General features: G+C 40.8%; 5 protein-coding genes and 1 long non-coding RNA gene across 21 annotated transcripts; 2 read left to right on the forward strand and 4 right to left on the reverse strand.

The window, feature by feature from the left end:
* Window positions 1–3193: 3193 nt before the first annotated feature.
* Window positions 3194–49382, reverse strand: LOC126176971 (uncharacterized). Of its 2 annotated transcripts, none has more exons than XM_049924189.1 (3): window positions 49307–49382; window positions 12012–12101; window positions 3194–6588 (listed from the first exon to the last, which is right to left on the reverse strand). In XM_049924189.1, the coding sequence occupies exons 1-3, from the start codon at window positions 49332–49334 to the stop codon at window positions 6122–6124; spliced, it is 585 nt and encodes a 194-aa protein (XP_049780146.1). In that variant the 5' UTR covers window positions 49335–49382; the 3' UTR covers window positions 3194–6121. The 2 variants fall into 2 exon arrangements, with proteins under 2 accessions (XP_049780146.1, XP_049780145.1); XM_049924188.1 differs by lacking the exon at window positions 49307–49382 and adding an exon at window positions 49070–49286.
* Window positions 49383–152956: 103574 nt separating this feature from the next.
* LOC126176086 (zinc finger protein 64-like) lies at window positions 152957–196223 on the reverse strand (the record flags this gene model as incomplete). Its single annotated transcript, XM_049923223.1, has 6 exons — window positions 152957–153378; window positions 187009–187182; window positions 188018–188025; window positions 190787–190895; window positions 191939–192115; window positions 196031–196223. Coding segments are annotated over 6 exons (969 nt in total), but the record flags the coding sequence as incomplete, so codon positions are not given.
* Window positions 196224–209832: 13609 nt separating this feature from the next.
* LOC126176969 (longitudinals lacking protein-like) lies at window positions 209833–526405 on the reverse strand. 15 transcript variants are annotated; one of them, XR_007535722.1, is made up of 9 exons: window positions 526273–526405; window positions 525706–525892; window positions 524691–525615; window positions 524418–524513; window positions 309851–309976; window positions 308813–308980; window positions 302071–302152; window positions 301798–301970; window positions 298725–298844 (listed from the first exon to the last, which is right to left on the reverse strand). XR_007535722.1 is itself a non-coding variant. In XM_049924184.1 (7 exons), the coding sequence occupies exons 2-6, from the start codon at window positions 525877–525879 to the stop codon at window positions 289817–289819; spliced, it is 1476 nt and encodes a 491-aa protein (XP_049780141.1). In that variant the 5' UTR covers window positions 525880–525892; window positions 526273–526405; the 3' UTR covers window positions 286041–286163; window positions 289813–289816. The 15 variants fall into 15 exon arrangements, 12 of the variants coding, with proteins under 12 accessions (XP_049780135.1, XP_049780140.1, XP_049780138.1 ...); XM_049924184.1 differs by lacking the exons at window positions 301798–301970; window positions 302071–302152; window positions 308813–308980; window positions 309851–309976 and adding exons at window positions 286041–286163; window positions 289813–289974 and having other exon boundaries at window positions 298722–298844; XR_007535723.1 differs by lacking the exons at window positions 301798–301970; window positions 302071–302152.
* Window positions 333325–374873, forward strand: LOC126176972 (uncharacterized). Its single transcript, XR_007535724.1, has 3 exons — window positions 333325–333472; window positions 362088–362281; window positions 373920–374873. It is a non-coding gene; the product is annotated as an uncharacterized LOC126176972 (long non-coding RNA).
* Window positions 526406–526616: 211 nt separating the features above from the next.
* Window positions 526617–794085, forward strand: LOC126176968 (protein bric-a-brac 1-like). The gene is made up of 10 exons (XM_049924174.1): window positions 526617–526735; window positions 617465–617622; window positions 643570–643734; window positions 669719–670240; window positions 693226–693433; window positions 740102–740214; window positions 740335–740422; window positions 769997–770062; window positions 778126–778410; window positions 792789–794085. The coding sequence occupies exons 2-10, from the start codon at window positions 617485–617487 to the stop codon at window positions 793556–793558; spliced, it is 2355 nt and encodes a 784-aa protein (XP_049780131.1). The 5' UTR covers window positions 526617–526735; window positions 617465–617484; the 3' UTR covers window positions 793559–794085.
* Window positions 794086–942815: 148730 nt separating this feature from the next.
* LOC126176087 (frizzled-5) lies at window positions 942816–988128 on the reverse strand. Its single transcript, XM_049923224.1, has 6 exons — window positions 987805–988128; window positions 982615–982986; window positions 964791–964943; window positions 956364–956668; window positions 949487–949730; window positions 942816–943412 (listed from the first exon to the last, which is right to left on the reverse strand). Exons 1-6 carry the CDS (start codon window positions 988126–988128, stop codon window positions 942816–942818), a joined length of 1995 nt encoding a protein of 664 aa, XP_049779181.1.
* Window positions 988129–1153433: the final 165305 nt, after the last annotated feature.

Here is a 1153433-nt window from a genome sequence, read left to right on the forward strand (position 1 = left end):
ATTCAGGGGTTACAAAGAGGAGGAAAGATTTATGACTTTATAGCACTGGAAATAGAGAAGAAGTGGTGGAGTTTCATTACTTGAAATACATAGTTTATTCTTGGTGAACTGCTTTGCATTCAGTATTTCACTTAACACAACTTTTCTTAAACTAAACATACATACAAAATTGAATTCATTCAGGGGTTACTAAGAGGAGGAAAGATTTATGACTTTATAGCACTGGAAATACAGAAGAAGTGGTGGAGTTTCATTACTTGAAATACATAGTTTATTCTTGGTGAACTGCTTTGCATTCAGTATTTCACTTAACACAACTTTTCTTAAACCAAACATACATACAAAATTGAATGTGGAATGTTCTTAGATTTCATTACTTAAAAAAAAATCATATATTTTTAACTAAATTGTGATGTGACTTACCAAATGAAAGTGCTGGCAGGTCGACAGACACACAAACGAACACAAACATACACACAAAATTCAAGCTTTCGCAACAAACTGTTGCCTCATCAGGAAAGAGGGAAGGAGAGGGAAAGACGAAAGGATGTGGGTTTTAAGGGAGAGGGTAAGGAGTCATTCCAGTCCTGGGAGCGGAAAGACTTACCTTAGGGGGAAAAAAGGACGGGTACACACTCGCACACACACACATATCCATCCACATCCTTTTTTCCCCCTAAGGTAAGTCTTTCCGCTCCCGGAACTGGAATGACTCCTTACCCTCTCCCTTAAAACCCACATCCTTTCGTCTTTCCCTCTCCTTCCCTCTTTCCTGATAAGGCAACAGTTTGTTGCGAAAGCTTGAATTTTGTGTGTATGTTTGTGTTCGTTTGTGTGTCTGTCGACCTGCCAGCACTTTCATTTGGTAAGTCACATCATCTTTGTTTTTAGGTATATTTTTCCTTCGTGGAATGTTTCCTTCTATTATAACTAAATTGTGATACATATATGACAGTTATGACTCATACCACTGGATATACAACTGCAAAATACAAACCTCAGTTTTTATCATCTCTAATCTCTGAAACTAATGGACGCTTAAAGTAATAAATAATAACAACGACAACTGTGATTTCAAATACTGTTTTCAGGTTATGCTGGGATAGGTTGTAGACAATGGTCAGGAGGAAGTTAAAGAGAGAGAGAGGGGGGAAATAAAAACAGAATTATGTAAGCTAAAGCTTATTTTTATGTCACTTTATTAAACTCTAATGTGTGTGCCATTAATATAAAAGTGGCATGCCCAAAACAAATGTTTTAAGCATACAATGTAGACTGTTACTACGAATCATTTCCAATACGAATTCCCTTCACTAAAGCAGTCAATATTCTCTCTTCACAACTATCCAATTTACATTCTTATGCTTAATTATTGAAAAAACACTGTGTACATAACTCACTGCACACCGTTTTCTTTATCCACCTCTGACAGGCATTTGACATTTCTGAGAACACTTGGGGATATACATTAACAAATCTCTTTTCATTTCATTAACATCTCAGATGAAATGTTTCCATTATTACAATACTAGGGACAATTTTAATTATTTTGTGTAGTTCATATCATGAATAACATTATGTATGAAACAAGGAATGAGCAGCAACAACAACAACAACAATAAAATGAGACTAAAATATCCTGCCACTTGAATATATTTCATTGGAGTGATGGATTTTGAACACAAAGATAATTTACAAGTTTTTGAATCCAAACGACACACAACCTAATAAAAGTCCAGTAAATTTCTATCTAAATCTCGAATATGACACCATAACACTCCATTTTGGAATCTTAACTTATTTTGTGTGTGCTGTGTGTTATGACTAGGGGCTTAAAGGTTCTCTGTTAGACAGCTAGTATGCATTAGAATTTCAAATAAGCCTCAATTTAATATTTGCCTCTTCAATCAAAATAAAAACGGCAATGCTTGTTATTTGAATAGCACATTCATTGCTGTTCCACACATTATTTGAGATGTTATTACCACTGGCAATACTGAAAAAACAAGGCAATGAAACACTACACTTAATCAGCTGTTGTATAAACAAGATGTGCATGAATGTCATACAGTTATCAGTGGTGAGTAAACAGAGGGTACGTGTGTTTATTTTTTAAATGATTTTTTAATTTTTCTATCCAGAATATGAGTTTTTTAATCCATTCTTGCTACACAATCCATTGTACGCTGCATGGAAGAGAGTATTTACTACCATTACTTATCGTCCCCCTCCTCCCGTTTGTTCCTAGAATTACTACTGGTATGCTTTCACATTTCTCCTAATCTCTCTTAACCTACTCTCATGAACAGATGCATAGAAACAGAGGCAAAAGTATTGTCACACTGTGAAACTCAAATAGTGGTTCTCCAAATTTACTCAATACTGTTTCCTAATAATAACACTACCTTCGCTCCAACAGTTCCCATTTAACTTCCTTAAGCTTCTCTGTTACTCTCTCCTAAGAACCATACCAACTTATTATGATTTTAACACTGCACTCAAAATTCCTTCATACTCCGCTACTAGGTCTACTTCTAAAGATTCCAAACGTGGTTACCCAAACAGGTACACAACGAACTTTTCCAGAATACTCATAACAAATCTAAGTCATCTTTCCTACAACTGCTTTCATATGTCCATACTGTTTAATGTCATTTTATTCTCCTTCTCAACATATGAGAGAGAGACAGAGAAGGAGAGAGAGAGAGAGAGATATCAAAGAAGTTAATTAGTGCAACAAATCTTCCCATTTCATAATTCAGTTGCTGGTTTACCATATAATCAGTTTACAACACCTTTCAAACATAAATATTTTAAGCTAAGATTTGTCTTGCGTATGTTACATCAGATATTCAGCTGGCTGCACTCTAAATACACACATTTTCCACGGCACCCTACCATTTCACCTAATCTATTCTGTGTATTGCTAGATGTCTTTGGAGATTGCTTTTATGTTTCGTCTGATAGCTACAATTAGGACAATGGAACTGTGGATCTTTCCCACATTCTAACTTCAAATGTCGTAACAATGTACCTCTGGAGCAATAACCTTTCAGGCAATTAGGGCATTTAAATTTCTTTCGTTCCTCGCTATTAATACTGACCACTGACACAATTTCGCCAAATTTTTGTGGGCTGGGGGGACACGTCCAGCCTTCGTAGTAGGAACTCCATAATCTTTCACTGTCTGAAACAAAACGTATATATCAGTTGCAGTGAAAGGTAATAATGTTGCAGCAGTTTGTGAAATGTGACATGCTTAAAGACTTATGAAACCCACAAACATGCATAGTAAATACAAGCAACATTCAACAACAACTGAATACTCATATAAATGTTGTACATAAAAGTATCTATTACTGCAAATACACTAAAATGAAAACATTTAAAATGAAAACCGGACTGCTATTTAACACTAGTACACAACTGAAATACGCATCACAGACACATAAAGGTACTTAATACAGACAGTCAGTATGCAAGATTAGAATGAAACTTTTGTTCCACAATACAAAGTGCTGTAATAAAAATATTTCCAATGTACTTTACAACTGTTTGCCAGGATGGTAATCAAATCCACAACTTCGTCTTAGCAAATGAAAAGCAAAAGCTGTAATTTCAAGTACCTAACAAGTACACAGTTTTAATCTGTCAGTTAGCATAGTACTGATGAATAACTATGATGACTGTTTTACTATAACAATTACAGCTGTTTTGTCATTTTAATACACAAGAGCTATCTATCCTGATCATGTTCCAACAGTGGAGAAAACAAACACTGAAGAGCAGTAATATCCAGCTGATAGCCACAGTGAGACTTCGACAGTCAGGCATCATTTTGGAAGTTTTGTGTTGAATATCACATTGCTAAAGTTTCATGATTAAACTAAATAGCACTTGTTCATCAAATAATTAAAACACACACACACACACACACACACACACACACACACACACACACACACACACACACACAGCTGGGATGAAGTAGCTGATTCTATAGCAATACAGTTGCTAATAAACAAAAAATGTATTCAGTTCAAATGTTTTGGATAATTTCGAAGCAGATACCCTCAGCTACATATTTAATATTTTTCACAAAACTTTTACATTAAATGGAAGGAAGAATATTCAAATAGTTGCCTTTAGTGGATGATAATACACTGAGACACAGGATTTTTTTTAAGTACTGATAAAATTGACAAAGATTTATCTACATAAAATGTTGCTGAATACACAAATACTCCACCACAAAAACTGACAGAAATGCTAGTGGTATATGCTGTTCAAAAACATGTAATGAAAAATTTGTGTGTCTATTCATACACATACAAATGTGTATTTAATGTTTTTAAAATCTTCTATAAGGTAAGGCAAAAGAGAAGAATGAGTGGTTTGCAGAATTAAGCCAAGAAGTTGACATGAATAGGTTTTTTGTGCCATTTATGCACAACAGATGCACTTATTTATGATTTATATTTACAGCCTAAGTATTCTAGGGAACAACATAAAAATAGCATTGGTTAACATGCAGCAGAACATTTTAAACCACATTTCCCTATCAAAACAATGGTACAACAGACAGACGTGCCTAGAGAAAATTGCAAATAAACAAACACAATACTAATGGCCTAAAAGTCATTGAAAAATTAGTTCAAAATATCCATACACACATTTACTTTTATTTATGATAGTCTACGAGAAAACAAATGCCCATGGAAAAAGAGGACAAAATGTTTGAAAGAAAGAAAAAGTATTTATGATAATACTTAAAAACTGTGAAAGAAGCAGCAGATACTGGGTAACCAAGTTACTAAACTTGCAACTGAAAAACAAACAAAAATGTATATTTTACCCCACTTAAGTCTCGAATTACCTGAACATCTAACTCAAAATAAGAATATATTGATGAATGTTGCCGACTGCTTTCTCTTGCTGACAGAAAGCTGTTTAAAAGAGTATACTGTTAAATTGAGAAATGTAAAAAAGAATGTACATACATACATAAAATTCAATGGGAGCATCAAGCCAGCATACCAATGTCTCAAGACATTAGTCAGGCCAAAATTGAAAAATTAGACCTTGATTCTTTGAAAGTTTCAATTTTTATATACCATCAATGTTCCAAACACCATGATGCCAAGATAATAGTATTATACTGGTAGACAGCTGGACATATAAAGATATTACAGAAATTCACAAAAAAGAGAGATTTGAGTAAGAGACTAGTGCTTGCGAACAGATACAAATCTTCCAAGGGAAAAAAGAATTGTAATTTGAGATGCTTACTGCATGTATGTTAGGGATGCTGCACTTTATTATGAAATATCATTTACAAATACTGCAATTCATCATAACATAAAAATGGTAATAGTTATAATTATAGGTATAAATATATGACTGCAATATGTGCTTGTACAAATAATTATAGGTATAAACATAAGACTGTCATAAATGCTTGCACAAGTAAAAGAAATACAATGAAGCACAAACACGAAAAAAAATTTAAATGGGTATAAATGTAGGTATAAATACATGACTGCAATATGTGCTATATGAAAGCTACAGCCATCTGGTAACACTTTATGACAGGCTTCCTTTAATCTCAGTCAAAGTGTGTATTCAAGACCAATCACCTACCAATCATACTCCTTCCTTACACCATTCATGAATGGCTTCCTAGCACAAATGTTTGCAGACTGAAAAAATGATGTCATTTCCCTCAGGTGAGTACTAGTTCACTCTTATAATGTCACATGCCATTCTTCCATTGTTGGAAATTTGACACTCACTAAAAGTACAACAACAGTTTTAATGTTGGCAAATGTCTAAATTTCACCCCCATTTTTTTAAGCTCTGACTTTCCAAAGTTGAACTATGCTTTCACATAGCAGGCACTTTGTACATGGACAAATGCACTTAGATTGTTGACAAAACAAATTAACAATTTTTAGATCTGTGTGTATTTCATGTAAAGGTGAAGATAAAGACAAACTCATATGAAAAAAAAGTAAAGCTGTCTGGATGGTTCCTGTAGTGTTTCTTACACATCACCTACCTTCACTGACTGATTTATGTGTAATAACCTGAAATTCTGAATAACTCCTTCTATACATGTGACCTACATTTTCTCCTGCCTGTGCCTACTTTCTATATGACTCAACAAACTGCTTTTATGTTTTGTTTCGTGTGGGCAATATGGGCAATGAAATTGAGGATTTTTCCCACATTCTAACCTTACATGTCTGGCCAAGGATGATTTGTAACGATACACATTGCCACAAGTTGGACAAGGGAATGATGGAGGAAAATCCTGGAATGTAAATAGCTGTAAATTAGCAGGTTGTTGATTTGTTGCGCTATTGAAGTTGTTGCTGAATACAGGTTCTTTATTACTGATGTCATCAGACTGCTGAAATGCTGTATTTCCTGTTGGTTTTGCCAAATTTGAATTCATCCCACTGTATAAATTTGTCTCCAAGTTCTGAAAGTCATTTTCTGTCAAGCACTTTGTAGCAGATTCTGAAGACAATCGAAGGAATGAGTGGGAGGAACGATCTTGCTGAAGCCACTTGCTTGATTCTTTAGCTGAAAAAGAATTCAACCTATTATAATCACATCATAAAAAATACTCTTCTAGTGCAGTTCTTAAACTGTATATACGTAAACTTTTTTAAATCTCAAGTTTGATGCCTGAAATAGATTTCAAACTTAATACTAATCCATGTCAACTGTGCCCTCTGTTGTTTCAAAAGACAACAGCCTCAAGCATAACCAAAATGAAAATAGTGCTGCAGCAGAAGAAATCATATTTGTCCATGTTTGACAAAAAAGTCAACATTCAGCTCTCTGCACTAGGACAACACAGAATCAATTGTTCTTATTACTTTACTTTAGTTTTGTATAATTCAGACAATACTCAGTATTAATAGTAATGGTGTATCATCTTAAGTTTGTCACACAAAATATGTAACCAACTCAGGTATGTTATAGAAAAATTTCACAATTTTTCACAGTAATCACTGGATGGAAATAACTGCAGTTCTGTGCCATTTTTATTAGATAAAAATTCTACAAACTGCCTTGATGCATTTGATAATAAAATGCATATATCACCTAATCACTAACAACAGAATTTGTTGCAGTTAAAGATTTCATGGAAATGTAAATATGAATACTTACATAACTTCAAATCAATACTCTCTCTCCATTTATTCCTGAATTTTCTTAGAATAAAGTGAGTACCTGAAAAATGTAAATCACCTTCCTAGTTTGCACAGTTGTTCCTTAAATATGCCAAGGTGGTCGTCTGTCTCTCTGTATATGTAACACTTAATATATGATAATAAACAAACAGTAAAGATCAGTGAATTGTGCAGCAAAAAAATCATGTGATTAATTAACAACTCCGAGAAATTTTAGGTTGCTTGAATTCTTTCTCAGCAAGTCTGAAAATCTGGTAACAAATTCTGATGGAAAGACGAATTTTTTTTTTTTTTTTTCAGTATCTACTCTCAGTTGAAAACAATCTTGGTTTGGTATGCATTACATTTAGAAGTATCACTGCAATGAGCTACACACAAAAACGTCAGTTTATGTTATGCGCAACCACTCTGCATTGTCTTAAGGATATGTCTTCCAAGGTACTGCAATGTCAGGAATAATAATATTGTATGCAATAGATATATACGCTCCAGGAGGTCTCTATAAACACTTCTGGAATATACATTCCTAGATTAAGAGAATTTGGGGAAAATATTATTAACTTATAATTTACACAACTACAATACAAAGCACAAGCCTAATTGTAGCATGGACCATGCAGCTCTGTTTCCAGGTTACAATGCAAAAGTCTATCATACACAACAGATATAAAGCTACAAAAATTGGTAATCTTCGTAATTTTCAAAGTATACTTAAGTTTACCTTATTAGCCATTGCTTGTTTCGATCATGTGGTTATCTTGCTTTGGAGTTTGTGATGTCTGTTAGTAATAAAAAGGTAATAATACACAGATAATCACCATCATCTGGTATCATTCTACTCATGTTAATCTTAAGCAGACAGTACCAGAAGAGAGGTACTTAATATTATCCTTGTGATAGTAGCACATATTTTTTTCTTCTAAGAAGTGCCCACTAGTTCAAAGTGTATTTGCTTTTCAAGTATGAATAAAGTATTTCAGAGTATATTAGTGTTAGTTAACTGTTAATACAGCTTTCAAAATAAGTTAGTAATAACTACTTTTCATTGTTAGCATACATTAGGATTTGTTCCACAGGTCCAGACACCCATCTTTCGTGACTGGATTTATCAAGGACATTTCAAGTGGGATTTGCATAACCTGAATAGTTGTACAGCATCTATTTCATTTCTTTTGAACATGAAGCAGTTGAACACTGCATTAGCAGATGTACATTTAAAGCTTTCCCTCGTTAATAGAACATGCAAAGTTCAGTAGCAACCATACTTCGCATTTTTTTTTTTCATTTATTCACTGATTGTTTTTCACATATCCAATCAAGAAGAAGAACCATTTGGAAAAGTGGAATGAGTTCAGCTGTTCAAATTTAAATCTGTACACCCAACCAGTTATCCAAAACTACATCATTACACTGTATTAAAGACATGGCCGTACACTACTACCATGGTTTACAATGTTGAAGGTTAGCTGGAAAGTATCTACTTTGGAAATGCTGTTTCTGCCTCAGTGTTGTTTAACAACTGCTATTTATCTCCCACTACTAGCTTAAGCACTACACTATCATATTCTACATGTGTAACAAAAAGGCATTTTACACTGAATATTGCTACTCATCATACAGTTAATAGGAGGTTTCAATTCTCGGATCTATGAGACGATAATCGGGTAATTTGTAGGAGGGTTGGTAGCTAAAATATATTTTTCTTTTGAATTTGTAGGTGTTATGCACTTAAACTTATGTGCACTTGAAAAGTGTCATAACTGACCAATTGTGTGATATAACTGTTTCTTTCAAATAAAGTAACAGCTTATGCAGGAAAATGGTTTCATTCAATAACTTCATGATGACTGTGGATCCGAGTGCAAACTAAGCTGCTGATGTGTACAGCACCAAGCATACAGCACAGATGTATTCTTTATATAGAAGAATTGTAACTTCAAATTGCACATGTAATTTTATTTATATTACTGTTTTCTCAGTAAGCTCACATCCATGACTTGGAGATGTTCCTCTTTATCATGATTAATAGTACCATATTTCAATGTAATGTATGTGCTGTTAAAGAATAAAGGAAGTTGTACACTCTGCGACGTCTTTATAAAAGTAGATTCATGAAGTTACAACTGGAAGGCATAAAATTAGTAGTTCAACTATACATTCTATAGGACTTACCAGATATACACTGTTTTAGTCACAGATACAAGTACCTACCCACAGCCCATATTAGTAACCAATAAATGTTTTTTTAAGATAGGCAAATCACAATAAACCAGATACAGATAGTGATGCAATGAATTAAATGCATAAAATGAAGTTAACATTTTATTTGCCTTCTAAATTAAGCAAGCCTTTATTAGTAACAGAAAAGATCTAACCTGGCACACTAGCTGTGGCATAATACACCATGCTCAGCTGTTTAACAGGCCAATTAATATGTGTTTACAAACTAAACCTTCCGTAATTTGTATCTCATGTCCTATGTTGTTCGTTCTTACTTACTAAGATCAGAAGTAGTTACTTCATATCTTACAGTACAATATTTACAGAGCAAAAACATGGACCCAACAATAAATGTATGGAAGCAGTTTATGCTAAAAACAGGTAAAACCTTAGAACCTTCCCGAAAAGTAAGATTCTCTAAAGTAAGTTGTTCCAATACAGCTCCAAGGGGCAAGGGTGCAGGGGAGTGCCCTTCAGTTCGCTCGCGGGCAAGTTCAGCTAGTAATGGCTACCTGGTAAGTAGCCTTACTGCATGCACTCTGTGCATGTGCGCTTCACTCAGCAACTACTGTCCGTGCACATGAGGCCAGAGTAGCATGGAGCATACACTACCATCTGGCTGAATAGCTGTTAGCACTAATCACCGCAGACTGGGAGCCCCAGCTGCCTGCAGACAGGCACTTCACTTTGAACAGTCTACGCTAAAGTATGTAGCAGAAATAAATGATCAGAGTCTGTCCTGGATATTATTCTGCTGAGTTCATGGGAAACAATGTGGGTTTTTTTCTTTTTTTACATAGAAACAATAATAAGGAAAATTCTGCTCTGTGTTTATTAGGCAATTAAATTATCTGACCAACAAGAGGAAAATACTAAGACAAAGGAAAGCAAAAATAGGAATTACATAATACATGTATTGGTCAGCTTGCTGCTGTCCATACAGCTACAAAAACACCACATGGTAAACAATAAAAATAGTTATTGTAAGAATAAATGACTTCACTGTATGCTAACAGTACAAGTACGTATAGCCGTGATAACACACACACACTCTCTCTCTCTCTCTCTCTCTCTCTCTCTCTCTCTCTCTCTCTCTCTGTGTGTGTGTGTGTGTGTGTGTGTGTGTGTGTGTGTGTGTGTGTGTGTGTGTGTGTGTGTGTTGGGGCAAGGCGGGTGTGGGGGGGGGGGGGGGGGGCGGTCGGCGGCAAAGAAACAGGGGCAGCAAAATGACAAGCAAAAGCAGATCTCAAAATCATATGCATGGAGTGTAAATAAGCAACATTATTTGCCTGTTAATACACATATTAAATTCAATCAACATCACACCTCTAAAAGTTACAAAAATTTTCAAGCACCTAAGTCATCTGTTAGCATTTTATTACAAACAACCAAAAGTGATGAAGGGTAACTTTTGACATCACTAGAAAATGCAATATAGACATTGGGAACAGAAAATTTATACATGATAACCCCCTTTTATTTTGCTAAATTTCAGTTCACAAGTTACAATCATCACTAATACCAAATCAACAGGCAACAGATGTATCTGCTGTGTGCTAAATGACAACAAAATAAAGGATCTTGTATGAACATACAGAACATCAAAATTGAGGAAGATAGTTTCAAGTTATAGAATGTAAAAACAACAATAATATGTTAGGCACATCATTTGAAATAGCTATGTCTAGGCACTCTCATCAAATGTTATAGCTTAGAGACTAGTGAGAAATTTTGACACAGCATACAACTACTTTCCGAAGCTCACATAAATATCAAACAGTAATGAAAAGCAATTGCCATAACTTCTGAAGTATGTATAGTTGCGTCTGGAATTTTCAACAAGCTGATTTATTAGTTTACAACAAGGTCAAAAAATTACTAATAAGTGTAACGTTGTGAAAATAAAGCTTAATAAATAATTAAATCAAAGAATTAGATGAAGTATACATAAGAGACAGGGGACTATCGATATTTTACATTTTACACACAAAATAAAATATCTGATTCATGACAATATAATCTTCACATTCAATTACAATATTACTACGGAAACAATGATCTCAAACCTTCTCTGTAATATTTGTTCACACACCATTTCAATCTCAAACCTTCTCTGTAATATTTGTTCACACACCATTTCAATAACATCCAATCTTTTGAAACACGAACAGCAGCAAATAATTATGTTCCTTTTGATTTTGCAGACAAAAAATTCATGACAGAAATATTCTCATATTGTTGCTAGGATGAATTCTTTTTTACAAATATATTAACAATGTCAAAAGCATGTCTAGCGGCAATCTTCTGGTGCTAAGAAATTTCCATCAGCATTTCGTGCTGGTACAGGAATGCGATGTACCAGTTTAATATGACTCACCAGAGTGTCATTACGATTTGTCTTTTTTGGACAAAAGGGACACTGAAACTGAGGTTCCTTGCCACATTCTAGCCTTATATGCCGAAGTAAATTTGTTCGCCATTTGTACAGTTTTCCACAACGCGTGCATGGAAATGGATCAGGTTGGGATGGCAACAGGGAACTTACAGGTTGGAAATCTTTCTTAAGTGTGAGTGTTGTTGAATAACCTGATAATAATTCTGCTTCTCTCCCATGAGGATGTTGATGAAACTGCTTGGTCGGAGGTGGATATGTTGACCACTGCCAGTCCTTATCATCTGCAACACCACAAAATGAAATGGTGTTATACATTTCACTAACTGAAGGAACTGGGAAACGAGGGACAAATTTATAAATGAATATGTGTCGGCATTCATGATATGACACTCCAAAACTTCATAAAAATTATCTTACAGTCTTTACCATCATTGCAGAAGAAATAAATTAGGGTCACAATATGTATAGTGTAAAACCCACTTCCTTTTATTGTGTTGTTATTCTGTTATCCATACTGCAGTTGGTATTGGCTCAGCCAACATCATGGAGGCACTAATTTTGTGATTTATGTAGTCTTATAGACTAGTTTTTTAGTCAACAATACTTCATTCAGACCTTAAAAAGTGGTCATTTTAGGTTTTTATTTAACAATACAACAAAATATCTGAAGTGCACAAAAAGTTACATAAATTTAGTTCTTTTCTTGTATGACATAGGTGATGATACACTAATCAACCTGCAAAAACAAAAACCAATCCAATATTCATTATAACGACAAACACACCACAGAGAAATATATCATTTACCTTCCATTAATGAGAAAAACACTCACAACATCACACCACAGAAAAGAAGCCTATATTTTGCACAATAGTAAGTTTTATGCTCTCTCTCTCTCTCTCTCTCTCTCTCTCTCTCTCTCTCGGTATCATCCTTATTGTGTATATGCATATATGTGTATAGCATTCCAAGAACCCTTTCAAATCTATGAAATATTTATTCATGAAACAAACTAATAAAATGGGAAATTTACAATTACTTTTCAGCAACTTTTCTGCTGCATATGACAGAAATTCAAATACAAGTACAATAGCATCACTATATAATAATATTATTGAAAACAGATTAATTCAGCAAAAAAAAGTAATCAATTTGCTACAGGCAACACATACGTATAAATAAAAGCTCTGTGTCTTAGCTTTACAGCTGCAGTCTCTTCCTACGCAAGACTGTGAAAGACAAGTCAGCCTATTCATAAGCACAGATAAACAAAAACACCATAAACTCATAAAGACTGAAATAGTATGAGCAAAATAGCAGAGATGACATCAGTATAATGATAGAAGGATCATAAAGGAAATAAACAAGAGATCAATGGATAAGAGTGTTATTTAAAACAAACGGTTAAGAAGAAAACTACTCTTAAAACATATAACAACAGAAATAGCAATATGAAGACAAGGTAAAAGAATTATTAGAGAGATAAGGTCCTTTGAGGTCAGCAGCTTGAGCAAACAGTGTCTACATTTTTGCCTTTTCTGTGACATGTTTTGAAATGTTATATCATTAGTGAGTTATTTCTGTAGAAGGTGTGTTATTTACAAAGATTCATACACTTATGGATACCGTATTTATAGCATTTGTACTGACAACTATGTGAAGAGGACAGACTGCTACTGACCACATAGATGTGGTATTGAGCGGCACACAGGCACACTGAACAAAAACTGCTAGATAATAATAGCTATCAAACTAAGTCATTCATCAGATATAGACAAAACACATACACATACACATACACATACACATACACATACACATTCACACATGCATAACTCATACATGAAAGATAGTAAGTTTTCATTCTCTTCTGCTATTCGGTGAGTGATCCCCTTTGGCCACATGAGTGTGAAAACTTGGGAATGACAAACTTCACTTGCTCACAAATATGCCGGGAAAGTGATTCTAATGGCTAAAAAAAAATGAGTGCCGTCAAACGGGGTGACTTCGGACACCGGGGCAAATTCGGACAATATGGCTTATTTGCTCTTTGCCACTGCATAGAAACAAAGAGTTATTTTAACGTCCGTGCGCCAGATATTTTAAGCACAAGATTGCATTTATCGCTTTCCACAACTTTTATTTTGCATCAGTTGTTTCCCTAGGTGAATAATTGATGAACAGTCTCAGTGTTAAAAATCCATGCATTATCGTAAAGTGGAAACTTTCTATTGTTGCGCTGAGCGGGAAGATATTGTAACCGTAATTATCGACGTGCTCAGTAGCTAACAGTATTGAGACAATTTCTGCACAAGTTTGTCGAGTTTCTTGTGCACGGTTATAAAATAATGATGGTTTTTGTAAAACTGTGTACTGTGTGAATTGATTTCGGACAATGTCAAAAACGTATAAGAGCAGGAGAGGTGCTACAGTACAGTGTAATTATGACCTGAAACTTTTAGATAAAGCTGTGATATTCAGAGTGGTAAATTATCATACAGAAAAGCACGTGATTTGAATGGTATACCTAAACCAACCCTACAAAATAAAGTGGAGGAAGCACATCCGAAAAAAATGGGAGGACAGCCAGTACTAAATAAAGAAGAAGAAGAAATGTTGAAGCAAAGTATCTTGAGGGCTGCACATTGGGGATTTCCCTTCACTAAACTGGATATTAGATATTTAGTTAAAGGCTACCTTGATAAATCTGGCCAAAAAGAGAAGAAATTTTGTAATAATTTGCCAGGAGAAGAATGGGTGCATTTATTCCTCAAATGACAGTAAGAAGATCTTTCCATTCACTTAAGTGAAAATATTAAACAAGCTCGTGCAGAAGTGAACAAAGAAACTGTTAAGATTTGTTTCTCCAATATCAAGGCAAAGCTGGAAAATCTCCCACCTAGCAACATGACCGACTATGGTGAAACCAACATGTCAGATGATCCAGGCAAGCAGCAGATAATTACAAAACAAGGGAGTAAGCATTCTGAAAAAATGATGGACTCATCAAAATCTAGTGTCTCAATAATGATAGCACCTAGTGCTGATGGTAAACGGCTTCCTCTGTACATCCTTTACAAATCAGACCATTTGTGGGACACATGGGAAGAAGGTGGACCACAAGGAACCTGTTTCAGTGAACAAAAGTGGATGGTTTGACCTGCCAGTATTTGAAGACTTGTTCTTTACAATCACTTTGCCCTATTTGAAGAGGCAAAACGGGCCAACAGTCATGATTGGAGACAACTTATCCAGTCATGTGTCTTTACGTGTTATTGAAGAGTGTGAGCGGAATAATATTTCATTCATTCTACTTCAGCCCCAATAGTACGCACCTCCTCCAACCGCTCAATGTAAGCTTCTTCAGGCCAATGAAAGCAGCTTGGCGAGCTGTATTAACTGATTGGAAAAAACACACTTGTGGGACCATTTCCAAGGATGCCTTCACATCTTTTCTGAAGCAGACACTGACTAAGATTTCAGCAAACTCCAAGGAAAACATAAAGGGTGAATTTCACGCCCTTTTGATCTAGATCATGTCTTATGAAAATTGCCTGATAATGAGGAGAGCCAGCATAGCAATGCAGACGCATGGTCTTCCACTTTTGAAGAAATGCTCCAAGAAATTCGTTATCTTCCAAATAAGCTCGGTAGCTCCCGCCGCCACTGCCGCAAACTAGACATTCAAACTGGAAAATCAATCACTGGCCGAGATTTTCAAGGAAACGAAAACAGTGGTGAAACAAGTGACAGTGCTTCTAGCAGTAGTGAAAGTGAAAATGACACATCATCCAACAAAGTTTTACTGCTGAAAGAAGAGGCTTTTCTTCTTGCAGAGTACAAATATAAATGTGGAAACAAGGCAGTATGTTGGAGTGGCCACAAATGTTGGTGCTAGGGAAGTAAGTGTGAAATTCTTGCACCCACACGAGAACAGTAAAAACATATTTGTGTTTCCTAATGTCTCCGATGAAGACACAACATAAAAATTACAAATTTCGAGAATACTTCCCACACCAGTTGTGAAAAGAGGAATGTTCATTTTTTGAGAAGATGCACTTTAGACTCAAAGACAATCATTTATTTAAAGTGTTTGCAACTTAATTTAGAATGATGAATGAGAAAATTATTTTGACCTTTTAGTTAAATTACTTTGATTGCTTCTGTCTGTTTCTAATATTTCAGTTAAGAGCTGCAAAAATTTTTTATTTAAAGTCTTGCAAAATAAAAACTTATCTGTAATATATAAAATTCATTACATCATTCCATATCACTTATTCGTAACAAAGGGCTACCTTAAAATGTTTAAAATGTCACCAAAATCAAATAAAAAGCATGTAGAATTTAAAAAAAAAAAGGCAGTAACTGTCCAAATTCACCCTCTATATATTGTAACTTCGGACAGAGATTTAAAAATCACGTGTCCGAAATCATCCCAATCCATGGGGTGACTTCGGACACTTATTTACGGTAACTGCCTCAGATAAATACACCTACACATACACGTTCTGGTTTTGGGATATTTTATTCATTACACATATACCCTACCACTTCCATAACAATCAATTTAATCTAACAAAAGTTACAATCAAAATAATGACAAAACCGTCCGAAATCTCCCCATTTGATGGTAGTACATATTGTTTATACAACAAATCCACCTCCCACAATATGGCTGGTAGCTCTACTAATTAAAGGGACCAAACTAGGAGGTCATCAGTACCTCTCTCCTGGAACAGGCCAGTCACCAAAAAGTCAACAAAACAAAGTCAGCAGGTAAGTAAATCTGCTTAAAGGAAGTCCCTCTAAAAAGAAATCACCTTCACAGGAGATCTGGTATCCAAGTAGAGAACAAATTAGCATATTTCATCAAAATATAAGAGGTATTAGAAACAAAGTTAGTAAACTGCTGATAGATGTTGACTCTGACATGGGTATTGGTATATCGGAGCACCACTTAAATTATTTGACAATTCAGAGACTTCCTTTACTTGGATACAGATAAGCTGGCTGTTTTTCAAGAAGGTTTTTGTGGAATCAGGGAGTGGCCATGCACGTAAAAAACAGTATTCCATTTGAGTCCGTAGACATATCACGGCACTGCACTGAACAGATATTTGAACGTCGTGCAGGGGCACTTAATTTTAGTGAAACTAAACTTGTAGTAGTTGTTTACGGGTCTCCTAATGCTGACTTCAGAGCATTTCTGCTCAAGCTAGAGAGGGTTCTTGGTTCACTTTATAGGAAGTACCAAAAGTTAGTTACATGTGGTGACTTTAATATTAATTCTGTATATGACTGTGCAAGAAAAAGGATGTTGTTAGATCTTTTAAAATCATGTGTTCTGATGCAGACTGTGTTTTTTCCAACCAAGGGACAGGGGAACAGAAGCATAGCCACAGGCAATATTTTTATTCATTCTTCATTACTAGATGGGCATTCTGTTAGTAAGAGGGTGAATGTGGCCTTTCAGATCATGATGCACAAATTTTAACATTAAAAGGTTTTTGTACTAAAAAAAAAAAGTCACATATAATTACAAACTATATAGGAAAGCTAATCCAATGGCAACAGAGAGTTTTTTAAACCTTGTTAAGGAACACGATTTGCAAGATGTTTATAGTGGTCACAACATAGGTGACAAATATAAAGCTTTCCTTAACACATTTCTCATGCTCTTTGAGAGTTGCATTCCATTAGAATGTTCTAAACATGGTACTAGCAGTAAAAGGCAACCTGGGTGGCTGACTAGTGGGACAAGGATATAACATAGAACAAAGCGGGAATTACATCAAAATGTTAGAAGTAATCACAATCAAGCTACAGTAGCCCATTACAAACAGTATTGTAAGGTGCTTAAAAATGTTATTAGGAAGGCAAAGAATATGTTGTGCAGTAATAGAACTAATTCACATGATAAAATTAAAACCATTGTGAAGGAAGTGTCTGGTAAGCAGCATAAGGTCAACGATATAAAGTCAGTTCATAGTAGTAAAAATATATATCTGTTATTGGTAAGTCACACATATGACAGTATTTAAATAACAGTCATTTTCTGAGCATTGCTGGTGAATTAAATAATAACTTAGTTTCTACAGGGTATCATATAACTCCATTGGAAAATGCCTTTCCAAGATTGGTGTCTGAAATACTCCTCAGTGATACAGACATGGGCAAGATTGAGTCAATAATTAAATCACTGAAGACAAAAGACTCTCATGGATATGATGGAGTGCCTAGCAGAATATTAAAGTACTGTGCTGCACATGTTAGCCCTGTACTTAGCCATATTTGTAATTTTTCCTTTAAGAATGGTCAGTTTCCTAAATGATTGAAGTGCTCAGTAGTAAAGCCACTTTATAAATTGGGAGAAAGGGATATGTAGACAATTTTAGACCTATTTCTAAGCCATCAGTGTTTGCTAAAGTTATTGAAAAGGCTGTGTATGTAAGGATAATTGCTCATTTTATATCACATAATTTGCTATCAAATGTACAGTTTGGTTTTAGAGGTGGTTTAACAACTGAAAATGCTATATTCTTTTTTCTCTGTGAGGTACTGAATATATTAAACGAAAGGTTTCGAATGCTAGGCATATTTTTTTGCTTTAACTGAGGCATTTGGTTGTGTTGATCACAAAATACTGCTCCAGAAGTTGGACCATTATGGAATATGGGGAGCAGCTCACAACTGGTTCACCTCTTTAACAACAGACAGCAAAAGGTCATTATTCACAGTGTTGAGAATGGCACTGATGTGGGGTCTGAAGGGGTATGGTCAAATGTAGGGTGCCCCAGGGATCAGTGCTGGGGTCACTCCTGTTCCTTTTTATTTATGTAAATGATATGCCTTCTAGTATTAAAGGTAATCCTAAAATACTTCTGCTTGCTGATGACACCAGCTTGGTAGTAAAGGATGTTGTGTGCAACAATGGCTCAGTTTCAAACAGTGCAGTTAATGACAGAAGTTCATGGCTTGTAGAAAATAAAGTAATGCTAAATCACAGTAAGACTCAGTTTTTACAGTTTCTAACACACAGGTCAATAATGCCTGACATTTTAATTTTACAAAATGGGCATATGATTAGTGAAACGGAACAGTTCAAATTTCTAGGTATTCAGATAGATAGTAAACTGCCGTGGAAAGCTCATGTTCAGGATCTTGTTCAAGATCTTAATGCTGCCATTCTTACTATTCAAACAGTATCTGAAGTAAGTGATCATTTGATACGAAAATTAGTCTACTTATTTTCATTCACTATTGTCTCATGGTATTATATTTTGGGGTAATTCTTTCCATTCTCAAAGGATATTTTTGGCTTAGAAACTGGCAGTTCTGGCAATAAGTGGTGCAAGTTTGTGAACGTCTTGTCGACCCCTGTTCACTAGTCTGGGTATTCTGACATTGGCCTCTCAACATATACATTCTTTACTATCATTTGTTATTAACAATATCAACTTATTCCCAAGAATTAGCAGTTTTCACTCAGTTAATACTAGGCAGAAACCCAGTCTGCATTTGGATCGCAATTCCTTAACTCTTGTGCAGAAAGGTGTGCACTATACTGCTGCATCCATTTTCAATAAGCAACCACAAGAACTCAAAAATCTTAGCAGTAACCATGCACTTTCAAATCGAAACTGAAGAATTTCCCCATGGGTCAGTCCTATTCTGTTGAGGAGTTCCTTGAAAAATTAAGCTGATTCCTCTGTTATATTGTTGATTGTGTTTTCATAAATTTATGGCTTGACTCTTTTGGGGTTCATAAACATTTTATTTTTATTACTTTTATGTTGTAATTTCATGTACTGACACATTCCATGTCCTCAGAGGTTTACTCCTCAATTTGGTCCTACAGAACTAGACATATAAATAAAAATAAACAAATAAATGCACAGCAAAGAAGAGCCTAGTGTGCGAAACCCAAGGAAAGAAAACCCCAAGGTCTACTGAAGAGAACCAAGAGAAAGGAAGAAGAAAACAGAGGAAAGGAAGAAAGGCAGATGAGGTGCCCCAACCAGGGAGAAGCTGGAGGCCCCAAAAGACAGAAAGTGCAATGAGGCACATGCCCGTTGCCACTTACCACAGGCACCCTACCCAACAATACCCAGAAGAGACAAGTGACATGGACACAGGGTGAAATAAGCACAAGAAAACAAAGGAAGAACACCATATCAAGCAGGACACACGAGAAGGGGAAAGACGAACAAAAGAGCCAGCAGAGTGTGGGCTGGGGTGGAGCACCAAGTCCAAACAGCCGCTGCCCATTTGAGGCAGAGGAGACAACAAGGCATCCCGCCAAATGCTCAATGGGCTCTGCCAAACCCTCAATGGACTGAAAAATCAGGAAAATTAAGAGACCACTGTAGGGCAGCTACATTAGTACAGCCCAGCAAAATGTGGACCACTGTCAAATAGGCACCACAACAACATTGGGGCAGATTCTAACTACGGAGATGACCATGAGTCAGCCAAGTATGGCCAATGCAGAGCCAGCAAAGGATGATGGAGTCCTTGCAAGAGACCCACATGGAGGACCTCCCAAATTAGTTGTCATCTTTAACACCCATAGTATGTTTGGAAAAGGCAGAGTATGCCATGCCCTGCTTCAAATCCTTAGGGCTTGACAGTTTAATACCGATCGAAGGTCCAGTTCCGGAATACCCATCTCAAGAGGTGGCTTGCCAGTGGCCAATTTCGCCAGCCAGACAGTGACTTCATTCCCTGGGATCCCGATGTGACCCAGAGCCCAGACAAAGACCACCAGGCATCCACAACATTTAAGGGCACAAGGGAATCCTGGATAGTCAGGACCCAGGGATGGCGAAGGTAACATTGGTCAAGAACTTGTAAACTGACCAAAGATTCACAACAGATGAGGAAGGACTATCCAGTTCACAAATGGATATGCTCAAGAACACGAGAGATGGCTACTCCACAGTGAAAATGCTAGAGCCATCCAGTGAGGTGCAAGAGTTCATTACATCCTACTTGAACATCAGCAAAGTAAGCATGACCAGTAACCATCGAGCCATTATGATCTGTATAGACTACTTCTGAATCCCGAAATGTGATAAGAATGGAGAAGAATTGTCGGCAGAGTGTCTCAGGATAAGCTATCTTTCAGACCTTGTAATAGGTCAAGACAGAGTTGTGGACTGGAGATGCACCATGGAAGTGTACATGAGTGGACCTGGAAAACAGGTGGAAGAGAGGAAAGCTGGAGTTCCCAGATGTGGATGACGATCTTAATGCCAGATCTGGGTCGCTATTGTGGGAGGCGGATCTCTGTATTTGGAAAGAGGAGACAGCAGTTTGGTTGCTCCAGGAAGCAGTGGATGCTTAACACATAAATGATCAACAGTTGTTGGTGCAGAACTCGCAATGTTGGAACCCCCAAATATGCTACAAGACTTATTATGGGGATTGTCTGAAAGGCACCAGTTGCCAGTCATGCCCCAAAATGGTGTATAGGGTCCAGCATCTGCAACACAGAAGATGATGCTCAGCCATATGTGGCACTCCAGTGATCTATGTAGACAGGACTGCAACAATGCTTTGTAGAAATTTAGCAGAGTAGAGTGGTCCGCACCCAGTTGGGGTTGATGAGGCATCAAAAAGCACAGAGTTGTGATCAACGTGTCTGCTTTAGCTGACGAAGATGTGGAAGCCATGTCAATTGGGTATCAAAGACCAGTCCCAAAAAATGATGAGAGTCCACCACACTGAGGGACTGGCCATCAAGGTACAGATCCATATGGGGATGGAATGTATGGTGACAACACAAATGTGTAACGCAGGTCTTGGCAGCTGAAAAATGGAGGCCATGAGTGAGAGCCCAAGATTGCGCTTGGTGTATAGATCCCTGCAGTTGGCATTCAGCAATGCCCATTGCATACAGACAAAAATTAATGCAAAAATCATCAGCGTACAAAGAGGGTGACACCACAGGCCCTGCAGCTGCCACCAGACCATTGACAGCCACTACAGAGAGAGGAACACTCAACACAGAACCCTGCAGAACTCCGTTCTCCTGCAGGTGGGAGGTGCTATGGGAGGCACCAACTTGTGACTGAAAAGTGCGACATGAAAGAAAATTCTGGATTAAAATTGGGAGTGGGCCATGGAGGCCCCACTCATGTAAGGTGGCAAGGATGTGGTGGTGCCATGTGGTACCATAAGCTTTATGCAGATCACAGAAGACTGCAACAAGGTGTTGACACGATGCAAAAGTCATTGGGATAGCAGGCTCCAGATGGACTAAATTATCTGCAGTACGACGACCTCAGCAAAAACCACCCTGGGTCAAATCCAAAAGGCCCAGAGATTCTAGGACCCAATACAGCATTTAACTCTCCATACGTTCAAGTAACTTGCAGAGGACATGGGTTAAGCTGACTGAACAATAGTTGTCCACTTGAAGAGACAGTTTAGGCTACCAAGTTTCAAAACTGGAATAATGACACTTTCTCGCCACTGAGACGGCTACTCCTCTGACTTCAAAGAAAGTTAAAAAGAACAAGTATATAACACTGGCTAGCAACTGATAAGTGTTGAAAAATTTGGTTTCACCTGGTCGGGTCCACAAGCCATGTCAAGGCAGAGAGCAACAACACTGGTGAATTTCCACTTACTAAATGAGGCATTATAAGGCTGGTGGTGAGGAACAAAAGATAAAGGGAATCATTCCAGGCAGTGTTTCAGAAGATGGAATGCAGGTGGATAGTGGACTGATGCTGAGGACTGGGCGAAATCCGGCAAAATGCTGTGATAGCTGGTGACAATAACACTATTCACGGAAATTCCTGGGAAATCCGGTAGAGAGATGGTGGCCAAAATGCACCTGATCATTGCCCATACCTGTGAAGAGGGAGTGTAAGGCCCTATGGCAGCAACAATCGTTCCCAACAAATCCGTTCCTGGTGTTTAAGAATATGACAGCTCAGGCACAGCTGTTTAAAGACCAAGAGGTGGTCAACAGAAAGATGCCATTTGTAACGTTGGAAGCCACAATGGCGGTCATTAATAACTGCAGTAGTTTTTGTGAACCAAGGGGCAGTCTTCCGGGGAGAACCCAAAGAGGAAGGAGTCACTGAAGCAGCTGACAAAAGGATTCCATACGGAATCATCAGTGCTGCTGTGTGGTAGAGTGAATGGGATGGCAGTCGGCGGAAAGGTATCCCAATCCGCATTAGTAAAGACCCACTTGAGAGGGAGTGCAGGCGAGTGATGGTAATGAAAAGGTAAGTCGATTGGAAAAGGATCACTGTCGCACAAATCGTCAAAAAACACCCACTAAATGAAAGGGAGAAATCCGGGGCTACAGATGGAAATATCAACAGCTGAGAAAGTGCCATGTGCCACACTAAAGTATGTGGGGGCTCCCATATTGAGGAGGCAGAGATCAAGCCCTGTCGGAAGGTCTTCAACAATCCTGCCCCAGTCAGTGGTTGCAATACTACCCCACAGAGGGCTATGGATGTTAAAATTCCCACGGAGAAGGAAAGGGGGAGGGAGCTGTTGAAGGAGGTCAAGAAGAGCAAGCAGTGTAGGAGGCTGGTCTGGAGGGAGATTAAGACTGCATATTGTTACAGCAGAGTCTAAATGGGGCCTAATGGCCACTGCTTACAGCACAGTATGAAGAGGAACCCAGGAACTAACAATGTCCATGTGGACCAATATACAGACACAGCCAGAGGCTCGCAAAGGGCTGACCCATTTCCAGCAGAAGGCTGAGAAAATACGACAAGTCAGTGAATGAGCATCCCAAAACAAATTCCTGCAATAAAACACAAGCTACAGGGTAGAGAGAAAGAAGATACTGCAATTCCAGAAGGTGGTGACAGCAACCATTAGAGTTCCATGGAAGCAGAGTAGTACAAGAGTCCAGATGGATGCCGAATGGGCTAGAATCATCAGTGTGACAACTCAGTGTAAGGATGCAGTGACATCCAATCCAGGAATGACATCAATGGGATGTCAGAGTGGGAGAGGGCGGGGGAGCCTTACCTGAGATCTGCACTTCTTCCTCTACTTCAGAGTGCAAGAGAAGAGGTGAAGGTGTGGTCAGGAAGAGAGTAAGTCACAGCTAATATCAGGATCCAAAAGAGAACAAGCAGCCTTGAGGCCCGCAGAGTTGGGTCTCACGTCCGACTCAAAAGTAACAGGCTCCTTGTTTTGGAGATGCCAGAGAGGGGGATTCCTACAGGGAGTCCCAGCCCAAGCAGTTGCCAGATAAGTTTTCTTCTCCACCCGAGGAGAAGGAGCGGTTCTATGAAGGGAGGGAATGGGAACCGTCTGGGAGGAGGAAATGGAAGGGAGGCAGGATGGAAGTAAGGAGGACTGAGGAAACAGAAAGGATGCAACATCAGCAAAGGAAGACGTTAAAGATACCTGGTGGAGACGATCAAATCTCTGTCAGGCCTCAGAGTAAGATAGACATTCAAGAGTTTTGAATTCCTGAATCTTCCTATCCTTTCCTTTTTATACATCTGGCAATCCGGATAGTGTGGAGAGTGTGGGCCAGAACAATTCATCCAGTTGGATGGTGGGTGCAAGGACTTCACACATGGAGAGGGTGGCAATAGTCACCGCAAGCAGGATTTGCTGTACATCGTGGTGACATATGACCAAATCACAGACATTGGAAACAGTGCATTGGAGGTGGGATACAGGGTTTCACATTACAACGGTAAACCATAAATCTGACTTTTCCCGAAAGTGTAACCCCATCAAAAGCCACGATAAAAGCACTGGTATCAACACGACTGTCCTTAGGAGCTCCATGGACTCGTCAGATTCAAGTTCCTCATCAGATTTAAGAACGAATTATGTGTGGAAAATAATGCCCTTTGTCACATTTAAGGACTGGTGGCGAGTAATGCTCACTGGAATGTGTCCTACACACTCACAAGCACAAAGGGAAGTGACTGACTGGCAAAAGTAGCTTTAGTCAGTATGGAACCAGTTGGCTTCTTACTGAATCAACTTCACCAAACTTCAACATGTTTTACAAAAAAAGGAGTGGTTTGGTAGCAACGAAAGTCTCCCCTTGCCTTGAACAAACCAAGTAATGGGGGAACAGTCTTGCCCCAAGTTAGTGGTCCTGGCCCTCTTCTCAGGGGTTGGCCAGGGAAGGGAAGGCCAGCGAAGAAAAAGTAGGAGCAAGGAGAGAGCCATTCCTGTCTGAGGAGATGGTTGCGAAAGAGCAACCACAATTGAGTTGAGCATGCTTCATGTGCAGAGCGTCTGCCATGGTAGCACCCACTCTGATCAGGGGATCATGCTGTGGGTGCCATACAGTTGTGGCCAGTGCCACCAGGCAAAGCAGTTGTTGCCAGGAGTTATGATACCCCAACAAGAAGAGCAATCTTTCCTAGGCATACACATGCTGTGACAGCTCAGGTACCAGAAGTGTGATCCCCATGCTGTCAGGGGGCTCAGCCAGACGGGCATATAACAGCTCCAGCACACGAACTGGCTACAAGTGCTCATCACCTAGCAGGGGAGGAGAAGGGGGCTATGGCAGGGAAAGGGGGGGGGGGGGACAAGGAGAAGAAGGAAGGGAGCCCATGCCAGAGATTATAGGAATGGAGTTCTTCCACAAATGGCTCATAACACTATGGAAACACAATTTAGAAAGGGAGGTCAAACCCAAAAGGGGACCAGGTAAAAAAAGGAGGTGGGACTGAGGTGGGCAGGGTAAGTGGAAACATGACACACAAAATTGAAAAGGAATAGCTGAACCAAGGACATAGGTGGGTTCTCATAAAGGGAAACATCGAGGGAGAAAGGTGGAGGGGGAGGGGCAGAATGCAGACAGGAGAGGAACTAGGATTGGAAGGTGTGGGTATAGGGAAAGGAGAGCAGTCGAGGAGAGAAGAAAGACTGCAATAGCTGGAGGCCCCATGCACGCATCATATGTACCCACCAAAGAGCTGTGGGGCCGCTAGGGTATCACACTCTGATTTGCAGACATTATTTCAGATTTTTGCTGCAGCAAAGACTTCAATTACCACCACCAGGAAGTGTACAGAATTTTCTTGGCAAAGAACAGGCATTCACCCCTCACACACATTACACTAATGCAAATTATGTTGAATATGCTGACATGTCAAAATATTTATGTCCACACACTACAGTAAGAGAAAAAGGATTTTCTTGAATTCATAATGGAAAAATTTAAGAAATAAGAATATACTTTATGCATTCTACAAACAGATTCTTGATGAGATTGCTGAGGACAGCAACTGAATGGATGGAAATTGAATGCCTTTGACTGGTATTATCAGCTTTCTAGTCACTACCAACTTAAGTAACAATTAACACTGTGTTTAACACATCTATGTCTCTGAAGCAGAAGTGACACACAGAGTTAACATCTGCTGAAATGTTATATAGAACTGAGCTTGAAATCGCTTTTTTTAGACACAGGCATGCTAAATACATAGTGTTTCGCTAACTAAAATCAGTAGTGTCCAGAAAGCAATTAATGCTCACGAATTTCATTCAATTTCTGTCAATCTGACCCATCAGTCATATTGCTACATACAAAATACTAGAAAATTTAAAGTAAATTGGTTAGAAAAATCTAAACCTGTACCTTTGTTTTACTCCTCTGCATAACCATCATTCAAATTTAAGCATATCTCTCCACAAGTTGTCAAACTCCATATGCAGAAAATTCTGTCCCTTGACATTGCAGTCAGATCGTAACAGTCTCTTAAGGTTCTTCATCGAAGTAAATTTGCTGGCAGTCAAGAACCTTTAATGTGCTTGAAGATGTGGAAATCACTTTGAGCCAAGTGTGGGTTGTCAGGTAGATGTTCACAAAATGTCAGATTTGAACTGATGTAACAATTCTAGTGTTTGCACACAGAATTTGACCAAGCAGTCTTGCAAAACATGATATTGCACATCTAGAGACTGTGACTGTTGGTAGGCTTAAGTTACTCTTTCCAGTTTTCTTTTGTTTCACAGTAAGCTTCTGAATTGATCATCAGTCCATGTTTCATAAAATCCGTAAACAAGATTCAATTAGAGTCCCAAAAATGGGGCATCCATAATCTTTCAAGCTGATAGAGTTCGGTGTGTTTTCTTTGGTTTCTTGGCAGAATGTCGATACACTACTGACTTCTGCTTTGTCTCAGTGTCTTGTGATTGGTCAAGTTCATGTATGGTAGGCTTTCTCTCCACACACCATAACACATGAGAAAGTCCAGAAAAGCAGACATCTATTGAGTTTTGTGGTTCTCAAAAAAGAGTTTTCGAACCCAACAAGCACAGAACTTAAGGTACCGTAATTTTTTGGCCACAATCCCATGCAAAACACTCCAAGAAATCTGTGGAAAATTGTCCAACAGTTGAAATATTGCGTAATTTTAATCTTCACAATCTTTCTGTCAATTTTCTGCACCAGTTCTTTGATGATTACTGATGGATGAGCACTTCTGTCATCATCATGAACATTCGTCCCTCCACTCTTAAATAACAAATATCAATGCATAATACCTACACTTATTTGGTCTATACAGAGCATAAAGTATGTGATGAATATCAAGAATTTAGAAATTGTTTGCCACTAGAACCCTTATTACAGAACGGCTGTCACGTTTGGAGGGATTTTCAGTTGCAACACTAATTTTGAAAGGCTATTTGAAAATAAAGATTTTTTCTGGGACATTGTTTTGTACTCCATAGCACATTGCGCAGTATTTGGTAGGGACTTATAATAGTGCACCTTTCATATTTTGCACTTTTCCTACTACAACTGCAGATTGTGTGATGGAAAACGAGAGTAAATTTCTTCTAGTTCTACCATCATGACGATTACAGAAGATGTAAGTGAGTGAAAGAAATTTATTCCTTTACTTGCCTAGCTATAGGGTCTCAGAATTTTAAGAGTTAAACCTTTTCTTCAATCATAATGACTTACCTGCAGTATCTCTCATAGAGCATTTCTTTGAAGCTTAAATGTTCACAGAACAATAACATGACATATCATGTTATTCAGCTTTGAATTCAACTATACTCCTCCATTAATTTTACAAGTTTACCAAGCTGATGAACATTATACAAAAATCAAGAGGATAAAGGTACTGTCAGCAACCTCCTCTGTCTGTGAAATACACTCCTTCAGACTCTTCCAATGAATTTCAGTCTAAAGTCTGCCTTCTATGCTGACAAAGGAATCGCCCTTTTTTCACCTTAGACTGATCCAGAAAAAACAATACCGGTTGTGACTGGTTCCGGTGATTGATTAGAGATGATGTAATAAGACATGCAATCACCCCTTCTGAAATGCGCTTTCCAGGAGAGTACTAAAGTTCCCATATAATAAGCACTGACTTTTCTGAAATATGTAATGCATCATAAACTCAGGGCATTTTTTCAGAGAGATTGAAACATTCAATTGTTAATCCACTTAGTAAGAAAACTGATAGGGGAGATGTCAATAGCTACCAACCTGTTCCAGTACTGATGCCATTTTCCAAACTTACTGAGAAGACCATGTATTCCAGAACATTATCACACAAACAACAATAATATCCTAGTATATCATAGTTTGGATTTCAGAATATTTACTCAGTGCCATTTACATATTCACTCACTAAATTTTACAAGCACTAAGTAACAAAATATCATCAGCTGGTATTTTCTGTGATCTTTCAAGACATTCAAATGTGTGAATTCCAATCTTCTCCTGGATAAACCGAGGTTTTGTGGAACTGATGGTACAGCAAACCACTGGATAAGACATGTCTTATATAACTAAAAGAATGCAGAAACTTATACTTAATAATTCAACCAATGTAAGTAAAGGAGATAGTTATTACTGGGGAGAAATCATTTATGGGGCTCCACAAAGTTCAACCTCAAGTCCACTATTGTTTCTCACACCATGTCAATGACTTTCTGTCTAACATAAAACAAGCAGAATTGGTTCTTTTTGAAGATGACATTAGTACTTCAATCAATCCAATTGCACATGCAGCAATAGAAGAAATGATAAATGATGTTCTTAAAAGTATTACTGGGTAGTTTTCTGCAAATGATCTCACTCTCAATTTCAAAAATATGATAGAACAAATTCAGTTCAGCCCATCCTTATGCACAACACCAATGATGGGTTTAACACATGATGAGGCAATAATAATTAGCGTGGAAACTTCAAACATTTTAGGTGTACATATTGATGACAATTTAACCCCCCCCCCAAAAAAAAAAACACATTTTTAACTCCTAAAACAACTTAGTTCATTGCTCAAAAAAATGCAGTATATATTTATTTCCTCATGAGGTTTGTTGCAAATAATCCCACGCTCTTTAAAAGGAACAACGATGTATATAATTAAACACCAGAAGAAAAACATGATGTTCATTAACTCCACATTGTTGTCTTCAGCAAAAAAAGGATTGCACAATGCTGCCACCAAAATTTTTGCACAGGTGTAGGTGTAGGTGTGTAGGTGTGTGTGTGTGTGTGTGTGTGTGTGTGTGTGTGTGTGTGTGTGTGTGTGTTTGATGATGATGATGATGATGATGGGTTTGTGGGGTGCTCAACTGCACGGTTGTCAGGGCCCGTACAAAGTCTCATTTTTACACAGTCCAATTTTTTTTACACAGTCCAATCTAGCCACTGTCACAAAAGATGATGATGATGATGAAATGATGAGGACAACACACTCAGTCCCCAGGCAGAGGAACCCCCCAACCCGTGTGTGTGTGTGTGTGTGTGTGTGTGTGTGTAACTCATCAAAGGATTTGTCCGAAAGCCAGAAAAGTTTTCAGTCTTTTTTGTGTAGCTGTTGACATCTCAATACTTCCACTATTTCATAACTAATTCACATCTGCTTTGTCCTCCCCATATTCTTCATCCCTATCTTTCCCTATGTTTTCCTCTTCACCTTTCTTACAAGCATGGTGGTGTGTTACTTCTGTGATGCCCTGCAACATGAGTAGTGGCCACTTAGACTGTATCACATGCTATCTTATGAACTACCTGTCAGCTGGATTATAGTTCAACGTTATCTAAGCAACAAATTACTACAGTGCATCTCCATTTCGCCCCACCTCTCCTTACACATTACTTCCATCTGGTATTTTTTTCCATGTGCAATGATGGCTTACGTGTGATTAAATTTCCTCAAATTACATAACTATCTGACAGCCCTAAGCACATCACCTTCCACCCTCTGCACTGATTATCCACAGTTCCCTTTACAAGTGTCTAATGCTTTCATTCATCTACTTCCTTTGTGTTTTTCATGTTTTCCTAGCGATATCCCATTCCAAATTGACTACTGCTCTATCTATCCATGTTAGCTTATTATCCATACTCTTAGCTAAAAACCAGTCCCAAATCCAGTTCCTTAAATGTTTTCTAACCATAAGTTTCCTTCTTTGGAACCCATCTCTCCTTTGACAGTGTCTTTTATACTGCTCGATTCCACCAGTCCCTATTCCTCACAAACCTGGTACTACAGAAACAAATCATGCTGCAGGCATCCCACTACCATTACCACCACCTCCTCAAGTTACTGCTACTGTGGCAAAGTGATGTTACCATGCAGTCCCAACTACCTATAACACACATATCCCAAACTGAAAACCTTGCCCTCCAACACATGGAAAAGCTTTCCAGACACAAACTGCATAAATTATCAAACTTGTTGACATCCTGTACTCCTGCCCCAGAGCACCACATCTGCAGCTCATGGTCTAGTTGCTAGCATTGCTGCCCGGGTTCGATTCCCAGGGGTTGGCGATTTTCTCTGCCCGAGGACTGGGTGTCCGTGTTATCGCCATCATCGTCATCATCATCATCATCATCATCATCATCATCATCATCCGTGACTGTGGCTGGATTGGACTGTGTAAAAATTGGTACTTTGTATGGGCGCTGATGACCGTGCAGCTGAGCACTCCACAAACCAGACATTGTCGTCATCCAGAGCACCGCTATCCATCAACAGCTATCTTAGCGTACCCCCCCCCCCCCTTTTCCATTTTCCATCAACCCCTTGTAGCATCCAGACCATGCCTTGCAATCTTCCTCAATCTGCCACATCCTCCCAAACTTCCTCCTAATTTTCCACGAAACTTAGAACCTAAACAAACCCAAAACACAGTTCTCCACCTATCCACCAAAAACTTCAATCCCACAGAAGTTTCAGGTTCAGTTCTACCCAAAAGCATCATCTTCAATCCCACACTTAATTTCAAACATACTGGATTCATCAGAGATTAATCCCCCCCCCCCCCCCCCCCCCCCGTCCCTACAGTTGGGTTGTTTTGGGGGAAGAGACCAAACTGCGAGGTCGTAGGTCTCATCGGATTAGGTAGGGAAGGACGGGGAAGGAAGTCGGCCGTGCCCTTTCAAAGGAACCATCCCGTCATTTGCCTGGAGTGATTTAGGGAAATCACAGAAAAACTAAATCAGGATGGCCGGATGCGGGATTGAAACATTGTCCTCCCGAATGCGAGTCCAGTGTGCTAACTACTGTGCCACCTCACTTGGTGGTCCCTACAGTGCAAATACTTCCTTAGTACCAATCCCTCCAAACAATGCCAACCTAACCCTCACACTAAATCTTGCCTCTTAGATCATTCCACTATCCAACTATGGCTCTCTCCCTCTCCCATCTAACCTGCCCCTGGTCACCTTCCAGGAATTTCTTGCCTCCAACTTGGCCTCAGCACCCTTTCCCAGATCCCTTTCCTAGAATACAAACCTCTCAACAGACGAAAGAACAGTATTTCGTAATCCCAAGATAGACACTCATTTAATTGTCCTTTGTGCAGAAAAGAATTGCACCACTGGGGTGATGGCTCACAGCAACTAACAGGAGGCTTCGAACAACTACCTACTCCACTTACATTCCTACTCAAATCCTTAAGCCCATTCCAGAATCTTTCCGATGAATCCAACTCCCACCTCACACCAATGAACCCCCGCACACCGATCTTCTACACGATTCCCAAAATCCACAAACCCATGAAGGCTGGAAGCTCCATTGTACCTGGTTACTGTTTTCCTACTGAAAGAATCTCTGCTCTTGTTGACCAATACCTCCAACCAATTTCCCATATCCTAGCCTCTCATATATGTGAGGGAGGACCAAATGTAAATGGGATTCTTGTTCTCGAACATCAACAGCTGGTAGGACTGGCCCCGCACGTCTGCTATGCTTAGGTGGGACTGTTAGAAATGAGGAGAGCATGCTGTTAGATATTTCCTGCTGTTTCGTCAGTAACGCTCATGATGTCTGAGCAACAGGCGCACCCCTGCATTGCACAACGCATATTTATCAAATTTCTTGCTTGTAAAGGAGTTACAGCACCGGAAATTTGCCGAAGATTGACTGCACAGTTCAGTGATGAAACATTATCAATGATGCATGTGTTTGCTTGGATAAAAAGTTCAAAGAAGGACAAAACATTTGAAACATCAGAAACACGACTGCCATACTCGGACTAGCATTACAGACATAAACATTTGTGAGGTTAAAGACATTACTGATGACGATTGACGGGCAAGAGTATCAGAAATTGCACAAAAAGTCAGAATCAGTTATGGGAGCTGTCAAGCAATCATCACAAACAACCTACCATTCCGTAAAGTATGTTCCAGATAGGTCCATAAACTTTTCACCGAAAATCTGAAGTTGAGACATCTGGAGGTCTGTCAGAGGCTTACAGCAAGATTTGCGGAAGAAGATGATGCATTTTTGAGTCGGATAGTCACCTGCGACGAAACACACGTTCACCACTACACTCCAGAATCCAAATAGCCAGTAAGGAGTGACGGAGGAAAGGAGGCAGCACCAGTGAAAGCCAAGATTCAACTGTCAGCTGGCAAGGTTCTTTCAATCATTTTTTTCAATCAGCGAGGCATTTTGCTAATCAATTTTTTGCATGAGCTACGCACAAGCAATGCTGTTTACTACTGCGCACTGTTGAAAAAGGCAAGAGTTGCATATCGCCACAAAAGACAAGACCAATCGATTCGACAGGTCATCCTCCTCCACGACAATGAGTGACCCCATACTGCAGCTCTAACTGTCTCCAAGCTACACTGGACTACACTCGATCATCCTCCTTACAGCCCGGACTTATTACCCTGCAATTTCCATTTATTTGGACTGCTTAAAGAAGCTCTAGGAGGGCGACGATTTGAAGATGAAGAGACTGTGGAATACTTTGTGTGCAACTGGCTAGTGGCACGACAAAGTTCTTTTTATGATGAGGGCATCAAAAAGCTGCCCATATGCTGGGACAAATGCATTTCCAAGCAGGAGACTATGTGGAAAAATAAATTATAATTGCTTTGAGTTTTTCAATAAATGAATTTAAATAAAAAATAAAATTCTGTTTATATTTGATCTGCTCTTGTACAAACCACTTCCCTTGCTGACTCTTGACCATCCCCATCCCATTACCACCTGAATCCCTATTCGTCCATTTAGGCCACCTCCCAACACGCAAACATGCTTCATGACCATAGCCTTGCTGTTATCAAACACTACCTCTCCCAACAGCCTCCCACTACCTCATTCCTTAATTCACCTTCTCAATTACATCCTCACGCACAAGAAAATATATAAACAGAAATGTGGCACAGTTATGGGCACCTGCATGGCACCCTCCTATTCCAACCTGTTAACTAATCATACACAGGAACCTTCCCAGCCTCTTGAAACCCGAAAGCCCTTCTCTGGTTCAGGTTCACTGATGATACTTTTATGATCTGGACCCAGGGCTTTCTTCATTCTTCCACAATCTCCACACATTCTTTCCTATCTGCTGCACCAGGGGTCCTTCTCAGACAAATGTGCCACCCCCCTGGCCACTGAACTCCACCTCATGACGACTTCATCCATATCTCTGTCCATATCAAGCCCACAGTATCTGCATTTCAAGGCATTTACCCCTTCCACACCTATTTAGCCCAGCCAACTGTGGACGGTATATCTGCAGTGACAAGGATCCCTTTGCCCAGTATGCTGAAGGTCTCACAAAGGCCTCCACAGAGAGGTACTAGCCCCCAAACCTTCTCTGTAAACAAATTTCCTGTGCCATAACCTCACGCAACCATAATATTCCCACCATCCTCAACAACCAGCTAAAAATAAGTGCACTTCTCATCACACAATATCATCGCATATGGGAGCAACTGAACCACTTGCTTAACCAGAGCTTCAACTATCTGTCTGCATGCCCGGAAACAAGGGACATCCTACCCTCAAAACTTCCAAACCCTCCTAAAACGATATCCCACCAACCACCAAATTTGCAGAACATCCTGATCCATTCCTCTGCCACTCCAAACCACTTGCCACAGAAGTCATATCCTTGTGGACAATCCAGGTGCAAGACCTACCCGATTTGCCCACCCAGCAGATGCCACTCTAGTACTATCATAGGCTTATCCTATTCCCTCATATGCAGGGCCACCTGTGAAAGCAACCATCCATATCCCAGCCCTAAGGTAATTCCTGCACATAATTTTATCTGGGCACGACCACCAATCCACAGTACACCAGAATGAATGGCCACTGCCAAACTGTGGCCAGGTGGTACAACACACCGCTGAACACAGCACACTTGAGTTCAATGGCCATTTCACAACCTGTGCCATCTGCATCCTTCTCTCTAACACCAACTTTCCTGATCTTACAGCTGCGAGTTATCCTTACAGCACGTCTTTGCTCCAGTAATCCTTCTTGCCTCAATCTCCGTTAATGCACTGCACACACACCCTGTCCAACAGCTTCCCTTTCCTCTGTCCTGATCCCCTTCCCAATCCACATCATCATGCACTGGACAAACTCATCGGTTCTGGTGTCCATTTGATGCATTCTTAGCTTGTGCTCCTCCCTCACCCTTTCCCCTGCAATACACCTGCTGCCTCCCTCTGAGCTCCAATGATGCCCTCTCCATCCCCTCCTTTGGCCTCTTTCTCCCTCCACCCATTCCTTCACCAGATTCCACATGCTGAACTACAATCCCAGTACTGTGGGTTAATCTGGTACAACATAGCAGCACAGAAAGGATTCTAGCAAAGTTTTCCTTCTTTTTTGTGTGCCAGCTGACAACTCAATGTTTCTACTATTTAAGCAGTGGGCTCCTTTGCTCCTGAATTAATTACAGTCATCAATTTCTACTTCCCTGATACCCATCTGGATCTTCCAACCATCTATGACAGTGTCTAGTAACTGACATTCCAACTTACAGATTCAGAGAAACCAAATTTGATATTAGTCAACAACGTCAGATGTTTCCAAGGTAGAATGGAGTCCAGCGAACTACACAAGGCCCACTAAGGAGTTACCTGAATACAGAAATAGCAACAATGATATGAGCACCACCAAAGAGATGCCATAACAGAAGGATAGCTATGATCAAACAGATGATGATCAATACAAAACAAAACTAGATGCCACAAAAAAGATGTTTGTATAGGGGTAGAACAAATCCTCCATGCCAAAGCACTGTAGAATGCCACTAGAGGAGTCAAAACAAAATGACGCAATCCACACATAACACTGAATATTGTCTGGTTATTTGTTTTCTCCATTTAGATGTAAACAACACTGCAACACCTCATGTTGAGTTGATGGCAACTACGCATCGTCATATGATACAATGATTAAGTAGTTCAGATACTTCCAGTGCAGTCAAACAAGTGTGAATGATGAAGAATGAGGTGGCAGACCATCTCTCTGTGAAGAATCAGTAATCACAATGACTGTCAGACCCTAGTGCTCAAAGGCCACCACATCAGAATTGAAGCAATAGTGGTAAAAGTGAAAAGCAGTCACGGGCTAGTTTTCAACATATTATAGAACATTTTTAAGACAGCAAAGGTGGTCACGTACTGGGTTCTGTGACTGCTCACATCTTTCCAAAGAGCCTGTGGAATAGAGGCAGCTATGTCAGGTCAATCTAGATAACTTTTTATCTGCAAAATCACGATGACAACAAGGGAACAAAGTAACCACTGGAAGCATGTGGATTCATCACAGCCAAAAAAGCAAAGATTCAGCCATCACTGGAAAAGGTGATTAAGAGTGCTTTTAACCCAAAAGAGGCAAACTGCCACAAATGCGTACTATGAAAATCTCCTGACAAGATTATGGACGAAATGTCGAAGGGACGGTGTATGATCCATGATAATGTCTCATTACATTCTGCAGAGGGCTAAAGAATTTGCAACTATTCTCCTAACATGATACCGAGTGTCTTCTTCCTGTTTCTTTAGTTGAAGAAACTATTGTGTAGCAGGCATTTCCAGAATGATGAGAATGTGATTTTCGAGGTGGAATGATTCCTGAAAATCCAAAATTAAAATGCAGACTTCTACAATGTCCATTAAGTCACTCATCACAGGGAAAGTGTGTTGCACTGATGGTGAATGTACAGAAAAGTATTGCTACTACTGCTACTACTACTACTACCACCACCACCACAACCACCACCACCACCACCACGTTTCATGGGTGCAGTTCTTATATTTTCTTTTTTCTTGAGGTAACAGTTAACACTTTATCACTAGCCCTCGTACATTGAAGTCTGTGGTGTTCTCAAAATTAAATTCCTTAAAGGAACTTGTTTACTTTTTCTGCTTCCATTATTTGATGCTAGATAGGAAAATGCAAATTGATTCAGGTAGAATAAATATTTCTGGTCTACAAGTTGGTCATAATTCACAAAGCTAATGTAGCCACTATTTAATAATGTGGGGATTCTCACAATAACAGAACAGGAGATCTACTTATGACATCTGTGACTGCCATTATGAACTTGGATAAAAGGAACAGCAGCACCCAATCTGGAAAACCAAAACTGGAATATTCTAGTATAATGAGTACATGCTTAACTGCCATTAAGTAAGTGTGCAGCACTCTACAGGACACACTTTCAACAAACTCCCACAATAAATTAATGTTTTTAATGAGAAAAAGCAAGATTTAAAATGCAATTTGAAACCTCTTCCTATCAACTACGGTGACATGCTGTCAACACACTGAATTCGCACTTGGGAGGATGGAGGTTCTGTCCAGCCAGCTAGATCCCAGTTTCCTGTGGTACTCCAAAATCACGTAAGGCAAATGCCATGACAGTCTTCTCGAAAAGGACAAAACTGATTTACTTTCCAATCCTACTCCAACTCAAGTTTGTGCTCCATCTCATGGCTTCACTGTCAACAGAACATCAAACCCTAATCTTCCATTTTTTCTTTCCCTGGAAAACTTCTATTGTTACAGAATACTTTAGGTCTACTTAATTGCAGGAATGTATCTGCAATGAAAATGTAATTCACTGGAATGGAATGAATACCTAAAAATACTGTTGATATTGGAGTAATTTACGCTGTTACAATTTCAAGCCACTAAAATGGACTGGGATGCATGAAAACTGGTCATGTATAGAGGATAACCCTACATCTACATATATACCTCACAAGCCATTGCACAGTGTACAGCAGAGGGCACTTTGTTCCAATGTCAGTGAGTTCTATTCTTAATCCACTCACATATTGAGTGGCAGAATTTCTTCTATCTTATTCTCATGGTTCAAATGCAAGATGGCAGTAGCAGTTGCACACAGTCTCTTTTGAATACCAGTTCTATGATGTTACCGGATATCGTTTTGCAAAAACAATATTGTCTTGCTTCCAAATATTCCCATTCAAGTTCAGTGAGCATATCTGAATCACAACACTAAAGTCTCGATCGGGGACAGCGCCAGTCACAGTGGTTTTTCACTATTGCTTTGAGACTAGCAATGTGTCAGGTTCACGTAGCCAGTGGGACACAATTTCAAGTAATTAATGAGAGGCAAGAAAAGAGGCTGTATATTTAAGAGACGAAATTGAAAAAATTCTCGTCTTCATTGTTGATTCGTGGATACTTACTCTGAATGAAGGTTGTGATGATAAGACTGTTCTGTGGCATAACCTGAGGTATAAGTTAGGCTGAAAGGTGATAATTTCATTGCATATTTGTGTAACCAACAAATGTGTCACATAAAGAGAAGCCATGTCTCAAAATAAATAGCACCTAGAATGATAAGAGAAAGTGAAAATACTCCATTGCCTCAAGTTTCAGAAGCTTTTCTGTATATAAGAAGCGTAAAAGACAGGACCCGCAAAATTACAGACCAATATCCTTGACATTGGTATGGCGCAGAATTCTAGAAAATTTTCTGAATTAAGCTATAAAAAGTTTCCTAAAGACCGAAAAGCCTATGTCCATGAATCAGCATGGTTACAGAAAGCATCACTCGTGTGAAACTCAGCTTGCCCTTTTCTCACAAGATATACTACAAGCTGTGGATGAAGGGCAATGCGCAGACCCATATTTCTAGATTTCCGGAATGCATTTGACATGGTGCCCCACTGCAGGTTCTTAAAGAAGGTATGAGCATATGGAAATCACAGACATGTGAGTGGCTCAAAGACTTCTTCAGATATAGAATCCAGTATGTTGTCCTCAGCGCCGAGCGTTATTCAGGGATAAGGATATCGTCAAGTGCATCCCGAGATGTATGACAGGACTGCTATTATTCGCTATATACATAAATGATCTGGCAGACAGTAATTGCAGCTTGATTGCTGATGATGCTGCAGTGTATAGGTAGGTGTCAAACTTGAGTGACTGCAGGAGGATATAACTTGACTTAGACAAAACTTCTAGCTGGTGTGATGAATGGCACGTGGCTCTAAATGTAGGAATATGTAATCTCATGCAGATGAGTAGGAAAACTAAACCTGTAATGTTCGGAATAGTCGACTTCAGTTTACTGGGAGAATTTTAGGACAGTTTGGTTCAACTGTAAAGGAGACCACATATAGGACGCTAGTGCGACCTGTTCTTCAGTACCACTTAAGTATTTGCGATCTGCACCAGATCAGATTAAAGGAAGACATCGAAGCAATTCAGAGGTGGGCTTGCTAGATTTGTTACTAGAAGGCTCAAACAACATACAAGTGCTACGAAAGATGCTTCGGGAGCTCAAACAGGAATCCCTAGAGGGAAGACAATGTTCTTTTCAAGAAACACTATTCACAAAACTTAGAGAATCAGCATTTGAAGTTGACTGCAGAACGATCCTACTGCCACCAATATAATTTTTGTGTAAGGAGCACAAAGGTAAGATACGAGAAATTAGCATTCATATGGAGATGTACAGACAGTATTTTTCCTCACTCTATTTGCGAGTGGAACAGGAAAGGAAATGATTAGTAGCAGTACAGGGTACCCTCTGACATGCACGGTATGGTGGCTTGCAGAATACGTATGTAGATGTAAAACATGTAACGTCTTGCTACAAAACATGTCACTGCTCTTAATGGCTGTGTGGAGCCAGCAGCTGCCAACACCTTCTTTTGTTCGCGTCATACCTCAAGGCAAGCACCTGTAATGACTAAAACCAGAAATTAACAATATAGGAAAAGACAGATTGCTACTTAACATAACGAAGACACATCAAGTTGCAGACAGGCACAATTAAAAGACACTTACATATAGCTTTTGGCACAGCATTCATCAGTAAAAAGAGAGACACACAAGCAACCACACCTCACAGATACGTGACCACCAACTGCAGCATCTCGGGGCAGAATGCCATGGATGCTAGAGTTGGTGGTCATGTGTAAATAAGGTGTGCTTGTGTGTGTGTGTGTGTGTGTGTGTGTGTGTGTGTGTGTGTGTGTGTCTCTCTCTCTCTCTCTCTCTCTCTCTCTCTCTCTCTCTCTCTCTCTCGCTTTAACTGATGAAGACTGGCCAAAAGCTACATGTAAGTGTCTTTTAATTGTGCCTGTCTGCTACTTGAGTGTCTTCTTTATGGTAAGTAGCAATCTGTCTTTTCCTAGATTGTTAATATACCTATCTGGTCTTTCCATTGTTTGAAAACCAGTAATTACTAGTGTTAAATCACAAATATGACTGAAATTAAAATCTGTTATAATTTTTCAACAGCTATTGCAATTGTCCCAGGCACATTATGTCTGCTCTTACATACACTGGTTCCACACATCAGCACATCCCAACAACAATCCAGTAGGTTTCAGGTCTAATACAGTGTGACTGCATTGAGCCTACACCTCATGCCTTCAGGTGCAATTTGCATTAAGAATTACATTGCATTAGTTTGGTGACCCAGATCTAACAGTTGTCCTCCTGGGATCTCAATCACTACCAAAATCAAGCTTCCATGACACAGTATCTTTAAACTGTCTCTGCACTGTACAACTTGATACTGTCTTCCTTGAGTGCACAACACCTACCTCATTTTTCTTTCACTCATTACTGACAGTCTGTACAGAAACGTCACATAGTTCACACTGAATATCAACCACAGTATGCATATCCAAATGAGACACTGAATTGAATGAACAACAAGTCTGTGTCACCAGTCACTGTATGTTTACATCCACAGCAGGTTTTGAAAGTTTAAACCTTCATCATTATGGTGGATCTGTGTTAGTACGACGGGTGTGTTGTGTTATGACTTGTAAATCCACTTGATGATGGAGGTTTAAACCTTCAAAACATGGTGTAGATACAAGCAAACCGAGACTGGTAACAGCAAACATGTTGTTTCATTCGAAATCAATAACAGTCATGGTAAAGCCTAACATAATATGTTCAAATTTAAAGAGACATTCAATCATCAACTGTAATCCCCATTGGCAAGATTGTTTATCTTCATAGCCATTTTACCCACTATCACACAAAAGTGAGGAAACTTTACTGCAAAGTATCTCTACATGCTAATGAACAAGTTGGTCACTGCTGAGATTTACATTTCTTGTGCATTTTGGAATCTTAAGCTCTCTAAGAGGTAAAAGAAAAGTAGAATTAAGCAAAACACAGTAAACATTAAAAGATACAGATCCACTACAGAGCTGTACAGTAGTATTTTCTACAAGAAAAATTTAAACTCCTTGGCAAAACAGAAGAGACACCTCTGTTTCAAGCTTATACAATATGGTAACCATGATGTCACTCATTACACAGAAGGGGGAACAAAATAATATGAAACATATTTAATTTCAGAAATAACATGAAACTAAAGGTACAACTGTGAAAATTTGGACATTTGGGCAGGAACAAACTAAATATATAACAATTCTAATAATGAAGACATACCAAAAAATTTATTAATGCAAAAATAAAACAAATGAAATCCTCAGCAATCACGAAAACCACAATTCAAAAAGCTTGAATAAGAACTGGTATCGGAAATTTCATTCAACCTATACAGTTCAAGCGATGTCCACAATACCATGAAACCACACATAAATCCAAAACTTTGTACCAGAATTTTCACTTAACTTATACACCTCAAATTAAATCTATGATACCAAAAAGCCACACACAACTTGTCACATTGAGCAAGGTATGTAACACTTCACTTGACCTACATAGCTGAAACTAAGTCCACAGGACCACAAAACCAAAACTCATGAATATAACTAATATTAAAAACCTAACTTCACCAGTGTAGGTAAAACCTTCACAACTGCCACCAATCACAATTCAGCATAATTACCAACAACACAATGAAAAAATTCACAAAAAATCAGATTAACACCAAATCTTGATGTATAAGAAACATACAATTATGAGTATGAACACACATCCATACATATATAATAAAAAAATAAAAACATACTTACCAAACAAAATAAGCCAACAAATAAATCTAGTAAACTAGCAATTGCAAAAATGTTGATGACGCAATCTCGTGAATGGCCAGCCTAGAGTTTTCAAACCAAAGCCCCTCTAGATACTCTATTCAGCAGACATCACCACATATACTTGTTCATGGTCCAAGGTGAGCAACTTTGATCAATGTGATGCCTTCTCCACGAAAGCAACACTTCACATACTTGGCAATTAAACCAAATAACTGTAGCAATTTAATCACAGTCAAAATGTTGTCTGTCATTGCGGCATACATCGACCTACTCATGAACTTCATTGTTGCATCTATAACTAAAAAAAAAATAAAACATAAAAGTAAATCTCCAACCATAAACAGCAGACTGCACTAATAATTCCATATCCAAAAATGAATCTATTGCCCATAACTGCCAACATTAAAATAACTCACTAACAAACTGCCACAAACTCTTCCAATGTACAGTACAAGGGAAAACCGGCCTAAGTTATAAATTTCACTTTTTTATTTACTTGGTGACTGGTTCCCAGCTGGAGCCCATTTCCAAATCATCCAGATGGTAAAAATGGTATTTCAGAAATACAAGAATCATATCAAAAATATATACATATCATGGAAGGCAAATGAACAGTTGCAGTGTATACACATAACTGTGCTTGATGTGCTGAAACTGTTCATTTGTATTCTACAATATTTTTATATGATTCTTGTATTTTCGGAAATACCATCTTTTTATCTGAATGATTTGAAAATGGGTCCCTGCCCAAAACTGGTCAACAAATAAATAAATAAAGAAGTGAAATCTGTAACTTTCATCTATATCTAAATCAATACTCTGCAATTCACCTTACATTGTGTGGCTGAGGGTACCTCGTACCATAACTTGGAAACAGAAAGAAGAAAAAACAACTGTGAATATGGTTCTGTATGAGCCCTAATTTCTTGTACCTTTCCTTTGCAATGCTTACACTAAATGTATCTTGGTGGCAGTAGGAATGTTCTGCGGTCAGCTTCAAATGCTGGTTCTCTAAATTTTCTCAACAGTGTGAATGTCGCCTTCCCTCTAGGATTCCCACCTGTGTTACTGAAGCTCCTCTGTAACACTTGTGTGTTGTTCAAAACTATCAGTAACAAACCTAGTGGCCCACCTCTGAATTGCTTCAATGTCTTCCTTTAATTCGGCCTGGTATGGATCCCAAACACTCAAGCACTACGCCATGTACGAATACATCACACTAGCGTCCTTTACAAATGAACCACACTTTCCTAGAATTCTCCCAAAAAACTGAAGACAACCATTCGTATTGCCTACCACAAGCCTCACATGCTCATTCAATTTCATATCGCTTTGCAACATAATGCTCAGATATTTAAATGATGTGACTGTATCAAGCAGGACACTACTAATGCTGTATCTGAAGATTACAGTTTGCTTTACCTACTCTTTCACATTAACTTATGTTTGTCTACATTTAGAGCTAGGTGGCATACTTCACACTAACTAGAAATCTTGTCTAAGTTACCTCGTATCCTCCCACAGTCTCTCAACTTGACACTTTATCATACACCACAGCATCACCAGCAAAGAACCACAGATTGCTGTCCACCCTGTCCACCAAATCACAACATATACAGTGAATAATAGTGGTCCCATCACATCAAACCTCCCTGGGGTACTCCTGATGATATCATTGTGCCTGATAAACACTAGCCGCCGAGAACAAGTTACTGGATTCTATAACTTAGGAAGTCCTGGAGTCACTCACATATCTGTAAACCTATTCCATACACTCATACCCTCTTTATAAGCTTGCAATAGGGCACCGTGTCAGACACTTCCTGGAAATCTAGATATATGGAGTCTCGCTATTGCCTTTCATCCATAGTTTCCAGTGTATCATGCGAGAAAAGGGCAAGCTGAGTTTCACATGTGGATCTCTCTGAAACCATGCTGATTTGTGGTCATAAGCTTTCAGTTCCAAGAAAATTCATTATATTGAAACAGAGAATATGTTCAAAGATTATGCAGCAAATCAATGTTACAGCATAGTCCATATCAATTCAGGCAGGCTGGGAAAAAATCTACCTTCATAGTCCTGGATGTTATTGAATGTTAAAATGAAGGACTAAGTAAGGAGCATGTATTTTTTTTGTTTTCTCCAAAAAAATTTCTGCTCTGAGAAACAGCCCTCTAAAGATAACACTGTGCATACCATTATGACATGTAAAACCTATTTTATTACCACGTTATCACATAACAGGCTAATAAAAATCTAGAATTATTTAACATAGTTTTAGTTTTGAAAGATGAGTAAGAGACTCGAAAAGTATTTTAAATGGTTCGAAAATGTATGTGAAAGGTCCAAAGACTTAAAGGTTTCAATTTATATAACTCCTGTGCATTCTGTTTTGTACTGAAATTAGCCAATCAATGAACTAAAAATGTGTTCCACTGCTTCAGTATCTTTCTTTGATATAGAGAGATGCCTTCCTGTTGAACCAATAGGAACTGGAGCACTAACAATCTTCAAAACATTGTGAATAGGAAGTGAGCACTGGTGGCACTGTTACTGTCCTTCTGCTGGAAACCTATACCCTGCAGCTGGTCCATGTGATACCATAAAGTTCACTACTGTTTCGTTTAACTCATAATTGATGTCAATAATCTCTGCAATCCACCAGTCACGGTCATACACATATGCCACAAACATCCCCCTTCTCTGGTTGTGAATCTGAATATTATCCTGCTGTTTCTGAGGTGTCGGCCAAACAAATGATATTTCTTCTTTCTTGCTCTTTAAAGTGCGTGCAATATGAGTTCACCCATCACTTTTAGTGCAAAAATATGTCTTCTGCATTCCTTTCACAGGAGTAGTTTGTTTGGATCATTCTTCTTTTTTCTGCTCACAGAATTCTACGATTTCCTCAATGGACAAAAGAATGAGGGATGCGGATGTGGAAGATTTCACGACTCTCATAAAATCCTCAGCGTTCTTAATCACAGCTGTATTTGGTCTGGAAAGATTGTGTGTTGTAGCATGGTGCTTCAGCAGGCCTCCTACACCATCACAAGGTCCCTTCCTTGACCAATAGCACCGTATACCCAGTCAGTTGGCACAAGTGACTTACTCAATTCAAACAGCTGGTAATGATTTTTAAAATGACTACGACACCATCAGAAGTACTGATGATCTTCCCTGCCCCTGTTTGCAGTTGAATAATTTTGGGCATTGCTAGCAAAGAATGTGCTGTCATCACTTATAACGGCAACACTTGTGGTCTTGTTTTGAAAATATGTCACTCCTGTAAAAATTAAAACCTGATCATTACTCCAATGACACCCTTGTACTTCTTACGGGTGAATTACAGACATGTTCTTACCAAAATCACAGTGAAACACTAGTTCTTCAGCCTGTAGACTCCCTTTCACTTCAGCAATGTGCTGCTGTTGCAAAGTTCTTCAGATGCTGGTGTGTTACTGCTTTCGCTGACCATTTACGAAGTTCATCAATGAATCTGACAAAGGCAATATTTTTCGTAATTAGTTTATTTTCCTCCCGTGTCGCATATGTAATTTCTGCAGAGTTATCTGCTACTTCTTCCAGGCCAAGTGTCTGTTAAGACAGTCCTCCCTTTCCAGAGCAGTCACCACATCCTAGAAACAAACAAGTCTCTCGCTTTATCTCAAACTAGTAATGACTTCACATGCTCAGTCCAGGTGCCATATCTCATATTCTCCAGTAATTTCTTCTGAGTTACCACACTAAGTTCAAATTTTGCGCAGTGCACATATAAACAGGCATCTCTAGGTGGGTGTGGAACTATCCACTTAGGTCAAAGTGCGTAAAATTTTGATCTTCCAATATGTGAAGTCGTATAGTCACTCTTATAAATTGCAAAAGTTTCTTTAATACTGCGAGTCATGTACCTCTTCACTTTCACATGTTTTTGATCTTCAGCTGTTACAGTTATGATGTCTTTTTTGTTGGCACTCTGGCGAGAATAGTCCCACTTATCTTCCAGATAAAATGACTGCACTATTTGAACTTGAGCTGCTTCTACAGGATGAACATAATAGGAATCTGGTCTTCCAAAGACTCCTTCTACAGACCTCACATTTCTTGATTTGTCTACCATGAACTTTGATACTGATGGAACATGGTTCAAATTGTTTTCTTTGAAAATGCCTCTGGGATAACAATTAAATCTTGCGCCTTTTCACTGTAGGATGCACAATATTTAACAGCTGAATTGATATTCGTGAAAAATTCCTGGCAAGAGATGCAAGGGTGCTTTGGTTAATTTTCTTCTGAAGATGGAATTTCTAGCCTACTTTGAAGAGTGTGGTCAGTTTTGCTGTAGTGTATTCATCCATACTTTTAGTAATTTCTCTGTACTTTCTTGATGCATATAGCTCATGACTCGACTTCACTGACCACGGTTTCTCAACAGGACTAACAGCTAATTCTGACTCGACTGATGCAAGGTATTTAATTCTACCTCTACTGATGCAAAATCTGCATCATTTGCACCATGGGAGGCTTCACCTTCTTCAGATACTATCATTGTTGTTATTCTGTCAAAACATTTAGAACACGAAAAGTCGTCACTGGAAAAATCTTCGCTTGGAAACTGTCGTCATATGAGAACACTTATTTCCAACCTGTATAGAGTCTGTATTTTTGTTTGTCTTATATATCACTTTTTTTATGGATATGCAAATAGTCAGCACACTTCACTCTCCTGTGGCCCCAATCAGAAGGCATTTCAAACAGTCCTTTTCACAAAACACACTGCAACTGCGTCAACAGGCAAATTCCTCATAAAAACGCAGAACTCATTGGATGGTCTGAAATTTCTTAGAAGCCTCTTCAGTAAACAAATTTGCACTGAACAACTACCATATAGAAACCTGCAATGAACAAGCATGACAAAGAAACAGACAAGAAACTACAAGAAAGTGTAAGAAATATCTGCAACAATGAAAGTGAAAAGAAATAACTGCAACAAAGACAGTAATAAGAAGTAACTGCAACAAAGACAATAGAAATAAACTTTGTAACAACGAAATTAGTAAGAAACAACTTCAGTTAAGACATACATTACCCATGAAAGTTAAAAAATATTTTTTAAAATAAAAACTGTCCAAATTAAAAAGTGGAAGCTCTCCTTTACATAGAATGTAGTACTACATGGTACTAATCAACAGAAAAAAATTCTTACTTTTCTGGATTGGCATTTTTGAAAAAAGGTTTTTTTCTGTAAATTATAAAAAAAACAAAAGGTAACAATAAAAGCACTTTGACTGATATGTCCAAATGGAGGATACCATTGTAATCATAAATCAGTTATCTTTTAAAATAAAAAACTCTAACAAAGTATCTAGAACTGTTACAGAGATACAGCATTTAAATTTTTTTTCCAAAATTCACAGCTTCAAAATTGTGTTCGCAGTGTCATCTTTGGAGGTCTGTATCTCAGGACACGAATTTTTTTGGAGAAAACAAAAAAATACACATTTCCTATTTAATCCTGAATTTTAACATATGCTAAATTCAATAACATCCGAATCTATGAAGGTAGCCCCCCTGCCTGAAGTGATATGGATTATACCTTAGGGATATTGATTTGTATTTTTGTGGTGCCATTCCTCTGCCCTTCTTATACACAGGAGTCACCCGCGGTTTTTTCCAGTCATTTGGGACCTTGCAGGGGGGGCGAAACATTCTCGACTAATGCAAGCTAAGTAAGGGGCCAATGCTGTAGAGTACTCTTCAAAACACCTAATTGGGATTTCATCCAGCAAGGCGACTTAATATGTTTTCAACTCCTTCAGCTGTTTCTCTACGCCGCAGATGTCGTTTATAAGGGAGTCAGTCTGATGGTCAAGCAATGGTATGTTTGTACTATTCTCCTGAACAAATGATTATTTGAACGTGAAATTTATAACTTTGGCTTTCATTTTGCTATCTCCAACTGCAGCACTAGACTGTGCAACAAGTGACTGGATGGAAGCCTTAGACCCACTAAGAGATTTTACATAGGACCAGAATTTTGCTCAGGTTCTCTGCTAGATCTTCTGCTAAGGTATGACAGCGGTATCAGTTGTATGCTTCGCGCATCGACCTTTTCACAGACACATGAATATCTACAAACTTTTGCTTGTTGCCATTTGTGCATTCTCGTTTGGACCAAGAGTGCAACAGCCTCTGCTTCCTCAGCAGTTTCTGTATCTCATTATTAAACAGCGATGAGTTTTTCCATCCTTAATCCACTTACTAGGCATGTAATTCTCCAGGCCATGATTTACAACCTGACTATACTTTGCCCATTGTAGTGGAACTAAGAGATGTCAGTTCACTGTCTAAGTGAGATACTAATAACTGATTATCTGCCCCTTCTTTTCATAATACAACCATAATGTCATCCTTATTGTTTACTTTGACTTGGTCTCACTGTAAAATGTATGTGATTCCAATAAAAGTTTTAATAGACAAATGAAGTGTCAAGTATACAATATATGTAACAAATAAATGAAAAGCATCTAAAAATTCTACATCCTATTATGAGTAGGTCTGTTGACAAACTAGTTAGATTTTACAAAGGAACAGCAAAATAAATTTGCTATTGATTTCCTATCCTCAAAAAAATGTAAAAAATGATCACAGTTTTGATCCATATTATTAGCTCTGCTCTCGGTCAGTAATACACTGGTCTCTCCTAATTTCGAAATATATATATATGTAACAGTTGTCAAAAATTAAAGTCCAACAAATTCAAACTAGTTAGGTTCCCTGGCTTTATTATTGGTGCCATGATAACAGCACAAGTCTTGGTTGGGTACCATGACCTTCACTTGGAATATAAATGACAAGCTGTTATTGCTTCTTGTGAGAGTGGATTATAAATTACTTTTCGACATTAATGGTTAAAAAAAAAAAAAAAAAAAAACCGATGCAAATGGAAAAATCAAAACGTAACCAGTTGTGCAACATCCAAGTCGAAGAAAAAACACTAAACGATAAGCAACGTAAAATTTCTGTTTAATTCCAATCACTGACGAGTTCTTCACCCTTTCTCAATGCACTGATTCAAGATACTTAAGCGCACAAAAAAAATATTTATATGTATAGGCCTATGTTAGACGTCTCGAGATTGTTTTCTTTTCAGTATCTTCGGAGAACTCAATAGTTTTAATACGCAGCTAGCACAGATACCCAAATTCCATTTTGCCTTTTTGCTCAGTAATTAGTCTTTAGGCAATCACTCCTCATACCATATAAATAGGCCTATTCTTGATTGAAAGCTAAAGAGTATGGGAAACATAGGCTGTTTGTCCCTTCCCACGTTATAAATTTTCTCTGGGCTCAGGAAGCTACGCAAGAGACTCACTAGCATACCATTAATGAGAATTATCAACTTACGAAACACAAACGAATTTCATAAAAACTTAACGTGAACGAGCTGGGTGTATATAGGTAGATAACGTCATACAGAATACCGGGACAAAGTTAGATCTTCGCACCTATAGTCTATCACTGCTTGATTAACTTAATACCTGACAGTACCGACAGAACACAACACAAAAGCTGATGTGCTGCTACAATCCTATCGTGGTTCCGTTTTGTTCCAATGTGACTCATGAATATTACTTAATGCTCTGTAATTGGGTTTCATATTTTTAAAAAAATCATCAAAATTTCACAATTACGATTCCACCAATCACTTAAATTACAACGAAAACATAGAACCCGCATTTCCACACACTTTCAAAAACAAACAACTTCATATTTACATTTACACACTCGCCAACTTAACACCATCTGCGCAAATTCAGCACACTTCCGAACGATAGGTATCTCTGCCACGAATGATCTCTCGATGTTTAACTCTGTAGTATGCTCATGGGAATATGATCGCTCGTGGCGGAAGTATACAAAAATGGATTTCGCGGTGTGAGAAGTGATGAAAGTGTTTCACAAGTTTTCAAGGATGTGCATCGAATATTGAATGGACCTGGACCGTCTCACTGCCGCAAGAGTATCGTTTCTGATAACAGTTACTGTGGTGAGTTTGACTTAAGGTGCCATACGTCTTTTTCTGCAAGAGAAGTACAACGCTTATGAAAGAATTCAATCGTCGGAATAGAAAGTTTGCGATTAGAGAGCGCAACCTTTGAAAAATATGGACTTAAATTGAAAATGAAAATAATTTCAGGTTTTGTAAAGCTCCACATGTTATTAAAGAGAACGTCTACAAATGAGACTGCTTACAAAACACTCGTGCATACCGTTGCAGAATGAAAAGCCCAAGGAAGCTGCCAGACACAAGGAAAGCCTCCTAACAAAGTTTCGAAAAGCAGGTTTAAGTGAATAACCGAGAGATATTCCCACAGGGACCGCGAAGAGGAGGTCAAAAGCTCAAAACGCTTACCTATAGGTTGACAACCCTCCACATTGAGAAAGATGGACTGGTTCTACCAGTGCCCTCCGGCAAAGACAAAATAGTTGTGTCGGTAAACAGTTAAAGTAAAGCAGAAAACAGTTCTAAAAATTAATACTAAGACAGAATTCCGTGATGCGAGTGCTAGGGCGTCAGTAAGAACGAGTTAAGCATGAGCACGTTCAATTTCACGAAAAAGATGGCTGGGCAGAGACAAGGAAGGGTGGCAGGAACGCCATTGTTAGGACTTGGAATTCTAGGGGAAAACGGGAAGGATGGGTGTCAGCGTCGCTATCCCAAACCTTGTAAATAAGCTTTCCGTTTTATTCAAACAGAACCAGAGACTGTGAAGTAATGTGTACATAGGTTGTAATTTGGACAGAGACAATGATAGAGGCATAGACGGACGCAGTTCACTTACTAAAGCTTATTCTTCTCAACAACAGGGATCGTGTCGGTCATGGTAAGTCAGCTGCTGTACCTTTCTTTTGTAGTCAAGCAGAAGTAGACGATAGCATATTGGTTAACATCGCTACTAACGTAAATTGCGGGACTTTTATGGAGCGAGACTGTGTAGTTCCATATTGTCCCTTTGGAAAAGATTCTGTGATTGTATAAGAAAGACCTGTTTGGCGAAAAGACCATTAGCCTCAATGGCACAAATGGGATTATACTAATTGTGAACAATTCATTACAAATTGGAACAGGAATGGATGTTGCACCAGTGCGGTAAGCGTCACACACATGGGCATAACCACACATCTGCCATCATAACGGATTCAGAGTCATGCAGCACGAAAGTGGTGATTTCTGGGAAACTTTGTAAAAAGGTTTTATAGAGGTCAACGCACCTCAAGAATTTACTTCATTTTTACCAGAACTTTGTCATTTTCTTTAGCAATGGCAAACTTTCACTTCCATGCATCAGTTTTACACTTTTGTAGAGAGGCAGAATTAACGTGATGATGAACAATGCATGAGTAGCTGTACTGCAGGCAAGGTTGTTTAAAGGTCGTGAAAATGTGGAGGCTGACTGTACTGCTAATGCCATAGATAGGACCTGCCACACAAGCCTCAAAGCTATTGCTTACTATACCAAATCAGTCAAAGTGGTCTAGGTATACTGTCACGTAGGGATTGTCATTCATTGCTTGCCCTAATAAAAAACTAATGTTAGGTTTTATTTTGTTTTTGCCGACAGGTAGGAGTAGGGTGTTCTCCTTAAGAGAGCAGGACATGATGCAATGTTACAAATATGGTGCCTTAGATGTCTGGATAACGTGAAAACAGGAACATTAGAAATGAGTAATTAGTCATCAGAAAAGAAGAAACGTGTAACATAATTGTTTGATGGTAGTTTGGCATTAGGTAAAAGGAGAATATTAAAAGTGTCTAGTGACCAGTAATAGAGTGCAGCAGCGGAGTGGCAAGTTAGGGTAGCATACGCATGTGTTGTTGGAAGCTGTGGCAGTTGAAAGGCTTATGTAGTAGCTGATATGGGTGTATGCTTTGCATAAAAAGTTGTGAAGGGTGCAGATGTTGCAGCCGGTGGAAGTTGGCAATATGCGCCAAAGAGCCACATGAAGAGGACAACAAGAGCTGGAGACATGTGCCAAAGCGTTGCACAAAGCAGATGACGAGAGCTGAACGGAGAAGAATGGTCATGGAAGTAGCAAAGTAGTCATCTAGGCAGACACACACAGCAGCAGCAACAGCAGAAGACGGTGCATCGAAGAAGTCATCAAAAACAAAACCACAAAGCTTTTTACTCATTGTTGAGCAGCTTTGTAAGATTAAAAAGTAGAATGCCAGGGCAGGATAAAGCTAGCATTGAGGGGGAGGTGAAGGACGATTGTAAGGAGGTGGGAGGTGATTGAGATGGAGGGCGCTAAGTAGTGCTAAGTGTTTCAGTACAGACATCCATTAAACAAGACTTTTAACCGCTGATGAAAGCAAAGTAGAGTAGTGGGGAGTTAATGGAACAGAAAGAAGGCTTGAAAATAAATTTGAGTGATACAAGACCTACAGGGGCTGAAGCAAGAGGTCCTGGGTTCGAGTCCCGGTTGGAGCACACGTTTTCAACTGTCCCCATTGATATTTATCAACGCTTGTAGACAACTAAAGGCCTGAATTTCGTTGTAATTTCTTTCTTGGGAAGAATGTTTTGATGACTGACATCACCCATCTGTTACTGATCACATGACCGCCAAGCTCAATTCTTCCTAATATACGACCATGCACAGGTCTCCATATTTTGTTTCATCATGGTTTTTGTGGCTGGTATCAGTTCTTTGTCATTTTTATTGTTTGTTATAAACTGTTTCGTTTTGTTATTTCTTCTGTTGCAATTTAAAATTTCATAATAAATGATGAAAGATTAATTGAAGCAGTGAGGCAGCAGTCTGAACTGTACAATGTTAGTGTCTAAATTACTTGCCCTCTACTACATTTATAAAGCAGTATTGTATACATACTAATACGATACTTAATATTTTACAATTAAAAGTGTTGCAATGTGGCTGCAATTTGAAGAGATAAAAGTACTGGGTAGAATCAGACCGATAAGTAAGTGGAATTTACTTGTATGTTGGCAGGGATTTATAATGTCTCACAAAGAAATGGACCTTCAGACACTGCAACATTGGAAAATGCTTTTCTATGAAATATGCACCAAGCAATGTATTAGGGTTGTTTGTTTAAATATGTGTTTGTGGCAGGCTTATTTTTTGTTAAGTACTTCCTGTGACTATGTATGAAAGAGTTTTGCAAGTGTCAGTGGTCAATGTGTAAGTGGTTTCACTAGCTAATCCCAGTACAAGAAAGACATTGGAAGTATTTGAAACCAGATACAAGGTTTAAAGAAAACCGATAAATCTTGAAGGGAAAGGTTTGAGGGAGCTGTGGCTATTGCACGACAATTTGCACTGGACACAACTGGACCTTAAAGAAACCAGTTTTTCACAGGAAGTGATAGCAGTTCCTTTGGGTAATTCTGGGTGCATATAGACGTAGCAAAGGAAACAAACTGGTGCTTTGACTTTGTAAAACACTAATAAAATGCAGATTCCTCTTCCTTGAGCTCCTTGTATAGTAAGCGAAATTCCATTTCTGTACTATGTAACAGCATTTTTCGTATCTACACTCTTTTTTACGTTGTTTTGCACATCTGTGATCCTTACACAGCGCCGACTCCATGGGGCCTGAGGGGGCCCAAGCCCCATCAAAAGTTCGTTTGAGGGGGGAGTATTTAAGAAAATTATTAGTTATATTATGCTTTGTAAAATCACAAAATTATGTTGGAATTTTTTATTTACCTTGTTTGACGATAGTTACCTTTTAAAATACATTCAATAACGACTTAAAACAAGTAATTATTACAGTAGTAAGCAGGTTAATTAAAATGAGTGGTGTGAATCATGACAGTGCCATGGTGCTGTCGGCACAGTCAGAATTTGTTCCTATGCATGAACCTTGAGGTAAAGTCTGGCGCCGGTGGGCCAGTGCTGTGGCCGTGGTGACATCAAAAGGAGTGGAGCAGAAGTGCCTGGAACCTCAACCTCGTCTCGCCTTGACGCTTTGAGACACTACAACGACATGCTATCTAAAGCCCACCCTGCTGTCACAGTCGTTCAGTATGGATACTTTCATTCATTGCACACTGCAGATGTGTTTAGTGTTCTGACTTTAGTGTCTAGTGGACTATTTTATACGACTATATTTTATTCGTTTACTTTAGTGTCTTAGTGTATTGTGAATTAAGTTTGCAATGGATAAATCTGTTACCAAAAAGGCACACTTGGAAGTTGATGATACTGCAAGTCAACACCAACAATTATTGTGTCACCAATTGCTTCATTGTCTTAAGGTGAAAACCATTCGCAGCCGAAACCTGGACAATTCACTAAGGGAAGATTGTTTCAGAAGTCTTCGTTGATCAAATATACATGGCTAGAATATGAAGCATCTACCGAAAAAGTTTTTTGCGAAACTTGCAAAGAATCAGATGCTAAGTATGAGATAAACAAAGTATTACTTAAGTAATGTGACTAACAAACTGTTGCGCATATAAAGAACCATACATGTGGATAACGAATTTAGATCTACTATGCGAACTATAGCCTCATGAACAAATGTACCATGCGTCCTTATATTTCTCATGAGTATAAGGGTAACTAATACAAGGATTGCTACATCACTAACCACCAGTAACAAAACAGGTGCTCAAAAGTCAAACGCAAAACAACATGAGCAGCATACTCAAAATATGTAAAACCAACTCTACACAGCGAAAACCATTTACCATCTAATAACCACTCTTTTGAATAAGAATGGCTCAGTTTAGGTGCCAAAATTGGCAGTTGCATCAGATTTGACAAAATACATATTTTCTTTAAAAGTTAATACATATAAGGAGATACAAAACCATTTATAAAATCAAAAGTTAAAATTGTAGAATAAATAGACGTCACTTGATGTAATGTGACATAAATAATCATCAGGAAGAGAACAACACAACATACTCTACTATATCATACGGTAGTTATGTGAACAAATATGAACGATCACAGATCATCTGCTCAATGCAGCAAACTTACATTCTAATGGCCTAAAATATTCGTTGAAAGAACTATTAGCAATGTAAGTTTGCCCGAAAAATATAAAGGCCGCCATATATCGAGTAAGGCGATACTGATAACGACATGTCAACCATTAGAAAACGGAAAAACAGTAACGACATAATCTGTTAATCTACTCCTTCAGCCAACTAGATCGAACCACTGTGGCCATCTACAGGGAAAAAGCATAGTTATTGATGAGCACACATCATTATCCCCGTTGGTTGGCAGTGATATGGCAATCCTTGTATCGGTTACCACCGCACTCATGAGAAATATAAGGGGGCATGTTACATTTGTTCATGAGGCTATAGTTCCCATAATAGATCTAAAGTCGTTATCCATATATGTGGTTCTTTATATGCACAACACTTTGTTAATCGCATTGTTTAAGTACTGCGATTGTTTATCTTGTAAGGGAATCCAACAAAAGGATGAGGCTTTTCAGAAGCATATGCTATAAGAGCTTCAATGACCAAACTGGTCTACGATCCCTTAGCCAGACTCGATGACCTATGTGAGCTTCTAGTATCTTGAGAAAGTTGAAAAACTTTGAAGAACTTCTAGAGTTTTTTGAAACATTTTCTGCAGAGGACAGAACAGAGGCAGGTTACAAATGTGCAGGTTACCTTGAGTCAATGTTACAATACAAGGCTTATTTCTTTTTACGTCTTTATTGCCATGCAATGAAACCAGTAGGGGATGTCAGTGAAAAAATTAAATGACCTCATCTAAGTGTTGCTGATCTGGAAAAAATATATGAGGGCTTGATTTGTATATTGAATGGATGGTTTGATAGTTTTGAATACTTTTGGGAATTGTGAAAAAAAAAAAAACTTCACAAGTTGATGATCCTTCGCTTCCTTGGAATCAAAGTATACCAAAGAAGTATGAAAGAAACAAAGCCAGCTCACCGCACAATTTCAAAACCCCAAAGGAATACTACAAAGCTATTTACAGTGAAGTTTGTGAAACAGAGCAATCCTGCATTACTGGACTAACACAGGTCATTGCATTTGAACAAGAGTCCTTGCTTTTAGTAGATTAGATTAGATTAGATTTACTTTCATTCCAATTGATCCGTAGTGAGGAGGTCCTCCAGGATGTGGAACATGTCAGAAAACAACAATACATGACAAATATTTACAACTAAAACAGATAAGCTAATGTACCATTCCACAGGTCCCAAGTGGAATGATCGTCATTTTTTAATGAACACTAAGAGTCATTTTACAAATACTAATGCACTGAATTTAAAATAAAAAAGTTTTTTATTTATTTATAAGGTAATAAACATGTAATACAACTACTGTAATACTTATTTACAATGAACACATTACTGCACTGAAATGGTGCAGAAGTTAGATTATACTAACACACTTACGCACACACACACACACACACACACACACACACACACACACACACACACACACACACACACACACAAATTTTCAGTGAACACATTACTGCACTGAAATTGTGCAGAAGTTATGTTGTACTTATATACAAATCAGTTGGTTTTACTAAGAAATTCATCAATGGAGTAGAAGGAGTTGGCCACCAATAAATCTTTTAGGCTTCTCTTAAACTGAATTTCATTGGTTGTTAAGCTTTTTATGGCTGCTGGCAAGTTATTGAAAATGTGTGTTCCTGAATCATGCACACCTTTTTGTACAAGACTAAGTGACTTTAAATCCTTGTGAAGATTATTCTTATTTCTTGTATAAGCGGAGATGAAACAAATTTGGAAAAATCAACTGAGTTTTCCAAAAATGACATAGATATTGAGAGACTATGGTTACACTTGAATATGTTAGCCGATATCGCTAATAAAAAGAACTGGTCTTAAAAATATGAGTGATGTAAGAAAGTACATTACACAAGACCCTACAGTTGGAGAAATGTTATGTGAAGTAATGAGGTGCATGAAGCTTCTTTAAGTAGTTCCAATCATGACAGCAACAGCAGAACAGTCATTTAGTGCCGCCCTTAGACATCTGATATCACATCTCCAATCAACAATGGGACAGAATCGATTGAACAACTTGGCTGTTCTTCATGCCCACCGAGATGTTTTGGATGAATTGCATATCCAACCAGTCATCAATGACTTCATTTTCAGTAAAACAGATGGTCGACATATGCACCTTTCTAGGTGACATTTAGAGCAATATTAAAAATCTTTATAAAATAGAGAAATAAATACATACATAATGTTAAATTTTCAGTTTCGAAATATTAGTACTAGTTTAGTATTTGTATTTCTTTATTGGTCCTGTAAATTGTGTTTAGGTACATATTTTACACAAACGATGTAGGACAAAAGAGGTTGGTACAGTATATACAACATCATACACATTGTTATTTTGAAAGAATCAATAATTCAAAATTATTCAATACATGTTGAATATTGATGACAAATTTAATATAATGAAATAAAATGATAGCCTTATTAAGAATATTTGAGCAGTTACACTACACTTTTCTGATGCTCTAAAAACTCGGAAACAGAATAGAAGCAGTGGTCAAGCAAGTACTCTTTCAGTTTCACTTTAAACTTTTGTAAATTTTGAATCTGTTTCATATAGGGTGGCATATGATTGTACAGCATTATGCTAGTATGATACACTCCAAATTTGTTTCTTCTCCGCTTACTAAAAGCAAGGACTCTTGTTCAAATGCAATGACCTGTGTTAGTCCAGTAATGCAGGATTGCTCTGTTTCACAAACTTCACTGTAAATAGCTTTGTAGTATTCCTTTGGGGTTTTGAAATTGTGAAGTGACTGAATACTGCCATGGCACATTGTGATCACGGATGCACGGCTTGTATTTTGTGCAAGGATTCTTACTGCGTATGTAAGTGTGTTTAGCTTTTTATTTACATGGTTAAGATGTGTCTCTCATTTTAGGTTTTGCTGAATATGTATGCCTAAAAATTTTGTGTCGCTCACAGATGAGACAGTTTTTCCATCAATTTTAAAAATTGATCTTGCAGGATGTAGTTTCTGTGAATTGTGGAAATTGACTGTCACTGTTTTTTCATTATTTATTATTAGCTTGTTTGTTCTGAACAATTGTGTCAAATTTTGTATTATACCTGTAGCTGTTTTTTTGTAGGCTTTCTTCATCACATGATTTGATTAGGATATTTGTGTCATCTGCAAAAAGTACTGTTGTCCCTTTAGTTATTTTTTCTGACAAATCATTAACATAAAGAATGAAAAGAATTGGTCCAAGGACTGACCCTTGAGGAACTCCATATGTAATGTTTTGTGTCTTACTGTAAAAATTACAAATTTTTTGTGTTTTTATGTCTTTGTATTTTATTTGAGTGATCATGAAGGTAGGAATGTATCCACTTGTTTGACAGGCATCGTATTCCATAATTACCTAGCTTCTGCAATAGAGTGTTATGATCAATTATATCAAAGGCTTTACTAAGGTCAAGAAATACGCCAGACCCATGTTGCTTATTATCTACTGCAGTTAGAATTTCATTTAAGAAGGTATAAATAGCTGACTGTGTTGATCTGCCAGTTCTGAATCCGTGTTGTGCATCACTTATTATGTTTTCTTTATTTAGAACGGATGTCAGCCTTTTAAAAAGTAGTTTTTCAAGAATTTTACCAAAGCCCGACAATACTGATACAGGTCTATAGTTTGCAGCTTCATATTTGTCCCCTTTCTTGTACAGTGGTGTCACTTTAGCCATTTTCAGATTTTTCGGGAATATACCACTCATGAATTCAAAATATCCGTTAATGGTTCTACGATAGACGTTACACTTGCTTTGATGATAATATCTGGTATTTCATCAGTACCTACTCAATACTTATTGGGTAACCTTTTTATAATGACAGATAATTCCTCAGGTGTTGTTGGAGACATGAATAGGGTTCTTGTAAGAATTTTTGTATCTGACTGGAGTGTACTGCTGTCTGGTTGTGAGTTGAAATGATTGGTAATCAGGTGGTGTGGTACATTAGAAAAGTAGTTGTTAAATTTATTAGCCTCTACTGTGGGGTTGATTATTTTATTGTTGTTTTCATAAAGTTCTATATTTTTGTGGGCTGATGATGTAGTACCTGTTTCTCTTTTTATGATACTCCAGGTTGCTTTAGTCTTATTCCTGGAATTTTTATTTGTTTGTCACTTTCCATTCTCTTTGCTTTTGTTATAACTTGTCTAAGTATTTGTTTATATTGTTTAAAGTAGTTGATAAATACATGATTTGTGGTTTACTTTGAGTTTTCTTATAAGTTCCTTTTATTCTGGCATGATATTTATATTCCTGTTGTGATCCATTAATTTGGTTTGTGCACAAAATTTATAAGTGACGTTTGTTTAGGAAAGGCTATTTCAAAAAATGTATGTGGCCATAAATTTATCAAACTTGTCATCTGGGTTGTTTGAACTGTAAACATCAGTCCAGATTTCTCTTCTCAAGAGAGAACAAACGTAATCTATGTTTTCATTATTAAATTTCCTCACAATAGCTCTAGTTTTCTGGGCTTTCGCGTTTCCTGGAATAGTGATTGTTAGTATTTGGGCATTCTGATGACTAAACCCAGTGTTTGTAGTCTGTGTGTTGTAGATATATTTATCTGTATTTACAGTTTATTGGAAAGAGACTGAATATCGTGATGGAAAAATTGAAAGTATGAAGCAGGGCCTATGTTGTGTCTTGCTTGACCACTTACCTCTTTTTTACATCTAGTATTGTTAGCTGTAAAAAATCCTCCTGGATTTGAGGTGTGGGTGGTGTCTTCTTGCTAGCTGGTTCCCTGGATTCAGTAATCTATGTTTTCATTATTAAATTTCCTCACAATAGCTCTAGTTTTCTGGGCTTTCGCGTTTCCTGGAATAGTGATTGTTAGTATTTGGGCATTCTGATGACTAAACCCAGTGTTTGTAGTCTGTGTGTTGTAGATATATTTATCTGTATTTACAAACACTTGATCTATGATTTTTGCAGAAGTAGTGGTTATACAAGTTGGGTTGGTTATAGTTGGTTTTAGGTTAAAGGACTTCAGTAAGTCTTTGATTTCATCTTCACATTTGCTGGGTTTGGAGAAATTAACATTGAAATCTCCACATATGATAAATTTTTTTTGAGGGTGTTGAAGTCCTCTAACAGCTCTTCGATATGATTATAAAAAACTTTTTATCGCCATCTGGTGACCTATATACACATATGATTACAGAATTGCTAGTTGGCAGTTCTACTATTGAGAGTTCTATGTCTCTTTCTTTAGATAAGCTGTCAAATTTGGTTATGTTAGTGAAGGCTACATCTTCTCGGACATATGTGCAGCTACCGCCATGCCTGAGTACTTCTCTACAAAATGTGGCAGCTAATTTAAACTGCGGTAGGTGTGCTAGTTCTATCATGTCTTTGTTTAGCCAGTGCTCAGTAAAGGGTAAAACGGAAATATCACTCATATCATTTAACAAGATTTGTATTTCATTCAGTTTATTGGAAAGAGACTGAATATCGTGATGGAAAAATTTAAAGTATGAAGCAGGGCCTATGTTGTGTCTTGCTTGACCACTTACCTCTTTTTTACACCTAGTATTGTTAGCTGTAAAAAATCCTCCTGGTATGAGGTGTGGGTGGTGTCTTCTTGCTAGCTGGTTCCCTGGATTCTGGGCCCTGCCTTTCATGTGCTGTGGTCCCTCTAGTGGTATCCACTTGTCAAGTAGCATTTGTTTCATTTTAGGCACTTGTATTGCACTGGTTTTCACATTGTATTTATTTTGGTGAAACACTGATTTCTTCAGGTAGACTGGTCGATTCAGAGATATATGCATATGGTTTGTACCATTGTTAATTTTAAATAACAAAGACAGTCTATTGCATACTTGCTCCTTCCCCTGTCTGTGGAATCCGTGAAGTGTGAATTTATCACGAGACAGTCTTTCCATTTCAAAGTTTATGGATATTCTACTTTTGTTGCAAGATTTTGAACAGTTCACTGTTTGCACTAAATGATGATTAACCATGTCAATTTTTTCGTTTATATATTCTTTGTCGAATCTTTGGGGAATTGGATACAAAATGATATTTGTCTTGTTACTGAGTTGGAGAACACCTGGTAACACGTTATCAATGCTTTCCACAATGTTGTTGTAGGAGCCTTCAGTATCATTCGACACAGCCATTAAGATAAGAGTATCACTCGCGTTTAAGTCTTGTGCTAATTTGTCAATTCGATTAAAAACTTCACAGAGAGGAGCATTTGGTTTAATAAAACTTTGAATGTCATTTTGTGTCTAGTTTTGTCTCCAGAATGTTTCTGCAGTACCTGCCTTGGTTGTCACTCACTATTAAAACTTTCGGATTCCGTACGGCATTCCTTAACTCGTAACTTTGTTTCATATGTTCAGGTGCTTTATCTTCTGGAACACTATTTGCAGTTACACTTTCACATTGCATTGGCTCTTTACCAGCTGACATCAGAACATTTTCTTTATCTGAAGGTGCACTTACTTGTTTAGTCGCAGTTTTTCTGGATACCGTTGGCGTTGCAGATACATCATAAAACGAGTGCATTTTAAGTTGCGACTTTATAAATTGTGTGTGTTGGACGCACTTTTTACGGTGCACCACTTTTCACTGCTTACATATCTGTTTAGTTCTAACTCGCCGATTTTCGCTAACAGAACGTTTCTATCCTCTTGCAACACTTAAATTATTTCGTCTTTCGCTGGTGAGTCCGTTACGAGTTTGTGATCGCCATGCTGCACCAAAACACAGTTCTTCGTTTTTTATCGTGTAAACATACCTTTACAGTTATTTACTTTTACAGCGCACGAGTAGCACAGATTGTCCTTATAGCCACCATTTTTTTACACATTTCTCATACAATAGTCTCGTATTTATATCAGTTTTCGTGAGCTTTGAATATGTTACACTTCTACTCTACGCCATCTTGAATAAATGCTGTATTAGGTAATACTATATTGCTATAGTACAGTTTAGTTATTTTCAAATACTTAAATATTTTTTGGGTGTAAGACCTAATTAAAACCCGCTATTTACATACTTTTTGACTAAAAGTATTAGGCATACTGTATTACCTTTATTAACAGTATTAAAGCATTACCTTTGAGATATTGCTTTTATTTAATGAACCTGAGCCTTATTCAAAGTAAGCTTAAATCATAGAACACCAGTATAGTAGAAGTGCAAAAACCACGTTATTATACGGAAACACAGAGCGACACCAGCGCTACTTGTGGCCTGGCTGTGAACTACAATACGAAAAAATATGGCGCAAAAATCTTTTATGTTTATTTCTAAATACGCGAATTGGATGACAATATTTTTCGTTTAATCTTTGAATGTGGGCCGCATAGTGCAGTAATTAAGGTTTTTGAGATCTTGCAAAGTAATATATAAAAGAAATCTCAATCAAAAACAAACATTAGCTACTCGTAGCTGCAGTTTACATTGTGAAAATTTTCGTAAATTACGACGTCACCTTTTGACTATGAAATTCTTTTGTAAAACTCAATATTGCGATTTTGGCCGTGTGGCCATTATGATGTGGAAATAAACGAGCTTTAGCACATGTCAGACTAAAAAATCATCTGACATTGCATGCATATATAAATAATTTTCACGTTTCCACATATCATAAAGCACATTAAGTCCACTCGCATGTGGAATAGTAGGTTACAGAAATAAATAACTACACAGCTAATGGATAACCAAGAGTTCATTTACAAAAAAATCTGTGCTACAAACCAAGGATGTACTGTAAAGTGTACAAAATCCGATTTATTATTTTTTCTGTCGATTGTTATTTATGGATATTCAGTCATCTGAAATTGAACTTCTGCACAGTTCAAATAAATTTATGAAACACACAAAATACTACTTTACATCAACTGAAAAACAAATTGGGAGCAGAGCATGTAGACACTCCACGAATGTAGCCGAAATGTTTTTGCCAATGAGACATACAAAGAAAATGAACTGCAACACATAACATTTTTTTTTCTTTTTTCCCCAACTTGGCTGTTAGTTTGGCAACACCCATCATGTTTAAATATTGAAAGAAGACGCTAGTACAACATTTATTTTTAACATTTTTATTTATTTACTTCCTCTTTGAAAACTTTGTTTGGTACACTACTGAAAATTAACACAAATTCCCCTTGACAGCACTTTATTCATTATACTTTTAGAATCCAATCATCACATCTAGAAAGTGTTAAGTGATGTTCCTGCTGAATTACCAGATTTTGTCATAACAAATCAAAGGCACGATTTTGATACAAGAACATGTAATTCTCTGCTTTTAACACAACATTTGTATATGTATAAGGAGCTTACTCTCATTGTACACATAATAAACAAAGTACAAAGTCTTTTAACATGATTTGAACTTCTTTTTAAGTTGTTGCATACACAATTTCCTCTTGTTTGTAAATTTCTTTTCTTTCACATACTTGTATATTATAAATGGAATACTTGTCTTCAGAAGTCTCTCTTCAATGTCAAGTTTATTTCAAATTGTTGAATGAGACAGAACAATTTTTTTTTAAATTATCATGTAGTCTTTATGTGTGACCATGACTATTTAGATACTCATACAGCTGATCATGGAGTGCCCTTAGGAAAATCATGACTCTTTCACTTGCATATTTCAAATGAGAATGGTCCTCACTATTCTCTTTAAATGAGGTAAAAAATTATTTTCAGTCACAACAGAGGAGTAGAGACTGGTATTACATGTTTCACAATCACCTGGTACATCTATGGCATTTAGTACATAGCCTGCTACATAGGCTAAGGATTGTTGATCTTCTACAGACTCTATGATACCATCTGAGTAAGAATGAATTTTCTCAGGTGTATCAGTGTCATTCATCTCACATTCACTTAAATGTTCACTCCTATCACTAGCTGCCAAAAAGTGACACAAACTGCTCAAGGGAGTGTAATCATCATTTTCACAGTTACTTACACTCATGGCTTTGAAAGGCAAAGTCATATGATTGACAACACAAGTCTTCAGAGCTTGTACAAACTGAAAACAAGTTTAGTTTGTATTAGCAATACCATATTGTCTTATACAACAAAACAAACTTTCTAAAGCATCTTGATTGAACGCCTTTAAATTTAAGTACTTAAAGTCAACCACCTTCAAGGTCTTCCACAAGAAAATAATAGACTGTAATGTAATCTGCCAACCTTTTATGAAGCTAAACATATTAGTCTTGTTTCTTCCCATTTTTAAATCTATTATTTGCCAACTGCCTATTTCCCTCAATATGCTATACCACATTTCTAAATGTGGCGAATTTTCTGATAAAGCACACCTAAATTGTTTTCCATCCCTGGGATATTGCTCATTACTGTTGAGTGAATCAAAGAGATTATCTACCTTTTCCACAAACTCAGCTGTGTGTATAGCTTCAGATGGTAATGTGTGAGTAGAAACATATGTTTCAATTGCAGCTGCAACAGTATGGCTCATTTGTGCAGCAGCAACTTTTACCTTCATTTTGACATGGGAATCAGAAAAGTTAAAGTGTTGTGCTTTTAATTTGGGTAGAGTTTTGAACTTTCTTTTTATCCAAAAAGAACACTGTACTGATGTACTCAAACTTTGCTGCTTTGTGAGGTTCAAATTGAATTTTATTATCTATCAAAGCATTTCTAGTGTTTTTGAGCAGATGTGGTACATCATAAATGGTAACAATTGGTTGATTATTGACAACAAAATGAAATGTACTGGGCGTCAACAAATTTGCTTCACACAGTTGTTTAAGTGCCTTTTGGTTTGTTGCATTCTGGTCACATACAGTACAAACCACTTTGAACCCAATATTCTGTAGTCAACCAATGCTTGACTAGCAGCTACAGGTGAACGTCCTAAATGACCCAAGTCCTGATACCCATAGGTTAGCTGTTTGTGTGCATCATAGTACATACCGTCATCCACAGACATTTCATCAAAAAGGAGAGCACAATACTTGTCATTTTCATGCATATTACTTACTTCCCTTGCTAAAAAGTTTAATAAAGCTGGATTAAGTCCTGTATCAAATGGTATGTGGGAAAGCACTCCCTTGAGCAGCCTGACAGATGGAAGGGAGAAGTATGTGGCCAAATACAACCGGGGACTACGCTTATAAATAGATAAAGCAAATGCCTTATCTTGTATAGACCACCATACTGCTGTGGGCTGCATATTGGCATTTCTTAACTGACTATTAATAAAAGTTTTAGTCACATCATTCAACTCTTCTTCAATTAACTGAAATTTCCTGTCATCATACAACTCTTTTAGAATTTTCAATTTATTCCTCTCATTCTGTAGCTGTTTTTTTCAATTTACACACTCTGGAAACTATAATTCTATGCAGTTTATACATTTTGTGTTTTCTTGGAGTTAAATCACGTTTATAAACGCCAGATCCCATTACATCTGGACTACTTTCAACATTATAAACAGGTGAGGATAAAAAGCTGTACTCGCCATCATCTGTGCTCTGTAAAGGGGGACTGATTCGTTGTATTACTGTAGATTTTGCATTGTGACCTGTCTCGTGCACAGTTATATTTGCACCCGATGTAGTGAAACCACCGCCACCGCCGCCACCACCACCACCACCACCACCACCACCACCACCACCACCACCAGTGTAACACAGATGGGTGGGGGGAGGGTGATACAACATCAATTTCATGTGCTTTGGTATAACACCAGGATTTAGCCTGTGTCTAATAAAGTTCACAAAATCTGCTTCATAAAAATGATCCTCACACACATAATAATAACTACAGTAGACACCTTCATCTATATTACAGATCAATTTCCACTTCTTTAAAGTCTCACTTTTTGATGCAGCTGGAAATTTATAGAAATGTTTATTCTTGTGTTTGGAATTTGTTTTTACATAATAACTACTCCTGCATCCGGGAAACTTGCCCGAGTATTTCAATTTCAATCTCAAACTGGATTCTTCTCTTCCTGTATGATCCATCCTTATGTGTCTGAAATGTTATTCAAACCAAGAATTAGGAACGAGAAAAAAGATCAGGTATGGTTTACATTGATTAGGCCCTAATGTTAAAGAAAACTCAATGTGAAATTAATTTCACTATCAAAAATCATATTAACTTATGTCTAAATGCAGCTGTCCTGTACTGAAGTATTGGTAACTGTTATCATGGCTTGTAATCTGATGTGGTATTGCTACAAAATAGTGAAAAAACGAAACAAATTCTCATTTCTACTACGGATATGCACATCACTCTATATATAACTGCGTGAGCGTAGTTGCACTATATTCTATATTCAACATTACTTCGTTAAACAGTGCTATCAGGCAGTAGAAACACTGCTTATTGTACCATTCCAGTATCTTTCAGCGTCTAGATACCACGGTAGATACGAAATTCAACTGTACATTATCAGTAACAGTTACAGCTGTAATCTGTATTACATTGTGTTGAGCATTAAAGTGCGAGAAGATTTCTACTGCATTGGATATTGCCACAATAATACGTGTAAATGTCCAACTGCTTGAAGAACCTGCTTTGTGTGACTTCCAAACAAATGTCTTATTATGTGAGAACACAACCTTTGTCGATACAACAGCAACAAACACTTTTTACCTGGATAGTGTGTTATGTACTGTACAGAATATTTACTGTCGAAAACGGAAATAGAACACACTCCAGGCATTACGAATCAATTGTAACACGTCCAATATTTGGTATGTAGTAAACGGCACAATAAATGATACTTATTATGTCACTAAGAGTATTTCGTGGCAAAAAGGAAGATGAATCAAAGCCAGAATTATATTCCATTACAGGATTCGGAAAGTTGAATACCAACTATGTCAAAAGCTGCTAGCATGGGATTCTCTATGAAATACAAGGAAATATGAACAGAAATAAGAAATATACTTACCCTTTAAGTAAACTAAGCAACGGAAATTGTATTTCTTTGCAGGAACAAATATACAAGAGTCCACAGAACGTAATGTGATGATACAACCTCATGTTCTATATGAAACAAAAGTAAATACTGAATCATCACACCATCAAATATTACGAATGCATCCAAAAATTAAGGAGAATAATAGCAACATATACTGCAATTTAAACGAAAAATCACAATCACGTTGCTACGATACCAAAACAATTATGGAAGACTACGTCATCCAATACGAACATGAGACTATAAATTGCTAAACTTGCAGCGCTCCAAGTGGCCTGGGACCAAACCAACGTCGTGTTACCGGAAATCCCTATATGAGTTTCAATCCCCTGGCTTAAATTAGCTGTTAATCAAAGTGCTATTACTGTGCGACAGAAATATTTTAGGTGTTATTCTTTTAATAATAATTTGGGATTTATATAATTTCAGTCTTTTCAGAGCTATATTCAGTGCTGTGTAATAGTCTACAAGCAAGATTATTACTGTAAATTAAATTAGCTGTTTACGAAAATTCCATGCATGTATTTGTTTTGTTTCTTTTTTCAAAGCCAAAATTTGTGTCAGGCTTGTTGAGTTTCCCAGAGTGTCGAGTTATCGAGAGTCCAGTTTTTGGTGTTCTAACATTGATCATCTGACTCTAAAATGCTTTAAAAAACTTTAAAACTCACTATTTTTCATCTAAAATTTAGAAAATTTCCCAGGGCACTACCCCCAGTATGGTCCCCCCATATATTTTTTATAAGTCGGCGCCCCTGGTTCGTTGTCTAATATTTAAGGTATCCCTGCAAGCTGCTAACCATTTGAGTCCAGTAAGTGCCATTTTCGTACAAATGTGGACTCTAGCACCCATGTATGTGAGCTACTACATTGCGTAAGTGCACTTCACATGTAAAAACAGTTAAAAATCACCCTGTCAAGCTCGAAGTTCCTGCTACAACATGGTTGAGCGCAGCCATGCGAGTTGAGATTATGTGACTTTAATTGGCATGCTGTGATGTGATGGACAGTGTGAATACATCTTAATATGATGGTGCCTTGACATGACAGTGCCATGATAACCAATGTGAATTAGCCTTTAGTTGCGTGACCAGCACCTGCCAAACAGAGAAAGCTGCAGAGCAGCAGACCAGAGTATGTTGGGCGCGACTGGGGCAACGGGAAACAACACACAAAACGCTGGAGGCAAGAGGAGCTACAGCACATTTGTCTAAAGAGAGAATGAGGCACAAGGGCTATAATAATCGTAAAATCTCATTATTCAATGAGTGCAGAAAGTATGGCATTCAAAAGTAAATGTGGAACCCGGCAGGACAGATAGTAGTTGTAATATCATAACAGGGAAACTGAATTGAGCAGAAGTTAAGAAAAGCACAAAAGAGGAGAGAGTGAAAGCGACATTATTTTTGAGTTCAGTTTTGTGGGAATACTGAACATGAGTGACCCTTCAGATTAAACAGTGGTGAAGTTGAGTTCCCCGATTCTCTTGCTGAAAGGGCAGAAGCCTAGCACACTTATAAACTGTTGCTTCATAACAGTTTGCTCGAAAGTTTTTGATGTTTGCCTCTAAGTAAAATGAAATCCTTGAATGTCAGAGCTGTCCCAGAATATGATTAGCAAGTAATAATTATGGATTTGTTACCAGAGGATGAATCCATACACGTTGCAGAAATTGTTTAAATGCACCAATTAGTGTCAAAACTTTTACACTGAATAAAGAAAGCTATTGTTCTGCATAATTGGCTGCTGCATGTGATATTGGACTGTGTAGCTGCCATCTTCTCAGCTGCGATGCATGACCTTGGCTTTGGCATAGATCGTAATTGTTAGACTTTGCGGAAGTTATCAGTGAACACAAAATATCCTCCCTATCATTCAGTGGAGTATTCGCATTGAGCAGTTAGTGATATTATGATCTCCGTTCTTTATAAACTGAATTGCGTGCCTAATAAACGGGCTGTTGTTAAACAATTAAAGCAATCAACTACTAATTCCAAAGTAACTGGCAGATGCAGGGGCTCAATCATAAAATTCATTCCCAATTACAAGAACACTACTTAGCCATAGTACAGCATACTTTCAGTATCATTTTGATACTGTGAATACACCCATCCAGCTTAAGTTGCACATGCAGGGGAAGACAAGAGTGTGCTTTCCTTTATAAGCCTCACTCAAAGATATATTGTGTCAAGGTTCTTCCAGTCCCCAAACTCTGAAGGTTTCTGGACTGGCATCTTGGGGGGGGGGGGGGGGAAGAGGAATTCTGTAAATTTAAATTCAAAATAAAAAACCTCTAACAAAAAATATAGAACTGTTACAGAGATACAGCATTTAAAATTTTTTTTACGAATGTTCAAAATGGTGTTGGCAGTGTCATCTTTGGAGACCTGTATCTTGGAGCAGGAATTTTTTGGAGAAAACAAAACAATAAGTGTTTCTTACTTACTCCTGAATTTTAACATATGCTAAATTCAATAATATCTGAGACCATGAAGGTAATCCCCCTGCCTAAAGTGACATGGGTTATGCCTAATGTACTATTCCTAATTTTTAGAATACAAGTCCCATTTCAAAATTGTAAAAGGAATACTCATTTAGTCTCATGGTACATATGTATCTAATTCTAAAGCACAAACCTATTAAAGAACATAACTATATAGTGTATCATAGATTCTTAACTCAGTCAACAGATAAGACAGAACTCTAGAAATAACATCATCTTACACACTAAATCCATGACAATGAAAAAAGAATAAACTATCAAAAATCAGATGCTTAGGGCCATGCCTATGTCCTTTCAGTTCAGTGATATGTAAGCCAAACAACTTCTTAGATTTAGGGTGCACAAGCCTGCATGCATTAGTATGTGGAGTTTTATGAATTTCGAATGGTCCTATATAAATATTGAAAAATTCCTTTATCTCAAATGTCAACACTTTACATTTCTCTTTGGGTTTTGCCAACACAAGATCCCCTACTTCAAACTTCAAAAATCTCCCTTTACCATCATGTGTCTGCTTTCTCCTAGCCCCCTGTTTTTTCATCATCTCCCTAATACATTATTCCCTCTCTTGTGGTGACAGAATTTTAAATTGTGGAAACTCAACAATTTCAGAACCAAGGTTAGATGGTCTGCAATTAAACATCACTTCAAATAGTGAAAAACCTGTTGAACAATTTTGTAAGCTGTTCATTATATTCTAAAAATCACTGTCATAATCTACCCTACTGGTATGATTCTTACTACAATAAGTTCTAAACAGTATTCCAATCTCTCTCATATATCTTTCTGCAGGGTTACTCGAAGGATGGTACACCAAAGTCAGAATATGCCTTATTTTTGTGTTATCAACAAAATCTTTTCAAGCTTGTGATGTAAACTGAGAACCATTATCAGATAAAATTGTTTAGGGAATAGCCATCTGATGAAAATATGTGTTTTTGAACTTAGAGACGATTTGCTTACTGGTAGCATTCTTATGAGGAAACAGCTTTATGAACTTTCGAAAATACATCAGTCACCACAAAAACATAACAAAATCCATTCTTAGAATTAAGCAACATGAGGTCTATATTACTATTAGGCAGTATGTTTTGCATTTGACCTCTACTTGTTTGGTTACTTACCTTCACTCTTCGACATCTGTCGCACCCGGCAATCTTCTTCTTGACTCTTCTTCCTATGTTGCAAAATTGATGTTTTCCTAAATCTTTTATGTGCATTTGGTTGTTCCACAATGACCAAAACTCTCATGTGTATAAGTAATTAAAGTATCAATACATTGTTCTGGCCAGTCTCCAATCCTCCGAGTCATATTATGTTTCCTGAATAAAATACCCTTGTGTACCTTGTAATGCTGTTCCATTTTTTCTCCTCCTTTCTTAGCCAACATTCTCTTAACCAATTTCCAGTTTTGATCATGATTTTGATACCCGTGGACGTCTTTGCAAATTTTCAAGATCTGTTTTTACCCTTTCACATGTTTCAAGTACATAATTTTAAACTCTTTCTCTCCTTTTCGAAATTTTGTTAGATAAGCATCTGATTTCTTAACTGAACTGGTGTAAAAACAAGGCCCAATGGGTAATTCTGTTATGGCACAGCTTAAACACCTGAAAATAAGCTAATGCTTTGTGATCAGTGTAGATGATGACTTTGTGACCTAGTAATTAATTTTTAAATTTGTTGAATACCCAATGTACAGCCAAAGTTCTTTTTCAGTTACAGTTACAGGGAGGGGGGGGCTCTGTGGCAGAACTGCCAGAAAATATTAATACCTTTGCTTTTTTGTACTTCGTTTTACTTGCTTTGGTTGTTGACTAGTTGGTGTGAGACATTCGTCATGACTATTACCGTGATTGTCGAAAACTATTTCTGTGTCATAAGTATAACACACGCCATAGTTGTAATTCTTTATGTTTTACTGACAATGCGTATCACACTGAAAAATTCCTGTAAATTTTCCACAGTAAAATTCTAGGAAGGGAATAATGAGGAAAAGGTTTCTATCTATATGAAATGAGGTGCTACCAAGTGTAACCATGTAAGCAACTTGCGTAGACATGCCACCTTTGCTGCGCTGAACAAAACAGCTCACTATGTAAAATTTTACATAACCTGGGCCCAACTGTTATTTCATTTCAAAATTTCTCCTCAATTTTTGCCTTTTTGCTATACTTACTCCCCATTGTGATTCATGCAAACAGAAAATACAGACAATTAGTTCTTATGACTAATAACAATTTCTTACTATAACAATAGTTAGCAAACCCTACTTACAACTGGTGTCCTGAAGTTGCAGCACTTAGGCCATCAGCTCTATTATAATAAAAAAATAATAATTTAAAAAATTAAAGGAAAGAATGAAAGAAATTGATTGGTAATTGTCTTTTCACTTGCAATGAAAAGAAAATATTAGTACAATTGCATTATTATGAAATGTTCTGCATGTATGAAATTGTGTTATTGTTCATTCACTTTACCTTGCATCATTTATTTTTCTGTGTCCATCACTATGCATATTTTAATTGTATTTCTCATCTTCTGAAAGCTTCTCTTTCTGTTAATTTTATTAAAATGTGACTGCAAACTTCTTTTCCTCAATTTCAATTGTAGATGCAGGCAGCCGATTACAGGGAACACTAGTGCCTCTTATGATGATATAAAATCTGAAGGAATTCTTCTTATCCTGGTTCTGTTTCATTTTAATAAAAATACTTAATACTGTTATTAAGTCTTCTCTTATTCAGAAACACGATAAAAAAAACTCGTAGCTTGTCATACTCCAAGCAGCACAGTGTAACAAAACTTCTACATACGAAAGAGTGAAACAAAATCATGTACAAAAAGTGAATGATGTTTTATGGTCATTTGTCTGCACTTTACTGTGCATTCATAACTAATGTCTTTTCTGATGCTTATAGTCAGTCTTTGATCATATCATTACCGCTGTTTCATTTTTTAAAATAAATTTTAACTTTAACATATCCAGGTGGTCTTTTACCAAGTACCTACATAATAGCCCCCACACTGCACGTTGATATGGTATGGAGACATACAGTGTTTTTGTACGTGCATAACTTTCATCTATATCTGCCGATAGGGGTCAAATCCCCTTTTTATTGTCAGCTTCTCTTTTATTTACTGGAGTGGATATGTCAGCTTATCCTACATATGTTAGAATTCTACAAACGATTATATACATAATGTGATAGTTCACTACATATTTGAATTTAGCATGCTGACAATGTTCAGTTTGCTTTGGCTTCATTGCTGGGTTTTGGGCCTGTGCACTGGCATGTTTGGCGGCTAAGCATGAGCTGCTAATGGCCAACATGGTAGTTGCTACCATCATACATGCTTGCACTCATTTCTTAATATTAATTTCACATTGAGTGTCACACTTTCGCCTGAGTATTACATATTAAAGGATTGCCATGTTGTTTGTCTTCATTCTGAGTGCAGTGTGTGTGTGCTTGTTGTTCAAAATCTGACTTTGTGGCAGAAGATCTTAATTCTTATGCCTGGGTTTGTTTAATGGCTTGTCAGTAACAAGGTCATTAGAAATGGAGCACAAACTTGGATTAGGGAACAACAGAGAAGGAAGGTGGCCTTGCTCTTAAAAGAATGATCTTGGCATTTGTGTTAAGTGATTTAGGGAAATCACAGAAAACTTAAATCTGGGTGGCCGGATATGCATTTGAACAATCATCTTATCAAATGTGAGTCCAGTGTGCTAACCATTGTGCTAGCCCACTCGGTGTGTATTTGCAGGTATGAAGCTGCCACCACCCATCACAAATTATGGGCAACCTTTGAACATTGGTGCATGGGGTACACATTGTGTGTGATAGCAATAGCCTTGCAAAAGAGCTGGAATACCTTCAGTCTGTGTTCAAAGATAATGATTACTCCTCTCATCAGATCAGCACAACGTTAAGGAGGAAAAAGCGTGACCACCCACAAGATCAAGAGGAGAAAGAGCGGTACAAGTCTAGGGTGTTCCACCCATACTTTGGCAATATTTTGTCAAAATCAAGCACAATCTTAAGGAAACAATAAGTCAAAGTAATCTTCCACTTATCTACAAAGACTTGTACTCTTCTCAGTCCAGCAAAGAACAATCTGGAACTGAGGAGAACTGCAGCCTACAGAATACCTTGTGAGTGTGGCAATGTCTACATTGGTCAGGCAACATGCATGGTGCATGAAAGCTGAGTTGAACATGACTGCCACACTAGCTTTTTGCATCCCAGTACATCAGCCATAGATGAGCATTGCATCTACTTAGGACATTTCATGGATTATTCTGCCTTGTAAATCTGGCATTGATGAGAGCCTTCTGGGATTTAGTTATTAAGGAATCGGTGAAATACATTTGGTGGAAGATCATATTATTTATCATGGTGGCTTTCATTTTTATAATGTGTAGGACCAGTGGTTTCCTTTACATCTTCAGAAAGAAAAGCAATTTATGGCTAATGACATGTCTAATGACTAGTAATTTTATTAATGTGACATCCAGATTTTAATTCCATGAGCCCACATTCCCCCTCCCTCCATGAACCATGGACCTTGCCATCAGTTCATTGGCTCGTGTGCCTCAGTGATGCAGATAGCCATACCATAGGTACAACCGCAATGGAGGGGTATCCGTTGAGACGCCAGACAAGTCTGTGGTTCCTGAAGAGGGCCAGCAGCCTTTTCAACACTTGCAGGGGCAACAGTCTGGATGACTGACTGATCTGGCCTTGTAACATCAACCAAAACAGCCTGGCTGTACTGGTTGGTAACAGCTGAAAGCTGGGGAAAATTTCAGCCATAATTTTTCCCGAGGACATGCAGCTGAACTGTATGGTTACATAATAGTAGTGTCCTCTTTGGTAAAATATTCCAGAGGTGAAATAATCTCCCGTTTGTATCTCCAGGCTGTGTCTACTTAGGAGGTTGTCATCATCAGGAGAAACAAAACTGGCATTCTACGGATTGGAGTGTCGATGTTAGGTCTCTTAATCAGGCAGGTAAGGTAGAAAATTTAAAAAGGAAGATGGATTGTTTGAAGTTAGATATAGTGGGAGTTAGTGAAGTTTGGTGGCAGGAGGAACAGGACTTGTGGTCAGGTGAATACCGAGTTATAAATTCATAATCAAATCAGGGTAATGCAGGAGTAGGTTTAATAATGAACAAGAAAATGGGAATGCAGGGCAGCTACCACGAACAGCATAATGAACGAATTGTCATAGCCAAGACAGACAGAAAGGCCATGCCTACCACAGTAGTAAAGTTTACATTCCAACTAGCTCTGCAGATCATGAGGAGATTGAAGAAATCTATGATGAGATAAAATAAATAGTTCAGATAATTAAAGGAGACTAAAATTTAATCATGATGGTGGACTGGAATTTAATAGCAGGAAAAGAAAGAGAAGGAAAAATAGTAGGTGAACATGGATTGTGGCAAAGGAATGAAAGAGGAAGCTGCAGGGTAAAATTTTGTACAGAGCATAATTTAATCATTGCTAACACTTGGTTTAAGAATCATAAAAGAAGACTATATGTGGAAGTGACATGGAGACTCTGAAACGTTTCTTGCTGATTATATAACGATAAGACAGAGATTCCAGTACAACATTTTAAATTGTAAGACATTTCCAGGGACAGCTGTGGACTCTGACCACAATTTATTGGTTATGAACAGTAGATTAAGACTGAAGAAATTGGAAAAAGGTAGGAAAATAAGGAGATTGCATCTGCATAAGTTGAAAGACCCAGAGGTTATTGAGACCTTCAGAGGGAGCATTGTACAATGGTTGACTATAACAATGGAAAGGGCTACAGTAGAAGATGAATGGGTAGCTTTAAGAGATGAAATGATGAAGGCAGTAGAGGATCAACTAGGGGAAAAAGACAAGGCCTAGGAGGAATCCTCGGATAACACAAGAGATATCGGATTTAAACAATTAAAGGAGAAAATTTAAAAATGCGGCAAATGAAGCATGTGAAAGGGAATATGAAAGGCTAAAAAATCATGTTGTCAGGAAGTGCCAGACTGTTAAGCAGAAATGGCTAGAGGACAAATGTAAGAATTTAGAAGCATATATCACTAGGGGAAAGGTAGATACCACCTACAGGAAAATTAAAGAGGCCTTTGGGGAGAAGAGAGGCAGTTGTATGAATATCAAGAGCTCAGACCGTAAACCAATCCTAAGCGAAGAAGGGAAAGCTGAAAGATGGAAGGAGTATATAGAAGATTATACATCGGAGATGAACTTGAAAGAAGTATTATGGAAAGGGAAGAGGGTATGGATGAAGATGAGATGGGAGATATGATATGGTGAGAAAAAGTTGACAAAGCTCTGAAAGATCTTAGTCAAAACAAGGCCCTGGGAACAGACAATATTCTGTCAGAACTGTCTCAGTTTTTGGCATATGTCAAAGAAAAACATATGTATGTTGAAATTGTCTGTGATCTGTCCATGTGACTGGAGAGCCAGCCACGACAAAACTTTTCCATTTGGTGCAAAAGATGTATGAGACATATGAAATACCCTCAGACTTTGAGAATAATGTAGTAATTCCAATTACAAAGAAAGCAGTTGCTAACAGGTGTGAAAATTACTGAACAATTAGTTTAATAAGTCACGGCTGCAAAATACTAACATGAATTCTTAACAGAAGAATGGAAAAACTGGTGGAAGGAGATCTCAGGGAAGATCAGTTTGGATTCTGTCAGAGACAGCAAAGGACTTTTAAGAGTGGCTGACTGGAATGGATAGTGTCTTGAAAGGAGGATATAAGATGAACATCAACAAAAGCAATACAAGGATAATGAAATGTAGTCAAATTAAATCAGGTAATGCTAAGGGAATCAGATTAGGAAATGAGATGTGAAAGTAGTGAATGATTTTGCTATTTGGGTAGCAAAATAACTGATGATGTCTAAAGTCGAGAGGATTTTAAATGGATATTGGCAATGGCAAGAAAATAATTTCTGAAGAAAAGAAATTTGTGAACATCAAGTATTGATTTAAGTGTTAGGAAGTCTCTTCTGGAGGTATTTATCTGGAGTGTAGCCATGTATGGAAGTGAAACATGGACGATAAGCAGTTTAAGTACAAAGAGAATAGAAGCTTTTGAAATGTAGTCCTTCAGAAGAATGCTGAAGATTAGATGGTAGATCATGTAACTAATGAAGAGGTACTGAATAGAATTTGGGAGCAAGTAATTTGTGGCAAAATGTGACCAAAAGAATGTATTGGTTGATAGGACACATTCTGAGACATCAAGGGATCACCAATTTAGTACTGGAGGGAAAAGGGGTGGTAAAAATCATGGAGGGAGACCAAGAGATGAATACAGTAAGCAGATTCAGAAGGACATCAGTTGTAGTAGTTATTAGAAGATGAAGGTGTTTATACAAGATAGAGTAGTGTGGAGAGATGCATCAAACCAGTCTTCAGCCTGAAGACCACAAAAGCAACAACAAGCTCACATTCTGGCAGTATCACCAATATATGTATGCCTGTGTGCCATAGGTGGATCAGTATTTGGAGACAGTGAGAAACTCAACATAGCGCATACAACGGCTGGCTTTGTTCATGCTTTTCAGTGCCAATTGTTGGTATAAAGCTTGCAATGCAAACTAGCAATGTCCAGTGCAAAACACTTACCTGAAGACGGCTGACTGGGTGTCATCCAAAACATTGCAAGAAGTTGATACCATCTGGCTGCAGTTCTGAAGCTTCATGGAATATAACATTAACTGCTTTTGCTTCCATCTGCTTTCTTAGTACAAGCATTTCTTGACACAGAAAACCCAATCATTGAGATAGTAAACTTTGGCTTACATGAGAACTGAGAAAAACTGAAGGTGCTTACATTTCCTTACAATCTATTGATATTATAGTTAGAAGATCAAGTGATGTATAAAAGGAAGAATAGAATGACACACCTTGAGGCATTAATCACCACATAATGTATTAACTAAAGAGCAGTGAAACACCTATGTTCACATCTACATCTATACTCTGTGAATCACTGTGAAGTGCACGACAGAACGTATATCCCACTGTAGCAGTTATTAGGGCTCTTTCTCATTCTGTTCACATAAATAGTAGGGAAGAATGATTGTGTAAATGCCTCTGTGCATGCTGTAATTACATTAACATTGTCCCAACAAACCCAGTGGGAGCTATATGCAGGTGGTTGTAGTATCTTCCTAGAGTTATAATTTAAAGCTGTTTCTGGGAACTTTTTTAGTAGATTTTCTTGGGATATTTGCCATATTTTGCCAAGAGTCTGCCATTTCTGTTCTTTCAACATATTTGTGACACTCTTCTGGGGGTCAAATAAACCTGTGACCATTTGTGCTGCCTTATTATGTATACAGACAATATCCCCTGCTAGTCTTCTTTCGTATGGGTCCCAAATATTTAAGCAATATTCTATAATGGGTCACGAGTGATTCATAAACAATCTCTTTTGTGGGCTGCTTGCATTTCCCTGATGTTCTACCAATAAACGAAAGTTTGCTACCTGCTTTGCCCTTAGCTGAGCCTATGTGATTGTTCCATTTCATTTCCCTACTAAGTGTTACACTCTGGTATTTGTATGAGCTTACTGATTCCAACTGTTAAGTTACTGCCATTATATTTATAGCATACTATGTTTATTTGTTTTGTGAAGTGCACAATTTTACATTTCTGAGCATTCAAAGCAAGTTGCCAATCTTTGCACCACTTTGAAGTCTTATCAAGATTTCCATGAATATTTGTGAAGCTTTATTCAGATTGTACTTCATTGTGGGTAACTGCATCAAATACAAAAAGCTGAGGTTACTATTAATATTGTCTGCAATGTTAGTAATATAGAAATGAACAGTGAGGGACCCAACACATTCCCCTGGAGAATACCCAAAGTACTTCTACATCTGTTGATGGATCTCCATCCAAGATAACATGCTGCATCCTTCCTTCCAAATTATCCTCAGTCCTGCAACAAATTTTGGATGAGATCCCATTCAATCATACTTTTGATAAGAAACATAGGTGTGCTACTGACTCAAATGCATTTTGGATATTGAGAAATATTGCATCTACGTGACTGGCTTGATCCATGGCTTTCAGGACATAATGTCAGAAAAGGCTGAGTTGGGTTTCACATGATTTATGCGCCTTGTAGAACAAGGAGCAAAAAGAGGCACACAATGATGTCACTGAAAAAAACAAATGATGCACAGTAATTATAACTGTCTCAATTTTTGGCATATGTCAAAGGAAAACATATGCATGTTGAAATTGCCTGAGATCTGTCCATGTGAAATAGTCATTGAAGTTGTATGTAGAGAAAACTTGAACGTAAGATACAGAAAATTAATGATACACTGTTTACATCATTTTATTAATGAAAAGTGTAGTTATGAGCTCCCTTACAGCCCTCAACCATCTACAGATGGTGACAAAGACACACGGCGAGGTGTAGTGGCACAGCATAGCAGGTCCACAACATCAGAGAAACTACGATAAGGTGCCTGTCGAGTTTAAATAACATAAAGTACGAGGGTGACACATCAACTGAAAAGTGTGGACTTATTTACAATCTATAATCAGAGGCCCCTCTATATCATTTCATTTGGAACCCAATGTGAAGGATGCCGATAAGAGAGATTTTGAGTTATAAAAAGGAGTTTTCAGGAAATAACATAACTTAAAATGCAGGATGGAATGTAACAAATTACAAAAAGGATAATTGCTACTCACCATATAGTGGAGATGCCAAGTTGCAGATAGGTGCAACAAGAAGACTGTCAGGAAATGAGCTTCCGAATGACAAGGCCTGGTGGTAATAGTAAGGAGGGGGCTGGGGTGTGGAGGGGGATGGATAGCAGGATAGGGGTGCAGGACAGTAAAGTGCTGTTTGAAGGAGCATACTGGGATGAGATAGAGAGGGTGCAGTCAGGAGAATAGGCAGGGCAGGGGGGATAGCGGAAAAGGAGAGAAGGAGAAAGATTTTGGTTGCGTTGGTGGAATACATGGCTATGTAGTACGGAATGGGAACAGGGAAGGGGCCAGATGGGTAAGGACAATGGCTGACTAACAAAGATTGAGGCCAGGAGGTTTACTGGAATGTAGGATGTGTTGCAGGGAGAGTTCCCACTTGTGCAATTCAGAAAAGCTGATATTGTTATGAATGATCCAGATGCCACAGGCATCATTGAAATAAAGAATGTTGTTTGGTCCACATGCTCAGCAATGGGGTGGTCCAGTTATTTCTTGGTCACAGTTTGTCAGTGACTATTCATGTAGACAGCTTAGCTTGTAGATCACATGACTGGATTCATAGGTAGCCCTGCCTTTGATGGGATAGGTGATACTTGTGACTGGACTGGAGTGGGTGGTGGTGGGAGGATGTGTGGAACAGGTCTTGCATGTAGGTCTGTTGCAGGGATATAACCTACCACCCTCTCTCCATCTCGTCCCTGTACACTCCCACAAGCAGCATTTTACTGTCTCCCACTTCTACCTTGTTATCCCACCCCCTCCCCATCCAGATCCCTCCTTACCACCACCACCACCATGTTGCCTCTCCCATCATGTGGTGCTGCTCTCAGTGTGGCCTCAGCAGCCAAGTCGTGTGTGTGTGTGTGTGTGTTGTCAATTTCCAACAAAAGCCTTGTTGGCTGAAAACTTACTTTCTGACAGGCTTTTTGTTGTGCCTATCGGTAAGTCAGCATCTCTGCTATACTATGAGTAGCAACTATCCTTTTAACAATATTTTCATGAAATAAAATAGAAATGTACAATGTTGCCTAGGGCAGATGAAGAACAAAATGAAGAAGATACAGGCAAAGACAAGCTCTAGTGTCCCCCAACATAACTACTAAATTTACCATGAAGTTAATCATGATTTAATAAATATGAAACAAGTATGACTTAGCACAACAGAAGTCATAAATGAGATTAGTTGAACATAGCAACCAGATCACCAACGACAAATATTTGCATGCTGAAATAACTATTGACAGGAGAGTGAAGAAACAGTACATCTACAAAATGGAAGATTTCAACATGCTGGTTCCTTGCTTACATGAGTAGCAGCGATCTACAAGAGCATCTCTAGGGCAGCCGATCCACACAGTGGCTGATTAGCTGACTACATGACTGACCACTGCACAGGAGCTAGTTGAGCATCGAGTTACCCCAACACAATGCAGCTGCAGCGTACAGTGTGCCCTATTAAATGAGCTGTTGTCAGCCCCAATTTTGTGTGTGTGTGTGTGTGTGTGTGTGTGTGTGTGTGTGTGTGTGTGTGTGTGTGTCTGTGTTGGGTAGGGGGGAGTTGATCTGATTCTGAAGTGTGGATATGTTTTACTGATTCCTTGCTTTCATTGTTTGTAAGAGAAGACATTACTTTATGCTGTTCACCACACAAAAAATGGCTAATGGAATGTCAAAAACTTTGAAAAAACTTAAAGAATAGAAAAGACAAGGGGAGGAATTAAAAAGTAGTAATGAAATTGTTGTGACTCGCCGATTATTCAAAGTGCCGCCACACAATTACGCACGTCCTCTACGTGCGGCGCTGTCTGCCAGCCAGGCAGCAGCTGCGCCACCTAAGCGGCCAGCCGAGCAGCGGCCGCTAGACTGAGACTCAGTGTTTAATCGAATGCCGACTTGTACACAGGTCAACTTACTCAGTGACTTATATGTGTGTTGTGTTGTCCGAAAAATGTGTTAAATTTGAAGATATAAAAATTGGCGACGAGGTAGTGGATTTTTCCTTTTCACCATTGACTCACTGGGTTCCATGGCCACTGTCGAGCAACTATTGCAAAATCTCCTTGAACAGCAAACGCTTCTAACAGCGGCAATTCGCGATTTCGTCGCGGCGTCAAATGCGGGGTGTTTCTCGTCGTTGGCTGTACCTCCTTTTCCACCTTACGACGAGACGGCGGAAGACTGGTCTGATTATGAAAAACGTCTTCGACAGCACTTCTTGGCATTTCATGTCACGGACGAACAACCATGTAAGTCTCTGTTCCTTTCCTGGATTTCACCTCAAATGTATCGGTTGTTGTCGCAATTGGCTCCTTTGAAGGATCCTGCGTCTTTGTCCTTTGCTGAAATGTGCTCCCTTCTGTCTGTCTATTTTCAAAAGCAAACGCATGTGGTAGCCTCTCGTGTTGCCTTTTATCGTTGTCAAAAACAACCAAATCAGTCGAAAGTGTCAATTTGTTACTGACGTTCACAAAGAATCCTATGCCGATTCCATGGTACGGGATGTTATTATCCAGTCAGCGCCCGACAAAGAAGTTCGGCAACGTGCCCTTCAGTTGGCGAATCCGACTCCCGATGAAGTTCTCTCCATTGCGCAGTCTTTTGAAATTTCTCACGCCACTGGGGCGCAAATAGAGGCGTGGGGTGACGTCGGAGAAATACAACCTCTGTGCGCTGTTGACGACGCGTGCGGCGCGTCCCCGCCGGCCGACGTGGCCGCAGTACGCTCCTACGCGCAGCCGCGGCCTAGCCGTAAACAACCCACTAAGAAACTGCAGCAAAACCCCCGGCAACTTCCTTCATGTCCGCGGTGTTTTACGAAACATTCACGCGAGGATTGTCCCCAACGTTGGGCTGTGTGTCACAATTGCAAAAAGAAAGGTCATGTGTCTTCCGTTTGTAAATCCGACCGCATACATGATGTTCATGGACATGACGCTGATTCTGATTCTGTGTTGTCTGTCAATTGCACTTCTTCCCTTTCAGGGAAATTATTCCTCACTGTCCAAATCCTTGGTTGAGATGTTCGCATGCAAGTGGATACCGGTTCTGCTGCCACTATAATTAATTCTCAGACGTATCTTCAGCTGGGTTCTCCACTCCTGTCCCCTGTCACTCGGCAATTACGGACGTACAATAAACAGAAGATTTCTCTCTTGGGATAGTTTAATGCTGAGGTATCTTACAAATCCGTCGTTCGCACTGTTCCCATATTTGTGGTCGACCAGAGCACCGCAGAAAATCTTTTTGGTTTTGATGCCTTTCGCGTTTTTGGGTTCTCCATAGATGACTCTGTCAATATTGTCTCTGATGCTATTCCTTATGCTCAGCTGGATTCCTTGTCGACGACGTTTTCGTCCCTTTTTTCTCCTGGGTTAGGCCGTGCAAACGACTTTGAAGCTCATATCTTGCTCAAACCCACTGCTCGGCCTAAGTTTTTTCGGGCTCGGCCCATTCCTGTGGCCCTTCGTGATCGGGTAAAACGGGAGTTGGATCGTCTCACTGCTTCAGGGGTCTTGCTTCCTGTCACTTCCAGTGAGTGGTTCTCTCCTGTCGTTGTAGTTGCTAAGCCCAATGGTGATATTCGTCTCTGTGGCGATTTCAAAGCCACTGTAAATGCTCAATGCCTCATCGACACTTACCCTATGCCCCGTCACTGGAGGACAGTATTTTTCTAAAATTGACCTGTCGGAAGCTTATCATCAACTTCCTCTCGACGCTACTTCCCGGCAGTTTCTGGTCCTTAACACGCCTTTCGGCCTCTATCAATACCAACGCTTGCCATTCGGGGTTGCTAGTGCCCCTGCTCTTTTTCAGCGATTCTTGAAACAATTATTGCTCCCTGCCCCGGGGTGTATCAATTACATGGACGACATTGTTGTTACTGGCTCCACCACTGAAGAACATCTTCAAAATCTCCGCACACTTTTTAATGTCTTACAGACTGCCAGTCTTAAGTGTAATCTTCAGAAATCACAATTCTTTCAGGCATCTATCACGTACTTGGGGTTTCAACTCTCTCGGGATGGTATTCGTCCGCTTCAACACACTGTTGCTGTGATCGATGCCCTTCCTCGCCCTACATCTGTTAAGGAACTGCAGGCTTTCTTGGGGAAAATAGCATACTATCACAAGTTTTTACCGTCTGCGGCGTTGGTGGCTCAGCCGTTGCATCGCCTGTTGCATAAAAACGTGCCTTTTCACTGGTCCGCGTCATGTGACGCAGCTTTCCGGAAATTAAAGACTATGCTGAAACAGGCCCCATGCCTGGCTACTTATCGACCTGGCCAACATCTTGTTCTTGCCACAGACGCCTCTCAATACGGGGTCCGTGCGGTCCTTGCGCACCGTTTTTCTGACGGTTCGGAACAACCCATCGCTTATGCCTCCAAAACGCTCACAGATGCCCAACAAAAGTATTCTGAAATTGAGAAAGAAGCTTTGGCCATTATTTATGCTTTTCATAAGTTTGGTGTTTTTCTCTATGGCTCAAAATTTCATCTTGTTACGGATCACAAACCGCTTGTTTCCTTGTTTCATCCATCAACATCACTTCCCGACAAGGCTGCACACCGCCTCCAGCGTTGGGCTCTTTACTTGTCCCGTTTCAATTATGAGATTCATTTCCGGCCAACAGCTCAACATGCGAATGCTGATGCTTTGTCTCGCCTTCCCATGGGTCCTGATCAGGCATTCGATAGGGACGAACTTTTGTGTTTCCACCTGGATGTTGCCGAGCAGCGGGTTGTGGACGGGTTCCCCATCACTGGGGACAGGCTGGCGGCTGCTACGGGTTCTGACCCTACCCTCTCCCGGGTTTTACGCTGTATTCAGAAGGGTTGGCCAGATCGCCCGTCCGCTAAGACTTCTGATCCGTTGCGGAACTACTACACTTTGTGCTACCGCCTCACGGCTAGGGATGGTGTTATCCTCCTCTCCACTGACAATGCTTCGCCGCGTGTTGTGGTACCTGCGTCTTTGCGTGCTTCAGTCTTGCGCCTCCTTCACCAGGGGCACTGGGGTGTGTCTCGCACAAAATCTCTGGCACGCCGTCATGTGTACTGGCCTGGCATCGACTCTGACATCGCACACATGGTCGCTGCCTGCGGCCCTTGTGCGTCACAGGCCGCTGCACCGAAGTCATCTTTGTCACCGTGGCCTTCGCCTGAGAAGCCCTGGGAGCGCATTCATGCTGACTTTGCGGGACCCTTTATAGGTACTTATTGGCTCCTCGTAATTGACGCCTATTCTAACTTTCCTTTCATTGTCCGTTGCACGTCACCTACCACCGCGGCAACCACCAGTGCTCTCGCCCGCATTTTTTCTTTGGAAGGCCTCCCCTCTACTCTTGTTACTGATAATGGTCCACAATTTGCCTCTTCCAACTTTGCGGATTTTTGTGCTCGTCACGGCGTTACGCATGTCACGGTCCCGCCGTTCCATCCACAATCCAACAGTGAGGCTGAACGACTGGTCCGCACATTTAAGGCTCAGATGCGGAAACTTCTGACTTCTTCTGCTGCTGATGACGTGCTTCTCCTGTTTCTGGCGTCTTACCGTTTCACCCCCATGGGCGATCACAGCCCGACTGAGCTCTTACATGGCCGACAGCCCCGCACGCTACTTCATCTTCTGCGGCCTCCCACCTCGCGGCCGCGGGTGCCTTCACTTGGCCGGTTCACCGCCGACGACCTCGTCTGGGTACGGGGATATGGCAGGTGGCCAAAATGGAGCCTGGGCCGCATCTTACGACACCGTGGCAGACGCCTGTATGAAATCCAGACGGACGCGGGTGTTGCAGTGCGTCATTCGGACCAGCTTCGGCCTCGGGTGCCAGCAACACCTGTTCCGAATGCCGCCACACCACCTTTGGCTCTACCTGATGCTCGGGATCTTGGCATCTCTCAATACTCACAACGCAGTCCTCTCACCGTCATCGCGATGCCAGCACCAGAACGGACGCCACCAGGAGACGTGCCCATGCAGGAACCGGAGGACCGTCCTCTGTCAGAGTACATCTACTGGCCTCCTCCTCCAACAGACGCCGACACATCGCCCATGTCTCCTGTCATATCAACTGGACTTGCCGCAACGGGCAGATTGGTGCAGGGGGCCCCAGCAGATTCGACCCCTACGTCTCCTGTCATCTCGACCCGTTATCATCGGGGTCACTTCCGTCCATACGGGAAGCCTCCTCCTCGAGACTTTACGGCGAGTCAAACAACGCCTATGGACGTTAGCCATCTCCAGGACACCTCCATCAAGACCAGTGCAACAATTTCAAAGGGGGGAAAAGTGTTGTGACTCGCCGATTATTCAAAGTGCCGCCGCGCAATTACGCACGTCCTCTACGTGCGGCGCTGTCTGCCAGCCAGGCAGCAGCTGTGCCACCTAAGCGGCCAGCCGAGCAGTGGCCGCTAGACTGAGACTCAGTGTTTAATCGAATGCCGACTTGTACACAGGTCAACTTACTCAGTGACTTATATGTGTGTTGTGTTGTCCGAAAAATGTGTTAAATTTGAAGATATAAAAGAAATAACCTAAGACAGATTTAAACTCTAACAGTAATACATAAGGTATTAAGATTTCTAGTACAGAAGCTATCTCAGCAAAGTTACCTAAGGATTTATAGTTGTAAATAAATAAGCAGTGAGCCCTAGTAAGAAACAAATTGACTGTACAACTTTAAGAGATAGATGGTAAAATCAAAAATATAGAGGAAGTAGTCACTCAGGAACCCAAATATATAAATAGCCACATCTCAGAGACATGAAACTCAGTAGGTGCATTAGAACTAGGTAGAGAAGTGGTTAACATTATTAGTGACATGAATGTTTTGACTGGTTTGGAAAAATGACTACAGGTATTTGTAAAAGTAATAGTACAAGAAAAGTAGATTCTGCTAGTACTACACTTAATTTGATGAGTGGTTAGTATAAAGCCAAAAGGAGTTTAAGAAATTGTGGGAGGAAAATGGAAAGGACACATTGTGAACTTAGCAAGAGCTCGTTTACAGGTAACACTGGGATAGCAAGCGACTGGTTAGTAGGTTTTCAATTAGGCACCTATTTGTAAGAGTATACTCCAGATCATTAGCTAAGAAATCAGAGGACTCTACAAAAATATATTTTGTGCTCAGTTGTCTACTGGGTGATGCCACAAAATGGGGAATTGCCAGTTCAGAAGAATTCACATCTTGGGATGATTTCAAGAAAAAAATCACAGGAAAATATTGGTCACCTAGTACCCTAGACAAATTAACACTAAAGCACTAGTTCCACAGCACTATGCTAGCCCTTGGCGTATTTGTAAGAAGTTCACTGAATGGCATTTAACTAGATTAAATATTTAGATAACATGATAGGAGAATCATGCCCAGTGAAGATTTTGTTTGCAGATTACCCCATTATGCACAAAAGGAAATTTGGTAGACAGGATGGACAACAGTTAGTTATTTATTGACTTGCATGGAAGGGTTCAATACATTAAATAAAGAATGTGATGCAGATGTCCATATAAAGAACTAGATCAATCCTAATACAGAAAACAAAAGTTTTTCCAACAACTTTGCCTGAAAGTGGGAAACTAATTTATGCTATACAAGCAACAGAGCTAACAATCAAAATCATTCATGAGAGCATGGAATGAATAACACACAGTCACAACTATCGGTATCAAATGTAAACGACAGAGAATATAATAATGAAATACCTAAGAGGATATCTTGGACCAATAATGGAGTACTACTGAGGAATTATCCTATCAGGGTAGCAGAAAAAGTGGAATGCCCTGGACCCGAGGCCAGAATCCAAACTATGAAACTACAGCATTATGCCCAAATATAGAGAAGTCCATAGCCTTTACCCTAAAATGCCTACCTGAAAGTGGTTACCAGATGAAAATGAGGAAATTGAAGAAAACCAAGAATAGCTGGAGAACCATGTGGAAAGAAAGAATATACATTTATATAGATTGAGGCAGTGAGATTTCATTGATCTCACAGAAATTTCTACAATAAGAAGTAAAGTACTTTGTCTTCTACTACCTTTATTGGTGTATATATGGTAGGTATTAATGGAAGTGAAAGTACTGTAATTAAACAAGAAATGCATATACCTGTAAGTACAAAAAAGTTCGAATTTATGTAGACGTTATTGAAAGTACAAAATGCTAATTTACGAGCACTGTTTGGTGTATGACGTCTGTTCAAAAAATTCTGAAACATTCGTAATTTCTCAACAATGGTGGGTTGGAGCAAAATGCACTCCAGACCTGTCCCCCATGGACTTCTTTTTATTTCCAAAGTTGAAAATCCTGTTGAAAGGATGAAGATTTGCAGCAATAGATGACGTAAAAGAAAATTCACAGATGGCACTTCATGCGATCCAGCAAGAGGCATACCAAGGCTGTTTCCAGAAGTGGAAACAGCATTGGGAGCAGTGTATCAATTGTGGAGAATAGTATTTCAAAGGAGACCATGTAAATAAGTAAAAGGTAAGCATAGAAAAATTTTGTGGACAAAGTTCCGGAGTTTTTAGAACAGGTCTCATACATTGGTTATCGAAATATAAAGTAATTTTATAAGAAGCTGATTATGTACAGAAATCACAGAATCTCCTTTGCGCCACTAATTTTGTCATATATCCTTTCAATCCCATGGTAAGATTTCTTGCAGATATCAAGAAAGCTTTTAAAGAAATATATGTTTTGTTTAGACCATTTTGTAAAAATTGTATTGCCAATGAACATGAGAACCCCAAGATTCAAAGGTATAGTGAAACTCCGTAAGCCTCATGCCCCTTTAAGGTCAATTATTAATGGTAATGTCTCCCCAGATTATCGTCTAGCCAAGGAACTGAAAATCATTCATAGTAAACTGTATCATTTTTACGCTGATTATGCTATCAAAAATAGGTATGATCTCATTAAAAACCTTGATAAGGTAAAGATCATGAGTACAGTAACTTAGCAAGCTTGGATATTACAAGCATGTATGCAAATATCCCTATTAAAGAAGTGATGCCTATCATCAAGTCCAACCTACAACAACATTCCTACTTAGACCCACAAATGATTAACAAATTATTGACTATGTTTCGAATAATGCTGAGTTATAATTATTTCTCCTTTAATAACATAATATCTCAACATTGACAAGCTAGCCAAGGAGTCCACTCTTGCAAGCATAATTGCTAACATTTACATTAACTATATTGAACATCAATTTTTTCAACCCATTAGACTTGGCCACTGTTTCTATGTTTCGATACAGTGTATCGATACTTGGAACTGTTTCAGTGTTTCGGAACGGCTATGGTTCACTGTTTCGAAACAGTGGTGTTTCATTCCGCCCCTGTCTCGGATCTCGAGCCAGACACAGAAACTGTATCGTTGTTTCAAAATAAGACTGTTTCAGTCCACCTGCGCCTGGAACGGACTAATTGTATCGAAACAGTGATGTTTCGTTCCGCTCTGTGTCGGACGAGATTCGGGCTCGGCACAGGTACTGAAACACAACATAGCACTTCATGAAACACTTTCAAGAGTGTCGAAATCTTTTGACAAGCAATAGCATGAAGCTAAAGCTTCGTTTCTAGCTGACTGTCCTATTCCAAAATGGAGTAACATCTGCTTTATAAACACTAACCAAACAATAAAACAACGCATACTATTCGCATTCAAAATAATAAATATGTGAAAATCATTCAGTTAAATTAAATTTTTTTTATAACATACGCTTCTCTGTTCATGTACAGTAATCATATTAAGAAACGCAAGTAAGACTACAACATTTTAGATAAAAAAAGGCGTAGAGTGACAGTTATTAGACATGTACATAAATTTGATGTAGGTATAATTGCAAGCAATCTGTTTGACATATCACTGATAGTGTAATGGTGAACGGGAAGCATCGTAAATTTATAGTAACGGTTCGAAACACCTTGAAACACAAAATTTTTTTCTGTTATATTTTGTTATTTATTCGAATTATTTGGCGTTATTTGTGAGTCTATAGTCACTGTGTCTATTATCCACAATGATTCCCTTTGTGTGCATGCAAATTAGCAGGATGGGTATATTAGCCATACTATTGGAATGTGGGAATCCCAGTAGCATATCTGTTGTTTCTGCAGTTTGCTCCCACCTCCAGTTCCGTTCATGGTGGTTCTTCTGTCTTCAGCTAAGGCTTCCCTCAGCCAATTGAAAAGTATGAAAGTCACATGACACAAAAGCAGCGCATTTGCTGCAGGAAATACGAAACTGCCAAGACGCCTAAGTGATAGTTTCATACTTTCTGCGATATGATTAGCGCTCTCGCACCTCATTTGTGTTTATATGGACATACTTATACAGTAGACATTCAAGATGATAAAATGTGTAGGTTTATTAGATTACAAAACATAAACTGTTTCACTGTTTCGAAACACCGTATCGAAACATGACATTGTACTGTTTCATTTGTTTCGAAACATTTACGTGTTTCAGTTTGCCCATCTCTACAACCCATCCTCACCACCTTCAAAGAATATTTTGTTATAAAAGATATGTCGATGACATTATACTCATTTCTAATGGAACTGATGCCCAATTACTGCTCTTTTAGCAGGATTTTAATAAAATGCATCCTAACCTTCAGTACACTTTGGAGCACGACAGTGGTTTCACATTTCCATTTCTGGGTCTGGAAACAATCTTGCAATAAAGTTCACTTTAATATTTTCAGGGTGGAAACAATGACTAAATGTACATTCAGTGCACTTCAAATCACCCAAAACTGCATAAAATGGCTGCTCTCGGTGTAAGGCTTCATTGTGCTAATCATATCCCACAGTTGAATTTGGCACAAGATGGCGTCGCGTGTAGAAGTGAGTATAAATAGTTCCACGGTAAACGGCTACATATCGAGTATAAATTGTATAAAGTGCAATAACTACATCGCGAAAGGTATCAAGTTATGTACAGTGTCGCAAAAATGGATTCATACAAAGTGTTTCGCGGGAACGGAAGAATGGGACGCGAAATGTGACTGTGGCATGGAATGCTGCGATCTACTAACAGTAGCTTTGTCAAGATACGATAACTGCATAGAAGAAAGTGTTACTACATCGCTTCAGCAAGACCTTGTGCTTGCAAATCGTTACGTAAATAAGTTAGAGGAACTGATAAAGCAGCGGAATTATGACGATTTAAAAAACGAGTGTAATGAAAACATACCGGCAATTTTCGTTTCAAACAAAACTTCTGCTAGTAGTAAACGAAATCTTTCTGGCGGTATGACATCGTCAGTAAATAGAGTGCAAAGAAAAACGGGTAATAAAGACACGACAGGACGAAATGTGAACTCAAAAAATAAGACACGTGAAAGTGAATCTAGATCATCTGTGTGTTCTAACGAGAGAAATGTTTCTCCAAAGTGTACTATAAAAACGACGGAACGAGGGCACCTGGAGAACAACAAATATCAAGTCTGTGTATTAGGTGATAGTCATGCAAAGGGTGTGGCACAAATAATAAATGATCGGCAGTCGCAATTCAGAGTAACAGCCATTGTCAAACCTGGTGCTCCCCTTAATGAAATAGTAAATAATTGTGAAAACTTAGTTAAGACTGGAACATGCTGTGTGCTAATAGGTGGAGCAAATGACATATACAAAAATGAAAGCCACCTAGCGACAAGGGCACTTCAAACAACTCTAAAAAAGCTGTCAGATCTAAATTTAAAGGTTCTCGTTGTAAGTGTGCCACATAGACATGATCTAATCGAGGAATCATATGTAAACAAAGAAATAAAGTCAACAAATAATAAATTCAGGAAGATCTGCTGTGCTTTTAAGTGTGCAACTTTTGTTGATGCGAACAGCTCAGTGAGAAATCATTTCACGAGGCATGGACAGCACAGGAACTATTATGGAAAAAAGATGATGGGTGAAAAGATAGTAGAAGAAATAAGCCGCATAACAGTAGAAAAGTTCCCTAAAATCCCACTCCAAATGAGGACAGAAGCAGAAGAAATGAAAACCTTAACAAGAGCAACATTTGCTGAAGCACTAAAAACATCATCATCTGCTATTGTAAATATTAAAATGTCATCAGCTGCCACAGCTAGTATAAACAATCAATCAGCATCATCAACTTCAAGTAGGAAAAGCAACAGAAACAAGAAACCTGTGGTACAACAGGATTTTTGGTATCCAGCCATAATGAAAACTCCAAGATAACAGTGTTAAACGAAAGGAGAAATACCACCAGTGCTCACTCCCCTGTTCTGAAGATTATGACTCTAAATGTGCAGTGCCTCAAGAACAAATATTGTGAACTTGAAATAGCAGTAAGTAACACCCAACCTGATGTCTTGTGTATTACAGAACATTGGTGTAAGGACCAAGAAATTAGCAGTATTCACATTAATCCATTTAAACTGGCAAATAATTATAGAAGGAAAATTGCAAAAAGTGGTGGAGTCGGTATTTACCTTAGACAAGAGTTAGAATTTAAAAAGAGATGTGAAGCAGAGAACTTAAGTATTGAAAAGTTTTTTGAAGCAGGTGCTGTCCAGCTATATGGCCTGATGAAAAAAGTCATAGTCATAACAGTGTATAGGTCACCATGTGGAAACATAGAAGTCTTTTTTGATAAATTAGAATTGTTGCTAAATACTATTTACAAAAAAGAAACTGTGATTATTCTTTGTGGTGATTTCAATATTAATCTTCTAGTTGAAAGTCAACAAAAAAGGCAATTTTTGGACATATTAAAGAGTTTCAACATGTCACCACACATAAACAATTCAACTAGAATAACAAACACCTGCAATAGCCTCATAAATAACATTTTCTCAAATATGTCAGAAACTGACATAGAGTTAACAAACATAGTTTTAGGATTGTCTGACCACAATGCTCTCACCATTGAAATCCCTTTAAGGTCAAAGGAAGATAAAGGTGTAAATAATATTTACAAAAGAAACTTCTCTGTGGACAGCTGTCATCAGTTCATAAGTATCTTAGAAAATGAAAATTGGTTAGATGTTTTGAAACAGTCAAGTACAGATGAGGCATATAGTGTATTTGCATCGATTTATATGATGAACTTTGAGATGTGTTTTCCAAAGAAACTGACCAGAGTCAAGTCTATTGGATACATAAAGTCAAGTTCTTGGATGACTCTTGGAATTAAGAAATCATGTGAAAACATGAAAAAACTGAATTCAGAGTTGAGGGAATGTACAAATATTGATTTTATAGAATATGTAAAGAGGTATAGGAAAATATACCACAGAGTAATTGCAAATGCAAAGTTATTAAGTAATAATATGGAAATAAAACAGTCCAGAAATAAAACTAAAATAGCATGGGAAATTGTGAGAAAAGAAACCGGGGTACCTACCAGAGACAAGGAAATTATTCTAAAAGATGAGGAGAATAAAATGGTACATAAATATGCCATGCCTAATTATATAAATAATTACTTTTTAAATGTACTCCAGACATTAAGCAGGAATCTTGGGGAGCAGATTAAGATGGAAGCACCCAAGGCAGCCAGCAGTATGATGGCAGTTCCAACGAACGAAAAAGAAGTTTTAAAAGTGATTAAAAGTCTTAAGTCCAAGATGTCAGCTGGAGTAGATGAGGTGCCAATAATATTAGTAAAGAAAACAGCTAATCAGATAATGAAACCATTGACGCACATAGCAAACTTGTCAATGGCTGAGGGCATGTTTCCACAAAAACTGAAAATTTCTAAAGTCATTCCCCTGTTGAAAAAGGGTGATAAACTTAAAATAGAAAACTACAGACCTATCTCACTCCTTCCAACTTTCTCTAAAGTTTTAGAGATACTAATGAAATATAGAGTCACACATTATCTTAATATGCACAATCTGATAAACAGTAATCAGCATGGATTTCAAGCTGGGAGAAGTACCGAAACAGCTGTACTAGAATACACAAAAGAAATAATCACTAAATTGGAAGAGGGAAATAGTGTAGTTGGGATAAATCTAGATTTGTCAAAAGCCTTTGACACTGTTGACCACAGCATACTTTTGAAAAAGCTTGAAGCTATAGGTATCAGAGGACCGGTAAAAAAGTGGTTTGAGTCTTATCTGGAAAAGAGGATGCAGGTGGTTGAAATTACAGCACCCAATATTAATCAAAAAATTAAACTAAGATCAGATCCAAGGGAGGTCACAGTAGGAGTACCTCAAGGAAGTGTATTAGGCCCCTTGCTGTTCCTCATTTACATTAATGATATTCAGGTGTCAGAGAGAAAAGCTAGAATCATGTTATTTGCTGATGATACTAGTTTACTAGTTAGTGATATGAAGCAGTCATTGCACAGTACTGTGGACCATGTCCTACAAGATATACAAAAATGGTTTAGTGCTAACAAGCTAACACTGAATGCAAAAAAAACTAATTATGTGCAATATGGAAAAATAAGTGAACAGGACGACCTAAATCCCACCATGGAGGGCAAACAACTTGAAAGAGTACAGTGTGCAAAATTCCTGGGTATGCACATTGATGAGAAGATTAATTGGAAGGACCATGTGGTGAACTTAGCACTAAAACTAAATTCAGCATGTTTTGTGCTTAGAATAATTTCAAGAGTTTGTAGTAACGACTGTACCAGATTAGTATATTTTGGCTATTTTCAGTCCATTGCATCCTATGGGATAGTATTCTGGGGAAAAACAAATTGTCGTCTAAATGAGATTTTCAAATTGCAAAAACGTGCTATTCGGATAATGACCCACAGCCCACCTCAAAAACATTGTAGGCCCCTTTTTAAAGCATTGAAAATTTTAACAATTCCATCATTATACATTCTGAAATGTCTGTTGGTGATCAAAAGAAATCAGGACAAAATGAAAACCAATACAGACTTCCATAATTACAATACACGGCAATGTAAAGATCTCCACATACAAGCTGTAACAAGGACCCGAAGCCAGAAACATGTATGTAATCAAGGCATAAAACTTTTTAATGCACTACCAAAACATATCAAAGAGCTGGAAAATGAGGATAAATGTAAAACTGTTCTAAAGAACAACATGCTTGACAAATGCTATTACAGCATAAGTGAATATCTCTGCGCAACTGTATAAAATATATGTTTAAGTTAATGTGACAAATGAAATTACATCAGTGCATAATAAATTATGTTATAAAAACACTTATTAGTTGTATATTGTATTAAACATAAGATAGATTAGTATGAATTCAGCACAGATACAAATTTTGTAAAGATATTATATAGTTGTTAAAATGTACCCTGACAAATCCTATATCACAAATGTGGTCATTGGGATGATAATAAATAAATAAATAAAATCTAATGGTTATCAACCAAATATTATTGATTCATTCATCCAAAAAAAGCAACTGAAAGTCCTTCCTAACAACAGTTACCAAATTACTTTATCACCTCTTAGTGCAGACATGCTTGTAAAAATTCACTGCAGAGTCCTGTATCTAGGTACCATATCATATAGAATCAGTAAATAGCTTAGGAAAGCAGGGATGACATCTGCTTTTTACATCCTCACTAAAGTTAGACTCTAACTGCAACATCACAAAGCCATAGAGTGCAGTTACTACAGCCAATCATGTATCCATCTGATTTATTGCAAGGACTGCCAGTCTGTCTCTATAGGCCAGACTGGCCATTCCTTTAACATATCTTTCAGAGAGTGTCAAGACCTTAGCAACTAAAATTCAGCTTTGACCAGTCAATTAAAAAATAATTTTCACTCTGTTTCAGACATAAATATGGATTTTAGCATCCCACACATTCACCATAAAGACTGTGTCCTAAGTATTCTCAAGGCAACTGAAATACCCTTGAAAGAACAAACTCACTTAAACACATGGCCCTGCTGAACAATTTATCTGTTTTGAAACAGTGTCCAGCTTCACCTCTTCTGCTTTCTGGCTTCAGATAATTATTTAATTATGCTTGGTTGCAGTCTTATTGCATCTCAACAATGTTTTTCACTATATGACATGTTCTTGGTAAGTAGGAAGGTTTTTGGAATTGTTCATTGTGTTTTTATTTATGGATGTGAAAAAAGTATGTTTTCCTTATTATGACTTATTTTATCTAATCTTTTAGCCTGTTTTATTACACACTTTATGCAATCATTCACATTACTTTTAGTATACTGTTTCAATTTTGAATTTTTTTAAATGGTCAATTTGATGTTTGCTTTACCATACCTTTTTACAGTTTATGCACCTTCAGCAACAGTTACATCTCTCATACCATACTTCCCAGCTTGTATTTAAGACAGTCATTTTCATGTGAGTGGCTAGGCTAGTCACTCTCGTGGCACTTCTTAGTCATACTGGGAAATGGCTATCGCATCACCCCATCAATTTGGTAGCTTACCCATTTACTTCCCTTTTCCATGTGCACCACTCTGTGCCCTGCTCTTGCTTGTGCTGGTAACCTCTGCTCTACCCTGTCCCATGACAATCAGAGCTGATTTAGTAGCTTGTCTGTTCACTTCCCTTCTCTGCATGTGCCACTCCATGCACTGCTCCTGCTTGTGGTGGATGCCCCTGCTCTAAACAGTCCTGTGGTGCTCAGTGTCACAACATGCAACATAAGTTTCAACCTGTTATTCTGCATTATGCCCTTCTATCAATACAGGCTCTGTTTCCATTCTATATTCTCCAGCTACTATTGTTCTGCGATGCTTCTTATGTTTTTCACCACAGCTAGAGCAATCACAGGCAGAATTTTAGCTAAGATAGTTCTTATTAGTATCCACTGCCTTATGCTTACAATCATTTGAAAAAAAAAAAAATTCTCTAGCATTATGTCTTGCTTGTTTCAGTAATATTACACCTGATGACGAGCATCTGTTAGTCTGGAACCAGTTGTGATATTCAAAAAATAAAAGCCTTTTACAACTGAAGCAGTTTAGCTCCATATTTACTGCAGAATTATTGGTTTGCAAATTTGATGACTGCTGGACTATAATACAGTTTAAGATGAATCCAGCAATGGATAGACAAGATGTATTGGTGAATAATGTACATTTAATTCCAAATGTGAAGTTAATAAGTAGATAATGACCTGCAGTTGATATGCAAACTGATAACAATCAAATATCTCCCCTTAGAGAAGGAGCAGGAAAAGGAATTTTAAATGTTCTGTGGAAATATAGGTCAATGGTCTCTGATAAATTGGGAGTAATAGGTGATTACATTTGCAAATTTAAAATAAAAGATGAGAGCCCTTTCTTTTGCAAACCCTATCCTGTACCTTAATGTTTCTGATCTGCAGTACCAGAAGATATACATAAAATAACAGAAAACAAAGTAATTGAACAGAGCATAAGTGTCATGTCCATTATAATTATCCGGGCTGTTACGCCGTGGTCGGTTGATGAATTCTGTGGTGATTCCCAACGTTTCGTCTCCGACTGCGAGAGACATCTTCAAGGGGGTCCGTAGCTCGATGGAAGGTCCAACACACACACTGGCTCGCTACTGACTGCCGCTAAATTCCGTGTCCGCGCGCCCCCGTGCCGTGGCGTGACGTCACGTGTTTTGAAAACGTCAGTGCAATTGGCCGCTGTTCGTCGCCATCGATCGCCGTTGCCATCACCCAGTAGTGGGCGGGTGGTACACATCTTCTTTAACACCGGGATCCATATACCATTTAATTTGATGCCCTCCTCCTTTCGGTTGAAATTATTTGGGTGTTTAGCGATTTCGATTGCCTCCCTGTAGAGCCTTTCGTAATATCCGCTCGTGGCCGCTAGTACTTGCATCTCCTCGAAACGAATATTGTGGTTCCCTGACTGGAAAGCATGCTCCGCAACAGCTGATCGTTCCGTTTCTCCTCTTCTACAATTTCCCTTGTGCTCTTCCAAACGTTTAGAAACAGTTCTTTTAGTGGTACCCACATAAACATCACCACAGCTGCATGGGATCCTATACACTCCAGATTTTTCCAATGGTTTGCGAGCGTCCTTGGCAGGCCTAAGGTATTCCTGTATCTTCCTGGTGGGTTTGTAAATTATGGTAATATTCCACTTCGTCAAGATCCTCCCTATTCTTTCCGTTACATTTTTAACAAACACCAGGAAAACCTTAGATTTTGCAGTAGCCTGTACGTCAGTATGATTTCTGCGTGGCTGCCTCAACTCACATTTTATTTCAGTGGACGAATATCCGTTCTTCGTTAGTGCATTGTGGAAATGTTCCATCTCAGCGTCGAGCAACTCAGCTTCACAAATATTTCTAGCTCTGTCCGCTAACGTCTTGATAACACCCCGCTTCTGTTGTGAGTGGTGGTTCGAATCCCGGTGCAAATAACGGTCCGTGTGCGTGGGTTTGCGGTACACTGAGTGGCCCAAACTACCATTTTCGTTTCTAAACACAAGCACATTGAGGAAATGTAGTTTGCCGTCTACCTCCTCCTCCATTGTAAACTGATTTCTTCAGTTTATACTGTTCGGATGTTCGTGGAACCGGCTTAGTTCCTCCCTACCATGTCTCCACAACACAAACATGTCATCCACGTATCGGAACCATACATTTGGTTTCTTGCTGGCAGTACCTAAGGCCTGTTCTTCGAATTTCTCCATAAAGAAGTTTGCAATTACGGGACGTAGGGGGCTTCCCATAGCCACGCCATCCGTTTGCTCATAAAACTGTTCATTCCACTTGAAGTATGTGGTCGTCAAACAACACTTAAACAGTTCTAAAATATCGGCAGGAAAAATTCGATCCAGCTGTTCCAATACATCATTAAGTGGAACCATGGTAAACAGCGATACCACATCGAAGCTGACCAATATGTCCTCCGGCTGGACCACTATGCCATTCAATCTGCTGATGAAATGTGTCGAATTCTTTATATAAGAGTCCGAACGGCCCACATGTGGTTTTAACAGTGTAGTCAAAAACTTGGCTAACGAGTAGGTGGGCTTACCAATGGCACTTAGTATCGGTCTTAACGGCACATTTTCTTTATGAATTTTGGGCAATCCATAAAGCCTCGGTTGTAGCGCAACCGAATTGCAGAGACCTTTCTGTACACTCTCTTCAATGGAGGACTTTTTTATTAACTGCAACACAGTTCTGAGAACGTTGTTAGTGGGGACCTTATTCAGCTTCCTATATGCTTGCGGATCCAGTAGATCCGTAATTTTTCTCTGATAGTCGGCCACATCCATAACCACCGTTGCGCTTCCTTTGTCAGCTGGGAGAACCAAAATACTATCATCATCATTCAGGAGTTTTAAAGCTCTTCTCTCACCCACAGTTATATTACTTTTCGGCGGTTTTGCATTGGCTAATATTCTCACTGTTTCTATACGGATTTCTTCAGCTGTTACAGAATCTACACTGCGAATTCCTGCTTCTACATTGGCTATAATTTCTTCTGTGGGCACAAAACGCAGACTAACAGCAAAATTTCCTCCCTTGACAAGCACAGATGTCTCATCGTCAGATAACGAACGTTTGGAAAAATTGATAACGGTCCGGGAAATGTCTAAATGCCGAACAGTCTGATTAGGTAGCAAATTATCAAACTTCTTCTTCTGTCTGCTAGACGTCATCAACATACGCTTCCCCATGGTATCATGCAGTAGTCTATCAATTTTATCCCAGTCACCGCTGCACAGTTTATTACTGATTGTAATATGGAGAGACATTAACTTACAGTTTGTCCTTGCCAAGTCCCGTCGGGTCTTCTGAATGCGCTCTCGTAGTAAGGCCTCCTCAGTCCGTTTGAAAATGCGTTGTGCCTTTCCCGAATAGAACAGTCACTTTATCTTCAGAAACTTCGGTATAAATCTAAGGTTTTCCTGCCATTTGTTAAAAATGTAACGGAAAGAATAGGGAGGATCTTGACGAAGCGGAATATTACCGTAATTTACAAGCCCACCAGGAAGATACAGGAATACCTTAGGCCTGCCAAGGACGCTCGCAAACCATTGGAAAAATCTGGAGTGTATAGGATCCCATGCAGCTGTGGTGATGTTTATGTGGGTACCACTAAAAGAACTGTTTCTAAACGTTTGGAAGAGCACAAGGGAAATTGTAGAAGAGGAGAAACGGAACGATCAGCTGTTGCGGAGCATGCTTTCCAGCCAGGGAACCACAATATTCGTTTTGAGGAGACGCAAGTACTAGCGGCCACGAGCGGATATTACGAAAGGCTCTACAGGGAGGCAATCGAAATCGCTAAACACCCAAATAATTTCAACCGAAAGGAGGAGGGCGTCAAATTAAATGGTATATGGATGCTGGTGTTAAAGAAGATGTGTACCACTTGTCCACTACTGGGTGATGGCAACGGTGATCGACGGTGACGGACAGCGGCCAATTGCACTGACGTTTTCAAAACACGTGACGTCACGCCGCGGCGCGGGGGCGCGTGGACACGGAATTTAGCGGCAGTCAGTAGCGAGCCAGTGTATGTGTTGGACCTTCCATCGAGCTACGGACCCTCTTGAAGATGTCTCCCGCAGTCGGAGACGAAACGTTGGGAATCACCACAGAATTCATCAACTGACCACGGCATAACAGCCTGGATAATTATAATGGACATGATATTTCTGGCCGTGAAAGTCTACATTTTAGTAAGAGCATAAGTGTCTAAGACAATCTGTTGCTACAGGCAGGGTGTGCTGGGTCTTACGCATACATTCTCTGATTAAGTATATAGACACTGAAAGATATAGACTTACATGCATAAATGAATTGCTCATTTCTTCAACCAAGACAAATATTTCAGTTAAAGAGATTTGATACCTGTACACTGGCAAGTAAAATTACATAAAAATTCAAAACGTTATAAAGCTTTATAGTTTCATGGAAATTCACATCAGTTCTGGGTGTTACCTTTTTATTGGCACCTTAGATGAAACTGGGGAAAGAACTGTTATAGCAGCAGATTATCTACATCGATGACATCTTATTAGTATTCAAAATGTGGGAAGAGCATTGTAACTAATTAACAAAAACTCTGCAGAAATTTTATGAAAAAGTTATTACTATTAAATTACCAGAATCTCATTTTAGCAGGGAAAAACTGAAGTTCATGGGATATCTGTTTGTCGTAAATGGCATTGAACTGGATCCTGAAAGGATAAGGGCCATAAAGAACTGCTCAGAATGTAAAATAATTATGCTCATTCCTCTGACTAGCTGGATTTTATCCTTGATACGTGCAAGGTCAAGTAATGAATGATCCTTGATTGTTATCATTATTCAAACAAAGAGCTATATTAACAATATAGGAAAAGATAGATTGCTATTTACCATAAAGAAGAGAAAAACATCACTTTTGCAAGTGGAAGCTGTAACAAACATGAATTAAATTACACAGCTACAGAGAAGGAGTTAATAGCTATTGTTTGGAGGATACAAAAATTCCAACTGTTAACTTGGGGATCAAAAATAATTATTTACACTGACCATCAAACATTAGCATTTTTAATGGAAAATAGGCTATTGCATAACCATCTAATGGGGTTAGCCTTGTTTTCTACAAGAGTTCCAAACAGAAATAAATTACATAAAAGTTTCTCAGAATCTAGTTTCTCATGCACTGTCAAGATTATGTTTGAATATGAGTGAAATGAAACATAGTGAAGGGCCTGGTGTCATTTTTGGGATTAACTTTTTAACCTTAAGTTACATCAGTAAGAGAAGAGGACCATTGCCTTAAGAACAAAGCGGGGAGTAAAACAGGTGACTATTTTAGTTCCAGATTTCTGCAACACACATGCAAGGATGTTATCAGATGAGCAGGAACAGTGGACCATTGTTGATGATATTTTGTAGATAACAAGGCATCTAGTTGTAAGGCATTTCTAAGAACATAGAAGAAAGTATAATATGGACATTTCGACATTTGCAAATGCATTATTCACATGAATAAATTTTATTACTTTAGGAACGTAAGTAGAAAAGTAATTAAGTTAATGTGATCTTGTGCAGTATGTAAGAAGGTTAAGAATTATCATAGCTAAGTACAAAATAAGTTATATCCCACAGTACCCAAAAGATTACATGATTTAACTGCTGCTAGTATTTATAGAGAGTTACCTACACATAGGGGAGGAGTAACATACATTCTTCTACTAATAGAATGTTGGTCAAAACACATAAAACTTTACCCCATTAAACAAGCCAGCACACATACAGTAATAAACTGTATCAGAGACTACTTTAAAGATGTGGGTAAGCCTCATAGCATTCTTCACACTTTAAAAGTAATAATATGAGGTAATTTTTACCATGGTAAGATGTAAAACATGTAGCTATTTCGAAATATCATCCACAATCAAATCCTTGTAATGCATGATGAAAGAAATTAGATGTCTACATAGAACATATTTTCCTAACAACCATGCAACATGGGTTTATTTGACTCCTGAGTTCCAGATATTAAATGAATTACCTCATATGTCTACAGGACTATCACCAGTAGAAATTATGGAGGAAACTTTTATTGACAAACCACTGTTAAAGCCATTTAAAGGCTACCCTAAATGCATTTTAAACAGTATCTGGTAAAAGAAGTCTATTAAAATAAGCAAACAATAGATTAATAAAGCCAATGGAAAGGCAATATACCACCACTATGGGTTAATGATCTGGTATTAGGTAAGGATTTCCATCCTAGTTATAATTTAAAGACAGAAATCAATAAATTTTTCAAAAATATCATGGACTATTTAAAATAGTGGCTATTCCACACCCAGTAACATTGTTTCTCGTATACCTCAAAATGGCAAGAAAAATGACTATGTAACACTGATATAATAAAGAATTTAAATCCCCATGAGGATTTTCATACTTTGCAAATTTGGTAGAGTAATGTCTGTCGGTAGTTCAAGTTAGTTGTTTCATTACTTCAAATTTAGTTATTTCTTTCTCTTCATTTATCCTATTGTTTGCATTCTAGATCTCTCTCTTACTGTGTTGTGTTATAACATCAAAGTAAAAAGGAAAGCCTGGTATCTGAGTGACCCAGCTTAGTACTCAATGACCAGATATAGTTGCCTTACTCACCACTTATAACTGCAGATACTACTCATAAGTGCATCCAGGCCATGTTGTACATTATCCCTCTTACTCAACTGCCCCATTTTCCTTTATTACAGTTACTATAATTCCTCCTGTTGAGTTAAAATAAATACTTTTTATAATCACAGCTGCTTTATTTACCTGCCTAATCTCACTTGTATATCTTATCTTTTTGTAATTTAGGACCTATTAAAGACAAGATTATTTTGTTCAACCACACCAAAGTTTATTATATAATTTATTTCTTCAATGAACAGCTAACATAACTCTGAAGTTTGGAGGGTAGGAGATGAGGTACTGGTGGAAGTGAAGGGATGCTGGACTTAGTGGTCATGTATGCATGAGGTGTGCTTGCTTGTGTGTGTGTGAATGGTGTGTGTTTCTCTTTTGCTAATGAAGGCTGTGGCCAAAAGCTTTGTGTAAGTGTTTTAATTATGCATGTCTGCAACTTAATATGTCGTCTTTACTGTAAGTAGCAATATATTTTTCCTACATTATTTTCAAAATAAGTTTTCATGGAATCTATCTTTTTATTAGTTTCATTCAGTTTCAAACCCAACTCACTAATATCATTCTTAAATTCCTTTTTGATGTCCTTCACAGACTGTACAAAAACTAATCTCCCATGCCGTAACTTTCCAGTCTTTCACCACCTCCCAAAGTCCCACACTCCGGCCCCAGACGAGCATTCCCCTCATAACTCAGTACAACCCAGGACTGGAGCAACTGGATTACATTCTCCACCAGGTTTTCGACTACCTCTCATCGTGACCTGAAATGAGAAATGTCCTGCACCCCTTGCACAGTGGTACTCTGCTGTACACTGAACCTACGCCATATACTCATCTATCTTTACACAACCCCTGCTCCCAACCCATTACCTCATGGCTCGTACCCCTATAATAGACCTAGATGCAAGACCTGTCCCATACGTCCTCCCATTACCACCTACTACAGTCCGGTCACAAACATCACCTATCCCATCAAAGGCAGGGCTACCTGTGAAACCAGTCATGTGATCTACAAGCTAAGCTGCAACCACTGTGCTGCATTCTATGTGGTCATGACAACCAACAAGTTGCCTATCCGCATGAATGCCCACTGACAAACTGTGGCCAAGAAACAAGTGGACCACCCTGTTGTGAGCATGCTGCCAAACATGGCAGCCTTCATTTCAGTGACTGCTTCACAGTCTGTGCCTTATGGATCCTTCACACCAACACCAGCTTTTCTGAACTGTACAGGTGGGAACTTTAACTGCAATACATCCTATGTTCCCATAACCCTCCTGGCCTCAACCTTCATTAGTCACTGTCCTCACCCATCCAGCCCCTTCACTGTTCCCATTCCAGCACTACGCAGCCACCATTCCACTATCACACCCAGTCTTTTCGCTCCTCTCCTTTTCCACTACTTCCCCACATCTCCCCTGCCTTCCGTCTAACCTGCAGCACTTTGCTGCCTGCCACCCCTACCACACTATCCCTCCCCTTCCCTGCCCCAGCCTCCTCCTTACCCCACCCAGTCGCTGCTCCCATCATGCACTGGTACTGCTGCTCACAGTGTGGTTTCAGTTTCCTGAGACTGCAGTCGTGTGTGTGAGTTGTGTGTGTGTGTGTGTGTGTGTGTGTGTGTGTGTGTGTGTGTTTGTGTATGTGTCATCTACCGTTGATGAAGGTCTTATTGGCTGAAAGCTTTATTTGTGACACAGCCTATCAGCGACTCAGTATCTGTGCTATACGGTGAGTAGTGTCTTTCCTTTTCATAATATTTTTGATGTCACTACTATATTTGTCTTTCTTTGCATTTAGGCTGTCCACGAATGTGTCTAATATTGACCTAATGCCTTCAGTCCCATATGTTTCTTGCACACATTGCTTTACATTGCAAAATTCATTATTTGACATTAACTTGTCCAATCAAATCAGAATTATGCTATTCCTCCTTCACATTACAATAATCATTGGGAGAAGTTTTTGACATTTTGTGTAGAACTTGACAGGCATTTACTTCATCATACAAAGTTGGGTTTAGCCCTGATCTCACCCCACTGTTATCACAAAGTTCACTATGAATTCCTGCATTCTGTTTCTATACAAACCTTAGCTCTTCTTCCCGATCATCAGACATACTATTGTCATTAGTTTTACTTTTGATTTTTACCACCTGTCCCTCACAGTTTACAGACACGTTGCCTTTTCTTCCTTCATCATTCATTTTGGTGAACAGTTAATTATATCCAATAACAAGAACACTTTACCTTTAAATTATCCCGGTGGCAGTTGCTGCTGACCACACTTAGCTTATTGCCCTTCCTTGTAGCTCTTAGATCAGGTCATTTGTGCTTCTGTACCAGGCTGATTTGCGTACTGCTGGATTCCAAAGCTAGCTTACCTCATTGCCTGCTGCTCGGTCTAGAATGTCATCTATCTCCACATAATTGATTTGCTGAAGTCATCTCCACATGGAAGCATCTGTTTATTGTTGGTTGCACAGTGTCTTAATTAATTTTGGTTCCTGTCAGACACATCAATCTAAATCTAAATCTAAAAAAGACTATGTATGCAGTGTTTAAAAACAAGGAAAAGGCTGTAGACATGGATTTAGAGGTTGATGGAACAAGGCTGGAAGAAGTAGAATCTGCTAGATTCTTAGGTATTCTTGTGGATAATGACCTGAAATGGAAAAAACATATTAATAATGTCTGTAAGAAACTGAGCTCTGTCATATTCTTAATGATGCAGCTATCACAGTATTCAGACAAGAACCTTCTGTGTACAGTGTATCATGGACTTTTCGAACCATACTTACAGTATGGAGTGACTGTGTGGGGAAACTCAAACAAACAAGAGACAAAACGAGTGTTCACATTACACACACACACACACACACACACACACACACACACACACACACACACAAAAAAAAAAAAAAAAAAAAAAAGCAATTAGGACCATTTTAAGAAGAAAGACCTCTGAAACATGCAGAAACTGTTTCAAGAATTTAGGTATCTTAACTTTTTCATCGTTGTATATATACAAAACAATAATGTACATCACAAAAGGTAATGAGGACTGGATTACAAATGCTAGTGTGCACACCCACAATACAAGAAAGAAGAATGAAGTACGGAGCATACCCCACCGACTGACAATGCTAGACTACTCTGGTATCAGACTACTAAGAAGTCTGCCCAAAAACCTGCAAGATAGTGTACTTCATAATGACTTTCCAAAGAAACTTAAAGACTATCTCATTGAAAAAGAGTTTTACAGTGTTGCAGAATACTTATGCCATTAAATTTGTATATATTGTTACTCATTATCAGTGATGTAAAAATGTAAGCTAAAGGTGTAGAAAAATAAGTGATAAAGAATGTTAATACTTTTACATGTCCTATAGTACACGTACATTTACTGTACACAATGTAATCTAACAGGATCAAATAAAATTCAATTCAATTCAATCAAACACACAGTCCTCTTCACATTATTGTTTATTTGTGCCACAGTAACTGTTTTTACTGTTCACTACCACTGTTCAGTTTGGATCTTAAGTTCACAAACTATCAGTTTATAATTTTTGCCACACATCATTGTCTTTAACCTCAAGCATTATTTAACACAATACTCCCACTGCATTATGCTCCAAAAACTGTGGTACCAAATTGTAAGGACACCAAGCTGATTTTCATAGTCTCTTCCATCAACTTTTTGGTAGCACATCAGTCTGTAGTCATGAAGCTAAAAATCTTAATGAGTATGGGATGGCATTTGCCCAAAAATGTACACAATACCACAATTTTGGTTGTACTTTTCACACAATCACAATTTTGGTTGTACTTTTCACACATTTATTATCCTGTGGCTCTATTGCTTAGACAATGATCAGTTTTTCAATTCTGTGAGATTATTAGTGTATACAGTCATGTTGGTGCCCACAAGCAACTAAGAATGCAGTGGCAGAATTACTCAGAGTACTTGTAAAGTTATTGAAGCATAAGTTAATAAAGCACTGTCCAATAACCAGTGGTAGTTGGAATATATCACTAAAAAATATTTTAAATGTGGTACACAAAACGGTTCATATTTACACTTCATGCCATTGTTCTCAGACTGATCAGGTAGACATACATTAAGTTCAGTGCTTAATGAAAGTTGTCATTCTCAATAATCACTTGTTCAAAAGACAATGACAGTACAGACCTCCTACCAACTTTTACACAGTTCAGTCAAAACATTATCAAACTTGAATCAAGAAAGCACTCAAGCCCTTTAGACTTTGAAATTACTGTATTTTTGTACATGTCAATATGGGTATTTTCAAGGACTAACTAGTCTTAGTTAATGCATGAGCAAACATCAGAAGCAGACTCAATATGGGTGTTACATGTTAGTTAACTTGAACAGGACTGTGTGCAGACTGTTGATCTTGAGTGATGTCTGACTGTTTTCAGACTGTCTATAAACGATTTGTTATTTCTGCAACTACAAAGTCATTTGAAAAGTTTCTAGATAAGATTTTGCTAGTCTGGTTGGACTATAAGTATTGATAAATGTTTGTTTTGTTAAAATGTGTTGGTCTAGAAATTTAGAAAAAGTTTGTAGAATCATTTTAGGCATCAGCACTAGAACACCTGAGTTATGAGTACAAACATTGTATTGAAAATTATGTTAAGGTATTCAAAATCTTGGATAATGACTCAGTTAATGAAGTATGTCATCTTGTGCATCAAATTCAGATGGACAAGAGTATAATATCAAAGGTCAGAATGTACTAAGGAAAGAGGAAAAAATCTGCCATGGAAAATGTAGCTACTTCTGAAACTGAATACTGATTATCTCATAAATTAATTAGTTTCACAAAATTTAAAATATGTTATTTGAAATTTAAACTGCCAGTCTTTATAACTAATGGTGTCATAACACCCAGAAATACATATTGGCTCAGGAGGTTTTTCCTATTAAGTACGATGGTGGAATTTTAAATTAGGTATAACTTTTAATTACCTAACTTCCCAGTAAAATTAAGAGCAGTGTTAGGGTCAGCACATTAAAATTGTTACCTTTTCAGCCAACTACAGTATATATCTCTGTCCACTAAAAAGATTCAACAAAGTAGTTATGCAATAACTTTTTATTTTTAAGCTTTAACACTGCAAACTGAAAAATCTAAGTCAATACAAAGAATAGTAATAAAAGTCAAAGAGTAAAAAAGATTGTCCATGTGCTCATCATTACAGAATAATTCTGTGCTTCACTGTATTATTTACAGATGTTCTTTTGGTGACACTCACACAATTGCCCCCCCTCCCATCTCTTCTGCCAGTAGAGCAGAGCTCCAGGAATGTAGGGGGTATTTACACTGAAGGTGTTGCTTGAACTCCATCAGCCACCAGTGCTTGTACCATTTCCCCTTGTAGCACTGAGACAGTATCTTCCATGTCTAGTAGTGCGGAAGGTGACACTTTGTGTTTAGCATGTATGTCCTCTTCAGTTGGTAACACATGCTCAGGTTTGACCCATTCCAACAGAACAACAATACTACTTAGCTCTTCCCATTTTGGTCTATATGCATGCATTTACACTGGGCCACATGAATATGTCCATCACCAGTTTGACACCGGCGTTTATTCCCAAGTGAGCCAGCCCATGGATGCTGTCAAATAATTGCCATTGCAATTTCTCAGGTACAGAAGGTCTCAGTTTTACTCTGTGATGTGTTGCACCAAACTTGGAAATGTTCACTAGCAGGTTGTATTTCCTGCAGATATAACCCACATTAACTATCACAACAGAATTCAGAGATTGATTCCAAACATACAGGAAATCTGGCACTACATTCTCAGATACTTTTATATGCTGCAGGTCATAAGTTCGGTGATGAATTCAAGTTGTCTAAATTGTCATGGTGAGCATTCATCCTTGTTCCTACTGAAGGCAAAAGTAATTGGCTTGTGATCTGTGGTTTTCACATATGGCCAGAAATGTCTGACAGCTTTGTAAATTACCAGCAATTCCATATTGTAAGCACTCCATTTAACTTGTGATGACATAAGCTTATGGGAGAAGAAGACCAGGGGATGCCAGTGGCCTTTGACATGCTGGCTTAGACTGCAGCAATGACTTGCTGGCTAGCATCCACAACAACTGCCAGTTGTAAGTGAGCAACCAGATATGCCAACATGCTTTGATCTTATCGAATGCCATCAGTATCTCTGGTGCCCACAGCAAATGTTGTTTGCCCACTGTATCCTTGCTGGCTAGTGCTGACGTGAAAGGTGCCTGTATAGCCACTGTATTAGGCAGATACTGTCTATAGTAATTCACTGTTCCAAGGAACTGGTGCAGCATGTGAAAATCGATGTGGCAAGCCATCTATTTGGAAAGAGCAACTTTATCCTGTAGTGGGCTGCTGTCACTGAGTAGCCCACCTGACATCGTCAAAATAAACAGTTCGATTCATTGACTGAAATCACGTATGCATCAATGTCAAGGTAAACATTCTTTAGATGCAGTTTGTGATATTTATCAGATGCCAAAAAGAACAGAATGTCATTGAGGTATGTGAAGCAGTACGGTAAATTGTTTAGTACTTTGTTGACAATTCACTGCCAAGTTTGTTCCTCATTTTTCAAACCAAATGCCATATAGAGGTATTCAAATAAGCCAAATGGTGTCATCACAGCCGTCTTTGGTATATCTGCAGGTGTGACCAGCATCCGGTGATATGTATTCCGGCAATTGATGACACTAATAATGGTGTTGCCTGCCAGTGTTTGTATAAAATTGGTTAACAATTGGGAATGGTACAGGTATTGAATGCCTGGTAGTCTCCACATGGTCTCCATCTCCTGTCTTTCTTCTTTACTAGATGGAGTGGTGATGACCATGGGCTGTCAGATCTACAGATGATTCCTGAGCACTATAGTTTTCCGAATTCTGTCTTTGCAATAGCGAAATGATCAGGAGGTAACCAGTGCAGGCACTGAGACACTGGTTGACCAGGCATAGTCCAGATGTGATGGACCATGTTGTGCTTAACTGCCTGCACACATGGCAAGGATTTGCAGTATGCTACATGTGGTGTCACCCCCTGTCTGTCATTGAACATAGGCAGAGAACCTCTTCCTAGGGTGCCTGTAATGCACTGTGTACCCCACAGATGCTCAATGAGCCAATAGCTACTTCAAATACATAAAGAAACAACAAATCTGCACTCAATATTGCATCTGACACATCAACAATCATGAAAGTCCATGGTAAACATTCTTTTAAACTGAGTTCTATGTCTATCTGGGATTTTCCGTAAGTCATTATTGAAGTCTGATTTGCTGCTGTGAGCTTTGATTGAGATGGAGGAAGTTTCACGTTTCACCTTCAACAGGCAATGCACTGATGCCGGAACTTAAGTCGATTAGATAAGTGCGAGCGGATTTAACGTCTGTGACTTAAAGTCGATGGGACAGCAAGGGTAAAGTAGAAAGGTTACCCACCAGTAGTTGCCTGTGATCACTCTCACCTTACAGTGGTAGGCACTGGTGCTCAAACTCATGACTGGCAGTGCCTATCGCTGGCCACTGTCACCAATTGTATGAGTGCAGAATGATTTGCATGGCATCATCTTGTCTCTGATGCAATGGTGATACCAGGAGATAAGCTCCTTAAACACGCTGCCATCTTCCTTGCTCTTATTCTATGTACCTGCCTTGCCTCCAAGCAATGTTGATATCTGTTGATGTAAGCTGTCAATGTGATTTTGTAGCTCGCCCAGTTTTTGAGTAACATCCGGTTGTTGGCGTCATCATTCTGCTGCGGCTTCTTCAAGGTCTGTACTGTTATGTTTGATCATCACAGATGATGTATGCCCTGAATCTAACAAGGCATAGACATTGTTGGCTACTGAGAGCAATGATGAAATATCACACGTGTCAGAAAACGCCACAGCCATTCTAACTGTCTCTGGCCACATGCCATACACATTGCAGTGTTGTATCTGGCAACTCGGTGTCATCAACTAAGCTTTACAGCTGCTGCCAAAATTCTGAAGGTGACTTAACTCCTCTGTTTTCACTATGCAGTGCTTGCTGGATACATTGTTCCACTGACTGATGTAGCCGCTCAAGAAGTAACTGTTTAAAATGTGTATACTTCTGCATGGCAGTTGGGCAGCATATTATACCTGTGCTGATTGTTGATGTTTTATTGCCAGGCACACTAATGGTGGTCATAAATTTGATATCTTTATTTACAGTTCCATAGCACTAGAAAGTCAGATTGAGCATTGCAAGCCATAATTCAGGTTTATCAGGAATGGACGTATTTTCAGCTTCCTACTGTTATTTACTGAATGGTCATGCCTTGATGCAATAGAAAAGTTCAGTGCAGCATTTTCTTGGTTTTCAATGTCACATTGAAAATTTCGATGTGCTTCAACAAAGTGTCATGCCGATCTGTAGTACAATGTGTGTGGGGTGGACACACTGACTCTGCAGTAGGTGATACTGTTCGGTGCTATGTTTGTTCATCTACATATTCAATGAAGTAGTTAGGCAATATCTTTTTATTTTTAAGTGTAGACACCATGAAGTGAATAGAAAGACTAGTCATAAAAATAAAAGAGTAAAGAAGATTGTCAGTGTGCTCAACACCACAGAATAATGCTGCACTTTACTGTACATTCACAGATGTTCTTCTGGCATCATAAGATATGGAATGGCCCCAGCTTGCTGTATCTCAGATGCCATGTTCTGATCTAACTGACACTTCCAATGATGGGATGTTATATGTCTGCAGACTCTGTCGGTCAGTGAAGGAGTCTGTGCGTACTATTATTAAAGTCAACTATGCCTATATGTGAGATATGTAGAGTGAAATTAAACTTTGTCACCTATGGACTGGTATACTTATTCAGCCAAGTAAACTAACTAATTACTGTAGTAGTTTCTACCACTGTCTTTTAGTATTGCCAAATCTGTGGTACTATACAGCAGCTGCAATGTATCTGCTTAACCTGCATGCACAGTGAATTTGTTGTTCGAATTTTTTAATCTCCTTGTGGCTCAGGAGAGTTACTTATTTTACAGTTTCTGTACTGATTTTTTGTTTCATGCTGCAGTATACTCATGCATGTGTAATGAATAATTGTGGTCATAGACTGGTGAGTCACAAAAATAAATTTCAATTTAGGACAAATGTTGATGCAATGAGACACTGCACATGTAGATTTCTTAGAGAGAACTTCTGCTGTTCAGAATACTTGCATTCTATGACATGACTAGTGAATGTGTAAGAATAATTTTTGCATTTTTTATGACTTCTTATTGATTTATATAACAATCAATTCTGAGCAAAGCATCAGTCCAATCTCTAAATCTTGTGAGTTATCAGGTATTTATACAGAAGGGAGCCAGTAAAGCATTTAAGTGTTTAGATGGGAAGAATATCAAGTATGTTATGCCCCCACTACTGTTTCTATATCATTTAATGACTTTGTGCTGTACACTACCTCATTGCAAGATATAGCTCTTTTTTCTTTTTCTTTTTTAGATGTTGTTACACCATATTCAGAGAGTATATGTTCAAGAAAATCTTAGCATACAAAAAATATAGACTTCCTTATTATTGGACTTACATTGCTATATTAAGTGATTGTTTTGAGACAAAGAAAAGTGATCTCCCACTAATTCTCAAGCAGCAGGTGAAAAATGAACCACTCCTTTTTCTGATGTAAGTGAACTCACCAGTTTCATTAGAGATTTATATGTTTCTTGCAGCTTTATGTCAGGAAACAGTGTGAAACCTTTTAGATACTCTAACACATTTAATAAATTATGTATTAAGTCATAACTACCTTATGGCGCACAAATGAAAAAACTGTTATAGAAGTATTAAATGAATATGAGGCATATTTCACATACTTACATGAAATAAATCTGATGAACAGCAGTTATGAAAACATTCTAGGACTTTTTACCATTAAAATAAAGACAATAGTATTTTATAATTTACTAAAATATTTGTTTCATTCTTAGTAAGATTAACTGAAAGTTATGAATAGTGCTGTTGGCCTGATGAATTAGATTCAGAAAAATAAAGATTAAAAATATCCAATAATACTTTAATTAAAAAGAGTAGCAGTTACTATTTGCTTAAAAAGGTGGATCTTAAAGATATAAAAATGGAAAATGAAAACAATGACTCTCCTGCTTCCAAACAGATATTTCGTCCTTGTATTATTTATTAACAGCTGGCAAAATAGGGGAGGCATTAAGATTAAGAGAGTAAGAAGGAGAGGGAAATGTCACTCAGAACACAAAACTGAGAGGGAAGTTACACAGAAGCAGCCAGACATAACAATATCTTTTCAGTTACCACTTTTGTCTTTGTGGGTACTTTTTTGTGAGTGACTTCTACCTTGCACCACTAATTTTATCTTTCTTGTTTCATCTGTATTTCCAGGAGGTCACAAGGAAGATACCTAAAACTGTAGAATTTAAAATTTGTCTGTCTGCTTTTTGTGTTTTTGTCAGCTGTACTGCAATTGTTTCAGTCTAACAGCCATTGAACATTTGCTTCTTGTTTATCTAGCTGCATTACTGATGAACCAAATTATCATATTAAACACTCTAATTGTATATTTCCACTTGAATATTACAGTTACTTCTATATTTAAACATGAGAATATTTTCATACTGTCTCATCAGATTTACTTCAAACCCTTCTCTACGAACCTTTGGAAATCATTAGTTCTCAAAAATATTTGTATTGAGTTGGAGACTTATGCTGAGATAAATATAAATACTACATCCAAAATTGCTCCAATATTGGCCAGTGTCAGCCACAGAAACTAACTGTACCTTCCCATTGCAGTGGGTCAAAACCCAGCTGGGATCAGTGGACTTCTGTGGATTTAAGAACCCATAGCTTACTCCTCTGAACTAGGATAATATTATTCTATTGATCCTAATAATAAAGCTGTGTGTGTCTCTGTTAGCCCAGCAAAGAGCTTCAGATCTGGATCGCATGTTACCATGGTAAAAGTAACAGAAAGTACATTATTTAAGGCAGCTGATACTTAAATAGATCTTCTTTTGTATCAATGTATCTCCAGACTTGCTCCAGGATGAAGTTTCCGAATATGTCTTCTTAGACTACTGTCTTGTGTTGTCTTTTGAGGACAGTAAGGACACTGAAATTGTGGTCCACGCCCACATTCAACCCTAAGGTGAGAAGTCAGTGAACTTTTGTATCGATATGATCTACCACAGTGAGGGCATGTGAAACGGGGTGGGTTTTCTGAAGTAGTAGCTTCTGAATCAAAATTCCTAAGTGCTTCTGTACAGAAAGTATTCAGGGCAAAACTGCTCCATTTGTTTGCTGCATCTGAAACAATAAATAACAATTCTGTCACACTTCTATTGGAATCAACATGTAGGAGACATTTATAGTAAATACAGAATCTTGTTAATGAACCATCAGACAACACACTGAAATGCCTATGGATTATCTATTGCAGTGAATGAAACTTTTTTTAAACCCCTTTAAGACACAGTTTTGTCAAAGAGCTTGCTTTTTTTATTTGAATTATGTAGAAAGCACATTAAATCACTGTTATCTATTGTTTTCTCTGAAATGATGGAAGGAAAGAAGAGAATGGCAAATACTATTAAGATGCAGTATAATAGAAAAATTCAAATTCCTGGATTATTTAACTCCTTAGTTACTGAAAGGTCCTGTGTTATGTCATTTTGTGCCAAAAACATATCAATTTCTAAGTTAGTAAATGAAACTCTTTCTTTTCCCTTGCATTTATCCTGTATTGTATGCAGATTCAGGATTTGGCAAATTTATTTCCATTATTTAACAGAGCAGCTGGATGCCCTTTCTGACAAAGTAAATAAGTGAAGGAAGTCATGTGCACTAAATTTTGTTCTGTATGACTGTATTTTAAGTGTTTGTGAAACTTTCCCTCTGAGGCAGAATTTGGGGAGCAGGCACAGGAAGCCACCTTAAAACTACACTCAGTCATTAATCTGTTGCCTGGATACAACATGGGCCTGTCTCACCTCCCTGTCTCACAAGATAGCACACTGTGCATTATGTTATATGGGTGAGCCAGTTAGTTCATTCAATTATGTTGTGAAATAAAAATAAATAAAATTCTTGGTATTAATGTTATGAACAATGACAGTTTCATAAACTCTTCTCCAGCACATGAAATATTACTCTATCATGGTATGAGGTTGTAGCAAAGTGGGTCTTACTCAAGCATAATAGTGTGTGGCTAGGCATTCATATAACACAGACTTTGAATTTAATATTTGATAAGTAAGTAATATTTGATTAGTAAGTAATTTGATAAGTAAGTAATATTTGATAAGTAAGTATATATAAGTAAGTATATCCCCCCCCCCCCATGAACCATGGACCTTGCCGTTGGTGGGGAGGCTTGCGTGCCTCAGCGATACAGATAGCCGTACCGTAGGTACAACCACAACGGAGGGGTATCTGTTGAGAGGCCAGACAAACATGTGGTTCCTGAAGAGGGGCAGCAGCCTTTTCAGTAGTTGCAGGGGCAACAGTCTGGATGATTGACTGATCTGGCCTTGTAACAATAACCAAAACGGCCTTGCTGTGCTGGTACTGTGAACGGCTGAAAGCAAGGGGAAACTACAGCCGTAATTTTTCCCAAGGGCATGCAGCTTTACTGTATGATTAAATGATGATGGCGTCTTCTTGGGTAAAATATTCTGGAGGTAAATACTGGAACACGTGAGGCAATACTGACATTACGACTTATCTTAGAAGCTGCATTAAGGAAAGGCAAACCTACGTTTCTAGCATTTGTAGACTTAGAGAAAGCTTTTGACAATGTTGACTGGAATACTCTCTTTCAAATTCTAAAGGTGGCAGGGGTAAAATACAGGGAGCGAAAGGCTATTTACAATTTGTACAGAAACCAGATGGCAGTTATAAGAGTCGAGGGGCATGAGAGGGAAGCAGCGGTTGGGAAGGAGTGAGACAGGGTTGTAGCCTCTCCCCAATGTTATTCAATCTGTATATTGAGCAAGCAGTAAAGGGAACAAAAGAAAAATTTGGAGTAGGTATTAAAATCCATGGAGAAGAAATAAAAACTTTGAGGTTTGCCGATGACATTGTAATTCTGTCAGAGACAGCAAAGGACTTGGAAGAGCAGTTGAACGGAATGGATGGTGTCTTGAAGGGAGGATATAAGATGAACATCAACAAAAGCAAAACGAGGATAATGGAATGTAGTCGAATTAAGTCGGGTGATGCTGAGGGTATTAGATTAGGAAATGAGACACTTAAAGTAGTAAAGGAGTTTTGCTATTTGGGGAGCAAAATAACTGATGATGGTCGAAGTAGAGAGGATATAAGATGTAGACTGGCAATGGCAAGGAAAGCGTTTCTGAAGAAGAGAAATTTGTTAACATCGAGTATAGATTTAAGTGTCAGGAAGTCATTTCTGAAAGTATTTGTATGGAGTGTAGCCATGTATGGAAGTGAAACATGGACAGTAAATAGTTTGGACAAGAAGAGAATAGAAGCTTTCGAAATGTGGTGCTACAGAAGAATGCTGAAGATCAGATGGGTAGATTACATAACTAATGAGGAAGTATTGAATAGGAGTGGGGAGAAGAGAAGTTTGTGGCACAACTTGACCAGAAGAAGGGATCGGTTGGTAGGACATGTTCTGAGGCATCAAGGGATCACCAATTTAGTATTGGAAGGCAGCGTGGAGGGTAAAAATCGTAGGGGGAGACCAAGAGATGAATACACTAAGCAGATTCAGAAGGATGTAGGTTGCAGTAGGTACTGGGAGATGAAGAAGCTTGCACAGGATAGAGTAGCATGGAGAGCTGCATCAAACCAGTCTCAGGACTGAAGACAACAACAACAACAACAACAACAACAACAAGTAAGTATATAGAAATATTCTTGCTACATCATTCATTTATAGAAATCTAACCCCTCAGTATACTAGATAATCGGTAGAATGTCTCATTCTTTGTATAAACTCCTAATTTTATATTTAAAAGTAAACTGTAGTTTTTACAGTGCATAGAAGTGATAGCATCATATTTCCACTCCCACATTTCTCTGTTCAAAAACTAATTTTTTTATCCTTATTTTCTTTAATTGAATCTGGATCCTGAATAAACTCCTTTTATAGATGATACAAGCATTATACTCAAGCCAATAACAGAAGCATGAACAGGGAAAATGGAAATTGATGCCTTTGTTACAATTATTAACAGATTTTGCACAGTAAGATTAGCTTTTGCACTGTCAAAAATACTCCGTCTCATATTAATGTAGTTAACAAAAAAAGTTAATAAACAATGTAGAAAATTCTAAGTTATTGGATGTGCAAATTGATGAAAATTTGAACTGGAAAAACTATATAGCAGATCTCCTTAATCTGCTTAATAAACTTCTCTGCATTAAGATGACATGTTGAGTTGAAGACAGGCATAATGAAAAGACTGTTACACATTAAATTTGAACTGGAAAAACTATATAGCAGATCTCCTTAAGCTGTTTAATAAACTTCTCTCCATTAAGATGACATGTTGAGTTGAAGACAGGCATAATGAAAAGACTGTTACACATTAAGCCAATAACAGAAGCACGAACAAGGAAAATGGAAATTGATACCTTTGTTACAATTATTAACAGATTTTGCACAGTAAGATTAGCTTTTGCACTGTCAAAAATACTCCCTCTCATATTAATGTAGTTAACAAAAAAAGATAATATTTATTTATTTATTTATATACTTGTTCCATAGATCTGTACATGTGAGCAAGTCACTCAGATGTGGAACATGTCAATGTACATAGTAAAATACATAGAATAAAGACATTGTTATAGTATTAATAACAGTGCACAAAAGTCATACTTATTAGCTTAAAACTAGTCAACATAAATGTGAAGATAGCAGTTTCATATTTAGGGCATTATTGCATCTATTTTAACCTTGAACAGTAATCAAAACTTCCCACTTTGGGTTTAAAAGTGACCCAAAAATGGAAGTGAGAAAAACAGGAATTTTTACATTAGGGCATTATTACATTAGTTTAACAGTAAACAGTGTCAAAAAATTTAAAAACATATTTCCAGTCTGGGTTTTACTTATTTCTCTGAAAGAATTCCTCTAGTGAATAAAGTGAGGTCTCAAGTAAATAATTTTTCAAGCTACGTTTAAATACTGATGTACTACTCCTTATACTTTTGATGCTGTTGGGTAGGGAATTGAAAATTTTTGTTCCAGTGTACTTTACCCCTTTCTGAATAAGTGTCAAGTTCTTTAACTCACAGTGGAAATCCTCTTTTCTTCTGGTGTTATGTTCATGATGTAGGCAATTCGTTTCATACAGAGTGGGGTTATTTATTATGAAGCACATCAGTGAATATATGGACTGAGATGTTGCTGTCAGTATTTCAAGTCATTTAAAAAGATTTCGACATGAGGTTCGTGGGGGTACACCACAAATGATTCTTATTGCTCTTTTTTGTGCTGTGAGGATTTTCTTTGCGGCAGGTGTATTGCCCCAGAAGATGATGCCATAACTCATGACTGAATGAAAATAGCCAAAGTAAGCTGACTTTGAGATGGTAATGTCATTGAAGCGTGACAAAATTCGTAAGGCAAATGTTGCCGACGTCAGCCGTTTTAGTGTTTGTAGAACGTGATGTTCCCAGTTCAGCCTACTGTCCACGTATACACCTAGGAATTTTGATAAGTACACTTGCTTTATCATCTGATCATTCTGTGTGATAACTATTTCTTTTGGGTTTTTGTGGGTTGTCTGGAACTGGATAAATTTTTTTTTTTTTTTTTTTTTTTTTTTTTCAGCTTTATTGAAAGGGAGTTAATACTAAACCAACCCAGAACTTCTTTAAGGATATCATTGACCCTGGATTCTAAATCAGTAGTTGACACATTATCCACCACAATGCTCGTATCATCAGCGAACATTGTAAATTTACACTGCTTATTGATGGGTAAAGGCAGGTCATTAACATATATGAGGAACAGCAAGGGCCCAAGCACTGATCCCTGTGGCACTCCTTGCTGCACAATCCCCCACTCAGAGTCCACTATATATTGTGATACACTATATGAAACATCTAGAATAATCTTCTGCTTCCTATTTTCGAGGTACGATTTTAACCAGTTCCCTACAGGTCCTGTAATTCCATAATGACAGGCCTTCTTGAAGAGTATCTGGTGATCTACACAGTCGAACACCTTTGATAGGTCGCATAAGACACCAATTGGCAGCCTCTTGCTGTTTATAGACTCTAGAACATCATTTGTGAATGAGAAAATTGCGTTATCAATTGAAACTCCCTTTTGAAAACCAAACTGCTGACTGTTAATGATGTTCAGGTCACCAAGGTGTGCCACAATCCTGTTGTACAGAGCTTTTTCTAGGACTTTTGAAAATGGTGTTAATAGAGAGATAGGGCGATAGTTTGACACATTTGTAGCATCCCCTGCTTTGTACAGGGGCCTGACAACAGAGTATTTCATTCTGTCTGGAAACACTCCTTGTTGCATGGATGTGTTGCAGATGTGAGACAAAACTTCGGTCACTTCACTACAGCAAGCCTTCAACAGCTTGCTTGAAATATCGTCGATACCAGCAGAATGTTTATTTTTCAAAGACTGTATGATTTTTTTTTGATTTCATTGGCAGTAATGGGAAGCACACTTATTTGACTGAAAGATTCTGGAAAATTATTTTTCATTATACAGGCAGCTTTATCTACAGAACCATGGCAACCTATCTGTGTTGGGACAGTTAAAAAATGTTAGTTAAAGATTTCAGCAATTTCCTCGCTATTAGTTATCTCTGAGTTGTCAACAGTTAAAACAATATTTTTGTCTTTGGTGTAGTTTACAGTCCCTGTTTCTCCCTTTATCACATTCCAGATTGTTTTAATTTTATTTTCAGAATTAGTAATTTCAGATGCTATACACATACTTTTAGAGTTTTTAATTACTTTGGCAAGAATTTTACAGTAGAGTTTATAATGTTTTAGCTGAGCAGGGTTGTTAGAAGTCTTTGATGCTATGTAGAGTTGTCTTTTTCTCTGACAGGAAGCTATGATGCCCTTAGTGAGCCATGGTTTTTTTGCAGACCTAGTAGGTTGGACTCTGTATGACTTTTTTGGAAATACACTTTCAAAGGTACCTGCTATCTCATTTGTGAATACATTGTATTTTGAATTAGCAGTTTCTGCTAGATAAACAGGTGTCCAGTCAGTATGCTGAAGACATGATCTGAACGTTTGAATAGCTTCCTCACTTATTTTCCTTACTGTTTTCCATCTAAGTGAGGTGTCACTCAGAGGAATTCCCAAGCTGTTGAAAGTAACTCGTTGTCCGTCATGGTCAGACAGACCATTTATAACTATTTCAATATTAATATGGTTGACTTTACTCTGATCAACAAAAACGTTATCAATGAGAGTACTGGAAGAGGTTGTGGTTCTGGTGGACGAGCTAACCACGGGAACAAGGTTGTACGTGCACATGAGATTTTCAAACTCCACCTTGCAGGGAGAATTAACCAAGAAATCTATGTTAAAATCCCCAACAACTACCATGCCCCTATTTTTTCTACTTAAGTACAACAAAAGAGTATCTAATTGTTTAACAAACACTTTAAAATTACCAGATGGTGCCCTGTAAACTGCCACAACTGTTAATCTGGAGACAGTGTCTGGCACCTCTATAGCACATACTTCAAAATGTAGCTCAAAGCAGAATCTTTGTACATCTATTGCCGTGAACAAGACATTGTTTTTTACATATACAGCTACTCCATAAACAATGTAGAAAGTTCTAAGTTCTTGGACGTGCAAATTGATGAAAATTTGAACTGGAAGAACTATATAGCAGATCTCCTTAAGCTGTTTAATAAACTTCTCTCCATTAAGATGACATGTTGAGTTGAAGACAGGCATAATGAAAAGACTGTTACACATTAAGTTTTAGGACACAGCCTTCATCAGAAAATAAAACCTCACATGCATTCATGTAAGCAAGCAGACCTCACACACACAACCACTATTTCTGTCTGCTCAAGCCAGACTGAAACAAATGCACTGAACAGGAGCAACAATTTGTAGTGGAATGGGGAAGGGGAATGGGTAGCAGGGTATGAGTGGGGGAAGAGGAAACAATGTTGCCTGGCAGAGTATGCAGCGACTGGAGGTGGCAGACAAGGCCCCTTGGTGCAGCATAGGGAGGCTGTGTAGGGGGAGGGAATGGAAAAAAAAGTAATGGAAAGGAGAGGAGCAAGGAAGGGGTAAATATCAGTGGGTGCATTGGCAGAGAGCAGTGAACAACAAGCTAGAGGATTTGAGTTTGAAGGAGGTGATAGGACAGAGGGAGTGGAAACTGTTGGGTGGAGTATGTGGGGATAGTAGATTACTGTAGGCTAAGGCCGGGAGGATTTCAGGAGTGGAGAATGTGTTGTAAGGATAACCCCCATCTCTGTGGTTAATAAAAGCTGATGGTAGAGGGGAGGATCCAGGTGACCCAGGTTGTGAAGCAAATATTAAAGTGAAACATGTCTGCCACCTTTAATCACTGAAACACCATGACAGGCAGCACTGTTTCCTTTTCCCCACCTGTACTCTGCTGTCCCTCCTCCTCCCCCATTCCACTACTGACTGGTGCCCCCACTCACAGTGTTTGTTTCAGTCTGGCATGAGAAGCCAGAGATATCAGCCATGTTTTTGTGAGGTGTGCTTGCTTGTGTGGATGCATATGTTTTTTTCTCTTCTGATGCAGGCTTTGGCCAAAAGCTTAATGTGTAACAGTTCGTTTGCTGTGCCTGTCTGCAACTCAACATGTCAACATGTCACCTTTATGGATATTAGCAATCTGTACTTTCCGCTATTGTTGATATTCCAACCTGGACTTTGCATTGTTTCTTTAAGCAATTGGAAATACTAATCACAACCCCACAGTACATTTATTTGCCAATGAAATTGTGTGTCAAAAATCCATTAACATTTGAGAATAATAGCAGTATACACAGCAATAGAAGAGAAAAATGATCTGAACTTCCCTCTAATGAATCTAATTTTGGCAAAGAAAGGATTCAAATAGAAGACTACACAATTTTTTGAGAATTTTTCCATGGAAATAAAATATCTGACAGACAACAGAAATGTTGTCAAAGAACATCCTTGCCTCTGTACTTCTGTTCGACTGACATCTCTGCCCAAACTCTTTGCATTTACATATGTCTGTCTGTGTCTGTATATGTGCGGATGGATATGTGTGTGTGTGCGAGTGTATACCTGTCCTTTTTTCCCCCTAAGGTAAGTCTTTCTGCTCCCGGGATTGGAATGACTCCTTACCCTCTCCCTTAAAACCCACATCCTTTTGTCTTTCCCTCTCCTTCCCTCTTTCCTGATGAAGCAACCTTGGGTTGCAAAAGCTTACATTAGGGATACATAAGAAGGAAGTATGAGGGAAGTGTGAGTAATTAAGGAGAGCATAAGCCAAGCAGGAATTAATGGGCATAAACCAAGGAGGAGCTAATTGTGATAATTTTTCAGGAATGTCAGTTGAACATTTGTTCTGATGATTTGTAGGATAGAGGACAAGTATGGCATAAGTAAATGAATGATATACAGAATAGTGTATACAAATGTGATGTCTACTGGAAGCTTAGAAGTGGAAGAGTAGTGGAGGACTCTAGGGGATTAAGTGAAGTATTAGGAAGTGAGTGTTAAGTATGAAATAGATTTTATTTTCCAGAGGATATTTAATTATAGTGTACATAAAGGTGTATACTTGGGAAATGAACCATGAGTCCTACTCAGGAAGGATAAAGGGGGGGGGGGCACACCCAGCATTTATTTGGATACAAAGGGCAGATAGGCAGACCTGAGAAAGGCTGTCCTACACTGTGCAGACAGAAGCACCAAGAAGGGGATTGACCTGTACCATAGGAAAATAGGAATTAAGAGGGGCATACCTACCGAAACAGAAGGAGGAAGTGCGCTCACAGGGTCAACCTGTACATAAGGTATAGGACATTATCATGGCAGAAATCACACATTTTGTAGAAATTACTCCCATAAATTTGAATTTTACATTCCACTAGCATTATTATGTTTTATGTTTATGAGTGTCGGAGAGAACAATTTCATTTGCCCAGAGTTCCTCCAGACTATAAGCTCTGTAGGTAATGAAACTATTACGTACTAAAGAAAAAATAGTACAGAGAATTAGAATGAAAAAAGGAATAATTAAGTGTCTATGACATCTGGAGTTAGTGATTGGAAATCAAGAATGTTGTCCGCATGATTCCTAGATATAAAAGTACATTAGGTGAAATGCTCAGATAGTTATTATCAAAATGAAAAAAGAAGAGCTTGTTTTTAAGTATGCAATTACTAAAAGAAATATAATGTATTCTGATTAAAATGTAAATTAGCATTATGTGAGATATTAAAGTACATAATGAATATGTATAAAATTAGCATGTTCGAGCTAAGGGGAGGGATATGTAGTAACTCGAGAATTTTGGTGTAAATTCTAGAGACACTCAGCCTTCCACCTTCTTGAACACCCAATATTTTAAAAGTAAGTAAGGGAACAGAAAGGTATCTACTTCACTGCTGGTTTCTGTGGGCATGTTCAAAGTTTGTAATAAGACAATAATCGGGGCAGTTAAACAATGCCAACAAGTGTTTGCCGCAAGAGCCAAAGAAGCTTTGCGAAAGGACACAGAGTAATTAAACGCTATTCTTTGCTGTGTTAGTGAATGTGGTTTAAAAAAAAAAAAAAAAGAAAAACGAACATTTGACTATAGTATTTTAACTTACTTCATGTCTTAGCTCTGAACATAGCAAGACGCATGGAACGTCTATAAATAATTTGGTTGTTAAAACCAGGCAATTGTTATTATATTTAATTGTATCTAATGGGTATCAGTGTAGTTGACTTGCAAGAGTTTGTATGCTTATATGAAACTTGTGGAAAGGAAAATACACCTGAGCTGAACTGAAAGTATGAGAGTACCGAGTTATTTCAAGTGAGAGAGAGAGAAATTTTTTGGCTTGTCTAACCAGCATTATTTCTTCGGAGAAGAAGTTATGGAGCTCAGCGTAGTTGCATGTCCAAAGAAGAGGATTGGCTAAGCATTTCAAGTTGGTCAGCTGTAGTATGAGAAGTGTGGAGTTCGCAATCCAGTTTTGCACCACTTCTCTTGTTGTTAGAAACTGTAGAAATCATATGGTTGTGAGACAAACAACTTGTCAAGCCATGTTCAGAATGCCTTTTTATCTGGAAAGGAACTTCCTTGAAGGTTGTTCAATGGAGAGTGAAGGTGAAAATATGATGATGCAAGATCAGGTGAACAAAGTGGGTGCAGAATGACTTTCTAACCCAACTCCTGTATAGTGTTTTTAGTCAGTCTAGAAGAATGTGCATTGGCGTTAGCATGGAGTAGCATCACTTCACACAGTCATTGCTCTTGCATTGCCTCTACAAGACATCTCAGTTGTTGACAATAAATGTCAGCGGTGATAGTAACACCTAGTGGAAGCAATTCGTAGTACACAACACCATCACTGTTCCACCAGATGCATAACATTATCTTTCGTTTGGACACAACCATTCCCTTCTTTTATGTATGCTAGCATAAAGACACCATTTATCATCACCAGTAATGACACAGGATAGGAAAGGTTGGTGTTGTTCAACAGCCAATTGATGACAAGCAAGCATAGGTGCTCATATGGCCACCTACTGATATTTGTGATTTTGGCTTACAGCATGCGGCACCCATACACCATATTTATGAGCCCTCCCCATTGCATGCAAATTTCACACAATGGGGAATGATCACAGTTCATCACATTTGCCAGTTCTCACTTACACTGACATGAATCATTATGTATTAACATGTTTAAACAATCTTCATCAAACCCTGAAAGTCTTCCTGAAAGTGAAGAGTTACTAATGTCAAAATTATCCTCCTTAAAATTTCATTGCCATGCTCAGTCCAGTGGCATTATCCCCATACACAGCACAAATGTTTCTGGCTGCCTCTGCTGCTGTTACTGCTCTCCTGAAGTCAAACAGAAGAAAATGTTGGAAATGTTCCAATTTCTGCATTTGGAATTCAATTTTTTAGCATCCATCTCCACTCACTTTATCCAAATGACAAAATGACAAAATTTAAACTCAAATAGCAACATGAACAACAAACAAAACATAACAATTGATAAATAAACACAAAGGAACCAGAATACCAACACTCAAAACAAAAACGCTACCAATTTATGCACCAACCTAATATTAGTCTGAGAATCAGCATCTCAGCTACTTGGTGAGTAGCAACTTTCCTTCTCATAATATTGTTGCATTCCATCCTGGATTTTCCATTGTTTTAGTTTTAATATGGTTAGTTATGCAGATATTCTAAAGGTGTGTTCTGTAAGTGGACTTTTAAAAAATTGTAGCTTGTCATGTTTGACACTTTTTCAAAGAAATATACACACTTTTTCATGAACATACACATTTCTCGATGAACAGTGGATTTTCCCCCAGAAATATCATATAAATGTAAACCACTATCTTGACCCCTACCAAAGAATGGCAGTTATGTACAAACTGTAAGAAAAACAACATAGTTACATTGAGCATTATTAGTCATCATCCTACTAACAAATATTTGCAGTCTTCAAAACAGATAATTATATAATACATAAAATAAAGGAAAGGCAACCACTAGCCTATAGCATAGAATGACACAACAGAAAACAATATTTCCACTAGCTTTAGAACTCTTGTTCTTTCTCCGGTAGAAGTACACATGGCTGCAGGTGTGTACATTCAGGTGGCTGTGTGCATGTAGGCTACTTCAGCTAAAAAAACTAATGTAAATACTGTGTTTTGTTGAGTGTTTTTATGCACCACAGACCAGTCAGCTATAGGCGAGTGGTTACCTTTCCTTTATTTTATGTATTATTCCATCCAGCAAATTCCATAGGTATTATAGATAATTATATAAATTACTGATGAGCTAAACTGATACTTACACATGGTTTAGGTTTACTGCAATGTTTTACATGAAATGTGTTCATGAAAACTGTACCCCTTTGACATTCTTGCAGAAGATAGATGGACTAAACTGATACTTACAAATAGTTTAGGTTTACTGCAATGTTTTACATGAAATGTGTTAATGATAACTGTACCCCTTTGACTTTCTTGCAGAGGATCAAATGCACTTTTGATTTTAATACACCTCACTGTGGTCTGAAATATCTTTTTAGCTGTTCCTTCACTGTGTCATTATTATCTAATCCAAATGAGATGTGGATGTAGGCATCATTGCAAGTTTCATTGAAATTCCTCTGATACGTGGAAACATAAGTTGTAAACATACATGCTGAAATATGAGTTGGTTAAACCATTGTTCAGAAAGGTATTGACAAAGATATATGAAAATACAGCTCTATAACTATTCCACCGGCCTTTTCTTATGGGTTTTAAAAGATTGCAGAAAACATTTCTATAAATTATAAAACCAGATAGGCTTCTAACAAAGAAAAAAAAGGCATTATGAAAGCCATTAGAAAATCTACATAAAAAATAAGCTCTGCATAAGATAACAGTAAAAGGACCACACAAATATTCTGTGATCTGACAAAAGGATTCAGTTCAGAGAATCATTCCTTACTTCTTCCCAGATTACAGATGTATGGAGTCAGGGAGAGTGCTTTACAGTGGTTCACTTCAAACTTAACAGACAGGGAACAAAAAATAATTGTAATATCAAATTCTGGCAATTATTTCTCTGGAAAACTGTTTCCTGAGGGATCCCACAGGGTTTGATATAGGGTTTCTATGTTCTATTCTATATGGATGATCTACACCTATTATTGATGCTCATTCAGTTTTATTTGTGGATGATAGGTAAACTGAAATTGAATACAAAGTGCCAGAAAAAAATCCAGAGAGTGGCAAAATACTTTAGAGAGGCACTAAAAAAAGTCTCAAAAAAACCAGATAATAGAATCTCAAACTAAATCAATAGAACTTTATTGTTGTTGTTGTGGTCTTCAGTCCTGAGACTGGTTTGATGAAGCTCTCCATGCTACTCTATCCTGTGCAAGCTCCTTCATCTCCCAGTACCTAATGCAACCTACATCCTTCTGAATCTGATTAGTGTATCGATCTCTTGGTCTCCCTCTACGATTTTTACCCTCCACGCTGCCCTCCAATGCTAAATTTGTGATCCGTTCATGCCTCAGAACATGTCCTACCTACCAATCCCTTCTTCTAGTCAAGTTGTGCCACAAACTTCTCTTCTCTCCAATCCTATTCAATACCTCCTCATTAGTTACGTGATCTACTCACCTAATCTTCAACATTCTTCTGTAGCACCACATTTCAAAAGCTTCTATTCTCTTCTTGTCCAAACTATTTATCATCTATGTTTCACTTCCATACACGGCTACACTCCATGCAAATACTTTCAGAAACGACTTCCTCACACTTAAATCTATATTCGATGTTAACAAATTTCTCTTCTTCAGAAATGCTTTCCTTGCCATTGCCACTCTACATTTGATATCCTCTCTACTTCGACCATCATCAGTTATTTTGCTCCCCAAATAGCAAAACTCCTTTACTACTTTAAGTGTCTCATTTCCTAATCTAATTCCCTCAGCATCATCCAACTTAATTTGACTACATTCCATTATCCTCATTTTCCTTTTGTTGATGTTCATCTTATATCCTACTTTCAAGACACTGTCCATTCCATTCAACTGCTCTTCCAAGTCCTTTGCCGTATCTGACAGAATTACAATGTCATCGGTGAACCTCAAAGTTTTTATTTCTTCTCCTTGGATTTTAATACCTACTCCAAATTTTTTTTTGTTTCCTTTACTGCTTGCTCAGTATACAGATTGAGTAACATCGGGGAGAGGCTACAACCCTGTCTCACTCCCTTCCCAACCACTGCTTCCCTTTCATGCTCCTCAACTCTTATAACTGCCATCTGGTTTCTGTACAAATTGTAAATAGCCTTTCGCTCCCTGTATTTTACCCCTGCCACCTTTAAAATTTGAAAGAGAGTATTCCAGTCAACATTGTCAAAAGCTTTCTCTAAGTCTACAAATGCTAGAAACATAGGTTTGCCTTTCCTTAATCTTTCTTCTAAGATAAGTCGTAGGGTCAGTATTGCCTCACGTGTTCCAACATTTCTATGGAATCCAAACTGATCTTCCCCGAGGTCAGCTTCTACCAGTTTTTCCATTCATCTGTAAAGAATTCGCGTTAGTATTTTGCAGCTGTGACTTATTAAACTGATAGTTTGGTAATTTTCACATCTGTCAACACCTGCTTTCTTTGGGACTGGAATTATTATATTCTTCTTGAAGTCTGACGGTATTTTGCCTGTCTCATACATCTTGCTCACCAGATGGTAGAGTTTTGTCAGGACTGGCTCTCCCAAGGCCGTCAATAGTTCTAATGGAATGTTGTCTACTCCCGGGGCCTTGTTTCGACTCAGGTCTTTCAGTGCTTTGTCAAACTCTTCACGTGGTATCGTATCTCCCATTTCATTTTCATCTACATCCTCTTCCATTTCCATAATATTGTCCTCAAGTACATCGCCCTTGTATAGACCCTCTATATACTCCTTCCACCTTTCTGCTTTCCCTTCTTTGCTTAGAACTGGGTTTCCATCTGAGCTCTTGATATTCATACAAGTGGCTCTCTTTTCTCCAAAGGTCTCTTTAATTTTTCTGTAGGCAGTATCTATCTTACTCCTAGTGAGATAAGCCTCTACATCCTTACATTTGTCCTCTAGCCATCCCTGCTTAGCCATTTTGCACTTCCTGTTGATCTCATTTTTGAGACGTTTGTATTCCTTTTTGCCCCCTTCATTTACTGCAATTATATATTTTCTCCTTTCATCAATTAAATTCAATATTTCTTCTGTTACCCAAGGATTTCTACTAGCCCTCGTCTTTTTACCTACTTGATCCTCTGCTGCCTTCACTACTTCATCCCTCAAAGCTACCCATTCTCCTTCTACTGTATTTCTTTGCCCCATTCCTGTCAATTGTTCCCTTATGCTCTCCCTGAAACTCTGTACACCCTCTGGTTTAGTCAGTTTATCAAGGTACCATCTCCTTAAATTCCCACCTTTTTGCAGTTTCTTCAGTTTCAATCTGCAGTTCATAACCAATAGATTGTGGTCAGAATCCACATCTGCCCCTGGAAATGTCTTACAATTTAAAACCTGGTTCCTAAATCTCTGTCTTACCATTATATAATCTATCTGATATCTTTTAGTATCTCCAGGATTCTTCCATGTACACAACCTTCTTTTATGGTTCTTGAACCAAGTGTTAGCTATGATTAAGTTATGCTCTGTGCAAAATTCTACCAGACGGCTTCCTCTTTCAGCTCTTACCCCCAATCCATATTTACCTACTATGTTTCCTTCTCTCCCTTTTCTTACTCTCGAATTACAGTCACCCATGACTATTAAATTTTGGTATCCCTTCACTACCTGAATAATTTCTTTTATCTCATCATACATTTCATCAATTTCTCCATCATCTGCAGAGCTAGTTGGCACATAAACTTGTACTACTGTAGTAGGCATGGGCTTCGTGTCTATCTTGGCCACAATAATGTGTTCACTATGCTGTTTGTAGTAGCTTACCCGCACTCCTATTTTTTATTCATTATTAAACCTACTCCTGCATTACCCCTATTTGATTTTGTATTTATAACCCTGTATTCACCTGACCAGAAGTCTTGTTCCTCTTGCCACCGAGCTTCACTAATTCCCACTATATCTAACTTTAACCTATCCATTTACCTTTTTAAATTTTCTAACCTACCTGCCCAATTAAGGGATCTGACATTCCACACTCCGACCTGTAGAACGCCAGTTTTCTTTCTCCTGATAACGACGTCCTCTTGAGTAGTCCCCGCCCGGAGATCCGAATGGGGGACTATTTTACCTCCAGAATATTTTACCCAAGAGGACGCCATCATCATTTAACCCTACAGTAAAGCTGCTTGCCCTCGGGAAAAATTACGGCTGTAGTTTCCCCTTGCTTTCAGCCGTTCGCAGTACCAGCACAGCAAGGGCATTTTGGTTAGTGTTACAAGGCCAGATCAGTCAATCATCCAGACTGTTGCCCCTGCAACTACTGAAAGGGCTGCTGCCCCTCTTCAAGAACCATACGTTTGTCTGGCCTCTCAACAGATACCCCTCCATTGTGGTTGCACCTACGGTACGGCTATCTGTATCATTGAGGCACGCAAGCCTCCCCACCAACCGCAAGGTCCTAGGTTCATGGGAGGGGGGGGGGGGGGGAATAGAACTTAACAACATAAAAATAGAACTTAACAACATAAAAATAACTAGCAATGATCAGGAGATGACAGAAGCAAACATTGAAAACATGTTAGACCTAAATATTCACAAAAATTTTATTGGAAGATACACATAAACTTAACAGCTTAACATTTGCAACGGGTATCCTGCAAATGCTACAAACATGGATACCAAGAAAATAGTGTACCATATTTACTTTCAATCAGTTATTTGTTGTGGCAGAAGCTTCTTGCAAAATTTAACAAAAGCTACAAGACAACCAACACTGCTGAAGAAAATACATAGGAACAAGTATATCATTTTGTCATTTTGACCATGGTTAAGAAATTGAAAAAAATGTTTTTCCCCTTTACATTTGAGGGAGAAGTTCGGGTTGGTTACACCAAACAACACCCATTTAGCAGTAGTTCATTTATTCACCTAAACAATTGCAAGGCTCACAAAGAACTGACCATGGCAGAACTGCTCAAAGACAACGCACAGAGTCCAAAGGTGAAGCTCAGAGTCCAAAGACGAAGGCATTTAATGCTGGTGGTGACCTCATCGGCGCCACATAGCAGTACAGAGTACTCTTGAGTGGCCGTGGAGGGGGGTGGGGGGGGGGGGGTGACTAAGGCATTGGCAGGGTTGGTCTGCAGGAGCCGGATCATGGTCAGCTCAACAGCGTCATCGGGGAGCTGTGTGGGTAGATGTCATGAAGGAAGGCTCGGCCACCAAACCTGGAAGTCGTTGAAGCGAGCTGGGCATTGTACTGGGTGTGCTGGTCATTCGGCAACAGGTAACCTAGCGGTTTGCAGGTGGAACGGAGCAACTACGACAATGTCTCCAATGGGCGTGGCAAACACACGAAGCATGTCCAGGTCGACGTTGGGCGGGAGGAGAACACATTTCAGCAGGTGGCAGGGAATGGTTTAGGTTGTGTCATGAGCACTGGATGAAGAGGAACACACGACGAACAGTGTATAATCGTGCAGTATTATTGAGATGTCGTGGATTATGTCCAGGGGGACAGGAACAAACACCTCGAGCAAAGGCACGTTCAAGATGGGGGGGCAAGAGAAACCTCGACAGGGCGAAGCAGGCGACGGAGGAAAGGTCGAAGGGACCAGCGAAGGGACCAGCGAAGGGACCAGCAATGAGAGTGTGATTGTAAGTAAGCTCGATGTGGGGAGCATGTGGTCACTCAATGGAGTGCGTGAGACCGGAGTAGAGGGCGAGGTCAGAGGAGAGCTCGACGATTGGAACTGGAAGTCACTCAACGGAGTGTGTGAGGCCCGTGAAGAGGGCGAGGTCGGAGGAGAGCTCGACGATTGGAGCTGGAAGTCACTCAATCAAGTGTGTAAGACCAATGTGGAGGGAGTGGTCAGAGCAACGTGAGTCACAACAGTGAGTGGCATGGTCGTGGCCTGAAGGGGGGGTAGAAGAAGGCTCGACATGAGCAGGCTTAAGTCTGGTGAGAGAGACTGTAACAGCTGAATCTTTCATCTGGATGTCATAGGTGCTGGCTGAGCGCCAGAGAACTCGGTATGGGCTGGTATATAGAGGTTGGAGGGGAGCACGGACAGTGTCATCTCAGAGCATGACGTACTTGCAATTGTCCAGAGATTTCAGCACGTGAACCTTAGGACGGGAATGGCTGGCAGGCGGAGAGATATGGAGGTTGATGAAGTGGCATCTGACGCGGTCAACAAAGGAAGGTAAGTCAGACTGAGGGAGAGAAGCAGAAGAGCTCAGAAGTTCGCCAGGGAGAACAATGTTCTGGCCATATACAAACTCAGCTATTGTGCCTTTGAGGTCTTCCTTATGGATCATATGAATGCCGAGTAGCACAAGTGGAAGGGCCTCTGTCCATAGAGAGCCATGGCATCGTAGAGCCGCCTCAAGAGTGTGGTGCCAGCGCTCCACTAGCATGTTACTTTGCAGATGATATGCTGTGGTATGGATACACTGGAAGCCGCAAATGTTACAAATCCCGTTGAACAGGGCCAACTCAAATTGTTGCCCTGGTCAGTCATGATGATAGCTGGGCATCCGAAACGTGATACCCATGACTCAACTAAAGCTCGAGCACCAGTTTCTGCCATAATATTGGGGAGGGGGACAGCCTCGACCCAGCAAGTTGTTCGGTCAATAGATGGGAGAACATAACAAAAGCCATTAGAGGGGGAGTGAGGGCCGACAATGTCAATGTGAATATGCTGGAAACGCCCAGGAGGGATCAAAAAGGAGCCGAGGGGTGGGTGAAGTGTGCTTGTGTACTTTGCAGTGTTGGCACATGGGTGCAGGAGCGTCCCCATTGCTGGCAGTCCTGGTTGACATTTCTCCGCACAAAGCCCTCCGCTACAAGGCGGGCGGAGGCACGAACACCAGGGTGGGCTTAATTATGCAATGCATTGAAGAGAGCTCGACAGCGCATGGTTGGGATGAGGGGGTGTAACGTGCCCATACTGTCATCGCACCAGATCTCACCAAAAATGCCAGGGAAGGTGGTGCGGATGAAGTGTAGTGAAGAAGTAGAGTCTGAAATCAGGTTTTGTGTTTCCTCGTCGGCGGGTTGGAGGTTAGGCAGTTCAGAGAGGTCTAACAGAGAATGGATGGCATGGACTCGTGAAAGGAGTCAGCATCCTTTATGTGTCTGACATCGGTGGTGAACTGAGATATGAAGTCCATGTATCTGAAGCGGCGAGGAGGCGGGTCATCTGGCGGGTTTGTATTGGCCGCAGCCAGGGGTTTGTGGTTGGTTAAAACATAGAAAGGGCATCCCTCAACGTCATTCTTAAAATGCTTGATTGCTTCATAGACTGTGAGCAACTCCCTGCCAAATGCGGAATATTTCCGTTGTGCATTGGTGAGCTTGCACGAGAAGAACTGCAGAGGTGAAGTTTGGCCGTCGACTGTCTGGCTAAGGACAGTGCCGATGACAGTATCACTCGCATCTGTGGTGATGAAAAGCTGCGCATTGGGATGAGGATGCACGATGGTGCAGGCGTGGGCAAGAAGATTTTTGAGGGCAGTGAAAGAGGCAGTCATAGCAGGGATCCATGGAACGGGCCGATATCCAGAAGTGTTGGTACCAACCAAGGTGTCTATCAGTGGAGCCTGAATCTCCGCAGCCCAAGGTAGATGTCAGCAATAATAATTAACTATCCCCAGAAAGTGCCAGAGCTCTTTGAATGACGAATGTCTGGGTAGATTTAGTATTGTTTGTACTTCCTCAGGGAGCGGTGAAATGCCATCGGCAGAGACCCGAAAACCGAGAAAAGGGACAGCGGGTTTATGTAGCTGCAATTTGTCCTGGTTGCTCTTGATGCCTGCTGCTACGAGAGTGTTCTTAACAGTTTGCACATGTCGAATGTTGTCCTCGATGGAGGAGCTGAACACAAGAATGTCATCAAGATATGCAAAGCAGAATTTTAGGCTTTTAAGCTTCCGAAATGTGGTGCTACAGAAGAATGCTGAAGATTAGATGGGTACATCACATAAATAATGAGGAAGTATTGAATAGGATTGGGGAGAAGAGACGTTTGTGGCACAACTCGACCAGAAGAAGGGATCGATTGGTAGGACATGTTGTGAGGCATCAAGGAATCACCAATTTAGTATTGGAGGGCAGCGTGGAGGGTAAAAATCGTAGAGGGAGACCAAGAGATGAATACACTAAGCAGATTCAGAAGGATGTAGGTTGCATTAGGTACTGGGAGATGAAGAAGCTTGCACAGGATAGAGTAGCATGGAGAGCTGCATCAAACCAGTCTCAGGACTGAAGACCACAACAACAACAACAATTTTAGGTGAATAGCACTTAGTTGATGAAGCGTTGCAAGGTCTGGGTTGCGTTTTTCAGACCAAAGGGCATGATTCGAAACTGAAATAACCTGACTGGGGTGGTAATTGCTGTCTTCTCGATATCTTCAGGTACCGTGGGGATCTGGTGGTAGGCCCATTTGCAATCAATGACAGAGAACATGGTCACACCTGCGAAGGAACGGGTAAAGTCGGTAATGTTGGGTATGGGGTAGGTGTCCATTTGTGTTCGTGCATTTAGTCGATGGTAGTCTCCGCACATGCACCACGACCCATCTTTCTTGGGTGTCATATGTATGGGTGTAGACCAGCTACTGGCAGAGGATTCAATGATGCCAGAGCTTAGTAGTTCTGAAATCTGATTTTTAAGGTCAGAGAGGCACTCAGGACAAAGTCAACACGATTCACTGGAGATTGGGGGACCTGGCATGAGGCGAAGCTTGTGAACCATGCTGTTGGTGATGACAGAAATGTTTCCGGCGGTGCGGGAGGCAGTTTGTTTACAGTGTGTGGTGGACGGGTCAGGCGAGGTGTGGTCGTGGTGTTCGGAGCCACTCGGCGGATCCGACGGAAGCCGAGGCGGCAAAGTGTCCCAGGAGTCAACCCGACAAGATGGCCGCCAGCCTGAAGCAGTTGCACTGTGATCGGGTGAGCTCAGTAGAATTCGTGAGCCGTTAGTGAGTCCATTGTCCGAGGGTGCGGCCTGTGGCAGTACGGTTGCGGGTGAAACGCTTGGCACGATTGCACTGTTTGTGTTGTAAGTGGCAGCTATATGGCGGCGCGCAGGAGCCGAAGTTGCATAGTTTGAGGTGCTGTCCGCGAGTGGCAGGGTAGGAGCCGTCAGTTCAGGAACACATGACGCTCGTCGCACATGCACACTTGTGTCCGGCTGAGTATCAAACACTCCCATGTTAGGAGGATGTGGCCCTGTGGAACTGTCAGTACATGTTGTGGCAGTCTTGATAGCACTGGTATTAGGGGTAGTGGCAGGTAAACACATGTAAGCTCAATTGCTAGTTGCTTGACGTGAAGCGCTTTCCATATTGCTGCCTCAGTTGAGCATGCAAGCTGATGTAGAACTGTCTCTTTGGCTAGAGTGTACCAGGTAGACGAGTCTGAGGCATTGACCAGGTCAGCAGTCAAGTCCTCCTGGTTGTGCAGGTGGGTGATGAGGCACAGAAACCTGGTTGACTCGTCTAGTTGGTAATGGTCAAACCCTTCGTCGACAATTTTGAACCAGGATGTAGCTCTGTCTGGATTAAGCGGTGGCAGCATCGGTAAGCGTTGTAGAATGTTCGGAAGAACAAGTTGAGTTGAGTTCATCGTGGCACTGCCTGAATCGAGCTGTTGTTGCTGTAGTATTCGAAGAGAGTGTACCTCCAGGGGATGTGGCAATAACGGCTGTTCGGGTGGCAGCGTGAAGGTGACACATTGTGGTTGAGCGCGATCTGTCGCGACATGGAAGGCCGACGCGGATGAGGCACCGAGATGTGCTGAGAATGGTAGCGGAAGCTCAACTGGAGCCGGTGCGGGGGCGACAGGTGAGAAAACGTTCAAAGTTTGAGAATGCATGTTAGTCTGCGGAAAGCTTGATGTATGATCAGAGCCGGGGCCACCTGTGTTGCAGGGAGTCTGCGGAGGTGCGGGCTGTCCAGAAGCACAGTGTGGGAAATGATGTCGAACATGGGACGGCGTGTGTGAATGTTCACTGTTCATAGTCACTCCACTCAAAATGGTGTGCAGATAAGGTGAATGTCGCGGCACGAAACACTGAGGCATAGTGGTGGGATGGAGGTGGGGGTCAGGCACAGATAACTAGTAATTGTTCCTGTTGCAGGACGAGGTATCGAAGTAGGAAGGAATGTGCTGATGCTGAACTGAGGCAGGTGCAGGTGTGGTCAGATGCTGAGGAGGTTGACCTGTGGATGAAGCAGTTCCGGCCACGTGGCAGGTATCCGCGTGGTACTGCACGGATTTCGGCGTGGCAAATTGTTGTCCTGGTGGTAGTAGGTTGTCCGCCGAAGCATTTGCAGAAATCGACATTGGTCCCGCACTGCACGGAGATCCGTAAGAGGTAACTGCACAGTCTATGAGAATCGGCACATCTAGTGGGAAGAAAGACGTTTGATAGCCGAAGTCATGCGCACTCCTAACCTCACTTATTGTTGCAGGCTTGAAACCGTCCAGCGAAATCGGCGGAATCATCGAGTGAGAGGCATCATGTTGCAGTCCTGGTGGGTGTACATCACCCACAACATGATGCATGTTGATCACAAAATCCCGTATTAGGCGTTGGGCTGAAGTCATTGTTCGAATGCTGTGTCAATGTAATACACGCGAAGATAACTGATGCGGAGGTTGCGGAAACAGTAAAACGGTGAAAACGAAAGACATTACAACTCAGGGTCAACAATGAGGGATAAGTTTGGGTAGGTTACACTAAACAACACCTATTCAGCAGTAGTTCATTTATTCACCTAAATACATGCAAGGTTCACAAAGAACTGATCATGGCGGAACAGCCCAAAGACAATGCTGAGTCCAAAGACGATGCTCAGAGTCCAAAGACGAATGCATATCAATGCTGGTGTTGACCTCATCGGCGCCACACACTTATGAGACCTAGAAATTCTTATACAAAATTTAACATACCGCTTAAACCTTCCATTACCAGCACAAATACAGCATGACACAGAGCAAATTGTAAGCTTCCTACACAAATTTTAAAACTTTGTGTCCAAACATCAATGTATAATTTGAAGTAATCATTAAGGCACAAACATATTTAGAAAGAAGCTTGGATCACTAAAGCAGACCATTCTTTAACCTTCCAGTGCAAAAGTGTTATTATTTGCTGAAGAATTTGTGTATGATATTTTCATTTCAAACAAGAAAATTGTATATTTTTCTGTAAACTATGAAAAATAGTGTGTGTTATATGGCCAGTGCACATTAATATGTGGCAAATAATGTAAATTATTGTATAACTTTTTAAAAAAATATAAACTGATGGAAAATTCAGGATAAAATAATGACAATATTATGAAAAGAATAGATTGATACTCAATATAAAATGGAAATGTTCAGTTGCAGACAGGCACAACAAAAAGACTGCTAAAAAGTCTTTTTGTTGTGCCTGTCTGCAACTCAACATTTCCACTACACAATGAGTAGCAATCTATCCTTTTCATGACATGTTTATTAAAACTATATTTCAAAGTACGACTTAACATATTAGATGTAGAACAAATCAAATGATCTGAAGATGCTTTTTTATGAGTTGAATACTACACTGAACATTGATGCTGTAAACATCTGCCATCATTAAATTTTGTTATTTTAGTTATTAAAAAGCTGCTGTAAAAGTGATAGTTACTTAAAAGATATGTTTTAGTGCAGCAGTGGAAGCTTTAGTATACCAATTTTTACTTTAATTATCAAATATTGTCAATAGTCAGAGTTCCAAGAACAACAAAGCTAAGCATTTACTGCAGTATTGTCATTCTAAAGTGTCATTTGTATAATACAGTGGTAGCTTTTCATCGATCCAGATAATAGAACAAACAAAGTACATTGCTACATTTTCCTACAAAGTTTGTTTACTTTTTGTCTGTGTAGCAACCTGATCTAAATACATGCTATAGTGGCAGTGGCATACAGGGAACATCATCTTCTGTGGAAAATATTTAGTAATGTAATGTTTATCTAATTCAGTAATGTTCTTATATTACCTGCACAAGATTCTTCCATAAATGACATGGCAGTGTCACATGTTAGTAGTCTGTTACAAGATGAAACTGCACAAGGCATGAATCTGGATGTTGCTGTAGCTTGGTCAGACATGTAGGTCATGGGTTGGGGTGTCACTGAGGTGAAATTGGTGGGGAACTGAATGGGGAATTCAATGAGGCTGTTCCATGGAACTGTAGGCTCTGCAGAAAGAGACAAGAGGATCACTAAACAGGAGGTTAAGACTTGTGCCCTTCAGGCTGAATTAGATTACACAAAATTTGAACTAGAGTGGTTGAAGGTAGTAAAAGATTGTGGGAACTGGGTAAAGGCTAAAAGTGATGCCTGAAAGGGGAACAGCTCTTCAGCTTTTTTGTCTACATTTGAGCTCATGGTATAAAATGAATTTGACTTTTTACCTGAAGTAAAGAACCTCATCCAGCTGTAGGTCACAGTATGGTGCAGCAGACTTCTATCAAAGAAACAAAGACTAGGTCTGTACCAACAGAGAGAAGGAAGAAATGAGTCTTCTTGCTAGACAGTAGTCATGCCAGGGGTGTAGGTCAGATGGTACAGGTCATGTTAGGAACAGGGCACCAGGTCACAAGTATTGTGAAGCTGGCCTTAGCCAGATGACCGAGGATGAAGGGAATATGTCCAAAGATTCTGACAAAGAGGATCAGTTTATTATATAGGAAGTGGAACAGGGAACAGCTTGGCTGAAGACGGAAATTACAGCCTTAGATGTGACCTGGATGAAATAAGAATACTAACTACACCCACCTAATAGTGTGTTTTTGGAGGTCCTACAGAACCTGACCAGCTCTGGGTGAACACTGCTGTGGGCTCAGTGAACACTTGTGTATAACATGTTGTTTGTGACTGAAATGAAATGTCATATAAGTGCAGTGCTTGTTGGTACAAATACCAATTTGAGTCTTGGTGCAGCATGCAGTTTTAACCTACAAGTAAGTTTCATATCAGCACAAACTCCGCTGCAGAGTGAAAATTTCATTCAAATCAACATCATATAGTTAGGACACCAGTGCTAATCAAGTCTCAGATGGAACTGAACTTTTGTAAATGTTGAACTACTAATTCAAGAGGAGATATTGTAATTATGTGCATCAAGTGATGCTTTAATATTCAAAGAAAGTTGTAAATATTTGATACACTTCCATGGCAATGGATTGTGTATGGTAAAGTATACATTTTTATCATTCTTCCAAGAAAGTGAACCAATGTTTCATACATTGTAGTTCCAATCAGCCATCTCTCAGAGCAGTCAGTGAACCCACAGCTTCATCAGGTCATAAAAGTAGGCATAACACATGGAGAGGAAATAATAAATAGGGTGGAAACTTCAAAATTCTTGGGTGTCCACATTGACAAGAATTTAAAATGGAAAAAGCAGGTTTTGAAACTCCTAAAACAACTTAGTTCAGCCACATTTTCACTTGGAATCCATTCAAATCTTGGAGACAAAAATTAGTAAGTTGACATCATACAGTGTCACATAGAATAATGTTCTGGGGTAACTCATATTTAAGAAAGAAATTCTTCATTGTTCATTGTTCAAAAATGTGCTGTAAGAATGACATGTAGTGCTCATCAATGATCATCTTGTACACATCTGTTTAAGGAGGCGGACATTCTGACTACTGCTTCACGGTATATTTATCCTCCCATGAATGGCTTTTTTCTTTAATAATCCACTGCATTTTAAAAGGAACAAGGGTCAAGGATGTACATAATTACAATTCCGGAATGGAAAATGACATTAATTACTCCATTGTCTTTAGCGCATAAAGAGTGTAAAGGGACACTCTTCCTCTAGCATTACTTTTCCTCAACAGAAGTAATCAGTGCCAGGAATATTCAAATTTTGAATAGGTTAATATCATCTCAGCTGCTTTTCTAAAGGAATTTCATGTAAATTTGCACACAATGAATTATATTTCGAACTAAAGTCTGTAAAAAGAAATTACTTTATTTTCTTTATTACAGTTGATATGTACTATCTCTGAATTTACAGTTGAAATTATTTTCTTTTAGAAACATTTGAAATTACAAAATGTTTGGCAAACTTAAAATTTCTATTATTAATTACAAAATTTGGTACTATTTTATGCTTATTTCTGGATTCATTTATAAAATGATAATATAAATTAATAGAAATTCATTTGTAAACCCTTTGGAATATTGATATCACTGCCGAGTGAGTAGTAGTGGGCATGCCTCTGATGTGATTGGATGTGTTTTTGTGATGTGGAATAAAAATGTAATTTTAGTTTTTGTTAATGTGAAAATTCAAAGGACAGTGTGATACAGAAAAACTGAAAGAATAAAGTATAGTGTAGAAAACAAAAAAGCTGAACAGACTTACTTCAGAACTTATTATGTCAATGGAAATGATGAAACCTTTAATGTTAAAAATTTCAGCTTCAAGAAACAGCCCCTAAATGTGAAGAACTGGAGCCAACAACAAGAAAAGAAGATAACTAAAGTGTTTATATTAAATCTTACTCCTCTCGAAGCTAATTCAAAGAGTTAACCATAAAGACAGTGACAATCAACAAATGATGTGAAGGAAGGTTAGATTACAAGGGGTGCACAATCCTGCAACCAAAAGTTTTCATGTCTTACACAGTGATAGAAAATGCCTGACAGACATCAAAGTAAATCTGAAAATAAATGAAAATATTTCTCTTCGACAAATCCTTCCAATTCCAAGGAAGAACTTCTGTTGTTCTAATTTGTAAAAGGTTGCAGGTACAAATTACTAACTCACACTTGTCTTTCTGTCTTGGTCTTCTTCTTCTTTTTTCATGTATAGAGAAAAACTTATAAATGATCCAAATGTTGGAATTTTTTCAAAACAATTTGTGATGAAAATATAAAATGACTTGTTCCGTGTCATTATGATCTATCATGCAAATGATCCAAAGAACATGAAACTAACTAACAGCAAAAACAACAATTATTGACAAAATTATTTAATGGGATAGATAAAAAATCTACTCAGCAAGTGGCAGCAGAATGCACACATAAAAAACGCTTGTAATTGGCAAGCTTTCAGCCCTGTCAGTGGCTCCTTCTTCAGGCACAAGGGTTGAAAGGGAAGGAAAAGGGGTGAAGAAAAAGGACTGGAGAGGTCTAGGAAAAGGGGTAGTGTCTGGGAAAGACACCTAGAACCATGGACGAGGGGAGACTTACCATAGGGGATGAGAAGGAAAGACTCCTTCTCTCCTCTTTCAGGGGACTTACTGTAGAGGATGAGAAGAAAAGACTCCTTCTCTCCTCTTTCCTTCACATCTCATGCGGTAAGTCTCCCCTGACCTGTGGTTCTGGGTGACTTTACCAAAATCTACCCCTTTTCCTAAACCTCTCCAGTCCTTTTCCTTCACCCCTCTTCCTTCCCCTTCAACCCTTCTCCCTGAAGAAGAAGCCACTGATTCCAAATCTTGCAAATTACAACCCTTTTATGCATGTGTTGGTAAGCAGATTTTTTTTCTATCCTATTAAATAACTAACAGGGTGAAAAATGGGAAGAAATTTACTAAAGACACAAAGAGGTTGAGAAACTAATCCTTTCCTAAGAATATTCTTCCCACTCTATGAAGTCAGTTATTCTTTAAAATCGGCCAGAGACATTTAAAGTGGAAACCGTGATAAACAGTGGGTAGCATCTGAATCAAAATATAATGTAATAGGAAGAGAGAGAGCTTAATTTAAAGTAAAGGACTAGCTATAATCAACATATAAAAATACACAACAAACAATACTGCAAGGTTCAAACCCTTGGTTACTAAATAAATGAATTCTTCCTGACGGTAGCTGAAAACACAGGTTAAAAAAAAAAAAAAAAAAAAAAAAAAAAAAAAAAAAAAAAAAAAAAAAAAAAAAAAAAACATCTAATGCAGTTCCATAATCTTACATCTTACTTGGAGATGTTATTCATACTCCAAAGCCAGACATCACTTTTGCCAACTCATATGTTAGACAGATCACAAAAATCAATTGTGACTAAAAAAAGTAGTAATTATACTGATTATAATGGTATCTCAGTGACAGTACCAACATCTTGTGATAACTTGAAAGGGCCATCCTTGAGTTGCCTCTGTAATTGGTTGATGGGTCAAGATGTATTTCTTGAAAGACTGAAGTATGCAGTTGTAACACCAATACACAAAAATGGAAGTAAGCAACTGATGTCTAATTAATGACTGATCTCTCTTCTTCCTGTGTCATCAAACATTTTGGAGAATTAATATGGGAATTATTCTAGCTTTTGTGACTGCAGAAGAGAGGCCTCTAAAACTAAAAGACAACATTTATGCCTCCAGCAGAATGCTGAACATACTTTCTGAGAATAACATTTAACAATAATTTAGTTTGGCTTCCATGAATGTTTCCCTGTTGAAAAGGCAATATATGATCTCATGCACCCAATTCTAGTAGAATTAAACAATAATAATTACTGTGTTGACATTTTATGACATCTTGCAAAGACCTTTGATTGTGTTGATCATAAAATTCTTCAAGGGAAATTAAAATGTGATTAGTATGGCATTACAGGACCTTCAATTGCCTGGACTGAGTTATACCACAAGAATAGAAAACAGAGGACCACAACAGTATATGATACAAGATGACTAAGATTAAATTCAGTGTTGAGAAACATGGTGTACCTCAAGTTTTTGTGCCTGGTCCACTTCTGTTGTTGATCTACCTGGGATATTGGTGGACTCTTCAAAAACTGTAATGTTTACTGATGACCCACGTATATTGATAAAGGATCCAAACACTTGAGTAACAGACACTGCCAAGAAAATAATGGAACAGACTTTCAGTTGGTTTCATAGCCAACAGCTAAACTATTAATCTTACAGAACTCATATTATAAAGTTTCAGACAAATAAAAATGTCTTACAGTTACCAGGGGTAGAGATTAATGGATGTACACTGGATGGGGCTCCATGTGTGAAGTTCAGGGGTGTTTGGGTGGAGAATAAGCTGAAATGGCACCGTCGTGTGGATAAGCTAACCAAAAATCTGAGTCCTGCCTGCTTTCACCCAAAAATCTCTCTCACTGTGTTGGCCTGCAGACAGGATTGCTACCATATTTTTCATTCTTTCATGACTATCAGTTTCAGACCTGACACAAAATGCTGATTTAGTGTCAGGAGAATATGCTATTCCCATTCAGGCAGTTGCATATATATTCATTTATTCACTACATTCTGTAGGTCCGGTTGTGGAAGAGAACCTTCATGGATGTCAAACAAGTGAAACTATAAACTAAGAAAGTGACACAAATGTTTGAAATTCTATTAATAACTGTTGAACTCCTCCTAGCTGTTTGTGCAAACTAAAGCTACATTTATCTTTGTAAAACTAGCAGCAGAGCTACTAGAATGAAAAAAGCTGTTACCCTGTCAGTTATGATAGACTGAACAGCCATGAACTTGCAGGATTATACTTGCTTTGCAATCTAATAGTTATGTGCAATAACTATGCCTTCCATGTTCTTGTGGTTTGTGTGAAGTGAGTTTTTCTTATTTGCTCATACAGAGTTGAGAATGAGCTTAGCACATAACACTCTTAAGTTTTGTAGTTGATCACAGTAAATGATAACAGCCAGACAGTTGCAGGATAAAGATTTATTAAAATCCTTGACCACGGTTTCAATATATCTAAATAGACCTTCATCAGAAGTAAAATACACCTGAACAGGAAGACACCTTCATTAGCAAAAAATTTAATAAATCTTTATCCTGCAACTGTTTGGCTGTTATCATTTACTGTGAAGAATTCCAACAGTTTCTGTTTCAGCCATGTTTAAAATCTTGAGATTTTATAGTTGACATGTTTGTATAATCAGTAAACACTGTCAAGTTACTTTTTTTACACACAGGTGAAGGAATGCCACTGAAATATTATATATACAGTGGCAAAAGGTCAGATCACTGTTGGACTCCCATTCAGAGGATACTGTATTACATGATATGCTGTCTGAGACATATTGATCTGTCCTTTGATTTCTGTCTTTAACATGTGATTTCAAACCATTTAATTTGATTAATGATGTATATATAAAATAGCATTATACATCTGCAAGGTATCTTCATTACCAGGGTACAAATTACACATGAATAGGACTGCACTTGGTTCACAGTTAACATATTAAGCCTTTATCTCATAAAGACTCATATTCTATAATTTCAAACAACTAAAATGCTCTACTAGTACCGTAAGTAGACATTAATCATCATAAACTGAATGAAATACTGGGAGTTAAATTCCTTGGGATATAGCTAGATAATAAGTTAATAACGGGTCAGTCCACAGAGGAACTAATAAAAAAAACTCAGTTCAGCATGTTTTGTAATCAAAAGCGTCTCCCATTGTTTTAACATAAAGACAATACATTCACTGCCTATAGTGTTAGGAATTCATCTTCTTAGACAAAGTATCTAAACCAAATAAACTAATTATTCAGCAGAAATGAGTACTAAGAATATTGTGTAAAGTAAATAATTCCTCACTGCATTGTGATAGACCAAGATTCACCAGTTAAAATATATGATACACCTTTCTACTGAACAACATAGTACACAAATATCCTGTTAACCAGTAGAGGTGACACATTGCAAGATGCAGTTAATGAAACTACTTGTCATTTAGAATCGTAGTTTGAAGAAAATAGACTACTCATAAATACTAAAAAAACTGTAAGTATGAACTTCTGTATGAGACAAAATCTAACCCCCTTCAATGCAGTTATAGTTATCGGCAAAGATGACATTACGTACAAGCAGGACACCAAATTTCTTGGACTTACCATTAGTAACACACTAAATTGGAAACCACATATTGAGGCATTGTCACAAAAGCTCAGTAAAACCTGCTATCTATTACGATCATTAAAAGACACAGCTAGTGTAGATACCTTGAGGCTGGTGTACCGTGCCCTGTTTGAGTCTGTCTTGAGCTATGGCCTAATCTTCTGGAGAAAGAGCTCTGATTCTCTCACAGTTTTCAAGCTACAAAAACAAGTAGTAAGAATAATGAATTGCAAAAAAAAGAACTGAACACTGTAAACCACTATTTCAACAGCTAAAAATCCTGCCACTGTCATGCCTCTATATATTGGAACTAGCTTGTTTTACAGTACAGCACTTGGACGCCCTCGACAGAAATGCAGACCGCCACATGCATTACACCAGAAATAAAACACAGTTACAAATTATAGCCCACAACACAAAATTATATGCGAATGGGGTTAAATGTATGGGCATTAAAATATACAACCACCTCCCAACAGACATAAAAATAAGCAAACACCCAAAAATTATGAGATCTAAATTAAAGGAATTGCTACTAAATCACTGTTTCTATTCCTGTTATAACGTCAAGTTTAACACATATATTTCAGAACAACACAACACATGTAAGTCACAGAGTAAGTTGACAAGCAAGACATGTGTACAAGTTAGCATTCGAATGAGCACTGAGTCCCAGTCTAGCGGCTGCGGCTCGGCTGGCTGCTTAGTTGGCGCAGCTGCTGCATGGCTGGCAGACAGCGCTGCACGTAGAGGATGCGTGTAATTGCGCGGCAGCACTTTGAATGATCGGTGAGTCACAACACTTTTCTCCACTTTGAAATTGTTGCACTGGTCTTGATGGAGGTGTCCTGGAGATGGCTAACGTCCATAGACGTTGTTTGACTTGCCGTAAAGTCTCGAGGAGGAGGCTTCCCGTACGGATGGAAGTGTCCGCGATGATAACGGGTCGAGATGACAGGAGATGTAGGGGTCGAATCTGCTGGGGCCCCATGCACCAATCTGCCCATTGCAGCAAGTCCAGTTGATATGACAGGAGACATAGGCGATGTGTCGGCGTCCGTTGGAGGAGGAGGCGAGTAGATTAGATCTGACAGAGGATGGTCATCCGGTTTCTGCATGGGCACGTCTCCTGGTGGCGTCCGTTCTTGTGCTGGCATCGCGATGACGGTGAGAGGGCTGCGTTGTAAGTATTGAGAGATGCCAAGACCCCGAGCGTCAGGTAGAGCCAAAGGTGGTGTAGCGGCATTTGGAACAGGTGTTGCTGGCACACGAGGCCGCGAAGCTGGTCCGAATGACGCACTGCAACACCCGTGTCCGTCTGGATTTCATACAGGCGTCTGCCACGGTGTCTTAAGATGCGACCCAGGCTCCATTTTGGCTGTCTGCCATATCCCCGTACCCAGACGAGGTCATCGGTGGTGAACCGGCCAAGTGAAGGCACCCGCGGCCGTAATGTGGAAGGCCGCAGAAGATGAAGTAGCGTGCGGGGCTGTCGGCCATGTAAGAGCTCAGCCAGGCTGTGGTCGCCCATGGGGGTGAAATGGTAAGACGCCAGAAACTGGAGAAGCCCATCATCAGCAGCAGAAGAAGTCAGAAGTTTCCGCATCTGAGCCTTAAATGTGTGGACCAGTCGTTCAGCCTCACTGTTGGATTGTGGATGGAACGGCGGGGCCGTGACATGCATAACGCCGTGACGAGCACAAAAATCCGCAAATTCGGAAGAGGCAAATTGCGGACCATTATCAGTAACAAGAGTAGAGGGGAGGCCTTCCAAAGAAAAAATGCGGGTGAGAGCACTGGTGGTTGCCACAGTGGTAGGCGACGTGCAACGGACAATGAAAGGAAAGTTAGAGTTGGCGTCAATTACGAGGAGCCAATAAGTACCTAAAAAGGGTCCCGCAAAGTCAGCATGAATGTGCTCCCTGGGCTTCTCAGGCGAAGGCCACGGTGACAAAGATGACTTCGGGGCAGTGGCCTGTGATGCACAAGGGCCGCAGACAGCGACCATGTGTGCTATTTCAGAGTAGATACCAGTCCAGTACACATGACGGCGCGCCAGAGATTTTGTGCGAGACACACCCCAGTGCCATTAGTGAAGGCGGCGCAAGACCGAAGCACGCAAAGACGCAGGTACCACAACACGCGGCAAAGCATTGTCAGTGGAGAGGAGGATAACACCATCCCTAGCCGTGAGGCAGTAGCGCAAAGCATAGTAGTTCCGCAACGGATCAGAAGTCTTAGCGGACAGGCGATCTGGCCAACCCTTCTGAATACAGCGTAAAACCCAGGAGAGGGTAGGGTCAGAACCTGTAGCAGCCGCCAGCCTGTCCCCAGTGATGGGGAACCCGTCCACAACCCGCTGCTCGGCAACATCCAGGTGGAAACACAAAAGTTCGTCCCTATCGAATGCCTGATCAGGACCCATGGGAAGGCGAGACAAAGCATCAGCATTTGCATGTTGAGCCGTTGGCCGGAAATGAATCTCATAATTGAAATGAGACAAGTAAAGAGCTCAATGCTGGAGGCGGTGTGCAGCCTTGTCGGGAAGTGACGTTGATGGATGAAACAAGGAAACAAGTGGTTTGTGATCCGTAACAAGGTGAAATTTTGAGCCATAGAGAAAAACACCAAACTTATAAGAGCATAAATGATGGCCAAAGCTTCTTTCTCAATTTGAGAATACTTTTGTTGGGCATCTGTGAGCATTTTGGAGGCATAAGCAATGGGTTGTTCCGAACCGTCAGAAAAACGGTGCGCAAGGACTGCACCGACCTCGTATTGAGAGGCGTCTGTGGCAAGAACAAGATGTTGGCCAGGTTGATAAATAGCCAGGCATGGGGCCTGTTTCAGCATAGTCTTCAATTTCTGGAAAGCTGCTTCGCATGACGCGTACCAGTGAAAAGGCACATTTTTATGCAACAGGCGATGCAACGGCTGAGCCACCGAAGCCGCAGACGGTAAAAACTTGTGACAGTATGCTATTTTCCCCAAGAAGGCCTGCAGTTCCTTAACAGATGTAGGGTGAGGAAGGGCATCGATCGCAGCGACTGTTTGGTGAAACGGACGAATACCATCCCGAGAGAGTTGAAACCCCAAGTACGTGATAGATGCCTGAAAAAATTGTGATTTCTGAAGATTACACTTAAGACCGGTAGTCTGTAAGACATGAAAAAGTGTGCGGAGATTTTGAAGATGTTCTTCAGTGGTGGAGCCAGTGACAACAATGTCGTCCATGTAATTGATACACCCAGGGACAGGGAGCAATAATTGTTCCAAGAATCGCTGAAAGAGAGCAGGGGTGCTAGCAACCCCGAATGGCAAGCATTGGTATTGATAGAGGCCGAAAGGTGTGTTAAGGACCAGAAACTGCTGGGAAGATGCATCGAGAGGAAGTTGATGATAAGCTTCTGACAGGTCAATTTTAGAAAAATACTGGCCTCCAGCAAGTTTAGTGAACAGTTCTTCAGGACGGGGCATAGGGTAAGTGTCAATGAGGCATTGAGTATTTACAGTGGCTTTGAAATCACCACAGAGATGAATATCATCATTTGGCTTAGCAACGACAATGACAGGAGAGGACCACTCACTGGAAGTGACAGGAAGCAAGACCCCTGAAGTAGTGAGACGATCCAACTTCTGTTTTACCCGATCACGAAGGGCCACAGGAATGGGCCGAGCCCAAAAAAACTTAGGCCGAGCAGTGGGTTTGAGCGTGATATGAGCTTCAAAGTCGTTTGCACCACCTCACCCAGGAGAAAAAAGGGATGAAAATGTCATTGACAAGGAATCCAGTTGAGCATAAGGAATAGCATCAGAGACAATATTGACAGAGTCATCTATGGAGAACCCAAAAACGCGAAAGGCATCAAAACCAAAAAGATTTTCTGTGTTGCTCTGGTTGACCACAAATATGGGAACAGTGCGAACGACGGATTTGTAAGATACCTCACCATTAAACTGTCCCAAGAGAGAAATCTTCTGTTTCTTGTACGTCCGTAATTGCCGAGTGACAGGTGACAGGAGTGGAGAACCCAATTGAAGATACGTCTGAGAATTAATTGTAGTGGCAGCAGAACCGGTATCCACTTGCATGCGAACATCTCGACCAAGGATTTGGACAGTGAGGAATAACTTCCCTAAAAGGGAAGAAGTGCAATTGACAGACAACACAGAATCAGAATCAGCGTCATGTTCATGAACATCATGTATGCGGTCGGATTTGCAAACGGAAGACACATGACCTTTCTTTTTGCAATTGTGACACACAGCCCAACATTGGGGACAATCCTCGCGTGAATGTTTCGTAAAACACCGCGGACATGGAGGAAGTTGCCGGGGGTTTTGCTGCAGTTTCTTAGTGGGTTGTTTACGGCTAGGCTGAGGCTGCACGTGGGAGCGCACTGCGGCCACGTCGGCCGGCAGGGACGCGCCGCACACGTCGTCAACAGCGCACAGAGGTTGTATTTCCCCGACATCACCCCACGTCTCTATTTGCGCCCCAGTGGTGCGAGAAATTTCAAAAGACTGTGCAATGGAGAGAACTTCATCTAGAGTCAGATTTTCCAACTGAAGGGCACGTTGCCGAACTTCTATGTCGGGCGCCGACCGGATAATAGCATCCTGTATCATGGAATCAGCATAGGATTCTTTGTGAACGTCAGTAACACTTTCGACTGAGGCCGTGAAGTTCAGCAGCCCAAGCATGATAGGATTGATGTGGCTGTTTTTGACAACGATAAAAGGCAACATGAGGGGCTACCACATGTGTTTGCTTTTGAAAATAGACAGACAGAAGTGAGCACATTTCCGCAAAGGACAAAGACGCAGGATCCTTCAAAGGAGCAAATTGCGACAACAACTGATACATTTGAGGTGAAATCCAGGAAAGGAACAGAGACTTACATGGTTGTTTGTCCGTGACATGAAATGCCAAGAAGTGCTGTCGAAGACATTTTTCATAATCAGACCAGTCTTCTGCCATCTTGTCGTAAGGAGGGAAAGGAGGTATAGCCAACGACGAGAAATGCCCCGCATTTGACGCCGCGACGAAATCGCGAATCGCCGCTGTTAGAAGCGTTTTCTGTTCAAGGAGATTTTGCAATAATTGCTCGACAGTAGCCATGGAACCCTGTGGGTCAACGGTGAAAAGGAAAAGTCCACTACCTCGTCGCCAATTGTTATAACATCAAGTTTAACACATATATTTCAGAATGACACAACACATATAAGTCACAGAGTAAGTTGACAAGCAAGACATGTGTACAAGTTGGCATTCGAATGAGCACTGAGTCCCAGTCTAGCGGCCGCTGCTCGGCTGGCTGCTTAGGTGGCGCAGCTGCTGCATGGCTGACAGACAGCGCCGCACGTAGAGGACACGCGTAATTGCGCGGCGGCACTTTGAATGATCGGCGAGTCACAACAATTCCGTACATGAATTTCTTGAAACAAAATTTTAATTACTTGCAATAAGCTATTTATTCAGTTGTAGATGTTTCTACTTAGTAAGATAATTTAAGTATTGCATCTTATTTATATTCTGTCTGTATCTCAGATAGGCCTATGTATTCTGCTATGTGAACTATGTACCACAATATTTTAATACTTGTAATAAGCTGTCTATTCACTTGTAGATATTTCCACTTAGTAAGATAATTTAACTATTGTTTGTTACTCATGTTCTGTCTGTATCTCATATATGTATTCTGCTATGTGAACTATGTACCACAATATTTCAATTACTTGTAATAAGCTGTATATTCACTGGTAGATATTTCTACGTAGTAAGATAATTTAATTATTGTTTGTTACTCCTATTCTGTCTGTATCTCTTATATGTATTCTGCTATGTGCAGTATGCACCATTGTCATCTCTCATCACACACCACCTTTTTTATATTTTGTCAATATATCGTGTATGTATTCTGCTATGTGAGTTATGTACCACTACTGTCATCTCTCATCATATATCATCTTAACATAATTTTTCAAATTGGCTTGTCCTATATCATGATGTGCTTTGCTGTACAAATTGTATGATCTACAGGACCAATAATAAATCAAATCAAATCAAATCACAATGAATGTTTATTGCATAGTTACATATTTATGTTCATGAGTTAACTTTCAACATTACAGTCACAATTATGTAAGAAGAGTTAAAGTAATACATAATACTGTGAGGTTCCTTAGTGAGTACACTCATACTTTCTCATTAGTTGTAGTATTGTCTTCTGTTTAACAGATGTTAATAGTCTCACTATTTTCCTAAGAAAATTTCATTAAAAAATTACTACAGAGAGAACTGAAGTGTGTGAGAACAAATCTTAACAATTAGGTAATGGGCCAGAATTGTCAACCACAGATGACTGGTAGCCAGCAGCAGTGTTAGCAGAGCAATATGACAACTGTGCACTGGACACAAGGTGTAACCATTTTTCTACAGACCTTGAGTGTGATCAAACTCATTCTCTAATTGGTTATTGCTGTGGTAAGTGTCCTGTAAACAACTAGCTACCAGGCACTTTGTCATTCTAATCATTAAAATTATTTGAACAAACTTGTTTTCATTGCAAACTATGAAAAACTGAAATTGTAACAATATCCAAATAATAATGCATTGTCATTAATGCATATAAGGGTTGGTGTTAGGCCAAAGCAAAAGAGAGAGTGCAGTTATGGGTTGTAAGTTGTTGTAATGCAGCAATTGTCATCACCAGTATATGAGAGGTTGGAAGTCAAAATCGTTAATAAAAGAAAAAAATTATGTAAGATGGATGTCAGAATGTATTTGAAAGGTGTACAACATGTTCCACATCGTATACATAATCAACAAATAGAAAATCTAGGACTTCTGCTGTCGAACGGAATGAAGAATTACCACAATCAACAATTACCAGCAGAATTTATTCTTTAAAGTTAAAGTTCTTAAAACATTACAAAAATCTCATTCAATTGCTTGGAAGAACTGCATTTGAGTGCTAAAAATATTTTAAATTAATTTTTTCATAAATATATTGGAAGCAGGTGTGTTACAGCATTGTAAATAATATACTCATTTCAGAATACTTATTATTCCTTATTGTGATTTGCTGGTTATAATAAGAATCAATTTCAGCTGCACTGTACCTACACAGCCACAATAAAATACACAACAGTACTTTGCATGTAAACTTTGATTACTTGCTTAATGTTCGAAGTGGAGTTATATAATTTGGTGCAAATGTAGGCTATTCAACAAGTTCCCATCTAACATCAAGCAAGAAACTGGGAACCCCCAAAAAACCACACCAAAATTAAAATTATAAATCACTAGCCAATACAGACTACATGTTCCATACATTCCGAACAGCCACCATGTCATCTGCCAGCATTGTCATTTGGGTGTGGTGTGGAGGGACATGTGGTCCACACTACCAACTATTGTCAAATTTCCAGATGTTGGAGCAGGTACTTCTCATTCAGCAGCTCCTTAATTCACCTAGTGAGTGCTTGCAGCTCCAGATGCCCCACCAAGGAAAAATCCCTGGTAGTGCTGTGAACCGAATCCAGGGCCTCCAAGTGACAGTCAGAAAAGCTGACTGCCCTGCCATTGAAGTGGATCGAATCATCAGCAACTCTTTCTACAAATCATCTGACTACACTAGATTAAAATAAATGGAAATTCTTGTTAGCTACATGCCACATAAAAGCAATTATTCAGAATATTTGGCCAGAAAGAATATTATGTAAAGCAACTAACCACACGTTTCTGCAGTCTTCTTTGAGCTCTTACACTGGCTTGTGGGCTACACAAATTATCTATTTATATAGTTTCAAGAAATTATTGTTCCTGTTGTGGTAAGTAGCAGTACTTGTTGTGAAGTTAAATGACTAGTATTAGTGTACTGTAACAGATATACATAACTGCTACTGATTTTCTTTGAAAAATTCCAGGGTGTTCTTTTAAATGCCAATCTACCAATGAGAGATAAGCAGCATTTATTTAATATAGCTGAGAAAGCAGAAATATTTTACTAGCTAATTTAGTAAGTTATATTTGGATGGCAAAAGCACGATTAGTATTAAGCTACACAGTGACAGTTTCTTGTGAATACAGAGCGAAAACTAAGTTTCTAGGAGTTTTTTCTCTAATATCTGTGTATAAGTTGACTCAATCTACAACTCTGAAGGCTCATGTTCTCTATCCATTACACATAACACAGTTACTTAATTAATTTGAAATGAAGTCATATTGACTTCTTTAGAAGTTTGGTAAGCTATATTTCTGCAATATAATTAATTAATCATTTATCATTATGATTAGCATAGTACCTATATGCAGTTATGTTTGAAGAGTTCAACAGTCATTTAATAATTGTTATTAAACATTATCAGTGTCTCAAGGAAGTAATCATTACAGATCAGTAATAGTTCTCATTATAATCAGATTCATACATCCTGCATTAATACTTGGTACAAGTAAACAACAGTTACATTATTTCTCATTCTTATTCTCAAAATTCATCTGTATAACTATGTACAATTCTATCCCTATTATGTTCCTTTTAACAGAACTTGCTAAGGGCTCTTTATTGGAATTAATGCATTAATAGTACTACATTTATTTTAATGAAAAGGAATGAAAAACAATATCCAGTTAACAACAGAAATTTAAAAAACATATGGTAATTTAAAAAAAGAGAAATGAGATGGAGAAGAAGAATCTGCTTACCAGTCCTTGAAAAAAGTATAAACTGGAGTATGGCAACAGCCAGATAAATTAAAAATAAATGCTGAAGTCTAGTCTTCAAAACTTTCAAATAGTTTTTCACCAGGAAAAATGTAGGAAAAAGGGAAAAGAGAGAGCAAGGTGCCACGTAGGTAAAGGAAGACCATTCAAATAACATGTGGCCATCTCCAGAAAACAAAGTTTAAATCATATAGGAAGGATGGAGCCTACTACAGCATTTGTGTAGCTTGTAAAATCCTTCAAGAATTCTCACTATCACATTATGATTGTAAACAGCTATGTATTTTTTTCTATAACTCAATGCTATCAGTTTAAAAATATACAGAAAATTCAGTATGAAAGTTAAAGACTTCTAGTTTTCTTTAAATTGGTTTTAATTTTAAGTAGTATGAGTAGACACAATAAAAGAAAGCATCATGTTCCACTTATATACTTACTTGGAGACAATCTCACATATAAGGAAGGGGAAACTTGAATGAATGTCAAACTTCATTTTTTTTCAAATAATTTAATATTGTTAAATTCATACTCATTTACAATGTCTGTGAAGTGAAGAATAACATAAATTGTACATTTTTTATTTTAATGAAGCTTACTTTGACTCAGTGTCTAATTACTGTACTTTTTATCTTCAAATGTCCATGCTTTTTAAACATTGAAAAATTCAGGAGAAGCTTGTATGTTTGCCTGAGTATCTGAATGTTTTCTTTTAATATGGGTCAGAAGATTGCCTTTCTGTGTCAAACGATATGGACAGTAGGGACACTGAAACTGTGGCTCCTTACCACATTCATGGCGAAAGTGGCGGATCATATTTGACTTGTATTTGTACATCTTCCTACAAGATGGACAATGAAACACTTCTTGATGATTTGACTGATTATCACTGTTCTGAAGAAGCTGCTGAAGAATGTCTCCTGACTCACTGTTGGTTAAAAATGACCAACTGGCTGATTCTGAAAAAGTGAACATGAATAATCTCTCATCATTGTTATTTTCCGCTGGCAAATAATGATTATTTTTTTCTTAACATACAATGGAGTTTGCAAAAAATATAATTATACATTTCATTATACAGCAGGAAAAAATAGCAAGAGTATAACTATTAATCACAATTTCATCTCCATTCAGAAAGCCCAAAATAACAGAAAATCTGCTTTTCCTTCATAACCATTGTGATCATTAACAACCAAGAAAAAGTCAGTTCACAAATATAGATACGTTATCAATCTTTTGCAGAATACAACAATCCAATGTGATGATAAAATGTTATGGATGGGTTATTAGCCCAATATAGAATCAAATGGTGAACTGGTGTATAAAATAGTAAGAAATGTGAGGTTTCACTTTTACTGTCTTTCCATTGCAGATAATGTAAACATTTAAATTTCTTAATGCCTTCATGAAATTCTTATTAATGAATCTGTCAATAGTTGCAGTACATATGTTTGTTGACTAGTTTCAAACCATGTGGTTCATTTTCAAGCCTGGCCTACTGAGGCTACAAAATAACAGTACATTGTTGTCAGTGAACAGTGAATAGAAAAATGGAGTTACAAAAAAAAGTTCAAATTAACACAAATTAATTACTTGAATTTAAATGTACCTGCACTGAGAGTGCCTGATCTCAATAACAAACCTAAAAATCGAAATACATACTTCATAAAATGTTTGCAGAATTACTATCACAGTCCACATGTGCCTCTTAGCAAGTCAAAATCAAACTGGAGGTCAACATAGCCAACAGCACCAGGAAGCCTTAGACATCAATAATGGCTTGGCTCTTGTACAAGCACATGACCACAGCCAATGGGAGCATTGTGTTTTAAATATGAATGCATTTAAGCATGTTTATTAATCTTGACATCAGTGTAGTAATGATAATAACAAATGGACAAGTATTACACAAATATGAATTATAATGTGGTGCATAAACATTATGTATCTGAATATAAGAGAAGTGTTTCACGTTTAGGTGCACATCCGTGGCCAGTGGCCACATCAAAGTAAAATAAAGAGCATCACAGTGTCATTATTAACCAGTCTCAAATAATATAAAGTGTCATAAAAATAAATAAATAAACTATCACATTTTTCATCCAGTACAAATTTTGCATCGTACATACAGAGAGTTGTCTTCCAAAAGTCTAGAACATAAATAATTTACATATGTGAACCATGGACCTTTCCATTGGTTGGGTTGCTTGTATGCCTCAGTGATGCGGATAGGCTGTACTGTAGGTGCAACCACAACAGATGAGTATCTCTTGAGAGGCCAGAAAACATATGGTTCCTGTTCCTGTGGAAGCAACAGTCTGGATGGCTGACTTAACTGGCCTTGTAAAATCAACCAAAAGAGCCTTGCTGTGCTGGTACTATGAATGGCTGAAAGCAAGGGAAAACAACAGCTGTAGTTTTTCCTGAGGGCATGCAGCTCTACTGTATGGTTAAAAGATGAAGGCATCATCTTAGGTAAAATATTCTGGAGGTAAAATAGTCCCCCATTCGGATCTCCAGGTGGGGATTACTCAGGAGAATGTGATCATCAAGAGAAACAAAACTGACATTCTACAGTTTGGAGCATTGAATGTTACATCCCTTAATCAGGCAGATAGGTCAGAAAATTTAAAAAGGGAAATGGGTAGATTCAAGTTAGATATAGTAGCAGTTAGTGAAGTTCAGTGGCAGCAGGAACAGGACTTCTGTTCACATGAATACAGTGTTATAAACACAAAATCAAATAGAGGTAACAGTTTAATAATGGATAAGAAAATCAGAAAGCTACTATGAACAGCATAGTGAACTTATAGACAAGAACCCCACACCTACCACAATCGTGCAAGATTATGTTCAACTAGCTCCACAGATGACGAAGAGATTAAAGAAATGTATGAATGATGGGAGACAGCAATTTGATAGTAGGAAAAGGAAGACAAGGAAAAATAGTGGATGAATGGGGTTGGGGAAAAGGAATGAAAGGGAAGCCACCTGGCACAATTTTTCACAGATCATAATTTAATCATCACTAAAACTTGGTTTAAGAATCATGAAAAAAGGCTGTAGAGGCACTGGAAGGTTTCAAATTGATTATATAATGGTAAGGCAGAGATTTTGAAACCAAATCTTAAATTGTTAAACACTCCCAGGGGCAGATGTGGACCCTGATCACAATTTGTTGGTTATGAAATGTAGATTAAAAAGGAAGAAATTGCAAAAAGGTACAAAATTAAGAAGATGGGACCTGGATAAGTTGAAAGAACTAGCATTGTTGAGAGTTTCAGATGGAGCATTAGGCAGCAGTTGAATAGAACAGGAGTAAGGAATACAGTAGAAGATTAATGGGCAGCTGTAAGAGACAAAATAGTAAAGGTAGCAGATGATCAAATAGGTAAAAAGTTAAGGCTTCATAGAAATCCTTGGATAATACAGGAGATATTGAACTTAATTGATGAAAGGATAAAACACAAAAATGCAGCAAATGAAGCAGACAACAGGGCATACAAATGTATTATAAAATGAGACTGACAGGAAGCGATCTTACAAATATAATACAATTGTCTTTTTGAGACTGACATGAACGGTCCTTCTCATCCCGTCCAGTAAGTCTCCTCTGACCCGGGGTTCTGAGTGACTTTTCCAAACTCTATCCCTTTTTCTAAACCTCTTCAGTTATTTTCCTTCACCCTCTTCCTTCCCCTTCAACCCTTCTGCCAGAAAAATGAGCCACTTGCTCCAAAACTTGCATATGTAAAACCTTTTTTTACGTGTGTAATTTCCTGCAGCCGCTAGTTGAGTAGATTTTTTTATCCATCCAATTAAAATTAATTATATGTTTCATTGAGCATCTCTATATAAATAGCCATCTTCAAGAGACTGTGGGTTCAGTCCTTTCAATATCTTTCTGATGCTCTCTCATGGGTCAAACAAACCTGCAACATCCATAGTGCCCCTCTTGTGTACATTAGTCCTATTTTGTGTGGGTCCCACACACTTCAGAAGTAATGTAGGATGGGTCCCGTGAGTGATTTATAAGCATTCTCCTTGTAGACATATTGCATTTTCATAATATTATACCAATTAACCAAAGTCTGCTATCTGCTTCACACATGACTAAGCTTATGTGATCATTCCGTTTCATATCCCTGTTAACTGTTACACCCATGTATTTGGAATCATTCACCAATTCCAACTGTGACTCACTGATATTTTAATGATGGGTTACAAAATTTTTTGAAGTACACAATTCAACATTTCTGAACATTTAACGCAAGTTGCCAATTTTTGCACAACTTTGAAACTTTATCAAGCTTTGAGTGAAAATCTGTTCAGCCTCTTTCAGGCAGTACATAACTGTAGATAACTGTATCATCTACATAAGTCTGAGGTTATTATTAACATTGTCACCAAGGTCATTAATATACAACATGAACAACAAGGGTGCCAACACATGTTGTCCCTAGGACACACTTGAAGTTACTTCTACATCTGTTGATGACACTCCATCCAAGATACCTTACTGCGTCCTCCCCACCAAAAAATTCTCAATCAAGTTATAAAAGCCCCATATAATTGATTATTCACTTAAGTGAGGTTCTGAGGGGAATGCTTGCTGGGAATCAAGAAATACTGCAGATACCCGATTGTCTTAATCCATGATTCTCAGTATGCTGTGTGTGAAAAACATGAGTTAGAGGGGTTAACTCACTCACATTTTCAATACAGAGTATGATAGGGATTCCATTGGGCCTTGGGCCATGGGATTATGTTCAGTTTTAACAGTTTCAGGTGTTCCTCAATGCCACTGACACAAATATCTATTTCTCTTATCTTTCTAGTGGTATGAGAATTAAATTGTGGCAATAATCCTGGGTTTTACTTTGTAAAGAAATACAGTTGCTGTGTAGTCTGTGAGTGAGTGGACACTAACTTTGGTGCCACTTACAGCCTCTTATACAACTAGAGTTTCTTTGGTTTTTGTGGAAGATCTTTAAAAAATTTTTGTTATGGTACTCACTAGAGGCTTCATGCAGTGTTCTCTTGACAGCCAAACACATTTCTTTCAGCATCACTCTATTATTATTTTTGGGATCAGCTGGTGAACTACACAGCTTATTAAAGCATCAGCATACATTGGTGATGTGTCAAGAGGAAAGCAAAATGCATGTCCAGGTTTTTGTCTACTTTTATAGTTTACTCTTTCAGCTATTCTTCCTAGGATGCACAGGATGTATGCATACTGCATGTAGATGCAGGAGGAACTCACTGCAGTCCACAAACAGTTGAATGCACTTCTGGCTATGGTTAGTCACCTTCAGGCTGCTGCCTTGGGGTGTTGGAGAATTTGACACTTCACATGGGACACCTCAGGTGTTGCTTGTTTCACCCATGGACTCTGCTGCCAAGGTACCTCCTAGTGTACCCGATCCAGTAGATCAGCCGCCTGTTTTCCCCTATTTGTCCTGTGAGTGAACAACTGCCTATTCCCTCAGCAGGATCTGAGCAGGCACATGTGAGCAGGGGTTTTCTAGTTATTGGGACCTTCAATTTTAGTTGCATTATGGAGCCTCTTAGGGAAATAGTATTCAGGGCTGGAAAGAAAGCCAGTATGTACTCGGAATGTCTGATGGGGCCTCATCTGAGATGTGGAGGAGGTTTTGCCTGTGGCTATCAAGTGTGCAGGGTGCAATTGTCAGCAAGTTGTGGCTCACTTTGACACCAATGATGCCTGACACATCGGTCCCGAGGGCCATCCTCAGTTAATACATGTGGCTAGCAGAAGTTAGGAAGGCTGCTGGCCTCACACATGAGGTGCAAGCAGAGCCTGAAATTTGCAGCACTGTCCTTACAGGTGATTAGAGTCCTTTTGTTTGGAACCAAGCGGAGAGTCTCAACCAAAGGCTTCGTCAACTCTGTGATGGGATGGGATACAGATTTCTGGGGAATTGTAGGCCTCTCCTTAATAGGTCAGGGTTGCACTACACAAAGGAAGCAACTACTTGGGTAGCAGAGTACTTGTGGAGAGCGCATGGAATTTTTTTAGGCTTGGTGGTAGCTTGAGGTACTCTGAGGAACACTGACCAGATGACAGACAGATGGCAAAATCAGACCTTACTCAGAGTAAAGAGACTTTGATTGTCAAAATTTTATCAGGTAATTATCAAAGTATTCATAACAAAGTTCCCAGATTTACTGAAGTCCACAAAAGTTCTCGTACTTGGATGGCTGAAACCTGAAGTAGGCAGCTCTGATATATTTAGTGAATCATGAAACATATATCAGAAAGGCAGATTAGATGCCATATGAGGGGGAGTGTTCATTGCAGTTAACAAAAGTGAAGTTATCTGGTCATGTATAACAGGTCTAGGTGAAGTCAAGGTAATTGTTGGATGTTTTTACCAGCCATCTGATTCTGTTGTGACAGTTTTAGAGTTATTCAAATGAAGACTACTGCCAGTAGCGTGTAAATACCCAGATCATGCAACACTAGTTGGAGGCAACTTTAACCTACAAAATATAGACTGGGGCATCCGTAGATTCATTCCAGTGGGTACAGACAGACAGTCTTGCAAAGTACCATTGAACACATTTTCCAGAAAGTTTCTTATCGACAGCAGCAGTATAAAGACAGGGATTAGTAATCGTGATGTCATTATAGTGACTATGGTCACTGAAGATAATAACTCAGTCATGAAAGGTAGGAGAATTTTTCCACTAGATGGATCACATAAGCAGTTGTTAGCCTCTCACTTATACAATGAATTGACGTTAGACAAAGAACTGATATCATTTACTTCAAGTATGATGGGCAAAGTAGAATTATTAGTGAATTTTAAACAGGTCATACATCATACTCTGGAGAAGTATGTGCCTAATAAGTGGAATAAGGACAGAAAAGACCCACCATGGCTTAACAATGAAATGGTGGGAAGGCAAAGGGTGTTGCACTTTCAGTTCAAAAGAGAATGTGCAAATAATGACAAGCAAGTAGAGATTTATGTGTCTGTTAAAAGATCTATGTGTGAAGCAAACAACATCTACAACTGTCACACCTTAGCAAAAGATCTGGCTCTGATCCCTGAAAATTCTGATTCTAAGTAAAATCGCTAGGCGGGTATAAGGCTTCCATCCAGCCACTCACTGACCACTCTGGTATGGCAGTAGAAGATAGCAAAACAAAAACCAGAGTTTTAAATTTTGAATTTAAGATATCATTCGTGCAGGAAAATCATACAAACACACTGTAGATTGACCATTGCACAGGCTTCTTTATGGACAACATAGTAAAAGGCATCCCTCGTATAGAGTAACAATTGAAAGAACTGAAAACAAATAAATCAAAGGTCAGGATGGAATCCCAATTCAGTTTTACAAACAGTACTATATAGTACTGGCCCTTCATAGCCCATTTATCACAAACCTTGCACCCAGCACAAAGTTCCAAGCATCTGGAAAAAAACCACAGGTGACTCATGTACATAAGAAGAGTAAAAGAACAGACCCACAAAATTACAGACCAATATCCTTAACACTGATTTGCTGCAAAATTACTGAACATGTTTTCAGTTTGAATACAATAAGCTGCTTTTCATGAATCAACACAGTATTAGGAAGAACTGCTCATGCAAAAACAAAGCTTACCATTGCCTGACAACATGCACTCTGTGAACTATGGATGACGAGCAACAGGCAGGTTACCTATTTCTAGGTTTTCGAAAAGGATTTGACATGGTGCCCCACTGCAAGCTGTTAACAAAGATATGAGTGTATGGAATAGGTTCCCAGATATGTGAATGGCTTGAAAACTTCTTAAGTAGCAGGACGTAGAATGTTGTCCTTTATGGTAGGTGTTGACCAGAGACAAGGGCTTCATGAGGAATGGCCCAGGGGAGTGCTATTATTTTCTATATTTATAAAAGAACTGGCAGACAGGGAGGGCAGCAATCTGAGGATGGCTGCTGATGATGCTGTGGCATACAGAAAGGTGTCATTGTTGAGTGACTATAGGAGGATAAAAGATGACTCAGGCAAAATTTCTAATTGAAGCAATGAATGGTGACAAGCTATGTAGAAAAATGTAAGTTAATACAGACAAGCAGGCAAAACAAACTCATAATGTTGGAATACAGTATAAGTAGTATCCTGCTTGACATAACTATGATTTTTAAATATCTGTGCATAGTTTTGCACAATGATATGAAATGGAATGAGCATGTGAGGATTGTGGTGGGGAAGACAAATGGTTGACTTTCGTTTGTTGGGAGAATTTTGGCAAAGTGTGGTTCATCTATGCTAGACATTGCAGATAGAACACTAGTGTGAGCTATTCATGAATACTGTTTGAGTGTTTGGTATCTGCATCAGGTTGGTTAAAGCAGAAATCAAAACAATGCAGGGACAGGGTGTTGGATTTGTTACTGGAAGGTTCAAGCAAAACGCAAGTATTACAGAGATGCTTCAGGAACTGAAATGGGATTCCCTGGAGGCAAGGTGACATTCTTTTCAAGAAAAACTATTGACAAGATTTAGAGACTTCGCATCTGAAACTGATTGCAGAACAATTCTACTACCGCCAGCATACATTTCGTGTAAGGGCCATAAAGATAAGATATGATAATTAGGGCTTACTGGAGGCATTTAGGTAATTATTTTTCCCTTGTTCTATTTGCAAGTGGAACAGGAAAGGAAATGACTAGCAGTGGCTTGGGGTACAGTGGCTTGCAGAGTGTGTATGCAGTTGTAGATAATGAAACTACAAAACTGTTTTAGGCATTTTTCATTTTATTTTAATATCTTACAAGGTTCCACGAAATAAGGGTCTTTTCTGTGATCATTACAGACTGTTTTTACACATACAGTTGGAAGGTCTTAACTACATACTTCCTAAACAGAAAATGGTCTGTTAATATAACAGTCAGGTGCAGCTACTTACTTATGTACATGTTTACATCATACAAGACATGAAAGTGTACATAATGTTCTATTTTATCTAGAAATGTTGCTATATATTACAGTGTACAATGAGGAGAATACATAACTTCATTATAAAACTTGTAACTACCACTATAGATTTTTCTTTTTATAATATTAAGTTAAATGAACAGTCATCACAAAATCAAATAGTTGAATATTTTACGTGATTCATCATGTGCATTCATTCATATTTTACATGAATTTTTAATACACCTTTGTTTTTGTGAGTATATTTTAAAGGTATCTTGTATAATATATTCCTGTACTAATACATCAGTCTCTGAGACAAAAATACGTATATTTCTGACCAGCAGTACTGGACAAGAGTTATAGTTATTGAACTATCCACATGTGTGCATATGCCTCTGGTAGTTTACAGTACAAAAGCTATTTCACAAATTCAAAATTTGAAGAGGTGACAAATTTTGAACTATGGAAATGTAATTATATGTGCCATATGTCATGGAACTTATGTTTAAATGGTTTTATTTTGTATAGTAATACAATCAACTGTACCTACAAAATATCTTAAAGCTATTAGAGTATTTATGTAACAAAATTGGAAATTAAATATCAAAATGAACATGTTAAAAGTGGCCATATGTACTGAATTCATTTTGTAAGCAGTATGGAAAACAGACACAGAAGATGCTTCAGCTTGCCTCAAACGTAATGTCAAGAATTACTTCACTATTTATAATGTTACTTAGGTCCTATCTTGAAGGAGACTTTTCAGGGATGTGGAACAAATCAAGGAACATATTAACAAAGAGGAACATTTGTTAGTAACAAACTGACAGTGAACTGTCAATAAAGAGAAATACCATATTTGCACTTAACCATGTTAACATGAACATAGTAAAAATAGCAGCGAAGATGTAACTTTGAAAAAGAGTTATCGCTCCCCCCGTTAAGTTAAGCTTTTGCAGTTTATCTTCTACAGTTAGTACAATATTTATATGATGAAATGAATATTTGTTGATGTATGATAGTTGCTGTAAGAATGGAGACTTGCTTCCCTGAACATTATTATGTGTCATGCAGCTAATAATAAACGTCAGTCATTGAATCTAAATAATTAGACATTTTACAGATGTTCTAATAAGGTGTACATTTAACTTATTTTGGATTTAAAACTCTCCTAATTTAAGGCTGATGGTAGCTTGCTGAATATATTTGTACTACAATATAGAGCACTATCCTCAATATTAGACAAGAGAACAAAGATTGCATGAAAATTAATATTGTGTCCTATATTATGGTTTTCTAATTCACAATTCAATTTTAATTAATTCTTAATATTAGCAACAAATGATGTAAATTGGTAATTGTATTAGGAAGTTAGTGTTAGATTTCTAAAATGTATGAAGATACCAGTTATCTTGTTCATACAATATTCTTACTATTCACCTCTCATGTCTAGCTACTTTTTCTTTAACTGCATTGGCTAGTAAGACAATTCTATAAAATAACAGGGAATTAAATTATCCAAAAATAAGCTAGTACTCTTTTCTTCAAATCACAAAATGACTCACCTTCTGAATTAGTTCAAAGATGTTCCGAAAGAATTGGAGATATTTTATTAGCTGCAGCTCAAAAAAATTTTGCAAATTGTGCTTTATTTAGTTCATAATTTATAGGCCCATTTCCTTCCTTCCCATTTCCTTAACATTTTTTGAGAAGGTGGCATATAACAGAACTCTGAGACAGTTTTCTGACAGTAACCTTTTACAACTGTTCAATTTGGCTTCTGTAAAGAATTGTCTGAAGAAGAAAGGAAGGAAGATTGTGTTTAACATGTCATCAACATCAAGGTCATTAGAGACAGAGCACAAGCTTGTATTGTGTCAAGGATGGGGAGGGAAATACATCATGTGCTTTCTAAAGAACCATTCTGGCATTTGCTTGGAGTGGTTTAGGGAAATCAAGGAAAATCTAAACCTGAATGGCCAGCTGTGGGTTTGAACAATCATCCTCCGAATGCAAGTCCAGGATGCTAACCACTGTGCCACTCACTTGGTAGGATTGCCTACAGGGAGAGCAACATAGGATCTCATAAACTTGGTTCTTGTAGAACTAAACAATGAAAACCACCCTATGTTAATTTTCTGCAAATATGCCAAATGCTTTAATTAAGTAGATACTAGAACTTTATTTGGAAACTAAAATGTGGGATCACTCTTACGTTGGTTAATTCATATCTGAACAACAGAATAAACAGGATATGACTAACAAACATATTTGACATAGCAAGATAGTTCTAACCCAACTGTTATGTTTTTCACCCCATAGTAATTTTTTTTCCTTTTTCCAGTTTTCTGCTATATTTTCAACATTGTCATATAAATAATATGTGACATATGTACTGATATTCCAAAAGTGTGATTAAGCTTCCCCCACTTCAATTTATTGTTCAGATATTCCTTTTGGCTAGGTTGATTCCATGAGTAACATTAGTTGGTCTGCACTATAATTTGACATGTTGGAAACTTTGTAAACTAATTGGCACATTCTACCTAATGACACATACCACTGTAATGTTAAGTATTCCAATTTTCATGTAACATACTTTATTTTGCCCAAAACTAATTAACCTCCAAAATAATTAGATCTGAAGTTACAATCTAGTACCATTTTTCACCACAGATTTTGTCATAACTACTGTTATATTCTGAACGTTGACCACCTACTTTTGCTGCTTAGATTTTCTGGAAAATATGACAGATTCCACTGATTACTTAACTTACTAATTAATACTTTCAAGTTATTTACTACATTTTTCAATATGGCAAGAGGATCCACATCACAGAAAAATGATAGCATCCATGTACTTTTCTACATTTCTAACCAGCAACATTTTCTGTAAGTCATAATCCTATTGGAGCTTGCAGTCCCCCCAAAGCAATAAAATCTAACCTAGCCAGATTTAAAAGTTTTATGTAGTTTACAAAATATCAGTTTATTCTTACACTAGTCTTTATAAGGCCACCTTGGGCCCAAAACTGGCGGTCTTAGTCAGCTTCTAGACATAAAATGTATGTCAAAATACATGGAGAACTCCACATCTTGTGTCAGCTTGTATAAGCAATATTATTTTAAAAAACTGTGTTTGTATGCTGAACTGGAGTATGGGACCTCATCACCATCACTGAAAAACTGTGCTTCAGCTGCATGCTAATAGATTTATTGAGGTATGCCACACTGACAATTAATTATTGTGAGCTGTAGGCTAGCCTGACATGGTTATTTATTACTTTTTTATATCCAACAAACTGGCCATTTTATCAATGAAAACAACTAAAAGTGAATAAATGTGCAAGTTAGTGTAAATAAAATTGTTGAGTCAGTAAGATTTTTGCAGTTCTATTTTAGCTACAGACTGGAGATTGCTGCAGGAGAGGTAATAAGAGGAGACAAACTACATTAGATTAGTGACATCACAAATACTCCAAGAATAAAACTCAAAACAGGTTTCTGAGTGACCTTCCCTTCCTTTACAAAGTTCCTCAACTTATGCCACTTTCTTCCTTGAGGTAGCACTCGGATACTTTCTTGTACTTTTACTTGTATCAGTCATGAGTGCTACGAATTTTTCCTGTTGAGGGGTAAGTACTGGGTAGCCATTAGGTAACAAACAGACATAGCCAGGGTCAAGAGAAACAGTATGAGTAGAGTAGACTTTAAGTTGAGCAATATCTTTTAAATATCCATAGTCTACAAATGCACCATTTTGAGCCAATTTGCATAAAATAACAGTTGAAATGTGAGGAATGTGTAGAAGATTGCCTGGTAATGAACATGTCTCATGTGTCTAGTGGCATAGTTGCTGCTGTGGTTATTGTGCTCTATTGCACTTGTTTCCATGAGTTGTACTGCATCGCAGTCACCACAAACAGGTACACAAACAACACGTTGGTCAACATTCATACAGGGCTTATGGAAAGAGGGATGAAGTACTGTGGGTGTGAGAATAGGGCATACTGAACATGTCCAAAATAGAAGCCTTGTGGACTGTCACTTGATAGAAATGGAAATGCTTGCACCCAAAAAAGTCCTTCTGAGACAATGCCTATAAATAGTAACACAACAATATTCACAAATATGATTTTACTCTTTGGCTTGTTTGGAATCTTGCAAAGAAAAATAATTTAAATCCTTACCATACACAAAAGATCCAAGCTTGGAAAGTAGAATATTATCCAACATGAGCAAATTTTTGTGTGTGGGTGGGAAGGCAGTACTAGCATCCAAAAATGTGAATTTTCCCTAATTCTTCCTGTTTATGGGCAAGGCAAACAGTAATTACTTAATGTCCACAACTGTAACCAGTAGGCATATGAAAATACCGATTATATTCAGGAATGTTTTCAGTGAATTATCATTGACAGACTGACTGTGTGAGGATTTCACTTTGTTGCTCACTTTGTTGATGATTACTTTTCTCCTTGTTGATGGTGGAGTGTTTCATCATTAGTATTATTTGGTGATTGTTTGGATGAATTTCATTACATACTAATGATTCATTATATCCTTTGTCAAAAGGTATTATTGAATTATACCAATAAAATCATGCCATGAGAATTGAATAAAACTTTAACTTCCATGAATGCTTCAGTTCTGGATGACATTCACTATTTGAGAATTACTGTTCAATATTCTTCCAATACATGTGTAAAATTCAGCAGGCTGATTGGCTTTCTTTCAAATATTCCCTTCAACCTAGTGTTTGTGGCTGACCAGTTTAACATCTGACACACAGGTGCACGCTCAAAAACAAGCAACAGCAAAACTCTTTTGTTGAGTCCAGAGGTGCTTAAACATGTGTAGTTGCTCCTCAAGGGAGTTGTATTTGTCTCATACTGACTGAGATGCAGCAACAGTGACTCACAACTGGATCTTCCATTCTGCTTCCTTGATTAAATGAACACATTTACTTCCAATCTTTGCAGGTGAAACTGCTCACAGTGTTGGAAGACACTGCTCTTCACACATCCCAAAGGATGTTATTCCAAAAGAATGGTGGTCTGCCACATTACTCCAGCAGTCAGGTGACATTTAAGTAAAGTGTTCAGCTGCAGGTGGGTTGGGCATGGTGGTTTCTGAGAGTGATCCCCAGATCATCTGATTTCAACTGACACCCATGGAGGGCTGGCTGCAAGAATCTTTGTGGATGCAGCTACACACATTAAAAAAATTTTTGCATCACCTTGGTTCCATGAGTTCCAGAACCAGTATAGAAAATTGGAATAGAGACCAACATAAACATCATTGCCGCCCTTTTCATTGCTAATGAAAACCACGCATTGCATGTTGTACCACCATACAGTGAGACCTTCAGAGGTGGTGGTCCAGACTGCTGTACACACCGGTACCTCTAATACCTAGTAGCATGTCCTCTTGCATTGATGCATGCCTGTATTCATCCTGACATACTACCCGCAAGTTCATCAAGGCACTGTTGGTCCAGATTGTCCCACTCCTCAACAGCAATTCACTGCAGATCCCTCAAAGTGGTTGGTGGGTCACGTCATCCATAAACAGCATTTTTCAATCAAACCCAGGCGTGTTCGATATGTTTCATGTCTGGAGAACATGCTGGCCACTCTAGACGAGTGATGTCATTATCCTGAAGGAAGTCATTCACAAGATGTGCATGATGGGGGTGTGAACTGTCATCCATATAGATGAATGCCTCACCAATATGCTGATGATATGGCTGCACTATCAGTCGGGGGATGGCATTCATGTATCATACAGCTGTTACGACGCCTTCCATGACCACCAGTGGAGAACATTGGACCCACATAATGCCACCCCAAAACAGCAGGGAACCTCCACCTTGCTGCACTCACTGGACAGTATGTCTAAGGCATTCAGCCTAATCAGGTTGCCTCCAAACACGTCTCCAACGATTGTATGGTTGAAGGCATACGCGCACTCATCAGTGAAGAGAATGTGATGCCAATCCTGAGTGGTCCATTCGGCATGTTGTTGGGCCCATCTGTACCACATTGCATGGTGTCGTGGTTGCAAAGATGGACCTCACCATGGACATCGGGACTGAAGTTGTGCATCATGCAACCTATTGCGTACAATTTGAGTCATAACATGACATCCTGTGGCTGCACGAACAGTATTATTCAACATGGTGGCATTTCTGTCAGTGTCCCTCTGAGCCATAATCCATAGGTAGCAGTCATCCACTGCAGTAGTAGCCCTTGGGCAGCCCGAGCGAGGCATGTCATCGACAGTTCCTGTCTCTCTCTATCTCCTTCATGTCTGCACAGCATCACTTTGGTTCACTCCGAGACACCTGGACACTGTCCTTGTTGAGAGCACTTCCTGGCACAAAGTAACAGTGGTGGACATGATCAAACCGTGGTATTGACCGTTTAGCCACGGTTGAACTACATACAATATGAGCTGTGTACTTCCTTCCTGGTGGAATGACTGGAACTGATTGGCGGTCGGACACCCTCCATCTAATAGGTGCTGCTCATGCATGGTTGTTTACATCTTTGGACAGGTTTAGTGACACCTCTGAACATCAGGGAACCAGGGTGATGCAAAACGTTTTTTGATGTGTGTGTTATTCACAACATGAGGGTAGTTTTCGACAGGGTGTACCAACTGTTTATTTCACTATGCAAAATTATTTAGCAATGCCGGAGGCTGGAATTTTTGACATTTACTGTAAAAAATGTGAAAAAAATAGTTTAAAATTAAATTTCTCTTCTCTTTTTCACCATTGTCTTAGTTCAAAATTTTTGTTCTACTGTACTTGTTAGAATAAAAATTCATTCATGCCTTCCATACATTAGCAAAAATGAAATCATGTAGACTTTAGATTTCATTACTAATAATACTGTATTATACCTTACAGTACCACATGTGTACTATGTTACTGCATGGTGGCTTATTATCTTAACATATTAATAACATTAGGTACTTGTAGCATAGTTGTTTTCATATTTAAGTTTTACTCAGTAGATAGAAATTTTTTCTGTCTAACAGAGACAACCATGCACAGGAATTCAAATTTTGCCTAACTTTGATTGATCACCAGAAATGATTATTGTTGGCTAATTTAATTATTAAATGCTGTCTTTAGCATATCAGGTAATAACTGGGATAAGTTAGTTTGTTGCACACACTTCTGCATGTTCATCACTGATTGGCTGCAATTTTACAGCCATAGCTCCACAATGGTGCATCTTCAAAGTCTGAGTATTTGAGTTTTGCCCAATGCAATAACCCTTACGCTACTCCGCCATTATTATCAAGCTGTTTCTCTCCCCCCTATACATATATAATCTTCTGGGTCAATATACAAATAGTCCGAAAAGGACTTACTATAGAGAAGTGTGAAGTAAGAATATAGTTTATTACTGATAACCAGACATATCATTGGGGACCTTTGGATTCTTACACCTACATGTCAGTACACTGACTCCCTAATGTCATTTGTAATTACTAATAACAATAAATTTAGGATGAACTAAGGATGTTTCAGCTCAAATACTAGAAATAAAGTAATTTCCATGTACTCTTGTATCTGTGTCTTATATTTTAGTGCAAGGGTCTTAAACAGGTTTCCACCAAACTTAGTAAAGGAAATTGGAATTCCACACCTATGAACAACAAAGTAAAACAGTTCCATCTTAGCCACTCCACGTACACTGAAGCACCAAAGAAACTATTATAGGCAAGCGTATTCAAACAAAAAGATATGTAAACAAGCTGAATACAGCACTGTGGTTGGCAATCCCTATATCAGACTACAAAATTTGATATCTGGAGCAGATGTTAGATCAGTTATTGCTGCTACAATGGCAGGTTATCAAGATTTAAGTTAGTTTAAATGTGGTGTTATGGTCGGCGCACATGTGATGGGACACAGCATCTCAGTGATGAATTGTGGATTTTCCCGTACAGCCATTTAATGAGTGTATTGTGAATATCAGGAATCTAGTAAAACATCAAATCTCCAACTTTGATGTGGCTGGAAAAAGATCCTGCAAGAAAAGGATTAACAACAACTGAAGAGAATTGTTCAACATGACAGAAGTGCAACCCTTCCACAAATTGCTGCAGATTTCAAGGCTGGGCCATTACCAAGTATCAGCGTGTGAACCATTCAACAAAACATAATCAATATGAGCATTTGGGGCTGAAGGCCCACTCATGTACACTTGATGACTGCACGACACAAAGCTTTAAGCCTCGTCTGGGCCCATCAACGTCAACGTTGGATTATTGATGACTGGAAACATGTTGTCTGGTTGGACAAGTCTCATCTCAAAGTGTATCAATTGGATGGACTTGTACAGTTATGGGGACAACCTCATGAATCCACGGACCCTGCATGTCAGCACCCTGTTCAAGCTGGTAGAGGCTCTGTAATGGTGTGAGGTGTGTGCAGTTGGAGTGATATAGGACCCTGATACATCTAGATATGGCTCTGACAGGGAACACATACATAAGCATCCTGTCTGATCACCTGCATCCATTCATATCCATTGTGCATTCAGACGAACTTGTGCAATTCGAGCAGGACAATGCAACACTCTACACATCCACAATTGCTACAGAGTGGCTCCAGGAACACTCTTCTGAGTTTAAACACTTCTGCTGGCCAACAAACTCCCCAGACATGAACATTATTGAGCATATCTGGGATGCCTTGCAATGTGCTGTTCAGAAGGGATCTCCTACCCCTCGTACTCTAATGGATTTGTGGACAGTCCTGCAGGATTCATGGTGTCAGTTCCCTCCATCACTACTTCAGACATTAGTTGAGTCCATACCATGTCAAGTTGTGGCATTTCTGCATGGTCACGGGGGCCCTACACAATATTAGGCACTTCAGTGTATAATTTAATCAGATGTTAAGACTTGGGATGTTAATTCCAGACAACCTTAATGTTCATATTAAATATATTTTAACTTCCCAGTATTTTTTGAAATTGGTAAATGTATATAAATGATTTGTATGAAATAGTAGATAAAAAAAGCAGCTAACCAATCACTGAGGAAGAGGTGTATTTTTTACCTGAAGTAAAGGCTTTTATACTGATAAAGAGTGTCATCAGTATGAAGTTTAGTACTAGTTAGAATATCTTTATTTAAATTGTAGGCTTTTTGATAAAGTGCCCATCTAATCAGGCTCAACTTTCACCCGTGAGCTGTCTTTGGGAATGTGGTACTTACAAGGAGTAGACAAAATATGGAAACACAGTGAGAAATGCGAGCTCGAACAAAAATGCAAATGCTAGCCAAGCCTGCAGGTTACACTACCGGAGTCAACCACGAACGGAACCTGCACAATATCCTCAATATGTTGCAAATGTTTCTCGTGCTCAGGACAGTTTTCTGCATAGTTGTGAGGGTGTTACGTCAGAGCTCAGTGCATTCAGATTGTTGTTGGTGCTCATATGGATGGGTCTTCTCCAAGAAAGGTAGCCAGAGTGTTTGGTGTTTCAAGAGGAAGTGCATCAAAGATTTCTACCACATTCAGGGAAATTGGAAAAACATAATCTACTAAGTCACAATGAACAGACAAATGTGTGTGTCGAGTGATCATCATGGATGGTCACTGAGGAGGACTGTGATAAGAAAATAAAAAGAGGACAACAGGTGCAGAAGTCACATCAGAATTGAATGTAGCATCTGTGAAACGTGTCAGCACCAAAACTTCACAAAGAGAGCTCCATAAGCAGGGAATTGGAAGATGATCTGAATTCCAAAACCAGCCACCAGTGATTCAAATTCCCATAGCAGGAAAATGTGGTGCCAAAGCCATAAAACCTGAAGTATGGAGCAATGGAAGAAAGTCATTTGATCAGATGAGTCTTCTTTCACACTGTTTCCAACTTCTAGGGTCCGAATGAAACATTTTGGGGGTTCAGTGATGATTTGGGTAGCCATATTGTGGTAGCCCATGGGCCCCGTCATTACTCAGCAACTGCATTATTCCAAAGAATTAGGTGATCACGTTGGCTGATAAGATCCATCTCATGGTACAATATCTTTAATGCCACGTTCCAAAATGTCAGGGCCCTTGTTCACACAGCCTGCATCATCCAGGACTAGTTTTGGGATCGTGAGCATCAACTGTCACATCTCCCATGGCTGCCACAGTCACCATATCTCAATACTGTTGAGCTTTTCTGGTCTACTTTGGAGCGATGGGTGTGCGTTACACTGCTACCCGAACATGTCTTAATTTTTCAGTAAGAATGGTATAAGATTCCCTCAAAAACCATACAGGACTGCATTTACCATTTCCAAGATGGCAGGGAGCCAGTTTGAATGCCAAAGATTTTCCTGCATCCTTTTAGGATTGGGTTTTTGGTGTTTCCATAGTTTTGTCCATTCACTGTATAGGACAGGGTACCAACATATTATATTGCTGATATAAGACAACATTTAATGCAGCAATTGGGACCAAGAGGGACAAGTCAAGCAGGACCTTTAGCTTGACCTCCAAGATACTCTAACCTCAATTTTTCTGTCTAGGATCATTTCAAAAGTAAAAATTTCAAGAACTAAAGCAAAAAATCATGCCATCTTGTCAAGAATTATCAGACTGTCCATGGGTATTTGAAAGAAACAGTAACCCACTGCAGAAATGAGTGCAGTATTGCCTACAAAATTGAGGATGATACATGCAGCATCTCCTTTACCGGATATGGTGTACAATAAACTGGAACTTGTAGTATGCTAAAGTAGTATTGCATTTCTTGTTAAGGTAGGTCATGGTTATAATTTAAACCCAATTAGATGGGGACATAATTGAAAAGTTTACATTTCATACACATTTGTACTGACTTTCATACACATTTGTACTGACTAAGACAGTATTTTGTACTGAAATCAGCAGTGGCTCGTAACAACAAATTTGCAATCATCTTGTAAATGGCTGGTTTGTGGCCAAATGTTTACTGGCACATTTTTGCTTGTATTATAATATTCTTTCAGCTGTTGCAAATCAAGGATGGAATAAAAACAGTATTATGAAAATGACAGTTTGCTACCCACTATATGGAGGAGACGTTGAGTAACAGACGGGCACAACAAAAAGACTGCTATACATTTTAGATGTTGACCAAAAGGCCTTCTTCTGAAACAGAAAACAGGCCTTCTTCTAAAACAGAAGACACATTCATACAAGCACATGTCACACACTCATGACCACTGTCTCTGGTGTTGAGTGGTACTTAAGTAAATAAATTAGTGAAATCAAAGTGAAGTAGAAAATAGAATTTAAATGAAAAACTTGGTTTAGTTTAGAGAGTTACATACTGGCAAACAGCGGGCAGAACAGCAGAACAGAAGAGACAATGATGGTGAAGTCAGCAAGTTCCACATAAGCGGGCGTTGTCGATTCAGCCGTCAGGGCATCGCCCGGCCGGCTCACGTGTTTCTCAGTTGTCGCATGTGAGCAAAGGCCCTCGCCTACATCCCAAGAGCCAATGACTGACATTAAGAAGATTCTTCGAGAAGCTTTTCAACGTGACAGAACAGGCAATGACCGGCTCACGTGTTTCTCAGTCGTCACATGTGATCAAAGGCCCTCGCCTACAGTCCAAGGATAATGACCGATGTTAAGAAGATTCTTCGAGAAGCTTCTCAACGTGACAGAAGAGGCAATGACCATGAAGTTGTTCACCTCCAGTAAACTGAAGTGAATAAATATGCAAGATGCAGTGGGCCCGAGAGACGAGAGACAAAGAAGACAAAGAAGTGAAGACGCGTAGCAGTAGTTTTCAGTCAGTTTCGGTGCTGAAGACCGTCATGCAAGAAGAGACTGCATCATGCACAGACGCACCAAGTCCGCCGCTTTAATGGAATAGCAAGCAGCAGCCGCGGCGCCAGAAGACAGATGTTAAAAGGTATTTGAAGTCTGATTTTTACATACCTGGGTGACTCGTGAGGATGGGAAGGAGACGGCCTCACATCAGGAGTCACCTGTGAGCTGGGATGAAGATCTGACAGCCGAAGACTGGCAAGCGGGAGTCCGTTGTTCGAGTCTGGGACACTGGCCTTCCCCCGCTGCGCCGCTCCGCTGGCCAACGCACAACTCCCGCGGCCGTTTAGAGAAGAGAAACACTGGGACGCCACAACCAAGGTATCACTATCAGATGCATGACTTCGCTCGCAATAATTAAACGGGCCACCTTGTGCTGCGTGTCTCCAGTCAGCTGGGCGAGACGGCTACACAAGATACACACCGCTACACGTAATCAGACGACGCCGCCGCTGCCGCAGCAGAAGGCTTCGCAAATGACACAGCTGCCGCTCTCCGAGCCACTACAATCCAGCAAGAAAACCATTGTACGAAACTTGCAATAAAAGTTATCTTAGGTAAAAATGCTGTTTCATTCTACCTCATACCCGAGCCAAGGAAGAACCCACCCCGCCCACATGTTGTCAAGAGAGAAAAATTAATTTATCTAGTATTTTCACCCTGACATAATGCTTTAGAATGCTCAAGCTGACAATTGACTTGCATCAAAAGAGAAAATCCAGTTACATTTAGTTTCACAACTGTTACATTTGGTGTCAGAGAAAAAACCCTTGGCTCAATATGAAGTGTGAATGACAGTCACTAAAGGTCCACAGTTAGTATCATTTAATGTGTGAAAGAATAGGGGTTTGCATAGCAGTCGTAATATTTTCTTTATTTAGAAGTTTGTTCTCTCTCATAATTTTAAGAGTTTGTCGAAAATATTTAAACATCTTTTTCATTCAGTGTAGTAAGATTGTGTAACTAATAGTTTGTAAAATGATGACACAAAATCGTACAAAGTCAGAGTCAGCACCACAAGCGGTTTCTACTGATGAAGCTATTCAGAGCTTAGTTAATCAAATAGCACAGCTTAAAAATGATAACAATGCATTATTTAAACAGTTGAGTGAGGGTAGGCAAACCAGTTCAATCCCTCCCACCCTAGATTCCTCAGCAGCAGCCTTGGTAACTCCTTTTTCAGGTAAACCTGGCAAAGACATAACAGCCTTTTTTGATGATTTAGTAGCAGCTGCAAAGTTAGGATCATGGTCAGATGAACAGCTCTTACAAATGGCAAAGTTAAGATTGCTAGGAGAGGCTAAAGCACACATATTATACCATGAAGAATTACGGAATGCTCCAACATTTGAGGAATTGAAGAAAGGATTGCTTAAACGTTTTCAAAAACAAAACAGCTGTAGATTTTATAGGGAAAAATTAAACACTATCACTCAGAGTCAAAATGAGTCGTCAGAAAGCTATGTAGATAGGATCAGAAAAGTTAATATTAACACCTATCAGTTGACAACTAGTGATGAAATAAATAAAGTTATTTTACAAGAGGCAGAAAATAGAGCTCTGGATATATTTTTACGTGGGTTGCCTGCTGAAATGTCCCGTCGTGTCAGGGCAGAGTTTCCTAAAAATTTAGCAGAAGCTGTATCTGTGGCGATGGCACTCGAAGAAATAGACATTGCCACCAGATACAAGGAGAAGCGAAATGTATTTTCAGCAGGAGTACGATGTTTTAGGTGCGATCGACAGGGACATATAGCAAAAAACTGCAGACAACCTAAATGCACTAATTGTCAAAGAATAGGTCACACATTCAAGGAATGCAGTTCTAAGAAAGTTTTTGGAAATAGAAATCAGTTAAACTCAAACGGGAATGTCGGAGCCACCGCCAGGCGTTCCCAATAAAATTTCATGCCATTAAGGCGAATGTGAAGCTGGAATGCTGGTTATCTGCTACCATACAGGATAAAGAGGCAAGGATACTGGTGGATACAGGCGCAAACGTATCAATAGTGAGTAATGAATGTATTGGAGAAAAGAAATATGACCCTCCAAGGTATAGATTGAGTGGAGTAGGAGGAGGTATAGTGAAGTCATTGGGATGTACATCACTGATTTTCTATATTCACGGTGTACAATTTCAAGAAGATGTAGAAGTGGTAACAAAGGTAACTGACGGGTACGACGCAATCCTAGGGTTGGATTTCCTGAATAAACATCACGCTAAAATCGACCTCAGACAGCAAACTGTAGAACTTAGTGGAATAGTGTTTCAGCTAGGTGACATCGCTGCAAAGGGCCCACTGCTGCAAGATTTCCCCAACCGGAAGGCGAAATCAACTACATTGCGTGCAACGTCCTTGAAGGTTGATTCGCGGGATCAGATACCATCTGGCTCAGGAAAACTTTTCTGGATGACCATTGACCCCGAGGTACCTACAGATACAATATGTCTAATAGAGCCACTAAAGGAAAATGAGGAATTAGATGTATCACATTGTTTTGTACGTAGGAGTGTTGTACGGGTTCAAGACGTTGAGGGAGAAAGAAAAGTACCAGTACATATTGACAATTTCAGAGTGGAGAACAAAGAGCTGCATAAGGGAATATTAGTAGCTACAGTCAGGACTTTTGAAGAAGAAGATTTCATTTGCTCAGATATTACTGATGGTCAGAAACCAGACGCCTATAAAACTGCATTATGTCAGAAGATTGAGCATTTGAAAGGAAATGACAGAGACACGATAGAAGCAGTTTTAGTTGAGTTCCAAGATTTATTTAATGCAGAAGATCCATTGCCAGCAACAGACATCACACAGCATAGGATCCCAACAGGAAATAGCCCCCCAGTTTATAGGAAGCCTTATAGAGTTGCGCATCACTTACAGCCAGTACTGGATGAATTTATAGAACAGCATCTAAAAGATGGAATTATAGAATATTCTGATTCGCCTTATAATTCAAATATCGTAATTATTCCAAAGAAGTCTCCCAACGGTACGAAACGATATAGATTTTGTTGTGACTACAGACACCTTAACAAACAAACTATCTCAGATGTTTATCCTCTTCCAAACATTACAGATATCATTGACAGTTTGGGTAACAGTAAATACTTTTCAACAATCGATTTACATAGCGGATATCATCAATTGGAAGTTGCACCTGAAGATAGGCATAAAACAGCATTTTCTACCCCTGGAGGCCACTGGCAATTTAAAAGAATGCCTTTCGGTTTGAAAAATGCACCAGCAACTTTCCAAAGACTACTCGATGGAGTATTGCGAGGACTCAAAACTCAGCAATGTTGTGTATATCTGGATGATATTATTGTATTCTCCAAAGACATTAATGAACATGCTGTGCATCTGCGTAACGTTTTTCAGAGACTTAGAAAAGCTAAATTAAAATTAAATATGGAAAAATGTAGTTTTGCATTGACAGAGGTTACATACCTAGGGCATGTCATTAGTGAAAAAGGAATTCAAACAAATCCTCGATTAATTTCGGCAGTTAAGGACTTCCCAACTCCACAACGCATTAAGGAAGTACAAAGTTTCATTGGTCTCGCATCGTATTACCGAAAATATGTTCAAAATTTTGCTGAAATTGCCCGACCCTTAACCCAATTATTGAAAAAGGGTGCAAATTTTCATTGGTCTGAACATTGTGAATCAGCATTTCAAACCCTTAAAGATAAGTTAACACACAGTCCAGTATAAGCCTACCCAGATTATAATAAAGAATTTATTTTATCCTGTGACGCAAGTGGTCATTCAGTAGGAGTTGTTTTGAGTCAGAATATTAATGGCGCGGAACACCCCATAGCTTACGCTTCGAGACAACTAACAATGGCAGAAAGAAATTATTCCACAACGGAGAAAGAATTGTCAAGTGTTATTTATGGCATCAAATACTTTAAATGCTACTTGTATGGTAGGAAATTCATGGTTATTACAGACCACGCAGCTTTAAAATGGTTGCTTGGGTTAAAGGATCCATCTAGTCATCTCACCCATTGGACCCTATGTCTTTCTGAAATGGATTTCCAAGTTATCCATAAATCAGGCAAAAAACACACGAATGCAGATTGCGTAAGTCAGAAAATAGCACTTTTGGAAGCAACAGGCCGAGATACTGAGGACTGGAGAAAGGCACAAGATGAGGATACAGAATGCAAAAAATACGCAAATCAAATACAATTTTGCTTTGAAGATGGTGTATTATGCCGTAAAACAAAACTTGGACCATTAATGTTTGTTCCCCAACACCTTAGACAAGAAATAATGGCAGAGGCACACAACCATATCCTCGCAGGACACGGTGGACAGAGGACAACCGAAAGATGTGTAGCAGAGCGATTTTGGTGGCAAACCAGAAAGCAGGATGTGGCGCAGTACGTTCGCAATTGCATTGTGTGCGCACAATGAGCTGAACTTTCTCAATCAAAAATACCCTTACAGAGGCTCCCCGAGGCTTCATGTCCATTTCAAATCTGTGGACTGGATCTCTACGGGCCATATCATAAAACACCTGCTGGTAATAAGTATGTTCTTACAAATATAGATCACTTTTCACGCTATCTAGCTATGGTGAGTCTCCCAGATCAGCAAGCAAATACAGTTGCCCAAGCTTTAGTTAACAATTGGATACTTAAATTTGGCGTACCTGAAGCTATTATCACAGATCAGGGATCTAATTTTATGTCTGAATTAATGAAACAGCTATGCCACTTACTAAAAATACGTAAATTATGCACAACCCCATTATACCCTCAATGCAACAGACGCACAGAAAGAGTTCATCGGACAATTGGCAAGATGCTTAGTTATTATATTAACGAACAACATTCTAATTGGGATACGTATTTACCAATAATCGTGTCGGTATACAACGCCAAAACGCATGAAGCAACTGGCATGTCACCTTATGAAGTGGTCTATGGGAGAAAAATGCCGTCCCCTTTTGATGTAATAAGGAAGAAAAACGGAAAAGTCAGAGAAACAGTACAAGATTTCTGTTGAATGATGAAGGATGTGTGGAAAAAGGTTCAGAAATCTAATACAAAGGCTTTGGAACGACAGGCAAGATTAGGTAATGTCCAAGCTAAAAATCCAAATTAGAAAATCGGTCAGTGGGTGATGCTGTCAACCCCATACATTGCGAAAAGAAAAATGAAAAAATTTGTAACAAACTACAGAGGTCCTTATCAAATTATTGAGATCACGTCACCAGTCAACATTAAACTGCAACTGCCCACCCAAACTACCATTGTGCATGCAAGTCGTTTAAAACCTTTTAAGGGCACTCCAGATGTAATTCCTTCAACAATAGTGTCTGCTTTTCCGAAGGGTGGAGGAAGTTCCCAAAAAGGAAAAAGAGTGGCCACGCCAGCACAACATACAGACATGGCACCATACAATCTTCGACCAAGGGTGCGAATGTCCTAGTTGAATCTTAGTAGACTGTGGATAATATACAAATGTAAATAATTAATAAATGATAATGTTTTTTTTTTTTTTTTTAAAGTTGAAAGTACAAACACGTAGATCTTGTAGTTAACAATGTATTCCTTCTTTTCTTTGTTTTTGTTTTTACTAGCATTTCCTACACAAAACCTATCCTACCTCAATGACTCCCTTGACAGTTCCCTTCTGAAGTCATTGGATATGTTCATAAACTCACAGCAAGGCAAAATTGATGCCAATGTTATGGTGCAACATGACTTAAAATTAAAACACAGAACTAAAATTATAATGCTAGGAACGGGTATATCTGGAACCTTTGTGTTGGTGTTTCTGCTTTGTACAGTTTTCTTTTATTTAAGACGAAAATATAAGTCAAATAATAATAGACCACTTCATCAAATCCCTGTTTACTGGATACCACACTCTTAACTGGTGTGCTTCAGCGGTTACTTTTGAGCATTAGTGTATTAATGTTGTTTATGGTACTTCAGTCTTTACTAAACAGTCTTATGTTAAAGTAAACAATACTGTAGAATAGATATTCTTGCATTAATATAGGGTAGATTAAACAGGTGTTGCTATGTAACTTTCTAAGTGAATAATCTATTTTTGTTTATTCATTGTCATCAAGATTTGTTACACTTATTATGACCATTTATGTGTGAACTATGTGATTCATGAGCATACAGCGCTTTTGTAAAGTGATAAAGTATTTTCAACATACTTAATGTGAAAAGTGTGTAATCTTCTAAGTCGAGAGTTTTCATTGCTTGTGTTAGTGCTTTTGCCGTGTGAAAATTGGAGGAATGTTGAGTGGTAAATTCGCGGGTGAATTTCTCCGAAGGGTGTAGGAATGTTGAGTGGTACTTAAGTAAATAAATTAGTGAAATCAAAGTGAAGTAGAAATTAGAATATAAATGAAAAACTTGGTTTAGTCTCGAGAGTTACATACTGGCAAACAGCGGGCAGAACAGCAGAACAGAAGAGACAATGACGGTGAAGTCAGCAAGTTACACATAAGCGGGCGCTGTCGATTCAGCCGTCAGGGCATCGCCCGACTGGCTCACATGTTTCTTAGTTGACACATGTGATCAAAGGCCCTCGCCTACATTCCAAGAGCCAATGACCGACATTAAGAAGATTCTTCGAGAAGCTTCTCAACGTGACAGAAGAGGCAATGACCATGAAGTCGTTCACCTCCAGTAAACTGAAGTGAATAAATACGTGAGACGCAGTGGGCCCGAGAGACGAGAGACAAAGAAGACAAAGAAGTGAAGAAGCGTAGCAGTAGTTTTCAGTCAGTTTCGGTGCTGAAGACCGGCATGCAAGAAGAGACTGCATCATGCACAGACGCATCTAGTCCGCCGCTGTAATGGAATAGCAAGCAGCAGCCGCGGCGCCAGAAGACAGATGTTAAAAGGTATTTGAAGTCGGATTTTTACATGCCCGGGTGACGTGTGAGGATGGGAAGGAGACAGCCTCACAACAGCAGTCACCTGTGAGCTGGGATGAAGATCTGACAGCCAAAGACTGGCAAGTGGGAGTCCGTTGTTCGAGTCCGGGACACTGGCCTTCCCCCGCCGCACCGCTCCGCTGGCCGACGCACAACTCACATGGGGTCGCTTAGAGAAGAGAAACACTGGGACGCCACATCCAAGATATCACCATCCGATGCACGACTTCGCTCGCAATAATTAAACGGGCCACCTCGCGCTGCGCGTCTCCAGCCAGCTTGGTGAGACGGCGACACGAGATACACACCGCTACGTGTAATCAGACGCCGCCACTGCCGCAGCAGAAGGCTTCGCAAACGACACAGCTGCCGCTCTCCAAGCCAGTACAATCCAGTAAGAAAACCGTTGTACAAAACTTGTAATAAAAGTTATCTTATGTAAAAATGCTGTTTCATTCTACCTCATACCCGAGCCAAGGAAGAACCCACTCTGCCTACATGTTGTTAAGAGAGAAAAATTAATTTATCTAGTATTTTCACCCTGACATAATGCTTTAGAATGCTCATCCTGACTATTGACTTGCATCAAAAGAGAAAATCCAGTTACATTTAGTATCACAACTGTTACACTGGCCATTGTGTTTGGATTATGAGGAAGGCCTCTTGGCTGAAAGCTGTAATGTATAGCAGTTGTTTAGTTGTGCCTGTCTGCCACTCAACATCTCCTCGGTATGGTGAGAAGCAATCTATCCTTTCCATAATACTGATGTTATTCTTTCAGTCATGTCAGTTTTTGCTGTTAATTATGACACACACAGCGCATGTTTCAAAAAATAATATAGAAGTAGTTTCCATAATTAGTTATGTGAATAGCTGAGCTCCTACATGTAAATGGTTTTAGCGTAATTTATGGAAGCAGACTACAATGGCTGCTTCTGTCTTTAAACAAATAACTTGACTTACTCTGTGAAGGCTTTTCAATACAATAGATGGTATGGAACACAACATGTAAGTGAATGATTTAAGAACAATAATTACTATTTTCATCTGATACCAACAGGTAAATTCTGCTTGCTTGAATTTTCATTATAAGAAGCTATCTGAAATTAAGAGTCAAACTATTTGCTGTGATCTTACAAATAATCTGGGCTGCTTCTGACATGGTCCAATTTGGGCCCTTGAATAGAAGAATAAAATCTTTTGTCAACTGTATACAGCTACCGGAATACTTGGTTCAAGCAAAGTTTCGAGACTGACTTAAATACGATATTCCATAACAATAATTATCTATAATAGTTTTAAGAAGCAAATCCATTGTAACTCCAACTGCATTTCAGTTCATTCAGTTGTTTAATTTAAAATCTGATAATGTGGTTTTGAAGAGAAAGCTGATTCATCATGATGAGCATAACTTGTCAAATGGCTTTTGCTATGGCTCTCATAGTTTTTATTCTCATAAGGGATTCTCTTCAGAGAAAGACATAAATGGTAGTACAACCAAAGTACTAGAAGACATAAATGAAAATTTTATGGCATTATGCTCTTAATAGGAAACAGAAGCCATACTGACAAGCTACACAATAGGAATAAAACTAAATTTGGAATATGAGAACAGAAAATTTGATGCGCCACAACACTCCACATCAGGACCTCAATTACTCATACTATACATCAATGACTTTCCCATAACTTTGAAGTGTTGTTGAAAAACTATAGTCTGTGATGACGACAATAGAATATTGTAATAATAAAAAGCCCAAACCTGAACATACCTGACACAGGTGGCAGGACAACAGGACTTCATTTGGTTCACAGCAAAAAGTGGAGTCAACACACTGATAAACTAAAAAGATGTTCAGCAGCAAGTATATTGCATTTTGAAACATATCTCACAGTGCTGACACAAAGAAAAATATGCCATCTTCTTTTGCATGCTATCACTTTCCTTTTTCTTATAGAATTATCATCTAAAAGTACATTAAATAAAGTACATATTCAGCATAATAGACAGAAGGAGAATTTGTAAAGTAACTAACATCGTGAACAAGCCTTTATTAAACTCTCAGAATTCTTACACTAATTTCCTAGGACTTTTGTTGCTTGATGGTATTTATTTGTAATAATAAACATCAGTTTCAGATGAACCATGATCTGACCAGCTACAATGTAGACACAAAAGCAATTTTTCATGTATATTTTATCTCCTTAACTGGGGGCTGGAGTGGTGTCCAGCATTCTTGTGTTCAGCTTCAATAAACTCTCATCAGATACAAAGAAAGAAATTACAAAACCAAATGAACTGGCAAGAAATTTAAAAACATTTCTTATTTGGCAATCCCTTAAATTATCTATCTAGATTCAAGGACTGAATATTCCTTTTACTTGCACAACAAACTGCAATGTTCATTTTAAACAGGCATCTATTGTTACATCATATAGGTAACTGTAGTTATTTGATAAAGATAAGCATGTCCTTGAAAATATTAAGCCAGCAGAAAGAAAGAAATTGCAGCTATTTAATTAAGGGAACAGCAGACTGTTTTATAGAAACAGCTTTCTTACTTATTTTACTTTTTCAAATTTAGCTTCAGTGAGTACAAAAAGTCGACAGGAGTTCAACAGTATGTATTATTACAGAAAATATTTAATGAGCTTTTATGGGCAAGTTAATTATAATCCTGTTTTTGTTACCATGCATTTATTATATATACATTGTACTTAAGTTTGATTTAATGTAACAGTAAATGCAGCTAGAGCACATATGTAACATCTGTCTTAGTGTGTCTTCCTATAAAACTGTATGCTGCACCCCATACTCAGCTGAAAATTATCAGCTTGAGTCCATGGGAAAAGAATAAATGGATAAATTAAATTGAAGAAAGGCACAATAAAAGCACTGTTGGAAAGTAAGCTTTTGGCCAACAAGGCCTTTGTCAAAAGGAGACAACATACAGACACATACAAACTCATTCAAACACAACTAACACAGAATGAGATTTTCACTCTGCAGCAGAGTGTGCACTGATATGAAACTTCCTGGCAGATTAAAACTGTGTGCCCGACCGAGACTCGAACTCGGGACCTTTGCCTTTCGCGGGCAAGTGCTCTACCATCTGAGCTACCGAAGCACGACTCACACCCAGTACTCACAGCTTTACTTCTGCCAGTATCTCGTCTCCTACCTTCCAAACTTTACAGAAGCTCTCCTGCGAACCTTGCAGAACTAGCACTCCTGAAAGAAAGGATATAGCGGAGACATGGCTTAGCCACAGCCTGGGGGATGTTTCCAGAATGAGATTTTCACTCTGCAGCAGAGTGTGCGCTGATATGAAACTTCCTGGAAGATTAAAACTGTGTGCCCGACCGAGACTCGAACTCGGGACCTTTGCCTTTCGCGGGCAAGTGCTCTACCAAGCACTTGCCTGCGAAAGGCAAAGGCCCCGAGTTCAAGTCTCGGTCGGGCACACAATTTTAATCTGCCAGGAAGTTTCACAACTAACACACATACTATGACAGTCTCTGGCAGCTAGAGCCAGACTGCAAACAGCAGGGCATTACGGGAGAGGCAACTGGATGGCAGTAAGGAGGAGGCTGGGGTGGGGAGGAGGAGGGACAGTGGGAGAGGGGACACGGATGGTAAAATGCTGCTGGGAGAATGCAGGAACAAGGTGGAGAGTGGGGCACCTAGGTGCAGTTGGGAGGCGGGGGAGGGGGGATAATAGGAAAGGAGAGAAGTAAAAAAAACTGGGTGTGTTGGTGGAATAGAGGGCTCTGGAAGGCTCTGTAGTGCCGAAGTGGGAACAGGGAAGGGGCTGGATGTGTAAGGACAATGACTAACACTACCTCTCATTGTGCATTGAAACAAGAAATGTCCTACCCATTATCCTTCCCACTCCTCCCACAGTGGTATTCTGCTGCTCACCGAACCTACACAATATCCTTGTCCATCCCTACACAATCTCTGCTCCCAGCCCCTTGCCTCATGGCTCATATCCCTGTAATACAACTAGATGCAAGTCCTGTATCATACATTCTCCCACCAACACCCACTCCATTCCTATCACAAATGTCACCTATCCCCTCAAAAGCAGGGCTACCTGTGGATCCAGTTATGTGATCTACAAGCTAAGCTGCAACCACTGTGCTGCATTTTACATGGGCTTGAGAGACAATAAGCTGACTGTCTGCATGAATGGCTACTGACAAATTGTGGCCAGGGAACAACTGTACCACCCTGCTGCTGAGCATGCCACCCAACACAATGTCCTTCATTTCAATGACTGCTTTACAGCCTGTGCCATCTGGATCCTTCTCACCAACACCAGCATTTCTGAATTCTGTAGGTGGGAACTCTCCCTGCAATATATCCTATGTTCCTGTAATCCTCCTGGCCTTAACCTACATCCAGCCCCTGCCCTGTTCTTATTCCAGCACTACACAGCCCTCTATTCCACCAACACACTTGGTCTTTTTACTTCTCTACTTTTCAGCTTTCCCCCTTCTCTCCCCCTCCCTTTATCTAACCCCCAACTGTACCTTGCAGTCCCACTCTCCACTTTGTGACTGCACACTCCTGGCAGCACTTTACCGTCCCCAGCTCCTACTCTGATATCCCTCCCCCTTGCCACCACAGCCTCCTCCTTACCCTCACCCAGTTGCCACTCCCACAATGCCCTGCTGTTTGCATTCTCGCTATAGCTGCCAGAAACTGCGGTCATTTGTGCATTAGTTGCATGTGCATGAGTTTGCTCATGTGTGTATGTTGTCTACTTTTGACAAAGGCCTTATGGGCTGAAAGCTAGCTTTCTGACAGTCTTTTTGCTGTGCCTTTCCGCAACTCAGTATCTCTGCTGTATGGTGAGAAGCAATTATCCTTTTCATATATTGTTACATCCCATCCTGGGTTTCTCATTGTTTGTAATAGTTTGTGGAATATAGGACACATCAAAGACAGAAAACATTGATTATCAGTTATTTCCTAAAGAGCAACCAGTTTGATTAGACTTTCTAACACCATTGATTATAAAGAAGAATATATGGTGTAATTACTTGGTCACATACTAGTTTTGTTGTATGAATTCATATTTCAGTGTCACAAGCTGATTCTTGGACTTTAATTTCTGTACAAATTTTCTCAGTTCATCTTCTGTGACTGGTTCAGAAACATAATTTTCTTGATATCTTAGTAACCCTCTTCTTTGAACTATTTCTTTCCAATGTTAAGTGCTCTACTGTGTTTATATAACTATTACTGAGTATGTTTGCTATTTCTCTTCCATCCATAACCACTGCATTGTTTATTTTCATTGACCTGATCTATGTTTCCCTGTTTGATATATCTTTTTCCTTTCTTTCAGAATTAATTACATTTGAATCTTCCTTTATCTTGTTTTCTGTGTTCATTATAGTGCTGTTAATTTAATTTTGCATTTGCATCTCTTATTATTGTACTGTACCATACAGCTTTTGTGATATTTTATAGTTCTCAGCTATGCCCATTCATTATTCTAACATTTCAATGGTAGTCCACTGTATTTGGTCCTACAGCTTTTCTTGTGTGCTTCTTTAGAAGAATGCTTTCATTAAAATGACATTTAATTCTTGTAGTAAATGCATCATACTTTTAATTTACATGCCGCACAAACAAACAAAAAGGAGCAGATTATTTTAAAGTAACCAATTTCCGATAATTGTGTATGAGCTTTATTTATAGTTCAGATATAAGTTGTATTCAATGGCTAACCTTTGCTTTTATATACTCTTAGTGGTAGTGATAGTCTATGTTAATGTGCAATAAACTTTGTCCTACGACCCTGAATATGTCTTCAGGAAAGGGCCTACAGGACACAATTTATGAAAAATTTAATAAATCTATTAATTTTTGTTAACTGTCATCCACAGTTCTACAGTATTTCAGAAAGTACAACATACTACACCTGGAATGTTACTGAATTTATTTATTTACAATCATGACTTCATCATTTTTGTACTTCCCATGTGACAACTTACTATGAAGTGCATCTTTGGCAGTCAATAGCTGTTATGAGGATGTCATCCTCATATCAATGATATTTACATATTTCACAACATATTAATAAGAAAAAAAACAAGATATCTTGGGAGATTGTAGTGCTTCATATAATAAATAATGTAATATTCTTACTACATATGTTGAGTGTCTGATAAGCTAGTTTTAAGGGTTGAAGTGCCCTTTCAGATTCATGAGGAGTCCCACTGTTCATGGTATACAGGTCCTCTCTGTTACAAATGAAAATACTTGTTGTTATGATTAAAAGCAATATGATCATGGCAAAAATAAGATACTAGTAGGAAGAACATGCCATATATTTAATTCAACAGAGAAAGAGTCAGCACTTTTAAAGTGGCAAATATGCTGTTACTTTTAATTTTTTAAGTTTAGCATGAGGAAGCGCAAATAGTTTACAGTAGTTTAACAACAGATAATTATTAATATAGTCTCTAACAGCTGCTTCTGTTTTTAATGTACATATGGAACTTAATCAGTGAATGGATGAATGACTGAATAGAAACACAACAGTGAAATTGCATACTGTTATGTAATTGTTAGAGTTCAAATAAATTATGAGAATGCAAATGGATCTTTGGGTCTGACACTTTACATAACTGGCACCTTCCGTTTTGCTGCCTGATTCAAGGTCACGGCAACTGCTCTACTTTGGTTTACAAAGATTCATCACAGTGAATATGACAGTTCACTGATTGTGAAACATCTGAAATTATGGAATGATATTTAAAACTGTGATTTGTCAGTTATGTGTGGTGTGCTTTCTTCTAATATGAACATAAAGACTGCTTCTCTGTGTCAAACGATATGGGCAATAGGGACACTGGAACTGTGGTTCCTTACCACATTCATGGCGAAAATGACGAATCATATTTGATTTATATTTGTAAATTTTGTCACAAGCTGGACACTGGAACTCATCTTGGTTAAGTGGCTTTTCTGCACTGTGTTGAATAAATTGCTCAGTGTCTTCCAGAGGATAACTGTCAGCAAATGATGTCCACTCAGATGAGTTATCTGGAAAAGCAAAGTGAAAAATACTGCTCTCATCCTCAAATACTCATATCATATCACTCTTAAATAAAAGTCTGCTATAATTACATTTCAACAATTATTACTGCAACAGTATTATGGATTCTATGGCAGCTTCAAGGAACTGGTGACTACTGGCACACATGGCATAGTAACAGATTAAGAACCCAGTGATTGAAAAATGAAAACAAACCTCAACAATTCTAGATACACTCTTATGCTAACTGAAGAACACAAGAGATTCAGTGCAAAAGAAGGAATAGCATTTTATGTGGAATGAGGAGCAAATGAGATTAATGAACAGCTCTTTGACTGCTGTGCCACAATACTGGAACAAGAAACACACAAGTTAGTAATTCTGTCTTAAGTTTCATAAAACAGCCAGTGACAGTTTTAATAAGGTCATGCACACCCAACCAAAGAATCATTGTTTTCTGTCAGACAGTATCGATCAAGAGCACCAAAAGATGTTGATGTCCAATTTCAGATTATTTGCCATAGTAAAATTCTCTATAACAGTTGAAGGACAGGACTGACAGTCACTGACAGTTTGTGTTTAGACCCAACAACCTGCAACGATTCAAGTGTAAAGCCAACAGTCAATGGTTTATCTGAACACGATGGTCAAATGTTGATGATGGAATATTCTGACCAGCTAGGTACAGATTATAGAACAAAAGTATTGTATTGAAGAATCATAAATGATGGTTTTGTCACAGCATTTAGAGATAAATTATAGGAAGTATACTTGGAAGAAATTTATAAAGCAGACAGTGTAAATGAAAAATTTCACTCTTTCTTAAATGTATTCTTACAGTACTTTGAGTACTGGAAAAGCAAAGTGAAAAATACTGCTCTCATCCTCAAATACTCATATCATATCACTCTTAAATAAAAGTCTGCTATAATTACATTTCAACAATTATTACTGCAACAGTATTATGGATTCTATGGCAGCTTCAAGGAACTGGTGACTACTGGCACACATGGCATAGTAACAGATTAAGAACCCAGTGATTGAAAAATGAAAACAAACCTCAACAATTCTAGATACACTCTTATGCTAACTGAAGAACACAAGAGATTCAGTGCAAAAGAAGGAATAGCATTTTATGTGGAATGAGGAGCAAATGAGATTAATGAACAGCTCTTTGACTGCTGTGCCACAATACTGGAACAAGAAACACACAAGTTAGTAATTCTGTCTTAAGTTTCATAAAACAGCCAGTGACAGTTTTAATAAGGTCATGCACACCCAACCAAAGAATCATTGTTTTCTGTCAGACAGTATCGATCAAGAGCACCAAAAGATGTTGATGTCCAATTTCAGATTATTTGCCATAGTAAAATTCTCTATAACAGTTGAAGGACAGGACTGACAGTCACTGACAGTTTGTGTTTAGACCCAACAACCTGCAACGATTCAAGTGTAAAGCCAACAGTCAATGGTTTATCTGAACACGATGGTCAAATGTTGATGATGGAATATTCTGACCAGCTAGGTACAGATTATAGAACAAAAGTATTGTATTGAAGAATCATAAATGATGGTTTTGTCACAGCATTTAGAGATAAATTATAGGAAGTATACTTGGAAGAAATTTATAAAGCAGACAGTGTAAATGAAAAATTTCACTCTTTCTTAAATGTATTCTTACAGTACTTTGAGTCATGTTTTCATCTAAAACATACAAAAGTAAAACAAACAGCATCAAGGATTATGGATGGGTAGCTCCTGGGAGTAAAATACATTGTGCTAGGAAAGAAAGAGCTTCACCTAATTTCGAGGACAAGCTGCAGCCCCAAGTTTAAACTACATTACCGCTAGTATTGTAAAATCAATCAAACTGCTATTAAAAAGTGATATACATGCACTAAGTGCCAAAAAATAAAACATTCTAACAATAAGGTAAAATATTTTAGAATAAAATCAAACAAAAAAATCCCATCAAAAATAGTCATCAATATTAAACTTGAGTTCCCAGATCATTAACAAGTAATAATTCCACTGGTTATAGTAGTGTTTCTAGCAGAACATTGAAAGTTATGCTGAATTGATAGGATTATCCTTTAGCATTCTTTGAAATCAGTCAATGACTTGGGGCATTTTTTCTGACACACTTAATTATGCTGTAGTAGCACTTGTATATAAAACCAGAGAGATACACAAACCACTGTTAATTACAAACCTATTTCATCTTCCAATCTTTCCAAAACTGGCCTGTGATAAAATACTGACTTGTTTGATTGAACAGAACTTGTTAATTATCTCTCACTTTGGATTTTGTAAAGCATTGTTCTTGGTGAGAACAATAGGCTACAAGACTGCCTAAAGAAAATTCCAGCTAAAAAAGAAAAATTATCCTGTTGGTATACTTTGTGACCTTGCCAAAGCCTTTGGTTGTGTGAATGATAAAATTCTACATCGCTAACTGTACAGTGTCTCATATTCATGGACCTAGTATGGATGAAATCTTACCATCAACAGAAGAAACAAGGGATCTCACTGACAGACTATGTTACAGGCATGAAACTAACCTGAACTGGGAAGAATATGGGGTCCCAGAGTAACTGGTACAGGGCTCACTCTTATTCTTAGGCTACATAAATGAAGTTACAATGACTTTAAAGGCTGGTTGAAAAACTGCAATTGTTTCTGAATACACAATCTTGGTAATCATGAGTTAACATGGTACTGGAGAATCCTGAGTGGAATACAAACAATGGAAAGGGTAATGGTAACCACTCACCTTGTATGTGAGGTAGTAAGTGTTTCATACACATTTTAACAAAGATGAAAATATTGAGAATTTTTTGAATCATGCCCTTCTTCAGAACTAATTACAAATTGACTATAAAGTCCAACTACCTAATGTATTTACAGTGTCTATTACTAAAGGACAATGTAGCCATGGTTTTGGAAGTACTTGATGGTATTATCCTTCTTACAGTTGTAGCAAGAGTTTATCATATATGGGATGGGGTTACAGTATAGTAGCTGTGAAAAACGCCATAAGATTTGCCTAGGTAGCTCAGACGGTAAGGAGATTACATTTGAAAGACACATGTCTAGGTTGAAGTCTGAGGTTAACGGAAATGTCCAATTCCACCCATCTGCTTTGACCAATGACGTCACCAATATGGAGGAAACAACCATTCACAACAACTCTCATATTGTGACTATGACATCATTACATAAACGTGACAACAAACACAAAAATAGATCGAAAAACCATCACATTCATATTCCTCCAAAAATATAATGAAACTAATGGGACAAGCTAGGGAAACTGGGGGTTTATGGGTGGGGAAAACTAAAAATAAACAGACACCTCTAAACCAAATGACAAAAATGATAAAATAAAATGACAACATCATTCCCAAAATCAACTAAAAACAATATCCACTGGAATCGAACACTTCCCTTGACCTATACAGGTCAACAGAAATTACCGATACCAAATCATGAAACTCAAAACTACAACCATGTCCACAATCACCACTACTCAAAAACTACATCAAACCAACAAAATTGGAATCTTACATTCAAATTTGAAGAGGTGTTTCCAAAAGCACAAAGAGTTATTACAGAACAAAACAAATTATGACTGGATGACCAATTGGATAAGGAAGTCCTCCATAAACCTTAAATACCTCAACAGCATAAAAAACAAACAAAATTATCCTGCATTTAGAAACTGTCACCACACATACAAAAAGATATACAGAAAAGTGTTACTAACAGAAAAAAGTTCCAAAATGATTAAAAGGCAGGAAATAAAACCAAAGCAACCTGGAAAATAAGGGAGGCTAGTGTATACGCAATTTCAGCCTCATGGTACCATAGTACATGATCTCGAAAATCTAGCAAACTTTACACATCAGTGCATCAGCAATATAGACACCTACTGCAACAATAGTTTTATAAAGCCCAGCCTATACAAACACTGTACAGTATACTAAACGCAGTGATGCTGCAACCCTGTGGAAGAACTCAGCAGTGTCGTGCGCAACCTATAAATTAAAACCTTAGCAGATATAGATGAAGTACCTGTGTGCTTGCTGAAGGACTTTGTGGATTCCTTAGTGCGTGTCATAAATGAATCCTTCATTGTTGCAGGTCACTTCCCACTGACACTAAAGAATGCAAAAATCCTGTCTCTACATAAGAAAGATGACCCAGAAACCATAGAAAACTATAGACCCATCTCTTTACTCTTATCATTTTCAACATTAATAGAAATCAAATAAAAATAGACTCATGGGGCACATAACGAAGTTCAATATTCTGTGTAAGTATCAGTTTGGTTTCAGATCTGGTAAAAACACAGCATCAGTTATCTCTCAATTTATAAATGTTGTTCTGGAAACAGTAGAGAAATGAGATCATATAACACGTATCTTCCTCGTCTTTACCAAAGCTTCTGATGCTCACAATTCTGCTAAGTAAACTGGAGGCACTAGGAATAAAGGGGGTAGCAAATAAGCAATTTCATTCATACCTGAAAAACAGAGCACAATGGATGGAGATCACTCAAACTAACTCCAGTCATACCTTAAAACAATTTTCTCCACCAGAATACATAAATATTGGAATCCCCCAAGGAATGTGCTAATACTTTTCTTGATATATACCATAAATTTTCACCAACATGCCAAAAATAGTGAAACAGTATCGTTTACTGATGACACTAACATACCAGTCAGTGATGAGTGATGAGTTACCAAGTGTACTATATACAAAAACCAAATAAACACCCAGGCACATATGCATGTGGATATAAAACAACAAATGAACCAACCGTAAGGGTAAAAAAAAGAGTATTGGTTTCCACATAAGCAGAAAACCCAACCATAACTTTACAAGTTAAAGATGAGCTCATGGAATGTGTATCATGAACAAAGTTCTGCTGAAACCCTATTGAAAACTGAAGTGTGCTGAATAATACACAGTTTTCTGTACAATCCCTAATGAAGTCTTATCTAAGGGCACATAATTTTTCCACCTAATAGTCGCTGAATGAATCTTGCAGTTTCTTCTGAATGAGTTAATATTATTAACAACAAATCCCGTGATGGAATATATAAGGGTCAGTAAATGAAAATGAGACAGATGGAAAGAAACCTAAGTAAACTGCTCACTGTTTCAAAAGTAGTCAACATACTTGTTGACACATTTATCCCACTGTGAGGCAAAACAGTCAATGCTATTGTGGAAAAATGTTTGTGAAAGCCTGAAAAACTATGACTGTAGCTGGGTGTGCATCTCTTCGTCCGAAGAACATAAATTGATGGCCACAAATGTCTTTCTTCTGGGCTTATTTACCCACATGTTGCCAAAGTTGTTTCAACTACACTGCAGAAGTTTTGCTGGGAAGCCATTACACATCCTCCATACAGTCCTGATCTCTCCCCAAGCAATTTCCACTTTTTGGATCCCTGGAGAAAGACATTTGTGCCTGTAGATTTGCTGCAGATGAAGGTGTGCATGCCTAGGTACAATCGTGGTTCCACAGGCAACTGCAAACATTTTTCCATGAAGGTTTCAACTGTCTTGTCTCATGGTGGGATAAATGCATTAACAATTATGGCAACTACTCTTGACATAATAAACAGTTTACTTAGGTTTTTCCCTCTGTCTCATTTTCAGGTGAATGCCCCTTATATGTACAAGGATGGCAAAGTTAGACACCTGTGACAGTGGCCAACACAAAGTTCATGAACTGCAAACATAGATCAGTTGGACAGTCCATTTCTGGGCTAAGAATATTATTGATGAGTTGCTCCAAAATATGACAAGACAGGAAAGGAAGGAATATTAGGGATTAATGTCCCATTGACAATGAGGGTATTAGAGATAGAGCACAAGCTCAGATTGTTTCAAGGATGGGGAAAGAATCATCCTGGGATATGCCTGGAGTGATTTAGGGAACTCACAGAAAACCTAAATCAGGATGGCTGCACGCAAATTTGAACCATCATCCTTCTGATGGCTTGTCACTGCACCACCTCACTCAGTGACAACACTGGAGATAATAGAGTGAAAGTAAACAAAATAAACAAGATTTTTTTGTTTCAGTGTCAGAGACAGGAGAGATATTTGTCATACTGAAGATAGTAGCATTCATTTTCTGCACAAGTATTTGACAGTGGTGATTCCAATAATGTCTTCCATCCACCCTAAGTACTAAGAATTTATAATGGTTGAATTCACTGACTGTTCAACCACCACCAGACAATGGAATTTTCCTTTTACAGAGTTTTATGCCAAAAAGTATATGCACTGCATTTTTATACAATCAAGAATTAATCTGTTCTCTGAAAGCCATGTCATAATGTTACTAACTACCCTATTAGCTACATGATGTATATTATGTTCAATTTCTTTCACAATAATACTTGTGTCATCTGCAAAGAGAACAATTTCTGCGTCATTCGTCATGTTAAGTGGCAGACCATTGACACACTCTAAGAAGAGGGAAAAAATGGACCCAAAACAGAAATCTGTGACACTCTTCACTTTACATGAGCCCAGTCTCTTCTCTGTTTGTTTCTCTTTTCTCTTTGTTGACACTGGAGGATAACCTTTTGCTTCCTACTTCCCAGATGTGAAGTGGAACCAATGTTTCAACTTAGGCAAAAGTATTGTATGGTATACAATCAAATTGTTTTTGTTAAATTAAAGAAATGCTTACCATCTTAATTTATCATTTAGACCTGTTAGTGTCTCACAAACAAGAGAAGAACTAGCATTTTCTGTAGATACTACATTCCTGAAGCCAAACTGAGAATCAACAGCAAATTGTGTTCTGCAATGAGCCTCTACTCTCCTACTCATTGCTTTCTCAAAAAGTTTTGAAGGCACTGGCACCAAAGAAATTGGCCAGTGTTTGTATATGTTACCTCTTGATTCATTTTACAAAGTGGTGTCACAAATCAGTGTTTCTGTCTATCAAGAAACTTATAACACCTGAAACACACATTGCACAGGTGACTGAGTATGGAGCTATTGTTTGGTGCACTGATCTTCATCATACCTATGGGAGTCTTCATTCTTTAATGGTGTAATAATTGATTCAATTTTGTTTTCCTTGTTTCCTGTAGCTGTATGATGTAGTTGTTCGGAACAGCAAGTTTCAAGAGTTCTACATATTTACCTGTATCATTAAAATTTTGATTAAATATGCTGACTATTGACAACAAGTGATTTTACACAACTACAGTGTGTCACTAACAGTTTAATTCTTACACAGGATGGATGTAAATTGTTGTGCATTCACATTCTACCCTGACACCTCATTCACAACTGACCAAATAGTTTCATTATTGTTCTGTGAGATTCCTAGTCTCTTGGCGTAATGCAATGTTATAGCCTATCAGATGACATTCCTCAGCACTTTACTTCTGTTATCAGGCTCCGACTGTCTTTCATGTTATGATATACTTCCCATTTCCTTCTACATGATATTATAATGCCATTAATTATCAAAATTGGTTACTTACTGCATATGTGCCTGCACCTTTTTAATGGGAAAGAGCTATTTCCTTCCTCCTCCTCAGTGCAATCTTCCACTCCCAGTTCACTCCTCCACTTTATTGTGTGACATACAACTCTCTCTGCCTGTACCTGGGTGAATCCACCAGTGCTTAAATCCACATCCCATGGCATTTTCTCCCTCTGCCCCCAGCCTCCTTGCCCCCTTCAGCTGTCAGCCACCATTCCCACCACCAAGCCATCGCCCAACTCATTTTTCCTCTCTTCCAATCAATTCGATACAACCCCTCACATAGTTATGTTGGAGTGCCTGTATAATGCAGCTGACTGGGACAGTGCAGCCATGTTTGTGTTCTGCATTACTTAGCTCTGAAGAAGGATGTTGTCCAAAAGCTTAGAAAACTTTACAGTCTTGTTTATGTGCTTATTGACAGCTCAGTGCCTCAACTTTACAGTGAGTTGTTACCTTTACAACATGCCTCAATTTTACAGTGAGTTCCTACCTTTATTATATCCATTATCTATGCAAAAGAATGAAATGTCCAGTAGACAATAACAACAATAGGGAAAGGATAGGTTGCTAATCACCACATAGAGGAGGCCCTGAGTTGCAGCCAGGCACAATGATAAAGAGAGCTAAAATAATTACGCTTTCGGACAAAGTTCTTCTCCCAAAATAGAAAACACACACCCATTTACTCAAGTGCAACTCACACACACATGGCCACAATCTTCAGGTGCCCCATCACTTTTGGAAGAAGAACTTTGTCTGAAAACTTAATTATCTTAGCAGTATTTTTCACCGTGCCTCTCTGTGACTCAGCACATTCTCTATGTGGCAACTAGCAATTTATTCTCTCCATTTTATCATTATCTATTTACATTAGTTAAGCTATATTTATGTCTCTACTAGCAAGGAACAACTGTCTGAAATAAAGTATGGCTGATACCATCTGTTATTAATGTGTCATACTGTTTACATTTTCATGTAGAACTGAACTGAACTCTATTGTTTTGTTTCATTTACTTGTTGCTCTTATACATTAGGAGTGAACACACACACACACACACACACACACACACACACACACACAGAGAGAGAGAGAGAGAGAGAGAGAGAGAGAGAGAGCTCTTGGTTTCACTCTGTGTAAGAAATTAAGTCACTTGGATGATCTCAAATTCATATCTGTATATTTGCAGCAGTTCACAATATGGAAGCTCAAGTTCTTAAGGTAAAGTTACTAATAAATGGCTGACTCCATAGTTATATTACAGCACTTGTATCAGCAACAACAATTTCCCATTATCCTGCAATTATTTAAAAATATGGAATGTTGCCGTCATGTCTCTGAATGATATGTTGTCTTAAGCTGCTTTGCTGTGTGGTTCTTTGAGGGCAGTATGGACACTGGAATTGAGGAGGTTGGCTATACTCATTTCTCAGGTGTTGCTTCAAATTACACAGCTTCTTGTACACTTTCAGGCAATCTGGACACTGGTAACTTAATACAAAATTGCTGTTTTTTGTTGTTTATTCATTTCTGCAATAAAATCAGTCAAACATTGGTAACAGTTTATGAACAAACTCACAGACAGAATTCATGCAACATTATTTCACTAAAAAGAAGATATATATGATGAGAAATAGAAATAAATATTAATAAATCTTAGTACTAAATGCACTAAAAACAGAATCTAAAAAAGGGTCTAAAATCATTGTATTGAGTAACCTACCAGTAATATATGTAGCAAATTAAAATTAGTAAATATTAAGAGGGCAGCAAATGTGACAGTCTCACATTTTAAAGGGAAGTACATTTAAATAGAACACAAACAAAAATTCCTGACATTTCATTGCCAACTGCGGGCAACATCTTCTGATGTGAGTCAACAATTGGCTTCCAGGCGGTGGAGGTCCCATTTATATAGATCATGTAGATGGCGCCACCATACATCATGTGGGGCTGACTGTAAGTCTATCTCTGACTATTGTCATTATTCTCAATTGAAGGTAATCGATTGTCACATCATTGGTGCAAAGTCAACCATCATATCTTGCCTAACTTTAAACCTTTCTGTTTGGTATTAAAATTATTGTGGTGTTTCTGAATCTATATAGCTTCCCTATACATACTTGCATAATAATGTGATGTCCTGGCTAGCATGCCTGTATCACTAAATTTTGTTTCATGATCACCGTCTTTAAAAACATGTTCCACTACAGCTGATTTGTTGGTATGTCCTAGTCGACAGTTCATTTTGGTTCAGTTAAGAGGGTACTGACACTTCTTTTCGTTGTTCCAATATAAACTTTCCCACAGCTACACAGAATTTTATACACCAGGAGTTGCTAAGGGGCATCGTGTGTCTTTCGCTGATCTTAAATACTCACTAACCTTCTTAGTGTGTCTAAAGATTGTGTCAACTTGAAACTTGGCCAGAACTTTCCCAATAATGTTTGTAATATTGCGGATGAATGGAAGAAAAGCTTTTCCAGCTGACGGTTGTTATTACTGAATGTGGTCAGACACTTTTCTTCTGGGATTAAGTGCTCAATCTATCTCATTGTCAGTATATCCATTTTTGTTAAAAGCAATTCGCAAATGATTTAGTTCATCTTGCAAATAAACTGGCTCACAGGACTTATTAGCTCTGTCCACCAACGTTTTAATGACACCTCTCTTCTGCTTGGGATGATGGTTCAAATCCTTTTGAATGTAACGGTCAGTGTTTGTATCTTTTCTATGCACTTTATGCCTTAAATTCCTATCTGCCCATTTGATTACTGATACATCCAGAATATTTAGTTGTCCATTGCTCTCTTTCTCCATAGTAAATTGTATCTTTGGATGAATATATTTAGGTGCACCAAGAAACCATACTATTCCTCTTCACCATGATTCCATGCCACAAAAGTGTCATCCACATACCGATACCACTTAAAAGGTCTTTTACTGGCAGACTGGAGTGCCTGCTGCTCAAAAAATTCCATGAATAGATTAGCAACAGCTGGACTCAGAGGGCTGCCCATGGTAACTCCTTCCGTTAGCTCGTAAAACTCATTATCATACTGAAAACCAGTCGTGGACAGACAATGTGGAAACAGAGCTACTATATCAGTGGGAAGCATATCAGCTATGTATGAAAGAGCTTTGTCAACAGGAACTATGGTAAACAGGGATACCACATCAAAACTTACAAGGATATCACACGGGCTGACAGTAATGTCCTTCAACTTTTCAATAAAGTGCACAGAATTTTTAATGTGATTATCAGTTTTACTAATATGCAGTTGTAGCAAGAAGGTGAGATGTCTAGTCAATGTTTGAGTATTCTGCCAATCTTTGCTGATATGTTCCTGACATATGCTATGATCGCTGTCGCAACCGGTTTGTCTTTGTCCTCAGAAGGCTGTGGTCTCAGCTTCTTCGGTCTTAAGGCCCATTTCATCTGCCGGTTTTTGTAACTGTTCATGCAGAACACAGCCTGCAAGTGTTGCAATTCAGCTGCTAGGCTGTCGCAGTCCGAGATTTTGCGTACTCTGTGCACCAGTGTGCTTAGAACATCCTCTCGCTGTGAAGGGGCATGACAGCTGGAGGCATACACGTACAAATCTGTATGTGTCAGCTTACTGTAGATGCTGTGTCCTAGTGTGCCATCTGGTCTTCGCTTGACGAGCACATCCAGAAATGGAAGCTGGTTGTTTTCTTCTACCTCCATCATGAACTTGATATTTTGGTGCAACAAGTTCAGATGCTGCAGAAAGTCTTGGAGGCGTTGTCGTCCATGCGGCCAGATTATGAATGTATCGTCTACAAGAAGGCTTGTCTTCTTCTTCAAAAGCCTCCATAAACATATTGGTCACTACTGTTGATAGCGGACAGCTCATCGCTAACCCATTAGTTTGTTCGTAGTAGTTCCGATCGAACAGAAAGTATGTGACATAAGTACGAATTCGAAAACTTTTGTTACTGTTGGTCCGAATTTTTCTCCTTTGAGGCTTAGGGAGTCTCTTAGAGGTACCCTAGTAAACAGTGATACCACATCCAAGCTCACCATGATGTCTTCTTGGCCCAATCGGAAGTTCTGGAGCTGCTGGACAAAATGCGCGGAGTTTCTGATGTGGTGCTGACATTTGCCCACAAGGGGACTCAGCATTGACATCAGATGTTTTGCTAATTCATATGTTGGTGCTCCAATGTTGCTAAAATTGGGCGGAGAGGCAATCCATTCTTATGGACTTTAGGTAGTCCGTAAAGTCTAGGGGCTGCAGATGCTTGTGGACGAAGTTTCTTCATCGTCTTCTTATCTTCAAAGGTATGCTGGAGAAGCTCAATAGTCTTCCTTTTCACTCTATTGGTAGGATCGTCTTTGATTCTCCAGTAGGTTTTGTCTTCTAATAGGTCGTACAATTTTTGTTTGTATACATTACATGGTAGTAGGACTGTGCAATTTCCTTTATCTGCTGAGAGGACCACAGTCTCAGCATCTTCTCGGAGCCACTTCAGTGCTTTCCTCTCTTCCTTGTAGATGTTTGGCTTCAGTGGAGCCACCCTGGTGAGTACACAGCATGTTTCTGATCGTATTTCTTCTGCAGCATCACTTGGAAGTGCAAGAGCGGCCTGTTCCACCGCGCTGATGTATTGTCCTGTTGGTAATGTTGTCGGTGTTGGTGTGAAATTCAGCCCCTTTTTAGTATGTATAAGGTAGCATTGTCAATTACTTTCACTGGCTTGATTTGCTGCTATTATGTGCATTGTGTCCTGGCAAACCTGGAGTGATTTAATTGATGACATCTTTGACAGTCACAAGTCACGCATCCATGTGGTGCCTCAGCATATTGCTGCTTTTGGTCAGTCATGCATAATGTACAGACAGAAAATCTGAACCATCCAATTCTGTTCCTGCTCTCAAACCATGCCATACTTGGTCAGTGCTTACATACCACTGGTTATCCTTACCTTATTATTGAGCTGCTATGTTTCAACTATACGCATATCCCACACAATCTGAGTCTAATCTAAAAGTTTTTCTAACCTGTTACCTAAACTTTAACTACTTACAGTTCTCATTTTACTTTCTAAAAGTGAAACTTACAGTTACTTCAGTCTATTCTTAAGTCCTCTCAGCACACACAGTTCCCCACATCTAAACCAAGCACAGTTCCAACAGTGGTTCGTGTAATGACCTTTCTGATGGTAAATCCAACACGCTATTGGATGTGACTTAGTGCTTGAGGCAGAGTGCCCAGGTAAATTACACTTGGTCCATATTACTGAAATTAATGTTTTGAACCTCGGTCCCTTACTGAACACTACAGTGGTATCTAACACAGACAGAAACCAAAGGCTGTACATAATCCCGAGAGTGAAAATAAAAAGGTTGGGTTACTACTTACACCTCATGCTGTCCCTGTTGAATCACTGTTTCTAGTCTTCTGCCATCAGCATGCTGTATCTTTTGTTGGTTATTGTTATTCCATTAGTCTCCCAAATATTTCAGTTCCGACAGCAAATATGCAGGTTGCAGTGTAGAAGAAGGCCAGCCAGCAGTGTCTTCTACTTCTATGGTAGGCCACAGAATTCTGGGTGGTGCAGCAAATGCATTGCATGGATTCAAAGTCCAGACCAATAATGAAGAGTAGATGTGGGTGGCTGGCGCAGTGTTGGCTTCCAGGGCTGGGCAGACGTGCAGAGGTCCTTTGTTCGTGACTGGTGACTGCAGAGTTTATGGTGAAGACTCCCACTGACACAGCAAGCATTGTGCATGGCCCTGCCATGCTGAACATGATGTACTTAACCAGATCAGCAATTACATGCTTGTTCTTGGTGTTGAATTTGCAGAAGTGCAGTGTTTGTGGGCCACTGTGGAATAGGGCAATGACTGGTCTCTGGCATAACAGACAGAAGTCAGTAAAGCCATAGAGGCTTCTAAGGAGCTGGACCAAGGCCAGTCTTGCTGCTGCTGAGGGGTGCTAATAAAACATGGATGATGGCCGGCTGCTGCCGATGTCTGTGGCTTGGTTTTGGCACTGGTGATCTGACAACACAGAAGCTGATCATGCAGTTCAATGAACAGCGTGTGCCGTCTGGCTTCTGGGCTTTGACTTCTGCTTCAAATTCTACTGAAATTTGTCCCATTACAGTTACATTCTCATATGAAAGTATATATTTGTGTTGTAGGGCTTCTTCCATAAGTAGAGGATTAGATACACATGGTTAAGGAAAGAGGGTAAAATGTTCTGTGAAACAATCTGTGTAAAAGTAAGAAACAAAAAAGATAAAAGGAATATTTAACATGCCTTCGAATGACACTCATAATCATACAGCAATTTCAAAAATCATAAGATTCTTAGTTAAACATTGAATTTTAAATTCTCAGTTGGCACCTCATTTGCTTTACATGATTTTGATGCTGTACATCATTCCAAGGTACATCAAATGTTTCTATACTCTATTATAGTTCTTACTTTTAAACAAATCATTTAAGCTTTTTGTATTTCAATTTTTTATTTTCAAGTTTTGTTCAGAAAGCATGAATTATAATGTATTTTAATAATAATTGGTATTCTGTTATTAAGTAGCAATATGTACTTGAAGATAAAGCAGAGAAGTTTCAGTTTATCCAGTAATTTGGTACTGATTTTAGTTTTTCGACATGAAAGAAAGAATTCCACAATTTTAACACCAATGTAACTTTTTCTGCACAGAATAGCTGGGCCCTGAAGAAGTGAACATTTTGACACTTCATCTACACCCCCTCCCCCCTCCACCCCGCCCAAAAAAATTCAAACAAAAATCCATTGTGAAATTTATAGAGACACTTGTTTCTAATTCTCTCAAACATATGACCAAAAAGTAAACAACTGAATTTTAGCTACCAAAATAATGGGACAATCCAAGATCATCAAATTATTTGCACAATTATAATACTTACATGCCTCAGCAATACAGTACACTCTGTAGGTGCAACCACATCAGAGGGATATGTGCTGAGAGGCCAGACAAACATATGGTTCTGGAAGAGGGGTAGCATCCTTTTCAGTAGTTTCAGGGGCAACAATCTGGGTGATTGCCTGATCTAGCCTTGTAACATCTATCAAAACAGCCTTACTGTGCTGATACTGTGAACAGCTGAAAGCAAGGGAAACTACAGCTGTAATTTTTCCTGAGAGCATGCAGCTCTACTGTATGGTTAAATGCTGATGGCATCTTCTTGGGTGAAGTATTCCAAAGGTAAAATAGTCTCCCATTCAGATTTCTGGGTAGGAACTACTGAGGAGGATATCACCATCAGGATAAACAAAACTAGTGTTCTACAGAACAGAGCATGGAATGTTGGATCACTTGATCAGGAAGTTTGGTTAGAAAATTTAAAAAGGGAATGGATAGATTGAAGTTAGATATAGTGAGAATTAATGAAGTTCGGTGGCAGCAGGAACAGAAATTCTGGTCAGGTTAATACAGAGTAATAAATACAAAATCAAATAGGGATAATGCAGGAGTAGGTTTAATAATGAATAAGAAAATAAGAAAGCAGGTAAGCTACTATGAACAGCATAGTGAATACAATATTGTAGCCAAGATAGACATGAAGCCCACTACCTAGCACAGTAGTACAACAGTATGTGTCAACTAGCTCTGCAGATGATGAAGAGATTGAAGAAATGTATGATGAGCTAAAGGAAACTATTCAGATAGTTTAGAGAAGCAAAAATTTAATTTTGATGGGGGGCTGAAATTTGGAAGTACAAGAAGGAAGAGAAGGAAAAATTTTAAGTAAATATGGACAGGGGAAATGGAATGAAAGAGAAAGCCACCTGGTACAATTTTACACAGAGCATAATTTAATCATCACTAACACTTGGTTTAAGAATCATGAAAAAGGTTTATATATGCAGAAGAGACCTGGAGACACTGGAAGGTTTCAGATTGGTTATATAATGATGAGACAGAGATTGCAGAACCAGATTTTCAATTGTAAGAGATTTCCAGGGGCAGATATGGACTCTGATGACAATTTATTGGTCATGAACTCTAGCTTAAAACTGAAACAATTGCATTCCATTGGCACTGGATATTGGTGCAGCGGTGGAGCATTTCAAGGTCTGATGAATCCTGATAGCTTCTTCATCATGCAGACAGGATGGAGCGAATCTATCATCTTCCAGGGTACAGCTCCTTGACATCACTACTGCAGGATGGAGACAAGCTTGTGGCAGCTCTTTTATGTTCTGGGGAACATTCATGTGGGCTTCCATGGATCCAGTGGAGCTTGTGCAAGGCACCATGACAGCCAAAAAGTATCATACACTGGTTGCAGACCATGTACACCCCTTCATGGCACTGTCATTTTTCAACAGGGCAATGCGCCATTCACAAGGCCAGGAGTGTGACACAGTGGTTTGACGCACGCAGTGGTGAATTCCAATTGATAGGCTGGCCCCCTAACTTGCCAGATCTGAACCCAATCAAACACATCTGGGATGTGACTGAACGTGGTATCAGAGCTTACGGCCTCCCTCCCCAGAATTTATGGGCATTAGGTGACTTGTTTGTGCAGATGTGATGCCCACTCCTTCCAGTAACCTACCAAGTCCTCACTGTTTCCATGCCATGATGCATCACTGCCGTTATCCATGCCAAACGTGGACGTACCAGCTGTTAAGTAGTGGTCATAATGTTCTGGCTGATCAGTGTAAGGTACTGGGAGATGAAGAGGCTTGCACAGGATAGAGAAGCATGGAGAGCTGCATCAAACCAGTCTTTGGACTGAAGACCACAACAACAAAAGCACTTGCATAGTACAGAAATCATTCTTAACATTTTTATGCAAATTTTGAAAAAAGTCTTACCTCATTATTTTAGGCTGAGATGGGCATTGACTTATATCCATGGGGCAAGTTAAAAATTTGTACCAGACCAGGATTCAAACCCAGGTCTCCTGCTTACTAGGCAGATGTGCTGATCACTATGCTATTCGGGCATAGTGGCCACCACACCTGCATGGACTACACATAGTACACCTCCTGTCAGACCCAAATTCTCAACTTCTACCACATATTAATGTAGTGAGCCTTCTCATTAGCCTCATTATTTGTGGCATCTTTCTGATCCCCATTAGAGCTCAAGTTCAGTGTGCATTTTGACTGAAAGGATCACTGGCTGTAATCGGTAGTGTGCAGTATAAGTTGAGACTTTTGGTCTGAAGGGAGGCATGCTAGGGTTGCAAGGACATCACACACATCCATGCCTGAGGCAGGATTCGAACCTGCGACCGTAGCAGTCCCGCGGTTCTGGACTGCAGCGCCTAGAACCGCACAGCCACTGCGGCCAGCGGGCTCACAATGCTACTCTATCCTGTGCAAGCTTCTTCATCTCCTAGTACCTACTGCAACTTACATCCTTCTGAATCTGTTTAGTGTATTCGTCTCTTGGTCTCCCTCTACGATTTTCACCCTCCACACTGCCCTCCAATACTAAATTGGTGATCCCTTGATGCCTCAGCATATGTAATACCAAGCAATTCCTTCTCCTAGTCAAGTTGTGCCTCAAATTTCTCCTCTCCACAATTATATTCAATACCTCCTCATTAGTTAAGTGATCTACCCATCTAATCTTCAGCATTCTTCTGAAGCACCACATTTTGAAAGCTTTTATTCTCTTCTTTTCTAATTATCGTCCATGTTTCACTTCCATACATGGCTACACTCAATATAAATACTTTCAGAAATGACTTCCTGAGACTTAAATCTATACTTGATGTTAACAAATTTCTCTTCTTCAGAAATGCTTCCCTTACCATTGCTAGTCTACATTTTATATCCTCTCTATTTCAACCATCATCAGTTATTTTGCTCCCCAAATAGGAAAACTCGTTTACTACTTTAATTGTCTCATTTCCTAATCTAATTCCCTCAGCTTCACCCAGTTTAATTCAACTACATTCCATTATCGTTGTTTTGCTTTACTTGATGTTCATCTTATATCCTCCTTTCAAGACACTATCCATTCCATTCAATTGCTCTTCCAAGTCCTTTGCTGTCTCTGACAGAATTACAATGCCATCAGTAAACCTCAAAGTTTTTATTTCTTCTCCATGGATTTTAATTCCAACTCCGAATTTTTCTTTTGTTTCTTTACTGCTTGCTCAATACACAGATTGAATAACATCAGGAAGAGGCTACAACCCTGTCTCACTCCCTTCCCAACCACTGCTTCCCTTTCATGCCCCTTAACTCTTATAACTGCCATCTGGTTTCTGTACAAATCGTAAATAGCCTTTTGCTCCCAGTATTTGACCCCTGCCATCTTCAGAATTTCAAAGAGAGTATTCCAGTCAACATTGTCAAAAAATTTCTCTAAGTCTGCAAATGCTAGAAATGTAGGTTTACCTTTCCTTAATCTATTTTCTAAGATAAGTCGTAGGGGCAGTATTGCCTCACGTGTTCCATCATTTCTACGGAATTCATATTGATCTACCCCAAGGTTGGCTTCTACCAGTTTTTCCATTCGTCTATAAAGAATTCGTGTTAGTATTTTGCAGCCATGGCTTGTTAAACTGATAGTTCAGTGATTTTCACATCTGTCAACACCTGTCTTCTTTGGGATTGGAATTATGATATTCTTTTTGAAGTCTGAGCATATTTCACCTGTCCCATCCATCTTGCTCACCAGATGGTAGAGTTTTGTCAGGGCTGGGTCTCCCAAGGCTATCAGTAATTCTAATAGAATGTTGTCTACTTTCGGGGCCTTGTGTCAACTTAGGACTTTCAGTGCTCTGTCAAACTCTTCATGCAGTATCATATCTCCCATTTCATCTTCATCTACATACTCTTCCATTTCCACAATATTGTCCTCAAGAACATCACCCTTGTATAGACCCTCTATATACTCCTTCCACCTTTCTGCTTTCCCTTCTTTGCTTAGAACTGGGTTTCCGGCTGAGCTCTTGATATTCATGCAAGTGGTTCTCTATTCTCCAAAGGTCTCTTTTAATTTTCCTGTAGGCAGTATATATCTTACCCATAATGATATGTGTCTCTACATCCTTACATTTGTCCTCTAGCCATCACTGCTAAGCCATTTTGCACTTCCTATCGATCTCATTTTTGAGACATTTGTATTCCTTTTGCCTGCTTCATTTATTGCATTTTTGTATTTTCTCCTTTTATCAATTAAATTCAATATCTCTTCTGTTACCCAAGGATTTCTATTAGCCCTCGTCTTTTTACCTACTTGATCCTCTGCTGCCTTCACTATTTCATCCCTCAAAGCTACTCATTCTTCTTTTACTGTATATCTTTCCCCCATTCTTGTCAATGATTCGCTAATGCTTTCCCTGAAACTCCCTGAAACTCTCTGAAACCTCTGGTTCTGTCAGTTTATCCAGGTCCCATCTCCTTAAATTCCCACCTTTTCGCAGTTTCTTCAGGTGTAATCTACAGTTCATAACCAATAGATTGTGGTCAGAGTCCACATCTGCCCCTGGAAATGTCTTACAATTTAAAACCTGGTTCCTAAATCTCTGTCTTACCATTATATAATCTATCTGACACCTTTCAGTATCTCCAGGCTTCTTCCATGTACACAACCTTCTTTCATGATTCTTGAACCAAGTGTTAGCTATGATTAAGTTATGCTCTGTGCAAAAATTCTACCACATGGCTTCCTCTTTCATTCCTTACCACCATTCCATGTTCACGTACTACATTTCTTTCTTTTCCTTTTCCTACTATCAAATTCCAGTCACCCATGACTATTAAATTTTCGTCTCCCTTCACTATCTGAATAATTTCTTTTATCTCATACATTTCATCAATCTCCTCATCACCTGCAGAGCTAGTTGGCATATAAACTTGTACTACTGTGGTAGGCATGAGCTTCATACCTATCTTGGCCACAATAATGGTTCACTGTGCTGTTTGTGGTAGATTACCCGCATTCCTATTTTTTTTATTCGTTATTAAACCTACTCCTGCATTACCTCTATTTGATTTTGTATTTATAACCCTGTATTCACCTGACCAGAAGTCTGGTTCCTCCTGCCACTGAACTTCACTAATTCCCACTATATCTAACATTAACCTACCCATTTACCTTTTTAAATTTTCTAACCTACCTGCCCAATTAAGGGATTTGACATTCCATGCTCCGACCCGTAGAACGCCAGTTTTCTTTCTCCTTTTAACAATGTCTTCCTGAGTAGTCCCCGCCCGGAAATCCAAATGGGGGACTATGTTACCTCCAGAATATTTTATCCAAGAGTACGCCATCATCATTTAACCATACAGTATAGCTGCATGCCCTCGGGAAAAATTACGGCTGTAGTTTCCCCTTGCTTTCAGTCGTTCATTTCAAATAATGGATTTAAATTTGGTCACAGCTGCAGAAGTTTAAAGAAAATAAATAAATACTAGTATTTACACAAGATCATGTAAACTAAATTTTGAAAACACATATTTCCTAAACATCCAGTTGCAGCTATAAATTTGCTTTGTTCAGCTGAGCTTTGTCATAAAGATTAGAAGTTCATTATTTTTCTCTTCCAGGCTACCACACTACTGATCAGTTTTGTAGAAATAACAAAAGGGGAAGTGACTGCTTTTCCAGAAACAGTGTATAATGTAACCCCACATTAAAGCCAAACAAATGAATTACAAAAAACATGTTGAACATATTGCAGTAGATCGAAATTCTTAAGCTTGGAAGCTATATACATCTACATGAAAGTAATAAGACACAAAATGCAACTTCCTACAAAAAATACTTCACTGAATATAAAATACAGTATGACCCATTTCCAGATTGCAAAAAGTCTAAGTTCTTGTCTATGTCAAAGAGAATACCCATATACATAAAACTATGGCTAGAGTCCATACTTATGAAACCAGGGACAAAAACTAGATAAATGTCCACTGGATTAGACTATTCAAGACCAAAAACAATTGTGCACACACTGACAAGGTGTTTCTGAACAAAGTACCATAAAGTGTCAAGGAAATGCCACACAACAATTTTAGAATGGTGATGGAATCATGGCTAAAAAGAAAGGCCATCTACAGTGTTGTAATAGTGTAAATGATTTAATAATTTAATTATAATGTGAAGTAAATGCTGTAAAATATAAACTGTGTAATATTCAAGAGTAAACTGACATTTATGAAAGTTAAATGTGTAACATTGTATTCTGTTGTCTTTAAGGAAGTAACTTGTGCTTGTTATGCCTCATGTTGTCTTCACACAAATAAAAGGATTTGATTTTGATATAGTTGCTAACATTGCTACAACACTACAGTTAAAATACCCCAATATTTGCTGTATAGAAATCTTAATATAGATGTCTTAAAAGAATCTGCCATTTGTCAAAAAATACTAAAGGTGTTAAAATGTCATAGCATGAAAAGCATGATCCTACAATAACAATGACCATTTGTATGTCTTCAATACCAACGTGCCATCAGTTTGCAGATTAAATAACAATATTTCTTCTTTAGGGTCAACAGCGTAATATATGTCTGATAATGACATGATTGTTTGAGTACATACACCAAATAGCTGCTCACAATAAGTAATCTTTATTCATGACAGACTGGACAGACTGTTTTGGCTTAGTTGCCATTTTCAAGTATGTCTAGATTGATGTGATGTCCATATTGCATCGATAGTGGACTGTTTTGTAATTAAGGTTGTAAATGGTGTCAAGATAATGAAATTTAATGTTAGTTACAACGTGACAGCAGTCTGACAGTTACACTCTAACTGAATCTGTCAAACTCTAATGCTATATCAGATCATAACTGACATTGTAAATGGATGGGCCACATGTAAAGAATAAGCAAGCAGAACTGTTATGTTCATGACCAGAGGGAACAACATGCTACAAATTAAACCACCCAGATAGCAAGGAACAATTCAATGTTTATTATGTCAACCAAACAGAATGCAAGAAAACATTTTCTTGGAGCATAAATCCACACTACTTGGTTCAGAATGAAAGCCTTCTTTACTATTCATTATTAATAATGAAGAGAGAGTCCATAGTACCTTTCTCAAAATTTTTATAATGATTGAAAAAAAGAGAACATAATTGGTGATACTTGTTGCTCCATATGTTTCTTATCATAACCAAACAAATATTAGTCTCTTCTATACCACCATATTCACAATACAAATATTATTCAAAAATCATTTTGCTTAAAACCGTTAATAAGTTTAACAGTTTGCACCATCTCAAAATGTGGAAAATAATTTTCTTATGGGAGAACTAGCAGCCCCATTGATATCGCAACTGGGCCTGCGTACAGTAATATGACAATAATATGTTATAGGTTAACAACAGACTCAGAAAATGTCAATAGATGTAGTAATTGTAGGAAAAAAGGGGGACAGATTAGGGTTCAACATTCCAATGTCAATTTGTTGTGAGACAGCCTTGTACTAACATAGTTCAAGCATAGAGGAATAAGGGATAGAAAGGGTGCACAGTTTGATGTAGAGACTCATCAAAAACAAGGAAGTTTCCCACTATTTCAGACAAATCATCATTCATCACTACTTTACATACAGGGTAATAACAGCAGCAGCAGCAAACAAAAACAACATATATCCTATGATGTTCACAGTAGTTCGAAATTTATAACAGGCAATCCAGTTATATTCATTCCTTGTATGCAAAATGAAACCTTTTTCTACTTGTGTGTTGAATGCAGAAGGTACGTACATCTTTCTTTTCAAATTTTATCAGAATGTTATCATAATTTATTAATCAGTTACAAATTATCCCTTTTTGTTATCGCTATAACACAAAAATAAAAAAGTGCAGCTGAAACAACTTTCTCATAAATTATTATTAAGACATTTAGATTATCTAATTAGATGGCATGATGCACTTTTCATCATAACTATGAGTTTAAAATAGAAAAATACAGTATATTCAGCTTCTCTTCAAAGTTTATTAGAATATTTACAGAGATTTTTTATAGCCAGGCAGCACAAAATACAGTTTCTAATGCAATCAGTGCTCGAATAGAGCCCTTTCGCATTATGTCCATATTCCACCTTATGATAATATGGATTAAAATATGATCTGTGAAGGTGGAAGTAATAGACTCTGAAGATGACTACAATCTCCTAGCTTTTGTTGTTTTGTTTCACTTTTTCAGGGTTCTGAGCAGACAGACATATGAACTGAGTTACATGAAACCCATATGCTTGTGTTTGATATGTTTTTGCAGATTTCCTTTGAGTTTTGATCGTTGAGGACAGTAAGGACACTTGAATCTGGCTTCTTTCCCACATTCATATTTCACATGGTTGTAAAGTGAGTTTTTCCTCTGGTACACCTTACCACATTCATTACATTCAAATCTTCCATCTGTGTAGTTCCATGCATTTTGATTTAGAGGAAAGTGTTGTTGAGAGCTGTGACATGTTTGCATCTGATTTATACGCATTTCTTGTATTCCTCTGTATCCTGTGAAAAAAGGAAATACAGGATACATAACTTTCAAGGATTGTAAAATACACAGTTATGAAGAAGAAGGCTAGAGCAACACATTATTTTATTATTACTCTTTGCCAAAATATACAAGGAGTTAATTTAGCTAGTGAGATCATCCTTGACAGGCAACAAAAATAAAACTCTTTAATTTTTGCATACCATGGAAGGAGTAAGCATGAAAGTTTGCCTCCGTTTATGGGTAATGATTATCCATGTAGTGTTTACTTTTTAACATGAGAGGGTGTTATCAAACTATGAGTCCAGGTGGTGACAATATAGGTATTTGATTATTAAATTTTTGGTTTGGTGGTTGATCACAGGTATTTCACTAGGAAAATATTATTGTTTGTTGAACCACAGAAAGAAGTGACAAAAGTTATTAAACAGGTAAACACATAACTCACAGTTTTCAGAGTATTGATGTTATAGGTCACATAAAATAACATGGCCATGTCTGCACAGAGAGCGCAGTAGGGGAGGGGACAATGGTAGTGGTGGGGGTTTCCCTGTGAATGGCCTTGCGCAGTAGGGGAGATGCAGTTAGGATAGCTACGCCTTTGCTCATAGCATATCCTGCATAACTACACCTGTCTACCCTACAGCCGTCTAGCCTGCAAATGATCACATTAAAGGTTAAATCAATATTACCAATATTTATTTATTTGTTTATTTATTTATTATTCATAATTACAGCCTATTTTCTAAAAAGCTAAAATAGGCCATACAGATCACATTTCCATGTATAGTTATAAGTTACGTATTAAAGATTTATTTCTGATACTTACAACCAATAATTCAACAAATACAAAATATCAAAATATCATTATCAAGCACAATAGTGGAGCTACTGGGAAATTTAAAAACTGATTTCTTTTCCAGCCACCTGATACAAAAATGACAGTAATTCAGTTGAACTGCAATATTGCTTTATGCCTACATTTGAAGTGAATAGTACTGTAATGCTTCAGATAATTATCATGAAGAAGTCACAGCAATTGTCTCTTTGTACCAATCTGCTGTTTTACTCCTTGACTTGAATGTTAAAAGTCCATTTGGAACATAATCAGATATTCCTCCTGTAGTGGAATAATTTACTTAATCTCAAGACACAAATAAATTTCTTGTATTCTGCACAATTATATGGTGACATGATGTATGATTTTTACCTGTGTGTACTACAGCAAGGAGTTGTCCTTTTGAAAGTGGTGCTTTTACTCCTTCTAATATGAGAACTAGAATATACCTTTCATTGATAGATATGATGAACCTTCCTCTTAATGGAAATTTCTCAGCATTTTTTCAGAAAGTCAGTATGTTTACTTTGTGCTTTTAAATGTTCAACTAGCACCTTGGTGTTTCTGATTACTTCTACACCTGGTAAATGAAATATACAAACATTTAAACATAGAAATAAGTTGGGAACAATAAAACAGAAATTGAAATAACTGTAGCCTAATTTGTGTAGTAAGGATCATATTGATGAAACGCCTCCATTAAATGCAGTTTTTTCCATCTTAATGGAAGTAGTGACTTTAATGTTGGGCACTGTTTATGTGCCATGGGGAAATTGTGTATTAGTCTCCTGACAACTTGTTCATCAAAATTATCTAAAGGTAAAGTTTTCTTTCCATCTTCTGTGCCTTTCTTGGAACAGAGAAACCTTTGGAACTAACTATAGCTATGTTTCTCACCTCATTTTTTATTCTCTTTATTGTGCATTGAGAAACACCAGTGCCAACCCTCACTAGCACACATTTTAATGGGATTTTTACTCCCTCATTGGGCTCTTCCAACATAAATTTTATGACACTGCACACAGTCTCCCATGGATGATATGAAGCAGTACCTCTGCAGCTGCTGTGCATGGGGACTGTGGTGCCATGCTTTGTAGAACAGAGATGACAATGAGAATGCTTGAATTCCTCATTTGTGTGGCCATATTGTCTGTAATTGTTTTACAAGGGTATTTTTGTTCTGTCGTTGCAACTACAAAAATGCATGATTTTCTTTTCATCAGATGTGTTTTGCTATATTAAGGTAAAGCATTCTCAGTGATCTGTAATTAAGTTATTTACATTTTGATTTGCTTTAAGATCAAAACACAGTTAGTTCAATCCGTATTGTCCTACATCATTAAAAATCTGTTATGTGTTAGACCTTAAGACTTTGGTGGTCTCATGTATGCAGACTGAACACACACACACACACACACACACACACACACACACACACACACACACACAATAATTTTTAATGCACAGTATTCACAATATCGTTTAGTGGTTTCCTAAATTTGAATACAGAATAGCTGCTTATGGTGTTATATATATATCTAAAAAGAAAGATGATGAGACTTACCAAACAAAAGCGCTGGCAGGTCGATAGACACACAAACAAACACACATACACACAAAATTCAAGCTTTCACAACAAACGGTTGCTTCATCAGGAAAGAAGGAAGGAGAGGGAAAGACGAAAGGATGTGGGTTTTAAGGGAGAGGGTAAGGAGTCATTCCAATCCCGGGAGTGGAAAGACTTACCTTAGGGGGAAAAAAGGACAGGTATACACTCACACACACACACACACACACACACACACACACACACACACACACACACATATCCATCCGCATATACACAGACACAAGCAGATATTTGTAAAGGCAAAGAGTTTGGGCAGAGATGTCAGTCGAGGCGGAAGTACAGAGGCAAAGATGATGTTGAAAGACAAGTGAGGTATGAGCGGCGGCAGATTGAAATTAGAAATTAGCGGAGATTGAGGCCTGGCGGATAGCGAGAAGAGAGGATATGCTGAAGGGCAAGTTCCCATCTCCGGAGTTCTGACAGGTTGGTGTTAGTGGGAAGTATCCAGATAACCCGGACGGTGTAACACTGTGCCAAAATGTGCTGGCCGTGAACTAAGGCATGTTCAGCCACAGGGTGATCCTCATTACCAACAAACACTGTCTGCCTGTGTCCATTCATGTGAATGGACAGTTTGTTGCTGGTCATTCCCACATAGAAGGCTTCACAGTGTAGGCAGGTCTGTTGGTAAATCACGTGGGTGCTTTCACACGTGGCTCTGCCTTTGATTGTGTACACCTTCCGGGTTACAGGACTGGAGTAGGTGGTGGTGGGAGGGTGCATGGGACAGGTTTTACACCGGGGGTGGTTACAAGGGTAGGAGCCAGAGGGTAGGGAAGGTGGTTTGGGGATTTCATAGGGATGAACTAAGAGGTTACGAAGGTTAGGTGGACGGCGGAAAGACACTCTAGGTGGAGTGGGGAGGATTTCATGAAGGATGGATCTCATTTCAGGGCAGGATTTGAGGAAGTCGTATCCCTGCTGGAGAGCCACATTCAGAATCTGATCTAGTCCCGGAAAGTATCCTGTCACAAGTGGGGCACTTTTGGGGTTCTTCTGTGGAAGGTTCCGGGTTTGAGGAGATGAGGAAGTGGCTCTGGTTATTTGCTGGTAAGTCTCATGAGGAAGTGGCTCTGGTTATTTGCTGGTAAGTCTCATCATCTTTGTGGGAAAAAAATGTATCTAAAAACAAAGATGATGTGACTTACCAAACAAAAGTGCTGGCACGTCGATAGACACACAAACAAACAAAAACATACACACAAAATTCTAGCTTTCGCAACCAACGGTTGCCTCGTCAGGAAAGAGGGAAGGAGAGGGAAAGACGAAAGGATTTGGTTTTTAAGGGAGAGGGTAAGGAGTCATTCCAATCCCGGGAGCGGAAAGACTTACCTTATGGGGAAAAAAGGACGGATATACACTCGCACACACACACATATCCATCCACACATATACAGACACAAGCAGACATATATCCATGAATATGCATGAATCACTTTTTTATTATTGTAACATTTATGGGAGCAAAGGTTTATCAGTCTGATACAGGTTAAGAAAGTCTGTATAATTTGAAATACTTAAAAAAAAAAAAAAAAAAGTCTCACATCACTTACTTTTCTTCCCTCACAGTTGTGGTTTAACTGCAGTTTTTAAACATTGATAATTTATAAGGACTAGTACTCAAATTATTAACACACTATGAAATATTAAGCATTTTAAAATTTCAGACATAAAATGCTCAATAAAATTAAATTCCAATGTTAAATTAAAAGCACAGAACTCCATGCGATTTTGCAAAATGCTCTGAGATTTCCCTGACTTTTCCAGGTAAAATGTAATTCCCTGAGAATTCAGGTTTTCCAGAAAAATTGACATCCTGTTATTATAACCCATGTGTCATTTCAGACCATGTTCTCCCATACCTCATTTAAATTGAGGTAATATTTCAGGAAAAAAGAAAAAAAAAACTATATGTCTATATGTCTGCTTCTGTCTGTATATGTGTGGATGGATATGTATGTGTGCTAGTGTATACCCGTCCTTTTTTCCCCCTAAGGTAAGTCTTTCTGCTCCCGGGACTGGAATGACTCCTTACATCATCTTTGTTTTTAGGTATATTTTTCCTTCGTGGAATGTTTCCTTCTATTATAACCGTATCATTAATTTGAACCCAACAATTACGTTTGTTATTGTCGCCTTTGCATTTCGAAATCTTTCCTGTCGTCTTATTCCTCTTTTTTCTCTTTATTTTCTCTTTCTGTTTTTTACCAGTAGTTTCACTTTGTATTCACCTTCCCTTTTTACCGTAATCTACTATACAATTTTATCCCGCCTATATATGCTCAACAATACGTAACCCACTTCCAATCCATAACCAAAAAAATTTTATTTTCCGCTTTCAACACTACCGCTGCTATAAAATCCACCGTTTCTAGTTCAATAACAGCTGCTTTCACGTATTAAACAACCATTTTGGCTAGTTCTAATAACTTCAACTTTATTTTCACTTCCGTTTTTCGCACATCACTGATCATTTTAGCTGCTCCCCACAGGTTTTAATGTCATTATCTCTGCAATTGTTAGCCCCATTTTCGTAATCTTTCACCACAACACCACTCCTTTAATAGGATCAACTTAACCAACACTTTTTCGCCTTTTTTCATACCAGATCTCCAATTGCTTTCTAGTTCACCTTTATCTCTCCCCATATATTTCTATCTTTCTTTTTCATTTCAACCTCATGTTAAACTTTCCACCTTCTAATACCATGTCACCCTCACAACATCCCCACAATGACCCCATTAAGTTTTATTTACATTCCCTCCGCAAACATGCCTTCACCCTAGCCAGATTATGCTCACATATTTTATTTTCTCAGGCTTGTCTGACATTTGGCATAACCCCCAAAGGCCTCACACTTAAAGTTCCCATCTCTGGCTGCAACCCTTCTTTCCATCAGTCCCTATACCAGTTCCAAACTGAACAATCCATTGCCCTCACCCACCTAATCCTTCACCTACACATCAACTCAGCCAATGAACACACCCGTCAACTCCTATCCTTAATAAAAGTCCTCAATCTTTCCTCTCCCACATCCACACCGGCTAGGTCTTTAAATATGTCTGCTTGTGTCTGTATATGTGTGGATGGATATGTGTGTGTGTGCGCGAGTGTATACCCGTCCTTTTTTCCCCCTAAGGTAAGTCTTTCCGCTCCCGGGACTGGAATGACTCCTTACCCTCTCCCTTAAAACCCACATCCTTTCGTCTTTCCCTCTCCTTCCCTCTTTCCTGATGAGGCAACAGTTTGTTGCAAAAGCTTGAATTTTGTGTGTATGTTTGTGTTCGTTTGTGTGTCTGTCGACCTGCCAGCACTTTCATTTGGTAAGTCACATCATCTTTGTTTTTAGGTATATTTTTCCTTCGTGGAATGTTTCCTTCTATTATAACCGTATATATATATATATATATATATATATATAAAAAATCAATGATTGTTGCTTGTATATGCAGACAAAATAAACCCTAAACACTCATTATGTGACTGCTGACTGCGCAAATAGGTTTTTTAAGTAAACTGAGAAAAGAGAAAAAAACAACTGCATGCATGAATATGGTAACTTAATTTATAAATTTATTATTTTAGAACAGCAGTAATCACTTCAACCTTTCCATAAGTCAAATTTTCATGCTACAAGACAGTGAATTCTGTTCATTTCATAGATGCTTCAGAAAAATTATTAAAAAGGCAGCATTACTTTTATTCATGTAAGATGTGTATCTACATTTTCTACTGTTGATATTTCAATTACATCACATATGTCCACAAAATATAAAACAAAGATCAACAATAATGTAACAAAGGTTAACTTTGTGTCACTTTTTTTTTTAATTAGAATAAATAATACACCAGAAGGCTATGACATACAAAGAAACATTTAAATAAACAGGAAAAATCTGTTGGAAAACTTCTATAAAACTATTTTGAGGATAGAAGTATGTGCTACATGAAACAATGTATTAAAGCTAATTAGTAGTTATGAAATTATTTGTTTCTTCTAATTTCTGCAGATCATTTCTGTTTTCTTTTGCAGACTTCCTCAACCTATTTGATTTCGTTAACACAGTCATATAGTGTTGTTTCTCTGCCTAGTCAGCACATTCATCTGCATATTTTGTAATCTCACTATGCACTAGATGTTTTCCTTTCTTTTTAAATTCATTTTCATCAAGTTCACTTATCTCGGTCTTCCTTTTTGTTTAGTGTTTTCTGTGTTTTTTACATCTTAAGATATCAATTATGATGTCTTCCCATCGAAAAAGAGTTGCATGAATTTTTATTGATAACAGTTTTTCTTTCATCTCCAACTAAGGCATTTATATGATCACAAATGAATCTCAAAGCTACGTATGATTCTTCTTTAAGATTTCTGACTTCTGTTCATTTTGTTAGTACTAAAACCTCTTCACACAGTTGCTTGGTCATGCTTCATAAAATAAGCTTCTGGGTATATGGCCAAACTTTTATAAGTTTTGTTTTTAAATGAGAGGGAAAGAAATTGACCGACCATGAAAGTTCCTTATCATAATTCTGTGTTTTCACAAACAGTTTCATTGGCAAAATTGACAAAATCTGCCTGAATGTCATCATGTTCAGCAGTTTTCACAATATTTACATCTCATAGGCCACTTAGAAGACAGTTCACCTTCCTCATACAATTTTGTTTCTCTTCAACTTAATGTATTGGTATCACATATGACAAATTTCTGACAGTGCAGAAAACTGCTGGTGATTTTGTAATTATAACTCATACCACTTTAATTAGCACCAATTTTACATCCATAAAAAGTCAGTACTCCTCCATTGGAAACCTTTTTAGAAGAATACAGTTCCTTAATCTCTTTTTCACCAACCAAACCAAGGTCAACTTTTTTGTAAGAATGTGGTTCTTAGGGTTCTGGAATTCAACTTTTATTAAGACAACTATAAATTATTCAACAATTTTGATTTCAAAATTCTTCACATTGTTGCATGAATCACTTTTTTAATATTGTAACATTTATGGGAGCAAAGGTTTATCAGTCTGATACAGGTTAAGAAAGTCTGTATAATTTGAAATACTTTAAAAAAAAAAAAAAGTCTCACATCACTTACTTTTCTTCCCTCACAGTTGTGGTTTAACTGCACTTTTTAAACATTGATAATTTATAAGGACTAGTACTCAAATTATTAACACACTATGAAATATTAAGCATTTTAAAATTTCAGACATAAAATGCTCAATAAAATTAAATTCCAATGTTAAATTAAAAGCACAGAACTCCATGCGATTTCGCAAAATGCTCTGAGATTTCCCTCACTTTTCCAGGTAAAATGTAATTCCCTGAGAATTCAGGTTTTCCAGAAAAATTGACATCCTGTTTTTATAACCCATGTGTCATTTCAGACCATGTTCTCCCATACCTCATTTAAATTGAGGTAATATTCCAGGAAAAAAGGGAAAAAAACTATCCTGGAACATTAGCAGATAATCTGTCAAATACTTGTCATTCCATATGAATACACCCATTTCTTAAAAAAGTTGGTACACCATACAAATGAATATTTCTTTAAAAAGTTTTTGAATGTGCTGAGTAACAGTCATGCAATATTTTTTGAAAGAATAAACCACCATTTGATAGTGCATTAGCGTATTTATCTTTTGTTCTATCTAGATTTCTGCTCTTTTCCCATTGTAGAGTACAATGATAAAAGTTCTTAAACCATCACAAGTCATATCTGTTTAAGGACTTTTTGCATTGTACTCAACAAAAAAACATATTTCTTTCACAGATTATCATCAAAAATATATATCATCAGAATGTATTTGTATTTATTTGAATTTATTTGTATAAAATATTCAAGGGTTGGGAGTAAAAAAATAAAATAAAATATATAAGATTCCAGTTTTTGAAAGTATAATGTAACTGGATGGACAAAAAAAATCTACTCACCAAGTGATGGCAGGAGAACATACACTTATAAAGGTTGAAGATATTTGCCAGTAGCTCTAAGGAAAAGGGATAAAGATACAGGAGTGGCGAGGTTTAGGAAATGGGGAGGATTTGGAAAAGTTTCTCAGCACCCCAGGTCAGGATAGACCTGTCAGACTGCACTGTTCATGCCTCAAAAATTCTCTAACCTATGGCTCCTACCCCTGTGACCATCCCCACTGTAAAACTTGCCCTATGCACCCTCTTGCCATCACCTTTACCAGCCCTGTAGAAGGGAGAGCCACCTGAGAAACCACACGTCATGTGCCAGCTGTTATGTAAACACTGTTCAGCCCTTTACAATGGAATAACTACACCAAGTTATCAGTCAGGATGCATGGACATAGACAGAGGGTGTATGCTGGCAACACACGATATTCAGATGCAGAGTATGTACACAGTCACAACCTCAGTGCCTGTTTCACACACATGCCATCTGGATTCTTTACCCAGATATTGGCTTCTCAGAAGTCCACAAGTGGGAACTGGGGTTACAACATGTCCTCAGTTCCACCACCCACTTGGCCTTAATTTACATTAATTTTTTCAGTCTTAGCATTTCCTCTCAGTAACTACTCCTTTATTCACTCTCTTTTAGTTTTCATATATTTTGTTTTCAGATCTGTCTATTTTTCCCCACCCCCCATACCTCCACCACCTAAAATGCACTTAGCTTTCTGCTTTTATTAACTCTTGCACAATGTTTTGTTAGTAATCTCTGTCCTGCTTATTACTATATCTTCCCCCTCAAGGCTTTCAGGTTTTCAAATCTCATCCAGTGCAGTCCCCTGCAATCAGTCTTCCCTTCTCATTCTGTCCAGTACATCTTCCCTGACCCAGGGTTTTGGGTGACTTATCCAAACTCTGCCCATTTACCAAACGTCTCCTGCCCTTTTTCTTTATCCCTGTGTCTTCTCCTTTAGCCCTTCTGCCAGAAGGAGCCACTGACTCATAACGCTTGCAAATTTTCTTAAACTTTATATGTGTGAGTGTTTTCATGCTGCCACTAGGTGAGTAGATTTTTCATCTAACTATTTACATTATATTTTCAAAAATGAAAATAAAATTCCAGGATTTTTTAAACATGAGCCAACATAAAAATTAAAAGTTAATTAATATTACAAGAGTAGTGGTCTGCAAGAGGTCACATAATAAGCTTAAAATAATGCAATCATCCAATTTTCCTTGGTGTCGCTATTCAGTAGCTTGGATGCTTTGGTGCTGTGCTGCTTTTACAGGCATGAAGACAGCATGCTAGCAGGTACAGCAGGTCTAACATTGTGCTAATGATTAAAGATTAACACTGACATACTAGCACATACTCTTAATGCAGCAACCAAGGGTAGTGCCACAGCTTCACTCTTGCTTATACATACTATAATTGCCATAACAAACAATTGGCCCTGAAAAGGAAATGGTTAGCAACCGAATGATGTAGAAGTGAGTAGTAAATAAGATGTACTTTTTTCTGGAGAAATGCAGTCATCCACTTAAATTCACCGAAACATCATATAAAAATTTGTTAACTTCAGATGTGTTCAGAACATCAGTTACAAGAGCACACAGATGGCGCTGATCACAGGCATCTGCCTTGCCAGTGTGGCTTTAGGAGACAGCTGCTAATCATGCATGTAAAAATTATTATGATTGTATTTATGAGGGCAGACTAGTTAATACTAGTCAGAATTCATTGGAGAAGGGAGACAGAAGAATGGGGGAAGCATTAAATAAAGGTTAGCAACTTAACAAGATTGTGTGGTGTTTATTAACCCATTAGCACTATGCATTTGTTACATGTTTTTAAAATCGTTGTTTTCATGACAGCAATGAAGCGAGAGTTTTGGCAGCACTTGCTTCCATTTCATGCAACTGTAAAGATCACTACAATGCAGTAGTCTTAACAATACATTTAAAAGTTGTGACATTGCAGTGTTGGAATTCATCATTTGCTGAATGAAGAAAAAATGGAGTATAATTTTAGGTAAGTATGTTTTACACACTGATATATGGAATATGATTTTGTTTTTTAGTATGATTATGCTTTACGTACTCAAATATATATTGTTTGAAAGTTGTTGCTTGATGTGAAATAAATTATGTTGAATTAGGCTGTTTGAACTTTGTGCAGCCATATGGCAATTATAAGTGCTTTTAACAAGTAAAATGATGAATTTTCCCTTTTTTGCTTTAGAAGAGATTTATCATTTACTGAGACGCTGGAGATTCATTATAATAATGATATTGAGGGTGATGGGTTTGTTGAGCTGCCAGATCCAAATGTGGACACTGATGAAAACTTAGAAAATGATGATGTTGGTGGGTAAGTAGGCCTATCACTGGTTTGTTATGAATTGTCTTTTTAGTAATACTGATTGCTCTATAATTTTTATTCCATTCTGTATTGTTACAGATTAGCAGACAACCTCTTCTTGGTTATGAGCTAATGCTGAAATAAGACTGCAAATAACAAAAGGATTGATTAAGTTTATCCATTACAGACATTTTGGAACCCGTGACGGTCAATTGAAAGTAAATACATAAAACTGCAACCAGTCACTCTCTTTAATAGTTATTTATTATTACATGAACCAGTTTTTGAACCTTTTCAGGTATATCTCCAGATGGTTTTCTGGGTGTTAATCACTATTTCTAGCATAACGCTGGGTGCTGGCTTGTGACAGTATGGGCGGCTTTTTTTTCCGTTAGTGTCCATTAGTTGCTTCCATTTTGATGGCCACTTGGTACATCACTTCATACACTTCTACATGATCTGTATTCATTTACACTGTGATAGCAAAACTTTGCCAGCATCCACCATTATTTTAGCAAAGAATAATCAAAAATAGTCAATAAAATGCAAAACCATAAGAGCATGTTTACACAGTATCAAGCAAAATAACAACTAGATAAGACAGTATGAAGAAACAAAACAAAAGAAGAAAGAGAGAGATGACTTCATGTAATCTGAAGAGGGGTGCAGTGAGGAAGAGAAGGTTAAAGTGAGGATATTAAAGAACATGTGAGAATAAGGGTTCATTCATACTAAAACTGAGAATCTGATGAAAAACTGAAATTGCAGGCAGAATGAAACATGAAAAGAATGAGCAATCTTCATGATAATTGATGAGTTAAAGCATGGCAGGAAATGCAGTCTGGAACTTGTTGGATTGCACTGTAGACCCATGAAATACGCAATCAATATCCAAAGTGATTCCCTGGGAAAGTGGGGTACTATGGCAAACAAAAATTCAAGAGCAAGACTCAGGGAATGTGCTGTATGAGTGGCAATGTCAGATTGCCAATGTTAAATTCCTACAGATCTATTTTTGCAATGATGAACAACTCAGAGTGGACCAGCAATGCACCATCACCTAGGATCTACAATAAGTCCAGTAATTACAAAAACCACTCCACAATCACAATCAATTGGTCATTGTTTTCAAGAGTGCAATAAATGATCTCAGAAAACTATAAGACTGTCATTCAAGCCTACAAAAGACCAAGACTTGAGCTTGAATGAATATTAAATGCACATCAAAGTCATAGAGGTAATCACTGACAGCAAATATTGACAGCATGGAATCATTATTCAATAGCTAAAGAATACATTGCAACATATTGCTGAAAAACATCTCAATTATGACTTGCAACTGTACCTAGAAATATTTTGGAAAGATAAAGATAGTAGCTTAGCTCTTCAACATCTAACAAATCAATCCAAGTACAAATCCTGTAACCAATAAAAAATTATCACTCATGCAATTGAATTATGGTTCATTTGTCAGCAATTATTACAGCAGCAACTCGTCACTGATATTTATATTGTAGTGTAGCAACTCTAACTGCTATTAGTATTATATAATGCAGTAAGAAATCATGCCTCCATTAAGGTGAAGTGACTCAGTTAGCAATACTGTAGCACTGAAACTTAGTCTTTTTTTTTCCTTTCATACCAAACAAGAGTTGCACTGCACATAGTGGGTTGAGTTACAGAGGAGTACATTCAGCCTTCACAAATACAGTTCTCAGGTTTGCTGACAGATCGTATTGTGTAAATTTCACAATATTTCATTGATGCAACTGCTTGACATCTTCAGGTGGTGGTAGGTGCTGCTGTTACGACTGCAAGACATTACTGATGATAATCGCATAGCAGTGTCACAATTTATCAAGCCAGGAGCAAGCAGTATGAACGCAGGGGAAGATGCTCACAGTTGGATGAAAGCGGCACTCCCAGTGCCCCTGCTGGGAGCTGCAGAAAGGTCTTTGGCGTGTGCACTACAGGCAATGACTGTGCTGCCAGATGCTCCTGTGGTTAAAAGCTGAATTAAATCTCAGCAGTACATTGCATTGAATCATGAATTGGAAGTTCTCACTTTCCCTGTTTTGATTTAATGGCAGCCAATGCCAGATTCCAGGGAGTGCTTAATTGAAAACCTGCATCTCTGTTGATAAGATTGTCTGCCATATGGATATGTATGGCCTCCTTAATAACACAGTCCTACATATTTCATGCTGTCAGAATAGTAGTGTGTCCCATATAGCAAGTTCAATCCAAGTTAAATTGATATAGAGGGTACCATTCTTCTGTCTCCCATCTTCAATGAATTCTGACTAGTATTAACTAGTCTGCCCTCATAAATACAATCATAATAATTTTTACATGCATGATTAGCAGCTGTCTCCTAAAGTCACACTGGCAAGGCAGATGCCTGTGATCAGTGCCGTCTGTGTGCTCTTGTAACTGATGTTCTGAACACATCTGAAGTTAACAAATTTTTATATGATGTTTCGGTGAATTTGAGTGGATGACTGCATTTCTCCAGAAAAAAGTACATCTTATTTACTACTCACTTCTACATCATTCGGTTGCTAACCATTTCCTTTTCAGGGCCAATAGTTTGTTATGGCAATTATAGTATGTATAAGCAAGAGTGAAGCTGTGGCACTACCCTTGGTTGCTGCATTATGAGTATGTGCTAGTATGTCAGTGTTAATCTTTAATCATTAGCACAATGGTAGACCTGCTGAACCTGCTAGCATGCTGTCTTCATGCCTGTAAAAGCAGCACAGCGCCAAAGCATCCAAGCTACTGAATAGCGACACCAAGGAAAATTGGATGATTTGTTCCAGTCAAGTTAGTAGTATTTAGGAATATAAGAATAAGAGTAATGGAAAATCCAGGACGGAATCCAAGAGAAGCAGTGGGGTTTCAGTTGCTTAAGACCGCAGTCATGTGTAAGAGATCTGTGTGTGTGTGTGTGTGTGTGTGTGTGTGTGTGTGGGTGGGTGGGTGGGTGGGTGGGTGGGTGGGTGCGCGCACGTGCCTGTGTCTATTGTTGATGAAGGCCAGGGAAAAAGCTTTAATTGTGAAAGTCTTTTTGTTGTGCCTATCTGCGACTCAGCATCTCTGCTATATGGTGAGTAGCAACTTCCTTCTCATAATACTGGAATATTAGAATAGTTATTTAAAACTCTGCAACATTCCACAGTGTTGCTGTACTTCTTTGGTCACTGAATTATGATTAGAGATGGTGAATATAATCACATCTTCAAATGCTGGCGATTATTTCAGCAATTCATTATCCATATGCCAAAACTGTGACAATGATTGCTATCTATTGAGCATAATTGATAAAAATTGCATTTAGATGAATATGTCCATTTGACAGCCTGGAAAGGAGGAATTCTTGGTCAGAAATGAGGAAGGACTACAAAATTGACAAGTAACCATTGACTGTAATGCCATTGTTACCTAAATTTCTTATAAAAAAATCAATCAAGTTTGTCAACGGCATTGTTAAAAATCAAACATTCAGTGCCAATATGTCAATGAAAATAATCAATTTTTAAAAGTATAATGTAATTGTAAGGATTAAAACCCTTTTCACCAATAAACAGCAGGAGATACCACATACAAAAGTTACAGAAACGTGCAAGTTTTTTGAGCCAGTGGCTCTTTATTCTTGCAGAATGGTGGAACAGGAAGGAAGAGGAATGAAGGAAAAGTGCTGGTGAGGTTGAGGAAATGGGGAGAGTTACAGAAAAGTAGTCCAGAACTGTGGGGCAGGGGCGACATACCAGACAGGATGAGAAGCAAAGACTGATTGTTGCGGACAAGATTTGAAAACCTGAGAGCTTAGAGATGAGATGTATGATAAGAGTAGTAAGTAAGACAGACATTACTGACAAAACATCATGCAAGAACTAATAAGGGTGGAAAGCTATGTCGTAGATAGGTGTGTGGGGGACGGGGTGGAGGAGGGGAAGGGTCAGAAAACAAAAGATATAGAAAACAAAAAGGGAGCAAAGAAAATGAATAGCTAGTGAAAAGAAATACTGACACCAAAGGAAATTATGTAAATTTAGGCTAGATGCGTTGCAAGAACCAAGGAAATGTTTTAAAGCCAGTTCCCAGGAGGGTGAATCCAATTGGCACATGTGGTGAAACAGGCAACGAGGTCATGACCACCATATTGTAGAGCATGCTCTGCAACAGGATATTGTGTCTTGCCAGTATACACTCTATGTTTATGCCCTTTTACCCTAACTGATAACTTGATAGTAGAAATACCAATTCAGAAGGTCAAATAATGTTTACATACCAGCTGGTATGGCATGTTGTCTCACAGATGGCTCTCCCCTCATATATGTGTTTGACATTTACGGAGCTGGTGTATGCAGTGGTAATAGGGTGCATAGCATAGGGTGCACCGTGGACAGTCACAGAGATAAGGCTAAATGGATAAGGAAATGGGTGCAGAAGAAGCATAATGTCTGAGCAGGGTACTGTGGAGATAGGGTGGACGGAGGAGAGATGGGGAATGGGGGACAGGGGAGGGGTGCAGAGGGGGAGGGGCAATGAAAAGCTGTTCAGCTATTCTAGGTGTGGTGGGCAAAATGTCAGACAGAATGGACCTAATCTCAGGGCTTGCTTTTAGGAAGTCCAGCCTTGTTGAATGAGTTGATTAATACATACAAGACAGGGTAGTACTGAGTGACAAGAGGTATACTCCTAAGTTGTTCTTCGGGGGATCAGCAGCAGCAGTACTGCATGTAACAGCCTGAGAAGTCTCCTTTTGAATTAGGTTGGTGGGATTATTATGTCCAGTGAAGGCTGAGGTAAGAATGGTGGTGTATTGCTGTAAAGAGTTTGGTTCTGAAAAATATGTTTGCCTCAAATGCTAAGGCTGTATGGGAGGGAGTGTTTGGTGTGGAGAAGATGCCAGCTATCAAAATGTAAGTTTCGTTTACAGGTTTAGTGCAGATTTTTTGTAATTTAACCCAACCTGGGAAAACCAAATCCAAAAAATTATGGGAATATAATTAACTTAAAATATGTTGCATTGTTACATACTTAGACTTACACAAATTAAAATAGTAATCACATTTATTAAAGGCAAATATTTATCTCACAAGGATTTATTTCATTAATATTGGGTTTTAACTTACCTTTCAACATAAGAAACACAGCTATATAACATTTACACTTGCAGAAAAAAAAATTTAACTTAATGAAGAATTGTAATAAGTGTAAAGTACAATTTACTAATTTTTTGATGAATGAAAAAATTTATAGTTTCCACAAATTTCTTGGTCTTTGTTCTCCTAAATTACTTATTAATTCTGAACAAACAAACCCACAGGTGGAAAAAATTCTGTCAATGGATGCAGTGCTGGCAGGGATGGAAAAGTGGTACTAATGAAGTAGTTGTAAGAATGTTTTTTTTTGTGAATAATAAATTTAAAATGAATTATTTAATTGTCAATATGAAAGAAAAATAAAAAACCCATAAAAACCAAACTTCACACACTGGACTGGTTTTTAAAGAATACTTGAGTTTTTCTCACCCCCTGTTTAATGAGAACTGAAATGGGTAGCTGAAGAGAGGATTAGGTCAACATCAGGGAGTGGAATGGGGTTTGGAATATGATCATGTGAATTTTCATTGGTTGAATGTATTTAGAGATTACAAAAATTTTAACAGGTCAGCCTCACCATACTATATGACAAAGATATCAATGTACCTAAACCAAACCAGAGGCATATGGATCCCAGAAAAGCCACCTCCAAGCAGCCCACAAAAAGGTTGGCATAGGAAGAAGCCATCCTCATTTCAATGGGTGTGCCTCTGACCTGCTAGTATGTGCCCCTGAGAGGCAAAATAGGTATTAGTAAATGTAAAGTTGATTAAGGTGAGCAGGAAAGATGTTACAGGTTTGGGCACTCATTGAGATAGAGCTCAGCAGCAGACAGGCCAAGTACAGGGTGATCAGTTCTTAATGCATCTGCCTGGGGCAGCCACCCGGCAGTGGCAGTGATGGGGGTTATATTTCCCCACTGCTGCAAGTCCTTTGTTTGAAGAGGTAGCACATGTTCATTAGGCAATGCAATACATTGTATTAAATGAAAGTGTTTCAAGTGAAATGGTGAATAAAAGTATTCTATTTGTGAATTAAAAGTGTTCTATTTGTCAATGAATATTCTTGTATGATTCATATGTGTGTACAGAATCAGTGCATTCAGTAAGGAGAATAATTCACTAGGAATTTCGTCATGTTCAAGTTCCTAATCAGAGTATGATTCACCAACTGGTAAATAAATTCCTCATAACAGGAACCGTTCTTGACAGGAAACATAAGGCAACCACATACAGTACTCAGAGAAGAACCTCTGGACAATGTTGGAGAAGGAGGAAGAGGAGATTGTCTTTTAGCGTCTCATCAACAGTGAGGTTATTAGACATTAGACGAATTAGGGAAGGATGGAGAAGGAAAGCAGCCATGCCCTTTCAAAGGAACCATTCTGGCATTTGTCTTAAGTGATAACACTGGGCATATGCTCTGGAAAAGTCTCCTAAAAATCAGTTTGACATCTGTCTCAGCAGAAAGTATACATGTAGTCTCAAATCGCTCTGTAATTTGTGATCATATTTCATCAGTGGAGTGTACCCTATGCCATAAAATTGTGTTAAATGGATTAAGAATTTGTGTGTTCAATCATAAGTGGTGTCACACACATTGTTTCTCATGATCGGAAGTTCTAAATAAGTGCGACTGTGGTATGGAATGCAAGGGTGGGACAATGCCAGTGAAATGCACAGTGCAGGTTTGCAAGTGAATGTAGAGAATGAACTTAGGAAAGAACTTGATTATACTATAAAATACATTAAAACACTTGAAAACTTGGTAGAAAGTATGAGAAATTCCTCAAAATCCTGCCTTCAAGACTTCTCAAATACCAGTCAAATAAGCAGCACACGACCAAAAACAAAAACAGAACTTACTTCAAAACTAAGAAATAGGTTTAGTGTGGTTGAAAATAACACAGATGAGAAAGAACAATCAAATTGTACTATGATCCACATGGACAGTTTCAATGATCAATGCTTAATTGCACTTACAAAGCAAAACAAATAGCCCTACTATTTGTAAACAAAACAAAAAACACACATTAAAAATAGACATGAAATTCTTATTCTAGCAGACAGCCATGGAAGAGGTATAGCCAAAATTATGAGTTCTGACAAATCAGGATTCAAGGTAACAGGCATAATCAAACCAGGAGTGCCACTATGTGAAGTTTTAAATAGCTGTAAGTAATCTGTGATGAATGGCAGCACATGTGTAATAATTGGAGGTGCCAGCGATATATACCATGATGAAACTAAATGTGCTACAACAGTTTTATAGCAAGTAATTTGTAAAATGCCTGAAGTGAAATTTTTTGTTGCCAGTATCCCTTGTAGGTATGATCTCATGGAAAACTCTTGTGTGAATACTGAAATTATCACAGCCAACAGACCTTTAGCCAGGATATGTCGAGGTTATCCTAATGCTACATATGTTAGGATAAATAGTGATTGCAGAGAACATTTTACAGAGCATGGATTTCACAGAAACACGAAAGGGAAAGAAGCCATGAGTGCTGAAAAATCAATTGATACTAAAGAGTCAAAAGTAGTACGAGACACTATCGCACTGTCTGAAAACAACCTTATTACAGTATCAACATTAGTGGAAATAGGAAGAGGTGATGTCCCACAATCATTGGTAACAACAGAAGATTCTTTGGCATTAGAAGAAGTAAAACAATCTGAAGTGTCATCCAGTACATCAGCCAACTCATCAGTGGTGTCAAAATCATCAAAAACAGCTGAACCCCTTATCATCAGCAGGTTCGAAAACAATCGCAGCATCTGTGACTAGTCCGGCAATCAAAGAACAGAGGCAAGACCAGTGGTACAAAATGCCACTCAGACATCATCAACAGAAGAAAAATCAACACCATCAAAGCATCATTTATCAGCTTCATATGCAGCTTCAACATCCACAGTAACATCAGCACCAACCATAGTCCCAGTTTTAAATGAAGCTTCAGTCTCAGCAAAAATTCCAGTATCAACTAGAACATCAGTTACAAAAACGGATTCAGCATCAAAACTGGCAGCATCTCCAACATCCACAGAACATCCGCTCCAAAAACACCTCCAGCATCCACTGAACAGCAGCTACAACAACAGATACAACAAGTATGGTGGCACCTCCAAAGGTAAGAAATACAAGGAGCAGGAAATGTGTAATTCTTAAGGGTTTTTGGTACCCAGCCTCAACAAGGAATAGCTGGTAACTTTGGGAAGCATAAGTACGAACTCTCCTCTCAAGCTAATTTTAATAATTTAAAATAATGAGCCTTAATATACAATGCATTAAAAATAAAATATTAGAACTTGAGAGTGCAGCCAGTGAAGTTAGTATAGATTGTATTTGTATTCAAGAACATTGGTGCATGAGTTATGAACTAGAAAATATTTGCATTCCCCCAAACAAATTAGTAAGTCATTATTGCATGAAGGAAAGAAGACATGGCAGTGTTTGCAGTTATGTAAAACCTGGAGTAAAGATTAAAAATATGGCTGTAACTGAATTTTTGAGCAAAAAAAAACATTTTGAGGCTGCAGCAAAACAGCTGAATATGTAAAAGAGTAAATTAATAATAATGTCAGTGTACAGATCACCATGTGGTGATCCTGAAATTTATAGAAATATATTACATCATAAAAAATCAACAATAATTATAAGTGGAGATTTTAATGTCATCTTATTGACTGAAGGTGCATCCAGAGATCAGTTCCTGAATGTTTTACAGAGCTTCAACTTGCATCCGCATTTAACTAACCCTACAAGAGTAGCAAACTCTTCAAAAGGTCTCATAGATAATGTTTTCACAAATATAGATTCCATAGATATAGATGTAATGAATGTTGACCTAGGAATACCTGATCACAATGCACTCATACTTAAATTTCCAATAGCACCTGTAACCAAAAATAGTTCATATCAAATGTACAAAAGAACTTTCTCCACAAATAGTTGCAGTCACTTCATAAACATGCCATTTAACCAACCATGGGCAGAAGTACTGTTCGAAACTAGCACAAATGCTGCATATAATGTTTTTTCTTCCCTGTTTATGTTGAATTTTGAAATGTGTTTTCCTAAAAAAACTTGTCAAAACAAACTCATATGGGCATTTACATGCTAACTCCTGGGTCACAACAGGTATTAGAAATTCCTCTAGGACCATGAAAATGCTTAACTATAAACTGAAAAGACGTACTGACCCCAAGTTTAAAGGACATGTAAGAAACTACAAAAAAATATATATAAAGGTAATTACAAAAGCAAAATTATTAAGTAATGATAAATTAATAAGAAAATCGAGTAATAAATCAAGAACTACTTGGAAAATTGTGAAAAGGGAAGTAGGTAAGGCCCCCTGAGATCAGGAAATAGTACTCAAAAACATTGAAAAATATTGAATTAAAAGATGAAACTCTGGCAAATTACATAAATAATTACTTTTTAAGTGTACCTGTGTCATTAAGTAAAAACTTTACTAAATATGAGAAATTAAGAACCCCAAAAGTAGACAGTAGTATGTTGTTAACTCTCACAAATGATAATGAAATATTAAAGGTGATAAAGAGTCTAAAATCAAAAATGTCTGCAGGTGTGGATGAAGTGCCTGTGTCAATAATAAAGTTGCCCAATAAATTATAAAGCCCCTGGTATATTGCCAATTTGTCTTTCAGTGAAGGTGTGTCTCCTCAGAGGTTGAAAATCTCTAAGGTTAGACCTCTGTTTAAAAAAAGAGATCCACACAAATTAGAAAATTATAGACCAATATCCCTTCTCCAATCATTTCCCAAAATTATAGAGAAATTAATGAAAACCAGACTCATAAATTACTTAGATGCTTACAAACTTCTGAACTGCAATTGACATGGCTTTGGCTCGGGCCACAGCACAGGACCATGTATATCTGAAGAGATTGTCAGGAATCTCGACACTAAAAAATGCGTAGTGGGGATTAACTTAGATCTATCTAAATCTTTTGATGCAGGAAATCAACAAATTCTGTTAAACAAGATGGAGGCAATAGGTGTAAGGGGAGTTGTAAGGCAATGGTTTGAATCTTACCTTCAAGATACAACTCAGGTGGTAGAAATCATCAAGAACATAAAAATCAGAAAATCAAGTGTATTTCAGATGCAAAGAAATTGGAAATAGGAGTCCCACAGGGCTGTGTTCTTGGTCCCTTATTATTCTCAATTTATATGAATGATATAAAAAATTCAAATATTTCTACCAAAATAATGTTGTTCACAGATGACATGAGCATAATTATAAGTGATGATAAAAAATCATTAAACATCACAACTGATATAGTCCTGAAATATATACAACAATGGTTTAATGCTAATGAGTTAACACTTAATAAGTATGCCAAAGCAACCCAAGAAATGGACCTCCAGTTAAAACTAATTGATAAGCTGATAGAGAGTGCACAATCCACAGAGTTTTTGAGCATGCACATTGATCAAAACTTAAGCTGGAAAGACCATCTAAAGTATTTATCCCACAGGCTCAATTTGACATGTTTTCAATTGAGGATATTATCTAGAGTATGCAGCACAGACTGTACTAGACTAGTCTGTTTTTCTTACTTTCAGTCCATCATGTCTTATGGCATAATGTCCTGCGGTAAAACTAAATCAAGCTCAATAGATATCTTCAAATTTCAGAAAAGAGCTATACATATCATAACACATAATTCTCCAAGAACTCATTGTAGGCCCCTTTTCAAACAACTACAAATACTCACAATACCATCACTGTATATATTTAAAAGTATTCTGTGTACAAGAGCATATATGAAAAATCTATGTACAAATGAGGAGTGCCACAATTATACACTATTGGACATTAAAAATGCTACACCAAGACGAAATGCAGATGATAAATGAGTATTCATTAGGAAATATATATTATACTAGAACTGACATGTGATTACATTTTCATGCAATTTGGGTGCATAGATCCTGAGAAATCTGTACCCAGAACAACCACCTCTGTCCGTAATAACAGCCTTGATATGCCTGGGCATTGAGTCAAACAGAGCTTGAATGGCGTGTACAGGTACAGCTGCCCATGCAGCTTCAACACGATACTACAGTTCATCAACAGTAGTGACTGGCGTATTGTAACAAGCCAGTTGCTCGGCCACTACTGACCAGATGTTTTCAATTGGTGAGAGATCTGGAGAATGTGCTGGCCAGGGCAGCAGTCGAACATTTCCTGTATCCAGAAAGGCCCATACAGGACCTGAAACATGCGGTTGTGTATTGTCCTGCTGAAATGTAGGGCTTCGCAGGAATCAAATGAAGGCTAGAGCCACGGGTCGTAGCACATCTGAAATGTAATGTCTACTGTTCAAAGTGCCGTCAATGCAAACAAGAGGTGACTGAGATGTGTAACCAATGGCACCCCATACCATCACGCCGGGTGATATGCCAGCATGGCGATGACGAATACACGCTTCCAATGTGCATTCACCACAATGTCTCCAAACATGGATGCGACCATCATGATGCTGTAAACAGAACCTGGATTTGGCCGAAAAAATGACGTTTTGCCATTCGTGCACCCAGGTTCGTCATTGAGTACACCATCGCAGGTGCTCCTGTCTGTGATGCAGCGGCAAGGGCAACCGCAGACATGGTCTCCGAGCTGATAGTGCATACTGCAGCAAATGTCAGCGAACTGTTTGTGCAGATGGTTATTGTCTTGCAAATGTCCCCATCTGTTGATTCAGGGATCAAGACATGGCTGCATGATCCATTACAGCCATGAAGATAAGGTGCCTGCCATCTCGACTGCTAGTAATACGAGGCTGTTGGTATCCAGCACGGCATTCCATATTACCCTCCTGAACCCACCAATTCCATATTCTGCTAATAGTCAATGGATCTCGACCAACACGAGCAGCAATGTCGTGATATGATAAACTGCAATCACGACAGGCTACAATCCGACCTTTATCAAAGTCAGAAACGTGATTGTACGCATTTCTCCTCCTTACACGAGGCATCACAACAACGTTTGACCAGGCAACGCCGGTCAACTGCTGTTTGTGTATGAGAAATCAGTTGGAAACTTTCCTCATGTCAGCACGTTGTAGGCGTCGCCACCGGTGCCAACCTTGAGTGAATGCTCTGAAAAGCAATCATTTGCATATTACAGCATCTTCTTGCTGTCGGTTAAATTTTGTGTTTGTAGCACATCATCTTTGTGGTGTAGCAATTTTAATGGCCAGTAGTGTAATACAAGAAGTCGTAAGAATGTATATGTAGAAAGAGTAAGGACAACACAAACCCAAAAGCATGTAAGTTATTTTGGAATAAAACTTTACAATGCTTTGCCAGTGTACATGAAGGAAATAATATATGAAGGAAAATTTAAGACTGAGTTTAAAAATTACCTTTCTATGACATAGATGAGTACTTCGATTGTGTGTAAAATTATTGCCAAACATTTTAATTTATATGTCTAAATTTTTATTTTTAAAGATGCCTGGAAAGTGATATTCCATTATTATGTTTGTAGTACTTGTACTTGTATGATAAGTTTGTCGTGACAATTCCTACATCATGCAAATGATTTACAGGAAGATAATAAAATGAAGTGAAATAGGGATTTCCAGTGACTCTGTTCAAACAACTATAAAGTAAGGTTACATCCCTATAAAATAACTGTAGTGCAAGAACTTAAACTGTGTGACACTCCAAGACGGTTACATTTTTGTGAATGGACCCTGAATAGGAGGCATTGACCCTTGACTAACTTTCTTTTTGGAAAAGTGATGGTTCCATCTAAGTGGATACATTAATTCACAAAGTAACTGTTATTGGAATTCTGAAAGGCCTAACGTAATAAATGAGGCATCCCTGTAGGCTCAAAAAATAGGAGTGTTGTGTACTATTAGCGCTGACATAATAATTCACACTATTTTTTTCCAGGAAACAATTAACAGTCAGAGACATGTGGAAAACATTTTGCAGCTATTTTTTGTCCAATTAACTGAGAGAGAATGTAATTTTGTGACTTTTCTGAGGGGCTCTGTGATGGCACATACAGCCAATCTCTCATTACAGAAAATTCATTATGTATTTACAAAGATACAGTTATCACTAACAACATATGGGGTCCTCATTACCCCAACTAAATCCCCTGCAATTTTTACCTCTGTGAGGTGGGGGAGGGGGGGGGCGTCACATTAAAAGAGAAAGTGTATAAATCAAATCCACACACTTTAGATGACCTTAAAACTAACATTCATAAAGAAATAGCTGCCATTTCTCAGAGGGAACTACAGAGTGTACTGAGTAATTTTCTACCCAGATCTCTTGTAAATAAAGTGCGCCCATCTAAGATCATGGAAATCAGTATGGCATGAGAAAAGATGTTGGTTATGGCAATAATATGTGTAACAGATGAAATGCTTGAAAACAGACAAACAAGATAACACAATACAATGACAAACACAGACATGGGGGTTATATATGAAGAAATGACAGCCTCAAGAGCTAATATAGGCCTGCCAATAAAAATAATCAATTTTTGAAAATATTATATAATTGGATAGATAAAAAAAATCTTATCACCAAGTGGTGTCAGGAGAAAACATGTATAAAAGTTATGGAAATGTGCAAGCTTTCGGAGTCAGTGACTCTTTCTGCTAGTGCAACTGTTGAAGGGAAAGGAAGAAGAATGAAGAAACAGACTAGTTAGGCTTACAAAGTGGGCAGAGTTATGGAACAGTCTGCCCAGAACCACCAGTCAGTGGACACTTACCACATGGGATGACAAGGAAACACTGATTGTTGAGGACTGAATCGGATGAGATTTGAGAGCCTGTGATGTTCAAGGTGGAAGATAGAGTGATAGGCAAGACAGCTTATTAAAGAAAGTGTGCAAGAGTTAATAAGAGAGGAAAAGTGACTAAAAATCAAAAGTGTGTCTGGCATTTGAATGAAATCGGAAAGCAATCACGTAATGTTGCTTGTTTGTGTGGTGCGGTGTCTGTCATGACTGACAAATTTACGTAAGCATAGTTAAGCATTTGATCAATGTTAAATGTTTGTGACAACCAAGACTATAAATATGATTGCTGTTTGTTTCAATTTAAGTTGTGGTCTTGGGTTCCTTCCTAACCTTAGCCTCAAAAATTGTAACACATTCCAAACAATCATTCAAGTTAATTACTTTAAAGAGGTCTGCTTCAGTTGCACTATTAATTGATTCAATCCACGAACAGTTTTTGGGTGTTAAAATCATGTCTCCACATGTATAAACAACTGTAACATACAGAAGGGTAAGAGGGAGGAAACATATGAGGTGTGATCAGAAAGTAACGGATTTATATTAATTTCGAGGGGTGTATACGTCCAATTTTCATATTTTTTTATCTTGTTGGTATACATCTTCCTGATGTATGTTTGCACTTTCAGCTGTTTTTAATATTTAGTTTATTGTTGACAGTCAAAAAGACTGTATGTGTTCTGGAGTGCTCGGAGAATATTCACTTTAGAAAAAGATTGATCAAAGAATCTGCAATAAATTTTGCTTAAAAAATGGAATAAAGTTCAGCACTGCAATCAGAATGTTGACTGTTGCTTTTGGTGAATCTACTATGAGTAAGACAAGTGTTTACAAGAGGTACTCCTATAAATGTGTGGGGACACAAGCTCTATGGACTTCCATCCCCATGAATGTCACTGCGAAAACATTATCTCTGGACCTTGGGCAGTGTGTTCTGAGACGCCAAGTGTTTAAGTCATATCTGTCCGTATAATGTGTATAAACAAATATTGTGTATGTGAATCAGTAACGTTGACAGTCATTAAACATCATGAACATTGTGTTCATTATCCAAATTCTACAAACGTTTCAAAGCTGATCGAGAAGACGAAGACGACAACCACTTTAGATGCCCCAGCACATCAATTACTGATGACAATCTAGAAGAAGTAAAGAAAATTGAACTGGAAAATCGCCGAATCACCATCAGAGAGGTTGCTGATTATATTAGCATATTGTGTGGCTTATGCTATGCAATTTTTTGTGATGTTTTCTTTCAAAACTATTTAATTTTGACCAAAAATCAATGTTGCATAGACATCACTCAGGAATTGCTGAATGAAGTTGACAATGATCAAGAACTTCTAACAAAAGTCGTAAGAGATGACAAAATATGGATATACGAGTACAACCAAAGCCTGAAGAGAGCGGAAAAAAAAGAAAAAGAAAAAGAAGAAGAAGGAGGAGAAGAAGAAGAAGTGACAAGTTCAATCAGATGTGAAGTTCTTCTCACTGTTTTCTTCTATTACAATGGGATACTACATAACGAGTTTCTGCCTTATGGTCACACGGGCAATAAAGAATACTATCTGTTAGCTATGCACTGCTTGTGCAATATTGCAAAGCAATCTGAAAAAAATAACCAGAACAGTGGCAAAACTGCTCATGGAAGTTGCATCATGATTATTCTTCTGCTCACACCTCAATGGTTGTTCACGATTTTTTGGCAAAAAACAATATCCTTATGTTGCCTCAGGCAATTTATTCACCAGAAATCACCCCCTGTGACTTATTTCTTTTCCTGGTTGAAGAGAATTATGAAAGGATGTTGTTTTGCCACCACTGATGAGATAAAAACATAATCACTAAAGGAGCTGAACACTAAAATGAAAAGTGAGTTGCAGATGTGCTTCCAAGACTGGAAAAAGCACTGGCACAAGTGTATTACATCTTAGGAGGAGTACTTTAAAGGTGACAAAGTTGATGTTGATGTATAAATAAAAATTTTTTTAAGAAAAATAAACATTTCCATTACTTACTGATCGCATCTGATATTTGGAAAAATCAGAAGAGCAGACTAATGAAACAAGGTGACTCACTTATTGTATCATACTTAACATACAGTCAGGCCAGACAGTGCAAGGGCTCAAAGTCACTGCATTTTAGGTGAAACTAAAAAAAGGAGCGAGGGCCCAACAATCACATGTACCTATCATTTAATGTCCATTCAGTGGGATGAAAGAAAAAGGAACAAAAACTAAATATTGTACCCACACTGTACACTGTCATGCAGTTGTATGCTTTGGATGCAAACCAGAAATGAGCACTGGGTCATACCAGAGGCCTAGAAGTGCAGAGTGACACAGGTCCATGTAGTGCACCAGGAAATAACTTAAGTCATTATTATGTAGAAGGTGGTAAATCAGGACCGGTTGGTTCGGGCACTTGCAATACTTCATTTAAAGGGATAATAAAGGAAACAGGCCATCAACCTAGACAACTCATAGACATGTAAAACTATAAGACTTTAAAGGCAACAAGACATTGGTGCTTAGACAAAATGAATAAATCCCCTGTTTATTCATTTTATTATTACCGTTTTCTCATCACGAATGAATCAGTGAGCACGAGACAGACTACAGCAGACTCTCACACACCATCGGAGCAATCTGCAACAGCTTCATCAGCACTTGTAAATGTCAGTTAACTGCATTGCTCTTGTGGTGCCTGTGCAGCTGCCACGTGTGTCTTCCCTGTGACACCTAAACCCTGTGTCCAGTTCAAACAACTCGCTATCAGTAACAATTTTGTAGTAAGAGTACAGTTCTGTGCCGGGTCCACCAATCTAACACAAAGCACACAGACTGGGTCCGGAGAGACTATGCGCAGCTATGTCGGTTATTGAGGAGTATTGCAAGCTGGAATTCTTGACAGTTCAATAGTCCCTGGGCCTCACTCATTAACATCAGATCCAAGAAGGACAGTACTTTTAGACCATGCGGCAACCACCGAGTGCTAAACTCCTACACGATACTGCATAGTAATCTTTTCCCAGATATTCAGGACTTCACACATTATTTGGCAGGTGCCTCTGTTTTCATTGTATTGCATTGTAAGAAAACATATTTACAGACCCCTTTGATCACTGATGACATTCCAAAGAAAGCTATCATCACCCCTTTCAGACTGTACGAATATCTTTACTTGCCACATGGCCTTGAAAATGCAGAACAAACATGGCAAAGATTTATAGACTGTGATCTTTTTGAATTCCCCCTCTGCTATGCTTTCTTGAATGATATTTTAGTTTTTTCTTCTTCCTGAGACAGACAAAAAGAGCATCTCAAATTAGTTTTTGATACTTTACACAAACATATTAAATTTCTGTCGAGACAGTCTCAAGTTACCTTGCTCAGTCATTCGATATCCATGACAGTACTCGTTCCTCACCTCAATGTGCCGAATTCATTCACCATCTGCCACGAACACAGATCTTTCACGAGTTATGCCGATTCCTTGGCAAGATAAATTTTTATTGTAAAAAAATTGCCTAATGCAGCTGCTATACAGGCACATTAAAAGACAAGCACACCTCACACAAGAAGACTACTCGCTGGACTCCACAGATGCAACAAGCATTTGACGAAATTGAAGATGACCTTTCCCATGCTATAGCCATGGCTCACACACTAGTCATTACCATCACTGACACGAGTGATTTTGTGACTGACACTGTCCTCTGACAGTCAATAACAGGTATGCCACAACCACTCTGTTTCTTTTTCAGAAAACTGACGGCCTTACTATGTAAGTGGCAGCATACAACAGAACTGTTGGCAGTGTACAGAGCAATATAGTACTTTAGAGATGACATTAAAGACAGACCTTTGAAAGTTTATACTGATCACTGAACTCCTTTGCATTCTATTAGAAATTCCGTGAAAGATTGTCGTGCTCAGCACTTCCGCCATTTCGTCACACGACTCACAAGAGATGTCCGACATCGGCATGTTTGTGGACGGTGTTGTAGCTGATTTCCTTTCGTGGATAAATGCTGTTCAGTTTCAATAGATACTGATGGTGCTAAACTTGCAAGCACAATTCGAGGACCTGCAGTTACAGGTGGTGGTGGTGATTAGTGTTTAACGTCCCGTCGATGACGAGGTCATTAGAGACGGAGTGCAAGCTCGGGTTACGGAAGGATGTGGAAGGAAATCGGCCGTGCCCTTTCAAAGGAACCATCATGGCATTTGCCTGAAACGATTTAGGGAAATCACAGAAAACCTAAATCAGGATGGCCGGAGACGGGATTGAACCGTCGTCCTCCCGAATGCGAGTCCAGTGTGCTAACCACTGCGCCACCTCGCTCGGTGCAGTTACAGGAGCTTCTGCACAGCAACACAGCAGGACTGCTTGTCAAAATCTGCAATGCCTCTGGATCTTTAAAACAAGTACTGTGTGATGTCTCCCAAAATCATATTTGTTCACTGGTACCACATACCACGAGACAAACCATTTTTTTTATAAACTGTTTGGACTCACACATCTATTGATACACCTAATAACGAAGCTTGTCACTGACTGCTTCATCTGGCCAAATGTCAAGAAAGACTGTAAATATTGGAGATAAGCTTGTGCTACAGACCAGTATTCCAAAATAGGATGGTATGCACAAACACAACTCAGCCGTAAGTCTGTTCCTAAGGCCATTTTCAGCACATCCATTTAGATCTTGTTGGGGCCCTTCCTGATTCAATTGGGTATTGATAAATTCTTCCAGAGATTAAAAGAGTAACATTCTGTGTTGAGGCTACACTAATTCTGGACATCACTGCTGAAACAACTGCAAAAACATTTATCAGCCAAAGGATTTCTTGTTTTGGTTGTCCTGTCACAATAATAACAGACCAAGGAAGACAATTTGAGTCAGAAGTTTTTACTGAACTCTGTAACACATGGAGTGTCCAGCACTTTCAAACAACAGTTTACTACCCGCAAATTAATGGTCTCATAGAATGCTGGCACTGCACAAGAAAACTCCTCTCAGGTGCAATGGAGGGGAATGGACAGACACCTTCTCATGTATTCTTCTACGTGTGTGCATAGCTCGTAAAGATCTCCATGCACCTCTCACAGGACTCCTTTACAGAGAAACCCTCACCTTTCACAGAACTGCCACAATTGCCTAGATACAAAGAATTGATGCAGCCTGTCAGCAAAATTAAGCGACATATTGCACATCTAAAGAGGTCACCACCACAAGCACATGGACACCATAAAGTCTTTGTCCATGAAGCTCTGCAGGGCTGGGATCATATAATTGTGTGCAAAGTTAGTGTCCAAACGGCAATCCACCCATGCAACTCAGGATCTCATAAAGTAATTAGACAGGGCGACAATACTTACGAAATTTTGCTGTGTGGTAAACTGACAATACTTTTGATATTTTGCTGCATGGTAAACTAACCACATTCTAAAGGTGGCAGGGGTAAAATACAGGAAGTGAAAGGCTATTTACAATTTGTACAGAAACCAGATGGCAGTTATAAGAGTTGAGGGGCATGAAAGGGAGGCAGTGGTTGGGAAGGGAGTAAGACAGGGTTGTAGCCTCTCCCCGATGTTATTCAATCTGTATATTGAGCAAGCAGTAAAGGAAACAAAAGAAAAATTAGGAGTAGGTATTAAAATCCATGGAAAAGAAATAAAAACTTTGAGATTCGCCGATGACATTGTAATTCTATCAGAGACAGCAAAGGACTTGGAAGAGCAGTTGAACGGAATGGACAGTGTCTTGAAAGGATGATATAAGATGAACATCAACAAAAGCAAAATGAGGATAATGGAATGTGGTCAAATTAAGTTGGTTGATGCTGTGGGAATTAGATTAGGAAATGAGACACTTAAATTAGTAAACGAGTTTTGCTATTTGGGGAGCAAAATAACTGATGATGGTCAAAGTAGATAAGATATAAAATGTAGACTGGCAATGGCAAGGAAAGCGTTTCTGAAGAAGAGAAATTTGTTAACATCGAGTATAGATTTAAGTGTCAGGAAGTCGTTTCTGAAAGTATTTGTATGGAGTGTAGCCATGTATGGAAGTGAAACATGGACGATAAATGGTTTGGACAAGAAGAGAATAGAAGCTTTCAAAATGTGTGCTACAGAAGAATGCTGAATATTAGATGGGTAGATCACATAACTAATGATGAAGCATTGAATAGAATTGCGGAGAAGAGGAGTATGTGGCACAACTTGAAAAAAAGAAGGGACTGGTTAGTAGGACATGTTCTGAGGCATCAGGGGATCACAAATTTAGCATTGGAGGACAGCATGGAGGGTAAAAATCGTAGAGGGAGACCAAGAGATGAATACACTAAGCAGATTCAGAAGGATGTGGGTTGCAGTAAGTACTGGGAGGTGAAGAAGCTTGCACAGGATAGGGTAGAATGGAGAGCTGCATCAAACCAGTCTCAGGACCGAAGACCATAACAACAACAAACTAACCACTGTTATGGTCAACAGACTTAAACTGGTGTGGACCCTGCGTGATGCCACAGACTCGCCTAACTACATCTACATCTACATCTACATAGATACTCCACAAGCCACCTTACAGAACCTGGCAGTGACATGGTATCAGCAATCACACAGACAATGTTCTGCATGTTAACCTAGATGACAACATAATTATAGTGTGAATTCTGACCTGAGGATATTTCAGTCAAACTAATTGAAGAGCTTCTCCTCTCAGAAGGATAACAAAATGAGCAACATATCCATGATGACACATCACCAGTAACATTCTCGTGGCAATGCCACCCCTCATCAGAGGTCAATCATGATCCCAGCAACACGTCCATGATGGCACACTACCAGAGACATTCTCCTGACAATACCACCTCACACTGGAGGCCAATCTGGATTCCATCACTTCCTCATTTTCTGCAGATGGGTTTCTCATAGTCACAGCTGCTAAAAGACATCTCGGCCCCAATTTCTGTCAACAGAGCAAACATCCAGTGCATTGACCCCAATGACCCCATCACCGCAGCCTCCACCACTTGCTAACATCACTCTCCACTTTTGGTTTGGACAAACTTATTGGTTACCACCTTATCTCACTAGGGATGGGAAAAACCGATTAGTTAAAACTGATACCAGTATTTAAGTTCCGAATAACTATTATTTTTTGGTATTTCTTTGGTCTTGGTGAAAACTAATAACCAAGTAAAAAAAAAAAAACTGAAATATCAATTAGCCTTATCAGAAATGGTAAAATTTTTCTTTTTTAAATAAACATTTTTTCCAAAAGGAGTAATTTTTATAAGTAAAATTTGTGTTGGTTTCAAATATGGCATTATTATTGAAAATGGGAAAAGAAATCAGTGCTATTTTAACAACAATGCTGACAGAAACAAGCAACAAACACGTGGCATTAGAACCGTTACAGCACAGCTGAGACGATAATGTCCATGCTGCTGCATGTCATGAATTAAGGTATGTGTATATGTGCACTGAGCAAGATTTGCCTCTGCCCAAACCATACAGTAGTTTCTCACTGTCGTCACCAGTCATCCATTGTCTTGCTGAATGGCACCAATGCTAGTCTGGAAATATTTTTATCATGTGGCATAGCAATGAGGCGCAATGCTTTGTTTGCTTTAAAAGCTTGAAGATTTGTCTGCCATTTCTATGAAATGATGAAAGAAGAAGGAAATTATGATAGAGTAATAAATTTTAAACTTAACAACAGTTCATCATAGTATAAAATAAAAATAGAAAATAACTGATTTGCTCCCTGTGTCTATATAATCTGCCTTTATCTGCTTGTAGCCCTTGAAAAATGGGCTAATTAACATGAAAAACCGAGTTCTTCATCTTCAATTTTCATCCTTTAACAATGACTATTCATAACGCTCAAATAGTGGTATTATCCCCAATTACAAGAAGATTTTTGAGCAGAATTTCAATAAGTTAGAATCAATAGGTGAATCCAGTGATTGATTGTTGAATGGTATTCAACCACTTGTCCCATTTTGAGAAAAAGCACCGAATGGTGGTGGAACCACATTTTCTTTTATTTGCCTGTTTAATTTAATATTTTGATTCTAAGTATCTTGAAACTGAGAGAGTCAAAGTTCTTCAGTCTTTGATTTTTACATTTATTAAAAGAAACAACAGAAAAAAACTGAAAACTGGTTATGTCAGAAGCTAGTTATTTTGAGCAGTTTTAACAATCAGGTTAAACTGACATAGAAAACAACTGATATAACCAAAAATGGTTGTTTCAGCAATAACCACCATAACTTCAGTCATGGAATACAAACAATACAGTCAGTATTAATAATCACTCTATGCACAGAGGAAACATTGGGCAATGAAGAGACTTCATCTTAATTTAATTTATTCTATCCTTTCATTCCATCTACACGTACATCTATATCGACACAGATACTCCACAAGCCTCTGTACAATGCATGGCAGAGGGTAACCTGTACCCTACTGGACATTTCCTTTGCTGTTCCATTTGCAAATAGAGTGAGGGAAAATGTGCCTCTGTATGAGCCCTAATTTGTCGTATCTGATCTTCATGGTCCTTATGCATAATGCATTTTGGTGGCAGTATCATCATTTGGCAGTCAGCTTCAAGGCTGATCCTCTAAATTTTCTCAATTTTGTTCTTCAAAAAGAACATCTCCTTCCCTCCAGGGATTCCCATTTGAATTCCAGAAGTGTCCCCATAACACATATGTGTTGTTCAGACATACTGGTAACAAATGTAGCAGCCCATCTCTGAACTACTTCAACATCCTCCTTCAATCAGACGTAGTACAGATCCCAAACACTCAAGTAGTGTTCAAGAACAGGTTGCACCAGCATCCTGTATGCAGTCTCCTGTAACAGATGAACTACACTTTCCTAAAATTTTCCCAACAAAATGAATTCAACTATTAGCCTTTCTTATCACAGCCCTCACATGCCCATTCCATTTCATATCACTTAGCAGTGTTACACCCAGATATTTAAATGATATGACTGCATCAAGCAGCACACTACTAATGCTGTATCCAAACATTACAGGTTTGTTTTACTTACTCAAATGCATTAACTTATATTTTCCCACATTTAGAGCTAGCTGCCATTCATCACACAAACTAGAAATGTTGTCTAAGTAATCTTGTATCTTACTACAGTCACTCAACTTTGACACCTTACTGTACACCACAGAATTGTCAGCAGATGACCGCAGATTGCTGCCCACCCTGTCTGCCAAATCATTTATGTATATGAAGAACAACAATGGTCCCATCACACTTTCCTCAGGCACTTCTGACGAAACCCTCGTTTCTGATGAACACTTGCCATCAAGGACAACATACCCGGTTCTACCACTTAATAAGTTTTCAAGCTACTCACATATCTGTTAATTTATTCCATGTGCTCATACCTTCTTTAACAGTCTCCAATGGGGCACCATGTCAAATGCTTTTCAGAAATCTGGAAATATGGAATCTACCTGTTGCCCTTCATCCATTGTTCACAGTATATTATGTGAGAAAAGGGCAAGCTGAGTTTCGCACATGTGATGCTGTCTAAACCGTGCTGACCCTTTGACATAAGGTCCTCAGTCTCAAAAAATTTATTATATTCAAACTGAGAAGATGTTCAAGGATTCTGTATCAAACCAAAGGTAGGGATTTTGGTCTGTAATTTTGTGGGTCTGGTCTTTTACCCTTCTTATACACATGAGTCACATGTATTTGTTTCCAGTCTTTGTGCTGGATGAGAGACCCATGATCTACATCTACATTAGCATAACACACACCTTAAGAGTAGGAATCGTTATTGTAGCAGTTTCACAAGAAAAGTAAGTAAAAAACCACCATCTTCATCTATACCTACATACATACTCCGCAATCCACCATACGGTGCGTGGCAGAAGGTACCTCGTACCACAACTAGCATCTTCTCTCCCTGTTCCACTCCCAAACAGAACGAGGGAAAAATGACTGCCTATATGCCTCCGTATGAGACCTAATCTCTCATATCTTATCTTTGTAGTCTTTCTGTGAAATATAAGTTGGCAGCAGTAAAATTGTACTACAGTCAGCCTCAAATGCTGGTTCTCTAAATTTCCTCAGTAGCGATTCACGAAAAGAACGCCTCCTTTCCTCCAGAGACTCCCGCCTGAGTTCCTGAAGCATTTCCGTAACACTCGCATGATGATCAAACCTACCAGTAACAAATCTAGCAGCTCGCCTCTGAATTGCTTTTATGTCCTCCCTCAATCTGACCTGATAGGGATCCCAAACGCTCAAGCAGAACTCAAGGATAGGTTGTTTTAGTGTTTTATAAGTGGTCTCCTTTACAGATGAACCACATCTTCCCAAAATTCTACCAATGAACCGAAGACAACTGTCCACTTTCTCCACAACTGCCATTACATGCTTGTCCCACTTCATGTTGCTCTGCAGTGTTACGCCCAAATATTTAATCAACATGACTGTGTCAAGCGCTACACTACCAATGGAGTGTTCAAACATTACAGGATTCTTTTTCCTATTCATCTGCATTAATTTACATTTATCTATATTTAGAGTTAGCTGCCATTCTTTACACCAATTACAAATCCTGTCCAAGTCATCTCTTATCCTCCTACAGTCACTCAATGACGAAACTTCCCGTACACCACAGCCCGATCAGCAAACAGCCGCACATTGCTATCCACCCTATCCAAAAGATCATTTATGTAGATAGATAACAACAGCGGACCTACGACACTTTCATGGGACACTCCAGATGATACCCTCACCTCCGACGAACACTCACCATCAAGGACAATGTACTGGGTTCTATTACTTAAGATGACTTCGAGCCACTCACGTATTTGGGAACCAATCCCATATGCTCGTACTTTAGTTAGGAGTCTGCAGTGGGGCACCGAGTCAAACGCTTTCTGGAATTCAAGGAATATGGCATCCGTCTGATACCCTTCATCCATGGTTCACAAGATATCATGCATTTTGTAGGAGTGATGCTTTCTAAAGCCGTACTGATGCATGGACAGCAACTTCTCTGTCTCAAGGAAATTCACTATATTCAAATTGAGAATATGTTCAAGAATCCTGCAACAAGCCAATGTTAAGGATATTGGTCTGTAATTTTGAGGACCCGTACTTCTACCCTTCTTATATACACGCGTCACCTGCGCTTTTTTCCAGTCATTCGAGACTTTACATTGGGCAAGAGATTCACGATAAATGCAAGCTAAGTAAGGAGCCAATGCAGTAGAGTACTCTCTGTAAAACCAAATTGGAATCCCATCAGGACCTGGCAATTTATTTATTTTCAACACATTCAGCTGCTTCACAACCCCAGGGATGTCTATCACTATGTCCTCCATACAGGAATCTGTATGAGACTCAAATGGTGGTATGTTTGTGCAATCCTCCTGCGTGAAAGATTTCTCAAATGCTAAATTTAAAATTTCAGCTTTCGTTTTGCTGTCTTCCATTGCCAGGCCAGACTGATCAGTGAGTGGCTAGATGGAAGCTTTCGACCCGCTTACCGATTTTACGTAAGATCAGAATTTCCTTGGGTTTCCAGCAAGGTCTTTTGCTAAGGTGTGACGGTGGTAGTGGTTGTATGCTTCACTCTTTTTACAGCAGCATGAATCTCTATTGACTTTTGCCTGTCCTCATTCTCCCGATCTTTCTTGTACCACGAGTGCAACCGTCTTCACTTCCTGAGCATTCTCCGAATTGCGCTATTAAACCATGGTAGGTCTTTTCCATCCGTAACCCACTTTTTCAGCACAAATACAAGCTAGGTTAGGGGCCAATGCCTTATTGTACTCTTCCTGCATCTTTGCTGTGGCACAAGTACAGGGTTATAATATTTGATAATACACTTGTCTAGGGCTTGATTACCCGTAATCTTTGACCTTAAAAACCCACAAACATAATTCTCTTTCTCTTAACCTCTCTTCCTTCAGATACACACAGGACTCCTCCTCTTAAGCTGTAGTGTAAGTAAATTATCTTCTCCAATTTCTGAAGTCATCCAACATCTTTATCAGCTCTCATCCTGAGAATGGAACCTACACTGCTAATCTGTAGTGGTTTCCGTTGTCACTGCTTTCACAGACTCCAATCAAAAACTCCATTCCGTTCAGCCTTGCATTTGGCAGCCATGGAACTGCATCCACTATATACACTGATGGATCCTCCTTTTCATTTCTTTCAATAATATCAACAAATAAATCAGTGACAACAACCAGTCAATCACTAGTACTCTCCTTTACCACCTTAATCTCGAGAACTCCAGTCATACGCCTTGCCAAGGCTTCAGATATCTCTAGTTGCATTCCTATAAGAATACTATGCTAACCAAAATACTGCACTTATAAGCCCCAGCCACTCCACCAGTGACATTCCTTCAGCTACCCAGTCTATTGCACTTTGTGGTTCCTATTTATGCTAAACCTTCTTCTGATTCTACAGCCTGATGGTGCTTCCCTCCTGGTGACTCAGATGAAAGCTCTGTCCCATATACTAGCCCACCACCTCTTCATTGGATAATTTTTAATTTGCTCACAAGTATGGCTGTTGCTGAGGTGGTTATCATCACAGATATACATTACATCCCTAGCATTATTACACAATAATCTGCTAGAAAACTATCCTACTAGTGTTAATTATTGGAGTCTTGCTACTATTAGACCAAGTATTTAAATTTAGCAATGCTTTCTGGGAATGACTGAGGCTATTCCTACTAAATAGTTCCACTCCTTCACTCATCCACCACCATAAGAATATTTATCTTCATTATTGTTCCATTGTTACACACTAATTTTCAGATGGGTCACAGACATTTTCTATGCAATCAGACATAAGATCATAGATGAAAGTGGATATATCTGTTATCAGATGCACTGCACCTACTGACTGACATTTCACATACTTTCATAAATACAGAACTATCTGTACAAACAAATAAATACCAAACTATCTGTATGAACAGTCTCCACCAAACTGTGATGAATCACAAACTCAACCACACAGCTGCTGAACATGATGTACACCAATTGCATGAATAAGTGGCTCTATACCTAGGCCATCTGGATTCAACTCCTCCTCCTGCTCCTATTATTTTGTGCAAATGGAAATTGTCCCTCCAGCTCATCTTCTATACCCACAGTAACCCTCACCAAAACCTCTGTTAGTCTCCATTCTTTGTCATCCCTGCCCCACTTCTCACCTATTCCCCTATCTTCATTTTTCTCCACAGCTTACTTCTGCTGCGACGGTATTATTCTCTATTTTCTCTCTTTTCTCTCTTGTTTTAACACTTTCAATCTATTGACTGGTACCAGTAATAATAAACATTTTTGCTACAGGCTCTGGGACCTATCTGTTTCCCTCCCTCATTTTTCCCAAAACTTACCTATTTCTTCTGTGACCCAAATATATGATAACAATCATATGAAAAGGATAGATGCTACTCACAATATAGCAGATATGCTGAGTCACAGATAGACACAACAAAAAGACTGTCACAAGTAAAGCTTTTGGCCTGTAAGGTGTTCATCAAAAATAGACAACACACACACACACACACACACACACACACACACACAAACACACGCACGCACGCACGCAAATGCAACTCACACACACAACAGCAGTCTCAGGCAACTGTAGGCACACTGTGAGCACCAGCACCGGTGCATGATGGGAGTTGTGACTGGGTGGGGGAACGAGGAGTCTGGGGTGGGGAGGGGGAGGGACAGTGGGGTATGAATGGTGAACAGTTGGACAGTGAAATGCTGCAGGTTAGACGGTGGGCAGGGGAGAGGTGGGGAAGGGAAGGGGCCTGCAGTTGCCTGAGATGGCAGTCATGTTTGTGTGTGTGTGTGTGTGTGTGTGTGTGTGTGTGTGTTCTATTTTCGACGAAGGCCTTACTGACCAAAAGCTTTATTTGTGACAAGTCTTTTTGTTGTGCCTATCTGTGACTCAGCATCTCTGCTATATTGTGAGTAGCAACTTTCCTTTTCATAATATTGTTACATTCCATCCTGCATTTTCCAAATGTATCATACCTTTATAACTTCCCCACTGCCTCACTCCTTTCTCTTGCTCCTTTTCCCTTCCATCTGCCTTCACAACCCCACATAATAATTTTCACCTCCATTGTACATTATGTTCATTAATTCATTCATTCTGTGTGTGTGTGTGTGTGTGTGTGTGTGTGTGTGTGTGTGTGTGTGTCAGAGAGAGAGAGAGAGAGAGAGAGAGAGAGAGAGAGAGAGAATGGACGGCTGTTTGTAATAAAGCTGCAAGAATAGTTGAAGCTTGACAACGAGTGATAGTGATGCTGTTGAATGTTTCACTGTATTTATGGGTCACGCTATATTCATCTGTAGTTGACTAGTTACCGGTCTTTATTTTTTGTTTACAAACCAAAATATAATGAGTACAAAACAACATGGATATGCATGTGTGTACTTCCATGACTTCAGGTATGGATAGGATGGCCAGCCAATCAGGAAATATTTAGGATTTTTTCTCAAACATTTTATTTCACACTTCGTCTTTCGACAAGTCCTTCAAATACTCCCCTGGCCCTAGTTTCTGCTGTGCCTATATGTCTGAGAACTGCTGAGCCAGCATCACACAACATTTTCTTTCGGTTGTTGGAATCAATGCCACAGCAACCTTTCTGGTGTCTTGCTGAATAAGCAAGCATACCCCTGGTGGTTTCATGGTGATTCCTGGTCACACCATTGTGAACAGGCTGCACCATTGTGAACCACTGCATCTCTCTCTTGTGTTCCAGCTTTCAGACAGACTTGACTGCTCCATGCCATCTGTCTCTAGTTCTACCTCCTCCATAACCAGAGACCAGCAGCACTTGACATAAACTGCCTTCACCTCCTTTTCCTATTCTGTTTGGTTTTGTCCCAAACACCTATAGGCTGGCAATAATACTACTGATAGCCTTGGGAGAGCCAGCCATGACAAAAATCTTCCACCTGGTATGCAAGATGTTTGTGACAGTCAAAATATCCTAAGACTTCACGGATAAGGTAGTAAATCAAATTCCAAAGAAATCAGTTGCTGACAGGTGTGAAAACCTCCAAACTATCAGTTTAATAAGTCATGATTGCAAAATATTAACACGAATTCTTTACAGAAGAATGGAGAAACTTTTGGAAGCTGACTTTGGGGAAAATCAGTTTGGATTCTAGAGAAATGTAGGGACACGTGAGGCAATACTGATCCTATGACCTAACATAGAAGATAGATGAAGTAAAGACAAACCTATGTTTAGAGCATTTGTAGACTTAGAAAAAGCTGTTGACAATGTTAGGTAGATAACTCTCTTTGAGATTTTGGAGGTAGCATGGGTAAAATAAAGGGAACAAAAGGCTTTACAACTTTCACAGGAGCCAGACAGCAGATGCATGAGTCAAGGGGTATGAAAGGGAAGCAGTGGCTAAGACGGGAGTGAGACAGAGTTATTCAATCTGTGCATTGAACAAACAGTTAAAGAAATCAAAGACAAATTTGGATTACAAATTCAAGTTCAGGGAGAAGAAATAAGGACTTTGTGGTTTGCCAATGACATCGTAATTCTGTCAGAGACAGCATAGGACTTAGAGGAGTAGTTGAATGGAATGAACAATGTCTTGACAGGAAAATATTTGATGAACATCAACAAAAGCAAAACAAGGCTAATGGATAGTTGAATTAAATCAGGGGATGCTGAGAGAATTAGATTAGGAAAGGAGGCACTTAAAGTAGTGGATAAGTTTTGCTATTAGGGCAACAAAGTAACTGATGATGGCTGAAGTAGAGAGGACATAAAATGTAGATTGGCAGTGAGACATCAAGGGAATGAATTTAGTATCAGACGAAAGTGGGCAAGGGGGGGGGGGGGGGGGGGGGAGGAGGGGGAGGGGATAAAAATCATACAGGGAGACCAAGATGTGAATACAGTAAGCAGATTCAGAAGAATGTAGGTTGTAGTAGTTATTTGGAGATTAAGAGGCCCACACAGGATAGAGCAGCATGGAGAGCAAGATCAAACCAGTCTTCGGCCTGAAGGCCACAACAAAAACAACAGAGGCGTCAATAGTCATGTCAGACACAAGTGTAAATGAGACAAAGAGAGTGGACAACAAAGTGGTAAAAAATCATAGATAGGAAGACCAAATACATAGATACAATGAAAAGGCAAGGAAAGAAATAAGATAAGAAAGAAGAGCAAGCCAGGAAAAATTACTAGTATTACATGGTGATTAGCTCAAATTAAGAACATGTAGATTGTTCTCACATGTGAAGTCACAGAAATCTGGAATTGGAAACACAATACATGTCAAAAATGTGTGACAAGGTTGTGATTATTGTGCTGCAGAATATGTTCTGCTACAAGGTACTTTGTGTTCGCAATACATAGGGACAATCGTGTATGTCCACTCATTTTTATTGGCAAATTTGTGGCTGAAATGCTAAGAGAAAAGGATGAATAGTGGTTGCACATAAGTTGGTATGTGACATGAGTTGTATCTCATCAGTTTCTCCCAGCATTAAGGTTGAGAAAATTATTGTTGAGCCTTTGGCTGGATCTTTGTGTTCTATGAACATAATGTTTTGCTAGTTGACCATGCCGCCATCATCAGTTGGACTGATGGACTGATGGCTGTCAGGTGAATGCAGGACATTTTTCTCCATGTTCCACATGACTTCCACAGCTTGCATTACCCTGTCCTTGACCTCCATATCCAAATGGTGTGCATTACTGAAGACTGCTGCACAAACACCATCTGCATTCTTATTACTGTAGCTAAGTAAATATGTAGCCATAGAACACTGTTTGTCAGAGCTACACAACATAAACTAAAATTGTACAAAAGCTTTCATTCTGACTTCCAACTCTTAACTATATGGGATGTTTCCAGTATCAAAGTGTAGCTGGAATTCAAACAACAGATAATCCACGATGGAATAACGATACTACTATAAACAGGTAGAGATCTTCAGTTGCAGACAGGAACAAACAAAAAGACAGTTAAACAAGGAAGCTTTTGGCCAAAAGGCCTTGCAAATTAGATAATGTACACAAACACACTCATGCAAATGCAACTCACATATACACATGACCACTGTAACTTTTTCATCATCATCCCTACCAATCAGACTCAATCAAAGACTAATATTGAACACTGTCTGACTCTTGTCACTTCTCTATCCAAATGTGATCCACCCCCACTGCCCCCAAAGTACCCCTGTTAACTTTCTAAAATTTCTTAACCTTGAACCCTGCCTCACCATCATTCCCCAAATACCTCAAAATGCAAGCTAACCTTACATCTGCAGAAATAACTGTAATCCACCTCCTAAATATTGATGCCAACCATATAATCCTGTCTGCTGGCAAAGGCTCCACTACTGTTGTTTGAACCACAAGGATTACTTGCCAGCTGTCAGATTCATCCCTGTACAAATCCTGCCACAGTGAACCCACTCCAGAAATCCAGCAGAATATCCAGTCTCTCCTCAAATCCTTAGGCCCATCTCAGAACCTGTCCTCAGAGGATGTCTCTCTGTTCACTCCTACCACTACTCACACTCCTTACTTCCACACGCTTCATAAAGTTCACGTCCACCTCGATAGCTTAATGGTCTGCTTGATGGACTGCCATCCTAAGGGGCCCGGGTTCGATTCCTGGCTGGGTCAGGGATTTTCTCCACTCAGGGACTGGGTGTTGTGTTGCCTACATCATCATTTCATACCCATCTGGCATGCAGGTCACCTAATGTGGCATCGAATGTAATAAGACCTGCACCACGGCAACGGGACCTGCCCTGTAAGGGGCCTCCTGGCCAATGACGACAATTGCTCATTTCCATTCCCATAAAGTCCATAAATCCAACCACCCAGGATGCCCCATTGTGGCTGGTTATTGTGCCCCCACTGATAGAGTCTCTGCTCTCATAGGCCAATACCTTCAGCCTATTACCTGCAACCTACCTTCCTGTATAAAAGATACATAACATTTCCTCCATTGACTCTATGTAGTTCCTATTCCTTTCCAGCATGGTGCCCCTGCTCATCACCAATGATGCTGCCTTGCTTTACTCTAATGTCCCTAATGCCGGTGGCCCTGCTGAACACTAGCTTTCCCAATTCCCAACAGATTCCAAACCTAATGCCTCCTTTCTGCTCACCCTGACCGACTACATCCTCCCACACAATTATTTCTCCTTTGAAGGCATCACATACAAACAAATCCAGGATAAGCCAATGGGCAATTACATAATACCATCCTATGCCAACCTAATCTTCAGCTGCCTAGTGGAATCCTTTCTAACCACCCAGAATCCTAAACCCCTCGCTTGGTTCACATTCATTTATGTGACATCTTCGTGATATGCATCAAGGGTGAGGACACCCTGTCCACACTCCTCCAGAAACTCAACACCTTCTCCATCATTTGCTTCATCTGGTCCTCCACAACCCAGAGGCCACCTTCCTTGATGCTGACCACCTCAAAGATGGCTACATCAGTACATCTGTGCTTATAAAACCTGCTGACAACCAGCAGTACAACCACTTCAACAGCTACCACCCATTCCATTCCAAGAGGTCCCTTCCATACAGCATAACCAGCCATGGCTGTTACATCTGTACTTAATGAGCAGTCCCTGTCAAAATATACCAAGGGTGTCATTGAGGCATTCACAGACAGTAATTACCCTCCCAACCTTGTACAGAAACAGATTTCCCATGTCTAGATCTACAGTCACCCACCATCTCCGAAAGTGCCACCATCCGGCCACAGAGGAGCATTCATCTCATGTTTCAGTACCATCCAGGACTGGAGCAACTGAATCATATTCTTCAACAGGGTTACAACTACCTCTTGTGATGTCTTTAAATGAGGAAGGTCCTGCCCACTATCCTTCACACTCCTCCCACAGTGGTATTCTGCTGCCCACCATACCTACACAATATCCTCATCCATCTTTACGCAACCTCTGCTCCCAACCCCTTACCTGATGACTCATATCCCTGTGATAGACCTAGATGCATGACCTGTCTCCTTATATGCTTCCTACCCTACAATCCCTCCCCCTCCCCACCACAGACTCCTCCTTACCCACACCCAGTCGTCACTCCCATCTTGCACTAGTGCAGCTGCTCGCAGTATGGCTACAGTTGCCTGGGACTGCAGTTGTATGTGTGAGTTGCATTTGTGTGTGTGTGTGTGTGTGTGTGTGTGTGTGTGTGTGTGTGTGTGTGTGTGTGTGTGTCATCTATTTTTGATAAAGGCCTTACTGACCAGAAGGTTTATTTGTGACAGTCTTTTTGTTGTGTCTATCTCCAACTCAGCATCTCTGCTATATTGTGAGTAGCAACTTTCCTTTTCATAATATTGTTACAAAAGGAGGTCAACATTTACTAAATCCCTCAGCCACAGGAACTTTTAGCATGGTTAACAGAAAGGGCAGAGTTTTTCAAGGATTGATTTGAAGAACACATACTTGCAATTACATATAGATGCTGACACATATAGAATCCTGGTATTAAATATGTCTTTTGGAAAGTATCAATACAAAAGGTTGTCTTTTGGGGTTGCCTCAGCACCAGGAGTTTTCCATAGGTACGTAGGACAACTAACACATGGTATTCTGAAGTGAGTAATTGATATTGTTAACATTTGGCTGCTGGGTACTACTAGGGAAGACCACATGTAGAACTTATAAACATTATTTCAGTGGCTGCTGGAAAATGGATTCCATTGTAAAATGGATAAATGTAAATTCTTTTGCATTGTCTGTGCAGTATTTAGGGCATATGTCAAGCAGTAGAGGGATCACACTGACAGCAGAACATGTTGATGCAACTGAGAGGCTGCCAGACTCATAAAACATATAGGAATTGCAGTATTTTCTGGGGGAAGTGAACTACTATGTGAATTCAATCCCCATTTAGCTTACCTCACACATTCATTGAACCATTAGAGGAAGGTAGACATTACATTTATTTGGTCTCCAAAGTACAGTTGAAAACAGACCCAACATTTAGCAGCATTCACACCCGGCAAGCTCCTGACCTTGTAAACAGATGTGTCACATTACAGGATTGGTGCCATCCTCTCGCATAAAAATACCAGTGGTGCAGAGCAACCAATCAGTTTTGCATCTAAGATGTTCACACAGGCACAACAAAATTATTCACAAATTGAGGAGAAAGTTTTGACCACTGTACACAGCATTAAAAAGTTCCATGTTTTCCTATATAGGAATAAGTTCCAGTTACTTACAGATCACAAACTCCTTGGCTCTTGTTTGGTCCACATTCTCATGCTTTGTTATACTTACCCATCAACTCGAATATTGAGTTTGGCCTTCTGAAAGGAGTGTGTTTTGCCATAAACAGGACTATGCGCCACACCTTGCAAGATTTCCCAACCATTATTGTCTATAGAGGAAACTGAAAGTTGCATTTTTGCTTTACTTCACTCCACAGCCACATCCTCCAGTTGCTACATACATCCCTCTGGAATATGTCAAGGATGAGAGCTTTAGCTTGGTATCACATTAAATGGTCTGAGATAGATGGCACAATAGAGCTACCACTGCATATATATCAGGCCTGGGCTCACAACCAAGCATCCCCAGCAAAACTGTTTTCCTCATGAGCCCAGATGCAGCAACCTTAGGAGAGGGTGCACATTGACTTTGTTGTCCCTTTCCAACATGCACTGTGGTTGCTCTCTAGTTTTCCATATGTTGTGCGAGTCACTTGTATGACTACACATGTTATGATTAGAACATTTGTTACCATTTTTCCTATAGCTAGAGCCCCCCCCCCCCCACACACACACACCTTTTCATCTGACAATGGACCTTAGAGTTTGAGACACACTGTCAATGCAATGGAATAAAGCACCTGATCATTGCCCCTTTCTACCCAGCATCAAACTTGAAAGTGGACCATCTATGAGTCCAACACTTTCAACAGACAGAGCCCAGCTGAGGTACTCCACAGGTGCAAGCTGCGCACACTCATAGGCTGCTGCAACCTGCCCCGCAGACTGAAAGCCCAAATTACACACCCCGCTATCAGCAGTGTGCCACCGTGGGGGCTCCCACATTCAGTCAGAAGCAAGGTCGAACACTAGGCATCATTCTCAGCCACACTGATCACCAAAGGTACCATGTTGCATCTGACTTGGAGCAGTCATCCCATCATTGATAACCAGTTGTGGCTGCTGCAACTGTACTTGGGCTCATTCACTACCTATTTTACACGTGGGTCATCTGCAAAGTGGGTTGGTAGTGAATGGTTGCATTTGCACCCATAATACTAAGTCATATTTTGGCTAGCCTTTTAACAGTAGTAAGTGTCTGATTTTTAGACAGAGTGGAGGATTGTACAGCTTTCTAGTCACCAAAATTGGTATCTGCAGGCAGTAGCATGCTTGCTCTATGTTATTCTCTCAGTTTGTTACTCAGGTTTTGTTCATACAATGTTGGTGATTCTTTTAACTTCCCATTTGACTTCCTCTCAATTTGTCCTTTTGGATTTGTGTACAGCTAGCTGTTGTCCACTCAGTCTTCTTCGACCACTTAACAGTGTTTCAGAGAAAATGTGTAGCGGCCTTCCCCCAACTGAGGAGTGTGTTAACAAAAGTTAGCAATAAAATTTACTGACCAGTTAGGTATGGATCATAAAAGGAAAGTTAGTAATACAGAATCATAAACAATAATTCAATCAGGGCATTTGGACAGAAATTACAGGAGGGATTCAGGGAAGAAATTTATAAAGCAAATTCTGTTAATGGAAAATTTTAATTTTTTAAAACATGTTCCTACAGCCTTTTAAGTCTCGTTTTCCCCTTAAACAAATAAGGGCAAAGTTAACAAAAGCAAAGATAATGGTTAGAAAACTCCTGGCATTAAAGCATTTTGTGTTAAGGAGATAGATGTCTGTGTAATTGTGAGAACAAACAGTAATCAAGATTTTAAACTCCATTACCATCAATACTGTAGAATCCTCCTCTCTGTCAAAGAATCATACACTCAAAGAATAAGGCAAAAACTATTTGGAACATTATTCAACAAGAAACAGACAAAACTAAATCTATGCCCCCCCCCCAGCGTCCAACCCCTTGCCACAGGGATCATATCCTTATGGTGGATGGAGGTGCAAGACCTGCACAATTCATACATGGAACTTCCTACTCCAGTCCTGTCATAGGCTTATAAGATTCTGATAAATTAAGTGATATTCGGTATAGTTATAATTTACACTGTCTAGATCACTTTTCACCAACTTAGATAACTGCAGAGTTGATACAAAAAGCCTTCCACCTCTCTGATCATTTATAACAGACAATGGAAATAATTGAATATTCATGATTCAAAAAGTACATATGAGATGATGAAAATTAGGTGTGTAAATGAAAAATCTTTAGAGAAGTTGAGACTCCACATTGCAGTCTGAAAGATGGAATGATGTACATTGTGCAGAGAAGGTTGCAGACAAATTGAATAACTTTTAAAACACTTCCTTTGCCAATTTCATTGTAACATGGCCACATACTTTGAAAAAGAAATATGCTCAAAACTGTGTAACACTATCTTTAGAAGCGAAACAACTGAAGAAGAAAATGTTTATTATTTGGAAAATATATAAAGAGTTTCCAGAGCTGTCAGGTAGGGATAACTACCAAACATGTCAAAAAGCCCATAAACAGTCACTGAATTTATACACAAAGGGAATTATACAACAAAAAATAGCAAACTCAAATGGCATAAGCAAATCAGTTTGAAACTGTGTAAATGAGAGACTCAGCAGAAAACCAAAGTCAAATGTCAGTAATATCCAACTGATGAGTAATAGTGTAACAGTTTTTATATGACCAGTAATGTTTTTAAGATCCACTTTATTAATTCAGGTAGCAGAATTGTGAACTATGGTGCTGATAACTACAGAACCCCTTACCAGGTACAAAAATCAATGTACAGGTATGAAACAGATGCAATGGAAATACAGAGAATAATTTAAAAAATGCAAAACAAAGTCCCTCCTGGACAGGATGAATTTTCCTCTGCAAAGATCAATACATTTACTCATTCCTGTTCTAGTCCATCTTTTCAGTGAATGTTTGACGCAAGGTGTGTTTCCATCTGAATTAAAATGTACAACAGTTAAGCCATTGCACAAAAAAGAAAGTAGCACCAACAAAGTCAAAAACTACCAACCAATCAGCTTAATGGGAGTCCAAACCAAAGTGTCAGAAAAGATTATTGCACTAAGATGAGAAAATTTTCTTGTCAGAAAAAGTATTACGAGAAACCCAACATGGTTTTAAGAAATGTTACTCAACAGTATCTGCCATATATGACCTAGTATTTACAATATTTATGAAGTTAGATGAGAAAGAAATGGTGCCACATTTATTCCTAGATCTACTGTGTGCATTTGACACAGTATATCATGAGCTGCTACTTGATAAGCTGGAAACTAACAGTATCAAAAGGAATAGCCAAAAGTATCTTACAGCCATGCCTACAAGACAGATATCAGGTCATACAAGTTTCACACAAAGTGGGCAACATCATTAACAATTACAGCTCCAGTTCAGCTATAGCAAAGCGTGGTGTGCTCCAAGGATCAGTTCTGGGGTCTTTATTGTTCATATTATGTATTGATGATCTGCACACAGATCACAACAGCAAGGTATTAAACTATGCAGCTAACACAACAGTAGCTACCAGGAGACCCACAATGAGCGATCTGGTGCAAAATTTTTATGATGTCTTACTTGGATTGAAGAATAACTTCCAAAACAATCACTTAAGTTTAGATATCAGTAGAATAAGTCTAATGGACTTTCAAGTACACCAACAACCTGACCTAGTTAAATGGTGTGTTGGGTCTGATGATGGTTGTTGTTGTTGTGGTCTTCAGTCCTGAGACTGGTTTGATGCAGCTCTCCATGCTACTCTATCCTGTGCAAGCTGCTTCATCTCCCAGTATCTACTGCAACCTACATCCTTCTGAATCTGCTTAGTGTATTCATCTCTTGGTCTCCCTCTACGATTTTTACCCTCCACACTGCCCTCCAATGCTAAATTTGTGATCCCTTGATGCCTCAAAACATGTCCTACCAACCGATCCCTTCTTCTAGTCAAGTTGTGCCACAAACTTCTCTTCTCCCCAATCCTATTCAATACCTCCTCATTAGTTACGTGATCTACCCACCTTATCTTCAGCATTCTTCTGTAGCACCACATTTCGAAAGCTTCTATTCTCTTCTTGTCCAAACTAGTTATCGTCCATGTTTCACTTCCATACATGGCTACACTCCATACAAATACTTTCAGAAACGACTTCCTGACACTTAAATCTATACTCGATGTTAACAAATTCCTCTTCTTGAGAAACGCTTTCCTTGCCATTGCCAGTCTACATTTTATATCCTCTCTACTTCGACCATCATTGGTTATTTTACTCCCTAAATAGCAAAACTCCTTTACTACTTTAAGTGTCTCATTTCCTAATCTAATTCCCTCAGCATCACCCGACTTAATTTGACTACATTCCATTATCCTCGTTTTGCTTTTGTTGATGTTCATCTTATATCCTCTTTTCAAGACACTGTCCATTCCGTTCAACTGCTCTTCCAAGTCCTTTGCTGTCTCTGACAGAATTACAATGTCATCGGCGAACCTCAAAGTTTTTACTTCTTCTCCATGAATTTTAATACCTACTCCGAATTTTTCTTTTGTTTCCTTTACTGCTTGCTCAATATACAGATTGAATAACATTGGGGAGAGGCTACAACCCCGTCTTACTCCTTTCCCAACCACTGCTTCCCTTTCATGCCCCTCGACTCTTATAACTGCCATCTGGTTTCTGTACAAACTGTAAATAGCCTTTCGCTCCCTTTATTTTACCCCTGCCACCTTCAGAATTTGAAAGAGAGTATTCCAGTTAACATTGTCAAAAGCTTTCTCTAAGTCTACAAATGCAAGAAACGTAGGTTTGCCTTTTCTTAATCTTTCTTCTAAGATAAGTCGTAAGGTCAGTATCGCCTCACGTGTTCCAACATTTCTACATCTACATCTACATCCATACTCCGCAAGCCACCTGACGGTGTGTGGCGGAGGGTACCTTGAGTACCTCTATCGGTTCTCCCTTCTATTCCAGTCTCGTATTGTTCGTGGAAAGAAGGATTGTCGGTATGCCTCTGTGTGGGCTCTAATCTCTCTGATTTTATCCTCATGGTCTCTTCGCGAGATATACGTAGGAGGGAGCAATATACTGCTTGACTCTTCGGTGAAGGTATGTTCTCGAAACTTTGACAAAAGCCCGTACCGAGCTACTGAGCGTCTCTCCTGCAGAGTCTTCCACTGGAGTTTATCTATCATCTCCGTAACGCTTTCGCGATTACTAAATGATCCTGTAACGAAGCGCGCTGCTCTCCGTTGGATCTTCTCTATGTCTTGTATCAACCCTATCTGGTACGGATCCCACACTGCTGAGCAGTATTCAAGCAGTGGGCGAACAAGCGTACTGTAACCTACTTCCTTTGTTTTCGGATTGCATTTGCTTAGGATTCTTCCAATGAATCTCAGTCTGGCATCTGCTTTACCGACAATCAACATTATATGATCATTCCATTTTAAATCACTCCTAATGCGTACTCCCACGTAATTTATGGTATTAACTGCTTCCAGTTGCTGACCTGCTATTTTGTAGCTAAATGATAAAGGATCTATCTTTCTGTGTATTCGCAGCACATTACACTTGTCTACATTGAGATTCAGTTGCCATTCCCTGCACCATGCGTCAATTCGCTGCAGATCCTCCTGCATTTCAGTACAATTTTCCATTGTTACAACCTCTCGATACACCACAGCATCATCTGCAAAAAGCCTCAGTGAACTTCCAATGTCATCCACCAGGTCATTTATGTATATTGTGAATAGCAACGGTCCTATGACACTCCCCTGCGGCACACCTGAAATTACTCTTACTTCGGAAGACTTCTCTCCATTGAGAATAACATGCTGCGTCCTGTTATCTAGGAACTCCTCAATCCAATCACACAATTGATCTGATAGTCCATATGCTCTTACTTTGTTCAATAAACGACTTTGGGGAATCCAAACTGATCTTCCCCGAGGTCGGCTTCTACCAGTTTTTCCATTCGTCTGTAAAGAATTCGCGTTAGTATTTTGCAGCTGTGACTTATTAAACTGATAGTTCGGTAATTTTCACATCTGTCAAAACCTGCTTTCTTTGGGATTGGAATTATTATATTCTTCCTGACGTCTGAGGGTATTTCGCCTGTCTCATACATCGTGCTCACCAGATGGTAGAGTTTTGTCATGACTGGCTCTCCCGAGGCCATCAGTAGTTCAAATGGAATGTTGTCTACTCCCAGGGCCTTGTTTCGACTCAGGTCTTTCAGTGCTCTGTCAAACTCTTCACGCAGTATCTTATCTCCCATTTCATCTTCATCTACATCCTCTTCCATATTATTGTCCTCAAGTACATCGCCCTTGTATAAACCCTCTATATACTCCTTCCACCTTTCTGCCTTCCCTTCTTTGCTTAGAACTGGGTTGCCATCTGAGCTCTTGATATTCATACAAGTGGTTCTCTTCTCTCCAAAGGTCTCTTTAATTTTCCTGTAGGCAGTATCTATCTTACCCCTAGTGAGATAACCCTCTACACCCTTACATTTGTCCTCTAGCCATCCCTGCTTAGCCATTTTGCACTTCCTGTCGATATCATTTTTGAGACATTTGTATTCCTTTTTGCCTGCTTCATTTACTGCATTTTTGTATTTTCTCCTTTCATCAATTAAATTCAATATTTCTTCTGTTACCCAAGGATTTCTATTAGCCCTCGTCTTTTTACCTACTTGATCCTCTGCTGCCTTCACTACTTCATCCCTCAGAGCTACCCATTCTTCTTCTACTGTATTTCTTTCCCCCATTCCTGTCAATTGTTCCCTTATGCTCTCCCTGAAACTCTGTACAACCTCTGGTTCTTTCAGTTTATCCAGGTCCCATCTCCTTAAATTCCCACCTTTTTGCAGTTTCTTCAGTTTCAATCTGCAGTTCATAACCAATAGATTGTGGTCAGAATCCACATCTGCCCCATGAAATGTCTTACAATTTAAAACCTGGTTCCTAAATCTCTGTCTTACCATTATATAATCTATCTGATACCTACTAGTATCTCCAGGATTCTTCCAGGTATACAACCTTCTTTTATGATTCTTGAACCAAGTGTTGGCTATGATTAAGTTATGCTCTGTGCAAAATTCTACAAGGCGGCTTCCTCTTTCATTCCTTCCCCCCAATCCATATTCACCTACTATGTTTCCTTCTCTCCCTTTTCCTACTGACGAATTCCAGTCACCCATGACTATTAAATTTTCGTCTCCTTTCACTACCTGAATAATTTCTTTTATCTCGTCATACATTTCATCTATTTCTTCATCATCTGCAGAGGTAGTTGGCATATAAACTTGTACTACTGTAGTAGGCATGGGCTTTGTGTCTATCTTGGCCACAATAATGCGTTCACTATGCTGTTTGTAGTAGCTAACCCGCACTCCTATTTTTTTATTCCTTATTAAACCTACTCCTGCATTACCCCTATTTGATTTTGTATTTATAACGCTGTAATCACCTGACCAAAAGTCTTGTTCCTCCTGCCACCGAACTTCACTAATTCCCACTATATCTAACTTTAACCTGTCCATTTCCCTTTTTAAATTTTCTAACCTACCTGCCCGATTAAGGGATCTGACATTCCACGCTCCGATCCGTAGAACGCCAGTTTTCTTTCTCCTGATAACGACATCCTCCTGAGTAGTCCCCGCCCGGAGATCCGAATGGGGGACTATTTTACCTCCGGAATATTTTACCCAAGAGGACGCCATCATCATTTAATCATACAGTAGAGCTGCATGTCCTCGGGAAAAATTACGGCTGTAGTTTCCCCTTGCTTTCAGCCGTTCGCAGTACCAGCACAGCAAGGCCGTTTTGGTTAATGTTACAAGGCCAGCTCAGTCAATCATCCAGACTGTTGCCCCTGCAACTACTGAAAAGGCTGCTGCCCCTCTTCAGGAACCACATGTTTGTCTGGCCTCTCAACAGATACCCCTCCGTTGTGGTTGCACCTACGGTACGGCCATCTGTGTCACTGAGGCACGCAAGCCTCCCCACCAGCGGCAAGGTCCATGGTTCATGGGAGGTACAGAAATGAAATTGATGATCAAACGGCTTTCCTTGAAATATATATGTTAAAAATATAAAACTGTTAATCTAATTTTAAAATACAAGCCATATAATAGTCTAAGTGTTACCACACAGTGAGGAGGAAACATGTATAGAATCCCTAATACATAGGGATCCAATTTTATAACATACTTCAAAAGCTCAGGTGCTTTGAAATGGCCTTGAAGGAGTTTCTCACCAATACATCTTTTTATAGTACTAAGGAATGACTATCAGAGAGTAGTGCCAGCAATCAAGTTATACACTTTTTTATCCTTGCTGTTTGAAACTATAAGAAGATAAACAATAGCTATATAGTAAAACTGAGGAAAGGGGAGTTTTCTGACTAATTTACTCATTGTCAGTTAGATTTCGATGCCATAACTGTGGAAAGCATCAAATAGTATAGTGACAGTTTATGGTTAATACAGCATGTGGACTAAATTTCTATGATGCCTTTGTCTTCTTTAATATATATACTTTGACTTGTTCCATATCCCTGAAGATTCTCCTCCTTGATGGGACCTACGAAACATGATGAAGGAATCAATGAAATAATGTTGTTTTAGGGGAAAACATGATACAAAGTTCTGTTGGAATTTCTATAAAAAAAGAGGTAATTTTTCCATCTACACTGCCTGCTTGATAAATTTACCTCCCAGTTTATTTTCATAATTTCTCTCTAAACCCCATAGTGGAATCATTTTTATGTCTCTAAGATTTGTCACGCACATTTCCTCTGATGTTTTGGTAGATATTTGGAATTTTATTTTTGCGTTTTAGCTGGAATTAGCCCATACAGTTACTGCTTGTTGCACCTTTCATGCAATGCGTAGTGTCAACAGAAAGCGTCAATTTGTTTCCCATGGAAAACAAAATTATTTTTAAATTGAAATTTTACTTGTGCATTTGATAGAGTGTTCACAAATTAATCTAGTGCAAATTGTTTTACTGATATGTATTAACAGGAACAATAGAACCTGAAGAATAAACAACAATCCTGTAGCAACTCAGTAGCACTGCATGTTTGGCAGCAGCAGTCAGTGTGGGCCAAGACAGTACTGTCACTGCTGGATACTGGCTATTCTTTGAGTTTTACTGTTACTGTTAATACATATCAATTTAACAAATATCACTCAAGACTGATCTGGGACTGCTCAATCAAATGGATGCACAAAATTCCACTTTAAAAATCATTTTCTTTGTAACAGAAAATAAGCCGAATCTTTCTGTTGACAATTGAAAGAAATGATGAGCACTATTTGTCTGGGCTGACTCCAGCCACAAAGTACTGAAAAGAAATTGCAAATATCTGCTGAAACACCAGAGACAATGTGCCTGAGAACTCTTAGGAGACATACCTCTTACAACTGTTAACACTTGATTATCATCGTCATAGAAGCCAATGGACATTGGCTTTATAGCTAAACCAATGCAGGTTGTTGAGCCTACAAGTACATTGTCATTGGTTGTAGCACTGTATCACTTAATACCTGCAAAGAATTTTACTATGACAAATAATCCAAAATTGGCCTAGGGAACACATCAGAAATCACTGGAAAATGATGGATACTGCTTTGGTCAGGCTGGATGATCCTAGCAATTAGCTGTAGAAGTAGCCTCTTAGCAGAAGAATTCAGATGAAAACCACTCTGTATACAAAGAGCCCAAAGGAGCAGTGATGCATCAGCCAATTCCTTGTAAGAATGTCTCTTTCCCCAGAGCAAATTACCAAGTTCTGTTGCAACATGTTCCACAGCCAAGTTCTTCCATAGCTTACCACACCACTGATAGAGTGACATGATTTTTAAATTAGTGTAAGGAATCTTTTCAGCAATGTGACTGGGATCATTCTCCATTGCATGAATAAAGTTAATGTCCAAAGGGTTGCATACAACTCCAACAATACTACATATTCTTATTTTCCAACAACTTTCCTCAAATTCCATACATTACAGGTGACATCACTGAGCCCTTCACTTGGGTTAAAAATACAAGTTACCTGGTAATTATCTTTCAAAGAATTCCTTGCCAGTTCTGGCATTTCTCCTCCTCCCCCCCCCCCCCCCCCCTCCCGTAACATCATAACAACCCAGCAATAAAACATTCTTAAGACTTTTCATCATAGAATCTTCTTGCACCTTATGCTCTGTTGTCAGACAGCTTCTGAATATCTTGTGTTGTCTGAATGCTTTGTCCATAATCTCTTGAGTACAGAAGCTACTGGGGGCAGATAATCTGAAGCTCTCAGACTTGCAGCATCTCCTGGATCTTTTCACTGTTTTGCATTGTTTGACAGTAATCATGACTTTTAGCCCAGCGCTAAAAGTATTATAGCAGACTGCTACTCACAAACCTTTTCATGTACTTCTGCCACAACAACTCAAAGTTCTCTCATAAACTGCTATCTCTTTCTTTTTTCCCATGCTGTGTAGGGGTAGTGGCAATCATTGTACCTCCAGGAATGACTAGCATCAATTCCACGTGAACACACCATCGACACAATGGCTGCCATTCTGATGACTTAGTTGCAATTTGTACACATGTCCATTTTGAAATTTGAGTTTTGCTTACAGCATTCAGTTAAAGAGCTCTGATCAGTGAGAGATAACCCTGAACACTAACAAAAACTAAATTGAGATTTTGATAAAATAGTTCATAAATAAGGATTCACAGCTACCGCACAATCAAGATAAATCGTTACAACTTCTTGTTTAGATGAAACTTAAGTAACTGTTTTGAGACCAACTAAGTTACACAAAACTTCAATATTTTAAACATAGCTGCACAACAGCAACGGTTTCACATAATAAAATTATAAACAGCCGACAAGTTGCAATGGATAAAGAAATTCTTTACCTGGTTTTGACAAATACAAATTTGTCTTCTTAAGGAGATAACCGAAGGGCAATGAACATCATAGTTTACATTGGAAAAGTATGAAACTTATAAGCTAACAATAAATTTTAAGATAAATTAGAGAACTCTTGCATTACAGAAGTATGATAACGACGACTGGTATTTACAATTTTACATTAGTAAGGACTAATGTACCATCACTGTTTTTACAATTGTCGGCATAGATCCATGTGTCAAAAATAAAATAAAGCCCTAGAATTAGGGTTTGTCATGAAACTTGCCTCCAGAAGCCTTAGTCCCACAGAAATATCAGTCCTTTCCAAAGGCCTCACCTTTTGCCCCACTCCCAAATTCAACCATGCAGAACTAGTTAAAGACCTTCTCTCCTTTTCCCGGTCTCTACAGTGGAAACACTTTTTCGCCACCAACCTGACCAATCAGATTCAACTAAAGACCAATATTGAACCTTGTCTAACTCAGTTCACTCCTCCATCCAACCGTGATCCACTCCCACTGCCTCCAAACCACACCTTGTTAACTTTCCAGAATTTCTTATCCTCGAACCTTGCCTCACCATCATTCCCCAAATCCCTCAACAAGCATACTAACCTTACATCCACAGAAAGAACCACAGTCCACCATCTAAAAACTGATCCCAATCTTATAATCCTACCTGCAGACAAAGGCTCCACCACCGCTGTTTTGAATCGCAAGGATTACATGGCAGAAGGACTCTGTCAGCTGTCAGATACTCCCACCTAAAAACCATGCCACAGTGATCCCATTCCAGCAATACGGCAGCATCTCCAGTCACTACCCAAATCGTTAGGCCCATCCCAGAACCTCTCCCCGGAGTCCATCTCTCTACTTACCCCTACCACTCCCCACACTCCCACCTTCTACATGCTTCCTAAAGTCCATAAACCCAACCACCCAGGATGCCCCATTGTGGCCGCTTACTGTGCGCCCACTGAGAGAATCTCTGCTCTTGTAGACCAACACCTTCAACCTATTACCCAGAACCTATCCTCCTATATAAAAGATACCGACCATTTCCTCGATCGACTCTCCACATTTCCTGTCCCTTTACCACACGGTGCCCAACTCATCACTATTGATGCCACCTTCCTGCACACTAACATTCCTAATGCCCATGGCCTTACTGCTATCTAACACTAGCTTTCCAGACAGCCTATGGATTCCAAACCAACAACCTCCTTCCTAATTCCCATGACCAACTATATCCTCACCCACAATTACTTCTCCTCTGAAAGAATTACCCACAAACAAATCCGCGGTACGGCTATGGGCACCATCCCACGCTGACCTATTCATGGGCCATCTAGAAGAATCCTTCCTAAAAACCCAGAATTCTAAACCCCCTCACCTGGTTCAGATTCATTGATGACATCTTTGCTATCTGGATTGAAGGTGAGGACACCTTATTCACATTCCTCCAGAACCTAAACAACTTCTCCCCCATTAACTTCACCTAGTCCAACTCAACCCAACAAGCCACCTTCATAGATGTTGACCTCCACCTCAGAGATGGCTACATTAGTACCTCCATCCATATCAAACCTACTAACCACCAGCAATACCTCCACTTTGACAGCTGCCACCCATTCCATACCAAGAAGTCCCTTTCGTGCAGCCTAGCTACCCATGGCTGTCGCATCTGCAGTGACAAGCAGTTCTTCTCTAAATATACAGAGGGTCTCACTGAAGCTTTCACTGATCATAATTATCCTCTCATCCTTGTACAAAAACAAATCTCCCATGCCTTACCTTTCCAGACTCCCACCACCTCCCAAAGTCCCACAGTCTGGCCACAGAGGAGCATTCCCCTCATAACTCAGTACCGTCCAGGACTGGAGCAACTGAATTACATTCTCTGCCAGGGTTTCGATTATCTCTGGTCGTGCCCTGAAATGAGAAATGTCCTACCCACTATCCTTCCCACCCCTCCTACCACAGTATTCCGCCGTCCACCGAACCTACACAATATACTCGTCCATCCTTACACAACCCCTGCTCCCAATCCCTTACCTCATGGCTCATACCCCTGTAATAGACCTAGATGCAAGACCTGTCCCATACATCCTCCTACCACCACCTACTCCAGTCCAGTAACTAACATCACCTATCACATCAAAGGCAGGGTTACCTGTGAAACCAGTTTTGTAATTTACAAGCTAAGCTGCAACTACTGTGATACATTCTATGTAGGAATGACAACCAACAAGCTGTCTGGCCACATAAATGGCCACTGACCAACTGTGGCCAAAAAACAAGTGGACCACCCTGTTGCTGAACACGCTGCCAAACATGATACCCCTCATCTCAATGACTACTTCACAGTCTGTGCCATATGGATCCTTCCCACCAACACCAGCTTTTCTGAATTGCGCATATGGGAACTTTCCCTGTACTACATCCTATGTTCCCGTAACCCTTCTGGCCTCAACCTTCGTTAGTCACTGTCCTCACCCATCCAGCCCCCTCCCTGTTCCCATTCCAGCACTACATTGTCCCATCCATTTTCTGAGTTTTGCTGTAAGTAAAAGTATGTATGGACAAATATCACCAGTGGTCTGCAGTTGAAGAACAGCCCCCTGATGTTGCTAGTAGTAGTGGTGGTAGTTGTTGTTGTTGTTGTTGTGGTCTTCAGTCCTGAGACTGGTTTGATGCAGCTCTTCATGTTACTCTATCCTGTGCAAGCTTCTTCATCTCCCAGTACCTACTGCAACCTACATCCTTCTGAATCTGCTTAGTGTATTCATCTCTTGGTCTCCCTCTACGATTTTTACCCTCCACACTGCCCTCCAATACTAAATTGGTGATCCCTTGATGCCTCAGAACATGTCCTACCAACTGATCCCTTCTTCTGGTCAAGTTGTGCCACAAACTTCTCTTCTCCTCAATCCTATTCAATACTTCCTCATTAGTTATGTGATCTACCCATCTAATCTTCAGCATTCTTCTGTAGCACCACATTTCAAAAGCTTCTATTCTCTTCTTGTCCAAACTATTTATTGTCCATGTTTCACTTCCATACATGGCTACACTCCATACAAATACTTTCAGAAATGACTTCCTGTCACTTAAATCTATACTCGATGTTAACAAATTTCTCTTCTTCAGAAACGATTTCCTTTGACAGTATACATTTTATATCCTCTCTACTTCGACCATCATCAGTTATTTTGCTCCCCAAATAGCAAAACTCGTTTACTACTTTAAGTGTCTCATTTCCTAATCTAATTCCCTCAGCATCACCCGACTTAATTCGACTACATTCTATTATCCTCGTTTTGCTTTTGTTGATGTTCATCTTATATCCTCCTTTCAAGACGATATCCATTCCATTCAACTGCTCTTCCAAGTCCTTTGCTGTCTCTGACAGAATTACGTCATCGGCGAACCTCAAAGTTTTTATTTCTTCTCCATGGATTTTAATAACTACTCCGAATTTTTCTTTTGTTTCCTTTACCGCTTGCTTCAATATACAGATTGAATAACATCGGGGAGAGGCTACAACCCTGTCTTACTCTCTTCCCAACAACTGCTTCCCTTTCATGTCCCTCGACTCTTATGCCATCTGGTTTCTGTACAAATTGTAAATAGCCTTTCGCTCCCTGTGTTTTACCCCTGCCACCTTTAGAATTTGAAAGAATATTCCAGTCAACATTGTCAAAAACTTTCTCTAAGTCTACAAATGCTAGAAACGTAGGTTTGCCTTTCCTTAATCTTTCTTTTAAGATAAGTCGTAAGGTCAGTATTGCCTCACGTGTTCCAGTATTTCTACAGAATCCAAACTGATCTTCCCTGAGGTCGGCTTCTACTAGTTTTTCCATTCGTCTGTAAAGAATTCATGTTAGTATTTTGCAGCTGTGGCTTATTAAACTGATGTTCGGTTTATTCATCTGTAGATCTCTTTTTACAAGGATATAGGACACGTCGAAGTATTTACAAGTTTAGACAAATTTAAAATAAGGTAATTTGTACACACATATATTTACAGACTTCTAGTTAGAGGCAATCATTAGATTTACTCCTGGTATACAATACTTTTTTTTACAAATAACTTATTAAATAATGTAATGCCACACTGTTCACTCATATTTCACTATCGGTCACTGCACACACTATACACACATTGTTTCATTGTTTTGTAACACCACACACACACACACACACACACACACACACACACACACACACACACACTGGTGAGTGAGATGTTGAGCTCAGAAAGAGGATGAGGTGTTAGTATTGTGCTATGCATAGCTTGGGGATAAGTATTACTAGAAAGGAAAAAAAGAAGGAAAAAACATAAAGTGAAGATGTTACGTGGAATGTTGGATATTTTACAATCATTATTATTATTATTATTATTATTATTATTATTTGTATAACATTTTTTATCAAACCCTAATCTGTTTTATCTGAATAATCCTTCAATGTATAAAATGTGTTGCATAACAGGTACTTTTTAGCTGCCTTTTTAAATAACTGTATTTTTACAACTTCTTTAACCTCTTTTGGTAATTTATTGTACAGTTTTATTGCTTGGTAGGAAATGCTGTTTTGAGTTTTATGTTCATTTTTTCTTGGTAAATGTAAGTTGAGTCAAGCTCTTGTTGCATGGTCATGGACAGGGTTGTTTCTGCAGTAATTATGAATGTTATTTTTTATGTTTACAACTGATGGGTAAATGTATTCACATGGAGCAGTTAAAACCCTGAGTGTTTCGAACAGATCTTTACAATGAGATCGAGTAGTATTTTTGGTTATTATTCTTATGGCTCTTTCCTGGAGTTTGAAAATTGTGTTCATATTTTGTGTGTTTGTTCCCAGAAAAAGAATGCCATAGCTAAGAATTGAGTGTACATATGAATAATATGTAACTAAAAGCCACTGCATGTTACACACTGATGGTAGGATTCTAAGGGCATGATATGCTGATGACATTCTGTTTGCAAGTATCTTTGTGTGTTCATGCCACTTCAACTTTGAATCAATATTCATTCCTAGAAATTTTGCATTTGTTACACAGTCGATAGAGGTGCCATCTACATTTAATTTGTCATTTTTCCTCTTCAAACTGAAATTAGTTTTCTTTATGTTCAATGTCACTTTATTGCTTATTGACCAATCATAAACTTCCTTGAGAGTTTCATTTGCTTTCTCTGCAAGGAGTCTCTTGTTTTCTCAATAACTGTAATACTGCTGTTATCAGCGAAGAGAATTTTTTCACCATGAGTAACACTACTGGGAAAGTCATTGATGTGTATCAGGAATAGTATTGGTTCTAATGTGCTGCCTTGCATAACCCCTTTATTACTGTATTTTGGTTCTGATAAGTGTTTTACTAAATGTTTAGATCTATTTGAAGTATGTGTTATCTCCACTCTTTGTACCGTATCTGCTAGGTATGATTGAAACCAATCATTAGCTACCCCTCTTATTCCTCATGCTTCTAATTTATTTGATAGAATCTTGTGGTCAACAGTATCAAACACCTTAGAAAGATCCAAAAATATGCCTGTGACACACTCATCTTTATCAAGAGCATAGAGTACAACTTTTGTGAATTCTACTACGGCTGACTCCGTATTTTTGCCACTTCAGAAACCAAACTGTGATTCACTTAAAAGATCTTATTTATTCAGGTGTTCCATAAATCTGTCTTTCATACTTGCTTCTATTATTTCTGCGAATGCTGACGGCAGGTTAAATGGGCCAGTAATTTTCTGTGTCTTCTGCATTACCTTTCTTAAGCAAAGGTACAACTCTTGTCTGTTTTAACTGCTCTGGAAATGTCCCTGATGTGAAGGATTCATTTATTATATTTGTTAAGGAGCTTGTATAATCCCTATGCAACATTTCAGTACATACATTGGTACTTCATCTAAACCTATTGAGTTTTTATTTTTTAGTTTTTGAACAGTTTTATTGACTTCATTCTCTATGGTCGGAAGTAACATCATTGTACTTAGTGCAACATTATTTACAGGTGTTATATTGAAAAATGCTCATTTACATAGTTTGCTAAGTGTTGTGGATCATTTATTACCTTATACCCCTCCCTTAGCAGTATGTTATTCTGCATTTGTGTGCCTCTCCCTCTTACCTTTTTTATAACATCCCAGACTGCTTTGCTTTTGTTCTCTGCATTATATATTATTTTGTCATTAAATGACACCCTCCTACAGATGCTTTTGTACCTATGATAGAAATTTAAGAATTCTGGATCATTATGAATCTTTTTCATGGAACTGAGGTGTTTAAATGTTTGGGAGGACTTCTTAATACCTGCTTTTATCCATCTGTTTTTGTGAGATGATGATACAGACATGCATACTTTGGAAAATGCCCTTTACCAAAGTTCAATTTAAATGATGTAGAGAATTTCATATTCACATTGGTTTCCTTACACACTTCATCCCAGCTTTGTTTTTCTAGTTCTTTTGAAAAATCTTTTATTTTGATTTCTGATAGATGTCATTTGTAGCCTTGTAGCTTAGGGAATGTCTCAATGCCTGATTTTACTGTTGTTATTTGACAGAGTGTAGTGATTCAAGAATTTCAGCGTCAGTTCTAGAACCACTCAGCCTTCTACCATCTCGAACACACTATATTTTAGATATGAGTGTGAGAGATCAGAATCCTACCTACTGTGCATCATGTATCTGTGTGTGCAGTTTTAAATTCAATTGCTGGAAGAATGTAGAAGCAGCGGTCGAACAGCACCGACAAGTACCTGTTGGGTAGTCCATGGATGTTTAGTGAGTGTGTATGAAAGGACCATGGAGTATTTATGTAACTATGTGAAAATAGTGTCAGTGGCTATTGTTAGTGAAAAAAGAACTCTTAAGAAACTCTTATTCCACCCTTGCTAGAGGCAAGACATTTTTTATGAATCCTGTGATAGAGTTGTGGTTATTAAGCCAACTCATTTGTAAATATGATTAATTTTGATTCTGATGTGAGATGATATGAGTGACATATGAGAAGTTTATGTGAGAAATGAGAATTTTGTTCTGTATGAAGTTCTAATATATCGTTAGTTGATGAAAAGTAACCTTCAAGTACCTACTTATTTCGTGAGTAAAGAGGGAGTCTTAGAGGTTCCTTTAACTAGCATCATCCTTCAGAGAAGAAGTTTATAGAGATTCCAGCAGCCACCTTACCAGTGATGAAGATTGACTGTGCACTCCCAAGTAAGTCAACTTGTATAAAGGAGGTTTGGAAGGTAGCATACATACACTTCACACACTCTTCTGTTGACCAAACCGTTAGAATGTGGTGACCGGTGTGGAAGGACCGAAAAAAAAGGAATTTCGAGATGAAAATGAGAGAAAAAGCTGTCAAGTGTTGCCATAGCAACCAAGCATAACAAGACAAGGGAACCATTTTAAGAAACTAGATCCTGCCCACATATCTGATGGAGAGAATTTGTGAATGCAAAAAAAGGAGAAGATGTGAGAGAGTCACAACATTAAAAACTGAAGAGAAAATCTCGATGTATTAGACCAAGAAGAGATACGCCTAGAACGATTCAACTAAGATGGTCCAGTGTGCGGAGTGTACAGCCCTCATACATATTGCGGTGATGCAGACGTGAAAACTAACTTCAGATGCCGCCGGCACCATTTGCTGTTCACCGGTGCTGGCCTGCTCACCAACGTGTCACAAATTCTACGCCACATGAGCGTAAAACAGAACTTTATTGTTTTAGTACAAAGTGGTACAAACTGTTGAGTGAACTTTAATAGTGCAGTTATTATACTTAAAGTTAATTTTTAAATGCTCACAAGGTCTAAAGCTTGTAAAAGTATGGATAACATACAGCAAGTTGGGGAAACTTCAGAACCAACCATGGCTATGAAAGTTACCGAAGAAGTTTCTGACTGGTCTGAATTAGTAAATCTAATTAAAGCTCAGAGTATACAATTAAAAGCGACTCTAAGTGAAGAAATAGGCTCAGTAAACTTTTGATTAGATGCCCAGAGTGAAGCTTTAAGTACCCAATTAATTGCTCAATTGAAGGTTCAGAGTGAAACTTCATGTTTGTTAAATGCCAAGGTCGATTCACAAAGTAAAGAATTTAGTAATCTATGCAAAGGCATGGGTGTTATGAAGACTGAATTCAGTGCATTACATAATAAAGTGGATAATTTAAAAATAGATTTAAATACTTAATTGACTAGTTCCTTGACCAGTCATGTAAATCAAATGTTTACTGACCTTAGAAACAAAATGACGATTTCCTAGCTCTAACAAAAAAGATGGAATTTAACATTGAAGACAGATGTAATACTACAGAATCCGAAATCAATGAAATGTTAGGATCCTTTGAAAATGTATGTAATATTAAGCTTAATGCTGGAAAGCAGGGATAGAATACTTTAAAAGAGAATGCCGATAAGCATAAAGAATTAATGCTTGTCATTCAATCGCAAATTACAGGTGTAAGTACACGAGTGGAGAATGTAGAGAAAAGCTTTCAAGAGAATATAGCAAACTCTGATATCATAAATATAAGTAGTTTGGAGGAACAATTTAAAGGGATTATAGATCGAAAAGTCACTGAGAGAATAACATCTGCGAACATGTCGCCTATTGTTTCTTCTGAACTTTTAGATACCAGGAAGGGGATACATGACCTGTGGAGGGAAGTCAGACTTATTAAGGACAAAGTGGAAAAATGGGTAACTTCACCCAATGTTGTGTTAACTAGTGAAGTAGTTACTGATCTGCAATGGGGAGAGAATTCAGGGTTATCGAGACAATTCCCTAAATTCAAGCCCGATGAAGATGTCGATCCAACGCATTTCTTGACAATGTTTAACCAAGCTCTGCAGAAAAATTGGGAAGATTCTAAAAAGATTGAATTTACTGTGGGTTACCTTTTAGGGGAAGCCTGCAGAATGGGGGACTGTAAATATTGAGAACTTTTCTTCTTGGGCAGATTTCCAAATGAAATTTAAAGAGAAGTACTGATCTGCAAGTGCCCAGGAAAAGTTAATATCAGATCCATGGGACCTGGGTGGAGTCATATATCCCCCAGGGACATTAACATTCTGTGTTAACAGGTAGAGTGATGACCGTCGGATCCCGAGTTGTTGTCAGTGTTTCTTCCAAAATAGTTTTCCTGCATTGAATTCCTTCAAAATCTTAAACTATTCTGTCATCTATTCCTAAAATCTATCCTATAATTTTAGTACTTAGAAAACTGCACATGACAATCAAGTAGAAAACTATCCAGGTGAATCATAGAATAAGAAGGAAAGAGGTATCGACACGAAAATAAAAGGAATGAAATATTATATGTGTGGAAAATATAATATGATGTGACTAACTAAATAACTATTGTACAATAGTGTATAAATGTTCTATTTTGTATAGAATATTTTATACCTTTTATGAAATGTGATGTAGATGGGAGGGTTTGTATCAATTTTGAAAGGGGTGGTTAACATAGATAAAAGCATGGTTTATGAGAACACATAAATCATGACTAACACAAAACATACATCACACCATTCAAACAACCCTCACAAACAAATGTGCCTGATTCTTCATCACTTACCATTTCCATGGGGTTGCTAAGATTTCCTTTGGGGACCTCAAGGGTGAAGGTGGGAATGTACGTTCTGCAGGAGACGATTTAACACCAAACCTCCTCCAGTGTCTCACTCAAGTACCTGCGAGGTAGAGATCCTGGGGAATGGGGGTGGGAAGGGTTTCCTGTCTTTGGGGCTATCTTCTTTCTCTTCTTCAATCTTAGCAACCATATCTATTTTTTTTTCTTTCTTACTTATCATTTGAAGACCTATCTATTTTTCCCTTTTTCCATATTCACTAACTTCTATTGCTGAAGTCCTTCCTGGTTTCTGTGGTTTCAATAACCTACATCTTATCTTTAGATAAGAAGGCCGAAGAATCAGACTACATGAACACACACCCACATACACAAAAGAATACCCTTATGCACAAACATTGAAATGACAGACTAAAAACCTGTTGCGATATGAGAACCGCTAGGTGTTGTAGGGGAAAGAATGTGTGTGTGTGTGTATATACAAAAAGAAAGATGATGAGACTTACCAAACAAAAGCGCTGGCAGGTCGATAGACACACAAACATACACACAAAATCTAGCTTTCGCAACCAACGGTTGCCTCGTCAGGAAAGAGGGAAGGAGAAGGAAAGACAAAAGGATATGGGTTTTAGGGGAGAGGGTAAGGAGTCATTCCAATCCCGGGAGCGGAAAGACTTACCTTAGGGGGAAAAAAGGACAGGTATACACTCGCGCACACACACACATATCAATCCATACATACAAGACACAAGCAGACATTTGTAAAGGCAAAGAGTTTGAGCAGAGATGTCAGTCGGGACGGAAGTATAGAGGCAAAGATGATGTTGAAAGACAGGTGAGGTATGAGCGGCGGCAGATTGAAATTAGGAATTAGCGGAGATTGAGGCCTGGCGGATAGCGAGAAGAGAGGATATGCTGAAGGGCAAGTTCCCATCTCCGGAGTTCTGACAGGTTGGTGTTAGTGGGAAGTATCCAGATAACCCGGACGGTGTAACACTGTGCCAAGATGTGCTGGCCGTGCACCAAGGCATGTTTAGCCACAGGGTGATCCTCATTACCAACAAACACTGTCTGCCTGTGTCCATTCATGCGAATGGACAGTTTGTTGCTGGTCATTCCCACATAGAACGCTTCACAGTGTAGGCAGGTCAGTTGGTAAATCACGTGGGTGCTTTCACACGTGGCTCTGCCTTTGATCGTGTACACCTTCCGGGTTACAGGACTGGAATAGGTGGTGGTGGGAGGGTGCATGGGACAGGTTTTACACCGGGGACGGTTACAGGGGTAGGAGACAGAGGGTAGGGAGGGTGGTTTGGGGATTTCATAGGGATGAACTAAGAGGTTACGAAGGTTGGGTGGACGGCAGAAAGACACTCTTGGTGGAGTGGGGAGGATTTCATGAAGGATGGATCTCATTTCAGGGCAGGATTTGAGGAAGTCGTATCCCTGCTGGAGAGCCACATTCAGAATCTGATCCAGTCCCGGAAAGTATCCTGTCACAAGTGGGGCACTTTTGGGGTTGTTCTGTGGAGGGTTCCGGGTTTGAGGAGATGAGGAAGTGGCTCTGGTTATTTGCTTCTGTACAAGGTCGGGAGGGTAGTTACGGGATGCAAAAGCTGTTTTCAGGTTGTTGGTGTAATGGTTCAAGGATTCCGGACTGGAGCAGATTCGTTTGCCACGAAGACCTAGGCTGTAGGGAAGGGACCGTTTGATGTGGAATGGGTGGCAGCTGTCATAATGGAGGTACTGTTGCTTGTTGGTGGGTTTGATGTGGACGGACGTGTGAAGCTGGCCATTGGACAGGTGGAGGTCAACGTCAAGGAAAGTGGCATGGGATTTAGAGTAGGACCAGGTGAATCCGATGGAACCAAAGGAGTTGAGGTTGGAGAGGAAATTCTGGAGTTTTTCTTCACTGTGAGACCAGATCATGGAAATGTCATCAATAAATCTGTACCAAACTTTGGGTTGGCAGGCCTGGGTAACCAAGAAGGCTTCCTCTAAGCGACCCATGAATAGGTTGGCGTATGAGGGGGCCATCCTGGTACCCATGGCTGTTCCCTTTAATTGTTGGTATGTCTGGCCTTCAAAAGTGAAGAAGTTGTGGGTCAGGATGAAGCTGGCTAAGGTAATGAGGAAAGAGGTTTTAGGTAGGGCGGCAGGTGATCGGCGTGAAAGGAAGTGCTCCATCGCAGCGAGGCCCTGGACATGCGGAATATTTGTGTATAAGGAAGTGGCATCAATGGTTACAAGGATGGTTTCCGGGGGTAACAGACTGGGTAGGGATTCCAGGCATTCGAGAAAGTGGTTGGTGTCTTTGATGAAGGATGGGAGACTGCATGTAATGGGTTGAAGGTGTTGATCTACGTAGGCAGAGATGCGTTCTGTGGGGGCTTGGTAACCAGCTACAATGGGACGGCCGGGATGATTGGGTTTGTGAATTTTGGGAAGAAGGTAGAAGGTAGGGGTGCGGGGTGTTGGTGGGGTCAGGAGGTTGATGGAGTCAGGTGAAAGGTTTTGTAGGGGGCCTAAGGTTCTGAGGATTCCTTGAAGCTCCGCCTGGACATCAGGAATGGGATTACCATGGCAAACTTTGTAAGTGGTGTTGTCTGAAAGCTGACGCAGTCCCTCAGCCACATACTCCCGACGATCAAGTACCACAGTCGTGGAACCCTTGTCCGCCGGAAGAATGACGATGGATTGGTCAGCCTTCAGATCACGCATAGCTTGGGCTTCAGCAGTGGTGATGTTGGGAGTAGGATTGAGGTTTTTTAAGAAGGATTGAGAGGCAAGGCTGGAAGTCAGAAATTCCTGGAAGGTTTGGAGAGAGTGATTTTGAGGAAGAGGAGGTGGGTCCCGCTGTGACGGAGGACGGAACTGTTCCAGGCATGGTTCAATTTGGATAGTATCTTGGGGAGTTGGATCATCGTACGCCAACCTATTCATGGGTCGCTTAGAGGAAGCCTTCTTGGTTACCCAGGCCTGCCAACCCAAAGTTTGGTACAGATTTATTGATGACATTTTCATGATCTGGTCTCACAGTGAAGAAGAACTCCAGAATTTCCTCTCCAACCTCAACTCCTTTGGTTCCATCGGATTCACCTGGTCCTACTCTAAATCCCATGCCACTTTCCTTGACGTTGACCTCCACCTGTCCAATGGCCAGCTTCACACGTCCGTCCACATCAAACCCACCAACAAGCAACAGTACCTCCATTATGACAGCTGCCACCCATTCCACATCAAACGGTCCCTTCCCTACAGCCTAGGTCTTCGTGGCAAACGAATCTGCTCCAGTCCGGAATCCTTGAACCATTACACCAACAACCTGAAAACAGCTTTTGCATCCCGTAACTACCCTCCTGACCTGGTACAGAAGCAAATAACCAGAGCCACTTCCTCATCTCCTCAAACCCGGAACCCTCCACAGAACAACCCCAAAAGTGCCCCACTTGTGACAGGATACTTTCCGGGACTGGATCAGATTCTGAATGTGGCTCTCCAGCAGGGATACGACTTCCTCAAATCCTGCCCTGAAATGAGATCCATCCTTCATGAAATCCTCCCCACTCCACCAAGAGTGTCTTTCCGCCGTCCACCCAACCTTCGTAACCTCTTAGTTCATCCCTATGAAATCCCCAAACCACCCTCCCTACCCTCTGTCTCCTACCCCTGTAACCGTCCCCGGTGTAAAACCTGTCCCATGCACCCTCCCACCACCACCTATTCCAGTCCTGTAACCCGGAAGGTGTACACGATCAAAGGCAGAGCCACGTGTGAAAGCACCCACGTGATTTACCAACTGACCTGCCTACACTGTGAAGCGTTCTATGTGGGAATGACCAGCAACAAACTGTCCATTCGCATGAATGGACACAGGCAGACAGTGTTTGTTGGTAATGAGGATCACCCTGTGGCTAAACATGCCTTGGTGCACGGCCAGCACATCTTGGCACAGTGTTACACCGTCCGGGTTATCTGGATACTTCCCACTAACACCAACCTGTCAGAACTCCGGAGATGGGAACTTGCCCTTCAGCATATCCTCTCTTCTCGCTATCCGCCAGGCCTCAATCTCCGCTAATTCCTAATTTCAATCTGCCGCCGCTCATACCTCACCTGTCTTTCAACATCATCTTTGCCTCTATACTTCCGTCCCGACTGACATCTCTGCTCAAACTCTTTGCCTTTACAAATGTCTGCTTGTGTCTTGTATGTATGGATTGATATGTGTGTGTGTGCGCGAGTGTATACCTGTCCTTTTTTCCCCCTAAGGTAAGTCTTTCCGCTCCCGGGATTGGAATGACTCCTTACCCTCTCCCCTAAAACCCATATCCTTTTGTCTTTCCTTCTCCTTCCCTCTTTCCTGACGAGGCAACCGTTGGTTGCGAAAGCTAGATTTTGTGTGTATGTTTGTGTTTGTTTGTGTGTCTATCGACCTGCCAGCGCTTTTGTTTGGTAAGTCTCATCATCTTTCTTTTTAAATATATTTTTCCCACGTGGAATGTTTCCCTCTATTATATATATATATTTAAAAAGAAAGATGATGAGACTTACCAAACAAAAGCGCTGGCAGGTCGATAGACACACAAACAAACACAAACATATATAAAACTATGATGGTTCTATATATATGAAGAGGTGTAAATTAAGAAAGTATAGTGGCAATCAACTCATATGCAAAGAGAGACAAAAGCATGTGAGTTAGTGGAATAGCTATAAAGCAATAGTGAGCAGGGGATAGACAAGGAAGAGGCATGAGCAAAGAAAGAGAATGTAAGCTAGAGTGGAATTAATTGTGATAGTCATTTAAGAAAACTCAGTGAAATTTATACTCTGAGGAATTGATGGATTGTAGGATAGTGGGACTTAAATAGTGTATGGAGACATATTATCTACGGAGAGTACAGAATTTGAGAAGTAGAGGAGGGCTCTAGGGAGTAAATGATGCAGTAAAAAGTGAATGTGAAGTGTAGAATAGATTTGTAGCTTTACCAGGGAATACTTAATTATAATATACATAGAAATGTATACTAGGGTAATGAACCATGAGGCCTACTCAGAAAGGATAAGGGGGGGGGGGGGGGGGGGGGTGTACCCGGCATTTACGAAGTATATAGGGCAGGCATACCTACATGACGGAGATAGGACGGCCTGTGGCCTAAAAGATAGGAATGTTTTATAAGGGGGCGTGCCTACCAAAATGGAAAGAGGAAGTGCTCTCATAGTGTCAACCCACAAGCAAGGTATAGGTACTGATCCTAGGAGAAGGGGACAGTATTGTGACAAAAGTCACAAAATTTTATAGGGATTATTCTGGAAAGTTTGAATTCTATGGCCGGCCAGAGTGGCCATGCAGTTCTAGGCGCTACAGTCTGGAGTCGAGCGACCGCTATGGTCGCAGGTTCGAATCCTGCCTCGGGCATGGAAGTGTGTGATGTCCTTAGGTTAGTTAGGTTTAATTACTTCTAAGTTCTAGGCGACTGATGACCTCAGAAGTTAAGTCGCATAGTGCTCAGAGCCATTTGAACCATTTTTTGAATTCTATGCACAACTAGCATTATTATGTTTCATATAAAGAAATGAGTGTCAAAAGAACACTTTCATTTCACCCAGAGTTCCTCCAAACTATATGCCACAAGTTACAAACTAATACAAAGAATGAGAACAGAAAATAGAATACTCAAGTTGCATTTGGAGTCTTAGAAGTTCCTTTAACTCATTTACAGCTACATCACATTTTGAATTGTCCATATTTGTGGCCACATGGTCAATTACTGATTCAGTCATTGTAGTAACCCTTGTTGCACTACTGACCAATAGGGACATGCCAAAACTTTGAAGATATTTATGAAGATGCTGCTGGATTCATTTATGATATTAGTGTTGATGTTAATATCCCCGCACAGAATTATGTTGACCTTTGTACTTGTGTCCACTTTACCACTGGGAGATCTATACACACACAAAATGATTAACTTTTTGGTGATATCAAGCCCTGTTAATTCAATAGCTGATATTTCAAAGTGTTTGTCTTCACTTACTGTATTGAGGTCATGTCTTGATTTGAACTGTGTTCATTTTCTGATATAAATGCAAGATCCTCCACCCCTTGAAGCAGTTCTGCAGTAACAGTTTGCCTTTTCATACAATTATAATACTACATGTTGGATTTCTGTGTCTCTACACCAGTGCTCAGTACCACAAATGACTGTGGAGTTCAAAGTTTGGAGCTCAACTTCTAATAGTTGTATTTTATTTTTTATTGATTGCATGTAGTGAAGGAGGACTGTTGAGTCTGTGAAATTCCCTATGTTACTATTTCCAATGGTTTGTTTTTCTTTGTGACACCTGGTTTGTGTGATATTTGAAGTGTTAAAATCTGTCTTGTGAGTGATTGTTTCAGTATTTTTTAAACTGCTGGAGATACTCTTTAGGCAGGGGAACCAGTTGTCTGGATTTATCCTAAAAAAGACCCACTTTTCCTACCTATGACAACAGGTATTTGACCATGTGTGGCCTGAGATCCACCCCCTATACTTTCATGAATCTTCCCTTCCCAATGTTGTTTAGGTGCAGGCCATGCCTAGCGGAACCCCATCTGTTGATAGTCCTGACAGGTGCTAGAGAAACATGAGCAAAGTTGGCTGTCCTCAGAGCCATCCCTAACCCCACATTGATTCACCTCATAGCTCCATCAAAGTGTGGTCGATCATGATGCTGGAACAGCTCAACGAAGTGTACACTGGTGCCACGAGTCAGGGAAGCTATCTTGTCCAAGTCACCACCTAAGTCATACGCCCCATCCCTGTCCAAACTGTTTCCTGCCCCACCCACTACCACTACATGGTCCTCTTTTGTAAAGCCCATACATAAAGACCCTAGGTCCTCTAAAACATGACTTAGCCCTGCATTTGGCTTGAAGATAATGGTGGCCTGGTACGCTGCCCCTAAACTTTCCTGTAACCAAGGGCCGAAACCTCACCCATGGCTATTGTCTAGCAGCAGCACTTTCATCTTCCTAACACTTTGTACATTTCTAGGCTTCTTGGCCTTGGTTGAAGTGTGCTGTACATTTCTAGGCTTCTTGGCCTTGGTTGAAGTGTGATGCACATTTCCTGCTCCTTGTTCTATCTGAGGCTCTTCTCCACTTAACTCTGGCAGGGGTCAACAGAGGCATCTGATCCCACCTGTTGGCTTTGACCCATGACATAAGGGTGTTGTCGTGTGTGATGTCATGACGGCACGGAGTTTAGTTTATGAGTGTGTTGTATTCGTATATGTTGTCTTTTTGCAGTTGGTGGTGTCCTCTGGCGGTGTGCGTATGGTCTGCATGTTACGTGGTGTATTGGATTCATTTGGGTATTGGTGCTTGCAGTGTGCACTTATCGGTCGTGACTGTTATAGAAGAATGGAAATTAATTTCAGTGAGTTAAGAATTAAGTTTCCATTGTGTTTATGTTATTGCAGTATCATCTGATGTTATTGGTTTGCTGTTTGTAGCATTTTAAGTTGTTTGATTCAATTTGTGGCTTTTTTTGTTAGGTATGGGTATGACTTCTAAGTTTAATAGTGCATGTCTGCAAGCTGAAATGGGGGATGACATGTTGTCCATCATTAAGTGTGTGTGTGTGTGTGTGTGTGTGTGTGTGTGTGTGTGTGTGTGTGTGTGTGTGTGTGTGTGTGTTGGGGTGGGGTGGCTGAGCTAGTGTGTAGCACCAGAACCTTTTTGTGGCAAGTAGACATTTTTTTGGGTCTCCTGTTTGTGTGTTATGATGTTCGGTGGGGGTTTTTATGTGTTATTGGGTCGGTGTTATTTACTGGATGTGTTGGTGGTTGATGTTATGGTATCATTACTTGTGGTTGATTTATGTATCTTAGAGGAAGTATTCTATTTCAATTTTCTTTTGTATCCTCAGTTGCATTTGAGCTAGATAAGTCATGGGAAGTGACCAATTTCAATTTGTCATCATAGCTGTGTGTTGATATCATGAGCAGCTGTTGACCTATATAGGTCAAGGAAAGTGTTCAATTCCAATGTGTCACTGTAGCTGTGTGTGTTTTGGTATTGTGAGCTGCTGTTGACCTATATATGTCAAGGGAAGTGTCCAATTCCAATGTGTTGTAGCTGCGTGTGTGTGTTTTAGTATCGTGAGCTGCTGTTGAGCTATATAGGTCAAAGGAAGTGTCCAAATCCAATTTTTGTTGTTTTAGGTGTTGGTTTTGTGGTATCAATAGTTACGGTGGATTATAATTTTTGGAGTAGTTGGTTTTTATTTTGTGGGATCGACAATTGCAGTTGAGTTATGTAGGTGCAGGGAAGTGACCGATTTCCTGTTGATATTGTAAGTGTAGCAGAATTTGGGGGATTTTGTGGTGTTTTTATGTCGCCATGCTTTGTGATTTGGGATCATGGTGTGTGTGTGTGTGTGTGTGTGTGTGTGTGGTGTGTGTGGTGTGTTTTTATGTCTTTATATTTGGTTTGGTCCCCACCCAAAAATCCCCAAATTTCCCATGCTGGCCCCATTAGTTTGATTATATTTTTGGAGGGTACATGTTTGTTGGTTTTATATGTATTTTTGAGTTTGTTGTCATGTTTATGTAATGACGTCATAGGTGCCATATTGGAGACATTGAGAACGATTTTTTCCGCCATATTGGTAACATCATGGGTCAAAGCAGACAGGTGTAATCAGATGCTTCTGTAATCCTCTCTGCAGTTCTTTTTGGTGTTGTTGATAAAACTATCAGATCGCGTTCTCTTTCTCCCTATCCTCCTACCAGCTGCCAGTACCCAATCACCCTCCTCCTCCCTATCTACCTGGGTCCTTATGAGTTCCTTCCTTACTTCCTTCAACTGTGCCTGAAGGGCACAGACTTTTCTTTCCTGTTCCCCAATCAAAATGTTCCTACTGCATACTCTGCAGTTGCAGGAGAGAGCCTCTTCTGTTATCCCAACATTCTCCCCACTGAATCTCCCCCCCCCCCCCCCCCCACCCCCCCCCCCAGTGAAAATATTTCCTACAAGACTGGCAACAAATCCTTCTACTCACTATCCTATAACAGCTCCCACATTTCTCCCTCATGGTCAGTTTCGAAAGAATAATTAAGGTTGGCTGTGTGTCAACAAAAAATGACAAAAAGGTCTTGTGTGTGGTGGTTGTAGTTTTTGTACTGACAGAAGATTGAATTTGTAATTACTTTGCTTTTAGAGAATTTACATTATCAGGCTTGTTTGGTCTGCCATTTGTGATACGTGTTTCAATTTGCAAAATTTTAAGGATGAGAAAAGTTGTTCACGTAAATATGTAAAACCAAACATGAACATAATAGTTGCCACTTTTGCATATAGTTGAGGAAATCTACACTGTGGAAGGTAAGAATAAAACTGAATGACGTCAGTTCCTATTCTAAATGCCTCCTTAATAAAATAATTATATTGCAGATCTATTAATTTCTGCTTGCACCTCTGCAGACACAGTTCTGATGTCAACATGTGTGGTTGACATGAAGATGTCAAAGTCAGTTCAAGTGACCTGAAATTCTCAAATCTTTTCATGAATACTACATAAAAAAATATCAAGAGAATGGAAAGAGGAAACATCATTGAAATCAGATTCCAGTGAATCCCATCAAATCTTGACATTGTCTGTGATTCAGTATTGCAGATTGCATGAAATTTACAGTACTAAGAACATTCATAATCTTGTCAAACCTGCACAGCCTTGGCATAAAGTTTAATTTTAGTGCATTTACATCTTTAACAATATTAGCCTGTCTCAACAATTTAGCCCAAAACAGCTATGTTGTTTTTGTTTTTAGCAAAGTCTCAGTAAATGTGAGACATTAGTAGTTTTGTGTAACCCCATTGTTCTCAAAAGAATCAAATGAATTTAATATAAACAACAAGTTGTATTAATACTGTTGCCCCAATTGTGTGTGTGTGTGTGTGTGTGTGTAGTAAAAAAGGGTGATGACAAGTTTCACATTGACATTTATTAACATATCTTACTACACATGGTACAATTTTCACTTTCACTACTTCATCTTACAAAGAAAACAAAACACAATTTTTTCCAAATTTTATCAGAATATTGTTGCTCACAATCAAACACCATATGATAAATTTTCTTGGATGCAATCAGTGGCATGGTAGATCATTTTGTTCCTACATTTGTACCCAATCTCACAGCAATATGGATTAGAATAATAACTGTCCAGATAGTTGTAGGTTGCTCTGAACATGAATGCTCTCTTACTTCTGTAGTTGTATTTTACTGTATCAGCCTCACATCATAAAAAATGAATTACAAGATGTCCCTATGTTGGTATTTGATATGTCTTTGGAAATTTGCTTTACGTTTTGACCCGGTATGAGCAATAAGGACATTGGAATCTGGCCTCTTTCCCACACTCATTTTTCACATGACTGTAAAGTCCACTTTTCCGCTTGTACTTCTTACCACATTCATTACATTCAAAGCTTGCATCTGTGCTGTTCCATGTTTTGGAAGTGAGATGATACAGTTGTGAACTCTGCAATACTGATATCTGGCCCACATGTATTCCATCAGTTCTCATGTAACCTGTGAAAAAAAGTAAATATGGAGTATATGACTTCAATTGAGTTCTTAAAAACATATTAACTTTGTTAGTCATAAAAAGCCTACAAAATGCAACATTTATATAAAAATTAGTATCCAAAATACACAAAAAATGGATAATATCCAGATCAACACATTGCTTAATAAGACAATTTTGTAACAGACCATAAAAAGACAATAGTATAAAAATAAAGCATTTTGTTAAATGGAGTTTACATCAAAGGAACATTCTATTTCACATTATTTTGATACATCACTGTCATTATTTCATTAAAAGAAAACAGCTAACACATACAAATACATATCTGAACTAGTTTATTTTCTAATAACTTGTTTTAGTTAATGATCTGATGTGATCTGTGGATCACATTCACAGCAAATATTATCATAAGAAATGTGTCAATTCAACAACCATTACAAACATTTCTAATATATAATGAATTCTTTACTAAAAATAAGATTTTAACTACAAACATGGCAATATCCAGCATGTAGTCATATATATATATATATATATATATATATATATATATATATATATATATATATATATATATATAATAGAGGGAAACATTCCACGTGGGAAAAATATATTTAAAAAGAAAGATGATGAGACTTACCCAACAAAAGCGCTGGCAGGTCGATAGACACACAAATAAACACAAACATACACACAAAACTCTGTTTTCGCAACCAACGGTTGCCTCGTCAGGAAAGAGGGAAGGAGAAGGAAAGACAAAAGGATTGGGTTTTAAGGGAGAGGGTAAGGAGTCATTCCAATCCCGGGAGCGGAAAGACTTACCTTAGGGGGAAAAAAGGACAGGTTTACACTCGCACACACACACATATCCATCCACACATACACAGACACAAGCAGACATTTTCATTAAACATTATAAACTACATGTATTCATGGGGAATGTTAATAACGTTCGCTTTTGTTGGGTAAGTCTCATCATCTTTCTTTTTATATATATATATATATATATATATATAATATATATATATATATATATATATATATGACTACATGCTGGATATTGCCATGTTTGTAGTTAAAATCTTATTTTTAGTAAAGAATTCCTTTATAGTAAAGAATGAGTTACCAAGGAGCAACTTTAAGCCTCATCTGAAAACACTTATCTTGTCTATCAGACATTTATCTGCTTAGGTAGGTTGTATGACATCTGCCTTTATGTCATTCATCATTTTCTGTCCATAAAATGAAGAAAATAATTTGGGTATACACAAAGTGAAGAACATCTTAAAAACAGTATTAGCAATAATGATCATTAAACATTATAAACTACATGTATTCATGTGGAATGTTAATAACGTATTAAGCTTAAAAAGAATGTTACCACTTTGAGACTAGTCTGTTACTTAAGAGGTTATATCAAATACCTGTCATGTATCTCCTATCTATACCTTAATGTCTAGAGGGCCATACAGATATGTATCAAAGAATAATGGTAACTTACATGCTGTTAGAATAGTGGCCTGTTCATAATGAACATAACCACTTGTTACATAGTCACTATAAGTTTCAATCTTTCAAACTACGTCAGTGATTGCCAATATGTGGGTAATTACCACATGGAGGAGAATACAAAATTTTAAATACCAAACGTATCACTTAATTAAACTAATTTAGTTAATAAGCCATCTCTACAATCATTATATCATTAGACTTTAACTTTTATTGCACAAGTCAACAAGGATTACCAGAAATTTTCAAATCATGTCACCCAATGTGGAAGAAGCCACAGCTTGTGTAACAAATCCAGAAACAATGTTATCTGAAATTTGTACACATTCAGAGATGACCATGACAAGTAGAGTCATTTGACTGAATTACAACCTCGCCTGTTGTTCACCGTTTTGTTTGTTGTTGTTTGTTCATTCATAAAGACAAAAATAACAGATAAAGTATTTACTTTCAAAGTGACATATCTTGTGAATTTATTTGGAGAAATCAAACTTACATTATCTTGCAAGGAAAGTTGGTGAATATTTTAATAGACAGGAAAAGACTGACAGTTTTCACTGCAAGTTGTAGATTTGTCAATATTGATTTGAAATATATGATGTTTTAATGTTCACAGTACTAATAACAATACTCGATGCATGTAATAAAAAATGCTCAATCATAGATAAAATAATTTAGCACTTACAATTAACAATATGCTCTATGGATATCGAGTACCTCTTGTAATACCCTGAAATGGGAACAATCCACCCTATTATTCACTCCATTCCTCCCACAGTGGTATTCTGCTGCCCACAAAACCTGTATAATATCTCTGTCTTTCCCTGTTCCATCCCTGTAATAGACCTAGATGCAAGACCTGTCTCATAATCCTCCAAAATCCACCTACTCCATCCCTGTCACAGGCATCTTCCAACCTAACGAAGGTATTAACAAACATGAAAGCAGTCATGTGGTCTACCAACTTAGCCGCAACCACTATATGGCATTCTAATGGGCCTGACCACTAACAAGCTGTCTGTCGACATGAATAGCCATCACCAAACTGTGGCCAAGACACAACAGGACTACCCAGTAGCTGAATATTCCACCCAACAAGATGTGCTTGACTCAAATACTGCTTCACAGATTATGCCATCAAAGTTCTTTCCAAAAACATATTTTTTCACATGAATTCTCACTTGAAATCTCTCCTTACAACATATCCTTTGTTTCCGTAACATCCCCTGGTGTCAACCTCCACTAGTCTGTCCTCCACCTGTATCTAACCCCTTCTCTGATACCACTCCAATCTCGCATACATGCCTTCTATCCATCTGCACATTCCTTTCCCCTTCTCTGCTTCCCTCTTCTCGCCTTCTGCACCGAAAGCACTGTCTCCCCATGTTGCACCTAGCAGCATACCTGTCGCTACCATGTCTTTGCACATACCCACAGGTGGCATTAAAGCATCTCCCCCCCTCCCCCCTACTCTGCTCTCCCCCCTACTCTGCTATCCTTCCTCTTCACTGCACCATGCCTCTTCTGCACTCTTACTACTCATACCAGCTTATATTGCTGATTTGTTTACATCTGACAAAGTAGTTAACCTAATAGCTGATAATATCAAGCAGTCTTCTTTCAGTGTACCTATTTGCTACTCAATGCATCCTCTGTGTGATGAATAGCATTCCATCCTATTTCATATTTTGTATTCCACCCTGGATTTTCCACTATTTTATTAAAAACTGGTCTTAGACATGAGAAACACCAACCTCTCTCATTGCCTTATTATTACTTTGTTTAACTGAACACCTACCAAAACAAGTGAGTTTTATTTGGATGAATGTTAATTAAATATCTGTGATCTTTTATTATTTCAAAAATAGGATTTAATACTTTTACTCTAAGGTTTACTTACAAACTGAAGTTTCTTGGAGTAAAACCTGAAACTTCCTTCCTTCAGAGTCAAATAATTTGTATGAGGAACAAGTAGTTGGCAATCTTTTTCATTTTATTTTGCAACTGTAGGAATTGAAGATCCTTTCAGTAGAGGACAGTTAACCTACTCTGAATATAAGGTGAGAAGAAAATGTATACATCGAATTTATTATTATGCTGTCTTTGGCTATTCTGAAACCAAGATAAGGAGTTTTGACATACCTGGTCATACATCTGCTTGAAGTTTCCCAGTGGCAGCGATCACAGTGAACAATTGGCTGTAAATGTGGTCACCAACACATCCCTGGACATACCCATAGGCAGCAATAAAGCATCTTCCCCCCAGTACTCTGCTATCCTTCCCCCTCACTGCACCAGCACAACCTATATCCAATAACATGGATGAGACACACACATTTGGTCTCTCATCTTTTACTTCCATAAATGCTAGATCCCCCTCACAGAATTAGTGTTACGGCCAGTCCATGTCTTAATTAGAGAATTAAGTCTCATTTACCTAGTTGCACATGTTGCACCTTCTAACTGTACAACAATGGGCACTCTGACAAACACCACGTGTGGCACTTTTATACACTCATGCTCATAAATTAAAGATAATTGCAGAATGTGGTGCCACACAATGTGGCACTACACAAAACTAGCACTAATAGCATAGGCACATAGGGAACACACGACACAGATCTGTAAGTCCATGGTATTGGTGATAAGTTGAGCATACTGTCCCAAAACACACGTGCTGCTAAATGCCACTGTTTCGTGTGCATGTACCCCGACATCAATATGCGATATGATCAACATGCACTTATACACAGGCCGCACAATGGGTTGGCATACTCTGGATCAGGTTGTCAAGCAGCTGCTGGGGTTTACCCTCCCATTCTTGTACTAGTGCCTGTCGGAGCTCCTGAAGTGTCGTAGGGGTTTGAAGATGTGCAGCAATATGTCGACCGAGAGCATCCCAGACATGCTTGATGGGTTTAGGTCTGGAGAACAGGCAGGCCACTCCATTCATCTGATATCTTCTGTTTCAAGGCACTCCTCCATGATGGCAATTCAGTGTGGCTGTGGGTTATCTTCCATCAGGAGGAAGGTGGGACCCACTGCACCACTGAAAAGTTGGACGTACTGGTGCAAAATGATGTCCTGATACACCTGACCTGTTACAGTTCCTCTGTCAAAGACATACAGGGGTATACGTACATCAATCATAGTCCCACCCCACACCATCAAACCACGACCTCCATACAGGCCCCTTTCAAGGACATTAAGGGGGTGGTATATGGTTCCTGGTTAACGCCAGATGATAACCTGGTGAGAATCACTGTTCAGACTATACCTAGAGTCGCCCGTGAACATAACCTGGGACCACTGTTCCAATGAGCATGTACTGTGTTCTTGACAGCAGGCTTTATGGGCTCTCCCGTGACCAAGGGTGAGTGGAATGCACCTTGCAGGACTCCAGGCGAACAAACCATTTCTGTTCAGTCAACTGTAGACTGTGTTTCTGGAGACAACTATTCCAGCGGCTGCAGTAAGGTCCCGAGCAAGGCTACCTGCAGTACTCCATGGCTGTTGCGGGCACTGATGGTGAGATGTCGGTCTTCTTGTGGCGTTGTACACTGAACGTCCCATACTGTATTCCTGTACACGTTTCCTCATTTTCCGTCTGCTGGAACCGTTGCCATAATCTTGAGATCACACTCTGTGGCACATTGAGGGCCTGTGCTATGACCTGCTGGGTTTGACCAGCCTCCAGTCGCCCTAGTATTCCACCCCTCGTAACGTCATCAATGTGTGTTCTTTGAGCTATTTTCAACACACAGTCACCATTAGAATGACTAAAAACATCTGTACACTTACTTGCTGCACCGTACTCTGACATGCACCAACACACCTCTGCGTATGTGGACTGCTGTCAGCACCACTGTGCGACAACTGCAGGTCAAATGCACCGCATGGTCGTACCCCAAGGTTATTTAACCCACGAACCACTCACCATGTATCAGCATTATCCTTAATTTATGAGCATGAGTGTATTAAAGTTAATCAGTAACCATTGTTAACTGTCCTCCTCCATTGTCCACCTTCTTATTCACAACGACACAGCATCGCACCATTACATTAATGCTGTTTTGACTGACATTGCTTCCACACTCAAAATTTCAGAATGGACTGACTTAAAAATGGCTTCAGACTCAGTGCTTTTATATCTTTTCAAAAATGTCTCTTTACAAGTTTACATCTCAAATTAATTGAATAGTGTAGGAAAACTGGTTTTCATCTGAACTTTACAATACAATAAGAGTTTTGATTGAAATAAGCCTTCTAGATGACAAAAGTTGCAAAAATAGCTAAATAAACAATACCATTCATAAAAGCATTAATTGCCTAGAAACTAATTAAGTGCTGATGTTCCTACCATATTTTGGACATTAGCTATATGAATACTTTACAGATTTCTATTTTTGGGTTATTTTCCTAACTTTATCAGCAATATAATAATTACATCTGTTTACATGTCAAATCTGTGGCTGGAATAGAAAAAAAAATATGGTTAGTTAACTGAATTGAGCCTTAGCAAAACTAGTTACTTTAAATGGTTCAAATTAATTAGGAAATTATCATGACTAATGTAATTTCGCCAAGTTGGGCCTGGTCTTATACTTGGAATTACAGAATGACAGTTAATATTATGGCACATCCCTCACAACGCTAATGCTGATTAAAGTCTATGTTGATGTTATTACTATTATCATGCTGCCTTTACATGGTTGTGTGAATTAAAGAGTTTTATTATAATCAGCAAATTACATTAAGGTTTAAATGTACTTAAAGCGAGCATGAAAATTTCAATCTCTCTGAATGGGCCTTTGTGATATAAGCTGATATCTTTACATAGCATTCTTATGTCTCATTTTTCTCTGAATGAATTGCCCCAGCAAATTTTTCTGTGAGAGAAGACTGACTAAATGTATGGAATGGAAGTTAAGGTTCTGCCTTCAAGCCAGAACAATGAGAGATACTTTTAAAAATAGAATATCAAGAAGTGATTTTCTTGTTTATATATCTGTGAACTAACTTTAAAAAACAAGTGTGGTGGAGGTATTGGATAGTAAATACATGGGCAAACAAGAATTGGACCACAGAAGCTGAGTTGACCATTATTTGCTCCTCTTAAGAATGTACAAACACACACAGCTGCACCATCCCACTGCTGCTGAATGAAAATGAGAAGTGGTGTTCAGTAGAGCAGATGAAAAGCACAAGGAAGAAGGGAATAGATGAGTAAGGTGAAGGAAAAGAAGGGGCCTTCCCAAGATGGAAAGACACAAGGCAAGTAGATATAAGTACAGCACCAGTCACGGTGTTTTGTTTAGTATATTATCACTACAGGAGTTCCTCGGAGAAATTTAGAGCACACACTGCAATGCACTTTTGATTTCTAGAAAGTTCACTTTTCATGTAAGGTATGTTTTTCAATAAAAATAAAAGTATTGACATTAACATTTTAACTCCTTAAGTTTCAAGCTATTTTTCTAGATTTTTATAAACATTTATCAGTGAGAAACATAATCAGGCAGTGGAATGGACAGTAATAGCTCGGTGCAAGGTCCGGCTATATCATGCCTAGCACATTTACTACCACCCAAAGGATCTCATTAACTCTTAAGATTACACAGCAGAATAACACTGTGCAGTGCCATGTAGGTGCAACACTTCAGAATGTTGCTTATTCTGTATGGTGTGCCAAAACTTCCCTGAGGCATTGCAGCATGTAGATTAATTTACTGTTGCCTTTTATGGCATCAGACACTCATCTGTATAATATTTTCATTGGACATTTATTGAATATTGACAACACATTAATGCCACTTGTTTGTACATTATAGAGTAACTGTAGATTGTTTTTAGTAATCTCACCAAATGTGCAAATAAATGATTGATATGGGCAATTAGGCAATGGCGCACACATCCTGTGGCAGGAATGTGGCCCTTATCGCAGATCAGTATCATGAGTATCAGAAGGGGCTGAATAAAATGCCAACTGTCAGTTGCCACTGCCTCAGTTCACCGTTATTCAACCATCTCTACAAGTGGACTCTGCAGTGCTAGTAGTTTAGAATGTGTGTTATTACAATAGTTCCTGAAATTGTGATTTCCACAATTTCTTGCCTCTACAGGACTTTACTTATGAAGTTTGTGTTACCTAGCTATTCTCACTGGGGTCTAATCCTATTGTGGAGTGATCTATGAAAAGTTACCCATGCATTACCATGGACACCAGAATTCTCCAGCTTGGGCAGCAACAGCATGACAACTTGATCAAGCACCAATGTGCACAGGAAAAACTGCAGCAACAGCTAAACCAGCAACAACAGCATCAAGAATTATTCAACTGGTTGTCTAGTTCAATACAACAGTGGCTAAAACAGCAACAATAGCAGTAGCAGCAGAAGCATCACAGGAGCTGCCAACCATCCCAGCATTTCAGCTACTTAACGAGGCTCATGAAGACTGGAAAGTATTTCAAATATGCATTGCACTCCATTTTGAGGCAAGTGATATCCAATGTTCAGATCACCAATGGGCCTTTCTGCTATTTATGAGTCCTCAGTATATTCATCGATTCAAAAGTTAGCTCCATTATTCAATCCATTTGCATTCCTATTCTCTGATATATTATCTATATTGTCCAGACATTTCTCTGAGCAAATGAATATGGTACTGGCATGCTAAAATTGTTGCAACATTGCAAGTCAGTTTATGCCAGTTATATTGCTTAGATTGTGGAACTGTAGGAGTTGAGTCGAAAATGTAACTTCACAAGTGAGTGTGGTAAAACATACATGTAAAATTAAAATCGTGACATAGTGATTCGCTTAGCCTCAGATAAGGAGTCTTGCAAACAATGACAATTGGGCCTCTAGCTGGATGAAGTGCTGAGAATTTCACATGCATTTGATTTATCATAAGTGGTGCAACAAAATTTTTTGCAGACTTTTGACATTTCACATGTGGCTCATAGCCGTTGAATATAATACTTACTACCCTAATCATTTATCAGGAGATAGTCAAAATATGTTAATACAGTGCAGTAAATGGGAACATCTAATATTTACAGAATCAAAAAACTGTCAGAATGAAACACTGTTATGCACTGTTAATAAATTTATCATACACAAAATACCTAATCTTGACTGTTGTGACCAAGTTTTGTCAAAACTGAAATCTAACATATCACTTAAAGCTGGCTTAACAGTCTATGTTAAGATATTTATCTATGGAATAGAAGGAGATGCCTATCAAAAATTCTTTCAAACTCTGTTTAAACCGTGCTTTATCTGAAACCAAGTTTTTAATGGTTGCTGGCAATTTATTGAAAATGTGTGTTCCTGAATATTGGACCACTTTTTGGACCAAGGTAAGTGATTTTAGGTATTAATGTAGATTGTTCTTATTCCTAGTATTGATAATATGTATGGAGCCAGCTCAGTTGTCATTTAAGTTTTATTATAACATGCCACAGGAGAATACTCATAATGTTCCACATACTGATGGTCACAGTAGCATTCTGTGGTAGCTTACACACTTGCCTATTTTGACAGCTGAGCTTTGCTTACACTATTCGATGAAAGAACATTTCTCAATGAAAGATAACACATACATTTTGAATTTTTGATCAATTACTTTGTAAATGAAAGCTATTTAGTGACAGTTGCATAATAAAATTTAAATGTAACTTGTAAGTTTAAATACTGTACATAATGAAATTTACTTAAGAGAAAAAATCTAAATCATTCATGAAACTTCCTGGCAGATTAAAACTGTGTGCAAGACCAAGACCCGAACTTGGCACATTGGCCTTTCGCGCGCAAGTGCTGTACCAACTGAGCTACACAAGCATGACTCGTGGCCCATCCTCACAACTTTACTCCTGCCAGTACTTTGTCTCCCAAAGTTGTGAGGACAGGTCTGACACACAGTTTTAATCTGCCATGAAGTATCATATCAGTGCACACTCCACTGCAGAGTGAAAATTTCATTCTGGAAACATTCATAAAAGATTATGTTCACATGATTTCTAAGTGCAATTTATTGATCATAAGTGTCAGTTGATGAAGACTACACAATAGACGACAACATTTACTACCACAGAAATAGCTGTTGGTTTAGTTCACAGCCATTACACAATCAAAATAAATCAGAACAACTTCTTAGTATAAATACAGTAAAGAACATCTTCATAGAATGTAAGTAATTTAAACAGAAGTGTTGAATGATATACACACACAAAAGAGAAAGAAAATTTTGCTAGTTATCAGAAGAAATCTTTTGATGAGCTAGAGTACAAATACATGTACAAAGAAAACTGTGCACCACAATGTGCCAGTTGGACATACAATGATAGAATTGCAGTTTGGCAGGTAGACTGTGATGAGGGTTGTGTCAGATAGAGTTGGTAGAGGGAGAAAGAGGCAGGAATCAGGAGGGATTGGGGATCAGTAGCTAACAGCTCAGAGGGAGGCAGGAGCTGTGTGGCTAGGAATGCAGGAGGAATAGTGCCAGATGTATGGACTACCCCTGCAATACATGGGTGCTGGAGCAGGTTAGGTGCGGGGCACGAATAGGATAACATTGAGGCACAGATTGTGTGGGTGTGATAGGACAATGGAAGGGGAAAGTGTTGGGCTGAGAATGTGAGAACAGTGGATTAGTCGAGATTGAGACAGGAGGATTGTTGGAATAAAGGACGTGCTGCAGGAACAACACTCACTTATGTTAAGAAAAGACTGTCAGTTAGACTGTATTAAACTGTTTTAAGGGCACAGAAGTTACACAAGAATATTTCTGGCACACATATACTGATACTTCCCTAAAAACTAAAAGCTAGCATTTTGTACTAATTTATGTGAGATACACTGAGTTGATAAAAGTCATGGAATCCATCCTAACATCATGTTGCACTCCCATTTGTCCAGCTTAGTGCAGCAGCTTAATGTGGCACAGACTCAACAAGTCTTTGGAAGTCACCTGCAGAAATATCGAGCCATGCTGCCTCTGTAGCCATCCGTAACTGTGAAAGTGTTGCCAGTGCAGCATTTTGTGCATGAATTGACCTCACAATTATGTTCCATAAATGTTCAATAGGATTCATGTCACACAATTTGGGTGCCAAGAACATATGCTTCAACTGTCCAGAATATTCTCCAAATCAGTCGTGAACAATTGTGGCCCGGTGGCATGGTGCATTGTCATCCATAAAAATTCCCCAAGTTGTTTGGGAACAAGTCTATGAGTGGCTGCAAATGGTCTGCAAGAGTTTCATTTGGATCAGAGGACCCAGTCCATTCTGTACAAGCATGGCCCACACCATTATGGAGCCACCACCAGCTTGCACAGTGCCTTCTTGCCAACTTGGGTTCACAGATTCATGAGGTCTATGCCACACTTGTACCATACCATCAGCTCTCAACAACTCAAATTGGGACTCATATGACCAGACCGTGGTTTTCCAGTCATCTAGCATCCAACCAATATGGTCACAAGTCCAGAAGAGCTGCTGCAGGTGATGTCATCCTGTTACCAAGGGCACTAGTGTCAGTTGTCTGCAACCGTAGCCCATTACTGCTAAATTTCACTGCACTGTCCTAATGGATATGTTCATCCTATGCACCACATTGATTTCTTAGGTTATTTCACACAGTGTTGTTTGTCTGTTAGCACTGACAACTACAAACAAACACCACTGCTCTCTGTCGTTAAGCAAAGGCCGTCAGCCGCTGTGTTGTTTGTGGTGACAGGTAATGCCTGAAATTCTCAGCACACTCTAGACACTGCGGACCTTGAATATTGAATTCCTTAACAATTTCCAAAAGGAATCTCCGATGTAGTCTGTCATGCAACTTTAATTATGTGAGAAATCTTTTGACATGAATCACCTATCTACAAATGATAACTCTGCTACTCCACTGCCCTTTTATACTTTGTGTACTTGATACTACCGCCATCTGCATATGTGCATATTGCTATCCCATGACTTGTCACTTGACTGTATTCCTGCACTAAAACAGGTATCATCTTCCACGTAAAGAAAATTTACTTCTTCTCAAAATGTAAGTTGATTGTCATTTATGCATATCAGAAGCAAAAGAGGATCAAGAATATAACAAGGTGTCACACCACATTTGATCAGTTCACTTTCTGATCATGACTGATCACATTGCTACATTGTTTCCTGTCATGGAGGTAAAAACCATGAATCTGCATACATGACACATATTCCTTTTCAGAGTATTTATTAGGATCTCAAATAATTTGTTAATCAGAAGACATAATTCCTTATTTCATTATCACTATAACAACAAAATAAGAAATGATGGTGTCATTGGTTTCTTATATATTTTATTAATGTTTCAGAACTGCTTACTTCCATCTAGATAACATATACACACAGTTGTCACCTTCACTACTCCATGTTAAAAAGAAGGCAAAAGACACAGCTTTATCTTCACATTCTATTAGAATAGTGTAGCTCATAATCAGACAATTACTAAAAAAATTACTTGGATGCAATCAGTGGTATGATAGATTATTTTCACTATCACCAATGTATTTGTCCTGAAGGATCCTCAACTGTGTTGAGATTTACAATTTTTTTTTTTAATTTTGTTGTCTCAGTTGTGCATTTATTTTTATGAAATTACTACTTTTAATCAGAGTTTGTCACTTTTAGAGCTATGTAGGTGCATGTGGACCTGTTGTTAACTATTTGGAACTATAGACCAGAATTTGTAGATATTTTGTTTAAACTTCTATGCCCAATCTTTTAGCAATCTGGATTAAAATACAATCTGTCCAAATGGATTTAAGGTGCTCTTAGGAAGGAATGCTCTCCCTCAGTTCTGTAGTTGCAGATATTTTACTGTATTAGGCTTCAATACAAGAAAAATATGACATAAGAAGTGCATATGTCAGTATTTGATATGTCTTTGGAAATTTCCTCTATGTTTTGATGAGAAGGAGTAATTAGGACATTGGAATCATGATTCTTTCCTACACTATTTTTTCCACATGACAGTAAATCCTGCTTTTCTGCTGATACATCTTACCATACACATTAAATTCAAAACTGGCATTTTTTGTTGTTCTGTGATGTGGAGCTGAGACAAAGTAGGCAGTCATGTTACAATGTTGGTATCTGACTACATGTATTCCTTCAATTTCCATGAAACCTATGAAAACAAAAAGAAATACAGATATGTCACTTCAGTGATGTCCTTAAAAACACAGATTTGCTAAGTCATAAGACACATAAGAAAATTTGTATAACAATTAGTACCCAAAATTTACACTAATAGCTAGAAACTTCCACAGATGACCCTTATCATAGACACTTTGATTAGTAAGACAATTTTTGACCAGGCCATTCAAAAATAACTGTAGGAAATTTAAGTGTTTTGTTAACTGAGTTTACTTCAAAAGAACAATTGTTTCACATTAATGTGATTAGAAATAAATAAATATCATTATTTCAACACAAAAAAGCAGCATTTGTGAAATTGTCATTTTTGTATTCATTTAGCATCATGTGCTCAAGGCCAAATTTCAAGGTAAATGCAGTCATACTGAGGGCGAAATCACCGCAATAAAAATACAGCGAGAAGAACAGAAGATACAGCATCAAAAATCTGCAGATGAAGGTTCTCATTTGGTCAGAATCAAGAAATTGATACCATAAGCAGAAATACACAGGTGATGTAATTAATGGATCTGAACTAGAAGAAAGTGAAGAAATTTTGAAACCAGTCAAATTAGTGAAAAAATAACGAGAATTTAGCCACAATAATCCCAGTTACAAAAATGACACATGGTGTACAAGTTTACTGGAAAGAGCTTGAAATAAAGTTTAATAATATTAGTGAACTGCCTCAACAATACAGCAAAGTGTTAAGATGAAATTCTGAAAAATGAGACTCATACAGCATTCAGCGAATGGAGCAGTAAATTTATTTTTACCACATCTGTACTTATCACAGATCACAGTTTAAATTTGAAATTTTATAAATTCAAACCACTTCATGACATATATCCAGTGGTTATCACCAAACAATTTCAAAATCTTTATCCTAAAACCTGTCCATAAAGAAAGAAAACTTCCTGGCAGATTAAAACTGTGTGCTGGACCGATACTCAAACTCATGACTGCCTTTCGCGGGCAGGTGCTCTACAAACTGGGCTACCCAAGCACGACTCATGCCCCATCCTCACAGCTTTACTTCCACCTGTACCTCGTCTCCTACTTTCCAAACTTTACAGAAGCTCTCCTGCAGACCATGCAGCACTAGCACTCCTGAAAGAAAGGATTTTATGGTACAAAAAAGGTAAAACAGATATAGAAGCATAAATTCAATTATTACTTCTTCAGTGTCAGTAAAAACAACAACTATTAACAAACTAAAAGATCATTGCTCACAAATGATAAAAATAGAGATTTCAGTCCTGGTCCAAAACACGGTCTGAATCTATCAGTAATTTTCACAACAGTAGACACCACAGAAGAGTACATGCCCCCTGTAGAAACAATGCCTAAGCTGTGGATTCCTTTTAGGTATGTTAGTCCATGCAATTAGGCATGAGAGTTTCTCTGAAGGTTGAATCGTAGTAGAGAGATACCAACAATATGGAAAGTTCTACTAGAAAAATTAAAATAATATGACGTTACAAGGAGCTCCTTTGATATCTGGACTCATATCCCAACAAGAGAAATCAAAAGGTCACATTAAGAAATAGTACCAAAAAAATATAACCAAACTCATAATGGGAGAACAATAAATATGGTGTCCCAGGAAGGTCTATATTTTGCTGACTTTTATTTTCATACACTTAAATTGAATTAAGTTACTCTTAGAAAAACATTGATGCTTTTTGATGACAAACATACTTGTACAAGTCAAAACACATCGATATCAGACATATCCAGAGGAACAGTGGAATTAGCTTACAACTGATTCTCAGCAAATAGGTTAACTTTCTCTCTTACAACACCTCATATTACGCAAAGGGGGCCTAGAAGTCACTGAAGATGATGACCACCCTGGATGCCCTAGCACATCAATTACTGATGACAATGCGGAATAAGTAAAGAAAATGGTTCTGGAAAAATCACCAAATTACCGTCAGAGAGGTTTCTGATGATGTTGGCATATCCTTTAGCTCATGCTCATTGGGCATGAAACATGTAGCAGCAAAGTTTCTGTTGGCATTATTGAATTTTGACCAAAAATGACATCACTAGACATCACTCAGAATCTGCTGAATAAAGCCGACAACAATCCAGAACTTCTAACAAAGGTTGAAACAGGTGATGGGCCATGGTTAGATGAGTATGACATTGAAACCCAGGCCTAATCATCCCAATGGAAACAGCCTGAAAAGCCAAAACTGAAAAAAAAATTGGTAAGTTCAATCACATGTGAAGTTCTTCTTACTGTTTTCTTCTATTACAGTGGGATGGTGCCTCAAGAATTGTTGCCTCATGGTCACATGGTCAATAAGGAATACTATATGGAAGTTATTATTCACCATTTGCTGGAAGTAACCTGACGAAAATGACCAGAATTGTGGTAAAACCATTCAAGTAAACTGCATCACGAAAATGCTCTCACTCACACGTCAATGCTTGGGATTATTTGGCAAAAAATAAAATTTTTATGTTGCCTCAGTCACCATATTCACCACACATGGCCCCCTGCAACTTCTTTCTGTTCCCAAGGATGAAGAGAACCACTGGGAAATAAAAACAGAATTTCTGAAGGATCTGAAACCTTAATAAAAAATGAGTTCTAGAAGTGCTTCCAAGAGTGGAAAAATCACTAGTACAAGTGTATTATATCTGAATGGGATTACTTTGAAGGGGACATAGTTGATGTTGATGATGAATAAATAAAGATGCTTTAAGAAAAATATCCTGTTACTTTTTTATCACACCCCCAAAATGTGTCAGCACTAGTAATAATTGGTTATAAGTATACTTCTGTGAGTGCTTCTACTAGTTAATGTACACTTTGATTTGTTTACATCCCTGAAGCCTTTCCTTCAAGAATGGAGTCATGAAATACAATGAAAGAATAAATGAATGTGGGTAGGTTGTGGGTCTTACCTGGATTGTTTATTCAGTAACATTACCTGTGAAGAGCAAGGATCCAGGTTCATGTCACAGGTTCAGCATGGTTTTTATCATCAGGAATTTTTGAAGTGATAATTTTTGCACAAGGCATTCATTAGAACAGAAACCTGTAGATTTCCACACCGTGGTACATCATCTCACATCTGTTCACATACCGTATCTTTAATTAGACCTAGACACCATGAAATTCATTGCCACCAATAACAAATATACTCTACTTGTGGGTGATCATGTTGTGCATAAAAAAAATTAAGATACTGTACTCCACTAACAATTCATTGCGAAGTTAGCAGAAAATTGCTGTACAATCCCATTAGTATCCCAGAAGATCGACAAAACATCACAATCCTGCAACTGTAAAACATCATATTATATTATAAATACTACAGCTTTGTATGATTTTAACAGTCAAGACAAAAGAAGATTTGTAGATAACAGTAGAGTATAAATATATTTCAGCTGTCATTATTCATTAGTTTGGTACCAGTCAACCTTGCGGAGCCATATCAAACTGATCAGTGAAAATGAACATAGCAAGAGGTTGAAAAGGACCAATTTTCCATTTGCTGTGCCCATATTAACAGATGTGACATACCAGATACACTAGGCACTACCAATCATCCACTTAGCAAACAAAGGGAGAAAACTGATTCTCTTGGAGACAAACATCTGGTACATAGTGTTGTGACAGTGCCACGACATTTAACAGTGCCGCCACAACAGTACGCGCGAACGGCAATAGAGGCGCTTCGCAACTCGGCTGAGTGCGGGAGCGCCACCTAGCTACGAACTGCGCCGGCCGCATGTCACGGCACAGCAGTCGAATAAGAGATACTGAGTTGATATCATGTAACGAGCTATTGTTTCTAAGTGAGTGTGTTTGAATATGCACGCAATTATTGGTGATTAAAGGTTATAACACTTTTTGGCGACGAGGTCAGATATTTTCACTGCGTTGTGGATTTGTGTGTTCGTGACGGGGCAGACACGGAACAGCTTATGCAAGTGCTCATTGAACAACAAACACAGTTGACGGCTGCTATTCAGGCGTTGTCGACGTCGCTTACTCATCGTCTGTCTTCCTCTTCTCCGCCTCCATTCCCTCCTTACGACGAGGCCGCTGAAGACTGGGAGGATTATGAGAAGCGTTTGCAGCAACACTTCTTGGCTTTCAGCGTTGTCGACGCTCCTATGTGTAAGTCGTTATTTCTATCTTGGATTTCCCCATGGCTCTCTCAGCTGCTATCTCAGTTAGACCCTCTGCGGGAACCTGCCTCTCTGTCCTTCCAAGAAATGTGTGACTTATTGTCTAACTATTACCAAAAAAACACCCACGTCGTTGCCGCCCGCGTGGCATTCTACCGGTGTTGTAAACAGCCCCATCAATCTTACCGGACTTGGGCGGCGAAACTACACGGTCTGAGTAGGAAATGTCAGTTCGTCACGGACACTCATCATGAGTCTTATGCTGATTCAATGGTTAGGGATGCTAGTCTACGGCTTGCTCGTGATAAAGAAGTTCGGCAACGTGCCCTACAACTGCCAAACCCGTCGTTGTCGGAAGTTCTAAGCATCGCTCAATCCTTTGAAGTGTCTCACGCTGCTGGCGCACAAATAGACGCATGGTGTGATGTAGGCGCTGTACAGTCAACTTTCGACACGGACAATTTGCCTGTTTCACAGGAGAACGAAGATGTGGCGGCGGTTCACTCGCGTAAACAACGTTGGGCCGCAACGCTCGCAGCGACAACAGCAACCACAGAAGCAGGTTCGCTCCGCACTTCCTTCTCGTCCATGTTGTTTCGTACAGCATGACAGGGCTGCGTGTCCAAAACGTTGGGCCATGTGTAATTCATGTAGGAAAAAAGGCCACATTGCTTCTGTGTGTCAGTCCCCTAAAGTTCCTGTCGACGAGGACGAGGCATCGGACATGGATGTTAACTGTGTGCTTTCTCAAACAAATAAGTTATTTGTTACTCTTCGTGTTCTGGATAAAGACATTAGCATGCAAGTGGACACTGGCTCTGCAGTAACTCTCATTAATTCTCGCACGTATTTGGAGTTGGGCTCCCCTCCCTTGTCTCCAGTTACGCGAAATATGAGAACTTATAATAAACAGAAAATTCCTATCATTGGCCAGTTTGATGCTTCCACTGCCTACATGTCTGTTGTTAGGCCCCTCATGTTTTATGTGGTGGATCATGCAGGCACAGAAAACCTGTTCGGTTATGATGCTTTCCAGTTGTTCGGGTTATCCGTTGATGATGATGTGCACCTCATATCTGAGGATATTCCGTATCAACAGCAGGATGGATTGTGTTCTGAATTTTCATCCATGTTCTCTGCTGGTCTGGGTCGTGCCAAGGATTTTGAAGCCCACATTACTCTTAAACCTACAGCTCACCCTAAGTTTTTCCGGGCACGCCCTATTCCGGTGGCGTTGCGTGCACCTGTCAAGGCTGAGATAGACAGGTTAACAGCTTCAGGGATTCTCCTTCCTATTACCTCCAGCGAATGGGCATCGCCAATTGTGGTGGTTTCTAAACCAAATGGGAGTCTGCGATTGTGTGGTGATTTTAAAGCCACTGTCAACACTCAGAACCTCATTGACACTTATCCTCTTCCCCGTCCTGAGGAGTTATTTACCAAGCTCGCTGGGGGCCAGTTCATTTCCAAACTTGACTTATCGGAGGCGTACCATCAGTTGCCGTTGGATGCTTCTTCCAAGGAATTTCTTGTCATCAACACTCCTTGTGGGTTGTATCAGTACCAGCGGTTACCATTTGGCGTCGCTAGTGCGCCGGCCATTTTTCAGCGGTTTTTGGAACAGCTCACGTCTTCCATTCCTGGCTGCATCAACTATCTGGACGACATTGTTGTCACGAGGGCCTCCACTGAGGAGCACCTTTGTAATTTGCGTTCACTGTTTCGGATTTTGCATTCGGCTGGGTTGAGGTGCAATCTGGACAAGTCACAGTTCTTCCAACCCTCCCTTAAGTATCTTGGTTTCCACTTGTCCCATGAGGGTATACGTCCTCTATGTCAGCACGTTGCAGCCATTAATGCTCTACCCCGGCCGTCTACGGTCAAAGAACTTCAGGCGTTTCTAGGCAAGATTGCTTATTATCACAAATTCATTCCATCCGCAGTGGCGGTAGCTCATCCCCTGCATCAGCTGTTACGAAAAAACGTCCCTTTCTGTTGGTCTGACGAGTGTGAGCAGGCTTTTGCCCGCCTGAAGGCTCATTTGCAGTCGGCGCCTTGTCTTGCCACATTCCATCCGGGTCAGCACTTGGTTCTGGCGACTGACGCGTCACAGTATGGCCTAGGGGCTGTTGTCGCCCATCGGTATGAGGATGGGTCAGAACGACCCATCGCCTATGCTTCCAAGACCCTCAACGATACGCAACGGCGTTACTCTCAAATCAAAAAGGAGGCACTCGCTATTATTTATGCTCTAAAAAAGTTCAGCGTTTTTTGTATGGTTCTAAGTTTCACCTCATCACCGACCACAAGCCACTGGTCTCTCTGTTCAGCCCATCGGCGTCGCTTCCGGATAAGGCAGCTCACCGCCTGCAACGTTGGGCCTTATACTTGTCTTGTTTTCACTATGAGATTCACTATCGCCCCACGGCGAAGCACGCTAACGCTGACGCATTGTCGCGATTGCCGATGGGCCCCCGACTCTGTTTTCGATCGTGATGAACTACTCTGTTTCCACATTGATGAGGAAGAACAACGTGCGGTCGAGGGTTTTCCACTTACAGGTTCGCAGGTCGCGTCGGCTACTGCGCGGGACCCGGTCCTGCATCAGGTGATCGGTTTTGTTCAACAGGGTTGGCCGGACAGGACCCAGGGCCGGGCATCGCATCCCCTTCGCAACTACCATGCCTTGTGCCTTCGTCTGTCTGTTCATGATGGTGTTCTTCTTCTTGTTGTTCTTCTGGCCACGGATGGTGCATCTCCATGGGTCATGGTGCCAGCCTCTCTTTGCAAAGATGTTCTCAAACTGTTGCATGAAGGCCATTGGGGTATTTCTCGGACTAAGTCCCTGGCCCGCAGGCACGTTTATTGGCCCGGTATTGATTCGGACATCGCCCACATGGTTGCTGTGCGTGGTCAGTGTGCTCAACAACTGGCTGCACCTCGTACAATGCCCTCTCCATGGCATGATCCGGCGCAGCCATGGGAACGGGTGCACGCTGACTTTGCCGGCCCCTTCCTCGGTACTTATTGGCTACTGTTGATTGATGCCTTCTTGAAGTTTCTGTTTGTTGTTTGATGTCCGTCGCACACCACTGTGGCGACAACACTGGTTTTGTCCAAAATCTTTGCGCTAGAAGGTCTTCCATCCACGATCGTCACAGACAATGGCCCTCAGTTCTCTTCGCAGGCCTTCCGTGATTTTTGTACTGGACAAGGGATTCATCATGTTACAGCACCGCCCTTCAATCCGCAATCGAATGGGGAGGTCGAGCGCCTTGTCCGGACTTTCAAAAGCCAGATGAAAAAATTCCTTAGTGATTTTTCCATCGATGACACTGCTGCAATTTCTGAGTTCTTATTGCTTCACGCCTCTGGGTGATCGCAGCCCTGCTGAATGCTTGTATGGCCGCCAACCGCGCACTCTACTGCACCTGCTTCAGCCTGTCAGGCCTTGTGCTGTGTCCCTTAGTGCGGGAAAATACTCGGTGGGCACCGACGTGTGGGCACGAGGGTATGGATCTCGCCCTAAATGGATTCCAGGGATGGTCAAGGCTCTTCGCAGTCGCCAGCTTTGTGAAATACGTACAGACGACGGCATGGTTGTTCGCCATTACGACCAGATGCGCCCACGAGTGGTGGCCACGCCGGTGCCACCGCCCCTTCCTTCGCCTCCACCAGCCCGAGAAGCCAGTCCTGTCGCTGCTGCCGATCTACCGTAAGTGTTGATGCAGCCGCTGTTGCTACCATTTCCGAGTACGCCGGAACTGACCCCAGTCGCGACGCCGCCTTCTCCGGGACCCATCTCGCTGGAGCACACCCCCAGGTCCACGACACCTATGGATGCTGCTCCGGAGTTTTCACCCATCATCTCATCCAGGAGGCACGTTCCACGCACGCGCTTCCATCCTGGACATTTTCGACCATACTCTCTTGTCTCTCTGAGGGATTTTCTCGGGGCCTCACAAAAGGCCATGGATGTCTCCGCACTGTCCATGTCTCCAAGGAAGTGAGTTTTTTTTTTCAAGGGGGGAAAAGTGTTGTTACAGTGCCACGACATTTAACAGTGCCGCCACGACAGTACACGCAAACGGCAATAGAGGCGCTCCGCAACTCAGCTGAGTGCGGGAGCGCCACCTAGCTACGAACGGCGCCGGCCGCATGTCACGGCACGGCAGTCGAATAAGAGATACTGAGTTGTTATCATGTAACCAGCTATTGTTTCTAAGTGAGTGTGTTTGAATATCCACGCAATTATTGGTGATTAAAGGTTATAACACTGTCCCAGTTCTCACTTTATTTTTATTTTTATTTATCATTAGTTTTTAATATATTGTGCTACATCAAGACTGCACTGTCAAAGACAATTTTTACTCTGCAAGTTTTGAAACAAACATTTCATACATGATTTCTTCCCAGTTTTATTCAACAGTTTTCTAAAGTCTCACAAAACAATAGTAAAAAATCTAATGATGGCCTTGAAAGCTGAAAACTTGTTCACAGAATAAATAAACATATAGGGCATCAACAGTTTGTTTTCTTTGTACATGTGAAATTGTATTTATACTGAGTGTAGCATGGGACAAAACTGAAACATGGATGCTAAGCAATTCAAAAAAGATGAAAATATATGGTTATAAAATGTGATCTTACATGAGAATACTGATCAGATGGCTAGAATGAGTAATCAATGAGGAGGCACTGAATTTATTTGGAAAAATAAGAAATTTATTGCCCAACTTGACAAAAGAGGGGATCACATCCAGAGGTATGAAGGAATCATCAGTTTGATAGTGGAGGGGAGAGTGGGAGATAAAAATTGTAGAGGGAGACCAACAGATCAACAAAATAATCCATTAACATAATAAAAAATCTATTCACCATCACCTTGATATTTTTATTGTACTTATAATGATAAATATATCATGGCAGGTTAAGGAAAACTGCCTCAACTACCACAAAAAGAAAATTCAATGGAATGAAATACGCATTGTAACATTTATAACTTTCTGATTACTACCAACACACTGTTGCCACATTTGTCGTAACTATCATTTCTCCTGTATATATAAACTCGTTTCACTTCCAAGTCACTTACACTTAGAGAACCATGGAATATTTACCCAATGAATAAAATAAATAAGTATTTCATTTTTAATAAGTGTTGCACTTTATCTCACTCATTTACACATGATTTCAAACTTTAAATAACACTTATGCACTGATTTGATTTCGTGTCCCATAGGTCCAATTGCATCGGGTCCACAAGGATGTGGAATGAGTCAGTTTTTTAGAAATACAATGTGATAATCTTATAGTATATACAGACATTTGAGTACATAATTATATAAATATATATATTATATAAATATATGTCTGCTTGTGCCTGTATATGTGTGGATGGATGTGTGTGTGTGTGTGTGTGTGTGTGTGTGTGTGTGTGTGTGTGTGCGCGCGCGCGTATACGCGTTTTTTTTCCCCCTAAGGTAAGTCTTTCCGCTCCCGGGATTGGAATGACTCCTTACCCTCTCCCTTAAAACCCAAATCCTTTCGTCTTTCCCTCTCCTTCCCTCTTTCCTGACGAGGCAACCGTTGGTTGCGAAAGCTAGAATTTTGTGTGTATGTTTGTGTTTGTGTGTGTGTGTGTGTGTGTGTGTGTATCGACGTGCCAGCGCTTTCATTTGGTAAGTCAAATCATCTTTGTTTTTAGATATAATTATATAAAAATTTATACAGTAAATTCTCTATACTCACTTCTGTAATTTTAACATTGCTAATCAATAAAACAATTTAGAATTTTACGTTACTTACCTAATTTTGCTGCTGTAATTAAAATATATTAGTTACTTCATCTTCATCCAAGTTGTAACAGAAAACGACAACATGTTTTTCACAAAGCGTACTAAAGTTTTACAGAAAAAGCAAAGTAAGTTGCACTAGATAGGACTTCACTGTGTAGTCAACGCAAAGAGCGGCCATCTGCAAATATAAATCAACATTTGTATGATGATAGTAATTTAGGATACAGAAGAAATTAACAAAGGACACAAACAATGGATGAAGCATATCCTGGGGACAACACCATTCATGTGTGTGGTGAAAAAGGGCAACATATAAATGAACATTTTTGATTTCATGTGCCAGCAGGAAAAACAGCATCATAGATAATTACCAAACACCATTACTCCATGTATTGGGTAATATAACAGAAGCTACAAATATGTAAAATGCGTTTTACTCATCTGTCAGCTGATCTGCACAGATACGTCTTTAAAGAAAAATTTGCAACACCATTTTCCTTCTAGTAAGATAATAAATGATAACATCACAATAAATAATTTTAAAAAGCAACAAAACACAGCAATTTCTTACAATATTTATTAGGATGTTGATATAAACAACTTTTAGTCAGGTAGCATATGAATACATTTTTTGTCTCCACTGTAATGTTAAAATAAAAAAATCTACACAAGACACACTACACAACTTGCTCACATTCATGAAACCTTTAATGCATAAGTCACTGTGGTACTTCCATTCAATGTTAAATCAATACTCCATCTAATGAAAATTTAGGTAAGGAGAAAATTTACCCAATTGACATAAGACACACTGAAAATAAGGAGCACTATCACATTATTGAAGTTACATTTCACTTTCTCATAGCTCAAGACAGACAAATTTATGAAGAGAGTTGTGAGAGATTCATATGTTGAAGTCTTATGTGTCTCTGGAAATTTCCTTTCAGTTTTGTGCGATGGGGACAATAAGGACATTGGAAAGTAGGTTCTTTCCCACACTCATATTTCACATGGTTGTAGAGGGACTTTTTCTGCTGGTACAACTTACCACATTCACTACACTCAAATCTTCGGTCTGCATAGATCCATCTTTTTGGATTGACAGGAAATAGTAGTTGTGAACTGTGGGATGTTTGTACCATATTTTCAGTTAGTCCATCAGTTCCTCTGTATTCTGTGAAAACAAATGGGTGTGCTGTACATAACTTAAACCAACTAATTTATCATACAGAGCACTACAGAGAACCAACATTTTAATATTAATCAGTGTTCACAATATAGGTGACAGGATACAGATGTCCACATATTCTTTTGCAAGGTTTTACTAGAACCTCTGAAGTAATGCTTGATATGCCATAAAAATATGATTGCAAGAAATTAATTTCTTTGTGGGTATTTGTTGGCATCAGAGGATCTCTTACTTCATCTTATAATGATAATTACATTAGCATAATTGTTTTACCACAAAGGCAGCAGGGTGAGTAAAGATAATCATTTGCACATTGGATGGGTATCTAAAAATAATACTGAAAAATCGACATTACCAAAATGGCTGACCTCAGGCATGGTTACTCAATTCCAGTTCTAGGTTGCCTATCTTAAGGCTTCTAGAGCCAATAAAAATTTGATTTTCATTATTTTATATAATTACTGACAGAATTTAAACATTTTAAATGCTGTCAAATCTATTCATTAGGAGGTATAATCTTATGTTTAATGTTTAACATAGAAGACAAGCATTACAGTTAGAAACTGGGTATATGTCATGAGTCAGCACAGCTCACGACAAGCAAATTACCCAGACTGTATTCATCCAATGCATGAGAACAAGAACGTTTAGCAACCTCCATCAAACTTTAAAAATAACTTAAAAACACCACAAAACTTTTTCTTGCTGATAACCCTCCTGTCCATATCCCCATAAAATGATGAAATGGAAAAGTTTATTGTTTACTAGCTTTGCTTTTTGTGCAATAAAACTTCAGCATCAGGTATAACATCTTACTTTATTACTTCCTTACTACTAACTCTATTTGCAACACATTTAATAGGTAGTATCTACATATAGCATTGAATGTAACTGCAACATTGTACCTTCGTACAACAGATAATTCAGGACACATGCTGTCGCAAACACTGAGATGCATCAGAAACTAGCTTTTGTTTAAAACAGAGCACAAATTACCCAGACTATACTCATTCAGTGTTTGATGATGAGAGCACTTACTGACTTCTCGAGAACTTTATACATAATTTCAAACATTTTTCTGAAGTTTCTCTTGCTTTCATGCATAACGTCAAATATTTAATACATTAATTCACTTGTAAAGTTGTAAATCAATCAGAAGGTTGAAGCTGTTTTACACACAGGAATTCATTTCTTTAAAGAAATGGGTTTTACTGACAGTTTATAATTTTTCCCAGCACTGCACTACGATTGAGGTGACAGGTTATAATGGGTGAAATGAGGGATTTGGAAAATTAAGAGCTGAAGAGAAGGGAAATATGGGAGATGCAAGGCTAGGGAAGGGAATGTTGAATGACAGCAAAAGCAGAAGAATGGGGATTAGGGATATTGCACCCCTGGAAGGTGGTGCAATGTTGGAGCATGGGCCAAGGTGATGAGGGCAGCGGGGGAGGGTGGGGTAAAAACCACTGAATGTGATGATGTCCTCTGCATCAAGGACGTCAAATTTGCTTTTGTCCTTAGTGTTGGTCTATTATCATAGGATATATTTCAATGGGAGCACAGACCAACAGTTGGTCATGCCCACATAATGAAAAAAGTGGTAATTAGAGCAGAATGAGTATATTAGGTGGCTTTTTTCACTAATGGCCTTGCTTCCGATTAGGTAGGATACATCTGACAGGACTGAAATAGGGTGTGCTGAGTGAGTTTATGGGGCAGGTTTATGTGTGTGTCTTTCACACTGATATGACCGATGGACCAACAAGTTGGAAGGGAAAGTGGACTGAGATTGAGCAGGAAACTGTGTGTCTAGAGGACATCAGACTACCAATTAGAAATAAACAAAAACAACTGAGGTGGTGTAGAAAGAATCAAAGCTATCAAAGTGGAGGCATTATTAGTTACTGCTGGGTTTAAAGGAGATGAAAGTTTTTGTGGCACTATCACAGAGGTGGAGGTCAGTACTCAGGGAGGTGAAAAAAAAATGGAGTTAAAGAACTAAGGCTGTATAAGAATAATGATGAAATATCTTGACTCTGGATCCAGCTCCCAGTGATAATGCTACACCTGAAAAATATTAGTGGTTGAGAACTGCCAATGAATGCCTTAAACAGAATGATATGAGGGTTACACGTGACTGTGACTTAGATCTGTTTGAATACTTTCCCTCATAGGAGAAGTGAGGCAGTTTTAAATGGTTTTATTTAATCGTATGGCTAGGGCCCCCCATCGGGCAGGCTGTTCGCCGGGTGCTGGTCTTTCAATTTGACACCACTTCGGTGACCTGCAGGATGAGGATGGTAGGATGATGATGACGGCGCAACACCCAATCACTGGGTGGAGGAAATTCCCCGACTGAGCCAGGAATCAAACCCGGGCCCAGAGGTTTGACAATCCATCACGCTGACCATTCAGCTACTGGGGACGGGCAGTTTTAAATGGTGGCATAGCCTTTAAAATGAGAAATGTTGGTGTATGGGAGTTGCATGAAAGGTAACAAGTGAGAATTTCAGTGATGATGGGACAGGAGCTGTGGAGAGGCAATGGATGAAATGGTGTTTTGGTGCAGTAAGTTGGGATGTAGGCTTATGGGCTGAATGTGTTAGTCAATGTGGTAAGAAACGTTCTAATGGGAGTACACTGACCAGTCAAAGTGAGGCATACAGGGCAATACAATTTATGGATTTCAGTAAGAGAAAGTCAAATTTACAGGAGTGAGGAAGGAAACAAGATTCTGGAATGAGTAAAGGGCTCTCAAGAAGCATCAGAGGTCTTCCTGGAGTTTTTGAATCAGATCCTTGCAGCAAGGCTTGTAGAAGGAAATATAACAACAATTAACATAAATTCCATCCAAAGGCCATGTTGGGGCCTGTTGGTACCAACCGACTGCTGTTTCATCCTCTGCCCATGGTGTCATTGGATACAATATGAAGGGACGTGAGATCAGCACACTGCTCTCCTGGCCAATGTTAGTTTTCGTGATCTGGAGTCACCACTTCTCAATCAAGTAGCTCCTCAGTTGGCTTCAAAAGGCTAAGTGCACCTTGTATCAATCCTCCCAACAAGGAAACATCCCTGGCAGTACCAGGGTACCAGGATTCAAATCCAGGTCTTGCACATGGCAGTCAGCTTTGCTGATCACTCAGCTATGGAGGTGGACATAACAATAGTAGGTATATATAAAAAGAAAGATGATGAGACTTACCCAACAAAAGCGCTGGCAGGTCGATAGACACACAAACAAACACAAACAAACATACACACAAAATTCAAGCTTTCGCAACAAGCTGTTGCCTCATCAGGAAAGAGGGAAGGAGAGGGAAAGACGAAAGGATGTGGGTTTTAAGGGAGAGTGTAAGGAGTCATTCCAGTCCCGGGAGCGGAAAGACTTACCTTAGGGGGAAAAAAGGAAAGAGGGAGTATGTTTGTGTGTCTATCGACCTGCCAGCGCTTTTGTTTGGTAAGTTTCATCATCTTTCTTTATATATATATATATATATATATATATATATATATATATATATATATATATATATATATATATATATATATATATATATATATATAGGCTAAACAGATTAAGATCCATTTTCATATTACAAGATCATTTCTGAACTGGTTCTGTTTTGGATTGAGAAGAAGCAGGAGTGAGTTACAATATGTTTGTGACTGGTCTACAACAGTGTTTGTTCAATTCCTAAGAATCTTGCCTAAACAAAAGCTAATAGATGGCATGTAACTTCAAATGGGATTCTTAAAAACACAGTTATCATTTGAAAGTGTACTAAAAAGTAAAATTTTAATAAAAATCAATGTCCACAATACATCAAAAAAAGATAAATATCCATGTCTGTTTATGCAAGAGGTCACTTTGGTTAATAGGATAATTCTTGACAGTCATTGAACAACAACTGCAGGAATATTACACAACTGAGTCTATATTAGAGGGAACAGTTTGCTTTGTTTTATAGTAATTATTACATGATTTTCATTGTATCATCACAAAACTGTGAATACTGACAAACATATATCTGACCTTCTCAAAATTTTAATTTGTCTACAGGCAATGAATTACAGCCAGTGATTTTATGTCACCTTTCCTCATAGTCTGGAAGCAATAACAGCATGGATTACACAAAAGGTCTGCTGCTTGTAAAACATAAATAAACAGCTATTACTGGATATTATATGTGTTGTTGACAGCAGCATGATTAAATATGAAATTGATGTTTATTCACTGTGGAACAGAGCAACAGGAAAACTAAGAATGAAATTCCAGCAATAGTCTTAGGCATCCTGTTGAAGCTCTTTATTGTTTTCATCTTGATTACATTCCTGTAAGTTTCCTGCCCTTACTAAAGCAAAGTTACTTTTGTTAAACTCTTTTTCACCCTATTTCATATGGCAGGGGAATCCCTGTATCTGAAAGCTAATGACTCTCTCAGTTGTTGTATTTACTTGTTAATTTGCTGTCTTTTGGTAAGTAAACTTGTTTAGCATATGGGAATAACTTATTATGGTAGTTCTTCCCCCCCCCCCCCCCTTACTATTGCCATCCCCTTCACCACACATTCCACTGTAAGTGAAGGGAGAGTCAAAAAATTCATGTAATTTCAGGTGATTGTATAGTTATACTTTTTGCAACAGAAACAGCTTCTTAATTCCTTCCTTCCTGGTCCCCTTTATCCAGTTGATAAAGGGTCGGGACTGATATGGCACTTCTCCAATTTTGCAGAAAACCACTACACCCACATATCAGCTACTATTATAAAGGACATCGCAAAAGTATTGCCCCTATTTTTTTGTGGTGGCTTTGGTTATCCGTGCCAGAGGTCATTAGTGTAGTGCTAATACTTGAATCTTCCTCTTTCATTTGCAGGTGGTTCCGTTGTTCTGCTGTAGTTGCCTCCAGTAGAGGAGTGTTCCAAAATGGAGTCTCAGGTGGCCACGTGTATAAAACAGCAATGTGTGATTGAATTCCTCACTGCTGAAGAAATTGTGCTGAATGAAACCCATTGACACTTGCTAAAGGTGTATGGAGACAATATAATAGACGTGAGCAATGTGAGGCAATGGGTACAGCATTTTCAAGGTGGTGAAAAGGCTGTGCATGAAAAGCCATGGCCCGATCGACCCTGCACAGCTGTCATCCCTCGCAATGAAGATGTCTTGATTAATTCATCTGAGCTGATAATGACCAGAGAATTGAATGCAAAGCTGAATGTCAGCTGGAATGCCTTAGAAAATGTTGGAACATCTTGGTTATCACAAAGTCTGTGTGAGGTGGGTCCCACAGTTGCTTACAGAAGAACAAAAATCTCATTGAATGGAAATTTGTTGGGACCTACATGACGAATATGAAGCTGAACGTGACTATTTTGTGGATAGTATCATCACTGGAGATTAGAAGTGGTGTCACCACTATAAGCCCGAATCTAAAAGGCAGTCCATGGAATCACAACATGCAAATTCTCCGTCAAAGAAGAAATTCAAGACACAGCCATCTTCAGGCAATGTGATGTGCACAATCTTTTGGGATAGCCAGGTTATGGTTCTTTCGGATATCCTGGAGACTGGAGAAACTGTCAATTCAGTATGCTACAAGATGACACTAACTAAGCTAAAAGCCTGAATTTTAAGGGTAAGGCTAGAGAAGAAGACCAACTTCCACATGCAATACAATAACGACCCGCATTAGTTTTGCGACCACGCAACTCATTGCAAAATGTGGCTAGACCGTCTTACTACATCCACTGTACTTCCATCTCTTAGGGCCTCTGCAAGATGGACTACGTGGCGAACATTTTCAGGACTCAGATGGTTCAAATGGTTCAAATGGCTCTGAGCACTATGGGACTTAACATCTATGGTCATCAGTCCCCTAGAACTTAGAACTACTTAAACCTAACTAACCTAAGGACAGCACACAACACCCAGCCATCACGAGGCAGAGAAAATCCCTGACCCCGCCGGGAATCGAACCCGGGCACCCGGGCGTGGGAAGCGAGAACGCTACCGCACGACCACGAGATGCGGGCAGGACTCAGATGCTGTTGTCAAAGCTGTAAGGAAGTGGTGAGCTTCAGCTGGTCACAATTTTTACAAGTGTGGCATACAGGCTCTGGTTCATTACTGGCAAAAGTTCATAAGGAATGGTGGTGAGTATGTGGAAAAATGGCAGTCTGTAGCTAAAATATTGCTCTGTTTAGCTACGTTGTTGTGATTTATGTATCCCTTAAAGTTTCCATGAATAAAAATAGGAGGCACTGATTTCAGAATGACCTTCATACAATGCAGCCACCCATCCCCAAAGCATTTTAAGACTACCCCCACCCCTCCACTCCTCCTCCTGGGATGAATCTGTGTACCCCTAGTGTAATTCATTGGCTAAATGTGACATTTTTCAAAGTGTATGTATTTTGTGTATCTGAGGCAGAACATGGGGATCAGCCCAGCACATACCACCTAAAAACAACATCCAGACCAGTTATCACACTGGCCCTCATCGTTAATCACCATGCAGATTTAATTCAGGTCTAGTGCCTCCTCATGTCCGAGAAGCAGATGCTTTTAACGCGCTCAGTTGTGCAGGCAGTCTACTTGTTTAATTACTGGATAAAAATAACAGATGCCGCAGCATCAGAAGACATACAATAGCTTTCACCAATTCTTCATATTTCATTTAAGTTGATGTCAGAAGAAAAGTGAACAAGAAGTAACTAAAGGAATAACTGTAAGCATAATTTTTGGTTTAAATACTGCTATCAGTTTCCATCTTTACTGATTGATGATAACATTGTCTCATCTAGATTATCTCCAAATTAAGATTGATGAGTACTGAGGCAGAGCAGCTGCAGTTGCATGCATATTGGAGATGATTATATGAGGCATTCAGAAAACAAAAATTCAGAAATTAACAAAATGTACTACTGTATACACAAATTCTCCAATATTATATTTTATCAGAACAGTGGTTAAGCAAGGATATAGTTCACCATTGCTTCATCAGATGGCAACAGTTTGTATGGTCACTTAATCTGTTACATGTTTGGAAAAACAAATGACACACATTACAGCTACAAGAAAGTGTAGTGTAAGGGCTATCCTTCATTTGCTTAAATTATATTTATTTATTGTGGAATACAGTGAGGGATTTGTGGTGTTGAATCATTTTGTAAGCATATGTCATTCCTTTGACATTAAGTGCTTGCACTAGTTAATTTCACATGCACATTGCTGCCATAATGTTAGCTTTGTCACTGACAATGTGGCAGCAGTCTGGTCAGAGTTTGTCAGCAAATCTGTCATGTGGAAGGACAGCCACAGAACACAAGTGCTATAGCATTGTTTCTATGTGGAAAGTATTTTTAATGTGATATTAATAGCATAAAAATGTGTGGCTCTAATACGATTAGGTGAACAGAAAGTGGTTATAGAAGAAAAACATCACATGATACCCCCATCTCAATTATAGCATGATCTCTGAAAAGATTTTTGTGCAATATGAGAGGGCAAAGAAAAAATATGTATTCCACCATGTCAGGACTGAATTAAATACTGTACAAGTACAGTAAGCACCAAATGAACTTTGCATAACTGCTGTGGAATATTTAGAACTTTTAGCTCCAAAAATGGTCTGCCAATAATCTGTTCCAGCCTCTAATAAATCAGAGCATATAGAAAAAAAACCTGTTTAAAATGTAACTGGGTAATTTGGATGCATCATTTTCAGAATATATGCAAGTGTTTTTGTAACTTATGGAACACTATTTAGCATGCCCTTCGCGTGTGTAGTGTACTGAAATTGCAGGTACTGTATGAAAGTGGCATGACATATAGCTGAATGGTGAATCAATGCGCAGGTCACTGACTCACCCCACTGAAACTGTGTGGGTCCATGCACTTTATGTGTAATGCAATACACTAGGTTGAGGCTGCACTATCCATCTACCAAAGAACAGTTTAATGTAACACCAATTGTTCAACCGGGAGTGAAGTATATCCAAGGAACAAAGATAAAAATAAATTGCATTTTTAAAATCTGCATAACTGCAGCCCTGTAGTGCTTATGTACTATTATGACTTTATGACTAATCATATTATTATATTGGAATAATTAGAAAAAAAGACATAGTAATTCATACTAACAGTATTATAAGAATAATATTTCAGTATGAAAACAGTTATCAGCTATTTTTTAAAACCAAATGGCAGGATTAAATCATGAACCAGATACTGAAACATCTAACATAGAACATTTAGAAGAGAATGAAGGAAAATGACAACATGCAATTATACACAGATTTTTTTAAATTAATTTTCAAACTCTAGGTTTCAATTATCTCATATTCAGTCTGAGTGAGGTAGCATGATAATGAAGTAGCAGCTGTTGCATGGTCCAGTCAGGAGCATGTGGAGGAGGAGAAGAAAGTTAACAATCATGGAGATGGCACATCAGTAGTTTGTACGATTCAGCCACAAAAGCAGAGAAGAGGGTGATAAAGGCACAGCATGACAAGGAGGAGGGCAAAGGACATGATGAGCTTAAAAAGTAATGTCAATAGAGACATCTGAATTAGCAGAATGGAATACACAATCAGAAAAGGGAAGTTGAAAACAGTCAAGGAATTTTTCTACAGGGAGTATTCATGGAGAAGTAAACATTATTTAAGACTATCAGGAAACCAGTGCAAGATGCCCTTTGATTCCTTCTGGCTTAGCTGTTCACTACAAAATAAGTATGTTTTAGGTACTGTACAGTCATTTAACAACCAAAGAAAACAAAATAGAAATGATAAATTGTGATCATTTCAATACATTTTATGTGCGGAAAATAATATGCAATATACACAGATTTTTTTTCAAATAAATTATGAAACTCTGGTGTTCAACTATGTGGAATCCAGTTTGAATGATGCAGCAGATGACATCTGCCTCTCAAGCCTGCCCCACTGTTTGGTTGTGCTAACAAGGCTAAGTAAATTCACATTGTCTTCTCCAACTGCTTGCTTACATTTGCCTACAGATGCAATAACACATGTTCCCATAGGCTATCTACCTGTACACCTACCATGCTGTGCATATCACAGGATTTTTGCTTACAAAAGAAAAGTTCATATAAGAACTATGACAACTAAAATTAATTATTTCAAGCTTAATATTATGGAGACGATAGACTGCTATCCATCACCACACACAGGAGATACTGAATTGCATGACAGGCACAACAAAAATGCTGCTAAACATGTGAGTTTTTAGCCAAAAGGCATCCTTCTAAAGTCTCACACACACACACACACACACACACACACACACACACACATTCATGCAAGCACAACTCACAAATACATGACCCTGCCTCTGGCCACCAAGGCTGGACTGCGAGCACCTGCACATCATCGGAGTAGTGGGGATAAGGATAGTGGTGGGCCAGGGAGGAGGAGGAATAGCAGGGTGGGGGCGAAGGAGAGAAGAGTGCTCTTGTGGGAGCATATAGAGATGTGGTGGTGACAGGGTAGTGCAGCTAGGTGCAGTCGGGAGATTACACAGTGGGGGAGGGGGTGGAGTGGAGGGGGGGAGTGGCAAAGGAGAGAAGTAGAGGAGGGGATGAAGACTGTGGGTGCACTGATGGAATAGAAAAGTGTGTAGTGCTGGACTGGGTACAGGGAAGGGGGAAAGGGGATAGATAGGTGAAAGACCGGGACTAATGAAGATTCATTAGCAGTCTTTTTTTTTTTTGTGGCTGTCTGCAACTCTCATTATTCCATTATGGATTTTCCATTGTTTTATTTCATATTTAAATATTTATATTTGATGTATTTAAATTGTTATTGAAGGTTTTAACATAAAACTTTACAAATTCAGTTCTATTAAGTTTTATTAAATATGTGCCAGTGAATGGCTCTCACAAAGACATAAGCTGTTTGATTTTTAGCCGTAGTATCTTCGTGCTTCTTTATCATGCATAGACTTGGCAGAAAGCTGTGAGGAATGGTGATCAAGCAACTCTATGAGACTGCTGAAAGTAGATGTGTTGTTCCAGTTATTAGTTCAAATTTCTTCACTGTAATGTGTGAAAAGTTTCAGAATACAAACATTTAAATGTTGAGATGCTTTATTTCATTTTGTAACCTAAAATTTAGCAGATATTCACAATCCTTACATCAGTTAATTTTCTATGTAGTAGCCCAGTCTGTGGAAATTTAAATGCCTCTAAAGAAGACAAAGAAAACAACATGAAGACAATCAGCTGAGTAAAAATTTTATATCTTAGTAACTGGATATGTCATTTAATGCATTTCCCTTCAAAGTAATGACTAATGTCCAGACTGAGGACATGTCATTGAATATGCAGCATTAAAGAGGTGTATTACAAGTTGGACTGTCTCTTTACTGCAACTGAGAACCTTGCAGTTGTTTAAGATGACCTGATGTCTAGGGCTCCCTCTTCTGTGTCTTGAAAATAAAGTCTAATGCTACATATTCCATGGACAGTGATTGTGTAATGACTAGTTGACTTTTTGTGAATTCGTGTGGAAGATTCCTCCATATTGGAGTGGTTTGTGTATGTAAGAATATGTCAGCTGAAGGATCATGCACAGAGAGTGAGACAGAACAAACTGAAATAATTTTTGACGGAGAACATTAAGAACGGATTCATAACAAAGGACTTTGCCAATGAGATCAAATTTTAATGGCAACCTGGATTAATAAAAGTTACTGATGACAAATCCTAGTAAAATACACCTGATCCTAACCAAGACAGTCACATAAACAGCAAACATGGGAGAAAAACACTAATTAGTGTGCAATAATACTGAAATCCACTGCTTGAAAAAGACTGAAGCACCAAGAAGGTGAGGAGTGAACAAAATAAAACTTCATAGGTTGAGAGAGAACCATACTTTATGGAGTATAAGATGCATTTTTTTCTTTGAAAAATTGCCTCCAAATTCAGATGCATCTTATACTCCTACCAGTCTTAAAAATGGCCATATTTTCAATGCTGCAGGAAACCTATCCCTATCTGTTAAAATTTGACTCAACTGGCAGCAGCAGTGCACCAATGTGATGAACATGAGTTGTGGGGATTCACAAACTTGCTAACACCATCTCTCTTCCGCTCTGCCATCACAAACCCAGAACACTGTCTAGCGTATGTGTCTTTGCAGTCTACAGTGCCAGTGAACTTGAACTGAAGGTGATTATGTTATTGGTAACAGTACAGAATTTTTGTTAGCAGCTAGTTTCATAATGAAAAAAATAAAAACGGTTCATATGACACGGGCTATAAATGGAAAGTAATAGCATATGCAGAAGAACATGGAAACAGAGCAACTGAATGATATTTCGACCGTCCACCAACAGAAAAAACCATTCACAATTGGTGGGCTAGTCAAGAAGAACTGAAAAGAATCAAGAAGATTAAATGTGCAAATAGAGGATTGAATGCAAAATGAGCAAAACTAGAAGATGACCTACTGAAATTGATTCAAGTACACCATCAAAATGGCATTGGAACTAATACAAAAATGACTAATACATGCCTGTAAACTAGGGCTACAGTGGAACTTAATAGACTTTAAGGGTGGAGTTAGTTGGTGCTACAGTTTTATGAAGTGTCATGGACTTGGCATGAAAACCAAAACCAAAATATCTCAGGAAATTCTGCAAGAGTATGAGAGAAAATATGATCTTTCCTTCACTTTATTATTCAACATCGAGCAAAAACTAGTATGGGACTAACCCAAACTACTATACTGGATGGAATAATGACAATATTATGAAAAGGGTAGACTGCTAACACACACACACACACACACACGCGCACACACACAAGCACACACACAAGCACACACACAAGCACACACACAAGCACACACACAAGCACACACACAAGCACACACACAAGCACACACACAAGCACACACACAAGCACACACACAAGCACACACACAAGCACACACACAAGCACACACACAAGCACACAAGCACACACAACCACTGTTTCTTGCTGCCAAGGCCATGAGGGGAGCAGATGAGGGTCAGGAGGAATCTCAGGCAGGGCGAGAGAGGGATGGCAGGGTAGTAGTGGTAAACAGTAAAGTGCTACTTGTGGGAGCACACAGGGATGAAGTGGAAAGAGGGTAGGGTAGCTAGATGCAGTCAGGTGGTCAGATGTAGGGCGAGGGGTAGAAGAGAAGTAAAAAGACTGTGGGTGTGTTGGTGGAATAGAAGGGCTGTGTAGTGCTGGAGTGGGATCAGGTAAGGAGACACATGGGTGATGGACAAAGATCAACAAAGGCTGAGGCCAGGAGGGTTACAGGAATGTAGGATGTGTTGCAAGGAGAGTTTCCATCTGCACAATTCTGGTGTTGGTATGAAGGATCCAGATCACACAGGGTGTGAAGCAGTCATGAAAATGAAGAACGTTGTGTGGGGCAGCACTCAGCAACTTGCTGGTCTGTTTCTTAGCACAGTTTGTCAGTTGCAATTCATGCAGACAGACAGTTTGTTGGTTTCCATGTCCACATAGAATGCAGCACAGTGGTTGCAGCTTAGCTTGCAGATTACATGGTTAGTTTCACAGGTAGCCCTGCCTTTGATGGGATGGTGATGTTAGTGACTGGACTAGAGTAGGTAGTGGTGGTGGTGGTGGTGGTGGTGGTGGTGGTGGGAGGATATATGGGGCAGGTCTTGCATATAGGTATTTCAGGGATATAAGTCATGTGGCAAGGGGCTAGGAGTAGAGGTTGTGTAGGGATGGACAAGGCTATTGTGTTGGTTTGGTGGGCGATAGAATACTGCTCATTTCACAGCACAATGAGAGGTAGCCGAAACCCTGGTGGAGAGTGTGGTTCAGTTGCTCCAGTCCTGGGTGGTACTGAGTCATGAAAGGCATGCTCCTCTATGGCTAGACGGTGGGACTTTGGGAGGTGGTGGGTGATTGGATAGATAAGGCAAGGGAGATCTGATTCTGTACAAGTTTGGGAGGATAATTTCAGTCTGTGAAGGCCTCAGTGAAACCCTTGTTATATTTCGACAGGGGCTGCTCATCACTACAGATGTGATGGCCATGGGTGGCTAGGCAGTATGCAAGGGATTTTTTGGTATGGAATGGGTGGCAGTTGTCAAGTGGAGGTATTGCTAGTGGTTGGTAAGACTGATATGGACAGAGGTACTTATGTGGCCAGCTTTAAGGTGCAGATCAACATCAAGGAAGGTGGCTTTTTGGGTTGAGGAGGAGCAGATGAGTGAACAGGGGAGAATGTGTTGAGTGTCTGGAGGAATGTGGATGGGATGTCCTCACCCTAAGTCCAGATCACATAGATGTCATCAATGAATCTGATTCACCACCACATTAAGATTCCATCGTATCAACACTGGTTCAGGGGTGGGAACCCCTTCCCTATGAGGACCCTCTGACAGAGTGGACCCAGCCATCTGACTTATTGCTGCAAACAATTCTCCTATTGCAATTTATGGAACTGACATTTGAACTATAAACCTGGGCGTACATCACACATTCCCATGGCACTTTTTGGACACAGACATCAGAACCTGTTTTGGTGACAGGCTTTTCACCATTTCCATTTCTCTACAGGCCTGACGTGTGAAACTTACACAGCACAGCAGCCAAGCAACTGAGAATCTGTGACCAGTGTTTTCAGTGCCCCAGTACAATACACATTGACAGATACTGACTCGCAGGTGTCGAATACTGTTGTCTACGATAACCATTTACTAATTTTCTGCAAATGTCAAACAATGACATTAGAGTTACAACAGATGATGTGGTACTATGAAAAAAAATCAGAAAAGAGACTATCAGCCAACACATGGATAAACACAAACTGCGTGTTAAATTTTTTTCAACTGCAGACAAGCTCAGTGCCACATGCTCTTATCAGCAACACTTGAGCAGTTACAGTCTTCCTGAAACACCATTGTGAATGAGACAGTGAGTGCTGAGACTACCAACAGTGGACACATACACACGTCTCCAGTACAGATTGCACAGGTCAGTATAGTGAATTTACTCACAGTGCCCAAACACTTTCCCATGCGTGAGACCCCCCCCCCCCCCCCCTGCTCCTTAGGACTCGTGTGACATCCCAACAGAGTGCTATCTGATAGGGTGCTGTACATAAGATCAGCACTACACCTAGCCCCCAGCCCTCAATGTACCATACAGATATACTCCATGCAGAAAAGTCAGCTATAAAGAAAGCACTTCAAGCAGGGATCATCAGATAGTCTGGGAGCCCTTGGGCCTCACCCATCCATCCTATCCCCAAAACAGATTGTACATATCAATTATGTGGCTATTCAGATACATACTTGTACAATCGTCGATAACTACCTGAGCCCAAATGTTTAAAACTTCACCAAAATATTACCAGCTACTTCTGTGTTCAGTTAAATTGTAGGAAAGCTTACTTGCAAATCCCTATTGACAAGTAGGATATACCCAACACAGCAATTATCATCCTGTTTGTGCTTCATAAATTTCTGTTCATGTCCTGCAGCCTGAAAAATGCAGGGAAAACTTGACAGAATTTCATACACAATATTTTCTTCAATTTTCCTTTCTGCTATGCACATCTAAATGATATTTCAGTCTTTTCCCTTTCCCCTTGCCGACACGAGAAACATCTCATAATCATTTTCAAAGCACTGATACATTTCAGCATCATGATCAATGACGACAAATGCCAACTGTGAAAATCCAAAGTACCTTCCATGAGCATTCTGTTAGCAATGACATCTGACCAACAGTGCAATGTATGGAACTCATCCATCAGCTGCTACAGACCCAGAACCACCAGGAATTATGCTGATTTTTTGGTGTCGTGGACTTTTGCCAACCGCACTTACACATGTCGCTGCCATTCAGGCTCCACAGATGAATGCACTTGCAAGAAAGCAAGCATACAACAAAAGAAATCTTGTGATAATCCTGCATATGCAACAAGCATCTGATGATACTGAAGATAGCCTATCTCTTGCTACTAATTGTGTATACCTGTTGCCAACCACTCCATTTTTAATCGCATCTGACGCGAGTGATACGGTGACTTCAGCAGACTATAGCAGGAGTAGAGCAATTGTTGCATTTCGTTTTCACAGAACTATCTGAGTCCCAGTATAAGTGGTCAGCATATGACTGGGAGTTGTTGGCAGTATATGCAGTGGTGTGTCATTACGAAGACAACATAGACAGCAGACATTTTACTATTTATACCGATCGCTAGCCATTGGCAGATTTCATTATAGCCCATCGAAAGACTGCTGCCCTTGCCGTTTACAACACCTGGATTAATCACACAGTTTATAACTGACTATGTGGACTGTCACACCCAGCAATGGAATATTATCAGAGGAGGGGAAACGTATGGCAGAAGAAAAAAATTGTGTGAAAATTGATCAATAGATGGTGCTGTATGTGTCAGAATACTTAAATGAAAACACCTGTCATGTGTTCGACCCATTGAAGTTGGTATAAACATGCCGGGTACATTGCATTTCCTCCTTTCAAGTCTGTGACATTCGCCATGACTGACTCAATGCGGGATCGTGCTCTGCTTTTAAAGAAAGAAAGATGTTGTGTTCAGTGTTCCGACTACAAACTTAGCTGCATTGAAGGCATGCATTACACAACACATTCTGAATGTGACCCCAGAAACACTTCAGTCGGTTGTGGAACACGCTGTTTCTCAATTTCAACTTGTTGCAGAAAATGGTGGACAACATACTGAACACGTTTTGTGTCAGTCACACGGAAATTAATAATCCGATCTTATTTTTATTGATGCTTTTCATAAGGTTTTAGGCCTCAGAACAATTAAAAACCAATTTTTCCCATTGGATGTGATATGACCTTGCTGTGGTGGATGGGCTTATGTAACTAACAGTATCACACCTGTACACCCACACAAACTGAGAGGAACAGTTTGTTTAATATCAAAGCAATTGGTTGGTGGAGCACTGGCACCACACACTAAAAACAGCACTCACATGTCATGTTGGTGATTGGACAGAATCCTTGTTGTGGGTGTTTTATATGTGAGTTCTGTGTATAAAGCTGACCTCCACATTACATTAGCAGAAATCTTACATGGTGATCCATTCACCCTACAAGTTTACTTTGTCTTACCAACAGGTAACTACCTACTCCTATCTGGCAAGTTAAACAGCACACTGCATGCCTCAGAATACCACCTCTGCAGGCATGTGGCTTGAATATCCAGCTCTAAAAGACAATGACTGTCATTTTGTGGAATGATTCTATTTTCCCTGTCTTGCAGCGCCATATTCAGGGTCCCACAGAGTGAGAAAGTGCAGTGCTAACACCTTTGACATTCTCCTCCAGGGGAAACTGACCTCTGTTATAGTGAAGTGTCTTAAACCTCCATGGATTATGCAAGATACCAGCAGCATGACTAACGAAGGTACAACACAAACAAATTGAAATTATCATGCTACTCGAGAGCACGCCTGTGCATTTGACATGTCAAACAGCAACAGCACTTTGCTAGTGAAACTCGGCAAACGAAAGACATCACTGAGAAACTGGTCAAGAACTCCATTGTCATTGAAGGACAGCACAGAGAATGGTAGGTTAAGGATGGGTTCCTCCCCAGGCAATTCATTCACAGCTACAAACCAAACTAACCCATGATGTCGAACCAACCATGATCAGATCACGATTACCAGCTGACGGAGCCTTACCATCATAGCCACTAAAAAGCAGCATCCACTCCCACACAGCCAAATGAAGGATAAGGCAACCCCAACTATGACCCCGCCAATTCCACAGCCTACTCCCCTGCCTCCCCCACCTCCACTCCAATACAGACCGTCACACTACACCAATACAGACCGTCACACTACAGTAGACCACACTGACTCTCACCCCACCCTAGTCTCTACCCCAAGTGTTGAAAGAGAGGTAAGGATAACAACACACACTATCTTTCACCCTCTCATGAAGAAACAGTCCAGCCATGCCCTGTGTAACAGACACCCACAGCACAGCTTGTCCATACAGCTGCACAAAACCTTGGCAATCTTCCCCCCTCTCCGTGCACCACAGTCATGCCTTAGTTAATGTACTACAAGTATTCCTAACTGGATACAATACATAGTGATACAGGCCAGTTCAAGGGAGTGATGTGCATCTCTACATTGTTCTCTTATCGATGAATGTTGCTCAGAGCAAAAATAGAGTAAATACACAGAAGTGGCAAAGCAACTGGCATAGGCATGTGTATTCAAATACAGAGTATGTAAACAGGCAGCAAACGGCACTGCAGTCAGCAATGCATATATAAGACAACAAGTGTCTGACGCAATTGTTAGATCAGTTACTGCTGCTACAATATCAGGTTACCAAAATTTAAGTGAGTTTGTATGTGGTGTTATAGTCAGCACATGAGTGATGGGACACAGCGTCTCTGGGATAGTGATGAACTGAGGATTTTCCTGTATGACCATTTCATGTGTGTACCATGAATATCAGGACTCTGGCAAAAAATTTCTGACATCACTGCACCCAGAAAAAGATCCTGCAGGAACAGGACAAACCAGTACTGAAGAGAATCGTTCAACATGACAAAAGTGCAACCCTCCCACAAATTGATGCAGATTTCAATGCTGGGGCATCAACAAGCGTCAGTGTGCAAACAATTCAACAAAACATCATTGAGATGGGCTTTCAGAGCTGAAGGCCCATTCGACTACCCTCGATGACCGCACGACCCGAAGCTTTACGCCTCACCTGGACCCATCAACACTGACACTGGACAGTTGATGACTAAGCCTGTTGCCTGGTCAGACGAGTCTCACTTCAAATTGTATTGAGCAGAAAGATGTGTACAGGTATGGGGACAACTTCATGAATCCATGGACCCTGGATTTAGCAGGGGACTCTTCAAGCTGGTAATGGTGTGGGCATGTGTAGTTAGAGTGATACAAGACTCCTGATGTGTCTAGATATGACTGACAGGTGGCACATACATAAGCATACTGTCTAATCACCTGCATCCAATCATGTCCATTGTGCATTCCAATGGATTGAGCAGTTTCAGCAGGGCAAAATGACACCCCACATGTCCAGAATTGGTAGAGTGGCTCCAGGAACACACTTCTGAGTTTAAACACAGCTGGTCACCGAACTCCCCATACATGAACATTATTCAGCATATCTGAGGTGCCTTGCAACACACTGTTCAGAAGAGATCTCCACCCCCTTGTCCTCTTATGGATTTGTGGACAGCCCTGCAGGATTCATGGTGTCAGTTCCCTCCAGCAGTACTTCAGACATTAGTCGAGTCCATTACACATTGTGTTGCAGCACTTCTGTGCGCTCGCAAGGACCCTACACAATATTAGGCACATGTACCAAATATTTTTGGCTCTTCAGTGTATAATTCCCAGCAACTGATCGCCTTTCAATTTTTTTATGCATACAAAGCTACTTATTTGGGAATGAGCCATGTCTTCAGCATGGTACAGTGTTCACTGTGATTTAAAGAGGCACACTGAGAAAAGAATGCCCACTCAGGCACAGTAGTAGTGTCTGTTTTAAGTATGATATGACACTCTTGAAGAGCACTGACATCCCCAGAGCGTATACACACTAATATCAAGAAGCTAGGTATGAAGAAAAGGGGCTAGTTTACGAGACATTGGCACTACTTTTGAGAGAGAATATATATATATATATAATAGAAGGAAACATTCCACGAAGGAAAAATATGTCTAAAAACAAAGATGATGTGACTTACCAAATGAAAGTGCTGGCAGGTCGACAGACACACAAACGAACACAATAAGAATTCTAATACTCATGTAACATATTTTATTTCTGGCAAAGATTTGTTTGGAGTTAATAACACAGAAAAAAAAACATTTTTCGTAGATCACCTGTTTATTACTGTAGGTATTCAGTGTATGTGTACTTATATTTTTATGGTGCCTTAAAGGACGGGAAATAAGTACACAAAGTTAAGTTTTTTGCCACATTCCTATCAAAGACTTTTCTGACCAAAATGGTAAGCTAGGAATTTTTTGTGTTATATTAACATAACTGTATGTTAACTAGAGAAAGACTGATGTTCCACATGTGTGTTTAAACAAACATTTTGTGCATTATATTTCCAACAGTCAAAGTTTTACACCTGTGTATGAGATGGGAGGATGATCATCATTCTGTGCCATCTGGAATTAATCATGGTAGCATAAAAATAACTGATAAAGGTAAAGACCAACACTGATTTACATTTACTGTTAACATTCTCATTTACAGTAACCTGAATCTCTATCACTACTGTGAACATGCTGCATTAGTTTAATTATTTAGTTATGCAAAAGTATTGCTTGTCTCCTTTTGCAGTACAAGGAAATGATCAAAAATACAGGCTGTTTTTAGGCTGATATTAAGACATAACCCTATAATGAGCAAGGCAGGGAAAATAAACTTGTTATACAGACTGTAGTCTTCTGGCTTTGTTCAGTATTTCATTCTCCATTTTTTCTTTTCCTTTCTGTAACAGTCTGGGCACTCTCCTTTTTCGTAAATACGGAAGCGTCCGATCCCGCCCGTCTGCTTTGACCCATGACGTCACAAATATGGCGGAAACAAAAACAAAAACTTTCCACAAGAAGCCTCATGACACTAACGGGACAAGCGGGGGAAATGGGGTGTTTTGGGTGGGGGGGGGGGGGGGGGGGGGGGCAAACTAAATATAAACAAATTTAGACGCCTTGCGTAGCTACAACGTGTAAGTGAAGACAGCCATGCATGAATACCCACCCACCTCCCCAGGGGTCGTAACCCCTGCCCCATAGAAGATAAAGATGCTTCAGTAGCTGATTAGTGCTTTTTGTCTTTTTTTTTTAATCTCACGGGATAGAACGAACAGATCAGAAAGATAAATTCAATAAACTAAAACAGAAATTGGAGGAAACATAATTAAAATAAGTAATAAGCGTTTTTAAATTTTAAAAAAAATCTCACGAGATAGAACGAACAGATCAGAAAAGTAAACAAAATAAGATAAAACAGAACTGGAGACAGCCACACTCAAACCAAACTCCGCGCCGTCATGACGTCACACACGACAACACCCTTACGTCACGAGTCAAAGCCGACGCGTGGGATCGGACGCTTCGTTCGACCCCCTTTTTTCTTGCCATTAAGACATTAATGGCATGAAAATTATTCTGTCTTTGTACACTTATGCTTCCTTACATTCCAAGAATTAACAGCTCATAACAGCTTCCACAGCACAGTTTAACAATCAATCAAATGAAATATAAGCAAATGGAAAGGAAATGTAAATGGTGACTTTCAGTTATGTAAATGTCTTTATAACTGAATGCTGGTTGCAGTAAAACCTGAATAACACAATTACTCATTGGTAAATACAGCATTCAGGCAAACTCCTACGACTTTTATCACATTTATTTATTACATACTTTCAATCATTCATGGTGTTCTACAAATCCCATCAAAAAGCATCATATTAGGCATGTGGAATGGGCCAAGTGGTATTTTAGTAAAAGATGAGCAACTGGAAGAAACTTAACCACTACAAATAAATTATCAGTATACTACTTATCATTAACGATACTGATTCTAAGCTAAATGGAATCTGACAAATTGCTATCATATGATATCGGGCAATTCTTATTAATGTTTAAAAACCTCCAAAGTGACATACCTGACAGTGAGACAAGTAGTGTAATGTAAGACATCAGGCCATAAATGTCAGGAAATACCCCAAAAGTGGATGTTAAAAAATGTGGCAGCATCACATGAGGTATGTCAGCACATGTGCAACAAGTGGGCTAGTCGACCTTACCATCGTCAGTAGTGGCAGTGCCACACATTGCTCCACGAGCCTGTGAGACCAGCAAATAAAATAATAAATCTTACCTCAAAGTAAACACACAACTGTCTAACACAATGCCAAAAAACTCACTGCCTGCCACATGCAGGACTCAAACCTTGAGCCCCAAGTGCTAAAGTCACAGAAGCACGACCAGAGCCACCCTGAAGTGAGTACTTGACTTTGGTTGGGATGATCTAGTGCAGGGCTTCACAACATACGTGCTCGCGGAGCAAGCTGTGAGCAGCAAGGCGCGAGCACGCTACCCCCACTACCCGACCAGAGCGGAGAGTGGGGAGAGTCACGTGGGGCACACAACAGCTGCCGCCAGTCAATGTAAATCCGCGGCCACCTGTAGGGATATTACTCACGAATTATCTGCGACAAATGAAACAAATAAAGGAGAATGTACACGTGCCACATAATTTTATTAGCTTAGTGTATGCCTCTACATTCGTATTAATTTGTGAACTGTTACACAATAAAAGGTGTCATTGAAGTGTGAGATTCTCGGTTATCTTGTACTTTTTGCCCTTTACAATTGCGCCTATGTTCGGAGTAATTGTTCTTGTGCATTGTAGGTGCAGCGTGCAGTTTAAATTTCGATCAGACAATGCGTTTCTCAGGCGCGTCTTGTTACATTTCATTGCAGAGAACAGTTGTTCATAAACATACGTGGAACCGAACATTGATATTATTGTAGCCGCCAGTTTGTGCAAACGAGGAAATCTATCCTGAGGGAAGTGTCTGTAGAATTCCAAAATGTTTTTCTTGTTCTGAAATTTGTCTCTGTATTCTCAGTCACACTGCAGGTCAATAATTTCTAGTTGCAGCTCAGGACAAATCTCTTCAATATTCGCTGAATATGGAGAGGAGAACAGATCAAAATCACTGTCTAGTGCTGTCAGATCTTGAAAGCGTTGATCAAATTCTTCCTTAAGGGCAACTAAACTATGTGAATAACGTTCACAGTCTTTGTGAACATCTTGCATGGATGATAATTTAGGAAAATGAGCTAGATTTCCTGTTTCCAGCTGACTCACCCAAAGTGTCAATTTCATTTTAAAAGCTCGTATTCGATCTATGAAATAGGTAATTAGAAGATCTTTACCTTGTAGTGAAATGTTCAAAGCATTCAGATGGCTAGTTAAATCTGCTAAGAACGCGAGATCACATTTCCATGAAGGCTCTTTCCGTTCAGGAACACACATGTTATTTATTTCCATGAACATAAATATCTCATCTAATAGGCAAAAAAAAAAATCGATTTAATAATTCGCTACGACTAAGCCAGCGGACCTCGCTGTTATAAGGCAGGCTACCATACTGGCTTTCTACATCCTCAAAAAAGCTTTTAAATTGCCTGTGTTGTAACCCATGCTTCCTTATATAATTGGTTGTACGAACAACACTTATCACATTTTTTAGAGTGATACTCTTTGCACATAAGTTTTTCTGGTGGATCACACAGTGAACGCCCCGTATTTCATTCGGCACGGTCAGTTTTTGCATTTCCTCCTTCAACAGCGCAACGAAACCTGATTTTTTCCCTGTCATCGCTAAACTAAAGAATTCCACGACAATCCTATATTTTCAACACTACTTAAAATATCACCTCCGGTTGTAGTATTCTTCATGGCTACTACATCGAGGAGCTCCTCCCTCACCTGAAGACCTCTGTTAACACCTCTAATAAATATGGCAAGCTGCGCTGTTCCATTGATATCAACACTTTCGTCCAGAGCTAGAGAATACGCCATAAAATCTTTACAGATATTTGCAAGCTGGCTCTGGACGTCGTCTGCCATGTCCTGCATGCGACGCATAATGGTCATGTTAGATAATGGCACAATCCGAAACTGTTCTACTTGAGATGGACACAAATGTTCCGCTGCAACTACCAAACATTCTTTTATTAAATCGCCATCAGTGAAGGGGCGCAGGGATTTTGCTAAAAGCAAAGCATTTTTGTAACTCACTCTGAGAACTGCCTCAGTTGATTTTTCTTCGTCGTCCAAATATTCTTCGGATAGCTTCCTTTTAAGTTTAATAACTTCCTGTGCACGGTCTGGTCCATCACATTTTCAACTTCCGTAGTCTTTCGCGTGGTACGATATATAATGTCGCTGCAAAATAAATTTCCTAAAAGAATTCAGCGTTTTGTGACATACTAAACATTTTGCAACACCATATTTTTCTGTAAACAGATACAGTTCCTCCCAATGGGGGTTGAACTGTGAAAGCATGGTTGGGGTTACACAACGGCGACTTGACATGATTCTTAACCAGCGAAGTGACTGTTAGATCTGATCGCAATACTTTAAACGTTACACAGTCGGCGCGAATTCAATAGGCACGCTGCGGCCCTATTCAAACGTGCGCGCGCATTTCCCCTCCCTCCCTGCTCCGCGACCTTGCACCTGCTCGCGAGCACGTGCCTGGGCAGACGCGAGTACTCGCGTTCAAAACCGGCCAGTTGTTAAGCCATGATCTAGTGCAAGAGATTGATACACTCCACTGCTGCATGTGCAGCAAGGTACATCAACTGCTGACATCACACATTCAACATTTGTCACCCACTTTTGGGGTATTTCCCGACATTTATTTTATATTAAATTACTTGTCTCGAAGTCATCTAAGCCGCTTCAGGGGTTCTTAAACATTAATAAGAATCACTCTGTATATGCAGCTTGCTATTTATTTCCTATGGCCAGCTTAATATTTTTGTGAGTACAATGGTACTATAACAACACGTCAGTTTACAATATAATACTACTCGTCATATGGTTTTACAATGAACACTGCTACTTGCCACAGAGCTGATAGGAATTTTTAATCATTACATGTACACAATGAGATAATTTGTATGGCTGGTTAAAGTTGTATGTTTTCATTTTCTTTTCAAAAGGTAGAGAGTCATCGTTTCTTGCTTTATATTAGATAGCAGCTTGTTAAAGACCTCTGCACCAAAGCACACACCTCAGCTGTCAACACCTGACAAGGAAGCAAAGTTGACATGAAAATATTTTTTCATCTTCTATTATGTGTATGCTGATTCTGGTTGATCTGAAAATGATATCAATTATCAGTGGCAAAGACTGTTAAGGAGTAAATGTGTTGGGAAGTGAGTATAAGAATTCAAAGATCCTTAAAGAGGCTCCTGGAAGATGTACTGTTATCAACTTTACAGAATATTCTTACCACTCACTTGTGGTGAAGATTAGCTTTACTTACTTTGGGTGCATTATCCATGAAGACAACCCCTTAAGAGAATGGGGGGTAGAAAATACATAAAAGCCAACATTCGTGTGTTTAGGTCAAAACAATGAAAGATACTTCTTAGAGCAAAACATATTAAACTGAGTTCCTTGATTAGTTTGTCTATTTCTGGCTGGCCAGTTACTCTCCACAGAATTTTATACACTGTGTTTCAGTCAGTTTATGGCCATTTAAGCCTATTTCCAGTGTTAGCAGGCAATGTCTTTGTGAGATTGTGATTCCAGTTGTGTGTTCTGAATGTGTTATATACCTGTGCCTACAGATATGTGTCACAACAGTTTAGACATACCTTAAAAGAGCTGAGATATTAATGTAGGGCTAGAGATGGCATGATGACAGCTGACTTTGTGTGTGTTGTCTGGTGCTAATCAGGACTTTCAGTAGATGTGATTTCATTAGGCATAGCCTTCCACTTAATAAGACTGGGAATGGGAGACTGGCACAGCTTATTCATGAAAGTACAGGAAGTGGCTCTCAGGTCATGCATGGTCTTTTAGGATAAATCCAGATGACATATTCTGCTGTCTGAAGAGCCTCTCTAACAGTATAAAAAATTCTGAAGTAATGACTTATGACATACATTCTAAAACACCAAATGACACATGATATTACATATGATGAAGAACAGAAAATATTGGAAAAATTAAGATGGAACATTTCACACAGTTTACAATCCTACATCAAAACATACAATCAAGAAAAAATAATATACAGGAATTTGAAGTTGAGTTCCAGTCTTTAAACAGCGCATTACTTTGTGTCACTGAGCAGTGGTGTAGAGGCACAAAGATCCAATTAACTTTCTGTAAAATGACAGACTGTGTGACACGACTTACTATGTTTGAGCATGGATAATTGGTTTTGATGACAAGCACTAACCAGGCATTGGGGAGGACGAGGTCGCATGCCAGCATGCTGTGCTGTACAGCTGAGTGGCAGTGACTGCACACTCATGCTCTTGTCAGATTGAAACTAGCAGTGTGATGTCATTTCCACCACTAGTCCACACAAATGGCTTATTTTATAATGTTTGTGTTTGTACACCTGCAGCACAAACTTTGATGGATACAGAGAAGCTGCTAGTATGCAGATGTAATTTTTAATAAGTATAAGTCAGAATATGCAACACCTAGATGATTTATCCATTTTAAATTCAACAAATATTTAATAACTTTTATAATATTTATGATACAAAAGAGATCAAGAACTCAGATTGTGGCTCCCAGTAATGTGCCTCAGTTGAACTATTCACTTGTATCACATCATAATTTATTAGGTCTGAGACTGTTTTTACATGAACTTTGATTAAAAGTCTACATATAATTTAATACAAGACACATACACAGTCAGCACAATTGTATGCACTGGCAGACATATTTACACACCACCTCCAACATTGAGTTCATAAGATTTATAATTTTTATTGGGGTCTGTAATTTTAATTATTTAAATATTTGCCTAGTTTTGCCCACAACTTAAAAACTGTTATACCTAACCATTTTTTTCTGATAATTTCAATGGAAAGAGGAGGAAAATCTAATAAGAAAGTTGTGCCATAACCATATTTATTGTAATAGTTGAATTGATGCCACAGAAATTATGAACTGATTTTTAATGTTATGAGTCAGGCTGGGGAAAGTACAAAGTCATTAAGTGATGTACATGCATGGCATTTCATGGCAGGGGGGGGGGGGGGGGGGGAGCTTTAACACTTTAAAAGGGCTGCCACCATCTCGCTGACACATACAGTTTGGTATGAGTTTGAAGTGGCAAGATCTACATTGGTCTGAGCTGTGATCTAGCAACACATATTTTTGGTGATAGATATTTTTCACGTCATCAGTCACAACACTCAGAAATATTGGGTTGGTTTGCAGCATTTTTGTTTTTCATGTTGGTATTCTGGTTGATATGGGTTTATTTATTGTTTGTCATTTTTCTTTGCAGTTCACTGTTACTCTTTAAGTACACATACAACCATTTTGTCATTTGGGCATAGTGAGTGGAGCTGTGGATGCTAGCGAAGTGGAGAAATCAGAACATTTAAGACACTTTCTTCTGTTTGAGTTCAATAAAGGGGTGACCAGCAGCAGAGGCTGCAAGAAACATTTGCACTGTGTAAAGGAATAATGCTATTGGATGGAGCACAGTAAGAAAATGTTTTTCTCATTTTGAGGAGGCATGTTTTTACATTAGTGACTCTCCATATTCAGGAAGAACTTTAGGGTTTGATGAAGGTAGTTTAAATGCATTAATCCACAATAATCCATATCAGTGTACTTGAGAATTGGCAAATGTGATGAATTGTGATCATTCCAGCATTATGCAAAATTTTCATGCAGTGGGGAAGGTTCAATAATCAGGTGTATGGGTACCACATGCTCTAAGCCAAAATCACAAAAATCAGTGGGTGGCCATATGTGCATCTACGCTTGCTCATCATCAATTGGCTCATGAATAACACCAGGCATTCCTACCCAGTATCATTATTGGTGATGAGAAATGGTATGTTTATGTTGATGTAAGGAAAAGAAAGGAATGTTTGTGCCCTGTACAAAGACCCCGTGCTGCCAGGCTGACAAAAAATACCATAGAAGAGTTGGGTTGGGAGGACATTCCACGCCGACCTCATTCTCCTGATCTTGCGCTCTCAGATTTTCACCTTTTCTGCTAACAAACACCCTTCAATGAATCTTCTTGCCAGGTGAAATTGTACTCCAAACATTGTTCAATGAGTTATTAGCCTCAAAACCACTTGATTTCTACCGTCAGAGAATCAAGAAGTTGCTCCAGCACTGGCACACTTTTCTAAACAGTGAATGAGAAATATATTATTGGTGGCTAAAGTTTCTGTTGTGTGTGTCTGTTGTGTTTATAGACTTATAGAAAAACACTACAAACTTCTGCACCAACCCAATGTATTTAACACTAGTTTGCTGGACTTATAGAGAGTTTTTCTGTCGTAGTCATGTCTCTGATTTATTTCTGCCAGCAGTTCAGCAGAACTTGTATTTTTGCATGTGAAGGTTGATGTAGACTCTGAATTTTTGCACTGAATATGTACTGTAACTCAGTTTTCCGATGAGTATTTTGAATATTTTCTGCTACTAATCAATATTTAGCTTAATGCTTTGTGTGTCATTTAAGACTCTTATTATATGTGAGTTAGTAAGGAGTTTATCTTCTGTTAATTTGAGGTATGAGCCAGTATGTGTTTTCCAGCTATTTTTATTTATTAATTTTATATAGCATGTTCACTCAGCCCTATATTAGGGGCTTGAGCTATTTTCAAATCACTTAAATGAGTAGTTGCTTACACCAGCCAATGAACTAATGTGTGAATGTTACAGGCAGTAAACCTCTTTTAGTTAATCTAAAAACCGTTGCGTTGGGGTATGTTATTTAAAATTGATCACATCTACGCTCAACCTAGGAGTTATTTGTCTGTCTGATTAATACATCTAAGGCAAATTTATTACTTTATTTTATTTTAAAAGCACACAATTACTAAGTGTAGACTATAAATTATCCCCAGAATTAAACAGCAAGAAGCCATTATTGTCACAACTGTTACTGTAGGACTACTTTGAAAGTTGGAGAACCATCCATTTACATCAGAAAATGAATACAGTTTCAATCAAGTCAAGGCCTGAGAACAGTAAGTGAAGACTAACACTTTGAAATATCATCTATTGAATTAGCAGGGCTTGAAATCACCAAGAAATTAATCATTTTGAGTGTGTATTGATCACCCATTGGTAACATGCATGCTGTTTTCAAAAACTTAACAGTTCTACAAAAAGCCTCAAGTACAAAAGTTGACACAATTTTGCATGGAGATAAACATAAATAAAACATATCATAAATGAAACTAGGAGCACCCTCAAAAATTTCTTGTTCAGCATATGGGGTGTCTTGGTGTACATACTGAAACTGCAGAAATGGTGTTGAAGAAAATATCAGTACCAGTTGCACTTTTCTTTTTATTTTAAACCGTGACCAGATTTAGCACCCACAGCCATTATCTAGGGATGTATACATAGCATCAAACAACAAAGTACAACAGAATTAGTCAAATTGTGAAGCATGCAGCAATAAGCATCATCGACAATAAATCAAATACATAAATGTTCAAAACAACTCTCCATAGACTTCAAAAAGAAACAAATTAAAGAGTAATGTATTGTGAACTCATCTGTTATTAAAATGGATACATGTTATTACACTGAATAATGTTGAAAACCAGCTTGTCAACAAACATAATAAAAACACCATAATAACTAGATGTTACATGAGTCACAGACAGGCACAACAAAAAGATTCCTATACATTTAAAGATTTGGCCAAAAATTCCTTCTTATGAAACAAAAAACACACGTCCATTGTTAGATGTTGTATGAAATTGGTTACAATCTAGGAAACTGGCATATGTCACATGATCTTACATGCGAGGCATCCTATGAGGACACAGGATCACTGCTAACATGTGTCAGGAGGTGGCACCTAAATAGGTGAGAGGAAAGTTGCAAATGATGTCTTTAGGGGTCGGCCAGGAAAGGAGGCAGATGCAGGTGAGCAGTTAAAAACTGATAAAAATGCTTTAAAAGTTAAATAAAATACAAAACAAATTGGAATTCAAATGACCAACAAGGATGCATAAAAAACATAAAAAGTATAATCACAAAAAGAGAAAGCACAATATAGGACACTGAGAGACCCTATGATGAATGAAAGGTCAATTTGGAAACCAACAACAGAAAACAAAACGAAGAAGCAAAAGATATCTCTGCATGCAAAAATGATGTTAATACAACCTGTAACCACGAGGAACTAAACATAGTCTGCTGTTTACAATAAATTGCCTGCTGTACTGTGTAATGAGACATAACAGAACTAAAATTAATTACATTATAATACATCAAATACATTCTGAAAGGCATCCAGGACAACAATGTTTTTAAGGCTTTTTTCTTCATTAAGAATATCAATCTTATTTTGGTGCATGTGGCTATAGATTTCAGTTTCCTCAAAACAATGTGCAGGGAAACTTTCTCCCCCCCCACCCATCACCACACAATTTGCCGGTTTCAATGAGGCTATGGAAAGGCAGGAAAATTACCTGGGCCAGTTCTTGGTGAATCCTTCTTTAGCTGAAGTCACTAAGGTTGCTGAATTACATGAACTTATGGCAGCGGCAAGAGAGATTCTTTCCAAAAAGAGATGGTGGCAAAGTTAGACTGTGTGGTAAACAGCTTCCAGTGTACCAGGAGGTGAGCTGGGTGGCCTTGCCTTCCGCTGAGCTCAGTTGCTATTTACAGTTTGATACTGCTTTGAACTTAACATTCTGGTACACATTCTTGGTGTTTGTTCAATGCTCTGCTCATGACAACTTTAGCTTTATTCAAGGATCCCATATTTGCATCAGGTGTGGACTCTTTAGAGGTGGTGAGTTCTTACCCTATTGTTTCTGCGGTGTTGGCTTTGTCTTAAGTTCCTGCTTTATGGAGTCTATATTTATGGAACAGTGGCAGCAACAGCTGTCACTACAACAACAACAGTTTGTGGCTCTACAACAGCAGCAGCTACAACAGCAACAGCTTGGATCTCAGCAGTCTGCATCTCAGCAACAACAACCACATCAAATGGAGGACACAGCTGCCCCATCACTGATGTTCACTTCCTTTGACAAGGCTTCAGAGAGCTGAGATGTCTGCCTCTGACATTTTGACTTGTTTTGTCCTACATCTACATCTACATTTATACTCCGCAAGCCACCCAACGGTGTGTGGCGGAGGGCACTTTACGTGCCACTGTCATTATCTCCCTTTCCTGTTCCAGTCGCGTATGGTTCGCGGGAAGAACGACTGTCTGAAAGCCTCTGTGCGCGCTCTAATCTCTCTAATTTTACATTCGTGATCTCCTCGGGAGGTATAAGTAGGGGGAAGCAATATATTCGATACCTCATCCAGAAACGCACCCTCTCGAAACCTGGCGAGCAAGCTACACCGCGATGCAGAGCGCCTCTCTTGCAGAGTCTGCCACTTGAGTTTGTTAAACATCTCCGTAACGCTATCACGGTTACCAAATAACCCTGTGACGAAACGCGCCGCTCTTCTTGTATTATATTTCCAGAGAGTGGAAACATAATTTACTTCTTTTCTAGTAGTCATTTATACAAAGTGTTGTGGAAATTGCAGCCTTTTGGTGATCTCTGTGCTCTGTTAACCAAATACTACAGTCAGCAGAGGCACTTCTTGCTGCTAAGCTTTAGATTAATCAGTGTCATGAACAGTGCGGAGGACAATTGTATGCCACCTGGGCAGCTGACTTGCAGGTTCTCACATACAAGTATAGTCTCACATGTGTGCGTGTGGCAGTGGGCATACCAGATGCTGATGCCCACATTATGCTGTGGTATGCTGGGCTTGAGGTAAGGGTGGTCAATTGGATGTTGTGTATCAACAAGTAGCCCAATGGATGCATACTCCACTGCAGCAGGAGGACAACAAGGCCATCCACCTCATCACGGATTTGGCACTGGCAGTTTCCCTGCCATCACGAAAACTTACCTTGGACTTGACACTACTCATCCAGTGCACATGATTCCGCTGTACATGGGTGCTGCTGTGTCCTTAATCAATGTGGTCGGGTACTGACAGCTTGGTTTGTTATGCTGCAACAGGCCCAGTGCTGAGATCTGTCTTACTGCCATAGAGTCATTCCTCTTCTCAGTGAATTTTTTCTGGTAGCTAATTACAAAAACACTGAATGAGTACTACTCTTTTAGTACTATGCTCCCTGACTACTACCAACATTTTTGTCTTAGACACCTTTACAATTTTTGTGTTCACAGTGGAGGAACAAGTTAATTTATTGTCTACCATTGTGCCTTTTTTTATCTTGATGCACTGCACATGGCATGTAGGGAAATACTGGAACAAACACTCGGGTGTGCAAATTTCTTTATGGCTCACACTCGTATTTCTCCGAAGCCATTTCTGATGCCTGAACTTTGCAGAGCCCACCCACTACTGGTTCATGAGGCTGTTCAGGTGGAAATCACATGGCTTCAGGATCAATATGTCATTGCCCCAGTTTCCACCAGTCAATGGGCAATTCCTGTACTGGCCATTAAAAAACTGAATGGGACCATTATGCATCTGTGGTGATTTTAAGTCCACTGTTAATTATTAGTCTAACATTGATATACATTCACTGCCCCATCCAGAGAAGCTGTTGTCTAAGCTAGCTGAGGGGAAACATTTTTCAAAAATTGATTTACAGGATGCTTACCTACAACTGCCACTTGATGAGTCTTCAGGTCAGTTGCTGGTTTTAAATACACCATTCAGGTTAATCTGGTATAATCACTTATTATTTGGGGTTTCAGGTGCATCCGCCATTTTCAAAAGTACAGGGTGTTTACAAATCAGTTGCACAAATGTAACCTTTAATTGTGGAAATGGTAAATAACTTACAGAAATGTTTGATACAACATTGAATGCAGTATATCTTCAAGTTTTACTTACAAATGTTCAACGTGGCTACCTTTTGTAACATGACAAATGTCCCGTATTTAATCAGTTTTCTGCCAATCTTGGAGTATGGTGACAACTGCTTGTATCATCTGTTGTTGCAGCTCATTGATATTTCCTGGAAGTGGAGGAACACTCTGTCTTTAATGTAACCCATCCACACAAATCCATAAGGTTGATCAGGTGATCACAGCGCCCAGGATGATGTTCCAACATGCCCCGCTCGAATCAACACGTCCCTACAGAGATATGTGACAACTTCATGATGATAATCTGGTTATTGAAAAAACAAATTCTGTGTCCATACACTGTTGTAACTGAGGCACTGGATATCGTTCAAGCATATCCATCTATGATATGCCAGTTACAGTTGACTCAGCAAGAAAGAAAGGACAATAAATCTTGTTAAATCTGGTTTCTGCTCAGCCCATATCTGAACATTATGCTAATTCCCTTTGATGCTTTGTTACTGAACACAATTATATTAAGAAATAATCTTCAGCCTCTGCACCATTATACCACTCCATAATGACTGTCGGAATAACTCATTTGTGCTTTCCACCTAGTGTGTTCTGAGGCATCAAGGGATCACCAATTTAGTATTGGAGGGCAGCGTGGAGGGTAAAAATCGTAGATGGAGACCAAGAGATGAATACACTGAGAAGATTCAGAAGGATGTAGGTTGCAGTAGGTACTGGGAGATGAAGAAGCTTGCACAGGATAGAGTAGCATGGAGGGCTGCACTAAACCAGTCTCAGGACTGAAGACCACAACAACAAAACAACACCTAGTGGGAACATTGGGAACTAACAGTGTTCTTTAGGAATAAAACTTGGAAGATAACTACATTCAGTGCTGTAGCAAACATTTCTGTAAGTTGTTTATGCTTTTTACAGTTAAAGGTTACTGTTGTAAAACTAACGTATGAACACAATATTATGAAAATGATAGGCTACTACTCACCATGTGTGGAGATGTTGATTCACAGATAGTCACAACAAAAAGACTGCTGAGTGAATAAGCTTTTGGCCAAAAGGCTTTCTTCTGAATTAGACAACATACACACACATAAATGCAAATGCAACTCACACATACATGACAACTGTCTCTGGCTGATGAGACCAGACTGTGAGCAGTTCCTCATTTCAGGCCAGGATATGAAGTAGTCAAAAACCTGGCAGATACCACACCTACAACCTCTTTCTTGGTAACCATGACCAACTACAACTGGTACAGCTGTCTAATATCATGTAGAGTCCCTGTGAGCATGCAGAAGTGCCACAGCACAATGTGGCATGGACTCGACTAATGTCTAAAATAATGCTGGAGGAAACTGACACCATGTTTCCTGCAGGGCTGTCCACAAATCTCTAAGAGGACAAGGGGGTGGAGAGCTCTTCTGAACTGCGCATCGCAAGGCATCCCAGATATGTTCAATAATGTTCATGTATGGGGAGTTTGGTGGCCAGCAGAAGTGTTTAAACTCAGAAGAGTGTTCCTGGAGTCACTCTGTAGCAATTATGGACATGTGGGGTGTCGGATTGTTCAGCTGGAATCGCCCAAGTCTGTCGGAATGCACAATGGACATGAATGGATGCAGCTGATCAGACTGGATGCTGAAGTATGTGTAACTTGTCACAGTCATATTTAGACATATCAGGGGTGCCATATCAATCCAACTGCACATGCCCCACATCATTACAGAGCCGCCTCCAGCTTGAACAGCCCCCTGCTGATATGCAGGGTCCATGGATTCATGAGGTTGTCTCCATACCCGTACACATCCTTCCACTTGATACAATTTGAAACAAGACTTGTCCAACCAGGCAACTACTTTCCAGTCATCAAAAGTCCAATGTTATTGTTGACAGGTCCAGGAAAGTCATGAAGCTGTGTGTAGTGCAGTCATCAAGGGTATACGAGTGGGTCTTCGGCTCCGAAAGCCCATATTAATGATGTTTTGTTGAATGGTTCACATGCTGACTCTTGGTGATGGCCCAGTATTGAAATCTGCAGCAATTTGTGAAAGGGTTGCAATTCTGTCATGTTGAATGATTCTCTTCAGTAATCATTTGTCCTGTTCTTGCAGGATCTTTTTTTGGTCACAGTGATGTTGGAGACTTGATATTTTACTGGATTCCTCATATTCACGGTAGACTCGTGAAATGGTCATACAGGAAAATCCCCACTTCATTGCTACCTCGGAGATGCTGTGTCCCATCATTCATGCACCAACTGTAACACCATGTGAAACTCACTTAAATCTTGATAACATGCCATTGTAGCAGCAGTAATCGATCTAACAACTGCAGCAGACACTTGTTGTTTTATATAGGCATTGCCGACCCCAGTGCCATACTCTGCCTGTTGACATATCTCTGTATTTGAATACACATACCAATACCAGTTTGTCTGGTGCTTCAGTGTGTATCCTTACCCACAATTACTTCTCCTTTGAAGGCAACACCTGTAAACAAATCTGGGGTACAGTAATGGGCACCCGCATGCCCTCATCCCATGCCATCCTATTCATAGACCATCTAAAGGAATCCTTCCTAACCACCCAGAGCCCAAACTGCTCATCTGGTTCAGGTTCATTGATAACATCTACGTGCTCTCAACTGGTGGTGAGGATGATCTGGATCAATGGTGGTGACACGCTATCCACATTCTTCTAGAACCTCAACACTTTATCCCCTTTTCACTTTACATGTACTGCATCAACCCAACAAGCCATCTTTCTCACTGTTGACTTCCAGCTCACCTCAAAGAGGGCTACATCAGTTCCTCTGTCCATGCCAAACTTACCAACCACCAGCAATTCCTCCACTTCAAAACCTGCCATCCATTCCATACCAATAAGTCCCTTACGTACAGTCTAGCCACCTGTGGCCATCGCAACTGTAGTTACATGCAGTTCCTCTTCAATGATCAAAGCTCCTCCCCCTCCTTCCCCAATCATGTACAGAAACAGATCTCTCGTACCTTATCTCTCCAGTCACCCACCACCTTCCAAAATTCCACAGAGGAGCATTCCTCTTGTAACCCAATACCACCAAGGACTGGAGCAACTGAACCACATACTCATTGTGCCCAGAAATGAGGAATGTCCTACCCACTATCCTTCCCACCTCTCTCACAGTGGTATTCTGCCGCCCATCAAACATATACAGTATCTTCGTCCATCCCTACTCAGCCCCTGTAATAGACCTAAATTCAAAACCTGTCCCATATATCCATCCACCACCACCTGCTCCAGTCAGTCACAAGCATCATCTATCCCACTGAAGGTAGGACTGCTTGTGAAACTGGGCATGTGATCTACAAGCCAAGTTGCAGCCATGTGTTGTGTTCTATGTGTACATGATAGCCAACAAGCTGTATGTCCGCGTTAATGGCTACAACAAATTGTGGCCAAGAAACAGCTGGATCATGCAGTCACTGAGCATGTTGCCCAACAAAACATTCTTCATTTCAATGACTGATTCACAGCTTGTGCCATCTGGATCCTTTGTACCAACACCAGATTTTCTGAATTGCACAAGCAGGAACTCTCCCTGCAATAAGTCCTACATTCCTGTAACCCTCCAGGCCTCAACCTGTGTTAATCACTGTCCTTCACCAACCCATCCTCTTCCCTGTTCCCACTCCAGCACCACACAGCCTTCTATTCCACTAGCGCACCCACAGTCTACTTCTCTCCTTCTCCACTCTCACTTTCCCTCCCGCAGTCCCCGCCCTCCATCTAACCTCCCCACTACATCTAGCTGCGATACCCTCTCCCCACCTCATAGCTGTACACTTACAGAAAGTACCACCTTACTGTCCCCCACACATACTCTGCTGTCCATCCTCCTCCGTGCTGCAGTCTCTTCCGTACCTACACCACCACGATTGCTTCATGCACTGTTGCTCACAGTCTCACCTCAGCAACCAAAAACAGTGATCATGTATATGTGAGTTGTGTTAGCATGAATGTGTGTGTTTATGTTGTCTAATCCAGAAGAAGGCCTTTTGGCCGAAAGCTTACTTGTTTAGCAGTATTTTTGTTGTACCTGGTTGCGACTCAACATCTCCACTATATGGTGAGTAGCAATCTATCCTTTTCATAATGTTGTCATTATTCTGTCCTTAATTTTCCATTGTTTAATTTATAATGCCCTATAATTAGAACAGATGATTCAAGCTATTCTGTACTGTGTTAATTATCTAACCAATATTATTGTTATGGGCCCAATTCATGCATAACATTATAAGAATTTTTGAATCCCCCTTCAAATGGCTCAAGGAGAATGGTTTACACTGTCAGCTCCTAGTAACCATAAATAGTTGCCAATGTTCCTGGCTAACATCACATACTATGCCAAGTTCATTCCATAAGTTGTACAGGTGCACACCCTTTAAATCAGCGGTGCATGAAAGGTGTTAAACTTGTGTGGTCAGCCTCCTGCCAATAGGCTTTTTGATGCCTTAAGGATGGTCTTAAGGCAGCTCCATGTCTGATCCCAGGGCTGATGCTAGTGACAGAAGTGTCCAAGTAAGGCATTGCAGCAGTTCTGTCTCACAAACTATTAGATGGTTCAGAGTACCCAACCGCCTTCACCTGTAAAACATTAAACTCTGCACCTCTCAACTACTCCCAAATTGGCAAAGAAGCTTCAGAAATTACTTATTTTGTTAAAAGTTTTATGCATATCTGTATCATTGCAAATTTCACCTCTTGACTGATGACAAATCCTTAATTTCCTTGAGGGGGCACCAGTCAAAGCTCCTAGATAAAACTGCAGCATCAGCAGTGCCGGGCATTGCTTTTAAGCATGTATCATTAATAGAACCATAATTGTCCTGCAACCTAACGTATCATGCAGGTAACCTGTCCTGCCTCTCTCTCTGGGCTCCAATGCAGAATTTTACCACCATGAAATTGCTTGTTGGATCAACAAAATAAACAACCATGGATGAATTCCCACTGGTGGCACACATGGTCACCTTGGCAGCTTCCTGTGACCTATCTTGCACAAGGTTTTGTAAGCAGTCCAAAGGGAGTAGCTGGAGCATGTTTCTCTCAGGCCAACATGTTTTTTTTTTTTAAATTACTTCAAGCTGCATACCAGCTCACTGTCTCTCAGGGTGTCTAGACTTTGGCTGTGGAGGACTCCTTCATGCATCCTATTAGAGGATGACATGCATGAAGGCACTGGTCCGGCAGCTGTCCCAGCATTGTTGCCACTCCTGCCACGCCTTCTTCCTCAATCAGGCATCCCCAGCAGAATGTTTTTCGCCGTGGCCCCACTGTGACCACCCATGGGAGAATGTTCACAATGGTTTTGCTGGGCCATTTCAGGAAGCTATATGCTTGTTGTTTGTGGATGCCTTTTCCCAATTTCCATATGTGGTGCACATGTTGTACACTACATCCTCACTACCATCAGTGCCCTTGAGAAGATTTTCACCACTGAGGGGGACCCCCAGAGCCTGGTGTCAGAAGAGGCCCCAAACTCAGTAAAATTTTAAATAATGGCGTAAATGGTTGGTGTTCTGGGGTCAATATTTTTCTGCGGCTAGCTCTCATTGTTATGCTTTGAAAGAGAGTCTAACACTCCGTGACTTAACAAATTCATTGCACATTCTCAAACGTAACATAAATCACTTTGTGTAAAAGGAAAGTTACTGTGAAAGTAAAGCTTCTGAAACCACCACTCACAATATTTTCCCATTGCCTGTTAGAAATATAAACAGCTGTGATGTCACGCTCATCCAAACAAGGCTCATGAGTAAGACGCATCAAAAGTAGTTTGGTGTTACAAAGTATTGCATAATCTCTGACACTTTTGCTGTCAGCAGATGCTTGTGTGTGCACTGTGTTTTGTTGTAAATGGTGCATTGCCTTTGCAACTAAAGTATTGTTTTGGTGTTATTCATTTGTTTATGTTTTATTGCTGCAGTGTTTGTCTACAATAGTGGAATAAACTATAATTTTCTGTTAGAGTATCAGTTCTCGCCAGTCAAAGTTACAAAAATTGAACTGAAAACAAACAATGAAAAATTCCCAGAATTATACAAAATTCTCAAGTTTTTTCCAGATGAAAAAATTCCCAATTTTTTTTCTGCTTGTCCCGGGGCATATACATCCTGTTGTAGCTTCATGCTACTTGTGTAGCTGGAAAAGGAGATTTTGAATGTCACATTACATTAGTCAGTTCTGTCTTCCGTTGGTCACCATGTAAGCAGCAAGTAACTGAAAAGAATGGTGTTATTGCTTCTCCCGCCAGTTGGCAATTATGTTCCAGTTATGTTCTGTCATTAACTGGCCATTCACAAGCAGATTTTACCAATGGGCCATGGATATTTCTGATGAATTCTGGAACACCTGCGTTCAACACCTGTGCATTAGTGGAGGTTTTTCTTCCAAAAAATAAATGAGCGCACCGTGTACAAGTCACCAGTGACTATCACAGTTTTCTTCCTGCTATCACCCATACTAACTTCCTGCTGATAATGTGAATGAGTTTCAAAATCCAAACGTGTTTAAAATGACCCCTAGAAAGTCACACTTTTGGTGAGACATGTTTGCAGTTACTGAACTCTGCTGCTTGTGGCCTCTCACCTGTTGAAGATGCATTGCAGTCCTGGGTCCTCAGGTATTCATGAAAATCCACTGATTTGTGTCACACACAAAAAGACCTGGCCTCTGGGCTGATCTGAGAGACTGGATCTGATCATTAGGGGAAAACAACAGGCCTGTGATTGGCAGGCAAGATCTGATAAAAATACCAGAAGAACTGAGTAGCATTTCTGGCCCACTGCAGAAATCCATTCGTGTGGCCAGCCATATACTTCCTGCAAGCAGAAAGAGTCAGTGCTGCCGAAATTCGTCATCAGTTTGTCATATACAAGAGAATGTGAGGGAGAGGTGCAGAAAATTCAAGACTGGTCACATAGATATGCGTGATGAAAGTGGTTAAGGAAAACATTCACATGTGACTGATGAACTTCTGCAACATGTTGATGAATTTCTGCATATGAAATGTCACTTCACAACTTCTGAAGATGGGCTTCAGATTTGAAGAACAACCCTCTTTAACATTGTCACTGAGAGGTTAGAGTAACATATGTTTTGTGCACTGTTTGTTGTGCAAATCATCCATGGATCATGAAACTATTCAACCAATGTTCACATAGGTGAAAGAACTGGTTTGGATTACTACAGGTATTAAAGTGTCTTCAGAAAGAAAAAGAAAACTGTATGAGACAGGTTTAACTACTGAAGATCCAGAAGTAGTTTTACGCTATAAAAATTATTGTAACACACTGAGAAAAGTTGTAAGGAAATCAAGAAATATGTATCTTGAAGAAGAAATTAACAACTCTGGCAATAAAATCAAATCAATATGGAACGTTGTTTGAAAGGAGACAGGAAAAGAAACCAATGGGGCAAGTAGTATTACTATTAAAGAGAATGAGACCATCCTAACCAACAGTAAACAAGTAGCTAATGTATTTAACAACCATATCTTAAGTGTAGGAGAAAAAATTGGTGAGAATAGTTCAAAAGAAAAAAGCCAGGCAGTACATAGAAGAGTCAGTTTTGAAAAATTTTAGTCAGATTTTCACCTAACAACCAATTGTGAAATAAGTAAAATTATTAAATCTTTGAAAAATAAATGTTCTGTTGGAGTAGATGACATCTCTAATAAGATATTAAAACAATGTGGAGCAATTACAGCTGATGTTCTGGTGTACATATAGATGATAATCTTAATTGGAAAATTCATATTTTGGATCTTATAAAGCAACTAGGTTCAGCAACTTCTGCAACAAGAATAATTGCCAATTTCGAGGATATAGAAATTAGTAATCTAACATACTTTGCATACTTTTACTCTCTGATGTCATACAGAATAATATTTTGGGGTAACTCAACATTTAGACAAAAAGTATCCACTGCACAAAAGAAAGTCGTTGCAATAAAGTGTGGGGTTCATAGTCACACATCTTGTAGGCATCTTTTTAAAAGATTGGGAATTCTTACAACAGCCTCACAGTACATTTACTCAATAATGAAGTTTGTTCTCAACAACATGGACCAGTTTCAAAACAACAGTGACATTCATGATTATAATACCAGAAAAAAGAAAGAGTTATCCTACTCTTTACTCAACCTATCTTTGCCACAGAAAGGGGTAAAATACGCTTCTATAAAAATTTTTGACAAATTACCAGATGAAATAAAATGTCTGACAGACAGCAGTAACTAATTGAAATCATATCTCCTTGACAACCCATTCTATACCATAAATGAATTCTTTGCACTTCACACGTTCCACATAATAACAGCTACCGTGCCGTGCAATTGATCAATGGAACAGGCAACCAACTAACTAACTAACTAACTAACTTTGGCCTTGACATTCCCTTCATCACTATATGAAGAGGGGGAGAAGTTTCTGAACAGAATTATGATGAAAACAGTCGATGCACATTCATTCTCTAAATAAACCCGAGAAATTCCACAAGACATTGTAAAACTGCAAGCTCATGATTACAGTCTTTTGGGATTGCAAAGGAATTTTGCAGCACATTTCACGAGAGTTAATACATGACAATGCTGTGACATCAACAGTATTTATTGTGAAACACTTATAATACTCTGAAGGTCATTCCAAAATAAATAGTACAGGACCAATACAAAAGGAATCATTCTCATTCACAATAATGTGTGTCCACATAGTGAAAATCAACTGAAGCAAAATCTCAGACTTTCTGCCTGGGACATTTTTCAGTATTCTCCCTATATGAAACTTAAGTTCCTCCCAATGTATAAAATGTTCAATTAATTTATGGAAATGCAGGCAGATGATGTCTTTGATACCACTGATATTTCAGCCGGTGATATCCTATCATTTTAAAGGCACAAATGCAATGACACACTGCTGTGAAAGGAAATATAAACCTTCAGTATGCACGGCTATGCTGGTGAAGAATCAAAAAATGGCACATGCGGAAAGACAAACAACTAGCATCACTTCACAACCAAAGATGACCAACATCAGATGATATCAATAGTAAAATCTAGTTACCACTGGGTGAGAAAGTAGCTTAACTTGTTCCTCTGGCATTTGGCCATGGAGAGAGCAGGATTCCAAGAAGAGTTTAAGCAAAAGCGTCAATCTCTGTTTTCAAGGTCCCTAAGCTAATTTAATCTCATCTGCCTCCTTAACAATACTGTTGCAATAACAGGAAATGTACACCATGATCTGTGTGTTGTTATACTCCACAGGATGACATGTGCTGTGCCAATATTCTGAAGAGCAGATTTGCTTGGCAATTTTAGGCCCGTGTGACACTTATGCTCTACATTCTTATTTCAATATGTGTTAACTTCCACTTGATCTTTTTCAATGACTTATGAGCAAGAGATGGAATTGAGATGAGGAACTCTCTGTCACTTATTACTGTTAACCTTTTTATGGATGATTTTGAGAAATATGCCTTGGTCTTAGCTGTATTGAAACTCACATGCTTCTTTAGATATGTAGGTGATATTTTTGTTGTTTTTCCGCATGACAGTGAAACTTTGCAGTGCTTTTTAGAATATCTGAATTCCAGTCACCTGAATATTTTCTGCACTAGGGAGGTAATATTTATAGGGAGCCAACACTCACCAATTTGTATCTTTGCGTGATAGTTGTCACCATCTGGCTCAGCACAAAGGGATACTTAAATCTTAAAAGTTTTTCAGCTGATTTAGCCCACCTCATAGTTACTTTTTGCCAGAATTGTTATAGTGAAAGACAGATCAGTTGTGCATTGTCCTATTGACCAACTGTGACTTTGGCAAGTGATGAAAACAATAAGATCCACACCTTTTTTGCCTTATGCATGTAGCATTACCAACAGGACTGGTTGTATTTTGCAGAAACATGCTCTAAAGTGTGTTTTTTATCACCATCTAAATTAAAGACTTTGGCAAGTGATGAAAACAATAAGATCCACACCTTTTTTGCCTTATGCATGTAGCATTACCAACAGGACTGGTTATATTTTGCAGAAACATGCTCTAAAGTGTGTTTTTTATCACCATCTAAATTAAGGCACTTTTAAAGTCGAGCTGCAACCTCTCTGACTAATAATAAAAACAACCCAAATACAAACCTCCTATGAGAAAACACAGTATATGGAAAACAAACCTGTAGATAATTTCCCCATTACTACCCAATACGGGAAAGTGGCACAAGTTGCCCACTTCAGATATCTGGGAAAGATAATCCAACTGTCAGGACTGAAACCAATATAGATAGAATCTCCAGATTACAAAAAGCGTATAAGCTCACTTGGAGTCACTATAATAAGATGTGAAACTAAGGCATTATAACACAATAGTCCTACCAGAAGCACTTTATGCTGCAGAAACTACAGTGATTCATGGTCATATGAAGATCAGAGAGATTGAAAAGCAGGAAAGAAGAATTCTGAGGAAAATATATGGACCAGTGTTTTGGGAAGGAATCTGGATGAAGAGGCCAACTAGAGAGATTTACAAAGACATAGAAACAATAACAGACACCATTACAAAGAGGAGGATGAAATTTTATGGACATAGCAAGATGAATAAAAGCAGGCTCACAAGGCAAATCTTCGAGATAGTAAACAACACAAAGTGGATCACTGAAACAGAACAAGACATTAAAGAATTGGGGATCACACAAGACAACATAAACAATAGAGAACAGTTTAGAAACATCATGAAGAAACACACATTTAAACAAGAACACACAGAGAACAGAATGGGAAAAAGATGGTTGGAGGAACACAAGAGAGAACACAGTGAACATATGAAGAGAATTTGGGAAGAACGAAGAAAGAAGAAGAAATCATGACCACTCAAATTCAATTGCTGTCTTAAAAGGGAATAATAATAATAATCCAGATTCGATCTGAGGCCCTGCTTAAGTTTTGAATAAAGATTGTCGGTGGTGGTTGTTGAAAGCTTCCAGTACAAGGAGTCACTCTAGTTCTGTCAATGGCCTTGTCAAAGGGGACAAAGGATTGGAGAGAGTTTCAGGGCAACATCTTGAGATTGGGGTAGGAAACTACTCCTGAAAGAATGAAGAATCAGCAGTGATCAACAGCATAAGGATGCAGAAGGCAATGGAAACCACTGCATTAGAGGCAAATAATTTGTTTCCACAGGACCTAGGGGGCCTTTCTTTGAAAAAGTGTCATGATGATTGCTGTTTTACACTCATTTCAGTTCACGCACTTCATTCTTGTTCTTTCATTCTTTTTGTTCACTCTTGGTTCTTGTACATACTCCATAGTACCTGTTATTCTCTTCAGCTTACTGCTATTTTTCTCAGAATTTTGAACATTCTACACCATTTTACATTGTCAAACACTTTCTAGAGCAACAAACCCTAAGAAAACATTTGGATTTTTCTGAAGTCTTGCTTCCATTATCAATCTCAATGCTAGAATTGACTCTCTGGTGTATATCCTTTTCAAAGGCCAAAACTAATCATCATCAAACAGATCCTCAATATTCTTTTCTATCATTGTGTGTATTATTATTGTCAGCAACTTGGATGCATAAGCTGTTAAGCTGATTGTGTGATAGTTCTCACACTCGTCTGTCTTTGCTCTCTTCAGGATTGTGGATGATAGTCTTCCAAATGTGTGGTGGCTTGTCTCCAGGTTTATAGATTCTACACACCAACTTGAATAATCATTTAGTTGTCACTTCCCCCCAATGGTTTCAGAAATTTTGATGGAATGTCATCTGTGCCTTCTGCCATCCTTTCCAGAGATCTGTTAAACGCTCACTCTAATATGGACTCACTATGTCTTTTATACTGACTCCCATTTCTTCTTCCATCCTATCCACAGACAAGTTGTTGTTGAGGTGGGTTTACAGTTGATTCTGGTGGGAACTAGTGTATCACTGAACTGTTTACAGGAACTCATTCTTTGCCATACCTTGTAAGGTAACAGGGGATAATATGGAACTCTTTCAAGTAGTTTAAAATTTAAAGCACGGCAGCAGAGATAATATGCTGGGCAAAAATAGACCGGAAAATATTTGTTTGTGTTTTGATGGACGTTGTAGTTCTGTTGGATAGTGTTTTGGTTTTCTTTTAATTGCAACGAATTATATAAGTGTGGTGATAATTTGTAAAATTATATAATGTATTTAGATTTAAGTATTTAAATATTATAAAATACTGTAAACGAATTGTGGCCATGTTTAGCAGTTATTTTGACTACTGTGGTGTCATGTGACCCGACTCAGGACTGTGGATGTGAGCGGGAAAATCGAGGTCTTTTGTGGTTGGCCGTTGTGGTGGAGAGTTGGGAGCGGCAAAGTGCCGTGAGTGCAAGCATGGACGCCAGGGTATGCGAAGGAACAAAGTGAAAGTGTGTGGGTGTGAGACAAACAGTGTACGAATTGCACCAATTATTATTTGTGAACTTAAAAATGCATGGCCACAACGTTAAAGCATTTCTTTTGAATAAATAAGTTTCAATCTGAACGTGTATAGTTCAATTCACTGCTCTTCAAAAGCAAGCCAATATCAGACTCAATAATAGGGGCGCAAATGCAACCGTTTACTACCAACCCCCTTTACAGATGAGCCACGTGAAAAAAATAGGTAGTAAACGAGCCCGAGTTCAGTTGCAACCTTCTTAATTATCCTGTTCAAAATTCTGACATTCCATACTCCACCTCGAAATAATTGGTACAACAGGATGTACCCTCTGCCAAGAACTTTATGGTGGTTTGCAAATCCCCTGTCTGGGATCTGTGCCAGATAGGGTTGATAGAAAAGACAGAGAAGGTCCAATGGAGAGCAGTGCACTTTGTTACAGGATCATTTAGTAATTGCGAAAGCATTACAGAGATGATAGATAAACTCCAGTGGAAGACCCTGCAAGAGAGATGCTCAGTAGCCCGGTATGGGCTTTTGTTGAAGTTTCGAGAACATGGCTTCACCGAGGAATCAAGCAGTATATTGCTCACTCTTACGTATATCTCGTGAAGAGACCATGAGGATAAAATCAGAGAGATTAGAGCCCACACAGAAGCATACCAACAATCTTTCTTTCCATGAACAATATGAGACTGGAATAGAAGGGAGAACCGATAGAGGTACTCAAGACACCCTCCACCACACACCATCAGGTGGCTTGCGGAGTATCGATGTAGATGTAAAATGCAGTCTTTTGTCCCTACTGTTCAATCTACACATTAAAGAAACAATAATGGAAATAAAAAAGTGACAAGAATGGCATTAAAATACAGAGTGAAATGATACCAATGATAATATTTGCTGATGATATTGCTGTTATTATTGAAAGTGAAAAAGAATTACAGGACCTGATGAGTGAAATGAACAGATTAATGAGTACAGACTATGGATTGGGAGCAAACCAAACAAAGCTAAAAGTAAAGGGTGTCCAACATTAGACAATGTTAAGGAATATGCTACCTTGGAGGCAAAATAATGTGCGACAGCTGAAGGAAGGAGAACAAAAGAGGCAGACTAGCACAGGCAAAGAGAGTGTTCCTGGCCAAAATAAGCCTAAAGTTAGCAAATATAGGCCTTAATTTGAGGAAGAAATTTCTGTGAAGGTATGTTTGGAACACAGGACTGTATGTAGTGAGTCATGAACTGTGAGAAAATTGGGAAAGAAGAGGATTGAAGTGTTTGACATATGGTGCTACAGAGAGACATTGAAAATTAGGTGCACCAATAAGATCAAAAATGGGGTGGTTCTCCATCCATGAGTGAGGAGAGGAACATGTGGAAAACATTGACAAGAAGAAGGGACAGGTTGATAGGATGTGTGTTAAGACATCAAAGAATAGGTTGGCACAAGAGAGAAACTTGTGGCTGGCTGCATCACAACAGTTAGAAGATTAATGACTCAAGTAAAAGATGGGACTGTAAAGGAGGACATTGGTGCATGTATGATCAGTGACTACCATATTCCATGCAGTTGTGGCATGTAATACAGTGGTCAGACCATCATGATCATGGAGGAATGGTGTATACAGCATAAGCAGAACACATACTTACAACAGCTGAGCAAATCTGCCACTGCAGAAGGTTGCCCCAGTACTGATGATCCTACGGAGTATAACAAGTCACAGATTCTCACATGAACTTCCAGCTATTGTGACAGTGTTATTAAGGATCAGTTGAGATTAAATTAGCTGATGACCTTATAAAAATGGTGTTATTGCTTAAATTCTGTTTGGAATCATACTCTCTCCCTGGTCAAACAAGAGAGGGAGAGTTAATGCAACTTTCTCTCTTTGGCTGTGTGTGTGTGTGTATATATGTGAGTGTGTTGTCTTTCTACATATGTCTTATTACAGTTCTTGGTCAATATGGCTCTGCCAATCAAGGTTCTAAGTTGCCTTGAAAATGATGGGATGGTCACATGTCAGAATACTGGTAGTTGCCAAAGATGTCACCTGGTTGCATTCCCTTACGTTGTTCTGACATTCTTCTTATGGTCTGTACTTGGCACTAAGCAACATTCATCTCCTCCCCAAAATGAAAGATTGGCTGGCTACTCAGCACTTAACAAGAGATAATGAAATTAATGACACTGTCAACAATTCGCTGAGACACCAGACAACACTGTTCTTTGATGAAGGGATAGAGAAGCTGGTGTTACATTATAAAAAATGTCAGAAAATGGGTGGAGACTCTGTGGAGCAGTAATGTCAACATGCAAGTACAAATTGTATACAAATGAATTATTATCTTTTCTTTTTTAAAACATCAATTGCACTCATTTGTATGGAAAAAAGAAGCACACTGTAAATTATTCTCATGTAGCTGTGAAAGGTCACACTGTCAATACTGATTTTTGCTCAAGAAAACTTTCTTAATGTTGGTGATGTTCTCATATAATCAGCATACCAAGTTATTAAAACTGTCATTATTTCACAAGCAAATTTTTCTGCTACCACACTCTAGGCAAACTCACTTCTCTTGAAATTAAAAAGCAGCACTCGTTTACATGTTGACTGGTGGCTAAGTGATTATTTGCCAGTGTACAAAACTAAAGGTACAGGGTTCGATTCTCAGACAGTTCTTGGGCTTTTTGAGTCACTAATTTCTTCTCTCACTTCTAACATTGATTTGCATATGGGGAAAATCCCAAGTAGCACCATGTTCCAAGGACTCATATACTGTTAGTATGTTTGCAACTGGTTGGATAAGTCAGTTGAAATACTGGAAGAAAACGAGGGTCTACCACCCTTAATTGGATTATGCTTTGGAAAGCACTGCCTTGCTCAGACCAGTCTTTGGTTTGGCAATAGCTCTTTTAGTCTTGTCTGTGTAGTTACTCATAAGGGTACATCACAAAATTTGTTGGATTAGAATGCTAAGTGTAAAATCCAATAATTTCATCCAATTATACCAGTTTAGCATGAGGTGTCTGGTAATAACACAAAGATGTTCTGGCGAACAGTTGTGTGCATGTAACAGTTAAACCGATTAGAAACCTAAGAAAGATAGTAAACATAAAAACCTACTAAAGGGGCCACAAACATAACATTGCTTTTCAGTGATAAATGATTCCTGATTCATAATACCCTACATATGGTGGCATAGCAAAGCACTATACTCACGTGGAAGTTCTGTATTATATGCATTTGCACTATTAAGTGCACATGTTTATTCAGTTGTTTTATGGATGAATTACACTCCTCTATTAGCCCTATAATTTTTTCCAGTTGACTCACAAGTATACATTCAAAATTTAAAGACTACCTGCAACTGAATGGACCAAAGTATTCCGACATCATGAAAACATGTAGTATTTTATTTATTTAGTAATATATGTTCTTCTTGAATCTGTTTTCTGAATATAGCATCATCCACATGAACAAAAAAATTCCTAGGAAATTGAAGGTCTACATACACAGAAATAACTTTTTCTGGATGATAATTTAGGTCAATCAGTTATGAATGATTCACACACTTTATTTTAATTTTATTTAATTTACATAATTTCCACACTGATATCAGCTCCAGGAGCCAGATTTCCAATTCTTAGATATGTCATTAAACTGTTGAATTATGTCGTGAATGCTTCAATCAATAAAAAACAAAATTTGAAAGAAGAAAACAAGCTACCTCTTGCATTTTCATTTTTAGAAATTGTGCATTTCCAATTTCCATTATATCTTACACAACACTGCTAAGAGTTTTTTTGTGATATCTAGGTTACAAAGGGGCAGCTAAAGGCGAAATATTTTATTTTCCTGTAGAAATTTGCATCCTTAATAACTGTGCATCTTCCTTTTAGCTATCTTCTTCATGATTTAGATACTCAACATATTTCTATATATGCTATGCCTGTTTTTCAAAACACTATTGATACTCATAAGATCTTCTAAGATCCAAGCATTACAGTATACTTCCTAACCTGGTGAATATAATGTTTCCATTAATTTATTTTGCTTCATGGCAGATTTGTATAGCAATAACAGGGCACTAACACTTTTTCATGATATAGTTCCATACTGTTTCTGTTCTCCTTTCTTCTCGCTGCTCATCTGTCTCTACTAACACTTTACGTACAGGGTGTATTCTCGTGTATTTGAAGTCTTTTTTTTTGGCTCAGAGGAAAACAATATGAGTGTAACATCTACAATTTAAATTCCCAATATTTAGTTTCTGCATTAAGTGATTTTTGCTGCTGAATGTCACTGTAACAGAATTTTATTTAGAAGAGTTACTTTGAAAAAAAGTTAAAATTATGATTTCAGCTTTTATGCTTCATGTAAAAATATACCTCAATGAATATTGTACATGCCGTGTTTCAGTACTTATTACTGAGTAAATCAGTGACACCTTTCTTAATGGTTCATGTGCAGGTATCACATGATACTTGTATGGGCCACTTAATAACACATAAAATGAAAATGGAAATTGAAATATCTTGTAATGAAAAGTGAGAGAAAAGAAACTTCAGACAAATCTTCTGATTTTTTCTGAAGATAATTTTCATCAGTCCATAAATTACATTATTTCTGCATGCTTGATTTTCATATGTTTTAACAAATTTCCCTTTAATTTTGAACGGTGTGGGCAGTAAGGACAGTGAAAGCTGGGTTCTTTCCCACACTCAAGTTTCACGTGGTTGTAAAGTGAGTTTCTCCACTGGTACATCTTTCCACATCCATTACATTTAAATTTTCCATCCACATAATTCCACATTTTTGAATTTAAAGGAACAGATTTTTGTGAAATATGACACAGCTTTAACTGGTTAATATACATTTCACTATTTCTTCTGTACCCTGTGAAAACAAAAAAAATAAATGGACGGTACATTATCTCAAAGACAGAATGCTGAAAATATGTTATGTAACAAATAGTACATAAGTGTAGAACTTTCAAACTAATTAAACTACAAATTAGACAAAACAATGTAAAATGCTGTAATTCAGTAATCATTTCACTTGAGACAAATATGTTTACAATTATACTGAAATAAAGAGTAAAATTTCTTCAAAAGAGAAGTCATTTGAAATGAGTGCCTAATTTCATGCTGTGACTACTGATCCATTCTAAAAACAACTGACATTTCAATAATGATCTAAATCAATTTTTCTAACAAATATTCATGTTTCATGATTCAGTTATGAGTAACCTGTTGTGGTATTGTAGCTTGATGAAATTCTGATTATTTCTACATATCCAAAATATATTGCTTAACAATGGATAGTGGAGAGTACTTCATATCAATTTTTGTTACTGCTTTTCCTGTTCCATTCATGAGATGTGCAAATAACCTACAACTCCATATTCACCCTAATTTCTTACACAATGTCTTTACGTAAGATACATCTCAAATAGATTGTTTTTATCCATCAATATCTACTTATGTTCATTGAGCTTTTCCACGTCACCTGTTAGACAAGCTGATTACAATCACAGCAATGTAGCTTTGAATTCTTAGTCTCTTCCTTCAAGGTACCTTTTGAGTAGTATGCAAAAATAACTAACATGAGAGAAGTTTGTATGGAACCCTTGGTGGACGAATCCTACTTGCATTATCCATATTTTTTATTAACGAGGTGCGACAAGTAATGAGACTGATTTTCTTTGCAAGATGTGGCAAACCCTGCAGGCTTGCGTAGGCACATTATCTTTGACCTTAGTCTATAAACTGCTTATAGTCCAAGCAGCACATCGATGCAACTGTTCAGTCGTGAGTTGTGCTGTAATAAGTTAACAAATGTTTGTGTCTATCGTCACGGAAATGGAACTGCATAATATTGCGCAACGGTATGCCGTTTCATTTTGCATTAAATTGGGTGAAAGCGCAATGACAACTGCTTCAGAAGGCTTTTGGAGAGGAGGTTATGTCAAGACCTCAAGTTTTTCGTTGGCACAAAATGTTTAGTGAAGGCAGAACGAATGTTGAAGATGAAGATCGTAGTGGACAACCATCAACATCACGGACGGATGTCATCTTGGCCAGGGTGCATGAACTCGTACGATCTGATCGAAGATTATCCATGAAAATGATTGCAGAAGAACTGAACATCAATTAAGAAATGGTTCATCTAATAATGACTGAAGATCTTGGTATGAGAAAGATTTGTGCAAAAATTGTCCCCAAAAATCTCACACCACAACAACAAGAAACATGGAAAAATGTGGTTGCCGATCTGTTAGAGCAAATGGAAATCAATCCAGAATTGTCAAGCCATGTTATCGCTGGTGATGAAAGTCCCCCGCACTTCCACTCTGCCACCCCCACCCAGTACAATCCAAAGACAAAATGCCAAAGTTCACAATAGTCTCTAAGGGATCACCCAGACCAAAAAAAAGCTTGAATGTCAAAGTCATAAATGAAATGCATGCTTGTGTGCTTCTTTGATTCCAAGGGAATTGTTCATAAAGAGTGGGTGCTCCTGGACAAACAGTTAACCAATATTATTACAAAGAAATTTTAGAAAGACTTCGTAAAATAGTTCTTCGTGTCCGTGCCAACATTGCTGATAATTGGATTCTGCATCATCTACATCTACATCTACATCCATACTCCACAAGCCACCTGACGGTGTGTGGCGGAGGGTACCTTGAGTACCTCTATCGGTTCTCCCTTCTATTCCAGTCTCGTATTGTTCGTGGAAAGAAGGATTGTCGGTATGCCTCTGTGTGGGCTCTAATCTCTCTGATTTTATCCTCATGGTCTCTTCGCGAAATATACGTAGGAGGGAGCAATATACTGCTTGACTCTTCGGTGAAGGTATGTTCTCGAAACTTTGACAAAAGCCCGTACCGAGCTACTGAGCGTCTCTCCTGCAGAGTCTTCCACTGGAGTTTATCTATCATCTCCGTAACGCTTTCGCGATTACTAAATGATCCTGTAACGAAGCGCGCTGCTCTCCGTTGGATCTTCTCTATGTCTTGTATCAACCCTATCTGGTACGGATCCCACACTGCTGAGCAGTATTCAAGCAGTGGGCGAACAAGCGTACTGTAACCTACTTCCTTTGTTTTCGGATTGCATTTCCTTAGGATTCTTCCAATGAATCTCAGTCTGGCATCTGCTTTACCGACAATCAACATTATATGATCATTCCATTTTAAATCACTCCTAATGCGTACTCCCAGATAATTTATGGTATTAACTGCTTCCAGTTGCTGACCTGCTATTTTGTAGCTAAATGATAAAGGATCTATCTGTCTGTGTATTCGCAGCACATTACACTTGTCTACATTGAGATTCAGTTGCCATTCCCTGCACCATGCGTCAATTCGCTGCAGATCCTCCTGCATTTCAGTACAATTTTCCATTGTTACAACCTCTCGATACACCACAGCATCATCTGCAAAAAGCCTCAGTGAACTTCCGATGTCATCCACCAGGTCATTTATGTATATTGTGAATAGCAACGGTCCTATGACAATCCCCTGCGGCACACCTGAAATTACTCTTACTTCGGAAGACTTCTCTCCATTGAGAACAACATGCTGCGTCCTGTTATCTAGGAACTCCGCAATCCAATCACACAATTGGTCTGATAGTCCATATGCTCTTACTTTGTTCAATAAACGACTGTGGGGAACTGTATCGAACGCCTTGCGGAAGTCAAGAAACACGGCATCTACCTGTGAACCCGTGTCTATGGCCCTCTGAGTCTCGTGGACGAATAGCGCGAGCTGGGTTTCACATGACCGTCTTTTTCGAAACCCATGCTGATTCCTACAGAGTAGATCATGATAATGCTCCATCCCATACTGCTCTGTTAGTATAGCAATTTTTAACCTCAAAACAAATTTCAGTACTACCACAGCCACCTTATTCACCAGGTATAGCTCCATGCGACTTTTTTCTATTTCCAAGAGTCAAAACAGCGGTCGAGGGGCACCATTTTCAAACAACACAAGATATCCGAAAAGCTAAGATGAGGGTCTTGGAAAATATTACAGAAGATGAGTTCCAGAAATGTTACCATCAATGGCAGAAGCACTGGGAAAAGTGTGTGCAATCAGAAGGGAACTACTCTGAAGGAGACAACACTAAACTTGACTAAAATGGTAAGCAACATTTTTTTTCCCATCAGCCTCAGTACTTTATTGTTGCATTTATGACTCATTTAAATAATTTCCTTATTACTTTTAGTTTCACATCTTCGTTCCCCTCCCTATCCTTTTTCTCATTTTTCCCCCAATGTCTTTTTCTCCCACTTCTTAACTGAGCTTACTCAGGTAGTAACTGGAAGAAGGTAGCTGCTAATTTATCATCACTGAAGTGTATGCCACTGAGAACCAGGAAAATGGAGGAAATGTTTAAAATCATATCTGAGATGAGTGCTATTTTGGAACAATTGGTATACTATAATGCAAAGTACAAATGAAGTTATATGCCGGAGGTGTTAAGCTAGATGCAAATAAAGCAGAACTGAATGTGAGTATTGAAACTGAGAGTATTAGAAAAGTAAAGTAAAAGTAAACCTGATAATCATGCCATGAAGACCACTTGATAGTCTACCTACTCCCATGTCATCCTCAGTCATTCATTATTAGATGCAGTATGGAGGGTCATGAGGTCAGTGTACCATGCTCCAGGCTGTTGTCAACATTCCAACCTTGGAGTCACTACCTCTCAATCAGGTAGCTCCTCAACTGACATGATGAGGCTAAGGGTACCCCAGTCCAGTCCTCTCACCATGGAAAAATCCTTGGCAGTACTGGGAGTCAAACCCAGGTTCCCTGCACACAGGTCTGTCACATTGACCACTCTGCTATGGAGGCAGATATTGAAAGTGTTAGGTTTGAGAAAGCTTTGGGTGACAGTAAAGAACAAACAATCACTGAACTGATCATCATCATCAGTGTTCTGCCTAAAGGCAGGTTTTCACACAGTAGTTCTCCAGGCTGTCCGGTCTTCTGTCATCCTCTTCAGGTCTGCATAATTTCCTCTTCCCTTTATGTCATCTATCATCTTGTATCTCCTTCTTCCTCTCAGTCTTCTCCCACAAACATGGCATGTCTCTCCATGTGAACTGAACTGAATGATAAACTATAAATCACTAGTACTGGTTTAAGAACTAAGACAGATAAACAGTTTCAAAGGCTCGAAGAACATCAGTGTCTGCTTTGGTGGAGGAGTTACTTTCTGATGTAATTAAACAAAGTGACTTAGTGAGAAATTAAATCACTTAATGGTTTCTAAATATAAATAAGGATTCAAAGTAGATTAAAAATTTAATGGAACTGTGATTTACTTTGGTTCATTGACAAATATCAGACAAAAAAGTAAGGTTAAATGATTTACAACAATAAATGAAAAGCACCAGTTTGCTTTTGTTCTGCAATATTACTTTTATGTAATATTGTTGAACAAAAATGTCTGAAGATGGTCTTGTAAGCCGAAAACCGGTTAGCAATAAATGTAATATTGTAGAACAAAAGCAAACTGGTGCTTTTCATTTATTATTATAATGTTGTTCTACCAAGAACCGACAGAAGATTCTGTTAAAATGATTTACAACAAGGTAAAGATTCTGATGTGTCTGCCTTTGGAAGAATATATTAGTGACTTAATTGAGCAGGAAAAGATTGAATCATCTGACAGTACACCTCATTCCACAGCAGAGACAGATAGAGCTGACGGTGAATTTCAAAATCATTTGTTAACATTCATCAAAGTTCTTCAAACATTAAACAAAGAATGAGGGGCCTAGACCCATGGTGAAAACTGTCAATCAGGTAATAATGATGATGGAACTATTATCCATCTATGTTCCAAAAAAAAGTGATAGTAAATGTTGTAAACTAATGAAGCAAAATAACAATAAGAGAAATAATAAATGGAGTAACCAGACTCAGACATTTAATGACCAGTATAAATAATGTCTATCCTAATGTGAAAACTGATGTGTACTTTTACACCAGTTGTCATGAAACAACACACATTCTCGGACAGGGCACAGGCTAGAGAACATAAAAATGGAACATGGGCCCTCATATAGGGGAGACAGTAATCATCACATGGTTGATAACTACTTGTGAGTGATTACCTGAAGATGAGGAAGTAAACTGTTAGAATGAATGAGGTAAACTAATAACAGTGGGTGATATTTCTGGGAAGGAAGTTCATGTTCACTTAGATTCTGTGAGTGAAATTAAAGATATTGAATTGCCAATAGTTCAGGGAGAAAAGTATTTTTTCTCCATAATATCAGTAATTTGAGTGTTTACAAGTAATACACTGAAGAGTCAAAGAAAGTGATACACCTACCTAATATCATGTAGGGCTCCCAAGAGAATGCAGAAGTGCCACAACACAACATGGCATGGACTCAACTAATGTCTGAAGTAGTGCTGGTGGGAACTGATATCATGAATCTTGCACGGCCATCTGTAAATCCATAAGAGTACGAGGAGGTGGAGATCTCTTCTGAACAGCATATTGAAATACATCCCACATACGCTCAATAATGTTCATTTCTGGGGAGTTTGGTAGCCATCAGAAGTGTTTTGAGTCAGAAGAATGTTCCTGAAGCCACTCTGTAGCAAATCCAGATGTGTGGGGTGTCGCATTGTCCTGCTGGAATTACCCAAGTCTGTTGGAATGCACAATGGATATGAATGAATGGAGGTGATTAGACAGTACGCTTATGTATGTGTCACCTGTCAGAGCCATATCTAAAAATATCAGGGGTCTATATCACCCCAATTGCACATTCCCCACTCCATTACAGAGTCTTCACCAGTGTGAACTGTCCCCAGCTGACATGCAAGGTTCATGGATTCACGAGGTTGCTCCATACTCGTACATGTCCATTCACTCAATACAATTTGAAATGAGACTCGTCTGACCAGGCAACATGATTCCAATCATCAGCAGTCCACTGTCAGGGCTGACAGGCACAGGTGATGTATAAAGCTTTGTGTCATGCAATCATCAAGTGTACACATGTGGTCCTATATTACAATACATACTCCATCCAAACAGGCCTTGGAGGGCCCAATAGTGCCAAACAATAGCTGTGTCATCCTGAGATGAGAAGTGTCACTGGATGTGGATATGGAGGGGCATGTGGACAGTACTTTGCTCTCCCAGTTGTTGCCAGTTTTTGTCATTGGAGCAGCTACTTCTCAGTCAAGTAGCTCCTCAATTGGCCTCACAAGGGTTGAGTGCAGCTCACTTGCCAAGAGCACTTGGCAGACTCGGAGGGTGACCCATGCAAGTGCTAGCCACACTCGACAGCTCTTAGCTTCAGTGATCTGATGGGAGCCAGTGATTACAATACCTGTAAGAGGTTATTTTCTCTTGGAGGTGCTCATCTCTTAATACAGTGGATGGGCATCTACTTGGTCTGAAAGAATGGAAGGAAGGACAAAACTATAAATGTATTTGCAAGATGGCATCATCTGTGGTCTTCTGACCTTGAAAGGCAGAGATTTGGGCTCAAATGTAGTTACACTGCAAAGTTTTAACTTGCACACATAATCATCGCAGCATATATTCTACACAGAGTAAGAGAATTTGTTTTCAAGGACACGAGATTTCCCAAAAGCCATCTGTCATATGAGAATCAAAACAAAGGAATTTTAGGAATCTGATTATGGTGAAATTTCATCTACATAAGCTATAGCATGCAACACAAAGAATTTAGATGATGGATGAATATTGTTGATGTTATGTATTTAGTCTGTAAGAAAACTGATTGCTGCATATGGTCCCATTTATCCTTGTGTTACCTTCATCAGCACCCGTACTGAACCAAAGTCTGTCACTTGGTTCACGTATGACTAAGCCTGTATGATCATTTCAGCTCATATCCATACAAACTATTATAATCAGGTATTTGTATGAGTTTAGTGATTCCAATTTGGCTCACTGATATTGTGGTCACAGGACACTACATTTTTGTTTTGTTTCATGGAGTGAGCAGTTTTATATTTCTGAACATTTAAAGCTAGTTGCTAATCTTTGCATTAGTTTGAAATCTTTTCAAGATCTGACAATATTTGCGCAGTTTTCTTCCAGCCAATACTTCATTATAGATAATTATGTTTCATTATGCATAACTGAATCATTTGTGAAATGTCTGTGGTCACTGTTAAAATTATCTGCCAGGTCATTAATACACAACATGAATGGTAAGGGGCCCAACACACTTCCCTGAGGCACACCAGGAGTCACTTCTAAATCTGTCAGTAACTCTCCATCCAAGATAACACACCATGTTCATGTTATCAAGGAATTTTCAATCATTTTTCAAATTTCCCTTGATACCTCATAAGATCATACTTTCATTGATAAACTTCTCTGTGGTAATGAGCCAAATGTTTTTCAAAAATCAAGAAATACAGGCAAAGTTTAGTACAGATCCATGTGTCTTTGAAAAGATCTATGAGTGGAGCATACAACTATCACCACCATACCTTAGCAAAAGATCTGGCTGAGAAACTGAGGAAATTCTGGTCCTATATAAAATCTCTAAGCAGGTCTAAGGATTCCATCTGGCCACTCATTGAGCAGTCTAGTGTGGCTGATGGAGGTACCAAAATGAAAGCCAAAGTTTGAAAGTCTGTGTTTAAGAAATCGTTCACCAGGAGAATCATACAAACATACCATCATTTGACTATCATGCAGAGTCCTGTATGGACAACACAGTAATAAGCATCCCTGGTGTAGAGAAACAACTGAAAGAACTGAAAACAAATAAGTCACCAGGTCCAGATGAAATCCCAGTTTGGTTTTACAAAGAGTGCTCTAAGGCATTGCTCCCTTACTTAGCTTGCAATTGCCACAAATCTCTCGCACAATGTCCCAAGCGAGTGGAAAAAAAAAAAAAAAAATGCAACTGACTCCTGTAAATAAAAATGGTAAAATAATAGACCTACAAAATTTCAGACCAATAGCCTCAACATTGATTTTCTGTAGGATTCTACAACATGTTCTGAATTTGGATAGAATAAATTTCCCAGAGACTGAAAATTTTATGTCCATGAACTAGTATGGTTTTAGAAAGCATTACTCATGTGAAGCTCAGTTTGCCCTTTTCTCACATGATATACTGCAAACTATGCATGAGGGGCAATCACTTGACATGGTTACCCCACTGCAGACTGTTAACACAGGTACCAGCATATGGAACAGGTTCTCAGATATGTGAGTGGTTCAAAGACTTATTAAGCAAATGTAACCCAGTATGTGGCCCTTGGCATGATTGTTCATCAGAGACAAGGGTATCATCAGCAATGCCTCAGGGAAGTGTAATAGAATCATTATTATTGTCTATATACATAAATGATCTGGCAGAGAGGGTGGGCAGCAATCTGAGTTTGTTTGCTGATGATGCTGTGATGTATTGAAAGTGTAAAAGATGAGTGACCACAGGATGTTACAAGTTGACTTAGACTAAATTCAAAGTGGTGTGGTGAGTGGCAGCTGGCTCTAAATGTAGAGAAACGTAAGTTAACGCAGATGAGTAGGGAAAACAAACCTGTAATATTTGGGCACAGCATTAGTAGTGTCCTGTTTGAAACAGTCTCATCATTTAAATATCTGAGTGTAACACTGAAAAGCGATATGAAATGGTATGAGCATGTTAGGATTGTGGTACAGAAGGTAAATGCTCAATATCATTGTATTGGGAGAATTTTAGGAAAGTGTGGTTCATCTGTAAAATACATCACATATAGGTCATTAATGTGGCCTGTTCATGAGGACTGCTTTGTGGGTTTGGAAACCATACCTGGTCATATTAAAGGAAGACATCAAAGAAATTTGGAGGTGGGCCCCTAGATTTGTTACCGGCAGGTTTGAAGAACATGCAAGTGTTACGGAGATCCTTCAGGAACTCAACTATGAATCCTTGGAGGGCCATGGGTTTTTTCTGAAGAGCACTAGCGAAAAAATTTAGAGAACTGGCATCTGAAGCTGACTGCAGGACAATTCTACTGCAGCCTGCTAACAAACATTTTGTGTAAAGACCACAAAGAAGAGATACAAGAAATATGGGCTCATACGGAGGCATATGGACAGTTACTTTTCCATCTCTATATCTGTGATTGGAACAGGAAAAAAAGACTGCAAATAGTGGTACAGGATAGCTTCCACCACACACAGTATGGTGGCTTGCAGATGTGTCCGACTGCCTTGACCCATGGCTTTCAGGATGCCATGCAAGAAAAGTGCCAGTTGAGTTTCACACAGCCAATGTTTTCAAACTATATGATGGTTGCACCAGAGGAAGTCTTTCTGTAAGACATACCTCATTACATATGAGGTCATAATATGTTCTAAGTTTCTACAACAAGTGGATGCCAACAATATTGAACAGAAGTTCGGTGGAGTACTTCTGCTACCCTTATTGTAGATGAGTGTGATCTGTGCTTTCTTCAATTACTGGTTCAATGGAGAGAGGGTATATTATGGTTAAAAGAAGGGCAACCTCAGACACAATTTCTTTATATAATTCAGTAGGGGTTCTTTTGTGGCTAAGAGACTTGTTTATTTTTAGCAGTTTCATATGTTTCTTAACATCACTGACACTACTACCTATATCACTTATCTTTGCAGTAGTGTGAGGCTTAAACAGGGGCAGTGCACCTGGATTGTCCTTTGCAAAAGGAACATATGAAAAGAGATTTCAGTATTCCTGTTTTTGGTTTGATATCCTTGGTTTCAGTTTGTGTGTGTTTCATTTGTATCTGGACACTAACTTTATACACCAATTGAAATTACTTTGTGACTGATAGATTGTAGTCGCAGAGGAGAGGAGGAGTGGAGGGGTGTGGCAGTGCAGCCAGCCATACTTCATGAGGCGCTGCATGTATCTACAAAACACGCAACACAGGGAGCACGTGGCACTCAGGGAAGAACTATGATTGGCTGCTGGCTCCTACCACTCGACACTCTGAAAAATCAATCACAAAGTATTTTAATTTGGGTATAGTGGCAGTATCAGCCTTTACATGTGACCTACTTTTTTTGAAAGAAATTTCCACTATCTGAATGTTAGTTTTTCATTTATTGTGTACAATAAATGAACAATTATTGTACACATCCATTGTACACAACAAATGAACAATTAACAGTCAAATGGTGGAAATTTTTTTCAAAACATTCTATATGACTGTTGTCCCCCACAAATGAAATATAATTTTTGGGGGTTTGTGAGAGATCTTTGAATAATATTCTATTGCAGCAGACTTTTTAGGGTTTCTTACATTGCTCTTTTACAGTCACAAGTGTTTAACTTAGCATTTTTTATATCTTTAGCCATACACTTTTTTTTCACCTATTGTTTTCCTTCAGAAATTCCACTGTGATACTGAATACCACACAAAGTCCCTATTATCACAGACTGTTGTGCTGGATTACTATGGCAGTACTTGCTCAACTATATTTCTGAACTTGAGCCACAGTTCCTCTATAAGCTCCTGATCAAGAGGAATATCTTGAGTGCCTCCTTTAGATATGACACTACTGTCTTTTTACCTATTTTGCTGTGCAAGTAAATCTATCCACTTGTTTTAGCTTACCTTTGTACTTTGGTAATCATTGTTGCTACAACTGCTTCACAGTCACTGGTACCAGTTTCAGGGCAGACAGTTCTGTTTATAGCCATTAGATCTTATACATTTTTATCATGAGTGGGTTTCTGAATTATCTGTTCTAGGTCATTTTTAGAGAAGAAATTTAGTATTATTTCACAGAATACCTTGTTATGCCAACCATTTAAAAAGCTGTAGCTATTCCTGTTGATTGTTGGATGATTTAAGTCTCCTACAATGACTACAGTATGACTGGGGATCATACATACAAGTTGAGGTTTTCTCTTGTCCAAACAATCCGCAATGTGGCTTAAATTTCTATCTCAGTGGCTTTGAATTTAATGCAGTAGATATACCACTTCCTTTTTCCATTAGCCTCACCTTTCAATATACACTTTAATTTACCCCAAAAATCTCTCCCCTGTCAATTTTGGGTTTTAGCCACTTGTCTGTACCTAGTATTATGTAACTTCCACTGCTTTTCAGAAGGGCTTCAAACTCTGGCACTTTTTTACGAACTTTTTGGCACTTGACAACTCTGACTTTATGTCTCGTCTGGGGGGACTTCTGCAACAATCATCACCTGGACTAGTTGAAGGGTTGCCAATTTCCAGATCTCTCTCTCAAACACACACACACACACACACACACACAAAGAGAGAGAGAGAGAGAGAGAGAGAGAGAGAGAGAGAGTTGGCTACCTGGGTAGTGGCCCCCTATGTTCCTTACTAAAGAGTCTATGAAGTCTCCAGTTCAGATGCACAAGCAGCTTTGGGTATAATGCTGCAGATTGTAACCTTTATTGGAATTATGTGAGCAAGTCTGGTCTTCTAAACTTTCTTTGCCAGTTGCAGAATTGTCCAAGAATAATTTCAGACAAGCATTATTTGCTCCAATTTGCAACATATTCTGCAGTTGGCTGCACATTGTTTCCTCAATGGCTCCTGGAATATGTGTGTCTTTCACACTGATATGACCGATGGACCAACAAGTTGGAAGGGAAAGTGGACTGAGACTGAGCAGGAAACTATGTGTGTCTAGAGGACATCAGACTACCAATTAGGAATAAACAAAAACAATTCTGAGGTGGTGTAGAAAGAATCAAAGCTATCAAAGTGGAGGCATTATTAGTTACTGCTGGGTTTAAAGGAGATGAAAGTTTTTGTGGCACTATCACAGAGGTGGAGGTCAGTACTCAGGGAGGTGAAAAAAAATGGAGTTAAAGAACTAAGGCTGTAGAAGAATAATGATGAAATATCTTGACTCTGGATCCAGCTCCCAGTGATAATGCTAAACCTGAAAAATATTAGTGGTTGAGAATTGCCAATGAATGCCTTAAACAGAATGATATGACGGTTGCACGTGACTGTGACATAGATCTGTTTGAATACTTTCCCTCACAGGAGAAGTGAGGCACTTTTAAATGGTTTTATTTAATCGTATGGCTAGGGACCTAAAACTGACAAACCAAAGACACAGCTATGTTCATACAGATCCACCTCTCTACTCAATGTGTTAGGGAAAACTTCCAGGGGAATAATAACTGAGAGGTTCAAGAACTATACAGAGAACAAATGGCTTTTGAAACTGGTTAATGAAGGCACACAGGGCTTCAAAAATGAGCGAGGCATGTTCACAGTGTTCCTGGACATAGACTGTGCATTTGACAAACCATGGCATAAAGGACTCCTCTTCAAACTAAGTTGATTGGGATTATCTACAAAATAGATTAGGCTCCTAAAAACCTACCTCTCAAAGAGGACTTGTAAAGTACATGTATATCCCCAGAAACCTCTGAGCCTTCACCCCACAGGCAGGTATCCCACAAGGAGGCGTCCTAACCCTATTGCTGTACACGGTGTGCACTGCTCACATACCAACTGCAGCAACAACAGATGAAACAGTTGCAGAGTGCAACTGCACTGCACTTGGGACAACAACTATACAGCAAAAATAGGCAATATAAAATTGAAGAATCAGACGAAGCGCCGTAAAGATCTGAACAATGGCCTTTGAAAACAAAAATTTGACTAGGAAAAGATCAGAAAATGATATAGATATACAGCTGTCCCTCTGAAACACACCACTGACACTTGTCGGCATTGCAGTGTACCTTGGTGTGTTCCTATAACTACTATGAGAGTTGGAACAGACATGTCACATGTTTATTAGACAAGACAAGAGAATGCAAAAATCTAATACATGAAGTATAGGGACACTACGGTTGTTGTATTGCAACAGCAATATACGTCTACGGAACTATCATAGGACTGATACAGTCCTCTCTGGGGGGTGGGGGATTGTCTGTACAATACACAACAATGACTACTCTTTAGTATAGTAAGACTAGTAAGACTGCCACACACACACACAGAGAGAGAGAGAGAGAGAGAGAGAGAGAGAGAACATGTGCCCTGTCAGACTTCTGTTCCAGCAAAAATCATCCATACCTATAAATCTAAACAATTCTACCACTGTCATACCAACAGTAACAAAAAGATTTCACCTGATTATAACACAGTCATTCTCTCTCTCTCTCTCTCTCTCTCTCTCTCTCTCTCTCTCTCTCTCTCTGTGTGTGTGTGTGTGTGTGTGTGTGTGTGTGTGTGAGAGCACACACATGCTTCTCTCAAATGATCAACTCTAACTGTAGAACACTTTCTACCCATAAATCTTTTTCCTTGTACTTATTGTATCTGTTCTACATAGCTGTTTTTGTACACACCCAATTGTTTACATATAGCATAATGATAATAATCTTTTAAATTATATTAATTAGTAATGAATACTTAATTGCATTGTCAATTGTAATAATAGCTCTTAATAATCTGACCTTAATCTATTTTTGTTAAAATGTACTTTTACTATATTAAAAGATTGTAGTGTATCTTATCAGAGAGATTTTATAAGCAATTTAATAAAAACATATTAAAATTGTAATAAATATTAACCCAAGGCTTAAATAGCAAAGCACACCCTAGAATAGCCAGCAACATGCCTTTACTTGAGGACTCTAACTGCCATGACTGTTTACTGTGTGCATAGTGGCAAAAATTATGAAGCTGTGGTATCCACTACTGCTAAGCTAAATGGCACTTTATTAATGCATGCTTATCACTAAATAGTGTTTGAACTTTATTGTACTTAATCTATAGCCATCTCATATTAAATACTGTTTTCGCTCACATGAATTTCCCCCAAGTACTATTACTGTTTGGTTCATGGATGAACAGAAAATTGTCATTTGTTGTTACAGATGTTAATTGCATTCAATAAACGTTGACGGCCATAAGTGAGGGCTACCACATTTTTTTTCATTTCTCTCAGCTTCACAAGATTTCTAATGCAGGATGCAATAGGGCATAAACTATTTTGTGAGTTGTTACCATTGTTTGACCCTAAATTCTAATTACACATGATAATGGCAGAATTCTTAGAATAATATGTTTATTTATTTTATGATTCATACAATCTTAAACTATATGTAAGCTAGAGAAGCTAGCTTGTTTCTAAAATCTGGATGAGGTCCTGTAGAATACTACAGTCAGTAACATAATCAGTATTAGTGTATGTCATACAAATTGTCGATATTTTCTTATCTTTAAATTTGTACCATTTCTACAAATGCAAAAGCTGTAAACTATAGCCATGAAGATACCACAAAAACTGTAAATATTACTCTGTTTATTTTTAAATTAATAAGAGTAACTGTTATTAATTCATAAGAAAAGTGTCATGATTTAATGTAATTTTGTTTCATTAAAAAAAAAAGAAAGAAAGAAAAGAATAATCTGGATGTATAAATTTGCTCACAGTCTTATGTATGTAAAGTTATTTATGTTGTAGTACTAATGCTATTCATGATCATCACACATAATTTCACAAGAAATTGAATTTTCCAATATCAATTTGTAACTACGTACAAAAAGACGAATGGAGCAATACAAAAATCAACCAATGAGTGATCAAGAAAGGGACTGTTGTTACTGTGCTGCACTCTTTGAACTAATTTTTCTTTTAATATGTTAATGTTTTTGTTTCAGATGCACACATAGATCACTTATTTCAGTTACCTTTCACACACTCACATTATTGTTATTATCTTTTGTTTGCTTGAGCCAGAGTTTGTTAAGAGAAAACTAAACTTCTTCCATTTCAGATTGGGAAAATGTGCTCTACTTGCTACAGATCTTATGCCAGAACATGTTATAGGTGGGCTCAGTTTCACAGAAAAAAGGGCAATGAAAATGTGCAGCTTTGTAATGAATACCAAAATCTGAAAATATAGTCATTAAGGAAATGAAGTGACATGTTACAGGTCATTTGTGTCAGGACTAATACACAGTGAATTTCATAAGCAGTAAGCTGAAATTAAAAAAAAAAAAGATTTAACAGTGACTTTTTTCCAGTACATGTAATTTATCCTGAAGCTGTATTTAAATTTCTTGATCATTATAACATTTATATATTACTTACATTTAGTTGTTTACCATACATAATTATATTTATCACTGGGCAGTTTTATCACAGTGTTCATAAACTATTATGTTGGCTTACTTTACATGCACTTTTTCACTGATGAAGAAAATTCTCAAGAACATATCATTTGAGTATATTGCCATGTATCTTGTTCAAAAAAGGCCGTTTACAATCACGTTGTAAATTTAATTGCTACTCACTTATTTCCTGAAAATGCATATAGGGTAAAATCACAAAGCAGAAATAATTCTACACATTTTTATTTCCTTCTGATTACAGTTCCTACTACACTGACCACTAGAAAACAAATCAAAGTTTCATGATTCTATCTGATATATACATTATCAGTTATGTTGTACAGAATATTGTTTGGTGCACGAACTGCTATAAAATTTTATTACAACTGTTATTCATATTTGTATTCAAGTATGATTACAGTTCAATGCTCTTTCAAAATTAAATATATAGTGGTGATTCTTTGTACTATTGTTATATCCACAAATAATGGATTGTGTTGAACAATTGACTAATGATGTAGTAATACTTAAAATTTCTTTCTGCTACATTGCAGAATCTTGGAACTTATTTTACAATTTTTTCACCCTTCTTTTTTTTAAAAAAAAAAAAAAAGAGAGAGAGAGAGAGAGAGAGAAGAAGAAAGGACTTGAATTTTTGATAACCAAAAATTAAATACAGGGGAAGGGAAAAAAAGCTTTTTTTAAAAAAAAAAAAAAAAAAAGAGAGAGAGAGAGAAGAAGAAGAAAGGACTTGAATTTTTGATAACCAAAAATTAAATACAGGGGAAGGGAAAAAAAGCTATCAGTACAGTTAATAGTGTGATTAGGTTTATCAGTGATGATGTGGTGAAATAATCAAGCACTTATTATGTTAAAGGAGAAATAAAATTGTAAACAATGACAACAAAAATGCATGTGTACAAATTTAATGTGGAGTCAAGTGGTATAGATTACTAAACCGTTAATAGTAATGGTGCATAAACATATAATTATACTTTTATATAGTGATTCACCAGCTGAACTAAATTAGTAAAATGCAAATTTGAGGAAGTAATGCATGTTTGTACAGCACACATCACAAAAGCCAATTTTACTTAAATGTACTGGGAGTTACAATTCTATATTTTTTTGTGTTTTTTTCCTTGCTGTGTTGACTGTTTACATGATAATAAGTGTTTCATAAGTTGGTTATTATTGCAGAAATATTGCTGGCATTGTATACAAGGAACTTTAGCATTTAATGAAGTACACGTACTATGCACATAATCAAATTTGTGAAAAACTGTAGCTGATTTCTTTTTATGTTGCGTGTGAGATGCATCATTAGGCTGTGTGTTACGTACTCTTTTTTTCTTCTTCTGGCAGTGACTGTTACCTTGTACATTTTGTCTTCCTTGGGAGTGATGCTTTGAAGAACTTCTGGATGGATTTTTAGAGGTGGTACTTTTTCTTAGAAGTGATACTTTTTTACTAGTTATTTGATCACCACTCTTACAAGCAGAATAATTATACAGTTGTTTGGAGACATTATGATAGTTGCTATCAGGTTCACTGTGAAGAGAAGTTTCAACTAAATGGAAAGAGTGCACCTGTTGGCTGTCACTCCCAAGATCAGTATTCCAGTCCAAGTACTGAGTGCTGCACACATTTCTTACCAACAATTCACGTTCGTCATGGATAGAGCTGTACATCTTATTTTCACCATTAATGAAATGTTCAGCACTGAAGTATGGTTCTCCTTTGCAAAGTACAAGTACTGGAGATGGAGGTACAGGTGTTTTCCCACTTTCTTCTAAAGTATTTTGAAGTATATTGTAACCTGAAAAAAGAAACCATTATAGTAAATGAACATCTCCTGCTGTTATGTGTTTGAGTATATGTGGGTAACATGTAAATACTGAACAAACTTTTACATCAACTTATTTTTTAATACTAGGCTACTAGAAATATTCAGTAGCCAAGAGAAAATCCTAAAGTTCGAGTTTCAGTTCTCAGTTGGTAATAGGATATTTTTATGTCACTATTATTAATGTGAAAATGCCAAGCTGTACAATGGTTGAGAGACAGCATTAAACAGTAGGTCCTACTGTAATTGGCTGGTTAATTATTTTCAAAGGTTGTAATAAGGCAAGAGGGATACCACTTCCAATAGAACCATGCTTAGTAAAACAATGTGGTTTTGAAACCAACCTTAATGTTGGGAAAAGCTGTACGGTATCACATGGAATTTCAATGTCATAATGAAATGTCTGTGAAGTTTGTGATTCAGAATATTTAAAAGGATACACATATCCAGTAACAATAATGGTGATTACTTTTGTATGCACACAAAGCCCACTTTCATATTCTTCACCTTTAAAATCCAATCAATGCTTTGTCATATCATTATTCCACTTGTAAGACTATGTTTACAGAACACTTTTTGAAAATAATGCTCATTAGTTACTGAAAATGGTAAAAAGATATTCAAATACCAAAAGAAACTGATTCATATGTTGCTGCTTACTCTCAGTACAATGGTATTTTAACTACATGTTAGTTTCCTGCTGTACTCTATTCCCAGGCACTAAAATACTATGTTCTCATTATAGACAGGACTTATAGAGATTTCCGGACCAAGAAATAGGTCAGCTGAATTGGGTCATTAAACTTCATCTGATAATATCTTCAGAAAATGTAACAGAGAAGATATAGACAGGTATCATGACAAAGAGCACTTAGAAACTTGCAAGAGAATAATAAGCTTTCATGTACTCATGACAACATAGCCCAAAAGCATCTCTAAAATTGTTTCTATATTTCAAACAGTTTGTGTGTCAGTAATCATCTAGCACTTAGCAAGATCAGAATAACAACACATTTAATCTGTTACTAAGCACCCTGCTAGTCTTACAAAACGGACATGTTTAGTTAATTTGATGGTATTGTGCAGCATTCAACTTTAAAATCATACATGAGTGTGCTAATCACATGCCTGCAGGCTTGACACAGGTATTTGATTAACTCAGATGAAACATTAGCTCACCTCAAATGTGTAATATGAGGTCTGTTCAAAAAATTACAGAACTTTGTCCACAAAATTTATCTATGCTTACCTTTTACTTATAGTTTATGGTCTCCTTCAAAATACTCTCCTCCACAAGTGATACACCACTTCCAATGCTGTTTTCACTCCCAGAAGCAGTCTTGGTATGTCTCTTGCTGGATCACGCGCAGCACCATTCAAGAATTTTCTTTTATCTTGTCTATCATTGCAGATCTTCACCCTTTCAATTGAGTTTTCAACTTTGGAAAAAAAAAACAATTGCAAGGGACAGGAGAGTATGGAGGATGAGGTAGTATAGTGATTTTGTTTTTTGTGGAATAGTCGCACACCAACAGGGATGAATGTACAAATGTGTTATCGTGATGCGAGAGACATGAACTGTCTTGCCACATTTCAGGCCATTTCCTTCTCAGATTTTCTTGCATGCATTGCAAAACATCCCAATAGTACCATCGATTAGCAGTTTGCCCTGTGGCATGAATTCATGAGGAACTAATCCTTCAAAGTCAAAGAAAACTATCAGCATGGTATTTGACCTGACATGATCCATTATGAAGATTCAACCTTGGTCTTAACGTCATAACCATAGACCCACATCTCATCACTAGTTATGATTCTCTTCAGGGACATCTCGTTCTCATTTGCATGATCCAAGAGCTTTTCACAGATTGCGAGATGAAGGTCTTTCTGGCCTTGGCTCAGGAGCCGTGGAATGAACTCGGCAGTAACATAATGCATTCCAAGATGCGGTGTCAGGATGTCTTAACATGATCCAACTGAAATGTTACATTCTTTTGAAATCTCTCAGTCAGTCAATCTTCGATTGGCATGCATAATTTCATTGACATTCCTGACAAGAGCATCGCTGGCAGACATTGAAGGGCATCCTGAACGAGGGTAATCTTTAACTTCCGTCTGGCCATTTTTAAACTGTGTGAACCATTTGTAACATCAAGTATGGATTAAGAACTCATCACTATAGGCTTCCTGTATCATTTGCTCTGTATCTATAAAGGTTGTCTTGAGTTTCACGCAAAATTTAATGCAGACGCGTTGCTCCTCTAACACTGCCACCTCGAAATTCTCATCGTGCGACACAACTTTCTACTCAATACAGCACTGAACAATAACTAACAGACATACAACAATGAAACTTCTGGCAGTTACACCTTAAACACAGGCGTGTGCAGGGGTGCCAAATTCATTTTGCTCTAATGCATCATTGGCCTAAAATTACAAAATTTCCAGAAGTTTTTGAATATACCTCATATGTTATGGTTTTGTGTGTGTGTGTGGGTGTGTTTCTGTGTGTAACAGTGCAGTGTTCATGAAAATATGTAATGGAATGGTTCAAATGGCTCTGAGCACTATGGGACTTAATTTCTGTGGTCATCAGCCCCCTAGAACTTAGAACTACTTAAACCTAACTAACCTAAGGACATCACACACATCCATGACCGAGGCAGGATTAGAACCTGCGACCGTAGCGGTCGCACGGTTCCAAACTGTAGCACCTAGAACCGCTTGGCCACTGCGGCCGGCTATGTAATGGAATCTAGCAAATAACAACACTGCAGCACGAATGTTATCACAACCAGGAAAAAACTGACAAGATGGAAGAGAATTCTACTGTTGTTTGAGCAGTTTCAAGACTAACCCAAGACAACCTTTCGGGGAATCATGCATGGCAGTTTTCTATTTAGTTTAAGGTGTTGATTGTAATGTACACTGCAGGCCATTTAAATGGCATCTCTCTGAAGGAGGCATGCAATGGATTGATATACTTGGTTATGCAAAAGTAGAAGTAATGGCATCTACATTCTGTAAGCAAGTTCAAATTATGCACCAGGTTTCTCATTCAGCATTCAAACTTAAAATTTGTTTGTTGTTGAGGAGATAGTGTTATGCTCTATATGAGGAGAAGAAATGTCTGCTGGCACCTGTCAGAATTTGACAGCAGCAGCTCGTAGTCCATTGAGGTGGCAATTTAATGTTCCACAGAGCAAGACAAATATCCACACAGACAGGGCAGCAATGTGTGGGGCACCATGGACTGACAGCAAGATGATCACAGTTGCAGCTTGCCTCAGTGTGGCAGTACGGAGTTGATGAAGAACTCAGTTTGATAACTAATAATATTTAATAGCATTTTTCCAATATGCCTGTCTGTCACTCAGTGTCTCCTCTATATGTTGAGCAGCAATCCATTCTTCTCATATTGTCATCAGTGTTCTGTGTAAGTTATACACGTGTTCTGTAATGTCAGGTGAAACGAACAGCTGAATAACCTAAGTGTAGTTGCACTCTCACTTCAAAGTAGCTTTTTTTTTTATGATAACGTAATCCAGAAGTAATTTTGTACTTAACAATGTGAGTGGATCAGCACTATTTTCGTTCGATGGTATAAATTCCAAGTGGTGTGCTGTACAGTAACAAATGTGAACTTTCAGAATCCTAAAGTGATAATTTGCATAATATTTGAACGAGTATTCAGAACTATTAAACATAGTTCCTTGTGGTTCTTTCAGTGTCAGGTCTGCGCTAAAACCTTAAACAAGCTACTAGAGAGAGAAAGAGTGCTATAAATTTGTAAGTGTAAAAGGTTGAACTGTGCTTATTTTTGTTCTTTCCTTTCTGAAACTGTATAATACCATGGACTTGGTATAATGTGTGTGTAGAAAGTGACAATATGGAACACGTGTTTTCTGCCAAGACTTTTCTTCATTTATTAGTTCCAGCCAGATATGGTAAAATTAACTCACTTCAACAGTATAATAACCCTAAATATATCTGTGCACCCTGTTGACACACGCAGTGCAGCTAATTTTTTACAGCTTTTCTTAGCTGAGGGACATTGCACGTTGCTCTAAGACAGGCCATCTTCTGCAGAACTCACTAAGGAAAGTACTTTCTACGTTAGTAGCAAGGCAGAATGTAAATCATGCTGCCACAGCTGACTGTGAGACATGGACTTTTAAGTGTGAAACCCCTACACAAATTGCAAGTTGCTCAGTGAGCAGTAGACAGGTGCATGATGGGAATTATTAAAAGAGGAAGGAAAACAGACAGATCGTTAAGGATAAAGAGTTGAATGGAACATGTGTAATTATGACTGCAATGAAAGTGGGCAGGGCCTGTGGCCACCAAGGATGTTCTATTCTAGATTCCAAGAGCTGAGAACAAATCAAGGTGACAGCCTAACAGGAGGTGAGTTGGCAGTAGAAAAAATCAAGGTGCATATAACTGAAGAGGGTACTGTACGGAAAAGTCTGAAGGAGGACTTTATCTAGCAGTGGATGTCAAATATTACTGATTATTAAGCAATAATGTTCAGAACAACAGAAAAGGACACAGCACAACAGTGACTGGTAATTTATTTCTAAATCCAACAATCTTTTCTGAAACAGATTTGAGTCCCTTAATAAATTATTTATCCAATTACAATAGTCAATTTGTAACAATAAACAAAGTCCTCAATCCTGTTTAGCTAAGAAAGGAAATTACAGTTTCAGCAAATCATATATGCTAAATCAGTTACATTTCTCAGAGAGAACTTACAGGATGAATAGTGGGAAGAAATTTACAAAAGATCCACACTAATTAAGAAATTTATCTTTCCTAAAAATATTCTTATGACACTATGAATCCAGTTTTCCGTTGCAACAGATTTGTGAAGTTTACAATGGAAACCCAGAAAATGCTCCATGAAGACAGCTTTACTGAATGCAGAGGACTAGCTCTAAGTACAACTTAATGCTGTGACACAAGCAGTATTGCCAAATTCAGAACAGTGTCATAAAAATGCAGTACGCATAAAAAAATTCAAAATTGCAAGATCACAAGCAAAGCAAAGAGAATTTGTGACATCATTAAGTATAAAACAAATAAAGTCAGTAAGGCAAATGATATTCAACACCCTGACAATAGCAGCAACGAGACATATGACTTTAAATCCAAATCATTAGTGGCAGATAGACCACTGCTAAATATTATTAGCTATCAGACTAAGTCTTCATCAGACATAGACAAAACAAAACACACATATTCAATAATGAATAGCTTAGACACCTTTAGCCATTGTTGTCTCCAGGTGCTAGGTCCAACCGAGATCTTTGATGGGGTGGGCAGTGGGGGAATGGAAAAGGTTTAGGGCAGGGAGGGGTAGCAGGGGTGGGAGAAGATGCTAGTGCTGCTGGAAGAAGCATGCAGGGATCTGGCGGGGACAAGATAGTGGGATGACAGCTGCAGTGTCAGGATGCTGTTCTTAAGAAGAGGGTGGGGGGAGGGGGGGGCGAAGGGGAACAGAGAGAAATAGAGAAGGGGTAATCCCAAAAGTAAGGTCTCCTATTTTTTTAAACTACAGAACTCTGTTTGTGTGGCAGCTGGTCACACTGTTATGAAGAGGGCTTCATGCACTGTGTGTAAACGTGTGCACGCCGCACTGAGGCACTCAGTCTTGGCTTGGCAGCCGTTGAGAATGGAGCTCCTGTTGGATGTTACCGCCAAGTGCAAATTGCGCACAGTTATTCGGTTTTTGAATGCAAAGGGCACTGCGCCAATCGAAATCCATCACCAATTGACAGAAGTGTATGGTGAGTTGTGCATGGATGTCAAAAATGTTTGTAAGTGGTGTAGAGAGTTTGCAGCTGGTCGGACTGAAATTCACAATGAACAAAGGAACGGGAGACCATCAATTTCTGAGGAGACAGTGTTGAAGGTTGAGCAAAGCATGTGTGAAGATCGGCAGATTACCCTGGATGATCTCTGAACGTTGGTTCCTGAGGTTTCCTGAACCACCACTCACAGAATGTTAACGGAAACATTGAACTACCAGAAGGTGTGTGCAAGATGGGTGCCATGAATGCTGACTGAGGACCACATGCGGCAACGAGTTGATGCTTCCAGCGCATTTCTTCACTGCCTTGCAGCCAAACAGGATAACTTTCTGGACTCAATTGTCACAGGTGACGAAACCTGGGCATACCACTTTACATCTGAGACCAAGCAACAATCCCGCCAAATCCATGGAAATTCAAACACACACAGTCTGCCAGTAAGGTCATGACAACCATTTTTTGGGATCAGAAAGGGTATTGTTGGTCAACTTTATGCCCACTGGGACCACAATTAACACTGACAGGTACTGTGAAACTCTGAAAAAACTCAAGCGGGCAATTCAGAAACAGTGAAGAGGAATGTTGGGCAAGGGCGTACATATTCTCCATGACAATGCTCGCCCACACATCGCTCAGCAAACTGTTGCTCTCCTGCAACGTTTCAGTGGAACATAATCGCCCACCCATCCTACGGTCCTGACTTGGTGCCCAGTGACTATCACCTGTTCCCTAGGTTAAAAGAACATTTGGCCGGAAAGTGATTCAGCTCTGACAACGAGGTGAAAGAAGAGGTTCATAACCTTCTGAACAACTTGGCAGTGAGCTGGTATGACATGGGCATACAAAAACTGCCACAGCGTCTACAAAAATGCATCAACAGAAATGGCAATTATGTCAAAAAATAGCTAAATGTTCGTGCTGTAAACTGATGTAAACCATTGTAGAACTAAACACGTCTATGTACTTATAAAAAAAAATAGGAGACCTTACTTTTGGGGTTACCCTTGTAGAGATGAAGTGGTAGCAAGGAAGAGAATAGACAGGCGGAGGACAGAGATCGATGAAGTTTGATACCAGGGGGGTTATGGGAACAAAGGGTATGCCGCAGGGAGAATACCCACCTGTGCAGTTCCAAAAAGCTAGTGTTTGCAGGAAGACTCCAGACGGCACAAGCTGTGAGGAAGTCCTCAAAGTTAAGCACATTGTGTTAGGCAGCGTGCTTATTAGCAACTGGTTGGTCCAGCTGTCTCCTGCCCACAGTTTGGCAGTGGCCATTCATTTGGACCGACAGCTTGTTAATGGTCATGCCAACACAGAATGCAGCACAGTGGTTGTTGCTAAGTTGGCAGATTACATGGTTTGATGGGCTGGGCACAGCCACCTCCTATCCTCCCAGCTCCCACTCCAGCTCCGCACATGCCTTCTTCACACCAGTGCATCAGCACATCTGTAGTCATTTCCTTTTCTCTTCTTCCCTCTCTCCTCAACCATGACCTGCTGCTGCTGCTGCACCTACTAGTTCACTTTTCTGTCCCAGTCATGTCCCTGCATGCCTCTACAGGCAGTACTAGTATTTTGCCACTCTCCCCCTCCTCACACCATAACTCTCTTGTACCTTCACGTTCTACACGAGCAAGGATTGCTGCTTACCTCAGTCCCTGGGGATGACACTAGCAAGTCTGTGAGTGATGTAAGTGTGAACGTTTGTGTATTTTCTTTTGTCTATATTTGGTGAAGAACTCAGTTTGGTGGCTAATAATATTTAACAGCATTTTTTCAATATGCCTGTCTGTCACTCAGTGCCTCCTCTATGTGTCGAGCAGCCATCCATTCTTCTCATATTGTCATTGGTGTTCTCTGTAAGTTATACACATGCTCTGTAATACTGTCATGTGGAAGAAGGTGTAATTAGACGAATGACGAACACTAACTATATATACAGTTACAGAACATTCCACTACAATGATTCTTGACATTTGTGGATACTTCTCAAATGTACTCGAACTAAATATAGAAATTAAAATTTTACAGTTCAGGTAAGTTTTGAACTCACGACCCTCCATGCAAAAGTCTAGTATCATAACCACTACACCATGGTGACTGTGCCACTCAGCTTCTTGTGCAACATTGCTCCCTCGTTAAGAGAACAGCATCTCGGTGTTATGTCCTCCTAGTCCGGGAACGAGTCATTGGTCCTGCATACTCTGATTCCCGATGACTGATGTTCGCCCTGGCGGTGATCTGCTTAGAACTTCCTTTGCTGCTGTGCTCTTCGTCACCTTTCCACTTGTTGCCTGTCATTGGAGCTTTGAATTTACCCTGGGTTGCAGGATCCTTATAAGGCTTCATTCAAAGGACGTCGACCGTATCTCTGATCTTTCATTGTCTTGTGTCGGGGTCAAAATCTTCAACTTCATAAGTAACATCAGACACTTATTTTACAACCTTATAAGGTTCAAAGTATCACCTGAGGAGCTTCTCAGAGAGACCAAACTTCCGAACAGGAGTGAAGATCCAGACGAGGTTCCCAGGATGGTAGACAACAGGGCGGTCCCTTACGTCATACCTTCGGTGGTCACTTACTTGAGCCTGCAGCATGCGGAGTCAAGCTAACTGCCGAGCTTCCTCAGCTCTGGTTAACACCTGGCTGATGTAGTCATCGTCCACATCATCAGGATGCAACGGAAACACAGTGTCCATCATCGTAGTTGCCTCACACCCATGCACCAGGAAAAATGGCGTAAATCCTGTGGTGTCTTGTTTGGCAGTGTTGTAGGCAAACATCACAAATGGTAGCACCTTATCCCAGTTGCTCTGCTCAACACTGACGAACATTGATAGTATGTCAGCCAAGGTCTTATTAAGGCGTTCAGTAAGCCCGTTAGTTTGTGGATGGTAGGTAGTCGTCATGTGATGAGTAATGTTGCACCGATGGTTTATCTCTGTCACAAGATCTGATTGAAAAACTTTCCCTTGATCCGTAATTAACAACCTTGGGGCACTGTGTTTTAATACAATGTCTTCCACGATGAATTTGGCTACCTCGAATACTTTCGCTATTTTCACGGCTTTTGTAATGGCATAGTGAGTCAGATAATAAATGCAAACAATAATCCATCTATTGCTACTAGAAGACTTTGGAAATCATCCGAGGAGGTCAATCCCAACACGCTGGAAAGGCATTTCGACTGGTGGAATTGATATGAGTCGGTCAGGTGGTTTCTGAGGAACTGCCTTTCTCCTCCGGCACTCTCGACAGTGCGACACATAGTGACGGACACTTCTAAATAAAACTGACCAAAAAAATCTCTTGCGGAGTCTATCGTATGTCTTAATAAATCCTAAATGTTGGGCCTCAGGTATGACATGGAATTTCTGTAGAACATCTAAGCGCATGTGTTTAGGAATCACTGGTAGCCACCTCTTTCCAAACAGATCAAAGTTTTTCTTGCAATGTAATCCATTAACTACCTTAAATTGTCAATTCACAACCTCTGACCAATTTAAGGCAAGCATAATTTGAGATATCTTGGCGTCCTCCTTCTGCTCAGCAGAGAGATCCTGGAGTGCAGTGAGACCGTCACTATCTTCATCAAAGTCTTGATGGTCTTGCACAGGTTTTCTTGAGAGGAAGTTGGTATGTTGGTGTTTTCTTCCTCTTTTGTACACTATGGTAGTGTTATACTTTTGAAGACATAGTGACCACCTGGCAAATCGTCCTGTTGGATCCTTAAGACCTGTCAACCAACAAAGTGAATGACGGTCTGTAACAACTGTGCATGGCCTTCCATAGAGATACTGTCGAAATTTGCACACAGCCCAGATCACAGCAAGACTTTCTCTTTCTGTAGTTGAGTAGTTTCTCTCAGATTTTGTAAGTGTCCTAGAAGCATAGGCTATAACCTTCTCTTTTCCATCGGAAATTTGAGCTAGAACAGCACTGATCCCTTACCCGCTGGCATCTGTGTGTAGTTTGGTAGGTGCTCTCTCATCATACAGACCAAGTAGAGGGTCAGTCGTCCGAGCTTTTCGCAGCACATTGAAAAAATCTTGTTGAACACCACACCAGATAAATTTAGATCAGCTTTTAACAACTCTTAGAGTGGCCTGGCTTTGATACAAAAGTCTTTGACAAAACAACGGTAATAAGAACATAATCAGAGGAAGCTTGCCACAACTCTAATACTTTTAGGTATAGGAAATTCCGTTATAGATCTCAATTTTTCTGGGTCTGGCCACAGACCGTCGTTTGACTTAAGGTGTCAAAGTATTTTAATGTCTTTTGCTCCAAAGAGACACTTTCTTGGATTAAGTTTCAGTCTGCCTTGTTGGAGACACTTAAGAATGGCCCTCAGTCGTTTTACATGTTCATCAAATACCTCTGAGAACACTATAATGTCATCTAAATATCAATGACACATACCCACTTCAGGTGCCTTAGAAGATTATCCATCATCTGTTCAAGAGTTGCTGGTGCATTACACAACCCAAACGGCATTACCGCAAACTCATACAGGCCCTCAGGGGTGATGAATACAGTTTTCTCATGATCAGCCTCAAATACTTCGATTTGCCAGTATCCCGAGTACATGTCCATGTTTGAGAAAAAATTAGCCCCCTTCAGACAATCTAGTGTATCATCAATTCGTGGAAGAGGGTAAACGTCCTTTTTAGTTATCTTGCAATCAACACAAAAGCGCCCGTTGCCATCCTTCTTCCTGACTATAACCACTGGTGACAACCATGAGCTCTGCGAAGGCTGAATGATGTCATTCTTCATCATTTTCTCTACCTCATCATGAATTATTCGATGTTCCATTGCTGACACACAGTATGCTCTCTGGCTTATTGGTTGATCGTCTCCAGTGCTAATCTGATGCTTCACTGTCAATTTGTCTAAGTTGCTCTTCACCTGTGGATTGAAGCATTCAGAGAACTCTTAAAGAATGGCAAGTAGCTTCTTCTGTTGTCTCTTAGTGAGATATGCTGATAGTCGAATTAGAAGATCTTGAATTGTAGTGGTAGCACTACTTTCACCCACAGACAGCATGGGAGATTTCTATGTTGCTCAGCTGTTATTCAATTACCAGCTCAGCGTTTGCTATGCACATGCTGTCTTGGAAGGCTCTGCGGTTCTCAGTAACAGTTAACAATCCACAATTCTCTCAATCAGTTCTTAAACGAGACGAAAGAGGCTGGGATGACAAAGTTATTCTTCAGTGGTATGCTTCTCTTACATTCCACTACAAGATCCGTGGGTTGATGTATGGCACGACATGTGACAATAACCTTTCTAGCACTGACAGCAGGAAAGATCACTTCATCCATCACACATCGTCTCCACACACTCGGATGCGCATCTTCCTGTCCACAGTATCTCAGCTCGTCTAGCATAATCTTCGAGCGACCACAATCCATAATTGCCTGAGAACCTTTCAAAAAGTCCCATCCGACAATGACATCATGACTACACTCTTGTAAGACGATGCATTCAAATGGTTGTGTATGGCCTCTTATACCCATACAAATGGTACATCTTCCTGTAGGTTTTACATATTTCCAATTAGCCACCTTCAGCAGAGATGTTTTGTTGTCAACGAATACGGTTTTCTGCAACAGCCAACAGTACTTCTCCAAAATGACTGAATATGATGCTACAGAGTCCACAAGAACTTGGGCTGGTCGGCCATTCATGAGGATATCAACATAGTTTCCTATCATTTTTGTAGTGATCGACAGTGGGGGATTTTTCTCTTTGGTGGCCCTTTAGTTTTTCAGGTTGCAGTGGCTAGGTGATCGGCTGGAGCTTCTAAACGGCGATGGAGACCTTGATTGGCATGTTGGGGAGCATCCTCTCCACCAGCTAGCTTGCGGCGATGGTGACCTACGTCGTCCTGCATCCACATCTTCTTGTTCATCTTCGTTACCCCAAAGTTGGCGTCGGCTAAGATCAGTCTGCTGTCTTCTGGCATGGGTGTCATCAAATATCCACTGCCTTTCTCGAAAATAGTGCACCACATGTCCTGGTTGTCTCCAGTGGAAACATACTGGTTGGTTATCCTGGGTCCTCCAGATTTCAGTCTTCCTTAGTGTTCAAACAGGTTCCTCATGCGGCATTGTAGGAACGTAACTTCACCTGGGTCTCAACTTTTTCACCGTTTTAAAGGGAAATGAAGGACAAGAGATTGGGTTCAATGTCTGTTCCACTTCCACCCTTATGACCTCTCGACCTGTCTTGGTTTTTAGTTCGCCATGCAATCCAAGTGCCTTCTGAACTTCCTCTCTCACTATCTGATTAAGAACATTTGTGAAATCAGTTCTTTCCTCCATCACAGACATCCATACGACATTTGGAAGCTGTTCAAACTTCTTGCATGTAATTCTTTTTTGCTGCATTGTCTCCATATACTGATACTATTTTATGAAGTCGTCTGCTGTCGAAACCTCCTTCAGCAGTAGGGCTTGATACATGTCCTCAGGAACACCCTTCATGAGATGTGCAATCTTATCTTCCTCCTTCATTCCAGGATCAACTATTTTACATAGCTACAAGATGTCTTGAATGTAGGATGCTGTAGTTTCTCCTGGACGCTGTGCCCTGCACTTTAATTTATCTTCAGCCTAGCACTTCTGTCATTGTGTGTCACCGAAATACTTGTGCAGTTCCACCTGGAATACTTCCCAGCTTGTGAACTTCTCCTCACTGTTCTCATACCGTTACTTGACAGTGCCCTCCAAATAGAAAAATACGTTAGCCAAACATACGATGTCATCCCATTTATTAAATTTGGTTATACGCTCATATACCTTCAGCCACTTGTGTGGATCTTGGCCATTGTCACCAGGGAACCTGAAAGGATGTCTCAAGTGGTGGCACACAGTTGCTGTCATTGTAATGTCCTCTTCTTCTTCTGTCTCTGATAGATTGTGATCTGTTGAATATGGCTCGAACTTGGGTTCCTTGCCACATAAACGGCGGCTCTGTCGTGACCTGATGGGAGCCACTGTGTCGTCGACAATGAGCGGTGCCTCCACCAGAATAATGTTACGTAGAAGAAGGTGTAATTAGATGAATGATGAACACTAATTTCACTTAAGGAAGGTTTATTCAGCACTTGCACACACTAGAGTGTAGAGTGAACTGCCTTCGGCCAGAACACATGGTAGATATACAGTTACAGAACATTCAAGTACAACGATTCTTGACATTTGTGGATACTTCTAGAATGTACTTGAGCCAAATATAGAAATTAAAATTTTACAGTTCAGGTGAGTTTTGAACTCATGATCCTCCATGCAACAGTCTAGTATCATAACAACTACCCCATGGTGACTGTGATACTCAGCTTCTTCTGTGACAATATCAGGTGAAACCAACCTCTGAATAGCATAAGTGTAGTTGTATTCTTCCTTCAAAGTAGCTGTTTTTTATGACAACGTCATCCAGAAGTAATTTCTGTACTTAACAATGTGAGTAGATCAGCACTAGTTTGTTATTTGTGTATTTAGAGAAACAATATGTAAATGAATCAATGAATTCAAAAGGGACTGATGTCATTTCAAACAAAATATTGGAAAATGCAATATCTATTTCTGCATTTATTCCACAACTCAATGTATTTCATGAAAGGTACTGGTGTCAGTATAATTTACAATCCTTCATATTATGTTTGTGGATACAATGCACAAAAAAATCTGTCCATATGCTTCTTTATACATTGTATCCTCTGTTTACTTCATTATTATGTGACGTGTGTATACCAGGGTAATATGTCTTTACAATTTCTGTGAATATGAGTTCTCAAAATTTGAATGCAGTTCTTTACATACTGCCTTTGTTATTGAGTTTTCTTGTGCAAGTGTCTCTACAATATTCATGTGTTGACCAAGAAAATCTGTCACATAATTCACTGTTTCAAGCCATTCAATAGTTTGACCACTGGGAGGGTCACAAGATTAGGCTTTAAGGTGCTGTCGACAATTTCATTAAAAAGATAGAGAAAAAGCTTGTTCTGGGGGAAATCAGCCATGTCCTATCAAAGGAACCACGCCACAATTTGTCTTCAGTGATTTACAGAAAACAAGAAGGCCATGAGGATTATGGGATCAAAGGACATGTTGCAAGAACAACTCCCAGCTATAAAATTCAGAGTATCTGGTTTTGGGGGCACGGATCCAGATGACATGGGCTGTGCTCAGCAGCATGGTCTGCCACTGAGTGGTGTAATGGGACACCCTTTTTTTAACATAACCTTTTTCTTATAGAAATAACATATACCATTTATACTATTGATTCTCGTACAGGTGAACATTATCTCAGTTGTATAACTAAAAGAATTTCATATGATTTTCTATATATGGTTCAACTAAAATGTATAAAAATAAATTAATTTGTTATGCTCTGTATGTACAGTTAAAATTATTCTTCTTGCAGAAATATCTGAAGTTACGAAATATCTGGCATACTTAAAATTCATATTATTAATTGCATAATCTGATGCTGACTATTAAATTAATTTCTGGATCCATTTATAAAATAATGTTTTAACTTGGTGATGATTCTTTTGCTTTGTAAACTCTTTGGAATATTGTGAGACATGTTTTTGATTGTGTCACTAATAATTTAACTTGTGGTGTGATACAAATAGAAATTGTAAAGTCAGTGTTATACTGAAAAATGTGACAAAGAATAAAATTCAAGAATAATACAGGTAAATCTATCAGTTATTTAGTCATCAGGAACCCTCAATGTTATAAACCAAAAATTCAGCCACAAGAACGTACCGCTAGACGCAATAACTGCAGCCAACAATAAGAAGAGAAAATGAAGATAAGTAAAAAGGTCTCCTTTTGAATATCTTAGGCCTCTTGAAGCTTTCAAAACTTGTGCAAAGACAGAGAATTTTAATAGTGATGTGTAAGATGGTAATATTACAGTGGTCAACTTTTCTCTTCACCACAGTTTGGTGGTGTTCACTCATTTGGGTGGGCAGCTGGTTGGCAATCACGCCCATACAAAATTCTGTGCAGAAATTACAGCAGAGTTGGAATATGACATGTTTGCTTCCAAAGTGGTCCTGCTTCTGATAGAATTGGATATGCCTGTAATGGTAGTGGAGTAGGTTGTTCTGGGTGCATGTATTGGCACATATATGGCAGGTGGTTGACAGTGGATGTGATGGACTAGGACATTACGTAGATAGAGTGGGTGTTGGAATATCCCTTTAGAAGTGGTGGGTAGGATTCCCTCATTTCAGGGCACAATGGTAAATAGCTGAAGCCCTGAACTGGACATGAATTATGGCTGTCTCGAAAAGTTCCTAGGTGGTCCCTAAGTCAGTTGGCACTCATTGATGTCACTGTGCAGTGTGTTCAACAGCCCTTGCCTGAGTCAAGAATGAGTTAACTGGTGCCACATTTCTGTCCTGTGCACTTTCTGTCTTTCTTTCCAGCCATTCAGCTGCCCTCCCACTTCCTTTCTCCCCTCATCCAATTCACTCGATGCAACCCCTCCTCATTCCATTCAAGCAGCAGCACTGGTACAGTGTAACCAGTAAGAACAATGTAGCCATACAGTGGTAGGTGTGTGTGTGTGTGTGTGTGTGTGTGTGTGTGCGCGCGCGCGCGCGCACGAACGCGTGCGTGTATGCACATGCATGTGTACATGTGTGTTGGGTGTGCACGCATGTCTTCTACAGCTCTGGAAAAGGATTCCGCCTAAATCTAGTGAAGTTCTCAGTCTTCTTTATGTGCCTTTGACAACACAGCACCTCTACAATTTGGTGATGTTCTACCTTTACTGCTTAAATTATTTACATTCCACTAAGACTTTCCATTACCATATTTCATAATTGTAAGACTTAGCAGAAGAACGTGTCACCTCAAAGAAAACAAAGAATGTTGACACACTTAGGCCACAGGGAACCAAGCAGAAAGGACACATTTAAAAAGAGCAAATAGGAGGTTCATACACTGTGCAAAATGTGTTTCTAGAAATGGAGCAGCTACCCTTCTGGATTACTTCACTGTTGTTTTTCAGAATCTAGGTTATATGACGCAAAGGGTACGAGTCAAGATACAAATGCAGAGTTCATTCTTTGATTCCTGCAGTATTATGATTTTATTTATTTTCTTTGTGTGTAATGTGGTTTTCATCTTGAAAAGTTATTTTCCTAAGTACCAAATAACCAATTTCTATATTGTTTGGAGTACACACCCCAATCTGGGTGGAAAAGCTGCTTCACTAATCAGAGGTAGATAAGACTGCACAACCTCCAACAGGACCCTGCCTGGTGAAATTCTGTAGTGTTAAACCATCCATTGTAGGAGTAGCTACAACTGCAATGACAAGCCCTAGAGGTACCACAGAGATGGCATGCCTCGGTCACTAATTTGCTAGCTTAATCCATTGAGAAGAATGATACGTAAGTGGAGCAGACCCTATGCCCAGCCAGTGATCCAATTCTGGAGAGGATCCAGCTGTAGCATGTGACTTGTGCCAGGATACAGTTGTTTCCATATGAAGTTCTGCCTAGGAATCTACCATACCATTCCCACCACAAAGTAACAAATGTGGAAAGTCACACTGAGAGGGTTAGAAGAGGTTATTCTATTATTCATGCTTAGACTTCCTTGACTATCAGGGGAGCTAATTTTATAAACTACAAACAGGTTAAGCTCTTCCCACAGATGTCTCCTGATACAATGAAGGGCCATTTGTGTTAAGTGGGAGAGCTCAATCTCAGTGTACAGCTCTCATAAGTTCTGGTAGAGGCCAAGACACCTCATGGATTTCCTTGATCTGGATGAATGTCAATGTGCTTTCACCTCTTAGGATGGGATTCAGGAAAACCACTTTCTCCTTCACCTCACAATTCCTGATGTAATGTTGTCCAGTCAGTGATTCTGTATGGCAACTCTGGACACATCATAGGTCTCTGATTTAATGTATCCTAATATTCTGGGACCAGTAAAGACAGTTCCAGATGAGTATGTTCACAATCACATTAGTTGAGAAGTCAGGAAGGTTAGCGTTTCTTGTCCCATTGGTGATGAGGTCACTAAAGACAAAGCACTAACTAAGACTGGGGAAGGAAGTCAGCCATATCCTTTTTCAAAGGAACTATCTTGACCTTTGCCTTAAGTGATTTTGCAAAGCCACAGAAAAATAAACTGTGGATGGCTGGATGGTGATTTGAAGCTGTGATCCGCCCAAAAAAAGCCTGCTGTATTACAAGCAGCACCATCCTGTTTGTTTCAGTTGGAAAGTCATCAAATGTTGGGCTGTTGTCATGTGGAGTTCCAGTGTCATCTCCTAAATCCAATAGCATCGACACAGAGATAATCACGATATACGCTAAGCTTCCATCTCACATAGCTGTGTAAGTAATTAGAAGAAGGATTAATGTAAGTTCTTTCTTTGATGACATCTGTTTGTTCATTGCCAGCCATATCTACAGGAGACTGTTGGCACTGCTGTTCCAGCCACTGACCACGTGGGACTGAGTCTCAATTCACAGGAGTGTCTCATTCTACATGGTCAAAACAGATAAGTCAATTTTCCACACAAGCAGTACCAGCATGCAAGCACAAAGTGTAAAAGAGATGCAGCCGAAGTTTCCTGCAGGCATTATCAGCTTGGTCAATTTCAAATGTAATGACTAGAGATCACCAGCCATATCATCCACAAACTACAACAGTGATTGTTCACACTGAAGCATGTAAACTTTTCTTGACTGTAACACAGCTTCATTCTGTTGCAATCCTGTGTGGGAGCACTCAAAACTTTAAAATGATGAGGCCCACTGTCTGTGCATAGTTTTGAATCCCTGACAATATCCTCCTGAATTACTTCTATGTGGCAGTATTCAAAAGATGACTGGTCATACTTTCTGTTTTCCTTTGACACATTCAAAGCACAGACTACCAAGAGCAATATTCCCTGCATAGGTCTGTTGATAGCAAGTTAATTATCTTATCTGTTTGATTACCTAACCACAACAACAGAGTGACCAAGACAAGCAATTTATTGTCAGTACATAAGATGAGGATGATGATTGTTTTGGTTTCATAGCACTCAACAAAATTGTTACGAGTGCTCCTGTAGAATATGAACTAAATGCTTAGTGAGAATAGTCTTTCCTAGTAAACAATCTTCTTAGAAAAATGGCCCATGGAGATATATTAGAGATTTGAAAGACTCACCAGCAGTGGCAACAACAATGGCAGCAGTTTTAATTACAAAATGTTTTAAAGTGAGCATTAAAAATTAAGCATGAGATCAAGCATGACTACATGCAGAATAGGTGGTATATGTGGCTGGCTGACCACTCATAAAAACAGTGGCCAGTCATTACGAGAACAAGCAAAAGTTAAAATTGCTTAAAGAAAAACCTCAGTTTTAGTTTAAGAAATATGCAGCACACACTTCACTGCAGAGTGAAAATATAGTCCCAGAATACACTGTGTTAATAATAATAATAATAATAATAATAATCCATATTTTGAAAGGTGGTAGTAAGAACCAAAACAAGAAACAAATGTCCATTAAATAGGGGCCCTAAAATGCATACTGTAACCCATTCGATTTATCTGTCCACTGTAGTGGACAATATTATTTTCAGTCAATCTACACATTCTAAAACCTTCATAAGGCACTGCACATAGTGTACTTTTTATTGGACATTCTCTTCTATGAGTCTGCATTCCAGCGCCATTTGTTGACCAATGCTTGAACTTCCAAGGCATGCATGAAGTGTAACTTACAGTATTGTATACAATTTTTTTCTAAATGTTCAATGAATTGCTGGTATTTTTTCCTGTTGAAAGAGCTTTTCATAAAGTCAAAATTGCATGCAACCATAAGTTAGTGGAATTACAGTTGCCATGGCAAAGTTTCAAAAATTGTCTGCGACAGTGAACAAAGTGTCTACAGTACTCTCATCTTTGGTTTCCTACAACAATTCAACTTGGTTCTAAATGATTGCTCTCATTTTCATCATAGTTTGTTGTTAGTAATTACTTGGAATTATTTCAACAATGATCAGGAATTATAAAGAAAAACTCAGTATGGAAGAGATTTTAGAAGTTCTGGAAAATAGCTATATATCTGATTCTGAACTTTCCCTGACAATGGATTATTTCAAGGAGGAAGATTTAGATGAATATAATCATGATGGTGAGCCTGATTCTTGATATACTTTACAAGAATCACAAGTCTTGGAGAGAAGGACTCTGTTGAACAAACATGTATGCCTGGTGATGGATTTTCAAGAAAATATTTGAATGGACAAAAGTTCACATATAAGATGGACATTTCAAGGAATTCTGTTGTACGTCTCACCACAAATTCATTTTTCTCAGCCAACTGTAAAGAGCATGTAACAGTAGTCAGGCCCCCAACACCTACTATGATAATTGTTTTACTAAAAGATTTACCACTTACAACAGTAGAAAGTACAAAGTTGTATGGATTTCAGAATAATACTACAAATTTTACACCAAGAAATGTAGGAGAAATGATATGTTACATTGGGGTTTCGTTTGCTAATTGGAAACTTGAACTAGACACAAACACGATTAAATTAGAATACAAAGTTTTGTGTACATGTTATATCAGAAGCTATGACAATGAATAAGGTTTTCAAATTGAGACAAAATATTCATTTTGTAGATACTAATAATAAAGATCCCGAGAATTCAGATAATTTCTGGGAAGTCTGTCCTTTGTTTGATGCAGTCAAATAGAGGTGTCAAACTCGTCAAATGGAACCTCAACTGTGTGCGGATGAACAGGTGATCCCTTTAAAAGTTAGAAGATCAGTGTCAAACCATCCATACTAATTAAGCCAAAAAGGTGGGGATTCAAAGTGTCTGTGTTGTGTGTGGAAAGTGACATCAATATCCTCCTGATTTTTCAAGGAGTTTCTTCAACTATACAAGAAGAGTAAATGCAGTTTGGTCTAGGTGCAAATACTGTCATGTGACTAACCGAGCGAATCAGTGTTCCATTTCCACAGTAACACTTTGATAATTATTTCAGCACATACTGGCTATTCCAGTCGTATTATTGGAACTATTTGGGTAAATTGATTTCAGAAAAAAGAGTTATGCAGGAGGTTGTCAGGAATATTGGTGCTATAATTCTCCCAAAGTCTGACAACAGCTGTGACTTTAGGCTCTAATTTCAAAGGCACTGGAACTTAAAAGGCTTTGGAACCAAGGATACATGTCAATGTTGGGATAAGAATAATAAACTGAATATTGATGTTCCAAGATTGAGGATGTGGAACCGTACAACACGGCCACTGGTAGTGTTGACAAGTGTGACCTTTTCATTTCAATTTATAAAAAACTAATTCCATCACATAGGTGGACACAGCACATGTTTACTCATGCCAGTGATATGGCTGTAACCAATTCATGGCTGGAGTATCGGCATGTGGCAAAATATCTTGGGTTTCCTGAAAAGGAAACTTTGGATATATTCAGTTTTCATCAGTATATTGCAGAATTGTGGATTACGGCATGAAAGCAAACTATTAACAAGAGAGGCCGAATTTCAAATGAAATCTTGATTGGATAGCTAAAACACAGATACAGTGTCCCAAATGCAAGCTTCATCTTTGTATAGCAAGAAGGCACAACTGCTTTCTACAATTCAATACAAAATAAACTTTGCATGAAAATACAGTGTCACTAGCATCATTTCACTTTTGCAAAGCTTTTTCTAATAAATTTTCACAGCTACTTTACTAGCATATTTAAATGTTCCATTCCTTTAGAACAGATGTCACAATTACTTTAGAGAATAAAAATACACAATAAAAAATTCCAAAAAAATATGAAAAATTTACGTGGGTAATCTATAACTTCGATTAGAATAGTCCAATTTTTGTTTCTGCTACATGAAACAGTTCCTATAAGTAAGTTCTACTTGGATACCAGATTACAAAATTTTCATCCCCAAAATGGAAAAAAAGACTGAAAGGATTAAGAGCTATGAGCACTTGTTGATCTTCACCACTACAAAACCCATCTCTTGTATTGCAAGCTCTTTGCTATTACAAATGACCTATAGAATGCAGTAAACAAATAGGACACATTCTTCTGTTATGGTCCATGGATACAGCACGCAGTAAACATCTGTTAGTGTTATTACTGTAAATGTTTTTTACAGTTCTGCATAACTGATTTACATAAATTAGTGATAATGGGAACAGTTTCTATTTTGTTAAGTTTTTGAAATGTTTAAAGCTCTAGTCTTAATTTTTCACTTACCAGGATAATGGAAACGTATTATTCCACATGGGAAATGATGGACACAATCTTTGTTTGCTTCCACATGCCAGACCATCACAGAAGATCATATCTGCCATTTTCTGTGTGGAATAAAATGTTTCCACTAAGCTGGTAAGCACAAAGATAAAACTACAATGTAAAAGCATTTTCCAACCTTTTCAAAACATAATCTGGTTCCATTAGAACTAATGTATGTGCTGCACTTACCTAGAACTGTGAAAACAGTTTACAGTAAGAACACTAACAGATGTTTACTGCATTCTATATCCATGGACAATAACAGAGGAATGTGTCCCCCTTTTTTTACTATATTCCATAGGTCATTAATAATAGCAAAGAGCTTGAAGTAGAAGAGATGTGTTTAAGAGTACTGAAGGTGTGTATGTCCTCACAGCTCTTAAGGTATGCATTTTAAAGCCCAGATTAAGTGGGCAATATTTTTCTCGTTTTTGTCCATACTACAATCTTTCAAAATATGGAATACTTTTTTACACCCTGTATATTACAGAGAGCTTTGAGAGATAAATAGTGAAGGCAGCAGAGGATCAAGTAGGTTAAAGGAGGAAGCCTAGTAGAAATCCTAGGGTAACAGAAGGGATATTGAATTTAATTGCTGAAAGGAGAAAATATAAAAATGCAGTAAATGAAGCAGGCAAAAAGGAATACAAACGTCTCAAGAATGTGACTGACAGGAAGTGCAAAATGGCTAAGCAGGAATAGCTGTAGGATAGATGTAAGGATGTATAGGCATATATCACTAAAGGTAAGATAGATACTGCCTACAGGAAAATTAAAGAGACCTTTGGAGAAAAGAAAACCACTTGTATGAATATCAAGAGCTCAGATGGAAAACCAGTTCTAAGCAAAGAAGGGAAAGCAGAAAGGTCGAAGGAGTATATAGAGGGTCTATACAAGGGCGATGTACTTGAGGACAATGTAATGGAAACAGAAGATGATGTAAATGAAGATGAAATGAGAGATATGATACTGCATGAAGAGTTTGACAGAGCACTGAAAGACCTAAGTTGAAACAAGGCCCCGGGCATAGACAATATTCCATTAGAACTACTGACAGATTTGGGAGAGCCAGCTCTGACAAAAACTCTACCATCTGGTGAGCAAGATGTATGAGAGAAGCGAAATACCCTCAGGCTTCAAGAAGAATATAATAATTCAAATCCCAAAGAAAGCAGGTGTTGGCAGATGTGAAAATTACTGAACTATCAGTTTAATAAGTAACAGCTGCAAAATACTAATGCGAATTCTTTACAGACGAATGGAAAAACGGGTAGAAGCCAACCTTGGGGAAGATCAGTTTGGATTCCGTAGAAAGGAGTCTGGACAACAGACTTTGTTACCATTTCTCTCATAATCTTTGAGGAATGTTAGAGCTGTAGCCAGTCTTTGTTATTTGTTGCCTTCTGTCTGGATTTTGGGAAACCACTTAGCATAAAATTCGTGGTAACCAAGCTACACTGCCACAATTTCATGTACCAAACTTCATGAACTTTGGGGGAAATGTCGCAAAAGTTTTATAATCATGAAGATTTTCATGAATTTTGTTGTTGATTCATGAATTCTGTTGTTGATTTTTATGGCCAGTTCATCCATGACAAAGCTAGGTCTACATCTGTGGTCCTCATTGTGAACGTTGATACAGCCATTTTTAGAATAAATGCACCACTGCTTCAGCTTTCACTCATTATTCCTTTTCTGTACACATCACAAAAGTTGTGATAAATTTCAATTGGTTTGCTGTTTCTTGCCAACACAATTCACAAGTGTCAGAATTTTCTATTGCATTGCACATTTTAACATGAAACAGAAAGCAAAGTAGTAGAGACACAGACCACATGCTGCCATTGCTGGATGCGTATTGTGTAAGAAATTTATGGTACCAAGATAGCAGCTGTAGCCCTGCCCACTGAATGGCAGACCAAAATGTCTGTTACTTTCTCTCTTATAAATATATGACACAATTGCCGACCGGGATAGAGGTTTTCATCTATGTTCTATGTAGGACACTGCATTAGCACTTATCCCTCAAAATTTCCTAACTGAGAGCAAACAGAACGACCAGGCGGCATTAGAACTTGCTGATCACTACAGTGAAAGCTTTGAAAATAATTTTTACAAATTTTCTGACCATGCAATAACAATACAGGCAATTTAATTGTCATATTGACACCCTTTACCTCATTTAGAAAAGAAATTAGCAGTGTGCTGAGAACTATTATAAAAATGTTGATAAGTTCATTGAGGAATTCTGTAACAAGGTCATTGAGTGAAACAAACCATTCTGTAGGAGCACAATGAAGCAAGGAATCTCTGCTCCTTGTTAGACTTACATTCACTGACACAGCAGCAAACAATATGCTATTTCGCATGACACAAACAGTTCAATCTTGCTACACAAAAAGCATCACCACAGGCTGGAACACGTTCTTGTGGATGCAGGGCGTTGACTGCTCACTCAGTAATCTCTTGGCTGAGTAAGAGTGGCCTAGTATCAATAAAAGATCATATCCAATGGGAACCTAATAATTTACCTGAAGAAGATGAATAAGAAATTTTGAGACGAACTTGTTACTTGTTTGGTAACCCAAGAAGATTTCATCTGTGAGATTGGTGTACGTGTCCAGCAGCAACTACACAATCACCATTCTGACACTTTACTCCCCAACAATTACCCCACAGATCTTATTCACAAACAAATATTTGGGCAGTATCACCCTCTGACTAATACATCTCCCACGTACAAAAAAGCTCAGAAACAACCTGCTTGTCATCCAGCAGCACAAAGGCTGTGACTTTCATGGATTAGTCCTTGCAAAGCAATTCTCTCTCACCAAAACACTCCCGACACCACCTACTGTCACCTTCAGTCGCTTTCCTAATCTCCTCAACATCATAGTAAAACCGTATGACATTCTTAACCCTTACTCTTACATCAACTTTTCTATCCCTGGAAATGTCCCACTGTGAAATCTATACCACGCATCCACCCACTGCCACATGTTCCATTCCCACTACTAGTAAATCCCACAATATCAAAGGTAAAGAAACTTGCAAAACCACACATGTTCTTTACCAACTAATTTTTGTCCACTGTACAGAATTTTATGTAACAATGGCGACCACTAAACTGGCTGAATAGAGACAGAAGAACTGCTACCTTGGGGTATGCAGCACCCAACTGCTGAACATGGTCTACAGCATGACTCAAGGGAGTGTATGCTATACCACAAAGGCAATTCGAATCCTCCGATCAGACACAAGATTCCCTGAACTCCTGAAAAGGGAGCTTGACCTCCAACACATCCTAACACCTGCCTGAACTCACTCTCAGTTAATTCATCGCTCCCACTCTTTTTCATTATATTTTTAGGGTTCTGTACCTCATTCAGCAAAAACAGAACCCTTAGAGGATCGATTAGTTGCCTGACTGTCTATTGGTATGTCTGACTGTGAAGAATCCTTTTTCTCAGGAAAGGATAGATGAAGAAAGTTGAAATTTATGTCATATACTAAGGTCTATTGTCCCTTGGAAATGTTGAAACATTAGGCTTCTGTATCACTCCAGTCAAAAGACACAGCTATTTATGTCACATATTTTGATATCTTGCCAGTATCAATATTGGGTCACAGGCAACAATCATTGAAATACTCGATTCCTAGAAAGGGCACATCATGCATGTATGTGTGCACGCTCTACCTCTACTCCAAAAGCTAGCATGTTTTCTTTCTTTTTTGTGTTTGCCTGCTGATGACTCAATGCTTCTGTTTTTCAGTGAGTGGTCTCCTTTCCTCCAAGGTATTTACATTCTGCCAGAACTTTCCTACAAAATAATCATATTGTGCATGATTTAGAAGTGTGATTCAATAAAATCCAGAAACTGATTTCATTCTGCAAAATCAATCACATGAGAATAGCACTGTGTGTTTACTAAAACACATTAATGAAACATACCGGACATTTGAATATTTATTTGAGAATAATGACACCAAAAATGTAGCATATCTAAAATTTGCATTGTTGTATACAAACTGAAAATGTACATAGAAATCTCTTTGTGTCCTTTTTAAGTTGATACAAGTATGAGAAGCAAGCTTTGTTTAAAACTCATAGGCATTAAATACCTAGTCACAAGTGGAAACATATATTAATTTTTAGGTGCATTTTCCAAGTATCATTTTCAAAAACAGTCAGCAGAGTTTGAAGTACTGTTTTATCACTCTAATATTTATTTTCATGGTGTAGTGTAGACCGGATGAAAAAGATACACAGCAAGTATGAAGAACGAAGTATCAACATTTTAGTCTCTTTCATTGTTTGAAAGAGTAATATGAAATGGGGTTCAGATCCCTTTTACTTAAAAATCTTGTCAAATGAAAACACAGTAATATGCATTACTATTGATCAAAAGATTAAACCAACAGTGAACAGCCACTTTACACCAAGAAATCATTAGTTACAGTTTAAATAAATACAAACAGTCTATAAACTGGCAAGTTGCAGATGTTCATATCACTATCGTTACTGTTACTGTGCAGTCAGAGTTCCTCCCAATAAACAAACAAATAATAAACAATTTATAGTATAAAATTTCACATTTGTTGCAAATTGTGTCAGTGATAGTAATACATTTGGTTTTGAAGGAATATTTTATACTACTTACTGCACAAATGAACACAATGCTGAAAATTGCATTCATCTATCTCACGGTACATGTACAGTGGTATCCTAGACACATTTCTGGCTGACAGACCAACTGATGATGCATCTGAGTATACCTTACAAACTAGTTCAGAACTCCAATTGCCAGGACTTCCCTCCCACATTGCTTAAACCAATAACTCAGATTCTGTTAACAGCTGCTTTATAGTTCAGGAATATGAAAATCTGTATTTAACATTACAACTCATGATGACAAGAAGCAAGGTCAATATAACCCAGAGGTGAGAAGTTGATAATACATTTGGATTGCCTCCAAAAATTTTTGCCTAACAAAAGTGACATTGTCTTTACAGTGTTTGGCCCACAATGTAGTAAGGTCTGCCGTTCTGGATCATGCAGTTTCCTCACAGAAAGTGGGCTAATTATCACATGAGCTAGTGAAACCAAGTTACAGAAACTGCTGAATGATATGCTGGAGCATGCCCTTCTGAGCTTTTCAAATGAATCAGGGAGAAGTAGCCAAGGAAAGATGTGTTTGAAATATGCCACCACAGCCATGCAACTGCTCATTGGACAGTTAAGAAACATGTATTTTATACATTTTGGCATTACTTAATGACATACACCACGTCATAAGTAACTTCTTTCTCTTATCAAAAGCAAAAGGAACCATGTGAAGAATTCTAAGTGGCTGTATCTCTTTACATAGTATTCACCAGTCTTCTCCAGAAAGAATATTTGACAGTTTTCACTGAATTGTTTGAGAGGAAGCTCTGGTACACACAACTTAGAAAAGAATAACTTTGAAAAGATAGTTCATTTTTAAGAAAGGCAACAATATACATTCCCCAAACTTTATGAATGAATCCTACAGATCATTATGGCATCATTTCTTGTTCACGTAAATTTAATTATCAAAACATATCTAAAAATATAATTATATGAATATAATAGAGGGAAACATTCCACGTGGGAAAAATATATCTAAAAACAAAGATGCTGTAACTTACCAAACAAAAGCATTGGTATGTTGATAGAGACAATAAACACACAAACACGCACACAAATATCAAGCTTTCGCAACCCACGGTTGCTTCATCAGGAAAGAGGGAAGGAGAGGGAAACACGGAAGTATGTGGGTTTTAAGGGAGAGGGTAAGGAGTCATACCAATCCCGGGAGCGGAAAGACTTACCTTAGGGGGAAAAAAGGACAGGTATACACTCGCACACACACACATATCCATCCACACATATACAGACACAGGCAGACTCATGTAAATGCAAAGAGGTTGGGCAGTGATGTCAGTCGAGGCGGAAGTACAGAGGCAAAGATGTTGTTGAATGACAAGTGAGGTATGAACGGCGGCAACTAGAAATTAGCGTTACCCACCAGGCCTCAACCTCCGCTAATTTCTAGTTGCCACTGCTTGTACCCCTCCTTTCCCTCTTTCCTGATGAAGCAACCTTGGGTTGTGAAAGCTTGATATTTGTGTGCGTGTTTGTGTGTTTATTGTCTCTATCAACATACCAATGCTTTCGTTTGGTAAGTTACAGCACCTTTGTTTTTAGATATATTTTTCCCACATGGAATGTTTCCCTCTATTATATTCATATAATTATTAAAACAGTTGGTTTAGGTTTTAGTGAACTGCCAAGAGCAAAATGTAACCTCTTTTTAATTTTACAAGTACTAGAAATTAAATTGCTTGCAGTGTGGAGGCACTGGCCAGGCTGGTCTTGGGAAATATGAACTACTAGCATTATTTTACACATGAAGCTAATTTCTGCAGAAAAGACTCTAAGTTATATGAAGTCTTTTTCATACATTTCTCAGAATGTTTACATTGCTCAGCTGAAAGCATAATGTCCAAAGGCACAACTATATCAAGTGCACTGATTGGCAAGATATCAAAACAACAGCCCCATTCAAAAATTGGTAAGTCTTTGTAAAATTGTGTTACAGGAGCCAACATAGTTACACAAAGAAAATGAAAGCTCAAATAAGATCTTCCATCTCCAAATACTTCTTTTATTTAATATCAACATGTTTCAGTTTATCACAATTATTATTGGTGAATGTGAGGGTACAAATGACAGTTCAATTTACTGCAACTACAGTAATTTCAAATAAAAATTTATTTAGAAAAACAATTGCAATAATCACATTAAATTTAAAGGAAAATTTCAATTATATTTATGAGTGACAAACAAGATAGGAACACATTTTTGTGAAATATTTCGGTTTCTAGTTAGATACTACAAAGACATTGTCAAGAAACAAAACAAAGATCAATTCACAAGTTAAATACACAGTTTTAGAATAATCACACATTAGTGTAATCATTCTTAAGGATTGTATTGTTTCCCCAAGCAGTTATCAAAGAATTAATTAATAACAGAACACAATACATTGCAAGTCGGAGTAGTACCATTCAGAGGCATCTCACTCTGCATGGCATACATCTTCATCTTTCAGTTACAGGAGAGCATTTTTAATCCAGTGGCAGACAGAGCACATGAAAACAATATGAACCATCCAAGAGGATTTAATCAATAATGAATAATTTGGATGACTCCTGTCATACATTATAAGTACATGAGGTACTACTTCCCTGAAAGCCAGGTGTTGCATTGATAGGTGAAAAGATAGTGAATGCAATAAATTCTATTGATGAAAAGGTCTCATGTTTCTAATCAGGTGGCAGTGTTAAAATAATGCAACATTTCGAAGAGTGTTATATAAAGTGACTTTGCCATAAGAAGATTAGTACTGTATGAATACGAGCTGCAGCACTTTAACATTTCATTTGGCTCGAAACCCATGAGTTTTCATCACTAGCATACACCAGGCATGTCTACATTCTCATAATAAATTCTGGGACAGTTTTGTGTCATATGTTAGCATGGATGCTTCCAAGTACTTTGGCACCTGTCATAAGTAATGTATTTGGTGCCCCCACTATCCCTTTGCAAACAAACCCCCTGTCATTCAATCTTAGCCTCACACCATAAAAATAATTATATATTGTAATATAATGTAGTTTAAATAATTCATAGCTGATGGTACAGGCAGAGGACTTGGGTTAAGTTCCCAGTACCACTAGAGATTTTTTTCTCGGTGGAAGGACTGGAATGGAGTGCCTAATTGAGGAGCATCTTGAATGAAAAACAGTTGCTTTAAGGTTTGGAGAGGTAACAATGGCTAAGAGAACATTCTCCTAACCTTACACACCTTCCATGCTGCATTCAAATGGAGGATGACACAGTGGCTGATAGGCACTGAACTGCTTATCAGAGCCAGAATGCTAAGTCAGTATGGACCCATAATCCAACAATTATAATCTTTGAGAAGCTTGTTTAGTAACAGTTTGTGAGACTTCAATGTAGAAAAAGGCTGATGTGTGTCACTGCTGAGCAGGTTGCTCATTTCTTGGCTGTGCAGTCTCCAGAGTGATTCTTCTGTAACACAGTAGTCAGGAGATGAAATGGCTAACAGTGTTAATCAAGAGAAAAATGAAATTTGTTGAACTTCCGTACTTTTACCCAATATTTGGTACCCTTCCAAATTTTGGCACATCAGGTGGCTGTCTAGTTTTGCCACAAAGAAGGACCAGTTGTACAGATGAGGACAGAGGCCATGGAGGGTGGAAGTTAGGCAGAGAATAGGAGGAGGCAGAAGAATGAGAAGGGCTGGGAGGAGGAGAAGAAAAGCTGAAAGCAGGAATCAAAGGCAACAAGAGGAGTGAAAGAGGGGTAGAGGATAAAGATATAGAGGCAGAGGGGAAAGCTAGTCGAAGAGGAAAGAAATGGAGGGGAAAGCTAGGAGAAAAGTAAAGAAATAAGTGGAGGAAAGTAGGAAAATAGAAAAACAAAAAGGCAGAGGAGAAAAGGGGATGGGCTGAAGAAGTTAAGGCAGAGTAGGAAAATAGGGGGGAGTAGGAGGGGATGGGGCAGAGTAGGAAAGTGTGGAAAAGGGGGGAGGGAGGGGGAGAGTAGGAAAGAATGGGGCAGAATAGGAATGGAGGGTGAAAAGAAGGATAGAACAGGGCAAAGAATAAAAGTAGTGGGAAGAGAAGGATGAATGTGAGTCTCAAGTTTTGGGGTAACGTCGCAACACACAACTTAAGGAAGTAAACAACTTCAGGTTGTAGTTGGGGAGTCAATTTAAACCAAGTGGAATTAGAAAAGAAAGAAAGATATGGATACTGGTGCAATGACGTTCAGCACACACAGAAGATAGGAGCAATGCACAATTGCAGTTATGAAGGGCCTTGGAAGAATTAAGAAGTGGAGTTTGTCAGTTAGTTCTCCTTTTTCCCACTTTCCCACTTTTATGTGATAGAAAGAAACAATTCTATCACTGTTAACATTTATCACATATGATAAAGCAGCACAGATTGCATCACTTTTGATTAGGTAATTGCACCTACCTTCCATAAGGGGCAGATAACACAAGTGATATTAATAGAAATATGTATATGGAAGGTAATTAAGCATTAATAAGCTCTCAGCAGCAACTACTGAGCTTTTCAGCTTATGGTACACATCTTCACATGCAATTTCCATTTCTGAATACAAGAAAGTAGAACAGAACAACATTTTTGAACAGCCAAAATAATAATTTGTCATTGGACTTGAGACAGAGTATTCTTCTTCTTTTGCAGACATCTTTTGTTTTGAAACCATATTGATACAACTTTCACACTTAAACCTGTCATTTCAGCAATACGTAATTTCTCTTGTGAATTAGGCCGTGGATTATTACTGAAGCTATTCCATAGAACAGCAAGTTGTTGCTCTTTCAATGTTGTTCTTACTCTGCACTTAAGCCTCTGAGAGGACACATCAGAAGAATTCCTCGCTTCTACATTAAATTCGTCCCTCTGAGCAGTAGTATCCTTTCCTAAGGGGAAAGAAGTAAAAACGACATCAGTAACAGGAAGCCATTTATTGTAAAATCTTGTGAATGTCACTTAGTAATATGAACTATTTATGGAAGACTGTCTCTCCATACGTGTGATTGTGAGGCACTTTGCTAACTGTAACTCATTATGGCAACAATGACATCAGTAAAGTCAATGACCATAAATTCATCTCATAAGCTACTCAAAGTGATGATTTAAAATGACACCCAGAGGAATACTGTCAATAACCAATACTGAATTATTCGCAGTTATATGTATACTTAACTTCTTAAATTTATGTAACAGATATCCCTATATATTATCATTTTTCATTTGGTCATTGGTGCTTTCTGTCAAGAGTTACAATTAATGTTTCAGCTTCCAAACCTTTCCTTCGCCCTTTACACACTGAATAGTCCAGGAAGATTAAATTAAATCAACAAGCAGCTGAATACCTGCCTCTTGATTAAACAATGGAAAATCCAGGATGGAATGTAATAATACCAGAGAAGGAAAGTTGCTACTCACCATATAGTGGAAATGCTGAGTTGCGATATGCACAGCAAAAAGATTCAAACAATTATAGCTTTTGGCTGTTAAGGCCTTTGTCAGCAGTAAACACACATACACACACATTCACACAAATGCAACTTGTACACACGTCTGCAGTCTCAGAGAACTGAAACCACACCGTGAGCAGCAGCACCAGGGAGTGGTGGCTGGGTGGGGGTAAGGAGGAGTCTGGGGTGGGGAGGGGGAGGGATAGTATGGTGGAGTGGCAGACAGTGAAGTGTTGCAGTTTAGATGGAGGGCAGGAGAGAAGGTGTGAAGGGGGGAGGGGGTAAGTAGCGGAAAGGAGAGAAATTAAAATAAATGAAAAGACTGGGTGTGGCGGTGAAATCACGGCTGTGTAGTACTGGAATGGGAACAGGTAGGTGGCTGGATGGGTGGGGACAGTGACTAATGAAGGTTGAAGCCAGAAGGGTTACGGGAACATAGGATCTAGTTCAGGGAAAGTTCCCACCTGCGCAATTCAGAAAAGCTGGTGTTGGTGGGAAGCATCCATATGGCACAGACTGTGAAGCAGTCAATGAGATGAAGGGTATCATGTTTAGCAATGTGTTCAGCAACAGGGTGGTCCACTTGTTTTTTTGGCCACAGTTTGTCGGTGGCCATTCATGCAGACAGACAGCTTGTTGGTTGTCATGCCTACATAGAATGCAGCACAGTGGTTGCAGCTTAGCTTGTAGATCACATGACTGGTTTCACAGGTAGCCCTGCCTTTGATGTGATAGGTAATGTTAGTGACCGGACTGGAGTAGGTGGTGGTAGGAGGATGTATGGTACAGGTCTTGCATCTAGGTCTATTACAGGGGTATGAGCCATGAGATAAGGGATTGGGAGCAGGGGTTGTGTAAAGATGGACGAGTATATTGTGTAGGTTCGGTGGACGGCGGAATACCATGGTAGGAGGGGTGGAAAGGATAGTGGGCAGGACGTTTCTCATTTCAGGGCACGACGAGAGGTAATCGAAACCTTGGCGGAGAATGTAAATCAGCTGCCCCAGTCCTACAGTGGAAACACTTTTTTGCCACAAACCCAACCAATCAGACTCAACCAAAGACCGATACTGAACCTCGCCTAACTCAGTACACTCCTCCATCCAACCATGATCCACACCCACTGCCTCCAAACCACCCAGTTAGCTTTCCAGAATTTCTTAACTTCGAACCTTGCCTCACCATCATTCCCCAAATCCCTCAACATGCAAACTAACCCTATATCTGCAGAAAGAACTGCAGTCCACCATCTAAAAACTGATCCTGACCTTATAATACCACCTGCAGACAAAGGCTCCACCACCGTTGTTTTGAACCACAGGGATTATGTGGAAGAAGAACTCTGTCAGCTCTCAGATACTTCCACCTACAAACCATGCCACAATGATCCCATTCCAGTAATCCAGCAGGATCTCCAGTGACTGATCAAATACTTAGGCCCATCACAGAACCTCTCCACAGAGTCCATTTCTCTACTTACCCCTACCACTCCCCACACTCCCACCTTCTACATGTTTCCTAAAGTCCATAAGCCCAACCACCCAGGACGCCCCATTGTGGCCGGTTACTGTGCCCCCACTGATAGAACCTCTGCTCTCGTAGACCAACACCTTCAACTTATTACCCGGAACCTATCCTCCTATATAAAAGATAGCAACCATTTCCTCAACCGAATCTCCACAGTTCCTCTCCCTTTACCACACGACGCCCTGCTCGTCACTATTGATGCCACCTCCCTGTACACTAACATTCCTAATGCCCATGGCCTTACTGCTATTGAACACTACCTTTCCAGACACCCTATGGATTCCAAACCAACAACCTCCTTCCTATTCTCCATGACCAACTATTTCCTCATCCACAATTACTTCTCCTTTGAAGACATTACCTACAAACAAATCTGCGGTATGGCTATGGATGGCTGCATGGCACCATCCTGTGCTAACCTACTCATGGGCCATCTAGAGGAATCCTTCCTAAAAACCCATAATCCTAAACCCCTCATCTGGCTCAGATTAATTGATGACAACTTTGCTGTCTGGATTGAAGGTGAGGACACCTTATTCACTTTCCTCCAGAACCTCAAACAACTTCTCCCCCATTTGCTTCACCTGTTCCTACTCAACCCAACAAGCCACCACCTTGAATGTTGACCTCCACCTCAGAGATGGCTACATCAGTACCTCAATCCATATCAAACCTACTAACCACCAGAAATATCTCCACTTCGACAGGTGCCACCCATTCCATACCAAGAAGTTCCTTCCTTACAGCTTGGCCAACCGTGATTGTCACATCTGCAGTGACGAGCAGTCCCTCTCAAAATATACCGAGAGTCTCACTGAAGCCTTCACTGACCATAATTATCCTCCCATTCTTGTACAATAACAAATCTCCCATGCCTTATCTTTCGAGTCTTCCACTACATCCTGAAGTCCCACAGTCCGGCTACAGAGGAGCATTCCCCTCGTAAATCAGTACCATCTGGGACTGGAGCAACTGAATTACATTCTCTGCCAAGGTTTCAATTACCTCTCATCGTGCCCTGAAATGAGAAATGTCCTACGCACTATCCTTCCCACCCCTCCTACCACAGTATTCCGCCGTCCACCGAACCTACACAGTATACTCGTCCATCCTTACACAACCCCTGCTCCCAATCCCTTACCTCATGGCTCATACCCCTGTAATAGACCTAGATGCAAGACCTGTACCATACATCCTCCTACCACCACCTACTCCAGTCCGGTCACTAACAATACCTATCACATCAAAGGCAGGGCTACCTGTGAAACCAGTCGTGTGATCTACAAGCTAAGCTGCAACCGCTGTGCTGCATTCTATGTAGGCATGACAACCAACAAGCTGTCTGTCCGCATGAACGGCCACCGGCGGACTGTGGCCAAAAAACAAGTGGACCACCCTGTTGCTGGACACATTGCTAAACATGATATCCTTCATCTCAATGACTGCTTCACAGTCTGTGCCATATAGATCCTTACCACCAACACTCGCTTTTCTGAATTGCGCAAGTGGGAACTTTCCTTGCAATACATCCTATGTTCCCGTAACCCTCCTGGCCTCAACCTTCATTAGTCACTGTCCTCACCCGTCCAGCCCCCTCCTTGTTCCCATTCCAGCACTACACAGCCGTCATTTTACCGCCACACCCAGTTTTTTCATTTATTTTTATTTCTCTTCTTTCCGCTACTTACCCCCTCCCCCCTCCACACCTTCTCTCCTGCCCTCTGTCTAAACTGCAATACTTCACTGTCCTCCACTCCCACCATACTATCCCTCCCATCCCCACCCCAGCCTCCTCCTTACCCCCACCGTCGCCACTCCCATCATGCACTGGTGCTGCTGCTCGCAGTGTGGTTTCAGTCCTCTGAGACTGCAGATGTGTGTGCAAGTTGCATTTGTGTGAGTGTTTGTGTGCATGTGTGTATGTGTGTCTACTGCTGACAAAGGCCTTAATGGCCGAAAGCTATCGAGACTCAGCATCTCTGCTATATGGTGAGTAGAAACTTTCCTTCTCTGGTATTATTGCCTCTTGATTAACTGTCACTCAAGGAAACATACACACCAACAGACATATCAGGTATTTGATAAGAAATTACACTTCTGTTATGCAGATTTTCAAACTAGTTATACATCTTTCCATGCGATACATTTTTCTCTGTTGACAGTCAAAATCAGATAATTTATATATGAATGACCTTAAAAATTCCAACTGCTGCAAAACTTGGCTGTAAAGCTAATCTAATATGCATAACATTGTTTCTCATTACATATCTCAGAACAGATCCTGAAAATGCTTACTTACATTCAGTATACTCAACTCGCTACAACAAACTTAAAAACTGAAATTGAAATCAAATGAAAGCATTTTTACTTCTTGGACACAATAAAGAAACACAAATGCTGGCTTTTGGCTTGATCCAACTTAGAGGAGATATACTAGGACAAGATGAAAAGGAAATCAACAATGAAATATTCAAACAAAAGATATACAAAAAATCAGGAGTTAGAACTAGCAGACACATAAGAGATAAGGGTAAATCAAATGAGACTGAAGTATGTATAACACACAAAAGTTGTTAGCAACAATAAAAAAATGAAATGGGAAAGCAGGAAAAGTACACAAAAGTGAAAGAATGATAACTGTGTAAAGGAGATGGAATGAGTGCAAAATAAATGAGAGCGAGAGAGAAAAAGAGAGAGAGAGAGAGAAATGGGGAAAAAAGGCAAAAAGCAGGGAGAGCAAAAGACAGCAGACAATAAGAGATTAAATTAATAATTTTGATACATTGTTATTGAGGAATACGGACACTCATTTTTGCTTCGCTCCATTTGTGAGTGGAACACGAAAGGGAATGGCTCGCAGTGATAAAAGGTACTCTCCACCATTTACTGTATGGTGGCTTGCAGAGCATGTATGTTGAGTGTCACTCCAAAAGAAATGCACACTATTTTTTTTTTAAATCCATCTTTTATTCTACATGCTTGAAAGTTTTACAGTGTGTAGATACATCCTTCAGGAACAATATTTTCATTTTTCCACATAATTTCCATCCCTCTCAACTGCCTTACGCTATCTTGGAACCAGTGCCTGTATACCCGCACAGTAAAATTCTGGACCAACCTATTGGAGCCACTGTTTGGCAGCGTACACAAGGGAGTCATCATCTTCAAACCTTTTTCCACGAAGAGAGTCTTTCAGTTTCCCAAAGAGATGATAGTCTCATGGAGCCAGGTCAGGACTGTAAGGCAGGTGTTTCAGTGTTGTCCATATGAGTTTTGTGATCACTTCCATGGTTTTTTGACTGACATGTGGCCATGCATTGTCGTGCAACAGCAAAACATCCTGCTTTTGCCGATGTGGTTGAACACAACTCAGTCGAGCTTGAAGTGTCTCCAGTGTCGTCACATATGCATCAGAATTTATGGTGGTTCCACTTGGCATGATGTCCACAAGCAAGAGTCCTTCAGAATCGAAAAACACCGTAGCCATAACTTTTCCAGCAGAAGGTGTGGTTTTGAATTTTTTTTCTTTCTTGAGTAAATTTGCATTATGTCACTCCACTGATTGCATCTTCGTCTCTGGTGTAAAATGATGGAGCCATGTTTCATCACCTGTCACAATTCTTCCAAGAAATTCATCTCCACCATTCTCGTAGTGTTCCAAAAGTTCGCTGCACACCGTTTTTCTTGTTTCTTTGTGAGCCACTGTCAACATCCTGGGAACCCACCTGGCACAAACCTTTTTTAACTCCAACACTTTCTGTATTCTGCAAACACTTCCTTCCCCTATCCCAACGTAGCGTGAAAATTCGTTCACTGTGATGCGTCTGTCAGCAGTCACTAATTCGTTAACTCTGCACATTGTCTGTAGTGTGTGCAGTATGAGACCTGCCACTGTGAGGACAATCCTCAATATTGCTATGCCCGCTTTCGTCAAGTAACCTGCTTTCCCACCGACTAACTATACTACAACCAACATCAGCATCTCCATACACCTTTTTCAACCTCTAGTGGATGTTTCCCACTGTCTCGTTTTCACAGCACATGAATTCTATGACGGCACGTTGCTTCTGATGAACGTCAAGTGTAGCAGCCAGCTTGGAGACATGCTGTGATGGTGCCACTCACGGGAACAAGTTGAACTAAGTTTGAAAACAAGCAGGAAGGATGTATCTACATACTGTAAAACTTTCACACATGCAGAATGAAAACTGTATTTTTACAAAAATAGTGTGCATTTCTTTTGGAGTGACCCTCGTATATGTAAAAAGAGTAAATAATAACATGATGCTGAGGGAAAGTGTATCACGATAGGTAGTCACATGGACTGTGACAATTGAAAGGCTTGAGGAAGGCCACAGAATCTATCCAGGATGTTACCGTATTATGAAAAGGATAGATTGCTACTACCATGTAAAGGCGATTATGAGCCGCAGACAGCCACAATGAGAAGACTGCTTAACAAGTAAGATTTCAGCCAAAAGGCCTTCCTCTGAAGTAGACAACAGACACACATGACCACTGTCTCTGGCCTCTGAGACCAGACTGCAAGCAACTGTGCATGATGGGAGAAGCAATCTGGGTGGTGGGGGTATGGAGGAGGCTGGGATGGGGAAGGGAGGGATAGCAGAGCAGGGCTAGAGACAGTCAAGTGTCGCTTGTGGAAGAATACAGGGACATGGTGCAGTGTGTGTAGGGCAGCTAGGTATAGTTGAGAGGTTAGATGGTGTGCAAGGGCAGGGAGGGGTGAGGGGTGGAGGGTTGATGACGAGAGAAGTAAAAACACCCTGGGTTTGTTGGTGGACTAAAAGGCTGTATAGTGCTTGAATGTGAAAAGGGTTGGTGGCCAGGGGTTTATGAGAACATATGATATATTGCACAGAGAGTTCCCAACTACATAATTTAGAAAAGCTGGTGCTGGTAGGAAGGATCCAGATGGCACATACATGTGAAGAACATTTGTTGGGCAGCATGCTCAGCAACTTGGTGGTCCAGCTGTTTCTTGGCCACAGTTTGTCAATGGCCATTCAGGTAGAGAGACAGCTTGTTGGTTGCCATACCTACATAGAAGGCAGTACAGTCGTTACAGGTTAGCATTTAGATCACATCACTGCTTTAACAGGTAGCCTTGTCTTTGATTGGGTACAAGACGCCAGTGACAGGACTGGAGTAGGTGGGGGTGGGAGGATATGTGGGACAGGTCTTGTATCTAGGTCTATTATAAGACTGTGAACCATGAGGCAAGGGGTTGGGAGCAGGGGTGGAGTAAGGATGGACAAGATTACTCTGTAGGTGCAATGGGTGGTGGGATACCACTGTGGGAGGGGTAGGAAGGATAATTGGTAGGGCATTCCTCATCTCAGGGCACAACAAGAGGTAGTAGAAACCCTGGCAGAGAAAGTGATTCAGTTGCTCCAGTCTTTGGTGGTACTGAGTCACATGAGGAATTCTCCTTTGCAGCTGGATGGTGGGACTTTTGGAAGTGGTGGTTGACTCAAGAAATAAGGCATGGGAGATTAGTTTCTGTATCTACATCTACATCTACATCTACATCCATAGTCCGCAAGCCACCTGACGGTGTGTGGCGGAGGGTACCTTGAGTACCTCTATCGGTTCTCCCTTCTATTCCAGTCTCGTATTGTTCGTGGAAAGAAGGATTGTCGGTATGCCTCTGTGTGGGCTCTAATCTCTCTGATTTTATCCTCATGGTCTCTTCGCGAGATATACGTAGGAGGGAGCAATATACTGCTTGACTCTTCGGTGAAGGTATGTTCTCGAAACTTTGACAAAAGCCCGTACCAAGCTACTGAGCATCTCTCCTGCAGAGTCTTCCACTGGAGTTTATCTATCATCTCCGTAATGCTTTCGCGATTACTAAATGATCCTGTAACGAAGCGCGCTGCTCTCCTTTGGATCTTCTCTATATCTTCTATCAACCCTATCCGGTACGGATCCCACACTGCTGAGCAGTATTCAAGCAGTGGGCGCACAAGTGTACTGTAACCTACTTCCTTTGTTTTCGGATTGCATTTCCTTAGGATTCTTCCAATGAATCTCAGTCTGGCATGTGCTTTACCGACGATCAACATTATATGATCATTCCATTTTAAATCACTCCTAATGCGTACTCCCAGATAATTTATGGTATTAACTGCTTCCAGTTGCTGACCTGCTATTTTGTAGCTAAATGATAAAGGATCTATCTTTCTGTGTATTCTCAGCACATTACACTTGTCTACATTGAGATTCAATTGCCATTCCCTGCACCATGCGTCAATTCGCTGCAGATCCTCCTGCATTTCAGTACAATTTTCCATTGTTACAACCTCTCGATACACCACAGCATCATCTGCAAAAAGCCTCAGTGAACTTCCAATGTCATCCACCAGGTCATTTATGTATATTGTGAATAGCAACGGTCCTATGACACTCCCCTGCGGCACACCTGAAACCACTCTTACTTTGGAAGACTTCTCTCCATTGAGAATGGCATGCTGCGTCCTGTTATCTAGGAACTCCTCAATCCAATCACACAATTGGTCTGATAGTCCATATGCTCTTACTTTGTTCATTAAACGACTGTGGGGAACTGTATCGAACGCCTTGCGGAAGTCAAGAAACACGGCATCTACCTGTGAACCCGTGTCTATGGCCCTCTGAGTCTCGTGGACGAATAGTGCGAGCTGAGTTTCACATGACCGTCTTTTTCGAAACCCATGCTGATTCCTACAGAGTAGATTTCTAGTCTCCAGAAAAGTCATTATACTCGAACACAATACGTGTTCCAAAATTCTACAACTGATCGACGTTAGAGATATAGGTCTATAGTTCTGCACATCTGTTCGACATCCCTTCTTGAAAACGGGGATGACCTTTGCCCTTTTCCAATCCTTTGGAACGCTATGCTCTTCTAGAGACCTACGGTACACCGCTGCAAGAAGGGGGGCAAGTTCCTTCGCGTACTCTGTGTAAAATTGAACTGGTATCCCATCAGGTCCAGAGGCCTTTCCTCTTTTGAGCGATTTTAATTGTTTCTCTATCCCTCTGTCGTCTATTTCGATATCTACCATTTTGTCATCTGTGCGACAATCTAGAGAAGGAACTACAGTGCAATCTTCCTCTGTGAAACAACTTTGGAAAAAGACATTTAGTATTTCGGCCTTTAGTCTGTCATCCTCTGTTTCAGTACCATTTTGGTCACAGAGTGTCTGGACATTTTGTTTTGATCCACCTACCGCTTTGACATAAGACCAAAATTTCTTAGGATTTTCTGCCAAGTCAGTACATAGAAATTTACTTTCGAATTCATTGAACGCCTCTCGCATAGCCCTCCTCACACTACATTTCGCTTCGCGTAATTTTTGTTTGTCTGCAAGGCTTTGGCTATGTTTATGTTTGCTGTGAAGTTCCCTTTGCTTCTGCAGCAGTTTTCTAACTCGGTTGTTGTACCACGGTGGCTCTTTTCCATCTCTTACGATATTGCTTGGCACGTACTCATCTAACGCATAATGTACGACGGTTTTGAACTTTGTCCACTGATCCTCAACACTATCTGTACTTGAGACAAAACTTTTGTGTTGAGCCAACAGGTACTCTGAAATCTGCTTTTTGTCACTTTTTCTAAACAGAAAAATCTTCCTACCCTTTTTAATATTCCTATTTATGGCTGAAATCATCAATGCCGTAACCGCTTTATGATCGCTGATTCCCTGTTCTGCGTTAACTTTTTCAAATAGTTCGGGTCTGTTTGTCACCAGAAGGTCTAATATGTTATCGCCACGAGTCGGTTCTCTGTTTAACTGCTCAGGGTAGTTTTCAGATAAAGCACTTAAAAAAAATTTCACTGGATTCTTTGTCCCTGCCACCCGTTATGAACGTCTGAGTCTCCCAGTCTATATCCGGCAAATTAAAATCTCCACCCAGAACTATAACATGGTGGGGAAATCTACTCGAAATACTTTCCAAATTATCCTTCAGGTGCTCAGCCACAACAGCTGCTGAGCCAGGGGGCCTACAGAGACATCCAATTACCATGTCTGAGCCTGCTTTAACCGTGACCTTCACCCAAATCATTTCACATTTCGGATCTCCGTCAATTTCCTTCGATACTATTGCACTTCTTATCGCTATAAACACGCCTCCCCCTTCACTGTCCAGCCTGTCTCTGCGGTATACATTCCAATCTGAGTTTAGGATTTCATTACTGTTTACATCTGGTTTCAGCCAACTTTCTGTCCCTAGTACTATATGGGCGTTGTGACCGTTTATTAATGAGAGCAGTTCTGGGACCTTTCTGTAGACGCTCCTGCAGTTTACTATTAGCACATTAATATTGTTATTCCCTGTTGCATTTTGCCTACTCCTACCTTGCCGCATCTCAGGAGGCGTCTTGTCGGGCCTAGGGAGGGGATTCTCTAACCTAAAAAACCCCCATGTGCACTCCACACGTACTCCGCTACCCTTGTAGCCGCTTCCGGCGTGTAGTGCACGCCTGACCTATTCAGGGGGACCCTCCATTTCTCCACCCGATAGCGGAGGTCGAGAAATTTGCACCCCAGATCTCCGCAGAATCGTCTGAGCCTCTGGTTTAAGCCTTCCACTCGGCTCCAAACCAGAGGACCGTGATCGGTTCTGGGAACGATGCTACAAATAGTTAGCTCTGATTTCACCCCGCGAGCGAGGCTTTCCGCCTTCACCAATTCCGCCAACCGCCTGTACGAACTGAGGATGACCTCTGAGCCCAGACGGCAGGAGTCATTGGTGCCGACATGAACAACAATTTGCAGTCGGGTGCACCCAGTGCTCTCTATCGCCGCCGGTAGGGCCTCCTCCACAACTCGGATGAGACCCCCCGGCAAGCAGACAGAGTGAACTCTGGCCTTCTTTCCCAACCTTCCCGCTATTTCCCTAAGGGGCTCCATCACCCGCCTAACATTGGAGCTCCCAATAACTAATAAACCCCTCCCCCCGTGTGCCTGCTCGGACCTTGCTGAAGGAGCAGCCACTTGTCCACCCACAGGCAAAGCGGGCGATGCCACACGGCCAGCCTCCACATTGTATAAGGTTGAAGGGGTAATTTTGTTCTGTGAATGCCTCTGTGAGACCCTTGGTATATTTCAAGAGGACTGTTCATCACTATAGATGCAACAGATACAGGTGGCTAGGTTGTAGGGGAGGAACTTATTGGTAAGGAATGTGTGGCAGCTGTCAAAATGGAGGTATTGCTGGTGGTTGGTAGATCTGATATGGACAGAGGTACCGATTTAGCCATTTTTGAGGTGGAGATCAACATCGAGGAGGGTGGCTTGTTTGTTTAAGAAGGACCAGGTGAAGGTGTTGAGATTCTGGAGGAATGTGGATAGCATTTCCTCACTATTGATCCAGATCAGGAAGATGTTATCAGTGAATCTGAACCATGTGAGGGGTTTAGATTCCTGGTGGTTAGGAAGGATTCCTCTAGACATCCATGAATAGGTTGGCATAGGATGGTGACATGTGGGTGCCCACTGCTGTACCATGGATTTGTTTTTAGGTGGTGCTTTAAAAGGTGCAGTAATTTTGGTTGAGGATATAGTTGGTCATGGTGACCATGAAAGAAGCTGTAGGTCTGGAACCTGTCAGGCACTGGAATATGTACTGTTCAATAGTGGCAAGATCATGGGCATTATGGATATTACTGTAAAAGGAACAGGCATCATAGGTAACAAATAGAACACTACGAGGTAAAGCTACAGGAGCTGTGTAGATTCAGTGGAGGAAATTGTTGGTGTCTTCTATGTAGGAGGGTATTGTAGTTAATAGGCTGATGGTGTTGGTCTATGAGAGCAGCCCACCGTCTGGCCACAAAGGAGCACTCCCCTCAAAAGTCAGTAAAACTCATGACTCAATCAACTGAAACACATTCTCTGCCAGGGTTTCCAGAACATCCTCATCCATCCTTATGCCACCCCTGCTACCAACCCCTTGCCTCATGGCTTACATCCCTGTAACAGACCTAGACCCAAGACCCATCCCATATATCCTCCCACCATCACCTCCATCTACTCCAGTCCTGTCACAAGCATCACCTAGCCCATCAAAGGCAGGGCTACCTGTGAAAGCAGTGGTGTGAGCTACATGCTAAGCTGCAAACTCTGTGCTGCCTGTCTGTATGAATGGCCATCTATAAACTGTGGCCAAGAAACAGCTCAACCACCCAGTTGCTGAGCATGCTGCCCACCACACCGTTCTCTATTTCAGTGACTGCTTCACAGGCTGCATCATCTGTATGCTTCCCACCAACACCAGCTTTTCTGAACTGCACAGTTAGGAACTCACCCTGCAATCTATCCTATGCTCCTAGAACTCTCCTGGCCTCAACCTTCATTACTCACAGTCCATCACTCACCTATACCCTTTCCTCACTACACAATTCCACCAATGCACCCACATTCTTTTTATTCCTCTCCTTTTCTGACACCCTGCCCCACACCTATCCTACGTCTGCAACTAGCTACCCTATTCTCTCTTCACCTTTACCATCCCCTTGCCCTCCCCTAATCATCCCAGCCCCCACAACTCAGATTGCTTCTCCTATTATGTGCTGTTTCTCACAGTCTGCGGTCATGTGTGTGTGTGTGTGTGTGTGTGTGTGTGTGTGTGTGTGTGTGTGTGTGATGTTTGCAGGAATGTGTGTTTACTTTGTCTACTTCAGAAGAAGGCCTTTTGGCTGAAAACTTACTTGTTTACCAATGTGGCTGTCTGTGACTCAATATCTCCACTATATGGTGTGTAACAATCCATCTTTTTCATAATATTGTCATTATTTCAGCCTGGATGTTCCTTTCTGAATGTTAAAGAGGTTGAAAGAGTGATTCAAGTTGCTCTAAGTGGTGCAGAAGAGTATATTATTTTTTCCTACAATATTTTAATAGCTTGTTGTAGCATATGCACAAGATTCAATTCTCTGCACAGCGAATATTAACACCAAGTTGGTAGTAACCATCACAACATTCATGAATCTCGTGCATTTGAGGCATTAGACATTGAAGGACTACATCTGTTAATCTGCACAAGATTGATTTTGTTAGAAGTTGGATCAGCCTGACATAGGTGTGATAAGTGCTAAAAGCAAGATAATTTTTTTTTTTTAAATTAATCAACTTATTCACAGAATAGTTGCAAAATGTATGTGGTATATTGCGCAGTTTATAATATTTATACAACACAATGTTATAAAAGTTACTCAGAAGGAAAACCAGTTAAAATTCTAAAATTTAAATGAGGCAAAACGTTAAGCAAGCCACCAGCAATTAGTCGGGAGGTAATTTAAATGTGGATGGCACTTTCAGCAATCACATAAAGACAACAAAAAGAGTTATTAAAATTACGAATAAAGGTGTACACTCAAACAATGTCATATACAAATAAGCTATGTATGACACAAGGATAAATCACACCACCACTGTCATTGTACATGAAAAGGTCCCTGCTAGTGTGTGGGCACACCAACTTTGTCATCAGCATGAGGGCACCTCTGCAGCATGCACAGTAGTGTGTGTTCATATGCCTTCCTCATGCAGTCCAGACCACCTCTGGAAATTCACTTCTAGTATCCCTGGTATATTTCTCATTGATTCAATGATGACACATGCTATGATAACAGGCTTTGCAGAGACAATATACAGGGTGGTCAGAAACAGTCTGAAAAGCTTGTACGGGTGCTGTAGGGTAAGTTGTGCTGAGAAATAACTGTTAAGAAAAAATTTGATATCTTGCCTCATTTTTGAGTTAACTAACATTGAAGTTAGGCAATCAGGCCATTGCATGTGCAAATTTACACAGCCTACCAGATGCAATTAGTGTCAGTTGTTCTCATAGTGTAGATGATAGCGTCCCTTGTTTGGTTGTAAAATAGCAAACAAAGAACATGTCTGGTGACACCATCTCTCGTGGGCTGCTCGATTCTTTGAACGCAATGGCCTCATTGACTAACTTCAATGCTGTAACTCTTCAGGCTTTCCCGGCGATCTAATGACATCTTGGGTTGTCGGGTGTTCTGCCAGATATCAGCGTCTTGCACGATATTTCGGTCACGTAGCTCGAGACCTTCATCAGGTGCGACCTGAGTCTCAGGTCAACTTCAATGCTAATTAAATAGGAAAAAGTGCTATGTATCAAATTTTTTTCTTAACAATTATTTCTCAGCACAACCTACCCTGCAACAACCTTACAGGCTTTCCAGATTGTTTATAACTACACTACATACAAGATGTAGATGATGAAAGCATAACCAAAGTACTTCAAGTACTTCAGCTCAAGTAATGGAAAATAATTTCATCTCAAACATCAATTAGTTCACAATGGATCACATCAATAACAACCAGAGTTAATATCATCAGCTTACCAGTCACAGTCCTTCTGTAACAAATTTGCTGGGACTACAGCTGTGACAGGAAATTGAGAATGATTAAAACCCTGTAACAACACAGTATCCAAGATAATGTTGTTCGTACTAGAACACTGCATCAGAATCTGTGCCATTTTTATTTACCAGACTTCTTACTTGAGACTGCCATTGAATATCATGTGTTAAGTTCTGCATCTACATCTACATACATACTCCACAAGCCACCAAGTGGTGTGTGGCAGAGGGCACTATTCATACCAAAGTAATACCCCCCCCTCCCCGTTCCACTTGCGGATCGCGCGAGGGAAAAACGACCGCCTGAATGCCTCAGTACGAGATCTAATTTCCCTTATCTTTCAATGGTGATCTCTGTGTGATTTGAAAGTTGGTGGTAATAATATATGCCCTACATCCTCAGCAAAGATCTGATTTTGGAATTTAGTGAGCAGCCCCTTCCGTTTAGCGCGTCATCTATCTGCAAGTATGTCCCACTTCAAATTTTCTATGAGATTTGTAATGCTCTTGTGATGGCTAAATGGACCAGTCATGAATCTTGCTGCTCTTCTTTGGACCTTCTCAATCTCTTGAATCAGACCAACTGGTAAGGGTCCCATACAGATGAACAATAGTCTAAGACTGGACAAACTAAAGTATTGTAAGCAATTTCTTTTGTCGAAGGACTACATTACTTCAGGATTCTACCAATAAACCGCAATCTAGAGTTCACCTGACCTATTACTTGGGTAATCTGATCATTTCATTTGACATCATTTCGAATAGTCGCATCCAGATACTTGACGGATGCTACCGCTTCAAAAGACTGGGCATTTATTTTATACTCGTACATTAACGGGGATTTTTGCTTTGTTATACACAATACGTTACACTTACTAATATTGAGAGATAACTGCCAGTCATTACACCACACATTTATTTTCTGCAAATCGTCATTGATTTGTTCACAACTTTCATGTGATACTACTTTCCTGTAGACTGCCATGGGTCACACCTGATGTTACACTTGTTTCTGTTCAAGTCTCCCCATTCAGGATGACATATGGCTGTCTGACTGTTAGAAAACTTTCTATCCAACTGCATATGTCATAGGATAAACCGTAAACGTGCACTTTTTGGAGCAAGTGACAGTGCGGAACTGAGTTGAATGCCTTTCGAAAGTCGATGAATATGGCATCAACCTGAGAGCCAGTATCTAGAGCCTGTTGTGTATCATGCACAAAGAGGGCCAGCTGTGTCTCGCATGGCCACTGCTTCCTGAAACCATGCTGGTTTCAGCAGATGAGCTGATAGATGATGGATAAGAATGGTGCTATATTTGTAGCATAGTCTACATAAAATCTTATGAGGATACTATCTGGGCCAGATGCCTTCCTGGCATCTAAGAATATTAACTGTTATACAATCTCAGATACGCTAAACACTATGTCAGCCATCCTTGTGTTTGTTCAATAATTGAAAGGGGTAATGGTGCTGGAGTCCTCTACCATAAACAAGTTCCTACATTGATTGCTAAATGATGAAATCTCAAAGGCAAAATAAATTATTATATGGAAATGAGTTATGATGGAAGAAGTAGCATGTGCAATGTTACATCTAATGAGTTAAATCTGTGAGAGTATTGATGGTGCACATGCATAACTCAGATGATGATATGCCTTCATAGATGAGCCCACAACACCAATGCAACACAAACTCCAACTCTGCTTAACAGAGCAATGGCCACTTTATTATCTCCACCAGCAGACATCATGATGGAAGCAGATGAGTTGGTGTGGATAGTGCAGGGGGATAGTGTGGAAACCTGCCATGGAGGGCACCCACATTACACGTGGTTTGGGCACACCTGCTGGCGGAAGACCTTTACCTGTAATCAGCAGCAGGATGAGCAGGCTAGGGCTTACTTGGAGTTCAACCACTGTGGACCTCATCTTGCCTGTTGTGACAAGTGTTTAGCCATCAGGTGTCCACACCAGATGGTGCTGGGTTCTTTCCGTGATTGCCTATGTGGGTTCATACTCTCTGCTTCCCGTAGACTGATTCCTGTGGTGAGTTTGTTTCCCTCTCATGTGGTTTTGCTCCTCAGCTATCATCACTGAACCACTGTCAGCCCATGAAGCATCTGTGCTGACCGTGCAGTGAAGCAGCATTTTCACCTGCTTCATACCTGTGTTAATAGTAAAATGCCAATGTCTTTCCCCTTTTCCTTGTGTTCATTTGGGCCACCATGGACAAAGCATTTCTGCAATGCTGGCACGGTCAGTTGTGCCTAACAGAATAAGAAGAAGAAGAAGAAGAAGCAGCGACAGGTGTACATGCAGGTGCTGATTAACCAGAATGCGAACTTGCTTTGTGCCCTTGCCTTTCTGTTGAGGAGCAGGCACCCACAGTTCTGTTTTCTGTGCCACTTCTACCACCTATAAAGCTGTTTGCCAGTTTTCATGAGTTGACTGAAAGGTGGGAAAATTAACTGAGCCAATTCTTGCTGCACTTCCAGCTAAGACGTATTGTTGACCCAGTTGATAAGGTTGCCTTGCTGTCCAGAAGCACAGGTTTACACGAAGTTGTCCAAAATCTGAAGCCCTCCACTGCGTACGGGAAACTTCCCATTGATAAGCTTTGTCATTTACCTGTGCTGTATTGTGGACATCAAACCCATGTGGTGGCAGCACAGTTACAGTTTAACCAGCACCATAAGTGCCCAGCGCAGTCGTGTGTGGCCTGGATCACCGATTTGCAGAGACTCCAAGCAAGTGTAGTTTTGGGTGTCCCCAATATGCTACCTCTTATGCAGACTCACTAATTTGAGAAGTGATTGTCAGGTTATCTCCTGATCGTGAGGTTCAGAGTACAGCACTGACCTTGCCTGACCCATCTTTACCCAATGTTTCCCAACTCGCAGAACTGCATGACTGTACAGCAGTTGCCCAACTTGCAGAATTTCATGACTGTACAGCAGTGGGCATCCTTTCTGATAATTGGCAGGCGGCTCAATTGGGTTTGCATGGTAAACAGCCCCCAGTGTCCCAAGGGATACCCCTGCTGGTCTTGCCTCAGGCTAAGTCACCATGTGTTGCTGCCGTTAATGATGCCTGTGCAGTGGCATTGCAGTGCTGCCCATCCTTGCCTGTGCTTAGCTCAGCAGGTTCGCACATCATAATTCCTGCCAGTGATGTTTCTTGGGTCCTCAGTGTCATTCTCCTTCCATTCGTTGGGTAAGACAGCAGTCCTCCCTGATTGTCATTTGCTGCACGTTCGAGGTGACTGCCCGCATGTGGAGGTTACGTCTAAGGTATGGTGGTGATATGACATTTTGCAATTGTTTGTGACAGTTGATGGGCCATAACTCAGTTGTCAGACGTTCTGATGTTTCTACTTGACTCTGGCACTGCCACCAATGTCCCACACATGTAACTCTGGCATATTTTGCTGATGTTGGTAATGGATGTGTGGCCAGTTTAATTTCAGGTAGACACAGTAGCAACATTCAGCATATTAACATAAATATGCACAGGATCTTGGGGTGCCTCCAGTTGCAACACCTCCTCCATCCGGTTGTGTCTTATAGTACACAGGGAATTCCTTTGCAGGGGCAATTCTCCATCTCCACGCATTACAAGAGTGTGAAACAGCAACTCATCTTTTTAGTGGTCAATTCACCACTGGCACAGAATATCTTTGGGCTCAATGCATTTTCTATTTTTTGCTTCCAGATCACTGACAAAGTGCATTTAGTGTCAGTCCATTCCTTTTCACAATTCTGACTTGTTATTGTTGTCCTATAGCCCACTGCTTGAAATACCTTGGGCTGACCAGGACATTTCGAGGCACGTTTCTCTTAAGCGATTGGCAGTACATAAATTTTGTCACCCTCGTCCCATTCCCTTCACTATGCACATCAAGGTAATGGTTGAGTTCCAGCATTGGCAGGGTCAGTGTGTCATTTCTCCTATTTCGTTGAGTCAGTGGGCCACCCCTCTGATGGGGATTTATAAGCTCGATGGCACCATGCACCTTTGCAGTGATTTTAAGCAGATGGTCAATGTGCAATGTGTGTGGCAGGCAGAGTTTTTGGCAATGTTGTCGGAAGGTCAGTATTTTTCCCACATTAACTTGTGTGGTGCTCACCTGCAGCTGACATTGGATGCAGTTTCTGATTTTCCTGGTCCTCAATATCCCCTTTGGGCTTTATCAGTTTAGCTGCTTGCCTTTTAGAATCTCATCTGCACTGGGAATTTACCAACAGTACAGGTTGTACATAAAGTCTGGCAACACTTTCAATTGTTTATTGCACAAGAATGAAACAGTGTACATATATCATACATGTGTCATTATGAAGAGAAACCTGAAAGCTTTTTTTTATGTATACCGCCACAACGTAGTTTGGTAATTTTCCAATAGTCAGTGCTAGTCGCAAACATGGCTGTGCTACAGAAGGGGACAGCTGTTTCATGAAATGGCCTGCCCGATCACCAGATCTCACTCCGTGTGACTTTTTCTGTGGGAACACATTAAAGATCTGGTATATGTACCGCCTCTACCACATGATGTAGCAGAACTCCGGTAGAGATTATGGGAAGCGACCGCCACAGTTGACGATGCCATGCTGGGACAGGTATGGCAAGAATTCAATCATCCTACTGACGTCTGCCCGGTCACTCATGGTTCACGTATTGAATGTTCGTAAAAAAAAACTTTCAGAGTTTCTCTTCAAAATGCAATATGTATGATATCTGTACAATGTTTAGTTCTTGTGCAATATATAATGGAAAGTGTTCCCGGACTTTATGTACACCCTGTATTTGTAGCAGATGATTCAGGGCATTCCATGTTGCATCAAATACCTTGATGACATTCAGGTAATGGGCCATACTCAGAAGGAGCATTTACGAAACCAGTCAGTTTTTCAATGCCTCCTGGAGAATGCCCTCTGCTGCAAGCTGCAGAAGTTCAGTTTTCTCTGCATGAAGGCACATTTGTTGGTTTATGTACTTAGTAAAAATCACCCTGGTCCTCACTGATGATTACATCAAGGCCATTGTCAACCTACAGCCCAAGAACCTGAAGGAGCTCCAGCCTTTTTTAGCGCAAGATTTCGTATTATGCTCCAATCAATCCCCAGGCTACGCACTTCTGCCACCTCTTAACTGGCTACACCAGAAGACCATTAAGTTTTTCTCGTCTGCCGATTGTCAACAGGATTTTCAGTCTCTCAAGTAGCATTTGTGCTCTAACTTCTGTCTGTCTTCCTTTATGCTGGGTAAACCTTTAACTCTGGGCTCTGACATGTCCCAGTACGGCATTGGTGCCATCCTGTCCCAGTGGAATCCGAACGGCATCAAACAGCCCATTGCTTACATATCAAAGATGCATATCTCCTCGTTACCAACCCCAAGCCATTGGTTCCCTTATTTTGCCCTTGTTCCAAGCTGCTGGATAGCCTTGCCCACTGGTTGCAGTAGTGGACCCACTTGCAACTATTTTTATAATATTTATTACTGCTCCATTACCCAGCATGCCAATGCTGGTGCGCTATTGCACTACCGGTGGGGTCTGATTCAGAGTTTGATCGGCAGGAGGCTCTTTTCTGTTTGTGCTGGGTGATGTCTTGCAGCAAGCCCGGTTGGACTTTCCATTGACGCATGTGAAATCATGATCGCTATAGCTGCTGACCTTCCAGCACATCTCTTCAGGTGTAGAGCAGGCGTGGTGTATGTTTTTCCTTCTATGTGATCGGCTTAACATTGTACAGAGGGATCTCTTACGCTTGCCACAGAGTAACAATGCTGTCATGAAGTAGTTCCCACAGCATTTCATCCTTGTATACTCCAGATGCTGCATGCATCGTGCAATATCAAACATCTGGTGCATTCTTGCATGGCTTGTGAAAATAATCAGGCTGCATTGCTGTGTCAATTCTCTCCTTGGCCAGTCCAAGATCACCCTTGGGGCAGGGTGCACTTTGATTTTTCCAACCCCTTTATGGGCACATGTGGTTGTTCGTGGTCAAGGTATTATCCCATTTTCCCATACTTTGTCAAGTTGTCCTCCATGTTGTTGACTGCCACGGTTCAGGCGTCGTCGGTTATTTTTGCCACTGAGGGATTTCGCAGGATATTGGTATCTGACAACAGCTGCCACTATGTATTATGGGAGTTTGAGGACTTTTGTGTTTGCAGTGGTATGCAGCATCTGACTACCGCTCTGTGTCGCCTGGCTTCTAACTCAGAGTTGGAGCACTTCATGCATACATTTAAGACCTAAATGAAGATATCCAGGTGACAATGCATTGTTGAGAAATTCCAGGAAACAGGTGCCACCCGGCAGAATGTTTGCAAGGGCACCAGCTGCAGGGTGCCCTGGATTTGTTGCACGAGTCACAAACTACTGCACTGCGGAGTGCCCATCTCCCCGGGCTACATCTTAGGGCCAGTCTTTCTGCCAGCATCAGGGTGTCATGGTGAGTACAAGAGTCAGCCGTTGCTTGTGATGGACGTTGGTAGGAAGCAGCTGACCTGTAACGCAAATCAGCCATTGCTGGTCTGCCCTGGGCAGCAGGTTGGGTCATGATGTTGTTGCAGGTAATGGCTCCCAACTGCAACAGCATGTTTCCCCACTGCCATCCCTTCCTGTGCTCCACTGCCCTCCTGTCATCTGGAGCAGCAGCATCCCCAGTGAGGCCCATACTAACCCTGTCAATGGGCAGCTCAATGGATTTTGATCCACCCACCCTGCACCAACGGAGGTGGTATCACCTGTACTGTTGCCGGTGGACACCCACTGTTGCAACCTCTGTGCGTTTCTGCCATTCCCATGTATCTATCACCAGGCACATTGCCTTCTTTGGTGGTTGATTCAATTTCAGGTTCTCCTGAGGCCTCTCCAGTTCTGCGCCAGAGATTGCAACCCAAGTTTGGTCCTTTTTAGCCCTGTGTGGCCTTTTTTTTTGGGATGTGGGGGGCAGGGGGTAATTTAGTAACCCCACCTGTGGACATCACATTGGAGGCAGACAGGCTGTTGGTGAGGGTAGTGGAATGGAATAGTGTGGAGGATACACACAGCTCGTGCCATGGATAGACCCGCAGAAGGAGGTGTTTATCTGCGGGCAGCAGTCGGCCAGGTGGGCCAGTGCTTACTTGGAGTTTAGTCACTGCAGACTTTAAGTAGCATATAGAGACGTGTGTTGTGCCAAGTGCTTTACGGTTAGCAGTGTGCACCAACCATGTGACGTCTTTCTGTGGGTTCGGAGTCTCTGCTTCCCATACATCGAATCACTAGGTGAGTTTGTTTCCTCTCATGGGGTTCCGTTACCCAACTGTTATGGGGCCACTGTCGGCTCATGAAGTATCCATACCGATTGTGCAGTGAAGTAGCATCATCGCACCTGTGCAAATACTAAAGCTACTTATATCTTCAGGGATTTTCAAACCTACACAGAGACAATACTATCTGTAAGAGCTGGGATTCATCTGAATCCAAGCCAAATATAACATTGCAGATACCCTAAGTTTGTTTCAGAACTGTCACTTATCTCAAAGCTAATACATCAAAGGAGCAACATCTTCACTATTTGTAATGCAAATTGATGGAGCTGTCAGCATGGCTTCTTGTTTCCTATTTAGTTAAATATGAAGTACATACATTATTACTTGCACCTTAAATGACATAAAAAATACTGTGAGTAACTTGAATTCTTCCTCAAAGGAAACTTGGTTTACAGTATTGTATAGTTTCCTTCATCTCACCCAATTTCAACTTAAAAACTAATTAATCTTCTTGCCTACTTCCATTCAATTTTTATCGTAACTCAGTACTGCAGCATCTTTCAACTGCACATTTATTTATTTACTAAATTTCCATTTGATCTTTCTTATGCATTTAACAGCTATTCTTTTTTTTCCCCTTTGATTGTTATCTGCTTCACAGGTTTCTTCATTTATCCCATATTTACCTGATCTTTGCCTCTAATTTCAGTCTGTCCTTTCATTATTACTGACTTCTTTACCACTCTCTTTCTACAACTACTACCTTTTTGGTTTTCATGTGATATCAGAATTTTAGTTTTGAGCACTGTTCCCCCTGATGTGTTTTCACTGATCAGGGATGTTGGGTACCTTTTACTACTTAACTGCTACAACAGACTTGTTCCTAAAACTCTTCCCGCTATTTTACTGTATGAAATACACTGATGCCAAAAATCTAACATTCGTGCCACCTTTAATTTGTGTGTATATTCACATTTACTGTATATGTTTAAACCAGTTTCTACCATTACTGCATTATTCCATTATGAAACTCCATTTTATGATGATTAAAAATAGTGGTCTCATACTCACCCATTATCTGCAATGAAAACATGTGTAGTCTTTATAAAACATTCATACTTTAATTGAAATTACTGCTTGCAACAAATACTCAAAACTCTTAAGAACTACAATACTAGCATTTAGTACTTAAAAAATGCAATTATTTTAAACTGAGGGCTACAAGGTCCCCTGAATATTTTGTTGTGTATGGGACAAAAAAGGTCGAAGTCCAAACAGTAAAATGTCCAGTGCTTACTTTGATATGGGGCTTCTTGATGGCTCTGATTACTGAAGTCTGGTGACAAATATGAAAATGAATCTATATCACCTTCACAAACAGAGTGAGAAGCTGGAAATTCACGCACAGTATCCGAGAAAGGCAATCTGCGTGAAGCCAAAACTGAAGGAAAGTCATTTAAATCTTGTGTTATGCCTGAAAACATCACATAAACATAGAAATTAGAATTAAAAACATGCAGTACATTTCAGACATCTATTTTACATAACTGATTCTCGGTAACTATATACACTTCACTGCGCACAAGATGACCACAAAAATAAATCAAAGCTAGATGCAATGTTGTCAGTGTGGCATAGGGATCAGGGGGTGGGGGGGGCCTCATTCACTACATAGAGAGAACAAACAACATTTCAACATTTTGATCAATGTAAAACAATGAGCTCAGGCAGAAAAAAACAATACAAAATGTGGATCACTAGATTAGTAATACTATCAATGCTCATAGTCTCCAGATCAGGTTAAATAACAAAACAATTCTCAACATCCACACAACTTTAACATAAGATTCCAGCAAGCCTTTGCTGTACGCCTGTCTGAGTCTGTAGTGTATTAAAAAAAAAAAAAAAAAAAAAAAAAAAAATATATATATATATATATATATATATATATATATATATATATATATATATATATATATATATATATATATAATAATTTGCTTCCATAATACTGCACATTTTTGTACATGAGTGATATTTATTTCATTTCTCACAGCGATAGCCAAGTATTTTATTTTTATGTTTCACACAATTTAGATGGTAAAACAGGTATATTCACATGTACAGCACACTTCAGATCAGTTTAATAACACATACACAATACATCATGGTGGCCAGGAATTTCTTCTCCCAAGAAGCCAACAACTTTATAACCTGCCTCATTTATAATAAATAGCTATTAAAATGATACATAATCTTACAACAAACAAATGTGCATGCATAATAATTTAATTATTTTGGACAAGCCATTATACTGTTATCATAGGTTTCACAGTGGTGGAATATCTTTTCCTCTCTGAAACCTCATCCACTAGACCTTCATTCACATCTAGTAAGCTATAAAGACAAATATGCAATTTCATGGCATGCCCAGAGTATCTTAAATAAATAATGCTGACGTACTATTTCAGGTAAGTGGAGGAATTCTACTGCTGTGTCTCTATTCTAGACACTGCTGTCCAATTCACTGGCTTTGTTGAAGGCTAGATATATGAGGAAGGAGCTACTCTGTCCTTCCCAAATGATTCACAATTAGTCCTAAATTTAATACATTTCAATGAATTTATGTTAAAATGTGCTTTAAATGTAGGCACATTCTGCAACAAAACTATTATTGAGCTGCAGTTGCATGATTATTATCACTTTCACAAATTCACTTATAATAAATAGCTATTAAAATGATACATAATCTCACCACAAACAAATGTGCATGCATAATAATTTAATTATGTTGGACAAGCTATTATACTGTTATCATAGGTTTCACAGTGGTAGAATATCTTTTCCTCTCTGAAACCTCATCCACTAGACCTTCATTCACATCTAGTAAGCTATAAAGACAAATATGCAATTTCATGGCATGCCCAGAGTATCTTAAATAAATAATGCTGACGTACTATTTCAGGTAAGTGGAGGAATTCTACTGCTGTGTCTCTATTCTAGACACTGCTGTTCAATTCACTGGCTTTGTTGAAGGCTAGATATATGAGGAAGGAGCTACTCTGTCCTTCCCAAATGATTCGCAATTAGTCCTAAATTTAATACATTTCAATGAATTTATATTAAAATGTGCTTTAAATGTAGGCACATTCTGCAACAAAACTATTATTGAGCTGCAGTTGCATGATTATTATCACTTTCACAATTTCACTTATAATAAATAGCTATTAAAATGATACATAATCTTACAACAAACAAATGTGCATACATAATAATTTAATTATTTCGAACAAGCTATTATACCATTATCATAGGTTTCACAGTGGTAGAATATCTTTTCCTCTCTGAAACCTCATCCACTAGACCTTCATTCACATCTAGTAAGCTATAAAGACAAATACGCAATTTATGGCATGCCCAGAGTATCTTAAATAAATAATGCTGAGGTGCTATTTCAGGTAAGTGGAGAAATTCTACTGTTGTGTCGCTATTTTAGAGACTGCTGTTCAATTCACTGGCTTTGTTGAAGGCTAGATATATGAGGGAGGAGCTGCTCTGTCCTTCCCAAATGATTAGCAATTAGTCCTAAATTTAATACATTTCAATGAATTTACATTAAAATGTGCTTTAGGAAGTGCACATTCTGCAACAACACTATTACTGAGCCACAGTTGCAGGATTATTATCACTTTCACAAAAAACTTGTTTGTACTTGGACTGTTATTCTCCTACACATATACACAGCACTGATGATATATCATTCTCTCATATCCATCTTCTCTGACTCACAAGTAAACTTATTCAAGGGATACACTTCGGGTTTGAATATATTGTAGTGTAAAGGAAAATAAGAGATACATATATTTTTATATGAGTCCATAAGGCCATTAAGGAGGTGAAACAATCCCCTTGAAAAAATTGGTTCAATATTTATGAATGAATATCATTGAAACAGTAACAGATATAAAATAAAAACTTCAAATAAAAGTCCCATGGTTAAAATATGTCAAAATTGTGAACCTAGATTTGTATAGAAAAAGCAATTTTGTCACCAAAAATAACCTTCTCCACCCCCTACTATACTGTTTCTAATAGCAAAATGCATAGCATCATCAATTCTAAATTCAATCATATATGATGAAGTAGTGTTCCAAAGGTGTATTTGTCAGAAATAAGCTAGAAATACCTTTATAACGCTGTATCCGTAACTGGTATGTGCTTGCTTCGATACTAATTATCAGTTTGGGTTGTTTGATATGGCTTCCTCAGATAAATATTCACTAAATGTATATCCCACATATATTGTTCTGTATACATATTTTCCATTTTTGGGGGGGGGGGGGGGGGGTCATGTTGGTACTTTGGTTATATTTGTAGTTCACCATTGCTATTTCAGTTTACATATTGTCATTTGGAGATAGTGAATGGAACTGTGGACACTAGAAAATGGAATGCAAAGTGGAGAAATTAGAACATATTATTCTGTCTGAGTTCAATAGAGGGGTGACAGTAGTTGATACAGCCACAAACATTTGTGCCGTGAATGAAGATGAAATGAAATGATCATATGGTATTTATTTTCTGGGATATCCCCTTCGAGGTTCAGCCACCGTATTGCAAGTCTTTTTTAGTTCTCGCCACATTAAACTTGAATGTCAATGATGATGAAAATGATGATGAAGCACACACAACACCCAGTCCCCTGTCAGGAATCAAACCCAGGTGCCCTTGCGTGGAAAGCAGTAACTCTACCGCTGCGCTACGGAGGCAGACTGAATGAGGATAATGCCACTGGACAGAGCATGGCAAGAAAATAGCTCTCTCATTTTAAGGAGGATTGTTTCACCATTAGTGACCCTCCTCTTTCAGGAAGACCTCTGGAGTTCAACGAAGATCATTTAAAGGCATTAATCCATGACAATACACATCCATGTACTCAAGAACTGGCAAATGTGATGAACTATGATAATTCCACCACCGTGTCAGATCTGCCTACAATAGGGATGTTTTCAAAATCAGGTGTATGGGTACCACATGCTCTTAAGCCAAAATCACAAAAATCAGCAGGTGGCCACAAATGCATCTCTGCCTGCTCATCATCAATTGGCTCTTGAACGACACCAACCATTTCTAACCTGTATCGTTACTGGTGAGGAGAAGTGGTGTATTTATGCTAACATAAGGAAAAGAAAGGATTTATTGAGCATAAATGAAGCAGCAACTACCTGTGCAAAGACTTGTGTGCATCCAAAAAAGATAATGTTATGCATCTGGTGGAACAGCAATGATATGTTGAACTATGAGTTGCTTCCCCAAAGTGTAGCCTTCACTGCTTTTTATTTTATTTTATTTTATTTTTTGTTGTGGTTTTTATGGTCATAAGCACTCATTCTGTGGCTTAGGGAAGGATAAAAAACTGAATGCGAAATCAGCAGCAATGGGAGAAATACTCAAGGAGGAGGGAAACTAAAAATGGAAGGAAACATTAGTAAACTACTATTGAAGGGGGATTGTATTCCCCAAAAAAAGAACTTCAAATGACCGATGTCATCTCACTGACACTGATAAACTCAAAGACACGATCTGATTAGTGCTGGTCATCTGCTGCACGGGAAGATATATCAGGTGGCACCTGTAAATGGGTGCATAGCGGATTAAAATAGGGGCACTGAAGTAAAAGGTGTGTAGCTGTCCATGGCTGAGAGCAGTGAGGACAAAGCAGGGGAGGATCGCAACTTAAAAGATGTCGATGGTTAAAAAGACAAAGCCCTATCCGGAGACTAGTTAAAATTACCTCCTCTCAATGTCGAGGCCGGGAAAAAGATGTCCAAGCAAAGGGAAGAGGTTTTATGTCCCGTAATTTATTATTGGGAAATGTAGACCAATGTGTGTGCCATAAAAGAGTAACAAGATGACATAAAATGCTGTGAAGATCAGCAAAGGGAACCATACGAACAGCGGGCCGAGGAAGAGAGACTGCAACCTTGGCCGCTATATCAGCTGCCTCGTTTCCGCGGATATCAACGTGCCCTGGGATCCAGTGGAATGCCACAGAGACTCCCCCCAAGTGGAGCTAGTGGAGGCTGTCCTGAATCCAGTGGACCAGAGGGTGGGCGGGACAAAGAGCTTGGAGGCTGAGAAGAGAGCTGAGCAAATCTGAGCATGTAATATACTGTAGCCGCTTATGGCGATGGATGTATTGGACAGCCTGGAGAACAGCATAAAGTTCTGTAGTCAAAACCGAACACTGGTTGGGAAGCCGAAATCTATTAGGGGTGTTGTCAACAATATAGGCAATCCCAACACCAAATGTGTTCTTTGAGCCATAAGTGTAAATAGATGTGGCATCCTCCATTTGTGCGCATAGAGCAGCAAATGCGCATAGAGCAGCAAATGCCTCAATGATAAACTATAGGGGGGTACTATTCATGTGAAGCTGACAAAGGGCACAGGGAAGGCAGGTCCAGGGACAAAGCCAAGGTGGCGCTGTACCCCCAAATGTCAAGAAAGTTTTAGGAAAGTGGAAGGAAAGAGAATGTAACACTTAAAGGAAGCAGACTCCCAGTGTTAGTTGAGACAAAGGGCAGCCTGCATACCCTGAATCCAAGGATGTGTCGAAAACAAGGGCATGGGTCGGATAGGCAGGCATGGAAGACAGATGACTAGCGTAATGACTCAATAGGACAGCTCACTGATTGGAGAGCAGAGGATCAGCAGTCTCAGCGTAAGGCTCTCCATGGGGCTGGTATAAAAAGCTCCAGATGCTAAACAGAATCCATGGAGATGGACAGAGTTGAGACGCCAAAGAACAGACGGCCATGCAGAGGAGTAAACTACACTTCCATAGTCCAATTTCGAGTGCACTAAGATGCGATATAGGCGGAGGAGGACCACTCGGCCCACTCCCCAGGAGGGACCACTCAGAACATGGAGGGTGTTGAGGGATCCCATACAGCAAGCCGAAAGATATGAAACATGGGAAGACCAGCACAGTTTTCTGTCAAACATAAGTCCCGAGAATTGGGCGACGTCGGCAAACGGAAGGTCAGCAGGGCCTAGATGTAGGGAAGGCAGAGGAAACTCCATGCAACAGCAAAAATTTACACAGACAGTCTTACTGGGAGAAAATCTGAACCCGGTTTCGATGCTTCATGAGTGGAGGCGATCGAGGCATCCTTGAAGATGTCGTTCAAGAAGGTTGGTCCGTTGAGAGCTGTGAGATTTTAGAATCTATGCCTCCCTGGTATGTGAATATCTTTTGTGTTGCTATGGGCATCTATGGGTGCTATAATTTATTTTATTCCATGTATTGAGCTTTATGTGTGTAATTCATGTAGCTTGCTTAATGTATTAATAAATTGTTCCAATCAGAAACCACCCGTAAATTACTCTGCTGACAGGTTATGGGCCCAGAATTATAAATTACATTACATTACGTTACATTTTTATGGGTCCTTTTGATCATTTGTTGTACAAGGTATAAAATATGATATTGGACAAGTCATCGTAATTTACAGTACATGCTTTTAAATCATACAAGAATATTTACATTGATTTAGGCTTAATATTATCACAACTGAAGGTTCAGTTTCCATACATTATATTTAACCTTGGCAATAAATTTTGATATTTCAAGATATTCATCTATACTACAATAACATTTTTGCAATAAATATTTATGGACAGCAGTTTTAAATTTGGAAGTGTCTTTTTTTTTATTTTAATGTTTGTAGGTAGCTTATTGTATAGTCTGTTTCCTGTTTGCAGTGGTCCATTCTGTTTTAGTGTTGTGTGTGCATGTTGAACATGTATGTCCTGCTTTCTCCTTGTGTTGTACAGGTGGATACTCTGGTTGGTTGACACAAGATTGTTACTATTTTCTAAGATTTTCCTTACAAATACGATTACATGTGAAATGTACAGACATGGTAGTGGAAGGATATGTAGTTTCTTGAATAAGGGCTTGCATGAGCTTCTTGATGCAGCATTTTCTATTGCTCTTACAATTCTCTTTTGGCAGATAAAACAACTTTTGTTAGGAGATGTGTTTCCCCAAAAGATTATGCCATATCGCAGTAAGAATTCTGCCTGGGCAAAGTATACATCTTTTAGTGTCTCTTTCAATGTGCAATCAGAAAGAATTTTGATAGTATAGCAAATGCTATTTAATTTATTTGTAATGTATTTTGCATGTTGGACCCACCTTAGATCTTCTTGGATCCATATCCCATGAAATTTTGTAGAGCTTACATTTTCGAGGGTTCTAGTAAACAACTCTATGTCTGATGCTAGTGGACATTTATTTTGCACTGTGTGTATATGCACTCTAACTGTTTTTCCTGTGTTTATTACTAAGTTGGTACAATTTTTAATCTCATGTAGTATATAATAATATTCTAAATAAATTACAAGATCACCGGCTCAGGAAAAGTAGCAGCAGTGCGCAGTAATTTGGAACGACGTAATCGCTAAAATCATGGTGTCAGTAAATACCAATTCATTACCTACGATCGAAAAACTGATGGGAAGAGAAAACCACAGTACCTGTCAGTTTGCTATGTGAACATACTTATAACACGAACAACTGTGGGGTTGCATCAGTGGCGAAGTACAGGATGTAACTATAGTTTGTACAGCAAGAGCCAAAATTATACTCTCCGTCCATCCGTCAATATATGTTAACTTGCAAGATACATCTACAGCAAAAGAAGCGTGCAACAAGCTAAAGCAAGTCTATGAAGATTCTGGTCTCGTCAGAAGGATAGGGTTATTAAAAATGCTACTGTCAACTAGACTGGAGAATTGTTCGTCAGTAGAAGAATATCTGTCAAAGATAATTTCCACATCACAAAAATTAAATGGCTTGAATTTTGAAGTTAAAGAAGAATGGATTGGGTGTATTCTGCTTGCAGGATTACTAGATGAATATAAGCCTATGGTTATGAGCATAGAAAATTCAAACGTGCCGATCACAGGAGACTCCATAAAAAATAAAGTACTGCAAGAAATAAATGATGAAGCTTGTAATAAACAATTGATTAGCGATCTGCTCTGTGAGACAACAAGAAAAAGAGCAATGTAATATTTAAAAAAAAGTCCCAGGTGCTAAAACTGCAACAAGTATGGGCACCTGGCTTTAAACTGTCACACCAAGAAGAAAAATGATGAAAAGACTTTGGCCAATACAGCCAGCTACCAGACGTTTTTCACAACAGCAGCTGCAGGTAAAAATACATGGACAGAATGGTATGTACAGTCAGGCGCATCAGGGCACATGTCTGAATATCACTGTAATGAATGTAGAGTTGAAGCATTGACAGGTTCACAAGTTTTAATAGCAAATAATGAAAACTTACCCGTAAAAGGTATAGGCTCTTCATTTGTAGATGTTCTCACTGGTAACAAGAAAGCTAGAATATAAGTAGAGGATATTCTGTATGTGCCTCAGCTAAGCACAAATCTAGTAAAATAGTAGAAAAAGGTCATTTGATTTTATTTGACAAACAAGGTTGTTGTATTTATGACGGATGCAAAAAATATGGTTGCTAGCGTGTCATTAGCAAATGGAATGTACTGACTAGACCAACCATATGATCAAAATTTTGAAGCAAAATCCATATTGCAGGCAAAGAGTGCACTTTGTAATGGCCTGGATAGTGTAATTCCATATAAGGTAACAATAAATACTGCCTGTGCAATTTGTTTAGAGGGAAAAAAAACAAGACTTCCTTTTTCACGATCTAGCTCATGAGCCACAGAAATTCTCAAGCTAGTTCACTCAGATTTGTGTGGGCCAATGCAAACTAGATCAATTGGAGGAGCCAAATAGTTCCTTACTCTAAATGATGATTATTCCAGGAAAGTATCTGTATATTTTCTCAGAAACAAACATCAAGTAGCACAACTGATATGAGACTTCAAAAATCTAGTAGAAAGGCAAACTGGAAAAAGGATATGCACTCTACATGCCAATAATGGCACAGAATATGTTAATGATAATCTGATAACATTTTTCAGAAAGGAAGGAATCCAACATCAGACTACAGCACCGTATACACCAGAACAGAACGGAGTGGCTGAGCATTACAACCGTACAATAGTAGAAAAAGCAAGATGCCTACTCTTTGAAGCAAATTTGCCAAATAAATTCTGGACAGAAGCAGTCTCCACTGCTGTTTATTTAATTAACAGGTCCCCAAATCATTCCCTGAAGAACAAGACCCCAGAGGAAGCTTGGGCAAACAAGAAGCCGAATCTTAAGCATCTTAGAATATTTGGAAGTAAGACACATGCTCACATTCCAAGAGCCAACAGAAGAAAATGGGACAAAAAAAGTGTTGAGGGTATTTTGCTAGGATACTGCGAAGATTCAAAAGCATACAGACTTTTTGAACCTAACTGTCAGAGAATCATAAAAATGAGAGATGTGATTTTTGATGAAGATACTTCGAAACAGTGTACAGAGGGAACTGAGTCAAAGGAACCAAGTCGACTGTTTCTCCCACTGACAGAGAAGAAGCAAGATGAAGTAACTACAACTGAATTAGAAGAAACTGAACCTGAACCTGAGAGTGTACACCAAGTAGTAGTTCAATGAATACTACCAGCAATTATGACACAAGTCCAGACGATACAATTAATGATAATGAGAAACTGCAGCAAATACGAAGGTCATAGAGAATTCCAAAGCCAAAGAAACTGCATGACTTTGTAACTTATCAGTCTAAGCAGTCGACTGTCTCTGATCCTTCGGCATTAGAAGAAGCGATGATGTCAGACAATACTGAAAACTGGCTGAAGACAATACAACACGAGTTAAAATCTCACAAAGAGAACCACACGTGGGAGTCTGCTGATTTACCTTCAGATAAAAAGCCATTAAAAGCAAAATGGGTATTTAAAAGAAAGAAAGATATGAAATGTCTCATTGTATGCTATAAAGCACAGCTAGTGATAAAAGGTTGTGCTCAGAAGCAAGGCCTGGGCTATGATAAAACATATGCGCCAGTCATAAGATATAACTCGTTAAGGTATTTATTTGCTATGGCTGCTAAATATGATCTTGACATTGATTGCTTAGATGCTGTCACAGCTTTCTTGCAAGGTGTCTTACATGAGGAGATTTATGTGAAAGTTCCAGAAGTAGATCTAGTTACAAAGACAGTGGAAGATAATGGTGTAAAAAGACTGAAAAAGGCAGTATACGGATTGAAACAAGGTGGTCGCTGCTGGAACTTGAAATTAGATGGTAGACTATTGAATCTAAACTTCAAAAGGTCAATAGCTGATCCTTGTGTCTATTATAGAAATTAAGTTTCAGACCTTTTAACAGTTGCTGTTTATGAGGCCGATATGCTCATTTTTAGTAACAATTCACAAGACAGAGATGCTTTTAAAAACAAACTCAGAGAAAAATTTAAGCTGAAAGATCCTGGTGAAGTTACAACCTGTTTAGGCATTTGAATTACTAGAAACCGCAAAGAAAGCTTTTTGTGGATGGATCAGACACACTATGTGGAACAAATTCTCAACAGATTTAATATGAAAGAGTGTAAACTAATATGTACACCAATGGACAGTTATCAGATGCTCACTCATGATATGTGTCCGAAAACAGAACAAGAGCAAGAATCTATGAAGAACATACCCTATTGTAAAGCAATAGGTAGTTTAATGTATGTTCAATTAGGAACAAGTCCGGACCTAGCCTTTCCAATTGTTAGCCATTTTTGTAATAATCCAGGCATATCGCACTGGCACGAAGTCAAAAGAATCTTCAGATATCTAAAATGTACTAAGGATATGAAACTGTTGTTTTCTAAATCAGAGGACTGCCACATAGTAGGTTACTGTGATGCAGATTGGGCTGGAGATTCTGAAGACAGAAAGTCAATGATTGGATATTTCTTTAAATCTCAAGGAGCAGTGATATCTTGGCAGTGTAAGAAACAGCCAACAATGGCCTTATCTACAACTGAGGCAGAATATATAGTTCTGACCTCAGAATGTCAGGAGGCTCTATGGCTTCAAAGGCTATGCAATGAAATATCACCAAACCCCAAAAACAGCCTGTCAAACTATTATGTGACAACAAGGCAGCAATTGACCAGTCTAAGACTAGTGGCTATAAGAGTCGAACCAAACATACAGATACAAGACACCACTTCATAAGTGAAAAATAGAGTCAGCACAAATTACTGTGGAGCTCATACTTCCAACCAAATGCTGGCAGATATGACGACAAAATCTCTGACGAAAGTACGCCATCATCTACTACTGCAAGATTTTGGACTAAGAAAGTAGTATTTTGTTTTGTGTGTGTGTGTGTGTGTGTGTGTGTGTGTGTGTGTGTGTGTGTGTGTGTGTGAGTGTCTTTGTTGCAGACATAATTCTAGTGGGGACGTGAGATTTTAGAATATATGCCTCCCTGGTGTGTGAATACCTTTTGTGGTGCTATGGTCAACTACGGATGCTATGATTTATTTTATTCTGTGTATTGAGTTTTATGTGTGTAATTCATGCAGCTTGCTTAATGTATTAACAAATTCTTCCAGTCAGAAACCACCTGTAAATTACTCTGCTAACAAGAGCTGCAGTAGATAGTAAAATCATCAACAAAGAGGGTGCCAGAGACATCAGGAAGGAGAAAATCCATAATTGGATTTATGGCGATAGTAAACAGTACAACACTCAGCACAGCGCCCTGAGGCACCCCATTTTCTTCGGAGAAAGTACAGGAGAGAGTGGGGTGCACCCACACCTTAAAGGTGTGCTCTGTCATAACATCACGAATAAAAAGGGGTAGCTGACCTCGAAAGGCCCAAGACAACAGTGCATGGAGGATGCCTGTCCTCCAACTGGTATCATATGCTCTCTCCATATAAAAAAATATCGCTACTGTTTGGTGTTTCCTGAGAAAATTGTTCACGATATAAGTGGAGAGAGCAACAAGATGGTCAACTGCAGAATGATGCTTTCAGAAACTGCATTGGGCAGGTGTTAAAAGGTTTTGGGACTCCAGCCACCAGCCTAAACGGCAATTCACTATATGCTCTAAAACCTTACACACACTATTAGTGAGAGGTATGGGGCAATAGCTAGAGGGGAGATGTTTGTCTTTTCCAGGTTTCAGAACAGGAAAGACAATAGCTTCCCGTCATCTTCTGGGAAAAGTACTGTCATTCCAAATTTGATTATAAAGGTGAAGGACTGTTATAGCTTTTGTGATTTTGACATGAGAAAGCAAGAGGCTGTACTTCCACTGCTCATTTCTTCAGGAGAAGGCTGGCGGGTAATTTGAAGCTCAAAATCTCAGCAAAGTGTTGTCTCAATGAGTTAGAAATTGTGACTGGGTCCACTAAGATATCAGGCACGACAGTGAGCCCAGAGATCGGGGAGAAACTAGACATGCAGGATAACTGTCGAATTTGACTCCAAACTACAGATGAGGGAGTGAAGGTGTTAAAGGAGCTTGTAAAGAAGTCCCAGCTTGCCTTCTTGCTATCGCGGATGATGCGACGACATCGTGGACGTAATTGCTTATAGCAGATATAATTGGCCAATGTAGGATGGTGGCAGAAAAAGTGAACAGCACGTCTCTGCTCACGTATTACGTCTTCGCATGTCTCATTCCACCAAGGAACTGGGGGGGGGGGGGGGGGGGCACCAGGGCAAAGGGGAGGTATGACGTATTGAATGTTCCATGGCTGTACTTCTGGAACATGGGTGACCTGATTGTCAATGCTAGGAAAATGATGGTCATGTTGCTAGAGAGGAGAAAATCGTCCAATCAGCTTGGGAAAATTTCCAGTGTCTGGGGTGCATAGATGGCAGATATGGCTGTAATCGAAGGATACATATAAATGGTCATTCAAGTGTGTATCAGCAAGAGTGAACCATTCAAAGCGCTGAGCTAGCTGAACAGTACCAACCGAAAGGTCCAAATGAGAGAAGTTTGATGTGGAGGCAGACAAGAATGTAGGTACCTCAGTGTTGAGGCAAACAAGATCCACTTGGTGGAAGAGGTCAATCAATAGGGAGCCTCGTGGACAAGGATGTGGAGATCTCCAAAGCGGGTGGTGGGCATTGAAGTCCCCAATCAGCAAATAGGAGTGCGGGAGCTGACCAAGGAGATGAAGGGGATCAGCTGTTGCCACTGGTGTGGACGATGGAATGTATATGGTACAAAGGGAGAAGGTGTATCCAGAAATGGAAAGACATACAGCGACAGCTTGGAAGGAACTGTTAAAGGGGATTGGGTATTAATGGACAGTATCATGGAGAAGAATCATAAGTCCCCCATGTGACAAAGTACCATCAACAGAGGGGAGATCAAACTGGACCGATTGGAAATGAGGGAAGACAAAGTGATCATGGGGATATAGCTTTGTTTCCTGAAGGCAGAAGACAAATGGGAGTAGGATCATAAGAGGATCGACAATTCATTCCAATTGGAGCGAATTCTGTGGATATTCCAGTGGATAACTGTCATAGGGTGGACAGAAAAGGGAAAAATCTCACCACGGTTGCCGCCATCACAACGACCGCTGAGAGCCGGAGGCCAATGGTGTGGAATGACATTCAGCCAAAAGCAGAATATCCTGATCCGTAGGTTGTTCAGGGGCAGCTCCTGTCGCCAGTGATCGACTGGTGAATCGGCCGCCAGCAGCGCATCTCAGTGACACGGCAGAGGATGGCTACTGCTGGGTGGTGCTGTAGATGAGACATGCCTTGGCGGAAGAAGGAGAGGAACTTTGTTTCTTTTGAGTCTTCTTGGAAGCAGTACTGTGAGAGGAGGGAGGAATCAACGGATGGGAGGTCAGGATACGTAAAAAATCTCCGTTGAGTGAGCTCTTTTTTGGAGGACCAGGCATCCAATTTTGGGGCCCGTGATTTAGCTTGAGCTGATAAAGAGTGGGTGAACTTGAGAGTGAGCAGGTGATAGTTGGGAGGACAAACGGGCAATCTTTGGGCTGGCCGGTCTGATGACCGTAGAAATAAAGGTGAGATCGCAAGTCTGTGTGGCTACCTCCTTAGTAGGCCGAGGAGATGCAATGTAAGGACAGTGCTATATTTACCTGTTAGGAACACAGTGGGCTTTCTAATGGCGAGTAACTTACGAGCTGCAAATGTGGACACCTTTTCCTTCACTCGGATTTCCTGAATAACTCGTTCATCTTTGAAAATAGGGCTATCTCTAGAAGAAGCAGCATGGTCGCCCACACAGTTGATGCAACAAGGGCATGGAGGAGGACAATCACCCTCATGGGCATCCCTGCCCCATGTAACGCATTTGGCCACATTGGAATGTGTTTTTCTGGTATGATTAAACTGCTGACACTGATAGCAATGCATAGGGCTGGGGCTGATAAGGGCGAACTGAAATGATCTCATATCCTGCTTTAATGTTCGAAGGAAGTTGAACTCTGTAAAACATCAAGAAGAGAGTACGGGTCGGTACCAAGTCCTTGTCAACCCTTTTCATGACTCGATGTACGGCCATTACGCCCTGGTCAGACAGGTAGTGCTGAATGTCCTTGTTGGATAATCCATTGAGTGTGTGTGTATAAACCACACCGCGTGATGAATTTGAAGTACGGTGCGCCTTCACCCGGACAGGGACGGTGTGTAGCAGTGTAGTTTGCAGCAATTTTTGCACCTGTAGGGCACTGACTATTTCTAACAACTCGTTGCCATTTCATAATTGGGAACAAGACTTTACAGTATCTGCAATTGCATCGATGCCTTTCTGAATAATCAAACGGTTGACTGTGGAGAAGTCTTGACCTTCGTCAGACTGAGAAACAATTAGGAACTTTGGCACTGATGGAAGAACTGTCCATGGTTGAGACTCATCCAGCTTTCTCTTGTGGGCAGAAGTTGCAGAAGTAGATGAAACCATTGCGAAAGTATCCCCCATGATTACTGGCACCTCCAATGGCGCACTCCTTCCTTGTGGGGGCCCTCTCTGAGGGCACTCCCGCCTTAGATGATTGTCCACACCTCAGGTCGCACCTCCTGAGAAATGGATGGAGGGACCAATTGGCACATTCGGAAGGTACCAGCTCGGGTAATCACCCTCTACCTGAGCTGGGGAATTACGCGTTGGCTCACCACCGGCTATGCGAGGGTCGTCCTTCAGACACAAAGAGGGAGGAAAGAAAGAGAAGGGAGAAACAAAGAACAGGAAAGAAGAGAGGTCTCCAACAATGCTGCAGAGAAGACGGTAAAGAGAAGAAGCAAGGAAAAGAGAAGGACAAAGAGAGGACAGAGACTTTCCAGCAGAGAGAACAAAGAAGAGAAACAATGTCTTGCAGTTAAAAGCCTCTGTCTCCGGACATAGGCATGAAACATACTCCCAAAGAGAGGGAGAAGGGGAAGGGAAGAGGCAGGAGGAGGGAGTGAGGAAGGATGGGGGACAGGGAGGGATGTAGAAAACGAAGTTATGCAGCCTGGAAAGGAAAGAGAGTGGCAGTAGCTCGGGGTCCCATGTTCGCCACGCACATATCCACAAAACCATCACTGCTGACATTTATTGTCAACAACTGAAATGTCTTGGAGATGCAGTCCACAAAGAAAGACCTAGAAATCTGCATGAAATGGTGCTACCCCACGATGATCTCCACCCGCATTATGCTAGACTGACAAAAAAACCATTCAGGAGTTGTGTTGGTTAAGTCATTTCACACTACCCTTATTCACCTGATACTGCACCCTCAGATTTTAATCGTTTCTGCTCTCTATCAAACAATCTTCAATGAACTTCCTTTTCAGATTAAAATGTACTCCGAACATTGCTCGACGAGTTCTTCGTCTCAAAACCACGTCATTTCCACATTCGTGGAATCGGCAAGTTACCCCAGCATTGGCAGACAGTTGTAAATAGTGAGGGAGAATACATTACTGATGACTTAAGTCAGTGTTGTGTTTATTAAACTCATGGAAAAATGCTACAAACTTATACACAAACCTAATACATTTGATGTTTTATGTATTTTTTCCATGTTTTAATCCTTTCAGGTTTCATTATGTTATATTTGAAATTGTTTGTACATTATTGAAAATCTGTACAATAACGAGGAAGTATAGAATTGTTCGGGTCAAAAAGATGTTGAATGTAAGACAGCGGAGGAACAATTCTGTGCTCCCTCATTATTGTACAGACTGAGAATAATTAACAAACAGTTTCAAATATAATATAATTAAATCTGAAAAGGTTGCAACTTGAAAACAAACAAAATACACCAAAACACAACTACAACACAAGATACTTTATAGTTAATAAAATTAAAATATAAATTTCGAATATATTTATCTGGGAAAGACATACTAAACAAGCCAACACGACAATTGACATTGAAGCAGACACATAACATTTGCATTTACAACAATATTTCTAGCTTATTTCTGACAAATTTATCTTTGGAATACCACTTCATATGATTTAATTCGGTATTAATGATGTTATAAGTTTGGCTATTTAATGCTGAAATAAAAAACAAAAAAAAAACAAAGTAGTTTTGTGTGTGTGTGTGTGTATGTGGAGGAGAGGGGGGGGGGGGGGGAGATTTATATGGGGAAAAAAAAACTTTTTAGACAAATCTGGGTGCACCGGTTTTACGTATATTAAAAGCCATGGAACTTTTATTTGGAGAGAGAGAGAGAGAGAGAGAGAGAGAGAGAGAGAGCGAGTGCTCTCTCTCTCTCTCTCTCTCTCTCTCTCTCTCTCTCTCTACTTACTTACCAAACGAGAAAGCGCTGGTAGATAGACACAATAAAAAACACACACACAAATTTCAAGCTTACGCAACCTACGGTTGCTTCATCAGGAAATAGGGAAGGAGAGGGAAAGACGGAAGGATGTGGGTTTTAAGGGAGAGGGTAAGGAGTCATTCCAATCCCGGGAGTGGAAAGACGTACCTCAGGGGGAAAAAACGACAGGTATACACTCGCACACACACACATATCTATCCACACATATGCAGACACAGGCAGACATATGTAACTGCAAAGAGGTTGGGCAGAGATGTCGGTCAAGGCGGAAGTACAGAGGCAAAAATGTTGTTGAATGACAGGTGAGGTACGAGCAGCGGCAACTTGAAATTAGTGGAGGTTGAGGCCTGGTGGGTAACGGGAAGAGAGAATATATTGAAGGGCAAGTTCCCATCTCCAGAGTTGTGATAGGTTGGTGTCAGTGGGAAGTATCCAGATATTAATAACCTGAAAACAGCTTTCATACTAAAATATAGACTTTCACGGCCGGAAATATCATATCCATTATAATTATCCGAGCTGTTATGCCGTGGTCGGTTGTCGCTACTGACTGCGAGCCAGTGGGTGTGTTAGACCTTCCATCGATCTACGGACCCCCTTGAAGATGTCTCCCGCAGTCGGAGACGAAACGTTGGGAATTGAGACAAAATTCATCAACCAACCACGGCAGAACAGCCCGGATAATTATAATGGACAAAACAGCTTACGCATCCCGCAACTACCCTCCCGATCTGGTACAGAAGCAAACAGCTTGAGCCACTTCCTCATCCCTTCAAACCCAGAATCTCCAACAGAAGAACCCCAAAAGTGCCCCACTTGTGACAGGATACTTTCCGGGACTGGATCAGACTCTGAATGTGGCTCTCCAGCAGGGATACGACTTCCTCAAATCCTTTATTAAGTCCTCCCCACTCCACCAAGAGCGTCTTTCCACCGTCCATCTAACCTTCGTAACCTCTTGGTTCATCCCTATGAAATCCCCAAACCACCTTCCCTACCCTCTGGCTCCTACCCTTGTAACTGCCCCCGGTGTAAGACCTGTCCCATGCATCCTCCCACCACCACCCACTCCAGTCCTGTAACCCGGAAGGTGTACACAATCAAAGGCAAAGCCACATGTGAAAGCACCCACGTGATTTACCAACTGACATGCCTACACTGTGAAGCCTTCTATGTGGGAATGACCAGCAACAAACTGTCCATTCGCATGAACGGACACAGGCAGACAGTGTTTGTTGGAAATGAGGATCACCCTGTGGCTAAACATGCCTTAGTGCACGGCCAGCACATCTGGGCACAGTGTTACACCGTCCGGGTTATCTGGATACTTTCCACTTACACCAACCTATCAGAACTCTGGAGATGGGAACTTGCCCTTCAATATATTCTCTCTTCCCGTGACCCACAGGCCTCAACCTCCGCTAATTTCAAGTTGCTGCCGCTCGTACCTCACCTGTCATTCAACATCATCTTTTCCTCTGTACTTCCGCCTCGACTGACATCTCTGCCCAACCTCTTTGCATTTACATATGTCTGTCTGTGTCTGTATATGTGCGGATGGATATATATGTGTGTGTGTGTGTGTGTGTGTGTGTGTGTGTGTGTGTGTGTGTGTGTGCGTGTGCGTGTGTGTGTGTGCGTGTGTGCGCGCGCGCGAGTGTAAACCTGTAGGTTTTTCCCCCTAAGGTAAGTCTTTCCGCTCCCGGAATTGGAATGACTCCTTACCCTCTCCCTTAAAACCCACATCCTTTCGTCTTTCCCTCTCCTTCCCTCTTTCCTGATGAAGCAACCTTGGGTTGTGAAAGCTTGAAATTTGTGTGTGTGTTTGTGTGTTTTTTATTGTCTCTATCAACATACCAACGCTTTCGTTTGGTAAGTTACAGAATCTTTGTTCTCATTCAGAAATATTAAACTCTATTTTTTCACCCTCTTAACAGCCATATGGGCACTAATAAAAAAAAAGTGTTTCTCTTATTCTTATTTTGCTGTACACTACTACATATTCAAAGCCAATCAAAATTGAAGTGTATTTCTTGTGTAGATTTACTTGTCAGACAGTGGCAATGGCTCTAGAGAAACAAGTGTTGTTGTTGTTGTGGTCTTCAGTGCTGAGACTGGTTTAATGCAGCTCTCAGTAAACCTGCATGCCCTTGGAAAAAATTACGGCTGTAGTTTCCCCTTGCTTTCAGCCGTTCGCAGCACCAGCACAGCAAGGCCATTTTGCTTAGTGTTACAAGGCCAGATCAGTCAATCATCCAGACTGTTGCCCCTGCAACTACTGAAAAGGCTGTTGCCCCTCTTCAGGAACCACACGTTTGTCTGGCCTCTCAACAGATACCCCTCCATTGTGGTTGCACCTACAGTACGGCTAAGTGTATCGCTGAGGCCCGCAAGCCTCCCGACCAACAGCAAGGTCCATGGTTCACGGGGGGAGGGGTGGTGGTGGCAGGAGAAACAAGTGAACAACCACAAATCGCACTGTATGATTCAAATTATTTACATATCCTGTGAGGCCAGTTTATACTACTGTACTCCACAGAAACTGGCATGAGTTTTCATTATGTACAACAATAGTGTCATGATCTCAATAATGACTGCATGTTGTACAGATGTACCAATCCAAAATGAACCATCTAGTTGTTAGGATGTCACATAATAGGTTGCCATATAAAATGCTCCAATATCAAAGATGCAGGCTAGGTTTAGAAAGACCATATTATAGATGAACTGAACAGTTTGTGCTGTCACAGATGGGAAGTACTTCATGCTACTAATGAGTGATGGTGATAACGATAGTGTCTGCATACCAGTTAAATGCTACCTTCCAACCACCTAAACTGGAATCATTATTTGTATGTGCTACTTGCTCTTTTACTAATGTAAGACCTTAGGAATTTTACAGTGTGATTTATTAGTACCAAGACAGGTCTTTTCTCTTCTATCAACCTATCTTCATCACAATTACTACCAAATGCCAATAGTCTTTCATAATTTCAGATTTCTCCTTCATGTTTCCTTTGAGCATATGCTTCTGGCATCCAGTTTCCTGTTCTGTAAGATCTACTTTATTAGAACCGCAGAGGCTCTATATATGTGCTGCAGTCTCAGTATCATTTTCACTATTCCTTCATCCACTGTTCATTAATCTCTTCTCAACCTATAACACATCTCACCACAAAGCCAATTTATTGTCATGCCACAGTACGCTCACTTTTCAAAAAAGATGAGGCTAAGATAAAGCAACATAATTAATAAGTGATTCATATTCAGTCTTCATCACTACATTTGAAAATTGGTCTTTGTTAAATAAACTTCTTTCCTCAGTTGTCATAACACTTCCAGTTGCCTCTTATAGAATCTAGAAGAGTATTTAAATGCCCCATGAATAGCACCCCCCCATGAACCATGGACCTTGCCGTTGGTGGGGAGGCTTGCGTGCCTCAGCGATACAGATAGCCGTACCGTAGGTACAACCACAACGGAGGGGTATCTGTTGAGAGGCCAGACAAACGTGTGGTTCCTGAAGAGGGGCAGCAGCCTTTTCAGTAGTTGCAAGGGCAACAGTCTGGATGATTGACTGACCTGGCCTTGTAACAATAACCAAAACGGCCTTGCTGTGCTGGTACTGCAAACGGCTGAAAGCAAGGGGAAACTACGGCCGTAATTTTTCCCGAGGGCATGCAGCTTTACTGTATGATTAAATGATGATGGCGTCCTCTTGGGTAAAATATTCCGGAGGTAAAATAGTCCCCCATTCGGATCTCCGGGCGGGGACTACTCAAGAGGATGTCGTTATCAGGAGAAAGAAAACTGGCGTTCTACGGATCGGAGCGTGGAATGTCAGATCCCTTAATCGGGCAGGTAGGTTAGAAAATTTAAAAAGGGAAATGGATAGGTTAAAGTTAGATATAGTGGGAATTAGTGAAGTTCGGTGGCAGGAGGAACAAGACTTTTGGTCAGGTGACTACAGGGTTATAAACACAAAGTCAAATAGGGGTCATGCAGGAGTAGGTTTAATAATGAATAGGAAAATAGGAATGCGGGTAAGCTACTACAAACAGCATAGTGAACGCATTATTGTGGCCAAGATAGATACGAAGCCCACACCTACTACAGTAGTACAAGTTTATATGCCAACTAGCTCTGCAGATGACGAAGAAATTGAAGAAATGTATGATGAAATAAAAGAAATTATTCAGATAGTGAAGGGAGACGAAAATTTAATAGTCATGGGTGACTGGAATTCGAGTGTAGGAAAAGGGAGAGAAGGAAATGTAGTAGGTGAATATGGATTGGGGCTAAGAAATGAAAGAGGAAGCCGCCTGGTAGAATTTTGCACAGAGCACAACTTAATCATAGCTAACACTTGGTTTAAGAATCATGATAGAAGGTTGTATACATGGAAGAACCATGGAGATACTAAAAGGTATCAGATAGATTATATAATGGTAAGACAGAGATTTAGGAACCAGGTTTTAAATTGTAAGACATTTCCAGGGGCAGATGTGGACTCTGACCACAATCTATTGGTTATGACCTGTAGATTAAAACTGAAGAAACTGCAAAAAGGTGGGAATTTAAGGAGATGGGACCTGGATAAACTGAAAGAACCAGAGGTTGTACAGAGTTTCAGGGAGAGCATAAGGGAACAATTGACAGGAATGGGGGAAAGAAATACAGTAGAAGGAGAATGGGTAGCTTTGAGGGATGAAGTAGTGAAGGCAGCAGAGGATCAAGTAGGTAAAAAGACAAGGGCTAGTAGAAATCCTTGGGTAACAGAAGAAATATTGAATTTAATTGACAAAAGGAGAAAATATAAAAATTCAGTAAATGAAGCAGGCAAAAAGGAATACAAACGTCTAAAAAATGAGATCGACAGGAAGTGCAAAATGGCTAAGCAGGGATGGCTAGAGGACAAATGTAGGGATGTAGAGGCTTATCTCACTAGGGGTAAGATAGATACTGCCTACAGGAAAATTAAAGAGACCTTTGGAGATAAGAGAACCACTTGTATGAACATCAAGAGCTCAGACGGAAACCCAGTTCTAAGCAAAGAAGGGAAAGCAGAAAGGTGGAAGGAGTATATAGAGGGTCTATACAAGGGTGATGCACTTGAGGACAATATTATGGAAATGGAAGAGGATGTAGATGAAGATGAAATGGGAGATACGATACTGCGTGAAGAGTTTGACAGAGCACTGAAAGACCTGAGTCGAAACAAGGCCCCCGGAGTAGACAACATTCCATTGGAACTACTGACGGCCTTGGGAGAGCCAGTCCTGACAAAACTCTACCATCTGGTGAGCAAGATGTATGAAACAGGCGAAATACCCTCAGACTTCAAGAAGAATATAATAATTTCAATCCCAAAGAAAGCAGGTGTTGACAGATGTGAAAATTATCGAACAATCAGTTTAATAAGCCACAGCTGCAAAATACTAACACGAATTCTTTACAGACGAATGGAAAAACTAGTAGAAACTGATCTTGGGGAAGATCAGTTTGGATTCCGTAGAAATACTGGAACACGTGAAGCAATACTGACCTTACGACTTATCTTAGAAGAAAGATTAAGGAAAGGCAAACCTACGTTTCTAGCATTTGTAGACTTAGAGAAAGCTTTTGACAATGTTGACTGGAATACTCTCTTTCAAATTCTAAAGGTGGCAGGGGTAAAATACAGGGAGCGAAAGGCTATTTACAATTTGTACAGAAACCAGATGGCAGTTATAAGAGTCGAGGGACATGAAAGGGAAGCAGTGGTTGGGAAGGGAGTAAGACAGGGTTGTAGCCTCTCCCCGATGTTATTCAATCTGTATATTGAGCAAGCAGTAAGGGAAACAAAAGAAAAATTCGGAGTAGGTATTAAAATCCAGGGAGAAGAAATAAAAACATTGAGGTTTGCCGATGACATTGTAATTCTGTCAGAGACAGCAAAGGACTTGGAAGAGCAGTTGAACGGAATGGATGGTGTCTTGAAGGGAGGATATAAGATGAACATCAACAAAAGCAAAACGAGGATAATGGAATGTAGTCGAATTAAGTCGGGTGATGTTGAGGGTATTAGATTAGGAAATGAGACACTTAAAGTAGTAAAGAAATTTTGCTATTTGGGGAGCAAAATAACTGATGATGGTCGAAGTAGAGAGGATATAAAATGTAGACTAGCAATGGCAAGGAAAGCGTTTCTGAAGAAGAGAAATTTGTTAACATCGAGTATAGATTTAAGTGTCAGGAAGTCATTTCTGAAAGTATTTGTATGGAGTGTAGCCATGTATGGAAGTGAAACATGGACGGTAAATAGTTTGGACAAGAAGAGAATAGAAGCTTTCAAAATGTGGTGCTACAGAAGAATGCTGAAGATTAGATGGGTAGATCACATAACTAATAAGGAAGTATTGAATAGGATTGGGGAGAAGAGAAGTTTGTGGCACAACTTGACCAGAAGAAGGGATCGGTTGGTAGGACATGTTCTGAGGCATCAAGGGATCACCAATTTAGTATTGGAGGGCAGCGTGGAGGGTAAAAATCGTAGGGGGAGACCAAGAGATGAATACACTAAGCAGATTCAGAAGGATGTAGGTTGCAGTAGGTACTGGGAGATGAAGAAGCTTGCACAGGATAGAGTAGCATGGAGAGCTGCATCAAACCAGTCTCAGGACTGAAGACCACAACAACAACACATGAATAGCACTGTTTGTCCAGGAAAAGGAGAAAGGAGCCTAAGCTAAATAATGCAAAGAGAGACAAGGGACCAACTGAATGAAGTGGTGCAGTTGTTAAGACAGTGACCTCTCATTCAGGAGTACGGAGTTCATTCTAACAAGCCATCCTGATTCAGGTTTTCCTAAATCATTTCCAGCAAATGCCAGGATGGTTGCTTCATTAAGGTCATGGCCAAACACATGCCCTGCCCTTACATAAGGATACTCATATATTCTTTGTGTACGAATATTCTGAGCTATTTACTTTCATTGCAACATCATGATAAAGCCTCTTTCATTGTGAGATGATCCCTGAGAGATAGAAAAATCAAAAAACATTAAATAAAATAAATAAATAAAATAGTGATGTGAAAGAGACAATGTTGGGTTGCGAATCTGTGTCCTAGAGATTGTTATGAATGTTTTTGTGTAAAGACAAATTATTGTCTATAAGAACTATTTCTGCTTAATTTTTATGTATTTTATCCTGGAGTCCCAGACTCCAGACTGCACTGGAGGACTGACACTGGGAGTTGACCAATAAATCATGCTTGAATGGCTCAGTAGGCAGAGTGATGCAATGATTTAAGTTCTAGTCCCTTATATGGTGTTTGCCTACTGCGGTCAGCCAACACCAGGAAACACAATGTACAGTGCGTCGCAGTTTCAAACATTTTGGCACTGATCTCAGGCATGAGGGTTTGATTTACAATTATAATGAAAATCATTCATACTCATAACAGAATAATGAGCTGTCTATTCAAGAACATAATTTCTCATGTCAGCTGAAATAAACATTTCATAAAAACTAAATTGATATGATAGATCTTGCAGCCACAGGTACCAAACATAATTGTGCTCTGTCATACCAAATTTAAGTACAAGAGTTTGTTTTTACATTGATTTTTCTTCAAACACACTGTTCCTCATCTTTGTACTGCAATTTCTACTTTAAATATAACTGTACAGATGAATAATACATTAAATCACCAGTGTAGCTCATTATTCTGTTATGAGTATAAATGATTTTCATTACAATTGTAAATCAAAACCTCATGCCTGAGATCAGTGTCAAAATGTTTGAAACTGCAATGCACTTCTATATTTTTGTAGTAACCAAGTAATACACAAAACCCATACAAGTAACACAAATATGCTTTTATTTATAAACCTCTGAACAATAGCGGAAATGAGAATCTCTTGACTCCACATATAACAAGACAAAAGAATCACACAGAACGAACGACGTAAGCAATACACTGAACAGCTTATGTGAGCAGCACACACTAAAAGAACATGGTGACAGTGAGACAGCACTGGTCTGCATGTACGTAGTACCAAGTCACCGGTAGACAGTGCACCAGACACCGTCCCAAGTGCACGCTTCCTACAGGTCGCCTCTAGTGGCCGGCTTGCACCAATACAATTGGTGGTCGATTTAAGTACTGTGTGCAGTGACACTACACCTAGTGCACTCACACTGAAATGCACTAGTAGTAGGATACAACACGCCTCTCCCTCGTGTGAAGAGTGCACCCATGAGATGGAGGAGATGCCAGCAGCCTGATATGAGGCACATCTGATGGATCCAGAGCAGTGGCATCTGGTGTTGATGGCAGGGCTGGGAGAATGTGCTGGGTGGGCACCGGAACACAGGGCTGCAAAGCACAGAGAGGCAGGCATGCCACAGGGCTCTGGGCCTCCACACCGCCCGACAACTACCATTGCTATCTCTGCATTATCAGCAGCAGGCAAGTCCCAGGGCAGAGAAGAAGGGGCCGGACTCGCCAGTGGAGGTGGATAATGTGGCGATGGCGAGGGTGCCAGTGGAGACTGCTGGATCAGAACAGCAGGCTGTGGCAATGGATCTGAAGCTAGAGATGGACCAGTGTCCAGCGCCGAGAAGCTGAAACCCTTCTGTGCCGCAAGTGGAGAAGGCAGCTGATGGGAGGAGGGTGCCACTGTGGCAGGTGAGGCACAGACTACAGAATGTGAAGGAATTTGCACGGCTGATAGCCGTGACACAACTCTGCCGGGCTTGACTCCGCCGTAGGTATGACGTGATAGTTGTTCAGAAAATGGGGAAGGACTTCATCTGGTGAAGAATCCACAACAAACTTTTTCTTTTGGGACTTGAATGTGCATGCTACTCGTTTTGCTTTGCCATTTGATTGAGGGCAGAATGGTGGAGCCATAATATGACAAGAACAAAACAACTGAAAGGTGTGAGAAAAGAACTGGGGGCCATTATTGGAAACTATGGTACAAGGCAACCCCTCAACAGAAAAATCCCTCAAATGTGTAAAAATTATGAACTCCATATCAATGCACACTGGAGAATGTAAAGAAACCAGCAAATGCATCCACAACTAAGAGCCAATAGGAATTTGAGAAGGGACCCACAAAGTCTACAAGAGTTCAGTCCCGTGGCTGGCATGAAGCAGGGCAGGGGGACAGAGAGTCCTGGGGACTGCCTGTCGTCAGGCACATTGCTCGCAAGTTGTGACAAAATGGGCAGTTTTGCCTTCAATCCTTGACCAGAAAATGTGTCTCCTAGCTTACACTTTAGTGCATGAAAGCCCCTAATGGTCTGGTGGAGAAAGCATAGAACATCACACCATAACACAGCAGGAATGACTGCTCGGAGAGACAAGTGTTCGGTCGACAACAGCAAAACACCATCAAAAACAGAGAGGCGATACTACTGCAAGGAAAAATAATTTGCACAGGGGGTTTGAAACCTAACCGAGCTGTTCATCTGGCCAACCCTGATGAACAAACCAAACCACCAGCAGAGAATGGGTCGGCAGCAACAACAGCTGCTATGCACGAGCTCGTAATTGGGAAACCCTTGACCGTGGCCTGCGTTTCAATATTACAATGTGAGCGAAGCAGTTCTTTACAATCAAAGTTGGATCATGATCCACAGAAAGGCGGGACAAGGCATCTGCATTTATATGTTAAGACATAGGCTGAAAATGGATTTTGTACCTGTAGTGAGACAAGAACTGGGACCAGCATAGGAGGCACTGTGATGCCTTGTCAGGCAAGAAAGTGTGAGGGTTAAACAAGGAAACCAAGGGTTTGTGGTCAGTAATATGGTGAAACTTGGAGCCATGCAAAGGAACATGAAATTTCCAGAAAGCATAGACCACAGCAAGAGTGTGCTACGACTGCGCCAAGGACATATTGTGAGACGTCAGTCACCAAAACTATGTGCTGGTCCGCAGAGAACATTGTTAAACAAGGGGCTGGGAGTAATTTGGATTTCAATGATTTCAACATTTGAAAAGCACGTTCACAATGCAGGCTCCAAAAAAAAGTACATTCTTGCTCATCAAGGGATGCAATGGGTGAGCCAATGTGGCTGCCCCCAGCAGAGTTTATGGTAGTAGGCTATTTTTCCTAGGAGGGCCTGAAGCTCCTTCATGGATGAGAAGCGAGGCATAGATGTATCAGTGGAAATGTGGTCTGGCAGAGGGCAAACCTTATCTTGCGAGTCCTCGAACCCCAAAGAAACAATAGAAGATTGAGAAAACTGAGATTTCGCAAGGTTACACCATACAGTTGTAGAATGTAAGACAGAAAACAAAGCATGCAAATTTTTCAAGTGATTGGCTGTGGAGGAGCCTGTAACAACAATATCTTCCAGATAATTAGTGCAATCTGAGACAGGCATAATCAATTGCTTTAAAAATTATTGGAAAATAGTGGGGTGCCAGCCACACCAAAAGGGAGACACAAATATTGATAGAGACCAAAAGGAGTATTCAAAACAAGAACTTGCTGAGACTCTTCGTCCACAGGAACCTACAGGTACAATTCACACAAATCAATTTTAGAAAAATACTGGCCACCCGATATTTTTGCCAACAGTGCCTCCTGGCATGGGAGAGATAACGAATCCACGATCAATTGTGCATTGACATTAGCACTGAAGCCACCACAGAGACAAAGTTTCAGGTAAAGGAAAGTAAAAAATAAAAATAAAAAAGTAAATAAAAGTAAAAACAATGGCTTTTAACTCAGCCAGTGGCAGTCCAAAGCCTGCGTCAAAAATGAGGATGGGAAGCCACTAAAGTAAACTGTACTGAACATGATGAGCTGAAAAAGAAAACAGCGAGTATGAAGAAGGTAGACATTTACTATCTGATTTCTTACTGTGGAGAATGACTTTAGGCTTTAATCACAAACGAAGCCTCGGGCCTATTGCAACATGAGTTATCCAGATAAATTCATATTTAACTCTTAGTCCAGATATATGACACAATTTGGTTTTTAAATTTCCGTAATAATTTTTTATTTAAAATAGTATCAAGAATTAGCTGAGATTTGGGCGTTTTTGCTACACACTACTCACTTTAGAATTATATATCTTGAAACACACTTGTTTGATGTTAATGAAATTTAAGACAAATACATCAAGCTCCAAGTCTCAAGTTACAGGATTTACTATCAAAAAAAGTTCCCATCAATTTTCTAAACCAACTATTTTTCAGCCCATAATAAACATATAACTGAAAGTGTTGGTTAGTTTCAAAGCTCTCTTTCCAGGTTATCAGAAACTATAACAACTGTGACCATACAGGGTATACTGTTTATAGGAAGAACACTGCTGAATAGTGGTTCTGTACACAGCAGAATGTGCGGGAAGCCTGTAGTGGCCATAGCCTACACCGACCACAGGGCTGAGTCCTCCGCCCACCAGCCAGGCACACACTGTTTCCGCCCGTCAGCCGGCCGGGCAGCCAGGACGCTTGGCCCTTGTAGCCACGAAAGGGATAAAGGCACTCAAAACAGATTGCAAATCTGAAACAGAATATTTTCTACCATTCAATATTGACAAGGAAATGATTTCCACAAAATAAATCAAATCAGGGAGAGCTCTAGGCTTCAACGGCATTCGCAGAGAATTCCTTTTGTATTGTGGCAAATGTGTGAAAACCTGACTGGCTGAATTCTTCACAAATATTATGCAAATGGGAAACATACTGTGCGAAATGGAATACGCAAAAGCCACAGCCATGCTGAAACCAGTAAACCAAATGACAAGACAGAAAGTCAGTGACACATAGCCTTACTTAGTATGCTGTATAAGATACTGTAAAGAATGGTGTACAATAGACTATTTTGTAAGAACTTTGGAAATATATTGGTTGAACAGGCAGGAATCAAATGAATTGCTGTTGTGCAGATGAAGTCCTCTCCCTGACAACCTTCATAGAAGCTGGTTTCCAAAATCAAGGAGGCAATAGTCATATTCATTGACATGATGGCTGCATATGATACTATCTGGAGGCAAGGTGTTATACTGAAACTCCTACAAGCCATTGCAAGCCTACAAATTGGTAATCTCATTAATTAAATGCTCAGTAACCAACATTTCCAACTACTACTGGGCAAAAAGATGAGTTCCCAGATGAAGCTAAACAATGGGCTGCCACAAAGATCTGCTCTGAGCCCTCTTCTGTTCAGTATGCACAAATAAGAAATGCCTGAAACCACATCAAGAAAGTTTGGGTTTGCTGATGACTGGCCACTCTCAATGAGATTGTGAAGTTATCAAGTCTGTATTGGCCGATGATTTATCACCTATTGGTGAATACTTCTGTAAATGGTGGTTGCAGCCAGGTGTCCTTAAAACAGATGTTTTAATGTTTCACCTCAACAACAAGTTGGCCAACAAAGAGATCACAGTCTACTTTAAAGGTAGGCTACTCAGACATAACAAAACCTGGAATATATCGGGTCATGTTCGATAGAATGCTCAGTTACAATCAACATCTGTTAAGAATAGCTGCAAAAATCAGAACTCAACATAAAATTCTGCAGAAACTATGTGGCACATCATTGGTATTGTCTGTATCAACATTCTGTACTTCAGTTCTGGGATTGCTTTTCAGCCACATACCACTTACATCCCTGCAGCAGGAAAGTGTACATGTACAAGAGTACAAAAAGTTACAGAAAAATTCTCAACTCCCTGTTCATTCAGACATTCCAACCATTAGCAAAGAAAATTGCCACCCAACCCTGAACACCTCAAAGATGTTAGGTGACAACAGCTGCTGCAGACCTACATGGCAGATTAATGCCACTACAGAACAACTAAAGGTGCCGTGCTCATCAACCATGCCAACTGGCTTTGGATAAATTACTAAACAAGATCTAGTTGGTTCTTAACTGAATAGGAACCAACACTGGAAGTCCGACTCCCTGTACAAGTGGAAGAAAATAACTTCTGCAAGTTGTGACTGTAGCACTGAAAAGCAGACTGTTTGCCACATAATTCAAGAATGTCCCCTGAGAGCTTTTCCTAGTAATACCACAAGATTTCCTTGTGGTGAAAGAGGCATCATTAAACAGTCTACTTCTGGGCCTTTAACTTGAGACACCTGTAAATATTTTTGTTATGTAGCCATACACTTATTCCAGGAACAGGTTCAGGATTCATATGTAGCAGCACAATCTAACACTAAGTATCTAGGTGTAAACAATAACCAGGCTGCCCCATGTGGCATGAAAGCCCAGCACTTGTCTGCGAGGCATACGCAGCCGGTAGGTCATTCCACTGCAATTGCACCCTGTTCCATGGCTTCCACACACCCTCTCTCACTGATAGAACAACTTAAATACAACCATTCAGGTGAAAGATGTATCAATTATTAATGTGTGCAATAAAATGCATTCATTGGCACCTAAATACATTTGAACGGTACTTTGGTGCTGGGAACTTAACTCTTTTTTTGTTTTTAATGTCTTACACTGTTGCATTTACCACCAGACACATTGTTTTGTTGCTTATTAACAGAACATTGTACACCGCATCAAAGTTTTGAGACAAGGATTCAAGACCTGAGTAGCTTATAAAGTGGACTGAAATTATTTATCGCTCAATTTTCAGTTGCACTGTACACTGTACATTTGGATGAACAGTTAGTGACTGATTTACAAGTATGGTAATTATAATCACATGATGTTGTTAACAACAGTATTGTAAAGATTTTCTGAAAGTGCATATAAATGCAGCTGCCATCTAGAGAGAGAGAGAGTTTGTATGTGTGTGTGTGTGTGTGTGTGTGTGTGTGTGTGTGTGTGTGTGTGTGTGAACAGATAGATAAATTCTGCCATGAAAAGTATAAAATCTGTAGAAAAGTTCCACTTTCATTATTAAACAATAACCTATAAATAAAAGTAAGTCTCATGTTTCATTGATGTATTAAACTTTTTACTTAGGTTGAATTTTTTCTGTCAAAAACGTGTTCTTGCAATCATATTTGTTATCTCAAAGTAAGTGTGATCTGCCCGTCTGCCCCTGTATGCAGGTGCCTGGTTTCCACGAGTTGTTATTCAAACTGGAATTATATATCTTAGATAGATACTTAACTTACTAGTACTATCTTTAAAAACTAGCAGCCAAACTTATAAGCCATAAAAACTTCTGGTAAGAATCTGCAAATGTGAGTATGCTATGAACAACAGCTTCAGCATGAACTCCAGATGTTTCAAAAGGAATATAGGGGTTTTAAGGATTTGTAGCATTTATTATTACATTCACCTTACAATTATAAATAATACATCAAATGACAGGGCAACTCAAACAATTCTGTTTGCGTACCTGGGTTCATGTGCATGTGCACGTGCATGCACTCTTTCCTATGTCTTCCACCACAAAGTGGGAGTATCAAAGATGGCAACCGGTGAACAAAAAGATTTTTGTGTTTTACAGTTTGCAAGGACTGAATTTGTTGTTACAGTGAAATGTGTGTACCGTATTAAGTTCCATTGCAATCATTCAAGTGATAATATCATCTGTAGATGGTACAGTCAGTTTGAAGGCACTGGCTGTCTTTGCAAAGGGAAGAGTATGGGACAACCAAGAGTTAGTGAAGAAGGTGTTGAATGAATGAGAGAGTCTTTCGTGCATAAACCTAAGAAGTCAGTTCGGTATGCTAGTTGTGAATTAGCAACTTCAGTGACATCTGTGTGGAGTATTTTAAGAGACAACTACAATTATGTCCTTGTCATTTGTAATTGTTACTAACTCTAAAACCTACAGAATATGATTTACATGGCAGTTTTGCAAACAAAATGTTGGTACACGATGATGAAGATTTTCTGGAGCATGTTGTCTTCAGGGATAAGTAGACATTTCAGTACAAGGAAATGTGAACACACATAATGTGGGGGTCAGCATATTCCCATGAGATGGCACAGTTGTGAGACTCCCCTAAATTGAATGTTTTTTGTGCCATATCCTGGAGGAAAGTTTGTGGGCCTTCCTTTAGCAGTGAAGCAACTATAGCTGGTTTTTATTATCTTGATGCGTAAGAACTAGGGCTCTTTCTTCAACCGCAAAAAGCCAAACCACAGAACTTCATTAAGGGTGGAAAAAGAGGGTGTGCTGCATCAGCGGAATAACTCAGTATGTGATTGGTTGCACAACATTGTAACCAACCACTGGATTGGCCACAAAGGGCCACATGACAGAGTTGTTTCACATGGCCATCACTCACCTGCTCTGACATTATGTGATTTATACCTTTGGGGATTCATAAAGGATCGTGTGTATGTGCTTCTACTATCAACAGATCTACCCAACTTATGAAACAGGAATGTAGGAGTCGCAAAAGTTACTGCAGGCATACTGATAAAGGTTTAGAAAAAACTAGCCTATTAACTTGGTGAGTACGTGATGAATGGTGTTCACATCGAATATTGTAAGAAAAACTGTTTGACTTGCTCTTTCATTTGATATCATCATCATCATCATCATCATCATCAGGATTTCCTTCCACTGAGCCGGGTAGGAACTTGGTGAACAATATGCCTCCATTGGTTTCTGTCCTGGTATAGCTTTTCCCTCTCCACTACATCCCATGTTACTCCTCTCCTCTTTAAGATCTTCCTTAACCTGGTCTGTCCATCTCTTTCTAGGCAGCCCAATTGGTCTTCTTCCTGGTACCTCCATCTCCAAATACTGGCATGGAGTTCAAGTTGGGTGCATTCGCTTCACATGACCAAACTGCTTCAATCTCAAAGCAATCATCTTGTCCTCTGTAGTCAATGTCACCTGCAGGTCTCTCATTACATAATCATTCCTGACTCTGTCTCTCCTAGTTTTTTGCAGAGCTGACCTAAGGAACTTCATTTCACGTGCTTGTATTTGACTCTCTTCTCTCTTATTTATGACACAGGCCTCTAGACTATACATCACAACTGGCAGGAGATAAGTTTTATACATGGTCTGTTTGTTGCTCTGAGGGACTTCCTTATCCCAGATTAGATCCCGTACTTGATGGAAGAAGCTAGATCCTTTCGTTATTCTGTTTAAGGCTTCTAGTTTGGAACTTCCATTGTGTGATATGATACTACCCAGATAATTGAAGCATTTCACACATTCAACCTTCTCCCCCTCCAGTATGATGTGACAAGGTGTGGGCGTCCTGCTCATCTTCATTGCCACTGTCTTGTTCCTACTCAAAGTTAACTTCAATCTTTTAAATTTTGTGTTCCAGTAATCTAGTCTCCTCTGAACCTCCATTTCCATTTCTCCCCAAATAGAAATGTCATCAGCAAAAACAAAAGCACTGAGATCTTCATTTTCTTCTTCCTTGATTTCTTTCATGATTGTGTCCATAAGTGTAATGAAGAGTAAACTGGAGAGCGAACTGCCTTGCTGAACACTTCTCTCTGTCTTAAACCATTTTTATCTTCCACCTCCTACTTGTACACTGCTCTCACAACCATCAAACAACATCTGGACTTTTTTAACTAATGAATCAGGAACATTATGTTTTCTCAAGCATTCCCATATTTTATCCCTTGGTACAATGTCATATGCTCTTTCCAAATCCACGAATACTGCTATCAAGTCCTTTAGTTTTTCCCAATATTTCTTCATTAACTGACGGAGGGAGAAAATGAGATCTATTGTTCCCCTGTTACTTCTGAACCCACACTGTTGTTCCTCTAATTGGTGATCTAGAATTTTCTGCAATCTCTTTTCTATGACCTTTTTGATTATCTTAAGGCAGTGTGATTCCTTGGTAGTTGGTGCATTTCTTTCTACTACTTTTCTTGAACAATGATGTTATGATTCCTTTTTTCCATTCATCCGGCACTTTGTTTTCTTTCCATATCACCCCAGCATCCAGTGTAACCATTGTATTCCACGGATTCCTGCGGCTTAAATCATATCCGCTGTCAGCTTATCTACTCCAGCCACCTTCCCACTTTTCATCTGTTTCAAGGAATTCTCAGTTTCTAAACAAGAGACTGGATCCTACTCCTCCTTTAATTCAATGACTTTGGTGTCACTTTCTCATGCACCTTCCCCATTCAGTAAGATTTCAAAATAATTCTTCATCTCTTCTCTGATACCTTCCATGTTCCTGATATCATCCCCCCTTCATTTGATGTATTATTTATAATTGTAAGTTGTATGTAATAAATGCTACAAAGCCTTAAAACCCCAACTTTTATTTGAGGGAAATACCCAGTATATTCACCAGCTGAATATTGCTTCCTGGTACGGCCAAATAAGTCATACACTACAAGGTTGATGTTTAATGCACCACATAAAAAGAATCATATTGACTACATTGTTCATCTGCAATGAGCAACATTCAATTTCCTCACAACAGAGGGAAAAGTGCCATTGCATGATTATGGTCTAGGATCAGAAGACAGTAAAAGTGCTACTACGTGGCTGTAATCTCTAAAGCTGCATGGAAGGCAGCATGAGATTTATCTGATGCATCTGAGGAGCATACAGGGACCAACAGTCTCAAATGCATGTACGACCTTAACACTATGCAATCATTATGCAAAACTAACTTGCTTCAATACCTCTCACTTCACATAGGAAAAACTTAACAGGTTACGATTAGTCTTGGAGGAGGTGTTGCTGCCTTACAGTATTGGGAGCTGATTCTCTTGTGATTATGGTGCTAAAATGCAAACCATTGTGCACATCATAAAAGACTGCCACCAATGAGCATTCACTGATTTGTTGGAAGACCTAAGTTAAAAAGTATCCGCTGAGGTACTTGGCTGACCTGAAGCACTCCATCTTTACTTTATTTAATTTTTTATGATGTAAATATATTTGTGTATACAAACTTCGTTGGAAACAAATGTTAATGTAGAATAATACACTAAATATAGATCTGCAAATATCATACATGAAACTGAAGTTAATAAGCATCCTCTATGAAGATGTCCAGTGGTAACAGAATTTCGGATTCTGGCTCCTGGTGGTACTAATAGCAAGAAATCATTATGTCATAGTTCAGCTATGTCTCACAAAGTGGTCTCTCAACTATTTATCATTACAGTAGTCACTGTGTACTTGCAACCTCACCCTACAACCCCCAAGATGGTTTTCTATACAAATATTCATGTACGTGAATAGTCATCCGACTTTAGGAATTGTGCATCAGCAATTAAGTAAATATTATATAATCCTGGTCGTTTTCTTTTGATTCAAATTACAGTGTCCAGCTAGACTTAACCGTGCAGTATCCATTTTGGTCACACTCTGTCTGGTGGAAAGTAATCAAGTCCTTCCAACTGAGAAATGTCAGCAAGGAAAATGGGACGATGTTGTGAGAAATTAATAACAGAAGAAAGTATAATATGACAGTAAACTGAACAGTAACCAGTGCTCATGGGAGGGTGGTGGAGGTGGGAGGGGGTTTGGGGGGGGGGGGGGGGGGGGACATGTGGCCTTCCAAGAACAGTTTACATGCCGTATAGTACATCTATGAATTGGTTCCCTGTCTAGCTGTGCTTTATACAAAACTAACTTAGTTCAACACTCTCACTTCGCATATACAAAACTTAACATGACATGAATAGTCTTGGATTAAGTGTTTCTGTCATTCAGTATAGGGAACTGATTCTCCTGTGATTATGGTGCTGAAATGCAAACCATTATGGGCATCATAAAAGATTGCCCTCAATGAGCATTTGCATAGAAATGGCTAACCTGGTTCATGACCCAGTTGAAGATTACAATGTAAAGGCTTCCTGGGGAAACAAAAATTTTAATTTCAATGTCCCATATAATTACTGACTGAATTTAAAATGCTGTCATAACCTACTCATTAAGGGTTTAGCACAAGAAGTCAAGTACTAATGTCAGAAACTGTGTATGTGTCTTGAGGCAGTGTATCTCAAAGGGCACAAATTACCCACCCTATAGTCATTCAGTATTTGAGAACCAGGACATTCAGCAAATAACAACAAATTTACACATTATTTCACCCTACACAAAACTTTTGCTCACTGACACCCCATGCAAATGCTGAAAGGAAAATACTTTATAACCTATTACATTATCATTGTTCATGCAGTAAGACTTCAGCGTCAGGCATGATGTTTCAATTATTTTTTCCTTGCTACTAACATTATTCACAGACAGCATCTACATATACCACTGAATGTACATCCTTTGACATTAAACTTGGCTGGCCACCGCAGGATCTAAGCCCTCACTAATTGTGGCCGGCCAAAGCTGCGTCCACCTAAACTGCACAAACTGGCAACACTGCAGACTGCAGCAGTCATCTGTTTGAGTTGTTACATCTATACCTGTGGTCTAGTGATAAACAGCATGTCATCTGAATGCAATGGCTCACATTTAAAAACCACTATCTGCCTAAAATTTCATATCACCATCTGTCTGAATGCTGAGATCTTTAGTGTAATGGTAGCACAGCTACAATGTATTTCACTTTCTGACACATCAATAAGAACAAATCCATCTGATAACATTTTTGTGATTGATTACTTGGCACACTGTATGCTCTAAATGCTGCATGCCTCAGAGCTGCCTGGTATACATTTGCTGGTGCCTGGCAGCGGCTGCCAGGAAGTGCAGTGCTACCTCGCATTTTGTCAAAAGCATCAGCTACCATTCATTGCTTTGGAGATATGAAATGCTTTACTGTTGTTGAGCGATGAGTGATACTAAACAAAAAATGTCTATGACATGCATTTCATACTCCATAGCAACACAGGTAGATGAGACATTTTTATATCATGAGTATTGTACTACACGGATAGGCAAGACATGAGTATGGCTAAAAACTAATTATAACTTATGATCCAATCTGGCTACACTGCTTAATGATATTCTTAATATTTTATATCTTATTTCTTACCTTCTAGACGCAAATTTTCGGGCAATTTTTATGCCTTAAATTCATATGCTTTTGTCCAGCCACAGTCAGTAACTGCAGAGTAATGAGTTTCACTGCCATGGTTAGATTTCTTACATTACATGTATGTGATAAACTGAGTCTATACCTTGTAGTGCATGCTCTACAGCAACAGAGGCACACCGCACATTTTGTGGGATTCATGGGGATATTGACACTGCTTTAAAGCGATATTTAAGGCATTAAGTTAGATTGAAACCAACAAAATTGTGTGTGTGTGTGTGTGTTTGTGTGTGTGTGTGTTTAACCTACCTAGAACAGAAGAAAGTTGCTAACATTGGTGGCAGCAAATATCTTAAGGAGTGCTTAATTGTGATGTCGCAGATTTAGCACAATGGAACTATACTCACTTCATAAATGGCTCAAATGGCTCTGAGCACTATGCGACTTAACTTCTAAGGTCATCAGTCGCCTAGAACTTAGAACTAATTAAACCTAACTAACCTAAGGACATCTCACACATCCATGCCCAAGGCAGGATTTGAACCTGCGACCGTAGCGGTCACACGGTTCCAGACTGAAGTGCCTTTAACTGCACGGCCACACCGGCTGGCTCACTTCATAAATATTACAGTCACTGACATATTGTTCCTGTGTGGCAAACAAAACCTGAATTTGTATGGCTGATGGTCGAGTCGAAGCTCTTCAGACACATTTGTATAGTGGAGATGCTAATTTTCACAGAGCAGACATCTATGACCATTAACACAGCCTACGAAGTTGATCTTGTGACAAGATTTAATGTGCAAAGGTTTTCTTCAGTCTTTGTTAAAGAACTTCTTCTAGCAATTTGCAGATGCATTAAATAAAACAGAAAATAATAACCTAGAGTGCACTGGCCTCCACCGTGATTAGAAGGAAAACTCCCACTGCCACTGCATCACAAGATAGATGTAGGAGAATTGAACTAATAAGATGGTCCTTGGAGCTTCATAACGCAATGCTAAAGATAAGACCAGCTGTTAACTTACAAGATGTTCGGCATTCCTAGAGTCCAAAAATTAAATTTTCTTTCTCATTGACCTATCTTATATGAGGTTTATACAGCATAAGTCATCAAAATGGAAAGGTAATTGTAGGTGAATTTAGTGGATTGATTCACAACTACATGTGGAAGTAAGGGCACAATCACAGGGTTTTCAAATATCTGCAACAATGTTGCCAATTCATAGCTGTGTTGGGAACAGTTGTGCAGTGAAATGTTTGTCCTGTGCTCAGAGGGGAGGCGTGAGCACATTTGATTTTTATGCAGGGTTATGCTCTGATACTTTTTAATGTAATGAATTCTGCATGCCAAAGCATCCAACATTTCATTCTTCCAGACTCACGATCATGTGTGTTGGTACCAAATAGGGATACAAAAGCTCTTGTGAGTGAACCATGGCAAACCAGAGATGAATGAAGTTTACTGCATTAACAAGAACGTTGAAAATTAAAAACAAAAATAGGCTTATCTTATGTTCAGTTGGAGCACAGTATATGTTTCCTTTGCATTTTGTTACTGAATTCTGTTATGGCTATTTCTGGAGGAGAAAAAAGAAAATGAAGCAACATACATGAGTAGCCCAACAAGATCTGAACCAGCAAGTACCCTCACCTTAGATCATGAGATGAGCATGGTGTTATTGAGCAAACATGACAATGCTACATTTATTTCTCTAACATTGCTCTGGTGGCAGTTAATGCAGACAGTTCACACCATGAAATACAAAACCAGTTGAAATTTAAGCATAAATTAGCTTCCTATGGTAACAGATGCTGATCTATGGGACAGCTTCAAATTGACAGTAGATTACACCACTGAAAAACACAAAAGAGTTGCACACTTAAAGTGAAAACTTATTTTATCAAAACTAAAAATGCGTGCAAAACAACCTTCTCCAAAATGTGAAATGGGCTATACCTATGAACAGTCCCGTGTCACACACAAGCAGAATATAAGGAACACCTACAAAATGTGGAGGTATTATGGATAGTAGACCAAAGCATCGATGTCACTGAATAATAAATCAAATTGTGGATTCACAAGGAAAAATCGAACATATGACTGTTGTTGTTTGTTGTGGTCTTCAGTCCTGAGACTGGTTTGATGCAGCTCTCCTTGCTACTCTATCCTGTGCAAGCTTCTTCATCTCCCAGTACTTACTGCAACCTGAATCTGCTTAGTGTATTCATATCTTGGTCTCCCTCTACGATTTTTACCCTCCACGCTGCCCTCCAATGCTAAATTTGTGATCCCTTGATGCCTCAGAACATGTCCTACCAACCGGTCCGTTCTTCTTGTCAATTTGTGCCACAAACTCCTCTTCACCCCAATTCTATTCAATACCTCCTCATTAGTTATGTGATCTACCCATCTAATCTTCAGCATTCTTCTATAGCACCACATTTCGAAAGCTTCTACTCTCTTCTTGTCCAAACTATTTATCGTCCATGTTTCACTTCCATACATGGCCACACTCCATACAAATACTTTCAGAAACGACTTCCTGACACTTAAACCTATACTCTTAACAAATTTCTCTTCTTCAGAAATGCTTTCCTCGCCATTGCCAGTCTACATTTTGTATCATCTCTACTTCAACCATCATTGGTTATTTTGCTCCCCAAATAGCAAAACTCCTTTACTACTTTAAGTGTCTCATTTCCTAATCTAATTCCCTCAGCATCACCTGATTTAATTCAACTACATTCCATTATCCTCGATTTGCTTTTGTTGATGTTCATCTTATACCCTCCTTTCAAGACACTATCCATTCCGTTCAACTGCTCTTCCAAGACCTTTGCTGTCTCTAACAGAATTTCAATGTCAGCGGAGAACCTCAAAGTTTTTATTTCTTCTCCATGGATCTTAATACCTACTCCAAACTTTTCTTTTGTTTCCTTTACTGCTTGCTCAATATACAGATTGAATAGCATCGGGGGAGAGGCTACAACCCTGTCTCACTCCATTCCCAACCACTGCTTCCCTTTCATGTCCCTCGACTCTTATAACCGCCATCTGCTTTCTGTACAGATTGTAAATAGCCTTTCGCTCCCTATATTTTACCACTGCCACCTTCAGAATTTGAAAGAGTGTGTTCCAGTCAACATTGTCATAAACTTTCTCTAAGTCTACAAATGCTAGAAATGTAGGTTTGCCTTTCCTTAATCTTTCTTCTAAGATAAGTCGTAGAGTCAGTATTGCCTCACGTGTTCCAATATTTCTACAGAATCCAAACTGATCTTCCCCGAGGTCGGCTTCTACCAGTTTTTCCATTCGTCTCTAAAGAATTCGCGTTAGTAGATTGCAGCTGTGACTTATTAAACTAATAGTTCGGTAATTTTCACATCAGTCAACGCCTGCTTTCTTTGGGATTCGAATTATTATATTCTTCTTGAAATCTGAGGGTATTTCGCCTGTCTCATTTATCTTGCTCACCAGATGGTGGAGTTTTTCCGTGACTGGCTCTCCCAAGGCCGTCAGTAGTTCTAATGGCGTGTTGTCCACTCCCGGGGCCTTGTTTCGACTCAGGTCTTTCAGTGCTCTGTCAAACTCTTCACGCACTATCGTATCTCCCATTTTATCTTCATCTACATCCTCTTCCATTTCCGTAATATTGTCCTCAAGTACCTCGCCCTTGTATAGACCCTCTATATACTCCTTACACCTTTCTGCTTTCCCTTCTTTGCTTAGAACTCAGTTTTCATCTGAGCTCTTGATATTCATACAAGTGGCTCTCTTTTCTCCAAAGGTCTCTTTAATTTTCCTGTAGGTAGTATCTATCTTACCCCTAGTGAGATAAGCCTCTACATCCTTACATTTGTCCTCTAGCCATCCCTGCACAGCCATTTTGCACTTCCTGTCGATCTCATTTTTGAGACGTTTGTATTCCTTTTTGCCCGCTTCATTTACTGCATTTTTATATTTACTCCTATCATCAATTAAATTCAATATTTCTTCTGTTAACCAAGGATTTCTACTAGCCCTCGTCTTTTTACCTACTTGATCCTCTGCTGCCTACACTACTTCAACCCTCAGAGCTACCCATTCTTCTTCTACTCTATTTCTTTCCCCCATTCCTGTCAATTGTTCGCAAATGCTCTCCCTGAAACTCTATACAACCTCTGGTTTAGTCAGTTTATCCAGGTCCCATCTCCTTAAATTCCCACCTTTTTGCAGATTTAATCTACAGTTCATAACCAATAGATTGTGGTCAGAGTCCACATCTGCCCCTGGAAATGTCTTACAATTTAAAATCAGGTTCCTAAATCTCTGTCTTACCATTATATAATCTATCTGATACCTTCTAGTATCTCCAGGATTCTTCCATGTATACAACCTTCTTTCATGATTCCTGAACCAAATGTTAGCTATGATTATGTTATGCTCTGTGCAAAATTCTACCAGGCGGCTTCCTCTTTCATTTCTTACCCCCAATCCATATTCACCTACTATGTTTCCTTCTCTCCCTTTTCCTACTACTGAATTCCAGTCACCCATGACTATTTAATTTTCGTCACCCTTCACTACCTGAATAATTTCTTTTATCTCATCGTACATTTCATCAATTTCTTCATCATCTGCAGAGCTAGTTGGCATATAAACTTGTACTACTGTAGTAGGCGTGGGCTTCGTGTCTATCTTGGCCACAATAATGTGTTCACTATGCTGTTTGTAGTAGCTTACCCACACTCCTATTTTTTTTATTCATTATTAAACCTACTCATGCATTACCCCTATTTGATTTTGTATTTAAAACCCTGTATTCACCTGACCAGAAGTCTTGTTCCTCCTGCCACCGAACTTAATTAATTCCCACTATATCTAACTTTAACCTATCCATTTCCCTTTTTAAATTTTCTAACCTACCTGCCCGATTAAGGGATCTGACATTCCACACTCCGATCCGTAGAACGCCAGTTTTCGTTTTCCTGATAACTGAACTGACTACTGAACCAAAAACTAAATATGCATTCATTCCTTCTGTGATTTATTCCATTTTCTTTGATACTGAGATGAATGAATTACATGTTTATGTCACTGACAATTGCTTCAAATCTGATCAGAGACTTTCTCATGTTTTTTTGGTGGTGTAACATGGTAAATCCCCCCCCATGAATCATGGACCTTGCCTTTGGTGGGGAGGCTTGCGTGCCTCAGCGATACAGATAGCCGTACCGTAGGTACAACCACAACGGAGGGGTATCTGTTGAGAGGCCAGACAAACGTGTGGTTCCTGAAGAGGAGCAGCAGCCTTTTCAGTAGTTGCAGGGGCAACAGTCTGGGTGATTGACTGATCTGGCCTTGTAACAATAACCAAAACGGCCTTGCTGTGCTGGTACTGCAAACGGCTGAAAGCAAGGGGAAACTACGGCCGTAATTTTTCCCGAGGGCATGCAGCTTTACTGTATGATTAAATGATGATGGCGTCTTCTTGGGTAAAATATTCCGGAGGTAAAATAGTCCCCTATTCGGATCTCCGGGCGGGGACTACTCAGGAGGATGTCGTTATCAGGAGAAAGAAAACTGGCGTTCTACGGATCGGAGCGTGGAATGTCAGATCCCTTAATCGGGCAGGTAGGTTAGAAAATTTAAAAAGGGAAATGGATAGGTTAAAGTTAGATATAGTGGGAATTAGTGAAGTTCGGTGGCAGGAGGAACAAGACTTCTGGTCAGGTGACTAGAGGGTTATAAACACAAAGTCAAATAGGGGTAATGCAGGAGTAGGTTTAATAATGAATAGAAAAATAGGAATGCGGGTAAGCTACTACAAACAGCATAGTGAACGCAGTATTGTGGCCAAGATAGATACGAAGCCCACACCTACTACAGTTGTACAAGTTTATATGCCAACTAGCTCTGCAGATGACGAAGAAATTGAAGAAATGTATGATGAAATAAAAGAAATTATTCAGATAGTGAAGGGAGACGAAAATTTAATAGTCATGGGTGACTGGAATTCGAGTGTAGGAAAAAGGAGAGAAGGAAACATAGTAGGTGAATATGGATTGGGGCTAAGAAATGAAAGAGGAAGCCGCCTGGTAGAATTTTGCACAGAGCACAACTTAATCATAGCTAACATTTGGTTTAAGAATCATGATAGAAGGTTGTATACATGGAAGAACCCTGGAGATACTAAAAGATATCAGATAGATTATATAATGGTAAGGGGCAGATGTGGACTCTGACCACAATCTATTGGTTATGACCCGTAGATTAAAACTGAAGAAACTGCAAAAAGGTGGGAATTTAAGGAGATGGGACCTGGATAAACTGAAAGAACCAGAGGTTGTACAGAGTTTCAGGGAGAGCATAAGGGAACAATTGACAGGAATGGGGGAAAGAAATACAGTAGAAGAAGAATGGGTAGCTTTGAGGGATGAAGTAGTGAAGGCAGCAGAGGATCAAGTAGGTAAAAAGACGAGGGCTAGTAGAAATCCTTGGGTAACAGAAGAAATATTGAATTTAATTGATGAAAGGAGAAAATATAAAAATGCAATAAATGAAGCAGGCAAAAAGGAATACAAACGTCTCAAAAATGAGATCGACACGAAGTGCAGAATGGCTAAGCAGGGATGGCTAGAGGACAAATGTAGGGATGTAGAGGCTTATCTCACTAGGGGTAAGATAGATACTGCCTACAGGAAAATTAAAGAGACCTTTGGAGATAAGAGAACCACTTGTATGAACATCAAGAGCTCAGATGGAAACCCAGTTCTAAGCAAAGAAGGGAAAGCAGAAAGGTGGAAGGAGTATATAGAGGGTCTATACAAGGCCGATGTACTTGAGGACAATATTATGGAAATGGAAGAGGATGTAGATGAAGATGAAATGGGAGATACGATACTGCGTGAAGAGTTTGACAGAGCACTGAAAGACCTGAGTCGAAACAAGGCCCCCCGGAGTAGACAACATTCCAGTAGAACTACTGACGGCCTTGGGAGAGCCAGTCCTGACAAAACTCTACCATCTGCTGAGCAAGATGTATGAAACAGGCGAAATACCCTCAGACTTCAAGAAGAATGTAATAATTCCAATCCCAAAGAAAGCAGGTGTTGACAGATGTGAAAATTACCGAACAATCAGTTTAATAAGCCACAGATGCAAAATACTAACACGAATTCTTTACAGGCGAATGGAAAATCTAGTAGAAGCTGACCTCGGGGAAGATCAGTTTGGATTCCGTAGAAATACTGGAACATGTGAGGCAATACTGACCTTACGACTTATCTTAGAAGAAAGATTAAGGAAAGGCAAACCTACGTTTCTAGCATTTGTAGACTTAGAGAAAGTTTTGACAATGTTGACTGGAATACTCTCTTTCAAATTCTAAAGGTGGCAGGGGTAAAATACAGGGAGCGAAAGGCTATTTACAATTTGTACAGAAACCAGATGGCAGTTATAAGAGTCGAGGGGCACGAGAGGGAAGCAGTGGTTGGGAAGGGAGTGAGACAGGGTTGTAGCCTCTCCCCAATGTTATTCAATCTGTATATTGAGCAAGCAGTAAAGGAAACAAAAGAAAAATTTGGAGTAGGTATTAAAATCCATGGAGAACTTTGAGGTTCGCCGATGACATTGTAATTCTGTCAGAGACAGCAAAGGACTTGGAAGAGCAGTTGAACGGAATGGATGGTGTCTTGAAGGGTGGATATAAGATGAACATCAACAAAAGCAAAACGAGGATAATGGAATGTAGTCGAATTAAGTCGGGTGATGTTGAGGGTATTAGATTAGGAAATGAGACACTTAAAGTAGTAAAGGAGTTTTGCTATTTGGGGAGCAAAATCACTGATGATGGTCGAAGTAGAGAGGATATAAAATGTAGACTGGCAATGGCAAGGAAAGCGTTTCTGAAGAAGAGAAATTTGTTAACATCAAGTATAGATTTAAGTGTCAGGAAGTCATTTCTGAAAGTATTTGTATGGAGTGTAGCCATGTATGGAAGTGAAACATGGACGGTAAATAGTTTGGACAAGAAGAGAATAGAAGCTTTTGAAATGTGGTGCTACAGAAGAATGCTGAAGATTAGATGGGTAGATCACATAACTAATGAGGAAGTATTGAATATGTTTGGGGAGAAGAGAAGTTTGTGGCACAACTTGACCAGAAGAAGGGATCGGTTGATAGGACATGTTCTGAGGCATCAAGGGATCACCAATTTAGTATTGGAAGGCAGCGTGGAGGGTAAAAATCGCAGGGGGAGACCAAGAGATGAATACACTAAGCAGATTCAGAAGGATGTAGGTTGCAGTAGGTACTGGGAGATGAAGAAGCTTGCACAGGATAGAGTAGCATGGAGAGCTGCATCAAACCAGTCTCAGGACTGAAGACAACAACAACAACATGGTAAATGTGATGCAAACAACTATGTTTAGCTCTGTGAGGTTGCCAGAAGACATATGACAGTGGTGTTAAGATCGTCACTTGGCTTAAGATGATAACAAAGTTTGTGAAATTGATTGGCGACTCCATGTTGTCTTGTGCACTACGACCAGATAACAGGTATACTTGAAAAAAAGAGACAGCATTGGTCGTATATTTTTTACTATCGCAAAATCGATTTTCTGTCACTGAGTGACCATCTTCAGTGCTATATTGTATAACTTAAATTAGGGTGCACTGTTGTCACTAAGCTTACGGCAATCACATAGCTATACTTGAAAAAAAGAGACAGCATTGGTCGTATATTTTTTACTATCGCAAAATCGATTTTCTGTCACTGAGTGACCATCTTCAGTGCTATATTGTATAACTTAAATGTGATTGCCGTAAGCTTAGTGACAACAGTGCACCCTAATTTAAGTTATACAATATAGCACTGAAGATGGTCACTCAGTGACAGAAAATCGATTTTGCGATAGTAAAAAATATACGACCAATGCTGTCTCTTTTTTTCAAGTAAAGTTCGTGAAAGTTAGTGGTTCAATTAAAGTAGTACCAAAAGGAGGTGATAAGATACAGCTTTTGCAGAAAAATTCCAGCTGATCTCGAAACAGCTACCATCACAGACAGGGAGTATTTTAGAGCTACGCAGACGAGGTATTGCTGCAGTGACCACTCTCTCATTGTCAAAATCGTAGCTGAGGTAGGCAGCTCACAACACGAAAAATGAGAGCAGGGGTAGTTTACACACGAAATGACCGATTTTGAATAAAAAAAGTTTACTTTACTAACTCAGTGTCATATCTTAAGTGACAATTACTCAGAATACTTCTTCAAGACAAGTAAACTTGGTATGATCAATCAGCTCCACTCTCACAAAATCTCTGTTATGACAACAGAGTTGCCAAAAATGGCTATGGCGTTGCACAGTCTTGACTACATTACTGGCAAGAATAAAAGGTTTTCTGAACTGAAATTGTGCAAAATCAGATCCTGGGATCCAGTCTAGCATGAGGCACTGTGCTCCACAAATTTCAGGTACTCTTTACTTTCAAATTCCTGTATACAGCAATTAGTAATTTAAACAATTTGTTGGTATACAACAGTGACGGGTTTTCTAAGTTAAGTTCTGATAGTCAAATGAATTAACACTTTCCAAAATCAATGAGGCAGGCGACAGGGAGAGAAGTTTGGAATTCATTCAGTATGTCATGAAAAGATGGGTGCTATTAAGGTTAGTAAGAAACTCAAAGTGACTTACATCTACATCTACATTTATACTCAGCAAGCCACCCAACGGTGTGTGGTGGAGGGCACCTTACAAGCCACTGTCATTACCTCCATTTCCTGTTGCAGTCGCGTATGGTTCGCGGGAAGAACGACTGCCGGAAAGCCTCCGTGTGCTTGAATCTCTCTAATTTTACATTCGTGATCTCCTCGGAAGGTATAAGTAGGGGGAAGCAATACATTCGATACCTCATCCAGAAACGGACCCTCTCGAAACCTGGACAGCAAGAGCGCCTTCTTGCAGAGTCTGCCACTTGAGTTTGCTAAACATCTCCGTAACGCTATCACGCTTACCAAATAACCCTGTGACGAAACGCGCTGCTCTTCTTTGGATCTTATCTATCTCCTCTGTCAACCCGACCTGATATGGATCCCACACTGATGAGCAATACTCAAGTATAGGTCAAATGAGTGTCTTGTAAGCCACCTCCTTTGTTGATGGACTACATTTTCTAAGGACTCTCCCAATGAATCTCAACCTGGCACCCGCCTTACCAACAACTAATTTATATGGTCATTCCACTTCTGTCTTGTAAGCCACCTCCTTTGTTGATAGACTACATTTTCTAAGGACTCTCCCAATGAATCTCAACCTGGCACCCGCCTTACCAACAACTAATTTATATGGTCATTCCACTTCAAATTGTTCCGTACACATACTCCCAGATATTTTACAGAAGTAACTGCTACCAGTGTTTGTTCTGTTATCATATAATCATACAATAAAGGATCCTTCTTTCTATATATTTGCAATACATTACATTTGTCTATGTTAAGGGACATTTGCCACTCCCTGCACCAAGTGCCTATCCACTGCAGATCTTCCTGCATTTCGCTGCAATTTTCTAATGCTGCAACTTCTCTGTATACTACAGCATCATCCGCGAAAAGCCGCATGGAACTTCCGACACTATCTACTAGGTCATTTATATATATTGTGAAAAGCAATGGTCCCATAACACTCCCCTGTGGCATGCCAGAGGTTACTTTAACGTCTGTAGACATCTCTCCATTGAGAACAACATGCTAAAAATTCTTCAATCCAGTCACACAGCTGGTCTGACGTTCCGTAGGCTCTTACTTTGTTTATCAGGTGACAGTGCGGAACTGTATCGAACGCCTTCCGGAAGTCAAGGAAAATGGCATCCACCTGGGAGCCTGTATCTAATATTTTCTGGGTCTCATGAACAAATAAAGTGAGTTGTCTCTCACACGATCGCTGTTTCCGGAATCCATGTTGATTCCTACAGAGTAGATTCTGGGTTTCCAGCAATGACATGATAGGCAATCAAAAAACATGTTCTAAAATTCTACAACAGATCGATGTCAGAGATATAGTTTTGCACATCTGCTCGATATCCCTTCTTGAAAACTGGAACTACCTATGCACTTTTCCAATCATTTGGATCTTCTGTTCCTCTAGAGACTTGTGGTACATGGCTATTAGAAGGGGGCAAGTTCTTTCGCGTACTCTATGTAGAATCGAATTGGTATCCCATCAGCTCCAGTGGACTTTCCTCTGTTGAGTGATTTCAGTTGCTTTTCTATTCCTTGGACACTTATTTCGATGTCAGCCATTTTTTCGTTTGTGCGGGGATTTAGAGAAGGAACTGCAGTGCGGTCTTCCTCTGTGAAACAGCTTTGGAAAAAGGTGTTTAGTACTTCAGCTTTACGCGTGTCATCCTCTGTTTCAATGCCATTATCATCCCAAAGTGTCTGGATACGCTGTTTCGATCCACTTACTGATTTTAACTTACCAACATATTTTATATGTTACACTTCAGTAGTAATTCCCATGTGAATATGCCAATTATTTTTTCTAACAGTGCCTTTAGGAGCAATCAGGTAGTAAACTGGTAGAAAATTATACCAACTTCAGGACAGTGCATCAACCCTGCCTACACTCAAGATGGTAAAAATGCTGCTCTTATTGTTATTATTATTTTCTTTCTTTTGGTCTGAAGTATAATGGAAATTGAAAAGCTCTTTCAAAAAAGATTCTATTCGCATTTATTGGCAAAGATTCCTGAACAACCATGCTGTAAAAATTAATTGTAGATGATGATTATCACCCTTTTGATGTATACATGTAAATAGAAGAGCAATAAACTGTAGCTGAATTAAGTCAGTTGAGGCAGAGTCAGTTTTTCTATGTAGGCAGCAAGGCACCTGATGGTGGCAGAAGTACAACAGATATAATATACAGACTGGCAAAAGCAAGAACAGCTTTTGTCAAAAAATACACATGCTAACATGAAAGATAAATGTGAATATTAGGAAGTATCAACAACAATCAACAAAATTCAATTTTAAAAATTATTTTACTGTAGTTGTATTGCACTCCAGCACAGCTTGGTAGTATATACTACTGAAAATACTTAGCGATTGCTAAGTGTGTTCGAAGATATTTCCAGGTTCTTACACATCAGTACCTCTTTGCAAATTATGTTGTTAATATACCTAAAAAACAACAAACAAATCTTTGGTGGGCATATGCTAGGATTAATGGTGTAGGTTGTTGACACAGCCTGTAAACATTATCCCTTTATAAAAATGACCCATGAACAGAGTCACAGAAATGGAAAAAATGCTCATTGGGATGTTATTCAGTTGTCTATTCTACTTAAACAGCTGGCTACAGCACGTATCGGAAATCCTGAGAGCACAGTATCTAGTTCTAGGTTAGACACCTTTGCTGTCTGTTGATACAGCACAATATGCGAGGACAGAAGGTGCTACCAATACATTTTCTATAAAGATGAAATCAAAAAACTATGCAAACAGTGTCAGACTGTTTTAGAAAACATGTAGATTATATTGTTGCTGATTTATTTGTCCCTTGTTTGTTTGTCTGCTGTGTTTAATATACTAAAGAAAAGATGTTATTTAGTATGCAATGTACTACAACACATGAATTACATACCACTTATCAACATATAGTTGCAAAAAAGATCTGTAAAAAAAAAAATTAAACAAGGTATCCCAAATTATACAAATTAAGCAGGTAAGATGCCATTTCATATTCAAAATGGTCTGTGTCTTTGTTCAGTCCACTATCATATTGAAGTAGCATTACAGGACTACGACAAAAGTATGCAAACATAGCAGTTGTGATAAATACGTAACAAAATCCAGTTAACAAATTATTCAGTGCTACAATGAAGTCAATACAAATTACAGAACTGAAAAATCAGGCACTAACAAAGTTTCTGACCTTCAGATCCACAAGGTATAGAATCAAGGCAGTGACAAAACTTATGGGGGGAAAGTTCTCTTAAAACTTCTTTACTGATTGTCAAACTTCCTGCTAGTAGCTCTTTCACAGAAGAGCTAAAAATCTTTTTGTCTCCAGTGAGATTAGAACTGAAAACTAATGCATTCTTCCATTTGAAAAAGTGAACAATTTACCGTTAAGCTAGAATACATCTCTGTATAACACTGTTCCCTTGTCTTCGCAGCAAAGAAAGAGAATTCGCAATGTTAATTTGAAGTAAGCTACGGTTTTCGTCGGAACGAGCTTTCTGGACTCGAAACCATAAATTTGCTACCTCTTATTTCATCCCTCAAGAGAGAAGAGTCAGAATATTTAATCTAAATGGCGTGAAATTATAAAATGAATTTGCCATGATAATTCTGAACCAGCCAGCAAGTAAATTGAGGGTCACATAGTTGCCAAACATATTTTCTAATGTTGCCAATTTTTCAATAGACTAGCAATGGCTAGAATACAGCTGCTCAGCCTTTTTGAATCTTGAGCTGGCTGGAATTGGGGAAGCTTGTCTTTTGAAGATGTAGTGTCGCTGTCTGCCAAAGCAATGACTGGAAGCAGAAATATATGATATAGGCTATGAGTTTTATTTACATTTCTGTCAACTATGATCTGGGTCTAAACCATAGTTATGAATAATATCCAGATGCACCAACTACATGTCCAACAGCATAAATAAAGAGCAGGGAGAAATATTTCGGCAGTTCTCCTCTTCTGTAGCTGTCACAGGTTATTTTCCGCCTTACGCAAACTGAAAAACTAAAAATCTCATGCACTGGAAGCGATTCAGATTTTCAGCATCACCAAACACTACTAATATTAAGAGTATATAACATTCATTTTAATACTATACACTTGAAAGTTTTCCTTCAGGATGCTTGCATTAGCACCATCTCTCATACAAAATAACACAAATAAAAGGCAGAATAACTCTATTTGTGGATGTTCACGTTTGGCGATCAAATGTCATATGCTGCAAATAACGTATAGTTTCAAATCAAAAAAGCAAACCTGCAAGGGCATTTTTCACAATGACTGAAAAATAGGTCTCAAAAGCAGTGAAGATAATTAAACAACTGAACTGTTGCAATCTCACCTTGATTCCAGATTCCAATAACATGAATGCACAAGTTGTGTTACGGATGTGAAACAAGGAACAAAAAGTGCAAAAATTAATGTGTCACATAAGTCATTCTTAAGCAAAACTGACATTCATTCCACAAAAACCAAAGGGATGAAAAGTGGCATCTTCTTGTAATGATTACATTATAACTGCTGGTGATGTTTCATCCATAATGGTGAAGAGTGCTTGATGAATTACCTTCTCAGTTTTCAGACATACTTAAGACAGAAAGAAACCAAAGTGATAAAAATAGGATATCGTAACTGAGTGTGGGATATAACATCTAAGCAGTGTGCTACAATTGGTGCATTTTGCTTTTAGATTATTTCTCATTTGCTTCACACTAACAAGCCTTCTAGTCTATCACAACATTCATACCTGAATTATCGAGATGTAACTGTTAAAACAGTATGCTATTCTAAATATGACAGCACTTGTACCTGGTTCTGACTCCGTAATTTCATTTCATCTTGGAGACTATTGGAGAGGCTTAATAATGCTCTAAAAATATTCACTGCACACACCAACCTGTCTTCTGGGGCAACTGCTCATGAGCCCTTGGTAACTAGAAAGTTCAGGGTCACATAAATATGACAAAACCAGAAGGACAAATAGGCATTGAGACTAGACATGTCACTCTTTACATCACTGTGGAATAACTTAAAAAATTAAGCATTGGTAAGGCAATGCATTTAGATGAAATGAGGCTGATGCAATAAATTCAACATTTTGAGCTGACACAAAATTCATGAAAGCACATGTTCAATGTTTCATGCCTCATGTTCAAATCCAACCTTATGATATTATTATTTTTTCATTTTGTTGTCTTGGAAGTATGTGACCTCAATATTTATGACACATCAGAAAAATACAATGGGCTTATTTACAAAATGTGTTAGCATTAAAAATATTATTAAAATTACATTTTACCATAACAAATCTTATATAATGGTATGTAACTAACAGTAATCGAAAATGAAAAACATAAATTTTAGTATATCAATTTTTCGTTTGATTTTTTCTTTTACACTTCAAGAAAATCTGTCACAAAAACATTCAAAGCATAAAAAATTGAAACACTACCAGCATTGTGTGTGAAAAAACATATTCCTTTGCATCCTAAATACCTGTTGATAATGTTGTGGCAAACCAAGTCTATCAAACCAGTTTCTCGAAACCTGGAGCTTGTAACTGATTACGGATCCAGCCGTATATTATATTAATTTGACCGCTTATTCTTGTGTGACAAGAAAAAGGCACTTTTGTAACAGGCACATGTAATTTTTCACTTGTCAGTAAAAGTAGGGTTGAAAGAATAGCGACAGAAAAATACAATGGGCTTATTTACAAAATGTGTTAGCATTAAAAATATTATTAAAATTACATTTTACCATAACAAATCTTATATAATGGTATGTAACTAACAGTAATCGAAAATGAAAAACATAAATTTTAGTATATCAATTTTTCGTTTGATTTTTTCTTTTACACTTCAAGAAAATCTGTCACAAAAACATTCAAAGCATAAAAAATTGAAACACTACCAGCATTGTGTGTGAAAAAACATATTCCTTTGCATCCTAAATACCTGTTGATAATGTTGTGGCAAACCAAGTCTATCAAACCAGTTTCTCGAAACCTGGAGCTTGTAACTGATTACGGATCCAGCCGTATATTATATTAATTTGACCGCTTATTCTTGTGTGACAAGAAAAAGGCACTTTTGTAACAGGCACATGTAATTTTTCACTTGTCAGTAAAAGTAGGGTTGAAAGAATAGCGACTGCATAAAGCTGGGCAGCTTTGCACACCTCACAAGTCAATACTGTACAGAAAAGACTCTACTTTCAGGTTTCTGAACCTCAAACGGTAAACATGGAACCCATTATAGGAACATTCTGTTGTCCGTCTGATCGTTAAAACCCCTTTTTAAGGAATGTGTGGAGGTAACGAGTTTAAATTTATGTAAGGTACTAAGGTCCACATTCCCTTGTCAATGTAAATTTAAGCTTCTAAGCCAACGCAGTCAAAACATTCAGCGATATGCGTCAAATATTTTGATACTCTCAAACTTATTCATCAAAGTTATAGATGAATTATCCTCACATATGGAAAGAATAGTTGCTACTCACCCATATAGCGAGTATGCTGCGTCACAGACAGGCACAACAAAAAGATTGCCAGAAAGCGCGCTTTTGATCAACAAGGCCTTCGTTGAAAGTAGACGCCAATATGGTTTCAGCTACTAGAGACTGTTGTCATTTGTGTGCAAGTTGCATTTGCATGAATGTGGTTCTGTGCACTGTCCATTTTCGATGAAGGCTTTGGTGGCTGGAAGCTCACTTTCCAACAATCTTTTTGTTGTGCCTGTCTGCAACTCAGCATTTCTGCTATGTGGTGAGTAGCAACTATTCTTTTCACAATACTGTTACATTCCATCCTGGATTTTATCTACATATATGTCAGACATGGTGGTCTAGCAGTAAATGTGTTCCTGCAAAATGAGAGATAATGGGACTGAATCTTAGTGAGACCATGGATTTTCCAGTTGTTTTAACCTAGCCTTCTCCTCTCAATGGTGTGAGGGGTTGCCAAAACAATATGTGGTTCAGATTCCATGTTAAACTGCTGGTTCCCTATGGTAGGTAAACGGACATGCAAGTCGTCAAAGTGGCGTCCAATATAAAGACTGCACCGTCACATGAAATTGTTGTTGTTATTATTATCATTGACTTGTACCAGGCTATTGAGACACACAAAATTGTTGTTGTTGCTGTTTTTATCATCACCATCATCATCATCGCCTCGAAACGATAACATTCACTTGCCACAGACGTAACACATTCTGTTTGAGATCCATACTTACAACTAAATGAGGACTGACTTCATGCAGTGGGACTTTGAAGTTGAAAGAATGTAACTGTTTTCAGTAATTCATTAACATTAGCGTGTCATTGGTGGTGGATATTTGGTGACATGACGCAACTGAATGCTGTGTTTCCCCTTTACTAAATTCACCAGGTGTTTCACGCTTCGAATTCAAAACTCTCTGACAAATGCTCTTGCAGCCATTGCCCACTGCTGCACTGTTCACGTGGTTAAATCATATCCACTGTTTCTAGCCTCTGTAAAATGTCTGAATAGACAAAGTCAATCATTTTATATTTATGTTGAGTCGATCCTCTGCTTGTCACTTGAGTGCCCCACTGAATAGCTGTTTTATACTTGTGAGCGGTTAAATCATATCCACTGTTTCTAGCCTCTGTAAAATGTCTGAATAGACAAAGTCGATCATTTTATATTTATATTGAGTCGATCCTCTGCTTGTCACTTGAGTGCCCCACTGAATAGCTGTTTTATACTTGTGAGCTAGTGCACTCAACACTTTTCAGAAACTGTAAACAACAGTTTATGTTTGTCTCCAAGAATTCAAAGGAAAAGTTGGCCCTCCAGTCCCACAAGACGTAAACCAGCCGATGGAGCAGCATCATAATATGTAAACAACAGCCACAAAATCTGAAAAGCTCACAAAAGGTACCTCTCATCAGTTTTGGACAAAGTTTTGTGACCTTACATAAAATGGGAGCTGTTCTGTACATTACTGACTTGTGGGACAGGCAAAGCTATACCTCCTTTCACGATGGCCCTGTTGTCGATGAAACTAGAATATCTAAGAGTTCATTAAAAGGAATCCTACCAAACTGTATGCCTTCTGTCACCCTTACGAAGTATACTTTTACTGACAGGTGAAAAATTAAATTCCCCTACTACTGTCCTATTCCTTTCACACAACAAACGGAAATCACAAATACAAGCTATGAATCTGTAATCAATTGCAGGCAACAGCTTTCGAGAAATACTTTTATGTGCTTTGTATACCGTGGCATTAATGCCAGATCATGAGGCATGTTGAATGTTAACAAAGTTGCTTTTCTTAATGATATTCACATTAAAGAACATTGTAGCATACGGTGATCAGCCAGAACATTCACGACAACCTACCTAATAGCCGGTATGTACACCTTTGGTACGGATAACGACAGCAATATGTCATGGTATGGAAGTAATGAGGCCTTGGTAGGTCGCTGGAGGGAGCTTTCATCACATCTGCACACACAAGTCACCTACTTCACGTAAATTCCAGGGAGAGGGGGGGGGGGGCGATGAATGCTGACACCACGTTCAATCATATCTCAGTTATGTTTGATCGGGTTAAGCTCTGGCAAGTTGGGGGGCCAGCACATCAATTGGAACTCACTACTGTGTTCCTCGAACCACTCCATCACACCCCTGGCCTTGTGATATGGCGCACTATCTTGTTGAAAAATGCCACTGCCGTCGGGAAACATGATCGTCAAGATGGGATGTATGAGATCTGCGAACAGTGTACGACACTCCTTGGCTGCCATGGTGCCTTGGATGAGCTCCACTGGATGCATGGATGCCGATGTGAATGTCCCCCGGAGCACAATATAGCCGCCGCCAGCTTGTCTCTGTCCCGCAATACAGGTATCAAGGAGCTGTTCCCCTGGAAGATTGCGGATTCAAGTCCTAGTATTGGCATGATGAAGAAGGTATCAGGGTTCATTAGACCATGCAACACTGTGCTACTGTGCAAGTGTCAAGTGCCAATAGTCATGTGTCCATTTCAGCCGTAGTTGCCGATGTTGTGGTGTTAACATTGGAACATGCATGGGTCATCGGCTGCAGAGGTCCATAGTTAAGAGTGTTCGGTTCTCTGTGTGTTCAGACACACTTGTACTCTGCCCACCAATAAGGCCTGCTGTTAGTTCCGCCACAGGTCACCGTACTCTGCCCACCAACAAGGCCTGCTGTTAGTTCCACCACAGGTCACCACCAGTCCTGTTTTACCAGTCTGCCCAGATTACAACATCCGACATCTGCAATGAGGGGTGTCTACCCAACCCCATGACGTCTGGACGTGACATTGGTTTTGCCGCATTTTGAAGGCACTCGGCACAGCACTCCTCAAACACGCAACAAGTTGTGCAACTTCTGAGGTGCTTGTGCCAAGACTCCGGGCCACCAGTCTGCCCTTGGTCACACTTGGATAGATTGCATGTCTTCCCCATTCTACACACGGACAGCACGCTCACTGATATTACATGCACCGTGCATGTGTCCCATAGCAGTCATTCCTTACCAGGCGATGTTGCTATCGTCTGGACAGGTTTATACTGATAGTATGTCAGTGGTCATGATGATCTGGCTGATCAGAGTATGTGCCTTCATACACTGCTGTCAGCGTTTTGAGTGTTTATGCATGAACAATTTAATGATAGGAATCACCCTGTGGAATACATCAAAACTTGATGTAATAAAATTTATATGTTTCCATTTTCAATTACTCAACTGATAGCTAAATAACACACAACAATCCAGAAGATAGATTGCTACTTACTGTGAAGATGACACATTACGTTGCAGACTGGCGCAATTAAAAGACACTTACACATAACGTTTTGGCCACAGCCTTCATCAAAAAAAGAAAGATAAACACACACTACTCATTAACACAAGCAAGCACACCTCATGCACATATGATTGCCAAGTCCGGCAGCTCGGACCAGGACATGCAAGATTTGTGATGCTAAAGATAATTTTAATAATACTTGAGATGCTTATTTATTTTGTTAATAATTTCATTATATCTCTCAATGTCATTAATATCACATACTTCCACGACAACAAAATGAAAAACATAACATAAAATTGCATCTGAAATCAGGCCGCAAAAATTTGAATCTGTGGCAGGAGCCACTATGATACCAACTCAGTTGTTATTACAATATGTACATGATCTGATACAGTAGCATCAAAACCTTGACTGTTACTTTCTCAGAAATTATTGAGTGTTGAAACCCAAGACACAATAAATGTCAATCTGTTTCCATCCTCTTTCACGAAGTGAAGTTTACATTGAGTATGAGAGCAGCCTTTTGCGGCTCCTCCCTGTAAGAATAGTTTCAGGAAACTGCTCATGTAACACAACACACAGACAGGAACATGCAGAGTTCTTGCAGCACTTCCACACCAGAAACATAGCTTGGCCAAATCCCGTGGGTCTCAAACTTCAGTCTTCAGAAATTAATATATTACCGAAATTACTCACCACATCCTGCATCCCTCATGACTACTATGACATCATTAGTCTTGATAAGGAAAGATTAAGCCTTACTGATCCTGTGGAAACTGATAAGTTTCATTTCTTGCAATTTGCAGACTTTTATTTTCTCGACTTGACTCTTTGCCTGCCATTATATCACCGCTGACTTTTATGATGAAATTGTTTGACACCAGTTGGGGGATGCATCGCAGCAGGATTACAATGATGAAAGTATTGGGTGGCTGATACTCCTCACTGTGAGCGTGATTTACCAAAGTGCCTAAATTCATTCCCTTACCAAAACTTAATTTTTTCAAGTTATTAAACAATGATGTAAAGAATGAGGTGTCTAGTATCCATGCCTATTTGTCCTGTTTTTATCCTGTTTACAACCATCAACTTTTCAGTTATGCGAGAGCTCATGAGCACTTGGCTCAGAAAATGAGTTGGTGTGTACAGTCAATATTTTTAAAGCATTATTAAGAATCTCCTATACTGTCCAAGGTGAAATGAAACTATAGGTAGCATTGTCCAACAGTAAGATCCAGCCACAAGTGTTGTAATATTTGAAATAGCATACTGTTTTGACAGTTACACATAGATAATTCATGTATGAATGTTTTGATAGACTAGAGGACTTGTTATTGTGAAACAACCAAGAAATAAACTAAAAGCAAAATGCGCCAGTTGCGGCACACTGCTTAGATGTTCCATCCCACGCTCACTTACAGTATCCTATTTTTGTCACTTTGGTTTCTCTCTGTCTTAAGTAGCTGTCTAAAAGCTGGAAGGGTAATACATCAAGCACTCTTCACCATTACAGACAAAACATAACCAGCAGTTATAATGTAATCATTACAAGAAGATGGCACTTTTCATCCCTTTGGTTTTTATGGAATGAATATCAGTTTTGCTTAAGAATGACTTATTTGACACATTAATTTTGGCACTTTTTGTTCCTTGTTTCACATTCTTGTCACAACTTGTGCATTCATGTTATTGGACTCTGGAATCAAGCTGAGATTGTAACAGTTCACTTGTTTAATTATCTTCGCTGCTTTGGAGACCTATTTTTCAGTCATTGTGAAAAATGCCTTTGCAGGTTTGCTTTTGCGATTTGAAACTATACGTTATTTGCAGCATATGAAATTTGATCACCAAACTTGAACATCCACAAAAAAAGAGTTATGTTGTCTTTTTATTTGTGTTATTTTGCACGAAAGGTGGTGCCAATGCAAGCATCCTGAAGGAAAACTGTTTTCACGTGTATAATGTTAAAATGAACGTTATTTACTCATAACATTAATAGTGTTTGGTCATGCTGAAAATCTGAATCGCTTCCAGTGCATAAGATTTTTTTCAGTTTGCTTAAGATGGGGGAGAGGGGGGGGCAGCTACAGAAGAAAAGAACTGCCCAAATATTTCTCCATTTCTCCCTGCTCTTTATTTATACTGTTGGAGATGTAGTTCATGCATCTGGATATTATTCATAACTATGGTTTAGACCCAGATCATATTTGACGGGAATGTGAATAAAACTTATTGTTGGCCTATACCAGTTATTTCTGCTCCCAGTCATTGCAGTGACAGCCTGCAACACTTCTTCAAAATACAAGCTTCCCAAAGTCCAACCAGTTCAAGATTCACAACGGCTGAGCAGTCATATTCTACTCATCACTAGTCTAAGGCAGAATTGCCAACATTTTAGGGAATCAAAAATAGCTCTGAACACTATGGGAATTAACTGCTGAGGTCATAAGTCCCCTAGAACTTAGAACCACTTAAACCTAACTAACCTAAGGACATCACACACATCCATTTTTGAAGCCGGATTCAAACCTGCAACCATAGTGGTCGCGCGGTTCCAGACTGTAGCGCCTAGAACCGCTCGGCTGTTTTTGGGAATATGTTGGCAACTGTGGCTATCAATTTACTTGCTTGTTGATTCTGAATTATCCTAGTAAATTCAGTTGATAATTTCATGTCACTTACAGTAAATATTCTGAATATTCTCATTTGAGGAATGAGATAAGAGATAGCAAATTTATGGTTTAGAGTTGAGAAAGTTAGTTCCAACAAAAATTGCAGCTTATTTCATCATTAGCATTGCGAATTCTCTTTCTTTGCTAGGACAACAAGATAACATTATTATATGCACATGTATGCTAGTGTAGCTGTAAACTGTTCACACTTCAGGTGAAAGAGGGCATTAGTTTTCACTTATAATCATGCTGGAGACAAAGATTTTTACTCTTCTGTGGGGGCAAATAAAAGGGAATTGCTGCTAAAGGCACTATTAGGGAGATGGCTTATGAACTTAATTTAAGTTTCTATGCAGTTCAGTCAATTTTAACTAAAGATCTGAACATGCATCAAGTGTCCACAAAATTAAGTGTTGTCAAGTGACCAGAGACAACACCGATTTGAAGTTTGCCAAGAACTGATTAAGCAGACTAAAAATGACCCAGATTTGTTAAATAGGATAATTACAGGTGACAAATTGTGGGTATATGGATATGATCCTGAAACCAAAATGCAGTCTTCACAGTGGAAGACTCCAGGTTCACCACGACCGAAAAAAGCATGGCAAAGTTGGTTGAAGGTGAAGACAATGTTGGTTTTGTTTTGTCCCCCCCCCCCCCTCCCCCCTTCCACCCTACTAGTATTGGCATCATGAATTTACCCATGGAGGACAGACAATTGACCAGAAATACTACGAATGTGTCCTTCAGTGTTTGCGAGAAAAGGTGTAGAAGAAAAGGCCTGCATTGTGGAAAGACAGGAGTTGGGTGCTACACCATGACAATGCTCCAGCTCATCATGCCTTCTCCATCATCGCATTTTTAACCAAATTCAAAATTCCTGTGCTTCCAAAACCATCATATTCCCCTGATTTGACCCCTGCGGACTTCTACCTGTTTTCTCAACTGAAATTTTACTGAAAGGGAAGAGACTTGACTCGATTGAAGACATCCAGGCAAATACGGAGAGCGTCCTTAACACACTTCAGGAAAAAAAATTCCAGGAAAGTTTCCAGAAGTGCAAACACCGCTGGAGTCAGTGTGTTCAGTCAGAAGGGGACTATTTTGAAGGAGATGCTTCACAGTAGCATGTAAGTACCCCCATTGTACAATTACAAGCCCATTCTTAAAACTTTCCAATCACACCTCATAATCCAGAAGGTCCTTTACTGTTGTATACCATCAAATTGTTTGAATTGCTAGTTGCTCTATAAAGAAATTCGAAAGTTAAAAATATCTTAAATACATGAAGTACAGTGTCTCATGTTAGACAGGATGTCAGGATAAGATCTTGCAAGATTCCTGTTAGGAAAATTTGTTATTCTGCCATTAGCACAGTGAAGACTTTGCAACGCCTCAGTCATTGTTTGGCAACCCTGCTGTCATAACAGTGTTCGCGGTTGAGAAACTGATTGATCTTACCAAATTCGCTTGACTTTTTCATATCTTGATAAAATATTTTGAATAACAGCCACTAAAGTATCACGCTGGGTTAGTAAACTTTTATGATTCAAAAGAGGTTATTTCATACATTAACTACCCCTCCTCTCATCTTTCACATTGTAAACTATCTACTTCAGCTATGGTTATGGCAATTAGAGAATGTACACTGCAACAAAGTCTTGTCTGCATAGCTGTAAAGTACTCCCTTTCTGAAATAGTAGCTGTTTCAAAATCAGTACGAGCTTTTGTGCACAAACTGTATCTTATCACCTCCTTTCAGTACTACTTTGATTGAGCTGCTAACTGTCACAAGCTAAGTGATGATCTTAACACTCCATGTCATATGTCTCCTGACAATCTCACAGGAGTAACCATCGTTGTCTGAATCATAAATACCACATTAAAGCACCAACAAAACAAAAGAACCTTCCCAATCAGATTTTAAGCAGCTGTCTGTGACATGAACATGTACTTTCTTCATCTCTGTATCAAACAAAATGGGATATATCATGGAAGCAATGAACAAGATTATTAGTATGCTTTACTTATGGTAGATCTGGAGGTGAGGATTGTATGAGACTGCACAATTGCACATTTGCCTGTTTTGTTTCAAGTTGAGTGGATTTATTACTCTGTGGCACAGACGCATAGTTTACTATCCATAATATCACCAAATTTTGTAGGTATTCCAGATATCCTAGTTGCATACGACACTAGACTGGACATGGACGTAGTCCATTTGATTTGGAGAAATTAAATTTTGCACATATTTTTCATTTTGTTAAAATACATTTTGTTAAAACAAGTTTTTGTTAAAATAAGTTTTTGTTAAAATAAGTTTTCACCACAAGCCGAAGAGGATAAGCGAGCAACTCATTTGTATTTTTAGATGCTGTAATCTACAGTCAGTTGAAAGCTGCCTCTTAGATTGGCGACTGGTAGTGCAACTCCACTGAGGGCCGGCTGGAGCAAGCTGTGGATACCAGTGAGAACATTATGAGCTGCCCATGAAGTTCTTCCTATTGCTAATGCAGTTGAAACTTGGCAATATTGCTGACAATGTTTGGCCCCTCCTGGTCATTCATCTTGCTAGATTTTCTTAACACTCCTTTTATATTCATATAATAACCTGAATAGTCATCACGTTTATAAGAGAGCATGATCTTTTTTTTTTTACCCTAGGAAGGTAATTCCATGGGTAAATTTCAACAGGTTTGGTATTTCATTGTAAACTGTCTGCATTAACTACCAGCAGAGCAATGAAAGAGAGCTAAATGAAGCATTGTCATATTTGCTCAGTAGCACCATGCTCATCTCATGATCTAAGGCAAGGATACTTGCTGGTTCAAATCTCGTTGGACTACTGATCTGTACCACTTCGGTTTTTTTTTTTTTTTCTTTTTTCTCTGAAAGGAGCCAGAACAGAGTTCAGTAACAAAATGCTACGAAAACATTTGCATTGCTCCAACTGAACATCAGCCTATTTTTATTTTTAATTTTCAACATTCTTCTTAACCCCACAGCAGGTGCACTGTTGTAAGAAGTACATCAGCAGCAGTTTTTATGCACAATCGATGCCTTAACCTTGAGCTATTGTGCCACCGATGCAATGTATTCTAGTGTTGATGTTTTCTCTACAATGTTACAGTGGCCAGATACTTCGGTTAGCTTTCCTAATTTGTTTTCTGTATTGTAAGCAAGCAGGTGTCAAATGTTGTAAAAAGTACGAGGGTGGTTTGAAAAGTTCTCGGAATCACGAGAGGTCAGCGCTAGCGCAACAAGTTGTTCATGTGATATTCATTGGACTGTTGCCTGTAAACACATGCCGCATCAGTGATCTTAGAAGAGATCTGTGGCGGTGACATGGCTCTGCTGTTATTCCTGCACAGTGACTTGTGAAGATGGAAAGAATCGAGATTCGAGCAGTGATCAAGTACTTCGTAAAGAAAGGTATGAAAGCAAAGGACATTCATGTCAATTTCCAGAATACAGTGGCGAACAGACTCTGCTCCTTCATATTCAACTGTTACCAAGTGGATAAATGAATTTAAATTTGGTCGAGAGAGCTTGGATGATAATCCACGCAGTAGTCGGTCAAGATGTCACTACTCTAGAAATCATTGCAAAAGTGCACAAAATGGTCATGGAGGATCGCCGATTGAAAGTGCGTGAAATTGCTCATGCTTGCCAGATGTCATCTGAAAGGGTATATCACTTTTAAATGAAGAATTAGGAATTAAAAAATTATCTGCAAGATGGGTTGCATGACTCACAATGCACACCCGCACACATGTGCCGTCGCCATGGCAAAATTACGCAAACTAAGGTATGAATTTTTGCCACACCCATTTTATTCACCTGATATGGCTCCATCAGACTTCCATCTCTTCCAAAAACTGAAAATTTTTCTTGGTGGATGAAGATTCACTTCAAACGAAGAACTGATAGCCAGAGTTGACAACTATTTTGGAGGAAACTAATTTTCGAGAAGGGATCAAGTCACTGGAACTTCGCTGGACCAAGTGCATTAATCTACACGGAGACTACATTGAAAAATAAAAAAAAATTCAGTGATGTAAGTATATTTTTTCTATTCAGTTCTGATAACTTTTCAAACCACCCTCGTACAATTTTTATTTTGTATACTTGCACATTAGACATTAATTTCATTATACTGACATGTGAATTTATTTATTCATTTCATTTCTTTTTATGTTTTGTTTCAGTTCAAAGAGTGTATCAGATGAGGAAATTCACAAACTACTCAAAGAAAGTGATGATGGCTATCCAGATTTTTGAGAATAGGAGGAAAGTGAAGTGGATCTGAATGATGTAACCAATGAATATGAGTGCCACAGTACTGAATGTGAACCTGAAGGTGAGGATGGTGATGAACTCAGTAGAGATGGCAGATATGCAGGAGTTCTTTATTGAAAAAGACATAGTTCTGCATGGGTGTATATTAAAGTGAGTGTGCTAAAATGTCAAAAAGCAACAGAAAGTACAGTGGGCAAATTCTACAAGGTCCAAAGAGAAATGTGATGCATATACCTGATAAGTTAGTGATTTTTTTAAAACAACATTATTGGTGAAATCATAAATTATACAAATACATATACAGTGAGAGAGACATCTATTCTCGTGCAAACGAGATGATAATCATGTCGTTTTTGGAAACCCAGAACCTACTATGTAGGAATCAACATGGATTCCGGAAACAGCGATCGTGTGAGACCCAACTCGCTTTATTTGTTCATGAGACCCAGAAAATATTAGATACAGGCTCCCAGGTAGATGCTATTTTTCTTGACTTCCGGAAGGCGTTCGATACAGTTCCGCACTGTCGCCTGATAAACAAAATAAGAGCCTACGGAATATCAGACCAGCTGTGTGGCTGGATTGAAGAGTTTTTAGCAAATAGAACACAGCATGTTGTTATCAATGGAGAGACGTCTACAGACGTTAAAGTAACCTCTGGCGTGCCACAGGGGAGTGTTATGGGACCATTGCTTTTCACAATATATATAAATGACCTAGTAGACAGTGTCGGAAGTTCCATGCGGCTTTTCGCGGATGATGCTGTAGTATACAGAGAAGTTGCAGCATTAGAAAATTGTAGCGAAATGCAGGAAGATCTGCAGCGGATAGGCACTTGGTGCAGGGAGTGGTAACTGACCCTTAACATAGACAAATGTAATGTATTGCGAATACATAGAAAGAAGGATCCTTTATTGTATGATTATATGATAGCGGAAAAAACACTGGTAGCAGTTACTTCTGTAAAATATCTGGGAGTATGCGTGCGGAACGATTTGAAGTGGAATGATCATATAAAATTAATTGTTGGTAAGGCGGATACCAGGTTGAGATTCATTGGGAGAGTCCTTAGGAAATGTAGTCCATCAACAAAGGAGGTGGCTTACAAAACACTCGTTCGACCTATACTTGAGTATTGCTCATCAGTGTGGGATCCGCACCAGATCGGGTTGACGGAGGAGATAGAGAAGATCCAAAGAAGAGCGGCGCATTTCGTCAAAGGGTTATTTGGTAACCGTGACAGCGTTACGGAGATGTTTAACAAACTCAAGTAGCAGACTCTGCAAGAGAGGCGCTCTGCATCGTGGTGTACCTTGCTCGTCAGGTTTCGAGAGGGTGCGTTTCTGGATGAGGTATCGAATATATTGCTTCCCCCTACTTATACCTTCCGAGGAGATCACGAATGTAAAATTAGAGAGATTCGAGCGTGCACGGAGGCTTTCAGACAGTCGTTCTTCCTGCGAACCATACGCGACTGGAACAGGAAAGGGAGGTAATGACAGTGGCACGTAAAGTGCTCTCCGCCACACACTGTTGGGTGGCTTGCGGAGTATAAATGTAGATGTAGATAAACATCACATCGGGGCACACAGTAATGGCTGTGTTTGAGAGTGTTATTTTTTTATTGGAAAAAAGACAACTGCTTTTGTTCTTTGGGGCCTGCAGTGCAAAATATGTCTTTTAATGACATGATTATTTATGAATAATATCTAGCTACACTGTTATGTAAGTTGTTTATATTTTATCTCATTCACAATGAGCTCATTATGGCAAATTGTCATCGTTGGTGCTTTGTAAATACATACATAAGCGATGGTCTTAATATAATGGTTTTGTAACTATGATTTGAAAATTTATAATATATCATTAGGTGTTTTATCTTACACGTAACATCGTTGCTGTCATGTCCTGTCTGTTTTGGAATTATTACTTGCACCCAGGTGTAGAGTGGAGATGTATATCAGAGGTTATTTGTTTTCCAAATATGCATCTTCCCTGATGGTCGGATGACAGTGGGTCAGCAACATTACATGTTTACATAGTTACCATTTTAAATAAGTGATCATGAAGTTCGGTTGTTTATTGTTATTATTGGTGTTTTGCCCTTAAAGAGCGCAGTTGGACTAAACTACATGACCAATTCCTTTTGCTGCCCAAACTTCCCTCATTCGCTCGCTGTGTTTCTGTTTCCGGTCCTCTGTCTGTGCTTCTTGTCGGCTTTGTGTCTTCGGCTTAATATTGATTGCCTTTTTGGTTGCCCATATTTCTTTCATCTTTCGGCTGTGATCTTGCTTGCATTCTTTGGTCCATTTTATGCCTGTACGTTTGTCACAGTATATCTCATGTAGTTCTTAATGAAGTTTCTGAATTTTATTCTGTTGTTTATTGTGTCTTCTGTTATGCTGAGTTGATTCAGGTTGTTTTTTACCTCCACAACTCATTTGTTGTTTCTAGTCGTTACCCAGTCAAACATCTGTCTGGTCAGTCTGTGTGATGGCATTCTCTATAGGTGTCCATAGAATTGTAGTCTGTTTTTTCTAATCTTTTTTGTGATTGTCTCCGTATGTTTGTGTAGTTCCTCTTTAGGTTTCTTGATCCATATTCCATTGTTGTTAGTTGCGCCAAATATTTTCCTAAGTATTTTCCGTTCTGCTTTTTCTAGTTATCTGATACGTGTATGCCCTAGGATTAGTGTGGTCTCTGCTGCATATAGTGCCTCAGGGAGCACCACCGCCGTGTTGTAGTGGCGTAATTTGGCTTTTGGTGAGATAGACTTCTTATTGTAATGATTCCACACTACCTGTATGCCTTGCCCAGCTTAGTTTTTCTTTCTTCGTTTGAGTCTCTGTAATGTCCGCTCATTTGCAGTGTTTCACTGAGGTATTTGAAGTTTGCCGTTTTGTAAATCGTGCCGTACTTTGTGTTCAGAGATGAGAGTTTCTTTGTGCTCATAAACTGTGTCTTTTCATAAGAGATCTGTAGTCCAGTTTTGGATGGGATTTTGTGTAGTTTTTCAACAGTGTCTTTTGTTTCGTTTATACCTTTCATGACAATCACTAAATTGTCTGCAAAAGCCAGGCATTTAACCTTGGTTTCCTAAGGTTATTCATTGTTGTAATGTTTCCCATTCTTTCATTACCTTATCTAACACTAGATTGAAAAGGAGAGGTGAGAGGCCATCACCTTGTCGGACACCTGTGCCAATTTCAAAGAGCTCTGATAGTTCCCCACAGAACTTTAATTTGGAGGTCATGTTGGTCAAGGCTTGTTCTATGATAATTCGTGTTTTGTTGTCTACTTTTTTGTTTCTAATTATGTTTTTGCCTAAGTTAAGTTTTACTTTCATTTTCCTTTTTTAATTTTTCATAACTGTTGTTGTCTATGATTTATGTTGGTGTTCTGTTACTATGGATATGTGTTGTTTAGAATCACTGATATTATTATTTTACCCGTTTTCCCGATTTATAATGTGAATAAAGTTTTCTATAAACTTTTTGCGCTTTAGGTTGGTTTGTTCGTTCAGTAATTATGAAATGCGATGTCCATCGAAAATTCTAATAGGAACTTTACAACTGACAATTGGTATACAAGCTACCTCCTTTCTGAATATCTGCTGCAGAAGAAAATCACTTGCATTACTACAATGAGGAAGAATGTATCTGAAATTCCTCGGAATTTCTCCCAAACAAAACAGGAGACTCTGGGAGTACAATGTGTGGATTTCAGCAGGGTAAGACCTCATAAAAACTGTGCTATCCTACTTTCATCTACTATGCATGTCACTGCAACAGTTGATAAAGAAATACACAAACCTGAAGTCATTTTATTATTTTTTAAACATTGCTGGAATGAATTCATACCCACTGTTTTCCTTCACATAGACACAGTCAACTTCATGCAGATGTGCCGATCTCAAGAAGCAAGCAGAACAGCAACTCATATCTAGAGCTCAACTCAAATCATTACCAGCTGATCTCACCATATTTTTTACGCAGTTTCATGCTGAAGCATCGACTTCAAAAGATAAGCAACCTGAACCCTCAGCAAAGAAAGGCGTGGCTTGTATCAATTGCGGACATAAAAAAATTAATCCATATCCACTAAATGTCGCAGATGTAATAATCTTGCTTGTAAACAGCACCGTAAGAAACAAACAGTCTATGAAAGGTGTTCTGACAATAAACAGTTGTCAGAATACTGGGCTTAATTGTTATTAAAATAACTAAAAGAGTGAAAGCTTTCGTTACAAATGTTGAAGATAGTGAATGTAACATGCTTTCTTCAATCAATACAATACTTAGTTCAGCATATGTTTATTACTACTGACAAATGTCCATGTTGTAAATTAGGCAACAAGCACTTGCTTGTGTGACAACAATAGGCGCACCTACCAGAGGGTTAATGCAACAAATTTCATCCGTCATTGGCTTGTCACTGTCATTGTTATTCATTCATTCATGAGAACTTTTCTATCCCTATCTGGTATAACTGCACATGACCAATGAACCAAGAAGAATGGAATGTTGGATGTTTTGACAAGCATAATTCGCAACGTTAAAAAAGTATCAGAAGATAATGCTGCATAAAAACCAAATGCAGTCGTGCCTCCCCTCTGAGTGCCCGTATATGACAAGCACGCCAAACATTTCGCTACATAGCTGTCCCTTTAACAACCCTGAGATTGTGCACTTACTTCCGCATGTGGTCCTGAATCATTCCACTAAATTCACTTGGAATTCCCTTTTCATTCTGATGACTTATGCTATAAAATCCTCATGTAAGGCGAGACACACAGACAGTTCATTTTGATGACTTATGCTTAAAATCCTCATGTAAGGTGAGACACACAGAGAGAAAATTTAAGTTTTGGACTCCAGGGATGCCATACTTCACATAAGCAACAGCTGTTCTTACAGGTAATGTTGCATTATAAGTCTCAATGACTTGATATTGCAATGAGAGAGACCTGAACCCAGGAGCATCTTGTTAGCTCAGTTCTCCTGCATACGTCTTGTGATCCCAAGACAGTGGGAGTACTTGTTCTAATCGTGGTAGAGACCAGTGAACTCTAGGTTATTATTTTCCATTTTATTTAATGCAGCTACAAATTGTTAGAAGAAATTCTTTAACAAAGTCTGAAAGAAAACTTTGCATATTAAGTTTTCTAGCAAGTTCGACTCAGTAGGCTGTGTTAATGGTCATAGATGTCTGCTCTGTGAAAATTAGTGTCTTCACTATACGAATGCATCTGAAGAACTTAAGACTCAACCATCAACCACATAAATTCAAGTTTCGTAGGTCAGGGTAATAGTTATAAAGTGAATACAGTTACCTTGTGCTAAATCTGTGAAATATCAATTAGGCGCCTATCTAGACGTTTGCTGCCACCAATGTTAGGAACTACCTTCCACTCTGGGTAGCTTCAAAAATATGCAATTTTGTTGGTTTAAATCTAATTGAATGACTTAAATATCACTTTAGATCAGCATCAACTTCACCTTGAATCCGTTCACGGACCTCAAAATGCGCAGCGTACCTGCATTGCAATAGAGCATTCACTGCAAGGTATTCATTCAGTTTATCGCATACATTTAGCGTTATAAATCAAACCATGGCAGTAAAAAACATTACATCACTGTGACTGACTGTGCCTGGAAGAAAACATACAAATTTGAATTTCTAGCCCAAAAATTGCATGAGAATTACTTCAAAAAGAGCAATAAACGAGGTATAAAGAATTAAGAATAACGTTAAACAACATGGTAACGTAGACAGATTATAAAATTAATTTTATAGTAAGGTAGTCCGATTATGAAATTAATTTTGAGCCATACTCATGCCTTGCATATAAGTGTAGTACAGTAATCATCATATAAAAATGGGTCATCTGCCCCATTGCTATCGAGGTTTAAACGCACAGACATTTTTTGAGGAATGTTACTCAACAACAGGAAAGAATTTTCTATTCTCCAAAGCTATGAGAAGTAGATTTTTAAAATAAGTGCAAATTATCCAGACTATACTGATTCCATTTTGGTTTTGACTTTTTCATTAACCTACGAGTGAATAATCTGAAACCAACAAAACCAATGTAAATAGCATTTGCATCTTCAGCCATAAAGGTTGATTAACATAAAATATTTAACTCATTTGTACAGTAATTGACATTTGAAGCTGTTTTATATGTGGGTTCAATACTTTAAAGAATCAGGGTGTAGGGAGGTTACAGGGTAGCTCCTAACCTCTGTTTTCCGTTTATTGTTAACAGACCTAGTGGAAAATAACACTGCAGAGTATGGCCATGCAAATTAACTAACGGGTATGTTTGAACACTCCTTATCACTGATTTAAGAGTTGGCCTGAGGGAGGGTTGGTATAATTTTATGCAACAGTCTGTAACTGCTCTTTATGATACACTGAGGTAGACTAAACAGGGATTCATCTGATAGTTCTTCAGTTCACAGACAGATTAACGTAACAACACCGCAATGATTTCTCTGTGACCAACACGCTCTGACAGTATCACACTCTGAACAACTCAAGGGCAATTTACTGTGACACTTATTGCGAGCATTTGAATTTTTAGAAACAGAATTGAATATGTTTGTAGGTACGCCAGAGAGTAAATAAAGAGAATCTTTATTAGTTGCAGAAGCAAGAAAGGGTATGTGTCACTGATTATTATAGCAGCTCTAACATCAGCTCTCACACCACTAAGCTGGAGACACTAACAACAGTGCAGAAAAAGTTTAAAACACAAAGACCAGTAAGTTTCTCAGGTCAGGAATTTCCGTTTCAGCACATACACGGTCTGTTCAAAAAATTCTGGAACATTTGTGATTTCACACCAATGGTGTGTTGGGGCAAAATACGGTTGACATTCCTGCACAGGCCTGTGTTTAATGAGCAGCTGCTGACATTTTCATTGTTGTATGTCTGTTAGTTATTGTACAGTGCTGTACTGAGTAAAAGATTGTGTCACACAGTGTGAATTTGAGAAACAATGCATCTGCATTAAATTTTGTGTGAAACTCAAGAAAATCTTTACAGAGACACATCAATTGATGCACGAACCCTGCGGTGATGAGTGCTTAAGCTGTACTCGCTGTTACGAATGATTCACACAGTTTAAAAATGGCATACAAAAAGTACATGGCTTGCCATTAAAGTTCCAACAACCGAGAAGGACTGCAAATAAAATTTTACTTTTTGTGCATATACAGCACAACTGGGAGAATATTTATGAATTTATTTTTCATCAGTCTTCTTACTGGTTTGATGTCGCCCACCACAAAATCCTTTTCTTTTGCTAACCTCATCAACTCAGAAAAGCACTTGTACCCTATGATCACAATTATTTGCTGAGTGTATTGTGATCTCCACCTTCCTCCATAGTTTTTACCCTCTATTCAGAACCTCCCCCCCCCCCCCCCCCCAATTCCTCATCTTGTCATTCCACCTAATTTTCGACATCTTTTTTATCCATCTAATTTTCAATATTCTTTTGTAGCACAATATTTTAAATTCTTCAGTTCTTTTTGACCAGTCCATGATTTACTACCATACAATGCTCTGCTCCAGATGTACATTCTCATAAACTTCTTCCTCAAATACGGCCAATGTTATTTACTTATACCTAAAAACAAAGATGATGTGACTTACCAAATGAAAGTGCTGGCAGGTCGACAGACACACAAACGAACACAAACATACACACAAAATTCAAGCTTTCGCAACAAACTGTTGCCTCATCAGGAAAGAGGGAAGGAGAGGGAAAGACGAAAGGATGTGGGTTTTAAGGGAGAGGGCAAGGAGTCATTCCAGTCCCGGGAGCGGAAAGACTTACCTTATGGGGAAAAAAAGGACGGGTATACACTCGCACACACACACATATCCATCCACACATATACAGACACAAGCAGACATATTTAAAGACTTTAATATTTTTCCTACGTGGAATGTTTCCTTCTATTATAACAATGTTATTTACTACTAGACTTCTCTGTCTGTGCTATAGCTGGAGCCGTGAACCATAGCGGCCAAATTTAGGCTGCTTCTGCACACTTGACATCAAACATTCTCCAACAGCTAGTCAGCATTCGGTAGTGTTCTGAGTGCTCTACTTTGAATGTTGTAGATAGTGCGAGCATTATATGTGATCACAGCGAGTTATTTACTGAATTTTTATTCCATTTGTTGCAAGCTGTCATAGCTAATAATGGTGGCAAGCAAGAAATTCAATGTAAGTAAGTGAGACATAATTTGCAGGATAAATGCTTTCTTCGAGTGTGTACCACACACGTAATTTGAAAATGAAATGTTGCAAACCCATCCATGCCTTGACCTACACAGGCGGGCAGCATTCATGAACTGGACTTTAGTATGCAAGAACATGTAATTAAATTAAATGATTTGGGGTTATATGAGGATAAAATTTAGTGTAGACAGCTGCCACCTCTGCCAGCATGACGGCTCTAACCTGGCTGGGCACTGAGTAAAACTGAGCTTCAATGACAGATACAGGTACACAATTCCATGCTGCTTCAATTCCATGCCAGAGTTAATCAAATATGGTGGCTGGTGAATGTTGGCGTGCCAGTATTACTGCAAATACATGACCAAATGCTTTCAATGGGGTGAGAGGTTTGGAGAATTGGAGAATGTGCTGGCCAGGGCAACCAACACACTCTGTATGAGGTAGGTTTGGACAGAATGGATATAAGGTCTTGTTGCACCATAATTTCAAGGAGACCTAGAAGATAGGACACAGCTGCCATCTTCTCACAAACAAACATTCTGATTTGGTTTCTGAATGAGGGGGGGGGGGGGGGGGGGGGGACTATGTAATCTTACCACATACAAAGTCTGTTCAAAAAATTCTGGAACATTCAAACATTCAAAATTTCACGCCAATGGTATGTTGAAACAAACTGTGATTGGCATCCTTGCATGTGCCTGTGTTTAATGTGTAGCTGTTGCAACTTTCACTATTGTATGTCTGTTAGTTACTGCTCAGGGCTGTATTGAGTAAAATGCTGTATTGCGCAGTTTCAAGAAATAATACATCTGCATTAAATTTTGTATGAAACTCAAGAAAACCTATACAGACATATACCAAGGATCTACAGTTATGATGTTGAGACCACGGTTCAATCTTCATAGTGGGTCTGGAAAAGTACAAAGCTCGTCAGGCCAAATGTCAAAACCCATGCTGATAATTTCCTTTGACTTTGAAGGATTAGTTAATCATCAGTTCATGATACAGGGACCAACTGTTAATTGATGGTGCTATTGGAACATTTTGTGATGCCCGAGTGAAAATGTAAAAAGGAAACAGCTTGAAATGTGGCGAGACAATTTATGGCTCTTGCGTCACAATAACATACTCACAAATTCGTCCCTGTTGGTGCATGGCTATTGCACAAAAAACGAAATCACTGCGCTGCCTCATCCTCCAGACTTGGTCTCTGGAAACTGTTTTTAATTCTCAAAGTTGAAACCTCCATTGAAAGGATGAATATCTGCGATGAGTGACGAAATAAAAGAAAATTCATTGACAGCACTTTGTGTGATCCAGCAAGAGGTGTAACAACACTGCTTCTGGAAGTGGAAATGGTGTTTGGGGCAGTGTATCAATTGTGGAGGACAGTACTCCGAAGTAGAACATGCACAATAAGTAAATGGTAAATGCAGAAAAATTCCAATGAAAATCATTGTTACAAATCTGACCTTTCTTTCTCCTTCCCCTTTTATTTCCAACAAGGCAGTCTTTTACAGTTAACTCTGTTCAAAGTGAACCCTCTTTGAACTGCATGCAATGATGTTAGTGTTACTTTCCTGTTTGAATGTACTGGCATTCTGCGCTGGGCAATGATTAAAAGTAAAAAATGTACCTGGTTTATGTCCCTTCTAGGTACCTCTGGCTTCTTCAGAACAGTTTCCAGCCAGGATACTGCCAAAATGATCAACACAGAGACATAGAAAGAAATAAGATGATACACTGTAATTTCTGGATTTTGTGTAACACTGTCATTTGAAACGATTTTAAAGTTTGGAAGACCCTAAGTCAATTAAAAATTGACTTAATGCACTCAGAAATTGTGAGTATGCACAAATTCAACACAAAAGCTGCTTCCTTTTGTAGGTTAAAATACTTATGAATACACAATTAACAAAAGTGGCCTCTCAGTATTCTGTTTGCTATAAAGACATCATATCACATTAAGCCAGTTACAGCCACTTAGGTGCTGTTCTGTATTTAGTTTGTAATAAGAACCAAAATAATGTTATCCATTAACTCCTGGTATCACATTACACAAATATGTGGTGTCTATGTTTGAAATATTTTAAAAAAGTAAGAAAAAGGAATCTGTAAACAAAAAGAGAAATACTTGAAATAAATATGACATAAATACAAAATTCCCAGTAAACGGTCCAGATTTTTGGACACAACAAAAAAAGTGTGGAAATGAAGTTATTTAGTGCAACAGGAAAACAAAGGTAAGTAATTTGCTGATGCCTTGAACTGTTGCTAGTTCGCTGATGCCTTAAACTGTTGCACTGTGAACAATGGCTAAAAAGTAAATTGTGAAAATTAAAAGTGACTTCAGTTTTATGCACCCAAGAGTGATGATTCTAGTAGACACAAACACACACCACCACAACCACACATTTTGAAATGACAGGAAGCTTCTGTGAACTTCCGGATGACGATCAGCACACACACTTCTGAGTGAGAATTAACAGAAACCCAAAGTACTGTCAGATGTCCACACAGATCACAGACAGTCAAGAATAATAAAGAATGACAACTGTCGAAAATGGAGGGAGCAATTTATAACGTCCCTAACTTTTATATGAAATTAACCCCAAAGTAATATAACTATGCTAGACACTTCTGGATAATATATTGATAATCATACACAGATCATAATGTGTAAGTAGTATAAACAGTCGTGAAACAAGGGCACCACTCTCTTTTCTTTCTTCCTCTGTTCTTTTCTTTTTGCCATTATGCTCGTCTCTCTTGGTTAGCTTGATTCATGTTACGCAATTAATTCTGTGGATTCAATGAAATGGTCACAGGAGATCTTTCTTGGACTTTTACTTAATTATTTACAACTGGAACTGTTATTAGAAATCGGAATATCAAGTGTGCGCATTTGAATATCATGCATTCCATGTAGATGACCTATTGCTTTAAATATTAGGCTGTAAGGAATAGTGTAAGCTGACTTGTATTTCTTTAAAATATACTGTTCAAAAGTTTAACCATATTTCATTTATAAACCTGTTCTTCCTTTACAGATCCATAATTTTATGTGTTTTCTTAAATATGAAAGCATTTCTTTTGGTTATTATAGATTACATGTGCCACTTCATGTGCTGTAATCTTTTGTTTGTGAAATAATATAGAACCTACAATCATTTTAATATTTAGAAGTCTGATAATCAGTTTAATACTAACTTCTGCAAGGAAACACATTTACATTCATGGTCAGTAACAAATTTTACCAAGAGATTTGCAAAGCTTTTGGCCGTTACTAATTTCAGAAGAAATTGCATTAACTCTTGTAAAAGTTCTGAATTACATCAGCCATTTAATGAAAGAGGCCCCAGTTCCTTTTAACGTTGCTGCCATTGCTTTTCATTTTAATATAAAAATAGTTCACCATCTGAATTGCCTTTCATATTAATTGCAAATAAAATAATTAAATCCCAATTGAATGGCGGTGACATTAAAGATTGCAAGATGTTTTTGTATTCTTCATTAAACAGCAACAATAACAAATTAGTTACATGCTACAACCTAAAGACCATGTGATACTGAGGACACACTTGATCCGAAGAAGAGCTCTTAAAAATGCATTCCAAGCAAAACTGTAGTAACAGATGTTGTGTAGAATAAAATTATTCTGAGATGGAAGGTCCACCTTTCCTACTTACAACAATATAAACATATCATAGCTGTTCTCAAAAGGAACAACACTGCGTTTCTTGCATGGCATGGTCCCAGTGGAGATGGTATTATGGTGTTCTTTTCAACGAACTAAATTACTAAGCTACTTATAGGGGGCTGCAGTATAATAAAAATGAGACCCCGGGGATTAAAGAAGCTGTAAGTAAGAACAAAAATATTCTGGGACTGACTCAATATTGAACCCTCGACGTTAGGCTCGCATAAACAAATAGAAGGTGAAAGCTATGTTGATAGTGTTTTTCAACGGCAGAGGCGTGGTTCACCATGAGTTTGTGCCCCCAAGTCAAAATATCAACAGTGCTTTTTATTGCGAAGGGTCCATTGTGTGAGGTCAGCCATTGCAAATGATTGGAAGCAGCATCATGACAATGTGCCGAGTCACACCTGCTTGATGGTGGCCAGTTATCTGGAAAGGGATTCCAATGATTCCTCAGCCTCCCCCCCCCCCCCCCCCCCAGTCAAGATGTGGCTCCTCCCAACTTTATTTTTGTTCCTCAAGCTAAAAAATTCCCTGAAAGGACACCATCATGGGACCCTGGAGGAGGTCCAAGCCGCCACGATGAGGGCTTTGAAGGACATCCCAGACTCAGTGATTGCGACAGCATTTGAAGTATGCAAATATGCAGTGGGTTTTTGACGCAAGGGTCATACACTGAAGAGTACTTAGTGGTTGTAGCGATATCTATGTTAAATTGTGATTCACAAGCTCAGTCTCGTTACTTTTTATACAAATGCTGTAAACAGACAAATCCTTATAACCAAGAAAAGAAAGTCAACATTTTATACTGTTGAGTAAATATGCAGCCAAAAACACTACCACACATGTGATCTTCACCATTTCATGAACAGCACCTAGTCTCCAATGACAGGGTGCACCTATCTTGACACGTTGGCAAACTATGGAGTCCCACAGATGCCTTCTCTGCCCAATTTTCCAGTAGGGTTGTGCCCCCCCCCCCCCCCAAAACCTTTCCCCCTTATCCACCCTGGATTTGTTACCACATACCACTGGATTCCTACCTGGGGTTTATAAAGCCCACTGAACAAGTTTGGGCTGTCGTACATTTGACACAATGTATCTTCGCTGCAGTAGAAACCGTGACACCTGTGAAGCTTATGAACTTGGGGCAAGAAATTAAGCACCATACTGGTAACTCTCAAGCTACAAACTATGTTCACACTGATCTGTAATTATGCGCATAAAAATGTCCTGTGTAGAATGTTGGAGAAATGAAGTTATAAGGCTTAACAAACAGTAAAAAATAACTTTTTGTAAACCTCTAGTGTGGAAACCCTGTATTTGATGATTCTCTTGATGAACCATCTCAAATTGTACCATCATGGAACAGCAGCTAATTTGAAATCTAGCAGAAACATGCAATGACCAACAGTGACATTTCCATATGCTTTAGAACAGTTTTCAAAACTGTTCCAAGAACCATGTGTTCAGCAGGAAATGAATAAGTGCTCCGCAAAAATCTTAATAACATGGATTGTTTCAGTTTTTTATGATGTTATAATTTCTCTGTTATTTGTTTCAATTTAAAATTGAAATAAGTGAATGAAACAACTTTTTCTTTTTTTAATTTTATAACCTTAAAAATAAAAAAGTGTTCCTTCAAAGTACTAGGGTTCCTAAAGTGTTCTGTCAGAGGAAAAGTTTGGCAGCTCCTGCTTTAGAAGCATGTACCTTAAAGAACTGTCACAAAAGTTGAATTAGTAGACTCACTGTTGTCAAAAGTGGAATACATAGCATTTTTGTAAATCAACAATTAGCCATAACTTGACAGTATTAGGGCTAATATAAACCAACATTATGCTTATTGGTAATTCTTGCTGTTACCAGCAATCAAAAATGCTGTTAGTTCAAGTGGTGAAGGCAGTAAAAACTGCTGAAATGGGCAAATTCATCTTCACTCTCAGTTTTCGTGAAAGAGAAAATACTGAGGGAGGGGATGTCAGGAACTCCTTACTGCTCTGCCTCCTGTCGTCAGCAGGTAACACTACTTCGTCAGATAAGTGTGGTCTATCAACACTTTTATTTTACAGTAATTATGACCTCAGAATTAACCAACACACACTTTCTTCCAATTACCCCTTTACATTGTAAAAATTTCTTCAGCTTCACTTGATTTGACCATTTCACATTGTGGCTCTTGAAAACAACAATAAATACCACTGTTGGACTAATGCAGATACACAAAACACTGTCATCAAAAAGCACTCAACCCAAAACTTAATTTGGTGGTAGGCAACTGGTCCTTTTCTCAAAGGACATGAATGATGAGTGAATGTGATTCTGTTACTTACTACTCAATCAGATGACGAAACTGCTGCGTAGCTCATTTCCAAGTAAATCAATGTGCATGACAAATAATTTGACAGTAACATCCCAGAATAAACTATTAGGTTTAGCCTCCCATCAACAATAATATCCGTGACTGAACAAGCACAGGTCAGAAGCTCACAACTTTCTTATCAAAGGAACCCTACCAGTGTTTGGAACAACAGATTAAGGGCAACTTTTAGTGCAAATGTATGGTGAATAATAGTGCCCTTTAGGAAAATGGCAGCAAAGAACCAAGTGCACTTAGATTGTATGCCTGGGGGCCTCATTCAACATATTGAAGAAGCAATATGCCCACCATAGACAGAACAAGATGATACAATGAACTACAGGTTGTGGACCGTGTTGGAATAAATAATACCTGTCATCTGGGCTCCAAGGTCCCACCTGGGTCATTCCAGCAATTGGCAGCGAAGGTTGAGAAGACCAGCCCTGCACATGGAATTTTGACAAATGCTCACAATCTGCAGCACTGTCCACAGAACAGATTACGGCCACCAGGTTCTGAGCCAAGTGGAAGGACAAACAAGGTCTTCAAAGGCTCTAAGACAAGTTAGGCTGCAAGATTTCCCAAACTTGTGAAACAGGGTTGAGAACTGTTGGGTCTCCATAAAGGTGTCAAGTGTGCACCAATCAAGAGGCTGCTACCCAGATAGCTGTGTGGGACACACACAAAGGTTTTTAAAGTTTAGGCACTTTCCAACATGTAGGACAACAGGAAGTACTTAGGTAAGATCTAAAAGAATGCCTGCCCCCCTCCCCAAAGGTGAGAGTATTAAAATCCTTAACTGTAGAAGTATTCATCTGAAAACCAATTACCTTCTCAATACTATGTGCAGGTGGAAACCATAAACTAATAAGCAGAGGTTCTTGGTGAAAAAGTTAAGGTTCTATCGAAAAGATAGGCTAATGGGGAATGGAGATATATTTTTGCAATTAAGAGAAATTAAATCAAAATTTAGATAGAGACTGACTGGGCAAGATTTAATATCAATGGTGGGCGTAAAATTGTAATAAACACACAATTACACAACAGACACACTTGCCCTCTTTCAGGATGTTCACATGGAAACTGTATCAGTGACTATGACATGGTTGGCAACAAAGAAAGGTATATTTATGATCAGTAAAGTAGTAGACGAAAAAGCTGTAGTGCCATCTCGATGAACTTAAAACTTTCAGAACAGAGCAGGAGCATTTAAAGGAACTACAGTTCAAGTTTCAAAGACTAGTTGATCAATGAATGATTATGTACCCAGCACAACAGTTCATAACGGAAGAAACCAGCCACGGTATACAGTCAAACGCAAATGTACTTCCAAAGAAACAGAGAAGTGCAAAAAATAAGCAAAATAAATCATAGGACTATAGATAGAAAGATGCTAAATGAAAGGTGTTTGGTTCTCAAGAGGGCAACATGTAAAGCCTTAGCAGAATACTGTCAAAATGATCTTTCACAAAACCCCAATAAATTCTGGTCATATGTACAGGCTATTAGTGGCACTGAAGTCAGTATCCAGACATTGACAAATAAGACAGAAACTGAAATTCAGGACAACAAAGCAATTCCACTTTCACATATTCTTCTACAAAGGAATACCCACAAGAATTGCACCAATTAAATCCTTGTACCACTAAAAGATGAATGAAATAAATATGAGTGTCTGTCGTGTTGAAAAATAGCCCACATTGTTATAATTGAACACAAGAGTTTGCAGTCGAACTAGCCCCTCTTTCAACTAGGAAAAGCATGCCCAATACACTAGACTCTCGCTAATCCAGCCATCCCTGGCGCATATGGGTGCAGGATTAGCGGAAGTGCCGGATTATTGAGTTTCTGAAATTTATTTTGAAAACATAGGGGATATTGTGTACTGTACTTTATTTAACCGAAGAATACAATTTTAAAACAGAGGAGATATTTTATTAAATCCAAAAATACATTAATTTCCAAAGAAAACTTAGTCCTTGAATGTATACTGTACGTAATTATACAGCCGTACCACTCACCATGAAACACGTCCCTATTTTTTAACTGTCGCAATGATGATACACGAGAGTGGCATGCTTTATCACACAACTGCTTTACAAGTATTACATTGGTACTGCATTTATCTGGTTGTTGCATAATGTACTCCAGGAAGAACTTGGCAGCTGCAGCACCGGCAGTGTGAGAAATCTTCATGTTCTCTCCTGTGTTCTCTTCATCACTTTGAGCATTACCTCTTGCACGCTTTTGCTTATTTCTTCATCAGTTTAAGTTTGGTCAACTTCTCCTCCTGGAAGGTTGGGGAACTTGTCACTGGACAAAGTAAATGATAATTCCAAATTGACTGGCTCATTGCGGTCACTCACTACTGGATCCAACTCTGCATCAATGGATGGCTACAATTTTCTCTTCATTAGGGTAGTGCTCTCCAATTTAGCCAATGCTTCGGCTCCTTGGAAAACATCACATACATTAATTGCTTTCCACCCCCTTCAGCGTAGTATTATAAATTCATTTTCACTTTCATTCAGCAAGGAAACAAGAAGTGAATGTCGATATGACATTTGATTCCAAATTGCCTGGTCCATGCTCTGAATTAGATCTTACACACTGCATGGTAGAAAGATTGCTTGTATACCATCAGACTTTAGAGAAACATCTGAAGGATGACAGGGAGCACTGTCAATTATAAAGATAGCGTCCAGTGGAAGCTTTTTCTTCTTTAGCTCTTTTCTCGCTGCCAGTAAAAAATTTTGTCTGTCCATCCACACTTTCATCTGAATGCAATATGGCACTTGTTGAGTATTTACGTCAGTGTGCCGCGAACAATGTGGATATTGGGATCTTCCAACCATATGCGGTAGTTCCTGACTCCCATTTGCATTACAACACACCATTAATGTTACATGCTGTTCCTGTCGGTTGTAACCACAAGCTTCCTTCTTGTTCTTGGCAGCTAATGTTTTTGAAGGAAGCATCTTGTAAAAAGAGTCCTGTTTTATCAGCATTATACAAGGAATCGGCAGTTAAATCTTCTTCCTCTATTGTCTTCCGTATCTTGCTTACGAACTCATCAGCTTCCTTACTGTTAGCTGAGCGACTTTCCTGAGTAACTGTCAGCTGCCGAATGCCTTTAATTTTTTCTAAGTTTTATAGCCAACCCTCACTTGCTGCAAACAAGTTACTACAGCCAACTTGTTTGTTAAATGCAGCTGCTTTTTCCTTTATAATCAGACCACTGATGGAATTCCTGTACTGTGTTATAGTATGAACCATTTATAAACAGCTACGTCCCGTTCTTCATTCTCATAACCTTCCGTTTTCCCAACTCACCATCCATTTGTGGTGAGTACTGTCGAATTTCATAATCTTTCTTGATGATGTCATAAATAGTTAGTTGCTCGTCCAACATTGAACTCGGCAGCAACAGCTTTCTGCGAAGAATCTCAATTTAACTTACCTAAAATTTCAAATTTCTGTTTGAGGTTTAGCATAACGGGTTTCCTTTTAGAAGAGAATTACAAGCAGTAAAGAAAGCTACAATTTCAAGTACAGTATATAAACCATTGTTTAACTGAGCATTGCTGTGCACTATAATTCACTGTGCACATTTTTGGGTATGTGCCAGATTACTAGCGTAGTTGGAATAAAGCACAGGTCACACCCATTTAACAAGACTAGTAGTACAAGCGACCCACAAAATAACCAGCCAATATTGTCGACACTAATTCGTTGCAGAATCTCTGCTGATTTCACCTCAGCTCAGAACATGTTCTATATATAACGGAAAGACCTCCATGCCAGCACAAATTCTGTAAACATGTCTTCTTCAGTCCAGAGACTGGGTTGATGCAGCTCTCCATGCTACTCTATCCTGTGCAAGCCTCAATCTCCTTATAAAGCTGCTTAGTGTATTCATCTCTTGGTATGCCTCCACAATTTTTACCTCCACATTTCTCTCCAATACAAAATCGGTGATCCCTTGATACCTCAGAACACGTCCTACCAACTGATCCCTTCTTCTAGCCTTTCACAAAAAACTTCCTGCCTAGTCTATACACAAGATTAACAAAATAATTTCACTTCTTCAGAAACATTTTCCTTGCTGTAGCCAGTCTAAATACTATATCCTCCCTACTTCAACAATAATCAGTTATTTTGCTTCCCAAATAGCAAAACTACTCCACTACTTTAAGTGCCTTCATTATCTAATCAAATTCCTCAGCATCATCTGATTTAATTGGTCTACATTAAATTATCAGTTTACTTTCGTTGATGATCATTTTATATCCTTTCCAGACACTGTCCATTTCCTTCAGCTGCTCTCCCATGTCCTTTGCTGCCTGACCAAATTACGCCGTCATTGGCAAACTTCAAAGTTTTTATTTCATCTCCATGGATTTTAATTCCTAGTCCAAAATTTTTGTTTTGTTTCCTTTACTGCTTGCTCAATATACACATTGAACAACTGGGATAGGCTTGAAGGCTGTCTCACTCCCTTCCCAACCATTGCTTTCCTTTTAAGCCCATTGATTCATAACTGCCATCTGGTTTCTGTACAAATTGTAAATAGCCTTTCACTCCCTGTATTTAACCCCTGCCACCTTCAGAATTTGAAATTATTCCAGTCAACATTGTCAAAGCCTTCTCTTAAGTCTAAAATGCTAGAATCATAGGTTTGCCTTTCCGTAATTCATCTTCAAAAAAAAGTCACAGGCATTGCCTCACATGTTCCAACATTTCAATGGAATCCGAACTGATCTGCCCCATCAGCTTCTACCAGTTTTACCATTCATCTGTAAAGAATACGTGCCAGTATCCATGACTTATTAAACTAATGATTTGGTAATTTCGCACCTGTAAACAACTGCTTTCTTTGGGATTGGAATTACTACATTCTTCTTCAAGTCTGAGGGTATTTCGTCTGACTCTTACATCTTGCTCACCAGACAGTTTTGTCATGCCTCTCTCTCCCAAGGCTATCAATAGTTCTAGTGGAATGTTGTTACCCCCAGGGCCCATTTTCGACTTGGGTCTTTCAGTACTCTGTCAAATTCTTCACACAGTATTGTATCTCCCATTTCATCTAGTCCTCTTCCATTTCCCTAATATTGCCCTCAAGTACATTGCCCTTGTATAGACCCTCTATATACTCCTACTTACAAATCACTTATTGTAACCCCATTCTGCTCAAGTGGGTGGGACCCTTACCAAATAGGGTATTGACAGTGATACTGAAGAAACTTAAATCGGCAGCCTGAGTTGGATGTAAACTACCCCGAGAAAGCCAACTTACATAGCTTCAAGAACCACCACCTAATATCTACTAAGACAACACTAAAAACCCCCTATGTATTATTCACATGATGATTCCGAGAGATTTATTACAGCACACAGTAAAGTATTCAATCATCCTTCCCACACGCCGTACGTGAATGGAACACGAAGAAACCCTAATCCCAGCTTCAATGGGATGTGCTGAACACACCACATTCGACAGAGTATATATGCCGATATCAACATGGGCTGTTGAAGATCTGAACAGCAATCACTATGAAAACAACCAAACCACCTTGCTCTTTGACCACTCAAGAATCAAATACACAATCTAAAACACTCGTAACTGCTTAACGTGTATGTCAATACCCATGAACACACATTTTATTCTGAAAATGTCTTGACAACTGTGATAATTTTAATTCAAATTTATGTAGTGTGCAGTCATAGGTAATAAAGTTTAAGAATCTAGTAGAATGAACACCGTTTCAATGACCCCAACGACTTTATAAATACTGTTTCTTCTTCAGGTGATGTGCCAAATCAAATTCCAGTATGTCTTCTATATGAAGAAATGTTACATTCTTCACTGAAAATGCTTACTTACCTTCTAAAAACGCCACCAGCAAATCATAACAGCCACATACACTCAAAAGTATTGTTTTCGCTGGAGACACTAAGACGTTTTGATAGAACAGTAAGAAAATGAATTTTTCCTTTTTCTGGAATCTGCTTCAAACTTGATGTAGTTCTTTTTAACTCCTGCCGTGACTTATAATAGAAATGCAGTACTGTGCAGTTCATTGAATTTTAGTCTACGCATTCATTGCAAGGGTAAGTACTTACATTTCATATTTCACCACTTTAATAGTTTAAAAATACAGGAACTTAGTGCCGAACATATTTACATGCACAAAATTTTTCAGTGTAACTGTTCTGCCTCTCCACTGCTATCACTTCAAATAGGAAACTTACTCAAATGATTGCATGTACACTGAAATATTTCCTTAGGAAGGTAGTGATAAAATGTTTTTAACCTTACATCTGGAGGAAACAGCAGATATCTGCAATTAACCACACAAAAACCACGAAATACATCCGTGTAACTAAGATTGTAAGAAAAATTTTACATGTTCTGAAATCATTTTTTATGAAATTGGATCAATTGTAACAAGTACCTTGTGCCGCAAGCTTCAACAGTGTTAACATAAAAAAATATATATCCCAATGTCTACCTCTGCATATTTCCAATATAGTCCTGGAAGTAATACTTCCATGTACATTTTAAAACAGCTTGGTACTCAAGAATTAAAGGAAGTTTACAGAGGTGACAAGTTGTGTGTGTGTGTGTGTGTGTGTTTTTGTGTTAGAGAGAGAGAGAGAGAGAGAGAGAGAGAGAGAGAGAGAGAGAGAGAGAGAAAATGATTATCGACCTGAAAAACAAACTCTTTAAAGCAATATGCAACAAAATGACAAGTTCCATTGCCATGAACTTTATTAAAAATACCATTTTCAGTATTATCAGTTAACACTGTACGATTGCAATAACAGCATGAATTACCAACAGTGTGTCCACTAATGAAGTACAGCCTTCCCTTTTAAGATTTAACACCCAATCTAAATGATCCCTTTAAAATGATCAACTTCTACCTCATTAAGTTTTGAACATTGCTCACCTGTGTGGGAATAACTCACCTTAACAGATGATGCATATTCCACAACTGAATGGTGGTTGTTTGACTGCTTACCTCAGTGTGCATCAATAATGGACAGTCAAATGGAAATGAGAGATCGAAAAAGAAAGTAAATGGTTCAGTACCTCAAAAGTAATTGCTGCAATTAAAAAAAATTTGTCCCAGAGAGTCAAAACAGTCAATGCCTTCATGAAAAAATCTTTGCAGCTGCCCACAAAGCCACAATTATACTCTGGTGTGCACCTCTTGATCCAAAGTTGACAGTCACAAATTGTCTTTCTTCAAGGCTCCAAAAATATGGGAACTGCATGAGGAAAAATTGGAGTTGCAAGAATCTAAACCATCTTGGCAAAATGTGGGCAAGGCATTATCCCACAACAGAAATGATTCTGTCTGGTCACTTTGATTGCAGGCTACTTTTTGCAAAGTGTCCACATAGACATTTAGGCAACCACACAACATTTCCCCCAAAGGCTATGGCAGTGTTCTCTCTCAGTGCAATAAATACAGCCAATAGTTATAGAGATTATTTGTGAAATAGTAAACAACTTTGCTTTTTCTCATCCGTCTCATTTACATTAGACTGTCCTGAATAAATTTGCTGCAGCTTCATTGTAGCACATTACAGCTACTTCCTGGACAAACAAAAGCTCACTAACATTCCTAAAAATTATGTATAATCTTATGACCAACTTCATCTCGCCTTGGTGCAATCAAAACATTCTGGTAATCCTCACAGAAAGAAACCACAAACATCAGTTCTAATTGGTTACTTCCTTTACACATGCTTTAACTTGCACAAATGTTTAGCCTTACATGAGTGCTTGTGGCACCTTGTCAAAGAGTCTATTGAGAATACTGCAATCAAGGAAAATTACCAAAGAATCCAATGCAGTGTAAATCGTCAGCAGCACTTCCTCCAATTACACACACACACACACACAAAACCCCGTCCCTTCAGAAAAACTATGTGCCACCCCAAGATTACTAAACTGTCAGAAATGATCGAGGAACACTGCACTGACATGCAGGTGCCTGTCTGGCCATACAGGCAACTAGTATCAAGTCATGCTGAGCACATCGTTAAGACTTGAAGTAAGATGATATCATTTTACATCAATCTCAGAGTAGACAATGACAGTAGTTATGGATTGCAATGCTATATGGAAGGGCCTAAGCAGCAACCTTTCACTAGTACAATCAACAAGATGCAATGCATGCAATTCAGTTTCTGACAATACTGATAATAGCTTGTACTTCACTTCTCTCTTTTGAGCACTTTTTACCACCAACCATCAATATTTAATAAGTATTTACAGTGACGAGGCACAACCTCTGTCCAGAAAATTCTCTAGTATCACACTGCTGACAGACAGTTTTGAGTAGCAATAATATTTGTGTGTGTTGTATTTCAACTGCACACTGAGTGAAGGTGTAGTGCACATGATCTAAACCACAAAATGGATCAGTGAACATGTATGCTGCTCGGTTTCAAACTTGAACTGTAACTGCATGCACCCTGGACAGCATACAGAAAGTGAAGAAACTGTCAAAGAATCATGTGAAAGTGCAAATGATAAGAGGAATTGACTGAGATGACCCACTTCATAGTTACCCACATACATGCAAACTTTGCCCAATTTGTCCCCCACTCTTTGATCCTAGAATAAATGCAAGTTCAAATTGACACCTGTGGAGACCGCCTTTGCACGGAAGATTTAATGATGGCCCTATCAACAATTCCTCCACAAGGGCACCACAGTAAATGCTGCAACAGATCAACAAATCTGTTGCAACAGATCAAGCACACACACCTCCAGTACACCACAGAAGGTGACTCAACTCTGCTCCACAACAATGCTTAACACACTGTCTTTCCAGAGCACAACTCCTGGCCAACAGATGAGTTGTGTCAGTCAATCAACCCACTTTCCAGCCTTTTTGTTGTTCCTAAAATTTAAATAAGGTCTCTCATAGCTGTTCCCAGAAGTGCATCACCAACAATGGGGATTACTTTAAACTGTTGCTCCAGCAAGTCAACAAGTCATTCGTAATACACACACATTCACCAAGCTTTCAAGACAAATTATATCCACTTCAACCCATTAAAAAACTTTTTACTTTTACACATTACCATCTATTATTGTGGAGCTTTGATAAATGTAAAATTAACTAATCCTTTATCAATGGTACCAGCAACATTTCGTACACAGAACCACATAGACTAACAATCAATATCTGCCTGCCATGTGATGGAAGTAACTGGCAACTTTCTGATTAATGAAGTAGCTGGACAGCAGCATTCGAAGTGCAGTTTTGCAAATGATGGGATTTACGTCATTCCGCTATAAAACATATGTTATGCAAGTAAATAAGGAAAGAACAGAAGCCACAAGGTACTGTGTACACCACTAAGATGTGTTAAATTACATATATGCTCATGGTGAAATACAAAGAACATGCCCTATTCTTTGTCTGGCAGCACTGCAGCAACAACACATATCTGAACATTTCTCATACCTCGTCTTTGATTAAGAGCCAAAGATGTGCCAAGACAATTAGTTTTAATATCAAAAGCTAACACTGCCAATGACAAGAATAAATGCAATAATTCAATTTACCCTGTTACCCCTAAAAACTGCCTGCAGTCTTAGAACTTGCAGTAAGTATTATATAAATGAAAAATTTTATTTACATAATTTATTAAGAAAAATAGCTAATACCATTCTTTCCAATTTGGTTGCAAGAAAAAATTTCCAAAATAAATTTTCTCCTTCTTCCAAGAAACTACAATATAACCTATGCAAATAATTGTTTTGAACACTCCTTGAAAAGTTTTTAGCATCTGCCCATCAGTAGTGTCACGTGTCTTACGAAAGTTTACACTGCCAGCATCTATTAGATGACCTTTCACATTGTTAGTGTGACTATATATTTTGTGTGAGCAGTCATATAGCATGTGTGTAAATCCCAATACAGGTAAGGATAGGTATGATGAATCATTGATCTTGGATGATTAAGTTGCATCGTTAACCTTTGATGGTGAACATGAGTTAATGATCACAGGAACAACTATGGAACCTTTATTCGATGCTGCCTTGTACAAATATAGCAACAAAGAACAAACAATGTAATAGAAAAATAAGATATTATTTCTCTCTCGGTAAAGTACAAAGTTTCCATTTATTTCAATGTTAAAGTTATCTTCATTCACAGATGGCACTAAGTCACAGAAGTGTTCACAGTTTCAAGTCCTTCACAACACACACTACCTACACCACCCTATGTGTACATCCTCTATGAAATGCAGCAAACAAACTTCTCTACATGCTGACATGAGCTGGAAATCTGAAAAGAAGACATGAACCAAATTAAAGAGAAATCTGATGCAAAGTCAATATTTATAACCACACCTGTAATGGAATGGCACCTTATTAAATTCATGAGAATTATTTTGGTGTATGTAATGTGTTGCCAAGTGTCTCAAATGGATCAGTGACCCACAGAAATAGAAGTTTTCATAACTATAACTCCCAACAGAAAACAAATTGTTAATCTATATTTACAAGACAAACTTTAGCAAAGAGGTGGCAGTAAGACCAGAACACAGACCCTCTAAAATTTACAACAATAAGTGTTCAAAGTTGCAGTATGGGAAGTATACTTTACAACAGCAGGCACATTTATTACTTTGGAATCAGGGTTGGGGGAGAGAAAAAGACCCCAATAATAAACCAGAATACACTAACAATAGAAATGATCTGCAACTGGAGAATAAACACCAGTATGAATCTCTTTTTAAAGTGTAATTTGAATTAAAGATTGCAAGAGGAGAGTTCTGAACTGCTATTTTCCAGTACATTACCATGCATTTATACCACACCAATGCACAGTGTGCACATATTTCCTGTAACATTCACTTGCCAGGTGAATTAAATCAATTATCTCTGTGCTGTTGCTGCAGTTCTGACAACAGAAGAAATATGAGCTGTGCTTTGGTGTTTTGCACTGAGCAAATCCACAGTGATATTTTAACAATACCTTCCCCAAGATGGAAATAATACAGTAACAGAAAAAAACTAAGTCAATGGACTTGAGTAAGTGGAGAGTCATGTTTCAGTTGCAGCATGTAACACCAATTTTAGTCTACATCATACCAAGAAAAAGAACTAAACTTCTTTACGGTCACTTTTACAAATATGTAAAGAATAAAAATTCACAACATTACTATATGTGTAAGCGTTTCTGTGTGTGGTAATAGTATACTGCAAAAGAAGATAACACCTCTTTGGCCACAAATATCATGTACAAAATGAACAACAAATCTTAATTACTTCGACTCGCATTTCATCAGTAAATGGCGATACAGTATGAAAGGAACTGGTATAAATATGAAGTAGCTCATATCAGAGATGAGAGCTTACTATGAAGTGGGACAGCAAAATTAGGCTACATCTGTCAATGAACAGCTGAAATGAGACTACCCTCTATTCAACAAATCTGTGCAAGTTTAGGACTCCACATGATGTTATGCTTTGATAACTATCTTAACCAGGATAATTAACTACACAATAAGAGCATTTACAGTGAAAGTCACAGCATTTTAAGTTATAAAGGGAACAGCGAACAACATTTTACCATAGTCGCCCTATCATACAGTACAGGAATTTGAAAACTTCACTCAAATTTCATAGCATACACTATCCCTCAATTCAACAACTGGTTTACTTGGGGGCTCAGATAATTGGTTAATATTTAGTCACTACATAAAACTGAGGCATTTGTAATAAACTCCTATTTGTGGAATTTGTTTGAAAAGGTTAACATCGAAAAATCATTAGCTGTACTACATACCTCTAGTCCACAGAGAATAGGCAGTCTGCTTAGGAAATATTCTCTCCAACTTGAAGGCACACGTTGAAAAGAGACAACACCAAATGCCGCACCTACAAAATTGTTATCGGAAAAAACAAATTCATTAGTACCATTTAAATTCCAGCAACACATTTCAGAGGAGAGAGGGAGAGAGAGAGAGAGAGAGAGAGAGAGAGAGAGAGAGAGAGAGAGAGAGAGAGAGAGAGAGAGATAGAGAGATATTTTTTTTTGGGGGGGGGGGGGGGGCACATGACTAAGTGCCAATTCTTATTTTTGTTCCTCTGAATTGCGTTGCAAATAAATTATTTCAAAATTCAAACAGTATTAATTATTTAAGCAACTAGATTGTATTTACTTACTTTCAATAGCTGAAGTGAAGTTTGATGTGGCAATGGCAGCAGTTCAGTTCACACCCAATCAGCAACTGGCTCTCCATGAATGCAGCAGATTAGTGCAGTGATTTCTCAAAATATACCTGTGCACACTGCTTCAAATCTCCCCTGTTGTTCCAATGTAGTACATGACAAGATATCAGTATGTGACTTTGTCACATTTTAGGCATTCAATGTGCCCTTTAAAAACCTAGATTTATGAAGGATATGCCTATAATGTGATGATGCTATCTGTAAAGCAAGCACAACACACACACACACATTTCATGTACTTCCTCCACAACATACTTATGCCTGTAAACAATGTGTGAAATTCATAAGTCATCAAAACACTTAGGCGTCCAGGTATGGCTTAATCACATCCAGTTGGTGTTTGATGTAATTTCCTTGATATGAAATGACAATATTTAACCTGTGAATTTGAAAATTTTGAATTTCAGGATGTGTTATCAAGCTAATGTGAGGCACAGAGTTAGACTAATGTTCATCTTCACTGGCACCTGTAGCACCAGCTGCACAATAGGTAGGCCTCCACCTCTATAATGGATCAGAGTACATGGTACAAGCATTATTTGTGTAGGACCCCTGGAATACTTCCAACCAGAATTCCAACTTACATACAAAAGATCAGTTTAAATGAATCTTCAACAACTGTAAAATATTTTCTTACCAATGAAAGCTTAGAAAGTTTACTGCACCATAAAACTTTATAAGTAAATTAGTGGTTATGTGACAGGATAATGCAGACCTTCAAAATTCATGTTACCATTTGCTGCAATCATTCGTATGTGAAGTGTCATTAAAAATCACTTGCGATTGTAAGCTAATAGAGAGCCCATCCAGCCAGCTTCAACTGGTAAGTGACCTGCTTTACGTTGGTGTGCACGAAGAACATCACTCCGACTAAATCGTTTCATACAAACTGCACAACAAAATTGCTTCTCCACTCCACACTCATACCGCATGTGTCGATCAAGTGTGTAGGTGACCGAGTACTTTCGGTCGCAACGCGGACAACTCAACATGCTAGAACAACCTATGTCTGAGGACAGTGTAGTCAACCGGCTGGAGAAGGTGGCCAGTCTGCGATACAGTGGCCAGACCTCTGGAACAACAATAAACATCCCTATGTCACTACCTGCTATCCAAACTAAATATAGGCATATGGGGAAAATCTTCCATACAACTTAAGCCCAATACCACAAGTACCAGTAAGAACAGAAACTATAAAATATCAAATCATGTATATCAGAATTCATTCAGCTAGTAATTTGGTACACATTTCAAGCACACATTTTCCTAAATTACCATGAAACTTAGTGATTCGCTATTAACTATAATTATATGCCATATCGTAAAGTTCGATTAAACTAAATTTTCTTCACTCTACATGCTCTTACATATGATACTTACATCTGTCCCATCATAAGTTTTTACGCATAAAATAAAACTGTTTATTAAGATATACTGAACCAGTCACACGTCTTAGGCAAAATTCACTTGAGGAAACCAACCACATAATGTAATTATAACCAACCACATTATAATAGTCCTTATAGTAGTCATTTCAGGCGCTAGTTCCTTATTAGCAATAATTCTGAGTGTGTATGTGTGTGTGCGCGCGCACAGTGTGTGTGTGTGTTTGTGAGCAGTGAACAATCTTAATCTATGATACCAATTTAAAAATAAGTTAAACTACAAACATATCAAAGTCACATTTTAACAGTGAAAATACCTGAAAACACAGCAACAGTTGTACATTACCTGTGAAGTATTCCCATGTCAACATTTCAGATAGCCACAATGATAATACGTCAAAAAAACTTCCACCAGCACTGTGCCCACACACAGCACCTCAACACCATAAATGCACCTCGACAGCAACATATTTCTGACATCTGTAATTACTTCAATCTTCATCTCCAACAGTAGTTGACAGTTTGAACAGCCAGACTCGGGTGACAAACCTCTGGAGTGCATTGTTCCTGGTGCCATTATAATCGTCTCCTCAAGCAGTGGGGAGAAAGTAAACTAAATACAATTTCAACCATTCCTGAACACATCAAACCCAATACTTACGAAAGGCCCTGTAATAAACACTACACTAGGTATATGTTAAGAAATTTGCTGAAGATGGGAAGAAACAGGTAAATATTTACATCAAGTGTTTAAATTAATGTAAAATAATTATTTCTTACCAATCTGTTCAGCTTCAAACCTAAATTCATTCAAATATAACTGGGTGCATTAACAGAAGGAAACTAGACATATGCCCAAAATACACTCACAGGTCCCATCAACGTCCCAGAGAGGCACAACCACATCCAATACATGTTAATCAAACTCAAATTAAACCAATAGAATTTTTTATGACCTGTCGTTAGATGCTTCCATCAACTTACCATGGACTTACCATGTCTACAGTCTTGCCCCCTCTCAAAATCAACATGAGTTTTAGTACCAAAGATGTGGCACACTCGTACAATCCAAATTGCAACATCAACTGCTCAGGAAACATTACAGAACCACAAACAAGCTCAGCTTTGCATTCTGAAAGCTGTATTATCATCACAACTGATAAAGGTTTGTCTGCCACAGACATTTTCAGCTACTACACAAGGAAAGAAGAGACATGACATCTAATCACTATTAAAATTTTAAAAGTGCCATATAAAAATGATACTGACCATCATAAGCTATGCATCCATCTTCATAAATGTCAGTTGCATGGAATTGGACTGCAATTCGGTCAACCATAGCCTGAATACACACTGTTGGACCATCCACCGTCAGCTGCTTCATCATGTTCACTGTTCCAGTACAGCAACAGGTAATCTTCTTAAGCAGAGTTGGAAAGTTGTCTTCTTGCCAAATTCTTGTGATGATGATGTTGTGAGAGCTTCATAATATATCGCAACTGCTAGTATTAAAATAACCAGCAATCGATGCTAAGTTCTCTTCAGAAATTAGCGCACGCGAAACGTTTTCGTTTGACGCTCAGGCTGGGTGAAACCACCCACCGCGGTGTTAAATAAGATCGCATTCCATTAATTACGCAAAAAAAAGATATTTACTCTGCACAGCAGTCAAAACAAGCAGTATCCACTTAGTCGCAGGTCCCACAAATACCACTCACCTGTGTGCTGAAATCCAACTTCATGTTAGGGTAATAATGTGCAAAGGCTTCTGCTGCACTTTCCAGCAAACATTCAGCACTCACCTAATTCCTCAAAGGCACGTACGTAATTCTAGGGATGTCATTAGTGTTGAAAATACACTTTCAAACAATGCACCATATCAAGTACGGAAGGCTTTCTTTCAAAACTGTGAAATAAGTTTGAGAGCTGCATCAGGCAAAATACACTGTGTGTAACTGTGTTAACCCAGTGTTTTCTTATCCGCAAATGGTGGAAATTTTTTACCAACAATCTTAAAAGCTTCCAGGAAATGACTTGCCTGCAAATCTTACATTCATACAACTAAAGAATACTAATAACATGTATTTCATATCAGCACCCTCAGAACACTCCTATCAAACCGTTCCATGTAAGACAGCAACGTTAGATGAATATGCAACTAACAGTAATTTAAGAAAAATTAAAATTTACTTACTCTCTGAAACTTCGTTCTGCAATCAAGGCCTCCTATCAGGATTTGTGGTCATCTTCACTTCATGGGATGTGCAACCACACTGCTTTTGGCATCGCCCAGATCTTGATGACTTCTATCCACACTGTTGATCTTGAAGTCTTCCATGCTGCAGCATATCTTGATGTCTTCTCCCTCAAATGATGGTCATGTGACATCTTGTAGGCTTGTAAAATTTTCGTAATGAGCACCGCTTGACTGCTTCTTCTAGCGTATGATCAATAAAGACGATGCGCACATAGAACAAGTTTCCGAAATTTCATAATCGCAAAAAAGTTTTGACATGATGTTCCGAACGAACTGGAAAGTTTTGACGTTCTGCGGCACTTTGAATGAAACCCAATGCTCGAGGTGAAAACGCTGTTCAGGTACAGTATACAGACATCTATATACACAAATAGGGACTTTATATGGTGTCATCAGCCACTTCCACACAAAGTATGGGCATATGCAACTACGGGTACCATTTGCTGAATTCCAACTTCTGTGTTTTGTCTTAATTCTATAAAATGCTTATAAAATAATAAAAATCATATTGGAAGAGAGCACTGTTTAATGCCTCTCATTTGTAAGGCAATGCATGTATATGATTTAATAATTTACTCCAGACCTGGGCTACCTGTTCTTGCCTTATTCTCAAACAAAACCTTAGCACTTAATCTTTAAAGATTACCCTGTTGTTAATAATAATACATGCACAGGATGATTAACAGTACATATTATCCTAACAATGCGACATTCTTCATGAGTAAGTTGTAACATGATTGACAATAAATATTAAAACACTTACTCATGAAGCATGGCAACAAAAGAAAATTAAGAGGACATGCCAGCTCCTGAATGCCAATTATTAAGTACCAAGCACAGCAGTAGACCCAAGCAGCACAACACTGAAATCCTCTATAAAGAAACTTTACAGTTTATTCCTTTCACTAAAACCATGTCTACCCTTAATTTTAAGTTGTAAAAGTTTTAAGACTTAAGTATGATGTATAACTATCCCTTAAATTTACACTTTGCTCCCACAGATTTCATGTTTTATGCATGTCACTCAAATTTTATAAATGCCATTAGTTCAGAAGCAGATACTACCCAACACCTAGACAGAGAGAACACTAATAACATAATGAAAACTTTATACTGTAAGTACTGCACCTCCAAAGAACCCAACATGTGCCTACTGTCCACTCATAACTTTTAAGAACCTCAATAGCCCATTTAAACCTATGTATGAAGTGATTATAGACACTTATGGAGCCAATAAATATCTTCAGTTGTCAGATCCTTCCTGCAATAGACAACTAATTCGCTGGTACACTTTCTTGACAGTACATAATTTATTTGCTGGCACATCCTCCCAATTAAATGAACGCATATTTCTCCGCAAAGTAACAAGTCGGCCAGAATAGACGATTTTCGATCAGTGTAGTACAAAATAGCTACACTTTAAATCACAATGTTCCGACTTTGCGTAGAAATATGCTAATAATTAGTAAAACTTTTCTCTTACCTTGAGAATCCCTATGAGCACCAACCGCTTCCTGCGCAGCCATGAAGACTTCATCCGTAGATCTGTCAGTTGCAGTTACATGCCACGGTGCAAAGCCTGCAGATACACACCCATCATTTCATATCTTTGCGTATAATTTTAATGACTGACAATGTCGAAAATTTTTATTGACTGCTAGGAAAAAATGAGCTATCATCTACCAAGCATTAACTCAAGCTAAACGTTCGAAATCTGAAGATCAAGATGTACACATAATATACTGTCGACACTAACCTGTTCCTTGACTGCTGGAACCCTCCCCACCATGCGAAGGACCCGCTCTAGGCTGATCCATATCGTCCATGTCATCATCTAAAGTCAAGTCCTCCACACTGTCATCGTTCACTTCCTCCAGGTACTCTGACTTTGGTTCTAATAGAGGTTCAGTCTGTGGCTCTACTTTATGCACAACAGGTTCAGGTTCAATTGGCATTGTCTGTGGGGAGGCTACAGCACCTTGCACTGAGGCCAAAGGTTTGCTCATAATCTCAGAGTCACTGTTTTTCTCCTCAGTTGTATGACTTAACTGGGTATCTAACGACGGTTTGGGAATTGGCGTTGACGTAACCGGCGTTATGGTGGCGGGTATACTTGGAGCAGGAGGTACCTGCGATTGGGGTGGAAGTTCACACGAGCTACTTGTTTCGTGATTGTCAGTTGATGGTAAAACACCAGGTGCCCCTAAACTGTTCTCATCACAACTTGATCGGCGTCTATGCTTCTTCCGTTTACGTGAGACGGGCGAAATGCTGCCCTCCCTCGTCGTGGCCATCTTCTGCAACGGCATCGGCGGTGGGGCATCCTCGGGTAAATCAATAACTTGCGGAACTTGTGATGGCTGCGCCGTTCGTCGATGCTCGATAGTGAGACCCGACGACGAATGCTGTAGAATAGGTGGAGTTCTTGCTGGTGTGGGAGGAGGTGGAACCGATTCTTTTCTCCTCTTAGGTTCCACTTCCCTCTCTGTACCTCCGCCACCGCTATCCGATAAACCCTTTATCTGCAGGGATTCGGCGGCTTTCAATAAAGCTCCTAATTGATCTTGAGAAATATTCACTTCACCCCGATACATATAATCCATCATAGCTTTCAATTCTTGGAATTTCACATCTTTAAGAATAACGATCGGGTGTTTCTCATAATGCTGACTCAGCAGGAGCTGTAATGGAGGAAACAACGAGTTAGAAACACATCGAATTTCTTAAATTAGTTACTAAAATGTATACTAATGTATTCGCACCACACTTACCTCAAAGTAAGGACTACACGCGGAAAGAACTACTTTATGCGCTTTCAAGTATTGGCCTTCAGCTGCCAAAGTGCAGTCAACCAAAGTTCCACTCTCCAGTAAAGTATCAAAAACAGCAACCAAAGTGCTTTGATGATTATTCCACCTCAAACAAAACTGCTGTTCGGATCCCATATCGATTCAGTTCCTGGAAAAGAATTTAAAGATGACTGCAATTGGATTAATAACGCATCTTGCCGCACTGCATTGACTGACCCTACACTAGGGTGGGGGCGACGCCACTGCACAATGGCCGCTTCACCGCACAAACTAGACAAGATGGCTGATTCAGTACCATTCAATACAAAAAGACCTAGTTTTAGAACACGTACACTAAATTATACCAGTTTGTCACTCGACAAACACAAAAAAATAAATTATAAACATTGTACATAAACCAGTTACAAACTTAGTATACAGTTCCTCAGTAGTCAGTACAAAGGGTGGTGAGATCACATCAAAATTAAATTAGACCGTATATTTATCCACATGCGATAAAATAAATATGTTCTGTAACTGTATTATTACCTCTTCTGGCGCTACTTTTTAAAAAATACGGAACTTTGCACAAAAATAACAAAATACTTCAGCAGCTACCCGATCACTCTGCCAGCACCGCCAACAGCATAAAACCTTCTACCTGCTAACGTCTGTAGCGACTGCTGCACACTGCTGACGGTGGGAAAAGGTGGAAGCGTCCAGAACGGAAATCTGCGCAGATACGAAACTACGCACTCTGCGCATCTTTGTGTATGCGGCGTTGGCGGTTATCGGCTATCATTCCGTAACAGTTTTCGTTCCCCCTACGTCCACCTTTTACATGAACCGGGAGGAGAAAAGGGTGCAAGGAGAACGGTGAAAAGTCCAAAGAGAGATCTGAGAGGAAGAAGTGGGTTCACAACAAAATAGCTTAAAAATTGTCTACTTTGTTTTCTGCCTTACTGTTGGCTGCAGAAATTTAACTATTACTTCATTCGATCATATTTAGCAGGTAAGGACACAAAATAGTGGTATTATGAAGTATGAAATATGTTTACTGTTTTAATCATCGCCGAAGCGTTGCGGTTTTAGGAAAGTGCGTTAGTCGAGTTAGTTCGTATTTTATTGCCTTTAGTGCTTAGGATATACAACCAAAACTGAAATTCTGTAGTAAATTTCAGGTAATTAGACCTGTAATTTGAAGTCTTGAAAAAATTGACAGATTTGCGCCATAGTGCGGTGCAGTACAGCTGTGAGCTACCGAGAGCACTGATAAAAAGATTTGACCACTGCATAGTTTTTCCTGTCTGTTATCCGCTGTCCGCTTTTTGGCATGCTTCCCTTCCACTGTTTATTTGAGAATGCGCATACTTTCCAGAGGACAGTGGATGGTGTAGGTGGCATACGTAGATCGATTCGAGGCGCGCATTTTCTTGCAGTTGAGCTGTGCAGTACTAGTTGCGATATGCCCAAGCCGCAAAGACGCACGCCCATGTATTGTAGATAAGGATTGTGGCTGTCTCTTATTGGCTTGGGGTGAAAGTGGCAACATGATTAACTACAGGATTTTATTTTTCCGATGTAAAACCAGCGCAAGGAATATTTATTTTCGAAAGAATTTTATGGAATCCACACACCTGTACAGGGGTGTACATAATTTTTCTTCCTGTCCTTCTATTCCCTACCTCATATCACGGGAGATTTGGTTTGATTTTACTTGTAGTACTCAAGGGACATACAAAAGAATAATTCACTGTTCGTGTAAGAAAACTGACATAATAAACTCCGACGTTGCACCTACTCCTACCATATATTAAAATAAAATACATTTCCCAGAACTATTTATCAAGAAACTTCCTTAAACACGCTAAGCTTTCGAGCTAATAATGTCTGTTCCATTATTACATTCGACATTCAACACTTGCAATGAAGAGGGTCTGGAAAATCAGCAATTATTATAACTCATTTCGGGTCAAAGAAAACTACATGGAGGGAGATGCTTAATTTACTCATTTATGGGCAGCAAGTTACCATTTTATGAATAATACAACATACTGTTTCCAGTATTTTGTACACACATTTCACAAACATGTCGTAATCCAGTTAAAGCGTGATTAAACTGCCATTGGATGTGTACACAAAGTCAATAATTTCCTGTAAACATTCAGCAAAGGGAATTAAGATTGGACGGCCCAACGGTGTCTGTGACACTTTAAATTTGAGATTTCTCCCCGTCTGACTACTTCTATTGTCAATAAAAGTCCATAACGCCATTTGCTATCATAATAAACTTCTTTCCGTGGTGCAAATTATGGCCGTCTTAAAAACAGCCAGTGCTGCGAGAACAACTTTTTCAGACTACAATCAATCTTCTTTGATTATACCAATCATCCAGCTTCTCAGAACAATATCCGACCACGACATATCAGTTATGGCCCGTTTAATAAGAATCACACTTTATTGATTGCAAGCCAAAATTATTAAAATTTAGCTGTGTTGATTTTTGTTTCCCCGTGAATCGTATTTTTATTTTTTTTATTTGCAAAAAGAAAATTGTTTTCGATTTCAGTTCTTGTTTAGCGAAGCGAAATGTACGTGATATTTATTGCAAAAACCGAGACACGTATCTGAGAACGGGTACGGTAATAACATTTCTTTGTTATGCGCATTTAAATTTAAATTGTTAATTATTTTCATATGATGTCTTTACCATATCGTTAGACACCTGCCTCTTTCAGGTCAATTCTTAAAGCGTGAATGTGGCACTACCATAAATTTTAAAGGGCAGATCAGTCCAACTAGATTAAATTACAGGGACAATGAAGATCTGAAATGTGCTTTGAATCGCCAAACCACTTTGCTTACGATTTTGTGTTGCAAGGGTTCTAACAAATTAAGACACCCCGATGCGTTAACAGAACAACTCGGGTTGTGTATTTCCCGTTCAGCCCTACCCAGGCCTGCCCAGTTCATACATGCAAAACCTGGAACTTTAAAAATAAGATAAAGCCTACACATTTATTTAACTTTATGTAGCGAGTTCAGCTTAAATACAACCATAACGATTAATAGGTATATGTTCCCGTTACGCAACAAATAAATACTCTCAAGACCGTATCTTAAAAAAGTTGTGTTCAGTAAATAAAGCTGATCGTCACAATATGATTGTACCTAAATATGGTTATGCCCAGGTGGTCTTGAGCAGTATTTTCTGTATCACTCAATTTTTGATACATCCCACACTCTACTAGTGAACTGAATATAGGCCTATGACATATTTACTGTGAGGAGAGGGAAGAGAGCATTAGTAAATGTCATAGTAAAACACAATGTACAGATACAAAATCTATAATAGCATGAATTTAATTTGCAAATTATAGGCATGACTTGCAGTTGCTAAATGATACACGAAGTATATATAAATATTGCTTTTAGTAAGAACTTTTATTTTGATATTTTATGATGTGATTAATGTAACTATTGTATGAAACACATTCCTTGTATATTCAAGGAGATATGATAGTAATTTTCTTATGTGTTATCAACTGGCACATTTATCTTGTCACAATTCCCTAGTGCTGCAAAGAAGAAAGTAATTCCCAGTGTGAAGATTGGGCAAACTCATTATTTTAACGAAATTGTGGTTTACATGGCTTAATGGTCTAAAATTATATAAAGGGCAGCATTTTTCTGTATGTATTTTGATGGTGCCCTAATTTCTTCAGAAGCTAAATCCACACGTAAGCAACAAATGGAAGTTTCCATAATATGTACGACTCACTGTTGACCTGTTTGTTGTCTGGCTTAGCACAGTTAATTAAATGTTCCATGGGACATTTTGCATGATAGCTCATAATGAAGTGGAACATGTCATTTTACATTCACATCAGATAATTTGTACATTCAGTTACATTCTGAACTTCAAGCTTTACCTCTTTTCACAAAAAGAAAATAGGAAAGATATAGAGGTGTCAGTTTGTAATCCCTACTCACCACCTTATACACATTACAGTAACATAAATTTTACTCTGGAATAGGGGGAGTTGTCAAGGTGAAACTTCCTCAGTTTGTTTTCAGATTTTACTTTACTGTCTGTTGGGCATTTTATACTACTGGGTAAGTGATCAAAGACTTTTGTTGCAGCATTCTGCACCCCTTTTTGTGCTAAATTCAACCTTCGTGTGGAGTAGTGAATGTCTTTTTTCCTTCTGGTATTTTATTTTTTACAGTGTTGTGCCTTTTGAACTGTAGTGGATTATTTACAACAGACTTCATGAGGGAATAAGTATACTGTGAAGTGGTAGTCAAAATGCTCAATTCAATAAATAGATGTCTACAAGATGTTTGTGTTTTAGCACTTCATATTATTCTTACGGCACTTTTTTGTGCAATGGAGACATTCTTTCTTAAAGACGAGTTACCCCACAACATTATTCCATATGACATTGCAGAATGAAAATATGTTAACTTACTGATTTGTCTTTTGACAAGATTTCCAATAATTTTAAATGCAAATGTGGCTGAATTAATTTGTATCAGGAGTTGTGAAATGTACTATTTCTAATTTAACTTCTCATCCTAAGGATAGCTAAGAGTTTTGAAGTTTCCACCATAATTATTATTTCGTCGTCATGTGCTATACTTATCATTGATGTATTATCCCTAGATGTCCAAAGCTGAGTATGTTGTGTCTTTTTTCAAATTTATGGTGAGACTGTTTACAGAAAACCAGTCAGTGATACTGTTGAGAACTTTGTTTACGGGAGATTCCGTGCTGACTCATATTACATTCGGGAATCGGTGTTAGCTTATGTCGTCTTTTTATCAGTCTATAAACTTAGACGTTGACACACTTCTAAGTTGTTGTTGTTGTTGTCTTCAGTACAGAGACTGGTTTGATGCAGCTCTCCATGCTACTCAATCCTGTGAAAGCTTCTTCATATCCCAGTACCTACTGCAACCTACATCCTTCTGAAACTTCCTGGCAGATTAAAACTGTGTGCCCGACCGAGACTCGAACTCGGGACCTTTGCCTTTCGCGGGCAAGTGCTCTACCAACTGAGCTACCGAAGCACGACTCACACCCGGTACTCACAGCTTTACTTCTGCCAGTACCTCGTCTCCTACCTTCCAAACTTTACAGAAGCTCTCCTGCGAAACTTGCAGAACTAGCACTCCTGAAAGAAAGGATATTGCGGAGACATGGCTTAGCCACAGCCTGGGGGATGTTTCCAGAATTCTGGAAACATCCCCCAGGCTGTGGCTAAGCCATGTCTCCGCAATATCCTTTCTTTCAGGAGTGCTAGTTCTGCAAGTTTCGCAGGAGAGCTTCTGTAAAGTTTGGAAGGTAGGAGACGAGGTACTGGCAGAAGTAAAGCTGTGAGTACCGGGTGTGAGTCGTGCTTCGGTAGCTCAGTTGGTAGAGCACTTGCCCGCGAAAGGCAAAGGTCCCGAGTTCGAGTCTCGGTCGGGCACACAGTTTTAATCTGCCAGGAAGTTTCATATCAGCGCACACTCCGCTGCAGAGTGAAAATCTCATTCTGGAAACATCCCCCAGGCTGTGGCTAAGCCATGTCTCCGCAATATCCTTTCTTTCAGGAGTGCTAGTTCTGCAAGTTTCGCAGGAGAGCTTCTGTAAAGTTTGGAAGGTAGGAGACGAGGTACTGGCAGAAGTAAAGCTGTGAGTACCGGGTGTGAGTCGTGCTTCGGTAGCTCAGTTGGTAGAGCACTTGCCCGCGAAAGGCAAAGGTCCCGAGTTCGAGTCTCGGTCGGGCACACAGTTTTAATCTGCCAGGAAGTTTCATATCAGCGCACACTCCGCTGCAGAGTGAAAATCTCATTCTGGATACATCCTTCTGAATCTGCTTAGTGTATTCATCTCTTGGTCTCCCTTTGCGATTTTTACCCTCCATGTTGCCCTCCAATACTAAACTGGTGATCCCTTGATGCCTCAGAATATGCCCTACCAACCAATCCATTCTTCTAGTCAACTTGTGCCACAAATTTCTATTCTCTCCAATTCTATTAAATACCTCCTCATTACTTATGTGATCTACCCATCTAATCTTCAGCATTCTTCTGTAGCACCACATTTCGAAAGCTTCTGTTCTCTTCTTGTCTAAACTATTTATCATCCACATTTCACTTCCATACAGGGGTGATGCTGAGGGAATTGGATTAGGAAATGAGACGCTTAAAGTAGCAAATGAGTTTTGCTATTTGGGGAGCAAAATAACTGATGATGGTCGAAGTAGAGAGGATATCAAATGTAGACTGGCAATGGCAAGGAAAGCGTTGCTGAAGAAGAGAAATTTGTTAACATAGAGTATAGATTTAAATGTCAGGAAGTCGTTTCTGAAAGTATTTGTATGGAGTGTAGCCATGTATGGAAGTGAAACATGGACGATAACTAGTTTGGACAAGAAGAGAATAGAAGCTTTTGAAATGTGGTGCTACAGAAGAATGCTGAAGATTAGATGGGTAGATCATATAACTAATGAGGAGGTATTGAATAGGATTGGGGAGAAGAGAAGTTTGTGGCACAACTTGACCAGAAGAAGGGATCGGTTGATAGGACATGTTCTGAGGCTTCAAGGGATCACCAATTTAGTATTGGAGGGTAAAAATCGTAGAGGGAGATCAAGAGATGAGTACACTACGCAGATTCAGAAGGATGTAGGTTGAAGTAGTTACTGGGAGATGAAGAAGCTTGCACACGATAGAGTAGCATGGAGAGTTGCATCAAACCAGTCTCAGGACTGAAGACCACAACAACAACAACAAAACCATGGCTATACTCCATACAAAAATACTTTCAGAAACAACTTCCTGACACTTACATCTATACTAGATTTTAACAAATTTCTCTTCTTCAGAAATGCTTTCCTTGCCATTGCCAGTCTAAATTTTATATCCTCTCTACTTTAACCATCATCAGTTATTTTTCTCCCCAAACAGCAATACTCATTTACTACTTTAAGCGTCTTATTTCCTAATCTAATTCCCGCAACATCACCCGATTTAATTCGACTACATTTCATTATTCTCGTGCATATATATATATATATATATATATATATATATATATATATATATATATATATATATATATATATAAAAAGAATTACAATGTCATTGGCGAAGCTCAAAGGTTTTTATTTCTTCTCCATGCATTTTAATTCCTACTCCGAATTTTGCTTTTGATTCCTTTACTGCTTGCTCAATATACAGATTGAATAACATCGGGGATAGGCTACAACCCTGTCTCACTCCCTTCCCAACCATTACTTCCCTTTCATGTCCCTCGACTCTTATAACTGCCATCTGGTTTCTGTACAAATTGTAAATAGCCTTTGGCTCCCTGTATTTATCCCCTTCCACCTTCAGAATTTGAAAGAGAGATTCCAGTCAACATTGTGAAAAGCTTTCTCTAAGTCTACAAATGTAAGAAACGTAGGATGGTCTTTCCTTAATCTATTTTCTAAGATAAGTCGTAAGGTCAGTACTGCCTCACGTATTCCAGTATTTCTACGAAATCCAAACTGATCTTCCCCGAGGTTGGCTTCTACCAGTTTTTCCACTCGTCTGTAAAGAATTCGCGTTAGTATTTGCATCCGTGACTTATTAAACTGACTGTTCGGTAATTTTCACATCTGTCAGCCCCTGCTTTCTTTGGGATTGGAATTATTATATTCTTCTTTAAGTCTGAGGGTATTTCGCCTGTCTCGTACATCTTGCTCACCAGATGGTAGAGTTTTGTCAGGACTGGCTCTCCCAAGGCTGTCAGTAGTTCTAATGGAATGTTGATTACTCTCGGGGCCTTGTTTTGACTTAGGTCTTTCAGTGCTCTGTCGAACTCTTCACACAGTATCATATCTCCCATTTCATTTTCGTCTACATTGTCATCAATTTCTATAATATTGTTCTTAAGAACACCACCATTGTATAGACCCTGTATATACTCCTTCCACCTTTCTACTTTCCCTTCTTTGCTTAGAACTGGGTTTCCATCTGAGCTCTTGATATTCATACTAGTGGTTCTCTTTTCTCCAAAGGTCTCTTTAATTTTCCTGTAGGCAGTATCTATCTTACCCCTCGTGAGGTAAGCCTCTACATCCTTACATTTGTCCTCTAGCCATCACTGCTTAGCCATTTTGCACTTCCTGTCTATCTCATTTTTGAGACGTTTGTATTCCTTTTTGCCTGCTTCATTTACTGTATTTTTGTATTTTCTCCTTTCATCAATTAAATTCAACATTTCTTCTGTTACCCAAGGATTTCTACTAGCCCTCGTCTTTTTACCTACTTGATCCTCTGCTACCTTCACTATTTCGTCTCTCAAAGGTACCCATTCTTCTTCTACTGTATTTCTTTCCCCCATTCTTGTCAATCATTCCCTAATGCTCGCCCTGAAACTCTCTACAACCTCTGGTTCTTTCAGTTTATCCAGGTTCCATCTCCTCAAATTTGCACCTCTTTTCAGTTTCTTCAGTTTTAATCTACAGTTCTTAACCAATAGATTTTGATCAGAGTCCACATCTGCCCCTGGAAATGCCTTAAAATTTAAAACTTGGTTTGTCTTACCATTATATAATCTATCTGAAACCTGTCAGTATCTCCAGGCTTGTTCCATGTATACAACCTTCTTTTATGATTCTTGAACCAACTGTTAGCTATGATTAAGTTATGCTCAGTGCAAAATTCTACCTGGCGGCTTCATCTTTCATTTCTCCCCCCCCCCCCCCCCTCTCCCTTTACCTACTATCGAATTCCAGTCACCCATGACTATTAAATTTTCATCTCCCTTCACTGCCTGCATAATTTCTTTTATCTCATCATACATTTAATCAATCTCTTCGTCATCTGCGGAGCTAGTTGGCATATGAAATTGTACTACTGTGGTGGGTGTGGGCTTCGTATCTATCTTGGCCACAATAATGCGTTCACTATGCTCTTTGTAGTAGCTTACCCGCATTCCTATTTTCCTATTCATTATTAAACCTACTCCTGCATTACCCCTATTTGATTTTGTATTTATAACCCTGTATTCACCTGACCAGAAGTCTTGTTCCTCCTGCCAGCGAACTTTACTTATTCCCTCTATATCTAACTTTAACATATGCATTTCCCTCTTTAAATTTTCTAACCTGCCTAACCTATTAATGGATCTGACATTCCACACTCCGATCTGTTGAATGTTAGTTTTCTTTCTCCTGATAACGACAACCCCCTGAGTAGACCCCGCTCAGAGAGCCAAATGGGGGACTATTTTACCTCCAGAATATTTTACCCAAGAGGACACCATCATCATTTACCCATACAGTAAAGCTGCATGCCCTCAGGAAAAATTACGGCTGTTGTTTCCCCTTGCTTTCAGCCGTTCGCAGTACCAGCACGGCAAGGCCGTTTTGGTTATTGTTACAAGGCCAGGTCAGTCAATCATCCAGACTGTTGCCCCTGCAACTACTGAAAAGGCTGCTCCCCTTCTTCAGGAACCACATGTTTGTCTGGCCTCTCAACAGATACCCCTCCGTTGTGGTTGCACCTACGATACGGCTATCTGTATCGTTGAGGCACGCCAGCCTCCCCACCAACGGCAAGATCTGTGGTTCATGGGGGGAGGTCTAAGTATTTATACCATGTAAAATATTGTAAAAAACGCGTGACTCAATGTTATGTGACTTATGTTGCTTGCTACTTATTGTTGGTAAAACTTTTTCCTGTGAACAGATAAATGAAAATACTATGTTATTTGCAAAATTGGATAAACGTAATGTTAACATTTCACTTTTTAAACATTATGAAAAATTATAAGAGAATGACATCTGTGAAAATAAACTGTAAATTCAATTAAAAGTTGGAGAACTGAAAATTTCCTCTCGCATTGATAACATCAGATGGATTAATTTTTTCATAATGTTGTCCTGTGTGTACAGAATTTCATCACATTTTGCAGGCCATTTCCCAGTAGTGAGCACTTTGCTCCATTGTGTTAAGTAGGTGAGAATTTCCAAAAACTGCATGTACTGTTCCAGCATAGAATTTACCATCATACTACACTTTGTGCCCATCTTCATTTTTCACACTATCCATAGTTTCTTCAGTATGATGATTTGCAATAGGGGAATTCTTTGTAGACAGCAAATGTGTTTATAGTACTCCTTTCTTGTAGTGAAAGCAGTGAATGCTTTTTTTATGATTGGTACTGATGAAGTTGAAGAAAGTATTTGAGCCAGATTAAGTTTCACATTGATTCCTTGAATTTTATCAGTAGACATATGAAAATCCTACATAGTTGTGGTTCTTGCAGCTGGCTAAGAAAAAGTTGATGCATCACCTACCATGAGTGTTCCACTCTCGCTGTTTCACAACTGCACCAATTTCATCTATGGCTCCTTTACCATGGGATGTAGCAAAAAAGTTTAAATAATTTCCACAGTGTGGAACAGTTTAAGTTGAGGTACAGCAGCAGTAATGTATTTGTTTGTAAATTGTGATGCAGCTTCATCTGACCAAATTGAAACTACCTTCACGTTTTCAGGTAGTTGACAGTACCTTGCTAATGTATGCAATCACATTATCCTTGGAATGGTTTGTCTGAAACAACAGTTGGATGATGAGAACCTCAATGCCACAATGACACAGTGAAAATACTAACTTGTGCTTGTTCCCACTGTGCTCTTTGCACTTAGTCTTGATAAACACAAGTGTAATTTTCAGCAAAATCAATATGCAGTGATGAAAACGTCTTAGAATCTTCGCTCAGAACCATTTCTTTTTTATGATAATAAAATGCAGACAGAGCTCTCTTTGTGCATCAATGAAGAACAAACTGAGGACTTACGGAAATGATGTATTTCACTATATCAGCTGTAGAGCCTTCTTGTTTGACTTCTGCAATAGCCACCAGAAAGATCGCGGGAGGTGCACATCGGCACGGCGCGTCACGAACGGTAGTTGCCGCAAGTAGAGTCCCGTCCACCAGAGGGCACGCGAGAATTCGGCCGCAACCTCTGCCAGCGGAACAACAACTCAGGCAGCACGGGCAGTGCCCAGTCAGTTCACATCGGGCCTGCCTAGCACACAGTTTCCCGGTCTACGCTAAGTGAAGTGCGACGGAAAACGTGAACCGTGTTACTACACAATTGGCGACGAGTAGGGTCGTTCTTTCGCGTGTTGCGTCGTTGTTCCGGTTTCGCAGCTTATCCACGGCATGGAGGATTTAGTGTGGGTTTTGGTTGAGCAGCAAACGGAGCTCATGGCAACCATGAAACAAGTGCTTCCGGCGTTGCTCTCCACGCAGTCTGCTCCAGCGCCGTTCCCTCCTCCCTTTCCCCAGTATGACGAGACGGCGGAGGATTGGGACGCATATGAACATCGCCTTCGGCAGCATTTCCAGGCGTTTCATGTTGCCGATGCGGAGGTATGTCGTGCTCTTTTCTTGTCTTGGATATCTCCCTCGCTGTATCAAGTTTCGCGGCAGCTAGCGCCGTTGCAGGAACCCTCGTCCTTGTCTTTTGACGCATTGTGTTCATTGCTGTCTTCATATTATCGCCGCCGCACGCATGTTGTGGCGGCTAGGGTCGAGTTCTATCTATGGAAGAAACAGCCCCATCAGTCTTACCGGGCGTGGGCGCTACCCTGCACGGTCTTAGTCGCAAGTGTCGCTTTGTCACGGAGCAGTCGCGAGAGTCGTATGCCCACATTATGGTGCGCGACGTCATTGTTCGTTCGGCCCCTGATAGGGAGGTCCGGCAACGGGCCCTGCAGTTAGATCCTTCCCTCGAGGAAGTCCTGCCCATTGCTCAATCGTATGAAGTCTCTCACGCCGCAGGTCAACAGCTGGAAGCGTGGTGCGACGTCGCGGCGGTTCAGGGCGGCGCGGCTGCGTCCACTGCGTCCGGGGTGGACGACGTGCGAGCGGTACAATCCGGCCGTTACGGCCGCTCCCGCACGGCGCGTAAACAGAGTTCCGGCCGCCGGCCCCTGTTACCGTCCTGTGCGTCGTGCTATATACATCATGATCGGTCAGAGTGCCCCCAGCGTTGGGCCGCTTGTCGCAAATGTAATAAAAAGACACATTGCTAAAGTTTGCCGCTCAGCCTCAAAAGAATCGAAGGAAGCAGGTACAGAGGACATGGATGTTGACATTCAGGAAGTTTCATCGGGGCATCGGCGCACAACCTCTTCATCGAGGTGTCGGTTCGGTCGCGCCGAATAAACTGCAAGTAGATACGGGCGCGGCAGTTTCTTTGTTGAATGCACAAACTTACTCCGACCTTGGGTCGCCCCCGTTGGCGCCAGTTTACCGGCGTCTACGCGGGTGTGGTAAACAGTTCAGTCCCCTACTGGATCAATTCACTACCGACGTGACCTACAAATCAGTCACTCGGCCTATTACTTTTATTGTTGTCAGTGATGCGAGCTCCGCTAACCTTTTTGGCTTGGATGCCTTTCAAGCTTTTGGTTTTTCTATCGCTGACGCCATACAGTTGGTCTCCAAAGACGTTCCCTATCAGTCATTGGAATCTTTGCTCACTGACTTTCCGGATATCTTTGAGGAAGGCCTGGGGCGTGTTTCAGATTTTGAAGCTCACTTAACGTTGAAGGCGTCGGCTTGCCCGCGTTTTCTATGCGTGAGGCAGATCCCCTTGGCTCTCCGCCCTCAGGTAAAAGAAGAGCTAGACCGGCTGACAGCCCTAGGGGTCATTCTTCCCATTTCTTCTAGTGAGTGGGCTTTGCCCCTCGTTATTGTCAGGAAACCCTTAGGAAAATTACGTCTTTGTGGCAATTTCAAGGCCACCATTAATTCCCAATTGGTGGTGGACACCTATCCTTTGCCTCGTGCTGATGACTTGTTCTCCGCCGTGGCGGGAGGCCAATATTTTTTGAAAATCGATCTTTTGGAGGCTTATCATCAGATACCACTTGATGAGGACTCCAAACGGCTGGTGGTCGTCAACACCCCGTTTGGCCTTTACCAATACCAGCGGTTGGCCTTCGGAATATCCAGTGGCCCGGCGATATTCCAGCGTTATCTTGAGCACGTCACATCGACAATCCCTCATTGTATTAATTACCTGGGTGACATAACTGTCACAGGCCGCAGCACAAAGGAACACTTGCACAACCTTCACACCCTCTTTCTCAAATTCAGGTCCGTGGGCTTGTGTTGCAACCTGCTTAAGTCAAACTTCTTCCAACCATCCATTGAGTATGTGGGCTACACCATCTCTCAGCATGGCGTCCAGCCGCTAGGAAGTTTGGTCCAAGGTATTGTCGACTTTCCTTGGCCCGCTTCGCTGAAGGAGTTACAAGCTTTTTTAGGCAAGATTGCCTATTACCACCGGTTCATTCCCAGGGCTTCCACCATAGCCCGCCCCCTGTACTGCCTTCTGTGCAAGGGTGTTCCTTTTGATTGGTTGCCTGCATGCGAGCGAGCGTTCACCTCGTTGAAGGGCCTCCTCATGTCAGCGCCTTCTTTAGCTACTTTTGACCCCCATAAGCCGTTGGTCCTGGCTGCAGATGCTTCGCAGTATGGGGTGGGGGCGGTCCTGGCCCATCGCAATGCGGATGGTTCCTAGCAACCACTGGCGTTTGCGTCTAAAACTCTTAGTCCCGCGCAGGCCCATTACTCCCAGTTGGAAAAGAGGCTTTGGCCATTGTCTACGCTGTTACCAAGTTTCATCCTTTCTTGTATGGCACGAAGTTTCAGTTAATCACTGACCATAAGCCGTTAATATCGTTATTTGGCCCCGCCTCTCATATTCTGGATAGGGCGGCCCACAGACTACAGTGCTGGGCCTTGTTCCTCTCTAAGTACCATTATCACATTCATTTTCGCCCTGCCGGACAGCATGCCACCGCAGACGCTCTTTCCCGTCTTCCGGTGGGCCCGGATCCTAAGTTCAATCGAGAGGAGATTGTGTTTTCATTTGGATGTGGCGTCCCACCAAGCGGTTGATGGCTTCCCGATCACTAGTTCGAGTCGCCAGGGAAATGGCAGCTGACCAGGTTCTCCCGCAAGTAGTTCACCTCATTCTGCAGGGGTGGTCATCCCATTCTCCATGCTGGGCCTCGGACCCTATCCTAATTATTTTGTTCTAAGAGACCGCCTCTCTGTCTTGGAAGGAGTTCCCCTTTTGGCTACTGATGATACAGCTCCTCACGTGGTTGTTCCTGCAAGTTTGCGAAGGGAAGTCCTCACGTTATTACATGAGGGGCACTGGAGTGTTTCCCGTACTAAAACCTGGGCTTGCAGACACGTGTACTGGCCCGGTATTGACTGGCTGCCTTTTCCCAGTGTGCGAGCCAACAAGCATCTCCCAGGTCAGCATTCTCTTCATGGCCACCTGCAACCCAGGCATGGGAACGTGTCCACATCGATTTTGCGGGCCCGTTTCTCAATGGCTTTTGGCTCATTGTCATTGATGCTTATTCCAGATTTCCATATGTGGTTTGCTGCTCCTCAACCACTTCAGAAGTTGCAATCCAAGCACTAGCAAAAATCTTTTCTGTGGAAGGTCTGCCAGTCACCCTGGTCTCGGACAATGGACTTCAGTTTATTTCGCAGACCTTCCAGGATTTTTGTAGGCACTTCGGTATTCGGCACGTTTGCTCTCTCCCCCTTTCATCCACAATCGAATGGGGAAGCAGAGCGCATGGTGCGCACATTTAAGACGCAGATGAAAAAGTACGTGCACGAATTTCCTGCGGAGGAGGTGTTGACGTTTTTTCTGACGGCATACCGGACCACACCAATGGGAGAACGCAGTCCTGCAGAGCTCCTCCATGGGCGCCAACCTAGGACTCTGCTGCACCTCCTCCGGCCCGGTCCTCGCCAGTCTTCGCAAAACGGACTACCTGGCTTTCCACCGGATATGTCGGTCTGGGCATGTGGGTTTGGTCGCAATCCACGTTGGATAACGGTGGTGGTCCTGCGCCGGAATGGCCGCCGGCTCTATACCTTGCAGACGTGGGACCGGGAGATACGTCGTCACCAAAATCAGCTACGTCCACATTTGGGCACGCACCCTCCAACCCCTCTGGCACCGGCTTCCCCATTCCCGGCACCCATGTTGGTTTCTCAGGGGACACTACCACCGCCGCACTGAGATGGCTCTCAGCCTTGGCAGCCTCCAGTCGCTCCAGCACCGGCATTGCCATCTTTAGCGATGCCCCAGCGAGAGCCAGCCCCCCTCGCAGGCCCGGTTTCTCAGGAGGCTGGTTCACCTGTGGTCGTCCCTTCCCCATCGTCCCCACCACTGGGTCTTGCCCCTCCCGGAGTTCGACGACCTGTCTCCCGTTCTGTCCCGGGCTCCGGTGGTGGGACGACGGGGGCCTCTTCGTGTGGGTCACTTCCAGCCGTATTCGAAGGTTCCGGTTTGAGGGTTGGTAGATCCCCTCGACTCCAGCCTTCCGATGGACGTGGAAGTCATTGCTCCTGCACAACGCTCCACCTTCCGATGCAGTGGATCACAGTGGCTTAACCCCCCCCCCCCCCACGAAGCAGGAGGAAGAGTGCAGTGCAGTAGCCACCAGAAAGATCGCGGGAGGCACACATTGGCACAGCGCGTCACGGACGGTAGTTGCCGCAAGTCGAGTCCCGTCCACCAGAGGGCACGCGAGAATTCGGCCGCAACCTCTGCCAGCGGAACATCGGGCCTGCCTAGCACGCAGTTTCCCGGTCTACGCTAAGTGAAGTGCGATGGGAAACGTGAACCGTGTGTACTACAACTTTTAATAATTTTAGAGCTGTTTTCTTCCATCTTTCAAATGTACCATAATAAATTCACAATTTTCAGCTCGGTGATTATATAGGCTTCATCGGAATCTCTACCATTTCGACGTGCGTTACATTCATTCTGCCAACAAAGCTTACTGGCTGGCTTTCATATGATGGTTGATACAAATTCGTTGCTGTAAGGTGGAATATTATCACGTTTCTTATAAAGGCTGCTGATAGCATTTATGAAATTTTTGTTATATTTCACAAACATATGTTATGAGGTAAATTGCTGCTTAATTGAACATGTAGTGATAGTACATTTTATAATTTGAACTTCAGGGTGTTCCTGCTTGAATGCCTCATACGTTTCCATGATGGACATGACTGAGTGATGAATATGAACTGTCTTTTTCTCATTATTTTGTCTAATCACTGTTGTCCTTCCTGCCTGGTGACTGGCGACTAACATCACAACTGTAGAACCCCCAGGGGGCTCGCCACTCTTTGGCGGGTTTTTGCTTTGCTACCATGGGGCCCCAGCCTTTGCAGCACTTTTTCCCTTCTGTGCTGTCTGTCTATCCTCTTACTATTCTTTTTCCCCTCTATTGGGAAACATGTCTGAGGTATTATTGGGAATGTTCTGCATTCTGTCGCTGACCTGTGAACAGTCTCAACTTTCTTTTTGGCTCCCTTTTCATTTCTTTCTTTCCCTTCTCCTCTCATTCCTCTACTTCGGCATTTGAGGATCCTCTTTTTTTTTCTTTTTCTTCCTCCCTGTGCGCAGCCGAAGGGCAGCCCACGCATCTGACGTGTAAAAGGTGACTGTAACGTAATTCTCAGCCCCAGGTTGACAGGTAGGGTTCACACGTACCCCCTGGTACAGGCCAGGCCCAGGGAGGGCTGATTGACTGAGCTGTAATTTTCCCAAACTGCCGATTGGTCCATCTGTCAGATGTTCAGGAGGTATGACCTGTGGTGTGAACAATCACCCACGGCAGGTGCACTCCCTCATGAAAGGGGCTCCTAGTGGGAAGGGGCGTGCCATTGACGGTGCTGGCAATCATGGGGGATTTCCTTGCGATGAGTCAATCATCATCTCCATCGTCATCGACAATATGTAAACATATGAGGATACTGATTCAGAGACCCTTCCCGCTGCACCGCGTTTCCTTGTGGTATCACATGCTGAAGACGATCAGTCCTCCGCCACGGTCAATCAGTTTATTATTCAGAAAGGTATTGGTGCCATTGCTGGCCCTGTGAAATCCTGCTCTCGTTTACAGAATGGCACTTTGCTTTTGGAGATGGCTTCTGATTCTCAAGCACAATTACTTGCTGTCTCGCTTCTCCATGGCTACCCTGTTCGTGTCGAGGCACATAAAGCTTTGAATTCTTCCCGTAGTGTAATGTACGCCAGGCTGCATGACAATATCACTGAGGCTGAAATACACTCTTACCTCTCTTATCATGGTGTCATTGCTGTCCATCGTGTAATGAAAAAGGTCGATTTCTCCTTGGTACCCACCCGCACTCTTTTCCTCTCCTTTGATAGGGTGGTACTGCCGTCCAAGATTAAAGCTGGCTGTGAAATCATCACAGTCCGGCCATACATTCCAAATCTGATGCGCTGCTACCAGTGTCATCGGTTCAATCACACTAGAACGTCTTATCGATACCCAGCCAAATGCATAACCTGTGGCAGGGATGCACAAGACAGTGAATGCTCACTTCCTTCTCCCCGCTGTATCAACTGCAATGGTGGCCACATCGCCTACTCCAGGAATTTTGCTGCATATCTAGATGAGCGGGCTGTACAAGAGATTTTGGTAAAGGAAAAAGTGCCTTACCCAGTAGCTCTCAACTTACTGTCTTGTCACAAACCCTGTGTTCTCCTGTCTGGCACCTATAGTTCAGCTCTTGTTAACCCCCCGCTCCATGAAGGACATGGCCATGCAGACAGGCGACCTCAAATTTGGCTGTAGGGTTGTGAAGTTGCCCAGTGTCAAGATAGCATCGCCATCCCCTGTCCCACTGTGCAACAAACTGTCACTCTTGCATGAAGGGGCGAAGCTACCCACTACACAACCGGAAGGCAGGAAAGGACAGGAGGAGTACTCCCGAGAAGACGTCCCTCCAGCCAAACAACATCCAAGTCTTCCTCTAATCAGAAGGGCTTGAAGAAGTCCACTAAAGACAAAGGGTCTTCTCCTTCACCAACTCGAAGATCCTGTTCAGCAGTGTCGCCACATGATCACTTAGCACGTCTGGCCTCTGTCTCAACGCTCTGCATCTGTGGACTCCACAGACCGACCTCACAAGCACACCGATGCTTCTGCAGACCCCTTGGAGCAGGATCCTCCTGCTTCTGTGCCCTGTAGTAGCGACTCTCCACCGGCTGTCCCTCGCTGGCCACCGAGTTGACACTCCATCTCCGACTCCTCACGACTGTCCTCCAATGGAACGTTTGCAGCCTTCGGTCCCACAGAGGATTTACGGCTGCTTCTAGCATCACAGCATCCCCTTGTACTCTACCTTCAGGAAATGAAATTGCGCCCTCAAGACCACTTTGGGCTTTCACATTACTTACCGATTCGTTTTAACCTACCCCTGAGGTCGGCATCCCATCTCATGGGAGTGTCATGCTGCTCATACAAGATGACCATGACCATTTATGTACTTCCTTCCTTCGATGTCACCAGGGCAGACTTCCTTCAGCTTATTGGGCAGCTACCTCCCCTGTTTTTGCTACTTGGTGACTTCAGTGCACATCATCCCATTTGGGGTTCTCGCAGGACCTGTCAGAGAGGTGCCCTCTTGGCTGACCTTCTTAACCAACTCAACCTCTTCTGCCTTAACACTGGAGCACCCACTTCTCTTTCTGACTCCTCGCACACTTATTCCCATATGGACCTATCTTTTTGCATTGCCCAGCTTGCCTATAGTCTTGAGTGGTCTGTTAGTTCTTTCTGACGCCTACTCGAGTGACCATTTCCCGTATACTCTCCATCTGCTGACTCCTACCCCATCCACATGCATGCCTAAATGGCATCTTTCTAAGGCTGACTGGCAGCTTTACTCCTCCCTGGTGAACTCCGCAGAACAAGATTTCCTCAGTTGTGATGACCAGGTGGACTATCTCACCAACATTATCCTTACTGCTGCAGAACATTCCATTCCTCGCACTTCCTCTTTGCCACGTCGTGTCCCAGTCCCTTGGTGGACTGCGGCATTCCACGATGCAATTCGCGCACGGACGCACTTCCTCTTTGCCACGTCGTGTCCCAGTCCCTTGGTGGACTGCGGCATTCCACGATGCAATTCGCGCACGGACGCACTTCCTCTTTGCCACGTCGTGTCCCAGTCCCTTGGTGGACTGCGGCATTCCACGATGCAATTCGCGCACGGAGACATACTCTCCTCGTTTTTGACCGCCACCCTATGCTGGTAAACTGCATTCGTTATAAACAGATGCATGCAAAGTGTTGAGTTCTTTGGGATAGCAAAAGAGCTAGTTTGATTTCTTTCACCCCTGCTTTCAACAGTTCCACACCTTCCTCTGTCATGTGGGCCAGTCTCCGACAGCTCTCTGGAACCAAGTTCCATTCCCCCATTTCCAGCCTGACAGTAGGTGCCGATGTCATCATGTATCCTGTAGCTATCTCCAACACCTTGGGCCGCCATTTTGCGGAAGTTTTGAGCTCTACCCAATACCACCCTCCCTTCACCCATCGGAAAAGAGTGGAGGAGGCTCGGATGTACCCTTCTCTTCTCCGAATCGTGAGTGCTAAGATGCTGCCTTCACTATGAGTGAGCTAGATCATGCTCTCAGTTCATCCCGGTCCTCCACCCCAGGGCCAGATGCTGCTCGCACCTCTCTCTTGCGGGCAAGCACTTTCTACTTAACACATAATATCGCATCTGGGTTGAGGGCTCATTTCCTGGACGCTGGCGTCCATACCTAAGCCCGGAAAGGATAAAAACCTTCCTTCTAGCTACCGCCCCATCTCTCTTACCAGCTACGTCTGCAATGCAATGAAACATATGATTCATGCCCAGCTGAAGTGGTGGCTCGAGTCTCGCCATTTACTCACAAATGCACAGCGTGGATTTAGAGTTTGGCATTTTGCAGTTGATCATCTCGTTGCTTTGTCCACCCATATGATTGGTTTTCTGTGGAAATCCAAAACTGAGGCTGTGTTTTTCGATTTGGAGAAGGCTTACGACACCTGCTGGAGAACTGGTATTGCCAGCCGCAGTGGCTGAGGGTTCTAGGCACTTCAGTCTGGAACTGCGCGATCACTACAGTCGCAGGTTCGAATCCTGTCTTGGGCATGGATGTGTGTGATGTCCTTAAGTTAATTAGGTTTAAGTAGTTCTAAGTCTAGGGGACTGATGACCTCAGATGTTAAGTCCCATAGTGCTCAGAGCCATTTGAACTGGTATCCTCTGGACTCTTTACACGTGGGGCTTCTGTGGGCCCCTACCCTGTTTTCTTCAGGCATTTTTACAAGACAGAGTTCTCAAGGTGCATGTGGGTTCTGCCTTGTCGGACATCTTTACTCAGGAAAATGTTGCACCTCAGGGTTCCATCCTGAACGTCATCCTCTTTGCTATTGTCATTAACCCTATAATGGCCTGTCTCCTGCCGGGCATCTCCGGCCCCCCTTTTGTCGATGATTTTGCCGTATATTGCAGTTCTCCACGGACCTGTCTCACTGAGCGGTGTCTTCAGTGCTGTCTTGATCTTCTTCACCCCTGAAGCATCGCCAATGGCTTTCGCTTTTCTACTGACAAAACTGTTTGTATGAATTTCTATAAGCGCAAATGGTTTCTCCGACCATCTCTACATCTTGGGCCTGTTGCCCTTCCATTGATTGACACTACAAAATTCTTGGGGCTCGTGCTCGACAGGAAACTCTCTTGGTCCTCCCATGTATCTTACCTGGCAGCCCACTGTACGCAGTCCCTCAGTGTCCTTCATCTCCTCAATGGTACTTCTTGGGGTGGTGATCGAACCACCCTACTCAGTTTGTACCGGTCCCTTGTTCATTCGAAACTCGACTACGGGTGCTTTGTTTATGCATCTGCACGCCCATCCTTTTTATGCTGCCTCAACACTATCCATCATCATGCCATCCGTTTGGCCACAGGCACCTTTTACCCTCAGCCGATTGAGAGTCTGTATGCTGAAGCTGCTGAACTACCACTGTCCTACCGTCATGACTTTCTCCTCAGCAGGTATGCATGCCGTTTGTCTGCCATGCGTGGCCACCCCTCCTATGCCTCCTCCTTTGATGATTCCTTAGATTGTCAGTACGGGGCTTGTCCCTCTTCTCTGTTACCTCCTGGAGTCAGCTTTCGCCACATGCTACGGTGGCTTTAACTTCACGCTACCTGCAACTGTACCAGTGGGTGTGAACCCTTCACCACCTTGGCTTCACGAAGTGGCCGATGTTAACCTTGGCCTTCATTTGCTTCCTAAGGACACTACTGCAGCCTCCATTTACCGCCTTCAGTTTCATGACCTTCGCATGGAACTTAGCGATAGTAACTTTTTATACACTGATGGCTCTCGGACTGACCATGGGGTCGGGTGTGCCTTCGCCATTGCACCCGTGTCTTTCGATATCGGCCACCGGCACACTCCTCGGTATTCACAGCCAAGCTTTTCGCTGCGTATCAGGCCACGGAGTACATCCGGCAACACAGCCTTCCCAATTGTGCCTCTGCTCAGACTCACTCAGTGCCCCCCGAAGTCTCTGTGTGCTGTACACTGCTCATCCCTTAGTGCAGCGGGTCCAGGAAAACTGTCACTTGCTCACTCTTGGTGGAGCCAATGTCATGTCGGTCTGCCAGGAAACGAGGCTGCTGACGCTGCTGCCAAGGCTGCATTCCTCTTAATATAAAGTTAATTACACGTAAGCAGCTCACGTTACATGGAAGTTCATGCTGTTCTATTATATTATTTATCCTAATCTATAATTTACCTACTTCAATTTTATACTGATGCAACACATTAGGGTCTGTAACTGTAGTATAAATAATGATATACTAATCAAACAGTGGAAAATACAGGATGGAATGTAACATATTATAGAAGTAAAGTTGCTACTCATTATATAGTGGAGATGCCGAGTCACAGATGGGCATAACAAAAAGTGTCTCCCAATTAAAGCTTTCAGCCATTGGTGTTCATCAACACCACTCACGCACACAACTGCAGTCTCAGGCAACTGAAACTACATTTCGAGCAGCACCACCATTGCATGATGGGAGTGGTGGCTGGGTGGGGGTGAGGAGGAGGCTGGGGAGGGGAGGGAAGAGGGAGGGATAGTATGGTGGGTGTGGCTGTGGGTTAGGCAGAGGAGAGGGGGGAGGTAGGGAAGTAGTGGTAGAGGAGAGAAATAAAAAGACTGGGTGTGGTGGTAGAATGACAATTGTGTTGGCCTGGAATGGGAACAGGGAAGGAGCTGGATGGGTGGGGACAGTGACTAACAAAGGTTAAGGCCAGGAGGGTTATGGGAATGTTGGATGTATTGCAGGGAAAGTTCCCACCTGTGCAATTCAGAAAAGCTGGTGTTGGTGGGAAGGATCCATGTGGCACAGGCTGTGAAGCAGTCATTGAAATGAAGGATATCATGTTTGGCAGTGTGTTCAACAAAAGGGTGGTCCACTTGTTTCTTGGTCATAGTTTGTTGTTGACCATTCATGCAGACAGACAGCATGTTGGTTGTCATGCCTACATAGAATGCAGCACAGTGGTTGCAGCTTAGCTTGTAGACCACATGACTGGTTTCACAGGTAGCCCTGCTTTTGATGAGATAAGTGATGTTAGTGAATGGACTGGAGTAGGTGGTGGTGGTGGATGTGTGGGATATGTCTTGCATCTAGGTATATTACAGGCGTATGAGACATGAGGTAAGGGATTGTGAGCATGGGTTGTGTAAGGATGGACGTATATATTGTGTAGGTTTGGTGGACAGCAGAATACCACTGTGGGAGGGCTGAGAAGGATAGTGGGCAGGACATTTGTCATTTCAGGGCATGAAGAGAGATAATCGAAATCCTGGTGGAGAATGTAATTCAGTTGCTCCAGTCCTGGGTGGTACTGAGTTACAAGGGGAATGTTCCTCTGTGGCCAGACGGTGGGACTGTGGGAGGTGGTGGGAGACTGGAAAGATAAGGGCTGGGAGATTGGTTTCTGTTGTGCCTATCTGCAACTCAGCACCTCCAGTATATTTTGAGTAGCAACTTTCCTTCTTATAATGATATATTAATTTTTACCTGCCAATTAGTTGAAATGAAATGAAGGTCCAAAATATCCAATAATTCACTCTCTCGTCACCCGAAAAATGTGGCCATTACGAAATGGCTACAAATTACGGAGGGACAGCAATAATTGTTCTTGTACAATAAGAAGTCAAGCCTTTTCGAAGTACCAAATTTTAAACTTTTAAAAATCATGTATGTATCCTACTTCACGTGGCGTAGCCCTTACCGTGTCTTCTGCTTCCATAGCACACTTTTGAATGCATTTAATCAAGAGCTTACGTATGATGGGGTCCTCCAATTATAAATCCATCTCTCTTCTTCTTGTGTTCTCAGAATTTTTGAAAAGTATCTCATAACAGAATATTAAAGCACTTTCTGATTATAACTTTTCAGCAGTTGTGCATTTTTTAACATCCAATATGTTGATAACACAAACTCAGTATGGTAAAAATAGACTAAATTGTGTCAGCACATTCTGCAACCCCACAAAGGCCTTAGACTGTGTAGGTCATAGAACTTTACTTGGGAAAGTAAAACATAAAGCATTCCCATTACACTGGTGAACTAATAACTTAATGATAAAAAAAGAAACCAACACTTAAAAAATGATACCTCAGGAATAAACCTTGTTTCAGAATGGGCAAACATCAAATGCAGTGTCACACGGAGATCCTGATGATAGAAATGCACTGATAAATAACGCTACACATACATACTAGACGCATCCAAAATTATAATGGAACCCCAGAAGTAGATATTGATGGGCTCTCACCAATTAAGGCTTAGTGTGTGAAGTTTGCAGCACCTATATTAATAAAAGCCTCATTTGCACTTGGAAAAGCTTCCTTGTTGTATTGACTTACATATTTGATTACTAGCATAATTCGCCAATATATTCTACATCATAATCATATAAGTTGTTATACTGTAAGGCAGAAGATATATTTGTTTCACAGAAGCATTCACTAAGGATAATGTTAATTTTATGACTAAATATTGTGCAGAAGCCACTTCAGGGTCTTTGAGATTCTTACAAATGCACGCCTATACATTTATTTCCTAATGACACTGGTGGTTACTGAGTGAATCTGTGCTGAACTGTGAAATTTGGAAACACAGTTATAGAAGGGAAAATAATTTCTGTGTAGATTAGCTATCCCTATCTTGCATTCACATTGGAGTTTTTATGTTCTGATGAAAAGTCTGTAACAGGTTCCCTATAGATATCGGACAAAAAATTCGATATTTCCCCCAGTTCCCACCTATTGGTGTCATTGGTGTAAATACACTGAAATAAGAGGAAATTACTTTATTAGCATATTGTAAATAAATACTATGTAAAAGCATGCATGCAGTCTACAGGTACCCCAACAATGAAAAACAGGCACATACTGTTGTGACAGTGCGGCGCACATCCACCTATTGCGAGCGTCAGCAGCACACTGAGAATACCTACAATGACCAGCCTGAAGTGCGCCAACAATGGAAATTATAAAACAAAAAATGTAGCGGGGTCTTCAGAGACTCCACTCGTGGAGTTAAATGTTAACTATCACAACTAATTTTTAATCTCCTTCAACTGTCTGAATCATTCCCATTATATCATTATACATTCCTTCAGTCCCTTCTTTGTCTATCGAGCTGTTGACTTATAAACTTATACTACTTGATTGGTGCTGGGGTCATGTCTGTCTTGGCTATGATAATGTGTTCATTACGCTGTTCAAAGTAACAAACCTGCATTCCTCATTTCTTTTTCATCATTAGGAGTACTCCTGCTTTACCACATCTGATTTTTGTGTTGATAACCCTGTAGTGACCTAACTACAAGTCCTGTTCTTCCTGCTACTGACCTTAACACATTCTCACTGTATTTAACTAGAACCTACTCATTTCCCTTTTTAAATTCTCTGTTGTAGCTACCTGACTAAGGAATCTAACATTGCGTGCTGCATCCTGCATAATGTCAGCCTTGTTTTTCCTGAGGCTAACATCTCCTGAGTGGTCCCCACATGGAGATCTGAATTGTTGTTGTTGTTGTTGTTGTTGTTGTTGTGGTCTTCAGTCCTGAGACTGGTTTGATGCAGCTCTCCATGCTACTCTATCCTGTGCAAGGTTCATCATCTCCCAGTACCTACTGCAACCTACATCCTTCTGAATCTGCGTAGTGTATTCATCTCTTGGTCTTCCTCTAAGATTTTTACCCTCCACGCTGCCCTCCAATACTAAATTGGTGATCCCTTGATGCCTCAGAACATGTCCTACCAACCGATCCCGTCTTCTAGTCAAGTTGTGCCACAAACTTCTCTTCTCCCCAATTCTATCCAATACCTCCTCATTAGTTACATGATCTACCCAACTAATCTTCAGCATTCTTCTGTAACACCACATTTCGAAAGCTTCTATTCTCTTCTTGTCCAAACTAGTTATCGTCCATGTTTCACTTCCATACATGGCTATGCTCCATACAAATACTATCAGAAATGACTTCCTGACACTTAAATCTATACTTGATGTTAACAAATTTCTCTTCTTCAGAAATGCTTTCCTTGCCACTGCCAGTCTACATTTTATATCCTCTCTACTTCGACCATCATCAGTTATTTTGCTCCCCAAATAGCAAAACTCCTTTACTACTTTAACTGTCTCATTTCCTAATCTAATTCCCTCAGCATCACCCGGCTTAATTCGACTACATTCCATTATCCTTGTTTTGCTTTTGTTGATGTTCATCTTATATCCTCTTTTCAAGACACTGTCCATTCCATCAACTGCTCTTCCAAGTCCTTTGCTGTCTCTGACAGAATTACAATGTCATCGGCGAACCTCAAAGTTTTTACTTCTTCTCCATGGATTTTAATACCTACTCCGAATTTTTCTTTTGTTTCCTTTACTGCTTGCTCAATATACAGATTGAATAACATTGGGGAGAGGCTACAACCCTGTCTCACTCCCTTCCCAACCACTGCTTCCCTTTCATGCCCCTCGACTGTTATAACTGCCATTTGGTTTCTGTACAAATTGTAAATAGCCTTTCGCTCCCTGTATTTTACCCCCGCCACCTTTAGAATTTGAAAGAGAGTATTCCAGTCAACATTGTCAAAAGCTTTCTCTAAGTCTACAAATGCTAGAAACGTAGGTTTGCCTTTCCTTAATCTAGCTTCTAAGATAAGTCGTAGGGTCAGTATTGCCTCACGTGTTCCAACATTTCTATGGAATCCAAACTGATCATCCCCGAGGTCAGCTTCTACCAGTTTTTCCATTCGTCTGTAGAGAATACGCGTTAGTATTTTGCATCCGTGACTTATTAAACTGCTTGTTCGCTAATTTTCACATCTGTCAACAGCTGCTTTCTTTGGGATGGGAATTATTATATTCTTCTTGAAGTCTGAGGGTATTTCACCTGTCTCATACATCTTACTCACCAGATGGTAGAGTTTTGTCAAGACTGGCTCTCCCAAGGCGGTCAGTTGTTCTAATGGCGTGTTGTCTACTCCCGGGGCCTTGTTTTGACTCAGGTCTTTCAGTGCTCTGTCAAACTCTTCACACAGTATCGTATCTCCCATTTCATCTTCATCTACATCCTCTTCCATTTCCATAATATTGTCCTCAAGTACATTGCCCTTGTATAGGCCCTCTATATACTCCCTCCACCTTTCTGCTTTCCCTTCTTTGCTTAGAACTCGGTTTCCATCTGAGCTCTTGATATTCATAAAAGTGGTACTCCGTTCTCCAATGGTCTCTTTAATTTTCCTGTAGGCAGTATCTATCTTACCCCTAGTGAGATAACCCTCTACACCCTTACATTTGTCCTCTAGCCATCCCTGCACAGCCATTTTGCACTTCCTGTCGATCTCATTTTTGAGACGTTTGTATTCCTTTTTGCCTACTTCATTTACTGCATTTTTATATTTTCTCCTTTCATCAATTAAATTCAGTATTTCTTCTGTTACTCAAGGATTTCTACTAGCCCTCGTCTTTTTACCTACTAGGTCCTCTGCTGCCTTCACTACTTCATCCCTCAAAGCTACCCATTTTTTCTTCTACTGTATTTCTTTCCCCCATTCCTGTCAATTGTTCCCTTATGCTCTCCCTGAAACTCTGCACAACCTCTGGTTCTTTCAGTTTATCCAGGTCCCATCTCCTTAAATTCCCACATTTTTGCAGTTTCTTCAGTTTTAATCTACAGTTCATAAACAATAGATTGTGGTCAGAATTCACATCTGCCCCTGGAAATGTCTTACAATTTAAAACCTGGTTCTTAAATCTCTGTCTTACCATTATGTAATCTCTCTGAAACCTGTCAGTATCTCCAGGCTTCTTCCATGTATACAACCTTCTTCTATTATTCCTGAACCAAGTGTTAGCTATGATTAAGTTGTGCTCTGTGCAAAATTGTATCAGGTGGCTTACTCTTTCATTTCTTGGCCCCAATCCATATTCACCTACTATGTTTCCTTCTCTCCCTTTTCTTACTACCGAATTCCAGTCCCCCATGACTATTAAATTTTCGTCTCCCTTCACTATCTGAATAATTTCTTTTATTTCATCATACATTTCTTCAATTACTTCATCGTCTGCAGAGCTAGTTGGCATATAAACTTGTACTACTGTAGTAGGTGTGGGCTTCGTGTCTATCTTGGCCACAATGTGTTCACTATGCTGTTTGTAATTGTCTTACCCGCACTCCTATTTTTTTTATTCATTATTAAACAGACTCCTGCATTACCCCTATTTGATTTTGAATTATCGCCAAAAAAGTTTAGCCAAGAGGATTCCATTGTAGTTAAACCTTTTAGTAGATTTGATTGCCGTCGGGCAAAGATCCAATCGGTAGTTTCCAATTGCTTTAAGCTGTTTGCAGCAAAACCATTTTAGCTGATGTTTTTAAAAAAAAAAAACTGCCCCTTTCCAGGAACTGGAATATTATAGAAACACGTATAACTACAGGAAAAATAGATGCTGTCTGTAGGAAAATTAATAGACCTTCGGAAAAAAGTGAAGTAAATGTATGGATATCAAGTGCTCAGAAGGCAAGTCAGCACTACACAAAGAAGAGAAAGCTGAAATGTGGAAGGAATATGTACATGGCCTATATAAGGGGAACAAACCTAACAACAATAGTATAGAAAGAGAAGGTGAAGACAAGATGGGAAATATGATACTCCAAGTAGAATTGGCAGAGCAGTGAAAGAACAAAGCGTAAAACAAGACCACTGAGATTAGACAACTTTCCCACAAATACTGAGTTGCTTGGGAGAGTCAGCCTTGGCAAAGTTATTCCACTTGGTGGACAAGAAATCAGAGGCATACAAAATACCCTCTAGACTTCAGGAAGAATAAATGGTTGCAAAATATTGTAAGACTTATTTACAAAAGAATGGAAAAAAAACTGGTAGAGGTTGACATTGGGGAAGATCAGTTAAGAGTTTTGGTGGAATACAGACAGTACTTACCCTATCCTACTTATGTTAGAAGATACGTTGAACAGAGACAAAGGTATGTTTATACCATTTGTAGATTTAGAGAAAGCTTTTGACTATGGGGACTAAACTACAGTATGTAAAATTTTGAAGATAGGTGGGATGAGATACAGAGACCAAAAGGTTATTTGCAACTTGTACAGAAGTGACTACAGAATGAGTCAAAGAATCTGAAAGAAAGACTATAGTTGAGAAGAGAGTGTGACAGTGCTGTAGCCTATCCCTGATTTTTTTTTCAATCTGTACATTGGGCATGCTGCGAAGGAAACCAAGGAGAAACTATGCAGATTTCAAGTGTCATAATTCTGTGCGACATGACGAAGCACTTGGAAGCAGTTGATAGGAAATATTCTGAGACGTCATCGAATTTTCAGCTTGTTAATGCACAAAATGTGAGGCATAAAAACTTTTTTATCCTATGATATTCTTTGATGCTACAGCATTATCGTCTACCACCTATCTTCTGCTTAAGTGTATCTCCACCAATTTCGAAAGCCTGTAGTATCTTTCTGGCCTTGTTTGTGAGTTATTTAGTTACATGTACCATAGATCATTTGAAGATGTACTGCAAGTGAATGTTACATATTATTCTTTATGCTTGCTTTTTTATAATTAATACTTTCTGTCTAAGTGGCGAGTTACCACAGGAAATGATTTCTTAAGACATTTTTAAATGAAAATGCGGAATATATTAGAAGGTTGATTGGTTTGTTTCCAAGAGTAGCATTTATCTGAAAAGCAAAAGTAGCTAAGCTTAATTGTGTGACCAGCTCTGTAATATGCCTCTTGCAGTTTGTTTTCAACAATATGTGCACCAAGAATGTGAATCTTTCTGCCCCATTTACAGACTCCTGTTCATGTGCTACATCAGTTGTTGGTATGACTAATTGTTGTACAGAATTGAGTATAGAGTGTTTTATTACAATTAAGGGAGAATCTGTTTACAGGGAACTATTTAAGAACATCATTAAGAAACTTTTTTGTGGCTCGAACAAATCTCCAGGGCACGACGGAATCCGTCAGATTTTATACTAAATTTGTTCTGATTTAGCCTCTTCTATTATCGGACGTAGATCCCTCGAACGAAAAACTTTGCCCAATTCTTGGAAAAGAGCTTGGGTCACACCTGTCTACAAAATGGGTAGTAGAAGTAAGCCACTAAACAACAGTCCAATATCTTTGACATTGATTTGTTGTAGAATCGTAGAACATATTCTGAGCTCAAACATAATGAGATATCTTGAACGAAATGACCTCCATAATGCTAATCGGCTTGCATTCTGAAAACATCAAATCGTATGGAATCCAACTCACATGTTTCTCACATGAGATACTGAAAGTTTTTGATTAAGGCAGTCAGGTAGATGCAGTATTTATTGATTTCCGAAAAGCATTTGACTCAGTACCACACCTAAGCATATTGACAAAAGTATGATCATATAGGGTACAAACGAAATTCGTGACTGACAAAAACAATATTTACTGGCAAAAGATGACTAAATATTGCACGACTACGTAGTGCATGAATGAGTGTACTAGTCTGATTTATTTTGTGCATAACTATGATTAATAGAGAAAAACTTAAATTTTGTGTGTGTTAAAAGGCGGAAGGAACAAGGTAGAATGGCATACTATCCCACATAACACCAAATGAAATGCAATGAAACAGTTTCCTTTTGGATATGATTTGATTCCAGTGTTTCAATGTACAATCACAGAAGAACTGGGTTACTGATGCTCCACATCTGAATTGGCAGCAGAGACTTACTCTGGACTGGTATGGTTCTGTGGAAGCGACGGGTATCAATGAAATTCGTGACTGGATTGAAGACTGTTTGATAGGGAGGATGCAGCATGTTACTTTGGATGGAGAGTCATCAGATATAGAAACGACTTCAGTTGTGCCCCAGGGAAGTGTATTCTGACTCCTGCTGTTCATGTTGTATATTAATGGCCTTGCAGAAGGATAAGATTAGAATAATTACTGCAGGCATGAAGGATTCAATCATTCTTCCCATATTCCATTCATGAATATTAAGGGAAACACTAATAACTGGTACAGTGGGATGTACCGTCAGCCGTGCCCCTCACAGTGGTTTGCAGAGTAACAGTGTAGATGTATATGACATTTATTGTAACACTGGTATCATCTCCAAAAAGTACCAGTTCTTCAAGTATTTTAGTAGTTACTTTTGTCCCCCGTGGGTCTAAATCGTAAAAGATGTACAGTGAGTCATTTTATATTCGTATCACATATTATTGTGTAAATATGGCTATGTGCTGATTGAAGAAAGTGCGGGGGGGGGGGGGGGGGGGGAGATTTTACAGAGAAAAGAAATATTTTAATATTCAATATGATAATGCTTGATACTATTTTATTCTATTGGGTAGATACATGAGTGTTCAGTGAAAGATACTAGTAGCATGACCCATAATTGAATGGATCTATGGTTTTGATCTTAATCTCTACTTTGTACAAATTGTTAAGATTGAATTAATATTAGCAATTGGGATTCCAGCTAGGTTGACCCGAAAGGTCACACCTTTCTGATGAGTCACCTAATTAGAAACCCCAAGAACGTCATACTGGTTAAATTTGTCAGTTAAACACAGCAAACATTTTAGCATGGTCACATATGACAGAGTACATAATTAAATGAATATAATAGAGAGAAACATTCCACGTGGAAAAAATATATCTAAAAAGAAAGATGATGAGACTTACCAAACAAAAGCGCTGGCAGGTCGTTAGACACACACACAAACATACACACAAAATTCAAGCTTTAGCAACAAACGGTTGCTTCGTCAGGAAAGAGGGAAGGAGAGGGAAAGACGAAAGGATGTGGGTTTTAAGGGAGAGGGTAAGGAGTCATTCCAATCCCGGGAGCGGAAAGGCTTACCTTAGGGGGGAAAAAAGGACAGGTATACACTCTCGCGCGCGCACACACACATATCCATCCGCATATACACAGACACAAGCAGACATTTGTAAAGGCAAAGAGTTTGGGCAGAGATGTCAGTCGGGGCGGAAATACAGAGGCAAAGATGATGTTGAAAGACAGGTGAGGTATGAGCGACGGCAAATTGAAATTAGAAATTAGCGGAGATTGAGGCCTGGCGGATAGCGAGAAGAGGATATGCTGAAGGGCAAGTTCCCATCTCCAGAGTTCTGACAGGTTGGTGTTAGTGGGAAGTATCCAGATAACCCGGACGGTATAACACTGTACCAAGATGTGCTGGCCGTGCACCAAGGCATGTTTAGCCACAGGGCATGTCTACCTGTGTCCATTCATGCGAATAGACAGTTTGTTGCTGGTCATTCCCACATAGAAGGCTTCACAGTGTAGGCAGGTCAGTTGGTAAATCACATAGGTGCTTTCACACGTGGCTCTGCCTTTGATCGTGTACACCTTCCGGGTTACAGGACTGGAGTAGGTGGTGGTGGGAGGGTGCATGGGACAGGTTTTACACCGGGGGCGGTTACAAGGGTAGGAGCCAGAGGGTAGGGAAGGTGGTTTGGGGATTTCATAGGGACGAACTAAGAGGTTACGAAGGTTAGGTGGATGGCGGAAAGACACTCTAGGTGGAGTGGGGAGGATTTCATGAAGGATGGATCTCATTTCAGGGCAGGATTTGAGGAAGTCGTATCCCTGCTGGAGAGCCACATTCAGAATCTGATCCAGTCCCGGAAAGTATCCTGTCACAAGTGGGGCACTTTTGGGGTTCTTCTGTGTAAGGTTCCGGGTTTGAGGAGATGAGGAAGTGGCTGTGGTTATTTGCTTCTGTACCAGGTCGGGAGGGTAGTTACGGGATGCGAAAGCTGTTTTCAGGTTGTTGGTGTAATAGTTCAAGGATTCCGGACTGGAGCAGATTCGTTTGCCACGAAGACCTAGGCTGTAGGGAAGGGACCGTTTGATGTGGAATGGGTGGCAGCTGTCATAATGGAGGTACTGTTGCTTGTTGGTGGGTTTGATGTGGACGGACGTGTGAAGCTGGCCATTGGACAGGTGGAGGTCAACGTCAAGGAAAGTGGCATGGGATATGGGATTTAGAGTAGGACCAGGTGAATCTGATGGAAACAAAGGAGTTGAGGTTGGAGAGGAAATTCTGGAGTTCTTCTTCACTGTGAGTCCAGATCATGAAAATGTCATCAATAAATCTGTACCAAACTTTGGGTTGGCAGGCCTGGGTAACCAAGAAGGCTTCCTCTAAGCGACCCATGAATAGGTTGGCGTACGGGGGGCCATCCTGGCACCCATGGCTGTTCCCTTTAATTGTTGGTATGTCTGGCCTTCGAAAGTGAAGAAGTTGTGGGGTCAGGATGAAGCTGGCTAAGGTAACGAGGAAAGAGGTTTTAGGTAGGGTGGCAGGTGATTGGCGTGAAAGGAAGTGCTCCATTGCAGCGAGGCCCTGGACATGCGGAATATTTGTGTATAAGGAAGTGGCATCAATGGTTACAAGGATGGTTTCCGGGGGTAACAGACTGGGTAGGGATTCCAGGCATTCGAGAAAGTAGTTGGTGTCTTTGATGAAGGATGGGAGACTGCATGTGATGGGTTGAAGGTGTTGATCTACGTAGGCAGAGATGCGTTCTGTGGGGGCTTGGTAACCAGCTACAATGGGACGGCCGGGGTGATTGGGTTTGTGAATTTTAGGAAGAAGGTAGAAGGTAGGGGTGCGGGGTGTTGGTGGAGTCAGGAGGTTGATGGAGTCAGGTGAAAGGTTTTGTAGGGGGCCTAAGGTTCTGAGGATTCCTTGAAGCTCTGCCGGGACATCAGGAATGGGATTACCTTGGCAAACTTTGTAAGTAGTGTTGTCTGAAAGCTGATGCAGTCCCTCAGCCACATACTCCCGACGATCAAGTACCACAGTCGTGGAACCCTTGTCCGCCAGAAGAATGACGATGGATTGGTCAGCCTTCAGATCACGGATAGCCTGGGCTTCAGCAGTGGTGATGTTGGGAGTAGGATTAAGGTTTTTTAAGAAGGATTGAGAGGCAAGGCTGGAAGTCAGAAATTCCTGGAAGGTTAGGAGAGGGTGATTTTGAGGAAGAGGAGGTGGGTCCCACTGTGACGGAGGACGGAACTGTTCCAGGCAGGGTTCAATTTGGATAGTGTCTTGGGGAGTTGGATCATTAGGAGTAGGATTAGGATCATTTTTCTTCGTGGCAAAGTGATATTTCCAGCAGAGAGTACGGGTGTAGGACAGTAAATCTTTGACGAGGGCTGTTTGGTTGAATCTGGGAGTAGGGCTGAAGGTGAGGCCTTTGGATAGGACAGAGGTTTCGGATTGGGAGAGAGGTTTGGAGGAAAGGTTAACTACTGAATTGGGGTGTTGTGGTTCCAGATTGTGTTGATTGAAATTTTGAGGTTTTGGAGGGAGTGGAGCTGGAAGTGGGAGATTGAGTAGATGGGAGAGACTGGGTTTGTGTGCAATGAGAGGAGGTTGAGGTTTGCTGGAAAGGTTGTGAAGGGTGAGTGAGATGCCTTTCTGGAGGTGGGAAACCAAGAGATTGGATAGTTTTTTAAGGTGGAGGGTGGCATTCTGTTCTAATTTGCGGTTGGCCTGTAGGAGGATGCTCTGAACAGCCTGTGGGGATGTGGGAGGGGAAAGATTGAGGACTTTTATTAAGGATAGGAGTTGACGGGTGTGTTGATTCGCTGAGTGGATGTGTAGGTGAAGGATTAGGTGGGTGAGGGCAATGGATTGTTCAGTTTGGAACTGGTATAGGGACTGATGGAAAGAAGGGTTGCAGCCAGAGATGGGAACTTTAAGTGTGAAGCCTTTGGGGGTAATGCCAAATGTCAGACAAGCCTGAGAAAATAAAATATGCGAGCGTAATCTGGCTAGGGTGAAGACATGTTTGCGGAGGGAATGTAAATTAAACTTAATGGGGTCGTTGTGGAGGTGTTGTGAGGGTGACATGGTACTAGAAGGTGGAAAGTGTAACATGAGGCTGAAATGAAAATGGCCCCGGAAAGGCAACTCACTCACCCTTCACAACCTTTCCAGCAAACCTCAACCACCTCTCATTGCACACAAACCCAGTCTCTCCCATCTACTCAATCTCCCACTTCCAGCTCCACTCCCTCCAAAACCTCAAAATTCCAATCAACACAATCTGGAACCACAACACCCCAATTCAGTAGTTAACCTCTCCTCCAAACCTCTCTCCCAATCCGAAACCTCTGTCCTATCCAAAGGCCTCACCTTCAGCCCTACTCCCAGATTCAACCAAACAGCCCTCGTCAAAGATTTACTGTCCTACACCCGTACTCTCTGCTGGAAATATCACTTTGCCACGAAGAAAAATGATCCTAATCCTACTCCTAATGATCCAACTCCCCAAGACACTATCCAAATTGAACCCTGCCTGGAACAGTTCCGTCCTCCGTCACAGGGGACCCACCTCCTCTTCCTCAAAATCACCCTCTCCTAACCTTCCAGGAATTTCTGACTTCCAGCCTTGCCTCTCAATCCTCCTTAAACAACCTTAAGCCTACTCCCAACATCACCACTGCTGGAGCCCAGTCTATCCGTGATCTGAAGGCTGACCAATCCATCGTCATTCTTCCGGCGGACAAGGGTTCCACGACTGTGGTACTTGATCGTCGGGAGTATGTGGCTGAGGGACTGCATCAGCTTTCAGACAACACTACTTACAAAGTTTGCCAAGGTAATCCCATTCCTGATGTCCCGGCAGAGCTTCAAGGAATCCTCAGAACCTTAGGCCCCCTACAAAACCTTTCACCTGACTCCATCAACCTCCTGACTCCACCAACACCCCGCACCCCTACCTTCTACGTTCTTCCTAAAATTCACAAACCCAATCACCCCGGCCGTCCCATTGTAGCTGGTTACCAAGCCCCCACAGAACGCATCTCTGCCTACGTAGATCAACACCTTCAACCCATCACATGCAGTCTCCCATCCTTCATCAAAGACACCAACCACTTTCTCGAATGCCTGGAATCCCTACCCAGTCTGTTACCCCCGGAAACCATCCTTGTAACCATTGATGCCACTTCCTTATACACAAATATTCCGCATGTCCAGGGCCTCGATGTGATGGAGCACTTCCTTTCACGCCGATCACCTGCCACCCTACCTAAAACCTCTTTCCTTATTACCTTAGCCAGCTTCATCCTGACCCACAACTTCTTCACTTTCGAAGGCCAGACATACCAACAATTAAAGGGAACAGCCATGGGTACCAGGATGGCCCCCTCGTACGCCAACCTATTCATGGGTCGCTTAGAGGAAGACTTCTTGGTTACCCAGGCCTGCCAACCCAAAGTTTGGTACAGATTTATTGATGACATTTTCATGATCTGGACTCACAGTGAAGAAGAACTCCAGAATTTCCTCTCCAACCTCAACTCCTTTGTTTCCATCAGATTCACCTGGTCCTACTCTAAATCCCATATCCCATGCCACTTTCCTTGACGTTGACCTCCACCTGTCCAATGGCCAGCTTCACACGTCCGTCCACATCAAACCCACCAACAAGCAACAGTACCTCCATTATGACAGCTGCCACCCATTCCACATCAAACGGTCCCTTCCCTACAGCCTAGGTCTTCGTGGCAAACGAATCTGCTCCAGTCCGGAATCCTTGAACTATTACACCAACAACCTGAAAACAGCTTTCGCATCCCGTAACTACCCTCCCGACCTGGTACAGAAGCAAATAACCACAGCCACTTCCTCATCTCCTCAAACCCGGAACCTTACACAGAAGAACCCCAAAAGTGCCCCACTTGTGACAGGATACTTTCCGGGACTGGATCAGATTCTGAATGTGGCTCTCCAGCAGGGATACGACTTCCTCAAATCCTGCCCTGAAATGAGATCCATCCTTCATGAAATCCTCCCCACTCCACCTAGAGTGTCTTTCCGCCGTCCACCTAACCTTCGTAACCTCTTAGTTCGTCGCTATGAAATCCCCAAACCACCTTCCCTACCCTCTGGCTCCTACCCTTGTAACCGCCCCCGGTGTAAAACCTGTCCCATGCACCCTCCCACCACCACCTACTCCAGTCCTGTAACCCGGAAGGTGTACACGATCAAAGGCAGAGCCACGTGTGAAAGCACCTATGTGATTTACCAACTGACCTGCCTACACTGTGAAGCCTTCTATGTGGGAATGACCAGCAACAAACTGTCTATTCGCATGAATGGACACAGGCAGACATGAGGATCACCCTGTGGCTAAACATGCCTTGGTGCACGGCCAGCACATCTTGGTACAGTGTTATACCGTCCGGGTTATCTGGATACTTCCCACTAACACCAACCTGTCAGAACTCTGGAGATGGGAACTTGCCCTTCAGCATATCCTCTCTTCTCGCTATCCGCCAGGCCTCAATCTCCGCTAATTTCTAATTTCAAATTGCCGCCGTTCATACCTCACCTGTCTTTCAACATCATCTTTGCCTCTGTACTTCCGCCTCGACTGACATCTCTGCCCAAACTCTTTGCCTTTACAAATGTCTGCTTGTGTCTGTATATATGCGGATGGATATGTGTGTGCGCGCGAGTGTATACCTGTCCTTTTTTCCCCCTAAGGTAAGTCTTTCCGCTCCCGGGATTGGAATGACTCCTTACCCTCTCCCTTAAAACCCAGATCCTTTCGTCTTTCCCTCTCCTTCCCTCTTTCCTGACGAAGCAACCGTTTGTTGCGAAAGCTTGAATTTTGTGTGTTTGTTTGTGTGTCTATCGACCTGCCAGCGCTTTTGTTTGGTAAGTCTCATCTTTCTTTTTAGAATACATAATTAGGGTAATATGTTGACAACGTTTCAGCAACATGAAAACAGTTACATGAAGAAGTTGCTCAGTGCACAGCATTAAGTATTAATTAGAACTACAGTTTGTATCACAGAAATTATTTTTGTTTAGCAGTCATCTCCATATTAAAAACATCTAACTAGCTGGTATTCCATATTGCCTTGCTGTTAAATGCCAGTTCAGGGGACCTGTAAGCTGTTTTATCCCTCCAGACCTGCATTATTTAATTTGTGATATTAAAAATTATTTGCAATGATTCATCTTTTTGCCACATCAAACAAAGAAATAACAGTATTTGGATATCTTGCAGTCTACCGTAGTTGCTCATCAGAATGCTGACATCATCAGCTAACATTACAACGCAATGGACTGAGAGTCCACTCAAGACATCTGCTTTTTGTGAGTAGAGTGCTTCTAAATGGAAGGTGAGAAGTGAATAAGGGTGCCCAATTAAAAGAATGATATGTGCTAGAGACCCATTGCAGCACACAGTTTTAATGCCAACAAATGTCATTTCTTTATCCATGCCAAGGATTGTTACAGTAATTTTATACTTTCATTGTTAACAAAATGTTCAAGGTGTACAAAAGAATGTGACGTATTAATACTACAGTGCTTGAGATCTCTTGCAGTATCTATTCCTAAAGTACACAGAATCACTGGAATATATGGTTTTCTTATTTAGTCGTCACAGTACAGTAACTCACTGCTGAAAACAAGCACAGCATTCTCTGTTCAGTATATAACCATTATGTAAGACAGTCAACTGACAATGCTAGCCTTTCTGAGATTTGTGATAAAATTTATGAGAGAAATATATTTTTGTGAAGCAGTGTATACTTTCCTGTTATATACAGCAGCTCCAATGCATTTTAAAGTTAATTTAGAAATTACCAGAAGTGAAAAGACAGCTGTATAGCATTGTTGACTGGCAACTCTGGGGGGCTTGTTCATATATTTGTAAATGTGAGCATCAGTTATTCAGATCAAACAAACTCGTAATAGCTTCTCCAAGACCTTGGCTGAGTTCCTTACGTGTCCTAATACATTCTAGTGTGTTGGTTTCGCTAAACTTCAAACTTATTCAATCTCCACTATATCAGGTGCCCTTACTTTAAGAGACTGCTTACAAGCGTTGGGGATAGTCGTATGCAAGCCTGGAGATAGTGTTTTCATATCTGCAGATAGTACGCCAGATTTCATACACATGTTACCACCTTCCATAAAATAAAAAAGGGTTTGTAAATTTGAGTATCTTCATGACACAGTAAGAAGTACTTGTTGAAAAGGGCACCCTTAATGTCACGAGTTTTTGCAATAAGTGATTTACGTGTTCCTCAAAGGAACTGCAAGAAAACTGGAAGTGACTTACATCTTCCTCCTTTCCACTGACAGTCACAGAAAGGGTTATCGTTCATCTGATATAAATGGGTAGTTATCAAATGATGGTTAGTATGCATTTGTACCAAGGTACTTATCAGTGTCCTGCTTGCTTGGAATTTTCAAAATTGGGGGGAGTTTCTCATTACTCGTTGGATCACAGTGTAGTACTGATTTTTATGGCAAATTGGAAGGTGCCAGTCCTTTGCTCTCTCTTCCTCTGTCAGTTTGGCATATCCACAAATTGAAATCGGAGGATGGTAGATTGACGTTCATTGCAGAGCCAGAAATACCAACCTCCATCATCAGGTTGGCCTTCTCGTAAAACAATCCTATGTGAGCTGCGGCCTTTGGATAGGAGATTCTTTATTTTGCTACAATTATCTGTAATTTCTTTTATTGAGATTTTTATCATAATTTCCAATGTGTGGATGTTGATTTTAATTTTCCACTTCAGGTTTGCAATATATTTTTGTATGCTTTTTATGTCTGACATTATCAGCAGGTTCTAGACGCCTGCATGATAGTTAAATCTGAGAGCCTCTGAAATCACTATCACTTCCATGGTAAACAAGATTGGGACAGATGAATTTGATTGAAATATTTCTGCATGGGGACAAAAAATGCACATCAATGAAATATCATCAATAAAGATTAATATAACCACTGAGACTTGAACTGATTGTGCCAAAGCAGTCTATCATTAAAGTGTAATAGTGAATTTGGGGTTCCCCAACTGATGTCTGAATAGAATTCTAGATGGAGCTGTGTAGCTATCTACCTGAATCCAATGGTCATGGTAGGCACAGAGTCCAGTTACTGGTATTCAACCAGGTTTAGTGAAAGTGAATGATAATTGTAAAAACAATTTGAAGTAATAAATAATAAATTGACACACATTTTCATTGTTTGATTAGATTCATATATTAATCAGAAAAGATAATATTCTGTTATAAGTACTAAGTACGTTTATATTAGACAAAAGCAGTAGGGACAATGATAGAATTTGCTGAAGTAAAGAAAAACTGTTTGTGAATGTTAGGGGGACTATGTGACAAGATATAGGAAGTACTTGATATTGAGTGGACACCAAGTTTTTAAGATCCCTTCAAAAATTTGTGTACATTAATGCTTAAGACAGGAAAGGTGCTTGCAGATGATGGGGTTACAATAAGATTTGTTGAAGTTGGCTGCAAAGATTTACTTACTTTCAACAGTTATACTAATTGCCCTTGAGAACCAGGCATTTATTCAAGGGATGTTACTATACTGAAGAATATGTATGTCAAAGTTGTAGCTCCTACTGGAGATCAGCAGGACAGTGAGAAATTCAGAATTGGAGCACGAGTTGGGCAAGAAATTGCATACCATGAAAATTATTCTCAGCAGCCCTAGAAGAAATTTACCTATTCAAAACTGAGAAAATCAAAAAGGAATATTCATTAATGGAATAGACCTGAACTGCCTTTTTTTATACTTATGACACATGACGATAGCATCAGTTGTAGACAAAAATTCAACAAGAAATAGCAGTTTGATAAGAGCATGGTAAAAAAATGCCTATAAGCTAGTTACCACAAGGCTTCAGTAATGTACAATGAACACACAGAAGATGAAATTGTAAGAGTGAGGATCAAGAATATATACCTAGTCAATTAAATAAAAGATATTGTATGTGGGACAGTTGAATAGGGGGACTACATGGACTGCAGACGAAATAAACAGAAGAGCCTGGAGAATTTTTGATGAATTAAATAGTGTTTTCAAATTGAAAATTGTCTTGAAAAAGGATTTTACAGAATATATGTATTTCCTATTTTGACATACAGTAATGAAGCATAGACTATTATAAAAAAAACACACACACACACACACACACACACACACACACACACACACACACACACACACAAATCAAAAACTGAGCATTGCTCAGTGGGTAATGGAGAAATACATGTTGGGAACTAGTAAGAGGGAAGAAAACAAACTTATGGATCATGAAACAAGAATCTTTATTGATCTTTGATTGTATAAAATGAGATGGGCTTAGTCATTGGTATATAATAAAAATTAACAAGATTGTGAATGCAGTCAGTAGATACAGTTGATGTGCAAACTAAATAAGTTGAGTGACCAAAAGTCATGTGAAGTTTTTCTCCATTTAAAGATGTGCATATATGAAATCAGAATGTTGTGATGCAAGATGCAGCTGTAGGCAGTATGTTGCTTAGTATGTTACAGTATGTTGTGAGTTACCCAGTTTTGAGCATAAGGTGGTAATCAGTGCAAAGGTCACATGAGATTACGTATTCGGGTCAACAACAGCAGCTATGTTTAAGCTTTAATATCTCAGATTCAACGTTCCCATAACTGTAAGCTGCTGCACAGGGTGACAAGTGATGGAACAGATGTCACGTTGCTTCCACAGAACCATACCAGTCCAGAGTAAGTCTCCGCTGCCAATTCAGATGTGGAGCATTAGGAACCCAGTTCTTCTAGGATTGTACATTAAAACACTGGAATCAAATCATATCCAAAAGGAACTGTTTCATCGCATTTCGTTTGGTGTTATGTGGGATAGTATGCAATTCTACCTTGTTCCCTCCTCCTCCTCCAATCACAAAATTTAACTTTTTCTCTGTTAGTCATAATTACGTACGAAATAAACCTTAGACTAGTGCACTCATTTATGCACTATGTGGTCGTGCCATATTTAGTTATTTTTTGCCAGTAGTTACTGTTTTGTCAGTCTTTAATTTCCACCTTAAACTCGTGCTTGTATCGTTTGTAATATCAGCAGTTTTAATGTCGGTTCGTAATTGGTGGTTGAAGGGAAATGTTTTTTAATTCCTAACAATATTCGGCACATGCTTTCTGATTTCAGGAAACTGTTGCATGCGGCCTGCAGCATGCTGACTCCTTTTTTCCCGTGGGTTGTGTGAAGGGGGAGGATACGCGGTGTCGGCAGCGGCCGATAATGAGAGGCAGAAGTATGCTGCACAGCGAGCCGAACAGAGGGAGCAGCAAAATATATTTCTCCGTGGTCTTGTGCTCTCACATTTAGATAACGTTTTCAGGCAGGTAGCACATTCAGAGGTGAAAGCACTCGGTCATTTCACGAATCTAAAGTCCTAGCAGTATTTGAAAAGTCCAACCACTCTTTCCGGCACTTTTATATGCGATTTGTAGCTCCATTTGTTTCCGCTTCTCTCATAACAGTGCCGACGCAGTGTCTTCTGCTCTTCGTTGCCGTCTGTTCCTCTTCCTTATACACCCACTTCCCTATAATCGCACGCGGCGGAGAGTTGCGTGAAAGGGAGGAAGTGGGGAGACAGCAGCGTCCGATAATGGAGGAAGCAGCATGCACGAGAAGAAACGGAAGAGCTGAGAGAACCGTCAAACCTAATTCTCCGTGGCATTATACTGCTGCATGTCGATAACGCTTTCGCAATTGTTGCAAATTTCGTACCGTATTAATAAAGGACGAAAGCGATCATTCATTTTACCATACAGTCGACGTAAAGTCCAGGCAGTAAACGAGTTTGAAAAAGTTCGTTCGCTGCCCTTGCCAGCACTTTAATATGCTATTTTTGTTACCACTCGTTTTTGCTTCTGTCAAATGTGTGCTGCTGCAGTGTCTTCTGCTGTTCGGTATCACATGTTCTTCTTTATTCTGCCACTACTTCCCTGTAATAGCACACGGCGTGCAATAGCTGCTTTTTAACAGGACACTGTCAAAATGGGAAAGTCATCTATCAGCTTCCGCTGAGAGCTCATGGACCAAAATTCATAGTTCATACGTAAAATTATTAACGGTGTAATCGTAGGAAGATCTGTGAATTTCTATATCGGTTTAATAATACGTTCTCAATTATATACTATAAGATGCAGTCGACGCGAGACGTTGCCATATGGTATATTTTTAACCAAAAATTATGTCGTTACTTTTGAGGTTTTCCGTAAAGTAACGTCATCAATTGGTGCACGAGGAGCAGAACAGTATTGAGGTGACTGCGCACTTGCCATAATTGCCAAAGCTGCCTGTTCCTCCCTCCCCTTATAAAACTATTAAATTTCTCTACATAGATTTAGCAAATTTTATTACTTTGTCAGTGGGTTTATTAAAAATGAAGAACAGCGAAACTATCTTAAGCGAGATTTGATACAAGAACTACATAACGTGGGTCATAAGTTCAGCAGAGTGATTCGCAAAGATTTCCGTTGCTATACCATTCACACTAGAATAACAACAAAATATCTAATGCATAAGTAAAGACCACTTCCAGTGACCTTAAGACACCAGGCTTTTGCGCAATTCAGCAGGTGCCAATGACGGAACAACGTTTATTATCACGTGCGTTCAACTTCGATTAACAGAGATAGCTATTTGTAGGTATGACGGCTAACAACGGCCGTAATACTATTCATCAACCACTGAAAGCGTAATAGTTAATATTTTCTTACCTACTCGGCGCTCGTATCGACTTGAAATTGGAGCAGAAAAAGTACTGGCTTGAAGAGCAAGTAAGTTACATTTATCCGTTGGCAAAAGCTGGAACCTTCGGTCAAATAGCATATTTGTCAGAACACCGGCTCGCTAGCCTTTTGAGACCCTAAAAATGCCGTAGCGAAATGGCAGCAAGAATGCCAATGTTGAATAGGAGTGACGTGTGTAGGCGGCAAATGTATGAACCAAGTCGCTCAACATAAACCATTTTTTATTTTTTTTATTTTAGCTTTAGGCAACATTGACCATACAGCTAACAGTAGTTATAACAGCACAGGGTTAGCGTAATCTTTAGGTTAAAGTAATATGACAGAATAAGTATGAATTAATATGGTAGTACAATATACTACCATACAATCTATTCCCACAATGGTTTCATTTAGTGTGTCATATTCAAGATAGTGTGAAACATATTAAGTACTCATATTCAAATATACGTTTTTAGTTTTACCAAGTTTAAATTAGTATATCAGCTTCTTTTAAGTATTCCTCTATCAGAGAGCACTTCTTTACATCTCTGAGAGTGAAAAGGCAACACTTGTAGCTAGAGGAAAACCTCTTGCGACCAGTGCATCTTTGAACTTGTGCATACCATTGTTACATGATTCATATCGGTCACGTCAGTTTTGCCCTGATCACAACTTACAGAAACTAGAATTTTTATTCGATGTATATGAATACGGGACATTACATGACCTATGCTTTGTTTCACATGGTCGAACCGCGATCGAGCAGGCGTCTGCCCTTAATGTTGCTGTCATAGATGCCGTCAACGATTCCGCTGTTTGGTCGTAGGTTTGAATTCAAACGGTACTGGAATTGGCCTTCACTTATGCTTTCTCACTGTGAGACGTTAGACTATTTCGTTATGTAAAATTTTCTTGCTTGTGTGATGGTGGTCTCCAATATGTTAGCGAAATCTATTAGGTAATTATCGTTTATGATTTTACTAGTACAAAATTACACTAGTACTAAATTACACTGTGAAACATCGTGCTTTTATAGTCGCGACTTGTAGACACAAGATAGGAACACGAATCTTAGGAAAATCCACTACCTCACCCTGTTCATTTATAAATTGTCGTCTTTTCTCCTCGTCTGTTGCTGCGCGTTTGGCGGGCAGTATCTCGACAGCTTTGTGGTCCCTGCCCAGGAATTGGGAAGAATCATAAGTAACCATGTCGTTGTGTATTGCAAGTTACGGAAGTAAACAACAGAATCCCGAAGTGATATTCTTCACGCCATTTCTGAACGACAATTTTGAAAATGAAATTTTTCACTTTGTATGTGATGCCAGATGAAATGGCTAAATTTTGACAATTTCTTTTGTCTCTTCTCTCATTTATGTTTTATGGGCATTAAGCCGTTGTACTAAACATTTCTGTGCCCAACGTTTCGTCTTCTAGTGCTTGAGACATCGTCACAGGCTGTGAAGACTTAGATAGCAGTTTCAACCTTAACCAAGCTCAGCAAGTAGAACTGTTTATACGTAACCAGGCAACAGTCGTCTCGTGACGTCAGCAAACCGCTGCCTTACGCTGTGTTGCACGGACGTATTTGAAGCATGTTGTGGAGAAGAGTTGCTCTTTGCCTTATTTAGCAATAAGACCCTCAGTTAAAGAAGAATATAAATTAAACAAGTTGTGTGCTTTAGAGCTACATAAAGCAATCAGTGCCAAATCTCTCCCATTTCAAGCTCATAACACACGTCGGCACGATTTCGCCACCAAATGTCCCCGTAAACGATCAAACGTGTTTGACAAAACCGTTCTTGTCTAGCCACGGATTTGCCAAGGAAGTACGTATACTTACAAGCAATGTGTGTTAATGTAAGTGCATTCACGGTGTTCGTATTTTGACAGTAGTGAGAATGACCACAAATGCAGACAAAGCAGTCCTGGAATTGACTTTGGTACTGTGTTTAAGGAATAAGAAAAGAGGCTGGCCCAGGTAATGACTTTAAATGAGTTATTCGCCAATGAAAATTTGCTAAAGGAAATATGACTCTCAGAATCAGAGGATTACATCAACTTTCTTAGAGTGGTCGATGAAACTTTCAGTACTCATTATGACCCCTGCAAAAGAGGAAACTTTGTCAAATTCGCCGTATATAGCCACAGATGTGCAAACGTGTGAAGTTACCAAGGAAACCTTGTCAATTTAACTTTAATTTTGAACCAGATGCTTTTCGTATATGCTGCATTTTGGCACCATTGGGTATGGATACAAATGCAAATAAGGTATTTTTAACATATGCACATATGCTGATGCATTGAATGGTGTAGCCCATAGCTTCCCAGCCGCCTCCCACCCACTCTCTCTCTCTCTCTCTCTCTCTCTCTCTCTCTCTCTCTGTTTCACGTGCGGTCTGAGTGCCCTCTATGTTGAAAAAAACGTAAAAACTGCGTTCAGCAATTTCAGTGTGGACAGTTCAGATTTTTATGTAAAAGGTTGCATTATTACTACACAAAATATATTCAAATAGATTTTAAAATTCATTTTTACGAAAAAAAAATTTTAACAGAAAATTGTAGATAATGAACATAACATGACAATGTTAATGCTATGAAAACTAAAATACCTTGCTCTCTTAATTTTACTTTTTGCTATATTTTTGTTTTTATGTAATGATAAAAGCATTAAAAACTCCCACAAGACAGAGAGAAATGAAAATTACACTTGCACTTTTTTGGTGTTCAGTTTCCTTCTCAGAGGTTTTCTTAGCACTCGTTAGTAATTTTTGTACAGATTTTAGTTCAGGTTAACTTCTTGCAACAATGGCAAATATAAGATGGCTCGCTCTTCGTTTTTGGATCACAGGTAGAGCGGGTTTCGCATTTTTCCAATCGGTTACGACGATTTATAATCTTGGTTCTGCTACACCCAAAACACGGTGAAGGATGCACGAAGTTCACGGGATGTGGGATACTAGTTTTCTCGCTTTGTATCTGTTCTGTCACCAGCGAGTTTACAAGCTTCAACAATAATTAAAGCGGTTCACCTGAGTGTTGTCTTTGTAGGAATTGTGAAGGACAGTCGCAGTCCCCCACTTACGTCCAACATGCGGAAAAGTGCCATTGGCCATTGTTGGAAAAGGTTTCGACGACCAGCGGTATTTGTTTCGACCTAATATGTTTGTAGCAGAACCTCTAGCTATAGATTAAGTCTCCACACTTCTCTCTGCGTCTGCATGATGACTTGTTTCATTCGAGGAATTCACAGGTGGCAAAACAAATTTGTCTTCACTTCCCCCCGTTCCTATATAGTATTATGTTCACTTTAATTTCGTTATCACTCTCTGATCCAGCACCACTCCCTGATCCAGATCCAGCACCACTCCCTGATCCAGCACCACTCCCTGAACTGTTCCCAAGCCATTTTTAAACAGCATCCTCGAAGCCAGAATCTGGAACATAAATGATAGACTCAGACCTGGCTACTGAATGCATAACGCAGTCCCAGGAGCGGTCAAGAGACTGGTGGCACGAAAGATGCCTAGTACAGGTCCACGTCATATTAAAGCGGGTTCTGACAAAGGGAACCACGCAGCTTCGGATAAGAGCAACTACACAGTGCTATAATCTTCTACCGCATCATTATGCATTAGCATCAATAAGCGCCAGCTGTCTGAGACCGCACCTGAGACATTATAGAGTTAAAATGAGAAATCTGCAAATGAGCACCTGCCCTCACATTGAAAAGTAAATCACGAACTCTATACGAAAACGTTGTTTATCTACTCTAGATTATTCATGATGAGCTTGAAGATAAAGATGACAAACACCCTGTTTTCCTGTATTTAAGTTTTCGAGACATACGTTAGTTAACTTTTAGTGACTACCATTCAGCAACACGTGAGAGACAAGCATAAAGCTTTGATCAAGACACTCGGAGAACCTAAAGCACTGAAAAGTAGAAACACTACAGTTGCAAACCATTTCATACAAGTCACCACCTACTGGCACAAAAACGTCAGGAAGGGTAGTAGTAATTTGTATGCAGCTATTACCCATCCACCACAACCCAAAAGAGCCACTACAGCATCCATAAGCATAAATACGCAGCCTTCTCACCTGAACAGATTATTCTTTAAACCAAAAATTTTTTTATAAAGATTTCGCCTACGTGTAGTTACCAATAAACCTGCAGTTTCTACCCACATATTCCGAACTACAACCCCCATAATATTTTTCAACCTCAGGATGCCACAACCCACTCTTTCTTGGAATAAACTATCACTTTCTCTGAGTCAGTACTTTGTGTGAAAGAACGTTGGTTGATTTGACGGAAGAAAACAGTGTTTCATCAACTATCGTCTGTCAAGTCTCTACGTTCGGACGATGAGATGGAGTGAAGTGTGACTCCGCTAGTAGTGGCGTATTGATCTGATACAGGAGTGAGCAAGAAATCGCGTATATGTTATAAATCACAGCGACAGCGATTAAGAAGTCACAGATATAACTTTACAGAAACTGGCTGCGGTTTCATCATAACTAGGAGTCGCACGTAGCCTTCAACATTAACGCCGTGTGCCATCTGTTGGCCGAATTTCGTACTACTTCCTGTGAACCTTTTGTCTAGCTGCAATTTCAGTGACAAGTCGCAGCTCGAAGTCGCAAGGAGAACTAAAAAGCGCAGTTAGCATTAGGGGCCGTTGCCATCTCTTGTCATACGTCGTTACTTCGTACTAACAACATTGTCTCACGATATGGATGTGTTACATGCTTATGGTCTAAGACGTGAACTAAGAAACTAATTTGCTCTGAGAAAAATTTTGTTCTCTCTTTAGAATTGGTGCAGCCGAGGAATGTGAAGACCGAATAAAACTTCTGTCAACTGACAAGCTTAGCTTGGAATTTTCGTGACATACTTAAACATACTCATCATATAAGCTAAAACTGCGCGGTATTTAAAAAACAGATAAAGGATAAGGCTCCGATGAGTATTTTGATATTTCACACACACACACACACACACACACACACACACACACACACACACCGTACATAAAGTACTATAAACGAAATCTTGTGTCAACTACGTAACTTTACCGAATGTCTAACAACTGTATTCGCAAGACAGATATTTTTTCCGCGTATCGGTTAAACTTCTGTCTGTATTTTGAAATACTGCAGAATAATAATAATAATAATAATAATAATAATAATAATTAATAATAATAATAATAATTATTATTATTATTATTATTATTATTATTATTATTATTCTAAATGTCGACTTGTAACTGTAAAATCAGTGCTTTCCAATGTGGGATGGAAGGTCAGAATGGAACTTCCATTAATTCACTCACAGTGTAGAATGACACACTGTACCACTACTCATTACGTTGTCAATCACGGCTCTTTTACGCTGCGAATTCTTCAATCTTCACGATTCTCTCTTCTAGATGTGGATGGATACATAGATCAGTCAGTAATCGAAATAAGAACTGCGTCTGGAAAATCACGAGGGATATTAAACTTTCATACTGCTACTAATTGTTAACAGTATAACTAACATTATACAACTGCCAATACTTGTGGTAATGAAAGCAGGTGAGAGAGGGGAGATTTCTCACTTTGCACAAACGATGCCCTACGTACATTCTCAAACTTAGAAGCTAATCGTACTTCTGACGAAGACACTGTGGCAGCTTTTCCAGTTCTGCTGTCATATTTTGAATTATTGCGTTATCGGGCGACCGACAATGTGATTCAGATACTTAACGTAACAACGTGGTTAGAATCCCTATTCCAAACATGAACTCCTATGGTACTGCACGATATTTTGTTTTATGATTCTCAACATAACACTATCAATATTTTCACACTTGTTCCATTAATTTAAGGCTAAAGGAAGAACATACTTAATACTGACTGTTTAGTTGAGATGAAATTTTGTACGCGGCCAAGCGTATCTTCCGTATATCATATGCAACTGAGAGAGAATCGTTGGAAACATTAACAATACCATTTCAGGTAAGTTTTTGTCAGTTGGGTTACTGAAACGTTACATTAGGCTCTCACAAACAATCGTCTATAGAGCCGAGAACATATTTCTCGGTTGCATTGACACACTTCACTTCTTGCTTGCACCAATGAAGTGTAACACTTACAGTGATAAATTGCGTAAAGCGCCGAAGTCGCGCAAATCGCAGCAATAGTAGAAATAGCGGAGGGATACAAGTTGTGAATTCTTCAACTGCGGTTTTTAACTGCAACAAACCGCAGTTGCCGAAAAGTAGCATTCACATAAATCACTGATATCGAAAAATCGCATTTGAACCCATCGCTAATCTTAAATGGTCGGTTGATGTCAGTCGTCGGCGGAATCCACCGATATGGGTGCTAAATTTGCTCAAATTTGAAACTGTCTGTCACACGGTTTACATGAAGCTCCCAAAACAGAATTTCGTAAACCTATTTCCCAATACCGCTTCTGGATGGTGCTTCTGGTTGTCGGTTTTCCAATTCCGAAATCGATTTTCGCTCCCATGTAAAAGCAGCCGGTTTTGAAATATGCTTGGGTAGTCAAGTTATGTTTTGTTTTCAGAATATTCAGTTATTATGGACGTACTATGCGGTGAATAAGATGCAGAAAAACTGAGCCTGACGCTGTTTACCTGTAATATTTAAGTGAAGAGAAATAATGATTAGGTTGACCGAATCAGAAACTGGATCACTGTTTTCCAGACACCATACGTAATTGGCCTAGCAAATCACTTTAGACCTTAATATGGAAATACAACAGCGAAATTCGGTTTTCATATTCCAGAATATGTGTTGCATGTAAACGTAGTGTGTGTCATAGCCTCTTACGATGTCTCCAACATTAGGAGACGAAACGTCGGGCAAAGAATATGTTATGGACAATGGTTAAACCGCGTGTAACAAAAAGTAGTAAGGACACAGCTACCGTCTGCGAAAGCCAGCATTGCATAATCAGTTTCTATTGGCACTGAAGATAGTTAACAGTATAATTTGAATGTATTACTAACACATGAGATACCAGTGTCATGTAAATAACTTTACTTATCTTGTCGCCATAATCGCCTAACAAGAATGACTCTACATAGGTACTGTAACAAAAATGACTGCAAGTGTATTTCAGTTGTTTCAGTATTGATGTTAGGTGAAAAAACTGAGGAGGGCATCTGGAGCAGGAAGTCGTAGTCAGAAACAATACCTGTATTACATTGTAGGTTGCAGTTATGTAAAATGCAAACACATTACAATTAACAATAAGAAATTGCCTAGGTGATGGATGAAAGTATCTTACAGGTTTTTATTGGTGGGTGGTGTTGCCACAGTGTAAAAACAGTATGGTTACCAACTTTGAGAGCAGATTCAATTTAAAAAATTGGACAAATGATTTGGACCACAGATTAGCTATATGCCATGATATCACCGTGGAAACACACAGGAGCAGGGGAGCAGCACTGTCCCTTACCCCCCCCCCCCCCCTGCTCCCACCACCCTCACACACCCAATTTAAAATAAAAAAATAAAAAATAAAAAAGTCTTCACGATCTGAACTTGCATCCTGCTCCACCACAAAGAGATGTATCAGGTCAGTGTGACTATATAATTCATGAGCGAAACTCGGGATTTCTGTTACCAACTGCCAAATATTTTGACAAGAGACCACACTGTCTTCATCAAGTGCGCTGATGGACTGACTGCCTAGGAGCTGGTGCACCTGATGATGGCAGTGTGGTCACTTGCCGAAATGGACATCTGGTCATTCATCCGTAAGTTATTTTGTCATTAATTATGCTGGGAGGTGTGGGAGAATCACAATTCAGTATGAGTTTGGAGGAAGGTGGAACATTTAATGGAGGCCGACTAGTAGCAAGTGTACCCAGAACCATTAGTCATGAAATCTCAAGACTGTTATGCTATTCGCTGAGAAACTAATATGATTGTTCCCCCATCCACTCCCTGTAGCTCAGATGCCAGTTATCTCTGAGGGGAGATCACAGAAAGTAAAGTGTGGACAGTGAGACATCAGTAATTTACTATGTGCCAGCACAAAAGCTCGAAATAGTTTGTCTGTGTATTATATCCAGTTCACCTCTAGCATTGTATTGTATTGCATTGTATTGTATTGTATTGTAGTATTGTATTGTATTGTGTGTTAACCGGGAACCTGGAAACAATGGAGAGACTCTGTCGCAGCCGCAGTGGTCCACAACCCCATGACGACTACCGCAGTCCACTTCACCCCTCTGCCACCCCACACCAAACCCAGGGTTATCACCTCTAGCATACTCGTGCCTAAATATGAACAAAGCAAAATTATGTATTCATTCATAGACCATTTTAACAACAGTGAGATACGTGTCATAAAGCTACTACAATAAGTATAATTGCATATAACAGTAACAAATAATATAATTGCACAAAAGATGTGCTACAAGGATGTTGGAAGTAAAAGCCTGCCGTACCCTCTTGAAAGAAAACAATTTTGGCATTTGCCTCAACGAGTAGTGAAAACTATGAAAAAACCTAATAGTACAGATGCAGAGGAAAGTACTTCAAGCCTAACCCAAGGCAGAAGACTGAATATTGGGTTGTAATGTCCGATTAGAGATGCAAATAGAGACAGTGAAAATGCTTGCTATTGTAGTAGAGGCATTCCATGTTACGTGAGCTAGGGACTGCACCTCAACAATCTTAAGTTTAATCAAAATTTGTATGGAGTTGTACACAAGGGACATACATGAACTTCTGCGAAGTTTCAGTGCCATTCATAACTTTTTCACAAGGTGTTCTTTCTTCGGTACTTTTTTTTTTTTGGGCGGGGGGGGGGGGGGGGGGAGGAGATTAACAAGTTGTTATTGTTCCAATAGAGCTGCAACTTGCAATCCTGAGAGTAATAACAGAAATGACATAAATGAAAATCAGAAATCAATGCATCTCTCTCTCTCTCTCTCTCTCTCTCTCTCTCTCTCTCTCTCTCTCTCTCTCTCTCCCCCTCCCCCCCCAAATTTGCTGAAAAAATTGTTCCCACATTTTCACTAGGAATATACAGTGAGTAAAACTCGGTGGAAACATGATCATACATCAGTGTTGTAAGGTATACCATAGGCATTTCTTTCTGATTTTCGTTTGCTGGAATGCTGTTTCTGTGTTCTGTGTGAATGTTAGGATGACAAGTTGCAGGATCCTAGCTCTGTTAGGTTAAGAACAATGGGCTGACTGAGGTGAGTGGTGTTTTTTTTTTTTTTTTTGTGTGTGTGTGTGTGTGTGTGTGTGTGTGTGTGTGTGTGTGTGTGTGTGTGTGTGTGTGTGTGTGTGTAAAAGAAAATGGCCCTTTTGAAAATGTCTCTAGTATCTACTACAAGTTACGAATGGAGCTGAAACTTGGCAGAAGTTCATGCAGAACCCACATGGACATTCTGTATAAACTTAATCAAAATCGAAGATGATCAAACTGGGAGTATCTTTGATTTGGTCACTTGATAATGAGCAATCCATTATTGACAATGATGGGGAGCAAAATTAATTGGGATGGTTTCAAAGGTATTTTTCTATTATCTGACACAATTGGTTTAGGGAGCCATGTTGTTGTTGTTGTTGTTGTTGTTGTTGTTGTTGTTGTCTTCAGTCCTGAGACTGATTTGATGCAGCTCTCCATGCTACTTTATCCTGTGCAAGATTCTTCATTTCCAAGTAACTGCTGCACCCTACATCCTTCTGAATCTGCTTAGTGTATTCATTTCTTGGTCTTCCGCTGATTTTTACCCCCACGCAGCCATCCAATACTAAATTGGTGATCCCTTGATGCCTAAGAACATGTCCTACCGACCGATCCCTTTTTCTAGACAAGTTGTGCCACAAATTCCTCTTCTTCCCAGTTCTATTCAGTACTTCCTCGTTAGTTATCTAATCTTCAACATTCTACAGTAGCAGTACAATTCGAAAGCTTCTATTCTCTTCTTGTCTAAACTATTTATCATCCACATTTCACATCCATACATGGCTACACTCCATACAAATAAGTCGAGAAAAGACTTCGTGACACTTAAATCTATACTCGATGTTAGCAAATTTATCTTCTTCAGAAACACTTTCCTTGCCATTGCCAATCTACATTTTATATCCTCCGAACTTCGACCGTCATCAGTTATTTTGCTCCCCAAATAGCAAAACTCATCTACTGCTTTAAGTGTCTCATTTTCTAATATAATTCCCTCAGCATCACCTGATTTAGTTAGACTACATTCCATTATCCTCATTTTGCTTTTGTTGATGTTCATCTTACATCCTCCTTTCAAGACCCTGTCCATTCCATTCAGCTGCTCTTCCAGGTCCTTTGCTGTCTCTGACAGAATTATGATGTCATCGGCAAACTTCAAAGTTTTTATTTCTTCTCCATGGATTATAACTCCTACTCCAAACTTTTCTTTTTGTTTCATTTACTGCTTCCTCAATGTATAGATTGAATAACATCGGAGATAGGCTACAAGCCTGTCTCACTCCCTTCCCAACCACTGCTTCCCTTTCATGCCCCTCGACTCTTATGACTGTCATCTTGTTTTTAAAAAAATTGTAGATAGCCTTTCACTCCCTGCATTTGACCTCTCCCACATTTAGAATTTGAAAGAGAGTATTCCAGTCAACATTGTTAAAAGCTTTCTCAAATGCTAGAAATGTAGGTTTGTCTTTCCTTAATCTATCTTCTAAGATAAGTCATAGGGTCAGTATTGCCTCACATGTTCCACATTTCTACGGCATCCAAACTGGTCTTCCCCCAACGTAGATTTCTACCAGTTTTCATGTGTAAGACTTCGTGTCTGTATTTTGCAAACGTGACTTATTAAACTAATAGTTCGGTAATTTTCACACCTGTCAACACCTGCTTTTTTGGGATTGGAATTATTATGTTCTTCTAGCAGTCTGGGCTTTTTCGCCTGTCTTGTACATCTTGCTCACCAGACAGTAGAGTTTTGTCAGGGCTGGTTCTCCCAAGGCTATCAGTAATTCTAATGGAATGTTGTATACTCCTGGGGCCTTGTTTTGTCTTAGACCTTTTAGTACTCTGTCAAATTCTTCATGCAGTATCATACCTCCCATTCGATCTTCATCTACGTCCTCTTCCAATTCCATAATGTTATCCTCAAGTACATCACCCTTGTATAGATCCCCTATATACTCCTTCCACCTTTCTGCTTTCCCTTCTTTGCTTAGAATTGGTTTTCCATCTGAGCTCTTGATATTCATACTAGTGGTTCTCTTTTCTCCAAAGGTCTCGATAATTTTCCTGTAGACAGTATCTATCTTACCCCCTATTGATATATGCCTCTGTATCCTTAAATTTGTCCTCTATCCATCCCTGCTTAGCCATTTGCACTTCCCGTCGGTCTCATTTTTGAGATGTTTTTATTCCTTTTTGCCTGCTTCATTTACTGCAATTTTTATATTTTCTCCTTCCATCAATTAAATTCAATAATAGGGAGCCATAAATAATTTAAATCTGGATGGTCAAAAAGGGATGTGAGCTCTCCTCCTCTGCAATGAAAGTGCCATGCTGTGACTTTAGCTCCACTTCACTTCGTTCTTAAATTCCTGAATATCATTATATTCTGGTAAATGTGTCCACGTTTATGTTCAGCCAATTCTCCATCAGCATTTATTTTCTTGCATCACTCATGAATTTGCATCTTGTTATCATATTGTTGAAAATTAAATGTTTAAAAATAGATGTAGTTTGATAAGTCAGACATGGTGAGTGTGCAAGGGATAACTTGATAGATGACACCAAAATAAAAGTGAGAAATCTGCAACATGCCACAAGTACCACTGGTTGAGTAATCCGCATCCATTGTACCATGATCCAACCACAATGTTCCTGTGCCATTATAGTAATAACTGATGATTTTCTGGGACCAACTAATGCTTACACGAGTCATCCACTGTGAATTCTACAATTTTCAGTGAACAGTAGTCTCATAATACTTTATACCTTCTTCTGCATTGTACTCCACTATAAGTGGTGCCATAGGCTGCTACATACTTTGTTTTACAGGACAGGCAACTACATGGATGTTAAAGCTCTTGTACAAGGCCTGGTTGCTCAGTGCTGTATCAGATAAACTTTATTTTATCTTCATTCACTTACTAATAATAAATACAAATACAGCAGGCTGTGACACCAGATCATTGGTTTTTTACAAGATAAAATGGACTAAAATAAGCCTAAAAGTCTTTTAATCAACAAACAATTAATAAGACAGAATGTTTGCTTGTAATTTCATGAACAAGTTCTATACTGCAAGTACATACACCATTTTATTTTGCAATCTCTTTGATACCATGCTCGATACATATTATGGAAACTATAGGAGTTTTTTACTATGTGAGACCACTTTTTAATGTTTTACAAATTTGTTCACCTAAGCCACAAATTTTAGCAGTGGAAATGGTCACCAAAATCACTTTGCAGTCAAATATATATTTATTATTGGCAAAAATGAGAGCCAAAAACAAAATATCACAACAGGATAGTCTTTTAAGTGTCTTCGTTGATTTCATTTGCAAAAGAAAAAAGCAGAAAAATGTTTCAGGATCAGAGACTTCCAAATATTAGTACTCTGCAAATATTAATAAAGAACTCACCAGTGAGTGACACTGATAGGTGGACATTGCAGAAAACTGTTGGAATGAATAGTACCAGGACAGTTTTTATGGAAGTGTATGACAGGTTTTTGGGATGGGGTAACTGTCTAATATAATATTCAGTGACAAAAATTAAGATGAGTGCTCCTAATTAATTGTTATGAGTAATATGTGTTTTAATATTTTATTTGATTCCACAGATTGAAAAGCTGTGTGACGTTATTTCAGAAGCTACAAACTCTAGTCAGATTTACAAATAAAATGTCAGTATGAGCCAACTTCTCAATATGATGTTGCACCCCATTTGACTGGGATGCATGCACGGATTCAGTTGAGAAGTGTGTCATAAAGCCATTGTATACGCTACTGAGGCAAATGGCCCACAGCTTTTGTAACTAACCCCTTATATTCTGGATACTGTCATTGATACCACACGTGTTCTATTTCATAGAGATGTGCCATGTGTGAATGAGCGTCTCCCTGTGGCAAAATGGCACCATGATACTGTTTGATGTTAGGTAACACCTTTAGGATGCAGGATGTCCATGTCATAGGAGTAACACTGCTGTACCTCTCCAAAGCATAGAAAGAATGGGACCTCTTCCAGGTGGCCACTATACTCACTAACGATAGTTATCCAGGATACTGAAGCACTGCTATACATTGCTGAAGACAACATGATGGCAGTCATTAACAGTCCATGCTTCCAGTCCAAACACCACTCTAAATGCAGCTGTTGATGCTGTGATGTTAACTGTTCTGTGGTCTGGTTGCTGCTAGTCTCCACCAATAGTGTAGGGTGACACACAATGTTGCAGGGAGTCTGTTATTTGCTATGGATGGGAGGCACAGATGCGTGAAGATCTGCCCTTGGAGTGGTCAGATTTTGTCGACTGGGACCTGACAACAAGTACATCTACCCTCACGTTCTCACTCAGTTCAGTATCGGGCCACTGTTACATACAATTCCCCACAAATGTGGGTATTGCACAGTTTGACCAGCCGGCCAAATGAAGACCCACTGTGAGACTCCTTTAAAAGTCTTCACTCATATACTCTACCAGTACCAGTTAAAGGTATTTTGTCTCACTAGCAGTAAGTCTTATTTATTACTTGTATTGTCATGGTTCTTTTTGTAGTAGTGGTGTCAGCAGATGAAACGATCTTCGTGCATCGCCTTGAGAGAAAAGATCTTGCTATTGCTTTACTTTGTAACAATAATTCTATTTTGTAAATATCTACTCTGGTCTTTTTTACTCATTGACAAGGTACACAACCTGGTCCCAAGCAACACAGTTTGTAGTAATACATTGTTTCAATAGTTTTTAATACGCACTACATGTGATATGTTAGTAACACATTGTTTATTCACATGCTATATAATAACATGCAAGGCCCAGAAAAATGATTTAATTAATTATCAGAAAAAGTTCCAGCTAGCTCATGTAAAATTTGACCAGAGGTTTTATTATCTGCAACATTTACGACTGTCACCGTTAGTATCTTAGTTGTTTGTGCCAAACTGTTCACACTAAAAAATTCTGATTAAAGTCACTTTTTAAACTCTCACGGGCTATTTGGTTAAAAGTCAATTCTTAATTAATTCTCTTTTAATGACAAGTTAATATATATATATATATATATATATATATATATATATATATATATATATATATATAAAAAGAAAGATGATGAGACTTACCCAACAAAAGCGCTGGCAGGTCGATAGACACACAAATAAACACAAACATACACACAAAACTCTAGCTTTCGCAACCAACGGTTGCCTCGTCAGGAAAGAGGGAAGGAGAAGGAAAGACAAAAGGATATGGGTTTTAAGGGAGAGGGTAAGGAGTCATTCCAATCCTGGGAGGGGAAAGACTTACCTTAGGGGGAAAAAAGGACAGGTATACACTCGCACACACACACATATCCATCCATACATACAAGACACAAGCAGACATTTGTAAAGGCAAAGAGTTTGAGCAGAGATGTCAGTCGGGACGGAAGTATAGATGCAAAGATGATGTTGAAAGACAGGTGAGGTATGAGCGGCGGCAGATTGAAATTAGGAATTAGCGGAGATTGAGGCCTGGCGGATAGCGAGAAGAGAGGATATGCTGAAGGGCAAGTTCCCATCTCCGGAGTTCTGACAGGTTGGTGTTAGTGGGAAGTATCCAGATAACCCGGACGGTGTAACACTGTGCCAAGATGTGCTGGCCGTGCACCAAGGCATGTTTAGCCACAGGGTGATCCTCATTACCAACAAACACTGTCTGCCTGTGTCCATTCATGCGAATGGACAGTTTGTTGCTGGTCATTCCCACATAGAACGCTTCACAGTGTAGGCAGGTCAGTTGGTAAATCACGTGGGTGCTTTCACACGTGGCTCTGCCTTTGATCGTGTACACCTTCCGGGTTACAGGACTGGAATAGGTGGTGGTGGGAGGGTGCATGGGACAGGTTTTACACCGGGGGCGGTTACAGGGGTAGGAGCCAGAGGGTAGGGAAGGTGGTTTGGGGATTTCATAGGGATGAACTAAGAGGTTACGAAGGTTAGGTGGACGGCGGAAAGACACTCTTGGTGGAGTGGGGAGGATTTCATGAAGGATGGATCTCATTTCAGGGCAGGATTTGAGGAAGTCGTATCCCTGCTGGAGAGCCACATTCAGAATCTGATCCAGTCCCGGAAAGTATCCTGTCACAAGTGGGGAACTTTTGGGGTTCTTCTGTGGAAGGTTCCGGGTTTGAGGAGATGAGGAAGTGGCTCTGGTTATTTGCTTCTGTACCAGGTCGGGAGGGTAGTTACGGGATGCAAAAGCGGTTTTCAGGTTGTTGGTGTAATGGTTCAAGGATTCCGGACTGGAGCAGATTCGTTTGCCACGAAGACCTAGGCTGTAGGGAAGGGACCGTTTGATGTGGAATGGGTGGCAGCTGTCATAATGGAGGTACTGTTGCTTGTTGGTGGGTTTGATGTGGACGGACGTGTGAAGCTGGCCATTGGACAGGTGGAGGTCAACGTCAAGGAAAGTGGCATGGGATTTAGAGTAGGACCAGGTGAATCTGATGGAACCAAAGGAGTTGAGGTTGGAGAGGAAATGATCTGGACTCACAGTGAAGAAGAACTCCAGAATTTCCTCTCCAACCTCAACTCCTTTGGTTCCATCAGATTCACCTGGTCCTACTCTAAATCCCATGCCACTTTCCTTGACGTTGACCTCCACCTGTCCAATGGCCAGCTTCACACGTCCGTCCACATCAAACCCACCAACAAGCAACAGTACCTCCATTATGACAGCTGCCACCCATTCCACATCAAACGGTCCCTTCCCTACAGCCTAGGTCTTCGTGGCAAACGAATCTGCTCCAGTCCGGAATCCTTGAACCATTACACCAACAACCTGAAAACCGCTTTTGCATCCCGTAACTACCCTCCCGACCTGGTACAGAAGCAAATAACCAGAGCCACTTCCTCATCTCCTCAAACCCGGAACCTTCCACAGAAGAACCCCAAAAGTTCCCCACTTGTGACAGGATACTTTCCGGGACTGGATCAGATTCTGAATGTGGCTCTCCAGCAGGGATACGACTTCCTCAAATCCTGCCCTGAAATGAGATCCATCCTTCATGAAATCCTCCCCACTCCACCAAGAGTGTCTTTCCGCCGTCCACCTAACCTTCGTAACCTCTTAGTTCATCCCTATGAAATCCCCAAACCACCTTCCCTACCCTCTGGCTCCTACCCCTGTAACCGCCCCCGGTGTAAAACCTGTCCCATGCACCCTCCCACCACCACCTATTCCAGTCCTGTAACCCGGAAGGTGTACACGATCAAAGGCAGAGCCACGTGTGAAAGCACCCACGTGATTTACCAACTGACCTGCCTACACTGTGAAGCGTTCTATGTGGGAATGACCAGCAACAAACTGTCCATTCGCATGAATGGACACAGGCAGACAGTGTTTGTTGGTAATGAGGATCACCCTGTGGCTAAACATGCCTTGGTGCACGGCCAGCACATCTTGGCACAGTGTTACACCGTCCGGGTTATCTGGATACTTCCCACTAACACCAACCTGTCAGAACTCCGGAGATGGGAACTTGCCCTTCAGCATATCCTCTCTTCTCGCTATCCGCCAGGCCTCAATCTCCGCTAATTCCTAATTTCAATCTGCCGCCGCTCATACCTCACCTGTCTTTCAACATCATCTTTGCATCTATACTTCCGTCCCGACTGACATCTCTGCTCAAACTCTTTGCCTTTACAAATGTCTGCTTGTGTCTTGTATGTATGGATGGATATGTGTGTGTGTGCGAGTGTATACCTGTCCTTTTTTCCCCCTAAGGTAAGTCTTTCCCCTCCCAGGATTGGAATGACTCCTTACCCTCTCCCTTAAAACCCATATCCTTTTGTCTTTCCTTCTCCTTCCCTCTTTCCTGACGAGGCAACCGTTGGTTGCGAAAGCTAGAGTTTTGTGTGTATGTTTGTGTTTATTTGTGTGTCTATCGACCTGCCAGCGCTTTTGTTGGGTAAGTCTCATCATCTTTCTTTTTAAATATATTTTTCCCACGTGGAATGTTTCCCTCTATTATATATATATATATATATATATATATATATATATATATATGATGAGACTTACCAAACAGGTCGATAGACACACAAACATACACACAAAGGTAAGTCTTTCTGCTCCCGGGATTGGAATGACTCCTTACCCTCTCCCTTAAAACCCACATCCTTTCGTCTTTCCCTCTCCTTCCCTCTTTCCTGATGAAGCAACCGTTTGTTGCGAAAGCTTGAATTTTGTGTGTATGTTTGTGTTTGTTTGTGTGTCTATCGACCTGCCAGCGCTTTTGTTTGGTAAGTCTCATCATCTTTGTTTTACACAGCACAGATACAAGCTCAAGCAATATGTGCAGCAAGCAAGAAAAAAAAGTGAGCTAACAGTATCATATAGTATCTTATACAAACCGGAACAGTCTACAACATAACATTCTTTTATTCCTTTACTTAACACTCTTAGAGACTACTTTGTATGTAAATAATATTGTTAAAAAATTAATAAAGGCAGTTTAAAATATGTCAACTGCAACTGACCAAAATGCGAGAGTGGCTTAATGCTGACAGCAGTAAACATGAGCAACACTAATGCAGTGTGGTGACCATTCTACCTGTCACAGAGAATTGCAAATGTAATCATTTGCATACCCGCCAATAGTTTGTATGTGTATGAAGCTATGTTGATGTCAGACCATATCTCCTGAATGTGCCACTCTGTTGTCAGGCTGTGTATTTCTTCACTAAAGAATCATCCTTGTAGTCAATGTTGTAAGCTCTTAGAATTCTTTCTTACTAAATAAACTGCAAATGTTATATGGTTTCGTGCACAGAAAAGTCCATAATGTTCATAATATATTTTCTTTTAATTTGAATCTGTAGATGACACTTTTTACATCCACATGTTACTTGGTCAAGCACTCAGCATACAATATTATACCTCTAAATGCTTCAGATGAACACTGACATGAGACAAAACATTCCAATAAATCTCTAGAAAAAGTCTCCATATTGGCTTCCAAGGTGCCCTGCCCCACAATCCGTATTGGGGACCTATTCAATGTGGCAAGCAGCAACAGTCCCTCCCTCCTCATTTTAGGCCCCACCAACACCAGCTGGAGGCTTTGGGTGCCTCAGTGATGCTGAGGGCTATGCTGGCAGTACCATAACTGCTGGCAGTGCCACTCAGGCAGGACAGTCCTTGGGGGAGTGACCTGAGAACAAGTGTCCAACTCTTTAGCAAAGGGAGGGGTGTGTTTTCTCAGGAAGCTCCGCTGTCAGTAGTTGGCTGTGGGCACAGTAATCCCTGGTTTCCCAAACTGGGAATTTGGCATACTTCAGAAACCATCATTATGTGCGGCAGTGGAGCATACTGTGTTTCGAAGAATGGGAACCTTGACTTCGTCCTGAATCACAAGGTTTACGCCATGTTGACAGGATGAATAGGTGTTGAAATAGAACAGTCTCTAGTGGCCATCCTCTGAAGCACCTTCAACCCTCCTTCCCTCCCTCCCTCCCTCCCTCCCTCCCTCATTCCTTCCCCAGGGTTGTTTGCTTGGTCAGCACATGGGGCTCTGCCTGGGTCGACAGTTGTTTCCCTACCAGCTCATGGAGTCCTTACAGAGTCACCTCAGTTCACATCTACTTCTGAAGGGATGGTTATACTGATAGGTAGTACCTATATCCACCCAACAAAGAGAGCTCAGTTGGTCAGTCTGGCCGTGAAGACACCTCAGAATAATAGTAATAGGGTCCTAGTCTGCCAGCTACACCTGACCTTGAAACCATTGGAAGATGTCAACGAACGAACGAACTTGGAACCTTAGCCAACAACACTGCACACCACCAAAGGCCAACTAAGCCATCCTCTCTACCCATGCAGCCATGTCCTCCCATAAGTAAGGATAAATATCACACAAAAAGATGTTACAAATCGAAGAATGTGGCAGCAAAGCTGTTAGATCAGCGAGTCCTCACCCTTTCTGATTGTTATTTTATGGTTGAGGATTCGAGTAAACCATCACTGCTAAGGGGTAAAGACAATGACAATTATTGCTTATCAGTGGCTTGTATAGGGACTTTCCTTTTGCATTGCAACTTAAATGAATTCGATCACTTTTGGAAAACTCGCAGCTCCTGGCGCGGAAAAGAAGTGTTCTGCATCTGCTTACTACAAACTTGCTCGAACAGTCCACGGGTACACTGCTGGTTAATAGTGTCCAACGGGCACAATATTTTGGTGATCCTGATGTGTTGCCATCTGTCAGGTGCGCTGACGAACTGAGCTCCTGAGGGCGGGCGACCAATTTAAATCCCGCCCCCCCGCGGGCCGCTCTCTCCGCCGCCCACGCGCCAGCGGTCACGAAGACGTGGGCATTGGAATCTGTCATAGCGTCGATGTGCTGGCTACATCTGCTTTGGTCAGCCTTGCTGAGATTGTAGCCACAATCTCAGTTGATAAGATCTTCCCTGGTGCGAATTTCGATAGCCTCCATTATAACACTGTCCAAGAAGACTTTGAGCAAGAAGTACGAACCGGTGACCAGGGCAGACGTAGCAAGTACATCGACGCTACGACAGATTCCGATGCCCACGTCTTCATGACCGCGGATGGCGAAGAGAGCGTCCTGCAGGTGTAGGGGATTTAAATCGGCCGCCCGCCCTCAGGAGCTCAGTTCGTCAGCGCACCTGGCGATGGCGACATGTCTGATCGCTGAAATATTGTGCCCGTTGACACTATGAACCGGCAGTATACCCATGGACTGTTCAAGCAACAAATATGCTGGGAGAAACTGGAGAATCACATACTACAAACTTGTTTTGAAGTCACTGATACAACTGAGTTAAGAGGCTGCCATCCTTATATGAAGGATGATCTTTCTCCATTTCCTCTTACCATGACATACAAGCAGTTGCAGTGGAAGTTCTCATACCAGATCACAGTGCGTTCTTTATATCTTCCACCTCATGATCCATTGCCTGCAGACACACTGACAGCACTCTTCTGGGCGCTCACCTGCCCATTCCTCCTCATGGGTAACTTCAGTGCATACAAACGTGGTGTGAGGGCCAGCTACCACGTGCTCCAGGGGTCGAAATAATAAGCATCTCGTCCATTAGAGAGGATCTGCCTTTTGAGCTGTGGTCAAATGAGTCACTTTTCTACAGTTAGTGTCATTTTCCCCCATTGATCTTTGTTTTAACTCCCCAGCTATTACAGACTGAGGTTCAGTGAGAAGTTGCCACAGATTTGCATTTGAGTGACTCATTTGCTGTGTGAATACATATGCTGACTCAGTTGATGAATGACAGGAGACCCCAAAAAAGGATACTTCAAAGGGCAAATTGGTTGCGATGTAAGCAGCAGGCCTTCTTTGAACAACAGGGATTTGCTAATGAGATGGCGGACCATATCACCTGTGTAATGAAACAACTGTCTGTCCCTTAGTGGAATGAAGAATGTCACTTGGAAATCAGGGCCAGGTGGCAATTCTAGCATGATCCAACTATAGACAATGTAGTTGTGTCTTCCAGTTTGCAAGACCATGAGTGAGAGGAGTGATAAAGCAATGGATGAGGAACTCTGGAAGGAATTCATTATTTCCATTGATCGGTCCTCTTTCACCGCATGAATTTGTGACTCAATAACGTGGACTTCAGGCAAGGGCAGTACATCTTCCCCTATGGCCTTACTGAGAAATGGAGTCTTGGTGGATGTGGCCAAGATGTAACTGATGTTTTAGCTGAACACTTATTTGCTGTCTATGCATTATCTGGTCAAACTGTGACGTGGAGTAAAGACAAGCACCTACCTTGTTTTAATCAGGTCTAGTTTGATGGAAACTACCCCTTCACTTGGAAGGAAGCAATATTAATTCCCTTATGGAAAGCAGGCATTGATCGTGCCAGCCCTGGTAGTTGCTGGAGTGTAGAGGTAGCCCTTAATAGCTGTATGGTTAAGACTCCAAAGTGCATTTTCAACTGCCGCCTCGTCTGGCTCCTCAAACCCAGACACTGGTGGACCACCACTCTGGAATTGACAGTGTCTCCCTATGGCTCGACAGGCCCTGAAAATCTCAGCTTTGCCTCAGTCTTTGGCATTTATTGCAGTGATCAATCCCAACTTCGAGCGGCTTTTCAGGAATTGGTCCCATCCAACCAAGCCATTCAGTATTCATGCTAACAACTGTCTCACAGATGTGGATTTATTAGACCTCCGAATACGCAATAAGAGAGAACAAATTACCATCTTGGCATCTTCAGAGACCGAAAGTGATTTAAAGCCTGATGCAGTACAAGAAAACTTGTGCCCCAGAACATGTTTCTACAAGTCAGTTCTCTTCAATTTTAAGTGTGTACCACAGTTTTATTATCGTTTACATGTATCACAGCAAGGGAATGACCTCAGTTGTTCAGCTGTTGTCCCCAAAAGTGTTTTTCAAGTACGCCTTCCAGAACAATTTACAAATTACTGTGCAGAGTTATATGGCATTATGACAGTGCTGTGCTGGATTCAGGGGCTTCACAGTATAAGGTTTTTTCGTCTGTTCTGACACTTTGTGTGCTGTAAGCAGTCTGCCAAATGTATTCAATAGACCAGGTGATTCAGTTTGTCCATGACTCATTACAGCAGTGAGACAAGGAGGTGGTCTTTTACTGAGTATCTGGACACATCAGGGTACAGAGAAACTACATAGCCGACAAAGCAGCAAAATAAGCAGGTCAATATGTTGTTGTACATCAGTGTTCTGTCCTCTTGCATGCCATACCTCATTATCTGACAGTAGGAAACATAATGGTTGGAAGGGGTGGACAACAACTCAAATCAACTACACAGGTATGGTGGACTTCATACCAACCACATTGATGGGAGTAAGTGCTGCTTGGCAGACTGTATATAGGATATAACCTTTTAACACACAGTCCCCGACCCATCCACCCCACCCCCTGTCCTCCCAAAAACACCGAAATGACTTGTTGGGTCTCGGTAATGGCTGTGATGCTAATTTTGTTGAGTACCGACATTCACCAAATCATCATCAGTGGGAAATCCCAAGGTTTGGCACTTGACAGTTTCACTGTACTACTAACTAATGCAACCCTTCAAAATATGGAAGAAAGAAAAAAAAAAAAAAAAAAAAAAAAACACAACACAGGCTGTGTTTATTCTACATTCAAATCTGTGCCTCATTTCGAATGTTAAGACTCACTCAGTTACAAAATTTCTTAAAACTTCTTCCGAAATCTGTGAATGAATTTGCAATTTTGTAACGTTTCATGATGTACCGTTCCTCTCATACAATGCCACAGAACGAGTGATGAAGCAAAGCTCTGAACTGTTGTGTCTCCATCTGCATACAGTGGTGAATTGATAGCAAGTTGTGCATTGGCAAAAATAACCAGTAGTATTTAACTCTTCAATGAGTTCATTCTCAACTAGGTTCCACAGTAGCGAGGGCCTAACCATTCCTTTCGAACACCCTCTAGTGGTGTTAATATCACCAGTTTCTCATGCATTTGGGTGGCCTCTACCTTTCATCTGCTTAGCATAGTTTTAATCCATCCGCATGTGGTGTATTAATACCATGCTCTTCTGTAGCTCTAACCATACATTTGATGATACTATTACTAAAAGTCCCATCGATGTCCAAGAAGATGCACAGAGTTTTTTCCATCTTCCCAACATGTTGGTGAAGTGCTGTTTCACTTGATTTGCCTGGTTAATGTGCACTGGTTCTCATGTGAATGTCCCTTAGTTAACCTCCTTAGTTTTTCTAATGTCTTTATGAGAAAGTATAGAATCTTCGGTCTCATATCCTTAGACTTGGTGCGACAAGATCTCCCCAACTTCGGAATGAAGACAGCCTCCACTGTCCTCAAAGCAATGTGAATGACTCCTGCTACTGGGCTGACTCTAAACAGTCTGGCTAGGAATCTAACTAGTCCCTCTCCTGCTTGTGGCAGTAGAGCCGAAATGATTCCATCAGCAGCTGGTGACTTATATGGTAGAAACGTTCCAGTCGCCTTCTGGATGTATATGGCAGATTCCCAGTTCTCCTTACCTATAAACCAGTACCTGATAAAGACTTGTTCTGTGTTAATTGCCAGAGTGCATTGATGGAAGTGAGTCTTGAGCAGCACATCCAGTATCTCACATGCTGTCCTCGTATACCAACCCTCCTCTTTCCTTAGTGCCTCCTGGATTAGTTGATATTCTAGTGAGGATTTTATGAAGTACTCTCGGCTTTCTCTGCCAGTCACTAGAATGACCCAAGTATGGCCTCGGGGTCGGGGCGACAAGCATCATTTGTTCCAATGTGCACCATGTTCTGTAGTTGCTTGTACCCTGTTTCCTCCTTGGCTGCTGCAATAGCCTCTTTTGTCATGTCGAATGGGACCCCCAAGGCATGCACACCTGTTATACTTTGCTGCCATTTCCCTATGGGGTACATCATTTGTCATACATTTGAACTGCCGATGATTAATAGGCTCCTACCCTTTTGTGTTTGCCTCCTCTCGACACCAGACAAATACAGGATGCATAGATCTACCATTGACATGCCATTCACAGTTAAGTGGATGAGTAATGACGTATCTTGAGACATATCTACAGGAGAGGATAGTACTTGAGGTACCTTTGGTACTGGTACGACAGTTGCACGACTCTCAGGAGCTCTTCCAATACCCAGATTCACAGCAGCTGCCAATTGGTTGTCAAGGTGATCTCCAGCTGCTTACAAACATCAACCTACTCATCCCGTGTTCGAGAATAGCATCCACAATGGGGCTGCATTTTGGCTCGTGCAGGCTAAAAAGTTATCAATTCTCTATAAGAATTGAAGCAAATATGCAAAATGAGATTTGTATTAATGCTGCAACTCCCAAACTTGTGGTAAAAATTACTAGTTTCCTAAAACATTTAGAGGTTAATTTTGGTTGTTAGCAAACTCAAAAACAGAGTTGATTTACGACAACTGCAAATAATGTATAGGGCTACTCCTTTCTAAGAAGAGGATGTAACACAATACGTTAGTTAGAATGCCTGCTACAGCAACTGTGTCACAAACACCAATTTTATACAGATTGTTCATGATTATGCAAAAGGACAATGTTAACTTCCATAAAATTAAAAAAATACACCTTTATTTTTGTTGATATACAATGAAATTGAGGGGTGATGTGATGTATTCTTTGAGAGAACTGTGAACCACAAATGCTATTTTGCTCTGAAATAAATTACGTATCCAAAACACTTGTACCAGGAACTTAAGAAAATGTAGTTTTGCAAGCATCCGAAAATTCTCATAAGTAACAGATTTCTCACATAATTGTACAAAGAAGTTAGATAAGGACTGTTTTGATAGAGTGATAGAGGATAGGCCTAATATTCTCAAAAATTTTGCAAGATCATAATTAACTTTAAGCCTATAATCGATGGTAACAGAACGAGTTTATCGCGGCAGTCACAAATGTTCGAAGTTTCTCAGTGTATCACACTACAAATGAGCACTGATACAGTCATTGAAAGAATATGCAGCGGCAACGCGAACAGTAAGGTATGAGAATCTAGAACTTCAAATCAACACTATTCTTGGACATGTGGTCACACACAAGGAAAATTCCGAAGTTGGCTTTTATATATTAATGCATATTTCAAGGATTTTTCACGTAGCTGTTTCAATGCACACTGTCGTGCTGAAGAACACTACAGCATCAGTTTATCTAGGTCAAAGTCGCTAAAATGTGCTGCATCATCAAAGCACTTCTTCTGCCCGTTGCAGCTAACTATCCAAGCGAGACATTGGGGGATTAGGGAGGGCCTATGGGAATGTATGTCAGAGAGATTAGGCTTTATGGGACACGCTTCGCCAGGGTGATCCACTGATGCCTGTCTGGCATGGGAGACCCTGCCACTGGCTGTACTATAGCTGACATACCCCTCATCCTCACGTGAAGACCCAAGTCAGTGCTGGATAGGACAGACATAAGTCTTTATTATTTTTTATGCCATGCAGGATATTGTTTGTTTAAACAATTGGAATTGCCATTGATTGATCACAAGACAGTATCTCCATCCAGTTTCATCAATAACTGCTAGATGTGGAGTGGATATTTTACTACTAGTCGAGCACTGGAGAGTTGCTGCAGCCAGCCTATCCAATAGCTCTGTGTGCGAAGGATAGGTGGTAGTGGTAATAGGACAGCAAGCTATCACTGAAGTACAGTGGAATAGCGTGCTGCGTATCTACAACTGAATACCTGCTGGAAGTGGAGAGGATATTTTTACAATTAGTCTAGCAGTAGATAGCTGCTCCAGCTAGTTTAGCCAATAGGGCTATCTGGTAAATAATGATAGGATAGCAAGCTATCACTGTAGTAAGGGGAGTAGCCTCCTGCCAATCTACAAGGGAGTAGCTGTTGCTGGGAGGAACATAAGGATGGATAATAATTATAATATTAGAACAGCATCCCACTGAATCTATTTTCTTTCTTTTTTTTTCTTTATTGTTATTTTAATACCTTTACAATAAAGGTAGGCCAGCAGCGGCCTATCTACGCCGCTATTCGCCCACAGTGAACACATACAGGAAACAGAATGTCACCGCACCTCACTCACTCACTCACTATAATGACGGGCCTGCCTTGGCCCGAGGTAGCGGAGTTTAAGCTGTTTGAGCTGTTCCTCCTGAAGTCCTCTCGGTTTGGAATGGTTTTTTCTTCGCGTGTTGGTCTGTCCTCTGGTTTCTGTGGATGCAGCAGCTTATCTACCGGCTGATTCCGGCGGCTTCTTGTTCTTCTTCTTCTTATTATTATTATTATTACTGCTTCCTGGCTGCCCGAATTCTATTCTCTTCAGGCGGGACCAGTCCAATGGTGGCGTCTGGGCGGCGTCACTGCACCTATAACATACTACCCCTTTATACAGGACTCCTGTAGCAACATCATTTGAGAACGAAACACACTTACACCTTTTTCCTTTTTATGAGTCGTATGTCACATTCTAGACAAGTCGTAAGTCACAGCCTAGACAAAAGAAACATGGAAAATATATCATTCGATATTTCTTACGAATGTAGTGCTCAGTATCTTATTTGCACACGGTGCTTCAAGATGAAAAAAAAGCTGACCAACCACCTCTAGTCCAGTCCAGCACCATCTACCAAATGTATTTTGTACCTGAAGAGCTGTCCTCCAGCCAGGGAGCTGTTGCTCACGAAAGGCCTGGCTAATCCTCTTACTTCCTACTGCCCCAAGCACTCCTCACGCCAGCTGCGGTACATTGTGGCCCATCTCAGGCTAACTGCAGCTCCATCCTTGATATAGACCCCTCAGTTTAAAAATTCTGAAATGATGATGTTATTTTGTCTATACATCTCAAATTTCTCACGTGAAATGTAGATTCCTCCCACTTATACGAGTTATTTTCAAAGATGGAAGAAATCGGATCATGCATGCGTTTACACATCGATAAAACTATACTTGTTGTGAAAGTCCTGTACCACGCAATGGCCTAGGCTATATTTCCTGTAAATAGTCTCTCGCTAGGTAGAAAGAAATCTTTTCTTCTCTGTTATGTCCTGCATAATAGTGCTAGAATAATAAGCTCATTTTTGGCTTATGATGGAGTGCTAAGAGCATGTTGTACCTCCGTCATAGGATGCATCCTTACTTTCGAACTCTTTCTTAAAGTAATGAAATGCTTTGCCACACATGAAGTCTCTTAAGGTAACAGCACAGAGGAGCTGTAAATATAAGGAATATATCACTTTATAAATTCGATATATAGCTAATTTTATTAAGACGTCATCTTGCCCTGTGCAGGCTCCATTAAAAGATCTCATCACAATGAGAAAACCCCTGATTAACACCTCCTCACTTTTGAACTCCCCCTTAAAGTAAACAAACGTCTCGTCACGTTCGACGTCTCCCAGGGCAACAGCACAGAGAAGTTGGAAATGTCAGGTTTATGGTTCACGTCATTTTATAAATTCGATAATACAGCTGATTTCATTACAATTATCATTTCATCCTGTGTAGGCTCTGTTAAAATATTTCAGTGCAGTGAAATAATGCTTAATTAACTGTCCAACTCTCGAATTGTAGCTGTGGTATCCTCACCCTCACATCCACCTGCCTGGCGACACATCATTGACATCAAATTGATGCCTAATTAATTAATTTGATTGTGGAAGCCGCTTTGCATGGTGAGTAATTTTTCTTCCTGCAATCTTATTACAGTAACGATGTAACCGTTACATATGCTTCCTTGACTTTTCTGAAGGCTTCCCACAGGCTAGGTAAACACTTCCTCTGATACCAAAATGAGTGGAAACAATCGTCAAATAGCTGGAGGCATCCAACGCTATTTGCATCCTGTCTCCTGGTTGACTCATTTGAGATGTGAAAGTGCCACGAATGTTATTCATCAGTAGCTGTAATCATTAAAAGATATCTCCATAGGATCCAACCAAAGTATGTGGTTGAATGGAGAGACTTGATTTGAAATCACAAATAGCATTACTACCAGAAAGCATAACACTATAGATCTGAAAAGCAAGTTTATTGGTCATAGGATTTTGTAGCTGTGAGAGAGACATGGTAAAATCTTACCAAGTTCTCTACCAGGTAATGGTACTGAAGTTTTTGTAGTTGGTGGTTTTATTCAGTTGTGTGTTACAAATACTCGGGAACCTTTGAAATGTTGTATTTCTAGCGTAGTAATCATAGGAATATGATAAAGGAGATTATGTCATGTACAGGAGGGTATTTATTGTCAGTCATTCGATGTTGATGAAGTGTAGGTGTTGTCTGTGAATTTCTTCATGTAGTCCATGTGTACTCTGGATGGTTACGAATTTCCTCCTGCACGTTAGTGTGCATTTTTGTTGTTGTTAGCTCTCCACGTAGTCAGTGACAGGCAGAGAACTAGACGATCTTGCAAATAATGGGTTAGTGCTGTCGAAGTATGATGGAATTTCAAGAGAATTAGTGAGGGCTGTAACTTGGTTCAGAGGATATCTCTTCCTCGTTGAAATCAGATGGAGCCAAATGCTGTGTATTGAAGACTGGAGGATTCATGAGAATACGGCAGATAAGCGATACTGCGACGATTGGGGAGTTCAGAGGTGAACTCTATACTGTTTCTTTAAGAATTGTGGGTAAACGTATTACAGCCTCTCACATACGTCTCGCGAAATAACTGCAGTGAGAAAATTGGGGCTAATACGAAGGTTTCTACAGAGCCAATCAGCAGCAGCAGAAGTTCTGTCTTTTGTTTTCTCAATAAATAAGAGACAACATTCTTTGATTGCCTATAAATGAATGGATTGACATTTTAATAGAGAGACTAAATTTATATGCTTACTTCGTGAGCCATTGCACAGTGTGTGGCGGAGGGTATCCTGTAGTCCTACTAGTCATTCCCTTTCCTATTCCTCTCACAAATACAGGAAGGGAAGACAACCTGTATGTATCCCTATAAACACTAATTTTCCGTATCTTATCTTTGTGGACCTTACCTGATATGTAAGTTGGCAGCAGTGAGTTTTGATCGCGAGTCGCCTGCATGGCAGTCCAACACTGTTACCACTTAACTACGACGCTGTTGCTATTTCAAGCTTCCCTGTACTGAACGTCTTGTCCTTAGACCATTGACTGTTTCTATTTTACTTTTTTTTTTATAGTTCAGTACACCTTATTACTGTTTTAATGCTTGATCTGTTTCCAGTTTTTGATGGGCTGTCCACTGGGCCCTCTCACCACTAAATATGAGGGAGGGTGCGATGGGAAGTTTCCCTTGTTACAGGAAATATAGCCTATGACATAGTGATGTACAGGATTTTCACAACAAGTAATGATATTTTTATTGACGTGAAAATGCACACATGGTCCGATTTCTTCTATCTTCAAAAATAACTTGTACAAATGGGAGGAATCTACATTTCATGTGATAAATTTGAGGTGTATTGACAAAATAACATCACAGTTTCAGAATTTTTAAACTGAGGGGTCTATGTCAGGGATGGGACTGGAATTAGGCCGAGTCGGGCCGCAGTGTACCACACATGGCAGTAAGAGTTCTTGGGGTGGTAGGAAATAGAGGATTAGCTGAGCCTTTGGTGAGCAGCAACTCCCTGCTGGCCGGCTCTTCATGTACAAAACACATTTGGTAGATGACGCTAGGCTAGACTGGAGGTGGCTGGTCAGTTTTCTTTTTCGCCTTGAGACACCATGTTCACGTGAGATAATGAGCACTACATATCATACAATGTATTTCCCGTGTTTCTGTTGGCTAGAATGCAACTTGGAACATGTATAAGTGTGTTTCATTCTCAAATGATGTTGCTAAAGTAGTCCTGTATATAGGGGCTGGATGGTAGACGCGCAGTTGCGCTGTATCTCAAGAAACCACCAAAAAAGGGGGGGCGGGGGGGGGGGGGGGTTGGTCACGGTGGTTTGCTGTTACAATATTATAATTATTATCCACCCACATGTTCCTCCTAGCAACAGGTATTCACTTGTAGATCGCAGGAGGTTACCCCCTTGTACTTCAGTCGGTGGTAACTTGCTGTCCTATTACCACCATCATCTATCCTTCCATATATGACTATTGGATAGACAGGCTGGAGCAACTCTCCAGTGCTAGATTAATAGTGAAAATATCCACCCCACATCTAGCATAAACAATATACTGCACAGCACACAAAATAACAAAGACTTATGTCCATACTACCTGGCAGCCCAGCACCAACTGAGTCCTTTTCCTGCCATTTTCCAGATGGGGACAAGTAGGAGGGGGGTGGAGTTCGGTTATTGGAGGTAGCCCAGTTGACCTATATTCCTGCCAAAATATGAATTTCCTGGCATGACGTCAGTTTGATGTTGTCACATCTATGGCCACCATTTTGAATAAATTTGGCAACTACGCTGAGTTGGATGATACCCCTCTGTCGCACTACTTCTAGTTGGATTATTGCTTACACAGAAAGGACCTGCAGGCTTTAGTTCAACGTAGATCTCCATGTTCATTGTGTGTATAAGTATAGTATCAACATAAGCAAAATATTTTAATCCCTATTTATTTGGTTTTGAGTGTATTTACTGCCTAAAAACACGTCTCCCACAAAAACCAGGAAGCATTTCGTCTATTGTGATGTTATCCCCAGGGCAATAGCTCGTCTGACAATTTTCCATGAACTTTACAAAAACTTCACGAATAGAAACTACCTGGTCAAATTCTTTCTGTTGACCTCTGTGATTTGGTATTCAAAATGAAGGCAATGTATCACTCTTTTGAGATTCATCACGAGATTGAATTTTGAAACACTGTCACCTCCAGTCCCCTGTAGTTCCTCCATAATTGGACGATTCCCTCTGTATTCCCTTGGAAGGTACAATTGTCCTTAGTTCAATTACATCTGTGGAACAGATGTCTTTCTCTGGAGAAACGATCCAGTGTCAGTGTATTGATTTGTGTATTTGACAATGGTGTCAAGGATGTCACCAGTGAGTAAATTATTCCAACATTCAGTTGCACTTTCAGTGTTCTTATTCCTATGACTCCAGAGAGGAGAGTGATGACGTTGTGAGATCCCATACAATGTCTTTTCCGAGATGGTTTTTTGACCCACATGATCTTCTTCTCTCTTCCCAAATAAAAATTCCTTGTTTTGTCGTCTCTTCATTCTTCATCTTCAGCAGTACCCTAGCGCAGTGTGACTGAAAGGCCGAGCTCACAATACTGTATATTTTCACAAAATTCACATTACTTATCTATCAACTGAGCAAAATAACAACTCTGATGAACCAGAAATACATACCTCCATAAGTGAGACATATTTGTGCACAGTGAGCTTGAGAGGCCACAAATGTCACATCTGCATGGAAACTAGTGGAGAGGGTTGTAAACAGCCCCTGAAGATATGGAGGTACTAATTTCAGGAAAAGCCCACATCGACTAATTGGGGAGAGGGGAACAAAAACGTTTCAGCTTTGCTTGTTGGGCCAATTGCGCTCGACAGGGTGTTAAAACACCTCATGATTCACTTTAAAAGAAATGCTGACACAAAAAAGGACTCTCCAGAATGCCCACTGTGTCCATAGCAACTGTGTATTATATAGGAACTGTATTTGCAGCTCATAGAATCTTCCCAGAATAATGGTAATGGGGCACAAAATAGAATTGCGTTGATATGCAAGTTTCACCAGCATCATTGTTACATTTATTTATTGTCAGTAAACCAGTTAACATAATATAAGAATGGTCTACATGCAATACCGAGATTTCAAAATAAAAACATATAAAATATGTGTGAGTTACATGAGTGAATGTGTGGATGTTGTCTTTCTCCAACGAAGGCCTTGTTGACCAAAAGCTCACGTTCCATCAATCTTTTTGTTGTGCCTATCTGCAATCAGCATTGTGCGATATGGTAAGTAGCAACTATCCTTTTCATCATTTTGTTACATTCCATCCTGGATTTTCCATTATTGAATTTTGCCTTGCTGCTTGTCTTCCATACCGTAACCCAGTGCTGTTTCGCTTTGACATTATTTTCTAATGCTCCAATACTCAGTGTCTGTCCTGCTTTCTCTTCTTCCCTGTGTTTCTCTTGTTGCCTTACAAAGTGCACTGCGTGCTGTACTTACAGTCCCACTGTATCAACTGTCTCGGCCGCGCACAACCAACAACTACAAGACTGCGCTGATTGTTGGTGCAGAATCTCGCATCCAACATTACTCCTGCCAATATCATTACTGCAATATCTTCAAACTGATCACTCTTCCTGCTTCACTGTCATGTATTTTCGCATGATATTTCTCGTACCTTCCTGTGACACACAAATTCGTATCTTACCGTACCAACCCCTCCCCATCCCCAACTCCTCCTCTCTATTCGAGTTTGCGCACATTGTCATCACCTAATCTGGTCACATCTGCTGTCCCCCTTTCTCACACATATCCACCCTCAACCCTCACTACAATCTTTTTATTTATTTATTTATTTTTCTTTGATCTCATTGTCTTCATGCCAATTCCAGTTGGTTTTCACCTTTCACTATCAGATTTTATCTTGTTTCCCTCTACTTCATCCATTTCTTCCTTTTCGTGGATTTTCCCATGTGTTTGGGTTCATTTTTGCAAATTTTTTGGACGTATTTCTATGTTATTTATGTATTTCTACACGTTTTTATTCTTCACGATGAATCCTTACTCCTTCCATCTGCATCAGTACAGAAAAGTTTCCTTATCCCTAGCGAGAACCCAGCCTTACATACTGTTCCTGTGTTGTTGCTTGCTCATGGAATCGCTCCAAATGGCTTACCATCACCTCTGGCTGTCACCCTTCCTTCCACAATGACCTCCATCCGGTCCTTAACCCTTACCAACATAATCCTGCAAAATCATATCAATCAGTTCCAAACCTCCTTGCAATAGTTCCCTCCATCTGTAAAATTCTTCTGCTATACAATCCCAAATTTGTGGGTCCCATATCACACATTAAACGCTTGGCCTCCACGAACAACAGCAACATGCCCAACGCGAACTCAAAATAATCTCGACCCTGTTCCCTTCCTACTCCCACCTTGGACTACTACTATTCAAACACCTCTGCAACAACCTCCAAACCTCGCATAGCTGACAGACCTTGCCTCGCAGACCTACTACATATACTTTGTCCTAAAAAATTCCCTCCCACCACCATACAGAATGCAGAACATAAACAGATCCGTCCGCCGCTCGTGGTCTCGCGGTAGCGTTCTCGCTTCCCGAGCTCGGGGTCCCGGGTTCGATTCCCGGCGGGGTCAGGGATTTTCACCTGCCTCGAGATGACTGGGTGTTTGTGTTGTCCTCATCATTTCATCATCATCCAGGAAAGTGGCGCAATTGGACTGAGCAAAGATTGGGTAATTGTACGGGCGCTGATAACCACGCTGTTGAGCGCCCCACAAACCAAACATCATCATCATAAACAGATCCAAAATACAGTCATGAACCTTTTCTCAAAAAGCCTTAGCCTTGCAGAAGTATCAGTCCTTACCAAAGGCCTCACCTTCTGCCTCACTCCCAAATTAAATTGTGCAGCATGTGTTAAAGACCACCTCTCCTTCCGTCAATCCTTTTTTGCCATCAACTCTACCAATCAGATTCAACCAAAAACCAATGTTGAACCCTGCCTTACTGAGTTCACTTCTTCATCCAACCGTGATCCCCCCCCCCCCCCCCCCCCCCCCCCCCCACTGCCTCCAAATCACCTCTGATAACTTTCCAGAATTTCTTATCCTCGAACCTTGCCGCAGCATCATTCCCCAAATCCCTCAACATGCAAACTAACATGACATCCGCAGGAGGAACTGCAATCCATCACAAAAAAACTGATTCCAACCTCATAATCCTACCTGCTGACAAAGGCTCCACCACTGTTGTTTTGAACCGCAAGGATTACTTGGCAGAAGGACTCCGCCAGCTGTCAGATTCATCCACCTGCTAACAGTGCCACAGTGAACCCATTCCAGAAATCCAACAGGATCTCCAGTCTCTCTTCAAATGCTTAGTTCCGTCCCAGAATCTCTCCCCAGAGTCCATCTTTCTCCTCACCCCTACAGCTCCTGGTACTCCTACCTTCTACATGCTTGGTAAAGTCCATAAACCCAACCAATCAGGACACCCCATTGTGGATAGTTACTTTGTCCCCACTCAGAGAATCTCTGCTCTTGTAGACACACACCTTTAGCTTATTACACACAACCTACCCTCTTACATAAAAAGATACCAGCCATTTCCTCCACCAACTCTCCACAGTTCCTGTTGCTTTACCACACGGTGGCCTGCTCATTGCTATTGATACCACCTTGCTTCACACTAACATCTCTAATGCCCATGGTCTTACTGCTATTGAACACTACCTTTCCCAGTGCCCAATGGATTCCAAACGTACAACCTCCTTCCTAGTCCCCATAATCAACTATATCCTCAGCCACAATTACTTCTGCTTTGAAGGCATTACATACAAACAAATCTGGGGTAAGGCTATGGGCACTCGCATGCCACCATCCTATATGCCAACCACCTATTCATGGACCATCTAGAGGAATCTTGCTAAGTCCAAACCCCTCACCTGGTTCAGAGTCATTGATGACATCGTCTTATTCTAGATTGAGGGTGAGGACATCCTATCCACATTCCTCCAGAACCGCTACACCTTTTCCCCACATTTTCTTCACCTGGTCCAACTCAACTCAACAAGCAACTTTCCTCGATATTGACCTCCACCTGAAAGATGGCTACATCAGTACCTCTGCCCATATCAAACCTACCAAGTAGCAGCAGTACCTCCACTTTGACACGTGCCACCCATTCCATACCAAGAAGTCCCTTCCTTACAGTGTAACCACCAGTGATTGTCACATCCATGGTGACAAGTGATCCCTCGCGAAATATACTGAGGGTCTCACGAAGGCCTTCATAGACCGTAATTACCCTCCCAACCTTGTACAAAAACAGACCTCCCGTTCCCTGTCTCTCCAGTCATCCACCACCTCCCAAAGTCCCACTGTCCTTCCACAGAGGAGCATTCCCCTCATGACTCGGAACCACCTAGGAGTGGAGCAACTGAATCACACTCTCCACCAGGGTTTCGACTACCTCTCGTCATGCCCTGAAATACGGAATGTCCTATCCACTATCCTTGCCACCTCTCCCATAGTGGTATTCTGCCACACACTGAACTCGCACAATATCCCCGTCTATCATTACACAACTCCTGCTCCCAACCATTTACCTCATGGCTCATATCCCTGTAACAGAGCTAGATGCAAGACCTGTCACATACATCCTCCCACCACCACTCATTGCAGTCTGGTCATAAGCATCACCTTTCCCAACAAAGGCTACCTGTGAAACCTCTTACGTTATCTACAAGCTAATCTGCAACCACTGTGCTGCATTCTTCATGGGCAGGACAACCAACACACTGTCTGTCTGCATGAATGGCGACTGACAAACTGTGACCAAGAAACAGCTGGCCCCACCTCATTGCTGAGAACACTGTCCAACAGGACGTTCTGTATTTCAATGACCGCTTCACAGCCTGTGCCATCTGAATGCTTTCCACTAGCATCAGCTTTTCTGAGTTGTGCAAGTGGGAACTCTCTCTGCAATATATCTATGTTCTTGTAACCCTCGTGGTTTCAACCTTCATGAGTCATTTTTATTACCCATCTAGCCCCTTCCCGGTCTCATTCCATCATTCCAGCACTACACAGCCCTCTATTCCCCCAACGCACCTACAATCTTTTTACTTCTCTCTTTTCCCGCTTACCTCCTTCCCCCCACCCCAGCCCCCCTGCTGGCCGTATAACCTCCCAACTGTAGCTAGCTGTCCTACCCTCTCTCCACCTCATCTATTTATGCTCCCACAAGCAGCACTACCATGCTCTCTCTCCCCCTCCGCGCTCCATGAGGGGTGTGTGTGTGTGTGTGTGTGTGTGTGTGTGTGTGTGTGTGTTTTGTCTACCTCTCACAAAGGCCTTATTGCCCAAAAGCTCACTTTCCTACAACATTTAAATCAGTACAATTAGTATATGTATGTAATTTACAACCCAAACCACTGAAAAAATCTCATTGTTAAACACACACAAAATTCTTACAGTTAAGACCCTGGTGAGAGTCGCCGTTGTTGTCCTCCAGCACTCCCTGGATTTTTTGTATAAAATACAAATACAAAATGCTTAGATTTGATTTTCAAACTACAGTGGAACCTCACATAGCAAGCATAATTTGTTCCAGAATCTTACTCATAGTGTGAAACACTCATTAAGCGAAAAAATTTATCCGATAAAAATTAATGTAAAATACAATAATGTGTTCCATGCAGAAAAAGTACTAAAACTTTTACCCTATTCAAGCGATTTATTTCAAGGAAATTATACATACAGTATTATGTACTTTATTATTCACAATACATAAATAATTCTTTTTTATTAAGAAGCTGTCTGTAGTCATTTGCTTCTGCCGTTGCTTTAACACTTGGCAAAAGTGCGACACAGCATTATTGTCAAAGTTGTAGTGCAACTAGCCTGTGCTTTATTGGCATGATGATTTTAATGTATGACGCAACTGATTCCCATGCTTTCAGCATTTCTCTTAGTGCGCCAGAAGATTGCTGCTTCACTTGCCTTCTCCTCCACTGAAAAATTCCTCTCCACAACTTCCTGCTGCATCTTCACAAGCTCTTCAGTGGTCATTTCTTGGCTGTGATCTTCCACAAGCTCATTGATATGATTGTTTCCACTTCTAGTCCCATGCTGTGGGCCAAAGACACAATCTCGTTGGCTACAGGCTCCACAGGTACTGACCCAAATGCCTCAGACTCACATTCAACAATGCACTCTGGCCAAAGCTTCTGCCAAGCAGAAGTGAGAGTTTTTTTTTTTTTTTGTAACCCATTCCACAGATTTTTAATCATCTTGATGCAGGCAGTGACATTGAAGCGATATTTCCAGAACTCTCTGATAGTGAAATTGGTAGCTTCAATCAACTCAAAGCAATGCTCAAAGAGTGCTTTATAGTAGAGCTTCTTAAAGTTAAAAATAATCTGCCGGTCCATAGGCTGGAGTAACAGAGTGGTTTTGGGGAGCAGAAATTGGATCTTGATAAATCAAAATTCTTCAACGGGGTAGTCTTGTAGGCCTGGAGAACTGGCAGGAGCATTGCCCATAACAAGCAAGATATGGAGTGGCAGATTCATCTCGAGCAATTTTTTTTTTCACCAAAGGACCAAACACTTCGTTGATCCAATCACAAAAAAGATTACATGTCACCCAGGCCTGTTGTTAGTCCACCACATCGCATTTAACCTCCTCTTCCGGACTTGACCATTCAGAAACTCCACAAGCCTTCAAGAAGTGTGGACAAGCAGTGGTTTAATTTTCAAATCACTGCTTGCATTGGTATTATAGCACTATGAGGCAGTCTTTCATTGGCTTTTGGCCGGGCAATGCATTCTCCTCTGCTGCTGTTGCAAAGGTATACTGTGGCATAACCCTCAGAATATTGGAGCATTGTGAAGTTGCTGACAAAGTTCACTGCTGCCTTCATGTTGAAGCTGGCTGCTTTGCCGTGCCTCACAACGCTGTGGATGCTGGTTTTTCCTCTTAAACTTTTTGAACCAACAATGGTTTCCCATGGACACTTCATTGGCCACTGATGGTCCTGGTGTCTTCTTAATGAGGTCTGTGAAAATCATTCTCGTCTTCTTACAAATGATGTTTTTGTTAGTGTCGCCTTTTAATTGGTTTTTCATTTATCCATATTAGGAGCAACCTTTCGACTTTGTCCAGAATACAAAACACTTGTTTAGATACTCTTGTCAGTCTCTTCGAAGCATCTATCTCCTTAATCTTGTTCTTGTTCTTGAGGATAGTGCAAATTGTTGATACAGACCGATTGTATGTGTGTGCTCAATCAGCAACATTCACACCACTTTCGCATTTTTCAATGATTTTACATTTCATTGTAAGGTCATTTTCTTTCCTTATGGTTGTGTTCTTGTTGCTTTATCTTCGGGGAGATTTTTACGAAGGCTATTAAAGTTTGCACACAAAAAACACTGTGTAAACACAATTTTAGAAAAATGTGTGATCACAGACTGCACCAAGATGATAGCAGAAAGAGCACTAAAGCCAGACTGCAGTACGTACTAAATATATAGTTCAGATGCTGCTGCTGACAGTCAAAGGTGTTCGTATTGTTGAATGTTTCCCCTACTGCGTGTGAACAGCTGATGATGTTACACTAAGTCATCGTCACTTGTTACGCGAAATATGGCTTGTTAAGAGTCACTTCTTTACAATTTGTTTTGCGTGTTATGTGAATTGCACATTATGAGAGGTGCTTGTTAAGTGAGGTTCCACTGTATTTCATGGCTTTGGGAACATGTTGTTTCTCAAAAAGAATTGCATCCTGTCTATCCCGATCTATGTACAGTTAGTAGCAGAAGGATACATGTTTCTTCTGCATTCATTTTAGGTACAAAGATTTTGTTTTCTCTCCAGATGAGTGACACGTAAATACAAGCAACAGCCAGAAAAGTTTGTTAGCCTCTTGAGATTTTTGTTGTCTTAAAGTATACACTCTCTCTCTCTCTCTCTCTCTCTCTCTCTCTCTCTCTGTCTCTCTCTCTCTCTCTCTCTCTTCACCATAGGTAATCATCATTTTGCTATTTCTGCTGAGCCACTTGTTTCCCCCCATCCTAACCTCTCCCAACTCTGAAGCTGTCCCTGTCCTATATCTACAGTCAGCAATTTTTACATTGTTCAGAGAAGTTGAGGGTGCGTAGGGTTTCAGAATTTGCACATAGTCTTTGAAGCATTGTGATGTGCAAGATGTTCAACAACAGGATAGTCATGATTGTGCCTTTTTAGCAGTGGTTATTCATTGATAGGCAATGTGTAGCCTGTTCAGCCACCAGATGTTAAAGTTCATTCACTTGGGTCATCCACAGCAGAATGTCCCATAAGGTGCAGAATTTAGGACAAAATTAGCATTTGGATGACATCAGATATTGTGTAGCTTGGGCGGTTTATGCAATACAACTTAAAGATTGTGATTAGGATTCTAAATAAGGTACCTGTCATCTCAGGGTATGATGAGAGTTTGCTGATTATCAAGCCCTGGGTGATACGTGAAGCACTGATTGGTGGCTGGTTCTCAGGGATTGACTCCATCCTGTTTTCTGAATCTCCTTTCTTCTGTCCCACTGGTAGTGTCAGGGGCTGGAATATACATCTTGTTGCTCCATGTCTGCCATAAAAGGCAACTGAAAGAACTCCTATTTCTAGAGACTATTTAACATTGACAACTTGACTATAATTAGGGCACCCATCAGTTTTAAATTATTTCAGAACCTTCCCTTCAAGCTGGAATGCAGGCGTTTGGGGAAGGGCACCTTACTTGTTGGATATCCATCCACCGTGTGCCATGACCTTCTATAGCTACTATTAGAATGGATTTATGTTCACACCCAAAATCCAAGACAGTAGCTTATCCATTGTGTGGGGGGAGGGAGGTGTCAGTGTACCCTCACAGTTGTAACCTCCTGACAGGACAGGGTTAGCCCTGCTGATGCCTAAGCTGTCATCTCCCCATGTATACAGAGGAGTAGGCATCTATCCAATCTGGGACAGAGGGACTTAGGGCAATGGCTACTGTGCCAGGTAGCCTTTGCTGTGGTGGAGTGGTGCCCATTGGAGTGAGTGGCATCAGGCCAGATGATCTGTAGTGAAACTGATCAAACCCATCCATACCAGTGGCTATAGCAACAGGGTCGTCTCAGCAGATAGAAAGCAAGAGTCTTAATGCAGAGGCCTATAGCTCCATGTTGTTTCTGTCTTTGTGAGATGATCTGGGTGTTAGGGGTTTTGGACGCATGTCGTTCCGCTGTAGTAATGAGGCTACTTGTGGGTTATGTGGCAAGACAGTGTATGAGGACAGCCCTTGCAAAAAGCCCCCTACATATGTAAATGCCCAGAAAACAATCCCCTTTGTTCACCTATGTGTTCTGTTTTCAAGAGGGAGAAGAGAATCCAGGAATATAAAACATTTGACCACCTCTCTTGTCAAGACGCCAAGGAAAAGTTTGCACTACTCCCAACTGATCAATAAGGTGTGATGTTTTACAAACACATTGGCAAAATTCATATCTAGTACGATGAACAGTCCTCAGTCAGGGGATGGACACTGCCCTGTTGCGGCTGAAGTTGCCTGCTTATACTTTGGTATCATTAGGGAAGGGGGCACCTGTCAAGGTGCCTCCTTCCCAGGACAAAACAGACCATTAGTCTCTCACTATCCAGTGCTGACCAAGCGGCAGGTGTCAGGTCATACATAGAAAAGAAGGGTCCTCTTCTGTCCCAAAACTCAAGCTGGGAAAATACTCACAGAAACTGGAACCTCACAGAGATGAGGATAAATCGAAACTAAAGCTGAATCTGCTGCTCCAGTCAGTCCCGTTTCCTTCACCCCCTCCCGTCCCTCTGCTGGGGCTCAAGCCTGTGAATACAGATGCAGAACAACACATTCTAGTGGAGCACGATTCTCCAGTAAAGTAATTCATAATCCCACTTCTCCTTCGCTACTTTCTCAGATCCCAGTGTGACGTTTCTTCATTGTAACTAAAGACTACCATTGCCACTTCATCAATTAATTTCTACTTACTCTGCAGTTGGCATGGCACTTCAGGAGACATCCTTCAAGAAACCCAACTCCCTGCTGTTAAAAATTACACATCCTACTTTATTAATTTCATTTACGCCAACAGGGCCTCTCAAGGGTTCTGTACACTCATTCGAACTGATACTTTCAGTGAGTTGGTGCTGCTAACCATTATATTACAAGTCTTGGTATTCATGTCTACTTGTCAGTTAGGGTAACAGTATGTAATACCTGTCAACCCCAAGACAGATCTATATCATACCGTGAGCTGTTGGAATGGTTGCCTCCTCTCGTCCTCCTACTGCATGACTTCAATGCCCACAATTGCTCGTGGTGCAGCCAAACCACATCTAGCAGAGATCAAGTAATAGAGCAATTAATTTCAGAATTTGAAATCTGCCTCCTGAACCCCAGAGCTGCAACACGTTTCAGTATGGCCTATGGAACACATCATCATCATCTTGGACAGTTTCCAGCCACTGGCTGGGTCTGTCGGGAACACAAGCCTCTCCATCGTGTTCTGTCTTTCCACCATTCCCCCTCTTCCACCTTCGTCCAGTTCTCTCCTCTTCTCATCACACATTCCTTCACTCCCTTCACCCATCTATCCCTTGGTCTTCCTCTGGGCCTCTTCCCCTCCAGTTGCAGATCAAACATCCTCTTTGGAATTCTTCCCTCATCCATTCTCTTCATGTGTCCATACCACTGCAGTCTTGATTTTTCTATCCTGTCCTGTACTGGTTCCTCCTTTAGTCTTTCCCTCACATACACATTTCGCAATCTGTCTCGTCTTGTTACACCCAACCTGCTCCTCTGGAACTTCATTTCACTAGCCTGTATTCTACTTTTGTCGCTTTTGTGCATTACCCATGTCTCACTTCCGTATGCCAATATGGGGACAAAGTAGGTTCGGTATATAATTCCCTTGGATTTCTGTGGCACCTCCTTGCTCCAAATAAGCCCCCTAATGCATTTGTAGAACTGCCCTGCTTTTCTGCACCTTTCATTTATTTCCATTGCGTTTCCCCCCTTACTTTCAATCACGCTTCCCAGGTACTTGAAGTTCTCTACCACTTGTAGTTTTTCCCCTCCACAAGTTATATCCACATTTGGCCTATTCTTCTTCCTTGTTGTGACGATTATTTCACTTTTCTTTGCAGAAAAATGCATTCCATATTGTGCTGCCGTTGCCTCCCATGCATCTAACTGCTCTTGCACCTCCTTCTCGCAATTTCCCCATAACATCAGGTCATCGGCAAAAAGCACTGCTTTCATTTTATGATCTCCAATTGCATCTGATACTTGCTGTAAGATTTCATCCATAACAATAATAAAGGCGAAAGTGCACTTAGCTTGAACCATGCAGTACGTTCCCTCCCCACTCTCCCACAACTCTCACTTCCCTCATACATTTTTCTGACTTTCCGTGTTATCTCTTCATCTATCCCTTTTGCGTTCAGCACATCCCAGAGCTTGTCCCTACAGATACTGTCATATGCCTTCTCAATATCCAAAAAGGCCATGATTAAGTCCTTCCCGTACTCATAGTGCCTCTCCTGCAGTTGCCTTACCGCAAATATGAGGTCCGTTGTTGCTCTTCCCGGTCTGAAACCGTACTGCTCCTCTTGCAGTCTACTTTCAATACTGCTCCTTATTCTCTTCTCCAGGATCTTTTCATAGATTTTTCCACAGTGGCATAGCAGGGTGATTCCTCTGTAGTTCTCACATCTCCTTTTATCCCCTTTCTTGAAGATCGGGACTATAATTCCTTTCTTCCAATCCTCAGGAATTCTGTTCTCCTTCCACACCACCCTCAGCACTCTGTATAGCCACTGGGTTCCTACTTCTCCTGCTGCTCGTATCATATCCACTGTTACTTCGTCCCAACCTGGTGCCTTGCCCCCTTTCATCCTCTTTATGGCTTCTTCCACTTCATTCCAAGTTAGATCATCAATTTCCCCACTATTATAATCGTCTGCTGCCTTAGGCTCTCCATCGCTGTTAGTTACCCGCTTGGCGGCATTCAACAGATCTTCAAAGTACTCCTTCCAAATCTTTTTGAGCTCATGCATTTCCTCCACAACTCTTCCATTATTATCCATGATCCTCAGGCACTCGCTTCTGTCGTTCCTCTTATTTCTTACCATGGTGTAAAGTACTTTTTTGTTCCCTTCACTGTCCTCTTCTAACATTCTTGTCCATTTTTCCAACCATTTCTTCTTCTCCGCCCTTACTATGGTCTGTGCCGCTTTCTTGCTTTCGTTATATGGAACACAGCCATAGATATTACAGTCTGCAGCCTGAGCATCTCATCATTAATCCAGTGGTTCATGCATGGCACCTTCTGCAACAGAGATAGCTTTCCTATTGATCACTTTGGAAAACCAACTGGCAAGCTTTCACCTCCAGAGCATGTTTTGAAACCATTGAAAGAGGGATATCGAAGGAGTGGTACAAGATGCTGTGGCACAATTATACATTCTGCAGAAGCAATGAAGCCCTATTCTTCAGGCTCTTCCTGATGGACACAGGTGCCATGGTGAACCAAAGAAATAGCTATCAAAGAAAATCGCAGGGCACTTCAACAGCACAAGTGCCATCCCTCTGTGAAATGCTTAGCTGCCCTGAATAAAAAAATCCACAATCAAATGCTTAAACACATTAGCAAAGACAGCATAAAACACATCCTAAGTTTTTTCATTTGCATTTTGTGGGAACTTGAACTTCACTCACAGTGACAGATACCCTGAAACAGGGACAAGATTGTCAAATTTTGACTAACTATTGACCAGTCTCTCTTATGAATGGGCCGTGTAAGTTATTTGAAAGAATGCTCAAGCGACGATGTGTTATTGCATGGAAGCCAAAGAACATTTATCACAATTTAAAATTAAATTTCGGGCATTCTGGTCCACCATAGGCCAATTGATCATCCACCATAGGCCAACTGATTTATACGGAATCTGCATGCACAATGATTTGCATGTCACCCACATTCAAATACTGTATTCTTTGATCTATAGAAGGCACACAGTACCACCTGGTGCCACCATATCCTGTCTAAACTGCACAAGTGGGGCTTCTGGGGCTGTTTACCCATTCTTGTCCAGAATTTTCTCTCCCTCTGACAATCCTGAGTCTGGATAGGTTCAAACTTCAGCAACCAATACCTACAGGAAACTGAGTCTCTCAGGTATGGCTGCTAGTGTAACCCTTTTTACCATTGCAATGAGTGGTATCATGACTGCTTGGGGACCAACAATCTTATCATCAGTGTTATAGCTCTCCATTATTGTGCACCACAGAGCACCAACTTGATGGGCCATACAAAAGCACATAATTAGGCCCTGAATCATGAGTATCAAATTTTTCACATCAAAAATAGCTTCGTGCACTTTTCTCAACACAGAATTGTGCATCCATGCCCAGGTCTATACATTAGGAACCAGCTGGTTGAATTCATTGAAACTTTCACATTTTTAAGACTTTTATTTCACACTAAGCTTACGTGGTTACCACATGTACACCAGCTCAAGGCATATTGCATGAGGAAGCTTAATACCTTCAGATTTCTCAGCAGCAGCTTCTGGGGCGCTACCTGCACAGTTCTGTGTTTTTTGTAATGTTTAGATTGTATCCCAACTTGGCTACTCACAGTTTGCCTACAGGTCAGTAAAACCATCTATACTGAGCTTGTTAGACCTTTTCCACCACAGTGCTGTATGGTTGGCAAGTGGAGCCTTCCATAGAAGCCCTATATCCAGCCTCCTGGTGTAACCAGGTGTCCCATCATTGAGGGGTCAGATGCCAGCAACACATGGCAAATTATGCAGTCACAGTCTTTGAGATGCCTACAGTCTTTGAGATGCCTACTCATCTGTGATACTCGACTCTGCTTCACAATCAACAGTTCAGGCTGTTTATGAATTGCTCAAAAATAGGTAGACCGGATGGGATACAACTGGAAGCTCAGTGCAAGGACTTCCAACTGACTCCTCTGGTGTGTGTTCAGAGTTCCTCCTCAGCATCCACAATCCTACCTGTGTTGACATAGTGCCACTGTTTGGATGGACCTAAGAAAAGCACTAATCCCATCACTCTCAGATGCTTGTTCCATTTGGTTCGCCATGACTATTCAAATTTATACAGACGGATCAAAAGTCAACGACAGAGTCGGTTTTGCTTTTGCACTTGCAAGTGGGCATGAGAAGTATTCTCTGCCAAGTGCATGCATTGTACACACTGCAGAGTCGGTCACCATATCAAGAGCTCTGCAGTACATTAAAACTTTTGCCACAAAGGACTTAACCAGGTTTGTAGTGACTCCATCTGATTCCAAAACAAAAAACTTATGGTCTCTAACATCCAAAACATGTTGGTTGACCTCTACAGCTCTGGAATGACAGTAACGTTCATCTGGACACTGAGCCACTTGGGTTCTCCAGGAAATGAACTTGCTGACAAATTACCGTATTTACTCGAATCTAAGCCGCACTCTAATCTAAGCCGCACCTGAAAAATGAGACTTGAAATAAAGGGAAAAAAAATTTCCCGAATCTAAGCCGCACCTGAAATTTGAGACTCGAAATTCAAAGGAAGAGAAAAGTTTTAGGCCGCACCTCCAAATCGAAACAAAATTGGTCCATTGTAATATTCGACACAATTTAGGTCGAATGAATGACGATACAGCTACAGTAGTTTGGTTCGAGTCGTAAGCTTAGCAGTTACGGCTTTACCACGTAGCCATTGCTATGCGTCAGGCGCTCCGTTCGTATTTATACGGGTACCCTTCCTTTTTCACGTGCTTTGTCTGGTTTGAATCGATTGTTTATTTTGCTTTGATCTGATAAGTGCCGTTTTCTTTGTTATAGGTGTTTGCGTCACTCTCAAGCTGAAAATGCATTACTGCACTGTGTCATGTATTGTTTGTCGCATTCTGATAGTGCGTGTCTACGGCCTGCTGCTGCTCGCGGCATGGCTTGCTTTTGTGCGTGCTACCGCCGCGTACAATTAAAAGAAAAAGAAAAGAGGAATCGTCTCATTAGCGAAACAATCGCAAGAGACTGGTATTTGTTGTTACTTACACTGCTGCTTTCTTTGATAATGATCAACAAGAATCAAATAATAGACTGCGTATGATAGAACATGTTCTGAATGAGAGTTAGGAGAAAATTTTTCTCCGTTTGAAAATCTTTGTGGCCGCTTCTTTATTACATCAAATTCTGCACAGAAATTAGAGTCATCTTAGATTTAAAAATCTAGTCACTTGCCGTGCTTCATTTCTGACTGTATCACTATTAGGCATAAGAATAATACGAATATAAACGTGACACAATATGTATATTCTTCCGCGTTTGCTGTTGTCTCACTCTAGTTTTGTAGTTTATTAGGCAGACAGGATTTAAATTAGATAGCAGCAAACACGAAAGAGTACATGGCAAAATGTTTATATTCGTATTATTCTTATGGTGAAGAGAATACTGTATGTGATTCAAACTTCATCAGGTTCCTATTAACAACCATCTCTTCTCACAGATAGGAAAAAATTCAGAACATAGAGTTGGCCATATTGACAAACATCCCAAACAGTCTTGCCAGTCAGATTTTCGTAGTACACTGAAATTGTGCTACATTCGAAGACGAACAATACAGAATTTGTATTTACTTCGTTGGATAATGTATGAAAATGCAGTGGTCGCAACTCGCGGCGGAGGAAAAAAAAGCTCGTCTTCCACTTTTTTTTTTTTTTTTTTTTTTTTTTTTTTTTTTATTTACTGACGCAGAGGTTTTGGCGCCAGTATTTATCTTTGTGCCTACAAAGCATGCCTGCGTAGCACTACATATATTCGACAGCAGAAGTTAATTGTGGCGGCACGTACCAACATTTTTCATAACTTCCGCTTGCTTTGCACTCGATTCTAAGCTGCAGGTGGTTTTTTGGATTACGAAAACTGGAAAAAAAGTGCGGCTTAGATTCGAGTAAATACGGTAGCTAAAGAAGCAACTACAGGAGATGAACTTGAGCTCGGGGTACCAGACAGTGACTTAAGATTGCAATTGCAACATCAGATGTTGAAATCCTGGGATATGCAGTGGGAGGTTACCATGATCAGCTTATTGACTGAGAGTGATCAAGGGGACCACCAAGGCCTGGCATACTTCTCTTCAGGCCTCTCAGAAAGATGTCCTAGTACTTTGCTGACTGCATATTGGTTACTCCAGTCTTACCCACGAGTTCCTTTTGCATCAGAAGGACTCTCCCCCACAGTGCAGCTACGGCAGTGACCTTGTGATCACTCACATTGTCGCTGTGTGCCCTGCAGGCTAACCTGAGAAGCAATCAACCTCACTACCTCAGATATTAGTGAAAGATGGGTTAGCAGCTACGGAAGTCTTACATTTTCTGAGGAAAAATGTATAACAAAATTTAATGCATGTCCACGTTTGATGTCAGTGATAGTTGTTGGGGGGAGTACCTCTTGCTGCGGTGTTCCCTACAGTGGCCTCAGGCTAAATAATTGGATACATTAAAAAATCTGTTTACTAAGCAGGAGAAATTCATACAATAGTAATAGAAGTGTGGAAGCTTTCAGAGCCTGTGGCTCCTTCTCCTGGCAGGAGGGGAGGTAAGGGAAGAGGTATAAAGGCAAGGGACTGGAACTGGCGTTGCAACATATGCTTTGTTCTTGCCATCCAACTGATTTCAATTTACTTTAGTTTGTTTTGTGTCAGCATATATTTTTAATAACTGTCTCTGTTCCTCACTCCCTTTTAATTTTCTATATCTTTTATTTTTTTAGTTGTCAGTTGCCCCCACCCCTCCCCTCCTCTTCCCTCCCCTCGCCTTTCTACCAAGTACAGTGCATTTATAGCTTTCCACTCTTGTTAATTTTTGCTCCAGGTTTGTCAGTAACCATCATGATTTTTACCCTATGTTCTACCATCAAGCTCTCAGATTTTTGAATCTCATCCAGTGCAGTCCCGAGGGTCAGTCTTTCCTTCTTATCCTGCTTGATAAGTCTCCCCTGACCCGGGGTTCTTGGCAACTTTTCTGTAACTCTTCCCATCTCCTAAACCTTGACACTCCTCTTCTTTCATCCCTTTTCCTTTCACTTCAACCCTTCTGCCACGAGACGAAGTCACTGGCTCTGAAAGTGTGCATTTCCAGTACTTTTATATGAGTTTTCTTCCGCTGCCACTTCATGAGTAGATTTTTGTCTATCTAGTTACGTTTTAAGGTGATCAGCTCTCCGGTCTGTACAGTCTGTATTTTCTCAATCCATTTTAATTTCTCGCCCCATTTTAGTTGTACTGACTGTACTGGGTGTATCCTTCGGTGACTGGATACAGTTTTAGCTACCTGGGTTTTATCTCACTTTTTAGTTCTGTCACATACATTTTCAACCACAGTGACATGGTCACAGACCCTGCAGCTGTCAATTGTCCTATTCCCTGTGAATTGACGGACTCAATAACCAGGTAGTTTAGTCCTGTTAAGCCCATAATCTTTCTTCTGTGTCTGATTACACTCCTTTGGAACTTCGAGCTTTTTCATGTGGCTTGTCATATGATGTGTGATACCTTGTTAGGAAAAATTGTTTCACCAGTTGTATATTTAGTTTGTTGTACTTTGTTGATAATTCCTTCCCTAAACTTTGGTACAGCTCTAATAGTAAATGTTGTAGAAATGTAAACTACCAAACATAATGTCATTTATGCAGTAACATTGATGTTAGGTTAAGACTTTCAAGTACAATAAAATAAGATGTATTGGTGCACATTATGTGTACATAAAATGGGTTTTTCATAGTTATGTGTTATGGAAATGAAAACATGTGAAAAAATAATGTTTACAGTCATGGAAATAATCACTTTTGAGATGTGGTGTTTGCACAGAAATGCAATGAGAAGCTTAAATTTCTTTGCATTGAATTAGGATGTTATGTAAAAACAAAACAAAAATGCAACAGTTCATTTGTATTAATTTTCTTGTCAGATGAAGCTTATGTTGATCACGGAGCAGACTTTTTGCCTAGCTTGGTGTCTGATTCACTTTTCAGAGTGCACTGTGCAAGACAACACTACAGGCATTGTCTCAGAGATTGTTTAGAGAATCGTCCAGCTGAACTGTTAAGTTAGTAAATAATAATTGAATAAACTAACTTGTAATACTTCTCCATGTTACAGTGACTGCTGTTGTGTTCAGCATGGCAGGTCAACATTACTGCCTTCGCTGGAACAACTATCAGTCAAATATGACATCGGTATTCCATCAGCTGTTGCGAAATGAGGCATTTGTTGATGTTACTCTTGCTTGCAATGATTCATCTCTGAAAGCACATAAGGTAAGTTGTTCACTTTTTGTTCAGCTTCCTTTTAAAGTAGTTCATAAATATTTGATGCAATCAGATGTAGTGCTGATAATATAGGGAAATGCTTATATCTTGGCTTTTGGTTTAATTTACTGGGTTTTAGCAGTTGATGCAAATTCATAATCCTAAATAGGTTGTTTCATCTACATACACACTCGGCAAGCCACCATACGGTGCGTGGGGCACAGTACTCTGTACCACAATTATTTGTTTCCTTTCCTGTTCCCCTCACAGATCGAGCGAGGGAAAAACGACTGTCTGTATGCCCCCATATTAGCGTTAATTCTTGTATCTTATCTTCTCGGTTCCTATGTGAAATACGTGTTGGCAACGATAGGGATGTTCTGCAGTCAGCATCAAATGCCAGTTCTCTAGTTCTTCAAAATGAATGTCTGCTTGCTAGAGGATTCCGACTTGAGCTCCAGAGCATGTCTGTAACACCTGCATGATGATCTAACCTACCGGTAACAGATCTAGCAGCTCACATCTGAATTGTTTTGAGGTTGTCTTTCAATCCGATGGGGTGCGGATCCGAAACACTTGAGAAGAACTCAAAAATAGGTAGCACTAGCGTCCTGTATGTAGCCTCATGAACAACACTTTCCTAAAATTCTCGAAATTAGCTGAAGTAGGCCATTCACCTTCCCTACCACAACCCTCACATGCTCGTTCCATTTCATATCGCACTGCAATGTTCTTCATCATCATCATTATTATTTTCCAACTCCAGTTTCCTGGGTGTGGTATACAAGTGCTCACCATCTCCTTCTGTTTCCATACATATTTGTTGCAGGAAAACTTCCCATTTGTGTCCTTTCTTCTCCACATCTAATCTTACTTCTATAGAGACTTCTGTCCAGCATTTTCTTGGTCTTCCCCGTGGTCTTCTTCCTACTAGGTTCACGTTGGCAGAGCTTTCACTGTTCAGGCCCATTACCTGCTGATACCACTGAAGCATGCATTTCTTTATAATAGTGGTAACAGGAACCTCATTACCAGCTACTTTTCTATTCACCTCATTCCTGGTTTTGTCCTTTCTAGTTGTTTGATTCATAGTTCTAATAAATCTCACTTCTGTTGTCTCAATTCTGCTGATGTCTTTGTTTAGTGGGTACATGTTTCTAAACCATACTTAAGCATTGGTAAGTGTGGTACATAGTCACTTTTGCTTTTCGTGGCATTTTATCATCTGACAGAAGATTTCTGATTTCGCTGTAAAAATTTGATGCAAAATTATGCCCAGAAATTTAAATGCCGTGACTGCGTCAAGCGGGACAATACTAACGCTGTATCCGAACATTACTGGTTTGTTTTTCCTATTCGTCCACATTAATTTTCATTTTCGAACAATGGAAAATCCGGGATGGAATGTAACAATACGAGAGAAGGAAAGTTGCTTCTTTCCGTGTAGCAGAGATACATATTTTGCAGTCTCAGAGAGCGGAAACTACACTGCGAGCTGCAGCACCAGTGCGTGATGGGAGTGGCGACTAGATGGGGGGTAAGGAGGAGGCTGGGGCAGGGAGGGGGAGGGGTAGTATGGTTGGAGTGGCGGACAGTGAAGTGTTGCAGTTTAGACGGAGGGTAAGAGAGAAGGTGCGGAGGGCATAAGTAGCAGAAAGGAAAGAAATTAAAAGACTTGGTGTGGCGGTGAAATGACGGCTGTGTAGTGCTGGAATGGGAACAGGGAGGGGGCTGGATGGCTGAGGACAGTGACTAATGAAGGTTGAGGGCAGGAGGGTTACGGGAACATTGGATATATTGCAGGGAAAGTTCCCACCTACGCAATTCAGAAAAGCTGGTGTCGGTGGGAAGGATCCGTATGGCACAGGCTGTGAAGCAGTCAATGAGATGAAGGGTATCATGTTTAGCAATGTGTTCGGCAACAGGGTGGTCCACTTGTTTTTTTGGCCACAGTTTGTCGGTGGCCATTTGTGCGGACAGACAGCTTGTTGGTTGTCGTGCCTACATAGAATGCAGCACAGTGCTTGCAGCTTAGCTTGTAGATCACATGACTGGTTTCATAGGTAGCCCTGCCTTTGATGTGATAGGTAATGTTAGTGACCGGACTGGAGTAGGTGGTGGTAGGAGGATGTACGGGACAGGTCTTGCATGTAGGTCTATTGCAGGGATATGAGCCATGAGGTAAGGGATTGGGAGCAGGGGTTGTGTAAGGATGGACGAGTATATTGTGTAGGTTCGGTGGACGGCGGAATACCACGATGGGAGGGTTGGGAAGGTTAGTGGGTAGGACATTTCTCATTTCAGGGCATGACGAGAAGTAATCGAAACCCTGACGGAGAATGTAATTCAGTTGCTCCAGTCCCCGATGGTACTGAGTTACGAGGGGAATGCTTCTCTGTGGCCGGACTGTTGGACTTTAGGAGCTGGTGGGAGACTGGAAAGATAAGCATGAGAGATTTGTTTTTGTACAAGTGTGAGAGGATAATTATGGTCAGTGAAGGCTTCAGTGAGACCCTCGGTATATTTAGAGAGGGACTGCTCGTCACTGCAGATGCGACGACCACAGGTGGCTAGGCTGTACGGAAGGGATTTCTTGGTATGAAATGGGTGGCAGCTGTCGAAGTGGAGGTATTTCTGGTGGTTAGTAGGTTTGATATGGACGAGGTACTGATGTAGCCATCTCTGAGGCAGAGGTCACCATCTAGGAAGGTGGCTTGTTGGGATGAGTAGGACCAGGTGAAGCAAATGGGGGAGAAGTTGTTGAGGTTCTGGAGAAATGTGAATAAGGTGTCCTCACCTTCAATCCAGATAGCAAAGATGTCATCAATGAATCTGAACCAGGTGAGGGGTTTAGGATTCTGGGTTTTTTAGGAAGGATTCCTCTAGATGGTCCATGAATAGGTTAGCATAGGATGGTGCCATGCGGGTGCCCGTAGCCGTTACCATGGATTTGTTTGTAGCTAATGCTTTCAAAGGAGAAGTAATTGTGGGCGAGGATGTAGTTGGTCATGGAGACTAGGAAGGAGGTTGTAGGTTTGGAATCCATAGAGCATCTGTAAAGGTAGTGTTCGATAGCAGTAAGGCCATGGGCAGTAGGAATGTTAGTGTACAGGGAGGTGGCATCAGTAGTGACGAGCAGGACGTCATGTGGTAAAGGGAGAGGAACTGTGGAGATGTGGTCGAGGAAATGGTTGCTATCTTTTATATAGGAGGATAGGTTCTTGGTAATAGGTTGAAGGTGTTAGTCTATGAGAGCAGAGATTCTCTCAGTGGGGGCACAGTAACCAGCCACAATTCACATATCTTGCAGCCTGTTCTGTGTGTGCATACCTTCGTTAACACACTACTGTGTTGAATGCTTTTCAGAAATCTAGAAATATGGAATCTTCCTGTGCCCCTTTCATCCATAGTTTGCAATATATTGTGTCAGAGAAGAGCAGGCTGGGTTTTGCACAAGGGATGCTTTGGCTGTGACATGAACTTCTCAGTCTCGAGGAAATTAATTATATTTGAACTCGGAATATGCTCTAGAATTCTGCAGCGAACCGAAGTTATGGATACTGGTTTGTAATTTTGTGGGTCCGCTCTTTTACCCTTCTTATACACAGGAGTCACCTGTACTTTTTCCAGTCTCTTGGTATTTTGCGCTAATTGAGAGATTGGTGATAAATGGAAACTAAGTAAGGGCCCAGAGTGTAGAGTATCGTTTGTAAAACGGAAATAGTATTCCATCCATATCTAGTGGCTTACTTGTTTTCAACTCTTTCAGTTGTTTCTCTATGCTGAGGATGCTTATTACTATCTGATCCATACAGGACTCCGTGCAATGGTCAAATGACGGTTCATTTGTATGATTCTCATCCATGGATGATTTCTTAAACTTGGTATTTAAAACTTCGGCCTTTCTTTTGCTATCTTCTGCTGTCAAACCGAACTCATCGTCGAGTGACTGGATGGAAGTCTTGACCTGCTTAGCAATTTTACATAGCACCAGAATTTTTTTTGGTTCTCCGCCAGATCTTTAGCTAAGATGTAGTGGTGGTAGCTGTTGTAAGCCTTGTGCTTAGATCTCTTCATAGACGTATGAATCTCTACTAATCTTTGCCTCTCATCATTTGCGCATCCTCTTTTTGAACAGAGAGTGCGGCTGCATATTATTCGGCCCTACTTATTTCAAGCAATAAACCCAGCATCAGACTTACACTGATAAGTTAGAATATTATGATTACTGTCCACCACTACATCCTACACCACCTGGTGGTGTTGTAGGCACATTACACAGTAGCAAAAGACTGTAAGCGAAACAGGGTATTACCTGTAAAGGGGAAATCCATTGAAATAGCAACTTGGACAAACGACAGATAATTGTTATGCAGAGCTTGTGAAAGAGTATATCGAAAATGGAAAAACTGGCGAAATGTTTATGTGCTACTGTTGTATGCATTACAGAAATAAGTAGAAGGACAGTGAAACTACCATTAAGCAGTAGGGGATGAAGTAATAACAACAATTATGAAAAGAATAGAGTACCATAAAGCTGACGTGTTGAGTTGCATACAGACACAATGAGAAGACTGTTACACCCTGAACTTTTGGCCAAAGCGTTTTTCAGCAAAGACCAGAAACCAGCAAAGACAGGAAACAAACACACACACACACACACACACACACACACACACACACACACACTCACTCTTATTCATACAAGCAGGCACACATCATGCACAAGTGACTGCTATCTCTGTTCACATTGGCCAGACTGCAATTGCTGCATTAAACGTCTACAACTCTTCACAGAATGTGTGCTTCGGAGGCTTGTCTGCTCTGTAAAGTAGAATAGATGGTGATATGTGGTATCTCTACCATAAGAGGACAATGCTGGTGCACGCACAAGTGTTTCAGAGCACACTGTTCATGTACGTTGTTGAACATAGAGCTCCGCAGCAGACCATCTTCATGTGTTCACATATTGACCAAACAGCATCCTCAGTTATGATCACAGTGGGCACGGGACCATAGAGATTCGACCATCGACCAATGCAAACCTGCAAGCTCTTTGGGTCTAAATATTCTGGTAAATTATAGAAGTGCTTAACTCGGTATTCTCTTACTTTGTTTTTGAATATATGAGATTTTTCAGATTCTTGCATGATGTCTGACAATAACCTTTTGCATCAGAATATAAACATTTGTTGTGAACCCTAGATAGAGATGAATAGTCTATATTAAATTAGTTTTAGTTTTTGACCATGAATGTTATAGTTCGTCGTAAATTCGTTCTTGTTATGTAATGACATCCAAGCATAAGAATCCCAAGGTCCCTGAAGAGGGTTCTGCAAGATGTTCATTTCTGAACTTTACACAAAATTCTTATTACTTAGTTCTCTAGCATAAATCCATTTTTGCTCTTAGCTGTATTGGTCCAAAAGATTGTGCCGTAGGACACCATTGACAAAGTATGCTAGCAATCCTGTCTTCAGGTCAACCAATGAGGAAGATTTCCTAGGTGAAAAGGAAACAGAGCTGAGATTTTTGGTTAACTTATCCATGAGCTGATGCAGACTCAGTTCATTATCCATCTGGAAGTCTGTGAACTACACTCTTGGTGTCTCATAATATTCTGCTTCTGGTACCTTTAAGTATTTTTTATTTGTTCCAAACATCATAATCTGAATTTGTTGGTCAGTTACAGTAATCTTAGGGATGAAATAACTTTAGTCTTTGAACATGACTAACATACTTGCAAGTATCTATAACAAATGCTAAATGGGGATCTTGAAGACAAGATTAATTAGGATTATGAAGTCAAACATTTGGTCATTCTTTGCTTTTGGTAGAGTAACGAATAGTTAAGAGTTGGTGATCTTTTATTGTCAGAACTCGCACACACAATTAATAAGAAAATAAAACGGAATTGTACCTAAAGCTTCATCATTGTTGACAGGTGTTGTCACTATGACTTTTACTTTTGTAAAACAAAAAACAAACTGCCTTCAGTCACTAATCATTGATTTTTTTTTAATTTTTATTTTAAATAGTACATTATTCTTTTTGAGCCTTGGGGGTTCATCCTCTGTTGCTTGATCATTTGAAAACAAGTTACTAGTGACCTATCATGAGCAGTGGTTACATGGATTTTAGGTATAGCATGTGTAGACACATTTACATGTAAACAAACACTTCTAGTTCCAGAACACATTTGCACAAAATTAAAAATCAGAGAGTATCTAAACGTGTAGACACTTTGTTAAATGTTGTGTAACTGTGCTGTGGAATTGAAAGTTTTTGTTTGCATGTGTGTGTTTACTCGTGCTGTACCTTAAAACTATGTAACTGTTATTGCTGATGACCAGAAGCAACACATTTTTGAGGTGTGATGTAAACTGATCAGTCACTTAAAGATAAGATCGCAGGGCTCAAAATGAGTCGTGTATTGAAATAAAAATCGTAATTAATAACTAAAAGCAGATAATTATCTCTTTTATGCAAAATAATTGTGGTCAAATAGTTAAACAAACCCATAGTGTTATTCCTTTCAGTAAGTGAATGCCCCAACAGATCCTGCTGCTCTAGAACTTTAATGGCTTACAAATCCCAATTTCATTAAGCTTGTAAAGATTTGTGTATTGTTTGACATTAGTCTTAAATGCGTGAGAGTACTGAATAGAATATGTACATGCAAATAGCAGGGATGTTGGACTCTCCCTTACCTCTGCCCCCCCCCCCCTTTGCCCTTCCCCCCCCCCCCCCCCCCCCCCTCTGCAAGGCGTACACACACACACACACGTGTACCTTTATATGTGTACCATCTTTTTCTTTTTTCTGTATTAATTCTACAAGAGGAAGATGTTAATGTATAACTATTTAAACTTGACCTCTTTATTTACATAATGTTGAAATAGGTTCAGGCTGTAGATGTTTTCAAAAATTTGTGAATCTTCAAAAAGATGAGACGCTCTTACACCTTATTTCTTAATACAACAATGTAATCTCCAAGTTGGAATATCAGCAGTTATGAAAATGATAGATTACTATTCACTAAAATGGTGACACATTGAGTTGTAGATGGGCACAACGAAATCTTCAGAAAAGAAAAACACACACACACACACACACACACACACAACTAAGCACACCCCATCTCCAGCTGCTCTGGCCAGACTGCAATTATTTCACTGAACAGAAGCAACAATCTGGAGTGGGGTAAGGAATGGGGAGGAATAGCAGGTTGTAGGTTGGAGGAGAGAAGAGCGAAGTGTGCAGGGACTAGACAGTAACAGAACAAGGCTGGCAGGTGCTGCATCGGGACGCTGTGGGGGAGGGGGAATGGAAAAGGAGAGGAGCAGAGAGGGGAAAAGACAGGTGAGTGTATTGGCAGAGAGCGGTGCAGAATGTGGATGAGGGAATTTAAGTGGGGGGCAGGTAATAGAATAAAGGGAGCATGAACTCTTGGGTTAAGGTGTGGGAACAGTAAATTATTGTTGGATGAGGCTGGGATAATATCGGGAGCAGTTGAGGACAACTGGTGGTGGAGAGGAGAACCAGATGGCCCAGACTGTGAAGCAGCCACTGAAGTAAAGTATGTTATATTCAGCTTCATTGTGCCACAGATTGGTGGTAACCATTCATCCTGGTAGACAGCTGGTTAGTAGTCATACTATTGTAAAGAGTTGTGCAATGTTTGCAGCAGAGCTGCTATACAACATGGCTACTTCCACAGGAGGCCCATCCTCTTATTTGCCAGGATAAGCCTTTGACAGAACTGGAATAGAAAGTTCTTGGTGGGTGGACCTTTGTGTACCTAGGTCTTCCACAGGGGTGTGATCCCTGTGGCAAGATGCTGGGACTGGGAGTGGTATAGTGATTTATTAGATTGTTCTGGAGGTTGGATGGGTGAGAGAATACCACCTTAGGGAAAGATCTTGTGTAAGGTGTCCCTCATTTTAGGGTGTGGATGATAGATAACCAAAGTTGTAATGAAGGATGTGGTTCAATTGTTCCAGTCTGTGTGGTATTGGGTTGGGTAGGGGACAGTCCATTGTAGTTGTTTCATGGAGGGTGGTGAGAGGATTAGAGATGTGTGAGGGTGTGGGGCATGAAATCTGTTTGCAGACTAGATCTGGGGGATAGCGCCTGTCTGTGTAGGCCCATGTGCAACATTTAGCATACTGGGCAAGAGAGTTTGTAACTGCAGATATGCTGTGCCAGGTGGACAGGCTGCATTTGAGAAATATTTTGATGTCAAAGGGAGGGCAGATGTCAAAATCCAGGTACTGTTGGTGGTTGGTGGGTTTATTGTGACAGAAGTGTGGTCAATCAGAGAGGAGAAAGTCATCCTGCAGGAATGTGGCATTCTGGTTTGCGAAGGACCAGGTGAAGCGGGAAGAGAAAAATTTGAAGGTTGTGAAGGAATGAGGACAGGTGTCTTGGCCCAAAGTCCAGTTTATAAAGATATCAGTGAACTTGAACCAGACCAAGGCTTCCTCTAGACGGCCCATAAACAGTTTTGCATAGAAATGTTCCATACAGGTGCCCTTGGCAGTGTCCTTATGAATCGCAATGACTCCCTTGCAGAAGGCCTCCATCAGTTGTTTGACTCTTCAACTACAATCTGTACCAGAGTGATACCGTCTCGGAAACCCAGCATAACCTCCAATCTCCGCTTAAAGCCTTGGGCTCTTTTCAGATCTTTTCCTCTGAACCCATTTCTCTTCCAACTCCAAAATGGCAGCCCCCCCCCCTCTCTCTCTCTCTCTCTCTCTCTCTCTCTCTCTCTCTCTCTCTCACACACACACACACACACACACACACACACACACACACACACACACCTTGTACGTGCTCCCCAAAATTCACAAATTCAACTGCCTTTGTTATTTCTTATGCTTCCATTCATGGAATTTCAGCTCGTACTGACCAACACCTCCAACCAGTTGCCCAAAATCTAGCCTCCTACATCATCACCCACTTCCCACCATCCTCATTCTTTTACCTGTGTCCCTACTAGTAATTGTTGACAACACTTCCCTACACGTCACCATTCCTCTTTGCCGTGGTTTTGCCACTATTTAACATACCTCGCCCAACAACCTTGAGACTCAACACTCATTCCTCATAAACCTTACTAACTGTATCCAAACACACAACTACTTTCCATTTGAATGGAAGGTATATGAACAAATCCATAGCACAGCCAAGGGCACCTGCATGGCACACTCCTGTGCCAACCTATTTATAGGCCATCTAGAAGAAACCTTGGTAGCCTGTCAAACTAAAACACCAAACCCCTGGTCTCGTTCAGGTTCACTTATGATACATTCATGATCTGGACTAAAGACCAAGACACCCTATCCTCATTCCTTCACAACCTCAACACCTTCTCTCCCATCTGCTTCATCTGGTCCTCCTCAACACAGCATGCCAGCTCCTTCGTGCTGATGGCTCTATCCACACCCCTGTTCACATTAAACCCACCAGCCACCAATAGTACCTGCATTTGGACAGTTGTTGTTCATTCCACACAAAAAAAAAACCTTCCATACAACCCAGCCAAATGGATAAGGCATACCTGCAGTGACGTGAACTTCCTTACCCACTACCCTGAAGACCACACAGAGGCCTTCACAAAAAGACACAATCCACTGAACTAATATGCAAACAGATTTCCCATGCCATATGCCCCCCCCCCCCCCACACACACACACACAGTCCTCCCTCCATCCCCAAAAACTAGCTACCAAGGAGTGCCTCCATCATCAATCAATACCACCCTGGACAGGAACAACTAAACCATATCCTTCCTCAGGGCTTTGATTATATGCCCTGAAATGAGGGTCATCTTACCAAAGATCCTCCTCACCCAATCTCCACAGCATCTTAGTCCATCTCTATGCCACTCCCAGTCCCAGCCCCTTGCTACAGAGATCATGTCTCTGTGGAAGACTCAGGTGCAAGGCTTTACCAATCCACCCATCCAGCACTTCATATTCCAATTCTGTATCAGGCTTACCCTATTCCACTAGTTCCCAGGCACCTGTGAATGCAGCCATGTCATATACCAGCTCTGCTGCAATCTTTGCACAGTTTTTTTATGTTGGTATTACTACCAACCAGCTGTCCACCATGTTGAATGTTCAATGCCAATCTTTGGCAGTGAACAAAGTGGACCATCCTATGGCACAACATGCAGCTAAATGTATCGTGCTTGATTTCAGTGGCTACTTCACAGCCTGAGACATCTGGATCCACCTTGTCACCACCAGCTTTTCTGAATTGTGCAGATGGGAGTTAACCATAACACCCATACTCTGCTCTCAAAATTATCCTGGCCTCATCCTGGATAACATAGTATTCCCACACCACCTAACCAACAGTTTCTCCTCGTCTGTTCTATCACCTCCACCCCATTCATATCTCCTCATCATCAAAGTGCACCACTCTCTGACAATGCACGCAGTTCTCTTTTCCTGTCCCTGCTCCTCTCCAACTGAATCACATTGAATCATCTGTGAATTTTCTTTTATATCATATTATTGTTGCAAATATTTGTCCTTTGAATGGGGTTTTCAACTTTGGAAATAAAAAAAAATAAAAAAAAAATCCGCAAGGGCCAGGTCTGGAGAATACGGAGAATGAGGCAGTGCATTGACTTCATTTTCGTGCAGTAGTCATGCATCGACAGGGATGAATGTGTGGGTGTGTTATTATGATAAAAGGGCCATGAATTGTCTCACCACATTTCAGGCTCTTTCCTTCTCACATTTTCTCACAGGCATCACAACACATTTGGTAGCACCATCGATTAACATTTGTCTCTGTGGCATGAATTCTTGATGAACTAATCCCTCAAAGTTTAAGGAAACTATCAGCATGCCTTTAACATTTGACGTGACCTGACGACTAGCTTTTTTGGGATGTGGAGAACCTTTCCTGGCCCAGCGTGAAGATTGAACCTTGGTTTCAACATCTTTACTGTAGACTCATGTCTCATTTGTGGAATCCAAAAGTTCTTCACAGTTTGTGAGGCGAAGTCATTCTGGGTCTTGACTTGTGAACAATGGGCTGAACTAGGCAGCAACATGATGCATTCTAAGGTCCATCTAAAATTTTATATTCTTCTGTATTCTCTCACACAGTCTGTCTTTGATTGATAGGCACAATTTCGTTGGCATTTCTCACTTGAGTGTTGTCGGTAGACATCGCTGGGCGTCTCAAATGAGGATAATTTTTAACTTCCGTCTGGCAATTTTTAAACTGTGTGAACTATTTATAACACTGAGTACGGCTTAAGCACTCATCACCATTGGCTTCCTGTGTCTCTTTAAAAGTTTTCTTGAGTGTCACATAAAATTTAATGCAGACGCGTTGCTCCTCGAACTGCGCCATCTCGAAATTCTCAAACTGTGGGTCACAACATTCTGCTCAATACAGCGTTGAAGATACCTTACATACATACCACTTACACATTAAACACAGGTGTGTGCAAGGATGTTGACTGCATTTCGCCCCAACACACCATTGGCGCAAAATTAACAAATGTTCTGGAATTTTTTGAACATGCCTCATCTCGTGCTTTGTGTGTTGGTGACCCTACACTGTCTCAGAGATGTTCAGCTGATCTGTTCTTCCCTCTCTTATTCAGCTGTTGGTCATGTCTTGTATAAATCTACTTCACAATTGCAGCAACAGTCTCATATCTAAGATGAGAGTTTGTTTCTGTCATCAGCAGCCAACACAGCACTATGTTTAAACAGCTTACAACTATGTTTACACAGGGCCGGTCATAGCATCTACATCTACATCCATATTCTGCAAACCACTGAGAAGTGCCTGTTCCATTCACATTTGGAGCCTGAGAAGAATGATTGTTTGAATGGCTCTGTGTGCACTGTAATTATTCTGATCTTGTCCTCACAATAGCTATGTGAGTGATGTGTTGGGGGTTCTAGTATTTTCCTAGGGTCATCATTTAAAACAGGTTCTTGCAACCGTGTTAGTAGACATCCTCAGGATAGTTTACATAGAACCTGCCAGTTCAGTTTCTTCAGCATCACTGTAACTCTCTCCCATGGTTGAAACAAACCTATGATCATTCCTGCTGCCCTTCTCTGTATATGTTCAGTATACGCTGTTAATCCTGTTTGATACGGGCCCCACACACTCAAGCAATATTCTAGAACCGGTCACACAAGTGTTTTGTAAACAATCTCCTTCCTAGACTGAGTGCACTTTCCCAATATTCTACCAATAAACGAAAATCTAACACCTGCTTTACTCCTAACTAAGTCTGTTTGATCGTTCCATTTCATATCCGTACAAAGTGCTATACCCAGGTATTTATACGAGTTGGCCGATTCCTATGGTGACTTATTGATATTACAGTCATATGATATTACATGTTTTGATGTTGTGAAGTGCACAAATTTACATTACTGAATATTTAAAGCATGTTATCAATCTTTGCACCATTTTGAAATCCTATCAAGATTTGACTAAACATTTAAGCCGCTTCTTTTGGACAGTACTTCATTGTAGATAACTGCATCATCTTCAGAAGGTCTGCGGTAACTCTTAATATTGCCCGCAAGATCATTAGTATACAACATGAACAGTAGAGGACCCAATACACTTCCTTGGGGTACAACCGAAGTTACTTCTGTATCTGACATTGGTGCTCTGTCTGATATAATCTGCTGTGTCCTCATTACCAAAAACCCTCAGTGCAGTCAAAATTTTGTTTGATACACCGTATGATTGTAGTTTTGACAATAAGCATAGATGTGGTACTGAGTCAACTGCTTTTCGGGAATCAACAAATACTTCATCTACCTGACTGCATTAATCCAAAGCTTTAGATATATCATATGCACAGGCACCGATTCCATGGGGCCTGAGGGGGGGCCCAAACCCCCTCCTTTTTTTAAGAATATTATTAGTTATAGTATGCTTTGTAAAATCACAAAATTATGTTGGAATTTTTTATTTTCCTTGTTTGATGATAGTTACCTTTTAAAATACATTCAATAATGAGTTAAAACAAATAATTATTACGGTCGTAAGCAGATTAACTGAAAAAGAGTTGTGCGAGTCATGATAGTGTTACAGTGCTGTGGGCACACTTAGAATTTGTCCCGGTATGCGAACCTTTGAGTAAAATCTGGCGCTGGCGGGCCTGTGCTGCGGATGCGCCGCCATCAATAGGACTGGAGCAGAAGCACCTGGAACCCTCCGCCTCACGCCGCCTTGATGCTTAGACATTAGCTTAGTGTTCTGACTTTAGTGTCTAGTGGACTATTTTGTATGACTATATTTTATTCGTTTACTGTATTCTCTTAGTGTATTGTGAATTAAGTTTGCAATGGATAAATTTGTTACCAAAAAGGTGCGAGTTGATGATACTGCAAGTTAACCTCCAACAATTATTGTGTCATCAATTGCTTCGTCATCTTCAGGCAAGAACCATTCCCAGCCAAAACCAGGACAACCCGGTAAGGGAAAATCAATTCAGAAGTCTTGGTTGATCAAATATACATGGCTAGAATATGAACCATTTACCGAAAAAGTTTTTTACAAAACCTGCAAAGAGGCAGATGCTAAAAATCTATTAAAATTTTCTTCAAAAAAAGAAGATGCATTTACTTCTTTAGGGTTTTTTAACGGAGAAAAAGACTTTGGAAAAATTTTGTCTTCATGAAAGTACATTTAGGCATAATGAAGGTGTTCTGAAACTAAATTTTATCACTAACCAAAGTGTGGCTTCCCAATTGAATGAACAGTTAGTGATGTGAAGAAAGGCCGTTTAGCTCTTGAGAGAGATTTTACTACCATGAAATTTCTATGCCGTCAAGGACTAGCAATTAGAGGGCATGAACATGTAAACTCAATTTATTTATTTATTTATTTAGTTATTTATTTATTTTTTTTCCCCAGTTGTTGCAATTCCGGAAGAATGACATAGCTGAGTTTAAAGATTGGTTAGGGCATTCGGGGTATATGTGGACGTCCCATGATATTCAAAACGAGATCATTGATCTGCTAGGAAAGTCTGTGTTGAGAAAGCTATTGACTTCAGTCAAGAAAACTGAACGTTTTTCTATTATGGTTGACAAAACAAGTGATTCTTCGATTCATGAACAAGTGTCATTTTGTATTCATACTGTCGATGATTCCTTAATCATCAACGAAGACTTTGTTGGCTTATACAAGACACCAAACACTGAATCACAAGCTCTGTTTAGTATTTTAAAAGATGTTTTTGCTCGTCTTGGTTTGTCAATGGATAACTGAAGATGACGGTGCTATGATGGTGCCTTGAATATGAGAGGTAAATTCAAACGACAAAAAAAGTTATTTTTGGATATACAACCAAAAGCACGTTATGTGCACTGCATTGCTCTCAGTTTAGATGGTTCAAATGGCTCTAAGCACTATGGGACTTAACATCTGAGGTCATCAGTCCCCTAGACTTAGAACTACTTAAACCTAACTAACCTAAGGACATCACACATATTCATGCCTGAGGCAGGATTCAAACCTGCGACCGTAGCAGCAGTGCGGTTGCGGATTGAAGCGCTTAGAACCGCTCGGCCACAGCGGCCGGCAGTCACAGTTTAGACTTGACAGTTGTACACAGTCTCCGCCATCTTCAGTCTGTGAGGGATATTATGACTTTAGCCAAGGACTTAATAAACTCCATAAGGGAATCCAATAAAAGGATGGTACTTTCCAGAAGCGTATGGTGTGAGAGCGCCAATGACCAAGCTGGTCTACGGCCACTTTGCCCGACTCGATGGGCTGTGTGAATTTCTAGTGCCTTGAGAATATTGAAATACTTTGTAGAAAATGTTTCAAAAAAAGTTCTTCAGAGGACAAAACAGAGGCAGGTTACAAATGTGTAGGCTACCTTAAGTCAAGGTTACAATTCAAGACTTATTTCTCTTTACGTCTTTATTGCCATGCAATGAACTCAGTAGAGGATGTCACTGAAAAAATTCAGTGCCCTCATCTAAATGTTGCTGATCTGGAAAAAATATGTGAGGGCTTGATTTGTATATTGAGTGGAAGGTATGATACTTTTGAATATGTTTGGGAATTGTGTTTAAAAGAAAAACCTTCACAAGTTGATGATCCTTCGCTTCCTCGGAATCGAAGTATCCAAAGAAGTATGAAACCAACAAAGCCAGCTCACCACACACTTCCAAAACCCCAAAGGAATACTACAAAGCTATTTACATTGAAGTTTGTGAAATGGTGCAATCTTGTATTGCTGAACGGTTTGCTTTAGCTGGACTCACAGAGGTCATTGCAGTTGAACAAGAGTGCTTGCTTTTAGTAAACAGAGGTGAAACAAATTTGGAAAAAATCAACTGAGTTTCTCAAAAATGACCTAGATATTGAGAGAGTGCGCTTGCACTTGACACTTCCTGGCAAATTAAAACTATGTGCCCGACCGGGACTCGAACTCGGGACCTTTGCCTTTCGCGGGCAAGTGCTCTACCAACTGAGCTACCGAAGCACAACTCATGCCCGGTACTCACAGCTTTACTTCTGCCAGTACCTCGTCTCCTACCTTCCAAACTTTACAGAAGCTGTCCTGCGAACCTTGCAGAACTAGCACTCCTGAAAGAAAGGATATTGCGGAGACATGGCTTAGCCACAGCCTGGGGGATGTTTCCAGAATGAGATTTTCACTCTGCAGTGGAGTGTGCGCTGATACGAAACTTACTGGCAGATTAAAACTGTGTGCCCGACCGAGACTCGAACTCGGGACCTTTGCCTTTCGCGGGCAAGTGCTCTACCAACTGAGCTACCGAAGCACGACTCATGCCCGGTACTCACAGCTTTACTTCTGCCAGTACCTCGTCTCCTACCTTCCAAACTTTACAGAAGCTCTCTTGCGAACCTTGCAGAACTAGCACTCCTGAAAGAAAGGATATTGTGGAGACAGGTCTTAGCCACAGCCTGGGGGATGTTTCCAGAATGAGATTTTCACTCTGCAGTGGAGTGTGCGCTGATATGAAACTTCCTGGCAGATTAAAACTGTGTGTTTCATATCAGCGCACACTCTGCTGCAGAGTGAAAATCTCATTCTGGGAATGTTAGCCGATATCGCAAAGATCTTAAAAAACACACATGATGAAAGAAAGTACATTACACAAGAGCCTGCAGTTGGAGAAATTTTATGTGAAATAGTGAAGTGCATTAAGCTTCACCAAGTAAGTCCAATCACTTAACCTACAGCAGAATGGTCATGTAGCGATCTTACACGTGTAAAGTAATATCTCCAATCAACATGGGGCGGAAGCAATTGAACAACTTGGATGTTCTTCATGCCCGCCGAGATGTTTTAGATGAGTTGGATATCCGACCATATTCAGTAATCCAGTCAGGCAGTCGACATTTGCAACTTTCTAAAGACACTCTAGCCCTAATAATGGCATTTAGAGCAATATTAAAAATATTCATAAAATAGAGAATTAAATACATACATAGAATTATATACACGCATGTTAAATTTCAGTCTCGAAATATTAGTACTAGTTTTGTGCTGTATTACTATAGTACTGTATTAGTTATTTTCAAATACTTAAATCTTTTTAGGGTGTAGGACCCAATTAAAACCCACTATTTACATACTTTCTGACTGAAAATATTGGGCATACTGTATTAACTTTATATAACTGTATTAAAGCATTAACTTTGAGGTATTGTTTTTATTTAATGAACCCTAAGCCTTATTCAAAGTAAGCTTAAATTAGCTATTTCACTTATTAATCAAAGTGCTATTACTGTACGACAGCAATATTTTATGTTTTATTTTATTAATGATAGTTTAGAATTTGAATATAATTTCATTCGTCTCAGAGCTATATACTCACTGCTCTGTAATAGTCTATAAGCGTGATTATTACTGTAAATTAAATTAGGTTTTTAGGAAAATGCTGTGCGTTTTTATGTTTTGTTTCTGTGTTCAAAGCCAAAAAAATGTCAGGCTTGTTGAGTTATCGAGAGTCCAGTTTTTGGGGTGCTAATGTTGATCACATGGCTCTAAAATGCTTAAAAAAACTTTAAAACTCACTATTTTTCATCTAAAGTTCAGAAAATTTCCCATGGCAAGACCCCCCAGTATGGGCCCCCTAATATTCTTTGTAAGTTGGCACGCTTGGTCATGTGAGAGAAGTGCGAGTTGGGTTTCACATTATCATTGTTTTGGGAACCCACATTTTTATAGATTACAGTTAGAAGACTAGCTAACTCCTCTGCAAATTCACTATAGAATCTGACAGGGGTGCCGTTGCGCCCTAGAGCTTCTTCAATATTAAGAATTTCAGCAGTTTCTCTACACCACTGATAACAATACTTATTTTATTGATATTTTTAGTGGTATGAGGATTAAATTGGAACAAACCAGTGGGTTTTCCTTTCTAAAAGAACATTTGAATATGGAGTTACACATTTCAGCTTTTGCTTTGCTACCTTTGATTTGATTTTATCAGTGAAGCAAAATAACATTGGTCAAGCCTGCTGCAGCCTACAGTGAAACAGTTTATAGTCCCTGTGTCTCTAGCAAAGCCAACCAGTGTACTTGAACAGTGCAAGAAGATCCTTTACCAGTGCTTTGCCAGACACAATTCCTTCAGGTCTGGTTGATCCAAATATTATGTGTCTTTTAATTTCCAGTGCCTCGCATTCGAAGATCAAATGTGATGCAGTTTCCTCGCCCTCACCACACATCCTACATTTGGGGTCTTTCTCTATTACCCCCATAGTATGTAGGTGTTTTTTGAAATTCCCATAGCCTGTCAATAGTCCAACCATGAGTTTCATTTCTCTCCTGTTCAAGTCCAGGATTGAGAGACTTCTCTTAGAACATGGCTTCAGCATCAATACCTTGCCATGTTTTTTGCTTTTAGACCTTAGCCCAATGTTCTACATGCTGTCTCCTTGTCCAGTCAGGTAATTTTATTTTGATCATCGCGCCTATCCTTGCCAACCTATCAGCTTGCTCATTACCACTAATCCTTGAGTGACCAGGGACCCACAATAGGTTTATCCTATTGCTTTCCCCTAGCTCCACAAGGAGTTTGTGGCATTCTGCCACAATCTTTGATCATGTTGCAGAGGCGGCCAGTGCTTTCAGGGCTGCTTGGCTGTCTGAATAAATGAAACTGCTATGATCTCTGTAGCACCTCTGCAAATTCTCCTCCACGCACACCGTGATAGCAGATATTTCTGCTTGAAACACAGTGGCCATCTTCCCTAGAGAGACTGCACTCTCCAGCCTTGGCTGCACTCCGTACACCCCAGCCCCAACACCTTGGTCTGTTTTCGAACCGTCAGTGAACCAGACTATGTCCGCAGTACGGTGTTGAAATTTGTTCTCCCAGAGCTCTCTACTCCCAACTGCTACATTGAAAGGCTTTTTGAAGCAGCTGAGAATTATTATACAGTTGGCCAGCATTTCCCCAAACATATCTACGGCTACCTCACTCAGTATTTTAGAGAGAGATCCTGGATATCCCAGTGAGTTCCAGTTTTTGCCAATCTTTAACCTGTGTGCTCCAGCTGCTGCCTCCATCTTTACCCACAGGTGTAATGGGGGCATGTCCAGCATGGTTCCCATCCAAGAGTGGGTGTGCTGCTAATTCCACTTGTAATGGCTAAGCAGGCCAATCTCTGCACCATAACAAGCTCCTTAGCACGTACCTGCTGTTCGCCTTTTTCACCACACTGTAGCCCCGTAAGTGATCATAGGCCAGCTACCACAGTGTATATCCAGTACTTGCTCTTGGGGCTTAAGCCCCAGTTTTTACCACAAGCTCTCCTGTTACTCATTAGAGTACCTTTTGCCTTGGAAAGACGGTTCGTGCAGCCACGTCTCAATCCCTGAGTCAACAGATGGGGACGTTTGCAAGACAACAACCATCTGCATGAACAGTTAAACGACGTTTGCAGCAGCATGGACTATCATCTCGGGGACCATGGCTGCGGTTACACTTGACGCTGCATCACAGACGGGAGTGCCTGCGATGGTGTAATCAATGACGAACCTGGGTGCACGAATGGCTAAACGTCATTTTTTCAGAGGAATCCATGTTCTGTTTACAGCATCATGATGGTCGGATCCAGGTCTGGGGACATCGCGGTGAACGCACATTGGAAGCGTGTATTCGTCATTGCCATACTGGCGTATCACCCGGCGTGATGGTATGGGGTGCCATTGGTTACGTCTCGGTCACCTCTTGTTCACGTTGACGGCACTTTGAAAAGTGGACGATACATTTCAGATGTGTTATGACCTGTGGCTCTACCCTTCGTTCAATCCCTGCAAAACCCTACACTTCAGCAGGATAATGCACGACTACATGTTGCAGGTCCTGTATGGGCCTTTCTGGATACTACTCTTGATGAACTGTGGTATCGTGTTGAAGCTGCATGGGCAGCTGTACCTGTGCACGCCATCCAAGCTCTGCTTGACTCAATGCCCAGGCGTATCAAGGCCGTTATTACGGCCAGAGGTGGTTGTTCTGGGTACTGATTTCTCAGGAACTATGCACCCAAATTGCGTGAAAATGTAATCACATGTCAGTTCTAGTATAATATATTTGTCCAATGAACACCCGTTTATCATCTGCATTTCTTCTTGGTGTAGCAATTTTAATGACCTGTAGTGTAGTTACAAAAAGCTGGTTGAAACCTGAAATTGATAGCAGTGAGATTTTTTGGGTATATATAAGTGTGTATCAAAACAAAAGGCTAATGGCAAATGGAGATGGTTTATTTGCCACAGTAGACAAGAAACTCAAATGCACCAAGATAGAAATGGAAGCAGCATATGAGATTGTTTGGGTCAGACTCAGTATCAACGGTGGGCATGTGATGGTAATTGGATCCTTCTCTTGCTCAACACACTCATCTCCTGCTGTAACCAAAAGCTTTCGAGAAAACCTCGGTTCACTTGTAAGTAAGTTCCCCAATCATACTGTAATTGTTGGTGGAGACTTTAATCATCTAAGAATCAATTGGGAAAACTACAGTTTTGTTAGTGGTGGGCATGATAAGACATCCTGTGAAATAATACTAAATGCCTCCTCCGAAAACTACTTAGAACAGTTAGTTCAGAATGATATCCATTATAGAAGTATAGTGGATCTAATGGCAACAAGTAGACCAGAGCTCACTGACTGGTATCAGTGGTCGTGATGCAGTCATGGCAACAATGATTACAAAAGTACAAAGGGGAGTCAAAACAAGCAGAAACTATAAAAAAAATCAGTAGTGTCATATTTCAGTGAGGAACTTGAAACTTTCAGCTCAGGGCAGAAGCATATGGTGGAGTTCCGGCTCGAGTTTAAAAGAATAGTTGACCATGCAATGGATAGGTATATATCCAGTAGGACAGTTCGTAATGGGAGGGAACCTCCATGGTATACATTCACTGTGAAGAAACTTATAAAGAAACAGAGGTTACTGCATAATAGGTGTGAAACAAAGTGTAAGACTATAGATAAACAGATGTTGAATGAAACATATGTTTGGCTGTTAAGAGAGCAATGTGTGATGCATTCAGTGGCTATTGTAGCAGAATATTGTCAAGTGATCTTCACAAACCCAAAGAAATTGTGGCCCTATGTAAAGGCTTTTAGTGGCACCAAAGCCAGTGTAGAGAGCCTAGTGAATGAGATGGGAACTGAAATTGAGGTTAGCAAAGCAAAATCTGAAATGCATAACTGTTTTCAAGTGTTCCTTTGCAAAAGAAAACCCAGGAGGATTGCCCCAACTTAATCCTCGTACCACTGAAAAGATGACTGAAAGAAGTATTAGTGTCAGTGGTGTAAAGAAACAGCTGAAACTGCTAAAATTGAACAAAGCTTCAGGACCCGTTGGAATCCTTCTCAGATTCTATACTGAATTTGTGGCTGAGTTAGCCCCTCTTATAACTATAGTCAATCGTAGACCCGTCAGACAAAAAACCGTGCCCAGTTCTTGGAAAAAGACACAGGTAGCATCCATGTACAAGAAGGGTAGGAGAAGTGATCCACAAAATTACCATCCACTATCCTTGATATCAATTTGTTGTAGAATCTTAGAACATATTCTGTGTCCAAACATAATGAGGTATCTTGAACAGTATGACCACCTCAATGTCAACCAGCATGAATTTCGGAAACACTGATGATAGGAAAAGCTAGATGAAGGCAGTCAGGTAGATGCTGTATTTCTTGATTTCTGAAAAGCATTTGACTCTGTACCACACCTACACTTATTGTCAAAGGTATGATCATATGGAGTATCAAGTGAAATTTGTGACGGTACTGAGGAAGGAACATGTTATTTTGGATGGGGAGTCATTGTCAGATGTAGAAATAATGCTGGTTGTGCCCCAGGGAATGTATTGGGACCTTTGCTGTTGATAATGTATATTTAATAGTAAAATCGGGCTTTTTGCAGATGATGCCATTACATGTAATGAAGTACTATCTGAAAGAAGCTGCATAAATATGCAGTTAAATCTTGATAAGATTTCAAAGTGGTGCAGAGATTGGCAACTTACTTTAAGTGTTCAGAAATGTAAAATTTTGCACTTCACAGAATGGGAAAAAAAGTAGTTTCCTATGACTATAAATTCAATGAGTCACTGTTGGTATATTTCAACCCATACAAATACCTGGGTGTAACACTTTATAGGAATATGAAGTGGAATGATCACATACGTTCAGTCGTGGGTTAAGCATGTGTTACACTTCAGTTTATTGGTAAAATACTGGGGAAGTGCAATCAATCTACAAAGGAGATGCTTACAAATCCCTCGTGTAACTGGTTCTAGAATACTGCTCAAGTGTGGGGACTGTTATAACCTTTAATCACCAATAATTGTGTGGATATTCAAACACACTCACTTAGAAACAATAGCTGGTTACATGATAACAACTCAGTATCTCTTATTCGACTGCCGTGCCGTGACATGCGGCCGGCGCCGTTCGTAGCTAGGTGGCGCTCCCGCGCGTACTGTCGTGGCGGCACTGTTAAATGTCATGGCACTGTTACAACAGGGACCCCGTACCAGATAGGACTAACTTGGGATTTTGAACGTATAGAGAGAAAGGCAACACAATGGTCACACGTGTGTTTAATCTGTGGGAGAGCATCACAGAGATACTGAAGGAACTGAACTGAAAGACTCTTGTAGATAGATGTAAACTATCCAAAGAAGTTTCAAAAATCATCTTTAAATGATTACTCTAGGAGTACACTACAAACCTATTCGTATGCTCACATAAGTATCAGGAGGACGACGTTAGAATAATTACTGCATGCACAGAGGCATTCAAACAATCGTTCTTCCTGCACTCCGTATGTGAATGGGACAGGAAGAAACCCTAATAAATGGTACAATGGGATGTTCCATCTGCCATGCAACTTACGGTGTTTTGTGGAATATAGATGTAATAAACTCAAACGTAGTCTGGTAAGAACGTATTAACAGTATGCAGAAATACAGCGTGAGCGTCATATCTCGTGTGCAAACTTTTAGATTTAGTCACTATTGAGTATCTAATGGTGGAATACTTGTGTTAGTCTCATGCCTGGTTCACTTTAGTCATGTTACAGGCGATATTAAAAACACGGAAGAAGATTGTTTGAATAATATACACAGCTGGTCCCAAGGAACAATGCCACTCTCTTCTTGTCAACCTGAAAATACTTGGAGTTATAAACTTCTGCATTGACACTTCCCCGGTAACTCCCAAAAATAATTTGTTCAGTTTTTTTGTAACAGAGTCCCATATTATGCTCAGTCCACAACCTTTTTCACATTTACAGTTAAGTTTCATGGTTGATTACTGAACCATTCATTTCATAAGCTATAAGTGTTCCATAATATGAGCCATATTAGTTTTTAAGAATACATCTGTGATAGTAGTCTTTTTTTTGTAAGAATTCTTTTGTTAAAAAATATTTTTTTAATTATAAAGACTATTCTACTCTGTGGTCAGTGGGAAAGACAGTTAGAACTGAAAATCTTCTACTGGGCTGAAATTGCTATGCCACTTCATCATACTTGTGACCTGATTGCCTTTTCTTTATTTATCCAATAACATTTGACTTACACTCATCCCTAGACTACTACCTACCAGCAAGGTGTTCATCCTCCCAGTTGTCTTTGTGTCTGACCTGCCTTTAAGTTACACATCTACCAGTGTGCTGCACCCTACTTTCTCCTCCATGTTGTGAGACTCCTCATATACTTTAGGCCAGATTTAGAAGTTTCATTAAATCATAAAGAAACCTCGTGAAATGAAACTTTTATTAATTTCTGAGAAAATGTCTCTCTGGAGTACAGCAGTTTATTTATTATTTAAAATTGAATATCCACAGTCTCAACCGCAATAAACTTTTATTTTTATATTTATATATATAAGGTTACCAGTTTTGGTGTGTTTTGCGCCATCTTCAGACCCACACCATAATGTAGATGGTGGATGTGAACTGAGCAGGTACTGCTCCCCCACGAATGCTAACTACTCACATAGCTGTTAGCATTCATGCAGGTGCTGCGCTAACTGCTATGTCAGTTGTTAGCATTCGTGGAGAAGCAGTGTCTGCTCAGTTCACAGCCACCATCTACATTATGGTGTGGATTTGAAAATAGTGCAAAACAGGTGGAAACTGTTAACCTTTTATAAATAAAAAAAGAAAGTTTATTGCAGTTGTGACTGTTTATATTCAATTTATAAAAAAAACTTTTATTATTCAAAATTAATTGAAATTTAAAGTTGAGTTATTTGTTTTTTACATAATCTTGTATGTTAGTGATGCATTTTAGCCATCCTTTCATAAGTTTTTAATGCAAAAACAAATAACAACAATGCCATTTTCAAAGAAAGTGCAAGAACTTGACTGAAATGATTCGGTACAAATGGTTAAATGGTTGCACTTCTGCATTGGTCGTGAAGTGCTCTCAACTTAGAGCTTCCTTGAGCAATCCAAACAGATGGAAGTCACACGGTGGTAAGTCTGGTTGAAGGCTGTAACCCAAAGCATATTGGCCTTTGTTTGTTGGGCTGTTGCTGCAATGTGAGTTTGGCATTGTCATGGTGGAGCAACACACTTCTGATCTAGTTTCTGTGCCTTTTTGAGTGGTAGGCACCTTGAACTTGTTGACAGCAATGGTCCTATGTTCCTGCAGGAAATCGACCACAAGAACAACATAGCCATGAGTGTATCCTCAGAGAATCATATCTTGACTTCCATCTGCCTCCACATACTGATTTTCTTTGATTCAGGGGTTTTATCTCCTTTCTTGCATCTCATGAGAAGTGTGAAATGACTTGCGATTTATTCAACTTTTGCTGTTTATTCAACAACTTTAGAACCCAGTGAGCTGTCACTTACAGGAATCTCAACTCATTCTGGATAGTAATACTTCCGTAACTGATTTTAAGTTTTAGGGACTTCAAGCCCAGTTAAGTGAAAGTTTATTTCCAAGAACTGTGAGGGGAGAAGGTGACTAATTTCAGCAACATTAATAATCCTGTTCAGGAGAAAACTTTTTGCAATCTGTTGCACAACAAGAACAAAGTACTCTCTCTCTCTCTCTCTCTCTCTCTCTCTCTCTCTCTCTCTCTCTCTCTCTCTCTCTCTCTCTCTCTCTCTTTCTGTCTTTCTTTCTTTCTTTCGTTCACATACGTGAACGCACACTCATTGCAGCAGTCTTCACAGGGTCACAGGCACAAACATTTCCCCATTTTTTCATGGTCTCGGTTCAAAAAGTCATTTATATTTGATGTTCACTCGTTTAGTGTTATGTAAAATGTCACTTGAACTCAGTTCCCTTACCATTCCTTGCTTCTAATATTTTCCTAGTTCTTTCTTCAGAATGTCTAATTCACATATTGTGGAATCTAATTGACCCTGAAGAGCAAAAATCTTTCTCATCTGACCAGTGATTATCTTCTCTGTGTGATGTATAGTTTTGTGGGAATGCATCAGTGAGTTCTCTGATGAATTTCCCCACACAGGTCACCAAGTGAAACATAATTCAAAACACTCACATCCCACTCCATGTCTATCTATTCTTTGGTAACATTCTCATTTGTTAAACGTTGTAATATAAATTTACAACTAAAACTCAGATTAAAATAGTTACGGAAGCTTACAATAGAAGAACTTCTTCTATTCATACGAAACAAAGTTAGGCTTAGATATGTATCAAAGGAAAGACACATTCTGAGGCATCAGAGAATTGTTAGTATTGGAGGGAAGTGTGTGTGTTGGAGGGGGGGGGGTAAAAATTGCAGATTGAGATCAGGAGATGAGTACAGTAAGCAGGTTCAAATGGATGTGGGTTTCAGTAGTTATTCAGAGATGAAGAAGCTTGCACAGGATAGAGCAGCATGGAGAACTGCATCAAACCAATCCTCGTACTAAAGACTACAGCAACAACAAGTCTTCACCATGTAACAGACTGTAATAGAACTGTTAGGTGCCACAAGGCTTGTGAGAAATCACGTTTGCATATTTTGTTGGTTCTTCAATTAGGATAGAGTGCTGCGTTCTGCAAGAAGTTTCCAGTTCAGTAGTAAACCAGGTTAGATACATCATATGAATCTAATTGCTTTTCATGTCACTGTTTTTCTGAATGTAAAGACTTTTGAGAGTCGAGGAGTGCCAACTCCATCAGGTTTTATACTTTGTGACATATGTTTTATGAAAAGCTAAAGATTGGTTTCATTTTTTGTCCATCCCTCCCTCTAACTATCAGACCATGTGCTGATTGCCATGGCTGTCTTTTTACCCCTGCAGATGGATTGTTACATTTGAGCTATGAATAAGATTAAAAATCAGCTGCAGATAAGAAGACAGCAGTTTAGGAAGTTAGTTCTATGGGTGTAGTATTTTTTGTATACTGTCTATACAGGATCCACTAAAAAGATGCATTTGTTCTGGTTTCAGGTTGTCCTTTCGGCATGCTCATCATATTTTCAGAAGTTGCTGATGGAGAACCCATGCAAGCATCCCACAATTATTATGCCTCAAGATGTATGCTTTAGTGATCTCAAATTTATTATTGAATTTGTGTATCGTGGAGAGATTGATGTCTCACAAGCAGAGCTGCAGGTAATTCGCTTGCAAATTTCATGATAATATAATAATAATTCTAATAGTAACAATAAAATAAAGCTAGAGAAAATATCTATACTCAGGAGGTGGTGCCCAATTTAGATACAAATGAAAAGTGATAAAATACCTAATTTCATCCTGCATTTTTGGAGGCAAGATCTGTTACTTTATCACCACCAAAAGCCAATATCCATTGTGGCTCAAAGGCGCTACAGACTGCAGCTGACAATCACCACAAGGGGCGTGTGCAGCAAGTCATGTGGACTGAACCTCTTGCGGCAACAGCACCAAGCAGGGAGCCATGATTCAGTCTAGTACAATCTGTTAAATGACCTGCTATCAGTCACAGCATTCTGCTTATTGGATTTCGAATCTGCATTGTACCGGAACATGTTCCCATTACTGACTTTCACTTAATGTTCTGCTCTCAATGAACTTCACTTTATGTATTACATGACCATGTTGGAAGCTGACAGAAAAGTGGCTACCATGTCTTGTCCTATCATGCTTTCAGTGACATGTTCACAATTATTCGGAAGTTTGGTAACAACAGCAGCAGCAGCAGTTTGCACTTAAAGAGGAACACCACCAGCAACTGCCGTCACTGCAACGGTAGCAGTACAAGGAACAACAGCAAGAACAGCACCTTTCTCTTAGGCAGTTCATGTCTTAGCAGTAACAGAGATGTCAGTCCACAGCAGCAGTGTAGAAATTGACACCATTTTCGGACCATAGAGCTTTGTCTTTCCATGATATGTGCTCTGGTAACTGATTACTATAGTCATCATATGCACCTCATTGCAGCTGGGCTACAGTTTAATCAGTGCCATAATGATATATGATTGTGCACCTTGCTCCTGACAGATGGTCACAGCAAAAGCTTTGACTATGTCTGATCCTAGTGTTGGTAAATTGTATACAAGTGCTGGAGCTCAGCATGCTTTCAAAAATGAAATTAAAGTACCAAAAGTAGTCTCCTGTCATTCTGACCAGCAAGCAACTGATAATTCTGACTCCTCATGTTCTTTTTGTGCCATTAAAGTCTCACAAGAGTTCACGGGTAATCCAGATGCAGGTGTCTTGTGGAGGGCTTAAGTACATAAATCATTCTGCCCCCCTCACTGTCAAGTGGCCTTCCTTGGAGTAGTACCTCTAGGCATTTGAAACTGAATGCCAGGTCTGTTCAAAAAATTACGGAACATTCGTAATTTTTCACCAATAGTGTGTTGCAGTGGAATGCGGTTGGCATCCCTACACACACCTGTGTTTAAAGTGTAATTGCCAGAAGCTTCATTGTTATATGTCTGTTAGTTATTGTTCAGCGCTTTATTGAGTAGGACATCGTGTCCCACATTTTGTGAATTTCAACATGGCACAGTTAGAGGAGCAATGTGTCTGTATTAAATGTTGTCTGTGTAGGCAGGAAGCCTACAATGATGAATGCTTAAGCCGTACTTGGTGTTACGAATGGTTCACATGGCTTAAAAATAGTCAGAAGGAAGTTAAAAATGATCCTCATTTAAGACTCCCTTCAATGTCTACCAATGATGCTCATGTCAGGAACATCAATGAAATTGTGTGTGCTGATCAAAGATTGACTGTCCAAGAGATTGCAGAAGAAGGTAACATTTCAGTTGGATCATGTCATGAAATCCTGACACAGCACCTTGGAATGCATCAAATTGCTGCCAAGTTTGTCTACGGCTCGTGACTCAAGACAAAAAAGATGTTTGCCACTAAATCTGTGAAGAGCTTTTGGATTCTGCGAATGAGATCAAGGTGTTCCTATAGAGAATCATAACTCAAGGTGAGATGTGGGTCTATGGTTATGATGTTGAGACCAGGGTTCATCCTTCAAATTCGGTCACGAAAGGTTCTCAAAGACCGAATAAAAGCTTGTGAGGTTAGGTCAAATGTCAAAGCCACACTGATAGTTTTCTTTGACTTTGAAGGATTAGTTCATAATGAATTTGTGCCACAGGGACAAACTATTAATCGATGGTACTATCGGGACATGTTTCGACGGCTGCAAAAAAATGAGAGAAGGAAATGGCTTGAAATGTGGCAAAGACAATTCATTGCTTTTGCATCACGGTAACACACTTGCACATTCATTCCTTTCGGTCCGTGACTGTTGCACAAAAAATGAAATCACTGTGCTGGTTCATCCTCTGTACTCCATAGAGCTGTTCCCCCATTTCTTCTGTTGCTGTAGGTATGCTTGGATAACTTACTATATTGGTGACACCTGCTAAAAGAACTAATTCTGCTGGTTTTGTATTACATGGTAGATGGTTTACACACAGGGGGAACAATGGCAGATCCAAGAACTGATTACATTTGTTGAATTACTAAGTACAACTTTCTGCATTCGCTCAGTTAGAAATGACTATTTGTTGGCTACACCATCAATTCCATAAAACCTCAGCTTATCAAGGAGTAGGAGGATATTGTGGTTCACACAGCCAAATGCTTTAGGTAGGTTACATAAAATACCAACTGGTGCTACTTTGTTATTCAATGCTTGTACAATTTGGTGAGTGTACTTGTAAATGACATTTCCAGTAGAGCAGCTCTTCTGAAATCGAAAGCGTGAATTTGAGTTTATTATTGTTGCTCGTGTGGGCTACTGTTCTATAATGCATCAGTTTTTCAAAAGTTTTGGAAAATGGTGTCAGTAGTGAAGCAGGTAAGTAGTTACTGATATGTCTCCTATCACCTCTCTTATAGAGGGGCTGAAAATTGCAAATTTCATGAACGATCGCAAATTTCAACTTCTTTGGTAAAGTGCCTGGAGTAAGTGATTCATTATGTATTTGATAAAAGGCAGAACTTATTACATGGGAACAAATCTTTAGTACTCTGTTGGAAATAACACACACACACACACACACACACACACACACACACACACACACACACACACACACACACACCTCTTTTTTTTCCAGAAGGAGAACTCGATGATACGCTCATATGATTGAATTTTATGATAGTTGCTTTTTCAACTTGCTGCTGTGCTTTGTATCTTGAACTGTTTACACCCGTAATTTTTTTTTACCATATTTAAGAAATGATTATTGAACAAATTTACAACATGTGACTCATCATTTACAGTCCTTCCATTTAAGTCAGTAGTGATACTGTCCTATTCTTTGGCTGATTGTCCTGTCTCTTGTTTCACTTCATTCCATATAGCCTTAAGGCTGTTGTCAGAATTACTGATTTCTGACATACAGTAGAGTCCTGTTAATCCGAACTAATTGGGACTGGGCCTTGTTCGGATTACCTATTTGTTCGGATTACCTATTTGTTCGGATTACCTATTTGTTCGGATTACCTATTTGTTCGGATTACCTATTTGTTCGGATTACCTATTTGTTCAGATTACCTATTTGTTCGGATTACCTATTTGTTCGGATTACCTATTTGTTCGGATTACCTATTTGTTCGGATTAGCCGGAATTGCAGTGAAGAGTTTCTACAGTGAAGTATACCAAGCAGACAAGTAGGTACACCATGGTAACAAATGGGAACAAGTGTGGGAACAATGGCTCACTCTCACTCACTCCCTGTCCTTATTGTTGTGCGTTGTTGAGATGAGTAAACGGAAATATACAACATTAACTCTCAAAGAAAAACTGAATGCTTTGAAGCTGATAGAATGTATCTAAACTGGAAACGGAACTGGGTGTTGGTAAAGCAACCATTTGTGATTGGAAGAAGAACCAAGTGAAGCTTGAACAATCCTGTGCAACGTCTTTGGGAAAACCACTCGAAATTCTGCATACTTTGAAATAGTCCTAGTACGATAAAGTGGATGAAGATCTTTTCCCTAGGTTTACGCAAGAAAGAGAAAGGGGGACTCCTCTGAATGGAGCACTAGTTCAGTCGAAGACTGCTTACCTGAACAAGTTAATGAATGGAGCGGAGTCTTTTAGTACGAGTATGGGTTGGTTGGACATATCCAAAAAACTTCATGGAATCAGTCAGCTAACAATTACTGGAGAAAAGCTTTCTTCTGACCGTAATGGAATACTTGGGTGTGTTTGAAAAAATAAGAGAGGGGACAGTATTCTCCCCAACAAATTTATAATGCTGTCGAGACTGGCCTTAATTTTATGACATTGCCAACAAAAAGTTTGGCATTAAAAGCAGAAGACAATGTGTGACTTTATTAGTGTACAGTAACGCTGCTGGTAATCGCAAGCTGCCTTTAATGCTGATCGGCAAATCTGCTAGGCCCAGAGCTTTTAAAAACTGCAACATGAAGTTCCTGCTCGTATATTATAGCAACCAGAAAAAAGCATGGATGGATGGTAGCTGTTCAAAGAATGGTTTCACGGCCGGTTTGTTCCCTCTGTTCAATTGTTTTCTAAGGAAAATCATTTGTCCCATCTTTCTGATTGATAATGCGCCATCTTACCCCAACTCTGAGGAATTATGCAATGGAGAAATTGTGGTGAAGTGTTTGTCGCCGAGTGTCACACCACTTCTACAGCCGATGGATCAGGGCGTACTGCAAACATTAAAACTGATTTACAGAAAACAATTTTTAAGAATGCTGATCCAAGATGATAGCATTCCTTTTGTGGACAAAATTAAAAAGATCAATGTGAAGGATGTTGTTTATTGGGCCACTGAGGCATGGCAGAATATTTCAGAAAATACTCTGAGAAAATTGTGGAGAAAACTGTGGACATCTTTTGAATTTCAGGGCAACCTAGTTTAAAATGAAAAGGAAAATCTACTACAAATGATACAGACAATCCCTGGATGTGAAGAAGCTAGTGAAGGAGACATAGATGAGTGGATGGTAGCAGATGGGGCAAGTGTGAAGAACCTTAATGACACTGATTTAGTTGTTGCTGTGACTCAAGACCAGGAAGAAGTGGACTGCTGTGATGGAAGTGACAATGAGCCTGAAAGCGACAAAGGAGAGCTGGTGCCATACAATGGCACAGCAGAATCCCTTCACCTCACGCTATGTTATTTGGAGCAACAGCCCACTGCTACACCTGCTGATTTGATGTTTATGAGACAATGGCGAAACTATGCATTATATAACAGACTGTCTTCATTACGCCAGAAAACAATGACTGAGTTTTGTCATCTAAAAAGTAGGGATAAAATGTCCGCTGTATTTTACTAAGTTTGACAGCTTTTATTTCATTGTTATGCATTGTTTATACCTAATGTTTTCTTGCCAATTTTTTAATGCATATTACTAATAAATCTTTATATGTTGTTATTTTGTAATTTACATGACTATTAGAATTCTTCACTGAAAGGTTTAGCGTGCTTGTCACTGTGGTGACAGTTTTTCCTCCAATTGCAACTTTCCCATGTACATGAATAGCTTATCAAAGAATTTAGTTCAAATAAATTTTCTGATACTTATTTATGAATGGCATTTCAAGGAATAAAAAACATCAAACTATCAATATTTGGTTTGTAAAATTACTTGCTATTGTTCTTTTGCATTTCAACATCTTAGTATCTGCCAGCTATTAATTAAGAGCAGAAATGAATAAAATTAATTAAAACAGAAATTATAAAATTACTGTATACAAGTCCCTTCACATGTTGTAGTTATTGTCACACATGATTTGATTCATGAAGATTGCTACAGTAAGAAATCAGTTTATTTGATTTCAAACATTTTTATTTCTTTCAACAGTCATTTTTCATCAACTGATCTACATATCATTATTATTTGACATTGTCATTTTTTCTCTCACAAGAAAGAGCACTGTGCTAGAAATTGTGGTGTACAGATATTTCAGTTGTTTATCTCTGTTATTTTCTGCATACACATTTCTGTCATACACATTTAAGCATTACTATTGTATTTATATTACACAAGAATGAATAAACTCCACTGACTTGTCCTGTTAAGGGCAAGGAAGTGACCATAGTATTTTTGCAAAGTGATAGCATGGTTAGTTTTTGTTTAAGTGTCTCACTTCTATCGAGGAAACAAAAGACACCACAAATTAACAGTGCTAATCATTGTTACTTTTTATTTACACTTGAATCAGTGATGTAATAAACAAGATATACTGAACATTGTAACAAGTCTGGATTTTTTTGTGTTGCAATATACAGTGTGTTACAAAATATACTGACAGAATTTTGCTGTGTAAATAGAAGATAAAAGGAAACACATTTTTATCTGATAAAAATGTCACATGTACAGTTTTCCCTGCTAGGTGTCCATGAAGGTTTTGATGCTAGTGACATTCAGAGATGGTGTTCAAACTACCTTGTTGAGACATTACAGGCAATGTCATATGTTTACATTTATGCACAACTGTACACTATTATGCTGCTATTTTACTGATCAGTTAAGTGTTTATTAAGTATCCCTTACAGAAACTGAAAGAACAATGAAAATTTTCTACAAAGATTTTTGTAGGGATTGTCCTTTCTGGAGTAATTATGGGTGCTGATTCTTTTGGAAATACTTAAGATTGGTGTTTTACCTCTTCATAGTGTGGTCCTCCAGCCTCGGTAATTTAATCGTGATTTGCCAAAACGAATCTTGTGTTTCCGTTTGGCTTGGAGTCTGCAGTGTAATGTACATTTTCGCCCAGCCTTCTGTGTCTTTTATCCACTAGAAATCCTTTTCTTGCAATCGAATTGATAAAGAAATTAATTGAATAACTTTTGTGTTCATAAAGACTCATGTGTTTATAAGTCAAGTTTCTATTACATATCATTAATATGGATGATTTATTCAACATTCTCCACCAATAACTCAAAAACAGACAGAAGAGGTAGTAACTAAAAAAAATTGAATGTAACCCTTATTGGACTTCAGAGACATTATGTTTTATTAGTTCACATTGCTATGTACAATTTGCTGTAAGTGGTTGGAAGATAATAAAATTTATCATAAAAAAAGAAAAGAAAAATCTTTCTTGTCTCCTCTTTTCTAGATGCCCTGAAAGTGTGCATCGATCATTTCAGTTCCTTCAAAGATGCTGCACATTAGAGGTATTATAACATTCTCAATACGATGAAAAACCACCCAAAATTGTAAATTTCACTTTTTTAATCACTCGGTGACTAGTTTTGGTCCGGGACCAATTTTCAAATCATTGTAGCATAGTCAAAAATGGTATTTCCAAAAATGCAAAAACCATGTCAGAAATGAGCAAACAGTTACAGCGCATACAGATAACTGTGCTGTAGCTGTTCATTTGCATGTTTTTGACATGCTTTAGCATTTTCGGAAATAGCATTTTTCACTATGTTATGATGATTTGAAAGTTTGTCCTGGTCTGAAACTAATCGTCAAGTGAATAAAAAGTGAAATTTGCAACTTTGGCTTGTTTTTTGTCATATTGATTAACAGACGTTGCTAAACCACAGCTCAAAAATCTTTTCATATAGTAAGAAAAAAATATTTTTTGTGTCAAACAAGATTATTTCTACATTCTCCCTTTTATGTCTTATCAGATTTGCATAGTTGTCCAGGAATTTACTCCTATAAAGATTGTCACCCTTTTTCTTCATTAGGCATTATCGTATTAATTTGTCGGCCATCTTTCATTGATACTGTATTTCCTCTTTCCGGACGTCATTTTTCAACTTCATCTATGCATATCATATGTTGCATTATACATTTCTCACACCCAGACCTCCAGATGTCAGACACTCAGATCTGTACCAAATGTTGCATGTTGACAGAGTACAAACGAAAACTCCAATCTGGTTTGTACTATGTGCTGTCCTCCTGTGGAACAGCCATAAATATTAAATAAAAATAACAGCAGAACTACCAGAGCATAGGAAACGTGTATATTTGAGCAATTATTGTGTATAATTTCTGTGGGTGTGTTGGTAGAGCGTTAGGTCATCATATGAATGGTCCTGGTTTCAAATCCGAATGAGGCAAATGGGGATGTGTTATATGGAACAACATGTTTATGACATGTAAAAGGGCTGATTGGAGTTTACAGCAATGTCATCTTCACAGTCTACTTTCACTTCATTTCTTTTAAAGTAGTAAACCTATATAGTACATTTGTAGTTTCACGGAATATACAATCAGAACAGAGAAATAAAGAAACATTTGCATCACATGTGCAGAAGTAATAATAGTAATACACATATTAAAACTAGTAGTAGTAGTAATAATAAGATTAATAATAAGTATGTAACATGTAACATTCAAAAATCGATGCAAACACGACCCCCCCCCCCCCCCCACACACACACACACACACACACACACACACACACACACACACACACAGTGAGTGTCATTTATTCAGGAGCAAAGGCTTCACAATAATGGTTGCATACGAAATTACTTTCGTACACCAAGCTCATTTGATGAATCCCACATTTGCACATTCACCTTGTATACTGCAGAATAAAAGCTTGTTTCCAAAAAAGAACTTTGTTGAAGTTTCAAAGGGCCTGGGTTAATGAATGAGTTCAGCCATAATCCACTTGTCACAGTGAGAGTTATAGAAACGTGGAGAACACGGCTGATTGTAAGTGAGGGACTGCAGCTTAAGAAGATTATTCCATTGTTGTAGACTAATTTCTTCTGAAGGACCTCAAGCAGCATCAGATTTTTTATGAATCTTATGCTTGTGCATTCTGAAGAAATGAAGAGCAAAGGGTTGAAAGTGTTGACAAATGGAGGTTGTGTTTGGTGGAATTAAGTGAATTTAGATTTTGTCTTTGGGTAGTTTATTTTGTATGTGTAGGTCACAAAGAACACTAGTGTCTGTGTAGGGCCTGTATGAATCCAGTATTAGCATAAGTTTCTCTCCACTGATTTATTCTACTACCGCTTCTTGTAGAAATGTCCTGAACAGTTCTTTGGTCATTTTGCCGGAGGAATGAGAGTGGACGATTAAATTTGGTGCTGTGAACGTGGACTGACGTGTATGAGTACTCAGAGTGAGACCCTTGAAGAACATTAAACAGTTATTGGAGCACGTTTGCGCATCTGTGAAAGCAATGGATTAACTGCGTACATATGGGTTGTCATGTGAATGGGCTGTATAGCCCCTACAATACTTTTAGAACCTCTAGTTGCAGGAGTGCGGACCACAGACATCTCCTTGTTGAATCGACTTCTGTCAGCATTTTAGATTTTTGCATACGTGTAGGGTGTCATGAGCGCACGAGTTGCTTGTTGCCAGTCCTCTACCATTTTCTGGATGTTGTTTCTGCTATGGTACATTTTCACTGTAACAGAAGATTTGACTTTACAGCTTACAGTATTGTTTTTACACTTTCAGCACAAGATTTAACATTCACTGGCATCAATCTTGGAAAATTTAAGTGTCTTGCTTTTGTTTTGCCCGAACACATCAAACTTTCTGGCGGCCGTGTTTGAAGGTATCTGTCACATGCATTATAATATGCTTGTATTTCTTCTTCACAGACATTAAATCTCCTCTTTCCCACCGACATTTCCATTCATACAACATACACCATGCAAGACATTTAGTACAAAATCTGTTTTTCATTGCAGACATTGTGCGATTTGTAAATGTTTGGGTTGACTTCGGCTGATTTTTGACATTAAGCCAATATTTGAGCATTTCCATTTTCTCTTGTCTTGAGTAAAACACTGCCCTTTTCTCCATCTGTGGCATTACATCATTTCCATCTTTGAGGACTCTTCTGGCGATGACATCAAAGACATAGATTCTAGTCTATTCACTTGGTCACAAATGAATGATATTATTATTATTCTTTCTTTCTTTCTTTTCTCAGACGTTATGTCTGGTCAAAAATGGAAAGTGATCCGGACCTTGATCAAGCGTGACTTCCTTTTAACTGTATGGTATATGTTATATTGCATTTAGGAACTTTCGGGTGATTGAACATGTATCAATAATTACGGATTTCTGTAGTTGTATATATAAGTTTGGATGTAGCCGTATTGCATTGATGTACTGGTGGATATTGTGTGGTATGACTCCTGTAGTTGATAGTATAATTGGTATAATGTCAACTTTATCCTGATGCCACATGTCCTTGACTTCCTCAGCCAGTTGGATGTATTTTTCAATTTTTCTCCTGTTTTCGTTTGTACATTTGTTGTATTGGGTATGGATATTTCGATTAGTTGTGTTAATTTCTTCTTTTTATTGGAGAGTATGATGTCAGGTTTGTTATGTGGTGTTGTTTTATCTGTTATAATGGTTCTGTTCCAGTATAATTTGTATTCATCATTCTCCAGTACATTTTGTGGTGCATACTTGTATGTGGGAACGTGTTGTTTTATAAGTTTATGTTGTAAGGCAAGCTGTTGATGTATTATTTTTGCTACATTGTTATGTCTTCTGGGGTATTCTGTATTTGCTAGTATTGTACATCCGCTTGTGATGTGATCTACTGTTTCTATTTGTCGTTTGCAAAGTCTGCATTTATCTGTTGTGGTATTGGGATCTTTAATAATATGTTTGCTGTAATATCTGGTGTTTATTATTGCAATCATGAATCCTTCAGTCTCACTGTATATATTGCCTTTTCTTAGCCATGTGTTGGATGCTTCTTGATCGATGTGTGGCTGTGTTAGATGATACGGGTGCTTGCCATGTAGTGTTTTCTTTTCCTGATTTACTTTCTTCGTATCTGTTGATGTTATGTGATCTAGAGGGTTGTAGAAGTGGTTATGAAATGATGTATTTATATGAGTGATTGCTTTGTGTATTTTGCTAGTTTCTGCTCGTTCTAGAAAGAATTTTCTTAAATCGTCTACCTGTCCATTTCACTACTCCAAATGAGTAGGTCAATATTGGTATAGCATAAGTATTTATAGCTTTTGTCTTGTTTCTTGCTGTCAGTTCTGTTTTCAGTATTTTTGTTAGTCTTTGTCTATATTTTTCTTTTAGTTCTTCTTTAATATTTGTATCATCTATTCCTATTTTTTGTCTGTATCCTAGATATTTATAGGCATCTGTTTTTCCCATCGCTTCTATGCAGTCGCTGTGGTTATCCAAAATGTAATCTTCTTGTTTAGTGTGTTTTCCCTTAACTATGCTATTTTTCTTACATTTGGCTGTTCCAATAGCCATGTTTATATCATTGCTGAATACTTCTGTTATCTTTAGTAATTGGTTGAGTTGTTGATTTGTTGCTGCCAGTAGTTTTAGATCATCCATGTGTAGCAAATGTGTGATTTTGTGTTGGTATGTTCCAGTAATATTGTATCCATAATTTGTATTATTTAGCATGTTGGATAGTGGGTTCAGAGCAAGGCAGAACCAGAAAGGACTTAATGAGTCTCCTTGGTATATTCCACGCTTAATCTGTATTGGCTGTGATGTGATATAATTTGAATTTGTTTGTATATTAAGTGTGGTTTTCCAGTTTTTCATTACTATGTTTAGGAACTGTATCAATTTAGGATCTACTTTGTATATTTCCAATATTTGTAGTAACCATGAGTGGGGTACACTATCAAAAGCTTTTTGGTAATCAATGTATGCGTAGTGTAGCGACCTTTGTTTAGTTTTAGCTTGATATGTCACCTCTGCATCTATTATCAGTTGCTCTTTACATCCTCGTGCTCCTTTGCAACAGCCTTTTTGTTCTTCATTTATAATTTTGTTCTGTGTTGTATGTGTTATTAATTTCTGTGTAATGACTGAAGTTAATATTTTGTATATTGTTGATAGGCATGTTATGGGGCGATATTTATCTGGGTTTGCTGTGTCTGCTTCATCTTTAGGTTTCAGATAAGTTATTCCATGTGTAAGTGTATCAGGGAATGTGTATGGGTCTGCAATGTAACTGTTAAATAATTTAGTTAGATGTGAATGTGTTGAGGTGAACTTCTTTAGCCAGAAATTTGCTATTTTATCTTTTCCAGAGACTTTCCGATTGTGAGTAGAATTAATTGCTTGGGTGACTTCATGTTGCAAAATTATCACTTCAGGCATTTGTGGTATCCTCTTGTATGTGTCTGTTTCTGCTTGTATCCACCGTGCATGCCTGTTATGTTGTACCGGGTTTGACCATATGTTGCTCCAGAAGCGTTCCATGTCTGTTATGCTTGGTGGATTGTCCATTTTAATGTGTGTGTTATCTATTGTCTGGTAAAATTTCTTTTGGTTTGTGTTGAATGTTTGGTTTTGTTTCCTTCTATTTTCACTTTTTTTTGTATCTTCTAACTCGTTTGGCCAATGCTTGTAATTTCTGATTCTTTTCATCTAATTGCTCTGTCGCTTCTTGTTGTGAGATTTTACCTAACCTTTTCCATAGTTGTGTTTTCATTTATTTTGTTGTGTATGATTGTGTTGATAGTTTTTATTGTTGTTTCGACTTGTGGGTTATTTGGCGGTCTATGCAAGAATGATCTAATGTCTGTATTTGTGTCTTTGTATTCTATATATGTCAGCTGAAATTTCTCTTCTATATCTAATATGTGTGTCACTTAGTGTTCTATTTGTGCTTGTTCTGGTGGCTGTCTTAAGATTTCGTTTTCCTCTGATTGTTTAATTGATGCGTGTTGGTTTATTATTGTTATTAATAATAATAATAATAATAATAATACATCTGCACATGTGATGCAATTGTTTCTTTATTCTATTTTCCCATTGTTTATGTTTATTCTGTGAAACTACAAATGTATTATACAGATTTATTTCTTCAAAGAAGTAAAGCGAAAGCAGACTGCCAATAGGGCACTGCTGTAAACTACAAACACCCCTTTTACATGTCACTGTATTATCACTCATAATACAGTGAAAAAAAAAAAATTGAAAAAAATTGCATTATTCGGATTTGAACCTGAGACCCTTTGTACAGTGACCTAACACTCTACCAACCCACTCACAGGAATTATGGGTATTAGTTGTTCACAGATACGCTTTCCCTATGCTCCGGTAATTCTGGTATTAATTTTAAATTATGTTTATGCGTGTTCTGCTGGACGACAGCACATAGTACAAACCAAATTGGAGATTTGGTTGATACTCTATCAATTTGCAATGTTTGGCAAAGTTCTGAGTGTCTGACATCTGGAGGTTTGGGCGTCAGGAAGATTGGTGCCAGTATCAAACACACCAACTTTTGTGCAGTCGCTCAATTTTTTATTTCGATATCAATTTGTTTCTCCTTTATCTTCATAAACACGATTTGCGTTATTGTTTTTGCACCTTATTGGAGATATTGTTACATACTGATTGCAATTTTGAAACATTTGTTCAAATTGCAGACATGGTTTTTGCCAGCTCATTGTGTGCAATTATTAAATTATTTTGTGCTTCAGTTTAGTCATCTAACATCCATATACTCTTGTTTTGTTCCTCTAATAACTATGAAAATTTTTGATCTGAAATGTGGAATAAGTTGAAAAATTTTTGACAATGTTTTCTACAGTATTCAGTCTTTTATCAAAATTGTCCTGACAAACTTGTGTGTGTTATATTAGACATGTTGGAAAGTTTTCAGTCAAATTTTGTAAATGCATAAATTGCATCATTCCACCCTCCTTACCTAGGTCAGGTATCATGGGGTTTCCTGACGGTGGTGGTTTCTTGTATCCTGTAAATATGTTTCGTCCTTGTGCTATTGGGCTATCAAAAATTTCAGGCTCAATTACAGTGTCTCTTTCTTAACTACTATGCGAAAAAGCACTGTCAATTGACTATTGTGTCGGCAATTCATCTATTGTCTTCACTGTAATATTTTCAAATAAAGTGTTTCTGTCTGTAGTCTATGTTAAATCATGACTGTTACTCATGTAGCAACATTAATAACTTCCCACTCCTGGCTACTGAAAATATTTCATTTTGTTACTTTCTTTTAGTTCCATTTTGTTGAATGTATATAGGGTGTTTATAAATGAATATCGGGGTTTTAACGCTGTATAATATTTATTACATTAAACTTACAGTTATAAATGATATGTCAAATGAAAGAGCAAGTCAAACAGTTTTACCAAGAACCTTATAAATGTTCAATGTGAGCACCATTTGTGACATGGCACACATCAAGTCTATAGCTGAGTTCTTCCCAAACATTGATAAGTGTGTCTTCAGTGATTGTAGCAACAGCTGCTTCAATCCGGTTTCTTAATTCAGGGAGGTCTGCTGGTAGCAGATGCATGTACATACGATCCTTGATGAAGCCCCAAAGGAAAAAATTGCGTGGCGTTAGGCCAGTTGAATGTGGAGGCCATGCAAAGGAAGCCCTGTCATTGGGGCCCCTTGCGGGCCTATCCCGCGCTCGGCTATAGACTTGATGTATGCCATGTGACAAGTGGTGCTCACATTGAACATTTATTAGGTTCTTGGTAAAACTGTTTGAGTTTCTCCTTCATTTGACATATTATTTATAACTGTAAGTTTAATATAATAAATATTATAAAGCATTAAAACCCCAATATACATTTATAAACACCCTGTATATTTTACTTAGGTTAACTATTTTTTATACTGCTACAAGCCACATTCATTTTTCATTGAAAATTCTAGTCTTCTTTTTGCGAACAAGAAGATGGCTGCTGTTCCCTTGAGTCCAAGTTAAATGGTGTGAAAATCACTCATTTCATTTGAATATTAGTTCTTACTTAAATAGTGCTACAAAAAAGTGTAAGTTGCTAAATGGGTAGAAAGGAAGGGTTTATTGCTGTTGAATTTTGCTACAAAGTGATAATGATTACGACAATTGATAATACTTGGTCCATCATTGACTTCTGCTGATGTGCTCATTTGTGTGTTCATATAAATTTTGTCATTTATGTTGTTTTTGCTCCTTTATTTTCTTCATTTTGTTTGTCATTTTCTTAATGATCTTATGTCACGCAATGAAGAAAATGCACACTTTAACATGCAAACAGTCAAATTATTTACAATAGTTTAAGTAGATTGTACAAATGGGTTTGTACTCTATTCCTAGGGTCATCAATTAAAGTTGGTTCTTGAAATTTTGTAAGTAGACATCACTGTCACACACTCCCATGGATCAAATAAAATTGTGACTCTCTGTATATTCATATTCGGTAGGATGATGGTTCAATCCGGGTCCGGCCGTCCTGATTTAGGTTTTCTGCGATTTCCCTAAATCGCTCCAAGCAAATGCTGGGATGGCTCTTTTGAAAGGGCATGGCTGACTTCTTTCCCCGTCCTTCCCTAATCAGATGAGACCAATGACCTTGCAGTTTGGTCTCTTCCCCCAAACAATCTGTTTAGCAAGAGTAATAGAAGGCAGATTTCAGACTACCTAACAGATCAAAACGAAAATTTCTGTTCCGACACTGACAATGTTGAGTGTTTATGGAAAAAGTTCAAGGCAATCGTAAAATGCGTTTTAGACAGGTACGTGCCGAGTAAAACTGTGAGGGACGGGAAAAACCCACCGTGGTACAACAACAAAGTTAGGAAACTACTGCGAAAGCAAAGAGAGCTTCACTCCAAGTTTAAACGCAGCCAAAACCTCTCAGACAAACAGAAGCTAAACGATGTCAAAGTTAGCGTAAGGAGGGCTATGCGTGAAGCGTTCAGTGAATTCGAAAGTAAAATACTAGGTACCGACTTGACAGAAAATCCTAGGAAGTTCTGGTCTTACGTTAAATCAGTAAGTGGCTCGAAACATCATGTCCAGACACTCCGGGATGATGATGGCATTGAAACAGAGGATGACAAGCGTAAAGCTGAAATACTAAACACCTTTTTCCAAAGCTGTTTCACAGAGGAAGACCGCACTGCAGTTCCTTCTCTAAATCCTCGCACCAATGAAAAAATGGCTGACATTGAAATAAGTGTCCAAGGAATAGAAAAGCAACTGGAATCACTCAACAGAGGAAAGTCCACTGGACCTGACGGGATACCAATTCGATTCTACACAGAGTACGCGAAAGAACTTGCCCCCCTTCTAACAGCCGTGTACCGCAAGTCTCTAGAGGAACAGAAGGTTCCAAATGATTGGTAAAGAGCACAGGTAGTCCCAGTCTTCAAGAAGGGTCGTCGAGCAGATGCGCAAAACTATAGATCTATATCTCTGACGTCGATCTGTTGTAGAATTTTAGAACATGTCTTTTGCTCGAGTATCATGTCGTTTTCGGAAACTCAGAATCTACTATGTAGGAATCAACATGGATTCCGGAAACAGCGATCGTGTGAAACCCAACTCGCTTTATTTGTTCATGAGACCCAGAAAATATTAGATACAGGCTCCCAGGTAGATGCTATTTTTCTTGACTTCCGGAAGGCGTTCGATACAGTTCCGCACTGTCGCCTGATAAACAAAGTAAGAGCCTACGGAATATCAGACCAGCTGTGTGGCTGGATTGAAGAGTTTTTAGCAAACAGAACACAGCATGTTGTTATCAACGGAGAGACGTCTACAGACATTAAAGTAACCTCTGGCGTGCCACAGGGGAGTGTTATGGGACCATTGCTTTTCACAATATATATAAATGACCTAGTAGATAGTGTCGGAAATCCATGCGGCTTTTCTCGGATGATGCTGTAGTATACAGAGAAGTTGCAGCATTAGAAAATTGTAGCGAAATGCAGGAAGATCTGCAGCGGATAGGCACTTGGTGCAGGGAGTGGCAACTGACCCTTAATATAGACAAATGTAATGTATTGCGAATACATAGAAAGAAGGATCCTTTATTGTATGATTATATGATAGCGGAACAAACACTGGTAGCAGTTACTTCTGTAAAATATCTGGGAGTATGCGTGCGGAACGATTTGAAGTGGAATGATCATATAAAATTAATTGTTGGTAAGGCGGGTACCAGGTTGAGATTCATTGGGAGAGTCCTTAGAAAATGTAGTCCATCAACAAAGGAGGTGGCTTACAAAACACTCGTTCGACCTATACTTGAGTATTGCTCATCAGTGTGGGATCCGTACCAGATCGGGTTGACGGAGGAGATAGAGAAGATCCAAAGAAGAGCGGCGCGTTTCGTCACAGGGTTATTTGGTAACCGTGATAGCGTTATGGAGATGTTTAACAAACTCAAGTGGCAGACTCTGCAAGAGAGGCGCTCTGCATCGCGGTGTAGCTTGCTCGCCAGGTTTCGAGAGGGTGCGTTTCTGGATGAGGTATCGAATATATTGCTTCCCCCTACTTATACCTCCCGAGGAGATCACGAATGTAAAATTAGAGAGATTAGAGCGCGCACAGAGGCTTTCAGACGGTCGTTCTTCCCGCGAACCATATGCGACTGGAACAGGAAAGGGAGATAATGACAGTGGCACGTAAAGTGCCCTCCGCCACACACCGTTGGGTGGCTTGCGGAGTATAAATGTAGATGTAGATGTAGATCCCTCTCTGTACATGTTCAATATCACCTGTTATACCTATCTGGTACAGGTCCTGCACACTTGAGCAATATTCTAGAATGGATCACACAATTGTTCTGTAAGCAATCTCCTTTGTAGACTGATTGAGCTTTCCCAGTATTTCACCAATAAACTGCAGTCTACCACCTGCTTTACCCATAATGGAGACTAATTGATCATTACATTTCATATCCCTACAAAGTGCTGTAACCAGGTATTTGTACGAGTTGTCAGATTCCAACTGTGACTCGTTGATATTGTAGTCGTATGATACTATATGTTTTCATTTCATTAATTCCACAGATTTAGATTTCTGAAAATTTAAAGCAAGTTGCCAGTCTGTGCACTACTTTGAAATATTATCAAGATCTGACTGAATATTTATACAGCTTCTTTCAGGTAGTACTTCATTGTCTGAGGTTAGTGTTAACATTGTCTGCAAGGTCACTTATATGCAGCAATGACAGCAAGAGTCTCAACACTTGAAGATACTTCTGCATTTGATGATCACCTTTCATCCAAGATAACCTACGGCATCCATCCTATCAAAAAAGTCACTCAGTCCAGTCACAAATTTTGTTTGGTACACCACAAGATCGCACTTCTGACAATAAGCATAGATGAGGCCCTGAATAAATGCTTTTTTCAAACCATGGATACAGCACCTACCTGACAGCTTTGATCCAAAGCTTTCAGTATGTTGTATGAGAAAAGTTCAAGTTGGGTTTCAAAATACATGCTGGTTGGCATAGATGAGGTCATTTTGGTTCAAGATATCTGATTGTGTCTGAGCTCAGAATACATCCTAAGATTCTACAACAAATCAATGTAAAGGATATTAGACGGTAGTTTTGTGGGTCACTTCTACTACCTTTCTTGTAGACAGGTGTGACTGTGCTTCGTTCCAAGAACTGGGCACAGTTTTTTGTTCAGGGGTCTACAATAGATTGTAGCTGAAGAGGGGCTAACTCAGCCACAAATACAATATAGAATCTGATAGGGATTCCATCGGGCATTTGATCTTTTCTCAGTTTTAACGATTTCATCTGTTTTTCAGCACCTCTGACACTAATACTGATTTTGGTCATCGTTTCAGTTGTGCTTGGAGTAAATTGGGGCAATACTCCCAGGTTTTCCTTTGTAAAGGAACATTTGACACAAGAGTTACGCATTTTAGCTTTTGCTTTGCTAACCTCAGTTTAAGTTCCTTTCCCATTCAGTAAGGACTGGGCACTAGCTTTAGGGTCACTAACAGCCTTTACGTAGGATCAGAATTCTTTTGGGTTTAGTGAAAGGTCGTTTGACAATATTACACTATGGTGGTCATTGAAGGCTTCATGTACCACTCTGTCTTTGGTCCTATGCTTTGTTTTACACCTATTATACAATAGTCTCTGTTTCCTTAGAAGTTTCTTTACTGTGATGGTATACCATGGAAGGTCTCTCACATTATGAACTGTTCTGCTGGGTACATATCTAAGCAGTGCATGGTCAACTATTCTTTTAGTTCCTGTACATTCTATTGCCTTGTGCTGAAAGTTTCAAGTTCTTCATTCAGATATAAAAGTACTGCTTTTTCATCTACAGTACTGAACATATATGCCTTCCTTTGTTGCCAGTTGTGTCATCGCCAGTGCTACCAGTTTTGATGTAGACTTCCTCAAAGAGGTCAGGTCTGTTTTCTGCCATTATGTTCAATATATTTCCGTCATGGGTGGAGTTCTGAGCTATCTGTTCTAGGTAGTTTTCAGAGAAGGTGTTTAGTAATGTTTCACAGGATGTCTTGTCACACACACCACTAGCAAAACTACAATTTTCCCAATTGATTGTTGGTTGATTGAAGTGATGATTACAGTGTGCTTGGAGAACTAACAGTTTTTGGTTACATCATGAGACGATTCTTGTGGGTGATAGAAGAATCCAGTTACCATTTTATGCCCATCCCTGATATTGAGTCTTGTCCAGACGATCCCGCATGCAGTTTAATTTCTATCTCAGTGGATTAGAATTTCTTGTTACTGCGAGAAGTACATCCTCTATTTCCCATTAGCCCATCAACGCTTATGCTTCTGAGTCTTTTAAACCTGTCAGCCTGTGACATAAATGCAGTCTTACAGTTGAGTAGCCCATGTTCCTAGACACATTCACAAAATTGATCAAATTCTCTCCTTGACATAGAGTACTCTTATAATAAATAACACTTAGTATTGCAGATCATGCTTGTATAAAATTAATAAGAAAATCCTAGAATCTTTTGGAAAACATAAGGCAGAAATAATTGCAAGTTCCCAGACATGAATGTGCTACTTTTCATCCTCTCGTGGAATGTGAAAGCATTCGTGGATGAGTATCTGGTCAAGTTTAGTGACATCACAGTGTTGAAATTCATGTTCAACTACATTAGAAAATGTGAAAGGAAGAATCTACCAGATCAAATTTTTGGCTTGCGGTGAGGAACATGGCCCATGGGATGCGATACTGCCTTTACTTCACAAGTAGAACTTAGGAGATGCCATATTGGTCTAAGCCTTATGGAGTTGAAAATGAGAAGCATCAAATAAGAGCAGCCTTTAACTACCGATATTTTGTTTCCTGTCATTTGATTGTAACAAATCATGTGAAGAAAAAAAACACATTATTAAAGTATCCTCTACCTTCCAATGATTTGAAGCTGCTTACGTTCATAGGGGGAGTATACTACAAGACAAATTAGACAAGAAATTCAGTGTGCAAAGTATTATAACATTAAGGAAGTTGTGAAAAATGCAGACAAATTAACTGATAACATCGTTGTCAACAATACTTTAATCATTATTGATGGCACAAATGACACTGATAAACCTCTGAAAGAATTGCAGAGGAACATGAAAGCTTCTTTGGAATACATACTTAAACTCACGCGAAAAACAAATGTAATAATTCACCCAATACTGGTTAGACATGACGCACAAGGTCTAAATGGAAAAATCAAAGCTGCAAACCACATTATATTAGAAAAAATCAACACTGCCACAGCCGTGTGTAGGAAGAGATTATCTGTGAATTTCGAAATTGAACGCCTAAAAAGAAATGAATATACAACTCATGGTTTACATCTAAACAAACAAGGAAAGATTCGGATTTGTAATAGGCTTGCTCCTTTCATACACATGACGAAAACTGGAAAATCAAGTACCAGTACAGGAAAAAAGCATACGCAAATGGACAATCAGATAGGAAGTGCCAGTCTCGAAGTGAAAAAGCCACCCATGAAAAAACAGACTATTATGGACCATTTTATAACAAAATATAAGCCCGATGAAAGTCATAACAACACACTTACTAGATCGAATTTCAAGCCATCAAATGCAGCAACAAGGCAGTCATTAATCGACAGATGAGTGAAAAAGGACAGAAAAAAGTGAAAATTGGGAACATTTCAACAGAAGAAAGGCAGGAACCCACAAACGGTGAACCAGCAAGCCACACGGCAAACACCATGGATACCATCCCTGGGAAACATGAGGATTTTTTACCACTAAGTACACTTGCTCAAATAGTGAGGTAAGTGGTCAAGCAAGGAATGATTCCCTCCCTGTCCCCAATTTTAAATTACTCCATCAAAATGTTCAGTCGCTCCCGAATAAACTAAATGAAATAGAAGTAATATTAAATGATCTAGATGATATTTCTGTACTATGCTTTACAGAACACTGGCTCAAACAAGATACGTTAGAGCAAACATGCCTTCCTCAGTTCAAACTTGCAAGCATGTTTTGTAGGAAAATATCGAGTCATGGGGGTACTTGTATATATGTTAAAGAAAATATTGAATTCAATAGTGTAACTAAATACCATAAACTATCCTGTGAAAGATATAGAACACTCTGTTGCTGAGCTACCAAGGCAAAATACAGTTATTATTTGTGTATACAGGTCACCAGATGGAGACCAAAAATGTTTTACAATCACATGGAGGAACTCTTGGAAGCAATTCACTCTCCCAAGAAAAATATAATTATATGTGGTGACTTTAATATTGATTTCTCAAACTCCAATAAATTCAGAGATGACATTGTAAATTTACTACAATCGTTCAACATCAGTCCAACGGTAACTGAACTAACTCGAGAAACACCTATCTCTGCATCTATTATTGATCAGATCTTGATAAATACGTCCAAATATGCCTATAACACCCAAGTTGTAAACATCAGTTTTAGCGATCACTTTGCTCAAATTCTTGCAATGAATGTTTCAGGACCCTAAATTCCCAGTCGAATATAAAACGTTGTAAGGAATTTCAGTATAAAAAATGTGGAAAATTTTTGTTCTCTCCTAGAGGGTGAAAGTTGGAAAGATGTATATGACTGTAATGAGACCAATAAGAAATATAAGTTTATGGCTATATTCAAACATTTTTTTGAAATGGCTTTTCCCAAGAAAACAACTATGTTGAACTTTACTCAAAAAACAAACAAGTGGATTACAAAATGGATAAGTATATCATGTCAAAATAAAAGGAGAATGTATGAGTACTCCAAGCATAATACCAGTCCTGACTTTATTGCATATTTCAAAAGATACAAAAGAATACTAACACGAGTTATTTCAAAAGCAAAAAAAAAAAACTAGAAAATGACCAAATATTATTTGATTCCAAGAATAAAACTAAAGCAACCTGGCAAATTATAAGGAAAGAAATGGGCACCAGGCCAGTTAATCACAGTAATATTGAGCTGATTATGAATAAAAATAAACTAACTGACCCCAAACATGTTGCTAGTGCTTTCAACAATTATTTCTCAAATATAGCACAGCAGTTAATAAATACATACCATGACAAACAGCCAACCAATCACTCAGATCAAAAAATTCATTCAGACACATTATTCCTGTATTCACCAACACGTGAGGAACTGTCAAGAATCCTAAAACAATTACCTAATAAATATTCAGTGGATGTTGATGAGATACCAGATGCTATTATCGAAGCTAGTGTAACATTTATTGTGGAACCACTAACAGACATAGTAAATTCATCTTTTGAGAGTGGTGTATTTCCAGATAATGTAAAATCTGCAAAAGTAACACCTTTGCATAAGGAGGGTGCAAAAAGTGATATTGCTAATTATAGACCAGTTTCAGTTTTGTCAGGCCTCAGCAAAATTATGGAAAAAATGTTCCTTCGAAGATTAACAGTTTTCCTAAATAGAGAGGCTGATAAGTGACTCCCAACATGGGTTCAGAGCTGAAAAGTCAACTCAGTCAGCAATTTTTGCCTTCTTAAATGAAGTATTAAAAGCAGTGGATGATCAACAATATGTATCTGGGATATTTCTGGATCTAAGTAAAGCCTTTGATGTAATTGATCATGGCATTCTCTTGTGTAAATTAAGTTATTATGGAATTAGAGGCCAGTCTGAAAAGCGTATCCAGTTGTACCTCAGTAATGACAGCAGATTACAGAAATAAAACACCAAGATAGCGAAACCCCAAAAATTGCTAGTTCTTACAGTGATGAGCAGAAAATCAAGTATGGAGTCCCACAAGGGTCAGTTCTAGGACCTGCCCTATTTCTGCTGTATGTAAATGACTTGGCTAGTAAAATACATGATGGAACCACTGTACTGCTTGTAAAAGACACTAATAGTCTAATTAAATAACAGAATAAGGAAAATCTGCAGGAGGCTGCAGTATAAGTTATGCATACCTTAACACAAAGGTTCAAGACCAATAGGCTCATCATAAATTCTGAAAAAACTGTGGCAGTTAACTTTTGTACCACACGAAACCTCCATCCTGCAAACCCTGTTTTCACTATCGAAGGAAAAAATGTGTTGAAGGTCAGTCATACAAAATTTCTAGGTGTACATATTCAGGCAGATCTGAAGTCGGAGGTACACCTAAACAATTTAAATAAGAGACTGAATTCACTAGCATGTGCTGTTAGGATCCTCACTCAAAATACAAGCTGCTCATCAGTGCTGACAATGTATCATTGCAGTATACAGTCACTACTTATGTACGTAATAATTTTTTGGGGGAATTCCACAAATACTACAAAAACATTTAAAATATAGAAAAAGATTATAAGGGTGATTAAAAAAATCTGAATGTAAGGGTTCCTGTAGACCCCTTTTTAAAACTGAAAATATTGCCACTGCCTTGCTTGTATATATATGAAATACTAATTTTCACAAAAGGGAGCATCTTAAAAAAGAAAAATATCTTCAAACACAACTATGATATACACACATATGAAACTAGACAGAAGATGAACCTACACAAGAACATAGTAAATACAAACCTACGCAAAAGAGAAGTGTATCATTCTGGAGCTATGTTATATTTTATAGTTCTTAGTACCAGGTTCCTTTACTTCTCTCTTGCAGGGTGTATTTATTTACTGAGCAACAACAGCTGTTTTTCTTCATTTTAATTCTTTTCATTTTTTAATCCTTCTGTTTATCACCTTGTACCTTGCAGAAAATGGCTACATATGTCTGCAGAATAACAACAACTGCACCCCATCCTCCCCTTTTGTTTCGTGCTTTTGCTAGTAGCTCCTACTAGTGCCACTCTGCAAACTGAACGGGTAAACTGGCCATTACACTTGAGAAGCAGGGAGAGGTTGTAGCAAACAGGTACACTCCACTACTACTGTGCACACACTGTGTGTCGTTACATACCACTGAATGAAGTGTCCATTTAGAACAAGGTCAGAAACAGAACATAGAGTATGTCTCACCTTAGGTGTTCATGACGCTTCGCTTGCAGTATCCATAAAATTATCTTCCCTGGATCTATCACTATCTTTCACAGTGGAGTTTTTCATTTATCATCTGCCATTTGTCACAAATTATGCTACTGACTCTTTGTTTGAATATGTGCTGACTGATTTTATTATGTTTTCAGTTTCCTCGTCTATCAGAGTACGATAGTCATCACTCACTTTTTTGGTGTTATACTTAGCCTTTCAGGTCTTCTTCTATCACAAGAGTAAAGGCTAATATTATAGCAGCAGAAGCAAACTGACAATGTGGTCTAGTGGTCAATGATTTTGACCATTAATATTGAGACCTTTGGTTCAGTACTGGGCAACCACTTCAAAAATTTTTCTCAGTTGAAAGGTCTGGAAGGATCTCTACTGAGCTGTGTGAAGCAAACTTAAAATCTACTTGTCAGTATTATTAAATGAAATGAATAGATTGCTACTCAGCATACAGCAGACATATTGAGTCGCTTATTTGTATAACAGTCTTTTTGTTGTGCCTATCTGTGACTCTACATCTCCGCTATATAGTGAGAAGCAATCAATCCTTTTCATAATATTGTCATTTTCCATTGTTTGAAAAGCTACTTGAATATAAAAGCAGCAAAATTAATACACAAATCAATAAAGTAGCATTAACACTGAAAGGCTTACATCGGACAAGTTGTTTATTAGCAACAAAAGTGTCAGTCATTCTTTATATGCGTTAGAGTGTGAGATACTTGACATATTATGATTACAGATCTTATTCTTTGCAAGATTGCAGACCAATCCTATAGAATCAGCACTAGATGATATGGCAGCAGTAGGTAGGAAACCATTTTCTTGCAAAATTTAGTCAGTAGAATGAAGAGGGGGAAGGTTGGTGTTCCTCAGTTAATGCCAAAGGTTTGACTTTCTGTATGTATTTTTAATATTTTTCTGTCCATTTCTAACGGCCGAAGTGGCCGTGCGGTTATAGACGCTGCAGTCTGGAACCGCGAGGCCGCTACGGTCGCAGGTTCGAATCCTGCCTGGGGCACGGATGTGTGTGATGTCCTTAGGTTAGTTAGCTTTAACTAGTTCTAAGTTCTAGGGGACTACTGACCTCAGAAGTTGAGTCCCATAGTGCTCAGAGCCATTTGAATCATTTTTGTCCATTTCTACATGACAATCCACAAGTTTCTCTGTTACAGTCATAGAGGAGAAATGACCATGAAACAAAACTATGTATTCACAGTAATGGAACATTGCATGACGCTGTTGTTCAACAGTACTTGTCAGATACTGTGACTTTTCAGCATGTATTTACAGTGTTGTGTGTTTGAAAAATAAATAGTGACTCACTTATTAAGGCACCTTTTAAAATCAAATCCCATAAATGGAACAATTTTTTCACAATATTTTAGATACTGCTGCCTAATAATACATTTATCTATACCAACAGTGAAATAATTATTGTGTACATTTTACTTGTTCTGTGTTGGGGCTCATACTAGAAAATTGTTCCACTCTGCATCATGTCCATCCTTCCGTAATTTGCACACCATTGACCTACTTAACTTTTCCTTGTCGACTTTTGCTTGCTGGTGCCTCATCTGTTGGTATTATCACACCTATGTTGTTCTTGTTGTCGGTAAAATTAATGACATTAACAGCAGGTTCTCATGGCTTCCTGTGAAGGTATTTTCTGCGCTTGTCGCTCATGAACACTTGTCACACTCATACTATGAGCTTACAATGCACGCTGCTTTTAATTGGAATGTGACTGTACCTAGTTGTGGGAGCAAGCTAGTTCCTGCAACAGCTGGGTTACCAATTCACCTTGCTGAGTAACACTTTAACCATTGCATTTTATAGGTCCTGTCTTTATGAAAGCTTTACTTCTATTTATAAATAACAATGTATGTTTATAAATAGTTGTGAGGACTGTTTTGGTAACAGCCATTTGCTCTTTGCTTTGCAGTCTTTATTGAAAACAGCTGACCAACTAAAAATCAAAGGACTTTGTGAAGTACCAGATGGAAAAGAGGGTCCTGTGACCCCAATGCCTATTCTTTCTCGACGCTCTTTCACCAAATTACGACGTCTCACAGGCATAAAAAGACAGCGGCAACCTGAACCTCTGCGTCGCAATATCTTCAAAGAATTTATTGATCAGCAGCATCAACAACCTCAGCAGCATCCGCATCAACACCCACATCCACACCAGCAACAACTTCTGCAGCCTCAACAGCAACAGCAGCAGCAGCAGCAACAGCAAATCCACATTCACCAGCAGCCTCAACACCAGCATTTACAGCCAAACCCAATGGCAATCCAGCACCAGCTCCACCATCAGCATCAACAGCAAATAGAAATGACTGAATTGGGTGCCAACAGACCTCCCATGGGACCAGAATGTGTCACTGTTGCAACATCTACTGAAGATGATCATGAAAATTTACCTGTTGTGGTGCTTGAGAGTCGTATTCCACAGCAGCATCAGGTAAACTAATTAAGCACAGCACTGTTTCTTCCCATATGTTTCATGATGCATTTTCTGTGTTGTAATTTCCAAAACTGTGTTTAGTCTGATGATGCAAAACTGGTAAATGTAATATATCTTAAATGATTATAATCAAATTAGTTTTTCCACAAGTTGAAAAGAAAGTTGAGAAATGATAGACTGATTTCAGCAAGTAGTGTGTAGATGCAGGGTGGTCCATGTTCAGTTCTGCTGCAATATTTCAATGTCTACATTTAGTAATTTATTTCATCGAGCAGCACATCCCCTCAGGTTAATCTAGAAGAAGGTATTAGCGACCATAATGTCATTGTGGCTTCTATGTCAGTGGAAGTTACAAAAAAAGAGGGCAAAGAAGCAGTGTAGAGTTTTCTTGTTTCGGAAAGCAAATAAAAGTGTCATTAATGAATATCTTCATAGTCAGCTCCAAGCATTCACCACGGGACACAAAGATATTGAGCATCTTTGGTCGGAATTTAAATGTATTGTCCACCAAGTGCTAGAGAAGTATGTGCCTAACAAAAATATAGGGAAGGGAAAGGACCCACCTTGGTACGACAAACATATTAGGAAGTTACTGAGAAAGGAGAGAATTTTACGCAGTCGTTTTAAATGTAGTCACTGCCCCACTGACAAACAGAAATTATGCGAAATGAAATAAGCTGTCAAAAGGTCAATGAGAGATTCTTTTAACGAATTTGAAAGCAATATTTTATCTGCAGATTCTAAAAACAACCCCAAAAAATTTTTGTTGTTCGTAAAATCTATGAACTCTACAAATAATTCAATACCTTCTCTTGGTGACATTACGGGTAATGTAATGGATGATGATAAACAGAAGGTCAAAATCCTAATCCTAGCTTTCAAAAACTCATTTACGATAGAGGACTGCAGCACCAATTCCCCTTTCAATTATCGAACAAACGCAAGGATGGCTGACATAGTGTTTAGACGACAGGAAGGCATCTGGCCCAGATGGTATCCCCATAAGATTATATGTTGACTATACTACAAATATAGCACCATTCTTATACATCATCTATCAGAGATCATTGGAACAGCAGAAAGTTCCATGGTGCGAATTGTGTCTTCCACCACACATCGCTTGATGGCTAGCAGAGTATATATGTAGATGGAGGTTCATCTCCCCCCCCACCCCCCCCCCACCCCCTTAAAAGTTATGTTTTTAATTACATATAATATTAACTGAAATGTGGTGTTACAGAAAAATACTGGAAATTAAATAATAAATCATGTGACCAATGAAATTCAAATGAATTTAGGTTAAGGTAATTGAGCGGAGAAGAAATGATAAACTGGCACGGCGAGTTACCTCAAACCAATCTTTGGACTGAAGACAACACTAACAACAACAACAACATCACTTGCTTATTTGCTGACAGTTAGTTCGCTAGTGCCAGCTTTACACAAAAGCTTAACTTCTTATTTTCCACAAACATTTCGTAAGGGTATACAGAATGAGTTTTTTGATGAGGTAAACAATTTTTGGGAAAATGCATTTTCAAAATGTTTAGAGTCTCCCATTTAAAATTGTGTATAAAATATTGAGATGATGAGGATAGAAGTATCCTCAATAGTTTTTAAAAAATTGTTGCACATGATATTTCATACTGTGTTTATGAGATACAAAACATGACTGATGTAGCCTGCCTTGCCAGAGATTTAATGGATCACAGTAGAGCTATCTTTTCTGTTGGCTACACTACAAGACAGTTGACAATCAGTTTTGCACCATTTCTAAATTTTTTTTGCTATATCCATGTGCTTGTTTGGAAACTCGTATTTGGTGAAGTTATTGAGGGTTTTTTTTTTTTTTTTTTTTTTTCCTTTTCACATTCCAAGACCTAGTCTGAAGGTATTTAAAAAGTATTTACGTTGGTGCTGGAAAGTAAAGGGTACTCAGTATTGTTCTAATGCATTGTTTATGTCAGTATTTGATGTCCCAGTTGAATCTAACTTCTACACTGATAGTGGTACATTGACTGTGATGCTCCTGTCACTACATCTGAAAGTGCTTCAAAAAGAAAACTAGCTAGTAACTGAAATGGAAGAATGATACAAGAAAGTAAAAACTGGGACTACAAAATATGAGATGATTAATGTGTTTTTATCATCAGATGCTTTTGGGAACACTGTAGAAAATATTTTTCACTGAGAGCTACATATATGTAGGTCTTCCTTGTCAATTAGAGTTGATGTCGAATTATTGCAAAACATTATTATCTTTTTCAATTCCTCACATGCTACTGTAGATACAGGTAAACTATGTGATATACACATTGAACTGGTGGTGCATGGATTACAATCTGTAGGTAAGCGCAGGGCTCCAGTTCCATGTTATGTGGTGTGATGAACCTCTATGCTCCACCCTCAAAATCTGACACATTCATCATTGACAGGAAAGTATGAAAGGTGCTGTTGAGGGATCTGTTGTTGAAAATAATAATAATAACAGGGACTTGTCTATAGCTTTTGAGGGAAGCTGGCAGAAGGGAAGCCACATATCTCCGAATGGCATTGTAATAGCTACAAGTGTGGACGCTGGCAAGGAAGTTGATGTGGAAGTACTTTCCAAGATGTGCAGATGCAAGGATAAAATGAAAAATAAACACGAGGGAGAGTGTGTAGCAAATTTGATTCAAGTTTTAGTATGGAAATTGCTGGAGTAAGGAGTATTTATCAACATTTAATAAAATGATGCAACTTTACATATATTTGTTATCTTGGAGTGATGATTCAGAGGGATTCAAAGAAATTGGGAACTGAGGGACCAAGGGAAGAACATGAACATCTGGAAACTAGGGTTTGTTGGCAACATTCAGAAAATGTTGGGATCAAGACTTCAACAGCTCAACACTAGCATGAAGGGCAAGAAATTGAGGATGGAAAAACAGACTGACTGATTTTGCTATATATCATATTCAGAAGTGCTAAGGTCTAGCAATTAGATAAAATACAAGACCTGCAGAATTAATGAGAAGAACAGCCAGGGCTCTGTATTTTTGCACTCAGCTTTAGGCAGTGAAAATCCCCAACGAGTGCTGCATCCAGGAGGAGGAGATAGTTGATGCAAGTAGAATAGAGGCAATGTAACTAAACATCGCCCTCATCATTTGCCACATACCATAACGGACGAATTAAAACCAATGTTCCAAGACCTTGCAGATGTTAGTCTACTAAAGAAATGACTTCGTGGCCGGACTTAGAATCCAAATGAGTGTGTGAAATGTGATGTGGAAATGGTACCAAAACTATATTTAAGGCCGTATAACATAGTGGCAAAGTCAGCAGAAGATGAGGCTCTGCGCAATCAGGCCCATACAAAAAAGTGGTAAAGGTCTGCAGAAGATGGGGCTCAGCAAAGGATTAGACTCCAGCAGCCGTGCTTTGTTTAGACAAGGAATGGCTCGTGTCTTCAATTTATTAAAATCTTTTCAGAGATGGCCAGACAGCATAGGAGAGCCATCAAGAGGAAGCTCTTGGACAATTCTGATGATACTAGTTATTCATTGTTAGCTGTAACAGGCAGAAGTCGTGCTTTGTTTGTGCTATACATTTTACCAGATTCTGACTGAGATAAACTCAAGTTGTAGCATTCTCCTTTGGCACACCAGTATAGACGTTGGCAACAGCTAAGTAAAAAAAAAATCTGTGCTGTTTGCATGTTTGTTTATATTTATTTTCCTTTGTGCAAGAGTGCATGTGCAAATTTGCGTGCTGATTTGAAATTCCAGATTCACATATTTTACTGTTTCCATCACTTTTGCACAATCTTTCTTTGATTGTAACAATAACTGTTTGTGTTGTGATGTATTGTGAAATTTCGTAAATTCACAAATGTCGGGATAAACTCCTACTGTTATCATCAATTGTAGGCTTAAACGTACTTTTACTCTTTAAAAATTTTTGAAGACAGTATGCCAAAAATTTTTGAAGACAGTACACCTATCCTCATTCAGAACAAATGTTCTTTATGAAACTTCCTGGCAGATTAAAACTGTGTGCCCGACCGAGACTCGAACTCGGGACCTTTGCCTTTCGCGGGCAAGTGCTCTACCAACTGAGCTACCGAAGCACGACTCACGCCCGGTACTCACAGCTTTACTTCTGCCAGTACCTCGTCTCCTACCTTCCAAACTTTACAGAAGCTCTCCTGTGAACCTTGCAGAACTAGCACTCTGTAAAGATTGGAAGGTAGGAGACGAGGTACTGGCAGAAGTAAAGCTGTGAATACCGGGCGTGAGTCGTGCTTCGGTAGCTCAGTTGGTAGAGCACTTGCCCGCGAAAGGCAAAGGTCCCGAGTTCGAGTCTCGGTCGGACACACAGTTTTAATCTGCCAGGAAGTTTCATATCAGCGCACACTCCGCTGCAGAGTGAAAATCTCATTCTGAAATGTTCTTTAATTTCGTTGTATAATTACCTGAGAAATATGTTATTTTTGAGGATTTTTGGACACTTACAAAAATGCATTTTTGTACGTTACGAGTACGAATGTTTTTGGATAACTTATTTCATAGCAAATCAGCATTTTTGATTCAAAGTTACTGCCAAAGAATAAATCATCCTGAATTTCATTGTATATCAGTGCAAATAAATGCACATTTTTTGGGAATTTTTGGAAGTTGTTATTGCTCCATGCATAATCTAATTTGTAGTAAACTGACACTTGTGATTTAGTTACTGTAGCAGATATTCTAACTAACATGTTGTCTCACATCTAGTTTTCCCTTGAAGAGGAGCATACATTATCTACATTTATCGTAAATTTACTCTATTTTCAAGTTTGCTAATAACTGTATTTAACCTCAAAAAGTTTAAGAAAACTAGTGATTTTTGCCACAGGTTTTTCTGTTTCCTTAATAGAAATCTTGTCTTTTGTGTATTTGCTTCAATTCTTGTAGGGAAGTTGTTATATTTGTAGCTCCACAGATATAAAAGATAATCAGCAGGCTTAGTTTAAAGTTATTTGTTCACTATCCTGTAATACATTGCACCAGGCAAAAGGCAGTCCCACTGGGGTGCTGTTCTCGAACACCGGTTGAGTTGGTTGACATTCGTAAGCAGCTGGAAATCATCCTGACTAGACTACTGTTAAACAATTGGTACTGCTGTAAATCATTGCGTTACAACAGCTCCTGAGAGTCTGTGACATTCGCCTGCTTTATTTCCTCGTCGATCGTCCTCGGTGATGACGTACTGCGTTGCTATACTGGCTGAAAAATGGGGGTGGAAGTTCGACACCACCAACTTTAAATGATGTAGCTGACAGTTGCATAGTTGCGTTTTATCGTTCTTTACTTTCAATGTTCACATCCCCCCAATATACACAGTTAAAATGGTCAGTATCCGCATACTGCTACCATAGTTTGCTGTTGAATATCTGTGAACAGTAAAAGTATAACCACTTACTTCACAGTCCTTCAAATAAATTTAACAGACACTGTAATTTTTTTTAACACAGGGCCTATTTTTGTTACACTTATTTCACAGTTAAGTTGAAAATTGTCGTCGTTCTAACCACCACAGGTTTCTTGTCTGAAACTTGGCTGTGGACTGACTGTCTCAGGACCAAAAATCGGGCCCTTATATATCATCACAATAATAGGCATCGAAACTACACATTGTTCAGAAATTACAGTTAAAACATACCTCATTCAATTAACTGAAAACCTGGAAAGATTCTTTCAAAACCTGGAAAGATTCTTTCTTTTTAGCAGTTTCTTCTACTACAAAGGTTAGGCCAAATTATTTCTTTCAATGGTGAAATAAAGAAATATAGTTATGCAAACAGTACTGTTGACAAAACTGGTAATTTTTTTTTGGAATTAATTAAGAGCTGACTTTGCCAAAATGTTTTCGAATGGAGCCATATAAATACTCAAAGAATGCTATTAGTTGTTCCCCCAAATGTTTATAATTAGTACGGACTTTATATTTATTTATAATTCAACAATAGAATTTAAGTTATGAAATAACTACTGATTTCACCCTATAACAAAAATATTAACTAGGAGTAGTCGAAATAAATTTTAAAATCAATTACGTACATAAAACTAAGCACAAAATTAGATCTGCTGTTACATTCTTTAAAAACGATGGCCAACCTTTCTCTTTTATGAAAATGCAGATTATGTTGTTGTTGTTGTGGTCTTCAGTCCTGAGACTGGTTTGATGCAGCTCTCCATGCTACTCTATCCTGTGCAAGCTTCTTCATCTCCCAGTACCTACTGCAACCTACATCCTTCTGAATCTGCTTAGTGTATTCATCTCTTGGTCTCCCCCTACGATTTTTACCCTCCACGCTGCCTTCCAATACTAAACTGGTGATCCCTTGATGCCTCAGAACATGTCCTACCAACCGATCCCTTCTTCTGGTCAAGTTGTGCCACAAACTTCTCTTCTCCCCAATCCTATTCAATACTTCCTCATTAGTTATGTGATCTACCCATCTAATCTTCAGCATTCTTCTGTAGCACCACATTTCAAAAGCTTCTATTCTCTTCTTGTCCAAACTATTTACCATCCATGTTTCACTTCCATACATGGCTACACTCCATACAAATACTTTCAGAAATGACTTCCTGACACTTAAATCTACACTCGATGTTAACAAATTTCTCTTCTTCAGAAACGCTTTCCTTGCCATTGCCAATCTACATTTTATATCCTCTCTACTTCGACCATCATCAGTTATTTTGCTCCCCAAATAGCAAAACTCCTTTACTACTTTAAGTGTCTCATTTCCTAATCTAATACCCTCAGCATCACCTGACTTAATTCGACTACATTCCATTATCCTCGTTTTGCTTTTGTTGATGTTCATCTTATATCCTCCCTTCAAGACACCATCCATTCCGTTCAACTGCTCTTCCAAGTCCTTTGCTGTCTCTGACAGAATTACAATGTCATCGGCGAACCTCAAAGTTTTTATTTCTTCTCCATGGATTTTAATACCTACTCCAAATTTTTCTTTTGTTTCCTTTACTGCTTGCTCAATATACAGATTGAATAACATTGGGGAGAGGCTACAACCCTGTCTCACTCCCTTCCCAACCACTGCTTCCCTCTCATGCCCCTCGACTCTTATAACTGCCATCTGGTTTCTGTACAAATTGTAAATAGCCTTTCGCTCCCTGTATTTTACCCCTGCCACCTTTAGAATTTGAAAGAGAGTATTCCAGTCAACATTGTCAAAAGCTTTCTCTAAGTCTACAAATGCTAGAAACGTAGGTTTGCCTTTCCTTAATCTTTCTTCTAAGATAAGTCGTAAGGTCAGTATTGCCTCACGTGTTCCAGTATTTCTACGGAATCCAAACTGATCTTCCCCGAGATCGGCTTCTACTAGTTTTTCCATTCGTCTGTAAAGAATTCGTGTTAGTATTTTGCAGCTGTGGCTTATTAAACTGATAGTTCGGTAATTTTCACATCTGTCAACACCTGCTTTCTTTGGGATTGGAATTATTACATTCTTCTTGAAGTCTGAGGGTATTTCGCCTGTTTCATACATCTTGCTCACCAGATGGTAGAGTTTTGTCAGGACTGGCTCTCCCAAGGCCGTCAGTAGTTCTACTGGAATGTTGTCTACTCCGGGGGCCTTGTTTCGACTCAGGTCTTTCAGTGCTCTGTCAAACTCTTCACGCAGTATCGTATCTCCCATTTCATCTTCATCTACATCCTCTTCCATTTCCATAATATTGTCCTCTAGTGCATCGCCCTTGTATAGACCCTCTATATACTCCTTCCACCTTTCTGCTTTCCCTTCTTTGCTTAGAACTGGGTTTCCATCTGAGCTCTTGATGTTCATACAAGTGGTTCTCTTATCTCCAAAGGTTTCTTTAATTTTCCTGTAGGCAGTATCTATCTTACCCCTAGTGAGATAAGCCTCTACATCCTTACATTTGTCCTCTAGCCATCCCTGCTTAGCCATTCTGCACTTCCTGTCGATCTCATTTTTGAGACGTTTGTATTCCTTTTTGCCTGCTTCATTTACTGCATTTTTATATTTTCTCCTTTCATCAATTAAATTCAATATTTCTTCTGTTACCCAAGGGTTTCTACTAGCCCTCGTCTTTTTGCCTACTTGATCCTCTGCTGCCTTCACTACTTCATCCCTCAAAGCTACCCATTCTTCTTCTACTGTATTTCTTTCCCCCATTCCTGTCAATTGTTCCCTTATGCTCTCCTTGAAACTCTGTACAACCTCTGGTTCTTTCAGTTTATCCAGGTCCCATCTCCTTAAATTCCCACCTTTTTGCAGTTTCTTTAGTTTTAATCTACAGGTCATAACCAATAGATTGTGGTCAGAGTCCACATCTGCCCCTGGAAATGTCTTACAATTTAAAACCTGGTTCCTAAATCTCTGTCTTACCATTATATAATCTATCTGATACCTTTTAGTATCTCCAGGGTTCTTCCATGTATACAAACTTCTATCATGATTCTTAAACCAAGTGTTAGCTATGATTAAGTTGTGCTCTGTGCAGAATTCTACCAGGCGGCTTCCTCTTTCATTTCTTAGCCCCAATCCATATTCACCTACTACGTTTCCTTCTCTCCCTTTTCCTACACTCGAATTCCAGTCACCCATGACTATTAAATTTTCGTCTCCTTTCACTATCTGAATAATTTCTTTTATTTCATCATACATTTCTTCAATTTCTTCGTCATCTGCAGAGCTAGTTGGCATATAAACTTGTACTACTGTAGTAGGTGTGGGCTTCGTATCTATCTTGGCCACAATAATGCGTTCACTATGCTGTTTGTAGTAGCTTACCCGCATTCCGATTTTCCTATTCATTATTAAACCTACTCCTGCATTACCCCTATTTGACTTTGTGTTTATAACCCTGTAGTCACCTGACCAGAAGTCTTGTTCCTCCTGCCACCGAACTTCACTAATTCCCACTATATCTAACTTTAACCTATCCATTTCCCTTTTTAAATTTTCTAACCTACCTGCCCGATTAAGGGATCTGACATTCCACGCTCCGATCCGTAGAACGCCAGTTTTCTTTCTCCTGATAACGACATCCTCTTGAGTAGTCCCCGCCCGGAGATCCGAATGGGGGACTATTTTACCTCCGGAATATTTTACCCAAGAAGACGCCATCATCATTTAATCATACAGTAAAGCTGCATGCCCTCGGGAAAAATTACGGCCGTAGTTTCCCCTTGCTTTCAGCCGTTCGCAGTACCAGCACAGCAAGGCCGTTTTGGTTAATGTTACAAGGCCAGATCAGTCAATCATCCAGACTGTTGCCCCTGCAACTACTGAAAAGGCTGCTGCCCCTCTTCAGGAACCACACGTTTGTCTGGCCTCTCAACAGATACCCCTCCGTTGTGGTTGTACCTACGGTACGGCTATCTGTATCGCTGAGGCACGCAAGCCTCCCCACCAACGGCAAGGTCCATGGTTCATGGGGGTGGATGCAGATTATACTTATGTATATTAATGGTAATTAGAAGTGAAGAAATGAATTTTAAGGAGGCAGATGACAAAACGAGAGGGGAATTCAAACTATCCCAGTTTGCTTTGTCACAAGTCCTGTACCTATAGTACCGGTACAAAGGATACCTCAAGTATAGTTATCCTCTCCTGTCTCCTCTGTAGAAAGTATGGGATCTGTCATTACTTGTTCACTTGCCTGTTAGTGGTGTTTGGATGTTAGGTCTATATTGTAGCCATCAAAAGAGTAAACCTGATGTACGCATTACACCATGTATTTTCTGCATTTGCTTGAATCTGATTGGGTTTAATTTCATGTAGAGCGGAAGCCGAGCTATGTCTAGTACAGTAAGGTACGATCATAAGGATACATTTTATGTTGTGTTAACATGCACGTAGACTGAGCGCTGATGCGTAAGGATACATTTTGTGCTATGTTAACATGCACATAGACTGAGTGCTGATGCGGGATAACAGCTTTACCAGTGCATTTAATTGGACGCACTGGTCAGCCACCTGGTCGAACTAACCTGCAATGATGTGAGTAATTGCATTTTAGATGTAAAATGAAACAAGCAGAGAAACAATATGGCTTTGAATGTTATTTAATTTTTAAAAGAGAATGAAATAATATTCAGCAAAACTCCACCAGTACCGCACGATTCCTACGTGACCTAACGGAAAGGGTAAAATGCTTTTATCACCACCTAACATATCTTCCAATTACAAACAAGAGTGATGAAAATTCCTAACTTAATTTTCCTGAGTGAGCTATGTGTGATGCAAAAGCACGCTACAGGGATTTCACTGTATTGTTCAATTCTGAAGCCACTGTAGGTATTAATTACAATCAATCGTCTGATAATTTCTTAGTTCCTCCCTTATCTGAATCTGAGAAATACATTTCAGTTCTGGAACTGTCATCTGCTACGTTGATAATGAGTTGATCAACAACAGAACCCACAAAGCCAACCAGGCTCCCCATTTCCTCCTGTTCTTTTATGATGTGCCGTTCTATTTTCGGCAGTGGCATATGAAAAAGCTGCATGTGTTAGTTCCAGTACATTTGGCAGCTTAACAGTCTTGTTATTTCTCATAATAAATTGCTTAACTTGGCTCCATATCAAATCTATTGGGTTTATATTGTGATGGTACAATGACAAATGTAAAAATATACATTTGTATGATGTGCTCGATGCTGTGTAAATGATTGTTTTTTGTGTTTCTATGACGTTTACCACTCAGATTCGTGTGAGACCGCATCTGTGGTATAAAACAATGGACATAGTCCAAATAAAAAGTATTTGGTTTTTCATTTTTTTTCCTGAAAAATTAAATTGTTTTCTTAATTTAAGCAATCTTCATTGACAATATGAGATGTAGTTATTTCAAATTGAATGGAAAAAATGAATAAAGAAATAAATAAATAAAGATCACCAAGACCAAGGCGAGACTTAAACCAGCAATTCCACTAAACATCCAATGTCTACTTGTATCTCAACTGTATCAAATACAGTCCCTCAGAAAACTTCAGAGCCGATTTTTTTTTTTTTTTTTTTTTTTTTTTTTTTTTTTTTTTTTCTGTATGGTTATAAAAAACATGAAGAACAACTATTTCTTGGCACTCTTTAATTGTTTTCCACATGTGTGTTTCATTATGGAGAGGAAGCAACCTCCGCCATTATCATACTGCGTATTTTAACAGCACAACAATCAAAGCACAAAAGTAGAAAGACTGTGACTGTAAATGATTTTTGAAATAAAAAACTACATAGCCAAAATGCTTGATTAAGAAAAATGTTGTTGGCTGTTAATACATTAGAATATCTTAAAGTTTCATTTAATGTAACTCGGCGATAAGATATCTAATACATGAGTAGGACCTACTTCCAAGAGCGTAACAATACTACTGTACGTGTGCTTCAGATTCTGACCAATCATCACATTTGTTGGTGTCAAGAGGAGACAAATGCAATAGGATAGGATTCTGCTAATTGTTGGCAGTTTAAACATATGGCAAATTATGATACCCCTTTGGTAAATGGCAGCAAGGAACAGGACAGGACACCAGGTGCATAGTGTGTGCATCTGGAAGCCGCATTCAATATGTTGAAAAGCCTATTCCAGCAGCCATTGAAGAAACCGGGTGCAAGCAACTGTAGATGTTGGGCACATTGGAGCAAATGATGCCTGTCGCCTGGGCTTCAACGTCATACTTTGATCATTCCCCTGATTGGCAGAGAAGGTTGAGAAGACTGGCCTTGTGCAAGGAGTTTCAATGCAGCTTACAGTTTCCTGTATTCTCCTCGGAATTTATCATGACCCCTCAGCTCTGAATTGAGTGGAAGGACTGCTCAGAGATTTTGAAAGTTGCGTTACAAGCTAGGCTGCGACTTTCTGGACTTGCAGCATAGGGTTGAGAACTGTAGCGTGCCCCAAATGGGTACATCAGAGGCTCTAGCCAGTTAGCCGACTGAGTGTGGGGTGCCCACAAGGTGCTTTTAGCTGTAGGAAACCCAGAAGTATCAGTGTTAGTTCAAAAGAAATGCCTCCCACAGGTGAGAGTTTCAAAATCCTAGTGGTTAACTGGTGAAGAATTCACAACAAAATACCAGAGTTTGAGGCACTTCTGAAAAGCATGTGAAATTATTTGGGCCAGACCCAGTATCAGTGGTGGGCATGAGATGGTAATTGGATCCTTCTCTTGCCCATCAAACCCATTTCCTGATGTAACCTAAAGCTTTCGAGGAAACCTCAATTCACTTGTACGAAAGTGCCCCAACCATATTGTAATCATTGGCGGAGACTTTAATCATCCAACAATCAATTGGGAAAACTACAGTTTTGTTAGTGGTGGGCATGATGAGACATCTTGTGAAACAATACTAAATGTCTGCTCCTAAAGTAGCTAGAACAGATAGTTCAGAACACTATCCATGATGGAAATACAGTGGATCTTAGTTGGAGAGGCATCGTCAGATGTAGAAGTAACTTCAGGTATTCCCCAGGGAAGTGTTCCAGATGATGCCATTATCTATAATGAAGTGTGTGTGTGAAATGGAATAATCAAATATGCGCAGTCGTGATTAAAGCAGGTTGTAGACTTCGGTTTATTGGTACTATGCTAGGGGAACACAATTAGTCTACAAATGAGACTGCTTACAAAGCACTTGGGCACTCCATTCTAGAATATTGCTAACGTGTGTGACCCATGAGGGCAGCACAAATACTTGCAGGTTTGTTTGATTCATGGGAGAGTGTTAAAGAGAAGCTGAAGAAACCTAACTGGCATACCCTTGAAGATAGATGTAAACTATCCCAAGAAAGTCTACTAACAAAGTTTCAAGAGCCAGCTTTAAATGATGATCCAAGGAATAAACTACAAATATAGCTCACATAGGGATCATCAGGATGACATTAGAAAAATTACTGCATTCATGGAATCATGTAAACAATATTCTTGCCACACTCCATATGTGAATGGAACGGGAAGAAACCCAGTAACTGGCACAATGGGACGTGCCCTCTGTCATGCATTTCATGGTGGTTTGTAGAGTATAGATGTAGATGTAGTAAAATGAAAAATCTAACTAAAATTTGAAAATTTGTTGTACACATCTGAGAAATACAAACACACCAACACATTATGCTGCAAATATTATGTTGAAGTAAAGTTGTGGGGACTGTCATGCTTGGGTAGTGCAGAGACAGAGCACTTTCCCAGGGAAAGAAAAGGTCCCAAGTGCAAGTCTCAGTTCGGCACAGAGTTTTAATATTCCAGGAAGTTTCATATCGGTGCACACTGCCCTGCAGAGTGAAAATTTCATTCTGGAAACATTATGTTGCCCCTTGAAAAAATATAAACACAAGAACACCTGCCAACACTATATCCCTAGAAACTTTTCTTGCACCTGGTTCCCTGCTTTGAATAGATGTATTGCACTGCATGTGAAACAGAGAGAACAAGAAACCAACAGCAGAAACATTCTTGTACAAAGACACACAGAGCATAGATGTTGCACCTAATAACTTATTAAAAGGTTCTCATCAGTAAATGATGGGCTTGAATTCTGTAAACTGACGCATTCTCTTATACTACAGAAACACATCTCAACAAGAAATGTTTTTAACTCTGCTCTAAAAGCCATTTCCCTCTGCAACCTCTTCATGTATTTAGCATCGCATTCTAAAGAATGACACCAGAGTAGTCCACATGTCCTTGAGTATGAGGTGTTTTTGTTTGCTTTATATGGAAGGTCCCACAGCTGTGAGTGTTTTAGCTATGGTAATCGTTGCTGGTTTGCAGGTCTCCAAGATTAGCTCTTTCATCAACACACACTTGTGTGCTTGTAGGAAGAGTATTATAAGTGTACACAATTTCTTAAATAGGAGCTTGCAGTTAACCCTTATAGAGAGATGTGACAAAATTCAAATAGCTTTGTCTGTAGTCTATAGTTTTATCCCAAAAAACTATTGCATGAGAGCCATAAGAGACCAGAAGTAACCAAAGTCTACTCTCCATATAGCGGAGATGCTGAGTTTCAGATAGGCCCAACAAAAAGACAAAGTAAACTATTCGAGCACTTACTGAAGAGCATACTTTAGAAATGATTCCCATAGAAAAACTTGCAGAACTGAGTCCCTGAAATGGTTTTGTCATGTAGTCTTTCCAGCGTGTGTTATTCAACGTACATCACTAAACATTTTCTGCATTGTACCCTTTCTAACTCGTTTCTACACAGTACCAGATGGAGATCTTGGTAGTTTCGATGTATTTTTAAAATTGAGTATAATTTTTTTTCTTTGCATTAAACATCAACCTGTTGCCATTGAACCATGAATGCAAGGACTTGAGGACTTGATCGATTGTTGTAGGCAGAGACTTCTTAACATTCCCCAATATTACGCTAGTCCCACCTGTGAACAGCAAGGTCTTAGTTGCAGTTCCTGAGGCTTGTATGACTTTTTTTATATATAAATAAAATGAGAAGGAAAGTTGCCATTCACCATATAGCGGAAATGCTGAGACGCTGTTGTTTGATTTTTTTATATATATATATATATATATATATATATATATATATATATATATATATATATATATATATATATATATATATATATATATATATATATATATATATATATAAGAAACAGGAGGCGGCCATCACACTGCCCTGTGGTGAACACATTTTGACTTTCTTTGCATAAAATATCAACTCTTTCACAGCTACAGGCATACGTGTATTCCGGGCAGATAGAATACTCAGGTGGCTATTAGCATTCATCAACACCTGACGGGCAGGAAGGCCCAGCCGCTAATAGCAAAGATGTACCCATGGGCACAGGAGCAGGTAAACACGCACAGCACAATGGTGACTCACTTTTGTCTTCCTTACAATGTTCCTGCCAGTGCTGTTTATTATCTGCTGATCTCTGTAATGTCAGAAAGTCACACAGATTTCACTGGTTCCTTTCTGCTTATGAGTCAACTGGTAGATGCAGTCTGATTTCTTAACCTACAGGAGACAAAAGAAATAATCCTATATAATCTGAAGGGCATGAATTATCATAATGAACTGATGTATGAAATGTTACAAAAGGAGTTCTGTGTATACAGGAATGTGCAATTAGCCTACAGGGGCCATAGTGTGCAGCAGCCGTCGGGCTGTGTCAGCTGTCTGCCAGCCAGCGCGCAGTACGATATTGCAGAGCCTGCATGCATATCTGAAGGAAAAGGCACTGCAATGGCTACAGCCATTGTGAAATACATGAAATGTATTCACAGTTGTGACTATTGACAGCCATCAGCTATTTAATGAAATGACGACAATGAAAATTTGTGCTGGACTCGGACTTTAACCCAGATTTCCCACTTAATGCAAGCAGTTGCCTTACCATTATGCTATCAGAGTATTTATCGAGATCAGACCCAAATTTCCATATGTTGTCAGCCATGTGACATACATATATGTCTTCAGGGACTTTCCATCATACATCTAAACAACATAGGCACTGCAGTTTTCGTATTTATACTCGAAAACAGGGCAAACAACTTTCAATTACAATGTCCCCCCCTGTACGGAAATATACATAATGGGCATAAGGGGTGCAGGTTGTAGACACCCCGACGACATGTGGAAGTTTGGGTCATGTCATGAAGCGTCCTTGGATAGCATAATGATAAGGCAGCCATTCGTAAGTGGGAAATCCAGGTTCAATTCCCTGTCCAGTACAAATTTTTGTTGTTTTAATTCCATTATACAGCTGATGGTTCTCTGTTTTCGGAACTGTGAATATCTTTCAGGCATTTAATATGTTTGCCCCCACTAGCTGGCGAGGCAGGCAGGGTGCTCGGACCTAGCAGCCATGAAAGGGTTAATTTGAGTTTACGATTAGAATAAGCGGAAGTGAATTCCACAACCTGTGATCCATTATGCAAATATGATTGAAACCATTTGTTTCCTATCCTTTGTATCCTTGTTGCTACCAACTTACCTAAAAGAATTTCGCTATTAACACTACGGAAATTTTTAGAAACATGCAAGTTAACTTGTACAACATTATTGTTGTCACCTGTGATTCTAATTATTTCATCTGTATAATCTGTTATTGCTGTTTCTATACTTGTATTTGTTCAAAAACCATGTTGATTACTATTAATTAATGTGTGTAAGTATAAGTACCTGGTGACTGACATCTGGAGGCGTCGGATACTCTGTTGGATATCAGAGTGATTCGTGCACAGTATTTCAAGAACTTGACAAGGTCCGGTATTTATACCTACAGCCTTCCCCCTCCATGGTTAGTTTCAGGCATTCATTCTGCAGTCCGTGCGTGCTAGCAGTGTCTTTAAGTGTTCCCTCTTCCCTATCTGCACCCTGGCATTCTGTTTTTGGTCTGTTGTGGCTCCAGGTGCTCAATCCGAGGTCCGCTCCTGTTGGAAACATTCTTACGCCTTCATTCTTCAGTCCAGTGCACCAGGCCGAGCACTCGTGTTTCATCTTTGGTCCAATGCACCCATATGTGTGCTGGTGTTCAGTTTTGATCTGGTATGGTTCTAAGTGTTCTGCCTGTGGTCCACTCCAGCTGGAAGCATTCTGCAGAGTTTTGTGTTTAGTCTAGCACACCTGGTGTTCTGTCTGTGGTGTGTTCCCTTTGTCTACATCCTTAGTTACTCTTTTTGTGTTGTTGTGGTGCTGCCTTTGTTGTGTTTTCAGCAACTCCAGTGTGGGATCCCAGGCTCTACTGGGTTGGTATCCAGCATCTCAAGAACCTTCATTTCATCATTGTTTGTAGAAGGGCTGAGTACCAGACAGTGCTCGGCAATGGCTGACGTAGTTGCCTGGATTTACTTAGGTGTTTCCCTGATGTTTGTTACGTCGGATGTCCACTGTCCTTGTTGTTCAGCCAATGTATGACTTTCCACTTTGGCTAGGTTACTTCAGTATAACAAGGTGTGTACCCTCTGAACCAATGCTTCAGAACTGCACTCTTTGGCATTGGGTTGTGACAGCTGCTGGCTTGCAGCAGGTGAACTTAATATTAGGGTGGTGTGAGTTAAAATGTTCCAGAAACTCATTGAGCCTCTTGCTACATTGAGACCAGATCACAAAGATACCTTTCAAATGCCTGAAGAAGCTTGTAGGTTTGTATCTAGCAGTCTCTAATACCTGCCCGTGGTTACACTTTCTGTCTGTTCATAATGTTGGCCCCCATGCAGAAAAAAAGTTGTAGTCAGTATATGCCTGAACAGGTCCAATGGAGCATCATCAGATTTTTGCAGTTAGTTCAAATGAGTCTTTCAGTGGCACCCTAGTGAGCAGTAATACCACATTGAAACTGACCATTGTATCAGATTTTGTGATATGCAGTTGCTTGAGATGTTGCAAGAAGTCCTCAGAATGGTTGGTGTGATGAATACACTTTCCCACATATAGGAACAGCAGTTTCTTCAAGGACTTTGCTGTTGGCTACAGTGATGCACCAGTGTTGCTGACAACTGGGCACTGTGGCACAAAGAGAGTGTACCATTTGTGGATTACTAACCATAGAACTACTGGGACATGTGAAATATGACCTGAAACTACAAATCCCAGGAGTTTATAATATACCCTGCCAGTGTGGTGTGTTGTATAGCTGCCAAACAACTATAGATGGCAGTCGAATTTAGGCTTGTTCTTTGCATCTACATCTCTTATCTTACGACAGCCAATGAGTGTTTAGTAGTGTCCTGAGCACTCTACTGTGAATATCATAGTCAGTGCAAGTATAAAATGTGATTGCAGCAAGTCGTTTAATGAATTTCTATTCCATTTGTTGTGAGTTGTCATCGCTGATGGTGGTGGTATGTGACAAATTCTGCATAATGAAGGGACAGACATAATTTACACAATGAATGCTTTTTTTTCCCCCCCAAGCACAGAGTACTTGTATGCATGTACTGTGACTGTCACTTCAAACCTGCAACCATGTAGTTCCTGTCCAAGCCTTAACCTTCACGGGTCGCCATTGTTCTTTAATCAGACTGTAGGATAGTGGACATCCAATTCAGTGAACATCAGGGGCACACCCAACTAAAACAGGAAACGAAATCAGCCATAGCCGAGCACTGTCTGGTAATCAATTATTCCGTGAACCAATGAAAAGAACTGTCCAGCACAGATCCCCAGATACTGGGGCAGTGTTACAAGAGAATCTATAGATGTAAGGGTGACACAAACCCCCAAGAATAGACATACTGAGTACCAACCTCAGTAGAGCCTGAGATCCCGCACTTGAGCTGTTGAAAACACAACAGCGGTAGCAGGAGAACTCCATGAAAAGATGAACTGAAGGTGTATACATGGTGAACGTACTCAGACATAGCACCAGGCATGACAGATTGAAAATGGAACTTCACAGGACACTTCTGTGGTAGCAGATCTCAGAGGGAACACATAGAACCACACTGGATGGAAAACAGAATGCCAGCACACATACAAGTTCACCACTCAATGAGCAGTCTCAGGTAGCATCTGATAAAGATAACATGTTATGTTGTCAAAATATAGTGTATGAATGATGCTGTTATCTGGCAGAATATCTGACGCCTCAAGATGTCAACAGATTGCTGGAATAGTCAGAGGAATTGCTTGGTGATTCATTGTTATGTTAATCTCTAGTACTGTGAGGAGTGATATGCTAGCTAATTTTCAACTTATACCTATTACCACTCTTGAGTATGGGTATTACTTTCAAAATTAATCTGTGAGGGAACAGTCCCTCAGTGTATGATAAGTTAGCAGTATGAGCCAAGGGCTTTGCAATTTGTGAAACTGTAAGAGCTATATGTGATGCTAGTACTTCATCTATACCTGCTGACAATTTTCATTTGAGGCTGTCAATCACCTTTAATACTTAACCCTCACTAGCTGTAGTTAATCCATGTTGTGTGCAGGTATTTTTACCTTGATTTTTTTAAATTCAAGGTGTATTTGAGAAATGTTTATAAAGTAATCATTTATGTAATTTGGCAAGTATTTTTGTCAGTATTACTGTTATCAGCATTTGTGCAATTTCCTGTACTTCATGTCTCTTCCCTTTTTACAATTTGCCACACAGAATTAGATTTATTGTCCAACAGTCATATCACGGTGTCATTTCTAAGTAGGTTTGCCTTAGCACTTCCCTTTTGCTATATTTTCTTACAAGTCTTAACATATTCTATAAACTGAGAAATGGGGATCTTTTCATTTGGGGTCTAGGCCTGTTGAGAGTCCTGTGGGAAATGTTACTGCATGACTGCATACTAGGTCCTTTGTGAATGGACTCTGGTCACTTTCTTCAAAAAGCTCTCTTCAAAGTTAGTCATGAACACTGAAGATAAAGCATTGTTAGTACCTAATTGTGAAAGCACTTCTGACCATGATTCATTGTGCAGACTGTTTATAAAACTGGCAGAGATTTCTGCAGAGAAATTTCCTCAGTAAGAAATATAGTAAGGAAAACTCTTTCAGAGTGTAAATATTTTAGGAATAACTGTGTGGTCTCTTCTATAAGAAAGATATACATCCCTTTCTTTCCCAGATATAGAAGGAATTGTAAGGATGTGGGCATTATGATGAGATAGCACAAAATTAATATTAATAATTTGTTTCTCTGTGGTGCCCATATTTGGTGATACGTTGTTTGTAAGACTTTCTGTACTACTTGTTACTCTTTTGGGCCTATTTAGAAGAGGAAACATATTGAAGCTGTGCAGAACATTAAGAAATAGCTCCTTGGATGCAGATTCATTCACAAGGTTTCTATTGAAGTTCCCATTGACTATTATCGTGGCCGCCTTAGTAAATGAATAACCTCCATAACAGCCGATAATTTATTGATGAAAATGTCTGTGTCCCCAGTAGGTGATGCAAACTCAGTGTAGGAATATCAGTACTGTAAAAAAAGATAGATTGCTACTTTATTACTTTATACAGCTTCCCACGAAATTGAGCAGCAGTAGCCTCAATGCTTTTCAATACTCAGTATTTCTGCCTCGTACCTCCTTTTATGTTCAACATTAGGTTTAATAAAAATGCAACTCCTCCACTTTTGACAACATTTCTCAGAACAGACTGGCCAGTTTATAATAAGTAACTAATTCAAAATCCCTGTACTAGTGTTTCATAATACATGTACAGCCAGTATTGTCATTGTTAACTGTAACTTCCAAGTTCAAAAGATTTATTTCTCAAACTCTGTTTATTACAGTTTAAAATATGAAAACCTTTAATGTAGATACAGGTAATAGTTGTACATACACTTTTCTGTGTCATATCTGATCCAATCATTGAGTACTAAAGGTATTCTAAGCCTTGTAGGTATTTTACGTGGCTGCATTCTAATTTTCTCCACAGCTGCTACAGATGAGGCTGCTGCTCCTGGTGTTGGATCTCCAACTGCAGCTCAGGCTCCTCTGTTTTGCTGGTGTAGGGTCCTCTGATGTAAATGATCTGGCCTCTGCTGTAGGTGACTTGATGATTGTCATAGGTGACCCATGCTATGCCATGGCTGACCTGACCTTAGCTGCTGTGGCTGCCATAACTTTTCTGTAGTTCAGTTGGCTGATGATTGGGAAGTTCGCATGTATGTTGCCTTGACCTTCATACATGATTTCATGACTGTGAGAATTTCAATTATCATTGCTTTTTTACCCTTTTTGTTCTTATGAGCAGGTGTTGCTGCAGGGGAGTGTCGTAGGACCTTGCTATTCACAATATACATAAATGACCTTGTGGATGACATCGGAAGTACACTGAGGCTTTTTGCGGATGATGCTGTGGTATATCGAGAGGTTGTAACAATGGAAAATTGTTCTGAAATGCAGGAGGATCTGCAGCGAATTGACGCATGGTGCAGGGAATGGCAATTGAATCTCAATGTAAACAAGTGTGATGTGCTGCGAATACATAGAAAGAAAGATCCCTTATCATTTAGCTACAATATAGCAGGTCAGCAACTGGAAGCAGTTAATTCCATAAATTATCTGGGGTATGCACTAGAAGTGATTTAAAATGGAATGATCATATAAATTTGATCGTCGGTAAAGCAGATGCCAGACTGAGATTCATTGGAAGAATCCTGAGGAAATGCAATCCGAAAACAAAGGAAGTAGGTTACAGTATGCTTGTTTACCCACTGCTTGAATACTGCTCAGCAGTGTGGGATCCGTACCAGATAGGGTTGATAGAAGAGAGAGAGAAGATCCAACAGAGAGCAGCGTGTTTCGTTACAGGATCATTTAGTAATCGCAAAAGCGTTACGGAGATGATAGATAAACTCCAGTGGAAGACTCTGCAGGAGAGACGCTCAGTAGCTCGGTATGGGCTTTTGTTGAAGTTTAGAGAACATACCTTCAGCGAGGAGTCAAGCAGTATATTGCTCCCTCCTACATATATCTCGCAAAGAAACCACGAGGATAAAATCAGAGATATTAGAGCTCACACAGAGGCATACCGACAATCCTTCTTTCCACGAACGATACAAGACTGGAATAGAAGGGAGAACCAGTAGAGGTACTCCGGGTACCCTCCGCCACACACCGTCAGGTGGCTTGCGGAGTATGGTTGTAGATGTAGATGTTGTCTTACAAAACTGTCTGCATAAAAAAGTATTGCATTGACGGCATCACTGCAGATCATGAACTTTATTATTCCAAGATTACCACATGAATTTTCCATGAGATCATGTCTTCACAGCACACTAACAACAAAGAAATTCACTTCACGTGTTTTTCGCAGAGCTCCCTAATAACATTTGCACATTTGCTCTCTTTCCTATACGCACTGTTGACACCTCCAATTCACACACAGTCACTACCCATATTTAATATCATCTTACGGCATTTCAGTACTTCCTCGAGACGGGCTCTAGGATTGGTGATACCCATAACATCATTGCCTTAATTTCTGCTACTTCCCTTCCAAGACTGTAATATAGCATAGCAATGTGGTGCAATGTTTTGATCGTGTTTGTCTGCTGTACTCGTGTATAGGACAGCTTTAGTGCATAACACAAATTACTGCATTATCTAACAAGATTGATATAACTAAGTCAGATTGAAATTCTTTTGCCTCTGATGCTTCGAATCTATTAATGGCCCTTGACATGAATTTCGGATTGCTATACTGCAGTCAGAATGTTTTTGTCCTACAGTACTGTCATTCAGTACAAATTCGTGTTTCCCATTTCTGTCGCAAAATGTATTTAATAGCTCTTCAGTGTCCAAAATCTACTTTTTGCTAATGAGAGTACTTTTTGTGGGTTCTTCACATTTTCAAAAAATTTGGTGATGGCTGTTACTCTTCAATTATAATGCGCGAAATGACAGCAACATGTTTTATTTAATTAATATGCTAAATGTGCCCACCTGTGCAACACAGAACATAGTCTTACCCTTTCAATACATTTTTATGGCACGGAATGCCCTTCATTAGCACACAGTTGTGGATTTCAGCAGAGCAAGTACTATTACATCTATGTGTGACACCATCTTGCCAAAGATTGTATATTCTATGTATTGCTGCAGCTTCATAGAAATGCTATCACTTTGACAGTTTCAGATGCTAAATGTTTTGTGATTGCTTAAAAATATTTCATATCCCCGTAAAAATCTTTCATATTTACTATGATTTTTCCACTGAATGGGAAAACAATTGGTGTTACTTAAATATACATACTTTTATAGCGATATGCTTTTGACATACCAGTTTACTTTAATTGTTATTGGCATGTGTTTCAAACTATTTATAGCTATAAATTTATATCCACAATCAGTCTATTTTGCTACATTTTCATCACAGTCACAAACAAATAAGCATTGAAAATCACTGCAAACCCAAAAATAAAGGAAGTACTGTTGCTGAAAATGCTAATTATGGTAGCATAAAGTGGACTACCATTCACAGTGTCAATGAATTTGAAGTGTATGAGCTAGATTTTCCTGATATTATTTTTATAGTTGTTACCTCTCCAGATGATGCACAGTAATGCACCTACTCCTGTGATGACACCACACGGAATGCAGCCACAGCCAACGCAACAGATGGTTATGGATGGAACGCCACACAGCTCTGGAAGTGGTCCAACAGATGTTGATATCCCTCCAGAGGCCCAGCCACCTGCCCCTTCTGCAACTCTCGTGGAGAATATGGATATGCATGAGTGCACAGCTCATGACCGAGGTACACTGTTTGCATTTATGATTAAATGCAATGTTTGTCGTAACTTAAGGAACAAAACAAAATCAGCATGTGCAGTGAAAACAATGTCAAATTTTACTTGAAATTATATTCTTGAGAAAACAATATTTTACACTCTTGAACATGGAAAAGGCCTGTAGAAAAACTATATAGTGAGGTTGCATTTGAGCCCAACTATGGAAAATGATAGAAATGTGTGCCTCATAATAGTTTGCAAGCAATTAAGAATAGCTTGCACTGTTGTCTCTATCAATTGTCCTCAGAAAGAACAATCCCAGGCAGATAACGACAGAAAATGTCCTACACAGTCATTTGGGATAATCCCCAAGGACCTTGCTATTCTTTAAATATTATGCTCCTCATGACTAAATGGATTCTGTGTAAATTAACATTGTCACATTATGGAATTATTTCTCTTATTTTATTTATAGGAGCTGTCCGAAACAATAATTAAAAAGTAATCTTTTCCCACAAAGCAGCCAAGTTATACAGGGCATAAAGAACTAGTACATATCAGTTTCCTCTAGACTATTGCACATAAATAAAATCTCTACCTAGGGAATTGATATTCATTTGTGAAGAAACGACTAACACATTTTCCATAGTTCTTTGTAAATGCCACCTACTCCTTTCAAGTGAGGATACCACTGATTGGCAAGAGCGTAAGACCATCTTCACAAAGTTTAGTATGTACAGATTGTCTCATGTGCAAATTATTGGAGACCCATACAGAAGTTTAAATCATTGGCAGGCAGTGTTAGTCACTGTGTTTTCTGCTGTAATTCTGTGCAGTATTTTACATGAATTATATCAATCAAAAGATAAATGTTGAACAATCCTACATTCTCTAGTCTGCTTTCAATCTTCCATGTGTACTTCATCAGGAATATTGTTGTTGCATATTTCAGCTTCATTAGTTCCCTAACTGTCTTCATTAAGGCTGGAGGAGGATGTGATCGGAAATAATATGCTTACTGTGGAATTTGGATTGATCTATGTTAACATTATTTTATGTAAGGGTCATTGTATTAGTTTACTTTTTCACCAAATTTTTCCTTTACATTATTTTATTTTTGTTCCTTAACTTATGGCAGACATGATATTTGTGAAATGTTTGTCGTTTTTTTATTCATTAAACTATGGGTGCAGTTGAATACACAAGCTATTTCACTCATGTTTCTGTTTCAGGTTTTGGATTAACAATTTTGTGGTAATTGAAAATTATTGCTAATTCAAGACTAAAGGAAATTCTGTTGCTGAAAATATAAATTGTGGGAATGTGAAGTGGGCCATCACTCAGCTGACAGATACATCTTAGATGTGGCCAGCTAATACATATCTAAAGGTATTTTGTTCTTATCAGGTAGGGAGGATTCTCAGATAGCAAAGGAGTGACTAGTCCCCAAATGCATTCGCACCAAACAATAGTTAATGTGATATGGAAAGAGATGGTGTGTGTAATCAGGCTTTTGAAGGAGACAAGATTATAATAAATGACAGTTAGAGAGTACTATGATTTTAAAAATGAATAAATAAAGAACTACATTAAAAATGTGCGTGGACTGGGATACGAAACAGAACACTCGCTGTTCATGGTAAATGCTCTTGCAGGCTTGCAACCTTTCTTCACTGCTTCATTTCTGTCAATATCTCTCTCCAATACTTTCGGAACTTGCGAATAGCTTTCCCACATACCTTCCTGGACTGTCATTCCTGGAAGAAAACATATTATGGAGCTGATGGTTCAGTCAGTAAGAGTATTGCCCATGAAAGTTAGGAGACAAGATTTGAGTCAAAGATTCGAGACTCAGTTTTAATCTATTATAAAATTTCACAACAATGCGGGTGCCACTGCAGAGTGAAACATTCATTTGTGGAAGCAACACCTAAGCAATGACTGTGTCATTTTCTCCAGGGTAGTCTTTCTTTCAGCAATGGTAGTCCAGCAAGCTATGCAGAACTTATGTGAAGTGTGTAATGTAGTACGGAGCTGATGATGGAATCAATGCTGTGAAGTCATACATGATTCATGCCTTGATAGAACAGTCAAAAAGTGCATTGCTCAGGAAAGGCAAATATCTGTGTCCAATTCTTGGTCCTGTACACAGTGTTACATTATCAGGAAGTTCTTCAACAATGCACACTCCACTGCAGAGTGAAAGATACATGCTAAGATTGGCAAGATCTACAGTCTGTGTGAGCCCTCTGATTGTTTTGTGATTGTGACCAAATTGTATAGTTTATCTTCAAACCATTGAATTGTTAGCAGTGATCTATCGGTAGTGATTGCATGTGGGAAACCAAAGAAATTTTGCCAGGACCTGACACCTCGAAGATGATGAAATAGATAATAACTGTGACAATCTTAGTTATTACCAATAAATACCAGAGTCAGTAGTAAGCTGGGGAAACTGTGGTAATCTTTAAAAAGATGCATGAAGAATTGATTATCAAAATAGCTGGGCTTTAACATACTGGTTAAAAAGAAATACCTTATCACCCAAATTTGTTACAATTATTGTTAATAATCTTATATGTTACTTCCTTTGATTTTGAAAGGGCAAAATGTGGGACGTGTTGAAATATAAATATACAGCAAAAACAGTGCAAATGAAAAGAATCAAAAAGTCAAAAGTAAATTAAAACAAAAGTAGTCCATTAGTAGAGGTAAGACTTGGGGTGTTGTACAGCACAAAGTGTGTTGACTAACAGAACAGAAGATTTCATTATTGACCTATATATTTGTCAACTCATCTTCTGTAATGTCTTTAAAACAATGATTTGGAATGCTTTGTGTTACGATGAATGCCAGGTTGCTCTATAGCTCAGATTCTGCATTATACAGTTATCTATCCAGGTTTGTACATCAAAGAAAGTACCACCTCCATTGGGACCACAAATAGTAAATCACTATGGCATTGAAATCCATCTCGACAACCTCTTTACAATCACTCTTACTCTTTGAGAAAATCTGCAGTAAAAATAATCTGATTTGGAAATTCTGCTTTTTATGCTGTCTTCACTATGTTACTATATACTGTTGTACATTGATGGAGCTTCTGTCTTGTCCTGACAGTGCCAAAAGGCACACCTCACAATTTGAGATCAGTTTAGCTGTTCTGTGTGAGCTTGTGACGAGAGTTGTGCTATTAGTATATTACAATGCAAATTAAACTGACTGGTGTGTTTTAACCATTCTACACAAGTAATACTGTTTCTTCTCAAGTAGATCACAAATCCGGAATGAGATTCAAATGACCATAATCAACTTGCTTCATTTTATAAACCTTTGCTAACATAACTATTGTGTACAACTTCATACAAAGTGGCAAACTGTGGTACTGTCACCACAAGATTACTGTAGTATTTCCCTATGGCAATAAATAGTAATACCCTGATGATAATATGGCTGTGATATAAATAATTGTGCTGTGCATAAATGCGATTTTCTTACTAATCTTTCTTTATAAATGCAGTAACAAAGAGTAAGACATTCGAAAGATTACTGTCTGAGATGCCAGCCAGTGTGAGATTGGTTCTGATCTGATCTTGCACGTTAAAAATATGTAAAATAATACACCATTGATGCTGGAACTTAGGTAATACCAACTCATTATTTGTCATGTACAAAAGAGTTTTGAGATGAGTCAGTGATTTCCCACCCCTATCCCACCTCCCCCAGCTTAATTTGAATTACTTTGGGACAGTGTTGTGCTCCACAGTGAGAGTAGTTGAATAACAACAGATAAAAAGTTAACCAACATTTTCCCCCAAAAAATGGCAAACCATACTCGTTTACTGGTTTATGAATAAAATCTCGTTATCAATTCGTAAGGAACATTCAAAGCAAACAGCAAGCTAAAAGTTTGTGTCACTTTCCTGTAAAGAATATCTGGTCTTCGGTTTTTATATTGCTGTGTTTATGCCACTTTTCCATAAAGAAGATCAGAATGAACATGTGGTCATTATATTGCTGTGTAAACATTGGCTTTTCATAAAAATGTTCCTGAAAGATTAAAACTGTGTACTGGACTGGGACTCGAACCCAGGATTGAGAGTCGTCGTCAGGTAGCTCAGTTGATAGAGCACTTGGGCGTGAAAGGCAGAGGTCTTAGGTTCAAATACTGGTCCAATTGACAGTTTTAATCTGCCAGAACGTTTCATATCAGTGCCTAGTGCAAAGTGAAAAGTCATTGTGGATTGGCTTTTGATATTTGCAGTCATTATTTATAATCATAATCTGGCTTGCTAAGACTGATTTCTTTTTACATTATTCCATCAGCAGCCAAACAGTGACTATGTTGAACATTTCTGCTTATTGTATATGGAAATAATGGTGCATAAAATAAAGCAGTGTTATTTTTAAAGAAAAACTGCAATATTTGAGGTATTATTTAGAAAATGCAATGCATGTACAGAACTGGCTAATGAGTTACAAAAGAGTTTCCATAGCATGTTAGTTGAGCCAGTGTGAAGGCAAGTGGTTCTCTGTAACATCAAGTGAATGATCTGTCACTACAGATGTAGGACTTGAAAACAGATCTGTGTGTAAATAACAAGACATAAAATACTTCAGTTTGTTGGTTTGGGTTGTGTGAAATGTTATCAATCAAAATGAGCATGATAGTTGATTCATTGTACATACACACACTTTGCTCTGCAAAGTTAATTAAGTTAAAGAAGAGATGGATGACCTCAGTTAGATGTTATTTTCATTCAAGAGAAATCATATTTAATCTTGATACAGAGGTATAACTGACAGGCATATCTAGTATTTCCTAAATGGAGGTGGTATTTGAAAACTAAATATGCAGTTTATATGTGTTTGCTGGCCACATTACAGCTCCATCTGTTGGGTGAGTGATGACCTGATACTTTTTCCCAATTTTTCGAGATAATATTAAATTAGAAATTAGCATAATACGCCAGTATTCACATCATGCCCATGACACCTGGTTAGATATGATAATTTTGTCTCCTTCCAAATCCAGTATGCATGTGTTTCAAAAATAACAAAAAATTAAAAGATCTGGTTGAATCTCTAGTTTCTGGAATTTTTAAAATTTGCTTGTACAGGAAAATAGTATATGTGTCTTGGGTATTATTTTGTTATTACTCACAAATACTTTCCTTGGTTTATAACTGCTGATGCAGATTTCAGATTAACGTTTCTTCACTTCTGCAGTTCTATAGCTAACTCTGTCTTGTTTTCCTCCTCCAACTCCCTCCCCCCGATCCCCAACCCCAAATGAAATTAAAATCAGGAGATTCTCTCTCCTCCCCCTCTCCTCTCCTCTCCTCTCCTCTCCTATTTTTTCCTTTCTTCATCAAGATCTAGACATTTGTTAGCCTCCTCTGATTAATCTTAATGTGGCGGCTGTTAATTGAATTTCCACTTTCTTGTTACAAATATTATTATTTTTTCAGAGAAACCTTTCTTTGTTAACAAACTTCTCTCAGACATTTGTAATTTTGTCCAGTCAGTATGTTATGACAGTGCCCAGACTGAAGTAAACAGCTTTAAGGATAATCTATAACCTGAGAATGTTAGTAAAACCATTAATTAATGATACATACACCGAAGAGCCAAAGCAACCGTACACCTGCCGAATATCATGTATGGCCCCCCCGTGAGCACACAGAAATGCCACCTCATGACATGGCACAGACTTGACTAATATCTGAAGTGCTGGAGGGAATTGACACCATGAATCCTACATGGCTGTCCATAAATCCACAACTGTACGAGAGGGAGGAGATCTCTTCTGAACAGCATGTTGCAATACATCCCAGATATGCTCAATAGTGTTCATGTTTGGTGGCTAGTGGAAGTGTTTAAACCCAAAGAGTGTTCCTTGAGACATTCTCTATCAATTCTAGACGTGTGGGGTGTTGCATTGTCCTGCTGGAATTGCCCACGTCCATTAGAATGCACAATTGATATGAATGGATGCAGGTGATCAGACAGGATGCTTACGTATGTGTCACCTGTCAGAGTCATATCTAGATGTATCAGGAGTCCCATATTACTCCAACTGCAAATGCGCCACACCATTACAGAGCCACCACCAGCTTGAACAATCCCCTGGTGACATGCAGGGTCCTTGGATTCATGAAGTTGTATCCAAACCTGTACACGTCCATCTGCTCAATACAATTTGAAACGATACTTGTCTGACCAGACAAAATGTTTCCAGTCATCAACAGTCCATTGTCGGTGTAGATATGCCCAGGCGAGGCATAAAGCTTTGTGTTGTGCTGTTATCAAGGGCACACGAGTGAGCCTTTGGCTCTAAAAGCCCGTATTGATTATGTTTCATTGAATGGTTCGCACACTGACATGGTGTTGCATTGAAATCTGCAGCAATTTGCGGTATGGTTGCACTTATGTCATGATGAAAGATTCTCTTCAGTCGTCATGGGTTCTGTTCTTGCAAGATCTTTTTCCGGTCACAGCAATGTCAGAGATTTGATGTTTTACTGGATTTCAGATATTTTAGGTACACTTGTGAAATGGTCATACGGAAAAAAATCCTCACTTCATTGCTACGTTGGAGATGCTGTGTCCCATGTCTCATGCACCGACTGTAACAGCATGTTCAGACTCGCTTAAATCTTGATAACCTGCCTTTGTAGCAGCACTAACTGATTTAACAACGATGTCGGACACTTGTTGTCATATGTAGGCATTGCCAACCCCAGCGCCGTATTCTGCCTGTTTACGTATCTCTGTGTTTGAATATGCATGCCTATACCAGTTTCTTTGGTGCTACAGTGTGTATTGTATCATGTGTTCACTTAATTCAAATTTATCGTTTTCAATAATACCAGTAAATTGTGTTAGTTAAAAAGGCCCTGTAACTACTTAATTGTAGCACTTGTACCATCTCCAAGAGCATTTTATTGTCAGGAATATCATCTTCTGGTAAATTCTGCTGCTTCAGTTTGATTTCTTCATTACCTGTTTCTACTTTATATGCTGTTTTTCAGAATAACTTTTGTATTGTGTAGCTATTGTAGATCTGGCTGTTTGCCAAGTGAAGAATCATGGTTGCTTGGATTAGGAGTGTACAACATCTTTGACCCCAAGATGAAGAATCCTTGTTAACATGCAATAGATGTTACTCTGGTAAGTCTGATTAACTTAGCAATGATTCAAACACATTTCAAAGGTATTTCACTGCAACAGATACAGATCAGGGAATAATTTATTCGCTCGTCAACCAGTAGGCCTGTCTTGCACTCTATTTAGGCAACAGAAAAAGTGGGAAGTTTCGTAACAGTGCAAAATCATTTTGGAAATTATGTTTTGCTGTTATTTCTCACAGGGGACTGTGTGTGGAATTGGGAAAGTAGAGATAGAGGTGGTTTGTTGTGTTGTCTTGTCATGTGGTCTTCCATCCAAAGACTGGTTTGATGAACCCTCTTGCAGCGTACAGCCACTCTAACCTGCTTACCGTAACAGTCGAGCCTTAGTTTCTCCTCTAAAGCCCCCCCCCCCCCCCCTCTTTCTACAGACAAGCACACTTGTACATGATCTCACGATCGCGGCCCCCCTCCCCCTCTCAGGGCACACACACAGGCCACTCCCTGCCCCCACTTCTTCTTCCCTGTTCTAACCTAACTATGCATGTGGTATGTATAAAACTATTCCAGTGATTAGAATATTTCTTGCAGTATGAAACTATGCCCCAGTGGTGACTAACTATAAGTGACTATTGATGACTGTAAGAACATCGCTCAAGGTGTCTAAATAATTACTGAAAGAGTTTCTCTAATACCTATGAAACTGCTTGCATAGGATACTCATTACAAAATTTTAAAATACAGAGCAATTACTGTGCATATTTAATAATAACATAAAGGGCAGAATGGTAGCCGATACATATTTGATAGTGAAATTATTTTAAGTATTGGCTGTATTGTATTAAAATGGTGTTAGTATTAGGGTGTTTCACACTTTTTTCACTGTTTTCTAGCAATTCTCACTTAAAATATTCTAAAAAGTAAAATCTTATTTTACATATTTCCCACTAGCCTACCCTTTCAATAAACACACATCTTTTCCCCAAAAAAATCATTGCCATCAATTTCGGGTTTCAACCAGCTTTTTGTACCTAGTATTTTGTGAGTTTAATCGCTTTGCAGGGGCACTTCAAACTCTGGCACCTTTTTCCCTAGTTGGGATGTTGTCCCACTAAGTTTCGCCACACCTCGCTGAAGGTTAATTTTGGCACAATGTTCATACAAAAATATCTCAGGATCACATAGTAACCTTTGCTCACATGAGGCAACACTTCCACAAATTTTTCAAACTGAAGTGACCCAACCAGACAATTTAATTCCTCTGACCTTGAAGACCTCACAGTACTGCCTCCTACCACCTTCAATCATCAGTATGGTGAGGTTGTTGGCAATGTCTCTGGATGTGCCTGTTGATCCATGCCTACAGTATTTTGTATTAGTGGAGAATAATCTGCACTTATCCCTTACTTCCGTTGCCATAGCAGTCTTCTCAAATTGTGTTCTCAACCTGACTGGAGATTACTGTCCCACCCTGTCGTGACATATCGGGTAACAGGCCCCTAAGGAAGGTGTCAGGTGCCCTGTCATTGGCTTCGTTCAGTGTAATCTTATTCACCTCATCATTCTCACCTAACTTGTATGATTGTACATTATGTATCCTATCTGCAAAATCTTCCATTGTTTCACTGTGTCTTTTCATGATTCTGCTTAATCATTTCCAAAACAACCTTGCCCTGTGTTGCTCCCTATATCATTTTGGAGGCCTTGTTCCAATTGCCCTAATGACTTTGGATTTTTATTGCCTCTGTACACCTAACAAAAGTTTTACCTCTCCCATCAAACATAACCTTGTCACTTGCAACAACTGATTATCTGACCAACACTCACCCCTTCTGATCTTTTAAGGTCCTGCACAAATGACACCAAATTTTCAGTTGGCTTGTCAGAAAAGGGAGTAATCAGATTGGATCTAGTTCAGCCTCGGTTGGCTGGATTGATAACTGCTCATCCTTAATTGCCATTTGCTGTAGTAACTTCATTTTATCTATGGTTAACTGTGCTAAGTTATCCAGTAACACCTGCAATGTCACTGCGGAAACACCATGTGTCTGTGAACTCTGCTATTGTGAAATCTTCAGCGCCTGCTCACTAAAAAGTACAACATAGTTCTAATCAACATCACCGTGTACTCTACACCTTGCCATGCACCATCTGGATTCAGTAAACTGCCAAGCAGTATAGCCATAATGACAGCACACAAAAAATTCTGCCAGCACTGATTCTGCATAAGATGCACTGTACCCTAGCAGGTTCCAGTGAGAACATCTTACTGGCTACAGACAGTACTCCCTACAGTTCCCACAAAACTGAGACACATCAGTAGGTCCCCCTTATTTGACAAATGTAACTTTCAAGTTCCATTGTATGTCATACCTGGATGCCATCTCTTCTGCACACACAAGTAGAATCAACAGTTTGCTCCCTCATCCCACTGTGTGATGACACTGCAAGCTGTGACTGTGTCATTGTGCGGGTGAGCCTTCTGATGTCCACTGAAGTTGACTTCAACACATCTGAAGTCGAAAGTCAACCTGGGGGGAGGGGGGGGGGGGTCATGATATGCCACTTCTATGCAGGACTGGTCAACGGCAGTGGGTCGTGGCGAGGGCGCAGCCCAGTGCCAGCGTAGTAAAATAGCATTTACAACTCAATTTTTTACAACCCATGCAGCTATACTCTGATGCCATGGTGAGCGGCCACACATCTTACGGTGCAGGAAGCGCATGTGGAGTGGTGATGGCTGGTGGCCAGCCAGTGGGTACTGACATATGAGCCCCAGAATGCTGATGCCTGCAGCCAGCTAGCAACATACGTCCCACTTCAGTGAGCCGTGCCTTGTCCAAGTGGTGAAGTGATGCAGAGGAAGATTGGTATTTCACTTGCAGTGGATGTCACCCTCCCAGTGGAAATCCTGCTTTTACTAATGGCTGTGTAAAAGCGCTGATTGCAGTACTGCTCTGGTCACAACCTGTTGCACCTTGGGCAGGAGTCGAGCTGCTGCTGGGGCAAGCCTGAAGTGGCACACTAGTGGAGTGGCACGAAGTCCCAGAAGACAGACTTTGTGCTAATAGTGTGTGCCATAGTGGCAGCTGGCCGGTCTCATGGTGGCTGCTTGCTGACTCATGGTGTGGCGGTGTCTGGTATAGCCCCCTCTGGCAGTCACTCGGCTGGGCCTTGAATATCTCTGCTAAAAAGTCACAGCTATTTACATGAGATAGCGGCTCATTTGTTGTTCCCATGTGCCATCTAGACATGTTCCTGACACATTTTCATGATCCCTAAGACCCTATCTTACCATTGCAGCCGACTGTGGTGGCTGAGCGGTTCTAGGCACTTCAGTCCGGAACCGCGTGACTGCTGCGGTCACAGGTTCGAATAATAATAAAATGCGGAGTATACTCGGTGTAGTAGCCACCAGAAAGATCGCGGGAGGCGCACATTGGCACGGCGCGTCACGGACGGTAGTTGCCGCCAGTAGAGTCCCGTCCACCAGAGGGCACGCGAGAATTCGGACGCGACCTCTGCCGGCGTAACAACAAGAACAACAACAACTCCGGCAGGACAGGCCGTGCGCAGTCAGTCAACATCGGGCATGCCTAGGACACAGTCCCGGTCTACGCTAAGTGAAGTGCGACGTAACGTGAACAGTGTTACTACACAATTGGCGATGAGTAGGGTCGTTCTTTCGCGTGTTGCGTCGTTGTTCCGGTTTCGCAGTTTCTCGACGGCATGGAGGATTTGGTGCGGGTTTTGGTTGCACAGCAGACGGAGCTCATGGCCACCATGAAACAAGTGCTTCCGGCGTTGCTCTCCACGCCGTCTGCTCCGGCGCAGTTCCCTCCTCCCTTTCCCCCGTATGACGAGACGGCAGAGGATTGGGACGCATATGAACATCGCCTTCGGCAGCATTTCCAGGCGTTTCATGTTGCCGATGCGGAGGTATGTCGTGCTCTCTTCTTGTCTTGGATATCTCCCTCGCTGTATCAAGTTTTGTGGCAGCTAGCGCCGTTGCAGGAACCCTCGTCCTTGTCGTTTGACGCATTGTGTTCATTGCTGTCTTCATATTATCGCCGCCGCACGCATGTTGTGGCGGCTAGGGTCGAGTTCTATCTATGGAAGAAACAGCCCCATCAGTCTTACCGGGCGTGGGCCGCTACCCTGCACGGTCTTAGTCGCAAGTGTCATTTTGTCACGGAGCAGTCGCGGGAGTCGTATGCCCATGTTATGGTCCGCGACGTCATTGTTCGTTCGGCCCCTGATCGGGAGGTCCGGCAACGGGCCCTGCAGTTAGAAGACCCTTCCCTCGAGGAAGTCCTGTCCATTGCTCAATCGTATGAAGTCTCTCACGCAGCAGGTCAACAGCTGGAGGCGTGGTGCGACGTCGCGGAGGTTCAGGGCGGCGCGGCCGCGTCCACTGTGTCCGGGGTGGACGACGTGCGAGCGGTACAATCCGGCCGTTACGGCCGCTCCCACGCGGCGCGTAAACAGAATTCCGGCCGCCGGCCCCTGTTGCCGTCCTGTGCGTCGTGCTATATACATCACAATCGGTCAAAGTGCCCCCAGCGTTGGGCCGTTTGTCGCAAATGTCATAAAAACGGTCACATTGCTAAAGTTTGCCGCTCAGCCTCAAAGGAATCGAAGGAAGCAAGTTCAGAGGACATGGACGTTGACATTCAGGAAGTTTCATCGGGCCAGGCTCCCGACGCATCGGCACGCAAACTCTTTATCGAGGTGTCGGTTCGGTCACGCCGGTTACAACTGCAGGTAGATACGGGCGCGGCAGTTTCGTTGTTGAATGCACAAACGTATTCCGACCTTGGATCGCCCCCGTTGGCGCCAGTTTACCGGCGTCTACGCGGTTATGGTAAACAGTTCATTCCCCTCCTGGGTCAATTCACTACCGATGTGACTTACAAATCAGTCACTCGGCCTATTACTTTTATTGTTGTCAGTGATGCGAGCTCCGCTAACCTTTTTGGCCTGGATGCCTTTCAAGCTTTCGGTTTTTCTATCGCTGACACCATACAGTTGGTCTCCGAAGACGTTCCCTATCACTCATTGGAATCTTTGATCTCAGACTTTCCAGATATTTTTGAGGAGGGCCTGGGGCGTGTTTCAGATTTTGAAGCTCACTTAACGTTGAAGGCGTCTGCTCGCCCGCGTTTTCTACACGCGAGGCAGATCCCCTTGGCTCTCCGCCCTCAGGTAAAGGAAGAGCTCGACCGACTGACAGCCCTAGGGGTCGTTCTTCCCATTTCTTCCAGTGAGTGGGCTTCGCCCCTCGTTATTGTCAAGAAGCCCTCGGGAAAATTACGTCTTTGTGGCGATTTTAAGGCCACCATTAATTCCCAATTGGTGGTGGACACCTATCCTTTGCCTCGTGCTGATGAATTGTTCTCCGCCGTGGCGGGAGGCCACTATTTTTCGAAAATCGATCTGTCAGAGGCTTATCATCAGATACCACTTGATGAGGACTCCAAACGGCTGGCAGTCGTCAACACCCCGTTTGGCCTTTAGCAATACCAGCGGTTGGCTTTTGGGATATCCAGTGCCCCGGTGATATTCCAGCGTTATCTTGAGCATGTCACGTTGACAATCCCTCATTGTATTAATTACCTGGATGACATTGTCACGGGCCGCAGCACGACGGACCACTTGCGCAACCTTCGCACCCTCTTTCTCAAATTCAGGTCTGTCGGCTTGCGTTGCAACCTGCATAAGTCAACCTTCTTCCAAACCGTCCATTGAGTATGTGGGCTACACCATATCTCGGCACGGCATCCAGCCACTAGGAAGTTTGGTCCAAGGTATCGTCAACCTTCCTCGGCCCACTTCGCTGAAGGAGTTACAAGCTTTTTTAGGCAAGATAGCGTATTACCACCGGTTCATTCCCAGGGCTTCCACTATAGCCCACCCCCTGTACTGCCTTCTGCACAAGGGTGTTCCTTTTGATTGGTCGCCTGCGTGCGAGCGAGCGTTCACCTTGTTGAAGGGCCTCCTCACGTCAGCCCCTTGTTTGGCTACTTTTGATCCCCATAAGCCGTTGGTCCTGGCTACGGATGCTTCGCAGTATGGGGTGGGGGCGGTCCTGGCCCATCGCAACGCAGATGGTTCCGAGCAACCACTGGCGTTTGCGTCGAAAACGCTAAGTCCCGCGCAGGCCCATTACTCCCAGGTGGAAAAAGAGGCTTTGGCCATTGTCTATGCTGTTACCAAGTTTCACCCTTTCTTGTATGGCACGAAGTTTCAGTTAATCACTGACCATAAGCCGTTAATATCGTTATTTGGCCCCGCCTCTCAGATTCCGGATAGGGCAGCCCACAGACTACAGCGCTGGGCCTTGTTCCTCTTTAAGTACCATTATGACATTCGTTTTCGCCCTACAGGCCAGCATGCCAATGCCGACGCTCTTTCCCGTCTTCCGGTGGGCCCGGACCCTACATTTGATCGAGAGGAGATTATGTGTTTTCATTTGGATGTGGCGTCCCGCCAAGCGGTTGATGGCTTCCTGATCACTAGTTCTCGAGTCGCCAGGGCAACGGCGGCTGACCCGGTTCTCCGGCAAGTAGTTCGCCTCACTCAGCAGGGGTGGTCGTCCCGCCCTCCGGGCCGGGCCTCGGACCCTCTTCGTAATTATTTTCTTCTACGAGACCGTCTCTCAGTCTTGGAAGGAGTTCTCCTTCTGGCTACCGATGATACAGCTCCTCGCGTGGTTGTTCCTGCAAGTTTACGAAGGGAGGTCCTCAAGTTATTACATGCGGGGCCCTGGGGTGTTTCCCGTACTAAAACCTTGGCTCGCAGACATGTGTACTGGCCCGGTATTGACAGAGAAATTGAGCACTTGGTGGCCGCCTGTTCCCAGTGTGCGAGCCAACAAGCATCTCCCAGGGCAGCGTTCTCTTCATGGCCGCCGGCAACCCAGGCGTGGGAACGTGTTCACATCGATTTTGCGGGCCCGTTTCTCAATGGCTTTTGGCTCATTGTCATTGATGCTTATTCCCGATTCCCATATGTGGTTCGCTGCTCCTCAACCACTTCAGAAGTTGCAATCCAGGCACTAGCAAAAATCTTTTCTGTGGAAGGTCTGCCAATCACCCTGGTCTCGGACAATGGACCGCAGTTTCTTCCGCAGACCTTCCAGGATTTTTGTAGGCGCTTCGGTATTCGGCACGTTTGCTCTCCCCCCTTCCATCCACAATTGAATGGGGAAGCTGAGCGCATGGTGCGCACCTTTAAGACGCAGATGAAAAAGTATGTGCACGAATTTCCTGCAGAGGAAGCATTGACGTTTTTCTTGACGGCATACCGGACCACACCAATGGGAGACCGCAGCCCCGCAGAGCTCCTCCATGGGCGTCAACCTAGGACTCTGCTGCACCTCCTCCAGCCTGGTCCTCGCCAGTCTTCACAAAACGGAGTACCTGGCTTTCCACTGGGTATGTCAGTCTGGGCCCGTGGGTTTGGTCGCAGTCCACATTGGATACCGGCGGTGGTCCTGCTCCGCCATGGCCGCCGGCTCTATACCTTGCAGGCGGGTGACCGGGTGGTACGTCGTCACCAAAATCAGCTCCGTCCACGTTCGGGCACCCACCCTCCGACCTCTCGGACACCGGCTTCCCCATTGCCGGCACCTGTATTGGTTTCACAGGGGACGTTACCTCCTCTCCCCACTGTGACTCTGCCACACTGCGATGGTTCTCAGCCTTGGCAGCCTCCAGTGGCTCCAGCACCAGCATCGCCGTCATTCGAGATGCCCCAGCGAGAGCCGGCCCCCCTAGCCGGCCCGGTTTCGCAGGGGGCTAGTTCCCCTGTGGTCGTCCCTTCCCCTTCGTCCCCGCCACTGGGTCTTGCCCCTCCTGAGGTGGAACAGGATCCAAACTTCGACAGCTTGTCGCCCGTGCTGTCCCGGGCGCCCGGTTGTGGGACGACGGGGGCCTCTTCGTGTGGGTCACTTCCAGCCGTATTCGAAGGTTCCAGCTCGAGTGTTGGCAGATCCCCTCGACTCCGGCCATCCAATGGATGTGGAGGTCATCGCTCCTGCCCGACGCTCCACCTTCCGACGCAATGGATCACAGTGGCTTCACCCCCCGAAGGAGGAGGAGTGTAGTAGCCACCAGAAAGATCGCGGGAGGCGCACATTGGCACGGCGCGTCACGGACGGTAGTTGCCGCCAGTAGAGTCCCGTCCACCAGAGGGCACGCGAGAATTCGGACGCGACCTCTGCCGGCGTAACAACAAGAACAACAACAACTCCGGCAGGACAGGCCATGCGCAGTCAGTCAACATCGGGCATGCCTAGGACACAGTCCCGGTCTACGCTAAGTGAAGTGCAACGTAACGTGAACAGTGTTACTACACTCGGGCTTATCATTTCCGACTGGCATACGTTTTAAAAGGCCGAATTTATCTATCTCATGTTTTGGCAGTTCCTTGATATTTTTGGTAGATGTCACTGTGGTCTGTTACTCTGAAGTGTATATTTCTGGGAAGAGATGTCTCTGAATCAGGCAGTTGTATTAGCGGTCACTCTACAATCTGTTCTTGCAGTTTGCCTGTTATTTCCTCACGTTTTATGAAAATAGAGAGTGAAGATGAGTTGGATATTGAATTTAGTGGGTCTGAGAGTTCTGAAGATAGCTATGAAGAGAGTTCGGAAGAAGGAAGTGATGAATCAGTTTCTTCTCAGTGTGACATTGCGAGCGCCAGAGTGTGGTACGAGATAGATCCATCTAAGCCACTGCCACCTGCTCCACCACGTTTTCGTCTTACAGGTAAACCTCAAATTAATTGTGAACCCTTATTGAAATTGTCTTGCATTATTTTAGACAGTTCATTGATGACGGATACATGCAAACTTTGGTTACCGAGACCAACAAATATGCAACATAAAGAAACATCCCGGCATGGAAGTCAACAACAATTGATGAGATGTACATGTTTCTTGCTGTAATATTGTTAAAAAGCATTGTGAAAAAAACACATATCAAATGTACTGCACAAAAAGAGCTACATTAGCCACATCGATTTTTAGAGAGGTTCTACCATTCGAGAGGTTTGTCAATTTGAAGAACTTACATTTTTTGGACAATGCAACCTATAACACAGAAAGCCATCCACAACCCAAACTGAATAAAGTATGGCCTGTTGTGAGCTACCTGTCGGCTAAATGTAGAAACAGCTGTCTTCCAGAAAGAGATGTCACCGTAGATGAAAGCCTGCTGTTATATAAAGGGCAACTGGGATGGATCCAGTATTTGCCACTCAAGAGAGCTTTTGGCATAAAAACATTCATGTTGTATGAGTCACAGACTGGATATGTTTTGTTGCTAATTATTTACGTTGGCAAGGGCACTACATTTGAGGAAGAATACAAGGATCTACCAATGTCATCACAAATTATAATGACACTAATGCAACCCTTGCTCAATATGGGATACTGCTTGACTCTATATAATTATTATAGTTCTCCCCAGCTTGCTGACCTTCTGCTAACAAAAGGAACAGATATGTATGGCACTGTGCGTCCTACTAGAAAAGAAATGCCGCCTTCTTTCCGGACCAATAAACTGAAGAATGGGGAGGTTGCAGCATTCCAGCGAGGTAAACTGACTGCACTGAAATGGAAAGATAAGAGAGACGTCTGCATGCTGTCCACTATCCACAGTGCAGAAATACAAACACGGAAAGTAAGAAACAAATATATTTCCAAGCCAGTGGCTGTATTTGCTTATAATGACACAATGGGGAGTGTGCATAAAGTTGATCAGCACATTGCAAACAATCCATTGCCATGCAAGAGGGGTAAAAAGTGTTACAAGAGGATATTTTTTCATCTATTGAAGTTAGTAGAATGGAATGCCTTTGTCCTATATCAAAAACATGGAGGAAAGCTCACTGCCCTTGACTTTCACGTGGCTGTTGCTGAACAGCTCATTGCCAAACATCAGGGGGAGGAATGTTCACTCAAAGCAGCGGGCCGTCCATCAGCAAAATCAACCCCAATGCGACTTGTTGGACGTCATTTCCCATCTACGATTCCTCTGACCAAGAAGAAGCAGAATCCAACAAGAACGTGTAGGATGTGCAGTAGTGTGCGTGATGCCAGAGGGAAGAAGGCATGGAGGGAATCAAGATACATGTGTAAAGACTGTGGTGTAGCTCTGTGTATTGATCCTCGCTTCAGGGTATTTCACACAGCCACAAACATATAAAAAATGGCTCTAAATTTTAATGGTTAGTGTTGCTGTTCACTTTTAGTGCTTCGATGCTCAGAATTACTATAATTTTAAGAAGAAAAACAAAGTTAAGCCATCACGAGTATACTCGTGATTTTAAACCAAGGGCTATTTAGAGATGAAAATGTCCATTGTTAAGCACCTAAAAATTACTTCATTGTTACTGTCATTATTGTGCTTCACTGAATATTTCATTTTGGTAATAAAAAAATTAGTTGAAAAAAGAACCATCATATTGTAAATAATACATATTTTAAGACATTAACGAAATAAGTGGAGCAATGTGTGAACCCACAACAAGAAGTTTCATTTATTAAACACACATACAGCACAGAGTATAGCCTTACACCTTCCACTTCATTCACTTCATTTTTATGGAATGACAACAGTGTGCTTCTCGCCACACAGAGGAAGCATTGAGTCACAGGCTGGCACAATGTGAAAGACACCTAAACATTTAAGCTTTTGGACAAAAAAGTCCTCCTTCTGAAATAGAAAACACACACACACACACACACACACACACACACACACACAGTCACAACTCGCACACATCTGGCCCACTGTCTCCTAGCACTGGGGCTGACTTTGAGACAGTGGCCATGTGTGTGTGTGAGAGTTGTGCTTGTGTGAACGTGTGTGTGTTTTTCCTATGTTGAAAGGATTTTTTTGCATTGGAGCTTCTCATATATGAGACTGGATAAGTCAACAACATTCATGTTTATTTTCATAACTCTCAGTATTCCTGCTCTCCTTTTCTGCTCTCTCCCCACCCCCCACCCCCCGCAACCCCTCACCACCCCCCACCCCCGCATTTGATCGCAGAAGAGTGATGTCCAATCACTATTTCTGTTAATGAATGCTATCGTTGATTCAGTGATGTACTGAGAAATTTGACAGCTTCTTTTTATCTTACATTCTTTCTTTCAAGACACTATCCATTGCATTCACATGAATCTCCAAGTAATTTTCCATATCCGATGCAAGTACAATCTCATCAGCATATGGGTGTTTTTTTTCCCCTGAACTTCAATTCCTTTTCCATATCTTTATCTTTACTGACTGCTTGATGATAGACTGAATAGCACAAGAGATAGCATAAATTTATCCTTAATTTTTTTTATTGCTAGCTTGATGACAGATTGATAATGTAAGGGACAGACTACAACCCTGTCTGACTTCTTTCTCAGTTACTGCTTTCCTTTCATGTCTGCCACTGCAGTCTGCTTTGTGTTCAAAGTATGCTTCATATTTTCCATTGTATTTTATCTACGGAAAATTTGGAATTTCAATGAATGTATTCCAGTCAACATTGTCAAAATCTTTCCTTAATCTACAGATGCTCTAAATGTGTGTTCAGCATTCTTAACCTGTTTTCTAAGATAAGGCATAGAATCAGCATTGCCTCTAGTGTTCCTACATTTCTCCAGAACACGAACTCCTCCTCCAGGTTAGCACTAAACTGATGGTTGAGTCAGCACCTTTGATATTTGGATTATAATGGTTCTTCCAGTTCTGAGAGTTTTTGGCCCACCTCATATACTCTGCTTACCAGTTGAAACAATTTTTTTCATGGTTGTTTCTCTCAATAAGAGGGAATGAAGTGTACTCTAAGTGCCTTGCTTTGTCATGTGTCTTATAACGCTCTGTCAAAGTCTTCTAGCATTATCACATCACCCATCACATCGTTATCTACTTCTCCTCCCTTTCCATAAAATTTTCTTCAATTTCTTTACATTATGTAGCCCTTCTGTACATTCCAACCACCTTTCAGTCTTACGTTGTTTGAATGGCATTGGCTTGCCATTTAAGTTCTTAATACTGAGGTAATATGATTCATTGTAATACAGGTCACACGATGCAATGCTTATCAGCGAGACACTTACATTTCCACTTGTACGATACAATATACAATGCAGTATGTGATGCAACAAACAACAGGACAGGATGAATCAAGTTTCTGCCTTAGTTACAATTATGAACTTTTCTGAAGAGGATATTATTCTAGTTTATCAATTTTTAAAGCTCAAGCAATAGAAAAAAGGAAGTATTAGGTGCACCTGTACAATGATATTAATATCAAAGATAGTGCACATGTGGTTTCTCATGATCTCCCTCAATACAAACATGAATTCCACATATTAAGTAGAATGAGCCCATCAGTTTCCACTTCTTGGGGTAACTACACTCGTGCTCATAAATTAAGGATAATGCTGATACATGGTGAGACAACGCTCTGGTGGGCAGCTTGCGGGTTTAAATCACCTTGGCATATGACCGTGCAGTGCATTTGACCAGCGGTCATCACACAGTGGCACTGGCAGCAGTCCACATACGCAGAGGTGTGTTGGTGCATGTCGAAGTACGGTGCAGAGTAAGTGCTCAGATGTTTTCAGATGTGCTAATGGTGACTGTATGTTGAAAATGGCTCAAAGAACACATATTGATGACATTACGAGTGGTAGAATACTAGGCCGACTGGAGGCTGGTCAAACACAACAGGTCATAGCACGGGCCCTCTGTGTGCCACAAAGTGTGATCTCAAGATTATGGCAACAATTCCAGCAGAAAGGAAATGTGTGCAGGTGCTACAGTACGGGACGTCCACAGTGTACAACACCACAAGAAGAGCGATATCTCACCATCAGTGCCCACAGACGGCCATGGAGTACTGAAGGTAGCCTTGCTTGGGACTTTACCACAGCCACTGGAACAGTTGTCTCTAGGCACACAGTCTACAGACAACTGAACAGACATGGTTTATTTGCCCGGAGACCTGCAAGATGCGTTCCACTGACCCCTGGTCACAGGACAGCCCGTAAAGCCTGGTGTCAAGAAAACAGTACATGGTTATTGGAACAGTGGTCCCAGGTTATGTTCATGAACGAGTCTAGTTATAGTCTGAACAGTGATTCTCGTCGGGTTTTCACCTGGCGTGAACCAGGAACCAGATACCAACCCCTTAATATCCTTGAAAGGGACCTGTATGGTGGTCGTGGTTTGATGGTGTGGGGTGGGATTGTGATTGGTGCACGTACACCACTGCATGTCTTTGACAGAGGAACTGTAACAGGTCAGGTGTATCGGGACATCATTTTGCACCAGTATGTCCACCTTTTCAGGGGTGCAATGGGTCCCACCTTCCTCCTGATGGATGATAACCCACAGCCTCACCGGGCTGCCATCATAGAGGAGTACCTTGAGAGAGAAGATCTCAGGCGAATGGAGTGGCCTGCCTGTTCCCCAGGCCTAAACCCCATCGAGCATGTCTGGGATGCTCTCGGTCGACGTCTTCAAACCCCTAGGACACTTCAGGTGCTCTGACAGGCACTGATGCAAGAATGGGAGGCTATATCCCAGAAGCTGCTCGACCACCTGATCCAGAGTATGCCAACTCGTTGTGTGGCCTGTATATGTGTGCATGGTGATCATACCCCATATTGATGATGGGGTACATGCGCAGGAAACAGTGGCGTTTAGCAGTACGTGTTTCAGGATGGTTTTCTCAATTTATCACCAATACCATGGACATAAAGATCTGTGTCGTGTGTGTTCCCTATGTGCCTATGCTGTTAGCGCCAGTTTTGTGTAGTGCCACATTGTTTGGCACCACATTCTGCAATTATCCTTAATTTATGACCATGAGTGTAGTATCAGCTACTATGTCAAAGCAAGACACATTTCATCTTGGTATTTCTCCTGCTAAGAAGCAGCTAATTACAATATGGTAAGATGGTGATTAAACTTGAACCATAGCTTCATCTATTTGTCAAAGCAGCTGTAGGCAACTTTTATTCTAAGCTGTATATTTAAATGTACGGGAAACAGGACTTGCTTAGTTTGTATACCTGCAGTCAATATTCCCAGAACCTTAAATAGGGACTCTCCCATTTAAGTTTTGAATGAAGTAATTTTTAGAATACAGTCAACATTTTACAATCCCCAACCAAAGCCATAAGTTTGTTATCTAAATGAGAAACAGCAATAGTGAAGAAAATGAGTCATTTCTGTTGCTATCTCCCTCCACACCAAGTTGGTCACATCTGTCCACAACTGTGATTGCATAGTGTAATCCAACAGACAAGGACCTTTATCAACAAGCTGGACAAAAGATATCATCATCGAAGTGTCTGTTGTGTAAATGGCGTGTTGACTATATGCTGGACAGACAGAAATGCACAGGCTATATGTCATCTTCCCAGTATAAAGCATACGTGCAAGTGAATGCTTCGAAGCTCGACATAGTGTGACATGCAATCATCACGTCAAGTGTGGCACGTCATAGTTCATTGCAGCCAAACCAAAAATGTGTCACACACTTACTTGAGAATGGAAAGAGGTAAAACTTTTCTTCCAGTGATTTGTGAGATACACTTCTTACGCAGCAATATACACAGTAAAATGCACCAAACATAAACTCCAACTAGGCAGTACAATAGAGGTACCTATCGGTGTTGTATCGCTTTCATCCCAGAGTGGACCAGTTAAGTCAGTTCCGTTATGTTTCTCTGCACTTCTCCAATGCAGCTTGCTTATGCATTGTATCCCATGTCATATCGTATATTGTATTGCCTCATGGTGAACCGTGCTTAATATGAATATGGCTGATGTACTGGCAAAAGTGAAGCTGTGGGTGGAAGGACCAAGGAGTTGTTCCTGAATTGCTTAGTCAGTAAGATCGTTGAACACGAAAGGCAAGGTTCTGAGTTCAGTTCCCAGCCTGGCGCACAGTTTTAATTAGCTGTGATGTTTCAAACCTGTGCATAGTCCACTGCAGAATAAAAGAGTAATTCAAGAAACGACGTTTAGGCTGGGTGGCTAACAATTTCACCGCAATATCCTTTCTTCCAGAAGTGTGAGCTTAGTGGAGTATGCAGCAGAGCTTCTATGAAGTTTACTAAGTATGAGACTAGTACTACCAGAAGTGATGGTGGGAGGGTTAGTTATGGGTCATGAATCATGGATAGCACAATTGGTAACAGGATTGCTTCCAAAAGGTAAACTTTCAGGTTCAAGTTTTGGTCCCGTACAGTGCTTTCATCTGCAAACACAGAGTAGTGGATATTCAGAAAAAGAATAGAAGACTGATTCTTACTGTGAAATTTTTTTGCAGTTGTGGCATTACACAGAATAACAAGGAAGACTAAGTTGTACTTCCTGTCTGTGGATTGTTCTTTCGCTGGTTCTGGTATCTGATTGTTAGCAGAAATTACGTGCATTACTTGACAAGGATGTGTCACTATTGGTTCATAGTACACTTTTTATAGATAGAGCAGCAAATACTGTCGGTTGATGACTTCTGCCTCCTAGAGTGACAGTTTCATTCATTGTGTCTGTGACATTCCAATAACACTGCAATATGTTGGGGCGAATCTGAGTTAGTTGAAGTCTGGCATCATGGAATGCTCTCCAACTTGTGGATCCCTACAATTAGACCCTCTTAGAGCTCATTAAATTCTATGTAAACTTTCGAGATTTTTGCAGCCACCTCATGATGTATTGTCTAGACATGTCTGTTCAGGGTTCCATGGCCGATGACTGTTGTATTGTTAATATGATTATTTGCCAGCGTGAGTGGCTGATAGAAGTATCCCCCATTGGTCAAGACGGACTGAAGCTGAGCTTGTGGAAGGTATTGTCTGAAGGTCTTTCCGTGGTTAATACTGGCTTGCCTTCTGACTTACATCCTGTTGTCGTTACTCACTTTTTTAATTCTATTTTTTTATTGCAACACAGCACAGGCAGATTTGTTAATTCCTTTCCACAGATGAACATGAATTTTTGGCAAATTTTAAACTGTGTTACACATCAGTCAAAGCGAGCTCTTTTTCCAACAACTGGAAACCTATTTATATGACCTAATTTCAGAATTTTTTGGAATAAATGGAAAATTCAAGCTTTCCATCCAACCAAATGGGATAGGAATCTGGAAGGACGTCATGGCCCAGAGTTTAAAAAAAAAATCGAGCTTATTTAAGAACTGTGCAGATTGTTTGATGTGTTGTGACGTATCATGTGTACTGTACATGTTGCATGATCCTGAAATACATGATGTAGAATAAATTTATTTTAAGTGATATTTGTTCACATTAGTGTCACAATTGTCCTATAAACATTAGAGCAAATTAGAACATACACCATAGATGAATTTTAAATTGTTGTATTTTAAATTAATTTTGTATCTGCATTGTCTTATTTACTCCAATATAAATAATTTCTTTCCTCTATCATTTCCCTCCATTTCTTATGTAATCAATATCACTTGAATAACTCTTGTATTGGATAGTATTTTATGGAGGAGAATGGCACATGGAAGTTCTTTACCTGCACTGTGTTCCATAATCATTCTTCCTCCTCTCATTTTGACAGTTGCTTTGCACATTTACACATAATTGTATTCAGTGGTTTTTCCTCTTCCTCTTCCTCTGTCCCCTCCTCCTGTTTATGTTCTTATTTGCTGCATGCTCTGTTGTCAGTAGAATGTTGAAAAGCTCATGATCAAACAACCAACTAAAATACAAAAATTTATTTGTAACATATTGATTTGTTATTGTGTGTGTTAGGATACAATATATTAAACAATGGAAAGTCCAGGATGGAATAACAGCAGTATGCCTACCTGCGGGTCTGGGGGTTAGAACAGGCCCAAGGTATTCCTGCCTGTTGTAAGAGGCGATTAAAAGGAGTCTCACATGTTTCGGCCTGTATGTGATTGTCCCCTGTTGGATTTGACCTCCATTCTTCAGAAGTTTCCCAAAGAGCGAGCCAGTTGAGGAATGGCACCTTACATGGTGCATTGTGTCCATTGTGTGCTAAGACCTTTCACATCCTTTGTTGACGTGGATCTGCATTTCTGCTCATTTTCCAGCTATTGGGCAAGGTCACTCTCCTGGGTGCATTTTCCTCCATCCACTGTGCAGTATCATTTTCTGCGCTAACGATAATAATGGACCTGTTTGCTTGGTTGCACCTGATATCCAGCACAGTAGCCAGTCCGTTGTGGTGGGGCCACCATGTACCCTGCTGGTTGTAGCCCCCTGACCACACAGGGATTGCTCTGCCTGCGCCGTTAACTCCCTGCCTATGCCAAAGAGTAGATGCCCGTCACCCTGGGGCATCGGGATTCCCAGCAACGGCCATCCTGCCAGATGGCCTTTGCTGTAGGGAGAGCCCCTGGTCGGAGTGGGTGGCATCAGAGTGGGTGACACGCCATGAAGCATAGTACATTGTCTCTTGCTGGTGGACAACCACCAGCAGTATCTAAGCATTGAAGAGCTCAATTTAATGCACGGAAGTATGACCCAAAATCGTTCCCTTCCCTGGCCACACCATGAGAGGATCACTAGGCTAAGGATGGCAGCGAAGCTTATTCGCCCCGGTACCTCGTATGTACGAGAGTTGATGGGGAATCTTTCATGTCAAGCCTCAGTTTTTTGTTGGAGCATTTAAAGGACAAGTTGGGAGAGGTGGAGGGCTTGTTCAAAATGCAGTCAGGGTCAGTCGTGATCAAAACAGCATCCTCTGTGCAGTCATGGGCATCACTTGCTTGTGACAAGCTGGGGAATGTATCTCTTACCATCGCGTCCCATTAGTGCGTAAATATGGTCCAGGGAATTATATTCCACAAGGACCTTCGTTTGCAGGCTGAAGATGAGCTGCGCACCAATTTAGAGCAGCAAGGTGTTCGTTTCAGCTGGCGCATCCATCGGGGTTCGAGGGATAATCAGGTGCCTTCATCTTGGCCTTCGAGGGTGACACATTAACTGAGAAGGTCAAGGTGATGGCCTACAGCTGTGATGTCGAGCCATATATCCCTCCCCCAATGCGGTGCTTGAAGTGCTGGAAGTTCGGCCATATGTCTTCCCACTGTACTTCCACCATCACATGTTGAGATTGTGGACATCCATCACATCCCAATACTCCATGTGCCCCACCTCCCATCTGTGTCAACTGCGAAGAGCATTATTCATCTTGCTCGCCAGACTTCAGGATCTTACAGAAAGAGAGGAAAATCATGGAATACAAAACCCTGGACCGACTGACCTACACTGAGGCTAAGCGAAAATACAAGAGGTCACATCCTGTGTGTATGATATCCACTTAGGCCGGCCTCTACGATAATGGTTCTAGCACCTTCCATTCCACGCATACAGTTGGTTGTCAGAGGTGTCAGACTCCACCTGCCTGCTTGATTATGGGGGGGGGGGGGGGCACTTCCCTCCCTCTGCACCATGTACTTCGAGAGCAACAAACCCCCCCCCCCCCCCCCCAAATCATCGCGGACATCAGTCCCCACTTCTCAACCGAAGAAGTGTACACCTTCTTTGGCTCCTCCCGCTAGGAAGGAGTCCCTTGGGTCACTTCCTTCCCACGTCCCTACAAAGTGGACACCCACCAGTGGCTGAAGCAACCACAGGTAACTGGTTGTAGGGCTTCACGGTCCTCCTCAGTCCCTGAGACTGACTCAGTGAAGCCCTCCCAGCCAGAACAGCCAGATGTGCAGTGAGAGAAAACCAAAAAGAAGAAGACCCCAAAAAAAACAGACATTGTGGTGGCACCCATACCACCACTACCTACAAGCTCTGCATCTGAGGATGAAGTGGAGATTCTGGCGTCTGCTGAGGACCTAGATCTCTCTGGGCCCTCAGACACAATGGATGTTGATTGCACAGGTACTCATCTGGTGGCAGCAGGTGACCCTGAGGCGTAGACAGCCTGATTGTGCGTTTCATGCCATCCCAATCTCACGTCATCCTCCAATGGAATTGCGGCAGTTTTTTCCACCACCTGGCTGAGCTACGTCAACTCTTAAGCTTTACACTTGCCTTCTGCATTGCCCTCCATGAAACCTGGTTCCCGGCGGTGCAGACCCCTGCCCTCCGCGACTATGGGGGATGTTACAAGAACTGTAGTGACTATAATAGAGTGTCAGGTGGAGTTTGTGTCTGTGTCTTAAACTCCGCTATTCAGTCAACCTGTGCCCCTTCACACCACTCTTGAAGCTGTGGCTGTCAGGATAAGGACGACACAGCAAATAACTGTCTGCAACGTATCTCCTTCCAGATGGTGCAGTGCCCCTGAATGCACTAGCTGCACTGATTGCTCAGCTCCCTACACCTTTCCTGCTTTTGGGAGATTTTAATGCTCATAACCCTTTGTGGGGTGACACCGTGTTTGCTGGCAGAGGCAGAGATGTCGAAACTTTACTGTCTCACTTCGACCTCTGCTTCTTTAAGTATTGGGGCCCACACAAATTTCAGTGTGACTCACAGCACTTAATCAGCCATTGATTTATCCCTCTGCAGCCCAGGCCTTCTCCCATTTGTCCACTGGTGAGCACATGACAACCTGTGTGGTGGTAGTGACCACTTCCACATCTTCCTGTTACTCCCTCGGCATCATGCCCACGGACACCTACCCAGATGGGCTTTCAACAAGGCAGACTGGGAAGCCCTCACCTCTGCTGTCACCATTGAATCTCCCACGCATAGTGCCATAGATGTTGTGGTTGAGCAGGTCATTACACCGATCGTTTCTGCATCGGAAAATGCGATGCCTCTTGTTTAGGGTGCCCCCGGCGAAAGTCAGTACCTTGGTGGTCGCCAAAAGTCATTGAGGCAATTGAAGAGTGTTGGCGAGCTCTTCAGCAACGTCAACAGCACCCTTCCCTAGACCACCTAATAGCCTTTAAACGGTTCTCTGCCCACGTTCACCAGCTTATAAAAAGACTGAAAAAGTAGTGTTGGGAGAGATACGTCTCGACCATTGGGTGCCATACGACACCTTCCCAAGTCTGGAAAAGATCAGACGTGTTTTTGGGTACCAGACCCCAACAGGTGTCCCTGGCATTAACATCAGTGGCATGTTATCTACCAACGCAAATGTGATTGCCGAGGACTTTGCTCGAGGCTCTGCATCGGAGAATTACCCTCCAGCCTTTCGCACCCTTAAATGGCAGATGGAAAGGGAAAGCCTCTCGTTCATTACAGCCCACTGTGAACCCTGTAATGCCCCATTCACAGAGTGCGAGCTCCTCAGCGCCCTTGCACATTGCCCCAACACAGCTCCTGGGCCAGATTGGATCCATTGTTAGATGATCAAACATCTCTCGTCCAACTACAAGCGACATCTCGTCGTCCTCTTCAACCGGATCTGGTGTGATGGTGTCTTTCCATCACAATGGCAGTAAAAACCTGCTTGATGTGGATAGCTAGCAGCCCATCAGCCTCACCAATGTTCTTTGTAAGCTGCTGGAACGTATGGTGTGTTGGCGGTTGGTTGGGTCCTGGAGTCACATGGCCTACTGGCTCCGTGCCAGGGTGGTTTCCACCAGGGTTGCTCTACCAATGATAATCTTGTGTCCCTCGAGTCTGCCATCCGAACAGCCTTTTCCAGAGGTCAACAGCTTGACTGTCTTTTTTGATTTATGAAAAGCATGTGACACTACTTGGCGATTTCATATCGTTGCCACATTATACGAGTGGGGACTCGGAGGCCTGCTTCCGGTTTTCATCCAGAATATCCTATTGCTTTGTACTTTCTGTGTTGGTGCCTCCCATAGTCCCTTTCCCCCACCCCTCCCCTCTCCCATATCCAGGAGAATGGGGTCCCGCAGGGCTCTGTATTGAGTGTAGCTCTATTTTTAGTGGCCATTAACAGTCTAGCAGCAGCAGCTGTAGGGCTGTCTGTCTCGCCTTCCCTGTATGCAGACGACTTCTGCATTTCGTACTGCTGCAACAGTACTGGTGTTGCTGAGCCATTTACAAGGTGCAGCCCATGGTTTCCAGTTTTCGGCCACAAAATCGCAAGTTATGCACTTCTGTTGGCTTCGTACCGTTCGTCCGGAACCAGAACTTTACCTTAATGATGATCCACTCACTGTAGTGGAGACATATCAATTTTTAGGACTGGTTTTCGACACCCAGTTGACTTGGCTATGTCTCCTTCCTCAGCTTAAGCGAAAATGCTGGCAGCACCTCAATGCCCTCCGCTGCCTGAGCAACACCAACTGGGGTGCAGATCGCTCTACGCTGCTGCAGCTCTACAGAGCCCTTGTTCAATCTTGCCTTGACTATGGGAGTCTGGTTTATGGTTCAGTGGTGCCCTCACTGTTGCATTTACTCGACCCAGTGCACCACTGTGGCGTTCGACTAGGGACGGGAGCTTTTAGGACAAGTCCAGTGACCAGCGTCCTGGTGGAGGCTGGAGTCCCTCCATTGAAGGTTCTCCTGCATTGGTGGCCCAGGAAAAGGCTTACAATTGCAGTTCACTGCCGATCCCTTCTATCCGAATTGGAGTCCTTGCCTTTACCATCTATACTTGAGGTCCATTCACTTATACCTCTATGGTGTACACCTATGCCACGACGTTTCCTGGAACTTTCACATGGCCCTAAGGTGCCATGTTTAACCCTGCCATCTGAACAGCCTTCTCCAGAGGCCAACAGCTTGGCCTGCTTCCTCTGGATTTTTGACATGTACCGAGGCCACAAAGTGGTTTACACCGATGGTTCAATGGCTGATGGTCACATCGGCTTCGCGTATGTCCATGGTGGACATATTGAACAGCATTCCTTGCCCAATGGCTGCAGTGTTTTCACTGCAGAGCTGGTGGCTGTATCTCGTGCTCTTGAGCACATCCATTCATGCCCTGGGGAGTTGTTTCTTCTGTGTACTGACTCCTTGAGCAGCCTGCAAGCTATCGACCAGTGCTAACCTCATCCTTTGGTAGCGACCATCCAGGAGTCCCTCTATGTCCTGGAACGGTCCAGTCATTTATTGGTGTTTGTCTGGGACCCAGGTCACGTCGGAATCCCAGGCAACGAACTTGCTGACAGGCTGGCCAAACATGCTACACAGAAACCGCTTATAGAGATAAACATTCCAATAACTGACCTGCATTTGTTTTTACGCCCCAAGGCATTTCGGCTTTGGGAGACGGACTGGCACAGGCTCAGTATGCACATCAATCTATGTGCCATTAAGGAGACTATGACTGTGTGGAAGTCCTCCATGCAGGCTTTTTGTAGGGACTCTGTGGTTCTCTGTCAGCTCTGCATTGGCCACGCTTGGGTGACCCATGACTACCTTCTGCGCCATGAAGACCCGCCTCAGTGTCAGTGCAGCACCCGGTTGACAGTGGCCCATATTCTGGTCCAATCTCCCTTGTTGACTGACTCCCCTGCAATGAAATCTTGAGTTACCAGACTTGTTGCTGCTAATTTTAGCTGACAGAGCCTCATCAGCTGATTTAGTTTTACGTTTTATTCATGAGGGTGGGTTTTATCATTTGATTTAAGTTTTAGCGCATGTCCTTTGTCCCTCTGTGTCCTCTACCATAGTGCCTTTAGGGTGGAGGTTTTAATGTGTTGCAAAGTAGCTGACTTCTCATTTTTATTCTCACGGTCAGCCAGGCATGGTAATCTGCTTTGTCATTTTAACCTCTTCTACCTGTTTCTGTCGTTTTCTTGTCCTCTTTTTGTCCATTAAAGTGTTTGTTGCCCTTCCGTCACGCTTGTGGTTTTTCCTTTCATTCTGTTTTGTGTTGTCAGTCTCATTCGTTTTATTCTCACCCTTACGGCATTGTTTTATCCAGAACAAGAGACCGATGAACTAGGCGTTTGGTCCCTTCCCCCCTCTTTTAAACCAACCAACCAACAGCAGTATGAAAAGATAGCTTGCTACTCACCACGTACATGAAGGAGGCACCGAGTTGCAGACAAAGACAGTGGAAAGGACTGCATAACATTTTAGTTTCTGGACAGAAAAGTCCTTTTTTCAGAATAGGAAAAAAGCACTCATTCACAAAAGCACACATGACCACTGTCTCCAGGTTTTGGGGCCCAATTGTGAACTTGATACAGTATACAGTATATCCAGCACAAGCAAGAGTTTTAAATACTGAAAAGCCATAGAAACGTTTTTTTTTTTGCACATCTGCCTATTTTTCTGCATGTTTGTGCTAACTCTGTAGTTTTCATATTCCTTGAAATTTCTTATTCTCAACAGAGCTAATCCATACTGACATGGAGTACCGAATACATTTTGTCACTCCTCATGTTCTGTTTACCACATGCAATTTGTGTCAGACTTGGGCAGAGTTGTCAGTTTTTGTGATCTTCCAGTTCCTACATATAATATGCTACGATTACTGCTTGCGGTATATTACAGGCTTTTTGGTAGCCCACAATGTTAAATCGGTTGTTAGCAGGGCTACGGCATCTTGCTGGTAAACAGCTACTGCTATCTGGCAACCATGTGTCACTGTGCCCTGCCAATGCAGAGACCAGTCGTTGTATGGAAGAATTTAATATCTGCTGGTAGTAATTACGTGAGGCAGTGGCGTGGTGATTCGGTTCGGAATTTATTTAGATATGAAAATCAGTTCTGTTCTTGCAACTTACCTGTTACCCTTAATCCTAGCATAGTCAGGGTGACACATCATCAGTATGTGGAAGAGTGTGGATATTGATTGAAGGGGGGAAGTGTGCCACATGAATTTGTACGATCTAAACTGTGAGTGTGACAAGTTGTGTGGTACCATCTTGAACCATACTACTCAACAAAATAGTTGCTTATCCAGCGCACTTAAATAAGAAGACCTGAAGTTAGTGTCGTCAAGTTCATTTATTTCCAGCTTGGGATACACAAGCAATGATGTCTCACGAGAGAATACAGTGAGACGTTTTTCTAAAGAATGACTAATTACAAATTCAGAATTTTCTTCTTCTCCATTGTTAACCCGGGTTGACGGAGTCTTCCATCTGGTGTATTCCTTGATGCTGTGGTTGGCGATGAGGTCTCTTTGCTCCACATGCTCTGACATTGTAGCATCGACTGTTGTGTCCCCAAAGCCACCCACAGCCCAACGAGTATCTCAAAGAGAAGTTACAAAAATTCGAACAAAGGAAAATGTTGTCTACAGTACATAGGTAAAACGTGAGTTTGCAGAATAACGTAATTCTATAACTCAACACATTTTCTCATTAGTCACAACATTGAGGGGGCAGAAATTTTAGTGTGATGTTCTTCATGCATATTTCAGGTTCTGTTTTTCACCCCTCAAAGTTTCTACATCTTTTCATCTGCTGCCACTATGAACAAGTGAACATAACTACACGAACTATTACATTCATTACACTTGTTTTCCTCTATATATGCAGTGCCATGTTTGCTACACCCACAAACTATTTAAAGAAATAGCTCAAACAAACCTGTTTCAATGTAAGTTTAACAATTTTACATAATTATAATTGATGCGCAACTTCATGTTCATCATAAGTGAATCCCTGTAATTATACAATATAACGGCACAACTTGAATAATTTATTCCCAGAATAGCATGTGAACCAGTTCTACATCCTGTTGATAGCCACCTTAATTAAGTTTATTGTGTAGAGTGATAATACTGTCACCAGAAATACCTGATCAGTTCTCACAATTAAAACATAAGGAAAGGATTGGAAGAAGGGGGTTATTTGATCATAGTACAAATAAAAGTCTAGGGTACTAGGAGTTGACAACTTGAAACTTGGAACAATCCAAGGAAGTTACTCATTGATATGCAATAAGGATGAGCTCTACTTATCGTATTCCCCAGGGCATAAGATGCATTGGCATAAAAGATGCACCCCACTTTAAAGATGCTTTTTAAAAAAAAAGGGGGGGGGGGGGGGAGGGAGGTTTCTCACGTAATACATCTGCTGCAAAATAATCATAACACATACATATGTGTACATCAAACATCCACGCAATATAAATAGGATAAAGTTCTCACCTTGTAATTTTCATCCTCAGATTTGCAACATTCACCCTCAGAGCTGAAGGAAGAAATACTTGAAGCTGCCATGTCAAAATCTGACTCCCCATACAATAAATTATCCTCTGCAGCTTCCAGTGCATTACCAGGGTGTATACGCCCTGTGAAGAATCCAGGGATTTTTTCATCTGGGGAAAAATCCAGGAAATACAGAGAAATTTTGTAGGATTCCGGGAATTTTCCATTATTTTAATTTTCAATTAAATTTCTATAATTTTGAGTGGTAAGAACAGATACCCTAACAGAGAATTTGACTTTACCCCACTACTACAGAATAATACTGCAGCGATAAAATATAAACGTGGGGGGGAGGGGGGGGGGGGGACTTTGGTTGGACATAAAGTGCACTATTTACACCAACAAAATACAGTGCATGTACAAGCATCTGCCGACAGCAAAACGTGTCAAAGGCTTTAGGACAAAGATTATGCAGCACTTTGTAACAACAAACTTGTTTCAAAGAGCATTATGTTACAACAGTTTACATTTGCAACAGGTCTCGGGAATATATTATGAATGGTGGTTTGAGAAGTGTTACTTCCAAAGTAAATTTCCTTTTACGCAAGAGGAAGTATGTTATATGTGAGAATGTGCATTGAATTTCTTAAATCATAGAGCATCTGACTCTTTTCAAAACTTGCACATGAGGATCAGACAGAGAGAAAAATTTCAGGCTCAGAAGATCAGCCATTTATGCCATCATTTAAAATTTTACTGGCCCATTCATGATTGATATACCTTATAGGTTAGTTTTTCGTATTTATTTTAGTTCTTTCAGAGACTACAAATTATGCAGTAATGATGGCAAAAAGTACAAGTATCTTACGTAAAAAGTGCAAGGTGAGTTCTTGAGCAATTTCACCCATAATCAACGTTTCTGTGTAGTCAGCAGGGTAATGCAAGGAATGTGTAGAGCACAGCAGTGAAATTTACAATCATTCTTGTTAGAAATATTCAGCTGCCGTAGTTTAAGCTGTGGTCTTGGGATCCTGCCTTACCACACAGTCGATGAAGAGAGGGGGGAGGGGGAAAAAAAAGGTTTGGCGACCAGTGTTACATGTGAAAGCTTTGCTTTTCTTGACAAAGAATATCATCTGGTAACAGTATTTCGCAAAGCAAGAATACATATCAGACCATATTTTTCCCGAATTTGAAGTTCATTGTCAGGCTACTCATGGCACTGCTACGGTATCTGCTTTCTTATCATATCATGGGCATCACACTTCTTATATTTTGATGTTCTGTGTTCAGAAACTACAATGCTGTATTTGGTAAACTCATATTTATACTTTTCGTAATACCAAAATAAGTAGTGTACGTGTTGTCGCACATTAAAAGTCTTTCCAGAATGTGTTGTTTTTGGCTGGGAGTGCTAGGAAGTCCTATGCTTGTGTATAAAACTTGCACTACTGAAAGGATTGATATGTTTTACAGCTCCAAGGGAAAGTATATTGTTACTTAACGTGGAAAAATGTACTTTCTTCCAGGTTATAGTGCATTTTCACCAAGAAGAGAGTGTATTTTTAAATGGGAAAAACCTGGGATTCCGCCCCCCCCCCTCCAACACACACACACACACACACACACACACACACACACACACACACACACACACACACGTTTACAGCCAGATTATTGATCCACACTTCTTAAACAATTTAACCATTGTTTCAGTTTTTACGGAGTACCATGAAGCTTTGACCCTCTAACAAATTTATAAATGCTAGATCTTTTCTTTCCTTCTTGATGGTGTAGTTTCAAAATCTGTTCATCTACATCTACATCTACATTTATACTCCGCAAGCCACCCAACGGTGTGTGGCGGAGGGCACTTTACTAGCCACTGTCATTATCTCCCTTTCCTGTTCCAGTCGCGTATGGTTCGCGGGAAGAACGACTGTCTGAAACCCTCTGTGCGCGCTCTAATCTCTCTAATTTTACATTCGTGATCTCCTCGGGAGGTATAAGTAGGGGGAAGCAATATATTCGATACCTCATCCAGAAACGCACCCTCTCGAAACCTGACGAGCAAGCTACACCGCGATGCAGAGCGCCTCTCTTGCAGAGTCTGCCACTTAACTTTGTTAAACATCTCCGTAACGCTATCACGGTTACCAAATAACCCTGTGACGAAACGCGCCGCTCTTCTTTGGATCTTCTCTATCTCCTCCGTCAACCCGATCTGGTACGGATCCCACACTGATGAGCAATACTCAAGTATAGGTCGAACGAGTGTTTTGTAAGCCACCTCCTTTGTTGATGGACTACATTTTCTAAGGACTCTCCCAATGAATCTCAACCTGGTACCCGCCTTACCAACAATTAATTTTATACGATTATTCCACTTCAAATCGTTCCGCACGCATACTCCCAGATATTTTACAGAAGTAACTGCTACCAGTGTTTGTTCCACTATCATATAATCATACAATAAAGGATCCTTCTTTCTATGTATTCGCAATACATTACATTTGTCTATGTTAAGGGTCAGTTGCCACTCCCTGCACCAAGTGCCTATCCGCTGCAGATCTTCCTGCATTTCGCTACAATTTTCTAATGCTGCAACTTCTCTGTACACTACAGCATCATCCGCAAAAAGCCACATGGAACTTCTGACACTATCTACTAGGTCATTTATATATATTGTGAAAAGCAATGGTCCCATAACACTCCCCTGTGGCACGCCAGAGGTTACTTTAATGTCTGTAGACATCTCTCCTTTGATAACAACATGCTGTGTTCCGTTTGCTAAAAACTCTTCAATCCAGCCACACAGCTGGTCTGATATTCCGTAGGCTCTTACTTTGTTTATCAGGCGACAGTGCGGAACTGTATCGAACGCCTTCCGGAAGTCAAGAAAAATAGCATCTACCTGGGAGCCTGTATCTAATATTTTCTGGGTCTCATGAACAAATAAAGCGAGTTGGGTTTCACACGATCGCTGTTTCCGGAATCCATGTTGATTCCTACATAGTAGATTCTGAGTTTCCAAAAACGACTTGATACTCGAGCAAAAGACATGTTCTAAAATTCTACAACAGATCGACGTCAGAGATATAGGTCTATAGTTTTGCGCATCTGCTCGACGACCCTTCTTGAAGACTGGGACTACCTGTGCTCTTTTCCAATCATTTGGAACCTTCTGTTCCTCTAGAGACTTGCGGTACACGGCTGTTAGAAGGGGGGCAAGTTCTTTCGCGTTCTCTGTGTAGAATCGAATTGGTATCCCGTCAGGTCCAGTGGACTTTCCTCTGTTGAGTGATTCCAGTTGCTTTTCTATTCCTTGGACACTTATTTCGATGTCAGCCATTTTTTCGTTGGTGCGAGGATTTAGAGAAGGAACTGCAGTGCGGTCTTCCTCTGTGAAACAGCTTTGGAAAAAGGTGTTTAGTATTTCAGCTTTATGCGTGTCGTCCTCTGTTTCAATGCTTTCATCATCCCGGAGTGTCTGGATATGCTGTTTCGATCCACTTACTGATTTAACGTAAGACCAGAACTTCCTAGGATTTTCTGTCAAGTCGGTACCTATTATTTTACTTTCGAATTCACTGAACGCTTCACGCATAGCCCTCCTTACGATAACTTTGACATCGTTTAGCTTCTGTTTGTCTGAGAGGTTTTGGCTGCGTTTAAACTTGGAGTGAAGCTCTCTTTGCTTTCGCAGTAGTTTCCTAACTTTGTTGTTGTACCACGGTGGGTTTTTCCCGTCCCTCACAGTTTTACTCGGCACATACCTGTCTAAAACGCATTTTATGATTGCCTTGAACTTTTTCCATAAACACTCAACATTGTCAGTGTCGGAACAGAAATTTTCGTTTTGATCTGTTAGGTAGTCTGAAATCTGCCTTCTATTACTCTTGCTAAACAGATAAACCTTCCTCCCTTTTTTTATATTCCTATTAACTTCCATATTCAGGGATGCTGCAATGGCCTTATGATCACTGATTCCCTGTTCTGCACTTACAGAGTCGAAAAGTTCGGGTCTGTTTGTTATCAGTAGGTCCAAGATGTTATCTCCACGAGTCGGTTCTCTGTTTAATTGCTCGAGGTAATTTTCGGATAGTGCACTCAGTATAATGTCACTCGATGCTCTGTCCCTACCACCCGTCCTAAACATCTGAGTGTCCCAGTCTATATCTGGTAAATTGAAATCTCCACCTAAGACCATAACATGCTGAGAAAATTTATGTGAAATGTATTCCAAATATTCTCTCAGTTGTTCTGCGACTAATGCTGCTGAGTCGGGGGGTCGGTAAAAGGAGCCAATTATTAACCTAGCTCGGTTGTTGAGTGTAACCTCCACCCATAATAATTCACAGGAACTATCCACTTCTACTTCACTACAGGATAAACTACTACTAACAGCGACGAACACTCCACCACCGGTTGCATGCAATCTATCCTTTCTAAACACCATCTGTGCCTTTGTAAAAATTTCGGCAGAATTTATCTCTGGCTTCAGCCAGCTTTCTGTACCTATAATGATTTCAGCTTCGGTGCTTTCTATCAGCGCTTGAAGTTCCGGTACTTTACCAACGCAGCTTCGACAGTTTACAATTACAATACCGATTGCTGCTTGGTCCCCGCATGTCCTGACTTTGCCCCGCACCCGTTGAGGCTGTTGCCCTTTCTGCACTTGCCCGAGGCCATATAACCTAAAAAAAACCGCCCAGCCCACGCCACACAACCCCTGCTACCCGTGTAGCCGCTTGTTGCGTGTAGTGGACTCCTGACCTATCCAGCGGAACCCGAAACCCCACCACCCTATGGCGCAAGTCGAGGAATCTGCAGCCTACACGGTCGCAGAACCGTCTCAGCCTCTGATTCAGACCCTCCACTCGGCTCTGTACCAAAGGTCCGCAGTCAGTCCTGTCGACGATGCTGCAGATGGTGAGCTCTGCTTTCATCCCGCTAGCGAGACTGGCAGTCTTCACCAAATCAGATAGCCGCTGGAAGCCAGAGAGGATTTCCTCCAATCCATAGTGACACACATCATTGGTGCCGTCATGAGCGACCACCTGCAGATGGGTGCACCCTGTACCCTTCATGGCATCCGGAAGGACCCTTTCCACATCTGGAATTACTCCCCCCGGTATGCACACGGAGTGCACTTTGGTTTTCTTCCCCTCCCTTACTGCCATATCCCTAAGGGGCCCCATTACGCGCCTGACGTTGGAGCTCCCAACTACCAGTAAGCCCATCCTCTGCGACTGCCCGGATCTTGCAGACTGAGGGGCAACCTCTGGAACAGGACAAGCAGCCATGTCAGGCCGAAGATCAGTATCAGCCTGAGACAGAGCCTGAAACCGGTTCGTCAGACAAACTGGAGAGGCCTTCCGTTCAGCCCTCCGGAATGTCTTTCGCCCCCTGCCACACCTTGAGACGACCTCCCACTCTACCACAGGTGAGGGATCAGCCTCAATGCGGGCAGTATCCCGGGCAACCACAGTCGTAGTCCGATCGGGGGATGCGTGGGACGAGCTGGCCGTCCCCGACAAACCCCCATCCGGACCCCCACAGTGATGCCCATTGGCAACAGCCTCAAGCTGTGTGACCGAAGCCAACACTGCCTGAAGCTGGGAGCGAAGGGATGCCAACTCAGCCTGCATCCGAACACAGCAGTTGCAGTCCCTATCCATGCTAAAAACTGTTGTGCAAAGAACGTCTGAACTAATCTACAGAGAGCGCAAACAAAACGACACAAAATTGAAACGTTTATTAAAATACAAGATTGCCTAGTAAATGCAGTAATGCTGCCACTTGTGCACTGCTGACACACTGCTCGGCGGCGGAAGGAGACTACGCGATTTAACACTATTCAAGTACTAAAACGCGATGCTACAACTCTCAAATACTATAATACGCCCGAAATTTATGAATTAAACAATGCAAGTACCAAAAACACGCAAAGAAATTAAGAATTAAACTATGTAACAAATGAGTGAGCTAGGAGTATACGACTTGCTGCTGCAGCTGCTTATCCAACTGCGGCAGGGAGCACATTCCTCTCCTTCATAAGTCCCTTAAATGGTCTTTCGATACACGCATGTAATGGTTGAAGTAAACTACTTAGCCCTCTGACTTGCCGCTAACGGAGTCTTCAAGTCATTCAGTCTATTTTTAACATCTTCTGTTCAGTGAGAACGAAACTGATCCCGTACTAACATACAGGCTTCTTCAGTAGGCCTCCAGATTGCCTAGTCCAAATTTTATCTATCCACAACCTCATTCCTCCTCTATCTATCCAGCCTGTATGATGTATATGGACATTACTCCTTTCGGCAATTGTTCCTTAGGAAGCATCTTTCTTTTAGAAGTCCAAAGTGGCAGCAATATTTTCCCATCAACACAGCAGGAGAAAAAATACCTGTGTAATGGGGCTTTCCATGCTCCGAAGTTTTAAGAATATTGCTTTTTGTGTCCTTGGAATACACAGTTCTATTAGAAGGCACATTAAAGATTAGGGAAATGTCATCCATGCTTCCAGTTTGTGGAAGTTCAAAGTTTTGCTGTTTTGTAACTCTGTTGTTTCTCTTTTCCTTGTGTTAACAACAAAGCAATGAAGTTCAGCAATTTGTTCTTTGTACTTGGCTTGTGACTGCTGTGATATTTTTGTCCTGGTCCACCCACAAAGCCGATACCTCTTCATAAATCTTGAATACCAAGATGATCCAGTAAAGTTGGCAATCCCTTTGCCAGTAGATCTTGCTTTTACTTGACAAATGATCATTTTTATAGAAACACACCCAGTTTTTGAGCATATTTTTGAAGGGGAAAAAGTGCATTTTACTTGTTGACAAATATAGTAAGTAAAGCTACCGGCCCCTAGAAAAATGTACAAGCCCTACCAATTCAACCAAAATATCAATAAAACATATAAATGCCCTGCCCCACGAAAGTTACATAAATTATACATACTGTATCGACCATGTAGAAAAGTAAGCCCTTCCAGGTATGGATATTCAGGCAAATGTTCCCCTCAAAAACTTTCTTAAAGTTTTACACAAATGAACTATATAAATAAAATATAGAGGATATCCTTTACATCTGATATCAGCAATCCAGAATATATATAAAAATATAAAAGTTTCCATTTGAGGGCGTTGCTGCAGCATAGCTACAATGTAGCACATCTCCGATGTGAGCATGTAAGCACCAACATGTAAACAAGGGATTAGCGTAGCATTTGGCACTTTCCTATGCAAGTGTGCGAGTGCAGTAAAAGCGGGAATGTGAACTATGGCAATGTTATTGCCATATACGTCCAAGTAGGACCAATGTGCAGTTATTTTCTTGCTTGCTGAAGGGCAAACACTGGTAGACTAAGGTACAGCATAAAAAGGACTATATTCATTTCCAGCCAGCCATAATCAAGAACTGTGTTTAAGAGAAATTAATGGATACAGTCCATGTTACAAGGAAGTGCACCACTGATGCTCTACATTCCACATAAATGCCGTATCATAAAATAATTCATAAACTTGTGTTGTCTGCATCAAACCAGTGTGTAATTAGCAGCAGCACAAATCAAACTAACACTAACACCCAAGTGAAGTTTAAATGACTGGTTCAGTTGATACATGGGCATTAGGTCCATCAGTTCATTTCAGTAAGTGATTGCTGTTAACGAGAATTTAAAAATATGATTTAAATTACTGTCAATTGTTTACATGAGATAATGAATGTAAGCTGTAATAGTTATTTTGAAATTGCATTGGTAACACTAAGCTGATTCTTATTTTAGTATCACTTGATACTGCACTGGATTACAGTAAGAATTTTTTTTTTTTTACCCTTTTTTTTCCAAACAAGCACAGAGATGTATTTAGGGGAAACATTTATTATGTTGCTGTGGCGGTGAGATTGTTGTAACATGCAGTTGTATGTGACACACTGGGTCAATCCATATGAAGTGGTCCAGTGATGGTTGCTAGACCATTTTTAAATATTTTATTTTTTATATGTGATTGCCCTATATTTGAGAAGTTCAAAACAGTTTTTTAAAATAATTTATCTTGCACCTTTACTGGATGGTGGCCATTTTTATTTGTAGGTGCGCGATGATTATTCAGTCAGGAGACATTAGCAAAAATTTTAATATCTCTGCACTGGGTTAAGTTACAACATTGCAATTGACATGGTTGTTTTTTAAAAAGTGTCCTCTGCAACATTGTCTCATTGTCTATTACACAAAATACCCTAAATTCAAAAATAACCAGTCAAAATCACCTCCAAAGTTTGGTATCCAAATTTTTAAAAATCCACTTTTTAGGCTCAAAAATAACAAACAGAGTGATTTATGAGAGTCTATTTTTTTCATGTAGTTAAATATCATACACTACTAGCCTCATATAGAGCAAGAACAGTTACAAATGTTTCCTTAATATTTTATTAATTTTTGAAATTGGAAAAATTTTCATTTTTAGTCAAGTTTGGGTTAGTTATCTCAGGTGGGACTGAATATAAAAATATTATTTTTGCACAGTTTGTACATCTATATGGTAGCAACATACTGTAAAAATTTCAACATTGATATCTGACTGTGTATGAAGATATGAGTTTTTGAAAATGAGGAAATATTCACTTTACAACTGATCTTATGGCTGTTGCCTATTTAAATGGTTTATTGTTTCGTTGTAATAAAATTTAATTGTGACATATATGTAGTTAACACCGTCACCCAATATTCATTTAGTTTATTTATTTTTAATAATGCAATATTATACAATAGGAGCTTTTGCTTTTGTTCTATTGTAATAAAAATGCCCATTTATGTTTAGGTTTATTGTCAATAAAGAAGTACGTTATTGCTGGGTGTGGCATTTTTATAGTCAGTCTGTTCTGAAACCTCTGTTAGAGTGGATGTACGTACTTCAACGAGAGTGTAGAATGTGTTATGCACTTTGTTCTGTGTGTAATTTGTAATTAATTTTGAGAGATTAACTGGAATGTAATAACATGAATGAACAAGTACTTTGTTGGACAGATAGCAAACCACATTTTTGGAAGATCCACTTCAAGTTCATAAAAAACCCATTACGAAAGGTTTGAGGGAAATTAAACTTGGACATTTGTCCTTGTTGTGTGAGAGTGAAACAGCTTCCCAAGTGAAACGTAATGTGATTCCTGGAAATTCCCTGTGCCCAAATTGTTACTCAGAAATATTTGCTGTGAATCCAGAACCAGAATCATGTAACCTTGTTAATGACATTTATATTCCTAATGAGGAAGCTGTTAGCATATTGGATTTTGCTTGTTTTAAGTTAAGAGGTATCTCCTGCTTCAAAAACAATAAAAATAAGTAGCAGAAAAAAAGCAGCTATTGAAAATAAGGTACAACAAATTTCAGACAAAATTAGAAAAGACTAGGAACCGGGCTTTAATAATACAGATACCAAAATTATTTCTAAAGAAGACGAAAACCTACCACCAACATCATCTGACACTTAATATTTGAGCTTAATAGAGAAATTAAAAATTAAATGTTCAGTGACATCTAAAGAGGAAAGAGTTAAAATTTTGAAGTTTGCTCCCTGACTCATGGTCAAGAGAAAAAATTGTTCATGAATTCAACATTTCTAATCGCTCGGTTAAACTAACCAGAAAATTAGTGAAAGAACAAGGCATTCCTCCAGTTTTAGGAAAGAAGAAGGGAGTAGGTATAAGTGAAGAAATAATTAAAAAGATCCAGCAGTTTTTTGAGGATGATGAAAACAGTAGAATGTGCACAGGTTGCAAAGATAGCAAAAGAGTTGTCATAAATTGAGTTAAAGTAACAAAGCAGAAAGGACTAGTGCTGTCAGATTTAAATGTACTTTATGTAGCTTTCAAAAATTCTCATCCTGAATGCAAAATTGGAAGGTCAAAATTTTGCGACTTTCACCCTGAGTGGTGTATTTTGGCTAGATCCTCAGGGACACACTCTGTATGTGTTTGTTTATATCATCAAAATGTCAAACTGATGATAACAGATGCAAAACTCAGTGATCTTAACTACAAAGAGTTACTAGATTTAATGATCTGTGACATTAACAGTTATGACTGCATGATGAGTTTGTGTAATAAATGCCCTGGTAAGGAAACCGTTATTGAATTGTTTCACAATTATGATGAGGAAATGCCCGACAGTATTACCTTCAAACAACTGACAGGGCAGAAATGACAACAGTGGTTAAATCTCATGAAGAATACTTGGAATCTTTAATCGATAACTTACAAAAACTCAAAAGTCACCACTATGTTTCTAAAACCCAAAGTAAGGTTTTGGCAGACAAAAAAGCACAACTTTATGGAACTGAATGCATAGTGCTAGCTGATTTTGCAGACAATTTTACATTTGTGATTCAGGATAAAATACAAGGGTACCACTGGGTCAATGACCAGGCAACAGTGCAGCCTTCTCTATTTTAAAAATGAGAAAGATGAAGTTAGCAGTTCTTCAATTTGCATTTTAAGCGACTACTTGAAGCACATCACTTTACATATGTTTCAAAAGTATGTAATAAATTACATAAGAGAAAATTTTCCCAAGGTTGAGAAGCTGATGTACTTTTCAAATGGAAGTGGTTGTCAGTATAAGAACAAAAAGAATGTTTCAAATCTGTGCAACCACAAAGCAGACTTTGGGTTGGAGGCTGAATGGCACTTTTTTGCATCTTGCCATGATAAAAATGCATGTGATGGAGTAGGAGATACAACAAAACGTGAAGTAAGTAAAGCCAGCCTACAAAGATAAACCACAGACCAAATTCTGGCAGTACAGGACATGTATGTGTTTTGCAAGGATAATATTTAAGGCATTACCTATTTTCTGATCAAGAAAGAAGAAGTGGTTCTGCATAAGAAAACAACACTTCAAACCAGATTTGAAAACTGCATAGCAATAAAAGGAGCAAGGCATTTCCACAAATTCCTTGGCATTGCAGAAAACTTAGTTTGATGCTATGTAACATCTGAAACTGAAATTTATGAGTATCGTTGTGTCAGTAGAATTACATCTCTGTCTTTATCGTTGAATGACATAGTGGCAGGTGTGTATGGTGGACAGTGGTGGCTTGCAGAGGTTGAAAGAATAAGTTTGGAAAACAATGATGTTTTTATGCACTTTTACCATCCTGGGCCCAAGAACATCATTCGAGAAATCTACTAGTGACAAAGTTTGGATACCAATGAAGAATGTTTTAAGGAAACTTTCAGTGCTTGAACTTGCCTCAGCAACTGGGAGGTCTTAGTCTATATCACAGAAGCTGTCTGAAGAAATAAGTGTTCTTAACATTCACCACCAGGTTTAGGAACAGTCGCATCTCGTAGGATGTTAATTGAAAATATTTATTTTAAGTATGTCAAAATAATATAAATGTTAAGTTCAGTGATGTTTCTACGTTTTGTATATAGCTCAGTACCTTACTTCAATAAAAATTGATTATATCCTGCCAATATCACACATGAATAGGCAACAGCCATAAGATCAGTTGTAATGTAAATTATCCCCTCATTTTCAAAAATTCATGTCTTTGTTCACAGTCAGATATAAATGTTGAAATTTTTACAAATTTTCAAATTTCAAAAGTTCATAAAAAAATTAAGGAAACATATGTAAGTGTTGTTGCTCTATATAAGGCTAGTAGTGTATGATATCTAACTATAGCAAAAAATAGAGACTCATAAATCACTCTCTGTTTGTTATTTTTGCACCTGAAAATTGTATTTTTGAAAATTTGGATACCAAACTTTGGAGGTCATTTTGACTGGTTATTTTTGAATTTAGGGTATTTTGTGTAATAGACAATGTTGTAGTGATTAGATTAGATCTACTTTCATTCCAATTGATCCATAGTGAGGAGGTCCTCCAGGATGTAGAACATGTCAGAAAAATAATAATAACCCCCTCCCCCCCCTCCCAATGAACAGTATGTGAAAGAATCATTTTACAAAAACTAATGCACTGAATTTAAAATAAAAAAAGTGTTTTTTATAAGGCAATAAACATGTAATAGAACTACTGTAATACTTATTTACAATGAACACATTACTGCACTGAAATGGTGCAGAAGTTAGATTGTACTTACACACAGACACACACAAATCAGTTGGTTCTACTGAAAAATTCGTCAATGGAGTAGAAGGAGTTGGCCACCAATAAATCCTTTAGGCTTCTCTTAAACTGAATTTCATTGGTTGTTAAGCTTTTTATGGCTGCTGGCAAGTTATTGAAAATGTGTGTTGCTGAATAATGCACGCCTTTTTGTACAAGAGTAAGTGAATTTCAATCCTTGTGAAGATTATTCTTATTTCTAGTATTGATTCCAAGAATTGAGGTGCTGGTTTGAAAACGTAATATATTTTTAATGACAAATTTCACTAAGGAATAAATATATTGGGAAGCAGTAGTTAGTATCCCTAGTTCCCTAAACAAGTTTCCGCAGTACGTTCTTGAGTTCACACCACTTATAACTCTTACTGGACGTTTTTATGCCCGGAAAACTTTAGCTTGGCTTGATGAATTACCCAAAAAAATATGACATTATGGAATGAAATTAAGCATAGTATGCCAGATTTTCATTTTTATATCCCCTATGTCTGGCACAATTTGCATTGCAAATAGAGATTTGTTAAGACGCTTCAGCAGTTCTGTGGTGTGTTCATCCCAGTTGAATTTATTATCAAGCTGTAATCCCAAGAATTTAACCCTGTCCACTTCTTCTATCTGCTTGTCATCGTATGTTAGGCATATACTTGTGGGGCACCCCTTTCAAGTTCTGAACTGAACCTTATGTAGTGTGTTTTTTCAAAGTTTAGTGACAAAGAATTGATTAGGAACCAGTGATAAATGTCCATAAATATTTTATTAGCCGAACTTTCTAAGACTGCACTTGATTTTCTATTTATTTCAATGTCTGTATCATCGGTAAACAAAATGAACTTGGCATCTGGTAATGTTACTGATGAAAGATCATTGATATACACAAGAAAAAGTAATTAGTTCCCAGTTGGATGATGCCTGATAGCTTAATAAATATCTCTTTCCTAATAACACCCTTTGTTTCCTGCCAGAGATACAAGATTTGAACCATTTTGCAGAATTTCCTGTTACACCATAATATTCTAATTTGCTTAAAAGGATATTGTGATTTGCACAGTCAGATGTCTTTGACAGATCACAAAATATACCAGTTGCCTGCAGTTTTTTGTCTATTGAATTAAGCACATTATCACTGTAAGTGTAGATTGCCTTCTCAATATCAGAACCCTTTAGAAATCCGAACTGCGACTTTGACAGTATGTTATTTGTGTTAAGATGGCTATAAAGCCGATTGTACATTACTTTTTCTAAAATTTTTGAGAATAACGGCAAAAGTGAAATTGGATGGAAATTTGATGCTATTTCTTTATCTCCCTTCTTAAACAGTGGCATGACTTCAGCATATTTTCAACCATTCAGGAAATATTCCACTGATAAACGACTGGTTACACAGATAGCTTAATATGTTACTTAACTCAGAATTACATTCTTTAATTAACTTTGTTGATATTTCATCATACCCACTAGATGTTTTTGATTTTAAAGATTTTATGGTGGACATTATTTCTGCTGAGGTAGTTAAAGTCAAATTCATATTATGGAAGTTACTTGAAATGCCTGGTCTGAGGCATTCCATAGCAGCATGTACAGAACCTGACAACCCCACCTTTTCAGTAACAGCTATAAAATGTTTGTCAAAAAGTTCTGCAACACTACACACATCTGTAACCAATGTATCATTTACTCTTAATGCTATTTGTCCCTCTTCATGTCTGGTTCTACCTGTCTCCTCCTTCACTATATCCCATATTGTCTTTATTTTGTTATCTGACGACTATCTTTTCCTTGTAATATATTTGCTTTGATGTCCGTATTACAGTCTTTAATATTTTACAGTATCTCTTGTAATGTGCTATAGCATCAATATCAGAATTGTTTCGGATTGACAGATACAGTTTTCTTTTTGTTTTACAAGTTATCCCTATTCCTTGAGTAATCCATGGCTTCTTTGTAGACTTTGCTCTAACCTTGGTTAGTTTTGGGGGAAAACAGTGTACAAATAAAGCAAGCACTTTATTAGCAAAACTGTTATATTTTTCATTCATGACATGAGCACTGTAAACATTACTCCAGTGAATGTCTCTGAGGAGTGTCCTAAAATAATCAGTTTTTTGCTTACTAACTACCCTCTTGAGCTCAGATTTAACAGAGGACACTTCTCTAAATTAACTTAACCCAGTGCAGTGATATTCATATTTTTGCTCATATCTCTAAACTGAAACATCGTCGCGCGCTTACAAATGAAAATGGCCACCACTCAGTAAAGGTGCAAGATAAATTATTTAAAAAAAAGCTGTTTTGAACTTTTCAATTATAGGGTAATCACATATAAAAGAAATTAATATATTTAACAATGGTCAAGCAACCAACTTAATTTGTACATGTGCATGTTTTGTTTGTACTTCAAATAAATTTACCTTTTGTTTTCAGAAAGTTCTGGCGTTGGTTGTGATGAACAAGGAAATGTGAAGGTGAAGTTTGAAACTCTCCGTGCTATGGAGCAGGCTGATACAATAGATATTGATAGCCACATGTCAGAGCGGGTAAGTCTTTCTTCTTTCTCATTTTTTCTTCTGCTTTTTCTTTCTTATTCACCCTAATTGTTGTCTGAGGTCCTTGCATTAGTACGAACTGTCTACAACTATAAATTTGCTATGTTCTAGAATGTGGGAGAGGAGGATCACACAATGCACACGATGATGATTACTCCAGAGCTTCTAGGTCTCATACCCTCCTCTTCAGGACATTCTGGTACGTAGTCAGCAGTTTGTTCACCTCTCAGTATTATATGCCATAACAGTGTACCGACTTTAGACCTGGCTCTATACACTGATGAGCCAAAACGTTGTGACTACTGACTACCAGGAGACAGTATGTACCTGGTGTCATTGCAGGCAAGTGACATGGCAAAATAAAAAAATAAAAATGTATAAATCGAGAAGAAATGAATGGAAAAACTGACATCAGCATCTTTCACCTGGTGCCTAGCAATGAGCATCTCAAAAACTGCAAAGTTGCTCTGCTGTTCATGTGACGCTTTCATGAGAATCTCTGTAAAGTGTTTGAAGGATGATGAAACCACATGCAAGTGACAAGATATTGGACACACACACTTCATCACAGAAAGTGAAGGTTTGCGCGCTCTGTAAAGCAGGATAGGTGGCAATATGTGGTAAATCCGACAGCAAGGTACAGTACTGCCGCAGGCACAAGTGTTTCAAAGCCCACCACTCAGCAGTTGGGGCTCTGAAGCAAATGTCCCCTATTTGTTAACTCAGTAATTCACCAATCATGATTGCAGTGGTCATGGGGTCCTTGAAAATCACATTCCTTGTTACATTAGATAGATGATTGTGTCCAAATTTGTCATCCAGGTGAATGGCTGCCCGAAACATGCACTGCCCCACAGACACAGGTCGGTGGAGGCAGTATCATCCAACCATCTCAACCCCTGTGGTGAGACCTGTGGTATAGTGGTGTGCACATAATAAACGTGGGTGGTGGGACGATGTGCAGTGGCAAGAAGCAATGTACCACATGCTGCTTCATCCAATAGCATCATTATGCCATGTCTGCCTTTAGCACACACAAGGAGAGCGTGTGAAATATTTAGCCTCGATTTTCATGTTAGTTTAGATTTGTTGAGGTTACCTAACCTCTGTATGGGTGGCATAGAGTAAACGGAACAAGTACTGGCTTAAGAAGTGATAGTGATAGTTTTCTGAACATATAAATTCTGCTAATAAGTCAAAAAGCAAGAACAGTGTGTGTGTGTGTGTGTGTGTGTGTGTGTGTGTGTGTGTGTGTGTGTGTTTTACATGTCGCAAGGCCAGAATCGTGATACATGAGGAGCATGATAGTGAACTCGGATTGATTTCTTGGCCACCAAATTCACCTTATCTGAACCTGACGGAATACTTCTGGGACACCTAACAGGCACCAGCTTCACACTCATAAACTACCTGCCCATAATTTACAGGAATTGCATAACCTTTCATAGACCTTCGGTGCCACATACCTCCAGAAACCTACCGAGGACTTGTTGAATCCATCCCTACAAATTCATAGCTGTATTGCATTCCAATGGTGGATCAGCATGTTAATAAGCAGATGGTCACAATGTTTTGGCCAAACATTGTATAGCCACAGTACTTATGAGCAGATTTAAATAAATGAGACAGTATACGCCATTACTGCCAAAATTTGTTCCTCCTCCCATATGCCCCTTCTTTGCCTAGGCTATTTCAGAGAGCTCTTGTGATAAGCATATGTAACAATATTGATATTGCAGTATGATGTTTCAGAACAAAGGCTGCTGCCTTGACCAAGAAATAATGATCAAAAGGAAAATCATTTATGAGATGCTATTATCCAAGTTTTTAATATCTTAGGTTGTGCCAATAGGAAATTTTTACAAAATACCAGAAGATGTAGTTTTTACCAAAGCTTCATGCAAGCAGCTTGTCCTCAATAGAAATCATTGTGATGTTATAGTACTTAAAGAAGTGATACAGACCATATAACAACTAACTTGACCATTGGCACCTGGTCAGTATTAAATATGTAATAGGATCCAACCCAGTGTAAGTTCCCTATAAGTACACTGTATGATCAAAAGTATCTGAATACCAGTATGTAATGCGGATTTGGCCACCAAATGACATAATAGGCAGGCGTACCAGTATAAAAGGAGGTGGGCAGTATTGTGTTGTCAGTAGAGAAGCAGCAACAGCAGAATGGGTCAGGAAAGCTTAGTAACTTTGAATGTGGATTAGTCATTGGGTGCCCATCAGGAGCATTTCAACACTTCTAAAGTAGCCCAAGTTGACTGTTGGTGACGTGATTTTGAAGTGAAATTGCAAAGGAACAACCACAGCTAAACAAAGACCAGGCAGGCCCCATGTATTGTCAGATAGAGACCATCGAGCATTGCTAAGGGTGGTTGCAACAAACTTGTAAAAAATCAGTGGTAGCAATCACTCGTGCTACCAGCAGTCTAGCTAGCTCAGTGACTATGTGCAGGGAGTGAACATTTTGGAGACCAAGTCTAAGCATAACTCAGCTTGCAACTTTGTGTTAAAAAGGCTGCAGCGGAGTATAGGTCGGACGCAATTTTCTCGATGCGCGAGCCACCTATTGTTACAGAAGTGGACTCATTTCGTATAAGGACAAAGTAAAGATATCTGATGACCTGCTCCGGGATTGCCTTCTGTTGTCTGTTTCTAGAATTATTTTGAAAGAAACATTAGTGAATGTAACAGCTGCTGTTGTGAATGGCTGAGTCAATATGATAGTATTGACTTAATTTTGTGTCTTTATTCATAAGGTTTTACAGTTTACTGTAATTCTGCAGCAAATACATCACATTTGTTGAGTGAGCAAGAAATTTTATAAGCTTAAGAGGAAGAAATTGCTCAGTAACTCATCTTGCACTTCTTTGGGAGTTTTGGAAGGAAAATTATACTTTCTGTGACCTTTATTTTTGAAATTTGTAATCAATAAAAGAACTAAAGTAAATATGAAAAATAAATCTTGAAGATTGGCCCTTTTTTAGTATGTATTGGTCTTGAAGATACATCATTTACATATGTGCCAGTGATGCTTTAAATAACGACATAAATGGCTAGTTTTCTAGGCCCAACATTCTACTAAGTGGCTGGTCTCCAAAGTGTTAAAAGAATGGGGTACAGTGTTCCAACAGCTCCTCATAAGCCACAAATTTCTATAGTCAATGCTAAGTGACACTTGAAGTGGTGTAAAGAGCAATGCGACTGGGCAGTAGATGTGTAGAAGTGAGTGATTTGAAACGACTCTTTGACATTCCAATGGAAGGTGTTTGGTTTGACAAATACTTGTAGAACATTACATGCCATCATCTAGTGCGAGCAGTGAAGTATGGAAGAGATGGTATGACATTGGCACGTTTTTCAAGGTTATGATGTGATCGCCTTATTGCGCTCAAAATAATTCTAAGTGCAGATTAATATATACATATTTTGCGGCATTGTGTACAGCGTGCTGTAGAGAAACAGTCTGGAGCATGTCGTTGGACCTTGTCATAAACCGGTGTCTTTGAGGCAGTTGTTCGTGGACAAGAATTTTTTGAAATGGACTGGCCTTCACAGAGTCCCAACTTGAACCCAGTGGAATACCTTTGGGATGAGATGGAACATCATCTTCACTTTAGACCCCATTGACCAACATCACTACCCTCTCTGGTTCCAGCTCTTGAGGAAGAATGGGCTACCATTTCTCCAAATATATTTATACGTCTTATTTCAAGTGTTCCCAGCAGGCCATTATAAAAGCAAAGGTGGACACGCCCCATATTATGTCCCTTAAGAGGTGTCCAGATATTTTTGATAGTGTTATAGTTCATTAAATAGGCATTGTGCTGATTTACAAGTATAGCAGCTCACATCTGTGGATTTATTGTGCTCTAAATTATATCATGGTTAAACATCTATTGAAAGTGTATACTATTAGCGAGAATTGAGTTATATTTGATATCACAGTCCTGTCATTTTATGGTAAAGTTCATTATTAGAGAGATGAGTTACTTAGTTGTCTCAAATTAAGTAGCATAGGTTTGGTGTCCTGAATAAATCACTCATGGTAATAAAAGTTTGTAGTAAATATCCCAAGTTTGCTTCACAATCACTTTGTTGGCTTTATGAAAATGCACTTTGGTGAAAACCTTCATCATCATCATCATCATCATCATTTAAGACTGATTATGCCTTTCAGCGTTCAGTCTGGAGCATAGCCCCCATTATACAGTTCCTCCATGATCCCGTATTCAGTGCTAACTTTGGTGCCTCTTCTGATGTTAAACCTATTACTTCAAAATCATTCTTAACCAAATCCAGGTACCTTCTCCTCGGTCTGCCCCAACTCCTCCTACCCTCTAATGCTGAATCCATGAGTCTCTTGGGTAACCTTGCTTCTCCCATGCGTGTAACATGACCCCACCATCTAAGCCTGTTTGCCCTGACTGCTACATCTATAGAGTTCATTCCCAGTTTTTCTTTGATTTCCTCATTGTGGACACCCTCCTGCCATTGTTCCCATCTACTAGTACCTGCAATCATCCTAGCTACTTTCATATCCGTAACCTCAACCTTGTTGATAAGGTAGCCTGAATCCACCCAGCTTTCGCTCCCATACAACAAAGTTGGTCGAAAGATTGAACGGTGCACAGATAACTTAGTCTTGGTACTGACTTCCTTCTTGCAGAAGAGAGTAGATCGTAGCTGAGCGCTCACTGCATTAGCTTTGCTACACCTCGCTTCCAGTTCTTTCACTATGTTGCCATCCTGTGAGAACATGCATCCTAAGTACTTGAAACAGTCCACCTGTTCTAACTTTGTTCCTCCTATTTGGCACTCAATCCGTTTATATTTCTTTCCCACTGACATTACTTTCGTTTTGGAGATGCTAATCTTCATACCATAGTCCTTACATTTCTGATCTAGCTCTGAAATATTACTTTGCAAACTTTCAATCGAATCTGCCATCACAACTAAGTCATCCGCATATGCAAGACTGCTTATTTTGTGTTCACATATCTTAATGTCACCCAGCCAGTCTATTATTTTCAACATATGATCCATAAATAATATGAACAACAGTGGAGACAGGTTGCAGCCTTGTCTTACCCCTGAAACTACTCTGAACCATGAACTCAATTTACTGTCAACTCTAACTGCTGCCTGACTATCTATGTAAAGACCTTTAATTGCTTGCAAAAGTTTGCCTCCTATTCCATAATCTTGTAGAACAGACAATAACTTCCTCCTAGGAACCCGGTCATATGCCTTTTCTAGATCTATAAAGCATAGATACAATTCCCTGTTCCACTCGTAACACTTCTCCATTATTTGCCGTAAGCTAAAGATCTGGTCCTGACAACCTCTAAGAGGCCTAAACACACACTGATTTTCATCCAATTGGTCCTCAACTAATACTCGCACTTTCCTTTCAACAATACCTGAGAAGATTTTACCCACAACGCTGATTAAAGAGATACCTCTGTAGTTGTTACAATCTTTTCTGTTTCCATGTTTAAAGATTGGTGTGATTACTGCTTTTGTCCAGTCTGATGGAACCTGTCCCGACTCCCAGGCCATTTCAATTATCCTGTGTAGCCATTTAAGACGTGACATTCCACTGTATTTGATGAATTCCGACTTAATTTCATCCACCCCAGCCGCTTTATTGCACTGCAATCTGTTGACCATTTTTTCCACTTCCTCAAATGTGATCCTATTTCCATCATCATTTCTATCCCATTCTACCTCGAAATCTGAAACATTACTGATCGCATTTTCACCTACATTGAGCAACTCTTCTAAATATTCCCTCCATCTGCCCAAGGCATCCACAGGATTCACCAGCAGTTTTCCTGACCTGTCCAAAATACCTTAGTTGCAAAAAATTCTATCCACCCATAATAAAGTTCAGTATTTCAGGCTATGGACACAGATGATGTCATCAGAAATATAAAACTTCATCAAAAGTCAAATGTTGAGGAAACACTATTTGATTACATCTGTCATCTATACTTACTGTCCTGTAGGAATCCATTTCCCACTCTCTCACTCCAAGCAGACTATGTTCTTGACTCTCCCACATTTTTGTTCCACATCATGGCAATGTCAGAGTATTGCTGGTCATGCAACAACCTGTAGAGAACTATTAACAGGGAAAAAAAAAAAAAAAAAAATATGCCATGTTGGTCAAGTGTAAGAGCACATGGTTTGCTTACGCCCCCACACTAGCTGCGATGCCAGTCAACCACTGTGTTATCCTCTGTCATATAATGCCATGGAAGAATACAGATTTGGCACACCACCGTCCTGGCCATTATCATTTTTCTAGACTTTTCATTCAAGTAGTGCCTGAATTGGCATCAAAAAGCTCTGTGTAGACCCATTCCAGTCTTCCAGCAAAAGAAAAATCCCTGGCAATACCAGTAATAGAAACTGGGTTCTCTGGATGCTGTCAGATGTGCTGAGCACTCAGCTGCAGAGGTAGATTTACTTTTGTTCAAGAAGTATCTGATCTGTCTTAACGATCAAGGTTATATGGGAAATTCAAAGAGACAGACACAGAGAGAGAGAGAGAGAGAGAGAGAGAGAGAGAGAGAGAGAGAGAGAGAGAGAGAAATCCACAAATCTTATTAATATGACCTAACTCCAAATCACAATAATAGAAGATGAAAAACAGCATACATTAAGTATATAAAAAGGTTTAGTCGGTGTCTAAATGCAAGCACAAAAAATCATCATTTGTGTTTTAAATCATGCTGAGACTAGACAATATTTCAAATTTTCGGAAACATAGAAAAAACATTTAAAGTGTTAATTTAAAGATGGTGTGAAATTATTCTGTTTGGAATTTGTGTAACTTTATTGCAGTTATTATCATTATTTAGGTAGTAAATGTCTGTAAATATTTGCATCATCACAATGTAAAATGTTAAAATAATTACAAAAAAATACATTTGATGATCAGAAACTTTGCAGATAAAGCATCTTTGCCATGCGTCACAGTTTGGTCATTCAGTGTTATTCTGTTCACTTGAAAATTTAAAAGTCTGCTGCAAAACAAATAGAAGAAACTATGAAAAAGGGAAGTATTAACCACCATAATTGAACGATAAATCTTTTGACTATGCTTGCACCCCACCCCACCCCCCAAAAACACACACACACACACACACACACACACACACACACACACACACACACACAGGGAGCATAAATGCTATTTGCATGCCTGTCTGATGTGTTACACCAATGAACGGAATGGTGTTCCAAAATTTGCTGATAGCATTGATTAACAGGCAGCAATATTGTTTATGTTAAATGACAGGTCACAAGTATTGTGCCACCCACCCAAGGTTGTGGTCTTTTATCAGTATTGATATTGGGAGAAAAGGCAAGTGCTGCCTACAGAGCTGCGTAACTGTATCTGAGCCATGTTTTTCTAGAGGGAAAAAATGGCTATGTGTCACAGTGTGACATGCTCCTGCTTCAAGGTTGTGATATCCGTGTAACAGTTGCTTTAGCTTATCTGGACACCACCTCTGTTTGTTGTGGTCAGTGTCTGGCTTCCCAAGCCACTGGTGTTTTGTTTCCTGTCCTGGTCCATAAAATTGTGTTTTGTCTGATCCATTTTCATTGTTTTCCTCTCTTCTTTGGTTGCAGAAAAAAAAGTCACACATACCTATGCCATGTTCCTCTAATTGGTCAAGTATATTTCTCACTTAATCCATGCCATGTTCCTCTAATTGGTCACGTATATTTCTCACTTAATCATGTGTTTCAGTGGTGGTTCAAATCATCTCTCTTGTATGCTTGATGGCAAGCAGTTTTATCACCCAATGTACTACAGTGCATTCTTCATATGGGGATGTCAACGAATTGATTTTGCTTAAACTCTCCCTCTAGTATTTTAGTGTGAGTACCACCTTGCACTCAGTTATATAGCTGATCATTAATCAAATTTACTGTATTATCTTTTTTTTTCTTGAATCAATACTCAGCTCAAAATGCAGCTTCAGAATTGGCACAAGTTATCATTTCTGTTTCTGGCTTCTCACCCCAACTTGTAGCTTTGTCTTCCAATAGTTTGACTGCATGTGTAATTCTGGGTGCATCTGGCCATCTGTCTGGCAACTCATCTTTGAAATTGCACAGGAACACTACTGTTTGTAACTTTGCTAAGGAAATCCCCCTGTGAATATAGCTGTGTTATATTTTGTGTTACCACAATGGTTTTTCCCTTCCTATCATTCCAGATTGCAAATAATATTTACTACTTCTTTTTGTGGCTTCTCTAACACACCATCAAGTGAAACTACTTCCTCTTCCAGTGCAGGCTATCTCCTCCTAAACTGTCTGGTCTTCAACACAGGTTGCGATTTCAAGTTCGACTAATGGACTTTCATGGCATATTTGATATTTACGTGTGCTACAGTGACAATGAAAGTTCCCTCCTCCTCCATTTCGAGCTTACAATTTACATCTTTTATTTATGGGTAGGCTTTTTCTGTCTCCTCAGAATTTCCTCTTAGCTCTGCTTTAGTGCTTTAATGGTTCCTAACTGCTTGTGCCTTACTTTGTTTTATTTTCTGCTGGTTTCCTAACAGTTTGTTAGTTGTCTACGCCTTGCTTTGCTTTACCTATGCTGCAGTGAGTGTGGCTATGGCCTCACAGTTAAATGGGACTTAACATCTTTCCAGCTGTCACCTGTTACACATCGTCAGTACATTAAGTTACATATTTAACTATTCCTCTGTTTTCCTAAGAGTGTATTTCTTAAATTTTGTGCATGTTTTTCTATTGAAGAGGTATAACCCTTTCACTGCTCGCCAAATGCTGGCATATGAGCTGAGAGAGGCATTCCGGCTGATATGAAATGCTTATCATCTGATTTTTTAAGAACTGTTAGATGAAAAAAAACTTGAATTTTGCACATCTTGGAGTCTGATATCTTCACTCGGTAAGGAACTGAATTTGTTTTTGTTATCCATCACATTTACTGCACTGCATCAAATTAATAAAGCATTTTGTAAACTTTGCTTGTGGTTGGTTTTAGCTCATACATTGCAGTGAATAAATGTAGATAATATGTCCAAATTTTGTTTAGAATTGAGAGCAGGAGGGATACCTCATTTTATTCTCAAGTTGCTGCGTTTTGTCTCTGAAGGACAGTCACACGTGGCACACCCATTCATGGATTCATGGCCTCGTGCCTCGTGGGTCATGTGCTCATAAAAATCATCATATCTCATAAACAATGCAATATATCGAAACATTTTTTTACAAATGATAGCATGCAAGAAGGCACATACATCGTACGATAAATACATGAAACATTTTTATTCGCCGAGAAATGGGAGTAACTCATCCACAGCAGTGAGAGGTCAGTGGCCTACGACACTGTCGTCTGTTAGCATTGTAGGAAAACCTCAGCGACACCCTTGTACGGGTCCAGAACACATGGCGAACGTCACATGTATACACAGCCACTGCAACGAAAGGGTTAAACTTGGGTTTTGTAATTGCAAGTGTAAATTCATTCAGTCTGTAGTGCAGTACTTGCTCATTTGTTTGTTTTGAAGACAAGTGTGTGCTCATTCCAGCCTGATAAGCTAGTCAGTCAGTCTCCAGCTGTCACCTTTTACTCATCTCCAGAGAGGCAAGTTACATATATAGCTTTTCCTGCTTTTTCCTAGTGGTATGCTTCTTAAACTCCATGCATGGTTTTTATTTAAGATGATTTATTAATTTTTTAACTGCAAGTGTAAATTCAGGAAGTCTTTAGTGAAGTTTTTATTTTTTTCTGTTCGACAAGCTACACAGCTTATTAATGCAACAAGGTCCATTGGTAACCTGTCAGGAGGGCAGCAAATTGCATATCTAGGTTTCTGCTTGCTTTTATACTTTACTTCTTCTTCTTCAGCCAGTATTCTTAGGACGGGTAGGATATGTGCTTACTGTGTGTGGACACAGGAGGAGCTGGCCGCAGTTCATGAACAGCTGACTGCACTTCTGACTGTGGCAGCAGTCAGCTGCCTTCAGACTGCTGCCTCGGGTGCACCAGGGGTGTGACATGTCATTAGATACCTGAGGTGTCACTTGTTTGGTCCAAGGGCTCTGTCGCTAGGGCACCTCGTAGTGTACCCGATCCAGTGGGGTGAGTTGTAGGTGGTAGGCAGTAATACATTCATGTCACTCAAGGCAGAGGGCTAATGTGGAGAGTGGTCATTTGGCCTCACCTATTAACCCTGTGAGTGAGCAGATGGTCATACCTTTAGCAGTGTCCAAGGAGGCACACACAGCAGGGATTTGCTAGTTATCGGGAGCTCTAACGTTAGGCATATTATGGAGCATTTAGGGAAATAATGTTCAGGTCTGGAAAGAAAGCTAGTGTGCGCTTGGTATGCCTGCCGGAGGGGGTGGGGAGGGGGGGGGGGGGCAAGGTGGCATGTGGTTGTTGAGCATGCAGGATGCAGTTGTCTGCAAGTTGTGGCTCATGTTGGCACTAATGATGCCTGACACAGGTTCCGAGGCCATCCTCAATTCATACAGGTGGCTGGTGGAAGTTGTAGAAGCTGCTGGCTTCACACATGTTGGAAGAAGAGCTCACTATTTGCAGCATTGTTCCCAGAGTGGGACCCCTTTTGTTTGGAGCCGAGTAGAGAGTCTAAACATGTGCTTCATCTGCTCTGTGGTAGTCTTGGTTGCAGGTTTCTGGATGTGCATTATCAGGTGGAGAATTGTAGAATTCCCCTTGATAGGTCAGGGGTGGCTACACAAAGGAAGCAGCTACTCAGGTATTTGTGGAGTGCACATCGGGCATTGTAGGTCAGGCAGTAGTTTGGCATACTCTGATGAACACTTGCCAGACTACATGCAGATAGTGAAATCAGTCCGCATTCAGAGTAAAGACACATTGATTGTCAAAATTTCATCAGTAAATTGTCGAAGTATTGGTAACATAAGTTCTGGATTTACTTTTCTGCAGGAAAGTTCTCACACACAAATTATTCTTGGGACAGAGAACTGGCTGAAACCCAAAATAGGAAGCTCGGATATATTTAGCGACCCATGGAACATGTATTATGAGAACAGGTTAGACACAATAGGAGAGGGGAGTGTTCATTGCAGTTGAGAAAAATATTGTATCTATTGAGGGTAAAATTGAGTGTGACTGTGAACTACCTCATGTAAACAGATGTTGGTGAAATCAAGATAATTGTTGGATGTTCTTACCAGCCAACTGATACTGCTGTTTAAGTTTTAGAGTCATTAAAACAAAGTCTATGATCACTAGTGTGTAGATACCCAGATCAAACAATATTAATTGGAGGTGACTTAAAAAACCCACAGAGTATAGACTGGAACGTCTATGGATTCATTGCAAGGGGGTACAGACAAACAATCTTACAAAGTAACTTTTGGGGGGTACAGACAAACAATCTTACAAAGTAACTTTTGAACAAAGTTTTTCGAAAACTGTCCTGAGCAATTTGTTTGATAGCCCACATGCAGTGGAAATATTTTGTACTGGTACTTACAAAAAGGCCTGACCTTATCAGTGGCATCAGTACAGAGATGGTGATAAGTGATCATGATGTCGTCATAGTGACTTTGGTTATGAAAGCTAATAAATCAGTCAAGAAGACGAAGGGAGTGTTCTAACGCTTTCTGGGATGACAAGAGACAGTGCAGTGTTGGGTTACACGACTCGCATGTCTCTTCCAGTTGACTTACACATTGTGCGTGCAACCGATCCTCTTCTTTGGAATTTTCGATTGAATAATTGATATTAACTCCTTAGGTTGATCTGTGCTCTCTTTCAAGATATTCAGTTCCTGTCTTACAGAATTAAATTTAATATTACATAATTTTCACAAGATTCTAATTTTTCGTTAAGCCCGGGTTCTTTATTAAGGTTCAGTGCTTTAGTTAGATTTGCTACCTCAGTCCAGTCTGGCATTTATTTTGTTACAGTCATAGCCATGACTGGCTCTGAAGTTTCGCCAACTTTCTGAATATTATCAATTTCCCTATTTTTCTTGAATATAAACATTTTGCCAGGTATTCTTTCGTGTTTGCTGCTATCTCATTTAAATCCTGTCTGCCTAATAAACTACGAAACTAGTGTGACACAACAGCAAACACGGAAGAATATACATATCATGTCATGTTTATATTCGTATTATTCTTATGCCTAATAGTGATACAGTCAGAAATGAAGCACAGCAATTGACTAGATTTTTAAATCTAAGATGACTCTAATTTCTGTGCAGAATGTAATGTACTAAAGAGGCGCCTGCAAAGATTTTCAAACGGAGAAAAATTTTCGCTAAACTCTCGTTCAGAACATCTTCTATCATACGCAGTCTATTATTTGGTTCTTGTTGATCATTATCAAAGAAAGCAGCAGTGTAAGTAACAACAAATAGCAGTCTCTTGCCATTGTTTCGCTAATGAGACGATTCCTTTTTTTTTTTTTTTTTAGCGGCGGTAGCGTGCCCAAAAGCAAGCCATGCCGCGAGCGGTGACAGGCCGTAAACACGCACTATCAGAGTGCGACAAACAATGCATAACACAGTACAGTAATGAATTTTCAGCTTAGAGTGACATAAACACCTATAACAAAGAAAACGGCACTTATCAAATCAAAGAAAAATAAGCAATCAATTCAAACCAGACAAAGCATGTGAAAAAGGAAGGGTACCTTTATAAATACGGACGGAGCGCCTGGTGCATATCAATGGCTACCTGGTAAAGCTTAACTGCTAAGCTTACAACTCGAACCAAACTACTGTAGCTGTATCATCATTCATTCGACCTAAATTGTGTCTCATATTACAACGGACCAACTTTGTTTCGATTTGGAGATGCGGCCTAAAACTTTTCTCTCCCCTTGAATTTCAAGTCTCAAATTTCAGGTGCGGCTTAGATTCAAGTGCGGCTTAGATTCGAGTTAGGGAGCAGGTGTACAATCGGCACCAGTGATCAGTACGGGCGCTAGCAGATTCTAAAGGTGGTTGCAGTGTCTGTGTCGGCGAGCGGACGCGAAGTCAGCAACGGTGAATGGCAGTTGCAGACAGTGACAGCGGCTGGCTACCGCGACTGCGTCGTTGGCAGGATACTATGCTGGGGGCTGGTTACTGCATCGGCGTCGGCTGGTTACTGCATACCCATCAGCTGGGTCGACGTATGTGTGAGGACTGCTTACTTCCCCACACCAAATCTTCTTGTTCGAACTATTCTCTGCATCTTCCTTTGTTCGGTGCTTGTTAACTTTTTCACCCTTTTTTTCTTTTTTAGGCAGAATCCAATTTTGCATAACAGTTTCCTTAGTTGCAATGGCAACTCAATATCTTCTTATCTCTATTTCTGTCGCAAAATTCCCACTTTCTTCGGGTCCTGTCAGTTGGGTCACCACGTTCTCACGCTTTCTTGGATGACAAGAGACGTGCGATGTTGGGTTACATGACTCACACTTCTCTTCCAGTTGACTTGTACATTGTGTGTGCAGCCGATCCTCTTCTTTGGGTTATCAGCTACATTGCTCTCACCGTTTAGTTAATCTCCGAAGACTGTATCAGGTTAAGGGGAATATTATGAACCAGCTCTAGATTCTTGAAATAGATTATGTACTCGTAGGCTCTTGTCAGTTCAACAACAATAAATTTTCGATTCTCGTCCCAAAGTAACAATTATTCTGTACAACTCCAGCAAGCCAACTGGTTACAAGACAAGTCAGAATCTACTAAACACTCATACAGTTACATATGCTCTGCCTCATGCAGAGCCAAGACATAAAGTTAAAGTTTCTGTAACAATCCTCATGACACTACACAACATGGAACATTATCCAAATACTCTTTGATTTTTTGATATAACTTCTAGGGCGCTGCTTGTAACCACTTGTCGAGACCGGTTGTCTGACACAGCTCCTGGCTCCTCGTGACAGCTGTCCTTCCTGCTCACACAGACATGTGTGGCACAGTAAAAAGGCTCTCTCACCTTGTCATTAAAATATCGGATGTTCGAGGTGGTGGAGAGCAAAGTGTTTCTAGAATTTACCCCGAAATTCTCGAAGCACTACATTGTGTCTACTAGAAAGAGCAGACAGTGAAGTGACATCATTTAGTTCCAGTGTAATGGATGTTGAGGAATTATGAGCAAAGTTTAAATTGATTGTAAATTGTTCTCAGGAGAAGTATGTGCCTAGTAAGTGGATTAAGGACAGAAAAAACTCACTGTAGTCTAACAACAAAATTCAAAAACTGCTAAGAAAGCAAAGGCTGTTGCACTATTGGTTCAAAAGAGAATGCACAAATGATGACAGGCAAGATTAGTACATGTGTAAAAGGTGTGTGCATGAAGCATACAACTACTACCTTCATACCTTAGCAGAAGGTCTGGCCAAGAACCCGATAAAACTGAGGTCTTATGTAAAATCGCTAAGCAGGTAAGGCTTCTATCCAGTAACTCATTGACCTGTCTGGTGTGACAATAGAAGAAGCAAAAGAAAAGCTGAAGTTTTAAATTTCGCATTTAGGAAACTGTAGGTTGACCGTCACACAGACTCCCGTATGGACAACATAGTAATAGGCATCTCTGGTGTAAAAAAATAAGTGAAAGTGTTGAATACAAATAAGTTGCCAGGTTTGGGTGGGATCCCAATTTAGTTTTACAAATAGTACTCCACGGCATTGGCCCCTTACTGAGCTTGCATCTATGACAAATCTCTTGCCCAGTGCAAAGTCCCAAGTGACTGTGCAAATCACTGGGTAACACGCTTTTCGAACTATTTGTAGTTGCCACCCAAAAATGCCTACTGCAGCCACGCAAAGCATATTATGCTTGGGGATGTGCTTGATTGTGTTTACGATATTTAATCATTTTGGTGATTTGAGGATGTTTCTTGACACTTACTGCTATCATATAGTTGACAAAATGCATTGCGGTAGTTAAGTCCCTGGTAAAAACTTACGGTTACTGGATCGATTCACATGCTTTATACATGAACTACTGATAACTCTTCTAGTTCCTTTCTTTGCCACTGTAGTTGATTAACACAAGATATCTGATCATCACCAAAGATTGAGATTATGGAAAGGTAAAACCACAATTAAGCTCCCTATCACTTTGTACTATTATAGTTTATCAAAATTTAGGGATTAGTAGTTCTGAACTGAGGTCCATAGATTGTTCGAGGTCTGTTCAAAATCTTCCGGAACTTTGTGCACCGAATTTTTCTGTGCTTACCTTTTACTTATTGTGCATGGTCTCTTTCAAAATACTCTCCTCCACAATTCATACGCTGCTCCCAACACTGTTTCCATTTCTGGAAGCTGTCTTAGTATGCCTCGTGCTGGATTGTGTGAAGCACTATCTGTGAATCTTCCTTTATGTCATGTATTGTTGTAAATCTTTGTCCTTTCAATGGGATTTTCAACTTTGGACATAAAAAAAGTCCACAGGGGCCAGGTCTGGAGAGTACGGAGGATGAGGCAACATGGTGATTTTGTTTTTTGTGCAAAAGTTGCACACCAACAGGGATGAATGTGCAGGTGTAGGTGTACTATCATGATGCAAGAGCCATGAATTGTCCGCCACATTTCAGGCCATTTCCTTCTCACATTTTCTTGCTGGCATTGCAATATGTCCTGATTTTGTTGTTGTGGTCTTCACTCCTGAGACTGGTTTGATGCAGCTCTCTGTGCTACTCTATCCTGTGCAAGCTTCTTCATCTCCCAGTACCTACTGCAACCTACATCCTTCTGAATCTGCATAGTGTATTCATCTCTTCGTCTCCCTCTACGATTTTTACCCTCCACGATGTCCTCCAATACTAAATTGGTGATCCCTTGATGCCTCAGAACATGTCCTACCAACTGATCCCTTCTTCTAGTCAAGTTGTGTCACAAATTCTTCATCTCCCCAATTCTATTCAGTACCTCCTAATTAGTTATGTGATCTACCCATCTCTAAATCTACAAATGCTATAAACGTAGGTTTGCCTTTCTTTAATCTATTTTCTAAGATAAGTCGTAGGATCAGTATTGCCTCATGTGCCCCGGAATCCAAACTGATCTTCCCTGAGGTCGGCTTCTACCAGTTTTTCCATTCATCTGTAAAGTATTCGCGTTAGTATTTTGCAGCCATGACTTATTAAACTGATATTCGGTAATTTTCACATCTGTCAACACCTGCTTTCTTTGGGATTGGAATTATTATATTCTTCTTGAAGTCTGAGGGTATTTCGCCTGTTTCATACATCTTGCTCACCAGATGGTAGAGTTTTGTCAGGACTGGCTCTCCCAAGGCTGTCAGTAGTTCTGATGGAATGTTGTCTACTCCCGGGGCCTTGTTTCGACTTGGGTCTTTCAGTGCTCTGTCAAACTCTTCATGCAGTGTCATATCTCCCATTTCATCTTCATCTACATCCTCTCCCATTTCCATAATATTGTGCCCAAGTACATCGCCCTTGTATAGACCCTCTATATACTTCTTCCACCTTTCTGATTTCCCTTCTTTGCTTAGAACTGGGTTTCCATCTGAGCTCTTGATATTCATACAAGTGGTTCTCTTTTCTCCTGAGGTCTCTTTAATTTTCCTGTTGGCAGTATCTATCTTACCCGTAGTGAGATAAACCTCTACATCCTTACATTTGTCCTCTAGCCATCCCTGCTTAGCCATTTTGCACTTCCTGTCGATCTCATTTTTTAGACGTTTGTATTCCTTTTTGCCTGCTTCATTTACTGCATTTTGTATTTTCTCCTTTCATCAATTAAATTCAATAATTCTTCTGTTACCCAAGGATTTCTACTAGCTCTTGTCTTTTTACCTACTTGATCCTCTGCTGCCTTCACTATTTCACTCCTCAAAGCTACCCATTCTCCTTCTACTGTATTTCTTTGCCCCATTCCTGTCAATTGTTCCCTTATGCTCTCCGTGAAACTCTGTACAACCTCTGGTTTAGTCAGTTTATCAAGGTACCATCTCCTTAAATTCCCACCTTTTTGCAGTTTCTTCAGGTGTAATCTACAGTTCATAACCAATAGATTGTGGTCAGAGTCCACATCTGCCCCTGGAAATGTCTTACAATTTAAAACCTGGTTCCTAAATCTCTGTCTTACCATTATATAATCTATCTGATACCTTCTAGTATCTCCAGGCTTCTTCCATGTATACAACCTTCTTTTTTGATTCTTGAACCAAGTGTTAGCTATGATTAAGTTATGCTCAGTGCAAAATTCTACCAGGCGTTTTCCTCTTTCATTTCTTACCCACAATCCATTTTCACCTACTATGTTTCCTTCTCTTCCTTTTCCTACTCTCGAATTCCAGTCACACATGACTATTAAATTTTCGTCTCCCTTCACTACCTGAATAATTTCTTTTATCTCATCATACATTTCCTCAATTTCTTCGTCATCTGCAGAGGTAGTTGGCATATAAACTTGTACTACTGTAGTAGGCGTGGGCTTCGTGTCTATCTTTGCCACAATAATGCGTTCACTATGCTGTTTGTAGTAGCTTACCCGCACTCCTATTTTTTTATTAATTATTAAACCTACTCCAGCATTACCCCTATTTGATTTTGTATTTATAACCCTATATTCACCTGACTAAAAGTCTTGCTCCTCCTGCCACCGAACTTCACTAATTCCCACTATATCTAACTTTAACCTATCCATTTCCCTTTTTAAATTTTCTAACCTACCTGCCCAATTAAGGGATCTGATATTCCACACTTCGATCCGTAGAATACCAGTTTCCCTTCTCTTGATAACGACATCCTCTTGATTAGTCCCCGCCCGGAGATCTGAATGGGGGACTATTTTACCTCTGGAATATTTTACCCAAGAGGACGTCATCATCAATTAACCATACAGTAAAGCTGCATGCCCTCAGGAAAAATTACGGCTGTAGTTTCCCCTTGCTTTCAGCCGTTCGCAGTACCAGCACAGCAAGTCCCGATAGTAGCATCAATTAATAGTTTGTCCCTGTGGCACAAATTCACGATGAACTATTTCTTCAAAGTCAAAGAAAACCGTCAGTGTGACTTTGACGTTTGACATGACATGACATGACATGACATGACAAGCTTTTTTTGGTCTTGGAAAACCTTTCCCGATCCATTGCAAAGGTTGACTCTTGGTCTGGACATCATAACTGTAGACCCATGTCTCATCACCAGCTACGATTCTTTAAAGAAACATCTCATTCTCATTTACGTGACCCTAAAGCTCTTCACAGATTACGAGGCGAAGGTCTTTCTGGTCTTGACCTGTGGGCCACGGGATGAACTTGGCAGCAACACGATGCATTCAAAGGTGCTGTGTTAGGATTTCATGACATGATAAAACTGAAATGTTACATTCTTCTGCAATCCCTCAGTCAGTCAGTCAGTCTTCCATTGTCAGTCTTTCATTGGCATGCACAATTTCATTGACTTTCCTGACATGAGCATTGTCAGTAGACATCAAAGGGTGTCCTGAATCTTGAACGTCCATCCAGCCATTTATGAACCGTGTGAACCATTCATAAACCAAGTATGGCTAAAGCACTCATCACTGTAAGCTTCCTGCATCATTTGGTGTGTGTCTGTATAGGTTTTCTTGAGTTTCATGCACAATTTAATGTGGACGTGTTGCTCCTCTAACTCTGCCAATCTGAAATTCGCAAATTGTGCAACAATGTTCTACTCAATACAGCACAGAACAAAACTAACAGACAACAACAATGAAACTTCCAGCACATATACTTTAAACACTGGCATGTGCGGGATGCCATACACGTTTCACTCCAACATACTATTGAGGCAAAATTATGAATGTTCCGAAATTTTTTGTACATACCTCATATTTATTCCAATGAAAGACTGTTTGCTCTAACAAAAGTGATCATTGTTAAATTTCCAATCAAATTACATGATATTGGCAAGAGAACTATTTGAAGTAAGGACATTGCAAAGCTAAGTTTCACTATACTTTTCAGTTTATTTTAAAAACACCAGTTATTTGTTCCTGTTAGGTCGAGGACCCACACACACCCATTTAAGAAATAGCAATCCTGTTTTTATTCAGGTAAATCCATTACCAGAGAGGTGAGAGATGTGATTATTAGTTCTCTCAAATTAATTAGTGGGAGTTGGTTGTCTAAATAAATCACTTGTGGATGTAAAATTTTGTAGTAAATGTCATAAGCATGCTCAACAACCTTTTTATTGCCTGCCTACCTACACACACACACACACACACACACACACACACACACACACACACACACGAAAACCTTAATTATATGCACAAGAATTTGAACTGCCTGTAGTAATTTGCAGTACTTGAAACTATTAATGTAGATGACATCCTTGGTAACATAAAAATTCATTGAAAGTCAGCCCTTACGGAAATATAGTAGAAGTCCAGTTACCCTTTGATTGTGTACCAGACCCCCTTACCAGACCCGATCTGGATAATCAAATATCTGGACAGTAGTTTGATAAATCATGAAAACAAGGGTTTTTTTTTTCCTTTTATAGTACTGTATATACATACAGTGTCAGTTCTTCCACATATCACTCAGAGTCAGTTGCTGTGCTGTCTTCATTTGTTTTCATGCAATCAAGTCTGGCATCTGCTTGAGGTGAGCAACTGATATGGTCCCACTCAGGCTGTTGCTCCATCCACATTAGCGCAGTGTCAGGACACACAAATTCCTCGTGAGCTGACTGTCCCACACCTGGTTCAGTGACAATGCCATCCTCCTGACCATCATTTTCTTCTCTCATACTTTGAATGATTTCATTGTCACTGAAAATCTGGAATCCAGGGTCTGAGGAATCACAAGCAAACCACTGCAGTTGGAACATACAGGAATTTTCAAAAGGATCTTTCTTATGTCCTCAAATGAATTTTTGTCCTCAGCTGCATCTGTTCTTTCTTCTTCCTTTTCATACATATGCTTTTCATCTTGATCTTTCTGTACCTCATCTTTGATTGAAATGTCTTTCAATTGATTCCAAATTCTTTTTAATGTAGTTGTCTTGACTAAATTCCATGCTCCTACCACCATGTAAAAGCAGTTTTTTTAAATTCAATACTTGATGATGAGCCTCAATGCATCCTTCATTTCCATCTTTTATCAAAAGTTCCTCCACAGGTGCCTTCTGTAGTGTCACTTCATAGTTTGGATCACCAATTGGTCCATTGGCTGCAGCAAACTCACTACATTTGGCAGCAGGAAGAGTTTTTCAAAACTTCTGTCTTCTCTATCAAGAAGGCTTTCTGCGGGGTAGGTGTGTGCATGGCCCAGAATTAACATCACAGTACTTATTATTATTATTATTATTATTATTGATGATTATTATTATTACTATTTCTGCTGGTGTGAAAATTGAATCATACCATTAGGAAAAGAAAGTAGCAGTCATCCAGGCCTTTGGTCAATTCTTATAGAATATAGGAAATTTTTAACAACCTTGATAGCCTAGCGGTTTTTCAATTTTCCTGTCTGCAGAAAAGGTATTTTTTTGTTTCCTGCTCAGCACGGTAACATGGTCTTTACTAACAATATGGCCATAAGTACTAGTTTCCCTTTTAGAGCTGAAGTTATTTCAAGCAAAGCCTTCCAAATAAGGGCTGTGTCATCCGTGTTGTATAAAAATTCAGTGTCATAAGATCTACTTCAGTTTTAAATTTTTCAATAAATGTTTCTGGTGCTTTTAGGCCTGCTGATAGTTTTTCACCACTTAAATCCAACTCGCAAGTATTGTGCCTTGCCTTGAAATTCTGTAGGCAGTGGTTGCTCACATTAAGTGAAGACAAACTGTCGATTTTTTTGGCTTTGTCTGCCAATGATATGACAGTGCATTTCCTTTCAGAGGACTTAAGCCACTCAGTAAATTAAAACTCCCACATAACACAAAACAAAGCAAAAGCCTTGGAAGACAGAACATATAGTGACAGATCATTGTGTAAGTTAAGGTCACAAAACAGATTGATGTAGTCTGCACTGAATGATGGCACAAACACAACAGTGTGTGTATTGTGCATAAGGTATTCATTGTGCACTGGAAGATTTTCTCTTTTATTACATTCACTGTGGATTGATTTTAGAACAATAAAGAAACATTACATGGTAATGTATAGTTTAATAACTATCGAACAAAACTAACAATTTTAGTCATATGATTCAAATTTCTTTTTCCTCAAAATGATCTGGATAATTGGAGTTCCACTGAACTAGTTAAAAATACATCTGTCCTGTATACCACCTGTACCCTAGGAATCCACTTCTAGTGTGAACTCCCACGTCACTCTCCAAAACCCACATTGTGGTTCTGGGAATGAGAATGTTCAAACTTGCGCTAGCTGTGGAGAGAATTACCTGCAGCAAGAAAAGGTACACTGGCCAGGTTAACTGTGAGTATACATTGTTTGCTTACATATGCTATGAAGAGGTGATGGCCTCAATTCAACAAGGAAGAGAGTTAACTAGTTTTATCAAGTACACCACACCCTCCTGAAGCCATTCATTTATATTAAATCTTGTAGAGCTACCAAATTGTGCACACATCGATTCTTGTGTTACACCCACTGTTCAAATAGTCTGAGATATTTTCTGTGGTAATGAGATGAGGTGGTTTAGCAGGCCAGTCAGTATGTGATATGGTGCATGAGTGGTCATCAAACAAGGGGTGTATGTGTGCAGCTCTTTGAACATGGCTGTCATCATCTTGGACAGACATAGACATAGACATAAAATGTTGCCAATAGCCAACTGTCATAGAGACTAAGTCCAAGACATTCACTTAAAGTGGCAATAAAACTGGCTGCCCCTCGGAATTCTAAATCCCGCCATCTGCACAATTTGGCAACACTATAGGATGTGGAAATGTCTAGAGGAAGTGTTGTCTTCTGGTCAAGATGTTACAGTGCTGTATCTGCTCATTGTTTAGTAGTAAAAGAGTTCACTCCTCCTTTTATTTTCTAAACTGCATTTCTGCTGTCTGCTGAAGGTAGTGTACTGAGTGAACCTCCAAGATAATTTGCATCACATTCTAACCCACAGGTAATATCGATACCTTCCTGGAAAGAGCTCGTGGCTGCGTCAAGATCAGAACAGATATTTCCTTGAACAAAAGGCAGTGTGAGCAAATAACATTTAGTGTCTAGTGGTATAAGGGTGTTGTTTCCATCATAGATGGCATTTTTTGCAACCTTTTGATCATAGTATAAGAAAAACAACCAAGAGAACTGTAGTAACTGCCACAACTACACAACAACACACTGCTAATTTCACATAATAAATTACCCAGGGGATTGTTTTGGAAGTCATCCCATACGCATTTCTTCATCTGACCTCGTGGCCTTACATGTTAAGCTTTCCTGCTCGTAATCAATCAATCAATCATCAAGAAAGTTCCTTTCTCGACAAAAATCCTCTTCAGTCGTGGCATGGTCACATCTTTAATGTCAGACAAGTAGGTTCTGCAGGGGTGGAATCAGTAAGCTACCTGACCATTCACTGACTGTTTTAGATAATGTTAGAGAATATATTGTTGATTATTAATTTCTTTGTCATCTTCACTGTTATTCTCAATAAACTAATGGAAAAATACACTTAAAATATGCACTGTACAAGTACAAATGAATTACTACTTTACCATGATAACCTTACAATGAAATATTATTTTAATAAAACATAAAGTATTCGAAATGGTCTGTGCTTACCTACTGTCAGTTGCTATACTCAGGTAGTTTGGAAAATTAGCACTTGAAATAGATGTTCACAAACCACAGTGTGATAAAGAAAATTACAGTAGAAGCATAAAAAGACATTATCAAGTGCGCAGTATCATAAGTTATTTGCCTTTACACTGTGGGTATTGGAAGTAGCGAACAGACTTATTCTGGAGAAGCTTTTTTTTAAGATTTCCTTATTGATCTGGTAGATGGAAACTTTGTTGTAGAACAGATAAAAAAACTTTCTCCCATCGAGAGAGGAACCAAAGCTAATTTCAGTGTTTACTTTAGAGCACAACCGTGTTACCTCAGAACTAACGAAGAGCTGCCCGTATTGCTCCAGCGGTGGCTAGAACAAACAACTTACAATGTAAAAGATGAGGTTAGTAGCAGTTTCCACATGAAACAATCTTCCTGGACTCCAAACCAGAAATTGATAACCCAGTGTCACACCTTAAGTGAAAATAAATTATACCGAGTTCGCATTAAGTGAAAACACCCAGATTTTACAGTGGAAATAAAAGTGAAATATCGAGTGAATTTAGTGGGATATTTCTGTTCCATCCAAGAAGTAACTCTGAAAGTCACACAGTCGCCAAACATATTGTACATTATTGCGAAGTTATATGTCCAGCACAAAGATTTAATTTTTCCAGATGATGGGTTCCTTGAGCGGGTGCGTAAGTGACTACAGCTTGCATCTGAAAGATGTGTCTGCCAACAGCTGGGACACCAAAAGTATATGTCATTGTGTTTTATTTCTTTAGGTATTTCGATCAATAGGCTCTACACTCCGATTTACAGATGTTAGATATCACTTGGCATCACCAAAAAGCAGTGAGTCATCAGGTGCATTTTCTCCGATGTTTTGGCAGATAGTTGAAATTTCATGTTTGCAGTGTGTAGCAGGAGGTGGCTCAACCAAATACTGCTAGTCATTTCTTTCATGTGACATCCATTGTCAATGAAAGATTACAGTTTGTTTCCCATTGTAAACAAAATTATCTTTAAAACAAAATTTTCAATGCCCATTCAGTAGTGTGATCGCAAATTAGTAAGTTTGATATTATTTATGTTAGTATGTATTAACAGGAACAGTAAAACATGAAGGATAAGTAGTACTCCAGCAGCAACAGCACCACCCTAGTCTGCATCGATTGTTCCCGCCGTGCAGTAGCGATGCTCAGTCCCTGCTGCAGTACTGGTTATTTTTTGTGTTTTGCTGTCCTTGTTAATACATATCATTATAATAGCTAAGTATCATACTGAACTAATGTGAGACCACTCTATAGAGTGGACACGTAGAATAAATCTTTAAAAATAATTTGATTTGTAACGGGAAACAAACAGATGCTTTCAGATGACACTGGGTGTAATGCGAAAAATGCTACATGCTACAAGCAGTACTTGGGCTGACTCCAGCTGCACATAGCAAAAACAAAATTACAAATATCTGGTAAAACACCAGAGGAAATGTGCATGTGATTCTCTGTATGTATGTAAAATGGCATCTCAGTGATAGTAGAGTAATCCAGCTCAGAGCATGGGTGGATATTTACTTGTAATTTCGATGAAATATTCTGAATGGTTCTTGCATAATAAGTGACAGCAAGACAGAAAATTTAATTTTAGACTACAAAAGAGGTTATTTTACACATAGATTATGGTTCCTCTCATTTTTACTTTTTAAGAAATCTGCTTCCTTCTGCCTTAGTCCCTACTGCAACAGTGAGGAAATTTTACATTCTTGGTACCTCACAAACTGTGTACTACTGCAATTGCAGCCACAGATTCTAATATCACTGGAAAAGTGCATGTAAAGTCAGATATTTTTCCTCCTCTTATACTGCAGTTTAAAATAACCACAACAAAATTAAGTAACGGGATCCTAAGAAATCATTAGCTCACACTTGGCAGTGCCGTGTAGATTTAAAAATAAGTAAATAAATAAATACAGCAGAATACCCAGTCAGAAAAGCTGACAATAAGAAGCCCATGAAGTGGGTATAAATCAGTGTCCAGTGTCATAATGTATGAGACATCCACAATGAGCTGCAGGGGGTAGATGGGCATGAATGGTGGTTCCTTAACTCTCACATGACTGTTGTCGTAGCCTAGATGTTCCCTCACCTGAAACTGTCAAGGACTAAATTAATAACATTCTGGGCCAATTGTGAACCACTGCATACAAAATTAAAACCACATTCAGCTTCATAAACCTATTTTTATTTCGGGTTCATTCTGTTTAAGCCTGCTGAAGGCTGAAAAGCTCTTCAACTTGGGTGCTCTTTGCTTTTATTGACAAAAATCACCAATAGCCATATTGTAATCATTGAGAGTAGATGATATTTGCCATTCTTTCAGTATTTATAAACTGAATGATAGTTGTGCTATGGACAACTTATTCTAGACATTACTCTCTGTGTTTTGTGTTTCTTGTTTTATGTTCTGATGACTACTGCTTCCTATTTGCCCTTTTGTGTTAGTGGAAGTTGGAATCACACGTGACTGCACACATTCACTGGTGACATTTTCTCCACAGTTTTTCAAGCCCACTTCTTTGGTTATTCTTGATTTGGAACTTTATGGTATTCGTAGCTTACAAAGTCTTTCCATGGATGTTAATATTTTGTTGCCATTATACTGTGTTGTTAACATTTCATGTGCATTTCTCTCTGTGTTGGGGATAGTGCCAGTAACAACATTTCTAAGAAAAAATGTTCTAATTCTATAATGATCAAAAGGCATATGGCTTACTCATTGTTTACAATATAACCATTAGAGATGCTCCAAAAGTGTGAATCACATCTGGTGAATTAGCTCCTCAGTTTTCAGTTCATTTCAGACAGAAAAACAAAAATAATTGTGATAGTTATTGATTTATGATGTTTAGTTTACTGTCAGTGCATCTAAATATTATTAGTAACTATGCTTTAGGTCACAAACCAGTTACAGAAATGGAAATAAAACACACTGACATATAGAATGAAATTTTCACCCTGCAGCGGAGAGTGCACTGATATGAAACTTTCTGGCTTGTTAAAACTGTGTGCCGGACCGAGGCTCGAACTAGAGACCTTTGCCTTTCGCGGAAAGATGCTCAACCAACTGAGCTACCCAAGCACGACTCATGAGTTGTAGCTTCTTTATGTGTCCACTCCAACTGCTAATTTCCATACTACTCAAGTATGACACTGGACGGTACATAAACCTGTACATTTTAAAGTCCAAAGTCTTATTAATTCATGCTTGTGTAGGCATGCTCGTGTTACAAATACTTAATATTTTATTAGAATAGACTCGTTTTAAGGTTATCATGGTAAGTCATAATTCATTTGTATTAGCACAGTGCATATTTTAATGTCATTTTTTCGTTTAGTTTATTGAAAATAACAGTAAACACAAGAGAAAAGTTAATCATCAACAATATGTTCTCTAACATTATCTATAACAGTCTGTAGGTAGTGGGAAGTGCTTGTGGTAATTACGGCAATAAATAATCACTTGCACTCCCGTCACTTAATATGAATTCTCACAGCATATGCACAATGCATGTAGCATAGAGCATTTACTGCAGACAACTAATCTGCCAAACATACAGTTGTTCTTGCTGCAATAGGGCAGTGTTATTATTTAGAGGGGGGGGGGGGGGGGGTTGAGCCAGTGGTTCTACATCCCCACAAGTCTATAAATGGTCAGGTAGTTTACGCCTGTAGGAATCCACTCGTTTGGTGTTTAAAATGTTTTGCAAGCCATGTTTGAAGTAGATTTTCATCCTTGACGGTTGTGTGATAAGGAGCAGAGAAGCTAAACATTTGAGGCTGCATGGTCAGATGAATAAGTGTGGGAGGGCAGACTTCCCAAGAACCTCCGGGATAATTTAGTATGTGAAATCAGCAGTGTGTTGTTGTGTACTAATGGCAGTTACTACAGTTTTCTTGGTTATTTTTCTTACACTGTGACCAAAATGTGTCTCGTTTGTTGGAAAAAATGTGGTGTACCATTAGGTGCAAAATATTTGTTCATACTGCCCTTTGCTCAAGGACATGTGTTTTGTTAATACTCGACCACTAATTCCTCCTCAAGAAGTTAACATGAAGGCACCATAACTCTTTATCAGTAACAATACTGCATAAGAGCAAACCGATGAAGTTCAACCAAAATCTTAGTAATAGTTATCCCTTTGATTTTTGTTGTTTTGAATTAGACTATGCAGTTTTCCTAGGCCTAACCCCAGGATCTTAAGGTATTGAATGCAAATGTGGCACTTCATCATGGGTCAGTTAACGAGACTTCTTGAATGTGGAAAATCATTAACTCTAGAATAGCCCTTCTTGAAATAAGAAAATCCGTTGGTATTATCTGTCCAATGGCACTCACCCTACATGATACAAATGTTTCAAACTGGTTCCTCTTCTTGCACCCCTCCATTAAACACAAAGTGAACAATATGTCACAAATGTCAGATGTTTTGCACTAGTGCTCTATTTTATTACACTTAAAACAGTTTCTATAAGGCTAGAACTTCAGGTAAGAAAATGACACTTTATAAACACACTCGTAAGAATTGACACAACTTGTGTAACTGCATGATGTTCAGATGGTTTATTGAAGTTATTTAATGTGAAAAAATCAAACTACAATAACAAACAATTTTATGTTGAAAATGTAAGAGAAATGTGCCATGCTAGGATCAACTGGTTGGGTGGTGGTTGGAGTTAAGGAGCCCAGTAGCGGGTGGCTGTTGACCACTGTAGGACAAGGAAAATCTTAAGCATATTTTGGAGTAGCCACGACCTCTTTTGCAGAAGATTTTGCTGTTACAGATGGCTTAGAAAACGATGCAAATTAGCTCCGTGATTCAATCAGCGTGGTGGCTTAAGCAGACAATCGAAATGTGTGTTAAAAATTAAAAAAAGGACTCCAACTTACGACTTCATGTATGATATTTATCATTAGACCACGAGCAGATACGGCACCCTAATTTCTCAAGTGGAAGACAACAGTTCCTCCAGCAACTTCCATGTCCTACAGTGTTGCCAGATCATGCAGATGGCCAGACTGAAAATTCTGAGAGGCAGCTAATTTTGTTGGTGCCTTAAGTGGATGACTTGGACTTTGTCTCTGCCTTAGCTGGAGGGTTGTCACTTGGTTTTATGTCAAAGACTATTCACAGTGTTATCATTATGAATTTATAGAAAAAAGGGCAACAGATGGTCACTGAGAATATTGAAATAAACAGAGTTTTTCATGTATATGGTAATTTGAATGTTCATTCTGTCAAATCTTTATGTTGACTGACCCATCATACTGCACTAACTCCATAAAACCAACTGACACATACAGCTTCACTGCCATGGCTTATGCCATTGATTGAATTGGAATATCACATGGCGACCTGGTACTATTTCTACATCTGCGATACTCTGAAAATTTCTTTTTAAGGAGGTGACTGATGTTTTATCCATTGTGTTTATGTAGATCAGCACGTTTCACTTGGTTATAAAAGTTCAGAAAGCAAAAGTATATAAGATTACGTGCATAGTTAATCACATACAGATAAACGGTTTTTAGATGTTGATGTTGATTGGTGGCTATTTGTGTTGACATTGACTTGAGACAATTATAAAAGGCGTAATCTTTGTGGGATCTGTACTGTGTAGTTTAGGCAGCCTTAGTCTGTAGATTGACAGTCCATCATTCTGAGTAAAGCATTTGACACTATATCTCATAGTACTTTGCTCATGAAATTAAGACACTATGGCATGGAAGAGGGCACCCTGAAATTATTAGAATCCTACTTAAGCAACAGAGTACAATTTGTTAGTGTAAAAGGGCAGCTGTCAAACCCACAAACAATAAAAACAGGTGTGCCACAGGGCTCCATATTTGGGCCCTTCCTGTTTGTAGTGTACGTTAATGATATGCCACAGTATTTATCCTGTAAAACAGTCCTCTATGCGGATGTTACAACTTTTATCAATTCAGGACAGACTCTTGAATCTGTACGAGAAAAAAATAATATAATATTTGAAAAATCGGTTCATTGGTTTAGTGCAAACTCCCTATATATAAATGAAACAAGAACTGAGGAAATATTCTTTAATTTGAAGGTATCAAACAAAGAAAATAAGTCTGTTAAACTGTTAGGAATGATGATTGACCAGAAACTTAGCTGGAATAAACTTACCACATTCGTCTGTTCTAAACTTTCACATGCTATGTTCCTACTTTATAAGCTTAGGAATAATGTCAGCCAAAACTTACTGCTGCATTCATATTTTGCGTATATCCACCCCCATCTTTCATATGGTATTCTACTCTGGGGAAATTCTCCCAATTCAGTATCAATTTTTAGATGACAAAAAAAAAAGCTCTTCGATATATAGTGGGTTTATCTCCTAGGGATACATGCAGCGAGCATTTCAAAAAACTTAACATCATTACAGTTCCTTGTTTGTACATCTATTATTGCTTATTACACATAAAAGAAAACATAGCTTGATATCGCCTTAGGTCATCTGTCCACACCCCTAATACAAGACGAAACCACACAATTGATCTGCCATATTCTAGATTGTCCAATAAATATGTAGGCCTTTAACTGTTTAAATGCCCCCATAAAAATAAATTTAAGACAACATTGGGTCAATGGCTCAAAGGTAAAGCATTTTACTCAGTTGATGAATATAAAGATTGTAATATGGCAGATTTGCTGTTTTAACATAGAGAAAGGTACCTCTGCCTGTAGTAGGACCTAAATTTGGAAAAACAATATCTAACATATAGGCATAGACCCATTTCGAGCTTATTGACAAAGCCCATTATGTAAGAAAATACTGAACAGCTAATAAAGATTCTTATTCTTATATGTAGTTTCAGCAACTTGTGCAAAAATGGCATTATATAAATACAAATAACTGTGAAAAATTCTCAACTCAATTTGTCATTAAGAGTATTTCTTACCTGAAAATTAAGTTGCTAAATATAACTCTTGTATGTGAGTAATACAATAATAAGGTCAGTTGTGTTTACAGATCTGAGTGGGGATGCTGTGAAAGGGAGCCCCAAAAGTTGGAGCCAGGAGAGCCTTGATATAACAGGTAAATAAATACATTTGTTTCGTTTAGCAGTTTTGTGGAAATTAGTTTTCAATTCCATAAAAATGTGTATATAATCACATAAATAGTGGCAGCAGTCTTATGAGCACACAAGTAAAAGACACACAGATACTAACTGTGAGATCTAGTGATTCCTTCTCCACATTATGTAACTGAAAAGTGTGAAGAAATGATACCCTGTGGGAATCAATTCATAAAGCTGCAAAGAGGAAAGTATATTATGGTTTATCACCTGTCAGCAATGAAGTCATTAGGATGAAGCACAAGCACAGATTAGGGAAAAATGGGGAAGAAAATTGTCCATGACATTTTCGAAGGAACTGTCTGAGCATTTGCCTCAAGCTGCTTAGAGAAACCTTGGAAAACCAAAGTCTGAATGACCAGACGAAGATTTGAACTGGCACTGTGAGTGCGAGCTCAGTGTCACTGTTGAGCCACATCATGTGGTAACAAACCTTCTGAAGCAACAGACCAAGAGATCCACTGCATGAAAGGGGAAAATTAGCATTGAAGGTTTTTCTATCCTAAACATCCAGTGCCACACATTCTCTTAATACCCTAGTAGTCACTTCCTGCACATACGAGGTATGTTCAAAAAGAAATGGGATTTTTTTAAGTTTTGTGGGCTTTGTACATCACATTTAAAAAATTATTGTGTTGGTTCACAAATTCCTGATGAATGTTTGCATTCTCAGCTGTTTTGTTGACAGTTGAAAAGGTTGAAAAAATTGATAACAGAATTTGCTATGAAATAACGTGCAGCACTACATTCGAAATATTGACTGTGGGTTTTGGCGAATGTACTGTGTGTAAGACAAGAGTTTGAGTGGTGCAAACATTTCAAAGAGGATCGAGAAGACATTGAAGATTAGGACTGCCCCTGGATGCCGAGCACAGCAGTTACTGACAACAGTGTGGAAGAAGTAAAGAAAATGGTTCAGGAAAATTGCCAGATAACCATCAGAGAGATTGCTGATGATGTCAGCATATCCTGTGGCTTATGCCGAGCAATTTTTTTTGTAAGTGTGAAACTTGTAGCAGCAAAGTTTATTCTGAAATTGTTGAATTTTGACCAAAAATTACGTGTAGACATCACTTTGGAATTGCTGAATAAAGTCAACAGTGATACAGAACTTCTAAAGAATATTATAACAGGTGACAAGACATGGGTCTCCAGGTATGACGTTGAGACCAAGGCCCCATGGTCCCAATGGAACTGCCTGAAGAGCCAAGACTGAAAAAAATTCGATAAGTTCCATCACATGTGAAGGTTCTTCTCACTCTTTTCTTCTATTACAATGGCATAGTGCATCATGAGTTGCTGCCTAATGGTTGTATGGTCAATAAGGAATACTACCTGGAAGTTACACACCAATTGCATGAAGCAGTTCAAAGGAAACGACCAGAATTGTGCCAAAGTGACTAACGGAAATTGCATCATGATAAAGCTCAACCTCACACCTCAATGCTATTTCATGATTTTTTTTTGTTTCTGTTGTTGAAAAACAAACCCATTATGTTGCCTCAGCCACTGTATTTGCTGGGCATGACCCCATGCGATTTTTTTTTTCTCTATTTCTGAGGCTAAAGAGAACCATGAAAAGGCATTGTTTGGCCTCCATTGATAAAATAAGAACAGAAGGAGCAGAACGCTGTAAAGAAAAGTGAGTTCCAGAAGTGCTTACAAGATTGGAAAAAGTGCTGGCAAAAGTGTATTATATCGGGGGCGGATTACTTATAAATGGGACAAAGTCGATGTTCATGAATAAATAAGTAAATTCTTTAAGAAAAAGAAAAATTTCCATTAATTTTTGATCGCACTTCATAGTGCACACCTAACTTATGTGCAAAGGTCTACAGTTCTCCACCATAGCAAAGATCTAGAAATTCGCATCTAAGACCACCATATAATCATCTGAGCCTCAGGTTGAAGTGTCAAATGTATCTCAGATAAGAGCCTCCCAGTAAAAATACCATGTACCACTACCAGTCATTCCCTCTCCTGTTCCACCTGCAAATAGTGAGGTGTCTTATTTTCTCAGTAGTTTTCCTCAAAAAGAATGTTGCCTTGCATCCGAGTTCCCGAAGCATCTCCATAACACACATTACTTGAATCTACCAGTAACAAATATAGTACCTCTCCTCTAAACTGCCTCTATGTCCTCCCTCAGTCCTACCTGGTACAGATCACAAACACTCATGCAGCATGCAATTTGCAGTCACCTTTACATGTGAACCACACTTTGCTGAAATTCTCCCAATAAACTGAAGTCGACCATTTGCCTTCCCTAGCACAGTTCTCACGTGTTCATTCCATTTCATATCACTTTGCAACGGTATGCACAGATGTTTAAATGACTTCACTGTGTCAAGCAGGACACCACTAATTCTGTATCCGAACTTTATGGGCTTGTTCTTCCTACCCATTCACAGTAAGTTACATTTTCCCTCATTTAGAGCTAGCTGCCATTCGTTATATCATCAGCAAACAACCACAGATCGCTGCCCACCATGTCCATCAAATCATTTATGTACATAGAGAACAACGGCGGTCCTATCACACTTCCCTGGGGCACTCCTGATGATACTCTTGTCTCTGATGAACCCCCGCCGTTGAGGACAACATACTGGGTTCTATTACTTACGAAGTCTTCAAGCCACTCAGATATCTGTGAACTTACCCCATACACTCGTATCTTCACGAACAGCCTGCAAAGGGGTACCATGTCAAATGCTTTCCAGAAATCTAGAAATATGTAATCAGCCTGTTGGCCTTCATCCGTAGTTTGCAGTATATCGTGGGAGAAAAGGACAAGCTGAGTTTCACAAGAGCAATGCTTTCTAAGCTTCTCAGACTCAAGATAGTTTATTACATTCAAACAGAGAATATGTTCAAGGATTCTGCAGCAAACCGAAGTTAGAGATACTGGTTTGCAATTTTGTGGGTCTGTTCTTTTACCCTTCTTATTTGCAGCATTTTTACAGTCACTTTGTGCTGGGCAAGAGAGTCATGATAAATGCAACCTAGGTAAGGGGTCAGTGCCATAGTGTACTCTTTGTAAAACCACATTGGGATTCCATATGGATGAGGTGATTTATTTGCTTTCAAACCTTTCAGCTGTTTCTCTATGCCAGGGATGCTTATTAGTATGTCGCCCGTATGGGAGTCTGTCCTATGGGCAAATGATGGAATGCACACGTACCGATATTGCGTCCATTCATGTTCTTATTACATATACTGTGCTGGCATGTATGCAAGAAACTGAATTGATTCTCTTTACTGATTATGCAAGTATTATTATCAAGCCTACTGAAGAAACTCCAGCACTTGAAAATGTAAATAAATTTTTCTTGAAATTTAGTTGTCTGCAAATGGAACTTCAATAACACGGTATATACAATTTTGTACTCCTCAGTGCGTGAGAGTTTTATTAGAAATAATGTATGAGGAAAAATCAATCACTGAAATAGAATACTCTAAATTCTTAGTTGGTTATATGGATAGAAACCTGAACTGGAAGTTGGATGCTGTGAGTCTTAAAATGACTGAATTCTGCAACATTTGCATGAAGCCTGATACCAGGGTTGTTGAACAAGCTAACATACTTTTCCTGTTCCATCACTGATGACTTAAGGAATCATATTCCAACGCAAATATTCATTAAGGAAAAAAGCATTGGTTGGACAGGACCATTTAATAAATTTAATATGCGGTGCTAACTCTACACTTTCTTTTCTTGTAGCTAGTCCTTTAAATACTTGGGCATATTGAAAACAGCCACACACTACATTTACATTGCCGAGTGGAGGGTCTGAATCAGAGGCTGAGACGGTTCTGCGACCGTGTGGGCTGCAGATTCCTCGACTTGCGCCATAGGGTGGTGGGGTTTCGGGTTCCGCTGGATAGGTCAGGAGTCCACTACACGCAACAAGCGGCTACACGGGTAGCAGGGGTTGTGTGGCGTGGGCTGGGCGGTTTTTTAGGTTATATGGCCTCGGGCAAGTGCAGAAAGGGCAACAGCCTCAACGGGTGCGGGGCAAAGTCAGGACATGCGGGGACCAAGCAGCAATCGGTATTGTAATTGTAAACTGTCGAAGCTGCGTTGGTAAAGTACCGGAACTTCAAGCGCTGATAGAAAGCACCGAAGCTGAAATCATTATAGGTACAGAAAGCTGGCTGAAGCCAGAGATAAATTCTGCCGAAATTTTTACAAAGGCACAGATGGTGTTTAGAAAGGATAGATTGCATGCAACCGGTGGTGGAGTGTTCGTCGCTGTTAGTAGTAGTTTATCCTGTAGTGAAGTAGAAGTGGATAGTTCCTGTGAATTATTATGGGTGGAGGTTACACTCAACAACCGAGCTAGGTTAATAATTGGCTCCTTTTACCGACCCCCCGACTCAGCAGCATTAGTCGCAGAACAACTGAGAGAAAATTTGGAATACATTTCACATAAATTTTCTCAGCATGTTATGGTCTTAGGTGGAGATTTCAATTTACCAGATATAGACTGGGACACTCAGATGTTTAGGACGGGTGGTAGGGACAGAGCATCGAGTGACATACTGAGTGCACTATCCGAAAATTACCTCGAGCAATTAAACAGAGAACCGACTCGTGGAGATAACATCTTGGACCTACTGATAACAAACAGACCCGAACTTTTCGACTCTGTAAGTGCAGAACAGGAAATCAGTGATCATAAGGCCATTGCAGCATCCCTGAATATGGAAGTTAATAGGAATATAAAAAAAGGGAGGAAGGTTTATCTGTTTAGCAAGAGTAATAGAAGGCAGATTTCAGACTACCTAACAGATCAAAACGAAAATTTCTGTTCCGACACTGACAATGTTGAGTGTTTATGGAAAAAGTTCAAGGCAATCGTAAAATGCGTTTTAGACAGGTACGTGCCGAGTAAAACTGTGAGGGACGGGAAAAACCCACCGTGGTACAACAACAAAGTTAGGAAACTACTGCGAAAGCAAAGAGAGCTTCACTCCAAGTTTAAACGCAGCCAAAACCTCTCAGACAAACAGAAGCTAAACGATGTCAAAGTTAGCGTAAGGAGGGCTATGCGTGAAGCGTTCAGTGAATTCGAAAGTAAGATAATAGGTACCGACTTGACAGAAAATCCTAGGAAGTTCTGGTCTTACGTTAAATCAGTAAGTGGCTCGAAACATCATGTCCAGACACTCCGGGATGATGATGGCATTGAAACAGAGGATGACAAGCGTAAAGCTGAAATACTAAACACCTTTTTCCAAAGCTGCTTCACAGAGGAAGACCGCACTGCAGTTCCTTCTCTAAATCCTCGCACCAACGAAAAAATGGCTGACATCGAAATAAGTGTCCAAGGAATAGAAAAGCAACTGGAATCACTCAACAGAGGAAAGTCCACTGGACCTGACGGGATACCAATTCGATTCTACACAGAGTACGCGAAAGAACTTGCCCCCCTTCTAACAGTCGTGTACCGCAAGTCTCTAGAGGAACAGAAGGTTCCAAATGATTGGAAAAGAGCACAGGTAGTCCCAGTCTTCAAGAAGGGTCGTCGAGCAGATGCGCAAAACTATAGACCTATATCTCTGACGTCGATCTGTTGTAGAATTTTAGAACATGTGTTTTGCTTGAGTATCATGTCGTTTTTGGAAACTCAGAATCTACTATGTAGGAATCAACATGGATTCCGGAAACAGCGATCGTGTGAGACCCAACTCGCTTTATTTGTTCATGAGACCCAGAAAATATTAGATACAGGCTCCCAGGTAGATGCTATTTTCCTTGACTTCCGGAAGGCGTTCGATATAGTTCCGCACTGTCGCCTGATAAACAAAGTAAGAGCCTACGGAATATCAGACCAGCTGTGTGGCTGGATTGAAGAGTTTTTAGCAGACAGAACACAGCATGTTGTTATCAACGGAGAGACATCTACAGACATTAAAGTAACCTCTGGCATGCCACAGGGGAGTGTTATGGGACCATTGCTTTTCACAATATATATAAATGACCTAGTAGATAGTGTCGGAAGTTCCATGCGGCTTTTCGCGGATGATGCTGTAGTATACAGAGAAGTTGCAGCATTAGAAAATTGTAGCGAAATGCAGGAAGATCTGCAGCGGATAGGCACTTGGTGCAGGGAGTGGCAACTGACCCTTAACATAGACAAATGTAATGTATTGCGAATACATAGAAAGAAGGATCCTTTATTGTATGATTATATGATAGTGGAACAAACACTGGTAGCAGTTACTTCTGTAAAATATCTGGGAGTATGCGTGCGGAACGATTTGAAGTGGAATAATCGTATAAAATTAATTGTTGGTAAGGCGGGTACCAGGTTGAGATTCATTGGGAGAGTCCTTAGAAAATGTAGTCCATCAACAAAGGAGGTGGCTTACAAAACACTCGTTCGACCTATACTTGAGTATTGCTCATCAGTGTGGGATCCGTACCAGATCGGGTTGACGGAGGAGATAGAGAAGATCCAAAGAAGAGCGGCGCGTTTCGTCACAGGGTTATTTGGTAACCGTGATAGCGTTACGGAGATGTTTAACAAAGTTAAGTGGCAGACTCTGCAAGAGAGGCGCTCTGCATCGCGGTGTAGCTTGCTCGTCAGGTTTCGAGAGGGTGCGTTTCTGGATGAGGTATCGAATATATTGCTTCCCCCTACTTATACCTCCCGAGGAGATCACAAATGTAAAATTAGAGAGATTAAAGCGCGCACAGAGGGTTTCAGACAGTCGTTCTTCCCGCGAACCATACGCGACTGGAACAGGAAAGGGAGATAATGACAGTGGCTCGTAAAGTGCCCTCCGCCACACACCGTTGGGTGGCTTGCGGAGTATAAATGTAGATGTAGATGTAGATGTACTCCTCCACAGAGTTTCTTGTTAATAATCAAGAACAGTTTGAAGACAACAGTAACATTTATAAATTCTTAACTTCAAACACAAAGTGAAATCTCATCTGATTGACAACGCTTTATACCCCATTGAAGAATATCCGAGTTTCTAATACAATTTGTGTGTGCGCACAATTAAAAGAAAGAGAGGGGTGGGGAGTGAGTGATTGTATATAGAGTTAGGTGTAAATCACTATACGAATAAAAAAATTGTAGGTAATCATATAGATGATCAACAGACCGCCATATGTTTCACAGAGAAAATGAATGGTTACTGTAAAGTAACTGACTTGTCCCACAGCATAGTAAGAGATCATAAATATTTTTGAAGTAACGTGCAACTAACTTCATCATCATTAGGAAAAGGACAGATTGTTACTCAGTAGCAATCTATCCTTTACCTAGTATGGTTGATATTCCAGTCTGGTTTTTCCATTGTTTGATTTTAACTAACTTCATCCTTACTGATAGCTTTTTAGTAATCATGCTGGGATAATAAGCTGAACTGTGTGTTGATGTTAGCTGAAATACAGTGTGAATTGCTTTTTCCTTCGCTAGAATATGTCTTACCAGTGAAGACGCAGAAGGAGGAAGTAGTAGTGGTGCATAAGACAAACCTGGCTATGGAGCAGTCACAAGACCTAAATCATATGTCAAGCTAATGAAATTAGAGAGGTGTAAATGATGTAACTAAGTGGTTAAGTGCCAGACTACCAATCAAAATGTCCAGGATTCTATCCTTAAATGGTCCAGAAGTTTTTCTGTCATTTATCTTCTTCATAACTTCTTTTGTTGAATTAGATCAATCCCAATGCTAAGGCTGGCGCAAGTGGTGGTAGATGGCTGGTAGATTTCTATTACTGATAAAGTCCATGAACTTTATGACAAGGACACATATAGAGAGGGAGCTTAGGACTTGACCAGCTTGTTGCAAGGCTTGCTACTTACTGAAAAGCTCCTCTGGGTGGTTGAGGGAGAATATTAGCTGAATGAAGGAACCCATGCTTCCAAAAAAATAGTATTTATATAATGTTTTCTGAATGTGCCTCACTCTCTCTGCCACTTGATATGTAGAATGTTTTTGCATCTGTATTTGCTTGTAGTTTCTTTTTCATATAGAAACTCACTTAATAAATCCTTTTTAGATGTCAGCCATCATGAGGTTACGAAAACAGGTCCAAAGTCTTGGACACAGGAAGATATGGAACTTGCTTTGGATGCGCTTCGTAATCATAGCATGAGTTTGACCAAAGCATCTGCAACATATGGAATTCCATCCACTACATTGTGGCAACGTGCTCATCGGTTAGGCATTGACACTCCCAAGAAAGAGGGACCTAGTAAAAGCTGGACTGAGGACAGCCTGAATAGTGCACTTGAAGCCCTAAGGACTGGCAGTATTTCAGCGAACAAAGCAAGCAAAGCATACGGTAAGTAAAGGAGTGCTGGTATTACCAAAAATCTATTTTAATTGTCTTGTTTCCTGACCACTGCAGAATGTTTAGCATAACAAAACCCATGTAAACTATGTACAATAATATTAAGAAACAAGAAATGTAACTTCATAATTTGTGAAAACTGTGCAGTTAACTAGAGTTTGAGCTAGGAGAATTATTAAAGCAGAAAATTTATTGAAATGATTTTCTATATCTACAAAATTTAAAGAAAAGGATATCCTAAAAGTAGCCTCTCTGGATCTCATATGGCTTGAGATTGTTCAGTCTTAAGACAGAATGAGCTGCTAATGTATTCTGTAGATGGCATGATGATGTCTGAAATTGGTGAACATACAATTAAACATCAGGTGCATGATTCAGTTTGTTAATGTTACAAAAGGGTTCTAGATGTATTGACTAATATCCTTCCATCTATGATGCATAGGTTTGTTCATGGCTACAATCTTTGTTGGAATAATTAACCTACCTTTGAGTGGAAGGGATTCATGTACGTGATGACAAAATATTTTTGTCAGCTGATATTGTGTAGGAAGAGCAGTAGTATCACTTGAATCCTATCTGTTGTTTGCACTAATATTCCTTTCACATGTTATTACGACAACATTTCAGAACCACTATTGCTGAAATATGAAACCATAACAAAATGCTGTGGAAAAAATACACCAAAGCAACTGCCCAAGTTATGAATGTTGGAATGTGCAAAATACATGGTGACTATGATTTGTTTGGAATGTACTGCCTACTTTATTTGAAAGTGAAATAATGAGACCAAGGCTAGAGGAAGATGAGCATTTCACAGGCTTTATTCCGACAGCTCTCTCTTTTGTGATATAGAATAAGCAGCGACTGGTAGAATGCGAACACTGTAATGTGACAGTTGTCTGTGAGTGCAAAAAAGAGAAGAATCTTGACATCCTGAGAGGAGAGGAGAGGAGCAGAATGAGAAAACGAGTCCTACCTCCCTCTCACAGGGCTGGCAGCTTGTGTACATACTCCATACTCATACGACACCAGAACTGACACAGTAGTAATATGGATCACTAGCCCCTTTTGGTGTTGTGAGAGTCATACTGGAACCACATCATGGACCAGTCTTTTAACTCCTTTCAAGAAAAAAAGATAAAAGAAAGAGCAGTGCACAACGGAAGACATTCAGTAGCAGCTACAACACAATTATTGGCAGTGTTGTAGATATGGTAGTTTGAGTCCAACTTCCACTATTACCCAACCAGTGTTTGAAACTCCTCCCACCAAAAACTACGCATTAAAATGTTTACATAAATGCTCTCTGCCCCCCGCCCCCTTCTCTCTCTCTCTCTCTCTCTCTCTCTCTCTCTCTCTCTCTCTCTCTCTCTCTCCCTTCCCCCCTCTCCCCCTCTCTCTCTCCCTCCCTCCCTCCCTCACTCCCTCCCTCCCTCCCTCCCTCCCTCCCTCCCTCCCCCTCTCTCTGGCCATTTAACTTCATGTACAGGGCATATTGTCTGATTATCTACAATAATTTCCAGCTTTCTAATCAAGCAAGACTTCTGGCCCTCTGTGGGGAAATATTTTCATTGTCAGGCATGTAAGTTACAGATATGTTATTCTCAGCTTTTGGAATGTATAGTTAAGTCTAAATAAGCATTCTGCTCATACAGCAGGTAAACAGACAAATTTAAGATGATAATAGTGTGTTTACTCACAAAGTATATAGTTTTGAGTATATTTTAAACTGTTTATTTATTTAGTTACCTATAGTTGCTATATGAACATTATTTAAGATTCTGACCATTGAATTACTGCAGTGCATTGCTTCATCACTGTACATAAGTCATTTCATTGACTATTAATATTAGACTTGCTTTTGGTTCTCATATTATATGTATGGTTTCTACTTATATCTGGTATGTTCCATGCATGAGAAAATTACTGTCACATTTATGTTCTGCAAAGATTATCGTTCCCATCTTCCATTCATGACATCACATGTTTGCTCGTGCATTGGTACACACATTTAAATATCAGGTTATTTATAAAATCCTGGGACTGATTTCTTCTGTTCATGTTTCTTATCTTGAATTCTTTTCATAAGGGAAATCAAAGTAACAAAACACAGGCAGGCCCAATTATTGTATTTCAATGATTATGTAAACAGAATAAGAATGAAATTTTGTACTCTAAAGAATGGTATTTAGTATATTTGTTTGCCGGAGTAGCAATGTAACTAGTTACAAGAAAAGAATCACACACACACTATTTATTTGAACTTTGGAATCCTCAAGTAAACAAATATGTGACTACTTCCATAATGTAGGTTTTGTCAGCATGTCACATTTCACCTAAGATGTGGCCCAACAATTCAGTGGTGTGTACATAAGAAGATGGATGACTATTGCTTTTCCTATTGTGACAGTGATTTAAAAACATCTTGTGCATATGAAAGTTTTTAATTTTCACTACATAGTCATTTTCTCAGAACTCAAATAAACAATAGTCACACTATTTTCAAATAAAATAAACAAAGCTGCCTGAGAGAATACATAACATTGATTTTGCATTTAAGTAAGAAAGCACAGGAACTAAAACTTTTGTCCTTCATCAATAAAGAAGTACACAAGCAAAAATTTTCGGGTGAAGTACAGATCTTGTGTGGATTGTCTCTCAAGGGAGCAATAAGAAAGAAAAACATGAGAGAATAGCCACTGTGAGTAAACGTCCTGTGCTTTTAATGACCATGGCATAAAACCTGAGAGTTTACAATATTACTAGTACTGGTTAGTTCCAGTTTACATATAAGTTGTAAATACACTTTGTGGACTTCCCAGCAGATAAGTTCGGAAGCCAACCAATATTTCTTTGAAGTAACTGTTTGACATCATCAGGTGATTAAGGTAGTTATACTGTGTAATGCTACATTGATATACATACACAACTGAAGTGATGCCACTCCTTGCAGCATATTATAAATTCATGTGTGAACACCTAGTTTTCAGTGGTATGACTACAATAGTGCCAGATGCTGTCATGCCACTAAATGTTAAACTCAGTTGTGCTTAGTGATGCCACAAGCCTTCCTGAACCATTGAGTAGCACCGTTTGACTGCTCCTCGGCAGTTTTATTTTGAAACACAAGTACTATGTCCCAGTTTTTATGAAACAGTTGCTGCCATGGTCCATTTGATTTGATTTCAATGTGTTTTCATTTTCTTAATGGAAAAGAAGTAAAATATGTTGACAGGTACAATTCTGCAGTTTCTAGATCTATACAAAGAACGCTTACTTTACTTCTTCGTGTGCAGGAAATTTGACATGGTCTGTAATAGGCTGTAATGGAGATGATCTCTATTTTCAGCCTACTATAAACCATGTTTTTTTTTGTACATAAAGGTCATCTACATTACAGCTTACTGTAGACCATGTTTACTTTTATTAAGCATTAGGAGGCTGTGGATCCCCATAAAACCAAAATTTTGAGGTCTTTTTGTAGTACAGCATAGGCTACTATAATAAAACACCAACGTATTTGGATAAAGATGCTGAAGTGAAGTGGAATGAATGTATATGTTTAATAAGAAGTGTCTGCAAAAGAAAGTGATGCCAAGATGCTTTGGAAGTGACAAGTTTCGAAATTAGCTAATCACACTATTTAAATAGAGAGCATCCATGTTACAGCCAAATGCAGACCATATTTTATTTTATTTTACCGTACATGATGTTCCATGTCATGGACTTCACCACAATTGTGTTTCTTGTCTGCCTTGTCTTTGAGGTCCTATTTAATAATTTGTTTTGATTGGTACTTTACCCATTATGATTTGATTCAGTCTCCAAATCTTCCAGCTTGTTGTATTGTCACAGGGCATCTCTTGAAAGGCAGGTTAACCCTTTGGGGACTCATTTAGCTCAGTCTTAAGGAATCTCTTGCAGGCTTTCAATTTGTCAGGTCCACATGAATACCATGTAGGATGTGCCTTCATTGAAAATCTGTTTAAATTTTTCTGTGTTTTCATGGGCAATTCTTGGGGGCTCAGATCCTGAGAATCCAACCTCTTTACATTGTTTCCCAGGTTCTGTGGGTTTCATGCATCCTGTTGTTAACCTGCATGTCATTTAGGGTTAGATTGACTTTTTAGCATGTGTAGATCTGGACCATACACAGCCTTAATATTCCACCATGGAAAAGCAAAGTGCTTGACAGTTGTTCGTAATAAGATTGACCGGACTCCTCATTAACTATTTGCCAGTTTTCTCAAGACGATGTTCCGGGCGATGACCTTTCGACAGGTCTTCTTGCCGTGATACATTGACAGAAAAAAAAATCGCAACACCGAAAAAGAATTAATGTGGAGTAATGAAATTTAGGAACTACATTTGTCTAGGTAACATACTTAAGTGGTTGACATTACAAGATCACAGGTTAGTGTAAGTGCAAGATAAGTCATTGCAAATACGAAATGCTGTTACATTAGTAACCTGTGTAACTGCCAGAATGTTGAATGCAAACATGCAAATGTGCATGCTTTGTGTTCTGCAGGTCTGGATGTCAGTCTGTGGGAGGAGTTCCCTGCCTGTTCCACATAGTGGCTCAGTACAGGGTCATTTAATGCTGTTCGTGGATGATACTGGATTTGTTGACCAATGATATCCCATATGTTTTGGATTGGAGACTAGATCTGGTGACCAGATGAGCCAAGACAACATGTCAACTCTCTGTAGAGCATGTTGGGTTACTAACAGTTGTACACGGGTGAGCATTATCCTGTTGGAAAACACCCCCTGCAATGCCGTTCACGAATGGCAGCACAACAGATCGAAACACCAGATCGATGTACAGTTTTGCTGTCAGGGTGCATGGGATAACCACGAAAGTGCTGCAGCTGTCATAAGAAATTGTGTCCCGAACCAGTGTGTCTAGCACACAGACAGGTCGGTTGCAGGCACTCGACTGGGGTCCTTTTAATAAACTCGTGGCCGTCACTGCAACTGGGGCAGAAACAGCTTTCATCAGAAAACACAACAGACATCCTCTCCACCCTCCAATGAGCTTTAACATGACACAACTGAAGTCACAAATAGCAGTGGTTTGGAGTCAGTGGAATGCATGTTACAGGGTGTGTGTGTGTGTGTGTGTGTGTGTGTGTGTGTGTGTGTGTGTGTCAGAGCTGTCCATTTTTATAATAGTTCGTTGTCACTGGGATGCCAAGTGCTGCTCAGATTGCTGTTGCAAGTGCAATACAAAGCAGCAGAGCCTTACGCGAGTACGATGGTCTTCCCTCTCGGTAGCGACGTGTGGCTGTCAGGAGGTCTTCTTGTGACCATACATTTTCGTGACCATCGCTGCCAGCAGTCACGTACAGTGGCTACATTCATACTGAGTCCTTCTGCAGTATCACAGAAGGAATATACAGCTTCTTTTAGTCTTATTACATAACCTCATTCAAACTCAGTGAGGTGTTGATAATGGTGTCTTTGTCACCTTAAAGGCATTTCTTGACTGACATCAACTCACCATGCCCAGTCTCAAAGGACTAATTTTCATGACTGAATTGAAAACAAACCTTATTTGCATCTTCATAGTAGCACTGTTAGCATCACTCTTAAGTGACTGGCACGAAATTTGAATAGACATCATCTTTCACCTGGAGAAACACCCCTACCAACTTTCATTTATGTTGCACATCATCACCTGGGTGTTGCCTCTCTCTCTCTCTCTCTCTCTCTCTCTCTCTCTCTCTCTCTCTGTTTTCCCCCCGCCACCTTCCTGCTGTCACTGTATTTGTATGTCAGTGATCTGACCAGCACAACACCCAGGTAGGTTGGTTTGTTTGTATTATATCCCAGGTTGCTGCCAGTCCAGCCTTCATTTGCCTGTTTTGAGTGAAGGCAGAATGTGCTAACTTGTGTTTCAAGGGGTTTGGTCCGAGGGAATTCTCTTGATAATATTCAGACATGATGATTGAGTTTTCTAGATTCTCTCCTGTTTTCTCATAGCTCTTTCCTTGTGCAGTAACAGCCAAAACGTCAGCATACGAGAAACGGATAATATGCTTTGAGGTTGGTTGATTGTTGGTGTGTAGATTAAATAAAAAGAGGGCCGGGACACTGCCCTGGGTGATACCATTATTTTGTCATTACCTTTGATTTGATTCAATCATTTTTGTCAGCTGATGTTCCTTAAAGTGTTGTAGAGTTCTTTCATGAGTATTATATGACTGACATTGTCATATGCAGAACTTAACTCCACCAGAATTACACCTTTTATTTGTTTGTTTTTTGACCTTTCCCCTGTTTTCTATAAGGGACAGGGTTTGACTGGTATGCATGGTATTTTGGGACTGGAAATGAGCTTCTGCTCTGAAATATTTGCTGTGCAATTTTAAAATAATTTCTTCGCACAGTTTATACAATTGGTATAGGGACACAGTTGAGTGGTAGTTCTTCTGTTGGCCTGTGCCTTTCCCTGGTTTCAGTAGTGCTACTATCCTTGATTTCCTCATTCTTCGTGATCATGCAAGTTTTTAGATAGTGATTAAAAACTTGGAAAATCTATTAGTTGACACTAGTGCCAACATGCTTGATTTGCTTCATGCACACATCATTGACTCCAGCATCTTTTCCATTTTTCTTTTATAATAAATGATGGCATTTTGAGTCTTGGCTCTTCTGATAATTTTTATTTTCTGGCATTTCTTGTTGGAATTTCCATTTAGTAGGAGTTGGTGGGCAGTTTGTTTGGGCATTACTCCAGGGAGTTGTTTGACTATCCTAGAGTCACTGTTAATTTCTTTTACAAAGTTCCAGGCCTCTTTACTGCTGTACGTCTTATTCATTCTACCTAGGATTTAGACACATTTCTTTTGTTTTGATTCTAAGCATTTCCATTGGTGTTTCTCCATATAGGACTACCTCTTCACTGTAAGGATTCTGTTTGTGAGCATTTCATATTCCCTTGGTATGTTCTTTGACTCATTGGAGCAGCCTCATAGTATATGTCTCCTAGAAGTCTTTTGAAGGGTACCCACAAAGGCTTGGTAATTTTCCAGGACTTTGCAGAGATTTTATTTCTACATCTAACTTCTCAGCATACTCTGTCCATTAGTGTTTTAAAAGTCGATCCACCTGTGGAATGGTATTTTTGTCGTTCTCACAGCAGTATATGTTCAGATTATGATAGGTTGGTGTTGTGTTTTAGGAAGAGGTGCATGTACGATTTTTAAGTATCAATCTTCCCCTATTTCTGGTCGAAAACAATTGTCAGAGTTGGATACACCCTTCCGGATCTTGTTGCTGTATGAGTGTGGGACTATGACAAAGGGATAAATTGAAGCTTCCAGGCAGTTTAAAACTGTGTGCCAGACTGAGACTCGAACTCAGGACGTTTGCCTTTCGCGAACAAGTGCACACTCCGCTGCAGAGTGAAAATCTCATTCTGGAAAGGGATAAATTCTTTATTTCTACCCAGTGCTCTAGTATATGTCCATTTTCATTTGTACCTCGGTACTCCTGTGATGCTGTTGCAGTTAAGGTCATCTAAAATGAACTGTGTTTTCTGGTTGTTGAAGTTTGATGGCAAAGTCAGGCTGAGCTTGTCACCATGGAGTGTTATAGTAAAGGTGCTACATTCAGTAGTTAATAGTTCTATGTTGTTGTTCATAATTTTGTTGGTTGATGTAATGGCTAGTTCTGGTCTTATGGAGATAGCACTGCAGTACTTCAGAATGGATTTTATGTAGTTAATAAAAAAAGTATTGTTCCTGGTTTTATTGTCTCTTCTTTCCTCTGTCTTTTCTTGGCTACACCGTAAGTTCCATTTTTATGTATGGAGCAAAGCTCTGAGAGGATTTATTTGTTAGTTTTGGTGATACACTGTACGTCTAGGCTTGCAATCATCAGCATTGACTCTGAGAAATACAATTTCTTATTGCTTTCCGGTGTTGGAAGTATTAACTGTTGACTTTTATTGCAATTTTCCAGGGTACGCCCACATTATCTGATAGGTGTTTGTTGGTTTCTTATCTCAGATAGTGCACAGGTTTGGAAGCTTCTTCCTTTTCTGCAGACTTATATTACTGTTATATTTTCTGTAATAGAGAGAGAGAGCATCAATCAATCTACATTCCTACATGCCATTTGTAAACAAATTATGTAGCTGCTCCAAAATATGTAAAAACTTTTGGATGAATAAAATAAACATGATGCAAAAATGTGAGTCATATAAAAGTCACGGGTTTAGAGACTAAGCACTGAAGTCATTGATTGTATATGAGAAACAGTGCCACATTCAGATGTAGCAGTTATGAATGTTAAAAAAACCTAGAAGTATTCTGAATACCTACATTGATGAATACAATAAAAATCTAAACTTTTAGAATAGTGACGAATCTGTAAATTATATTTACAAGCAAGCTGTTTGTTGGTTTGTCACAGCACAGCAGACATCTACTTCATTTTTGAGTGTTATTGCTTTTATAAATGTGTTTGTTCCTACCATTTTATTCCTGCATGAAATGTAGTTTTGGATCCGACATTGGTGTTTTCTGTTCCTACTGCTTATCTCTTGCCTTAACTTAATCGAATATTAATCTACATCTGCATGGATACTTTGAAAATTACATTTAAGTCCCTGGCAGAGGATTCATCAAACCACTTTCACAATTCTCTATCCTTCCGGTCTCGTAAAGTGCGAGGAGAAAACAAACACCTGTATCTTTTCATGTGAGCTGTGATTGCTCTTATTTTATTATGGTGATCATTTCTCCCTATGTAGGTTGGTGTCAACAAAGTTTTTCGCATTCGGAGGAGAAAGCTGGTGATTGAAATTTCGTGAGAAGATTCTGCTGCGGCGAAAAATGCCTTTGTTTCAATGACATCCACTCCGACTCCAGTATAATTTCAGTGACACTCTCCATATTTCATGATAATACAAAACCTGCTGCCCTTCTTTGAACTTTTTTGATGTACTCCATCAATCCTATCTGGTAAGGATCCCACACCGCGCAGCAGTATTATAAAAAAAGGACGGTCAAGTGTAGTGTAGGCACTCTCCTCAGTAGATCTATTAAATTTTCTAAGTGTCCTGCCAATAAAACGCAGTCTTCGGTTAGCCTTGGCTGTAGATATACTTTCCGGGATGTGAGGTCATGGTCCAAGAACTTTTCTGCTCCTTACGTTTCGTCCAGGACTGCGCTGGACTTCCTCAGAGCCGCTGCTCCACTGAGTCTTGCCGACTGACTGGTCGGGTGTCTGAGAGCGACTTATATATTGTGAGAAAGGGGGGCGTGGTTCAGGTGACACGTGATGAGCAGTGATAATCCATAGCAAAGATAAGGTTGACTATCGATTACCACCTTGTCAAAGATAAAAATTGTTAGCAATTTTGTAGAGCCACTGTCCATATATCGCTAAGTTTCATAGCATCGTCTTTCCTATTAAAATTATCGTGATGTTTATAAATTTCAATAGCTTCTCTATATAGCTGTGGATAGTAATTTAACGTTGTAGATAAAACTTCGGTATCCGAAAACTTCACTTGGTGGTTGCCTGGTTGAAGAGCATGTTCCGCTACAGCTGATTTTTCTATTTTTCCAAGTCGACAAAGACTTTTATGTTCTTTCAGTCGCATGTTTATGCATCTTTTGGTAGTACCAATGTAAACTTTACCACAGGTACATGGAATTTTATACACACCCCATGTCGACAGGGGAGGGCGTTTATCCTTCACAGATCGTAGTACTTGACTTATTTTCTTTGTTGGTTTAAAGACCGGTTTTATGTCATGTTTTCGTAAAATCTTACCGATCCGATCTGTTACTTTTTTAATAAAAGGGAGAACTACTGTATTTTTCTGTCACATGGAATTTTATACACACCACATGTCGACAGGGGAGGGCGTTTATCCTTCACAGATCGTAGTACTTGACGTATTTTCTTTGTTGGTTTAAAGGCCGGTTTTATGTCATGTTTTCGTAAAATCTTACCGATCTGATCTGTTACTTTTTTAATAAAAGGGAGAACTACTGTATTTTTCTGTCATTGTGGTTCATTCTTATCTTTTGGTTGTCTGTTCCTTGGACGCAAAATTCTATTTATCTCTTTTCTTGAGTAGCCGTTTTTTTCAAAAGCCTGCTTCAGATGTTTCACTTCAGCATCCAAATGTTCAGGTGTACATATCCGTTCTGCTCGATCGACGAGACTTTTTATGACACCCCTTTTTTTGTTGAGGATGATGATTAAACATGCGACTGAAAGAGCATAAAAGTCTTTGTCGACTTGGAAAAATAGAAAAATCAGCTGTAGCGGAACATGCTCTTCAACCAGGCAACCACCAAGTGAAGTTTTCGGATACCGAAGTTTTATCTACAATGTTGAATTACTATCCACGGCTATATAGAGAAGCTATTGAAATTTATAAACATCACGATAATTTTAATAGGAAAGAGGAGGCTATGAAACTTAGCAATATATGGACAGTGGCTCTACAAAATTGCTAACAATTTTTATCTTTGACAAGGTGGTAATCGATAGTCAACCTTATCTTTGCTATGGATTATCACTGCTCATCACGTGTCACCTGAACCACACCCCCCTTTCTCACAGTATATAAGTCGCTCTCAGACACCCGACCAGTCAGTCGGCAAGACTCAGCGGAGCAGCGCCTTTGAGGAAGTCCAGTGCAGTCCTGGACGAAACGTAAGGAGCAGAAAAGTTCTTGGACCACAACCTCACATCCCGGAAAGTATATCAACAGCCATGTCACCCGGTCGTGAAAGCCTTCATTCTACAAGTCTGTTAGCCTTCCCCACAACATTTTTTGTGTGTTCTTTCCAATTTTAAGTTGTTCATAATTGTAATTCCTATGTATTTAGTTGAATTTACAGCCTTAAGATTTGACTGATTTATTGTGTAAACGAAGTTTAACAGATTCCTTTTAGCACTCATGTTGATGGCCTCATGCTTTTCATCATTTAGGGCCAATTGCCAATTTTCACACCATACAGATATCCTTTCTAATTCGTTTTGATCTTCTGATGACTCTACTACTCGATAAACGACAGCCTCATCTGCAAATAATCTAAGACGGTTACTCAAATTGTCTCCCAAATCATTTAGGGACAGGAAAGGACCTATAGCACTTCCTTGGGGAATGCCAGAAATCACTTGTGTTTTGCTCTATTACTTTGTCAGTTACTATGAACTGTGACCTCTCTGACAGGAAATCATGAAGCCAGTCACATAACTGAGACAATATTCCAATTTCACTATCAGCCAGTTGTGTGGTACAGTGTCAAAAGCCTTCCGGAAGTCCATAAATACGGAATCAATTTGAAATCCCTTGTCAGTAGCACTCAACACTTCGTGCAAGTAAAGAGCTAGTTGTGTTTCACAAGAATGATGTTTTCTAAATCCGTGTTGACTGTGTGTCAATAGACAGTTTTCTTCAAGATAATTCATAATGTTCAAACACAAATATTAACAAAATCCTGCTGCATATCGACATTAATGACATGGGCCTGTAATATAATGGATTACTCCTACTACCTTTCTTGAATATTGGTGTGACTGTGCAACTTTCCAGTCTTTGGATATGGATCTTTTGTTGAGTGAACAATTGTATATGACTGTTAAGTGTGGAGCTATTGCATCAGCACATTCTGAAAGGAACCGAAGTTGTATACAATCTGGACCGGAAGACCTGCTTTTGTTAAATGATTTAAGTTGCTTCACTACTCCGAGGATATCTACTTCCATGTTACTCATGTTGGCAGCTATTCTTGATTTGAATTCTGGAATATTTACTTCGCCTTCTTTGGTGAAGGAATTTCAGAAGGCTGCGTTTAGTAACTCTGCTTTGGCAACACTGTCTTTGATAATATCTTCATTGCTATCGTGCAGAGAAGGAATTAATTGTATCTTGTTGCTAGCATATTTTACCTGTGACCAGAATCTCTTTGGATTTTCTGCCAAGTTTTGAGACAAAGTTTCATTGTGGAAACAATTATAAGCATTTTGCATTGAAGTCCATGATAAATTTCTAGATTCTGTAAAAGATCGCCAGTCTTGAAGATTTTGCGTCCGTTTAAATTTGGCATGTTCTATTTGTTGCTTCTGCAACAGTGTTCTGACACGTTTTGGCTACCAAGGAGGATCAGTTCCATCATTTGTTAATTTACGAGGGCTGTTCAGTAAAGAATGATCATAATTTTCTTTTGACAACATACCTTTACTCATCCTCAAAATTGATGGTCCTTCTCAAAGTGGTATCCCATGAATGCGATGCACTTGTCCCAGTGTTTCTGCCAGTCTTCAAATACATGTTGGAAACCATTTTTTCAGAGGACCTTCAAAATTGCCTCCGCAGCCTTCACCACCGCTTCTAATGATTGATAATGCGTGCCGTGAAGGCATTTCTTCATGCTAGGGAATAGAAAAAAGTCACATGAGGCTAAATCCAGACTATAGGGAGAGTGAGGGATGCATTACACTTTGATTTTTACAAGGTATCCAGCAGCAACATTGGCAATATACGGGTGTGCATTATCGTGGTGCAGCACCCAGCCTGCTTCACAGAAATGTGGCCTTTGGACTTGGCAATGTTTTCAGGACATCCCTGTAGTATTGTCCAGTTACTGATGTGTGTGCAGGTACAACATGCTGATAAACCATTCCTTGAATATCAAAGAATGAGATGACCTTAACTTTCCCAGCAGAAGCAACCACTTCTGCTTTTTTGGGGGTTGGTGAGGGAGGAGATTTCCACACTGAGCTTTGCTGTTTGCTCTCAGGATCACAATAATGTCGCCAAGTTTCATCAGCAGTGATTACATGTGAAAGAAACTCCTGATCTTCCTCTAACATCAACTTTAACTGCATGCAGACCTGCTCGCAAATGTCCTTTTGTTCAGGAATCAACAGTCTTGGAACCCATCGCGCACTAACACGTCATGTGTAATTTTTGTCAGCATTGTGTGGGTGGTACCCAATGAAATGTTCAGTATTTCAGAAAGTTATTTTATGGTAATTCGTCAATCCTCTCTCACAATGACAGCAACAGTGTTGATGTTTGCTTCTGCAAGAGCAGTAACTGGAGCACTGGGTCCACCTTCCTTTGAAATTGATTGTCTCCCCTCTTTAAACATTTTAAACCACCTTCAAGCTGTGCTATAGGCAGGAACAGACTTTCCATAGGCCTCCTGTAACATTGTATAGACCTCAGCTGAAGATTTTTTGAGACGAAAGCAGACTTTGGAAGCCACATATTGTTCCTCACGTGTTACCTCCGTTGCATCGGTAGGCAACACTGAACATGTCTGACCTTGCCTGCCTCTCACAGGCAGGAAGCAGGAGCCCCAACAATGAAACTACTACAGTATCTTAAAATTCTTTATTTAAGAGCCATCGTATTTGATATAAATCTCTCAATTGCTGCTGATACTGTTTCATTGAATTCAAGCCACATCTGGTCTACACTTACATTGTTAATTTGGAAGAAGTGGAGATTGCATCAAGTGAATTTTTATATGCTTTTTTGAATAGGTATATTTTTCATTTATTTTTGAAGGATTTGTGGGTTACAATATTTACCACTACGACAACCCTATGTTGACTAATCCCTGTATCTGGTTTGATGTTCATTATTAGCTTAGCATTATTTGTTGCTTAGAGGTCAAGTGTGTTTTCACAACTGTTTATTATTTACGTGGGCTCATTTTAACTGCTCCAAATAATTTCCAGAGAATGCGTGGAGCAGTTTCAGCTGATGTTTTATGTGTACCTCCGGAATTAAAAATGTATTTTCACCAACATATCAAGGGTAAATTTTGGATGTCCATAAAAAGGATACAGTTATTATTTTATTCCAATTGCCAACAATGACCTCTGCCCATCCTAACTCAAAGGAACTATCTACTTCAATTTCACGACAAGGTAAACTACTTCTAACAGCAACAGACATGCCACCGCCAACTTGCTGATGTTGTCGCTGTGTATGTTAGATCACCACAGGTGGTTTCACCCTAGCTAGCAGTGTCTTTGACCATTTATGCTTCCACCTGTGGTTGTGATCATAGATTCCCAGACTAAGGATAAAAGATTCTTTGAGTGTCTTGAGTTCATGTGTAAAATGTGGCATGTTTTTTGAATACTTCCTTGAGGTCCCTAGAATCCTCTTTGTTTATATTATGAAAACAAGTAGTACTGTGCACATTGAACATTCGACGCTATGAATATAGAAAATTGTGAGTTGAACTTCGAAACAGTCACTATCAAGTTTCGGTGCTTATTGACACTGAATAACCTTCTTTGGTGTGTACTGGCAGGACTATCCATTTTTTTTGTATTTGCTTTCTAACAAATGACAATAATCTTTTCTGCAGGTATACCAAGTAGTACACTGTATAAAATAGCAAGACGTGAAGGTATCAGACTAGCTGCTCCCTTCAATGCTGCACCAACGACATGGAGTCCTGATGACTTGGAACGTGCCCTGGAATCTATAAGGTCTGGAGCATCGTCAGTGCAACGGGCCTCCACAGAGTTTGGTATTCCAACCGGCACATTGTACGGACGTTGCAAGCGTGAAGGCATTGAATTATCACGAAGCAATCCAACTCCTTGGTCAGAGGATGCCATGGGAGAGGCTTTAGAGGCAGTGAGAATTGGCCAAATGAGCATTAACCAAGCTGCTATTCATTACAACCTTCCCTATTCTTCTCTGTATGGTAGGTTCAAACGGTGTAAATATGAGGCAGAAGGCCATCAAGAAGTGGTTGCATCTCCCCCACCTCCACAAATAATGGTAGTCCCATACCAGCAGCCACCACCTCCTCCACCACCTCCTCCACCTGCACCACAACATACTCCACAGCATATGCAACAGCATCACTCTCCACAACAGCAGCAGCAGCAGCAGCAACAACAACAACAGCAGCAGCAGCAGCAGCAGCAACCTCAGCAGCAGCAGCAACCACCACCACCACCACCACAGCAACAGCAACAACAACCACCACCACAACAACAACAACAACAACCACCCCAGCAACAGCAGCAGCAACAGCCTCCACCACCACAACCCCAGCAGCAGCAGCAACAGCAGCAGCCACAGCAACAGCAGCCCCATCAGCTTTACCAGCCACACAGTAGCTGAGAAGTGCTTCCTTCACACATGGTTATAATAACAAATCACATTCACTGAATACTCTCATATGGGATGGTGCACCCAGCAGTATGAAAAAGTAGTTTATTAATGTATTCAACTGTCAGTGACAGTTGCTTTAATAGGACTTTTTTTCCTCTATATGCCCACTTCACTATTGTCATTTCCTTTTATGTTTTAGTTATTTCGACTCCTGCCTTTACGACAGTGTGTTTACTGTGAGCACTGTGTAGCACTGGAAACAAGGAAATTGTTTTAAACTGCTCTGGCTGTTAAGAGAGCATTTTGTAGCTTGCTGCAAAAAAACTATTAGTAAATGCAATAAATTTTTATTTTTATAGCTGTATTTTAACAAATAATTTTTGAGTGTGTTGTTACAACATCTGTAGAGGCTGTTTATTGTTTAGCACCTTTTTTTAAATTTTGTTTTAAGAAATGAACTGCTTTTATGTTAGGTATCCATCCTAAAGTAACTGTGAAATCAGTGCGTGTTATACATGTGTGAAAAATTTAATTAAAAGACTTAAAATTTGAGTATATGTGACTATAATGACACAAAATATATTTATAAGTTTTAAGAAAAGAAAAACTAAATAAAGTTGTGTATTAAAAAATATATATATATATATATATAAATAAATAAATATAAAGTATATATCTATATATGCATGTCTGTAGGCATGTGAAAGATTATTCTAGAAATACGTGTTGAATGGACTTTCATACAGTTACAAATACTTTTGTAGTTGCCATTATTATGTACTTTGCAGGTCTCAGTGACCTGCTTCTACAGTACTTGGGCCCACCTATTATTAGATTTGAGTGATTGGAAGATTGATTGGCTAGTTTGCATTATTCAGTGCACTTCGCAATCCTATAACAACATTTATTTTCGTTGTGTTGATGTATTCTACAACACATGTGAACAGTCCTTGGTAATATTGCTGTCATGTTGAGGTACAATGCAGCTTCACAAGAATCTGTTTTAACAGAAAATAACAAAGAGCTTGAAAAGAAATCTACAGCTGATTTCGTATGGGAGCATTGTGTTATGGTAATAGATAATATTTATGGTTGTGGCATGCATTACATACTTTTTTTATATTGAGTACACATTATACTTAAGAGAGAAATTTCATTCCATTGTGATTTCCTTCAGATGTAGGTGCACATAGTGCAAGACTTATCCCAAATTCTCTTCTGGCAAGGGTGTATGATATTCTCGTGTATGTGTAATATGCTCTGAACGACTTTCTGATCTCAGGTATATCAAAACGGTAACTTGTCTTCTAGTTCGCAGATCTTTGTATTCTCAGAACAAAAGTGACACCATGAGGAAAAGGAGCAATGTTTGGAAGGGCTTCAAGATGCAGTGCTAGAAGAATTAAAATATAGAGAATATTTTAAAGAAACTAGGTGACTGGAGGAAGAGTGAGAAAAATTTTTAAATAGGGAAAATTTTTGTATTTTGAAAGTGAAGGGATTACCAGGAAGCCACTAGATTCAAACATCTTATTGCATTTTCACTCTAAATTTGTTGTGGAACCCTTAATGAACAAAGCCATTGTCTGTTCTATTCCTTGTCCCAGGGGTGATGGTCCAGCAAGGTATAGAGGGGAGTCTCCGTAGAATTAGAAAGGTAGGAGAAGGATACAGGGAGATGAAATATGGGTGCTCATTTGTAAGTCATGTCTGGGTAGCTCAGTTGGTAAGAGAATTTCCTATGAGACAAATGTCTTGGTTTGCATCACATTCTGGCACCTGTCAGGAAGTTCAAAAATATTCATGTTACTAAGACACTTGGGCTCTGAATTTGTTATTTTGATTTGAGGACCTGTTTCTCATCTCCAGGTGCTGTCGATTGTTAGAGGAAGATCTCAGGATGGCATTAGAGCACTGCAAGCTCAAGTCCGATTTGTGTGGTGTTAGTACAGTTGCGGTGTGTGAAAGAGAGTGCTAGTACACTTCACATACTTTGGTGGAAGTTGTTGAAGGTTACCAATGGTGTATTGCGTAATGACAGCTGAGCGAGCGGTTCTCCACAGCAGTGGAGATGGCACAGCTGAGTGAATGCCTGTTTATAGTGACGTGATTGTCATGCATTTGCATTAACTTGCACACAGGCTGTAAGTTTGCAGTTTGCACATATGCAGTACCCTTTGCTTACTGCCAGAGATGGGCAAAATTTGAGTGGTGAATAACAAATACAGATAAAAATTATTATTTGTTACTGGTGAATAATAAATATTATTCAAACAATATTATGAAAATGATAGTTGCTTCTCACCATATAGCCGAGGTGCTGAAGACACAACAAAAAGAGCTTTGGAAAGTGAGCTTTCGGCCAACAGCGCCTTTGTTGAAAATGGACAAAACACACACACACACGTGCACGCGCACAAATGCAACTTACACACACAACTCTGAGTCTGGCTTCAGATGCCAGAGAAGGCCTTGTTGGCCGAAAGCTCACTTTCCGACAGTCTTTTTGTTGCACCTGTCTGTGATTCAGCATCTCTGCTAAACGGTGAGAAGCAACTATCCTTTTCATGATATTTTTATATTCAGTGCTGGATTTTTCATTGTTTAAATATTATTTGAAACATTATTCACTTACAAGAATAAAAATGTTTTATGAATAATAGATAAAATTGAAATTCAGTGACATTTACTACAACATTTCTTTGTCACCTATTAAACAAATTTACTTTTTGTTGCTTTTAAATTAGTTGTCTGAACAACTATTTTTTTCAAAGATTTCCTCTTAAACTTTGACGTGTGAAGATTTGCTGTTGTGGCACTAAAGAAAATAACACAGTGCTATCCTCTTTGCAAGAATTAAATCCCCTGAAATTGTCCTTATTTAATGATATATGACTTTCAGCTCTCAATGTTTTCAGCAAAAGCTGAGAAATCGTCAGTTTTGCAGTAGTTTTTATAAGATAATTCGTTTGATTCCATGTTCATTTCACATCCTATTTCACATACAAAATAAAATTTTCTTTTTACATCGTAACATCTTTCAGAACTCATGTCCCAATTTCTTATACATTTTTTTGGCTGTTATATGTCCCTAGTTTGTTGTAAGCCTCCATTGGTCATGGATAGCAATTCAGGTGAACTCTCTGTTTTTAAATTGTGGGTAAGACAATGCTACACTAATTACTGTCGGTGTATAAAGGTGAAAAATGTCTTCCAGTTGTTTCTTGACACTTTCTCATTAAAAAAGATGTCAGTGTGCTGCAGTTTATGCATTCTTTTATGTACTCTTATCCATTGTCTCTTCCTGAATGTTTAAATCTTACACATACACAAGTCAGAATGAGAAACTATTCCATATTCTGATAGAAAGCTTAGTCAGAGTTTATCGTAAAACATTTTCGGATGATTTTGTATGTATAGCAACACTTCGCAATTGTTATAGGAGTTCTTGAAAGTCTGTTGTTAGTCATTATCAACTGATTTCTTGCTTGCGTCACTCATTTTGAAGCACTACAAACATGAACAAATTGCATAGTTATATCAATAAGACATAAATATCCTATAGTGCAAGCAATTTTGCTGCAGATTAAGAGTTTCTGTTGGCTGCATTCTCACCTTTGGCTACTTGTAAAGTACTTCCACATGTTAGCACAGAGAAGGGGAAGTACTGGGAAGTGCAGAATCATTTGAAACGGACTGTGTCGGTAGTGAAACCCATAATGCCAACTGCCTATTAAGTATTTTTATGTTGCTGTAAAGCAAGTAAAGTTGTACTCAACCCAAAGTTTGGTTTGAACATTGCAGTGCTTTACTAGGCATGGTGATGTGCCCTTGCCCCCCCCCCCCCCCCCCCCCACACACACACACACACACACACACACACACACACACACACACACACACACACACCTGAACCGTCTTACACAGCCACTTGGCACTTGGAGAGGAACCTACAGTTTAATATATACTCCAAAGCATACTGCAACTTGACTTTGCTTTGTTCTCATTATTGGAAATTAAAGAAGTGATAAGTAAGAGTAAAAAATCATATTACCAACAGAGAGATCAAACATGAAACCTTTAGTTTTTTCATCTGGAATATAACCCAGTGAGCCAGCTAGGCACACTTATGAACAATCCATTAGTAACTTATTTATCAAACAGAAACTGCACTGACCCAAGGGAACGAGCACTAGTCATAGAATTTGATACAAAAAATTAACAAAGAAAATACAGCAGCATTCTACATTATTCATTATTTAAGTTATAAATAATTTATTTATGCATAGATTTGTGTGAATGATCTATTTATTCAAATAATGATCCCAATAGAAATTTATTCGAATATTACCCATCTCTTCTTGCCAATACACCCTGCACTCCGTTCCTTCATTTCATTATTTGCAGTTAATACTGTCAACTGTAATGAGTCCTGTCAGTTCATTTGCCTATTGCTTGCTACTGTTTAGCTGGATTGAAGTCTTCTTTTGTTAATATAAGTGAAGTTGACAATTATAATATGTTGTCATGATCCTCAACATAATTCCTTTTAATTTGCTCTGTCAAAGCTAAATCAATCACATTCAATATTCAATTTTCTCTTTAATGTTTATACGTGGTTGTACTCAGTCACTGTGGTAATTGTGAATCTCAGGTACACAGCATACACATTCTCTATAGAAAACTTGGAAAATTGACAGCTGAAAAGAAATTCTAATTCAAAATACATTTTAATGCTTGCTGGGCCCATTAATTCCACTACATGTCACAAAGCTGTGCAGAGCTTGTGCTTCTTTAGCCACATGGCAGAGACACTCATCTGTTGCCAGGCACCTGCTTCTGCAACATGGGCAAAGTGAGCATTGTTCATGCAGTTCTGCGATATGGATGCAGTGCTCTGGCTAAGAACTATTTTATAGCAACAAAAAGATTCACTGCTCAGACAGCTTTATGGACAACACATGCCTTCAGGAAGCAAAATATTTAGTACTGTCTATAGACACATGTAAAAGTACATGCTGCAATCCTAATTTTAGAACTATCAGTTCCTCCCTTGATCATGAGTGGGGAATGGATTTAGGGAAGTTCAAAAGGAAGAACAGGTCACTCAGATATCAGGATGAGAGCTATTTTTGCTGTGGCAGGTTATAATGTTTGTGGGCATAGATTTAAAAAAAGGAGTAAAAAATTGACAGAACTGGTGTCTTAAACACTGGATTTGGAAAATTGGAGATACTAACTATTGGGATGCAATGGTTAAGACACATTGAACTTGAATCGACTAGTGGTAAGACACTGGAATGGCATTCGAGATGATGGTTGTTCAAATCCCCGTGTGGCATTTCAGATTAAGGTTTTCCATCATCTCCCTAAATTGTTTAAGGCAGATGCCAAGACGGTTTCTTTGATTAGCACAGGCCTGGTTCCCTTCCTCAGTTCAAGCTTGTACTCTGTCTCTAATGATCTCATCAAGAGGGTGTTAAAACAAAACAACTAGTCCCAACACCACCACCTCCTCAAAATGTCAGGAGAATCAGTGCCCAAATCCTTAAACAGCCACTCAGATTCAGGTTATCTTAATTTCCCACAATTGCTTAAGCAAGTTCCTTTGAAAATCTCACTGTCAAATTCCTTCCTTGTGCCCCAGCTGGCTTGTGCTAATTTCCTAATGGCCTTATCATTGGCAGGAAGCTAAACCTTAAGCTTTCTTCCTTAAACCAGAATACTACATAAGTAGTCCTCTTCTGCCAATAATCAACAACAAGATTAGCAGGTGCTCTATGGAGAAGTTGCATAGTTTATGAAATGATTTTTGAGACAAAACATGAGAACTTCAATAATATTTGCTATGTTGGGAAAGCCTTAAAAAAAACTTAAGTTCTTTGATTTATCATCGCTTATTGTGGAACTGTTCTCCTGATTGGTGACAATGTGGAAACTTCATACCAGCAGATAACAGTTTTTTGAATGAGACTACATTTTGATGCATTACACAGTGACAGACAGAATAGTATTTTGCAACAGATATAGTTGCCACTGAGAAGCCATAGACTGAGGAGACCCCTTGAAATACCTGCAGTTGATTTAATTTACTTTATTTGGGAGGGGGGGGAGGAGGATTTATAGAACACTATGAAAAGACTATGGGTGATGATTTTTTTATATTTTTTTTAGTTTTTACGTAATGTAAAAGTTCACTGAAAGTCATTCTACTACTAGCGGATAGGCTGATCCATTTTATACGGGAATTTGTATTGCATTAGCTGAGTCTTGTAGAAATTATGCACGTACAGAACCTACCTCTGAAGTATACATTACATATCAGTGATTTTTGAATGTAATAGGCTATTGGACTCTCAAGTTGGAGGCATAATGCATCAATATGTATTTAATATTGTGGGGTATGTGCTGCATTGAAGGTAACCCATCAGACATAGTTCAGTTTGACAGTTGCATGTACAGGTTCTCTCTGCTAAGAGTCTTAAAGATGCATTTTCTCTTGTGTCTCAGCAGATACTCTGAATTTTGTTTTTCATTGACGATATTATGAAAAGGGAAGTTGCCACTAACCATATAGCGGAGATGCTGAGTCGCAGATAGGCCCAACAAAAAGACTGTCACAAATGAAACTTTCGGCCCATAAATCTTCATCAAAAATAGACGATGGTGAGTGGCAACTTTCCATTTCATAATATTTTTACATTACATGCTGGATTTTACATTGTTTTTCATTATGCAACTAGAGTTAGTCCAAACACACTGCTCATCATGTCTTTCATGTGATACTCAGTGTCAGTAGAAAGTGTCAGTTTGTCTCCTGTTAACTAACAAAATTATTTTTAAAGCAGAGCTTTACAGCCCATTCGATAGTATGACCCCAAATTAATCTAGTTCAATTTTCATTTTATCAGTATCTTTTAATAGGAACAGTAAAACATGAAGAGTAACCAATACACCAAAAGCAACAGCGTGGCCCTGCCCACACCGAGTGCTACTGCCAAGCACCATAACTGTTCATTTGTTATTTAAGTACTGGTTTATTCCACATGTTTTACAGTACCAGTTAATGCCTATTGATAAAATGAATACTGCAGTAGACTAATTTAGGATCATTCTATCAAGTTGGTATATAAAATTCCACTTTAAAAATCATTTTACTTACAAATGAAAACGAACTGACACTTTCCATTGACTCTGGGCATCACGTGTGACAGTATCTGCAGCATTTGTTTGGGCTCACTCCAGGTACACAATGCTAAAACTAAGTTGCAAATATCTGCAAAACACCAGAGAAAATGCATTGGGTGCTTTTAGGAGAGACACCTTCTACATGAGTGGCACTAAGTGTGTTACTTTACTTTTTCTGATGTATAAAAGTTGGGTGAAAGCTCCGAACAAAAATCGAGGAAACTCTGTTCTTTTATGTGGCAAATCCAACACAGATGTGATTTATCTCAGTGAAAACAAGCTTGCCACAGAAAAGCCTTATGAGACTTAGGCTGAGTAGAGAATATTTAGTTTCTAGGAAAAGGAATGACCATAATGAAACATGAAAGTGTAATTTAAAAAAGCTGTTTTAGATTCATGAATTCACACCTTTTTTTCCTAGCTGTAAAATTACAAATGTTCTATGAAGATGCATTTTTTCAGTATCACTTATGTTCATCAATACATCTACATATTGTGTATATCAGAAATAAATATTTTATATTGATTTTGTTAGAAACAAGAATATGCCGTAGTACAATAACAGGAACATAAATTAAAGGGCCAGTTACAGATTTTTATACAAATGTCATTTTTGATGGCACTTGACTGAAATAAGAGGTACTTACCTGTGTTTGATCACTCCTTGATATTTTTTTGCATATATTGTCCTTTATCTGAAAGACCTTTTGCTTCAGATATTTAAATAGTGACCCTCAGCCTCGGAATGTGCTACAATTTTGTTTTAAGCATCAGATGTGTGTTGTGTTTCCTGTGGTTGTGCTATTAATAATAATAGTGTGCTTATGAGGTAGCAGCTGTCTGTTGCAAAGCTGTTTATTTACTACAGAAAGGTTAAAAAGATGAAAACAAGGGGAACTTAGTTAATTGAGTAGGATATCCACTAAGAAAGGTTATCATTGTTCCACACAATCGCTCCATCTATTATTTGTCTATCATAAATTTAGTCCATCCAATTCAGATTTATGTGTTACATTTACATTTTATGTGTAGTACTTTGTTTTGCCTTTGTTGTGGCATACATGCAACATCGATTAATCGTGTAATGTGTTGACAAACTTCCAATAAAACAACATTTTCATCTCCCTGCCTCCCTCCCTCCCTCCCTATCCCTCCAAATTGCTGGACAGTATCTTGTTGTTCCATGTGAAAGGTGCTTGCCACAGAAGGGAAATAAATGGTGGTAATGGTTCAATAACAATTTAAAATGAAATATGAGTAGGCATTATTTTTTTAGGTGAGTGGTAACTTGCCAGTGTGATAGTCATTTATTTTATGCGATTTCATGTGACGCCTCAGATCACCTAGTGCGTCCTTTCTTTCTTTCTCTCTCTCTCTCTCTCTCTCTCTCTCTCTCTCTCTCTCTCTCTCTCTCTCTTTTTTTTTTTTTTGACTGTTCTAATGGTTGTGATGATGGTATTGTAGTTATCCACTTGGAAGTGTAGAAAAGACAGCACATCTTTAGAAGTAAAATTTGTGTAAGTCGGCATACAGCCTTAAACTTTCAATGTAATGACATGTGAAAGTCACAGAAGACTTGAGATGAAAGAGAGAGTCTGAAAATGAGGCACAATGGTGCTCAGCTGCTACCTGTTTGCTATTCATTGTTTCAATATACATTACCATTAGTTACCATTTGTTATGTATTTTTGTCTGCTAATTTTTATTCTGGGAAGAATTTGATATACTTTTGTACCTTTATTGTAGTGCAATTAAATCTTTCAAGTTTTTTAATATGCTCATTGCAATGACTGACATGAATTATAGTTAAAATAGTGTATGGTGCTTAGTAAAATATGTGAACATAGAATTTTATTACTTGTGATGCACTCCATCATTTGCAATAAAACAAAAGACAGAATCATTGAATTTATGGAATGTCTATTGAGCATTTGAAACTATTTTTATGACCATTTTTGTGCAAATATGATTTAGTAAAAAATGTTTTCTAATTAAATCAACTAAGGTGGGTGCATTGTATTATTACTGGACGTTTACTTTGTGTCCTAGCGCACAATATTTTCTCCTGTGCTATAGACCTTAAGCTGTATTCCATCACTTGGAAAAGGGCAATAATATATTTATGTTATAGCCAGTTACTTGACAAGTTTGAACAACCTTCAAAAGATACTCTTGGCAGCAATATACAGGCAGCTCATTTCACGTGTAAATAAGGTTCTTTCACTGACCTTCTGTTTATAAACAGCAACATACAATTATTGGAGTTTAAGGAACATCATTAAATCAGTTTTAAATCCTTAGTAAAATTTTCATGTGTTACATGTTTAAAGTAGCAACATCATTGAGAATGTCTTAAAGAGTATCTTCCGTAAGCTTTAGCAAATGGTGTATAGATTATGAACAGGAATATTTATAGTACTGTGTATAATACATGATGTAGTATTTTCCTACCTTCCATTACAATACCTGTATCTTAATCACAGACACAATTTTTATTTACAAGTTCACAACAGGGTAGCTTTCATGCCTCATTGACATTAAGTGATCAGTTTACACTGAACAACCACATTAGGGTGTCTTCTGGTTATGAAACTGATGAATGACCTATATGAGGTGTATACGCTTACTGCAAATGATGTATAAACTGTAGCTCCAACCAAGAATAGTGCTGTCATCTAATGTGTACTGGTGAACTATCAGTCAGAACAGCTGTTTCTCTAATTCTATTCATTTCCTGAGTTTCTTATCTCATTATCAATTGGACATTGATTTTTTGACTAAGTATCGCTCAAATGACTCTGTCTTCCCCTTATTGTACGAAGAGTTCTTCAATTTAATGTATAACATGTCTCGGTTCATAAAGAAGACTGTTCTAGCAAATTACTTGCTATTGATATTAGCAGAGTATGTAACCATGAAACAAGTCATTATGTAGATACAGTATAGGGCTTATTGAAAGTGCTGCTTTCAAGAATTGCAGGGGAAAGGGTATCATTATTTTCAGAAATGAGTGCACAGTTATATGTGTAGGTACTTTTCATCAGTTTAAGTGATGTAAAATTATTACATCCAGCTTTCATTTCAAAAGTCTTACAGTTCATTTAAAATTGCGAAGAAGTGCCCTTTGAAATTGTAGATTGTCTAAGGTGAGTCATGTTTATCACCTGAAGTTATCCTTACATCCATTTTGAGCAATTCTCAGGTGACAATTCCATTGGAAGAATTTGTGTCAAAAAAATGTAAAACTGTATCAACAGTTGACATAGTGATGAGAGAATATTTAAAATTTTGTGAATATCTTGAAAAACAGCTGGAACAGTTAGTTTCTGCTGAATATACTAAAAAGTGTGAATTATGACGCCATCAGGTTTGTATAGAAGCTGTTCTGTATGTTTCATAAAAATCATGCAATTGGAAGAGACTTTTCTGTTAACAAAGAAGTGGACACTTTGATGATACAGTTGTTGCAGAAAGAAGTGTTTACAATGCAGTACATCTGGCTTGGGAGGCTTACGTAACAGTAAGAAACAACCAAACATGGACATCACAAAATCAGCAATACTAGCTGTGAAGGCTGTTTCATCATAAAGAATACAAGCATTAAAAAAGAAGAAATCTGATGGAAATGAAGTGACCAATCTTAAGGAGAACATTTCAAGAAATGAAAGAGCTGAGAGATAAAAAAAGAAGCTGAAGTTTCAGGTGTCGAAATTTCAAGTTTAGCCAAGAGGAGGAGGAGACAAGTATTTAACGTCCCGCTGACAATGAGGTCATTAGAGACGGAGCGCACGCTCAGATTAGGGAAGGATGGGAAAGGAAATCGGCCATGCCCTTTCAAAGGAACCATCTCAGAATTTGCCTGAAGTGGTTTAGAGAAATAACTGAAAACCTAAATCAGGATGCCCAAAGACGGATTTGATCCATCGCCCTCCTGAATGCGAGTCCAGTGTGCTAACCACTGTGCCACCTCACTCAGTTAAGTTTAGCCAAGAAATTTAAAACACTGAAGCTTTTGTTTTGAAGATTGTAAGTTTTCACTACATTACTATGTTAAAACAATTTGTATTTTAAATGATGCAGTGAATCTGAAAATAGCGATACCCTATTGTAGGTCAGAACTGAACGCATTTGTAGCATTTGACGAATGCTGCACTGTAAGTCGTGTAGATACTTGTCATCAGTTTAAGTGATGTAAGAATTTTTACATCCAGCTTTCATTTCAAAAGTGTTACAGTTCATTTAAAAAAAAAAAATTTTTTTCATACCACTCCAGTTTTTGAGAGGTAATGATTTTAACTAAAGAAGTAATGGAAAAGACATGAATTTGATTCTCGAAAAATCAGTAGAAACCCTGTATATCAAGTAATTTTTGAAAAACTCCTTGATAATTGTAAAGATAATAATAATTATCTACACATCTGTTGTCTTGCAGCTACAGATAGAAGAAAGGGACAAGCTCTTTATAACCTGTTGTACATTCAACAGAACTTTTGTGGTCGCAGTATAGAGGTAAATTAACAAGAGTAGTGTGCACCAGAAGCCACTCCTCAGTGGCATCATTGGAGTGTGTAGAAGGCTGGTTGCCACCAACAAAATTATATTAGATTCGTGCTGTAGGGTACACGTGTACTTGAGTTAAAGTGAGACTACTATTTGTTACCTGAGTGTGTACAAATCAGACATGACTAGACCACCATCTCTCCGGGACCATACAACACTACTTAGTGCCAGACAGTATGTTTGGAACTTGTTGGTTTTTCCAGGACTTTTAGGTTTGCAAATAGTGAACCGAACTGATCAAATGCTGTGACACAATAATAGATCTGGAAATACTCTAATTAGTAGTACTAATAGTGTACTATAACATCAAATATCTTCTGTTCTAGCAAGTGGGATGGTAGTGCAGCAGCAATTGACAATGTGCTTTTAGAACCAGCTGTCTTCAGTGACTTAGATACGGAAGTGACACAAATGGTTTTGGTTTGCATGTCAAGTGGAGAATACAGTATAAACAAGTTTGTAACATGAACTCAGTTGAAAGTCTAGAGGGAACAAAGCAGAGTGTACGTGAAAAATTTAAGTACAGCTTGGGGAAAATAAAAAGGGCCCAGATGAGTGGAAGCAATTACACGTGAATGTACGCGCTAATCACACCCCGTGACATGCACACCACATGTACGCCTGCCATGTGATCCACACTGGTTCAGAGTGTAGTGTTGGTTGTGTTAGTGTGAGTGGAGCAGTCCAAAAGGGATGATGGTACTTACAGTGGGACAGCAAGTGTTTGTTGTGGAATGTTACATGACTACAGAATTGTGGAAATGGTGTGGTCAGTTGCTTTCTGAGAAGTTTAATGGAGTCGTGTAAAGTTGAGTCCAAAAATGGTATTAGATAGCTGAAATATGCCTGCACACCAGAGAACGTGGCAGCAGTTCACTAGAAAATGCTACAGAGTCCTACCAAATCTGACCTATGTCGCAAGAGACTAGCATATCACATCCTTCATACAGACAAACGCTCCACATGGACCTGCATATGCATCCCTACTGCAGCCTTAGCTGGCCACCCAGGTACCTGATATGCGATTACCTTGTGTTGGGAGCCCTCAAGTCTAAGGTGTCCGCAATGACCCTCATAGTCTTCAAGAACTGCAACAGAACATTTCAGATGAGACTGCAGCAGTCAACTTTCAAACCACCTTCAGCAACATGCTGCCCAGGGCTCAGAAGTGTCAAAAGATGAATGATGGTCTCTTTCAACATCTGCTATAGTCAGGTTCATATTATTTCCTTTCATCTGCTGCACTTCTTTGTACCCTACAACTCTATTCTCGGGGCCACTTTTATTTGTCCCCCACACCTCCCCCCCTTATTTCTTGAATTGGTTTTACGAACTGTTTCTACAACTCTATGACATCTATCTTAAAAACATATGGAGATAAAATGTAACAGATACAGGAAGAAATTGTGAATAACAACTGGCATTAATTTTAGTGCCAGGCAGAGAGCTCTGGCTGATTCTTAGGGACAGGTTGTAGTTGTTTTTTAACTCCATTCACATTATTATTGTAAAATACTCCATCCTGTTGCCAAAAATGTGAAATGAATATTTGCAAATACATAAAATGTAAAACCTTTTACAATTAAAATGCATCAGTTAGGGATCATGTGTAACTAACGAAAGTGCCGAGGCAAATTAAGTTTAGTTCTGAGACAGTAACTATAGTAGAAAAGACGACACTTTGAAATCATTGACTACATTACTCTACTTTGGTGGATACTGTATGCATAACTGATGAACATTAGTTTTAAAAATACAACTACTAAGCAAGTGGAAAAACTATTATGTCCACTACCTTGCTTCTAACCAAGTACTGAAACCCTATGTTGACTCAATAGAAACGCCTTTCATCTATATTTGTACCTGTAACGTATCAATGACAGAAACAATGTTTCCTGACCTTTAAAAAACCAGTGGTAAATCAATGATAAAAATTGAGATCTAAGTACCAACTCATTTCAGTGCTCCCAGTCTTTACAATATATTTTTAGAAGGTGGCATACAACTGCATAGTGGTGTTTTTCGTAGCAGAACTTTGTATTTATTTTTCGCCTTGGCTTGCATAAAGGATTTGCAACAGAGTAAGTCATACAAAACTTCAGAAATGAAATTGTGCTGGAAATGAATAAGAAAACAAAAATGAAGTCATTGTGGAAATAAACGTAAATATTTTGTGAATGGGCCACATAACTCTGCCACGGAAATTAAAATATTATGCAAGTTAGATATTTGCGTCATCTGTGGGTCATAATTACAACCATCACTATAATGTGGGTCAAGTCAGTTTTAGAATTATAGTACACCTATTCAGGGCATGTTTCTTTTTTTGTCATACATATAGTGACTCGTTCTTATCTCTCTCTCTCTCTCTCTCTCTCTCTCTCTCTCTCTTTTTGACACACACACCATATTATTACACATTTCAAAATTATTCTGTGGAGTACAAGGAGTTGCCATGCAGATAAAATTATGTAAGAACATGGGGTTTTTTTTTTGTGTGTGTGTGTGTGTGTGTGTGTGTGTGTGTGTGTGTGTGTGTGTGTGTGTGTGCGCGCGCGCCTCGCGAATTTCGGGGCAAATTCTAGAGACACTCGTATTTACACCGTCTCGAACACGCGTTACGCGTTATTTTAAAGACGTGTGTGTGAAAGTGGAACTGTGTCTATTGCGCCACGATTATGTGTGTGCAGGACTGGCGTTGTTCGGCGCTAGCTGGTATGCGCAGCGCTCGCCTCAGAAGTTACACCGTCCAGCACAAGGAGCAAGCAAGCACACCATACTCCATGACGGTGTGACGTCCGTCATAATTGAAAACACTTGAAGGTTGTAGAAAGAAAAAGAAAAGACACTTATCTGAATTATTCACTTCCTTTCGCGAGGTCCAGATGGTGGACTAACTAGAACTTTGAAAGATTTATGTACTGTATTTATGGTAAAGAATAAGTAATAGAATCTGTCAGACCGGAAATTGTTGAACTAACGAAAAATGATTCCTGTATGTGAAAACTGTTATGTGTTGTGAATAGTGGGATTGAGTTCACAGTATCTCGAGTGTACGGAGTTACTTAAGAGTAGAGAAAATTCCTCCAAAACAGCATCTACGGAGAAGAAGTGAGGCAGACTGTCGCAGTCAGCCATCCTGAAAAGAACAACTTCGCGTAAGTTCAGTAATGAAGGGGGAGTGTGAGTCTTGCATAACACCACCACCACACCGTCCCCTCTAATCACCGGAAACTGCCAAAGTGAGTGTGTGTGCGCGCATGCAGAAACTCTTGAATAATGTTTCACAGGTTTCTTCCCATCTGAGTGTTCCCCCCGCCCCCCCCCCCCCCCTCCCTCCTAAACTCAAGCTTTCAACGATGTTCTCCGTCTGGAGAACAAACCGTACTAAAAGGAGATATGATACTTTTATATGTAGTTGGTTGAATTACAGTATGTTATGTGGACATCATGAAGCCTGGAACTTCCGTGTGCTATTAGAAATTGTAGTGATGGCTGTGATGGAGAACTATTAGTTGAGATTCTTATTCAGTTAAATGGTGGATAATTCAACTTCTTTCTTTGCACCATTTGACACTGAGTGCCCGTATCCAGTCACCACTAAAGGTGTTGCCACTATCTGGATTAAAGCTGTTATTGCACTTCTTAGCTCAATCATGACAGAATGCCTACAGTTGTCAGATTGTGAGGGTGTGTTTGGCAACAGCAGACTTAAAACTATGATATTTACTGCAGTATTAGTGTTGTGTGCAGTAGTCTGACATTGTAGGTGTAGGCTGGCCAATGTTACTGCATTTACAATTAATTTTATGTATTCCAGGAACATCGAGACCAAGGCTGCCTTTTAATTGGATGCATAATATCTCTAATATTCTTGAATATTCATAAAATGCATTGAATACCTTATTTGCTAATATCTGTAACTAACGATGCCGTTTGGTTTTTTGACGTATGTATGGAAAATGACAGAAAAATATCAAATGGAGTGTGCAGGTTTCTGCATGACATGTGCTGAAGGATGATTTATAGCACTTGAAACTGGCCGTTAAGCCAAAATTTCAATCGTGGACATACTTACCCCCAAATGCCAAGAATGTCTCTTAGACTGTTCCAGACTCTTGGCTATGGATCAGTAAAAGTGACATGATGCCTGTCGTGTCTTACTTTGCTGCCTTGTGTTACTATGACATATAAGCAGTAGTCAATGGCAGTGTCGCGGTTTACACACACATTGCGGTCAGATCAATTACACGCCGTCGGGCGTGGCCAGTACTTGGATGAGTAACCGTTCAGGTATGCCATGCTGTGTTGACAATTTTCCTTCTGCCTTTATGTCCTGGATTAAATTTCAAATCCATATGCAGTGCCTCATGAAGTGAGTTCATGTGACTCTTGCTGGTGATGCGTCTGTCAGATGGAAACGTTAAGGCTCAGTCAGAGACTGGGCAGTTCGCGTGAACAACGTTCGCGTACAATGTATTATTCAACTGGGCCATATCGACATGGTCAAACAGAAGGCGGGCACACGTGCTAGTCTGCAGTGTGCAGCATGTCATTTTCTACAGTGTCTGGTGACGGTGTGGTGGAAGAAACTGGGAAATTAGTCATTTTTGTATATCCAGAGTTATTTCTGTAGAATACCTGCCATCCATCCAGAATACAAAAATGTGTTGAAAAAGGTAGAAACTTGGAAGGAAATAGGCGCATTGTGAATTAAATGGGGATTAATTTATTGCCCATAATTACAAACAAATGTATACTTGCATATTCTGTACTACTACATGAAAAATGAATGTTAAGAAAAGTACCATACATTCATGCAACATGTTGTGTAAAACATAGGTTAAAATGTTAGAAGGATAACAAGCCTGCACAAATGTTGACACAAAACTGTAACAGAAAGTAATGTTATTAGTGTTGTTGGTAATACATACTCACTAGTTATTAGCAAAAATACATAAGAACTTGGTTCACACAGCACAAACAGAACTACAAAACCCCTCTTTTAAGTCTTTGCATATTCGAAAATGCATTAGCTGGTTAGTTTTCAGTCTGTTCCTCTTGTTCAATACTGTCGGTATATACCTTGCATTACATCAAAGATTGTTATGTAGACACCATCTACTTTGACATGTTCTGCAACATCAACTCATAAGTCTATTGGTCATAAAAAGACTCACCACATGAACGATTTTCTTTTACTGAATTTGATTTTTATTTGGTCCTGTCGATTACATATTGTACACAGGTGTACTAGTAATATAGGACAAGTCAAGTGAATTAATACAAAATTAAGTGAGCATTTTACACTCCTGGAAATTGAAATAAGAACACCGTGAATTCATTGTCCCAGGAAGGGGAAACTTTATTGACACATTCCTGGGGTCAGATACATCACATGATCACACTGACAGAACCACAGGCACATAGACACAGGCAACAGAGCATGCACAATGTCGGCACTAGTACAGTGTATATCCACCTTTCGCAGCAATGCAGGCTGCTATTCTCCCATGGAGACGATCGTAGAGATGCTGGATGTAGTCCTGTGGAACGGCTTGCCATGCCATTTCCACCTGGCGCCTCAGTTGGACCAGCGTTCGTGCTGGACGTGCAGACCGCGTGAGACGACGCTTCATCCAGTCCCAAACATGCTCAATGGGGGACAGATCCGGAGATCTTGCTGGCCAGGGTAGTTGACTTACACCTTCTAGAGCACGTTGGGTGGCACGGGATACATGCGGACGTGCATTGTCCTGTTGGAACAGCAAGTTCCCTTGCCGGTCTAGGAATGGTAGAACGATGGGTTCGATGACGGTTTGGATGTACCGTGCACTATTCAGTGTCCCCTCGACGATCACCAGTGGTGTACGGCCAGTGTAGGAGATCGCTCCCCACACCATGATGCCGGGTGTTGGCCCTGTGTGCCGCGGTCGTATGCAGTCCTGATTGTGGCGCTCACCTGCACGGCGCCAAACACGCATACGACCATCATTGGCACCAAGGCAGAAGCGACTCTCATCGCTGAAGACGACATGTCTCCATTCGTCTCTCCATTCACGTCTGTCGCGACACCACTGGAGGCGGGCTGCACGATGTTGGGGCGTGAGCGGAAGACGGCCTAACGGTGTGCGGGACCGTAGCCCAGCTTCATGGAGACAGTTGCGAATGGTCCTCGCCGATACCCCAGGAGCAACAGTGTCCCTAATTTGCTGGGAAGTGGCGGTGCGGTCCCCTACGGCACTGCGTAGGATCCTACAGTCTTGGCGTGCATCCGTGCGTCACTGCGGTCCGGTCCCAGGTCGACGGGCACGTGCACCTTCCGCCGACCACTGGCGACAACATCGATGTACTGTGGAGACCTCACACCCCACGTGTTGAGCAATTCGGCGGTACGTCCACCCGGCCTCCCGCATGCCCACTATACGCCCTCGCTCAAAGTCCGTCAACTGCACATACGGTTCACGTCCACGCTGTCGCGGCATGCTACCAGTGTTAAAGACTGCGATGGAGCTCCGTATGCCACGGCAAACTGGCTGACTCTGACGGTGGCGGTGCACAAATGCTGCGCAGCTAGTGCCATTCGACGGCCAACACCGCGGTTCCTGGTGTGTTCGCTGTGCCGTGCGTGTGATCATTGCTTGTACAGCCCTCTCGCAGTGTCCGGAGCAAGTATGGTGGGTCTGACACACCGGTGTCAATGTGTTCTTTTTTCCATTTCCAGGAGTGTATATGCCATACAAATATTTATTTTCTATGAATGACTGCTTGCGGACAGTATTAGAACCTGCATTTTACAGGTGTAAGTTCAAGTGAATGTCTGAAATAGCAGAATGAATGGAAGTACAAATTTTTATCCCAGTGCCACAAATAAATAAGTAAATTTACTTTTTGTCATTATGATTTACATTAAAATACAAAGCTTTTGTCTTCATCACATATTTAAGTTCAAGTGAATACTTAATAGCATAGAATAAATGTTAACACACATTTTAACCTACGATATGAATAAATTTACATTTTATTATTATAATTTATGTTAGGAATATACAATTTTGTCCTCATGCCATAAGTAAAAATTTTCTTTAAGAGTTTTATTTTTAAATGTATGTGGGTTCCTCTATTTTTACTCAAATGGATGGCTTATTACTATACGAATTCATTCATTTTACAATAAATTTGTTCTCTCAGGAATTTGTTAGTTTGCTTTTACACCTGTATGTTATTAATTTCCTTTTTGTATATTGATAAACTTGTTATAAACTTTTATTCCTGACTCAGTTACTCCTCTATAGACTTGTGACCATTGTGGGGCCTTCGTGAAAACTTTTCCCCTGTCTTGTGTTACGCTTGTGAATGTCACAGATTTTTTTTTTTTTAATAAATCCTTGTTCCATCATCAGAGAGTATACACACCCATGCTCATAAATTAAGGATAATGCTGATATATGGTGAAACAACGCTCTGGTGGACGATCTGCAGGTTTAAATCATCTCGGGGTATGACCATGCAGTGCATTTGACCAGCAGTCGTCGCACGGTGGCACTGGCAGCAGTCTACATATGCAGAGGTGTGTTGCTGCATGTCAGAGTACAGTGCAGCGAGTAAGTGTGCAGACGTTTTCAGATGTGCTAATGGTGACTGTGTGTGTTGAAAATGGCTCAAAGAACACATTTATGACGTTATGAGGGGTAGAATACTAGGACGACTGGAGGCTGGTCAAACAAAGCAGGTCATAGCATGGGCCCTCCGTGTGCCACAAAGTGTGATCTCAAGATTATGGCAACGATTCCAGAAGGCAGGAAACGTGTCCATGCACTATAGTACGGGATGTACACAGTGTACAACACCATAAGGAGACCAATATCTCACCATCAGTGCCCGCAGGCAGCCACAGAGTACAACAGGTAGCCTTGCTTGGGACCTTACCACAGCCACTGGTACAGTTGTCCCCAGACACACAGTCTACAGACGACTGAATAGACATGGTTTATTCGCCCGGAGACTTGCAAGGTGCATTCCCCTGACCCTTGGTCACAGGAGAGCCGGTAAAGCCTAGTGTCAAGAACACAGTACATGATCGTTGGAACAGTGGTTACGTTCACGGACGAGTCCAGGTATAGTCTGAACAGTGATTCTCACCGAATTTTCATCTGGCGTGAACGAGAAACCAGATACCAACCCCTTAATGTCCTTGAAAGGGACCTGTATGGAGGTCGTGGTTTGATAGTGTGGGGTGGAATTATGATTGGTGCACATACACCCCTGCATGACTTTGACAGAGGAACTGTAACAGGTCAGGTGTATTGGGACGTCATTTTGCACCAGTGTGTCTGTCTTTTCAGGGGTGATGTGGGTCCCACCTTCCTCCTGATGGATGATAATGCACGGCCCCACCAAGCTGCCATCGTGGAGGAGTACCTTGAAACAGAAGATATCAGACGAATGGAGTAGCCTGCCTATTTTCCAGACCTAAGCCCCATCAAGCATGTCTGGGATGCTCTCGGTCGACGTATCACGGCACGTCTTCAAACCCCTATGACACTTCAGGTGCTCCGACAGGCACTGGTGCAAGAATGGGAGGCTATACCCCAGCAGCTGCTCGACCACCTGATCCAGAGTATGCCAACCCGTTTTGTGGCCTGTGTATGTGTCCATGGTGATCATATCCTATATTTATGTCAGGATACATGCGCAGGAAACTGGTGTTTTGTAGCACATGTGTTTCAGGACGGTTTTCTCAACTTATTACCAATACCATGGACTTACAGACCTGTGTCATGTGTGTTCCCTTTGTGCGTATGTTATTAGCGCCAGTTTTGTGTAGTGCCACGTTGTGTGGCACCACATTCTGCAATTATCCATAATTTATGAGCATGAGTGTATATTGATTTGTAACAGTAAATATCCTGAGTCTTAAGATCTGTGCAGGATGTTCTGTTAGAGACCCCCACATGTTAACCTCACTGCTTGTTTTGTAGGTCGATCACTTTTTCAGCTCCTGTAGAATTTTCCCAGAAGATAATGCCATAGGAGAGTACAGAATGGAAATATGCAAAATATGGCAGAAGAAATATTTCTCTATCACAAGGTGAGAAATAACCCTCAGCGCAAAACAGGCTGTGCCAAGCTTTTTGACTAGTTGACCAATTTGCTCTTTCCCTTTAGTCAGCTGTCTGTCTAACGAGAATTCCTAAAGCATTTTCCACCAAACACACTGTTGTGCATAGGTACTTACTGTTAAAGGTCTCTGGGGGCTTTTCCAAGGCTGCAGATTTCGGAAAAGGGCGCATTAAATAAGTTGCAATTTAAACCCTTCACACGTGAGGTACAGGCGTGCTTGTTCCGGGCAATGGCTTCGGAGGCAGAATATTTTTTTCCCTCTATAAATCCGAGAAAGAATGCAGAGTTTTCAAAAACAGCGCTCTTGCTATCTCTGCCATGCATCAACTATAAAGTTGTAATCGTGATCATCGGTTGCAAACAAGACAATTGAAAAAGTTTTTTTATAACAAGAATAACTGGAACTACACTGTATGGGGCGTTTTATCCGTAATGATTCCCATCTACGGCCACTGCAGCTGGAAAACTGCCACCATTCCTTGAAACCAGTCTCTGGTTTCTTCCACATTTCTTCAGCTAGGTGGGGCAAATACAATTGCTGAAAAACGTAGTTTTTGACACACGTTTTTCTTTATAATGGAGACATTTGTTCTTCCCATACGAAAGTAGGAAGCAGTTGTTAGGTGCAGATCGCTTGTAGACAAATATCTGAAAAGAAATGTACTTACTACAAACTGCTATTAAATGCCTCATATGAAGTAAATAAATACAGTAATTTATTTGTATTCCAACTGACAGGTGAGATTCCTGTAGCAAGTACCTGATGCTTGTAAGAGGAAGTACAAGTTCCGAAAAAATTACCAGATAATGGCAGCTGTAGGAGACCAGAAAGTATTAGTATAAGATCCAAAGTAAAGTCCCCAACAGATGAAAGTATTAAAATCCGAGGAAGTATTCGCAACACTAATGCAAAAGGAGGTGGTAAATTTGTCACAGTAGACAAGAAACTCAATCAACTGAGGTAAAAGTTGGAGCTGCATGTGAGACTGTGTGGGCGAGACTCAGTATCAATGGTGGCATAAAATTATAAATGGATCCTTTTATCGCCCACCAGACTCATCTCTTGATGTAACTGAAAAGATCAAAGAAAAACTCAGTTCATTTGTCTGTAAGTTCTCCAATCACACTGTAATAATCAGTGGAGGCTTGAATCATCCAACTATCAATTTGGAAAATTACGCTTTTGTTAGTAGTGGGCGTGACAAGACATCCTGTGAAACATTACTAAATGCCTTCTCTGAAAACTACTTAGGAACGATAGTTCAGAATACTACTCGTGATGGAAATATATTGGATCTAATGGCAACAAATAGAACTGAGCTGTTTGAGAATATCCACATCAAAACTAGTATCAGTGAACATGAGCCAATTGTAGCAACAATATTTACGAAGTACAATGGGCAACTAAAATAACAAAATAAAGGAGTAGTGTCATCTCTCAATGAGAAACTTGAAACTTTTAGCACAAGACAAGAGAGCATGTAGAGGAACTATGGATCAAGTTTAAAAGAATAGTTGACCAAACTCTGGATAGATGTGTACCTAGCAGAACAGTACATCATGGGAGAAGTCCTCTGTGGTTTACACATACAGTCATTGTAAAGAAACTTCTAAAGAAACAGAGACTATTGGACAATAGGTATAAAAGGCATAGGGCTATAGACAGATGCTAAATGAAACATATTTGGCTGTCAAAGAGAGCAAAGCGTGTAGCCTTTAATGAGTACTGTACCAGAATATTGAACCTTATGATCTTTTACAGACCCCAAAGAAGTTGTGGTCGTATGAAAAGGGTGTTTGTGCGCTAAGTCATCGTCCAGTCACTAATGGGTGAGATAAGGACTGAAATTTAGCGTAGCAAAGTAAAAACATATAGGTGCTTAATTTTGTTTTCAATTATTTCTTTACAAAGGGAAACCCAGGAGAGTTGCCCAGTTGAATCCTGATACCACTGAAACGACAAGCGAAATAAGTGTTAGCGATGTTGAGATACATCAAAATTAAGCAAAGTTCCAGGGTCCAATGGAATTCCTATCAGATTCTATACTGAGTTTGTGGCTGAGTTAGCCCTTCTGTTAACTATAAGGGGCGATCAAAAATTTTCTGTTTGAGAGTGTTGCTGCAGTGTATAGGCTATGTAGCATGATATATAAGCATCAACATGTAGGCAAGGGATTTGACGTTCGAGTCTTTCCGATGTGTTTGCGGAAATGTGAACTATGGCAACGTTGTTATCTAATGCATCTAAACGGGATCAACACACTGTCATTCTTTTCTTAGTTGCCAAAGATCAAACAGTGGTACACATCCATCGGCAAATGTAGAATGTTATGGGGCAGCATGTCTGTAAAAAACCACTTTTGTGGAATCGTGCAACGAGGGGTGCTGCTGCTTCGTCGAAACATACGTCTCCCTATACCGCACATGTCGTAACCCATAAATATGCCATCTCAATTGGGAGACATTCGAGCACCTGCGCTAATGTCTTCATCTCTTCCCATGCGATTATCACACCTCCGATTCCTTGAAAAAGGCCTTGAAGGGCCGACTATTCCTCTCGGACGACGATGTTCTGCTACTAGTTACGGACGTCTTCACGCAGTAGGACACAAGTGCTTTATCAAACGGGTATCTTCAACTTGGTGCATCGGTAGGATGATTTTCTCGATGCTCACGGCGATTTTGCTTGATTGGCGTACCGAGTCTGGATTGTACGGCCTTCGAACAGAAATTTTTTGATCGTCCCTTATACAGAGTGTAACGGATATAAGTGCAGATATTTTTGTATGTGGTGCCTTAATATGTACACACAACAATGTGTTGGTTGTTTTTCCTCTCCATCAAACATTTATTCCCATAAGCACGCCACGAAGTTTATGACCTGATGTTTTCTACTTGGTCGTAACTGTACCACTAGGTGAACCACGCCTGTCAGTATGGATTAACCTTTTTGCATCCCGCGCCCACACTTCAACACCTGATGTGCTCCGCAGGTGAAAATAAGCATTAATGGCTTGCTCTTGCCACACATGCTTGGAAGTACTAACGAACCTAAAAGCATACAACTTGTAATAGCTATAATTATTAGTCTGCAAACAACTTAAATAGTGATGCAATTTTGTTCAGTACACTGTCCTCAGTCACCAATAGGAACATCTGCCCTTATACCCATCGACCTGTGTAAGCTGTTGTAGATCCCTGGAACAAAAATTGAGCTCAGCAGTTGGAAAATAGCACGGGTCACACCCACTTACATGAAGTGCAGTTGATGTGGTCCAAAAAAACTACCATCCAGTGTCCTGGACAGCGATTTATTGTAGAGCCTTAGAGCATATTCTGAGCTCAAACGTAATGAGGTATCCTCCATGCCAACAAGCATAGATTCCAAAAACAGGGACCATATGAAACTCAACTCGTTTCACATAACATACTGAAAGTGATGGATCAGTAGAGTCAGGTGGATGCAGTTCTTCTTAATTTCCGAAAAGCTTTGACTCAGTACCACATCTACACTTACTGTCCAGAATTCGACCATATGGGGTATCAAGTGAAATTTGTGACCTGATCGATGGTTTTTTGGTAGGGTGGATTCAGCGTGTTATCTTGGATGGAGAGTCATCATCAGATGTAGATGTAACTGTGAGTGTGCCCTAGGTAAGTGTTTTTGGACACTTGCTGTTCATGTTGCATTGTTGTTAATTAATGACCTTGCAGACAATACTAAGAGTAACCTCAGACTTTTCGCAGATGATGCAGTTATCTGAAAAAGTCTGAACAAAGCTGCACAAATATTCAGTCAGATCTTGATAAGATTTCAGAGTGGGGCAAAGAGTAGCAACTTACTTTAAATATTAAGAAATGTAAAATTGTGCACTTCACAAAACGAATAAACGTAGTATCCTATGAATATAATATGAGTAACTTACAGCTGGAATCAGTCAAATTATGCAAACACCTGGGTGTACCACTTCGTGGTGATACAAGCAAATATGCTCAGTCGTGATAAAGCAGGTGGTAGAACACTAAGGAAATGCAGTCAGTCTACAAAGGAGATAGCATACAAATGACTTACACAACCCATCCTAGAACACTGGTCAAGTGTGTGGGATCAGTACCAAATAGGACTAGCAAGGGATATTGAATGTATACAGAGAAGAGCTGCATGAATCATCACAAGTTTGTGTCATCATTGGGAGAGTGTTACAGAGATGGTAAAGAAACTGAACTGGAAAGCTCCTGAAGATAGATGCAAAGTATCCTTAGAAAGCTTACATACAAATTTTCAAGAACAGGCATTAAATGACGACTCTAGGAATACACTACAACCCTCTACATATTGCTTCCATAGGGATCGTAAGGATAAGATTAGACTAATTACAGAACACATGGGGGCATTTAAACAATCATTCTTCCCGTGTTCGAAATGTGAGGGAAAATGAAAAAAAACATAATAACTGGCACAATGGGACATATCCTCTGCCATGGACTTCAAAGGAAAAACTATATTTACTCAAAATCTTGTTGCTATTTATATGAATAAAAAAATAGTGTTCAACAATTCAACTACTTGATTTATCGAAAGAACTGATGTATGATTTTCACTATAGAATAATGAAACCAAAATATGGGAAAAATATTGAGTTGTGTTATCAAGATATGGACATTTATATCTACAACATTTAAAACTGAACATTTTTATGAATACATGTAAATGATGATTGATAAATTTGATACTAGTGATTATTATGAAAATAATATTTATGGTATTCCTCAAGTAAACAAGAAAATTTGAGAAAAAATGGAAGACGAATGGAATGGAAAATTACTAGAAAAGTCTTGTGGTCAGAGCAAAAAGGTATATTTATGAAATAGGTGGTAAAACAGAGAAAAAATCTAAAGTAGTTAAGAAATGTATTGTTAAAAATAGAATAAGCTTAGAAGATTATAAAAATTGCTTATTTAATAATAGAGAACAGCACAGAAAAATTAATATGATCCGAAGTGAAAAACACGAATTATACACAGTTGAAATAAACAAGAAAGCATTGAGTCCTCATGATGACAAAAGATACGAATGGAAAATAAAATAGATAAATTACCATATGGGCATTACAATTTATAAAAAAAAGCTAATAAAGATTTTGCTATACAAATGGACACTCTAATTAAGAAGATAAACAACGCAAGTGTCTTAAAAGAGATTAAAAGATTAAATGACAGTATCAGGAAAAGGAAACTTGCTACTCACCATATATTGGAAATGCTGAGTCACAGATAGGCAGAACAAAAAGACTGTCACAATATAAGCTTTTGGCCAACAAGGCTTTTGTTGACAGTGCAAACAACAACAGCAGTACAAGATGGGAGTGGCAACTGGGTGGGGTAAGGAGGAGGCTAGGGTGGGGAGGGGGAGTGGTAGCAGGTCAGGGGTGGGGGACAGTGAAGTGCTGCTCTCGAGTGCACAAGAATGAGGTGATGGAGGGCAGGGCAGTTAGTTGCAGTTGGGAGGTTAGACAGAGGGCAGGGGAGAGGTGTAGAGGGTAGTGGAAAAGGAGGATGCATTGGAGGAATGAGGGCTGTGTAGTGCTGGAATGAGAATAGGAAAGGGTTTGGATGAGTGTGAAGAATTACTAAAAAAGGTTGAGGCCAGGAGCGTTATGGGAATGTAGGATATATTGCAAGGAAAGTTCCCAACTACACAATTTAGAAAAGCTGATGGTGGGAGGAATCCTTATGGCACAGGCTATGAAGCAGTCATTGAAGTGAAGGATATTGTGTTTGGCAGTCTGTTCAACAACAGGATGGTTCACTTGTTTCTTGTCCATAGTTTGTCAGTGGCCATTCATGCAGACAGACAGCTTGTTGGCTGTCATACCTACACATAATGCAGCACAGTGGTTGCAGCTTGGCTTGTAGGCCACAGGACTGGTTTCACTGGTAGCCCTTCCTCTGATGGGATAGGTCATGTTAGTGACCGGACTGGAGTAAGTGGTGGTGGGAGGATGTATGGGATAGGTCTTCCATCTAGCTCCGTTACAGGGATATGAGCCATGAGGGGTTGGGAGCAGGGTTTGTGTAGGGATGGACGAATGTATTGTGTAGGTTCGGTGGACAGCAAAATACCACTTTGGGGGGGGGGGTGGGGGCAGGATAGTGGGCAGGATATTTCCCATTTCAGGGTATGACAAGAGGTAGTTGAAAGCCTGGTAGAGAATGTAATTCAGTCGCTCCAGTCCTGGATGGTACTGAGTTACAAGGGGAATGCTCCTCTGTGGCCAGACTGTGAGGCTTCGGGAGGTTGCAGGAGACTGGAAAGATAAGGCATGGGAGATTTATTTTTGTACAAGGTTGGGAGGATGATACGGTCTGTGAAGGCCTCAGTGTGATCCTTGATATATTTCAAGAGGGACTGCTCATCACTGCAGATATGATACCCACAGATGGCTAGGCTGTCTGGAAGGGTCTTCTTGGTATGGAATGGATGGCAGCTGTCGAAGTGGAGGTATTGATGGTAGTTAGAAGGTTTGATATGGATAGAGATATTGATGTAGCCATCTTTGAGATGGTCAACATCTAGGAAGGTGGTTTGGTGGGTTGAGTAGGACCAGGTGAAGCAAATGGGGGAGAAGCTGTTGAGGTTCTGGAGGATTGTGGAAAGGGTGTCCTCACCCTCAATCCAGATCTCAAAGATGTCGTCAATGAATCTGAACCAGGTGAGGGGTTTAGAGTTCTGGGTGTTTAGGAAGGATTCCTCTAAATGACCCATGAATAGGTTGGCGTAGGATGGTACCATGCGGGTGCCCACAGCTGTACCCCAGATTTGTTTGTAGGTTATGTCTTCAAAGGAGAAGTAACTGTGAGTCATGGCGACTAGGAAGGAGGTTGTAGGCTTGGAATCTGTTGTGCATCGGGAAAGGTAGTGTTCAACAGTGATAAGGCCATGGTCATTAGGGACGTTAGTGTAAAAGGAGGTGGCATCAATAGCGACAAACAGGCACCATGTGGTAAAGGGACAGGAACTGTGTAGAGTTGGTGGAGGAAATAGTTGGTATCTTTTATGTAGGAGGGTAATTCTAAGTAATAGGCTGAAAGTGTTGATCTATGACATTCGAGATTCTCTCAGTGGGGGCACACTAACTGGCCACAATGGGACACCCTGTGTGGTTGAGTTTATGGACTTTAGGAAACATGTAGAAGGTAAGAGTGCAGGGAGTGGTAGGGGTGAGCAGAGTGATGGACTCCAGGGAGAGGTTCTGGGATAGCACTAAGGATTCGAGGAGAGATGAAATTCTGTTGAATTTCTGGAATGGGGTCACTGTGCAAGGTTTGTAGGTGCATGTATCTGACAGCTGGCAGAGTCCTTCTGCCAGGTAATCCTTGCGGTTCAAAAACACATTGATGGAGCCTTTGTCCTCTGGTAGGATCATTAGGTCATGATCAGTCTTTAGATGGTAGACTGCACTTCTTTCTGTGGATGTAAGGTTAGTTTGCATGTTGAGGGATTTTGGGAATGAGGATGAGGCAAGATTCGAGGTTAAGAAATTCTGGGAAGCTAACAGGGGGTGATTTTGGGGCAGTGGGGGTGGATCATGGTTGGATGGAGGAGTGAACTAATAAGGCAGTGTTCAACATTGGCCTTTGGTTGAGTCTGACTATTAGGGTTAATGACAAAAAAGTGTTTCCATTGTAGGGACTGGAAGAAGGAAAGAAGGTCTTTAATAAGTCCTGTATGATTAAATTTGGGAGTGGGGAAAAAAAGGTGAGACCTTTGGAAACTACTGATGTTTCTGTAGGGTTAAGGCTTTTGGAGGAAAGGTTCATGACTGTGTTATGGGTGTTTTTAGGTTCTGGATTTTGTGTGATTTCTTCCTTCTAGTGATTTTTCTTACGTATTGGAGTGTATTTTTGCGAATTTTTTCGGATGTAACTCTACATTATTTACATAATTTATCGCATTCTTTCACCACCATGGATCCTTGCTTCTTCCATGTGTGTAAATATAGGAAAGTTTCCTTAACCCTAGCCAGAACCCAGTCCCACATGCTGTTCCTATGTTGTTGCTTGGCTCATGGAACCCCCCCCCCCCCCACCCCCAAATGGCCTTACCATCAAATTACCCATCTCGAGCAGCAACCCTTCCATCTGCAGTGTCCTCTGTCTGTTCAGATTCCGCCAAACCTTAGCCCTCACCAACATAGTCCTGCAAAACCACATCAACCAAGAACAAACCTCCTTGCAATACCTTCTCTTCATCTCTAAAATTCTCCTACTATGCAATCCCAAATTCCTGGAACTCATAATCACATTGAACCTCTTGCGCTCCAGGATCTACAGCAACATGATCAGTGCCACCTCAAAAAACTCTCTTTTTGGAGTGCCACTGTTTACCAACTCTACAAGAACCTCCAAACCTCGCCCAACTCCCCTCATAGCTGACAAACCCTGTCTGACAGACCTACTACACTTACCCCACTCTCCGAAACTCCCTCCCACCAACACACAGAATCCAGAACATAACAGTCATGATCCTTTCTTCCAGAACCCTTAGCCCCACAGAAATATCAGACCTTTCCAGAGGCCTCACCTTTCGCCCCATTCCCATATTCAATCATGCAGGACTTGTTAAAGGCCTTCTCTCCTTCTCCCAGTCCCTGCAGTGGTAATACTTTTTCGCCACCAACCCTAGCAATTATACTCAACCAAAAGACCAATGTTGAACCCTGTCTGACCCAGTTCACTCCTCCATCCAACTGTGATCCACCTGCACTGCCTCCAAATCATCCTCTCTTAACTTTCCAGAATTTCTTAACCTCAAGCCTTGCCTCACCATCATTCCCCCAATCCCTCAACATGAAAACTAACCTCACATCCACAGAGAGATGCACAATCCACCATCTAAAAACTGATCCCAACCTTATGAACCTACCTGTGGACAAAGGCACTCCCTACTCTCCTACCTTCTACATTCTTCCAAAAGTCCATAAACCCAAACACCCAGGATGCCCCATTGTGGCTGGTTACTGTGCCCCCACTGAGAGAATCCCCATCCTATATAAAAGATATCAACCATTTCCTTCACTGACTCTCCACAGTTCCTGTCCTTTCACTACACAGTGACCTGCTCATCACTATTGGTGCCACCTTCATTTACACTAACATCCCTAATGCCAATTGCCTTACCTCTATTGAACACTACCTTTCTCAATGCCCAACATATTCCAAACCAACAACCTAATTCCTAGTCACCACGACCAACTATATCCTCACCCACAATTACTTCTCCTTTGAAGGCATTGCCTACAAACAAATCCAGGGTACAGCTATGGGCAAAGAATGGCACCATCCTATGCCAACCTATTCATGGGCCATCTAGAGGGATACCTCCTAAACACCCAGAACCCTAAACCCCTCACCTGGTTCAGATTCGTTGATGACATCTATGTGGTCTGGATCAAGGGTGAGAATACCCTATCCACATTCCTCCAGAACCTCAACAGCATCTCCCCCATTTGCTTCACCTGGTCCTACTCAACTCCTACAAACCATTTTCCTAGGTGTTGACCTCCACCTCAAAGATGGCTACATCAGTACCTCTGTCCATATCAAAACTACTAACCACCAGCAAAACCTTCACTTCAACAGCTTCTACCTGTTCCATACCAAGAAGTCCCTTCCATTCAACCTAAACCCTCTGTGATTGTTGCATCTCCAATAATAAGCAATCCATCTTGAAATATACCGAGGATCTCACTGAGGCCTTCACAGACCGAAATTATCCTCCCAACCTTGTACAAAAACAAATCTCCCCTAACTTATTTTTCCTGTCTCCCACAACCTCCCAAACTCTCTCTGTCCAGCCACAGAGCATTCCCCTTGTAACTCAGTAGCATCCAGGACTGGAGCAACTGAATTACATTCGCCAGGGTTTCGACTACCTATCGTTGTGCCCTGAAACGAGAAATGTCCTGCCCACTATCCTTACCACCCCACCCCAAGCGGTATTCCGCCATTCACCAAACATACACAATTTACCCATCCATCAATACGCAAGTCCTTTTTCCAACTCCTTACCTCATGGCTCATATCCCTATAATAGACCCAGGTGCAAGACCAGTCCCATACATCTTCCCACCACCACCTACTGCAGTCCAGTTACAAATGTCACCTTTCTTTTTTTTTTGTTTGGTAAGTCTACTGACTGGTTTGATGGGGCCTGCCACGAATTCCTCTTTTGTGCCAATCGCTTCATCTTAGAGGAGTGCTTGCAACCTATGTCCTCAATTATTTGCTGTATGCATTCCAATCTCTGTCTTCCTCTACAGTTTCTGCTGTCTACAGCTTCCTCTAGTACCATGGAAGTCATTCCCTGGTGTCTTAACAGATTTTCTGTCATCCTGTATCTTCTCTTTATCAGTGTTTTCCACATATTCCTTTCCTCTCCAGTTCTGTGCAGAACCTCCTCATTCCTTACCTTATCAGTCCACCTAATTTTGAACATTCCTCTGTGGCACCACATCTCAAGTGCTTCGATTCTCTTCTGTTCCTGCTTTCCCACAGTCCATGTGTCACTACCATACAATGCTCTACTCCAGATGTACATTCTCAGAAATTTCTTCCTCAAATTAAGCCCAATGTTTGATACTAGTAGACTTTTCCTGGCCAGAAATGCCCTTTTTGCTGTGACTAATTCAATTACCAGTGGGGTCAGGGATTTTCAACTGCCCGGAGATGACTGGGTGTTGTTGTGTCGTCGTCGTCATCACCATTCATCCCCATTATGGTCAGAGGAAGACAACGGCAACCCACCTCCATTAGGACCTCACCTAGTACGGTGGCGCGGGTATCCCGCGTCGTTCCCGTATGCTCTGTCAAGAAGTATGGGACTTCAATTCCAGTCTACTTTTGATGTGCTTTCTCTGTCAGTCAGTGGTTATTTTGCTGCCTAGGTAGCAAAATTCCTCAACTTCATCTACTCCATGACCATCAATCCTGATGTTAAGTTTCTCGCTGTTCTCATTTCTGCTACTTATCATTACTTTCGTCTTCCTTCGATTAACTCTCAATCCAAATTCTGTACACATTAGATTGTTCATTCCATTCAGTATATAATGTAATTCTTCTTCACTTTCACTCAGGATAGCAATGTCATCAGCAAATCACATCATTGATGTCCTTTCACCTTGAATTTTAATTCCACTCCTGAATTTTTTGTTTTTTTCAGTTTCTGTCATAGCTTCTTCAACATACAGATTGTACAATAGGGGCGAAAGACTACATCCCTGTCTTACACCTTTTTTAATCAGAGCACTTCGTTCTTGGTTGTCCACTCTTATTATTTCTTCTTGACTCTTTTACATATTGTCTATTATCAGTATCTCCCTATAGCTTTCCCGTATTTTTCTCAATATTTCGAACATCTTGCCCCATTTTACATTGCGAACGCTTTTTCCAGGTCGACAAATCCTTTGAACGTGTATTTATTTTTCTTTAGTCTTGCTTCCATTATCAATCACAATGTAAATTGTGGCAGCCCTGCAACCAGGAGGCTAGCGCGAGTTTTGGTGTTCTCGTAAAGATAAGTCAGTTTAGATTATAAAAACATTTAGTTTAGTTCTGATTGCGTAGTAAATAGGTATATTATTGTGCTTTTTTAAGCGTACCATTAAAGGTTTCATGTTTCTTAACGTAATGTAGCAGAAAACAGCGAAAAGATAGAACAGCCGGATTACAGTCTATTATTTTCTGTTCAAGTTTTGCCGCAGCAAATCTATAGAGTATCGTTTAATTGTTCTTTTCTCTTTCCAGTAATTTAACTGTAGCTTACCTCTTCATTATTTAACTCACATTTTCAGAAAGTAGTGTAAAGCTTAAGTTGTTGTTTCAGAAACTTCACACTGTTGTCTTTGTTTACATACAGTTGCGTATAGGCCAAATTTGTGCAATCATATTTTCGTGTGTATCTGTAATTTAACTGACTTATTCTTAATAAACTTTTACGTTTACCACGAGTGAAAAGTCTTTGACTTGCCGTAGAATTGTTAGGGGTCGGGGCTTTGGTGTGACGAGTGCTGTAGTTTTTTCCATGTGGGTGACTGTAGTGGCGTGGGAATAGGGGAAGTAAATTAGACTCATCAGTGGTTTTGTAGGATATGAAGTAGAGATAGGAAGATATCAGAACAGGAGGGGAAAATTGCCACCCTTCAGGCTGAGTTAGACAAGGCCAGGGGAGATCTTGACAGGTTAAGGAGGGAGAAACGTAAAGAGAGGTGGGAAGTGGCAACAGGTAACAGGAGGAACAGGCCTATAATTTTGTTTGACAGATTCATGGTGAATGTGGCAAATACATTTGACCTGTTGCTCCAGTTAGAAGCTGGTGAGCCTCAAGCAGTTGCTGGTGTAGACAGGGCACAACAAACTTTCAGCAGCAAATTGAAAAGTAAGAATGAAGGGAAATCAGTAAAGTGAAAGAGAGTGTCGTTGTTAGGTAGTTCCCATGGACGAGGTGTTGGCCAACTTTTGCTGGATGAACTATGATCAGAATACCAGGTCACCAATTTTTTTAAACCTAGTGCTGGTCTGGAGCAGGTGACAGAGGATTTAGGTTTACTTTGCAAAGATTTCATATAGGAAGACATGGTGGTTATATTGGGTGGGCCAGGTAATAGTATTGACAGTATATATATGACTGGGTACGGTCCAGAGTGTGACCTGGCAAAGATTGCATCAGCATCAAAGCATACTAGTGTTGAGTTTGTATCTGTTCTTGAGCGCCATGACCGACATCATTTGACTCTTCTGTCTAGAGAGTTAATGTGGAGTTGGAACGGCTGCTCATGTCGGGTGCAGGGTCACACATTGGTGTTGTTCCTGTTGATTCTCTCAATAGGTGGGATTGTACTAGGCATGGCCTTCATCTCAACAGGAAAGGGAAGGGTAAACTGACTGGGAAAATAGCAGGAAAGTCAAATACCAGAATGATAAAATACCAGTGATTAAAAGGTTCAGAAAAGACGCTTTTTTAGGGTAGAGAGGACAGAAAGAAATCAAGTTTTAAGAGAGGCTAGGATTGAGACAAGCCTTCAGTTTGAGAAAGAAACCAAAAAACATGGTTTTAGCTTATTACATCAGTATAAATAGTTATTGATTAAGAATTTTCAACAATCAGCAGAAATTTCAACTCTAACCAATTTTAACTCAGTCAATGTGAAACGCCAGCTATCTTTATTCCATCAAAATATTTGAAGACTGAGAAATAAAATTAATGAATTAGAGTCCTCAAACCCAGCTGACATAATCTGCCTCTCTGAACAGCATGTGACCACTTGTATAGAACTTTTAAGTGTTACAGGATTTAGGTTAGCATCTCACTTTTGTAGAGTAAAAATGGAGAAAGGAGGAGTTGCTACATTCGGCAGGAATTGTCATAAATTTAAAGGCATAGACTCTTTTTCAGTGTTTTCCACATATTGCTTTCCTCTCCGATTCTGCGCAGAACCTCCTCATTCCTTAATCTATCAGTCCACCTAATTTTCTACAGTCGTTTGTAGCACCACATCTTAGATGCTTCGAATCTCTTCTGTTCCGATTTTCCTACAGTCAGTGTTTCACTACCATACAATGCTGTGCTCCAACCATACATTCTCAGTAATTTCTTTCTCTAATTAAGACCTATGTTTGATACTTCTCTTGGCCAGTATAGCCTTCTTGCCAGAGCTAGTCTGCTTTTGATGTCCTCCTTGCTCCGTCCGTCATTAGCTGTTTTGCTGCCTAGGTAGTAGAATTCCTTAACTTCAGCTACTTCATGATCACCAATCCTGCTGTTAAGTTTCTCGCTGTTCTCATTTCTGCTACTTCTCATTACTTTTGTATTTCTTATATTTACTTTCAATCCATATTCTGTATTCATTAAACTGTTCATTCCATTCAGCAGATCATGTTGTTGTTCTTCATTTTCACTCAAGATAGCAATGTCATCAGTGAATCGTATCATTTATACCCTTTTACATTGAATTTTAATTCCACTCCTGAATCTTTCTTTTATTTCCATCATTGCGTCTTTCACGTACAGTTTGAGCAGTAGGAGTGAAAGATTATGTTCCTGTCTTGCACCCTTTTTAATCCGAGCACTTCGCTCTTTGTCCACTCTTATTATTCCCTCTTGGCTCTTATACATATTATATATTACCCGTCCCTCCCTATAGCTTACCCCTACGTTTCTCAGAATTTCGAACATCTTGCATCATATTGCTCGCGTTACAAGCGTATTAATGACGCCTGTTTCCTGGCCCGGGTGGTGATCTTGACAGTTCATGCACTTATCGGTCTGTGTGTGTCGGGTTTCGATAACGCTGTCTCCCAGGTCTTCATCATCCTCGTGAGCTCCACATCTAGAAAGGGTACCTGTTGGTCCTTTTCTATGGTAAATTTTATATTGGCATGAAGACTGTTCAAGTGTCTTACTTACCGAGCTGTTCCTCACCATGGCTCCACACAACGAAGATGTCGTCAACCTATCTGTACCACACCTTAGGTTTACAAGATGCCGGATCTAGCGCCTGTTCTTGGAAATGTTCCACGAAGCCTGCTTGCCGATCGTCTTAATTGAGACCGAAGATCATGAGCAGAACATCCAGGACCTATTAGATCGAATGACGTACCAAAAACTAAGCCAGATCCGACGAATCGGATCACACGGAATAAGAATCGGTTGATCAAGACAACACAGAAGGCGAACTACCTCGGCTGTATGGATTACCAAAGATCCATAAGAATAATGTTCCATTAAGATCGACTGTTAACTCTCCTTGTTCACCGACGTAGGAACTGGCGAAACACTTGGCCTCTCTGCTCCAAAACTTGGACCAAACGATATCCTGGTCAGCTTTGATATTTTTTCTTTGTTTACCAATGAGCCACTCAGTGATTCTCTGGAGTATATCGGTTCTATTTTCCCGAAAGACATCACCAATCTCTTTCATACATGTTCCATCACTAGCGATTTCACGTGGAATGGCAACTTCTGCGAACAGCTGGAAGGCGTTGCCATGGGTAGTCCACTTAGTCCAGTGGTGGCCAACTTCTTCATGGAACATTTCGAAGCACAGGCGCTGGACTTGGCCCTCGCAAACCTAAGGTGTGATACAGATACATTTTCCATTAAAACCTAAGAGATATTCAAATGCTAAATCAAAATGTAGACATAAAACTAACAAAGTAAAGAGGTGATATACTCCTAGAGTAGCCAAAATGAAATGTATTGTCCAAATATTAAATGACAAGGATATTCAAACGCTAAATCGAAATGGACACAAAAAAACTAACAAAGTAAAGAGGTGGTATACTCCTAGACTATCCAAAATGAAATGTATTGTCCAAATATTAAATGACAAGGTCAAAGCTGCTAAAGATATAGATATTAAGGATAGACTGTACTCTAGTTATTTACAGACCAAAAGGATCTACAGAAAGGAAGAATAAAAAGCAAAGAAGGAAAGCAATGCCAGATTTATTGAAGAAGCTCACAGTCCTTGTAAAGCAGCATGGGATCTGGTTAATGAGCACAGGAAAAAGCCCACCTCTTGCTCTAATTCTTGCAGTTCAGATGAGTTTAATGACTATTTTATAAAAATAGTGGAAAACACAGTAGATGGAATTCCTGACTTTGGAATAGATCCTGCAGTTGCTGTGAAATTTGAGAATAAATGCAGCGTGGTAATGTGGAAGAGAGTGTATCCAAAAGAAACAACAAAAATTGTAAAAAGCTACAAATCTTCAGGGAGTTTTGATATGTATGGCGTGTCCTGTACTATGTTAAAAACTATAATCAGTGAAATTGCAGCCATTAACAGTAGTAATAGATAAAAGCTTCCGTGCAGGGGAATTTCCTGACTTCCTGAAAGTAGCACGCGCAGTGCCTGTTTACAAAAAATGCAGTCCACATTAAGTGTCAAGCTACAGGCCCATATCTACAATACCAGTACTAGCGAAGGTGATGGAGTCGATAATGAAAGAACAACTATTAAGTTACTTTGAAGGAAATAGTCTCTTTTATGATGTGAAACATGGCTTTCAGAAGGGCAGGTCAACAACAAACCTTAGTTACAAATATAAGTCAGGGTTTTGAAGACAAAGAGTCTATAGCACTAGTAGTCTGTGATCTCAGTAAGGCATTTGACTGCATCCCACATAAGACCCTGCTCAGAAAGCTCAAAACATATGGTATAGGGGGATCTGTCCTGCAAACTCTTGAATCCTACCTGAGAAACAGACGACAGATTGTCTCTGTGCAACGAGCTGATTCCGGTGAGAAGAAGCTACAGCATGGTGTGACACAGGGATCGGTAATAGGGCCCCTGCTGTTCCTTATCTTCGTAAATGACATAGTCTCCAATGGGCACACCTTGCAGTTTGTGGATGATGCAACCCTGTTCTCAAAAAGAGAGAATATTGTACAGGCAGTCCAACAAACAGAAGTCTTGTTCAATGAAGCTAAGGCCTGGTTTATCATGAACAAAATGAAAATTAATGAAGAAAAAACTCAGAGGATGATATGCAGCCTCAGCAATACTGGAGCACTGGGTACTGCAGCAGATGTTAAACTTCTGGGCTTTCTCATTGATACCAAATTAACCTGGCAACAGCACACCAAACGTATATGTTCCAAACTTTCACAGGTCCTGTACCTCTTGAGGAAACTGAAAAGTATAGTACCAGAACAGTACCTGCTAACTGTGTGCTATGCAATGTTCCACAGCCACATCAGTTATGGGCTATTGTTTTAGGGCCATTCTGCAGGCTGCAAGAATGTGCTTTTACTGCAAGAGAAATCAATGAGGATCCTTACTTCAAGCAAAAAAACAGATGACTGTAAACCAATTTTCACTAGGGTAGGAGTTCCGACTGTTTACAGCCAGTATATATTGAATTGCCTCTTCTACATATAGAGAAACCATGATATCTAGAGAAAGAAAAATAAAGTTAACAAATACAGCACCCGCAACAAAGATAGTATCGACATGCCAAGGTGTCGATTAGCAAAGACACAAAACAGCTTCCCAATGGTGGTCCTAAAATTGTTTAATGCTCTACCTGATGACATTCAGTCTTTACCATGGGAGCAGATTAAAACTACTATTTTGTGTAAGCTAAAAGAGCAACCCTTCTACAATATTGAAGAATTCTTCTCTAGTAATAGCATAGCGTTTACTTGAGCTGCAGCTCAGTTCCATGACTCCAACAGCAACTGTTATATTTAATTTCATTATATACTTGTATCTATTTTATAGTTGTGATATTGTTGTAATCTAATTTATTACTTAAATATGTCTTGCGGTATAAATTACTATCATAGTAGAGTTGTATTCGTGTATTTTGATGATGTTGTATCTTGACGCTGACTGTCCAGCTGTGCCACCCAAAGTTGTAAACAACCATGCATGAGTAGCGCCTATTAGATGGAGGGGATCCAAAACAGCCGATCAGTTCCAGTCATTCCACCACGAATTAGGTACACGGCTCGTGTTGTCTGTAGTTCAGCATTGTCTAGATGAACAATACCGCAGTTCCATCGCGTCCGCATTGTTAGTTTGCACTAGGAAGGGCTCTCAACAAGGGAAGTGTCCAGCGTCTCGGAGTGAACCAAAGCGATGTTGTTCGAACATGGAGGAGATACAGAGAGACAGGAACTGTCGATGACATGCCTCGCTCAGGCCGCACAAGGGCTATTACTGCAGTGTATGGCTCGGAGGAAACCTGACAGCAACGCCACCATGTTGAATAACGCTGTTCGTGCAGCCACAGGACGTCGTGTTACGACTCAAACTGTGCGAAATAGGCTACATGATGCGCAACTTCACTCCCGACGTCCATCTTTGCAATCACGACACCATGCATCGTAGTACAGATGGGCCCAATAACATGCCGAATGGACCGCTCAGGATTGGCATCACGTTCTCTTCACCGATGAGTGTCTCATATGCTTTCAACCAGACAATCGTTGGAGACGTGTTTGGAGGCAACCCAGCCAGGCTAAACGCCTTAGACACGCTGTCCAGCGAGTGCAGCAAGGTGGAGGTTCCCTGCTGTTTTGGGGTGGCATGATGTGGGGCTGACGTACGCCGCTCGTGGTCGTGGAAGGCGCCGTAACGGCTGTGCGATATGTGAATGACATCCTCCGACCGATAGTGCAACCATATCGGCAGCATACTGGCGAGGCATTCGTCTTCATGGACGACAATTTGCGCCTTCATTGTGCACATCTTGTGAATTACTTCCTTCAGGACAACGACATCGCTCGATTAGAGTGGCCAGCATTCTCTCAGACATGAACCCTATTGAACACGGACGAGGTGACCCACCAACCACTCTGAGGGATCTACACCGAATCGCAGTTGAGGAGTGGGACGGCCTGGACCAACAGTGCCTTGATGAACTTGTGGATAGCTTGCCACGACGAATACAGGCATGCATCAATGCAAAATGACGCGATGCTGGGTATTAGAGGTACCGGTGTGTGTACAGCAATCTGAACCACCACCTCTGAAGGTCTCTCTGTATGGTGGTACAATATGCAATGTGTGGTTTTCATGAGCAATAAAAAGTGCGGAAACGATGTTTATGTTGAACTCCATTCCAATTTTCTGTATAGGTTCCGGAACTCTCGGAACCGAGGTGATGCAAAAGTTTTTTTGATGTGCGTATATTTCATAGCTTCAACATATTTACTCCTATAAATAACCGCTCAAGAATAACAAATAGAACGGAAAGTCTTATAGACAACTTTGTGTCAAATGCTGACGCCACACAGAGAGAAAATATTAATGCTAAGTAGAGTTATACGATCACCTTTGTCCTTACACTTCGAGCTATACCTATGAAAGAATGTACTTCTTTCTTACGAAGGTAACTGCTCACAGCAGTTACACGAGCGTCGAGAGTCGACAGAACTCGTCTGGCTGTGTCCATCCACCGCTCTGGAGTCTGAAGATAATTCTATGAAACAGTCGAAACCGGTCACTCAATCCAATAAAAAAATTGCGATCAAGACTGTTTTAAAATTTTAATTTTAAAAGTAACTGCACCGTGCATGTGTCGGGATTGGTACTTACCACCCTGGCTGGACATACCATTACCTTCCATCTATGGCAGCTTCGTAATTCCTCCCTTGCCATCCCGGCGTACCTGTTTCTAGTTGCCGAGATTAGCAATACTTCTTTCGTTTTCACTTCCACACATTTGCTCAACGCTCCCCACTTCGCTAGATATGTGTGAACCCTGTAACACTGAAACCTCACGTACTTCTCCATAACCGGGAATTGGACCAAAATATACACTCGTCTGTGGTCGGTTGTTACCCTTACTGTTGCAACATGGTAGAAAAACGGCAAATTTTGCTCGCTGGGCTCCATTATTAAATGTAACCCTGACAGTAGTTCCTTCTGCGCTTTGCTCAATCTGCGTAAATATTGGTCCGGGGATAACAAATCAGTACTTATCTGACCTTGCAATTCGTGATGCAGCACTTCTTGCAGATTCGTTATTACTCCCTGCACATCCCACTGTAACATTACGAGTCAAGATAGCTGTAACGGAAATTGAATAGCGTAAAGTTATCATTAAAAACGCACGCCGCGCGATTTGTGACGATTTGGTTGGTTATAATAGTAGTAACATGCTTTTGAATACAATTAAAATATAACGGCGATACCTGTTTAGTGTTATTGGAAACAATATGTAGGAAATTAATGAGTAAGGTAGCCGATCCTATAAGAAGAGGTGAAATTGGGCATATTAAGGTGTTTTGCTTTATGTCGACTAAGCCCATGATACGGCGTCTTTTTTTCCGTTTACTCTTAGAAAAAAAAAATATAAGTAACGAAGTGCTAATTGTGTGTTGTGAAAAATATAGGGGCGAATTTTAAATAGCTACAGTGTATAATCAGACTAACAAATGGCCATCCAGTTACGCGAAATAGCGGACAGCGAAGTGTGGTCATTAAATTGAGTACACCTACAGGGCGGTCAATTCCGGGATAAGTCTGTTCGCATCTCACGAGGGACGCGGTATTGAGACCGGTTTTTTTTTTTATTATATCACGGAGAGCGGGCTTCAATTTATAAAAAGGAGAAAAGCTGTATCATTTTCATTGACTGTTAGTGTTAAGCAACCAAAACTGTTCATCAAAGGGTTTCGGTGAATGAGTGGTGAATGCGAAATGAAACTGTGAACGAAGTTATGTTAAATAAAGCAGAAGAGACAAGACAGTTTGGTCGTATCTGTTATTATTCCGTCAACCGTAACATTTCTTCTCGTTGTACGAAGCCTTTATAGACGATCGTTATGACAATTTGCTTTGAAGGGATCTCGTTACGAGTTAAGTTTTGGGGACCTGGTCAACAGGGGATAGTTCGTAGATCTTAGCTACTGCAGCTATTCTGGAATCAGGTGCTACCGTGACCGTTGTGTGTTGTCAGTGGGTTAAGGTCATCATATCTCATGCTCTAAGATCGACGCGCCTTTCCTCTTGGTATAACGGTGTCTCACGGTAACAACGACAACGCCGACGGCGAAGGAAGATACGGTAGAAGTGGCGCCCAACGTGGGGCTCGATCGAGGGGGATTGCTGCATCGAGTCGAGTGTCATCCGGATTCACGAACCCTAGAGTTGGAAAATATTGTAGCAGCCAGTGAGTCTGTCCAATGAAAGAGGTATTCTTCAATAATCGCTAAAAGTGAGTGATACTACCAGGTATGATTAAAATAACTGTATAATTACAAAAAAAAAAAGAAGTTGAGACTTGTGATTTCGGTAGATAAATATATATAAATACATCGTGAAAATAAGTGTATGTCTTGGTAGTGAATAATCATGTCAAAACGAACGAAAAGAATACATGATAATGTGCAGTTGAGTAGAGTAATGAGTAGAGAGAGAGAGGAAAGTGAAGAGGATATGGATGATGCATCCCATGAGCTCAATCTGGGACAGGAGACATGTACAGATAATAATACAGTTATTGATTTAGAGCCGTTAGGAGATTCAAATACAATGATAAGTAAGGTAAGCAGCGTGGGAGAACATAAAGATCTTGAGGTTTCGGAAGTAGATCAGCAAGTTGATCCTCAAAATGGAAATATTAATCAAAAAATGTTTGATATGCTGGTATCAGTAAATACTCAAATGGGTGTAATGAATGGAAGACTTGGTTCACTAGAAAAAGATAATAAGCAATTAAAAGAGGACAATCAAAAGTTAAATGAAAAATTTGAGGCCAAATTTGGTTCATTAGAAGTTAAAATGGATTCTTTGGAAAGCAAACTGAACACCTTTGATTATAAACTGGAAAATACTAAGAAAGAATTAAATGCGGACTGGGAGACTCAATTAAATGCGAAATTTGGAGAACTAGATGTAGAGTTTTCTAACACCTTAGAAAGGCAATATAATAATTTAATGGGAAAACTTCATGGCGTAGAAAAGAAATATGAGGTAGTTTCGAAGAGTTATGATGGCCTGTCCAATAGCTGTTTCAATGCTAGCGCACAGATAGAAGAGGTTTCGAAACAAATAGTCGAGTTTGAGTCCAATGCTCGTAAGGGGATTTACAAGTATTTAGTAGATCAAACTAAAAGACTTGACGAAGATCTATCTGAATGGATAGAAATAAAAGGAAATGAAATTGTAGACAAGGTTAAGACTACTATTGGATCCCAGCCAAATGAAAATATCAATGAGCACCTAAGTAGAAATGATGAATTAATTAAGCTCTTCACTAGCGAAATACAGAAAATAAAAGAGAAAATAGTTGATGAGTTACCTAAATGGCAAAAGGAAACCAATCATAAATTGGCGGAGTTAGAACGAAAGTCATCACAAAATTTGTTGACAGAGGACGAACGTTCGGAGAATAGGTCGAAAAACAACCGAACATGTGATAATACGAAGTACAATTGTGGTGAAAATTTGCATTGGGAAGTTGATGATTCGGTTGGTAAAGATGATGATTCTTTTGGTCAGCGAGGATATTCGTCTTCTTTAAAGGTGGAGAACAGCATTTTTAAAAGTAGACAATTCCCAACATTCTCCACTGAAAAGAACAACCTGCATCCGAAAATCTTTATCAATAATTTCAAAAGAATATTTCCACGTAGCTTGTCAGAACACGACCGACTTCAATTTATAGTATCCAAAATTACCGGAGAAGCCGCATTATGGGCCGCTGAAGTAAGTGAAAGTTGCCATACTTGCGCTGAGTTTGAACAACTTTTTTTGGCTAAATACTGGTCGTCGAGTAAACAAGAGAAATTAAGAAAAGAGGTTTACCAACCTGAGTATTTTAACAGTAAAAGGAGTACTTTAAGGCAATATTTTGAAAAGTACATAAATAAGACACGTTATTGGAGTGATCCAATTTCTCACAAGGAAGTGACCAGAATCTTGAAGGGAAGGTTGCCCATAAATATACGTGAAAAGTTAATAAATGTTCCTGACCACGATGTAGAACAGTTCTTGTCGGTAATTGACTCTATTGATATGATTATGGAAGACGCAAGACAAATGAGTGGTAATCAAATGTCGACTCACACTCATAGTAATACGAATAATAATAATAATAATAATTTAACGTATGATAATAATAATACCGAAAACCAGGTCAAACCCGCATCACAGGAGCGTGGACAATCTTCATCCTATGGTTTCAATAAAAACAATGATTATAATAAATATAGAAGAGATACTTACTGTGCTAGAGGTAAACCTCGATATGGTGACGCGAATGTGCATAGTAGTGATATTAATAAGAGTAACAGGTACCCAAGTGATGATCCCAATTGTATTCGACCTTCGGAAGATAATTCGAAGCATAATGTTCATCGGCAGGATGGAACAAATGCCTTGAGTCCTCATCCAGCACAAGGAGTTATACCAATGGGCGAAGGAGCCTCCAATGTGCGACGGGGTGAATACCATAACTCGGATCATACTGTACGGATTGTGGAAGTTCATGAACCCCCACCGATGACTCAACGAGGTAGATTAAACTAATACCAGTCACCAAATGCTTTCCTAGGATGACTGGAAAGGAGAAGGAAGGCAGGCATCAATTTGAACTGAGAGTATTAAGGTACAATAATGATCAGGATATATGGAATGAATTAATTGAAGAAAAACCTGAAGTTTCTAATAAATGTGGACAAATTTTACAGGCAATAATTCCAACAAGTATAAATAATGTTGATGTTGAAATATTAATGAATACTGGAGCAACTATTAGTGTCATGACGCTGGACTGTTTAAAACAGATAAGCCGAGGGGTAAAAATACCCACTTTTCCTATCACAGGATGTACCGTGTCTGGCGCGTTCAGCACAAAAATGCAAAAAGTTGTGAAACAGGTACGTGTCGACGTTACAATACGGGGGGCTCAAATAGAAAGTACATTCTTGGTTGTTCCTAAAATAACAGTACCATGTATCTGGGGTTTGGATTTTTTATGTGAGACCGATGCAATAATTAATTTAGAGAAAGGTGAATGTATATTTAATTCCAATGGTAATGTTTTGACAGCCACCCTGAGAAAGGGCCGAGTAATTCCAAATCAGTTGTGTATGAATCTAATGGTAAAATATGTCAGTATTGATGATGAAAATGTGTATGATATATGCCTTATTGAATGTTCTGAAGAAATGATTGATAAAATGTCATTGCAGGAAAAGGTGTTAGAATCAGAATATTTATCTGTTATCCAAAGGGACGAACTGTACTACTTGTTGGAAGCATATCAGTCGATTTTTAGTAAACGTCTGGGTATAATAAAAGACTTTGAATTCCATATAAAGACGTATGCACATAAACCCTTTTGTCATACTTCCTATTCTATCCCATGGACAAAGAAAGAAGTAGTCAGAAAGGAAATCAATAAAATGTTAGAATGGGGTATTATTGAGCCCTCAGATTCCGAATATTGTAACCCTCTTGTGGCGGTAATTAAACCCAATGGTGACATCAGATTGGTGTTGGATGCCAGAGAGATCAATAAGATCATTATACCTGTACAAACACAACCGGAGAACCTAGAAGAGTTAGTACAAAAGTTTTATGGTGCCCGCTTCTTAGCTTCTTTGGATATGCGTAGTTCATATTGGCAAACTAGAATATCGAAAGAATCTAGAAAATATACTGCATTCATTTTTCTGGGCCGAAGTTACCAGTTTACCGTCATGCCATTTGGGTTGAAAATAAGCGGTGGTGTTTTCATATCGGCATTAGATACCGTACTGGGCAGAGACCTTTTGAATGAAGTTACATTATATGTGGATGATTTGCTAATTGCTTCTGAAACTTGGGAGGAACATTTGGACTTATTAAGAAGAGTTTTTGCGAAATTTTTTGAATATGGAGTTACTGTAAATTTGAGCAAATCCAAGTTTGCTCATAACCAATTGAAATTTCTTGGACATATAATCACTCCTGAAGGGATAAAACCAAATCCTAAAAAGATGGATGCGATTAACAGATGTGCTTATCCAAAAAATAGGACGGAATTAAAGTCATTTATCGGCTTAGTTTCATTTTTTCGACGATTTTTACCCAATCAGTTAGGAAGCCAAGACTGTTTGTTACGGCTGTTAAGAAAAAATTTCATGTGGGAGTGGAACTCCGAATGCACGCAAGCTTTTGATAACATCCGCAATGCTTTGACTAATGCTCCACTGTTACATCATCCGAGACTTGATCAAGATTTTTATATTGCTGCGGATGCTTCTGAAACAGGATTGGGTGCCACTCTTTTCCAGATGGACAATCCAGAAGATATCAGTACCATCAAAATAATTGGGTTTGCCAGCAGAACACTCTCTAGCTGTGAACGTGCAAATTGTACTACTGAATTGGAAGTACTGGCCGTGGTGTGGTCCCTTAGAAAGTTTCGCTATTTTGTATATGGAAAGAAGATCATTGTATTCGGTGACCACAAAGCTTTATCTTTTATTTTAACAGGAAGGATGTTCCATTCACGTTTAACCCAGTGGGCCTTGCTACTGCAAGAATATGATATTACGCTCAAATAGATCAGAGGGAAAGACAACATCATAGCCGATGCTCTTTCAAGACTATCGAAAAGAATGAATGACGACGAGTGTGAAGAACGGACTATTGACTTTAAAGTCATGAATTTATCAAGGCAATATTGTGAGAGGCAGATTTCACAGCTATGTCGAAGTCTTCCACAACCGCAAGAAGATGATAAGTTGTGGAAAGCCATTAGACATGCTGTCGAAAGCAAAACGCTAAGTCACTCTCAAGAACAGTATCAATTAAAATCCGGAATATTGTATCGAAAGAAGGATGAAGAAGATGTTTGGAAAGTTTGTGTTCCAAATAAATATTTAGAATCACTAGTATGGTACACTCACTTGAATTGGGGTCATTTTGGCGCCGCTAAATGTACAGCCAAAATAGCACAATACTGCTATCATCCAAATTTGGGACATATAGCTACAAATATTCTTAAGAAGTGCAAAATATGTCAGAAGGCGAAACCCATAAACTATTGTCGGATAATAGAATTACATCCTATCATCCCACAACAACCTTTAATGTTGGTGTCATGTGATGTCTGTGGACCATGTCCCATGACATGTGGACGGTTCAAATATGTATTGGCTTTCTATGATCTCTTTTCAAAATATGTGAAATTATATCCTTTGAAAAATCTCCACGTTCGACCCATGTTACGCAAATTTGTCAACAACTATATAACTGAGCTTGGCAAACCTATAATGATCTTGACAGACAACGCTGCTTATTATACAAGCAAAGTATGGAGAGGCACTATGAAAGAACAAGGAATCCAGCACATTTACATCTCAAGATTTTCCCCTTGTGGAAATCCGGTTGAGAGAATCTTCCGAGAGTTGAACCGATTTTTACAGACATACATACCCAAACAACATTATAAATGGATCGATTGGATTTATGAATTTGAGAAAGTGTATAATGACACCACACTTATCGACAGGTTATTCACCTAACCAAATAGTATTTGGTGAAAGTATTGTGCCAGAATGGATGAAGAAATTACCTGCGATAGAACAAAAGATTACCAAGAAAGAAGATATGGTGAAGAAGGTCTACAAAAACGTGAAGCATCAAGCACAATTGAGAAAAACCCGTTTTGATAAAAATGAGAAGAAAGTAGTCACATATGATGTAGGGGAAGAAATTTTATTGAGAAATCACCCAAAAGCATCAACCAGGAAAAGACTGAATAAGAAATGGCAATATTTATATACAGGTCCATACAAAATAATGAAAATCCCTCATGAAGGGAGCTACCTCCTGGCAGATTGTGATACTGATGTAATTAAAGGCTTGTTCCCTCACATAGACCTGAAGAAGTATTATCAGTAATGAGCAAAATATAGATTCAAGAAACACTGAATGATACCAAGACTACACTCAGTGGACTAAATAAAAGCACCAGTGGATAAATACGTACTTATACTAACTTACAAAGAAAATTAAATAATGTACCGACGATTTCCATGAGATACCTTCTTGGTATCAGCAACAATGTCGACGCTGAAATACGATTTATCCTCTCACCGAACAGCAAGGATGGATGAGTTAAAAGTGTAATTAAGAGGAACAGAAAAGTACCAAATCCTCTCTGGTTAAACAAGTGGCCTAATAAGGGTTTTGGCCTAGGATGCCAATCGTCGAACCCGGCTGTGATCCCTGCCTTGCACAGTCGGTTGAAGAACTGAGGGCTTCATCCAAGAAAAAAAATGTGGTGAGAATATGAAGTGATTAGTGTGAAGTGTTTCTAAGACAACCTATAAACAAATGTGGAATTTAGTTAAGGGCATTTTGTCTAGGCCCATTAACTCAACTTAAATATTGTAGAATGTATGTATTGACTTGTTGAGTGCATCTGAGAGTGAGTGTATTCGCCGAAACAAATGCCCTCTCCTGTCACTGTACAAAAAAAAAAAAAAAAAAGAAAAAAAAAGCCTGCTCTGTCTGGAACCCTCTTCAAGACATCACAGTCTGGGGAGCCGTGTAACATTACGAGTCAAGATAGCTGTAACGGAAATTGAATAGCGTAAAGTTATCATTACAAACGCACGCCGCGCGATTTGTGACGATTTGGTTGGTCATAATAGTAGTAACATGCTTTTGAATACAATTAAAATATAACGGCGATACCTGTTTAGTGTTATTGGAAACAATATATAGTAAATTAATGAGTAAGGTAGCCGAACCTATAAGAAGAGGTGAAATTGGGCATATTAAGGTGTTTTGCTTTATGTCGACTAAGCCCATGATACGGCGTCTTTTTTTCCATTTACTCTTAGAAAAAAAAAACAAATAAGTAACGAAGTGCTAATTGTGCGTTGTGAAAAATATAGGGGCGAATTTTAAATAGCTACAGTGTATAATCAGACTAACAAATGGACATTCAGTTACGCGAAATAGCGGACAGCAAAGTGGGGTCATTAAATTGAGTACACCTACAGGGCGATCAATTCCGGGATAAGTCTATTCGCATCTCACGAGGGACGCGGTATTGAGACCGTTTTTTTTTATTATATCACGGAGAGCGGGCTTCAGTTTATAAAAAGGAGAAAAGCTGTATCATTATCATTGACTGTTGGTGTTAAGCAACCAAAACTGTTCATCAAAGGGTTTCGGTGAATGAGTGGTGAATGCGAAATGAAACTGTGAACGAAGTTATGTTAAATAAAGCAGAAGAGACAAGACAGTTTGGTCGTATCTGTTATTATTCCGTCAACCGTAACATTTCTTCTCGTTGTACGAAGCCTTTATAGACGATCGTTATGGCAATTTGCTTTGAAGGGATCTCGTTACGAGTTAAGTTTTGGGGACCTGGTCAACAGGGGATAGTTCGTAGATCTTAGCCACTGCAGCTATTCTGGAATCAGGTGCTACCGTGACCGTTGTGTGTTGTCAATGGCTTAAGGCCATCATATCTCATGCTCTAAGATCGACGCGCCTTTCCTCTTGGTATAACGGTGTCTCACGGTAACAACGACAACGCCGACGGCGAAGGAAGATACGGTAGACCACACACTGTCAGATACTCCTTTCAAAAGTCTGGTTAACACCACTCTGATATCTAGTACTTCTAGATGACCCTGTAGTGTTCCCAGTTTACGATTTATTACGTCTTCCGACGCCTTAGCATAACCCACTACCTGCCCTGCTTATGCGCAGAACAACCGTGTGTTATTCAGGACTTCCCTTCCAATGTCCCTATCTGAGTTGCAAGCCAAACTTCCGTTGCTCTATTTTGCTCTGCGAGCTGCCTCACCTCTTCCACCGTGTTGTGCAGTTCTTTTATATTGCTTTCGTCTGCGGTTCCAAAGCTGTCTTAAACATCTTTTCCCCTGCATTCAGCCATCCTAGTTTCCGTCTTACCTGTGGCACCGCATCGTCCATCCGTCCTACCTGCTTCTGTAGCGTCTTATAAGCCTCATACAATTTCTTATCCTCCCCTGCAACTTCCTTCAGGATTCCCTTGCCCTCTGCACATTGCCGAAGTTCTTCGAACACTTCCCCAAGCCTCCTTACTTCATTCCACATTTCTCATACGTTCCATACCAACCTTAATGCCCACTGATGACTCGACATCACCACATCTTCCTGTCTTGAGTACAGCACACCCCCATCCAGGTGATGCACCTGTAATGTATCCTCCCCAATGATGAAGAGATGAATCAATGCCAATGCACCCCCTTTCAGTGACCTGAGGACAGGGCTCACCATCACCCTGCCTCTCTCTTCAAAAGGACTGCTGTCCGCAGCAGGCTATATTCGAAAATACATACAACATATGAAAATACAATGTCTAATTACTGTATGCAAACCCAATGATACATGACAAAAAAACAAAAAAACTACAAATGCTCTACTACTTTCTGGATCGCAAACCATACGGTACTTCATGTTGTACTCTATCTTCCTGGTTTTCACTGTGCTTAACACCTCTCTTCACTCTGTCTTTCTTCCTCTTTCTTTCCTGTGACACGCCTGGAATCACATCCGAGCAACCCTTAAATGGCCGTAACTGCCCAATGTGTACTATCGTTGTTCTAGTTGGCAGCTGAAGCTTAACATTAACGGGGGCTGTGGTTTCAACAACTTTGTATGACCCATGATACCTCGTGAGGAAATTCTTCGTTTTCCCTTTTTGCGTGTAGGGGCTGGACAGCATTACCCATTGCCCCACTCTATGCTGCAGTAATCTTCCTTTCCGCTTTACTGCGTCTTCCTGCCTTTCCATAGCCTTTGTATTCGCCTTTTGTACCCTTTTCCAAACATTCCGAATTGTCCTTGCGAATTGACGTACAAATTCACCGGTCCTTCCTTTCTGTAGCCTCACCAAATCAAAGGGTGACGGCATTTTTCGCCCGTGCACTACCTTATATGGAGACAAACCAGTATTTGTATGGACTTTTGCATTGTATGCGCATTCAAATGCTTCGAATACTCGTCCCACTGATGGCGATGAGAATCCACATAAAAACTCATCATCTTCCCGATAGTTCTGTGTACCCGTTCTGTCTTTCCGTTGGCCTGTGGATGCAATGCGCTCGCCCTCAACTTCTTTATGTTCAACAATTTACACAGTCCCTTCATTAAATGCAACATGAAGTTGGTCCCTTGGATAGTAATTATTATCTCCGGTACACCAAACTTCAAAATCCAGTTGTTTACTAACGCTTGTACCACCATTTCTGCTTGTTGATTTGACATACATACCTCGAAAAATGGTTTATTATTGTCAGAACGAATCTGTTCCCCGATGGTGTTCGCCTGAAAGGTCTTAAGACATCTGTCCCCAGCGAAGAGAATACAAATGTCGCTTCCGGTAATCGCTGTAGCTGTATCTGTTTCCGGCTCAAATCTGCTCTCTGCGCACATGATATACAATTCTTGACATCTACTTTCCTACCCTCTCCGCCACTCTCCTATTCGTCGCTCTACATCTTCCATGACCAGATAACACGTGACCATGTGCTTCCTTTAAAACCCCATCCCTCAGCTTCTTTGGCACTATTACCCTTGACCCTTACTTCGTTTCCGTGCACAGAAGACCGTCGTACATATTAAATTGTGGCTGTGTCCGATACAATTTACAATCGTTGTCCACGTCCTGTAATTCTTGCCATACTGCTAGCTCATAACCTATGACTTTCTATTTTTACCACCTTTCTGTTTAGTGCATCCGCATTACTGTGCTTTTCCTCAGGCTTGCGCGCCACCTCGTAGTCAAATTTACTAAATCTCACACCCCATCTAGCGAGTCTAGTAGACGGATCCTTCAACCCCAACAACCACTTCAATGCAGCATGATCTGTCACTACCCTAAATCTTCTCCCTTATAAATAGCATTTAAAATATGTGATTCAATAGATTACGCTAAGCATCTCCCTCTCAGTTGTTGAGTAATTCCTCTCTGCTGCATCAACTGCCTAGACGCATAGGTTACAGGATGTTCTTTCCCATTAATTTCCTGACTAAGAACACACCCTAATACTTGATTCGATGCATCCCCTGCTAGTATAAACTCCTTTTCAAAATCTGGAAACACAAGAACTGGACTTGATGTTAACACTATTTTCAGTTTGTCAAACGCTTTCTGACCCTCTTCTGTCCACTCAAATTTCACACCCTTCCATAACAATCGCATCAACTGCTGTGCTAAATCTGCAAAACCCCTCACGAATTTTCGATAGAAATTGTAAATTCCGGTGAATGACTGCACTTCCTTAACTGTTATCGGTTCCCGAAAATCCCTTACAGCCTGTACCAACCTCGGATCTGTTCGCACTCCGTCTTTACTGATAATATGACCCAAATATTTTACTTCTAATGCAAAATGACACTTCTCCAGGCTCAACGTCAAACGAACTGCTCTTAACCTCGTAAGGACTTCCCTTAATCGCTGTCTATATTGCTCCATACTACTTGAAAACACTATAATGTTATCCAAATAGACCAGACACTACCGTGGTTTCAAACCCATCAAGACACTGTCTAACTACCTCTGAAACGTTGCCGGAGCGTTTTTCAAACCGAATGGCATTCTATTGTACTGGTAATGGCCTCCAGGAGTAGAGAGCAGTTTTTGGACGATCCTCTGGAGCTAGCTACCTCTAACTGATGATAACCTCTTGTCAAATCCATCGTAGAAAAGTAGTGACACTGTCCTAAGTGATCCAAACTCTCCGATATGTTTGGAATGGGGTATGCGTCCGTTGCTGTCTTATTACTGAGGTACCGGTAGTAACAACAGAACCCATATTTCTTAGATCCGTCCATAGATTTTTTAGGCACAATGATAATGCCCACTCCCCAGCAACTATTACTATGCTCTATAATACTGTCCGCAAGCTGCTGATCAATGAAATCCTCCACAATCGGCTGCAAACAACTCGGTATTCTGTATGATTTACGATAAACAGGTGCTTCATTCCCTGTTGGTATCCTATGTTGAACTAATGGAGTTGCTGGTAACGGCCCTTGCTGAAAAAACAAATCCTTAAATTCCCACAATAATTCTTCCATATGCTCTCTTTCTCCTCCATCAAAATGCTTAGTTTTGTCACGCAATGCAGTTCTATCGGCAGTCAGTGGTTGATCGCTCCGCCTACCTCTCGAACACCAATCTTCGTCATCTGGCACATCCAAATTTGCTACTAAAACTCCTTTCCTCAAATTCGCGTCTACAGCGCTAAAATTATCCACGTTCTCGGGAAGTACTCGCCAGTCGTTCCCCTCCTGTATGTGTACAACACTACGTTTCACAAAACAACCCAATGGACCCAAAACTTCATTATCCTCCAATGGTTCAATAACACATACTGCACCCACAGGTAGATTTGATTCTTTTGATTCCACACTTACCCAAAGCGACTTCCCAGTGCTGCTAGACACACACTCATGCGAATTAAGCCTTAATGCTAATGTAAGCGGTTCAATTGGTTTGTTCATTACGATGAACGCCCCTCGCGACAGCTTTGCTTTGACAACAGTTTCCCCTAGCGGAAATAACATTCCACCAAGTTCCACAGTTCGTTGTCCAAGGTCAATTGTGGCATGATGTTGATGCAAGAAATCTACTCCTAGGGTCATGTCATAGCCTTCGCTCACCCATGGTACTACTGCATGCATGCATTAAATCAGGCTTTTCCTATGCGCAAGTCAACTTTCACTGACCCCAGAGGCGTGACCTCACTATCCCCCACACCACACAACCTACAACGTGGTGGGTCTGTAACCTCCCCCTCACTTACCTTCCTTAATGACAGTGAAAAATTAAACCGCGTGTACCTAATGGAAATTTGGGAAAAGCAATCGTCACCGAAGTTAAATTGTCGGTAAAGAGGGACGAAAGGGTTACATCTCAATGAAAGGAAAAATGCAAATGAAAATAAAGAAAGTAAATTTGCGGTCGTTACGTTAACAATTAATTGGCGTTAATTAGATTTTGAGATTTGGGGAAAATTACGGTCGCCAGTCCTATGGACAACTACTATAATAACTGAAAATGAAAGATTAATGCACATATAATTAGCACTAAAAGCGTGGCAACTGAAGGTTGACACGTGTAGTGTGAAAAACTGAATGTTTGTCAGAAGTAATAAATTTCGCTACACTCTGACTTAATTTAGCAAAAGAATTAATAAAACTGGAAAATTGAAAGTTAATTTAGTGACTGAAATTAATAGTGAACTTTGTTTCTGAAGCACTACGAAATTCAATAAAATAAGGTTAGTCTTGGGCTACCTCAACAATCATTTCAAAAGCTACTTGAATCTATGCAATTTAGAAATAAGTGATTTAACTTTGAACTTGAATTAAATGATTCTGAACAATTAACAACAGTAAAATTTAGTACGTACCAAGCTGAGCTGCAGTCACAGGTAAGCTAAAATAGGTAACAAAACTCGCACTCTTAATTTGTGCTTGTGTAATATAAATATTGTAGCCAGCTATGAATACCTTAACTGAACTTTGAAATTAAAGCAGTGAAATCGAATGATATTACTTTAATGCTGGCGTTTGAATTTCAATGACACTCAGGCTCATTCTGGAAAAGGAGGGACCCTGCTTGGTAATGCAATTGGGACAATGAGCAACAAAGGTTCATGCTACGTTGCTGTAATTTAAAGAGGCAAATGGAACAATTTTAAAATTTGAGGTTTGCCATACAGTTCTAAAACTTTACGTGCTTCCAGTCTTCCTTGCTGGTTGATTGAAGGTTTGAAGTCGTCGATCGAGGAGGTGGCGACAGTCACTCATTGTTGGCCGTCACTGTTGCAGAAGCCGGATGTTGGCGCGTCTTCTTCTTGACACTGTCACCAGGCGAAACAGGCTCTTGATGTGCGCCAGCTAATGCTTCCCATATGCGACACCGTGTCAGCTAATGCTTCCCGTCCGCGACACCATGTCAGAAACTATCAGCAAGTCGAGCACAATTACATGCTGCCAAACCCCGAAAGCGCGGCAACTTGCGGAAGCGTCACACAACACACCTGCTCCACCGCCCTACTCCAGCCAGACTCTCCTCTGCCCGCGCCCCATGCGGCAGAGTTCACACTAACAAAGATCCTAAACACTTTGCTTCTACACACGACCTATCGATGTATTCGTTTGATAGCATAGTTTTCCGTAGGCAAGACCCAGCGTAAAAATACAAATAATATTTACAAAACAAACCAATTATACATCGACATAAATGCATATATATACAAATTCTAAAACAATTACAATATACAAAGACACAGAAACGTCATATCTTCAGGAACAAAATGAGAAAAAAATTTATAGTACAATAGATGGAAACAGGAGGATATGCATTTCTGGCGTGACACGTGCCCCACATTGCCTGAGGAAGTTCGAGTAACCTAAACAGACTCAGAAAATTTCCCAAAAAAAAAAAAAAAGCATCGTAAATGCATATGCTCAAAATATCAAGAAATTTTAGCATCAGGCTAATTAATCATAAACCAATTTTTAGACTATAATAATTGAGTGGAGACACTCCTAAACTTATTCCAGTCTGTCATCTTACACAAAAGAAAACAGGTTGAAACATATTAAAATTCATAGAAAACATTGAAAATGGTTCAGGTATTCTATAATCAGCAAATCAAGAAATGGGATACTATTTACAAAAGTAATGAGATTACATGGTCATAAAAACAGGTAGATCAAAATACGCAAATTAATAATTAATTACATAGAATATACATTTTTACATAACCTTTACATAATTAATATTCTTGTCATGAGAGTCCACTTAACGCTGAACAAGTGAATAATACACAGCAGATCGAAAAAAAACATACATATTGACATCAGAATTCTTTCACATCAGCTGTCCGGGAAGAAAAACAACTCCGCCTTCCGTACTCGCAAGTACAAAGAATGCCGATAGCGGCACAAGAGCCAACAGCGGCTCCGCCTCGCCAGTACTGTTGCGCCCGCCTGTGTGGCACACTTGATCTCACTCGCCTGTGTAACGGCATTTCCAGATCGTCCGTTTCACTGAATTCTTTGGGAAAAACTCACTCCCGAGTAATCTCAAGGAGTCCATTAATACTATCACAGTGGATAACTCAACACTGTCCATCATCACACGCATGTACAGGCCTGAAACTTAAAACAGCGTCTAATTACATCGGCAATGACTAGTAAAACACACATTCATGAAACCTTACAGCTAGTTACAAAATCATATTTACATTCCTTAATCTACTGCGAAACAGCTGAAAACTTAAACTAGCAGCTTGGATTTTTCAGTTGATTAATAATCAGTTACTCTTAAATAATTTAGTCGAAATTAATTACTTATTAATTATAACTTCTTGAATGTCCCCTTGGTCAGGCAAAAGCATGGCAATCTAGCAAATCGTTAAATCTTACACTCTATATTTACATACTGTACAAATTACCCATTCTGTGTTATTAATCAATCCTAGGTTGGTACAATTTCAAGTCTACAATGTTCTGTATACCTAATAGTTTTCCAGAGCTTGGATACTCTAAGCAATAAGCATTTGTGTGAGGTATACCAATGACTTTATATGGTCAATTATAAACAAACTTAAATTTAGAGATTTCATTGTCTATATCGCTCGATTTCTCATGAGCTTTTAGAAGTACTAAGTCTCCGATTGCAAACTTAGCAAAATGCGCTTTAGCGTCATGACGACGTATGCGAGCATCGGCTTTTAGCTTCGTTCTTTCTCGCAAATGATCTTTTTTCACACCAATCCGTGGAGGGAATTTGATTATCTCTTCCACTAAACTTTTACTTCTGTCATCTAACAGCATTTCCTCTGGAGAAAATCCCGTAGACTCATGTCTCAAGGTGTTCATAATTCTCTCAAATTCTGCACTATATTTGCCCCATGCCCTATGGTTGTGGTGGCAATAGGTACGGCAAAGTCGGCCTAGTTCGCGCATATACCTTCCAGCGGGATTTCCAGCCGGACAGTAAGCTGAAATATGGATCACCTCGACCCCATTACTTTCCATGCCTTCATTCCACAACTTAGAAGTAAATTGTGCCCCATTGTCTGATAGAATCGCCTTGGGCTTACCAATATGAGCAAAATAATCGTTCACAAGCTTGCTGTAGACTGCTTTGGCTGTAGCTTTCCTAATCGGGTATAGTTTGATGAACTTGGAAAAAGCTTCTAGAACTACTAAAATGTAGGTAAAGTTTCCTGATGACTTAGGCAAAGGTCCATACAAGTCCACGCACAGTAATTCAAAGGTGTTGTTAGGCCTTATACTTTGCATAGGACCACGACTCGTACAGTTGGTAACCTTCACCTTCTGACATAAATCGCAAGTTTTCACTCTGTCAGTAACGCGTTTTAACATGTTGTTAAAATGCAGTACTTCACTCAGCTTTTCCGTACATTTCTTTGGTCCACAGTGACCATACGCCAAATGGTAGAAGTCTATTATTTCCATGACATATTTGGTGGGACAGCATACCCGCCAAATATTACTATCTTCACCCTTACATATGTACAAGATATGATCGTATATCTTGTAATACTTCCTTAATTTCTCTCCTTCTGGACTCCTTTCGCCATATCTGGTTTTCACCATATTTAAACAACCGTCCTCGTTCTGATGACGACGTAGATTCTTACAGACGTTCACTATTAATTTACGTCCCTCAACTTCTTTAAAATAGTATAATTTGACCACTCCATCTGACTCATCTTTCAATACTGAAAGGTGGCTACACTGAGCCACAGCGCCAGAGATCGCGCCAGAGAGTATTGTTCCGCCGCCTCCACTGGCAGTGATTATTGAGACGTAGCGGCAAGCAGTTCTTGCCGAGAAGTTGTGGTGGACACTGCTTGTCGTGAAGTTGGAGTGAGATGTGGTAGTGGAGAGTGTTGTTCCATGTTTATGCAGTTATTTGATGGGAGAGATAGCAGATGTTATTCCAATGGAGATATTGTAATGATCTGAGTGCTTTTCGTCAATATATATGAAGGTAATACAACACTATGTTCTTTTATTCTTTCAGTGTCCTGAATAATGTGTCATTACAGGTGCAGTCAACAAAGCATCTGGCTTGTGTTCTTGTATTAGAGTGTAATTTTGGTTTTCTTGCACAATTATAGTATTTCTAATTTTCTTTTATCACGTCAGTATAATTGGTATTTAAAAATTCTTGTCTTGTTGAAGAAGAACCGTGCCAGATGTGCGTTGAGTCATACTACCACATACAGAACAGCTACACTTGTGCTTGTTGTGGCGTTGGTTTTATAGTTGCTGGGGACTTCATTAATTAATTGTGTTAACAGAAAATTTCTTACATTCTTGCTGTCATTCTAAGCAGTCAGATTGCGTACTAAAACCAGTCAGGGCCAGCCGTTTACGAGACTTGCGTAATCGGACACACAGCTACTAAAAAAATATCTGCAGTATTATTATAATTAAGCCCCCATGCACGTGGCGATCGCTGCTTCGGATCGTCCCTTGGAATTCTTCTGATTGTAAAAATAGTAGACAGTAGTATTGTTGAAGTAATTTGTAGTTTAGTAATTGTAGTCTATTTTGCATGTGTAGATTTGGTGATTGTCATTCTTCTATTGTTCGTTAATCGTGTTTGAAGGAAGCATTTCGTGGGATTGATATTGTTGGTGATAAAGTGTCATTGTGTGTAATTTTCATATAGTGACGAGTTTTGGATGTTTTGTAAATGATTACGCGATCGATGAAAAAGGCAAAAATAATGGATAGTCAGAATGACGAAATTGTTGACATGGCGAACTCGCCAACACAGGAGAACAGTATGATGAATAATGAAGTGGAAAACAATTTAATAAGTCGGGAAAATAGTCCGGAACCATTTCAAAATTTTTCTCAATCAGAAAATTCACAGAATACGAGATTAACGATAGAAGATTCTGAAATAGTATCGAACACAGATAGCTTTATGGCTATGCAGAAGGAAGTTAGTTTTGCGGGAAATGTTAGGGGCGAAAAGAATTTCGAACCGGCTAACATGGAGCAGTTGATGGGTGTAATATTAAATTTGGGATCAGAATTAAAAACACGGTTAGACTCACAAGTGGGAACAATGGAAAAACGGTTTGACTCACTGGGATCACAAATGGGAACAATGGAAACACGGTTAGATTCACGAATAGGGACATGTTTCAAAAATATGAAAGATGAATTAAAGAAAGAAATCAGAGAAGAAGTACAACCGATTTTGAATGCTCACAATAATAGATTAGTTGCAGTAGAGATTAGACAAAGGGAACAGGATAGAGAACAGGAAGAAAGAGATCGCGTGATAGTACAGAAATTTTCAGAGTTAAATTTACAACGTGCATGGGGGCTTAATTATAATAATACTGCAGATATTTTTTTAGTAGCTGTGTGTCCGATTACGCAAGTCTCGTAAACGGCTGGCCCTGACTGGTTTTAGTACGCAATCTGGCTGCTTAGAATGACAGCAAGAATGTAAGAAATTTTCTGTTAACACAATTAATTAATTAAGTCCCCAGCAACTATAAAACCAACGCCACAACAAGCACAAGTGTAGCTGTTCTGTATGTGGTAGTATGACTCAACGCACATCTGGCACGGTTCTTCTTCAACAAGACAAGAATTTTTAAATACCAATTATACTGACGTGATAAAAGAAAATTAGAAATACTATAATTGTGCAAGAAAACCAAAATTACACTCTAATACAAGAACACAAGCCAGATGCTTTGTTGACTGCACCTGTAATGACACATTATTCAGGACACTGAAAGAATAAAAGAACATAGTGTTGTATTACCTTCATATATATTGACGAAAAGCACTCAGATCATTACAATATCTCCATTGGAATAACATCTGCTATCTCTCCCATCAAATAACTGCATAAACATGGAACAACACTCTCCACTACCACATCTCACTCCAACTTCACGACAAGCAGTGTCCACCACAACTTCTCGGCAAGAACTGCTTGCCGCTACGTCTCAATAATCACTGCCAGTGGAGGCGGCGGAACAATACCCTCAGGCGCGATCTCTGGCGCTGTGGCTCAGTGTAGCCACCTTTCAATACATCTTGATTAGACTCGGGCAACCGCGATAGCGCATCCGCTACGCAATTGTCGGCCCCTTTTACGTAACAGATGTCATAGTTAAATTGCTGTAAATACAGCGACCACCTAGTCAGTCTTTCGTGAAGTAGTTTACAATCCTTCAGATGCGTGAGCGCCTTATGGTCCGTATGAATAATCACCTTACGGTCCTGTAGGTAACCCTTGAACTTCTTGAATCCCCACACGATAGCGAGACACTCCTTCTCAGAAATAGTGTAGTTTCGTTCACTTTTTGATAAGTCCGACTCGCGAACGCTATCGTTCGGTGTTCCTTATCCTCTTCTTCACCAACTTCTTGGAACAGTTCTACCCCCACCCCGTAATTCGACGAATCCGTCCCCAGATGGAAGGGTAGCGATAAATCAGGATGAAATAGTATGTTAGATCTTAGCAACTCGTCTTTTAATCTCTCAAAAGCGGCCTGACAACCGTCAGTCCACACAAACGGGACATTTTTGTGCAAGAGGTTATTCAAATTTCCATCATTAAACACCTGTCCTTTTACAAATTTACGGTAAAATCCTGGAGCCCCAGAAAACGTTTTAACTGTTTACTAGACTTGGGTGGAGGACAATTCCTTATTGACTCTAGTTTCTCTGGGTCTTTCGTAATACCAGCAGTGGTAATTTCATGCCCTAAATATTTCAGTTCCTGCTTCACAAATTCGCATTTCTTTAGCTTTAGAGTCATTCCGCCATGGCGCAATGCTCTAGAAACTTCATCTAACCAGTCACAATGGTCATGCCAAGTGGCATTGGCCAACAATAGGTCTTCTACATATATAGTTAATCTTGAACTCAAAGCTGGCCCTAGCACTTTATCTAAGGTCCTGATGAATACGGACACAGATATATTAAGTCCACACGGCAGTACTCTGTACTGATAACACCTGCCCGCAAACAAGAAGGCGGTATATGGCCTAGATTCTTCTTGGAGTTCTATTTGTCAGTAACTAGCCGTCAGATCGAGGCTAGTCATGAACTTAGCGTCATGAAAACGTTGCAAAATCTCCTCCATACTCTCTGGTCTGTCTGTTTCACGTTGAACGACCCTATTCAACGTGCGTACGTCCATCACAATACGCACAGTACCATCCCGTTTTGCTACAATGACCAAACCGTTATTGTATGGACTCGTACTTCTTTCAATCACTCCCCATTTGATCATCTTATCTATCTCCCGTTGCACTGCTTCATTTTTGGACAGCGGTATAGCATATGGTCTCACGAAGAATGGTTCGTGCGGAATTACATGCAACTTGCATTTATGTCCTTCCACAAGTCCCGGTTTGTCTGAAAACACACTCTTATTCCTCATTATTACTTCATACAGGTCTCGTCTTTGTTCGTGTGTTACGTTTGACACACCGTCTACAATACTTTCCAATTCACTTTCTACACTATTGTCAATGCCGAGATTCCTCACATTACAGTAGTTCAAATTCATACCTACGTCAATAGCATCCTGCCAGTTAACAATGTGTATAGGCTGGTATTGCCTATGCACACGGTCTCCTGCCTCTTCAAAACTAACTACCATTGTTTTATCTTGTGACATACATATCAAAGTTTTGCTTTCGCAATTAATCACTGCACGGTACTTAAATAGCCAATCTAACCCGATAATTACTTCCGTAGTTAAGTTTGGCACGACGACAAACTCTTGTTCATATCGTGCCCCACATATCTTGAAGTTGACAAACATCTATTTTGTGACCGGTTTACTGGCCTTCCCAGTTGCACCGATGATTTTCACTCCTGTTACTGGCATAACTACGATACCAGGTCTGTCCTTCAATAACTCAAATATTTTGCCAGATACAGCACTCAATTCTGCACCGGTGTCAATCAACACGTTTAGTTGTAGGTCGTGGATATTAACAGACACTACTATCTGTCTACACTTGTCCTCGACTGTTTCTTTATTTTCCCACAATAAATCCTCGTCTATATCCAGGACATTCCAGAAAAAACCATCCGGCTTTGATCCCAAATCCGGCTTATTTGGCGGCTTTCTCAGCCTCTGTTCACGTACAGTTTTAATTTCAACACGTTTGTCCTGAGGCTTAGTCTGTAGCTTCGCCTCCAATACCGAAACCTTTTCCTGTTACTCGTCAACTAGTGAGTGTTGCTTTGCTATCAATTCACTAATTGTCACCTTCGTTGATTCCTCTTTGGTCAGATTGATCTCATTTGCCAATCTACCTGGAGGAATGTGCCCAGTAGTCTCTGCAGTTACTTCCTCTAGATCTGCGCAACCCGCACTGCTATCGTCCGACCGTATAACGTCAGCTCTAACCTCATACACGCTGTAATCTGCGTGCTTTTCTACCAATCGTGCCCGTCTATCACTAAAATTCTCGTAATCTTTCTCCTTAATACTTTCGCAATGTTTAAACTGGAGTTTTGCGTCGGATGGGTCGGCCGCTTCTACCACTATAACTTTCGGTTAAGTCTGCCGGTCAGGGCGAGAACTTTCCGTTACTACTTCAACATCTAACTCCTGCGGGACGAAACACGACGAATCTTGCTCGTGCTCCCCATTAACATCAACTATTTCTGGTAAAGTCTGCCGGTTAGGGGCAGAACTTTCTATCACTTCACAAACACTATCTTCCTGCGGGACGAGACGCGGCAAATCCTGCACGCACTCCCCATAAACACTTCTCCCGTACAGGTCCCTATAATCTCTTAGTTCGTCGTATAAGCGACCGAACTGCCTTAACCAGACCTCATCCCTCTCTGCATCCCCACGCTCGATGACGGACGCGTTATCCGACATCTGATCTTCTCTCAGCAATTGCGAATCAGTCTTAAACTCAATCTCCAGTTCCGGTGTGGGTGTTACAGCTGCCACTTTATAACCGATTTCCGGAACACTACTTAAATTGTTCTCACTGACAGTGAATGTATTTTCTACTGCCGTGTCTACAGCTGATCTACTACTTGTGGGCGCACTCCCTTCTCTTAACACTGACACACTCTCCCGCCGTTGATTATTCCATACGGAATTTTCATAACGACGACACTTGGGTTTTCTCCTGTTATTGGGCCGCCAAAATTTCTCCACGCCCGGTCGGCCCCTCACCGGCGCGGCTAATGGTTTCCCTGTCTCGTCCCAGCAGATCTGCTCCCCGGATGCTGCTGAGGCGGCTTATCGCACCCTCTGGCGTTATTACGATTCTGTGAAGCCCGTATCACGTTAGTATGATACTGGTTTCCGTCATTCCCGTTATTATTTGCATTGTACCGATTGTTATTACGGTCCGAACCATTATTGTTATTGCTGCCATGGTTGCGGTATGCATTATTCCCATGGTTATCGTTGTTGTGGTTGTTGTGGTACCCGTTGTTGCTACCACGGCCTCTACCACTGTCGCGATTATCGCGCCAATTGTCCTCGTCCTCAACTCTTTCCAGGAAATCATTGATTGTCCTGTAATTGCTTCCTACGTAGCGTTTTGTATCGTCTGGAAGCTTCTTGTAGAGTAGAGTTCCCAGACTATTTCGGATTCCGTGCGGCGATCACGCAAATATTTCAACTTGCGGATCCAGCCCTCACAAAACTTCTTCATCGAGCCACGCGAATTCGCATCGAAAGGCCTCGATACGACAAATTCGCGCCAGACACTTTGTTGTTTTTGCTCTGACCAGTATTCAGCCAGAATCAAATTTTTAAACTCGTCAAAAGTCAGGTTCGTGATGTTGAGGTTTAAGCCCTAACGCTTAGCATCACCAGCCAACAAGTCAATAACCGCATTAACTTTTCTCTCATTAGTCTATGATCTGGGTAAAACTCTTTCACAATTTTTAATGAAATCGGTCGCGTGTATACCGCCTTTTTTCAGGTGGTCGAACCGTTCCTCTTTCGTCAACAATTCCGAACTATGTGCGCAGATTGGCACATAGCTCTATTTTTCGTCAAGTTTCTTTTCTAATTCCGACACTCTCGTAATTATTGGGCAAGTGGTTGTCGCAAGCGTTTCCACTTCCCTCGTTTTCTCTTCGCATGTATTGGCCGGCTTCCTCACTTTAGTATCTACTTCGGATACTAAAGCCTTTAAAGTTTCCACCTTCTGTTGATCCTCTTTTTTCACTAATTGAATTTGTTCCGTCACCTTATTCTCGATGATCGGAGCAACTGCTTCTCGTACACTTTTCTCGATTCTGCTAATTTCGGAATCAAAACGAGTATTTATGCTCGCAATTTCCGCCTAAACGCCTATCATTTCCTGTTTAAGATTACCGATTTCGGTATTAATCACAACACTATCTTGTTTGATTTTATCAACTTTGGTGTTAACAACTCCAACATTGTTGTTAACAACATTAATAGCTTTGTTCTGATTGTCTAGCTTCCTGTCAATTCTTTCAGACTCAGCTTTAATTTCTACCGATTGAGTTTCTATCTTGCTAGACTAAGCCTTGATTTCGTTAATCAAAACATTAAATAAATCAGTTAAATTCCCGGAAACCAGTGGTTTTACTTCCGTAGTGGGTGCTTCTTTAATTGTCCCCCCGTATTCGTCATCAAGGGGTTCCGATTTGATTTTCACTTCCGATTCCGAAACAATTTCTAAAGTTTGGAATTCCATTTCTGCTCTTTGTTGCGTTTCGGCGGTCTAGTCTTTCATGCTAGCCGCCTGCCCCTGAACAATGGGTTCCGCGGTGCGCATTCCCCACTGTTCGACCGATTGTTCCGTACCCAAGTCTACCAAATTCTGGTAATTGTTGCCTTCACTCATTTTACAAATTTTCTATATAAATGACAAATATCAAATCCAATTAGGATTCTTCCCACTACTTATTCTCGCTGACGTAACGACCTGTTCGTAACCAGCACTTTGTTACGAGGTTTGCACAATGCAAAATTCATCTCCAGAACAATCTCAAATACGAAGATTGTCCTGTCACCAGGTCGCCACGTGTAACCTCCCCCTCACTTATCAACCTTAATGACAGTGAAAAATTAAACCGCGTGTACCTAATGAAAATTTGGGAAAAGCAAGCGTCACCGAAGTTAAATTGTCGGTAAAGAGGGAGGAAAGGGTTACATCTCAATGAAAGGAAAAATGCAAATGAAATTGGTGGAAATTAATTTTGAGAAAAGGGTAAAATTAATAAAGAAAGTAAATGTGCGGTCGTTACGTTAACAATTAATTGGCGTTAATTAGATTTTGAGATTGTGGGAAAATTGCGGTCGCCAGTCCTATGGACAACTACTATAATAACTGAAAATGAAAGATTAATGCACATATAATTAGCACTAAAAGCGTGGCAACTGAAGGTTGACACGTGTAGTGTGAAAAACTGAATGTTTGTCAGAAGTAATAAATTTCGCTACACTCTGACTTAATTTAGCAAAAGAATTAATAAAACTGGAAAATTGAAAGTTAATTTAGTGACTGAAATTAATAGTGAACTTTGTTTCTGAAGCACTACGAAATTCAATAAAATAAGGTTAGTCTTGGGCTACCTCAACAATCATTTCAAAAGCTACTTGAATCTATGCAATTTAGAAATAAGTGATTTAACTTTGAACTTGAATTAAATGATCCTGAACAATTAACAACAGTAAAATTTAGTATGTACCAAGCTGAGCTGCAGTCACAGGTAAGCTAAAATTTGGTAACAAAACTCGCACTCTTAATTTGTGATTGTGTAATCTAAATATTGTAGCCAGCTATGAATACCTTAACTGAACTTTGAAATTAAAACAGTGAAATCGAATGATATTACTTTAATGCTGGCGTTTGAATTTCAACGACACTCGAGCTCATTCTGGAAAAGGAGGGACCCTGCTTGGTAATGCAATTGGGACAATGAGCAACAAAGGTTCATGCTAAGTTGCTGTAATTTTGTGATGCAACCATTTTAAAAGTTTGAAAAGCTGAGGTCTGCCATACAGTTCTAAAACTTCACGTGCTTCCAGTCTTCCTTGTTGGTTGATTGAAGGTTTGAAGCCGTCGATCGAGGAGGTGGCGACAGTCACTCATTGTCGGCCGTCGCTGTTGCAGAAGCCGGATGTTGGCGCGCCTTCTTCTCGACACGGTCACCAGACGAAACGGGCTCTTGATGTGCGCCAGCTAATGCTTCCCGTCCGCGACACCATGTCAGAAACTATCATCGCAAGTCGAGCGCAATTACATGCTGCCAAACCCCGAAAGCGCGGCAACTCGCGGGAGCGTCACACAACACACCTGCTCCACCGCCCTACTCCAGCCAGACCCTCCTCTGCCCGCGCTCCATGCGGCTGAGTTCACACTACCAAAGACCCTAAACACTTTGGTTCTCCACTCGACTGTAGTGTTTAATAAAAAAAAATGAGAAGAAAAGAAAAAGAAAAGATTGAAAATGTGGTTCAAATGGCTCTGAGCACTGTGGGACTTAACATCTGTGGTCATCAGTCCCCTAGAACTTAGAACCACTTAAACCTAACTAACCTAAGGACATCACACACATCCATGCCCGAGGCAGGATTCGAACCTGCGACCGTAGCGATCTCGCGGTTCCAGACTGAAGCGCCTAGAACCGCACGGCCACACCGGCCGGCTGAAAATGTGGTAAGAAATGGTGAATGAAAAGAGGGTTTTAAAATCGTAAATGACCGTGAAAAAAGTGAAAGAATGAAATGCAAATCGGAATTCGTATTACAGAAAAGCTATCGGACTTCGTTATTCGGAAAAGCTATTGTTGGGGTGATCCTTGTGGCGTTTTTGAACAAAAGTTAAACCAATTTCCACTACAAAAATTATTGAAAAAGAACAGAGAATAACAGAATGTAACTGACAGGGGGAAGTGGCGTAGCTTAGTGTTCATTCTTTACCAGGTTAATATGTCTTCTTTCGTGCGGCGTCCAGGTCTTCAAAAATCTCCTTCAATTCTGCGTGAAAAGTCTGCTCCGAAATTTTGCAATAAGTTTCATTGTCCAGGAATTTCTAATGTATCCAAAACCGATTTGATATTAAATGCAATTTATTTTAGTTGCTTCTCTCCATCCTCCGAATTTTATAACAACTTCCACAATGTCGACACATTAATAAGTTTTTTCGCCTTAATCAGATCACGTCTTCATCAAACTTCCGCTCTCGAGAGACAATAAAGAAACGGATAGAACAACAAAAAAAGAGTTTCAATTTTAGTATTTTCTCTACCGTCGAGCGCTCATTCCGCTGCGACAGTATAATTTTTATCTGAGGGAACGAGTGTAGCGCGGCGAAATTCAAAGTCCCACTACACGACCTATCGATGTATTCATTCGATAGCATAGTTTTCTGTAGGCAAGACCCAGCGTAAAAATACAAATAATATTTTCAAAACAAACCAATTATACATCGACATAAATGCGTATATATATACAAATAGTAAAACAATTACAATATACAAAGACACAGAAACGTCATATCTTCAGGTAACAAAATAAGAAAAAAAATTATAGTACAATAGATGGAAACAGGAGGATATGCATTTCCGGCGTTACACGTACCATGCATGCATTAAATCAGACGACTTTCCCTATGCGAAAGTCAACTGTCACCGACCCCAAAGGCGTGACCTCACTATCCCCCACTCCACGCAACCTATAACGTGGTGGTTCTAGCTTCCCTCGTCCCATTATCTTCCTAGTAGTCACTGAAACTTGCGCCCCTGCCTCCAACAAATTCTTAAACTTTTTAGTTCCTATGGATCCTACCACTGAACATTCCACCTCTGCATACGTATTTGTAGCATTGAAATTAAACGGGAGCTCCCTTAGGTGGGTCTTGGGCCCCCTCTGCCGTTTAACGCTTGTCTACCTCTCCTATCTCCACTTCTCCATCCTCCACGCTGCTGATTTCCAACCCTTCCTCTATTCCTCAGAGAGTGGGTACATTACCTCTGCACATTTCCTGTATGACCACACTTGAAACATTTCACACCTGCTGTAAACACTGCTTGTCTCTTGCCTAGCCGGCGTGGTTGACCGAGCGGTTCTAGGTGCTCAGTCCAGAACCGCGCGACTGCTACGGTCGCAGGTTCAAATCCTGCTTTGGGCATGGATGTGTGTGATGTCCTTAGGTTAGTTAGGTTTCAGTAGTTCTAAGTTCTAGGGGACTGATGACCACAGCTGTTAAGGCCCATAGTGCTCAGAGCCATTTCAACCATTTTGAACCTCTTGCGTACCCCTGTTGCCACATCTATTTCCCCACACTGAATTGCCAGCTGAATGGCCAAATACAAATCTTTTGGGAGTCCCTTCACGCACTTTCCGTGACATATGCGCCGGTAACCCTCTAAAAAATACATGAAGTGCCCTTTGCTCGGCCTCCTGCAACAGAACAGTATTCGCTTCATCCCTCTGACCCAACTCGTAAGTATACTCATTAATTTCCCTTATCCTGTCCGCAAATTTCTCCATATTCTCCCCCTGTCTCTTTGACATTGTACTTAACCTTTCTCTAAAGTACTGAGCGCTATTATGTTTTTTGTTCCTTTGTAAAAGCCCTTCCTTTAACTGCTTAAACTGTCTTGCCTTCCTTAAGGTCTCAGAACACCTTACACATGTTTTCACCTGTTAATCTAATCTTGGCTGTATGAAACAACGGCTCATCAGAACAAGAATTCATCACCGCTGAAGTCTCCAAGTCCTCCGCAACCGAACGCACATCCTGAGAAGCCTTGCCAGAAAACGGAATAATCAAACTCGTGGCAACTGGATCAATCTTCTGCACCTTAGGCAACAACGACTGATCAGATGCGGTTTCCCGCACACTTCTAGATGTTAATTCATTTTTCAACTGCGTATTGTCTGCTATCAATTGTGCTATTTTTTCCAACAAAATCCGTACCGCTTCTGGTTCCGACACACCGACTCTGCCCTAGGGTTGCTTTTGTTTACAGTTAGTCCAAAAAAAACATTTAAATACAAGAATAACCCCTACTTCCTACAGCTCCTTATCATACTCAAACCAATAAAAAAGTAATTAAATGCCACGAAAAAACAAATAATAAATCTTACTAACCCAAATACACTAACACTTATTCTGACAAAAAAAATAATATGCCTACACAAAACATCTAAAATGGCCTGCTATGAGCCATACTCAAAAACACAAAAAGGCAAGAAAACGTCCAATACTCAAAAGAAAACTGGTTAAAACTCACCACATCTGGTGACTGTAGCTGTGCAGGATTAGCCGAGTGGTCTAAGGCACTGCAGTTATGGACTGCGCGGATTGTTCCAGCAGAGGTTCGAGTCCTCCCTGGGGCATGGGTGTGTGTGTTTGTCCTTAGGATAATTTAGGTTAAGTAGTGTGTAAGCTTAGGGACTGATGACCTTAGCAGCCAAGTCCCACAAGATTGGGCTCGAATGTTATACTGGACAGACGATATCCACTATTCTGACACCAAATGTAGTGGCAACTTCTGCCACCGAATATATCAGGATGACCAAATGTAGTGGGAAGAGGTAGAAGGCACCACATTAAGACTCGTCCGAGCTTTCCAAGTGAAATAATTGTTTCCAACTATAGTGCCCCCATTCCTCTTGATCTGTGTCACTGGGTCCTGCAATGCTGAGGACACCACTTTGCTGTCTGCGAAACAGCTTGGCGCAGAATGGCTGCCTCAGCAACCCATGCACGCACTGCTGTGTGTCGGCCTTGTACACTAGCGTCATCAGGATGCCAGCAGTTGACTCCATGGTCTGCATCCCTGCTGACTCAGCGCCACTTTGTGTGAGCCACAGGTGGCTAGCTGCGTGCTTCTCGCCGGTGTGGCTGAGATCGCGGGGACTACAAGCGCCCGTGATTCGGCATCCAAAGCTGTGACCCTCGCCTCACAATGCCTCCGGCGTGTGTTGGAAGCCAGGATGACTGCCTGCAGTAGCGAACCGTGGAGCGGGCTCGCTGCTGGCTGGCTACAGACCCGAGTCAGCCTCAGAGGGTCCAACCAGTGAACCGCTGTGGACTGGAATGCTGGCGCCCCATCTGCTGCTGCTTGTAGCTCTTGGTGTGACACACCCCACTGTCCAGGAGAGCTGCACCACTTGAGTTAATCTAGTTAGAAACCCGCACCTATTTATACGTGGCTGTACACCTGTGTTTTGTCACAAGTGCCGCTTCGCATCATGTACTTGTAACACGCTAGGTTGGCCAGTGTGCCCCTTCTGCCTGTGATTTGTGACGTGCAAATCCACTACATCTACTCTTTCGCCAATTTGATAGTCCTGTTGCTTCTACTCTACTTCACAACTGTTGGTATGCGTAGCTCACTGCAATCTGGCCTGCACTTGGTTGTAACTTGTGCTCAGAATATTGCACAAAACTAACTTTCCCTGTCATAAACGGTGGTGCCACCCACCCCCTTAAACTATTGTACTGCATTTTACATAAAAATTATGCAAAGTAACCTAGTGTTCTGCACTTAACCTGCTCTTCTGCTCCATGTCACCCACTCATGCACACTCTCCCCTTAACTATTGTACTGCTAACACCACATTGATATAGAAAACTTATGCATATTAATTAAATCGATATTCTTCATATGTATGGGGTAGTTTTTTTTTAATTCTTAGCATACTATTGGTCGGTGAAATCGATGGAAATTAGTCTAAACGAAAGATCGCTAATAAAAAACACATCCTGCCGTCCCCTCTCCACTGGACAGCACAGGACACTACCGCGCATGCTCCCAGGAGTCAGGATGCACTGGCGACCCACATGAACTGACGACGCAGCTGTCAACTGTTGACCATGCCTAGGTGTCAGTTCAGGCCCTGCAAGGATGAGGCAGCGGCATCCCTTTCATACTTCACACCGAAGAAATTCCTGGCGAAATACGTGTTCACCGAGGCACCATTGCTGGCGCAATGACACAGAGCTGTGGGTCCGTCACTATAGATATCTATTCCAATGCTTCCCAGAATAGCACAGGGTGCATTGTTCCTTGTGATCCTAATGGGACATGTGAGCTGTGTCTAGCTGAGCATGCGTTCTTACCTGCCCAGCATGGCTGACACATCGTCGCGAAATGTTAGTCCTGCTGTCAACATACAACTTGGAAATGTTAAACGTTCTACCCGCTAGAAGTCTTCATCGTGACTGTGCATGCTTATGAAAACACCGTTAAGCATTCTTGTAGTTTGGAAAGAGAGCACTGTATGAGCACAGATGGGGATAAGTCAGAACAATTATGCAAACAGAATTCGAAGCATTGTCTTACAGAAGGGAAAAATGGCAGGAATTTTCGGTATCCTACAGCTACTGGTCTGGAGATGTCCTAATGCCACAGTGGCAGATGAGTGACGATATCCCTGCCAGAGATGGATGGGCTGCTTCAACTTGTCTTTGAACACTCCCTTTCTCAGAACTTTCCATAGATACCTTGCCTCCACCTTGTTCGAATCAGTTTGTGGACACTCCTACGTTCCATCACAAAGGATGTCTTGTGAATGAATGGAACATTATGATTGGCTCTTATTTAATTTACCCACTGAATTACTGATACTGCCGGTGTGGAAGCACTGTCCACCTTTTTTTCCTTTCTGTAGATGAGACTTTCAGTGGCAAAAACTATTTTGTACAGATTACCATATTGCACCTACAATTAAACCGTGCAAAGTGACCTACATATCGTCAAATATGGAGAAACTCTTACTCAATTACACTGCTGTTCCACTGAGGATGGGAGCTTGAATATTAGAGTATGCAACCAATCTCCAACCCGGCAATACATCACTGTGCACTGTGTCGATGTAGTACATACAATTCATATCCTGTGCCATACAAAATCGACAATTTTACATCATTCCTATAGCTATCAGCTGCCAGACAGTCGCACATATACCGTGAAGACAGACACAGACATCTACATCTACATGTACATCATACTCCCTCCGCAAGCCACCTAACGGTGTGTGATGGAGGGTACTTTCGGTACTGCTATCTGATCCCTCCAATCCTGTTCCACTCGCGAATAGTGCGTGGGAAGAATGATTGTCGGTAAGCCTCTGTATTGGCTCTAATTTCTCGAATTTTCTCCTCATGCTCAATATGCGAGATGTATGTGGGGGGGAAGTAATATGTTGTTCGACTTCTCCTGAAAAGTGCTGTCCTGAAATTTCAATAGTAAATCTCTCCATGATGCACAACGTCTCTCATGTAACGTCTGCCGGTGGAGTTTGTTTATCATCTCAGAAAAGCTCTCTCGCCAACTAAATGATCCCGTGACGAAATGCGTTGCTCTTCGTTGGAAATTCTGCATCTGCTCTATCAGCCCTGCTGCCTCCAGCTGTTCGTGAAAGATGCGTTGAACATGATCGCCACACTCATCTTTCTCAACCCATAAGTTAGCCACAGCCAAACATTGTATCCCCGCAGGATATTCCATGAATTATTCTGCTGTGGTAAGTTTGGCTTGATGATATTCTTGTGGGATTCAGACAAATGAACAAAACTCAAGAAACAGGCGAACAAGTGCCTTATAAGCCACTGCTTTCGTGGATGAGTTACATTTCTTTAAGATTCTTCTGATGAATCTGAGTCTTGTGTCTTCTTTTCCCACTATCTGTTTTATATGGTCATTCCACTTAAGGTCGCCCTGGATACTTACGCCTAGATATTTTATGGCAGATGCTGCCTCCAGCTGTTTGTCATCAATAGTGTAGCTGTACAGCAGTGGTTTTCTTTTCCTATGTATGCGCAATATGGTACATTTATAGCACATGCACCGTATGTATACTCCTCGCTGCACTAGAAAATTTCCCACGGGGTCAGGCAGACATCCACTCCCGATGCATGACCAGAGCACCCTCAGAACTGTTCCTCAAACTCAGGGCAGCTCCCCTCGGCACAAAAGCATTACTGCTTACGGCCCCGACCTGCTTGCTCGCCTTTATACACCCATCTTCACACTCTGGGATTACAAGAACATATCTATTTTAATATGGTTTACCAGAATATTATACCGTTTACGCGATACTTCTCGATATCAAGCACATAGCAATATCGCTTGCGCAACATAATTCCAAAGATATAGACTGGAAATTATTTCTCTACAAATCCAAAACTTTTGCGAGGTGCAGTGTGCTGTAAAACATTGAGTAACTAGAAACTTATCCCGTCTGCCAAGACCTTTACACGAGAAATTCGAAAAAAATAGAGCAAACCGATATTTCCACTCGTCAGTGATGTCAGTGATGTAACAGATTCCAAATCATCCCTATAATTTACAAGGTAATTAAGGTATTTCTCGTGTCCAGAGAGCCAGAAAACGCGCCTTCCACCTGTCTTTCACCTGCAAGATGCACACACCACAATCGATATTCCCTCAACTAAATAAGCGCTAACACACATCTACATTGCATCTTCTCAAATTTACACACGATCATGAAAGCTGTTCAACACATACTAAGTATTAGTTCGCTATTCGGCCGTCTAGAGGACGACACGGTTAAGTCAGCTACATTCCTGCACCCCAACTGGCCTCTCCATTCAGACACATCCTATCGTTAGCCGGCAACGTGAATCATTCCCGCCACAGGCCACTGGCGCTGCATACCAACCACGCATAGGCAGAATCATCTTAGAAAACCGGCCACATATATGTTTTATCCCTGTACTTACAACTAAATATTACGATCGCGGTCTCATTTGACAATGTGGAAGTATCGGAAATACGCCCTGCTGATGGCAGTGGCTCTGTAATTAGAAATATCTCTACCATTCTTATGACTTGACATACTCTTACCTTTGCTGTCACAGTATTCCACGTGAAATCCAGACCCTCCTTACGACTGGACATAGTCGTTTCCTTTGTACATGTCGGAACACAAACACATACTTTATAAGCCTGATGCTCAAGGCGAACCTATCACACCTTCCCGACTACTAAGTATAATAGTTCGTCAATAACTGACTGCTGGCAATACAAAACTATACTGACCGAAAATCAGCGATGGATTTTGAAAGTGATTTGGGTAAGGAGCGTGATATGAAACTGGTATTTGCAACCCCTCACGCCGCCACCACTAGACATTTCTCCAGTATTTGTAACACATTCTGTCTCAATGCCATGTCAGAGGTTTGGTGATATGTCGACTGGGTTATAGGCGAGAGGGATTACAAACAGTAGTAGATGGTGTGCTGATTGAGGTCGTAAGAAATGTACACTGGCTTTTCAAATCTCTATTGCTACGCTTTCGGTAGAAATGCTGTCTGGGATTTGGAATCTTATCTTTCCATTCAACCACATTCCTTCATTGGATCCTATGGAGAAGATCTTTAATGATTGCAGCCACTAGTGAATCATATTTCTGGTGCTCTCGTATCTTGAAACGAGTCACCTTTCTCGAACCTATCTGCTACAGCAAAATTCCAACATCGTTTTAGGTAGAACCTATGCATGTTGCAACTGCTGCCATTTCTGCAGCTTTACGCATTTGATCTTTCCTATTTCAGTCGGAACTAAGTAGAAGTTGGAGAAAGCTATATCTACCACCTTCTGCAACCCATGTAGAAACAGGCTAAGCTGAGTTACTGTGACAGGACTGTGTTTTGACCTTTTGATGGAAATGGGAACTGGTAGAAGGACTAGGATTTTGCTACTGCACTGTGGTGCATCCCCAAACTACAGATCCGCGTCCCTCAGAGCCCATTTGTGTCTACCACCCCAACATGCTATCTTAGTTATTCTGCACCATCCAACAGAGAAAAACTACGAACTATAAAAGCTCAATTAACTTCATCCAATGGAGAACTCGATAAGATATTTACCGCATCTCGAAAACAAATACCATCTGCGTGCCGGCATCGAGCACATATGACGATCCTATTAAATATACAGGTATTGATCAACTGCACAGACCAGTTTAAAGTTTCATCACATGTCCCATAGGAGAATAATCGTATCCCGCGAACTAAACTATAAGTCACAAGAAATGCTCCCTGTGACCCTGTCTCATTGTTTGAAACATTGTTTTTCTCTGCTGTAACACACTTTGTACACTGTCATACATTTTGTTTTTCCACCACGACTTTGAGGTCTGTGTCAGGTTCTAAACTGACGTTAACATGTTCTGATCCATTGCCTCTCGCAGAAAACTAGACGTCACACGGTGTCAATCATGTTGTTACTGCTGCAACTATAACACATGACACAAACTGTATGATTTTAAATAAAAGACAATTACAACATAAGGAAACTGGAAGAGTTTGGCGGCGTTGTGGGGAGTTTCCAAACCGCAGTCCAAAGGAGATTGACGACCTCTACATTTAAACTTATCTGTCACGATGGCAGAATAACTGATGGCTCTGCATTCCATTTCGACTGATTTCTGATGTTGCAGTCATGTATGCGATCAGAGTTTCGGTGCTAGCCATACCCAGAAGGTGTTGCCCCTCCACCAAAACTTTCTCCAACTCAAACAAGCGATGTCAATCAATCGTTATGTGCTAACCAACAGCATGCCAGTGGACAGATGGGATGGAGAAGACACTGTCGATGTACTGTAATAATAAGCATCACTGTTGATAGTGCGAACAATTTTAGCAATTTTACAGTAATTTCAACACTGACCAATGATGCGACAGCATGTTGCCCAGTTTCAGTATCATAGCTAAACCGACCCTTCTCTAATTTGCGAGTATCATTGGAAATGTAGATAGATGACTGTGCAGTACGTCCATTTATTGTTAATTCTCGAACACATACATCATCAAAGTATATCAGACAGCGCTCTACATATTTCTAACACCTCTAGCATAGTGCTTAATTTACGATCTATCTCTATACGAATAGGAGTAACAGAGATTCTGCAGCTGACCAGAAGTAGACTGCTACATTCCGCGTCTCTTGAATGAATGGAGCTTGCCAAGTCCTCGTCTGTCCAAGTGCACAAAATTTCTTCAGACGCACCCATGTTGAGGAGGTTAGCACCCCTTATCAGTGTACATAACAGCTTTGAAAGTGTTAAGATGTAATAGCTAACGGTTAAGAAGAACAAGAAACGGGTGATTTTTATGCATACTGGAGCTACAGACGGATGGAGTTCGAAGCATTTTATGTAAATCAACTACGCTATCAATTTTAAAGTATTGTTCTAGTGTCTGGGATCAGTACCAGGAGGGTATTGGTAAGAGAGAACATAAACACATGCACTCCTAAGGCTACACAGTTCTGCACTGTAACAGGCTATAATGTTAGATCGCTTGAATTCCCGATCTATCAGTCATGTGGAATGCAGTATAGTTAATATTCCAGTGTAAGAAATATATTTCCAGTGCATGACATACATCCTTCTTGCAGGTTTCTCTACGAAAAACTATGGTAGCAAACTGTAACGAAAAATCTACTTCCTTAAAACAGTGGCTCTGTGTGATACATGGACAATATAGCTTTCCATAGATGTTTAGCATCCACATCCGATCACGGTTCAGAAATTATACTATGTCCCCATCAGTACTATATAAAATGATCGTTATTAACGGAGAATACCTCGTACAAGGAAACAGATAAATGCATAGCAACAGTGTCCGACACTTGAAATTACAAGTCATGCCGCCACTAACTCTGTAAACAGCTCATCTGTCAAGCAGATGCATACATAGGGATTGCAGAGTCTCACAAACACCTATTGCTAACTTAGAAACATCTTAGTTATGAAACTGAAGTATCGATTTTACACCAAAGATGCGACAGGGGAATGGAGTACATCGCATAAATAATCGTTCGTTTAGAGGAATGTGTCACACATGAGATGGAAGTCCTCTGATGATAGAGAGGTTTACTGTTAACCATCGCAAGTAGACAGTGCTCTGAATCAGATACAGAACACGCGAACACGCGGTTGTATAAGAGTCGAATACAGGCTATGTCAAACAACTGACGCAACCTGACAGAACAGCGGAAAAAATGGTCTAACGTTCTGCACCAACATCTCCCTCTCTCCCTCCCTCTCTCTCTCTCTCTCTCTCTCTCTCTAGAATGCATCATCATCAGTGCTGTAACCTGTTGTGAACACGACGGAAACGGTCGCGGGGTGGCCGAGAAAGCGCGGCGGGACCAAACGGAGGGTGGCTCGCGAACAAACAAACGAATGGAAAGGACAGACACGAAACAACAACGGACGATGGAGAGTGACCTTACGACGACAACACGCAAGAAGCAATGGAGTGACAGAGACAACCAAACGAATCCAAGACGTCCACTATCAATGAAAACAAAGAACGATAAACACGCTGTCTGTTGTCGAGGCGATGTGTCGAGACTCACGCAACGATTAGACTCGCTGGCTGAGCTTTTTTTTTCTTTATTGTTATTTTTCACCTCATACAAAGGTGGGCTGGCAGCGGATAAATCTACTCCGCACTTCAGCCACAAGTATTACAATAAAAGTGACAAGGAAGACAGAATGTAACAGATTGGTGGTTAAAAAAACAGTAGATACAAAAAATTAAAAAAACACGAAGCCGTTCACATTCGACGAAAAACACGAAAAACTGTCGGCACTCCGCACAAACACTGATGACTGAGACAGTACAAGTGAACGAATGAGCATGGCGGCGAAAAACACTAAATCACAAACACGATGGCACACACGCGAAACTGATGGCGATGATCTACGGCGTGCAAATGTCCACTTAACGTGTGTGAGTCTGGGGACCAGCCAAGAGGGGAAGAAGGTGGTGGGGGAGAGAGAGGGGAGAGCAAAGATGCCAATGGCAGAGGAGATGGTGGGAGGAATGAAGGTATGGGAGTAGGGGAAGCCTGGGGGAGGAGGGGGGAGAAAGGTTGGAGGGAGGGAAGGGGTAGAGAAGGGAGAGAGGGTGCCCATGGGAACAAACACAGGAAGAGGGAGGGGAGTGTCAAAGTTGGTAGGAGGGGTAGATGGAGGGGAGGAGGGCATCATCAGGGAGGGGAGCTGGCGGAAGCCACCTTGGGAGAGGGTAAGGAGAGTGGAGAGATGGAGAGCAGGTGGGACGTGGAAATACAGGCGCAGCAGCAGACGGGGGCGGGAGAGGATGGGAGAGACAAGCGGGTGAGGTGTACAGGATCCGTATCCGTTCGAGGAAAAGGAGGAGGTGGGGGAACAGAATAAAGTCATACAGGATCCGCGTGGAGGAGGGGAGACGGATATGATAGGCGAGGCAGCCCGCATCTCGTGGTCGTGCGGTAGCGTTCTCGCTTCCCACGCCCGGGTTCCCGGGTTCGATTCCCGGCGGGGTCAGGGATTTTCTCTGCCTCGTGATGGCTGGGTGTTGTGTGCTGTCCATAGGTTAGTTAGGTTTAAGTAGTTCTAAGTTCTAGGGGACTTATGACCACAGCAGTTGAGTCCCATAGTGCTCAGAGCCATTTGAACCATTTTTGATAGGCGAGGCAAAGAGCGTGGCGTTCAAAGATCTGAAGGGATTTGTAAAAGGTAGGAGGAGCGGAGATCCAGGCAGGGTACGCATAACAGAGGATAGGTGTGGAGGATGGTGGAGGGGTCCAGACCCAATGTATGGCCAGAAAGGAGCTTCAGGAGATGGAGTCGGGAGCATGCCTTGGTTTGGATTTTCCGGAGGTGGGGGGTCCAGGAGAGGCGACGGTCAAGGGTGACGCCAAAGTACTTAAGGGTGGGGGTGAGGGCGATAGGACAGCCATAGACGGTGACATAGAAATCGAGGAGGCGGAAGGAAGGGGTGGTTTTGCCTATAATGATCGCCTGGGTTTTGGAAGGATTAACCTTAAGCCACCACTGGTTGCACCAAGTGGTGAATCGGTCAAGATGGGACTTTAGAAGGTGTCATCGGCATACTGGAGAAGGTGGAAGGGGGGGGGGTGAGGGCGTCGGCATGTCATCCGTGGCTGGGTGAGCGAGAGGCCGGCTCTTAAATACTCTATCGGGGGAGCCGCTATTGGCCGCTGGAACCACGTATTCCACTGTGGCGCCCTCACAGTAAATGTGGGTCAGAACGCGCTCGCCGCCACAGCTTACGACGCGATGGTGGAGAGACCTCTAGGGGTCTTCGACGTCAATGACGTCTGGCAGGGATTCAAATTCCGCAGCGCACGGAACCAGAATCAGTCTACCATTAAATCGTACATTGTTACAACTCCATCTCAACCGACCAATCCATCCACTCCCAGTTATTCTTTAACGCAGATGCAATTAAGTTTAGAAGCAGATGGTTCTCTGTTTTCCTTAAAAGCGTCAAATACAGTTGTCAACCCGCGTGTATCACTGTTACCTTCAATAGGCATAAAGTAGAATACTGCCTCGATAGGAAAAAAGTATATGTTTCCCTGGTTCCCTTCGCTTCAATGTCGACGTTTTCTTGGAGTCCTCTTGCTGTCGCATACTTGTCCCCATGTACAAGAATTGTTCTGCACCAACCAGAAGACACGCAATTACTTCCTACATTTCCCCGCATTTCAGCATATTCCCCTCAATTTTTACTTATTTACCATTAGTTTTCGCAATTCTATCGATTTTGATGTCACTTCTACCCACGTGATCACGACATAACCTCTATTCCATGTTCTAAAACTGCTTGTAAATGAAGTACAGCTCCCAACACATAGTTCAAATTTACTACATGTGCTTGGTGTGCACCGCCGGTGACCTATGGCACGGGTTCTGAGAGTGACTTTGGTCTGCTAAGAGCATTCTGGTCATGTGTTAGGAGTGGATTACTGCCCAACATCGCGGAAATATCTAGTGCAGCGAGGAATATACCTACGGTGAATGTGCTTATTCTGTCTTTGTGGTATACGTGCTAGTGTCTGGTGTCTGATAGCTATATGAATGATGTAAAAGGGCTGATTTTGTATGGCACAGGATACGAATTGTATGTTTACTACATCGACTTGGTACACAGTGATATATTGCAGGGTTTGAGATCGGTTTCACGCTCTAATATTCAAGCTCCCATCCTCAATGTCAGAGCACTGTATTTGAGTAAGAGACTTTCCATATCTGACGATCTGTAGGTCACTTTGCAGGGTTTAATTGTGGGTGCAATATGGTAATCTGTACAAAAATTCTTATTGCCGCTGAAAGTCTCATCTACAGAAAGAAAAAAAAAGGTGGACAGTGCTTCCACACTGGCAGTATTAGTAATACAGCAGGTAAATTAAATAAGAACCAATCATAATGTTCCATTCATTCACAAGACATCCTTTGTGCTGGGACGTAGAAGTGTCTACAAACTGATTCGAACAAGATGGAGGCAAGGTATCTATGAAAAGTTCTGAGAAAGCGAGTCTTCAAAGAAAAGTTGAAGCAGCCCACCCATCTCTGACAGGAATACCGTCACTCATCTGCCACTGTGGCATTAGAACATCTCCAGGCCAGTAGCTGTAGGATACTGAAAATTCCCGCCGTTTTTCTCTTCTGTAAGACAATGCTTCGAATTCTGTTTGTGTAATTGTTCTGATTTCCCCTCTTCTGTGCTTAGACAGTGCTCTCTTTCTCCAGTGAGAGCGTTTAAGGTTTCCAAGATGTATGGTGACAGCAGGAGAAACATTATGCGGCAGGTAAGCATGCATGCATGGCTAGATGCGCTTCACATGTCGCACTAGGATCACAAGGAACAATGCACCCTGTGCTATTCAGGGAAGCATTGGAATAGATATCTATAGTGACAGACCCACAGCTCTGTGTCATTGCGCCAGCAATGGTGTCTCGGTGAACACATATTTCGACAGAAATTTCTTGGGCGTCAAGTATGAAAGGGATGCCGCTCCCTCATCCTTGCAGGGCCTGAACTGACGCCTGCACATGTTTCAGCAGTTGACAGCCGTGTTGTCACTTCGTGGGGGTTGCCAGTGCATCCTAACTCCTGGGAGCATGTGCGGTAGTGTCCTGTGATGTCCAGTGGACAGGGGATGGCAGGATGTGTTTATTACTAGCGATCTTTTGTTTAAACTATATTCCTACAATTTCACCGACCAATAGGATGCTGCAAATTTTAAAAAAAATCTTCCCCATACATGTGAAGAATATCGATTTTATTAATTTGCATAAATTTTTACATCAACATGGTGTTACCAGTGCAATAGTTAAGGGGAGGGTGTGCGTGGGTGGACAACATGGTGCAGAACAGCAGGTTAAGTGTAGAACACTAGATCACTTTGAATAATTTTTATGTAAAATGCAGCACAATTGTTTAAGGGACTGGGTGACAAAGAAAAATGCGTCAGAAATAGCGTTCAAAAGCATGTGAAATTCGTAAGTGTACCAGAAAATGGTGGGAGGGCATAAAACTAATTATTTAATTTGGTATCATAGGCGGTCAAAAGTTTAAGGAAATGGGGGTGACATGGAAAACGACTTAACACAACAATAGGTTAAGTGTCGACAAAGGGTCGAACATTAGGTTAAGACACCCAAAGTACAGTGATGAACATTGTGTTATGCAACATGTTTGCCCCAGAGTTGTTTGCATCTCTACACATCAGTGTACTGCATTATTTACGAGTAGTTTGCAGATCTGTAGACTATTGATTGCAATCTCAAGCACTTCAGGGTGAGTGTTTTGTATCAGTGTAATAAATATACTATGTCAAATCCGTCCCTAAATAAATTGTTCCGAAATAAATAAAGTACATTCCTACCTCTCTCCAGCAGCCCAGAACAGGCTGAGTCCTTTTCCTGCCATTTTTCCTCCTCCATACCGCCATATTTTATTACATCACAGCAAGGACGATGCCGCCCTCTGGTGGGGGTACTGTGTACTAGGTCAGTTGGACTCCAAATCTTGTGGTGAACACACTTGACGGTGGTACTGCCTCAAATTGTTTACATAAAGACTGAAGATAAAGACTTACATCCATCCTATCCAGCATAGGCTGAGTCCTTTCCCACCAATTCCTACGAGGAGGTGGCGGTTGGATGACTTAGGTTACTGGAGGTAGTCCAAGTGACCTATTTTCTCGCCATTTGCCTAAGTTAGTGGAGGTAGTCATGGTGTGTTGCATTGTTCTGCTGGAATTTGAATGTCCCATCATTTTCTAGGGGAGGGAAGCTGGTTAATATATTGATCAATTTAATTAAGTAGTCATTCGAATTGATAAGAGGGAGAGGACTATTCCAATAACTCAGACCTGAAAGTGTACCTGTAGCAGCATGGAGGAGGTTTCTGTGGGATTGGGGGGGGGGGGGAACAAGAGGTTAAAAGAGGGATCCTTTTAACAGAACAACAGGTTAAGTACCTGTCAATCAAAGGAGAACAATAGGTGAACCCCTGAGTGCACACCTGCCCCTGGTGTAGGCAACCCATACTAACAAAATGGGCTCATGAGGGCTTTGGTCCACTACTTAATATACAATAATTTCATTATCAAGGTGTCTCACTGTGTAACTGTCATCCATATCTTCTCACTGATGTGCCATATGTGTCCTTAACTTGCCTGTAAACGGTTGTAACAGTTATAATAATAAATGTTTAAGCAATAATTGTTCTTAAACAATAAGTCGTACGACTTTGGCGATAATTTTATTTCGGTCTAGAGCTTCCACCAATTTTAAAAGTGTGTTTGGATTCACTGTAGTACATTGCAGGTAATTATAACAATTTATGTGAAGATACAGTATTTCCAGCTTAATATGTAAATGGTCAGCCACTCAGAGGGTGATCGATTACCACCTCATGTCCACCAAGCTTTTGTGGCAGCATGCACCAACTCCTTGGCTCAACTATATATAGCAGTCTGCTGGCTCTTTAAGCTAGTGACAACATCGTATAAAATAATCTGGCCAAGCCACTTGTAGTGTCATAGCTGCCTCAAACCGAAAATCTGTCTCTACTGACCCCAGTGCACTTTCATCATTATCTCCCACCCCTCACAACCCGTAGACTGTTGGGTTCCATCGCCTCTGACGTTCTAAGTCTGTGTTGCCCACTGTCAAATGCGCCACTGTGTCCGACAAGAACTTATGCATCATGCCTGTTGTTGCTCATTCTGCCACTGAATCTAAATATAATGGGGATGGTTTTTGGTTGACTTGGGATTACCATTTGCGATTAACAGCTGCTTATTTCCTCCTTGCCTACCCCTATAACCAATATTCTGTTGCTGGTATCAATAACGTCTACCTTGCTGAGGCTGGCGGCACTGCCATTGCGAAATCTTTGTTTATTTTTCACAGTTACCATGAAATTACACGCTAAGTCTTATCAGTAACCACCTAAACTCCCTGCAAAGCCTTGCAATATGACCACAATGGTGGTGCGGCCAAGCAGATTGCACTGAGAAAATCTGAAAGGCTGCTGCCTGCAGTTACCCCAAAATTCAGAAACATCAGCCAGTTGTCCTAGCTTAACCAAAATAACCCTCAAGTTACAGTGATTCTCGTGCCTAGACCCCATGTCTGTTACACAAGTAAAAATAACCAACTGTTCTCTCCCTGATCTCATTGTGATGGCACTGCAGGCCCTGATCTAGATCCCATGTTGTGTGAATGACGAACCATCAGCTACCCACTGAAAATGATGCCATCACTTCTGACTCCTACTGTAACCGACCCCAGCGGAAATGTGGTGGCTTCAGTGCAGGATGGCTTATGGTCGAGGCTGGATTACTAGCTGGAGATGGCTGAGTGAAACATAGCTATCAAAATCAACACTTTATTTCACTCAGAAATTTGCACTCTGCCGACGTGGATCAGCGACCATGCCCGTCCCAGCACGTGGTGAGGACCACGTGACTGGTGAGTTGGCAGCTAGTGCCCAGCCGACTGGCTGCGACACGCCCGTTCAGGAATACTGACGCCAGTGCCCAATATGTGGCATGCGACCTAGTTATGTGTTGCACCACAGCACTTAGCGTTTGCACCACAAGCACTTAGCGTCCGCAGCTCTCAAAGGAAGCCGGAATTCTTCAACATTCTCCAGCTCTCTGGTGGACACGTGAATCCTGGTATGTGATGGAGTGAGGTGCACTGGTGGTGGCAGAAGGCCGCTGTCGCCCCTAGGACTCGATCCGCTGCCCCCCTGAGCGCAGTCTGATTCGCCGATGGAGTGGGCCTAGGATAGCCCTGGTACTCCGTGGCACCAAGTCTGGAAGGCGAATTTAGTGCAGAAGCAGATACAGTGATGTATGCCTGGACTATTGACTGCTGCTGACGACTTCATGTTGTCTCGCCATTAGCTGTAGCCTCCACACCCTGTTAGTACTGCTGTACTGTGAATTAATCTGCTGTAAAATGGCAACTATTTATACTAGATAACAGCACACCTGTTGTGTCAATGCACCACCACTAAAGCGTCTGTTGAGAAATCCCCCTGATTGCACTGGAAGAACCATACTTTCCCACTATACTGAAAGGTTCTTCAGAGCTGAATCTGTCCCATCTCGTAACGAAAAAACAGCCCTGTTACTGTAATTGGAATGCTAAATCTCGTATTTTCCAGATACATGTGGCAGGTGTAATGCATCACCAGTATACTCCTACACGTTTTCCCGCAAGATAGTAGTGACCCTACAGAGTGATTGGTAATGGAGGAACATTGAGACTGGAATTTTGGTCTGGAAGTTTGATTCGTGAAAGTGGGCTCAGGCATTGATATAAGTTAATTTAGGCGTAACACTACATAAACATACGGTGGTTGCGCCCAGCCAGGTCTGGGGAGTGTGATTTCCATTCCAATGAAAAAGACTGAAGACATAGGAAAGAAAGTAATCAAAACAATGTAAACTACAATAGACCAGCAGTTCAAGTTAACAGAAAATAAGAAAGAAGATAATCGTGGAATTATCAATGATCTAGACAAAAAACTATAAAGAACCTGTTTCATCTGATAAAAATGTTGTCCCAATGACTGCAACCTCAGTGGAAAAAAACACTCTTACATCAGCAGTAATCACTCTGACAGCAGAAGAAATTTGAACGAGATCTGCTACAGCTTCACCAGCATGAACACCAGCTGCAATCACATCAGCATCAGCACCAACCATACCAGCAACAGAAGAACGTTCAGCACTGCCAATTAGAAGGAACATGAGAGCCAAGTCGTCTGAAGGGTTTTTCTTGTTAAAAAGCAGCAACTACAACGCTGGAAGGAGGAAAGGCACTACGAAACATGTAACCTGCACAGCTGAGAGACCAGGAATGCTGATACCCACAGGTAAAAAAAGTATACAAAATAGAACATATAAAATAAATTTAAATTAATTTTGATTTATGAATATTTCATGAAAATGTTCAGTACACTTCAAAAACAGCAGAGAAGATAGACGTTTTACTTGTTTCTGAAATACCTAATACCCTCCTAATGACTGAATAATGGACTGATTGAAAATGAAACAAAACTGTACAATTTACAGGGCTATAATAGAGTGTCAAATTTTCGGAGAACTACAAACGAAATGATGGGATAGCATTGTATGTGAAAATCGATATAAGCGAATGTGTTCCATGGCTGGTCACAAACTGTAGAAAAATGTTACTTGAAGCAGCAACTATTCGAACAAATTCACATGAGAACAAATGTCTAGTGTTAAGTATATACTAATCTCCAAGCTCTAGAATAAAAGATCTTCTAACAGAACTTCGAGTATTACTTGATAAACCTAGTAAAGATTTTCCATACTTTATAGTAGCTGCTGACAAAAATAAACACATTGAAACGGAGCAGCTACACAAAATGTTTTCATGATGTTGTAAATACATGTAGTATGAAGTTGCTCTCCAGTAGTCCAACCTCCTTCATGCCAACCCGTATGGTTTTCGAAAACATCGGTCATGTGAAACCCAACTCGCACTTTTCTCACATGACATACTGAAAGTTTTGGATCAAGACAACCAGGTAGATGCAGTGTTTCTTGACTTCAGAAAAGCATTTGACTCACTGCCTCAACTACGCTTATTGTCAAAAGTACGATCATATGGGGGCATAAAGTGAAATTTGTCATTGGATTGAAGACCTTTTGGTAGGGAGAACACAGCATATTATCTTGAATGGAGAGTCAATGTCAGATGTAGAAGTAACTTCAGGTGTGCCCGGGGGAAGTGTATTGGGACCCTTGCTGTTCATGTTGTATATAAATGATCTTGCAGACAATATTAATAGTAAAAATCAGGCTTTTTGCAAATGATGCAGTTATCTATAGTGGAGTACTCTATCTGAAAGACGCTGCATAAATATTCAGTGATAGCTTGATAAGATTTCAACATGGTGCAGAATTGGCAACTTGCTCTAATTGTTCAGAAATGTAAAATTTTGCACTTCAGAAAACGTAGTACCCTACAACTATAATATCAACGAGTCACTGCTGGAATTGGTCAAATTATACAAATGTCTGAGTATAACAGTTTACAGGGATATGAAATGGCATGATTACACAGGCTGAGTTGTGGGCAAAGACGGTCACAGACCTTGGCTTATTAGTAGAATACTGGGGATGTGCAATCAGTCTTCAAAAGAGATTGGTTACAAATCAGTCATGTGATCCATCCTAGTATATTGCTCAAGTGTATGGGACCTGTACGAGATAGTAGTAATATAGGATATTGAATGCATATAGAGAAGGGCAATACGAATGGTCACAGCTTTGTTTAATGCATGGAAGAGTCTCACAGATAAACTGAAGGAACTGAAAGTGCAAACTCTTGAAGACAGACGCAAACTATGCCGAGAAAGTCTATTAACAAAGTTCCAAGAACTGGCTTTAAATGACTACTCTAGGGACGTACTACAACCCCCTACATATCGCTCATACAGCGACTGTGAGGTCAAGATTAGAATAATTATTGCACACACAGAGCCATTCAGACACTCACTCTTCCGACGCTCCGTATGTGAATGGAAAAGGAACAAAACCTAATAACTGATACAATGGGATTTATCTTCTGCCATGCACCTCACAGTGGTTTGAAGAGTGTAGATGTAAATGTACGAGATGCATTCAAGTTCTAAGGCCTCCGATTTTTTTTTCTCCGGACTGGAAAGAGATAGAAACATGCGCATTGTTTTAAAATGAGGCCGCGTTCATTGTCAATACGTCCCAGAGATGGCAGCACCGTACAGCAGATGTAATTTTACTGCCAGCGGCGAGAATGAGAACTGTTTCAAATACTTAAAATGGCGACGTTTTCCTTACTTGAACAGCGTGCAATCATTCGTTTTCTGAATTTGCGTGGTGTGAAACCAATTGAAATTCATCGACAGTTGAAGGAGACATGTGGTGATGGAGTTATGGATGTGTTGAAAGTGCGTTCGTGGGTGCGAAGTTTAATGAAGGCAGAACATCGTGTGACAACAAACCGAAACAACCTCAGGCTCGCACAAGCCGGTCTGATGACACGATCGAGAAAGTGGAGAGAATTGTTTTGGGGGATCGCCGAATGACTGTTGAACAGATCGCCTCCAGAGTTGGCATTTCTGTGGGTTCTGTGCACACAATCCTGCATGACGACCTGAAAATGCGAAAAGTGTCATCCAGGTGGGGACGACCACATGGCTGCCCGTGTGGCATGTTTCCAAGCAATGTTGACGCGCAACGACAGCACGAATGGGACTTTCTTTTCGTCGGTTGTGACAATGGATGAGACGTGGATGCCATTTTTCAATCCAGAAACAAAGCGCCAGTCAGCTCAATGGAAGCACACAGATTCACCGCCACCAAACATATTTAGGGTAACCGCCAGTGCAGAAAAAATGATGGTGTCCATGTTCTGGGACAGCGAGGGCGTAATCCTTACCCATTGCGTTCCAAAGGGCACTACGGTAACAGTTGCATCCTACGAAAATGTTTTGAAGAACAAATTCCTTCCTGCACTGCAACAAAAACGTCCGGGAAGGGCTGCACGAGTGCTGTTTCACCAAGACAACGCACCCGCACATCGAGCTAACGTTACGCAACAGTTTCTTCGTGATAACAACTTTGAAGTGATTCCTCATGCTCCCTACTAACCTGATCTGGTTCCTAGTGACTTTTGGCTTTTTCGAACAATGAAAGACACTCTCCGTGGCCGCACATTCACCAGCCGTGCTGCTATTGCCTCAGCGATTTTCCAGTGGTCAAAACAGACTCCTAAAGAAGCCTTCGCCGCTGCCATGGAATCATGGCGTCAGCGTTGTGAAAAATGTGTACGTCTGCAGGGCGATTACGTCTAGAAGTAACGCCAGTTTCATCGATTTCGGGTGAGTAGTTAATTAGAAAAAAAATCGGAGACCTTAGAGCTTGAATGCACCTCGTAGATGGAGAGCAAGGAGCACTTTACATATGTACCTTTAAATAAACTGAAAGTACACACAATTAACACAGTAAATTTCAGTTCACCATATTCAGTTAATTGAGCTAGAGATTAAGAAAACAAACTGGAAATATAGTTGTAGAACGTAAACTGACAAATGCTGGAAATCTCAGCATACTCGAATTACTCAGTTGAGAAGACTGGAAGACTGTACCGTCTACAGCAACGATGTGGAAGAAAACTGAAAATCTTTCATTCCAGTCTTAAGTTGCCACATAAATACAGCTTGTCCAAACGTCCACCGATAAGGTATAGTGTAAACTCCCAACAGAAAAAATAATGATAACGTTCACATTCAGCTTATTATTCCGTAAACTCGCAATAATAACGTGACTAACCTCCCAATAAAAAATGTGACTCATATATAACCTTTCAATAATTAACTGACTGTGAACGTAAACTGGTAAGTCTGGACGTCGGCATTGCTGCGTCATGGCCCAGAAAATTCATTCTGAATAAATTGAAAAATTTACCTCACTGAAGTAGTTCAACTGGCTCTGAGCACTATGGGACTTAACTCCTGAGGACATCAGTCCCCTAGACTTAGAACTACTTAAACCTAACTAACCTAAGGACATCACACACATCCATGCCCGAAGCAGGATACGAACCTGCGACCGTAGCGGTCGCGCGGTTCCAGACTGTAGCGCCTAGAACCGCTCGGCCACTCCGGCCGTTCCTCAATGAAGTCGCCGGATAACGCGTACATATCTGCTCCTATAAGAATTTTTTCTGGCACAGCCCAGTGGAATGCTGGCCACTAGATTTGTCATGAATAAAAAGAAACAACTGTTCTTTTTAAGATAATCGGAATGACCATGGATTGGAGAAATTAGTAAATTCTTTAAATTCAGATGAATGATTGTCAAAAGTTAATTTTATAAGAAAGATTATTATTAAAAGATTTTTTTAAAACATTTACATGGGACTTGATGTAACAATAGTACAAATTTAGTTGTAACAAATTAGATATGCGCGTGGCTGCTTTTACCCTAAGGCCCGTCCACACGCAACGATCTGTCTGCGCAAATGTCTGCGCACATCACATCTGCGCAGACAGATCGTTGCGTGTGGACAGAAGATTTGCACCAACCTGAGGTGTGTGCAAACCTGGAAGTTGGAGTTGGAGGTTTCAGCGAAACCTCTCAAATCTGTGGGTTCAAACCACATCTGCGCAGACAAGTTGGAGCGTGTGGACAGGAGATCGCCGCAAATCTGGCGCTAAACAGCTGTTTGCTGTCTAGTGTTTGTATTTGTGCGCACTGGGCATTAAAATGGCTGATACTCGTCAGTGTTCTCGAGAGTTTGTAAGTGAATTCATTGAAATATATAGAAACCACCCATGTTTGTGGAAGATTAAAGTAAAGAATATAGTGACCGAGACAAAAACACAGCAGCATACAATGCTCTAATTGAAAAATTGAGGATATTACTTCACTCAACTCTTGTTTCGATATTCCAAACCCTTGTAGTTCCTTTCTGTTGCTAGGAATCTTAATGTTACCGCCAGCCATTCATAAGGAGAAATTGCCCTTCTCTATACAAGTATTTTTTTTTCCTCATAATATGAGGGGTTACAAGCTTTAAGGGATAATTATAAGTTTCGACATCCATCCGCAAATAATTTCGTCAGTCGTTAGGTTCGCCCTGCAGCTCTCGCAGTAAATTTACGTGAGAAAACTGCTTACGCTTTAGCAGCCACTGTCTACACCATTTTGACCGCTTCCTCTGTTTCCTGCGTTTGGTCCGAATGTTTTTTCGCAGCACAAGTAGCGAACACAGACCACAACAGAACTCCCTCCATTTCTATATTTCAAAATAACTGAATTAAATTTTTGACGTTTACGGGGAGCGTTGTCGCGTGCCACTGATATTTCTTTTCTACACCGACAGGTGGCGGGCGAGTAATAGATGTGTACACACCACATTTGCAGCGATCTTTTGCATGTACAGACATTTGCGCCGATGTCTGCGCAGACAGATGGTTGCGTGTGGACCGGGCTTTATATTATATTGCTCAGGCACGACTGCCCCAACCGGCTGACTGCGACCTACCACCACTACTGCCGACACAGCTCCTACTGCAGGCGACACTGCTCTCTGGTCTGCGATTATACACTCCTGGAAATGGAAAAAAGAACACATTGACACCGGTGTGTCAGACCCACCATACTTGCTCCGGACACTGCGAGAGGGCTGTACAAGCAATGATCACACGCACGGCACAGCGGACACACCAGGAACCGCGGTGTTGGCCGTCGAATGGCGCTAGCTGCGCAGCATTTGTGCACCGCCGCCGTCAGTGTCAGCCAGTTTGCCGTGGCATACGGAGCTCCATCGCAGTCTTTAACACTGCTAGCATGCCGCGACAGCGTGGACGTGAACCGTATGTGCATTTGACGGACTTTGAGCGAGGGCGTATAGTGGGCATGCGGGAGGCCGGGTGGACGTACCGCCGAATTGCTCAACACGTGGGGCGTGAGGTCTCCACAGTACATCGATGTTGTCGCCAGTGGTCGGCGGAAGGTGCACGTGCCCGTCGACCTGGGACCGGACCGCAGCGACGCACGGATGCACGCCGAGACCGTAGGATCCTACGCAGTGCCGTAGGGGACCGCACCGCCACTTCCCAGCAAATTAGGGACACTGTTGCTCCTGGGGTATCGGCGAGGACCATTCGTAACCGTCTCCATGACGCTGGGCTACGGTCCCGCACACCGTTAGGCCGTCTTCCGCTCACGCCCCAACATCGTGCAGCCCGCCTCCAGTGGTGTCGCGACAGGCGTGAATGGAGGGACGAGTGGAGACGTGTCGTCTTCAGCGATGAGAGTCGCTTCTGCCTTGGTGCCAATGATGGTCGTATGCGTGTTTGGCGCCGTGCAGGTGAGCGCCACAATCAGGACTGCATACGACCGAGGCACACAGGGCCAACACCCGGCATCATGGTGTGGGGAGCGATCTCCTACACTGGCCGTACACCACTGGTGATCGTCGAGGGGACACTGAATAGTGCACGGTACATCCAAACCGTCATCGAATCCATCGTTCTACCATTCCTAGACCGGCAAGGGAACTTGCTGTTCCAACAGGACAATGCACGTCCGCATGTATCCCGTGCCACCCAACGTGCTCTAGAAGGTGTAAGTCAGCTACCCTGGCCAGCAAGATCTCCGGATCTGTCCCCCATTGAGCATGTTTGGGACTGGATGAAGCGTCGTCTCACGCGGTCTGCACGTCCAGCACGAACGCTGGTCCAACTGAGGCGCCAGGTGGAAATGGCATGGCAAGCCGTTCCACAGGACTACATCCAGCATCTCTACGATCGTCTCCATGGGAGAATAGCAGCCTGCATTGCTGCGAAAGGTGGATATACACTGTACTAGTGCCGACATTGTGCATGCTCTGTTGCCTGTGTCTATGTGCCTGTGGTTCTGTCAGTGTGATCATGTGATGTATCTGACCCCAGGAATGTGTCAATAAAGTTTCCCCTTCCTGGAACAATGAATTCACGGTGTTCTTATTTCAATTTCCAGGAGTGTAGCTTACATATCGCAGGCAGCGCGTGAGCAGTCCATCGAAATTACATCTGCTCTAATGCGCTAGCAATAAATTCCTTTAATCTTGTAGTCTTATATAACCCTCCACTGGGGGGGGGGGGGGTAAAAGTTTGGCAGCGATGGTGAGTCAATTGGACTTGCCATGAGCAACAAATTTTTCTATAATCTATTTAGTTTATATATATATATATATATATATATATATATATATATATATAACATTATTGATAAATAATATAAGTACAGAACATGTTAAGAAATGAAATAGAGTGCACACACACTGAGTAAAGAACATATTAAGAAGTGAAAAAGTGTATACGCAATGAGTACAGAACATACTAAGAAATGAAATAGAGTGCACACGCACTGAGTAAGAACATATTAAGAAGTGACGAAGTGTATATGCAATGAGTACAGAACATACTAAGAAATGAAATAGAGTGCACACACACTGTGTAAGTCTTTACCATTTTGCAAGGATTTAAACATATTGAGAAATGAAATAAAGTTCACACACACTGTGTAAGTCTTTAGCATTTTATAAGAACTAGGAAAGGAATGGGAAGGATACCATCATGGTTGTAGCACAGTGGGTTGCATATAGCTGCACTAAAAGTCCGTATCTTTCTACAGAAGCACAACACCGAGTGAGACAGTCTGAAGTTCTCTTCCATGAAGTATTTATCGGTGTAGCCAAGACACTGAAATGTTGTATTAATATTGTATGTTATCATTTTGGTAGTACATTAGGTACACCAAACAGCAGGACCTTAATGACATCTCCTTCGGTCAGAGTGGTGGACAGCTTGATGTCAACACCACATTCTTGTAGAATCCGTACTCTTACATCAACGTAGAATTAGTGCAGAAACCAAATATAGTGCTCCATGATCATGAGGATGGACAGGACTTACGGATATAACAGTAATTGGTGGTAATTACGTTTGAAGATGAAGGATACATTAAGTCTTATGCTAGTCATCATTCAGAACTACACTAGTGTGTCAATCGATTTGAATAATTATTGGCACCCATTGGCTAGTTACAAAGCATTTATGTAGTATGTATGGAATATTGCATAACATCATTCATAAGTCATCTCATTGCAGTAATCATTGGCATTCTTTGGCCAGTTACTAAACATTTATGTAGTATGTATGGAGTATTACAAAACATTATTCATAAGTCATCTCATTACAGTAATTATTGGCATTCGTTTGCTATTTACAAAGCATTTATGTAGAATACAAAACATTATTCAGTATTATTCAAAAGTCATCTTTCTCGACAGGAGTTATTGCATGTAGCATCAAGCTGCTAGTGTTTATTTATGATATCATGCAAGTGACATAAGACATATTTAAATGTAAGACATTGGAACCAGTATTCAAGGTGTTTAGTCCAATAATACGTAGACATAATGGAATCAATACAACAGAAAAATTTGCATTATATTTAGGACTAGAAATACATCTTAAACAGATAGCATTATTTAGTTGTATAATGGTAATAGTTTTTTTGTGCTAGCAATGCATTGCGCTGGGATCGATAATCAATTGCTGGGGCATGAAAATATTTGCTTTTGACTTATTGCTGGAAATAAGGATTAATAACGTCATTCGTCATCAGTTAGCTGTAGCAAGGTTATGAAACAAGTAGAATCTATGTGATCATATTCATCAATGATACACACAACTGGGTACAAAAAATGCAAGTATAAGAACAAGTTTAACAACTAAGTGCTTGTAGCAGATTATTATCATGAAAAGCTTCCCCTGGAAAAAAATACAAAGTGGATTATTGAGCTGAAAGAACAAATGTACATTATGCTGAAAAGTAATTCAAATGGTTCAAATGGCTCTGAGCACTATGGGACTAAACTTCTGAGGTCATCAGTCCCCTAGAACTCAGAACTACGTAAACCTAACTAACCTAAGATTAGATTAGATTAGATTAATACTTGTTCCATAGATCATGAATACGACACTTCGTAATGATGTGGAACGTGTCAGGTTAATAAAAGATGTCTGTACTAGATATTACATTACACAAAATATTGCATGTCACTAATGTTTAAGTTGGTTTTTTTCCTTAATTTATATCTAAAAATTCAGCCAATGAGTAGAAGGAGTTGTCATCTAGAAATTTTTTTAATTTACTTTTAAATGTTGGTTGGCTATCTGTCAGGCTTTTGATGCTGTTTGGTAGGTGACCAAAGACTTTTCTGGCAGCATAATTTACCCCTTTCTGTGCCAAAGTCAGATTTAACCCTGCATAGTGAAGATCATCCTTCCTCCTGGTGTTATAGCTATGCACACTGCTATTACATCACACACATCCATGCCCGAGGCAGGATTCGAACCTGGGACCGTAGCGGTCGCGCGGTTCCAGACTGTAGCGCCTAGAACCGCTCGGCCACCCCGGCCGGCTGAAAAGTAGTAAACTTCGTATTAACAGGTAATGAAACGTGTACTTAATATGAATGTTCTCTAGCTGTCTTTCCCAAAACATTCAGTCATTATACTATGCGACATATGACATACTGTCAAAAAGAACTGCAACAAATACTTAAATAACTACATAGCATTTCTTACCTAATAGAAAATATATAAACTCCATCATTATCATCATCTGCAAAGAAAAACTTCATTATTCATATTATCAAATTCTTCATATAACTATTCATCATCATTTATTATCATCTGCAAAAAATAGTCACTTCATTATTCATATTACCATTTTCCTCATACAACTATTCATTATCATTCATTATTTTATATATTATAGAGTTTCTTACTTCTAGCATATTTCATCGCTAAAATAAACATGTGTAGTTCTGTCTGACAGCCTGCAATAATCGCCTCGCATTCTGTAAGAAAAATAATTAGTCAAGACTGCTATCATACAGTGTGTATAGTATATTCTTGTTAATGCTTGTTAATTCTGATCCGTTTACTCTTCATGGCAAGGTATTGCATTTTCTTTCGTTCATTCCAATTGTGAAATTCCAATTTCATAGTAAACCACTGTGGTTATTTAATTTATTAATTTTTACACGTAATTGCTTTCTAAAAATGATGAATATGGATTAATATCTTGCATTTAATTCATATACCCATTATATGAAAACTTGTTTCTAGTGCTATAACTAAGCATACAGCATAGCAAGACAGAAAACGTATTAAACCAAAACATAGACCGTTTTCAAGTGCAAAAATGTACACACAATATCACAATGTAGTAGCAAAAATTCTAGAATAATCAAGATATTGAGATATCATAAGGCAAAATGTCAAAGTCAACTGTTGTTTGTTATATCTTAAAGATTTCATAGTGCATACAAAAAAAACTCTACTTTATATAGGAAAACAATCATACATACACAAAAAAATGGAAAATGTGCACGGTCTGATATATAACGACAAGAAAAGCGACCTGCTAAACTTACCTTGCCGGGCACTTGCCAAGAAAAAATACGATCATCATCAGTAAGTAGTAACATAGATATAATTGCATAAGTGGTCACATAAATATCAGGAAATGGCATCACAGTGTGATAAATCATAAAGTATGTTTCTTCAATAAATGGTTTAATGTTGGAAATATGGTGATTGCCCTTGGGTTTTCTGGTTCTCAGAGTTTCGACATGTCCTACATTGGGGTGAGGAATGCTGCGAATTCTATATGGACCTGCGTATAAAAGCTCAAGTTTACTGCATCTACTCTTTCCTCTGTTGGATAGATAATGTGTGCGTACTAATATCTTCTGTCCTATGTGACAGACACTGCGTGTACAAACCTCTTTTTGCTGTCTTCTCCGGCGCAATTATTTCATGGTGGCGTAGTCGACGAGATGTAGGAAAGGATACTAATTCTTTAATTTTGTTGGGTGGTTCAACATTTTCAATATAACAGTCGGAGATAGCATAGTAGATTCATTTGGTATGGAGTTAATTACATCCTGGAATGAGACTATGTGTGTGTCCCAATCAATATGTCTTTTATGGCAGTATATTCTACATCGTTTACGAATTTCTTTCATCAGTCGTTCAGATGAGTTCGAAGAAGCATGATTCTGGATATATCGATCGGAGAAATGTTCCTAGATCGTAACATACGTGTCAATTGACGGAAATTACTTTCAATACTTGCCTTACATTAAATAAAAAATGTTTTACAAATGCATTCGAAATAGATTTAGCAGTAACTTTGCGTAACGGAGTGAAGGTAACAAATTTCGAAGTGAGTTCAACAGCGACAAAGGTGTAGCAAAAACCTCTATTAGATCTGGGAATCGGATCAAAAATGTCTATAGCGGCCATATGTCTCAATTTAATCGGTACAATGGGATGTAACCGAGGAATATGTGAAGTCGTGTCTGATTTAGCTTTCTGGCTGATTTTGCATGACGCTAAAACTCGTCGAATACGTTTCTCCATGTTGGCAAAACAAGAGTTCTGTCTCAGTACAAGAAAACATTTTCTGGCTCCATAATGTGCGTAACTTAAATGAGTATTCCAAATTAGTTTGTTAACATGCTCGTCAGGAATACATAATAACCAGTTGTTGCTGTCAGGGTGAGAGCGGCAAAACAAAATGTTCTTGCGTATAGTATAATGATTTCTAATGGTAACGTTATTCCTATCTTGCCAAAAGTGTTTAATTTCTTTCCATACGTTGTCTTTGCTCTCCTCTTGTGCTGTGTCTCGTAATGACGACGAAATGAAATTTTCAAATGCAACTTGTTGGATATACATGAGGCTAAAATTTGCTTGGCAGAAGTTGGTTCCGATGTCTTGCTGATTGTTGCTGAGAGAACGGGATAGTGCGTCTGCTACAATATTTTGTGCACCGGGAATGTGAACAATTGTAAAATTAAATTCCTGTAAATAAAGTTTCTATATGCTTAACCTGTCATGTGTAAATTTAGCGGAAATTAAAAACTGTATAGCTCTATGATCTGTATAAAGAATATGTCTTCCATAAAGAATATGCCTAAATCTGGTAAATGCCCATACAACATAAAATGTTTCAAGTTCTCTAACAGAGTAATTGCGTTCAGCAGGTGACAGAATGCGACTTGCAAAAGCGATGTTTTTAATTACTGTAGCACCGTCTTCTTCAATTTCCTGAAAACCGTGTAGGCCTAAAGCTGTGTTAGAACTGTCGGTGGCAATGGAAAAATTTCTGGTAGGATCTGGGTGCATTCATCAAGGTATGTTTCAGATTAACAAATTCAGACTGTGCTTGGCTATCCCAGGACCAAATAGCGTTTTTACTCGTCAATTGGCTTAATCTAGGGGTGTCTAAAAAGAGTAATGAATAAATTTACGGAAAAAGTTAACTAATCCCAGAAAGCTGCGTAGTTGTTTCTTCGTCTGTGCAACAGTAATGTCACGTAAAGCTTGAAGTTTTTCCGGGTCAGGCGCAATACCTTCTGCTCAAATTACATGTCCAAGAAATTTTATAGAAGTTTTGCCAATGTGTTATTTGCTAAGATTAACTGTGAGTCCTTGGGCACGAAAAGTTTGCAACAGTTGTTCCAGAATCAAACTGTGTTCAGACCAGTTAGCTTCTGCGATAAGGATGTCGTCTACATACGTTGTGATTCTGCCGGAAGTATAGTATTCAAACCGCGCATAAATGCTGCTGAAGAAATTGTAAGACCGAACGGTAATTTGCAAAATTGATAACAATCACCAAAACAAAGAAATGCTGTGTACTTTCTGCAGTTCGGATGGAGCTGAATTTGCCAAAATCCCGATTTTAAATCTAGTGTGGAATAAATAACAGTACCATAAAATTTCTGTAAAAGTTCTTCTAGTGTCTGTGGGCGATCTGTTTCATTAAAAGTAATGTCGTTGACATGACGGGAATCAAGTACGAGGCGAAGTGAGCCATCATTTTTTTTCCTAACAATATGGAGCGGGTTTATGTACGGACTAACTGTCGGTTCAATAATTCCTTGGTCTAGCATAGCTTGTAATTCTTTCTTAACTTGTTCTCTGTGAATATATGGAATGGGATAATGTTTGGCTTTAAATGTGTCATGCTGTTTAACTTGAAATTCATACGTAAAACCGGACATAGTACCAGGGACGTTGTCAAAAACTGGAGCTTGGTGTAAAAGAGTTTTGCGTAGTTGAGTACGTTCGTCATCTGTATTTGCGTTGCTCTGTTTTACTTTATCAGAAATAATTTGCATAACATCATAGTCGGCTTCGTCTGGTGTATTGTAGTTGTGTACGTATCTGTGAACAATGTGGAATGACAGTCAATGTTACGTGATGGAGAAATGACCTCTGTTAGATTAACTGCTTGTTCTTCTGCAGATAAAGCGTGCTGAAATTCTAATGCCAGTTGTACTTTTTCATCCCTTAACATCAAATAGGAATTTTGAAAGTCAATAATTGCGTCGTGTTGTATCAAAAAATTCGTACCTAAAATAACGTGTTGTCAATAAGGGAACAATCAAAAAATTTGAGTGGAACATATGACCCGCAATACAAAATGATAAATGTGTCTGTAATTTTACATCTACTCCTTTACCATATACTGCTCCTTTTACTTTAGTTTTTTCCTAATGGTAACGTAGGATAAGTGTTCCCTTTGCTACATTCGTTGAAAGTTTCTTCATTTATAACTGACATAGGTCATCCAGAATCGATTACTGCTGAAAATGTGGATGATCCAGTCTTTACTTCAATAACAGGGTCGGAAATGGTTTTTTGAATAACTGGTTTTTCATGTAAAAGTGTGCCTCGGATGTCGTCAAAAGTAATAACATTTTCGTGAACAAGATTCTGTGTATCGAAAATATTGCTTGCATTGCTAGAAGATGCAACCTGTACTGTATCTTGTCAAATTCTTTCTGACGTGCTGTTATTTGCAGGAGAATGCTGTGGCATTTCAACTATTTGCACTGTTCTGTTACTTCGTCCTGACGTATTAGGTTCGGGATGATATCGACTGTCTGGTTCATTCATGATAATCTGTTGTTGTTGATGACTCTGCTGCTGGTAAGAACGACTGTTATTAAACGTACGCTGAAAACTGTTCTCATTAGTTTTACGTCTGTCATGATAGCCATCGCTATACGGCGCGTTGCGATAGGAGTTGAAATGATGTGTCTTCTGTACGTAGCGATTTCCTTGTTGCTGTGCGTAAATATTTGGCGGAGCCGACGCTATACGTGTAGGCGGAGAAACATTAAAGCTTGGTTGACCTTACACATTATATTGTTGGCTAGGTATGCTAACTGGCTGGTTTTGTTGTTGTTGTGGGGAAAAACCTCTATTGTTACCAAAATGTGTTTGCTGTTGCTGATAATTTTGACGATATTGATAATTAAAAATTTTGTCTGTTATTAAAGTTCTGGTGGTTGTCATTCCTGGAGCGTCTATCACCTTTGCTATTAAAATAGCGTGGCTGATCATAATTACTGTATGCTTGTTGGCCTTCGTTATGTTGTGAAAAAGTTTTGTTTATGAAGGAATAGTCTGATTGCTGAACTTCCACAAGCTGCAGCATACCTCTAGATATCGAAATATTTTCTTTCTGCTGTCCCGTTAAAAGTAATACTCTTAACGGTTGTGGTAATTTTGAAATACATAATTGGATAAGTGCTGATTCACTGTATGGCTGACATAAATATTGGTTTTGTTGTACCATGTGTTCAAAAAATTGCGTGACAGTGGGAAAATTTGAGTTCTCATAATTCGGTGAGCTAATTAACTGGTGCTTGATTCCGCACTGTGTTGTTTCGACCAATACGCCGACAAAAAAGCATTCTGAAATTCTTCTACCGAATAACATTGTCTGGCGATGGATCTCATGCGAGTTGCCAGTTCGCCTTCCAAAAAACTGCAAATAAATTCAAGTTTGTGAGTTAGGGCCAAGTTGGTGGAATTGCAAAACTAAATTGTTGAATCCAATCCAAAGGGTGAATCTGTGTTCTGTCATTTTTAAATACCTTAAATTTCCTAACAGATAGAAAGTGCTTGTAATCAAAATTATCGTCTCTGAATGTCTGAACAGGTTCAGGATTGTATGATAATCTGTTTGACTGTGTCTGTTCGGAATCTATGTCGCGTACTCTCTGTAAATTACCTAAGTTATACTGGCTGTGTGAGTGTGACAAATGTTCAGAATGTGGCGTATGCTGTGACGTGTTAGAGGCTGAAACATTTTTCATTTCTGTCACTTCTTGTTGTAAAGATGAGAATTTTCTACGCAATGTATTGTTGGACGAACCTGTCTAACCGATTGTCTGCTGTAAATTTTGGAATTCGGGTGTTTGATTGAACGAAATTGGTGACGTATCGTCCGATTAGGTGTCATTGTTATTTTCGATAACGTCAATACGACTGGCCAATTTATCAAATTTTTCAGTCAGTGTTTTTACCTGATCGTAATTTTTAGTGTCACAAGCATTAATTTGTTTTTGCATTTTACGTGTGGTTTTGTTCAATTTCTTAACGTTTGCTTTAATGGCAACGGGATCCTGTATTAATTCCAATTATTCAAGTTTGCTGGTCACTGTCTGAAAGTCTACTGTGTGTATCTGTTTTTGTTTTAAGATCAGAGATTTCATCATGCAATTAAGTGTTCAACTGTTTGATAGATGTTGATTTCGTCTGATACTGTAGCAATGTTGGTGTCTACGTATGTTTTTGCTTTAGTAAACAACTTAACGCTTGTCTTCCTTCTCTGTGCAGTAATTGTTTCCATGACCTGTTTCTTTACTTTGTTCTGTTACTGTATGAATTTACGGAAACGCATCTCACTGTTTTGTAAGTGGTGATTAAAACGTTCGTCAGTTAGGCTGTTGCTCAAATTTCTTGTCGACATTCGCATCCAGAGTGCGTGAAAGTTCTGCTGACATTAATTTAAAATCGTCGCGTAACTGTGTTGCGTTATCTGAACATTGTTTAGCGACTGCACTGATTTCATCTCTAAGTAATTTTGTTGTGTCTGCTTGTGTATTACGTTATTCTTGCGCAATGGATCTAATTTCTTCACTACTATTCCTAGCACAAGCCTTAATTTCCTCACGTAATTGTTCTTTAGTATCATGACATTGCCCTCAACGGCTGTAATCTGTTCATTAATCTGTTTAAAGTTCTCATTAGTTTGTTTGATCGACCTGTCGTATTTTTCATTAAGTTGTCTATAATTGGTGTCTTGTTTTTTCTTCAACTGTTTGAGATTTTCATAACTTGATCCATGCCAAAATTAGCGACTCTATTTTCTGTGCTGTGTGATGGTGTATCTGCATGTGTCACGTTTTGTGTAACCATTTGTTCATTGTCTGATTCACGAAAAGATTTGCCAATCGGATGTGCACTGTTGGTCACTACATCGGAATCAAATAAATCTGACATATTTTGAGTACGTTGTTCACCTTCGTTAGAAACATTTATCTGTTCACTGTGCAAATTTTGCAAATCAGGTGTGTCAAACTGGGCAGCGTTCATTGTATCGGAACGTGCCGTGTCATCAATTGTCGTTAAATTAAGTGTGGACATTATTGAATTTGTTTGTTCATCATTTGGATTAAAATCATTACTGGTGGTTATCTATAATTGGAGGATTGTCATTATGACACTGAGTGTCGCTAGTGTTATCAGTCAAATTATTCAAATCGGCTTTTTCACTCATTACGCATCGCGATGTACTGTTAGCAGTTTTTCGCGGCATTTTCACAACTCAAAGGTAGGCACGAAATCAAAGACAAAGCAAAATGGAACAAATACAATAAGACAAGAGCAATAAATTGCCGATGATCTGTGAAAGAAGGAGTGACAAATAAGTAAATGCGTTGCGCCAGATGCAAACTACATGTAACATTAGGTAAAAAAAGAGCAGATACATAACTGACTACTTCTCAGAAATTCACAAAAAATACGATCCTGGTCGATTGTCGCCAAGTGTAACCTCCCAACAGAAAAAATAATGATAACATTCACATTCAATGTAACCTCCCAACAGTTATTATTCCGTAACCTCGCAATAATAACGTGACTAACCTCCCAATAAAAAATGTGACTCATATATAACCTTTCAATAATTAACTGACTGTGAAACTAAACTGGTAAGTCTGGACGTCAGCATTGCTGCGTCATGACCCAGAAAATTAATTCTGAATAAACTGAAAAATCTTACCTCAATGAAGTCGCCGGATAACGCGTTTGTATCTGCTCCTATAAGAAATTTCTCTGGCACAGCCCAGTGGAATGCTGGCCACTAGATTTGTCATGTACAACAGGAAACAACTGATTTTTTTTACGATAATCGGAATGACTATGGATTGGAGAAATTAGTAAATTTTTTAAATTCAGATGAATGATGGTCAAAAGTTAATTTTATAAGAAAGATCACCAGAAGAATCATCAATACTAGAGAAGATTTAAAAGTTTTTTATAAAAGATACAGGAAATGTAATAGTCAAGCAGACTGTGAAATGTACAGACATAAGAAGACATAATATAGCAAGATGATAAGGCAAGCAAAATCTAGATATCGTAAACATCAAGTTGGAACTTCAGCAAATATTTCTAAGACAGTCTAGTCACACATAATTACAAAGAGGAATGAATCAAATAATACAGTTAGTGGGAACATAGTACTTGCAGCAAAAGAGGAAGTACTGACTCATTCACATGAAGTGTGTTCCACTCTGAATCAGTACTAACTTAGTGCGTGCTGCTTTGCTCGCTAGATTGTATGGTCTGCACAGACTTTTTGTTTATTTTTCGAATTTTTATCTTGTTTGCGAACTGCAAAATCATCTAAACGTTTAACGCTAGTTAAGGCAACAGAGTCACGTTCTTATCCGAATATATTTCTGACCAAAAGTGATTCTGATAGCTGCAGTCGAAAGTTTTTGTTAATCATGCCTTATCCGTTCTTGTGGTGTTATTTCCGTAGAAACTTCCATCCCGTAACACATATTTCTTTATAGCTAGTACAGAGGTGAATTATCAGTTTTTATAGATGTAGCGTTTTAATGTAACGAAATATTTTCTTAAACATTTTCATCCCCATTTCAACCCTTTGTGGCTAAATTTCCAGAAACCGTGAGACCCGTGTTCTTTTATTTGTAACAGAGGCCAAATTCAAAGGTTCATAGACTTAACTTTGAAAATGCTGTCATAATCAAATATTTTCTTAAAACTTTTCAACCCCTATTTCACTTCGTTAGGGTGTTGAACTTCCAAAAATACTGTAATACGTATTGTTTTTTATTTCTTACTGAGGACGAAATACCAATTTTCGTAGTTCTAGCTACAAAATTGTGTTAACAACGACATGTTTTCAAAAGGCTTTCACCCCTACTTCACCCCCTTAGGAGTGGAATTTCGAAGAATCTCTTCTTAAACGATGCCTACAGTAGAAGATCAACAATCTCTGCAAATTTCAAGTTTGTATCCATAATGATTTGAGCTGGGCGATGATGAGTCAGTGGGTATAGAAATTGCCTTTTAGAAAGATAATACAAATACAGTTCAAAATCTAATGAAACAGGGATTCAAAAGAGCAAAGTTTCACCAGAAATAGCAGAATGTCTATTCCTATTTCCAACAAACAGGTGAAACAGACGTCACAAATATTGTCAGATCATTGAAAATCAAAGATGCAGGGTCAGAGGTTGGTACGGGTATGGTGGGTAGTCCTGCCTACCTAAAAAAATTCAGACTGGGGAAGGTACCCACTCTGGATTTAGGGGAATATGTGTACACTGAAAGAACATTCGTGGAGCATCTGCCCTAACTGCAGTTACAATGACTAGTTAACGTCTTATACATAATTATCGGCTACTTGATCGCTACTCTCTAAATCACATTTAAGTGCTTGGCAGAGGGTTTATCGAACCAATTTCACAAAAATTTTCTAATGTTCCGCTCTCGAAAAGCGCACAGAGAAAACGAACATCTATGCCTTTCCGTGCGGGCTCTGATTTCAAAATATTTTCACATTCGGAGAAGAAAGTTGGTGATTGAAATTTCGTGAGAAGATCCCGTCGCAGAAACAAACGTCTTTGTTTTGATGACGTCCATCCCAAATCCTGTATCAATATTGTCTGCGAGATCATTAACATAAAACATGAACAGCAAGGGGCCTAGTTACTTCTACATGTGCCGACGACTATCCATCCAAGATGAAATGCTGCGTCCTCCCTACCAATAAGTCTTCAGCCCAGTCAGATATTTCGTCTGACACCCCACACAATGGTACTTCTGATAATAAGCGTAGGTGTGGCATTGAGTCAAATGTCTTCCGGAAATAGATACTGCATCTGCCTGACTGCCTTGATCCAAGGCTTTCAGGATATCATGTGAGATAAGTGCGAGTTGGTTTTCACATAATCTATGTTTTCGAAATCTACCCTGGTTGGCATTGAGGAGGTTGTTCCGTTCTTTAGTACGCCGAACAACACAGAAAATGGACAGTAGTTGTCTGGAAGCGAGCGGTGTGGTCCGACAAGCTGCGTCTGTGACTGTTTGCGAATGATGCAAGCCATCGAGTGCACCGACGGCTCGATGTCGTGTTTATCTCGCAGTTTGCGGAGGCTGGAGATGGTTCGTGATGTTTCGACGGTAAGTTCCGTACCACTCTTTAAGGTATCGTGGATGTGGACTACGTTGTTTATTTCAACATATTCAGTGACCACGTACTGTCCTATCTTCTACATGTCCGTGATGAGAATGCTGTACACACTCTCGTCTTCCAATAGACAACACCCTTATCCACAGGGCTGCATGCAGACGTTACTGGTTCGACGAACATTCTGGCATCCTACATAGCGCCTCGACCGGACCGTTGAATCACCGTGAAATGTGGCTTCATATTTTGTGGGTTTGTTCTCCAGAAAGAATTCCATACGTAGGTGTGGAATGGGTGTCTCGTATAAACAGTAAATAACTAAAATACCTTAGTGTTACACACTGACGACAGGAATCTAACTCTAGATGGCATAGTTAGGTTTAAGTAGTTCTAAGTTCTAGGGGACTGATGACCATAGATGTTAAGTCCCATAGTGCTCAGAGCCATTTGAACCATTTTTTTGGATACTTTTTGCAAGAGAGTGCATGCACGATTTTTACTGTTAGCTCGGCTTTCAAATACTTGATATTTCGATTTGCATAATGTGTTTCCTTTACTGGGAACGAGGAAATATGCTCATTTATTTTTTCACAAATTGCTGCTGCTACAGCTTTCTGTATAGAGTTTTCTGATTTTCCTCGATTTTCTTTTTGAGACTCCCCTGCAGCCAGCAAGTCAACAAGTCTTCTCACTCTCTTTTTGGAACTCCACACAAACTGATGAATGCTTTTTTTCAAATAGAATGTCTGTTACCTGCAAGAGTAATGCTGTACAAAATATTGTGGAGTCTGGCGTTTGGAGTATCCTTCCATGGTCTATGGCAATGACCAACAGATAGTCAGCTGGCCTTGTAGGAAAATATCTTGCTCTGTTTTAGTTGCAAATTCATGGAAATTTTTCAAAATGATTGTCTTGTCTAGGTCACTGAATTTTGAAAAACACTTGACACTGCTTTTGAAATCAAACAAAAGCTACTAGTTGTGGCTTTAGTGTTTTGTAATGAGTATTTAGGCCAACTGTATTATCTGCATAAATCCGTGGAAATATATATTTGGTAATGTAGATTTTTAATTTGTTTGAGCTTAAATACAGATGAGACTGTATTTATGCTATGTAGTTGAAGATTAATAATTACACTAAAATTCATTGATTGATACCAGTAAACAGAATAAGCCTACATTAAAATTTTTATATATTTATTTTACAGGTTTTAATTAGTGAAGATGAAGTGAATGTTTGCACCATGCAAATGTGATTTTTATTCTTTTGCTGACCATTATGCTGAATGCTTATTTTGTATTATATTTTATATTTAACAAGATGTAACTTACATAAAAGTTAGGTTAGAAACTGACCTGCAATCTGGTCCTGTAGATCTGGCTGCAATGACTTTCCCAGAATAGCTGACATGCTCATTTCCCTTTACTTTACACCTTTTAATCTTACTCTGTTTATATTCTTATGGGTTTCGTTGCCCATTTTTGCGTTTTCGAGGTGATTCATTAGTATCACTGTCTATATTTGTATGCAAATCAATTATAAAACTACACTCAACAACTGCTTGAAGAGTTAACTAAAATGGTCACCAGATAGCAGAAGCATAGTTGTTTTGAAAGGGGCATCAGTCCTGGAATAATGCCCTTTTAAAACATTCAACAAACTTCCATTGCCTATGTTATGCATTAGGCTGAATACGTTTTCATACAATACGTTGTCTCCCCATGAACCATGGACCTTCCCGTTGGTGGGGACGCTTGCGTGCCTCAACGATACAGATAGCCGTACCGTCGGTGCAACCACAATGGAGGTGTATCTGTTGAGAGGCCAGACAAATGTATGGTTCCTGAAGAGCGGCAGCAGCCTTATCAGTAGTTGCAAGGGCAACAGTCTGGATAATTGACTGATCTGGCCTTTTAACACTAACCAAAACGCCCTTGCTGTGCTGGTACTGCTAACGGCTGAAAGCGAGGGAAAACTACAGCCGTAATTTTTCCCGAGGGCATGCAGCTTTACTGTATGGATAAATGATGATGGCGTCCTATTGGGTAAAATATTCCGGCGGTAAAATAGTCCCCCATTTGGATCTCCATGCAGGGACTACTCAGGAGGACGTTGTTATCAGGAGAAAGAAAACTGGCGTTCTACGGGTCAGAGCGTGGAATGTCAGATCCCTTAATCGGGCAGGTAGGTTAGAAAACTTTAAGAGGGTGAAACGCGTACATTTCATATGTATTCATTACCAGCGATGGCGAGGCATGACAGAATCTCTGACCAGATAGTTATTTATTGTTGCTAGTCTGCGCTTGACCGCGCGTGAGTTCAGTTGTGTGTAGCGAGTCGGCAGGAACAGTTGTGTGTGAGGAGTCGGCGGGCGTCGAAATGGGTCTCTGGTCACGGTTCTGGACGAGGTATATTGTTTTAGAAGGTAATGAAGCAGCATTGCGCTCAGCTAATAACATATGTGAATTATAATTAATTTGTTCAAGCAGCATTGCGCTCAGCTAATAACATATGTTAATTATAATTAATTTGTTCAAGAATTGCCCCAATAATAATTTTCTTTTAAAGTAACTGTTTTAAACAAAAAGATTCATTTCAAGTTAAATAATATTTCCCATGCATTCCCTCCAAGAATCAAAATTAAACATGGCCCAGCATTGCACGGAACTGTGCCGAAAAACAAGAGCAGATATTGATGGAGTTTACTGATGTAAGAATTTTGGTTTTTTTGTTCAGGTTTAATTATTGCACAGGGCCGAAGGTCAGCGCAGCTGCCCTTATAAAATTTATCAGGATCATTTTAGCGTTAATTTTGTGGGGACTTAACATTTTTATTATCATTGACTTTTATTACTGTGTGGAGTTTACATTTGGGCCATTATTATTCTTTAATTTTGAAAGGAGGTTACACTTAGCTCATTTATTATTATGCAGTTTTGTGGGAAGATAACATTTCACGTAACATTGACTTTCATATTCTTGCTGGGAGGTTACAATTTCACCATTATTGACTTTTAAAAATTTTGCGGGGAGGTTACACTTGGCGACCCTGCCAGGATCGTATTTCTTTGAGAATCTTCTGAAAAGTAGTCAGATATCTGCTCTTATTTACTTAAATATAATTAGCAGTTGGCGCAACGCTTTTACTAATTTTGTGACTTTCTCTCACAGATCATTGGCAATTCGTTGCTCTTTGTTGCATTTGTGTTTGTTGCTTTTTGCATTGTGCTTATTTCATTTGTGATTAATTTGTTCTGAGAAAAATGCAGCGAAAAACTGTTAATAGTGCATCGCGAGGTATAATGAGTGAAATAACCGAATTAAACAACTTGACTGATAGTAATTGTGACACGCAGTGTAATGACGACAATCCTCCGTTTACTGACAATCAATACGTACCGACCACTAATAATAATTTTGATCTTAGTGATGAACAGACGAACTCAATTGTGTCCTCTGTTAATTTGACGACAATTGATGACGCGGGGCGTTCTGTTGCAATGAGCGCTGCCCAGCTTAACACAACTGGTTTGCAAACTTCACGTGACGAACAGACAAATTTTTTTAATGGTAACGAACAGTGTAATCAGAATGCGTCGGATTTATTTAATTCCGAGGTAGTGTTTAACAGTACACATCCGATAAGCAAACCTTTTGGTGAATCACAGAATGACCAAATGGTCACACAAATCGTGACAATTGCGGGTACGTCATCAAACAGTACAGAGAATCGAGCCGGTAATGTTGGCTTGGAACAAATTATGGCAAGGTTGCTACAACAACAATTTAGTGAAAATTTCAAACAATTTAAAGAAGATAACAAACAAGTTAAAGAAAGTTTGAAACAACTTAATAAAATTAATGAAAAACTAGACAACAATGATTAAAATTTCAAACAACTTAAAGAAAATCTCAAACAACAAATTAATGAAAATTTCAAACAACAGAATGAAACTAATGAAAATGTCAAACGAATTAGTGAACAGATCAAACAGCTTAATGAAAAACATGACAGCCTTAATGAAAAATTAGACAACAATTCCAGACAGCTTAGCGAGCAGATTACAGCCGTTGCCGCGCAGTGTCATGATACTAAGGAACAACTACGCGAGGAAATTGAGGCTTGTGCTAGGAAAAGTAACGAAGAAATTAGATCTGTTGCTCAGGAATTAAGGGATATGCAAACCGCTGCAACAGAATCACTTAGAGACGAAATTAGTGCAGTCGGCAAACAATGCTCTGAAAAAGCAACACAGTTACGCGACGAGTTTAAAGTAATGGCAGCAGAACTTTCGCGCACACTGGATGCAAAAGTAGACGAGAAATTCGAACAACAGAACAGTCAAATTGACGAGCGTTTTAATCAACACCTACAAAACAGTGATACGCGTTTCCGTAAATTTATACAGGATCAGAATAAAGTAAAACGACAAGTCATGGAAACAATCACGGCACAGAGACAGGAAGACAAACGTAAATTGTTTGCGAAAGCAAAAACATACGTAGACAACAATATTGCTACAGTATTCGACAAAATTAATACCATCGAACAGTTGAACTCCGAATTACGTGATGAAATTTCTGATCTTAAATCAAAAACAGATACACACACAGCAGATATTCAGACAGTGACAGACAGACTCGAACAAATAGAACTAACACAGGATTCCGATGACATCAAAGCTGACGTTAAAAAACTGAACGAAACCACACGTAAAATGCAAAAACATATTAATGCCTCTGACACTAAAACCGATGATCAGGTAAAAATACTGACTGAAAAATATGATGAATTGGCCAGTCGTATTGATGTTATCGAAAGTAATAATGACAACAAATCAGACGATACTGCACCGATTTCGTTTAACCAAACACCTGAATTCCAAAATTTACAGCAGACAGTCAATGAGATCGATTCGTCTAATAACACATTGCGTAGAAAATTGTCAAGTTTACAGCAAGAAGTAACAGAGATAAAAAATATTTCAGTTAATAACACATCACAGCAGACGCCACTTTGCGAACATTTTTCAGACTCACGCAGTGCGTATAATTTAGGTAATCTACAGAGAGTACGTGAGTTAGATTCAGAACAGTCACAGTCAAACAGATTCCCATACAATCCTGAACCTATTCCGTCATACAGAGATGATAATTTTGATTACAAACATTTTCTGTCAGTGAGAAAATTTAAAGTGTTTAAAAATGACAGAACACAATTCACCCACTGGATTGGATACAACAATTTAGCTTTGCTTTTCCACCGACTTGGCCCGTAACGCATAAACTTGAATTTATTTGCAGTTTTTTGGAAGGCGAACCGGCAACTCGTATGAGACCGATCGCGAGGCAATGCTATTCGGTAGAAGAGTTTCAGAATGCTTTTCTGTCAGCGTATTGGTCGAAGATGACACAGCGTGGAATTAAAGATCAACTAATTAGTTTACCAAATTATGAGAACACAAATTTTCCCATTGTCACGCAATTTTTTGAGCATATGGTGCAACGAAACCAGTACTTAAGTGAACCATATAGTGAATCTGCACTCATTCAATTATGTATTTCTAAATTGCCACGATCATTAAGAGTGTCACTTTTAACGGGTCAGTAAAAAGAAAATATTTCGGCATTCAGGGATCTGTTGCAGCTTTTAGAAGTGCAGCAATCAGATTATTCTTTCGTGAACAAAAATTTTTCATATAACAACCAAGGCCAACAAACTTACAGTAATTACGATCAACCACGCAATTTCAATAGGTAGCAAAGCTAATAGACGCTTTAGGAACGACAACCACCAGAACTTTAATAGCAGACAAAATTTTGATTATCAGTATCGACAAAATTATCAGCAGGAACAGGAACCACATTTTAGTAACAATAGAGGCTTTTCACAACAACAGCAACAAAACCAGCCGGTTAGCATACCTAACCAACAATGTAATGCACAAGGTCAACCTAACTTTAATGTTTCGCCGCGTGGACGTATAGTCCCTGGTACAACAAATAGTAACGCACGGCAGCAAAGGAACAACTACGTACAGAAAACACAGTATTTCAATTCCTATCCCAATGCACCGTATAGGAAATACTAGTACGACAGACGTAAAAATAATGAGGACAATTTTCAGCGTACGTTTAATAACAGTCGGTCTTACCAGCAGAAAAATGATCAGCAACAACATATTCTCATGAATGAACCCGACAGTAGGTATCATCCAGAGCGTAATACGTCTGGAAGAAATAACAGAACAGTTCAAATAGTGGAAATGCCACAGAATCCTCCTGATAATAATAACACGTCAGATAGAATCTGACTAGATACTGTACAGGTCGCATCTTCCAGTAATACAAGCACTACTTTTGACATACAGAATGTTGTTCACGAAAATGTAATTACTTTCGACGACATCCGAGACACTCTTTTACAGGAAAGACCAGTTGTTCAAAAAACCATTTCACATCCTGTCATCGAAATTGAAATTGGTTCATCGAAATTTTCAGCAGTAATCGATTCTGGATCACCTATGTCAGTTATTAATGAAGAAACTTTCAACGAGTGTAATAAAGCGAATAGCTATCCTACGTTACCATTAGGCAAAATGAAAGTAAAAGGAGCAATATCGAGTAAAGGAGTAGACGTTAAATTACAGACACATTTATCATTTTTCATTGCAGGTCACATTTCACTCAAATTTTTGGATTATTCCTTTATTGACAACAGACGTTATTTTAGGTACTAATTTTCTGGTACAACACGACGCAGTTATTGATTTTCAAAATTCCTATTTAATGCTAAAGGATGAAAATGTACAATTGGCTTTAGAATTTCAGCACTCTTTATCTGCGGAAGAACAAACAATTGTACAGAGGTCATTTCCGTATCACGTGGCATAGACTGTAATTCCACATTGTTCACGGATACGTACGTACATAACTATAATACTCCAGACGAAGCTGACTACGACGTAATGCAGATGATTTCTGATAAAGTTAAACAAAGCAGTGCAAATACAGACGACGGACGTACGCAACTACACAAAATTCTTTTACAGCAAGCTCCAGTTTTCGACAACATTCCTGGTACTATGTCCGGTTTTATGTATGAATTTCAAGTCAAACAGCACGACACATTTAAAGCCAAGCATTATCCCATTCCATATATCCATAGAGAACAGGTTAAGAAAGAATTGCAGGATATGCTTGACCAAGGAATTATTGAACCAGCAGTTAGTCCGTACATACACCCGCTCCATATTGTTAAGAAAAAGGATGGCTCACTTCGCCTCGTGCTTGATTCACGTCACATTAATGACATAATTATTAATGAAACAGATCGACCTCAGACATTAGAAGAACTACTACAGAAATTTCATGGTACTGGTATTTAATCTACATTAGATCTGAAATCGGGATTTTGGCAAATTCAGCTCCATCCGAATTGCAGAAAGTACACAGCTTTTCTCTGTTTTGCTGACTGTTATCAATTTTGTAAATTACCGTTCGGCTTAACTATTTCTTCAGCAGCTTTTATTCGCGGTTTGAATACAATACTTCCGACAGAACTTAAAGACAGAATCACAACGTACGTAGACGACATTCTCATTGTAGAAGCTAACTGGTCTGAACACAATCTGATTCTTGAACAACTGTTGCAAACTTTTCGTGCACAAGGACTCACAGTTAATCTCAGTAAATCGCACTTTGGCAAAACTTCTATTAAATTTCTTGGACATGTAATTTCAGCAGAAGGCATTGCGCCTGACCCAGAAAAACTTCAAGCTTTACGTGACATTACTGTTCCTACGACGAAAAGACAACTACGCAGCTTTTTGGGCTTAATTAACTTTTTTCGTAAATTTATTCATTACTCTGCTTTAGACACACCTAGATTATGTCAATTGACAGGAAAAAACACTATTTGGTCCTGGGATAAGCAAGCACATTCTGAATTTGTGAACTTGAAAGAAGCCTTGTTGAATGCACCACTTTTATCGCACCCAGATCTTACCAGAAATTTTTCCATTGCTACCGACAGTTCCAACACCGCTTTAGGCGTACATATTTTCCAGGAAATTGAAGAAGATGGTTCTACAGTAATTAAAAACATCGCATTTGCAAGTCGCATTCTATCACCTGCTCAACGAAATTATTCTGTTACAGAACTAGAAACACTATGTGTTGTTTGGGCTTTTACAAGATTTAGGCATTTTCTTTATGGAAGACATACCACCGTTTACACAGACCACAGAGCGATACAATTTTTACTTTCGGCTAAATTCACACACGACAGATTAAGCAGATGGAAACTTTATCTGCAGGAATTTAATTTTACAATAGTTCACATTCCCGGCACACTAAATGTTGTAGCAGACGCACTACCTCGTTCTCTTAGCAACAATCAGCAAGACGTCGCAACCAACTTCTGCAAAGCAAATTTCAGCGTCATGTACATCCAACAAGTTGCATTTGAAAATTTCATTTCATCGTCACTACAGGACATAGCACAAGAGCAAAGTAAAGACAACGTGTGGAAAGAAATTAAACACCTTTGGAAAGATAAGAGTAGTGTTGCTATTAGAAACCATTACACTGTACGCAATGACATTCTGTTTCGCCGCTCTCACCCTGACAGCAACAATTGGTTATTATGCATTCCTGACGAACTTGTTAACGAATTAATCTGGTACACTCATTTAAGTTATGCACATTACGGAGCCAGAAAATGTTTTCTTATACTGAGACACAACTGTTACTTTACGAACATGGAGAGACGTATTCGACGAGTTTTAGCGTCATGTAAAATTTGCCAGAAAGCTAAGTCAGACACAACTTCACATATTCCTCCATTATATCCCATTGTACCTGTTAAACTAAGACACATGGCCGCTGTAGACATTTTTGGTCCGATTCCCAGAACTAATAGAGGTTTTTGCTACATCTTTGTCGCTGTTGAACTCACTTAAAAATTTGTTACCCTCACTCCGTTACGCAAAGTTACTGCTAAAACTGTTTCGAAAGCATTTGTAAAATATTTTCTATTTCATGTAGGGCATGTACTGAAAGTAATTTCTGACAATGGACCACAGTTTCGATCTGCTATATGGACACGTATGTTACGAGCTAGAAACATTTCTCCGATCCAGGTACCATGCTACTTCGAACCCTTGTGAACGATTAATGAAAGAAATTGGTAAACTGTGCAGAATATACTGCCATAAAAGACATATTGATTGGGACACACACATACACTCATTCCAGGATGTAATTAATTCCATACCAAATGAATCCACTATGCTATCTCCATCTGTTATACTGAAAAATGTTGAACCACCTAACAAAATTAAAGAATTAGTAACATTTCCTACATCTGGTCGACTACGACACCATGAAATAATTGACAATGCGCTGAACAACATCAAACGTGCCGCAGAGCGCCGGAGAAGACAACAAAAACAGGTTTGTATACGCCGTGACTTTCACATTGGACAGAAGATATTAGTACGTACACACTATTTATCCAACAAGATAAAAGGTAGGTGCAGTAAATCTGAACTTCTATACGCAGGTCCATATCGGATTCGCAGCATTCCTCACCCCAATGTTGTACACGTCGAAACTTTGACAACCAGAAAATCGAAAGGAAACCACCACTGGTCAAACGTCAAACCTTTTATTGAATGAAGATACTTTATGATTTAACATGCTATAATGCCATTTGCTAATTTTATGATCACTTATGCAATTATATTCACATGACTACTTACTGATGATTATCGTATTTTTTCTTGGGAAGTGCTCGGCAAGGTAAGGTTAGCAGATCGCTCTTCTTGTCGTTACACATCAGACCGTGCATATTTTCCAGATGAACTCACACATTTTTATGACCACTTATGTAATTATATTTATGTGACTACTTACTGACGATTGTCGTATTTTTTTGGCAAGAGCCCGGCAAGGTAAGGTTAGCAGGTCGCTCTTCTTGTCGTTACACATCAGACCGTGCGCATTTTCCATTTTTTTCTGTATGTATGATTGTTTTCCTGTTTTGTTGTATGTACTATGAAATATTTAAGATATAGCAAACACCAGTTGACTTTGACATTTTTGCCTTAAGATATCTCAACATTGTGACTATTTTTACATTTTTTGCTGCTGAATTATGATATTCTGTGTACATTTTTGCCTCTGAACACTGTCTATGTTTTTGACATATTACGTTTTCTGTCATGCTATGTTGTATGCTTAATTATGTTACCATAAACCAGTCATTATTTAGTGAGTATATGATGTAAATGCAAGACAGGGTGTATACGGCCCGGGAGATCCGGGAAAAACCCGGGAATTTTTTCATCCGGGACAAATCCGGGAAAAACCCGGGAATTTTTTAGAATTCCGGGATTTTTCATTGTTTTAGATTTCAGTTTTGTAGGTTTGACGTGTAAGATCAGATACGCTGACAAAGAACTTCAGTCCACTACTGCTGAATAATACTGCAGCAATGAAACATAAATCAGAGAATAACACCAAAATAAAAGAGTTTAGTTGGATAGAAAATGGGTAAGTTACTCAATGTACAAACCAGTTTGCCGACACCGAAAAGTGTCAAAGGCTTTAGGTTGAAGATTATGCAGTACGTCCGTAACAACTAACGTGCATTCCATATGCGTGACGTCACAACTGTTTAAATTTCTAACAGATCACCAGAAAATATTACGAATAGTGGCTTGAGATGCGTTACTTTCAAAGTAAATTTCCATGCAAGATGATTTATGTTACGTGTGAGAATGTGCAGTGAATTTCTTAAATCACAGGGCTTTATAACTCTCATTCAAAACTTAACAGTTTGAGGATCAGCTATTTGAAAAATGTCGGGCCCAGAAGATAAGTCATTTATGCCACTATTTAAAATTCTACCGGCACATTTGTATTTGATATGACTTAACATGTAACACACACTAAAAAAAGACCGATCTTCAGGTTAGTTTTCATATTTAATGCTGTTCTTTCATAGATAAAAAATTACGCAATCGATGCCAAAAAGTGTAATTGACCTTCAAAAAAAATGTGTATAATGTGTTACTGAGCAATGTCACAAGTCTCTTCATGCCAGAACACTTCGACTTTTCTACGCAACTGATAATCATTTTGGCACGATTTTAATTGCCAAATTAGAGCCTGTTAGTAGACCTACGGACTTCCTATCATTGTAGGACTAATAACAGAGGATGCCAATAGACGATGCAATTCTCGTTCGCACATACACATCTGCTTACGAGTTAACCGGTGTAGAAACGCACTTAGCTGAGTTGAGCGAGCTCGGCGTAACTCTCGTGGTCTCGCGGTAGCGTTCTCGCTTCCCGAGCTCGGGGTCCCGGGTTCGATTCCCGGCGGGGTCAGGGATTTTCACCTGCCTCGAGATGACTGGGTGTTTGTGTTGTCCTCATCATTTCATCATCATCCAGGAAAGTGGCAAAATTGGACTGAGCAAAGATTGGGTAATTGTACGGGCGCTGATAACCACGCAGTTGAGCGCCCCACAAACCAAACATCATCATCATCATCGGCGTAACTTCGTAACGTACGCGCCGCGGCCTGTCGTTCTCGTAGGCCTCGTGCTCTGAATAACTGCCGTCATTCGCTAGCGAGGTCACGTGACATGAGCTATGACTGCCTAAAAGTGCATCGCTCAACGCAATCTCTATTTTACAGTTTCGGAAGCTACCGTGCTTTAATTTGTGGAATTCGTGTAAATACTTTCGCAATACGAAAATAATTGTCTCGCATCAAACAACTTTCCAAACGCATTGTTTTTCCAGGATTTCGTTTCCTAAAGTGGTCGGACGTCCTCCGCCGGCATAAGACCTTTACGATTCAAAGGACTGATACGTTTTATAGCTCCGAGGGAAAGTATACTGTTACTTAACCCGGGTGTATTTTCACCCGCTTTATACGCAATTTCATCCGGGAGAAATTGAGTTTTTAACCGGGAAATCCGGGAAAAATCCGGGATTTTTTTTTCTTGTCCACGTAGACACCCTGCAAGACATTAATCTTTGTTCATCAATTGATGCGTGAAAGAAATACATTAAACAAAAATGGGAATTTCACCTTCGGAATGGTCGAAAGAAGATGCAAACCTTGTGAGGAAGAGTAAATGGATCAGGATCAACAAGCATTAACAAGAATATACTATACACATCGTAGTATAGCAGTCTTGACTAATTTTTTCTTTCAGAATACAAGGCGATTGATGCAGGCTGTCAGACAGAACTTCACATCTTAGTTTTAGTGAGGAAATATGCTAGAGATAAGGAATAGTTGTATAATGAGTAATGAAGTGATTTTTTTACAGATGATAATGAATGCTGATGAATAATGATGAAGAATATGCTACTATGGATAATGAAGTTTTTCTTTACAGGTGATGATGACAATGGAGTTATGATAATATGGATAATGAAGTGATGGATAATGAAGTTTTTTCTTTACAGATGAGGATAATGTTGAATTATGTATTTATGCTATGTAGTTATTTAAGTATTTGTTGCAGTTCGTTTTGGCAGATTGTGTTTTATTGCATAGTAGGATGAATGAAGGTTTTGGAAGGGACAGCTATGGAACACATTTTTATACACATTTCACTGCCTGTTAATTCGCGGTCACTACTTTTCAGCATAAAATGCGTTTCTTCCTCAGATTAATAATCCATTTTTTGTATATATTTTGCAGGAGAAATTATTTATGCAATTAATGTGCTATAAGCAGTTGTTCATTAAGTCTATGTCATTTATGAATGTGATCATATATACTCTACTCGTTTCATAACCTTGCTACTGCTGACTCATGACGAATGACGTTACACATCTTCATTTACAGCAGTAAGTCAAATGCAAATATTATTATCCCCCAGCAATTAGTTATCGATCTCAACGCAATGCATTGCTAGCAAATAAATTATATATATATATATATATATATATATATATATAAATAATACTTTGTAACTAGGAAATGATATATGAATATTATTATGTAATGACTTCTGGTGATTTATAATTAGGCAACGAGTGCCAATGTTCTTAATGACTTCTGATAACTTGTAATTAGGAAATGAGTGCCTATGTTCTCTGTAAAACACCATATGAATATAATGACTTCTGATGATTTGTGATTAGGAAATGAGTACTAATGTTCTGTGTAAAGCACCACATGAATATAATGACTTCTGATGATTTGTAATTAGGAAATGAGTACCAATGTTCTCTGTAAAGCACCACATGAACATTATGACTTCTGATGATTTATAATTAGGCAATGAGTGCCAATGTTCTGTGTAAAACGCCAATTTATGAACATTGTTCTGTAATACTACATACATGGTACAGAAATGTTCAATAACTGGGCAATGAATGCCGCAAACTACTAATGTAATTCTCAGTGAAGACTAGTATGTAACTTAGTGTCCTTCACCTTCTGGCCTAACTACCCTGAATTACTGCAATATCCGTTTGCCTGTATATCCTCTTGCTCATGGGGCACTATATTTGGGTTTGCACTAATTCTACGTTGGTGTACCCTACAAGAACGTGGTGTTGACACGACATGCTGTCCACCACCTTGAGCGATGGAGATATTATTATGGTCCCACTGTTTGGTGTACCTAATGTACTGCTAAAATGATAACATAGAATATTACTATGACATTTCAGTGTCTTGGCTACGCTGATAAATACTTCTGGGAAAAGAACTGCAGATTGTTTCACTTGGTATTGTGCTACAGTAGAAAGATATGGACTTTCAGTGCAGCTGCGTGCAACCTAAAGTGCTACAACCATGATGCAATCCTTCCCTTTCATATCCTAATTCTTATAATATAGTGAAAATCATTTTTTTGCTAATATGATTTGTATTCATGACTAATACATTTTTTTTATTTGATTTGCTGATATGTTCTGAACTTCAGTACATGTGCACTAATGTCATTTGTCAAGAGATTTGTACTCATTATGTCAATTTGTTGCGAACACTTTGAAGAATTTTTCAGTGCATGTGCACTTATGTCATGTGTTAATATGTTTTGTGCTGAACGTCAGTAAGTGTGCACTTTTGTCATTTATCAACATGATTTGTATATACATTTTTCTGATTTGCTGATATGTTCTGTACTCATTGCATATATATTTTTGTCATTGTCTAATATGTTTTGTACTTGGTGCATTTGCACCATATTTACTTCATGCTCTACATCTGTATGTTCTCTAATTGTAAAGTCAATTAATTATGAAAAAATTTGTTGCTCATGGCAAGTCCAAATGACTCACCATCGCTGCCAAATTTTTGCCCCCCCCTCCCCAGTGGAGGGTTATGAAACGCGTACGTTTCATATGTATTCATTACCAGCGATGGCGAGGCATGACAGAATCTCTGACCAGATAGTTATTTATTGTTGCTAGTCTGCACTTGAAGGCGCGAGAGTTCAGTTGCATGTAGTGAGTCGGCAGGAACAGTTGTGTGTGAGGAGTCGGCGGGCGTCGACATGGGTCACTGGTCACGGTTCTGGACGAGGTATATTGTTTTAGAAGGTAATGAAGCAGCATTGCGCTCAGATAATAACGTATGTTAATTGTAATTAATTTGTTCAAGAATTGCCCCAATAATAATTTTCTTTTAAAGTAACTGTTTTAAACAAAAAGATTCATTTCAAGTTAAATAATATTTCCCATGCATTCCCTCCAAGAATCAAAATTAAACATGGCCCAGCATTGCACGGAGCTATGCCGAAAAACAAGAGCAGATATTGATGGAGTTTACTGATGTAAGAATTTTGGTTTTTTTGTTCAGGTTTAATTATTGCACAGGGCCGAAGGTCAGCGCAGCTGCCCTTATAAAATTTATCAGGTTCATTTTAGCGTTAATTTTGTGGGGACTTAACATTTTGGCACATTTTTATTATCATTGACTTTTATTACTGTGGGGAGTTTACATTTGGGCCATTATTATTCTTTAATTTTGAAAGGAGGTTACGCTTAGCTCATTTATTATTATGCAGTTTTGTGGGAAGATAACATTTCACGTAACATTGACTTTCATATTCTTGCTGGGAGGTTACAATTTCACCATTATTGACTTTTAAAAATTTTGCGGGGAGGTTACAAGGGAAATGGATAGGTTAAACTTAGATATAGTGGGAATTAGTGAAGTTCAGTGGCAGGAGGCACAAAACTTTTGGTCAGGTGAATACAGGGTTATAAATACACTCCTGGAAATGGAAAAAAGAACACATTGACACCGGTGTGTCAGACCCACCATACTTGCTCCGGACACTGCGAGAGGGCTGTACAAGCAATGATCACACGCACGGCACAGTGGACACACCAGGAACCGCGGTGTTGGCCGTCGAATGGTGCTAGCTGCGCAGCATTTGTGCACCGCCGCCGTCAGTGTCAGCCAGTTTGCCGTGGCATACGGAGCTCCATCGCAGTCTTTAACACTGGTAGCATGCCGCGACAGCGTGGACGTGAACCGTATGTGCAGTTGACGGACTTTGAGCGAGGGCGTATAGTGGGCATGCGGGAGGCCGGGTGGACGTACCGCCGAATTGCTCAACACGTGGGGCGTGAGGTCTCCACAGTACACCGATGTTGTCGCCAGTGGTCGGCGGAAGGTGCACGTGCCCGTCGACCTGGGACCGGACCGCAGCGACGCACGGATGCACGCCAAGACCGTAGGATCCTACGCAGTGCCGTAGGGGACCGCACCGCCACTTCCCAGCAAATTAGGGACACTGTTGCTCCTGGGGTATCGGCGAGGACCATTCGCAACCGTCTCCATGAAGCTGGGCTACGGTCCCGCACACCGTTAGGCCGTCTTCCGCTCACGCCCCAACATCGTGCAGCCCACCTCCAGTGGTGTCGCGACAGGCGTGAATGGAGGGACGAATGGAGACGTGTCGTCTTCAGGGATGAGAGTCGCTTCTGCCTTGGTGCCAATGATGGTCGTATGCGTGTTTGGCGCCGTGCAGGTGAGCGCCACAATCAGGACTGCATACGACCGAGGCACACAGGGCCAACACCCGGCATCATGGTGTGGGGAGCGATCTCCTACACTGGCCGTACACCACTGGTGATCGTCGAGGGGACACTGAATAGTGCACGGTACATCCAAACCGTCATCGAACCCATCGTTCTACCATTCCTAGACCGGCAAGGGAACTTGCTGTTCCAACAGGACAATGCACGTCCGCATGTATCCCGTGCCACCCAACGTGCTCTAGAAGGTGTAAGTCAACTACCCTGGCCAGCAAGATCTCCGGATCTGTCCCCCATTGAGCATGTTTGGGACTGGATGAAGCGTCGTCTCACGCGGTCTGCACGTCCAGCACGAACGCTGGTCCAACTGAGGCGCAAGGTGGAAATAGCATGGCAAGCTGTTCCACAGGACTACATCCAGTATCTCTACGATCGTCTCCATGGGAGAACAGCAGCCTGCATTGCTGCGAAAGGTGGATATACACTGTACTAGTGCCGACATTGTGCATGCTCTGTTGCCTGTGTCTATGTGCCTGTGGTTCTGTCAGTGTGATCATGTGATGTATCTGACACCAGGAATGTGTCAATAAAGTTTCCCCTTCTTGGGAAAATGAATTCACGGTGTTCTTATTTCCATTTCCAGGAGTGTACAAAATCAAATAGGGGTAATGGAGGAGTAGGTTTAATAAAGAGTAAAAAAAATAGGAGTGCAGGTAAGCTACTACAAACAGCATAGTGAACGCATTATTGTGTCCAAGATAGATACGAAGCCCACCCCTATCACAGTAGCACAAGTTTATATGCCAACTAGCTCTGCAGATGACGAAGAGATTGATGAAATGTATGATGAGATAAAAGAAAACGAAAATTTAATAGTTATGGGTGACTGGAATTCGATAGTAGGAAAAGGAAGAGCGGGAAATGTAGTAGGTGAATATGGAATGGGCGTAAGGAATGAAAGAGGAAGCTGCCTGGTAGAATTTTGTACAGAGCGTAACTTAATCATAGCTAACACTTGGTTCAAGAATCATAAAAGAAGGTTGTATATATGGAAGAAGCCTGGAGATACTGACAGGTTTCAGATAGATTATATAATGGTAAGACAGAGATTTAGGAACCAGGTTTTAAATTGTAAGACATTTCCAGGGGCAGATGTGGACTCTGACCACAATCTATTGGTTATGAACTGTAGATAAAAACTAAAGAAACTGCAAAAAGGTGGGAATTTAAGGAGATGGGACCTGGATAAACTGACAGAACCAGAGGTGGTAGAGAGTTTCAGGGAGAGTATTAGGGAACGATTGACAAGAATGGGAGAAAGAAAAAGAGTAGAGGAAGAATGGGTAGCTTTGAGAGATAAAATAGTGAAGGCAGCAGAGGATCAAGTAGGTAAAACGACGAGGGCTAATAGGAATCCTTGGGTAACAGAAGAAATATTGAATTTAATTGATGAAAGGAGAAAATATAAAAATGCAGTAAATGAATCAGGCAATAAGGAATACAAACGTCTGAAAAATGAGATCGACAGGAAGTGCAAAATGGCTAAGCAGGGATGGCTAGAGGACAAATGTAAGGATGTAGACATGTATATCACTGCCTATGGGAAAGTTAAAGAGACCTTTGTAGAAAAGTGAACCACTTGCCTGAATATCAAGAGCTCCGATGGAAACCCAGTTCTAACCAAAGAAGGGAAAGCAGAAAGATGGAAGGAGTATATAGAGGGTCCATACAAGGGCGATGTTCTTGAGGACAATGTTATGGAAGTGGAAGAGGATGTAGATGAGGATGAAATGGGAGATATGATACTGCATGAAGAGCTTGACAAAGCACTGAAAGATCTAATTTGAAACAAGGCCCCGGGAGTAGACAACATTCCACTAGAACTACTGATAGCCTTGGGAGAGCCAGTCCTGACAAAACTCTACAACCTAGTGAGCAAGATGTATGAGACAGAAAGCAGGTGTTGACAGATGTGAAAATTACCAACCTATCAGTTTAATAAGCCACAATTGCAAAGTATTAACGCGAATTCTTTACAGATGAATGGAAAAACTGGTAGAAGCCGACCTCGGGAATGATCAGTTTGGCTTCCGTAGAAATGTTGGAACACGTGAGGCAATACTGACCCTACAACTTATCTTAGTAAATAAATTAAGGAAAGGCGAACCCACGTTTCTAGCATTTGTAGACTTAGAGAAAGCTTTTGACAATGTTGACTGCAATACTCTCTTTCAAATTCTGAAGATGGCAGGGGTTAAATACAGGGAGCGAAAGGCTATTTACAATTTGTACAGAAACCAGATGGGAGTTATAAAAATCGAGGGGCATGAAAAGGATCAGTGGTTGGGAAGGGAGTGAGATAGGGATGTAGTCTATCCCCGATGTTATTTAATCTGTATATTGAGCAAGCAGTAAAGGAAACAAAGGAAAAATTTGGAGTAGGAATTAAAATCGACGGAGAAGAAATTAAAGCTTTGAGGTTCGCCGATGACATTGTAATTCTGTCAGAGACAGCAAAGGACCTGGAAGAGCAGCTGAACGGAATGGACAGTGTCTTGAAAGGAGGATATAAGATGAACATCAACAAAAGCAAAACGAAGATAATGGAATGTAGTCGAATTAAATCGGGTGATGCTGAGGTTATTAGATTAGGAAATGAGACGCTTAAAGTAGTAAAGTAGTTTTGCTATTTGGGGAGCAAAATAACTGATGATGGTCGAAGTAGAGAGGATATAAAATGTAGACTGGCAATGGCAAGGAAGGCGTTTCTGAAGAAGAGAAATTTGTTAACATCGAGTATAGATTTAGGTGTCAGGAAATCTTTTCTGAACGTATTTGTATGGAGTGTAGCCATGTATGGATGTGAAACGTGTACAGTAAATAGTTTGCACAAAAAGAGGATTGAAGCTTTCGAAATGTGGTGCTACAGAAGGATGCTGAAGATTAGATGGGTAGATCACATAACTAATGAGGAGGTATTGAATATGGGAGAAGAGAAATTTGTGGCTAACTTGACTAGAAGAAGCCGGCCGGTGTGACCGAGCGGTTCTAGGCGCTTCGGTCTGGAACCGCGCTGCTGCTACGGCCTCAGGTTCGAATCGTGCCTCCGGCATGGATGTGTGTGATGTCCTTAGGTTAGTTAGGTTTAAGTAGTTCTAAGTTCTAGGGGACTGATGACCTCAGATGTTAAGTCCCATAGTGCTCAGAGCTATTTGACTAGAAGAAGGGATTGGTTGGTGGGGTATATTCCGAGGCATCAAGGGATTACCAATTTAGTATTGGAGGGCAGAGCAGAGGGTAAAAATCGCAGAGGGAGACCAAGATATGAATACACTAAACAGATTCAGAAGGATATAAAGCTTGCACAGGATAGAGTAGCATGGAGAGCTGCATCAAACAAGTCTCAGGACTGTAGACCACAACAACAACAACAACACTATGTATGTATCACTATATATACCAAATCCAAGCATAACTCAATGTGGCAAAAAATGTGACCTGTGCCTTTTTCAAAATAACTTATTCAATTGGTCTCGAGGAGCACTGATCATAGGGTAAACTGAATTTAAGGTAGCTCGCTTTGCTGCTGTCTGTGAATATCGCACTGCAACCAGAGCACAAATTGGGACTTCAATTACAGGGTGTCAGATAGGCGTGACAGGAACCGACTGCTGGGAACTGGGCCACAAACTGTACCGCCTCACTTCTGTGGACTCGGACTGTAGACGATGCAGGAAAAAGTGCGGTTGGAGCAGTGATGAGAGTAGCTTCTCTCTTGTGGCCAGAGACAGCCCTCTGAGAAGATGGCATCAACCACAGGAGTGGTAACTGCAAGAGTATCTTATATAATCATTGGAAAGATTTGAAAAAGGCTGCATGGTACTAGCTTAGAAACAGTCGCTGGTTTTCTGGAACTTATTTATTAATCCATCATCTGATGACCTACTGCATATAGAAAAAAGGAACGGATGTTACATTACAAACTTTACAGAAACGATAATTTCTTATAAAAAGCAGTTCTATCCGAACAATACTACATACCATTTTAGATACAAATACATAAGACTTTGATGTAGTAAAATACGATCATTACTAATTTATATGATATCAGGAAGCACCATCAGTTGCACAGTTCAACCCTAACTGTTGAAGTACCATACAAGAAGTGCTTTATAATCTCGTTGCTAGTCATCAGTGTCGACGTACTGCGTTGCTATACTGGCTGAAAAATAGGTGTTGAAGTTCAACACTGACTACTTAGCTGACAAGTGCACATTTGCGTTTCACAGTTCTTTACTTTCACTAGTCACAACCCCCCCCCCCCCCAATAATACGCAGTTATATGACCAGCGCACTATTGTTTAACTACCGATAAGCCTCATTAATAGGTTGCAGGCAAACATCCATATACTGGTACAATAGTTTACACATACTGCTACAATAGTTTACTGTTGAACATCTATGAGCTACTGTTGAACATCTATTAGCAGTAAAAGCCTGGTCACACATTTCACACTCTTTCAAATAAATTGAACAGACTCTGTCATTGTTTTAACACACGACCTAATTGTGTTACACTTATTTTAAAGTTAAGTTGCTGCATTGTCGTTGTTGTTACCAACACGAGTTTCTTGTCTGAAACTCGACCATGGACTGACTATCTCGGGACCAAAAATTGGGCCCTTATATATCATCACAATAATAGGCACTAAAACTACACATTGTTTGATGTTTAATTTACAGAAATTACATTTCAAAATAACTCATTAAATTAAATGAATACACCGAAAAATTCCATCTTTTTAACAGTTTCTTCTACTATAAGAGTTAGGCCAAATTATTGGTTTAAATGACGAAAGTAACATATCATTATGGAAACAATACTTTTGACAAAACTGTTAATTACTTTGGAATTAAGGGCTGGCTTTGCTAACATGCTTTCAAATAGAGGCAAATAGATCCTTTACGAATACTCTTGGTTATTCCTCCAAATGTTTATAATTAGTACAGAATTTATATTTGTTCATAAATGAACAATAGAATTTAAGTTATGAAACAATTACTGATTTCACCCTATAACAGACGATACTAACTAGGAATAGTCAAAATAAATGAGAAAATCAATTACATACATAAAACTAAGCACAAGATTAGATCTGGTGCTACATTCTTTAAAATTGAGAGCCTGCCTTTCTCTTTTATGAGTATGCAGATTATACTCACATATGTTAATGGTAATTGTTCAAAAATGAAAAAATGAATTTTAAGGAGGCAGATGGAAAAACAAGATGGGAACTAAAAATATTTCAGCTTGCTTCATCACATCACCCCCTCATTGGATTGACCAGATAGATATTGCAAATAGCTAACTGGGCAAATGATCCCAGAAACTGGGTTAAAAATCTGCACACAAAAATATTACACAAGAAACCTTATCAAAAACTACAGTACATATATTTATTCAAATTTATGCTTATATAAACTGGTCATATGAAAATCCCCATATAAATTGTTTACATACAGTGTATTGTACATTTGCACAAAATATCCACAAGTTACACTTTCAATAAAAATTAGGCATCTTCATCATAAGTGGTGTCCTCTTTTAGGTAAACAAAGACTACATTCTAAGATCTGTATCGCTTTATACAAGTCCTGTCTTGCTCAAAAGAATAAATCCTCATGGGCTGCAGAAAGTTAAATTTCACTGCACATTGCAGTCCACTTTTTAGACAGAAAATTTCACTCGCTCATTGTTTAGTATTTTTGAAAAGCTCTTTCACACTTTTAATGAGATTTTACACATTTTCTCACCAAGTTGTCCACGCCTGCAACAGGTCCATGTGGCAGCTAGTAAGAAAATGCACTGCTATCAGTTCCTTTGGGAGGTGGTTCTTCTCTGCATGTACATAAAAAAATTAGACAAAATACACTACTTTAGTACATTCTCTTTTACATGTAACTATAAGGGAAATATGATTAACTCTAATGGCAAATAATGCTCATTACTCCATAAATAAATACATTATATAGTGTTCATATCATCACAATAATTAGCACCAAAATTGACTATAGTACAAAAGGTGCTGACAAGTAAAATTTTTAAAATAAAGTACATATTACACTGCAAAATATTAGTCATTTCTTTCCCATTTGCAAAATAGCAAAAACTCAAGATGTGAAGTAGCATAAATTTACTAATCATTACATTATGAAAAAAGAACAGTCAGTATCACATAACTTAATTACAGTTGAACTCAAAATGAAGGGGGATGGAAGGTGTACCAAATCATTGCCCTACATTTCTACTCAACTATGAGCACTACTCTCATTCAATCAGAAAATTAAATCCTCACAAAATGTTACCAAATAGTTGACCTGTCAGAATATTCACATCAGTTTAACACCACACTTATAAGTTCATCAGCAAACTTATTGTTCTTCTTTCCAGTATTTCCACTTTAAGCCCATAATTCCTCAGAAAACTAATAGAAGTTTTCAGATAATGTATAGATCCAATGGTGCTGCATTATATGACTTGTACCTCACTAAAATTTTGCTCTTTCTGTGAAATTCTCATTCCCAGCTGTAGTGCCATGAATTGCACAATATAAACAGTACCCAATGTTTCCTAGTTCAAAATTAGATCACCAATACATTTACACAACATTTTTTTTGTATACAGTCATCCTTTCATTACTCAATCAAGTCTGTCAGTTCCATTAATTTAAATACCTTTCTTACCTTGTCAGCTAGTCGAATGCATTCCCAAAAAATATTCCTACTGCAGAGACAGGCTCCCAAAGCATTAAGACCCTAACATTATTCATTATTTTATTATTGCATTATTGCTACATTAACTAATAAATAAAGACCTACTCTGCTTATCCAATGCAAAATTGATTCTACTGAAAAACGCTCCATGGCAACATATCCTTATGCTAAGGCAAACTTAACTTTCATTACTGCTCAGACAAAACTATCACTTAGAAAAACTATTATTTCACTGTATTCTATCAAATTGCTTAAGATTCTAGCCTGAAGGGCGATATACATACAAATCTTGCTTATTCTTTCCACACATTGCTCCAGGCAACTATGTTTGAAGTTGTAAATTCTTAATGTTAAATGTTTCATGACACTTCTATACGTAGATAGTTATCTCAATATACTGACTTCATTGAAGTCAAACACTACTATTATACCACACTTAATACTGAAATCTGGTATTCAAGATTGTTTGTATTGCATACTGTCTCTGTTGCTGCACAAAATAGCTGATTACTTCAGATGTTAATTATAGTTTTCAGAGTGCAACTTCTCCCCCACACATGCTGACACCTTTCATTCTCTGTGTTCCTTACCTCTTTGTTTGACAGAAATTCTTTAACCATGGCACCACTTTACTTTCTTCCAACCTCTTATAATTACATCACTTATCACTAATTCAACATAATACATATAAATAATATTGGAGAAACCGTTTCTAAAATATTTCTATTTTTAAGTATCCTGCTGTACAAATTCACATGAAAGTCAAAGAGAGCTTAATTCTGATTCATTTACAAACTACAGATACGATAGGAGAAGAGTCTGACTGCCTCAGGAAACATGAAAAATGAGACAGGCACCTGGGGTGAGCATTATCGCCATATAATGAATCCAACACACAATGTTGAACCTCTACTTGCTTGTAGGTCTTACTTCTGGTTCAATGCACATTATAGTAAGTTCTTCCTCTCCTTTGATTGGATAAACATTGCTACCCTCACCATCATTCAACCTCTCACTAGAATTAGTAATTACACTCATCTTACTACAATCATTTACATTACACTTACCTGTTATTACAGCTCATTTATATACATGTGGCTCTTCATCACTACCTGCTCTAGTGTGGGCCAAAACTGGGGTATTATCTAGTTTAAATGGTTTGATCCAGAATTAAAGTCATCTCCTCCATTTCTGTTACTTGAATTTCTCCTACAATTTCCGTGCCAATTCTGGCTATCCTCCATCCAACCACTCCTCGAATTTCTACTATAATTAGTCTTCTTCATCCTATTTACCTGAAATTCTCTCCCTGGTCGATTATTGTATCAAAATTCCTCCTACGATCTTCCACTGAGGGCTTCAATCACTAATATTACCCCTAGGGGCAGGTACAAGCAATTCTCTAACTTTCTAAGGCAACTTAGTTTCTAAACCCATAATTATTAATTCACTACCTAGCTCTTTGTACAAATATTTCAGTTTGTTTATCCAAATCTGACAGTAACCTTTAACAACACCCTTCCTAGAATAAAATCTCACTCCTCCCCAAAATTCACTCACAATTCTCTGCTGCTTCTCTTTGGACCAATATTCATCTAAAAATGCTTTCCCAAAGCTTTGCCGGGAAGTACAAATATCAGCTACCTGAGCTGCCCATCCATAAGCACCCCCTTTCAAAAAACCTCTCACAAATGACATTTTCTCTTTGTTATTCCATGTTTCAGGCAAATAATTGAATTTTCTAATGAAATCCAATGGATGCACCCCCCATATGGTTCAAAATTATTAAATTTATTATAACTAATAAATAAGCACTGTTTGGAACACTACATACTCTGTGCTTTTGATTTTGATACCTCTTCCATCTTTTTCCCCATTTCAGCCATTTTTATTTACTTTTAACAGTTTTTCCTCTACCACTGCTGCACACTTGGTTTCTATGTCCATTTCTAATTTTTAATGTGATCGATTTGGTTCTCAAGTTTAACCCTGTTTTCAGCACAAAATTTCCTGGCAGCTGTGGCTTCACCCTTACACTGTTTTTCAGAAGCCTCCACCCTCCTACTATAGTCATCACAAAGCTTCATTCTCTCTTCTATACATTCACTACTCATCAATGTCAATTTCTCATTAGTTTTATGTACTATTGTCTTTATCTTCTCATCACAGTCTTTAGCTGCCACCTCAACCTTGTTATTTAATTCTGAAAGATTAGAGTTGAGCCAGCCGCTGTGGTTCAGCAGTTCGAGGTGCTCCAGTCTGCAAGCCTACATTGGGCATGGCTGTGTGTAATGTCCTTAGGTTAGTTAGATTTAAGTAGTTGTAATTCTAGGGGACTGACGACCTCAGATGTTATATCCCATAGAGCCTAGAGCCATTAGAGCTGACTAACTTAATCTCCTTTTTAATTTCTTTCTTCAGTTCATCCTTTAAGTTAACCATATCAGTTCTAATGCTATCAGTTTTCTTTTCCACCCTTCTAATGTCTTCTTTCGTACACGTACTACTCAAACTACTCATAATTTTCCGTAACATCGCTTCCACCTTTCCATCTGCCATAAACTTTTGCCCTTTCTGACTTGCGCTACTAGATTCCTCCTCCTTAACCTTAATGATCTCATCCACTTCAGTACTGTTTTCGTCCATTTCTCTCACATCAACATACAATTTATCATTCCATCTACGGTAGGACTTTTATCCTCATCATTCAAAGTTACATTCATGTCTGATTTATAACCACCATCATCTACAGAACCAGTCTCCTGTTGGCTCTTGTCTCCCATCACACTGTCTTGGTCGTAAAGGAGATTGGTACTTATTTATTTAGCATCCATGTCATCGTACAAACGATATTGGGCTTGTCATACATAGAAATTAACAATATAGAATATACAAAATGAAATTGTCTACAACTGGATTTGTCATACACAGAAATTAAAATATAGAATGTACAAAATGAAATTGTCTATAATAAATGACAGCAAACATACAGTTTCTTTCCACATAAATGGTTTATAGTAATTTGTTTCTCAGTGACAATATATGATTAGTACTATAGATGGTAAAGTATAATAAAAGCTGAAACAAACAAAGATAGAAAATTTTGGAGGTTAGTTTGTAAAGTCATCTTCTTGGTCTTGAAGATATTCATTTATTGAGTAGCAACATTTATCAATTAAAAATTTTCTAAGTTCCAATTTAAAAGTTGTATTGTCCTTTAAATCTTTAATGTACTGAGGCAGTGCATTATAGAGCTTAATGCCCATGTGGCTTACATGCTTCTGAGTTCATGTTCTTCTTACTTGTTCTATGTAGAGATCATCCTTGTTCCTTGTGTTATAGTTGTGACAGTCTGCATTTGTGTGGAGATTGCTTAGATTAGCTTTGGTTTAGAGTACAGATTTAAGTATATAGACTGATGGTAGAGAAAGTATTCCTAACTTTTTGAAAAGAGATCTGCAGTGAGCTTGTGTTGGACTGTGGGTAGTTATTCAAACAGCTCATTTTTGTAAAATAAAAATGTCTTTCAAATTAGATATTGAGCTGGCCCAGTACACTATTCCAAATGAGGCAACAGAATGAAAGTATCCAAAGTATGCCATTCTGATGCCTTCTAGAGTGCAAACATTTGCAATAACTCTCAGTGCAAAGCAGGCTGAGTTAAGTCTGTGTGTAAGAAATTTCACATGGTGTTTCCAATTCATAGCTTCATCTATATGCATTCCTAACACTTTTGCAAAGTGCACTCTCTCTATTAGTCTGTCATCCAGTTCTAGGTTAATGTCTTCATCCTGAATCATTTTACCAAACTGTATGTAATTTGTTTTCTTTGCATTGAGTGTAAGTTTATTTGCACTGAACCAAGCCTCAATACTGTTTAGGATTTTGTCAGTAGTTGACTGTAACTAGTTTTTAAAGTCACTCGCTATCAGACTTGTGTCATCTGCATATAGTACAATTTTGGCTGTATCATATTGTAACTGTAAATCATTGACATATATGAGAAAGAGTAGTCGCTCTAAGATGCTGCTCTGGGGTACTCCTAAAGGAACTTCTTTTGCTTCTGAAACTAACCTTATTTTTTATTTGAATTTACAGTGGTGAGCTCTACAATCTGAGCTCTGTTTTTGAGATATGACTCAAACCACATTTTAACTCTTCCTCAAATACCTACTGCTTCCAGCTTATCAAGGAGGATTTCATGGCAGACCGTATCGAAAGCTTTCGATAGATCTAAATTGATTCCTACTACACTTTTGTTTTTCTCCAAATTTTTAATTATTTCTTGGGTGTAGTCTATGACTGCAGTTTCTGTGCTTCGTTTTGCACGAAAACCATGTTGATTACTATTCCAAAGTTTATTATTGTCTAGGTAACTAGTGACTCTCAATTTCATCAGTTTCTCTGATATTTTGGAGGAAGGAGGAAGAAGTGATATGGGACGGTAGTTTTCTATTTTATGTTTGTCTCCATTTTTAAATAGTGGCCTCACTTTTGAGATCTTCAGTCATTGAGGAAACACACCTTCACTAAAGGAAAAATTTGCAATATGTGCTAAAGGTTTTGCAATCTGCACTGCAGTCGTTATTATGATTGAAACTGGTACTTCATCAACACCTGCTGCCATTTTTGGTTTTAAGCTTCTAATCACTCTAATTACTTCCTGTTCATTTGTTGAAGGAATATTCATACTGCAGGCAACCCTTGGAGCATGTATTATTTTTAGTTTTGTGAAGTTTAAGTTCAATGAATGTGGTATATTTAAAAAATAGCTATTAATATAGTTTGCCATTTCCTTCTATTCTATATTGCAATATTCACTGCTTTTGAGTACTATTTCTTCCTCTTCTCCCAAGATAGTAGTTTCATTCCTCACAATGTCCTATATAGTTTGTGGTTTGTTGTCTGCATTACTGATTAAATTGTCATTATACAGTAACTTTGCCCTTGCTATTGCCTTTTGGTATATTTTTCTGTATGTTTTTACATATTCTACAAACTGTGGATCTGAACACATTTTAATTTCTTGGTTCAGTCTTTTCATGGTTGCACTGGAAGTCCTAATGCCTGTAGTTATCCAAGGTTTGTGTGCTTTTTGTTCTGAAGACTTGGACCTCACTAACTTCTTAGGGAAACACATTTCAAAATTTGACATGAATATAGAAGAAAAGGTATTATATGCATTACTTGCACTTGATTCTGATCTCACATCTATCCAGCTTTCATTGGTTAGACAGTTAACAAAATGTGTGCAGTTTTTTTTAGAAAGAATTCTTTTATAAGTGTGGCAAGATGTTTTTTTTCACAGGCATTGGGGGAACAGTAAGCACAAGAGCATTGTGATCAGATAAACCAAGGTCAGTGTTATTGACCTCCACTTCATTGGAATCTATGTTTGAGAATATATTATCTAGGAGGGTCTGTGATGTGTGTGTTATTCGGGTAGGACCTATTACATGGGGTAACATGTTAAAACTCTGTAAAATATTCAGAAATTTGTCTTTAACCGTATTATTGCACATAAGGTTTATGTTAAAATCCCAACAAAGAAGCACAGTAGCTTTCTCATTGTACCCAATCTTTAACATAATTTCTAGTTTTGAAAAAAATTTATCTATATCTCCACATGGTGACCTGTACACAATCATTACTATCATTTTCCTTTGCTTACCATACAACTCAATAGCAGCTGCTTCAAAATGCTTTTCTGCACTTATCTTTTCAATATCACATCTCCTTTTGAATTTTGTCCCTGTTTTTGTATAACTACAGACACCACCACTTCTGGCATTTTCCCTACAGTAAGAGCTAGCTAGTCTAAAAGGGTGTATAACAATGTTGTTTAATTCATATTCCCTACACCAATGCTCTGAAAGGCACAAGCACTCATCTAAAGCAACTTCTAGTTCAAGGTATTTATTTCTTAGAGACTGAATATTTAGATTCATAACTTGAAAAGAATTTGATGGGAGCCTAGATTTAGTTACACTTACAGTTTGTTTTATTTAACTGGTCGTAGAGAAGTTGGTTGTCTGCACATTTATTGAACTTCTATACTGAAAACTTTTCCCGTTCTGGGGTAGAAAAAATCATGGTTCATTCTTGAAGGTCTTTTTGGTCTTAAGCTCATTTCTCCATTCTTCAGTGTGTCAGTTGTCACTATAGGCTGCACTGATCGTGTTTTTCCGTTATTCTTGCAACTACTTGGAATATTGGAGTGTTTCCCTGAATTATTGATATTGCTTTCAGACTTCTGTGTGCTTGTTCCAACAGGAGTGAGCTGTACTGCATTTGTTATTACATTGGTTCTTGAAGCTGTTGGAGTACATAATGTGTTTTGGACTAGTCATTTAGGCACAGCTTTCATAGTTAGAGGACAATGAGGTCACTAGAGATGGAGCACAGGCTGGAACTGGGAAGGATTTCGAAGTACATCGCCTGTGCTCTTTCAAAGGAAAGAAACGATTTAGGGAAATCATGGAAAACTTAAATCAGGATAGCTGGAAACGGTTTTGAACCATCGTCCTCCCGACGCGAGTCCAGTCTGCTAACCACAGCGCCGCATCCCTCGGTCTTGGTCGTTAAGGCCACTCATTATGTATCACTTAATATAAAACGCCTTTTGCTACCTTGTTTTCAATCACGTGTCTGCTGCTGCTGCAGAGTGTCGTCTCGATTTGTCGCCTGCACGGCAGCTGAAAGTTGTAATTCTCTTGGCGAGGCATCTTGTTTATCCCGGCAGCTGTATCCATCTGCTCCTGTGCATAGTGGCTGCTTCCATAGAACCCGTTTGCTGATTGGTGGCTGTCCTGCTGTGGCCATGAAACCCAAGCGCTGATTGGTTGTTGCATCTCCTTCATTTAAATCACTGTAAACCGTTCGAGTTCACTGCCAAAGTTTGCGAGCCCTAGTTTATTGTGCCCATATAAAATAGTCCTCACCCGGGGCATCATATGTGACGTTCGCCTGCTTTATTATCTCATTACTAGTCCTCGGTGTCGACGTACTGCGTTCCTATACTAGCTGAAAAATAGGGGTGGAAGTTCAACACTGACTACTTTGAATGAGGTAGCCAACAAGTGCATATTTGCTTTTCACAGTTCTTTACTTTCACTGTTCACAACCATCCAGTAATACACAGTTACATGGGCAGTGCACTATTGTTTAACTTTCGATAAGCCTCATTAATAGGTTGCAGGCAAACATCGACATACTGCTACAATAGTTTACTGTTGAACATCTACAAGCATAAAAGCCTAACCAGACATTTCACATTCTTTCAAATAAATTGAACACACGGCCTAATTGTGTTACACTTATTTCACAGTTAAGTTGATGCATTGTTGTTGTTGTAACCAACACAGGTTTCTTGCCTGAAACTCGGCCTTGGACTGACTGTCTTGGGACCAAAAATCAGCCCCTTATATATCCTCATAATAATAGGCACTGAAACTACACATTGTTTGATGTTTAATTTACAGAAATTACATTAAATTAATAGAATAGATCGAATAATTCCATCTTTCTAACAGTTTCTTCTTCTATATGAGTTAGGCCAAATTATTTGTTTAAATGATGAAATTAACGTATCGTTATGAAAACAATACTTTTGACAAAACCGTTAATTACTTTGGAATCAATGAAGGGCTGGATTTGCTAACATGTTTTCTAGCAGAGCCAATTAGATCCTTTAAGAATACTTTTAGTTGTTCGCCCAAATGTTTATATTTAGCACAGAATTTATATTTGTTCATAAGTCAACAATAGAATTTAAGTTATGAAACAATTACTGATTTCACCCTATAACAGGAGATACTAACCAGGAATAGTAAAAATAAATTAGAAAATCAATTACATACATAAAACTAAGCACAAAATTAGATCTGGTGCTATTTTCTTTAAAAGTGAGGGCCAACCTTTCTCTTTTTTGAGAATGCAGATTATACTCACGTGTATTAATGGTAGTTAGTTCAAAAACGAAAAAATGAATTTTAAGGAGGCAGATGGCAAAACAAGAGGGGAAGTAAAAATAACCCAGCTTGCTTCGTCACAAAGTGTACAGCGTCACCGTGTGTAGAGGGAGGAAGGCTTGGTCACGCTAGGTGTTGTAACCGTGTCAATGCATGTTTAAAGAGAACCACACAGTTTCATGCCTAAAGTAAATGTTACATTGAAAATTTAAAAAATGCCAAAATTGCATGGCAATAAATGAAACATTTAAAAAATTGCTTCTCCACAAATGAAATGTTGCGTAAAATCTTTACAAGCTTTCTTCCTAGCGCACACGCTGACAATGGCCACTTCTTGTATGGTACTTCAACATCTGAGGTCGCACTCTGCAACTAATGGTGCTCCCTGTTATTTTATATTCCATTAATGAGAGTATTTGGCATCTACAGCAAAGTCTCGTGTATTTGTGTCTAAAATGTACTTACTCCTGTATCAAAAGACGTTATGTTCTTGAATATTATCCGTATGGAACTGAAAAAAAAAAATGGCTCTGAGCACTATGGGACTTAACATCTATGGTCATCAGTCCCCTAGAACTTAGAACTACGTAAATCTAACCTAAGGACATCACACTACACCCAGTCATCACGAAGCAGAGAATATGGAACTGATTCTATAAGCAATTTGCATTTCTGTAAAATTTGTGACATAACATCTGTTGTTTTTGTCTGTTTATAAAAGGTCATCAGACGATATGTTGAACATGAAGAGCGTCATGCTACACAAACTCAGAGAAAACCAGCGGTTGTTTTTAAACAACTACACAGCTTTTTTAAATTCTTTCTATAACTGTGTTCATTATGGTTTCATGTCTGTACGAGGACTTTCAGTTTTAGAATCTTCTGTCAGGTAGAGACGTACGGGACCAACCCGTGGTGTGCCCCAGGGAAGTGTAACAGGAATTTGTGTAACTGCTGCTGGCGCGTTGTGGCCCGCCGGCTGAATCTTTGTAACAGGTCCTGTGTGCCACACGGGCTCTTATTATGTGAGAAATTGTGCTTCGTTTTCATCTCCCTTTTTCCTTCTGTAAAAATTAATAGGAGTTGTCCTCCCTTAGCTTAGCTAATGGACAGGCTCTTGCAGTTAAGAATAAAAGATAGATTTAAGAAAGTCAAGGAAACAAACATTGCATACATTGCTGAGGAGAGAGTTTTTGATAGTTTGAAAGGAATCATACATGCATCGTCTTGCCATCCTGCCGCACGCAAGCTCAGTTTCTTTTCCTTCACGGTCGACAGCGCCCTTAGTGTACCTCGAAGCCCTGATCTCTTACTGCGAGTGGTTACAAATTGAAATACATTGCCCAGTTTAAAGGCTATATCCTCAGGTTGTGGATAAACTGTTTCTTTCGAAATCAATAAATGTAACCCACGCAGCTGACACCAGTAACACCCCATCCTCCCGCCATAGCCCTCAGTGGTTCACAACCCCACAACAGGCCATGGCAGTCCACCCACCCCGCCGCCGCCCGACACCGAACCCACGGTTATTGTGCGCTTCGGCCCCCAGTGGACACCCCCCCCCCCCCTCCCCACCCCTCCCCTCCCGGGAACGTTTCATAACAGGTGAGTGTAACCCCAAATGTTTGTGTGGTAGAGTAATTATGGTGTACACATAAGAGGAGACTGTGCAGCAATCGCCGACATAGTGTAACTGAGGCGGAATAAGGGGAACCAGCCTGTATTCGCAGAGGCAGATGGAAAACCACCTTAAAGCCCATCCACAGGGTGGCCGGTACACCGGTCCTCGACGCTAACCCGCCGGGCGGATTCGTGCCGGGGACCGGCACGCCTTCCCTCCCGGGAAGCAGCGCGTTAGACGGCCCGGCAAGCCGGGCAGGCTGTATACAGACTTACTGTGCCCAGTGCCCACGCAGGACAAACACGTCGTGCGGTCAGGATTAGATTTCGAGATCACCGCTTGCAAAAAGAGGTATTCTAAAAACAATTAATTTTCAGAGCATCTTAAAGCTACCAGAAATGCAAGCCAACGATTGACGCAATTTAAATTCTACTTAGAGCTCCAAAGGGGAAAAAAGTTAACTAGCTTGGAGGAATTCGAAATAGCCAAACTTTTTAAGTCGTCGGATCAGTTAAGTTTTAATGACCAATTGGTCAGTGAAAATCAGATCTACGACGACACCATGATGTCAGCTTTGCCAAAGATTTCCTAATTTGGTTCCTGATTTATTGCATGTTCGTTTTCCGAGCCTCTCACGCATTTCGCCCTCACTACAGTCTTTTCGTGTTCACTTAATGTTTCTCTCTAAACTGCTTTCTTTTCAGTCTAAGCGTTTTCCTATTGTTTTCCCGTTCTGCTTCCCACCAACCCCCCCTCCCCCCCCCCCACTACCTAAGTCATATACCCAACCTCTCTTTCCCCTGGCACGGCCGACTTCCTTCCCCGTGCTTCCCTAATCCGATGAGACCGATGACCTCGCTGTCTGGTCTCCTTCCCCAACCAACCAACCAACCATCTCTTTCCCCTCCCTTTTTCCTCCCTATTTTCCTTCCTCATCTCTGTCCTCACTCCTCCTACGTTCCATCTTTTTCCCTTCCCCTCCTTGTTTCATAATTTCCGCTTCCTTAATCTTTTCGTTTCGCTTATTTATTTGAAGATGTTCGATTACTATTTTGCTAATGCCCAATTTAATTTTCATTTTACTGTTTTAATATCTTACCCACCATTGTTCTATCACATTTTATATTTACATCATTTTTCATTTCTTGCTTATGCGATAAGAACTGTTTTTATGGTCTCACTACTGAACTTCGTGACTTTATGTCATTTCCTGTCGAGTATTTTATTATTTTAATTTTGTCAGCTTACATAACTCGTTTAACGCAGCTCACCCTCACCACCAGCATCGCCACTCCGCCTTCCCTATCCTTCCGCTTTTACGTCGCTTGAGTCCGCGTCTTCCACATCGCAGCACACATTTCATCGGCGGTAGTATTTATCAGACACGTGCCTCTGGACGCCGGCCAATCTGCACAGTTTGCTACTGGTTCTTGCCGAGTTCTTTCACTTCCCTTATTGTGAATATCGGCTTCGCGTGCATTTCGTGATTTTTGCATGGCCACTTTTTTTATCGTTTCAGGATTTTTATCTTCAGTTTGACGATTGCGTTTCCGCTTCGACCGTTTTTTCCATAGTTATAATATTGATTAGGGTGATTACAACCATGGCTTTTAATTCCGGCAAATGAGAACCTGCGCTGCCTTTTTAATGTATGTTCGCACCCTTACACCATTAGCTTACTCTTCCACTTAATGGTTTAGATAGGTTCGCGAGTAGGAACTTTCATGTAATACTTACCTTGACACTTTTTTTCTATTAATCTGATGATGCGCTAAGAGCGCGAAGCGGGTTATTAATAAAAAAAAATGTAACAGAGACTGTATTATTTGGAACATGAGTGCAATAAAACATTTTTTATTGTTGGGGAGTGTGTTATTAACTACAGGGATATAAGCGTAATCCATTCTTATTTTCCGAAGCGGAGCGGAGTAGTCAGTACTGGTGGAATGTTTGAAGCACAATTTTGCACTTGCACGAAAATGGACGATGGAGAAAACAGAAACGAAATGATTGGAAGCGTTTGAAATGTGGATCTTCAGGAGGCTAGAGTATCAAGTGAATTTATCGAGTAAGAAATGAAGTCGACCTGCAATGAGTCGACGATGAAAAAACTGTAATTAAGGGTATAATGAAATGGAGAGACAGAATGGATGGCCACATATTAGGAGACAAGTCAAGGCTCAAAATTGTTGTTCAGTAGACAGTAGAAGCAAAGAATTGCAGGGTCGACTCTAGAAACAGTGTACAAGGCAGATCGTCGGTGATGGGTGATACAGCAGGTATGCTGAAATGAAGAGAACGGCTTGCAGAGAATCATTCTTATGACTGATGAGCGAAACGACAACAGAGAAAAGTGGCGTGTAGCTTTACGTAAGAAAGCACAACACTCAAGTATCTTACATTTTGAAAATGGTGTAATCCGGCTGTTGCTAACAGACGGCTTAGCTGGAACGGTCCAGTGTCCAAACTGACAAATAGTTTTAGCCTATCTACGTTCCACCTAGACTGCAACATTACCTGCTCTGCATAATAAAAGTGTTACGAAGCCAAAGTATAACGATTCATTGCAGACCGAGCACGTATTTTGATCAGTGTATAGTGATGTATTTAAGAATCATGCCGTTATATTACAACTGACTCTGGAGGGGCGAATTATTTTTTGTTTTTGGTTCTGCGGTCAAGAGCACTGGTGGCCGAGCGGTTCTAGGCGCTTCAAATGGTTCAAATGGCTCTGAGCACTATGCGACTTAACTTCTGAGGTCATCAGTCGCCTAGAACTTAGAACTAATTAAACCTAACTAACCTAAGGACATCACACACATCCATGCCCGAGGCAGGATTCGAACCTGCGACCGTAGCGGTCACGCGGTTCCAGACTGAAGCGCCTTTAACCGCACGGCCACACCGGCCGGCCTAGGCGCTTCAGTCCGGAACCGCGCGACTGCTACGGTCGCAGGTTAGAATCCTGCCTCGGGCATGGATGTGTGTGATGTCCTTAGGTTAGTTAGGTTTAAGTAGTTCTAAGTTCTAGGGGACTGATAAACCTCAGATGTTAAGTCCCATAGTGCTCAGAGCCATTTGAACCATTCGGACAAGAGCACAGTGTTAGCTTTGGAAATGATGCAGATGGTGTTGAACTGGTATTGTGCTGTTGTGTCATCCGCTACCGTAGATATAAGTTATGACAATGAAACAGTGTGTATGTGCTATACGGAATCACGGCAGTAGGAGGGGTCGATGTGGAGCCGTGGCAGAAAGAAGCTATCGTGCTTGAACGTGTCCATAACTACACCACGAAGGAAGCTGTCGTATTTGTTGTTGTATAAACGAGGATTGCCCAACGTGTCTACAATGAAGGGTTAACACTCGCAGCCGAGTAAGACGGCGCAAAAACATTGTTAGTCTAAAGATTGTAAGTGACAGGAGCAGAGTGCCATGCCTTGCCAATGTCAATCGGTTTCAATCCGGACAGCAATCCCCGCCGTTAGTGCACGTCCGTCTCAACCAGCTGCGTGTGATGGGCATTTGGAGACGGGGTCCTCGCAAAAGGCCATTGCTCAAAGCGACACGCTGTGTCGACTGCCCAACGAGGCGTTAAAACGGCTAGGTGTGTGAACGATGTAGTTCAGGCTGGAGATGGTTCTGCGATGTTTTGAGGGCGTGTTTCGTATCGTGACCCGAGCCCAAGCATTCAAGTTACCGTGAACATGAACCAGATTTGTTTCAACATTCTCTGTGACCAGGTATAGCTCTTTCTCCTGTGTCTTCGAGATAGTGTGCTGTGGACACTACCGGCTTCCAAGATGACAGCGAGTGTGCACACAGGGCTGCCCGGTTTTCTGAATACCCCGGCACCTTCTCGCATATTGTCGGCCCGGTAAATCATCCGACCTTAATCCCACAGAAAATGTATGCAACTATTTGGAACAGTGGATTAAGTATGAAGAAACTTGTGGACTCTCTTCCTCGCCAAACTGAGGCGTTTACCAACGACGCACAACGAAGGAATTATCTAAATGGCACGGAAATCGGTAGACGTGATGTTCATGTACAGATAAATGATTACAGTTTCAGAAAAATTGGGTGATTTATTCAAGAGGAAGAGCTTCACAAATTGAGCATGTCAATAACGCGTTGCTCCACCTCTGGCCCTTATGCAAGCAGTATTGGCAATGAGTTGCTGGACGTCCATCTGCGAGATATCGTGCCAAGTTCTGTCCAGTTGGCACGTCACGTCAAAATCCCGAGCTGGTTGGAGGGCTCTGCCCATATTGCTCCAACGGCAACCTTTCTGACCAAGGTAGGATTTGGCAAGCACGAAGACAAGCTGCAGAAACTCTCGCCGTGTGTGGGCGGGCATTACCTTGCTGAAATGTAAGCCCAGGATGCCTTGCACGAACAGCAACATAACGAGGCCTAGAATATCGTTGACGTACCGCTGTGCTGTAAGGGTGCCACGGATGGTGTAAAAAGCAATTACAGCTCAGACCATAGCTCCTGCTTTTCGGGCGACAGTCAGGCTGGTATTCCACCACCGTCTGGGGTATCTTCAGACACGCCTTCGCTGTCATCGGGGCTCTGTTCGAAGTGGAACTCATTACTGAAGGCAATATGCTCCAGTCAGTGAGATTCCTGATCGAAGACGAGTCTGGAGACGCCCCAGAAAGCGGTCGGTTGCCATCCGTGGGACCCTTACAGCACAGCGGTACGTCGGCGATATTGTACGCCCTGTTTGTTGCCCTTCGTGGCAAGCGGTCCTGGGCTTACAAATCAGCAAAATATTGCCCGCGCGAACACGTCGCGAGTTTTTACTGCTTGTCTTCGTGTTTGCCAAATTCTACCTTGGCGAGCAATGTCGCCAGACCTCTCCCCAACTGGGAACGTTTGCAGCATTATGGGCAGGACCCGCCAACCAGCTCGGGATTTTGACGATTTAACGCGCCTGTTGGACAGAATTCGGCGCGATATCCCTTAAAGGACATCCAATATACCCCACTGCATGGAAAAGAAGCATAATTCGACCCATCCCTAAGATCGAAAACCCGCAACTACCTAGTGATTACCGACCAATTAGCATACTGCCTGCTGTTTCCAAAGCACTTGAATATATTGTTCATGACCAAATCACTGAACACTTGCATGAATTCAGCCTATATGACAAATTTCAATCCGGTTTCCGTAAACATCACAGCACAAACACTGCTCTAATTAAAGTAACTGATGATCTGAAATGTGCCATCGACAATCGAAAGGCAACAGTATTGACGCTACTGGACTTCAGCAAAGCTTTTGACACTTAAATTTGACATATTGCTCAGAAAAATGCAACAGCTTAATTTCTCTGATAGTGCAATGAGATGGTTTGAAAGCTACTTAAAAGACAGACAGCAATGTGTTGTCTGCGTAAATGAAAAATCTTCCTGGAAACATGTTTCCTCGGGAGTGCCACAAGGATCAGTCTTAGGACCACTATTGTTTTCTTTATATGTCAACGATATTTCGTCGGTTCTGTCCTCCTGTAATTATCATTCCTATGCCGACGACCTCCAACTCTACCTAAGCGTCAGACCTGAAGACGTAAACACTGCAATCGCTCAGATGAATGATGATCTGTCTTCAGTAGTGACATGGGCGAAAAATCTGGGGCTTAAACTAAATGCAAAAAAGACGCAAGTAATCTTAATAGCCCATCAGAAATTAATAAGTTCAGATTTCCGCGAACGGCTACCTCCTATTCTGCTCGACGGTACTCCAATACCATATCAGAAAACAGTGAAGAACTTGGGTGTAACTTTGGATGAGCATCTCAACTGGGCGGAGAATACAGTCGCAGAGTGCCGAAAGACGTCTGCTTGTCTCTATGCTCTCAAAAAGTTTCGGAACATATTTCCACAGGACTTGAAACGCCAGCTCGTGCAAGCACTCGTTCTACCGAACCTCCACTATTGTGATGTGATCAGCAAGGCACGAGTAGTGAAAACAAAAGATGGTTAGAGCTAACCATGAATACCTGTGTGCGTTACACCTGCAACATTCGCCGATATGATCATGTTAGTGCTTCATACTCCGAGCTAGGGTGGCTGCGGCCGGACAAATTGCGTGACTACCACACTCTATGTCTACTCCACAGACTCCTCGTCGCGCAAGCACCCCAGTACCTTGCTTCAGAGATTAAAAACCTGTCATGCCATCATAATCGAAACACGAGGTCACTCTTATTTGGTATCCTAACTGTGCCCACTCACAAAACAAAAACTTTTGCAAACTCCTTCTCAGTTTCCGCTGTCCGCCTCTGGAACAAACTGCCCCTTACCTTGCGCAAAATTCAATCTCCTGCTGCTTTTAAGAAGAAGTTGAAGCATTTCCTACTATCATCTTCATAAAGTTCTCCACAAAATTAATGTACCAGGCCAATCCTCTCATCCGTCAAATAGCAAAGATAGCGTCTCCTATCTTGCTCCTGAGATGCCTTCCTCTTCATCTATCTCTATTAGCCACGCAATCTTCTTTTCCTTTATATTTCCTTAATTATGTTTCATCATGTCTCTATTCTTCTCCTCCCTTCACCATGAGTCTCCCTCACACTCCCTGCTGCCAGCACTCCTATCTAAAATTTGTCTCTTCAATAATGTCTAATTATAACAGTACTTATGATCTACGAATATAAACTCTATATGTATGTATTTCTAATTGTTTATTTCACTTTTTGTACTAGATGTAGTTTAACATGCCTACTAAAACGTATGAAGGTAAAATAAGTAGAATGCCTGGTTAGATGTAAGAGAGGGCCTGATGGCCCCAATCTTGCCAGGTTAAATAAATAAATGAATAAATAAAAAAAGTTGTAGCTATTAATGTCAAGCCAAATCACTACTTGCGTAGGAGTCAGAGGTCGACCAACTCTTTAGTGATTTGTTCAATTCGTGCAGATCTTTCTCTTGAACAAATCACTCAGTTTTTCTGAAACTGTAACCGTTTGTTTATCTGTAAATGTACATCACATCTACCGATTTCCAACCCATTCGCATAATTTCTTCGTGGTGCATCGTTCTTTGTATATAGTGTATTAGCGTCAAGTTATTATCAGTTACTGATAACTTGACACCAGTGCCTTCGAGCTTTAATTTGTATGCTAAAGGTATGTGCTTGCCAATAGTTGGTTTATACTCAGGTGTATTTGTGGTCTTTTGTTTCTTATTCACTTATCGCTATGTGAAATTTTTAGCTTCCAGCACTGAAGATGATCATTATGTGATCGAAAATCGATTTTGCTGTCAATAAATCATCAAAATTACGGCCAACGCCGACCTTCCTTCTAACATCATTTTCATGTCAGATACATATGACACTTACCAGTACTGTGGTATTCCGCTATTTATACTAAATTTTGAAGGTTTTTTGTGTAAATCTGCTAGTTAAAACTGTTTCACCAAGAAAGGGACGTGCGAGTATGATTTTAATACTGCTAAGTTGCTGAGTAATCTTGGATTCCGTTGCGTGGGAGACGTAACACATGTTTAAAGGCTGGATTTAATGAATGAATGAATTTAATGAATTATACATGTACTCAAGAGATGCTAATAAGTTTTATTCATTCAATTTCACAAAAAAGACACAAAATTTTATTTACAATATGAACAGTCTGAAATCATCTAATTGAAATTCAACAAACTCAACGTATTTTTAATACCCTGTATTTAAGGATTTGGTTTTCGTGTAACAATTTAAAATAAAAAAGATAAAATTACGTATCACTAAGCAGATCCTGCGGAATTAATCTCTTAATTTACAGAAATAATAACAGAGAGAGCGTGACATTGTCATCTTTCTCTTAATTACGACTCTGGTAACTCATTACACGCTAAACTCACTTGTATAAAAAATCTTTTACAAACGTGAGACACCACGTACGAAAATACTAACACAGCTATGACTAGGACGCCAAGTGCGACACGTGTGCTAGAGAACGCTATGCAATCTGCAGGCGGCGTCGTCTACGTCAGCGTCGTGCGCGACGAGCACCGCCCGTATCTTTCATGTAGACCACTCAGGTTTTCACTAAGTTCTAAAAAGTCTGGCTAAGCCTGGAAGAATATTGATGCAGAGTTGTCTTGGATCAATGTGAGGCTTTATTTTTTCTATTTTGTTTGGCGAAAGAAAGTGAAGCGGAGAAGGCAGGCAAGGAAAAAAGGTTCGTTTGGGCTAGTTTACGGCTCCAGCAGCCTCGTCTGCGACGGTAGGCAACAGCTGGGACTTTCAGTTAATAAAAGTCAGCAGCTCCCTCACACCGTAAAAGTAGAGAACCACATTACATGAAGCACTGATTCGAGTTAGAATGGTGCCACAGCACGGTTTCCCAGCTCTGTCGGCGAAAAAATATCACAGATTAAGCACACATATTCTAGGGTTATACTCTGTCCGTGTTTCATTTGTGCGGTTCATAAAATGACATCTTCGCAACTTGGAGTCAAAATATCGTTCTGTAACTCTCGTTAGCACTGTTCTGTGTCTCCATAGTGAAAAAGGCAAGTTTCTGGATATGGGCCGTAGCTGCACTTATTTCATTAAATATTTTTGGAAGATGTCTTGTTGGCGAAACTGCATTGAACCTCATAGTACAACAGCATTAAAGACTTTAAAGTTTCCCTTGATTTAAATGAACGCCAGTTACGTCTGCGCAGCGAAACAATCGTCAGAGACATCTACCCCACAGGGCAGAACAATCGACCTGAAGACGAAATTTGTCTTCTTATAAATTACGCCGGGATTATGACTACTGAGTACTTGTTTCGTTAGCTTTTTAGCAAATTTACAACGAGCTACACGGATTCTTGAAACTGGAACGAATAATGATAATGGACATTAGATAGCAGTGCTGTTAAAAGATTTTATTCTACAATAACCTCAGTCTAAGATCAATTGCCTGATGGCTGATAATAAGCTAAGTTTAAGGTGAGTATTTTGGAGGATCTTTGTACTGAATATGACGTATTGACAAGCTCCATTTCCAACCTAGAACTGACCTTTCCAACCGTTATCAGTGAGCAGTGAATCTAGAATGGAGCCACTATATAATATTCGTTTCACCACGGAACGCTAAAGTGCTTTGTTTTAAGGAGGCCACACGAAAACACTAAAAGTTTATATGTGTGGTACCTGCTCTTTCGGACATGCCCAAAAGAACAGACACCACACGTATAAATATATGCACTTTGACGGTAATGAATGATCATTTAGTGCATATGCCCTCTTCGTCCGACCTCTTGTGGAAACCAGCGTGAGGCTGCGAAAAATGAGACTGATGGACAAGGGATGCCACGTATGTAATGTCCGACAAGTTGGGAATTTGTGTTGGGTGGGAAGCATGCTCGAATAGTCGAGCGGTTAAGACGACCGCTCGCCTAATGCGGGAAATCCGGGTTCGCGTGCTGGTCCGGCTCAAATTTTCACCTGTAACCATTGAATTTCTTTCAGTCCCCGATTTCAACTAATGTCGGAATTCCAGTTTCTTTCCATAATGAATTTAACTCTTGGTGTAAACGTAGTGTGAGTAGGAATGTTGACATTTTATCGAAACTCATTCAGTAAAAAAAAAAAAAAAAAAAAAAAAAAAAGGTTTTATGAGAAATGACAGCTTCACGCAGTCATCCTGTAATTACTAATTGAAGAAAGACCGAAGTTATTTTAGTGCTGAAACGTCGGACTGCAGCCGACAGAATCAAAGAAAACCGTGCTGCGTCGGAACGTGCCATAACCAAATTGCCAAAATTAGTTTGACGCTGAGTGTGGGAGAAATAGCAAAAGATTAAGGAGTCTTTATAAACTTAACGTATGTCGTATACAGGTACAATAAAAATATGTATATAACATCTCCTTTATATCTTATGTACATATTAAGTATGAGTATAAAAATGCAACGTTGCAATACAGTTCTAATACACTGAGTCTACGGATATAAAACTGCTATTCATTAAATAGTATCTGCTAATTTTCTCACAAAAGCACAAACATTCACGTCACGATTATTTACACACAAGTATGGATATGATGAGTAGCACTTAAAAAGGTAAAAGTGTATCTCTGTGCTCAGAGTTTGATTCACCAGTAGCACAATATAAAAATATTTCCTATCTTGATGCTACAAGTTTTTTAACATTAAACGCTTTGGCTATAAACAGTACACATTAGGAAATGGATATAAATATGTCTCATTCAAATAGGTTTCAACTCTCAGATGACTTTACGTAAAAGTCCCTGAGATCGAAGTGCACACCCACGAAAGTAGTTCGGGCAGTGATGTTTAGTCTGTGGGCCAACGCATTCCCCAGTTCAGCAGACTGCACATCACATCATAAATGGCGAAAACCATTAGAACGGTCTGCTTGCCCGATACGCAACAGACTTGATGTGAAAATGGAGCTGTCTTCGAGAAGAAAAATTGGTCGGTGAAATTTTCTTAACAGCACTGCACAGCCACCCAAGTGAGGGGCAGCTGCAGTAACGTCAATTGTCACTGCTAACCTTGAAAGAAATTTCTTTTTATGCGAAGTCGCTGCTCCGTTCTGTGTGTTTTGTGATAAAACGAACTTTTCTGACAAGTGCGTCACACCCGAAGGCGGCGCAGTTTTGAACCGTTCTGTACGTCCACCTTTACTAACCACCGGCAGCAAATCACATTTAGTCTTCTTCCGGACCCATTTCTGTAAGCAACGCTGGACGGCGATAACAGCTCTTCTCCAGACTTCAGGTTTATTGTCGTCCACAGCAAGCCGTAGTCATGCTTGGCAACGTGGTGGCTGTCTGAGCATTGTCTGCCACCACAAACAAACACACCTCACCCCTCCATGCTTCCCCGTCGCACCTTCTGACGGGACACGTACAGCGTCTGGTAGATTCCAGAAATTTCTGTCCATTTTCACTGTGGCGGAAGAGCTGGTCTGTTGGAGTAATCATTCTGTATCATCTGAGCAGTGTATGACGCCTGTAAGTACCTCTGAAGTCCTCAGAATCCAAGCAAAAACAGAAATCCAAACAAAAAGTGGTGAGATAGTTGCGTGAACATGAAAAAGAGACATGGAGAACAGGGCGATACAAGCAAGAAGGCACGTGCATTTAAGGAAGAATGGGCTCGAAATAAATGGCCATAATTTGTCCGTGCTGAAGAGGTTGGGAAGGAACCAATTAAGAAAGAAGTCCAAGATCAGAGAGAAATGTAGCGTCTGCCTGACAGAGTAATCGTGAGAAGCAGTCAAGGAGGGTCTCCGAAAATGTGGATAAATGTATATGATTGACGACATGTCGTGGTTTGTAAGAATCCTGTGAAGTGCTTACAATACATCAACGTGACAAGCTCTTGATCGGTTTTAAAAATGTATGGAGTCCTTAAAGGAAAGGGCAGTTGATGGAGAATATGGAGAGACAGAAGAGTTACTTTAAGTCTGAGAAAGCTCTTTCCTGTGTATCTTATACATACGCATGACGAAAGATTTATACTGTGTGCCGTATGCTGATAACCATATCCCAGTATGTCCCACAGACACAGATGGGCGACTTTAGTAACAGATAGTAACAGATGAGAGATGTTGGTGATGGAAAGAAATCCCGAAACACTGTGTTCTGCCTGGAAGCGTGAAGAATCAGTAAACGTTGACTACGGTCCTGCATCTCGCCCTACCATCATAGTCCTATCCTCGTTCTGGAAAGAAGCTTTGACTGTGTCTGCTGCCAAAGTTTATGGCATGTGGAATCTGCCAGATAACCAGTGATCACTGCTTACTGGCAGTCCACAAGCATACACGTTGAAACCATTTGAAAAGATCCATCGTAACATTAATTAGATTATTTTGATAGATCAAGCATCTGAGATGACTACACTGAAGGAAGCCCCAGATGCGATTGTTCGTAATCCATAAATCCATGATATATCACATTCTGGAGAATAAGGTCGTCGAGACTTTGAACTTCAAGTAACAAATAAAGAATTGTGGACTAATAAATATCAGCGACACTCGGTTGCAGTCGTGAACAGATGTTCAAGTCTCAAGAGTGAGAGTTCAGAGACTGCAGGTCCGTCTAAATCCTGTTGGCAAAGAATTATATACAGACATTGTTAGATCCCACACCGATCAGTTCAGATTAATGAACTTTTCTCTCATGTGTAAGATATGCCAGAGTATTGAAGGGATTAGCCACGAGGATACACTGTTGGAACTACTACATCCTGGCAACAGTACAAGAATAGAGGAGTCATTTGCTTAGATGTCAGTGACGGTACAAAGGCAGGATCGGACTCACAGAAGGCATTGCACCAACCCGTAAATCGTAAGTATACGATTTAAGCAACTGCTACTGCTACGTGCGATCAGTGCAGCGTTCCTGAACAGCTAACAGCTGCATCTCAGACAGGACGCTACAAAGCTCTTCGAGCGGGCACGACGAAAGTAGTCTTGTCGAACAGTCAGCAGCAGAATGGACGAGGAGTAGCCTAAGCTGTCGACATCCAGTGGAGAAGAGAATACTCGAGGATTGCAGACTGTCGTGCAGATATGTCGATGTAAGGCGACATACTTTATCGAGATTTGTAGTGGAGGCGTCCTTACACTCTGTAAGCCGTTCCTGTCCACTAGCTACAAGCACACGCGCGAAGGGAGGTGCCATTCGGTGAGAAACGGACAACTGTCGTTCGGCCAAAGAGACGTGCCTCCAGTAGTTATCCGAAGCAGCGAAGAGGTATCGGACAGATCACCAAAATGGAATCTGTGTGGTTTGGGGTGTTGCACCATTGTTCTCTTCGGGACGCGAGCGTGCCGGATGACTCGTAGCGTTCGACCGCGCAGAGCGGACAGCCTAGAGCGGGCCGTAGTTGCTGAGCCCCTCGTCGGGGGTGGCGTGCGAGTGGGCGGCGGTGGCCGGCGCGGTGGCGGGCGCGGGCGGCGGCAGCGGCCGTCATACGTGCGAGGCGGGGGCGGGCGGGGGCCCCGCCTTGAGCACGTGGTGGTGCTGCGGGGGCCCGCCGCCCGCGCCGCCGCCCACGGCCACGTGCGGCGCGGCCAGCAGCGTCGAGCCGGGCGCGGGCGTGCCGGCGGCCGGGGCGGCGGGGGCGGCCGCGTGCGGGGGCGGCGCGCCGGGCAGCTTGCGCGCCGGGGGCGGCGCGGGCAGCGGCGGCGCGCCGCACAGGCGCCGCCACAGGCGCCGCCACGAGTCGAGCGTCTTGCCCGACCAGATCCAGACGCCCGACGTGATTCCGACGGCGAGCGCCATGAAGTACTTGAGCATGAGCACCGAGTAGAGCGGACGCGGCGAGCGCGGCGCGCACGGGCACACGAGCGGCCGCGTCCACGCCGCGTGCCAGCTGCTCTCGTACAGGTAGCAGCCGATCACGATCGTCGCCGGCACCGTGTACAGCACGCTGAAGATGCCGATGCGGATCATCAGCTTCTCCAGCTTGTCCGCCTTGCTGCGGCCGCCGCACGCCTGCTGCTTGATCACGTTGCGGATGCGGAACAGCGACACGAAGCCGCCCATCAGGAACGAGGTGCCCACCTGCGGGCAGAGGCCGTCAATGCGCATCCGTCTCCGTAAAGGGGCTCCGGAAACGCTCAAAATCATGAAAAATTCAATTTTTACTTTTTTGCGTTTTCTGAATCTGCAGACTATTACCTTTTAATAGATATATAATTTATTCAATTCCGAAGACTACAACTATTTTTAAATTTTTTTTGAGATGTGTTCTACATGGGCGTGACCCACTGTGGCGCTGTTAAACTGCTGTCAAATGGTGTTATTATTAACGTCCGTGTTCATCAGGTACATTTTAGTGATGTGAGATAAAGTATGTGTTGTGGCTAACCTATTTTCAGAGACTTAGCAGCACCTGCACTGTTGAAAAAGTGTATTCACGGAAAAACTCAAAACCCCAATGAAAGTGTAAATAGTGTTATATGGTCGAGAATCCCCAAGACTGTATTTGTTGGAATAGAAACACTTCACTTTGGTGTGTATGATGCTGTTGCGACTTTCAATGATGGCAACATTGTAAGGTGCAAGGTATTTAGAAATATGGGAATGAAGATAGGTTCTAACATGGTACGAGCGATGCTTGCTTTAGACAAGGAACGCCTTCGGGCTACAGACAGGGCTGTAAAGAGTGTAGAAATACAAGCAAGAGTAAACAGGAGGAGGAACAATAGTAAGCTGGAGGAGGAGTTTGCAGAGGATGCAGATAATCCATCCTATGGACCTGGAATGCACTAAAAAGTTAACCCAATCTTTGTCGCTCGATTCCCAAAACTTTTATTTTCTCATACTAATTACATGTTCTCTAAGGACCTTCCAAACATATTTGTTTCAAACTTTCAGTAAATGTTACACAGTACCTTCTGCATAATTTAACACAGCCTTTTTCCAAAAAACTGTATATTTTTGAATATATAAATAAAAAATTGCAAAAAAATGTTGTGAATTTTCATTACAATCGAAAAAAATCATCTTTAATAACTGAACTAAAATTTTGTAAAATCCCTGTGTTAAGTTGTAGCCCATATTCCAATAAATAATCTGTAAAAATTTCAACTTCGTACCTCAAATACTTTGTGAGGAAAGATGTAATTTATAAGCGTTATTTTAACATTGCAAGTATAGGGCGTTCCGGAGCCCCTTAACGCAGCGAGAGCCAGTTACTTCTAACCAAAAATCAACAACCACTGGGAGAGAGGTGGCCAGGGGATGCGAGGAAAAGGAGGGGGGCGGGGGCAGCTCAGACAACAGAAAAGTGCGAGGGACATCTTTTTCAATATGTTGCAAGGGCCATGTTCCCTTTAGCAAATTATTTCTGTTTACGTTAATGCAAGTTTCATATCCCGAATTCCCAGAAACTTCACCTAGTGCAAAAGGAGTCAAAATAAGCTAACAAGTGTCTCGGCTTGTCTGTAGATGCTCGACCGTTTCAGGAAAAATGACGGTCAAAGCTTCGAAGTATTTTCCAGGTACTTCATCTGCCTTTTACCGGGCGGTGTTCTCCTACTATGTGGTCGCTCAGTGGTGCGTTTTGCGATTTCTTAATTTTGTTGCAAGTTATCCACACACTGTGTCTTAGAAACTCACTGAGCAGTAACCCCTTGCGGTTGAAGAAAAGGTCATCATCACTTTCCCGCAGCTGGCGTGCCTATCGTTTCCACAACGCTGCATAAGTTTCGCTGGGAAGCCATTACAAATCCTCCACAGAGTCCCAATCTCTTCCCATGCGATTTCCGTATCTTTGGAGCCCAGAAGAAAGACATTCGTGACCGACGATTTGCTTCGGACGAAGAGGTACTGGACAGGGCGCAATATCAGTTTCGTAGGCAACCGCAAAAATTTTTTCATAAAGGCACTGGCCGTCTCGCCTTACAGTGGGGCAAATGATTTAAGAGTTACGGCGATTACTTGTGAAATAATAAACGATTTACATACTTTTTCCATCTTTCATCTTTTCACCTGACTGTCCGTTACATACTACTTGTTCTGTTCATAGGGTACCATTGTATGGAAGGTAGTCATAATGTTTTATTTATCACCTCGAAGGAAAATAAAGCTGCGGAAATAATGTATTGTGTTGCTGTAAGTTCTTCTGTAGGTCTTAACCCTTCAATGCGACACAATTTTCGCTGATGAGGAAACATTGTACCTCGAAACTCACTTCGTCGTTCTTGCATAAATGTCTCGCAAGCAATGTTTACTTTATCCGAGAGAAGAGGAAGAAGTCACTGGGCGCTATACCAAAACCTGACAGCCCAGAGAGACAGTACGTGTGACTGTGTCATGTCCTGTACACCCCCCCCCCCCCCTCACAGCTGCGCTCTGAGCTTTTTCTAACATAGTCTCAGCTTTTGTAGTGACGCCTTTTAATCGCCATGTTTCCACTGCCTGCCTTACTCCCTTGCCTCGGCACTCCCACCATAGTCCGTGGTGAACAGGCAGCAGACGAAGTCTTCCGACACATTTACAGCATTTCCGCTGCTGTCTCGATATGGTGGGCTTTTAGAGCGGAGGCGGATCAGCCGTGGAAGGCAGCGGGCTACGATCTTTGTTGCGTTCAAAATGTCTTGCGAGACGTTCAGTACTGATCTACGGCAAATTTCCACTTTTCCAGTATCGCCTCAATTGTGACAAGCCGGTCTCCGAGCAACGATGCCTCCACTTCTGTACGGACTCCCCTTCTTCACAGAGAGAGGCTCTGCCACTTCCCTCTTCGTCGTTCAGACTTTTTGGACCCCACTGCATTCGTTTGCGACATCTAACCATTGCCATGCAACAATACATTGTTCAGTGCATTTTCATCTACTCAGCATGGATTGTTGCATATCTGTTTCCCTTCAAATGCAGAAAGTGAATTATTACACGATATTCAGTTATATAAATGGGCTGTGCCATTCTGTTTTGGCTCTCTAGCGGGATGCTAATTTACTGTGATGTGGGGATTTCAACTTTTCTACATAATTTCCTCAATATTGAGGCAGTTGTCATAACGTTGTACCAGTTTTTGAATACCCTCCTCGTAGAAGTCTGGCGCCTGACTCGTTAACCACTGCATCACCACTGTTTTGACTTCGTCATCGTCTCAAAGTCGCTGACGGCCCAGGTGTTTCTTCAAGTGCAGGACCAGATGGTAGTAACTGGGCGCAAGATCGAGTCTGTACGGAGGATGATCTAGAGTTTCCCATCGAAAAGATGTGATGAGATCTTCGGTCTGATTCGCCACTTGCGGACGGGCATTGTCTTGCAGCAAAACAATACCCTTGCTCAACTTCCATGGACTGTTGCTTTGATTCTGGTATGACGTAGGCCACCCATGTTTCATCGTCCCTAACAATTTGGCTTAAGAAATCATCACCGTCGTTGTGGTACCGCTCAAGGAAAGTCAATGCACTGTCTAAACGTTTGGTTTTGTGCACATCCGTCAACATTTTCGATACCCAACGTGCGCACAATTTTCGGTAATTCGAGTGCTCGGTCACAATGCCATACAAAACACTACGAGAAACATTAGGAAAGTCATCCCACAAGGAGGAAATCGTAAATCGTCTGTTTTCTCTCACCTTATTGTCCACTTCCTGTACCAAACTTTCAAAATTAACGACAGAAGGACGCCCACTCCGTTGTTCATCATGCACATTTGTGCCGCCATCTTTAAATGCTCTCACCCACTTTCTTACCATGCCGACACTCATAATGTTTTCTCCGTAAACTGCACTGATCTCACGATGAATATCGATCGCTTTTAGGCCTTTAACACTAAGAAATCTTATAACAGCCAATACTTCACAGTCGGCGGGACTCACGATTATCGGAGGCATCTTAAACACCCAGTACACAACTTAAACAAGGAAGAATCAGACTGTAATGGCGTCAGTGCGTAGATTAAGGTACAGGCTTTCATGTAAAAATAGAATTATTGAGATATCTTAGCACGTCTTTTTTTTAATTTCAAAACTGTACTTACTTAAAAAAAACACGCCTCGTATGTTGTAAGGAAAGAGGTGTCATGCTTTCTTTTGAAAGAAAAACGGACCATCGGAGATATCGATAGCCGCTTGCACAATGTCTACGGAAATCTGGCAATGAACGAAAGCATAGTGACTCACTGGGTGAGGCGTACGTCGTCATCGCAACAAGGTTGCACGGGAGTGTCCGGTCTGTGGCGTGCCCGCCGGCCGTACACAGCTGTGGCTCCTGCAGTCTTGAAACGTGCGAACACCCTCATTCGAGGTGATCGACGCATGCAAACAAACTTCTCCTCCTTCGTCACAACACGAGGCCTCACACTCTTCTGCGCACCCGAGAGCAGCTCACAAAGCTCGTTGGACTATTGTTCCTTATCCACTCTGCGGCCCGGATTTCTAACCTTCCATCTGTTTGCCCCATTCTTCAGGAAGCAGTACGTGGATGGGGGAGACTATTGATGCAGCGAGACGATGGCTCTGACGTATACCAATAGACTGGTACCACGCGGGTATACAGTGTAAGGCTGCCGCACTGAACGGAGATTACTTGAAAAATAGTGTTTTGTAGCCAAAAGAATGACGAATAATATGATATATTGGAATCCTGGAAGAAACCAACAACCTTTCAGAAAAAAAATTATTGCATTACTTAGTGTATACCCCTCTTAACTAGATGTCTGCAAGGTACAGGCTTTCATGTAAAAATAAAATTATTGAGATATCTTAGCACGTATTTTTTTAATTTCAAAATGGTACTTACTTAAGGGGCTCCGGAAAGGCTCAAACTCATGAAAACTTCAATTTTTACTTTTTTGCGTTTTCTGAATCTGCAGACTATTACCTTTTAATAGATATATAATTTATTCAATTCCGAAGACTACAACTATTTTTAAATTTTTTTTGAAGTGTGATCTACATTTCAGAGACTTAGCAGCACCTGCACTGTTGAAAAAGTGTATTCACGGAAAAACTCAAAACCCCAATGAAAGTGTAAATAGTGTTATATGGTCGAGAATCCCCAAGACTGTATTTGTTGGAATAGAAACACTTCACTTTGGTGTGTATGATGCTGTTGCGACTTTCAATGATGGCAACATTGTAAGGTGCGAGGTATTTAGAAATATGGGAATGAAGATAGGTTCTAACATGGTACGAGCGATGCTTGCTTTAGACAAGGAACGCCTTCGGGCTGCAGACAGGGCTGTAAAGAGTGTAGAAATACAAGCAAGAGTAAACAGGAGGAGGAACAAGAGGAAGCTGGAGGAGGAGTTTGCAGAGGATGAAGATAATCCATCCTATGGACCTGGAATGCACTAAAAAGTTAATGCAATCTTTGTCGCTCGATTCCCAAAACTTTTATTTTCTCATACTAATTACATGTTTTCTTAGGATCTTCCAAACATATTTGTTTCAAACTTTCAGTAAATGTTACACAGTACCTTCTGCATAATTTAACACAGCCTTTTTCCAAAAAACTATATTTTTGAATATATAAATAAAAAATTGCAAAAAATGTGAATTTTCATTACAATTGAAAAAAAAATCATCTTTAATAACTGAACTAAAATTTTGTAAAATCCCTGTGTTAAGTTGTAGCCCATATTCCAATAAATAATCTGTAAAAAGTTCAACTTCGTACCTCAAATACTTTGTGAGGAAAGATGTAATTTATAAGCGTTATTTTAACATTGGAAGTATAGGGCGTTCCGGAGCCCCTTAATAAACACGCCTCGTAATTCCGTTACAGACACCATTTTGAAGACGACGTGCAGCACCGCCACATATCGGAACTTGGTGAAACTATGGAGGCTGAAACGGGAGTATTCCACGGTGTCCCACAACAAATTCCGTATTTTTTTTCAACCGAAATTGGCCCAAAATATGTCGCCACCCCGTATCCCCGTCTCCTGGACGGAATTAGTGTTCCCCTAGCTGTCTGCGTCTAGTGTGATCCATGGAATAGTGCGAACGTGTTCAGATGTCTGCGAAGCGGGTAACTTAGGCGGGACGTGGGGACGAGCCCGGTATTCACCTAGCGGGCTAGCGGGAATACTTACTGAACGCCCCTCGTATAAACAATCAAAAATTAATTGCGTGACATTTTTTCTTTGTGACAGTCGAGAGTGTAGTACGTACCAGCAGGTAGAGCACGAGCGGGCCGAGCACGAAGAGGCGCAGGTGCGCGGGGTTCTGGTTGCCGACGGAGCAGACGCCGGCCACGGGGTCGCCGTCGACGGCGGCGAGCAGCAGCGCGGCCACGCACTTGAGCGTCGGCACCAGCCACGCCGCCAGGTGGAAGTAGTGGGCGTAGCCCGCGATCGCCTCGTTGCCCCACTTGAGGCCCGCCGCCAGGAACCACGTCAGCGACAGCACCACCCACCTGCAAACCCGTCTCCTTCTCACTCCGTCCTCCAGCTGCTCAAAATCCAATCACTTATCCTCCGGCGAGTCTGCACAAGCTGCCTGGAGTCAGACAGTGACGTCAAGGAGGGCTCCCGAGTGCTACTGTATGCAGTAGCTGGAGGGACTGGATGCGCGCCCAGCACGCGTACTTGCCTGTCGATCGAGGTAACTGTTATAGGGACCTGACAATGCTTACGAGTCCACTGTACGTGCGAACAAATTAATCGTCACTCGAGATTGTGCTTTTAACACGAATCAAAACCTGCCAGTCAGAAGTAAGGACATACCAGAGGAAAAATTAGAATGCTCGGGGAAGGTCGCACTCTTTTTGTGACCCAGTTTGAGCTGTGGTAAAAATTGCTGTTTTGAAGAGCGCGTCGCAGCGCGTTGTGTGAAACAGTCGCCCTTCGTTTCTGGCGGTGGCGCCCCTCTGGCGCCCCTCTGGTGGAAAAGGGGAAAGGTTGCCTGTTCACGTGCATTTAAGGGGCGCTATGAGCTCGCCAGGGGTCAGTTGGTCAACCGGGTCAGTGTGGGGCAGTCAGCGTCTGTCTGTCGTCCGGAGTGCTAGTATGTATTAGGCCGCCAGTCTGGTCGAGTTGCTCAGGCAAGGGTCATTGGCGGTTGCATCGATCGGTTGGTCGGTCGCGCACTGGGACACAAGATGACTTGTCCGCCTCGAGCGTCGGCGCTTGTGAGGTCGCCACGTAAGTCCAGTGGGCCGCGCCGTATATCGAGGGGGGATGGGGGGGGGGGGGTGGCTTCGCCGCCGACACGACGAGAGCAACAGGAGTCAACCCACGACATCGGTCTGGCCGGTGCGAGCTGCGACGCAGTGAGACAAGAGATCGGCGCGCCTTCCTGCGTCTGTTGAAGCGGCTGGCAGCGGACGGTTCGGGAGAGCGTTGGGGGTGCTGCGCCAGGTCTTCGTCAGAAATCGCAGTTTGTTAGAAGTCAAGTGACTGGAGATATGTTGTGTCATTTACTTGTTAAATTCTACTTGTTAACTTTGTGACGTCACCAGCCGCTTTGTTTTGGGGTCGTCCCACCATTCTTCTCCGTTTGCCCACCCGCGGGAAGGTGGTTATTTACGTTTTGGGTGGTCCGTTTTTACCTTGTGGAGTAGGAGCGGGTTAGAGAAACCTGCGGATCGGGTTGTTCAGTAATCTACCTGTCAATCTGCCATACGTTAGTAGCTGCCTCTGTCTTGTTTGTCGCATTCGGTGTTAACGAATTCCTGAAATAGGTTTTTATCTTGCCTATCATCTTGAGAGGCGGTATATGTGTAATGTAGAGCATGTTTGGCCAACCTTGTATATTTTATGTAAGACTGTATTTTATAGGTTTTTATTTAAATGGTCATTTTAGTATATAAAGTTGCTACCCTTCCACCGTAAGAGTTTTTTTTAAAATCAAGTTGCACTTTCAGTGGCAAGTTAATATTTTAATTGTTAGTGTTTCGTACCATTTCCATCCCTCCTACGGGGGGTGCATAGTTCGTGTGCTTGTGTAAATTGTGAAAACTCTTAGTTTAAAGTAATCTGGTGTGTTGCAGATTTGCACCAGTGTAGTCTTTCAGAGGCTGTTGTGAGCTGTCATAACTACGGCCGTGTCAAAAGGGAGCGGCAAGGTTCTCTGCCCGAAAGCTCATACAGTCAAAATTTTGTTCTTTCTGCCTCTGAATAAATTGTAACTTGATATTTAGAGGGTGCTTTCTGATTATAATTTTAAATCTGTTGCTAAAAAAGGGTTTTTAGGAATAAAATTTCCATTTGTTGAAAGAAGTCTGATTTGTTTTCATCACCCACTGGCAACTACTTCCACGCTCACATAGTGTGATTAAATGTGTTAATGTTCTTGATGAATCGCTAGTAGATAAAGTAAATTCTTAAGAAAAGTTTTGAAAGTAAATTCACGGTTCACACTTCGCTGCCAGGCTTGCCGGACAAGAACAGTTTGAGGGCGACGCTCAATAAGATCGCCGTGTCTATCCACGACGACACCTATCCACACCACGACTATCCCTATCCTTTTACCTTTACTGACATTCCTCTTCTCCCATTTCAACACTCTCCCTTCCAAAGTGGGCTTTAACCCTTTAATTGGGAATTCAAGTATCAGGAGTTTATCTCGTGGGCAGACCTCACCAAGTCCTATCCAATTTTCACCTGCTGAGACAGGAAAGAGATAACCGACGAAGCGGTCAAGTTTTGTTGGCAGAAAAATAACTGACAATAGTCCTTATATTAATCGTCAGATACGGTTCAAGAGCTGCCACATATTTTGACAACTTGTGAACCAAAGTTGTTCCACAGGGAGTTAAAAGCCTTCTTAGTAAATAAATGTTTATAATCACTCAGTGAATTCTAATCTACTTGCCCTCTGTTGTAACATATAATTAGAATAAAGATGAATGTATTAACCGCCACTGTATGTAAGTGTTATCTATATTAATCTACTCAACCAATGTATGACGTTTGCAAAAGTCATCAGCTTGATGGCCTACACGCAGAAAATGTAAATAAAGAAATAAACATGCCACCATAACATCCCTCATGTTAATTTAATCAAGCCGCAAAAGAAGAAGAAGAAGAAGAAGAAGGTTGTAGGGGAGGGCGGGGGGAAGTGCAGGGGATAAGCGCTAAATCAACCGGCCAAAGCCCTACATCGAATCATCACTAAAACCAGCTTAACTGGACCTAGATTTCTTTATGTTTTTCAGTTCACCGTCAAGTCGATCCACTACGAGAGGTGCACATCATCATCATCATCATCATCATCATCATCATCATCATCTCGTCAGGAACATCGCGGTCAGCACTCTGGTGCTGAATATTCACTCATATCGGACCAACGAAATGTCCTTCAGTTAAGTGTCAAGCGTCAAGTTAAGTGTGACGTGAGGCGTGCTCACCGGAATTATTGTTGTCAGAGTTGCGGCAGACCCGACAAGGGCATCGCAGCCCCCACCACTTGCAAATACATGCACTGAGAGGTGCTCATCGGTAGCACAATGTCGGTGCAGTGTCTAGTAATGAAATACACTGCAGCACTCCTACGAATGTCTATGTGCAACGCTCCCTTTGTCTCAAAGTAATAATTAACCCCCAACAAAGGGTCCTGAGATATTTACTACTTCAGTGACCTTGTTGTCTTTGTTTCTAGGAATGTAAATAGGAAGAGAATAAGAGTATGGAAAAAAATGAAAAAGAGGAGAGTCGAAGCATTTTACATGTTATGTTATAGAAGTGAGCTGAAAATCAAGTCGACTGACAAGATAAGAAACGAATAGACTCTGCACAGAATCGTCGGGGAAAGTACTAAGTGTAATAGGGACAAGATGAGAAGGCATGTGTTGAGACATCAGGGAACAGCTTTCATGGTACTAGACGGGGCCATAGAGAGGGTAAACATTGTAGAGAAGGGCAGAGATTAGAATATATAAAGTAACTTTGTGATGCGTATGGAAACGCCTGCAGAAAGTTCAGAAAATTTGCAGACGATAGTGTGATCTTTCAACTAGTTAAATACTTTTGCACTGTGAAAATATACTTTCACAACCGTGGAGGCAGCCGCATAGCTCAGTGGGACGTTATAAGCGGAAAGCTAACACAAATATTGCGAGTAATCTGCCGCCTTCATGAAACTGTTCACTCCTGTAATACGTACGATATTTCAATATGCAGCCCCACTCTTTGTATTGCGCTGAATTTGTGGAAGTCTGCTGTGTGTGACTGTTGTTCCACGTATTGTCGAGTCACATAACGTTACTATCGTTTTGGGTATTACATATTTCTTTTCTGCATATCATTGAAGTATCAGAGCTTATTTAACACTACCTTTGAGACTAGTACATAATATTAAAATGCACAGCAACCTTACAAATGTATTATATTGATGTAGGTTAATAACGATGATGGCATTTCCTGTTACGAGACGATAAACAAGCAGCGAGTATATAAGAATTACTCATAAAGAAAGGAGTTGTTTTATTTACGAATAATTTTATTTATTTTACGAACTAAATTGGAAAGAATGAAGCAACATAAGAGTTACCCAAGCGAATTGTGGGATTATGGTACTCAGTGTTATACAATAGTTTTCCTATAGCAATGAGTGTTGAACTCGTTTGAACAATTACGAAACACTTTGGTAAATACGTCTTTGAGAAGTCTTCTGTTTTATGCAGTGAGACGTGAACACGAACGTAGAAAACACTTATACATCGTCCCACTCTATGGCCGTGGAGCAGCAACATTGATATACAGAGGGGTCCAAAAAATGTATCCACTGTTTAAAAGTCCATAACTTGCAAACTAGTTGACGGAGTTGTCTCATTTTTGGTGAAAGAGTAGCTTCAAGTCCAAATTAAAGATATCACTGTAGGTGTTCTAAATGGTCACCATTAACATCCACACACAAACGATACCGCCGAACTGCAGCATGAACTACTAACTGCAACGTGTTCAGTTGGATATTTGCACATGAATGTACGATGGATTCTCGAAGTTCATCCAATGTGCGTGGCTTTTGTCGATAAACGACGTCCTTTAGTGTTCCCCACAGGTATAAGTCCAGAGGAGTTAGGTCTGGGGAACGTGGTGGATACTCATCGAACGTACGCCTTATGCTAGCCATGTTTACTCGAGTAACTAGGTGCAACTAAGAACAAAACACTGACTATCTGGCTACTGTCATCTGACAAAACAAAACAACGCAATACAACGCTTGTGTGGCGATTGCCGGAATTACAAACTATTACACTACCAAAGATGGGACAACTCCGTCAATTACACTCCTGGAAATGGAAAAAAGAACACATTGACACCGGTGTGTCAGACCCACCATACATGCTCCGGACACTGCGAGAGGGCTGTACAAGCAATGATCACACGCACGGCACAGCGAACACACCAGGAACCGCGGTGTTGGCCATCGAATGGCGATATCTGCGCAGCATTTGTGCACCGCCGCCGTCAGTGTCAACCAGTTTGCCGTGGCATACGGAGCTCCATCGCAGTCTTTAACACTGGTAGCATGCCGCCACAGCGTGGACGTGAACCGTATGTGCAGTTGACGGACTTTGTGCGAGGGCGTATAGCGGGCATGCGGGAGGCCGGGTGGACGTACCGCCGAATTGCTCAAGACGTGGGGCGTGAGGTCTCCACAGTACATCGATGTTGTCGCCAGTGGTCGGCGGAAGGTGCACGTGCCCGTCGACCTGGGACCGGACCGCAGCGACGCACGGATGCACGCCAAGACCGCAGGATCCTACGCAGTGCCGTAGGGGACCGCACCGCCACTTCCCAGCAAATTAGGGACACTGTTGCTCCTGGGGTATCGGCGAGGACCATTCGCAACCGTCTCCATGAAACTGGGCTACGGTCCCGCACACCGTTAGGCCGTCTTCCGCTCACGCCCCAACATCGTGCAGCGCGCCTCCAGTGGTGTCACGACAGGCGTGAATGGAGGGACGAATGGAGACGTGTCGTCTTCAGCGATGAGAGTCGCTTCTGCCTTGGTGCCAATGATGGTCGTATGCGTGTTTGGCGCCGTGCAGGTGAGCGTCACAATCAGGACTGCATACGACCGAGGCACACAGGGCCAACACCCGGCATCATGGTGTGGGGAGCGATCTCCTACACTGGCCGTACACCACTGGTGATCGTCGAGGGGACACTGAATAGTGCACGGTACATCCAAACCGTCATCGAACCCATCGTTCTACCATTCCTAGACCGGCAAGGGAACTTGCTGTTCCAACAGGACAATGCACGTCCGCATGTATCCCGTGCCACCCAACGTGCTCTAGAAGGTGTAAGTCAACTACCCTGGCCAGCAAGATCTCCGGATCTGTCCCCCATTGAGCATGTTTGGGACTGGATGAAGCGTCGTCTCACGCGGTCTGCACGTCCAGCACGAACGCTGGTCCAACTGAGGTGCCAGGTGGAAATGGCATGGCAAGCCGTTCCACAGGACTACATCCAGCATCTCTACGATCGTCTCCATGGGAGAATAACAGCCTGCATTGCTGCGAAAGGTGGATATACACTGTACTAGTGCCGACATTGTGCATGCTCTGTTGCCTGTGTCTATGTGCCTGTGGTTCTGTCAGTGTGATCATGTGATGTATCTGACCCCAGGAATGTGTCAATAAAGTTTCCCCTTCCTGGGACAATGAATTCACGGTGTTCTTATTTCAATTTCCAGGAGTGTAGTTTGCCAGTTATGCATTGTGGATGCATTTTTTTTGGACCCCTCTATATTGTCAGTAGGGAAAACAATCTAGGTTGCAAAGACATCATAAGCTTGCGTTTCGTCTTTGAGGCATCTTCAGAATTCGTACGGGAACGGCAGGTAAGGAACTAGTCATAAGTAGTCGAAATTTTGTTGCGCACCTTTACCGAAGGTATGAAGCTGTGCTTAGATAGGGCCACACATATGACTAATGCGTTACCCGCAGTTACTGTATGAATTCTGAAGATGCTTAAAAAAAAAAAAAAAAAGCGAAACGCGTCAATAAAGCTTACGCTGTTTTTGCAACCTAGCTTGCATATTCTTAGTAAAAATTGGCAAAATAACGTGAAAGATTAGGCCAGAGGGCCGTACTGACCAGATGGAGGAGGCCATGCCGAAGAAGTAGATGAGCAGGAAGACGAGCGCGCAGAGCCCGGGCGGCGACGCCTGGCCGTGGCGCAGCAGCGGGCCGTCGCAGGCGGCCGCCTCGGGCCCCAGCAGCGCGCGCGCCAGGTAGCCGGCGCTCACCACGCAGTAGCAGCCCGACAGGAAGACGATCGGCCGCTCCGGGTAGCGGAAGCGCTCCGGCTCGATCAGGAACGTCGTCAGCGTCATCAGCGTCGACACGAAGCACAGCCCCGACCACAGGCTGATCCACACCGCCGCGAACTCCTTCTCCTCCTGTGCCACACCACACCACACGGCGCGTTACTAGACGGTGCACGTTGACGTTCGAGCAGTCGCAGAACTGGGGTCGGCGAAATGCTCACACACACAGGGGGTCAGGATCCCATGCACAGCAACATCGGCTACTGATTTTACCACATCTTAGGAAATACGGTTACAACAAAACGTATTTAATATACGAAATCAATCTGCACTACTGGCCATTAAAATTGCTACACCGCGAAGATAATGTGCTACAGACGCAAAAATTAGCCGACAGGAAGAAGATGCTTTTCAGAGCATTCACAAAAGGTTGGCGCCGGTGGCGACACCTACAACGAGCTGACATGAGCAAAGTTTCCGACCGATTTCTGATACACAAACAGCAGTTGATCGGCGTTGCCTGGTGAAACGTTGTTGTGATGCCTCGTGTAAGGAGGAGAAATGTGTACCATCACGTTTCCGACTTTGATAAAGGTCGGAATGTAGCCTATCGCGATTGCGGTTTATCGTATCGCGACATTGCTGTTCGCGTTGGTCGAGAGCCAATGACTGTTGGTAGAATATAGAATCGGTGCTGGATCCCAACGGCCTCGTATCACTAGCAGTCGACATGACAGGCATCTTATCCGCATGGCTATAACGGATCGTGCAGCCACGTCTCGATCCCTGAGTCAACAGATGGGGACGTTTGCAAGACAACAACCATCTGCACGAACACTTCGACGACGTTTGCAGCAGCATGGACTATCAGCTCTGAGACCGTGGCTGCGGTTACCCTCGACGCTGCATCACAGACAGGAACGCCTGCGATGGTGTACTGGACGACGAACCTAGGTGCACGAATGGCAAAACGTCATTTTTTCGGATGAATCCAGGTTCTGTTTACTGCATCATGATGGTCGCATCCGTATTTGGCGACAACGCGGTGAACACACATTGGAAGGTGTATTCGTCATCGCCATACTGGCGTATCACCCGGCTTGATGGTATGTGGTGCCATTGGTTACACGTCTCGGTCACCTCTTGTTCGCATTGACGGCACTTCGAACAGTGGACGTTACATTTCAGATGTGTTACGACCCGTGGCTCTACCTTCATTCGATCCCTGCGAAATCCTACATTTCAGCACAATAATGCACGACCGCATGTTGCAGGTCCTGTACGGGCCTTTGTGGATACAGAAAATGATCGACTGCTGCCCTGGCCAGCACATTCTCCAGATCTCTCAGCAATTGAAAACGTCTGGTCAATGGTGGCCGAGCAACTGTGTTATCGCGTTGAAGCTGCATGGGCAGCTGTACCTGTACACGCCATCCAAGCTCTGTTTGACTCAATGCCCAGGCGGATCAAGGCCGTTATTACGGCCAGAGGTGGTTGTTCTGGGTACTGATTTCTCAGGATCTATGCACCCAAATTGCGTGAAAATGTAATCACATGTCAGTTCTAATATAATATATTTGTCAAATGAATACCCGTTTATCATCTGCATTTCTTCTTGGTATAGCAATTTTAATGGCCAGTAGTGTACTATTGTACAGTGATGGGTTCCCTAGTGGCAAGCATGGACAGTTCCAGTCACTTACACCTTTCAGACAGTTGCTTCATTCTTTAATTTGTGAGTTTACTACACAAGTCTCACAACCACATCCGGTGGGCGGGGACGAGGGCTGTCGAATCCACGGTCTTCAAAGGGCTGTTATTCATCATGAAGACGCCTGCGCTCGCCATGTCCAGTGCTGCTGCGTAGCATGGCGACCTTGCGCGGTCGGCATTCGAGGGCAGCGGCGACAGAGCTGTGTCAAGAGCTGGCGCGTCGGTCTGGCGTGGCTGTGCCGCCACATAGGCGGACTGGCGGTTTACCGTGGTGTGTGTCAGCATTGATGGCATCCGAGTACGAACCCCAGCATCGCGTGTGGCTGTGGGCGTCTGGTATTGGACGCCCAGAGGATCAGTAGCTCGGAAGACCCGAGTTCGATCCTCAGCCTGTTGGTGTTCTTGTTGGTCCCATAGAATGATAAACAGAGCTAGCTGCTCCAACAGAAGGTGGGTGAGGACGATGGCCTCAATGTAGTAGTCTGCCCTACAGTCGTCGCCGATTCGATGCCACACGGCCGTTATACTGCTAGGTTTTATAAGCGTTCGGCTCGGCTTCTTGACGAGCAGTTGCCCCAGCTATCATGTAGTCCACTTGCCGCAATGCCATCGAAGTGCACTGGGTTTCGGTAGTACCCCATCGGTCATTGACTAAGCGGTTGTGCTATTGTATCTAGATGGGCTTGGTGGTGAAACACAATGCTATTGCAAGCAGCATTATTATAGCAAGGAGCACTTGTGCAAACCCAGTCCACTCCGCTATCAAATGTCGTCTCACCCCATATTCTTGTGATATGACACCCACTGATTCGTCACGTTTCATCGACAAAGCAATCATTGCGCATAAGGGATTTTCAGAATGATGATGAGGCTTTTTTCGTTGTGCACTGTTCCTGAACAGCCAGAATACAGACTCATACCACCAATGTCTCTGCCAGACCATCTGTAAAGAGAAGAAGTTAAACATAACTTGAAGCCAGCGACAGATTATCAGAACGGGCATTACGGCACATACTGGAGTTCTACAGGTGGCGGTCAGCGACCCTTGAGCTGAGAGACGTCTACTACTACCACTTCACAGCCGCCCATGTGATGAAACCAGGTCGGTCACCAGAAACAACTGCAGCTCGACCCGCTGCTAATTCCGACAGCAGCTCGGTGCCTTCATTCCAGATAATTCGGCGGAAGACACTTAACACCGTACCTCCCTCAGGCTAGGCGCAAATTGAGTCGCTGTTTTTGTAACATCACAGGTTCAAATGGGACCGCGCAAATTGCGACGCGACGCGACTGGGACGCGACACGCGCCTGGGCCAGGTCGCGCGGCGTTGTGGTTGAGGCACAGTTTCTCGCGCCGCGCGCGCCTCGCTAGCACCGTGGGAAATTTGAGGCGGGGAGCGGAAAAGCAGCCCGGCCATGTGCTCACATCGGAGCGGCTCATATAAGCAGTGGTAGTATTGCCCATACGATAAATTTTGCCTTGTGTTGTTGCCTTACTGTGTACAAAATTTTATTGTCTTTGGGTAGTGTTTCGTTTTTCGCCATGTAAAGGCTCCAGCTTTCTTCGTTAGTACATCATACTTTTCTGTTATTTATATCTGTATAGTTTTGTTTTGTTTTTCTTCTGTCAAGAAAAATGCCTACTTCAGTAACTGATGAGCCATTGGCCGCTGGAATTGTATCATATGCCTCCGCGATGTTTTCAGATCGCAAAAAGGGACAGAGGGTAGTGAAAAGGAAACAAGGAATATTATAAAATCATGTGATTAAGAATCAAGGTAAGAAAGTAAAACAAGGTTATCTTCTCGCTGCCTAGTATGCTGGCCTATCTGTACGATCTGTTACAATAATTTAGAAAGGGATCATCTCCACGGGTGTGATCCCTTTGTGCTCCTGGTAAAAAGCGTCAAAGATCTGAAGTATAGAAGTCTCCCTGTGATTACTCTGATGTGGATGTAATAATGTAATACGACACACTGTACTACAAGCATGTGAACAATATATTTCCTTTGCAGGCTAGAAACAGTCGAAAAACAATCACAAATAACAATGTTTTAATTGGTTCGCCGTGATGAGAAAAAGCATTTCAATTGTTGCACGCACATTATCAGCATTAATAAACTAATTATACAACAGGCTACACAAATTAAGAAAATGGTCGGTATTATTACGAAAGTAGGAATATCCTAAAAGAGTCTTATGACTAGATATATTTAATTTGTTGAAATGTACTGCTGACAAAGGCAGATCTGCTTTCATGACAATGTTTTTCGAACTCCAACTCACAAGGCACACATGGCTAGCTTGTGCATTCCTGTCGCGCGCATTATCCCCCCGCTGCTGACAACACACTGACCATTGTGTTGTGCGACAGATCAGTTGTTTATTTTTCTCAATAACAATTATTTTATTCGCGATCACACACTGTCAGTTTGGCAAGCCCTAGGTGAGTAAACAGTATCTGGCATGTGCCTATCATTCTGCCTGAAGGAACGCTCGTCATTATTTTAACACTGCTCAGATCAAGAGAAGGAATAAAATCCTTTGGTAAGTTTCCATTCCAGTCGCTCAGTGTTAAAAATACGATGGGTTACGTGGATTCCACCAAAATTCCAACGGAATTGGCAATCTATTTATGTGTGAGTTGTTAACCTTTTCTCATTCGAAGAAGCGTCACCATTTATGAGTAACGGCCACATTTCTCTTGGTGACAGGTTTAATTGTACTTGCTTTGTCACAGTGAATTTTGCCAAACTTATCTCACAGCAGCCATTGCGACAGAATTCCGAAACACAGTGCCTGATTAAACAAGTAATAGGCAATCACAGAGCTCAATAGCTTACGGAAAACCTCATACTGTCGGTTTGCAGTAACATAAAAGAAGAAATTTCATTTTTATTTTCATACTAGTAAGCTCTTGTTTCGCTAGCTGTCGATAACTCTTAAAAATTACAGTCACTGGTGTGAAATAAATGAAAAGGGAAGTATAAGTACTGATATATCGCCATAGATAAGAAAGTTCCTGTGTTTAAGAACTGGCAAAACACTCTCCTCCTTGTGGGCTATCATTCGCCAAACTTTTCGTTTCGATGTCTCGAGCGGTTTAGGAGATATGAGAGATGTTGCGAGTATTTCATTCTCGCGGGCGTGAGATCGGAAGTGAGCGCGCTACATGGTTCAAATGGCTCTCAGGACTATGGGACTTAACATCGGAGGTCATCAGTCCCCTAGACTTAGAACTACCTAAACCTAACTAACCTAAGGACATCACACACATCCATGCGTGAAGCAGGATTCGAACCTGTGACCGTAGCAGCAGCGCGGTTCCGAACTGAAGCGTTTAGAACCGCTCGGCCACAACGGCCGGCACTAATTAAGACCTGAAATAAATTTGAGCTACTAATAGCAAATACTCTGTTTAAGAATCACAAGAGGAGGAAGTATACTTGGAAAGGCAGGAAGATACAGGAAGATGTCAGTTATGTGTTACATTATTACAGGCAAGATTCCGAAATCAGATATTCGATTGTAAGGCATACCCAGGGAGCAGATATAGATTCAGATCACAATTTAATAGTGATGAAGAGTAGGCTGAAGTTTAAGAGACTAGTCAGGAATAATCAATGCGCAAAGAAGTGGGATATAGAAGTACTAAAAAATGAAGAGATACGCTTGAAGTTTTCTGAGGCTATAGATACTGGGATGAGGAAGAGCTCAGCAGGCAGTTCGGCTGAAGATAATTGGACAACTCTGAAAAGGGCAATCACCGAAGTTCGAGAGAAAAACATAGGTACAAAGAAGGTAACTGCGAAGAAACTATGGGTAACAGAAGAAACTTCGGCTGGTCGATGACAGAAGCTGGCTGTTCTGGGCGCTTCAGTCCGGAACCGCGCTGCTGCTACGGTCTCAGGTTCGAATCCTGCCTCGGGCATGGATGTTTGTGATGTCCTTAGGTTACCTACGTTTAAGTAGTTCTAGGTCTAGGGGACTGATGATCTCCGACTTTAAGTACCATAGTGCTTAGAGCCACTTGAATTTGATGAAAGAAGGAAGTATAAAAATGTTCAGAGAGATCCAGGAATACAGCAATACAAGACACTTAGGAATGAAGCAAATAGGAAGTGTAGGGAAGCAAAGGCGAGATGGCTGCACGAAAAATTAGAAGAGATCAAAAAAGAAATGATTGTCAGAAAGACTGACTCAGCACTTAGTAAAGTCAAAACAATCTTCGGTGAAATTAAAAGCATATGTGGTGACATTAAGAGTGGGATGGGAATTGTACTGTTAAATGCAGAGGAGAGGCCATAATTTTAAGAAGAAATTTCTGAGAATGTGTGTTTGGAGCAGATCATTGTAGGGTAGTGAAACGTGGACTGTGACAAAACCGGAACAGAAGAGAACCGAAGCATTTGAGATGCGGTGCTATAGAAGGATGCTGAAAATTAAGTGTACTGATAACGTAAGGAATGAGGTGGTTTTCCGGGTAATCGGCGAGGAAAGGAATACAGTGTATGGAAAACAATGACAAGAGGAAGGGGTGGCATCTACATCTACATTTACATCCCTACTCCGCAAGGCACCTGACGGTGTGTGGCTGAGGGTACTTTGAGTACCTCTGTCGGTTCTCCCTTCTGTTCCAGTCTCGTATTGTTCGTGAAAAAAGGATTGTCGGTATGCCTCTGTGTAGGCTCTAATCTCACTGATTTTATCCTCATGGTCTCTTCGCGAGATATACGTAGGAGGGAACAATATACTGCTTGACTCTTCAGTGAAGGTATGTTCTCGAAACTTTAACAAAAGCCCGTACCGAGCTACTGAGCGTCTCTCCTGCAGTCTTCCACAGGAGTTTATCTACCAACTCCGTGACGCTTTCGCGATTACTAAATGATCCTGTAACGAAGCGCGCTGCTCTCCGTTGGATCTTCTCTATCTCTTCTATCAACCCTATCTGGTACGGATCCCACACTGCTGAGCAGTATTCAAGCAGTGGGCGAACAAGCGTACTGTAACCTACTTCCTTTGTTTTCGGACTGCATTTCCTTAGGATTCTTCCAATGAATCTCAGTGTGGCATCTGCTTTACCGACGATCAACTTTATATAATTATTCCATTTTAAATCACTCCTAATGCCTACTCCCTGATAATTTATGGAATTAACTGCTTCCAGTTGCTGATCTGCTATATTGTAGCTAAATGATATGGGATCTTTCTGTCTATGTATTCGCAGCACATTACAGTTGTCTACATCGGGATTCAATTGCCATTCCCTGCAGCATGCGTCAATTCGCTGCAGATCCTCCTGCATTTCAGTACAATTTTCCATTGTTACAACCTCTCGATATACCACAGCATCATCCGCAAAAAGCCTCAGTGAACTTCCAATGTCATCCAAAAGGTCATTTATGTATATTGTGAATAGCAACGGTCCTATGACACTCCCCTGCGGCACACCTGAAATCACTCTTACTTCGGAAGACTTCTCTCCATTGAGAATGACATGTTGCGTTCTGTTATCTAGGAACTCTTCAATCCCATCACACAATTTGTCTGATATTCTATATGCTTTGACTTTGTTAATTAAACGACTGTGGGGAACTGTATCGAACGCGTCGTGGAAGTCAAGAAACACATCTACCTGGGAACCCGTGTCTATGTCCTCTGAGTCTCGTGGACGAATAGCGCGAGCTGGGTTTCACACGATTGTCTTTCTGGAAACCCATGCTGATTTCTACAGAGCAGATTTTTAGTCTCTAGAAAAGTCATTATACTAGAACATAATACATGTTCCAAAATTCTACAACTGATCGACGTTAGAGATATAGGTCTATAGTTCTGTACATCTGTTCGACGTCCCTTCTTGAAAACGGGGATGACCTGTGCCCTTTTCCAATCTTTTAGAACGCTACGCTCTTCTAGAGACCTACAGTAGACCGCTGCAAGAAGGGGGGCAAGATACTTCGCGTACTCTGTGTAAAGTCGAACTGGTATCCCATCAGGTCCAGCGGCCTTTCCTCTTTTGGGCGATTTTAATTGTTTCTCTATCCCTCTGTCGTCTATTTCGATATGCACCATTTTGTCATCTGTGCGACAATCTACAGAAGGAACTACAGTGCAGTCTTCCTCTGTGAAACAGCTTTGGAAAAAGACATTTAGTATTTCGTCCTGTAGTCTGTCATCCTCTGTTTCAGTACCATTTTGGTCACAGAGTGTCTGGACGTTTTGTTTTGATCCACCTACCGCTTTGACATAAGGCATCTGTTAAGACATCGTGGAACACCTTCCACTGTACCAGAGGGAGCTGCAGAGATAAAAACTGTAGACGAAAACAGAGACTGAAAGACACCCGGGAAATATTTGAGGACGTAGGTTGCAAGTGCTACTGTGAGATGAAGAGGTTTGGCACAGGTGAGGAGTTCTTGGCGGGCAGCACAAAGCAGTCAGACGACTGATGACTCAAAAAACAAAAATACAAAAAATAAATAAATAGAAGTTTGTAACTGTTGCGAACAGACGTACGGCGGGACGGGTGTGAGTGTGTTACCTGCGTGAAGAAGACGCCGCGGCAGGGCATGGCGCAGTCGTGCACGCCGGCCACCTGGACGGAGGCGTTGAACCAGGGAGAGCCGGGCTGCAGCTGCAGCAGCGGCGGCCGGCAGCGGCACGAGCAGTCGGGCGGCGCCGACCCGCGGCAGCCCTGCAACGTCAAGGCGTCTCTACACTCACGGAGGCGTCACACCGCGGTTACCAAACTCACACTGCAGTATTTCCGTGTCTATGGCCTATAATACAAGGTGCGTTCCATAAGTAATGCCACCAAATTCATAAAAAATCATTTATTGAACATACTCGTACAAATAATCAAAAATTTTCAAAATAGCACCCTCTTGCGACGATACACTTCTGGAAGCGGTGTTTCCGTGCCTGGAAGGCATCCTGGAATGCCTTTTCCGGAATGTCCTTTAGAGCTGATGTAACATGCGCCTGGATGCTTTCAGTCGTGCCCCAATGTTTTCCTGTCATGACTCCTTTTAACCGAGGAAACAAAAAAGTCAGCGGGGGCCAAAATGGTTCAAATGGCTCTGAGCACTATGGGACTTAACATCTATCGTCATCAGTCCCCTAGAACTTAGAACTACTTAAAACTAACTAACCTGCCGCCGTTGGATAAGCAGCTGCAGCAGCAAGTCGTATACTCCTAGCTCACTCATTTGTTACATAGTTTAATTCTTAATTTCTTTGCGTGTTTTTTGGTACTTGCATTGTTTAATTCATAAATTTCGGGCGTATTATAGTATTTGAGAGTTGTAGCATCGCGTTTTAGTACCTGAATAGTGTAAATTCGCGTAGTCGTCTGTCATCTGTTTTTGTTTTGAACGGCCAGTGTCGGTTGGTCACAGTCAGTGTGCTCCCTGCCGCCGTTGGATAAGCAGCTGCAGCAGCAAGTCGTATACTCCTAGCTCACTCATTTGTTACATAGTTTAATTCTTAATTTCTTTGCGTGTTTTTGGTACTTGCATTGTTTAATTCATAAATTACGGACGTATTATAGTATTTGAGAGTTGTAGCATCGCGTTTTAGTACCTGAATAGTGTTAAATCGCGTAGTGTCCTTCAGCCGCCGATCAGTGTGTCAGCAGTGCACAAGTGGCAGCATTACTGCATTTACTAGGCAATCTTGTATTTTAATAACCGTTTCAATTTTGTGTCGTTTTGTTTGCGCTTTCTGTAGATTAGTTCAGACGTTCTTTGCACAATAGTTTTTAGCATGGATAGGGACTGCAACTGCTGTGTTCGGATGCAGGCTGAGTTGGCATCCCTTCGCTCCCAGCTTCAGGCAGTGTTGGCTTCGGTCACACAGCTTGAGGCTGTTGCCAATGGGCATCACTGTGGGGGTCCGGATGGGGGTTTGTCGGGGACGGCCAGCTCGTCTCACGCATCCCCCGATCGGACTACGACTGTGGTTGCCCGGGATACTGCCCGCATTGAGGCTGATCCCTCACCTGTGGTAGAGTGGGAGGTCGTCACAAGGCGTGGCAGGGGGCGAAAGACATTCCAGAGGGCTGAACGGAAGGCCTCTCCAGTTTGTCTGACGAACCGGTTTCAGGCTCTGTCTCAGGCTGATACTGATCTTCGGCCTGACATGGCTGCTTGTCCTGTTCCAGAGGTTGCCCCTCAGTCTGCAAGATCCGGGCAGTCGCAGAGGGTGGGCTTACTGGTAGTTGGGAGCTCCAACGTCAGGCGCGTAATGGGGCCCCTTAGGGATATGGCAGCAAGGGAGGGGAAGAAAACCAAAGTGCACTCCGTGTGCATACCGGGGGGAGTCATTCCAGATGTGGAAAGGGTCCTTCCGGATGCCATGAAGGGTACAGGGTGTACCCATCTGCAGGTGGTCGCTCATGTCGGCACCAATGATGTGTGTCGCTATGGATCGGAGGAAATCCTCTCTGGCTTCCGGCGGCTATCTGATTTGGTGAAGACTGCCAGTCTCGCTAGCGGGATGAAAGCAGAGCTCACCATCTGCAGCATCGTTGACAGGACTGACTGCGGACCTTTGGTACAGAGCCGAGTGGAGGGTCTGAATCAGAGGCTGAGACGGTTCTGCGACCAAGTGGGCTGCAGATTCCTCGACTTGCGCCATAGGGTGGTGGGGTTTCGGGTTCCGCTGGATAGGTCAGGAGTCCACTACACGCAACAAGCGGCTACACGGGTAGCAGGGGTTGTGTGGCGTGGGCTGGGCGGTTTTTTAGGTTAGATGGCCTCGGGCAAGTGCAGAAAGGGCAACAGCCTCAACGGGTGCGGGGCAAAGTCAGGACATGCGGGGACCAAGCAGCAATCGGTATTGTAATTGTAAACTGTCGAAGCTGCGTTGGTAAAGTACCGGAACTTCAAGCGCTGATAGAAAGCACCGAAGCTGAAATCGTTATAGGTACAGAAAGCTGGCTGAAGCCAGAGATAAATTCTGCCGAAATTTTTACAAGGGCACAGACGGTGTATAGAAAGGATAGATTGCATGCAACCGGTGGTGGAGTGTTCGTCGCTATTAGTAGTAGTTTATCCTGTAGTGAAGTAGAAGTGGATAGTTCCTGTGAATTATTATGGGTGGAGGTTACACTCAACAACCGAGCTAGGTTAATAATTGGCTCCTTTTACCGACCCCCCGACTCAGCAGCATTAGTGGCAGAACAACTGAGAGAAAATTTGGAATACATTTCACATAAATTTTCTCAGCATGTTATGGTATTAGGTGGAGATTTCAATTTACCAGATATAGACTGGGACACTCAGATGTTTAGGACGGGTGGTAGGGACAGAGCATCGAGTGACATTATACTGAGTGCACTATCCGAAAATTACCTCGAGCAATTAAACAGAGAACCGACTCGTGGAGATAACATCTTGGACCTACTGATAACAAACAGACCCGAACTTTTCGACTCTGTAAGTGCAGAACAGGGAATCAGTGATCATAAGGCCGTTGCAGCATCCCTGAATATGGAAGTTAATAGGAATATAAAAAAAGGGAGGAAGGTTTATCTGTTTAGCAAGAGTAATAGAAGGCAGATTTCAGACTACCTAACAGATCAAAACGAAAATTTCTGTTCCGACACTGACAATGTTGAGTGTTTATGGAAAAAGTTCAAGGCAATCGTAAAATGCGTTTTAGACAGGTACGTGCCGAGTAAAACTGTGAGGGACGGGAAAAACCCACCGTGGTACAACAACAAAGTTAGGAAACTACTGCGAAAGCAAAGAGAGCTTCACTCCAAGTTTAAACGCAGCCAAAACCTCTCAGACAAACAGAAGCTAAACGATGTCAAAGTTAGCGTAAGGAGGGCTATGCGTGAAGCGTTCAGTGAATTCGAAAGTAAAATACTAGGTACCGACTTGACAGAAAATCCTAGGAAGTTCTGGTCTTACGTTAAATCAGTAAGTGGCTCGAAACATCATGTCCAGACACTCCGGGATGATGATGGCATTGAAACAGAGGATGACAAGCGTAAAGCTGAAATACTAAACACCTTTTTCCAAAGCTGTTTCACAGAGGAAGACCGCACTGCAGTTCCTTCTCTAAATCCTCGCACCAACGAAAAAATGGCTGACATCGAAATAAGTGTCCAAGGAATAGAAAAGCAACTGGAATCACTCAACAGAGGAAAGTCCACTGGACCTGACGGGATACCAATTCGATTCTACACAGAGTACGCGAAAGAACTTGCCCCCCTTCTAACAGCCGTGTACCGCAAGTCTCTAGAGGAACAGAAGGTTCCAAATGATTGGAAAAGAGCACAGGTAGTCCCAGTCTTCAAGAAGGGTCGTCGAGCAGATGCGCAAAACTATAGACCTATATCTCTGACGTCGATCTGTTGTAGAATTTTAGAACATGTCTTTTGCTCGAGTATCATGTCGTTTTTGGAAACTCAGAATCTACTACGTAGGAATCAACATGGATTCCGGAAACAGCGATCGTGTGAAACCCAACTCGCTTTATTTGTTCATGAGACCCAGAAAATATTAGATACAGGCTCCCAGGTAGATGCTATTTTTCTTGACTTCCGGAAGGCGTTCGATACAGTTCCGCACTGTCGCCTGATAAACAAAGTAAGAGCCTACGGAATATCAGACCAGCTGTGTGGCTGGATTGAAGAGTTTTTAGCAAACAGAACACAGCATGTTGTTATCAACGGAGAGACGTCTACAGACATTAAAGTAACCTCTGGCGTGCCACAGGGGAGTGTTATGGGACCATTGCTTTTCACAATATATATAAATGACCTAGTAGATAGTGTCGGAAGTTCCATGCGGCTTTTCGCGGATGATGCTGTAGTATACAGAGAAGTTGCAGCATTAGAAAATTGTAGCGAAATGCAGGAAGATCTGCAGCGGATAGGCACTTGGTGCAGGGAGTGGCAACTGACCCTTAACATAGACAAATGTAATGTATTGCGAATACATAGAAAGAAGGATCCTTTATTGTATGATTATATGATAGCGGAACAAACACTGGTAGCAGTTACTTCTGTAAAATATCTGGGAGTATGCGTGCGGAACGATTTGAAGTGGAATGATCATATAAAATTAATTGTTGGTAAGGCGGGTACCAGGTTGAGATTCATTGGGAGAGTCCTTAGAAAATGTAGTCCATCAACCAAGGAGGTGGCTTACAAAACACTCGTTCGACCTATACTTGAGTATTGCTCATCAGTGTGGGATCCGTACCAGATCGGGTTGACGGAGGAGATAGAGAAGATCCAAAGAAGAGCGGCGCGTTTCGTCACAGGGTTATTTGGTAACCGTGATAGCGTTACGGAGATGTTTAACAAACTCAAGTGGCAGACTCTGCAAGAGAGGCGCTCTGCATCGCGGTGTAGCTTGCTCGCCAGGTTTCGAGAGGGTGCTTTTCTGGATGAGGTATCGAATATATTGCTTCCCCCTACTTATACCTCCCGAGGAGATCACGAATGTAAAATTAGAGAGATTAGAGCGCGCACAGAGGCTTTCAGACAGTCGTTCTTCCCGCGAACCATACGCGACTGGAACAGGAAAGGGAGATAACGACAGTGGCACGTAAAGTGCCCTCCGCCACACACCGTTGGGTGGCTTGCGGAGTATAAATGTAGATGTAGATGTAGAACCTAAGGACACGACACAACACCCAGTCATCACGAGGCCAGCGGGGGCCAGGTCAGGACTGTAGGGAGGCTGGGGAACCAATGGGGTCTTGGTCCTGGCCAGGAGTTCGTCGTCAATGAAGGCGCTGTGGTGGTGAACTTCCCGCGCGTCTTACATGTCGCTTCGGCAGCGCGAGACACTTCTTTTCAGTATTTTGAGCACTTCCAAGTAGAAAGCCGAGTTCACTGTAGTCCCGGTAGGTACGAATTCGTGGTGGACAGTGCCTCTGACGCCAAAGAAGACAATGAGCACGGTTTTGATCCTGGACTTGCTCATGCGCGCCTTCTTGGGATGCGGCGACGATGGGGTATCACTCTGAACTCTGCCTTTTTGTCTCAGAGTCATACTCAAAAATGCACGATTCATCACCAGTGATAACTGAGTTTAAAAAATGAGGATCATTTTCACGCAACATTTCTCGGCACCGGAGCACTCGCATGTGCTTGTCTTCGTCAGTCAACACTTTTGGGATGAGTTTGGCACATACCTTTCTCATGTTCAAATCTTCAGTCACAATGCGGGAAACGGTTGTTTTTGACATGTTTAGAGTTTGTGCTACCAACTGAAGGCTCAGCCGTCTGTCAGAGTTCAAACAATCGCGCACAGGCGTCACATTTTCGTCGACTCGTGCGGCTGATGGCCGTCCACTGCGAGGTCCGTCGGTGATCTCCTCTCGGCCCTCCATGAACGACTTGTGCCACCGGAAAACTACTGATTTGGACAAGCATCAGTCCCAAAGGCATGCTGAAGTAATAGAAACTTTTCCGTGGCGGACTTTACAAGTTTGACGCAAAATTTGATAGCGTACCGTTGCTCTACTGAGTGATCCATTGTGCCGTGTTACATAAGCTGAAAACAGGGTTGACGGAAACAGCTGACTCAGACAAAGAGCGTTTTTAAGCTAACACCCCCCTCCACTTAGCCCAACCGGTTACAACACGCTGTGGTGTACCGTTGCGTCAGAAAAAAATGGATCGCATTACTTATGGAATGCACTCTTTATATAAGGGACAGTCAAATGAAACCGGAACATACACCACAGTGGGACTCTGGAATGGTTCCATTCAAAAGTAATCGCCTCTCGCGTTAAGACATTCAGCCACTGGGACACGAGACGATTAACTCCTGTTTCGTAGAACGTGGTCCTGCCGCTGACGGATCTACAACCCCACCCACTACTGCACTTCCTCATCCGACAGAAGCTGACGTTCACACATGTCTTCCTTCAGGTCGCCAAAGATGTGAAGATCACACGGTGAAACATCCGGGCTGTACGGAGTATGCTGCTGTGTTTCCCAACCAAATCGCTGACGCATAGCCTTCATCCGATTGGCAGTGTGAGGGCGTGTGTTGCAACAGGATGGTTCTGTCCGCTGGACGTTTTAACTTTAGGGCGCATGGCAGTTTCTGCAAAGTGTCTTCATAGCACTGGCATTAATTGTGGTTCCTCGCTCGAGTAACTCGGTGTGCAGAGGGCCTCTGCAGTCAAAGAAGATCATCATGACCTTACCGGAACTTGTGTGAACAGCTTTCAATTTCTCTGGAGGGGAGATGTGGGATGTTTCCACTGCTAACTTTCCGTTTGCCCTCGAGCTGTCGGAATGATGGTTGGTTGGGAAACACTGTAACATCCTCCGTACGGCCCAGATCTTTCACCGTGTGATTTTCACATCTTTGTCGACCTATATTAGTTTCAGTTGGACGAGGGAGTGCAGGAACTGGTGCAGTTGTGGATCCGTCAGCAGCCGAGCGCGTTCTATGAAGCAGGAACCGATCGTGTTGTCCCCCAGCGGGGTAAAATGTCTTAACGCGTGTGGTGATTATTTTTGAATGGAACTATTCACGCGTCCATTGTGGCGGATGTGCGGCTGTCATTCGGCTCCGCTTCATACAATTCTTGTGCAAGTGTGTTTTAAGTATTTTACATGCAGAAAAAGCCATTCCTACAGATGAAGAAAGGTGTTGGTAACGTTACTGGAAATTTTCACACGCATATAGCAATACAATATACCCTGAGAATGTGCACGAGCTGCTTGTCGCCATCCTTCAGACTTTGACAACGGTCCAATGACTGGCAGGAGACACATGGGAGTATCATGCTAACAGATTCCAAATCCACACGGAGTTGCCTGTAGGGAAATGACTGCACAACTAATGGCGCCGAAAAGGACTCAGGACATCTGTGCGTAGGACTATCAGGTCCAAAAATAGAAAAGCGGCACTCGGCGTTACATTCAGCCACACATTTTGCCCTAAAAGCCGAACGTCCTATTTTAAATAGAAATAAGGCCAGTTGGGTATTTTCAGTCGTTTATTAATAATCAATTACAGTCAGTTTTTGCGAGACCAGCCTTCAGCGTGCTTAAACTAAAAAAACACTGTCAGTAAATAGCCTCACGGTTTGGGAGTTACGACAGCAAATAAATGTTCAGTCATCTTAAATGCTCAGCTTTCTTCCTAGAATAATCTTACGTCAAAATAAACGAAACGTTCTTCGTTAAAAAAAATAAACAATTATGTTTCTTCTGAGATGGAAAACGAAAAGATACTCATTAAGTTTGGTCATTTCAAATACGCTTATAACGATATAACTGTAATCTGTAGTTAAGTATTGATATTTTTCGTTTGAATCCAATTTATTACGAATGTAATCTTGTTCGTGAATTATTTTGTGAAACTCTTGGCAGGATAATTTTAAATTACACTGCATCAACTTGATTAGCTTTGACTGGATCTTGGTTGTGCTTTCTCTACCCCATCGCTAAAAAGCGTAACAAAAGTGGACACGCCGAACTTCTTTGTATTTCACCGAACACGACTGTAAAAAGTCGAACAACTCTGACTGTATGGCGCGAAGAATACATACGCTTCCTTCTTGAAGGACTACACCACAAGTAGGCTGTAGGATTGTTCGACTGTCTCGAACTGATAGAGGGATGACAGCATCTGAAACCTGGGCAGAGATTACAAGCAGAGTGTTACCACGGACCGTCAAGAGCAGCTAACTGGAATTTGAGATGAGATCTCGGTTCGTTGTTTACCGCTGACGCCATACTACAAACAATAGAGACCTGCATGGTGCGAAGCCAGAATCAGCTGAGACACTGAGCGGCATGCTGGGGTGTTCGCTTCTCTTTCTGTCGAGTCCCTAGATGATCCAGGGCAAGGTCACAAAAGCTGTGATTCTCGACAGGCTTCACTCTCCAGCTCCTGTGATCTTTGTGTGCGGAGCTAGGCGTAATGCTCGGTGGTATATCTCAAGAATGGTAAACCTGTAAGTAGGCTGTTTATGTTTTCTTATTGGCAACGTTATGTAGCGCTCTGTATGAAAATCACTGGCTGTGCTGTGTGCAGTCTGTGGCTAGTTTGCATTGTTGTCTGCCATTGTAGTGTTGGGCAGCTGGACGTGAATAGCGCGTAGCGTTGCGCAGTTAGAGGTGAACCGCCAGCAGTGGTGGATGTGTGGAAGGAAATGGCGGAGTTTTGAAATTACATATATGACTTTTGATGATATTAAGGTAAATACATTGTTTGTTCTCTATTAAAATCTTTCATTTGCTAACTATCGCTATCAGTAGTTAGTGCCTTCCGTAGTTTGAATCTTTTATTTAGCTGGCAGTAGTGGCGCTCGCTGTATTGCAGTAGTTCGAGTAATGAAGATTTTTGTGAGGTAAGTGATTTCTGAAGGGTATAGTTTAATGTTACTCAGGGCCATTCTTTTGCAGGGATCTTTGATAGTCAGATTGCGTTGCGCTAAAAATATTGTGTGTCAGTTTAAGCACAGTCTTGTATAAATAGTTCAAAGGGGACGTTTCAAACCTTTTGACACACCTTTAACGACCAGGGTATTTAACGGCATGTTCGCCGTGATAATGCAAAACTCTACACTGTACTGTACACCCACAATACCTTGAGGAATGTACAGTCGCCGCATTCGTTACCCACAGAGCAGAATTGCGATGCGATGGGAAGAAATACACACTGCCTAGCAAACAAAGTGAAACGCCCAGGAGCGGAAGAGGAAACGAAATGAAAATTCAGAGACAGAGAATATGGGCAGTTATTTCGGTGATTACAATATCGAGTCAAATTGACAAAGAATTCAGCAGTAAGAGCCCACTTCATACTAACAAGTTGCGCTCCCTGCGGCCTGGATGCGAGCACTCAGTCGGTTGGGAAGGATGCCATAAACCCACTACATCCTCTCCTAAGCCTACTGGCCCACAACTGTTGTAACCGGTCCACGACATCCTGAATAACGGCAATGTGTCAGAGTTGAAGTCTGATCTGGTCCCATACATTTTCTATACGGGACAGATCAGGGGATCTTGCTGCCCATGGGAGTAGCTCAAAATCACGCAAGCAGTTCATAGAACACGTGCCATATGTGGACGAGCATTGCGCTGTCGAAAAATGACACCGTGATGGTTTCGCTTGAGAATTAGTAGATGAGGACACAGGATGTCCACGACGTACTGTTGTGCCGTCAGAGTCCTCTCAGTCGCAATCAGCCGTGACCTGTCCGCTCCCTCGGCTGAGTGGTCAGCGCGTCTGACTGCCATACAGCGGGCCCGGGTTATTCCCGGCCGGCTCGGAGATGTTCTCCCCTCGGGAGCTGGATGTCGTGTTGTCGTCATCATTTCATCATCATCGACAAATAGACTTGCAATTCGGCAGCCGAACTTCCGCCGACTAGCCGGCCAAATGGATACCCACAATGGGATGTGCGTCCTCCACAGCCATCACCCAATATCTGACGCTGCTGACACTTGTTATACAACCTACCAGGTCTGGTGACGACACCAACACCAACAACACTAATGTGCCATTGTGTCCATTCTACCTGCCACAGAGAATTGCAGTTCTACCCATTTACATACCAGCCGATAGTACGTACTCTGCCACTGGACAACTTCTTCTGGGTACTTCACTTTTTGTCGGGCCGTGCATATATAATAGTAGTGACACGTAGCTTTTATCTATCGTTAACTTATCTAGTAAATCAACAAAGCCTAGCCCCTGTGACATGTTGAATTGCTGTTACGCACTAAAGAATGAAATAATAAAGAGAGCATCCAACACTTCTCTGCCGTCCAAATTAACTTACTTCCAGTTTGTAGGGGAATCTAGTAAGACACTGACTGCATACGTGAACAAAGCGATCGATATGAGGTAAAACCTGATAGGTCTGCAACACACCTAACACGCAGGTAATGTGGGTACGATTGTAACTGACCATGGCTACTAGGAAGACTAACGCAGTCTTCAGGGAGTCGCGAAAAGCAACCAGCAGAGTCTGCGCAGGGTGCGGTAGACGATGCGCGTCCAAAGCGCTGGGCGAGCTCATTCGTTCGTTGGGAAGGAGATGCCACAATTGTTTGCCCGCTTTTGAGCTTCATACTGACGTGCCAATCATTTCGTTAATGGTCATAGTCATTGCGATATTTGCGTTTAAGTAATACACAGCGCCAAATTGGCAAAAGTTTGCAATGAAAAATAGGGGTCGCTAGGATTTTGCGTTCGGTGCATATTGCATACTATGTTGCTGTGTACGAAATTCAGCTAACATCTTGAAGTTTTCCTTAGATTTTGGTGCAGGCCTCTGTCACTAATCTAGTGAAAATCAATCTGAAGTAGCAGCCTGCGACAGTGATGAAGCCACAACAAGAAACCATAACAATCTTCATATTTCATAAGTGGTTTGAAATGTCGAAATGAAATTTTGGAAATTTTGGCAAATGGTAGCATGCAAAGATGCGAGAGTTTTGCCATATGGTTGTTACGCAAAATTTCATTATCTACCGTGTTATTCCAGTAACTACAGACATTTTCGATGAAAAAAATCCATTTTTAAGGCACATCGATGGCTGGCTGGTACAACAAGAAATGCTGTGGGTTTCAGAACAGGGTAAGTGAAGACACTACAAATTTATTTTTGTACCGAGTATGTGCTTTTTCATAAGCTGTTGTTATTGTTGTCTTCAGTCCTGAGACTGGTTTGATCCAGCTCTCCATGCTACTCTATCTTGTGCAAGCTGCTTCATCTCCCAGTACCTACTGCAACCTACATCCTTCTGAATCTGCTTAGTGTATTCATCTCTTGGTCTCCCTCTACGATTTTTACCCTCCACGCTGCCCTCCAATGCTAAATTTGTGATCCCTTGATGCCTCAGAACATGTCCTACCAACCACTCACTTCTTCTTGTCAAGTTATGCCACAAACTCCTCTTATCCCCAATTCTATTCAATACCTCCTCATTAGTTACGTGATCTACCCATCTAATCTTCAACATTCTTCTGTAGCACCACATTTCGAAAGCTTCCATCTTCTTCTTGTCCAAACTATTTATCGTCCATGTTTCACTTCCATACATGGCTACACTCCATACAAATACTTTCAGAAACGACTTCCTGACACTGAAATCTATACTCGATGTTAACAAATTTCTCTTCTTCAGAAACGCTTTCCTTGCCATTGCCAGTCTACATTTTATATCCTCTCTACTTCGACAATCATCAGTTATTTTGCTCCCCAAATAGCAAAACTCCTTTACTACTTTAAGTGTCTCATTTCCTAATCTACACTCCTGGAAATGGAAAAAAGAACACATTGACACCGGTGTGTCAGACCCACCATACTTGCTCCGGACACTGCGAGAGGGCTGTACAAGCAATGATCACACGCACGGCACAGCGGACACACCAGGAACCGCGGTGTTGGCCGTCGAATGGCGCTAGCTGCGCAGCATTTGTGCACCGCCGCCGTCAGTGTCAGCCACTTTGCCGTGGCATACGGAGCTCCATCGCAGTCTTTAACACTGGTAGCATGCCGCGACTGCGTGGACGTGAACCGTATGTGCAGTTGACGGACTTTGAGCGAGGGCGTATAGTGGGCATGCGGGAGGCCGGGTCGACGTACCGCCGAATTGCTCAACACGTGGGGCGTGAGGTTTCCACAGTACATCGATGTTGTCACCAGTGGTCGGCGGAAGGTGCACGTGCCCGTCGACCTGGGACCGGACCGCAGCGACGCACGGATGCACGCCAAGACCGTAGGATCCTACGCAGTGCCGTAGGGGACCGCACCGCCACTTCCCAGCAAATTAGGGACACTGTTGCTCCTGGGGTATCGGCGAGGACCATTCGCAACCATCTCCATGAAACTGGGCTACGGTCCCGCACACCGTTAGGCCGTCTTCCGCTCACGCCCCAACATCGTGCAGCCCGCCTCCAGTGGTGTCGCGACAGGCGTGAATGGAGGGACGAATGGAGACGTGTCGTCTTCAGCGATGAGAGTCGCTTCTGCCTTGGTGCCAATGATGGTCGTATGCGTGTTTGGCGCCGTGCAGGTGAGCGCCACAATCAGGACTGCATACGACCGAGGCACACAGGGCCAACACCCGGCATCATGGTGTGGGGAGCGATCTCCTACACTGGCCGTACACCACTGGTGATCGTCGAGGAGACACTGAATAGTGCACGGTACATCCAAACCGTCATCGAACCCATCGTTCTACCATTCCTAGACTGGCAAGGGAACTTGCTGTTCCAACAGGACAATGCACGTCCGCATGTATCCCGTGCCACCCAACGTGCTCTAGAAGGTGTAAGTCAACTACCCTGGCCAGCAAGATCTCCGGATCTATCCCCCATTGAGCATGTTTGGGACTGGATGAAGCGTCGTCTCACGCGGTCTGCACGTCCAGCACGAACGCTGGTCCAACTGAGGCGCCAGGTGGAAATGGCATGACAAGCCGTTCCACAGGACTACATCCAGCATCTCTACGATCGTCTCCATGGGAGAATAGCAGCCTGCATTGCTGCGAAAGGTGGATATACACTGTACTAGTGCCGACATTGTGCATGCTTTGTTGCCTGTGTCTATGTGCCTGTGGTTCTGTCAGTGTGATCATGTGATGTATCTGACCCCAGGAATGTGTCAATAAAGTTTCCCCTTCCTGGGACAATGAATTCACGGTGTTCTTATTTCAATTTCCAGGAGTGTAATTCCCTCAGCATCACCCGACTTAATTCGACTACATTCAATTATCCTCGTTTTGCTTCTGTTGATGTTCATCTTATATTCTCCTTTCAAGACACTGTCCATTCCATTCAACTGCTCTTCCAAGTCCTTTGCTGTCTCTGACAGAATTACAATGTCATCCGCGAACCTCAAAGTTTTTATTTCTTCTCCATGGATTTTAATACCTACTCCGAATTTTTCTTTTGTTTCCTTCACTGCTTGCTCAATATACAGATTGAATAACATCGGGGAGAGACTACAACCCTGTCTCACTCCCTTCCCAACCGCTGCTTCCCTTTCATGCCCCTCGACTCTTATAACTGCCAATACCCTTTCGCTCCCTGTATTTTACCCCTGCCACCTTTAGAATTTGAAAGAGTATTCCAGTCAACATTGTCAAAAGCTTTCTCTAAGTCTACAAATGCGAGAAACGAAGGTTTGCCTTTGCTTAATCTATTTTCTAAGGTAAGTCCGTAGGGTCAGTATTGCCTCACGTGTTCCAACATTTCTGCGGAATCCAAACTGATCTTCGCCGAGGTCCGCTTCTACCAGTTTTTCCATTCGTCTATAAGGAATTCACGTTAGTATTTTGCAGCCGTGACTTATTAAACTGATAGTTCTGCAATTTTGACATCTGTCAACACCTGCGTTCTTTGGGATTGGAATTATTATATTCTTCTTGAAGTCTGAGGGTATTTCGCCTGTCTCATACATCTTGCTCACCAGATGGCAGAGTTTGTCAGGACTGGCTCTCCCAAGGCCGTCAGTAGTTCCAATGGAATACTGTCTACTCCCGGGGCCTTGTTTCGACTCAGGTCTTTCAGTGCTCTGTCAAACTCTTCACGCAGTATCGTATCTCCCATTTCATCTTCATCTACATCCTCTTCCATTTCCATAATATTGTCCTCAAGTACATCGCCCTTGTATAGACCCTCTATATACTCCTTCCACCTTTCTGCTTTCCCTTCTTTGCTTAAAACTGGGTTTCCATCTGAGCTCTTGATATTCATACAAGTGGCTCTCATTTCTCCAAAGATCTCTTTAATTTTCCTGTAGGCAGTATCTATCTTATCCCTAGTGAGATAAGCCTCTACATCCTTACATTTGTCCTCTAGCCATCCCTGCTTAGCCATTTTGCACTTCCTGTCGATGTCATTTTTGAGACGTTTGTATTCCTTTTTGCCTCCTTCATTTACTGCATTTTTATATTTTCTCCTTTCATCAATTAAATTCAATATTTCTTATGTTACCCAAGTATTTCTACTAGCCCTCGTCTTTTTACGTACTTGATCCTCCGCTGCCTTCACTACTTCATCCCTCAGAGCTACCCATTCTCTTTCTACTGTATTTCTTTGCCCGATTCCTGTCAATTGTTCCCTTATGCTCTCCCTGAAACTCTGTACAACCTCTGGTTTAGACAGTTTATCCAGGTTCCATCTCCTTAAATTCCCACTTTTTTGCAGTTTCTTCAGTTTTAATCTATTCATAAGCTACTGTCCTTACTTTCCCCATTTCCCAACTTAATAAACCACTGTTCAGAACTCTCTCTTAGTTGAGTCTACACGACATATTAGTGAGATGACATTGTGTACACTCCACTGTGTTTAGTCCCAGGAAGCAAAGTTTAATATGGCAACAACAAATGGAGGTTCTACTGAATATTCGACACTGATGACACTTCTACGTAAGTAAGTTTAACAAGCCAGGAGAAAATAAATCACTGCCTTTGCTGCATTCTCAGTGGAATTCTATTTACAGGGCTATTACAAATGATTGAAGCGATTTCATAAATTCACTGTAGCTCCATTCATTGACATATGGTCACGACACACTACAGATACGTAGAAAAACTCATAAAGTTTTGTTCGGCTGAAGCCGCACTTCAGGTTTCTGCCGCCAGAGCGCTCGAGAGCGCAGTGAGACAAAATGGCGACAGGAGCCGAGAAAGCGTATGTCGTGCTTGAAATGCACTCACATCAGTCAGTCATAACAGTGCAACGACACTTCAGGACGAAGTTCAACAAAGATCCACCAACTGCTAACTCCATTCGGCGATGGTATGCGCAGTTTAAAGCTTCTGGATGCCTCTGTAAGGGGAAATCAACGGGTCGGCCTGCAGTGAGCGAAGAAACGGTTGAACGCGTGCGGGCAAGTTTCACGCATAGTGATGTGAAAGATTCAGTGTTTAAACCTCGTCTACCAAGAAACGTGCCAAAACTGTGAGCTCGCATCAACAACGCTTTCGAACTCATTGATGGGGACATGCTGCGCCGAGTGTGGGAGGAACATGCTTATCGGCTTGATGTCTGCCGAATCACTAAAGGGGCACATATCGAACATTTGTGAATGCCTAAAAAAACTTTTTGAGTTTTTGTATGTGTATGCAAAGCATTGTGAAAATATCTCAAATAATAAAGTTATTGTAGAGCTGTGAAATCGCTTCAATCATTTGTAATAACCCTGTACTTACTAACCAAAGCAGAGGTGACAGTCAATCATCTTGAATGGTCATTGTGCAAGTGTGGGCGTTTACAGAAGGCTTCAGTTTACAACAGCACTACCCCTCCGGTCGGCATTTACCCTAGAGCGCCTGTCCTCAATCCCCACCACTACTGCTCTCCCCGAGCGTTCCCTGCCGATTGTATTGTGTAGTATTGTACTGGGGACCCAGAAACGACGGAGAGGCTTCGTCCCTGCAGCAGCCCTCAGTGGTTCACAACCCCACAGCAGGCTACTGCAGTCCACTCACCCCACCGTCGCCCCACAGCGAACCCAGGGTTATTGTGCGGTTCGGCCCCCAGTGGACCCCCGGGAGCGTCTGACACCAGACGAGTGTAACCCCAAATATTTGCGTGGTAGAGTAATTATGGTGTACGCGTACGTGGAGACAGTTTCTGCGCAGCAAGCGCCGACATAGTGTAACTGAGGCGGAATAAAGGGAATCAGCCCGCATTCGCCGAGGCAGATGGGAAACCGCCTTAAAAACCACCCACAGGTTGGCCGGCACACCGGACCTCCACACAACCCGCCGGGTGGAATCGTGTCGGGGACCGGCCCGCCTTCCCGCAGTGCGTTAGAGAGCGCGGCTAAGGCCGGTATTACACTATCAAATTTCTTTGTCAAAGATTTGATCAAAGATGTGATCAAATATTCCGTCGAATATATTTGACAAAGATCTTTGACGTAGCGCTATAAAAGGTATTACACTGTCATCAAATTTTTCGTCAAAGTTCAAGATGGCTGACAACAACTTGTTATTAACCGCGGCAGTTGCACGTACCGCACTTTCATTGTGTGCACATGCGGAAAAGAAGTGGGGGGAAAAAAAGGAACCATACATACGAGGTGGACAGTCTTAAATTCCTGGGATTACAACTTGATAATAAAATCAGTTGGGAGGAGCACACCACAGAACGGCAGAAACGCCTTAACAAATCTGTATTTGCAATTCGAGTGTTAGCAGACATAGGCAACATAAAAATGAAAAAGCTTGCATACTTTGCCTGCTTTCATTCCATAATGTCATATGGTATAATATTTTGGGGTAACTCTTCAAGTCAAACAAAAGTTTCCAGAGTCCAAAAGCGTGTAATACGTATTATTTGTGGAGTAAATTCACGGACGTCCTGCAGAACCCTCTTCAAAGAGCTAGGTATACTAACTACTGCCTCTCAGTATATTTACTCCTTAATGAAATTTGTCCTAAATAATATATCTATTTTTCCAACAAACAACTCAGTTCATACATACAATACCAGAAACAAGGACTTAAAAGCACTTACTTTAGTTCAAAAAGGGATCCACTACTCAGGAACACTCATCTTCAATAATTTGCCAGAAAACATAAAAAAATTAGTTACAAATAAAGATCAGTTTAAAAGGAGTCTGAAAGACTTACTAGTGGCCAACTCCTTCTATTCCATTGACGAAATTTTTAATAGAAATAAATGAAGTATTGTATTTATTCATACTATTAGTATTGTTATTTCAGCTTAAAAAAATTGACATGTACCACATCCACGAGGATCTCCTCAGCACGGATCTATGGAACGAAAAACTAATCTAATCTGTGTGAAGCCGTGGTTTTTACGACGACACGATAAAAGCATTCAACAAAACTTGTTACGTGAGCTTACAGTGGAAGACGTCAAGTCGTACATCAATTACTTAAGAATGGATGAGCATAGATTTCTGTACGTGCTCAGTGAAGTGTATCCTCATATCACAAAGCACAATATTCACTTAAGAACTGCTACATCTGGAGAAGACAGGCTCACTGTAACACTCCGATTCCTTGCTACAGGAGAGGGTTATGTTAGGTTTTTGTATTCAGGGTGCCACACGTTGTAAAGCGCCTCATCAGCTTCATACATCTCTATTAATTTTGTAGTTGTAGGCACACACCAATTGTATTTACCGGCAATGTTTATAAAAACACTACGGATGACAGAACGCTGCAGCGATGCTAGCGCGCCATGTGGTAACGTGTCACATTGCAGTGAGCAGAAGACAAGCGACTTCTTTGATCAAATCTACAGCGAGGCCCTAGATTTGATCAAATATTGGACGACATTTGACAAAGTTCCCTATTACACCGTCAAATATCTCTGACAAAGATATTTGATAGTGTAACAGCGGCCCTGCCGACTGCGCGCGCACCTAGCGGCCACTACCTTCTTGCCGGGCCGGCAGTCGGCGTGCTGGCCGCTGCCAGCGCCGCGCCGCGGCGGCCTGGCGGTGGAGGCGGCGCCGGCGGCGGCGTCGTGTCCCGGCGGCGCGGCGCGGCTGCTGTTGCGGTCGAGGCAGAGCTTCTCGGAGGCGGGCGCCGCGACGGGCAGCCGCTCGCACGCCATGCGCTCCGGCCAGGGGAAGCCGTACTGCGCCATGATGGGCTCGCAGCCGGCGCGCGCGCGCTCGCACAGCCCGCGGCACGGCGGCAGCGGCTGCTCGTACTCCTCCAGGCAGATGGGCGTGTACACGGAGCACAGGAAGAGCCGCAGGTCCTCCGAGCACCGGATCTCCACCAGCGGGTAGAACTGGTGCACCTGCCCGAGCCCGGTCTCGCGTCACGCCTCCGCTTTCTTATGAACACTTACAAGGTTCAAATGGCTCTGACCACTATGGGACTCAACTGCTGTGGTCATAAGTCCCCTAGAACTTAGAACTACTTAAACCTAACTAACCTAAGGACATCACACACATCCATGCCCGAGGCAGGATTCGAACCTGCGACCGTAGCGGTCGTGCGGTTCCAGACTGTAGCGCCTTTAACCGCTCGGCCACTTCGGGCGGCTCACTTACAAGGGAACCTCCCCATCCCTCCCCCCTCAGATTTAATTATAAGTTGGCACAGTGGATAGGCCTTGAAAACTGAACACAGATCAATCGAGAAAACAGGAAGAAGTTGTGTGGAACTATGAAAAAATAAGCAAAATATACAAACTGAGTTGTCCACGTGCAACATATGCAACATCGAGGAGCGTCTGGACGCAGGAGCGCGGTGGTACCGTGGTTAGAGTGAGCAGATGCGGAACGAGAGGGCCTTGGTTCAAGCCTTCCCTCCAGTCAAAATTTTAATTTTTTATTTACAGTTTATGTCAGAAACTCTTATGTTTTCATCACTTTTTTGGGAGTGATTATCACATCCACAAGAAAACCTAAATCGGGCAAGGTAGAAGAATCTTTTTACCCATTCGCCAAGTGTACAAGTTAGGTGAGTCGACAACATATTCCTGTCATATGACGCACATGCCGTCGCCAGTGTCATATAGAATATATCAGATGTGTTTTTCTGTGGAGGAATCGGCTGACCTATGACCTTGCGATCAAATTTTTCTGTTTCCATTGAAGAGGCACGTCCTTTCGTCTACTAATCGCACGGTTTTGCGGTGCGGCCGCAAAACACCGACACTAAACTTTTTACAGTGAACAGAGACGTCAATGAACGGGCAGGTCATAACTTTGCGAAAATAAAGTAAAGTTTTCACTCCAGGGAAGACATGAACCAAGGACCTCTCGTTCCGCAGCTGCTCACGCTAACCACGGCACCACGGCGCTCCTATGGTTACATTCTCCTTAATGTTGTCTATCTTGCCCATGGACTACTCAGTTTGTATATTTTGCTTATGTTTTCATAGTTCCACACAACTTCTTCCTGTTTTCTCGACTGATCTGTGTTCAGTTTTTCAAGGCCTATCCACTGTGCCAACTTATAACTAAATCTGAGAGGGGTGCGATGGGGAGGTTCCCTTGTTAGAGATACAGACAGTATTATGATAATGACAGACCGCTACGCAACATACACAGGAGATGTCGAGTCGCAGACAGACAAAACAAGAAGACTGCTGAACACGTGAGCTTTTTGCCAGAAGACCACCTTCTAAAATAGACAACGCACACACGACAGTGAGTCAAATGAAAACCTTAAATGTTTTTTAAATATTATTTATTATGCAGAAGTGGTACAAAGCTTATCACTTTTCAACATAATCTCCCCCACACTGAATGCAAGTCCTCCAGCACTTACAAAGTGCGTACATTCATTTAGAAAAAATTTCTTTTGGGAGTCCGTGCAATCACTCATGCACCGCGTGGCGTACCTCTTCGTCAGAACGGAACCTCTTTCCTCCCATTGCGTTTTTGAGTGGTCCACTTGGGGGGCAAGGGCTGGTGAGTATGGTCGATGAAGAAGATTGGTTCAAATGGCTCTGAGCGCTATGGGACTTAACAACTGAGGTCATCAGTCCCCTAGAACTTAGAACTACTTAAACCTAACTAACCTAAGATGATCACACACATCCATGCCCGAGGCAGGTTTCAAATCTGCGACCGTAGCAGTCGCGCGGTTCCGGACTGAAGCGCCTAGAACCGCGTGGCCACCGCGGCCGGCGATGAAGAACTCACTCAAAATGCAGGTCTGTGATTGTTGCAACTGTTGTACGGGCAGTGTGGGGCCTTGCATTCTCAAGTTGCAAAAGGACACCTGCTGACAGCAATCCACATCGCTTTGATTTGATTCCTGGCCGGAGATGATTTTTAGGAGATCTTTGTATGATGTACTGGTGACAGTGGTCCCTCTAGGCACGTAATGCTCCGAAATGACGCCTTTTTCGTCCCAAAAGGGAGTCAGCATAACCTTCCCTGCTTATGGTTCTGTTCGAAACTTCTTTGGTTTTGGTGATGAGGAATGTCGTCATTCCTTGCTCTCTCCCTTCGTTTCCGGTCGGTGGAAATGAACCCAGGTTTCGTCCCCAGTAACGATTCTTGCAAGGAAGCCGTCACCTTCTCGTTCAAAGCGCCGAAGAAGTACTTCACAATCATCAACACGTCGTTCTCTCATTTCAGGAGTCAGCTGCCGTGGCACCCATCTTGCAGACACTTTGTGGAACTGGAGCACATCATGCATAATGTAGTGTGTTGACCCGTGACTAATCTGTAAACATGTTGCAATGTCATTCAGTGTCACTCGGGGTTTTCCTTCACTATGGCTTCAACTGCTGCAATGTCCTGTGGTGTCACAACTCGTTGTGCCTGACCTGGACGAGCAGCATCTTCCACTGAAGTCACACCATTTGCGAACTTCCTACTCCATTCGTAGACTTGCTGCTGTGACAAACATGCATCACCGTACTGAACCTTCATTCGTCGATGAATTTCAATAGGTTTCACACCTTCACTACGCAAAAATCGAATAACAGAACGCTGTTCTTCCCTGGTGCAAGTCGCAAGTGAGGCGGCCATCTTTATACGGATACTGCCACGGTATGTGTGTATCTGCACTATGCTGCCACCTACAGGCCATTCTGCACACTGTTTGTAGCACGCTTACCAACTTACAGGATAACGGCACGAAATTTCGATTTGTTATTACAAATTTAAAGTTTTCATTTGACTCACCCTCGTACATTCATCCACGCAAACGTAAGTCTCACACACATGACCACTGTCTCTGGGCACTGGGATTGGGCTCAGTAAGTTTCAAAGACAGAAAATATCACAGAGAGGCAACATAGCGACCAGAGTTGAGCAAATTGAACAACCCTCCGTCACGTTTTCTCCAGTCAAGAAACGGGCATGGCACATGGTAGGGCGTAAGGAAATTGTGAAATTTTAAACGTTACCGCTTAGCGATTATAGCAAGAAATAATATTGCCTCTGACTGTAGCGTACCAACACTTAATATATGAGAGACGATCAGAAAGTTTCCGTTTGAAGGCCACACTAACGTCTCGCTTAAATGTCGGTGATTATATATCCGCATCGGAATCTTACTGTTTTGTATACACGCTGCAGTAACGCCCGCAAAAGGGAAACTTTTTGATCTCTCCTTACCCATCGTCTCTCGACAGCAGCAATAGCTTTCATACAAATGCTGTAACCGCGGACGGCCAGTAAAACAGTATTCAACAATTTTATCTTGAAACTCTTTCACTGGTCAGTGTTTGCACACAAAAACAACAACGTGGAATTGTGGGTTCGCCTTGATGCGGAACACTTTTTTTGGGGGGGGGGAATAAATAAATAACAAGAGTGTTTTTCATAAAGGTGAACCCAGAACCCCATATTGTTGTAAAGCAGTACTCACTTGAAATAAGAAATGTAGTTCTATTGCTTCTATGAGTGCATTTTTACATTGCACAAACGTTAGGCGTGATTTCGAAAAGAAATTCAGCAACTATTATTTTACAACTTTATATGCAAATGTATCTCGAGTTCAGAACAACCACAGATTGATTACCGAAAATATAGCGGCTAACAGCCCAGCGTGGTACCGCAGGGAGCGCTAAACAGCCTCTCTGTGTGTTCAGTCTCTCTGGTGAGCTCCAGTTGTGTCCTATAATTCTTAGCGTTACTGATGGCTACTGTCGTTAAAAACAAGTCTGGGCTTAATTGCATCCTGCCAGTAGGAAATAAATCTAATAACAGCCAGAATAGGAGATTCCCGTTTTTAGGGGAAATAAGCTGACCAGAGGGAGGAGAACTGCGGTTACTCTGTCGAATAGCAGTTTGCTGATTTTCACAGTGTATTAACCACAGCGCTAAGCCGCTCCATGTTGTTTAACCTGACGTGGCCTTTAGGCCAAAATAAACACTTATTATTATTAAACTTCCTGGCAGATTAAAACTGTGTGCCCGACCGAGACTCGAACTCGGGACCTTTGCCTTTCGCGGGCAAGTGCTCTACCAACTGAGCTACCGAAGCACGACTCACGCCCGGTACTCACAGCTTTACTTCTGCCAGTACCTCGCCTCCTACCTTCCAAACTTTACAGAAGCTCTCCTGCGAACCTTGCAGAACTAGCACTCCTGAAAGAAAGGATATTGCGGAGACATGGCTTAGCCACAGCCTGGGGGATGTTTCCAGAATGAGATTTTCACTCTGCAGCGGAGTGTGCGCTGATATGAAACTTCCTGGCAGATTAAAACTGTGTGCCCGACCGAGACTCGAACTCGGGACCTTTGCCTTTCGCGGGCAAGTGCTCTACCAACTGAGCTACCGAAGCACGACTCACGCCCGGTACTCACAGCTTTACTTCTGCCAGTACCTCGCCTCCTACCTTCCAAACTTTACAGAAGCTCTCCCGCGAACCTTGCAGAACTAGCACTCCTGAAAGAAAGGATATTGCGGAGACATGGCTTAGCCACAGCCTGGGGGATGTTTCCAGAATGAGATTTTCACTCTGCAGCGGAGTGTGCGCTGATATGAAACTTCCTGGCAGATTAAAACTGTGTGCCCTTATTATTATTATTATTATTATTATTATTATTATTATTATTTTGAGCACCATGATCCATCCGTGCCCATTGGTCATGCCAAGAGGTCAGTGTTGGAGTGAGACATGGAGTGTGGCAGCCGCACGTACCTCCAGGCCGGCCTCCTCCTGGGAGTCGTGGTTGAGCTCGTTGGGCATGGAGGTGAGGTTGTAGCCGACGCCGCGGCACATGGGGATGCGGATCTCCTCGCAGCGTCCCGACGCCACCGCCGCGCCCGCCCCCGCCCCCGCCGCCAGCCCTGGGGGTGGCGCCGCAGCCGCCGTGGCCGGCGCCTCGGCCCCCGCCGCCCCCGCGGCACCCAGCAGCGCCAGCGCCGCCAGCGCCTCCGCCCCCACCGCCTCCGCCGTCCCCGCAAGCGCTAGCACCAGCAGCGCCGCCGCCCACGCCGCCTCCAGCCCAGCACTCGCCGCCATCTCAGCCCGCCATTCCCTGCAACAGCGTCACTCCATGTCAATACAATTTTCCACTTTTCGGGATTTCGCTCTTTATTTTTTTTAGGACGAAACGTCTTTTATTATGCGTAGTGTAGGATTATTGTATTTTGACAGGAATGTAGGAAAATATAGGGTAAAGTCGAAATTATGGTGGTAACCCTATTACACTACTGGCCATTAAAATTGCTACACCAAGAAGAAATGCATTTTCAGTGTCCAGGAAGGCCCGTACAGGACCTGCAACATGCGGTCGTGCATTATTCTGCAGAATTGTAGGGTTTCACAGGAATCGAATGAAGGGTAGAGCGACGGGTCGTAACACATCTGAAATCTAAAGTCCACTGTTCAAAGTGCCGTCAGTGCGAACAAGAGTTGACCGACACGTGTAACCAATGGCACCCCATATCATAACGCCGGGTGATACGCCAGTATGGCGATGACGAATACGCGCTTCCAATGTTCGTTCACCGCGATGTCGCTAAACACGGATGCGACCATAATGATGCTGTAAACAGAACCTGGATTCATCCGAAAAAATGACGTTTTGTCATTCGTGCACCCTGGTTCGTCGTTGAGTACACCATCGTAGGCGCTCCTGTCTGTGATGCAGCGTCAAGGGTAACCGCAGCCGTGGTCTCCGAGCTGATAGTCCACGCTGCTGCAAACGTCATCGAACTGTTCGTGCAGATGGTTGTTGTCTTGCAAACGTCCTCATCTGTTGACTCAGGGAACGAGACATGGCTGCACGATCCGTTACAGCCATGCGGATAAGATGCCTGTCATCTCGACTGCTAATGATACGAGGCCGTTGGGATCCAGCACGGCGTTCCGTATTACCCTCCTGAACCCACCGATTCCATATTTTGCTAACAGTCATTGGATCTCGACCAACGCGAGCAGCAGTGTCGCGATTCGATAAACGGCAATCGCTATAGGCTACAATCCGACCGTTATCAAAGTCGGAAACGTGATGGTACGCATTTCTCCTCCTTACACGAGGCATCACAAAAACGTTTCACCAGGCAACGCCGGTCAACTGCTGTTTGTGTATGAGAAATCGGTTGGATACCTTCCTCATGTCAGCACGTTGTAGCTGTCGCCACCGGCGTCAACCTTGTGTCAGTGCTCTGAAAAGCTAATCATTTGCGTATCACAGCATCTTCTTCCTGTCGGTTAAATGTCGCGTCTGTAGCACGTCATCTTCGTGGTGTAGCTGTTTTAATGGACAGTGGTGTATTTATAGTAGTCACCAATCACCGCATTACTTTACTCTGTGGCCACACCGATTTATTAAAGGGGGTTCACTCAATCTCTTATTGAACGCAATCCATCTAATTTTAATTTACTATATTAACTGCATTACTATCGTTGTTAAGGGCAACATCGGAGCTTACACTAACAGTAATCGCATGAAAAGTTGACCAATTACACCAGCTGTTTAAGACCTGTTTCAGACACTTGCGGTTCCATTCGGTTCCGTTCGTTTTCGGCTCTTTTTCGGTCGCTGCCGACAAGCGTGAAACGGTGCTTCGGTTTCTATTCGGTATATAACAGTACACCACCGAATACTCCCTCGACACGGACAGTTTCATCACGTATCTATAAGGTGGAACACGAAGCCATCAAGGCGTTTAAGCATGTGTGCTCACAGACCCAAAAGAGAAACAGGAGAGTTACTAAACTTCCTGGCAGATTAAAACTGTGTGCCCGAGCGAGACTCGAACTCGGGACCTTTGCCTTTCGCGGGCAAGTGCTCTACCAACTGAGATACCGAAGCACGACTCACGCCCGGTACTCACAGCTTTACTTCTGCCAGTACCTCGTCTCCTACCTTCCAAACTTTACAGAAGCTCTTCGCAGGAGAGTGGGTTTTAATTGGGTCCTACACCCTAAAAAGATTTAAGTATTTGAAAATAACTAATACAGTACTATAGTAATACAGCACAAAACTAGTACTAATATTTCGAGACTGCAATTTAACACGTATGTATATAATTCTATGTATGTATTTAATTCTCTATTTTATGGAGATTTTTAATATTGCTCTAAATGCCATTATTAGGGCTAGAGTGTCTTTAGAAAGGTGCAAATATCGACTGCCTGACTGGATTACTGAATATGGTCGGATATCCAACTCATCCAAAACATCTCGGTGGGCATGAAGAACATCCAAGTTGTTCAATTGTTTCCGCCCCATGTGGATTGGAGATATTACTTTACACGTGTAAGGTCGCTACATGACCATTCTGCTGTTGGTTAAGTGATTGGACCTACTTGGTGAAGCTTAATGCACTTCACTATTTCACATAAAATTTCTCCAACTGCAGGCTCTTGTGTAATGTACTTTCTTTCATCATGTGTGTTTTTTAAGATCTTTGCGATATCGGCTAACATTCCCAGAATGAGATTTTCACTCTGCAGCGGAGTGTGCGCTGATATGAAACACACAGTTTTAATCTGCCAGGAAGTTTCATATCAGCGCACACTCCGCTGCAGAGCGAAAAATCTCATTCTGGAAACATCCCCCAGGCTGTGGCTAGGCCCTGTCTCCACAATATCCTTTCGTTCAGGAGTGCTAGTTCTGCAAGGTTCGCAGGAGATCTTCTGTAAAGTTTGGAAGGTAGGAGACGAGGTACTGGCAGAAGTACAGCTGTGAGTACCGGGCGTGAGTCGTGCTTCGGTAGCTCAGTTGGTAGAGCACTTGCCCGCGAAAGGCAAAGGTCCCGAGTTCGAGTCTCGGTCGGGCACACAGTTTTAATCTGCCAGGAAGTTTCGTATCAGCGCACACTCCGCTGCAGAGTGAAAATCTCATTCAGGAGAGTTACTATTTAGATGAAAAGTTTCGCTGGTAAGCTCTTTTACATTATCCACATGGTCTCTCTCTCTCCCCACGTGATTTCCATATTTTTCGTACCCTGAGAAAGACATTCGTGGCTGTCGATTTGCTTCGGCCGAAGAGCTGCACACCTGTATACAATAACGTTTCCGTGGGCAACTGAAAACATTTTTCCATGAAGATACTGGCCGTCTAGTCTCACAGTGGAATAAATATATCAACGATATATCAACGTTTATTGCGATTACTTTCGAAATAATGGTTTACTTATTTTTTCCCATGTGCCTCGTTTTCATTTGACTGCCCCTTGTATTCTCATTTCCACCATCCCTGTAACATTTACATATGGCGCGTGAGAAGATCCGTTCTCGATAGCTTCCAAACGAGCCTTAATCCCAGGCGAACTTTGCTGGTTGCCAGATTTTATTGTTGTATGGTTTGGATAGGTGCCACAATCGGAGAATAAATGGGAGTATCAGAAAGGAGATTTTGACAGCGACGTACTATTTTCGCCGATAGCACACGATGTTGACATACCAACCTTACCTCCGAGCAAATGGACTCTCCCGTCCCACGTCACCTGCGTGCGCACAATCGAGGAAAACACAGTCACTTGTGAGCGAGCGGTCTAACGTAACGGTGTGAATATGTTTTCGAAACAGGAACAATGGAGTTGGATCGAGATTGAATGTGCCAGAAGTCATACAGCACGACAGTGTTCAAGGTCTTCAAGAGGCGTGTGGGGAATCGGCATTGCCGTAGATAACAGTGGCACGTTGGGTAAAAGCCTTCAACGAAGGTCGGCAAACTGTGACAGACGTGCATCGGGCAGGTCGTCCTAGCGTCTCTGAGGAAGTAGTGGATGTTGTTGCCGCGTTAGTGCACAGTAATCGACGCCATACGATTCGTGAGCTCGCCCACGAAACTGGATTAGCGCATCAGACTGTGTTTCGCATCCTGAAGAAACGCCTGGGCAAGCGAAAAATTGCATCACGACGGGTTCCGCATGACTTGACGGAAATGCAGAAATGGATGCGTTACGACGCTGCTCAGACGCACTTGCAGTGCTATGAGCGCGAAGGAGAGGCTTTCTTACTTCGTCGTATCGTAACTTTTGTGGCGGCGTTCGTAGCGACAAACACTTCGCTGTAGAAACGGCTTACGAAGTCACCGCCACACTTTTAATAGCGGGCCGACCGGTCCGCTGGAACAGTAAACAGAAGGATGAAAACCCAAACACTCTGATTAAATAAAAGTCGGTACTTATCTTTATTAACGAAGATACAGAAACACAGTAGTGAACTCCGTGTCTACAGAATCTGTCTAGTTCGAGTCGGAGCGGCTAGGTCAGCGTCGGCTGACGTCAAACAACAACTCTGCTGCGATGAACACACAACTGACTAGCAAGTACACAAATCGGTGGCGAGTATACAACTGAGCGGCGAATACAGAACTCCTAGCGCTCGCGACTCCAGCGCTTAAGAAGCCAGAAGCCAGCGGTGGCGCGCGCAGACTTGCGGCGATTTCCTGTATCGCTGGCGCTGCTTATGCGGACGGCGTCCGGACTTTGATGCTGCCAACCTTTTGGCAGCGGGCTCGGTTGGCATTACTGGCTAGGATATAACAGTAACACTGGATTAGACATGGGCCACATCGTACGAGCCAAAACTGAAACGCCAATCCAACGAATGGCGTCATTATGGGTCGACGCGAAAGTCGAAAGTACGTCAGAGCCCTGTATTGTGACAGTCATGGTGATTCTCGTGTACGACTGTGATAGTGTTATCCTAACGCATGACGTTCCTCCGCGGCAGATCGTCAATGCACAGTATTACTGTTCGTTTTTGGAGCATCACTTCCGACCAGCTTTGCGAAAGAAGCGGACACTTTCTGCGCAGCCCACCCATCACTTTGCACGACAATGCGCGTGCGCATACAGCGCAAGCCGTGGCTGCCCTGTTCGGTCGATGGGACTGGGAAGTACTGTACCATCCACCATACTCCCCGTACTTAAGTCCATGAACTTTGATTTGATTGCGAAGATGAAGGAACCACTTCGTGGCATTCGCTTCAGAACTGTTCCAGAGATTCGACAGGCAGTAGACCGCTCCATTCGCGCCATCAACAGAACAGGCTCTGCTAACGGTGCAAACATGTAACTCTTCTGTATCGGTTGTGAATAAATAGTTGCCACTATTTCAGTTCCAACCCTCGTATAATCTATCCCTATGAAAAATGCAAAACAATAATTAAATATGCACTATTTAAAAACTTCACGAAGAGGCAGAAACAGAAATAAACTGAAGTAAACGGTGCTGAAGTAAGCTAAAATGTTAAAGTTTCTGTTTATGGGACGTCTAACGAGAATATCCGACCGCTGTTGGAGCACAGTGACGACAGAATGGTTGGCCCTGGAAGGATGAATGGAAATGGAAAAAACAAAGATGATGATACGAGACGTGCTGTTGCTATATGGAGGACCAGCATGACGAATGAGACTACTGGAAGAAAAAATGGCGTGTGACGAAGGTCTCCCGCCGGGTAAAGCGCTCGCCTGGTGCAAGTCTTTCGCCACTTCGGTGACTTGCGCGTCGATGGGGATGAAATAATGATGATTAGGACAACACAACAACCAGTCCCTTAGCGGAGAAAATCTCCTAACCAGCCAGGAATCGAACCCGGGCCCTTAGGATTGACAGTCCGTTACGCTGACCACTCAGCTAGCGGGGGCGGACTACTGGAAGAAACTGAATAGAGGCTTTGTCCATCGGTAAATGTCCAATAAAAACAACAACAACAACAACAACGGTATTGTGCGGACACAGTTTTAGGTGCAGAGTGGTTTGCATTATGGTTGCATAAGATACCGATAGAGGTCGGGCCTGAACCACCACTGCCAACCACAGCAAACAATTGCACTGTAGTCTGCTTTGTGTACTACAATTTCCTTTGTGTTGTGGATTGCTTGTTTTTGTTTCTTATTTTTAAATGATTGAAGAGACTAATCCGGTGCATAACGGGATTCGAATGCAACTCTCGCCACAACAAAAGGAATCAGAGCGATCCCTATGACCGTTATGTCAGCTTTGATTCCGTGGAAGCACAGAACGCAGACATAGGATGACAGCCTTCCAAGAGGCAAGCGGGGCGTGTTCCCCCGCAGCCTCTCTCTACTCGTGGTCAGTCTAAGTTCTCGTTCGTTTACGGTCGCGGCCGACTGCCACGACATACTGTCCGCATAATACGGAACTATCAGCGACAGTCGAAAGAATATAAAACCTCTGAAGATGTTAGAGGCAGCGCAAGGCGTCATAAAGTGAGGACCTGTGTGTGTGTGGTTTGAGGTTTTTCGGGCGCTAAACAGCGTGGTCATCAGCGCGCATGAGGACCTACTGGATAGTGTCTCACTAGGCCGGGTCGGTTTATTAGGTATGACTCCAGTCTGCCCTGAAAGCCTTAGCACACACGTTAGCAATGTGCTCCGGCACATCTGCACCTTCGACAGGTTTGAGCTGCGACGACGGCTGCGGGCGCAGCTGTCCACCGGCCTCACAACACTACCACACATCACGTCACATCCTCGCGACCCCAGCTTCCCGCGGCACATTCTATAAATATGCAAACTGCGCACGATCAAAGCACGGAGGGCCCCGCAGCGTCTTCCGTGCCGGCGTGGGCTGAAGTGGAGTCTGCCTTCTCGAGAGCTGGACTGACAGACGGTCGTTTTCCAGCGCTCGTTTCTCCAGCAGGAACTCACTGGCGGCGTGTGTCATCGCGCATCGTTTTGTTTTATATGAAGCCTAGAACATCCCGCAAGCTGTGTATTGTAATGTTTCTGTACGAGGGGATCTGGAAGCACCTGGAGACGGGAGAAAACAATTGTGCAGGCTGTGACATTCCAGGCAGTTGCAGCGTGCGGACAGACCGGACAGGATACGGGACGATGGAATAACGTTGCATCCGAATATTCGACCGACCTACTTTCAATTATTACACGAACTGTAATAAGCATGTGGATACATATCGACTACATATTTTAACACACAAAGAAGAGATGGCTGTGAGAAGATGTCAGCCAATAGCACGCTGGCCGACCCCTCTCTAGGACGAAACGCGACAATAGCGGCCCCTATAAGAAGACGACATAAGCGCCAGTAGCACGGATCGATAAACCCTGTACAGTTATCGTCATTGCTGCAGTTATAAAACTGACGTCAGAAGTGTTGCCACCGTGCTCTTGACCCGAAAAAGGGTGTTAAAGTTGTCAGTACTCCAACACCTCTGATAAATTCCTTGTAGCAATGTAACTGCCTTCAGAAAGGCAGAAAGGTAGTGTGATCCGAGCTCTGGACTGGACAACGTACGCCACCTCCAACGGATCCTCGCAACCCCCGCATAAATCTCCACAGACACAAAACAGGATAACAGTTAAAAGCTAAGTAGGTCGAAATTCGCACCAAAAATAAAGTATGTTGTAAGAGGTCCATGACTAAGGAATTTGTTGCTAGCGCACTCGAGCAGATGTAATTTCGATGGATTGCTCACGCGCTGCCTGCAATATGTAAGCTATAGAAGAATCTCAGACCAAAGAGCAGTGTTGGCTGCAGTAGGAACTGTGTGGCAGAAGGAGTAAGTAGTAGCGAGCAGTCGTGTGTATGGAGTTGGCTGGGCCGGTCGTGGGGAGAGATGGCGGTGCCTGAGCATTGTAGTATAAGGTGAAAGCAGCCTTGCGCATTTGTACTATTCTAATATCAAGTCCCATGTAAATGTTTTTAAAGAAATCTCTTAATAATAATCTTTCTTATAAAAATTAACTTTTGACAATCATTCATCTCAATTTAAAGAATTTACTAATTTCTCCAATCCATGGTCATCCCGATTATTATAAAGAAAAATCAGTTGTTTCTTTTTATACATGACAAATCTAGTGGCCAGCATTGCACTGGGCTGTGCCAGAAAAATTTCTTATAGAAGCATATATATATATATATATATATATATATATATATATGCGTTATCCGGCGACCTTATTGAGGTAAGAATTTTCAATTTATTCAGTATGATCTTTCAGGACAATGACGCAGCACCGCTAACGCCTAAAATTTACCAGTTTAGATTCGCAGTCAGTCAATTATTGAAAGGTTATAAGTGAGCCACAGCTTTATTGAGAGATTAGTCACACGTTATTATTGCAAAGGTTAAGGAATAATAAACTGTTGGAAGGTTACACTGAATGTGAATGATACATAATTATATCTTTTACTGTTGGGAGGTACTCTAACACGCGAATGTTATATATTGTTTTGTTTTTCTGTTGGGAGGTTACAATGTTTCTTTCCCCAAACATTACCTCCAGCCAGCTACAAGATCCACGACTGCCTATCAATCATGAGCACAGCCCAAAGCATCAAGGCTGCAACCGTCTCTACACCTGCACATTGGAACGGCCTTGCACAACTTTACACGCTTTCCGTACTCTAAAAATATCTTCCTTAGTCACTGTGAACTACTAACTTCGACATCAGAAATGAGCAACATTATCAAGCAGTATCTCTACCCTACGGTCTCAAGAGGCCACAACTACCCCCTACAATCGGAGAGCTGCCGACCAACTCAACTCATATTTTTGACCAGCTCCCAGCAACTCCCGAATATGTTAAAGGACTCAGGCGCCACAACTACTCTGATGTCAGCAGCAAAACGCTTGGCTTTTGGCACCCACACGAACTGTCCCATTGACCAGCCATTCGTCCTGCACTTCTGTGGAATATGCTTTATCCTGTCACGATTTGTCGTAATATTATCTCCGAATTAATGGTAATGACGACATATAATAACCTCTAGCCCTTAAGCAAGCATAGCAGAGTCGAGCATCAATATTTAACTGGTACTACGGAGCTTCTCTTTGGACGGATTAGGTAAAACGTAGATATTGAGCCTGCTGATACCATCCATCTGCTTTGACTCATGGCATCATCAAAATGGCAGACAAAGCCTTCTCTCTCTCCCTCTCTCTCTCTCTCTCTCTCTCTTCTCTCTAGTTGGCAGCAGCTCCACATTATTCTCGCTTGTCCGCGTTCCATTTCAGCTCGTAGTATGGATAACAATACATGTCCTCTATGATTTGTTTAATGTAGTCAAGTCTCCGTCTTCCTCTGTAATTTCTGCCTTGTACTTCTCCCTCAAGTATTCTCTTGAACAGACCATCATATAGCAGTATATGGTCTATAAGCTGAGCCCTTCTTCCTTTTAGCCGGCCGACGTGGCCGTGCGGTTAAAGGCGCTGCAGTCTGGAACCGGAAGACCGCTACGGTCGCAGGTTCGAATCCTGCCTCGGGCATGGCTGTTTGTGATGTCCTTAGGTTAGTTAGGTTTAACTAGTTCTAAGTTCTAGGGGACTAATGACCTCAGCAGTTGAGTCCCATAGTGCTCAGAGCCATTTGAACCATTTCTTCCTTTTAGGTGTTTCATGAAGCTGATTTTCATAATTCTTCTGCAGCACTGAGCATCCTCTCTTCTCTCATTCCTATCGTAGCTGCTGTACTTGCAATTCTCCGCCGGCCGTTGGTGGCCGACCGGTTCTAGGCGCTTCAGTCTGCAACCGCGAGACCGCTACGGTCGCAGGTTCGAATCCTGCCTCGGGCATGTATGTGTGTGATGTCCTTAGGTTAGTTAGGTTTAAGTAGTTCTAAGTTCTAGGGGACTGATGATCTCAGAAGTTAAGTCCCATAGCGCTCAGAGCCATTTGAACCATTTTTTGCAATTCTCCACACATAGGTGTTCAACATTTGTTTCCTCAAGTCAATGCTTATATTCTTTGTAGTAAATGTTTTTCTTCTCATTAAAAGCATTCTCGGCCTGGGAAATTCTGCATACTATCTCCTTGTAGCTTCTTCCATGACTCGCAACTTTACTTCCCAGGAAATTAAACTCGTTTCCTTCTTCGGGTGTTCCATTTTTCAACTTTACCGCTGTCTTACTTTCTTTGTTTCTACAGTAGACTAGAATTTTTGTTTTATATGTGTTTAATGTCGTACGGAATTCCTTCTCCAATATTCTATCCATCGTATTCAGGATTTTCTGTAGCTCTCGTTCACTTCCTGCAATTAGTGCAATATCATTGGCAAATCTCAGCATCTCTACCTTATCTCCATCAACCGTTACTCCTAGGCTCAATTCTTATACCACACTGTTGACAGCCTTCTGTATGTGTAGATTAAATAAGCATGTGGACAGGGTGCAACTTCGCCGTACCCCGCTTTTGAATGCTGTCGCGCGGAGTGGCCGCGCGGTCTAAAGCGCCATGTTACGGACTGCGCGGCCTCTCCCGCCGGAGGTTCGAGTCCTCCCTCGGGCATCAATGTGTGTGTTGTTCTTAGCATAATTTAGTTTAAGCTAGTTTAAGTACTGTGTAAGTCTAGGGACCGATGAGCTCAGCAGTTTGGTCCCTTAGGAATTCACACGCATTTGAACATTTTGAATGTTAGTTGATTCTTCTTTATTACCACAGCGAACTACTCCGGTTTCACGTACGTAGGTGTTATATGTAAGCCTTCTCTCTCTCAAGCCGATTCCTGATTGGCGAGGGATCTGCATAATACATTCCAATTGTCAAAGTCAAAAGCTTTCTCAAGATCTACAATTGCTATGAATGTATTCTTGCCCTTCTTCTGCTTTTTCTCTGTCACTTACCTCAGTGCACTATTGCTTCTCTTGTTTCTACACCTTATCTAAAACCGTACTGGTCTTTAGATAACTGTCCGTCTATTTGTTTTTCCATTCTTCTGAGAATAATTTTGGTGGCTAGTTCGGATGCATGGCACACTACACTCAATGTTCGGTGTTGTTCACACATCCTTACATCTGGTTTCCAAAGTGGTGATACTATTATCGATTTAACAAAGTCTTCTAGTTACTCTCCAAACCTGTACGTATCACATACTAAGTCACAAAGTGCCATCTTCACTTTATTATCCAACTTTTTAAATAGTTCTGTCGTCCTAAGCACCAACATTTCATCCCCATCGACGCACAAGTCGCCGAAGTGGCGTCAAATCGAAAGACTTGCACCCGGCGAACGGTCTACCCAACGGGAGGCCCTAGTCACACGACATCGTCATCACCTCCAAGAGCCTACATTTCTATAGGGTCCTTAGTGCTTTCTCATACTCTTCTCTCATGACAGGAGCTCTATTTCTTCTTCTTTTTAGATAGTATGTTTGCTGTTGTGTCCTCTGTGTAACTGTTCTACGTATTCCTTCCATCGTTTCGCTATAATTTCTTCATCATATATTAATGCTCGTTCTTGCCTTTCCTGTTTCGAAGAACTCTTGTTTCTCTGTAAGTCATGCCAATTTGTCTTGCCTCCATGCTATTATCTATGTGTTCACAAATTTCTTTTAAATTATGTTCTTTATCATGTTTTGCCCTCTTATTAATCTTGTTCCTGAAGCTATTGTATTTTACATTCATTCTTTATCCTTCATCCTTATACACTCCTGGAAATTGAAATAAGAACACCGTGAATTCATTGTCCCAGGAAGGGGAAACTTTATTGACACATTCCTGGGGTCAGATACATCACATGATCACACTGACAGAACCACAGGCACATAGACACAGGCAACAGAGCATGCACAATGTCGGCACTAGTACAGTGTATATCCACCTTTCGCAGCAATGCAGGCTGCTATTCTCCCATGGAGACGATCGTAGAGATGCTGGATGTAGTCCTGTGGAACGGCTTGCCATGCCATTTCCACCTGGCGCCTCAGTTGGACCAGCATTCGTGCTGGACGTGCAGACCGCGTGAGACGACGCTTCATCCAGTCCCAAACATGCTCAATGGGGGACAGATCCGGAGATCTTGCTGGCCAGGGTAGTTGACTTACACCTTCTAGAGCACGTTGGGTGGCACGGGATACATGCGGACGTGCATTGTCCTGTTGGAACAGCAAGTTCCCTTGCCGGTCTAGGAATGGTAGAACGATGGGTTCGATGACGGTTTGGATGTACCGTGCACTATTCAGTGTCCCCTCGACGATCACCAGTGGTGTACGGCCAGTGTAGGAGATCGCTCCCCACACCATGATGCCGGGTGTTGGCCCTGTGTGCCTCGGTCGTATGCAGTCCTGATTGTGGCGCTCACCTGCACGGCGCCAAACACGCATACGACCATCATTGGCACCAAGGCAGAAGCGACTCTCATCGCTGAAGACGACACGTCTCCATTCGTCCCTCCATTCACGCCTGTCGCGACACCACTGGAGGCGGGCTGCACGATGTTGGGGCGTGAGCGGAAGACGGCCTAACGGTGTGCGGGACCGTAGCCCAACTTCATGGAGACGGTTGCGAATGGTCCTCGCCGATACCCCAGGAGCAACAGTGTCCCTAATTTGCTGGGAAGTGGCGGTGCGGTCCCCTACGGCACTGCGTAGAATCCTACGGTCTTGGCGTGCATCCGTGCGTCGCTGCGGTCCGGTCCCAGGTCGACGGGCACGTGCACCTTCCGCCGACCACTGGCGACAACATCGATGTACTGTGGAGACCTCACGCCCCACGTGTTGAGCAATTCGGCGGTACGTCCACCCGGCCTCCCGCATGCCCACTATACGCCCTCGCTCAAAGTCCGTCAACTGCACATACGGTTCACGTCCACGCTGTTGCGGCATGCTACCAGTGTTAAAGACTGCGATGGAGCTCCGTATGCCACGGCAAACTGGCTGACACTGACGGCGGCGGTGCACAAATGCTGCGCAGCTAGCGCCATTCGACGGCCAACACCGCGGTTCCTGGTGTGTCCGCTGTGCCGTGCGTGTGATCATTGCTTGTACAGCCCTCTCGCAGTGTCCGGAGCAAGTATGGTGGGTCTGACACACCGGTGTCAATGTGTTCTTTTTTCCATTTCCAGGAGTGTAGTATCTTCTTTTCTTTATCATATTCAAGACTTTCTGATTTCTCATTCTTTCCCATTCCCCTGCTTCTTTTTCCCTAATAATACTTCTGCTAAGTTTAGAATGTATATCTTTATATGTATATCTTTATTTTACTACATTTCTCTTCTACCCCCGTTTGTTCTCTGAGCAGTATGGGACTCAACTTCGGAGGTCATTAGTTCCCTAGAACTTAGAACTAGTTAAACCTAACTAACCTAAGGACACCACACACATCCATGCCCGAGGCAGGATTCGAACCTGCAACTGTAGCGGTCTCGCGGTTCCAGACTGCAGCGCCTAGAACCGCACGGCCACTTCGGCCGGCTGTTCTCTGGTATTCTAATGTACTGTTTATCTGTGCCTTTTACTGACTTTGGTAGACTCCACTTTACGTTTAGATACCTCCCACAGTTTTATTTCTTTCAACCTGAATCTTTCTAACTTTAGTTCACAGTGTATCATAACTAGATTATGGTTGCTGCTGACATTAACTCGAGGGTAGCTTCTGCTATCCGTCTGATTGTAGGATCTTTCTCTTACCCGTACGGAGTCTATTTGTGCCCTTCGTATGTCTCCTGGGGCTTTCCACGTATATCCTCTCCTTGGATGATGCTGGAATATAGTATTCGTTATGACTAATTTACGTCGTAACTGTACAAATCTCTCTTGTCTCTCATTTCTTTTTCCCAATCCGTATATACCAACTGTATTTCCTTCGGTTCCTTCTCCTACTATTGCATTCCAAAGTACAGGTAAAATGAGGTTTTCTTCGCCCTTGATTTTCTCTATCAGTTCAGAAAACTCCTCATAACATTTTCCCACCACTTCTTCTCCTTCCTCTGTTGTTGGCATGTAGACTTGAACTACCAGAGTATCCTTTGGTTTAGTTTCAATACTTACTATAATTAGTCATTCCTTGTCCTGCACGAGTCCGTTGACTCTGCTTCCCAGTTTCTTATGTAAGATTACGCCTAATCCACAATATCCTGGTTTGTTGTATGCTATACCAGAATGGATTACTCGATAATTTCCACTCCTGAAGTCTCCAGGTTGTGGACACATCGCTTCTGCTAAACCCGTTATATCTAAATTTAAACTTTCCATCTCATTTATTCAGACCAGTAATTTCGCAGTCTGGAATAAGGTTCTCGCATTCCAGATACCAGTCCTCCCGTTGTTGTATTCTCAGAATGCATCTTACCGATATTTACCGAAATTTAATTTGCGCATAATACGCACCATAACAAGAAATGGCGTTATCGCACTCGTTGGAGACGCTAACTGACAACCAAATTCTCACCTTTCAGAAGGCAGCCTACAGATCAGTCTGCCACCACAGTCTAGTGCATCAGAAAATAAATAAAATATAGAAGCAAAATAAATATTGCTGTGTTTCGTTTCATCTCTAGACACATTCGACGCTACCCGCCACGGAACAAAGCCGTTATCAGGTTCCGCTGGGATCAGTCCACCTAGGAAAATCACCGACAGAGACGGACAGCAGACAATGCGAGTCGTGTAGATCAGGGGACTAGAGGAATTCCACCGTACGCGGGATCTTGCTCGGCAAATAGCAAAGATCCCGTTCCCAAGGCGCGTTCGTGTATTGGGAGAGGGTGAGAAGGAATTAAAAACCTTATTCCAATTAAAATCCCAATCAGCTCTCTCGTCTTCATCGGAATCGACGTGCAGCGCAGCTCACTGTAGACCACTGCTCATGGTGTCAATCGAGAGGGCGCCGGGCGCGCCCCATTTGACCAGCGGCTCGGCTCGGCTCATTGGCGCTTCCGCTGCGGGCACGGGAAGCGGCGCGTCCCGACGCCACTCAGCGCAGTGACGGCCCGTCAGCTGTCACCTGTCAGCGTCAGGCGTCAGCAGTCAGCAGCGGCGGGCGCGGCGCCGGCCATTACCACCGGATGTGGGCGACGCAGAGGCGAGGAGCCGACCACCACCTCAAGCTGGGCAATGATGGGCAGGAAATCGTTCCGGCGTCGCAGAAGAGCTACACCACCCCACCACGTCCATTATTTTACGAAGGGCGTCCAGTAACAAATGCAACACAGTTTTTCTCTCGGCCAATTTCAGCTAAAAAAGTGCGGAATTTGTTGTGAAACATCGTCGACTATTCCAGTTCCAGCCCCTATTGTTTCCTGAAGTTCCGAAAAGTGCCGGCGCGATACGTAGCCTTCATAATGTAATGGAGGTGCGTTCCAAGCAAAAAGCTGTTACTGATTTTCTTTTGGTGGCAAACAAGAGCATCGCAAATACTCATAGGCGCTTGCAGAATGTCTACGGAGACCTGGCAGAGTACAAAAGCAAGGTAAGTAGTTGGGCGAGGCGTCTGTCATCACAACTTTACCCCTGATACGTCTAGATACGGGCGACAGTGCGTAAGCATCCTGTCTGATCACCTGCATCCACTCACGTCCATTGTGTCCACTCACGTCCATTGTGCATTCCGACGGGCTTGGACATTTCCAGCAGGACAATACGACATTCCTCACGTCCTGAATTGCTACAGAATTACTCCAGGAATATTCAGTGTTTAAACACTTCCGCTGGCCACCAAATTGCCCAGACATGATCATTATTGAGCATATCTAGGACGCCTTGCAGTGTGGTGTTCAGAAGAGATCTCGACCCCCTGGTACTCTTACGGATTTATGGACAGCCCTGCAGGATTCATGGTGTCATTTCCCTCCAGCACGACTTCAGACATTAGTCGAGTCCATGCCACATCGTGTTACAGCACTTTTACATCTACATCCATACTCCGCAAGCCACCTGACGGTGTGTGGCGAAGGGTACTTTGAGTGCCTCTATCGGTTCTCCCTCCTGTTCCAGTCTCGTACTGTTCGTGGAAAGAAAGATTGTCGGTATGCCTCTGTGTGAGCTCTAATCTCTCTGATTTTATCCTCATGGTCTCTTAGGGAGATATACGTAGGAGGGAGCAATATATTGCTTGACTCCTCGGTGAAGGTATGTTTTCGAAACTTCAACAAAAGCCCGTACCGAGCTACTGAGCGTCTCTCCTGCAGAGTCTTGCAATGGAGTTTATCTGTCATCTCTGTAACGCTTTCGCGATTACTAAATGATCCTGTAACGAAGCGCGCTGCTCTCCGTTGGATCTTCTCTATCTCTTCTATCAACCCTATCTGGTACAGATCCCACACCGGTGAGCAGTATTCAAGCAGTTGGCGGAAAAGTGTACTGTAACATACTTCCTTTGTTTTCGGACTGCATTTCCTTAGGATTCTTCCAATTAATCTCAACCTGGCATCTACATTACCGACGATCAATGTTACACGGTCATTCCATTTGAAATCACTAATGCCTACTCCCAGATAATTTATGGAATTAACTGTTTCCAGTTGCTGACCTGCTATATTATAGCTAAATGATAAAGGATCTTTCTTTCTATGTATTCGCAGCGCATTACACTCGTCTACATTTAGATTAAATTGCCATTCCCTGCACAATGCGTCAATTCGTTGCAGATCCTCCTGCATTTCAGTACAATTTTCCGTTGTTACAACCTCTCGATATACCACAAAATCATCCTCAAAAAGCCTCAGTGAACTTCCGATGTTATCCACAAGGTCATTTATGTATATTGTGAATAGCAACGGTCCTACGACACTCCCCTGCGGCACACCTGAAATACTCTTACTTCGGAAGACTTCTCTCCATTGAGAATGACATGCTGAGTTCTATTATCTAGGAACTCTTCAATCCAATCACACAATTGGTCTGACAGTCCATATGCTCTTACTTTGTTAATTAAACGACTGTGGGGAACTGTATCAAACGCCTTGCGGAAGTCAAGAAACAAGGCATCTACCTGGGAACCCGTGTCTATGGCCCTCTGAGTCTCGTGGACGAATAGCGCGAGCTGGGTTTCACATGACCGTCTTTTTCGAAACCCATGCTGATTCCTACAGAGTAGATTTCTAGTCTCCAGAAAAGTCATTATACTCGAACATAATACGTATTCCAAAATTCTACAACTGATCGACGTTAGAGATATAGGTCTATAGTTCTGCACATCTGTTCGACGTCCCTTCTTGAAAACGGGTATGACCTGTGCCCTTTTCAAATCCTTTGGAACGCTACGCTGTAGTAGAGACCTACGGTACACCGCTGCAAGAAAGGGGGCAAGTTCCTTCGCGTACTCTGTGTAAAATCGAACTGGTATCCCATCAGGTCCAGTAGCCTTTCCTCTTCTGCGTGTTCGCTGGGGCCTACACGATATTAAGTAGGTGTACCAGTTTCTTTGACTCTTCAGTGTAGAATGAAGAAGACGAGATGGGTGGTATGATACTGTGTGAAGAATTTGAGAGAATTACTGAAATCCTTGGGATAGAACAACCATGACAAAACTATTTTACCTAGGTATATGGGAAGATTAAATACCTTCTGACTTCAATAAGAATGTAATAATGCCAATATCCAAAGAAAACCGGTGCTGATGGATGTGAATATTACCGAACTATCAGTTTTTTAAGTCACGCATGAAAAATAATGACGCCAATTATTTACAAAAGAACGAAAAAAAGAATGAAGAAAACTGATAGAAGCAAACCTCGGAGAAGATGCTTTTGGGCTCTGGGGAAATATGGGTTCTCGACGGACAATTCTTATGGAACGACTTATCTCAGGTGGTTAAAAAACGACAAATCTACCTTTACAGTATTTATAGATTTAAGCGAAGCTCTTGACAATCTGGTCTGAAAAGAAATTTACAGCACGACTTGAATAAAAGGAGGCATTTTGAGGCATCAAGGAATATTCATGATTTTTCCTTTGTCGGGGACTACAGTCATGATGTAAATTTAAATGAAATCATTGCCGAGATTTGTCAGTAATTTTTTGTTATTTATTTATTGCCTTATCGCGATTTCGACTTTAGAGCTATTTTCAAGTCAAAGTGAAAACTCCTTAACTCGTTTCGTTGCATCTGAAGGTGCCGCCGTCTTCACACAAACGTATTTAAGAATCACATCAAACGCCACACTTTTCGTTGAATCTTAAACATTCAATCGATTTAATTAATTTTAATTTCGTGCCTTGTTATGGAAGATACTGGCTTTACAGCCGAAATCGCGTAATTGAAATAAACAAATGATGAAAACCTACTGTCAAACGGCGGCAATGATTTAATTTGAAAGGAATACTCAGTTTGGTTGTGGAGGGAAGAGTGGGAGAGGGAGGGGGGGGGGGCGCGCAAGACCTGAAAGCAGTTAACCGGCTCAAGTGCAGTCAGGTCGCCAGTCAGGCAGAGAGGAAGAGCCTTCCAGAAGATAAATGTTTAGAGCTGTGTCAGTCCTTGGACTGAAGATCACAGCAACCAAAATTATGTAAAGTCGAATGCATTATGTAATTGGTCCTTGAGTGACGTCACGTTGATAAATAACGTTGATAAATAATACTGCAAATGCCTTGCCAAAGCCCGTGGGTGCTTCTGTCTATACAGGATATAGTGCCGTTTAAATTGTGATGTCTGTTATTTTTATTGAAAAACGGAAACACATTTAACTTGTTGGTGATAATTATTTTTCTGGAAGTTGAACACCAGAGGTAACACGGCTTTTTATGATAGTACAAAATTAGAAATTATGAAACCGAAGATGAAACTGAACTTCACCTTAACTGCAGATAGTTTACTAAAAGCCATTTGTCATCTATCAGTAGACCCCTAGCGATGGGAAGTTATTCACAGATTTTACAGTACATTTGTTTTATTTAGCTGTATTTTGCCATCAGTTACATCAATGAATAATCTTCAACGACGAGTGCCTCAGTGTTTCCTATGTTGCTCGCTGGGGATCTTAATTCGACAGTACCAGTTTCTGTCCAGTTTGAGTGATCTCGTAGGAAACCGGCCAGGTCATTCGTTACATGTGTGGTCTGATTGTAAACCGAAGAGCAGCAAGTGTTCTTGGCGAGGAAGAGGCTCTTCACAGGAACAAGCTACGACAGCCGTACTGTCACGTTAAGAATTTGTTTGCCGTGTTGTAGTGTCTGGTATCGTCCAACGAGGAACAGGAAAATTGAATGTCTGAGTATTTAACTTGTGCGGTGCCCACACCGTGCTTTATGTTATGAGACTTGGGCAGCTATGTTTATTGACGGGGCAACCACCCCTCGCGAGCGCTGCAGGTCCGTAACCCGGTTGCTGCCGGGAGCCAAGGCGATGGGAGCCTGCATGTATCCTGCGCTACCGTTCGTGTTGGCGGGCTGTTCCACAAACTTAGAAGCCTCTCGTATCTTTCTCTCGGAGGTAAGTGTCTGCCTAGCTAGTACGCGAGCTCCCCGAACTCTATACGCGCATTCGCCGCATTCATTGCGATGCTGTGTTGTCCGAGCCTCTGTTGCTCTGTTCGGCGTTTGCTAATAAGAACCCACCGACTGACCAGTGGATGCTAACCTACAGTTGCTGCATTCTGTTCACATGTGAGACCTAACGAAGAAAACAGATTACGATTTAACGTCCCGTCGATATCAAGGTCATCAGAGACGGAGCACAAGCTCGAAACGTTTCGAGTATGGGAAAGAAAATCAGGCATGCCCTTTCAGAGGGACCTACCCGGAATTTGCCTGGAGAAATTTACAGAAATCACGGAAAATCTCAGTCAAGATGGCCGGACGCGGATGTGAACCGTCGTCCTCCCGAATGCAAGTCGAGTGAGCTAACTACTAGGTAGCCCCACTCGGTCCACGTGAGACCGATAAATAATGGAATGAATGTTTTTACCGCTATCCGAACAAAATCAGATATACCTTTAAAACATGTCAACCAACTGTATCAATTTTCTCACAAACAGGATGTGTCTTAATCTTATAAATTTCTTGGGACTTGGAGCGTTCTTCTGAATTCCGAGACAAAGGCTTCTTGAACGGAGAGAGGCTGCAGCAAATCTATGGCTCGGTTGCTATTCACCCATTTTAAGAAATATGACCAACAACTGCTTGCAAACAGCTGTCCTTTATAGTGTAGAAAATCTCATCGAAGTCTGTATACTGAGTCTCGGTATATGCTACAAGTGAAAAATTTCGAAAAGGCTTGACAACTGCTTTCGAATGTATTGGTTCAAATGGCTTTGAGCACTATGGGACTTAACATCAGAGGTCATCAGTGCCCTAGAACTTAGAACTACTTACACCTAACTAACCTAAGGACAACACACATCCATGCCCGAGGCAGGATTCGAACCTGTGACCGTAGCGGTCGCGCGGTTCCAGACTGAAGCGCCTAGAACCGCTCGGCAACCGCGGCTGACTTTCCAATGTATTCATTCAGGAAAGAAATCTTATACTACTCAACCGATGAAATGTGAAAAAACCATAAATCATGTGGACTAAATGTATTACACCGTTCCTAAAACTTTTCTGAAGTCTACTCACCTGTTTAGGAAGAAAGCATTCACACGGATAGGATTTGCGTTCCATAAATTTGGTACTCACGTAAATCTAAATTGAAAAGTATATTTTCGTTATTTATAGTACGGTATATTTGATAAAATAAAAAAATTTGATAAAATAAATAGTTAGGCACGGCAGATGAACACAGAAATAGTTTCAGGTTTTTTTATTCCGTCTGACAGGTCTAAATGTTCATTTCATAGTTACATGTTCATACTCCCACATTTTTATGTATAGCTTACGACAATTACATAATCTAAATCTCGGTGTGGTTTCAGTTCTCTGAGACTGCAGACGTGAGTGCAAGTTGCGTTTGAGTGAGTGAGTGAGTGTGTGTGTGTGTGTGTGTGTGTGTGTGTGTGTGTGTGTGTGTGTAGCAACTTTCCTTCTCTGGTATTGTTAAATCTCGAATAAAATCATTTTGATTGTTAGGCCCATTTTGATTGTTAGGCCGCGTCATTTTGAAATGCTAAAGCCATTTCATAGAGCAACGAAGTGGACTGTTGAAATACGAGCGAAACGTCTGTTGTAGAGTTCTGTGTTTCATGAGGATACGGTTTAACACTCAAGAGGTTTTTGTTCAAACTAATACTGCTTGAGGAAACGTGCAATGTCGGTCTTATGATTCAGCTTGGTATTATAGATGAAGTACTCTGACATATTCTTCTGTGAAACGAGGCAAGCACCTACTGCATTTCGTATGCCTTAACGCATTTGGTATAAAACAAATACTGCCGGCCGTCTTCTGTCTGCGCACACTTCACCGCCATTGATTTAAACAGCGTACTGCGGAAGGGTCGCTAACGCCTTGCCAAATCGCCTGTTCCTGTCACCGAGTGGGGGCGGTACAGCCCCTCATGTAGTCAACGGCCTATTTTTATCCATCAAACCGCTTTGACGCTTTCCTCTATTTCAGCCTACCTTGTTGCTTTCACTGTCTTCGCTCGGTATGTGTTTCTACCATAAAACTCGCCCGCTTAGCGCACAGTTTCCCGTGGTATGTACTGAGTGGTGCGTGCGACAGAGTGTACCAGAGAGAAGCGTCGGTCGACTGTGTCTGTACATGCGCCGACTAAAATGCCGCACATCTACACTCATGAAGAATATGCAGATGTGGTGTATGTTTACGGCTTATGCGATGGTAGTACGGCTGCTGTTGTCGAAGAATACAGTCAGCGCTTTCCGACACCTCGAATTCCTAATAGTAGAGCGTTTACTGAAGCTTTCAGTACATTTCGCGAAACAGGTATTCTTCCAAGTTCCAATTTTTTTCTTCTGAACGTGTAGTTCAGAAAACTGTTGAGTAACAGCAACACATTGTGAATTGTACAACAGCTGTAATGTGACGTGCAGAATTCTTAGAGGTGAATGTGTAACGAATATGCATTTTTCAATTGATACTTTGTAAAACGCATGCTACAGTATTTAATGTTGTACATGTGTGAACCTGAAACGTATCGAATAATGCAAAAAAAAAAAAAACAATATATATTAAATATACGTCCATATGAACTACTTTGCTTCAAACGATCGTTCGTGCCATACCCCTGAATGCTGACACACTGTTTATCACGCCTGTCACTGCCTGCTGTACGCCTGAAGAATAACTAACGGCAAGCTATCGTATGATTTCTGTATTCTATAATTTTTCCGTCGCGGTCATTTTAGGAAATGGGTGTGGAAGGAAGTAATAAATTACCTGAAAATGTAATCTCCCGGAATTTTATCAGTAAACCTCTCCTTGAAGTATAGCGCCTCTCTTGTAGCACCTGTCCTGATGGGACAGTTACGATGACGATAGAGATGAACTGGAGTGATAAAATAAGAAATGAGGAGAGTCTGCTGGGAGTAGATAAAGGAAGGAATGTGTGAAAAACACTACCTGGAAGAAGGGACAGGAAGATATGAAATGTGATAACAGATAGGGGGAGAGCTTCCGTGATTCTAGAGAGAGCCTCAGTTGGTAAAAATTGTAAGGAAGGACAGATACTGGAATACAGAGGTGGAATCATAATTCATAGTGTAAACCGATAAGGGCTAAAACATAAGGTAACATAAAAACTTTCAGTCAATATGAGATTCTTGCTAGTCCAGTATGATACATTGCCCTGGTTAGTACAAATGCATTTAAAATGTAATTTTTTGATGAAGTTTCCATTTAATTGGGCTCAAATATCGCCTGTGCCCTTGGCCAAACGCGCCAATATGGTCCAAGGTGGACACGTCGTGCACCGCCTCAATGCTGACTTCGGAGATCACCCGATCTCAATTTTCTGGATAATTCGGTTTGGAGACATAACAGAATTCAAGTGTTCAGCATTTCCGTTGATGAGATTGAAGAGCTGTACAAGCAGAATGTACAGTCCGGTAAAGAACTGCGAGAAAGTGTTTAAAAGGATTCGTAACTCTTAGCGGAGCGAGTACAGTACTGCATCCGAATGCGAGAACGACATGTGGAACACCTCCTGCAAGAGGTGCGAGTCTACACTAAATTGTTAATGTAACGCGCTGAAGCAGTATTGAATATATTTGTTAAGGTAAACCATAGGTGACAGTTGAGCCCTCATGAGATGGGAACTTAATCGAGAAGCTTACATTTCAACTAGGACAATACTAACTAGGACAATATTTCATCCTGAAGTCAGTGACGGCAAATAGTTATCTGACGAAAGACTCGTTGCGGGCCCATGTTTAGTGTACCGTTTTTGCTTCTGTTAGCATGTGCTTTCGCCCGCATCAGTTTTCGCTTTTGTGATACCCGCTGAACATAATACGTAACTGAAGACGTTTGATTGAAATCTTGATCTGAGGCTGCCACGAGAGGCGAAATCGTGGCGTTGTGCATTAAAAGATGACACAGCTGCCCGGCCCAACCACAAAAAAAGGAAAGGCTGAACCCTAGAGTGGTCTGTCCCGATGAGGCAAAGGTCCCACCGTGATGTAGTAGAGTGAAGCGTGCCCGATGGTGTCCGGCTGGTTTACGACTGCCGGGCAGGGCGTGGCCCTACAGAGGGAGCGCGCGCACACGCACACACACACACACACACACACACACACACACACACACAGGGTCCGCCCCCTCGCGCTGCCGCCCCCTATCCCAGCCCCGGGCGCACCCCAGCTGCCAGTTTGCTGTGCAGCGGAGGTGGCGAATGCTCTCAAAAACCCTGCAGCTCCGCGGCTAATACAGCGCGGCCAATCTCACCACTATAATACACGTCCGAATTCACACGTCTGCAATAACTGAGGCACGCTACCTTCGAAAAGTACAGCACTTAGTGCTAGTAATTTTCTATTTCTTTATAATTTGTCAGGATAGAACAAGAGGTGAGAAAATTACTTTTTCCGCAGAAATAGTAAGAATCAACAAATTTCAGGAGTACGTATCTTTCCAGAATAGCAATGCCCACTGAAGATTGTGAAACATTACCGGGACAGATGTCGTGTTTCTTGACATCCGCAAGGCGTTTGATACGGTTCCCCACAGTCGTTTAATGAACAAAGTAAGAGCATATGGACTATCAGACCAATTGTGTGATTGGATAGAAGAGTTCCTAGATAACAGAACGCGGCATGTCATTCTCAATGGAGAGAAATCTTCCGAAGTAAGAATGATTTCAGGTGTGCCGCAGGGGAGTGTCGTAGGACTGTTGCTATTCACAATATACATAAATGACCTTGTGGATAACATCGGAAGTTCACTGAGGCTTTTTGCTGTGGTATATCGAGAGGTTGTAACAAAGAAAAATTGTACGTATTATGTTCGAGTATAATGACTTTTCTGGAGACTAGAAATCTACTCTGTAGGAATCGGCATGGGTTTCGAAAAAGACGATCGTGTGAAACCCAGTTCGCGCTATTCGTCCACGAGGCTCAGAGGGCCACAGACACGGGTTCCCAGGTAGATGCCGTGTTTCTTAACTTCCGCAAGGCGTTCGATACAGATTCCCACAGTCGTTTAATGAACAAAGTAAGAGCATATGGACTATCATACCAATTGTGTGATTGGGGAAGAGTTCCTAGATAACAGAACGCAGCATGTCATTTTCAATGGAGAGAAGTCCTACGAAGTAAGAGTGATTTGACGTGTGTCACAGGGGAGTGGCGTAGGACCGTTGTTATTCACAATATATATAAATGGCCTTGTGGATAACATCGGAAATTCACTGGGTCTTTTTGCGGATGATGCTGTAGTATATCGAGAGGTTGTAACAAATGAAAATTGTACTGAAACGCAGGAGGATCTGCAACGAATTGACGTATCGTGCAGGGAATGGCAATTGAATCTCAATGTAGACAAGTGTAATGTGCTGCAAATACATAGAAAGAAAGATCCTTTATCATTTAGCTACAATATAGCAGGTCAGCAACTGGAAGCCGTTAATTCCATAATTTATCTGGGAGTAGGCATTAGGAGTGATTTAAAATGGAATGATCATATAAAGTTGATCTTCGGTAAAGCAGATGCCAGACTAAGACTCATTGGAAGAATCCTAAGGAAATGCAGTCCGAAAACAAAGGAAGTAGGTTACAATACACTTGTTCGCCCACTGCTTGAGTATTGCTCACCAGTGCGGGATCCGTACCAGATAAGGTTGATAGAGAGAAGATCCAACGGAGAGCAGCGCGCTTCGTTACAGGATCATTTAGTAATCGCGGAAGCGTTACGGAGATGATAGATAAACTCCAGTGGAAGACTCTGCAAGAGAGACGCTCAGTAGCTCGGTACGGGCTTTTGTTGAAGTTCCGAAAACATACCTTCACCGAGGAGTCAAGCAGTATATTGCTCCCTCCTACGTATATCTCGCGAAGAAACCATGAGGATAAACTCAGAGAGATTAGAGCCCACACAGACGCATACCGACAATCTTTCTTTCCACGAACAGTACGAGACTGGAATAGAAGGGAGAACCGATAGAGGTAGCGTCAGGTGGCTTGCGGAGTATGGATGTAGATGTAGATATAGGTGTAGAACACGTGTGAGTGTTAAGGAAATCCGAGAAAGGCAGTAATTTGCAACAAGTTTGGTCTGCCGTTTTTTTCTGAATGGTATCATTTTTGATAGCAAATGAAAGATCTCATTGCTCACAAAGTAAGAGGGAAACCATATTGCTCTTACTGACTGCCTAATCTCCGCACACCACCTGCGTCGGCCGCCACACACAACGTCAGTTAGCAGCTCAGGCGACGTCACGGGAGGCGTCATCCGGCCAAATTTCGGTCTGTTTATCCTACAAGTGACGTCACTGTCCCAGGCTCATAGGTCACGTTTTATCGGATAGCTAGTATCCCATTTATAAACAGACAGAAACGAACAGTATTATCCTGCTATAGTCATAGTCGGCGTCGATGTTGCTGTCAGTCTCGTCTGACGCAACTCTGCACTGTGCAAATTTCTTAACCTCTGCGGGACTACTGAAACCTTCATCCGCTTGGTCCTGTTCACTATAGTCAAACCTTCGTCTCTATCCTCAGTAATTTTAACTCCTTGTTCTTCCCTCTATTACAAAATGACTACTCATTCTGAAAACATCCCGCATGTCTCCGCAGTATTTTTTCTTTAAGGAGTACTAGTCCTCCAAGTTTTGCAGGAGAACTGTGAAATCTGGAAGGTAGGAGATGAGGTACTGGTCGAAGTAGAGCTGTAAAGACGGGTCGGGAGACCCGTTTGGGTAGCTCACAAGGAGACCGCACCAACTCCCTACCACCGATTTCTTCCGTATTTACGGTATATGCAGGGCGGGGCCAGACATGAAAGTGACAGATGGCCAAGCAAAAAAAAATGTGTGTGAAATCTTATGGGACTTTACTGCTAAGGCCATCAGTCCCTAAGCTTACACACTACTTAACCTAAATTATCCTAAGGACAAACACACACACCCATGCCCGAGGGAGGACTCGAACCTCCGCCGGGACCAGCCGCACAGTCCATGACTGCAGCGGCAAGACCGCTCGGCTAATCCCGGCCAAGCGTTTAGGGAAAACAGCGTTTCTGGCGCGAGCCGGGCGGGTCACGAGTCATCTGCGAGTATTCCGACGTGTTCTTACTTTCCAGGCAGCAATTTACGCCGAGGAGTATCGCGGGGTTAAGTTCCTATGCAAAAGCTTTTTTGGTTTTTATGTCACGTATACTCTAAACAGAATTAATTTTCAATATATTGTGTTATTAATATTTTCATAGAAGGCATGGAAAGAAATGGCAAAGGAAAATTTGGGATTGTAAATAAATTTCCAGGAAGGGCTTATAATGCGTACAGAAGAACTTCTTATACAAAATTAGTTACTTTTACTCCACATCTACATCGATACTCTGCAAATCATATTTAAGTACCTGGCAGAAGGTTCATCGAACCACCTTCACAATTCTCTATTATTTCAATCTCGTACAGCACGCGGAAGAAACGAACACCTATGTTTTTCAGTGTGAGCTCTGATTTTCCTTATGTAATTATGATGATCGTTTCTTCCTGTGTAGGTCGGCGTAAACAAAATATTTTCACATTCGGAGGAGAAAGGTGGTGACTGGAACTTCGTGAGAAGGTTCCTCCTCAACGAAAAACGCCTTTGTTTTAATGATTTCCATCCTAAATCCTTTATCATTTCAGTGACACTCTCTCCCTGTTTCGCGATAATACAAAACGTGCTGCTCTTCTTTGAACTTTTTCAATGTCACCCATCAGTCCCACCCGAGGATCCCACACCGCAGAGCAATATTTCAGAATAAGGCTTGGTTTGCTCTACCCACAACATAACTATGTGATCGTTCCAATGTAGGTTATTTGTAATTGTAATCCCTAAGTACTTAGTTGAATTCACGGCCTTTAGATTTGACTGATTTATCGTGTAACCGAAGTTTAACGGATTCCTTTTAGCACTCATGCATTAGGTGTTCACCCGTACGTGGGCCAGTCCACTATTGACGTTTTACAGCAGTGATGCCTTCTTGCGGCCGCTTCGCCGTCTGCCTTCAATTCTCTCTTGAATGATCAGTTGGATTAATTGGTGCTTTGACTTTCTCATTAGACGACATAAAAAAGCTGTTTTTTTTCTTTTCGCTGTTTTTAACAAATCCCGATTTTTGTTTAATCGCCGCACAACTTTCATTTATCATTGAATTATGAGCAGACGACGGCAGTATAAGTTTTCACACACTTCTACATCATGAACCCGAACTTAACTCCTAAAAATTTCGCACATTGTTCAGGGATACTGTGCGAGTATTTTGGCGTAAGGGACTTGGGCTCTCCAGTGCAACGATGATCTGTCTAAGTTCGTTACCCTATCGACCTTCCGTTCATTTTTTTCCTGTTTTCCGTCTTGCCTTCCTTCTTCTTCAGTAGCGCTACAACCCTTTGTGAGCCTTGGCTTCTTCAACAATCTTCCTCCACACTTCTCGGTTATTTGCTGCTCTTTTCCACCCCCCCGGACTCCCATACTGGTGATATCCATTATTACCTCGTCGACCCATCTTCTTCTAGGTCGTCCTTTTCGCCTAACTGAATGGATGATACCTTTCATCGTTTTCTTTGGAATTCTATCCTCTGCCATTCTCTCCAAGTGCCCTAGCCATCGTGTTCGCTGTGATTTCACAAATTTTACTATGTCCCTGTCTTTAGTTGCTTTAAATTCTTGGAGGTATGTACCGAAACCAATTGAAGGGAATCTGTTTCTTGCCATACACGTTTCGCTTCATTTATTTGGGAAGCATCATTAGTGGCCTGCAATGCAGGTTTTTTTTTCATGCAATAAACGTATTATGTGGCAGATATAATATGCTGGTATATTACATTTTGTCGTGTCTTTCTCTTGTATTTTAGGTTAAAATAAACTTTTGTAGCACAAATTTCACTATGTGAACTTGTCGTTCGGTGTTACGATTTCCAGCGCTGTTAACTCATGTGTGTGGTTCAAATTGGTTCAAATGGCTCTGAGCACTATGGGACTTAACATCTGTGGTCATCAGTCCCCTAGAACTTAGAACTACTTAAACCTAACTAACCGAAGGACATCACACACAGCCATGCCCGAGGCAGGATTCGAACCTGCGACCGTAGCAGTCGCACGGTTCCGGACTGCGCGCCTAGAACCGCTAGACCACCGCATGTGTGTGGTCCTCGAGGTATAGTCGTTAGGTTTCCCTACTCCAGCTGGCCGATTTCTGGCTTCCAATATAAGCGAAACGCGTATGACAACAAACAAACTGCCTTCTATTGACCTTTGTTTCTATGAAAATGTTTTCCCAAAGTGAAAAAGCCTGTAATATTCAATCTTTCTAACGCTGTAGGCTCGAGTTTCTCGTAGTCGGCTATGTACAGGTGCGGAAGTACTGTGATGATGTCTTCGGAGCAGGAACAGGTCAACATAGCGTCGCTGTGCCATTGTTCATTGCATTCAGTGAACCATATGCGAGCCACCATGGATCACTTGTATCTAAATAGTCAATAAATACCCGTGTCAGCCTTCCGAAATTTTGTCGTTGGTATTCAGCCTCCGTAATGTAAAACAGAAGGCTTTTAACAACGTTCCATTCTGCACCGTAGCGCCGAACGGACAAACCGTTTTATCACACGAATTCTGAGATTTAGAGTGCATATCCGAGTGCGAATGTGGCCGTTTTTTGTGAGAGGTGGGAGCGGTCCGCGTCCGCGGTTCGCTGCCGGGCAGGTGGCAGCGACCACACACGCGGCGCAGCGCAGCGCGTGCCGCGCCTCGCGTGCAGCGGGGGCGGCGCCTTTGAGGCGGTGCTCGAGCCCGGCTGAGGGCTGTCGACGCGACGCGAGCGCCGCGCGCGGCAGCGGCGGGCGGCCCAATTACGCGGCCCTCGGCCGCAAAGCGACAACAAAGGCGCCGACGTCACAGGGGGCGTGGCGGGCGCCCGGTCGCAGCCCGGCCGCAGTCGCAGGCGCATCTGGCTGCTGTTTACCTTCCCTGCCCGGCCGCGCTGAGGACTCCAGATCCTCGCGTTATTGTTTTCCGAGATGCCGAGTACACACTAGAGCCGAGACCAGCATTTGTTCCGCGGGCTTTGTCGGCGCCGCGTCAAAGCCCGCACCACTCTGCGAGGCATGGCTGCCCGCAACGCACTCGCCTTCCAGAACAATCCGCGGCCTTTCTGTTTCAGCAGCGAGAAGCCGGGCCCTCTTTTCTAATGAGCTCCCTTCTGGACTAAAAGAGGGACGCTGAAGTTACGCCCAACAAAATCTTCAAAGTCACCTGCTCTTATCGAAAATTGTATTTATTCCTGTAAGTCGGGCGATCCTTTACAACACGATCCTCTCCACAAGTTACTACCCTGAGCATGAAGAGCCCCAAAATTCCATTTTTCTCATACCAATGCCCCCCCCCCCCACCCCTAACGATACCTCCTACTTCCTTCTACCGACCCATCAGAATTCACTCAGTATTTATCAGGGTCTCTGGATCCATCCTATTGAAATGCATCCATAAATCCATCTACTTAATCAGTGTGGCTTCCATCTCAACTTCTGATTTATTTTCTGTACCTCAGCCATCTTCTATCCAACCCAATCAACTAAACAATAGAAAAATCACTAATTTTTACATATCTTGACCTGGAGAAATCGTTATTCTTCGAGAACTTCCACTTAACTATGTCCACCGTATTGAAGTCTTCTACTCTAATCCTCCATGCTTTGTCACTATTGAGATCGTTGCCACAAGGCTCTCTTCCCTCTCCTCTATATGGTGTGTACGGACCGTTCGCCCGACAGACAGATCTGCAACTCCTCTCACACTTGTGGTATGCAGATAGCCTATCTGGAAGGGGCTACTTGAGCAGACGGCAGAGCCACGATCGAGCACACTGAGGTCAGCATGCGGCAGTCTGAGTGCCACACCTGTTTGCTTCCACAGGCCACAGAGTTCCTCCATATTACTACACAGCCTGGGTATTTAGACCAGCACAGAGCCACTCTCTGGGACAGGTGCTGACAGCACCCGCACTCCTTCAGTCAGAGTCTCGTTGTAAACTTTGCAGCCTGTGATGCTGTACCGTGCGTGAGCCATGCGGATTGAGGGAGCTGCCGGTGTCCGTCACCACCATCATCGGGACGTGGCCTCCATCGGGGACTGCACGGACTTTTGGTATCGGCCTTCGACCTTACGTTGCATTATTCCGCTATCCAGTGATTCCCAGACTTGGCTTACTCTTCATTGGGACTGTCATCTCAGGTTCAGACTTGTGTAAATTTACATTACGAACCTTCACAAACACTTGCTGTAATATACTTTTTCTCCCCGGCGGAGTTTGTTGGTTTATGTATTTATTAATGAAACTGTTCTACATTGCTTACCTAGGCTGTGTTCTTACTGCGCCTCAACTGGCTCAAGATATATCGGTATATGCTCTGTACTGCTGATATGCCTTAACTGCCGCTCCTATTCTTCTCCTTCAGTTCACTAATAAAGAAAACATGTAAAACTGGGTGTCAATGCGCACGGATGTTCCTCTATACTTTATTCAAGCAACTGTTCCTCCGTTTCCCAAGGTTAGCCTCAGACTTCTCGTCGGCTGCTGCGGTAGTACGAAAGAGGGCGCACTGCTCACCAACTCACTTAATTGCCGGTTAACTGGATCCACTGACCAGTTCTACTGCGCAGTTTTGCAGTTTGAGAAGGTGACCAGTTCACAAGAGAAGATGGTTCCTAGGAGTTTCTTGTAGTCTCCAGCGTCACTGTGGATTTATTGGAAAATATAACGGGCAGACAATTGAAAATGAAACAGATGGAAACAATGTAAGTAAACTGTTTATTATTTCAGAAGTAGTTGCCGTAACTTAATAAATGTATCCCATTGTCAGACAAGAACGCCAATTCCTTCATGGAAAAATCTTTGCGGTTGCCTCCAGAACCGTGATTTGCTTCGTCTGAAGCAAATTAACTGCGGATAACGTCTTTCTTCAGGGTTTCAAAAATATGTAAATTGCATGGGGAGATGTCGGGACTTAATGCAGGATGTGTAAAAGGCTTTCCAGTGAAAGTTCTGCAGCGTAGCCGAAACTTGTGGGCCCGCACACATGTTGCCAAAGTCGTTTCGACTGCGCTGCAGAAGTTTCACTGGAAAGCCGTTACATGTGCTCCGTACAGTCCTGATATCTCCCCATGCGACTCCCATATTTTTGGAGTCCTAAAGAAAGACGTTATCTGCCGTCGACTTGCTTCGGACGAAGAGATGCGCGCCTAGGTACAATTTTAGTTCCGGAGGGAACCGCGAACATTCCTCCAAGAAAGTACTGACCATTTTGTCTCATAGTTAACAGTTATGGCGATTAGTTTCGAAATGATAAACAGTTTACTTATTTTTATTGCACAATATTTTCCTTTACAAAAAATCGAAAACGGATTGCAAACCACCCAACGCATGTTCAGGCATTCGCAATGATCGTGAGAATCTGCAGCTGGGTATGAAACGTCCCCTTTGGAAAACTGATAATTACTGTGCTGGTAAACCTCAACGGTATTTGATTTTCAAACAGCTGAGCAAAATCGAACGTACTCAGACATTTCTCTCTTTACTTATTCTGATCAACACTAAACTGACACTTTTTTTTTTTAGCGCAACGCAATCTGACTTTCAATAATCCCTACAAAAGAATCGCCTTGACTAACAATAAATAACCTATACCTCACATGAATCATTTACCTCACAAAAATCTTCGTTACTCAAACAACTGCAATACAGCGAGCGCCATTACTGCCAGCTAAACAAAAGATTCTATCTACTGAAGGCACTAACTACTGATAGTCATGGTTAGCAAATAAAAGATTTTGATAGAGAACAAACAATGCGGACGATCTGGACGTGTGTCCTTTTTCTGACGGACACACGTCCAGATCGTCCGCTCTCAAAATTGTGCCATCTCTCTCCCCACATCCAACACTGGTGGCGGCTCACCTCGAACTGCACAACCAGTGTTGCCAACTCTAAAAAACCCGAGTCGCCAGATTAAATATCAAAAGTCGCTAGAAAGTCGCTAAAACTGATTTTACTAGGGGATGTACTGAACATTTCGTGCTGTGAATAATGCAATAAGCCAGTGGTTGGGGGGGGGGGGGGGTTAGTAAAATATTAATAAAAGTTGTCTCATACATAATTGCTATATTGTCTTAATTAAATGACGCATCACTTGCAACAACATACATATAAAATACGCTAACGTTTAATTAAACATGTTATCATAATTGATGCAACACATAAAATGTTGTTTCAATCACAGTAGTCAAATATACTAGAAATATACAACTATATTTGTAACAACAGAAAGCAAGAACTCAAATTAGGTTACAAAATATATACATACCGGTATGTGAGCTATTCATCGCCGTCACTCAGAAGATCGAATAATTCTTCTGTTTCATGCTCTGACAGAACTGTAGTTGATGGTTGAACGTCGCTCAAGAGATGATGTTGCAGATCGACTGGTCTTGTCGCAAAAGAGTAACTTTTGTTCGTTCCAATAAGCTCCAGTACGTCTGACGGTATGTCAAAAGATGCACCATCTTTATTTTGTTTCTTCAGCTGGTCTCTCAATATTATTATTACTTGTCTTTAACGGTAATCTGTCACGTTGTTTAGTTTTTATAATGTTCATAGAACTGAATATTCTTTCCACTTCTGCATTTGAATGCAGTAGGCATAGAACAGTCATTGCTAGCTGTGAAATCAACGAAAAAGGATTCTCCCCTGCGGAATTTTTATACTGCAAAACCTCATTCCAAAATCGAACAGTGTTAGTAGTGTTATTCCACCTATTATGCCATTCTTGCAGCATACTGTCTATGAAATCGCCACTAAAACCCAATTTTTTGGCTACACCCGATACAGCATTATTTTTATTCACTTTTAATGTTTCTTCAATATTCAGCATTGACATTTTTTTCAGGATCGTAACGTTACTTGGCAGTCTTTGTTGAATTTCTTTTATGAGTTTCAGACTAAACTGAATGCATCTCTTCTTCAAATAAACTTTATTTTCTTCAGACAAACTTGACTCAGACAATTCCTGTTCAAACATAAAGCCAAGGTTCGGATTTGCGTACATACATTCGCTTGGAACTGGTGTTGTCAACAAATCAACAGTTGGAAAAACTATGTTTTGTCCGAGTGACTGCATGAGAAATACAAGTGTATCTAGTACTTTAGTGGGGTCATTGTCTTCCCCTTCAAAAGCTTTTATTGCTATTTGTACGTCTTTTAAAGCATGTCTAAGGTAAAACATGTAAAGATAATTTGAGTCATCACAATACAACTTGTACAAAAGATCGGCGCTTCCCGCGCCCGGGTCGATTCCCGGCGGGATCAGGGATTTTGTCTGCCTCGTGATGACTGGGTGTTGTGTGATGTTCTTAGATTAGGTTTAAGTATTTCTAAGTTCGAGGGGACTGATGACCATAGACGTTAAGTCCCATAGTTCTCAGAGCCATTTGAACCATTTTGAACAAAAGATCGGCAGTGTAACAATTGTCTTGAACAATGGCAAGTGAAAAATGTAGCTTTAGTTCTTCCCACTGCTCCAGAATTCTTCGTATTCTTCGTATTGCTGGTTCAATTGAAAGCCAAAGTGTTGCACGGACCTTCAAAATTTTTAGTGGCTGTTTTCCACAATTTATTGTCTCATAAACCTTTTTATATTCCTCTTGTCTTTTGGGTGAAATGGAGAACCAATTGTAGGTTTTCTGTACAAAAAAACTCTATGTTTCTAGGTATGGTATTCACTGAGGCGTGCGAAACAGCAAGCTGAAGAGAGTGTCAAATGCAACGGATCAATACCAAATGCTTCAAACCATATTCTCTCTTGAGCTGTTCGAAAAGCCCATTGTTCATTCCAACCATTGCAGAAGCATTATCTGTGCCAATTCCTACCATATTAGCGATTGGAAGTTTGAGATCTTTCAAAGAATTCACAAAAACAGCAGCCAGATTTCTTGCATCTGCAGTTTCTACTACAGCGAATTTGAGAAATGCTGATCTAATGCTTTGGTTGTTTACACTATAGTACCGTATAACGATACCTAGCATTTTAGATATTGATACATCTGTGGATTCATCTATTAGTACACTGTATTTTTGGTTACCTATATCTTCAACCAATGATTGTGTACAATATGGAGCCAAAACTTCAGTTATAATGTTAGTGCACTTTGTACGATGTAATTGCATGTTTTTAGCGCCCTCATCACCGGGAAACACCTTCTTGCACAGTATTCCTAAATGATCTAAGGTTAAAATAGAACAATGTTCAGCAATAAATAAAGAAAGGGTGTCTTCCGCTCTGCTTGCTATTCTAACTGTAGTTTTCGGAACAATTTCACAGGTAAGGTGGTTTGTGTTTTTTTAAATCAATTTTTTGTTTATGCTTAATAGTTTTCGAATGGTTTCTAATAACACACAATTTAGCATAAAACTCTGTTGCACATACTTGACATCTTGCCTTGGATAAGTCTCCAACGACTGGTTTCAGCCACCCATTGAACTCAGGTTCTGCTTCCCACGCATCCCGATATTTCTGAGCGTACTTCTTCTTCTTCTGCGGTAAATCCATAATGTAAGCCACCACAACATAAGTTTCACCAATTTATAATCACTGAAAATACATTAAAACGCAGGCGAACTAGAGGTCATGAAACAATCTACTCACTCGGTAACTCGATATCAGTCCTATTGTTCATTGTTTAAAACGTAATAATGTCTGAGATACCCCCACCGAATTGTTCTTGCGTTACTCCAAAAGTCGCCAGATAAGTCGCTAAATAATTTTTGTCACTAAAAAGTTTTTTTTGTCGCTAAGACGAAGGCAAAAGTCGCCATTTCTAGCGACAAAGTCGCTAAATTGGCAACACTGTGCACAACGCTACGCGCTGTTCACATCCAGCTGCCCAACACTACAATAGCAAATATTCCAACAATGCAAACCAGCCACAGACTGCATACAGCACACTCAGTGATTTTCATACAGAGCGCTACGTGGCTTTACCAACGTAAAAACCTAAACAGCCTACTTACAAGTACTTTGTTACGATACTCGTCAGAAACGAATCGTTGTACGCAACGTCGCGTGGAATTTTCAGGCGGCAGAAGTGCATCATCCCCAGCAGAACAAACATTATTTCTTCACCGTGTATTTGATCTAGTATTGGTAACTAAACAATGTGGAGTTATTTTTGTAGCTAAATCGGACCACTGTGCCTACATTATTTGTAGTAAATCCATCGTATCAACTGCTGCATTATGTGCAACGGAAGACTGATTTTCGTAGTTATAAAAGGAAGAGCCTGACTTTACAGGTTTCATTACACGTAAATCTATATTCTGCAAGCGACTTTACTCTTTGTGGCAGAGGATACTTTAAGTAGCACTCCTGCTGTAAGTAGCGTGTTTGTATTTTTGTATGTTGGCAGCGCTAAAGACAGTATTAATATCGCTGACAGCGCTCTGCGCCCTGGGCAAGAGACCCTGTGGTTGGACGGACTAGCAGTTAGCGAGTGCACAGAGAAGTGTATGGACATGTTTTTCTTAGTGGAGACTCTGTGTTGGTAGGACATGCATTGTAAAGTGAGACGCAAGAAAATGAGGATGGATGTTGTTGGTAATGTTTGGGTTGTGGAATTATTGACAAGTATATAATTTTTAGAACTGGATGTCGTGTTATGAACTGCAGTTCGCGTTATGAAGATTTTCTGTTGGGTAACTTACTTATAAAAAAATGGGGTTCGTGATTGAAATGAGTTTAGGCAATTAACAGAGTTGGAGGAAGTTTCATATTTCTTTAATATTTTTTGGATTCTTATTATTGTTAGGATTTCTTGCTGTTCAGGGCCATTCTTTTGTGTTTATTATTGGAAATCGTGTTGTCACTGTATAGCAGTCAGATTGCGTTGGGCTTGTGTATTGTGGGTAATAAATGAATAGGTTAAGTCTGAGTTGCCCTTGTCAGGGAAACTTCTGTAGGTCAGTGATTAAATGATAAAAATAATTAAAGGCATAGTTTCACTGCTTCCCCGCTTCCTGTTCAGGTCGCGAATAGTTTCTAGAAAGAACGACAGTTGTTAAGCCTCGTATCTTTCAAATTTTATTTACATAATTTGCTTCCGACAGATGTGTCGGGGAACGCATTATATTGGCTGAGATTTTTAGGAATGAGTCCTCTCGGAAAGTTAACAGCAAGCCAGAAATACGCAATTCTTCTTTGTAATGTCTGCAACTCGAGTTGGAAAAGAATCTCTATGAAACTCTCGCGCTTACGTAACGAATCCGTAAACAAACGCTCTGCTCTCATTTGTATCTTCTCTGTTTTGTATTTGCTTTGGTGAGGGTACCAGACTGAGGAGCAGTTCTCAGTTTTGGCTACCTGTTTGTCATGTTTTGCACCAAACGAGAGGAGGCGAGGCGCTACGGCCTGTAGGGACAGAGTCCCATACTTCGTTATATGTGACGTTATAAGCTCATGGAACGAAATATTAATCAGCCCTTAAAAGAACACACTGATCGGTTTGGAGCACAACTGGTACCACGCGGGCGTTGATCCTGCATGCACATCACGGCAGTGGAGTAGTGCGCATGTGTCAGAGGGTTGCATGGAATCAGCGCAGACAAACAGCCCGACATGGAGACACGACACAGTTGAAGAAAGGAGCTACTGTGTTTGGACGGCCCCATGACTACAACGCGAATGAAGATAGCGCATCGATTGGTGCATCAAATCAGACTGTCCAACAGGTTGCAAGGAATACTGTGTCACTCGCAGTCAGGTAACACTGCGTAAGAACAGTGGTACTAAAAAGATCCTAACCGACGAAACCTGGGACAATAGGTTTCAAACACCGCAGTGGAGGTACGTGCACCTCAACCAGTTTCTGAGCGACTGCTGCAAAGGCACCTTAAACATATAACGGACATTCACAATCTGATATCTCGCAATGTGCCATCGCTCACTGTGCCACGTGAAGCTGCACACCGTCACTGGACCAAACAACACAGGAAATGGGCGCTGGCAGGTTGGAGGCGTGTAGTTTGCTCTGACGAATTTGCTCAAATATCATACATTTCTGGACTAAAGTAGAGTTGCGTGTCCTATCGCACTTCGACTGGTCCGCTAAATCACCCGATCTTAACCCCATACAAGATCGTTGAACAACAGCTCCAGTTTCTAAAAATCATGTATTTAATTCCACGACCGATTTCAGTTTTTATACTGAAGGAACGCAATTTAAAATTTTCGGAGGGCCAGATATAATTCCTTTTAATGCTAAAGCGTGGCAATGGTTGTAATTTATCAAAGTGTACATTTCTTATAATCGTGACGTACCCATTTTTCCTACTTTTTTTGCCATAGCAGTTTAATTCTACTCGACTTAATTTCGTAATCATTTAACTTTCCTTTACTACAACACAATGGATACTAATTTCTGTTTGTAACTTTACTATATACGTGCACTCTTGAAATTTTCTTTTCGAAACTATAGCTTTCCTATTATGTAAATTACTTATGTATTCATTATATCATTACGTATGAGGGACATTCAACAATACAAAATATTTTTCTGAAAGCAGGTTGGTTTTATACAAGATATACGCATTCTACTTCCCACTCTTTTGGCTACAAAACCCTATTTTTCAGCATAATCTGCGCTCAGCGCGACTACCTTACGTCACCTTACTGGCAGGTTCTGAATGCCTGCATAATACCACTCTACTGGTCGACGTCGGAGCCAACCCCTTGCTACATCCACGTATTCCTTCCCATGGAGTGCATCCTTCATTGAGCCAAACACATGGTAGTCGGAAGGTCAAAGATACGAGCTTTAGGGTAGATGAGGAAGAACAGTCCAATGAAGTTGGGTGACTTCCTCTAGAATGAGCTGACTTGTGTGAGGCTTTGCGTTGTCATGGAGATGCTCGTTTGCATTTTTGTGGTGACGAACACATTGAAGTAGTTTCTTCGATTTCCTGGGGGGTAAGCACAATGCAGTTCAGACTTGATTCTTGCACCATGAGGGAGGACATCAAACAAGTAACTCTCTCAAAGTACCAGAAGACTCACCATGATTTTTAGCAGCTGGGGGTACGGCTTTGGACTCTTTCTTCAGAGGAGAAGTAGAGTGACGCCACTTCATGGATAGCCGTTTTGTTTCCGGGTCGAAGTGATGAACCCATCTTTCATCGCCTTTCATAATGTTCGACAAAAACTGTCAAGATCAGCCTCCTATGCGCAAGCGATTCCACACTGATGGTCCTTCGTTGCTCTTTATGGTATCTTGTCAGGCGGCGAGGAATCTAGTGGACGTGCACCTCGAGTACCCCAACTGGTGGACCATTGTGTCAGCACCACTAACAGAGCCGTCCAGTTGAGCACCAGGTGTCTGACTGTTATCTGTCCATCAACTCGAATGAGAGTGTCCGCACTTCCCAACGTTAGAGGAGTGACAGCTGTGTGCGGCCAGTCAACACGCAGGAGACAGGGTAGGTTCTTGCTGTGATGACAGGCGCCTCGCCCAACGACTCGCCGTGTTTTTATTCACTGCCAGGCCTCCATAGGCATTTTGTAGGCGGCTATGAATATCTGCGATGCTCTGCTTGAAGCTTCGCTCGAAACGCACTTCCGTTACGGACGCCATTTTGAAGGCTACAGATAGCGCCGCCACCTATCCGAACTTTACGAAAGTATTGAAGCTGAAGCGGGAATACCCCACGATGGCCCCCAAGAAAATTCGCACTTTTTCAGCTGAAATTAGATAGGGAAAAAATGTGTTGCATTTTTATTGAACGTCCGTCGCTTGGTAGCATTTACCAGTTTCAGATTCACTAGAAAATGACTTCAGTATGAAAGCGGAAACCGGCCGTGGAGTAAGTTAATGGCTCAAAAATGGCTCTGAGCACTATGGGACTCAACTGCTGTGGTCATAAGTCCCCTAGAACTTAGAACTACTTAAACCTAACTAACCTAAGGACAGCACACAACACCCAGCCATCACGAGGGAGAGAAAATCCCTGACCCCGCCGGGAATCGAACCCGGGAACCCGGGCGTGGGAAGCGAGAACGCTACCGCACGACCACGAGATGCGGGCAGTAAGTTAATGGATTATTACCAGCTGGAGCGGTTATTCATCAGTTCAGTACACATCTGCGTTCTCCCAATGTAAGGAGACTAATGACAAATAGAAAATGTCTGGGACTATTTGGAACAGTCCGTGAAAGCAGTTCACACCCGTGTAATTTGATCGCTTGGGGAATGTGGTTTTAATCGAATTCGGTGTAGCTGAGCAACCTTGTGGACCGTCTTCCTCACCGAATCGTGGCCATTCTCGAGGCTAGAGGTGGTCTTACATGAAACTGACGTGACAGACTACCTGTTTGTCCGGCGTTCTCATTACGGCGTGCCTGCGACCCGGCGGCCCGGCGCCCCCGCTTGCCTCCGGCGTGCGGCGCGCCTATACGGCGGCGCGGCGCGGCGCGGCGTGGGGCGGATGCCGCTCGTTACGTCCGCGCGTCGCGCCTCACGCCTCACGCCGGCGGCAGTCACAAGCCGCGGCCGCTGCCGGCGCGCCAAACTCCCACCAACTGCGCACCCTCTACCTACACATCGCGCCCCCCGCTTCCGCATCGCCAAACACCTCGCGTCCTTCCCCAAAGCAATTTCACTCGCTGCCCTCTTCCCAGAACCGAAATCTCCCGGGGCCGCCCTTTCCTACCAAATGCAGTGCATTCCCCTTCCGCGCTACACAGCAGGGGTTCCGCATGCCGCGCCTACGTCTGTCCCCCAAACACGCCGATTCTTTAATAGTAATACTATCGTGTTCCACCCCCTTGCGTGGTCCGTAAGCTGTTTCCTTGATTCACTACTGAATTTTGTAGTTTCTTTTCAGTCTTTTGCATACGTTGTGGTTTGCTACTTTATTTTTACTTTCCTAATTTGATCAAAATTTTTCATTCTTCCTCTGATTTCATTTTCATTATGTACTACAACTCCACTTTCCTGTACTAAATGTACGCTGGCTGACCAAAAAAGGTACGTAGTCATAAGGTGAGGAGAAAACGAAATGAAACGTCACCAGTTGAGAGGGAATGTGTTGTGTACATAGTTCAGCGTAGTCAGCGCGTACACAACTTTCCCACTAGAGCGCGCTCCGCTAAGCACAACAGCGCAGGCGCAGCGCTCGTCCGTCTCCGCTCTACGAGATGGCGCTGCCATAAAGACGGACCAAATTCTGCTTCCGCCGATCCGCGTATTAATATGTAACGCAGCCAATGAGATTGCTGCTAAACGTAGAACCTTTTCTCCTCGCGGATCACATTCGCGCAGTGATACCTGAACGCTCGAGGTATTATAACGAGTGTACAGACCTCCGATCAGTCAGTCTGCATTAGTCTGTAGTCAAGTTTCAGTCTGCGCCTAATAAGATTATCATATTCCTGTACATAGCCATGAAGAGAAATGTATAGACAAAATGGTTCAAATGGCTCTGAGCACTATGGGACATAACATCTGTGGTCATCAGTCCCCTAGAACTTACAACTACTTAAACCTAACTAACCTAAGGACATCACACACATCCATGCCCGAGGCAGGATTCGAACCTGCGACCGTAGCAGTCGCGCGGTTCCCGACTCAGCGCCTAGAACCGCTAGACCACCGCGGCCGGCGTATAGACACTTTGTCAAGTATCAGAGATATGTGAGAATAAGATTAACGTACCAAGGCCAAAGGAACTTCAGATTGTCAATTGTAAACAGCATCCAGAATCAAGTTATGTATTATCTATGTTTTTTATTATTTTAATAAATGTGAAAATTAATCAAGTTCTGTTTAAAGTTGGTCACCGTCAATCTGCTACTCTAAGCGTGCAAGTGGCATTTCTATCGTCTGACCAAACGGCAGAAGATAAACACGCCACGATAAGACCACGAGACATATTGCTGACACTCGCCTACTTCGTTAGAGCGACAAGTCAACTAATCTAATGGTGTGTGTACCGAAGGTCTTACAGTAAGCACACCACAGAATGTGTTTTTAATTTGGTGATTACAAAATCGAGTCAAATTTACAAACAACTTCGCAGAGTGAGCCCACTTATCAATACGTCGTTGCAACCCCTCTAGCCTGATTGATTGAAAAGCGTGTCATGAAGCCGGTTTATCGTCTCCTGAGGCAGCTGTTGTAACCTGTCCCTGATATCCTGGGTACTGCGACGGAGCTGACGTCCGAACTGGACACACACATGTTCTACTGCCTACAGATGCGTGGCTCTTGTTGCCCATGGAAATACATTAACATCATGAAGACGCTTGATAGACACGTGCCTTGATTGTACAAGCATTGTCTTGTTGAAAAATGACACCACGATACAGTCACATGAGAGGTAACACATGAGGACGCAGGAGTTCCGCGACGTACTGTTGTGTAGTCAGCGTTTTCTCAACCATTACCAGCCGTCACCTGAGGTCATACCCCGATGGCTCCCCACAGCAAGACGCCAACAGTAACACCGCTGCCCTCTCCAAAACATTGGAATAACGTTGCCTCTCCCCAAGACGCCGCCATACTCGCCGACGATGGTGATCTGGGGTAGCGCAGAACCGCAGTTCATCTCGGAGTACAACACGTTGCCAGTCTTCAGTTTCCCATGCTTCCCGGTTAGGCACCACTCTAAACGTAGCCATTTGTGGTGTTCACGGCAGCCAAGAGATGGGGACGGCAATTACCTGCTAGAGCTAGTCTGTGACCAGTGGTGTGCGATGAAGCAAGTTGTAGGGAGTCCACGCACCCACGGGCAGGGGTAGACGTGAAGGGGTTACGGCGTTCAATACAGCGATCCTCCTTTGCGGTGGTCAGACGTGATCGATTCGAACCTTGGCAAGTAAGCCTGCCCTCACATTCCCATGCAGTCCAACACGCTTCCCTGACCTGGATACTGCACGATTCGGCCATCTGGCCAAAGCCGCCAACAATGAGACCCTTTTTAAACACTGTTAGGTGCTGATAACGCTGTCTCACACGAGTGTTTTTCACAGTGCTCACTCAACATCCATTGTTGTTCGTGCCCCTCGTATATCCTAACAGGCTTTGTAACTACTCTAAATATGAACAACAGTAATGTATTCTTGCGAATATTCTACCTGGCACAGATAATGGCAACTCTGTCATCTACATTCTCGCCAGTGGTTTGTATATGTGCGGCTTTACACTGATATTCGAGCATTTCTTCTGGGTAACTCATTTTGTTTTTGGTCAGGCAGTCTATTTAGCATTAATTCGCAACGGCTAGTTGTCTAAGCTCGGTGACTTGCCTAGCTCTCTTAAGATTTCCTTATGTCATATACACAAACATTCAAAGAAAAGAATCTACCGCACTACTGCACAAACTATTTTACTATATGGATCAGGAACATGGCGAACAATTGATTGAGAGAGACAAATGATGGCGGTGACAAATTAAACGTCTAAAGGGAGCTAGCGGGATACACGGAAATAGGATGTCTGTAGGACACTAGTTAAGTGACCCCATGCTATCAGCTTCACGGCTGGCCTACCTGCGAGTTATTGTTGAGGCTACGTTTTGTTATTGGGTTTCTGTCTTTCCAGCTTTCCCAAGCGACATGACACAGTAGAAAGACACTGGATTCGGATGGCAGAGGACGGCGTTTCAAATCCCCAGTCCACATTTAAGTTTCCCGTGGGTTCCCTATATCGCTTAACAAAATGCCGAAACGGCTCCGTCCACATTTGATGTATTTTCCCAATCTTCCGCAAAACGAGCTTGTGATCCGTCGTTACTAAGTTTTTTTTTTCGTATACACAAACATTAAGAGGAAAACGTTTGCTACATGGACCAGACCCATGCGAAACAACTAAACGAGATACACAATTATTGGAGGTGCAAAACTGATTTCTTGAGGGGAAATAGTGATATGCTGGGTGTCCCAGAAATGTTGTAACATTTATAGAAAGTGAGGAACATCATAACGATTGAGAATTTCATAGCAACCCATGGCCGCAAACGGAGGTCGAAGATCGGAAAGGAGACGAGACAGTGATTCATTTCAAACATTTATTGGACGTAATGAATACACATGGTGCACGACATGAATACAGTTCTAATATTACGTAGATGCTCGAAGTTCGAACCATCAGACTCCACGCCTGCCTCACACCGAAGGAGCACTGACTGCCGGACACGCTCGAACACATCAGGAGTTTCTTTGATCGTAGCAGCTGTGCGGACGATCCGACATTCATTTCAGTCTCTTCACAGACAGAAATCGAGGCTCGATAAACCCAGCGTGCGTGGGGACCGGCGAACCGGTCCACAACGCCCAAGCCATCAATACGGGAATGACCTGTTCTAATGCCTACGAACATGCAGTCCAATGCCTACGAACATCCAATCCAATGCGAACAAATCTCTCACGTGGAGTGATCCTGTTGACTTTCGAATGGATACTGTCGCAAGAACCGTCTGCGCAGCTGCTACAATCAGAGAAGCTCCCGATGTGATCGAGCATGGCCGGCGGTCAGTGCTCCATCGGTGTGAGGCATGCGTGGCGTCTGACGGTTCAAACTTCGAGCATCTACGTAACATTAGAACTGCATTCATGTCTTACACCATGTGTACTTATTACGTTCAACAAATGATTCAAGTGAACCATTCTCTAGTTTATTTTCCGGTCTTCAACCTCTTTTATTTTATTTATTTATTTATTGTTCCGTGGGACCACATTAAGGAGAACATGGTCATGGAACGAGTCAATAGATGAAATTATAACACGATTGTAGAAACAGATAAAATGACATATAAGAAACATATTCAGGCGATACGTCATTAGTTTAAATAAAGAAAATCAAGAATGTAACACTGGAATTTACTTAATTTTTTAGCTCTTCCAGGAGCTCCTCGACAGAATAGAAGGAGTGAGCCATGAGGAAACTCTTCAGTTTAGACTTAAAAGAGTTTGGGCTACTGCTAAGATTTTTTGAGTTCTTGTGGTAGCTTATTGAAGATGGATGCAGCAGAATACTGCACTCCTTTCTGCACAAGAGTCAAGGAAGTGCATTCCACATGCAGATTTGATTTCTGCCTAGTATTAACTGAGTGAAAGCTGCTAACTCTTGGGAATAAGCTCATATTGCTAACAGCAAACGACATTAAAGAAAATATATACTGTGAGGGCAATGTCAGAATTCCCAGACTATTGAATAGGGGTCGACAAGAGGTTCTAGAACTTACACCACACATTGCTCGAACAGCCCGTTTTTGAGCCAAAAATACCCTTTTTGAATCAGAAGAATTACCCCAAAAAATAATACCATATGACATAAGCGTATGAAAATATGCGAAGTAGACTACTTTTCGTGTTGAAATGTCACTTATTTCAGATACTGTTCTAATGGTAAATAAAGCGGCATTTAGTTTCTGAACAAGATCCTGAACATGGGCTTTCCACAACAGCTTACTATCTATCCGTACGCCTAGGAACTTGAACTGTTCCGTCTCGCTTATAACATGCCCATTCTGTCTGATTAAAATATCAGTTCTTGTTGAATTGTGAGTTAGAAACTGTAAAAACTGAGTCTTACTGTGATTTAGCATCAAATTATTTTCCACAAGCCACGAACTTATTTCATGAACTACATTATTTGATAATGTTTCAATATTACACACAAGATCCTTCACTACCAAGCTGGTGTCATCAGCAAACAGAAATATTTTTGAATCACCTGTAATACTAGAAGGCATATCATTTATATAAATAAGAAACAGCAGTGGCCCCAGCACCGACCCTTGGGGAACGCCCCACTTAACAGTGCCCCATTGGGACTGAACATCACTACCACTCTCAATATTGCGGAGAATTACCTTCTGCTTTCTGTTCTTAAAGTAAGAGGCGAGCCAATTGTAAGCTACTCCCCTTACTCCATAATGTTCCAACTTCTGCAGTAATATTTTGTGGTCAACACAGCCAAAAGCCTTCGTTAAATCAAAGAAAACACCTAACGTTCGCAACCTTTTATTTAATCCGTCCAAAACCTCACCGAGAAAAGAGACTATAGCATTTTCAGTTGTTAAGCCATTTCTAAAACCAAACTGTACATTTGACAGCAAATTATGTGAATTTAAATGCTGCAGTAACCTTGTATATACAACCTTCTCGATAAATTTAGCAAACACCGATGGCATAGAAATAGGTCTATAATTATCAACATTATCCCTGTCTCCCTTTTTATAAAGGGACTGCCACTTACTCTGTCGTTTGCGGCCATGGGTTGCTATGCAATATTCAATCCTTACGATATGCCCCACCTCCCCTAGAAGTTTGTCGCAGCAGTTCTGGGATACCCTGTATATCGGACGTAAGTCTGAGCGACTGGTTCGTGCCAGTTTTCCATGTTAGTGGTCGACTGCTCATATGTATCAGGGGAAACATGTTAGTGTTTTCATCCAGGTATTTCACGAAATACGAGGGTAATCGCAAATCTCCTATTTTTTTTATAAGTACAGAACTCTGTGCGCCAGTTGGTCACACTGTTATGAAGGGTGCTTCACGCGCTGCGTGTAAACATGCGCACGCCGCGCTGAGGCGCTCAGTCTTGGCTTGGAAGCCGTTGAGAATGGAGCTCCCGTTGGATGTTACCGCCAAGTGCGAATTGAGCGCAGTTATTCGGTTTTTGAACGCAATGGGCACGGCACCGATTGAAATACATCGCCAATTGACGGAAGTGTATGGCGAGTCGTTCATGGATGTCAAAAATGTTCGTAAGTGGTTACAGAGTTTGCAGCTGGTCGGACCGAAATTCGCGACGAACATAGGAGCGGGAGACCGTCAATTCCTGAGGGACAGGTTGAAGGTTGAGCAAAGCATGCGTGAAGATCGGCGGATCACCCTGGATGATCTCTGCACGTTGGTTCCTGATGTTTCCCGAAGCACCACTCACAGAATTTTAACGGAAACATTGAACTACCGGAAGGTGTGCACAAGATGGGTGCTAACTGAGGACCACATGCGGCAACGAGTTGATGCTTCCCGCGCATTTCTTCTCCGCCTTGCAGCCGAACAGGACAACTTTCTGGACTGAGTTGTCACGGGTGACGAAACCTGGGCATACCACTTGACACCTGAGACCAAGTAACTATCACGCCAGTTTATAACTTTCTGAACAGCATGGCGACAAGCTGGTATGACATGGGCATACAAAAACTGCTACAGCGTCTATAAAAATGCATCGATAGAAATGGTGATAATGTCGAGAAACATAAATGTTCAAGCTATAACTGATGTAAACCATTGTAGAAATAAACAGGTCTATGTACTTGTAAAAAAAATAGGAGACCTTACTTTTGGGATTACCCTCGTAGTAGCTTACATAGAGACTATAACAACTCCCTGTAATTGCTACAGGTTTTAAAATTTCAATATTTGACGGTAGTTTTGTTATTTTAAAAAGGAACTCACCTCCTCCTATGCCCAAAACTCACATACTCTCCTGATTATTCATTTTCCTCGTAACAAATTTTTCGTAATGTTTATCATTTATAACATTGCTCTTCCGTCACTGTTAGCGTTGCAATAATTAAAGGGAAATTGCTGCAATCTTGGAAGACACTGGGACAGACTATTTTGGCGTTCGAGTCCTCCCTCGGGCATGGGTGTGTTTGTCCTGAGGATAATTTAGGTTGAATAGTGTGTAAGCTTAGGGACTGGTGATCTTAGCAGTTAAGTCCCATAAGATTTCACACACACATTTGAACTTTTTTTTTTTTTTATTTTGGCGTTGTTTGTAAGAAAATATTTCTTCGATCAGTTCACAAAACGCGTTCGTTGATTTCAGCGAGACCTGTGGTAACCATGCCGATGAGCGCCGTGAAGCATCATAATCATCTGAACGTGGGGTTTCACGGCCGGAGTACATTTCAGTACAATTCTGTCGATGTTGTGATGGCGCTATCATGTAAATGGAACTACCAACGCATGCGCTGCTGCTACAGCCTACACCACAGCGACTACCTATAATGTAGTGTTGGACCTGTATGTATGATTCTGGGTTCCCATAGTCCAGTTCTCACACTGCACCAGCTTGGCTGCACACATAGTTCGTGGTTTAAGGAACACACTGGCACCTTTGGAATCTCAACTGATTCGTTAATTCACAGATCGTAATCCCATAGGAAATTTCTCAGACTATTTGGAACATCGGGTGAAAGGTAAGAATGAACATCCACGCAATCTGGTGGTTATACTAGTGAGCGGCTTCAACTGGATACGGCATAACTGGACTCTTTCTCGCCGACTTGAAGCGTAACCAACGGTAGGGGCAGTCTTACACGGTATTACTGTGATGCCCGGTGTGCTTTTCTGGAACACATTCACACAGTTCCATGCCACACTGCAGGTTAAATGTATAAGGGGCAGTACAATCCAGGAACGATAAGCCAGTCAGGCAAAATCACCGACGCAGCACGTTGAATATGCTCACTTCGTAAAATATCGTGTCCTGCTGCGTGAAGAAATCCGCAGCTGCCTGCTATACATCCTCGTCCGACAGGTATCGTCGACCCTTCGAGGCCTTTTTTAAGGGACCGAAGTGTGATAACTGCGTAGGGAGAGATCAGGACTACATGGCGGGTGCTCGAGAGTCTTCCACTTTAGTTGGCGTAACTTCTGCGTTACGCCATTTGCGATACGGGGACATACGTTGCCATGAAGCAGCAGCACCCCTTCTCGCAGATGGTTTTCGCCCGACATGCTGCCCCATACACATTCTTCATTCACCGATCGACGTTATGAAACGTCCCCTTAGAACAATTTATACATGACTGTGCTTAAACTGACACACAATATTTTCAGCGCAACGCAATCTGACTTTCAAAAATCCCTACAAAAGAATGGCCCTGACTAACATTAACCTATACCTTTCACAAATCACTTACCTCACAAAAATCTTCGTTACTCGAACTATTGCAATACAGCGAGCGCCACTACTGCCAGCTAAATAAAAGATTCAAACTACTGAAGGGACTAACTACTGATAGGCATAGTTAGCAAATGAAAGACTTTAATAGAGAACAAACATTGTATTTACCTTAATACTCATAATATATATAGCAGTTCATAACATCCATTCTTAGAAATATCAAAACTCCGCCATTTCTCTCCCCACATCCACCACTGCTGGCGGCTCACCTCCAACTGCGCAACGCTACGCGCTGTTCACATCCAGCTGCCGCTGCCCAACACTACAATGGCAGACAACAATGCAAACTAGCCACAGACTGCACACAGCACAGCCAGTACAGAGCGCTACGTAACGTTGCCAATAAGAAAACAAACAGCCTACTTACAACGTCTACCGGTGTTCGTCCTTCGGTAGTCAAGAAAAGAATAACAGCATGTTGGTCTTGTTTGGACGCATTTGGCAGTAACGTCGCTACAGTTCAAGTTTCGGCATGTACCGTAAACACGTCGAAAAGACACGAATGGCACTCCAACGCTTTGCTTACAAGTCGGTGTTATATACCCGCGTCGGAGTCACTGCAAGTTGCATGTACGCTGCATGAACGCCCTCAAACGGAGAGTTTTTGATCGCCGCTAACAGTAGCACGAAGTGGTCTGATGGATGGCTAAGCGATACAGCAGTGACCACCAAAAATGTTCTGTTACTTGTTTGTGCTTTATCGCCCTTCCGTTTTTGATGCTGTGCCAGTAACCGTGTTTGTAGGAAAAATATAGGGTTCAAAATGGTTCAAATGGATATGAGCACTATGGGACTTAACAGCTGAGGTCATCAGTCCCGTAGAACTTAGAACTACTCAAACCTAACTAACCTAAGGACATCACACACATCCATGCCCGAGGCAGGATTCGAACCTGAAGCGCCTAGAACAGCTTGGTCACACCAGAAGGCAAAAATATGGGGGTATTTAAAAAAATACACCTGAGACGAATATCAGAAGGTTAAAAAAGTAATTAAAAATAATTATTTAACTGTCATTTCAGTAGATTTCAGTAAGTAGCGACCTGCACTGTTTGCTGCAGTACGGAATACCATAAATGCTGGACGTTACTGGCGATAAACTAGTCACTCTAGCACGCGCTCTTCCCACACAGAACGGAAATAAGCCGACCGTAGTGAAGAGGTGGGGGTGGGGGTGAAGGGTGACAGCCGCTAGCAGGTCCCGCGGCAGCTGTCAGGGCGACGGGGCGAGAGTGGTCACCGGTGGAGGGGAACAGCCGCCGTCCCGCGCAGCCGTCGCTACTGCGTCACTGTTTCGACGGCAGACTTTCCCCACTGACATGTACATTAGAAATCGACAGCCAGTGGCGATCATCTCACCACATGCACTTCACCGAACTGCGACTTCCTGAGCTAAACGATGAAAACACTGTTCGTGGAAAGAGGATTAATGCTACAACGAAGTTTTTCGAAACTATACCTTTATGTAAAATATTCTCAGATTTCGTGCCGAGTAATTTCTGGATAAAACCTCGAGCTTTCGTCCTCATCAAGAGAAAATGACGCGGGAAGAAGTCCGAGAATATTTTATGCTAGATTAATGCTAGCTTACCTGATATCGCCATCTTGGTTCGCGTTGCAATTCCTGCCATTCGACTCGGGCGGTTTAATGCACCCGTATAAAAATCTAGAATCACTGCTTTCTGTGAACCGAAGGAAATCAAATTCAGGATAGCAGAAAACGAATGTCATCCTGTTTCTCGTGTAAGGAGAGAAACTCTGTGATCTAGTGAAGGGACAGAATGTTCGTAATACGGTAGAACATTGATTATGCAAATACCGATCAGCGAAATATCGGTTAACAGAAAGCGTTTGTAACGACACAGTTACGTCAAGACGGTAACATACACTTAAAATCACTTGCGAAACACAAATATACAGAATAATCTTCATTTGTCAGTTTATTAATTTCAACTTACCATCTGGAATATTTCAAAGCATGCGCTAGTGTTCTCTGACTGTAATCAGTAACGCCATCTCTTAGTAGCGTACGGAGCTGTTTGCATAAATATTGCCATTCATGCCTGACCACTGTAGTGTTGTTTTTGTTGTTGTTGTGGTCGTCTTCAGTCCAGAGACTGGTTTGCTGCAGCTCTCCATGCTACTCTATCCTGTGCAAGCTGCTTCATCTCCCAGTACCTACAGCAACCTACATCCTTCTGAATCTGCTTAGTGTATTCATCTCTTGGTCTCCCCCTACGATTTTTACCCTCCACGCTGCCCTCCAATACTAAATTGGTGATCCCTTGATGCCTCAGAACATGTCCTACCAACCGATCTCTTCTTCTGGTCAAATTGTGCCACAAACTTCTCTTCTCCCCAATCCTATTCAATACTTCCTCATTAGTTATGTGATCTACCCATCTAATCTTGAGCATTCTTCTGTAGCACCACATTTCGAAAGCTTCTATTCTCTTCTTGTCCAAACTATTTACCGTCCATGTTTCACTTCCATACATGGCTACACTCCATACAAATACTTTCGGAAATGACTTCCTGACACTTAAATCTATACTCGATGTTAACATATTTCTCTTCTTCAGAAACGCGTTCCTTGCCATTGCCAGTCTACATTTTATATCCTCTCTACTTCGACCATCATCAGTTATTTTGCTCCCCAAATAACAAAACTCCTTTACTACTTTAAGTGTCTCATTTCCTAATCTAATACCCTCAACATCACCCGACATAATTCGACTTCATTCCATTATCCTCGTTTTGCTTTTGTTGATGTTCATCTTATATCCTCCCTTCAAGACACCATCCATTCCGTTCAACTGCTCTTCCAAGTCCTTTGCTGTCTCTGACAGAATTACAATGTCATCGGCGAACCTCAAAGTTTTTATTTCTTCTCCATGGATTTTAAGACCTACTCCAAATTTTTCTTTTGTTTCCTTTACTGCTTGCTCAATATACAGATATACAGATTGAATAACATCGGGGAGAGGCTACAACCCTGTCTTACTCCCTTCCCAACCACTGCTTCCCTTTCATGACCCTCGACTCTTATAACTGCCATCTGGTTTCTGTACAAATTGTAAATACCCTTTCGCTCCCTGTATTTTACACCTGCCACCTTCAGAATTTGAGAGAGAGTATTCCAATCAACATTGTCAAAAGCTTTCTCTAAGTTTACAAATGATAGAAACGTAGGTTTGCCTTTCCTTAATCTATTTTCTGAGATAAGTCGTAGGATCAGTATTGCCTCACGTGTTCCAGCATTTCTACGGACTCCAGACTGATCTTCCCCAGTTTTTCCATTCGTCTGTAAAGAATTCGTGTTAGTATTTTGCAGACGTGGCTTATTAAACTGATAGTTCGGTAATTTTCGCATCTGTCAATACCTGCTTTCTTTGGAATTGGAATTATTATATTCTTCTTGAAGTCTGAGGGTATTTCGCCTGTCACATACATCTTGCTGACCAGATGGTAGAGTTTTGTAAGGGCTGGCTCACCCAAGGCTATCAGTAGTTCTAGTGGAATTTTGTCTACTACCGGGGCCTTGCTTCGACTCAGGTCTTTCAGTCCTCTGTCAAACTATTCACGCAGTATCATATCCCCCATTTCATCTTCATCTATTTCCATAATATTGTCCTCAAGAACATCGCACTTTAGTATTTGTGGATAATATTATTTGTACAACCAATTATACCAAAAGTTAAATTTTAATGTATGTTAAAGAAGAAACGAAGTATGTAAAACATTTATTGTCCTTATACGAGAAATTACATTAGATAAGCACAGACTTCTTTTGCCTTACAGCTTTGAGAGTAGTCGTCCTTGGCACCTCATTCGCTGCGACTATGGCGAGTGCTCTGTGTGCAACTGTGAGCATTTCGTGATGATCGATGGAATACGTATGGAGGAATATTTATAACATGGTTTTGTATGGAAATAATACAAGAGAGAGGTGCCACTATGATATAATTAATGTAAAATGAACGAGGAATGATATGGAAATTATTTATCCGCCACTGAAGGGGAACGACACAGCAACTATCCAGGTAATTTATAATTACGCATAAAGTGCAGTTTCTCACTAATAGTTTGCGTGTTCATTCTGAGACTACTGACTTAAAAGCAGTGTAAACAACTGACTCATTTTATCAACTACTTTCAGAACCTTTCATCACAAATTATTTTGGTACACAAGTATACAGTTTCGTTACGAGTGCGCTGTTTCAGGCATTGCAATAACTTATTCGTTTAGCAACTGCACTATTTTACCTGTAGGAGTAATTTTTTGATTAATCCATGAATAGTATTTCAATGTGCGTGCAGGATAGTGTGAATGATTACTGTAGTCATTACGTTATTACATATTATGTCGTCCAGTGCTGCTGCAGTGGTACACATCGTTAACTACTTCGTGTCAACTTTCCATTTTTCACAGTGGTTTTATTTCATTCTAATTACCAGTATTCAGTACTTAATCATAAGAGTAGAGCAATTTTAGCGCACGTATTGAAATTTAGTTGTAACTCGGCCTCGGATGGTCCGATGTCTTCACGGTAATAATTTCAATAGATTAACATGTTTTATAGTAAATCTCGACGACCACATTATACATAGCTGTCGGTGAATTCAAATCTGCACGCGTGCCACGTGGCAGTTCTGGTGGCGCCGGGCTGGCAAGGCTGGCAGTTTCCCCCTCTTTCCCAGTCGTCATTGTTGCTGTACTCTGCAGACTTCTAGATCTTCGCTTATGACAGACCGTGCTATTTTTGTGTTATTGCAATGACAACTAAATTCAGAAACGATATTTTTAAAATAAAATGCCAGTTGAAGAAAGGCGCTATGCTGTTAGGGGGAATGGAGCTGGGAATTCAGCAATATTGAACATTAAAAGAAACGGCCTTAGCTCCCAGTTGGTGCACATCGACAGTGCAGAAAGATACGTATATAGCTTCTTTTCTGTGTTTACTTCATAGATTCTTACTTACATTGCGTGAGAGTTTCGTATAGGAGGTGTGATTTCGAGTTTTAGTTACTGTAATCGTAAATTCAGGCAGATTGTAGCGCAGTCGTTAGGCATTTGTACAGGTTAGTTCATACATTCTTTGCTTGTTTCCCTTGCGTTATCTAGGCACGGACTATTGTTTCACTAACTGTTGTTCAACATCGATTAGAATGGACAGGGACTATGATTGCTGTGTTCGGATGAGGGCTGAGTTGGCATCCCTTCGCTCACAGCTGCAGGCGGCGCTGACTTCGGTCGCGCAGCTTGAGGCTGTTGCCAATGGGCACCACTGTGGGGAGCCGGACTTGGGTATCACGGGGATGTCAACCTCGTCCCGTCTGTCCCCAGATCAGTCTGCCGCTGTGGTTGCCCCAGTTGCTGCCCGCAGTGGTTCTGAGCCCTCGCCTGTGGTTGATTGGGAGGTCGTTCCAAGGCATGGCAGGCAGCGAAAGATGTCCCCGGAGGCTGATCAGAAAGCCTCCCCGGTGCGTCTGACAAACAGGTTTCAGGTACTGTCTCTGGCTCAGCCAGATGCAGCTGCCTGCCCTGTTTCACAGGATGATTCTCAGCCTTCAAGGTCCGGGCAGTCGCAGAGGGTGGGCTTATTGGTAGTTGGGAGCTCCAATGCTAGGCGCGTAATGGGGCCCCTTAGGGATATAGCGGCTAAGGAGGGGAAGAAATCCAGTGTGCACTCCGTGTGCATTCCGGGTGGAGTCATTCCTGATGTGGAAAGGGTCCTTCGGGATGCCATGAAGAGCACAGGGTGCAGCCAGCTGCCGCTGGTGGCACATGTCGGCCCTAATGACGTGTGTCGCTTTGGATTTGAGGAAATTCTCTCTGGATTCCAGCGGCTATCTGATTTGGTGAAGGCTGCCGGTCTTGCTTACGAGATGAAGGCTGAGCTCACCATCTGCAGCAACGTTGACAGAACCAGCTGCAGACCTTTGGTGCAGAGCCGGGTGGAGGGTCTGAATCAGAGGCTCAGACGGTTTTGCGACCGTGTTGGCTGCAGATTCCTTGACTTGCGCCATAGGGTGGTGGGGATTCGGGTTCCGCTGAATAGGTCAGGAGTTCACTACATTCAGCTGGAGGCTACACGGGTAGCGGAGGCTGTGTGGCGTGGACTGGGCGATTTTTTAGGTTAGAAGGCCTCGGGAAAGTACGGGGTGGGCTGCAATCTCAAAGGATGCATAGCAAATACAGGACGTGCTTGGATCAAGGAACAGTCGGAATTGTAGTTGTAAATTGTTGTAGTTGTGCTGGGAAAGTCCCTGAGCTTCAAGCGCTAATAGAAAGCACAGAAGCTGAAATCGTTATAGGTACAGAAAGCTGGCTAAAGCCTGAAATAAGTTCTGCAGAAATTTTTACGAAGTCTCAGACGGTGTTCAGGAAAGATAGATTAGTCAGAATTGGTGGTGGAGTGTTTGTGTCTGTCAGTAGTGGTTTATCTTGTAGTGAAGTCGAAGTAGATACTCCGTGCGAATTGGTATGGGTGGAGGTTATACTTAACAGCCGAACTAAGTTAATAATTGGCTCCTTCTATCGACCCCCAGACTCCGATGATATAGTTGCTGAACAGTTCAGAGGAAATTTGAGTCTCGTAACAAATAGATACCCCACTCATACGGTTATAGTTGGAGGGGACTTCAACCTTCCCGCGATATGTTGGCAAAAATACTTGTTCCAAACCGGTGGTAGGCAGAAAACATCTTCCGAGATTGTCCTAAATGCTTTCTCCGAAAATTATTTCGAGCAGTTAGTCCACGAACCCACGCAAATTGTAAATGGTTGCGAAAACACACTTGACTTCTTAGCCACAAACAATCCAGAGCTAATAGAGAGCATCATGACTGATACAGGGATTAGTGACCACAAGGTCGTTGTAGCTAGGCTCAATACCGTTTCTTCCAAATCCACCAGAAACAAACACAAAATAATTTTATTTAAAAAAGCGGATAAAGTGTCACTAGAAGCCTTCCTAAGAGACAATCTCCATTCCTTCCGAACTGACTATGCAAATTTAGACGAGATGTGGCTCAAATTCAAAGATATAGTAGCAACATCAATTGAGAGATTCATACCTCATAAATTGGTAAGAGATGGAACTGATCCCCCATGGTACACAAAACAGGTCCGAACGTTGTTGCAGAGGCAACGGAAAAAGCATGCGAAGTTCAGAAGAACGCGAAATTCCGAAGATTGGCTAAAATTTACAGACGCGCGAAATTTGGCACGGACTTCAATGCGAGATGCCTTTAATATGTTCCACAACGAAACATTGTCTCGAAATTTGGTAGAAAATCCGCAGAAATTCTGGTCGTATGTAAAGTACACAAGCGGCAAGACACAGTCAATACCTTCGCTGCGCAGTGCCGATGGTACTGTTACCGACGACTGTGCCGCTAAAGCGGAGTTATTGAACGCAGTTTTCCGAAATTCCTTCACCAAGGAAGACGAATGGAATATTCCAAAATTTTAAACACGCACAGCTGCTAGCATGAGTTTCTTAGAAGTAGATACCTTAGGGGTTGCGAAGCAACTCAAATCGCTTGATACGGGCAAGTCTTCAGGTCCAGATTGTATACCGTATAGGTTCTTTTCAGATTACGCTGATACAATAGCTCCCTACTTAGCAGTCATATACAACCGCTCGCTCACCGATAGATCTGTACCTACAGATTAGAAAACTGCGCAGGTCGCACCAGTGTTTAAGAAGGGTAGTAGGAGTAATCCATTGAACTACAGACCTATATCATTGACGTCAGTTTGCAGTAGGGTTTTGGAGCATATACTGTATTCAAACATTATGAATCACCTCGAAGGGAACGATCTATTGATACGTAATCAACATGGTTTCAGAAAACATCGTTCTTGTGCAATTAGCTAGCTCTTTATTCGCACGATGTAATGGCCGCTATCGACAGGGGATCTCAAGTTGATTCCGTATTTCTCTATTTCCGGAAAGCTTTTGACACCGTTCCTCACAAGCGACTTCTAATCAAGCTGCGGGCCTATGGGGTATCGTCTCAGTTGTGCGACTGGATTCGTGATTTCCTGCCAGGAAGGTCGCAGTTCGTAGTAATAGACGGCAAATCATCGAGTAAAACTGAAGTGATATCAGGTGTTCCCCAGGGAAGCGTCCTGGGACCTCTGCTGTTCATGACCTATATAAATGACCTGGGTAACAATCTGAGCAGTTCTCTTAGGTTCTTCGCAGATGATGCTGTAATTTACCATCTAGTAAGGTTATCCGAAGACCAGTATCAGTTGCAAAGCGATTTAGAAAAGATTGCTGTATGGTGTGGCAGGTGGCAGTTGACGCTAAATAACGAAAAGTGTGAGGTGATCCACATAAGTTCCAAAAGAAATCCGTTGGAATTCGATTACTCGATAAATAGTACAATTCTCAAGGCTGTCAATTCAACTAAGTACCTGGGTGTTAAAATTACGAACAACTTCAGTTGGAAAGACCACATAGATAATATTGTGGGGAAGGCGAGCCAAAGGTTGCGTTTCATTGGCAGGACACTTAGAAGATGCAACAAGTCCACTAAAGAGACAGCTTACACTACACTCGTTTGTCCTCTGTTAGAATATTGCTGCGCGGTGTGGGATCCTTACCAGGTGGGATTGACGGAGGACATCTAAAGGGTGCAAAAAAGGACAGCTCGTTTCGTATTATCACGTAATAGGGGAGAGGGTGTGGCAGATATGATACGCGAGTTGGGATGGAAGTCATTAGAGCAAAGACGTTCTTCGTCGAGATCTATTTATGAAATTTCAGTCACCAACTTTCTCTTTCGAATGCGAAAATATTTTGTTAAGCCCAACCTACATAGGTAGGAATGATCATCAAAATAAAATAAGAGAAATCAGAGCTCGAACAGAAAGGTTTAGGTGTCCGGTTTTCCCGCGCGCTGTTCGGGAGTGGAATGGTAGAGAGATAGTATGATTGTGGTTCGATGAACCCTCTGCCAAGCACTTAAATGTGAATTGCAGAGTAATCATGTAGATGTAGATTACAAAATTCGAGAATGTACTTGATAGATAAGATGGAAGCTTGCACAGAAAAGACATGAAAGTTTGTACCCGAACTGGCTGTGCTGATTAAAGAATCTGCTGATTATGGACAATGGGATCAGGAACATATTCAAGACTGGCTTGCTGTGGTGTTGACGACACTATCACATACTGACGGATGATGAGTGATCGTCGATGACCAGGGCCACTATGACGACAAGAAGGAGCCTAGCGACACCGAACACACTAAAAAAGGGGAATCTAGTGACGACGCCTTCCATTGCCTTGAGGCAGACATGAAGTGGTGTTGACTAGAATGATGCGATGTTGTGCATTTGCTTTCTTTAAACAGTTTGTGAGTATTAGATCTTGAGAAAGCATGTAACACAGGGCCACGTAAGCTATTGTTCCAGGTGCTGTGGCCAAGGGAATTTCCAAAAACTTACGTAAGAAGTATCATAAACCGCTACAACTCGGCAGAGTGTGTCATTAAAGAAGGGAAAGAAATTTCTAGACATGCCTTCAGAATAACTAAAGGATTGAAACAAGGATGCTGTCTGTCTGCCACACTTTTTTCAGATGTACACTATGTGATCAAAAGTATCCAGACACTCCCAAAAACATACGCTTTTTATATTAAGTGCATTGTGTTGCCACCTACTATCAGGTACTCCATATCAGCGACCTCAGTAGTCATTAGGCATCGTGAGAGAGAGCAGAATGGGGCGCTCCGCGGAACTCACTGACTTCGAACGAGGTCAGGTGATTGGGTGTCACTTGTGTCATATGTCTGTACGCGAGATTTACACACTCTCAAACATCCCTAGGTCGACTGTTTCCGATGTGATAGTGAAGTGGAAACCTGAAGGGACGCGTACAGCACAAATGCGTACATGCCGACCTCGTCTGTTTTCTGAGAGACCGCCGACAGCTGAAGAAGGTCGTAATGTGTAATAGGTAGACATCTATCCATACCATCACACAGGAATTCCGAACTGCATCACGATCCACTGTAAATACTATGACAGTTGGGCGGGAGGTGAGAAAACTCTGATTTCATGGTCGAGCGGCTGCTCATAAGCCACACATCACGCCGGTAAATGCGAAACGACTCCTCGCTTGGTGTAAGGAGCGTAAACATTGGACGATTGAACAGTGGAAAAACGTTTTGTGGAGTGACGAATCACGGTGCACAATGTGGCAATCCGATGGCAGGGCGTGGGTATGGTGAATGCGCGGTGAACGTCATCTGCCAGCGTGTGTAGTGCGAACAGTAAAAAAAAAATGGTTCAAATGGCTCTGAGCACTATGCGACTTAACTTCTGAGGTCATCAGTCGCCTAGAACTTAGAACTAATTAAACCTAACTAACCTAAGGACATCACACACATCCATGCCCGAGGCAGGATTCGAACCTGCGACCGTAGCGGTCACGCGGTTCCAGACTGAAGCGCCTTTAACCGCACGGCCACACCGGCCGGCGCGAACAGTAAAATTCGGAGGCAGTGGTGTTATGGTGTGGTCCTGCTTTCCATGGAGGGGGCTTGCATCTCTTGTTGTTTTGCGTGGCACTATCGCCGCACAGGCCTACATTAATGTTTTAAGCACCTTCTTGCTTCCCACTGTTGTAGAGCAATTCGTGGATGGCGATTGCATCTTTCAACACGATCGAGCACCTGTTCATAACGCACGGCCTGTGGCGGAGTGGTTACACGACAATAATATCTCTGTAACGCACTGGCCTGCATAGAGTCCTGACCTGAATCCTACAGAACACCTTTAGGGGTGTTTTGGAACGCCGATTTCGTGCCAGGCTTCACCTACCTACATCGATACCTCTCCTTAGTGCAGCGCTCCGTGAAGAATGGGCTGCCAATCCCCAAGAAACCTTCCAGCACCTGATTGAACGTATACCTCCGAGAGTGGAAGCTGTCATCGAGGCTAAAGGTGGGCCAACACCATATTGAATTCCAGCATTACCGACGGAGGGTGCCACAAACTTGTATGTCATTTTCAGCCAGGTGTCCGGATACTTTTGATCACATAGTGTATATGCAGAAGGCACTTGATCTACGGTGTAGAAAATGCGTGGGAATGGGGACTGAAGTAGGCAACCAGTGTACGACACGCTTTTCTGTGCTGACGATCAGGTCGTTGCAGCAAAAGATGAAGAGGATATATTTTACATGCTTAGGAAGTTGAAGAGTATAGAAAGTGGGATTTGAAAATTCATTTTGAGAGCATGAAAAACCTATGTTGCGGAGAGGAGGGAAGTAACTTCGACATTGACGGAGACCATATTAAAATGTGTAAAGCATAAAAAGTGCATGGGTAGCATCATATCACATGATGGAAAATTTGATAGACATATACAATAACAGATCAGGAAGGGAAGAGCGGCTATTCAAGAATTAAATCCTGTTCTTTGGTCCCCAATAATGGGTTTAAAGCTTAAAATGCTTTTATACAACTCTGTTGTGGAACCGATGACAAGCTATGTGAGTGAGTGCTGGAACTGACAGAAATAAAGAGACTCTGAGCTCTAAGAATGGACCATTTGAGAAGAGCGTTTAGAATCTCCCGACTTGACAACGTAAGAAATGAGGAATGACGCAGACTCATTATAGTATGACAGATAAAATAGAAGAAAGGCAGCTAGGATGGTTAGGCATTTAAAAAGAATGAATGAATACCTGTGTCAAACTCCTGGAAGGAGAAAAAGACCACGGAAAGGGTAGCTGAGGGTATCCAAGAAGCGATGGAAAGAAGAGCAATAGAAAAGGATAAGGATGTATGGCGAGATCGAGGCGTTTGGCGATAGAGATACGGGATGCGGCGAAGGCTATAGTACCGGCACAACTAGAAGACGAGTTTGACGCAAAATATAAATGTCGAGTTTTATGTTTAATTGAAAGCTTCTTTGTTTCATATTCCTTCTAACACTGATACAACATGTTTTTGTAAATGATCAGCTATCAGAAAATACAGTTATCCGAACTCCACCTGCCCCAATTGTTTCGGGTAATCGATGTTGGCTATGTCATTAGTCAATTGTTCACGCACTTTCAGAAGGTGGTTGAGCGTAATTAAGGAAAAAAGAAAAAATCCCACCTTCTTGGAGTGTAGAGGTTGACCAGAAGATAATGAACAAGAAGCCAAATCACTGTGATTTAATAATTACCACCAATGATAAATTGCATGTTCGTATGGTTCATGAATATGTAATGGACGAAAATATTTTACGAAACTCACGGACACAACACATACGAGGTGACTTCTAAAAGTGAGTTACACTTGTCGTTCCACAATACGCACTACAAGAGTGGCGCATTGGCAGAAGAGATTGCATGCTCTGGGTCTCTTGTAGACACAGTTTTGCTGCGGTACTGAGAACAGACGCATCATAGTATTGGAGTGAAATGATGCGGCAGCTGAAAAATTATTCTAAACTTGCAGTACGGTTGACCAAACCGCAAAGGGTGGGTGATGCTAATCGGGAAGGAAGCTCAGCGACATCGACCACAGACGACATGTCAAGGCAATCGAGAAACCGATGCAGTGCAATCGCAGATTTTGCAACGAAGAAGACGTTCAAACAGCGGTTCTCTAATGGCTCCTTAACCAAGGAGCAGATTTCTGTCGCTGAGGAATGTAGCGATTGGTAGATCCTTCCGACCGTTGTCGACAGAGACTAGGTGACTATGTTGCAAAACATGTCACGTATCTGTGTCACTTTGAAGTGTAGTGCAGTATTCAGTTAAAGTTACTTGGCCTGCCAAAATAATGTGCGTTTTATTTTTTGAACCCCATAGCAGAACTAACGAACATGTGACACCCATTAAAACGCATCTAATGAAGCCTCAGGCGTCCAAAATGATTGTACAGTAACCTGTATACTTAATTGACTGAAGATGGACATTTTAACCCAAATATTCATATGAAAAATAGACATGTAACAAACACGAACAATGAAAAAACATGATTACATTAAAATTATTACATTAAAACACACGAATGTGGGTGATCACTATTCTCACAGTATCGAAGGTTGTAGACCATTAATGGATGAAAAATATGGCATGTGCAGTTCGATATGCTTGGCTATATGGAATTGCTATATGTTTCGTTTGTCCGTGACCGACGGGCATCGTTAGCACACAAGCTAGTTAGCTACATTGTAGTAATCACTAGTCACAATTATTTTATCCAGCAGATGCCAGAGAAATGAATCCCTTATTTTACGTAATCGTTGCTGCAGCACCGAGACGATTAGACTCAAGGCAAGGTTTCTTATTCAAATAATGATTTCCTCATTGTCAATACAAACTTTTAAAAGTGAATCAACAAACAATACGAAGAGCGATCGATTTTTAATTTTATTGTACTTAACGATGCTCATCCAAATATGAAGAGATTAAAGAACAGGGAAAACATGTGACAAAACCAGGCTAGAAGCCCAGCTAGAGACACCTTGCATTACGTTGTCCCTCGAAATACGAAGTCAGAAGCAAGCTAAGGAAAATGACCTACATCACATACAAAATAATATTTTTCATCACTGGAAGATGCTTCTTTTGTACGTCATTAATCCAAACCTTCATTCTTAGCGCTAAGAAAACTTCACTTAATCTACAGGGAGATTTGCTAAACGCAGCAGACTGCAGGAAATGATCTCTGACGAGATAAGGAACAAGAAAGGTCAGATGGCAATGTGGCCGGAAAAGCATTCCATCCACCTGAAACATCTCTGACAGCGAATCCAGTATCGGACGAAGTAGGCAGCCCGCCAGCATGAGTAAACCAGACGACCGTGAACAACACTCTCCAGAACTGCCAGTATTCGGATCTACACTCCTGGAAATTGAAATAAGAACACCGTGAATTCATTGTCCCAGGAAGGGGAAACTTTATTGACACATTCCTGGGGTCAGATACATCACATGATCACACTGACAGAACCACAGGCACATAGACACAGGCAACAGAGCATGCACAATGTCGGCACTAGTACAGTGTATATCCACCTTTCGCAGCAATGCAGGCTGCTATTCTCCCATGGAGACGATCGTAGAGATGCTGGATGTAGTCCTGTGGAACGGCTTGCCATGCCATTTCCACCTGGCGCCTCAGTTGGACCAGCGTTCGTGCTGGACGTGCAGACCGCGTGAGACGACGCTTCATCCAGTCCCAAACATGCTCAATGGGGGACAGATCCGGAGATCTTGCTGGCCAGGGTAGTTGACTTACACCTTCTAGAGCACGTTGGGTGGCACGGGATACATGCGGACGTGCATTGTCCTGTTGGAACAGCAAGTTCCCTTGCCGGTCTAGGAATGGTAGAACGATGGGTTCGATGACGGTTTGGATGTACCGTGCACTATTCAGTGTCCCCTCGACGATCACCAGTGGTGTACGGCCAGTGTAGGAGATCGCTCCCCACACCATGATGCCGGGTGTTGGCCCTGTGTGTCTCGGTCGTATGCAGTCCTGATTGTGGCGCTCACCTGCACGGCGCCAAACACGCATACGACCATCATTGGCACCAAGGCAGAAGCGACTCTCATCGCTGAAGACGACACGTCTCCATTCGTCCCTCCATTCACGCCTGTCGCGACACCACTGGAGGCGGGCTGCACGATGTTGGGGCGTGAGCGGAAGACGGCCTAACGGTGTGCGGGACCGTAGCCCAGCTTCATGGAGACGGTTGCGAATGGTCCTCGCCGATACCCCAGGAGCAACAGTGTCCCTAATTTGCTGGGAAGTGGCGGTGCGGTCCCGTACGGCACTGCGTAGGATCCTACGGTCTTGGCGTGCATCCGTGCGTCGCTGCGGTCCGGTCCCAGGTCGACGGTCACGTGCACCTTCCGCCGACCACTGGCGACAACATCGATGTACTGTGGAGACCTCACGCCCCACGTGTTGAGCAATTCGGCGGTACGTCCACCCGGCCTCCCGCATGCCCACTATACGCCCTCGCTCAAAGTCCGTCAACTGCACATACGGTTCACGTCCACGCTGTCGCGGCATGCTACCAGTGTTAAAGACTGCGATGGAGCTTCGTATGCCACGGCAAACTGGCTGACACTGACGGCGGCGGTGCACAAATGCTGCGCAGCTAGCGCCATTCGACGGCCAACACCGCGGTTCCTGGTGTGTCCGCTGTGCCGTGCGTGTGATCATTGCCTGTACAGCCCTCTCGCAGTGTCCGGAGCAAGTATGGTGGGTCTGACACACCGGTGTCAGTGTGTTCTTTTTTCCATTTCCAGGAGTGTATTACAACGCGTGCTGGCCTCGTTACACGCGAACTTTTATTGCTGGTTCGTCGCATAGGCAGCCACGGTGCTACGGTTTTTGCCATCCGTCGTATTCATAGATCAGGCTACCTTCGCGAGGGGCGGTTTCGTCAACCTTCATAACATCCATCTGGTGGCTACGGAGAATCCCCACGGTATGGTTGCAGCGGACCATCAGCACCAGTTCAGTCTCAATGTGTGGGCGGAGTTTATTGACGCCACTTCGTTGGACCAGACAACCTTCCACAAGGTCACACAGTTGAGGTATATCCGAACTTTCAGTAGGTGCACCAGACTTTCCTACTAGAAAACGTGCCTTTAATGGTATGACGAGTAATGTGGCTACGATTAGGTTGGTGCATAAGTTCGTAGCGATTTTGTTTTGCGTGGTGGTATTCCGGTTGCTATGGGTTTATTTATCAATTGTAATTTTTTATTTGTAGTTCACTGATGCTATTCGAGTTTACATATTGTCAATTTGCAATTTGGAAATACTGACTGGAGCTGTGGACGCTAGAAAATTGAGTGGTAAATGGAGAAATCTGAACATTTCCTATGTATTTTTCTGTTTAAGTTCATTAGAGAGATGCCATCACGGAGGCAGCCATAAATATTTGCTCCGCGTATGGGATAATGCCACTGGACAGAGCACGACACAGAAATGGTTTTCTCGTTTCAAGGAGGATCGTTTTGACATTGGTGAGGCTTCACGTTCAGGAAGACCTTTGGGGTTTGATGAAGATAGTTTAATCCACAATGATCCACGTCAGTGTACTCGATAACTGGAAAATGTGAGGAACCGTAATCATTTCACCGTCGTGCGACATTTGCATGCAATGGGTACCGCACACTCTAAGCCAGAAGCACAAAAATCAACCGGTAGCCGTGTTTTCATCTCCACTTCCTCGTCATCATTTGGCTCGTGGACAACACAGACCATTCCTATCACGAATCGTTACCGGTGACGAGAAATGTGCTTTTATGCTAACATAAAGACGAAGAAGGGAATGGTTGAACCGAAACAAAACAGCAGCGCTCCATACAAAGACCTGCGCGCGTCCGCAAAAGATAATGTTATACATCTGGTGGAATAGCGACGGAGTGGTAAAGTACGAACTGCTTTCGCGAGCTGTAAGCATCACTGCTGAAATTTATTGTCAACAACTGAGGCGCCTTGGAGACGCAATCCAAAGAACAACGAACAGGAAGACTCCATTAAGTGATGCTACTCCACGATAACGCCTGTCCACATTCTGCTAGACTGACAAACACTATACAGGAGTTGGGTTTGGAAGTAATTCTGCAGCCACTGCATTCACTTGATATTCTGCCCTCAGATTTTCACCTCTCCTGCTCTCTATCGAAAAACCTTCAAGGAACTGCCTTTCCGAATAAAAATGCATACAAAACAGGACTCGACGAGTTTTTCGCCTCAAAACCACGTGATTACTACAGTCGCAGAATCGAGAAATTAATCCAGCGTTTGCAGACTTTTGTAAACAGTAAAGGTGAATATGTTAATGATGGCTAATGTATGTCTGTTGTGTTTATTAAACTTATAAAAAGCTCCACGAAGGAATTATTCGAATAGGACGGAAATCACTAGATGTGATGTTCGTGTAAGACACACAAATGATTATAATTTCAGAAAAAATTGATGATTTATTCAAGAACAAGAGCATCACAAATGGAGCGAATCAGTAACGCGTTAGTCCACCTCTGACGCTTATACCTATCCGGCTTAGCACTGATAGAATTGTTGGATGTGTTCATTAAAGATAACGTGGCAAATTAGGTCGTCAAAATCCCGAGCTGGTTGCAGGGCCCTGCCCATGATCTACAAAACATTCTCAATTGGGGAGAGACGCGGCGACGTTGCTGGCCAAGGTAGGGCTTTGCAAGCACCAAGACAAGCAGTAGAAACTCTCACCGTGCATGGGCACGCATTATCTTTCTGAAATGTAAGCTCACGCTAGCTTGCCATAAAGGACAACAAAACGAAGCGTAGATTATCGGCCGGCCGCGGTGGTCTAGCGGTTCTGGCGCTGCAGTCCGGAACCGCGGGACTGCTACGGTCGCAGGTTCGAATCCTGCCTCGGGCATGGGTGTGTGTGACGTCCTTAGGTTAGTTAGGTTTAAGTAGTTCTAAGTTCTAGGGAACTTATGACCTAAGATGTTGAGTCCCGTAGTGCTCAGAGCCATTTTCATAGATTATCGTCGACGTACCGCCGTGCCATAATGCAGGCGCAGTTGACAACCGAAGGGGTGCTGCTGATAAGAAATAGCACCACCGACCACTACTCCCGGCTGTCGGACCATATGGTAGGCGACAGTCATTTTGGTATCCCGCCGTTCGCTGGGGCGTCTGCAGACAGGTCATCGCTGGTCGTCTGGGCTCAGTTCGCAGCGGGACTCATTACTGAAGACAATTCTACTCCAGTCAATGAGACTCCATGCCGAAGACGTGTGTTGAGACGCCCCGGACAACGGTACGACGACGATGTTCTACGACCGGTTTTGCTGCCCTGCATGGCAAGCCACCGTGGGCTCACATTTAAGTTCGATAATGCCCGCCGGCACATTGCGATTGTTTCTACTGCTTGTCTTCCTGCTTGCTAAACCCTAACTTGGCCAGAAAGATCGCCGAATTTCCACCCAACTGAGAACGTTCGGAGCATTAAAGGCAGGGCCCCCAAGCTTCTCACGGTTTTGGAGATCCGACGCGCCAACTGGAAAAATATTTGTCACACTATATATCAGGAGGATATCCAGCAACTTTATCCATCAATACCAAGCCGAATAACTGCTTGCATAATGGTCAGAGGTGGACCAATGGGTTAATGACTTGCTTAAAAAATGACTCTGAGCACTATGGGACTCAACTGCTGTGGTCATAAGTCCCCTAGAACTTAGAACTACTTAAACGTAACCTAAGGACATCACACAGATCCATGCCCGAGGCAGGATTCGAACCTGCGACCGTAGCGGTCGTGCGGTTCCAGACTGTAGCGCCTTTAACCGCTCGGTCACTCCGGCCGGCTAATGACTTGATCAATTTGTGAAGCTCTTTCTCTTGAATGAATCATCCAATTTACCTGAAGTTGTAATCATTTGTTTGCGCATGTAAGTGCATCTACCGATTTCTGTCCCATTCGGATAATTCCTTCAAGGTGCGCCTTTTTTTTGGTTTTAGAGTTTACTAATACAGACAAAAGATTCCGACTTGGTGGATATGTTCTCATGCGTACTTTCTATTACTGAAACGTACATTGTCAAAGATCTTTTATCTCCACCCTGAGTTGGCCACGCCTCCCTTGGTACGCATTTCTGTCCTTAAGACCATTTTTGCTCTTTATCCTCTCGTGGACGTTTCCTGTCGCTTATCCCCATTTAACAAAATCACTCTGTAATAATTTTCGTCCGAAGCTCGCTGTAAACATTGCAAGCGCTATAAAATAGACGTTTTCCTCTAAATGTTAGACTCGAAACAAGGTAAATTACAAGGCTGGTTCAAAACGTAATGCCCCACAGTTTTTAAAAAGCCATTAATATACATAGACAAACGTCCTTGTTGATGCTTCACATTTGCTGTTTGTTCCGCGCGCCGGTGCAGTTTCGAACCGCCCTGACAGAAGGCAGAGTAGTACAGCGTCAACATGGCGCCTACATACGACTCGCGTAACAAGAAGCTTGCTGTTACTGAATACTTGTGTGTAGTAAAAGGAACCGTGGTGAACGTCCATAAACGTCTTTGTGCAGCGTATGGCGATGCTGCAGTTGACAGGAATCCAGTTACAGCCTCAGGAAATGCAGGGACAGAGCTCCACGATCAGCCACGCTCGGGACGTCCTGTCGCAGCGCAGCCACTGCTCCAGACGCGCTGAATCGCGCGGATGTCATTCGTGCCGATCGCGCATCACAACTCGACAACAGGCTCTACAGTTGTCGGTCAGCATTGTAAGTTCGTCTGCAGTGATCGAGACTCTGGTATTCAAAGAGGTGCTCACGACGGGTTTCACGAATGCTCACACCGGACCACATGTAACGCCGGAAATGCATATCCTCCTACTGCAGCTATTGTACTATAAATTTGTTTTCCTTATTTTTGTTACCTGAATATATGACATTTCTGCGTCTTTACATATTGTAATTGTTTTACTATTTGTATATATATATTTATGCATTTATGTCGATGTATAATTGGTTTGTTTCGTAAATATTATTTGTATTTTTACGCTTGGTCTTGCCTAGGGAAAACTGCTATCGAACTATTACATCGATAGGTCGTGTGAAGAATCAAAGTGTGTAGGATCTTTGGTAGTGTGAACTCTGTCGCGTGGAGCGCGGGCAGAGGGAAAGTCTGGCTGGAGTAGCGAGTGGAGCAGGTGTGTTGTGTGAAGCTCCCGCGAGTTGCCGCGCTTTCGGGGTTTGGCAGCATGTAATTGCGCTCGACTTGCGATGATAGTTTCTGACATGGTGTCGCGGACGGGAAGCATTAGCTGGCGCACATCGAGAGCCCGTTTCGTCTGGTGACCGTGTCGAGAAGAAGGCGCGCCAACATCCAGCTTCTGCAACAGCGGCGGCCGACAGTGAGTGACTGTCGCCACCTCCTCGATCGACGGCTTCAAACCTTCAATCAACCAACAGGGAAGACTGGAAGCACGTAAAGTTTTAGAACTGTATGGCAGACCTCAGCTTTTCAAACTTTTAAAATTGTTGGATCACAAAATTTCAGCTACTTAGCATGAACCTTTGTTGCTCATTGTCCCAATTGCATTACCAAGCAGGGTCCCTTCCTTTTCCGGAATGAACCCGAGTGTCGTTGAAATTCAAACGCCAGCATCATTTTATTTCACTGCTTTAATTTCAAAGTTCAGTTAAGGTATTCATAGCTGGCTACAGTATTTAGATTACACAAGCACAAATTAAGAGTGCGAGTTTTGTTACCGTATTTTAGTTACCTGTGACTGCAGCTCAGCTTGGTACGTACTAAATTTTACTACTGTTAATTGTTCAGAATCATTTAATTCAAGTTCAAAGTTAAATCCCTTATTTCTAAATTGCATAGATTCAAGTAGCTTTTGAAATGATTGTTGAGGTAGTCCAAGACTAACCGTATTTTACTGAATTTCGATGTGCTTCAGAAAGAAAGCTCACTATTAACTTCAGTCACTAAATTAACTTTCGATTTTCCTGTTTTATTAATTCTTTTGCTAAATTACGTCAGAGTAGCGAAATTTATTACTTCTGACAAACTTTCAGTTTTCACACTGCACGTGTCAACCTTCAGTTGCCACGCTTCTAGTGCTAATTATATGTGTAATAACCTTTCTTTTTCAGTTACTATAGTAATTGTCCTTAGGACTGGCGACCATAATTTTCCCCAAATCTCAAATATCTAATTACCGCTAGTTAATTGTTAACGTAACGGCCGCACATTTGCTTTCTTTATTAACTTTACCCCTTTTCAAAATTATTTTCCACCTGTTTCATTAGCATTTTTGCTTTCATTTAGATGTAACCCTTTCCTGCCTCTTTACCGACAGATTAACTTCGGTGACGATTGCTTTTCCCACATTTCCATTAGGTACACGCGGTTTAATTTTTCACTGTCATTAAGGTCGATAAGTGAGGGGGAGGTTACACACAAGATTCAAAGAAAGGCCATTTAATCAGAATTTTTGGAACGTTTGGAGACCGACGGAGAGACCTCTGTCACGGATCGTTGCGGGGGACGAAAGCTGGTGTAATACCAGAACTCTGTGGACGATCATAGATTTTTACGTGTTTTGCGAAGTTTGCTTTATTAATTGTGGTGAATATTATTCTTGTAAATGTGTTAACAAGTTGCAAACGCTATTTGTTATTTAAGAAAGAGAATAATGGAATGTTAACATTATGTAAGTACACACGCTGTTCTAGTCAGGGTTCAAAATGGTTCAAATGGCTCTGAGCACTATGGGACTTAACATCTGAGGTCATCAGTCCCCTAGAACTTAGAACTACTTAAACCTAACTAACCTAAGGACAGCACACAACACCCAGCCATCACGAGGCAGAGAAAATCCCTGACCCCGCCGGGAATCGAACCCGGGAACCCGGGCGTGGGAAGCGAGAACGCTACCGCACGACCACGAGATGCGGGCGGGCCACACTGGCCGGCTCTAGTCAGGGAAAAGCTATTATCAAAGAGTGTAGTAAATTGTAAACGCATTGTCGCTGGGCGTGCGAACGCGCCAAAAATGAAGCAGTTGGGAGTCGCGAGGAGACGATTGGTGTTGTCGGTTGTGTGCATTCGCCGGTGTGGCTATGCAAAAGGGCGGAGACAGAAAGTCTGTTTCCGAAGTGCGGAACAGTGAAAACTGAAGCAGTTGTTCTGGCGGATGTCTAATATGGGCAAGCTATGTGATGGCATTTATTGGGCACAGTACAAATGCAGCAAGAGTAATTCACATAACATCAAGAGTACTGTGGGTCCTTGTTATTGGCTGTGGTATGGCAAGAGCATCAACCTGTACCCTATTCACCGTAAATGAAGCCTCTCGACAAACCAACGGCATCTTGAAGTGAACTAAGATCTAGACTGTTTATAACTAGAAGTGTAATAGACTGACCAGCGTAGTTGGAATTTTATTGCTCGAATAACACTGTTTTCGTGGATCTTGTCACGTAAATAATTTTCCGAAGTCATTATATCCCTTTGTATGAACCGAGATAATAAGAAAATGAACTGAAAATGAAGTGAACATTAATTTATTAGAGTGTCAAAAGATAATTTTTTTAACTCCTGGACAATTACGTAATAATGACATTGTTGGCTGTGATGAAAGAGCCAGTATTAACTCATTTGCTAAAAATAGAGTAACTTTCATAGTAAAAAATTGGTAGTAAAACTTTACCTAACTCGGACACTGAATTTCATTGTTAAATCACAGTTCTAATTTATAGCTTGCAGCATAATTTGTAACTTTCATTACAAAGAAATAACAGAGTAACTGCTAAATTCAAACAATCTTTCTGCTTGCAACAATTACAATAGTCAGTATTACGGTGAGTAACGTAACAAAAAGTTCGTCCAAAGCCAGTAAACAATCTTATTTTAATAGATCTTTGAATATTAGTATGATATGTTGTATGTGTTTGCTATTTGATTATTATCTGACTACTGTGACATTTGTGATGTGAAGCACTTGAAAGTGCGCGTTAGGTACCGTTCCTACGTCATGACGCCAATAACTATTTTTACTTAAGATTGCTTACGTGTATAAAGTTCAGTTCCAGTTTAATTAGTCTTGTTCCGGTAAGGAACTGGCGGCCGTTTGTTATTTCATTAATGGCATTCTTTGAAAACCTTTCTTCCAAATTTTCCACTAACTACTGTTAATTAAAAAACTAGTTGACACAATTAAAAGTATATAATGTTAACCGAACTTTGTATCTAATCGACGTTGCTAAAATACTGAGCAGTAGCGATTCGGTTATAACTTCACCTACTTCTCTGGATTTTGCATTATTCTTCGGAGCAGATGCCTTTTCCCCACAGATTAGGGACTTAGGTACACTGTCATGTAGAAAAGCCTGATTATCGGGAGAGGTAGGGGAGTTATACTGGGTGCATCATTTCGCGCCGGAAACAAGAAGGCCGTCCATGAGTGGCATCATCATCACTCACAACAAAAGAAGACATTCAAGACAACGTCCTCTGCCGGAAAAGCCAAGGTGACAGTCTTCTGGGGCTGTCATCCTCGCGCAAGTGATGCCAAGAGCGTCAACTATCAATTCAGAGGCATACGTGAAGACTCTGAGTAAACTCAAGAACCTTTTCCGACGTGTCTGATCGGACAAGAATCCAGCAGAAATCTTGCTCCAACCGATAATGCACGTCCACACACAAGTCTGAGAACCCGAGAATACATCGCCAAATTGGGTTGGACATCATTGTCTCATCCACCCTACAATCCTGACCTGGCATCCTCGGACTTCCATCTCTTTGGGCCGCTGAAAGATTCTCCGTGGGGAACACACTTTAAGATGACGAGTGTGTCAGTCATGCAGTGAAAACATGGCTACGCCTACAGGACAAGAGCTTTTACCGACAGGAAATAGTGCTCTTCCACAACCTTGGCGTACGGCCATAGAACGTGATGGAGACTACGTAGAAAAATAGGACATGGACAAGAGATGTTGATGTACATTGTCACCAAATTCTGACTCTTAACAATAAATGTGTTGCGAGAAAAAAATGTATGGCATTACTTTATTGAACGACGCCTCGCAGTTACGAAATCAGGAACACACACGCCTTTGTCGCAACTCGCCCTGACAGTTTAGTTTACTCACTGAAGCCGTGTTTGACGAGCAGCTGGACTTTGCGCGCTGATATGACTCACCTGCAAAAGAAAAGAGAGAGTACAATTAGTGGGCGTGCATCTTCAACTTACGTTATGAGTACAAATAGCTTAGTACTAAAATACACAGAAGATTACCAGTGTAGTAGAGGCAAACAAAAACACTCTACTACTATTTTACTGGACCACCTCATGCTGCCATAAGACGCGGTTAGTAACGGACTGGATGCATGCACCTGGCAATTGGTTTACAAATAGAATTTGTAGAAATCGTTATGCTGTCCTAGACTTAGCTCAGATAGGATTGAAAAGAAAGCAGCCTATACAGAATTCCTTACTTTGTAACCACCATAAGTATTTTTAGTATCACAGAATGCACTTAGTACATAAAATGCTCATATAAGAAATAGTAATAATTGTGCTGTACCTCCCCCTTTACATCTTTAATAGTTATCTGCAGCATATGCACACAATATGCATCAAATCACTAGACAGATACTCACTATCGATAAATAAAAGATTTACCAGTATAGCCAACCTTGTAATTTTGATTATTTATAAAGGGCTAAGGTACAGATGAGTCTGTTACCACAATCTTCATTTCGTACTCACTTTTGTTGGATTCGTATCAGAACCAAACTGTCACCCTGGAACTTAAAGTAGACGGCGACCTACGCTTCAGACCAGCGTGTCACCGTTAAAGAGTAAAAGGGAGGGAGCTATCAGACGCGATCCTTAGGCTGTGACACTGCGAGCAGCACAAGCGCGTTTAACGGCGAGCCGTGAGCCGTCCACACACGTGTCATGTGAGTCACCAGGCACGTTTCTTAGAATGACTGTTGAAATAATTTACACTTATCCCCCTTGCGTTGCACCTACTTCTACATCCGTTCAGCGCAGGCCATCTAACTGTGTGTTGTGGAGACTAATTCGGACACCACAATTATATTTCCTCTTTTCGTCCCATTCGTGAATAGTGTGTGGGCAGGGCAACTGTTGTTAAACCTTCGTACGAACTTCAATTTCACTGATCTTCCCAGCACGGTCACTTCGGGCAGATATTTGTGGAAACAACTAAGGTTGCGCCTAGCTGTTCTTGGAACGTACGCTCTCGGAATTGTAACAGTAATCTTCTCGAGAATGCACAGTGCCTGTCTGAGCTGGGCTTTGTTGAGAGTTGCAGTGAAGCTCCCCGTATGAAGACGTTGCTGGTGGCGGTGAGAGGTCCGTAGACAGGCGTCAGGACGCGGCGTCTCTCACTGCCGGGCTCGGGCGCGGCTCCGGTTGGCAGTTTTCAGGACGACTGTCTCTTAAATAACATTAAGAGTCTGTAGAACTTTTACAGGTGACATATGCGTCTAGGGCAGTGGAAGTCAAACTGCAGCCCGCAGACCGCAAGTATTCGTGCGGCTCGCGGCTCTCAACCGTACTTTGTAAAAATAAGCACCTAGCAACTCACCTTAAGAACTTCTTAAGAGAGCAGTTTTTCTATTCAGTAACAAACGAAAATACTTACAGATACAGTAATATTTTAAGATACGCTTAATTTTAATTGACGTAGGTGAATTTGGCAGTGAGCTAAGTGAAGTTAGTCGTTAACCTCGGAGTCAGACGGGTAAGCAGCACGGCCACGGCGGGGTCACAGGATGTGAGTGGGGGTATGTTTCAGTACTGGCAGGTCACGACGTCCGTGGCTCGTACCGATTAGCTGCTATTGTATGCACGACAAAACAGAGTTACGACGTCAGCAGCGTTACAGAACCGAAATAATTCACTGGCGACAAGTGGAAATTTGTGCCGGGCCGGGACTCGAACCCGAATTTCCCGTTTTACGCCAGCAGTCGCCTTAAATGCTTCGGCTATCCGAGCACGCTTCACCTCCAGCCCATATTCCCAACTTGTTATACGCTGCTTCCATAGTGCCCCCGCCCATCACCCTCACTGCTAGGAGCATTTAGAATGATTCCTGCAAGAGGTCGGACCTGGGCTGCATCCACACTGACGAAAATCATGAAATTCCACCAAGGGGTATAGAAATTACGACTATATGTGTGGTGTGTATTCTTTCGTAGATGTCCGAAAGAATAGACACCATACAAACAACAATAATAGCAATGCTGTTGTATAAATTCTGACACGAAAGTAACATGGATTGGTGAATACACATTACAAATGGTTCAAATGGATCTGAGCACTATGGGACTTAACATCTGAGGTCACCAGTCCCCTAGAACTTAGAACTACTTAAACCTAACTAACCTAAGGACATCAAACACATCCATGCCCGAGGCAGGATTCGAACCTGCGACAGTAGCGGTCGCGCGGTTCCAGATTGTAGCGCATAGAACCGGTCGGTCACCCCGGCCGGCTACACGTTAAATTAAGACAGGAAGATTAGGGTTTAACGTCCCGTCAACACAGATTCTTACAAACGAAGCACAAGCTCAGAATGTTTCAAGAATGGGGAAGAGAGCAGACCGCGCCTTTTGAAAGGAACCGCCCTGGCATTTGTCTGGAATGATTTATGGAAATCACAGTAAACCTAAATCCGGATTCGAACCGTCCTTCTCTTGAATGCGAAGGCAATATGCTAACCACTGCGCGAAGTTGCTCTGTGAAATTAAATTAAGGGCGTTGTAATACAACGCAATGAGCAGAAGCAAAATGACGTTTAAAACATTTAGCAGACATTTGTGGTCATGTATCGTATTGCGTAATGCATTTAAAAATAAGTAAAATTGCCGTCATCCGCTCACACAGGCAACACAACACTACTTAGTAATGCACATTCGTTGGGATCGCAAGGGGTGACAGCAATCTGAAACAGAGAATAGTCGACACGAAGTATTCTGAACAATGCCGACTCTTAATCATCAGTACTTGGATGCTGACAGCCAACATATGCTCTTACCGTAGGTAGCCTGTTGGGGATTCATAACATACTAATTTATGAGGCTATCAGTTAATAGTATCGTACCAAATGCAGCCCGAAGTGCTATCCCACGAGGTCAGTGTTAGCTCTTCAGCAAACGTTAGACGACCACTGGTATAGGACCTTCAGACTATATCCTCTGCTAATACCGAAACGACAGTTCACTATCATGAAAATTAAGCACTTGAAAAGTGCGCCCGCCTTTGAAGCCGAGGTATACACACGTCCATTACAGTCACCTACGTTTAACAGATCCACTTAAGACACAACCGTCACACAACGCAAGCAAAGGGCCCGCTATCCGCAATGGAAGAAAACTTTCTCTAATTAGCAGACTGAATCCACCGCTCAGGGTATACAGCCAACACCGCCATACGACTCTTTCTTTTATTGGAAATGTGATGATATGTCTGTTCGTATACAGCGCACCGACCACCATAATAAAATTAGACTGGACGACATTATCGCCTTTCACCTCTCCGTTGCCAGAAGATTGACAAAAATGACACGTAAAGCCAGTTTAACAACGGACACATCGTAATGGCTATAGGAGAGGACCCATATCATGACAGCAGTGCACGAACTGTTATCGTATTCTAAAGCTCGACGGGAAGTACACTAGATCCAATTATCACAAATAACCACGCACGATACTATGTCGCATGACAAAAACCTCATGTGCATCGACTTCATAGGAAATGTTGAGACATCTGGTATCATATATTCCCAGAAATATACCAATGAACTGCAGAATCCACCCTACTCTGAACTGCTGCCGTATCGCTTTTCCAGAGGTGGTCCAATATGCTCTTAAGCAGGTGGTCATAGAATGATGCAAATGGCTCTGAGCCCTATGGGACTCAACTGCTGTGGTCATCAGTCCCCTAGAACTTAGAACTACTTAAACTTAACTAACCTAAGAATATCACACACACCCATACCCGAGGCAGGATTCGAACCTGCGACCGCAGCAGCAGCAGCAGCGCGGCTCCGGGCTGGAGCGCCTAGAACCGCACGGCCACCGCGGCCGGCAGGTGGTCATAATTTTTTTGGCTCATCAGTGTACAAAACACATGTATATGGCATACTGCAGCTACTGTACATCTTGATGGAATAGTGTGCAATGTTGCCTCACATTTTTCTAAACTGCGTTGACAGGGCTACCATTGCCAATATAGAATGTGTACTCACAAGATTATGTCAGTGAGTAAGGAAGTAAATGAATTTTCTACACTGACTCTGTTGTGGTGATGAGAAGAAGATCGTATAACACAGATGCAATAAGATAACCCCTGGTGTAGATCTCACTACTTCATATGAATAGATAAACTTTTAGATCTACATGTGCTCTCTTTCTCTGCACTATTGTTATTAAGGCTAAGATTTGTAACTTGCTCAATACTGATATTATTGTGATGCAAGGGAGTACAACAATGATCTTGCCATATACACCAGAAGCAATAATTATTTTGTATTTTAAACAAGTATCAACAAATTCACATACTACAAAAGTGGTGTTACTTTGTTAACAAATATGATACATTCTGCTACACAGTAAGTATCAGTCATCATGTACATTTGCGGAAAACTTTTAAAAAATGAAAACAATCATGGTATTAGTTATGTTACTGAACTATATAGACAAATTACAGAAAAGTGTTTGTGCATAGTAGCACTTCTTTGTACAAATAGTCGATGTAGACATATGTGCAAAATGTTTTTTTGCACCTTAAGAGCCAGGTATGTACTAAATTAAGACATTAAAATCCAGTAATAAATTAAATACTGATTGGTAGTTCATACTTTATTGTTTAATTAGAAATATGATACGAAAATTGATTTCTTTCATGCTATCGTTATATTACCAAAAACCATAAACTCTTAAATTACACTTCATTTGGCAGGCTTTTAGATCAAGGTCTTGTGCTATTTTTCGAAGTATTTGATGTACTCTTGTGTGATTTACGAAATAACGTCTCAGTACATTGAATTTTCTTGATATTTTTAATATTTCATGTTTTACTTCCAAAACTTTAATTTAGACGAACCGTAACAACTGGTACAAAGAAACAGATGCTCCCATGTAGCATTAAAACGGCCGACGTTAAACGCCAGGTAGCAAAGCTGCTCGTTTCGCTTGCCATCTCGCAGTACACTGACAGAGTACAACTGCAAGATATGGCCCGTGGCCCTCTGAGCTCTTGCCGTTCCTCGGTCGGGTTTCTAATATGCCGAACATCTCTTACAGATCATACAATGTGAGGCCTATTGTAAACTTGAATTGGTATCCATTTTAGTGGGCAAAGTGGAGACTCTTCCCACATGTAATTAATGACAGACTTTCATTGTCCAATACGGAAGGGCAGGGCGAGAGAGAAAGGGTCAAGAGGCCGAGTATAGCATCATTTTTTGAGCGATACCAGCTGCTGAGAAAGATACCGCGTAGATTATTCGACATTACACCATCTGGTAAGGTTGAGGCCATTTGCTTGGGATATAAAAGATTGCCTCCACTAGTAGCTGATTCTCGATACTTATTAAATGGAGGAATATACGATGCTGAAAGTCTTGTAAATTCAACAGGGGTCCGCCGACGCTATATAAATTAGCAGCCACACACCAGGAGGACAGAACAAACGTACCGGTCGTTGAAGGGAGTCCCAAGAACTACGGTCTAGAAACGCCTCGTTCCTCTGTCACTGCCCCAGGTTCCCAGTTTCAGGTGAGGCGAGGGCAGAACACAGTTAGGGCCTGTTGCAGCTGCTGCCTCCATTACTGGTGGGTGAGTCGTATTCCTTAGAGATTATGCTGTCTATAGTTCACAACTAACCGAGCGGCTACGACCAAAGGCTCTGAAATGCGTGTAAAGTGCGTGCTCTGACCAAGGATAGTATTTCCAACATTTTATTTTCCAAAGGAACTTCCAACTAAACCTGCGTTGCGATAGCTCTGTGAGAGAATAAGACGAAAGGGTCATTCCTTGTCAAGTGGTCTAGGGCTCCCCGCTTGACCTTCACGGATTTTTCTGAAACTTTTGGATGTGGAGTACCCCATGTTTCAAACGAACTTTGGTACAGTTTTAGATTCTCCAGTGGAAATACTTGTTGAGATACAGCTGTCTATTTGACCCCATACCCTGAGAACGTGCAGTACAGAACTTAGATTTCACCGACTCTTGAGACCTAATAGCTCTCTTGGTTTTTTTTTGTAAAAAACCTTAGCCAGCGTGTACAACTTTTAGCGCTCTATTTAATGGTAATAATAATTATTATTCTTGTGTGCACCGTAGTAGATAAATTGTAAGAGAGTTGGCCTACAAAATTAGCGCTCTAAAGAAATAAAACGTTCAAAGTTACATAGCTTCTTAAATAATTAAGTAATAGATGCCAAATTTAGTAGGTAGTATATCTACAAGTTGTTCTTATAAAATTCGTGATTTGCTATTGCAGCTGCTGTTACTTTGCAAATTTAGTGTAAAATTTAAGATTTTTGAAAAAGGCTAAAAATAGGAAATTTTCAATCCCACAAAATTATCTTCTAGAAACGTTTTAATATCATTCTCAGTTACAAGGCCGCATATAACTAAGGTTTACAAGAGCTGTTGATAGGAATAGACACCATACTTAGGGCAGAATATTGGTTACTTATAATCAAATTAATGACAAAACTGATGAAGAGATGGTATAGCAAAATGAGAACAACAAAGTAATGGAAGAAATAAAAGCACTTACTATCTACCACGTAAGATTACACACGACGTCGAAAAAGGAAAATATCAGAAGCGGGTTATCACAGACGAAGAAAGCCTATACAACTGAGGAAGAAGTTCCTGATAGTGTATGTCTGAAGTGTAACATTGCGTGTATGGAATTGATACTCGACCAGCGGAAATTCGGAGAAGAGACTGGAGTTGTTTGAAATGTGATCAAAGAACGTAAAAAAGTAGGTGGGCCGATAAAAAAGTAAAATTTTAATAAGATAAAAGCAGTAAAAACGGTATGTACGGTAAGGTGTCCATGGAAAACCCTTACCAGTAGAAGGGAGAGCTTAGTGGGGCACCGATTACAGCTGGGGTCTGTCCGTTTAGGCTTGAAATCTACTACATTCAATTTAGTCCACTTAGAGATCTACTGAAATAAAAGTGTATAAAGGTTTAAATACAAAACAATAATTTAAATTTGTCAAGGCCAACCTTACACAGTCTGAAAGATGAGGATGAATCGTTTTATTTCTACAATTATATTTCACTACTTTCATCGTTGCAAACGCAGCCTCGCTTAGACAAGTTGACACAAGAAGCGATAAAACATACGAAGTCACTTTTACAATTTTACGGTAGGTTCCTACACTCACTAATTCCTTTTGTGTCATCATTTTATTGTGACTTTTGGGAGATCGTTTTGAACTCAGGAAATTATTTCCTCTTCAAGTTCGGTCTCACAACAAGGCTGTACTATAAAAGTAAGGACAGATTTCATTTCACTGAAATATGAAAATAGGTTTCCAAACACCGACTTCAGAGCCGTCACATTGGCAATATAATTCTTTGCAGCTTCTTGATCAAGTCATGTTTGCCGATCCGACAATCCTGACTGTAATTGAGAAATGTATTTCACATGTAATTCTGTAACTGTGCTATCCAAAGGTCAAGTTTTTGCATGAAACAGTTTATGGAAGGCATAAAAGTTACGACAGTTCGGTTTTTTCCCTTGAAATTTTTTATTTAACTCATCTAGTTTAAGTTTCACATCAGTTACAAATGCCACATGCAACTACCAGTTTAAATAATACAATTACGAGTAATCTTCCTCTCTTGTCAATACGAACAAATCTCCCAGTTGCGATAACACAAAGTATTTAACTGATCATTACGTCCGTCTTGCACATTGTTGTTTTGTGAAGGCTCGAAAACAGAGGTTTGTGTTGTCTACTGGAGACGGAGCTTGTTCCCTCCGCTCACCGATCGCCGCTCATAACGAACCACCAAGTTTCAGTTCGTATCAGTATCATCATCTTGCCGGAGGAAAGACTATTGCTTGGTATGAGCGTTAAACGCGCTGAAATGCAGGTGGAGATGAAAGAGGCTGAGACACTGTTGGGTTGTTCGGGGGAAGAGACCAGACAGCGACGTCATGGGTCTCATAGGATTTGGGAAGGACAGGGAAGGAAGTCGGCCGTGCCCTTTCAAAAGAACCATCCCCGGCCTTTGCCTGGAGCGATTTAGGGGAACCACGGAAAACAGAATGGCCGAACGCGGGATTGAACCGTCGTCCTTCCGACTGCGAGTCCAGTGTGCTAACCACTGCGGCACCTCGCTCGGTCAGACACTGTACCGCCTACAAATACCGTCTGAAACATTCACTGTCAAGAAAATGGTATTTTACAAAAACAGTTCATTTCGATAGACTTCGGACATAAGTTTTGAAGGATCGACTCATCAAGCCATGGCTATCGATTGGTCGATCGCGCCCCTGGGTTATAGCATCCAGGAATAGTTAACCTGGCGCTTAAAGAAGCAGCAGATAGGAACAATAGTAAAGGCAGACAAAGACAATGCTGTGTAAAACAGCTTACAGAGGGTCTTCAGTGTAGCAGTTACGCTGAGATGAAAACATCAGGATACGCGGGACAGCGAGAAACTGATGACTTTAAAAAAGTATTACAAGCCTAATCGCCAACATCAACTGTGTTCACAAAGATTCTTCAGTCCGGGCATCACTTCCTAAGTTGGTTCGATGAATTCTTATCACATATCATTACATACGAGAGTAATCCCAAAAGCAACGTCTCCTATTTTTTTTATAAGTACATAGACCTATATATTTCTACAATGGTTCACATCAGTTTACAGCTTGAAAGTTAAGCTATTTTTCGACATAATCACCATTTCTGTCGATGCATTTTTGTAGACACTGTGGCAGTTTTTGTATGCCCATGTCATATCAGCTCGGCGCCATGCTGTTCAGAAACTTATGAACCTCTTCTTTCACCTCGTCGTCGGAGCTGAATTGTTGGGACCGCAATTAACGCCGATAAGTACGGTGAGACTCTGAAAAAACTCAAACGGGCAATTCAAAAGCGGAGAAGAGGAATGTTGAGCAAAGGCGTACGCATTCTCCATGACAACGCTCGCCCACACATCGCTCGGTAAACCGTTGCTCCCGTGCAACAGTTTCAGGGGAACATAATCACCCTCCCACTCTTATTGTCCAGTGACTATCACCTGTTCGCTAGGTTAAAAGAACATTTGGCCGGAAAGCGATTCAACTCCGACGACGAGGCGAAAGAAGAGATGGTACATCTAAATCTATCAACATATCGATAACTCAGCAAGCCACCGTTCACTGCGCGGTCGGAGGGTACATCGTACCGAATTTATCGTTTTTCTTTCCTATTCCATTCCGATATTGATCAACGGAAAAATGACTTTTTGTATGTATCTGTACGTGAACTTGTCTGTCTTCTCTTAGTCTTATTATCCTCACAATGAGTTTCGCGAGAGCAAGGTCGCCTTTCCTCCAAACACTGAGAAGGTCCGCTAGCATCTACGTTACACTTTGATATGGGCTTTACCGTTGTGTGACGATCCAACTGTACATATTTTAATTCATTCAGTTATTGCTGCCTGCCTTCTGGAAGTTTGAAGTAAGCGCTTAGTCCGCCGCAGAGTGAAAATTCATTCTGGAAGCAATCCCCCAGGCTATGGCTAAGCCATGACTCCTCAACATTCTTTCTTCCAGAGGTGTTTCCAAGGTACTGGCTGGTGTAATACTGTGAGGGCGGTTCGTGAGTCCCACTTGGGTAGCTCAGTCGGTAGAGCAGTTGCCTGCAAAAGGTGAAAAGTATGTTAGCTTTCCTCTTTCCCGCAAATATTACTCCTTTCTTTGTTCTCTCCTTACCCTTGGCCTTTTTCTACATGACCCACGGGTGCAAACACGCATGGGTCCATCCGTCGTTATAAGCGGCACTAAATTTTAAAAAATAACTTTCTATCTTCATATTTTTTATATTTTCAGTATTAAATTCCTCAATTTGCTATTCTAAAAGTCAAATTGGAATGTACGAGGGTGAGTTTTTCACTCGAGAGCGGTTTCAATGTTATTCATACTCGTATACCTGTCCCAGCAGCAACACGTAGCAGCAGTTTTAATTGTGCGGTACACGTAATAACTGTGCATAACATGAGGGCGTTCTCGATTTGATTTACATTTGCTAATTGAGCGACTATGCCGCAGAAATTATCGGCGGCAGTCCCTCTGGGTGTCTGGATAATTGGCTGGTGAACCTTGGGCGAATAAAAAAGCTGTTTAATTAACTGCGGCAGCTGGCGAGTAAGTTGGGGTTCCCCAGGGATCGCTTCCCGCCAGCTGCTGCCGGGACGCCATTAACGACACATTAACGAGAACTGCCTGCTGGTGCAGAGGCTGAATGCCCCCAGATGCCGGTCGTGGAGGCGCGCGGATAAACTGCAAGCTTCGATATATGGTGGCGCAAGGCGACGTTAAAAATCAAATACTGGTTAGAGACAACATGAAGAGGTACGATAACGAGTAGGTGAGTAACGAAATTTGAGATGTGTTGGTGAGACATCTGTTTGAATACGGTAGAATGAGCAGTACAGGTTAAGGGCAGACAAAAACCAGAATAAGTCAGAGAGCGGGGAGGTGACTGGGGATCGGAAGATAGAAACAGTTGCGGGACGACTTGCGGCATGAAGCCATTCGAGGGTAAGTAGCTTAACAAGAGGCACCTCATCTTCATCTACATCTGCATACATACTCCGCAATCCACCATATGGTGCGTGGCGGAGGGTACCTCGTACCACAACTAGCATCTTCTCTCCCTGTTCCACCCCCCAAACAGAACGAGGGAAAAATGACTGCCTATATGTCTCCGAACGAGCCCTAATCTCTCTTATCTTTGTGGGCTTTCCGCGAGATGTAAGTTGGCGGCAGTAAAATTGTACTACAGTCAGCTTCAAATGCTGGTTCTCTAAATTTCCTCAGTAGCGATTCACGAAAAGAAAGCCTCCTTTCCTCCAGAGACTCCCACTCGAGTTCCTGAAGCATTTCCGTAACACTCGCGTGATGACCAAACCTGACAGTAACAAATCTAGCAGCCCGCCTCTGAATTGCTTCTATATCCTCCCTCAATCCGACCTGACAGGGATCCCAAACACTCGAACAGTACCCAAGAATAGGTCGTATTAGTGTTTTATAAGCGGTCTCCTTTACAGGTGAACCACATCTTCCCAAAATTCTACCAATGAACCGAAGACGACTACCCGCCTTCCCCACAACTGCCATTACATGCTTGTCCCACTTCATATCGCTCTGCAATGTTACGCCCAAATATTTAATCGACGTGACTGTGTCGAACGCTACACTAGTAATGGAGTATTCAAACATTACGGGATTCTTTTTCCTCTTCGTCTCCATTAATTTACATTTATCTATATTTAGAGTTAGCTGCCATTCTTTACACGAATCACAAATCCTGTCCAAGTCATCTTGTATCCTCCTACAGTCACTCAACGACGACACCTTCCCGTACACCACAGCATCATCAGCAACCTCCGTGAAAGGGACTGCAATATTTCTCCACACGTAGCACTAACGTCGTCTCTGTGTGTTGATCAGACCTGGGAACTCTGCAATCAGTCCGAGCGATGTTGACCGGCCGCTCTGCCAACGGTGTTGGCGGATGTGAAATGGAACGGCATGGCGTCAACACACGGTTGTCCCAGCCGTAACCAGCTTGCCGAACTTTGGAGCCGCTACTTCTCAGTACATTACGTACCAGCCCCTGCACCAGGGTAAAGTCCATAACACTACCGGGGCTCAGTGTGCCAGTCAGACACGCTCACTGTTCAGCTAAGGCGGCGGAGCTCGTCCGAGATTATCACGAATGGCACCCGCTGGTTCTGCGTGCCACACCAGCACATGCTGTGGCAGTGTCAGGTTCCACAATGAATCTTTCGTTAACTAGATTTTGTGACCGTCTGCATCGAGACAGAATCTGGAATACGTGTAAGTCCACGTTTATACAGATTGTTGCGGGACCTCGGCTGTTCAATTTACAGCGGGTACCGTGTTCTTTAGCAACCAGTTTCAGCCCCTGACCGAAGTGTCGGAGAATCCCACATCTGGTCCAGCATTCAGTGACTGCTATCCGTAGATTCCTATCCGTAGATTGCTTCGACCATCACTTGCCGACTCGGCACGATGTGATGCTTGATGATCGAAGGGATCGCCGAGTTAAGAAGGAAACTACGGATGTCAGTCACTGAATGCTAGACCAGAGGCGGCATTCTTCTACACGTTGGTCAGGTGGCCTGAATGAAGATGGCGTTCAGTCTGCAACCGCGCGCCCGCTACGGTCGCAGGTTCGAATCCTGCCTCGGGCATGGATGTGTGTGATGTCCTTAGGTTAGTTACGTTTAACAAGGGGAGGTCGCCAATTGTGAAATTCAGATTCGATTCATACTGCTGATAATAAAAGCTAATGGCCAGAGGTGTAATGTGGCAAAGCACCAAGATGCACTTCTCAGCCGTTGTCGAGAAAATCGACAGTTAAAAGAAGCCGTTGCGGTGAATACTCTATACGATTAATAATTTTCTACAGCGTCGTGGCGGAGCGGTAAGCGCTCGGGTTCGTAATCCGAAGGTCGCCGGATCGAATCTCGCACCATTCAACCTTTTTTTTTTTAGTATTTGTTTTTTGTGATTCAAATGTGTATGTACACACACACACACACACACACACACACACACACACCTATCTATCTATCTATCTATCTATCTATCTATCTATCTATCTATCTATCTATCTATATATATATATATATATATATATATAAAATTCCCGGCAATCAGTTGCAACAATTATGCATATAATAAGTTGTTGAAGGTCATATAAAATTCCCGGCAATCAGTTGCAACAATTATGCATATAATAAGTTGTTGAAGGTCGTTTGTCGTGGAAAAACTGGCGACTTCGAACATCATTATGTTTTCCGCATTCAGAGTTGTATTTCACAAATGTTATTAATTGTCTTCATAATGTTTACCACGTATAGTTAACGCAAGACGTAGAAACGATATTCCGAAACGAATACGTATAGCGTAAGTCAAACTTTCCAATTAGAATAGAGACCCCACGAACACAAATTTGCTGTGGCAGGTATGAAATATAGAGTCCGTTACTCTCTCGTTACACTTGAAGGACAGATGTTGAATGGGCCAAAACGAGCCGCCGCATAACAGCGTAGTTGCCTGCTAACTTCGAAAGAAGGTAGATGCGATCCCTAGCGCAACTTATAACATCGTCGAAAATCAGTGCGGACGTGAGAGCTTTGGTACACCCTGTTAAACAAACGGAAAAATGGAGAGCGATCCGCCTTCACCAACATGCATAAGCAATTCATTAATAGTTTATGTGTGTGTGTACATACACATTTGAGTTGCAAAAAAGAAATACAAAAAAAAAGGTTGAATGGCGGGAGATTCGATCCGGCGACCTTCGGATTACGAACCCGAGCGCTTACCGCTGCGCCACGACGCTGTAGAAAATTATTAATCGTAGAGAGCATTTCACCGCAACCGTTTCTTTTAACTGTCGATTTTCTCGACAACGGCTGAGAAGTGCATCTTGGTGCTTTGCCACATTACACCTCTGGCCATCAGCTTTTATTATGCGCAGTATGAATCGAATCTGAATTTCACAATTGGCGGCCTCCCCTTGTAAGTAGTTCTAAGTTGTAGGGGACTGATGACCTCAGAAGTTAAGTCCCACAGTGGTCAGAGCCATCTGAACCATTTGAAGATGGCGTAATGTAGCGTTGAAACTGGTTCCTCAAACACAATGACAACCGGAAATTTAGAATTCTGAAGGTGCTTTGACTCGACATTTTAGAATCTGGACGCAGACCGCTGATAGGAGTCTGGGAAGGCAGCTTACTCACGCCCCAGACCCGACAAGTTAGTCCCGGAGAACCGCTGACGTATTAGGTTGTCAAGATTAGACTCTGCGACTGAAATATGAGGAGCTGGGACGTGCCGATACGCGTGAGGGACAGCGGCGAAGACGAGGCGCGGCGAAGGTCTGGTGTTTGGTGAGGCACGTAGCTGCCAGCCCCGGCACGGGTCGCAGGCTAGGGTGCGCTAGCCAGGCGTCGGCTTCACTGAGGGGCTGTGAGTGTTTCACGCGCCTTACAGATGCTCGCAAATTTCTCATAATCAGAAAAGCTTTGCTTTCTGTTGACAGTTTGTGTTTTACATCTTCTTTACTTCCGTCATCACCAGATATTTTGGTGCCCAAACAGCACAACTCGTCAAGTATTTGCAGCGTCTAAACTTCCTAATCTAATTCTGTCAGTATGAACTTCTGTCAGTATCAACTAATGTAGTTCCACAACTCCTGATTTACTTTCTTTCTGTCTTTCGAACGCCTTTATTCAGTTGCTTTGGTGGAGCGTTCAGAATCAATAACCACTTTCAGAATGAGATATTGTGATTACAGTCCAGGGAAAGGAAGGAAGGAGATTAGTGTTTAACGTCCCGTCGACAACGAGGTCATTAGAGACGGAGCGCAAGCTCGGTTGAGGGAAGGATGGAGAAGGAAATCGGCCGTGCCCTTTCAAAGGAACCATCCCGGCATTTGCCTGAAGCGATTTAGGGAAATCACGGAAAACCTAAATCAGGATGGCCAGAGACGGGAAGTCCAGGGAAACCGTGCCATCGCACGGTGTTTGGCTGTACGACGACCACGCCTACGCTCTGTAGTTCTGATACGATTTCACGCCTATGCCTGCCACTTTCTAATTGTGTGCGATCTTGTGAATGCGTCCTACTGTGCTCATTTCCTTTTCTTATTCTCGAAAATTGATTATTGGGTCACGACTATATCTATACCTAGGCATAGCATCAATAAATCAGGGCTTATTCTACGTATCTCAGTGGACGAGACCACAACACGGCAGACCACTTGTAAGCCCTAAAGTGGTGCCTGCAGCCCAGCCAGTACAAAGATGGTGTCCGGGAGTTAAAACAATGGGGTGCAGTGGCCGACCACTTCTCATAGGCCAAACGCTCCTGCAGTCAGCGCTAAGCCGTGCTCGAGGTGCTGCCAGACAGCTGGTGACGCGAAAGGCGTGATGGAGTGACGGATCACGCTGTATCCTGTGGCGATCCGAAGGACGAGTTTACGTTTGGCAAACGCTTGGAGAACTTTAGCTGCCATCTTGTAGGCTATAGCACCGACAGCGAAGTACGGGGGAGATGATCTTAGGATACGGAAATCCTCCGAAACATTACTAAATGACTTCTCAATAACAACAAGAAAAATTACGCACTCAGTATCCCTTCAAAATATGTAAATATTATAACAATTAAAGAAATCGAGAATGATGTGTTTCAAATGCCACATAGCTGTATGAAAGTGCTTTATTCGCAACTATCGGTTTGAAGTAATTATAGACCCATCTTCAAGTTTACTATGATTCTTATGCTTGTCCATTACGGATATTATAGAACGGTGACTGTAAATTGAATGTAAATAAGTTGTACAAAATTGCAACCAGATTGATGGCCCGAAAACGAGTGGGGTAGGACGCTGGAGTGGCCGAGCGGACTCGCGCCAGATGTGCGTGCCGCTGCGGCCGGCCATACCGGCGCGTGCCGCGGCTGCGTGGCGGCGAGTCTGCGGCCACGCAGGCGCGTGCGGCTCCAGTGGAGCGTGCCACGCACAGCACGCACGCACGCAGCTGCTGCGGCCGCAGCTGCCAGCTGCGGAATGTGCCGGGCTGCGGGGGCTGCTCTGCCTGCGCCATATCTAGGTTTCGAAAAAAAACCACTCATCATCCGTAAGTTTTTCGTTAGCAGACCCTCCCCGCTTGTTGTCCAGGTTATTCTTCTTTACAAAAAGCTGTTAACAACAGATGCACAATTATACACTACTGGCCATTAAAATTGCTACACCAAGAAGAAATTCAGATGATAAACGGGTATTCATTGGGGAAATATATTATACTAGAACTGACATGTGATTACATTTTCACGCAATTTGGGTGCATAGATGCTGAGAAATCAGTACCCAGATAACCACCTCTGGCCGTATAGCGGACTTTATACGCCGGGGCATTGAGTCAAACAGAGCTTGGATGGCGTGTACAGGTACAGCTGCCCATGCAGCTTCAACACGATACCACAGTTCATCAAGAGCAGTGCCTGGAGTATTGTGACGAGCCAGTTGCTCGGCCACCATTTACCAGACTTTTAAATTGGTGAGAGATCTGGAGAATGTGCTGGCCAGAGCAGCAGTCGAACATTTTCTGTATCCGGAAAGGCCCGTACAGGGCCTGCAACATGCAGTCGTGCACTATCCTGCTGAAATTTAGGGTTTCGCAGCGATCGAATGAAGGGTAGAGCCACGGATCGTAACACATCTGAAATGGAACGTCCGCTGTTCGAAGTGCCGTCAATGCGAACAAGAGGTGACCGAGACGTGTAACCAATGGCACCCCATACCATCACGCCGGGTGATACGCCAGTATGGCGATGACGAATACACGCTTCCAATGTGCGTTCACCGCGATGACGTCAAACACGGATACGACCATCATGATGCTGTAAACAGAACCTGGATTGATCCGAAAAAATTATGTTTCGCTATTCGTGCACCCAGGTTCGTCGTTGAGTACACCATCGCAGGCGCTCCTGTCTGTGATGCAGCGTCAAGGGTAACCCAGCCATGGTGTCCGAGCTGATAGTCCATGCTGCTGCAAACGTCGTCGGACTGTTCGTGCAAATGGTTGTTGTCATCCAAACGTCCCCATCTGTTGACTCAGGGATCGAGACGTGGCTGCACGATCCGTTACAGCCATGCAGATAAGATGCCTGTCATCGCGACTGCAAGTGATACGAGGCCGTTGGGATCCTGCACGGCGTTCCGTATCACCCTCCTGAACCCACTGATTCCATATTCTGCTAACAATCATTGGATCTCGACCAACGCGAGCAGCAGTGTCGCGATACGATAAACCGCAGTCGCGATATGCTACAATCCGACCTTTATCAAAGTCGGGAACGTGATGGTACTCATTTCTCCTCCTTACACGAGGCATCACAACAACGTTTCACCAGGCAACGCCGGTCAACTGCTGTTTGTGTGTGAGAATCGGTTGGAAACTTTTCTCATGTCAGCACGTTGTAGGTGTCGCCACCGGCGCCAACCTTCTGTGAATGCTCTGAAAAGCTAATCATTTGCATATCACAGCATCTTCTTCCTGTCGGTTAAATTTCGCCAGTAGTGTAGATGTTGCTGAAAACAAAAAATCAATGCTATTCCACAAGACGATGCTCTGATCAGCCAAACATTGTAACTGTCGGCCACTGCGGTGGCGCTGCGGGCACCTGACGCGGCAGAGGAACTATCCGACGTATGGCTATAAAATAACAGGACTACTGCAGTAAAACAGTTTATTTCAAAAACGTACGTATTTACTTACTGTCAGCCTCAACACAGGCAAAGCCAAAAACGACCTCACAACTTTGGAATGATGTAAAATTTTATTGAGATAGCTTACAGAATCGGTAGATGTGTCATTTTGTAGCAGACAACCGCAAGTTTCACATAGAAGTGTCAAGTGTCATTTTGGTTCGACGTGATGCGGCAAACATCCCACCGGTAATCAAATACTTCCCACACTCATTGCACCAAATCGGGCGTAACTCGTGCAAAGCAGAGTAGATTAGATTTTTCAGGTCGGCGAAATTGTTTGGTATGGGAAGATGGTACACACGGTCTTTAATGAAATCCCAGAGAAAGAAATGCAATGGTGTTAAGTTTAGGAAGCGATTATCGAGGAATCCTCGAGGAAATGAGGTGGTGCACCGTGTTGTTGGTAATAAACCATCCCACCTCGATCATCTTCATCGATCTGTCGAATTAAAAAGTAAAAGTTTTAGAGAATATCCAGATATATAATACCAGTGAGTTTTCTCCATGAAGAAGCAGGGACAGCATACTTTCACTTTGCTATGGCCACAAAACACATGAACTTTGTGGCTATGACGAACGTGTTCGTGGGTTGCTTGTGGATTTTTCGCTGCCCCACATTCTGCAGTTGTGGCTGTTTACCATACCATTGATGTGAAATGTTCACTCATCGCTGAAGATGATTGTGTTCGGTAATGTCTCATCGCTTTCTATCCGGTGCAACATTTTCGTACAGAATTCCCCACGAGCAACATTATCTGCGTCACTAATTTGTTGTGACATTGTGAATCTACGTGGCTTCAAGTGTAAACCTCCACATAGTAATCGTCAAACCCTCTTCTTTGGAATGCCAGTCTCGCGAGACGCATGCCACGTTGATTTTTATGGACTGCGTGCAAAGCTCTCCCTAACCTGTTCGACATCATCAACAACACGCGGGCGAGCTGTTGATTTATCATGTCGCAGTGGACAACCCATCTCGACAAAGTTCTTGTGCCAAGTGTAAATTGTAGGCGTACGTAGAGTTTCTTTAGCGTATTCGGTACGAAATTTACGCCGAACAGTTGTTGCACAATTCGTTTCATGGAAATTTGTAAATTTGTAGTAAGACCTTGTGGGATCAAACTGAGGTCATCGGTCCCTAAGCTTACACACTACCTAATCTAACTAACGCACCGGACAAAACACACACACCCATGCCCATGCCCGACGGAGGACTCGAACCACCGAAGGGGAGTGGGGGGGGGGGGGGGGGGGGAGCCGCACGGACCGCGACAAGGCGCCTCAGAGCGCGCGGCTACCCCGCGTGGCTATCGTTTCATGACCCCAAAACACACAGCGGGCGCGCTCCGCACCATTGAAAGTAGCCACTTCATTCTGCACTACGCTGGGAACGCTGGTGGTTCGGGGGTACTGATGCACTACATGAATCAAAATTGTGGTTGTTTGCTACAAATTAACACATCTACCGATTATGTAAGTTATCTCAATACGTTTCTGTATCATTCCAAATTTGTGAAGTCCTTTCTGAGTCACCCTGTATAAGCCCCTCCTCTATCCCTACAACGCTCCATGCGAATTTTCCATTGATCCTTGATGACGCGTGTCTTCTTCCTTTCACAGCTTCAGCTGACTAAAATCTTTTTCCTGTTAACCCAGATTTAGCCTTGGAGAACAGATAACAGTCACATGGTGGTAAGCCAGGCGAATAAGGAGGGTGATGCCGTACTGCGCTAGAAACCTCTAAACCGAGAGTACGGTGTGAGCCCCTGCGTTGTCTTGATGCAGAACGCATGACTCGTTCCTCCACAATGCGGGTAGCTTGCTTCTTATTTTCTGACGGAGTTGAGCAAGACTCTCAAGGCAGTAATGTTGGTTGTAAGTCTGACCTTCAGGAAGCCAGTGTAGATTCAAAGTTCAGTGAATATCGAAAAGAAATCATCGCTTTGAATCTTGATTCGTTCATTCTAGCATTTTTCACTCTCGGTGAAACTGAGCCCTTTCGATGCATGGATTGGCGCGTAGTTTCTGGATCATAAGTGAAAAAGCAACAATCGTTTCGTATTATCACTCTTTCCAAGAAATAAGGATCATTTTAAGTGGTATTCGAAGTGTCAGTGCGAACATTTTCACGAACTTATTTTTTTCGGATCGTGAGAATTTTCGGCGGCAGTTTTGCACACACTTTTGTGATGTTAAGCTGGTTATGTGAAATTTATATTACGAATTCTTTGCCAATTTCTACACTTTCAGCAATCGATCAAATACTCAACCGACATTCAGATCGAATCAGATTACCTACTTTTTCGATATTTTCATCCGCTTTCAATGTTGAAGGGCATCCAGCGCGCGATTGTCTTCATTGCTTCTCGACCACCTTGGAAACGCTGTAACAACTCAAAAATTCCCGTACGTGATAAACAGCTTCCGTCATACACTTTGTTTTAGTAAAAGGTAAGTTTCAGTAGCAGTTTTTCCAAGTTTCCTGTGAAACTTCACGATAATTCGTTACTCTATTATCACACATCATTTTTCCGTCGAAACAAAATCTCTTGTACGAAGGAAGGCCACGGCCGCCCTGGTTTGTCTACGGACACCAGAGATGCACTGAGAAAGCTTCAGGGGTCACAGATGTGGGTCGTTCATCTTTGGCACATGGTTATTTACTCTGTATCCGTTATTTTATAGCCACACCTCTTATAATCGGAATAGAGATTACAGAATCATTCTCAAACCACAAATAAAAAAATCCACTAACATTAGCGACTTTCACGAAGAGTAGATTGTTGCGGCCCGGAGCCTGGGAACGAGCGTCTCGGAAAGAGCGAAGGTGACGACGTATGGGAAGTGAAACCACGAGTAGGCGTGAACGTGTGGGAGGCTTGTCCTCTCTGTGGAGCAGGGTGGAGCACGGGCCGGCCGGGGTGGCCGAGCGGTTCTAGGCGCTTCACTCTGGAACCGCGTGACCGCTACGGTCGCAGGTTCGAATCCAGCCTCGGGCATGGATGTGTGTGATGTCCTTAGGCTAGTTAGGTTTAAGTAGTTCTAAGTTCTAGGGGACTGATGACCTCAGAAATTAATTCCCATAGTGCTCAGAGCCATTTGAACCATTTGTGGAGCACGCTGTTCAACTCACGCGATTGAACACTGGCCACCGCAGCGGATGACCCACGCGCGTTCCCCTGTTGAACAACGATATCGTCAGTTGCGACTGCAGCGGGCGGATTGTCGAGACTGGACTGGATGAATGGGCAAGTGTTGCGTGGGCGGATGAATCACTTTTCTTGGGACACCAGTGGTTTGAGGAGCTTTGGGTGAATCTGTGTTTATGACTCGGCTACAATATTCACCTTCTCTGATGGTACGCACACGGCACGCTACCGGACGCCAGCTCCGCGCTGAGAAACCACTGGCCCGTAATTTGCGTAGACATTTGGTGCCACATACCTTAGGAACCTACCAACGACTTGCCGAATCCATGCCACGCGGAGTCGCTGCTGTATTGCGATCCAGAGGTGGATCAACAAGCAGTTGGGCAGGTGATCATGAAGTTGAGCTTTATTCAGACTTAGACATCGAATCTTAAAGCTAATCGTAGAGACATTTGTACGTTTCCATTTCATGTGGTTGCTGGTGCGGGTAGGAATGTCACTGTCTGCCTCGTTCACTACCGAATGTGAGTCGAGATGGCGATAACAGCGACGAAAGGTGTTCTCCACTCTCCGATTCAACAGGACCAATTCAGTTACAACTCTGCGGGGAGATTTTCGGCTAGAGAACGCCACAGTGCCTCATCATTGCCTCACCAATGGACCGGCAGCAGAAAACGGTTCGAATGCCTCTGAGCACTATGGGAGTTAACATCTCAGGTCATCAGTCACCTAGACTTAGAACAACTTAAACCTAACTAACCTAAGGACATCACGCACATCCATGGCCGAGGCAGGATTCGAACCTGCGACCGTAGCGGTCGCGCTGTTCGAGACTGAAGCGACGAGAACTGCTCGGCCACAGCGGCCGGCGACCGGAAGCAGAGGATGTATGATCTCGCAATCCAATATTTCCCTTCGAGGTCGACTGATATCATGGTTTTCTGGGGTGACAGAGTGGTTATAAAAGATTAAAACGCCGCTTGCGGGACGAGGAAGTGGGCCGGCCGCGGATCGAATCGTCCCGACGGATTAAACAGAAAGTCGGTGTGCCGGTCAGCATGGATGTGGTTTTTAGGCTGTTTCCTATATCCTACTAGCTGCATACCGGGCTGAAGGCCTGTCTCAGTTACACCGTTAGTAGATATTTAGAAAAAGTTCGGATACTTTGACACGAATAACAGTACACGTAGTTAGTTGGGGGTGCAGGTATTCCGTCTCAGAGTAACAGCGTGGCGATAGGAAGGTTATCCGGTCATCCCTTACATTAACGATCCTAAATCCGTTAACGACGACGCCTACCCTACACCGGTACAAAGGTACAGGGAAAAGATGTAGAGATTTGTGAAAGACTCCGACTATGTGGATTTCCTTCCGGCGTGTCTGAAGTCCGATGCCGTACAGTAGCAGCACTGAAGGCAGTGACTCTACACATGTTCGCAGAAGTATGGGACGAGTTTGACTGTCATCTGTCTTTTGAGAAAAGTAAATGAAAATTTTGAGCCTAATCGTAATTATAAGAACTACCCCTAGGTTGTGCGTGCGTCCATGTGAGAGTTATACTCTTGGACAATCGGTTGGCACTTTTAAAAATAAAGCTTTTACGCGCACATTTTTATTCCGAAAGCAGGTTGGTTTTATTCGGGATTCCAATACACTTCATCATTCTCACTCTTTTGGCTAAAAAACCGTAATTTTCAATATAATCTCCGTTCAATGCGACGACCTTACGCTACCTTATTGGGAGGGCCTGTGTGGCCGCACGGTACCATGCTACTGGTCGACGTCGCAGCCATCGTCTTGTTGCATCAATAATGCCCACATCATGCACGTACTGCTTCCCGCGGAGTGCATCCTACTGGGCCAAACACGTGGAAGTCAGAAGGTGCGAGGTCCGGGCTCTAGGATGGATGAACAACAACAGTCCAGTGAAGTTCTGTGAACTGCTCTCGGATGCGCAGACTTATGTGAGGCCTTGCGTTGTCACGGAGAAGAGCTTCGTTTGCATTTCTGTGCCGTTTCTTCAATTTCCTGATGGTACTACAATGCACTTCAGAGTTAACTGTTGCACTGTGAGGGAGAACATCAAACAGAACAACGCCTTCAGAGTCCCAGAAGAACGTCGCCGTGACTTCTTCGGCTGGGTGTGCGCCTTTGGACTTGTTGTGTTGCGCCACTCCAAGGATGACCGTTTCTTTTGCGGTTCGAAGTGATGAACCCATCTTGCATCGCTTGTGACGACGGGCAAGCAATTCCGCACAGATCGGAAAGCAGCGGACGCGCACACCTTTGAGTACCCCAACTGGTGGACGGGTGTGTCAACGCTACCAACAGAGACGCCGTGTTGAGCACCGAGGAGTTTGACTGATGTGTCCACGGCCTCCTACACTGCTGTGCGCGGCCGGCCGGCACGCCGGAGTTCGCACACGTTTGCGCGGATTTGTTGCGATGTAGACAGGCGCCTCGTGCAACGTCTCACTGTGCTTCTATTCACTGCAAGGTCCCCGCAGACATTCCGTAAGCACCTACGAACATCTGCGACGGTCTAGTTTTCCGCTGAAAGAACTGCAATGACAGCACTTGTGCTTGGAACGCACCGCTGCTATAGGCGCCATTTTGAAAGGGACGTATAGCGCCGCCACCTACCGAAATTTCATCAAACTGTACGGAATGAAGCAGGAATATTCCACGATGACCCAAAACAAATTTCGCATTTTTTCAACCGAAACTGGCCGAAAGTGTTGCATTTCTTATTGAACGCCCTTCGTATCTTCATTTACATACAAGATATAGTATTATATGAAAATTTTAATATTTTTGAAAAACCCTGCATTACGGAACAGTGTGTCTGTAATAGGGTCTCAGAGCATATTCTAATTTCAAACAATATGACTTTCCTTGCGGAAAAGAAACTTATCTCAAAAAAATCAGCTCGGATGCAACAAACGCCGCTTGTACGAGATACAGATCGGTGATTTCCCATGCTATACTTTGCAAATGCTAGTCGCAGATGAAAATGTAGCTCTCACATTCCCAGATTTTCTGAAGGCTTGCTTCACTATACCACTTCGTCGACTAACAACAGAAACACGATCACACAGTTTATAAGCATGTGTGGGATTGGCTGGATTACGTTATTGTTAATAGAATCCAGTATGTTACCATGGACGACGAATGTTCAACCGAAGAGTGAAATGTTTTATTTCCACACCGACACATCTCGTCACATAAAACAATGATTTGAGTAACGAAAGAGGCCAAGAGCCATTTATTTGTCAATGTATAATATTTAACTACGCGTTGTACTGATGCATTTTGACGATTTACAAGGAGAAATGAATCCAGCGCCACTGACGCTCCTAAGAAACTATGACTAATTCCACGCGTATGTAAAAACTTCGATATTAAAGACAGACTCTGAAGACATTTGAATATTCCAAAAAAACAAGGGCGCAACCCATCGTCCACTGCCGGACGATATCACTCTCTTTATCTCCTGTGAACACGGTTGTAACATTACTTAGGCGTCATTATAAGATTTGTAATTTGTTTAAATCTATTGAGAAATACGGTTACTTTGTTGCATGTGAGACTAGTATTGTGAAAAACACAGAGTGTTTAATGAATGGACATTTCTACGTAATTTTTAAACTTTTCAAACCACTCAAGCTCTATCACTTTTATTGACGTAAGTGTTAACAGGTTATATGTAAAGTCCAAGCCTGTAAATATAGTGTCAGTTACTCTAAATTTGTGTTTGCTTTCGTTGTTGAACAACCTTAATTATTTACTTTCTATGTGCCAACTTTTTTCACAGAGCCAACAGTGTCCGACGTGTCATTGTGTGGACAGAGTAGTCGAGGCCGACGTTAACATACTACTTACATTTCCCCCTTGTAATATTCTCCGAACTCAGTTTCAGACTGGCCCTTAGGTGCATTTCCAGCGCGAGTCACGTCCGGGAATTTCTTAGCAAACTTCTCTTTTCGCACATCGCTCGCACAAAGCTCCACTGTTCCACGACGGTACGCGGCACTTTCTAAACGGGAACGGGAGCCACACAAATATATGTTGCTTCCCCTTCTCAGTCTGATGCTTAATAATAATAATAATAATAATAATAATAATAATAATAATAATAATAATAATAATAATACAGGATCAAACAATAAACACCAGATATTACAGCAAGCATATTATTAAAGATCCCAATACCACAACAGATAAATGCAGACTTTGCAAACAACAAATAGAAACAGTAGATCACATCACAAGCGGGTGTACAATACTAGCAAATACAGAATACCCCAGAAGACATGACAATGTAGCAAAAATAATACATCAACAACTTGCCATAAAACATAAACTAATAAAACAACACGTTCCCACATACAAGTACACACCACAAAATGTACTGGAGAATGATGAATACAAATTATACTGGAACAGAATGATTATAACAGATAAAACAACACCACATAACAAACCTGACATCATACTCACCAATAAAAAGAAGAAATTAACACAACTAATTGAAATATCCATACCCAACACAACAAATATACAGAAGAAAACAGGAGAAAAAATTGAAAAATACATCCAACTGGCTGAGGAAGTCAAGGACATGTGGCATCAGGATAAAGTCGACATTATCCCAATTATACTATCAACTACAGGAGTCATACCTCACAATATTCACCAGTACATCAATGCAATACAGCTACATCCAAACTTATATATACAATTACAGAAATCCGTAATTATTGATACATGTTCAATTACCCGAAAGTTCCTAAATGCAATATAACATATACCATACAGTTACAAGGAAGTCACGCTTGACCGAGGTCCGCGTCACGTTCCATTTTTAACCAGACTTAAGTCTGTGAAAAAAAGTCGATAATAATAATAATAATTCCTTACATCAGAAGAGGAAGCACATTGCTGTGAAAAACTGAAGGGTGAAAGTAACATTCGCATGATGTGTCACTGCCAACTAATATAGCTCGATGAAACTTGAACCATTCACAGAAAGAACTGCTACAATATGGTACAGAACGTAACTCAAATAAGCATTGAGACGAACAGGAATGATAGTTTTACTCTCATACAGTAATTATACTATTGTCATTGCGATTCATCTTGGTCTTCTGGACATGAGTCTTAATAGGGTGTTTGATCAACGCGTGCTCTGCCTGTGCAATGCTCCATGCTGGCCACGAGGTCGATAACGATTGTTCCATTTCTCCACGAGCGTCTCTGACAGCTACTGGATGGTCGTTGGTGCTGGACGTGCTGCAATACGTCATCCCAACGCATCTCGCACGTCCGCCATGGGATTTAAGTGGGGCGAACAGGAAGACCGGGCCATTCGACGAATATCTTCTCGTTCCCAGAGCTCCACCACTTGCGCTGTTCGATGCGGTCACGCATTGTTATCCGCAAAAAATAAGTCAACAAAAAACACGAAAGCACGCCTGAAAAGGCGCACGTGGGGAAGGAGTGCAGTATCATAATATCGTCAACTCGTGAGTCAACTGCAGTGCGAAATTATACTGGACCACCACAACACTGATGTTCAACAATGTTCCTAGGTGTATTGTGTGTTCCTAACCATATGAGGCTACGCCAGAATCACTACTCATGCTGAATCTGCTTTCATCCGAGAAGAGCACGCAACGCCAGTTCTCGCTGGTCCAGTCCGAAGGCTCTTGGCACCATCGTAAACGAGCGAGGTGGCGCAGTGGTTAGACACTGGACTCGCATTCGGGAGGGCGACGGTTCAATCCCGCGTCCGGCCATCCTGATTTAGGTTTTCCGTGATTTCCCTAAATCACTCCAGGCAAATGCCGGGATGGTTCCTCTGCAAGGGCACGGCCGACTTCCTTCCCCATCCTTCCCTAATTCGATGAGACCGATGACCACGCTGTCTGGTCTCCTTCCCCAAACAACCAACCAACCATCGTAAACGGTGCTGCCAGTGACGGGTGTCAGCGGAACACATTGTAGTTACTGATCGTTGCACCAAAGAGACCACACGTATGACAATCGTGCTATTGTGGGGAGTGAGAATAAGTGTCTTGCAATGCTGGTAAATGTGCTTGCAATTGCATCTGCTGTACAGCATATGTCCATTCCTGCCTGTTGCACAACGTAGCTGTAGTTGACCGCAGTCAACCTCCTGTCCTTCGGGCAGTAGTGGCTGTGGTTTGGAGTGCTCCCAACCAATCTGCTGGCGTACACTCTTCTTCCAGTTTCTCGTTGATTCTTCCCCGTGTGGAGTCGTCCAAATGTTGCCTCCGAGCCATACTGCAATGAAGAGCACACCGAGCGCACAGTAACTGCCCGCTCATTGACACACACAGTCTTTTCCAGTTCCTTCGCCTGCCTCTTGTTGCGGAGCCAGACCCATTTGACGCTATACGCAAGCCACATAAAATCCGACTTTCTGTGCACGACAAGGAGACCTCTGGCGGCAAGCTCCCGCGCTTTCATTCGTATCCACCCATCAGTTAATATGTTATGTTACTTTATCTACCTCGTATTTCAAGTTTTACAGGGCAGTGTCGTATCGGATATGCCCCAAAGAAGGCAACTGCACTTCTAATTTTCTCAGTAAACAGTAACGATTTATCAGAAAGGTACAGACGTGTCACTGATGGTACTGTTGATTTTAGGAATACATCTTCTGTGGACGATCGTAAGTGAGTGTAGAAAAACTTGGACGTAATTTCCACTTAGTGCAGTGACTGGGAGCTCTCTTCAACTGTATATAACGAAGAAAACTGTACTTATAGCAAAGGAAAAGAACCCGATAGTATCGGAGTACAAGATTACTGGCGAACATATGAAGCACATCACACCGTACAAATACCGTATTTAAGGTTCAAGAATGGTTCAAATGGCTCTGAGCACTATGGGACTTAACATCTGAGGTCATCAGTCCCCTATAACTTAGAACTACTTAAACCTAACTAACCTAACGACATCACACACATCCATTCCCGAGACAGGATTCGAACCTGCGACCGTAGCGGTCGCGCGGTTCCATGCTGAAGCGCCTAGAACCGCTCGGCCACAACGGCCGACCTTGTACATATAGCATAAGAATCACGAGCCTAAAGTAAAAGAGGTTAGAGAGCGCATTCGGGCGTATAGAGACTAATTTTGCCCCCGCTCAGTGCGTGTCTGGAATAGAACAGAAAATCGATAGTACTGGTTCGACGAAACCCACGTCATTCACTGAATAATGGCGTCCGGAGTACATATTTAGAGGTAGATGTTGTTGCTGCGTGAGTTAGGGGGACATAAAGGGGATGTTAACAGCGCCCTCATTCTGGCATTGAATGTAGCACAGCTAATGAATTACGAAACATTTTATAGTACTGTTCGTTTTCTACAAACTGCCATTGTCCCACCAGTCTCGGTAGTAATGAAAGGTCAGTCTTTAAAATAGTTAGTCCCAGTTACTGTGATGAATATCCTACATAGTTGTGATTTGTTCTTTAAGTAATATTGTGCTGCAATGATGAATGTTGAAAAACAGATTGTAATTTTTGTTTTGTTCTCTTCCTAATCATCAGTTCTGTTAAGTTCATGCCACAGTTATAACGAACAGAAATTAAATTCCTTTAAAGAATGATTATGAAAAAATATGTAGTTTATTTTTTTTCCATTCGCACCCTTGCTCGTAAAAAGTTTGAATGTCTCATCATTAATTTCCACAGCGTAACTAAGGCCAGACGCAATTTCAGAACTAGACGAGAATTGTAATTTGACTTCAGTTATGGTCTTGGACTGACACAAGCGTGTAAATTAGCTACATGGGCTCGTCTGCGATGCAGCTGTATCCAGTGCTAAACAGCAAGAAGACTAAATTTAAAGCAGCATGAATTTAAGTACGCCATAATTATAGCTGCGCTGACTGAAGGTAGATGAAAGTCCGAAAAACGTCTGTGCATAAATTATGTTTAATATAACGACTCCTTGCTGTATGTCTTCAGCGGAATATCGCATATTCTTCCTTATAATAAATATACTTTGAAGATGCTGTCTTGAGCGGAACACAATTTCTTGTTTTTCTCTATTACCTAATACAGCTTCAGGTGATACTGTTCCATCATCACTGAGTTTCACTTTATTGTACTTGTCAGTGAATGATGATTGTAAGGTAACAGTACGTTTTGTAACTAGATTCCATAGAATTGTTGGTAAGGCGGAAACCTACCACCGCCGACTACAAAACTGCAGATAAACTGTATAAAATCAACAGCTCCAGTGCAAGAAATAGTCAGTAACAAAGCAACCAAATGTGCTAACGAAGCGGAAGTTACTAATGATAGTGCAACACCAGGCTAACACACATGAGAAATAATGAACTAGACTTTGTTATTGTCGATCAAGCACAGATAACAGCAGGCTGTCCAAAAGGAAACTGCGTCAAAATTAATATCTCTACACCATGGTGATCCTTATTTATTATTTCATTAAAAGACGTACTTTCTCACGACAGGTTTGAAGGTCATTGCTCTTCCTGTGTCGTGGGCAAAAATAGAGGTCAAGACTAGTCAAATGGCTCTGAGCACTATGGGACTTAACTTCTAAGGTCATTAGTCCCCTAGAACTTAGAACTACTTAAACCTAACTAACCTCAGGCCATCACACACATCCATGCCCGAGGCAGGATTCGAACCTGCGACCGTAGCGGTCGCGCGGTTCCAGACTGTAGCACCTAGAACCGCTCGGCCACCCCGGCCGGTCTAAGACTCTAGTCACTTTCACTGTTTCTGAAGTAGTGAATACATATAGAAAAGACATATTTTAAATACATATTTTAACCTTTTTTATGTGACACTAATTGTTTTATAAATCTCAATTTTATGCCTCAATGAAACAATGATTTTAAAATTTCTCGATATCTTATGAAACATCACTAAAATATTCACTGAAAAACAGTAATACATTACGAGCCATACCGTCTCCGTAACTCGTGCAGTATTAATTTGTACGACCCACCACTTCCTCTATTTTCACTATGAAGAGCGACGCTACAATTACAATAATAATTCTAAGGAGCTTAAGTCCGCCTACATAGCGGTGTTTCAATTATCTAAGCACTAACATTTAAACATAAACGTATTATGGGTATGGCAGAGCACCATATTTTACAATATGATGAGGCGCTACTTTAATGAGTCGCGGAAGCTTACACACTTACATAAACACGGTTATGTCAAAAATATTTTAGAGCTTTTTATCCCATTTTAGCTTCAGGCTCTACCACCTTCGTCCTTAACGCAGCGCAAGTGACTCGACCAGCATTCCTTATTTTGAACAAACCAGTTCTCTCTCCAGCGCAGGATATACGTTCACAGTCATTATAACGATTGAGGAGCAATCCTCGTCACAACCACGCCACGTCTGGCTCTTTCCTCTGCAACAGCCGCCACCTGGAGCGCGTAATCTCAGCACTTCAGTCATTTGTCTCAGTTAAGTGGCAAGCAGTGGAAAGAAACCTAAGCGGTGACAGGTCGTTAGCTGTGCTGTAACCACACGTGGTGATCCGTGCGCGCGCTGCCCACGTTGCGTCGTTTTCCAGAAGGAAAAAATTGCCGTTGGCATTTCTTCTATTACCGACTCTCCCTTTTACCATAAAAACCGAGCACTTAATACGTTAGTGCTCCGTTGTGAACTGATTGATGATGATGCCGGGAGGCAAATATAATCACTTTATATAACGAAAAGAAATGATACTCATTGATAATAGCACTTCTTGTAATTTTCTAGGTAAAGAATAGATGAATATAGGCCGTGTTGCTTCTTGCCATGGAGTAAACCAATAAGGTTTGTATTTGTTCGTAAGCTCTAAAGGTCGCCCCTTATCAATGTGTGGGCAGTAATATTGAGTGCGCAGCTTATCTGCGCTGTCATCCGTGTAGCTGCCATGTGTCACAAGCGATTAACAGATTCAGAGCTACTTGTATTTTCGAGTGGGATGTATTGGAAGCTAACAGAAAAAAACAGAGTTGTCGAGCGGTACTTGCGTAAGCCAACAAACGATATCTTCCTTTCAAGTCTGGCATTGTACATCTACATCTACATCCATACTCCGCAAGGCACCTGACGTTTTGTGGCGGAGGATACCTTGAGTACCTCTATCGGTTCTCCCTTCTATTCCAGTCTCGTATTGTTCGTGGAAAGGATTGTCGGTGTGCCTCTGTGTGAGCTCTAATCTCTCCGATTTTATCCTCATGGTCTCTTCGCGAGATATACGTAGGAGGGAGCAATATACTGCTTGTCTCTTCGGTGAAGGTATGTTCTCGAAACTTCAACAAAAGCCCTTACCGAGCTACTGAGCGTCTCTCTTGGAGAGTCTTCCACTGGAGTTTATCTATCATCTCCTAACGCTTTCGCCATTACTAAATAATCCTGTAACGAAGCGCGCTGCTCTCCGTTGGATCTTCTCTATCTCTTCTATCAACCCTATCTGGTACGGATCCTACACTGCTGAGCAGTATTCAAGCAGTGGGCGAACAAGCGTACTGTAACCTACTTCCTTTGTTTTCGGATTGCATTTCCTTAGGATTCTTCCAAGGAATCTCAGTCTGGCATCTGCTTTATCAACGATCAACTTTATATGATCCTTCCATTTTAAATCAAGTCAAGAAGCAGGGAACTCGACTAGTGTGAACGCCCCAGCGCTCTTAAAACTTGTGGTCACTTCGCAGAGCATATGCGTCTGTCTCCTTCTAATCTGTAAACGTGTTTACATTTGTGTGTAAGTTGTGTTCAGAGCCAGCAAATATCCCGGATCACCTCAGAGTCGGGCCCAAGTCCTTTCAGATAAACAGCCTAGGACGCTACCAACTAAAGAACTCAGCCATACTTCCTCTACCTTATTATCTACGGGCTACAAAAATTACCCACCGAAATTGCAGATATTGAAATTTCAAGAAGGGTCATCGACCAGATGTTCACAATTAAAGTGCTACATGATTGATATTCTTGTTCTTCTTCTTCTTCTGCACTTTAAAGCCTACATAGTATCCCTGTTCCGACTTCATAAAATCAAATAATTTTCTTCCTCGGCCGTCCTACATCACTGCTTCCTGTGGTTCCGTACTTGTTTAGAATGATTTGAAATCTGACTTCATCCATCCGCTTGAGGGGTTCTCTCCATTCTTCCCTATGTTCTTCAATCTCCTCATTTTAATTTTTCATTCTCGGTTCTGCCCGAATGTCATACTCCTCGAGCAACGTTTGGACGTTCTTAAAAATCTCATTTTCTGTGGCACACAATAAATTATGGAACATCTTGGTCACAGTTTATTGAGGTATATTTGAGAGCAAGACCTTCCACAGTTCAACGTGTGCCAACTCGGAAAGACTGCCTGCCTCACATATGGAAGCATTTCTCTATCAAGTGAAGATTTTTATCGCTCTTTCTCTCAATCCAGTATTCGTTGCCATAAAGTATCAGAGAAACTGTCTTTGTATTATAGACTTTCAGTTTTGTGGCATCGCTAACTTTAGTTTTTAAAGTTTTGTTTATAGTTCTACATACATTTCCTTTCTTTTCTGTAGCTTTGCGTATGTCGAGACTAAGGTCGCTGCCCAAATAAATGAAACTGGGGACTTGCTCAGTGCTTTGTTTTCGTAGACCATCTTAGATCCATAATGGGACATAATTTTTGTTTTAGTAGCAGATATTTTTAGATTGTAATGTTTTCTTCTCAATCTGTGTAGCTTATAAACAGGGTGTTTTAAGGCACCCTTTCTCGAAGCCGTTGCTACTACCGATATAAACTCGTCCAGGCAACAGCAGCGTCATTGGGGAGGAATGACTGCTAGTCAGACACGCTGACGGTGCATGTAATCAGTGGGCGCGCTGTGTGTAGAATACGGAGGCGCGCGATCTATCTGAATTTGACCGGGGTCAGATTGTGATGGTCTGGGGGCTCGGTACGAACATTTAGGAAACTGCACAACTTGTCGGGTGTTCGAGGAGTGCTGCGGAGAGTATCTTCAACACGTGGCGAAACCAGTGTGAACCCACGTCTACACGTCGTGGGGTTGGGCGGCCAGCCCGCGTTGTAGACGTCGGACGTCGTAACCTAGCCAAACTGAAAGAGGACAGGCGGCGAACTGTGGCGTAACTGACATCAAACTTTAATGCTGAGACAAGTGTGTGTGTGAATACACAGCGCACTGAACACTCCTAACGATGGGGCTCCGCAGCCGACGACTATTGCATCTGTCAATGTCAACACGACGACATCGCTAATTACGACTGAAAAGGGCGCGCGACCATCGTCACTACACGCCAGCCTAGTGGCAGAGCGTTGCGTGGTCTGATGAATCCCTGTACGTTCTTCATCATGCCGATGGAAGGACGGGAATTTGTCGTCTTCCAGGACATCATCTCTTTGACACCTGTTCTGGGCCAGCTGGCGGCGGCTCCACTGTGCTCTCCGTGTGTCCAGTTAGGCTCGCGCAAGGCACCATGACGACCAAAGAATGTCGTATAATGCTTGCAGACCACGTACAGCCCTTCGTGACGATCATGTTTTCCGACGGCAGAGGTATTTTTCAACAAGAGAATGTGCCAGGCCACGAGGCTAGGAATGTGATGAAATGGTTCGAAGTACACAATGGTGAGTTGCAATCGATGTGCTGCTCCCCCAACTCACCCGATCTGAACCCGATCGAACACATCTGGGATGTGACTGAACGTGGCGTCAGAGTTCACCAGGAATTATATGACTTGTGTGCGAAGAGATGTGGTGCCACCGCCCTCCACTGACATACGAAGGCCTCACAGCTTCCGTGCCACGGCGCGTCGCCGCTGTTGTCCGAGCCAACGGCTGTTAGGCAGGTGGTCATAATGTCCTGGCCGATCAGTGTACATAAGAAAATTGCAACGAGAGCCGCAGAGAACTGATGCTTCGGTGAAAGATTGCTTGAATGCGCGCAAACACTATATATATATATATATATATATATATATATATATATATATATATATAGTGTTCAGGGGTAAATATCTTTTTTAAATTCTCGTGTATTTCATTCTTATATCAGTTTTTATATTAGAAATTACATTTTATTCTCATGTTTATTCCCCAGGAAGACTTGGGGTATTCCCTTGGATGATACCAACAGAAGAAACACAGAAACTCCGAAAATCAGAGCATCGCGCTAAGGCAGGTTTGCCATCGAGATATTTCTTCGTATGAATCTGACCTGTCACAGAAACGTCGTTGACATTTCTGAAGATTTCACGCATTGACAATTTTGCAGGACACGACGCAAACGGGTCATTTTTCGGAAAACTGGAGCTTGCAATTGATTAAGAATCAAAATACGCAACTTCACCGAAAACAATTTCAAATAATTTTCTCATTCATTTATCTTTTTTTTAAATTTCATTCACTAGATAGACAATTAGTAGACGAAAAAGGACAACGTTATTTCAACATACACTGGAAAATATTCCTGTAGTAATCTACGGACATGGGTGTATAAATGAACGGAAACGGAAATAAAAGCAATAATTGTGCTTCGAAGACTGGGTGAAAAAATGTGAAGCTGCGACGTTAGTCATTGTGTAACCGCTTCAGTCAAACGGATCCTGCGCTAAAAGGCACATAAAATAGCTCCAAAACTTTGACCGTCGTTTTCTCAGAAATGGTCGAGTATCTAAAGACAAAGCAAGGCATGTATCGCCAATTTTGACACCTGTTCAACTGAGTTAAATTTCTGGGAAATCAGTTTATGGCACTTGCCGTGTTCTCCTCGTGAGCACAGAATGTGAGTGTCCTCTCGGACGCTAGACGCGTGGGGGCTTTCTGACCCTTCTTAGCTTTGAGTATGGCCCTACTGCATCGATCAGTACCACACTTCAGTCGTCCAGTGCGGGCAGTGCAGTGTCGTGGAATGACAAATCGCCGTCTCGGTGGGCTACGATCTCGATGCTGTCGAACTACGATACATCCCGGTAGGTTTTTCTCGGTGTCTGGTCAGCGGTGTGTGTGTGTGTGTGTGTGTGTGTGTGTGTGTGTGTGTGTGTGTGGTAGACGCGAGATGACAGATTTTGGTGGACACGAAGCCAGTGATCGGGGGTGAAGCGGCCCCTTTGTCTCTGTTCCCTACAGCCAGCCAGCGGAAGGCCCGCAGCGCAGAATCTGGCCGTGTGTCAGGCGACAATTGCGTATATTGTGGCGTGGGCAGCGCTGCCGCCTTCCCAGAACACGCCTCCTACGTGAGCGGCGGCGGCCGAAGCTTCTGCGGTCAGTCCGGAATACTGTCTGCGCCCGACATCCGTGCTGATACTCTCCTGGCAAACGTGGAACACTCACGCTGCAGGTAACGGCGGAGGACGACGCATGTTGTGCCCTCCTGCAGTATATTTTTCTGATAGTGCTTTAGGCAGCGAATATTATAGAGAGTCACTCTCAGGGCGTATGTTCCACTCGAGTAAGTTATGTAAAACCGCGCTAAGACATAGGCAGGGCCGACTCAGCAGATTGGGCAATTTTAACCACTGTTCTACTGTGGTAAAGTTACTTCTACGTGTACGCCTATGCTTCTCAAGCCACCTTTCTGTACGTGGCGGAGGGTAGTTTGACTAATACTGCAACTTCCCACCTTTCCTGTTCCAGCCGTGAATGGCTTGCAGGACGATTGCTGGCCGTCTCCCGTGTGAGCTCTAATATTTCTAATTTTGACCTTTATGATCTCATCGTGAGATATACGCAGGAGGAACCTATACACTGGTCGACGCTTCTAGAAACGTACGCTGCCGGGACTTCAACACGCCGTGATGTAGTCCTCCTCTCTTGCAGCGTCTACCCCTCGAGTTGGCCGAGCTTCTCCGTGACGCTTTGGTGCTTACTAAATAAACCTGTAACGAAACGAGCCACTCTCCTTTGGAACTCCTCATTTCCTCTGTCAATGCTATCTGGTGCGGATCCCAGACTGACGAGCAAAATTCAAGTACTTGTCGAACGTGGGTTTTGTAAGCTACCTTCTTTGGAGATGGACTACATTTCCTGGGGTTTCTTTCGTTGAATCTGTCTGGCCTGCCTTACTTGCAATTAGTTTCATTTAGTCTTTCAGCTTTAGTTAGTATACATACTCCTAGATGTTTTATCGATGTCACTGCTTCCAGTTATTGTTCTGCAATTGTGAATCCTACAGTTATTCATCTTTCGGCCTGTTTATGCGGAATACGTCACATTTGTCTATGTTTAAGTTCACTTGCCAGTCCTTGCACCAATTGTCAGTCATTTTCAGGTTTTCAGGATTTCGCTACACTTTTTTAACAGTGCGACTTTTCTGTACAGAGCAGCATCATCCGCGAAAAGCCTCATAGGTCATTTACATGTTGTTGTTGTGGTCTTCAGTCCTGAGACTGGTTTGATGCAGCTCTCCATGCTACTCTCTCCTGTGCAAGCTTCTTCATCTCCCAGTACCTACTGCAACCTACATCCTTCTGAATCTGCTTGGTGTATTCATCTCTTGGTCTCCCTCTCCGATTTTTACCCTCCACGCTGCCCTCCAATACTAAGTTGGTGATCCCTTGATGCCTCAGAACATGTCCTACCAACCGATCCCTTCTTCTGGTCAAGTTGTGCCACAAACTTCTCTTCTCCCCAATCCTATTCAATACTTCCTCATTAGTTATGTGATCTACCCATCTAATCTTCAGCATTCTTCTGTAGCACCACATTTCGAAAGCTTCTATTCTCTTCTTGTCTAACCTATTTATCGTCCATGTTTCACTTCCATACATGGCTACACTCCATACAAATACTTTCAGAAACGACTTCCTGACACTTAAATCTATACTCGATGTTAACAAATTCCTCTTCTTGAGAAACGCTTTCCTTGCCATTGCCAGACGACATTTTATATCCTCTCTACTTTGACCATCGTCAGTTATTTTGCTCCCCAAATAGCAAAACTCCTTTACTACTTTAAGTGACTCATTTCCTAATCTAATACCCTCAGCATCACCCGACTTCATTTATCCTCGTTTTACTTTTGTTGATGTTCATCTTATATCCTCCTTTCAAGACACTATCCATTCCGTTCAACTGCTCTTCCATGTCCTTTGCTGTCTCTGACAGAATTACAATGTCATCGGTGAACCTCAAAGTTTTTATTACTTCTCCATGGATTTTAATACCTATTCCGAATTTTTCTTTTGTTCCTTCACTGCTTGCTCAATATACAGATTGAAGGTCATTTACATATGTCTCATGAAAATTAATGGTGCACTAGCACTCCCTTGGGGTACACCTGAAGTTACTTTCACATTTGAAGATTTTTGTCCGTTGAGAATTATACACGTCTTCTGTTTGCTAGAAACTCTTCAGCTCAGTCACACAGCTAGTTTGATATTCTGTAGGCTCGTATTTTTTTCATTTAGCGGGCTTTATGGAATTGTACCAAACGCCTTCCGGAAGTCAAGGAAAAGAACGGGGCATCAACCTGGGAACCAGTATCTGCCGCTTTCTGCGTCTCGTGGACGAACAGGGTCAACAAGCGCAAGTGCGCAGTAAGTCGTAGTATTAAGAGGTAAAGCTGTTACCAGCGTCGATCGTACAAAATATGTGGAGGACTTTGTGTACCGAAAACGTACTTTGATAGTGGTGAGCGTGGGACGGGGAGGAGCGACGAAGGGAAGTGAGGTGAATTAAGCAGCTGGACGGACTCATTGCTGCTGACAGTTGAGAGAGAGTACCGCGGAGGATGCCTGGTTCACAGGAAGCTGACGTACTATCATACCGCCGTTCGTAGTCATTGAACGTGGACAAAATGAAGGCTGGAGTCAATAAATGAAAACATCTTGCTGGTGGACATTGAAGACTCGTCTGTTGTGTACGACGTAACAGACGGCACTCTCAGCCGAGTACAGCGATGTTTCTATCTCTGTTGTCCGCAAGCCGCACCACGGTGTGTGGCGGGGACTACTTGTAGTACCATTCCCCTCTTCCATCGCGAATGGCGCTTGGATATAATGTTTGTCGATAAATGGCCGCATTAGCTCTAATTCTCTGATTTTTTCGTCGCGGTTTTTTCGTGAGATGCATATTGGTGGAAGCAATATACAGGGGTATCCGTGATGATGACACAAAGTTCCAGGAATGACGGACAGGGGTAAATGTATCAGCCTGAGGGGAGGGACCGTGGTTCGGAAATGACCGAGCCGAAAGTTATATGCGAAAATAACCTCTCCTACTGCAGTCTCTCTGTTTCCCGTATTTTGGGAGGAAACAGTATGGACTGAAACAAGAAAAAATTGTCTAGTAAACATGGGCTGTAAAGTGCGTACCAAAAGTGGTATGCGTACTTGTTCATTCTCACTACTGTGAAACGCGTCAATTCTAATGAATAAGAACAACTTGCTCACCCTTGCTATTGTGAAACACATTTCTTCTACTGAAACAGTGCTCAGAGCCCTTAAGGTATGCACTTTAGAGCCCATGGTTATTAGACAATTTTTTCTTGTTTTGGGCTTACTACACCTTCCCGAAATATGGAAAGCCAAGAGCTTGCAGCAGAAGAGGTCAACTGTCAGATGTATCAGAACAATTTCCGCTTATAACTTTGGACTCTTGTTTCTGGACCAGGGTCCCTTACCTCAAATTGGTACATTTACTCTTGTCCATCATCCCTGAAGGTTTGTAACATCGTCACGGACTAACCCTGTATTTCTCGACTCTTTCCGGAAAGTAATGGCAAAAAATTTCAACAGAAAACCTCTCCATGATATACAACACTCTTGTAGCGTCTCCCACTGCAGTTCGTTGCTCGTGACCAAACGCATCGCCTTTTTTTTGATGTTCTTTTCGTCTTGTGTTTATCCAACATGGTAAATGTTCCAGACTGATAAACAACACTCGAGAATCGGTCAGACAAGCGTTTTTTAAGCCGCTTCGTTCGTGGATGAATTACATTTTCCTAAGATACTTCCAATGTTTCCCAACCTCCCATCTTATTTTCCTAGTGTGTTTTATGAAGTAAGTACTCTTCATGTCGCTCCTATGTATTTTATGGTACTTACTGCTTCTAATGTTTTGTCATTGATAGTGTACTCGAACTGCAGTGGATATTTTGCATTTTACTCTCTATACGTTACATTCTCTATACGTTACATTTACGTTCAGGATCAACAGCCAGGCAATAATCGGTCCTCTGCAAGTCTTAGGCCATCTCGCTGCAATTTTTGGAATTCCAATCTACCTACAGACAACAGCATCGTCAGAAGAAAGCCTCACGGAGCTTCCTACGTTATCCACCAGCTTATTTAAATTGTAACAATCCCTTGTGGTACTCTAGAAATAACCTTTACATCTGTCGATTTCGTCCCGTTGAGAATAACTCTCTGGTTGCTCAATGTATTGTCACTGCGGTGAACCAGTCCGCACCATTACTGCCTTCACCCTTATTGCAACACAACGAACAATTTCTGCGACAGTTATTGCAAAGGCTGCACCAACCTTTATCGTTAACGATCTCCTTAATGACAATACACTTATATGTACATTATAGATCCGAAAGGAATAAACCGTTATGCATTTAGCGAAGTGTGAGTGAGTGCTGAATTTTATATGTGTAAGCTCTTAAAGCTTTTTGTATAAAACAAACTATATTAACATTATACGTATTTATTATTCATGTCTACATATGTGCAGCCCTCTGCCGCTAAGGCCTCCGAACTGTTGCGTGTAACATGGTTGTATGTGAGGCTACTGTCAGACTGTGAGAAACAAGGTCTTGTAATCGAGTTCCAAATTCGAATAATTCGTTCACACATGCAGCACCCTCTTCACGACAATGCCAGATCACGTATGAGCTCTACGAGATCCGCAACAATCCGACTCTTTGTGTTCACTGTCATCGATCATCCTGCATACAGTCCCGACTTGTCCCCGTTCGATTTTCATCTGTTTCCAGAACTTAAAGAAGACGTTCGAGAGCATCACTTAGATGGTGATGAAGCGGTGCAACCAGAGTTGAGGTTGTGGCTCCGTCAACAAAGTCAAACTATCTACAGTGACGGCCACTCGCTGCGAGAAATGTATTCGTTGGCAGGGTGATTATGCCGAGAAATAAAAACGTAGACATGTAGAATAAAGATGAGGAATGTTAATAAAGTTTGTGTTACATGAAAATCTGTAACAGTATTCACATAAGAAGTTCGGAGGCATTACTTCTCAGCACGGCCTCGTACATTGCGAGAATCACCGTCACAGCTTTGGTAGGACATGTGCGGTACTTCCAGTCCATTGTGAGCAACAACGTTGTGCCATTAACAGCATCACATGGTATCCAGTAACACAAAACTTAGTTTCTGTACTTCGACCGAGGGATACGTACGTGAAATCGAAGACCGATAAAAATTGATTATAAACTCTGCTGATCACAGACTCAACAGTAAAACAGAGAGAAGGTGGATAGAAATGACCACAAAAATCTTCAACCATCCCCCACCCCCTCAAAAAAAGAGCTAAAGAAGTGACTGTGACCCTAGTTTTTCTTGTAATGTCAAACTGATTATTCGATTAGGATCCTGTAACAGGACATTCCCCTGTTCTACTTAATGACGTCTGAAGTAACATATACGTTTGAAATAAAGTCGGAACCGTTCTGCGCATTCGTGTAAAACACCCGATCATAGTTTGGCAAATTTATGCCCTAATCAGCAGACTTAAAAATGGAAAATAAGGAAGTGTAAAATATTGCATATCTGCCACATTCCCCATGTAAAGGACTGCTGAAATGGCAAAGGGGCAAATGACAGATCACATTTACAATCCGTACGTCGTTACCTACAATACAGACCAACCGAGAGGAAGTTAACGGCGTAAAAATAGTTCAAATGGCTCTAAGCACTATGGGACTTAACATCTGTGGTCATCAGTCCCCTAGAACTTAGAACTACTTAAACCTAACTAACCTAAGGACATCACACACATCCATGCCCGAGGCAGGATTCGAACCTGCGACCGTAGCAGCTAACGGCGTATGAAGGAAATTAAAACAATTATTTTTTCGTATTAACAGAAGCCTGCAGCGATGTCTAAACTCGCTTCATCAGAAGCATTGACGAAACGCGGCTCAGAACAGTAAGTGAGGGAGAAATTAAATTCAGAAAATGTTCTACGGAAGAAAGAATAAAAAAGGGGTTGTGAAGCTTAGCTCGCAGGGCGCTATTACCCATTGTTAATTATCGAGAAGGGTGCAGAAACCGATTGTAGAAGCTCGCAAATGGAAGCGAACGGCAAAGAGGATTAATTTCCGAAATGTCTTCCAGGAGAGAGGAGATGAGGAGAGGGGGAAATCCTCCGAGAAAAACTCCTAAGAGTCAGCAACTGAGACGATTCAAAAATATCAAGCAGAATTTCAGTTAGGCAAAGAATAACAAGAACAACTTGACGAAAATCGACAAATGGTAAAGTGACTTCAGGAAGTGTAACGGGACCGTCAGTGTTTACAATGTACATAATGATCTTGTGGATACTGTCAGAAGCGCTGTCGTGCTGTTCACGGATAATTCTGTTGTCTGTAGGAACGCTGGAACGCCAGAAACTGTGGTGATAGGCAGGAAGGCCTGCAGAGGGGCATGTCTGCTATCTAGTAAGAGTATTTCATAAAGAGGAACCCAAGGAAAAAAAAAAACATAGGCTCCATTATCAAAACGGCAGGAGAACAATATTCTCGTTGACATACATCGTACCATAAATCTAAACGAAATAACACACACACACACACACACACACACACACAAATGAACATCACTAAAGGGCTCTCACTGTCACATACTCGCCTCTCCAAACCAGCTGCTGCCTGTGTGAAGGGCACACAGGCGCCACGGTAACCAGCTCCAGGCCATTGCTACGGCCTTTGCAGTCCGTAACAAGTAGGCATGGCAGCTAAATTCGAACGAAGTCAGAAACACGCAGCTACGCTCGTAACATTTCTGAACAGCACACGACACGTAGAAACGTAGAAGCGTAAAGCAGATGCTCAGGGAACGTATCTAACCCTTTCGAAGAAAGGTGACACTTTTCTTGCCAAACACTGTCAGGTATATATTCTAAAGCTCACGTAATGGAGTTAAACTCTGTAACAGTTCTACCGAACCAATCACGTATTGCACGTATCAGTTACGAAAATAAGACATGCGAATTTGATCATACATGTGCGCATACAAACAACATTTAGCTCGATCACTGTAGTTCTCATCGTAAGCGAGAATAAGACTGTTTCCGACTGTTTGTCTATATCTACAACTATACTGCGCAAGACACCTTTGTTGGAGACGGAACTCCCGGGAAGACTATGTTTTACCTGTTACAATCACTAATAGTGCGTGGGAAGAAAGGATGCACGTATGAACTCCAATTTCTCTAAATTTTCCAGTTGTGGTCATTTAGCAGACGTATGTGGGAAAATACGCTCTCTGAATTTCGATAGTAAACTTCTTCGTGATGCACAACCCCTCTCTTGTAGAGTGTGCCACAGGAGTTGAAGAGCATTCCGTAATGAAACGTGGCGATACGATTCGCTCTTCATTCTGTCTTCTTCATGTGCTCCATTAATCTAACCTATGTCGCTTTAGACGGTTACAGCGACTGGTTTTACGGTTGTAGCATCCTGAGTTAACCCAGCAGCTTGGCCACGGGCTATAAAATGCAGTTCAGTGAAAACTTTCGTACAAAAACTTTTGATTCGAGCTGTGCGTAAGGAAAAACCACTGGACGTACATAAAATACAGGAGACTCACAAGAAAGTGCTGAAGAACACGTGTCTATACCCCAACGACTTCAAGAAATATTATAAGGAAACAATATTCACAAATAACTTGCTTTGCAGAGCACTGAAAAAACCTAAACAATTAGGTGTAACATATTTGGTTACGAACAAAAATAAAATTCAGTTGCTAATGACGACTAGTGTTATTCTGATACACGAGATAAACAGTATTTAGCTAGGAACTGAGAAGAACGATTGCAACCAAAACATATGGCCGTGTATGACACATATTTTGATACTGGAAAACTCTCTCATCAAAACTTATCAGGAAATTTAGCGAGAAGCAAATTTTCACAATAAAAGTGAAAAGGTTTGAAAATGGTTAAATTCTAATTATATCACATTAAAATATATTTTTGTCATTAGAATGAACATTGCATTCATCAGCGGTTAAAGCTTAACAGATAAACATTACTGCATGCGAACAGACAATGTAAGCTATAGTCACGTTTCAGTAAGTAAATAAAAATACTTTATTAAATACGTTATATCTATATATGTAGACTGAAGCCTCTGCTCGCTTCTTTTTGCTTGTCTGGGCTAGTCTGAGGAACTACAGTACATATTCTGATGCGGTCTTAGAACTTCAAATGGTTCAAATGGCTCTGAGCACTAATGGGACTCAACATCTGAGGTCATCAGTCCCCTAGAACTTAGACTTACTTAAACCTAACTAACCTAAGGACATCACACAGATCCATGTCCGAGGGAGGATTCGTAGCGGTCGCTCGGTTCCAGACTGAAGCGCCTAGAACCGCTCGGCCACACCGGCCGGCGGTCTTAGAACTCCCGGGATCGATGTCTTACCCGTCTTTATATGAAAACAGTGCACGAGCCCTGCTCACACGTTGCGAATGTTTAAAATTTATTCTACGTATCTTGAACATTCATCCAGTGTTATTGTCCTTGCTGACAGTCGTTTCCTAATAATTTTCGTAGATCTGAAGGTGGTTGCTCTGCAACGGAAACCTGTTATATAACTGCAGCTTAATATTTCGAACAAGACAAATAAATTAATAGTGAACCATTTTGGATCGTGTGTGGCCTGACCTGGCCACGTGAGATCTAATAAAGTTGAATTCACACCCTGCCGGCCATACGTGGTTTAGGCTACCATTTCGGGGCTGTAAGTGGACGACGCTGGAGGTAACAGCTCGGGCGAGTGGTGATGTGATGTGATACAGTGAGAGCGTTTGCCCTGGCGTGTGCGTGGGCCACGCTAAGTGGCGTCCGCCGTCAGCACACACACCGCGGCTAATGTAAATTATTAGTATAAGGCCGGCTGGGTGGGGTTTACCTGCCGGGCGCGTGTTAAAAGGCGCGACACACGAGGCTCCAATGCAAACACCGCGGGCCAGCGATAGGGGGCGAGCGCCGCCATTCTCACGCGCCTTGTAAGTGGTCAGTTCACTGACAGGGCCGGAAGGTCTGATGAGCAGAGTGCGCGAGGTAGGGCCAGAGAGGGCGACGAATGCTCGAACTGAGCCACATATAAATGGAAATGGCTTCTGTACAGGCCGTTAACAGCACCGCCCAGGGGAAATGTAAACACCCTTGTTAACACGCCGGTGTTGGGACGTATCCCCATTGTGGAAGGGAGACTTCAGTAAGATAAATATTTCAAAAACCTTGACGAGAACGAAAATGTGCTGCTGTGTGGTTAACGTGTCATGTTTCTTATCTGCCATGATTCTCGAGCAAGGTCTGTGAACTGTCGGCGATATAAGTGTGTGGTTGGAGGTTTTCGGGCGCTAAACAGCGTGGTCATCAGCGCCCAAACGCATAGAAACAGGAACACATGCAGTGAAGGAACGAAGACGGACACCGAACAAGGAGAACGGCTAAAAGACACAGACCTGACGCAGTTCCAAATCCTCACATACAGAGGCAAAACAAGAGGAGAAGAAACGCACTAAAAAAGGAAAGGAAACACAAGGAAATGAGAACAGAAATCGAAGTGAAACAAGTAGGTAATAGTGACTGGCGGACCTCTTACCTAAAGCCTGGGTGAGCCAGTCACCCAGCAGCACATTAAAATCCTCTCCCTAAAATCCGAGGCAACAAATTGGACAGGACACAAAACCGTAAGACCTTAACCACAGTCGTTGCGTCCTCTTGCAAAATAGAGGGCAAATCCGGTGGCAAGGAAACCACCGCCCTCTGGTCAGAGAATAAAGGACAGTCAAGTAAAATGTGGCGGACCGTAATCTGGACGCCACAAGCACTGCAGATTGGGGGATCCTCCCGCCGGAGTAAAAAACCGTGCGTTAAGGGACTATGCCCGATGCGGAGGCGAGTGAGGAGAACCTCATCCCGCCTGCATGACTGGTAGGACGTACGCCATGGCCGCGTGGTGGCCTTGACCAGACGCAGGTTATTTTCACAGACTGCCAGCCACTCCTCTTCCCATTGACGCATAACACGAAAACTCAAAAGGGAGGTAACAGCATGGAGGGGGACGGCACATTCAACAACGTGAGGGAGGGAACATGCATCTTTGGCAGCCACATCCGCCAGTTCGTTTCCCCTAATTCCCACGTGCCCCGGCACCCAGCAGAAAGAAACCTCCTTCCCCTGCCGTTGCAGGTGGAGTAGGGCATCATGGATGTTCTGGACCACCGTATCCGCTGGGTACAAGTGTTGCATGGTCTGAAGGGCACTCAGGGAGTCAGAACAGATGAGAAACTTAAGACTGGGAACACATCTCATCTGCTCCAATGCCCACAAGATCGCGAACAATTCGGCATCAAAGATGGTAAACGCTGCAGGAAGCCGTAACTTGACGACTCGATCAGGGAAAACAACAGCACAACCAACAGAGTCCCCCTGTTTAGAGCCATCCGTAAATACTGGTACATGGTCGGGATGCTGGTTTAAAATATCGTAAAATAAGGAGGTAAAAACAAACGCAGGAGTGCCGTTCCTCCGGTACTCTGACAAGTCTAAAAGGACGCTGGGCCTCTGGAACAACCAGGATGGCAGACGGGTAAAACCCTGGAGTTGGGGTGCCACACGCTCCACACCAAGGGACTCAAGCAAATGCTTGGCACGAATCCCAAATGGTCTCGTTGCCCTTGGGCGACTGGAAAAGAGACGTTCCATAGGCGGTCGGGCAACAGTAGGGTATGCAGGGGAGGTAGGACAGGCAAGGAATTGACACACCCGTCGCACCATGAGGAGTTTCCGCCGGATGGCGAGCGGCGGTTCCCCTGCCTCAGCACACAGGCTGGGGATGGGACTGGTACGGAAGGCACCAGTAGCCAGCCTGATACCCTCATGGTGTACTGCATCAAGAATCTTCAACGAAGGCCTCGCTGACCCATACACAGTGCATCCATAGTCAATACGCGACCGGACGAAAGCCCTATAAAACTGCAGCAGACGCGCCCGATCTGCTCCCCAGGACCGATGGCTCAGACACTTCAAAATATTCAGCGCCTTCAGGGCCCGCACCTTGAGGTCTTTAAGGTGCGGCAACCACGACAACTTGGAATCAAAAGTGAGGCCCAGGAACCTCACAGTGTCCCTAAAAGGAAGAATGGTGCCCCTCAGACGCAATTCAGGGGAGGTAAAAGCACGTCGAGAACGATTAAAATGAACACACACACATTTGTCAGCAGAAAAGGTAAAACCCGTCTTCGCAGTCCATGCCTCGGCGATTAAAGTTGTAATATCAGGAAAGATATAATATAACGGCATTTTACTTATTGTGTGTACGCCCCCGGTAGCTGAGTGGTCAGCGTGACAGCCTGTCAATTCTAAGGGCCCGGGTTCGATTCCCGGCTGGGTCGGAGATTTTCTTCGCTCAGGGACTGGGTGTTGTGTTGTCCTAATCATCATCATTTCATCGCCATTGACGCGCAATTCGCCGAAGTGGCTTCAAATCGAAAGAGTTGCACCCGGCGAACGGTCTGCCCGACGGGAGGTACTAGTCGCAGGACATTGTCCGCCCCGATAGCTGAGTGGCCAGCGTGACGGATTGCCGTCCAACGGGCCCGCGTTCAATTCCCGGCTGGGTCGGAGATTTTCTCCGCTCAGAGATTGGGTGTTCTGTTGTCGTCATCATCATTTCATCCCCTTCTGGCGCCTAATGTGGTGTCGAATGTAATACGTAGTACGTGTACCAAGGCGGCCGAACCTGCCCCGCAAGAGGCCTCCCGGCCAATGACGCCAAACGTATTGTGCGTAGACAGCATATTACAAAAATACTTGATTAAATTTGTAGTTAATTTGGGGGTAGGGAGGGCGCGTAATGTAGTACGGTGACTTGGCATCTCTGGCAGCAACAATAGCTCTGACGTGGCAGAGCATCGAGTCGGACTGAGTTTGGATGAAAGGTACCGGTACGGCATTCCGAGCTGCTTCAGTCAAGTGGCACAGTGCATCAGTCGTAATAGCTGGCGAGTGGTGGTCTTCCACTCTCTCGGGAAAACTCGGCTAATTGGTCTCAGTGGATGAGATATCTGGAGAACGAGGTGACCAGGGCAACAGTGGAACACTCTCTGTATAAGACACAAAGAACCACGCTGTCTTGTCGAAAAACACACCATTAAAGACTCGGGAAAGTATGGTCTGCTGACCAGTTAACCGTGTATGCGAATCAGAGTTGATCGCGTCGTGTATCCAATGACAGAGCACACCATCGCGCCAAATGCTGCGCCTGCATGATTATGATCAGTGCAATCTGACGACGTCCGCTCCCCTCGGCCCATCCACGCGTGGACACCTGACGCGTCACGCTTTACACAGTGGACGAGGTGACAGTAATGTGTCCGCTCTTCCTGTCGTGTCATGGAAACCACAACATTGGTCGCCGTACTGTCGGCATGGAGATTTTTCTTGCTGCGAACAACTCTGTGTTACAACGTGACGTGGCGATACCATCCTGCACGACAGAGTCCTCTCGAATGCTAATCGCGTGGGGCCGTGGAGATACACTATTGGCCATTAAAATTGCTACACCACGTAGATGACGTGCTATAGACGCGAAATTTAACCGCCAGGAAGAAGATGCTGTCATATGCAAATGATTAGCTTTTCAGAGCATTCACACAAGGTTGGCGCCGGTGGCGACACCTACAAAGAGCTGACATGAGGAAAGTTTCCAACCGATTTCTCATACACGAGTAGCAGTTGACCGGCATTGCCTGGTGAAACGTTGTTGTGATGCGTCGTATAAGGAGGAGAAATGTTTACCATCACGTTTCCGACTTTGATAAAGGTCATTCAAGATGTACAATCGAAATTATCCCATGAACGACGTAATGTTTGTGAAATTCTAAAATGAAACTTTACGCAAGAACCAGTAAATGTGTCAAAAGATAGAGTGGCCACCGCAGTTTGATAGTTAGTTGCCATGTAAACATCGGAACTGCATTTTTTGATAGCCTTGGGTGATATGTTAAGGAAATGAAACACCCCTCTTGTCAAATATTTGAGTAAAATTTCAAGAACTATAAGACTGCTATAAGCTCTTCAGTTACTCCAATATATTAGTAGATACAAAGTCACCGACACTCCTTTTACTGCATAATATTCATGCCATTGCGTATCATCATTTGCCAGAAACTGGTTTAGAAATCTGGAATTTTTTCAAACCTTAATGATGTCCACGTCACGTGGGCTGGTCTGTATAAATTTTAACCCTAGAACGCTAAAGGGAGGTAAACGCTACTTTGCTACTAAGCCATCATAAATATTACTACTTCAAACTTTATTCAAAGGGAGATATATTTTATAGGCTATGCACTAGTTAATTACAATTATTAGATCTGCAACGGTATGTTACATATCAAATCAAGTACAGAATGTCCTGTTTTAAAATCTACTGCAATCGCAAATTTTACGAGGGTTTAGTAATCTCGGGCTAAGGTGCGCACTTCAGTTATGGCAAGTGACGACTCTTTAAGCAATCAGATGTAATTTAGATGTGTCTTGGAAGCTTAGAGGGTAAGTGTTAGGCTGCGATTCAAGAATTTGCGATTCAATCCCCAATTCATCTCAGTATATCTTTCACGGTAACTTTCATTCCTATCAAGGTTTTGTCCACACAGAAGCCAAGTAGCTCCTTTACGATGTTAAACTGTAGTTTCCCTTATAAGAGGCCGCTTAAGTCAGCTTACAGCGAGCGATGTGGAGCAGTGGTAAGGTGATCGTCTCGCAATGTCGAAGGCGACTGTTCAAATCCAGATTTAGGTTTTCGGTGGCTTCCCTGGCATTGTTAAGACAAGTGATAAGATGGTTTGTTTGAGAAGGAAACAATCGATTCCGCTTCCCTTCCTGAACTAATCGCAGCTTTTGCTCCGTCCCTAATGACGCTGATATCGACGGGACATAGAAACCTGATTTTCCTTCGCATTTATAAAACGGGAACGCCTCTACAGCACCGAACTCAAAACCACACTAAAAGAAAAGATCTTGACAAGTCTTTTTTTAGACGTTGAACAAGACTCCCGCTGCAGCTCAGTTACCGAAAACAGCGAGAGGAAGACCCGTTGAGCGACGCCAGGACAGTTTCCAAGCCCTGTCTGCTACCCAGAAGTAGCTGGTCAAAAGGACTAATGGTTGAAGGCGCCTACAAGGTTGCAGACTATAGTGATATGGAGTGCCCAGTCACGGCGTTGTTTGTGTCTCAGACCGATGTTCACAGTGGCAGGCCAAGTAAATGTAACTTCTACTGAACGCTGCACTCCTCTTCAAAGTAAGACAGATACATGACGCTATTTTTCAACTTAATTTCCAAGTCTCTGTAACCAGCGGTCGGAAAGTTCTACCAATCGTTCAGATCCTCGACGATACAAGTCCGCTCTTTGGTCTCGGAGCCATTCGAGAACTGCTGTGTGGACGTCCTCATCACTTTATCCCCAGGTGTTCACTCACCTTGTCGAAGAAATGGAAATCACATGGTGCGAGCTGTGGACTTAATGATCAGCATCAACCACGTCTGTGTTGTCAAATTGTTGGTACCATTTCAATACGGCTGGATGCTACACTACATTTGGTCCATACACCGCCAGAATTTCACAGTGAATCTGTGTGCAATTTAGATGCTTTGCCCACAAGGATCGTCCTTTCCCGCGTGCTTCAGCTTTACAGCGCGTTCCCACTAGCGCGCCATTTCAGTCGCACGCAGTAATGCGCCGGTTATCCTTACCCAAGCGTAACAGTGTAACTCACTCTCTGATGTCCCTTCTTAGTTATCGAGAAATGACAGTCTTTAGAAGATAGAGCTTGTCTATTCTGAACACTGCAAAGCATAAGATACATTCTGGAAACATTCCATGCTCCGTTACTTGCGAAATTCTTTCTGTCAAGGAAACTAACTAGGAAGATATGCATGATAGCCGCTGAAGTTTCGAAGAAAGAAATTTTGAATGTAAACGTCATGGGCTGTCGGACGTTTATTTCTACATTCTACATCTATACTCCGCGAGCCACCTTACGGTGTGTGGCGGAGGTAAGAAACTGTTGAAGTAAGACTTACCCCTGAATAAAAATATAAATAATTATTGTGAACATTTCTCAGGTGACGACTATTCAATTTTGGCGAACATAAATGCTCGCTATGAGCACTAAATATATTCATAACATATCTGGACAATGAAGACTGGTAACTGCCCAACAACCGATGTCTGACTGAGCAGGCGGCCAAATTTAGTCAGACTGTTGCTGCTGTATGACGTCTTCGACCCTCACTCTTCTGAGGATGCTCTCAGCTGCTGCGTAGTATGTGCGTCAGCTGCCAGCTCCAGGCAATTGCCTCGTGGAATCCCACTGGGCCGGAATCACCTCCCTTCGCTGCTCCTGCACTCTGTCCTAAGAAATGCACTCGTGTGGAACGCCACCGTCAGAATACCGTAATATCAAGCCTGGTACAATAAAACACTGCGAGAAACGGCTGCGATAATTTTGACATGTCCCTCATCCCACAATCACTCCAATCATAAACATGAAAAGACATCCCGCCTGCACCAATCAGGGTAAGGACTCGGCCAATTATGAGTTCGACATTAAAATTCATGGGTTTCGATTATTTTTACGTGTCAGCTACAATGTAAAGGTGATAGGGGTGCTTTTCTCCGTTAGTACGTCGTATACATAACACATTTCGATCAAATCTACCCACGTGATCCAGACTTTCCAATTACAATCCCATCACTATGGGTTAAATATCATCAGGACTATCGCCCATTCGCCCAACAACACTGAAAACTGTGTGTTCTGCAGTAATATAGTTCGTTTTCGATTATTGTTACTTTTCACCTCCCTGGCAACAACTGTCCGACCGCTGAAGGTGCTATGAATGTCTTTCTTTAGCAATATAAATCGAGTTTCAGGAAGATTAGTAAATATTTTACGTGTTAGTATCGACTAATCCGAATAAAATATTCCGTATAACATGTATCCAGTTAGAGAGATACAGCCGGTTACAGAGATAGCTTTTCATATCGCGTGTTGGTACTGCAGTCACTATGGGTTTGTTTATCGAGTCTTACATTTGTTTTGAAGTTTAAGTTATGAAGTTGTGCCTCAGTGTTTCCCCTGTCATTTGTTGGTCAATTTTTCTATATCGTTTAAGCATGCCGCATGTATTTACAAATGGTTAGTATGCCGATACAGTGTTTGTCCGCGTGTTTAGTAAAGGAAACGCTACTGCTGCTGCTGCTGCTTGTAGACAATACGGTAGATTATTTCTTAATCGCAGAGTATCAGATTCTAAAGTGTCTAATCGTGTTGTCATTAACTGTCTGCGGCTAGTGCAGTTCCCAGCAGTTGTTGTTGTTGTGGTCTTCAGTCCAGAAACTGGTTTGATGCAGCTCTCCATGCTACTCTATCCTGTGCAAGCTTCATCTCCCAGTACCTACTGCAACCTTCATCCTTCTGAATCTGTTTAGTGTATTCATCTCTTGGTCTCCCTCTACGATTTTTACCCTCCACGCTGCCCTCCAATACTAAATTGGTGGTCTCTTGATGTCTCAGAACATGTCCTAACAAGCGATCCCTTCGTCTAGTCAAGTTGTGCCACAAACTCCTCTTCTTCCCAGTTCTATTCAATACCTCCCCATTAGTTATGTGATCCACTCATCTAATATTCAGCATTCTTCTGTAGCACCACATTTCGAAAGCTTCTATTCTCTTCTTGTCTATGCTATTTATCGTCCACGTTTCACTTCCATACATGGCTACACTCCATACAAATACTTTCAGAAACGACTTCCTGACACTTAAATCTGTACTCGATGTTAACAAATTTCTTCTCTTGAGAAACGCTTTCCTTCCATTGCCAGTCTACATTTTATATCCTCTCTACTTCGACCATCGTCAGTTATTTCGCTCCCCAAATCGCAAAACTTATTTACTACTTTAAGCGTCTCATTTCCTAATCTAATTCCCTCAGCATTACCCGATTGAATTCGACTACAATCCATTAACCTCGTTTTGCTTTTGTTGACGTCCATGTTATATTCTCCTTTTAAGAGGAGTAGGTTTTATCTGAAATAATGCTAATGAACAGAGCTAAGATGATTAGATTATTCCCTTGCAAGAACGTGTCTTTCTACAAAATTTCTACACTTATCGGTGTTCCACGTAAAAGAATATGGCGGTCACTCCGTATTCACGGGCCCTGCCCTTGTCATTTACGGCGGGTTGAACACATTCGAGGAGGAGATGAAGTAGGCAGTTAGAATTTTGTCGACGGCTAATTGCAAATCGCCAAGTAATCCTGTTAATATTACTATTGAAGCCACTTTCACATGTGATGGTTTCAATACCGAAATTTAACGTCCGACGACGTCGAAATCGTTAGAGGTGGAGCACACGCTGGGATCTCTGAAGGATGGGGGGCGGAATCGTCCGTGTCTTTTTCAGAGTAACTATCTTACCACTTGCCTTACGCAATTTAGAGAAACAACGGAGAAGGTAAATCTGGACGGTCGGACTGGGGTTCGAAGCACCGTCCTCCCAAATAAGAGCCGTGTGTGTCACCACTGCTTTAGCTACCTCTCTGTGTCCCATATTGTAGCAACTTGGCAAACAGAGTGCCTCGGACGGGCTTAACTCCGCTGACAGAATGCAAAACTTGCGACTCCTTTTGCAGTCGAAGTCACTGCCCCATTTCCTTTGACTCATTCTGACAGAAGCACGTCTGCTTTGTTGACGGTTTGAGCCTGCAGCTGTGCACCCTAGGCTGCTTTAGCCTGACGTCACGGGCAGGTGAGCTGGGATTTTGAGTGGAGATCGCCAGCTGTCTGCCTGCCCGGGACGGTGAAAGGGGACGCGTTCGTAACGATCTGCGTCATCGCAGCTTGTTTGCCTTGTAACGGGAAAATGTTGGCCGAATGCTTACGTAAACGGACTGACGCTCCGCTCCTTTCGTTACTCTCAAACAACCTTTGGTTGCGGCGCAACGTAACCGGTGGATCTTCACTGCACACGTTGAGGATGGATGGATTTAAACGTGTTTAAATATGGATTTTGCTAGTTAGAATTTTAGCGGCGAGGGGACGAGAGTTGGCGGCGTACATTTCCTAGCTGAGAAGCAGTGCGTTGAGTTAAACTGTACCGTCGTGACAGGCAACAAAAATACGTTTGCCACGTGACGCTACTAGCCCATAAGGACAACAGTCGAATACATAAGATACAGTGTAAACAACGTTGTTCACGCTTCACAAGCGAGACACCGAGAATACCGGCACTGGACGCTGGCGCAGTGGCAGAGCGTTGCACGGTCTGATGAATCCCAATACCTTCAATGATACCGATCGGAGGGCGCGACTCCGTAGACTTGCAGGGGAACAGCTCCCTGACATCCGTTCTGCTTGACGAAAACAAGCTTGCGGCGGCTCCATTACGCTCTTGGGAACATTCACGCGGGCATCCGTGGGACCCCTGGAACTGGTGCAAGGCACCACGACGGCCAAGGAATGTCGTATACTGGTTGCAGACCACGTACACTCCATCTTGACGATTATGTTGCCCGACGGCAGTGGCATTTTTCAACAAGATAATGGGCCATGTCACAAGGTCAGCAGTGTGATGGAGTGATTCGCGGAACACAGTGGCAAGTTTAAATTGATGTACTGTACTGCCTCCCCCCCCCCCCCCCGTCAACCCCCCCCCCCCCCCAACTCGCCAGATCTGAACCCGATCGAACACATCTGGGATGTGACAACGTGGCGTCAGAGCTCATCGCCCCCCCTCCCCCCCCCCCCCCGGAATTTGCGGGAATTAGGTGACTTGTGTGAGCAGATGTGGTCCCAACTCCCTCCAGCGAGCTATCAAGGCCTCATTCCTTCTACGCCACGACGCGCCGGCGCTGTCATCCGTGCCAAAGGCGGACATGCCGACTATTAGGCAGGTGGTCATCATGTCCTGACTGGTTAGTGTACAACGTTTGTTGTTCACATACCTATCTGACGTTCTGGCTTAGTGGTAAAGATCGGTCCGCTGAATCATGATGCACTAACTTCGCACCAGATTCCTACTTTCACACAGACTCTTGTGGACTTCCAGAACTCCGACGTTGATTGTTGTGCGATTTTATGTGCCCCGATAAACGCAGCCATCAGTTGTCAGAAAAAGAGCATTTTAGCAACAGTCTCTACCCCGTGGACACGCTGCAATAACCAGCTGTAGCACTGACGTCGGCCAACAATATCAGAATTGTTCAGCCGAGGCACTAACGTTAATTTTTAGTGTTTCAGCTAGAGTTTGTACACAGGTCCGATCCACTACACACACTGAACTCCTCGAGACGTGAGCCACGAAATATTCCCCGGCTGCACGTTGGGGAGCAGGAATTGGAGGCTGCGCGAGCCCAGGGAAGTGTCGCAGCCCGGGGCAGAGGCGACGTACGTACAGCCCGGGCCACACACGGCGCGCTATTCATAGGAGGCGGGGAGAGGCCGCCCCAACTGCTCGCCACTCCCCACAATTCGCACGGCTGCTGCGCTGCCATAAGGCTGCACTTGTCCAGCTATTGTGCAGGCCATATCAAAAAGTTTTTCCACAAGGCTATATGGTCTACATGGATAAAGGTAGAAAAAAGATGCGGGAAATTTTAACTCGCGCACTGGAACAAAAAGCTTCGTTTTCACCAGTTGTAAGTTGCCGGTTCATGTGGTTCATGTGGTTACCGGTACAGCTAGCTTGCTCGCGCGCTCACACGTTGCTAGCCCATTGTGCGTCGAGTCGAGATGATGACAACACAACCGTATAGTACATTTTTGACGTGCAAACTTCCGTACGCAGGTTACACTGGTATACCGTCCAACTTTCTTGTGTGATAAAATACCGTCAGGTGTGAAGGTCACGGTTAAAGCAGGCTCAGACATGGTAATTGGATGTCTCTATAGGCCCCCTGGCTCAACAGCTGTTGTGGCTGAGCACCTGAAGGATAATTTGGAAAATATTTCGAGTAGATTTCCCCACCATGTTATAGTTCTGGGTGGAGATTTTAATTTGCCAGATATAGACTGGGAGACTCAAACGTTCATAATGGGTGGCAGGGACAAAGCATCCTGTGAAATTTTTTTAAGTGCTTTATCTGAAAACTACCTTGAGCAGTTAAACAGAGAACCGACTCGTGGGGATAACATATTAGACCTTCTGGTGACAAACAGACCCGAACTATTTGAAAAAGTTAACGCAGAACAGGGAATCAGCGATCATAAAGCGGTTACGGCATCGATGATTTCAGCCGTAAATAGGAATATTAAAAAGGGTAGGAAGATTTTTCTGTTTAGAAAAAGTGACAAAAAGCAGATTTCAGAGTACCTGTTGGCTCAACACAAAAGTTTTGTCTCAAGTACAGATAGTGTTGAGGATCAGTGGACAAAGTTCAAAACCGTCGTACATTATGCGTTAGATGAGTATGTGCCAAGCAAGATCGTAAGAGATGGAAAAGAGCCACAGTGGTACAACAACCGAGTTAGAAAACTGCTGCGGAAGCAAAGGGAACTTCACAGCAAACATAAACATAGCCAAAGCCTTGCAGACAAACAAAAATTACGCGAAGCGAAATGTAGTATGAGGAGGGCTATGCGAGAGGCGTTCAATGAATTCGAAAGTAAAGTTCTATGTACTGACTTGGCAGAAAATCCTAAGAAATTTTGGTCTTATGTCAAAGCGGTAGGTGGATCAAAACAAAATGTCCAGACACTCTGTGACCAAAATGGTACTGAAACAGAGGATGACAGAATAAAGGCCGAAATACTAAATGTCTTTTTCCAAAGTTGTTTCACAGAGGAAGATTGCACTGTAGTTCCTTCTCTAGATTGTCGCACAGATGACAAAATGGTAGATATCGAAATAGACGACAGAGGGATAGAGAAACAATTAAAATCGCTCAAAAGAGGAAAGGCCTCTGGACCTGATGGGATACCAGTTCAATTTTACACAGAGTACGCGAAGGAACTTGCCCCCCTTCTTGCAGCGGTGTACCGTAGGTCTCTAGAAGAGCGTAGCGTTCCAAAGGATTGGAAAAGGGCACAGGTCATCCCCGTTTTCAAGAAGGGACGTCGAACAGATGTGCAGAACTATAGACCTATATCTCTAACGTCGATCAGTTGCAGAATTTTGGAACACGTATTGTGTTCGAGTATAATGACTTTTCTGGAGACTAGAAATCTACTCTGTAGGAATCAGCATGGGTTTCGAAAAAGACGGTCATGTGAAACCCAGCTCGCGCTATTCGTCCACGAGACTCAGAGGGCCATAGACACGGGTTCACAGGTAGATGCCGTGTTTCTTGACTTCCGCAAGGCGTTCGATACAGTTACCCACAGTCGTTTAATGAATAAAGTAAGAGCATATGGACTATCAGACCAATTGTGTGATTGGATTGAGGAGTTCCTAGATAACAGGACGCAGCATGTTATTCTCAATGGAGAGAAGTCTTCCGAAGTAAGAGTGATTTCAGGTGTGCCGCAGGGGAGTGTCATAGGACCGTTGCTATTCACAATATACATAAATGACCTGGTGGATGACATCGGAAGTTCACTGAGGCTTTTTGCAGATGATGCTGTGGTGTACCGAGAGGTGGTAACAATGGAAAATTGTACTGAAATGCAGGAGGATCTGCAGCGAATTGACGCATGGTGCAGGGAATGGCAATTGAATCTCAATGTAGACAAGTGTAATGTGCTGCGAATATACAGAAAGATAGATCCTTTATCATTTAGCTACAAAATAGCAGGTCAGCAACTGGAAGCAGTTAATACCATAAATTATCTGGGAGTACGCATTAGGAGTGATTTATAATGGAATGATCATATAATGTTGATCGTCGGTAAAGCAGATGCCAGACTGAGATTCATTGGAAGAATCCTAAGGAAATGCAATCCGAAAACAAAGGAAGTAGGTTACAGTACGCTTGTTCGCCCACTGCTTGAATACTGCTCAGCAGTGTGGGATCCGTACCAGATAGGGTTGATAGAAGAGATAGAGAAGATCCAACGGAGAGCAGCGCGCTTCGTTACAGGATCATTTAGTAATCGCGAAAGCGTTACGGAGATGATAGATAAATTCCAGTGGAAGACTCTGCAGGAGAGACGCTCAGTAGCTCGGTACGGGCTTTTATTGAAGTTTCGAGAACATACAGTCACCGAAGAGTCAAGCAGTATATTGCTCCCTCCTACGTATATCTCGCGAAGAGACCATGAGGATAAAATCAGAGAGATTAGAGCCCACACAGAGGCATACCGACAATCCTTCTTTCCAAGAACAATACGAGACTGGAATAGAAGGGAGAACCGATAGAGGTACTGAAGGTACCCTCCGCCACACACCGTCAGGTGGCTTGCGGAGTATGGATGTAGATGTAGATGTAGATGTAGATGTAGATGTAGATGTAGATTTGAATCGCTAATATCTACGAGACTAGCAACGCGAAAACAATGGTTGAGCACACAGCGGGTAGGTCACATCTGTGCTAATTTGTCGCGCAGTATTTGTTTTGCCTGTGACGTCATCGTACCGGAGTAGAGGTATGCGGTGATTGTTAGGAGTTTTGTGGAAGCCACACTGGTGTAGCTTAGAAACGCGTTCAGCTAGGCAATGATTCGGGTGTCATTGTGAAGAGCGTGTGTAAGCTATTAGGACCCAAAGTAAGACAAAAATATTCGCCGGAATAAGGTTTTAAATGGAAAATTACAAAATAATGCAAGATGTTTTATCATACAACTCGGAAACAGGCTCGAAATTATAGAAAACGAAAGTCAGAGAAAAGCTCGTGTCGAATGGAATCCAAATACTCTAAAAAGACGTGTGCCGACCGAATGCAAGAGCTGCGGCAGTGTCGAAAAGGAAACAGAAAACGGCACAAAGCGATTACGTAGCTGGAGCACCGAGCGTACAGCGGCCATCGACAGTGAAACGTCTATGGACCTTGCACAGGCGTAGCTGGAAGGCAGTACAAAAAGCCATGACAATATAGATATTTGTGACGCGACAGCGATAGCGACCACCAAATACCATCGTGTTATCAACCGACGCTACATGCGACGAACTAGTGATTTACTAGTTTGTACGTCCATTGTATTTAAATACATTGATAATTAAATCACGAAACACTTATTATTTTGAAACTTCGTGGCAGATTAAAACTGTGTGCCGGACCGAGTTCGAGTCTCCGGCACACAGTTTTAATCTGCCAGGAAGTTTCATTATCAGCGCACACTCCGCTGTAGAGTGAAAATTTCATTCTAGACTTATTATTTTGTTCCGACGTTTTCACGAAAATTCTACGGCGCGGAACTGAACTGCGCATACAGAATTTCTTTTGTTCTCAGTTTCAACAGAATGAATTCAATTACAACTGCGAGGCACGATTTTCGTATGGCTACAGCGACGGATCGGCATTTGACTGATCTCAGGGAACGTGATTTTTTTTTAATTTGTGACGATTTGTGAAATGCTACGTCTGTATGCCCCCATTCCATCATCTCTGGCAGAACTGCAACGACACATAGCAACAACGGTGGGTGTAGCGACTCTATAAATGTTCGAGAAGTGTGGGACGAGTCTGATTATTTGCGAGATGTAAATGATAAGTTTGATCCTGATCGCAGTTGCAAAAAGTTTCTCATGGCTTTTATCATACATTCAAAGGATATGCCCTTGTAAAATCTGATCGTTCTTCTAAAAATAAAGTCTTTGCAGTCCTTTGTGTAAGTTAAAAATCTACACTAAGTTTTACCTTATTCCCTTGCGACAGGCTGTAGCACCCGGTGAAGTCTCACACTGAAAGGACTGTTTGCTCTGTGTTTTGAGGTGAGATGCCACGTATTACCGAGACATTCGTACAACTTGTCACGAAGATCACGTTTGTGACTGTACTGCACTGACGGTAACCGCCCGAAACACAGACTGCTTCATTTATTCACGGTACGTTGCAAATGCTAGATGCAGGTTAACAGCGCAAATGTTAGATGCAGGTTAACAGCTAGTTTCTGACTTCCTAAACGCCGGAAAGCGTTTTGACACAGTGCCGCTCAGCAAACGGTTAACGAAGGTGCGAGCATACAGAATAGATTCTCAGGTACGAGAGTGGCTCGAAGACTTATTATGTAATAGAACCCAGTACGTTGAGCTGGACGGCGAGTGTTCATCGTCGAAGAGCGTATCGTCAGAAGTGCCCAAGGGAAGCGTGATAGGGCCGTCATTCTTCTCTCTACTGGGTCAACCAGAACTCCACCGACAAACTAAGAGAGGCTGTTTAGGGATATCTTCTGAATATTTTGCTGTGAGGGACCCACGATCTCTAAAGACCGGTTACAGAGTAATAATGCAGTTATGATTTATTCTGAAACTTGCTGGCAAGGGCTCTACCGACTCAGCTACCCAAGCACGACTCACGAGCCCTCCTCACAGCTTGAATTCTGCCAGTACCTCGTCTCCTGCCTTCCAAACTCCACAGAAGCTCTCCTGCGAACCTTGCAGAACTAGCACTCCAGGAAGAAAGGATAGTTCTGCAAGGTTCGCAGGAGAGCTTCTGTGAATTTTGGAAGGTAGGAGACGAGGTAGTGGCTGAAGTGAAGCTGTGAGGACGGGGCGTGAATCCTGCTTGGGTAGCTCAGTAGGTGGAGCACTTGCCTACGAAAGGCAAAGGTCCCGATTTCCTGTCTCGGTCCGGCATGCAGTTTAATCTGCCAGGAAGTTTCATATTAGCACACACTCCGCTGCAGAGTGACAATCTAATTCTGATTGTTAACGCAGTTCCTTTCTGTAAAAGTACCATCACAATAGTGAATAAATTATTTAAATAGAAATAAATTTATTTTTAATTTAAAGCGTTTTAAACTCTGACTAAGAAGTATTAAATATTTTTTTCCTAGCTCCATACAGATTCCTAATCCCATACAGATAGTTCTGAAAATTTATGACTGCGAATTATTAATAGCTGTGTAAGTACTTGTAAGGTTTATAACGAGAAATGTGGGGCGCATGCAATATATAGTAATAAGGACGTGAACTGCACATTCACCAATTATATATTGCACGCGCCCCACGTTTTTCGTTACAGATCGTACAAGTATTTTCACAGCTGTTGAAAATTCACAGTCAGTTTCAGAATTACTGTGTGCGGGGTTAGGAAACTGAATGGGGCTAATAATTTTAAACTTTTTAGTCCGACTGAAAAATGTTTTAAGTTAAAAATTTATTTTTATTTAAATAATTATTTTCTATCTTTTAGTCTTCTGTGTGTGAAGTTTCTCAAGAGATTTTAAACATTTTGACGAAACATGTGTTCAGGTTTATTACAGTTTCTTTTCGTCTGATAAGATATGAAATAGAATAGTGTTATACCAACTTACTAATAATACATCAATCTGTGCAATTGCTATTTTCCCAACGAATAAAATAAAGAAGCAAGTAAATTTAACTTTGTGTGAGTTTTCGTAAGAGTTTTATTTCAATACTTGCTTTATACCCGCAGCTTCCCCTCTAGGGACATACAGCATGTCCCAGGAGAAATGGTCAGTATTCAAGGACCTGACAGAAAGAACAATATGAAGTCTAGTAAAACTGGGCTCTTAAGTAAGTACCTTAAGAGCTGTGAACACTTCACATCTTCGATACTGTGAAACAAATATCTTCTACTGCAAACTCTTTGTTTTCTATATTTTGAAAGATGGTACCATGGACCAAAAAAAGATAAAAATGTCCAGTAACCATGGGTTCTAAAGTGCATATCTTAAGAACTATGAGCACATGTTCATTAGAAGAGTTGTGTTTCACAGTAGCGAAGAGCAACTAGTGTTCATATGTCTTAACGCATGCATTTTGGAGCGCATATATACTAGACTTTTTTTTACTTATTTTGGTCCCTACTATCTCCTCCCAAAGCATAAAAAGCCAAGAGCTTGCAATAGATGAGATTTGTTTCACAGTATGGAAGAAGTGCTCATACCTCGTAAGGTATGCTTTTTAGAGCCGATGTTCACCACTACTTTTTTTGCTGCACCTGATAGTTCCTGTCATATCCCTGAATACTGATCATTCCTTCTGTATGTTGCACACATCTCCTCCTCGAAAGCCTCTCTGCCCATCCCCTACTTCCCCCTACAATCGCTCAGCCATGCCGGCCCGCACATACAACCCCTGAATGCGTTCCGATACACCCACACAATATGCCAGTCGTACAAGGCAGCCTGGACCTCAGGCATTACCAAACTTTTCCTTCCCAACCCCTCCCAAACAGAGCGACCCCCGAAAGCGAGTTAATTTTTCATTGTTATGCATTTCAAAGCTATCTTTAAAATTTCAAGTCTCTATCTCATCGGGAAATTACTTTAAAATAATTACAAAATTTGTAACAAAAGACAGATGGACAAGAAAGACCTAGTAAAAACTTATTAAAGAGACTGTAACATGTAATCATCAGATCGTGTAAGACAAAACACAGGATACTGCAACAACTCTCAGATGTTAAAGTACCGTTACGTGGAGGTGGCTGGGGCAGGAACAGCTGGCTCTGCATAGAGTCGCTGTGCAGCTTTTCCACTGCATTCTATGAACCCACACGTGAGGCGTACACCAGCTGACTCTTCAGCATAGCCGAGCGGTTCTAGGCGCTTCAGTCCGGAACCGCGCGACCACTACGGTCGTAGGTTCGAATCCTGACTCGGTCATGGATGTGTGTGATGTCCTTAGATTAGTTAGGTTTAAGTAGTTCTAAGTTCTAGGGGACTGATGACCTCAGACGTTAAGTCCCATAGTGCTCAGAGCCGTTTGAACCATTTGAACTCTTCAGCAGTAAACCAAACCACGATACTGTTGTGTATCGCTGTCAAAACTTAACTAACGCTGTGGGTAAACAAAATCCTAGACAGAATCGAGTAGTCTGAATGCAAACTTGACAGCAATGAGGCAAGGGGGCCGTTACTTCTATCAACAGCAGGTACCCTGAGTGAATGGAAACAAGGCACGCAGCGCATGCCGTCGACATTTGCACCGATGTGCATTTTCTCTATGTAATACAGATACAAAGCTTATCTGGGGCGAGAAACCAAACGAAATGTAAATACTCTGTAAAGAGCCACCGGAGACGTCGTGTCCATTATGCCAAAATACTAACTATCTGAACAACCTACGGAAACTTCTCGATGGCGTTCTGGTTCATCCTGTGTGCATAAATGATCTGACAGACAGGGTGAACAGCAGCCTGCGACTTCTGCTGACGGTGCTGTGGTGCACGGAAAACTGTCGTCGTTGAGTGACAGTAGGAGGATATGTGATGACTGAGAATTTGTCTTTAGTGTGATGAGTGGCAGCTGTAAAAGTAGAGAAATAGAAGTTAATGTGGATGCGTAGGAGAAACAATCCTGTAGCGCATGAATAGAATACTATCGGTGTGTTGCTTGACATAAACACGTAGATCAAATATCTAGGCGTAAGTGATACGAAATTGAACGACCGTATAAAGTCGGCAGTAGAGAAGGCGAATGGTCAACTTCGGTTTATTGAGAGAATTTGATAGGTCTATAAAGGAGACTGCACAGAGAAAACTGGTGTGACACTATCTTGGGTACTGCTCTACGGTGCGGGGTCCTCGTCAGGTCGAATTAAAGGAAGGCAACGAAGCAGTTGGGAGACGTTCTGCTAAAATTTTTACCGTCAGTCTCCATCAACACGGAGATGCGTTGTGAACTCAAATGCGGATCCCTCAAGGGAAGACGGCGTTATTTTCGCGAAATACTATACGGAAAATTAATAGAACAGGCAGTTGACTGCAAAACGAATCTACTGCCGCCAACACACATTTCGCACAAGGGTCGCGAGGACAAGATAAAAATTAGGGCTCGTGCGAAAGCCTACAGACAGTTGCTTTCCCTAGCTCCACTTGTGTGTGAAACAGGAAAGGAAATTACAATGAAATGAATACCCATAGCTGCATACAGCCGTTGATATAAGTCAACGGGGACAGTTTAAAATGTGTGCCCCGACCGGGACTCGTACCCGGAATCTCCTGCTCACATGGCAGACGCTCTATCCATCTGAGCCACCGAGGATAGTGCGACTGCAGGGACTTATCTCTGGCACGCCTCCTGTGAGACCCACATTCCCAACTTATCGTCCCGCACTATATTCATAATGCCCGTGCTCATTATACTCATTACTCCGGCTTTTCGCTGTTTCCCGTAAGAGTTCGGGCACTGTTTTTTGCTTCCGCACAGAAGAAGATGGTCAAATGGCCGGTGAGCCTTAGCTATGATAGTGACCGGGCCAAATATCTCACCAAATAAGCGTCAAACGAAAAAAACTACAAAGAACGAAACTCGTGTAGCTTGAAGGAGCAAACCAGATGGCGCTATGGTCGGCCCGCTAGATGGCGCTGGCATAGGTCAAACGGATATCAACTGCGTTATTATTTTTTTTTTAATAGGAACCCCCATTTTTATTGCATATTCGTGTAGTACGTAAAGAAATATGAATGTTTTAGTTGGACCACTTTTTTCGTTTTGTGATGGATGGCGCTGCAATAGTCACAAACTTATAAGTACGTGTTATCACGTAACATCCCGCCAGTGCGGACGGTATTTGCTTCGTGATACATTACCCGTGTTAAAATGGACCGTTTACCAATTGCGGAAAAGGTCGATATCGTGTTGATGTATGGCTATTGTGATTAAAATGCCCAACGGGCGTGTGCTATGTATGCTACTCGGTATCCAGGACGACATCATCCAAGTATCCGGACCGTTCGCCGGATAGTTCAGGTTATTTAAGGAAACAGGGAGTGTTTAACCAAATGTGAAACGTCAGCCACGGCCTCCAACAAATAATGGTGCCCAAGTAGGTGTTTTAGCTGTTGTCGCGGCTAATCCGTACATCAGTAGCAGACAAATTGCGCGAGAATCGAGTATGTCAAAAACGTCGGTGTCGAGAATACTACATGAACATCGATTGCACCTGTACCATATTTCTATGCACCAGGAAATGCATGGCGACGACTCTGAACGTCGTGTACAGTTCTGCCACTGGGCATAAGAGAAATTACGGGACGATGACAGATTTTTTGCACGCGTTCTGTTTAGCGTCATTCATCAACAGCGGTAACGTAAACCGGCATAATATCTACTACTGGGCAACGGAAAATCTACGATGACTGCGACAAGTGGAACATCAGCGACATTGGCAGGTTAATGTATGGTGCGTCATTATGGGAGGAAGGATAATTGGCCCCCATTTTATCGATGGCAATCTAAATGGTGCAATGTATGCTGATTTCCTACGTAATGTTCTAGCGATGTTACTACAAGATGTTTCACTGCATGACAGAATGGCGATGTACTTCCAACATGATGAATGTCTGGCCCATAGCTCGCGTGCGGTTCAAGCGGTATTGAATAGCGCATTTCATGACAGGTGGATTGGTCGTCGAAGCACGATACCATGGCCCGCACTTTCACCGAATCTGACGTCCCCAGATTTCTTTCTGTGGTGAAAGTTGAAGGAATTTTGCTATCGTGATCTACCGACAACGCCTGACAACATGCGTCAGCGCATTGTCAATGCATGTGCGAACATTACGGAAGGCGAACTACTCGCTGTTGAGAGGAATGTCGTTACACGTATTGCCAAACGCATTGAGGTTGACGGACATCATTTTGAGCATTTATTGCATTAATGTGGTATTTACAGGTAATAACGCTGTAACAGCATGCGTTCTCAGAAATGATAAGTTCACAAAAGGTACATGTATCGCATTGTAAAAACAAATAAAATGTTCAAACGTACCTACGTTATGAATTTTAATTTAAAATCCTACCTGTTATCAACTGTTCATCTAAAATCGTGAGGTATATGTTTATGACTATTACAGCGTCATCTCTCAGAAAGCGAAAAAAGTGGTCCAACTAAAACATTCATATTTCTTTACGTACTACACGAATATGTAATAAGAATGGGGGTTCCTATTTAAAAAAACGCAGTTGATATCCGTTTGACGTATAGCACCGCTATCTAGCGGGCCAACCATAGCGCCATCTGGTTTCCCCCTTCAAGCTAGACAAGTTCCGTTCTTTGTAGTTTTTTCGTTTGACGCTTATTTCGTGAGATATTTGGCCCGGTCACGATCAATGGACCACCCTGTATAATATGGTGGTTTACGGAGAATATTTGTAGATGTAAATGAAGGCTAATGCAAGGCCCAATCACGTCAATCTGACCACCGCCTGTGTTCGATATAAATGTGCACTAACCTTTCACAAAAGCAGTGGGGGATACGTAAAGCATATATGGGGAGGGGGGGATGCAGAAAACAGTGCAGTCGTGGAAACGAAACGATTGATCTGCCGTCCAAAAGAAAATGATCATTGGTTTTCGGGCAAAGGTTGCAAGCAATGCCAAAACGGCTAATTCTGTAAACTGTTGAAGTGCCACCGTGGTTTAGGTACACGCCAAAATAGCGCTGCCCAAAACAGTTGCTGAGGCAACTGTGGTGCTTCGCGGGCCGCAGATGAGATGGGAGGCTGCTGAGATGTCTGCTGGCGAATAGAAGCGCCACCGCTGAGCCACCTACCGCCCAGGTCGGGCTGCCAGCAGCGTCTCCTCAACGAGCGACGAGCGAACGTTCGTGCGTACGGCCCTCCGCAGCGGGCTCCTGATTCATGCGCCCATGCTAACTGCGATTAATCGGCGACGAAGGCCGGAATTTGCACGGCAATACCGCAGCTGCACGTCCAGTAAGTGGAAATAGCAGACCTTTTCACATAAATCACGTTTTACGCTCTATCGGACTGTGAAGTACGGAGTGAAACATCCGAAAGCAAACGAAGAGGGAGCGTTACGATCTGCGGAATGCTTCAGCCGCATTCCCTGGGTGATCTCGCCATTCCGGCAGGCACAATGATGGCATCTACCAGCAGGACAATACAACGTCTCAAGCAGTTCGCAGTGTAAAGTGCGGGTCCGAAAAGCACGAGGATAAGTTTACCGTACTCCCATGGCCACCTAAGTCGCCGGATTGAAACCGAACCGAGAATCTGTGGGACCATCTCGAAAGGGCTGTTCGTGCCATGGATCCTCAATGGAGAAACCTACCGCAGCTCACCACGGCACTGGTACCGGTACGGCTCGACTTCCCTGTCAGTACCTTCAAGGAACCTGCCCGGATAGCCGAGCGGTCTAACGCACGGCTTTCCGGAGTGAGGAGGAGCGCCGGTCCCCGGCACGAATCCGCCCGGCGGATTTGTGTCGAGGTCCGGTGAACCGGCCAGCCTGTGGATGGTTTTTAGGCGGTTTTCCATCTGCCTCGGCGAATGCGGGCTGATTCCCCTTATTCCGCCTCAGTTACACTATGTCGGCGATTGCTGCGCAAACAAGTTCTCCACGTACGCGTACACCACAAATTACTCTACCACGCAAACATAGGAGTTACACTCGTCTGGTGTGAGACGTTCCCTGGGGGGGAGTGGGGGTGTCCACCGGGGGCCGAACCGCACAATAACCCTGGGTTCGGTGTGGGGGGGGGGCGGAGGGGTGAAGTGGACTGCGGTAGTCGTCGTGGGGTTGTGGACCACTGCGGCTGCGGCGGGGACGGAGCCTCTCCGTCGTTTCTAGGTCCCCGGTTAACATACAATACCATACAACCTTCAAGGACCTCACTGACTCACTTCGTAGACGTCTCGCGGTTGTCCACGCTGCAGAATGTGGTTAGCCAAGTTTCTGTCAGGTGGGCACATTAATGTGGCTGGACAGCCGGCCGCGGTGGCTGAGCGGTTCTAGGCGCTTCAGTCCGGAACTGAGCGACTCCTACTGTCGCAGGTTCGAATCCTGCCTCTGGCATGGATGTGTGTGATGTCCTTAGGTTAGTTACGTTTAAGGGGCTCCGGAAAGGCTCAAAATCATGAAAAGTTCAATTTTTACTTTTTTGCGTTTTCTGAATCTGCAGACTATTACCTTTTAATAGATATATAATTTATTCGATTCCGAAGACTATAACTATTTTTAAATTTTTTTTGAAATGTGTTCTACATGGGCGTGACCCACTGTGGCGCTGTTAAACTGCTGTCAAATGGTGTTATTATTAACGTATAAAGTATGTGTTGTGGCTAACCTGTGATGGTTCAATATATATCGCGGGTGTGATTGTCGATTGTTTCATGTTTATTTACTCTGTCGTTATCTCGAAAATATTCGTAATTAATTCTGTTCCTTGAGTCTCTGTTTTGTTGAAGTATAATAATGAGTAAAAGTAAAATTGCTGTTGCGACTTTCAATGATGGCAACATTGTAAGGTGCAAGGTATTTAGAAATATGGGAATGAAGATAGGTTCTAACATGGTACGAGCGATGCTTGCTTTAGACAAGGAACGCCTTCGGGCTGCAGACAGGGCTGTAAAGAGTCTAGAAATACAAGCAAGAGTAAACAGGAGGAGGAACAAGAGGAAGCTGGAGGAGGAGTTTGCAGAGGATGAAGATAATCCATCCTATGGACCTGGAATGCACTAAAAAGTTAATCCAATCTTTGTCGCTCGATTCCCAAAACTTTTATTTCCTCATACTAATTACATGTTTTCTAAGGATCTTCCAAACATATTTGTTTCAAACTTTCAGTAAATGTTACACAGTACCTTCTGCATAATTTAACACAGCCTTTTTCCAAAAAACTGTATATTTTTGAATATATAAATAAAAAATTGCAAAGAAATGTTGTGAATTTTCATTACAATTGAAAAAAATTCATCTTTAATAACTGAACTAAAATTTTGTAAAATCCCTGTGTTAACTTGTAGCACATATTCCAATAAATAATCTGCAAAAAGTTCAACTTCCTACCTCAAATACTTTGTGAGGAAAGATGTAATTTATAAGCGTTATTTTAACATTGCAAGTATAGGGCGTTCCGGAGCCCCTTAAGTAGTTGTAAGTTCTAGGGGACTGATGACCTCAGATGTTAAGTCCCTTAGTGCTCAAAGCCATTTGAACCATTTTTTTGTGGCTGGACAGTGTAGCATCCAGTACGTTTTACTGGATGGCGAATGAAGAGCTGTAAAATAGGAAATCTTGGAAGATGGAATCTACTTGTACAACTACAAAATGTATTGTATGAATGAAACAGCCCGAGTTTCACAGACGTTTTTCCTGAAACAGGTTCCTTGACAAAAGCTTGTTTTTCATAATATTTACCCTTAGATCTTGATCTTTAGTCCTGCAATAGACGAACGTCATCTATATCGATTTGTAATTCTGTGCCTCAGCTCTTTTACTCGTTCTGTAAATAGGAATGAGGTGAGCTGTTTTCTATACACGCTGGAGTATTCATAACGCAAGAAATTCTCGATAAATATGACCCTGAATTTGTTACCATCCTTTCGTTAATAACCTTCCTGAAATAATGAGGAAATGATTTTCGCAAGTCAAGCAATAAAGCACCCGTCTGCTTGCACCGATCTGTAGATTTAAAAACATCACCGGAGAAAAAGTCTTCAGGCTGAGCAGAAGTCCTGATACAACGTGCGTCGATTTTAGACAACAGTAAAGTGTAATAAATGCCTTCGCGCGGCATCCGTTTCTTATAACACGCAGCGTCTTCTGAGGTACCTGAAAGCGTGCCGCTGGTGACCACAATAACTGACGCTTACTAATGAATCCTCAGTGCTGAAGGTCTCCGAGTTGGGTATACTGCAAGCTCACTTTCACAGCTCGTTACCACAGCGGCTCCCTCACATTAACACAGATGAGACTAACAAAATACCGAGCACAGTACGTTTCTCTTTCCCATGTCAATATTTGCACGCAGTAGCCTTCGCTGTGCTCGCTCATTACTCCTCACGGCTGGAATCAGTGTTGTTGCCTCATCATGGATCACCGACAGTCCCGAGTGAGATGCAGCAACAAATGTTCTAATGTTATCTCACCAAAATCTCTCCCTCTTTACTTAGCATATATGACTGACTGTAAGGAACAAAGTATAAGTTCCAGGGCCTGGTTTCGGTAGCAGTTTCAAAAATATATAAATTTTTGGGATTCTGAGATTTGATCTACCTCGCGAAAACTAGCACATTATTGTTTGTCTGTAGGGTCTCATTGTACAGGCTGTTTCACGATTCCTAGAAAGATTTGTAAGTGTTCCGATCTTCAAACTTATTTTACTTCCAAACGGTACACTTTTTTGAAACGGTTGCTTGCCAAAACTTTATCTACTAATTCCCCTCTACAGCCCTTAGAAGCCCGTAATAGGAATTACGGAACCCCTGCATAAGTTGTTTGTAGGAAGAACTGGACGAAAATATTTATCAAGTGGAATCCACGTATTTAATAACATCAGTCATCAAATCGTCTTCAGAATATCGGAACGGATCCACCATCTTGACATTAATATTAAAAATGTTATTGTAATTTGGATTAAAGAGCACTGTTGACCTATTGATAAGATGAAGCTGTTTTTAGAGACATAGTACGGATTTGAAGTTTGCAAGTATGAAAGAATTGTACCAGAAGAACTTCCAAAATAGCAAAGTACAATCCAGAACGACTATTCATAAATGAAATGTGCTATATGTTGGTCAACACTCCGCAGATCTCGTTTGCATTTCCATTGGCTTGTGATACACGGATCTGAGGTGCAATCAAAGTTTTAGAACAACGTGACGGTTGCTTTTTAGCCAAGCAAAATATCGCCATCATCTTTACTGCCTTGACTCTGCCGCTAGACCCTGATTCGACTGTGGTTCGGCAGGAGACTTCGAACAGCTTGTCTTTGGATGCAGAGCGTTGATACTTCCAACGAATAGCATTGCTCTATAATGGCTTAATATGTTTTAGGACAAAGAACACACATTTTTACAAAGCCAATTAGGTTAGCAGACATTACGTCCGAAGATCGATTGAATAAACAAAAAATATATGGGCGGATTGCTTTGTTGCTGCTAAGCCTATACTCCTTGTTTTAGCATCTTATGCCACTAATCATAGGTGGTTCTGGCGGTAGCATTAATGCATAGTTGATGCAGGAAACTTATTTTACGTAGGAAGACGAAGGTCGTATTGTTATCAAAATTTTGCTCGTTCAGTCTTTCACTCTGATTTCTTGCGGGATGTATTATTACGAAAATTACTTTTTGGCTAGATATGTCTGTTTCACTTGTGTCTACAAAGAGAGTTTTGAACTTGTTAAGAAGATATAGTATGATAGTGACTGATATAAGACGAAAAGTATTACGTAGATCACAATACGAATCCGGCACATTGCTGGTTGGTTGGTTGGTTGGTTTGGGGAAGGAGACCAGACAGCGTGGTCATCGGTCTCATCGGATTAGGGAAGGATTGGGAAGGAAGTCGGCCGTGCCCTTTCAGAGGAACCATCCCGGCATTTGCCTGGAGTGATTTAGGGAAATCACGGAAAACCTAAATCAGGATGGCCGGACGCGGGATTGAACCGTCGTCCTCCCGAATGCGAGTTCAGTGTCTAACCACTGCGCCATCCCGCTCGGTCCGGCACATTGCTGTTTTTTACATTTTAATTAGTGAGTTTGAGAGTATCAAATAATTTCCGTGTATTTGGATTGCATTCACTTAGAACCTTAAAATTTTTTACACCGCCAAAACGATAGGTCTTCGTATGTGACAAAATTTCAACTCGATACCTCAACCTGTTTCTTAGGTAAAGTCGTCTTAACAGCCAGAGAGACAGACAGACAGGCAGACAGACAGAAAGACACACGAGAAACAAAGTGGTCCTATAACAGTTCCGCTTTTACCTATTGAGGTACGGAACCGTAGAAATTGGTCAAGTGGATTCGCGCTCTGAGGGTTCAGTACAAGTGTATGTAGACATTTCATCCATCCCGGGAATCGAGAATCTCTACGATTTTTGCCTCTTAGCGATATCGATACTAGCAATATATCGGTCCCAAGAATTCCAATACTTTCTAGAATATTTTAATTTTTTTGGGTATTTTCACATTTACTATTCTAATTTTTCACGTATTTTATTAATACTGGATTTATATTAACATGCTATGCTATAGACCCTATATCAAGATGCTAATTAGAAACATCAATTATTTAAGCTTTTTTAAATTTGTTACTGAATGATATTTGAGTTGGCCAAATCAGAGTTTAAAGATCAATGAGCGTATTTTTTTATCCTATGTCCTCATGCATCATTTATTCTTTTAATATTCCAGTAATAATAGTATTGTAACTATGACAGAAATAAGTGATTAGTAGATACTGGCATCTGATACTTCAATTCAAACAACAGAAAATTACGAAATTTAATCCAGGGACTTCAATTCCCGTCGAAACTAGATGTAGGTATTTTACTAACGAATATTTCAGCTCCAAAAAAAGTCCCCGAAATGTATCATCTGTATCTTTATGTCGAGAGTGATTAAATATTTACAAAACTGAAGCGTCTTCAGCGTTTGTATCTTTATGTCGAGAGTGATTAAATATTTACAAAACCGAAGCGTCTTCGGCGTTTCCTCTCTCAAGATCATGTGGGATTGCGGTCAAATGCGGGTTTAGTAGTTCGTACGAAAACTGAAAATTAAATTAAAATGATTACGTCAGTATTAAATTTGAATCAGATTTGCAAGTGATGACTGAAAAAGAATGTATGGTATATTGTATACGAAAGTTAGAAAAAAACGTTGTCGGCTTTATGTTAGCTTTTGTAATGCCTTGGTTTATTGACGCTAACATCCCTTTAGAGGAGAAGTAACCCAAAATTTCATTTCTGGTTTTGGTTTTAAAACCTATTTTGAAAACTCATACAACAGACGAAAAATGTAATCGTTGCCGTTGCTATCGTATATCACGGTTTCTATGCATTCTGTAGCAACATTAGTTAGACATTGCGACAACCTATAAACACCAATCAACCGGACGGCGAACAATTAAAAATGTGTACAGTTACAATGGTAGTTTCCGGGCTGGGTTACTTAAGCTGTCCGTTTTATATGATCCATTTGTTGCAACATCTCTTAGATAGTGACGTACAAACGCAACATATCTCCGGCCTGGATTAGCATTAGCTACTGCCGGATCCTCTAGCCTGCACACCTCACCAAAACCATCAAAATTAAAAGTATCGCTACAACACCCCCCGGTTTCAACAAATAGTGCGGCAGGGAGAGAAAGAATGACAGAATCTGTGATGATATTTGCCAAACGTTTTTGTAATGATTACACGCTGTGAAATATGATTTGAACTGCGTTATTTTCAGCTTACGCCAAAAATTTAAAATATGGTATTAATTTGTTTTGCTTCAGTCTTTCGATTTCCATACTTGCAGTACTCAATTCTGAGATTTCAGATGGAGAATTAAACCTAACTGAATTTAGGATTAAGAAACGTCCAGACAATAACGTTGCTGTAGGGCAAGCTACATACAACACTGATATTTTTAAGTTTTTAGTAATACGAACGACAACTTTTTCTAAGGTTGCACCTTGCGATTTGTTAATTGTTATACCTACTGCTGGACCTGTCGTAAGCTGAACACGTTGAACCACACTATTTGAAGATTTCCATCTTTTGAGTCTATAACTGACAGCTTCTAACAGCGTTCAGTATGATTTGAGATATTGTTGATGTTTCCGAAAAGATATCTGATATTTATTTCTTATAACGACCCCGTCTACTATTAAGAGAAATGGCGTGAAAATCTCTACAGTAGTTCCTGAGACTAGCCCAGAAATATAAAAAGAAGCCAGCAAGGAACTACGTAGAGAGAAAATTTAATGAAACATTTTATTTACTTACTAAAACGTGACTAAACTTACATTTTATTTTTATATGCAGTAATATTTTTCTATCACGCTTTTGATGTATAACGGATGCAATGTAAGTTCTAACGCAAAAAAGATTTTTTATGTCATATTTATAGGTTAACAATTTTAGGATTTTTCGTTTACTTTTACTGTAAATCTTGCTTCTTACCTAATTTCAAGGTTCTAAGTTAACGGTAAGAACCCTACAGCTTTTGAAGTATGAGTTTACGAGTGTCAAAAGATGACATAAATGTTCGCATCTGTTGATTGCATTGACGTAGAAACTTAAATTTCCTAGAACGCCAAGGGATCGTAGATCTTAGTATGTGACATAAATTTCAACTTCATTCGTCTATATGTTCTTGCAGAAAATGGGTCTTTGCAGACAGACAGACGGGCAGTCGGGTAACAAATGACAAAAAATATTTTTAAGTGTGATATAGTTACAAATTAATGATTCTAATTCAATGGGAAGTCCCCCATAGATTTCGACGCGTGAGTTTGCGACTATCAAAATGTGCGACATGTATGGCTGTATCTTTTGATTGCATTGACTTAGAAGTTTAAATTTCTATTTTCCTAATTTAGAATGTACCACTATCCGAAGGAGGATAGACGCTTTGCATTTATCGAAATATGTTGGCGTTAGTTATCATATTTACGTAAAACACTAATGATAAATTTATTGCATGGGCAAGGATTAATAAGTAAGGTTCTCTTTAAAAAAATCTGGGTGGTACAGATTAAAGAACATATGAAATGAATGAAAGTAATTTACAGCGTCTTAGAAAATTGTGCGCAGACGCTTTTGCAGTTTGCGTTATAGCGAGTTTTGGAGAGCAATACATCAGTTATTAGAGTACTTAAAGGTTCCGAAACCGGATCACGCCGCTCTTTTGGTTATTCCATAAATTATACTGTTAAGAAGATGGAACAAAATCAAACAAAAATTAAATAATAATGAGGAAGTATATGAAGCATGCCTTATGCAAGAGGAGAGTATACGACTTATATACCAAAAAAGACTACAATGCTATGTAGGTAATGCAACGACAAAAGAAGTTATAAACGAAAATGGGAAAGCATAATGACATGTGCAAAGAAAGGTGCAACGGAAGTCTTAGGGAAAGGTTGTGGAATGAAGCACTTGAGAAAATAATAAAAGAGAAAAAAGCAGCTGATAAATATATACAAATACCTACACCAGAAAATCATGATAATACAAAAGAAGAGAGATCAAGCAAAAGCACGACTAATATCGAAAATGGTATTCATGGCTAACAATTAATACCTCACAAAGTACTAAAACACTTAATACAACAGGAAAGACCAGTAAGATTAAATATAACTTATGATGAAAAGTGGAAAAACCACTATGAATATTCATACCGTGGTGAGGTAGAAAATACTGATAGAGAATTAAATACATTAGGCCCAATAACACTGTCAGAATGAAGTCAAGCATTAAAAGAAAAAAAAAATTGGAAAGTTTGTAGTCTACACGGTATGACCACTGAACTGCCAAAATATGTCGGAATGTTTTTGCACTAAGGCTCTTATACTTAATAAACGGATGTTGGAAGAAGTGTCACATACCATCTGCACGACATACAGCTCAATTAATGTATCTACTTAAGGGAAGTGGAAGAAATAAATGCTAGAACTACAGGTAAGCCTATTCAACGCCGTCTATAAAGTATACTCTAGAATAAAATAAATAATCGGCGTAAGATAATAACTGATATAATATTACAGGAAGAACAAGCTGGATTTAGAAAAGTTTGTTCATGCACACACAATATCTTTAAAACAATAAACAGAAAACAATAATAGAAAAACACTGAGGATTAAACTTATAGATTCATATTGTGTTTACAGACTTAAAGAAATCCTTTGGTAAAGTAAACGGATGAAATCTGTGGGCTATTATGAGCCTTAGAGAATACCCACCGTTTAACTGAAACATTAAAAAAGAATGTACCAAACGGCTGATATTTTAATCAATGCAGGTAGACTAAGAACTTTAAATTAACATTTACTCAAGGACTAAGACAAGGGTGTAGTATTTCATTCACATTATTTAACATATAAATTGGCCATATCGTTAAAAAAATAGAAAACAGAGATATACCGCAGGACAAAAATAAATTATGATACAGCAATAAATGTTTTACGATTTACAGACGATCTTAGAGTCACACAAAGAAGAGAAATGATCTTCAACTATTTGTATACGAACTTGAACCAACTGTCAAAAAATGTAACTTAGAAACTTCGCTACCTAAAACCAGAGCAACGTCACTTCATGGGAAATATCCATTCCGTTCAAAGGCAATTATCATCAGGAAATTCAAAGACATATATCTCATTTCTGCTACCTAGGAGCAGATATATGTTACAATAAAGATCGAGAGACAGGAACTAAAATTTCGGCGCCTTGAACACACATCTTGTACGATTAAAGGATGCTGAAGATTTAACAGAATATAACAAAAACATAAAAACAGAACTTTACGTTTATAATATTGAGGAAAAAGTGAACGATTAAAGAAGAAAGTGCTAAGAACAAGTTGACAGATTGAATTAAGACAGATTGCCAAAACAGACAAGACTTAACAAGCAATAAGGAAGAATACCTATGAAAAGATCGGAACAACTCTGAGTATTTTGTTGGAACATTTTGCCAAGACCATCAAGTGTAGATGATGATAACACATTCTGACTCCAAAATGTACAGTGGAACTACTTCAGATGTACCGATAACTGATCTTTAAGAATTTTTTTTTCATTGCAGAAAAGCGTACCCTATGAAAAATAGGTAGTACCTACACACGTACGTCGTGTGAAGAACATGTGAGCTGAGTATTTCACCAACTTCTCTCGTGGAATTAGTTATAGAAAACCCATTACAGTTCAGAAAGCGTGATGTTACTCATAATTACATCCCTAGAAGAAAAGACTTTCACCACTCTTCACTAAAGCTGATTACCGCTCAGAAAAGGGCTAATAACACTGTTACCATAATCTTTGATCCCATACCTTATAAATGTAAGATGCACGACAAATAGCAATCCGAAATTTGAAAGTAAACTAGCAGCTTCTTTTCTGATTAACTTTTTCTATTCCAGGGAGGAATTTTTAATTACAAACTTTATGTAATAATAAGTAAATATTTTTATATGATCTGACTTGTAAACGATCATCATTTACTGTCATCGAAGTACATATTAATATAATAACCTGTGAACTGACTCGTTCCACGGCACTATTATCCTCAGAGTTATGAATAGAGGAAACCGATTTGACTTGTACCTAGAGTTTCGAAAACACATCCTCGTCTTCTAAAAAAAATGTGTTACTGTCGTAGATCCAAAGAGGTTTGCTACTGGATCGAAAATTTCCTGATGGGCAGGACGCACAACTTCATCCCGGATGGTGAATGAGCTACAGGCACAGCAGCGATGTTCAGCATGCTCTTGCCGAGTATGATAGGACCATTACTGTTGTATACTTGACATAACGTAAAATGACACTATCCTTTGACTACACAATTAATGAGACAGAACTAGAGTTATAACGATAATATAATATCTGCGAGTACAAATATACAGGGTGATTCACAAATAACTATATACACTTCGTGCGCCTCATGTATGCATCAAAATAAGGGTAAACGTTAATCAAAGCTTCGTCTGCATTGCATTATTTCAGAGTTATGCAGTAGAGTATGGATCGCAGGAGCAACACAGACACCACAAAATTAATTCTTCTCGGAAAGCAACGACACGAAAGGACGCAAAATGCATCTCAGCCACGTACTGTACGTTTACCGCAGGACATGTTCAAAATGATGTCCGAGTAGACGAAGGCAGTTCCGTCCTCGACTTCTTACCACCCTCGGAATGTTGTAAGCTGCTTTCATCTCATTCTGCGCAGTTACACAGCTGTTTTCAGTTCACTGCTTAGTTGCGCAACATTCTCAGTTGTACCATTCACGAGGTTCTTGAGACAGCCCCAAAGGTAGAAGCCCAGTACTAACGATCCGGAGATCTGGCGGACCCAGCAACTGGCCCTGGAGGACCTGTCCATTTATCAGGCTACGCATCTTTGAGATACTCCCGTCTGCATTGTGCAGGAACACCGTGGACAAAACAGCAGCAGTCCATATGCTGGCCAGTGATGTAATGTCTACCACAAATGACATTATGCATCATAATTCGGAACTAGAGCAGTGTCAGATAAAACTTTATTTAACATTTTTCTCTTACTTTGATCCATACATTACACCCCGAGAGTGTGTACAGTTACTTTCGAATCACCCCGTGCAGCGATATTATGAACGACCACACACGCTTATTTGTAAGTAAAGCAAATGGCAGACTATGATTTATTGATAGAGTACTGGGAAGCTGCAGTAATTGCCCAGGAAAGATGTAGCATGCAAACACTTGTATAGCTCATAACCGTATACCGCTTAGATCTATGTGCTCCATATTAGAGCACACTAATACGATACATCTAGGAGTACAAAAGGGCGTTGCGAATAGTTACAAGTTTGTTTGATACCCAAGAGAGTAACATAATGACCTACATGGGGAACATATCAGATAGGATCAGTAATCCATTTAAGAATTCTGAAATAACAATAGCATTTGAAACTAAGAATACTTTGCAAAATAAATTAAGACATACTGTAGGTAATGATATCGATAGATTTCTCAGATCAGGGGTTTACAAAAACCAATGTGGTGATTGTAGAAAAGTATACATTGGCCAAACAGGCCGGAGCTTTACTACACGATACAAAGAACATACATGAGGTACCGCACGAGCAAAATCAGTCTTTGGCCATCACATAACTTTTAATAAGCATGCCGAAGGGACGGTACAACAGAATTTGCAAGTCCTTCATTACACGAATAAAGGCTTATTATTAAATATTTTGCAGCAGATTGAGATATATGACCATTATTGAGATGAACCGTCAGTGCTTCTCAATGAACAGTTAGATTTTCGTGAAATACATTTTTATGACCTCTTTGACGAAATTCTATGAACACATATGTACTCTTTTGTTCAGAAAATCATGGAACCCAGTTGTATCCATGGCAGAAATGTACCTTAGGACAGTATGTAAATATTTATATCACAATTTTAAACTTCCAAATAGAAATATTACGAAATATGACTCCACTTTTAATAAATCAGTTTCATGACATTTTAATAATAGAGAGACAGACTGAATCTAGCATAGATATATACTTGCAGTCGACATCGTTGACTTTGAAGCCATTGTGGTAGTACCACCTTAGCCCGTAGAGGGCACACTGACTATACATAGTCTGTACAGCTATTTTAAAGCCTTTAATTGATATTTTATACAATTCCATGGCTGTAAAGAGATATTATACATAACTATTTTATGTTATTATTGTACTTTGTTTCTTTTATGTTTTTTACGTTTTGACGATTAAGTGAACCTATTTTTATACTGATTGGTTGATGCGAGATGGAGGGAGAAGAGGTAGGCGGAGCATCTTCCTACTTAAGCCTATTTTATCCTTATAAGCATTGTCTTATTTTATTGTAAACCTAGTAAGGTTTCTATTACTTTCTAAATTAAATTAGAGGTCTGATGATGGTCATGTGATATGACCGAGACCGGTCACCTATGTTCTTGTAACATACGTGGTGTGATTAAGAATGAATTTTAAAAACAAAAAATTTTAGTAACATAAACGTTGAAACAACGTGGCGGGCACTGGAAAAAGAGACCTAGTACATCTCACGAGAACCTGCTTAGCAAAGTTGAAGAACCGTCTTGCAGGGCAGACATCGCGGACATTCTTTAGCCCCCTGCGTACTTATCTTGCAGGGATCATGCACATGAAATCAAGCAAACAACAGCGGGTCTTTCCGCGCTGTATCCTGGAATGTTACAAGAAGTAGCATTCGTCTTTGGTACAATAAAAAGTACCCTCTGCCACTCACCCAAAAGTGATTCGTAGAGTGTGGATTTAGATATACAGGGCTATTACAAATGATTGAAGCGATTTCATAAATTCACTGTAGCTCCAATCATTGACATATGGTCACGACACACTACAGATACGTAGAAATACTCAAAGTTTTTTTCGGCTGAAGCCGTTCTTCAGGTTTCTGCCGCCAGAGCGTTCGAGAGCGCAGTGAGACAGAATGGCGACAGGAGCCGAGAAAGGGTATGTCGTGCTTGAAATGCACTCACATCAGTCAGTCATAACAGTGCAACGACACTTCAGGACGAAGTTCAACAAAGATCCAGCAACTGCTAACTCCATTCGGCGATGGTATGCGCAGTTTAAAACTTCTGGATGCCTCTGTAAGGGGAAATCAACGGGTCGGCCTGCAGTGAACGAAACGGTTGAACGCGTGCGGGCAAGTTTCACGCGTAGCCCGCGGAAGTCGACGAATAAAGCAAGCAGGGAGCTAAACGTACCACAGCCGACGGTTTGGAAAATCTTACGGAAAAGGCTAAAGCAGAAGCATTTCTTAAACAGGAGATTGGAAAACCGATGGATCGGTCGTGGTGGAGATCATGATCAACAATTCATGTCATGGCCTCCACGCTCTCCCGACTTAACCCCATGCGATTTCTTTCTGTGGGGTTATGTGAAAGATTCAGTGTTTAAACCTCCTCTACCAAGAAACGTGCCAGAACTGCGAGCTCGCATCAACGATGCTTTCGAACTCATTGATGGGGACATGCTGCGCCGTGTGTGGGAGGAACTTGATTATCGGCTGGATGTCTGCCGAATCACTAAAGGGGCACATATCGAACATTTGTGAATGCCTAAAAAAACTTTGAGTTTTTGTATGTGTGTGCAAAGCATTGTGAAAATATCTCAAATAATAAAGTTATTGTAGAGCTGTGAAATCGCTTCAATCATTTGTAATAACCCTGTAGCTGTAAGAGTTGGCTTCTGCGCTCGTTACTACAGCAGCCTGCCAGGTACAGACATCATTAGCGGGGCAGCTTCAAGTCGCATACCTCGAGCCACACTTCACTGTTTGTCGCCCTGAGTCACGGTAACGGCGTCCGCCCCGTCCCTAGTGAATCACTGACCGCCTCCGTCATCCGCCTCTGCCCTCTTACGGTATGCTGTCCCATAGTTGCACCTCACTCAAGAGCCATGCACAGCAGCGACGCACCGAAGCGATGGGCACGTGTGTGGGCAAATCGCAGAGAGAGGCCGTTCATCGCATGAAAATCCCAGGCAATCTGTATGCGGTGTACGGGAGAAAGGCCCCTGCTGCGGCTCTTTTGTTTAGCTAAGCGTACTTTTGCAGTTGTATTTCATTTTGTTTTGTTCACATCGAATGAGAACTTACTTTAGAATTTATTCAGGAATCACGACCCAGTCTGAGAAGTGAAGGGCCGGTGTTGCCATTTATATTAAGAATTAACACCAAATACTCTCTCCGATTTGCAGCGATTAGTATTTTGAAGGTTGTGCTGTAGCAACAGAATTGATGGGAAGTTCATCTTACTACGGTACTGGACAGACTCTGCTGTCCATAAATACGATGCGGCCGGCCGGTGTGGCCGAGCGGTTCTAGGCGCTTCAGTCTCCAACCGCGCGACCGCTACGGTCGCAGGTTCGAATCCTGCCTCGGGCGTGGATGTGTGTGATGTCCTTAGGTTAGTTAGGTTTAAGAAGTTCTAAGTCTAGGGGACGGATGACCTCAGATGTTGAGACCCATAGTGCTCAGAGCCATTTGAACCAAATACGATGCAATGCTCCTTCGCATCTGCATGCATGACCGAAGCAACAGGCTCTGCGGCGTCTACAGTCGTTATAAAATACATGCAATGCATTCGTAGTTGCGAATATGGACAACCATCAGTTGTATAATCCGGCACAAAGTTTCATTCTCGTCGTTCCATTACACAGCTGATTGTTGTCGATATTCGAACCGCGAATACATTGCACATATTTCATAGTAATAATCACGATAACCTGGGTTGCATCTACTATTTTGAGTTATTTATAAAACAACATCGTGCATTATTAGAAGTTTTTTAACTTCTAAACAGGATGACATAATATTAAGTGTGCTTTTAATTTAAATGTTCAGCGATAATCTATTATGTATCTATATATACTAAGTCCCGTGTAATTTCATGTAATGTATCTGTCCCTCAAGCAATTTCTAACAAGGCTTATGGTAATCGGCAGTGCTGCCTTTGACAACATTTCTACAGACGCATCGAAATTGGTAAACAAACGTTTACATACTTGCAGTTAAATTATACAACTAATGATTGAAAATGGAATTGAGGTCTAACAAACAAGTGAAAAACGAATCACATTAGCACATTAAAAAGATGTACACAACTTACTTGCAGTCAGTGAAAAATTTAAGACAGGGTGAAAGTATTTAAACCGACAAACTCTGGGAGGTTGTAGGGGACATCAAAACAAATATTTTTTTCCTAATGTCATTTTTTCCTATGAGGAGTATTTAAACCGGTAGAGGAAGATTTATCTGGCGGCAAATTAATTAAACCAACAAACACTTTTCCATTTTTGTATGACCAAGAGACAACACATTAACACAACCCAATTTCAATTACAGTAGATTTTCAAAAATGCCTACATTGACACGTAAACAAAGGTTAAACCGTCGGATGATGTTCTGTCTGAAACGGGCAAAAACCCAAAGAGTATCCTGAATTGTTTCTGCTGCCTCTACTATCCGGGCAACCAGATCCTCTTCTGATGCAGCAGGAGTTGCGTAAACAAGGTTGCGCATCTCTCCCCACACAAAAAAGTCCAGAGGGGACATATCTGGGGACGGAGCAGGTCATGATACAGGGCCACCTCTGCCAATCCACGCTTCTGGGAACCGTCGGTCCAGGCATCTACGCACACGACGACTGAAATGCGCCGGCGCCCCGTCATGTTGGAACCACATGGGTTGTCTTGTAGCGAGCGGGACGTCTTCCAGCAACTTCCTCAAATTGCAGCGTTCTTGCTGTGCGACGGCGTCCCTGTCCAGGTAATCTGCTAAATGACCCGGTCTCACGCAGACGTTGGTACACAGCAGCAAAGGTCGTATGATGCGGGATACGGCGATTAGGATATTGTTGTTGATAATCCCGCTGTACGTCTCGTCCGTTGTAGTGTGCTACGTAGTACTCACCAACCATATCAGTGTACTCACTCCAAGTATATCGATCCATTAGTAAACAGAGACAATGCACTACTACACTGGTGGACAGAAGTTGCCTACAACTGAAGAGCGTAATACGCCCTCTAACAACCGTAATACGGCCTCTAACAACTGAAGAGCGTAATATGACCTCCACTGGTTTAAATAATCCTCATAGGAAAAAGCGATGCGAAACAAGTTTAGTAGTTTACAATTCCTTTCTTTTAAATTTATGTTCTGCAAGTATTCTTCAAGATACGGACATCATGTACCACTGCTGCTAAAGAAGCAGTCATTTTCCATGCAGCACTTCTCGACGCAGTGGCTTTAATAATACTGGTTGAAATTGCTTGGCAAAACTGTACTGCAGCTCCTGCGTGGCGGGGTCGAGGTGATCGACCGACTACAGCGATATCGCTTACGACGGATGGCTGCGATCAGCTGCTGGGGTGGGGGCCACCTTGCAAAGCATTTGCGCCTTCGGGTATCCCAGCGTATCTGGTGTCCTCAGAGACACGATTCACACATTAAATAAAAGCAAATTCCAAGAGAACCTTGCGCTTTGCATGCAGACCGCTAACGGCAAGACGCTTGTAATTGTTGCACTTGTGGTCATTAGACGGAAGACTGGTTCGATGCAGCTCTGAACGCTAGTCTATCCTATAGAAGTGTGTTTCTGTCTGTATAACTACTGCAAGCTGCATTCATTTGAACCTACTAACAGTAAAAACTCTTTATACTGCATGCTTACTTCCATTATCAAACTGACCTCATGCCCCAGGATGTGTCTTATCAACGGGTCCCTTCTTTTAGACAATTTATGCCATAAATTTCTTTTCTCCCAATTCGGTTCAGTACGTCTTCGTTACTTATCCGATCTACCCATTTAATCTTCAGCGTTCTGCTGCAGCCCCACATTTCCAATCTTGTGCTTTTCTCTTTTCTAAAAGAGTTTGTAAAATGATTCATATAGAGTTCATTAAAAAAAATGACGGTCATTCCACTTGGAACCTGTGGAAAGTACATTAGCTTATTTGTTTCAGTTGTAAATTTTTTGTCATGTATTATTGTTTTTCTGACATGCTTTACATCCTGAAGGACCTCCTCACTACGGATCAATTGGAATGAAAGTAAATCTAATCTAATCTGAACTGTTTATCGTCCTTGTTTCATTCCCGCATAATGCTACACTCCGTACAAATACCTTCAGGGAAGACTTCCTAACAATTAAATTGATATTAGATGTAAACGAATTCCTCTTTTTCAGAAATGCATTTATTGCTGTTGTAAGTCTGCACTTCATACTGTCTTTATATCCGTCGTCGTTATTTTGCTGCCCAAATAGAAAACTCATGTACTACCAGAGTGTCATTTCGTATTCTAATTCCATCAGCGACGCTAGATGTGATTTTATTAGATTCTTTTAGCCTTGCTTTAAGATTATTGGTTTTCTTGTTACAACCTCTTTTCAAGACAATATGCATACCGTTCAACAGTTCTTCCAAGCCTTTTGCCGTCCTTGACAAAATTGCAATACCACCGGCGAATTTCAAAGTTTTTGTATTTGTAAATGAAAATCACGATATTCTGGATGTCCGATAGTAAAAATTTTCTTATTTTTAGTTATAATTATGACGTTGTTCTACCTAGCAGCGACGGTAGAATCAGTTAACACGACTCAAAGCTTTTATCTTTCTCCCTGAACTTTCATTAATTTTCCAATTTTTTCCTTGGTTGGCAAGACGCTTGCTGTCTAACGGACGCTCCACTCAGACGTTGGTGTGCATTCAATTTCCAAGCATTATTACACTTACGTGATCGTTGTCTGACCATGTATTACGAGTACACATATGGAGATCAGTAGAAATGAGAATGACGATTTAGTTAAAATTCAAAACTGAGAACGGCACATCACTTTCGTAAACAGCTTGTGGCTCCACGGTACACTACCAACGGAAACCTGGCCTTTGCCAGCAGATGAGCCTACGTCCTCGTTCCGCTTCATATTTCTACACGTTGCTGCTTTCAGATATTTATGAGAGTCTATAGACTAGTCCTGCAGCCAGAAGACACTGCCTTTCACATTTAATCAAGTTCTACATTTACTTATATACTTCGTAAGCAGCTGTACAGTAGATGGTAATGGGTACATTGTAGCAATTGATTTTCTTTCCTATTACATTCATGTGTTGAGCGAAGGAAGAAATGACTATTTGCATCTGTACTCACCGTTATCTTGTTTCCATGTCCCTACGGGAGATGTACGGTGCATTTATTTACACCAGGAACTTGTTGCCAGTCTTTGAACCAAGATCTAATCTGATACTATAATTTTAACGGACATAACATGCCTCACAGGTGTTTTATCTGCGAAAAGCAATCGATTTCAACTAATTCTGTCTGGTAAGTTGTTATTGTAAAACATGAACAGCCATGGTCCCATTACACTTCCCAGGGGCACACCGAAGGTTACTTTAGTGTCTGCAGGTGACTCTGCGTCCAACATTACGTTGGAGCCTTCCTGCTAGGGAATTTTAGATATGGTCGCAAACATTGATGGATATCCCGTAGGCACATGTTTTTATTAGGTGTCGATATGGTACTGGATCAAAAGCTTTACGAAAGGCTAGAAACACCGAACAAACTTGTTTTCCTCTATTTGTGGCACAGAGTTTACCTTGAGTAAAAGGACGAATTGGGTTTCGCAACACCCACGCGCTCGGAACTCAAGCCGAATTCCACGGAGAGGCCAGTACACCTGCAAAACCGCGACTGCATTTTTCAGATGCGACTTCGTGAAATCTGTAGACCCAAAGAGAATAAAGATAATACAAGTAGAAGTTCCTAAAGCGCTTGTGTCTCGCGGTGAAGTGCAAGGGTACATAAATTACAAAATCAAGAATGAATCTGCAGGAAAAAATCGAAACATTAGAACATCGAAAAGTCTTATCTGCCTCGACTCTAAGTGACACGACGAATTAATGCGTAGCCCGTGTTTAGCTCTAAGTATTAGATATCATTAACTATCAATAGCGGTCCTTCAGTGCGTAGCTTTTACCAAAGGAACACTTTTACACATTTTTCACGTGGCATTTTTTCTGTAGTAATTACAATGTTTAACCAACAACAAACGGTCAAGTTATTTCATATGACTCAACCCGTCGTCTTAATATCACACGGCGGACACCTTGAATATTTTATGTAGTGGGGCACTATGAGTCGGAAGTGTAGTAGGAATTACTGGTTTAGCGCCCCAGCAGACACAGGAATGTTAGAAGCGAAAATAATTTTTCGTCCCTCATAATAGAGCGTGTGAACATTACCTATATTCAAGAGGGTACAACTCCTTTCTCATACAAACCCTTACGTTCGTGGCGCTCATGAAGCCCTGGGAGACAATTGTGAAAGTCTGCACGGAACACACAACTTTCCGAGGTCAGCAGGCGTCGTTGTCACATTGCCAATGGAAACACTGCGTCCAGCCATTTATGCGTCTTTGCTGACGCTGTCGTTTTGTTTCACACGCAAACTAGTGAAGCAGTATTGCCTTGAATGAGTACAGCCCATTGTCAAACGGCTACATTGCGGCTAAAACACTGACTCAGTGGTGGTGCCAATGTAGTTGTTGCCGTAACTGGCATTGTATTAAAATGTGGAATAGTTATGAAACCTATCGCCTCTGTCATCTTTCCGGTGCAATCAGATATTGACAATTCATAACTGGCTGGCAGCTCTTCCAAGGAGACGAAGAACACTTACAATCCGCACAGGGTACTTACGCTCTCAACAAGACGACTACTTATTGCTACGTGAGTCTTTTCGTGATAGCTTCGAAGTCAGATAGCATCTCGAGCCGCAGACGTACGAAGGTCGGAAATGAAAACAAATTCATCCGAAGTCGGTCAAGGATCTGTTCTATCGCCAGATCTCTCTTATTTACAATAACAGCGTATCGTTCCAAATAAGGAACATCGTGAGAAACAAAAGTAGAATCGGCCTTGCCTCAGGAAAGTGTGTCACGGACATTACTATTCATCTTATGCATAAAAATTACACGACAGATAATGCTAGTACAGTGGCCCTTTAAGGCTGCTCGCGGATGACTCATATGCACACAAAAAAGTCTTCACTATAAGTTGTTTCAGAAATAAACAAAAAAGCCGTAGATGATCAGTGCTTCCTGCAAAGGTTGGCAGCCATCCCTAAACAGAGTCAAATGCAAAGATCCTCATATTGCGCGTGAAATACTGCAATTTTCTGATGATATTTTCTTTTCATCTACGGAGTGACGAAATGAAACGGCCATTAATGCTAACTAAAACTCGTGCAGCCACGATAAAAATATCCAAAGCACCTACAGATGTGACAAAAATCTAGTCGGCGTATTACGCAAATGCACATTGCAGCGCACGTATAAAGAACGGCTTGCTCCTGTAGACGTCTGAACAACTTACCCGAACGAAAAATTGTGCTATCGGCACAAAAAAGCAGAGTACGTCCTTGGCAGGGTTAGGGGTGTAAAAGAAGGGCACTAGCTTTTCGTCTTATCTTACATCTTCAAAGACATTTAAATCAAAAAATCTTGACATATTCCCACTTTTTTACTTCGTAGTATTAGTGCCCATCTAAGATAATGCATCGTATGAAGTAAATCCCCCCTTCCTCCACGAAAAACTGTTTTAGCTAATGCATGTATGCTCTTCAGCCGTATATTACACACTATGTACTATAGCCTATAATTCGCGACATGCAGGTATGCCAACACTTTACAATTAAGACAGCTCACTGCCCTGGGGGTGTAGAGTTAACTCCTAATAAAGCGCGGACATGTCTGGACGTTTTGATGTAAATGTCTGAATCTGCCATATAAGATGAAAAGCTACTTACCTTCTTTTACGTACGTAACTCTGTCCAGAACATATCCGCCTTTTTTGAGCTATGGTAGAAGCACTTTTCATTCAGGTTCCCAACTTGCACTCTACAATAATTTTGACATTAGACCGCCATAACTTGGCAACCGGTATAGATTTTTGTTGACTTTGGTGACGACCGATCCAGTACAGGTTTTTTTTATTGTCTTTTGAGCCGCGTTGATTATATCGTGACAACGGATAAAGTTTTTACGAAACAACAGGATGTCTATTCAAATGGTTCAAATGGCTCTGAGCACTATGGGACTTAACATCTGTGGTCATCAGTCCCCTAGAACTTAGAACTACTTAAACCTAACTAACCTAAGGACATCACACTCATCCATGCCCGAGGCAGGATTCGAACCTGCGACCGTAGCGGTCACGCGGTTCCAGACTGAAGCGCCTAGAACCGCACGGCCACATCGGCCGGCAGGATGTCTATTAATCACATTTATTTGCCTACATTCTTAAAGAATATGAACGGATTGGCGCAAGTTTGAAACAAATAAGTGACGCATAAAAAACTCACAGAAACGTGTTTTTTGGACATAAAATCAAAATGAAATCAGGCTCTCAATTTTATCGGAAGAATGTATTTTTATTTATCTGAATCACCTTAAATCGTTTTCGCGCAATTCACTTTGCGTGAGAACGAATTTTACGTGCTACGTTTAGATAGACTTCAAACCAGCGTATATCTATAACGCATAAAGATTATTGGATAAAAAATAGTTTTGAATTTATCCATTTATCTACCTTGGTGCAAAGTTTGAACCGACTCATAAGTTTACAGTAAAGAAGTGGCGTGTTTCAAAAACGCACCGAAAAAACATTTTTTTTTCACATATTTGCACGTAAATTCCGAACGGCGCACATTCAAGTTCTGCAATCGGTTGATCATTAATTTCAGGCCAAATAAATGTTTCGCAGAAGGAATTAACCGATTCTCAGAATTTACCTGGGAGCCTACTCCGGTGCATCGTTCAAACTTGCTTAATATACCGTAACATAACTACAATAAGACAAAACTGTCTACCTCATTCCTAGCTCAAAAAGAAACGGAACATCAAAACACCCCCCTCCCCTCCCCCAGCAAACTGCGATTCTGCGCGCAGCCTTACCAAACACAATTACTTTTTTCAGCACTTTCACTACCGTTTACTTCCCATCTCAATAGTAAATACGTTGCAATTTCTACATCTACTATTACATTTATTCGCCGGTAGTGAGACTGAACTAATGAACAAATTTATATTCTCACAACGCTACAAAAATCAGCACCTGTCTTCTCAGAATGAAATAACATACGCAGATACCAGCATCATGATGCAGGCGCCGAAGTACTGGGACAATATAGCAGAGCAAGCAGTACGGAAGAGAACGGCGGATAATTTAGCAGACACAGAGCCTTTAGTGTAATTAAAACAACCCGGAATTCTGCGTTCAATTTGCTTACACTGCGTCATCAATGGTTTCCCTCCAATCAAAGGTAAGTGACTGAAGGTTCCAAACACAGAAACTCGGAATTATTTGGTTAAGCTCATAGAAGAATGCCGCGCTTCACATCATACTAAATAAATGGTGACTATGTTTCCGTCTCATCTGTCTTTGCGAATAACTGGACTACATCTGCGTGAGACTCTTCACTTCGCGTATGTTCTGAGCATCCTCAGGGGTTATTTTCTCACAGTGTCGCGCTGGAGCTCGTGGCGCACCTCGTCGCTAAGTTCACGCAGTATTTGAGCACACATCTCACTGTTTACGACTCACTTGTCACTGACTCGCACGTCAGCGTTGATTACAATGAATTTTGCACGCTCGGTACCAGACGAGAGTCATCGACGTACACATCGAAAGCAACGACATATTACTCACACTGGGAAGAAAATGTTTTTTCCAAAGGAAAAACTTACTTTATGAAGTACTACATTACAGTACTGTGTAAACGTCTGTGTTCGATGTATTCGATAAAAAATTATTTCTTGGCACAAACACAATTATATTGCCACTCAATGAAAACCCATGGTTTCAATCTGACAGATTGAAACGATTGAAATAGGTGATGTACAAATATACTATTGGTAACACCATTTTTTTGCGCCTCCGCTGCTATTTATTTACTTTGTACTTCAAAGTACGGTACATTTTCAGACTTTCTATGAATTTTCAACTCCCTCGACAGTAGGAGTAAAAATGAAAATGTTTCTGAAATTATATTGGTGTGTCTGTGCATGCGATTACATACGGCCCCTTTTACATCCCTGTATTTATACACAGAATAGGATCGAAAAACGTTCACATATATGCATGCAGTACACCACCGCCGTTAACGCTCCTCTATTGTCGTACTTCGAAGTAAGATTAATGCATTGCTGCGGAGGCGCAAGAATGGTGTTGCTAAATAAATATTTTCGACAGGTGTACCTGGAAGAACGCTGACGGCGTTAGCATACTACAGGAATATTTGTGTTCGTCGAACGATCATATTTTCTGTATACACAGTATTTATGGACATGCAACAAATGAGATGTGATGGCGTCTACACGTATGTATAGGAACACCGAAGTAATTAAAATAGTACGATTTACATTTTTTTTACTTCAACCGTTTCTGTGATTCAAAGCAAAATCACAACGGAGGTGCATTAATAGCATTGTACCATAAACATTTCGTTGCTGTAAGACAGGGAACATAGAAAGGAAAAATTTTAATACCTAGTGTATGTTTTTTTTCTTTTGCTTTTTTTAAACGTCATGATGAACTGTAATACATTTGAACAAACTTGTTCCCAGATATCCCTCACGATACCACGAATATAAATTACCAGAAGTAATCGTACGGGGCAACTAAAGCACGCAGCAGATATAAGTTTCTATAAAATATAGTGTGTGAGCCGATCAGCCTTCAAACACGCCTTGTCTCATGCAACCTGGACACTCCTAACATTTCTAGGCGGCTCTAAGTACGGAAACAAAGTTTCTGGAAATTAATAATACGGAAAGGGGCGTGTATTTCACTATACAATAAATATTCGTAATTGTTTCTTGTGGGGAGATATCGAACGTACTGAAAGTTTCATAAATGGAACTAGTGATTTCGAACGGTGCTCATGAGTTATAGGAGAGTCGAAAAAAACGTTATCTGTTGTGGTTTGCAGTTGATCATTTAATAAATGACAAAGACAAGCAACGTGGCGTGTCCATAAGGGCTAAGCCTGCCGGCAGCCCTTTACCAGCAGTTGACATAGAAAAGCGGAAGCATCTGCACTGTGTTCGTGATCTTGACTTACCAGTACACGTTATACTACCTCCCTCGTCTCCTATTTGCAAGAAGATGAACAGCAAAATGTTTAGGCAGACGTACAAAGATGCTGTACATATCGCGAAAACCTGTTTAGGAAACTTCAAAAAATGCCTTTCAGGGCAGTAACTATCAATATGCGTCAACTACACGCACGGTACGGACGACCTTAGGCAAACGATAGGCCGACGAACCCGTACAATCACTCAACTTTCCCATGCTCCGTCCTTGAATAAAACAGTAATATATATTAATATATGGTACAATAAAAGTATCTTCTCCCACGCGTCTCAATGGTTCGTAGCGGATAGCTGCAGAACATTCACCATATCACCGTACTCTAGATTCTGAACTCATAAAATGACGTTACGAAATACATACAGTTGTACTTCCGGAAGGTGTAGAACATTATGAAGAAAAAACATAATTCTGGATCTACATATGCACTCGCCAAGGCTCTGCACAGTACACGGCGGAGGGTACTTCGATCCATTTTTATCGAATTTGTATACTACTCCAGCTGCATAATGAGCGAAGGAAAGTGTATGCCTCTATTGCCTCAATTCTCGTGGACCTTGCGTGATTTACGCAGAACTGTTATTCAGCCTGTCTCGTATATCAGTTGTCGACATTTACCCAACAGGGTATAGTGAGAACAACGTAGGCTTTGTTGAAAATCTCTCCATTTAAGCTTCCCAGAAATGTCAGCTTTATTTTCGAATAGTCTAAATTTATCTATCACAGTCCCGGTCTCCGAATTGGCGGTCTTTTTCATGTCTACCTGCTAGGGATAGAAAGCAATGGAGTAGCACTCTACAATAGATCTTTTTCGCACTGGCGTCTTGTGAATAGTTTGCCTTGCACAGCGCTTTCACAAATACTCCTATCAAGCCCAGCGTTCAATTCGCCTTAGCTGCAACTGATTTCACATGGTCATACGATTTCATATCGCTCAGCAGTGTTTCTGCTAGACACTAAAAGATGTGACAGGTTCCAAAAGTTCGCCACTGATTTTGTAATCGGATAATATCAGATAACTGCTTTTTGTAACACTTGATATGGTCAATTTTGGGGAGCACGCGTAATTTTCAATATAAAATTTGTTATGATGGCAACTTATACAAACATGGCCGGTTACGATTGATCAAGTAACCATCGTCAGGTCTTCAATAGACAGATAAAGCTTTGTACGGAAAGTTTCCTAACTACAGCCGGCCAGAGTGGCCGAGCGTTTCTAGGCGATACAGTCTGGAACCGCGCGACCACTACGGTCGTAGGTTCGAATCGTGCCTCGGTCATGGATGTGTGTGGTGTCCTTAGGTTAGTTAGGTTTAAGTAGTTTTAAGTTCTAAGGGACTGATGACCACAGCAGTTAAGTTCCATAGTACTCCGAGCCACTTGAACCATTTTTTCCTAACTTTATATAGTTAACGGCGAAAATACCATTACAACCTCGTTGCAACGAGTACCTCGTCAAACGTAGTTTAAGAACGTATATGTCATTAAAAGTACCGTGCATTCTGTGACACCGCTTTTTAAGAGTAAAGCAAATGGAGGGTGCAATGGCGCGCACAATTCCGTGATTAGGACTTACCATATCGAACAAACATAAACAGAATACACGAAGAAGGAAGGTCATTCCGGTTCTTTCTGTTTGTTATGTGCTTCATATTATATTTGTTCACATTTGAAGACAGCTGTCTTCATCAGTTTCTGTTGCTTCAGTTAGTCGGTACATTAGAAAACGTGCACCCCTGTCGAGAGTTGTTGCTACTACACACTGAATCATTCGTGAAACCCAGGAGGCACGTACATTACGTGGGAGACGCTCTGCAACTCACGAAGGGAGCGTGGAAAACAAGTTCGAATAAGGTATTAAAAGATAAATATACAACAACGTATCGCGTTCATAACACCACGAGCACACGCTGTCCTCTGGATACCACTTGCCCGGCAGACCTTACCGTGCACTTACTCTCCTACACTCGCTATGCATCTAGGTGACTGAACACTACGTATGAATTCACTCGCTGTGGTTAAGAGCACTGTGCAGTTGTGAGGAAGGTCCGTACCGTAGGCGCGGCGTCGTGGACCGGAGCAGTCTCGTCGTGTCCAGCGCAGCGCAACGGAGCGGACCTCCCGTCAGCACAGCAGCAGCGGCAGCAGCAGCAGCAGCAGGAGTCAGCCGGCGCCCGCACTGGTCGCCGCGCGAAGCGTCACTGAGCCGCGTCGCGCAGCAGCCTCCCCCTCCCCTCCCCTGTCCCCGCCTACCCCTACCCCTACCCCCACCCCCGGCGGCCGTGCGCACGCAGCCTCGCGCACGCACACACGCACTTCGCACCCCCGGCGGCCGCAGCCCCACGCCACGCGCCTCGCATAATTAATCCCGTATTACTCGCTCGCCTATCGACCAGCAGGGCCCGGGCAGGGCAGCGGCGGAGGCAGAGGCACGCGCTGCCCAATTGCCCGCGGTCCTTGTTTACCATGCGCCGCACAGTCACCGTCACCGCCACAGCGGCCCGCAACGCTCCTTTCACTCTCCGTGATCATCGCTAATGACTTCAATTTTGCGTCGCTGTCTGCTCAGGCACACCATACGTTTCGCTCGCCCTCGACAGTAATACACCTCTGCTTCGGAGCTACGGGTTTTTTTCTCGAAAGCCATCTGCCATCTACATCTGTGTAGTGTGTTTTGTGTTCAAGTGTTGTGTTTCTCCCCTATAAGCGGACAGCGCTCAGCAATGGCTTTCGCTACGCTCTTTTAATTTTTTTCTTACTTTTATCGTCATTCCGAAAGTTGTATATGGGGAGGGGGAGGGGGGAAGTAATGTGTGTCTTGGTTGGCCTTTGTAACGGAACATATTAAAGGCTTTACTGTACCGAAGTATGCGATACCCTCCAAATTCAACCAGTTTAACGAGTATTTATGATTATAGAAAAGTTATTGTGTATGTCAACAATGATTGCATAACATGTCTCCATAAACAGTCAACCCATTAAATTATACTGAATAACTGACTCACACAAAAGTTAATATCACTTGATCACTGATACAGCAAATGTCATCATGTAAAAACACTAAGTTCATCTTAAATAATTAATATAAAGTACGAAAAATAGTGGCCAACTTAGGTATTTTGGATCTCCTTAAATAAAAATCACCCAGTGAAACCTATTTGTTCACTAGGAGCGTTTTCACTCAGTATTCACGTAATCAATCCTATTTTAGACGAAAACCAATGTAATTCTTAATAATTCATGTTATTTACTTATTTATGCAAATTAGAGAAGTCAATTGACAAACTTCTCAAAAACGGCCTTTTTGTAACAAAGAATTATTCTGTCAAGTCAACAAATCTGTCTGTCATTTTAATAACATTTTAAATTATGTCACTCGATGCAAATTAATAACT

Source organism: Schistocerca cancellata, chromosome 3 (genome assembly GCF_023864275.1).
Source record: "Schistocerca cancellata isolate TAMUIC-IGC-003103 chromosome 3, iqSchCanc2.1, whole genome shotgun sequence".
NCBI lineage: Eukaryota > Metazoa > Arthropoda > Insecta > Orthoptera > Acrididae > Schistocerca > Schistocerca cancellata.

Bases quoted from the DNA above. Each gene is read 5' to 3' on its own strand.
- LOC126176968 (XM_049924174.1), top strand. From the start codon at position 617,485: ATGGCAGGTCAACATTACTGCCTTCGCTGGAACAACTATCAGTCAAAT. The intron at 693,434-740,101 runs GTACACTGTTTG...TTTTGTTTTCAG, and splicing joins GTGCACAGCTCATGACCGAG to AAAGTTCTGGCGTTGGTTGT. The intron at 778,411-792,788 runs GTAAGTAAAGGA...TCTTTTCTGCAG, and splicing joins CAAAGCAAGCAAAGCATACG to GTATACCAAGTAGTACACTG.
- LOC126176971 (XM_049924188.1), bottom strand. From the start codon at position 49,154: ATGAGTCACATTGGAACAAAACGGAACCACGATAGGATTGTAGCAGCA. The intron at 12,102-49,069 runs GTATTAAGTTAA...GTGGTGTTGCAG, and splicing joins TGTTCTGTCGGTACTGTCAG to ATGATAAGGACTGGCAGTGG. The intron at 6,589-12,011 runs GTTATTCAACAA...ATTCTTTTTCAG, and splicing joins AGAAGCAGAATTATTATCAG to CTAAAGAATCAAGCAAGTGG.
- LOC126176969 (XM_049924175.1), bottom strand. From the start codon at position 525,879: ATGGGATCCGAACAGCAGTTTTGTTTGAGGTGGAATAATCATCAAAGC. The intron at 524,514-524,690 runs GTTAGTGTCGAC...GTGTATCTGCAG, and splicing joins TTCCAGCAGTCAAGGAACAG to GCTTTGCACCGTGGCATGTA. The intron at 430,027-524,417 runs GTAAGAGAAAAG...TGATGTTTTCAG, and splicing joins TGCTCATAGGGATTCTCAAG to GCATAACACAAGATTTAAAT.
- LOC126176087 (XM_049923224.1), bottom strand. From the start codon at position 988,128: ATGGCGGCGAGTGCTGGGCTGGAGGCGGCGTGGGCGGCGGCGCTGCTG. The intron at 982,987-987,804 runs GTACGTGCGGCT...GGGCTCGGGCAG, and splicing joins AGGAGGAGGCCGGCCTGGAG to GTGCACCAGTTCTACCCGCT. The intron at 949,731-956,363 runs GTCAGTACGGCC...ACGGGTTTGCAG, and splicing joins GGCATGGCCTCCTCCATCTG to GTGGGTGGTGCTGTCGCTGA.